The sequence below is a fragment of the Panthera tigris genome, chromosome B1, assembly GCF_018350195.1.
Source record: "Panthera tigris isolate Pti1 chromosome B1, P.tigris_Pti1_mat1.1, whole genome shotgun sequence".
Lineage (NCBI taxonomy): Eukaryota > Metazoa > Chordata > Mammalia > Carnivora > Felidae > Panthera > Panthera tigris.
Window position 1 is genome coordinate 153,833,307 of NC_056663.1, and position 1,153,433 is coordinate 154,986,739.

A 1,153,433-nucleotide genomic window follows, 5' to 3' on the forward strand; every position below is an offset into this window, starting at 1 on the left:
TGAGTTATTCATTTTACAAGTCACTATAATATTAGAATTTGATATCTTTATTTGGCTCAAATATCACTTAGGTTCAGAATGACAACTTAGAGTCTATAAGTAACTATAAATCAGAAGTCTGCAATGATTTGAATCTTTCCAATGCTTGAAGGATAAATGTACACACACACACACACACACACACACACACCAACCATTGCCATCATTGTATACATTCCTCATGTTAGCTGTATGTATATATCAAATGTATGTGTCTACATACATACATGTATGTACATACATATGTGTTCATATGTGTGCATTTATATATGCCTATATATACGCCTGTACATACAACATATATACGCCTGTACATACAACATATATACGCCTGTACATACAACATATATACGCCTGTACATACAACATATATACGCCTGTACATACAACATATATACGCCTGTACATACAACATATATACGCCTGTACATACAACATATATACATATATACTCACCTACTTGGAAAAGTAGTATCAATGACAGCCTATTTTCTAATATGTTGATAAATGCACGACATATAAGTGTTTTTTTCTTTTTATATTGATGTCCAAATAATTTGGTCTCACTATATACTCAAATGTGTTAGAGAAATCTGGTAGACTTGAACAGTGTTCTCTCCCCCAGTCTCCGCAAAGTTATCCAATTAGCTGTTAGTGATTGGCACGTATGGCAAACCCAGTTGTGGTATGTTTTCTAAAGAGAATTGCTAGTTCTGTAAATACAGCACTTAATCTTCTATACTCTGTTATTAAACTTAAGCTCCGTGGACTACAAACTTGAGATCTAAAATTTCCTCCCAGCCCAAGAATTAGCAGTAATCAAACGCAAGATTTTCAGTAGGGAGAATATACTTAGTTATATTGGAAATTTTTCCTAATTTCTCATATAGCTGCTTAAAATAAAGCATATTTTTTATGTCAAGATGATACATTAATGATGTTTTAGAGCTGTGATGGACTTTAAAGATAAATGTCCACATTATATAAATGAATAAACTAAGACCTCCACATAGTAACTCATTTATTCTGGATGCACCACTAATTAATGGCACATAAAACATTGCCTAGCTAGAAAAGTACTTGTTCCACGAAGCCTGGTCTTCATCCACAAAGAATTTATAAGTCCCTGGACCCTTGGCAAGATGATCAGAGAAGATTTTCTGCAACTGGCCTTTGGGATTGAACTGGCGTATTAGAAAAATGAAGAGCAGACACATTTATTACAGGGCAAATCAAAGGTGGGGTCTGTTTTAAATAACTAGAATCATGACTAATATTAAGTATTCATTATGTGTGAGGTGCTGTTTTAAGGATTTTACAAATATTGTCAGTTCACATTAACAATTTTCAGATAAAGTAACTAAATTACAGTGACTTTAAATAACTTGCCCCAAAGTCACCCAGATTTAAGGGTCTGGCTCCAGAATTCATACATTCAACTACCGTACTCTGCCACTGTGAGTAGGTTACAGCCTTTGTCAGAACAGAGGCCTTGACATCTTACGATGTGTCAGAAGCTGGTTCCTAACCTTGAATGTGATAGGCACATGGAAGACATTAATTTCGTTTCCACTGAAAAGCAATGGCTGGGTAAGCTGAAGCCTAAACCAGTGGTCTAATACATTTTCAAGGCTCGGAGGAGCAGCATCTTACAGTCCTTTGGCTCTCTGGCCCCAGAGTGGCAAGGATGCCTCAGCATTGTAATTCTCTAGGACTCATTTTGATCCACTGATCTGTCCAAATTAAAGTAGATCAAACAACAGCCTTGACTCCTTTCTCCTAGGCCAAACCCAGGCTCTGGGAGTTATTACTCTGTAGGTAATCAAGGACAGTATTTGTCATACACTTGAACAGAATTTTCCTAAGCTGCCACTCTGGACCTGATTTCCATCAGACTCTGCCCTGGCTCCTTTTGGCTTGAAACATGGAAAAAGGAAGAAGTGGAAAAATCTCAATTCAAAGAATGTAACATTACAAAACAAGAAAGTTCTTCAGACAAAGAAATACCTAGCAGCCTTTTTTAAACAGAAACTTGTAATTCTTCCTTCTCCCTCTGCCCTCTTAATATACACAATAGGCCTGAGATTTAAGTATTCCATTTTGCCTATTTAGTCTTTTATCCTTGAGATGGAAGAAAAGGCCAAAATATTTTCATTGCTTTCTCACATCCTAAATTTCAAAGTGATCCACTATTACTAGTTAAATAACAAGTTTGCTAAATTGAATTAAAGAGACCATAGGCCATATTAAAATATCAAGAATGAAAAAAAAAGTCTAAATTCTACCTTTTCCAAATTATGAAAATATTTCACAGACTATAAGAGGTCTTTTACCAATTTTTCCATTTATGGATATAGGATAAAAATCGTTCTATAAAGTATATTCAGATATATTACAATAGGTTAAATTTTTTAAAACTATTTAAATTAATGGTATTATCATTATATTTTCTTTATCAAAATTATTTTGATACCAGGGAAACAGCAGCTATGAGAATAACTTTTCAAGTTAACCACTGCTTATTTATACATATTTTTATTAAATCAAAAATCATTGCTCAATGGCCACACAGCATAAAGTTATCTCTTCTGTATGGTCAACCTAACTGCTAATAAGAAATATTATTAAAAACTATACCGAGATGGCATTTCTCAACTCTTAGGCAAAAACCCAAAAGTTTGACAATCTACTCTACTGGCAAAGCTCTCAGGAAACAAGCATACTAAAACACTGCTGGTAGAAATACAAAATGGAACAACATTAATGGCAAATAATCTGGTAGTGTCTAGCAAAATTTCATATGCATTTCCCTTTGGCCCTACAATCTCAGGTCTAGGTATCTATCCAAAATACATACTGGCAGAAATACAAACTGAGTATTCACAAAACTATTCAATGCAGCACTATCAAAACAGTAAAGAGTACAGTCCACTCAAAAGTCTCCCTGTAGCAGATATGTTGAATAAAATATGACAGTGTTACTCAAGGTATAATTCATGCTCTGAAATCAGCAAAATCCCCAGTGCAGTTAATTTTATAGGACACATACTCTGGCCCCTTTAGCAAAAAAAATTAAAAATGGAGATGAAAACTATTACTGAAAAGGACTCAAGAAACATCAACCATTTATCTATATGCACAGGGTTTAATTTCATCCTTATTTAAACCAATTGTATGTTGTAAAACTGAGGAAATGTAAATAACAGTATATTTGGATATTAGATGGATATTTGGATATTTGAAGATGTTAAAGTTATCAATGATTTAGATAGGATACTTGATTTGTCATGATTTTTAAAGATCAAACCAAAATATTTACAGATCAGCTGACAGAATATCTGAGATTTGCTATTAAATAATCATGTGGGAGACACTGGATGGGGCTATCAATAATAATAAGTGATCGGTCATCCTAATTATTGAAACTGTCTGATGGGTATTTCACATTCTTTTTACTAGTACCTTTAATATTACATATGCTTCAAATTTTCTATAATAAAAGTACTTTTATCTCTATGTAAACTACAGAAGTTTCCTTCATGCACTTTTATTATTCTATCTAAAAACCATGCACATATTTCAAAAGTTGGTAATTTTGGTGGTTTGTTACTTTTCAGTTTGGCATCAACAGTCCCATACACATGAAATAATTCAGAAATATTCTATGAGGAATAAACAGCAACTGAGCATTCAGTCTTTAACATTTATGATAAGAGAACTTATATGATAGGAGTTATGAAGAACCCTATGGAAATTTAGAGTCTTCAGGAACCTAGGAAATATCATACAAAAAACACAAGATTTTGTTTTATATTCTTTCACATAAAGCATATGCAAATATTTAGAATAACCAGAGTATATTAAACAGTAACAAGCAAGACTCATGGCATGCCACTGACTTTTATTCCTAATAACCTCAAACACAAGAAGTAATCAAAACGGATAGACTCTAGCTGTATCTTCACATTGTTACTGGAGAACCAGCTTGTATAGTTTGCTTGTGACTCACATTAATCAATGATTTTGCTATTGGGAGTCATGAAGCACAACTAGATCACGGAAGAGGTGCAGTATGTAAACAGATCATTCTAAGAAAGTAAATAGCCCTTATAAAAAGCTAAGTAAGGTCACAAGCAAGCATATCTCTATAGCACTCAGCTAGCAATGGGCCAAAGAAAGGTGTTTACCTTTAGAGAGAGAAAGAAATGCCATGTACCTTAGATACTGCACTTTTTTTTTCTTTTTGCACTTTCGTTTTTAACAAAGTCCGAATCAGTTATTTCTTCAGAAAACAAAGATACTGTGGCCAGTAGTCACACGCCATATGTGGCTATTTAAATAAAAATTTCAATTAAAGTTAAATAAAATTTAAAATTAAAGTTTTGAGTTGAACTAGCCACATTCCAAGTACTCGATAGACACATGTAGGTATAGGTGCAGCAACCATACTGGATGGTACAGATACAAAATATTTCCTTCATTGTAGAGAAGGTTCTATTATACACTGCTCCTATAGGAGGTTCCCATAAACAAAACATTTTAGGACTTGTAAACTGTTTTCATTCTTGAATCTAACTAACTGCTTAGTATTTTTACTTACTCCATTTTATTGTTAATAACCAGATTTGTCTGATTATAACTCAGAAAGTAGCCATTCGGGTGAGGAGAGTACTTACCTCTTTTTAACATGTATACATGTTTTATTGGTGACTGTAAAACTTTGTACATTCTGCTTTCATATATACATGTGTGAATGTGCATTTAAAAGATATACATATTTGTTACAAGCAAAAGATGATGAAGTCCTTGAATCTCCTTTACTGTTCTCATCATGAGCTCCATCTCAGCTCATGAATTCGCTCATTCTAAAAAATCAATGGAATCATCTTTAATGGCTCTCTTTCTCATACAAGACTTTCCTCAGCAAACATTGTTAACCCGCTCTCCAAAATATACCCTGAATTGCACCACCTCAACAAAAATCAAATGATCCAAGTCAAAATATTTTTTTAATTTACTTTTTAAAATGAGTTAACATTTATAGATGGTGAAACACACAAATCTTAAGTTTACAGCATGGTTTCTACATATATATATAAATTGTATATAAACATATAGGTATAAATTCTATATAAAATACAAAGCTATATAAATTCTGTAAAAACCTATATAGATACCATTCAAATCAAGATATATAACACTTCTAGCACCTCAGCAGGCTTCCTCACACCCCACCCAGTCAGCAGTCTGTGTCCAAATGCAAGGCCTATTTTAGGATTAATGTTTTGTTTATTCTTAATATCACTTAAATCATACAACACAGACATTTTTTAACTAGCTCTGTTCAGTTGCCACTAGGTCTGAGATTTATGTTATACATAGTTGTATTTCCTTTTTTCCAAAAACGTAATCAAAGTGGTAATGAAGGTCCAGAATGAAAAAAAAATCCTATTTTAAAGTTCCATTTTGGAAATATGGAATTTATTTATTCTTGCTGTTGTTGATGGGCTATTAGGTTGTTTCCAATTTGGAAGCTCTTATGAATAAAGCTTCTTATTAGCATTCTTGAGCATATCTTTTGATATCCAAATATATTCATTTCTCTTGGGTAGGTAAATAGAAGTAAATGTCTTGGTCATATGACATACATAGGCTTAGCTTTAGTAAATACCGCCAAGTTTCCCAAAGTAGCCATGCCAGTTTACATTCAACATCACTGTATGTATAGGTCTATATGAAACTGCCCCAATATCCTGCCTGAATTACTTATAGCAGTCTCTTAATTGGTCTCCCTTCCTCAACACTTGGCTTTCTACCATCCATTTGCCACACAACAATCAGAAAACTGACAGCATACCTGAGGAAAGATTTTAATAGAAAAGTAAACCATGTGGATAACCAGTCAAAGAAAGAGCAAACGTGAGTAAACTGATGCCATCTCATGACCTATCCCTTTGAGGAAGCCAAGGAGGCCTCTGTGGTTGGTGGCAAGTGGACAAGACAGGAAAACAATGGGAGATGCAGTCACAGTGGTAGCCAGAGTCCAGATCATGCAGGTCATATTGAGAAATTTAGAATTTTTATGAATGTGATGGAAAGTCATTGGAGAATTTTGAGTGTAGGAGTTACTTTAAATCAACTGCATAATTTTAACCCCCAAAACTACACCTTAAAATATTCACTTTATATATGCTGTGATTTCCTAGCCCATGCAAATTAAAGAAACTCGTATTTTCAACTTACCTTTGTGAATCAATAGTCCTTCAAAAATTGAAGAAATAAAAATCATGCATATGGAAAATCACCCTGAATAGATCACTGAAAGAGATTAACTTGTATATATTCCCATATCAAGTTGGTCAATTACTACAGCAATGGCTACTCAATTTCAGTATAGATTATTAAGGTTAAAAATTTCCTAAAGCAGTGGTCCTACTGTGGATTTTAGAAACAATTAACAGGGCATCTCTGTGGTTCAGTCTGTTAAGCATCCGACTCTTGGTTTCAGCTCAGGTCATGATCTCACAGTTGTGAGATAAAGCCTAGCTCAAAGAGCTGAGCCTATGTGGGATTCTGCCCACCCCCCCCCACCGCCACCCCTCCACTTGTACGTACACACACACACACACACACACACACACACACACACACACACTATTTTTTAAAAATGTTTACCTATTTTTGTGAGAGAGAGGGGGAGGGTCAGAATCCAAGGCAGTCTCCAGGCTCTGACCTATCAACACAGAGCCTGACAAAGGGCTGGAACACACAGACCACGAGATCATGACTTGAGCCGAAGTCAGATGCTTGACTAACTGAGCCACACAGGCACCCTTCTTTCACTTTCTCAAAAATACATAAACATAAAATAATTATCATGTGGATTACAAATATCTATTTACTGATATTTTCAGTTTGCAGCTGCCACAGATCCAATCTACCTTTCTCTAAACAGAGAAAATGTACCTACCCTTTAAAACTCCATCGGTACTCTTAGCCAACAGTTCTTAAACCCTTCCAGTATCCAGAGTCAATGGAGGAACACTTAAAAATAATTTATACCATTAAAAACTTGGTCCCAAAGTTCATATGGGAAGAAAAACATGCAAAAATAGCCAAGAGGGACACCTAGGTGGCTTAGTTGGTTGAGCACTGAACTCTTGATTTCAGCTCAGGTTGTGGTCCCAGGGTAGTAGGATCGAGCCATGTGGCAAGCTCTGAACTGAGCATGGAGCCTGCTTAAGATTTCCCCCCCGCCTTGCTCACACTCCCTAAAATTAAAAAAAAAAAAAAAGTTTAAACAATAGCCAAGAACATACACCCCCCCCCCAAAAAAAAATAGAAGGACCAGCCTTACCAGAAATTAAGGCATACTGTAAGACCTCTATAATTAAAACAGTGTGGTGCTGGAGTACAAATGAAAAATACACCAGTAGAATTGAATAAAAAGCCCAGAAGTACACTCATGTGCATATGAAAATCTGATTACGGTAAAGGTGACATCTCAAATTACTGGAGCAAAATAATAGCAACATAATAATAACAATTTCTAATCCCCCTCCCATATCTGAAAAAATCTTACTCTCTGAGGGTGAAAACCTACAGTCTTTAAAATTCCTCAACGACCAGCCTGATAAAGCCATCCTGATATAGCTCCTATGTTGGTTTTTTTATTGCAATTATAACAAATTGCTACAAACTTCATGTCTTAAAACAACAAAAATGTATTACCTTACAGTTCTGGTGGTCAGAAGTCTGAAACGAGTCTTAAGAAGCAAATCAAAGGTTGTCTTTCTGGAGGCTTTAGGGGAGAACACAGTCCTTGTTTTTTCCAGCTTCGGGAAGGGGCCCATGTTCTTTAGCTCTTGGCCAAATCACCCAAACATCTAATTCTGTCCTCACGTCTTCTTCTTTGACTCTGACCCCCCTACCTCCCCTTTATAAGACACTAATGACTCTAGTGGAGCCACCTGGATAACCCCTCCATCCCAAGAGCCTTAACTTAAACACACCTGCATGCCCTTTACCCACTTAAGGTAAAACACTTACAGGTTTCAGGAATTAGGACCTGGCCAGCTGATAGCCATGAAATCTGTTGTGAAATGTTGTTTTGCTCAAGGTATATGCAGACAATCTGGCCTCACGCAAAAATGTAGTTAGGGAAGGCAGACCCCAGACATCCTTGGAGCATACTTTGAAATTCCCCGGCCTAGAGAAAATTCAAAAGAATGAAGATTAGAAATTAAAGGATTGTCTTCATTTAGAAGGGAAAACAACAAAAGCAGGAGGAGAAGAAAGAGGACACAGGAGCAGAAAATTAAAGAAAGGAAACAAAATAATCAGAAAAAAGAGAAAGTAAAAAAGAAAACAGCAGGTGGAAAAAGAGACAAAAGAAGGAAATAAGGAGAAAGGGCAAATAGAAGTGGAAGAAAAACAACTGAGGAAGGTATAATAGACTGAAAATCAGCATGGTATGGTAAGACTATATTAAAGTAATGGTGAGAGAGAGTTACAAGAAGCTTTCAATAGTATTAAACGCTAGAGAATACTTAAGTGTTTTTAGGAAAGGTCAATTGATTTGGTGACAAATACTATAATGATTATTACTATAATCAATATTATTGGTAATCCTGAGACATAAGTTCCTAAAATGGGATCATAATAACAAAATGAAAACATTGCATTCTGTAAAGATATAAGCATAGATTTTTAAGCTATATTTAATTATATTTAATTCATTTAAAAATTTTAGTTCCAATTAAAGAGTTAGACGTGGCAATTGCCCAGTGAGTTAAATGAAAATAATTTGGCACAACTTCAATATCCAATAATATGGCTTTAACTGGGGAGTAAAATTAACTGTCCGACAAGAGGGAATTAATTGAAGCAAACTAAATGTTTTTCACACCTAAGTATAAACTGAAAACAGAGCCAAAACAGTAGGAGATAAATAAATGGTTTATAATTTTTAAGTATAAATCACTGGGATCCCTAAATGCACTTACTTCCCTTTTATAATAAATATTACTTTCAGATTAATTCTAAATTTGACTTGTTATAAATGTGAGGCTTAGTACAAAATAATTAAGGTAAAAATATGTTGAAAAAAGGTGTAGGAAAATCACATGCATCCAGATACTGTCATATATCCAGATATCCTTGTCACCTAGTAGACCCTAAGACCTGACCGTTACTACCTGCTTGTACTCACCGATCTTTGTCCCACATTTTCCCCTAAGTTCTTCTTTCTAGCTTATCTCTTTTAAAAAAAAGTTTGTTTATTTTGAGAGAGAGATAGGGAGAGACAGAGAGAGAACACAAGTGAGGTATGCATAGAGAGGGAAGGGCAGAGGATCTGAAGCGGGCTCTGTGCTGACAGCAGAGTCCAATGTGGGGCTTGAACTCACAAACCATGAGATCACTGCCTGAGCCAAAGTGGGATGCTTAACCAACTAAGCCACCTAGGCACCCCTCCAGCTTATCTCTGAACTCAGGCAAAAGACTCAAGGGGCACAACATCCCCAACAGAAACAAAAACTACCATTCAAGCAATAACAGCTACTCAGACCACCCAGATCAGTTTGAACTTCACCCCCGACTCACACCTGCACCGATTCCATAGAATGATCTCTAAAATGGGTGACAATTACCTTTACTTCATTATAATATTAACATCTCCCCCAAAGAGGAGCACAATCCTTATTTACCTAACATACAGCGTACGTATCGGCATATTTCTTTAAGGTCCATGCATGACCTTATGCTTGCCGCCACATATGATGACAAGGCTTCCCTATCTAAATATGCATCCTGACCCTAAATAATAGGAACCCTGTCACCCTTGCGTGGAGAGTCATGGCTTTGTAAGTTATTCCCCATGATCTCCTTATTTGCCACAGATAAAGTTTACTTTGTGTGACAAGTCCACAAGTTTTATCTGTGACTCACCAAAGAGCAAACTCATGTTAGTTCAATTACACTACCTCTGGTAAAACTTTGACGTTAATATTTCCAAACCCCATTCTACGTGTAAGTAAGTTTTATTTATTTTATTTATTTACACTATCATATTTTACATAAGGATTTCATCAATTGTGGGATCTTCAAAGTGTTCTCCCTTGACACACTACTGTTAAACTTGTTCCTTCCAGTGCACTGGACTTAGATATTCTGGGTTTTCCAACTAATATCCAGCTGTTTGGTAGTAAAATTGGCCTAAGTTTATGTTACAAATAGCAACATACATATAATAAACTTAAAATTGACTGAAGTACAAAATTGAGGGAAATCTAAAACTAAAATAAGTAGAGATCCATAAAAATTTACAAAAAGCACAACAGGATACACCCAATACGCCAATACTCAAAACACTAGTAACTGAGACTCAGGCCTCAACAATAATTATCATGTTGATCAATTTGTTTTCTCCTAAATTGCTTTAGGCAATTAGCAGGAGAAAGCGTTAGGAAGCTGGAAGAGAAGCAAAAGTTAACTTCACAATACTGTTCTCTCCCAGGGGATGGAATAAATGATTTCTCCAGGAACTAGATTTATAGGGAAATAAATTGCACTCTATCACTGCCCAGATTGCATTCTCTTAACCTATGGGTCTTAACAATTAACCCTTTATAATTAAAAACAGGGATATGGCTGTACCCCTGGGTGGAGAAAACCATCATTCTCTCAGGCTACTCCTACTCCTACTTCCTAATTGTCCTATACCAGAGAAAGCTTTTGTGAATATCATCTGGGGACCACTGGATATGGTTTCGCTTTTGCCTCAAGAAAATATTAAATTATTAAGTCAAAATATTACACAAAATTAATTTCAAGGCCACACTGCCCTCATAGGCAAATAGAGTAAAATAAAATAAAATTGCTTCCTACAATAATTCCTATCCTACTGTTATATTTTGTCACAAATACTGATAATAGCTTCTTAGAAATTAGATTGAAATTTATTCAATGATGGCAGAAATACCTAAAAAGACAATATTTCAATATTTGACAGTTAAATACTATTTTTTTAATGTTTATTTATTTTTGAGAGACAGAGAGAGCATGAGTGGGAGAGGGCAGAGAGAGAGAGGGAGACACAGAATATAAAGCAGGCTCCAGGCTCTGAGCTGTCAGCACAGAGCCCGACGTGGGGCTCGAACCCACGAGCCGTGAGATCATGACCTGAGCTGAGGTCAGACGCTCAAGTGACTGAGCCACCCAGGCGCCCTTGACAGTTAAATACTATTAATTACTGTAATCCCCTGTATCAAAGCCCAAGAAGAAGTTTAAGTGTCCAGAATTTAATTCCACTTCAAAATTACTAAAAGTTCAAGAAATAAGGTCCACAATAACCATCATCAATTTCTTACTGGTCACTCTCAGGCAGAGGGGTCTCATAGAATCCCCAGTAATTATTCTCTAGACTGTTTTTCCCAGGAATGGAAAAAAGTTGTCTTAAGATTCAAAGCTGAATTCATTGAACCCCAAATCTATTTATGTTTTAAATTATAAAGACCTTAAAACCATAGTCCCTGGCACATACTAAGAATAATCAATAAAATTATCATTATTATTAGATGTATGTATTGTTGAAAACAGTCTTAAACAGTTACTAGACACCACTTGTCATTGCAATACCAGCCCAATTCCCACAAAATTTAAAGAACAAAAGCAATTCCCAAGTGTCCATAGGCAACATTATGTTATATTCTTAGTATTATCTTTAAGCCAATATTGACCAAAATTCCCGTTATTCAAAGGAAGTTTCAGACCACAAATGTCATGAGAATAAAGGAAAAATCCTCTTGGTTTCACCTCAACACCATGTAAATTAGTCTGTGAAGACTGATGGAGCTCACCATCTATTAGTTTAATATCAACAAATAGAATAAGTGGTTAATTATGCCACCATGTTTATCCTATGTCAGGAGGTGGAGAAGGATGGTGGGGACTCCTGAAAAGTGACACTCACGATGACTCATTTTCATGTAAAATGTGGAAGTCTACGGTGCCGATGCCCACAATCCCTGTGTCTTGCATGGTAAGGTCCCTGCTTCCCCATCTGGCATTCTAACCCACTTACCATTGCTTCTTGCTCCATAAATTGGCTATCCCTGATGAATCTCCCAACTAAAGAATTTTCTCCTATTTTTTTTTCCCAGCTGGAAGATTGTCATCAGCAGAATCCTGAATCAAAGTTCAACGAATCCTTCTGAAATTTGTGTTTCGAAATTCTGAAGAGGACCATAAATCTACCTCAAAAATTTCCCTTTTGAGAACTTTTCCATTTTCCATGCCTTGAATAATTTCTACTACTTCAACAGTAGCAGAAACATCTAATTTTGCCAAATCTTTTTTCTGCTTTAATGGGATATCCTCCGTGTTCTGTTTTTCTCTGTTGTTTCTTTTAGGCAGACTTCGCATTTTAATCTTTTCAAGTTGTCCCTTCTCTTCTAAGTGTATGTTTTTCCCCCCTCTTTGCTTTTTGGTCAAGATAATACTTTTTAAGTTATTGTTAATATTAAATATTCAACTAACCCAGGATTAGATTCTGTTAATGTCCTGCCTGGTTTCCCTTTAGTATATTTCACATTCCCTATGCCTTTCTTTAGAGTCCTAACTACATACGTTCCCCTGGTGTGCTATCAAAGGATGTATGTCATATTGAAAATCTAAAACTCATAAGGTAAGTCACAATAATCTTCTTAGTCCCCTTTCAAATCTATCCCATTTTTTTCTTATCATGTTAATATGTACCATTCCTTGATGAATGATTAGCCTAGTGCTATATTTATTGACTTCATGCCTAAAGTTTAACAGGGAAAAATCTCAGTCCTCCTTTGAACCAGGCTTTCTTGGGAGAATCACTTCAGTTTACTTCATGAGGTCACGACTTTTCTATTAGGTTTCTCTGACCCAATTCAGCCCAGTAATAACTCACATATTTCTGTCTTTATAATATCATTTTAAAAGGAGTAAGTTCTGAGTATGTCTGTTAGAATATGAATTCTATGAAGAGCAGGGATTTTTCTTTTTTTTTTTTTTTTTACTAAAAAATATTGCAAGTCCCTAAAGAACTATTTTTCCAATGAATAAATAAGTCTTTATTTTTAGTCTTTCATATAGATCTAGTGTGACTTCAATGACCTTGCCTCCTTTTAAGCATGTCTCTTTAATAATCCTTATTACTTCCCAGTGTGCTTACTGCTATTTCCAGAGTTAAAATAACTTCCTAAGCTTCGTTCTTCTAACATCTTGAAATTCCTCTGGTGTCCCAAGTTCTTATATTCTTTGGTGCCAATGGATTCTCCACAATAAAGCATCCACATACAAGGGGTTTTTTTGGTTTTTTGTTTGTTTGTTTGTTTGTTTACTAACTTTGACCTTGGCATGTGTGGTGCTCTTATTCAAAGTTTATTCTACCCATTTCAAAAAGAAGCAATATTAATATTGAAATAGAGCCCCCGTTTCATTTACCTGTTCAATAAACATTCACCACTCCTCTATGACTGAATTTGCTAAATGTCTCCTAAAGTCAAGGTCCACAGTCGAGGCATATATAATCAATAAATGACATATGATTTGAAGCCATGTGCCAAAAGAAAGATGGGAGTGGCCCTATAACTAATGGGCAGGCTACATAAATTCAGTAAGTTATCTACTCTACAGTGTTTTCTTCTTCAGTCCCAAATATAGCTAATAATGAGATGAAGTGGGACAATCACATTTTGGCTACTTATTAAATATGTCAACTTAATGCTCAACACTAAAATTATACAGCAAAAGCTTCAAGCTCTAATTATTGCTTTGTAGCCCATGTGACATATTGTTTGTCTTTGTAGTTTAAAGTCATAGCTTGTGGGCTTTGTTGAGAAAATACAGTGAGGAAAAGGTATCCCAACAACCAATGCGTCCAAAACCTATATACTGCTCCCTCAGAGGTAAGCCTCAATGAGACTAAGAGCCTCTCTCTCTCTCTCTTTTTTTTTTCTTTTGGTTCTCTGGTGCCTGGCTCAGTTGTACCCACTTAAGCTACTTCTGTTATCCAAAGTCAACCACAGAGGCATGGCTAATCCTGTTGGCTAAAAACAGCCACCATTTTCTCCTCCTTTGAAAAAGTGTATCTTGAATCTTATCACTAAATACTTAGAAATGTTGCACATACTTATTTATCTCACTGATATTTATGGAACACATCCTAAATGCCTGAAAGCATATTAGGTGCTAGAAATTAAATGGTCCCCCAAACCACATGGCTTTCAGTCCAGTCAAGAGTGAGGCACGGATGGCTGGGTGTCTCAGTCAGTTAAGCAACCAACTTTTTTTTTTAATTTTTTAAATGTTTACTTGTTTTTGAGAGAGAGAGAGAGAGAGAGAGAGAGAGGCAGAACATGAGCAAAGGAGGGGCAGAGAGAGAGGGAGATACAGAACTCAAAGCGGCCTCCAGGCTCCATGCTGTCAGCACAGAGCCCAACATGTGGCTCCAACTTACGAAATGTGAGATCATGACCAAACCCATGACCTAAGCCAAAGTCGGATGCTCAACTGACTGAGCCACCCAGGCGCCCATGACCTACTCTTGGTCTTCGGTCTCACTGTGAGATAGAGCCCTGTGTCAGGCTCTGGGCTGACAGCACACAGCCTGCTTGGAATTCTCTCTCTCTCCCTCTCTCACTGTCCCTCCCCTGCTTGCTCTCTCTTTCTCTTTCAAAATAAGTAAACTTAAAAAAAAAAAAAAAGAGGCATACAGGGGTGCCTGGGTAGCTGGTTAAGTGTCAGACTTCGGCTCAGGTCATGATCTCATGGTCTGTGAGTTTGAGCCCCGCGTGGGGCTCTGCACGGACAGCTCAGAATCTGGAGCTGCTTTGGATTCTATGTCTCCCGCTCTCTCTGCCCCTCCACCTCGTGCTCTCTCTCAAAAAATGAATAAACAGGTATTGAGGAGGGCACCTTTTGGGATGAGCACTGGGTGTTGTATGGAAACCATTTTGACAATAAATTTCATATATTAAAAAAATAAAAAAATAAAAATAAAAAATTTCAAAGAGGCATACATTAAATAAATAATAACACAATTATCTACAGTATTTTATCAGTGTAGAACACAATTTTTTTTTCACATTTCATTGTAACTCACTTTTCTATTGTGTCTCACAATGAATGGTGTTTTACAATCTTTGAAAGCCAGGCAGCAGTCATCATGTAGTTGTCATGATCAGCATAGGACACAGCTGCCCACTGTTGTCACTCAGGTTAGAAAACGTGTGTTGTTGGAAATACACTGGTGAATTTCAGTGACATTTTAAATGACTCCCAAAAATCACACAATGATTTGCCCTAAAATTAAAAATGTTATTTTTATACCAAAAGAGAAAGAGAGAGAGACAGGGTAAAACAGTGTAAATGTAATATGAGAGAAGAGGTAGTCAGTAGCCAGATAATGATAGTAGCCTATAGGTACATGTTAGTGAATTTTAATTTCATCATAAGTGCAATGGTAAACCATTGAAATAATTTATTTAGGAATTAACATGATCCAATTTATATTCTAAAAGATCAATCTGTCACCACTGTAGAAGCTGATTGAGAAATAATACCAGAAAGGGAAGCACTTAGGAGCCTATTAGTAATGTAGGATGGTAGGGCAGAGGAAAGATCAGGAAAAGTATACAGTTGGAAATACATGTGGACATAGAATCCACAGGATTTGATGGTGAACTGAATTTAGGGGGAGAGAAAAAGGGAAGTGTCAGGATGACTCCCAGATTTCTAGACTGAACAGTCGGGCATATGATTTATTGCACGGTTATGTTTACTGAGATGGATGAGATTGAAGGAATGCCTAAGACTTGAGTCCACTAATATTGAAAATTGAGGACAAAAATACTTACAGTAAATTTTATCACTTCCTCATTATATTAGTCAAGGCAGTTAGGAGATGGAAACTAAACTGGTTATTGGAAAAGATAAATTCTAATATAAAAATTATTAACCAGTAAAATGGGGTTAATTACTGGAAGTAGCACAAGTGGACTCTGAGGGAATCTAGAGGCATATACAAAAAAGCAGCCTTTTCCTCTAGACTGAGGATGAGAAATAATAAAAGAACTAAGAACCAGGAGACGCCACAGCCCAGCCAATGCTGAGATTCGGACTTCCGAAAGAGAGCGCGGCTGCCACAAAACTCACAGCCCACGGGTGGTGACAAAACTTGTCAGAAGTCTCCAGCTGACAACAGTCTGTACAGGCAACCAGCCGTCAGGATGTGGGCAGACTGGAGCCCTCAGAAGGGCTGCCGGTGAAAGAAGATGGCCTGAGAGCATAGCTGGAGCTTGTCTGCATAGGCCCCTAGAAGACCGGCTCAATCATAAAAATAGAGACCTTAAACCTGAGTCTTCGATGGCTCTCACCTGCAGGACCACTCGAGGCTCTCTACTGGTGAAGCTTAGCATTTGGTCAGCTGGCAAAGTGGCTTAGAGAGCCCAACTCCAGTATCACGAGACAAGGTAAATAAGGGTAGATGAAAGACAATACATTTATAAATGGTACAGTCATTTACGTTTTAATTCTTTTGATAATAATTTACTACAGATATATTAGTTACCTTAATTTAATCTACTATAATTAAGGCGCCAGCTGAATATAATGCTATCCCTAACTAACAAAAACAGATGTCAAACACAAACAACCCTGGACATTGGTAAGGAAAGACTTTATTAGGAAAAAATAAATATTGTAAGGGAAGGCAAGAAATTATCGTAATGTGGGGAGGGGATTACAGCAATGGGAAAAAGCTCTGACCACAGATCAGCAAGTGTCTCAAAGTTCAGGAAGAAAAGGGTTTTTCTGATATAAGGAGTAAATAAGGCTAAAAGGGAATCAGAATGAAAGGATAGTAGATAGTAAATCAGAGTGTGTTTTACCACTGGGTCCTCAAAACAGCTTGAGAGAGGGAGTTAAGAAAGGTTGTACGATGAGTCAGGCTGAGGGTACTAATGTCTAAGGGCCTGGGGGAAGGAAAGAAACTTAACTGAAGTTTGGTTAACAAGCATTTTTTTCTGATTGATCAGCAGGACAAGAAGTTCAGCTAATCGTTTAGAAGACAAAAACATATGGGAATTTGGAGAGTCTGTGTCTGGCCCTGTGATAGGTAAACCAGTCTTATCCAAGTCATGGGGGGAGGTATGGTTCTCTGCGGCAGGCCTTTCCGGAACATAAAAAGGTTGGAGGACCTCTTTAACCTTCATTCTTCCATGGTCATAGTGCTCAAAATTCAACATCATCAGTATTGATCTGTTTGGAAAATAAATACTGTCCTTTTTAGGATTGTTTCTATAATAAAAAACTAAACCAAGTAAATAATTTATCTTAATTCTTCCTAGTAAACATATATAAAATTCTTAAAGTTAGAATACACAAAAAGGGACCCTTTCAAATTACTTGAACCATATAGATCAAAAAATGTAAGAGAAAAAAAAAGCTAGACCAACAAAATTATACATAAGACTTTCCTATAAAAGCATTCTTTTGTACCAGATTTTAACTAAAAGAACTATAAGCTAAGTATTGCCTAGTGCTTGGGACTCAGGACAAATCCTAATGTCACTTACGCAAAACAATGTTAAGAAAATTAAATCCATAATTAGAGCTCAGAAAAATAAAAAAAGAAAGTTAAGTGCAGAGTTCAACCAGGAGCTATATTACTCAATGCTTCCTTAGCTCAAATTCTGAATGACATCTCAAAGGAATGGTTGTCCTTTTGCCTACCACGCCTCTCTTTTTACTGTTTTCACACACAGGCTAGAACAGAGAAAGCCCAAACTGCACCTATTTAGAAGCAGCCTATCTATCATATCCTATCAGTATCTGGAGAGTGTTACTAAGAGTATTTCCATATAGAATGTTAATGTGACTAGTGTTGTAGTAACAACGAAAATGCTGATGATAATGTTGTTGGTGATGATGATGTTGGTGATGATGATGATGATACAAAAGGTACATGCCCTAGGAAACCATAACTCTGAAGAGTGTTATCTTTCACAGGGAAGAAGAGATTTTAACATCAATCTGAAAGCCCACTATAACGTTAATCCTGATTTTTCCCCTTATTTATTTAAACTGCATCTCAATTTTAACTGTCATTTATAAGAGGACAATATTTTTCAACCCAGAGAGGCTATAGCCAGGGAGAATTAACTTAATTTGTGAAGCCCTTTGCAATTTGAAATTATCCTTAAATCATCCCTTTCAACCACTCTGGTAAGGAGATATATCCAATGTCATGCTTTAAGAGCCAATTAATTTTTAAAGTCAGAAAGATATAAAATAGGCATGTACCTGCCCTGAGAGAATTTTGTTTATTACTCTGCCTTATAGAAGGTTCCAAGTTTAGAATTAAAATTATGCTTGCCTTACTGTCAAAATATATTTAAAGTCACAAACTGTAAATTAGCCAGAAAAATGAGAATAGTTTACCTCTCTTTGTTTAATCCTCAGTAATAGGCTTTTATTCTGTGTGACCGAAACCCATAAAGAACTTTATTTCTTTTCCTTTGTCATTACAATTAGCCGTATACACTCAAATATACCAATTAATCAAAAGCAAAGGCCGTGCCCTATTCCTTTTTCTATCTGACCAGAACAAGGTCAGTCCTCAGTATCTGTAGCAGTGTGTAACTCTACACTCTTATGGACAACACTCAAATCAGGGTCCGATGGAGTCAATTTTTGAGAATGTAATTCACTTCCATATTTCCTCTACCAGTTATTCCAGAGTACATTTCAATAACTTCTCTTGTCTCAATATTCTTTTTTGGAGAGTCAGCACTTAATGCTTTCTTCCACTGTCCTAAACAAATCATTCTCTGAATAACACGCATCTTTCAAATATTTTTAGTTTATTCACCCAATTCCATTTGCAATGAATCCATTTCCACACAGCGACAATAGACCCTGAAATTATTTTAATTACAAATTCATTTTGGTTTGACCACAAAAACTACGTAAGTTTCTATATTTGACACATGCAGAGAAAGTCATTTTTAATTACAGGAAATGAGTGGAGAGAATAGGTTGCTACTAATATGGAGGATGGAGGTGCAAAGTAGGATCTTAGGAAAGCTGAATTTTATAAAATATAAGAACAAGGGACCCCCCCCCCACCAGATAACTAGAAACAACTGCAGTTTGGTGAAGAGAAAGTTATAATAACCATATGGAATGGAACTTCTCATTCTTCTGACTGAAAAATGTCAAATGAAGAGAATTTTGCATAAAGCAAAGAAAAGGTGAGGCAGTGGAAGTAGGTAAATGTGTCAAGCAACAGAGGAGACCTAACAGAAGAATAAACGGTCATTTTTATTCCCTGAACAAGCTCTATCCTTTGCAGATCCCAAAGTTTTGGAGATGTGCACACTGAACCACTCTGATGTAATTTAACCATCTCATCCTTTTATATTTCTTGCCTAAATAATCCATACCAAACTTTATTCAGCAGATTCAACATTTCATCATGAAAACAACCTCAGAGAAAGGAAAGAATACTCTATGCATTCATGAGTATAGTAGCCTTGGTTGTTAAGTGCCTAGTAATCTACTTGGCTGAAAGCTGCTATACAATGTAAGCCTATCATTTACATAAATAGATTACATCTACAATTGATTTGCAGAAGTTTCTTAAAAGATTTCCACCTCTTAATTATTTTCTCTGAGCTCCTTCTTGCAATAACCATTCATTATTGACAACACTGTAGTGCAATTCTTTTTTCAAATAAAGGGTTTTATTGATTTAACTAGCAAAACACAGTAACTCAGAGACCCATGGAGAAACTTCCACAATGATAAAGAAAGATAAAACAAGCAAAAAACAAAACCCCCAAAAGATAATGAAAGGCATCTAAACACGCATGTTTTCTCTCATGTATTTTGCATGGAAAGAGAAATCTTCCAAATATAGATAAACTGAAAGGAAAAGAATGTTCACTTCACTTTCTCCTTTATTTTCCTTTATTTCATTAGGTATGGTACTTTAAAAGAGGCTACAGACTTTATTAGTAGGAAAACTGGAAATGAAATTTCTCGATGGTTCATGTTTGTACACATGGACTGCAGCTCTGAGATCTTGAAAGATGGGATTTTAGAGGCAAAAGCCTTTCCAGGAGTATTACTGGGAAAATATACTCTTCACAAACAGATATCATTAATGGAGGAAATCAAGCCTAGCAGTTACTTTTAGTAGGAGTGACAGACTCAGAAAAAAAAGAAAGTTGTATTGCTGACTAGTTTTTTGTTTTGTTTTGTTTTCTTGTTGTTTGGGTTTTGACAGTTTTTGTTTTGTTTTGTTTGCTTTAAGACTGGCTAGCCAGAACAAAGAAAATTTTAGATTGCTGTGTCAAAAGCCTTCTACTAGTTTTCTTCATTTAGTAAGAGAAAAAATGTGTTTTTCTTTTGCTATACATGTTTAGTGCAAATAAAGACGTGAAGGGAAAAATCTTTCTTTGAGAGATAAGATTAAGGAAGCAAATTTTTCACTGAAGTGAGATATTACCTGAAGATTGTTTGTTTGTTTGTATTGTTTTTATTAAGAATACATAAGGTAGGAGTTAACAGAAAAGTTAAAGACTTAAAGGTGGGCAAAATTTGTGTTTCTATAATTAATCTGTCTCATTATTCTGAGACCTTACATTTTGTGTACCCACTACTGCATAATTTCACTTCAGAACTTTTACCTCCTATTGATAACTTATGATAATTTGCATTTTTCCTGTATTTGATGGCAGGGAAACAATCTGAACATACTTACGTTTAATATTATCTGTGTACTGCCTGGATTTCAGAAAAGGTAAAAAGCATGGGGTATCTCCTATAAGAGTTATTTATTTTGAGGTTAACAAAGTATAAGGAATTATTTTCTGCAGTTTTCACTCGAAAACCCAAGATCTAAAATCACTTCAATGTAAGAATTCAATGTTTCCTCTGGAGATTAAATTGATATGTCTCACATATCATAAGAATAACACACATAAGGGGCACCTGGGTGACTCAGTCTGTTAAGCGTCCGACTTTGGCTCAGGTCATGATCCCATGGTTTGTGGGTTCGAGCCCCACGTCAGGCTCTGTGCTGACAGCTCAGAGCCCAGAGCCTGCTTCAGATTCTGTGTCTCCCTCTCTCTCTCTCTGCCTCTCCCTGCTCGTTCTCTCTCTCTCTCTCTCTAAAATGAATAAACATTTTAAAAAATAAATTTTAAGAGTAACATACATAACAACATAAGAATAACCTGTATGGCTTAGCTAATTTCTACAGCATGAAAAAATTCTGAATGAAAGTCAGTGTTGAAAATCCCATGGCAGTTAAGCACAAATTCAGATCACAAGAACATACTTATTTAATATTTTATTTCTTTTAATTTATTTTGGAAATATTTTTTCCCTAAGATTTCAATGATTAGAATCCAAACATATTTCATATAAATTAGTATTGAATAGGGGCGCCTGGGTGGCTCAGTCGGTTAAGCGTCCGACTTCAGCTCAGGTCACGATCTCGCGGTCCGTGAGTTCGAGCCACGTGTCGGGCTCTGTGCTGACAGCTCAGAGCCTGCACCCTGCTTTGCATTCTGTGTCTCCCTCTCTCTCTGCCCCTCCCCCATTCATGCTCTGTCTCTCTCTGTCTCAAAAATAAATAAAACATTAAAAAAAATTTTTTTTAATTAGTATTGAATTTATTTTCTCTTGTTATTCCTTCAACTTAGGGACTGTGTGGTTCAAAATCAGAGAACATAGGAATCATTTTACAACAGTTGTAAAAATTGATACAATTTTAAAATTAAAAAGAAACTCAAGAGATACTTTAATTCAGAAGCTATACTATTCAGCCAGAAATAAATTTTAAGTTATCATAAAATATCAAATTTGGATATCTTTGGTTATGTTTTCATATGAACTAGAAAAAGCTCATATCTAAATTAATATTCCTTTATATGAAGGTATTTTTCTTAGCTCAGTCCTTATAATTATAATTTCCTTATAATTCAGGAAATAGCTGTAGCAACTTTTTTCTAGATATGTCGCCTGAGGCAAAGAAAGCAAAAGCAAAAATAAACTTTTGGGACTACATCAAAATAAAAAAGCTTATGCAGAAGGAAGGAAACAATCAAGAAAACTAAAAGGCAACCTACAGAATGGGGGAAGAAATTTGCAGATGACATATCCAATAAAGGGTTAGTATCCAAAATATATAAAGAACTTATATAAACCAACACCCAAAAAACACATGACCCAATTAAAAAATGGACAGACAGAAGACAAAAACAGACATTTCTCCAAAGAAGACGTTCAGTTGGCCAACAGACCCATGAAAAGATGCTCATCATCACTTATCATCAGGAAAACACAAATCAAAACTACAATAATACCTCACACCAATCAGAATGGCTAAAGTCAACAAAAGAAGAAACAACAGGTGTTGGTGAGGATGCAGATAAAAAGGAATACTTGTGCACTATTGGTGAGAATGCAAACTGGTGTAGCCACTGTGGAAAATAGTATAGAAGTTCCTTAAAAATTTAAAAGTAGAACTATCCTATAATCCAGTAATCTCACTACTGGGTATTTACCCAAAGAATACAAAAATAAATATTTAAAGGGATACATGCACCCTGATTTTATAGCAGCATTATCTATAATAGCTAAGATATGGAAGTATCCTAAGTGTCCATCAATTGATGAATGAATAAAGAAGATGTGGCATATATAAACAATGGAATATTACTCAGCCATAAAAAAGAATGAAATTGTGCCATTTGTAATGACATAGATGGAGCTAGAGAGTATAATGCTAAGTGAAATCAGTCAGTCAGAGAAAGACAAATACCACGTCATCTCACTCATATGTGGAGTTTAAGAAACAAAAGAAATGAGCAAAGGGAAAAAAAAAGAGTGACAAACCAAGAAAGAGACTTAACTACAGAGAACAAACTAATGGTTACCAGATGGAATGTGGGTCATGGAGATGAATTAAATAGGTGATGGGTATTAAGGAGTGCACTTGTGATGAGCACCACGTGATGTTTGGAATTGCTGAATCGCTATATTGTACACTTGAAACTAATGTAACACTGTATGTTAATTAACTGGAATTAAAATAAAAGCCTAAAAAAATAATTCAGAAAATAGATACCACTACCTACCATGTTTGATTATTAAGGATTCCTAATAAAGGCTAATAGAACGTCCTAGAAGAAACTGAAGGGGACTAGGGTGCCAACATGATTCTATTATTGCAGTTATGATTTTCTTAAATGCAGATATTCTAGAAAAATAACTTTGTTTTTGCATTTAATAAGGCATTAACATAGTATTTTGTACATAGAAAATACTCCACAAATATTAGTTGAAGAATACTTCTGGTATTGCATTATTTTTCTATTGCTGTGTAACAAATTACTACAAACTTAGCAACACCCATTATTATCTCACAATTTCTCTATATGAGGAATCTGTGTATAGCTTGGATGGGTCCTCTCCTCAGCATAGCAATAATCAATATGTTGGCCAGGCTGTGGTCTCATCTGGAGGCTTGTCTGAGGAACAATCCACTTGCAAGCTAGTTTAAGTTGTTGACAGAATTCATTTCCTTGCAGCTGTATAACTCAGGGTCTCAGCTTTTTTTCTGTTAGAGAATGCTTTCAGGTCCTAGAGGCCATCCACAGCTCCTTGCCATGTAAGTTTCTTTAACATGGCTGCTTACTTCATCAAATCTACAAGGAGAAGGCCCAGTATCTATTTGAAGGGCTTTTGTATAATTAGATCAGATCCACTCAAAATAATCTCTCTTTTGATTAATGCAAAATCAACTGATTTAGGACTTGAATTACATCTGCAAAATCCCTTACCCTTTGCCATATTCTATTGTCTATTATCAAGTCACAGATCCTACCTATACTCAAGGGACATGAACATCAGGGTATAAGGATCATGGGGTCTCCCCTAGGATCTGTATGCTGCAGAGGTGATATGTTTCACTAATATATTATGAGACTTACAATTAGACAAACAGACCCTTTCCATTCCTTTATGTGTGATTTAGGATAAAACATTTAACCTCTTTAACCCTCAATCTCCTCATCTTTAAAAAGTGATAACTATTTTGCATTATTATCACTATGAACAAAAGATTATGAATATGTAGGAATTTGTAAATGGTTGGTAATGACATTTTTATAGTCTAGCCATTGTGTGAGGTATCAGAAGTGAGACCTGACTTTGTCTTAAGAAAATTCATTAAATTCATCAGACCTAAACTAAACCAAAAGTATCTGTCACTAATGGATTCCAACTTCTTGCTTCCTTCTCTGGTTTCAATTGAACATTAGAGTAGACCCTTTGCACAAGTAAAGATGAACTATGGTCTACTAAGAGCCTATAGTTGGTCAGGCTTTGTGCTAAATGATGAGATAGATATGAAGACAGAGACCTAGAGAGACGTGTTTGTATGAATATGTAGATTATATTCATATACATAAGGAGAGAGAAATATTATTATTCCTATTTCACATGAGGACACAATCCATGACTCTTAGGAAAATAAAATAACATATTGGTTGTCACACACAGTAACCAAGAACAAGAGAATTTAAGTTAAAAAATTTCATTTAAGGGGCATCTGGGTGGCTCAGTCAGTTGAGCATCCGACTCTTGATTTCAGTTCAGGTCATGATCTCACAGTTCATGGATTTGGGCCCTGCACTGGGCTCTGTGCTAACAGCGTGGAGCCTGCTTGGGATTCTTGCTCTCTCTCTCTCTCTCTGCCCTTCCCCTGCTCGTGCTCTCTCTCTCTCTCTCTCAAAATAAACTTCAAAACATCTTCATTTAAATGACAACTCTCCACTTAACAAATTATTTAATCTCTCTGTGCTAATGATAATAATTCTTACCTGCATGGATTGTTACAAATATTAGTTTAAATGACATGTAAAATATTTTGCGCTTGCCTAAAATACAACAAATATTAGTTATTAATATTATTATAAGGGTTTGGAATTGGGATTCAACTTCAGGTTCTGACCAATAATAATTATCCTTCCCAATGCCATTGTAGAAGTTGCTAATTCTCCTTGAAACTAAAACTACACTCAGGAGAGTACCTAGCCCAGACATGTGAATTGCACCTGCAACTCTAATAAGCTGGAAGTTGCACAGCTGCCCAGGGTTGAGCCCACTCCTTCCCAAGTGCAGCTAGAGATTTCAGAGTTCCCACATAGAACAAGCAGACCTCATTAAGGGCCTGTAACCTGGAAAACTTCATTCCTACTCCTAGAATGAAATAGGGAATTGCAAACCATCTAGGGGGCTTTTTGTTTCCCCAATTGTCACAGAAGTGCCTGTGTCACATGTAGCCTGGGGTCCTCTCTCTCTCCATAGGAGAGAGGACTCTCCATATTATATTTTCTAATACTTCAGTAATTTTCACTCTTTATACCTGCAACCTCTCTTAACCAGTTAATATAGTTCCAAATGAAGAAGTACCTAATAAAGAAAATACAAATTAAACAAAAAAGTGGTATTACCTCAAAACTCAATCTCAGTACCACAAGTCTTTACAGGAAACAAATAAAAAAAACATATCGACTTAATATTAATCATCATCCTTGGTGTATGTTAAATATTTCACATCATCTAGTGCATTAACTGAAATAGTAAATTTTATCTCCAGAATTTACCCTGAAAATCAATTTTGATATCTTAAATTCTAGCTTCAAATATAAATGGAAAATAGTGAAGGACAGTGGGGAGCAACACAGAAGTTACATCCATTGGGTTAAACTGGTCTCTGGGTCAGGTATGGAAATAGGTATTTGGTTATCCAGGTTGAACTTTTTTTTTTTTTTAACTGGCGGCTGTGAATCACATAATAAAGAAGTCAAAATGTGCCTACCATAAAGGAAATGAGAAATCAATAGAAATAACTGTCCTCCTCCAAACTTCACACACCTAGCTCGATTTACTTTCTTCATAAAACTTACCATCATGAGAAATGCTCTTACTCCTTTATCTGTTTGCTAATTTACTAATCTGTTATTATTCTCCACAAGAATGTGAGATCAGTTAGAACAATCATCTCACTTGTCTTGTTTAGCACTTTATTATTAAAATCTAGAACAGTTCCTTGCACATAGTATAAGGTCAGTTGACATTTACAGAGCCTCTTTTAATGGCCATTAAGTCTAAGAAAATAATTTGCCATAAACTCCATACTCATTTGCCTCATGGCCATGTGAGTACTTGAAAGTATCTGAAGGTAATTTTGATGATATTGAATACTTTACTTGTAGAAGGTGATAATGACAAATATCGAGTCAGGTGTCAGAAAAAAGCTGCAAAAAATTCATATATAGAGAGCTGTGGCTATTCTGTACTTCAATTATATTTTCTATAAGTTAAAAAATAATTTTATTCTCATCTGAAGATTGTTAAGGAAGAACTTGAATTTGCAAGTCTTATTTCTAACAATTGTAAGTCTCTGGGTCACCTGAATGGCTCAGTTGGTTAAGCGTCCGACTTCGGCTCAGGCCATGACCTCAGAGTCTGAGAGTTCGAGCCCCGCATCAGGCTCTGTGCCAACAGCTCAGAGCCTGGAGCCTGCTTTGGATTCTGTCTGTCTCTCTCTCTCTCTCTCTCCCCACCTCCCCTGCTCGTGCTCTGTCTCTCTCTCAAAAATAAAATTAAAAAAAAAAAACATCAAAAAATTAAAAAGAAAAAAAAACAATTGTAAATCACCAAAAAATCGTCGGATTTTGGCTTTGGAAGGAACCCTGGAAATCATGCAGTCTACTCCCTTATTTTCTAAATGTGTGAAGTGAAACCTGGAGAGGCCTGGCAACTTGCTTACCTTACCGAAGTCATAGCTCTCAAAAAAGGAGTAGAAGTATGTTCTCCTGACACTCAATCTGGATTTCTTTCCGCTAAATTTATGGCCTTCTTAGCAAAACTTTTTCTTTTTTCAACGTTTATTTATTTTTGAGAGAGAGAGACAGAGTGTGAGCAGGGGAGGGGCAGAGAGCGAGGGAGAGACAGAATCTGAAGCAGGCTCCAGGCTCTGAGCTGTCAGCACAGAGCCCGACGCAGGGCTTGAACCCATGAACTGCGAGATCATGACCTGAGCCAAGTCAGATGTTTAACCAACTGAGTCACCAGGCCCCTGACAAAATTATTTTTCTAACTTCAATCCTGCTCAAGTTCGGTTAGTCTGTGTGCATGTACATGTGTGTATGTGTGTGCATGTGTGTGCGTGTGTGTGTGTGTGGTGTGTTTTTTTTTTGTTGTTGTTCTTTGGGGTTTTTTGGGGTTTTTTTTGTTTGTTTTCTGTTTTTTGTTTTTTTGCCTTTTGACAGTTGTATGCATATTTCTTTTCACAGTACATCATCACTGGTGCATTTATTACCACACATTTTGATGCTTTATACTTGGCTTCAAATATTTACAGCAGATGCACTGTGTAATGCTTTGTCAGTTTTTCAATAAAGGTAAAGACAGCAACTGAGGTATGTACCTATTCTATTAAAAACAGGGCAGCAGGACTATCAAGTTTTAAACTACTTTTGATGGCTGGTATTAAGAAGCCCTGTCAGAACAAAGGGAACTCAAATTCTGATTGATTAGTGTTGTCTGGTACATCACAGTCAGCTGCCTTAGACCAAGGGTCTTGTGTTAATGCTATTTGCGTGCTACTGAAGTCTGTGGAAATGTGATCACACCATCGCTGTTCTGCAGCCCCCATCACAAAAAATAATGTGATGAATTTTCATAAGAGAGTCTCAGGGCGCAAAAGTTTTTCAATAAAGAAAAAAAAATGTGACACGGCATGCAATATTTCAAGAATATTGTTTTGTTTGCCTACTTCCCTTTTTAGATATTGTCTTCTAACACGTTTCTACTTTATCTGTTTATCATTGTGTCTGCCTCAGCATCTACCGTGTGAGGGATGTTGAGGCTTGGGAAATGTGTTTTATTGTTTTCATTGTCATTTTGTTTCCGGAAAGTATCTGGTAATGTGGAGAATAAAACACTGCACAATTCTGTCCTAGGTTTCTCCACTTCTAAACTTCAACATTTGGTTTCATTTTTAAAAGCTATGAAAAGTCAAATATGGAAAATCCTGTTTATATATAGTATTCAAGATGCTGTTCAGGCACTCCAGTTCTGGGCATTGCTTTATAAATTGTTTACACTTATGTTTGCTTAATTAATTCCTGTTTTCTTGTAGTTCTCATGTTGAGTTTAAAATACAGCAAATATCAAAGGGAGTGAAAAGGAACTAATCGTTGCTCAGAGAATACGACTTCCCAGAGTTTTTATGTGCTGGTACTGGTCCTAACTCCTCAAATCAATTCTCTCAATAGTAAAGACTTTCATGTGTTCAATCAAGATCAATCAGGCCTTAGTGTAGATTCATCCCATCTTTCCAAAGCATTTAATATTCATCAGATGGTGTGCAAATTTAGATACATGTCTACCTTAGGATTTTTAATATTTTTATAAATTATACTTGCCTTAGGGGAGAAACTCATCTGCCAGTCATAATTAAGCTCTCTAGCTTAAAATATACAATTATGACCATGGAATTTATTTGTCTGTTATGTTAATACCAGATGGAATTAAACCTCTTGAAGACATTATTCTATAATACATATTGTTTACCTGGTTCTGCCCACTTTCAGTACAAAAGTTTGATTCTTACAGTCAGAGAAATTCCACTTCAATGATTTTTTAACTTATTGCTGTACAAAATTGATGAATGGATTTCTTGAAACTGAAGGCATTTTGATGATGTAATGAGAAAATCTACAGTTAAAATGTGTGTGTGATATGTAGAAAATTCACAAATCCATTTTCAGTTTCTCAGTAAAGAAATTTGGTGATCCTTAACCAGTGTTAAGATCATTCTATTTTGATCTAATATAGGTTTCTCTCTGAAAGTTCGAGGCATTACTTCCTGTTACAAACAGGTTAGTTTGTCTCAGGCTGTTTGCAATAGGATGTGCATGTATTATTTTAGCAAACTTGTTACTATTTGCAAACCTATTTGTTGAAAGGACAAAAATCAATTTCCAGCTCTTAAAAAGTAGATGTACTGGGGTGTCTGGGTGGCTGAGTCAGTTAAGCGTCCAACTCCTGATTTCGGCTCAGGTAATGATCTCACATTCATGAGTTTGATCTCTGCATCAGGCTAATAGTGCAGAGTCTGCTTTGGATTCTCTCTCTCTCTCTCTCTCTCTCTCTCTCTCTCTCTCTCTCCCCCCCTCTCTCTCTAAGCCCCTCCACTGCTCATGCTCTTTCTCTCTCAAAATAAATAAATAAAACTTAAATTTATTTTAGGAGATGTACTAGAATGACTCCTTGAAAACTGAGAGAGTGTGTCATTCCTTCTGTACCTTTCTCCATAAATATCTCTGAGCAGTGGGTGGGGATGGGAAGGGGAGGGCAAGGCTGACGTGACTGTATCACTGCCGAGAACAAAAGGGGTGGTGACTGCCATCCTTGGATGGTAGTTAAGGGAAACTCGTCTGATCTACTGGAATGGATGGCAGCAATGTGGGCATCTTGGTGGACTCTCCGGTACAGCACGTAAAAGGTAGCAAGGCAGATGAAGATGATGTCTATGTGTGTTGTTAAAAATTGCAGAAGACCACAGGTTGCAATCTAACTGAAAAGTTCTTCCGGGGAACCTAGCATAAACAGGATGCAATCCTTCACCTTCAAATCATCATGCTGGCTTCTCCTGGGGACTAGAGTCTAGCCAAGCTTCATGCATTGCAGACAATGAAGGCTTAACTATGGCAACATGTGAAGTCAGGGCAAAATGGAACAGAACTAGAGAGACACGAAGTAAATACACAAGAATATGGAACTTCACTTCCATGAAATATGTTAGCCCTTTGAGTTTCATGAACAATGAGACAAAAAGGGAGTCCCACAAGAATAGTCCCATAATTCCAGACACATGAACAGAATTTAATTTTATTTCAGTTTTCCTGTCCCTGAGTGAAATCCTGGGCAGGCCTCCAAACTTATCTCCTGACTCTTGAAAAAGAAAAGCTCTCTGTTCACCTTTAGTTATGAGCCTAACCTCATTTATACAATTAACATGTAGGTTATATGAAATAGAACTCTGAATAACATTTTGAGTATAAGTTTCTCTCCTTCCCTAAATTGCACATGATGCAAGTGGGAAGATTTTATATGACTAGTACTTTCATAAGGGTCATGGCACATTCTGGACCAGTGAGTATCTAAAGCTAACTCTTTCTTTCATGGAGTAGTGTTATGGTTCTCTGGACTCTCTTCCATTACTCAAGATGTCTAATGCTCTTGGACAGTGTCTAAGCCCAACCAAGGTCAGCTTTCCTTTCTACATATGGCTCAGATCTAGATAAAAAGAAACATAAAGCCTTGGCCAATTTTGTTGGGAGTGAGAGTGCAGTTACTTCCCTAATGCAGCACCCTATTTTGCAGCCACGGGCCATTTCAGCCAGCCTCTTGCCTATTAACATTTGTTTATTTATTACTTTGGAGAGAGGGAGAGAGAGAGAGAGAGAGAGAGGTAGAACAAGCAGGGTAGGGGCAGAGAGAGGGAGAGACAGAATTCCAAGCTGTGGAATTCCGACAGCTTGTGTCAAGCACAAGTTTATGTGCTGACAGCACAGAGCCCGTCACAGAACTTGAACTCACAAACTATGAGATCATGACCTGTGCTGAGATCAGAGGTCGGACAACTAACAAACTGAGCCACCCAGGAGCCCCATTGCCTCTTAACTTTTTGAGGGGAGAACGTGAGTAGGCAAGACATTCAGATATGAATGTGATACTGGTCCACTATGTTTCCAAACTGCAGGCACCATAAATCAAGATCCTCATGATTGGTTTCAAGTGAGGTAAAGCACAATCCCCCCTACTCCTTTTTAAACAAGTACAAATCTCTCCTGAGAAATCTCCCAATTCCCAAGCTCAACCTTTGAGGCTGAGGAAGATATTTTGCCAAAGATTGCAAAGCTGCATCTGGATCTCTTCATCTGCAGGTCTAGCATAAGTGTGTGACGCCTCACTTTGGAGTGCCAGAGCACTCGCTACCTGATATTTTAGTCTTCATCTTCTTCAGACCATTTGGGAGTTCTGGTACATAGACAAATAACTGAATATAATAGCACTTGCACCTTAAGTTAGGAGAACTAATTATATTAGTTTCCTTCCTTTTAATATGTTATCCAAAATGGTGGCCGCCAGCCTCCTTAGTTGCAAGAAATGTCTGGGTATTGTTGCATTCTTTACTGTCAGCTTTCTTATTCTGTTCCTGCTGAGCACAAGCCATACTCTTTCTTCTCTAGTCAGCATTCCCATTGTCCTCACAGCCTTGCCTACAGTGATAACAGTAGAGATGTTTAAAATCCTTTGGCAGAAAGATTCATTTCTTGCCCAAGGTAAGTTATGAGCTGAATTATGTCCCCCAAAATCTCATATGTTGAAGTACTAACCTCCAGTACTTCAGAATGTGACTATATTTGGAGGTGAAACCGTTAAAGGGATAATTAAGGTTAAATGAAATTATTGTGTGGGTCCTAATCCATCATAACTGCTGTCCTTATATGAACAGGAGATTAAGACACAGAAAGGCACAGAGGAAAAACCATGTGAACATTCAGGGAGAAAATGGGTATTTAGAAGCCAAAGAGATGCCACAGAATAAATCAACCTTGCTGACACCTTGATCTTGGACTTCTAGCCTCCAAAACTCTGAGATAATAAATTTCTGTTGGTTACGCCATGCAGTCTGTGGTACTTTGTTATGGCAGCCTAGCAAACTAAGACAAGGTCCATGCAGAAAACGTGTCCACATTGGCCAGAAACAGGGACAATATGACATTTCTTTTGCAAGTCCATTAAAATAGTTTTTTTTCTCCTGGTCTTCACACTACAGCAACTCAGGAAGGGCTTTTATTTAATCATCTCAAACTCATTATCTCATAACTCTGTCAGTCTATGCAGCACAGCAGTGAGTAATTGAATATATCAATATTTTCCCTTAAAGAAAAATGAAGACATTTTGTAATGAAGAAGGTATATTTTTGAGAAGACAAAACAAATTTAACACCTATTAAAATAGCTATTAAATTTTAAATATTTGTGTAAAAATTTGCTTAAATTAGAAATGTGGAAGAAGGAAATGAAGGTTTAAGCACTCAATTGCTGTTTAAATTTTGTGTTATTTGTGGACAATGAGTTAAATAATCTGTTTTCTTAATTCTACATATTTAATTGCAAATGTCTATACAGATTGAAACGAACTTTTAATTATCATTTAAATATATTGATTTCTGTGACTTAGGTTTACTTTCAACAAGACAGCATGTGTAAATCACAATTTTTGCCACTGTTTTGATAATAGTAAAGATAAACCATAGATAAATAACTTATATGAACAATTAACTCCCATATCTGAAAGAATTATTTCATTTCCTGATATGTTCAAAGATAATATATCCAGCAAAGAAATCAACTGAGTTCTTGGGCTAAGACTAACCAAAATAAACCAATTACGTTTTTTTGAGTCAAGAAAACCCTTATTAAATTTCCTCCTTAAGAATAAAGGCAGTTATTCCTTTAAAATGGTTTATAGAATTTAGAAAAAGATCTAGCTCTGGCATACAAGATCTATATAGTCCATGAATAATAATAATGAAGTTAAAGAGCAAGAAACTAATTATTACCTAATCAATTCTCTCCTACACATTTCTATATCTTCTCTGTGGTAAAGGCATTTCATTTTTCTAGTGGCATACATATTATTAGAATTCAAGGAAATCATTTCATGTTCATTGCCAAAGACAAGTCTTCTCTTTTGGAGTTAGTGATTTTTATCATAATTGATCCTCCTCAAAATCAATTCCTCTGTTAAGGTAACATTTGTTTAAGTAAGGTCAGACCTTTAAAGATCCATGAATATTCAATCTGATTTAAAGGTGGTATTCTTTTCCAAAATATAATGATTTCTTAGTAACTAGCAGACATTTTACAGTTGTTGAAATAAAATATATTCACATAGGCACCTTAAGGATAAATAGAAGCATGCAAAGTATAGAACTCTCCTGGATGGCAGCAAAACAATAAATTATATTGAGCTGAAATACACAATTGGGAAGAACATAGTAACAAAACTTGGGAGATAATAAAGTAGATAAACAAGTTTGTATATGTTATGTTTTATATGTACATCAGGGCATATGCTACTGGATAGAATTTATGATTTAAGTTATGATTTAATATAACTCATAGTGATGAAATTAAGCATATTAGATATATGTCTACCTTGAGAAAACCTATCATTGGAGTTTAAAAACCTGCTAATTAACTTGTACCCCAATGTTTATAGCAGCACTCTCAACAATAGCCAAATTATGGAAAGAGCCTAAATGTCCATCAACTGATGAATGGATAAAGAAATTGTGGTTTATATACACAATGGAATACTACGTGGCAATGAGAAACAATGAAATATGGCCTTTTGTAGCAACGTGGATGGAACTGGAGAGTGTGATGCTAAGTGAAATAAGCCATACAGAGAAAGACAGATACCATATGTTTTCACTCTTATGTGGATCCTGAGAAACTTAACAGAAACCCATGGGGAAGGGGAAGGAAAAAAAAAAGAGGTTAGAGTGGGAGAGAGCCAAAGCATAAGAGACTCTTAAAAACTGAGAACAAACTGAGGGTTGATGGGGGGTGGCAGGGAGGGGAGGAGGGGTGATGGGTATTGAGGAGGGCACCTTTTGGGATGAGCACTGGGTGTTGTATGGAAACCAATTTGACAATAAATTTCATATATTGAATGAATAAATAAATAAATAAATACCTGCTAATTATAAGTCCTATGTAAACTGAAATTAAGGCCTTTTTTTTTTTCAAATCCCAGTGCATAGTTATACTATACTATCAACAAAATACTTCCCAGTTAATTATTTCTGTAACGGGTACTCTATTGTCCAGTGACTAGACTTCAGTCATATCTGTATGTCCACTTTCTTTGTCACTTTTATCTTAAATATGTTTCTGAATGTCCAAGTGGTATTTTAACATGGAGAAAGTTTTAAAATTTTAATCTGGAAAATTTATCAGTCTTTTCCTTATAATCTTCACCTATAAGGCTCAGATAGACTTTTTTGATTTGAGATCAGCTAATTACTAATGTTTTCTAGATTTTTAAAATCATTGGTTGTTTGTGTATTTTACTTTTAATAGTTTAATTCATCTGGGATTTGGGTGTTTGGGATATAACAATGGTAAAATTTGATAATTTGTTTTAAAGACCACTTTTCCACACTTGTACCCCAATGTTTATAGCAGCACTGAGAAAAACCACACATTTGTTGAAACTTTTACTTCTTTCCTATGGTGTGTAATGATGTCTTTATTATATACTAAGTATATAACAAATATTTGTCTATTATGTTAATATATGTATACATATTTAGTTTGGGAACAATATAGTTTAGTCTTTTCTTTTGATCTGGCTTCTAATCCTTGTTCAGTTTTATGCTATTTTCATAATTGCATTATTTTGTTTTTATAATGTAACATCTTTTTATACCTGGTAAGGCAAATCTATCCTTGTAACATTCAAAAACATTTTAACATTCTGTCCTTACTATTTGTTTCAATAATTTTGATAATGGAGTTGAAGAGAGGGGGGAAATGGCATTTCCTTGGCTTTCCACTAAACCAATACATTTGGGGTTAACTGATTTTTTTAATAATTTTATATTTTATTTAAAGATATGGCATGTATCTTACCTTATTAAAACGTTCCTTACATTTCTCAATAGAGTTGTGTGAAGAACTTCAAACAAATACCATGTATTTCTTTTTAGAGTAGTTTCTAATTATTTATGATTTATTGTTGGTAGTGCTTATTACTGTTTCCACACTGTAACTTCTGAGTACAGCTGGCATATAAAAATGCTCTTAGATTGTGTGTAACTATCTTAAATATAATCAATATATTAAATGTTCTCATTATTTCCAGGAATTTTCAGTTGCTTCTCTTTGGTTTTTTAACCAAAGTAGTGGCACAGACTACTTTTGTCCCACACAATGGTCCTTCTCAACTCCCTTACTAAGAGATCCCTGATTTTATTTGATGTACCAATGCAGATTTAACTTATTTTTATTTTAGAGAGAGACAGCACAAGTTGGGGAGAGGGCAGAGAGAGAGAGAGAGAGAGACATAGAGACAGAGAGAGAATCCCAAGCTGGCTCCATGTTCAGTAGGGAGCCCAATGTGGGGCTGGATCCCATGACCATGGGGTCATGACCTGAGCTGAAATCAAGAGTCGGCGCTCAACCAAATGAGCTACCCAGATGCCCCCAATGCGTATTTTAAAACTATCTCTCAATCTCACTTGGGGAGCAGAAATGATCATGGAACGTAGTTTGTATAAATGTAAATTCTTAAATGGAGTTTCTCAAAAAAAAAAATATTTAAATAGCAGGAAGATCACCTAGCCATGATCTTTTTTTTTCCCTTTACATTTGTCCTGATTTCTCTTGCTCAAGCTAAATAATGATGACTAGGTCTAGTAGCTATCTTAAAAAACATGAACAATAATCATGCCCTAAGGAAGATGGAACAAAAACTAGAAGAAGCTTCATTCTCCAATAATGTCAGGAAACTCATACCAGTACTGAAATTCCTACCTCCAGTAGTCTTTTATGTACAGAAATAATAATAATAACAATAACAGTATTAACAGTAATACTGTTATTAACAATAACAACAACAGTAATAATAATAAATAAGTTATTATTTTGTGTAAGTAACTGTTTCTTGGGACTCTCAACTAAGATGCAGTTTCTAACAAATGTAACGTTGTATGAATTGTAAATAATGAATTTATTTTAAAATTTATTGTGTACAATCTTATTACATTGGCAGGATGTTACAGACCATGTTAAATAATAATGGTGACAGCTTCTTGGATCTGGAATTTGGTTCAAACGTATCTCCAAGTCTACTTGAGTCTTGCCTATCTCCTGATCCCCAATCTTTAACATACTCTGCCTCACATTCTGGTGGGCATCCTTAGAATTAACAGGTCCCTGTATTTGTTGCCAAACTCGAATTCCAAGCTTTGCCTCTACCTTGCAGAGGTCACTATTCATTCATACTCAAAGTGATTGAAATGATCTCACTTTAACCCTTCTTCCATTTGTACCTGCAGCGAGTGTGAAGGAAAGTAACACAGGGGATCATGATGTAGAATGAAGTGTTGCTTATAATAGCCCGATCAATGGTCTGGAAGCTACATAGAATTCTACTACCATTTGAAGTTTAAAAATAAAGGTGCTGAAAGAAAATTAAAACCTGAGATATAAAATGTGAAAAATTGTATCAAGTAAGTGAGATAAAAGCTAGCATTTAGCCTTTGATGAAAAGGCTTCAGGAAATTATATACGGTCATGAAAATATTACGTTTCAAAAGACCTTTTCAAAAGAAATAGTACAAAACTATCTTTTGAGGCAGTTTTGTGATTATGAAAGAGAATTATGTCCTACAGAACAATACACCTAACAGCTGAAATAGGAAAATTATTTTTTACATGTAAGTCCTCTATCAATAAGAACAAATATTAAAGCACAAAACAGAAAAAAAAAATTCAATCAGATAATAACTCCATTAAGAGTGATGGTCTGAAAAATGAGTTTCAATATCTCCTGTACTGAAATTCTCAATCAACCACCATAAAACAAATCATTAAAAGTATTATTAAAAGTAAAGAAAATGACAAAATGTATAAGAACTAACAGAAATTACATAAAACAGTAAGTAATGCATGAAGCCACGCTTTGTTTAGAGATGTTATGCTTAAAAGGCTATAAATAATAAAAACATATACTGGCTAATTACGTGTATAAAAATATGATGCATGGAGTATTCATTTATGACAGTTAGGAACTGGTTATTTCAAAGACTGGCTTATTTTCATTTCCACTGAATACTCTTCCTCTCCTACATAAGGACATCAGAGAAAAAAGAACACTGTAATCTCCAATATTAAAAGAATTCTATGCCTGGTGTCAGAGAGAAAGGGGGAAAAAAAGACCAGCAATTAATTGTACATGAATTAAGAAAGCTGATTTCTCTCCTCTCGGCTAGGGAAGAATTCAAGCAGGCTGAGAATGAATGAGAAGAGCTGTGATAAAAAGTGAGTGAGAACCCACGCAGTGCTGTCTTCCGTGCCTATCGCCTCCATCCCAGTACCACCCTCAACTCCTGCTACAGAAGAAGAGCAAAAAAGAGGCATGTAAAATGTGAGCCCGGAAAAGTTATCTGTTGAGTACAGAGGGACGAAATTGGAGTTTGGCAATTTGGGAGATTTAACATTTCATCTTGTCTCTCAGTACTTTCGCTTTGTCTACAGGCTAATTCTGCACAGGGTTGAAGTTAGGTTCATTTCTAGCCATCTTCAAATGCCCACCCAAAACAATATTCACAGAAACTGTGTTTCTTTGGTATTAATCCTCAGTATACTTCCTCTCATATCTCAACAGCCAGAATTTTTTCTTATGTCCAAAGCTAAACAATTATCCTGAAGAATGAAATCATCCAGATCGCCAATATGGTAAATGATACGCTGGGCCATGTCCCAGGCAGGGATATCAGTGTTTTTTGTAGCTTTTTCTTTTTTTCAATCAGATGCTAGTAAACAACAGAATCACATTAATATTATCTACTCTAATCGGTGCCTACCACAAAATCTTGTAATGGTGATTTGTCTTCCCATACTACCTGTCTATAGGGAGATAATATATAACTCTAAGACAGAAGTGTCTGGGCCCTTTCACAGTTATTCCTCACTCGAAAGTAACAAATTCGCTTGCTGGTTTCATTTTAAAAAGACAAAAGAAAGATGGGTGTTATAGCCAAAACTTCCTGAAGCCAGCCTTGTCAAACCAATCTCCTCCAAGGAAGTATTCCAGGAGACTATTTACAAGATGGGAATAGAAAAGTGAGAATAAGAGTATGCATTGATTAGGTGGACCAGTATTAAAAGCTTTCTAAAAAAGCAGTCTAAAAAGGGTGAAGTAGAGATCATGATTAAAGCTGAGGTGAGGCTTCCCTCTAGCTCTAATATTAAGTGAAAGTGTTGGGATTCTGCCATGTTCTGCTCAGCTCCATGCTACAAGAACATGAAAGTTTGGCATGATTCTTAGAAATCTATTGTTTCTATATTTTATAGATGTGGGAGTATATATTCAGATACTGCATGCCATTGAATCTAAGAAGCCATTGATTTTTAAACATACCATTGTTTCATGTAATATTAAGAAATAAAACTACCAATTAAATCTTCACATTACTGCTGAGAACATAAAGGATCTAAGATCTTAGTCTATTTGGAACGTGACAAGTTAGCTGTCCCCAGTTTCACAAACACTGGTAGAGAATATGATAGTCCTGAGTCTGAGATAAAGGACAGTTTATTATTCACAATTATAGCAATAGCCAGAGTATCAGCATACTTGTGCCAGTTCCCCAATTACCAGTTAACATAGAGCAACATAAAGAGGATCATATGACACCTGCTCACAATAGTGGGATGCATTACCGACAAGGAACTATATGGAATCATAACGGGACCCGGATCTCTTATAATGGGTAGTCAGATACTTGGCAACCATATCAGATGGGTAATTTTTAGGTCTCATTACCAAACATATATATTACTTATAATATGATAATTCCCAGCTCATGAGATTATTTTGAGCATTAAATAAGACAAAATGCATACATGTATGTGTAAGGTAATTGGCACATAATAGCATTTAAGAAAGGTTTATTTTCAGGGGCACCTGGGTGGCACAGTCACCTTGATCTCACCTCTGATCATGATCTCACCGTTCGTGAGTACAAGCCCCACATCAGGCTCTGTACTGATGGTGTGGAGCCTGCTTGGGATTCTGCGTCTCCTTCTCTCTGACCCTCCCCCGCTTGTCCTGCTTTATCATTTACATTGAATGCAAACCTAAAATATCATTACTTAAGTTAACCTTTTTCGACAATGTCTCCTTTTAAAGGAAAATCTCTAATAATAAGTTTAAAATTTTGCTAAGAATTATTTCTATTTTTTTCTAATGTCACCCAGTATTCATCATAGGTGCTAAGCACTTACATTGGGTGACGGCTGCATTTACAATCTCCATGGTACATTTATAGAAATGTGCCACAACAACACGTACTTAACATATATAAGATTATACACACATTGGGGAAAGCTTTTAAGTAACGATTAACCTAATATTTAGCATATCATTATACTTGATAGCTGTATTTTACAGAATTTTTATGGAAGTCACTAATGGTCACAAAAAGTATATTTCATGACTCCAGAAGCTTCCAATAGTAAGATTATATATTCTGAATATAAATGGTGTCCTCAGCTTCCCTATGTCATCTATAATCTTTGGTTGTAGATATGGCCTTACTAGATACCAAGAAAATGATGCCTCCAATTAAGGGTTTCCTTGTTATTCAGTAAGTCAAAGCCTTCTTGTCATCCACTACCTCAATATTTTCAATGTTCATAGCACTCAGATCTCTAGTTATTTGCTATCTGTATTCTCTTTTTCGTTCTTACCAGGGTTTCCATCTGTCAATTATTCTTTAAAACGACCATATCAAAATGGATTGCCTTCTCTTTCAACATTGTGCGAATCCAGTAGAGCACAGGTTCCTGTCAATATGGCAATAAGAGAAAAGGAAGAAAAGAGCAGAAACACACACACACACAAACAGATACACATCCACACAAAGTCACCAACATACAAGACAATATCAAAGGTAGTGACAAGAAAAATTCAGTTGTGCCACTTCTCCCTTTCCCCAGTGTTAAAAATTGCATATTTAGCTGCCTTCCTTCAACTAACTAAATACCCTATGGAATAAACAGTCTTTAGTTTTTATCAGATGGAGAGTGATGAATCCGTAGCCAGCTTCTAAATCAAAAGGTGAGAGAAGACAATGTGTGTCTGTTGGCCTACGGCAACGGTGAGGCACTCTTAGGCAGCCTTATGTAGACATCCTCATGAAAATGTGCTTAAGGTTTCCCAAATGAAATCCAGACTAGCCTGACAAACTCCTGCTGTGAAAGCCATGGCCCTGCACAGTCTACAACTGCTGATCACAATGTCACTGCCTCATCTGTCTTGTCAGAAAGACAGCACTTCATTGAACAGAAGCTTATCGAGTGCTACACTTGAGCACAAAGACAAGTGATGCCTTTACATCCAATTCCTTCAGGAAGCTGTGGTGTTAAATATCTGGCTTCATGTTTTTAAAAAATTCAGGAGGGTAATTTCAAATGGCACTCTCATATTAAAAAATAATTAGAAACAGTGGATGTGGAATTAAGCATTTAATGGCATTTGAGGCTAATTCTTACCCCCATATCTCTAAGAATGTTCTTCCCCTCCCTGGGAATGCCCTTTCTTCTCTTTACCTGTTCTGCAGAGCTCATTTTGAAGCTCACATCCTCTGTGAAGTCTTTCCCAGATGTTTTTAGCCATATTGGTTTCTCTCATCATTGAACCTGAACTTACCATTCGCAAGGCACATTTGACTATTCAGTCTCTTTCTAGTTATTCTGCTAAATTATAACTTTCTATGAAAAGAATATATTTATAGAATTCTTTTAAATATGCCTTTCTTTATATGCTAGGAATAGAGAGCTGGAATAAAAACAAGAACCCTACCCACATGGAGGTTACTTTTTATTTGAAGGAGACAATCGACATGCAATAAAATATATTCAGATAGTTATAGGTGACATACAGCAGAAATTAAAACATAGCAACGTAATTTAATTGCAGAGGTGGCAGTATTTTCTGTTGGAGGATCAAGAAAATCCTGTAAAAGGAAGCAATATATGAGCTGAGTTCTAATTTATGAGAACAAACTCAGCAGGCATTGATCGAGAAGGGTGTACCAGGCAGAAGGAAGAAGTTAATTGGTGAGCTGAATTTTTTGTTTCCTTCAGAAAGAAAAAAAAATGTAGCTGGATCTCTACAATCTGACCCCCATTATACTCTTGCTCTATAGCCCTGCCCCTAGCCCTTTGGTTTATCTTTTTAATCTCTCTAATTAGGTTCACTTATCTTTTCTTCACCTCCAGGAGTGGGTAAATACAGGAATGGAATTGAGCTAATCTAAAGAAAAATCAGGAGAGGAGAGATTAATGAGTAAAAATGATGTTAATAAAAATTAATTAAAAAATGAGAAATGGAAATAAACAAATTTGACAAACAAGGGAGTTTTCTATTAATATGGAAAAACAAAATGATTTGAGGAAAGCCAAATCTGCCCCATTCAACACACTCTCTTTTCATGGTGACTTGTTTAGCAAACATACAGCAGAATCTTTGAATCATACTTTTCTATGCAGAGAAGATTTTCTCAAACTTTTTTTTTTTTTCCAGCAATAAAAACATGAAATTTTAATAGTAAAGACATGACCCAGTTGGGACACAAAGTTTGCTTTAAAGACTTATATGGGGGGAGGGAACCTTACATTTCTATCCAATTAAGGGAAAAAACAAAGGCCTAAATTTTACAATCTCACTTTTTGTTTGTTTTTATACAATGAATTATGCAATTAATTCATAGGGAATAGGTTCTCACAGCTCAGGCTCCTTTCCATTGGTTCTCACAAAGCGTGCTTCTCTGGGTGGAGCTGGTTGGTACTTTGAGTGAACCCAGGAAGCTTTCTGTTTGGCTTCCTTCTTTTTTGATCATTTTCCCTATTGAGTTCCTGGAAGCTATCATGGTTCTTAGAGTACGTATGCTCAATACATACATTGACTCTCTTGGCAAGAATCTTGCCTCTGTTTGTTTATACAACAATGCCAACAGCATGCATACAAAACATGGTAGCCTCTTCTATTTTCATCATGGGAACCTTTGTAGGGCACTCCTTTTGGAACAGTGCCCATTCCCCTGATGCTGCAGCACTGCCTTACTAGTAGATTCACATGTATATGGCTAAACAAATGATTCTATATTTTTTTAAAGACCTAAAGTATACACAAGGAGTGGTTTTTTGTTTCCCTTTGTGTTGGTCATTCTGGGGAATCATCGGAAAATGGCTGTTACCATGGAAAAGAGCTCAATGTTTTGTTTTTTGTTGTTTTTTTGTTGTTGCTATTGTTGGTTTTAGCCTACTCAGGTCCAATCAAACTTTTAGCCTATGAAAAATAGCACCTATTGTTTCACTGTAATGTTGAGGGGAAGTACATGGAAACGTATCTATGAGAGATGTCCCATTTTAGAGAAAGCAGGCCAAGCAAAGATATTAAAATGAAAGCCAGTGCCCTTGTCTAAAGAAGAAAGTCATAAAGGGAGCCACTGCCTATAGACTGACTATATCTTTTGACTAAGGTAATTGTGGATTATCATCCACTTTATAGTACATAAAGTCATTGTAAGCCTCCAGGTTGCTAAAATCCTTACAATACCAAATAATCTCTCTTTAGATGCTATTTACCCCTCCTCTTGATTAATTCATTCAAGAATACTATGTGCACATACATTCTAATCAGCTCAGGGGAGAAAAATGGATCTATGCTGTGATAACTGAAGAGGAGAGTGAAATGTCAAGAGGAGTTCCTCCACTGTAAAAGTCATTGTTTGGTTTTTGGTTTTTGGTTTCTTCTGATTAAGGTAACTGCTTTGTGTAGCTTCAGATCTGGAAAGCCCTTTCGGCAAATAGTTTAAATTGCACACTTTAATATTTAAGCAGGAAAGTGGCTGCAAGATTTATAGCACAATAAAATACCAATTGGTAACATACTGTGTTAGTCAAAATTATTATTAAGAGCTACTTAACTAGGTATTTCCCATTTCACATCTTCATTAAACACTTGTAGTACTTGGCTCTCTCCTCAGTCTCTATGTCTCTGAGGTGGGAGAGTTGGTTAATAATATTTTCTCTTTATTTCCTAGATGCATAAGGACTATTTCAATTTAAATTCATTGAGATGATTTAAAGCCTTTCCCAAAGAACAAAAAAGAAACTGAAAATGTCTTTAAGAATTTGAATAAGGGTTCATGTTAAAAACAAGCCTGTTAAAAAAAGTTTAAACTGTACATCTTAAAGAGCTTATCTACATTATGCGTTTAGGAATCTTGTTTGTTTGTTTGTTTTCTTTTAAGTAATTCACGGAACATGTCAATTGCACAGAACTGGAGAAAGCATTTTAGGTGAGCAAAGAGCAGGTACAAAAACATAAAATCATGAAATAACTGAACTATTACAGTAACATATATACACACACCATAAGAGTTAAGACTTTTCCCTGAGGGTAACTGAGAGCCACTGCATATGAGCACTGGAACAGCATGATCAGATTTCATTTCAGAAAATATAAGTTCTGGTCATAATGTAGAAAAGGGATGTAGAAGGACAAAGCTGTATGCAGGAAAATGTGAGAGGGACAATAGTCGAAGAAAGAAAAAAGGAATGTCTGAGATCGGTGAACAGAAATAGTGCTAAGGCTGGAGAAACTGTTAAGAGATGAGATCAATAAAGAAAAATATACGGACACTTCCAAGATTCTAGTCATTTTTAGTAAACATCTATTTACTGATCACAGTTTGTGTACCTCTCAATATTCACCCACAACAACCTATTCATCACGGAGACTTCTTACAACATCAAATGGATGTTTTATATGGTAAACCTTTCTAATATAAAGAAGTATTTTAATAGACCATTGCCGCATTTTTGTCTCACAAAAACGACGCCATTATTTAAAAGTCTAAGTAAAATGACTAAAGGGAGGAGATGTGCTGTGTTTTTCACCACCTTGCCTCCATCCTAGGGCACCTGATAAACAGATGTTCATTTGTGCCTCACTCAAGTCTGACCTCTATTGTTGGATAGTTAAATGATGCCTCTCAGCAAGCTAAACATCTTCTTCAATGCTTTTCTAGTTCTCCTAAATGATTCATCCAATTAGTCGATATTTTACTTCCTCTCTCCCTCTCTTTGTCTCTCATTATTAGCTATCTCTAGGGCCACTTACAATGTACTAGTTAAAACGTATAAATGCACAATAACATGTTAGGTAGATTTCAGCCAGTGAATTATCTTTTTTCTGTCTTTTAACCCTTTGGAAAAGTAATATATGTCCCTCTAGTTTTCTCCCTTCTTTCTTTCCATCTCCTCTCCTTCCTTCTTGCTTTTTTCTTTGTTTCTTTCTCCTTTCTTTTTCTTTCCAAAAATATATTTCACTATCTAAAAAAACTTTATCAGTTCTTTTGAGGAATGTTTCATTCTACAGTCTCCTGTTGCAGATCCATAATGCATGTAAGCCTATTAAAGTCTAATATTTCCTGAGGTAACAAAATTTATTTCACTTTAACCCGGCATTTTCCAAATATATGCAACCTGAGGGTTATTAGTATATATGTCAACACCTAACTAAAAATAATCCAAGAAATGCACTTGGGAACAATTATCAGAGAACTCTAAAAATGATTTGCTTATGAAAATACCTGAACAAATAGCAGCATGTTGTTGCTTTTTGTCCCTAAGGAGAAAATTGTGTAAACGTGTGCATGTGTGTATGTGAAGAGGCAACTTTCTATTACCTATTTTAATGGGGACATAAAAACAGATGAATTTTAGTCTGTGGTTAAGGTACTTCTTTTGTACATTTTAATATATGGTGTCATCTATGATACAGTAAAAAACATTATAATTTCTGGCATCTATTTCATTAACTGTTACATAATTATTATTACACTGCTTTTAGCTGGAAAAAAGTGTATTTGTTGTATGTGATTACATCTATTTCTCTGCATGTATCTTTACATACAAATGCACACTGGAGTTTGGCTATGAAAAGTGGAGATAAAAATACTGATGCTCCTATAAAGGCTGTAAAAGGCTGGAGGAAAGCTGAGGCTGAAGGCTGCCGCTTTGAGTTGTAGAGGTGTAGCTATATAAGTACGGTTGAAAGAGTTCTCCTTTTATACAAATAAAAGGATCGGTGATGCTAGAAGTTCCTGGTACAGAGCCGTAATATAGAAAGGCCATGAGTAATGGATTGATATCATGGACTCTGACCAATTAAAACCACAGCAATGTAGATGGACCACAAGGATCAAAATATATTATTTCAAAGGGCATTGGTTTAAGCTTGGAATGCAAGGACAGGAATCATGAAGATCAAGGCTGTGGCCTTCTGACCACACTGTCTACTGCTGTCCTTTTGAGGCAGCGCAGATCTGAACAGAATTAAGTCTCCTCTACATGACCTTTCTTAAGCAAGAGGGCTAGAGCAGTCACTCTGACTTGGTTGCCTTGATTTTATCACTTCAGTCTAAAGTTGGGCAAATGGCTTAGGGAATTTATTTTAAACTCTGAAGTTTTAGGAAAAAATTAGTGGACATTAAACACATTTTATGGACCAACTGGACAGTCAACAGTTTTACCACAATGCAAAATCACATTTCTTCTCAAGTTCACTACTTTCACTCGCTGACTGGTGAAAAATGATAATTCTTATAGCCCAGTATGACCATACCTAGAAAAGCAGGGAAGGATTTAAGAGAGAGGAAAGACTTTCATAGTCATATTATCCTTAGATAACATATCCCTAGATATGATATTCCTATGATATGAGATGAGAACAAACATGTATTATTTTATAATGTGTAGCGTTAGAGATATAAGAGTAGTTTAGCTGGGTGTTTACGCCTTGGCATCTCTCACAAGGCTGCAAACATTGTGACAGCCAGGACAGCTGTCCTCTCAAGGGTCAACTGGGGAGGATCATTGCTTTTAGTCCTCCGAAGATTTATGTCCAAATTCACTCACATAAGCTGTTGGCAGAAAGATCTGCTTCCAAGCTCATTTATGGGGGATCCTCCAAAGGGCTGCTTTGGAACATGAAAGCTGACTTCCTCCAGAACAAGCAATATAATAGAGGGAGGGAGAGCATCTGAGACAGAAGCACAGACTGTTTAAAACCTTATCTCAGAAAGGACTACCCATCATTTCGCCTTGTATTCTATTCATCAGAAATAAATCAATCCAAGTTTATCTTATAATCCATGGGACAGGGTTACACCAGGTGTGACTACCAGGAGGTGAAGACCACTGGGAGCTTTCTTGGTGGTTGCTACTACAAAACAGAAATTAACTGGCTCCTCAAAAAGTTAAGTGACTTGGTCATTAGAACTTGGGTCTCTTGACCAGTTTGCATTCAAGTGTCTATTTCTAAGAATCACGTATGGCTGCTTAACATTTTTGGACAGTGAGTTTTTTTGGCAGGATCTTAAAAAAGTGGTTATAAGTAACATCTGAATAATGAAGAGTATGGGAATGGTTTGGCATAATAAACAAAAGACAGGATTCTTTGGGTTTATCATGGTGAAAATGATAAGGTTTGCAATTTTAACAAATGCAATTTTTAAAATTCTTTGCTACATGGTATAAGATAGCGGTGGTAACCTTATCCTACAAATATCAGTAGTTGAATATGTAGTATTTGTAACCTTTGTGGTATTGACATCGCTGGTCCAAAATTTCCCTATCAGAGGACAAATAGACATTTCAGAAATAGATACAGTTGCACTGCAACACAGAGTTCATCCCCAGTGTTTTGAGAGAACATCTGATTCTATTCCAGGTATTCCAATGCAAGAATTTCTTATAATTACAGAACTATAATCATAAAAATTGCTCTCAGAAATCATTTGGTCTAGGATCATTAAATTTACTTTTTAGAGCCTGCTCAAGGGAAAGGGTGGGCTAGTCACAGTGCATAGGAAGTGCAAAAACCCATGAAGTAAAAGAATAATTTGTGTATTTGTACACAGAGCAAAGATGCCCAAAAGCCAGAGAGAACAGAAAAAGAAAGAGAAGTTTGGAAAGGGATGAGATCAGAGGGACAGTAGGTAGAGGAGGGCCGCTCATGTAGGGCTTTGTGATGTGAGCTACTATATGGGGCAGGTCGTGTAGGGCCTAAGTGATATGGGATACCATTGAAGAGTCATGAGCGCAGAAGTGACCTGATTTTACTTATCTTTTTAAAAGCACTATTCTAGCTGCTCTGTTGAGAATAGACTGTAGGGTAACAAGGGTGGCAAAAGGGAACCAGTTGGGAGGTTATTGCAATAATACAGGTGAGAAATGATAATGGTTTTGAACATGGTTTATAACAGTGGGGACAGTAGGAAATGATCAGACTTTTGAAAATAGAAGCAGTAAGCCGAAGGTGTCAGATATAGGCTGTAAGAAAAAAAGAGGAATGAAGGTGATTCTAATATCACCATTTTAATAGAAAAATCTTTCCTTCAATTAAACCACTGTTAACAAATGGAAGCAGTCAAACTGATTGAATCAAAGGTGTTAAACTCAGATCCCTCACCCAAGGCACCCTTTTGACCCTAATATCACTCGGAAGACCTGTAGAACTCCTCAGAGAACGGTTTGAAAAACTGTTGGTACACGTTTCTCAATCTGTGTCTGCCTTTTTTAAAAATTATCCCTGAACTGAGGTTGAACTTAGTTTCAAACTTTCATTCCAAATGACTACCAAAAACATAATCTTATTCAATCTCAGATAAAGTCACTTCAGGTTATAAGTAGTCAGGTTTAGAACCATCTGCAGCTCCTTTTAACTACGGATTTGACAATGCCATAGTGACATCAGTGGAGAAGGTAACGATATTTGCTCCTATTGCTTACGGTGTCACCATTTGTAGCTACTGCGATGTAAATTACCGTATAGTCATAGGTACCTCTCCATTCATCTAAGTGCCCCAAGTTAAATGCAGTTTACATAAGTATGGCTCTTTCAACTGTTACGTCGCCTTACATTTGACTGGGGCCCAGTAAAATGCAACTATATTCTTATCCCAATCTCGTGCCATAGGAAACTTGGTAGGGCTACTTCAAACCCTACTTGCCATTTACAGCTAGAGTGATTATCTAATTTATCATCTGAAACTGGGACATATTGTCTGAGACAAATGATACTGAAAAGCAGATGTAAATCAGGACTGTCCTGGGCAAACTAAACTATATAATTATTCTATGTCCAATACTGATAGCAATCTATCTTCTCTGTTCTCATGCCATAATGGCATAGTAAATGCCTGCACTGCTGAAGATTTCCAGGTTTTACAGACAAATCTGGAGAGCATGGTTTCTCAGATACCCAAAGTTATCTGCCAATTTTATTACCCAAACTTGAATGGTAACATTCAGGAGTTGAGGGGTTAAAGCACCACTTCCTTTACTACTCACTTTCCATGACTGCTGTGTTTAAAACTCAGCCCAGACCTTTGATCTCTTCTGGTGTGGGAGCAACTCACTTGGGGTCTTACATGCTCCATCTGCTATAACAAATGCCATAGACTGCTGTCTTATGAACAAGAGAAATTTATCCCTCACAGTTCTGAAGGATGGGAAGCCCAAGGTCAAAGCAGATTCAGTATCTGGTGAGAGCCCACTTCCAGGTTCATACAGCCCCTTCTAGCTGTAAACTTACTTGGAATAAAGGGCAAAGGAGCTCTCCGGGGGTCTCTTTTGAGGGCACTAATCCCATTCAGGAAGGCTCTACTCTCATGATTTAATCACCCCTCAAAGTCTCCACCTCCAATTACCATCACATTACAAGGATTTAACATATGAATATTGGGGACACAAACATTCTGTAACATCCAGGACGTATTTTTCCAGATCTCTTAACTTTACCTGTGTTCTATTACTTGAAAATCAAGCACGTAGAGTTTCTATTTACTGGCTTTGCAACTGTGACCGCATGAACAACTGTGACCTCATGACTCAAAATGGGCTCATGTATAGGATTAAAGGAAGAGTGGGGTAAAGTAAAAACACAACAGTAATTTATGCTATCAATCATTAAATATGGTTCAAATAAAATCCTTCTCTAGAGGACATTACTTATATCCTAGATCACACAGCAAGTTAACAGCAATATTGGGATGATAATCAGTTCTCCTAATGCCTCCTCTATTGGACTTAATTCTTTGATGATACCTTTAAAAGCACTGAATCGTCTTGTTTTTATTCTTGTTGTTGTCCCTAAACTCCTACCAAAAATATTGTATCAAGGTTTTAAATCTCTAGGCTTTATAATATTCACAATAGATTAAGACAAATTCGAAGTGTCTGCACTCTCTCGGCATATGTCAATTTCTTGATTTAATCTACTATATTTTTAACTCACCTCACTATATTTTAAAGGCTCTATAAAATATGTAGTGAAATAATTCAATCAATTTATTTAAGTTAAAAAAAAACAAGGAAATCTTTATAGAAGTTAATAGTGCTGTAAAGACTACAGCGATTTCAAAAATCTTCTCTATTTCAAAAATTATAGGTTTTATCACTTACTGGGGTTAGTAAAATATATCCAACACCTTACACCAAGTTTCAGAAGTTTAAATGTACAAAGGGTTGCATTTTTTAGATTAATAACATCTTGTAATAATTAAAGGTTATGCTGTTTAATTTATAAAATAACTGTTAATCAGAAGGGAGCAATTAGGAACATGCTTTGTTCCTAAGTGTAGGTAATTCATAGCATATAAGGCTAGAACCATCCAAGCCATGGATTATCAACATAAAAAGGAAATAACTCACTTTGCAAATATGGAAAAATAATCTACATATAAAATTAGGTTGCACTTATATTTATGTAAACTCCTAAATTTTTACTTACGAGTTTTAGTCAAAATATTTTCTTGATTCTATTTGAATCAACATACACAAAAAGACTAGAAAGAAAAGCAGATGTTAAATTGAGCAACTGAATTTCCCTTTTAGGAATAAGTCAGTAAATTTTCTACCAAAGTATAACAAATTAAAAAGGTAAATGAAAAGTGACTATTTCAAATTCTCTTACTTATTCATATGTTCATTTGTTTGACTTTTTTTTTTTTTTTTTTTTTTTTTTTGGTATGTACTGTTGCTTAGGTCCTACTCTACTCTATCTGGACTAAAGTAGTGAATAGTACAAAGTATCTGAACTCAGGATAGTTTAGAATCTAATTAGGGAGTTCATTTAAATAAATTTAAAAATAATTGTTTAGAGATATAATGTGAAGTTGTTTTGAGCTATGTAAAAAATAAAATAAAATGAGTAAGGGGATAAAAAAACTGAAAGGTGTTAGAGAGGAGGGTGCTATTTCAAATGTCTTGGTCTTGATCCATAAGAAGAGCCTAAGTCAGGGATTAATTTTCAAATGACTTATCAGGTAAGTATTCTCAGGAGAAGGGAAAACTTGAAGTGGATAGGGCAGAAGAACAAAGCTTAATAAGAATGTAGTCTCAGCTAGAGACTAGCTTCAATCTGATCCCATGGGGAAGCTGGGGGATATCAACGGACCCAGAAACTTGGCCTCACATCTCTGCCAGTTAGTGAATGGCCAGTGTCTTTAGATTTGCTACCGCGAGGAGAGGCTGAATTCCAAGAGCTTCCTCCCGACCTTCCCTTCTAGCTCTTATTCTACAGATCAAAGAAGTGTGAGGATTGTACCAGTAGCTAAATATATTCATTTAGGTACCAGAGAAATGAGCATAGGCTGAGCCAAGGTGGATCCAGTGGACCCACTATGAGATGAAACTGAGCCCCTTTTATTAACTGATCCCCCCTCTAATGGGGGTGGGGGAATGAAAACATTTTGGATCCCAAATATCATTGTCAACTCACATCCTGCATCGTAGAGTCCTCTAAACACCTATTGTTCTAGTTTGGGGGCATATGGTTACCCAGATAAATGGTCATAGGTCATTTTGGGGAGGGAGTCGGTACTGCTGTTTAATGATTTCTAAATCTTAGAATTGGCTCATGTCTAGGAAATGAGCAAGAAATCAGGACTTTCCATTGGGGCAGGTGACCTTCACTTCTGCTTGCCCCTTCCTGATCTTCAAATTTTATACTAAGCACTTATCAACTTATCAACTTGCCACTTATCAACTTGCTCCAAGAACAGGAGAGTTCCCTTCACATCTTATCAAAAGTCACAAGTCATCTGAATTTATTTTCAACCCTTTTTTTTGTTTCATTAGTGCTACATAATTAATGTTGCTAAATGATAATTTTCACATTATAATTTTAATTCAACATACCACCTAAATTTTTTTAATTGAAAATAATATTCCTTAATGTAAAATAATAATAATTATCTGCTCGTGTTAGGCACTATACTAGGCAATGTGTTTGCTTAGAACCAGAAGAGTCACATTCAATTGCTGTGGTGATTTTGGAAATCCAGAGGCATATTCTCTCAACCCCACTCTACAGACTGTAGATATTCATAGTACACTATGAAAACAAAAATATTTGCCCGATATTACCTTTCTGTTTTAAAGTTCACAATTAAAGATATTTTTTGGAAAACATAAAAGCCCTATTTAAATTTATTTACATAATTATATTCATTTGAGCAGATGTCTCACATGTGTGCTATTTTAGAATATGTTTGTGTATATATGTGTACATATAGTATATATATATATATATGCATATGGAGAGAGAAATTAATACATAAGTGATGAGTTGGAACATTAAAAATGGTCTAATGACAATTTTATACTAATAATCATTTTGTTAGCTTATAGAAGAATGTTACTTTTTTTCCCCCTCTTTTTAAAATTCACTCTACTATTCTGGTCCTAAAATAAGAATTTTTTTTTTAGTTTGAATTTAAAACTGGCCTTTCCAATACCATGACTTTTCTTGCTTTGGAAAAGGCCTCCTCATAAAAGCTACAAAGGACTCTCACACTTCAAATAGTTCCCTCAGACATTTCGATAAGTGTAAATGAATTTTTTAATCTTCTGGCAGATTCATAATGCCCCACAGATGTGTCCCTGGCTAAGAAAATCACATAGACATCTATAAGAGGAATGCTGTCCACTAACAGCTGCTATATTGCTTCCAGTGTCTAAAGTGCTGTTCCCAGCTGCCATTTCATTCTTCCTAGAGTGCTTTTATGTTACAAACTTCCAAGTTTAGGAGAGCTTCTCTTATTACAGCAGTTCAGGAGCATCTTCCTTCTGACAGACTCCACTGCATATGACTTGAGACTGAGAAAACGGTCACTGAGTCACTTTAAAGGTAACTTGTCAGAAAGAAAGTCCAGGATAGCCAGGAGGGGTGAATGGAGGGAAGAAGGAAAGGCTGAGAGCGGTTTACACAGAAGCAAGTTATTTACCTGTTGTAGGTAGAATGTATTTTTTCCACCCAGAAAGTTCTGTGTTTTCTAAGGAAATATTACTGAGGCATGCTCTTCAACAATATTTGCTCTGAGGAACCTGACGGGTAGACGGGAAATGGAAGAATTCAATCTGAACATTGCCCAGTGGTACAACTAAAAATTTCTCATCTATGAATCATGTCTTCCCATAAACTCTGTTTACAATATCAGATCTTTAAAGTTAAAGCAATCTACAATGCTATGGTTTAATATGAATTAAAATAACATAATTACATAGAGCAAAAACATTTATTGAGCATGACATTTGCCATTTCCTGTTACCTCTACTGTTATACCTTTTTTTTTTTTTTAAATGAGGCATGGCTAAAAAAAGTAAATTTTATAGGTTACGGTTTCATTTTTTCTTTCAAGCGTCAGGCATTTCATTTCAGTGCTTCACTTTTCAATTTCTTTTTCTCATTATAAAATGTATTCATTTTAAAGATCTTGTAGTTTAACAGGTATTCACTTCAGAGGGCTTTTCTGGAATGGATTTTCTACCAGAAAGGTAATTTATCATATTGAGTACTGTCTCTCAAGCTAAAAAGGAAATTGGTAGATAATAAACATTCCAGTGCACCCTTAGTATTTGCAAGTGCAGTCTTTAAAACAAGATGGATACAGTTTAAGCAGGTTGAACAATGGTGTGGTGCAGTGGCTAAAATGTGTGTAAATTTGGTCCAAACCATTTTTGGAAGTTGGCTGTCTTTCTTGGCACACTATATTAAGCATTTGTAAAGCCTGAAACCTAGCCATGCTTTAAGATAACCAGAAGTGCTACTTTTATTTTATAATTCATATACCTACGATAGATACATTCTATTTTAAGAAATCCTGACATGAATACACCTTTCCAAATATGTATTTTTATAAAAAATACAATTTAAATTGTAAATATGTGATCCATTTACAACACTTCATGTTTTTCGAAATTTTTAATAAACATTGATTTTATACCCAAGTGTTTGGAAAGGACTGTTAAGGACTGCATCTGACCTGTAAGGCGGTGGGAAAATTAGCATGTAAGATGGTTGTTTCAATATTGAGGGCTGGAGCGCCTGGGTGGCTCAGTTGGTTAAGCCTCCGACTTCACCTCAGGTCATGATCTACGTGATTTGTGAGTTCGAGCCCCACATCGGGCTCTGTGCTGACAGCTGGGAGCCTGGAGCCTGCTTCAGATTCTGTGTCTCCCTCTCCCTCTGCCCCTCCCCCACTTGTGCGCTCACACACACGCGCTCTCTCTCTCTCTCTATCAAAAATAAATAAATGTAAAAACAAATTTAAAAAAAATATTGAGGGCTTAGTTGGGGGGAAGGTCTGCATCTCCTCTTGCATCTAAGTGCCAAATTATATTTTATAAACGTACATTTAATGAGAGACTGGACAAAATATTTTACAAAAGCATTTTGATTGACTTCCTGAGCCTTCTCCATCATTCCAGTTGTACAGAAACTACTGGAACATGAAGGACTGTGGCACAAGCACTGTATGCTGAGTGCCACGGCCTCTCCAGACCTTCATTCACTCATGTGACATACATTTACCAAACATGTCCCGTTGGCCACATATTTACTTTCATATGATATGAATACAACAGTTAAGAAGAGTAACAGGCTTTACCCCATGGAACTTAATTCTATTGGGATTTTATTTTTAATTTTCTTAGTTTTCTCTTTTTCCTCTTCTAAACAAAAACAAATATTTCAGATAGTGACAAGTGCTATAAAGAATATTAAGCAGTGGAAAGGGACAGAGATTGGAATGGGGACTGGTTGTTAACTGTGATGATGGGGCGCCTGGGTGGCTCAGTCAGTTAAGCATCCAACTTTGGCTCAGGTCATGATCTCACAGTTTGTGGGTTCGAGCCCCGCATCAAGCTCCGTGCTGACAGCTTAGAGCCTGGAGCCTGCTTTGATTCTGTGTCTCCCTCTCTCTCTGCCCCTCCCTGCTCACACTGTCTCTGTCTCTCTCTCAAAAATGATTAACTATTACAGTCAGGGAAAGCCCTGCTGAGGAAATGGCTGTGTATACAGAAGGAGTGAGTCACATCAAGAACTGAAGGTGTCCTGTTCAGACAGGGGAGGTAGCACAGCCAAGGAAGAGGAGACAGTGGGGGATAAGAAACAGACTGGGTCAGTTGGAACCTTGTGTATCATGGTTTCCAGTTTCAGCTTATTCTCCGTGTAAAAAGGAAACGCTGAAGTCTCTCAGCAAGGAATTATCATGATGAGACTTAAAAATTTTAAAGATCACATTGCTGAAAAAAATGCTCAGCATTCCAAGGAGCTGTGAACACAGTGACGGCAAACATAACGTTTAGAATCTTTATTTTTATGTTTGCATCTCCACTGCCCAGCACAGTCCTAGACATGATGACAACTACTCAATAAATGTGAGTTTAATTACCAATTTCAAAGTAGTTATGAAAGCAATGCACAGAAGACAACCATAAGCCCACTCCTGGTGGTGGTCTAGTTCTTTGAGGAAAGATTTAAGTGGTTGGTCTGATATTATAATTAGGCAAACATGTTGTCTAGTCATCTGTACATTGTTTACTAAAGACTTCCCTTTCTAGGACTACAAATCCCATAACAGGGCATTACCTCGTTCCACATAGTCCGAAAGGGAAACTGTCCTCTTAGGGACAACAAGGCAGTTTCTTTACACTCACAGAAACAGCATGATTTGTAAATATGGTTTTCTAACACTTTCACTCAAAGTCCACTGAGGACTTGATCTGCTCAATATATACTTTACTTAAAGGGGCACGATAGTAATACATCATAAACATTTCTGAACATTGAGCATATGAGAGACATAAGGAACAAACAACAGAAGAATTTCTCATGGTAATCATAGGGTCAAGCCTCTATCTGAAGTAAAAGGGTAATTCTATTTCGAAACGTATTATGTGACGGAATGTTTACAAACTTGGACCCAATTTCTGGTGAAGCTGATAGCATATATTTAGAAATTACACGTTTTTAACACAGTCATTACACAAGCATTCGTTTTTTTCTGGGAGTGTTTTGTATGTGAGCTCCTTCCTCATGCCTCACTCACTTTAAAACCACCCGGTTTCATTGTTCGGAGAATAAAGCTCTTATTCATCACCACATGCAATTTACAACACTGATGTTTGGGTGGATGTTTCTTCTCTAAAAATGCACATGCACACATTGCTACAGAGTCTACTGTCTTCTGAAAGCGATCTTGAAATGATAGCTACCAGCTCTGTTATCACTCAGAAACCTGAGGGCAGCAGCCTCAGCTGCCCTGAAGCATTCCCTGAGTCACGGACACTGTCCTTTTACTCTCTTCCTCTTGGCTAATTTGGTCAGTTTTTCAGTTCATCCCAGTTGTCAGTTTATATGAGATATCAGTATCTTTCAAGTGTCTCTTTGTATCATGCAATGTGAAAAAAATCCGAGTGATGACCCGATTCTTGGGATCAAAAATATAAAGAACTCTCCAGAATAGAAAATAATAGAAATGGAAGCAAATATTAAAGACAGCAAAAGAAAGATAACTAAGGAAAATTTATAGTTTGGGAATAATTACCCTGCCATTATTCCCTAATTGTAAACTATGATATATGTTAGAAGAGATTCCACAATATCATTCAGTTAGTAACTTTAGTCCTGTTGAATGCCTACCATTTGCCGGGCTTAACACTGGTGCTAGAATTAGAGCAGTGAGCAAGACAGGATTTCTATTTCATAAGGAGCTTACATTTTAGTAGATACATACTGATAAAAATGTAATTCCAATGTAATGAGAGAAATGCTATCAGGAGAGAAGTATGGATTAATTAAATACCAAAAAAAAAAAAAAAAAAAAAAAAAAAAGGTTTTGGTAGTACCTTAAAAGAGCACCTCACCCAGATTTGAAGGTCAATAAAGGCTTCCTGTAGAAAGTGTTATCTAAACTGAGACCTTAAATATGAATTAGATTCTTGGCAGAAAGGGCGCCAGGCCAAAATTTCAACTTGTACAAAGTACCAGAGTAAGAAGGAACATGGACTTTTTCAAGAAATGCAAGTGTAATTTAGCTGAAGCATAGAGTATAAGAAGTGAGCAAGAAAAGAAAAGGGTAGAGAAGCCGACAGAAGCTGTATTAAATTGTGCAAGGAATTTCATTCAATCCAGTGGTCACCAGAAACACTGAAGAGTTTACGCAGACATCATTCTGTATGTCGAGTTAGGAATGAACTGGAAAGAGTTGAATTGGAAGAATGGCAGAAATACGAACTAGGAAATTTCCATAATATTCTAGCCAAGATCTAAGTTACCATATTCATATTGAGAGTGGAAAAAAGTTAATGGCTTGCATAGATATTGAAGGGATAGAACAAATTTTATTCTCCCAGGTAATTCATTAAATATCAGAAGATTGAAGAGTTATGAATGACTCCCAAATTCCTGACTCAACCAGATGCTACATTCTCAACAGGTGACACAAGTGTGTACATATCAGACAGAACCTCTTTTCATAGCCTATCGTATTTCCCTAGTTACTCAGCCTATTTTTTGAAGAGTTTCTCATTATTCAACAAATCTAAACCCCCGTAACTCTCTGTTATGGACTGAACTGTGTTCCCCTCACATCCATGTGTGGAAGCCATAGCCCCAAATGTGACTGTATTTGGAGGTAGGTCCCTTAAAGAGGTAATTAGAGTTAAATGAGCTCCTAGGGTGGGTCCCTAATCCAATATGATTGGTGTCCTCACAAGAAGAAGAGATCAGGACCTATAGAGAGAAACAGAGAATAAGTCATGTGAGGAGACAGAGAGAAGATGGTCATTTACAAGCTAAGGGAAAAGGTCTCAGGAGGAACTGATGTCTTGAGTCTCGGATTTTTTCCCTCTAGAACTGTGAGAAAATGAATTTCTGCTATATAAGTCATCCAGTGTGGTATTTTGTTATAGCAGACCTAGAAACTAATACAGCCCCAAATCAGAATTCAACTAAAAAGCAAATTCCCCAAAATCATATAGGAAAGATATCTCATTTATGAGAGATTATGTTAAAGTCCAGGTATAGTGGGGCACCTGGATAGCTCAGTCTGTTAAGCTTCTGACTCTGGACTTTGGCTCAGGTCATGATCTCACAGTTCATGGGTTCAATACCCACGTCAGGCTCTGTACTGACAGTGTGGAGTCTGCTTGGGATTCTCTCTCTCTCCCTCTCTCTCTGCCCCTCCCCTGCTAGTTCTCACTCTCTCTCAAAATAAATTTAAAAAAGAAACTTAAAAGAAAAAAGTCTAGGTATAGTATACATGTTTAAAAACATAGCTTTTAATGAAGGATAGCAAATACTATGTTATAACAAATACTCTTTCTCAGTTTAATGCCATTGCAAGTAATTTCACGATTTGTTCAGGCCAGTGGAAAATGTCTCAAGAAACTAATCATGACAACTTAGGTTAACACAGTAAAATCATTCAATTAATGATCTCATGCAGTGGTTATGCCATGGATTGTCTTGAGGAAGATACCCCCCCCCACACACACACACACGCATACACACACATACTCCTCTCCATCAGTCCTCTAACAAGAAAAAGATAATACAGGCTTGGATTTAAATTAAAAGATAAATAAATAAAAATGTAAAATAATAATAATAATAATAATAATAATAATAATAATAAAGCTAACTAAATAAATAAATACAGCCAAGAGGTAAATTCACTAACCTATCTTCCAACCAGATTTCTGGCCCTCAGACTCTACTTCATAAAACTTCTAGCACCACTATGAATCTCCTGCAGGCTTTTAACTTTGTTTGTTTGTTTGTTTGTTTGTTTGTTTTCTGGTAGCTGTGTAGCAGTCTCAATACTAGTGGGTTTCTGAAATTTAAAAAATGGCCCAGCATCTTATCAATGAGTCATATTACTTTTCGGGGGGGGGTGGTGGTGGAATACTTTATACCAGTGATTTCTACCTTCATAATATTCATAATATTTACTGGGAAGATTAAAGCTCACATATTAGATTTTTTTTCAAAGAGTTACATACTCTATCCAGGATTTCCTAAACTGTTTGCACTATTTGTTAAAAATCAAGTAAGAGTAGCAATTGTAACACCATAAAATCAGAAGTACTAAAGTTACAAATATCTTTTCTCCCATAATATTTTGAAAATAAGAATGTGGCTATTTAATAAAATTTGAAGAGGGTGTCCTTAAAGTAAATTGCCATACCAAAACCTCAAATATTTTAGGGTCACTTTTGTATTATTATGTGGAAATAAAATAACAATTGAAAAAATTCCCTTCTCTGCACTCCTACAATGCATTTTACCATTTTTAGAATTTATTATATGTTTGAATTTTAATAGTTACTTGCAATTGTCTTATGTTTCCTAATATAGTAATTTATGAAAATTACCTTACATTGTTTGGTTTGATTTCTACATGCACAGTATCACTCAAAATGGCTCAAATACAATATATACTTCTAGACTGGATGTAACCAGCACATGTGCATGCGCGCGCGCACACACACACACACACACACACACACATATATATAGTCATGGTATAGTGTATATATATATATATATATATATATACTCACACATACTCACTGAAAATCAAAAGATTTTCTGTAGACAGCCTGATGATTCCAGAGAGACTCCAGGAACATACTTAGTATTATTCCTGTCAGTTCAAAAATGAACTATACACTCCAACTAGTCTTCATCATTGATGTAAATCTTATCAAACAGCTATTACTGAGAAGGAAACTAAGCTTAAATTACATTGAAGAAAAACTCCACAAGGAGTTTTTATTCTTTTTTAATTATTAACATCAAAGGGCGAATTTAGTGGCATTAATCCAGGCTTGAAAGAAGGCACACTACCTTTGGAAAAGATGGTTCCACAGGGATCAATTTATAAAACCAGTGCAACTAAAAATGTAATAGCATTCAACAAGTCTACAGCAAAAATAGTTGAAAACTGCTGGTAGAAAATAGTCTAGTCTTTTTCCAAATTAGTGGTGGCTCATGGAAAATTAATTCAGGGCTCCAAACTACTGTTTAATGGTGGTCAGAATTTCTGTTCTCTTCTATACTGCATCATAAGGGATACTGCTCTGTGTCTAATCCACTGAGAGTGTTTGGGGTACGTGCCTCTGTGTGTGTGTATGTGTGTGTGTGTGTGTGTGTGTGTGTGTGTACAAAATAATAATGGAAATAAAAATGGGTCACAAAGACAAAGGCACAAAAATTATTTTACTATTAATGCAACAGTTATATGACAACATCTTCAAATTACAGAATTTATAAACATTTAATATGCAAACCACAATGTAAATAGCATGTCAATCAAACCAGGAACTTATGTGCTTGGGCTGATGGAATTTAAATCCTAAGATACAGAGCAGACTCACAAATATTGGCCCCAACACATCCAGATGTCTAGTTTTTGTCCTGCATATTCAGATGGAGAAAATAAAGCATAAAATAGAGCAAAAAGTAGGAGTTGCATAAAATGGGAGTACTAGAAGGGCACAAAATGAGGAAAATGAGGGCAAGTCATAAACGCAAGCCACAGAGAATCTTGAGGGACTCTCTTGAGAGAGAAAGGGTGCTCTATTGACAATGAGCTAACCACTATTAAGAACTGGGTGAGGGGCGCCTGGGTGGCGCAGTCGGTTAAGCGTCCGACTTCAGCCAGGTCACGATCTCGCGGTCTGTGGGTTCGAGCCCCGCGTCAGGCTCTGGGCTGATGGCTCGGAGCCTGGAGCCTGTTTCCGATTCTGTGTCTCCCTCTCTCTCTGCCCCTCCCCCGTTCATGCTCTGTCTCTCTCTGTCCCAAAAATAAATAAAAAACGTTGAAAAAAAATTAAAAAAAAAAAAAAGAACTGGGTGAAAAAGGGGGCGCCTGTGTGGATCAGTCAGTTAAGCATCTTACTTCGGCTCAGGTCATGATCTCACAGTTTGTGGGTTCTAGTCCTGTGCCGGCCTCTGTGCTGACATATGGGAGCCTGAGGCCTGCTTTGGATTCTATATCTCCCTCTCTCTCTGCCCCTCTCTCGCTCTCTCGCTCTCTCTCTCTCTCTGAAAAATAAATAAATGGTTAAAAAATTATTAAAAAAAAAAAAAGAACTGTGTGAAAAAGCATTACTGAGAGATCAGGAGAATGGAAATCAAAGTCAAGGTTGTAGAACTTAGTATGTTCATGGGCAGCCAGCCATTGTACAGAGTATACGGACTTTCAAACACCAAATTCTTCCTGCCTCCAGCAATCAGGACATTTTCTAATACCATTTTACCTTGCAGACTGTTTCTTGTAACAATTCACAGAACTCTTATAGATGATGTGAAACGACGTTGCAGTTTTGTTTCTAAAACTACCATGCTATCAGAGCAACCCAGGCCTCTTAATAATATTCACTCCCGTTGATACAAAAGGATATTACATAATGCATAAGATTTTTCAACATCTAAAAGCACTATATTTCTTTGTCTTGTGAGCATTAGCAGCTCACAAGAACGGTGCCACACAAGCAAATGGCAAGCGGTGACACTTTCAACATGAACAGCTTAGCGCTCTAAAACAGGAGTATTAGAGATAGTTAATTAACCATTGCTTGAGTATTTAGTATAAGTCAGCAGAACATATTCATGTAAAAAAAGCTAACATGGCAATACCATTCTCTTTTTACTCATGTGTATGTATTGATGTTAAGACTGAAGGTATGAATATTGAGTTCTTCACTAATTCAGTTGTGGGATTATTTCTAAAATCCACCAAAAACCTGACCTAAAGAAACCAAAATGCGTCCCTAGTTTTTAAAATTAAGGATTTTTTTAAAAGATTGTAAACTTTGAACTAGAAAAATGCCTTTATTGTTGGCTACCATCATAAAGCTATACGGCTGGCAAAGATTCTTCTCAATGAAATGTGGCATCACAGATGGAAAAGTTTAAGGGTTTATCTTGCACAGAGAGTAGGTGTTGGGATCACAGTGTCACAACATTTCTGATAAGCTGCATGACACTTTTCTTTCTTGCAAGCAAACCAGGTGATAATTTGGAAATTTTGCACCTATCTTGGCACCTGTGACAGTATTTGTCACAAAGTTTATACAACAATATGCTTCCAGTTTGTAGCTCCGTAGCTTGCATGCGATGCTTGTGTTTATGGTGCCTCCCACATCAGTATCAAAATCAATACAAGATCTAGTACACATACACACTATAAAGAAATATTTTTCATTTTCCTTAAGTTGCTAAGTTTTAGTTGTTTTACTATTTAATTCATTTTTTTTTCCCCTCAGAGATTCACAAAGGAGATTCACAGCTTCTCTCAAATGTTTGTAAACTATTCAGAGCATTTTCCTTCACAAGAAAATTCTGCACTAGAGATTTGTATCCTAAATAACTGTCACATGAATTTTACTTCAGAAACTGGGACATTTTTTCCAAAGATATTGTTTTTAAGTTAAACGAACTATTGGATTTTATGTGAGTAATAGGATGTACCACTACAATTTCAGCCCTAGAATAAACAGAAGACATATATTTTTATACCTTTTGTTATAAAACATATACAACAATGTTGCCATTTTATTAGATAATATGGCCAGCTGTCGCATTAACACTAAATCAAAAAGCTGTAAAATTTCTGGGGTTCTTTAACAAACTAAATTTCTTTGCATTTGCTGTATCTTACTTCCTCAATGCAAAATTTCTTTACTGACTTGAAAATACAAATTCTCATCAACCCAAACATACCTTCTATTACTCTCCAACACCCAGTACTGCTTTGGTAACGCAATTTGACCTGTGCTGTCCCTAATGGAAGTTCTCTCTTATCTCTGACCTTGACCATGTTCCACTTCACTTTGGGAATGCCCTAACTACACTCTCTAAGGACCCAAACAGCATTCCTTTGATAATATACACATATAAATGATGTTATTTCAAGGAGTAGTAAGCCAGTCAAGAAATATTATTAATGCATGTTATAATTATCTAACTTTTTTATATTACATGACTTTGGAAAATTAAAATTTTATTAAATAAAATCTTGTGTAGGTTCGGAGACTCTTAAAGAAATAGCTTAGTAAATTCCTAGCATTTTACTATATACTAATAGTATGCTAGAAATTATGAAAACACAAATAATTTACCTTTAAAGCAAAGCATTGGGTAAAATGTTAATGCATATATGTGCTTGCATATCAGGTATTATCATGTTAGTTTAAATTGATAGCTGCCCTAGGCTCCCTGGTTCCCTTTGACTTTAGTCTAGTGTACCGAAGGCAGCTTCAAAATAAGAGCTCCCAGCTCTGGGATAGCTGTGCTCATTAGGCTTCAGAGTTTCTTGACATGTTTATTCACCCCGAGAGAAGTTCTCAGGAACTTCTTTAAGGACAATTTCACAGAACATTTGATTATAAAATGCCCCTTATTTTGGCCTAACTTCTCCCCTTTTTCAAGTGAAAAATGAACTTGGAGAGTTTGTGGGATTGCCAGACAGGAGGGGGGGCATGGAAAAATGGAATGGGTAGGAAGGAGATTACAGGAAGTGAGTAGGAATGAGCGGTTGATGGCCTTGCAGTAAGAATACCAAGTTTCAAGAGTGACAGAGTCAGAAAAATAAAAGAGGGATGACAAAAAAAAGACACCCAAAAAGAGAATGGAGTTGCTGACTGGTATCAGAGCAACTAAAGCAATGCTATTTTTCTTGTACTTAAAAGTAGCATGGCACACCAAATAGTAGAATATTGGAAGTGGAATAACAGTCACTACTTCAGACATAACCCTTATCCTTGGATGAAGAGAAAGAGCTGAGTTTGTGCTCACTTTGAAGGGAAGAGACCTGGATTTGAGACCTTCACAAAGACACTCTTGAGGGAAGGTAAACTGAATCCCAATGCAAGTTGGCCAGTTGGAGGTCAAGAGACTTCTAGTCAAAAACTCTGCAAATACATTTGAATGTGTGGGTTCTAAAAATATTTAATTCGGTTAATTAATTCAACAACAAATAATGACTGGCACCTTTATATATGAGAGAGGGCTAGGTGCAGGAGGAATCGTTTTGCTACTGGCTTGCACAGAGAGTAGTCTATTGAGCAACCTTTTTAAAGTTCTTTGTATTATATTTCTCTTCTATTGTTCCCAAGCCTTCAGTAAAATCTTGTTAAACATTCCAACCTGTTCTCAGCGATTCCTGTGGGGAACTAAACAGCCGGCTCTCTGCCCAAACTGAAAATGAAGCAGTTTGGAGCAGCAGCAGCCACCTGAGAGAAGTGAGTCTTAAGACAACGGGTGAGATTACATGGTATGGAGCATGTGGTAACCCTTGAGCTGGGTGCATAGCAGGATTCTAGAGCCAGATGGCCACGTGAGGTGACAGTGACCAGAACAGGTGTATATGCATCTCTGGAGACCACCAGAAGTTCTAAAGGAAGGACATCTGGCAAAAGCCTAGACGTAATAGAGTCGGCTAGAGTTCCAACTACATACTATGACTTAGAGGGAAAAGCCATGTGACAGACTGACTAAATTCTAATTATCATTAGATTAGTAATAACTGCATATATTATATATATTATAAATATATATTAACATTTTTAAAAAGAGTAGATGGTCCAAGACTTATTTTCATTTTGGTGCATTTTAATAACTTAATATACCATGGCTTGAAAAATTTTAAATGATGCATAGTTCTCATACTAAGTAACTGTCATTATGTATTTACCTATTCTTTTCACCTTCTAAAGTTCAGAGCTTTTTCTCAATAAAATCTTTAAAAATAAAACATTATGTCCCAAATGCCTAAATGGTCTCCTGCAGTTCACCTACTCAGTGGCAGGGAAACAGCTTCAACTCAGCAGCAAATCTAGAAATGAATCTATCATTCCTGGGTGTGCATATGTGAGCAAGTGACAGAAGACAAGAAGCAAGGAGGAAATAAAACGAAAGGAAACAAATGGAATGATAATAGAATAGAGAGTGTTCCCCTTCTCCTTTCCTCCGTTTTTTTTTTCTAATTTTTTAACGATTTATTTTATGTTTTGAGATACAGAGCATGAGCAGGGGAGGGGCAGAGAGAGAGAGAGAGAGAGAGAGAGAGAGAGAGAGACAGAATCAGAAGCAGGCTCCAGGCTCTGAGCTGTCAGCACAGAGCCAGACGTGGGGGTGGAACACACGAACCGCGAGATCATGACCTGAGCCGAAGTCGGAAGCTTAACCAACTGAACCACCCAGGCACCCCATCTTTCCTCCATTTTAGACACCAGTGCAGCTCTAGACACATTTTAAGTATTAATGGATTCTACTCTGGATGCCCCTTCAGATGTGTAAGCACATAGGAAATACATTCCATTTTAAATCCCCTGCCACTTAAAAAGAAGTTGTATCTTCTTGGACATATGGAGCTTATGCATCACTCCAGAAAGAATAGAATTTCATAGGATATTTCATATTTACACTTAAGAAAAACTGACATGAGAATTCTTACCTAAATTTTGTTGGTAAGGACTGCAATAGCATGCATATTTTTCCCCTTTGGCTATATAGCGTCCCAACAAAATATAATACATTTAATATGAAAAAATTATAATACAGCCTTGTCCCTATCATACATGTTCACTAATTTTGTGTTACAAGGTACATTTTCTAAATTTGCATTTTAGGAACCTTGCAAAGCAAAGAAACCAAAAAGTTAAAGACTAAATTACTGTGCTTGTAAAATAAAAATATGACCTAACTATAATTATTATTATTACTTAGAGTTGCTTCACAGATGCTAAAAATAAAAATTGCCAATGACTATTTTAATAATTTCAGAGCTCCTACTCTGTGTGTAGGATCTTATACTGCAGCAGATTTACTACTATTTTAATGTAATGGAACTTAGTTATATGTTCACAGAACTATGAATTTATTCTAACTGAAATTATTTGAGATTCAATGTAATTTTTGCCAGCAGTAGTATAAAATGTAGGACTTTAAAAGTTGTGTACCTTACACTTAATCCTTTAACTTCTTTCCATTTAATTTACCTCAGCAAGTCACAAAGTAGTTAGGTAAATTTCCTTTCATTTGCAAGGACTGAATCAATTCAGAAATATGGGTTAGAAATAAATTGGATTAGAATTTTTGTCTTACTTTATTCATTTTTGTCTGTGACAACTCAAGTTTTCAACACCAAAACTTTGTTGAAAATTAAATTTGTATTTTAAAACCTGATTGTTGTAATCCCCTTGATTCTTAACGCATTATTTCACAAATAGCTTACATTCTACTCTATCATTTACAAAAATATCCTCCTTGATTCTTTATTATTATATTCTTTTGCAATTGTATCATATTTTATCATAGAATCCACAAATATTCCAAATTCTAGCTGTGCTCCATTGGTTAAGAAAGAAAACATTACTATTTCCAATGTCCCTTACTTACACAAAGGTTCTTATTGGATCTGATGTTTCAAATAACACACTTGACAATTTTATTGTTGTCAGTGATAAGAGTGCAGCTCAAACAAAACAAATGTCCTTTGCTGTCAAAGACAAGGATATCTCATGTCTCGAATGCCATCACAGACAGGAAATTGCTAGCACTGGTTTGAAACAGGGATTTCAGGACAGAAAAGGCAAAGGCTTCTTGACAAACTACATTCTTTAAAAATTGTCCATCAATCAAAGGAAGAAAAATTCTTTAGATTAGATGTTAACTCTTCTAACAGATGCATATGGTTATGCAATTATTCTCTATACAAGAAAAGCCCAAGAATTTTAATAATTACAAGGGTATATTGTGAAAAAAATAAGCTTTACTTATTTTGTTGAAATACTGTTCATTAAATTGTATATAATAAAATGAAACTATATGGAAACATGCATGGTAACTATAACTTTAAATCATGTTGATTAAATGCAATGACAAAACAGGTAAACTTTTGAAAAGAAATAAAACTTGACTGTTCTAATTTTTTAAATGCAATCAGAATTTATAATGCATGTATTAAGTGAAAAGGGCATGTAATAAGTAAATCACTCAAATATTTTAAAGATCACACACTAGAAAAACAGCTTTGTGTATATTCCTTCCACATTTAGTGTTACTAATGTCTTGTTATGTTCTCTGGGGTGAAACCACAATTGACTGGTAACTGATTATTCAATCCCTTCTGCTTCCAGAGCAACAAGACATTTTATTGCATTTTCTTTCCTTTGCATCTTGCCATAGTCTTTTTATCAAGATATACTATGTCAAGTGTGCTCAGCACATTTTGAAGAAGAAAAGTCTCCAATTTTCAATTGCCTCTGGGATGTGGTCAGAAAATTAATTAAATGTATTATATCATATTATTGACTGAAGGACTTCAGTGTCATCATTTACATTTCTCAAAATATTGCTACATATCACAGAGGCAAATCTTATTTATGAAACAAATCCTAGCCCATGAGAAATTGGGTTAAAAAGTAGTTGTTCACAACTGAGTAAGGTTTAATCAATAATTCTTGCTAACCCATACTATCAGTAAGTTACTGCAGAACTCATATATATTTCATGATAAAAAGATATAAAGTAAAAATAAAAAAAAATACCACAATTCTTTGTGTCTGAAATTAATAGAATAAGAACATAAAGATTTAGGAAGCATTTGTATATTCTGGGCTCTGTGTGAGTGAGGTGTTAGATGAATTAGTTAACAAAGAGCCTATGCTTAAACCTGTAACTGAACTGGAAAAATATTGTCACTAATGGAAAAAAGGGCAGAGGCTTTACATCTTTCCCGTATTCCATCTCGCTGTGAAGTCAATGGGGCGAGAAATATAGGCAAGTACAGAACAAAGATTCATGACTGAGAACTCACTGAGAAACAGTTTAACATCTTAGCAAGAACAGAGAAGTCATCCCTAGTCATTAATTATCAAAAAGTCACAATAAAAAGCATTACATTGAGCCTGTTATGCACCAAACTGGTAGTGCTTAGCTGGAGGCAATATTATGTAGGACTCTGAGCTGGGATTTGGGTGTCAGACAGCATAGGCTCTTTTTCTCGTTCTGTCACTCCAATGTTTTATAACCCTGGCAAACCCAATTAATCTTTCTTAGCCTTCATTTCTCCATATTGACAAATGGAGCTAATAACTACAGTACTGAAGTACACCTACGCCTGCAAGTCAATTTCCGCTGCTTCAGACGCTGCACTGATGAACCTTGTATATTGACCTACAATAACTCCCCACAAGTCATCAATGGATTAAAATCGCCATGGAACTCTTAGCTATTGATAGTCTTCTTAGGATGACAAAGTAAAGACCTGCTCAGAGTGATGACTTTGAAAGTTTTACAGTAAGTTAAAAGTTATGTACTTGCTAATTCTGCTAAGGAGAGAGGACGCACGATTTGACCCCCCCCCTCCAAAATGCACATGATGGCCCACATTAGGTACACAAGTTCAAATTGTTCATGAAAGTGGGCATGAACAGTCGATAGTATTTCCCTCTATGTTCAGACAAAAGTATGTGAATGATATTGACTGGAATGTTTTGTCCCATGGTACTGATGGAACTTAATATAAAATTTCCAGGTATTCATGTCCCCAGTGAAAGCTATTTCTTATGAAAAAAAGCTACAGGTAGAACATATGACTTGATTTTGCAATACGTATCTAAGGATCAACAATTTTTCTAATTAATTATAATAATTTGAATTAAGAAAAGGCTGAAGATAAATATATATTTCATTGTTATTATATCCTGAAAACTAAAAAGGTCAAATTGTTTATATTAGCATAGTGAGACTTATTCTAGCAAAACATTAACAGTCATAAAAGTAACTACTCTGCTCTATGCCTCTCAGATGCCCATCAGCCTTCTTTCTGTTCTGCAACCACTCCAGACATGTTCCCACGTCCTAATCTTTGCACTTGCCATTCCTTTGGGTGGTATGCTCTTCCTGTAGATGTTCAGGTGGTTGAATCTTTTTTATTATTCAATTCGCAGCACCTCTGTCATCTTTTCAAAGTTCTTTGCTGACCACCCTCTCCAAAGTGCCTGCCCCAGTCGCATTCTATCACATGACAGTGTTTATATCCTTCAGAGCACTTACTGATCTCAGAAGTTACCTTTCTTAAATCACTAGATACATATTTATATCTGTCTCCAATACAGTCTAGCCAGGATAGGAGACATCCTCAAGATTAATATGAAGGGATTAGAGTGGGAAGATTCTAGACTTAATTGCTGGTGGCCCTTTTTAGAGACCGGGTACTGAGGGCCCATTTATCTTCAGCTTTAAGCCTTATATTCAATTTGAGGCCAATAGAGACATTCCAGAGAGCTTACATTGACATTGTTCTTTAACAAGAAACTAACCTATGGTCATGAATAGGTGAACTTAGAGGTAGGGTAGAGGGTATAGTTTTCACACTTTACCTTTGGCTGAGAAAAACATATCTCATTCCAATTACAATGTTAAATACTGTTTACGGAGGTTTTGTTGTTGTTGTTTTTTTCTGAACTAGTGGCAGAGATTCAAATTTCAGATAAACCAAAGTCAAAGAGAAATTAATAATTGTGTTACTATCCTGTTAATAGTTCATTTATCAGGGCACCTGGGTGACTCAGTAGGCTGAGGGTCTGACTTCAGCTTAGGTTACGATCTCACAGCTCATGAGTTCGAGCTCCGCTTCGGGCTCTGCACTGACAGCTCGGAGCCTGGAGCCTCCTTCAGATTCTGTGTCTCCCTCTCTTTCTGCCTCTCCTGCACTCGTGCCATGTCTCTCTCTGTGTCTCAAAAATAAATAAACGTTAAAAAAATTTTTAATAGTTCATTTATCTAACTTTAATTCAAAACCGTAAATGGTCATGAATAGATTTTGTAGAGATATAACAAATTTCAAAACCTCTGTCAATTCTTTGTGTTATAATTGAACAAATGTTTAATAGAATTACTCTTTTCACTCAGTAATTAGTAGAATTATTTATATCTTCCATGTCTTCCCCAATACAGTTAGATCCATTGGCTTAATGTTTTGTTCATTTTCTTTAAACAAACAGAAACCCAAGTCTCTGGAAATCAGCAAGTAGAAGGCTTCAAGGAACCCAAGGAGCATTCTCTTTCTGTCTCATATATCTGATTCTTTCTGATTATCTGTTTAAATAATTTTTCTCAGCATACATATTCTCTTTGCTACTCAAGCCACATAAAAATGACCACCAACTGCCCCTTAAATCCAGTCACATGGAGACAGACCAAATTGCAGACCAAATTTTAACCTTTATTTTTCTCTATTTCTCCAGCCCAACTCCAAACTCCTCCCACTATCCAACCTCCACGAAAAGTTTTTAATTGCCTCTGCACTGTCCATTGCCCATCCCTGGACCGAACAAAGGGCTATCAAGAGTTTCAATAACAGGGCACTTGGGTGGCTCAGTTGGTTGGGTGTCCGACATCAGCTCAGGTCATGATCTCACAGTTCAGTTCATGATCTCATGGTTTGTGAGTCTGAGTCCCGCATGGAGCCTTCTTCAGATCCTCTGTCTCCCTCTCTCTCTGCCCCTCCCCCCCGCTCTCAAAATAAACATTTTATTTTATTTTTTTAAAAAAGAGTAATGGATTCTCTTTTACAGTTAAGGGAATTCTTTGGACAGTAGTGAAATTCCCAAAGATCTATTGGGTCAAGGTCATGAATCTGGCATGCCTTCCTAAGGTATCTGGACTTTTAACAGTTGGTAATTCATTGCCATTTAAGGTTTCTATCTAAAATTTGGCAGTGTCATATCTGTTCTGTAACAACAGTAACAAAAATTAATGGAAATGGAGAAAATAGTTTAGAACTAGACAGTTTCTAGAGATAGACATAAGAGTCAGGAAGCTATTTTCATAGTTTAGAACACACACAGAGTTTCTAATTTAAAGCAATGTCAGTGAGGTTGTGATCAGAGAAGACAGATTTGAGAGATATTTCAGGAAGAATCTTGACAAGTCTCAATGAATGATTATGAAAATTAAGGGACAGGTAAATGCTAAGGATGACTCTCTGGTCTCAATTTTGACTGGTAAGTTAGATGGTATTTCCATGCATTGGAAACACAGAGAGTATTCCATGCTGTACAGACAGTCAGAAGAGCAGATCTGGATTGTGGACAGGATGAGAACAGTGAGTTCAGGGAAGAAGAGAGAGGGAATAATAGATAAAAATCAATATAAAACTAGGCAGGCATGCTCTGGCTGTAAAACCCAAGATTCTCCACAAAGAAGTATGAATCTCTTTTTTTTATTATTATATGAAATTTATTGTCAAATTGGTTTCCATACAACACCCAGTGCTCATCCCAAAAGATGCCCTCCTCAATACCCATCACCCACCCTCCTCTCCCTCCCACCCCCCATCAGCCCTCAGTCTGTTCTCAGTTTTTAGGAGAATCTAACTCTTTATACATTGACTAATCAGGAGAGTTTGATTATAGATTTTCCTGAGAATGTGGCCCAAGGATATGTGCCATCATACTGGTAAGCATTTTTCAAAAATCTCTTTAGACCCTCATGCTCTCAAATTTTATTTTCAAAATACTAAGAATCTCCCTTTCCTTCTATTTTGTGTCAGCACAACCACAATGTCACACTGTTCACCTTTCACTACATTTCCTCCAAGTCTTGACACATTTCCAACCATGACTAGTCCCTTGGAAAGCATCGTCCATCATCCATTAACTGCAATTCTTGACATGAGCATTTTGCCTAGAATCCAAGTAAATAAATTCTTATAACATGTCAAAATTTGACAGCTATCAATATACATAAATACTAAAAGAAGTGATAAAACTAATTAAAAATAACAGAGAAAACTTTACTGAATCAAGCTGGGTCCCATGTGAAAGGAGAAAATAAAGGGCCCTAAAAACCAGAAGACAAGAATCGTTGGCAATTATCAAATAAGCAAAATAGAGAAATTACTTTCAAAGACTAGAGCTATATTAAATTAAATTTGAAGAATCAATACAGCAATGTTAATATATAATATTGATAAGCTTATCTCATTCATAGATAAAAGTGAATATTAAGTCACATTCACCTCATTGCTAACTTTCAGTAGTTTTAATTTTTTTTTATTTTTTTTTATTTAAAAAAAAAATTTTTTTTTAATGTTTATTTATTTTTAAGACAGAGAGAGACAGAGCACGAATGGGGGAGGGTCAGAGAGAGGGAAACACAGAATCTGAAACAGGCTCCAGGCTCTGAGCTGTCAGCAGAGAGCCCGACGCGGGGCTCGAACTCACGGACCGCGAGATCATGACCTGAGCCGAAGTCGGCCGCTTAACCGACTGAGCCACCCAGGCGCCCCTCAGTAGTTTTAATTTTAAAAAATGTCCAGATAACCTTGTATTTGTCAAAAATACCTTCACACTTGGGAATGTGAACAAACACCATATTCACAATTACTCATATAAACTCAATGGAATCTATGTATTCTTTGAAAAGTAGACTATCTCAGAGAATCTGTTAGGAAAAAAGTCATGTAATTATAAACCTTAGCATGTTATCAAATTAAACAGACTCCCAGTTATAAATGTGTACCCAGAAAGCATCTTGACAAGTTTCTATAAATCCAAACAAACTTATTTGCCAAGCCAAAATTGAGCCTACATTCTTGAACCTGTGTTGTTGCTCTCTCTCCATCCCTCCCTCTCTTCCCCAACTTCACACACACACACACACACACACACACACACACACACACACACACATTATTCATCTTTAAAGATGTTTTATATCTCACCATTAACCTAAGAAAGAGTATATTTGTTTATATTTTTTAAATGTAGAAATACCACAGGATCCAATCAGCACAATTCAGACTGTGAGAAACTCTGTAACACAAACTATGTTTTCTTCAACAAAAATTGTAAGAAAAATAATAGTGAGATGGAGGTAGAAGCTATAGCTATAGTATGAGACTTAAGATACATGACCACCAATTGCCATGCATGGAATTTATTTGGATCCTGACTTAAAGAATAAAATTTTTAGAAAGAATTAGATAGAAGAATGAGAATTTAAACAAATCTTTGTATGTTTCATCATATTAAGGGATTCTAGTTAGTGTTTTATATAATAATAGAGGTTACATTTTTAAATGAGTTATCTCTTAGAGATATATTGAAATTACATATAAATGATATAATATGATATATAGTGTGTTCTCTCCAAAATAATCCAGGAGAAAGGAATAGGAATAGGATGAGAGTATGCTTGAACCCAACTGGACATGAGGTTGGTAACTATAGAAATGATGAGTATATGACATTATATTATATAATTTTCTCTTCTTTTGAATACGTTTAATTTTTTTCAGAATATTGAAATGCTAAAACAAACAAACAAACAAACAAACAAACAAACAAACATTTGTCTGGGTCTAACCAGAACAAAAATCAAAAGAGAACATAGAGTAGAAGCTCTAAGGAAGTTAATGGCCAAGGGGAAAACATCAGCAAACCTGTGTCCTTCCCTACAAACTGCTTGGCCAAAGTCAAGTTTTGTTATCTTTTGCATATTCTGTCTGAAAGAAGTGATACATCTAATGAAGCTAATAAATTGAGTAGAAATAAAGAAAGGAAGTATAAAGGTATTTTAAGATCATGACCTATACCTTTGTCCAGAGGAACTGAACATTGAAATAGAAATTCTAACAAAATTACAAAGGAATAAGAGCAGAGATCAAATCTGTAATAATTATTTTCCCATAACTCTATCTGAAAAGAAGAACTGAGGAGGGGACATCACATACAAGAGAAAGATCAACAGTTGTTCTGGTTTGTATTTACTCATTCGGTAGTAATGAAACTAAACAAACTAAACTACCACAAAACTGGAGTGGCCATAAAGAGATGTAGAAGGAACACTGACAAATGTCCCAATTTTTTTTAATCCATCTTAGTACGTGGTCAATAAAAGACAACCTCTAAAGTCTATGAGTCAACAAAAAACATGTTTAAGCATATTATATATCACTTACTATCAAGATATACTACTATTGAAAATTCTGTCCTTGGGGCACCTGTGGCTCAGTTGGTTAGGTGTCCAACTCTTGATTTCAGCTCAGGTCATGATCTCACGGCTCAGCTCGTGAGTTCAAGCCCTGCGTTCAGCTTTGTGCTGACAGTGCAGAGCCTGTTTGAAATTCTCTCTTTCTCCCTCTCTCTGCTCCTCCCCCTTCAAAATATATACATAAACATTAAATAAAACCATGTTATATAAGTTTATAAAGTTAACTTCAATGAATACCAAAATAAAAGTGTAAACTTCCCAAAATAGCAGAAATAGAAAAAAAAAAACAAAAAAATTGAAACTAAATAGCAAATCTATAAACAAAATACAGAAAATATAAATGATATCTGACACATAATACATATACAACATACTACTATGATAGAAGTTTTCTTTTCAACGTTTTATAAAAACTGATCATATGGGGGGTGCCTGGGTGGCTCATTCAGTTGAGCTGCTGACTTGATTTTGAGTCAGGTCATGGTCCTAGGGTGGTGGGATCAAGCCCCGTGTCACACTCCATGCTGAGCATGGAGAAACCTTACGATTCTCTCTCCCTCTGCCCCTCTCCCCTGCTTATGCTCTCACACTCTCTCTCTCTAAAATTAAAAAAAAAAACTGATCATGTAAAATCCTCAATAACTACAGATTCTATTAGCTCACTATGTAATCATTCTGAAAAGTTTTCGAAGTTAGAAAAAAAATACTTTATCACTTGGAAATTTTAAGACTTTATCTTAAACACTCTTAGGTTAGAATACAGTTAACAACCTATTGGGTGTCTGAGTGGCTCAGTCAGGTAAGTGTCTGACTTCAGCTTGAGTCATGATCTTGTGGTTTGTAAGTTGGAGCCGTGCATCGGAGCCTGGAGGCTGCTTCTGTCTCCCTATCTCTCTGCTCCTCCCTTGTTCACACTCTGTCTCTCTCTCTCTCTCTCTCTCTCTCTCTCAAAACAAATAAATAAACGGGGCACCTGGGTGGCTCAGTCGGTTAAATGTCCGACTTTGGCTCAGGTCATGATCTCACAGTTTGTGAGTTCGAGCCCCATGTTGGACTCTGTGCTGTCAGTTCAGAGCGTGAAGCCTGCTTTGGATTCTGTGTCTCATTCTCTCTCCACCCCTCCCCTGCTCACGCTCTGTCTCTCTCTGTTTCTCAAAAAATGAATAAACGTTAAAACATTTTTGAAAAATAAATAAATAAATAAATAAATAAACATCAAAACATTTTTTAAAAAGAAAACACTTAAGAACCTAAATGTCTGGTTATTTAGAAAATAATTGTAGAAGCAATTAAAATTATTTAAGAATATTCTATTTCTCCTTTGTTGGTGGGCACATTGTACACACACTTCCCATTCCACACTTTGATATTTCCACATTGATAAGCATTTGTACAATTTCACTGATTAAGTGTCCTTCCATTCTTCACTATGTATCACATCACTGCTGTCATAAATAAAATTCAGTAAATGCATGTTTCTGTTTCCAAGCCCTGTGTTCTATTCTATTCCTTTTTTTAAATTTATTTTTGAGACGGGGGCGGGGGGGCAGAGAGGGAAGGAGACAGAATCTGAAGCAGGCTCCAGGCTCTGAGCTGTCAGCACAGAGTCTGACGTGGGGCTTGAAGCCATGAACCATGAGATCATGACCTGAGCTGAAGTTGGACGCTTAACCGACTGAGCCACCCAGGCACCCCTATTCTACACTTTATGGGGGTATCTGTTTTAATGACTATAGGTTTATAGTAAGTCCTGATATCTAAAAGGACTAGTCTTTTATTCTTAATTTCATTCTTCAAAAACATCTTTGTTATTCTTGGTCCTTTACACTTCCATGTTAATAGGGACATAAAGATTTTATTTTGTGTATTGTTATATTTAGAATATATAGGTGGTATTGTGATGGAAAGCTTATTATGTTACTTTTGCTTTTTTTCCCCACAAATAACTATGTTTCTAAGAGTTATCAAGTTCTTTGTGTACATCTAGTCATAGTGTCCAGCTGCCCCAGGATATGTTGGAGAACACAACCACATTACACGTATCCATTTTCCCAGTGATAGTTCAATTGCCTCTAACGCTTTGCTACTACAAATCACCATCAATGTCTCCTTACACCCTGTGTAGAATTTCTCTGGGACATACCCCTAGGAGCTGGGTTTCTGGGATGTCAGGTAGGCATACTTCACCAAGTGATATAAAATGTCTTGACAATGAAGTTGAGCCCACCGACACTTTCAACATTAGTATACAAGATTCCTTTCTACCTACATATCTTCCAGCACTTGGAATTATAAAACTGTGTATCATTGTTTCTCATCCGATGAGTAAAAAGTAGTATCACATTTTGATTTTAATTTCTGGGATTACAAAGAAGTTTGAGCATCTCTTCATATAACTATTAGCCATCTAGTTTCCCCTCGTTTGTATTTTATAACTTGGCCTTTATTGAGGCTTTGCTATCTTTTTCTGTAACACAGGATTCTCACAAAGAATGAAATTATATTGATACCTTTTTATCAATAATATTGAATCTTGGAACATAATACCACACAAGGACTATTATTTTGATCTTTGAATTCAATCCAAACAACCCCCAAAATTGAGACATTCAGATATTCAAGAAAAGGAACTCAAAAATGGGGAAAAATGAATCTTAAAGCACAAATTCTTAAACTAGAAAGCAGAAGAACAAGCAAACTAAGTAAAAAACAAAACACATTAATAAAGCCAAATTGGCTCTCATCACAATTGCGTATAAAATAAGCATTTTTAATTTTTATCATGAGAAAAAAAGAAGATAAAAAGTATCATTAGGCATCTATGAGACACAACTATAACTATGATAGAAATCTAAAATGTATAAATAACTATTATATATAATTTTACCATCCACGCATTTGAAGATAAAAATGAAATTATCGAATTCAATATTCATAAAGTCAAATGATTATTTTTCATTAAAAATATGAGGAGGGCAAATATTACTAGAGACTTTCTAGTAAATTCAGAAACAAAATAATGAAGTTCTAATCAATATAATAACCAATAAAAAATAATGAGTGTGAATATTTAAAAGAAAATGAAAATTATCATTTGTGCAGATAACATAATTTTATACCTAGGCAATAAAAATATAAACTCAGGCACTAATAGATTTACTAATCATCAGGATTGTCATAAACTACTCAGAAGTGAAAATCAGTAGTTTTTTCTATAAATAATTACAACCAGATATAAAGAAAATAAACTGTTGGCTTGGAAGTTATCACTCCATTGTAACAGCAAGTAAAAAGTTGAGAAGGCTAAAAGGTCAGCAAGTCTTCTAGGATCCTAGAAAGGAGTGTACACATAGGGCACTCTGCTGCCCTCAGGACTAGAGAGACAGGCACCTACAGGAAATGGCAGCTGCTTGGAGCAGGGACTCAAAGTGCAGGAAGAAGTACCAGGATAGAAAAACCTGAACGGTAACTGACCAACTGCCAGACCTCAGTACATCTCTGACCATTAAAACTCCAATGGGACTTAATCATAGGGGATCCCATAATACTGTGAGATTTGCCACCAGGAGCATGACTGGGTTTCCACAGCACGTCACAGAGGGAAATTCCCTTTCGCCTATAGCAAGGGAAGGTGGGGTGGGGGACAGCCATTTTGAATTATACCACAACATGGGGTTCTTCTTAACCAGGCCTGTCCTCAGGTGAAACTAGGGAACCACAGCCTAACCTGCTCAGTTATTTATTATCGGAGCCTAACTGACCCGGGGAAAGAATTCCTAACTCTGGCTCTAGCCTCCCATGTGAGAGAAGGGAAATACCCAACTCTAGCCCATTCTAGCCATCTGTCCCACTTAACAGGGGTTGGGGCAGGGAGTGAGAAACTCTCGTGAAGCACATAGTCCAGAGGCACAAGCTAGAACACTTCCCCTCCCCCACATCCCTCACTACCACATTAATAAAGGCCTATTTACACCAGTTCCTTTTACCAGTACATCAGGTCCAGGTATCAAGAAAAAGTGACAAAGCATCCCAAAAGGTAAAGGTCAGTTTGAAGAACCTGAACAAGCATCAGAACCAGACATGGCAGAGATGTTGGACTTCTCAAACCAGGAATTTAAAACAACTCTTGTGTTAAGGACTCTAACGGATATAGTAGATGGCACACAAAAATAGATGGGCAATGCAGTAGAGAGATGGAAATCCTAATCTGAAAAGAACCAAAAAGAAATGCTAGGGATGAAAAACAATGTAACAGAAATGAAGGATACCTTTGATGGGCTTATGAGTATACTGGACATAGTTGAGGAATGAATCTCTGAGCTCGACGATGTATCAATAGAAACTTTAAAAACTGAAAAGCAAACAAGTAGTGAAAAAAATAGATAAAAAAATATTGCAATATATTCATGTATCAAATCAACATGTTGTATACCTTGAATTTGCAATGTTTTACGTGATTATATCTAAATAAAAGGCAAACTTTAAAATTTTTCCTTTTTAAGTGTTTATTTTTAAGAGAGAGAGAGAGAAAGAGAAAGAGCATGAGCATGGGAGGGGCAGAGAGAAAGGGAGACACAGAATCCAAAGCAGGCTGTAGGCTCTGAGCTGTCAGCACAGAGCCCGATGTGGGGCTCGAACTCACAAACAGCAAGATCATGACCTGAGCCGAAGTTAGACACTTAACCAATTGAGCCACCCAGGCGCCCCAAGAGGCAAAAATTTTAAATGTAAAATTCTAAGAATAAAACTAGTAAGAAATTTACGAAACTTGAACAAAATTTTTTTAAAAACTATGAAACGTACTGAAGGATACACTTACACTCAGTCTCTTAAATGATGAAAAGAGTCAACAGCATGAACATAATAATTCTTACCAAATTCATGTACAAGCGACCCGAAATGTCAAACAAAATTCCAACTTTTGAAAAAATATGTTTATTCTGAGAGAGAGGCAGAGAGAATCCCAAGCAGGCTCTGCACTGTCGGTAAGGAGACTGATGTGGGGCCGAACTCACAAACCATGAGATCATTACCTGAACCAAAGTCAGACCCTTAACCAACTGAGCTACCCAGGCACCCCCAAAATTCCAACTTTTTAATGGAATTTGAAAAGCTAATTCTAATGAATGGAAGATATTTGTACAAAAGAAAAGCCACCTTTTTTGAGGGGAAAAAAAGAAATAATGTATGATTACATGCTCTAGTAAAAGCTTCTAGAAATATAGAGTTAAATGAGGTGTTAAGAACAGAGATAGGTAAAGTGCAGCAATAGAACAGAAGAGACATTCCAGAAACACTTTCATGTTATACATAAATAAGAAGTCAGTGCACTTACTTTTTAACTTGTGAGATCAGTAGGGAATATAGAGTTTAACAAATAGGTTAGAATAATATTCAGCCTTAAAAAAGAATGACATTTTGCCATTTGCAAGGACATAGATGGAGCTAGAGAGTATTATTATGCTAAGCAAAGCAAGCCAGGCAGAGAAAGACAAATGATTTCACTCATTTGTGGTATTTAAGAAACAAAACAAATGAGCAAAGGGAAAAAAAAAAAAGAGAGGCAAAACAAGAAACAGACTCTTAACTATGGAGAATAAACTGATGGTTACCAGAGGGGAAGGAGGTCAGGGGATGGGTTAAGGAGGACACCTGTGATGAGCACCAGGTGTTGTATGAAAGTGTTGAATTACTATATTGCACAGCTGAAACTATTATTACACTGTGAGTTAATGAACTATAAACAAAAATTTGAAACATTAAAAAATAAATAAAAGAAAAACTTAAATGAAAAAAATTAAGGAAATACAGTGATAAAAAACCAAATAGGTTAGAAATCATTGAGAGGTTTTTTTTAAGTGAAATACTTCACACTACATTTAACAAAAAATTTAGTATCTTAAAGAACAAATTTATGAAAGATATGGATAGCTTATTTTTAATTATTTGGAGGTAACAAATTCTAACAAAACTCAGAGGCCATAAAGAAAAAGACTGACCTGTTGAATTACATAAAAATGTAAAACTTCTAAAATACAAAAGAAATTATTAAAAAGTTAAAAGTCCAATGTCAGAAGAAAATTATTTTTAATTTAGATAATACACAATAGATTAATATCCTTAATATGTAAATTACTTCTAAAACCAAAAGGAAAATATAAATTACTCATTAAAAAAAATGGATTAAGTTTATTTAAGATATTTCAGAGAAAAGCATATAAGCAGCCACTAAACAAATGAAAATTTGCTCAGACACAATTTTTTTTTTAAGTAGGCTTCACGCACAGCATAGAGCCCAACGGAGGGCTTGAACTCACGACCCTGTGATCAGACCTCAGCTGAGATCAAGAGTCTGACACTTAACTCATTGAGCCACCCAGACACCCCACACTGAATATTTTTAAAATAGATATCCATTTTTCCATTGCGCAAATAAGAATACGTATATTTTTTCAATATAAGTCAGCGGATGTATGTTGATTCCGAAACTTGGGAGCTTCCTGGGTGAAATCTGAAACTTGTCCGCGAACACGGAGGGCAAAGAGGGACCAAGAAGAGAGGCAGGCCACCCCAGATTGGTTGGTGGCAGTTTAAACAACAAGCGAATTTCCTTACCAGGTTTATCTTGGGTAGCTGCAAGACGAGTAGATCTCCGCCAGAATCTTAAAAGCTTCCATCAGGCCTCAACTGGGTTCAGGCATGAAGTCCAGGCGGTGCCAATAGCACCTTACTCTCTTAGGGCTATGTACTTGAAAATAGCTCTGGCTGGGGGAACCACGGAGGCAATGTATATCCCAAGGACAGTGGAGGAGGGGGCGAGGAGCCACGGAATGCCCGGACCTAGCTCTGAGGTCAACTAGGGGTCACATCCTCTTGAGGACCTCCTCTAACAACTTATTGAGTAAAAATGTGTAGAACCTTGATGAAAGGCAATTTTCCACTATCACCTCCAGAAATTTATTTGTTTAAATATTCCAATATTTTTACAAGCTACCACTTGTTTAAAGAAATAAATTAAACGCTATATAAATGCCCATCAAAACAGGCAAATGGTTATGTAAACTATGGTTTTCTATATTAAGAATACTATGTAGCAATTTAAAAGAATAGGAGATCTATTCTGAATACAAGAGTTTCTCTGCCTGTATTGGAATTTAAAATCAGGTGCAGAGGGTCACCTGGGTGACTCAGTCTGTTAAGTGTTCAACTTCGGCTCAATTCATGATCTCCCGGTCTGTGAGTTTGAGCCCCATGTTGGGCTCTGTGCTGACAGCTCAGAGCCTGGAGCCTGCTTTGGATTCTGTGTCTCCCTCTCTCTCTGCCCCTTCCCTGCTTGCATGCATGTGTGCTCTCTCCCTCTCTCTCTCTCTCTCTCTCTCTCTCTCTCTGTCTCTCTCAAAAATAAATGAACACTTTTTTTAAATCAGGATGCAGAAAAAACATTGACAATTATTAATTTTATCATTCATTTATAAATAGATAAATCATACACTGGAGGCACCTGGGTGGCTCAGTTGGTTAAGTGACTTCGGCGTAGTTCGTGATCTCGCAGTTCATGAGTTCGAGCCCTGCATCGGGCTCTGTGCTCACAGCTCAGAGCCTGGAGCCTGCTTCAGATTCTGTGTCTCTGGCTCTTTCTGCACCTCCCCAACTCATGCTCTGTCTCTCTCTTTCTCTCTGTCTCTCTCTCTCAAAAATAAATAAACATTTTTAAAAAATTGAAAAAAATCATACACTGTGTGTGTGAGAGAGAGTATGTGTATGTGTGTATACATGTTCTTTTATGGATACATCTATATAGGTATGTGTGAAATGATTCACAGCAAACTGACAACAGTTGTAGATAGAATAGGAAAGAAAGGTGTTTTGATTTTGTTCCTGTTTTGATTTTGGCATCTATACAGTTTAAATCCTTTATAATAAAATGTAGTTATGAATTATTTAAAAATTAAATGAAGTTTATTTTAATGTAAGTCAGTTAAAGCCATGATCTTGAACACATCTGAAGTCCAAAAACTTTAATTTTATTACATGTAAAATGAATGGGATTACCTAGATATTCTCAAAGTCTGAAAGGTCTAGAATGAAGTCCAGTTCCAGTACTCACAATAAAATGACTCTGAGATTCAGTTTCCACATGAGTAATAGGGTTAAAAGGAAGTAGCTAATTTTCAAGTCTCTGTGAAAAATCAAATTCCTACAAAAACTGCAAAAAGTAAAAATAAAAAAATAATGTATTATAATTATTATAATCTTGTAATGCCATGGATCTATCAGTAATATATCCTGTTGTCTAAAAATAATATAATTATATGTACTATTATATAATATATACTATATATACACTGTATAATATATACAATTATATTATATATATTTACATACACACACACACACACATATATATATAATTTTCCTTATTCTTACAATATCAACTTATTTCTATAATACACTCCTCTGTCGTTTGGTAACCCTAAGCCTTAAATGCAAAGAGTCTGTGTCTGTACTAGCAATATTTATAATATATATATATATATATATATATACACACACAGATATATGCTAGCAATATTTATAATATATATATATTAGCATGAAATTCAATTTCTAAAGAAACTTCATATACCTATAAATTATTCTATATTTATAAGTGAAATGTACATTTTAATTGAACTAAAGTACTGATTTCTCATTTCTGAGAGAAAAAATGGAAATAGCAACTTAATTTCTTGGAATAGTTTTTACACATCATGGAGGATTAAGTGGATGCCAATTGATTTCTCCTCACTTGATTGTCTCCATGTCAAGGTAAGTCTAGCCAGCCTCACCTCTAACTTTCTCATTCCCCTAAGCTTTAACAAACTGAATCTTCCTAATAGAACAATTATGGCCATATAACTAAATCAATCATCCTTCCTGAGGCATGGGCTTGCTTTTACTTGTCTGGATCAGAAAGGCTGAGGATAATGGACCATTAAGAACTGTACTTTCCTAGCCACAAAAAAAATCATGAGGCTTACTGGCAAAGAACGGGTTTTTAGATGAGAATAAAAATCTTAAGAGAGTCAATTTGTTTATAATTTGCTTGGAAGAGTGCCCTTTCCTTTAAAGTCCCACGCTGACAGAGTTGCTTATTTTTACTTCAGAACAATTATTTTAAATTAGGACCATACAGTTATGGAATTACTGACACTGGAAATCTTTTATAAGAAAAAACAAATCACCTCAGATTATAAACTTTAACATCAGATTAATAACCGAAAGCTATTTTGAAAGAAGGAAAATGTATCTCTGTACAAGTTAATGTTAAGTCATATCCAAAATCTGGAGAAAGAGTAAACATTTCAAGCAGAATTCTACTTGATTTTTTTTTAATTCCCCAAACTAAGCAGCGTATTTGAATTGATATTTTGCCAAACTCGAATTAAAAAAGAAAAAAATTCTCCACTCCCAGTTGAACTCAGCCATTTGCAATAAGAAAAATACGTATGTGAGCCTACAGTTCTAGAAAATGGCAAAGGTGAAAATGTTTCTCCTCTGTAAGCGGTTCATCTCTCAGGTCCCTTCTCCCTATGCAATAATATCAGCAATGAATTTAAGACAGCCATACTGCAGAGACCTGAAAAACACCCTCTGATTACTTATCAAGAGAAGAGTGTGTATGAAAACTGACACACTATTCTATAGAAGCACATAGGAGTTATGCCCTTTGTTCCCCAGACCAGCACCATGCCTCGGTCCACAGTGAAAGCCTGTTTGGGGACCACTTTCTCTTTGATCACTCTTTCTTTCTCTGCAGGCTACCACTCAGAAGCGGCAGCACAATGGCTAGAAGCACTTTCTCAGAGAGGCTATTTGTTTATCGGACAGGAGGGCTAATGACACCAATGGGAACTGTTGGTGGTAGATTTGCATCTACCCATGCGTATTAGCCTGGTAAAATCAGGCTTCTCTGTTTCATAAAAGGTCCCACACCTGACAAAGTGACCTGCATTTTGGCAGCCATTCCTTCAATTCAAAGACTCTACCAAAAAGCAAATGCCCTTGCATACCAGGCAACAACAACAACAACAACAACAACAACAACAACACATTCAAAGGTGCCATAAGGTGAGTTTTCATTTTTTTTCCTTTGTATATTAAAATTGATAGAGTTAAAGAGAATAAAGTATTGGATGAATTCTGTAGCAGTTTAGAAAGCTTCTGCCATTATTGGTAAAGGGGATGCATAGCCTTTTCAATAGCTCACAGTTTTTGTTTTCTTCTTTTTAATTAATAATGATTCCTTTCAAAAGTTTTGTTAATGAACTATTGTTATGTCTAATGGGCTATGTCTTATCAAAACTGCATTTCTAAGGCACAGCTTCATGGTCTCAAATTATTTTCAAAACTATTTCTTTACTTCCCCAATAAATTCTTTTTTTTATAATTTCATAAATATAAAGTGACACACAGATGGTAAATATAGGACCATAATTTTGTGGGTGAGAAAGCTAAATCCTATGTGCAAGTTAAGGATTTTAGAATCCCAGCTGTTGACTCAGCTGCCGCAGCAAAATCTCCCACATGGGTATTAGTGGTAGCTACCAGGTGCTGAGCTCACTCACCACTTCTGCTTCTAAGAATGACCTGAGGTGACCCCAGTTTGAAAACCAACTTGTTTGCAAAGTATCTGTTGCCTGAAGAACAGAAATCTATCACCCTGAGCCAACTACAAGGAAAAGTTACTTTTCCAAGGCACAGCAGGAAGCCATGTAACAATACCACTTAAGCTAAAATCCCTTAAGAATAAAAGGTCTATGTCTATTTTGTCTGATGCTCTGTACTCTGTCTAGATTACCAATGCCTTAAAAAAGACTGCTTGGAACTGGGAAGCTGGCAGTTATTAGTCATTTTCAGAACAAACCTAAGAATATTACACTGCTGGGAGTTTGGTTTGTTTCTGCATGTAGCTCCCTAGTTGACCCGAAGAAGCTGCAAGTTAAGGGTATGAGGGATCTTTACACCAATGTAAAAGGAGGAAGAGAGAAAAAAATTCAAAATTATAAATTATTTACACCATTTTTGTTTCTGAAAATTACTGCCCTTTGACTAATCATGTATATCTGTTTAAAAGAATTTTTTTTTAAGTATAGACAGAAAAAAAAAAAGTTTGGCCACACAATGGAATGAAAGAAGCAAATAACTACCATTCCCCTAGGAGTAGGAATTCTTCCTTCTAAATTTGGAGCATGGCTAGCCTGGCAGGGTCAGGATGTATTTTAACAGTGGAAAGGTCCTAAGTAATTAGATGAGCACTATAGACAATCTTATGTAATACACTGCCCTTTTTAATTGCTCACTTATTCGAGACATGCTGATGTGGCAAAGAAGTTTCTGGGTGTCTTTTTAAAGTAAAAATGAAAAGTTTATAAAACATGTTTTTTAAAGAAAAATGGAAGTAGGTCTTTTACAACTGAAAGAATTCACATTTGCCCATACAAGGCAAATCATGTAGGTCCCTCCAATTTTGTTCAATTACCTGCAAATTCCCTTCCTAATAATCTTGATTCTTTTAATTCATTAATTTACTAGATCTTATTGAGATCCTATAGTATAGGAGGTGTTCATCTAAGCACTGGATACAGGAAGAATAAGATCTATATGGTTTCCTGCCCTAATAGAATTTGTGGTTTTAGAAGAGGAGAGAGATACCAAATAGATAATTGGATTGATAAGTTAGGGAGTGAGTGAATGAATGAGTGAATGTCAATTTTGATACAACCATGAGGGCAGGTTTTAAAAAAGAAAAGAAAAGTAAATATAAGGCCATGGAAGGAATAGAGAGCCTATACCATCTGCAGGTGAAGAAGGCTTGCTGACTAAAGTGACATTTAATAAGGAACCAAATGACAGGTAGGGTATCCAACTGAAGAGATAAGGGAAGCACATTCTAGGAAACCAGTTCAAACAGTTGAGGCCAATGGAAGAAAAGTCATAATGTTTGCACAAGAGAGTCCTTGCCCTATCAGAGAAACTTACACATTTAAATTTGTAAATTTAGTGTAAAGATGGGACTTGCCCAGTTAAGATTTCTGTGGCTTAAACAGTTCTCAAAGGTCTTCAAACTCTCAAAATGTTTCATCAAATAATTCCTTAAGAAATCTGATTCTTGGGGCACCTAGGCGGCTCAGTTGATTAAGCATCCAACATCAGCTCAGGTCATGATCTCACAGTTCGTGAGTTTAAGTCCCACATCGGGTTCTGTGCTGACAGTTCAGAGCCTGGAGCCTGCTTCGGATTCTGTCTGTCTGTCTGTCTGTCTCTCTCTCTGACATCCCCCACCCCTCAAAAACTAAATAAACATTAAAAAAAAGAAATCTGATTCTCAATAAAAACAAAAATAAAAACAAACAAAATTAGCTTTTACTCAACAAATATGGTATTCTATAGAGAATTGTTTATATACATGGACTTTAATTCTGCATTCTACTTGGAAAATTTCAGTTCACATAAGTGAACTTAATAGACTTTGTTTTACAGGTCTGATGTTAAGAATCTTAAGTTGCTCTCAGCAAAACTGTAGAAAGAAAGAAACTGCACATAATATGCACATACATAATTTCAGGGCATAATTTTTAAGATAGGCATGATCAAATAAATAATAGAGAAGACATCTCTGTTTAGTTTTACACATGTTGGGAAATTATGAGCTATAAATATTTCTGTATTCTTAACAAAATTATATCCATTCAAATTTCCTCAGTAAATATGTATTACATACCTATTACCTGCTAGGTTGTGTGGTTGGTACTGGAATTGGAAAAATAAATAATAACCTGCACTAGCCTTCTATTAAGAGGTGATAGCCGAACCACCTGAAAACTCAGAAGCTTCTTTAACCAACTTCAAGTTTTCATAGGTATAATTAATATTATAATTTTTCTATGCGTGATTAATAGTGTGTTAAACGCTATTATAAAGAAAATCTCAGAGGGGGCACATGCGTGGCTCAGTTGGTTAAGCATCCAACACTTGAACTCAGCTCAGGTCTTGATGTCAGTGTTGTGAGTTCAAGCCCTGCCTTGGGCTCCATGCTGGGTGTGAAGGCTACTTAAAAACAAAACAAAACAAAACAAAACAAAAAGGCTCAGAAGCAAAGAGAGGAGAACCTTCTGGAGGATGTGGTGAAATCATTCAGTCATGAAGGAGTAGATAAGTGTAGGGAGCCTAAGCAAAGACTACATGTTTTACACAGAAAAAGTAGCATGCATGAAGCTATGAATGTGGAGGAAAACATGGAACACTAAGGTAAGAATGAACCAGGGGAGACTGCCTCTGTGTAAGTAGGATCAGAATGAAATTAGGCAATTATATCTTTACCAAGTTCTTAATGAAAGATGAATCACGGAGGTATGACTATAGATGTAATTCTACTTTTTTTTTTATTTATATCTTACTATTTATTTATTTATTTATTTTAATTTAAATTTTAGTTAGCTAATATACAGTGCAATATTCATTTCAGGAGTAATTCAGTGATTCATCACTTACATACAACACCCAGTGCTTATTACAACAAGTCCCCCCCTTTTTTTTTAATAGCTCAATTCCTGTTCCTCACTTCTTTTTTTTTTTAAGTTTATTTATTTATTTTGAGAGAGAGAGAGAGAGAGAGAGAGAGCATGAACAAGGGAGGGGCAGAGAGACAGGGAGAGAGAGAGAGAATCCCAATCATGCTCTGTGCTAACAGCACAGAGGCCGATGCGGGGCTTGAACCCACGAACTGTGAGATCATGAACTGAGCTGAAATCAGGTGTCAGACATTTAACTGACTGAGCCACCCAGGCACCCCGGTTCACTTTTTAATGCCCATCACCCCTTTAGCCCATCTCTCACCCATCTCCATTCATCAACCCTCAGTTTATTTTCTATCATTAAGAGTCTCTTGTGGTTTGTTTGCCTCTCTCTTTTTTCCCCCTTTCCACGTGTTCATCTGTTAATGGTTCTTAATTTCCACGTATGAGTGAAATCACATGGTATTTGTTTTTCTCTGACTGACTTATTTCGCTTAGCATAATGCACTCTAGCTCTATCCACATCATTGCAAATGACAATATTTCATTCTTTTTGATGGCTGAGTAATACTCCATTTTGTATATATATAACATCTTTTTCACTCATCAGTCAATGGACATTTTGGCTGTCTCCATTGTTTTGGCTATTGTTTATAATGCTACTATAAACATCTGGGTGCATGTACCCCTTTGAATCTGTGTTTTTGTATCCTTTGGGTAAATACATAACAGTGCAATTGCTGGATTGTAGGGTAGTTCTATTTTCAGTTTCTTGAGGAAACTCCATACTGTTCTCCAGAGTGGTTATACAGTTTGCATTCCCACCAACAGTGGGAGAGGGTTCTCCTTTCTCCACATCCTCACCAACACCTCTTGTTTCTTGTGTTGTTATGTTTAGACATTTTGACAGAATTGAGAGATACTCATCATGGTTTTGACTTGTATTCCCCTGATTATGAGTGATATTGAGCATCTTTCCATGTGTCTTTTGGCCATCTGGGTGTCTTCCTTGGAAAATATCTATTTATGTCTTCTGCCCATTTCTTAACTGGGCTATTTGCTTTTGGGGTGTTGAGTTTGATAAGTTGGTTATAGATCATGGATACTAACCATTTGTCAGACATGTCATTTGCAAATATCTTCTTCCATTCTGCGGGTTGTCTTTTAGTTTTGTCTTCCCCAAAAGAACCACCTGAGAGGGTGCTATGAGTACACAAGAAAGAATATTTGTGGAGTAGACTGACAAAGGATGCAATTTTCTCCAAAAAAAAAAGGAGTCTTCAAAATACCTACAAAATTTCTGGCAATAGAAAAAGTTAATTTTATTTTTTTTATTTTAAATTTTTTTTAACATTTATTTATTTTGAGACAGAGAGAGACAGATCATGAATGGGGGAGGGGCAGAGAGAGAGGGAGACACAGAACCGGAAGCAGGCTCCAGGCTCTGAGCCGTCAGCCCAGAGCCCGGCGCGGGGCTCGAACTCATGGACCACGAGATTGTGACCTGAGCCAAAGTCGGACGCTCAACCGACTGAGCCACCCAGGCACCCCAGAAAAAGTTAATTTTAAATACATGCCAGAGCCAGAGCACACAAAACCATTCTTTTAGGGTATCATTCAAGTTATTATAATAATCATTTTTAATTTTTTTATGGTTATTTATTATTTTTGAAGGAGAGAGAGACATATCACGAGTAGGTGAAAGGCAGAAAGAGAGGGAGACGCAGAATCTAATATAGGCTATAGGCTCTGAGCTATCAGCACAGAGCCCAGCGTGGGGCTTGAACCCCTGAACTGTGAGGTCACAACCTGAGCTAAAGTCGGATGCTTAACAGACTGAGCCACCCAGATGCCCCTATTATAACAATCATTAATCATATAATGATAGCTAATGCATATAGAGGGTTTAATATTTGCCAGACACTGTTGATATATACACACACAAATACACGTGTGCACATATCATATTTTATCAATTTCAGTGTGTCCAGATTCTCACATCATAACACTTTTGAAATCCAGATGCATTTTACAATCAATATACTTTTATGATTAGCCATTAGCCAGTTATGGCACAGTTATCATTGTCTGTGCAGACCTTTATTTGGTCGTTTCCATGACATGACTGGACTACTGCCCTCCGCCCCTTAATATTTTAATCAGTAAGCCATTTAAGGATTATTTGAGGAAGAAGGAAAAGTCCTGATTACCTGTTTGTCTAAAACACTTTTCTTAATATCTTCTGATAAAATTAAAATGACACCTTCATCAAAACTTGAAAGAAGGGAGTCAGCCACTTGGAAGAAAATTCCATAAACAGTAATGGAACATTCTTTTAAGAAATGCCCTATCACTAATGATGTTCATGGCATAAAAAAAGGAAAGTATGTAGAAACACACAGACGTTAATGACAGTCAGATAGTGATCCCAACATGTTAGACTGACTGTGAAAGAGTTTTAGAACTACATTAATAAATTTATCTCACTTATAGCTTCCTTATTTATATATTAGAAGGGTCAAAAAACTAGATATAAGTAGATACAAAAATTATTTCAAAAATTATAAACAGTAAAAATGATTTAAAGTAGTATTGTGTCACATTTTAAGGGGCAACATCTGTTTTCCCTTTTTTGTGGTACATCACATAAGTATGGTTTTACGATCATTAGCATCTTAGATTCTGTTAAATATGGTGTATTATTTCATTTCTCACAACAACCCTATGAAATAAGTGATATTTTCCCTTTTTTTCCTTCTCAAACCCTTAAGGTCAGAAATAAAAGTTTATCAGTAGGGAAAGAAATGAGAGAGAAAGAGGAAAAAATCAGAATAACAGCTTCCCAAAAAGCAGGCAGTACATCCGCAGAAGCTGAGGGACCTGGGAAAAGTCTTAGCTTTGAATAAATACTGAAGTGTCAGTTAACATAGTGAAGCTGAGACTTTAATTAAGGCCATGAACCCAAACTTGCTTTGCTATTGACACTAACCAAAATACTTCTATCCATGAAGAGTGAAAAGCCATGCATTTTCTTCCAAAAGTAAGGAAAGTCTATCCTGCTTGACCAGGGGGATAAAAAGAACAGTGGCAGATAAAACTAAATTTGCATTTATGATTATACTCCATGAATTCTCCTTGTTTAATGTACCTACTAGACATGGAGTCAGTTCCTATTTTGAAAGAAGTCTGTTAGATCAATTAATGTAGGTGGACTGTACTTGGCTTTCTTCCTTGTATAGATGATGAGACAGAGAGAAAGTGATAAAGAAAGAGATAGAAAGAGAGAGAGAATCCCTCCCTTACCAATAGGCCACATTCCTTGAATAGAGGACACTAATTGATATTTTTAGGTTATTGGGTAGGGCCCAGTGATATTTTTGCCATTAGGGTATATAGATAGCAAGTCACTAAGGCAACTAGAAGCTTCTTCTCTGCCCCCCCCCCCACCAACTCTTGCCCTCCAGCAATATGGTACAACTTCAGAAAGGTATGTATAGGGTATTTTTTTTTTTAGGGAAGGATGTCTTTTTGCTACATCCACTTTTCAAATCTATGTTAACTTCTAATTTCACTGTGCTTCTCTCTCAGAACTCAGTGAACTCACCCCTGAGGCCACTTGCAAACTGTTTCCTAGAGTAGTTCCCTGGCTTGAGCCTAAGGGTAAAAGTCATTGCTGCCAGCCTAATTATTTACAGGAGAAAGAAAGAGGCAGCTCTTTAATGAATCACTGTGCTGATTGCTCCCTGGCCCACTCTCACTTTTACATGTTGACTCTGACCTTGGAGTTTCTACAGAAGATCTATGCTTATGTCTAGTACCAAGCACTAGTTTTCTTTTCTTACTCTTTCAGCTTTATCACCTGATTTCTATTCTCTAAGAATTCCTTAACCTTTTGTTGTTCTAGCAAACCTTTTCTTGATTTCTAATGACAGTATTGCTGTTTGTTGCTTATAAGGTTTTTCTATAATTTCAGTAGAATCCTCAGGGAAGAGGAAATAGTTGCCTGAACTTAGTATTTGGAGACTCTTTTAAATGGTTGAATTCAGCCAGAGATATTTTTCAAATGATTGCAGCCATTCATAGTAATATATTAACTCGATCTATGATAGAATTTGAATGGTTATTTTCTAGATCTGGCTTAAAACATTCAAATAGGTTATAATTTAACTTTTTTTTTTTTTTTGGTATGGAGGCATTGGTGCAAAGAAATAGACAGCAATTTTCCACCTTCTAAGAATTAAGGTAAAATTAAAATGCCTTTTGAATCTATCAGTTCCTTGAGAACATCAGATTAAAAAAAATGTTTTTAATGTTTATTCATTTTTGAGACACAGAGAGACACAGTGTGAGCTGGGAGGGGCAGAGAGAGAGGGAGACACAGAATCTGAAGCAGGCTCCAGGCTCTGAGCTATCAGCACAGAGCCTGACACGGGGGCTCAAACTCACAAACCCTGAGATTATGACCTGAGCCGAAGTCAGATGTTTAACTGACTGAGCCAACCAGGTGCCCCCAGATTGTTTTTATTCTCTTTATTTCTTTCAAAAAAAAAAATCTGTAGAGAGGAGCCTCATGATTCCATCTGACCACAGACTAGAGCTAGAAAATAGGAAACCAGGACCACTCTCCCTGTCTCTTTGGTGGCACTTTTCTCAAGCCTGACTCTTCTGCTCTCCAGTAGCTTCAGCTTACGTGTGGCTTAGGTACGTTGGACTCCACCTCGACTTAAGGTAACTCACTTGGTAGCTTGTGGATAAAATTTAGCTCTTTCATATTAGTCATTGTGTTTTCTTTTGTGACTTGCAAAGGGCTACTCACATGAGGTTAGAGGTAGCTGTGGTATAGCAGACTGACAAATGAACCAAAAGTCAGAAAATCTCAGTTCAAGAACTCAGATGCTCGCCCAGTCATTAAACTTCCAAGACTCATTCTTTTCCTGTAAAATGAGATTAATAAGAAATTTCAGAGGGACTTGTCAGAATCACATTATGCATTTTTAAAAATGGGGATGGCATTATAAAATCTGTATAAAGCTTAGTTGTTATTATTAATTGGAAAATGTTATCTTTTATAGTCAGAAGTGACATCATCTGGGCATAAGCTTAATGTAATGTAAATTACAAACATAAAAGAGGACATTTTTTTTCTTTCCGAATTTGAACATAACTGGACACAATTCAAAACATGCATTCACCACCTTCGGGAAAAAAAAACCCTCTGTGTTCTGAAAGTAGTGGTTCCACTTCCTTACAAGTAAGCTAAGCAGGAAAGGTATATACAGGTCAGATGTAACAAGTTACACTGTAAAAAAAAAAAAAGAATTAAGTAACTCCTGACCAGACCAAGGGATTTGCTTTCTCTAGAAGAGTCTTTCAACCCCTGAAAAGTGAACTTGTTCAGAAGTTCAGAAGTTCAGTTCAGCTAAGTACCCAAAAAATTTGGCAGTTGATCCAAATGTTATTTGAACCTTTAGAGCACATATAATTAGACTGGAAATCTTATTAAAACAGGATCACTGTCTGGTACTATTTCCACAAATTTTGCCTCTTCATATAACCATAACAGAGGACTAGAAACATATGTAAAAGTAATTGATGAAAATTACCCACATTTTTGTGAAATACAGGACAAGACTAAAGTTGGATCATGCTCATGTATAAAGTTCAAGTTGTTTTAAAAGCACTCCCATGTGGCAGCTCAAGAGGGTGAAAAGTGAATGGTTCAGGTGATGGCTTTCTCCTAAACTAAATTGTGAAAGCAGATTAAAACAGCCAAGTTAAAAAAAAAAGAAAAAAAAAAGAAATTAAAAACAGCCAAGTAAAGAAACCCACCAATTTCTTACGTACAGTAAAAGAGAGAGAGAGAATCATCATTCTCCATTTAAAATCCAAATATATATATGTGTATATATACAGAAATATACCCTGGTGCTATTATATATGTATATATTAAACATATGTATATATTTACAGGTGTAAATATATACATAGATATAGATATCTATATTAACACTGACAAAAAAGACCCTAAGATGTGATATAGTAGGTATAGAGCCAGAACTGGCCCTTGAGAGAATAGGAGAATGTCTTACTTATCCTAGAGGTACATGTTTACTCATATCAATACCAAAAATAAAAAAATGACCTAAGGACTAAAGCCATTTTGATTTTCCAGGAAGTCTGTCTCCTTTACATCATTGTAGCATACATTTGAGAGACTGTGAGTTTCATTTACTTATCGTCATAAGCACAATTATTAAAACCATCATCTCACCTTAAAATTTACTCAATTATTTTAACTTTATTGTTTAAAAAAACTTTTTAAAATTTCCTTAACTATTAAACAGCCTCTGAGGAAGGCGGTAAATCCTTGCCCATCATCAGTTTAAAAACTTTCTTCATATTGAATTGAGCTAAAAAAGATTTTAAAGGTACCTGGGAAATTTTATAACAAAATGATGTTTTCATTTTCTATTTTGAGTATTGATGTGTTCTTTGCAGAATCCCTAGAAATCCTACTGGTGTATAGGCCTTAAACAGACACCTGTCAGAGACAGCCAGACCCACCAATTAACAGCAAATCTTTTTTGCTGCTAAATCCTGGCAGCAGACCCTTTCTGTAGAAAAGAGCCTCCAGAAATCTCATGAACTGCTTTTTCCTTAGAGGGCAAGAGAAATGAACCTCTATATTAGCAGAAAGACAATATTAAACAGCTGCTCACAAGTCTCTCTCCAAAAGCACTTGATTTCTATAATAAACAGAATTAAATTGTGTCCATTTCTGGTCCTAAACAACAGGGCTGGGCTTTCCAATGTAGACCAGGCACATAAAACCTCACTGTAAAATCCAGCCTCTATCATAAATGGGATAGTCTAGGGAAATTCCAGATTGAAATGGCCAGCCAGAGCTTATTAACCAACTGCTTTAAAAGGACATAGGCAAGTTTTGTTTTAATTATTTTTTATCTTTATTCCTGGAAACGAAATTAAAAACAAACAAAAAAACGTTTTCTTTGACAAAACAACAGGGTTTTTCTTCTTTGATTTTTTTTTTCCTTCCTAATTTGGAATGATGATAAAATTAAAATCACTCCTCTCGTTTAAATGCCAACACATGTCATTTGTGCCAAAGAGGCTTTATCTGTGTCCCAGCCCCATCAGTTAAAATCCGCAAATATGAGGGACTGGGAGATTTCGTGCTTGACCTGTTGAGCGGCCAGTGAGCAAAGAACTTCTATTCTTTCATATGTAATCCCTGTTGATGACCTGATTGCACAAAAACCCTGGTGACAATAGCTGGATTGTTTCCAGGCTCCTTATACCTTCCCAAATTCCTCAAGGCTCAATTGTTATTTTGCTCTGGGTGCCCTGAAAACATCAGAAGTGAGCTCTTGGATCTGTCCACCTAGGACATGATTCCCTTGGTCTATTTAAAGGACTCCCTCTTCAAATACTTGAATCAAAGAAAGCAGAGGAAATAAAGGCAGAGAGCCCATAAGAAATATTTTTGTATGGCAAGAGGCCTGAAGGGTAGACATTTGGGAAGGTCTCTTGGTTGTCTTGGGATTTTCTCCTCTTCAACTATGAATAGATTCGACCCTGAACTACAAGAAAAATACAATAGTGATTTAAGCTTATAAACCGGCACAAGCCTTATGCCTCAGGTTCTTAACCCGGGCGTGAGAACCTAATAAATAAAGAATAGCATCTTTTAAATAAATAAATAAATGGGGCGCCTGGGTGGGTCAGTCGGTTGAGCGTCCGACTTCAGCTCAGGTCATGATCCCACAGTTCATGGGTTCGAACCCTGCATCGGGCTCTGTGCTGACAGCTCTGAGCCTGGAGCCTGCTTTAGATTCTATGTCTCCCTCTCTCTCTGCCCCTCCCCTGCTCATGCTCTGTCTCTCTGTCAAAAATAAATAAACATTAAAAAAATAATAAAAACAATAAATTAATAATAACAAACAAACAAACAAATAAACCTAATAAAGAAGGATAGCTTCCTGAATGAGGACCTGGCCATTCAGAGACAAGCACCACAATGCAAAAAGGCCTATTTGTTACCTTGGGCCATCTGAATAAATGAAAAGTTTAGTTCTAACATGAGCTACTTGCTTAAATAGTTAAAAACAAATTATCTTAGGTGCTGCCAAGTTCAGTCAAAATGTGTTCAACTCAATTACTAACAGGCCTGATTAGCAATGAGTAGAAATCATAGCAAATATTTGTAAAAGTGTGTTTTTTTTAAAACATAAATTTGCTTTCAAAAAATATATATGCATGATTGGAATATAAAAAAAATCATAAGTGCCAGGACTTTCCAGATCCCTGAGCAAAAATGTAAAATTAGTAACCTCAAACAATTAAAAATTATTTTAAATAAGTAATGTTTTAAAAATCATATATGTGATAATGACTTTCATATTATTTAGTGATTTTTGCATTTCCTCTTGCTATTATATTTATAAGACTAGAAATACCTTGAAATTAAAAAAAAATATCCTATAGCACTATTTCAAAATTTTCAATTGGGTGACATTGAGAATCTCATAACCTATTTTACTCTACCATAAAGATACTTGGAAAATAAATAATTTATTTCATCAAATAAGTATAAGAATGAAAGACAGTCTGAAAACTTACATACTAAAAATTCTAAAAATGAAGAAATATTCAAGTTGAATTAATTCTATGTCATACATAAACATGTAGATACATGCATAAATGAACAGCTCTTCCCATTATTTGTCCTTTGAATTCTATTATGTTTAGGGAACATATTGCAAATAAATAGACACATATGGAGGAAAATTTGTATTATATTCGTGTCTACAAGTGTGTGCACACATGCATGCACGTGCATGTGACACACGTGTGCGCCATACACTTATATGTATATTTCAGTCAAGATGCAAACGATAGAACCCTTTCAGGCAGGTTCCATAGAAAATGAATATATTAGTGAGTAGGTGGTCCCAAGATTCTCTGGAATCATGCTCAGAAGCTACATAGTTAGAGACATTTCCCAGAAAAATAATAGAAGCTGATCATGGACACAGACATTAGGGTCTCTGCTACTTAGATTCCAAAAAACTGAAATCTCTTCAACAGGCTGTGCCACAACTGCCAGAAAGATCCTATGAGTGCCTCCCTCTTCATATCTCTCTCTTCCAAACAGAATTCTTAAATAGTGTGTCTGGTAGCATTTAGGTCACATACCCATATTTTAGCTATAAGAGAATCTGGAAAAGTAGAATAAATACTATCCATTTTCTAGCCTCCCAGCATCACCAGATATTTTTCTTGCACATTTAAATTTCAAACGAGAAAGTGCCCCACCTAACATATTGCAAAACTATTCTTCATGCATATGAAAATATAAGTGCCCTTATTCTCAAAGAGTGACATACCCAAAGCCTCATAGGCTTCAGTATCCAGTTCCAAATCAAAGATAGTATCTAGATGATAGTCATAACTCTTCTAAGTGTATGATAATGCCATCTTAATGTTTCCTAACTTGTGAACTAAATTGTAAAATATAAATATATAAATATAAATTAATAGGGGAAAGGAAGAGAAGAAAAATATTTGAAGGTATCTAAATACGTGTAAGATACTGCAGGGAGTATGAATAGATACTATATTCCCCATTTCTGGAATTGTTCATTATATCAAGTTTTGATTTTCTTTTTCCAATATATATTTGAGGTTTCTTTTTCCTTCAAACCATTCCTCAGTTGTTCAAGGTTCCGATTTGTGACGGAAAACCAAATTTTATTTCTTAAATACAGAAGCATTGGTGGTCCTTCTTGTGTATTTCTATCTATGGTAGTCTTCCATTCACTATACCACTAGCTATAATAACACTATTAAGATGAGAATATATCCTATATTTCAAATATTTATTCCTATACCCATTGTGTAGTCTCTCCTTATCTTTGATAATCAGGATCAATCATCCTATCAACATTCTAACTCCCATTACTGGTCAACTTATAAGAAGCTTGTAATGATCACGAAGCACTTTCAGCTCCTAGTTCTATAAAAATATAGTTAAGTGTCAGGGAGAAGCATTATTCACTTGGCTGCTAAGACTTCCAAACCAACAGCCATGAATCATAATTTTTGCCAATAGGTCATAAGGAGTAAAAGTAGAGGTGATATTCTGACTCCTAACATCTTTGTTCCCAGATTGTTGGAAGAAAAAGCACCATATACTAATTAGTGGCACATAACATATGCCACATTCTTCAAGGTGGCATACCAGTCATGTCACAAGATTGGTACCATAATGTGTATTCAATAATCTTTTACACATCTATCAAGACAAGCTGCTTTTGGGTGATAGAAGTACATAGCTGGACCTCTAAGTCTAGTATGTCTAATACGTCTATGCTGTAATTCTGTCCCTGTAAAATCAGTTCCTTGGTCAGAAGCAGTGGTACATTGGCTATCATAAAGGCAGACAAGACATTCAATTAATCCACAGATATTATTCCTGGAAAAGAAAGAACGTAACTTTAAATATCCAAATCCAAACTAGTAATTTATTTCAGTGAGTCCAAATCACTGTCTAATTCATAATAAGTTGTCACACACAACAATGTGGGTTGTTAAGGATTATATCAGGGTTAAGCATTTTGCTGCCTGAGACTTCTATCACTGGCAAACTGCAAATGTAACATAATCAATAAATGGCTAGATCGTGTTAAGGAAGGACATGTTGATTTGGTACATATTCTCCACACTGAAAGCAAGAATGGGCCCATTCAGTATTGGCGTAATTACTGACATTTATTAGTGAGGTCATCTTTTGTATCTGAATATTAATAACCTCCTTCACAGTGAGAGCCCTTAGTTTATCATTAGTGTGGGAAACAAATAGTCTCACATTCTAGGTACATTTTGTTCTCCATCTAAATAGCTCTTCCTTAACATGTCTTGTCAGCAGCCCTCCGTTCTCATTTCTTCTGAGTTTGAGTCCATGCTGAATTATTAATCAGTATCTATGAATGGGTATAAAAGGTACTTCGAGTCTTATTTCCTTCTAAGTGGGCAATGAAAGATATTGCCCAAAATTCTTCCCTTTAGGATATTAATTCTCCACTGTCTTTTAGGTACATCCCTGAGTACTATTCTAACACTGCGGAGGTCCATATTTCTTATATACCATGCAGGATGGTCTATAAACCAAAGCAAGTTCAACCTTTTCCTTCTTTGTTAATTAGTCATTGGGAACTTCTAATGAGATCATAGGAATAAATTAATGAGATGGATGAATTCACTTGATGATGGAGACTTACTATACATGCCCAAATTTATGATTTGGTACATCAGGTAACACCTCATACATAATGGTAGCTCCTCGTCCAAATGAAACTCAAATAGATGCTTTGAATTGGCAGAGCCTTCTAATTCCATGATCCAAGTTGCAAGGGAGGCTGGGAAAGTCAATACCTGGTATTTTCCTTGAGAAGACAGGACTTATAAGGAAGAAAATCACCCCAAACATGAAAAGGAGTGTTCAAAATGTGGTGAATAACCACTAAATATGAAAAATAATCATGGCAACATACTCATAGATCCTAGATACAGATAGAATTCTCATCCAAATTAAAGATATTGAGACAAAGAATCAAATAACGACATATTACATACTTTTTGGTAGAAGATAGTGGTAAAAAAATAAAAGAAAAAGCTAAATTGTCTGATCTAGATATTCTTTCAAAGGAAGTTCAAAAAATCCACTGGAAAGAGTAATTCATTTATCTGTGCTATTTATTTAGAGCATATGACATGATGACTTCATTGCTAAGCACTAAAGTTAGAACATTGCCTGCATTCCAGTAGGAAAGCTTAAAGAATCATATAATTTGAAGTCAGACAGAACTCTATGATACAGACCCTCAAAGCATTGCCAAATATGGAGCTAGTCCCAACAAATGAGGCAAGTCTGTTGCTTACTGAATAAAAGTGAGCAGAGACAGCAAAATTAAAGATAAAAAACTCTATTAAAAAAGAGAGAGAATTTTGATGTCATCACAAAAATGTGTTTGTCCAGAAATGCAATGAGCTATATTGAATGGCACTAATTTCTAATCCATTCCTTCATAGTGATTAAAGAACTTAGTGAGATGTCTTGGTTCTTTCTGGTCTGTAATGTTTTCTAGGCATTGCTTTTGCAGTGACAATAGCCAGAAACAATGAAAGAATGAATAAAATGAAAATGACAGAGTCATTGATTTTTTTGGTCAACAAATTCCAAGTTGATAAATTATTTCCAGTTCAAGCTTCCAGTCAGGGTGTGAAATGTTTCTCTGGCTAAACTTTTTTTAAAAAGGCACTATATCACGCATCATCTTATTTCATTTCATTTTATTTTATTTTATTTTATTTGCTTGCTTACTTGGGAACATTTTTTAAATCAACCATATTGAATATAACTGACAAACAGCAGAAAGCACCCATTTTAAGTGTATAGTTCAATGCATTTTGGCAAATGCATACAGGCATGTAGCCACCACCATCATCAAGTTATAAAACACAATTATCACTCTAAAGTAATCCTTTGTTCCCCTTTCTGTTTATGATCCCTCCTCCTGCCTCCTCACCATCTTTTATTTTTAACCTACAAAAACCCCTAACATTTGTATTTTCAATTATTTTTTAATCTAAAAAATGGTATATATATCCTAAACTTCTAGATGGACATTTCATTGTCTCTGCGTCTCTGTAGCCTCCCAAATTTGTCTTCTCATAACAGCTGACAACAGTCTTCACAAGGTTAAACTCATTCTACACTTAACCATTATGTTTGTCTGTCATGGAATGTTGTTAAATCTGTAGGCGTATATCTCTTTATGCCTGCAATAGGGAAAAAATCATTTAAATCTTTATATCCCTGTATTTCAAATATTATTGAGAATTTACTTTGTGCCACACATTATATTTAGTGTCAAAATATGGTGCTGAAAAGATTAAACAATGTCCCTGCCTTCATGTATATTACAATCTAAGGAATTGAATAAATTTACTATAAACAGACCCAATATTCTATTGAATCCTATAGTATATCATGTACAATTTTGACACCAAAAATATTTTAGCTGTACAGAATTTTCATATATGTTATATGCATATAATTAAATCTATATAATCAATAAGTCCTTTCATAAATAATAATTGCATATTGAATTATTAAATTTAACATTTATTGACTTCATTCATTTGGTTGGTTTGAAGAAGTATGAACTGCATGTATATACAAGAGAGTGGTTTTGAAAACTAGTTGTAAGAGTCTTCTTTCATTGAAAGTAATTAACAAGATACATTATATGGCAGCCAAACACTTCCACCAACATCTCTTCATTTTCTCCCCCGTATCTGCCAGCTTCCTTATCAATTTGACAGTTGAAAAGATTTTTAAACGCTTCTGTTATTTCCCATAATATTCTGACATTTAAAAAAAACTGTTAAAGATTAAACTTCATTATAAATGTCTTTCTTCTGAGTTAAAAAAAAAAAAGTCAAAATCAACTCTACAACAAAATACAGAAATGGCTCCACTGAATGTGTGCAAGCCAGGCAGCAGAACAGGCACAATCTGTATTATATGTTGCTCGATGAAATAGAAATGGATGATAAACTGAATGAAAAAAATATATACAAGCAAAGATGGAATACAGCCAGAGAGCTAGTAAATGGAAGGTTGTAATTAAGCAGGCACCTAGTGGATTAGAGGAAATTAGACCACTGCTGCTGTGTTTCTGCTGCCAGCACAGAATGCTTTTTAACTCAAAATAGTCAACAGCCTACCAAGAGGACTGTAATTATATATTTTTAATTTTATTTCACAGGGTATGATTGCAGACAAGAAAGAATGAACAAAAGTTGAGAAAAGGGCCTATGACTATCAAGGATACTAAGCTTGATAAGTATATCAATGTGAGAAGAGTTATTAAACTTTAAGTTTAAAAAGTTAGATTGTTTATTTCTTTTCATCGCAGTCATGTGACAGCCAGTCAAAGCCTCCCAGATAAAAATCAAAAGGTAAATATGCAAAGAATTTCATTGCCAGCATCCTGCACAAGAAACATCTGGCATCATAATCCTAAAATAACATATATAGAGAGCAAATGCCTCGAGCTGAATAAATAAATTCAAAGCATCTCAGGCTAGAGTATCTACATTTTGAATTAACTCAGTTTCCTTTGGAACTTTGACTGGGGGCCGGCTTTCACGGAAACTAAGGAACTCAAAAGTTTCCAGACTTGTCTATTAACTCCCTCTTCTCTTTATGCCAAGCCTGCCACCCACCAATGGGTCTATAACTCCCATTCAGTTATTTACTTCCCATGGGCTCTTTCAATGCTAGTTCCCCACAATATTCCCCAAAATGGCTCTGGTTTACTGTCCTTAATGTCAGAAACAAACCCAACAATTTATTTTTTAATGTTTATTTATTTTTGGGAGAGACAGAGTGCAAGCAGGGACGCACAGAGAGAAAGGGGGACAGAGAATCTGAAGCTGGCTCTGTGCTGACAGCAGAGAGCCTGATGCAGGGCTTGAACTCATGAACTATGAGATCATGACCTGAGCTGAAGTCAGATGCTTAAAGCATCTTAAAGGACTGAGCCACCCAGGCAACTCATGAATCTGACAATCCCAAGACTTAAATCACTGATTTACATGCTACTCATTCTAAGAAAACATCTACTTCCAGCAAGTATTATGACAACTGCAGATTGAGTGGTAGAGGATAGTTAAAGCAAAGACTTCAAGAGATTGGAGACAAAAATTCCAGAAATCAATGCCTTGTCTAGTAATCTCTGGCCATCCTTTTTTCCTCCTCCCCGCCCCCCCCCCCCGACCCCCAGCTCCAAATGCCACTGCTTAGGTTATAAATCTGCCTGCTTCCTCTTCCATTGCCATCACCAATTTTAACATTATGAATGGTTTGTGACTGGTTATAATTCAATCAACCAAGTTGCTATTGAGCACTTAAAATTATATAATTTTAGAATTGGAAAGCACTTTAGAGATGATTTAGCTAAATACTTTCATTTAAAATATGATGGTATTGAATCCCTGAGATAAAAATCCATTTGCATAGGGTAGCACAAGTTAAAGCTGGAAGGTCTATGTCTCCCAATTTTCAGAGTAGCACCTTTTTTTGAGAACAGTGAAAATGGAAACAAAGAATCGTTTCATGCCGGTCAATTCACGGAAATGAAAATGATTATTGAACATGTATTTTTCTTCATTTAAAAGAAAAATAATTTTATTAAGACTACGAAGAAAAAAGCATATTCTATACATTATATTGTTAACAGAGGTTATTTCTGAGGAGGGAGATAACTGAAAAATTTCACTTTCCATGTTGCATATGTAACCAGAATATCCCACAGTCTTTCAGCCTTCCAGAGTTACCCTTTATTAACATCTTCACAAAATCAACTCGAGTCTCCATTCCATAAAACTGGAACAGGTTCGTTCCTACTCTTGCTATCTCTGAACCTTCCTGAGATGCCATACAAAAAGGTCACAAAGGAGCACATAGACTTGTCCAGATACTTTGTTTTAAATCCCTGCTCCTGACTCAGTTTTCCATTACTCAGTAACACCCAATACTGCCACAAGTTGCTTGGGTTTTCTATGTGTCATTTTATCCGACATCTTTTGTTTAATGTTTATCATATGCCTAAAAGTGGTATAAGAACTTTATATGCATTAACTGATTTCATCCTGAGTACAACTCTATGGATTAAGTACACTTTACCTCCATTTTGGGGCTTAGGTAAATGAAGCACAGAGAGGTTGGTAGTTGTATTGTTGGAGCCTAGATTTGAACCAAAATAAGCCTGGCTACAAAGGCTGAGATCTCAAACATGTCTGTACTGCTTCTATTTCACTTCCAAAGGTACAACTAATATAATGCTGTTATGCAAATCTTCTACCAGATCCATAGTATGCTGGAGCATAATTACTGCAGTGCAAAAAATAAAAAATAAAAATTGAATGACAGCATTGTTTCTAAGTTCCTAGACATCTCTGCCACAAAAAAATCTCTTTCTTTTATTTGTTCTCCAATTTCTCACATTAAAAAAAAATTAATGTTTATTCATTTACTTTGAGAGAGTGAAAAAGAAATTGAGCAGGGGAGGGACAGAGAGAGAGAGACTGAGAATCCCAAGCTGGCTTCACGCTGTCAGCACAGAGGCCGATGCAGGGCTTGAACTCACAAACCATGAGATTTCACAACGTGTGAAATCAAGATTTGGATACTTAGCCAACTGAGCCACCCAGGTGCCCCCATAATTTCTCGCATTCTTGTTCCCCTTTTAGGGTCATCTTTTCCTCTTTTTCCTCTTGACTTGAATCGTTGGAGCAAACCAGTTTTCTTTCTTGAGTCTTTTTTTTAATTTTTTAAAATGTTTATTTATTTTTGAGACAGAGCATGAACAGGGGAGGGTCAGAGAGAGAGGGAGACACAGAATCTGAAACAGGCTCCAGCCTCTGAGCTGTCAGCACAGAGCCCAACGTGGGGCTCGAACTCACGGACCGTGAGATCATGACCTGAGCTGAAGTCGGACGCTCAATGGACTGAGCCACCCAGGCGCCCCAATCTCTTGGGTCTTTAATAGACAAAGGACAGCTCAAATATCATATTATTGTTTTGAATAAAAACTATTTCTCTTTTGTCTCCTCTCCACAGTAGCCTGGGCTTTAACCTTCATAATCAAAACTCTATTATTCTGAGTTTCCTTTAAAGTTTCCTCTTTTTAAAAATTTCTACTTTTCCTTTTAAAATGAGACTGTGAATATAGTTGAATTTCAGTTGACATTCTTCTTCCCATTGCATGGATTTTACAAAAAGAACAGATTGTTTGGAAACTAGAAGAAATTATTCTAAAGTTATAAAGTTGGATTTACACTTAATTCTTTAAAGTGTCAATATGGAAATTGACACTGTTTTCTAGCCACTAAAATGTAATACTGTGATACATTCTACTGGAATAGTAAAGAGTCCTTTCTGCTTTTTCATTCTGGGTATAAATGAAGGACTCTACTATAAATCAAATGAACTTATGTCTGTTAAGCTATGGGATATTAGGATATTCATAAAGAATCCAAAACAAACAAACAAACAAAAAAGTTACTTGCATGAATTTTTTTTTCTTCCAACTTTTTAAAAATGTTTATTTATTTATTTATTTTGGAGAAAGAGCACAAATAGGAGAGGGGCAGAGAGAGAGAGAGAGGGAGACACAGAATCCAAAGCAGGCTCCAGGCTCTGAGCTGTCAGCACAGAACCCATTGTGGGGCTCGAACCCATGAGCCATGAGGTCGTGACCTGAGCCAAAGTTGGATGCTTAACTGACTGAGCCACCGAGGCGCCCTGATGAATTATTTTAATGTAATAATTAGAAAATGTTCATCTACTATGCAATCATCATTTGAACTATTAAAAAATAATCATCTATAATTATTTAAGATGTTTTTTGCTTTTGATTACTAGCTTAGAATTTGATGAAAACTAAAGACTCTTTATGGAGAAAAGTATACATACATGTAGACAAAAAGAATTTTGTGCAAAATAATGGAAAGTTGATCCACTTTAGGGTCCAGGCATCTACTGATCTCTAGGTTTAAATTCTAGTGTCATGTTAAAATTATTTTTAAATGTATATTTTATATAGTTTATTAATCTTACTTTTAGTAATGAATATCTTTTTCTAAATTTAAGGTGTATTACTATATTTAATCAGATCAAAGTTAACTTCAATTGTAACAAGGCTCCTTATTTTATGTTTCATGAAGAAAAGAATCATCCAATTTTAACTGTAGGATACCACTGATTGTAAGATGTCTACAGGTTTCAGAGATATTAAAAATGTTTTAAAAAGTGCATCTTGGGGTGCCTGGGTGGCTCAGTTGGTTGAGCAGTGGATTCTTGATTTCAGCTCAGGTGGTGATCCCAAGATTATGGGATCGAGCCTGGAATTAGGCTCTGCTGTGAGAGAGTGGAGCCTGCTTGGGATTCTCTCTCTCTCCCTCTGTTCCCTCCCTTTCTCTCTCTAAAATAAATAAAATGAAAAAAAAAATTAAGTGCATCTAAGAATCAATGAATTATGGTATTTCATTTTTTATTTTAGATATGAATTTACTTCAAATAAATGAATATATGAATAGTAGGTCTTAGAGTCTTTGCCATTTTTCTCTATTATTTTCCAAGAACTGAATTCACTTTCCTTCAGAAATTCATACACGTGTACCTGATTTTATTGTAGACCTATTATTTCTGAAAGATTATTTTAGCATGTCCGACCTTATCCTGCAAGCTTCCGACCTCCTTCTTGCTTAAAATGATATCTCATGACCTTAGCCCACCCACTGTAGGAGATAGTATAAAACAGGGCAGAGGCCAAACAGCCTTCAAGTTCTAGAATCATTTTTGTTCTCCTATTACCTAGAAGTTGAATTCTATCTTCTGATATTTTTCAGTTGGATGTCTTTGGATTCTAGGACTGAGATGTCTACCAGACTATACCTATTTTGGTCCTGTCTCCCTTATCAGCATTATGTTGAAATAAAAGGCTTCTGAATCTTTGATCCAAGTCTCTGCTTCAAATAAGTCCTAACACCCCCTTCTGATCCATCTCTGCCAGAAGTTATCACTAATGCTGACATTAACCATGGGGCTGGCAAGGAAGGTTTCCAATCCCAAAACCATCTGGATCATGGTTTTGGAATTGGATGGCTTTTCCTCCTTGTTTCTTCAAAAGCTACATTTCATATCATTATCTCCATTGTCATACACCAAAGGTCAAGAGTAAGTAAACCAAGAGAAAGCCGGAAAAGTTTAAACATTAAAGTACAGAAGGCACTTAGCCATACCAACATCTTGTGGTTTCTTTCTGCTCGTGTCCAGAAAGAAACCACAGGTGGGAATGTTGACAGGAATTAGGCTAAATTATTTGTGTTTTAATATCTTTAATTTGCTAAGGGCTCGAGAAGTCACTTGACTGATAAGATCTATCCAACTCATCAAATGTGTAAATAGTAGAAAAAAATTACTTCAATCTGAAGTATCTTTAAACAAAGGAGTGCAATTAATACTTTAGATAATTAACTTTCAATGTAATTTAGAAACTGAAAATATTATACAGGAGTTGGGCACTAGCTTTTTATACTAAAAACTTGAATAATGGCTAAGAGATTTTGACATAGCTAAGTAAAACCCACAAATGATAAGCAATTCATAGACGTAAAAACATATTCGGAGTATTAGCAGTTAAGCCAGAAAATCAAATATAGGAGACATATAATTTCCTACATTATGACATTTATCTAATAACAGAAATATACTAAGAATTTTAAACATTGAAAGGTGTCGATGCCACTACAGAATTTTTGTGTATGTTAGATCATTGACTTACATTACTATGACTTCAGGGTTTATATGCATGTGTATGCTTTACAGTTTTCAGAATCACAGCAGTACTTGTCAATTCTAAATATATATGTGTGTGTGTGTGTGTATATGCAATATATATATGTATATATATGCATGACATATATGTATACATATATATGCATTATATATGTATATGTATACATATATATATATATATGCAGTCTATCTTCATTGTTCACAGATTTCATATTTGTGAATTTATCTACTTGCTGAAATTTATTTGTAACCCCAAATCAATACTCTTGGTACTTTTGCTGTCATTTGCAATCATACTCATGCACAGAGCAGCAAAAAATTTCAGCTGCTGGACATTCACATTCCCAGCAGAAATTAAACAAGGCAACACTCTGCCTTCTTGTTTTAGCTTTCATACTGCAAATGTGTCCTTCTTGCAGTTTATGTAGCACCACATTTTTAAAAAACATTTTCGTGCTTTTTGTTGGTTGTTTTGCTTTTTAAAATGTTCCCTAAGCACATTGGCAAAGTGCTGTGTAGTGTTCCTAAGGGCAAGAAGGCTGTGGTATGCCTTAAGGAGAATATACATGTGTTAGATAGGCTTCATTCCGGCATAAGTTATAGTACTGTTGGTCATAAGTTCAATGTTAATGAATTAACAATGTATGTTAAGTAGGATGTCTTTAAGCATAAACAGAAATAAAAAGAAGTTAAGTATTGATCAGCTGATGAAAATGTGATCAAAGGCTCACATGAACCTAATTCTGTATTTTTCCCCGGGTGTAATGCTTAGTATTCACTAATCCTTCAGTGTTCAAGGAGATTTTACAGAACATAACTACCACAAATAACAAGAATCGACTGTATGTATGTATGTGTGTGTGTGTGTGTGTGTGTATAATGGAATGCCAAGTTCAGAGGACATCTGTTTTTCTTCAGTTTTCCACTACTCAAGATTTCTTCTTATTTGATGGAGAAGATTCTCCTATTATTTAAGCCTTGGTTGGCATGTAAGTTGGCAAGCTGAAGAGATCCAGATATTGTCTCTTCATAATCTTGGCAGTAAGGGTATAGTCACCTGACTTAGTTTCAGCCATTTGAAGTGAGATATTGAATGTTGAGTTAGGATGTGAAGACAAAGGTGTGGTTCTCAATATATTCTCGTGGGCAGCCATCAGTAGTAATAGTATTTGGTCACAAAGACCAGACCAGACCAGACAACTTTGCAATGTTTCCAGAGCTTGGAATCTTGATACTAATGCTTCCTTGTTTCCTGTCCATTTTCTGAGCCTGATTCACCAGTCTTCACAACAAGATGGGCTGATACACTTCCAATAAATTTCTTTTCTGATAAGTTAGCCAGACCTTGTTTTCGTCACTTGCAACCCAGAATCCAGACTGATGTAACTATCATATGCCAAATGTTACACCAAACACTATCAAGTTATATTGAAAATCTATATGAATTTGGGATTATTTTAGAAAATATAAAACATATATGAAGTAAGTGTATTTCCCTTAAATGATTTATCATTTTATGTCTACCCTTTATCTAATATTTAATCTAAATTATATTGGAGAGAACCAGAATTTTTAAAAGGTACTTAATATATTTTAAAAGATTAATATGTAGTCAATAAAACTATTAAAATCTATATCAAAGGGTTAGAATAACCTTGAATTTGAGTCTAGATGTTAAATTATTTCACCGATAAATCGATTTAATTTTCACTTTCTTAGAAAGACCTTTCAAGATTTTTTACCTTTCTACAATCTTCTGAACCTTAGGGTTTGACATTTTCTCCTGCCAAAGTATCTTATAATTATAAAACATCATAAATTACTTTTCAATTCCATCAAAATGTATAAAAATTTATCTTACTAGGAATTAAAAGTTAATAAAGTCAAACAACTCTTCCATAGATGTTTCTTACAAATATAAGTTTAAGTAACTTGATAAAATCTGTATATTGATTTGCCACAGATAATTCAGTGTTTATAGGGTGATTTTCCTGGCATAAGGCATAAAGCCTTTTGCTTACACCCTCTTTCCTATTAAGCTGCACATTAAATATCTAAATCCACCAAAAACATGCCTGTAGATAATTCTTGTATTTTATAAGCTATTCAGTGTCATGGTGCCTTTGGTTTTGTTTTGTTTATTTCATTTTCACATTTCAGAAGTGTTGAATAATAAAACTGTTTTCACAGATTATGTTACTCAAAAATTGTTTATATCTACTTGCAATTTCTCTCATTTCTTAAAAAAGATGGCTCTTGGTCCCACATGTTGAAGTGTTGAAGGCCCCAGGAGGAAGAAATAAGAGTTTTGTTACTCCTAGATTAAGCTTATTACTGAAAGCAGTAAGAATTATTCTTCACATATTGGAAATACAACTGTCAAGTTCTAGAAATAACAGTCACCAACCCCACCTGAGATATAAAGCTGACACAGACCCAAAAGAAGCCTTGTGGTTGCTGAATGTCTTGGCAGCTTCTAAAGCCAATGTTTCTGGGTATTTGTAAACTAAGTGAGCATATCAGGCCATCAGTGAAATATGCAAGTATGTCACCTATTCATATAAAACCGTTAACGTTGAAAAGGAATTATACCAATGGTAACATGGTGACCAACCAAAATGACATGGCCCTTCTTCATCCACACTGTAGAAGACGGAAAAGCCACAAGGCCAACCAGATATTCTGCATCCTATTATCTACACTCTCTGGAAAATTGCCCCTTTCACTTGCAATTTTTTAGACATCTTTTCCTGGAAATATATTCAAATTCCTAAAAAATCAGTTTTACGTAACAGGATATTGGCATTATTTTTCCAAATGTTTTCAATTGTCCAGTAAGACATTTTAACAAATATTGTTAATCCTAAGTATTGTTAACAAATATTATTAGCATTGTTCAAGTGTCCATAGCACCCAAAGCCATTTATAGATTTAATGCAATTCTTATCAAAATTCCAATGGTATTTTTTACAGAAATAAAGACAACCATCCTAAAATCCACATGGAATCACAAAAGACCTCAAACAGCCAAAGCAACCCCAAGAAAGAGTCCAAAGATAAAGCATTACCTTTGCAATCAACTAATATTTGACAAGTGAACCAAGAATAATCAATAGGGAAAGGATAGTCTCTTAAATAGTGTAGCAAAAACTGGACAATCACAGGCAGAAGAATAAAATTGGACCCTTATTATACATTGTTCACAAAAAAATAATTCAGAATAGACTTAAACATAAGACCTGCTCCCAGAGATTAAAAAAAAGGGGGAAAGCTACTTGACATCGCCTTGGCAATGCTTTTTGAATATGACATCAAAAGCACAAGCAAACAAAGCAAAAATAAGTTAGACTAAATCAAACTGAAAAGCTTCTGCTTGGCAAAAGAAACAATTAACAAAATTAAATAGCAACCTATGGAGTGGAGAAAATAGTTGCAAATCATATATCTGATAAGGGGTTAACATCCAAATTATATAAAGGACACTTACAGCTCAACAGCAAAATAATTAACAATATGATTTATAAATGGGAAGAGGATCTGAACAGACTTTTTTCCAAAGAAGACATACAAATGGCCATCATGTATGTGAAAAGATGCCCAACATGACTAATCAGGAAAATGCAAATCAAAACCACAATGAAATATCACCTCACACCTGTCAGAATGGCTACTATCAAAAAGACAATAGATAAGAAATGTGGAGGAAAGAGGAAACTTGTACACTATTGGTGGGAATGTGGATTGATTTCTGCCACTATGGAAAATAGTACAGAGGTTTTTCATGATTCTATGATCCAGCAATCCTGCTTCTGAGTATATGTCCAAAGGATCTCAAAGAGATACCTGAACTCTAATGTTCATTGCATTAGTCCACAAAAGCCAAGAAATGGAAACAAGCTAAGTGTGCATCAGTGGATGAATGGATAAAGATGCAGTACATATATACAATAGAATATTATTCCACCATAAGAAAGAATGAAATCTTGCAATTTGCAAAAACATGGGTGCACCCTGAGGATACTATGTTAGAATAAGTCCAATAAAGCAAAATAAATACTGTATGATATCATTTATGTATGGAATCTAGAAAAAAAAGTCTAACTCATAGAAATAGAGTAAATGAGAATTGTCAGGGGTAGAGGTAAAGGATATAAAGGGATAGTAGTCAAAGAGTACAAACTTCCAGTTATAAGATGAATAATTTCTGGAGATCTAACACATAGCATGGTAACTACATTTAACAATACTGTATTATGTGCTTGAAAGTTGCTCAGAGAGGATATCTTAAATGTTCTTGCCGCAAAAAAGAAATGGTTATTATGTGAGGTGACAGAGGTATTAACTAACCCTACTGCAGTAATCATATTACAGTATGTAAGTATATAAAATCATCATGCTTACAACTTAAAATTACACAAAGCTCTATGTCAACTATGTCTTTCTAAAGCTGGAAAACATGTCATATATTAAATGACAATAACTTATATGAAGTAACAAAGAAAGGGGCGATGTATAGAGAATTTCAGATGCTAGATGATAGATATTGTCTTTTCTCTGTGTGGTGACAGTTAAGAATCACATGAGAAATACCCATGAAATCTCTTGGTGAAGAGCACAATGAGAATAGCAAGTGAAAAGCCCTCAGAAAGGAACATGTTTTGCATATTCAAGAAACTGCACGTTGGCCAGAGTATTTGAACTCAGATGAAACCAGGAGGAAAATAGAGGATGAGATCGTAAAAATGCCATGGAAGCCACATCATTAGGGCTTCAGATTTTAGCCTTGTGGAGATGGGTGACAACTCTAGGGCTTTGTAGGGAATGGCATGATTTGACATGTTAAAAAGAATCCTCCTGGTTGTGTGAAGAGACTGAACTGTAGTGAGACAAAGGTGATGATAGGTCAGTTATAAGGTTATTGCAAAGGCCAGGCAAGAAATGATGGTGTTTTGGATGAAGATGGTAGCAATGGACGTGGTAAGAATTGCAGTGGAGGTGGCGAGAATTAGTCAGATTCTGTATTGTATTTCAAAGACAGACATGATACAATTTGCTATTGGTTTGGACGTTGGGATGGGACTATAGAGAGAAGTCAATGATAACTTTAAAGACATTGGCTAAAATTATGGAAACAACCTAAATGTCCATCAACTGATGAATGGATAAAGAAATTGTGGTTTATATACACAATGGAGTACTACGTGGCAATGAGAAAGAATGAAATATGGCCCTTTGTGGCAACGTGGATGGAACTGGGGAGTGTGATGCTAAGTGAAATAAGCCATACAGAGAAAGACAGATACCATATGTTTTCACTCTTATGTGGATCCTGAGAAACTTAACAGAAACCCATGGGGGAGGGGAAGGAAAAAATAAAAAAAGAGGTTAGAGTGGGAGAGAGCCAAAGCATAAGAGACTGTTAAAAACTGAGAACAAACTGAGGGTTGATGGGGGGTGGGAAGGAGAGGAGGGTGGGTGATGGGTATTGAGGAGGGCACCTTTTGGGATGAGCACTGGGTGTTGTATGGAAACCAATTTGACAATAAATTTCATATATTAAAAAAAAACATAAAGACATTGGCTAACTAGCTTGAGTAATTAAACTGATTTTTACTAGGATGGGGAATTGCAGGGGGGAAAAGCAACTTTAAGAAAGAAAATCAGGAACTTGATTTTCGATACATCAGTCTGAGACATCTAAGTGAAGATGTCTATGGCAGTTTGATAAACATGCCTGGATTTCATGGAAACAGTTTAGGCTGGAGCTAGAAATTCGGAATCATCAGAATATTGATGCTTTTTGAAGCCATGTGGTCCAATGAGGTCACTGGAGGTGAGTTGCTAGATTGACAGGATAAAAGCTTCAAGACTGAGCCTTATAGACATTTTACCCGAACCTGTATACATTATAAAGAGTGGAAGCAACACGAGCAGGCTGAGGAAGACCAGCCTGTGAAGTAGGAAAAAAAAAATGAGAGAGAATTTTATCCCAGAATTCAGGAAAGAAAGTGTTTTAAGAAAGGAGTGATGAAATACTGCAAATGTTGCTGTTGGGGCTCGGGACATGTTACCTCAAAATACAACACTTTGATATATTGAATATTTTAAGCAAAAGGAGTTGGAGAAAAGAACAGGAGCAGGAAGATCCCTCTGACCTCTACTACTGCTCATACTTTTCCCCCTGAAACAGCCATCAAACCCTCAACTGAGATGCCTATACCTGGGGGAAAGGAGCATCCTTCTCTGCAAAAACAAAGGGACACCAAGAAGAATCCTAACAAACATCCTGCTACATTTCCTCCAGTTTATTACAATTACCTCATGTTTCTTAATTTACATTTCTCCATGACTGCACTCCTCAACAAACCTAGCATGAAATACTCAGGTCCAACTGTTTTCCAAGGCTTCATTTTCTTATGAAGGCTTCCATGTGGGAGACTATGAGGAGACTTCTAGAGAAAGAATTGTTTTACATGAAGCAGGAAGCCAGAAACCTCCTCTTTCCTAAGATTATGCAGCAAGAAATCCCTTCCCATCCATAGTGAAGGCATCATGACCAACAAAATGATCTGTTTGTCTCTCTTTTAATTCTTCTCGCATCCAAACATGAGACCACTAATTTTACCACACAGAGCACACCCTGCCCCAGGTGTACTTCTCAGAGCTAACCAAGTTCCACTATCCGTGCAAAACTAAAATCTGATAGAGATTAGATTAAATAGCAGTGGAACTAATCAAGGGGATACCTCCTGAATCATCAGGCTATGTTTCAGGTAGAGGATGAGTGAAGTAATTCTGGATTGACTGAGTAAACAAATCAAAATCACTTAAGTTACTTCATGGTTTACATAGGCTTTTTGTAATTCAGAAATAAGTTATATCAATGCTACCAAGCATGAAAGTGGCCTGTGGGTAGGTGCTTCATAAAGGTGTTACCAAAATAGTTTCATTTAGTATGTGGATAGTTGTGATGGGCCTCAGTGTCCCTACCCTGATTGACTGTTCAGATGTCTTGCAGTTTACTCCTGGTTTTATAGGACTGGGGCACAGACTATCTCTTAATACTTCTGGGATCTTAAGTCACTTGCATTGACCAACATCTCTGTAATACACTTCCTGAAGGTGTGGGTTTCATCTCCTGTTACCTATCATTTAGATTATACCCCCAAACACTTGTCCTTTTAATAATACCACTAAGGAGGTACAGAAAGGCATAGTTATCACCATCTGATGCTGGAAAATTGAGAAAAATCTTGCTGAGCATTTTATTGAAAAGCAAAGGAGGGTGCAGTTTTCTCTGCTTTTTCAAGTTGATGCACTTTGTTTCCATTTAAAGGATAAGAAGTATCATGTTTTTCATAAAATTACAAGAGATCAGTTTACAAGATTAACTATGAAGTTAATGTAGTTTACACTTCAGGGCTCTCATTAGACCACACTTCTCCCAAGGCCCTGGGAGGAGGCCTACTACGTGTGTCTTCCTAAGTTTGTACTTTATGTCTTACAAAGGGCTCCCGAAATGTTAAACAGGCTTCAGGCACCACAAAATCTGTATCCACCCTGCCTAAAAGTCTCCCATTTGATGGACACAGGGCAAAACAAATCTAGTCACATAGTACTAAGTATCATTAATTAGCATTTGTTGAATAAATAAATCCTCATAATTTTGAAAGAATATAATCTCTATTTTGTTTAATATGTGAAACGATATGTTTGAAGGGGAAGTAAAAGAATGAAATTTATTATGATCAAAGTGAGAACCAAAGTTGTAGGTTTATGTCACTTTCTGAACACTTTCAAACTTATTTTAGGATTATTGCCCCATTTTATCCAATAGTTCTTTTTGAGTAGGAATGATATGCTTCATTTATGTGGTAACAGTGTATAGGGTTTCATGTTTTAGTATAGTAAGCCATCAATAATAAAATCTTTGATTGTAGGTCTTAGGAAGACTATTTAAACTGGCATTTCTTTATGTGATCTTAATCTTAGTTTTTGTTTATCTCTAAAACTAATCAAGTAACATCTATGACTACCTATATGTTTGCAAAGCATAGTGACTCATTTTATGGAAATCCTTTCATTTTGAGACAAAAGATAACGTGAAACCTTCATCTATCTACTCTGTCTGCAATGACTTGTCAGTCTTTGATGTACTCATCAATCCTCCCCTGGCCATCCTATAATTTAAAAGTGGTCACTGGGACTAAGACAGAACTTCACTAAATATTGTTCAGTTTGCTCAGGGAGGATAAACTAAAATGAGTTTTAGAAAAAAGTGTTCGTGATTTTTATGTGTATAAATTCAATCTCTCTTTTCACATTCTCCCAAACCCAAAGTAAACAGGCAGAATTCAGCTTCCTCCTGACTCTTTTTCCAAATATTGTTTGACTCCATATCTGGGTTTTTTTCCCCTCAATTCCACAGTTGTTAAATGAAGTTGGATTGCAAGCTCAAAATGAAGAAAACCTAATTCTTGTTTTGCATGAAGCTATAGTTCTGAGAAGTAAACACCCCATCCACATGGGGAATTAAAGGCCTATAAAGCGTGTGCATGATGGGGGATTTTTCTCTTCAGTTGTATTTTATTGCTTCACCTATTGACTTGAACATATTAATTCTCATGCATTTAATTTCTTGCACAGATGAGAGCATTAGGGTGAAAAGAGCAAAATTAAAAACTACTCGCACACATAAAGTATAATGATGCCAATCTCTCTCGCTTTTTTCTCTCTCACCCCCCCCCATTTCTTCCAAAGCCCAAAGAACTGGAAATAGAAAATGTTATTGATAGGAAACACAGCATATGCATGGACTATCCCTTTGTCTTTAAAGAATGTGAAACAGAAGCAAGAAATAACTTTCCTATTAGTCTCTACAGACCAAAGTGATGAATAGAGCCCAACTGCTTCCCTTGTAAATAATATTACAGAGTTTCTGGCTCTCAGCTCAACTTTGTTTTTGACTATGAGCAGAACTGAACGTTCCTTGGTATTATAAAAATATTCTGAAATTTAAAAATTCTGATTGCTCATCAAATATATTACTGACCATTTTAGTTTTCATAGATAACTATGTATTGCAAATGACCATACTTGTAAATCTCTGATCTCTCTGGCTCTTTCTCTTGCAATATGCCTCTCTCTTCTTTCTGCAAAATCACTTAGAAATTTTAGTTTAGAAAACTAAATTTGCTCAAAGCAGCAAAAAAGATATTGGTAGAGATGGGCATATAAGATGTGTCATCTAAGCTATGAAATTTAATAAATATATCAAACCTTAGTAGGGGAAAGGATTTGAGTCAGCTATCCTGGCAATTTACATCACATTACCCACAATGCCCAGTACTTGGAATAGTGCTTAAGAAGTCATGATTACATAGGAAAGAATAAAAGAAAACCCTAAAAAAATGTCTGATTAAATCATTGAATCAAATTTGTGGTAATCACCTATTAACTTGTGCTGATAAATGCTTTTCCATGCTGTTTGTAAATAAATTTTAAAAAGAACATGAAAGAAAGGTAATTTTGTCACACAATAAGGGATTGCATTTTAATGCAAAAGCAGGTCTCTACAGGGCCATCAGACAGCTTCCTGGAGTGGAATAATTAAGTTTGAGATTGCCGGAGGAGACTGCAATGGTATTTTAGTTTATAGCCGCAAAGCCAAAGGGACCCATTAAAATGAAATAAGTGAAATTGTGCTAGTTCCTTGTAGGCCAAGTACCTGAGTGATGTCACCATCATCAAGGTAACGTACTTAAATGATACCAGGCTACATTTAATAATAACGGAATCTCAGACAGCCTTTCTGCCATACAGGGTAAAACAGTGCTCTAAGGAAAGGGACCTGACAGAAAATAAGCCATGAATGGGGGGAACAATTAATTAACGAGTCATTTGGGAGTTGAGAGAGCTGATAAACAGTCATGAGAAAGTCACTAAAATCTGATATTAAATGTGATTTAGCTGAATTCTCTTAGAAGGTAATTTCACATTGTGACTTCCAGACAGTCTGTCTCTAAAACCCAGTTTTCTCATCTCCAGTGGGAGATGTGGCGGACACAGCAGTGTTCTGACCCTGAATGACAAAATCTAAGCAACATAAGTGGGACTCAAACTCTTCTGGGGATCCCTACGTTTCAAAATGAACTGTTATACCATAGCCTGAAATAGTATGGCACACACACGAAATGTTGAGCATGTATGATTCAAACTTTCCAATAATGGAAATGATAGAAACTAAAATGTTTCCATTGAGTGCTAAGTACTATTACACCCTATCTACGCATTGATGGCACTATAAAAAATATGTTGCGTTAAAAAAATGAATCAGTTAACAATATGGGCACTGATTGCTTGGATTCTAGTTAAGCAGACTAACTTGTATGATGAACAAACAGGACTTGAGACATGAATAAACCAAGTTTCTTTTGCTCTCTCACCACTCTTTTAAACTGTCTTCAATACAGTCCATCTTTGTGTAGACCTGGAGGGAGGCTCAGGCAGGTGCTGAGGCTTTTTGCACATTCCTGAAGAATAGATCACAATATGATCGTTTTAATTGCAAATAAAATTTAAGTTCAGCAGTCAGAATACCCACCGTAAAATATTTGAAACACTCTAGTCTTGATATAGGTTTAATTCTCTTCCTTGCCCCCAACTAGAAGCTCAAGGAAGGTGGGCTGGGATGGTGCTTAGTGCTTCTGCTATCTGCCACTGGGTCCTATCTTTCCTTTGCTTGCAAGCTGTTATTTGGCTCCTTACTAGATTTGCTTCACGGGAAAGCCCTTAACAGATGATGAAAGCTGATTCTCATGACCTTGATTTTATGAGCTGTGGAATGGTTCCGTTCCGCCTCTTACCTAAAATTCCCTTGTCCTGGGTTGATTTGTCTCTGCTGTAAGTGAACTCTTGTGACCGTCTCCTAGTCCCAGGGTATTACGAGGGTGCTTCCAGCCCTCATGTCTATTAGATCCCTAATAAACAAAACCCCTGCAAAACAAACAAGCAAACACAAATCCTCATGGTATGGCCCACATCTGGTTCCCTAGAAAATCACACACCTCCTTGCCTTGATAAGCCTGGAGAGGGAGGGCCAATCCCAATGAAGCCACCAAAGCTATTTAGTCAGAACTTCTCTCTTCCTCTTGATTTCCTGGTCAGGAAAGACCTCAGAACACATTCTGCTTTAGCTTCCTTTGTTGTGGTCAGGCACTGGTAATCAAAATTTCCTGATTATCTTAAAGATCTTCAACTCCAAGCCTAGGAGCTCCTCCTCTTCAAGCTAGGGATTGAATTTCTCTCCTTCAAAAAAGGATGGAAGAGAGGCTCCTGGGTGGCTTAGTCAGTTAAGTGTCTGACTTCTGCTTAGGCCATGATCTTCCAGTTCATAGGTTTGAACCCCATGTCGGGCTCTGTGCTGACAGCTCAGAGCCTGGAGCCTGATTTGGATTCTGTGTCTCCCTCTCTCTCTGCCCCTTCCCTGCTCATTCTCTCTCTCTCTCTCAAAAATAAATAAACATTAAAAAAAAAAGAGGATGGAAAAGTCAACAGCTCTCTCCAAAGAAATCTCTTTACTAATCCCCTTCATAAAATCCTCTCTCGAGACCATGATCCTCTTGTATATTCTCTAAGTACACGAAGGTGTTCAAAAAGTACAAGAGTGCATTCTTAGTTTCTTTTAAAATCCCTATGGGTAGATATTTCTCATACTCACTTTGGTATCTGATATTATGAAAATAGAGTCTAGGCTGAAACTGAAGCAGGAAGAATCCAATACTATCACACAGCCTAGAGTCATAAAAATGTCATGTTATCTTTGACTAGAGATAAGCTTATTAAGCTTACTAAATTAAATCATTAGAATGCACAAATGAAATGTACAGCTTTCAGGAATGTCACTTGGATGGTGTTGAATGGCTTGGAAATGAAGTGGGACTAGTCTGTATTTGAGCAGGGCCTGTCAAAGCCAATAGTGTTAGTGGATTTTAATCACTGAAGTAATGTATTGCCTCCATCAGTTAAAGGGCAAGATAATTCATTTATTCAGTGAAACACTGAAAATGAAGGGGAAATTAAATCTTTTCCTGTGGAATTATATAGAGGCAGAAAGCTGGGGCTTCAGGGGAACTAAAGGTGTTGGGAGTCATAGACCATCAGAATTTAGAATCTGATACCTAATGCGAAATACACCCCTCCAAAAAAAAACAAAAAACAAACACAAACACACACACACACAGACACACACACACACACACACACACACACACACAGGCTTAAAATTATTGCATACAATTTCAGTCATGAACTTTAGTTTAGCACCCCTCAGGGACATGACAGTTATTTGTTAAGTGAGGTTGCTGCTTAGAGGAGCAATTTGTGTGTTAGATAACACTGTGGTTACATCCTTTGCCTAACGAACTTCTGTTAGTGGATCCCTTCAATAATTAGAGCCCATAATAGAAACGTTTATGAAAAACAATATAAAGGTATTCCTCCTGGAGTTTGCTCCTGCTCATCTATAATGGCAACCTGGGCTTTATTTCAATCTCCAAATTTAGATATTATATCACAGATATATAAAATTCTATAAAACTCTATGGTGAAGACAAAAATAATATGAAAATACAAAGTAAAGAGAATGAAGATACAGAAATGCCTGTTCTAAAAATCACTTTATTTTTGTTGCCCAACTCACTAAATGTACCCAAGTGAAAAACACAAATCTTTAAAATAAAATATAAATGAAGTTTCTATAATTGCTGAATGGGGAGAAATCTTAGGTATAACCCCATCCTACACTTTCTCTTCCTCACAACATCTATACTGCCTCCTGAATATATTAGATGCCCACCTTACATGTGCAAATTAAGCAAACATTTAGTTTAAATTATTACTAAAAATTGCTGTCTTATTTTTCAGTTTTATTAAGGGGATTTTTAGAAATGAGGAAATAGGAAGAACCATCTATAGACAAAAGGGATAAATAACTAAAAGGGAAAAGATCAGATAATTGGCTTCCTGCAATTTTATGCCTTCTGTATCTCTTTGGGAAATTTTTCTGACAAGTGACATTGATCTTCATAATGAGAATTTTCCCCATAATATGTGCACAAGTGTCTGTTTGTATGTGTGTGTGTGTGCATGTGTGTGTATATATATATATCAGATAATATTTGACCTCATTCTATGAAACATCTATGAATTCTCATTACTATTTTCACCTTTTCAGCATGTGCTCACTAATTAGAAATTCAATTAGAGAAGTAAAGCATTTGAAAATTAAATGACGTATTCTCTTTATAATGCTGAAAATGCTTTGCCATGTAACACTGAGCTTAACCAATTTATTAGTTTGCATTTTAAAATTTCCTCAGTCTCATTAATATTTCAATTATAACAAAAAATATTTTGTATATATCTAAAAATAACGAGACAATATTTAGGAAGCTGTATTTCTCTCATTTTAAATCTAGAGTTGAAAACTTTATCTAGTCAGGAGACCATCAAATGAATAGGCTCTCTGGCCACTGGTCTCAGGTTGAAGTTTCCACTATGCTATAAGTCAAACCAGATTATTTTAGGCTCCTGTTCCTCAGAAAAGAATACCATAGTCTGAGGACAATGGTGTGGTAAAGGACATACCAGATTTATACACCAGGGAATAGATGAAGATCTATACATGTACATACATACGGACTTCAGGATTTCATAGATCTCTAGAAGTGGGCATAGATCAGTGCTATCAAACCAACTTTGTCTTTTTATAACAAATATTTGCAAATTATTTGCAAATACACACTTTAATACCCAGAAATGAAGATCATAGATACGAAGATCTACTTACACATAGATTTTTAAATTTTTTTTAAAGTTTATTTGTTTATTTTGAGAGAGAGCAAGAGAGAGAGATAGTGCACAAGAGTTTGACTGGGGGAAGGGCAGAGACAGGGGGAGAAAGAGAATCCCAAGCAGGCACCACGCTGTCAGCCTGGGCCCATGTGGGGCTGGAACTCATGAACCATGAGATAATGACCTGAAATGAAATTAAGATCAGATGCTTAACCGACCAAGCAACCCAGGAACCCCTACACATAGCTTTTTAAATATATATAATGCCCTGTCTGCAATTTAATTATAAGTAATAAGAAAGCAACTTAGGAAAAACAATCTGACATTCAGTATGTATACTTTTAGGCACAACTACACAAGAAGATTCATGAAATAGGTGCTGATCTCTATGTGTATAATCACGTAAATACGAAACTATAAATGTTGTCTAATTCAGGTGTGAAGCGTTGAGGACTAAAATTCTATGAACAACTTGCTATTGCTAAAATGATTTTTCTGGAACAGCAGCTGATACTGGATAATTCTGGGTACTATTCTAAATAAAATAAAATGCAATACTCCCTCGATATACACAGTAATTTGTTTTGCTGAAAAAAAAATCTCTGGAATTATGCAAAAAAACTATTTATATCTCTCTCTATAAAGACATGCTTGAATTTCTATTCAAATAAATCTGAACAATCTTTTTTTTTCCTGTGTGAATGCCCTATGTGTCATTTGAAAATCATATGGAACAAAGAACAATTGAATATATAACATTTCTGGTCACTTCTCACTAAAACAGCAAGTTGCACCTACTTCTAATCATTATGAAAAAGAAAGGCCTCAAATAGTATCTAAATGATACAGAGAATGGATGCATGGCCAATTAAATACAGAATGAACATTAAAGGCTATCTAGCAGAGGTTAGTGAGTGGTTTCAAGAAGATCTGCTGAAATTGGTTTGACAAATGATGTCAATGCCTCAGGTAGGTATTGAAATTCTTAGGTTGGTCACAGATTCCCCATTTATACTGATTATTCTATGCTCACTTTCCCTTCTAGCTCCTAAAATCATATAAGTAAAAAATACCTGATTTTAGTCCAACTTCTCATTTTATAAAAAACTAAGTTCAAAAGTGAGTTGGACATTGAATAACAGGGAAATCAAATCTTCTAATTTCTTTTTCGCTGGAAGGATCTAAACCCACAAACTTGACAATAACAAGTGGAGGGATTTCATGTAAAGCACATGTAACTGGTCATTGAATGAAACGTTTTCCAATGTCCAAGAATCAATGTTCAATGTCTGAAGTTGAAGACAAAGAGGCACTGACTAGTCAACATTTTAAAGAGATCTGGTCAACAGCTAAGAGCAATCACAGCCCTCACTCTCACTCCTGAGCTAATTATGGTTTTGGAGAACCTGCCTTAACTTTGCACCCAGCTACTATTCCATCATTTTTCCTAATCTAAGAAAGAGGGTGGGTCGATGTGGAGTAAAAGATACATACATTAGGTTGTGTTTCTTGCAGAAACTGTAAGCTCTTCGAAGAAAATGATTACTCTCTGTTCCCACAGGGAAAGGGGTGCTGCTCCTCAAAAACTCTGAAACCATGTGATACTCTTAGAAACAGATTTCCTGCAAGAAAGGGAGCCTGGCATAACAGTACTTAAGTTAAATATCTGTTAGGCTGTAGACCCTTCATAGCAGGACAAGAAAATTAAAGAGGGGTGTGTGTGGAAGCAGAAGGAATAGAGTGGCTTCTCTTCAGTATTTGGCATGTTAAGAATATGTGGATTTCTCAGAGTTCAGGGAAATATAACTGAATGTCTGTGCTATCTTACCAGTATACCATGTATGAGGACTGACCCCAAAGCAAAAGGAAGACAGCGGCACAAAGTTTTAGAGAGACTGCTTGCCACAGGAGCTAAGAGAGGAAGGAAAGCTGAGCTTAAGACTCACCTTCCAGATCAGAAAACTTAGAGTGGGAATATTCCCTACCATTCTCTTAATAACTCGCATATGCAATCCAACATAGCAAATATTGGATGTCTGCCACAGAGGTGTCAAGAATACGTCTGTATTTGTTTCCTAAGGCTATCATAACAAATTGCCACAAATGAAGCAGCTTAACCCAACAGAAATTTATTAGCACACAGTTCTCGAGTCCAGAAGTCCAAACTCAAGGTGTCTGTAGTGTTGGTTTCTTCTCAAATATCTAAAGGTGTTGTTCATGGTGGCTGCCAGCCATTCTTGACGCTCCTTGGCTTGCAGATAGAAAACTCCAGCTTCTGGTTCTACATTCACATAGCCTTCCTCTCTGTATGTTTGTGTTTTCTCCTTTTCTCTCTATCATCAGGACACTCATCATTGGATTTAGAGACCACTATACATGCAGGAGAACCTCATGTTGAGATCCTTAAATTAATTACATCTGCAAAGACCCTATTTCTATATATGGTCACATTCACAGGTATCAGGGGTTAGGACATATCTTTTTGAGGCCACTGTTGTGTATCTTGAGAAGCTGTATGTGCCACAGAAGGGGATTTCATCACTTCCCACCTAAATAATAAGATAAGTCTTGTCTCCTAAGTTTTGCTCCCAGTTCTTGACAGAGAATATTTTGGACCTGGAAGAGAGTGGTGGAGGATGTATCCCAGAGCCACACTACACTTCTCAGTGCTGTCATCATGTCCTACAGCCAGGAATCTAGTCTGTTCTGAGGAGAGGAGAGGAGAGGAGAGGAGAGGAGAGGAGTGAGGAGAGAAGAAGGGAGGGGAGAGATGGGAGGAGAGGGGAGGAGGAGGAGGGGAGGAGAGGGGAGGAGATTTAAATGTATTTGAGGCCCAATTTTCTAACTGGACTGCTTTAATAGTGAGAGTGACAGGGTTTAGAAAATCTCCCAGATACTGCTTAAGGAACCAGAAGAAGAGATTTGTTATAGTCTAGATGAAAGCAATGATAGAAGAAAAATAAAAAAAAGAAAAATAAAACTGCTTCATGTTTTTAGGCAATTGAATATAGACAGTTCAACAGATTAGTTACATGAACTTCAGAGTTTTAAATATATATATATATATTTAAAATATATGTTTTAAATATATATATATATATTTAAAATATATGTTTTAAATATATATATTTAAATATATGTTTTAAGTATATATATATATATTTAAAATATATGTTTTAAATATATATATTTAAATATATGTTTTAAGTATATATATATTTAAACATTTTAAATATATATATAATATATATTTATATATTATATTAAATATATATTAATATATTTTATATATTTTATATTAATATTTATATTATTTATAATATTTTTATAATAATACATATTTTTATAATATATAATTATATATAATTTTTATAATAGTATATATTATATAATATATATTACATATATTAATATATATTATATATAATATATATTATAATAATATTATTTATTAGTATTTATAATATTTTTATAATAATATTATTTATAATATTTATATTTTTATATTAATATATTTAATATAATAATATAAATATATATTATATTAAAGTATATATATATATATATATATATGAAGTTTGAAAAGGGTAGTCAAATTGTTAGAGGAAGGGGGAAGTGACAGGACACCAGTAATCAGATCACCTCCCCACCCAGAATGTATCCCCACATCCAGGACCAAAATCTACCTGACACATTATCACCTCTTGAATCATGTATTTAAAAATTTATTAATATGTCCTTTCTCCTATCTCTGGTGTTATGTTTTTCATGAATATACAAATACATGGTATCTTTTCAACCAGGATTTGTGGGTAAATCTGAGCTGAAACAATTGCATGTTCTATTTTATGGCCAGAATTTATAGAGGATGAATAGTAAAGTGGTTAGATGAAGAGTGTAGGAAATTTATCTCAAGACTGCAAAATATAACTTAAGTCTTAGTTCATCCTTTGGATAAGTGAAAAGGGCTGAAATTAATAATAATTTCAATATTTTTAATGGATAAAAATCTCACACCATCTAATCAGAAAAAAATCCATTGGAATATATATCAAATTAAATTAAACTCAATTACATTAAATCTTAATTACTTATGTATTACTGTGAGTAGTACCAAGAAGGGAAAAGACACAGGTCCTGTCTTGATGGAAATTAAAAGCTAACTGGAGACATTAGACCTGGAAAAGAAACCTGAAGAATTTAGATACCAGTGTGGAAAAATTTATAAAGAGTATTTGCAAAACAATAACATAAGATTTCAGAGAAGAGACAGTTAAAGAGGGTCAAAAAGGATGTCCTTTTTGAAGAAGTATAATTTGAAGAAGAAAAGATTTATCATAGGAAAGAGTTGCCAGGTGAGGGAATCATTTCTGTAGATGAAGATTCATTTTTTCCAGACATGGTAATCAAAAACCGTAAGTTTTAGAAATGCCAATTATTAAGATAAACACCTTGACATTATTTTAGCTTCATTTTAGAGTCTGATATGTTTACCATTATATTAAAACGTACTCACTAGGGAGTGAGTACATCTATTTAGGGAAAAATGATTATTGACCAATTCTTCCAGAATTTTTTGTTATTGAAATAGTCTATTGAAAAGCTTTTATAAATATGAGAGAATTTCTATTAACAAATCTGCTGAGCTATTTCAAAGACACTGATCTCTAAGTATTGATGAACCCCTATAAAAATATGAAAAGCAATTTTTCAACTAAGATGATGTGTAAGAGCTATGTTTTATGGGTATCAATGTATTTTTCCTATGCTAAGAATTTTTTTCATACAATTTGTGGCAAGTTTCATATGCATTCTTATTCTCCATGTGATACTCATAACACTGCCACTTTTATAGCTTCCCCCCCATTTATCTAATGTTCCTAAGAACTAACTTCCTTGCTTTTTCAATAGTCTCTGTCATTTATATGCCAGTTGATACTTATAAGATCATTATCACAAGCTTGATAGAAAACTAGGCCAAAAATAGAATTATATCTTATTTCTGGTTAATTGACTAAGAATTCGTGTTTATTTAACCAAATATATCTTGCAAATTATTATTGCTAAGTATTTACCGGGGGTTGATACAAGTTTTATAGAGCCTAAAATTCATATGACTTGGGGCTCTATTTAAGAAAAATAAACTTACATTCTTCAAAAAGCTGACTGTAGCATAAAATCAAAATTTAAGGGGAAAAATATTTGTATTAGTTAAGTACCTAACACTTTCATATACCTTTCCTGTATATTCTGAAAAATATATAAAATTAACAAAATTAAGACATACCGTGTAATTTAAATTTTCTTCTAGATTATACTGACCTACATAATTATGTAATCAAGTTATGCTTATATTCTGTGAATGATAGCAGAATTTATTGATCCAAAATATCCTTTCTTGGCATAAGTATTATTTTGAGATGATTATTTTGAGAAACAGCAGACATAGGAGAAGCTCTGGAAACAAGTAGAAGTTACCCTTTTGAAAAGGAAATTTATATTTATAAAGGAAATCTCCATTTATAAAGGTGTCTTCAGCTAAGTACCAAGAAGCGAAGGATGATTTTATTTATTTATTTGATTGTTTTTATTTTGAGAAGGATGACTTTAAATCACAGGAAAATCTTATCATTGGAGAAGGCCTCACTTAAATCTGTATAACAAACTTTACCCTCCTTTGCTTTACTTTTCCTGGTAACCTCTATAACTAGCCTCACCTCCACCCTCTACACACACACACACCCCTTTCTTTTTGTGTGTGTGTCTTTAGCTAAAGATGGTATTTAAGCCTGAGTTCTAAGCCATCTCAGAGTTATTCATTTTCCCCCGGATATCTCCCATGTATACATGAGGCATACATGTTAATAAATTTCTGTTTGTTTTTCTCTTGTTAATCTTTTATTACAGCAATCCCAGCTAAGAACTCAGAAGGGTAAAGGGAAAATTGTTTTTTCCTGCTCTACATCTGTATTCTTTGTTTTTCTACATTTACATATCCAATTGTAATTGAGTTAAAGAACAATTAGCAAAAGGTCAACCCAGCTACCTCTCCTTTCTCCCATTTTCACTTTCCATGTTCTAATATTTAAGAGTGTGTGACAGTATAAAGAGAGGCTAAAGAAAGTAGATATGAATTAGTGTCCTCATTCCAGCCATTTCTCTATTCTTCCAATGAATGAATGAATGAATAAATGAATGGATCCTATGCAACATTTAACACAACATTCTGGGCACAGTGTCTGAAACATAGTAAGGACTCCATTCTTTTCATGGGCTTCAGCTAGTCTTAAGAGCCCTTTAAAGGGTCAAAGACCATAGAAATAGTATACTTTTAAGATTACTTCTTGTTCTTACATCAATGTCTTAGTGAACAAGTGAATTTACTATTATTAAAGAGCCACAAATGAAAAAAAATGATCTTAGACTCTCCTTCAACCATGGGCAGTCTCGTACAATGCTCTTATGCATGTTTCAGATGCAACAAGGCTGAAATACACACGAAGTCAGGTGTTTGCAATGATCAGAGATCTTGTGATATGCTTCCCTTTGAGACATGTTCTATCACCACATCACATACATTGCCATATCCAGTTATGATTTTCATCCTCTTAGGTTTTTTTGCAATCCACAAAAATACCCACAAAGTCTTTCTTTATTTGATCCATTCCTTTTTTAGTGCAAAACTAAGACAATGCAGAGAAAGCATAATGAAAATAAAATTGGATTTATAAATATAAAATCCTAGGTCCAGGGTATTCTCCAGGTTTGACTGTTTTTCTCCTCTGCAATGACAAAAAACAGTGTTATAATCAACATGCACAAATATTGGACAAGCCAAACTTGCCTAATCCGACTGTGAATTTTAGTCAGATTTAATGGGGATTCATGGCCATGACACAGCTTCCTTATATATCAGGGACTTAAAATACTGTCAACTGCACTTTTACTGAGCCTTTAAGTCATGTGTTGAGCATGCAAAGGTGAAGGATTCTATCAATTTTATTCCGCTCTTCCCTTGCCCTCTACATCACACATCTCTGAATAGATTTTTCAAATAATTTCACTGAAATCAGGATTCTTAGAGTCCCCTCTGGCAGATCTATAAATCATATGCTGTAATAATGACTTCTATTTTCTGGGCCTTCTCTATTTTTCTATTTAGTTTGCACATAAGATTTTGTTGTCAGCCTCTCAACTTCCATGAAATATAAAGTTATATCCTTTAGCATGGTGTTCTGATTTTTTCTGGATCAGCTAATTTCGCTCTTTACTTTTGTCATGAGAGTAATAGTAATTTATCTTATACTCTGTCCACAGCTGCTTCTGAACTTCCAAAATTTCTATTGCTATTACAGAATGCACGTCTCTAACAGCAATGATCAAGAAATTTTTCTGAGCCTGTTAGCTAACAAAGAAATTGCTGGGCCAAAGAATTCACCTTATGATAAGTGGTCAAGTGCTCTAGAGTTGTTATCCATATAAAACAAAGAACCCTTGAGATGAGATGACCTTATAGAAGCATCAAAACCTGGCAAAGGAATAAGTAAATTTAATTGCCAAAGATATATACTTAGGAAGATAAAGGGGGCAGAGAAGACTAAACTATACAGATAACACCACAAACTTCATTTAATCATTACTGACACATACTCTAGCAGTTTTGATGCAAGCTGGCTGGGTCTGAGGACCCAGAGGGGTCCAGTAGGGCTAGTCAAGTGGGTCCTTGGCTTCGCACAGGATGGAAATCAAACTCAAGCTGAGAGGCAGTAAGAGCAGAGTTTATTAAAGATATATAGAGTATAGAAATGAACAGAGTGTCCAGGAGACTCAGAAAGGAAAGAAGAGTGAGTTTAATCTTTGCTTGGGATCTAGGGTTTTTATTGAGGATGGTGGTCTTGTGCACATGCTTTCTCAGTAATCCAGGAACAAAGATGAGTGTTTAGGTGTCCTCCATAAGTCACTTATGGACAAAGCCAAGGGTCTTGATGAGTCAGTGGTCTTGGAACCATTCATGATGACCCTGCCCAGTCACTCCTTAGACGTTATCTATTGTGCCTGAAGATTCCAAAGAAATCATTAACTCCTTGACTTCTACAAGCAGGACATACATTCTGTGTTCTATAAGTTGTGTGTAATACAGGGGTGTAGGTCCTAGCAAGAATAAAAGCAAGAAAAGGAGCAAAAAAAAAAAAAAACAGTTTTTCATGGGGTCCCCTTAGTTCCCCGTCTCAGTTTTATCTCTGTTTTTTTCTTTCTTTTTTAAAGTTTATTGATTTATTTTTGAGAGACGGAGAGAGAGAGAAAGAGAGAGAGAGAGAGAGAGAACAAGCAGGGAGGGCCAGAGAAAGAGGAAGATAGAATTCCAAGCAGGCTCCACACTGACAGCACTGAGACCAACGAGGAACTTGAACTCACAAACTGTGAGATCATGACCTGATCCAAAACCAAGAGTCAGATGCTTAACCAACTGAGCCACTTAGGCACCCCTATCTCTCCTTTATTTCTACATGATGCTTCTGAAATGGGATGCAGCAAGCAAAGTGAATCTGCAAGGGACAATGGAAATGGAAGGAAAAGTGATAGTTGTGAATTGTCCACAAATAAGTTGAGTGTCTTTTTAAAAAAAATCTAAGTTGGTAGCTGGTACATAGCTTCATTCCTGAGATGATGGCAGATACCTGTTGTTGTGATTTTTTTTTAATGAGAAAGAAGTTAAAAGCAAATTCAAGCTAATCCACAGAAAGAAAATGGCACCTTGTAGAATGACTTCTTTGAAAGTATTTAAATACTCAATGAATTAGAAATCTGAAGGAATATTACTTGGCAGACTTTCTTGGGGGAAAAAAAGTGAGTATAAGGATTGTAATGTAGCCAAACAATAAATGAAATAGAGACAAATTCATTTCCAAATATAGCACTTCGGTTTACAAACTCAAAACAATCATTTCTGAATTAAAAAAAAAATAAAAGCACAAGATGAAATTAAAAAGATAAGCCATCAAATCTCAAGGGTCCTTAAAGACTGAAGAGGCAAGCAGAAGAGATTCCACCTACACCTGCCTAAATAACCCAGAAAACCGCCAGAGGATTAGCAGAACGGAGTCTCCAGAGCCAAGCGCAGACGAGAGGCCCACGGAAGAGGGTAGGAAGGGCGGCAAGGCGGTGCGCGCTCCACGGACTGGCGGGAGGGAGCCGGGGCGGAGGGGCGGCTCGCCGGCCAAGCAGAGCCCCCGAGTCTGGCTGGCAAAAGCGGAGGGGCCGGACGGACTGTGTTCCGACAGCAAGCGCGACTTAGCGTCTGGGAGGTCATAAGTTAACAGCTCTGCTCGGAAAGCGGGAAGGCTGGAGGACAAAGGGAGGGAGAGCTGCTGAGCCCCCGGACGGCAGAGCTCAGCTTGGCGGGGAACAAAGGCGCCAGCGCCATCTCCCCCGCCCATCCCCCAGCCAAAATCCCAAAGGGAACCAGTTCCTGCCAGGGAACTTGCTGGCTCCACACAAACACCCAACTCTGTGCTTCTGCAGAGCCAAACCTCTGGCAGCGGATCTGACTCCCTCCCGCTGCCACAGGGCCCCTCCTGAAGTGGATCACCTAAGGAGAAGTGAGCTAAGCCTGCCCCTCCAGCCCCCATGCACCTTGCCTACCCACCCCAGCTAATACGCCAGATCCCCAGCACCACAAGCCTGGCAGTGTGCAAGTAGCCCAGACGGGACACGCCAACCCACAGTGAATCCCGCCCCTAGGAGAGGGGAAGAGAAGGCACACACCAGTCTGACTGTGGCCCCAGCTGTGGGCTGGGGGCAGACATCAGGTCGGACTGCAGCCCCGCCCACAAACTCCAGTTATACACCACAGCACAGGGGAAGTGCCCTGCAGGTCCTCACCACTCCAGGGACTATCCAAAATGACCAAACGGAAGAATTCCCCTCAGAAGAATCTCCAGGAAATAACAACAGCCAATGAGCTGATCAAAAAGGATTTAAATAATATAACAGAAAGTGAATTTAGAATAATAGTCATAAAAGTAATCGCTGGGCTTGAAAACAGTATACAGGACAGCAGAGAATCTCTTGCTACAGAGATCAAGGGACTAAGGAACAGTCACAAGGAGCTGAAAAGCGCTTTGAATGAAATGCAAAACAAAATGGAAACGACGACAGCTCAGATTGAAGAGGCAGAGGAGAGAATAGGTGAACTAGAAGATAAAGTTATGGAAAAAGAGGAAGCTGAGAGAAAGAGAGATAAAAAAATCCAGGAGTATGAGGGGAAAATTAGAGAACTAAGTGATACACTAAAAAGAAATAATTGGGGCGCCTGGGTGGCTCAGTCGGTTAAGCATCCGACTTCAGCTCAGGTAACGATCTCGCGGTCCGTGAGTTCAAGCCCCGCGTCGGGCTCTGGGCTGATGGCTCAGAGCCTGGAGCCTGCTTCCGTTTCTGTGTCTCCCTCTCTCTCTGCCCCTCCCCCGTTCATGCTCTGTCACTCTCTGTCTCAAAAATAAATAAACGTTAAAAAAATTAAAAAAAAAAAAAAGAAATAATATACGCATAATTGGTATCCCAGAGGAGGAAGAGAGAGGGAAAGGTGCTGAAGGGGTACTTGAAGAAATTATAGCTGAGAACTTCCCTGAACTGGGGAAGGAAAAAGGCATTGAAATCCAAGAGGCACAGAGAACTCCCTTCAGACGTAACTTGAATCGATCTTCTGCACGACATATCATAGTGAAACTGGCAAAATACAAGGATAAAGAGAAAATTCTGAAAGCAGCAAGGGATAAACGTGCCCTCACATATAAAGGGAGACCTATAAGACTCATGACTGATCTCTCTTTTGAAACTTGGCAGGCCAGAAAGGAGTGGCACGATATCTTCAGTGTGCTAAACAGGAAAAATATGCAGCCGAGAATCCTTTATCCAGCAAGTCTGTCATTTAGAATAGAAGGAGAGATAAAGGTCTTCCCAAACAAACTGAAGGAATTTGTCACCACTAAAACAGTCCTACAAGAGATCCTAAGGGGGATCCCGTGAGACAAAGTACCAGAGACATCACTACAAGCATAAAACGTACAGATATCACAATGACTCTAAACCCATATCTTTCTATAATAACACTGAATGTAAATGGATTAAATGCGCCAACCAAAAGACATAGGGTATCAGAATGGATAAAAAAACAAGACCCATCTATTTGCTGTGTACAAGAGACTCATTTTAGATCTGAGGACACCTTTAGATTGAGAGTGAGGGGATGGAGAACTATTTATCATGCTACTAGAAGCCAAAAGAAAGCTGGAGTAGCCATACTTATATCAGACAAACTAGACTTTAAATTAAAGGCTGTAACAAGAGATGAAGAAGGGCATTATATAATAATTACAGGGTCTATCCATCAGGAAGAGCTAACAATTATAAATATCTACGTGCCGAATACCGGAGCCCCCAAATATATAAAACAATTACTCATAAACATAAGCAACCTTATTGATAAGAATGTGGTCATTGCAGGGGACTTTAACACCCCACTTACAGAAATGGATAGATCATCTAGACACACGGTCAATAAAGAAACAAGGGCCCTGAATGATACATTGGATGAGATGGACTTGACAGATATATTTAGAACTCTGCATCCCAAAGCAACAGAATATACTTTCTTCTCGAGTGCACATGGAACGTTCTCCAAGATAGATCATATACTGGGTCACAAAACAGCCCTTCATAAGTTTACAAGAATTGAAATTATACCATGCATACTTTCAGACCACAATGCTATGAAGCTTGAAATCAACCACAGGAAAAAGTCTGGAAAACCTCCAAAAGCATGGAGGTTAAAGAACACCCTACTAACGAATGAGTGGGTCAACCAGGCAATTAGAGAAGAAATTAAAAAATATATGGAAACAAACGAAAATGAAAACACAACAATCCAAACGCTTTGGGACGCAGCGAAGGCAGTCCTGAGAGGAAAATACATTGCAATCCAGGCCTATCTCAAGAAACAAGAAAAATCCCAAATACAAAATCTAACAGCACACCTAAAGGAAATAGAAGGAGAACAGCAAAGGCAGCCTAAACCCAGCAGAAGAAGAGAAATAATAAAGATCAGAGCAGAAATAAACAATATAGAATCTAAAAAATCTGTAGAGCAGATCAACGAAACCAAGAGTTGGTTTTTTGAAAAAATAAAATTGACAAACCTCTAGCCAGCCTTCTCAAAAAGAAAAGGGAGATGACCCAAATAGATAAAATCATGAATGAAAATGGAATTATTACAACCAGTCCCTCAGAGATACAAACAATTATCAGGGAATACTATGAAAAATTATATGCCAACAAATTGGACAACCTGGAAGAAATGGACAAATTCCTAAACACCCACACTCTTCCAAAACTCAATCAGGAGGAAATAGAAAGCTTGAACAGACCCATAACCAGCGAATAAATTGAATCGGTTATCAAAAATCTCCCAACAGGGGCGCCTGGGTGGCGCAGTCGGTTAAGCGTCCGACTTCAGCCAGGTCACGATCTCGCAGTCCGTGAGTTCGAGCCCCGTGTCAGGCTCTGGGCTGATGGCTCGGAGCCTGGAGCCTGTTTCCAATTCTGTGTCTCCCTCTCTCTCTCTCTCTGCCCCTCCCCTGTTCATGCTCTGTCTCTCTCTGTCCCAAAAATAAATAAAAAACGTTGAAAAAAAAAATTTTTTTAAAAATCTCCCAACAAATAAGAGTCCAGGACCAGATGGCTTCCCAGGGGAGTTCTGCCAGATGTTTAAAGCAGAGATAATACCTATCCTTCTCAAGCTATTCCAAGAAATAGAAAGGGAAGGAAAACTTCCAGACTCATTCTATGAAGCCAGTATTACTTTGATTCCTAAACCAGACAGAGACCCAGTAAAAAAAGAGAACTACAGGCCAATATCCCTGATGAATATGGATGCAAAAATTCTCAATAAGATACTAGCAAATCGAATTCAATGGCATATAAAAAGAATTATTCACCATGATCAAGTGGGATTCATTCCTGGGATGCAGGGCTGGTTCAACATTCACAAATCAATCAACGTGATACATCACATTAACAAAAAAAAAAGAGAAGAACCATATGATCCTGTCAATCGATGCAGAAAAGGCCCTTGACAAAATCCAGCACCCTTTCTTAATAAAAACACTTGAGAAAGTTGGGATAGAAGGAACATACTTAAAGATCATGAAAGCCATTTATGAAAAGCCCACAGCTAACATCATCCTCAATGGGGAAAAACTGAGAGCTTTTTCCCTGAGATTAGGAACACAACAGGGATGCCCACTCTTACCGCTGTTGTTTAACATAGTGCTGGAAGTTCTAGCATCAGCTATCAGACAACAAAAGGAAATCAAAGGCATCAAAATTGGCAAAGATGAAGTCAAGCTTTCGCTTTTTGCAGATGACATGATATTATACATGGAAAATCCGATAGACTCCACCAAAAGTCTGCTAGAACTGATACATGAATTCAGCAAAGTTGCAGGATACAAAATCAATGTACAGAAATCAGTTGCATTCTTATACACTAACAATGAAGAAATAGAAAGACAAATAAAGAAACTGATCCCATTCACAATTGCACCAAGAAGCATAAAATACCTAGGAATAAATCTAACCAAAGATGTAAAAGATCTGTATGCTGAAAACTATAGAAAGCCTATGAAGGTAATTGAAGAAGATATAAAGAAATGGAAAGACATTCCCTGCACATGGATTGGAAGAATAAATATTGTCCAAATGTCAATACTACCCAAAGCTATCTACACATTCAATGCAATCCCAATCAAAATTGCACCAGCATTCTCCTCAAAACTAGAACAAGCAATCCTAAAATTCATATGGAACCACAAAAGGCCCCGAATAGCCAAAGTAATTTTGAAGAAGAAGACCAAAGCAGGAGGCATCACAATCCCAGCCTTTAGCCTCTACTACAAAGCTGTCATCATCAAGACAGCATGGTATTGGCACAAAAACAGACACATAGACCAATGGAATAGAATAGAAACCCCAGAACTAGACCCACAAACGTATGGCCAACTCATCTTTGACAAAGCAGGAAAGAACATCCAATGGAAAAAAGACAGTCTCTTTAACAAATGGTGCTGGGAGAACTGGACAGCAACATGCAGAAGGTTGAAACTAGACCACTTTCTCACACCATTCACAAAAATAAACTCAAAATGGATAAAGGACCTGAATGTGAGACAGGAAACCATCAAAACCTTAGAGGAGAAAGCAGGAAAAGACCTCTCTGACCTCAGCCGTAGCAATCTCTTACTCGACACATCCCCAAAGGCAAGGGAATTAAAAGCAAAAATGAATTACTGGGACCTTATGAAGATAAAAAGCTTCTGCACAGCAAAGGAAACAACCAACAAAACTAAAAGGCAACCAACGGAATGGGAAAAGATATTTGCCAATGACATATCAGACAAAGGGCTAGTATCCAAAATGTATAAAGAGCTCACCAAACTCCACACCTGAAAAACAAATAACCCAGTGAAGAAATGGGCAGAAAACATGAATAGACACTTCTCTAAAGAAGACATCCGGATGGCCAACAGGCACATGAAAAGATGGTCAACGTCTCTCCTTATCAGGGAAATACAATTCAAAACCACACTCAGATATCACCTCACGCCAGTCAGAGTGGCCAACATGAACAAATCAGGAGACTATAGATGCTGGAGAGGATGTGAAGAAACGGGAACCCTCTTGCACTGTTGGTGGGAATGCAAATTGGTGCAGCCGCTCTGGAAAGCAGTGTGGAGGTTCCTCAGAAAATTAAAAATAGACCTACCCTATGACCCAGCAATAGCACTGCTAGGAATTTATCCAAGGGATACAGGAGTACTGATGCATAGGGGCACTTGTACCCCAATGTTTATAGCAGCACTCTCAACAATAGCCAAATTATGGAAAGAGCCTAAATGTCCATCAACTGATGAATGGATAAAGAAATTGTGGTTTATATACACAATGGAATACTACGTGGCAATGAGAAACAATGAAATATGGCCTTTTGTAGCAACGTGGATGGAACTGGAGAGTGTGATGCTAAGTGAAATAAGCCATACAGAGAAAGAGAGATACCATATGGTTTCACTCTTATGTGGATCCTGAGAAACGTAACAGAAACCCATGGGGGAGGGGAAGGAAAAAAAAAAGAGGTTAGAGTGGGAGAGAGCCAAAGCATAAGAGACTCTTAAAAACTGAGAACAAACTGAGGGTTGATAGGGGGTGGGAGGGAGGGGAGGGTGGGTGATGGGTTGAGCAGGGCACCTTTTTGGATGAGTACTGAGTGTTGTATGGAAACCAATTTGACAATAAATTTCATATATTAAAAAAAAAAAGATAAGCCATCTTAGTAGTAAAATTTATGGATTGCTTTACGAATAGGACTTGGCTTCTTTTTAAATGTTTAGTCAAAAAAATTGCATTCAGATGAGTTCAAAACAACATCCTATCACCCGACTATTATTTAACCATTGAATTATTATTAGGACTATAGCCTGTGGCTAAAGAACATATCCTTTTAAATTTTTCTTATGCAACAAAGTTGTGAAAAACTAATTAATTCTTCACCATTCCTACTCCAACCATATTCGTTGTCAATCTAGAGGATTCATGTGGTGACATTTTATGTTCCAATTTCAATCTTAGTCACAAAAGCAAGTCTTCTAATTCTGTCACCATTTCATGATAGACAGATGATTTTGCACTCATTCGACCTTTTCCATGCTCTGTTTGATTAGCAGCCCATTCCAGGTCTCTTACAATAAAAGGTAGAATGGATTAGCTGGTCAGAATTCAGAGTATTTAAGTAGTTAAAGCATAACAACAGACCACTGCTGGCATGTAATGCGCACATTAAAATTCTAATGACTCATTCCCCTGTCACAGATGAGGAAAGGAATAGAAATAGACATAACATGGATCTGTTCTTCTGAAACTAATTATAACAGGAATTTGCGATGGTAAAGACTTCATCCATTCATGTAAATCAGTGTTTCCTTTAGCTTTGGTTTGAAGCTCTTGGAGTTTACCAAAATTCAGATTTTCCGGGTATGGAATCAAGTTATTCTAGGATTGAGTATTAAAAGAGATTTTTTCAGGTGAAAGAACAGAAAGATGTGAAAGAAGGAAGAAAGAAAAGTTATAAACAAAGGTAGACTCTCTTTACTGAAAGGCATAATTTAACAGAAAATTAAATATTAAAAAAAAGAAGAAATCAGACTCTAAGAAAAAGTTGTAAACATTCTGTCAGCAAGCCCTCTTGATCAACTATAGACCCAAACATTTAAAACCAGAAATAGATAAGACCACTTACCGCATGATCTAAAACCCATTGTGCTTATTTCTTATCACACTTTCTTGAGGCATTGACAGACATTTTGCCATGATGGGAATATTCCAATGTCTAGACCAGAAAAGCCCTGTTAGCAACAGAATGCATAGATCACACCCCACACAACCCCTTCACTACCCACCAATGCGCACTGAACACATACTGAGCCCCGCCTATGATCACAGGCTTCCCTCCTGCTATCTTGCATGTGTACCCCTAAACCTCTCTCTCTATAAAACTCTGGGTGTCCCTCTTGGTGGAGGAGGGGTCAGTTGTTAAAGCTTTAGCCCATAACCTCCCCCAGATGCTGGCACCTGAAATAAATTTCTCCCTTTCTCTTTTTCAAACTCTCATCTCTTGATTTATTGGCTTCTCTTGCAATAAGTTTATCTGGGTTTTGTTCAGCAACAGTATTGGCAAACCCAGCCAGAAGCTATGCTTTTGATTTGTCCAGCTCCCCCCCCCACCCCGCCCCAGGATTCCCTGGGATGAAGCAGGTGGCTATGGCAGCAAGCCAGGGCTTACCCATTCGTTTTCTGATTTAGTGACTATGATAGGTCAGTAACAATTCTATGACAAGTAATGAATATCTACACAAGATATTTCCCTTTTTTTTTAACCTATCATAGTGTAATACTAGATATTATAAATTACTATTATCTTACACTATAGGAAATAATAGTTAATCCAATAAATATATTTGTTGAATTTGTGGAGGTGCTTTGCAATGCACTAGTGATATCACAGAGACTAAACAGAACGTGTTTCCTGTCCTGGCCTGTACTGAGTCTCTAAGTGAGTTAGTAAGAGTGACATTAATCAAATGATCACACAAAGAAATATAATGCTGCCATTTTAATAAGTAATATGAAAGGTACCAGAATATGCCTCTCCAAAATATGCCCCTTTTGCTTATGGATTATTTTGGTCTTTTGTTTTCTTTTGTTTCTGTTTTGTTTTGTTTTGCCATTGAGGACCAGGAGATGCAGGAAAGCTCTAAAAACAGGGTACAAGTTTTTAATTTTCCTTTATGAAGGAAAATTACATTTGTAAAGGAAACTCCTATTTTTAAAAGGCCTCCCTCTCCCATGCCAAGAAGAGGACTCTTAACAACTTTTATCAACAGAGAAGGCTAGACTGCTTAAATCTGCATAGCAAACCTTACCGAATGAACCTTGTTTACTATACTTTTCCTGGTCATCTTGTCCCTCTTCCCCAGAAGGTTAAAACCTCTCTTCTTTCGTCTTAGCCTAAGATGGCATATAAGCCTAAATTCTGTTTTTTAATTGAAATATAATGGACATGTGTTTGTTATGTTAGTTTTGGGTGTGCAGCATAATAATTTGATATTTGTATACATTGCAAAATGGTCACAGGAAGTTTAGTTAACATGCATCACCACACGTAGTTACAGGTTTTTTTTTCTTATGGTGGGGACTTTTAAGATTTACTTTCTTAGCAACTTTCAAACATGCAATACAATATCGTTAACTATAGTCATCAGGCTGTACATTACATCTCTAGGACTTACTCATTTTATAACAGGAAGTTTATACCTTTTCATGACCTTCACCCATTTCTCCTACCCCTTACCCCTAAGCCTAAATTCTAAACACCCTTTTGGGTTATTCATTGCTGGGTGATCCCATGTACACGTTCATGATGCACATGTTAATAAACTTCTGTTAGTTTTTCTCTGGTTTGGGCCAGTCTAATTAACAGAGCCCCAGCTAGAGAATTCACACATATGTGTGGAATATGACTAGATTTCTACTTAAAGCACCACATTAGTATATCGTGGAAAATGGGTTGATGGATGATAAGGCAACAGGAGATGTATGGGGCCCAGTTAGGAAGCTGTTGAGACTGAGGTGATTATAACCAGGATGGAGCAGAAGATGGTAAAGAAGAAAATAAGTTTGAGGATACATGTGATGAAGCACTGGAGGGTTCACAATTACTGTCTAAAACTGAGAGGCAGTTGGATAGTTTAAGAAAAGACTAGAAGTTGTGAAATTTAATATATACATGATGCCGGTAAAAGATAAACAAGACAATCATAAAACTAAGAATTATTTAATCATTCATATTATCTTTTTTACTCATCATCACTTCAGGGAAGTGGAAGTTATTATTCTTTTATTATTTATCTTCAATTTGCATATGGGGAAGCTAAACTTTAGAGAATTGAGGTGTCTCCCCTGTGATCACTCAGGTAAAGGGTGACACAAATAGGTTCTGACTCCAAGGTTGCAGCCTGTCTAAGGATTTCATCATCTCCTGTTTGAAATATGTTGGCTGGTTGTTGACGTAAGCCATTAGAGGATATCTGTGATCCAATAGGTAGCATATTGTCCATTTGGGGGGATGGTTTAGAATAACATTTTCCAATGTGCCTAGTATTTTATTACTCATTACATAAAAACAAAAAGAGCTCTATAAAAAAAGTTGCACAATCTTTATTGAACAGTGTTGTTTTAGATTGAATTAGTACTCTGAAACTTTTCACTTCATGGCCTCCACATACTTACCATGGCCTCAATATGGGTATGTTTTACCATCCCTTGACTTTGGACTTGATGAAATAATTTTCTTTGACCAAGGACATATAAGCAGAAGTAACAGTGCCAGTGCTGAGCATGGACCTTAGGGGGTCACACATGTTTGTGCTGATTATTTTGCACCTTTGCCAGTGCTGTGAGAGGCAGGGACATCTCTGACTACCTCTCTGACACAAGAAGAATGAGAGACACTGAAGCAGGGCTATCCATTCTGTCTTCAGTCTCACTACTGTGTGTAGCCTGCTACCTAGTAATGTCCAACCGAGATTAGCCAAGTCCCAGAAGACAAACAGATGACCAGAATAAATGAGTGCTATTTTAATCTATTGAATTTTGAAATGGTTTGGTACAGAGCATTTTGTGATTTCTCAGAATCTTTAAAACACTGGGAGTCTGACGACCCCTCTTTTGGAGTGCTTCTCTAAACTGGCATTAAGAAATACTATGTTAGGGGCGCCTGGGTGGCTCAGTCGGTTAAGCGTCTGACTTCGGCTCAGGTCATGATCTCGCGGTCTGTGAGTTCAAGCCCCGCATCGGGCTCGGTGCTGGCAGCTCAGAGCCTGGAGCCTGTTTCAGATTCTGTGTCTCCCTCTCTCTCTGACCCTCCCCTGTTCATGCTCTCTCTCGGTCTCAAAAATAAATAAATGTTAAAAAAAAATTAAAAAAAAAAGAAATACTATGTTAGAATGAGAACTAGCAATCAGAAATAATATTTTTCAAAAAAAAATACTTTTCACTAAGTCTATCTTAGTTCAGTATGCTTTAGCTTTTCTGAGCAGCAAATGAGCATAGTAATATATGCCATGTTATCAGCTTGAAAAATTGCAAGATAGTCACCAATCACCAAAACTGCAGATAGTAGGTGAAATATTACTCCTGCATTCAAAGAGAGCTACAAAAATATTCCCACAGAAGTTACTAATATGTGATTAAATTGGTCCTTGACTGTTAGCTACCATCACCCACTTCCCGGTCTCTGTTAAAAATGACTGGAAGGTTCATTGAGGAAACTACTTAAAGGAAATCTGTAAGAATAAAGAATGCTGTGATGGCTTCTCTCTTTCCTTCCTCTGTGGGGAGAGGAGGGTGTGTATCTCCACTGTCCCACCACCATCATGTGAAGAGAGATGCCTGAGACAATCATTCATAGGGATGACAGTGAAGTCTACAAGAAAGAAGACTACATCTCTTTCACTAACTGGATCTTAGGCTTGCTGAGCTACCAATCTCCTAGTGATATAGAGCATCAGAGAATTCTTAGGAAAAAGTGGCATGAGTCCCCAGGATTTGGGGCAATATGTGAGGAGAAAAATATGGTACACATTTCCCTCAGGAAATTCAGAAGGTAGGATGCCAGCCAAGGAAGCACTTAATGACAAAGTAAAGGGAGTGGACAGTATAGGAATCAGGCCGTGGTGCACCTTCATTTTTCTGCACAGCAAATGAGCATAGTAGGATATGTTATGTTTTAAGATGTTGAACATTTCCTATAGACTCAAACAACTTGGCTAAATTTATAATTTTGTTCAGCCAGGAAGCATGAGTTTCCTTGGGCCACTTGATCTGGAGCTGTGGAGGAGTGGCCAGAACCACTGGGGTTTCACCCAAGAAAAGGGTGAAAGGAGGGCCAGCCAAAAAGTGTTACGTGCAGTGTATAAGCTTACATAAATTCATAGACACCCAGCACGACACACCGTATTGATAGATTACAGTGGTATTCAACCAATAAAATATATGTCCTATTTCTCTGTTGCATTCAAATCCTACCTTGGTAGTATCAGAAGGACTGGGAAGGAGGTGGAGCAGGAGAGAAAAACAAAATTAGGCCTCATCCCTACTGCAGGTACCAGGCTACAGATCTGGTATGAGGAGAGGGAGAGAAAAAGCTTTAAAATGTATTTAAAAGCAAAAGAGATCATTTTTAAAATAGACAGTGACTATATACAGCTACAGAATCTGCCAGAGATATTTCTATCAGGTAGGGAAAGGAGACCTATATCAGAAGACAGTAATAGGTAAAGAATAAAGAATAAGGCTTTTCTTTTATTTCACTTTACTCATTTAAACCCATTAAAAAAAACTAGCCATACATGTGTATATGAGCGTATGTGTGTATGTATGTCTGTATGTATAGCACCTGTGTGGTAAAGACTTGGCCTTCCTTAGAGAGAGGTCTGGCCTTTGCCCTCAGCTTCCAGAATGTAATCTATGTCTTTGTTGAGAATTGGGGGCTGGCCACACTGGATCTTACTGTGGGACTGGGCATCCTAGAAAAACCAACCACATGATTTAGGGTAGACACTCTGAGTCACATGGTATCAGTTGACCTGGTATGAGGGGTTGACTGTTTGTGTTTCCCCAAACTTCATATGGTGAAGCCCTAATGCCTAGTATTTGGAGATGGGGCTTTTGGGAGATAATTAGGGTTAGAGAAGTTAATGTGGGTACAGCCCTGGTCTGATGAGATTAGTGACTTTATAAGAAGAGACACTAAAGAGCTCTATCTCTGTGAACACACAGCAACAGGGTAGCTACCAACAAGCCAAGAGAAGAGGCTTCAGAATAAAACCCACCTTACCAACATCCTGAGCCTTAACTTTTCAGCTTTCAGAACTATAAAAAAATAAATGTCTGTTGTTAAAGCCACATAGTCTATGATATTTTGCTACAGAAGTCCAAGCAGAGTAATACACCTGGTGACTGAGTTAAACTGCACGGGCAACAAACAAGTGAAGCCTCAATAAAAACTGTGGACACTGAAACTCAGGTGAACTGCCTTACTTGCCAATGCTTGGAGTATGCTGTCACATACCAATGACAGGAGAGTGACTCGTCCAAAAGGCAAGGGAAGCTTCATGATAGATACCTCCCAGATTCTGCCCAATGCATCTCTCCCTTTGGCTGATTTTTTACTTTGTATTATTTCCCTGCAATAATTCATAACCATGAGTATGCTAGCATTCAGTGAGTTCTTTGAGTTCTTCTACCAAATTATTGAGATCAATAGTGTTGGTATGATGAAACTGATGGTTTTGGTTACTCCCACAATTTGCAGTCGATGTCGGAAGTCTTGGCCAGAGTTAGCAGTCTGGAGGACTGTGTCCTCAAAACTTACAGTTTGGCTAACTCTGTAAGAATATTTTTAAGTCTAATGGAATTCACATAAGTAATGTTGTCAATACAACTGATCTGATTAACACATTACTCATGTATATTTTTCTGATATACCAAACAAAAAGTAATACATGTCACTTTAGAAAATTGTAGGTAATAAAATAGAAAATAAGAAAGAAAATTAAAAGCATCAGAAATCATACCATCCAGATATAATGCAATATGAGCATGTTAACATATTAGTGTATTAATTTATATATTCTGGGTCACATGAGATAATATTACTGAAATATTGCTCTGCAGAAAGTTTGAACTACCTCCTAGGCACAGTTGGATTCCTAGGCTCAAATAATGTCATGTTCTAATATCTTTATTTGTTTACTTGTTATGCTCTTCTTTCTTCTATATGTAAACTTTATTCTCAGACTTGACCCAGTGATAAGATGCCTGCAGTCTCTAACTTCATATATTCTCAGGTTCAATTTCAGGAGAAAAGCTTCTGTACTAGTAACCCTAGGAACATCCTAAGATCTGAATGGATCCTCACAAGACACGTGCCCAGCCATGAAGTACTGATTGGTTTGAGCCTAGATTACATGTTTCATCACCGGGGTACAGGCTGGAGTCTCTAAATAACTTTCAGGGCCTTTGTCAGAAGAGGGGGAAATAACTGTTGGAAAGTTCAAGCAAAAATCAATCAATGAATCAATCAATGGTTCATCACATTATACTTATAGACTATTAGTATTAGTATTATAGGCCACTAGCATTTCTCTATGAGCTATTTACAAAATTCACCAAAAATTTGTAGAGTTTCTTTGGGGAATGTTTTTTAAAAAAGTAAGGTATTGGGGCGCCTGGGTGGCTCAGTTGGTTAAGCATCTGACTTCAGCTCAGGTCACGATCTCATGGTCCGTGAGTTCAAGCCCCGCATCAGGCTCTGGGCTGATGGCTCAGAGCCTGGAGCCTGCTTCGGATTCTGTGTCTCCCTCTCTCTGACCCTCCCCCATTCATGCTCTGTCTCTCTCTGTCTCAAAAATAAATAAACATTAAAAAAAGTAAGGTATTAAGGTAATACATTTTTGTCTGTTATATTTCTTAAACATATAATTACTTCCCAGTTTTTCATGTACATTTAATTCGAATAATTTTTTCATATATAGAAATTTTTCTAAGGGACCAAAACTGAACATCTTTTGTAACTTCTTTCACTTTTTTTTCTTAAAGTCCTCCCTGTAATAAAAATTTACCTGTTGGGGGCACCTGACTGGCTCAGTTGGCAAAGCATGAGACTTTAATCTCAAGGTAGTGAGTTCAAGCCCCACATTGGGCATAGGGCCCAGTTAAAAAAAATGTTTTTTAAAAAATCACCTATATATTCTCATATTGTTTATTGTATTATTTTTGCATTTTGTTTTGTATTGTATATTTTTGAATAGTAATTTCATACTTGTTTATTGTTTTCTGTATAACATACAAAGAAAAACACATTGGCATGCTGAAAGAGTACTGCATATCTTCCTGAAATTTGACCTGCCTGGTTTTTGCTGTTTGAAAATGCACAGAACTGTGTAAACTGTTCATATCCTTTAATAAAAAATTAAAGAATCCTGTCATACTGTAGAAACCTAAGAATTGTGCTTCTTCCACATTGTTTGCAAAGACCAGCTGTCCATAGAGCTTTGCAACCACAGATCTTACCAATTCCCATCATGACAAGGGATGAATTCCTAATGACTGTATAGTGTGTTTTGTGGTCATGTTTGCTATTATTTGACAGTCTAAGGTCATTCCTCAGAAGGGAGAGGAAGTAATCCATTGGATAAAGATTTTATCTTATCTCCTAGTTATAGAACCTTTTACTCTTGTCTTTTTCTTATTTGGATTTCCTCAAAATTCAGCACCTTGCAATATCCTGGAATCACACCAGGAAACAATCCTGAAAATACTGGAAGACAGGAGCAGAGTAGGAAAAGTTTGTCTCATTGTCTGGAACAAGACCATTGCCTCTGATACCTCTTAAATAGCAGAAGGAGACTGTCAAGATCCTCTCAGTTAAAACATTCCCAAGGGCTTCACTAAAATGCCATAGTCTTCTAAATAGCATGACTTTCTGACTAATTTGTAGCCATCTGTTTTCTATCTTTTTCTTGATTGGTGGGGCTTGTGAGAATTAGCACCATCTAATTCTATGGGAACATTGGAGAAACCCAGTGAAATGGTTTAAACAATGATTGTAATAAATGTATATGTGCAACAGGGGCCTAATTGAAGGGCCAGATATTGAGTACACTATGAATTCTGTACTTCTTTTAATGCAAAAATGAAAAGTCTCCTTAGAAAAAGTGTGAAAGGACCCTAAATTCTGGCAGGTAACCTAGGAACCTACAAAAATCTATGCATGAGATTTACATTCAAACAAGCTTCATATACTGTGACAATTACCTTTTACCTAGTTCTTAAACTTGTCCACTTTATCACTCTGGCCATTTTATTATTTTTTTAAATTTACTTATTTTGATGAGAGAGCGAGGGGGGGGGGGAGTGTGTAGGGGCGGAGAGAAAGAGAGAGAGAGAATCCCAGGCAGGCTCAGCACTGTCAAGAAAGACCCTGACACGGGGCTTAATCTCACAAAATGTGAGATCATGACCTGAGCCAAGATCATGACCTGAGCCAAGATCAAGATTTGGACGCTCAACAGACCAAGCCACCCAGGTGCCCCTCACAATTGCCATTTTAGAATGAAGCCACCATCATGCCTCAATTGTATTACTGTACTACGATCCATGCTGCCCCACCCAATCCATGTCCAATCTTGCCATTTTCCTCCTTTCCATTGTAACATGAGTGAAAGAAAGATCTTCCTAAACATCAATCTTAAAATAGCTTTCCATTTCAGGGATTTGTCTTTGCTCTTTCTATGAAATCTAAACATCTTAAAATGACCCCAGTGTCCTCATCATCTGGCTAACCTCTCCAGTTTTCTCTCTTCCCAGTCTCCTGGCATATGCAATTTAGCCATACTGAAGCTTTCGAATGACACACACTCTTATTCCCCAAGTCTTGCTTCAGGCTTTTCTTTCCTCTTTGAATATCGTATTCTCCTTGCAGCCATATGTCTTATCTTGCATTTTACTAGTTTAAGGAGAGATGATTCTTTAAATCTTATCCATCAGACACTCCAAGTTAGGGTTAGCTGCCTCTCCTTTGTGGGCCTGAATATCTAATATTCCTTAGCATATCACTCTGTATTACTATTACCTGTTTTGAGTTTTGTTTTGGGTTTTTTGGTCATACTTACTATGAACTTCTTAGGCAGAGACTGGAGCTTTTGTCTTTATCAACCCTGTCCTGATGTAAACCAGATTTTTGGTCATTATTTATGTCCTGACAACAGAGAACTCACCCTGTGTTTGGCAAAAGGAAAGTTGTCATCTCAAACATCTTCAGTCGAGGAGGCAGCTGATGGTAATGTCCTCTAATCTAACCTGAGGAAATCTGCTTGAAGTGCCTTATTGAGAAGGCTAGAAGAGACCTGTAGATGTCAATTAATACAGGAGTGTGCAACATTAAAGTTGGTAAAAAAGAAAGAAAAAATAGAAACCTAGGTAGAAGGGACCAAAAATGGGTCAAAGCATCAGAGCAATGAAGAGGTCGGGAAAAAAGAAGTTTTAGAAGTACCATAGAATGTAGAGGTGCCTACGTAGGATCTTGTGAGGAAAAGGAAGAGATCCAGGTGTGCTTGGAACTCCAGTGATTGCACCAGGTGATGCTCAGAGATAAAGACAATGTTTACCTTTATTGCCTTTGTCATCCATATTCTTTGAATAACATAAGATGCGATGGTGTGGCTGTAAGGGAAGCAAGTAATATCTATGTGTGTAATTAAAAATTGGCCCTATTTCATAATAATCATATAGCTGCTAGCATTTACTAGCATTCACTTAAGGCCAGACAAGGTGTGAAATACTTTGTGTGCATCATCACAATTAAGGTAGGCTGAATAATGGCTCCTAAATTTATCTACATCCTAATCCCAGAACCTGTGAATATTTCATTATCTAGTAAAAGGGACTTTGAAGATGTGATTAAATTAAGTATCTTGAAATGGGAAAATGATCCTGGATTATCCTTGTGGGTCCTAAATATAATCACCAGGAAGCCACCAGACATTGAAAAAAGCAGGAAACAGATTCTCCCCACTGAGCCTCTAGAAGGAACCCACCTGACCAACACTTTGATTTTAACCCAGTGAAACCAATATAGGACACTCGAGTCTAGAAATGTAGGAGAATCAACTTGTGTATTTATGTCACTAAGTTTGTGGTAAATTGTCACAGCAGCAACAGGAAACTCACCCACCACTTAATTCTCACAACTACTAAAACCATTATTGGAAGCACAGAGAAGTTGAATAAATTGACAGAAGCACAATTCAACTCAGGCAGTCTGATTCCAAATGCCTTGTCCTCAAACCACTACACTGCATTCCATGGCAAGAAAACCTCCTGAGTACGTATTCGTGGTCGGTCCAACCACATGCGGGTTTTTGATTAACCAATGTAATAAGTATACAAAAATGGAAATGTACATTTTGGGGAAATTTTTTTGGAAATGGTTTCAGTTACTTTTATGTTTCAGTTTCCAGACTGATTCCCACGTTAAGATAATGATTCCTTCTATTTTATTAAAGATTTTTAAAAACTATCCTAAGACATATTAACTCATTTGTGGTTATAATCATGTTGTTATTATATTTACATAAACAATACACTCAACTGTAACTAATGCATGATTCCATTCCAAACAAAAAAAAGATATTAAAAAAATTCCTGATGTGCATAGTTGAGTACTAGAAACTTGAACCTGTTAGGAGATGTGAATTTCAGCATCAGATTTGCTTCTTAGAGTATAACCTTGAACAAGCAATTTAACCTCTCTTGATTCCCTTATCTATAAAATGTGTCATTTGCCCTTTCAGCCACCTTTCTTTTCTAAGATTCTATGAGTCTGTGATTCAATTTTCTCCTCAAGCATATTGGTGACACTGGATTTTTCCATATAAAAAGTTATATTTTGCCCTGTCCTGAACATATTGCTTACAGTTTGCTTCTAAACAGAAATCCATCCTTTGGCCTATTAACAACTGCTTTGGTCTATTAGGAACTATGATTTAGTAGCAGACTGAGACATTTTTAGTGACACTATCTGCATAGCCAAAATTTGGTAGAGGTGGTGGGGGAGCATTTATTTGGTGATTAGCATCTAACAAATACTTTTGCAGATTATTTCTTAATCCTTGCAAAGACCCTTCAAAATAAGTGCATCCTCCTAATGAAATAATGAAGAATTTGTCAGATAGTAAATAATTTAACAGGATCTTTAAGTTAATAAGTGGCAAATATTGTTATCCCAAATCCTTGTCTTTCCCACAATTCATAATATATGATATAAAAATAATAGTTTCTGTATGTTGAACACCGTGTAAGGTTTTATTTTCTAAAGATGTTTACACAGGGGCACCTGGGTGGCTCAGTCGGTTGAGTGTCTGACTTCAGCTCAGGTCATGATCTCGCAGTTCGTGAGTTCGAGCCCCGCGTCAGGCTCTGGGCTGATGGCTCAGAGCCTGGAGCCTGCTTCTGATTCTGTGTCTCCCTCTCTCTGCCCCTCCCCCATTCATGCTCTGTCTCTCTCTGTCTCAAAAATAAATAAACATTAAAAAAAATAAAGATGTTTACACAATGTATGTACCCCATCCCATATGTTCTGGCAATGTGACTCAAAATCTTCTCACCAAGAGGTGGGGTTTTGCTGTATGTGGGCAGGGGGTTGTGGCTGCTCTAACCAATGGAGTATGAGAGATTGATTTTATGTGACTTCTGAGGCTACATTTCATAATAAATGCAGCTGCCACCTGGCACCCGCTCAGGACAGTCATCCTTGAACCCCAGCCACTATGCTGTGAGGAAACTCAAACTAGCTCTCACGTGAAGAAGCTCATGGGAGGAGACATTGAGGCCCCCAGGTAGCAGCTAGCATCAACTCTAGACGTATGAATTGATGATTTCTTAAGTTAACTCCAGCCTCCATCTTTCATCTCAGGCCAAGGACATTGTAGAGTGGATACAAACCATCCCCACTGTATTTCTGGACCTAAGGAACCCACAAACATGGATGTTTTGCACCGTTAAGTTTTGGAATAATTTGTTATTCCAAGCAAATTCCCTCTACTGGGAAGCCCCAGTAACTAGAATAAGTATGTAACATGTAACATGTGCAGAATAACTTACAAATTTTCCATTTTACAGAAGTGAAAACAGGCAGAGATTATATGACTCACTCTGAGCCACACAGTTAATATATAAAGATACTAAATTAGAAATCAGGCTGTTTTGGGGTGCTTGAGTGACTCAGTCGGTTGAGCATCCGACTCTTGATTTTGGCTTAGGCTATGATCCCAGGGTCGTGAGATCGAGCCCTGCATAGGGCTCCGCACTGAGCGTGGAGTCTGCTTAAGATTCTCTCTGTCTCTACCTCTGCCCCCCTCCACTGCTCTCGCATGCTCTCTCTCCCTCTCAAAAAAAAATAATGAAAATTAACAAAAAATCAGAACTTTTCCCCCCCAATACTCATGTCCCATTCACTATATTTTATTATCTCCTAAAAGAATAGCAATTTGGAAGTTGAACTTTATGGATACTCACCAGCCTATATGACATTAAATTATATTATTTGGTAAGTCCAAGGCCATTCTCTATATGTAATCTGGTACATCAAAAAACAAGCAAAAGCAAATAATATGATTTTAGGAAACCATATTATTTCTAGGCCATTTATATTTTGTATCTATTTTATCAGTTTCAATGACTTTGGTATATATTTTTATTTTGTCATTTTACATTGGAAAGCATAGGATTTTGTTTCATTTTGTTTGTTTTTGAGAGTTTTAGCCTTCACAAGATGGACAGCAATTAATACATTAATATAGTAATGCAATAATGTTATACTTCAAATACATTGAATAATTTGACTACATCAAAATTGATTTCAAATAAGCACTTGGAAACATATGTGATTGGTTGTCTATCCAAAAACTATTTATTCTAGCTTTGATTTTGCTCTCAGAAATCTGATATTTTTTGGTATTTACCAGCCCTCTTTCCTGCTGGGAATAGACTGTTTTTAAAAGTAAGTAAAATAAAATTTGCTAATCTAAAGGTTTTTGTCTTCCCGGAAAAGAATCTTTAAAAGAAATAATATGACAATTAGGAGGAGGAACTTCTCAAATAACATTTTAAAGTAAAACTTAAAATTCACTGACAAAATATATATCCTATATTTATTGCATTCTAACCCCAACCATTATTACAAAAAAGTCCTTAATATTTCATTTTTTATCGTTACCATTTTCCTTGTACTTTAAGGGTAGTTTATTATAAACAGCTCTTCCTTTTTAAAATAAAGTCACTGAAACACTAAAAATAGTACTTTGTTCTGATTATTTCTTTTAAATGTTCTCCCATAATATGTCTTTTGCATTTCCTCTCTGAAGTCAGACATTTTTTCACGTTTTTTAACCAACTGTAGAAATAGGTCAATAATTTCACTGTGAGATTAAATGTTGACCTTCCTGACCTTAGACATGAAAAAATATAAATGCTGGTATATGGACTCTCTAAATCTTCACTAGATTTAGAGTATAATACACAATTCCTTTTCAAGTACAATACACAGTTCTTTTTTTAGAGGAGAGTATTCTCCTTAGAGTAAATAAAGTATTTTGATTGATGCAACAGAAATTTGAGACAAGTTTTAAGATGTTGTGCCTTTTAGGAGTAATTTAATAAATTCAAGTGCCAGCTAACTTCCTGAGAAATTTTTGTCACTGAGAGAATCTGGCTCACAATGAATGAAATGGGAAGCATTTTAAAACCAAACATATGTTTCTAATAACTCTCTTGTGTATGCAATGCAGTGTTTTCAATGTAGATGAGGTACTCTGGTGACATCATCCTTTAAATTCTCTTTAGGTAAACCAGATGGTTGAATGTGTATGCAGTAAGAATGCTGTTAAGTTGTCCAGAGAGAATAGTTTAATAATCTTTAAGAATGTCACTAATATCCAACATGTGTATTTTTGAACGGGTGTTTGTATTGAAAAAAACTGAGGTCCCAAATCTGTCTCAGACAATTCTTAATTAAACTAAATGATAAAAGTTGCAGAACTTTTTTTTCAAAAAGCAACCTTTCCCTAAGAAATAGTCTTAAAAACTTTGATTAAGATACATTTCTGTATAGCAGCTAGCAATTTTGCTGCCATACAATAAAATGAATGACATTAAAATTTGTACCATACTACAAGTAAGGAGCTGTAATTTTTTTTCATGTCTAAAAACACAAAGAAAAGAAACTACTAAAGAAGTTTGGAAGGGAAACACACAAACAGGAAAATAAAAAATGGGAAAGGAGAAGCAGAACTCAAGCTTCTCTGTCCACTCAGGAAACTTTATAGCCCAGAGATTTGACAAATAAATCTTGTCTCCGTGGTTTTCTTATGCATTCCACATACACAATGTCATGGGAAGAGATTAGTTTCTTATGATGAAAGAATAAGTTTAACTGAAGTTGGAACTGGAGGAATCAACATAAATCGAGTCGATTCAATGAAGAAGAAAAGTAAAAATAAATTCTAAATTTGATACTTGGAATTTTTTTATCAACACGATTGCATTGTAATTATTGGTTTGCTCTGGATCCTGCCCAATGAGATTCCTCCCACCCTGAAACTTGAACTATTAGAAGGGAAGTTGAGCAGAAGAAAATACATGCAGTGAGAAGTGTTTTAGTAAAGAAGGTGCATCCTTCAATTGTGAATGGTAAGAGGAAATTAACAGCATTTTAATTATACATTCAATGTCAAAATAAGTCTGAATTCATAATTCCAACATTTGGGCTAGATTTTACTTCTCTGAGGATGTCACAAATCACTACTTAATCTTATATAAAATATAAAAGGACAATTAAAATTTCAAGTGAACAATCTATCCTTATCCTGAAAACTACCCAGAACATTAGAACGCCATTATTTACCAGTGCTTAGGATGTCTTCAATTCCATAGTGGTATAAAGTTTGATGGCATCTCACTGCATTACCATGAGAAAAAAAATGCATTGAACCTCAAATTACCTTGATCACAGAAGGAGGAATGACTTTCCTGATGGTGATTCTGGAAGACAGAACTGAGCGTGAGACTGTTGGCAACTTCAATGCTTCTATTTTGTCTGTAGGAGGCACCTATTCTGGTCTGTTTGCGGTCCCATTCAAAGGTATGGGAAGAAGTATGCTTTGTCTACTCTGGGAATGTGCAATATTCCCATTAATGAGTGAGTTAGTCTAATAGAGATTAATTATTAACAAACCGATTTACCCTTACATCTAAATTCACCTTTTCCAGTTAGTCATGAGAGAAATGAATGTGACATTTTGCCCTTTGTTTGACCTTTAAGTCTATCTTTCCATTGGTTCCAAACTTGAGAACAGAATGAAACTTGAGAAAAAAAATAAAGAATTCTATGTGTTTTATGCAAAGTACACTCTACCTGAATTTTTCATCGTATGAAATACATGAGAAATAAGAAACAAAATATTGAATCAAAATAATATTCCACCTAACCTCATGTCCTACAGAGATATTAAAGGATATTTGCAAAGTTCTTTAAAATCAATTTTTATGAGATCAAGGATTGCCTTTATGATTATAGGAAGGCAGAAATTTACCACAAAACTTGTAACCTGGAGGTTTTAACCTCTAAAATGTTGCATGAGGGGTGCCTGGGTGGCTCAGTCCATTCATTGAGCCTCCGATTTCGGCTCAGGTTCTGATCTCACATTCATGAGTTTGAACCCCGTGTCAGGCTCTGTGCTAACAGCTCAGAGCCTGGACCCTGCTTCAGACTCTGTGTCTCCCTCTCTCTGCTCCTCCCCTGCTTGTGCTCTGTCTCCTTGAGTCTCTCAAAAAATAAAATAAAACGTTAAAAAAGATTTTTTTAATGTTTCATGAATTATCTGCAGCAAATCTAACATTGAATCAGGAAATCAAGAAGCTGAAGTTCTATTTATGGAAGGAAGCTTTGCAAAAAATATATAAACATCATCAAACAATCTCTTCCATGTTGTCTTTTTTGTGCTTACCTGTTTCTGAGTAGTACATATACATGGTGTAAGATTACATGAAGTCAACCTAAACAAAGGCTCAAATTAAAAACTCGAAATGGGAATTCATAATCAAATAGAGACAGCATACACTGTTTTCATGTTCCCATTCAGGAAGGAGACCTAATGGCAATAAATATCTAACCCAAACCAGCTATACTTGTCTCAGTAAAAAGAGGCTTACCAAAGAAGAAGGCTTCTTTTTGCAAGATATTAGATTGAGTAAAACCATTTCCAAAAGTAACACGAGAACACTTGCTGTCATGAGCCAAATGAAATTAAGTAATGGTGAGCATATAAGTTAAATAATTATAATAATAAATAATCCTTACCGAGGCTAATCTTACGTTAGGACATGTACATTTATTTTCTCTTTTAATCCTCACAACTCAATAAAAGTATTGTAACTATTGTGTCCACTTTACAGACAGGGAAATGAAGCCTAGGAGGTTGATATAAGAAGCCTAAGCATAGGCAACTAGTAAAACATAGAACCCAAATTCAAATCCAAGGCAGTCCAACTCCATATCCCAAGCTCAAGTTAAAATGTGTACCATGATGATAAAAAAGAAGAAGAAGAAGAAGAAGAAGAAGAAGAAGAAGAAGAAATAAAGAAAAGGGAAAGAAAGAAAGAAAGAAAGAAACATTAGTTTCTAGGTTACTAGTTAAAAAAATTATATTTGCAAAATTGCAGTTATAGTGGATCAAATCTGAACATGACCAAAAAATCTCTGTAAATCTATGTAAATTATTTATTGTTTTTATTTTAGAGAGAGAAAGAGAACACTTGAGTCAGTGAGAGGGGTAGACTGATAGAAAAAGAGAGAGAGAGAGAGAGAGAGAGAGACTCTTAAGCAGATTACATGCTCAGTGGAGCTCAATCCCACAATGAAATCAAGAGTTGGTTACTTAACTGACTGAGTCACCCAGGCACCCCTATATAAATTATTTAGAAAAGCTTCTGGCTTGTAAAAAAAACCTTAATAATACTTGGCTAATAATTTTTTACTCTACAAGATGTACTTACACAAAAATTAAGGTAAACTCAGTTAAGTGTTCGACTCTTGATTTTAACTCAGGTCATGATCCCAGGGTTATGAAATCAAGCCCCATGTCAGGCTCCACAGTGAGTGTTGAGCCTGCTTAATATTCTCTCTCTCTCTCTCTCTCTCTCTCTCTCTCTCTGTCTCTGTCTCTCTCCCTCTCTCTCCCTCTGCCCCCTTCTTCCCACTCCCTCTTTCTCTCAAAAAAAAATTAAAAATTAAGATATATTTTACCTCAGAACTGAAGATTTCCAATATCATAAATACCTACATCAAGGTTACCTGGATTACTTGTTTCCATTTGAGTTGTCCATTCAGCTATTATTTTTTGTTAATGAATATAAATATGTCATGCCAGTAAAATTTAGAGATGCATTATCAACGGATATATTATGCTATCATTCATATATAAATTTGGAACTATTGATTCAAAGTATTAGGATCTGAACCTTAAATTGTTTGATTTTTCCACTAGTATGAATAAATTTGTAGTGATCTATAACTCTCAACATTCCCTTTATGTTATAATTACATAATATATAAAAAATTATGCACAAAAACATTTGATAGAGATTCTTCTTGGATATAAAGGGTTAACTCAAGAAATTAAAGGATTATATCTGATTAAGAGTAAAATGTACCTTGAAATAAAACCAATTTTCATGCACCTGATGCTGACTAGAACCATGTTTTTAATTTTTAATGTGCATATAAATCACTTGAGGATTTATTAAATGCAAATCGTGATTCATAAGGGATATGGCAGGCCTGAGATTTTAAATTTCTAACAAACTCCCTAGTAATACCAGGGTTGTTCCATTGACCTCATTTTGAATGGCAAGGGGTTAGAGAATGCAGCGACTGTTCACATACAAGAGACCCTGAATAAATTATGTGCCAATATCTCTTTTCTGGAAATATTCCTTTTTCTTTCCCTCAATACTGGTACAATAGCAGTCATCATGATAATACCTGATTGTCATTCACACGTCAGGGGTGTGCCCTGAGCTCAACCAATCAGTTACTTTTCAAATATTGAGACCTGAGGCACAGAGAGAATCAATTTAGTAATTCTCAATGACCTTGTGACTTTACATAAATTTCAGAGCAAGTGTTTTTGGTCATTTTCTACCTAGGGGACAGGGAAAGAGAAAAACTGTTTTGCAATGAAGGAGAAAAAATAAAGTACGATATACAGACAGAAATAGACATGAGAGGCACCAAGAGAGTAACTTAATGGATTTTTTAGTGTGTTCGCATTCAAATTCTATTCCCGAGGCCCAAGTATATTGCTGCCTTAATAAATTACCTTTTGCTCAAGCCGAGTGGGTTTCTATTTCATACAACCTAAGGAGTGCTAACTTTACACTCTAAAGTGTAATGTACTTTATCTTTATACATCTAAAAGCACGTGAGCTTGGGATCCATAATCACAGCCTCATTTACGTGAAGTGCTAGGAATCTGCACTAAGTATGTATATAATAATATATGTTACACACATGGACATTATTGCAATGAATTTTTGCATCAAATATTTTACTTCAGTACATCTGTTACTTTAGAATTTGGTTCTAAATAAATAAACATAGCACTCATTTAACTTACAGATGTGCAATGATAGAAAAATCTATTAAATGATATATAAGAGTGAATATTATATTCCATGAGCTAAACAAACTGTCTTTTAAAAATGTATGCATTTCTCCTTTCAAAAGCTCAGTAGTTATTATAATGATGAAAATCTCACATTAAATACATGTGTTGATTGCTAACAAAGGCACCAGAATGGTATTTTCCTTTAGATAAAGGTATTTTAAACTACTCCATATTATTCACAGTATCTATTCATATTTAACTGCTTGAAAGTTTAGCCTGATTAAGCAAAATGTTTACAAATAAGCAATGCCATAAAAACATCTCCAGTTTTGGGGCTCTGGCCAAATCAACTTCCTGTAAGCATTTAATGATGAATTCTATAACTGAATAGCTAATAAACCCATCTAAACTTAAATCTTATACTGAATCCACACATTTGTAGCAATCAGATCATTTCAGTAACACAGGTGTTATAAAACTATCACAGAAACTAGGATCTAAGGGACAGATCAGACTTATTTTTCCTCAAATATTTATATTAAGTGCAATGTAAGCTTAAAGTGTGGTTGTTAATCTTAAACAGAACTAATTACATTGTTTGAATAAATCACCAATATTAAATTACAGGAGCAAATCTATAGAATTGGCTTTGTGAAGCAGTAACTCAGACTGGTCCTCTGGTGAATTGGCAGCCCAGATTCACATTGGAGAGTTAACCCAAAACAACAACAGCCACAACAGCAACAACAAAAAACAAAACAAACAGAAAAAAACACCACCACCACCAACAACAAAAGCAACTTGTCATAAATCACGGTAAAGTTATTGGAGATTGCCAAGACTTCCAGGGATCTGGAAGAGGCAAATGAAATCTTCTCTAGAGGACCGAACTCTATCCTAGGACTCAAATAATTCCCATGAATAAATTCCCTTCAAAACATGAGCAGCACCAATAAGAATGTCAAAAAGTCCTCAAAAAATTAAGACACTATGTGTAGAAACACACAGACATGTAAGTATAGTCCCTTATGTAGCACATATCAAACAGTGGATTTATTTATTAGAGACCAGAAATAGATGATAAATTCATCATATACTCACGTTATTAGAATAAAAAATAATTATGCTGACTAAAATTAAAGAAAGAAAACACTAGTTTGAATTTATGTTCAAGGAACTAGAAACAATAACAACCAGCAGTTTTGAAAAAACATATAAAAAAATTGTATTTTTAACTTTCATATAAATATGAACATTGAAATTAAAAGCTCAATGAATGGTTATAATATCAAATTAGACACAACAGAAGGAGAGTTAGTAAAATGAAAGATGGAAGAAGTTACACATAGTGCAGCACAGACAGAGCATAGAAAATGTATCAGCTTTATGACTTATCACTAGTAATATGTCAATTTATTAAGGATTTCAAGTAAGTAGACACTGGGAAGAAGGTTAAGAGATAATGAAGTTAACTGAGAATGTCTAACATAGTTCTATTTGGCGATCCAGTAAGAGAGAAGGGCATTAATTGGTGAAAAGAACAGGGATGGGAACATTCTATAACTAATGTAAAATATCAGACAAAAGATTCCAGAAACCCAATGCAGCATTTTTAGAATAAATTTTTAAAAATCCATACACAGGAACATCTTAATGAAACCACAGAACATCAAATAAAAACTCAGAGTATTAACATGGGGTAAAGAAAAGGAGAGGTTATTTCCTAAGGAACTAAAGATAGTTAACTTTTTAACAATAAAAAGTGAATCCAGAAGATAAGACAGTTCTATCCAGTTTTCAAAGAAAAAAATCATGCCAAATATTGCAGACAATAGAAACCAGGAAGTCTTTCAAACTCATTCCACCATTTCTAGATAGATCTGACATTAAACTCAGAAAAATTTATTGTGAGAAGGAAAATTAGAGAAAGATTTCTCTCAAGATAGATGCAATATCCTAAACAAAATAGCACATTGAAGCCAAATGAATTTTTCAAATAATATATCTTGGCCAAATGGTACGCCAGTTATATGAGAATAGGTGAATATTATCAAATTCATACATGTAATTGAACATGTTAACAGGTTAAAGGGGAAAAAAGTAATCATCTACTTGAGGTTTAAAAAAATGTTTAATAAAATCCAATACTGATTTATTATAAATATTATTAGTAAATAGGAATACAATAGAATGTCTTTAACCTTATAAAGAGGAATAACATTCTGAAAGGGGAAACATTAGAAGAGTTCTCTTATAATACTAGTGCTTTTATGCAGCATTGTATTAGTAGTCTTAGCAAGTAAAAACAAGACAAAAAATGAATATAAAGATGCAAAGTAGAAATTATATCATTATATAGAAAATCAAAAGGTCTGTAAATTGCTGCAAATAATTTAGTAAACTGGCAACACATACAACTAATATTTAATTAAATAGGAAAACAAAATTTATAGCAGTTGCATTTCTAATTACTAGTAACAAACAACCTTAAAATGCAATTAAACAGATATCACAATTTATAATACTGTCACAGGCTATCAAGAATATTTAAAAACGTTCAAGACTGCTCAGGGAAATTTTTTTAAGGTTTTATTAAATGATATTAAAAAACATCTAAATATAGGGAGTGATGTACCATGCCATTGGCTGGAAAACCTGATACTTAGAAATAGTACATCTCCTGATCATGTCCATTACAATTCCAATGTGTAACCAAGTTATTCAAAAAACATAAGATTATTCTAAAATTTTATATGGAAGAGTAACAGACTAATAGTAGCCAGAGAACAGGGGGAAATGAATTGCCCACCAAATTACCAGGAATTATTACAGGATAAAATGACGCAAGGATAAAGAAAACGACAACCGAAATAGAAAACTCAAAAACATTTCCACACGTGTTGACATATGACAGAGGTGACATTTCAGATTGGTTGGGAAAGGAAGAATGTTTGGGGAAAAAATGGCCATCCATATGGAAAAAAGATTAAATTGAAACCACTTCACCCCATGTAAAAGTGCAAAGAAATAAAGACTTAAATGTCAGAAATGTAATGTTTTAAATGTCTTGGAGAAAAACCTATCTGAAATGTTTTTAGGTTGAGGGATATGGAAAAGTTTCTTAAAAATACATTTAAAAAAGGTTGACCATAAATAAAAAGACTTATAAAATTGAGTACATCTCAGTTGAGAATGGTTGTTAAGCAAAAGACACATTAAGTAAAAAATGTTATAAAGTGGAAAAAATATTTGCAATATAAACAACGAAATATTCAAAATATTGAGATGTCATAAAAAAAACTTCCACAAATCAATATGAAAAACTTTTAAATGATAAAAAAAATGGTCAAAGGGATAAAAAGTCTTTCCCAAGAAAAATTCATATGGCCAATAAGAGCATTAGTAGTGACCAGGGCAGTGCAAAATAGTACCACAGTGAAATACCATTTTATATATACTTAATAACGAAGATTAAAATGAATAACCATTCCAAGAAGAAGAGATAGAAACAAATCCAGGTTTTGTAAAGGGCCAGACGTTTATTTAATTTCTCTCTCTAAGAAAAAGAAAGAAAGAATAATAACAAATTAGGTACAATATATAATATTCATTTAGAATGAGAAAATAAATCATAACAAATTACAAGTTTTAAAAAGCTGATAAATACTACAAAAAGAGAAGCCAAAACAAATACTTCCTTGTGGTCACAGCTACATAATAGTATTTGCCTAGATCTTGGGGCTGCATACTTTTTTATGGCTTCTCATGTAATAACAATTTTGGAAAATTTCCAGTAAACAGAAAAGAAAGTTACTTCCAATATTTTCAATGTGGTTGAGATTTGTTTTTAATGTTCAGAGCATAGAAAATGTATCAACTTTATGACTTATCACTAGTAATATGTCAATTTATTAAGGATTTCAATAAAAATTAGGAAAACCTCTAAATTTGTTTCATACGTGAGCTGGGAAATTTCAGGGCATTTAAAATTTTCCTGTGCAGAGAAATATATTAAAGAATTATGTATTCATTAACCAAATTATATTTGATAGCCTCATTGTATGGCATATTTATAGTTGCTAGTGTTTGTGGTCACATTAGCAGAAAATATATATATATATTTAATATAAGCCATGTCATCTGAAACATAAAGGACAAGATGCATCAGATATTCTAAGATGTGGTCCTTTATGTTGAGATGCATAAAACGTAAGATTGAACACAATGGTGTGCTTATTTGTAGCATCCTTACAGGCTTGTGTCCTATAAAACACAGGAGGTCTGATAGATTCTACTGTGTCATATAACATTTTAAACTGTATATGTATAATTGTACATGTGAATTATTGAATATACACCTGCCAGGATAGAGCTTCTATTCTAACCAAGCATCAAGAAGAACCAAAAAAAAAAAAAAAAAGGGAAGAAAAAGAAGAAACAAATCTTATGCTGACAATTTTAAACCTCTTTGATTAGAAGAATTTTCCACGGCTAAATTCCTGCATTCATACTTTTCAAAACTCATTTTTCCTCCACTTCACACAAATTTTTGGTGCCAGGTATTGTAGGAAAAGTTCATGTGGCAATTCAGTGTCAGGGTCATAAGTTCTGTGCTATGATGTCAGCTAAGTCAGCAAGATGTACAGTCTGAGCTCTTCTGGAAGGCATTCTGACACCAATATGGCAAATGAGAATTAATATTCAGGACAGTGACTCTATAAATTATGCAAACATATCTTTCTACACCTAGAGTACTTCTCACTTTAGCTGAACTACCCTCCCAAATTCCATGGCCACTCTATTGCCATCCATCTAGTGGAGAATACGCAATCGGTAGTTGAAAGAATGAGGGAATTAGCAGTGATACACAACCTATTTTCAGCAGATGCTCATTTAATAAAGTGACTTGAAGGGCTAATTGAAGAGTCATGGTACAGAAAATGGACTGGTTTCGTGGCCATGAAGTTCACTTAGATAGACAAAGAAACCTGAGTACTAAGTTAAACTGTTTAGTTTTGTTCCCAAATAAAATGTTTTCAAGTTTTCTCAATCTCATTACTCATTGAATGTAAAAGTATTCAACAACACACCTGCTTGTCTCACTCAGGTTTTATTCTTCCTCAGAGTTTAAAAGAGTGGGTTATCTAGTAGATGCTGGATATAGATTGGAATTAACAACCAAATTTGCACAGAGAGTGCCATTATGTAACTATTTTCTATTATGTAATCTCTTTTATCTATAGCTAGGCTGGATGCACAAGATCATCCGAAACCATTTCATTTTTTTGTTATTCTTTATTGTATTTTAAAGTCAATATATTTGTTTTGAGAGAGACAAACAGCACAAGCAGAGGAGGGGCAGAAAGAGAGGGGGACAAAGGATCCTAAATGGGCTCTGCGCTGACAGCAAAGAGCCTGATGTGGGACTTGAACTCACGAGCCCGTGAGATCATGATCTGAGCTGAAATCAGATGCTTAAGTGTCTGAGCCACCCAGTCTCCTCCATCTGAAAACATTTAAAAAATTATTTTATTTTAATTAAGGCTGGTGCCTTAGTTAAGTGACTATGTCCTTCATGCTGCAAAGTGACCTCCTACCAAAAGCATTTCATTCAACTGAGAATAAGGACATCTGACACGACTTCCTCCTAAAGGTAGTGCGCATGCATCCTGTCCTGGGCACCGCAAACTAAGTTCTATTAAAAGTAATGAAGTAGGAATGCCAGTACAATTATTTGCAAACGGTTTGTTTCTGTCCAGGTTTTTTCACAGTTCAGGGTAATAGCTGCTGCAGGCTTATAAAATTCCTATGCAGCAAAGCCTTACTGCATGATGTTTATGCGGACTTTAACCCGTAGCTGGCTGGGTTTTTTAGACACTGAAATGTCTTACCTAGAAGATGATATTGGCCTCAAAATTAGTCCCTAGCAATGAAATAGCAAGCGTCGCGATATTTAAACAAAGACTTAAAAAAAATCAAAATGTTTTGTTTATGACGTAGTCATGGAATTGAAGACAGGCCAGATATTTTTTACTAGTTGTAGGACTTGGGACAAGTTACTTAGATTCTCAAATACAACACGAAGGAAATAGTATCACCTAACTCATAAGACTGTGCTAGTAATCTTATGTGACTACCAAGTGACATAAACACGAACGACGTTTTAGTCTGGCATTGGCCATACAGTTAGGTTTAGTAAATGTTAGCTTATCGGTAAGAGTAAAAATATTACTAAAAATACTAAAAAGAAAATATTGACATAATTTTATCCCCTGCATCTCTAGATATAATTTTATTGATAATGATTTATAAATGCTTCTTTTCTTCTAGCACTCTCTATTGTATAGATAAGCCAAGGTTGCAGAATCATTCCAGAGAGTTGTAGGCAGACTTCTAAGATGGTCTATAATGATTCCTGCCTCCTGTTATTCCAGTCCTTTTATGATTCCCTCTACCCTTCTGTGGCATGAACCTAGTGATCTGCTTCCGAGGAAGTGAATCCAGCAAAGGAGATAGGATGGTACTCCTAACACTAGATTAAAATCTGACGGCCATTGCCAGCTCACCTTCCACTTTTCTTCTTGCTTGTTTGTTCTGATGAAGCAAGCTGCCAGGTTGTGAAGTGTGCTAGAGAGAGGTCTAAAGGGCAAGGAACTGAGGGCGGACTCTGACCAACGAGTGAGAAACTGAGGCCCTGAATTTGCCAACAAGCAGGTGAGCAAACTTGGAAGTGCAGCCTTAGTTGGACTTTATGATGACGATGAGGATCTTGGCTGATATCTTGATTGATTGCAACTTGAGCCAAAACACCTAGCCAACCCTCGCTTGGACAGCTGATGGACTGAAACTGAAATAATAAATATTGTGGTTTTAGGCCACTAATTTTCAGAGTTGTATTGTATGCAGCTATAAACAACCAGTGTAAAGAAGAAGGACTTGAAACCTGAGCCATGTTTTCCAATATATCAAATGATCTTTAAAAGTGAATTGGGAATGTGAGTGAGAAGTCTTTATGTATAAACTCCAGCAGCAACCATTTTGTAAAAGAGATTATACCTACCCTGTTTTTTAAAGATATAAACCTCCTTCTTATTCCTTTTTAAGTATTTTTCTCCCATAAAAATGAATCCAAACAAAAATTATTTCAAAAACTGTCTCTGTGCCCAACTGATGTATTTATGCTATTAAAAATGACTACTTCTGTGGGTTTAAAAGGCTTTATAAAGATTTATATATGATTTTTCTGGAGGAAAATTGGCAATAAAAAAGGATAACCATAGGATATTAGGCAATAAGCTCTCAAGTCCAGAAACAAAGTAATTTCTCTTTGTAGACTAAGCAGGTAGCACAGAATGCAGCACACAGACCATGGCACATGTTTGTTTTTCTTGCTGAATGAAAGCAACTGGATTTTTAAAAAAGAACGGTGCAAATAGAACATACATTTTGGAACCACCAGCAAAGTTAATTCCAAATGCTGCCTCTGCCCACACCATTATATGACCTCACGCAAGTCAATTATTTCCTTAGAAAGTGAAAATTACCCCTAAAATTTAACCTGATAGAACAAAAAAAATGAAAATGTGTCAAGAGAGACATAGTCTTTATAGATATTAAAATATATTATAAAGATAATAATTTTAAATGAAAAAAACAGAAAAAAAGTAACCTAATTTGTTTAAACAGAAAAAAAATGACCTAATTTGTTACTATGCTAAATAGTAAAAGAATACAATCTGTTAGAAAGATGTTCAAAGGATGTAAAGCATTATTTCACAGGAAAATATACATGATTTGCTTAATACAACCATGAAAAGACCTCAAATTACTTCTTCTTTTTTAAGTTCATTCATGAAAAGTAACCTAAAACAGGGTTGTACAGCTGTTCATTCATAGGCCACCAAAGATAAAAACTAATGATGATATCTAATGTTAGCCAGGTTGTCAGATAACAAACTCTCATAATCTTTATGTAAGAGTAGAATGAAGTAGACTTTACTGAGGAAAATTTGCCACTATCAAAATTAAAAATCTACACACCCACTCTTCTAGAAAATACTAAAGACATGGTTGTGGTAGCATAATGTTGTATTTTCCAAAATTCCACCATAAAAAGAGACAGAGAAACTAAGATAGCAAAACCAAAGCCTCACAACAGGCAACTAGAGTCAAAATGATGAGATAGTATCTCTTTGGGCTCTCTATGGAGATAAACCACCTGTCACCATAAACTTGCAATGCATAGCACCTATAGGAGGGATAAGAATGAAGGAAATGGGCATCTGAATGACCTGAAAGAAGAAAGCCCAAATTCCAACAGGGTCTCACTAGAAAGCACAACTGAACACAGACAAGCTTTTTGCACAATCTGATTCCTGGTGCTTGAGTTCCACAACAGTTTCACAGGATGGAACAGTCTGGTTTCCATAAACACTCAAAACTAACCAGTGGAAACTTCCATCCTGGACAGAGTTCCACAATGAGAAGAAATTGTTGGGAGTAGAATCCAAGGTGAGCAAGACAGAGACAACATAGGTGAAAAAAGAGTATGTCCAGACAGGGAGAGTTCAGAGAGTATAAAATCCTATTTTTTAAAATTTTTATTTGTTTATTTATTTTGACAGTTTGAGAGCAGGGGAGGGGGGAGAGAGAGAGAGAGAGAGAGAATCCCAAGCAGATTCTGGACTGTCAGTGCAGAGCCCAATGTGGGGCCCAAACCCACGAACCGTGAAATCATAACCTGAGATGAATTTAAGTCAGATGCTTAACCCACTGAGCCACTCAGGGGCCCTAATTTTTTTTTTTAATTTTATTTAAATCCAGGCACGTTAACAAATAGTGTAGTACTGGTTTCAGGAGTAAAATCATATTTTTTAACATCTCATGAAAATAAGAAGGAGCCCTGGAACTAAGAAGCTAGAAAAGGTGTTCTGACACACCTCTCCTTCTAACAGTTCAGGAAAAGCAATTTCACATAAGAAACAGGCGACAGAAAGGAATTGGTTTGAAGCCTATACAAAGTTTTTGGAAGTAACAAAAGAAAGTGGAGTAAAAAACCACCTACGGACATGAAAGTAGGCCAGAAATGCTCAAAAGAGATGAAAATTATTAACTAGAAATTTCAAATGAATTAAGAAAATAGTTAAATAAAAGAAGTTATAGAAGAACAATATAGATTAGAATTTTAAAAGTTCATATAAGGTGACTGAACTCAGAAAAAATTACAAATTAAAGGAAATATAAATTCAGTAATAAAAATAATTATAAAAAACAGGTGGGCTACTAAACTCAGATAATCTTAAAAGAAATACAAAGGAAAAAGGAAAATTGTACAAACAAAAAAAGTGAGAAAAGCAATAAGAAATTTTGAGGGAAAGGCAGACTTTTTATTATTTTTTTTAATGTTTATTTTTGAGAGGGAGAGAGACAGAGTGCAAGCCGGGGAGGGGCAGAGACACAGAATCTAAAGCAGGTTCCAGGCTCTGAGCTGTCAGTACAAAGCCTGATGCTGGGCTCCAACCCACAAACTGTGAGATCATGACCTGCGCTGGAGTCAGCTGCTTGACCAACTGAGCCACCCAGGTGCCCTGGGAAGGCATACTTTTTAAAATGGGAAAATAAGCTCCAATATATCTAGAACAGGAATTCAATAAAATGAAATGGAAGGAAAATTAACTCTAAAATATGTATAACAGAAGTATCCAAACAAGAATATCAATACCAAGAAATAGAAAAATATTAAAAATTATAATTCAGGAAATAACCATATTGGAAAGGTATGCATACTGGAAAACTTGAACCATAATTGCCAACTTTGAGAACGTATTTTAATATTGTTATAGATATTTGCAGAAAAAATGAAAAAATAGCTCTGTGAACATTAAGGCAAAAATACCAAGTTACCTATGAGGAAAACAAAATCAGAATGTCATCAGATTTTTAATAGCAGCATTTTATGCCAAAAGACCAAGGATAACATATTTATATTTTACATACTCAAAAAAGCAAATGTGAGTCAATAATTTTTTTCAGCCAGATTGTCTTTCCAGCATTTATGACTTTTGTCACAATTACACTTTTTGAAAATCTATGAATTCAGCAAATATTGCTTAAAATGAATCTTCCTTGAGAAATCCACTGAGAAATTAGCCTCAGGCAATGAAAATGACTGGAAATATATTGAGATGAATATTGATGTGATTATCAGTGGCTACTAATACCTTATAAAGAGAGATAACCAGACATTATTTCCTTCCTGATGGCATAAAATATCACCTATGAAAGTCTTGCCAAAACTATTTTACCTGAATCTACTGAAGTTTCTGGATTCAACGATATTGTTGTAGAAGACATTCAGAGAATGAAGGAATATTGCAAAGACACCACAATGATATATCAAGCAAAATCCAGATTGTTGTAAACATCACAGAACAAACAAGATGATTTCTTTAAGGTACACACACACACACACACACACACACACAAGGCAAGAAAACAACAACAACAACAACATAAAACTTGAGAGATCTAATCCGTGAACTATATCTGGTTCCTGATCCAAACTATAAAACAATTGGCAGTTGAAAATATAAACGCTGACTAGATATTTTAGGATTTTAAAAGAATTATTTTTAATTTAAAAAAGAGCAAATGGTATCAGCTACATTTAAGTTAAAACAGTCATCATCTCTTAGAAATACATATTGAAATATGTATGAATGAAATGGTTGAATTGTTTCATAAAAAGGGATGTAAATTATAAAGATTATTTCCTTCAAAATGAAATAGGAGAGGAGGACATGGATAGGAATATAAATGAAACAACACTGACCAATTTTTGATAATGTTTGAAGATGGTCGGTAAATCTATGGGGGGTTATATTTATCTATTTTATTATATGTTAAATATGTTCCATAATAAGTTACAAATGCACACGCTTCTGACTTGGCAATTTTACTTCTAGAAGTTTATCTACAGATATGCTAACCGAAGTATAAAGAATATATGTAGAAAGGACACCAGAAGTCTAGAATTAACTTAAATTGAAGGTTGAACCTGGTTGAAAAACCTACTATTATAAAACCTGAGGGACGCCTGGGTGGCTCAGTCAGTTGAGCATCCGACCCTTGATTTTGGCTCAGGTCATGATCTCACAATTCATGGGTTCAAGCCCTGCATCCAGCTCTGCACAGACAGCATGGAACCTGCTTGGGATTCTCTGTCTCCCTCTCTCTCTTTACTCCTCCCACACTCACACACGGGTGAGCTCTCTCTCAAAATAACCATTTTAAAAAGATGAAAAAAAATATATGTATATATACATATGAAAGATGAAAATATATGTATATATACATATGCATGAAGACAGACATACACATGTCTGTAAGTACATACACATTGGCACATCCCCAGAAAGGTTTTAGAAGAATATACACCAAATTGATACCTGTGACAAATTTTATAAAATGTTATTTTTAAAATTTTTATTATTGCTTATCCATTCATCTACTCATCCATTCAACATATGTTCATATAGGCCTGCCCTGTGTCGTGTGCTATTCCAGGAACTGGGAACAAGGAATAACACAGACATAAATCACAATCCTCTTGAAAATAGAACGTGGAGGGACAAAGTATATGCCAGATAAATAAGTGAAAATGTTATGTGATAAGAAAAAGTCAAGAAAGAGAGTAGTAGGGGGAGATTGCTGGATTTTTCGATAGGTTTGCTAGCACAAGCCTCACTGAGGAAGTGTGTGAAGCAACTATGGGGATTTGGTTGGGAAGGAGCACCGCAGTAGAGAGAACAGCAATTGCAAGTTCCATTAGCAGGAGCACATCTTCTGTCCTTGAGGACTAGCGGCACAGAGAAGTGTGGCTGAGAGGACAGGGCGAGGGGAGAGTAGTAGGAGCTGAATGCAGAGGATGCTGCATGTAGTTCATCATGTAGGGCCTTGTAGGTCTTAGTATGGATTTACTTTCGGTTGCTGATGAGATGGGAGAGGCCATCAGATGATTTTTGTGGTTTTGCAACCCTAGCTTTGAGGATTTTGCTTGTGTAGCTATATTGCTGTGATTTATAAGTTTGTATTGTTTCCATACGAAAATATTTATAAAAAGACATCTGCAACTGTCTTCATATAATTTGGAAGTCTGACCATTTCCAAAAAAAAGAAAACATTGGCCTGCCCGTCAGCTGGCAGTCATCTCTTTAAGAAGCTATCAAATCAAACTTTGAGTCGTTTTTAAATACTTGGGTGTTTACCTCTAATAATCTTCACTATTTTTCCTGGTAACCACTTGGTAGAACTAGTCTCACCTGCTACTACATCTAATTATACTCCTCCTGCTTGCTCCTCTTAATTCTCATAACAGAGTTATGTGCATATGGACAAAAGACGGAGAAGGTAGATACATCCAGAAATGCCTCCCTAAGCAATGTTTTACCAAGTGGTTTTACCAAAAGGTAAATATTTATCATCTATAAGTGATTATATCATGCCAGTCATGGTGTGTCATGTGTTACATGAACAGAGAGGTCCATCTTACTCAAGACTTCCAGTAAAATGACATGGCCTTATCAGGAGAAAAGCTAAATTACCTATGTGGCCATCAGGCCCCTAATAGGATACTACACCATTTGTTAAATGCCTCCTCATGGTGTGTTTGCGACTATGGCCCCTGCTAAGCCTTCTCTAGGGCTGGTTTCTAATTGAGTGATCAAGTGTTGGTATAGACAGCTTTTCTACATGAGTCAAGAAAGAAAAGAACGATTTGTGTTGCTACTGAGTTTTAATTGAAGCATACTTTAGTGTCTTTTGACTACTTCATTGCCGTTCTCACAATGATTACAACCTTGAGAGGGAACTCTTCTGATAACTGCTGGCTAGGCATGAGAAATCATGCTGTGCTGCAGCTAACTGATAGCTGAGATTTTCCCCACAGTAATACATACTCCATGAAGAGATTAGAATTAAATGGAATGGTCCTGTCTTAAACAGTCTACAGTGAGACCTTGATGCAAGCTGCAGTTTAACGTTGAAATGTAAGGCCCTGTCACTTTTATGTTTAAAAAAAAATGGCATGATTGGTTTGTGCCTTGGGTCTCTGGCACCCTCTCCATCATCATCTTCGGAAGCATCCCACATTATTTCCAAATATTTCTTGGATAGGCAAGGACCAAATGCCAAAAATCCTCAGCTAATTGTATTAATCTGCCTGCTTTTGCCTTTTAAAAAATGGCATTAAGATGCCCTCTTCCTATTTTGGTCAAAAAAAGAAAACAAGTTTAACTGACTTACTACTCTATCAGTTAGGAATTATGGCTAGTTGCATGTGACAGAAAAGTCTAAATAACAATGACTAGAACAACATGGTGATTTATTATTGATCACATTAAAATATAGGTCTGAAGGTGGACAATTCAGGGCCATACAGGAGCTGCACAGTCAGCAGGGACCTATGCTCCATCAGTCTTTCTGCTTTGCCATTTTTAGCATAGCTCTTTTCTTTTTCAAGGTGACCTAATGGTCCAAGATGGCTGCTAGAGTTCTAACCATTATGGTTATATTCCAGCAAGAAAAAAGAAGTAGGGAAAGAAGGGTAAAGAGCAAACACACTGCCTCGCTGAGGCAACCCCCTTTAAAGAAACTTCCCAAAATTTATCCAAAGGATACAGGAGTGCTGATTCATAGGGGCACATGTACCCCAATGTTTATAGCAGTGCTTTCAACAATAACCAAATTATGGAAAGAGCCTAAATGTCCATCAACTGATGAATGGATAAAGAAGATGTGGTTTATATATACGATGGAATACTACTTGGTAATGAGAAAGGATGAAATCATGCCATTTACAGCAGTGTGGATGGAACTGGAGGGTATTATGCTAAGTGAAATAAGTCAGTCAGAGAAAGACAGATATCATATGTTTTCACTCATATGTGGATCTTGAGAAACTTAACAGAAGACCATGGGGGAGGGGAAGGGGAAAAATAGTTACAAACAGGGAGGGAGGGTGGAAAACCATAAGAGACTCTTAAATACAGAGAGCAAACTGAGGGTTGATGGGGGAGTGGGGGAGAAGGGGAAAATGGGTGATTGGCATTGAGGAGGGCACTTGGGATGAACACTGGGTATTGTATGTAAGCGATGAGCCATGGGAATCTACCCCCAAAACCAAGAGCACACTTTACACACTGTATGATAGTGAATTTGACAATAAATTATATTTAAAAAAATAAAGAAATAAGGAAACTTCCTAGAAGCAACATTAACGATTTCTACCTATGTCTCATTTATCACCTGTAGCTATAAAAAAGGGTAGGTAATAGAGATTTTTAGCTGGACAAATTGCAACTGTACTATAACATCAGGTCCTATTGGTAATAATAATAATAGTTTAATTATACACATTTTATGTGTGTCAGGCACAAATGTGTATCACAATTTCTAAGTGCTTTTCATAGATTAATTTGCTTAGTTTTTGGAACAACCCTATGGAGTAGATAAAATTATTATTTGTTTTGCAGAAGAGGAAATTGAGGCACTGAAGGATTAAGTAACTTGTCTAAAGTCAAATGTGAGCCAAGATTTGAAGATCGATTTTTGGTTGTGAAGTGTGTGCCCCTAACCACCACTCTTCCCACCTTTTTTTTTAAAGAGCCAGCTACTAAATATGTTAGGCTTGTCAGCCATGAGGTCTTTCTGAAGCTATGCATCTCGGCACTGTCACTCAAAAACAGTCATTGATGCCACAAAAGGAGTGGGCATGACTGCGTTCCAGTAACAGCTGCAGGCCATACTTTGTTTATCCGCTGCAAATATCCATCCTTCCCCTCCAAAAGGAGCAGTGATGACTGGGTAGGTAACACTGAGTTGTTTGCTCACCAAAGAGTGAGTTTATTCTGCCCCCAACACTTGATGTGTAAAATAGAGCACAACTGAAATCCTGCTTATCGAGAACTAAGTTTAGACATCAATGGATCATGGACTTAGTAATGGATGACTAATGTTTGTTCTAATTTGGTTTCCTTCTTTTATATCCTATCCTCTTAATAAATATTCAGTTTATGCTTTCTTGGAGGAGACTCACAATGAAGGTTAGTATATTAAAGCTTTTGTGGATTTTGTAATTAAGAAACATGTTTATTTTAATTTGGTCTTCCTGAATTTCCTTGACCCCCAGAGTTCCCCCTACCCATTACATTCCCCCCTCCCACACCCCCACAATGTCTCAAAACGGAAGTTTATTAAAGTAGTTTGGGAAACAGTGACCTAAGTCTTCGAGTAACTTCCTTCCAGTATGCTTCCTTGCTGTGGAAATGTCATCATGATAGAGATCATTTTGAAGGCTGATAACTTCTTCTAAACTCTTTGAATAAGAGGTGTAATATAAACATCAATTTACAGGGGAACCACTAACCTTTGAGCTCAGTAGATCATTTTTTCTTTTCTTTTGAATAACTACAAAATGGAAATAGTTATCCAAAGGTTTTATCTCTAGTGCTTTGTGTCTCCGTTTTCAACACAGTAAACACTCTGTTGCCAAGCTATGGTAGATTTTGGCAGAGAAAATAACCCTAGGAGGATGTATTTAAAAAAGAAAGAAGAAAGAAAGAAAGAAAGAAAGAAAGAAAGAAAGAAAGAAAGAATAAAACCTGTTTCTTGCCAGCGACCCTCCACATTCTTTCATTTCTCTGTTACTTTTCTTCCCCAAACCTGCTTAATGTAGTTTGGGGTTCAGGTTAAAGTTCTAAGTTGATCGCTATAGGTATATATTACGAAGGAAGACAGATAATACCAGCCAAATAAAATGCAGGTCAGGCCACCTATCTTCTCATTTAGGAAAACAAAAAACAAAAAAACAAGAAATGCACTAAGAGGATGCCTGCTATGTACAAGGCATTGTTCTGGGTATAATGTTAAATGTTTGTGAAATAATTGGAAATAATTATTTGGGTAAGCTGTTTCTATCTAGCAGTAGTTATGTATTTATTAGTCTACTGACTCTAATGGTATACTGTAACTTAATATGTAGTAGTAAATAAATATCTAATGGGATAATTAAATCTCAATAGGGATATAATTGCCGAATAGCATACTAAAACTCTGGAGCCATCAGAGCTTCAGCTCATTTATTCAATAGGGTTTTATTATTTGCATAGACAGCTTATCTTTTCCCTCTAAAGGATGGCCTTTACAGCACCTATTTTCTGTAACAGTCACATCAAGATTTATTTGTAGCACGGTATGCTTTGTTACAATAGTCTTGAGAGTTATAATCCTCTTAAGCTCTCCCTTCTCTTAAAAGCATTTTCAAACACTTTGGGCATGAGACTATATAAGTCCCAAATGTGATTTAATCCTCAGTATTTTGGTTTGTTCTTGAAGGTGCTATTCCTAGTGAAAGTATATGTTGGTTTTGTATGTTGTTCGCATTTATGTAGGATAATGAGAAATGATCATCCTATCACCTTAAAAATGTTAGTGTCCTTAAAGTATGCAACTGCTCTAACATAAAGCCCATATACATAGACAAAGGAATAGCCCCTTTCAGCAATCAGATTCCACAATTCCAAAATCTAGGCATTTAAATCTAGCAAACCTTCAATAAAGCATTACCATTCAACTGAATTTTGTTTTTAAACTTGGCAAAATTTAATCGTATGTGTAATTAAATCACAATTAGTCTTTAATTATTCTAATTAAAGATTCGTATCATTTCCTTATGATGGTCTCCCCTGTAGTTTGTTTTAAATTAAATCTACTGGAAATAATAAGTAATTTCTTCTGATGTATGTCCAAGTGTCTGCATCTCACATTTGGAACACTTCAATCTATCTTTTTATTGAGGCCACTCAATTAGTTTTTCCTTCTGTCTATGGAAATGCTGGAAATGCTTCAAAAGAAAAATCAAAATTTAGTAGCACTTCTACTTTGTTTATTCACAAAAACTCAACCACTTCCACTTAGAATAAAACTGAAGCTTCTAATAAATAAAACACAACTCTACACACATAAGGCTCATTGAGCAAAAGAGGCAGAACTGTAATTGTTTTTCACTTCTGACATTCTTTGGGTAGTGCTGGAAATCCTATGGCATTATACGAGACGTTGGATCTTTCCCTTGACTCACGAAATACACTGCATACATGTTCTTCCTCAAGTATTTGTGAAAGTGGGGGAAGGGAATGCTAAGATTTCTGTTTCTTTACTAGAATTGCATATATATATATATATATATATATATATATATAATATTGTTTAACTTATTTTTCTTTCTAACAGTTGCGTGTGAGTATGTGTATGGGTGTGTGTGTGTATGTGCTTGTTAGATGATAAGATAAGCAATCCATATTTTAAAAAATGCTTCATTACAAAGTATACCTTTGGAAAAATCCCCACAATGTTATCTCAAAGATTATTTCTAACTGGTAGCAGCATTCTTTTAAACTGTTATTTTATTTAGATATATATATGGTGGTGGGGTGTATCCCTCAGCTCTTAGCCTTCAGGCTTGGTGAGAATACCAGCTTTTCTGGCTATCTCTTGCTAATCCTGGATTAAACCTAATAGCATTTTTATTTCTACCCTTTTTTTCAGGAAGAGCTTTCATCAAAACCAATTTAATTATCTTTTCAAGGACATGTAAGTGTTTAGAAAAAGTAGTATTTCTCTACTTCAAATTTCCAAACTTACAGAGTGAAATTCAGGACCTCGGTATAAGAGAAGAGTCCATAGAAAAACTAAGTATTCATTTCTGATTTTCAAATGTTTACATTTCAAGTTTATTAAGGAGAAGATAGAAATTAATTGTAACCAACATAAATATGCAGCTTTGCAATTGCAATTGAATTGTGAGTTTAATAGTTGTTTTAAATTAGCATTACACTGGTGAGATAGAAATGGAACTGAATAAAGATAACAGAGGTCAGTTGAATATGAAGCATAATATAGATATGAAAGAATGAAGTTTACAAGGCTCATGTCTCAGATGGACCATGCAAGCTGTAGCATTGTGACAACTGATAGTAGCCTAGGTGTCTTTGTCCAGCTTCCCCCTCACATCAGCTTCTGGTAGGACTTTGCTGCCCTAGTTGGAGATGTAACCAGTAACTTAGGCTGTGCCTATATTATGGTAGTCAATCCCTCAGGCAAAAACTGGTCCAGGGTAAGGAGTAAACCAATCATGGTGAATCTAAATCCTTCCTCAGGCTTTTCTTTTCTTTTCTTAATTTTCTTTTTTTCTTTTCATTTTAAGTAGACTCTACAGCCAACGTGGGGTTTGAACCCACAACCCTGAGATCAAGAGTCGTGTGCTCTACTGCCTAAGCCAGCCAGGTCCCAGTTTCCTTGGATTTTTCCTTTTTTTCTTTTTAGAGAGAGAGAGAGAGAGAGAGAGAGAGAGCAGGGGAGGGGCAGAGGTAGAGGGTGAGAGAGAATCTCAAGTGGGCCCCATGCCCAGCATGGAGTCTGAAATGGGGCTCCATCTCAGGACCCTGAGATCATGACCTGAGCTGAAATCTAGAGTTGGATGCTTAACCAACTGAGCCACCCAGGCACTGCAATCCTTGGATTTTTCTAAGCAGAGCCTTTATATATTTCCATGGAGCTATTTGATTGAAAATCCAAAGCTTCTACCAAACATGACTCTGTCTATAAAAAGAGATTGGCCTGTTACTACAATAAGAATAGGGAACAATTCTTAAGATTTATTTTGTGTCAAGCACTGTCCTAAACACTCCAGTAACTCATGATTTTAACTCCATTATTCCAAAAACCCTATTCAGTAGATTTTATCATTATCCCTATTTTACAGAGGAGGGAATTTGAGATACAGAGAGGAACTTTCTAGTCACAAAACTAGAAAATGGAGAAGGATGCTTTCAACCCAGGCAGCCTGTATTCAAAGCCTGGGCACTTGACCACCATAAAATACTGACTCTTAGTGGGAAAAAAATCAAGCTGGCGCATAGGGAAAACAAGGAAAAACAGAGAAATCAGACACAGGGAAAGTCTTTGTGTTCATTGTCTAGTTTCCAATTAGCCCTTGCCTCACCTTTTCCTTCCTGATTAAGGTGAGTCAATAAATCTCATTAAAGGTATTTTATGTTTTTATTTGTTTAGCTTAACTAAGTTTGAATTATGGTTCTTTATTTAAAACCAAAGGCTCTCAGGGGCGCCTGGGAGACTCAGTAGGTTAAGCGTCCCACTTCGGCTCAGGTCATGATCTCAAGGTCCATGAGATTAAGCCCCGCCTTGGGTTCTGTGCTGACAGGTTCTGGAGCCTGCCTCGATTCTGTGTCTCCCTCTCTCTCTCTGCCCCTCCCCTGCTTGCACTCTCTCTCTCTCTCTCCTATATATAAACATTAAAAAATAAAGACAAAGGATCTCAAAAAATACTCTAGTAAGAGAAGAGAAACTAGATCACATGTGAGGCAGACATATTGTAGTAGGAGGACTTAGCCAGGAAAATATGAAGATGAGAAATGAACTGATCAGGAAATTCTGATCCAAGAATTAGCTCCAGTGTGAATGAGGTATGATATTGAACAATCACATGTTCTCTGTAGTCCTCAGTGTACTCACCTGTGAAGTAAAGGGATTGAATTAAATGATTTCAAGGGTTGTTTCACATCTGCAATTCTGTGAATTTACACTGTACATGGAAAATAAGTAAATAAATGAATAGCTTAGAAAGCAGGGAAACAGGGGCGCCTGAGTGGCTCAGTCAGACATCCGACTTTGGCTCAGGTCATGATCTCATGGCTTGTGGGTTCGAGCCCCGCATCGGTCTCTGTGCTCAGAGCCTGGAGCCTGCTTCGGATTCTGTGTCTCCCTGTTTCTCTGCTTCTGCCCTGCTCACACTCTGTCTCTGTCTCTGTCTCTCTCTCAAAAATGTATGAACAGTAAAAAATATATTAAAAATTAGAAAGAAGGGAAACAAAGCAAATTCCTGGCTGGTGAGTTGATCTCAAGGCTGAGTAAGAGAAGATGCTGATTTATGGAGCAGAGAAACATCAATTAATATGTAAATGACCTTTACAAAACACAGAAACAAATGGGCAAAAAGAGTAAGGCTAAGATTAAACATAAGACACAATGGAGAACTAAGTGGCAATGAGAAAGAATGAAATATGGCCCTTTGTAGCAACATGGATGGAACTGGAGAGTGTTATGCTAAATGAAATAAGCCATACAGAGAAAGACAGATACCATATGGTTTCACTCTTAGGTGGATCCTGAGAAACTTAACAGAAACCCATGGGGGAGAGGAAGAAAAAAAAAAAAAAGGAGGTTAGAGTGGGAGAGAGCCAAAGCATAAGAGACTCTTAAAAACTGAGAACAGGGTTGATGGGGGTTGGGAGGGAGGGGAGGGTGGGTGATGGGTATTGAGGAGGGCACCTTTTGGGATGAGCACTGGGTGTTGTATGGAAACCAATTTGACAATAAATTTCATATATTGAAAAAAAAAGATTAAACATAAGAGGCAGACTTAGATTGATATGTAGGAAAGATTATAAAAGAGAAAAAGGCTTCCCCATTTCTATGAGAACTGGATGGAATTTAGGCCGAATGTGAGGGAGCCTGGTGAGGGATGTAGTCAGCTGGAGGTGATGACCGGCTAGAGCAGAGAAGAGCTCAGGTATGGCTTCGTGAAAAATAATGGGATAGAAAATCATTCTAAACTCAACCCAGTGGATAACATAAAACAAACATGTGGAAGAAGTGGAATAGATGATGTAAATAACTTTTCTTCTTCCCTTGTGCACTATTTTCTATTATTGCATAACTGAAGTAGCTGTTGTCATAAAGAAGGGGTGGAGCATGGGCAAAATAGGTGAAAGGGATTAAGAGATACCAACTTCCAGTTATAAAATAAATAAGTCATGGCAATGACAAGTACAGCGCGGGCAATATAGTCAATATTATACTAATGCTGTTTGGTGAGTACGCTTACCGCGGTGAGCAATGAGACACACATTCAAGTGTCAAATCAGTATGTAGCACACCTGAAATTACTATAACTAGTGTAATTGTTATGTCAATTACGTGCAAGAATAAAAAGGTTTTTACAAAGGAGTTAGGGCTCTAGGTTCTTCTTTTTTTTCAACGTTTTTTATTTATTTTTGGGACAGAGAGAGAGAGACAGAGCATGAACGGGGGAGGGGCAGAGAGAGAGGGAGACACAGAATCGGAAGCAGGCTCCAGGCTCTGAGCCATCAGCCCAGAGCCTGACGCGGGGCTCGAACTCACGGACCGCGAGATCGTGACCTGGCTGAAGTCGGACGCTCAACCGACTGCGCCACCCAGGCGCCCCTTTTTAAAATTTTTTTTTTCAACGTTTTTTATTTATTTTTGGGACAGAGAGAGAGAGGGCTCTAGGTTCTTCTAAAGTAGGAACATCTGATATTTCTATTCACAACTTCTCTCCGAGGGAGGGCATATAAATTCCATGTGAATTGATGGATCATTTCCCCTCTGGTCCCCTTCCCTGATCGTAACAGATACAAATAATCCATCATCGAATTCTTTCTTACTAATTTTGGGTAAAGCCTATTGAAGACAGTGCTCCAAGCAGGCATTACCATTTTATCAGTTGCCAAGAGAATAAAAACTTATTTGACATTCTGTTACTCTATCCATGAACGTTATGTGTTAAGTATCTAGGGAATTTAGAATTCACTTTAACAAGGATATTTTGGGATAGCTGTGACACTGTGCTGAATACCACGTGTATACACATGGTCTGATAACAAATATTCAGAGAAATCTTGAAGAAGCTTTTGATCCATGTAAACAATTCCTGATATGTGTCTGTGAATTTTGCCTGATGTAAAATTAATAACTGACTTTTTTTCTGCTATGATAATATTTATGGACTTTGAAACTAGTGATAGGAACCCAGATATTTTGAATAAGAATTTTTCTTCCGTTCATTAAATAATGAAAGATATGGGTAATAATCTAGCTGAATTTTATTTGAACGATATGTTATCCATTTTCATAAATTGGGAGGAAAAGCATATTTAGGTGATTAACCAGATTCATCTGAGGATAAGAAGTTTACTATTTTGGTCTTTCCCATACATCTTCCCTGCTTCAAAAAAAAAAAAAGAAAAGTTGTGTAATATTTAAACATGATTAATGCAGATACTTATCCAATATTTATTAAACAGTTAACTCTGTGATTCTTAGCCCAAACTGCACATTAAATCACCTGTGAGCTTTTAAAATTAACTTATACCTGGGCACCATCCCTAGAGATTCTGATTTAATTGATATGGAGTGAGACATGGGCTATTTGTTTTTTAAATATGCTTTAGGTGATTCTAATTGAAGCCAGAGCTGGGAAACACTGAACTATTTTTATTGACCCTCATAATAACATATAAACATAGCAAAATAAGCTAATATCATTCTGTTTTCAAAATAAGTGAATAAAATATAACATTGAATTAGTGTGTTTTACACAGGGATTTGAATTAGTCTTGAGTCCTCAATCTTAGATATTACTCCGATTTGAATTTTTAAAGCCAAATGTTATTAGTTATTATTTTTAACCTTTTAGGCAATTTATAAACTACAGAAACTATGTACGTAATTTACAACTGTAAACACATTAATTTAAAAATTGTACATTATAGAAAAATAACATGCTATACTTAAAATTTTAAAACAAAAGACCAAGCTTAAAAAGAAAGTTTATATTCTTTTTTCACTTTCCTATTTCTTCTTGGTAGGTTTTTCTGCATTAACAGAATTAATGGAATTCTGTTTTCATCAGTTACAATGAAATTGTGACAATCACCACTGTGCTAAAGACTTTCTAAGAATGTGAGAAATTATTAGCTTTAGGACGTATAAAGCTTATATTTTAATTCACTTTACCTTTCCACAATGCCCCCCCCCACATTTAAAAATAACTGTGAATTTCTAGACCATGACTTAATTGGTAGAATCAACAGTATATACTAAGTATAAAATACATATTGTCATATCTTATATAAGCAAAGCATGAATATCAAAATAAAAATAATAATGAGGTTTAGTGAGATGCTTTCACCATTTGGAAATATAAGGAGAATTATTATTTTGGAGATCAGACAGGGTTCTTGCTTTTTAAAGAATCGTGATTATCTGAAGATCATGTTCATTATAATCTAATTCATAATTATCCGGGCATTTGTGTTTAATACCATGGTGTGTTTGACTTTAACACACTTAACACACAATTACCAATATAGACAAGATCTTTTATTTCAATTTATACATAACATCTTCGGAGCCTGTTAACATTCTTGATACTTTGGGATAGATATTAATATTTTCTGATCCTGTGACTGGGAGTGAATCCTAGGTAAAGCATCCCAAGTAAGTAGAAAACAGTGAGCTTTCACCTCATTAGATATTATACTGAGACAAGATTCTTCACTGTCAATAAACAAGAAACTTTTTAGTATTGTAATGAAACACATAATTATAACTATTTTTAGAAATGGATTTATCTATAAAATTCAAGATGATGTAACTTTCTGGGCATTCTTTAACTTTTCGATTTTTGCTGCATCTACCTGTGTGACTATTTCCCACTCTACATACAAATAGAAGACCAGCAAGTATCTCTAACTGCAACAATGAACTCTTTTACATACTCAAAAAATCAGTTTAAAATTTTCTAGTAAATATTTCTAGTGCGTTATATATAATGTTAATGAGGAAAATTCCACTTTGCTAAGATCTTTCTTATAGGCAATTGCTACATATATGTCTTTTACATATACATGCAATTACATATAGACACAAACACAGAAACACACACACACAGTCTCCCCATTTTTCCATGTTATTTTGGACCCAAAATGATGGAGTACAACAGTAATGGCTTCTGCTTCAGTTCTACTATATCCATAACCTACTTTGAGAATCCACTCCATATATATTTTCCAAAATATTAATAGATTTTTTTTGGTAAAATTGAGAACTTTCTTGATTGTCCACAAAGAGAAACTCGTTTCCCCTTTTCTATAATATATCCCTTAGTATCCAAAAATAACCAGTTAGGGGAAAAATACCCTAAGGCATAATGTGTTACTGGGGAAGAAACAGAACGAGACAGTCGAAAACCTTGGTATTGGGAGGAGTGGCCACGCAAATGTGTGAGCGCTTGTTTGAGATTGAAACCCCAGACTACCGGACTAACGCAAATCAAAATTTGCATTATTTTTTTAATGTTTATTTATTATTTTTGAGACAGAGAGACAGAGCACGAATGGGGGAGGGGCAGAGAGAGAGAGAGAGAGAGAGAAAGAGAAGGAGACACAATCCGAAGCAAGCTCCAGGATCTGAGCTGTCAGCACAGAGCCTGACAGGGGAGATCATGACTGAAGCCCAAGTCAAAGACTTAACTGACTGAGCCACCCACATGCCCCCCAAATTTGCATTTTAACAAGATTCTCATGTTATTCATGTGCACTTTACAAATGAGAACCACAGTTGTTGAGAATGAACTCTGTCTCCAGTTGCTGTAGCCAAATGGACTGGTAGCATTAGAAGACAGGGAACTATGCTAAAAGGAAGGGAGTCAATGGTTAGGGCAGAATTCTTACGGCAGGACTCATTTCATGAATTGTTCTTCCTCCACCTAAAGATTGGGACCAGACATTAGCGGAAATAATGTTACTATAACATTATCTTATCATGAGTTATAAAGTTATAAATTAATATTGGAGGGCGTCACACCTCCAGTATTTCATTAACATAAATTAGGGAAAAAAAACTCAGTTGTAAGAAAAATATTTTGGGTGGTGTATCACAAACTGAGTTCCATGGGTTAATAGTGCTCAATGCATTGCTCTTCAGGTTCCTTGAGGATTTCAGGGCCAGATAGTTTTACGAAAGAGCGCAATATATAGTACTCTTTGCAGTGTGTTCTCTGAAGTCTGCAATTAAAAAAATATCTATTTTACTTTGTTTAATCTGGCATCTCCAAATATAATTAAACTTAGAACCATTTTTTTCCATCAAATAAGACCATTTGAAAACAGATTATAAAATGGTGTATTTGATTACTAGAAGTACAGCTGTTAAAACCGTTTTATAAAGATTAAATACTGAGAAATTGCGTACATAAAGACAAAGAAACGTGCAGTTATGCTGTTTTGATAAGGGATGAAATAATCCTATAGATCAGTGTGAACCTTTCACTAGAATTTGATGTGGGTGTATAGTACTATTCTTTATCCATTATGTGTATTGGGGGTGAGGGTGTAAAAATACAAACAAGATACTAGTACTAACTCAGAATGTGTTTCAGAATTTTCTAAATAAGGGTTTCATGTGCACCAAGTACAGCATATATATATATATGTATGGTGATATATATCACGCTATATATGTAATACACTTTTACACATATATATCACATACAAAATAGATAGTGTATTTACATTGTTTTGTTTATTTTTTAAGATATTATATTTACTTTAGAAATGAGCTTAGAAAAGTGATTTGTTCAAAGATAAAGAATTGGTGAAACCTCAGTCCGCCAAGTAAAATGGAGTTTACATAAACTTTGAGTGTCTTAAAAGTAGATTCCGTATGTTTTCAATGATTCCTTGGCTGTCTGTTACCCCCGGCTTCTTATTTAAATGAAAAGGGCTGGGTTAATTTTTTTTCAACGAATCATTTAGTTGATACAGTATAACATTGTGAAAAAACTCAAAATGGACTTTAGGCTGCGAGAGTGTGTTTCAAAACTCACTAGCTCTATGACTGTGAGATCTGAATTTCAATGTCCTCTGTAAAGTGAGCATGAATAAAAATCCATTTCACTGTATTATTAGAGAGATTAAATGAAGCAATGCAAAGTACCAGGCATATCCTGGGCACTCAGTATCTGAGGATTCCTCTTAATTTCTTTTCAAAATATCTCTTATGAAAATGTACTTTTAACATTATAAGGGAGAAATATCTGGATTAGATTTTCCCAGCTGATATTTTGTTCATTTTTCTGATGCTCAGTGTTAGTAAACTAAATAATCAGAATCCCTGACACTACAAAATGATGATTATATAATGTCTATCTTTGTGATCCGCAACATACACTAATATTGATAGGGCCCTTTATTCAAAAGAGGAAAAGCATGTCACAGCACAGACCTCTGTAGTCTTCTGTGCACCAAGTCATCAGTGACTGTCCTTACTTCTACCCAACAATACCCTAGTTTGAGGTGGGAAGAAATAAGATCAGGGGACAGATATGACTACATTTGATTATATCTCAGTATCGGCCGACTTTAAGGGCACGCAGTTCTTAATTTAACTTCCTATCTTTTCTGGAAAGAACAAATAACCTCATAGATACCTTGGGTGGTGGCAGCTCTCTGAAAAAGTTAAAAGAGAAAAAAAAGAATAAAAGCCCTTGCATTTTACTTTGGATGTGTGAAGAGAAGGGTGGCAGGGTGTAGGGATAGCAAGGAAATATATTAGGAGTCTATGTTTCAATTATCCTGCAGTCTGAAAAACTGTCCCAAAACCAAAGTTTTGGTACTCCCATATAATAACAGTGACTACATCACTTATTGTTTACTGACATTTTTTATTGAGGTTTGTAGCTCATGATTTTACATGTGATTGTACAGAGCATTTAAGAAAAAAAAAAAAGAGGTTGGAAAGGTTGTACAAGGGAAAAAAATCCAATAGATAGAAACCTGGTAGGTGTATATGATAAGATTAATTCCACATGTAAATATATGAGAATGGTAAGAGACCAGAGCCTGCGATAGCTATATTCTTGTTCCTAAAAAGAGAAATCGTTCCTATCAATGAGAAAAAACTTAATTAGTTGTTATTTTTAAAAATAAACTATCATTTTAAAAAAAGATATATTTTGAATTAGATTTAATGATTGGCAAGTGGGAAAACAGTGTGGAAAAATGTCCCAGATTATCCTTCTACTTCCAATGCATTTACAGAAGCCAAATGAAAGGAAATCCAGCTGACTCTTTCTACACTTACTGATTTTGGAGGTCATAGGCAAAGAATAGTGTTAGAATATACAAAGACTTGTTTATAAATGAACACATTCTGATTGTCTACAGCTGTTTCAAGACACATCATTTTTATTACTTAGAATGGTAAAGGAAATCTTTATTCTGAAATGAGGCATGAAAACCAACTTTAAATGTTTTTTTCCTCATCTTTCTTGATTCATGATGGTATTTAAAACATAAGACATTGTGACAACTTGAAATTCAAGGCATTAAAAATGCTCTCCAACATGAGGCAGTGGTCAGCAGAAGAGGACATTGTGTTCTAGTCACTGTATTCTGTATCCCCAAAGACCTCTACCTACTGTTAAAGGGTTGATGACATTCTTGATTTTTGCCAAACACCTTTTGAAGTCAACCAGTCCATTTCATTTTGAAGCCAGGATCATTTACCAGTTTTACCTTCAGAAGAATCAGGGAATTTTTAACCTTTAAAAAGCTACTTCAGGTATGGATTTCAAACACATTTCCTTGCCAATGTAGTGTGAAATTCTGCAGTCTTGGGCCATTGAGACAAACTTAACTCTTTTTAAATTTAAAATCCTCCAATATTGGACTAACTGTAAAATTTTAATAACCTCAGATCACAGAGTGGAACATTCTCATTTTAAAATCACTCATTCTGAATGGCAATGTTAATCTAAATTAGATCCTTAGGAGTCGGCTTTCCTTTCCTCTTCTTTCAAGCTCTTTTCTTTAGCATTCTAGAATGAAAGAAGCATTGGGAATACTTTTAGACACATTTGGATTATGGAGTACTTTGATACATGTCATACAACTGTCTGCAGAATTTTACGAATTGACTACAATAATTGAAGAGAGAAAGGACTTGAGAGTAAAATTTTCAGCTGTGTAATTATTTGTTCAGTCTCAATGTAATATTCATATATATAATAAATTAGCCTATAATATGCATATTGCTTGGTTACGGATTATTTTGCACAATGTACGTAATTCCAATTTAATATTAATTTAATGTTTATCAGAAAGATTCATAATAAAGCTCTAAAAGGTGCATAGCTACTGGTAGCATTAACTGTGTTGGCATACAATAGAATAAGCAGATTAGAGAGTGAAAGTGAATTGAGGCAAAAATACTTATATTTAAGAAACATTTATAAAAATCCATGTGTCCTTAAGATAAGGTGTGGCTAGACAAGAAATATCTAAGGAGTGCTGAAAGTGTTTAGAGTTTCCTGTGTAAACAGCAGGATAAAATTATCATATGGTATACTTCAATTTTTGTTTTAACACACCAGTAGCACTTGTTACACTGTTTAAAGTTTTTACCACTCTAAACAATTTCATTATTTTTTCCTGGATTTTTTTTTTCTTTTGAACTCGAATTTAGGTCCTGCTGCCTCACCATAAGTATGCCAACTTGGATCTGCCCTTCTTCTGTTCATATTGTGATGGAAAAGACTTGCTTATCCCAACAGAGGTTTTTCCTTGTGTAGTCTTCCTCAACTTCTCCATTATAAATCAAAGTTCTCCTTTCACGTGCCTTCTTAAAAATCATAGTTTGCCTTTACCTTTGAAATACTCTGATGGGACACAAGTGAAATGAGAAAAGTTTGTGTGACATACTATTAAGAGAGAAATAAACATCAAAACATAGCTGAAATGAAGACATTTGAATAATAACCTACAGGTCCTGGATGTTGGAGACGTGCTTTTAATTTTTTTAAAGAGGGTAGGGCAATAAGTTTATTGAAAATGAAAATATGCAAAACTATAGTAACTACCTGTTATATTGCAAAAATCACAAAGTTTGCAATATTGTAAACAAGCTATTTCTTCTGCAAGCTGTAAATAAAAGGAATCAAAGTATGTAAGTGTATAGGTGAAAGTTAAAGATTGATTTCCCTTTTAAAGCAAAAGTGAAGTAGAAACTAATCAGGTTAATTAGAAAATAGGAAAGATTCCTCTTATGGCCTAAGCAGGAAAGAAGCAGCTACCAACATTTTAATTTAGAAATGAAAATTTAGATATTTACCAATATTTTTTCAGATGGCTTCAGAAGTATGTATTTGCTGATTACAAAATTGAATTTCTGGTTGGGATCCATCAAATCTATTTTATGAGCTCAAAGAAGCTTTCCACGTAGAATTCATTTGCACAAAAATGCTTCCATAAGCTATTTTCTAATGTTGTTGTTTCACTCTTGTGCTCCCATGTTCCTAACTAATTTATTAATGTGCAGAAATCTAACAGAGGATGTATGTAAAGTATTTTTAGAAATGCATAGTAATTTTTTATGTTGTGAGTTATAATTATGAACCACTAAACATGAACTCATCAAATCTTAATACCTTGGTACTACATATACTAGAAGATCGTACATATTGTTATTTTATCTCAAATAGTTTTGTAACAGAAGAAAGGACATTCTTGTCAATATTTTTAGAATTGCTCAAAATCAAATTAGAGTCTGGGTTTCTTTCTTTCTCTCTCTAAATTTGCAGTAATATAGTAGTTCTGTAGTGTTTTTGTTTTTTCTAAAACACCTCAAGCAGTAGCACTTTGGTATAATACTAACGCACAACTTCTGAAAACAAATGCTTCTTTCACTAATAGGAGCTGATTATTGATTAGTCTGGAGTTGATCTTTAGACAACCCAGAAACTGGTTTCCCTCTCCCTTTTGTTCTCTATACTGCAGAAAGTCAGTCTTTAAAAGTTTTTAATGTCATTTTTTAAACTAAGTAAACCTTTGTCAATGGATTGGAACATGTGTGGGGGAAAAAGCTGAAGATACTGGCTAAAATTAAGTCCATGGGTTCTATATGACTATTACTAATTCTCTTATATGTTTATCTCTAATACCATGAAAAGTTTCGTCACACCAACTAATTTTTTAAAAACACTAAATCTTAAAGATCTTTTATCAATATGTTGACATTTTTAGGTTAATGGGGATTTTCAAAGTATATATCATAAACTACACTTTAGTTTTGAGTCTTTGTGAATTTGCCTGATAGGAAGTTAAGGATATTTCCATTATCTACATTTTATTAATACAGTTTCCTGATTATTTTCACTTTGACATAATTGTTCTCATGCAAGTTCTTTTTTGTCATGATTATTTAAGCATGGCAATTTATTATTCAACTATAGTATTTTTTACTTTTAATAGAGTGGAACTGGAGGGATGTTCAAAAACTTAAATTGAAATTCAAATCTATTTTTCCTTCACAAAATGTAGTTTTCTCCATAAATATTATCAATTAGGAACATGGGCTTTGCAACAATCCAACAGTCTGTGAGTCAACTAGACATGAGATCTGTTAGCTAGTGTCCTGCAAAGTACCTTGGGAGATAGACCTCAAAAGAAAAAAAAAAAAAAAAAAAGCTCGAGAGTAAAATATTACAAAAATATTATTTTACTAGGAAATAATAATTGGTTTGTTTTATTGGCATAACTTTTACTTCCAGCTATCCAAATGATGTGCTATGTAGGTACAGTCCGTCTGCTTGATGAAAATTTAGTTTTTTATAGAATTTCAGATAAGTATATCAGAAGTAGGCAGATAAGTAAGTCATGAATGGCACAGGGTATTGAAGTATAGTCAACCAAAGGTGGCAAAAAAAACAATAAACTTTTTAAAAATTATTAATTTATCAATAGCTATGCATGAAAATACATGTGAAAAAAAGTCAAGTTTAGGAACTCAAGCCTTGCTAGTATAAAAAGGACTAAATGAATACATGTTAGATATACACAAATTTCTATTGAAATGTACACATAATTAGCTCCTATATCTACTGTTTTGTTTCAGTATAGTCACATAAAACTTGAGGGAACAATCTCTTTCTGTAAAAGTCTTTGGGATCTTGTCTCTCTGATAGCACATCAATTGTGATGTATTCGAATTCAAACATCTCACCCTTTCATCTTTATGCAAGGGCTTGGTAGTAACTGACAGTCCTAAATGGCCTTCTGCACCAGTTATGTATTCAAGTGATTTTCTTCAGTTGGTCTGTGTAAAGCTGGGGAGGCTACCTGTTTCAAATTCCATGTAATGACACATAAAAGATAGCGGGCAGGGAGGTAGCAATATCAGAAAATCAGAATTGGCAGCCTCAGCAAGCTGACTTGAGGTAGTTTCCCCATTGTTCTGTGAAACTAGCTTCTTACTGACGAGCTGCTTTCATATAGATCTCTGCTGAATTGGCGAAACAAGCATAAGCGCTCATAATTCACAGGCCAACTTTAGACAAGTTGTCTAAAAGGGGCTTTTTCATTACCAAATGTATTCTATGCAACAGATAGGCAAACCACCTTTCAGGTGCTAATATTGCCACAGTGTGGGATGTGAAAACCTAATTACCATTAAAGCTTGAGGTTCTCCTGCAACTCAAGAACAATTCTAGAGACTTAAAAATTACTCGTGTTAAGTGACTAAAAAGGAATGATGCATAAAATATTCTGAGGTGAATATTAAGATTATGATGTACTCTGGCCCAGCACAGAATTCTTTCTTTTGTCATATATTCTTAAACTATATAGAGATTACTGGTTATTCCATAAACTATTCCATCTCATCTTAAGTTAAGAAATTAATTAATAGGTAGGTGGTGTTCAGATTTTTGGGGGGGGGGGGAAGAAGTCACCAAAATATCATACACTACAAGATAAATTACAATTTGGCAAATTCATTCTAGCTTTGCTCTAGAAGGGACTCTATGTTTAGACACTGCTGGTAAAGGTTCTTCAGTAATTGGAGATCTAGAAGGTTTCTTTGAAAGGACTTTGTTTCATATATGGGGCAAGAAAAATTAGCATAAAAATGTCTTCTACTATCTTTATAAAATGGATATTCTCTTTGCCATTAAACTGGCAGCTTTGAGCCAACTGAATGACTTTAAATTTCTGACATCAAAATAGAACTTACAGGAAAGGAAAATAAGTGACTCACCCCCTCTTCAATTCAATACATAAATCTCAGATTGAAGCTGGTTTTTATAGTAAGCATGATGGCTGCTGCTTATAAAATAAGCACATAGTAGCTTATATTAACCTGCTTAAAAGTAAGTTATGCATCTTATTTCATTCAACATAAACATGCCCATCCCATTTTTCTGGTTTACTTTGTCTGCAAAAATGGTAAAATTTTGTGCTTAGGTTATTCTTCTAGGCAGATCTGATTTCTATTGCATGGCTCATTTGGGCCATAGAGTAATCGATTAGCAAAGTATATATAATGAAAACAGAAGGAAAGACGAGAAAAATGAAAAGAATAATTCATCATATAGTACATACATCAAAACAATGTCTTCTAAATCTCAATCAGTTGTTTATTGGTTGGCAAACAAGTTTCACTTTTACAACAAATATTAGTAATGAGGTCATCCAACTTTGAGACCATACAAAATGGATCATAAATTTAAAAAAAAATTATATGTGCTGCTAATTTACCTCTTGTATTCCTACATTACTTAAAATCCTGTCAAATAAATAAATTTTCCTGTTAATAAACAGAAGAGTTTAAAAAAATCACTTCAAAATAACTTGACCTTTCATTTCTTACTACAAGGGAGTGAATTTCCTTTAAAAATTGGTAGTGCGGGTGCCCACTTGGGGATCAGACTGAGCATTCAGCACTTTAATGCCTATGGGATATCGTTTTTTTTTTCACATGCAGAAGCCCCACTAGTTCTATTGACGCCTCTTGACTTCTAGAATCATAGCTACTGTCTTGGTGATCAACTGCTTGCCAAATATACTTTGCATTACAACAGATGTATACTGTAAACATAAAAGTTCGTCCTGCTCTAATCTGCAAAAATGCTCTTGGAAATATTCTGACTGAATAAAGATATATAGTGAGGGAAGGAAGTCTAATTTTATTTATTTTATTTTTTTGTAAAAAATAATTTGTTTGCATTACTAGAAAATGATTCTTATAAAGTGATAGTTTCATTTATTTATTTATTTATTTTTTTTTTTTTGCCAGGTGAAATTTTAAAGAAAAAATAAAGGAAAAATAAAAGGAAAGAAAAAAAGAAGAAAGGAAAAAGAGAAGAAAAAGCAAAGAAAATGAAGGAAGAAAGAAAAGAAGGAAGGAAGGAAGGAAACTTTGCTCTCTTACTGGCAGACAAACTTGCAAGACCAGCACGAAAGAAAAAGAAAAAATATCTCTTTTTTTCCACTACATTAACAGGACTCAAATTCTGGAGGAACAGAAAGCTGACTATATGTGCAATGCTAGTATCTGTACATTACATAGAAATTGTTCAATTTTTTTTCTGCCATTAGTTTTATCATCAGTTAATACAGCAAATCATAAAATATGCATTTAGCATATAATTCTAGAATTCCCCTCCATTTCATTATTAATTTGTTGTTTTATTTTGTATTCCACAGCTATTCCCACTGTGGTGAATTCAGGTTGTGAGTGACTAAAAACCACTATGTGATACAGTTTTGCTTTGTTTTTATGTTTGTTTGTGCAGCACTCCAATCTAGATGCAGCATTGTTACTAATGTCAAACAACTGTTCTGGCCTTTTAAAAATCAGGTCCTTGTAATCATAGTAACAGAGCATCAGAGATGTTAGAACAAACACAACATAATTCAACAAGGCCACAATGAGCGCCATTTTCTTCATATCTCGTTCATTAACATAATGAAGTCTCCATCTGAGGGGGAAAAGACAAGAAAGGAGAGGGCACAGGGGAATTTCAGCAGTTATCTTTCTCCCCTGGGCTGACCTAAAAATCCCAGTTAAAAAAAAAAAAAAGTCTGAAAGTTTGTGTTTGTCTTTCAAGAACAGCATAAAGATTTAGGAGTACACACATTATTACCACTGCTTATATCAACTCAGAACAGTCAACCAGGTGTTAGCAGTTTTGTCGGTTTCAATTTCTGTGTCATCTTCTATAGACTAGTGACCAAATGAGCTGGTCCTTTTGAACTTCCCTCTGGAGGGGTCCCATCTTTGTTTGGAGGAACTATAAATCCATCACTGCTACCGCGACCTAGCTGATAGTAGGTGTGCAGCTGATGGACGTGGTTTCTGGAGCCTAGGTTTGGCATGCTTTTGTAGTAAACATCTTCGGCATCACCACATTTGGCCGGTGGGGGTTCGGTCTGGGTGCTGGTGGTAACGCTCTCTGTGGCAGGCACACCAGCCAGTGCTGGCATGCTGGTGTACAGAGAGTCCCTATGGGGTGACTGGAGATCTTCTGTGTGCTCGTTGGTTAGCAAAGGGAAAAAACTCTCACTGTGGTCTTGGGGGAGCCGCCTTCTGGTGTAATGGTGTGGCTGGTGGTTCTCTGTGGAGTAGACTCTTGGGGGAAGCAAAGGAGCATCAGATTCCTCATGAATGAGTTCCAGGCCCAAACTCTCCTCGTGGTTGAAGGAGGTGGCGTCATCCAGGACAATGGCATCATCTTCACTCCCACTGCCAAGGTTATTCACCAGCTTGTTCATCAGATTCCTGTTCTGTTCACTGGAGCGCTCGTGGTTGTTCAGGTAAGACGGGATATAGTTGGAAGTGAGTTCCTTCAGAATCTTTTTCTCTAGGGCGGTCTCATTGTGGTTATAGCCACGGTCTATGATTTGCACACAGTTGCTCAGGTATTCGCCACTGGCAATGCTGTAACTATTGCCATGGTTACCATTCAGTGGTAGAGTATCCATGACACTTGTATCCCTGGCATTGTTCAGAAGCCCCTCTGAAAAAGATTACAAAACACTATGACATTTACATCCATTTGGCCACAGAACACACACACAAACACAAAGGCAGAAACATCCGACTATGAAGTATGTATAAATTGCTAGCTCGTTTAATTAATTATAAAATGGTTGGAAACAAAACATACTATTAAGTCTATATGTACACATTTCTATATACACTCGGGGACAATTGATAGGAACCTTATAAATGGAAAAGTATCTAAAATAATTCTTTAAAATAACAATTTAAAAAACCTATAAATTTGTAGTTTCCACACAAACATTGCCTGATACTATTTGAAACATATTTGGTTATAACTTAGAAAAAAAATAACGCAAAATTTTGGTGTAATCATTCATAGCTTTCAATTTATACACATCAAAGTCAATTTAATAATTCATTACCTTTAATTTTACATGTTGTTTTAACATTAAAATAGGCATAATATTAACATAATTCATGTGTGGTACTTTGAATATTCTGGTCAAAAGTGAAAGAATCAAGCAGCTTCTAATAATTTGATATATAATTTTGCAAGATTAAACATAATTCCTACACACAAAACCACAAAAGGATTATGTTAAATTTGTCAAAATGATGTAGTCATGAAATAATGCTTAGTCAAATAAATGGCACATCAAAATAATATGCATCTAGGAACTTTCAAAACAAAAATATTTAGATTTACTTTCTAATATCATTTTCTACATATTAACCCATTAGCGATTATTTAGGGTCATTAGGTAATACTACAAAAGAATGTGTAAAGACACAGGTATCTGATTCCTAAAAACATAGTGTCAGTATTAAAGATTCCATGTCATAATGAGTGATGACTTTGTGTGCATATTAAACTTTGAATTTAAAAGAGATTGAACATTTTATTCTGGGAAGAAATAGTTGCAGTGAAATAAAATTTAACCACGTGCTTCTTCAAGGTTTTTGCATTCTCTTGAATGAACAGAAATCCAAGAATCTATAATAGTTCCAAAATCAGTTCAAATGCAACCACGAAAGAAAATAAAACACAAACATTTAACCAATACTCATAAGTAAGAAAGAATATTTCTTTACAGAACAATTAATTGAAGAATTCTATTAAACTTCTCAATACACTGCTAACTTGTGAAAATATAACATTCATTCTATATCTGTGATGCAGTTATGTTTATCAAAACTGAACTCCTTCTTTGCTGGTTTAAATAAAGTGTCCCAAATGTATCAATTTATATATGGACTTTTGCTGCATACTCTGTATTCAAGTAACAGTTTCTAAAGACAGCAATGCATAAAATTCATTAAAAAGCAGCCATCACAGACATAGGGTGAAGCGATTTATTTTCATGTTATAAGATATCTTGTAGACAAATCCACAATGTTAAGAAAAATAAAAGTAAATGTTCTTTAAAGGGCCATATGTGATGGGTGATTGCTGCTGTGGAGGCTGCCATGGTATGCATGATGGTTATGGCTGAGTGACTGATGCATTGAAACGTGTGTATTACTTCCGTTGTCAATGCATTAGGTACAGGTCGGAAACAACCATAGTAAAATAAAGTGGATATGCTGCATGTGACATATATGTGTATGATGGAATGTAGTAATAAAAAATAAAAGCTTATGAATTACTTAGCAAAAATAAATGCTTAATTTAAAAACAATTTAACTCACACAAACATTACATGAGACTTAACAACTATGTTGATTATGTGACACAGTAAAAGAATCAGACAACAAAAGCGTCTAATCTCTATTAACGTAAATTTATATAAGTCGATTCATAGGCTCTTTAGTTTTTAAATTGTGAGATGAACTGTTTTTAATAACTACATCATCTATATGTGATGCAATAAAAGTGAACTAAAAAAAATTACATTTGATATGCAATGTTTAGCTTTACTCCCATACTTGTCTCTCTGTAGGGCTCTAAACGACAGCATGAAGAAAAGGAAAGAAAAAACAACAAGTAAGCTTACAGCGACAGTAGAAGAAACATGAGTAAAAAGCAAATTGATGATATGCAGAAAAAAGAGTCAAAGGAAATAATTTCCACTGCCCCCAAATTCATGAGTCTGTGTTACATGGTTTATCATAATTAAAAATACTGAAATGTTAGTCAGAAAATAAGAACCCCCCCTTAACACATGCTAATAAAATGAGTCTTTAATAAGCGTTTCTACAGTTTATAACAAATTTTAAACAAAAACACATCTATTTTAAAGTTAAGATTATCACACCAACCAAGGAGAGTAAAGATTTGAAGGCAAGCCATGACGATTCCCACAACTGCATTTCAATATTGCATATATTTACGTGTATGTATGTTTGAACATACCTGCTTCTAAGAAATGTTATTTAATTTTAAAAATTTTCAGTAAAATTATAAATAAAATCTTTAGCATGTACACAGAGGAAAAAAACACAGTTGTAGGTTTCCATATTTGTGTCTTTTTTCCTTTATGAATCTTTTTTTTCCACGTAAAAAGGTTATATTTCCCCCATTATAACTATCCAAATGCTTCTTATCATTTGTGAATAATACTGATCAGAACTGTCATTTCTGGAGCTCATATTCAAAAGTCGTGAAACTTTGAAAAAAGAAAATGGTTAAATCCAACTGTTATTCTGTATCAAGACAACAGGAGGGGAAGAAAAATACCACCATCAGTGTCCGGTTTTCTTCTGGATTCTTGCACAATCATGCAATCAAACATTTTTAGAACTGATCCTTTAAAAAACAATCCTGGCAAAATTATTTTTTAAAAAACCCTCCTATTTTAATCAGGTCATGAAGGACGGCTCTTGCTGATTTTGTTTACAGGAAGGTTAAATCATCCTAAAATCAAAACCAGGAAATTCATTGGGCTAGATCGTTTCAGGAGATTCCAGCTTGTTAGAATTTCACCATTCCTTTAAGAGATGGTTTTTGCACTTAAAAGTTGATTTGCTTTTCAGAAAAAAGACTGACTTTATTTCAAGATGGAGAGGAAGGTTCTCTTAATAAAGTTTCAAAATAGCTTTAGAAAAAATAATTTGAAATAAAGAGCCAAACCAGTATACTAACAGATGCAAATCGTTTGTAAGCTCATTATGGCTCCTTCCTTAAATGACAGAATTTTAGAACTGGAAAGCCTATGAGAGATAACTGAAGCTCAATTCCTGCTTCTCAGAGATGAGGGAACTCCAGCCAAAATAGGCTGAACCTTATCTAACTCCACCCTGCTAACAGTGGAAGAACTGAAATCAAAAAGAAAATCTTGTAGATTTCCTCTGTGCCCTACTATCTAGTTCTTCCACCTGCCTTAGGCTTTGAAGCCATCATAGAACATTTATTTATATATTTTATAATATGATCTTGTATTCTTACCACCTATCATGTATTCTTCATTATATCCTGTCCTAAGGGTATGTCTTTCTTTAAGTTCTATGGTAGAATTAGTTACTTTAAAATGTAAATTATTTTGTAAAATCATGACTTTGGCTCTATATGCTCTCTTGATAGGTTAATCTATAACAAGATTTATCTTGCAAAAATTGAATTTTCTAATCCTGATAAGAATATAATGGTCCAGAAATACAATGCATGAAGTTTTCAAAAATGTCCACAGATAGAATCTCAATCCAATATAATAAAAGCATATTATTCATCTTTATTCCTAACTCTATATGCTTCAGTAACTCTATGAACACATCTCTACATATTTTAAATAAAGGCATTACAAACAAATATGGATACTTATATCTGAATGCTCCTTTGCTTGGATGGTCTTAGTGCAACTGAATTAGAAGACCCAATAGAACAGAACCAAGTGGTACTTCAACATAAACCACTCCAGTACATACCGAGCCACCTATATTTCATGTAAGATTTCCCCTTGCCAGTAAGAATATTAAGTGCATTCATCTGAAAGCATAAGATTAGTAGCAATATGACAATCACTAAGATTTATTTGGGGTCAGTGGTAAAAAGAATGATTTTAAGCACTACCATAGTTTAATATCTTAAAAAATATTAAAACATTAAGCCATTAAATAATTTCACCTCTGACTCTGAGAAACATTAATAAAAATTGTTTGCTCTTGTTTTTAAGAAAAGTCAGTAGTATTTATTTAATTTGCTGGGAAAAACAATAAACCCATTCAGAAGAATTTGTGTATTTATTGATCATCGTAATAGCAATATCCAGTAATAAATTCCACAGGAATAAAACCTTATATGTATATGGTATTACTTTAAATTCGCATCTACAGAATTTCACTTTGAGAGTGTTTACAATAGTGTTCCATCCTTAGAAAAATCGCCTAATTTATGATTCCAGTAAAAATAAAACAGGACAAGAAAGCAGATATTGAATTAGGGAAGACATACAGATTAATAATTGTTAGTTTTTTGTTACATAAGACATTAGAAATTATATCTGAATAATCAAAAAAGCTAAACAAAATGTGGTCTAAATTTTTACATGTTCTGAAACAATATTCAATAAGTAAAACAATTTTTAGTGTTTTTCCAACTCTGCATAAAGTGAATAATGTAGAATAGATTTAATTTGCAGATATGGTATAAATCTTCACTTAACATCACTGAAAACGTACTAAGATGTCAGCACATTGCAAAATGTTTATAATGACACAATTATCTGTAACTTAACCTAATTTAAAAACAAAAAACAAAAAAAACCCAGCCTGTATAAGGTCTGCTGACTTGTTCTGTTAAGCCACATTTGTTATGTTGTGAAATATACAACAAGTGTTATGTACACTTCACTGAGGGCCACAATAAAATAGGGACATTGACAGAGGAGAGACAATTTAGAGAGGGAACCACCAGGAAGGATCCAGAAACTATCTCGTATTGATGGCACCGGGGTGGTTTTACTGGGGAAATGGAGGACTCAAAGAAGCCAGATCAATTGCTTTCAAAGTATTTAAAAGGATTGACACAGAAAGCAGAATACTTTGCTCTTCCTTGCTCTAGAAGGCAAATCAAAGTATCATGGTCAGAGGCAAATTTCAGCTCAGTGGAAGGAAAAAATATACATAACAAATGGAGGATTTCAACAACTGAATGTATGAAATCCTGAGGGGAGAAGGGTCCCATTAAAGGAAATGGGCACAGGCTGACAGAATGTCAGCAATGTGGTGAAGAGAATTCATGAGCTCTATCCCTGCTTTTGATTCTCAAAGTCTGATTCTTAGACATGCAGGCCTTCTGAAACTTGATAATTCAAAAATTCGCTAATTACTTCATCCTACTGAGATACAGTTTGAGCATATTCCTGAAGTCACTCTGTATTACTGACTTCAGAAATTTTGAAATAATTTAAAATCATCCTTTGTCCCTGGCAAGGTATCTGGGAAACTCAGAAGGTTTTAGACACCCAATTTCAGTTCTGCAACAAGCAAACTTTCATGGGATGGCCACTCACACCAAGTTTTACACACTCATGCCACTAATCTTTTATCTCTGACTGAGAAGGAAAAGAAAACACAGAGATTCCCATAAAGAATAATAGAAATTTTATTCAGAATTGCCTAGGAAAGCTAATATACTGCTAATCTGTCACATCCAACTTCAAACAACCACTTTTAAGTCTCTTTGTTATAGTGAATTTTCTTTCAGATATAATATTACATAAGTGGATCCCTAACTAGGACTTTTCTTTTAGGAAAGTTTTATTTGACTAATTTTTTTCCTGTGGTTTCTTCCAAATGATATGAATTGTTTTAATTTCTTGTGCCCCAGTACATCTTTATTCTTAGAGAAGGTAATGCCTGTCCAAACACTCATATTGTAAGTGGTTTTAAAGAGATTTATGCTTATTTGTTTGGGATGTAATTAAAATTTTATATCATTTAAAGTAATTAAATTTTCATATCATTCAGAAGAACCATATCCCAAAGCTTTGTTTTTCACAGGTAGCCACAGCAGGAAAAAAAATCCCGACTGTCCTGAGTCACTCACACAGGCAATGGCAAGCTAGTGTGGAACCTAACTTGGTATTGTTCAGTTCAATAGCAAACGGAATGGATCTTTTCTCCGTGGCTTAGCTCAATGTAATTTTCCATGGAGCTGATCTAAGTGCTTTCAACAGTACTGATGCCTTGCACCTAGAGTATTCTTCATGGCATAACAAAGATTACTTTCTTGATCTTATACCATTAAGACTATCAAATCAAGTCTTTCTTTATTTTACTTACCTTAGGCAAATTCTCATTTCTCAAAATACATACATGGGTGTTTAATATAGAAATCAATCAACAACAAGACAAGCACTGACACGACACAATACATTTTATAACATTACAGAGAAACAAACACGTATTGGTGAATTAAGCATTTGTTTATCAGAAGGAGGGAAACCATTTGTTACTAAAGGAAACCTAAGGAAAATGGAAAATAAAAGCACCAAGAGGGGTGGAAGGCAAAGGGAGTCTGTGTGTCTGCTTCCAAAAGAAAGAAAAGGCAGTGGAAAGAACGCAAAATAGAATGTGGCCATAAAAGCTACATAAAATGGGACTCTCACTTGAAAAAATTAAGATAAACTCCAGCACACCTTGTGCGTTGTACATGCTGACAGAAGGGTTGTTACAGACCGCCGGTTCCCCAAGCAATGTATTATAGGGATTGTTAGTACCATGCGGACGAAGCAGAGCATTGCTTATAAGATGATTAGCCATGGCTCCTGGAGCAGCCCCATAGAAAGACAGAGAAAAAAAAAAAAAAAGGTCAATCAGGCAAATGTGTTTGAAAAAAAGAAAGGAAACATTTAGAATGACAACAGTTGATATAGTCCTGATTACAGGCAGGCAGCTAATTAGACTCAAAAATATATGCCACTAAAGCACACATGTTTCCAATAATGCACATATCCAAGAGTCAATGGGAAAGAAAGAAAATGGTTTATGATGTTGATTAAGCCATATATAGGGTGTTCTCTTTCCCAAAGTATAAGCAAGAGTATACTCCCATGCTTGCTAAAAATAAAAAATAAAAAAATGAAAGCAAAATATAGTCTTCCATATAAACAAAACACAAAACAAAAGCTGAAAAAAAAAGTTTAAAACACGGAAAGAAAAGCCAAAATAAACAAAACATTCCCTCATTCACAGAAACCGTTGGGTTGTTTTCAATGAAAGTAAAAAAGAATAAAAGGCAACATTTACAATAAAACACACATTTGGAGAGCAGTTGTGGACACAACAGAAGAATTTGACATTTCTTAAAATTCTAAGAAAAGGAATCCCTTACATCAAAATAAGATATAATCACTCTCGTTAGTACACTGTAGTAAGCATACTAATTAGGTGATTTTACAAATCTAATAATCATATGGATATTATTTTAAATATTTCAAATAAAGTATTGACTTCATAATATCCAGCATATATATAATTCCATTTTCCATTTTCCATTTTCCAACTGGTTGTTTGAACTTTGGCCCATAAAGTAAGAAAGCTAAATTATTTCATCTCTTTGTAAATAGATGTACCTTGTGCCTAATATATCATTAGTATGAGTTGCAACCTCCAACCTCCAAAATTGTTTAACCAAAAAAAAAAGCAAAATATCAGAGGAATAGTTTTATTAAACATAATTAGGCCATGTGTAAAAAATGATAGGCAGAATGCATGTTTATGTTAGATGATAAAGAAAGAAAATGTGACTGAGGAGAGGAAAATACAAATTGTATGAGGATAGTCAGATTGAACACAAGTATTTGTTAATTCAGTATATACATTAGAGAATGAAAATACAATCAGTAGACCAGGAGAAAATATTTGCAAACAAATTTACAAATATTTGCAATCCAAGAAAAGTTAGTATCTGGAATACAGGAAGAACTCTTAAAAGTCAACAGTAAAAACAAACAAACAGACAAACACCCAAACAACCCAAAGCAAAAAACTAACAACAACAACAAAAAACCCAATCTAATTAGAAAATGGGCCAAAGACATAAAAAGACATTTTACAGCAAAGGATATACAGGTGGCAAACAAGACCATGAAAAGAATTGCTATTAGCTATTAAGAAAATGCAGATTAAAACCACAATGTGGGGAGCCTGGCTGGTTCAGTTGTTTTAGCATCTGACTGGATCTCGACTCAGGTCATGATCTCACAGTTTATGAGTTTGAGCCCTGTGTCGAGTTCTGCACTGACAATGTGGAGCCTGCTTGGAATTCTCTGTCCATCTCTCTCTGCCACTCCCCCACTCGTGCTGGGTCTCTTTCTCTCTAAAAATAAATAAACTTAAAAAAAATTATTAAAGAAACCAATGTGACATCACTACACACTTAAAATTTAAATGGTGACAACATTAAATGCTGGCAAGGGTGAAGAAAACTGGATCTTTCCTACTTTGCTGGAGGAATGTCAAATAGTATAGCTACTCTGGAAAATAGTTATAAAAGTAACCATTCAATTACCATACCACCCAGCAATTGTACTCTTAGACATTCATCCCAGATAAAATGGAGATTTATGTTCACATAAAAACCTATACATGAATGTTCATGCAGCCTTATTTATAATAGTCCATAATGGAAACAGCCCAGATATCCTTCAGCTGGTGAATGGTTAAGCAATCTGTGGCACATCCTTACCAGGAAACACTATTCATTAATTAAAAAAAGAACAATTATTGATACAACAAACTGGATGAATCTCTGGATAATAATACAGAGTAAAAAAGACAATCCAAAAGGTTATGTACTAACTGATTCCATATATATATATATATATATATATATATATATATATATAATATATTTCCATATAGATATACATAAGATTCTTAAAATGACAAAATGATAGAAATGGAGAACAGATTAGTGGTTGACAGGGGTAAAGATGCAAGGGGGAGGGAAGTGGAAATGGTCATACATGGGCAACATGAGGCTTCCCTGTGGCTATGGAGCTATTCTGTATGTAGGCTATGCTGGTATAACACAAACCGAGTCTTGATAGATAGAATTGCATTGAACTAAACACACACACACACACTCACACACACACACACAAATACAATGAAATATAAGTAATATTGAAGACATCTGAACAAGACTGCTGGGTATCGGTCAATATTCTGGCATGATTTTGTAGTATAGTTTTACAAGGTATTATTGAAGAACACTGGGTACAAGGAACACAATCTCTTCACTATTTCATATAACTGTAAGTGAATCTACAATTATCGCAAAATAAGTAATCTATATTGAATGAAACAAAAATATTTATTCATAGAAAATGCAAAAAATGAGAAGAAAAAACTTGGCCATGGTAGTTTTATTTTATTTTTTTTCAAAATCATAGTTCTTTGTTATATAGCAAATTATCAATCAAGTAACACCTATTTTATCTATTTTTTTAAGTAAGCTCTATACCCGATGTTGGGGTTGAATTCATGATCAAGAGTCGCATGCTCTACCAACTGAGACAGCCAGACACCCCAAATAACAGATATTTTAACCTCAAAATTGGGTAAGTGAACATCTCTAGATTTAAAGTACAATATAGCTTGTCGGATTTATAAAACTGGAAGGTTACAATTCTTTCAGGAAATAAGCCATGTGTTTGCATCCTACACATTCCACACAGAACTAGCACAGAAGTAGCACAAAATTTTCCACTTATTAAATGCTCGATGAGTATTTGCTGAAATTGTACAACATACACATTTAAATGTTTTTAACAGAGTGAGACGGCAGATCTCCACTTTATCGTACAATGGATCAATCAGGATGTCACTTCCCACTGATAAATATATAGAATACCAGCAAGAAAAACTACAAAGAGTTGGCTATTGTGCCATTCAGATAAGAAACAGAATACTATACATCTTAAACATGTGTATCGTTGATGTTACACAAATTTATGATTGTTAGAGACCAGATTTGGCCTGCACAACATTTTAAAAAAGCAAACTACCTGTAAATTGCACCTGCTACTAATGTTTATTATTCTAGCCTTCAAGTTACAATACAATTACAATTCTAGCCTTCCAATACAAATAATTACTTTCTAAAATTACTCTAAGAATTTTAACAGAAAATGAAAGGTGTAAACAACTTAAAATGAACTAGGGTAAAAACCCTAAATATATAAAATTGCTAAAATTCATTATTTTCCCTCATAGATCAAATAAGGGTTAGATCTTTATGGCTGGAGCATCTATCTGTATTTCTTCTTCTTCTTCTTCTTTTTTTTAAATGTTTATTTATTTTTGAGAGACGGAGAGACACAGAGTGCGAACAGAGGAGGGGCAGAAAGAGAGGGAGACACAGAATCCCAAGCAAGCTCCACACTATCAATGCAGAACTCAACGTGGGGCTTGAACTCAAATCGCGAGATCATGCCCTGAGCCAAAACCAAGAGTCAGATGCTTTACCAACTGAGCCACCCAGGCGCCCTATATCTGTATTTCTATATATTTTCCTTCATTACTACATATTTCTTAATTTGAACTGATTAAAAAACAAACAAGCTGGGAAGATTGCATGCTACTTCTGCCCACTTGCTTCACGTAGATTGCCAAAGAAAATATTCCTTTGTCATATCTGTCTCTCTCTATATGTATATATATTTTTCTATACCAATGTAAAAGAATATGCTCTGTGATTTAAAATAAGGAAACAATTGAGTTAGGAAGAACCAAACATAAGCAAAAAGCATGTGACTCAATATTTTTTCTGGCTGTCATTCAGTTTATTTAAAGGTTAAAAATATAAGAACAAACAATTTAATCACACAAAAATGGAGTTCTGTAATTGAATTCTAATGAAGCTATCAAAATTTTTGATAGATAGGCCATCTGGTCATAGCTTTCCTAGCATAAAGTTGTTTTTAGTTTTGCTAAGTGTATTCTAAGTTTTGAATATACCTAAAGACACTCTTATTAGTGAAATTACTAATGTAGGAAGACTGAGTTTTTTTTTATTTGTCAATTCTTGCTAATCTGGAAAGTCCAGCAACAATAACAGAAATGCTATTGGTATACAGCCATGGAGTGATACAATGTTGACTAAATGGAACAATATTCAGTCCCAGCCACGTGGCTTTGGAAGGTAGCTTCCTCAAAACCAAGTGTAACCCAGATCAGGTACAGATCTATAGTCACAATGAGTCACATACAGTCATAATTAAGATCCACCTGCTTTTAAATCTAAAACTACACAAATACTGATAAAAATAATCTAGAACTTTCCAACAAAATACATTTTCTTCTTTATCCTTGGTATTAAGAGCCTTTTTCCTGATAGAAGAAGGATCACTGGTTAAAGTTGCTTTTTTATGATGACTCACCTTTTTACATCTTATGCCCCATTTGAAATCAAGTTAATTAGTGTCACTATAACTGACTTTAACCCTAAAAATTGAGTTAAAATATAAGTGAGGGCTCAGTAACAGGAACTGAGGAATAGGATATCAAATTTGATCATTAGAGTTTTGCAGAGTATGAAGTTGTGGATAAGCTTTATGGGTTTGCTGGTTTGAAAGAATGAGGGATATGTTTGAGTGACCAGTTATCTGTGGTTTGATTCCCTAGTGTTAGAAGGCAATCATTTTCCATCATTTTATGGACACTCAAATCTTGCAAGAGGCTGTTTTTCCTGTTGCCATTCCAAACAAGTGCGATAAGGTGTTTTCGCATGGTTCCTACAGTCCATGATCACATTTATGCATTTCAATTGTACCTTTGAAAGGTGGCCCTGTGTCAAAAACACTGGCTTGTTGCCAATGCCTAGATCTCTTAACTAAAAACTTGTACAGAACCTGTCTTCTTGGGTCTTTTGTGTACAAAGTTACATTTGTCTTTTTCCATAGCTGCACTACATTTCACTTGTCTTAGCTGAAGCCTATTCTGTTTGCTTCTGGCTGTTTCCCCAATTTACCCAGGTCACTTTGAATTCCGATACTATTTTCCAAGGTACTGTCCATCCTGTCTCTTCCTCTTCCTTCCAACTAACTTCTGATTTGTAAACTTCCCTTCTAATAGCTATGAAATTGCTGCAGACTTCCAAGAAGATCGGTGTTTACAGACCATCTGTCACTGTTTTTCAGCTAAAAAGTTAAGCTTACTGGTTAGTCAGGTTGAAGACACAAATAAGCTGATGTTGCTGGGTAGAGAAGATAGTTACAACACTACATATGGGAAAAGAATGTTTATGTACAAATTTCATTGGAATGTAAACGCCAAAAAAACAAGGAATACACTGGGTTTTATTACCGCTCTGTACCAAGGGTCTAGAATAGTTCCCAGAGCTTGGTAAATACTTGCTTAAATAATGAAAAAAAGCCCATGTGAAATCTATGGCATCTTTAATGTAACAAACTAACACAAGTCATTTTACCAATTATGAGCAGTTTTATAATTTGAGTAAATTTTTTACAAGTGCCAATTGTCTAATTCCTAATGTGATTTATTTCCTTCTAACACTATACCAGGTATATTTAAAGCAGGAAAAAAACACTCATGTAATTATTTGGAAATACAAATTGCTACTTGAATACTAGCTGCAGATAATATGACAAGACGGGGGGAAAACTCAGCACAACCTACTGTGACTTAAAATAAAAAGCTCAAATTGGGTAAAAAAAAGCTCAAGGTAAAAACCTCAAAGCAGTAATATAAAAATAGTTGTTTCTTAATTATCTGACACACTAAATCCTGGGTACAGTCTAGTCAAAACTGCCTATTTGCTGTCAGAAACAAGGGTAAGGTCTTTAATAAAACCATGGAAAAGGAATTAAGTTGACTTTCAATATATGTGAATCGTCAACAAAACTGTCAACAGAGAGCTAACCAAGAGATCTTTATTTCTAGTAAAAGCATGATACAAAGCAAAAAGGGATTTTCATATTCCATGCTGAAAAACATAGGGAAGTTTTTCTGACAATTATTTGCAAGTCAGATCCCAAACCTACTGAAAAACATGAAGTGTAAAATCATAGTCATTTTAAGAAGAGTCTTTTTTACTTTATTTATACCTGAAGATAGAGATAGACATAAAAGTTTCTGAATGAGTGAAATTTGAATGGGATAATAATGAGTACACCCTTTTCAAATGCACAGGTTTACCACAAAAGTGTTGTATTTTTTTCATTATGAAAATAAAATAGGTGTTTTGACTCGGGCAGGCCTTGAATGACAACACTGTCTAGGCCAGTTCAGTGTGATACACGTAATTGAGGCCTGAAAACTGAAGGAGCTGGAGCTGCAGGCTTTGAAAGTGTGAAGTGAAAAAAAGATCTGAAAAAAGATGACAGTTGAATCCCACTTGAATCCATATCATATCATTCAGAAACGTTTTCAAACGTTTCTTCTTGACAGCAGGCTAACCACAGTATGCTGAAAAGCTCTTAAAATAACTTGAATTGTCACTCTGCTCTGCCCCTCACTTTTTTTTTTAAATGTACTTTCGTTCTTATTTGTCTTATTGGACAAGCAAAGGTGTATAGTTCTAGACCCTGGTGTTCTAACGAACCAACTGAATATCCCATTCCTGAGAGTCTCATACCAACATGTCTAATTTTCAAATTCTTGTTATTTATGAATATATAGGATGATAAATTTTTTGTTTGTTTTATTTCAATAAAACAGTTTCACCTGGATAATTCTTTCTTCTTTAATATGTTTTGTCCTCCATTACATCCCCTCATGGTTCTCTCTCCCTTGATTCGACGTATTTTTTGTTTTATGAAGCCATTTCCATGACATGGACTGACTAATGCATATCAATTGGAGTTATAAATAAAGCAAAGTTACTACTGGATAATGCCTCTGTGCTTCTGTCTTCAGAACATAATTTTGGCCCATCACGGAGGCTTCATTTTGTACAAGTAAAAAATAGCTTCATTAGTGACGGTATTTTCTACAGAGTTAAAATACTAACTTGAGTGTTAAACAAAGGGTCTTTTACCAGGAGATGGAGGGGTCAAGTTGTGACCCCCTTAAAATTGTATGTAAAATGGTTTAGGTGCATGTTTGTGAAGCCAGTTGGGCACCCACACATGACTGCTTTTCTTTCTGGTGAAAGGGTCCTATGGCTTTGATTTCCTTTTCAAAGAGCTAAGAAAACTGGCATAAAGAAAAAATAAAAAAGGTAAGCCTTTTTCTTTAGTGAGTTAACTTTATTTTAAAATTTTTTTAACGTTTATTTATTTTTGAGACAGAGAGAGACAGAGCATGAACAGGGGAGGGGCAGAGAGAGAGGGAGACACAGAATCGGAAACAGGCTCCAGGCTCTGAGCGGTCAGCACAGAGCCCGATGCGGGGCTTGAACTCACGGACCGTGAGATCATGACCTGAGCCAAAGTCAGACGCTTAACCGACTGAGCCACCCAGGCGCCCCTAGTGAGTTAACTTTAATACAAAGAAGAAAACTGGAAAAAATGAATCAGAAGGACCCCACACACATCTTATGTATGTAGGTATTACCCGATGAATTGCAGTATAACATAATGGAAGAAAGTTATAACTCAGAATTTAGAAGTAAATAAGGTTTTAACATTATCTAATCTACTACCATCATTTACTACATAAAGAAACAGGTCCAAAGACATTCATAATCTGTTCAAGGTCACACCTGACTCTGGTGATTTTATTTAAACATATTTAAACAGTAATGTTTGAATATTTTTAGCATCCTCTCCCAAAATTATGTTTTTTTATTAATGTTTATTTATTTTTGCAAGGGGTGGAGGGGCAGAGAGAGGAGGACAGAGGATCCAAAGCAGGCTTTGTGCTAACAGGCTAACAGCAGCAAGCCCGACGTGGGACTTGAACTCACGTACTGCGAGATCGTGACCTGAGACAAAGTCAGATGTGCAACTGACTGAGCCATGCAGGTGCACCCCAAAAACATGTTTTGATAACATTTTATTAGGAGCCTTATAGGAGTGCATTACTTTTCTGTAATGGTCAATTATTTAATTTTCATATTCATGTGTTAATTTATATAACACAAAGAAACAAAAATGAAAGTAAATCGATAAGAGACTTGCACATCTATGGAAAACTGATTGAATAGGCATTGTCTATTTTAAGTACTTTGTTTCCTGTTTTTTCTTTTTCTGTGTAACAATGAAATATCAACATGCACACACAATCTACAGACAGTGCAAAAATGGTAAGTTCAACTTTAAAGGCTTATTTTATAAAATAGGAACAGCCATATAAATCAAGACCAAGTTGTTTATAATCATTAACAAAACTAAAAGAATCTGCATGCTATCCTTAAAAATTATATAAAATAATTTTAAAAACCACAGAAACCATAATTTTATATTTTGTACTGTTTTTATTCAAATAATTAATGAAATTACAAAGTGTCAAAGAAGAAATATTTTATTGAAAGCCAAGAAACCTTCATCATTTTTTTCTGAAGTCATAAATTGAAGAGCTGACATCTTGATTTATCACACTGTGCACTTTTAATAGCCAACAAGTTTGCTATTAAATTTTAATCAACCTGCCTATTAAATTTCTTTCAAATGGTTCGGAGATACCTCAGCTTTTTTTAATAGAAAATTCATTCACTGGGAATCTATTACCATGGACTTCAATGATATGTTTTCTCCAAAGTACAGATTTGGGTTATTGTTAGTTCAATACGAAATTAAATATTCTGAATGTAGAGGTTTTGTTCTATTGTAATATAGAAGTTCAAAGATTTAGATGTGGGAACCCTAGACATTACCTTGTCTATTTGTCTTTATTTTGCGCTAGATGACATTATATAGGTCTTCTTGTCCAGACGCATGGTTTTTTCTACAATAAATACTTAGAAGTCAAGTTACTGGCCATATATTGCTCACATTTCAATTTAGAACATATTGCCAAAATTCTGTCAAATGTATTTGTATCACTTTACACTTCCATGAGAAATTAAATTTCTCAGATTCTTACTAGGACTTAGTATTGTAAGCCTGATATTTTTGCCAATTTCATACAAGTATCACACGATATCTCATATTACTATTATGCTTTGCACTTCCCTGATTACCAAAGAGATGGGGTCATTTTTCATGTTTATTGGCCATAAGGGTCTCTCATTCTGTGAATTGCCCGTTCTTATCTTTTGCCTGTATATATTGGTTTATAGACATTCTTTATACAATGTAGGCATAACATTTTGTGTGTTATATGTTGTTTACTCTTTCTCCCAATATCTTACTGTTATGAATACTGTTTACATTTTGAGGCAAGAACATTACTTTTTGTTATAGTTCATAATCTTAGTTATTTTGTTTTTAAGAACTCCTTCTTTAATCTAAAATCTAAAGTGTATATATATACACATATATATAGCTTTAAAGTTTAATTTTTTGTATTATATATTTATATTTTATATTATATAATATATATTGCATTACATATTATAATTATATATAATAATTTTACATAATTAGCTGAAAGCAAAGCTTCTCAAAGATCTTGGGTTTTCTGACAGCTCAAGACAAATATGGTAGAATTGGAACTTAGAATTCTTGGTGAATCTTGGCTGCACAACAGTGTAAGTGGTTAATCTGTAACGGAAATGATGAACCTATACTATTCAGTCATTCATCTCTAAAACTCATCCTTTGTAATCAAAGGGATATCTTTCTGTGTGCTGTTAAATTGGGACGTGTTGAATACATTTGGACATTTGTGAATACATTCCATAGTACTGAAAACAAAAATACTAAGCCTAAAGATAACCAGCTGAGTTTGCTTAACCACAGGCAAAATAGCGGTAAATTACAGTTCTTTTTAGTAAATCAAAGGCATTTAGCATAAGAGTATTTATCTTTGTCATTCACACTATATTTAATTCATTTTCTCTACATCAGATTATCTCTTGATATCTGTTAATGGTATGTAGCCAATTCCACAGCTATATTTATTTATAAATCACACACAGCTTGTGCATTTTCATTTAATAAAACACACTTCAGAAAAAAAAAAACGAAAATATAGTAACTACTTAACAATAGGAAATGATTTACCAATGTGAAAAAAATCTGACTTTTTGTATAATGCTCTGTACTATATTGACAGACTTTCCTATATTGAACAAATTGTATAGCTTACATGCAGAAAGTCTATCCTGGCTAAAACCTGAATATTAAATTTAGAACCAACATTTTAAAAACATGTCTGAGAAAAGTAAATTCAAAGAAGTTATCTATGAACAAAGAGATTCTTAATAACGTTCAGAGAAGGCCTATTTCATCATATAATCATAATTTTGTCCTTCTTAGAAATGAGGCTGTTTCAGGAAACTTACATTGTTTCCATTTGTCTACATCAAGATTAACTATCTTCTTTCAATCTGTGTATCCTCTCAAATCTTTCTTAATTCTCCAATGATTTTCCAGGGTTATAAATTACTTCCTATGAATGTGATGGGTAACTTATCTTAGTTTTTGAAGCACCCACATTCCTTATAATGATAAATTATGAAGAAAGACTATTAGGAAAATCATAGGAGAACCTATCAGATAAACACTTACTTTCAAATGACATGCAGTATATAAGGTTGAGCTATGTAAAGTATATGCTTCTGTATGTAATGTAGTTCAATAAAATAGAAGCTATTTTAATCAGATACTACACAATTATTGATAATGACAATTTAAGTACTATATCTTTCTTTTTTCTTCCTTTTTTTAGTGTTTTTTTTTTTTTGAGAGACAGAGAGAAAGAGGAAACAAACAAGTGGGGGATGGGCATATAGAGAGGAGACAGATTATTCCAAGCAGGCTCTGTGCTGTCAGTGCAGAGTCCAATGTGGGGCTCAAACTCATGAACCATGAGATCATGACCTGAGTCAAAGTCAAGAGTCAGATCCTTAACTGACTAAGCCACCCAGGTGCCCCATAAGTATCTTTTTCTAATGAGGGCTCTCTTTGGCTAACCCTCTTCCACAATTTAATTTTTCATATAATTGAATTAATCTCTAATTACTTTGAAAGTAGCAGATATAAGTTAATACAATCTATTTCTTAGAAAAAATAATTTGAACAAGTAATGATTTTGTTAATTAACTTTGGATGCTATAAACTACATTATATCATCAGAACCTTTATGTTTATAATCCAGTAGAAACATTTTTCCAGATGAGAGGTACAGTCAGGTTTTGTTTTTAAATTTTAAGACAGTCCATAGTTTTTGTGAAAACTGGAATTAGCACATAAAATAGTTTAATTTATACATCATCAGTATCTTTTTGAAGTTAACTCAAACAGATTTTCTACTCGTTCTAGGCATTTTCACATTGTCCTGACAAGGTACAATATCAAATTCAGAAGTATAAATAGCTGGGGAAAGTTGTATCTTTGGTTGGTTCTAATACTAAATCATTATAGGCAGAAGCTATTTACCTGATTTTTTAACAAAATTTTTCCCTGACCAAAATGTTCATTCATCCTTTTACTGAAACATAAAAAATTAAAGTTAAAGGATTCTACCAGTAAAGTACCTTGAGGCCTTCCAGGAAAGAAGACAATGATTATAAAAATCTTCTTGCAACCTAAGTCCTAAAACTAGGACAATAATGCATAGCAAATCAGCATATTCCATACCAAACAGTTTTGAAAAGTATGGCCAACCCATTTCTCCATATATTTACAGTATTTTAAAGCTTTTCTTTCACTAAATGAATAGGCTGAAACCACACTAAAGAACTATACCTAGAGCAAAATAAAGTAGAAGGAAATCAATGGTACATGAAGGAAATTAAGAAATAAAGATGTTATAACTTGTGGTTTTAAGAATATCTTATTTCCATGTGAAGTGATAAAAATCACTTTGAAATACATTCTTGGAAAATATCTTTATTCTAATCTTAGCAAGCTTCATGAAAAACTGTCATAATAAGAAAAGAGTGAAAATTTTTGTTGTCATGAATAGGGTTTCGTGCTCAGATAGATCTTGTTTGGGATCTAGATTTTGTCCTTTTGGAATCATTTCACAAACCTGGCTTCTTCATGGAAATAAAGACAATGGATGAATAATGAATAGTGTACAATAGGCAAATTTGTAGCTGTACACATTAAAAGAGAAATCCCAAGTTGATCAAAAACTATAAAGAGCCATACTGTGTTCTAATAGAAAAAAGAATACCAGCAATTTCGGAAGAGAAGTTGAGTATGTGTGTTTAGTTGTTCAAAATATATATTTTTTGAAAAATTATATCTTCAGCGATGAAACAACAGTAATATTTCAAAAATCAGTGGAAATGTTTTATAGTGTTACATTTAGAAACTATCAAGGTATTTCACTGCAGCTTGTTTGACTAATAGTAAAGAGGTATGAGGGGGGCACGGGGATGGCCCAGTTAATTAAGCATCCGACTCTTGATTTTGGCTCAGGTCATGATCTCACGGTTCTTGAGTTTGAGCCCTGCGTTGGGCTCTGAGCTGACAGTGCTGAGCCTGCTTGGAATTTTCTCTCTTCCTCTCTCTCTGCTCCTTTCCCCTCTCTCATTCTCTCTCTCTCTCTCTCTCTCTCTCTCTCTCTCAAAATAAATAAATAAGCTTTAAAAGAAATAAAGAGATAAGAGATAGTGCGAACTATATATAAGGCAGTCAGATAATAAACCATAATAAAAAAGAATCTACACAGAGAATTCTCTTTGTGAAGGGATCTATAAAAGCTATAATAATAATAATAATAGTAGTAGTAGTAGTTGTAGTAGTAGTAAAATACAAACCATTTTTGCTACTGTAGAGTTGATTATGAGAGGCTGGATGGTTATGATTGAAATGATTTACATCAAAGAGACAAATTTAAAAGCAAAGCATAAGAAGGACTCACTGGACAAGCATTTTAAAAGTCTTCTTTTTCAGTTCCTACCAACAATTTATAGCAAGAATATTTGCCCCAATTGTGTAGAAATCAATATTTAATATACTTAATTTTGTAATGGAGAATTTATTCTGAAAGTTATTTGGTCTCCTTGAGTTAGGAATCAAGATACTAATAGCATTGTTTACTTATCTATTTGACATAGCATTTCACTTTTACAACCTGTAACTATTTTACTTTTGTGTTATTAAACTGATTTTCCTAACACAGAAGATTTCCTTATTTTTTGTACATTTTCTGATTATGTCTTTATTGATGACATGTATAAAGGAAAGGAATTAACACAGGAAGCAATGTTGCCTCATTTACAAATGAAGAATGTAAACGTCAAAAAATACTAGATATAAATGTAATGTGAATTTCATATGAAAACTTTATCCATGTCATATATACTTATATTTGTACTCATAATATCACAATGCTTATTCATAACAAAAAGTAATTTGTTATACAGGTTGTACTCTGATTTATTAGCTATGCACATCATTTAACTCTTGCAAATTCCTCAAATAGACGTCAAGTTATAGCAGGATCTGGTTAATGTTTACAAACAATTTTATAATCCTTCAAAGCAGCAAGGCTTTTGAGAAATATGACATATTTTATGCATATAAGCCAAATTTTATTTACTGACATTAATAAAGTGCAGTGAATGAGTATGAGGGTTTCACCCTAGTACGCTCTAATTTATAGAAATCATTAATTGCTGTGAAACACCACTTACACATCTTCATTTGCATTTTTCTTTAAAAACACAAAAGCAAAATAAGTTGAAAAGCCTGAATATTAATGAGGTGACAGGCGATTTATTGTGAAGTTTCTTCTGCCTCAGTGACCAACCTCCCGGGAAAGACAATACAGGCTCTGAGAAGACATGAGTTTTAAAATGGGAATGAGTCACATCCCTGCTCTGCTACACCACTGGTTATTTAGCAGGACTGTTTGAATTGAACTAGTGTTCTCTAAGCTTCTGAAGGGCAGGATAGGGCTTGGAGGAAAGAGAAGACAGTGTTTGCTTATTTTATTATCTAAGGTAGGGAGAAGAAATATTTTACCTTTATTGCTTCAATGCTAAAATATGGTTACAAATCAAAAGTGGAAAGCACAACTAGGCAGATGTAATGTGCATTTAACTTCTAATTTAGAATAGACAATTCAGTTTTATTAGTTTATCTCTTTTTTTTAGCCTCAAGGGTAGCACCACTTTAGATAAATTATTATTTCTTTTACTTGGCATTCAGGTAACTACTGTATTCTGACTACCTATTACTAGAAAAAAAAGGGGAAAGAAAACCTTTAGTAGTGAATGATGAATTTTAATATCTAATTATCTCAGAGCACTGACAAGGATCAGTTTTCATTTGTTAGAAGATATAAGTGAACTTCTGAATAAAATAATGATAATAGTACTTGTGTTCCAGGCACTGTAGTAAGGAATTAACATATGTAAACTCACTTGGTCCTGTCAAGGTCCCTGTGAAGAGGGTGCTATTTATATCCTTATTGCATAGACACTGAGAAAATAAGCAATTTACCAAAAGTCACCGGATCGAAACCCCATTCTCAAAACTACTATGAAAACTACAATGAGTAAGTCAACAATTTGCAAATGTCTATTTGATGATGCTTTCCCCCTTTGTATCAACAATGTCCCTAACAGGTGATGCCTTTCAGTAGGTAGTTGTGCCACTGAGAGCCAAGATTTACCCCTAAAATTGATGAAAAGATCGTCGTAGGCCATCATAATTGTACTGATTACATAAATTTACTGAGAATGCATGTGTAGATTAATATGAATCTGAACCTTGAATGGAGAATCCCATCAACATTAATAAATAAGTGCTGGACATCTACAAAAGAGACAGTTTTCAGTCATACAACACATAGATTTGGCTTAAATAAATCTAGCTTTACCAGTCAGATCTCCATGTATAAAAATCTAAATTGCATTAATTTCTGTGGGAGGTTGATAAGACAGAGGGTGGGAGGTAGGGGGAAACAAAAATCCACCTTTGCTGGTCAAGCTATTGTTTCAAAAGAAGAAATGCCTTTTTGCTAATCCTGCCACTATAATGGGTTACATTTTTGTAATAACTCCACAGCTGAGGAGGGGTGGGCATAGGACACTTGTCATAATTCATACAACATCATATTGGTAGCAGCTATCTAGCAAAACTAGATTTTAAACTGAAATTTCTGATGTCAACTCAACTAATGAAATAAAAGAAAATGGGAAATGCAATTATATTATTCACAATGAGATAAAGCCTAATAAAATCTAATTTCAGAAAATACCCCAATTTCTATACGGATCTATAAAAAGAGAGGAAATGTTTAACCATTAACTGAACTAGCAGAGCAATTTCTCAGAAATGCTTCAGTTTGGGATGAAACTCAAGTTTCAGAGGCATTGATGGTCTAACTCATTCAGGGCAAGGTTTGGCCAGTAGAGATTGTGGGTAGGAGATATGAGGTGAAGATTACTCTAGCTACATATTGTTTCTACCACTGCTGGGAAGTTGGAGCTACTGGAAAGTTGGCTGAGATTTCCAATACACCTGGGGGAGGCTCAGGGATTGAGGCCCGACTTCAAGATATGAACAAATAGTAAATATTTAAATGAACAAATAAATGAACCCTCCTGTGGCATTTGTAAAATCTTGAGTTTGGATCAGAGTTAAACTTCTTTAAAACTTTTTATACTCAACTACCACATTAATGCTCTTGAAAAGCTCCTTCAAACTGTGTAAGCAGTGGCATCAGGGAAATTAACTTGATAGTTGCCCTGGGGTACCGGCCTCAAGGAATTCTTAATTTATGAGTGAGTAGCATTGTAGCAAACAAGTCAGAAGCAGAAAATATGTCTTAAAACACACAGGGAACCTTTGCAAAAACCCCTTCATGAATATACAGATTCAAAGGACAAATGTAATGGAAGGTTTTAAAGAGATGAGGTGACCAAATAACAAAATTCCAAAGAGAATATATAAGAATGATTACATGAACTGAAAATTATCAATAAATCTTGCAAGGTTTTGCATGATTCTAAGGAATAAAATCCCAACGGTAATCAAGTTGATCACACTGGAAAATCTAGGCAGGTAATCCGATACATAGGATATAACAAGTTGGTGCAAGAACAGAATATTAAAGATGGTTTGAAAAAATAAAAACCCTTGAGAAAGAGTTCTGTACTGCATGGTAGATGTTTTATTCTTAATGGATCCCAAAGATGATAATGATGAATTCCTGTTTGGAAGAATAGATGGTAAGACATACAGAATTATAAAATAATTATTCTTTTGATGAATTGAGCAGTGGTATGAATACGAAAGAAAACCTAAAGTAAAAATAGGACTAGCTTTTAGACAATTTCTTGTAGTTTTCAAGGGCCAGAACTGTTCTAAAGACAAAAATAAGAAGTTTAATATAACTGACTTGGAAAGAAAGGAAAATGGGGTTTAAATTAACAAAAAATTGCCAGCTGGTAAGAAACTAAGAATGAATGGGAAGTTAGAATATATGAAGATGCAAAGATGCAGTGCCTAGAATTTTTATTTAATAGAGAATATAATCTTTCGATTAAATAATGGTGAACAATTATGTTGCTGAGGTGACTGAAGGGTTTATCTGGAAAGGTGAATCTTGGATTCCACCTACCTAAATATGATACACACGCCTGAATGCAGGGAAGATAGGACCCTGGGAAATAAGACAAGATTAAAGAAGGAGGTTAAAGACGATCGTCAGAGATATACTATGAAGAAATAAAATTTTAAAGTACTCCAGGCATCTAAGACAAAAAAATAATGAGATGAGAATAAAATGAGTTTCTGACTTGGGGGAATGGGGAATTAATGTGGGAAATCAAGAAGATCACTCTGATGTCTACCACCATTAAAGTCACTGAGTGAAAGGAAGAATATATATCCTGAAGGAAGAGATCACTGGCTGGACACACTTCAAATCATAAATTCAATTTAACCCCCTCCCCAAAGTCAATATTAGAATAACTTATTGGGTGTCACAAGAAATTTTATACCATTCTTCAAGAGTAACTTTAAGAAATACTTTTAAAACTAAAGATTTTGCAACCAGATTTAAACATATGATTGGTCAATATGAAATATTATTTCCTTTAAATATACTTCAAACTGACCCAGTCATCCACATAATTACATATTCCAAATTGATGAAATTCGTTAGAAGGGACTAAAAAGTGTACAGAATGTTATTTGTGATTGACCTGAAAATCAAGGTCATGAAAACGTGTCCATTTAAAACAACTTTTAGTAAAGTCACATACCTTACAATCTTTATATAAATTTAGATCATAATACTAGACAACATAATAATTTTACATATTTTAACCATCTTCGCGGTAGGCAAATAAACAGTACATCATTAGGATACATGATCTCATCTTTTGTTGAAACAACAATTGTTCTATGGTTACTGTGATCATTAGATGCAAGATACTTCTAATAATAAATCCTATTCATAAGGGTAGCTTTCTTTCTAGTAACATACTGTAAATTTTCCATCTGTGGGATTAGACAATAAACAAAGTCTGTCACTATGAAAGCAAATTAGTTCCTAAATGTTGAAGGCATCTGTAAGTAATTTGTATTGTATGATTTGAAAGTATGTCTTAAGTTAGAGTATTCATATTAAAATAAATTTTCACAAACTAACCATTAAAATAAAACTTGAAAAAGAATATTTAGATGATACTATGTAAATCAAAATCTAGCAAATAAAAACAGATTAATAAAGAAACAAAATACAAAAAGGTATTTTTTGGAGGAATAATTGCACTCACTATTCCTACTCAGGCAGAAGTGACAGAGAAAATGTAATATCATTATTAGGTTATAGTTGTTATATCACTGCCCCAAATAACATATTAAGATTACATATAACATGGGTCCCTGTATCAGGTTCAACTTGGACACTATTAGTACCAACTTCTTTTATGTAAATAAGATGCAAATTAATTGAGTAAAAGTAATTAAGAGCCACACCAGGATCTAAATTTTTCTGAATCATAACCCATGATTGTTAATTGTTTGTTTCTAAGTAGCATTTAATGTAACAAAAAACTAACAGAAGCAGGTTTAAAACCAACTAATAATCCTAGTTCGGGGATAAGGAAAAAAACAATGTTGTACTCAATATATGTGTACTCAATATATACTTAATATATGTATCAAAAATATCTGTTAGGACACTGTGACTGGAATAGGCTTATGCAAATTCCACCTTTCCAGATAAAACTATACTCTAAGTAATCCCCAGCAATGTCTACAGTGTCCTCTAGCTCTAGACAAACATAGCATTTACTCATTTTGACTGGAGTTGATTTAATTCTAATCACCCCTGCCCCCAACACACACATACACTGAATAAGAGGGAGGGGAGGAGGGAAAGAGGGAGACGGAAAGACAGAGAAGAATAAAAAAAATCAACCACAAACAAAATAGTAGCTTAAGGAAACTTCACTTTCAAAGTCTAAATTGATGCCCTAGGCACATGATAACCAGAAGCACACACACACACACACACACACACACACACACACACACACAAATCATAATATATGTAGATATATATTTTTTCCTAGATCTTTAAATATGCTGGATAAGTTTGTAGATACTAAGATCAGATGCGATTTTTACCCCAAATACACAGGTTGTCTCAAATATGTATTAGACAGTATATTTTTACTTCCACAAAGACTATGAAATTGCTCTATGCCTGGGACAATGTGGAACTCTATGATGCTTAGCAGACTATATAGCCACATAATTGCCCATTTTCACTGCTTCCAATGAGGCCTGACAGCTCACCAGTTTATTAAAGTGGCAGATGACTAGAAAAGGAAAGTTCTCATTTTCTAACTTCCTTTCAGAAAAGATTTCCTGAAAACTCAGGATTCAAAAAAAAAAAAAAGGCTTATGAATAATGGAACACAGTGCTACACTCAGCCAGGTTTTATATCCTTGCAATATTCCTATCACTTGGAACAAGGTCCAGAAGTTCCGAAAAGAAAAAAAAAGCAAAAAAAAGCAATGCATTTAAGAACTTCATAAAGTAATCACAAACATACTAAATAGGAAAAATCATTTCTACTTACCTCTGTTGAGTGACGCTGAACTGTTTATGTCTCCAGTAATGAAGGAAGACTCCGACTGCTTTCGGACCGTGTCATTCCACATTCTACGAATTCGGCTCTGGATGGGGTAAAGGCACAAAAGGAAATGAACTCACCAGGCAGTGAAGTTTCACACAAATCGTTCTGTTTCTTTCTGTTGTAGTTATACGAGACCTTTGGTCCGGCATCTGGCAAATGTGTAACTTTTACATGCTTGCAGTATGGTAGCATAAGAATATCAGAAACTAAATTAATGACAATAATTGGTTCTCATTAAGTGTCTTCCGAAATGCTTATACCAAAAATAATTGTAACTGGAAAAGTAATAAATGTAATGTACTATACCAATTGAAACATGTTGAAAGTATATGGAAGTGTCCTCTAGACAGTTAGAATTTTAATAATTTTAGTTTCCAGAGTGAAACAATTATTTTCATTGTAACTTTTATGGGAATGGATATTTAAATATGTATTAAATTGTCAGTTTTATTAACAAAAGATTTAGTTCAAGAATTCAGAAACTTGCAAGAGAGAAAAAGGTTAGTAAGAAAAGAATAGAGTATTATTAAAATGCGACTAAACTCAATATTTTCCATAAATTTTTTAAGATCAGTGTAATTTCACAGGTTATATATGATTTTGACTTTTCTTTCTCTCAAAGGAGATAAAGGAAGTCAGTTCACCCTATTCATTTCTTCACAGTAGGTAATTTATAGAGAAGTGAAAATTCTCACATCATTATTTATATTCTCAAATTCAGTTTCTAAGTGCCAGATAACTGAAGCAGTGTAATATTTGTCTATTATTGGGAGGTGGATTTTTTCTGCTTTATTGTTTTGCTATTTTATTGAGTTAGGGATCAAAAAAGTATTAACAATCCTGTGATGAGGAAACAAAATATTTTCAGTTTTTCCAAGGATGAATATAGTTTTAAGAACTATTACTCCTAGTCATGGTAGTGGTAAAACCAAGCTCTCAAATGGATTATGTTCCAAATATATTTGAACACCGTGAATAAGAGGAGTACCTAAACTTAAAATATTAGACAATTGGTTTTATAAATCTTGGGGCATTTCTACATTGTGTATATTGTTTTATAGGTCAGCAACCACACACAAAGAAACAAACACACGTAGACACCAGACACACACACACACACACACACACACACACACACACACACAGAACAAAACTAGTAAATAAAAGAATAAGAGAGGTGCCTGAGTGGCTCACTGAGTAGAGCACTTGACTCTTGATCTCAAGGTCATGAGTTCAAGCTCATGCCTACTTAGAAAGAGAGAAAGGGAGAGAGAGAGAGAGAGAGAGAGAGAGAGAAAGAAAGAAAGAAAGAAAAAGAAAGAAAAGAATAAGAAAACTGGTGCAGGATTATAGATCCTCAGCACTTGAACACTTTCTATTGAAACATACTTTAAAACTTCAAACTGAAATACTGGGGACAATTCTCTCACATTTGTTTCTATTTGTCATTTAATTAATTAAAAATATTAATTAGGGGGCACCTGGGTGGCTCAGTCAGTTGGGCGACAAACTACGGCTCAGGTCATGATCTTGTGAGTTAGAGTTCCGCGTTGGGCTCTGTGCTGAGAGCTCAGAGCCTGGAGCCTGCTTCCTATTCTGTGTCTCCCTCTCTCTCTGCCACTTCCCTGCTTGCTTTATGTCTCTCTTTCTCTTCCCCCCAAATAATAGACAATAAAAAAATTAAAAATATTAATTACCCCCTACTGCATACCAAATGCTACTCCAGAAAATACAAAGGGAAAAGGCAAACAAAAAAATATCTTTATCTTTGTGGAACTACTAGGTTAGTAAGTGATAGATACAACAAATTACCACAAAAATAAATGCCAAAGTAAACAATGTGCCCACAAATCTCCACAGAACCATTAATTATTATAGCTGAAGACTACAAACCCAAATGACTGTCAGTGGTAGAATGATGTATAGAATGATACAGAATAAGAAAAATAGAAAATCAACATAGCTTTCTGCAGCAACATAGATGTCTGAGGACAGGAAGAAAATAGAAGAGAATATGTGCTGGATGATGTCCTGTGAATAAGTATCACACACATGCAAAACAAAATACATGAAAAATTAAGATGGTGGATATGTTTGAGGTGAATGATGGGGAAAGGTCCAAAGGGTTTCTGAGGCACTCCCAACATTCTAATATTTAACCTGGGGAGAGGTACTAAATCACTGTGCATACACTTATCTTTTGTATGCTTTTGTTAATGTTTGTTATACTACATAATTAAACAAAATGTTTCAGTGCACATGAGAGGATACATCCTTGGCTGGGAAGTCTGTGAGCACTGCACTGAAGAAGTGATTTCTTAACAGATTTGATGAAGTTATGATTGTTGTTAGGCGACATTTGTATGAGCTACCCCATTATCTCAGCTTCTGTTAGTCTCCCCAACCTGAGTACCCACACTGGTTCTCTTGCCATTCCTTAACAAGCTAAGTATGCTTCTGCCTCAGGCTTGGTACAATTGCTTCCTCGGCCTGAAGTGTTCTTCCCTCAGATACACGTATGGATAACTCCTTCTTCTCTTTAAATTTTTGCTCAAATATTTTCTCCTTGAACGGACCTAACTTGATCATCCTATTTAGAATTGTATTCCACCCACCTAGCCCTGCTTTCCCCCCCATAGTCATTATTATGTTATACAACATGACCTATAACTACAATGTATTTATTTCTTATATTTATATATAATGTCCATTATTTAACATCAAATGTCTGAATTAGATCTGAGACTATCAAAAAAGAGAAATTGTGTCTTTTTTGTTTATTGATGTATCACCACCCTGAAATACTATGTGGTACAAGATAAAGATTATATGTATGTATATGTAAAATATGTATTTATATGTAAAATATGTACTTTAATTAAATCTTTGGAATTAGAATTAGAACCTAAAATTCTAGGTTATATACTATGTGTTTTTCATTTATTCACTCATTGAAATCACACAAGAGTTCCTTGAGGCAAGTACTCTTAGTGATTAGAAAATTGAGGTTCAGAATTTAATTAGCATGTCCAATGTCACAGGCCTAATAAATGACAAAACCAACATTTGAATCCATTCAACTGGCTCCTGATCTAGGAGAAAAAGGTGAAATATTGCAGGCAGAGGAAAAGTATACATTATATAGCACAGAGACAACACTTAAATGTTTATGGAATGAACTAGGATAATGTGGGGGTGAAAAGAGCAAGTCACAGAAGACAACATACAGTAATATACCACTTAGAAAAAAAGATTTTAAAAAGTAACACCAAACATCTTTTTTGGAGGGGGAGAAACTATTAGGATACATCAAGGAAATGAAGAACAGAAGTCTTCTCTGGTTGGAGGCACAGGAACTAATTCAAAAGAGGTTTCAAGAAGGCAACATATATGGAAAATGTTCAATTTCTGAGTTGGATGTTCACAGGTATTCATTTTATTACGATGCTTCATAATTTAATAGACATTACATACACGGCTTATGTTTCAAATTCATGTGATAAATATAAATATACCTAAAAAGTCAAAACAAATAGGAAACAAATGACAGATTAAAGAAAGGTCAAAGAGGAAGGATAATACTTTAGTCCATAGTTTTTATAAACACAAACACAAACCAATTCTATACATATGGCTGTGAATATCTGTCTGTGTGATTTGGGTACTACAGAGCTTTTGTAAGTGTTTATTAGCAACATGTAGGTAGGGGGAGCAACAGGTAGAGAGGACTTTCACTTTTTAGTCTTGCCAGTCAATGCCCCTCCGCTACCTACATGGAAGCCACGTGATCTTTGTCATACGTGGATGATCTCCTGCCACTTCCTGTCCTAAATCATCTCATTGGCTTTCTAAAGTATTCAAAATAAAATCTAAATTTTCGTACTCTTACAAACAATTACTGATCCATGTCTAGCCTTCTTCTTTGACTTATCTCCTATTCACTTTCACCCAATTTAGTCAATGACATTCTTTCCATTCCTGAGTTTGCCTGTCTCCTCTACCTTAAGGGCTTTGCATTAGATGTTCTCTCACCTGGAATTCTCTTCCCCTGAATTTCCTTCCTGTCATTCAGAATCTTGGTGTCAATATCATCCTCCAAAATAGTCTTTTTCCAGCACTTAATCCAAGTAGCCACCTGGAATTTCTGTATCAAATCACCATACTTGGCTCTCTACCAGCTTTTATAATCTGGTATTTTCTGTTGGTTTATTTTTTAATAAGTTTTCTATCTTCCACAATTAGAATGAAAGCTCTAGATCACAGGGGAAGGTATTTGTCTTTTAACCACTGTAACTTGAGAGCTTAGAAGATTGTCCTGCCATTAAATACAGGACATTCAATATTTTTTAGTAAAAAAAATTATATATATATATATATATATATAAATACACACACACATATAGGGATTGCTAATTTACAAGTTTTCTGACATGGATAAGGCATCCGTAGTCCCAAGATTTTATCTAAATATCAATGAGTAGTTTAGACTATGGAAGGTCACAGTTTATATGAAATACATTTATGATTTTTACTTGAAAAGATGATTTAAATAACTATTACTTTATGTAGGGTTGGATGGTCAGTTAATCAGAATTAGTATTATAGTCAGCATAAGGAAACAATGTAAGGTTTTTTATTTTGGAGGACTAGAATTGTGATATCAGAAATATAATAGTGAAGAAAAAATATGACACAGCTTTGAAATATATATCTGATATTCTATTCTGTAATAATGACACTAATAAGGGATAGCTGCTCCAATTTATTGAGTCCTCACAATTTAAGTGTTTTGAATACATTACCTCAATCTTCCTAACAACGTAACAAATAAGTATTATTACCACTACTTTATAGATGAAAAAACTGAGGGTCAATAACATTAGTAACTTGTTTTTGGTCATGGATGATACATGCCAAGGCTAGACTTCTAACCATGGGCTACCACACAGCAAATTTATGATTATTCTGTTAACCTGCATTGCTCTTTTACCTTAAAAGTATTGCTAAACATTACACAACTCTGTTGTAACATAATACGTGAAACTTTCAAGTTGGATTGTTTCATTAGTGACATTTGTCAAATGTCACAAGATGGTGGCTGATGAACTGAGTTATATGAAAAGCATGTAGGAACTAATCAAGCTAGATGGCACACAGGATCTAAGCAATGTCAATTTCAAAGTTGTGGAAAAGATTATTACAAAAAGGGAGGTAAGGATTATTGGTGTGAAAGTAAAGGTGTGGAGGAGAAGAGCCTCATGCTAGAAGCATCATCCATGTGTACCCATAAAATTATGTGAGCCCTCAGATTATTAAACGTTTATTTATTTATTTTGATAGAGACAGAGGGAGTGAGTGGGGGAGGGGCAGAGAGAGAGAGAGAGAGAGCTAGAGAGAGAGAGAATCCCAAGCAAGCTCCACACTGACAGCACGGATAGAGCCTGATGCAGTGCTTGATTTCACAAACCATGAGATCACGACCTGAGCCAAAATAAAGAGTTGAACGCTTAACCGACTGAGCCACCTAAGTGCCCGGAGACTTCAGATTTCTAATTGGCTGATGTATTTAGTAGTCCTACACTCAGAAATCTCAGCCCACCTAAATTGATACATCTGTTTCCCCCAAATTTGCAACTTTGTAACCTCAGTAAGGTATAGAAATAAAAAAAAAAAATTCAAACTGTTAATGATTGTGTATTATATGTAGGGAGAAGCTTCAGGATCATTATGATAATTTGTGGTTATTATTTTAAGTGTTAATAGTTGGGTAGGTTTGACAGTTACACGTTAGTTTTAAATGTTTCGTTACAAATGTTAGATTGATATTAAATATGTGGTTTTACTCATAAAAGAGAACTCCATCAGTTTGAAGAAAGTATTTCTTTATGAAAATATTGTGCATTATCTTTCATTTATAAGTAAGAGTCATTCCAGTGCTACTTAGGTGTACATAATTGTCCAATCTGACATATGAATCAGACATATTAAATTTGTAAATGATATCCAAAGGTCAATGATACTTAATTTTCTTTATTTTTTAATGTTTATTTCTTTTGAGAGAGAGGAAGAGAGAAAGCATAAGTGGGAGAGGGGCAGAAAGAGTGGGAGAGAGAATCCCAAGCAGGCTCTGTGCTGTTAGCATAGAGCCCAACATGGGGCTCAATCTCAGGAACCGTGAAATCATAAGCTGAGTTGAAATCAAGATTTGGACGCTTAACTGACTGAGCCACCCAGGCAGTCCAAGGATATTTAATTTTCTAAGCACAAAAATGGAATTGTTGGTAAATTTAATCTGTTAAGTTTACAAGACAATCAAGCATTAAACAAAGAACACCTAAAGTGATCTTTCTTATTTCATATAAAATTACCAAATTTATAAAAAAATTAAGATCCACAGGTTGAGCTGAAAGGGTTAAGAAAAACTAAGTTCCTGATTTACAACTTTATCAATTTAAATTTAAGCCTTCTTTAGAAAAAAAAAATAAATTGACAACCCTGAAAACATGATTGCTTTTCCCACTGGATCAGGAAATCTCCAAAATATTAGTCTGCTAGTCTGAGCAAAAACTCACCCATGGCCCACATAATCTTGGCATTTATTTATTTTTTTATTTTTATCATTTTATTTAGTTAGGCTACATGCCCAGTGTGGGACTTGAACTCACAATCCTGTGATCAAGAGTTTCATGCTTTACTGACTGAGCCAGCAAAGCACCCCAATCCTGTCTTATTTGACTGGCTCATTTTAGCATCCTGGAGTTGCTGAAATTTCTATATAATAATCTTTGGACTCAAATTGTGGCATGGGAAAAATGTCAGTCAGGTTACTCAAAAGTTTACAGCTTCCCAGGTGACAGTCAATGCAGCTGCTACCTGGAGTGCTGGATGGCCAAGGGCAACAGGTAGACCAGTTAAGCCAATGCTGCTGTTAATGTGTCCTTCACAGCTTTGAACTGTATTCAACTTATCACCACATGATAAATATAATATGAATTAGGGCTGTTTTTACTAAACATAGCATTCAATAAGTACATATTTTCAGTATGTGATAGAGAATTACTCTCCTGGTTAAAAGAGGTAATTCACTTAAGAATCATATATATAAAATATCCCTTTCTTAGACTTTTGGGGAAAGTGCCAAATTCCTTTCCTCACCATCTATATTCATTCAACTAGGAATAATCTAAAATCATTAATTATCATGCAAACTGAGACCCTAAGTTTCATAATTTTATTGCAATGTGGCTTCTTAAATTTTTGTCATAATGGTTCTTGTGTGAGACACTAAAACAACAGCAACAGCAACAACAACAAACTGGATGTGTTAAACACTTGGGATAGAAGATAGTTCTGATCGAGGACAGCAACGTGTAACAGAATATAGGTAAGAGATATCTCATTTTGATTAACAAATGCTAGTTACCTGTGAGCCCGTGGAGTAGCGTCCAGGAGTTCGAGAACCAGATGTTTTCCCTGAGCCAATGGAACTCTCTGTACTTTTGCCACTACAGCAATGCGTCCGCAGGCATTTCCCATACTCTTTTCGTACCTAGCCAATTAAACATTAACTTCTGTTAGCAAGTAATTCATTTCAGCTGGGAACTGTGGTATAAAATGTATGTTTTATTTTTAGATAATTAATATAATTATTTCCTTGCCCTTTTCAGATACAAGAAAGTCTGTTCAGCATATATTTTCCAATATAAAATGATACTCAAGTCATCAAGCTTGAAATTTTGCATAACTGGAGCCTTTTAAAACATGCACTCATGCACACGCACATGCCCAATCATGCCATAATGATACTACCTCTTAGTTCGAAGAATAAAAATGTAAGACTTTTTACGACCCTATTTTTAGCTTCATAAATTTGATTTGAAGTAGCCTATTGGTGCAATTGTTCTTTAAAGAGAAACTGAATGAAAGAGCTACAGAGAGAAGAGGGGAGGGAGAGAGGGAGAGAGGAAAGGAATGTCTAAACACAGGAGAAAGGAATTTCCTTGTTTCTTTCATTTCTCTTAAAAGAGGTCAAATTTATAAACTTTAGAGTATAAAATTCAAAATAATTTAAATTTATGCCCTCATAATAGTTCTCCTGAATAATTACAGTTCACTCTTCTTTATTAAATTCTTAATCCTGCTTGTAGTATAAAATCATAGGAAAAACAGGAGATAAACATTTTTTAGTGGATGTTTTCCAGCAGGAAGACCTATCAACAGTTTCTGGGAAAACTTTTATCATGTTTAAAATTTTTATTACTGCCTATTTAATTTTTTTTTTCAACATTTTTTTATTTATTTTTGGGACAGAGAGAGACAGAGCATGAACGGGGGAGGGGCAGAGAGAGAGGGAGACACAGAATCAGAAACAGGCTCCAGGCTCCGAGCCATCAGCCCAGAGCCTGACGCGGGGCTCGAACTCACGGACCGCGAGATCGTGACCTGGCTGAAGTCGGACGCTTAACCGACTGCGCCACCCAGGCGCCCCAACTGCCTATTTAATTAAACAAGACATACAAAAATAAAATAGTAACTGCCCTAAATCATCCTTCCACTATCTACAACAAAAATACTCCCTTACTCTGTGTTCATCAACTAAAAACACATTCTGGGACATTTTATTGGTTCTACATTCCAAATTTGCGTTCATTATGAAATAATGCTGTATATATAGTTATTCTTAGCTCTTTATCTATTGAATTCACATGAGTTCATCCGTTCCATAATACATGACAATGTCATATTCCAATGTAATTTTATTTAAAGCGACGTTATATGCTTTTCTAAGGGATGTTATTTAGAAGCAAAAGCAAAAAAAAAAAAAAAAGGAATGTGGATCATACATTAATATTAGCATTCGAAACTGAAACATTACATCTTAATATTGGAAAGCCCCTTCTATGAAAGATATAGCAGAATCAGAGATAGAATAGATTCAGAATTGTTCGAAGAATTCACATTTATTAAATGTTTATTCTGTGACCAGAACAAAAATATGGAGACAGGTGAATCAAAGCATGGAGGAGAAGTGCCTGCTGACAGTAGGTCAGAGCCCCAAGGAAGACTTCTCAGAGAAGAGGACTTTTGAGAGCACCTTCAAAAGACAAGTTGGAACCTGTCAGGTTGGACAACGAGGTCGAAAGAAAGGACAGACAAGAGAGACAAAGGCATTCCAGGTGTTGTGAACAGTGTGAGCAACTTTGAGGACTTTCTCTGACCCGGGATGCCAACATTACATTCTTTAATATACTTGAAATTATATTGATATGTTTTTCAATCTCTTCTCTGCTACATTTATGATTAATTAGAAATGATTCGTTTTATTCAGTGTTTAAAAGCCAATTCATATTTTGTTAGTTTTTAAAAGAAATGTCTGTACCCACTTGTGTGTGTATCCAAGATATATGTGAACTGGGGAGTATGGAATGAAGAAGCTTCTAAATTTTTTAAAATTTTATTTTAGAGAGAGACAGAGAGAGAGAGAGTGCATCAGTGGGGCAGAGGGGCAGAGAGAGAGAGGGAGGTATGAAGAGAGAGAGAGAGAGAGAGAGAGAGAGAGAGAGAGAGAGAGAGAGAATCTTAAGCAGGCTCCACACTCAGTGCAGAATCCCACATGGAGCTTGATCCCATGCCCATGGGATCATGATCTGAGCTGAAATCAAGATTGGAGCACCCAGGTGCCCCAATAAGCTTCTGATTTTTAATTGCTATTTACTAGAAATTGTTCTAGGTCCCGCCCTCAAAATGACTCTGGGGAATAATTATTACCTACATTGAACAGATAAGAGCACTGAAAAAGTTAAGCAATGAAAATAAATTGAAAGACTGAAAAGATTAAGCAATATATGCCTTATGTGAAAAAATCCACTTCTCATAGGTGCTTTACGATCAGAAAGTTCCTTCTAAGAGGCCACATTTCTAATATTAGTATATTAACATTATTATTAAAGTAATCTATTAAATTATCCCTTTCTCTGTATCTAGAAAAAATAAGGGCAGATGCTTTAGTTAGAATTTGAGAAACTTAAAATAATCTCCACCCAAAGGTAAGCATTATCAATTATAGTTTAATATTAGTCCTGAGTTAATAAAGTATCTCCAAGAACCTAAATTTTGATCATAACCTACATCCCACTTTGTTTTTCCTAAAGTACTCAACAAGTATATTTTTCTTTTTAGAAAAGAAAGTGTTTTTTAACGAAGTGATTTAAATCTAAACAAATATTTTAGGAGATAGAGATAGAGAAAGAAAGAGAGAAAGGAACCACTCCCTTTGTACACTCCTGGAACAAAGGAACCACTCCTGGTACAAAGGCAGCAATAGTGTATAAGCCGTAGGAATTCATCATGAACTATTTATATTTTTCAACAAAGGTTATATGTTCTAAACTGATTATATAAATAACCAGCAAATCAAGATATCTAGTGATGTCAAGTTCCAAATTCAGGTATAATTCTTACTGAATCTTTACTGATTTGACTTTATTTTTCTGCTATTAGATTTGAAACACTAAGCATGTGTTTTAAAAAGAGAAAAAATAAAATAACATGGGCTGTTTCTATGACAGATTTTCCTTTGGATTAAAATAAAAATTATTTGATTGTTCGATCATATCCATATTCTAATCCACTAATTCACATGATATTCCTCTTATCCCAATCAATATATCTTATTTTACTAATATTGTTCTAGGATAAAGAAGATGGGAAAGAAACTGTATCTTACCAATATACTCTCAGATCAGAAATAATGTAATATGATACCCTCTGAGATTTATCACATAATTGATTGTATAACAAAAGAAAAAGTAACAACTTTAATGTCTCCAGTATTACTGGTATCAGTAATATCATGCAATCCACACTCAGAATAGGACTGATAACTCAAAGTTTGGTTTTTGTTAATGAGTTGAATCAATCAACAAATAACCCTATAAGCCAAAATATTTCAAAAATGGAATATTTCATATTTCTCTAATCAAAGCATATGACAACTACATTAGTATGGGTATATTATTGAATTCAATCAAATGGCTTAAGAGAAACTTCTTAAGAGAATTACGATTGTTAAAATGTCCATACTACCCAAAGACCTCTATAGATTCAATGCAATCTCTCCAAATTCCAATGTTTTTTTTCACAGATACAGATAAAAACAATTCTAAAATGTGTACAGAACCACACACACACACACACACACACTCACACACACTCACACACAGAGAAAGTAATTCTGAGAAAGAACATAGCTGGAGGCATCACACTTCTTGCCTTCAAACTATATTACAAAGCTACAGTAATCAATACAGTATGGTGTTAGTATAAGCCAAGAGACCAGAATTAGCCTTAAAATAAATGCTTCCATTTACTGTCAACTAATATTTTACAATGAAGCCAAGAATATTTGGTGGGGAAAAAGACAAACTCTCCAATATATAGTTTAGGGAAAACTAAACATGCAGAAGAATGAAACTGGGCCCTATCTTACACCACTCACAAAATTTAACTCAAAGTAAATTAAGGACTTAAACATATGACCTGTAACCATAAAATTCCTAAAAGAAAATAGAAAAGTTCCTGGCAATTGGTGCTGGCAATGATTTCTTGGACATGACATCAAAAGAACAAGCAACGGAGCAAAAATAAGTGGGACTACATCAAACTAAAAAGCTTCTGCATAGCAAAAAAAAAAAAAAAAAAAAAAAAAATCAACTAAATGAAAGGGCACTCTACAGAAAAGAGGAAAATATTTGCAAATCCTATTTCTCTAAGGGGTTCAAATCCAAAATATATCAAGAACTTGTAACACACAATGGCAAAACACCAAACAATCTAATTAAAAATGAACAGAAGAGGAGCACTTGGGTGGCTCAGTCAGTTAAACCTTGACTCTTGATTTCAGCTCACGTGATCCTTTCACGGTGAGATTGAGCCCTACGTTGGTCTCCACACTGACAGCGCAGAGCCTGTGTGGGATTCTCCTTCTCTCTCTGCATCCCCCGTGCTCTCTCTCTCAATAAATATAAAACATTTAAAAAAATGAAGAGAGTAAATGAATAGACATTTTTCTTAAGAAGACACACAAATGATCCACATGAAAAGATGCTCAACAGCACTGCTCAAGGAAATGCAAATCAAAACCACAATGAGATATCAGTTCACACCTGTTAGAATGGCTATCATCAAGAAGACAAGACAAAAAGAAAAGAAGACAAGAGATAGTAAGTATTGGTGAGGATATGGACAGAAGAGAGTCCCTGTGCACTGTTGGTGGGATTGTAAATTGGTACAGCCATTATGGGAAACAGTATGGAGTTTCCTTATAAAATTAAAAACAGAACCAGCAATCGATGCAGAAAAAGCATTTGACAAAATTCAGCATCCTTTCTTAATAGAAACCCTCGAGAAAATTGGGATAGAAGGAACATACTTAAACATCATAAAAGCCATTTATGAAAAGCCCACAGCTAACATCATCCTCAATGGGGAAAAACTGAGAGCTTTTTCCCTGAGATCAGGAACACGACAGGGATGTCCATTTTCATCGCCGTTGTTTAACATAGTGTTGGAAGTTTTAGCGTCAGCAATCAGACAACAAAAGGAAATCAAAGGCATCAACATTGGCAAAGATGAAGTCAAGCTTTCACTTTTTGCAGATGACATGATATTATACATGGAAAATCCGATAGACTCCACCAAAAGTCTGCTAGAGCTGATACATGAATTCAGCAAAGTTGCAGGATACAAAATCAATGTACAGAAATCAGTTGCATTCTTATACACTAACAATGAAGCAACAGAAAGACAAATAAAGAAACTGATCCCATTCACAATTGCACCAAGAAGCATAAAATACCTAGGAATAAATCAAACCAAAGATGTAAAAGATCTGTATGCTGAAAACTATAGAAAGCTTATGAAGGAAATTGAAGAAGATATAAAGAAATGGAAAAACATCCCGTGCTCATGGGTTGGAAGAATAAATATTGTCAAAATGTCAATACTACCCAAAGCTATCTTACATATTCATTGCAATCCGAATCAAAATTGCACCAGCATTCTTCTTGAAGCTAGAACAAGCAATCCTAAAATTCATATGGAACCACAAAAGGCCCCGAATAGTCAAAGTAATTTTGAAGAAGAAGACCAAAGCAGGAGGCATCACAATCCCAGACTTTAGCCTCTACTACCAAGCTGTCATCATCAAGACAGCATGGTATTGGCACAAAAACAGACACATAGACCAATGGAATAGAATAGAAACCCCAGAACTAGACCCACAAAAGTATGGCCAACTAATCTTTGACAAAGCAGGAAAGAACATCCAATGGAAAAAAGACAGTCTCTTTAACAAATGGTGCTGGGAGAACTGGACAGCAACATGCAGAAGGTTGAAACTAGACCACTTTCTCACACCATTCACAAAAATAAACTCAAAATGGATAAAGGACCTGAATGTGAGACAGGAAACCATCAAAACCCTAGTGGAGAAAACAGGAAAAGACCTCTCTGACCTCAGCCGTAGCAATTTCTTACTTGACACATCCCCAAAGGCAAGGAAATTAAAAGCAAAAATGAACTGTTGGGACCTCATGATGATAAAAAGCTTCTACACAGCAAAGGAAACAATCAACAAAACTAAAAGGCAACCAACGGAATGGGAAAAGATATTTGCAAATGACATATCGAACAAAGGGCTAGTATCCAAAATCTATAAAGAGCTCACCAAACTCCACACCCGAAAAACAAATAACCCAGTGAAGAAATGGGCAGAAAACATGAATAGACACTTCTCTAAAGAAGACATCCAGATGACCAACAGGCACATGAAAAGATGCTCAACGTCGCTCCTTATCAGGGAAATACAAATCAAAACCACACTCAGATATCACCTCACGCCAGTCAGAGTGGCCAAAATGAACAAATCAGGAGACTATAGATGCTGGAGAGGATGTGGAGAAACAGGAACCCTCTTGCACTGTTGGTGGGAATGCAAATTGGTGCAGCCACTCTGGAAAACAGTGTGGAGCTTCCTCAAAAAATTAAAAATAGACCTACCCTATGACCCAGCAGTAGCACTGCTAGGAATTTACCCAAGGGATACAGGACTGCTGATGCATAGGGGCACTTATACCCAATGTTTATAGCAGCACTTTCAACAATAGCCAAATTATGGAAAGAGCCTAAATGTCCATCAAATGATGAATGGATAAAGAAATTGTGGTTTATATACACAATGGAGTACTACGTGGCAATGAGAAAGAATGAAATATGGCCCTTTGTAGCAACGTGGATGGAACTGGAGAGTGTGATGCTAAGTGAAATAAGCCATACAGAGAAAGACAGATACCATATGGTTTCACTCTTATGTGGATCCTGAGAAACTTAACAGAAACCCATGGGGGAGGGGAAGGAAAAAAAAAGGTTAGAGTGGGAGAGAGCCAAAGCATAAGAGACTCTTAAAAACTGAGAACAAACTGAGGGCTGATGGGGGGTGGGAGGAAGGGGAGGGTGGGTGGTGGGTATCGAGGAGGGCACCTGTTGGAATGAGCACTGGGTGTTGTATGGAAACCAATTTGACAATAAATTTCACATATTTAAAAAATAAAAAAAATAAAAACAGAACCAGCATATGATCCAGCAATCTCACTTCTGGGTATATATCCACAGGAAATAAAATCAGGAACTCAAAGAGATATCTACACTCCCATGTTGATCGTGGCATTATTCACAATAGCCAAGACACGTAAACAACCCAAGTGTTCATCAACGGGTGAATAGATAAAGATGATGTGGTACATACAAACAATGGAATATTGTTCAGCAACCAAAGAAGAAAATCCTCCCATTTGTGACAACATGGATAGATCTTGAGGGCATTGTGTTAAGTGAAATAAGTCAGATGGGGAAAGACAAATATTGTATGATATCACTTATATGTGGAATCTAAAAAAGCTGCACTCATAGAAACAGAGTAGAATGGTGGTTACCAAAGGTTGCGGCTGGAGGAAATGAGAAGGTGTTGGTTAGAGTACAAACTTCCAGGTATAAGATGAATAAGTTCTGTGGATCTAATGTACAGGATGATAATTATAGTTAACAAACGTGTATTATATACTTGAAATATCTTAAATGTTCTCACCACCAAATAGAAATGGTAATCCTGTGAGTTGATGGAAGTATTAGATAACACCATAGTGCCAGTCATTTCGCAATATATGTGTATCAAATTAACACACTGTATGCCTTAAACTTGCACAATATTTATATCTCATTAATATGTCAATTTAAATAAAGGAATAGAAGAAAAATCTCCTAAGATATTTCTGCAATTTCGAACAAAATTACCTGTTTTTTGTTTTGTTTTTTGTTTTTGTAGGGAGAAAGGTTAAACAATTCCTTTTCTATATTCTGTGATGTTGGGTCATGTTCTTGATACCCAATAAAAATGCCATCAAAATTTAAAATTCAAAACATAAAAATGAATGAAAGAATAATATGCTTAATACTTGTTATTATAAAGCATAAAAGAAAGCTTCTCAGTCAGGGATTGGTAAATTTTTTCATGAAGGGCCAGATAGTCAACATTCAGGCTTTGTCTACAAAGAGGCAACTAGAGATGCTGCTTATGTACTTATTTTAAATTTTAAATGTAACCATTTAAAAACATAAAAACCATTCTTGGCTAACTGGCTGTAAAAATTAAAAGGCAGCTGGACAGATTAGGCCCATGAGCTGTTTGCTAAACTCTGTTCTAATGAATCACAAAATTGAGTTTGATCACATATATTTTTTAAAATTTCACTTATGTTAAATATACTAAAAATTCTAGACTTGTTTTTGGATTCTGAGGTTTAATATCTCTTCCTGGATACCAAATGCAATTCCTACCTATACCAGTATGTATATTTGTAAGATGAGAGAAATAAAAATAATTATTGGGAAAACCCTATTAGATACTGGCCAATAAAAAATACTCAACATCAAAATAATTAATATATACAGTACAAAAAGTATTCTCTGCTCTAAAGAAAATTTCTATATAACATTCAAACTTTTAATTTTACTAGCCCAAATTGCTAGCTAATACATAAAATAAAAATAATAGGTAAATCTGTTTCACTATATTTGAAGATGTTATAACTGCTTATGATGGCTCAAGGTTCAATATTCCCTTATTTACACAGACAAATGCTACCTTTTCCTTAATCTCCTGATTTTGCTCCCATCTTTTTACATATATTTCTTGTGACAATCAGTTATGACCTTCTTCTATCAAAATGTAGAAATTTTTCCCAAGTGCTTAGTCTCTCTGACTTCTCTGAAATGTTTTATAATACTGGCTGTTGTCTACTTCTCGACATTTTCTCCTATCTTTAATTTAGTGTATCATCTTTATACTCATTCTTCTCATCGGACACTTCCTTTTTTCCATCTCTATTCCTATGCATCATTTACATGTCCTACTCTTTATACTCAAAGAGTAGGTAGACTGCTAGCTGTTTACAATACCTAATTCCTCATCTTCCTGAGGTAAAAAAGCTAGACTATATTTTCCAGTCTTCCTTGTAGTTTAGGTGGTACCATTGATAGGGTCTTATCTGATGGAAGGTGAGTACAAGTGAAGTAAGCCTCTTTCAGACCTTTTACACAAGATCACCTCTTACTCAGAGTACCTACTTGATGCCAATATTCAAACTGACTGTGGAAATCATATATTAATGTTGGTTGAGATTTCATCATCCTACATCCCTCCATGAGGAACCACCATCAACTGGGCCATAAGAATAAAAATAAATATTTACTGAATTAAGCAACTGCAATTTTAGGGGTGTGTATACTAAGTATTTGGGAGGATCATCCATTCTAATACAACCTCTTTTCTACATTAATTCTAATCCATTAGGTTAGAATCCATCCACTCCCTGATAACCTCTACTTTTCTGTAAGCTACATTTATAGGTCTGAGTCATCATTACTATTCTAGCGTTATTTATGATCATGTCAACACATTTATGTGTTATTTATAAATATAAATAATTATTTATAATTTATAATTATAATATATAATTTATAATTATAATAATTTATAATTATTTATGATTATGTCAACACATTTTTTGATACATACCACCACATACAACTGAAACAGAAGACAACTGGACTCATATTGACAAGCAGACACCCTCTCAAGTTTTGTCTAAGATCCCATCAGTCTCTCAAACCAAAATTCATAGACATTGATATATTTACTTTTTATTTATTTTTTTGTTGTTTTCCAAAGAAAAATTTTAGGTGGTGTTATTTCTTCCTTAGAAAATATTTTCACATTTTGACATTTCATTTTCAGAGCCACCTCTCAATATCTCATAATTATTTTTCTTACCTTCATGTTACACATGAAGAAACTGGGGCATGAGAAGGTTAATTAACTTGCCCACAGTCACATAAGCTTTTAAGTAGAAAAACTAGGATTTAGACCCAGACAGTCTTGGCTCAGGGGTCTATGTGATTGGAACTATAATGACCACATTTTTAATAGAGTTAAAAAGTATAAGATGAGAAAATCAATCTTGAGATTTCTAAAAAATGCAATGAAAGTATTTAGGGGCTAAAATTAACTTTGAAAATGAATATTTTAAGTCATTGTAAATGTGAAAAATCACAAAAATAGACCAGCATAAAAAATTAAATATTGCATTCTAATCATCTAACTCATAGATTTTATAAAAATAGGTTTTAAAGAAAAGAAGTACACAGACATTTACTTAGTACGTCATTATTCATTTAGGAAACAAATATTATTATAAAATGTTAAACATTTATATTTTCCAGTATATGCAAACTGTTTTTTAAAGAAAAACAGAAAAAACATATTTCTTACGCCATATACACTATCTCACAGCTCCATAACATCTTAGAAAGCTATTTCCAATACACAAATTCCATGTGTCTGACAATAACAATATTAAAGGCTATAAGGTCAAGCCTACAAGAATATACTTTTATTCATTGTCCAAATCAGAAAATATTTTGATTATTTTTGCAGTTAAATACATTCACTATTACACATCTATTTTGTGTCTTTTATTTTTACTATTGTAAAAATAAAATTAATAAAGTAATATATTCATTTCTTAGAGGCCAAAATATCAAGAATGATTTATATTATGGTTGATTTGTTATCATGAGATACATATGCCATTTATTCTTGAACAGAGAATTTTTGCTTACCTTCTTTTGTAGGACACAATGGAAAATGAATATAAACATTCCCTGTAGAGAATTGAAAATGGTGAAGAGATACGCCATGATGACTGTGCTTTCATTAATATACATGAGTCCAAAGGCCCAGGTCAATCCTAACAGGCAGAGAAGAGCTATTGCACCTATAACCCATGACCTGTAGAGAGAAAAGAAAATTAAAGGTTATCAAATGATCGGTCGTTAATTAACACAATCATATAATATCAACAATACTGACACTGAAAAAAATGTTACGGTAAGTTTTATTGACAGAAAATGTAAGACAGGTGGTATAAGTACTTTAAGATTTTAATGGGGACTACAAGTTTTCAAATTTGAGGAGATATACATGAATGAAAATGTTATGAACACAGAAATTCGTTTGAGCAAAAGCAGATTTGTACTATTCAATTATTCATGTATTTGCAGCACATATGCAAATGATATGGAGATGTAATTATGGTGAATGGCAAGGGGGAAAAAGTCTATAAAGCTATGTTAGTTTTCACTGGCCTCATTGTTATGATAACATTTGTTTGATTGGACTCTCTCCATTAGTGCTTCATCCGATACGCTTTTACCCCATTTTTCCAAATTTCCTCTTTTTCCATAAAAATTTTAGTATTACTGACAAAAATAGAGCTCATATTAGAAGGAGCCAGTATATGGAATATATGTATGAATTTTAAGAGCTCTATTTGTCTGTTTCTATAGTTATGTAAAACAAATGTGATACAGCGGGTGGGAAAAATTGTTCCACTCTGCATTGCAATCTACTTTGCCTTTGGATTGCTGTCTTCTAGGTTAAGCTGGACTAGACTTTGAAAATCAGGCAACTGGCAGCTTTGTTGAAAAGAATCTTAAAAGCTCAGGGCACCTTCATCTCTTTGAAGGGTCTATAAATTCGAAGGAGAAGATGGAGCTGAGAATGGGATGGAGCGGCATGAACAAAGTAGGCTAGAATGGAAGACAATTCTCACTCTCCATTCCCTTAGTTTCCTCCAGCTGCCATTCGCAATAGTAATCAACGGGTGACATAAGTCCATATATTCGTGGCCATGTGTTATGTACTTACTATCAATGTAGAATGAATCTTTCCAATAGATGGGAATTCAATATGTGAAAATGGAATCCTTTTCAACTCCTCTCTAAGTGTATGGGAGAATAGGACCAAACCAGTCTAGATTTCTATATCCTCATGAAACCACCCTTTCCTTTCCCAACACACCTCATTTGAACAGAGTAAACTAATATTTCTTTTCATCAGACTACACTCCTCCACTTGCATTGTCTAAGGAAGAAATGTTTATCGGGATTGAAACTTTGCAACATGAAGGGGTTAAAAAGAAAACACATGTATTTACTATAATCTGAAGCTGGGTTGAGTAAAGTTTTCAGAGAGAACTACATCTTAAGAAAGATATGGTCCCAAAGTAGTCAATTAATATTAAAGTCTTGTTAAAATAAATCATGAATATTTACTATTTTTCTTCAACAACCATCAGCTACTATATATCATATTTAAATATCCACTAAATTTAACATGTTCAATTTAAAACATTAACATTATTGAATAAAGAATCCCTACAGGAGGTTTGCCATTGTATGTGGAATGTTTGCTTATATGAATTAGAAAACATCTTAGATATTAATATTTTATTCTATAACTAGATTAAAAATATGGGAACTTTCAAGGTAAAGCTCTCAGCTTCTTCTTACAGACATTGGAAAAAGGAAAAATGGAAAGAATACCATTAAATCAAGGCAAAATTGCTATTTAAATTTAGAAATACAAGTATAGGATAAAATCCTCAAGTTACTAGTATCTACTTGTAAACACATGATGGGCCCAAGAGTTAATAATATAAAACTGCAATGAGCCCAATTTCTAAAGAAAAAAATAAGCAAGAGCATGAAGAAGTAAGTGAAATGTCATTGGAGAAAATGAAAACAAAGGACTCTTCACCAGAAGAACAAACTGAAAGTCTACAGTAAGGTCACTCCTTGGTTGCCAATCAAGTTTATTGTGGCAGGACACGTAATTTTAAAATGTACAAAAGAAAAGAGCCCAAATATCAACACTTATGTTTACTCTTATCAGATTAGTACAGACTTGTAGCTTTGTGTCAGAAATTTAAAAGGTATATTCATAAACAATTAGATCATTAATCCAATGGCATGTGTCAAAATTAAAAGAGGCAAATTTGCATATGTAAAACTGAATTTTTGAAGGAGGCATTTTTTTTTCCTTTTTGGATATTTAAAAGAGAAATCCAGTAATAACCAATGCAATCGGGTAGTTTCATACTCGTAAGGTCATTTTGAAGGTACCCCGCTAAATCACAAAATAATTTTAGATGAGTGATGTCCAAACAAACAACAGAAATGACAACATATGCAGCACAGAGGAACACGTCACAATGAAAGGAGAAAGCTACGAAAAGCGAAACAAGTCTGTACCACATGAAGTTGCTATTACTGTGGCACTGATTTCAGGTGATATCCAATTAAAAGAGGTGAAGCAGAATTTGTTTTTGGCAATACACCTGCAGCATATTTATTCTGCATACAAGTTGTATGCCTGATTATTTTCCTGCACAGTTTGCTTTTCTGCCTCAATGTGAATGACAGAAGCTCTAATGATTTTTCAGTACTGATCTGACAGCTGGTTCATGGGACCACACTGATAAATGGAATTTATCAGCCATTCAGGTCATTCTTACTTGATGAAGGGTCTGTTATCCTCATAGCTAAAGAATGCATAGACATAAAGACAAGAACACCAACATTAGCATTTTATGACAAAGATTTCATATGAAAAATATTCTCCTGGTCCCCAAAAGCCTCTGTACCCCACCTCCCTACAAGGCATCATAGCCTTCCCTCTGTATCCAGAAGGTAAATCCTAAAATGACCATGAGAACTTACATAACAAGGAATAAAATCAATTTTACAATACTGCAATAGCCCTTATGAGACTAAAAAATTCCACTTTTTCATCATGTGCTCATATTACTTGTGACTTGACATAGACATTTATTTCTTAGAGATCGCATTTCTCTAGAGAATGAGAAATCTTATGAGCAATCTGGAAAAGGCTTGGGGGGATACTTAGAATGACAGACTCCTTGTCACCTAAAGGTATCCTTATTCTGTAATATTAGTAGGTAAGATTACTTAATTATGGACAGTACATTTCTAAGTAATTTTAACTTGCAGATGATTGATCTGAGATAAAACTGAACACTATAGCCCTTTGAAAATAATCAATCCTGACCACTTTAAAATTCTTTCTGTTAGTGTATTAAGAAAAAATCTGAATAATTTTTTTCTAGTAATAGGAGCAAACATACAGCACCCGTTCATGATCACTTATGTTAACTAATTTGTTTTGTATCATTCTGATAAAGTAAGATCCCAGTGCCAAATTAGTAAAGATTAAGTTAGGGAACATTTCAGATCATCCTTTTGTAAACAGTCTGTTCAGTGAATTGTGACAGAATAGAAAAGAGAAACTCTCTGCTCTTTTCTCTTGCTAGGGGCAATCGTTTCCAATATTACGCATACACAAATAAAGCCCTTGGGCCCCAACTGTGATGCATTTTTGATTAAAGAGAACAACTGATGGGAAACCTCGCTTCTCCGAAATGATGACAGAATAAAGAATGGAGTAAGATCCTGGGATTTAAAGCCAGTTTGTTTGGAAATTACATCCTAGATAAGCCACTTAACCAGTTATTTGATCTCAGGCAAAAATTAACTAACCTGTGGTTGTGTCAGTTTATATATCTATAAAATGGTAATAATCATACATAGGTTTCTTGTAATTATGGAATTATATATTATATATAAAGTTCTCAGAATGGTTCCTGGTATGTATTGTGTACGGTAAATATATTGTTACCATTAGACTATTTAAAGCTTGAGTAAAGTCACACTGAAAATATAGAATCTCTCACCCAAAGAATAAAACACCAAATAATAGACATTGAGTAGTCAAATTCACTTGAGGACATTTCAGGAGCAATATTATGCAGTAAAATAGATGCGGCGGAAATAAGTTTGTAAATGGAGCAGGGAATGACTAACTGTGCGGTCTAATATGGTGACTACTGGCCACATGGGTTTATTTAAATTTAAATTCTTTAAAATGAAATAAAGCTTAAAATTCAATTCCTTAGTCACACTAGTTACATTATAAGCACTCAAAAGCTTCAGTAGCTGCCATATTGAACAGTGCAGTTTTAGAACATTTCTGTGTTCACAGAAATTTCTATTGGACATTGCTGGACTAAGACATTCAAAGAAGGTTTTAAGCCAGAAAATGGAATTCCAAGTGATATTTAAATAATGCCATGGATATGTGAAAGGTAAAGAGTGAAGAATTTCTTAGAATTGATTGTTTTTAATAGTTGTAAACTGTTCCTACAAAGAAAATCTTGTACTTAGGTTAATATTGAAATGTTATAGAACATAATACTATGAGACTTATCCCATTATATGCATTCCCACTGCATCCATATATTCCACCTGTAATTCCAAGGTTATGATTGGAATAACTATTTCTACCTTCATCGGTATAGTGGAACGTCAAGTAAAGAAAATTTCAGAGGCTGGCATATAGGAATATATGCAAACACACTGTACGAAATTGTACTGAGCTATCTAAACGTTTCAAAAAATAATATACAAAACTTGCACTGTAATCGCTGGAGTGAGATGTTTTCCCATTAATGGGAAATATCAAAACAGGGTACAATTCAGCAGTTTTTGTTGGCAATTGTGGGAAAGCACCAGTTGTTCCACTCAATAACCCAGATTGTAATCCCAGCTTCACTTACAGTTAGCTACAGCCATGCATTTAAGTAGTGTCCACTGGGATGCGAACAGAAGCGAATTGTGACATTTCTGGGTCTTGCCAATTAAAGGACTGCAGTCGGGCTTCCCTTGACCAGTTTTTCCTCCCCCCCTTTGCTAGGAGAAAATGACAGGAGAGCCTCAGATTCAGAAATGGAAGCTGTTTACTGATGTGGAGCTGGCGTATTAGATTTAGACCACTTTTAAACAACAAATTTAGGCCACTATATTTTAGAGTATTCTTTTAACTGGGGCTTAGCCTGTGCAATAACTGATAAAGCATTTAATTTGTATATTTTAGCCATAAGAATTACCAGTTCATATTGAATATGAAATCCATGCTCACGGACAAAGAACCATTCATTATTTCTAGAATATAATAAATAATATACAATAATTCAAAATCTAAAGAACACTGAGGATTACCTAAAATATATCAGTGCTTTCCATCATCTTGTCAGATATTCTGTTGGCTTAGAGGATCTAGTTTAATAATGTCTTTCTACTAAATTCAAGTTAAATTGATCGTAATGTTGCTACCATTTATGGCGGCAAAACTGTATGCTATTGATTCATCTTTTTATTTATCGACAAAACTAGTCTCTAAAGCTCAATAATTTTCATTCTGATTTACCAGTGAAAGCTTATTGAAATAAAGTCTCATTCCATGCTGTATGACGAAAACAATTTCAGTGCAGTTATCTTAAGATTTTATAAAAATATGGACACAAAGGCCTAACATGCTCTTGGCAGATGTTAACAGGAATTTTCAGGTTACCTTATAATTTCTAAGTGGTGACTTTCTGAAAATGAAGTAGAATGTCTTGTACATACAATTTTTAAGAAACAAAAAGAAACCATCCTTTCTTTAGCAAATATATTTTTTTGCCAAACATTTTAGTTTATTATTTTATTCAACTAACATCTAAAATTAAAAGCTTTAAATATTAATGTCATAAAATTATCTTAAACTGTGATCATTAGAATCAATATCAGAATCAAGTTTTTATGGGTCTTTGCACAGGTTGATAATAATTATGCATATATTTATGTATTTTATAACAATTTCAAAGCCCACAAAAGGGCTATTAAAATCTAGCCCCATGGAAACAACTCTGAATACATCTTCAAGAGGACTGATTTCTTAGCCAAAATATTAACTGATACATACTAATACTGTGATATAAAGATTCATAATACAGAATATCAGTATAGACAGATAATGAAAGGATAGAAATAATGTGAATGAGTCAAGTTAATTGTCAGATATTTTTTTTCAATTTTAAGAGTTCAAAAGAGAACGTTGTTTTGGGAGATATTTTTTGAAGGAAATATCTAAAATTCAAGATATAAGGAAGATAGATTAGTTAAATAATTTAGAACTTTCCCTTCTATTATGTTTACATATAGAATTTTTGTTGTTGTTGTTGTTTTAAGTAGTGGGATGGGTAATGTTTGGTGTGAAGGAAGATGGAGTGATGGGAGGTGTATTTGAGAATTTAATCCCCATGCCAAAAGATCTGATCATTAAGTCACAGCAGGTAAAGGAAAATGAATGGCTTAGGCAGAATTGTAGATAGCATCAACATTCATCCCACTCATCCTATCAGGATGAATGCATTCTGGGTTGCTTGGGTGACTCAGTTGGTTAAGCGGCCAACTTCGACTCAGCTCATGATCTCACAGTTCCTGAGTTAGAGCCCCACACAGGGCTCTCTGTTGTCGGCATGGAGCCTGCTTCAGATCCTGCCCCCCACCTCTCTCTTTGTCCCTTCCCTGCTCACACCCTCTCTCCCCAAATAAACATAAAAAAAAAAAAAAAAGATGAATGCATTCTGGGATCCTTTGGAATTGGGTAGTTTGCTAATTGTTGTTGGTAATTGAACTGTATGTTTAATAGTGAGAAAGAGAGCTATCAAAGTGTAGATAGATATCCTGATTAGTATCCCAATATTTCCACATTCAGTATGCAGCTAAATTTACTTTCTCTGGTGTGAAACTAATTGTATCAAAGGAATAAAGACATTTCCCCTTGAATTTGGTTTAGGTTACCATAGCAATGAGAAAGGTATTGTCAGTGAATTTCTTATATAAATATGTATCTTATATAAAGTGTATTCTTCATTCTTCATTGAAGAAAAAATAAAAAGCTAACAAATACTTCTGTGTCTGTATGATAAGCAGGTTTTCTACTGTTCTTTAATCAGTTCCCAACTGAGGACTAAGAAGGATTCAGTTACCCACATTCTAAAAGGATCTGGCAACAACCCACACTAATGGACTTGAGGTAGAAGTAATCTTTGAGACACTGGTTTGCCAAACTACCAATCTGGGGTTCCCCAGTCTTTACAACTGGAATCATAGAGACAAGGTCTTTTAGGACTATAATGTTCACAGACTACAGGAAGCTGTGGAAAGAAAAAGGAAAGTAACACCTTTACTTGTACTAATTCCCCAGCAACAAATCTTAGCAGACAATGGGAATGTTTTAAATGGGATATATTTTTCGAGTTTTAAATTGATCAGACATTTAAACACCAGAATAGCCTGGTCAAGTAGCCACATCTAAGACAGCATTTAGAGATCTGCTACCCAGTGGTTAAGGAATATTTAAGATAGCATGCCTCAAAGAGTAGTGATCAGAGCAAAATCTAAATATTTCATGTTTCTACCTCACTCTGTTAAAAATGCTTAATCAATTAGTAACAGGACAAAATCGTGACTGTTTTATATTTCTTTCAAATGTATTTTATATATCAGGACTACACTATCTTAGAATTATATTCAATTCTCTCTCTTAACCACTACAGGAAAATTAAAGAAAAGTCATTTAGAATATAATTCAACATTTCTGAGTAAAATATGAAAAATGTTTCATTATGGTCATATGTTTAAATCACTAAGTATTAAAGACATTAAAAATTCTTAGAAAAATATGAAAGTCATATAACATCAATGTAGAAATTATCAACGGCAGAGAAGATGATTGTATTTCAACTATGGATTTTATTGCAATGACAGTATTACTGTTAAAAGCTATATTGCTACATTTTGTTCATACAAAATTTATTAAGAGGAGAATGAAATGAACCAAATAAATAAAATAAATAGCTTAGAATATATCATGAACACTTTCATTCCCATGAATCAATGTCCCTATAATAATATTACAGATTTGAAAGCATACACCAATATTAAATTTTTAATCACAGATTTCACACTGCTGATAAATTGGGTAAGTCTGAAATTAAGCAGAATTGAGTATAATAAATCAGGATCAATAAATATTAAATCAATGACTGATAAAACTTTAATTATATTATCTTTACAACTCAATGTTATGCAAATTTTTACAACCCAATATAATATGGTTAAAGAATTAATTTATATATGAAAGAAATTAAGGATATCAATTACGAGAATGAATAATGAGCATATATTGTACATAGCTACAATTTTATTACAATTCAGTGTCTCCATCTACCAGGTTTATAAAAAATGACTTGGTCATTTATGGTCATTTATGATTCATGCAAATAAGATATCAAATTTTGGAATCTTATGTTGAAAGCAAATAATATCACCCTATGATAATGTGTTAATTTTAATGTATAGAAGATAGTATAGGCAGGTTTTTCCCACTATCCTATGAAACCTGTCATAAACTCAGATGGTGTAAAGCAATGAAGGAGTTACATTAATTTATATGTAAATTTTTTGAGTGTTCCTACACCCCAAAAGTAATCTCTCTTGGACTTGTCTTTTTTTCCCTAAAGTTTACTTATTTTTTTAAGCAATATCTACATCCAGTGTGGGGCTTGAATTCACCATCCCGAGATCAAGAGTTGCATGCTCTTCTGACTGACTTAGCCACGTGTCTCTCTCTTAGGTTTTTCTGATCCCCTACAACACATCTTGCTAACAGATGCACAACATAAACTGAGACAAAGCACAGATGCTCACAGATACAATTCAAAGCTATGGTGACTTGATGCTGAGATGCTGAGCGTAGTTCCCAGGGAAGGAGCTTGGCAGCACCGCTCTTGTTGCTCAGGATGTGCACTGCTTCTATAACAGCTCGCTGCACAACAAACACTGAGCTCTAGTTTTGCTTTTCACCTTTTTTTTTTTCCATAAAACGAATATCCTGTTCAGATTTTTTCAATTAGCAAAAATAGCTACCAATGTAGGCCTTTTGCAAAAACGAAATAGATTAGCAAAAACTTTTGAAAGTAGGGGGATACCTGTCATAGTAACTGAAAGCTTGGACTTGTGAATCATCTTGGCCTGAGTTTGAAAGCCAGCTGAGACTTTTACTAACTTTGCAAACTTGGGCTAATTATTTGACTTCTCTGATCCTCACATTCCTCATCTGTGAAATATGGATGAATACACAAATTTTTCCCCATTTTTCCATGTTGTGTATATTAAATAAAAGGGCTTCATTGGCAATCTTCAACACACACAAAAATATGCAAATTTACAAAATTTTAATTTACAAAAGTACCATATAAATATTTGCTATTATAATTACTGCTGTATACTGACCTTCTGACTTCAAAAAAGGGATCAAGGGAAAAATACAAACACAGTGCTACATTAGGTTTCCTTTTAAGTGTTTTGGAAATTCATATATTAAGTAGAAATCCAAAGGGAAAAAGGGAGTCACTGACTCTTTTTGAAATGATCCTTGGTTTTACCTTTAAAAAGCCTCAGTTTATACAATGTTTCATTGAAAATTTTCTTTGGGCATAGTAAATGCTGTGAATTTTTACATTCTCATTTGAAATGGGGTATATCTGGATTCCTAATGAACATTAAAGTCAAATCCCAGAATTCTCTGAATTAGATGAGAAAGCTAAATTTAATTCATAAACATGGTGTATCCTCAGTGTCAAAAAGTGCACTGAGGAACCACAATGTCCATTAAATGAAATCATTTGAATATACAGAATAAAAGACATAAAATCACATGTGAAATGTTCATAAAAACTCATTAAGAGATATCTGTTCTAAAATAGGGCATCATTAATATTTTGATGACTTTTTTGAAAATTTTAAATCATGAATAGGAAAAGATGAGATAAATGCTATCTATATAAAGAGAAATTTGTGTTTCTTTTTGGTATGTTTTATCTTGTAATCAGTGAAAAATGTGGCTTTAGTCCATAATATCTCAAAATCCATAAAGTAATAACTACAAGTTGAAATATCTTCTTTATTGATACTTGTAATTAAAACCACAATGTTTACTGTTCATTGTCTGAGGGCCAGTGTTTTTTAGACTCCCACAGAGTTTTAGAATTTTCTGTTTCTTCAGAACATGTGATTACTGGGCTGGTAAAATTTGGTCATTGCAATGCAAGGAGATGAAGTTCTTTAAAGAATATACTACATACTTTCAGGATTTCTTTTTTTCAATTTAGAAGATGCACAAACTTTTAAGTTAAGTAAAATAACTCAGGGAATTAATAACTTTTTTTGTATTCATGCCAAATGTGTTTTGACAAGTTGAATTGCTATTATACTCTTTCTCATGCCATATGGTATCATCACCTCTTGTTGCAACAACTTGTGATAGAAACATTCATCATACCCCTTCTGTGAATAAACACCTTATTATAAACTGCTTGTAAGAACAACTAAAACATAAAAAAAAGCACAACCGAGTATTTAAAACATGTCTGTACTTACTAAAGATTCCAATAAATGGAACCAAGGGAGGCACTGAAATACAACAGAAAGCAGACAAGTTTTATTTAATTGTGGACAAGTAAGGTAACCTTCATAAGCTTTAGTTTACTCACCACCACAATGAGTAAAATAATCTCGCTAGGATCTTTTCAGGGTTAAATGGAACCAAGGAAAGAATAGCCTATGGCTCTTAGGTTATCAGCTGGTATAAGCTATTGAAAAGCACTCTGAATTCTTGAATTTTTCATTCATAGGAACAGTGAAGGTCTGTTGGTAAAGAATTTGAAGAAGTTGCCCCCACACAGATAGGGCATAAGAACTAATTCCTTGGACAGTGAGTAGGCCTAATTAATGATCCAAGATTTCTACCACATCCTACTTTTAATAAGATGTTGTTATTTACAATTAAATTTGTTACTGGGAATGTAATCTTGAAATTATGTCAATGAAGAAAAAAATTAAGCAATATAATAAGTAAATCCAATTTTGTAGATATATAAAAAGCTCCAAATAGCAAAGTTAACAAATTTTAACTCAATCACATTTCAGGCCAAAGGGCAGCCTCAATAAAGTACTAAGAATCAATATTAATCAGAAGGTATTCTCTGATGATAATGAAATCAAATTAGAAGTCAATTACTAATAAAATATGCATACATACACATGAGCAATTATCTATCTGTTGCTACTTCCAAAAATTCTTCAAGCCCCCCAAAACATTTTACAAATAAATTCTATCTAATATTCAAGTAATAAATAATTCTTTTCTTGCATAGGTTAGGCCTAAAAAGAAAAGAAGAAAAACTTTATGAGACTACTATAACTTAGCAAGTAAGGAAAGTTTAAGAGAATAAAAAAACAAATTATAACAACGTTTTACTTAAGAACTTACATAAAAATCCTAAATAAGCTATTAAATAGCAACATCTAATGGCACATGAACATCATGATCAATTACGATTTATCTCAGAAGGGTAAGGAATACATTAAAAGAATTTAAAAGCTAATTCTGGAAAATATGTGGAAGACTAATAAAAGTCTATGAGTAGCTAAGGCAATTCTGAAAGACACAATCAAAATGGGAAGTCTGACTAGAACAGATATTAAGCAAGTTCTGGTAATAACATGGTGCTAGTAGAGGAACAAAGTGTACTCCATGGAACAGAAGAGAGGGCACAGAAACAAAGCTTTGATACAGGATAGTGTGGCAGCATACATCTGATGGGAAAAGATGGATTATTTAGCAAATGATGTTGGAAATTTGGCTCACTAGAGAAAGAATTCCAAATGTCCTCCAAAGACTACAAAGGCACACACTGTAGAGGGAAAAGTTAACTGTTTAAAAGTATGTACCTCTTTGTAACAAAGACAAATTAATAAAGACAGGACCCACTGGGCAGAGACATAACAATGGCAAAAGCATTCAAATTGTGTATCAGCAAGTGAAAGAAAAAGTGTACAGGAAAGATAATAGGAAAAATAGGAAAACATTAAAACTTGTTATAACAAAAACAAAAACAAAAAAACAGAGGGGTGTCTGGGTGGCTCAGTTGGGTCAGCATTCAACTTCAGCTCAGGTCATGATCTCTCGGTTCATGAGTTTGAGCCCCAGCTCAGAGCCTGGAACCTGCTTAGGATTCTATGTCTCCCTCTCTCCGTGCCCCTCCCCCACGCAGGCTTTGTCTCTCTCTCTCTCTCTCTCTCTGTCTCTGTCTCTCAAAAATAAATAATAAAAACATTAAAAAATAGAAAATTTAGCAGGAACAAATGGGCATAAATATTTTACTAATAGGGTTCCTCTGAGTATTACTAAAGATGTTACATATGTGCTGTTTCATTATATTGTACTAATGAAAGTTACTGAATGCAAGATCTGGCAATTTTAGAAACCTTTGTGCAGCTAATTGAATAGAATGTGGCAAATTCAAAGAAGGCAGAAAAATGTCATTTTTGACTTACATCTTGGTAGAAGTAATATATTACTATCCAATGATGTCAATACTTTTGCTGATAACTTATTACCTTCTATGCTCAAGGCTTGTTTTGTTTTGTTTTTTGTTTTTTTTTTTTTGATCTCGTAATTAAGCAGTTTTAAATTACAACCTTAAACTATCAATCTTCAGTTCTGGAACTGAGAAGACTTTTCTATTAGCACATTGAAGGATCTGATTGAAAATATTAACGTCCACAGAAAACATTCCAGAGTATTCTAAAATGCATACTCAAATAGCACATTTATAAAAGTTCCAGAGACTTTGATGACAGACCTTATTTAAAATACATAATTGTATGTAGTGGAAAAATCCAACAATTGGGACTCAGTCAAGAGAAAATTAGATTAGGAAATTTTCAAGTGCAGACTGAGAAGCTCAAGACACAACATCCTACAATACTGTCTGCACATTTTAATTACACATTCAATGATTTAATACATAATCCTTTATTTAAAGTAACTACAATTTATATGCTTTCACCACTTTTTAAAATGAGGTAAAGAAAAAAAATTATCATTTTAAAACGCGGTAACACTCTTGTAAGAAAGCACTCCTGGAAATAGGAAAATGAGAAAAGTTGAAGTCTGAAAGAGTTGTTATTATCTTATTCCCTTGTTGTTGTTTTTACTTACATGAGAGGTACACCCCTGCAATTAGGGGAAACTGAAATGCACTCAGACTATGTTGGTAAGACTTTCAGTCCATCTGTGTAGTCTACAAACCCTTGTGATGATTAATTTGCCAATCAGTGATCATTTATTTATTTTGTTTAATCATAGAGCATTTTTGTCTCCTTTTATAATTTGGAATATATTTAAGTAGTTTGAGCTGTGATTCTTAAGACTTATGTATCTCAGTATTTTCTAGAATTTGGGGAGAATATGTATTTATCTAAAGGCAGAGTGTAAGCAGCATTGTCACCCATCCAGGGACTTTTCTATCACCAGTTGATACTGGATAGGGACTCTATTGCTCAAGATGGTAAGTGCCCGCAAAAAGATAGTAAGTAATGAATTTGGACAACAAAAATGGTTACAGGCTTATTACTTCCATTTATTTTTGGGGGGCGGGGGTATATCTGTTAATCCAATCCAACTTTCCACCATTTCCCTTCCTCTCCCCACATTCCATCCTGTCCTTTGGAACTCACAGTCAAATATCAACCATTCCCCCTCTATACTAAACTTCATCTCTAGGTGTTTCTATAACCTTCATGCTTTAAGTGAAATTGTCCCCTGAGGACAGCACTTTCCCCAAAGACCACACAACCTCAAATATTTGTTCTCTCACAACCTTTTGGCAGTAGAAGTGCCATGGCGAGACCATGATCCCCCAGCTCCTTTGAGGTTTTTACCATCAGATGCTTATTACCACTTCAGACCTCCCATTTTTCCTACTCTTCACTTTTTCACTTTAAATCACTCCCTTTGTGTTCATACTTTCCTCCATGGCTAACCTTGATCCTATGACTTCTTACTTTCTTACCTCCTCTTTCACCTTTAATGATTCTAAGAAGCCCCAACTTTGGATAGGCAGGCATTGTTGGGGGGAAAAAATAAAAACACAACCAAAAAAAAAAACCCAGGAAGAAACAAAACAAAAAACACACAACCATGATTACTTAAGACATGCTAAATTCATGACAACACAACAGTGACACTTAACAATGGCTGACATGCCAACTATTCTTTCCTAGCATATGTTTTTCTACTCTCCATCTTCCTTCAGTGTCAAACTTTCTTGTCATCCTAAGCTCTCAGTTAAATATTGTCACCTATTTGCTTGAAAAAAAAAAATGAAAGCCACCTGATATTTGCAAACACACTGGTGCACTGTGCAGACTTCACAATCTCTTGTAGAGCTCCTGAATCTATCCTCTAGCTGCTGCACGCTCAGTTGCTAAAGGCTTACCCCTGTGACCTACGGATGACTGTCTTTGGGCATGAGTGCTATTATGCCACAGAGTCAGAAGTACCTGGGAGTTTACATTCCATTCACACCACACAGGGAGCCTGTGGTCAATTACTAACAGGTGTGAAATTATACAATACCAGCTCCTTTGCCTCAAGGTTGGAAAGTTGCAAAGTATAATTTACACTCCAGTGCTCCCTTTGGCATCTGGGTCAGTCTGAGACTTCACCCAAAATGACAACCTTGCGTGCTTTTCCCTCTTTCCTACACTGCTTTCCCTTACTTTCTTACTGATTTCTTCTGAAAGCAGTTCCTAAATAAATTGTTTGACTGAATCCTTGATTCAGAGTCCACTTCTGGGAGAACTCTACCTAGAATACTGACAGAAATGTTCCCATCTTCCAACACTAATCAATCAACTGTCTTCAACAGCACCCCTGCACACTATCTTCCCTCCTATTATAATGAAAGAAGTGCCTTTGTTCTTATAAAGCCAACATATCTGCTCATCCAGATGCTTCTAAAGAACTGTGCTTCTGTAGTGATTGTTCTCTCTCCTGCTTCATCAATGTCTTCTTCTCTATTGGCTCATTCTCACCAGGAAACATACTCTAATATTCTTTACTTTGAAGAAACAAAAATACCTTCTTCCTAGATCTCAGACACTCTCCAGACTCTCAAAGAATCTTAAGCGTTATCTTTTACTGAAAAATTTATCAAGTAATCCATACTTGATCACTTCTCATTTTCTTAAAAGCTACTCTCTTTAGGCATCTTTACCCACAAAATTCCACAGTGCCCCTTTCATTGACAGAACCATTGTTAATTTTTTCCATATTATATTTGCCCACTCAGAAATATTCTATGGTTGACAACTTGTTCTATTCTTGGGCTTCCATGACATAATGTTATTACATTTACCTTGTTGACTATACTTTCTGAATCACCATTCCCAGAACAACATTCTTCTTAGGTGGTTTTATTCAGTAATTCACCCTAAATAACAGTAACTCTGAAATCTCTATTTCTAATCCTCACAAGACTGCTGTGCCATTAAAAATCCTGATAATTGCATTTTCCTTCATGATTTTACAGTCCATAACTTAAAATACTAATAGAATCACAGGTTTTTAAAGATGGGGCCCTTAGTGATCATGTAATCCAATCACTAGATTTAAAGATTCATAAGCACATACTCAACATAAAATGATGCTTACTGAAAAGAAAATCATCTCTTTTAAAATTAAACGCAATTTATTTATAGATGTGCAATGTGATATAACAAGGAATATACAGTAATGGTTAAGGAAATGGACCCTCAGGTCTGACAATCTGCTGAAATCCTAGTTCTGGCACTAACTAGCTATGAGATCCAAAGGTGAGTTAATTACCCTCTTAGAAACTTAGAAGGTTTATTGCAAAGATTAAATTTACACATGAGAAGGACTTAGAATTGTGCCTAGCACACAGTAAAACTTCAACAAGTTAACTAATTGTCTTATTATTTTGCACAAAATTTCAAATAGAAACAACACATAAAATCTCAAAGTGCTATCTGATCAAGTACAGCAATTACAGTAGATTTAGGGGCAGAACCAGGGAGTAGTGGAATCTATGACTAAATTTTTACTTACAGTATGTGACTGAAAATACACCATAGTATTTAACTTAATATTGCCTACAATATTTTACTTTAAATATCTTCAAGAAGCATTTGAAATGGGTTGATTTGGACTTGGAAGCTAACAGTCTTTCAGCCCAATATTACTTATTCAAAGTTTCCCACAACACATTTTCAAAATCAGTAAATTTTGTTAAATTTTCAGACAAATTTATATATAGTCACCGAACTAAATAAAAATTACAATTTAAAATAATTTGTGTCATTTTAAAGAAAGCTCTGTTAGGAAAAAAAAAAAAAGTATTTCCAGTTAGTTCTGATTACAGTAACCAAAACAAACTTTTAAAAGCCCAAAAATTATGATACGAGTGAGATTTCTTGTGTACTTCATTCAGCCTTTGGAAGTACTCATATCTTCTACATAATACTTCAAAGAACTATCCCTTAAATAACGACTGGGTAAAAATTGGCTTTTGTATTGAAAAACAATGATCTGCTTGGAAGTAATCAAAAGTGATTCAAATGCTTTCATTTACATTTGGAATCTACAATTCCAAATTTACTCATTCCTTATATAATTGTTTATAAGCTGAAACTACATTAAAATAATATATTAAAAGTAAATGAATCATGTTTGTGAGTTTTACCCATAGTACATACGAGTTCATTTTACAAAATAGAATTAAACAAAATACCGGGTGCCTGAACGGTTCAGTCAGTGAAGCGTCTGACTCTGGATTTTGGCTCAGGGCATGATCTCACGTCATGAGTTAGAGCCCAGCATCGGGTTCTGTGCTGACTGTGCAAAGCCTGCTTGGGATTCTCTCTCTCTCCCTCTCTGTGTCATTCCCCTGCTCGTGTGCTCTCTCTCTCAAAATAAATAAATGAACTTAAAAAAAAAATTAAACAATACATTGCTAAATATTTTTAACCTTTATTCAAATGTTTAAAATTCAAGGAAAATAAAGAGCAATTATATTTTTAAATGAACAAAAAATATAAACATAGAGGAGGTTAAAACTTTTTTATCCCCAGAGATGCCTGGGTGGCTCAGTCTGACTTTGGCTCAGGTCATGATCTCGCATTTCATGAGTTCAAGCCCTGCATTGGACTCCACACTGACAGAGCGGAGCCTGCTTGCTTTTCTCTCTCTCTCTCTGCCTCTCCCCTTCTCTGCCCCTCCTCAATTTGAGTGCACTCTGTGCCTCTTAAAACAAATAAGAAAAAATTATCCCCAAATTGTAACTAGATTCTTACATTAATTTTTAAATGATATATATAAAGCAATTTAAAACACTATTTGGAGACAAATGAATTTTACAGTAATTAAATGTTCTCATTTTCATAAGATTTGATTAAATTTTCATTATGTAGCTATACACACAGTAGCATATTAATAGAAAATTAGACTTGATTTTTGGAAACTTTTTCAGAAGTTAGAAATATAGGATGACTCGGAAAAATGACATTCTTAGGCTGTTCTATCACTAAATGTTTACGGACATAATGTAGGGCAAGCCATTTTCAAGGAAAATTTTGTATTAGTACTATAATATTCACCATACTAACTTCAAAAAATCAAGATTGCTGTGGTATAACAAAAAAATAAATATTTGGTCTTTGTTCCTGGGGCAGACTTTCTCAAACCCTTGAAATCTCTTGAGTGATAACAGTGTCTTTTGTATGCTAATGAATGATGGGCAGAGAGAATAGGAAAGAGTGGAGGTGAGCAGAAGGGACAGGTCTGGAGAAAAAGCCGTGATTAGAGGCTTGGAACTTTCAGCCCCACTCCTACCTACAACTCCACCCCTAGTAAAGGGTGGGGGCCCAGAAATTGAGTTCTATCATTATTGACCAAGGATTTGATCAATCACATTTTTGTAATGAAACCTCCACTAAAACCCCTAACAGATGCTGCAGTTCAAGGAGCTTCTGGGTTGGTGAACACTTTAGAAGGGCTGGAGGGTAGACTCCAGAGAAGCCACGCAAGTTTTACACTGCTGCCAACTCAGTCCCTCCCCCTTATGCGTCTTTTTTTTTTTTTTTAATGTTTATTTCTTTACGTTAGAGAGAGAGAGAACACAACCAGGGGAGGGAGAGAGAGAGAAGGAGACACAGAATTTTAAGTTTATAACAAGTATATATATTAATATTCATGTTAATATATAAATAGGGAAGTAGAGGATTAAAATAATCTTAGAATAATGTTATAGTTTTCAATGTTATATAACTTTCTTCCCAGGTAGACGAATACTTCTAGACATAATGGGTACTTATACGTATGAGTCATGATAGTTTACTACATTACTTTAAAGGAAAACATCTGCTGGCCAGTAAGTTAACAGAACTCAGTCATAATTTTATCATATAAAGGAAGAACTGTTTTGTCTATACTCCTTCTTATATAAGACGAACCTTCACTGTACACATAGATCCCATCCCCCTGCCTACTCAAATGTAGAAACCACACAATTCTCCCCTCTTGCCAACATCAACTACTTGTCCATTCTTACCAGATTAAAAGGAAGAGGCTGTAATCTCTATCATGCTGAAAATTAACCAATGGATAAAACACAAACAAAACTCCCTTGATCTTACATTTTCCTTCAGCTACTACATATCTTGGCTCTTATTTACAGAAAAAGATCTGAAAAGAGTTGTGTTTACATGTCATTTTTAACTCCTCTCTTCCTTTTCTCCCCTCAATCCACTCTAATAAGGCATTGTCAATCACTTTGCTAAAACAGCTTTTGTCAAATGCACAGGGATCTCCAGGTGGTCCAGTGATAATGGTTAAGTTCCCACCTTAACTGAAAGGCTTGATTCACCTAGCTTCCAGAATCTCTAGTCCTCTTCCTCTCTCACTGGATGCTTTTTCTAAATCTATTTTGTAGGCTCGGAATTTCTAATATGTCTAAAATTTAGTGACACAGGGTTATTTATAGTCATTGGTGTTCTTATTTTATTTTACCCAATATCCCTTTATTTTATCCAGTATCATATAGATTTAAAAAAAAAATCCACCTTGACCAATTTTCCTGAGATTGCAGCCAGTACCCACACTTCTAGGTCTGAGGAGTGGCCACAGGGAAGCTGTTTGTGGGAAGGATAGATGGAGCTTAGGTCCTGACTAACATCAGTGAGCTACTGAACTGACTCTGGAACCATCTAGTTCTGGATTGTTTGGGCCCATAAACCATCAGTGTCATAATTTAGACCACAATATGGGTCAGCATTTGATACTTACGGCAGGAGCTATCCTAACAGAAACATACGTTCTCGTGACTAGTGAGGGAAACCAGTGTGACTAGAATATCACTATCTTATTACACCATCACATACCACTTTTATATATATAGAATATTATATGATTTGAAAAAAATATTATATTAATGATATTAAATTATTTATATTCAATATTATATTAAATGATTTGAAAAAAAGTATATATATATATGCCACATACTTATCACATACCACTTTTACTATTTTACTGCTTTTTTTTTTTCAAATCATTTCACTCTGCTTAATTTTTAAAGGAGATGTATCGCTGTGACAAACAAAAAAGGATTATTTGACATTATGGAAAATAATAAATATACAGAAAGAGAAATCAATACTAAACACAATTGGGGGGCCTGGGTGGCTCAGTCGGTTGAGCATCCGACTTCGGCTCAGGTCATGATCTCACGGTTTGTGAGTTCGAGCCCCATGTCAGGCTCTGTGCTGACAGCTCGGAGCCTGGACCCTGCTTTAGATTCTGTGTCTCCTTCTCTCTCTGCCCCTTCCCCGCTTGTGCTCTGTCTCTCTCTGTCTCTCAAAAACAAATAATTGTAAATGTTTAAAAATAAAATAAACACAATAAAATATAAAACCACTTCATGCAAACATAAAATAAAACAGACCTACACAGTGATGAATCCAAGTTGAAATCTCCAGGGTTCATTGTCATTGCTCCAACGACCTACTCCACATCGACACTGAGATGTTCAGTCTTTCAAAGTTATGTTGTTGAAAAAACCTCTCTTGACTGACACCTCATGTATTTTTCCTACAGCTTTCCACATCTTAGTAATAACAACTCACCCTTCCAGTACCCCAAGCAACAAACTTTGAAATCACGATCCACTCCTTTCTCTTATAGCCTACATAAAATAAATTCACAAATTGTTTGTCTTCAAAATAAATCCAAAATTTTAGTACTTCTGATTTATTAAATAAATTAATGAAAAATTAAAAAATAAAAATCAAATAAAAGTTCCTATATAAAAATTAAATAAAATCTGTGAATAAGATGGAATACTAATGTTATTTACTTATAATTTTCACTCAGACGTCTTCCACTCTTATGAAAATTTGCACTTAACTATTTTTGGGGAAAATGAATCTTATTGACTTCAGAAATGTTGGTTTCATAAAAAAATTCCATTTCCCAAGCTCTTCCAAATTCTGACTGCACACCTCACGTAGGATACAAAGGAAATCTCAGTCTAAGTCACATATAAAAAAAAACTGCTAATTTTTATGTTTTTTACTATAAAGAAGAACTACTTTTCCCTTAGGTAGGCAGCCTTTCAGGCTTTCTCATCCTTAGACTGTAACTGACTCTCCTAAATTTGATATGAATTTTATGTGATTATTTTAGGGAAAAGTGAAACTATTATTTGATCTTAAGTATGATGCAGAACAGTTCCAGTATGCCTACGACAGTCATGCTTCAAACTATTTTCCTCAAATGTCAGCTCTCCCAGTGTATAAAACAGTGATGCATAAACCACCTGGCTTCTAGAAAGATCATATGGGGATTTAAATACACTTTAATGAAAAAAAAATTAAGAAAAAAAAGAGAGAGACAAACTTTTACATTTCAGAAAACTTTAAAAGGCATGATTCAACGAGACTGGCAACAACACTTGCAGAATGCACACCTTTGTGAATCTGTGGCTGAAATTCATTTTCCAGATAAGTAATTGTGAAATGCTTTTACTGTGGAAATTAACTTACTCAGTAAAAGACTAACGGCTACTTACTACCTTAACTTGTTGGAAACAAATCTAGTGGTGTTATATCAATACACAGAACTGCACACAGTGTTTTTTAGACTATTACTCTTCAGAAACACCTGGATCATTTATGATAATGTTATGATGCATTCCCAGGGATCTTTAACCACAGACCAAGGAAGTGGAGGAAGACTGGGAAAAATGAAATAACAGATAGATGATATACCTTTCAGAATTTTCTTGAACATTATTGGATCTTATTATATATAATCAATAAAATAAATCAATGGCTATTTCTACTCTTTCTAGAATGAGAGTGCTTATGGGATATATGGGGATGAGCAGGTTTACCTGATTAAAAAAAATATATTTGGTGAAACACATCTTTACTATAGTGTGCTGACCCAGTAATCTTTTTATAAGAGAGGTGACAGTTTTTAAAAACCACATCTCTAAATATGTAAAATACTTAGAAATTGGTAAAATTTTCATTGGAATTTAGCAGCATCCGTGGTGAAAGGTAAACTATGAATAAAATCAATTGCTTGGAGATATAAGCTATTTTTTTAAGTCTTCATGGACTATATGGACTATACTGACCTTCCTTGTAAAAAACTTAATATTTCAACATTTTTATATCACTAGCTAATATTCAGAGAAAAATGAGAAAGTACTAAAACCATTTTCATAAAAACTCATCTGGAAACTTCGAAACGGATCAATACTTTTACTAAACACAACTCAGAACTAGACATACTATCCTCATAAAGGTTCGAACTCTTTTTAGGATATTGCTCTGACCACAGTATAAAGATGATACCTGCTGTTTGAAACGGCGGCTGGCTCTCTCCTTTCTCCTTTCTCCCACATACCCTCTCTCTTCTAGCTACATATACATATATAGCCATCTTAATGTATTAACATAAGGAGAAAACTTAAAGCCTTAAAATATTCTGGTGATATTGTTGCATTTTTCAAGATTAAGTCAATTTGCTCTTCTGTCTTCTATTTACAGAACCCTACACCCTAACTCCATAAAGTAATAATGTAATACTAGTAATAATGTAATAATGTAACATATTATATTCAAGCTGAATGTAATTCTGAGTTAACTGTTTCCAGCAACATCTAGAAACATAGTCCTCAAAGTGAAAGTTACCTTTAAGGAACAGAATAAGTAATTACTGACACTGGTGAGGTATAACTTTTTTAAAATTATTATTCATCCCTTAAGTTATTTAGAGGCTTCTTAGATTTCTTTATGTATGGCAGGTGTCCAAACTCACTGAGCATACTTTTTTTTCTTCAGGACTAACTATAAAATTTGCTATTTAATAGTTAAATGAACATTTTACTCCTATAGCCAATTCTTTCATAATAGAATAAGTTTGTTTTTTTTTAAAGCCATCCTTAACAACATTCTTAATGATACCCCATGGTAAACAAATTCTAGGCAGTCAAATTCTAACAGGATTTTGATATGAAGTTGAGCAGATTTCACCATGGAAAACACGAAGAGCCAAAGGAAGCAGTGTATTTCTACATCATAGTTAAAAATAATCATACCATTATGTATGGGCACAAATTATGTGATGTATGCATTATACATATAATTATATTTAATTATCTCAAAGCTCTACAAAGTAGACACAATTATGCCCAATTCAGAGGAGAGCCATGATGAAACTTACAAGGTAATATAACCGTTACAAGACTGAAAAGAAAATCAAACCCAAGTGTGTCTGACACTGAAGTCATCGCTCCCCTCTATTATTGTCTTCCCTTAGCAATTAGAGCACAGGGAAGAAGGAAGAAAAGTGAAAGTATTTCTTTGAACCATGTGACAATATGTTTGCCAACCCACCACTCCTGCTAAACCTAAGGTAAGAGGAGAGACCAGACATCAGAAAACATGACTAAGCCAAAACTGGAAGTCTCGATGCCAAATTCTATATATGGGAAAGGGCAAAGGGACAAACACAAGAAAGGGAAGCTTAAGTTGACTCCTTGTCCCTCCATCCAGGCACTGATTTTCTTTCTTAGGCCTAAAAGCCTCTACTATGACTTTTTAGTCTTTAAAGTACCCGTGATGTTATTAAACCAATAACAGAAGAAATAGTTGATAACCATGTAAACAATACATTTTTATTTTGAAGGTAATTGTCAAGAGTGCTATAAATGCTCCTCAAGAAGTAAAGTTTTAGGGGGCACCTGGGTGGCTCAGTCGGTTAAGTGTTCAACTCTTGATATAAGCTCGGGTCATGATCTCACAGTTCCTGAGATGGAGCCCATGTTGGACTCTGTGAGGATGACAGTGCGGAGCCTGCTTGGGATTCTCTCTCCCCTTCTCTCTCTCAACCATCCCCCCCCCCCCCCCACCGCTTGTGCACTCATGCACATGCTCTCTCTCTTTCAAAAAAATAAATAAACATTTTTAAAAATAAAAAAAAAATAGTTTTACACATCATTATACTTCAGCAACAGTGGAGGTTGACTTTGTGCTGGTAATAATTCAATAATTATTTTATTCATATTTACACATATGTATGTATTTAAAATTAGATTTTTGCTATGATTACTGTAAGCTGCAATTTCAACTTGTCAGAAACTCAACCAGAAACTTATAAAGACTGGAATTACTTTTTTTTTTCAAATGATTACCTATTTTGATGAAAAAGAGACAAAAGACAAGCAAACAGTAAATAGAAATGTAGTTTTAAATTTTAATTACTTATTTAGAAATCTGAGAATTGGCATACCTCAGTTCCTCAGTAATCATGTTACCTATAGTAATTCACTCTATTATTTTTTACAGAGTATAACATTAATATAGTAATGAGCCAGCCAATGAATTCTCTAAACTAACACAAAAATGTGCTTATTTTACTGATGATGAAATAAATTTTGATTTAAAATATAATTAAATTATTTTTTAAAAAATTAAATTAACTAAGGTAAATTGGAAGTCAGCCAGGCATAGTGTTAGGGAAAAGAAAGTGTTAGGGAAGGGAAACAGCAGAGTTAAAACCTGAAGCAAAAGAGAGTACATCCAGAGTGCCAGAGGGGCAAATGGCTTAACAAGAGGCCAGGGACACCTTGGTTGCTCAGTCAGTTAAGCATCAGACTTTTGATTTTGGCTCAGGTCATGATCTCACCGTTTGTGAGATCAAGGCCCTCATCAGGCTCTGCACTGATAGTTCAGGGCCTGCTTGTGGTTCAGTCCCTCTCTTCCTCTCTCTCTGCCCCTCTCCTGCTCACTCTTTCTCTCTCAAAAATAAATGCATAAATATTTACAAACAAAACAAAACAAGAGGTTAAAGAAAGAAAGAAGCGACTAGACCAGGAAGGTCTTGTAGGGTGGGGTATGGAGTCTGGACTTTCGTGTGAGAGTAACAGGAAGCCACTGAAGAGTTTTACCCAAGGGAGTTGCACAGTGGGATTTGCTTTTAAAGAGATCGCTTTAGCTGAAGGTGGCAGCAAGAATCAATACAAGGAAAGATATTACAAGACCACTGCAGTGGTTCTGCAGAAGTTGATGGTGGCTTTTAAAAAATGGTGGCAGGGGTGCCCAGGTGGCTCAGTTAGTTAAGTGGCTCAAGTCACGATCTCATATGAGTTGGAGGCCAGCCTTGGGCTCTCAGTTGAGAGCTCAGAGCCTGGAGCCTGCTTTCAATTCTGTGTCTCTGTCTCTCTCTGCTCCTCCCTTGCTCATGCTTTCTCTCTCTCTCTCTCTCTCTCTCTCTCTCTCTCTCTCTCTCTCTCAGAAATAAATTTAAAAAAATTAACTAACTAACTAACTAACTAACTAACTAACTAAATGGTGGCAGTGAATATGGGGAGAAGCAAACACATTTTAGATAAAGGAGAGATCTATGTGTGAAAGAACATGCATAATGAAGGCAGTAAATATTTGATAATTGAATGAATGGTTTTAGAAAGATGTTGACTTTCAAAAGGTCTTATATGTTGGCTTTTTTTTCCTCAATAAAGTGAACAATCTTAATAAAGTGGCTCATCTTAATCATTTTACAAAAATACAAAAAAAAAACCAAGAAAACATTATTAAATTTTATACCCTGTCTTATATACTGAAAAAAAGATTATCCAGATAAGTTTATAAATTTATAAAATTTATTTATAAATAAATACTCTCATATCACCTGTAATATTTAAAACTACATTATTATACAGATCCTTGCGAATTTTTCAAAATAAAAAGGATGCCAGGCTTTGTGCTTTCCCTAGTGATCAAAATCATTATTACCTTTTTAAAATTCTTCTTTCCTTACCAATTATGCCCTGTTGATTTCTTTACAAGTACTTCTTAAATAGTTAATATATTTTAAATAAAATGAAATGTCCTTCAGATTCTGGGAAGTGCAAGGAATATTTTCTTGAGATTGCTTTCCTATTTTCCCACATGCCCTTGTGCCCTGCAAATGGCCTTCTTTCCTACTTGATAGAGGAGAGTGGGCAGAAATCCCTCAGTTTACTGCCCTGCCCTGCTTCTCTACCATATCTACATCATCTACATTACTTATTTCATCCAGTCTCAGTGGAAAAGAACACCCTTTCTTCTCTTACCTAGGTAGAAAAGCGTCCTTCATGTAATCTAATAGAGTAGAATTGGTTGACCGCTATTCTGGATCTCATTCTCTACAATTCCTCAAGTCGCAGCTATAACAATGATTCCCTTTCTTATGTTTCTAACCACTCTGTTACTGTTCTTCTCCATCAGCACGTCCATACCCTGTTTTTTCCATCTCAAAACTATCCCTTCTAATAACTACTTAATTTCTCTTCTTGCCTTATTGACTCTTTAGAAAAAATCATCAAAGGCTGTATATATATTCCTCTGCTCATTTGATGGTTGGGTATGTTTCATTATTATACCCATTTTGTCTTATTTTTATTTTTACAAGTAGGTTATTTATTTATTTATTTATTTATTTATTTATTTATTTATAAGTAAGCTCTGCGTCCAATGTGGGACTTGAAGTCACAAACTTGAGATCAAGAGTCACATGTCTACTGACTGAGCCAGCCAGGTGCCCCATTATTGTACTCATTTTAAAAGGACAGGAAGGCTTCACAAGGTTAGATAAATTTTCCAAAGGCTATAAACTATAAAGCAGTTTGGACAGAACTTAAATCAAGATATTCTCATTTAAGGCTTTACTTTGCTTTGTAATATAAAGCTTAATGCCATCAATGTCATTCATGTAATTATTGCCATTTGTGTGTTTGTTTTTCTAAGCAATAACATCATAAAGACTTGACCCATATCACCTGAAGAAATATATATGAATAATTACAGAACAAATTGGTCTTTTAAAATATGTGACTATAATAAGCACAAGACCTTTTTTTGTGCTTTTTTTTGTGCTTTTGATTTTTTTATGTTGTAAAAGCTGTTACGTAGATACCAAAGTATTCACTTTTGATAGTACTTTAAAAACAACATAAATGGTAATAAAGTATTACTTGCAGTTTGCTTTATACCATAAAATAAAAGAGACAAAGAAGTTATCATTTATACTAAAGTAATAAAAGTATGATATGGCAAAGAAAACTTATTTTATAAGCCTATGTATTTATTTATTTATTTATTTACTTACTTACTTATCTAAATTCAATTTCATCAGGAACAGACAGTCCAAGGAACGAATACTACAGTTTAGAAGGGCAGTCTAATTGTACATAATTCAAGAAAGTAATGACTATTATCACAACTAAGTAACATTACGAACTACAAAAGTCTACTACTCATTGTAGATAATTCTTATTTTCCTCCATTATATTATTTCTCTAATTTCTTAGCTATCCTTTTCAGTAAATTTAAACAGATGACTCCTTCAACAAAATTAACCACTTAGTGTCAATACACTTTTGTCACTAAAGTCCTTAATGTATTGCTTTATTCTATAACATTCATTAAAGGCCTACTATGGGCAAGAAACTGTCAGGCACTAAATGTAGATGAAAAATGGGTGACATAGCTGCTATCTGAGGTAGTTCGAGGAGAATGTTCAAAAGTCACAGGTGACCTCATGAAACGTCTGAAAGTACATTCATTTAAATAAAAACATTTAGCCAGGTTAATACATAGCACAGGCAAATTATATACAATTACAATTTAATATATTACATATATTAATGACTAATGTACATCTCCCCATTACAATCTCTCTCAAGTGTCCCAGCCTCTGAAGGGACAACATAAAAATTTGGTTATACTGAGAAAGTATTTTTCTTTTCAGAAAATGTAAATTAGCTTCTTTTGTATATATATAAAACAAGTACTACTAGTGTGGAAAGGAATGTGAATATTTTCATACCTCTGCATGGCAAGGGCTTTCTGAGCATAGAGAAATAGAATTTGGATTAAAGGACAAACCTTGGAAGTTAAAAGATGGCTGAGTAGATAGAGAGACTTCTGGAGTGATTTACCTCCCAAGAGGGAAGCGTTAACATTTCAAAGGGGTTAAAGCCTGGAGCTATATATTTATATACCATAGGACTTTCCATGGGGAGTTGGGTTTTCTCTTCCTCTCTCAGAAGGAGAGGGGGGCCAGCTTCATAACAGCTCCTCTACAATTGCCCAGATTAATAATCTTGGGGTTCTTCTCCTGTGGTGTAAAATCTCCCTTGTGCTGCTCACAGGGTCACCATTCTACTCTCTTCACATTGCTCTGAAGGGGGAGATGGGGTGTTGGTAACTGATGTGGTTACTGCTCCAAGAAACAACAGTCTATCCAGATACAGAAACTTTGTATTGGCTCAGGAAAAAAATAATAAATGTACATCTTAAGAGCTTCTCATGTTGAAAATCAGAGTTTTGGGAAAAAGTTTTTTTGAAGACAAAGCTTCATTATACTTATTTTCAGGCAGATCAGGTCATCTCAGTAGTCAATAAATGATCTTATTCAGCAAAGACAACACATCGATCCTCATCATTCTGTCACAAGATTTCAATAGAATTAAAAGTAGGGATAATTTAGAGTACCAAACTTAGGATGGCTAAAGAAAACAAAAAGAAAAATCACTTACTTGATATTATCAAGGCAGCCCGATTCAGGTTTCAGAATGGCAGTATGATGAAACATTTTATATAAAGCAATCCCAAGGAAGATTACATTAAGCTGTAATGTAAAAGGTACTGTTATGTAGCATAACTGGAATAAAAAAAAAAAAAAAGTAAGTCTATTCTCCATAACAGATGAGTTGTTCTGGGAAATTAGCTCTCACTATACTTATAAAGGAATCGGATCATAGATGATTGCCTAGTATTTTAGCAAAGGCAAGAAGCCACTTTAGGGAGTTGGGATACCAATGAGTTACAAAGCACCATTATGCCAAAATACATACAAATAAAAAATCAGCAGCAGTTGGAATGATGCTGTGGAAATTGTAAAACAACTCAAAGCCAGGTATATGTTGAAAAAAATGGGCGTCTGGGTGGCTCAGTTGGTTAAGGTTCCAACTCTTGATTTCTGGTCAGGTCACGATTTCTTGGTTGGTGAGTTCAAGCTCCATGTCAGACTCTATGCTGATAGCATGGAGCCTGCTTGGGATTCCTCTCTCTCCCTTTGTCTCTGCCCCTATCCTGCTTGTGCATGCGCACGTGTTCTGTCTTCTCTCTCTCTCTGTCTCTGTCTCTCTCAAAATAAATAAACATTAAAAAAAATAAAAACCAAAAAAAATTATTCCAGGTGTGTTACTATTTCTGCCCACTGAACGTGGCCCCAAATTTACTGTTTGGGGATATATTTTGTGAACACAGCCCCAAATTTACTATTTGGGGATATACTTTGAAATGTTACATTCCAAAAACATAAATACTAAAATCAATAATATATTTTTGAAGAGCTAGATCAAAAGGATTATAAAATGGTGGTAAATTCTAATGCTACAACAAACTAGGATTAAAGTCCAGAAAACACTCAATGATACTGTTATATCACTAGAATCACCAGAGAGAGGATAGAACTTAAAGCAAAACAAAACAAAAAGTTCCAGTGTAAATTCCACATATTACATATATACAAACTATAGAAAATATATTGAACTGCCCTTTGTGACCTGGTTTGTTTTAATATGTTCCAAAATTTAGGATTGGTGGGGTCGAGGAAAATCCAGTTATAAGCCCTACTGAAGTTCTCTCAATAATACAATTCTACAATCCTTTATCAAATCCCAAAAAGTCTGAAAAGTGAGAGTATTAAAAAATTAATTGAGTGGCCAAAAAGCCTAACCTTAACTAAATCTATTTGGTGGGAAAAACGAACTTGTACTGACATAGGGTTCTTCTATCTTTATTCGATTTGCTTTTACTTTCCCATTTTTTTTTTCTGCTGAATTATTACTGTTTGGTTTTAGAGTCCTGCCTTGTCCCTACTGTTGATATTCATTGATGTGTTTGCTTTGGGCAACTGTTTATTCTCTACTAGGAATTCTATCTAATATGCAGTACATGTACCATATTGTCTTTCTGAAGTTTGAAAACTTTCTGAATTCTAAAATATGCCTGCTTCAAAGGATTTCAGATAATGAATTGGATATCTTTATCTTATTCAGAATCAAGAGGCCATTTTATCTGGAGAATGACTTTGTATTATAAAATGATGAGTATATAAATAATGCCAAAAATAGAAACTAAATTACAATAAATAATTCATATTTGAAATCAAGATATTATGCATCTAAAAATACAAAAAGAAGTATGATTCCGAACACTTGTGTAACTTATTTGTGCCATTCTTAAGTGAAATCCTTCTGAATTTTAAAGTTTTTGAGATTTATATAAAAAACAAAACTGGAAGGAATAGTAAGGTATATTGCCACATTTCCAATTTCTGATTTCATTCATAGTTCAAATTATTTAAATAAAAGACAGGAAAAATATACTGTTGTGAAACTTGAAGTCATTGCTGTTCAAAATCCTACAAAACCAAATAGATTATGTTGGATCAGACTCCTAAGGAACTATGGTACTGCATAAATATTTGCAAAGGCATGTTTTCTACTCCAACAGTGTTGATTACATTTTTTACAAGATAAAAGTAGACTCTAATGAGTGTCTAATTGCTTGAGTCATATAGGGTCAAAAAGTAGATGCTTTTCCAAAATTCACCTATGTAAATTAAAGATGGCCAGATCATAGAAGTTTTATTTCTTGACCTGGGAGACACATAGTGAGGAGTTCTTACCATAATTATCAAGGTCGCTGGTCCTATAAAGCTCCAAATGAAGTAGGTGTCAAGTCGGAGCCAACATCTGCAATGAAACACAAGGGAGAGAAGGGATTAAGGACTGGGTATGGGACATACATCAAAAGTGAGAGAGTGACAGAGAAGAATGTGAACTGCAAAGCATCCCACTGGGAGACAGGAAATATTACATTGCTTGTTCATTTAAATGCTGAATTATGTGCCCAATTTCTGACAGCACTATTGATGGAGTAAGATAATTACCCCTGGAGGAAGCAGGGAAAAAATGGCACTAGGCCTATTTGCTAAGTCCTTTTGTGTCTGTCATAGGAGCCTTTAAAAAAAAAAAGAAAAGAAAGAGAGAAAAAGCCATACACATAGCCATTAAATCGAGTAGCTTTAAGCTATCCTTTTCTCTCCAATTATGGTGCTACATAACCTGTCTATCAGCTGTCAGGCAAAGTGACATTTTCCTGTCAAGAAGATCTGAGGAAATTCAGTACAAAGAAGAAATAAATTTGGTATCAGAAGATTGAAGTTTAATTAGGTTGGGCAGCCAACCTTTGAGAGTTCTTGAGTCTGAAAAAGTGCATTGTTACTGCCAATGCTTCTGGGGTTGCAAATGATCCTTAGCATCCCGTGAAGTTGATTCATGACCCAAAAGTAAATTATTAATCACTTAATTTCAGTCACATTTAATACTCCCCCAATTCTTAAAGCCTCTGGGAAATTACATTTTCATTCTTCAGGATGACAGGAAGACAAAATGGAAGTGACTAGTTATGAGAAAGATTAATGTAAATTTTGAACAAATTACATTTGATGTTAAAAATCATATCTTGAATTATTTGCCATTTTGCTATATTTGAAGAATAATCAAAAAAGAAAACACCTCCAGTGGAAAATATTCAAGAGTGGTTTGCTAAGTAGTCTAAAACTGCAAGTCCAAAGTAGATAAATATTTGATTATTATGAAAATGTTACTTAAATCTCAGCAATAATGGACTACCAGAGAAGGTATGAAGAAAGGAACTTATCAATGTCCATCGGTAGAGGAATGGATCAATCAAATGTTTTCTATTCATATGAGGAAATGTTATAAAACAGGTAAAAGGGAGTAGGTGGACTTTTATATGTCAACAAGAGAGATCATAACAACAAATGCCTTACACCTTTGAACATGCATTTCACCCTTGAACAACATAGTTTTGAAGTGTGTGGGTCCACTTCCATGTGGATTATTTTTTGATAAATACAGTATAGTCCTGTAAATGTACTTTCGCTTCCTTGGGATTTTCTTAATAACATTTCCTTTCCTCTAGCTTACTTTATTGTAAGAACACAGTGTATCATATATATAACATATAAAATATGTGCTAATTGACTATTGATATTATCGGTACGGCTTCTGTCTGGTCAACAATAAGTTATTAGTAGTTACGTTTGGGGGGGATCAAAAGTTATATGCAGATTTTGGACTGCACAGGGGTCAGCACTCAGAGCTCTTCAAGTGTCAAGTGTATATTTAAAATATTACTTATATTTTTGACAGATATACACACACATATAAGTAATTTTATTTAATTGAAAGGGAAAAAATCAAACTCATATTAGTGTTTGCCTCTCATATGAGAGTAGGAGGACTAAAAGTGGACCAAAGGGCTTAACCATATGTTTTATTTTAATAATTACTGGAAACAACATGCCAAAATACAACAGTCTAACATCTGAGTGATTGAGGCAGTGATGTTTATTATGTTTTTCTTTTGACTTTTCCATAACTTAATTTTTTAAAAAAGGTTAAATCCTAAATTTTTAAGCAAATTAAAAATAACCATATACTCTGAAAACATCAATTTTAAAACAACAAAAATCCAGCTTTCTTCTACTAAGTTAAATATATGTAATTTCAACAGAAGTTTAATATTTGTCCACCAAAAAGAAACTGACTACAAGTTCATATTTTTTTACATAGATGGATATTTTTTCCTATATTCAAGATAAACATAACAATCCTACTTGAAAACATGCTATCATGGAAACAATAAACACTTAAACTGCTAGCTCTTAGCTTGCTTGAGTAATTAGTTATCTTTTTGTTGGTCTGTTGTCCAAAAACTGTGGTCATGGAAAATAAAAGTATGGTGGTGCCAATAAGCAGAATCAAACCAGAAAATTCAGGTTTGAAATATGAATATTATCTTCATGCTGACCACAGGGTAGTTTGCTATCACCCTAATACAGGTGTGTGTGTGTGTGGAGGGGGAAGACCAGAACAGAGGAAGTATTCATGAATCTTTCTTGGTTCTCATCAAAGACCATATTTTTCTTCAAGACCTCAAGATAAGAACAATAAAAGACAAAGCATGGACATTTTCCCATATTAGAACACGAACACACACACACACACACACACACACACAGTCCAAGAATGCTGCTGAAATTATAACATGATACAATACTAATAAATTTTGTAATGACTGTTAATAGTATAGCTCCTGTTGTTTTGTAGGTCAAACATGTTTTTGAGAGCTAATCTAAGACATAAAACACATCTTCAAATTCTTTTTAAAAGAAAATGTGCTTCAAGAACTTCTGAAAAAAATGTTACTCTACAGGTTAAGGATTCTTATAAAGATAATTTAAATTATGTTATTACAGAGTGCTTTGGACTAGGTAGGGAATTTAAAAATTTTAAATCATCTCACCAAATGTGTTGTTAAAATGAAATAATGCCATTAAATTTTAGCCTTACAAAGCTTTACTTTTTGGAAAACAGTCTCAGCAAATGCTTTATTTGGAAATAAACATGCTTTTGGCATAGTGATCTTTAAATGTGGAACTGAAATTACTTTAGAAATTATTATTTTTTTATTTTTTAAGAAAATGCTACAATATCTATTTGGTGTAATAGATTTAAATTCCCTTTGGAGAGGATCAGTGAAAGAGGCAATATGAAACACTTAAAATGTACTGAGTAAATCATCCCTTCTTGAGCACTCTCTGGGCTTGACTATCTTCTGGAAGGCAGTGTGGCAAAAATCCCTTTTCTAATTCGATTGCCATATGGCCACACCTGCTGTTGTTTTTGGCCACATGCTGGTTTTCTCAAAGCTTTCTCTCTTTCCCATTAACTACCTTAAAAGTTTGAATGATTCCTGCCCCGAGTTCCCTGTGACAATGTTGAAAGAATTCACCTGGCTTCAAGGTAAAGGAGAGTATTATGTCAGGTGTTTATTACATGCATGGACACATATATCCCATGTCATGGCATTCAAGAAGTCTAGGCCATTCAGTGTGATGTGGCTATAGTGAAAATGCTCAGGTTAAGAGGAGACAAATGTGAGAGGAACAACTTCATGAAGCACAATAAAGTCCAGCTTGCAAATGGCTAGACAGACCTGTTATTGAAGAATATGATTTATCTGAAAATTGCCTTCATCCACTAAGCAATATTTAATTTGTGAAGTCATTAATGTTAATAGACCATTCTTGCTAATTTTTAAGATATGTCAATTTCTTTTTCTAATGAAATTCAGTCATACGAATATAATTTATAAAGGATGTTTATACCAGTACAAAAGAGATGGCTTGCAGTTGAAAAAGCAAGTACATTCTGACCTCACTACATGCTTATTTGAAGTCATGTTGAAAAATATTGTGAGATCAGATATATTTTGGAATTCAAAGGAGCACTTGTCATATATCATAAACCTTGACTTTTTTCCCATTTGCCTAATACAAAGAAGTCATAAAAATTATCTTTTTGTAGCATTTTTCAAATTGTAAAACCAGAATATATTGTTATATATTTGATGAAGTCTTACTATATTAATACAAGTTTACTGATTAAATATTCAAGAGAACTGACACTAATCCACAAGGACATACTATTATTTTATTGCAGAATTATTCTCTTCAAAAATGTAAGAAATCATATTGCAAATTAAATAATAAAGTGTTGATATTGGATCAGTCTTCCATAAAAATGTCAATTATTAATCTAGCCTTTATCACCTTCATGTATACACAGAAATAATAAAACAAATTAATTTCTCAAAACAAGACAAGAGAAATAGACAAGAACATACTTCTAAAGCTTATTTTCTTTTACTATTAAATTACCATTTTATTATCATTAGTCATTTTAAAAAATGTCTGATTCTGTATTTAGAAAACTGGTAAGTTAATTACCCAATGTATATTAAGTGCCACCTAAAACATTTGTTTTACAATGCTTTTAGATTTCAGTAACATTATCAGAATCTACTTCCTTATGTCAAGTTAGCATGTTTAATATAGTGTCATTAACATGCTCTGGGACATTATATTTTGTTGCCTATTTAATTTACTCTTATCCAACTAGATATCTGACTATTCTCCAGGGTCTGAAACAACGTAAGTTAACAATGGTGTTTTCTTCATTTTCTACTCGACTCCAAATTGCAGACTGAACCATCCTTGGTGAGTATTAAATGTAGCCAGCAAACAATATTTGGCTACTACTAGACCATAAAACTTACAAGGCTTAATTATATCAGGTTGTTTATGAGAGTTTGTATAATACATAATATTTCTTTTCTCTGTAACATATGCAGATCTCTTTATATTTGTACTACAAATATCTGGCAAGATTGAGAGAGAAAAGAAGGAATAAAGAGAATTGGGGCAAGAAAAAAAGGAAGTGAGGGGGAAAAGGGGCAAATGTATACTTCAAGCATAATAACTTTGGTTCTAAACTCAGTGCATAGTATGTCTGTTAAGATTTTTTTAAGTTTATTTATGTATTTTGAGAGAGAGAGAGAGAGAGAGAGAGAGAGAGAGAATATCCCAGGCAGGTTTCATACTGTCAGTGCAGAGCCTGATGTGGGACTCTAATTCATGAACTGTGAGATCATGACCTGAGTTGAAATCAAGAGCCAGATGTTTAACTGACTGAAGCCACCCAGGCGCCCTTGTTAAGACTTTTTTTTCCCCTGTTCAGATTTTTTTTTTTTAACGTTTATTTATTTTTGAGATAGAGAGAGACAGAGCATGAACGGGGGAAGGTCAGAGAGAGAGGGAGACACAGAATCCAAAACAGGCTCCAGGCTCTGAGCTGTCAGCACAGAGCCCGACGTGGGGTTCGAATCCACGAACTGCGAGATCATGACCTGAGCTGAAGTCAGACGCTCAACTGACTGAGCCACCCAGGTGCCCCGCCCTGTTCAGATTTTTTAATGCCATTTTCATCACAGCACACTCATGCATCTAATCTTGAAATACTTTGTGAGCAAGTATATGAACTGGAAAAAATATTAGCAGAGTGATGCCGGAATGGAGTGTGACCAGTGGTAGTCAAGACTAGCATTTGTGGTTCACCTACAGCTTGGGATCGTAGAATTCAGCACTAGATCTCATACATGAAATGCAGGTTATATTATCTTCATGTCCCCAGTATGTTACTTGAAAGATAAATGTTTCACTACTTCATCAGCAAAATACATCCTACACTTTTAGGGTGGACTACAAAGGTTAGAAAAGCTTTATTATTACTAAATGTTGGAATATTTCCCACGGTCCCACATTGCTTAAGTTAATTGAGGCAACAACATAAGAATTGTAATCACTACTCTATAAATGGATGCTTTTAATACAATTTATTGTACTAAATTAGAACAATGTTGCTAATCATAAAATCTGTATTTCTTTATTTGTATCAGACAAACAATAGTACCAGTAATAATAATATTTCTAATTCAAAAAATGCTTATATATACCAGATACTTTACATATATGCTTACTTATATATAGGGGCGCTAGGTGGCTCAGTTAAGCATCCGACTTTGGCTCAGGTCATGATCTCGCACTTTCTAAGTCCGAGCCCCACATTGGGCTCTCTGCTGTCAGTGAAGAATCCACTTTGGGTCTTCTGTCCCCCTCTCCCTCTCTGCCTCTCCCCTGCTCACACTCTCTCAGAAATAAACATTTATTTATTATAAATTTAAAAAGATATATATATATTCATACACATACACATATACATATCTATTTAATCATATATACAAAAACACATATTCTCAAACTTTGTAATAGTTTTGCAAGGTGCTTATAGATTGGAATTATAGATTGGAGAATGAAACTCTGGAAATCTAAGTGACCTGTCCATAGCTACAGCCCCTGAGGTGGGGCTGGAGCTCAAGGCCCCAAGATCTGAGTCACATGCTCTACCCACTGAGCCGGCCAGGAGTCCCCATCCAATTCAATGTTATTTAGCTGGGCTCCTTGTTTAATAATATTATAATCTAGTATTTAAAAAATATCAAGGGGCTCAGTTGGTTAAGCGTCCAACTTCGGCTCAGGTCATGATCTCCCAGTTCATGAGTTCAAGCCCTGAGTCAGGCTCTGTGCTGACAGCTCAGAGCCTGCAGCCTGCTTCGGATTCTGTCTCCATCTCTCTGCCCCTCCCTGACTCGTGCTCTGTCTCTCTCAAAAATAAATATTAAAAAATATTTTTAGGGGTGCCTGGGTGGCTCAGTTGGTTAAGCATCTGACTTCAGCTCAGGTCACGATCTCACAACTCATGAGTTCAAGCCCAGTGTCAGGTTCTGTGCTGACAGCTTGGAGCCTAGAACCGGCTTCAAATTCTGTGTCTCTGGCTCTCTCTGCCCCTCCCCCACTCATGGTCTGTCTCTCTCAAAAATAAATAAACATTGAAAAACAATTTAAAAAAATCAATACTCACTTTTCTACCCAAATGATTACATTGGTTGAATAATGAAGTGAAAATAAAAAACTGGGGGTGGGGGTTTTTAACCAGCACAGGGGAGACTACCTCTTTTAGAGTTGTTCTTAAACTATTGAGCTAGGGAGACAAATATAAGACTTAATAGATGATTTATAATAATTTTCAGATCATAAAATTTGATTTCAATTATTTTTAAGACCTTGGTTATGCTTCTAGTACTCAATGATGTTCTGATTCACTATAAATGTTTATGACCTAATTGACGTATTTCGGAAACCCCTTACAAATACTCAAGCCCACGTTTTAAATCTTGGGCTATTCTTTGGGCTTTACTCTGTTCCAAGCCCTCCCTCCTCCTGGAACCTGCTCCCAATCCTTTTCCCATCTACCCATCATGTTAACCACTCCTTTCTCTTATATTATTTGATTGTGAGGAAAGTGGTATAAACTATAAATGTGATTTTCTCTTTAAAGAAAATTTAACTGTTAAAATGGTTTGCATTTTTTTTGGTAATATTGAGGTAATTAAAATTTACATGAACTAATTAGTTTCAGGTCATAAAATAAAAGTATCTAGCACAAAAATTCCAAATCAGCTCTGTTTAAATTATCGTTAAGTCAATGCCAGCCTTTATTGTCTGACAGTATCATTTATTGGATGACGTCACTGAACGTGCATACAGATAAGAGTATGAGAGAGACTAAGAGAAGAAACAACAACAGAGATAAAATTGAATAAATGCCCATTGTTAACGGTACAATTTAGAATGTAGTCCACCAGCTGAGAGTTACTTATTTTTTTAAATGACTATACTGGTCTTCTAAACTCATTTTTTGAATGTCCAATTATTGTGACTAAATGTAATTCTAAGTACATTCTCGAGAATACTGTCAGCACAGATAAAAAGATTTCACTAAACGATATCAGAAAATAATAATAAAATTATCTTACAAGCATTGTAAATTGATGGCAAACTAAGCAACTTCTCAAAAACAAATTATGTGTGTTTTGTGTGTTTGTGTTTAGTAATCAACAACCCTAACAACATTTCATAGAAAAACACATCATAACGCGTCAGCCACATGAAATATGATAGTTACCACTATCTGCATCAAAATAACATTTCTTTAACCTACAAAAGTAATTTTATCTCTGATTTTATCTCCTACCATTGATATGCTTCTCTACTTTTTAGAAATGTAAGCAATTATTACTATTATTATTATTAAAGGTTTCAGAGATAAAATCTCATTGGCAGTATAGTAAAATATAAGTACATTAAGAGGAGAGAAAAGGGAAAAAGGTTTATTATTATTTGGATTACTATAATATATATTCAATGGTTTTATTCTAGATGTACTCTAAGTGGTTGAAACTGAGGAGTAAAAACTTAATAATAATAATAAAGTTCCAATAATAAGTGAAATAGATTTCCAAGACATAAAAATTCAATGTATTGAGCTTACTAAGAATTTACAGAAAGTGGCTGATAATATGTTCTGAATTCTGGCTAATTCCAATTTATTTAAGACTGGATTTGTATTTAAAAAAAAGTCAATGTAGCATATAAGAAGGGGCCGCTGGTAAACAGACAAACAAAAGGAACAGTGCAATTGAGATAGTAGATTTACATGAAAAAAAGAGTCAGGAGATGAACAGGGAGTCAGGAATGCCATCCAAAGTCAAATAAAAGCAATGAACAATAGTAACAGAAACTGGAACAACAAAGACAGATTTGATAATAAGGAACAAGATATATAATTCTATACATAGAAATCCTTCGAGTTGTGTAAAAATTCATCGCTTATATTTTTCTTTGAGAAGATATCTTGATTAAACACCTGATAGAAAACATGATCTGTTCATTTCAGCTTCTCAAGTAAATACAAATGACTGAATAATGTTTCTTTCTCCACACCTGCTTCTTCAATGGGCAAAATAGACACTGGATTGGATGAATTCCCAATCGGTAGAAGTTAAACATTTTTTTCCATGTATTCTGAAGGTCTCTCTGTGGACAATGTATTTAAGATGCACAAAAGAGCCACCAAATGCTCTATGCCTGCCTATGATAGAATTTTAAGCAATTTTCCTTATTCTCCTCTCTCCCTCTTTCATCTATCCTTCCTTTTCTCTATATCTGCTTTGTTCCTCTTTGTGTTGGGAAAAATCATAATTGTGGAACCGAACTATTATCAAGGCTTATTTTAAATCAGTGCCTGGGAAGTAAATTAGCCTCTATTCCCACACAGTAATAATGTCAGTAAATGAGAGCTTCCAGTTATGGTGCAGGAAATTAAAGCAATGATGGCCAAAGATTGAACAGTCACAAGAGACTTACATATTATTGATTCTAAGAAAAGATAGATTCCTACTATCCAGAAAATGACATCTGTCTCAAAATAAATGACTAAAACACAAAGCAAGCAAGTCTGAGTCAGTTTAGTAACAGGAAAATTTGGAAATATCTAAAAAGAAAAAAAAAAATAAAATAAAAGCAAATCAGGAACTGCAAGAGAGTAAAATGAAATTATTGAGAAGAATATTCGAATGCTATAAGGTCACAAATAATTACATATCACTCAATTTAATATCTGAGAGGGGATGTACATTAATTAAAGTATAAAATCCGATGGCCTAAGTGTAGTGACTGCTAGAGAGTTCCTTTTTAAGTTGATGAAAACGTTATAAAATTAGACGGTGGTGATGGGTGTATAACTGTGAATGTACTAAAATCTACTGAAGCATACACTTTGAAAGAGTGAATTTTATGGTATGTGGATTATATCAATAAAGGTGTTATTAAAAACAACAACAACAACAACAACAAACTTTTGATTTAATCCCCCCACCCCTAAGAGGTCTTTAGAGGCAAACATTTTTAATGTCTTTGATCCTAATTTGTTCTACAGTGGTCACTGGGATCTACAAAATGAACTCAGACTTGACCACAATTCATAAAGGTCAGGTTAAGAAATTATTATTGTTGCATTTAGACAAATGGCCTCATATAGCCTTCACCGTACTCTGGGCGGGGGTGGGGGGGTGGGGGGACAATCAACAGAAGTGAGACAGTCTTCTTTCAATCACAGTGTTCATGCCTCGGAACAGACATGTATTCCACTTTAACTATGCTCCCAGTAACACTTCTGCTTGTCTTCTCTCCTTATGAATTCTCTCTTCTGGGAAGTGAGCTGCTTTATTGCCAGCATATTCAGGCTGCTGATTGCTGGTGGCAAGTCATGAAATTTGGCTTATTAACTTCTGTACAAATTGATGTTATCTAACCTCATCTGAGCCTTCACTACTGCTTGGAAATCTTATTAATGTCTAATTGGCTCCTTAACACATTTTCCATAGTGCTCATTTCAAGGCTTTTCAAATCTCCTGTCCTCTCCAAATGACCTCACCTATTCACTCAGCCGAAGTCAGGTTCTTCTGCTTGATGGAAAAGTTCTTCCACTTCGAAATTTACCTTACCTTTTCTTTCCTTTATACTCATCTCAGAAGAGAGGGGTCATTTTACTCTTCCCAAAACATCCTAGTTCAGTGGAAATAAATCTGACCTGTTTTATCACACACATCTGCCACTAACTAGCTCTAGCATCATGGGCCTGGCAATTAATTATCTGATCTTTGATTTTTTTTCATCTGTAAAATTAATGTCTTGGACCACGTGAATTCCAATGCCACTTTCATTATTAAATAAGGTTTTCCTAATCTTATGTACAATCTTATGCCTTTCTATCCCCCAGGACCTTTCCTTTTCATTCAGCCTCTCTCTATATTAAATACAAATGAAGCATAAGATATTTTCTATTAGTCTCCTCCTATCAACTTGATTCTTCCCACCCTAGACATTCTTCGGACATTATTTTTAAAAATTCTTCTTCACTACTGTTATCATGAGTTAATCCTTTCATTATTTCTCAAACTTTTTCAGGGTGCAGGTAATACTTGAAAACTCTACTTTCTTGCTATTGACTTCTCTCTTTGAATCTTACAATTTGGTTTCTGCTTCCAGCGCTAGCAAAATAATTCTTGCAAAGGACAAATCATTTTTCCTCAGTGCTTATCCTACTTGAATTATCTTTGATATAGAACACTACAGATGGTGTTCTGAAACACCATCCTGAAACTGCCTTCTCATTTTCCTCATGATTCTCTTTCAAGGCTCTGGTCACCTCTCGCCTTTCTCTATTTTTATTTTCCCGCCTCAATCTATGTCCTAAATGTGGGTATTCATCAGAGATCTATCTTGGTCTTCTTTCTAATGTTTTTCTATTGAAACTTTCATTCATGCTCAGGGCTCCAACTGTTATATTGATGTGGATTACAAAAATATTTTTCACTGAATTCCTTTCCAGTATGTTGGACATCTCTACATGTATGTCTCACCAATTTGAACGTATACTGAAACCAAAATTCATCTCTATGACCCATTACTCACCTAGGGAAAAAAAAAGGGAAAAATACAAGCTGCCCCTGTTCCTATTGTCTCTCTTTCTGTTAATGATATAAATTTATTTCCAGTAACTAGAGCTGACAGGTAAGGAAGAACAGAAGCCATTAATAGCAGGGACTACACTGTCCTCTGAATACACAGTTTCTGACATAGCTAGTTCTACATTTGACAAATGTCTCAATGCTCTGAAAGATATTAAAACAATCATCTTCTTATAATTACTCAAGGGTATGATGTAGTTGTGGGACAATTAAGTTCTTTTCTAACAGAATCATACTGAATCTCAAGGTTTTTCCTCTTTCTACCTCATAACAAAAGTATACTCATGAATTGAATTACCCCCATTTGCTTCTCCAGTTCAAACATCTATTGCTATGAGGTGACATAAAGACCTTAGCTTCCAAGAAAATACAAGGCATTTATTTGAACTAGATTTCAAAAGAGAAAAGAAAAAGAAAAGGAAAGAAAACATAAACTCACACTTTATCTGTTCCATAACTTCTGTAGTCTACCGCCGCGGACACAGCCACTATGAGCGCAGGCATCCCATAGCCAACCAGGTAAAAGTATTTCCTCCGTGAATGCTCACTCTCAAAAACCTCCACCAGCATGATATAGAGTTGCACTCCCTCCAGGAACATCCAGGTGAAGGCCGCCAAGAAGAAGAAATGTAGTAGGGCAGCAAAAACTGCACAGGCAATCTAGGAAAGAGAACAAATGATTTGAATGACAACCAAACGAAATATCATCAACTACCATAACATCAAAATAAATATTTATCAGGGCGCCCGGGTGGCTCAGTCAGTTAAACGTCTGGTTCTTGATTTCGGCTCAGGTCATGATCTCATGGTTTGTGAGTTCGAGCTCCGCATTGGGCTCTGTGCTGATGGCATGGAGCCTGCTTGGGATCCTGTTTCCCTCTCTCTCTCTCTCAAAGTGAATAAAAATAAACTTAAAAAAATTTTATCAAGACTGCGGTAATACAATAGGTCTGCCAAAAAATAAATAAGATTCTTAAATTTCAGATATTAAAACCTAATTAAGTATAACCTACCTTTCAAAACTATATCTAACATTCTGCTAATAATGTCTTACAGATGACAGCATAGTATTATAAGGAAAAATAATAAAATTTAGGAAAAAGTTCTAATAAGAGCCTAGTTATTGATAATTGTTTCTGAGATTAACGTTTTAAAAATACAACTATGAATTATTTTTCTTGGCCTTAATCATGGGTGTTCTAACATATTAAATTCTTCAATTGTAAATGAAAGAGAAACATTAAAACCAAGGAGAATAAAAGCTCGTAAAATTCAAAACGAGGGGCGCCTGGATGGCTCAGTTGGTTGAGCATCTGACTCAGTCTCAGCTCAGGTCACGATCTCCTAGTTCCTAGGTTGCAACCCTGCAGCGGGCTCTGTGCTGATGGCATGGGCCTGCTTGGGATTCTCTCTCTCCCTCTCTCTCTGCTCCTCCCCTGCTCATGCTTGCTGTCTCTCTCAAAATAAATAACGATTAAAAAATAAAAATAAAATAATTGTAGTATTTTGTGATGGGATCACCAATTCATTATTATTATTTGCTTGTTTATTTCTTCCCTGCTTGATTTCAGAAAGGATTTAAGGTGGCATTGGGAAGTTCATACTAAAAAGTATAAAAGTAGGTTTAAAATAAAATAAAATAGAAGGCTCCAGAGTACTTTCTTTCCCTTTCTTTCTTTCTTTCTTTCTTTCTTTCTTTCTTTCTTTCTTTCTTTCTTTCTTTCTTTCTTTCTTTCTTTCTCTTTCTTTCTTTCTTTCTTTCTTTCTTTCTTTCTTTCTTTCTTTCTTTCTTTCTTTCTTTCTTTTTGTTATTATAAAAAATGTTGGCCTAGAAGACAGCCAGCCCCCACCTTGGCATATTCTCTAAGGCACTACGAGTTTCAGCTGACCATATATTAGTTTTCTTATGTGAGTTCTGGAATTCTCACTCCTTGGGGAAGCAGCAGTCTTTATTTTTAATTTAAGAAATTCTAGTTAAAAATCTATAGCTCCTACTAGAAAAAGGCAACAAATTTATAGAAATCATCAGATTATTACAGATTCAATGATAAGTATGATCCTTGAGACAGAGACAAAGGCCAAGTCAGTTTCACCAAGTAAGAGAGATGGCGATGAGGATGTCTCACGTCACCAGGCTAGAGACAAAGCCGAGCCTACTCACCGTAGAAAAGGCAGGAAGAGGACACTTATCCAGCAACAAGAAGAAAGACAAGTTGGGCTAAGATGCACTCAACTCAACTTTTTCATATCAATCTTTGTTCTCTAGGCTACTTGTCAGAAGTTAGTTTGTGCGGCACACAACGTGTGGTGAAGTTTGTCATACCACATGTACATTAGGAAACAAAAGTATGAATAAGGTTTCTAAATGAAAAGAAATCACACAGCATTCGAATTGCAGGTTAACAAGAGAATGAAATGATTTCTTCTTGGAAATAGCACAGTTTTCCATTTCTTGCTTTTTAGAGTTAGAACCTCAACTATTAATTTTTGTTATCAGAAGACTTAACTCTTTTGGGAAAGCAATGTGCACTTTGATTGCTTATTCATATGTATGCATTTATGGGAAAAGCTGTCACATTTGTGTATGATAACCAATTAAAAGTAAAATCACCATAATTGTACCCTTTACAGCCATTAATCATGAATGTGTAATCACAAACATGAATCCAACTGCATTTTTATTGTAAAGTACTCCATACTTATGGACACATACCAGAGAACAGCATTAAGGGAATGAATTATTTATTATGCCTACACATCTTCTAAAAAAATGGAAGTTTTTTTTTCTCAATTGCAGTTTAGTCATGAAGCAAACCTGCGCTATGTGCATGAATCCTAAGTAAATAGAACGGGCCTCACAAAAAGTATAAGCAGGCATAGAGTCTGTTGAATAATTAGATACTATCTGTTATTCACGTTTTCTGTTTGGTTTCACCCAAAACAGTTGGCTGGTGCAGTTCCTTTCCCCCTTTTACTTTTTCTACTTCTTCCCTTCCTCTCTTTCATTTTCTGATGACCGAACATAGTTAGTAGTAAAGTACAAAGCTGGCATTAAAGATGTAAAAACAGAACTTGCACAAATGTGTGTCAAACAAAATTTGGGAAGAGTTTATAAATTCTAAAAATGACCTACGGTTTAAACTATTTTCCAAATAGTTCAATTAAAAAAACTCATTTTATACATGAAGTTTTTAATGTGATATAAACTGATTTTTTTTTTAAGTATATGATGGGGGCACCTGGCTGGCTCAGTCAGGAAAGCATACAACTCTTATGAGGGTTGTGGGTTGGAGCCCCACACTGGGTGTAAAGATTACTAAAATAAATAAATAAATAAACTTAAAAAAAAAGAGTATGTGATAAACTTTGAAAAATAACAATTGTATCTATCAGGAGAGATATTCTTCAATGCCCCACATGATTTTATTTAACATTCATCAATATTCTGCTCTGATAAAAACAAAATGAAACAAACACCCACACATACAAACTAATGAGGAGATACAGTTCCTTAGAATTGCAAGGTTACGAACAGAATTTCTCAAGAAATGCACATTCATACATCCCTAACATTCACTGCCTCTTTACAACAATGGGGTATGAAAAAGGGAAACTGAGTAAGATCTGAAAATTAATAATTATCTTAGACAACCAGAAGAGAGGATACTTTCAAACAAGAATATTTTGGGTATTAGAAAGCTGGAGATGGAGACATTTTTTCCTAACATCAGTGGAAGCTGCTTACTGGTTGGTCCGTTCGATTGATCCCAATCAGGAAGAGCAGTTCAGCTACAAAAAGGCTGATGCAGAGGTTCTTGTGGATGGTGTTACGGTCACTCTGGAGCCCACGGAAAAAGCAAAATGTGAAGATGCAAATCAGGAGACAAACAAGGGACAGCAAAATTCCAACCCACGTGATCACATCCAGAAGAAGGTCATGGACCGCATCACTGTGCTGGAAATACAACAGAAAAGCCATAAGTTGCACTTATGCATAACAGATTGTGAAGTCTTACGAGGGCCTGGATTCATGAAGCATGATTATCATAACGCGCTAAATATCCTATGCACACACAATGAATAAGATAACTTATTGTTCAGGTTTTCTAGTCCACAGGTAAAAGATTTTATATTTTCTGAGGTTTAAATCAGTTTGCTATTCAGGGATGTCAGTAGTGTTTGTACCTTTCTTGATTAAATATGCTTTTAGGATGCAAATGGTTGAAGCAACCTAACTTAATTCTGGCCTAAGATTTCAGGGAAAATTTTATTTTTTCAACTCATATCACTTTTTTAGGTTAATTCTTTGACAACTCCCACTAGGGAATACTCTATTTAAAAAATTAAGCTATATGCTTAAGGAAGTGGTGTCTCAACTGAAATGCTTTTTCAATCACCAAGGGATTTTTTAATAAAAAAAATACAATTCCTCTGTTCTGTAGGTTCTTTATTAAAATTTCCAAGGTTGAGTTCATAAAAGTATGTATTTTTATAAAGATTCCCAGTTAATTCTGATGAACAGCCACATATGCGCACCATTTATTTAGTGGAAGATCTAAAAGAGTGAGGATATTCACTGGATTTATATTCATATTGAATGGCTTAAGGAGATCAGGAAGTTTGATCCTTGAAGGGTTTGCATGAATAGAGCCTGTTATACACAGATGGAAAATAAGCATTCAGTATTACTATACCCCATAGCAGCATAAAACAGATAGAGCTAAGAAAAAGAAAAAGCTCATAAAAGCTTCTGTACTAAAACTGCATTTTTTTTGGTTCTGTTAAAATAATCTTGTGAGTTCCATACCATCCATGTTCCTTGTTCTTTGTACTATCTCATTTCTGTCCTTGTTCCAAGATTCCAGATTCTATTCCTTCCCTATGGTAGACTGACTCTACCCAAAACACTTCTGTGAAGCATTAGAATATATAGTGGCCCAACACAGCAGCATGCCAAGGTATTGGAGCAGAGTTCAGAAATTGTCCATGACTGTCAATGCCTCTTTTCTTCACAGGTTTCTGGAAAAGCTGTGAAGACCTAACTTCCATAAGTAGGACTTCTTCTCAAAAACCTAACATTAGATTTTTTAAAAATGTAAGTGGCAAAGGGATCTTTATGATGCCATTTATACAAAATTTTAAAGGACAAAAAAAAAACACAGTGACTTCAATTTTTATGGATATGTGCATAAGCAGTGCAAGTGTAATATGAGGATGGGAAATTTTTTAGTTAAAAACAAAGAAATGCATTTCTAATTGACATCTTTTTCCACTGTGTAGATCATACACGTTGATTGTTATGTTAGGATGGAGGTTACTACATTTGGTTGTCTTCCACACTGTTAACTCACTTTCAAAATACATAAATATCCAGGTTTTCCAGGGTTACTTGTGTCTATTCAAACTTCATACTTTTAGGTTTTTTACAAACGTCATACAAAGATTATTCTGAATATGAAAATTCTTACAAGTGAGTCCCTATGCTGTAACCTAAATCATAGCTCTCAGATTGCCAGATGAGACTTCACAGTTGTTATTTGATACAGAACTCTGCTAGCACACTGTCAATGAAACCGTTTTGAAATATTCCTGCATAACTCTAGGTATATTTCTCGGAAGGAGCTGAAATCATGAAAAGAAAACTACATGAAATTTTGCTTTAACTGCTTTGTTCTCCAGGGGACACTACTAACATAGTGTTGGGTCTCAGATAGCTTAAATTACTTTTACTATTTGAATGTGGAGAGTGGTTAGTGCTACCCGGTTCCCTGAACAGAGGGCTATTTGCTCTCTTCTTTGACTCAAAGGAAAGATGCTGTGTTTGAGTATCAAGCACCAATGTTCAGCACAGCAGTCTTCTATAATGGGAAAGATGGCAGGTATAATACATTCTCAAATGTATCCTAAAGACCTAAAACACTAACAAGAGAGAGAGAGAGACAGAGAGAGAGAGAGAGAGAGAGAGAAGGAAAGAAGGAAAGAAAGAAAGAAAGAAAGAAAGAAAGAAAGAAAGAAAGAAAGAAAGAAAAAGAAAGAAACCAAAAAACTCCTGCCTTTGTCTGGGTAGTTGCATTATTAGAAATGTATTTACTTTACTCAGTGCCTTCATAAGTCCATCAAAAACCCCATGCAGAGTTATTAAGAGAAGAATACCAGATGTCAAAACATCAGTAGAAAAAGTACATTACACTCAAAGACAGAACAAAAAAAGTCTAGTGATTAATTCACCTTTCAGGTATTCGTGTCTAGCTCAGAAATCATCAATACCAACCACCCTGTGCTTACTATACTGTGATAGCAGCACCCTTCAGGATACAACTCACCACTTGAATTTTATAAATAAGATGAAAGGAAAAGAACAATGGATATTAAATGCCAATAAAAGCTGTAAGTATAGCCTTCTTTATCATAGCGTACCATAACAGAACTTTCAGAAGGCCAAGCTATGAAAAAAACCACATCCCCTTCAAGAGGATGGCCAATTGAATAAAACTTAGGCATGGTGTAACAGTATGATGATGGATCAAGTATTCTTATTTCCAAGGTTTGATGTTTGTGAGCACTATATAACTCAATCACCCATAACATGTACTATACGTAACATTATGTGCCTTGAAATCTTATTAATCTTATATCTTATTAATGTTTTAACCCAACATGTAGTACTACTAGGTTTGACAAATGAAAAATCCTTAATAAATATTTGTTTTTGAATGATGATGATAATCGCACTCTGCTTAGACCAAATGCCTTAGAGCTGAATTACCTATATCAGTATAGGTTTAACATCCCTTTAATCTCCACTGAATGCTTAAAAAGGTTTCAAGTATTACATGTTAAAAACTGAGATCCTCATCATATCCTGTTTCTCCCTCCACCCTGCAAACAAACTTTTCTTCCCTCTGTTTTCCCATTTCAGTAAACAACAACAACAACAACATTCTTTGAGGTATTCTTGCCAAAAACTTATGAGTCACGTTGATTCCTCTCTTTCACATGCCACACTTTATCCACCAGGACATCTTGTGGGCTCTGCCTTCTAAAGCTGCTATATGCCCATCACTTCAACTACACCAAAGTGGTTGGAGCCATCCATTTTTTTAGTAGCCCCCTAACTGATCTCCCCACTTTGATCCTCACCCCCCTTCCCTCTATATACAACAGGGAAGAGAGATTATTTTCAAATATAATTCAGATGATATGACTCATTGATGAAAGGCATCCAATGTCTTCTATCTCAATGACAGTAAAAACCAGTCTTTCAAAGGTCTGCAAGGCACTATAACATCAGCATCTCCATGGCACCATTTCCTATTCTCCCCTTCATTCAGTTAATTCCACTGAGTTGTCCTGCTCCATTCTTTGAATATGTCAAAGACATTCCAGGCTCAGAATATTTGCATTTGCTGTTCCCTTCGCCTGGAATGCTCTTCCAAAAGGCAGCTGCATGGCTTACTTGATACCCTCTTTCAGTCCCTCTTTCAAATGGTACCTTCTCATAGTTTTTCTGAGTCACCATATCTGAAATTGCAACCACATTTTCCCCATTCTGACTCTTTCTCTATTACTTTTCCTGCATTATTTTTCTCATCAGCACTTATCTACAGTATATATTTTGTTAATATTGCTTGTCTACTGTCTGTGTCTCCCTCTAGAAATTATACTCCAAGAGAATAAATTGTTTTATCTTTCTAATCACAATTGTATCCACAGGTATAACACAAAATTATATACCATAGAGTGGATGCACAATATGTTGACTGAATGACTCTCTAATTATCCCCATCTTCTAGAATGGATTTAAATTATAAACTAAAATTTGTATCATGCTGTCCATTGCACAATCTTTGGAACTCTTTGGTTTTTAAATCACACACTCTAAAATCTTAACTAAAAGGTAAAGAAAATTAGAGCTGAAGAATGAGAAGGATGTTACACCATAATATTTTAAGATATGTTGAAACGTCAAGGTGTTACATTAATTATGACAATTGAGGCCAAACTATGCAGCGAAGCAAGAAGACTTCAGAAATAAGTCTTAAGGTCTAAAGGCATGGATTTAACCCTGCCACTCTAACTTCACAATTGTTACCTTGAACAAACTACTTAACCTTTTGAGTATCAAAAGCCCCATACACATAGAGATAAAATGACTGAGGCTTCAGCATCTTGTGATAAGTAATTAAGATAATATATATGAAAGCAAGAAAGTCAATGTTTCTTATTTCCTTTTTTAAATTTTTTTTAATGTTTATTTATTTTTGAGAGAGAGAGACAGAGAGTGAGCCAGGGAGGGGCAGAGAGAAAGGGAGACACAGAATCCAAAGCAGGCTCCAGGCTCCCAGCCATCAGCACAGAGCCTGATGTGGGGCTTGAACTCACAAACCGTGAGATCATGACTTGAGCTGAAGTAGGACGCCTAACCGACTGAGCCACCCAAGTGCCCCTCTTATTTCCTTTTTTAATTTGAAAATAGTCTGGATTATTTTCTTGTTTGACAGCAGCCTTCATTTAAATAATCAAAAGTCTGTATGAATGATAAGTGTTGGATCAGAAAAATAATAACTGTGACAAGAATAAATGTTAATGTTATTTTAACTAACATTAAACATTGGACACAAAACATTATTCCAACCAACTGATGAATTACCTAAGTTCACTTTGTAACATTGCCAGTTTATTTTATGTTAATTATATTTGTGCTATTGATGAATTAAGGTCACAAAGTGCCTGCATTATCTGAAGGAGGCAGATTTTAACTTTAGAATCTGAATTCTACATACACTATTGCACAAATGTGTTTATAACTTTTACATAATATAACACAAAGGTGCTCAATTTCACCTTTATATTCTTCTTTAACCTATAACAAAAAGACAAAGTAGCAACGGAAGATATATACCTAATCCCCACCCCCCCAACCCAGAGTCTGACCATACATAGATTACTATAATCTGTTGGGAAGAATTCTTGAAAAACTCACAAAAAATTTTTTTAAGACAAAAAATCCAAAGATTCAAGGAGATTAACTTCTTAAGAGATGGAGAGGTGTGAAAGGAAATCTTCAAGCAGAATGACAGAATGATTCCCAGAATGATATTCCAGAAAGAAGATACTTTTGGAAAATGAAATGATTCTATACTCTCTAGAAATTTTTATTAAAACAATATTTGTTTTTCAGGTTTTCTATGACATTTCTATTTATATTTGAAATGCCAAATATTTTGTCAAATCTACACAAAGTGTGTGATTTTCTGTTTTCTGTTTGTCTCAGTGAATTTGCTTTGCCTATCACCATGGAGAGCTTACAGAGTAACACAAATGTCACAAAAGGGTGAGTGTCACATTTGGGGGAAAAAATGCCCTAAACAATGATGTTTTGTGGAAGACACTCTGTCAATGTAAAATACTCAAAGATACAAACAGGTACATTTAATGAAACTAAATCCAAATCTATGGAAAAGGAAAACGTGACTTTCGTCTCATGATTTTAAAATAATTAATCTGAGTACACTAAGACCTTTGGTGGAAGTCTTGATGTTTCTAACTTTATTGTCCAAAAGGCAAGTCAACAAACAAGATGGAGAAATAGATTGTGAAATGTTTTTCATTTTAACTGCATAAGTGTTTCCAGATGGGACATGAACTATGTGAATTAATTTGTAAACCCTCCGGATGGTTTTTCTTTTATCATAATTTTAGAAAGTTATATTTTCTAGACACTACTTAAACAATCACTCCATATAATTATTAATTCTGGGCCAGTAATTATCAAGAACCTATTTAACTTTCTGCATAATAATGTATCATTTAAATGTTCAGTCAGATTTGTTAAAGCATAATAATATGATTTTTTAAATTGCCTCTTAAACATTATCTGTTTCTGAAATATTTGGAACATAACTAAAATAAATTTTCTTTCTTTCTTTTTTGCAAAAATATGAGCACTTGCTTTGCTATTAATGTATCACAAAAGCATAAGGCCAGTAAGGTTACAGAAGGCTATTTTCTGATGAATGTTGTGTAAACTGTGTAAATCAGTTCCTAGCATTGCTCTAACTCTTGGGAGACAGGTCATCAGACACAGTTCACTCTGCAAATACTTGCAAAAATAAAGGGTTCAATGCACTCAGGAAATTAGGATTTCCTTGTGGAAGAAGATGAAGGTCAAAGTTGAGTAAGACAGTGAGACGAACAACATAACCGCATTTAATATTTTCACAGTAAATTAACCAAAAAATCAGCAAAATTTTTCAGATTTGTATTACATTGAAAAAAAAAAACAATCTAAATATTTTCAGGCATTTATTGCTAAGAGAGAAATACTGGCACCTAAGAGCACACAAAAACATACATAACCAACTGTCCTTTGGATTCAACGGAACTTATTCAGCAAATCTTGGTTTCAAAAGTGTAGCATAGCAGCCTCAAAGTTATTTGACATTTTCTTGCTTTGAATTAAAAAAAATATTTAATTCACCATATTTGGTGAGCCAAATTTACAACCACCATAAAATAAGGAAACAGAAAAGAAGATAGTAGAAAATGTAGGAACTAAGTAAGTATCTTACTGGTGCTGCGTTAAAACACAGTAATAGGTTAAAAAGGGTAGATTAAAGTTGATGAACCAGTAATAGATTAGTGATCAGTTCGAACTTTTCAAAGGCAATGAAATGACTGAACAGTAAATAAGAAAGAAGATTTTATAAGTATACGGGATGAGGGTAGGGAATGAAGCTAGGCAGACAGAAAATTCCATCCTTAGTGTTTCTAAGTAAAGTAAGGTAATGATGATGATAGCCAAAACATAACTTTTAAAATGTCATACTGTGTTCAAAGTGCTTATTTGTTTTATTAGGATATGCAATCACATAAAACATTATGATGTGATATTATTATTATCTCCAAGTTATAGATGAAGGAACTGAAGCACAAAGAACAAGTAATTTACTCCAGATGATTCACCTAGTATGCAACAGAGAAAGGATTAGTGGTAGGGTAAGTAACTGTCGAGGTTTGCTCAGGACTATCCTAGCTTTATGTTTTCGAATGCTGGGAAAGATCCTTCATGAAAGGATCTCAGCCTTTAGAGATGCTTCAGAAGTTTGGGAGAAAATTATAAAATCTGTATGATAGTCTGGCTGAACACAGGCTGGAAGCTATACTATCTGCAGTGTCAAATTCATGTAGCATTGATTACCCATTTTCTTTAGCGACTCCTGCTGTTTTTCACCCTGACTCTTGATGTTGGCATCTGTTATTTGCACTTCCCAGTATCGGATCATCCAATATTGCATCCCTCTGAGTGATAACAGTTTCACTGCTTGTGATCATGTCTTCCTCTTTGACTTTGGATTGATTTTGGTATGTATCCATTTGTATGTATCCATTGCTTTGTATGGATTGATTTGTATGGTGCTTTGTGCTACTTCAAGTCTTAACACTGTAAATATTGTGACCATGTTTCTAACAATTCATTACTGAAACTGAGAATGACAATAATATAATAAGATGACAATACTAAAACAGGCCAAACAACTGTGCTATTTTAAAGACACATGGAGGGGGCGCCTGGGTGGCTCGGTCGGTTAAGCGTCCGACTTCGGCTCAGGTCATGATCTCACGGTCCGTGAGTTCGAGCCCCGCGTCGGGCTCTGTGCTGACAGCTCAGAGCCTGAAGCCTGTTTCCGATTCTGTGTCTCCCTCTCTCTCTGCCCCTCCCCTGTTCATGCTCTGTCTCTGTCTCAAAAATAAATAAACGTTAAAAAAAAATAAAGACACATGGAAGAATTCATGAAACCATATTGGAGAAGTAAGCAAAGTAGAGCATTTCGTACAACATGCAGAAATAAATTTGGGACCACACATGAGAAAGAAGGTTGTATGAATGTGGATATGGAGGTTGAATCTCACAAGTTTAGGATGAGGCAGGAAAGTTTTTATAAAAAAAAAGTTTTTTTTAATCTCCCCCCAAAAAAGACACGAATGCTCAGTTGAAATGAACACTCATTGAATGCATTGGAGTATACCATAAGAATAAACATTCATTACTATTTGTTCCCATTATTGTTTTGTTCCTGACTTGGAGATTGCACATTGCAGTGCTGTGAGAAAACAAAAGGGGAAATTTGGATAGCCAATGTTTTGTCCCTTCATAGTGTAGAGCTGATTCTGTCAGATCTTAACCAATGACCATACTTTCTCTAGTATATCAGGTGACATATTGAATCATGGCAACAAAACATGTTTCCCCTAGCTCTTAGGTATTTTGATTTGAAACATGGGGTTTGAACTTTCTTTTTTTTTAATGTTTATTTTTGAGAGAGAGAGAGAGAGAGAGAGACAGAACCTGTGTGAGAGAGGAGGGGCAGAGAGAAAAGAAGAGAGAAAAGTCCAAGAAGGCTCTGTGCTGACAAGCACAATGCAGGGCTGGAACTCCCTGATTGTGAGATCATGACCTGAGCCCAAATCAAGAGCGGGACACTTAACTGACTGAGCCACCCAGGTGTCCCGAAACATGGAGTTTGAAATCATTTTCTTGATTTCTATAAAAGTTTTAATGGAACTTCAGAAGACATAAAACAAAAGATTGTTGACACGTTGTCCAGGCACAAAATAGACTTTGCGCATCTATGTGCATATTCAATAGACAGTGCAAATGTAAATTTTGGAAAAGTCAATCCAGCCTATAAACTTCTTACCTACTAAATGTCCTGTATACCTTGTACACAAGGTAGCTATAAGGAGATGTGGTTTGCTTACTATGATAATGAAGTTTCATAATGAAACTTTTTGGTCATTTTTCAGTTCCCTCAAAATGGGCAGAGGTGTTTTTTTTCCTTTTCTTCTTTTTTTTTAAATTTTCTAGAAAGGGAAGGAGACAATCTCCTAAGACATGTACCTACAAGATGGATATCATTGCTGCTGGCCATAGAGAAGACGTGAGAATATTGGCCTTCTATAAAATCATATTTTCAAAGTGTGGGACAAGAAGAATGTCTTTCCCTAATTTCCCTAATGACATTCCCTAAGAATGTCTTATATGACAGATAAGAATGAAGAAAAAGATTATAATAAAACAAATTTTTATGACGTTTCTCCAAAGCTACTGAACTCTGAAAAAGCTATAAGGAACCGAGAAAAAGATAGACTGACTCCATTTGAGTTGCATGAATTTCTGTGTAGGTTAGGACAAAACCCCATACAGAGAAAACATTATGGGGGATTTAAGATTTTCCAAAAAAAAAAAAAAAAAAAAGTCACTAGAAAGGGCAATCAAGTTAAACAGGACTTTCTCATTCCTTTATTAAAACCTTTATTATTATTTGGAAACCAATCTTGATTTCATAAAGTAAAGTCACCTCACTGCTTTAAAACCATTATCCTTGATAGTGTTTTACATTATTTAACAACCAGTGTGCTTGGAAGTGTTTAAAAATGATGAATATTTTGGACACGGAGATGAATTCACAGATGCAAAAGAACTGATTGACAAACAGCTGGTCTACGAAAAGAAGCTTCTAGATACAAAGTGGAAGGGCATATTTAGAGAGATGAGAACTAATTCCTACAAATCCAAAAACCTATTAGGTAAAGATATTAAATAAAATCCTTTGTATTCTATGCTCAATATTTTTCTTGAAGGTTTTATTTTTAAGTAATCTCTATACCCAAAGTGGGCTTGAACTCATAACCCCAAGATCAAGAGTTGTATGCTCTACCAACTCAGTCAGGCACCCCTAGGCTCAACATTTCTGTTGAGAAGATATTTAGTTTGATGTCATCACATTGGATAAAACATAATACTAGGAATCTATGTAATATGGGCTTGGTAAGAGCAGAACCATAGGTCAAAGTGAATTTTACTTCTGACTTTATTCAATTTTAATTCTCAAAAAAAAAAAAAGACAGAAAAAGAAAGAAACATGTCAGAGCTATTTCTATTAAATATGAGTAATCTCTCTCTCTCTCTCAAAAATAAATATAATTTTTTTAAGGGAGTGCCTGGGTGACTCAGACGGTTAACATCGACTTCAGTTCAGGTCATGATCTCACAGTTTGTGGTTCTGAGCCCCGCGTCAGGCTCTGTGCTGTGTCTCCTCCTCTCTCTGCCCATCCCCACTCACACTCTGTATGTGTGTCTTTCTCTCTCAAAAATAAACATAAAAAAATTTAAAAAATATGAGTCATATATGTTTAATTATGTACTAACTTTTTGAAGTCTCACACTTACATATCTTAAAAATACACAATAACATAGTCCCAAAATTCAAATATCCAATAAAATTCACAATATCAGAGGACAGAAAGACACATATAAAAATGTTTTATAGTTTTTCACACTTATTAGCCCTACTATTAATTAGTGTTAAAAACTATTAATGTCATTATTCAGTAGCAATAACACAGATGTACATAATTACTCATTAAATATTAAGTATATTTTTGATCTGGTAGTGCTGTTTCCCAACGAGCTCTCCAAAAAGTTGCTCACTCTAACTGGTGGCCAACTACTCCATGCTCTTAACAACTTTACCAACAGTGGAGAGAACCACAGATCCTCTCCCATATTCCTTTTCTGACCAATTTTACTAAGTTCCTTAGAAATGGACAGGGCCAGGCTTTCAAAGGTAAAAACTTCCTTAAAATATCCTTTGAATGCAATGATTAAATCTAACAGTTTTATTAACACGGTTTGCCAGTGATTATTCAGCAAATTTCCTAATTCTCATACAAAATGGGTAATCTCTACTAAGATTGTTTCCATTAACACACACACACACACACACACACACACACACACACTTTTTGAAACTACATCTTAAAGGGGTTAGATGATATGGAATATCATAGAGGAGCTGAAGTACAATGAAAGGAAACAATGGAATAGCCAGACTTGAATTACGCAGATATGTTCATTGTTATATATGTATCATTCTTCTCATCCAGTAATTTCCTTCTGCATGTAAGCAAAGATAAATTCACCACAATAAGAAAGAAAAGTTTTAAAATAGAAACAAATCAACTTAGGTTTAAAAGAGAAAGTAATTTTGCATAACTAGATTATGAAAACCATACAGATAGAAACTACACCAAACCCTAAATATATACTAAAATTTTGGTAGATTCATGCTAAGAATATTCCTTGTATACCTGCTATACTTCAGGTACTAAATAAAACAGAATGTAGATATAAACACTCAGATACACACACACGTGCACACCTCTTATTTTTACACCATTATTCCATTTTCATTTGATTTTCTTAACTAAAGCAATTTCAGGAGAAAGAAAAACGGGATAGTAACTAGGCTTTCTTTTTTCCACTCTCATGAATAAATTTATTGCATTTTAAACAGAATAGGGGTCTTCCAGATAATAACCCTGGGACAATTACCACACAGGCCTATAGACAATAACTTAAGCTAACATTAAATTTTACAAAATTAACATCTTAAAAGTTCTATGAACTGGTAGTTAAATCAGTAAGCAAGCGACCATAGAAAACCTTTAAATAGTAATGCTTACACTATAAGGATACATGTAGTAAACTGGCAATTCTTTGAATTGTCTATAACAAGTTAGGAAAAGTGGTTCAGTTCAGCCATATCTTTGTTCAAATGCTTTTCAAATCTCATTTATACAAGTAGACCTAGTTGCCTACCTTAGAAAGCTATATAAATAACTATTCTGGAAAGCCTAGCCTAATTCCTCTGGAGTCCAATAGTTCTCTAGCTTTATCACTTTATTTACTACACACAATGGAATGAAATAGGCTAGGCAAAAAGAAGAACAATCGCTGAATAGTCTCAATGTTAGAAAAGAAAGTAAAATTTTGTGATCTGGAACAAATAGAATACAGTTAGTAAACACATCAACTAGTTCTAACGAAGAACAGTATAAGCAATTGAGGATATTTTTAGGACATTAGAATGGAGAAGGTTTTTATGCTTAGTTTATTTGCTTGGTTGGTTGATTATACCTCCTTAAGCATGGGAAAATTGTGTAAGTAAAGTCATTATATTTAAAATAATTTAAAAAATAATCTTTCAGTTAGTCAGTGCCAAAAATTGTTGCACGAATGAAGAAGAGACACAATCAATAAAAAAGATTATGTGTTGATTGTATTAGTATTGATTTATAATTTCACTTAAAATGGAATTTGGGAGTGCTGATAGTGCAGGAATTGACAATGTCCGTCTAACCAACACTTTGAAGGGCTGGAAAGTTATATGCAGTTATGATAATATCTTGCTGGAGATCTAGTATTAGCTATTTCGTTGTAAAAAAAGAATCTGTCACTTCAAAAATTGATGCAAAGCACTGGCCTACACTCTTCTCTTTTTTAGGGAAAACTTAGCTGTGTAGGGTTATATAAAAATCATTATAATTTATTAGAAATAAAACTAAATATTCGGGTCTTGACAGCTAAGTATTCCCAGGCTCAAGAGCTCAAGGGTTTGGAGGTCAGGCAAGCATATAGTGAATTAAAAAATATTTTAAGTGGGGCATCTGGGTGTCTCAGTTGGCTAAGCGTCTGACTTTGGCACAGGTCATGGCCTCACAGTTCATGAGTTCAAGCCCCACATCAGACTCTCTGCTAGCTCTCTGCTGGCCCTCTGGCTGTCAGCATGGAGCCCACTTCGGATCCTCTGTCCCCCTCTCTCTCTGCCCTTCCCCTGCTGGTTCTCTCTCTCTCAATAAATAAATAAACTTAAAAAAAAATTCAGTAAAGTTTATAATTCTCAACATGATTTTAATATTTTTTTATTCAATCCCTAAAATAATCCTGAGATAATGTTAGAAAAAGTTACTAGTCTTATGTAACTGATTTAATAGTAGGAACAGGAAGTTCAAATGATTTGCCTGAGAACAAGAAGCAATTTCCTTTGAACGGGAATCATGACTCTAAGTCTCCTGATTTTTAATTCTCGTTCTAAGTTCTCTTCAGATTATAAAGTGGGCAAATTAATTATGATGATAATACCTATTGTGGTATTGTGAGCTAAATGAAACAATGTATGTAGACATTAGAGACATGATATTCATCCCTATTATTATAGGATATGGTGCCCTTTCTGAGAGGGGAAGTCCTCACCCAATCTCCAGCTTTGGAATCTCCATAAACTTGATTACTTATCTTTTTTTTATGTTTATTTATTTATCTTTGCGGGGGGGGGAAGGGGCAGAGAGAGAGAGTCACAGAATGTGAGGCAGGCTCCAGGCTCTGAACTGTCAACACAGAGCCCAATGTGGGGCTTGAACACATGAACTGTGAGACCATGTGGGACACTTAACAAACTGAGCCACCCGGGCACACCTTGATTACTTATTTCTTATAAAATATTTCTCACTAGAACTGCAGATGAATCTCCAGTTCCTATTCTCAGTCAAGCTTATTTACTGAAGATGATAAAGAACCTAAAAATTGTAAGTATGAGGATCCACTCTGGGTATGAGAAGACCACAGGTCTCTTTCTACTTAAAAATTCCACTACAACCCAGAACTAAAACAGAGAGAGTGTTATTAGTACTCTTAAAAATACAAATTTTAGGGGCGCCTGGGTGGCGCAGTCGGTTAAGCGTCTGACTTCAGCCAGGTCACGATCTCGCGGTCTGTGAGTTCGAGCCCCGCGTCAGGCTCTGGGCTGATGGCTCGGAGCCTGGAGCCTGTTTCCGATTCTGTGTCTCCCTCTCTCTCTGCCCCTCCCCCGTTCATGCTCTGTCTCTCTCTGTCCCAAAAATAAATAAAAAACGTTGAAAAAAAAAAAATTTAAAAAAAAAAAAAAAAAAAAAAAAAAATACAAATTTTACTGAAAAAATATACTTTAAAACCACAAAAACCTAGGCTCATTTCATGCTACTTCAACCCTGTCTCTCTCATTTTGCTTAAACAGTTATGTGCCTTCATCTAGAACATATTCCTTGACACTTCAAGGACAAGTTAAAGCTTGTTCTTATGTGTTTCCATAGCATCCTATACCACAATGATAAGACACTTCTCACGAAATTCTGATTTTAGTGATTACTTATCTGTATTACTAATTAGACCATAAGCTTTGCCTCTCACAAAGACAATCATCAACCACTTGAGAAACAAATAAAGGGTAAAGTAAACACATTACAATTTTTAAAATGAGATTAATAAAATCAAGTTTTCAAATATATTTCAACAGACTCCTCTTAGTTACAAAAAGTTCAATGTCCTATTCAATGTTCTAATAAGGGGCCTCTTGATGCAAGAGGAAGGATATATAGCATTGCCCACAGGGTTTTCTTGCCAAAAATGTTTAACCCAAATCTAATTATGAGAAAATAATCAGAAAGATTGAAATTGTGGAACATCCTACAGGACAAATGGCCTGGATTCTATGAAATGTTCTTTTCCTGAAAGAAAAAAACAGGTAGGAAAGCTTCTACATTAAATAAGGTTAAATAGATGTGGCAATTAAAGGCAAAGTGTGATTCTTAATTGGGACCTACATGGAAAATCAAAGGCTATAAAGGACATTATTAGAAGTATTGGAGAAAATTGTAATGGCTTCTGTACTAGAGGGTAGTACTTTATCAATGTTGAATTTCCTGTGTGCATTCATGGAACAGACGAAATGTCTGTGTTCTTAATACATGTATGCTGGAAGACTTAGGAATTAAGTATTATAAGGTCAGTAATTTACTTTTGAAAAATCAAACAATACTGCTAAATATATATGCATACATACACATAAAAGTCAGAGTCAAATGCAGCAAAAATTTAAATGTAAATTCAGAAAAATGGTGTATAAATTTATTGTATATTTTTGGTTTATTGTACCATTCTTTCAACTTTTAAAAAACATTTATTTATTTATTTATTTTGAGAGAGAAAGAGAGAGATAGAGAGAGAGAGAGATAGAGAGAATGAGAATGAGGGAAGGGACAGACAGAGAGGGAGAGAGAGGAAATCCCAAGCAGGCTTCAGGCTCAGCACAGAGCCTGATGCAGGGCTCCATCCCACAAACCATGAGAAAACGACTGGGCTGAGATCAAGAGCCAGACGCTTATCTGACTGAGCCACCCAGGTCCCCTTCAACTTTTTAATAAAAGTTCTATAAAAAGACTAGAGGGAAAAGTGATAGAAGAATTTTTAAAAAGGGCACCTGAGTGGTTCAGTCTGTTAAGTGTCCAATTCTTGATCTTGGCTCAGGTAATGATCCGGGTTCCTGCATTAGAGCCCCGTGTTGGGCTCTGTGCTGATGGCATTCTCTCTCTCCCTCTCTGTCTGCCCCTCCCCCTCTTGTGTTCTTTCTCTCAAAATAAATAAATAAACTTAGAGAAAAAAGAAAGAAGAATTTTTAATGGTTTTTCTTCAAATCCATAATTTCAGCTGTTCTCTCTCTACAAATAGCTAATTTTGGTTTTTTTATTTAAAAAATTTTTTTTAACGTTTATTTATTTTTGAGGAGAGACAGAGCATGAGCGGGGGAGGAGAGAGAAAGAGGGAGACCCAGAATCCGAAACAGGCTCCAGGCTCCGAGCTGTCAGCATGGAGACAGATGTGGGGCTCGAACTCACGGACCTTGAGATCATGACCCGAGCGGAAGTCGGACGCTTAAATGACTGAGCCACCCAGGCGCCCCAATAAATAGCTAATTTTGGATGTACCTGCTCCTTTCACAAACTTAAGAAGTTTGACACTGGCCAGTTGCCAATTCCTCTTCTCAAACGCATATGCAAAAAAGTATCCTCCTTGCTATCACCAGATAGGTTACCTTTCTTCTTTTCCTCCCTATCCTGTACAGAGATAGAGGGAAGAATCCATAAAACTTTCCTCTTCTAATAATTTCCCCCTTTTAGAGCAACTTCATCAGAAGTCACACGAAAAAGACTGTAGGCAATTGGTGATCCAGTGTAGTTTAGAGGGAAGTGACAGGGAGACAGCACTCTTCGTTCCTTATTTATGCAAAGGAGCATTAGAGTTGAGATCATGTGGTACTCTGGGAGCCATGGTGGTGACAAGAAAATTCTCCCTTCACACTCACTCATATTTTGAAACATCTCCCTTGCCTACTGCTCACAGTGATATGAAATCGTAAATATTCTCTCTGACCTAGGAAATTAAAAGATGTGTGTTTGCAAGTGTCTGGTACAGAGGGAGGGGTGTAGGTCACTGAGGAAGGTGGTGCTGTCGTTCTTTCATTAACTAAAAGGGATGTGTTGCTTCTTGGACAAATTAACTTAGACAAATTAATGCCTAGACAAAAATGTAATGAGTTCTAGAAAATCACAAATTGGTACAGACTTAGTTCTAGGTATGTTGGACTTCAGACTAAATATAGTAACTGATTTCAAGGAACTTAAAATTCAGAGGAGCTAAAAGAGACACAGAGATAAGCTATCTCGCAAAGTATATATTCCTCAGTGTAAAAACTAACCCACACTTTAAGGAAGTATATATAACATTTAAGGTCTGGGTATGGCTGAAGTTTCGTATGTATTTCAAACTTGTAGATATAAGCCATTTAATATATGACTTATATAACATATGCTCAAAACTCTCCTGCAGCTTTCCATTGTACTTTGAGTAAAACCTGCACCCAAATTCATTCTGAGGTCCTATAAAACCTTCCATTCTAGACCCTTTGGCTTTTTCCACTAACACACTTTCTCTCTTACTCTTTCCACTCCCACTACACTGTTCTTCTTGAAGTTCCCCAAACACATCAGAATCACCCTTGGTTCAGGATATTGTTCTTGTCCCATGTACCTGGAACAGTGTTTCCCCAGATGATCTGCATGGCTGACTCTTTCATTTCTCTCTGCCCTTAATACCACACTAGTGTATAGTGAGACAGGTAGACAATAAAACAGCATACTAGCCAAGAAATAATTTCAAATTTTAATAAACCTATGAAGGAAATACATCATTATAAAATGGTTCACTGTGAAAATCCAAGAATAATTCTTGGTTCCAAAAAGGTTGTCAATTTTTTAATATCAAGTTACTATTCAAGATAAGTAATATAACAAAGTCTTATATGTTTGGCCATTTTCTTTTTTGTGGAATATCCCGTATTTGGAAGGTATTCAACCTGTCAGCTTCTAGTTTTTTTTTCTTTAAATAAACACATAGTTTAAAGTACTATATGCCAATTATGATTTTTAATCTCTACCTCCCCCTCAGTCCCATCACCCTATATTGAGTGGTAAAATTAAAAAAAATAAAACAATTTATATGGTAAAATTTAAAAAATGAGCATAAAAATTTGGTAATAGAAGTATATAACCTTAAATATCATAAACTAAGCATTTTATTTTTCACTAATAAAATCATTGCTTAAATTCAAAACAATTTTTATTTTGGCATTTAAAGAATAAATAAAAATACTGTTTTTAAAAAAATAAGTACTTTCCTTCAGGAGCAACCATTGAAACTTGCAACATAAAACTATCTATTTTCTTCGAGCCTAGTAAAAGTTTAACTATAAAATATTTGACACACAGAATCTATGATATGACACTAAAGTTTTCTAAATTGTCACTATTTTGAATCACTACCAAATAAAGAAATAAATGCAATGATTTCAAACAGCAAAATCAATGCTTATACTTGGACTAGAGTGAAGTTGGGGTGGGGACAATACACAAAACCCAGAAAAAGAAAGAGATGCAAACATCAAACTAAGGAAAGTAAAGACTTAAAAATAATAAAAATCAATATTGAGTTGAACTGACAGGAAAAAGTTTTTTTTTAATTTTTTGTTATTCTTTATTTTCAACATTTATATATTTTTGAGAGAGAGAGCCTCCCCCAAGTGGGGAAGGGGCAGAGAGAGAGGGAGACAGAAGATCCAAAGCAGGCTCTGCACAGACAGCAGCAAGCTCCATGTGAGCTCCAACCATGAGACTGTGACCTGAGCTGAAGTTGACACTCAACCAACTGAGCCACCCAGGTGCCCCGGGTTTTTTTTTTTTTTTTTTTTTTTTTTAATCTCTCAAAGAATTACAATGTGAGTCGAGGAAGGAGCTAGAGGTGATATAAATGGTCAACCTTATTTTAAAGCATTTATTACAATCTTATTAGAGTAAATAGACAATAGATAATAGAAGCAAACTCACAAATAATTAACCAGCAAGATTGCCACCCTATGGTAGAAGCAGCTCCTTCCTTTTTTAACCTGCCTCAATTGACCCAGCTATTGTTGAAGAAACCACAGACCCCCAAATAGCATCACTTAGGCTAAATCACCAAACTGGGGCTTAATACCTAACCCCAATTCCAATTTCAACCTACCCTAAGAAATGTAACTCTTAGCCAGTCAGGAATTTTCTGGTTAGTACCCATGAGGTAATCTCTCACATAGGCCCTCTACCACCCCCATCCCCCATCCCCCAAAGGTGAGGTCATTACACCTAAATAGATCCATGCCCTTCCCCCAAGGGAAGGTGACCTTGCCTGAAACAGTCCTTTACTTTATTTTGCTAATAGCTTCCGTGTCCTCTCCTCTCCTATAAAAGCCTTGTATTTTGTACAAATCATCAGGTTTCCTCTCTACTTGTTAGATGGGACACTACCTGATTCATGAATCGCTTATTAAGGCCAATTAGATCTTCAGACTTAGTTGACTGTTTCTTCTTTAAAAATACAAAATCGGGGTGCCTGGGTGGCTCGGTCAGTTAAGCGTCCAACTCTTGATTTTGGCTAAGATCATTATCTCACAGCTGTGAGATCTAGCCCCTTGGTGGTGAGATCGAGTCCCTTGTAGGGCTCCAATTTGGGTGAGCTGGGCATGGAGGCTCCTTAACACTCTCTCTCACTCTCTCACTTTGACTCTCCCCCACTCTCTCAAGAAAAAAAATAATATGAAATCTCTCTTACCACCCCATTCAAAAATCAATGTTAGCCCTTCTTTCCCTTGATAAATTACGACTTGATAAACTACAAAGTGTAGGTCAGGGAACTGTTTTGCCTTATTTATTCCTCAGAGTATTTGGTGGGGGGGTGGGTAGGGTAATCTGAAATTTTAAATAGTGTGGACAGGGTGAGCCTCTTTAAAAGGTGACAGTGAAATAGAGGCTTAAAGGAGTTGAGGAAGTTGGCTATGTGGCTGTTTGGGGGGTAAGAGGAGGGGGCGGACTTTCAGGTCTAACTAATAATACCTGATGTGTTTGTGGAAAGCAAGGAGGTCTGTGAAGCCAAGTGAGCAAGAGGCAGAGTAATAGGAAAAAAGGTCAAGAGATGCTCAAGAGGCCAGAATTTGGGATTTGCTCTTATTGAGATAAGGAGTCATTCAAATTCAACCAAAGATATGAAGTACATGATTTGCATTTTGAAGGGATTACAGAACTGATTTTTGAGAATGAATCAGACAAGAGTGAGGTCTGACTCACATTTTAAGAGTACCCCTCTGGCAACTATACTGAGAATAAATTTAAGAGGGGGCATAGAGGGAAGCAGGGAGACCAATGAAGGGCCTATAACTAGAATCAGAAGGATAGATGACAGTGGCTGGAATCTAGGTGGTAGTGATAAAGATGCTGAGAATCTGTCAGATCCTGGATCTTGCAGGATATGCTCATAGGGTGGGTGTGCGGTATGAACGAAGGAAAGAAACAAATCAAGGATGGTGCATGGCTTAGGGCTTGAACACCAGGAAGGGCAGAACTACACAGAAGTGTAGCTCTAGAATGGAGACACTTATTAGAAGCCTAAGTGGATATAATAAGTCAGCAGCTGAATCTAGGAGTCTGGAGTTAAAAAATGGAGATAGAAGTCTGGGAATCATACGATGTTTAGAGCCATATGAGCATATGAGATCATCTAGGGACAAAGAACAGATAATGCCTATTCTAGATCTAAGATTACACTTGGGCCAGAGAAGCAATGAGAGGTCACAGAGATGAGGAGGGACCAGCAAAGGAATCTAAGAAGGACCAGCCACTGAGGAAGGAAAGAAACAAGAGGGAGGGGTATACCCAAGGTAAAGTGAAGAAAGTGTTGCAAGAATGCGGTCAGTGCAAATTCTCCTCACGTTGCCTTACTAAATGCATCCTATTCATCCTTAAGAACAGAATCATTTTTTGATAAACCTTTTCTGAGCAGCCCTGCCTTAATAAATGACCTTCCTCTGCATTATGAAATCACAGTGGAAATCTCATTTACAATACTTATCAAAATTATGACTGCACCTTCACTTCTCTTCCCTTGCCTACTTCCCTCTCCCCATCAAAAATGTGAGTTTCTTGACGGCCAGAAGCTTCCGTGGAATGCTGGAGCAAAAATTATCTCTGGCAGATGGGAAAGAGGAACTTACAATTACTGGGAGCTTCCCGTGTAGCAGCCAACATGTCAATACCTTTACTTAAGTGTTCAAAATGTTGATTTAAAAAAAAGTTCCATATAAACAGCAAAGATAACATAGATGATAGGTAAGGGCAGCATGTATGGTGCACATGTGGAGTCTGGAAGGAACTGGGGTACCCATGCATCAGGGTACCACAGCTTAAGGGCAACTGCTATGAGATTACTCAATTCCTCTTGCTCTCTTCCCAAGCTCATCAAACAAAACTACCCAATGTAATTTCGTTTCCTTCATATATTTTCCTGTGGAGTTAGAAAGTGATGGACAAGCAAACAACAAATATCTATTCCAACTGGCTGCTGTATTTCTCACTCTGCACAGATAAATTAGTGTTCTATTTTAGAAATTAGTCTAATGTAAGTTCGGTTAGTGTATTTCTTTGGGACTTGTCGTGTTGTTCAAACTGCTTGTTTTCTGTTTTTCAAGTGCCAAAAGCATGCTGTGAGATCAAAATGACGCTGACTGGCAATCATGAGACTATGGTACTGAAAACCAAGACATCTAGGGTGTCTGACTAACAGCTAAGGGAAAATATTTTGCATTTATATTATCTCTTGTTGACCTACAATAATTGTCATCGTCCGAATTCTTGCATAATGGATTGAGGAGATGTTGATATACAAAACCTTGAACAAAAAATGATATTTTTTTTATTGTTTCAAATAAGATCCATTTTGTGTTTGAATTTATTCCCTAAATGGAAAAATAGAATCCCAGAGCCACACTCACACATTTCAGGTTTAAATCTAACATTTGTTGGTATAGCCAGTCTTGCTAAACTAGATCAATTTGTGACACTCTGAGAAAATAGCGCATGTAGTCCTTTCAAGATCAAAATTTCAACTGCGCCGACACAGCTAAGGTAATTTACTTTCAAGATGCTAACAGGGTTTGGATTGGGTCTCCTTCTGGGATATCCATACTATCTCTAAATTCAACAGTGTCAAAGAATATTTTGGATGAAATCATTTGGAAAAATGACATCAAGTAGATAAAACCTTTGCCACAGTTTTTATCTTTGAAAACATGTTGGAGAGTAATCCTTCCTCTCTTTTTATTGACATCAGGGAGATGAGAAGAGAAACTGTAAGTATATACTTTCTTGGTACTAACCCATCAATCTCTATAACCAAGCTAATAAACTCTTTGTATTTTTATGTCCTAAGTATATCTGAAATTAAATCCTCTTCATGTCTCCTATGGCAGCCAACATCATGCCGGGAGGAGACTGATACAGCCAACTTAGCTATGTTTTTGACTTTGGAAACTACCTATCACCTGGATTTTTCCTTAGAATAGGGTTTTCTCGAATGGACAAAACCCACTACATTATATTAGAATTTGCTAAGCCCTTTGCATTGCCAGGCATTTTTTATTGTGCTAATGGCTGTTTTCCCGAGTCATTTTGGCATATTTAATCCTATGCATAGCTTGTTAGTTTCCAACCTACCACAGATCCTGGGGGTCCTAGTTTGTTTTGTTCATGAGATCTCATTTATTCATACAAAGTAAGAGCAGATGAGACTAAGGGGAATTTTATAAGCACAATTTTATTTTATAATTGAACTTCAATTTTATAAACTATGTTGATAATAGAACAAAAAAAGGCTTCTTTGAATCATCCAGGAGGATATGGGTTGAACCATAGAGAGTTTCTGAATAGAATTACTAGAAAAGTGGAAAATCTTTGAGTAAGACTGGTCTGTGGAGTTAGGGCTTTTTACAATGGTATCCTGACCATATGCTTAGACATCTTTATTTTATGGTATGTATCTTACCTTAACTTCCACATGTGCCATCAGTACTGCAAAATTGGTTAAGTGGTTACAAGAGCATGTAGTATGTGTCTTATTTGTTGTTAGGAGCCGACAGCCTTGTGTTGACCAGTAACCTGTCATTGTGCGCTTGGAATAGCTCCAAAATGAACAGTTAGGGTTGAAATTCTCCTCGGACTGCTACAGGGAAAAAAAAATCAATAAAGCCAATAACTACTTTATGATCACGTAAATTAGATAGGCATTTTTCTTTACATTTAACACAAGTTCATCCTCTGTTCCAACTTTTATGGAGATGTATACCAGTGTTTTTTGGGTTTTTTTTGTTTTTTTTCTTTTTTTTAATATATGAAATTTATTGTCACATTGGTTTCCATACAACACCCAGTGCTCATCCCAAAAGATGCCCTCTTCAATACCCATCACCCACCCTCCCCTTCCTCCCACCCCCCCATTAACCCTCAGTTTGTTCTCAGTTTTTAAGAGTCTCTTATGCTTTGGCTCTCTCCCACTCTAACCTCTTTTTTTTTTCCTTCCCCTCCCCCAAGGGTTTCTGTTAAGTTTCTCAGGATCCACATAAGAGTGAAAACATATGTATACCAGTGTTTTTAAAGTAAGTGAGCCTCATCAAGCCTAAGCAAATTTGAATATATGTTGTTTATTTCCTCTGAGTAGAGGTAAGTTTACTTTTTAAAAAATTAATATTGGTGGAATACTAGTATCAATGTCTCAGAATGCCTTCAACTAATTTCAAAGTAGTGTACATTATAAAGAATTTAAACAATCAACTTCTGAAAACATGGTCTTCAGAAATCTTTGTTCAATTTACAATATAATCTTTCTACATACATAAAAATATACCTATGTACAAAGACATAATTACTTGTAACATCATATATGAAGTCACGTCCAATTCCACTAAATGTATTGCTAGCTCTTTTTAATTATGGAGACACATTTATAAATCCATCTACAAATATTTTTACCAAAAGCATTTATACGTTAAGGAATTACTATCCTCCTTCATTTCTGAAAAAAAAAATCACCACTATCATTTTATACATAATGAATTGCTTACCTGTTGAATAATAAGAAAAAAATTGAGGGAAAATTAATATACTTCATGTTCATGCTGTAACAAATACAAATAATGCATACAGCTAAATTTAACATGCCATTTTCTTACCTTGATATGTTTAACAGTGAACACCACAGGATCAGCTAAATAAACTTTATTGCTGAACTCTTTGTTTATTGCTGCTGTAATAACAGGGGAATTGACAATAACAGAATGATTGGTGGACATAGCTTCTGTTCCCAACTTCATGCTGGCATTCTCCGTGGACAAATAAGGACCCAAGTTGTTATACAGGACAAAGGCCACTCTAATTTCTCCTGAAAAAAATGTAAATGTGAATTATAAGTTGGGAAGAAACTCTGATTATTTCGTACATCCCATTTAATTTAGATAGTGCTAATTACATGATAATCAAATCCACACAGTACTTATTTACAACAAAATTAAACATTCATTTTAACTATAGTGCCAAGTCATTCATGAGAAAAGAAATGTCAAATGATGCTGAAAAAAATTACATTTTGGTATTTCAAAAGATGAATGCCAATCCCTACCTCACTCCATACTCAAAACTTAAAGACAGATTATAGACCTCAACATAAAAATGATGAAGTCTCTGGAACAAAATGTAGGATCTTTGTGATCTTGGAGTAGGCAAGGATGACTTGGATAGACCCAAAAATATTAACCATAAAAGAAAAAAAGTGGTAAACTGTACTTTGTGAAATTTAAAAATGTGTCTATCAAAATATAGTATTAACAATAATATATATGAAACTCATGACTCTATAGCATTTCTGCTGATCAACAAATAAAGAATAAATAACACATGAAAGTGGCAAAAGACATAAACATATATGTTAGAAAAATCACGAAACATTATCAACATCATTAATAATTATTGAAATAAAAATTAAGGAGCACATTTAGATACCATTTGATACCACTGGAATTTTTAAAATCAAAATGACTGATCACACTAATATTTATAAAGACGTAGAACAACTGGAGCTCCTGGCCACTGCTGAGGCAAACGGAAAATGCTTCAACTATTTGGAAAATGTCGCTTTCTTACAAAGTCAAACATCTACCCCTTCTAGATACGTGAAAACATATATCGGCAAAGAAAAAAAAACTTGCGTAAGATTGTTAATAGCATTCTTATTCATAATACTCCCCCAATGGAAATAACACAAAAATATATCAATAGACAAATAAATGATGGAATATTAATATAATGCATTATACTATGCATCAATAAAGAATGACTGATAGAGCAAAGAACAAACTACTATTAGAGTATGATGACAGAATCCCCGAAATATTACGTTCAGTTAAAGAATACAGACAGAAAAGAGTACATTCTATCTGATGCCAGTTGTATAAAGTCTAAGAACAGGCAAAATCTGTCTATAGAGACAAGAGTGAGAAGAGAGTAGTTTAATCAGATGGGGAGAACGGGTAAGAAGACTGGAAAGGAGTAATAATTTCTAGGTAATAGAAGAGATTTGTACCTTATTTTATGTAATATTACAGAAGAAATACAATTATCAAATTCATCAAGCTGCATACTTAAGCTATGTGCATTTTATTGTATGTAAATTTTATCTCAATTGCAATAAAACAAACAAACAAGAATTCAAAATCCTTATCTGTCTTAAAATTCAATTACCATGTTCTTTCAAGGTCACTTTCTCCATACATCCTTCCACCTTAACTTTTCCCTTATGACTATTTCTTTCCATGCAACCTTCTGTAAAATGAACCTTCTTTTAACATATTTTTTATCATATCATTTTCTTTTTTTTTTAATGTTTATTTTTGAGAGAGAGTGTGCATGCAAACAAGGGACAAGCATGCAACAGAGAGAGAGGAAGAGAGAGAATCCCCAGCAGGCTCTGTGCTGTCAGCGCAGAGCCTGATGTGGGGCTTGATATCATGAACACTGAGATCATGATCTGCGCTGAAATCAAGAGTTCAATGCTTAACTGACTGAGCCACCCAGGTACCCCCATATGGATTTGTTTCTTAAAATAAATCAATCCCTATGTCTTCCTTCCAGTATGAATTCATATCGGTTCACCAAGTGCCAGGCACTATCCTGACTACTGTGGTTACTAAGATGAGGGTATCTCCATCCTTATCCCTGAATCTTAGAGTCAAGTGAGAATAAAAACAAATAAATTTTAATATATTTCTTTTGAGGAAGGAGAAGGCTGTGCAACATCTACACTGTGCTCCCATGTTTGGAAAATTCTCTACTATTAGGGATTTATAGACACAAAATGGATGTATATCTGTTTTCCCAGCCTGTCTTGCAAAGAGGTTACCCTGGGCAACTCAGCTAGATGCCTTCCATCAGATGCACTAGTCTCTGACTTTGGATGAGGAGCTGGTGACACAAGGAAGCAGGAGTGGAGCAGCACACAGCCTTCACTTGTGCTTCACCTGTGGCAGCAGTGACATCTCACAGCAATGATTCTGTGTGATGATCCAGACTGCTGTCAGCCTCCTTGCTCTTGTATGTTTTCTGGGCCTGATTCTCTAGCATTCTCTGATTCCATGAAATATCTATTATCCTTTCAGTAATTCAGCAAAGAGATTATGATAAGAGCTCCATAAATAAAAGGGGAATTCTTAAACTTCCAACCCATATCTGTTAACCCAGTATTTAGCAAACAACAGTAATTCATTAAATACTTCCGGTCTGTTATAACACAGCATTAAATTTTAGTTTTCTCTAGATCCAAAACAAAAATACTAAATTTTGCAAGGCTATACTTAAGAACATCTATGTATTTTTCTTGTTGACAGTAACAACTTTTATTTTAACTGGTATATAACTGGCTGATAATTCCTATCAATTTCCACCTGTGGGCCAGTGTCATATGCACATTTGTCTTGTTTTACCAATGCATTTGGTCACATATAATTGTTACAGATTCTCCACTCCAAAATTAGTGCTTAAATGTGACCTAAAACATGCAAACACACACACACACACACACACACACACACACACACTCACACGCACACATTACTTTAGTAAATAAATGAGCACAAAACATAATATGACTAATATAGTCATATTTTTAAAAAATTTGTTTAATGTTTATTTATTATTGAGAAACACAGACACAGCATGAGCATGGGAAGAGCAGAGAGAAGGCGAGACACAGAATCTAAAGCAGGCTCCAGGCTCTAAGCTGTCAGCGCAGAGCTGGACACAGGACTTGAACTCACAAATCGCTAGATCATGACCTGACCCGAAGTCAGACACTTAACTGACTGAGCCACCCAGGTATCCCCTGATATAGTCATATTTTAATTGTCATTAGCTCACACACTTACTTGATAAATTCTTAGAAGTTTATCCATGTGCCAGGCACTAGGGTTACATCAGTGAACAGGTAAGAAAAGGTCCCTGTTCTCATGGAGCTTACTGTCTAGAGGGCAAGTCAGATGATAGATGGGCAACTTAAAAAGAATAATAATAAAGTTTCATATAATAGTAAGTGAATAACTGCTATGAATAGTAAGTGAATACTATGAATAGTAAGTGAATAACTGCTATGAAGACGTATTGGTACAAAATGGTTAATAGGAAAAGAGCAATTATGAAAAAGTAATGCCAAAATGCCCAAATGATAACTGGATAAAAAAGATGTGGTATGTATGTATGTATGTATGTATGTATGTGTATATTACCCAGCTATAATTTGATGGAATATTATCCAGCCATCAAAAAGAATGAAATCTTGCCATTTGCAATGACATGGATGGAGCTTGAATGTATTATGCCAAGCAAAATAAGTCAGAGAAAGACAAATACCATATGATTTCACTCACATGTGGAAATTAAAAAATAAAACAGGGGAGCCTGGGTGGCTCAGTCAGTTAAGCATCTAGTGTCAGCTCAGGTCATGATCTCTGAGCTCTCAGCTCAGGCCTGGAGCCTGGAACCTGCTACAGATTCTGTGTCTCCCTTTCTCTCTGCCCCTCTCCCACTCGCACTCTGTCTCTCTCTCCCTCAAGAATAAATAAACATTAAAAAATAATAAAATAAAAAATAAAAAGGAAACAGATAAACATAAGGGAGAGAAAAAACGAGAGAGAGTAAGCAAGGGAAACAAATCGTAAGAGACTCTTAATGATAGAAAACAAACTGAGGGTTGATGGAGGGAGGTGGGGGGGGATGTGCTAGGTGGGTGATGGGTTTTAAGGAGGGCGCCACTTGTTATGATGAGCACTGGGTGTTATATGTAAGCAATGAACCACTGAATTCTACTCTTGAAACCAATATTTCACTGTATGTTAACTAACTAGAATTTGAATTAAAATTTGAAAAAAAATTAAATTTTAAAAAAGGAAAGAGTGGTAGACCTTCAGGGAGACAGAGAAAAACTTCCCTTCCTAAAGAGGCAAGATTTATACTGAGCAGTAAATGATAGAGAAGCTTCTAAATAAAAAAATGTATAAATTGCATTCTAGGAAGAAAATCAAAATGCAAAAATCATACACAGAAATACTCTTGGTATTCAAAAAACAGAAGCACGACTAGACAAGAGAATCCTTGTGCACTGTTGGTGGGGATATAAATTGGTGCAGCCATTATGGAAAACACTATGGAAGCCCCCTCCCCACGCCCCCTGCCAATGAAAAATAGATCTAGCATATGATTCAGTAATTACACTTCTGGGCTTTTATCTGAAGGAAACAAAAACACTAACTCAAAAAGATCTCTGGACTCCACATTCATTGCAGCATTATTTATAAGAGCTAAGACATGTAAACAACCTAAGTGTCCATTGATGAATGAATGGGTAAAGAAAATGAAATATTATTCAGCCATTAAAAAGAATGAAATCTTGTCATTTGTGATAACATGGATGGACCTTGAGGGCATTATGCTAAGTGAAATATGTCAGATAGGGAAAGACAAATACTGTATGATCTCACATATAGGTGGAATCTTAAAAATAACAAAACAAACAAAGTAAATTCATAGAAACAGAGAACAGACTGGTGGTTGCCACAGGCAGGGGGTTGGTGGGTAGGCAAAATGGGTGAAAAAGGTCAAAAAGTACAAACTTCCAGTTATAAAATAAATGTCGTCATGGGGATATAATATATAGCATTGTGACCACGGTGAATAATACTGTATTTTATATTTTGAAAGTAGCTAAGAGGGTAAATCTTAGAAGTTCTCATCACAAGAAAAAATGTTATAACTATATGTGATGATAAATATACTTATTAAACTATACTTATTGTTGTGATAGTTTCACACTATATACAAATATAGAATCATTGTATTGTATACCTGAAACTAATATAAAGTTATATGTCACTTATATCTCAATTAAAAAAAAGAATCAAGAATAGACTGGATCATAGACAGCATGTGAAAAACAGACATAAAATGGGGCAGATGAGGCAGGAAAAAGGGGATGAGCCCATGGTGTCCTAGTGAAATTATCTGATTTCATTCTGAGTGTAACTGGAAGAGAACTGGTCAGATTTACATTTCAGGAAGATCCCTTTGTCAACAGGATATCCTATTGGGGGGTGGAAAGAGTGGAGGGAGGGAAACCAGTTAGAAAGCTAATGTAGAAATATGACTTTGCTCCACAGAAAATCTGATTGCTGCCTCAAAATTCACATAGTCAGATTAGAATAGAACAATTTATATGCTTAGTCTTATAACATTTCCAACACTTAAAAAATAATTGTGTTCAGCTGACAATAGCCATATTTTGTTTTTCTTGGTATTCTTCTTTTTTTTTTTTTTTTTAATCCCTCACCCGACACTATGAAACACCAGCTCTGAGTTGGTTGCTACAACCTGAGGCTATCTTCCCATTATCACCTAATAGGTCAGAGGATCTCACTTAGTTTGTAAAAAGAATGGTTTTTAGGGGTGCCTGGGTGGCTCAGTCGGTTAAGCGATGGAGTTTTGGTTTCTGCTCAGGTCATGATCTCAGAGTTTTGTGGGTTTGAGCCCCATGATGGGCTCTGCACTGACAGTGTGGAGGAGACTGCTTGGGACTCTCTCTCTCCCTCCCTTTCAGCCCTTCGCACACTCACACTGTCTCTGTCTCTCTCAAAATAAATCAATAAACTTAAAAAAAAAAGAAAATGAATGTTTTTAAAAATTTAATAGTAGTGAAAAGAATGATTTAAAAATGTAATACTAGTGACACTTGAGACATATTTTCTCTGGATTTATTTTATATTTAAATTTTTTTTCACAGTTTAGTTCTCAATGAGTTTAATTCTAATTACATTCAGTGAATTTACTCTAGAAATTACTCTAGCATTAAACCGACCTACATTTACCATTTCCTTTTCCTGAGGTCATCTTTTTTTTTTAAGTTTGTTTGTTTGTTTGTTTAGTTAGAGTGAGCGGGGGAGGGGCAGAGAGAGGGAGACAGAAGATCTGAAATAGGCTCTGCGCTGATAGACTGTGAGATCATGAACTGGAGCCAAAGTTGGAGGCTCAACTGACTCAGCCACCCAGGCACCCCCAAGGTCATCTTCTCACAGTTAAATTTTCTGTATGTGTTGCAAAGAAAAATCAGAAACACTTTCAAAAATAAGTGAATAAGGAAAAAAAGACATATAATTTTAAAATTGGAATTAAAATTTCCATTAAAAATTTTATAAACTAAATCTGTCAACTCGGGGGGAGTTACTCCCTTGAAGAAAAAAGTCAGATATCTGGATTTTGCTGGTCATTAATTCTCCTCACTTTCAAGTGTCTGACATTTTACTCCAACTGAAAAGGAACAGAACAATTTCCAAATCTGACTGAGAATTTTGTGGACACGTACATTGCAGTGTTGCTGGTGCAGAAGATAAGAGGAGAAAGACAATAGTTGAATGAGAGGAGAGCTTTTGGATAGCAGATATAAACTCCCAAGCCAAGAAACAAGGCATTGATGATAAGTTCAATTTCATCATGCTTAACAAACAAACGCTAACCTACCGTTTCGACCATTTTGTTTTAGAGTATTTGCGGAAAGCTGGATAGTGCTTCCATGACCCATGTTTTCTGGAAATTTTAGGTCTTCTAAGTTTCCTTCTGTGCTCAGCCTTGCAACTTCCAATTCTGTTAATGGAAAGAGTTATCAGTCTTCACTGAGAAATGCATCAAAGCTAAGATGATTTCCTAAATCACTAAAATATTTCTGAAATCAAAACACTGGAATTAATGTTCTATTAATTTATAGTAGTCAAAATTTATAGTACTTCAATGTTTCATTTAGAAAGTATTTCTTTAGTATTTTAAAGTAAAGCAAACCAAGCTATTAAAATCAGGTAAATAAGAATACAAATGTATCAATTATAAAGCCTAAAATTTAAAATTCAAGCTCAAATCCTTATACTTTGTCATTTACATTAAGTTTATTTTCAAAATGTATCTTTATCTTGTGAATTAAGTAAAAATCTTTTTATAATCTAGAGCTGCACTATGATATCAAAATTGATGTGTCTTTAAATCTAATAAGCTTGAAACAGCTTTATCAAATCTTCTGAAATAAAACTGTCAGCTACATCCTTATGCACAGTAAAAATAGATTTACACTCCTTATGAGCCAATAACACAATTACAAAAAATGGTTTTATCACCTTCACTTAAATGACTGATTATAGTATATAATTCAGAGACATTCTTATTATAACTGAAGTGACCCATAAGCACTGTATTAGGAGGATAAAAACTTTAAATAGCACAAATACATGCATAGATACATTCAGACATACAAAGCAAAGGACCTCACTGTGATTGATCTCAGGTTAATATATCCAATATTGGAATGTCCTAAGGAGGATAACATACCTGATTATGAGGACCCTTTTAAGCCAATGGCAGGTGATATCCTTCCAATTATAGAAAAAAATCACTGATCTCCACTGAAATAAAAATCACTCATAATATCTGGGCTACCACAGAATTTTTTTTCTTTTCTCTCTTCTGCTGTACAAGGGTCTCTGGCCCTTCTGTATAACAAAGGCCACTTACGAATATTGTCTGTGTTCTCCCTGACAATGTCAGTCTTCAAAAGGTTATCAGCCAGCACAAAAGCGCTTTCCTCCACAGTGTCAAGCAACATGGTGGCTGCACGTAGTTGATCACTTGTAGTCAGGTCTCTCCATGCATTTGAGGCTTGTGGCTGGAGGAGGTTGTTAACTGTCTCGACCATTGCCTACAAGAGGATGAACAGAATGACAGAGGTCTCTAGTGAACTCACAGAGCTGTCAGAAATCCAGGTGTACATGTTGCTCAGCAAGCAAGGATCAGCGGTGTGCATGAGTTCAGTATTGTCCCAGCCTCCCCTGTGACATGCTGCAGCAGAAGCATTCATTATTTTTTTTTCTGTTAAAACCCTAGCTGAGACTGCAAGGCAAGAGAAAAATCAGCTTTTGTTTTGAAGGACAACAAATAGATCTGTGCTTGCTTCTTAGAATCAATAGCAAAGGCTTCAATAAGACTATAATCACATAATTAAATTATTTGGCTGGGGAACTGTTGGCAAGTAATTGAAACCAACACTTTTATCATATTACCCACAGAAAAAAAAAGATTTTTTTTCTATACATCACCATAAAACTACATGCTGAATACAACAGATGAAAGGGATGACTATAGACAGGACAATATAAGAATTAGTTGCCTATAGGTTGAGGACTCACTGAGCAAAGAAATTTTTTTCTTAACCAGCTGGTAAAATGTCAGAATGGGAAAAAAATATATCAAAGCATACATACTCCCAGGGGCTTTGGATATGTTATGTGTGAAGAAAAACCTTCTTCATGCTGTTTACTGTTAGGGAGGGGAGTAAACAGTTGGAAATTGCTACCTGTAGCCCTTAGGTGTTTTCCTTTTAAAAAAACCAGCAGTAGGTACCCACAGAGATAAAGCACCAGAGTTCTCATTGCTTCATCCAAAAGAATCATCTCCCTAGTTACAATTTATATATTTCCCGTGGTTAGCTTTATGCTCTAGGTTACAAAGGAAAAAAAAAAAAAAAAGTTCTCCCAATAAGGTCTTCCTAAGGTTTCATTCAAACGGAGAATTGCAAAATAGAAAAATATAAAACCTGCAGTTTTAAAGTGATCATCCCTGATCCCGTTGATTATGAAATATGTATCTAATCGTGAAATAAACTTGAATAAACGGCCAACACAGGCACTTTCTACAGAGCGCATGGGTGTTTTAAAACAAGACTCACGTTACTGACACGCTGGAAGAAGGATTAGGAGAGATTGAAGAAATATCCATTACACAGCAGTGTTTTCTTCTGGCTGGTGTTTTCATAGTAACCAAGTAACAACTGTTAAAAATTCAGCTTCATAATGAAACACCTTGGCTGCCAATTAACACCAGCTTCAAAAACTAATTTGCCTTTTGATAAGAGTTGTTTTTTCTTGATATTTTTCCCCCGCGATTCCAAGTTCTGGCCAAAAAGCAACATCACTGGACGTTTATTTAAAATAGTCCCACTCGCAACTTGAATATTTTGCATCATTTAAAACAAAAAAACTAGCAAAAGAACACCAAAAAAATCTCTCATGAGTTTAATGACTGGGCATTTTGACATAGTTCTGTCATTTAGTTTTGTCATGTGTTCTGAGTTTAAAGCATGACCTAGAAGTCAGACAAAAGCATTTCCGATCACAACAAAACGATCTGCTTTTCAGGACGTCCTCCATAGGGATAATGCCAACAGGATATGCCAAAAAGGAGGTGCCACATAGGAAATAAATGAACAAAAAAAGTTTAGGTATCTTCAGAAGCCAGAGAACCTCGATCTCTCAAGTGCAAAGCAGTATTCTTTCTGTGATTAGATTATCCTTTGAACTCATTGGAAATGCTCTGAAAACCCCACATGCAACAGAAAGTATGCCGCTCTTTAAGGAGCAGCCATTTTAACATTATTTAACAATCTTACACTGATTAATTTAAACCTTACCTCGGAAAATTTTACTAGGGATAAATGCAGTATTTCTGCTCCACCCTTTATTGTTTATTTTTTTTTAATTTCAAAAAATGCAAAAGAAGGAAAAAAGACAATAAAAACAAGAAAAACAAACAACTGTAGTCAACTCTGAAAATGTTCTAAAGGCTACCCATTTACAACAGACTGCTTTAGGTAAAATACCATGTTTGAATGGGTAACAAACCAAAGGTACCCCTTACTAATTTATCTTCGTTTTGCACCCAAAAAATGTATGTAGTGCAGTATTTTTTATAGTTACAAATTTTAAGTACCATTGCAACTTCCCAAATAAGTTATAATCTTTAAGGAAGCTTTCTATTACAGCCCAAATGATTTCCAAGTTTATTGTAGAAGTGGGAGACATAGCATATAGTCCTAAAACCTGGATGGGTTAAGACACAAATCTAATATTTATTCATTCTTCTTTAAAAAGCATCTATTGTGACTGCTTAAATGTAAATTTAAGGAAATGGCAACACAAGGATTGGGAGACAGAATCCTGTAGTGGTAAAACTGGAGTATGGGATTTGGAACCACATCTCCTGAGTTTGTACCTGGACTGTGCCACTTACTAGCTGTGTGATGTTGAGCAAGTTACTTAACTTGTCTGTACCTCATCTGTAAATTAGAGATGATGATATAACCATTTTATATTGCTTGGGAATATAAATGTATTTATGTTGCCTGGCTCATAACACGTGCTTAAGGTGTAATCTTACATTGACTTTCATTGGATATCCAAATCCAGTTTGGGAGGAGGGGGGTGTTCACTGAATGAAGCACATGTCCTATCTGATAATTATAAAATATCCGTTCTGAAGTGAGATCTGTAAGGAATAACTTCTACAATGCAATCTTCATAAACTGTTTCACTACTTAACTGCTGTAAGACTATGCCACCTTAAGCTGTGAAGAATAGGAGAGTACAGGAACATGTGTATTAAATAATTCATAATGTGTACTTTAGAGGTTTGAAAAAACAGTCCTGTTTTCTGCTAGTGTAATACAGTGTTTAAACTTTCCAAAGTTTGCTGATATGTCCCTGTTACCAGTTTAATGATGCCAATTAAATAGTCACAACTCTTCAGTGACAAAAGAAGATCTATATTTTGTTTTCCTTATACATTTCTGCATTTGTATATTTTACCCACAAATGATGACATGAGGTCAGTGTGTGTGTGTGTGTGTGTGTGTGTGTGTGTGTGTGTGTGTTTGGTCAAACTAGTTATTTGCATTGCTTTCATCAGTTCAACAACATCTCCTTACAAACATATTGACTTTCATTTTATTTGGTTACAAGGAAATGAGCTTACCTATGCTTAGAACCAAAATTAAACAGGGAATGTACAATAAATTTGATTAAAGTAAGGTACTGGGACATCACTTAATGTCCAACAGCTCTCACCGATTTCTCTTTTTCTGCTATATTTTTCTAATCTAAAATTTATATGATAAGTTTGGAAGAAAATATGCTTGGTCTTGCATTTATCTTAAATTTATATTCTCAAAAAAATGATTTGATCTGGGAGGAAAAAAAATCACCTAATGGTTTTGACAGGTACAGACTGAAATAATCTAAAATTCAGAAAAGTAAATTTAATAAAAAATGTACTTGTCAGAAACAAAATGCTAACTCACTTTATTATTTTTTGTAAAACACTAGAAACTGGATAGGAGACAGCACTGGAAATTTGCATTCTAATAGTCACTAAATTTCTGTGTGTCTTTGAACATATTTATGTTTTCTAACCAGTCAACAAAGTGAGAACTACACAAGAAAGTAAATCTCATTATGTTCCAACATGAGGGGTAGTCAGGGGCTTTTGACTATTAGATATTACTCTTATTATACAGTTGTATAGTTTATGGATAGACTCTAAAGTGACTTTTGACTGTTTCTAAAAATCAAAAATAAATTAGAAAGTGTAAAAGTCACTTGAACTCACCCCAGGATCATGGGCATCCCATATCCTTCTGGATACACATTTGCGTTACACACCATTATTGGACCACCAATCATAAAATTCAGATCTTAAACAAATTCATTTGACTAGTTTTACTCATAGCATATAATTGTAGTATGTTTGCTAAAAAATGTTATGAAGTGTATGATAATACTATTTCAAAAGGAAGCATTTACTTAATTGCTATAACTACTGTGGAAAATTTGGGGGAAAACCAGCTATATATCTCTCTAGTAACAGCTTTTGTCATTATTCCAAGAGTTCATGCTTGTGAAATAGCCTAGGATCAGTGATGAGAAACATGTCAATGGCACTTCTTACTCAAGAGGGGGGAGTAAATCTCAAACTAGGAAAGCAAAATCACCTGGAGAACTTAGTGACCCCTCTCTCTTCACTTGAAAACCACCAAAGATCCAAATAGAATGAATGCTTTGTAAAAAGATATATTACTTTACCACCATTGCATTTGTCTGAAGATAGGCTTTTTAATCATAAGCTCTTTTTAGGTTTTAGCTCAAGTACAAAGAGTTCTTCCATTATCAGCATACCTAGGGAGAATCCCCCTGCCTGTAAATCTGTTATCTGTTTTGTTTTCTCTGTATCATGTATCATTACCTAAAGTATATAAAATATTTATCTTAGTTACTTATCCACATGACTAATTTAGATCTCTCACTCAAGAAAAGGTATGTCTCATGAAGGCAGCAACTCTATGTCATTTAGAAGTGCCAAAACTGTGTGGCATAGAAGTGTTCAATAACTTTTTGCTGAATGACTGCCATCCAGTGAAGGTTCATACTTAAGTGAGTTTTCTCCATTTTCATGCTAGCAGGAAAAAATAATCTCTGAAGGTATTGGTTTTATAAGAGCAAAAGATATGTAAGTACAAAGGAAAAAACCCTAGGAACTAGCCAATATTACCTGTATCCTTACCATTTAGAGATTCAATGTCATAATGGATTCCCATTTTAGTGCTTATTCACCTTGACTATAACTATCCATACTTGTGGTCTGGCTTTCTCACTAGATTACAATGTTTATAGCGAGAGACTGTGTTCACTGGTGTTTTCCCAAAGTAAATTTTAGTGCCTTGAGATATTTTAGGTACTCAATAAGTGCTCATTGAGCAAAATCATTAATGACCTTATATACAATAGGAAAATGAAAACATCTAGTTCTATAACTTTTTGCCATGTCTCCCAAGAGGTGTTCTGAGGGTATAAAGTGCTCAGATATCATCACATGATTTGGAAGGAAGACAGGCTGAATTAGAGAGAATTAAGAAGACAATCAGAGTTCAAAAGGAGAAAAGCAGAACCACAGGTTATTGTAGTAAATGCAATCCACTATGCATAACAACAATATATTCTACAGAACAGCTTTCCAAAATGTTTTTAAGTATACCAAAGTGCACTTTCAATGTAATGCAATGAGGTCCTATTAAGTATGTATGATATGCAAACAACTAGGGAAGTCACTGTTGGAAGAGGTTAGGAAAGAGAAGAAAAACATAGAGTCAGCCTTCAGTTTGTCTACACTCCAAGGCAGAAGGTAAGCACAAAATAGAGCTAAAAACTCACAGCATATGGGACAAAAAGTAATGAATTCTTACACAGGAAGAACAAGAAAAGATCCCAGAAGGTGTTTGATTTTGAGTTAGAGACTAAAAGATGAATAAACTTTCCTTGATTATGATGAGGAAATTTGAGGCTAAAGAACATAATAAGCAAGTTAATGATTAGAACAAAACCAAAGCGGTAGGAAGGCAGGGAATGTGTTGAGTTTGGGATGAGGAAAGTGTGTGGTGCCTGTAAAGAGAGTGTGACAAGGTGAGTGTGATGGGAGAAATGGTAGGTACAAGTCAGATCTTAGAAGGTCTTCATTCAGTATGATAGAAGTTTGGGCTTTACTGCATAGACAATATTAAGCCACTAAGTATTTTTAACAAAGGAGCTATATGTTTAGATATCTATTTTTAGAAAATTTTCTCTGAAAACATATCAAAGGATGAATTGAAAGCAGAATTATGAAGATGCCTCCTGCCCCCCAAAAAAAACAGAATAGAAAAGTAATTCTATATTAAGCTTACTCATTATTTTTAAAAGTTATTTTGTATTACAGTAGAACAAACATTTATAAATGTGCAAATTATCATTAGGCAGCCCATTACAAAGTTAAGAGCAATTATTCCCTCTTAGTGCATAAATTTAAGGTAATAAATTGCTGACAAACTTTTGACAAACTCTCCAGTAATTTGAAATTTTATTTTACTCTTTACTTCCATATCTTTGTTTTTTGATGTGTTCTCCTGAATATAGTATTTCTTTGCCAATATATACTGTAATCATTATGCTGAACATTGCTATTTTATTCTCATGTATTATATATACAGTTATGTTTAAATATTTTTCTTCATGTATAAATCTCAGGATATGCAGACAAAGAGAATTAAATGTGTTCATTGCTCCTAACCCCTGCTTTCTAACTATATGTATGTGTGTATATAATATTATATAATATATGACATATATTATAAAACATACAATATATAATTACATATATAATACATAATATAGTTTATACCGATTTATACTTTTAAAAATTAAACAACTTTCTTTAATTCTTCATTTTTGACTTGTTGATATGAAAGTTATCAGTTGGGAATAAAATAAGATAGAGCAAAAGTTTAAAATTGTTGCTGAATAGGGCACATTGTATTCTAATCTACCTTTATATATTGATTCAAATCAAAGTTTTAAAGGTCAAATGTTAGAGGAGTCTTCAAAAACAGTTTTGAACTTGCTGGATTTTTTTTTTTATTAGAAGTCAAGTTGAGTGACTGATATTTACACATCTGATCAATAAACCTAAGGTTCTTTTTACAATCACTGTCATTTAATATTATTAAGCATATAAAAACTACTAATCTCTGAATTCCCTTTTATATTACAGTGAAGTGTTGGCATTTTCAAGTCTTAATTAAAATTAGATTATATAACACGACTGACCTTAATATAGTAATAAGAGTCCTTAACAGTAGAACAAGAGGAAACTAAAATTTCATAGAAAAGACTGCCTCTTTAAGACATCCCTTGTTGCTTAAAAATGTACTCCTTTTAGCAAACTATAATTTATTGTACTATTTAAAAATCTAATTTAGAATTAAATGATTGAATGCTGTCAAATCTATATTGTGTTATAGGAGGTAAACAGAGCTATAAACTTGATTCAAACGTCTTGCTAATTCAACATTTATTCACCAAATATTAACTAAGTACCTTCATTTGAGATGCTGCAAGAAAGTCAGATGTTCTCCTGTCCTTAAAAGTGATGACAATATAGTGAGGGCAGTTAATTACACAAGTACAAACATGGCAAACATTAACATAGTGGAAACAGTGTTCAAGTACTGTATCGAAAAGGCTCCGTGAAGTACAATTCCAAGTTTAAATTCAACATGGACCAAACAGGCAAAAGGTAGAGTATGTACATATAGGTCTGGAGGTGAAAGAGAACAAACACCTCCAAGGAACTGAAAAGATATCCTATGGCAGAGCAAAGATTGCTGAGGGTTCCATGACAAGATAGTATGTGAAGGCTAGTTTTCAAAGATGTTTGCAAAGCATGTGTGCAATTCTTCTTAAAGACAACAAGAAGTCACTGAAAAATTTCAAGTAGAGGAGTGATGTAAGTTATAATGGTTAATATTTATTGAGAATATTCCAAACTCTGATCTGAATGCTTTATGCATCAGCTCCTTTGACTTTGACAATAACCCAAGGAGGTAAAAGTGATTATTATCCTCATCTTGTGGTGAGAAAACAGACTGAGAGAACTTGAGTAACTTGCTTAAGGTTAATTAGCTAACGTAGGGCAGAACCAGGGTTCAAATCCATGCATTCTGGCTATGGGGATGAAGAAAAGTAGAGATTTAAAAGAGAAGCAAAGCTTTGTCTATTAAAATGCAGAGGGCATTGAACATAATGAATTCTTGGTTTCCCTATTTTGAATGCTATACCAGAGGCCTGGTAAGGGAGGAAAAATCTTTCCTCAACTCCAATCTCTTAGGTTCTATAATGGGACCTGACAATTAAACTGACATAAGATAAACCAAAGACAAGTATACAAATTTTATTTAATATTTTTATGTGCATATAGGAACTCACATAGGAAAAAAGATTTAAAGAAGCAGTTAGGACTGTGAGCTTAGATGATTTTTTAAACAAAAGGACAATATATTTGTAAAGAAGTGACAAGATAAAGGAAAAGGGTTTAAGCTTTCAGGAACAGTATATTGTGGGAAACTGACTAGGAAATATATAGGGGAATCTAATGGAAGATAAGGGTTATTTTAGTATGTTTGTTGCTTTCAAATAATCAGTATGCCAAAGTGGTACATCTGGGGCATGTTCTTACCCCCCTCAGCTGCAGCTTACTTAAACATCCATTCTTGACATACACGTTTAGGCAACATAAATTTAAGTAAGAAACAAGCCATTGGTACATCCGATATTACCCAGATAAACTGAGTAGAGGAAGAATTGATGGCCCAGAAACATTAATGATAGAGAAAACGTAGAAAGAACTGTCAACACCTGAGATGAAGAAAAAGGAGCCAGAAGAGTGTTGTATCACAGAAGGGAGGAGAGTTTCCAATGGTTTCAAAATGAATTCAACCATAAAAATATCCAAAAAGCCCTTCTTCTTGAAATAATAATGACTCTAGATATTTTTATGAGAACTGGTAGAATGGTTATAAAATAAAGAGAAAAAACACCCAGAGAAGCTGTTCTTGAGGGAAAAATCGGTTCAGTTATATGAAATTTCACTTTGAAGTAGGGCATCTAAATATATAAAATAATGTATATTAATAAAAAATTTAAAAGTATACACTTGTAATGTATTTTTTAATACAGAAGTATATAAATTAAAACCTGAAAGATGGTTTATAGGATAACACCACCAACCTCACCAGAAAAAGAAATCACTCTGTCATGGATCCTTCCAGACTTACAAATATTTACATGTATATACCAACAAATGTGATTACTACAAGTATGCTGTTATTTGTTTTTTTGCCTCTAATATACCACACCTACCTTTCTAAATCAATGCAAGATCTACCTCATTTCTTCCATAGCTAAAGAGTATTCCATTATTTGGTGTAGCAGTTTATTCAACCCATTTCCTACTGATGAAGGGTTAAGTTGTTTTGTTGACGTAAACCATGATGCAAGTCTACCTTGTGACTATCTCTACACATTCATTCCTTTCAGTGGAGGAATGCTGTCCCATTGCATGGTTCTGCCACAAGCTAACCCCAAAGTCCTTAATGTAGGCAGAGAGAACAATATGGTTTTGTGATTGTATGACAAGATTGATAAAAATAAAATTGATCACAAAAACATGGATAAGAATAAAAATAGTCTTCTCTGGTAGGATTTTTAAGAGGCTGATAATAGTGATTGCTATAAAGAGCTGAATGCCTGGGGAGATGATGGGGAGATCTTCCTGTTTAGAGATTAGCATGAAGTGATGACTGGAACCTAAGTAGCCATCATCTCATTTTTTTTTAAGTTTATTTATTTTGAGAGAGAGAAAGTATAAGTAGGGAGGGCCAGAGAGAGAAAGGGGGAGTGAGAGAGAAGCCCGAGCAGGCTCCACACTAACAGCACACAGACCAATGTAGAGCTTGAACTCATGAACTGTGAGATCTTAACCTGAGCCAAAACCAAGAGTCCGATGCTTAACCGACTGAGCCACTTTGGCACCCCTGCCATTGTCTCATTTTGAGGATGGAAGCACATGTTTTAAAGATAATAGAACAGAAAAACAGATGAAGCCTTGGTCTCTGATGTGGGATTTTCATGCTAATCCTGGACTGGATTTCTTTTTTATGCATATAAATAAAACCCTGGTTTGTTTAAGTCACCATAGTAAAGTTTGTGATACTACGAGCTGTATAAAATTCATACATTAGATAAGGGAAAATATCAAAATTATAACTCTGTAGGGAGCAGTACTAAAAAATCATTTGTTTGGTTCCAAGCCATCAGGCAACTACTTTACTGCAAATTACACCTTAAAACTTCCATTTCTTTTCTGACCTGCATCAGAAAAGGTAATGATAGTTTCAGAAAGTAGGGTCTTAAATCTGTAATGCTATTTTTAATATCTGTTTCCTTCTGGTTAGCTATGTGATCATAGAGATATTAAAGAAATAACAAAGTAAACTGATGTCTATCCTTTTTTTTTGCACAGAAATAATATTTATATAGTCTATGTATTTAAAACTTTTCTGAAAGTAAACCCTTCAGAATGCAATGATGCATTAGAAAGAACGTTAAATGTACAATTAATTAATGACCCAGGCTTTGGTCAGAAAATTATAAGAGAGAATACAACTTGGTGAAAAGAAGTGGGAAAATGTTTTTGTTTCAGATGAAACTATTTTATTTAAAAACAGAAGGGGTTTTTTGGACCCTCATAAGAATTACTTCCCGAAGCATTCATAAACCATGTATATACAAAGAGCAGCTGGAACATTTTGTTTATTTATAGGAATGTGCAAAATGGAAGAGTCGGAAATGACTGTAAAGCAGCCATCACTGCCTGACCTGACACATTCACCACAGGAATTTTGAGAGATTTCCCCAGAATGATGTTCAATGCACGTCAAAGGAGGATCTCCATCATTAACATCTGTCATTTGGAGGTTTTTTAATTATGAGATAGATGAAGTGACCTGTCCATGTTTTAAATGATAACCTGTATAATTTACTCTGCTACATTACATGCTGTTTCACTGTCTTTTGATTCAACGACTGCTTTCTCACAGCATTTAATAACTACAACTTGACAGGAGAGAATTCTTACAACTTCTTTCTCTGAAGAAAACTACTCTGGTTTTGTCGATGGAAGTCACTTTCTTTGATCTCAATGTTTTTCAGCAATAGGTTCAGGGCACCAGAAACACGCAGGGTGCAGATTTATATTTTCTCTCTTACTGACACAAATCAAGTGCAGATTTATCAAGCTGTGAAATATATTAAGTTCACAGGGTTTTAACAAAGGGTTACCAAACCTCAAGAACCTGCTGTGATTCAAACTACTTTCAGATGTCCTTTTAATTATATTAAATGAAAGTTTGGGTTGGCTTTGATGCTTATGGGCAAACATCGAAATCTCTTGAAAGAGCTGCTAAAAGTACTCCCTGTTGCTGTAGTTAATATACTACATTGTATGCACACCACTAGCCAATTTATTCTAGCCACTTTAACAAGGATATCCAGCCTGACAGGCCACACAGAATAGTATCACAAGTCAAGCAAAGCACAAATCATTAGAGGACTCTGAAAGTTGTTTGACATGCACCACGGAGCTCTTTGTCACACAGCCAATTAAGTGACCAAACAAGGAACTTGAAAATACTCATTAATTTCTTCCTAGCAGTATAAATGGAGGTTAGAATCCTTCCTGTCTCATGCACCAAAGGCAGACAAGTAAAACGGGCATAATTCAATTTGCACTTTGTCCAAGATGCAAGTGGCAACTTAGGTTCACAAGAAAGTCTGCATTGGAGACAAAAGAATGAAAGGAATAGGTAAAAAAAAAAAAAAAAAAAAAAAATCAGAAAGTACACATAATAATATAGATATATGGGCTTTGGGATTTTTTTCAATTAATCAACAGTTGACATTACTTTTATCCTTGAAAACCTGTGTCAGCATTTCTGAGCGGATTCAGACATTGACATTATTACCTCCTCTGTGAAATACGAACTGGAGTGGATTCCCGAATGTCATGCTCTGCAGGTTTCCCTTGTTCCTCAAGGCTGTTCTTCAGCCTCTCTTGTTGGTTTCTTTTCTCCCTGACCTCTTAGAGTATGGCAGTATCCTGGGGCTCCGTCCTAGATTCTTTCCTCTTCTCTCTACACTCATTGTGTTGATGTATTCATCTAGCACGTTGGCTATAAATGCCACTTGAAGTGAAACATTGCCAAATGATGATTTCTAGCCTGATCTCTCAGCCGAACTGCATGCTTATATAACTAACTGCATATTTAACAACTGCATTGCGCAACTAACGGGAATCTCAAAGTTGACATGCCCCAAAGTGAAGTGCTTTTTGTTCTGGTCCCAAGTTGGTCACAGACAGACTGTCTCAATAAATAGTGACTTCATCCTTCCAGAAGCTCAGGCAAAACTTTTTGTCATTTTGACTCCTTTCTCTGACATGTCACATATGATCCCTTAGCAAATCCTGTTTGGTACACTTAAAAAGAAATCCTGAACCTGAGTAATTATCTCAGCATCTCACACTCAGTGAGTCTCAGTGAGACTCAAATGAGTCTATTTGACCCTATTGTGCTTGGTCACCCTGTTTCAGGCTTTAGTTTTCCTCCAGTAATCTATTCTTTACTTTTAAAACACATTAGGTCACGTCATCACTCTGCTCTGAAACCTACAGTGGTTTACTGTGTCTCTCTGAATAAAAGCCAGCATCCTTATGATGGTCTGTCACATCTGAGCCCTTGCTACCTCTTTTACCCTCTTCTCTTTTACAGTGCACCAGTTACAGTCCATTAAACGTCCCACTTCGGCTCAGGTCATGATCTCACAGTTCGTGGGTTCAAGCCCCGCCTTGGGCTCTGTGCTGACAGCTCCAAGCCTGGAGCCTGCTTCAGATTTTGTGTCTCCCTCTCTCTCTCTGCCCCTCCCCTGCTTGTACTCTGTCTCAGTCTTTCTCTCTCTCAAAAAAATAAACGTTAAAAAAAATGTAAAATTACAATGCACCAGTTGCACTGGCCTCCTGGAATACCACAGGCATGTTTCTACCTCAGAAATTTTCTGTCTCTCTACGAGAGTGCTTTTCCCCGTGTATCTGCATAGTTCACTCCCTCACCTCCTTCAGAGTTTTGCTCAAATATCAACTTGGTGATGCATTTCTTTTTCTCCTTAGTATTTATCATCATCTCATAGGCCATATTTTTCACATACTTACTGTATTGTTTATATTCTGCCCCTAGAAATATCACAGCAGGATTTTGCCTGTTATGTGTGTTGCTGTATCCCAGTGCTGATAAGGTTATTGGGCTCATGTGCTCAACTATTAACTCCTGAATGTTTTTGTTGTTAATTATTACGTGGTATTTTTCCATAGTCGGAGACAGACATTGTTTTGGCACTGCTGGTGCCTAGCCCAGAGATATCTAGTGGATAATTAAGGCAAAACAAACAAACTAAATTAACAAATCCATAATGAGCAAATCATAGTCATGAATTAAAATTAAAAGTGTGTTTCAAATTCTTTGTAAGCTTTAAAGAACACAAACCATCTGCCTTTGAAGAAAAAGAAGGAGAATGGGAAGGAGAAGGAGAAGGAGAAGGAGAAGAGGAAGAGGAAGAAGGAGAAGGAGAAAGGAAGGAAAGGAGGAAGGAAGGTAGGAAGGAAGGAATAAAACTGTGTGTGTGTTCATTTGCATCTATCTACCAATTTTTTCCAATCAGTTCTCAGCCTGACTGTGCAGGTAATAGCAGCTTCCAAAGGATGACTCAAAAGATTCATATCCATAACTGTATGTTCTTATATTTTCCATTAAGCAAGGTCAACTGCAGAATCTACAGGGCATATGTGCTGCCTCTGAGATCTGGAGAACAAAAAGAATGGCTGATAAAATTTTTAAATATATATAATGCTTAGCTAGGAAAATGTCCTGCTTTTAAAACTGTGAAAAATGAATGCCAGTATGTCTTAATATTTCCTTCTAAAGAAGAGAACAATGCTAACAAACATTACTATTTAAAAACTGGGCACAGGGTTGACAATTGAGAAAAAAATGAAAATCTAAGTTCTGGTTTCATTTATACAACATGAAAGCAGTTCTTGAGTGGTTTGAGGTCAACCTGTACTCCCAGAGTCTCATGAAAACCACGGATGTCTCTTTGGAGTCGTATGACTTTTCACTGGTTCACGTACCACACTCCCACACCCACCCAAGCCCCCATTCCATGACTGGAGTTAAGGACTTTTGCAATCCACCTGTACTAGAATGACTATACTCAAAAAAGAGAGAAAATAACAAGTGTTGCCGAGGATGTGAAGGAAGTGAAACCTTCATGTATTGCTGGTTGGAAGTGTAAAAGGGTGCAGTCACTTTGGAAAACAGTTTTACAGTTCCTCCTTTAACACAGCGTTACTGTATTTTCTATTTGCTTTTTCCTTTCTTAATATGATGATTTTTTGATCACAGTGTCCTCTGAAAACAAAAGGACCTCAAAGCAAGTTATGTGTGTATTTGAACTTAGCAGTACAAAATTATTACCAAACAGCCATGTGAACTGAACCTCAAACAAGAAGGAAAATAAAACTATTTTATTCTATATCATCCCTGAGATAAAATAAAATAAATCAGTAAATGTAAACCAGTAGATCTATCCTGACTCCTAACACCAAATAATGAAGTCAGTTCTGGAATAGCCATATCTTAGGGATTTGGAACATGAGCTTCAGAATCAGGAAGTCCAAGCTTTGAATTCAGGACCCCCTTCATTACTATGGTACAATCCTGTTAAAGTCACTTAATTTTCTCCCTGGGTCTCATTTTCTCTACTCTAAGTTAAAAATAGCAATAATTGGGGTGCCTGTGTGGCTCAGTAGGTTAAACATCTGACTCTCGATTTCCATCCAGGACATGAACTCACAGTGCATGAGTTTGAGCTCCACATCAGGCTCTGCTCTGACAGTGTGGAGCCTGCTTGGGATTCTCTCTCTCTTTCTCTTCCTCCATCCCTCTCCTGCTCTCTCTCTCTTATAATTATATCAAAAGATTGTTGTGAATATTAAATAAGAATTTATGCAAACTGCTCCACACCAAACTGCTCCACAGGCCACAGAATTAGTGCCTGATAAATGCATTTATTCTCAACAATAAATCACTGTTGATGTTGCAAAAACATTACAGACACGTTAGGACAACAGCATTAGTGCCTTCGGTGCTAGTGGGTGACCTTGGGCCAATCATCTCATCTCTCCAGATCTCAGTGAACTCATTTTCATTTTTAAGGTACCTTTTATTAATATAGGACATCACAGTACGTGTTACAGATGTAACACAAGCCTTACTTCTCTTTCTTGGCATAATACTTAACACTCTCTTCTTGAATGAAGGTATCTATTTTGCCCCAGACATGATAATGATTTTTTTTTTTTTTTTACTATGACTTGTATCAGTTTCTATCTTTTGGTAGTGAACAAAGACTTTAGTGTAATCTATATTAAAACTAAATGAAAAAAATACTGGACCCAATTTTTTTGTTTGTTTTTGTTAAATTTTTTGAGATACAAGCATACTGAGTGTTAGGAGATTCGCATATTATTTAAAAAAATCAAAGCAATCACCTTTTAATTATTTACCTACAGAACAGTATTCAGTTATCATGGCTGCCAGATGATAGTTCAGTTTTTACTGTGCTTTTTATGTTCAATAAACAAATGTAGGAAGTATGAAGAAGTAAAAGACTGATCTAGATAAATCATAGAATAGACACAGTACCTGTAAACAATTAAAAGCTAAATGGATTTGATGGTCAAAGTCAAACCTAGAAGAATCATTGTTTATACCGATGTAAAGGCCACATTTTTAAAGAATCTCATGTTTAAACGGCTACATTTTTTTCAAATTTAATGCATAAAGCACTTCTAGTGTGTTTTAAACCTATCATACACATAGCTCAGAAAGTGCTCCAAACCTAGAAACAATAGGGAACATAAAACAAGTCTTTAAAATTCAAATAAAGTTTAAAGTGTTATTTACCCTAGAATTTCATAGAGTGATCATCTATGTTAAAATGAATAGAAGTAATGCCATGTCTTAGTGAGCAGAACATTTCTACTTCACAAATATTCTGTTTGTATTTGGTCTTATCAGATGTTTAGTCAATAACTGAAACATTTATTCATAGCCAGGCAATTATAACACCAGGAAATCAGCCATTGAATAAACTGTGCTATTAATTTTCCATCAGAGATTCATGTTTGAATGACCATGCATTTCACAGATTTAAATACCAAAAGGCTAATTATCTCCAAGGCCCTATTAAAGGGATAGCATAGATTGCAATCAAAAACAATCCTAAAATTGCTAAAAAATGATCTTCAGCTTTCATTGCTGAAGAATACTTCAATTTCTCTACCTATTATACATATTAAGAGGACAGGAGATATATCTTAAGGGAATATACATATAAGATATATATATATATATCTGATATATATCTTATATATATACATATATCATATATATATAGAATATATATATAAGATATATATATATATATAAGATATATATCATATATATAAAGGGAAAAAACAAAAAAACAACTGAATGTTACTTACATTCAAAGATTCATAAATTTATACAGTAAAATGCACATTAAAAGCTTATCTTTCTAATATTTGTTTGATGTAAATTATTGTCCCTCCTCTTTTTTGAAGCCTCAAGTCCTTATCCCATTCCTTAGCTTAGAATAACATTCAATTGCCTGACTGCCTTCCAGTTCATGTCTTTGGGGGGTTCCTGTACATCTGGAATTAAAGTTGTTTTTTTTTCCTGTTAATCTGTCTTATGTCAATTTAATTATTAGACCAGCCAAAGAACCTAGAGGGGAAAAAGGAAAAAAAATTTTTTTCAAACCTCTACACTGCCTTCCTGCCTTGTAAAAATAACTATAAAGGTTGTTTCTGCCATTCTTTTCACACAGACCCCATAAACAAAGTAATGGTTTCTACCCTGCTTAGAAACAAATTACAACATGTTAGCTGGAGAAAAATTATATTCATATCAGGACTAAAATGTTCATAATGGGTGGGAAGGTAAGACAGTCACCATGTGGGTGGAATATTTTGGTACAGAAGCACGATGTTCCAAGTATTCTGGACTATTCGTTGTCTTATATGGCTGATTAAACGTCATTTCTGAATGATTTGCTACTCAAATATTAGCTGGCCCAGTGTATTAATGAAATGCTTTCACACACACACACACCTCTGTGAAGAAATTAGAGATTTACGTATTGCACCCAACTCACCTTTTAGTTATGATCAAAATTCTCACATTCCAAGTTACACCTCCTTGTTGGTCTGTGTTCATCTCGGATGACAGAGCATGGGCACTGCCAGATTTCTTTTCTGCACATACCCTTTCATATGTCTTTCTGTCCCCACCCTTCATGCCCTCCCTGAAATCCCTTTAGCTCAACAGGGTACGTTACCATTTTTCTATCAGATGCCCATCAATGCTATCACCAACAGAGACAATTCAACAACTTAACACATTTATAAAAACGCAGAAAGTACCTGGACATAGGCTCTGCAAGAGCGCTCTCTTTTCTGAAGCTGAATCCATTAAGACAGCAGATTAAACACAGAATAGAAAAAACAAGTTAGTGACAGAAGAAAACAAGAAAAATAAAAGAACGCATCTACACAAAACACCTTATTCTGTTGTGCACTACTTTCTAGAGGAGAATGAAAGCTAAGCAGCAGCAAAATGTAAGCCATGGCTTGAAAGACAGTCGCCAACGCCCTTTCAGAATAAGCCAGGTGGAAACTGTATGGCATAAAGTTGTTAATGATGGGAGGAAATCTGGGAATAAATGTAGTAGAAATTAGTAATAATCATTACACTTCAGTTATTTGAAATGATTCATTTCACATCAGGTTAGCGGTTAATTCATGGGCCACAAATGAAGACATGAAGTTAAGGAAGTTATATCAAAACTTTGGAACCCACATTGTTTGTGGTTTAGAGATTATAGAGACGGTTAATATGCACCACAAACCGTATGTTCAAACACAAAAAATTCTGTTTATCAGAAAAATAGAAATGTCCATTCATTATGGTTATTTGATACCAAGGGAAAGATACCAACAGATAAGTAACTTCTGATTAGAAGAATGTGATTCATCTTCTGACTTATCACTGCTTTTATTTCTTGAATAATTTCTTCTCACAGTTTTGACCAAAAAAATTTATACATTTTAGAAACTTCTGTGGGATAAGAAGCCTGTTTTTATTTGTTTGCATACTGAGTGATGTTTTTCTGGGCAAAAGGTTAACAACAACTCATATTCAATCCCAAACATTTTTTTTTTCTGATGATGGAATGAATAATTAATAAGTTTAATTGCCCTGTTTAAATAAATGACACAAAATTTTATAAATTCGATTGTGATTTTCTCCCACTTCCCTATTTTTTTTTTTCCCTTCAGTAGCCTTGATTGTTGAAGGAGAAAATTACCCAGGTTTAAGAAGCAGTTACTCTGATGCCTTTTGTGTGGCTAATACTCTCCCAACTTTAATTCATGCATTCTTCAAAGAGCAGACTGCAGTTACTTCTCTACAGAATTAAGTGAGGAATGAGTGCGAGTAAATTGCCAGCGCTGTCATTTGGATCACTGACTCGCATCTTGGTGTTGCAGGACTCTAAACCCTTCAGAATTTCAATGTGGAGTTCAATTGATTTGTACCAAGTTGACTTTGCAAATCTGATGGGTTATAACTGCTTCGGGGAACAGTGGGAACCACAGGATATGAGAGCAAGCCAGCAAGCATGTGAATAACCTTTGCCCTCCCATCTCCTTACCCCATCATGCAAATTAACATATGACAAACCACATTATATAAACAACTGAAAAGAGCCAAATGGGAAACAAAAGAAAGCATTAAAAAGCTTCACAAATGGAAATTTGCCCATTATGTAGTTATTTGATATTCAGAGTAGGCAAGCTGATTAGCTGTAGCCAGTTAGAATGTGACATTAATTGCCAGCTTTACCTGATATTGTCAGACATCAACATCATTTTTAAATAAAGATACAAAGTATTGCTATAACAAGTAATGTTATGGATATGTAACATTAATAGAAATTACTACCTCCAGTACATTAGGATAACAATAGCTGGCGGCAATATTCATTAATAGCATCCAGTCAGCCTGGGTAATAACACATTAAAATCACAGCATGCCCAGATTACATAGGCCGCTGTGGATTACATTTTATCAGGGACTTGGTTGTGATTCTGTCAGGGGTATAAGTGACAAAAATAACTCCTTCATGTTCAGCATGAAAAAAAAAAAAAAACAAACCTCTAATAATAATTTATATCTACTAGATAAAACAGAATCTGTTTTCTGAGGATGAAACTGCAGGAAAAACTGTATTTGCCAGATAAAATAGTAGGCTTTCCTATATCCAACCATCATTATTGGAAAAAATTTCTCCATCTTTATCAGTGAGACTTTAGTCTAATAAGACACAAAAGAACTTAACATATTAAAACACCACTCAGAAGTCATTTATCATTCTAAAGGGGAATGTTCATTTAGTGAATTCCATTGAGAACTTTAGTCTGTTACTGCCAAATTCTTGCTTTATAAAGTAGTAGGACTATCAGACATTCAAGGCCTTAAAATCCAGTTTCCATAATTGATCACTTCCCCTGCACAAATATCTTTCAGGGAACATATGTCATTTGATGGTAGCAATTCTAGTTTGTTTTTGATCATGGAGTAATTTCACCATGTGATTTTATAAGTAATAAATTATATTCCTTATAAATATGTAAAATATATTGTATGTATTTTATGTAGTTATGTAAGTTAAGTGCTTATATGGTGTATAGGTTATATACAATAAACAAAATGCTTGTATATGTTTATATAATGTATATAAATATAGTGTATATTTATAAGTATCAATAAGAATATATAAAATGTATCTCCTCTGAAATTTAAAAGTGTATTATTTTTATTATTCAAATTTGCGAAATACAATTAAACCTTCTACGTGTTAACATAGTGAAGTAAAATCTGAGTAATTTAAATATCAAAAGGAAATACAAATTAAAACCTAATTACTTGCCTCATGAGTTTTTAAGTATAATATTAATTAGATTAAGTCATTTCATTTTTAAAACATCTTTAATGAATTGCTAATATCCTTTCTCATTGTTGCTATTTTCTAAATTTATACTTATTAGACTTTTGTTTATTGCAATTAGACATTTGTTTTATTGTAATCATTTTAAAATAAAAGTTTAAAAGGAAGAAAAGAAGCAAAATAAATCACATTTACTCGTATTGACCTTGCCAGAATTTAGCATTCAAAACAGTAAACACTAAAGAAAATAGAATTGTAAATTCAAAAAATTTACATTTTTTGTAAAGAGAGAGATTATCATTTATTGTGTCTTTAGAGGCCAAATAGGGTGGGTCATCATTAATAATAAAATAGTGAAGCAGACTGAATGTAACTAGTGATGCTCTTTAGAACGAACAAATTTTATAGAGAGAAATTAACCAAGGAAGGCTCACTGATCCTACTACAGCTTTAAAAATATATAGCTGAAGTCCTTACCTTGTTCAAACTCCGTGCAGCACTATCTTTTCCACCTGGGGTCAAGTTCCGGAGTTGTACATCTAGGAGCCCTACCAGCTGGTCCATGGCACGGACTGAGTAGGTGATGTCTCCAGCATTCAAATGATTTCTTGTTTGTTCAGCCAGCTCTCTAGCTATGTTGGCAGCTGTCTCTCCAGATTTCAACTGCGGTTTTTTGAAAACAGAATAAAAAGGAAAGAGATCTTAAGTAAGGGATTTTATTGGTCTCTGTGAACAATTGTTTTTGCATGGGAATTATAATCATCAAGCCAAGACATAGTTATTTAACTCCGGCTTCACCTGGAAGATAGTCTCAGGTTTTCCTACTAATCCATCTTTTCCCACAATACCTAACTTGAAGTTCATATCTTTAGGAAAGTCCCCTTTGAGGAGTCTTCTAAAAATTGTTCTCACCCTAATTATCCATTTGAATGGTCACATCTAAGGTTTGCCCTATGATTTTCTCTGTGAGTTTCTAAATTGGATGCTGATGAGTTGTGATGATGCAGTTGTGAATCCCCAACCATATTCTAAGTTCTAAGAGACAAGCACAAAGTTTCCATTGTGCCTAATTTAGCACTTAATACACAATGTATACGGACTGATGCTAAACTCTGTAAAAATTTGTCCCAAATACAATCCCTGTTTTTCAAAGGGTCTTCATTTTCTTCTTAACTAAATATGGGATTTTGTTCCCACTGCACTAGGTAGCAAATTACTGCTGTTTCTAGCATCTTCCTTTTCTGAAGCTACATGCTTATTTTTCAACTATATTCTATAAAGATATATCAAACTGTCAATATCCCAAAGATGTTATTTAAAAAGACAGATACTAATAACCCATGCTCACGTGAACAAATTTGATAGCTTTGGGTAATAAGAAGATAGGGATATCTTACAGTGTTACAAGTTAAATATATAATAGTGTCATGTTTAGGAAACTTTTTTTAATAAATTTTTTTTTACGTTTATTTATTATTGAGAAGCAGAGAGACACAGAGCATGAGTGGGGGAGGGGAGAGAGAGAGAGGGACACAGAATCCGAAGCAGGCTCCAGGCTCCCAGCTGTCAGCACAGAGCCCGACCCGGGGCTCGAACTCACAAACTGCGAGATCATGACCTGAGCCAAAGTCGGTCAGCCACCCAGGCGCCCCGGAAACTTTTTTTTTTTTTTTTTTTTTTAGCACAGTCCTATATAAAACTTAGGGTCACACAGAGAAAAGTCCTTTCTGTAAGGTTATCTTCTAGCAGGTATTCAGGCTATAAGGAGCAAGACTAAGACTCTTAGTCATGTAAGTTAACACTATCTCCTCAGGAATGCTCAATAAATATTTATAGCAGGATTGACTATTAAGAAACAAATAAATAAGTTAGGGTTATTGGAACATCTATATCATTAATAATCATATCCTCAAGTATATTTAAAAATCCAAATTGAAAACGAAGCAAGTATAGTAACACAATGTTGGGAAGGATTTGTGGAAATGTCTATCACCCTCAGAAACAGCTCCTGGGCATATATATTTGTATAGGCCCCACGTAGAATTAATTACCAGTGTCCATTAAATTTTGTAATGCGAAGACTATATAACTGAGGGATTTCTCTTATCACTATCAACCATAACAAATAATCCCACAGATGTAAAAGAAATATTCAAAGATGTTTATTCTAGCTTGTTTAAAATACAAAACAAAATGGATTATGACCTGCAGAAAACTGCTCATGTATATAAATATCATGGAATATTGTACAATGGTTTAAAAGTATAAAGGAGATCAATGTCATTAACATCAAATTTCAACATGCAATGCTGAGTTAAAATAAATGCAAGTATAAAAAAGTATTTATTTAGGCTAATATCTATTAGCATGCTAATTGAAATAAAAATACAAAATGTAAGTAGCATATAAACATGCTATCTATGAAAAAGAAATACAATACATAAAACATGATATTTTTATGTGTTTATTTTACATATATTTAAGCACAAAGTCTGAAAGATGGGAATCAAAGGAAAAGTCCTTTTCTGTAATGTTTAAATTTTACAAGAAGAATGGTTAAAGTAGTTATTATATATAATCATTGTTTTTTAGAAATCCTTAAAATTATAAACACCCATACTAACTTTAATAAATTTGTAAAATATGGTCAAGAGCTACATAGCTAGATATCTGTAACCAAATGGAACATATTATAGGGTTCAAGGATAAGAATTTGATCCACAAATTCAATGTGGATCAAAGTAGCATTCATGGCCCACTGACTGTCATGAAAGTATTTTCAAGTGGTCTCAGAGTGAAATGAATGTGGTTATAATTCATACATTTTAATTTTATATACAATGTAAGGCTGTTTACTGGTAATCCAATAATCAATAAGTGATTTACAAAATTTAGTATTCGTTAATTTAAATCAGTGAGAAGCTAGGTATTCGCAAAGATTTCAAGTTCAGTATTCCATTCAGACTTATTGAATGGTGCACATGATACAAGTGCCTGGTAACTTTGAAAAACTCTTAGTGTGCATATGAATATCCAGTGGTTGGAATTCCCATAATTTTCCAAGAGGATGTTCTTTTAATCAACACATGATACACAGTGGGCTGGCATTTGTTGTAGTTTCTATCTATGCTATTCCTCTAATAATGAATATATTTGTAGAATTCTATGGTTTTACTTTGTTAATCACTGTTGTACAATTGTTCTTTTTAAATTTTTTTTTAAATTTATTTTGAGAGAGAGAGAGAGAGAGACAGTGTGAATGGGGGAGGGGCAGAGAGAGAGGAAGAGAGAGAGAATCCCAAGCAGGCTTTGCACTGTCAGCACAGAGCCCAGTGCGGGGCTTGAAGTCACAAAATTGAGATTATGACCTGGGCAGAAAGTGAGAGTCGGACACTGAGCCATCCAAGCACCCCTGTACAATTGTTCTATACCTTTGTTGGTTGTTATATTGTTTTCTTCTATTTCTTTATTGACATGTATTAGTTTTTCTATGAGAATGGTCAGGGCAGATGGACCTCTAGAGTCTTTTGATTTACTTAAATGGTCCATGTTGAACAAAGTTTGAGAGGCATCTGGGGTTAGAGGCATACAAGTAAATAACATTAATGCAATGATGCAATTTTATTTTATTTCTTATGTTTATTTATTTATTTGTGTGAGAGAGACAGCACGAGCAGGGGAGGGGCAGAGAGAAATAGGGACACACAGAATCCGAAGCAGGCTCCAGGCTCTGAGCTGTCAGCACAGAGCCCAATGCAGGGCTCAAATCCACAAACCGTGAGAACATGACCTGAGCCGAAGTTGGATGCTAAACAGACTGAGCCACCCAGGGGCCTCAACGAGACAATTTTAATAACAGGATTGTATATGAGGTATTATGGGAATATTAGTAGAGGGGTAGAAAACATCTGGAAATGGGGTGGGAATGCAACCAAAGTAAACAACTATAATAACCATGGTTTGGGAAGACAGGATACTGTAGGTACAACAGAAAGGAAAAGCACACTTTTCCACCTTCAGAACTCAATATTGATACCTACACAGTATAAATTATATTGTCTATGAGGTAAATATGTACTGTATCTTGCTTTAAAAATAGGATGAATGTCTCTATAATTTCAACAGTTATTCACTCTACATGTTCATTTGCTTTTTTAACTAAAATTTGAATTTCTAATGGCATCATGCTAAAGTCTGAGGCTATAATACTAAAGAAAATGGTTCCCAATAAAAAGGAGCTTACGTACTAGCAACGGAAAGAACTCTTAATAAATTAGCTACAAAATTATTTAATTTTAATTTTGTGGAGTGCAATACAGAATCCAAGTTTAAGGGCCTTTTACTCGACTGTATGAAGTTAGGGAATAATTTAGGAAATGCTTTTCTAAGGAAGAATGTTTCGTGTGAGGTGGAGGAATGTTTCGTGTGAGGAAAAGAAAGGATTGGGTTAGGATATAGGTGAGGGCCTCTAGGCAGAGAAGACACTTTCAGGAGGGAGGGGCATGGGGTCCTAGGGGAACTGCACAAGGGGTGCTATAACTGGAATTTAGGTGGCCAGAGAAGTGAGCAAGGGGCAGATTAAGTTGTCCCCTTCATAAGTCATGATGAAGATTTTGTGGATCATGCTAAGATCAAGGGAAGGTACTAATACGTCTAAACAGGAGTGATCTAATCAGAGTTGTGTTTGAAATCAAATGCAGGAGAATGGATTAGAGGGTTCAGGAGTGAATGAATGAATGACAGGGTACTTGCTAAGAGGCTACAGCAGCAGAAGCTATTGTGGGTTAGGGTAGCAGCAGTGGAGAACAGTGGAAAGTGGCCTGATTTGGGAGAGACTTATAAGTACACTGACAGGCCTACTCTCTGAGGGGAGGAGAAGGGAAGAGAGGCACTCCATGGTAATGCCATTAACTGGATTCTCCAACAGCCATTATGACCTCAACATTTACCGCTCAGTTCAAAGGTTGCCTTTCCAGATAAGGCTTTCACTGACCATATTCTTTCCAGTGGCAGCCAGAGGTTACTCCCCTGTCCTGATGGCCCTATTTACTTCTCTCACCCCAGCAGTCACGGACCACAAGTATCTCATTTCTATACAACAAATACATGCATATCTCGAATCTGCCTCAAGCTTCTGCACAGAGGCAGGGTTGAAATAATGTTATTCTGTATATCTTAGCTTACAGACCTAACGAAAATGTCTGTCTCTAACATTTCTTTCACTAAATTCTACTGAAGTTATTTCTCAGCAATAAGCACATACACTGAGAAATCTTACGAGTTCTGTGAGGATTAGTAAATTAATACCTGTATTGAAATGGTGGGATTATATTCAGGACTTGAATAGGGGAAGGTAAACCCTGCAGCTTTAGTTGAGGATAATTATGACAGAGATGGATACTATTTACATGTCAAATTTTGACACATGTAAAAACAATTTTCTTTGAAATAAGCTTTGACATTTTATGAGATTTATTACATCAAACATTAATCGGGTGCCAAACCAATTCATGAAGGAGTTTCTCATAGTGTTTAAGTATATAGCTATCATTTCTTTGAAAGATCTACTTATGCTATTTTGCTGTAAATCAGAGTCAAGTAGGTATAGAGACAATTAAATGCTTCTATCTTACAATTGAAAGTAGGTTAAATAAGCCTGAAGTCCTAGAAACCCTACCAATCTCTGATAAAATTAAGAAGCAATTTACAGAATCTCTATGGAGATTAAAAGAATGGAGAAATTAAAATCTGGGTGACAGGATTCGACTTTTTCCTCCAAGGCAGGCAACTGGCTTATTTTATACAATTACATAGCAAAAATTCTAGGTATTCACATCCTTCATTAGAAAACGCAGGGAGAACTCTACTTATCTCAAAATCTGTCAGTAGCTTGTGAACCAACAAAAGACAAGACTCTTCAGTTTGTTAGAAACAGAAAGACTATTTTCCAGTGACAATTCAGTCATTTCTTTTCCATATAATAGTTGAACTAGGCAATGAAGGAGGAAGCTTACCTCACTTCACATGCAAAGAAATATGAAAGCCATTCAAAACTGTAATTTCAAAGAATTTTAAATTGACTGGAGGGAGGGTAAAGTGCAATCAGCTCTTTAAAGGTATGCAACACAGAAAATATAAACTCCTTTCGGAGAATCTGAGTCTAACCTAGAGATCAAGCTGAAGTGAGAAACTGTATTTTAGTAAGCAGTCATTATGGTGAGAAAATACGATATTTTGCTATATATGTGTGAAGAGGCCGAGCTCTGAACCAATCTGCTTGCTGTCAAGAAAAGCTCGAAAATATTTTAAAAAATTAATTTGAAGACTAATCTATTTTTCTATCCACTCATCTATTTATCTTTGAACCTGCCTTTCCTTCTATCCATCCATCCATCCATCCATCCATCCATCCATCCATCCATCCCCCCACCCATCTAACCCTTGACTCATCTATCTATCCACCTACCTACCAATTTTTCTCTCTCCCTCTCTCTCCCACCTCCCTCTCTGTTGCTGCTGGAGTAAAGGCCACGTTGTGCACAAATTTTTGCCTTGCTCTTTCTGTACATATTATGCTTTTATTAAACCTCATCATTATGAAAGTATTCTTGCTCATTTGTAACAAATTTCTTCATGAGATTCTGACTTCAAAGGCTTACATTTTCGCTAATAAAATATAAGCTACACTTTATCACCACACAAAATTTAATCTATAATTTCACCAGTATGGAAGTGGCCTGAATTCATTCATGGATCAGAAGCCATCAAAATTATTTGCCCGTTTTCTCCCTTCTGGCCTGACTGCAGGGGTGGGGGCAGAGGTGTGTGTGCATAACTCATTTCTTAGCAAACATGAAAATATAGTTTGCATTTTCAAACTAAAGTAAGCATCCTGATGCATGTACTTGTGTATACTTGCTGTCTACAGGGGTGCCGGACACACAGTGGGTGGATAGTGTTAGTGATAATGAAAAGAATAGTCCTCCCTGTGGTATAGATGCTGAGACTGTGATCCAGAAGTGTTCTTTCCTTGAAAGCCTTCAGGAATTCCCTGAGAAGCACTGTACAGTCATAAGGGAGGTGCCTCACAGGCTATGATGCATTCACTCAGGAGCTCACGAAGATGGGGACATTGAATACACTGTTTATACTGAATCACTCCCTCCTTTCTTTTCTCATCTGTGCTGTCATTGGGGGTCAAAAATGTTCCTTTATTTTAAAAGTTTGAAGTTCACAAGACTACAAAAGGGGGAAGAGAGAAGGAATGAACCATGAAAGATAACTCTTTCACTTTAATTTTTCAACATGACAAAAAAATCCACTAGAAAAAGGGGAAAAGGCCACTTCCTGGGTCAAGGCCACTTTCCATCCTCCTCCATCTTGCTCTCTGCCCTAGAGGGTGAACTCAGAAGGATGTTATTCAGAGCGCCCCTCTTCTCTGGCTTCCACTGGGCTTGTCCAATGGGGAGGGTGGGCAAGGGAATGGAAGGAGGAGGGAGAGTGAGGTCAGTGTATTTATTTCCCTTTGGTCTTCTTCTGAAAAGTTGCCTGGGGCTAGGCTGAGTCTCTTGTCTGTAGGCCATCTTTCTTCTCAGAGACATCCGCTTGCAATTTTTTGTCACTCCATTTATCCAGCAACAGTGGGCCTGGGGTTGGGAATAGCTCCACCTCTGTTACTAGCACTGGGCTCTTGCTCAATCCCTCGCAGTTCACCTTTGCTCCCCCAATACTGCTAGAAACAAACCCTTTTCCAATGTTCTATCTGTTGTTGGGACTCAGGTACTGAGGGAGGAAATGAGCAGAAGTATGAATTCTGTGAAAGATGCTTTGGAGAGTTAGGGAGATAATACGGACAAATCTCTCAGTGAACACTGCACACAAATTCTCTCTTGGAGGTTTACAATGTTAATATTTAAAAGTGTTGGAGTTTTATGGTAAAGAAACCTGTTCAACTACCCTTTATATTCAACGGATAGCATAAATATTTGGAGGTATGAGGGGCACACCAGGTAAAAGCGTGGACAAAAGTGAAAAGAGACTAGGGAAGTAAGTGTGATGTAAAGGCAGGAATTCTGTGCAGTTTAACCAGTATTGTGGCTATGCGTGATATCTTGATAAAAGTAGACCCAGCTAAAACCCCAGCTCCAACACTGACGTTGGGCTACTTATATAATCTGATTCAGACTACTCCAAATCCTCCTGTTATTTTTGAAGATTTTATAAACTTATGAAAACTGCAGTGAAGGTATTATTATAAATTCTCATTGCCTAAATTCTATAATCTTACTATAATTATAATCTTACACAATTTTACAGACTCTACAGGATTAAACAGAATTGCTCCAGAATAATGGAACATATTTGTTATATTAAAAAAAAAAAAACACCCATCCATAAATCAAATGGGCAACAGCTGTCTGGTCTTTGCAAAGAATTATCTCTTTTGTCATAAGATTAGGAGGTCTGCAGAGGAAAGAAAAGAATTAAGCATCATTATCAGTTAAAGTCACCCAGTAATTCCTGCAATGAAATAGTCTAACCATATTCAGGAATTATCATGAAAACACTCAGCTTTCTAGGTGAATTATTACTGAATTAATATCAACCCCTGGGCTAAGTATGTAGGGAGTATTTTTTAAAAGTTGCTAATGTAAGGAGATATGCTACTGATCTCTTAATCTGATCACATCCAGCAAGAGTTATTTGCCCTGGGGTCTGAGCTACACTGTAATAAAATCAAAGGACATAAAAACTGTGGCAGGAACAGTGATGAAATTGGAGAAGCATCATTATGAACAGCAACAAGTGTGGAGATGCATATGTAAGAGGGTAACTAGAGTCAATATAACCACTGTTCTCCATGATTTAGGGTAAATAGATAGTTATGGCTCATCTGCTAAATAATCTACTGGGTAGATATTTATGGATTATTATTCAGTATATTACTGAGGATCAGCCTGGTTAAAAACAAATAGAGAAAAGGGCAAATGGCACAGACAGGCTTTTAGAAAGGCCATCATTCGTAATATTTCTCAGGAAAAAATCTCTTTCAGAAATTCCTCAGCATAGCTAATGTGCCATAGAAGGACTCTTCATTTTAGGAGTGCATAAATCCACACAAATTGCTATAATAAGGATTCATCCCATAGCCCTTTTGGCATAAATGCACATCTGGTCTCTGTTTGTAATGAAATCAATTCAAAGCCCCACAGTGCATTAATAATAAAAATGTTCAACATATTGCAACCAAATAAGCCCTGAAAATTTGAGTCTGCAAGATTTTGTCACACGTACATATACTTTTAACATTGATAAATGATTAGGTTACAGAACATTTATCAAATAGCTTAAGATTCCAAAGGTAGACTTTTTTTGGTAATTGTTATTTTCACAGGAAAATCCATATGCATGTATGCTAGATGTTTTGCTTGCTTGATTTATAATACCTCTTGGACTTTTATACCTATAGTTCACAATACCATAAAAATTTTATTATTAATAAAATTATCATAAGCAATACTGCCTGGTTTAGAGGAAGTTCATGGATTTGCCCTTTAAGAACAACAAAATTCTAGATTAGCTCATCGCATATCAAAGGGTGTCTTTAAATCTTAAATAAAAATATAATGGAAGAATATTTCCACATTAATTAAAAAAAGATCTTAACCAGTTTGTCTGCACCAGCTAGAGTCAACAGCAGAGGATCTAAGTTTGGGAAAACCTTCCTTGTCAGTCACGTGATTTACCTTTTGTGTTATTTGGTTGACCCAAGGAGAAGAACAGTTGCTAAGATCTGGTCCTTGGGGATCCCAGATTCCATCAGGAGCCAGGCATAGATATGTTGACACTCCTAGAACAATGAGAGAAAAAGGTCTGCTTTAAATACTCAAACCATGTTTCTTACAATGACTTTATATCCATGTTATGTTTAAATATGAACACAGGCAAAATGGAGATCATTAAGCTAAGCTAATGTTTATTGAAACACCACATCCAAAGCCTGGCAGACAATGGACACTGGAGAAATGCAACCAACCAAACAAAAACGTTCAATATTTTTAAAGCACTTGCTGGCAACTACACCAGTTACAGAGGACAATTTCATAAATGAGATAGATGCGGTGCCTGCCGCCATGGGGCTTATCGTGTGGGTTTTCACACAAGGCAAGGTAGCAGTTGAGTCTTAAAGGAATCAGTTTGCAGGTTTTTCAGGAAGACAAGGTAGGAAAGGGCACTCCAGGTGCAGAGAAGATATGTTGTCCTTGGGAAACCTCAAATGTTTTAAATTGAGGTCTACTGTACAGGAGAGTTATGTGTAACGGGCTTGGAAAGGCAGGCATAGTGAGATCATAAACTGCCTGGTCTGCCACCTGTGGGTGCTGGAAAATCAGTGAAAATTAAGCAGAGGAGAGAAATGAGCTGATTAAGGTTTTAGTAAGATAACTGTGGCAGCAGCAGAAAGGATGAATTTGAGGGGGAGATGTGAAGGTTTGGGGGACACTATCGCAAAAATTCAAGTGACAGCATGTGTGGGTCTAAACAGCAAAGGAGACAAAGAAAAGGTTAAAAATAAGATTTCAGTATAGGCACATTCACCTGGGAGGGCTCTAGAAGGCTCCCTTTAAATCTCTCTCCCAATTTTCACAGAACAATGGTGACATATTTCTGTCGTGCTTTCAAACTGCTTTCAAATAAAGTACTTCACTAACCTTCACAACAAACATTTGACGGGGTGGTGGGGGGGGGCTGTTATTATTTCTCTTTTAGAAATGAAGGAAATGAGGCCCAGAACGAAGGGGACAGTGCTAAGAGGCAAGGTTTCAAACTGTTGGAATCACACTGATTCCAGTAACACAAGTGAACTGCACCCTTTCCTAAAGGGAAAAAAGATTTCAGAATATTTTTAAACACTTTGCTGAAAAAAAATTAAATGTGCACTTGTGTAAAAGTCAATATTCTTTTTGGTCTTTCTACCAGTTCATATACTATAGAATTCAGAATGCTATATCCCCACTGGAACAGTTCTAAGAGAAACCTGTTTGAAGCAACCAGATCAATAACACCCAAAGGCGTAGTCACTATTGTTAGTACAGTGACATCTATTGTATATTTGCTTTCTTTACATATTTTATGGAATAAGGCACATTTTATTTAGTGTATCAAGTATTAGCTTTATGAAGATCAATGTATGTGACAATAAGAAAACCAGGCATTTTCTGGCTTAAAGATTGTAAATAATAATATGGTTACCAATGGGGGATGTGATGAATCGCAATAGTAAAAAAAAAAAAGGGGGGAAGTAGAGTAGAACTATTTAGCTCTTAACTGTCTCTCAGAGGAAACAATGAAGCTTGCTCTCTCTAGTGGATATTGAGTAGTGGGAGTCTGACTCCTGTCTATGTGAAGAGCCCTTGACTGTTAAGGGATGGCTATGATGACTTATGAAAAGGAGAGTCAAACTTCCTCTTCCGTTAAATTTTAGGTAGTTTCAATGATCATCTTCTAATGTAAAAGTCCTTGACCCCATTTTCTGCAATCAACAGTTGATGGTCGGTGCCAAGGACGAGAACTAACTCCCTTCCAATCCATTGATTCGCTCTGGGCTGCTGCACAGAAGGGCTGGCCTTCAGGAGTAGCCAGGACATGCACAGCCTAACTGCAACTCCACCCAGGGACCTCCCCCCGTGGGCGAAAATACTGACCTCACGTGTATCCCCACCAAATCCTCACCAGTGACTTCTTCGGAATGTATTTTCAAACTCTGAAAATACACTGCTTGAAATCGTCACTCAGCTGAGTTCAGAATTCAAGTGAACTAACAAAAATATGTAGTGACAAACAAACAAAAACACTAAAGAAACAATTGCGAGAAAAGCAAGCTAAAGCAACAGAATACCTTTCTTTAGCTTGGCTCTAGGACACACTTACCTATAGTTCCTGCAGGGCACGGCTGCTTTGCCATCTGTCCTTGACGGGTCTTAAACCACATGATTTCTCGGGCTTCCACGGCTTCACAGCTCTCTTCCAGGGCTGGGATTTGGGACGCTGCTGATGGCAGATGTGTGGTAATGTCGTCAAGCACCTCCACAGCTGGAGATGGGGTGCTGGTACTCCGGTTTCTTCTTCCTGACACTGATGGGGTAGTACTCCTGCCTGGGCTCCAAGTTGTGGTCCGCAGGGTGGTACTGGTGGTGGTACTTCCCATGCCAAGAGGTCCTGTGGTAGAGATTTCTGAAATAAAATTCAAAAGAAAAGACCTACATTGCTTGCTCATCGCCTCAAGGTGTCCTCATACTTCAGAAACCATTTTCATTTGAAAATTCCAAGAGCCCTCCACATGGGAAAAATAAGCCAGTGCCAAGGTATCAAAGTGGCACTTCAGGATGATGACGGTCAGCTGACCAGTGACAAATGAAGGCTTGTTCATGGTTCTACTCAGCTCGAATCGCAGAAAAAAAAGTTAACAGCATAATTCAACTCTTTAGTAAGCTTCTTAATGTTTCAAGCCTTTGTAACAATTAGAGGATTAATACTTAAAGCCCTCACCTTAGAATATTCAAACCTGGTACATAGAATGGGAGAAAGCTATCTAAACTAGACTTTTCACATTAAGTATAACATGAGTTTCTAAAGATGAAGCAATTAGGGGGAAAGGATCGGAAAAAAAGGGCCTCAAAAATTAAAGCGCTCTCAAGCTAAAAGAGAAAAGACAATTCTGAGTAGAGTCTCTTTAACTTGACGATCTACCGATGCTCTTAGAACTGACCCATCTTAACAAAACTGTGTGAAGTATAAGTGGTTTCCAATCAGTCGTGCCATTAATTATTGTCTAACTAGATTTGTTAAAGTCTAGTATGTATTCCAAATTCCAAATAAAACTAGTAAGGCTCCTTGACCAGATGTTAATAGGTTATTAAGCCTATGAAGTACTCAAAGGAATGTTCTAACAATACTATGGAAATAATCACTGCAGAGAATCACCTTTCTGGGAAAATATATTCACATTTCCATCATAGGAATGCAAGAGTATGCCAGTCCTCCACGTACATACATTGCATTCCTCACTGTAAGGTTAGAAACTACGCTTAACCTCACTTACTTGCAATAAACCTAGGGACACCGGCTCTAACCAGATTCAAAGTAGCTCAGGGTTATGGAACTCAGGGAGTCCTGTGCTAAGCCTCCAGATGTTTTGTCATTCATTGTCTGCCGTCTTTAACATGTCATCAACTTGACTCTGCTATCCCAGAAGAGAAGCCACATCCATCACAGTGTATTTAGTACGTATAAAGCTTCCCCAAACAAGACAGAGATCGCGGTTGCAAGGGGGTATGGATTTCCTGAACATTTAATCACTGAAATTGTAGCATTTTCTGACGTGATGCTATTTTTCTAGCTGTCTTGCCTGTTCTGTTCCTCTTTGCAGCTTTCTTTCTTTCTCTTGTGTTTTCTCTCTATGTGAATGTAATGTTCATAAATTCATTGACTCAAAATTCATAAAGGAAGAGAGGGTATCTTTTTTCCTCTTCTTCCATTTATACCATATTCCCCAAACTGCCAAGTCTTGTTGATTCTGTCTCATTTTTTTACTTTTCTCTCTCCCCAATCACCACTATCTGCATTCACCCCACCATCATCAGTGGATGAATACAATAGCCTTTTAACCTTTTTGCCAGTGAAAGCAATACTAGACCAGAATGGCAATACTGGTGTTTCAGTATCTATTTTTGCAAAAGCAAAATTCAGAACTCATAAAATAAAATTGACACAATTTAACACAACTCAAATATAAAATTTAGCAACATAACTAAAGTTGAATTCTTAAAATTATAAATAGTAGAAACATGAGTCTAATGTATGTTGTTTGCATTTAAATTTATTGAAATATCTCAAAAAGAAAAATAAAACTAAGAAATATTAATAACTTGAAATTAAATATTATTTAACATTATATTATTAAAATAAATTAATATTAAAATTAAATAATATTGTTCTTAATAATATTAAGTATTAGTCTTAAAAATAACATGTCAGTGGTGTCATGGCTGGGATACAAGAACCTTTTTGTGCAAATTTTTCTGGCTGATGGAAAAATTCTCCTTAACTTTATATTACTTGATAAAATAGTAAGGCAATAGTTAAAAGTTAACGCCAAGTATTTTTTCTGGCTCCTTCAACTTAAAAAATGCCATGTCTCATTTGTAGTTTCTTGAGAATTACATAGATACTCCAGAATGCTTTCTAAATGAGTGAATTTCTTTTCATTTAGATATTTTAATTAGCATACAATGCTCTATGAGGGAGGAGATTCGTTTTGCAAACATTTTTGCCCTGATAAAACTGCACAATACCCCATGTAGCGAAAACATGGACCAGCCTATTGTCTCAATCACACAAATCATAGGAAAGGAATGATGACACATTATCACAAGATGCTTGTCTGCTGTGACTCTGGACTTGCCAATTTTGAATAGATTTGTCTTTTAGCATAGATTTAATATATATATCCTATTTAAATGATTGGGATTTCAGATTTTTAAAGACTACAGTATCACACCAAAAGGTACTTAACAATAGCACAGCATAATGGAAATCAATGTTCATTATTTTTCTCTAGAATTATCCCATTGAAATAATTTTCTACCTTTTGCCAGAGGCATCTTGTAGGGTATAAATTGAAATGTGTTACTCCCCAGATTAAAATCCCTTAAATCATTTCTGTCTGCCCTCTGAACACAGATTGGACTCCTTTTCTTCGTGCCTTAAGCCCTTCATGAGTTTATTCCTCTAGCTCATTTGTAATGCTTCTTCATCTTTCAGCTCTACTATTAACCCATACAAAATTACCAGTAATTCCCCAACTGCACCCTGTTCTTTCTGCCTCAGGGCTTTTGCACATGCTGCAGTGTTCCTGCTCCCATTTCCACCTGGCTAATTTCTGTTTAGCCTTTGGGGATTGCTTGGATGCCATCTCCACCAAAGAACCTTTTCAAACAACCAAGATGAGGTTATATACTAATATGTTTTATACACGATTACTTCCTCAGCTTTTAGCTTTTTGTCTGACTTACAATAAATTAGGTCTTAGTCAAAATAGATGACTATCAGGGATAGGTGAAAGAGGCAGGGGAGAGTCCAGTTCTGAAATGTCACACAAAAAAGGAAAAAAAGATAAATAGAGGGAAATAACAAATGGGGTCATTAAGAGTCCTTATAGTTGATAGGCTAAAAAAGTTATTTTATAAATGCATTTTAATGCTATCATTAAGAAAATTACCAGATAACTCAAATGAAAAGGAGCAAGAACTCTTCTTCCCCAAATTGACTCTATCTCACAACATTCATATTTAAATTGAATACACTCTTGTGAAGCAATGATACCGATAAAAGAGATTTTTTAAAAGTTTGATTTGTTATGCAGTACATCACAAGGACTCAGTTTAATACAGACATACTAATGTTCAGGATCGATATAGAACTTATTTCCTTGGAACTGTGCTGCAGAGAGATGTATACAAGCAGGGCCATTTCATATCATTGGACTTTCAGCAGAATAAAAGTCAGATTTAAAAGCTGTTCCTGATTCCCCAACCCTTCTATTCCATTTACTGCCATGTAAGACTCTCAAGAGTTTTGTTCAGTGCCATCCTTCGGCAGAATAAGTACTAGTGATATACATGTCATCACCAGTGCCCAAGAAAGAACCTGTCTTATTGTAGATACTGTAAAAAAAGATGTAGAATCACTGAAGAGTCATAGCAGCACACTTTGGCCAAGTTCCAGCCCATACCGTAAGCCACAGGAGTTTGTATTCTTCTATCTTCCAGTAAGGAAGAAATGATATGACACTTTTTCACTAGATTCTGTTATCGAGTCTTACCTGATAATGTAGCTACTTTAATAAAACTATGTTATTAAGTGCCTCGTGTGGTTGTGTATCAGGGAAAGTTTAAAAGAATATAAAAGAAAATAAGTGCAAGTGACTATCTGCATATAACACTTTATCAAGCTTGGGTAATTTTCGTTACTATTTTGTCATTGCTATTGTGTTTATTGTACTTATGTAGCTTAGCATTTTCATAAAAGTAACTAAACTCCACATTAATAATTTCCCTCATACTTAACCTATTTCCAGAGGAAAATTTCAATTCTCCTGTTTACTGAAATATATTGCCCATGGTCTATTTCATTCTTACATTTTGGTTTATTTTGTTTAATTTATGTCTCCTTCAATTTCCTTGAAAGGAATAAATATTATTTTGAATATTACTACAGGTTATAGTTTGTGGAGTACACTCATGGAAAACAGTGAAAATCACCAATATTTGTACGGTGCTTTACATTTTTCAATGTCCTTCTTTATCTCTATTATCTGACTGAATTCATTGCAGAATAATTATAACTATGAATTCCTTATATTATAAATGAGAAAACATAGGCTCAAATGGTAAGTGAATCATAATTAAACATATAGAAAGTAAATCAGTTTCCTCTAATTCCTCCATGTTTTTATAATAAGCTATCAAAATGACATTCTGAATTGTTTCATGCATTCCACAACCATGAGTCTATCATATGCTTTAAGAAGGGACTTAAGTAAATACAATGATTCTAAAAAAGACATTACTACTCTTGATCACAAACCATATTTATTATTTTTGAGATGGACATTGTTAATTTTCCCCCCCAAAGTCGTACATTGAAGCCCTAACTCACCTATAACTACATTTGGAGACAGAGCCTTTAAAAAAGATAATTAAGGTTCAATGAGGTCATAAGTGTGTGGCCCTAATCCAACAGCATTGTTGTCCTTAAATGTGGAGGAAGAGATACTAGGGAGACATGCTCACAGAATGCTCATTTTGATAGCTTATTATAAAAACATGGAGGAATTAGAGGAAACTGATTTACTTTCTATAAAGGCCATGTGAGAAGGTAGCCATCTCCAAGTGAAGGAGTAAGACCTCAGGAGAAACCAACTTACCAGCACCTTGATCCTGGACTTTCAGTTGCCAGAACAGTGAGGAAATGAATGTCTGTTGTTTAAGTCACCTAGTCTGTGATATTTTGTTATGGCAGCCCTAGCAGAGTAATACAGGCATCTTCTAAAAAACTATAAAATTTAAAACAGAAGATTAAACTTCACAGTAGAAGAAATGTTTACCTTCTGCTCATAAAGTGCATGAACTTTCTTTCTGATTCGCCTTTATTTTTTCCTTTCTTGTCTAAGATATGTATCCCCCTTCATGGTTTTCCCTTTTCTAATCTGTGTTAACTTCATTCCAACATATAACATTTGGCTAACTACAGAAACATTTCCTTCTCCCCACCCTCCAAGTATTTATTTAAATCCAAGGTCAGTTATTGAAGAAATCTTCCCAAGGGTTTGATATAGGAAATAAGAAAACTAAAACTATAACAATACTCCAAGTGGCTTTTGGTTATTTGTGTAGTGCTCTGGGTAGAAAGAAATTCTGCCTGGTCTCCATGGATATCAGTTGGTGGCAGCTGATTTGATTATACCTAGTTTTAAAAGAGAAACATCAGTTTTATCTGTCATGAAATTATCCAATTCTCTTCAGAATCCATTCATTATATTTGGCTCAATGGCCTCTTAAGATAGTGAAATTCCACAAATTATCAGCCATGTGAAGGAATATTTATTTTTGTAATTTAATCTATTTACATTTTCTGATTTTTTCATAGCCTATCATTCTTATTGCAAATAGAGGAAAATATCTGTTCTAATTAAACATGAATTTGTAATAGACTTATTATGTAAAATAATAAGCTAAAATATGGGATTTAGGGGCAACCTATTAAAATTATCTGCTACATATTGAGTCCTACTATGCCAGGAACTATGTGGTATGCTTTATATGTGTTCTGATTTAGTGCTCCTAACAATCTTTGGGTAGATATATTTACCTTCATTTCAGAGATGAAAGAAGTCAAATTAAGTAACTCTCCCAAGCTTATAGACTGTCCAGTGACAGAACCAGGAGTCAGTCCATCAAAGTCCAAACCAAGTCCATCAAAATCCTTCCCTTTTCATTAGGACGGTGGTGGTGTTAACCACGCAGACAAAATTTAATAACAGAAACACATATGTAAAAATTCTTAATGAATGTGGAAATTAATTTGTCCCAAACACCACTCACATGTACTTTTATGGGTATTACTATGGTTCAGACCTCTTGGGCACTTAATGAACTCTTATTATCAGATCAGGCACTATTCTGAGCACTTTACAGGAATTGGCCCATTTAATTCTGACAACAAATCTGTGAGGAGGTACAATTAATTGCCTTCATTGTACAGATGGTGAAACTGAAGCACCAACAGATTCAGTAATTTCTCAAAGGTTAAAAGTACATAAGTAGAAGAATAGAAAAACAACTGAGGCATGGTTAGAGAGACCTCACTCTTAACCATACTAACCTGGAGGGAACATTGAGAGCCTAAACTTGATCCACAAGAAAGCAGCCTGCCCTCTGCTGTTAAGAATAGAGGAAGTAATCATCTTTGAGCTAATTTCTGTTTATCATTTCTAATTCTCCTAAAGATTCAGGACTGGCTGAGAAAAAAACTGTAGAATCCACAAAATTTAATACATTACTCAGCATTCAAGTAGATAATAAACAAGCAGCAAATAATAATGTGAAATAATAGTTGGCTTTTTTTGAGCATATATTATACACCAGGCAGTGTGCTAACACTTTACATGCGAAATGGAAGTACAGAGAGGTTTTGTGAATTTCCTAGCTTCACATAGTCCATAAGTGATAAAGCCAGCATTTAAATACAAATAGTTTCACTCCCAAACCTTTGTGTATCTATGTTATCTGACAAAAGGTTTAAAGTCCTTTTTTTTTTTTTAAGTATTATATATGGTATACATTATGTGCCTATAAGGGAGTTCAGTTCTAGGAATTACAAGATAAATTCATTCCATCCATATTTATTAATCAACTATCATGTGACAGGAGTTGTATTGGGAATACAATGTTGAATACAGTTATCATGTTCCTTGCTCTCATGATGCCCCCTCTAAGAGGCTTTTACAGAAAACGCTACTGAAAATGATAGGAAATAGAAAGAAGAGAAATACACCAACTATATTTTTCATTTGGTATACATTTAATAGTGTTTGTCTCATATTACACATTGTGCTGGGCACCAAAGATCCAGAGGCAAAGCAAAGAGTACCACCCTCAAGAAGATTTTAATATACTGCATTTTGTTGAATATACAACATCATCAATTATTCTTTGTACCACTTATAAAAAAAATCTCTAATTAAACTCTGACATGTCTTCAATTGTTAGGTGCACTCTAGCTTATGAAATATTAAAAGGTGAAATCATGAGAATCTTAAAGTTGGTAAAACACTATAATAACAGAAATGTCTTCTTTTAACACACTTAGATAAATACTCAATCATTTAAGAGAGATGTGACTTTGAACAAATTATAATACTCTCTGTGCCTTAGTTTTTTTTTCACTTAGATGGAGGTAATATATATACTTATTTGAGAAAAAAATATACTTATTTGAGAAAAAAATGGCAGTATGGATTTAAAGTACATAGCAAACTAAATGACAGTGAATAATACATTAATAAATATTTACTATCAGTAATAATATTTTTACTTATTCCTTGCTTCAACCAAAAATTACTGATTGCTTACTATGTGCCAAGTGCTATTCTAAATGCTGGGGACATAGAAGTGAACAATAAAAACAAAAAAAGTAAAAATCTCTGTCCTCATGAAGCTTACATCTTAGTAGGAGAGATAAACAGGATAAAAAATTCAAATATACAGTATATTAAAAAGTACTAACGATAAAAATAACAGACAAAGCAGGGGAAAATAATAGAAAGTGCTGGGAGAGGGCAATTACAAGTTTTAATTGGGTGTCAGGCATGGACTTGTTGTTAAGGTGACAAGTGGCGGACTGAGAATCAGGAATAACAGGGGGCCTTCCAGTTAGAGGAGTCAGCCTCTCTAAAGGCCTACGCACAGTGAGGTGGCCAGTGTGGCTGGAGGAATGTGTGTGAGGGAAAACAACTATGAAATGAGACCAGAAAGGTGGTGGGGACTGTAGCACATAGGAATTTATAGGTATGGTGAGGACTTTGGTATTTATCTGGTGTGGAAATTCACTGGAAGGTTCCGAGCAGAGCAGTGACATGATCCGACTTAGGTTTGCTTACACTGCCGTGGTTAAGAGTAACTGAATGGGCGAAGAGCAGGAGTAGGAAGAACAAGTGTTTGTGTGGCCATACATCTGAGGTGCTGGTGACGATGATAACGACCAGCATGCTGTGGGGATCTACATATACCCACGAGAGCACGGGGTCTGATAGAGGAGGTGATGGCTTTTGGGTCTGGATACGATGATCCTCATTGACACATAGTAGGCCTTCAATAATTGTTGACTGAATTGAACTGATTTAACAAAAGGAGAGTTAGTCCTTCTCATGTGAATTCTTCTCTAGCTCCATTCAATTATTATCATTTATTTAAACTTAAAACAACCACATAAACATATTGATCTCATACTGTATAAAAATATTCCTGAGGGCTCCTGAGTTATAATCAACAGAAGCATCTCAGTGTGCTCTTTACTGTAAACCTTCTAGAAGTTTTAATTTATGAGAATATTAAGTAAACCCTGGTGGTGACAAAACCATGCAAACTGGGGAAATCAGTTCAAGTGGGTTTGAGTTTGCTGATTTCTCCACGACCAGTAAAACATTCAAGAAGGGGAAGTAGTTGAATTGCTGTTAGGATTTAGAATAATTCCTTACTTCTAGCCTCAATATTATGTTTTATTCCCCCAGATTTGACATCATTATTATCCAGTTACTGGAGTTATTGCCTGAGATTTGCAGTGACATATGTTTTATTATTAACTTGTGAATTGTAGTTTACCTACAAAGATAAAGTGATACTGAAATAGAAGGGTTATTCATGATTTATTTATAAGCATAAAGTTAAAATAAATTCAAGAAAAACAAAATTATCCTCTGTATTTGGAAATGAAATATTCAAGTGAACAGGGAAGAAGCGTTCATCATTTACGCTTCAAGTTTTTTTTTTAAGGAATGCAATTTTAGTAATTTTGATCTATTGCAGATGTTTGAAAAATATATACATCCTTGTCCTTGTTACCTTTGCACAAGTTTCTAAGAAACTGATAAAACGTAAGCCTCTACTATGGGATAGCTACTGTTCTTGGTTATTTGTTTTTGTTTATGTTTACGGTCTGGAAAAATAAAGGATATTACATTGCTATTTAAGTATCTTGAAATATTTCTTAACCCACCCCCCCTCCAAAAAACTCTAGCATTGATTTTTCATCTAACCTGAGAGTGCCATGAATAGGAGTTCCAACTAGCTGCTAGAATGGGCATATGAGTTTGCATAAAACATAGTCCTTCTCTTCAAGGAGTTTACAGGTTGGGCAATCTAATTTTATCATCAGTTGTAGAAAATCAAAGGGTGGCTCTTCACCATGCCCATCATTTCTCTCACACTGGTGAGTCCAGGAAACAGTCCATTTTTTCACATAATTTAAATAATAAAAAGGAAGGCCGCTGTGTAATTGGCATATAAATGATTAATTTCAAATGCAACCACAACCATATTGGATAGCCTTCTAAATGACTTACTAATCAACATATAGATTAAAGACTTGATATATGAATTAAGTCTATCTGCCAAAATCGCAATTAAACTCTACAATTCTTCCTGAGTACAGGGAAATTTGACATTCTATTTTGTTTCCATGCAAATATACTACCTGGGATACATTGAGTACTCACTCATGCATGTTAGGTGAGTGGGAATAAATATCTATGCTTTATTTTGAAAAGAATTTTCTGAAGATCTATGTATATATACTACTATATCTGAATTACATTGACATTTTGATAAAGTTGGATTAAATAATTTGATCAGCTACTCCAGATTACATTTTGTAAGATTTGATATACAACAGTTTCAAATTTTTACATACACAATATTCAAAAGCCAAACTACAACTGTCAGAAACTATATAGACTCAAGAAACTTAAATATTTAAATAGATGCTATTAATTTATAATTACTTCTCTTGAAAATAAATGTCTTTAAAAAAAAGGCAATATACTCAAAATGGAGTCCATTGTGCTAAGTCCCAAGTCAGCAAACCAAGACTTAAAACTTAACCTAATTGCAGTTTCAGCAGCTCCTAGGAATGTAACCTTTAGCCAGTTAGTCTGGAAATACCTGGTCAGCGTTAATGACTAACCTGCCCTGATAGACTCTTTCTGTTCCCCATAGGAAGGTCACCTTGCTTAAAATATTCCACTTTTCGCCAGAAATTTCCTTTTCCTGTTCCCTTCTGTCTACAAAAACCTTCTACTTTGTATAGCCCCTTCCTAGATGGTGTGCTGCCCAACTCATGAAATCATTGAATAAAACCAATTAGATCTTTTACCTCAGTTAAATTTTGCTTTGTAACAAAGGAAAGGGTAAAAATAGCCCTGTTGAACTGAGAATTAGGCAACTGAATGATTAGGCCAAGGTATTTTCTGTTATAGACTGAGGAACAGAATTCAGGGCATCTAAAGCAAATGTTTCAACTAGTCCTCACGTTGAGAATTTAGCAGCTTCTCCTCACTCATTTATGCACCAAACTATTTTTCTTTCAACCATCATGCCAACCATGCCTACCCATCACCTTCCAAATTAATAGGGTAATAAAACCTCCCGATTTTGCTTTCTCCTGGTTATTACTGTTATTTAAGAGGATGGAGTCGTGCACTCCATAGGTAGTGATAAGTAGGTCAGAGAAGCAAATTGCTTAGGGGGAATCTGCCCACAGGATGATGATTCTCAGGTTTTTCTATTAAAACAGAGAAAGAAAATATACATGTATCTGCACAAATACATGCACATCACACATATATTCCAAACTGCTAGGGAAAAAAAGTAAATAAAATGGATATTTTTCTTCTTGAAAAGAATTATGTTCATTTTCAGAGATCTATGAAGAAACCTCAAAAACTTCATAAAACAGTGCATTTACTGTATTAATAATACAGTAAAAGGCAGTGGTATCCTGGAAAAAGCATTGATTTTAGGTTCAAATATTAGATCATCATCACTAGTTATTTGGCTTTGGGCAAATTAATCCTCCAGAAAGTCAAAATTTCCTTATCTTTAACAATGTGGATCTCTATGTTTACTTTGATAATACTGACACAGGATAGACCTTCAGTAATAATATAACATTATTATAATCAAATTCAGGTTATCCCAAGATGCCATCAACTTTCTTTCAGGAGAATTATCAACAGCCATCTAACTTATGAAGGTGAAATACTTTTTGCGAGTCTATTAACAGAGAAGATAGGCCAGCCTGAAATAAAATCATAAAGCTTATCTTTTTCACCTCAGTCTCTGAATGACATTTAAAACCCCCGTAGTAATTTACCACCCACTTTATCCAACCCAGCTTTAGAAAAGACAACTGAGATTGTTAGTTGTGCTCCAATGGGAAATTATTTTTTAAGACAAAAAATAATATAAATAAAGAAAAAATTACTTCAAAATCATGTGCCTGCTCTGTGGTATTTCAAATTTTAAGATGATCAGATTTGGGAGCATAAAAGATATTTCAAAACATTTAAAAAAATTAGTATTTAGCTTTGAAAGTAAAATGGGGGGCTTGAAAGAAAAGAACAATTTTAAGTCAATATTGAAATATATAATATGAACAAAATCACGCTATTTTGGATTCAAAATTGTAGACAGTCCATATAATTTAGGAGTCCACAAGTGATAAAATTCTTCCTGGAGCCTGATCTCTTGGAAATACAACCTGATCTTAACGTAGAAGAGTGTCAAAATTTGTGTAACACTCTCTGCAGGCCAAGTAGCCCAAAGGCCCCATGAAGACAGACTGTTGCTGTTTTGCTTGACCACCATCCTCAGCGACTTGACACAGAGGAGAGGCTCAATTAGTATTTGTCCAATAAATGTACTTTATCATCAACTGCCTTGATTCACTGCAAAATATTCATAACAGGACTTGCAAATTTGATCACTGATGTGCTGAGAACATTGCTTTACTTATTCTTCATCACTGTTCCCATTCTTTAAAAAGCCTGTTCTATTATAATAGTCTTAAAAATGAAACTTTTTATTTTGAAATAAGTATAGACTCATAGGAAGTAGCAAAAATAGTAAGAACAACCCCTTCCTTCAGCTTCCCTCAATGACACGATTTTATATAGCTACAGTATAATCTCAAAGCCAGGAAATGGCATTGGTACATGGCTGTAGCGGTCTGACTACAGACAGGCTTTATATAGAGGGTTTTACCTGCATTCATTTATGTATGCATGCTTATGTTCTATGAGATTTTATCTCAGGTATAGATTTGTATAACCACTGTCACATTCAAGAAGCAGAACTGTTCCATCACACAAAAGAGTTGCCTTGTGCCACCTCCTTGTATTCAAATCCGCCCCCACCCTCCCCATAGCTATCTCCTGGCAACCACTTATCTATTCTCCATCTCTATAGTTTCATTCTTTCAAGAATGTTACATAAATAGAATTATAAGCATGACACCTTTTGAGATTGACTTTTTCCACTAAGGATAATGTTCTTGAGGGCCACCCAGGTAGTTGAGGCTATCAGTAGTGAAGTCATCTCCCGACATCATCAAATGAATACCTATAATCTATCTTTCACCTTGTACCTGGAGTGATCTTTGAAAAATGCAAATCTGATGCTGTTGCTCTTTAAAAGCTCCCAACTGATCGTACTATAAAGTCAAAATCTTTAAACATGACCTAAAAAGCCCACTAATCCTCAGCTCGCCCACCTCTCCAGTCACCACTTAAGCCTCCCTGCTTTGCTCTCTCTCTCTTCTAACCATCCTGGATTTATTTCCTGTGTCCCCAGAAAGGCCCCTTCTCATCTTCAATGATGCAAATGTCTTTCTGGAACACTCTATGCTCAGTTTTAGGTATTCTTCCATCCTGTGTCCCACTCCCTTTACTTGGTTAAATCACTAATCCTTTTGATATCTGATTTAAAGTAATTGTAAGCAGAAATGGGAAAAAATTAATGAAGTTGTTATTTTAGACTACTCATACTTGTATTCAACAAATGTTTATTATTTTTAGGATACAAATTCACAACAAGAATTTAAGATTGCATTCTTTCTGAGAGTGATCATTTATTACACCACTAGCCACATAGAACCACATGAAGAGACATCTGCCTATAGGTACTAGCTCCTGTACATTCTAGCTATGACACTTTGGGCAAATCTCTAAACCAAGATGAGCATTAGTTCTCTTTGAAAAATTTGGCAAAGTAGACTTATGAATGATAATGCAATATTCTACATCCAGTATAGTTCCTGGCACATAATAGGTGCTTAACAAATGTTTTGTGTACTTGCGAATATCCATTGAAGATAAGCAAATGGTGCGAACATAAAAGGAAATCATATGAAGGAAACAAAAAAATCTATTTGTATAATTTCCACATCCCCTAAAATTATGCATTATAAACACAAATGATATAAACTAGAAATTCTGAATTCTCCTATGAAAGTGAAAAGCACACTTGGTACCTATGATAATACTTTATTGGTCATCACATATATATTAAATATCCCAGAATATGTCTTATAGCATATTTAGTACATCAAATGGTATCTGAAAAGAACAATACTTAGTTACACATCTTAAGAGGACACAAATGGATAAAAGATTCGATGTAATCATAAAATTCTTATTAATATTTGCACCTCACTGCTTAACAATGAATCTCTATAATACTACAACCTTTGTAGTATTACATTCCCATCACTAGCATTAATTTCCAACAATGTAGAAATTAATATGGCTTAAAGACAAAAGGAAACATAGCTGCATACAAAGAATAAAGATGCAGCACACATTTAAAGTAAAAGTAAACAGGTACAGTTCCCCAGCAAGTGCCCAGTAAACAAAATTCATTACAACATATTTATTATAACAAGCTAAATTTAATTTATGGAAAGAGGGATTCAATACCTATTTTTGTGTTATGTAACTCACAATACTTTCAGTTATTCGTCATTCAAGTTATCCTATTTACGATTACACATATTTTTTTTTTATTTTTACTTTTTTTACAGTTATGTATTTTAAACACAGAACGATCTTCATGACTCACTAGCAGTAATGGACCCAAGACGGCCTTTCTGCTCCCCAAAACCCCCAACACCAACCACCAAATGATGTGAAGATTCTTAATACAGAGAACGAAAATGAAACCAACAGAGAGGTAGGCAAGGTAAAAGTGACAAAATATAGGTCTACAGAAAGAGAGGAACAAATAAACTAGGCAATTTTGTGAGTTGATTATAGAAAGAGCACTTTGATTATTTCAAATATTCTACACATGTGAAAAAAGTAGCAGTGATAGTCACCATGTGACAGTCATCTGTGATCTCCTTTTTAGTTCCCTGAATGACAATATGTGTATTTTACCGTCAAGTATCTTACATTTAGCCAATTAACTTTTAATGGATAGCAACTATTTTTTTTCAATTGTCAAGTTAGTTAACATACAGTGTAGTCTTGGCTTCAGGGGTAGATTCCCGTGATTCATCACTTACACACAACACCCAGTGCTCATCCCAACAAGCGCCTTCCTCAATGCCCATCACCCATTTTCCCCACTCCCCTCAATCCCCTACCCCCCATCAACCCTCAGTTTGTTCTCTGTATTTAAGAGTCTCTTATGGTTTGCTTCCCTATTTGTATCTTATTTTTCCTTCGCATCCCTTATGGTCATCTGTTAAGTTTTTCAAATTACACATATGAGTGAAATCACATGATATCTGTCTTTCTTTGACTGACTTACTCCACTTAGCATAATATCCTACAGTTCCATCCACAGTGTTGCAAGTGGCAAGATTTCATTTTTTTCGTTGCCGAGTAGTATTCCATTGTGTATACATACTCCATCTTCTTTATCCATTCATCAGTTGATGGATATTTGGTCTCTCTCCATACTTTGACTATTGTTGACAGTGCTGCTATAAACATTGGGGTGCATATGCCCCTTTGAATCGGCACTCCTGTCCCCTTTGGATAAATTCCTAGAAGTGCTATTGCTGGGTTGCAGGGTAATTCCATTTTTCATTTTTTTGATGAACCTCCACACTGTTTTCCAGAGTGGCTGTACCAGTTTGCATTCCCACCAACACTGCAAGAGGGTTCCCCTTTCTGCACATGCTCACCAACATCTGTTGTTTCCTAAGTTGTTAATTAAAGCCACTCTGACTGATCTGAGCCACTCTGACTGATCTGAGGTGTTATCTCAATGTAGTTTTGATTTGTATTTCCCTGATGATGAGTGATGTTGAGCATCTTTTTATGTGTCTGATTGCCATCTGCATGCCTTCTTTGCAAAAGTGTCTATTCATGTCCTCTGCCCATTTGTTCACTGGATTATTTGTTTTTCAGGTGTTGAGTTTGATAAATTCTTTATAGATTTTGGATACTACCCCTTTAGCCAACATGTCATTTGCATATATCTTCTCCCATCCTGTCAGTTGCCTTTTAGTTTTGTTGACTTTTTCCTTTGCTGTGCCGAAACTTTTTATCTTGATGAGGTCCCAGTAGTTCATTTTTGCTTTTATTTCCCTTGCCTATGTCAAGTAAAAAGTTGCTGTGGATCAAGGCCAAAGAGGTTGCTGTCTGTTTTCTCCTGTAGGATTTTGATAGTTTCCTATCTTACATTTAGGTCTTTCATTCATTTTGAATTTATTTTTGTGTATGGTATTTGAAAATGTCCAGTTTCATTCTCATGCATGTTGCTGTCCAGTTCTCCCACCACCATTTGCTAAAGAGACTGTCTTTTTTCCATTGGATATTCTTTCCTGCTTTGTTGAAGATTATTTGGCCATATATCTGTGGATCCATTTCTAGGTTCTCTATTCTATACCATTGGTCCATGTGTCTCTTTTTGTGCCAATACCATACTGTCTTGATGACTACAGCTTTGTAATACAGAAATAGCAACATTTTTAAAATGCAAAAACAAACAGAATATATAGATTCCCTATGATAAACTGTTAAGTGGCCCCATGATCAGTACCTACTGGTGTTCATACTTTAGTGTAATTCCTTACTCTTGAGTGTGTGTGAGATCTGTACTTGCTGCTACCCCAGAGAATATGGCAAAATTGATGAAATGTATGTGATCATGTACATCATTTACATTATATATTGTCTGCCTTATGAAAAAAACTTATCATTTTGGCTTTGAAAAAGTAAGCTGCCATGTTGTGAGCTGCCTTTAGAGAGAGTCAGAGGACAAGGAGCTGAGGATAGCAAGAAACTGAGGTCCCAGAGTATATAATACTGCCCATGACCACATGCTCTTGGGAACAGATTATTTCCCAGTCCAGCATTCAAATGAGAACTCGTCCCTGGGTGGCACTATTATTGCAGCCTTATAGAAGACTCGCCGAAGCTGAGTCTGGACTCTTGACCACAGAATATCTGAGATGATACATAGGCATGTTTTAGGCCACTACGTTTGTAGCAGCATTGTTATAGACCAGTAGATAATACAAGCCCTAACTCTTTTCCCAGTTTTTGTGAATTAGGATGTGATTTGGCTTCATATCTTTATTTACAGCAAGAATTCCCAACCTTGGTACTATTGACATTTTAGGATATACAATTTCTTGTTGTGTGAGTGTGTATATGGCGTGTTTTCCTGTGCATTGTAGAATGTGTAGCAACATCCCTGGCCTTTATGCACTCGATACTGGTAGTGCTCACTACACCTCCAGTTGTGACAATCAAGAATATCTCTAGAAATTGCCAAATGTCCTTTTGGGATCAAATTAGCTCTGTTTGAGAACTACGGATATACAGGAATTTCTTCATTTACCTCTAATCTGTATTTGTTCAATGAGAGGGCTACTGCTTGCTGATAATGGTTTTAGGATATTTTAAATACAAATGAATCTACATATGAAATGGCTCCAAGGTTGCTTCTCAACCTGAGAAATGGCTCAAAGGCTGTAAATAAAAGGAAGTTGAATGGGTTTCAAAAACACCAATTCTGCCTTTTCAATTTCAGTAATTCAATGTGCCTAAGACACGCTTCCACAAATCACACATTAATATTTAAAAATTGATTTCATTTTGCTGTTTTACTTAATGAGGACATGCATCACAATGTAACGGGAAACCAACGAAAACCACAAAATATGAAGCATCCCAATTGCATGCCTGAATGCACTCAAGAATGGGGGTGGGGGAAGGAGTTAATGAGAGAGAAATCAGGGTGGCTTCATGTTTTCTGATTTCAGAGATTACACTACACAGAATGAACTCTGCCCGCCTCTTGCTTGTTACAGTATGTCTGCCTTCCAAAGATGTTCAAATGCCTCTCGTGTCCAGTTGCTTTCTGAGTGAGATATCTGAGGATGACACTTGTTGCTTCATTGCTGCTCCATTCAACGATCACAAATTATTACCTTTCACATAAACATACCTCATAGATGTGTTCTCAAGTTAAACATTTAAGGAAGAAATCATGAAAAACACACAAACTAGCTCTCTGAAACTAGTTTATATCTTCCCCTTCCCATTTATTATACAGTCGGCTTCACATCATTAACATGCAAATCATACTGCACTACAGTGCATTTTAAACAAAGAACTGAAAGCAGAGCTTGTAATTTCCTTATGGGTTGATAAACAGATTTTGCTCTAAGAGCATAAAATAAACTCTGATCACTTTGTGTGCATTCTTTGGATGATGTAATAATTTCAAAACGAAACAAAGAAAATTACTACTTTTCTCACCTTGCCCATGGTCACTGGTTAAGTTGCCCCAATTTTAGTGGGAAAATCTAAGTAGTGTGGTAAACAAAGTTAAATTGGAAAAATAATCTCTTTGTTGTTGTTTGTTTTTTTCTGAAAAATAAAATGTTTTCTCTTGCCCGAATTTCTATTCGTTCTTTAATAAAGTTAACATTGAGACTAGAAACTGACTTGTGAATAGATTTAAATAAAAGTCTGATTGAGGCCATGGGAAAAAAGTCCAAATGAAATAGTAAATAAACGTATGTAAATCATACTACCCATCATATATCTTCAGTGTCACCTTTCTTCTAAGTACATGATCATATAAACTATTACAGATAGGGTAGGAAAATAAAAAATAGTTTCAGAGACACTCTCTTACTTGAAAGAAAGACAGAGATTGAGTGAAAGAGAAAGGGGGGAGAGAAAGAGAGAGACACAGAGAGAGAGAAAAAATTTTAAGAGACACACAATTGCCTGCCTTCGAGAAGGCAACACAAGGAACAATGATCACCTCATTCCCTTGCTCCCCTCCCTTCCATGGTTCTCTCCTATTTATAGCGTCTACGATTGAACTCCTTCGTGTGTCTGTAACAGATCCTCAGTCTCAGGGCTTCTTCCCTCCACAGATCACCCCTCTGATCCAGCTATTTGAGAACCAATGGTACTGCCCAAACATACCAGGTTGCTTGAGATCTGGGTGTATCTGTCACTTTTTTTATGTGAACAAATATGTACTGAATATCCACTACATGCCAGGCATTTTCTAGAGACTAGAGATAAAGCAATAAAATCAACAAGCAAAAGTTCTTCCCTTTTGCTTGGCAAATAATAAATAAGATAAGTAAAATAGCTGCATGTTAGACAGTAATACATGCAAAGGAGAACATTTTGAAATTTATTGGTGACCAAAGCAGGCCTAACTGAAAGGAGACATTTGAAGGCGATGAAGCAGTGAGCCACACAGATAACAAGGAAAGCTCATTGCATACAGAGGGGATGGCAGGCAAAAGGAACATGACTCTCTGCATCCTTCTTGCTTTAACTTTTAAAAAGTAACAGCTTTCTTGAGATGTAATTCATATACCCTATAACTACGCCATTTGAAGTATACAATACAATGGTTTTTAGAATATTCATTGAAGTGTGTATCTATCACCACGATCTATTTTAGAACAATTTCATGGCCTGAAAAGGAAAGCCCATACCCATTAGAAGTCACTCTCCATTTTCCCCATACATAGCTCTAGGAAACAACTTGTCTGCCTTCTACCTCTACAGATGCGCCTGTTCCTGACACTTCATAGAAACAGAATTGTGACTGGTTTACCTCATGTAGCATAATGTTTTCAAGGTCTGTCCATGTTATATCAGAAATCAGTACTTCATTATTTTTAGTGGTGAATAATATTCTATTTATGAATATACCACATTTTATTTATCATTCATCTGTTGACGGACATTTGGGTTGTTTCTACTTTTTGTTTGAGTACACTTTTCAATGTGGACAAATGTTTTAATTTTTCTTGGTTATATACCTAAAAGATCAGTTGCTGGGTCATATATAGCTCTATGTTTAATCATTTAAGGATCTTTCAGACTCTTTTCCAAGGTGGCTGCACCATTTTATAATCCCACCAGCAGTGCAAGAGTACTCCAACTTCTCCATATCCTTTTCAACACTTAGTTATCTGTCTTTTGAATACAGCCTATCCAATGGTTACCAAGTGGTATCCCATTATAGTTTTGATTTCTATTTCCTTGACGGTTGATAATGTTGACAATCTTTTTGTGCTTGCCAGACATTTGTATATTGTTTTAAGAGAACTACGCCCAATTTTTAATTGAGCTATTGGTATTTTATTATAGAGTGGTAAGAATCCTTTATATATTCTGAAGACACATTTCTTATCAGTCATGTAATCTGCAAATAATTTCTCCAGCTCTGTGAGTTGTCTTTTCACTTTCTGGACAGCACCTTTTGCAGCACAATTGTTTTACATTTTGATGAAGTCCGATATACCTATTTTTTTCTGTATTACTTGTGCTTTTGTTGCCATAGCTAAGAAACCACTGCCTTATCCAAGTTTATGAAGATTTATTCCTGTTTTCTTATAACAGTTTCACAGTTTTAGCTTAAAAAAATATTCTGCCAAATTCTGTTCTTTACATTTTGGTTCTGTATTACATACACTTTGCTCCAGGTGAACCAGTTTGTGGTTGTCATACAGGTTTTATCTAGACAGGTTTTAATGAGATTATTTGGTTTATGTTTACTGTATTTAAACTGCCATTTATGGGGCACCTAGGTGGTTTAGTTGGTTAAGCCTCTGACTTCGGCTCAGGTCATGATCTTGCAGTTCACGAGTTCAGGCCTTGTGTCGGGCTCTGTGCTGATAGCTCAGAGCCTGGAGCCTACTTCAGATTCTGTGTCTCCCACTCTCTCTGCCCCTCCCCTACTTGCGCTCTCTCTCTCTCTTAAAAATTAATAAATAAATAAATAAAAACATTTTAAAAAGATAAAAAATAAACTGTCACTTACGTAGGTCCCAGAAATTATTCCTAAATTATTTTAGTTGTAATTAAGAGTGATCTCACCTCGTAGTTTCTTTGCAGAGGAAGTTAATTATTTAAAAAAAAAATGTATGAATTTTACTAGCTAGTTCAAATTGGTCAGTTTATTTCATTTACCTGCATGTTCTTCAGGAAATTTCACTGTTGTTCCCACATATTCTCAACTGAATTGTTGTAAGGATTAAATATCATTGTAGATATGAGAATCTAGCATTTCAACTGACATGACTGCCCTGCATACAGTAGGCACTCAATAAATGTGAGATACAGGGGTACCTGGGTGTCCCGGTTAAGTCGGTTAAACATCTGACTCTTGATTTAGGCTCAGGTCATGATCGAACAGTTAGTGAGTTTGAGCCCTGTGTTGGGCTCTGTGCTGACAGTGTGGAGCCTGCTTAGGATTCGGTCTCCCTCTCTCTCTCTGTCCCTTTCCCCCCTCCTCAAAAATAAATAAATATTTTAAAAAATTAATGTGGGGGCACCTGCGTGGCTCAGTTGTTAAAGCTTCTGACTTCAGCTCAGGTCATGATCTCACAGTTCCTGAGTTCGAGCCCTGCACTGGGCTCTGATGCTAAAAGTGCAGATCCTAATTGGGATTCTCTCCCTTTCTCTCTCTCTCTTTCTCTCTGCCCCTCTCACCCACTTTCTCTCTCTCTTTTTCTAAAAAATAAACATTTAAAAAATTTAAAAAATAGTGAGATAGTATTATTTTTTTTCCTGGAAAATAATAATCACAATACCTACTACCTCTTAGTGTTATTATATAAATTAAAACATGGGTCCTTTCCCCCCTTCCTTCCTTCCTTGCTTTCCTTCCTTGCTTTCCTTCCTTCCTTCCTTCCTTCCTTCCTTCCTTCCTTCCTTCTGTCCTTCCTTTCTCCTTCCCTCTCTCCCTCTCTTCTGTTCTTTTTTTTTTTCCTTTTGAGACAGGAGAGCAACTCAGAGATGCCCCAGTCATGAAGACAGTGTGCTGTGGCAGGAGGCAGAGGTGACTGAACTGGTGTGGACGAAAGCACAGGTGCCACAAACACACAAGATACAACATCCCTGTGCCTGATAGAGCAAGAAAATAGCTTGCTCCTATCACCAGCTGGGCTGAAGCTTCTGATTTGCTGTCTGCCCATTCCTCCTTCAGATCAAGTATCATCTCAGTGAGGGCCTTTCTGGGTACATTCTCTAGAATTGCCACACACCTCTCTCTTCCTTGCTGGCATTTCCCTTTAGCTGTTATCATTACTTAACATGTTTTAGCTCTTATGTTTAAGATGAATTTTGAGTTCATTTTTGTGTATGGTAAGGTATGGGTCCAACTCCATTCATTGGCATATGGATATCCAATTGTGCTTGCACTATTTGTTGAGAAGACTACTATCCTTTTCCCATTGAATTGCTTCGTCCTTAAATTCTTGTGTCTGACTCATCATTCAAAGCAACTCAACTTCCATTCATGCTGTCAACAGTTATAGAATTGTGTGACTTTATTGTTTAAATGTTTATTTTTGAGAGAGAGAGAGAGAGAGGAGAGAGAGAAAGAGAGAGCATACACAGTTGTGCACAAGTAGGGGAGTGGCAGAGAGAGGGAAGGATAGAGGATCCAAAGCGGGCTTTGCACAGACAGCAGAGAGCCCCACACAGGGCTTGAACTCATGAGCTGGGAGATCATGACCTGAGCCAAAGTCAGTTATTCACTGGCTGAGACACCCATAGAATTGTGTAATTTTAAATCTCACATGAGTGCAAAGAGTTTCCCAAGAACAGGAACTATGTTTTTGTTTGTTTGCCTTTCTTTCATTTTGAATCTCTCAGTGCCTGTTATATAATTGGCTCTTAGTAATGCTGGATAAGTTAAAGAAGGACATTTCGAATGGATCTCAAATTATTGGTAGTACTCTGATGATTAATGGTACCAGTGAAAGGATTTAAATTTAGGTTGCGAAGTTATGAAAGTGGGTTGAAGGGATACTTTCCAGTATCTTGAATGTCTTGCTAAGGACTTTAATTGCCAACTAAATTAGAAGTGAAAGATTCTGTGGAGGCTTAGGAAAAGAGAAGGAAGTTCTGTTTTAGGAAAATTAATTTCGCTACAAAATGTGGAATATAAGGGGAAAAAGGAAGAAGAGGTAGAAAGAAGAGTATAAGGGTGATTATAATAAACAGTAGAGTTAAAACAAAATAAGGTCACAACAGCACTAGTAATGGAAAAGATAGTGTACATTTTAAAATGCATTCCTATTATTAGTTTGTTATTGAAACAGAGATGTCAAATGCTGAATTGGAAATTCATAACCAGAGCTCAGAATAGGTTTGGGTTAGATGTGTAGATCTGGTAATTATCTATTCAAATGCGCTAGCAATACATGTGAGGACAGATGAAGTTAATGAGGAGAGAAGGAGGCAGGAAAAGAGAGAAATCTCTTGGTGTTTAAAAGAATCAGAACTGGAATTTAAGATTTCCTGAAGCCTAAAGGGAAAGAAAAGGATGGAAAATATGTGAAGAGCTAGAGAATCTTGATGAAAGTCTTAATCACTGAATTGCCTTCATATTTCTAGGACATTTATAAATGGAAGACATATTTTATTCATTTGTAAACAAAAGCAAACACATTCCCTTGTCCCTGGGAACATATATGTCTCAATTCACATTTTTTTTGTTATGTGTGCATATCTAAAACATTAGCTAAGCTGAATTTTCTATAAGTAAATAGATTAAAATAGGATATTATAAATTTTCAAGCTAGATAATAAACGATAACATACACAGAATGGAAAAAAAAAACCACAATACAATCCTTTCTCTTTATGGTGCCACTTAAGGAAATATATTACAAGAGAATTTTATGAAAGAAATCCATATATTTATACAAAGTGATGCATATTCATACTGCATATTAGAGAAGAGATGAAAAAATGCAAACACGGTGTGAGAAAGTGGCCTCCTGATTATTGCCACTTTGAAAAGTGCAAAAGATATAGTGATAAATATATAACCTACACAGATATACCTAAGAGTTTATACAAAATCTAAGAAGAAAAAATTAAAAAAAAGTACAAGACCCAACAATACGTACCTAATTATTATAAACATCTAAATACATGCTAAAAGGCATAGTTTACATTTCTGGATTGAATTATGTAGAGATGCTAAGTAGTCAATAGAGAAAAAATCTCTGCTGTTCATATTATTCTCTATGGGCTATCTTATATTCTTTGATTTTATCCCAAACTCTTTCACTGGGAATTAAATACATGACTATATTTATAGGTATGACTTTATATAGCAATGTTATCAAGAATATTACATTTGTCATACCAATACTGTAACTTATTTAAATCATGTGTATATCACTTATTACCCTAATACTGAATGAGAAAACTCTACAGCAACAACAACGTCATTCTTACTCTTATATATTTAACTAACCTAAATAAAAGATTGTCCTTTTCTGTAAACCTGCATAATATGACACTTAGGAATTAAAAAATAATGTACAATGGCAACATTTCAGTTAAGTGATATTTCCCCTAAATAAGAAAAGATATAAATTCACCTTTATCATGAAGGCAAAAATCCATTATCTCTCATCAAGTACTCCACATGTATTTAGTAAAACTCTAAGATAAAAGTTATTTAAGGAACTTCAAAAAAAATTAACAAGTAATACTGTTTTTTCTCACTAGAACAACTTCAAAGAGCAAACCCAAACTCTTTTCACATTTTATTATAAACATTGGACAAATTTAGCAGTTTAATGTGCTGCTTAAAAGACGCCATACCATGAATGCATGAATCAAGCTGCATTTTATAACACCTACTTTATTTTTTTATTTAAAATTTTTTTTTTAACATTTATTTATTTTTGAGACAGAGAAAGAGAGAGCATGAACAGGGGAGGGTCAGAGAAAGAGGGAGACACAGAATCCAAAGCAGGCTCCAGGCTCTGAGCTGTCAGCACAGAGCTCGATGTGGGGCTCGAACCCACAGACCGCGAGATCATGACCTGGGCCGAAGTCAGACGCTTAACCGACTGAGCCACCCAGGCGCCCCAAGCACCTACTTTAAAGAATGTATACATTATTTGATGTTAGACGCCACTAGCTCCTCCTTAAAATCAACTTCATTTAAATTCATTTGTTTGGTAATGTTTTGGGGAAAAAAATATGGCAACCTTTTGGAAAGGCAATGTCAGTAACTATCAAAAACAACTACTTAGAGGGGTTCTTGGGTGGCTCAGACAGTTAAGTGACCCACTCTTGGTTTTGGCTAGATCATGATCTCACAGTTTCGTGGGTTTGAGCCCCGCGTCGGGCTCTGCACTGGTAGCACAGACTCTGCTTGGGATTCTCTCTCCTTCCCTCGTTCTCTGTCCCTCCCCAACTCGTACTGTCTCTCTCGAAATAAATAAATAAACTTAAAAAAAAAAAAAGCTACCTTAGAAATATTGCAGGGAATCAAAACAAGGTCTGTCTGACTCCTAAGGTGGGTCTTCTCTACTTAACTGGGTGAAATTTGCTACTTTCACCCCTTACTACCTTGCTAAGTTCCTGATCACATTTTACGTGCCTTAAAACCCTCTCACAGGCTTCCCTTCTCCACCTCCTGTCTCTCCACCCTTCATGATAGTCTTCCTCCTCTTTTCCTCTTAAGTTTAATTCCTTAACTTACTACTGGGTGTTAATATGAATATCTCAAAAAATATTTCCATTTAGATGTAGGTTTCTGTTTGGTTTAATCTAACCCGTAATAATGCAAATATTCCTTAGCATATCTGTTAAAGAAAACAGATATGGGCTAATATAATCCCTTTTCTGTTTTTTGGTTTTTTTAACGTTAAAAAAGACAGAATTTGAAGCCCAAGTGTTAAAGAATTTTCTGTGTTGTAACCAAGAGAAGCTGGCAACACAGTAGGATACTTACACCGTCTGTACATAATCTCTGCTGTGCCTATAGTTGACTCTCACAGTACAGCTAAATGCCTTAAGCTTCAAAAGAGCAGAGGAGTTTTTCTTTTATTTGGTTTTGTTATTTAACAAGTACTTGGGAGAACTTGTGACACTACCTTTAATCCCTAAAATAGAACTACACCAGAAGTGAGAAAATAATCTTCCCTCCAAGAGGGCTTGAGGGCATGCTCAGGGGAGAAATGCAGTTTAGTTAATGCCAGAAAGGGGAGAGTCTTCAGTGAAAAGAGTTGAGTATAGGGAGTTCCTTAATTATGAAGCTTCCGAAGGCACAGTTGAAAGCTTGGAGACATTTTGAAATCTGAGTGTTTTCCTGACTCACTGTTGACAAGAAGAAGAGAATAGAGTAGCTTTGAGCCAATATCAATAGCATCTGACTTTCTCCTCACATGGAGAACATCCATGCTCAGTCACCAGCTCCAGAGAAGACCAATCTGATGTCATTAAAGACTGCAGACAATCCTAAGTAACGAACATGAAGAACATACTACAGCAAGCATGGTGAGATACTCCACCATCAAGACTAACTTATTTGTTTTCCCTTTGATTAAACCTAATGAGAAAGGATTTATGGGAGCTCAGTATGTGTGCTCCAGAGTCTGGGGACAAAGAGGAGAAAGAAAGACCAGGATGCACAAGGAATTAGCTATAATTCTACTCTAAAGATGAAAACAAGGCTACATGAGTTTATCAGGGACCAAGAAGGGATGGGGGCTGTCCTTGAAGCACAAGGTGACTTTTTGGAGGTGAAAAGTGGTATCTACATTCCCAGGGGCATAAGGAGGAAATGTAAGTGGTCAACAGCTGAAAATCATTCATCTTCACATGAAGCACAGTCAAGTATTTTTCAATGGGGCCATTTGGCTTTCAAAAATCTGCCCAAGCCAGAGATTCATCTTTATGCATCTTCCTAAGAGAAAGCTATTTTGACAAGACTTTTCCTGTGCCTTAGCCCCTCTCCCCTTCTCCCCTCCCACACTTAACCATCTAGGCACCAACAGGAGAGAAGTGGAAGCATTAAGTGAACAAAATGGAGAGAAAGCCTCTAAGCATCCATTTTGCATGGCAAGCATCCCACCTACATCACTGAGGAGAGGGGTAAGTTATGAAGAAATTTTATTGCAAATGAAGTTCAGAAATTTTGCTACATATGGAACTATACATTGAAATTTTAAAATTGGATTGTTCTTAAAACTAAAAATTATGATCATGAAGCAAAGGTGGCTATAAGGGCAGGGGAAGCATATGGTAGAATTAGAATAAATGTGTTTTACGATTGGACTCGGAATCTTTATTGAATGTGCTGATTGCAGTCAGTTGATTATTTTGGTAGATTGAAATGCTGAACCACAGCCTTTCAGACATCCATGCTGTTTTAAAAATCTTGTCCCAGGTACTACCAACTCCAAGTTGATAGGAGGCAAAAGCCTAATAATATTTTGAAGCTACTATGACCTGATATTTAGGGGCTTTTTGTTGTTGTATATTTGTGTTTTTTTTTAAGTAGCTTTGATTGTAGAATGGGGATAGGAGGCAATTGCTAACTTCTTTTAGTTACTAGACAACCAACATATCTCAGATACTCTGGTCTAAAGACAATAGACTATTAAAATAATCATTCATAATACCAATGATATGTCAAAAAGCAAATCAAAACAAAAATCACACCAAGAAATAACCATTATAAAAATAAATGTTGCTATTTATGCCTTGACCAACCTTCCTCTGTGTGAAAGTTATTTTAAATAGCTAAAATATATTAGCAAATTTATTATTTATTTTCATTAGGGAAAAAAAGAGATTAGCCTCAAATATAGTCTAGGAGATCAGCAGGTCTCCATAGGGACAATGGCAATATTTAGAGATATTTTTGATTATAAGAACTGGGAGGGATGACATCCAGTGAATAGAGGCCAAGGATCTCCCACAATGTTCAAGACAGCCCATTAGAACAAAGAAATATCCCACCCCAGGTGTCAATATGAAAAATAGGCATATGCCCAAAGTGTTGAGGTTGACAAAAGGGAGTTGAGAAGTAGGCCAGAGGGAGAAAAAAGGGGGCATAAACTATCTTATTGGACTAATTTTTGCCATTAAATAAAATGTGTGTGTGTGTGTGTGTGTGTGTGTGTGTGTGTGTGTTGTTTCAGGGATACTTGACAAATTTACCTGTTAATCTGAAGTGGAAAAGTGTCAGATGAGTAAAAAATTATCCTACATTAGTATGATTAATAAAAACAAAGTCCTGCTTTGCTTTCTGTGTTGAATATTTGTTGACTTTGCTTCCCTCTTCTTGGGTAAGCATTGCATTTTGCTTTGACAAACTGTCCATCCAGCCTATGTGCCTACAAACTGATAAAATGCCACTGAAGATGCCCTCCCCTTCCCTGGACCAGAAGTGGGTCTGTGAATCAAGCTAGACCCAACTAGATATACTGGGAATCTGCATCCTGGGTGAAGTGATATCAGGGTACGAAGGAGTTAAACTAAAGCCCTGAAGAAACAAATTCATTCAATTCTATTTTGTTTTGTTTTCCCTTGGATGGTTTCAAGTTTCTTACCTGAAATATTCATTTTGTTCTTAAGATCAAAAAAATTTTTTTCATAGTTTATGCCTAGTTTAAATCAAACTCATTCAGTGAGGTATAGGTAAAATATTTAGCAAATTACATTTATATATAAGTAATATCTTCTATATTCCTTTAAAAAATATCTTTTCTATTCTAACCTAACAGCCTAAAAATAGGCTTATAATACTTTCTGCATTATCATTTAGATATTTAGGCCATTCTGGATCAAAGTAGTAAACATGTGACAGTGTATGTCTGCTAAACAAAACCACAAAGTACAATTAAATGAAACAATAATAGTATATAAATACTATGTTTCTGATTATTGCATTTTAGTTCAACAGATTCACAATTTTATGTTTTTCCAACCTGTTCCTTTTATGTGTCTCTGTGACACTATTCACAGAAGCCTTTCAGTTCAGTAAATGTAACATTTTTTTTTCAGTCAGTTCTATACAAGATTCAAAAGAATCTTGTTTAAAGATTCCATTTTTTGCTCCAGTTTCTGCTGGTGACTTTAGCTTTATTTGGTGCCTCACCCGTATGAAGTTATTCTAACTGCAAATAAAAGGAAATAGAAGATCAAAATTCTGTCCTTCTAAAGCCAGAATTATTAGTTTCTGCATGTGTTTTAGGCAGTAAGTGATGGTCATAATAACATCTAAAAGCTTGGCTTTCTGGTGAATGAGCTTGATTTAACATAAGTATCTAATACTCTGGGGCTTTGAAAATGTTCAAATCAAATGTGAGATAAAGAACCAAGATTTTACATCGGACATGCCAATATTTACGGAGACTCAAGAAAGGCCTTTTGCACTGAAGAGAAAACTAGTTAGCTTGCCTTCTTGCTTTGATAGCTTGAATTTAGTGGGGAAATTGTTATTGGCTTAGAGAAGTTATCTGTCTAGATCAATTTCCAATATCACTTGCCAATTTACTGATAAATTAGAATACATGACAATCATTCATGAGTAAATTGATTTGAAATGGATTTTTCAAAAGTTTTTACACTAAAGACTTTAATTCAGTAACTGAACTTGTTTTTAATATTTATGTATTTATTTTGAGAGAGAGTGTGTGTGTGTATGTGCATCTGGAGGGGCAGAGAGAGACAGAGAAAGAGAAAGGGATAGAGAGAATCACAAGCAGGTTCCCTGCTCAGCACAGAGCCCAACTCAGAGTTTGATCTCATGACCATGAGATCATGACCTCGGAAGAAGTCAAGAGTCAGACGCTTAACTGACTGAGCCACCCAGCCACCCCTCAGTAACTGAATTTTCAAGGATGAGATACGTAGATACAGCTCCTTCCTGTACCAGCTAAGTGTTCACCATCTTTCACTTAAATATATTGATACTATTTTCAAGGTTTTGATGAGAGCCTAACTACTAGTCATATACAATGTACTTTATAATAAATTTTGTCAACACAACAACACTTTCCTTGCAGAGCTAAGCGTTCAGAATAATCGATGCTGACCAAAGCTTCACATGGATAACTGCATTTCATTGCAAACACCTGTTAGAGTGTAATTAATTTATAGGTAAAAATCAGTCTTTTCTACAACTATGCCACATAAAAACAGATGTTTATGAAGTGATGCTTGTATGTTTTCAATTGTTTAAACTGTGTCCTCATGCTGGCAGTGAGGTTTTGTGTCTTTATTGAAAATAATGAATCACTGCCCTGAAGTTAACAAAGTATCTTAATTCCTCCTACAACTAATGTGATGTATTTGTAAGACTTGGGTTAAATAATGCTTGAAAATAAAGTAATTACATGTGTACTTAAGTGTGTGCTTGTGTGTGTACTGCTATCAACATAAAATATCCACTTTACCCCGCTTGCCTAAAAGATGTCTATGCCACTATTTCCCCAATCTACTGAAACAGGATAATTCTGGTGATGAAACCTAGGAAGCCGAATTCAGGGTGATTTAAAACCTCCTCCCACCTCCTACTCATCCTGGGATGAGTAACGCTACCCCAGTACTTGTGTTGGAGCAAACTTTCTCAAACTTCAGCAAACACAAGAATTGCCTGGAGAGCTGTCTAAACACAGCGTCCTGGGTCACCTCCCAGTGCTTCTGATTTAGTCAGTCTGGGATATAGTATGTGAATTTGCAGTTCTAATAGGCTCCAAGGGGAGGCTGATGCTACTGGTCCAGGGACCGTACTCTGGATTGCACTGGCTGTGAAGAACAAGAGGATCGGTACATGCAAAGACTTGGAGCAGTGGTTTCCCCGGGGTAGTGTTGGCAGTGGGGCTACATGTAACACCAAGGCCATGTGTGAGCAGACAAGAGTAGGCTTTGTTCTCACCCAGGGCCAGATTACTCAGTATCTTATCATCATAGGCCGGTCTCCTCTTTTAACCCACATTTGACAATGCCAACAAACAACTCTAGTAAAAAGTAGGTCAGGCCAGCTGAAACAAGCCAATGCCATTGGTTGGCTGATCCAGACTCTGGCTTGACATAGTTACGGCTCTACTCCATAGTTTCCATCTTTGGTGCAGACGTATTTTGAGCAACAATATCTTCCTCCCAAGCTCTTTTGAATGTGATCTTGCCACAGAGAAATCAAACTGTCCTGGTTTTCTGGGACTTTCCTTTTTTAAAACTGAAGGAATTATGTCATGGTAACTCCTTCTCAGACCTGGGGAAACGTAGAGGGTTGGCCACTCTACCCTGCCATTTCCCCATCAAAAAAAGAGTCTAATTCACCTTCCTTGAGTCTCAGCTATCTGTCCCTAATAACTGCCTTGCACCAAGAAAATGTTCCTGAAGTGATTTTATATGACTTGCAGGTCAAGGTCAGAAAAGTTTATGAGGTTTCTACCATTCTTTTGGGACACGTGTTGAGTGCCTTAATTGGGACGCTTTCTTTCAGAAAGCAAAACCCATGCTGAGAGAAGTCACTTCCACATGGAAACACCATATGTAAATGGATGCTCCAGTTGTCAGCTTCCAATAGTGTGTTTGGCCTTCAAGTAAGCAAGCCCCAGCAGTAGCCATGTGAATGGAGAAGTTTCTAGATTATTCCACCTCAGTCATTCAAGTCACCTCTACTGTTCAGGTCTTCTCAGCTGGGACCAAAAATATCATGGGGCAAAAGCAAATCAACTCGACCATGCTCTGGGTGAAGTGCTGACCTCAGAATTCATGGGCAGAATAAAATGAAAGCTTATGCTACTCTATTTGGGGTGGTCTGTTATGCACTAATAAGTAACCACAATCCCATCTACTCAAAAAGGTAGTGTCCTTGTTTCTATTTAGACTTGGTTCTGTGAAGACTGTTGCTCAAGCATGCTGCTTCGCTATTGCATTTAATCTTCCAACCCTTTGAAGCTTTGATTTAATGTAATCCAGCACTCTACTCTATCGGAATACTTCTCTAAACATTAAAAGCGCTGGCTATTCACTAGGCATTACCCTAATTCAATAACCTATACTATTTTATGCGCTCTTCCCAACACCCTGTGATGCTATTATCCCCATTTCACACTCAAGGGGACATCTTATTGGCACTGGATTCCGAATTCAAATATGTGCTTCATTCCCAAATCTTTGCTTTTAACAATCATCTTTCCCCAGTCCTTACCTGGTAATCCTGAAACCGGTTTTCTTAACTGGACTTATTTTTTTGAATGTTTATTTATTTTTGAGAGAGAGAGTGCACAGGGGAGGGACAGAGAGCAAGGGGTACAGAGGATCTGAAGCAGGCTCTGTGCTGACAGTGGACAGCTCAATGTGGGGCTCAATCTCATGAACTGTGAGGTCATGACCTGAACTGAGCCACCCAGGCACTCCTGGACCTGTGTTTTTTTGAAAATACAGGACATAACTGGGGTGCCTGGGAGGCTAAGTCAGTTGTGTGTCTGACTTCAGCTCAAGTCATGATCTCACGGTTCATGGGTTTGAGTCCCCGCATCGGGCTCTGTGCTGGCAGCTCAGAGCCTGGATCCTGCTTTGCATTCTGTGATTCCCTCTCTCTCTGCTCCTCCCCTGTTCACACAGTCTCTCTCTCAAAAATAAAGATTTTTTAAAAATTAAAAAAAAAAAATCAAGAGCACATAACTGCCTTTCTATACCTCTCCTATTCCAAAATTGTGTCTTCTGGCACAAAGCAGCACCCTCCCTACATGCTCACTACACTAGGAAATAGATTTTAATATTTCATATGTAGACATGCTGTCCAATTCGATACAATGTGATGAGTGATTTAACAGAGTAATATTTGGCAGCTTGGCTCAGGGAAGAAAGCAAAGAACTAAGGATTAGACCAAATATAGTTCTTATCTTGGCTCTATCGCTTTCTATTGCTGTGTAAGTTACTTTCCACTTGCTGACACTTAATTTTCTTACTTGTAATAGAAGGATGATGATGATGGTGATAGTGATGATAACAACTACCTTGTAATATTGCGATGATCACTAAACGAGAAAATATAAAGTTCCCAAAAGAGTAGTTGCCACATGACAGGCACTCTCCTGGCAGCTATTAATAACATGAAGGAGCTCTGAGAGACGACTGCCCTGCAATGGAGCATTTCAGTGGCAACTCTGAGCGTAGCACCCAGGGGAGGTACCGCAGATGGAGTGGAGTGGATGAGAAGATTGGCATGATGCTGGCATCAACAAAGGGGCCCAGATATTGGCATCAGCGCACTGTGTCAATGCCAGCATCGTAAAAGTCTCTGCTCCACCCAGATTCAGAGAGATAAAAAGATTAGCTGGCAGCTGTTGTTATCCTATCTCTGCTTGTGGGCAAATTTGTTCATTTTCTGATCAGTAACGCAAATAATTCCACATTTCATTCCAACTCTGATAATATGATTTTGGACAATGCGAGGAAGTAGAAGGGCTTAAGTTTATCTCCATATTGTTATGGAAAAAGACAAAAGAAAGGAGAGAATGGGTTAGTTGTCCCACCATAGACATGGAGAAGGAATACAGAAGTGCATGTACACACACACACACAATACACAGCATACCAAAACACATCACACACACATACACACACATCGTAACAACACACACACACACGCACAAATACCACAACATACCCAGCACACCCACCACACCCCCTGTAGCCCACGACTGTGTTTCTTAACTTTAAGCTGCATGGTTAGAAGGCCCCTAGGGAGCAGTCAGAGAAAAGACAAATACCACATGATTTCACTCATATGTGGAATTTAAGAAACAAAACAGATGAACATAGGGAAAGGGAAGCAAAAAATAAGATAAAAACAGAGAGGGAGGCAATCCATAAGAGACTCTTTTTTTATTATTTATTATTTTTTTAACTTAAATCCAAGTGAGTTAGTTAACATATAGTATAATAATGATTTCAGAGTAGAATTTAGTGATTCGTCACTTACATATAACACCCAGTGCTCATCCCAAGTGCCCTCTTTAATGTCCCTCGCCCCTTTAGCCCGTCCTCCTTACCCAACACCCCACCGGCAACCCTCAGTTTGTTGTCTGTATTTAAGAGGCTCTTATGGTTTGTCTCCCTCTCTGTTTTTATATTATTTTTGCTTCCCTTCCCTTACGTTCATCTGTTTTATATCTTCAATTCCACATATGAGTGAAGTCATATGATGCTTGTCTTTCTCTGACCGACTGATTTTAAGATGCAGCATTGATATTTGATATGCATTGTTTCATGATATTTGCAATTTACATTATAAAATCCTTCTGTATCAAAAAAAAAAAAGAAATTAAATGCCCTGCTGACTCAATCCTACTGAATCAAAACTCTCTGCAAGTAATTCTGAAGTATATCCAGTAGTTAGAAGATTTGTTTCAAAACCACAAACATAGATATGCACCTTAAATTTCTATTTTTCAAGGTAATTATAAAGATTTCCACTTTGAAAGATATCCATTTTCTTTTAGTATGCTGTTATTTTATTAACATAAAAGCAAATGAGACCATATTTTTCCAACTAAGACAAGCATCAGAAAAAGATAATGTTACTTTTTTAACATAAATGATCAGGCACTAACTTGCCTCCCTTAAAATTGGTTTCACTGATGAGATAACTGGCCGTGTTTAGTGGTTCCCTCTTGACTGCAAATAATGGCACTGTCATGCTACATACTGTAGAAATAGATGATTATCACAGATCCCTAATCACAGCTATGTCCCAGAATTTAATCAGAACAAAATTATAAATACATGTTTAAAAAAATTTAAAAAAAAATTTAATGTTGATTTGTTTTTGAGAGAGAGACAGAACATGAGCAGGGAAGGGGCAGAGAGAGAGGGAGACACAGAATCTGAAGCAGGCTCCAGGCTGCAGGCTGTCAGCACAGAGCCCAACGCGGGGCTAGAACTCATGAACTGCCAGATCATGACCTGAGACGAAGTCAGATGCTTAACCAACTGAGCCACCCAGGTGCCCCTGTTTTAAATTTTTTTGACCTCTGAATTTCCTCTACTTCTTACAAAACTGAACTAAGTTTTTGTTTCTATGTCATGCTTTTCAACAACTTAAAAACTGGAAAGAGGGAAATAGTATTGAGAAAATACAGAGTTTGGTTTAATAAAACTTACTTGATGATTAGGGTCTTAATCACTTTTAAACACCACAAAATTACAAAAAATGAACAAAAACATTTAACACAGTACTAATTTGATCTGAAAATTATTTCAACGATGACAAGAATTTTAGTTTCTTTTCTGCTTCTGTAGGTAGGCAGGGGAAAAACAAAAAACAAAAAAAACAGCTCCCAAGTTCAGGTGTGAAACAGTTCTAAATAAGGCATCACAATCTAACCATCCATGCCATAGACGTTTTTCAAATACCTCTATTGCAGGTGGTGCATTAAGCACTGAAAAATACACAAAAGGGTGAGGCAAGAAACGCTGACGGAATAGTAAATATTTTATATAGCTAATATATTTATAAAATAATTACGGGATTATCCATTACAAAACAGGATTTGTTTTACTTCCCAAATCTCTCTTATTGACTCTTATCTCTTAAATTCTGGTGGTTCCTTAGCCATGTCTCAGCCATACTCTTTCCTCCATCAGTTCCTAGGTGAGCTGGTATTCACAACCATCACTTGATATGCTTCCTTATATGCTGATAACAAAACCATTCCTATCCCTACAAACACATTTCTTTGTAGGTCAGGGGTCAGCCAATTAAGGACCTTGGGTCAAATCTGTCCACTGGCTGTTTTTGTACAGTCCGTAAATAATTTTCCCATTTTTTAATAGTTGGAAAAAAATAATATTTCAAGACATGTGAAAACAATATAAAATTTAGATTTTAGCGTTCATAAAGTTATAGTAGAATGCAGCTACACTCCTCTGTTTACATATTTCCATTGCTGCTTCCCACCTATTAAAACAGCACTCAGTAGCTGTGACAGAGACCTTATACAGCCTTTAATGATGAAAATATTTAACACCTGCTTCTTTATAGTAGAAGTTTGCCCAGCAGCAGCTCTAGATCATTTTATTTACTGTCCTTTGGGCATGGTACCTCTGCATCCCATAGATAGCTCAAACTCACTATGTTAAAACTGAATTATCTTTCCTCACAAGTCAAAGTCTGTCCCTTTCAATAATGAAGTCATTTGAGACATCTTTACTCTTACCACTTATCATGGATCAAGTTCCAAGAGATTCTGCCTCATTGAAGTTTCTTGCATTTATCTTCCTCTCTATCATTATTGCTAAAGCCTTAATTCAGACCTCTCACATGGGCTATTAAAAGTCATTCAACACTTTCTCAGTCGTCTACAATCTCATCTCCCTCTAAAGTTGTTCTCAACTTCCTATCCCATCACACTTAAGGGTTGTTGTAACAATACTCTGAGGTGTATTATTTCATCATAGTGGAGGAAATTAGTAGTGTTTGGGTGGTAGAGAGATAAAATATAGTTCCAAGACACTCCAATAGTCAAGGCACCCTCATTGTCCTTGATGAACAGCTGCTAGAATGACTTGATCACATTATTACCTTATTTAAAACTCTAGCTAGGCTTATAAGCTCCATTATAACTGGCGTATGCATGCATTTCCAGGATTTTCTTTTCTAGAACCTTTCTCTTATACAAATTCTGCTTCCAGAATGACTGAGGAATTCTCAAACACTAACGTTGCCTAAGTGTGACCTAGTGCTTCTGGATTATGTCTATGCCTTTGGTTTCCCAGATCTGTTGGCATGGTGAAATATACCTAAGCATTGGGACCACCTCTTCTGCAAAGCCTTTTCAGCTATCCCTGATCTCTAGAATTGAGGACTCCTTCAATGCTCTCAATGCACCCAGACAACTAACTTACTTAATTGCTCTTATTGACTGTATGTTCATTGTCCTTTACTAGATTATAACCTCCTTGACATTAGGGACTAAGTTTGTATCCCAAGACATAGCAATTCGTAGGCATTAGAGAAATGTTGGCTGAAAAAATGAAGGGAACTGCATCTATCACCTTTCAGATGACAATTCGGTAAGTATTCTTTTCTTCATTGATAGCTCATAATCCTCACAGAACTACCTCAGATTACTTAAAATGGATTATTAAGTCCCAATGTGGGCCATTTGTCTATGTTATTGGTAACAAGTTGCTGGTATGTAAATCTGTCAAGGTATTTTCAATAGTCCCAGGAAATTTCTTGAAAGTAAAAAATAATCTTTATTAATATTCCCTATTGATATTTCTACATTCTTTATTGATAGTTCACTCACTAAACAAGGTCTTTTATATCAGAACTCTTATCTGTTGAAAGCAAGCAAATACCATACACTTTTTCAGTCTTTTTTTTCTTCTGGATTTGAATGCTTCCAGAAAGTATTGAATCATACAAAAACTTAGTCAATTCTAGAAATGTGAAACTTTGGTCCTGTAATTTTACTTATTTTCTCTTTAATTACCTTTTTATTATGCAATAAAAAGAACCAGGTTCTAGTTATTACATAAGAGTTGTATAGATTCTTTGCACCGGATTCCTATATACGTAGCACTCAGTTTCCCCTATTTTTAACGTCTTACACCACAATTGTAAACTTGTCACAAGCAGTAACACACACATACTGAAGATGTTAAGTAGATTATGCTATCAGTAGTATACAAGTATTCAACAATTCTGTTGTACACCTGAAAGTCATATGATGTTATATGTCAATTATGCTTTAAAAACTCCCACCAGTATTAACAAATTATTATTAAATATAAACTCCATAGTTCATTTGAATTTCATTAGTTTTTCTCTAATGTCTGTTTTCTGTTCTAGGATCCCATCCAGGAAATCACATTACATTACTTGTCATATTTCCTTAGCTTCTTCTGGACTGTGACACTTTTCCACCCTTTCCTTGTTCTTACAGATGTTAACAATGATCAATGCTAACATCATCATTGATAATTACATCATATCAAGTGTCTATACTATTAACATGTTTTATCGATGATGGTGTTAGCTTTGGTCATCTGAGTGAGGTAGTGTTACCCAAGTTTCTCCCCTTTAAACTTACTTCCTGTTTGTTGTTGTTGTTTTTCTTTCGTATTGTAGTTTTTGGTAGCAAGTTATTAGGTGTGACTCACACTAAAAGTGTGACAATTAAGCTCCATCTCATTGAGGAGGGAGTATCTACATAAATTGGAATTTGGAATTCTTTTCCACAGGAGATTTGTTTCTCCTGTCCATTTCTTTATTTATTCAGTGGTTCACTTGTATCAGTATGGACTCATAGATATTTATTTTATACTCTGTGATGTAATCCAATGCTATGTTATTTAATCTGTTGCACAAATTGTTTCTGTTTTGGCTATGAAAACTGTTTTGGGTTGGTTGCTTTCTTCTCTTCGGCATATTCCCATCATTTTATTTGTTGAGCACTTCCTTACTCTCTAGTACTACAAGATTCTCCAGGCTCATTTTCATATTTTCTGCCCAGCCCCAGACTCAGACATTTTTCCAAGGAGCCTAGTTCCCCCCTTTTTTTTAATATGAAATTTATTGTCAAATTGGTTTCCATACAACACCCATCCTAGTTCCTTTTATTGGAGAATTCTATTAGAAACCAAGACGTGGGTGCTGGATGGTTTCTTTTATTTTCTACTTTGACTTCAGTTTTGTGAGGAAGGTATGGACCAGTGAAATTTCTGGATGTCCTCCATTACAAAGCAATCACTCCTTCTAATGAATATGAATACAATATTCACATACATACGTACTTCTACAAATAAAGAGGCAATAAATTCCCAGATATAATGGCTTAAATATGCAAAGATAGAAGATTTCTTAGAAAATATACCAAACCATATCTGAAAATGATAATTATAATGCATCAACACCCATCACTACCCAAAAAGTTAGATATACTTTCAATGTCAAGCAACAGATCTACTAAATACAGGCCTCAGAAGGGTCTATAAATAAAAACAACTATGTTCATTATAGGTCATACTTCCCACATCTGGCTCTTTCTTGTTGAGTTTTACAAATGAACCTATCCCTTGAGACTATGATTGAGGATACTGGAAAATAAGAATAAATCTCAAATACATATAAATATCAGTGTAGGAACGCAAATCATGTAAAGAGAAACTGCTTCAGTAGGTGGGTCAGAGGCAGAGGACAAAACGTGCTTCTGTAGTGTCTGTAGGAGAAAAATGCATTTTAACATAATTAAAGTAATAATAATACTTTATAGACAGAGAGTGTATTTAAATTCTTCCAGGTATTTTCATAGTCATTATGCTGAAGCCAAAACTGAAATTGTGTAGTAAAATATAAGAAAATTAGCAAATGACGGGGCAGTAGTTCAGTCTGGTTTATTGCTTTTGTTTGCTTCACACTGTGAAAGCTTACTGGTGGTTTGGGAGATAAAAATAGAGTAATAATATTCCACTCTCCTCAGAAATCAAATGGTGGCATGAAAAAAAAATTGGTCTTGTCCTCAGTAACTGGCACAGAGCTCTGAAAACCCTTGGAATTTTTCAAGCGGATAGAGTGTCTTTTATTATGCATTAAAAAATCTTTCTAGCATACCTGAGTTTCTGCTAATGAGGTGACTCAGGGTGGATACCCAAGATAGCTTCAGGAGGAAGCTGGTTAACAGAAAGACCGAATACATGATTAGAGTGGATGTTTTAGTCTCATCCACCAACCTCCTGGGAGGGGAGCAGGGTCTGGAAACTGGGTTGTAAAAACTCTTGAACAACAGGTTTCGAGAGTTTCTGGGTTAGTAAACACAGTGATATGCCAGGAGAGTTGTACACTCAGAGAGGGAGGAACCCCACCCCCTCCCCATACACTGCCTTATAAAATACTTCCATTTGGCTGTTCTTGAGGTGTGCCCTTATATTAAAGCTGTGGTCATAACTGGAGAATTTTCTTGAGTTCAAAGCTCTATGAGCTTTGTTTTACCTAATTACTGAAACTGAACTTGTAGTCAGCTGGGCAGAAGTAGCTTGGGCACCCACTTGTGCCTGGCGTCAGAGGCGTGGACAGTTTGCATGGCCTGAGTCTCAAACCTGTGTGGTCTGCTCTTATTCTGGGAGTTAGTATCAGAACTGAATTGAATTGTTGTAAACCCAGTTAGTATCAGAAAACACCACATACAAACAATATGGAAACAGACCTTAAATAAGTGACAATATTTATTAAAGATACAGCATTCAGTCCCATTAAGTTCCATTAAGACTTTCTTTTTTTCGTGCCTTCAATTCGGTAATAAGAAAAACAAAAACAAACCAAAGAACTACGAACTATTGTTATTATTTTGAAATTACAACTGAGAACTTTTTTTTAAACATAATATTAGGCACTGGTAGCATTCTAAATATATTTTTAGTCAAAGGAAGGAAGTAGCAAACTGAGAGAGAAACACTAGGGATACTTTTTTTCACAGAAATTAAAAAGGAAAAAGCACGATCATGGGCTATGGATCGTTAGCCACTTAGGAGATTGGGCAGTTATGATGCAGTTATGATGCTACAAAAACTTTAAACTTTAAATGGAATGTTAAAATACTGCATGCTTCCAAACTCTGAGAATTTGAAGGAGGCCATTTTATAAATAAATATAAAAGCAGGGAGTAAATCCTAAGGAAGCTCTTGAAAAGACCGCATAGCTAACTGCCTAGAACAGTGGTTCCCAAATGCCAGCCCAGGAACACATACCAATCCATTTCAATTTTTACCAGAACTCAAAACAACATCCTTATATCCTTATTCTGAGACTGTGACCTTTATTCTCCCCTTCCCCAGTAAGAAAAGGTCCAGTACAGGTTCTAATATATTCTTTATGTGTGTATATATATACATACACATATATATACACATATACACAAATATATACATATGTAAATATATATACATACATATGTACATATATATACACTTGCATACTTATATATACATACTTACATATATAAGAATATATATAATTATTATCCTTATTTGGCAAAAGTAAAAACTGGTCAATCTTGTGTTTCTTATCCCTTTTTTGTGTATACATATATTTACTTGGTTAAGTTTTACGGTTACAAGAAGTCTCCTTTAGGGACTTTAGGGCCTGTAATTGTTAGCATTATTTGGGTGAGTTGTGCCAAGGATAGTAACAGATTAAGAAACAAGGCTGGAGCACAGAGTTGGATTTAAAACAATCCACAGTGCATTTCTTAAAGTTACTTAAGAACAGGCAAATGTCTGTGAGGACTGTTGGTGGCTGTGGTCATCACTGACTGTAGAAAAGGGGTTATTACCACAAGAAGGTGCAATCTTGACTTAGACCATTTTCCTAAGGGGAAAAGTGCGAGGGTGATTAAGAGGATGTTTGTTCCAAGCTTGCATTAAAAATCACTGCCATTCTAGTGAGAGACATTAACTCATTGTTCAGTAGATATTAGACTGCACATGTATTACGTCTATGTTAGTTCGGTCTGGTTTATTGCTTTTGTTTGCTTCACTCATTTTGTGAAAACCACTTGAGGGCATTAATACTTGTTAAATAAATATTGAAAACTTTAAGGCAAGGGATTTCCATAAATTCACTTATTAGCTTTGCAATTTGGGACAAGTTATATTCTCTGGGCTTCAGTTATGCTTTGCCTGCAAAACAGAGACATAGTGCCTACTGAATAAAGTTGCTCTAACAATGTAAAAAAAGGGTACTTAAAAAAAAGTGCATACAGTGCTGCCTGGCACATGCCCCATAGTTAATAAATATTAGTAACACGAGTCGGCAATAGCAGTAGTAGGGTTAGGGTCAGGATCAGAGGAATAAATGGGCTTTGATTATAAAAAAAAAAAAAATTCCTAAAATGTTTGTTAACAAAGCAAATTCTCTTTCACCATCACAAACCTAAAGAATCAGAACCTCTGAGATGGGTACTGGAATCTCCATACCAGATAATCCTTATGCATATTAAAATGTGAAAACCATCTTAAATAGATACTGGTTTACATTTATTCTACAGATTTATGTTTCTTTTAAAAACATATTAATTGCTTGAGGCAATCAGTGAGAACCAGAGTATTAAATTTTGCCCCCAAGAGTCCAGACTATAGACATTGTGCTAACCAAGGAGCGCAGAGAAGGATAAGGTGCAGATGGGGACACACTTCTAGGGCACAAAAGAAGTTTCTTCTATAGCCAATAGCTGGTGATGATCAAAAGAAGGGAGTTAAATGCATTTTTAAAAAGCAGGAAGTTGAATTCTAAAACTGGATTCTTTTGTGGAAAAATATACCTTCCCAGCAGTTCCAAACATTTTGAGACTTGATTCAAAGATTTTCCAGATTTAATTGTACACATTCTAACTAAATGTACTAAGCAGACTAAATAAACTATGACATCTGTACTCCAAAAACAGGTTTTTTTATGATACTAAACGATGCATCAATGTAATATCTATGCTAACTAGGCAGAGTTTAGAAAGACAAACTTCCACTTTTTTAATCTTAAAAAAAAATCTGTTCTAACAAGGAAATGAAAACAATAATATGACCACCCTCAAATTTGTTATTTTTCATCCTGGAAGCTTCCCAACATGTAAACTTTAAGACCTAAACTTTAAATTGTTTCAGAAAAACTTAAACACTAACAATATATATTTTAACTATGACCTTTTTTTCTCCATAAACACATACATAACTACATAATCAGTTCTGGACGAACTGAAAGTTATGCTGATCTTTTTTTCTAGGTGTATGGCAAAACAAGTCTTCACTATGTTGTATGGTGACAATGTCATTTAGATCTAAAAGGTAAATCTATTGCATCCATTATTTTCTACCCAAAACACATAAATTATTTCACATATCATTGAAGAAGTTGATTCTATATAATATCTCAAAAAGGAAAACAATCTTCAAAATATAATTTCAGGGAAGACCAGTTTAGAGTGATATCCTTTTTTCCCCCCTACGTTTATTTCTTTTGAGAGAAAGAGAGTGCACGTGAGTGGGGGAGGGGCAGAGAGACAGAATCCCAAACAGGCTCTGTTCTGTCAATGCAGAGTCCAAAGTGGGGCTGGATCCCACAAACCATGAGATCATGACCTGAGCAGAAATACACAGTTGGACACTTAACCGACTGAGCCACCCAGGTGCCCCATAGTGATATTCTTAACAAAATCTCTACCAGAGTTACTCTGTATAACTGTCACCTACAAATGACACTCAAATGCATGAAACCAAGAACGTTAATTTGTTATTCACACTATAGGTACTTAATAAATGCTCCTGAAATGAATACATATCTCTTTCTGAGCTATACATACCTGCTCACTTAAGTGGCTACTAAGGATTTTCATAATTTTTCTGCATAATATGACTTTTATATAAATCACTGTATTTAAAAATAAATAAAACTTGGATATTAAAACAATATATGTGATAAAAATAGTAGATACACAAGATAGAATTACATCTTTTAGAGTAATAGATATGAACTATTTAATTCAAATTTCCTTTTTTACGCTGAATGATTAAAAATGCCATTGACTCACTTTTTAGTTCACTTTCATTATTAAGAAATGTGTTTTTTTTTTTTTTTTTTCCAGTAAGGTAATGCCTTGGGGGAGATGATTCCATTTGGGGATAGAATTTCCTTTTTAAGTGTTTATTTATTTATTTATTTATTTAGAGAGAATGCATGCATAAGCAGGGGGAGGGACAGAGAGAGAGGAGAGATTCCCAAGCAGTCTCTGAGGTGTAGGCACAGAGCCAGATGGTGGGACTCAATCCCAGGAATGAACCCTGAGATCATGACCTGAGCAGAAACCAAGAGTCTGTTGCTTAACTGACTGAACCACCCAGGTGCCCGAGAACAGAATTTTCAGTAGTAGTATATCTTCATAGTAAGTGATTTATAAATTTGCTTTATCTAAAGTTATTTTTTTTGTCTTTTGCCCTTTGTTGCAGTATATTTTTCACTTAATTACAATCTTTTGTGACATGGAAGATATTTAATGCTGCTACAAAGAAGTCACAGACCAAACCCAAATAGATTATCCACTTCAAGGGTAAAATGCTGAGGGAAAACAAACAAACAAACAAACAAAAGGTGTCTAGAGAGATTCCAGAGAACCAGTGCTGTCATGCTGACATTTTATCTGTCATTAGCAATACGCTTTTTTCTTTCACAGTCTGAAAATCTTTGGCCTAGAACAAAATTAGGCAAAGGATCTAAAATGGATGCGGAGTATTTAGTTAGTTCCTCAAGTTAAGTTTGTCATCTCAGTAAGGATGGTACGAGAAGCTCAAGTCACAGCAGAACCCATTCTAGTGTTTTTATTTCACTGCTGATAAGTTTGTGTTAAATGGAATAATAGCATTTAAAACTAGAACAAGAAACTTGATTACTTAATTCTTCTAGGATTTAGTGTCTATACATATAAAATGGAAGAAAAAATAGCTCAGAACTATTATGAGTATAAAAGGAGAAACAAACACGAGGTGCTTAGCAGAGTGCATAAGGCCCATGGTGTATCCTCAACAAATATTAGCGCATGTGAACTGACCATCACAATGTTCTGAATTAAGGAGTTCCTCTGCTCACCATTTTCATCCAGACCTGTATCAGATGACAGTACATATCTATTAGGAGTTCAGATTCTGATGTCCACAAAAGGAGAAGGTAGGAAAATGCAATAATGCTGAAAATCTGCCTGAATATGCTATATTATGCCATACAACTCAAGTGGATATTTTTAAGTCAGTCTGCTTTGCAAAAGCATTGTTTACATGTAATGTGTTTATACTTAAAATACCCAAGGCAATGTTTACTGGAATATGAAAATATTTTAAGCAGTCCTCAAATTAAGAATAAACTAAATGTGTTTAGTTATGTTGATTGCATTTTCTCTTTGTTTGTAAGAAATGAAGTCACAGCTGGCATTTAGATATTAAACGGATATAATATCTATGAGAAAGAATTAGAAATTTAACCCAAAGAGAATTAAAATCAGAGACAAGGAACAGAAGATACAGAACTATCTCTAAAGGCTACATATAACTTCTATGTAAAATGGATAAGAACACCTTCCAAAAGTGCTGCACAGAGACTGTTTATTGGGGTTACATAGCAGCTGACATGCCAGCTTGTGCTCATTGAATGAAGGGGGATCCAGTGTTTGAACCACATCTCTCAAAAATTATATAAAACATCACTGTCATCACAGAAAAGTAGAAAACACACTGGAATCTATCTTAATGATACAGAGAGCTTCAGCACTAAGTGAAGTTTGGTAATAAAGAGAGCAGGCAGCATTTAGAAGTTTGTGCCCTAAGGAAGCAATACTTCATTGGTAATGCAATCTTAAAAAAAATATTGAATTAAAGTGAAATTTGAGCATTTCTATGGGCAGAATGGGATTTTCACAAATTGTAGTAAGGGCCTTAATAAAGAAAGTGACATACATTTTCATCTTTTTGTGAGAAATGAAAAAAAAATAATAAAAACAAAACAAAATAATCAATAGAACTTACAGCAGAAACAAGGAATCCAGACCAATTTAAAATGAATAATATTTTTAAAACAGTGGCTAAGACATTTCACTAGAAGAAAACTGGTTATTACCATCATAAACTTCACTGTGTATTGCTAAGAGCTTAACTTACTAGAATGTTTATACTATACTTCCTCTTTATCCAAGCCGATTCAGTAATTATGAACTATTTAGACAGTTACATAAAGCAGACCTTTAGTGATATGGACAGAAATATGAATACACTGGAGCTCTCTTCACCGCCTTCTGCCATGATCTAGATGCCTGTGACATCAGTAGCATGTCTCAGAAAATTCCTCAATATATTTCGATTTTTCTCTTATTTGTATGCAGGAGAGTTGTTGAAACAGTAGTCATAGGATGCTAAGTTAAGCTTTTAAAAAGTATGATCATTTAATTAGTTTCTCCTTGCATGAGGTAATACTATTAAAATTATCAACATAGGAGGAAAAACTACTATTATCTCATTCCCAAAACTAGTTATAATATATCGAAAAAAAATTTGGATACATGGTATTATGGTTTGACATGTGTCTTCCAAAAAGAGCTTGGTTAAAGTCTTAAAGTTGGTACCTATAAGTGTACAAAATAGCATCTTGTCAGATACAATCAAGTTAAGATATGGTCAAACTGAAGTTGGGTGGGCCATAAACCCATATCCTGGTGTGCAAAGACAGACAGAGGAAAGGAAGATGGAGGCAGAAAAGGGAACTACACTGATACAAGCCAAGGAACTCTTGAGGCTACCAGAAGCTTGAAGAAGCAAGGAAGGATCTCTTCCTAAAGACTTTGGAAAGATCATGGTCCAGCTGTTACTTTGACTTTGAACTTCTAGCCTTCAAAATTATGGAGAGAATAAATTTCTATTATTTGAAGCCATTAAAATATAGAGTGCTTTGTTACAGCAGCTCTAGGAAACTAATACACATGGTTTCAGAATTAAAAATAAGAACTACTATAACTCAGCACCAAAAATAGGACTGGTTTTATAAGATAAAATTTTAGATATAGGACTTAATTAAAACATTAGAACATTCTGCCTTTCTTCTATCACTGTTTAAATATATATGTGTATATATGTATACATACACATATATATTTACTTATATTTATTTATTTTCATTTAATATAAATTCCTACTTGGGACTTTTCTTTTAAGATTTTATTTTTAGTAAGCGCAATACCCGATGTGGGGCTCGAACCTACAACTCCAAGATCAAGAGGTACATGCTCCACTGACTGAGCCACCCAGGCAACCCCTCGACTTGGGACTTTTAAGCAACAGAATTCTATGATAAAAATTTAACAAATCTTCACAAAAAAAGTGTAATATCAACTTTCACACCACACACACACACACACACACACACACACAGTACCTCCCCCTTGAGTTGGCAAACTTTTTTTTTTTTTTTAATGGTTCTACAGAGTTGGTAAGATTCTGGGTAAAGCTCTGTCTGCTTCCCCATACAGAGCTGCTTAGATTATAAATTGGTATTATATTTCTGCAAAACAATTATCAATGAACATTTAAAAAGGTATTATGGCATTTTGCTATTGTTTAGACATTTCATTACTTAAAAATTTTGTCTAAGGACACAATCATGGATATTTACAAAAAATATAATCATGCAGTTTGCAATATTTATGGCAGTGCTATTTATAACATGAACTAATTGGAATTATCCTGTGTCCCATAATATTAGATTGGTTTAATACATTATATTATACCCCTACAAATAAAATATTATAACAACATGAATAATTTTGTAGAAAAACATTTATTGATGTGGACAGTTTTTCCATGACCTATTTTGAAGTTGATAAAATAGGTTGCAAAACAGAATGTACAATAGTGTTCCCTGTATAAATAGAACAGAAGGCTAGGTAGCTATAAAATAAGATAATAATATCAGTAACTTCTGGGAAATGGGTATACAAGTAATTTTGAATTTTATTCTTTTTTTTAATATGCTTTACATGAGTATGTGTATTGTTTTTTAATTTTTAATGTTTGTTTACTTTTGAGAGAGAGAGAGAGAGAGTGAGCGGGGAAGGGCAGAAGAGAGGTAGACACAGAATCTGAAGCAGACTCCAGGCTCTGAGGTGTCAGCAGAGAGCCTGACGTGGGGCTCAAACTCACGAACCATGAAATCATGACCTGAGCTCAAGTCGGATGCTTAACCAACTGAGTCCCCCAGGTGCCCTGAAGCATGTATATGTTTTTAATTAAAAAGTAAGACTTTATGTAAATATAAAATTTCACAAAGAATAAAGGATAAAAAAATGTTATGCCAATAAATGCTGTGAAAGCATACTTAAGACTACACATCAATAGAATAGTACTGGTGGAGACAATTGCTGACAAGAGTTGGCTTACCTGCCATCATGTAAATATCTACATTGTCTCAGTTTAAATATGTTACTAGATCCCTCTAATCTCTTCCGATTTTCCCCCAAATTGCCATATTTCCCAGGAAACTACTGATTTTTATCATTAAAGGTTCATAATACTACTGAGCCAATTCTGGGTTACTAAACAGTGCACAGTGGAGTGATAATTGTTAATAAAAGAGAAGAGAGAAAGATAATGAGAGACCTGACCACTTTTCACGAACAGTCTCTTGATTGTCCAAAAAGGAAGAGGTAAGGTGGTGTTCCAAGCGATTTTATGCCTCAAAGAAAATTAAAATGCAAAGAAAATACCAAAACACAAAATTATAATAAAGCTGTTTGTCATACATATTAGAATGTATTCGATGACTGCGCTTATCCACATAAAAATTTTAAAATAAATATAAACTAGAAAGCTGGCTTTCTTAAAGAAAAATCTCTTCCTTCTTTCCTACTGTCCGTCATTCCTTTTTCTCTCCTAATTTTTAATGGGCTGCTACTGTGTGACCATTAGTCTAGACACACAAATATCCTGCAGGAACAAACAGTTCAGTTGTCTTTGGCTGACATATCAACAATAATTGCACAGTGTGTGGTTAAGTGTTAAAGAGAGATAAATACATGGTAGCACGAGAGAAAGAGGAAGCTGGTCAGAGAAGGGAAAGAAAACAGTCCAAAAGCAGTGAGTGCGGTTTGAGTCTGTTGGAATAACACAAGTGAAGAGAGTTTGCAAAAAGGCAAAGGTAGTTGGAATAGATATGAAGGCTACATTAATGGCAGTATTTAAAGCAGTTCAAACCACAAAACAGTGAGTTTAATGCCAGCACTCACTTTTAGACAGTCTTTTCCTAATTTAGAGAGGAAAAAAAAAGTATATATAGTTAATTTTTATTCTCAAACCTCTTTTGACTGCTACTTTTGTTTTACTGACAGCGACTGCTATCAGTAAAACTAGCACAGGAATAAAGGAAACAAAGATGAAATAGAAAACACAAAAATATATATAATTTTCACATTTGTTATGCATTTTTGAGAGGCAGAGATCCTCGTAAACGTGATATAGGCACAGTCTACTCGTGAAACTGTTATTGGATCTTATGCTAGTGTATAAAAGATGAAGTTTCTCTGTTAGTGACAGAAAATCCAACATAACAAATGGCTAATGCGAAGGATCATTTTATTTCTCTCTCTTAAAACAAGTTTCTGGGCTGGTATGGAAGCAGGTATCTTCTATCATGTTCTTTACTTTTCCTTAATACATAAGGGTCTATTTTGTGATCCATAATGGCTGCTGTAGCATACTGCAACCAGCCCATAGGAAGAATAAAAAAGGGAGGGAGAATGACACCTTTATTCAAGAACAGTTCCAGATATGTGGAACATATCATTTCCATTTATGTGCTATTGGTTAAATCATACCTTAGCTGCAAGACAAAATCTCTTTACTCCCAGTAGTCAGGAGTCCGGCTAAAAATGAAGGCTCCGTTATCACAGAAGAAAGGGCAAACAGATACTAGTGGGCATCTAGCTAGGTGTCTATGCTACATGGATTTTGCATCTCTATAAGTTTGTATCTATAAATTAAGAAACAACATTGACTTTGACCCACTTTCTAAAAGTGAAAGAAATTAAACCATTTTATAGCATGAAAAGTAAATCTGTTTCTCTGTCTCTGTTCTATTACACCCTTCCCACCTAGACCCACATTTTGAAAGATTTACTCCCCTGGTTCTCTTTATTTCCCTTGCCCATTTAAATCACTCAATACTTGTACAGAGGGGGTAATTATTATAAGAATTGTAAGTTGCTCTTTTTCTTTTCTTGCACATATTTCCTCATAGCCTACTACTGAAAGCAATTTATAATAGCCCTTTTAGGATCAGCACTGGAACACCTGTTTCCAATCTCCAATGTATAAACTACATCTTCAGTGCAGACCACATGCAATCATGATGAGAAGCATCTATTTAACTGATCTTTTTAAGAAAATGATACCAAAGTCATCAGCTACTGAAAACAGCAAATGATGCATCCTCATACAAAACCCAAGCTGCTTTTGAGTAGAGTTTATGTAGACTCATCCTCTAGCCTTAGGATTATGATAAAATTGATGGATTTTATTCATCTGAAATCAATACATTAATAAGGTTTTGGTTTTCTAAATGATATGGTAGGTTTTTTTTTTTTTTTTTTTTTTGAACCGCATACACCTGAGAAGATGGCTCTTTGGCCAGATGCTTTTTTCTCCTGCAGGAGAAAGTCCACAAGTGTCTTTGTGCCTGCGTAACCAAGTGTAAAAGAAACCCAGCTCACTGGCCTTTTCAATCAACCAGTCACTTAAATCTAACCTCTGAACGTACCAAAGCAGAACTATGAAGACTTACAGCTTTTAGAGATATCCCTTTAGTTGTTTAAAAAGTAGATATCTTGTGGATCAAAAAATCCATTAGACAATAACAGAATATAAACTTGATTATATACTTAACTAGGAAGAAAAATTCACAGGAAACAAACAAAAACAGGGTGGGGGAGAATGGAGGGAATATTAAAAAACGCTCCTAGCCAAAATACGATTTTCTTAGCCATCTGTAAACCTTTACCTTAGTTCTCTCACATGAATAATATTTTAACTTATATAATTTATTTTCACATTTCTCTGTAAGATACTGCTTTTGGTATTTAAAGGTCTCAACTATACAGTGCTTTTCACTAGTACCTTTTTTACATCTCTGTGTTATGAAATTCTGCACACATAGAAATACAGATTTAAATTTGGCTTTGGGAGTTTGCCATTTCATAAAATTTTCCCTTAGGAGTTTCAGCTAATTAAACAAATGATTGCAAAATACCCACAGCGTCAACTTTGCTGGCTCTTACAACTGACTCAAGCCCAATTTCAGTCATCTATCTCTATGTATGCCTGCTTCTCCCCATGCCCCACACCCTCCCACTACAAGTACTTACTACAATAACAACGTGTGCCAAGGTAAGAGTGAAGTTTAGGCAGCAAGGAATTAAAAACTTTCAAGAAAACATCAGCACCTACACTTAACTTCAGTATTCATACAGGCATGCAGCAATGGAAATCATTTTCTCCTCATGGTAATTTATTTTACTCTATGCGACAAAAATTTTTCTTCCATTCTACAATTTTGAAATTATCTCATGGGTTGAATTATTTCACGGCTGTGTTCCTTCTCCTCAAAAACACTGTGTCCTTCTTGTGTGACATATTCATTGAAACAAATCTGTCTTGCCCTTACAGGGAGGCAGAATTTGCCACCCCAAAATGTGCCACTTTGGCACGTGGATTATTCCCAGTTTAAGTCAATCAAGACCTAGCAGACTCAAGAAAACCTTGCACCTCGCCTTTGAGTACCTAATAGAATTTAGATAGGGGGCCTGTCCAGAAAGAGGGCTAATACCAGACGTAATTTTTTATCTGAAAGCCCTTTCTGCTTGGCAAGACAAACATCTAATTAATAAACATAGACTCTTCTCATCACCTTGTGAATTACCCTCTCCCCATTGAAGTCGCAGGCCTCCAGCTCAATCCTTAGTTCAGGAGGTATATAAGCCTCAACTGACTGATTTGCTCTTGAGTTTCATATCTTTGGGGTCCCCGTACAAATAAAATTGAATTTGCTTTTCTCTTGTTAATCTGTCTTATATCAAATTATTGATGAAATCAGCCAATAAATCCAGAAGGGGAGAAGGGAAAGTTTTTCTGCCCTTATACCTTCTTTAACTTCTTGTTCTCATTTCCATTTTCAAAATCTCTTCAACTATGTGGTGCTGATGTAAAGTTTTAGGTCACTTACAATGAGCAGTTAGCCGAAAAGGTATGGAAAATAGACACTTCAAAACGAATTTCTTTAATGGCACAAGCTACTGTGATTTTGACTTGAAAATCACCTGAGAATATTTGTAAGGCCTAAGGATGTATATGGAAATTTAAGAAACTACATAATTTATATGCAAATATATAAATGAGCCTCCAGCTTCTTGGAAAGTCCTGGTGGGAACCAGTAATTTTTAGTTATGCCTAAGGAGTTTCATACTTTGAATTTTCAAATATTCAAGGTTTAAACTAGGATTTTTATTGTTGTCATGGTTGTTTTTGATTAGGCAAAATGAGAGACAGAAAAAGGAGAAAGACCTAGAATATAGAAAGTAAGAGGTGAAGAAAGACAAGGGGCAGGGTCAGGGCTGGCAGACCAGCTAATGGCTTGTCTTTCAGAAGAATGTTAGATATTTGACTTTAAAAACCTATCCAATGTAAATTTTTAGTTTACGCTGGTAACAGACACCTGGAATTTAGTTATTACTGTCCCTAGAGATTAGAGGAAGTTCAAGGAGGAAATCTTCATTAGACTTGGAATAGAAAAAGAGGACAGAGGGAGGGAAACAATTCTAAAAGATAAAATTTAAACCCAAACAAACAAACAAACAAACAAACCGCAAACAACTTCTGGTCCTATCAATGAAGAGGGAAACTTTGTCTTAAGTATCATATTTTGGTAGATTATCCAGAAGTAGCAGTAATTCTTTTAACCCTTTCCTTCTTCCAAATTCAGATGCAAACTCATGAACTTGGGCTATTTCCCAAATTATCTGACTCATTCTTTTAGGGGAAAATTCTCATTTCAAGAGGGGACAGTGGGAAAACTAACAAATAACAGCAAACACCTTTATCATAACCTCCCAAAGGCCCCAGCACAGTAACTAGTAAAATAAACACTGAAAAAGAGAAAAGTGAAAATAGAGAAGTTCATTCATGTTTGGCCAGTTAAAGTGATTTAGAAGAGTGAGCTCACACTTAGACTCCCAAAAGGGTATACTCCAGATGTGTTATTACCACTCACGAACTCTTAGACCTTCCCTTTCCCTAATCTGTTAAAACGCATGCCAAAAGGCCCCAAGTTGAGTCATTTTGCTAAGCCTCATATTACCAAACCAAGACTTAATTACAGTTTTGGCTCTCCCAGAAATGGAACCTTGAACTGGTGAAACAGGAAGTGGCTTGGTCAGCACTAGTTAGGTATGTGGTCTAGGTCTGATAGGCCCCTACCATCCCCTGTAAGGAAAGTAACCTTGCAGTATCCAACCTGCTTTTTTTTTCCCCCTAGAATAGCAGTCCCCTCCCCTTACCTGCATTTTCTCTTTGTGCAGTTTCAGTTATTCATAGTCAACTGTGGGTCAGAAGCAGATGATCCTCTTTCAGAACCACTATCGGAAAGTCAGTAGTAGCCTAATACCACATCACAATGCCCACCTCATTCACCTCACTTTCTGTCATCAGGTAGCCATTTTATCATCTCACACCATCATAAGCAGGGTGAGTAAAGTACAATAAGATATTTTGAAGGACAGACCACATTTATATAACTTTTATTACAGTATGTGTTCTATATTTTTTTAAGTTTTTTTATTTTGTGAGAGAGAGAGAGAGAGAGAGAAAGAGAGAGAATCAAGTGGGGGAGGGGCAGAGAGAGGAAGAAAGAGAATCCCCAGCAGACTCTTCACTGTCAGTGAGGAGCCTGATGTGGGGCTCCAACCCATGAAGGGTGCAATCATGACCTGAACCGAAATTGGAGGCTTAACCAACTGAGCTACCCAGGTGCCCTTGTTCTATTTTATTATTAGTTGCTGTTAATCTTTTACTGTGTCTAATTTATACATTAACCTTTACCACAGGTATGTATAGGAAAAATATAATGCACATAGTGTTTACTACTACCCGCGGTTTTAAGCATCTGCTGGGGGAACTACTGTATAATTTTCTTGTTCCTTTTCCCTTCCGCTCATAAAAATCTGTCATTTTGTATAGCTCCTTGGTGTTCTTTCTATCCGCTCGATTAGATGCTGCCTGATTCGAACTGAGTGTTGCTTAAGTAAACTCTTATTTAAAAAAAAAAAAACAATGCCTCAGTTTATCTTTTCACATATGTAAATAGAAATTTATATCATTTCATGTGTGTTTGTGAAAACTAAATGACACAACTAGTTAAAAGTTAATTCCTTTAAATAAAAAAGGTAACATCATTCTATGATATTACATGAGAACCTAGATTTGCCTTTTTTTTTTTTTTTTGGCAGACTACAATCTTTCATGTTTTATCTCCAGAACCTATAACTGAATCAAAAGCAACCAACTAACTAAAAGAACCAGATACACTATGGCAATGAAAAAGTTACCATGAGAATAATTTTTCTCATTAGTTAATTCAAGTACCACAGTATAACTACGAACTTTAGTCATATAAAAACAAAGAATACCGTGGGTAGCAGCACACATTTTAAAACTACCACAAAAGTATGAGAGTTTTCAATACTGTAGCACACACCCTCTTCCTGCTCCACTCCCCCACCACACCCTACTTACCAAGTTTCTTTAAAGAAAATCACTCTCTCAACCCAACTCTTCATATTAAGCGATGGTGAAGATCACTTTTGTGTTAGTCTCACTAGGATTCAACTCAGATTTTTTAAAAGATTGTTTCCATCTGCTTTAGGCACTTAGACACAGAAATGAATGAGAGTTTATAGACAGAGCCATTTAGTTCTCATTTGATTGAACCAATCCTTTTATCTCTTCTACAATAAAATATAACAAAAGGAAGTAATCAAATGAATCAGCATCTTCAGTCTTACTCTTAAAGATGAAGGACACAGACCTTTTTCACTTTCAACCAGAGAAGTCATAGTTTTTCTTGTGATAAGATTTCAGTCATTAACATAATACAGCTGATGATTTTTCAATTTTTCTACTCTAAGATGTGACTGATATACATATTTATATATTAGATATCTTTATCTATAGTTAACCAAATTAACTCAATTTTACATGTTCCTATGCAGTTTTAGTTTACTCCATGTAAATAAAATTTGAAGTTTCAACAAATAGGAGAATGGTCTTGAGTTTTACCTGCTTGACAATCTTATATTAAACAGAATCCTCAATAACACAAATGCTTCACCACCATGAAAAATTCTATAAAAATTTCCTGTTTATTTCTAAGTTTCCTTTTTTATAGAGCTAGGTTTACATTGCTTCTGGTAAGTCATTTCAAACCCCTGTAAACACACTCTTAAAATAGCTCTGCATTTTCAGAACTACTCACGAGGTTTCTTCATTTTAAATTTGATATTTATCTTTATATATAATGAGATGGTCAAAGTGGTTCATGAACACTTCTTTCCCCCTGTGATGAAATCCAGAAAGTATAATTATTACTAAAAATCATCACAATGTGGTTTATATTTAGCTTCAGCTTGGGGTCTGGGTAATGTGACCCATTGTAATGAGAATCTGATGAGAAACAAACTTTATCAACAACAACAACAACAACAAACAACACAGTTCTAAACCTTACTCCTGACTGCATATAAGTATCTGACAAATGGAATTCAACTCACTTCTTTTAACTCTGAAATAACAATGCAAGGCCATCCCCCTGAAATCCTGTCTCTGGGAAATAAGGCATAATTACTGATAACAGTGTGTGTGATCTTGGCTGTTTAGAAGGCTATCTTAATTTTAATTTTTAGGTTGTTTCCTAAGACATACTAGTATTTTGCTACTTTTGTCATATCTTTTACTCACTACAATAACAGTATTACTGTTTACAATCTTTTCCAGAGTCCTGGCTCTAATACTTAATAGTTCTGGATAAGCGACCTCATCTCCTCTAAGCCTCAGTTTCTTATTTGTATAATGAAGATGATGATACTACTTTCCCAAGTTTCCATGAGAATTAGATATAACCAAATGAAGCACCAAACACTGTACCAGGCTTAAAATTGCCATTCAGTCAGTGGTGACCTTTCTGGTTCTTATTTTATTTGCTAATGACATTTCTAATGATGTTTCCTAAGTCTTGGATTTCAATTTTTCTTCTATTATTCAGTGTTACTCCTATAGTTACAGTTGGACAGAAGCTGAGTAAAAGTCATATTTTAAATTACATGTTTATAAAGGCAAAGATTTCACATGACCGAATAAATGGAAATCATTACCTTTTTTTTCCTAATTGAGAATGTATTAGAAAAGTTCCACAGAAGTAAATTTGTTTCATAATAAATACTGTTGTTTAAAAGCAAAATGTTAATAAGTGCTATAATAAGCATTCATGAATAACATTGTTATTCAAGGAAAAATATTAGCATACGGAAGACATTTGGGTTTTACATTTCTCTTGACTTTAAGTTATGGTACTTTAGATTCATATAGTTTTAGAAATGAACAATGTCCTGAATATCACACATTCAGGATCTGATTGGTAAAAGGAACAAAAGACTATAAAGTTTCATTTAATCATATAACACTAATGATTTAAACATATAGCACTACTCCAAATCATACAAGAAAAAAGAAAAACTCCAGTGGATTTTATAAAGGAAACGATGCACTTAAATGGTTTCCACTTGGCTCTATGACTTTAATGATGCCAAGGTCCAAATTATTTGTGTAGCAGATACGATTTGAACAGCACATACAACAATGAGTTTACATAGCTTGATAGAACCTTGTTATAAAACATTTTTCTCAAGGATCACAGGATTTTGAAACTTTAATGTATGAATGTTTTTTCTACTCTAGAAAATAAACAGATCAAGTCACTTGACCTATATGAAACATAAAAAAAGAATAAATCAATAGTAAAAGTATAAATTCTCAAACAATTATGGCATTTTTCTTTAGATATTATTTAATCAATTTCTGCAAAGAAATCCATTATTCCCAAATCCCAGTTTAATGGATATGATTACAATAATGGTCCTAATTATACCCAAGACGGAAAAGAAAGCTGCTTACATTTTGGAATTACTCCATTTCTTACTGAACTGAAGGTAATTTACATTTAGTTGCCCTATAGCTTAAAAGAGATGCTATATCTCAAAGTTGGCTATTAAATTCATCAAAAATTTATTGGATGACTAGTGTTCAAGGTAAGATATGTAAATATCATTATAGTCTTTTCATTGTGACCATACGCACCCTAAATAAATTATAGTTGACCCTTGAACAATGGTTTTGAACTACATAGCTCTAGTGATATACAGATTTTTTTTGATACAGTACAGTACTGTAAATGTATTTTCCTTATGACTTTCTTAGTCACATTTTCTTTTCTCTAACTTACTTTATTATAAGAATACACTATATAATACATATACAAAATATGAGTTAATTTTTTCAATTATTTGTAAGGTTTCTAGTCAACAGTAGATGATTAGTAGTTCAATTTTGGGGAAGTCAAAAGTTACATGTGGATACTTGACTGAGGGTGGGGGGGTGGGGTTGGTGGCCCTAACCCCTGTATTGTTTGAGGGTCAACTATATAATTGGACCACAGGTTTCTTCCATGTTGCTGATTGCAAATGACTGCTATGGTATTTTCCACTCTGTGCTGTTTCATTAAAGAAAAAAAAAATTAAAAAGATTTTCACCTTTAATAATAACATCTTCTCTTATTAAACACTTAAAATATTTTAAAGTACATTTTCTTGCATTTGCTTTGTCACTTCGCAGGGGTTAAGCCCAATATCAGGGTCTATGATAACTGAAACCACTCACATGGTTTTCAAAGACCATAAACATAGGTAGAACAAAAAGGCAGTATTTACCACTGCACAATTTTAGTATGAACCAAGTGCCCTTGCAAGAATTATGCTAGTTTCCAAACAAAATCTCAGTGGAACCCACATTTTTCCTACCACTTATATAACATGATATATGCTTCTATTCCCAATTTAGTCTTGGCAAAACCAGTAACAAATAAAATGAATTTGAGGATAAGTTTACAAATAAATGTGTATTTTTTCTTTTATTTTCTACATGGTAATATCCCTTAATGGTTTTTACTTTGCACAGAAGAGCAATCAAGGTCTTGCCTGCAGACACCGCAGAAACTATATGCGCCTCTACATAAAGCTGATGCTCAGAAAGGTAAGAAAAACAATGATTCTAAACCAGTCAAGTGATTATAAAAAAACAAGTTTTCCAATAAGGTTCCAGATGAACAAGCTAGATATCTGATGTGGCAGATCCAGTGAAGCCGTGAGAAAAAAATAGATGTAAGATAATGGGAGAAAGGACAGTAATTTACCAGAGGTCCCTGCCAAGTACCAGATCGGTGGTTTAGAACAGGCACTGAGGTCTAGTCAGTGTCTAGTGCTTGAACTGGCTCAGAGCTCTTCTATGTGAAGCTTACTCTGCAGGGTTTGGAATATTTTGCTAGCCAAATGCGACTGGCTGCCAGCTCCCCCCTGATTCTGCTTACACTTGCCCAAGAGTTCAGATCTGTAAACGAGTGCTGTCTTCGATCCATTCATCTGGGGAGTTTGCATCCCTAAAGAGTCTCAGCTAGAGTAACTTTAAGTCACCTTAGTGTGATTTTTCACCAAATAAATCTGAACAATATTTTCTGGGTTGGTCATTAAAAGATCATCTCCTGTAACCTGAGTATCTTACTGGGCTTTACACTTTACAGTCATTCAAGTCAATGGGATAGTCTATAGACTCATGGGTCTCTTGACCACTGGCAACTACAGAGTAGAAATCAGAGGCAGTTAGGTCAATGCCAAATACAAATTTATTAGTGCAATTGCATTCTTTCACAGTACCAGGGCTTTGAAATTCTTTAGGATATTAGAAACAAATTCACTGTTATATACCACCTATAGCATTTTCCCCTTATTTCTTCTTGATGACATCTTTCAGTTGTGTAAGACAAACATTCTAAATACATGATTCCTTTAAGCTTCTGACTCCATGGAAGAAGTCAGTCTTCGGCCACAATGCTTCCAGTGCAAGTGGTACCATTCATCACCCTGAAAGCCAGAACTGAGTGGAAGACAGCCAGGTCCATAATATTATGACATAGGCAGAAGCTTCTTTTTGGCAGCTCTGGCTGAATTTCATATAGTAAAAAAATAATCCTGCTATGGTATTGGTAGTAAATGTAGATTCATTCTCACACCACCCAACTCTATTATCAGTCTGTTAATATTTTCCTATCTGTAACACTGTTTCCTTCTAATCTGGTAGGTCCAATAGTTTTATTGATTGTTAAATAGTTTTTGAGATTTTTCCCCCCAAATAGTGGGTCTTACCACCACCCCAGTGCTAATATCATTATACAGGAGTTGAGACATCTCTAAAGGGAACTTTTTCATAGATAATAATTCATCAGGAATCTTAACAAGAACTGAAGTTCTAAGAGTGATCTTGAAAATAGACACATACACATAGACTGTATGTTCTCACATTCAAAGAAAAGGACCAGAAGATTCTGAAGATGATAGTAGAGAACACTGATTTTGCTTTTATTTTTATTTTATAGAGAGCGAGTGTGAGCAGGGGAAAGGAGCAGAGAGAGAGAGAGAGAGAGAGAGAGAGAGAGAATCACAACCAGGCTCCATGCTCAGCACAGAGTCTGACACGGGGCTCAATCCCACAGCTCTAGGATCATGACCTGAGCCAAAATCAAGAGTCAACTGCTCAACCAACTGAGCCAGCCAGGTGCCCTGAGAACACTGATGTTAAAATCCTACAAAGTAGTTCCTTTGCTCTTTCTCTCAGCTTCCCTCTCATAAACCTATGCTTCTCTTTTCTTTTCACTCTCTGTCCTGTATATATCAGCCTGTTTGATGACAGTGCCACCTGTGAACATATACTTGTTTACGCTGTCCAGCGGAAAAGTTTTTTAATTGTGTTAAAGAACACATATAAAAATTGACTCTTAACCAAATTTTAAACGTATACTACAAAATTGTTAACTATATGCACATCGTTGTACAACAGATCTCTAGGGAGAAGTTTGTTTGTTTGTTTGTTTCTTCCCTAAAGCACTGTCACTTTACCAAAATCAAACTAAAGTTCCTTAGTAAAGAAAACTGAAAAACTGCACTATTATTTTGGACAGATTGGTACATTCACATACGGAATTTTATATCATATGTGATTCACATTTGCTCTTTTCTCAAATTTGCTAAATATAAACAAATAGTTTTGTATTCTAAAACCCCAAAAAGGTATCAAATTATTTAAATGTGTTTGCAAAAGGGGCCAGCATTAGGAGAAGGAAATTTACAGTGAAAGTGACATGAATGGACCATTCATTTGTATGGCCACTAATTCCATAGGGCAACTGATCATAAATTAAGTGCCTGACATTCAGTAATAGATGATTATATCTGACATAATGAAGTTATAATGGAAGGTGTTCGCACACTGCTTGACTATTAAGTGCCCATTTATTGTCCCTGCACCAGGTGTGATAGTGATAGGCTATACAAATCATCCAGAAGAAATGTCAAAATAGACTCCTTTGCTGATAAAGCACCACACATGTTTATTAATACAGCAGCTTGTCTTAGAACTGGCCCATCTGCTCATTTAAAACGAATCTTTTTCCTATAAATATTTCAAAGTTAAGAGCATGACCACTCATAATAGTTTTAGAGAAGTAGGAATGGAAAGAGGAGAAAGGCAAACTCAAATAAAATATTCTGCTCTTCCTTTTACCTGAGGTACGTTTAACAGAAGGGGCAGGGAGGTAGTTTTTAATGTGGCATTTGCTTTAGATTAGTGCTGCATGAGTGTAGGCCATTGAACACGGTCCAGGCTCCAGCTGTTGCTGGTGCCAGGTGGGAAATGGCAAATTTCACCAATGTTTTCAAAGTACACATTTCAATAAAGTCCAAAATGAAGTACTCAATTAAGAAATTCTCCAGAGCAGTAGTTCATATGCATTTAAGCTCATCAGAAAATATTTTAGCTGGGTAGATTTTACAAAGAAAAATAATACTACAAATCTTTCTTAGGGGAGATGATTTTAAAACTCTGAGGGTTTGCTTCTAAGTCCATTTTTTTCTAAGATTTCAACGTCACATTTTTATGTAAGAGAAAAAAAAAAAAACAACAGAAGCAAAATGTGAATGTTTACCTCTCTTCTTTTTAAGAAATCACAAGTACAAAGCTAAGACATTTTCCATCTGGTGTTCTGAGTTTTATACTCTTGCTGCGCAGCCTGTATGTTCTTTGTTCTATCTTCAAGAATGGTTTTATCTAACCAACAAACGAGTGTGCCCTGAGGCACCCCTCTCAAATGAACACACACATTTGAAATGAAGAAGTAAAATCCTTCAAAATAGTGAAACAAAGGAACGGCATGGACCATTTGGTAACCAGAGGTGGTTTTCACTCTATAGCCTTGGCTTCATTTATTCATTCATTAAAACCTAAATAAAGTCTGGCAGGCATGCCTTTCAGGTTCCAGGAAAGAACTTTATCAGACTCAGTATCACATAAATCCACTAGTCATACTTTTCTAAATAAATTACATCTTGTGATAACTAACCACCTGGTGACCAGAGGGCCAATTCAATTACTTGTAAAAGGCTAAAGGTCTCAGATACCCTTGAAATTATTTTTTTTACATCTCCCATACACTGAAAGGAAACAATTTCCAATCATGTTTTATGTTACATGTATTTCCAAAAATTGATAATGGGTGATCTTTAGTTTGGATATGAATTACCTCTGTCTTCCAGAACACCATCAATATCCACCCAAATTATCCAAACTGGAAATCAAATAATTATCTCTTATTTCTCTCTCGTATCCAATCACCAAGTCTTATTATGCTTTAACTACAATGTCTAGGAATCTATCGTGTATTCTTCCTATTGCTACTGTTTTTTATTTCGCACTTTCAAGAAACCTTTCTTGAAATAACTTACTAATCTCTCTGCTCCCAATCCATCCTACACACTTTAATCAACATTTCTACGCAAATTATGCCTTCTATGCTTATGTCCTTTGTAGTTTCCCAATGTCTATAGGACACTTAGAAATGCTAGGCTTAGTACACATAAAAATCTACTACAATCTGAGCTATAAGCCCTTTTGCCAGTTTCGTCCTTCGCAGTTCATACCACATCAATTGTGGACACAATTGTGTCTAGTTCCAGAGGCAATTCAGACTGACCTGACCAACAGATTAACAGCCTCCCAATCACCAGCCAAGAGTCTCAAATGATGCTTGTTTTAACAGAATCAGTATTCTGTGTGTAGCATGAGAATATGATCCTTATGGGTCTAGCAAATGTAGTCTTTTCATTGCTTATGTATTAGTAAGTGCTCTTCTTCCCTGCAGGGACTATAACCCCTCGCTTGGGCATTTATTGGAATCCAGGCAAGTGTTCTATCAGGTCCTGCTTCCAAAGGGCTCAGCACATGGTCCCACAGCAATGTGAATTTGCCTGTTTCCAAATCCTTCTGCTATTTCTTAATCACAGAAGAGAAGTCACACATTATCTTAGGCTAGTAATGTGGAAAATGGAAGGGACAGAAGGGAAGGGAATCTTCAGAGAATTTAAGTGGCAAGAGGGAATTCTGTAAATGAAATTTTAAGGAAAAGCCATACCAATATGATTGGATTTATCTCTCTTTAAGCTACTTTCCACCTAGAATCATCTTTTAAAAATTGAAATCAGATTATGTAGTACTCTGTGTAAAAACCCTTCAGAGGTTTTTAAACCCCTCAGCAATCTTAAAACCCTAGCTCTTGGGGCAACCGGGTGACTCAGTCAGTTAAGCATCCAATTCTTGATTTTGGCTCAGGTCATGATCTCATGGTTCCTGATGAAGGTGCAGGTGTAGCCTGCTTGGGGTTCTCTCTCTCCTTCTCTCTCTGCCCCTCCACCCCCCACGAATAAAAAAAAAAAAAAAGAAAAACAACAACAACAACAAGAACAACAACAACAACTCAGCTCCTTTCAAGACCTACTAGGCTGACAAAAATTCTTTGCTTGACCAAACTTTAATTAGACACCTGAACCTTCTCTTATGACCCTCTGTGCACTTCCTTGTAAAATCCAGTTACAGTAAGAACCCTACTAAGTCATGTCAGCCACAACCCCCCATTCTCTCCATATCTGATCACCCTCTGTATCTGATCATGTTCCTCATCCTCTACCAACCCCTTGGTGATGTCTGATCACTCTGGCCTGTCTTTAGCAAGAATCCTATTAAGTTGCTTCCAGAGTCCCTCTGGCCCCTGACATTTCTTCTTAATAATTTTCCATCCAGGGATCTCCTACCCTGTTCCTTGGCTATGCATGTCCACTTGTCCATGCTGTATTTGAAGTTGATGCCCACTATATACCAAGGTTTCTTTTCTCCCATTGCAATAGTTCTGGGAAAAAATGTGTTTATACCGTTTTAACTACTGTCCATCTTTGTTTTTATCTTTGGAAACAAAAAAAAAGTGCCTGATCTGAACCCTATGTAAGTACTCTGTCTATATCTCCAGTTGCTCATCTCGCTATGTTCCAGAAGTATCATGTGCATTTATCTGTTTAATTTTTGTTCATTTTAACTTCTCTCCCCTGTCTAGAGTGTATGCTTAATGAAAAGCCAAGTCTTGACAGATTTGTAAACTGCACAATTCCATCAAATCCTGGCATATATGAGGCCCTAATCAGTATTTGCTTAGCGAACAAATGAATTAACATACCATGACTATTCCAATTCAGGGCCCTGATCATACCATCCTTCGACTTCACGTGGCTGACTCATGTTCTTTTGTTTGTTTGTTTGTTTTAAATCATGTTATCATTTTATTTTCTTTCTTTCATCATGGTAAGCGTACTCTTTCATCTCCATCCCGTATTTCCCCATCCCTCCAGCCACCTTCCTTCTAGTAACTATCATTTTGTTCTCTATATTGAAGAATCTGTTTCTTGGTTTGCCTCTCTCTCTTTCTCTCTCTCTTTTGTCCTTTGCTTGCTTGTTTTGTTTCTTAAATTCCACAAATGAATGAGATCATAAGGTATTTCTCTCTCTGCCTTATTTCACTTAGCATTATACTCTCTAGCTCTATCCATGTTATTGCAAATGGCAATATTTTATTTTTTTCAATGGCTGAATAATATTCCATTATACACACACAAACACACAGACACACACACCACCACCACATCTTTATCCATGTATTGATAGACATTTGGGATACTTTCATAGCTTGGCTATTGTAAACAGTGCTGCAATAAACAGGAATGTGTGTATGTCTTTGAATTCGTGTTTTTGTATTTTTTGGATATTCAACCATGCAATTACTGGATCATAGAGAATTCCATTTTTAATTTTTTGAAGAACCTCCATACTGTTTTTTACATTGGTTGCACCAGTTTGCATTCCCACCAACATTATAAGGGGGTTTTTTCTCCATGTTTTTGACAACACTTGTTTCTTGTGTTTTTGATTTTAGCCAATCTGACAGGTGTGAGTTACTATCTCATTGCAGTTTTTATTTGCATTTCCCTAATGTTGAGGGACACTGAGCATCTTTTCATATGTCTGTTGGACATCTGTAGGTCTTCTTTGGAGAAATGTCTGTCCATGTCTTCTGCCTATTTTTAATTGAATTATTTGGAAAGAGAGAGGACCCAAATAAACAAAATCACTAATGAAAGAGGAGAAATAACAACCAACACCACAGAAATAGAAACAATTATAACAGAATACTATGAAAACCTCCATGCCAACAAACTGGACAACTTAGTAGAAATGATTAAATTCCTAGAGACATATAACACCAAAACTAAAGCAGGAAGAAATAGTAAATTTGAACAGACTGATTACTAGTAATGAAATTGAAAAAGTAATCAAGAAACTCCCCAAAAACAAAAGTCCAGGACCAGATCGCTTCACAGACAAATTCTACCAAACATTTAACTTTTTAAAAAAATTTTAGAGAGAGAAAGAACACACATGAGTGGGGGATAGGGACAGAGGGAGAGAGAGAGAATGTTAAGCAGGCCCCATGCTCAGCACAGAACCTGATGCAGGGCTGTATCCCACGACTCTGGGATCATGACCTAAGCTGAAATTAAGAGTTGGACACTCGACTGACTAAGCCACCCAGGTGCCCCTCTACCAAACATCTGAAGAAGAGTTAATACCTATTCTTCTCAAACTATTCTGATATATATATATATATATATATATATATATATATCCTATATATCTATCTATCTCCTATATATATATATATATATCCTATATATATATATATATCTCCTATATATATATATATCTCCATATATATATATCTATAGATATATATATCTCCTATATATATATATCTATATATATATATATATATATATATATCTATAGATATATATATATCTTTTAAATTCATTCTATGAAACCAGTATCACCCTGATACCAAAGTCAGATAAAGACACATGATACCAAAGCCTAATAAAGACACCACAAAAAAAGAGAACTATGGGCAAACATATTTTATGAATATAGATGCAAAAGTCCTCAACAAAATATTAGCAAACTGAATCCAATAATATATTTAAAAAAATCATATACCACCATCAAGTGGGATTTTTTCCCAGGATGCAAGCGTGGTTTAAAATTCACAAAACAATCAACATGATATGTCACATCAATAAGAAAAAAAGATAAAAACCATTAAATCCTTTCAATAGATGCAGAAAAAGCACTTGACAAAGTACAACATCCTTCATGATAAAAACCCTCTGCAAAGAAGGTCTAAAGGGTACATACCTCAACATAATAAAGGTCTCATATGAAAAACCCACAGCCAACATCATAGTCAATGGTGAAAAAAATGAAAGCTTTTCCCTTAATGTCAGGAGCAAGACAAGGATGCCCTCTCTTATCACATTTACTCAACATAGCACTGGAAGTCCTAGCCACAGCAATTAGACAACATAAAGAAATATAAAAGGCACCCAAATTAACAAAGAAGGAATAAAAGTCTATTTGCAGATGACATGATGCTATATATATGAAAATCCTAAAGACTTTATCAAAAACCTAGAACTGATAAATAAATTCGGTAAAGTTGCAGGATACAAAATCAATGTACAGAAATCTGCTACATTCCTATACACTGAAGCAGCAGAAATTGAAATTAAGAAAACAATCCAATTTATACTTGCACCAAAAACAAACAACCAAACAAAATCTAGGAATGAACTTAACCGAAAAAGTGAAACACCTGTACTCTGAAAACTATATAACATTGATGAAAAAATTCAAGACAATGCAAAGAAATGGAGTCATTCCATGATCATGGGTTAGAAGAACAAATACTGTTAAAATGTCTATACACTCAAAGTGATCTATATGGATTTAATGCAATCCCTATGAAAATACCAACAACATTTTTCACAGAACTAGATCAAACAATCCTAAAATTTGTATGGAACCACAAAAGATCTTAAACAGCCAAAGTAATCTTGAAAAAGAAAAAAAAAAAACTGGAGGTATCACCATTCCAGATATTAAGTTTTACTACAAAGTGGTAGTAATTAAAACAGCATGGTATTGGCAAAAACCAGATAACATAGGTCAGTGGAATAGACCAGAAAACCCAGAAGTACACCAACGATTATATGGTCACTTAATCTTCAACAAAGGAGGAATAAATGCACAACGGGGAAAAGATCGTCTCTTCAACAACGGTGTTGGGAAAACTGGACAGCAACATAGGAAAGAATGAAACTGGACCACTTCTTTCACTTTTTACACTTATACAAATATAAAGTCAAAATGGATAAAAGACCTAAATGTGAGACCTAAAACCATAAAAATCCCTGAAGAGAGCATAGAAAGCAATCCGACATAGCCTGTAGCAACATTTTTCTAGATTATGTCTCCTAAGGCAAGGGAAACAAAAGCAAAAATAAATCATTGGAACTACATCAAAATAAAAAGCAGCACAGCGAAGAAAACAATCACCAAAATTAAATGGCAACCTACTGAATGGGAGAAGGTATTTTCAAATGACATCTCTGATAAAGAGTTAGTATCCAAAATATATAAAGAACTGATACAACTCAATACACATTCACTTTCATCCTTCACAGTTCAGCTGATAGTCACCTCCCTAGAGTGGTTTTTCTTTTCTTTTTTTTCTTCTTCTGATTTTTTTAATGTTTATTTTACCTTTGAGAGAGAGACCAAGCACGAGTGGGGGAGGGCAGAGAGAGGGAGACACACAATCTGAAGCAGGCTCCCGGCTCTGAGCTGTCAGGACAGAGCCTGACATGGGGCTCGAACCCACGAACCATGAGATCATTACCTGAGATGAAGCCGGATGCTTAACCGACTGAGCCACCCATGCACCCCTTGATTATGTCATTACATAATTGATCTATCGTTGACTTTCTCCGATACACGGTAAAGCCCATGTGGGCTGTATTGCCAGTACCCTGTAAAATGCATGGCAAATAGCTGGCAGTATAGTACTGTCACATCAAAATTCATCTGACTTAAATTCAACGATATGCATTCAGAAAGAATTTGGGGGAAAATCCACTTAGCATTTTAATCAATGACAGCATGGTCCAGAGTGACAGGAGGATAGGGACAGTGTTCCCTCAGTTCTCTGTTTCCCCACACTGTTCACCACGCATTGCCACAGCCAAAGGAGGTTTTAGGTATTTCTATTTTCACATTTCCTGATATCGAGGAATAACTCACTGTTGGATATATTGTATTTTATGGATAATTTAGAGGATGTTTGAAGATGGGTTATATTTTTGTTTTTGTTTTGACCTTGCTCACTAACTTCAGAATCTAACCCATGCATAAGATGCAACCGCATAGAAAATATTTGGTCAGTACTGAAGGAAAGTTAGTCTTTCAGAGGGGCACAGAGAAAAGCTAACATATAGTTTTCTTGTCTGATACGTGCTTGAAATTAAAGGCATAGACATTTACAGAAAAAAAATATGGTTATTTTTAATGTAAAACTACATCATAATTAAGCCAGTAGGATTTGAGGAGGATAAGAACATTGCAAACCATCTTGAGGACTTATTTTCTTGATCTCACCATGTCTGAGCTATACTGAGTCTTAGACTGGAACGATAAAGATTGCTTCTAAATTATATTAAGCAATATTTACATAGCATTTTATAGGGTATGGGTCAGTTTCACATATAATATTTGTTATTTGATACTTAAACAATCTTGGGAAACAGGTTGTTGCTGTGGCTATGCAAGTTTTTCTGTGATCATATAGTTAGCAACCGGGGTGGATTTATCAGATTAACAAGCATTAATATTTAAGCTGTATACTTCCATGTAATTCCATCTAGGAGAATGTGATGCCAAACTTAACAGGAGCATCTGCTCCAGTGAGGGAAATTGTCTTTTTTTTTTTTTTTCCCCTGAACTCAAGGACTGAAAATAATTGCTGGACGCAGAAATACAACTAACAGAGAAAAGTACTTCTTAGTACACACTGGGGGAGATAAGTGTCTCTTGGTGTGAAGGTAATACTCTTTGGGGTGTTACAGGATGAATAATAGCCAAAGTCAACACTTTCAATAGAGAAGAATGTGCCTTTTAGCAGCGGAAGAAACAAGATCCTCATTTGCTGACTAGTGATATGTAAGTGGATGTTGCGTCCTTAACAGTCCCAACGCTTACTGTCCTTACTGTCTAGGGATCCAGATGTATCTAGAGAAAAGAGATCTTACCTAATCTTAGGCAACTGACTCAGAGTAAAAGGTATTTTAAAATTTAAGGACTTATCATATATAAATTTTATCATGTTGTCTTTTACATCTATTGTAAAGAATTGTTATATTAAAGAAGATACTCTGGAAGGGAAGGATCATGTGCATGAGTACACCAAAAAATTGGAAACCCTGCAGCTGTGAACATTCAGTAGGTGGGAATAAGGGTGACTCTTCCATCTGGAAGTCAAAGCCTCCTCCTTTGTCCCACGCCAGGCTTTGGTAGTAGCAGTCAACACGACTGTCAGCTAGCTGTCTCCTCCAGGCAATAAGACAATTATTTTTAGTATACTAGTATAAAATTATTTTCATAAATAATAAGAAGCATTTGTGGGAGAGAATATTTAAAACTACAAAAATAGGATATTTTATCACAATGTCTGATTTCTTGTTTTATGGTATGATTTCAAATATTTCTGTTGAGAGAAACAGAAAGATATTTTATGAAAAGAGCAAAAAGGAACAGTGTAACATTAGAACAAAGATATTCTACTTTATTGAAGACAACAGACACACAAACAACTTTTGTGCCATATTCTGTTCTTAAGATGACTAATAGAAAAGGGTGAGGATTTTTCTTTAAAATACCATACTGTGGATAGTTAGACCCCTCCCACCCCATCCTTTGTGGTAATATGTTTCATTACTAATTACTGGCTAAAGTATGTTGTTTTGGAAATTAAGTCATAGTTCCTTTTGTATAAATGAAAAACTGCCAGAGCAGATTTTTTATAGATGCCTGGGCTTGAACCTGGTTCCAATGTGTAATACTTAATCTGACCTTTATGAAGTTAAAAAAAAATCTCTCTTCGGCTCAGTTTTTTCATTCACAAAATTACAACAAGAATACTACCTGCTTCATGAGATTCAGGAAATTAATGAAATAACGATCCATATCATATGCTTCAAATACAGCCAGGCACAAATGTTATGTGTAAATATTAAATGTTCTAACCATGTCCACTCAAAAAAGATGGTATCTACTGGAATATTCAGAAAAATATTATGATTGGTTTTCTATGGGAATTGGGAGAGAGGAGGACATATGGATAATTTTCAGTTTGTACAATTTTTAAAAGTTAATTTGAATAATAAATGTTAACTATTATTATTATTACTATCATTATTACTGACTAGCGATAAGAAGTTGTGACATTCAGAAAACGCTGAATATTTTCTCTATGAACAAGATAAAGCAGCTACACTCTCATCTTTTTGAATGAGAATAAAAGCCAAATAAAACAAAGATAAGTCAGTCCTGGAATCCATAGGAGCAATCATAGGAGGGCTGGGCTAGTGAGCAATCTTAGGAGAGAAAACAGGGAGCTGGGGAGGGGCATCAGGTAGGGAAGTATGAAATTCAAGGAACTGAACCCTGGTCATAGCTGCTTAGACACACATCCTAGTTCCAGAGACTTTCCATTCCCTGAGCAACAGGCTCCATGGAGGAAACATCACATTTGAGTCAAGGATCATTACCGCTGGATCTGCCACCAGCCACACTGAACCTGAAGGAGGATGTTCAGATCACAACGATATCAAGCCTCTATTTAATACCTTTTGAGTACTAAGAATATCATTCCATGAGCCAGTGTGGAAGTAGAATCCAAACAATCTCTATCTCCCTTCTCATGCAGGTTTATTGAGAAACTACCAGAACAAGATGACCAAGAACCTACTGCAAAAAACTACCAGGTCCCACTACTCCCTGGAATAATTATTCTCAACATATGAATTATGTACCACAAGGGCCTGCAGGATTGTGCTAAGTTGTTTCAAATGATAAATGTTGGCTTTTAAATAATAACTTATATTTGCAGAGTATGTTATAATTTATAAAACAGTCACTTATCCTTACAATATTGAATAAAAAGTATATTTTACCATTTAGAATTTAATTTCGATTAAATCCAACCCAATTCAATTATTACCATACAGTGTTACAGGAGTATACATGACTCTAGAAATACGATGATGATGACGAGTAAGTCTGAATGAAAAAGTGATAGTGTCCTTGTAAGACTTAAATGAGACAATGCAGATAAAATACTTTTTCCTGTGTCTGACACAAGACACATACTCCATAAATGGGAATGATGTTTACCATTAACAAGCTCTATATTGTAGGTATTCGCAGTGTACTTTAACACACAGTACCAAAAAATGTTTGGCATTTACAAGTGAGGGAAAAGCACGTTATTTAACGTGGTCAAAGCAATCTGTTATATGCAAGTTTCATGTTTATTCCCTTGGGTTAAGGGTGGATAAAACTAGGAAATTATGTTCTACCATATAATGTCTGCTAACAAGATAAGTTAGAAAAAAAAAAAAAACACACGAAGAATACTAAAAAATAGGCCTGGAGTCTCCTCAATAAGAATGCCAGATGTCTTGTTCTTATTTTATTTTAATCAATCTCAAATGTTTTTACATTCCACTAGACAATATCGTGCGCTAATGTCTCTAATGTGTGATGCTAAATCTTTGGCTATAGCCTATTTTTAATATAGATGCACCAGGCAGGACCATCTGTTTATTTTGAACTTTACAAAATATTTTCAACGTGGATTTGCTGAATGTAATTCCATTTGCACATGAAACTTAATGCCTGGCATTATTCTAGTTCATTGATTATGTGCCAATTGGACCATATTTATATTACTCTATTATAGCAAACTAAAAAAAAAATAGATGTAATCTTCCAATTACCCAAATATTCTAGCTTATTTGACATTAGGCTTCTAATTAAATATAAGATCTTACCTAAAGAAAGATTATACAAAGTAAACATACTGGTTTCGCCAGCTTTATTTCTAGTTGTTTACTGTATTGGAAGGTGGAGAGTACCAGTAACTGTCAAACTTTTTATACAGTAGAACATCAGAAGTATCATTCAGACTTTTTCAGAAAATAATGTCTTTTCTTAGTTCTTGACAGGAATTTATCTAACTTGAACTGCTAGTGATGTTATGAAGAATTCCTAGGTTGGGTTCTATAATTGCTAAGGCTCTCACACAATTATACAGGAAAACCATGAAGCAAAACAACATCAAAAACAAAACAATAAAGTCTCAACTCCAGGGCAGGCCTCAACTGGTGTATCTGAATCTCAAATAATAGACACCTCTGCTGATAGGATTCTGATTCAGCTTCCAAACAAACTCCCACCCAAGCACTTCATTGAGTCATTCTGCCCATAATACAGACACACTCTGGGGTAAGAGGTTTTGCATTATGAGTACTAGGGAGGCAAACGAAAGGTCAGGGACAAAGCACAGTTGGAGAGGACACATGACCTTCAGGACTGCAACTTGGTTTGTTTTTGTTTTTCCAGAACTGCGACTCTTAATGAATCTTGCTAAGAACTCCAATGCGTTGATTCACAAATCTGCTACAAAACCACTGAAGTAGTTTTTCATTCCCAATTATAGTATAAAAAATGGGGAAACATGTCTCAAAAGCATGTAGAACATATTTGCATTCAGAAACATATAATCAATCCCATTAAATTTACTAGAAATTATAACAAACTTGTTTTAATAATGAAAGGTTTAAAAATAATAGTGCTTCTAGATGAGCCTATTTTTTTAAGTCCTGATTAACGAGACATATGGCAAGAAAAATTACTATAGTGGTGAATGCTGATTCAGGATCTTATTTTTATTAAGTAGTTTATAGTGAGGGCTGTGACAATTTTTCTATTTATAGTGGCAGCTCTGGTTAATTACCTTGTAATGTATTGTGACATTAATGCACTAGTAAACTATTGGAATTTACACCCTTATTCAGTAATAAAATCTGTAAATTGAAGAATGCAGATAAAGCCATCACAGGCATAAATTATGTAACCAAATGCCACGTATGATTCCATTAGACTTAAAGAACAGAACCTCTCAAATTTACTTATCTGTGGGTAAGTTCCACAGAATTAATAAACTCCTGCTATTTTGAAATGTAGATTACATTTTATTCAAGGCTATTTAGTAACTTGCTAGTATATTTTCCTATGGTTACTAAGAGCATGTTGGTCAGAATTAAAATGCACAATCCTGAAAAAGAAACATTATGACAAACAAATGCATGAATGTCGTATTTTTTTTCCTAAAAAATGATAGAAAGCTGAAAGAAATCAAGACAACCGAAAGGAGGGAAAATAGGGACACGTGGATTAAAATCAAAATGATTCACAGGTGATAAAGAACTTGAGGGGATAAAAAAAGAAAATATGATAAAAATGTGATTTTTGACATATAATAATTATTATCATTGGTTTATTTTTATATTTTTAAGTTTATTTATTGATTTTGAGAGAGGCAGAAAGAGTGCGAGCTGGGGATGGTCAGAGAGAAAGAATCTCAAGCAGGCTCTGCACTGTCAGTGACATGGGATTCAAACTCACAAAACTGTGAGATCATGACCTGGGCCAAAATCAAGAGTCGGATGCTCAACTGACTGAGACCCCTAGGTATCCCATTATTACTTTTTTAAATGTTCATCTATTTTCAGAGAGAGGGGAGGAGGAGCAGAGAGAGAGAGAGAGAGAGAGAGAGAGAGAGAGAGAGAGAGATAATCCCAAGCTCTGATGTGGGACTCGATCTCACTAACTGTGAGATCATGATCTGAGCTGAAATCAAGAGTTGGATGCGTAGCCGACTGAGCCACCCAGGCACCCCTGAGATATAATTATTTAATTATTTTTCAGAATATTATTTCACAACACAATTCCAAAGTTACCAATTATTAGCTCACTATCTCAAATACTCAGAGCACAATCACTATATATACATAAAAAAGTACCAACTAATTCAAAATATTTCAGATAAGAACAGAATAAAATGACAAGATATCTGAAGCAATCTGATGTGTTTCTGAGTGTTAGGTAGTTAACATTTTCTATTGAAGAGTCCCTTGTGTTAATATTGGTAACCATATTAATAACATTTTAAACATTGCTGTTTTATTTTTTTTTTTTAATTTTTTTTAACGTTTATTTATTTTTGAGACAGAGAGAGACAGAGCATGAACGGGGGAGGGTCAAAGAGACAGGGAGACACAGAATCTGAAACAAGCTCCAGGCTCTGAGCTGTCAGCACAAAGCCCGACACGGGGCTTGAACCCATGGACCACGAGATCATGATCTGAGCCGAAGTCGGACGCTTAACCGACTGAGCCACCCAGGCGCCCCGAGACATTGCTGTTTTATATGGCTACTTTAATGAATGTCAGAAAATTAAATATGCGTTTCTTATAAAAATATAAGCCTACAAAATACATAAAGAATTAACATATAAAGCAATAATTCCTAAGACATCAACATGCAGGTAGACTAGTGGAAATTGGTATAGGAAGGGAAAATAAGATAATATAGAGACACAGAATATAGACTTTGAAATATCAGCTCAAATGTCTTATATTCTCAATACGTATATAATTATAGTAGTAGAAAAATAGAAAAAGGAAAGCAGGTTAGGTAATGTCAGTTTTTAGATACTTCAAAGGATATTTTTATATATCTCACATAAAAAAATCCAAGTATTGGAGCTAGAATTCCATATTATTTAAAGAACCTGATATCTTATTGTATAAATTCTTATAAAAACCTAGAATATACCTCAGAATTTCTCTCTGTATTAGATATAGACAGTAATAGACATATCTAGAGTTCATTTATATAATTTGACTGCATACAAAATATCAATTACAGTATATAGTTAATTAAAAATAACAAATGAAGAGGGGTGATGGCTGAAAGTTGAAGGGAAATACGTTGTAGCTCCAAAGTAATGGCGTTACTATGGCAACTCTATCCCATTATTAATATTTGTTTTTAAATGAATTACTAGTTTTTTTTAAAAGGCCAAGATTTTTTTCAGTGTTACGGTGATTTATACAAATCTCTTTATTTACCTATTGAAGTGTCCTCTTTTGAATACTGCAGTATTGTGGCACATGAGCTAATAACTCTTAACTGTAATTGTATTAATCACAGAACAGTCTAGGAATGGCTCTGGGTCAATGCATGGAAAGGAATGCTAAGAGAACTAGCAGTTATCAAGACAATCATTCTAAGAGTGCGATTTGAGGGAGAGAGCAGCAGAGACGAGTGTTGGATTCTAGTAATTCATTCTTTACCAGGTCAATACCATCACTATTTTGACCAAGATGATGTCATTTTATTTTATTTATTTTTTAAAAAAGTTTAGTTTATGTTGAGAGACAAAGACAGAGAGAGAGGGAGAAAGGGAATTCCAAGCTGTCAGTGCAGAGCCCAATGTAGGGTTTGAACGCATGAACTGTGAGATAAGACCTGAGCTGAAATCAAGAGTCAGACACAGGCACCCCAAGACCATGCCATTTTAAGGGGTAACTTTTAATAATGCCTACCTACCTTCTAACTCTTCAGGGTCTAGTTTATGTCAAGTATTTGCCAGGAACTTGATACTTATTATTTTATGTAATTACCCTAATGAACTTGGCTCAGGTGACATTATTATCCTTGTTTTACAGATGACAGACAGAAGCTGTCTAAGGTCTTAACTGGTTTGCCTGGCTTCAAACTCCAATTTCCTCCCATATGCTATAGAAGTGACCACAAAAGTACATAGTAATAGCCACATTTTTTATCTAGGGCCTACCACACGACAAATTCTATTCTATATTATCCCTAATCCTCACAAAGACACTGTAAAGTTGTTATTTCTGATCTTCTGCCTAGTAGTTGAGGAAACTAATGATAAAATGTCTGGAACTCCCATGTTTAAGTTAATTGCCTCTAAATCCCTTCATTTTACCAATGTTTGTCTTATTTCACTCTAAATTCATTTTACCCTTTTCAGCTTTGCTATGGTAGTCTGAAATGATCCCAGTTCCCCTCTTTTCTATATCCATGGTCCTTTGGATTGTGGCTTCCCAATCAACATATAGAGTCTTTTTCTCCCTTTTTATGTCTGGGATTGGCTATGTGACTTACTTTGGCCAATGAGACATAACAAACATGATACAAGCAGAGTCTTGAAAAATATTTGATCTTTGGGACTTGTCTGCCTGTTGTTGGGAATCCTGTCATAATGAGAATGAGCCTGTGCTAGACTGCTTGGTGATGACAGCCATACGGCCTTCATCCCAGATGACATTAAGGTGACTATCAAGCATGTGACTGAGTTCCTTCCCCTATAAAACCAACCAACTTGCTAGCTCCTAAACATCTAACTTCAGCCAAGTTAGCACACACACAACTCAAGTAAGTGTGAGAACTATAATAAATGTTTCCTGTTTTAAACTACTACATTTTGGAGTGTACTGTTATACTACCCTATGCCTGATTTTACCACACTCTTCCCAAATCAGACTGGGATGTCAGAAGAAATGAATTATATTAAAGTCACCAACTTGCATAAATGGACCTCCATCTTTGGTAGGGACAATATTCTACTAAGGATTAACATGTCTAAAACAATGCACCAATTTAAAATTCATCTATTCCTCATGATGAAGGATTATGTCTTAAGCATCCAAGCAGTTAATCCATATTAATTTAGAGGCATTTCTGCTCCTTTTCCCTAAGTCTGTTCACTCAAATGCTATGTCTCCTCAGTATAAAATATGCATGCTGAATAATAAGACATGGATGTCTTAAATGTAATAACTGAGGCAAGCACAGGAGACATTCAGAGAACAGATACACTCCCTTCTCCCTAGTGCATAGCCAAGGAAGCCCTGACAGAGGAACTGAAGACCTTGCCATAGTAGCAGACACGTTTCTAATTTCCCAGTAATCTTTTACCCGGATGACTGAAACTCCCTCCCCTCTGTTAATCTCTTCTTATCTACACTGGCTTCAGAGATCTTTTTCTTATACCAAGAACATAGTGTTATAATGCAAAACCTCACTAATTTAGAAAAACAATTTTTATTTTCATTTTATTTTAGAAAAAATATTTTAAAAATTAAAAGTATTGCAGGGGTGCCTGGGTGGCTCATTCAGTTAAGCATTTGACTCTTGGTTTCGGCTATGGTCATGATCTCATGGTTCGTCGATTTGAGCCCCCCATTGGGCTCTGCACTGAGAGCATGGAGCCTGCTTGGATTCTCTCTCTCCCTTTCTCTCTCTGCCCCTCCCCTGCTCACTCTCTCTGTCTCCCTCAAAATAAATAAATAAACTTAAAAAAAAAAAGTATTTCGTAACCTTTTTTTTTTCCAGGATAAAATATAACCTTGCCATGTGATACAGAATCCTTCCCAATCTGCCTTCCCACATCTTTTCAGTCTCTTCCTTGAGAACTGCTCTCATTTTACTGTGCACCAAGCACATTTCTTTAAAATGTCACAACTTTCACAATTTTGTGTTTTGGTTCATTCTGCTTCCATTTCATGGAATTCCATTATCATCCTTTCTTCCTTTTCTTCTTGAAAAAGGAGGATGCATCCTTCAGAACCTAGGTTGTCACCTTCACTTTCAGTTACTTAAAAATCAGTGTATAAGTTCCTCCTATGTCCAAAGCATAGAGCAGTGGCTGGAGGAGAAATAATAATTATGACACGTTTTGTCCTTGAGGACCTTACAGAAGAGAAAGGGAAATATGCATGCTGAAAAATAAGACACGGATGTCTTAAATGTAATAACTGAGGCAAGCACAGGGGATATTCAGAGAACAGATACACTCCCTTCTCCCTAGTGCATAGCCAAGGAAGCCTTTACAGAGGAACTGAAGATAAAGCAGAGCCTTCAAACACTGGCAGAAACTAACTGGGCAGAAAAGAAAAGGTAAGAGATTCCTGGCAGAGGAAAAAACATGTATAGAAAACTTGCTCATAAAAGGCAGACCTAATGACTTTTATTGTATCAAGTGATTGATACTGTTGAAGGTATAAGAAAATATCCTGAATCACTTAAATCTGAAAAAACAAATTAACCTTAGAATATTTGGTATTTATAAAAAAAAAAGTCTATATCAATTTCATCAACTTTGAACATTATAATACATTTTGAAAATAATTAATAATATTTATTTAAAGGTATAAAAATTCTGTATTTAGATATGGGAAAACAAATGTTACTTTTAATTTTTATTTTGTATGGCTGGTCATTTTTAAAAATCTTTAAACTGATGGTATCAATTTAAAAAACGTAATTTTAACATATATTTTAAAAACTAAATGATGATATTAATGCCATAATGATTTTTTAAAACATAATAAAATATAAAATATCATGTTGCAAGGAAATAAATGTCAATATGACGTAGTTTAAGGCATCTTAATTTCTTTTAAACCAAGTAGAAGAAACTTTTAGTGAAAAAAAAAAGTAATGGTTATCTGGTGATCTCTGAATCTAGGTTAGTTTTCAACTAGTCCTCCATTAGTTGAGTCACAATATAGCTCTATTTCTTATTTTGTTTTATGAATATTTCTCAGAACGGTATTTCATATTTTAGTTTATGAATAAGATTTGCTCTTTCTGTTCTCAAATTCTTTATACACAATCCCCACCCCCCACCCCTGCTTTTTAAACAGGTACTGTATTGCAAAATACATATTTATAACTATCTATAATTTAATTGTCTCCATCAAAATAACAAATAGTTTCTTTTTCTTTAAATAATAATAACCATAGTAATAGTAATAATAATAATAAACAACTCACCTCTCACAGGGGGTCTTTCTAGCTCTGAGTCCAGGTGAATTGGAGGAGAGATGTATGACACCTGCCCATGATGTGCCTGCCCTGTTGACCCAAAAATAAATATTAAGAAGACATTGAAGTTACGCCTTTATACATATATATATTTGATTTGTGTGATATCACATTATCTTTCTTCACACTGAAATAACTGTCATCAAACTGTGTCGACAGATCTATTCAAACACAGGAGCATTATGCATCATCCAAACACCAACCAATCACATCAGTCCTTTTTTTTTTTTTTTTTTTAAATGTTTACTTATTTTTGAGACAGAGAGAGACAAAGCATGAACGGGGTAGGGTCAGAGAGAGAGGGAAACACAGAATCCGAAACAGGCTCCAGGCTCCAAGCTGTCAGCACAGAGCCCGACGTGGGGCTCCAACTCACGGACCGCGAAATCATGACCTGAGCTGAAGTCGGCCGCCCAACGGACTGAGCCACACAGGCGCCCCATATCAGTCCTTCTTAACTACCATTTGTTTCTTATTATTGGATTACAGACTCATTGTGGAATGACACTTTTAAAAATACAATATAAATGATTTACAAAAAAATAATAAAATGGAAGGAAAAAAGACATGAAAAAACAAGTCCACATTTTTTATTGTTATTAAACAGACAATACGTAATCTGTCAATTTGCCCTGTTTCTAAAGACTTATTCTCAATTTACGCACTTATTTCATTGCAGACCAGTAATATACAGTCTTCAGACTGGCATCAATGTCAAATAACACTCCGATAGCACTTACTTAGATAACTTTATAACTAGTTAATTTGTATTTTATTTTTTTATAATTTACTTCTGTTATTTGAAGAAAAGTACCCCTTCGTGCTAAGTGTATTTTTTGGAAAAAATAATAATTAGCCATGATATAAAAAGTAGGCAGATTGTGGCACCTGGGTTATTCAGTCGGTTGAGCGTCCAACTTCAGCTCAGGTCATGATCTCACATTTTGTGGGTTTGAGCCCCATGTCCAGCTCTGTTGTTGACAGCTCAGACCCTGGAGCCTACTGCTGTATCTTCCTCTCTCTCTGCCCCACCTCTCCTTGTGCTCTGTCTCTTTCTGTCTCTCAAAAGTAATAAATAAATGTTTAAAAAAAAAGTAGGCAGATGAATTCATTTTCTATTCCTTGTAAAACATTCTGCCAGCTCACAAACATATTTGTAATATACTTTCTGTCTTACGAGTTAAGGTGTTGATTTGAAGGCCAAGATGCTGATTGAAAAAATTGCTAGCTTAAAAACTAAAAATTTTTCTAATGTTCAAAGTAGCTACTCGTTGCATACTTATGATTCTGTAAGCAATTAGAATCATGAGGTAAGAAAGCACGATCACAGAGTCAGTCCAATTGCTAAAGCTACTTTTTAAAGCTATTTCTAAAAAAGGTTTGGGTATGAGTGGAAGACCCACCACTTTCCTTCTACAATGGGAATATGCAGTTATATTTTACACATTTACTATAGCCATTTACAGGGTTGTTAATCTCTTTTCCTAAACAAGGAAAGTTAATGATACATAGATTATGATAACAGTTAGAGTAACCTTCCCGTTTCAAGTAATATTCGACTTGTAATAAACTCTGCTGATTCCTCTTATGAGGCACATTTCAAATAATTAATATGGCTCCCTGTTGATAGAAGCTGCTGTTCCTCCCAGCATTTTTCTAGCTAACGGCAGACACAGTGGAGACGTAATATACAGAGCCCCTCATAATAGTAACTAAGAATATTGTACATTCATTGGCCATGTTTCAGTGGAACACTAAAGGCACTGTTATAAAAGAAGTAAGACAGTGACTGTGCACTGTTAGCAGTCCATGTGTAATACAGCTTATTAAAAACTTCACATTATCTTAATTATAAAAATGCCTAATATTTACCTTATTTGCACACTTGATTGCAAAATCACTTTTTATTTTTAAGGTCCTGTGTCATTACAAATGAACTGGTTTGAAACTTTATTGATCATGTAAATAAAAATAAGCATCTTTTACATTATGTTGATTCAAGATAATCTCAGCATATAAAATAATATTGATTTCATATCTAAGCAAGGAACATGACTTTCACCACGTATAATAAGTATCATGCATTCACACAGACATCATCTCCATTTATGCAACCATGTCACTATGGGAATTAAAGGTAGGTATTATGTCAATATATTCATATTTTAAAATCAAAGGAACAAACAGAGGAAATGGAGTAACTTGCTCAAGCACACACAGCTAGTAAATTGCAAGGCCAGTAGTATTTTGACTCTGAAGTGTTTTCAAGTAAATCAGAATATTTTTCTCAAAGAAGGTCTCAGTATACTAAACCTGGGGAAAAAGTCTATAGATTTTAGTGATTAAACTCTGACAAGTAACTGCTTGTGCAACTGTCACCCCTACATTCAGTTTGAAGTAAAAAGTCCCTTTAAATGTCACATTTGCCTCTGTTCTTGGGATAAGCATGTAACTTCAAGAGTGCTCAACAGGGATACTTCAGGTAGCACGAGATGTCACTGTGTATATCCCTAAGGGGGTTGGAATATCAAAGAGGCAGCAGAGTGGGATGAGGATATTGACAGTCAAGTCCTGAACTTGGTTTGCTGTAATTTCCATTCTCTCTCCAATGAGAACTCTAGCAAACTGTGGCTGAGTTGTGGCGGGAAGAGCCACAGTGGCAGGAATTGACAGGGGCTCTCAGCCTTAGAGGAATGGCAGAAAGGCAGCAATAGACTTCAATTTGGTGATTGAGATTTCTGATCCATAGAATAAAATCCAGAAATTTTGGAGGTTGCTGTTGATTAACTACATAAACCAAATACTGAAAGAAAGATTTCTGCTTCACTTTAGATCAATGATACTCATGCATTTGTCTCCACAAATATACATAAAAAGTTATAAAACCTATTCTAATCTGTGCTTAACTAAGGTAATGACTCTCAGGGAGGTAATTACTTCTCATCAGGGACAGCATTGCACAACATGAGGAGTTACAGTTTGTAAAAAACAAACAACCCAATGACTATCAAAGATCTATCCCCTCATTAAAAATTACTGTAAAATAATAATAATAATAATAACAATAATAATAATAAACTGTGGTTAAAACAATAACTAACTTCCATGTATCTTCCTCCTAGACATTATGGCAAAGAATATTCAACCAAAAATGTGAAAACCAAAAATCTCCTAAAAAACAAGAGTCCAGAGCTGGACAGCTTTCCAGAGGAATGCTATCAAACATTTAAAGAAGAGTTAACACCTATTCTTTTGAAGCTGTTCCAAAAAAATAGAAATAGAAGGAAAACTTCCAAGCTCATTTTATGAGGCCAGCATTACCTTGATTCCAAAACCAGACAAGGACCCCACTAAAAAGGAAAACTGCAGACCAATTTCCCTGATGAACACTGATGCAAAAATTCTCAACTAGCCAACTGGATCCAACAATACACAAAATAATTATTCACCATGATCAAGTGGGATTTATACCTGGAATGCAGGACTGGTTAAATATCTGCAAATCAATCAACATGATACATCACCTTAATAAAATAAAGGACAAGAACCACATGATCCTCTCAATAGATGCAGAGAAAGCATTTGAAAAATACAGCATCCTTTATTGATAAAAAAAAACAAAACAAAAACAAACTCAAGAAAGTAGAGATAAAAGGATCATAAAAGCCTTACATGAAAGACCTACCGCTAATATCATCCTCAATGGGGAAAAACTGAGAGATTTTCCCCTAAGGTCGGGAACACAACAGGGATGTCCACTTTCACTACTGTTATCCAACATGGTATCGGAAGTCCTAGCCTCAGCAATTAGACAACAAAATGAAATAAAAGGCATCCAAATCAGCAAGGAGGAAGTCAAACTTTCACTCCTTGCAGACAACATGATACTCTACATGGAAAGCCCAAAAGATTCCACCAAAAAAAAAAAAAAGCAAAAAAACCCAAAAAACTGCTAGAACTGTTCCATGAATTCAACTAAGTTGTAGGACATAAAATCAAAGCACAGAAATCGGTTGCATTTCTATACACCAATAATGAAGCAGCAGAAAGAGAAATCAAGGAATCGATCTCATTTACAATTATACCAAAAAGCATAAAATACCTAGGAATAAATCTAACCAAAGAGGTGAAAAATCTATACACTGAAAAGTATAGAAAGCTTATGAAAGAAACTGAAAAAGATATAAAGAGTGAAAAAAATACTCCATGTTCATGGATTAGAAGAAGAAATTTTGTTAAAATGTCAATACTACCCAAAGCAATCTACATATCAAAATAACACCAGCATTCTTCAAAGAGCTAGAACAAACAATGATAAAATTTTTATGGAACCAGAAAAAAACCCAAATAGTCAAAGCAATCCTGAAAAAGAAAACCAAAGCTGGAGGCATCACAATTCCAGACTTCAGGATGTATTACAAAGCTGTAATCATTAAGACAATATGATACTGGCACAAAAACAGATACTTAGATCAATGGAACAGAATAGAGAACTCAGAAATGGACCCAAAATGTATGGCCAACTAATCTTTGACAAAGCAGGAAAGAATATCCAATGGAATAAAGACAGTCTCTTCAGCAAATGGTGTTGGGAAAACTGGACAGTGATATACAAAAGATTGAACCTGGACCCCTTACTTACACTATTCACAAAAATAAACTGAAAACGGATGAAGAGCCTAAACATAAGACAGGGAGTCATCAAAATCCTAGAGGAGAAAGCAGGCAAAAAACCTCTTTGACATCAGTCGCAGCAACTTCTTACTCAACATGTCTCCAGAGGCAAGGGAAACAAAAGGAAAAAATGAACTATTGGGACCTCATCAAATAAAAAGCTTCTGCAAGGTGAAGGAAACAATCAGCAAAACTAAAAGGCAACTAAATGAATGGGAGAAGATATTTGCAAATGACATATCAGATAAAGGGTTAGTAACCAAAATCTATAAAGAACTTCTCAAACTCAACACCCAAAAAACAAATAATCCAGCGAAGAAATGGGCAAAAGACATGAATAGACGCTTTGCCAAAGAAGACATCCAGATGGCCAACTGCACACGAAAAAATGCTCAACATCACTCATCATCAGGGAAATACAAATCAAAACCACAGTGAGATACCACCTCCCCCCTGTCAGAATGGCTAACATTACCAACTCAGGCAACAACAGATGTTGGTGAGGATGCAGAGAAAGAGGATCACTTTTGCACTGCTGGTGGGAATGCAAACTGGTGCAGCCACTCTGCTAAAAAGTGTGGAGGTTCCTCAAAAAATTAAAAATAGAACTACCCTATGACCCAGAAATTGAACTACTAGGTATTTATCCAAGGGATACAGGTGTGCTGTTTTGAAGGGGCACATGCACCCCAATGTTTATAGCAGCACTATCAACAATAGCCAAAGTATGCAAAGAGCCTAAACATCCATTGACAGATGAATGGATAAAGACACACACACACACACACACAATGGAGTATTACTCGGCGATCAAAAAAGAATGAAATCTTGCCATTTGCAACTACATGGATGGAACTAGAAGGTATTATGCTATGCAAAATTAGTCAGTCAGAGAAAGACAAATATCATATGACTTCACTAATATGTGGAATTTAGGATACAAAACAGATGAACATAATGGAAGGGAAGCAAAAATAATATAAAAACAGGGAGGGGACAAAACATAAAAGGCTCTTCAGTATAGAGAACAAATTGAGGGTTGTTGGAGGGGTTGCGGATGGGGGATGGGCTAAATGGGCAATGGGGCATTAAGGAAGACACTTGTTGGGATGAGCACTGGGTGTTGTATATGGGGGATGAATCACTGGAATCTACTCCTGAAATCATTATTGCACTATATGCTAACTTGGATATAAATTAAAAAAAATAGTAATAATAAAATAAAATAAAAATGTGATCAATTCAAAAGAGCATAGGAAGATAAAAAGCAAGGCAAATGCATACTGGTTTTAAAGATTTGACTAAAATATTTTAGACAGGGAATATACCTGCCTTCTCATTTATCACTTTCTTTACCATGCTCTACTGTCTTACACTAGACTTGTCCTGTTCTTGTAACAGAAGCTTTATATATCCAAGTGTGAAACCACTGCTCCAATTTTTCCCTTACTTTTCCAAATTAAAAAGATATAGATTTGTTTACTTTTTTTCTTCTGAATTTTATTTTATTTTATTTTTTTGGATTTTAAACTCAAAGAATCATATTGAGATTTTGATTAGAATTGCACTAATTCTTTAATTTGGAGGATAAACTTTTAAAATATTTTGTCTTCACTTTCTTTTAAATGGATCTCCATTTTTGATCTCCAAATTGATCTCCATTGTTTGAATTGTCTTTAAATAAGTTGGAATAAGATAATTTTTGAAAATGTTTGTATTTTGGTTATAATAATATTTCATTGTTTAATCATTCTATTTTCCCCAGTTAAACGAAATTTTGAAATTTTCTTAATAACTTTCATTGAACTTTTTTGATGGCTATTGTTGGATTTATTAGTTATTGACTTTGATCTTCTAGTTCCTTCAAGGTAGATACACTGATAACCAAGCTTAGTTATTTTCTGTGATCTTTGTTTCTTATATGAAATATATTCCCAGGTTAAGATTTATCTATATACCCTTTTACTTAATTATTTTGTGCCATGGGATTTAAATTTCACACATTTATATTATAGGATTAATGCAATTTAGAGGAGTTTCCTGGTGCTGCTATTCACCTGTCATTTTACCGTAAGTTCCTACAAAGTATTTACCAAAGGAATAAACAATACTGAATGATAGGTTTCATAAAAGAATTAAAAGGGAGAGAGAAAAAAAAGCTTCATGATTTATTGCTAAAGAGTCAAGGAAAACAATGGCAATAGGGAAATTGTTGGGTAGCTTATGGATTCTGGAAAAGCCATTAATGTTTTATTTTCCATGTCTTTTTCAGCTTTCATCTAATTTCTATTTTATTGAGGAATCCTGTTCAATTTCTACCAATTTCAAATATAGGAAAGGCTTGACTAGCATTAGGTAGAAGAGAAAAGCTTTTTTTTTTTTCTACTGTCAATACTTTACTTGTACATCAGAGCACAGAAATACATTTTTAGAACCACAGAATTTGGAGGGAGAAAGATATTTGATAGCTTATAGCCCCAACCCACATTTTAGAATGAGGAAACTGACACCTTGAGAAGTTGGTGACTTTCAAAAGTCAAATCAAGGTGGTAGTTGTCAAGAGGATGGTAAGAAAGGGATGCTTTACAGCTAGCCTGCAGAAAAAAATAAACATACCCTCACTGTCTTTTAACTCTGAAGCTTTATTTAGTAAGCCATTATTTTCAAGGCATGTGGGGCATAATCTTTCAGATGTGTTAAGACATTAATTATTTATTTATTATGAAACTACATACATTTTTCTCCTGTAAGGCTATATCTAAAAACCAAAGGCTGTTTAGTATAAAAATAAGATCATGTCCTGGGCACAGAACTACCTATGTTGGTATCTGGACTCTGCCACTTTTTAACCATTTAACCATTAGCCATATAACTAATCAGCCAGGAACTATCAAGTTGTTTAACTTCTATGTGCTTCAGTTTCCTCATGTGTATAATGGGGATTATAATAGCACTTACTTATAGGGGTGTTTTGAAGGTTAAATGAACTTATGCATATGTAGTAATTAGAACAGTGCTTGGTACATAGTAAGTACTTAAAATTTCTAGCTATTATTATTATTATTACAAATTCATTATATAATTAATTAATTTATCAGCCAATATTAGTTGAGTACCTGATACATGACAAATGCCTTTCTAGATACTTGGCATACGTTATACAACAAATTAAAGGCTAATGCACAGTCTTATGTAAGGGGAGACAGTAAGCAATTAATACAATCAATAATACATCAATGATACTTTATGTACAAGATGGGGCAATGGAAACAGAACACACTAAAGGGGATCTAGAGCAGCAGAGGCAAGCTGCAATTTTAAACAGATGATCAAGGAAGGCCTAATGTGATTTCCATGAATAGCATTTGAAGAGTTCAAGAGAAAAGTGACAATATCTGACTCTGATAGGAAACTGTTAAAAGATAAAAGTACAGATAAGGGCCCAAATCTAATATTAATAATGAAGAATAAAATAACACAATGTACTGTATCAGATGCTTTTTCCCCATGCTTTTGTATTTCAAATTGTACACATATTGATAAACATATTAATACTATCACCAATGACCGAAGAAGAAAAGAAGACATAAATAAAATATGGGTATAATTTGGAAATGAACACAACTTTCTTCCTAAAGCAAAAACACACTTCCCACCATAAAGTCCCCATTGGTTTCTCTAGTTACATCATCTTTCAATTCAAATTTTTCTCATTTTCTATACAGTAGTGTAAACAAGTTTAGTAGTATATGGCCCTCTAGGCAGATTTCATGCCTTTTGTTTGTTTGCTTTAAATTTTCAACTGCTAAACTTGATTATTTCCTCTAGAGGCATGACATTCCCCCTCCTTAAAAAACAATAAAATAGATCTCACATTTTTTGCTCTTGAAGTTTTAAATAATATTATCATTTTCCTTTTACAACCTTTAGGATGAGAGCAGGTTACATCTCTGAATCTCTCTGTCCTACGATAATAATGATTTCATGCGGAATGTGGGAATCTACTTACTAAACTACAGTTAAGAATGGCATATGGACTTTTTCTAAGTTTTTCAAACACTCTGAAAGTAGCTAAGTCTCCTTCTCAATGGTAAAAAAAAAAAAAAAAAGTTTAGTTTCTTGTTGAAAATAATCTCAGCTACTGATAAAAAATATCAGAGGTCAATATGTTGTTTGTGCTGATGGAAAATTGGGTGTGCCTAGCATTATAACAGCTTGCTTTTTTTTGTCTTCAAATCCCAGTCTGACTGTAACCATCTGGCATTTATAAAGTCAGCTTTAAGGTAAAGACGTAAACACCAATCAAAAGTAATCATCAAAGAAAAGAGCTGTAAAGTCGCCAATTTGATACTTATCTTTTTATACTGACTTCCTTTTACCCCTTTATCTTATTATTCATACTTATTCTCAGTGAATTTAGTAAAATATGAGGTAGCAAAGAAATCACAACATGCTTGACTTATTGAAGATATAAAGTCATTGATGGAGGCGCAAAGGTCACTGATGGCCTTCTCCCCAGTGGATATTACTTGCACACAGAAAACAGATGGAGTAATCTGAAGCAAAAGTAACTTTCTTGTTTGTGTGTACATGTGTGCATTTCATTCAGCAAATGATTTTTCAGGACTCACTTCCTTTAGTGGCCAATCTTAACCATACCATATAAGCAAGATAATACGCCTCCACGAAAGAAATTTAGGTTTAGATGTGGATTAAACAACAATAGTGAAGCATGATACATACTTTGATAGAGATCCGAGAGAAGGGCAGGACAACAGCATCTAACTGAGGTAACTGAAGTAAGAAAAAACAGTACCTGGAGGACACAATGTCAGGTGTTGAAGAAGGAGAAGGAACATTACACGTGGATGCTTACAGATCATGTGACTTAGAGGGATAGGGGACAGGGAAAAACAGGTGGAAGCAGGCAAAAAAAAAAAGATGATTTTAAAATAATAAACATTTTCAGAAATGTACCTCCCCCAAAAAGAATAAATAATATATCCCTATTACCCAGTTTAAACAATGGTCAATTCAGGGCCTATGTGATTTCCTCTCTGTCCCTCAATGCCCCCTTCCTCATTCCAGAATGTTTTGAAGCAAATCCCAAACATCATATAATTTCACTTGTACATTATTTGAGTATGTATCTATAAACATAAGGCCTTTTTAGAAACAACCATAAGATCATTATGATACCTAAATTAAGAAGTTATATTATGAAAAATCAATTTAATGTCAAATTCAGGAAAGCAACTGTCTGGAAGAAATCAACAATCTGAAAGAAACGAATTCTGCTGGCCTGCAAAATATCTCATTGGTCCTAGTGTTGAAATTGTGTTGGCCTGAGGAATGCTTTATATTAATGATGAATTTCAGGAGCTCACAAATATAAAGGGAAATGTATTTGACAAAACCACACACATATATTTCTCTCTTTCACAAGCATGAAAAATAGATTTGGTAGTTAAATGACAAACATCGAATTCTGGAAGCACCACTTCAAAAATTATTCCATGAAACCTCAAAAACCTATTGTCGCAAGCATTACAACAATAAACCAAAAAAATTGGGGCATTTATCTTCCCTGAATTTCTAGTTTTTTATAATCCTCCAAAAATAAATGGGAATGAATACATTAAAACTGAAGATCGTGTTAATAAAAATGATTATTTTCTAAGAGCCTAATACTAAGAAGCACCCGGCGAGCCAAATATTGTTTCCTATTTTAAAAACGTGAAATCTAAAGCTCAGTAAGGTTAAGTGTATTTTCAAAGGTTACACAATAGTGTGTGTGGGAATCAGGTTTCAAATCCAGAGACCATGTTCTTACTCTATAACTCACTGCCTTCACATCCTATAAATATACCAACGGGGGTGGAGAGAGAAGACAAATATACTATAATTTATGAAACATTAGAAATTTTTAGTTCTCTATTTCTAGACTACCTAAATTTAAGTGTTGATATTACTAAAAGACTAAATCACAGAATAATCAGGATTATAAAATTACTTTTCTTAGACGATGAGCAAAACATTAAATTCTCCTCAACAGGAATGTAGGTATATTAGCCCTCTCCTGGCTCTTTTTTTTTCTTTTAAATGGATGCCTTCAACAGGGCTAGGGTTCAGTAATACAGATCTCTTTGAATCATTCTGATTTCCAAAAACTGGAAAAAAAAGACTTCAAGTGGACTTCAATCCCCTCCTCTCCAAATTATACACACACTCACATCTTTGCTGTTTTTTTTTTTTTATCATCATTGTACTGAGTTCATGTTTGCACATGGTAAAGTAAGAAGAAAATGTTTTACTATCCAAGAGGTTAATATTCAGATGTATAGAACTGAGGGTATGTGTGTTCAGGGTGGGCAGCTATGATAAACTAGATTAGAAAAGATTTTGAGTAACGTAGGCAAACCTAATCAGGAGAACTGTGATGTTAGCAAGAACTTAGGGATCAATAATTCCAGTTGGTTAATTAACAAAGGACATAAAAAAGGCTGTTCCTAAGCCTCCTTCACTGCCAGAGCAACTCTGATTTAATTCTGAGTGTCTGAATTACAGTCACTTCAGATACTTTGCTTATAGCTTATGTTGGGTAGAATAATGGTCCCCCTAAAGATGCCCACTTCTTAATCCTCAGAATCTGTGTCTGTGTTATCTTAAGTGTCATAATGATTTTGCAGACATGATTAAGGTTGAAATGGGAGATTATCCTATCTAACGATGTGAATGCTTGAAAGTGGAAAAGGGAGGCAGAGGAATAAGAGGGATATATTGCAAGAGAGACAAGGCAAGTCATTGATGGCTTAGAAGACAAAGGATGTGGACCAGAACCAAAGAATGATGGTTATTTCTAGAACCTTAAACAGACAAGGATCCTTCCCAGAGTCTACAGAGATAACTGATTTTAGCCTGGTGAGACTCGTATTGAACTTTTGTTCTAGAAAAATATAAGATGATAAATTTACATTGTTAAAGCTTCAAAGTATGTGGTGATTTGTTCCAATATACAACTTAAGAACTGGCATTTATTTTAATTCTAAAAACTCTTGTTATTCAATGCACTAGTTATTTGAATAGATATTATATGTACATGATACATATTCAACTGGGACAAAATGATAGCATCTAACCCACCTGCTGACTTCCCACAGGCAATATCTCTTTCCAGTATTTTGTATATCTTTGTGGAGTTATTCAATATCTTTATAACACATACCTGCACATACACACATATGCTCACATGATCATATATATATATATGTATATATGTATATGTATATATATATATTTGAATTGTTGCCTATTAAAGCACACTGATATTCTGCATTTTGTTAAGCCTGTTCTAAAAGGTAGTTTAGAGCTTCAATTGTTTAACCATAATTTTTTTTTAATGTATATCGATCCCTACATTGCATTTTAAGAATGCACCATGATCTAAAATGTCACCAATGGCACAGATTTCATGATATTCTTTTAATCAGAAGTAGAACATTTCAAAAGTCAATGTAATAACTTAATGATTGCAAATAAATGGGTGGCAGAGGAATGATCACAAGAAGGATGCTAGAACTCTGTAAGACTAAAGTTGTTATGTTAACTCTCCTAATTCTCTTAATATTTGGGAATATGATTGGCCATATTACAAAGTGCTTTTGAAGAGAGAGAGAAAAAAAAAGATGAGGTGGTTTTTTGATATTTTACCTATGGTTAAATACTACATAAAGGGCATAGTCCATGAATTTCTTGAATCTATATTTTTACTTATAATTCAATTCACCTATCAAAACAATGTCAAAAGAAGATACCAATTATTTAACTTTTTTTAATATGCAGCCTAGGTATCAAATTCCAAAAAAACAAAAAGAGTGAAATAAGCTTTATACTTATTTTATCTATTATGATGGTTAAAAATGTGTGCTCTCCAGAAATTGTGTACCACATGAACAACTGTAAATGGAATGTATGTGTCTACATTTATAATTATATTTATGTTCACATATAGGTGCACAAACATCTAGGCTACTTTCAAATTATTCTAGGATTTCTTAAACCTATTTTAACATTTGCTATAATTTTATAAGCAACAAAAAGGAAACAGCCTTTCCCTTTTCTAATCAGTCTTAATTGGAATAGCAATCTAAATGTACACGTCTTTTAAAACTTTTATTATTTTAATCTTATTTATTTTGAGAGTGAGAGAGAGCGTGAGTGGGGGGGGGGGCAGAAAGGAGACAGAGAGAGAGAGAGAGAGAGACTGAGAGAGAGAGAATCCCACGCAGGCTCCACACTGCCAGCACAGGGACTGACATGGGGCTTAAGCCCATGAACCGTAAGAACGTGATCTGAGCCAAAATAAAGAGTCGATGCTTAACTGACTGAGCCACCTAGGAGCTCCTAAATGTACACATTTAGTAAAGACTTTACAGAGGACAATTCAGATATAAAACTCTATGAGGGTTGGAAGCATAGGAACTACAGTTTCCATGCCTTCTCTGTCATCCTAGGACCCACTTGAATGTTTCAGACACTATAAGAACTCAATTCATTTCTGGAGAAACTTCATATTAATGACCTAAAAGAAATTAAGACAACTATTAACTTTGTTATACTTCTAATCATAAATAAGGCAAAGGGTAAAGCTCCAGGAAAATTTCTTTCAAAACTGGAGACAAATTCACAGTGCAACTAATTTTGCTTACTTGAGAAATGTTACAAATTTGATAACTCCATTAACTTTCTCAGCCTGCTCATTTCTCACAGAAAACATTCATGGGGTTTCTGAAAAGGTCTTTGCCAAAGGACACACATACTAATTCCCCAAATATAGACTTTAATTTAGTGTATTTATGTAAAGTAGATTTAAAAAATAGTCTTTTACCAAACATCTAAAGAAGAGTTAATATCTATTCTACCAAACATCTACTGATGTATTTTTATTGATCTTATTTTCCCTGGTAAAATAATTATTATGTAAATGGCAATTACATCATTATGAAAAACTGTGAAAAGCCTGGATAAAGTGACACCATATTTCTATTATTTATCTGTACGTAATGGAACTGAAAATAGTTGATGCCATTAAAGGAAAGACTGAATTTCTCTTTTCAGGAGAAAAGGCTATGGTGCCTGAAAAGTGATATTAAAATTACTTCAAAGGAAAACTAGCAGGTGAAAATTTGCTTCTAGAGCCACAGAAGCAAGTGGCAAGAGGAAAAGTATAGACCAGGGTATTTACAACAAAGAGGTTTGTTCTCCAGAGTACAGAGCCAGGAAACTGGCCTGCTGTGCTTATGTTTTTAAAGTTCTGCTTCAAAGACTAACCCAGCATGCTAAGAAAAACATAAAATGTTAAATTTTCCTGTCCTCCCTGCTGATAGATCAGAAAACATCAAGTAACACTAACTCAAAAAGAAGAATGGTAAAGCATGTTAAAGGTACCTGAAACAAGGTTCATAAATGGAGAGCAACAAAACGGTTAACACCTCCTCTATAGCCACCTCCCCTCCCAAGGAAGGGTCCAAAATATGAAAAGTAGCAGCCTGGATTGGACTGAATAAATGCTACCAGTGAGGAGTATGATGAAACAGATCTCAAAGTAAAAGCTACTCATCATGTGTTACTCTCAAATGATGCCCATCAGGCATTTTTCCTGTCAGCTTCCAAGTAGGTAAAACTTAGAGAAGGTAAATTTATGGGAAGGTTAGAATGAGACCTTTGGATACCAGTCAAGGTAAATTAAATGTACCTCAACTTACTTCAGAGAAGAGTAAAAAAAATTCAAATATATTACAGGAACAGTGTTCAAATTTCTTTATATGTATAATGATAGAATGAGGCAAGATAATGAAGAACCAGAGGAGGTTTTCACAAGAATATATATAAGATTTGTGAAATTAACTGGTGTTTTTAAGAAAAGAGACAGGGAGACACTCATTTCCGCCACAATTAAGTCAAAATCTCTCCTTTCTTTTTTTTTTTTTTTTTTTAAACACAGGGGCACACCATGCAATTAGCTCTTTTATTTTTTTTTAAATTTTTTTTTTAACATTTATTTATTTTTGAGACAGAGAGAGACAGAGCATGAACGGGGGAGGGTCAGAGAGAGAGAGGGAGACACAGAATCTGAAACAGGCTCCAGGCTCTGAGCAGTCAGCACAGAGCCCGACGCGGGGCTTGAACTCACATACTGCGAGATCGTGACCTGAGCCGAAGTCGGACGCTTAACCGACTGAGCCACCCAGGCACCCCTCTCCTTTCTTTTTATCAATCCATGTGGCCTGGGGGAAAATCTCTCAAGAAGATAGCCCAGAAGGAGCTGCCAGCATGGTCAGTTAGTTGAATGAGATCAACATATGCCCCAAGTTACCTGGTTTCAGAAAATTCCACACAAAAGTATTATATGCATAGCCTTACAAAAGGGAGATAAGAATGACCCAAGCATAATAAGACCAGATTGGCACATGGAGAAATAAAAGGATATGGGTATTCTCTTAGGATGATGAGAGCAAAATTTACCACCTAGTTCTTTTCAATAAACTCTAAAATATATCATTCTATAGAATGAAACTGCCTGTAGTGAAATTTTGACAACTCCCCTCTGTGTGCTAAAATGCTGTCAGCTGAAAAATTTGAACTCTTTGTGAAAATTGTTCATTTTTGACAGATTTATCCTACTTTTATGTTTGCAGTCTTAATCAAAGGAATTTGAAAAAGTTAGAATTTAGCTTTACACTCAAAGTCTTGGAAGCACTATTAGCATAATTTAGAGGCAGTAGGGCATTTACAGTTATCTATAAAAACTGTAATTATCATAGAAATGAAAATATTTAAAAAGTAACAATACCAAGTTCAAGATTACACACACACATTCACACACACACACACACACACACACACAGAGCCTGTTTCTGTTTTATTCCTTTGCTCATTGTTACTAAATTGTTAAGAAGCTTAGTCTTGGCTGGACCTTACAAGGCTGAGCTGAGATAGGTTTCACGAACCCAAATCAAAGTCACATATTCTAGAACACATAAGCTTCCGTGGTGAAGCAGTGTCATGTCATGGTTAAGAACACAGGACTTTAGAGACACTCGGCCTGCATGTTTTCATGTAGTTACATCACTTACAGACTCAGTGGCCTTAGTCATACTCATCTTTTAGTGTCAGTTTCTTCATCCGTAAAAATCAAACAATAATAATCCTGTTTCACAGTATTGTGGTAAGGTGTTTTTTTTTTTTTTTTAAGACATATATACGAAGCAGAAGCAGTGTGCCTTCTACAGAAGTACCTAAATGTTGAACGACTGTCATTATCCTTGTTTATATCATCATTATCTCACACATGTTTCCTCTGAGACAAACAATACCAACACAGCTAATCAAATCCCTTTGAGCACAGGTTGTTTTTTTTGTTGTTGTTGTTTTGTTTTGTTTTCTTAAGTTGGTGATTAGGAGATGGTATTTGGAGTTGATCTTCTTAGCTGAGGATCAAAGCACTGTCTTTAAGTGAGGAACACCAAGCAGATTGGTTAGCCTCTGAGAGGTTCCACGTCTCCATCTGTAACACGGGAATAGTGATAGATATTTCATAGACGAGGGGACAGCCAACTACAGTCCACAGGCCAAATTTGGCCCATGCCAGATTTTGCATGATCTGTGTTCTAAAATTGTTTCTCAATTTTTAAAAGGTTAGAAGAAGAAAAATAAGTATAAGGAGAAGGGGACGATGGAGGAAGAGGGCCACCAACAGTACCAGCAGCACTAGAGACCAGGTATAATCTGCAAAATCTAAAATATTAACTATCTGGGCATTTATACAAAAAGTTTGCTAATCCCTGTCTTTGAATTACTGTGAATACGCAAGAAGCCAATATAGGAAATATGCTAAACAGAAGACTTGATATAATTGTAGCTATGTTCTTGCTACTGACATTCTAAGCATTCACATTAACAGTAAAGGAAGCAGTAATTCTTCTTGGGCCACCTGTAACTGCTAATGCGGAAATCTCTTATATTCTAAACTCGTTAGAAACTTTCAACAGTGTTCCTTCTCTGGTTAAAGAAATATGCTAAATAAGGCAGAGGCAAATATACAATATTATTTTTGCCAGGAATCATTTGGCAAAAACAGTTTGGATCATTTTGTTTCATGCAGCTTCACTTAATGGAGTCCTACATCAAAGATCTCCATCAAAACATAAGAGACTCTTAAAAACTGAGAACAAACTGAGGGTTGATGGGGGGTGGGAGGGAGGGGAGGGTGGGTGATGGGTATTGAGGAGGGCACCTTTTGGGATGAGCACTGGGTGTTGTATGGAAACCAATTTGACAATAAATTTCATATATTGAAAAAAAAGATCTCCATTCAGAGACACATATACACATAAACTCACACACACATACAAAGTATTGTGGGTGCTGCATTGTGTGTACCTACAGTTTGTTCAATTTTGTCATAATGGACTATCACATACTATGGCAGTCAGAAATGATAAAAAATTTCCAATGTTATTTGGTATGATTTTAGCTCTGAGAAAATTTTAAAACTAGTAACTGTTGACTGTCTCTCTTGCTATTTTATTGCTAATCAGTACAACAGAAGACAAGAGAGTGGGGGTTAGTTGCTTCATAAAATGTATTCTCCAAATTTTGTCCAAAAGGTACAAAGGTGAAAATGAAACAGTGTGAATAATAAAGATGAGATACATTTTCTAGGCATTCTTTGATCTTCCTAACCCTTCTACTTGCCAAATGTAATAGAAGACTATGCTTTCCGATGTTAATACATAGGAGTGATCTAGTGACTACTCTAAAGTCACAAAGAGGGCCACAAGAGGTAGGTATAAAAATAAAATAGCTAACAAGAATGACAATATATTAATTATTTAACATTAATAATGATACGGCCCCTGATGTGCAAGTTGAACATGAAAGAGAAAATTAATCCATCTATTAAGAATTGGGAGTTCATGTACATGATACTCAAATTTAAACTAAAAAGGGATATGTATTTATGGTTCTCCCCCCAACAGCATGAACATTTGGTTAAACATGGAGACTTTTTCTTGGTTTATCAATTGGTTTGTTTAAAGACAAACTGTTATAGAGGTGCCTGAGTGGCTCAGTTGGTTGGGCATCTGACTCTTGATATTGGCTCCTGTCATGATTACATGGTTTGTGAGTTTGAGCCCATATGGGGCTCTGTGCTGACAGCAGGAAGCTTACTTGGGATTTTCCTCTGTCTCTCTCCCTCTCTCTCTGCCCCTCCCCTGCTCATGTACTCTCTCTCTCTCGCAAAATAAATAAATAAAAATAAAGACAAACTGTTATAAAGGTAATATGAAAATGAGGATAATGAAAAAACAATGAGGATAATGATAACATTGATGATATTTGTTGAATATATAACTCTGCTAAATTCTGTTAAGTATTTTATAATCTCATGTTTATCCTAATAATAAATTTGAGTTGGTTACTATTGTTATCCATGCTTAACCAATGAGGACACTAAGTCTCAGTTTAAATTATATTTGTTTGTTCTTTTCCCCCACATATTCTACCTCAAATCTGTGGCAATTTCAGAGAAAACAGAACCTCCCAAATAAATACTAAGGACTTTGATTTAGAATACCCTTTTGAAGGTTACTTAATGTCCATATTCATCTAAAATTAAGTAATTATTTTGAAACATTAGTCATCATGTGTCATAAAGTCTGAATATCCAATTTGGATACGAGAGTTTAGCCAAACCTCTGATTTTCTTACATTATAAATTTACCTTCCTTAACTTCTCTGTGGATGCAAAGCCATCAGAGAGCTGAAAGAAGGAAAGTATCACCAAATTTTATTCGAATTAGTCACGTAAAGAAAAAAAGGCAAAGCCTTTTGAGAAATCTCTTTAATTCTTTGAAGAAGCAAAGGGGTGCTGTATTTGAGAAGCAAAGGGAAAGCCAGTTTAAGAGAAGAAAAAACAAAAGCAAAGGCTATAAATGCTGACCTTCAAAAAGGGAAAACAGCTCGACCATGAAATCACACTGTTTAATTATAAAACCTGAAATATAGAAGGGTCAAAAACTCCTCTTTTTTTCCTGTTTTTGTTTTAGAAATCTGTTTCTATTTGTTAGAATGAGACCCATCAATTTTTAAACTATTCTAAGGAAAAATTTAAAATTGTATGTGGCACATAACTACACAATAAACCTATACCACAACAAAATGAAACTAACACAGCTAACTAAAACAACAAAACTAAATACAACTACAAACACAAAAATGGGGGGTAGTGTTTAGATTTAGCATGAAAAAAAAAACTGAGGTAAAAGTGAAATCAGTAAACCTTTTTCTGTCATAATACATTTAATTTAATTTTGGAATAGGTACCTCTTTTATTAATTCATCAACAAACATTTATTAATTCCATATAATTTGTTAAGCCAATGATTATCTAGCCACATCTCCTTCAGAATCACCTTCAAGGCATTTTCAAATTTCATAAGACCTCTGACTTCAGTTTCTTTTCTTTATTTTAAAGTTTACTTACTTTGAGAGAGAGAGGGTGCACACATGAGTGAGTGGAGTAGGAGGCAGAGACAGAGGGAGAAAGAGAGAGAATCCCAAACAGGCTCTGTGCTGTCAGCTCAGAGCCTGATGGGGGGGCTTGAATTCACAAACCATGAGATCATGACCTGAGTAGAAATCAAGAGTTGGATGCTTAAGTGACTGAGCCACCCAGGCACCCTGAGACTTCAGTTTCTGATGTGATCCCTTCATCTTTAATTCAGGGAGAGACACCTCTCCATCTCCACCAAGAATTATTCTGGTAATGAGGCACAGACACTGATGACAGGAGGAAGTCCCTTAAATATTTTGGGGTGGAAAAAAACTGTGAAGAAAGTATGACGAAGATTCAGAATGATTATGGCATAAGAACCTTTCCTAAAAGATCCCTTCTAGTGGGAGAGACAGGCATGTATCCAGACAGTAAATTTACAATGTGTTAATTGCCATAAGAGGTACAACAGCAACAAAAATAGGAAACAAGCATCCCTGTTTTGGGTGAAACCATCACAGAAGAGATAAGGCTCCAGATGGCTTTCAAGTAACGTGACCATAAGATCCTACTGACACCCACATTCAGACTTCCTGTTTGGTTGACTCCCCTTTTTTCTCAAATGTTCCAATGTGGGTGATAAATGGTAAGATCATCACAATCTTAAAAAGTCCTGAGGAGTTCGCCTCTTGAATGAGGAAAGCAGCATCAAGGTAGCACCCTGTGGAAAGATTCATTTGCACGCAATAGCACAGGGAACACAACAGTCCATTGTGTTGGGGTGCAAACTACTAGGAGTTATGAGATAAGAGCCATAAGCAGGATCAGATGATGGCAGTCTTTTCCAAAATGTTGCAGAATAACTGTTTGGGGGAGTGAAATTAAAAAATAATAATAATCCTTTTTCAAAAAGTAAGTTTCTTTGGGTTTCTCTCTGAATTCAGTACACCTCTAAGAAACAATGGAACCCCAGGAATAGCTGAAAAGTATTCCTTTGAAGAGAGTAGTTGGTACACTGGACAAGTAACTAATTTTCATTATATATTTTATTTTCAAAGTTTGCATAATATATATACCTTTTAGCCATAGTTAAAGGGAGAGGAGTTCAAATGATTTCTTCAGGGTCACATATGAACTGAAGGAATGCACCTCAAGAATTCTAGTCAGTAGTCACTCACTAATCATTCTTGATCTGTTCTTTTTTCAATCCAGGGTGAGCTCAAACTGATTCTTTTCATTTTTTAGAAACTAGTTATTACTGACCCTATTTGATATACAGAAAAATCCAATGAATAGCTCTTCAATTTCTCAACAGTGGCCTGACATAAAATTATTCACGTAAGATGCATTTATTGCTCAGGAATTTTTCTGAGCTGCTTAGGCATGAAAAGAGGTTAAGAGATATGAAGTTATTTATGTGGAAGTAACTGTGAAAGCAACAGCAATAAGTGACTTTCTTAGAATAATTTGCAGTTAAGATCTATGCCAAAAATGGTCATTAGTTCACAAGCAAACATGACAGAAAATTGAAGGAGCCATCACCTAAGAGTTTACTTCATTTTAGCTCTGTGACTTACAAATGAGCAAGTGCTTCTTATAACTCTGCTGCTCTATTCTTCGAGGCAGTCAATCATTGCCAAGTATATTTGAGTTCCTCTTCACTAAGAATATCTCCACGGGCAATAGTGAACAATCACTCGTCTTTCCTTTCCAGGAAACTCAATAACAGGAAGTTTTTATTTGTTTCAAATTGTGAGAAACAGATAACCAGAAATGAATCACGGCTATTCAGATTATCATCATCTTTTAAACCTAATTCACAGGAAAACATCACACTCATTATTTAAGAAGAGACAGGTGTTCTTTTTTAGAATAATTGGTTTAAACCAACCGATTTGGCCTTTTCAGAAAGTATTATAAGCAGAATTTCCTTCCTGTTTTGAATATGTTAGTCAAGTACAGTTCCACTGTACAATCTCCTACAGTGGAAAAAATACTAAGGACACCATGGTGCAATAATTCATCCACTTACGTGCTTACTTTGTGAGGACAAAATTATCCCCTGACTAATGTTTGGGTAACAAGTGATCCCCTTTCCCACAAACAAGCTTATAAGTAGAGGAAATAGCAAAATGACATTTTGTGTGAGTATTGTCAATGAAACTAGGTCCCAAGTTTAAGACTCTTTTAACCACATAAAAGAAATATGATCTGGGTGGTTCTCTTAAGGCAATATAATGTTATCAACTATGACTGTGTCTATAAAGTAAGTTATGGCATCATGAAGATGGCACCTAGCATCCTTTTGTGTAAAGCAGATTACCTATGATTGAATATGCTGATCGTTATATATACTATTAGGAATTTATTCTACCTTCTCAAGCTCTTTAATGTATTCAAAATCTATTTTTTAAGTTTAAGCTTAAATTATTATTTTTCTTTTTTAAACATCAAGTATACAGAATGCACTCTCATTTATAATATGAAATTAGATGACATTATGACTGCACATTGTTTTTGGTATAGACTATGAGTTGAGGTCATATTTCTTATGATAGACTTCATAGGGTTTTTCATAGAACAATAGGGAGTCAAGAAAATAAACTACAGGATTTAAATTATTGTTTTGAGTTTAGGAAATATTTGGTAGTGGTAACACAGGACAATCTGAGAGTGGAAAGTAAGGTGGAGAGGAGTGTTGGAGACTAGAAACTGGGACTTGAATTAGTTGTTGTCAAGAGGATAGGCAAGAGAGGCTGGGAGCCTGGGATAGTTTCACTTTTCACCCTTCAAATACTTAAAGGAGACACACTTCCATCAGAAACAGTGACACATAATAGCAGCCATTCTCAACAGGTAAAACTCTGAAGGATGAAGGGGTTTCAGACTCTTGATGTGTATTGAGGTGATTATAATACACTGATCCCTCCCACCTCCCACCTGAATAGAGAACCAGTCGTTGAACTAATACAATGGGAGTAGAAAGGGGGATTCCAAGAATATGTGATTAAAAATAAATAAATAAATAAATCTAGTTTTCTAAAATTTAAAGAGAATGGATGCAAGTTAAGTGTTTTTACTGTGTCAACACTATTCTACCTTCTGTTTTTGATGATTTTAAATAATATGGCAAATGCATTTCAGTGTAATCCAAATAATATGATTACATAAATAGATGTAGAGCCCAGCTATTGTCAGAAGAGCTGTGTGATATTCCCAGAGTTTAATTTAGAATTATAACTGTTTATAATGAATATTCGTTTTAAGTTATGAGTAAACAATGTCACAGTAAAGAAAAGAACCTATTTATTTTTAAATGAGAAATTTAAATATGAAATATACAGGACAGGTCAAAACCTACAAGCATAATGATCTGGAGTGACCAAGAAAAAGTTAAAAGTTAAACTGAGTTAACTTTGCTAAGGAAAAAAAAAGTGTCATGTAAAGATTTTAGAAAGGATCATTCCAAAATGATTAAAATGTATCTTAAATGTTGTAGTGCTTAAAATTCTCATTTAGATGGAAAATTTATCTATTCAGAATGACTCATTTTCTGAGGGATTCAAATAGGAAAACTTTCATTCTATTTTTAATGATAGGTGCTGAGAAAAGGGCATGGCTCATTTATGCATTTGCAATTTACATTGTATATTCCAGTTTTAATTATGCAACACTTTTTCAGTATCTTCAAAACCTTCAGCAGTTGAGTTACATAATGTATGTTCTAGTGTATGAACATACTTTGGAAAAAATGAAAATAATTAAAAATTAATTACATCTTGCTGGTAATGAAGACTTATTTCACCCCTTAGAGAATTCTTTGAAAGTGGACTATCAGTCATTTTTATTATGAAGTACCAATTAAATACTTAAAATTCAAACTTGTCAATTAAAAAGAAGCTTAGTATTGCTATTATGTAGCAATAATATCCCATGCATAATTAGAAAAACTAAACAAACAGTAATACATTTTAAACTATGAAGAAATAAACTTTTAAATGTTATATAATTGCCAACATTTTCGATAGAATCAGAAAAGAATCTGAGATCTTCCTTTATCAAACCATAAAGCAATTGTTTTCCTCAGCAAATTCGATAATTAATTGGTCTGTTTTTAAGGGTGTCATATAAAACCCACATAGGACATTTCTGCTTTCTGAGAGTTTCTTCTTTTATTAATAAAGACTTGATAAAGACCTTATATCCATATTTTTCACTTGAATCATTTAGTGAAAACTATGCCCAGAAAATATAAATTCAGAAAATATATACTTTTTATTACAATAATAGGTCTGTTCTAAAATCTAAGGTATATTTATTTTAAGAAAAATATTCTGAAAATAAAAAGTGAACAGTATAAATAGCACCATTTTAATGCATGTGTTTATGCCATAAATGGATACATTTCTAAGCTTCTATATTAAAATTCATTAAATGATTCCTATTCTCTGCTTAAACTTTAAAAGTGAAGAACTGACTTCATATAAGATCCCATAATTTGACTGAAGTTTTAAAATATGTAATATACATACATATATATATATATATATATATATACACACACACATATACATATCTGGAGGAAACATAGTTTGATATTTCATAGAAAGAAATCATATTTTGGAAAGTTGTAGTTGGTTTTCTTAACCATAAACTCATCATGAATCAACAAAAGGATGCAAATGTTTAACTTTAATATACCTTTTTTTCTATGTTAAAATGGTTTAGTATTCTGAACAAAGTCAGATGTAGATTAAAATCTTGGCTACTAGACTTACTAGCTATGTGATCATGGAGATAGAGTTAAGTCTTGTAGTTCCCAGTTTCTTTATTTGTAAAATGGGAAAAATAAAACCTCACAGTTAATTGAAAAGTTCAAGAAATTTTAGTGGTTACTGTTGATTGTCAAACAACCTCTACAATGATCACATTATAGGTCTATGTTGGGCCTAGTTTGAGAATGGAGATTAAAAAAAAGAGAGAGAGATAAGAAGTCTTGGGAACTATGTCATAAAGATACATGGTTGAATACTAAGGATGTTCAGACTGAAGAAGAAAAGAGGAGACAGGGGCAATTATTAAGTTTGTGATGGGCCATTCTATATTTTTAAAATGCTGATTTATTGCATCCAGCTCCAAAGGGAAGTGGGAAGAACTTACTATGCTGGAACAATGAAGTCAGTTCTCTACAGTGGAATCCAATCTTAAAAGTGGAACCCACATCACACAAGGCAGAAAAAGGATAACCATGGACATTTACAGCAGGTATTTCAGTATAGGGAAAGAAGATGGATATAATAATAGCTCATTGTTTTGTCAACTCTAGTACTTCATAATTATGTATAAACACACATACATGCAGTTACATATATAATTATATATACATTTTATTTATAAACTTATTTATAAATTTTAAATTTATATATATATTTAAATATATATATTTATATTATTTTATAAATATGTTATATATTTATATATTATAAATATGTTATATATTATATATTTATTAAAATATTATATTTATATTATACTATATATATATACTTAAATGTATGTATATTTAAAAGCTCATATTCTCATTTATAGAAATGGATCCTTATTGTCACAGTTGTGGCCAGATATCAGGTTATGTAGTATGCATTTTTAGCATCATTAATTCTTTACATTATTTTCTTTATTTTTCTTAGTCTTTTTCAGTTTTAATTTATGTGCTCTCATTCTGTTTTAAGTACCAATGTAAGCCATCTTAACTCTTTCTGGATTTGGGGGGAACTATTCTATATCTTCATTCTGGTAGTGAATTCATGACTGTATTTTCCAAAATTGGCAGAAACCTACACCAAAATGGGTGACTTTTGTTTACTATGTATAATTTATTCTGTCATTAAAAAAAATGAAAAGACATTTTTAAAAGAAGGTAGAGTCTAAATAAAATAAAGAAAATAACATATCTCATAAGAAATTCTGGCAATTTACAATTTCACAATTCTTGTAGACTGTAAGAAAAACAGATTTTTTAATAAAATGTGCATCTGTTTATTTTGAGAGGGAGAGAGGACAGAGGGTAAGTGGGGGAGGGGCAGAAAGAGAGGGAGAAAGAATCCCAAGCAGGCTCCACACTCAGCACGGAGCCCGTGCAGATCTTGATCTCACAACTGTAAGATCATGACCTGAGCCAAAATCAAGAGTCAGATGCTTAACTGACTGAGCCACCCAGGCACCCCTAGAATTACTTGTAATGGGTTTGCTTTAGATATTAAATTCCATTGGATTGTTATTTCTCTTCACAGGCATAAACTAATACTGAAATCCCTCAAAACACTAAGGTGTTACTGCATAATATTATAAAGAACATAACAATAAGATTTTCAAAGAACACAGTGCTAGATATGATCTGACAAAATATTATTTAATTCAAATTCACTGTCAGATTCTCTTTTTTAATATGAGTATACATCAATATTTACTAATTTGCTTTTATCAATAATGATCAAAAACTATCCTATTAATTTATAAGGTTGTCTGTGGGAAAACAAAAAAAAATCATTTTTTTTAAATATTCAATGTTCCCACTCTCCAACATGATGATGTCCTTTTCAGGTAGGTGATATGTTAAAAGGTAAAAACAAACAAGTATATACATATACATATATGTGTATATATATATACGTATATATATGTGTATATATATATATACGTATATATATATACGTATATATATACGTGTATATATATATACACATATATGTGTATGTATATATACACATATATGTGTATGTATATATATATACGTATATATATATACACATATATGTGTATGTATATACTTATACGTATATATATATACACATATATGTATGTATATATATACGTATATATATATATGTGTATATATATGGAATATAATACTTGGTTGGCTAAAGGCAATAGTAACCAAAGTAAGGGTGCCTTATCAAATATCTTTTTTTTCCCCTCTCCTTGCTCTCTCACACCTTTTACTTTTTTGAGTACTATTTCATCATTTTATAAATACTTTTCCTATCCTTTCTCCATTTGGTTACTCATTTAAAGTCTGTGTCCTGAACTGGACTGCATTCATTTTTGGCAAGAATCATACTTTTATATATGTTAAATCCAGACACGATGCCCACCAAATAACCTCACTCAAAACAGAATGAATGAATCCATGAATGGATGCTTGAACTTTAGGAAGAAGAATAAAAGAACTATATACTGAATGCTAAAAACTTTTTACCAATCACATTCCAAACCTTACACATTTCTAATAAGAAGAAATGGGTGCTTTTGAAAACAACAATGGATGAATTTCTACTAGCATTAATGTAGATACGTATCAGTGGAGACACAAAATTAACAATTCTACAGATGAAGCTGTAAAAATTGTTCAGCAAGTAAATATAAGAATATATCACTATCTTAGATATGTAGCCTTCAAGTTTCTAAGGGAAATCTTCCATTGTCCAATTATATAACACTACACATCTAATATCACCAAGCCAGTGTCACTAGATGTGGCAACACTCTTATTTTTCTGGATTACTTATGGATCACCTAAAAATATCGTAGACTTAGCATACCAGGAGAAAAAATCAATTCCCTTTTAAATACAAATCAAAACCACACTCAGATATCACCTCACGCCAGTCAGAGTGGCCAAAATGAACAAATCAGGAGACTGTAGATGCTGGAGAGGATGTGGAGAAACGGGAACCCTCTTGCACTGTTGGTGGGAACGCAAATTGGTGCAGCCACTCTGGAAAACAGTGTGGAGCTTCCTCAAAAAATTAAAAATAGACCTACCCTATGACCCAGCAATAGCACTGCTAGGAATTTACCCAAGGGATACAGGACTGCTGATGCATAGGGACACTTGTACCCCAATGTTTATAGCAGCACTCTCAACAATAGCCAAATTGTGGAAAGAGCCTAAATGTCCATCAACTGATGAATGGATAAAGAAATTGTGGTTTATATACACAATGGAGTACTACGTGGCAATGAGAAAGAATGAAATATGGCCTTTTGTAGCAACGTGGATGGAACTGGAGAGTGTGATGCTAAGTGAAATAAGCCATACAGAGAAAGACAGATACCATATGTGTTCACTCTTATGTGGATCCTGAGAAGCTTAACAGAAACCCATGGGGGAGGGGAAAGAAAAAAAAAAAAAAGAGGTTAGAGTTGGAGAGAGCCAAAGCATAAGAGACTCTTAAAAACTGAGAACAAACTGAGGGCTGATGGGGGGGTGGGAGGGAGGGGAGGGTGTGTGATGGGTATTGAGGAGGGCACCTTTTGGGATGAGCACTGGGTGTTGTATGGAAACCAATTTGACAATAAATTTCATATATTAAAAAAAAAGCAATTCCCTTTTAAGGAAGTAATTTTTTAAAATATCATTTTAAAAGCTCCACTGTTTCTTCATGACCAGGGTTTTACTTTGAAAATGTTAGCATTTTCATTAAATTAATGCTAGAAAGAGAGGTTACACTTAAACTATTAAGAATAATCAAGCAGTATGAGAAGGATGAAGTCACTGCAGTATGACCAGTTACCATAAGAAATCTCTGATAATGTTAGTAGGAGCACTGCATTGATGAGATTTTATTTGGTTGAAGAAAAAGAAAAAGAGAGACCAAGAATATTATTTGAATTTATTCTGAGAATCTCTGGCAGAAAAGCTCCTGGAACAGATTCTATGGCTTCTGGTAACCTCTCTAAGTCAGTTCTATTATCAGTTAATGGGAAGTCATGACTCAACATGGCATATACTCAGTTAGATTCCAAAACATTATTAAGAATATATTTTGTTTCCATGTTAGGAGTTAATGATATTTCTGAAGTTGGGGCACCTGGTTGGCTCAGTTGGTTAAGCATCTGACTTCGGCTCAGGTTATGATCTCACAGTCCATGAGTTTGAGCCCCGCGTCAGGCTCTGTGCTGACAGCTCAGAGCCTGGAGCCTGCTTCGGATTCTGTGTCTCTCTCTCTCTCTGCACCTCCCCTGCTCATGTTCTGTCTCTCTCTGTCTCAAAAATAAATAAAAACATTTAAAGAAAACTAAAAAAATATAATATTTCTGAAGTTTGTTCAGACCCTAAAAACACTGTCACCTACTTCGTGTGAAGGTCTCATGTTGCAGACTTGTTGAAGCTAATTTTGCAGATTCTGCATCATTTTGGAAGTGACCAACATTTAGGAAGGAGGAGAGCATTGTAGGGTTAAAATTGGCTGAATTATCTTTTTAATTAAATTATGTTTTAGAGAAGAATGTTTATCCTCACCCTATGGTTTTGAACCACTTGCTAATGCTGCCTGTAAAAAGAATGGAGTATAAATACTTTCACATCCACAGAGTTCTCTTCAGATATTTGAAGACACCTTTTCCTTTCCCTCCTAAGCCCCCTTATTTATTTATCAATAATCTCACTCTCCATCCACGTATCTATCTAGCCATTTATGCAGTTAACCCTTGTATGTCACCATGTTATATTCATTATAACTTACATACATATATATATTAACTCACTTCTCCTCAACAAAACTGAGAGGTAAGTACTATTACAATTCCCATTTTATATAAGAGGGTACTGAGGCAAGAGAGACCAAGTAAATTGTCCAAAGTCACACAACTAGTAAATGAAGGAGCCATTTTCAAACCCAGGCAATCAGATTTTATAGACTTTAGCTAAATATTCCAATCATTCAAACTTTCATCAAATGTATCATAGTTCCCAGAATATAAAATAATGGAGATGCCCTCCATTAGATGGCATTGAGCTTAAAATCTGGTGCCCAAAAGTTCTGAACCAAGTTCTTAGGAACCATATCTTAGGAAATGGTCTGACCAAATGGGGAAAACATGAAATTTTATCCATTATTCTAAGTGCTGTATCTTCGTTGTCGTCGTCGTCATCCACATCAACACTGTTGAAGACTGATTTCATCTTTACCACGTCATACCGCAAAACACTGATACAAATTTAATCTGTGGTTCTTCAAATCCTGTAAGCTGGTTACTGACTGACTGTTGCGAGGATTGTTCGAGGTCTTGCATCCCCAGTATATTACGCAATGACTGGCAAAGAGTTAAGTCAACTATTTGTTGGCTGAAAATGACTGAAGTTCCCCTCCCCACTCCCCTTCCCCCATTGAACAACTGTCTAGCAAAATCTTCTCATTTTGGAATTATATAGCAAACAAACCTAAACAGAGGACTTTACATTTATCTGTGTTAGATTTCAACTTTTTCGTTCTAGGTCCTTGATAAAGTCTGTCCATACCCATTTGATTCCTGATTTTATTATCTGGTCTGTTAGAATATTCTTTCCCTATAATCTGCCATCCAGCATTGCAAATTGTCACATCTTCTATATCTTCATCAAATCTATTGATTTAAAATATTGACCAATGACAAAGTTTGTCAACATGCCCAGAAGACCACCGTCTAGGCAGACTCTGATCAATCTTGCAAGATTTATTATTTTATCAAGATTTATTACATTAATTTGGTAGGCTTTATTAAAAAAATAATACAAAATTTGGTTACTTGCCATGCCTAGATTTTATTCAAGAGTGCTATCTCCCTAACTAAATTATAAGTTTCTCATCTATGGGGCCCACGCTCTTACATCACCTCCCACGACATTCAGGGATGCATTTCGCCCACAACAGATATTCACTAAATGATGAAAAAATGAAATCAAATATTTTTGAGTATGGTCATGACTCATCTAACAAAGATTCTTCATTGGCAGGCTTTATATACAATTTCCTGGAACTATCTATTTTTAAAATATTCTCCTATCACCAATCTAACTTCCCTTTGATTTAATAACTTTTGGCACTTCTTATTCATATGAAGTCCATATATAGGACATTTATAAATAAGAAAAGAAATCCCTTTTTCTGATTAAAAGTAACCTCTCCAGTCTATGGGAATACTTAATCACCCATTCAGCATGGCCTGGAGAGGAGACACTGCTGATGGTGGCATGAAAAAAGAATAAAGTAAAGTAACATCACCTGCCGTAATCCTAATGCATTCACAAAATCAGTCATAGTATCTGCTTAGTTATTAATGCCAAGAAATATAAGTTTAACCTCTGTTTGGCCCTTAGGCAAAATTGATGCTGTATTAACATACTCCAGTATGAGCATTTTCATATCATTATATCAAATACTACATGACACTCTAATGCATAGCCAACAAAAATGAATTTCTGATAACACCAGGTCTAGTCAATGGAGCCTGGGAATAGTTCTCTTATCAAAATCCAGAGTTCTTAAGTGGGCTTATGATGCATCAAAGTCACTTATAATTAGAGGAAAATATCAGCAGTAACTATGGGATTCTTTCCAGTTATGGATTTCCTGGTGCTTGAATTAAGATTTCTTTGGCTCTAACATGAAGCAGACTAACACACTCAGACTATGTCTATCAATATTTCTGGGCTGGAGAGCTCATAGAATTTCAGGATTCTTGGTAAGCTGTCTGACTTCTTTACTGGAAGAGTCTTCTTCTATCGGAGTGAATTCGTTATTAAAAGATAATTGCTTATTTTTTGTTAAAGTAATCTTCCCTTTTCTACCCATGTAGTAGCTTTATGTTACGGAAAAACAAAACAGAACAGGGGAATGGCAGTCACTGTCCTCAGACATGAATGAGTATGTGTTTATCTGTACTATTCTTTTGAAACTGAAAGCAAAGGATTCTAACCTAATTTTTCTTGTAATCTGACTGTTTTCCTCATTTGTCTGAGGCTTATTATGTGTATCTGTGGATGACTACTGTAATATTTTTAGCACTACTTATTAAAACTCATCTCTTGAAGTCTTGCTCAATATTGCTAATTAACTTCTTCATTACCATAAGCAGGCTGCCCCGCCACACTACTGTCATAAAATGTTTTAAATGAATAAACAAAATCATGGAATATAAACAATGATACAGCTGCTCATTGTTTATACAGCTCAGCAAATAATAGCCAAGTGCTGCAGACTGAATCAGGGAATATTATTCCTTCTCATTAATGGAAAGAAGAAAGGAATTTAGTATAAGCATGTCAAAATAAGAGAGTGCTCACAAATTCAGGATGCATCAGCATCGCATCTCTGCCTCCGGCACTCATCGATACTCTGCCACATGATAACTATGCCCTGCTCATCCCATTTCAAAGAAAATATAATCAGTCCACTTGGAGGCTCAAAAGAATAGCTTCAGAATTTAAAAGAATCAATCCCATCACATATTCATTCTTATTCATTTAAGATCTTGAGTACAGAGCTAGACACAAAATTAAGAATTCAGCAAGTATTTGTGAATAGCACATTATATAAAAAAATTTTAGCTTTATTATATAAATTAAGGAAATCTAAAAGCCCTCCAAATTATCTCAGAGCAAATATATTTAGTATCTAAAATAAGTAATCACGATGACTAATAGTGAAACAAGAAACTGATCCACCTTTTAGATTTTCCTTTCTCCTACAGTTTAGAAAAAAACTTACATTTATGTGAGGCTTTAACATCATTTTATTGCTTTTACTATTTCACATTCTTTTAATTTTTTTAATGTTTATTTACTTTTGAGAGAAAGAGAGACAGAGCATGAGCAAGGGAGGGGCAGAGAGAGAGGGAGACCCAGAATCTGAAGCAGGCTCCAGGCTCTGAGCTGTCAGCACAGAGCCCGACATGGGACTTGAACTCGTGAATCATGAGTTCATGACCTAAGCTGACGTCAGATGCTTAACAGACTGAGCCATCCAAGCACCCCTATTTCACATTCTTTTAATTAGGGATAATAGCAGAATTACCTTACATCCTAATCAGAATACAGTCTAAACAAATAAATCAAACTTCACACAATGAGAACAAATGACTGCATTTTTAGCTTTAAATTGGGGGGAGAGTTGGCATAAAATTAATAGAATTAAAGGAAACTAAACAAAAGATCTTTAGAACAAAGAACTCCTACTCACCCTAGCCACTAAGCCAAATATTTCCAGGGATAATTCTGATGATACGTAAAAAAATAGGTGACAGGAGAATCTAACATAAAGAAAAGCTTCTCTTAAAAATAGTTGCTTCATTAAGTGAGATAGCACCCCCATGCACAATTTTAATTGAAAAATGAAAAAGAGATACAAAATTTTGAGTATCCTTTAGCATATCAGAATATTTAATTAAACAGATTCACGTCTGAAAATGGCTTTTAAAGTTTAGAATCTTACTGGGTCAAAGCCACCAGATATTTCTGTCTTAAAGGAAAAAAGTCAGAGCAGCACGGGCTGGCCCAAAGGTTACACATCAGCCTGATTCAGGATGGGCACATTCTCTGCACTTACCCAGATCTCAGCTGGCAAAGCTGAGGGCCACTCATGGCAGCCCTGAACAGCCAGAATAAATGACCACAGTCAGAAAGAGTAATTAGAGTCAGGCAGCAGCACAGCATTTCCAAACCCCTCACACCTCTTCCTCTGTCCATGTTTAGGAAAGTCAGTGGACATGGACAGAAGAAGAAACCATCATGTGCCACAGACTATGTGTTAGTACATGTGGAAAATTACAAACATAAATGAAAGGTTCAGAATTCTACCAACTCCTACTTTTGAGTATGAAAGAAACCTTTGCCTTAAATTAAAATATAGAAGTGTGAGGTTCTGTTCATGGTGAGGATAGGATTCTACTGCTTACTACATTCCTTCAACTATAGTGACAGGACTAATTTATTTTGCTGCTCATTTTTCACTTGTTTTGTTTTGTTTTGCTTTCCCAACCCACAAACAGACCATGAGTGGTTGCAAAGCACTGCATGATTGCCTAGAGTCTTACTGCTGTTCTCACCGTGTTAATTTATTCCATCTATTCAAGGTGAAGATGAATGGCACCTTGCTTTTGCCAGGACAAGCTTGAGAGGGGACGCTGTTCTTTTCTGTCAACCACACAGGTAGTAATTCTATGAGGACACAAAAGAGGCTCATTTAATAAAGCAAAGTGATACATTTTACTTCCAGAGTAGCCTTAGCCCAGAGAGGGGGTAGTTAGTATATATTTGCTCTACAGGTTCTTAATGCATTAAGACAATATTTGTGCTAAAATGTAAATTCTGTTTAACCATTAGGGAATCTAGAGGAGTGATTCTTTTCCAAACCTAGAACCACCTCTAAAAAACCCTATCCCTGGGCCTCATTTCATATACTGAATCAATGATGGGGTGGGAAACAGACAGGAAACCTGCATTTTAACATGTTTCCCTCAGCAGTGAGTTATATGGCCTCTTTCCAGTAGTCATTAGATAAGAGATGGGGAAACACTTACTTAAAGGTAATCAACAAAACAGTCACATAAATTCTAAAAAACAAAACAAAGCACCTGTTTAATATGTTTATTACACTCTATAGTATATACTAACCTTGTAGGGGTTATGGCACACACAGTAATTCTCAAATTTAGCAGGTTGTTAAAAATAGATTACTGGGATTCATCTCCAGAGTTAACCTGGGATGCAATACGACAATTTGCATCTGTAACAAGTTCCTTAGACCACACTTTGAGATCTATTACCCCATATAACTTAGGTATCAGTTACTTATAACTGATTTGCAGAGTGAAGTTTTATCATACAAAGAAATATAAAAAGAAGCTTCCAGTAAACCAAAATATTTAAACCCACTGATTACTAGAACAAAATTACTTGCCTCCCAAAATAATTACACAAAATTGTGATATAACATTCTAACACTTTCTCTACAATAATTTTTTAATATCATTATACCATGAAAATAACTATTAGTGCTTTTCTCTCATCAAAAATATTCATTGAATAATCTTGTTTTGAAAGCTAAAAGTCAATGTTCAAAGAACATACTTAAGTACCCTTTCCTAGGAAATATAAGGATGGGCATAAAAAGGGCATAGTTGTATACATAAAACAAATAATATTGACTCTTCCTGGTGGGTGAATTTACCTGTTTCACTGTCAAAGCTAAAAGAAAAAAGACTTGTCAATTCTGATTAGAATAGCTGACTCTCCTTTCATTCATATTCAATGTTGGCATAGTTAAGCTATTAAAAAGAAATGACAGACTCAAAATGGAGTCACTTGTGCTAAACCCACATCACTAAACCAGGGTTTAATACTTAACCCAATTCCAATTTCAACTTTCTGTGGGGATGTAGTCTTAACCAGTTAGTCTAGAAGTTTCTAATTAGCACCAATAAAATAATCTGCCACATGGACCCTCTCTATCCCCCAAAGGAAGATGAGGTAAACTGTTCTTTCCTTAATCCTTCCCCTTCTAGCCTAAAAAGCCTTCCATTTTGTACAGCTCCTAGTGCTCCTTTCTACTTCCTAGATGGCTTGCTGCCCAATTCATAAATTGTTCAATAAAACCAAGTAGATCTTAAAATATTACTTGAATGAATTTTTGTTGTTTAACAAAGCTTAGTTTTCTTTTTATGTTTTTTTTTCCTTTTTCAGTGTTTATTCTTATAAGCAACTGGTGAAAACTGCTGGTTTTAACTGTTTAAAAGTCAAAATCAATAGAGAGTACCACTAGACCAAATAATGTAATGAAACATTGGAACTATTTCTAAGGTCTCTGGAGAGATCAACCTACTCTGTTATTCCATATTTCTGTACGAGAGTAGATTCAATCTGGGTTACATAGTTTTGTAGGGCTCTGTAACCAAGGAGTAGAGGCAAAGTTTCTAGGAATGTCCAAGAAAAACTACACGTTTTTCTTCTTTAGCAAAGAAAAAAAAAAAGAAAATACCAAAAAAAACTAACAATAGATTAGGTCTTCTCTCTTTTAGTTTTGCTCTGTCAGTACGACTTTGGCATTTTCTTATTTGTGTCCTAGTCACCAGGGGGTGCTAATTAGTTGAGTAACTATCCTGACACAATTTGAAGGCCTTCTTACATTCCCTCATAGAATTCTAAATAGATTATCAGTATTCTATTCATGTGGATCAGTTTTCAGAAATGTATTTCACTACTTGAAAGACTGAACATATTCACTAAAGAAATTTGGTAAAACCCAAAAAAGCTCAAACCTGAATAATTTAGAGCTTAACTACCACTAAAATTCTGAATTATATGCTTATTAAAATACATACTACTACTAGGACTGCTAAAAGGCTTGTCCTCATAAATCATTTTTAAAGCTTTATATAGAAATTTTCAAATATAAACAAAAGTAGAAAAAAGTATACTGATCTAAATTCCAAATCATTTAAACCTGCTTAAAACAACAACAACATCAACAACTTTAGAAGTACATAATGAACATTTCTCATATTAAATATCCTTATACCATATAACCTTCTTAGTTGCCTTGTTAAGATATTTTAATCAATGATACAATAATTATATGGAAGCTTAATTGGAAAGTAAAAGTCAATATATTCAAGAAGAATAGATGTATTGTTTAGGGGGAAAGTTCTCAGAGAAAAAAATTACACAGAAATAACTATGGGACTCTGTTAATATAGAAGAGTTGCATCACAGATACATTTAACTGACATTAATTCAAGAAGTTATGTTAGGCAATTAAAATACTATAAAATATACTTTGTAAATGTACTTTTTAGTATGTAGAATGTACACTGCATAATAATATGTCATATTATATCTGTACTCTATAGGGATATGTATGTTAAAGATTCACTGTATTTTATAAACTATAAAGGAGTTTCAAAAATCAATTGCTTCTCTTTAATTTTTACTTTCATACTTTAATGTATGATGCAACTTCACTAGATTAATATTTTTATATTCTTTATGTGAATTTTGTCTTGAAGTTCAACATTTTATGGCACATCTCTTTTGATTGGTTTATCTTTTTCATTAAACCAGAGAACTAAAACCCTCATCTTCATTCATATATAAATCTTCCTGTTCACTGTTTGGGTTAGACAATTTTAGCTTTTCATGCTTACAAAAATGGGTACTTGAACCTGCATTGTGGTATTTTAAATTCCTAATTCTGGAACATGTTCAGGAGTCCTGTTCATCCACTGACATACTCCGCCATGTTCCTAAAAACTTAAAAAGTATGGTCATACTAAAAGCTATCATGGGAATCCAGAATGCATGGCAAGTTAACACATTCATATTTAGGAAAAAAAATTCAGTGAAGGTGATATAAAAATAATTTTGAAGAAATTAAATTCTCAAGAATTGCTCAATACATTCAATAGCTGCAACACATGATAGCTACTATGGGTCATGCTTGATTAAAATTCCAGAGTAAAAATTTACTTTTCTGACAAGAGTGGGCTTCTTTTACTAAAAGTGTAATGATTTCAAAGAAGGAGGTAAAGGATGTTGGTGCTCTGGGGAAATTATAATCCTGGCTTCTTTGAGTTATTAAAGCAACATGGGGCTATATGACTAGAAAGGGGAAATGCCACTTGAAGATTTTTTCTGACTTACCATTTCATAGGTACCAACAGTTGATTTGATGTATCAGTTTCTAAGGGAGGAGTGATCACATTACCTGGTCAGTGTGGATGGTAGTGGGACTCTGCCATCCACACTGACCAGGGCTTTTAAAGTCTCTGGTGCCAGCCAGATAGCTGTCACATCCATGCCTTCTATTCCAGTTGCTTATTATACACCTGTGCAACTGCACACAAGCCTCTCTGTCATCCTTTCCTACCATGCCCTGTACCCTTTCACGGAATGAGGGACGGTCTGGTATAATCCACTTTTATGTTATTTTATACGGCGCTATAACGAACACCTTTGTACAAGCCTGTCTTCATATAAGTATGAAAGTTTCTCTAGGGAAGAAACCTAGAAATAGATATGCTAACATACAAAATAAGCCTATCATTTAAATAAGGGTTTTACCAGACATTGCCAAGATGCTCTCCAAAATGGTTATGACAATTTACATTCCAACCATAGAGGTATAAGCATTCCATACTTTGTCCTTTATTTTATCTTTAACCACTTAAGGTAATTAAATCAATCTTGGAAATAGCTTTTTAACTTTTAAAGGCATGTTCCTTCATCACCTTCCCTTTGAGAAAGGGAACTCATTCATTTCCTGCCCATTTAGAAAAAGTTTCATGTTTATTTTATTTTTGAGAGAAAGAGAGAGAGACAGAAAGAGAGAGAGCATGAACAAGGGAAGGGCAGAGAGACAGAGGGAGAATCTGAAGCAGGCTCCCGGCTCTGAGATGTCAGCACAGAGCCCTATGCGGGACTAGAACTCATGAACCATGAGATCATAACCTGACCTGAAGTCGGACTTTTAAGCAACCGTGCCACCCAGAAGCCCCTCTTGTCCATTTATTTTTAGGAAACAAAAAATATTTATTTCCCTTTTATTTCTCTCTTCCTTAACTTCTTCCTTCATTTTGCTTTTCACCATTTTGCCAATCTTACTTATAGAAAACATAAAAGTTGTGCTAGCCATACATCTAAATGATAAAAATTGAAATAATAATATATGTTAACTAGAATTGAATCTAATAAAAGCCAGTCCCCAAATCTCCATGTGGACCTTCTAATTGTTCAGAATTTCTGCAAAAATTTCTAATTCTTCCAATATTCCAATAATTACATCTGTTTCCTCAAGCATTTCCAAGAACACACATACATATCTCCCACACCATATCCATGCACCATTATATCACATTTTATTGGATGCTTGTGTGCATTATAATTTTTTCCATTGTAAATATAAAATGTTGTGGCTCCATGATTCAGTCAAATAAACCTGAGCTTCTTTGAAATCTACATTACAGGATTCCCTGGCCAGGTGACTATGTTTCTGAGACTTAGTTTCCTCACCTGTACCTCAGACCATTTTTTTAAGGGTGAAAGTGTGTGTGTGAAACCTAGTGCAATTTGGTGGGGATGACAGTCCCCTCCGGTACCAGTTGCTGTTTCTTGTCCTTACTCTAACTGAAGGTCAGTGCGTCCTTGCTGCCTTGCATTTCTACTTCAGCTTAGCTGCTTTACTTACCTTCTAGTACATGTATATTGCCTCCCTGCCTTCTGCCTTGCTCCTTATGCCTCCCTGCCTTCTGCCTTGCTCCTTAGCTGTGGTACCTGTATTCCTTTCAATCACTGCCAGATGCTAAAGGACATAATAGAAAGTCAGACAGACTAGGATTCTAACCGCAACCCTGGACCATGTATGTGATGTTCGTGTTATTGCCCTTCTCTGACCCTCAATCTCTTCATCTGGAAATGAAGATGGTGCTTTCTTTGCATGATTTTTGTTTGGGTTACATTTGATAATTTAAGTAAATGGCAAGAAAAGGGAACATTCAGTAAATAGTACGTGATGCTACTATTTTTTTGACACCCCCTTTTCTATTTCTTTTAATTTGTTTTTAATATTCTGTAATCTCTGTGAGGATAGGGTCATAGTTCATAGTTGTAGCCACAGAGCATAGCACAATGCCTGGCCTCAACTATACTTAAAGACCTGTTTCCTGAGGGAGAGGCTGGGAGGGAAGGAAGGAAGGAAGGAAGGAAAGAAGGGCCAATCAATTATTGGTCTGACTTAAACCCAGTTTTGACCTCCTGCTTCTGCTTTCTACAGCAGGTCAGATTTTGTGGATGAATTTCATCTCTGGCTTTTTCTTAGTATTTCCAATTCCACTTTCAAGCTTCCTTTCCACAAACGATTACCACTTATGTCTCTTGGTGGGCTTCTCTATAAAATATAAAACTCTAAATATTTTGTTTAATATGTAAATATGTCTGCTATATGGCAATCTTATTATAGATTTTGAAAAGTTTACTGTTTTAAAAATCAGTCTGTTTTATATTTTTATTAAATACAGGTTTCCAAATAAAAGTGCCATTTTCTTTTTTTCTCCAAGGAAAAAGTTTCTTCAAAGACATTTCTTATCTTTTAAAAAAAATAGCATAAAAGATCAATTTAAGTCATGAAATCAACCAATACCTAACACTTCATTCATGCTTGTGTATTTTTGGTAGAATTGTTTTTTCTAACATTATTTCTAAAAATCTAAATTTTAAGGCTAAAATATTTCCATCACAAGACACTTTGGAGAGAAAGGACTGGATAATTTTAATTTGTATCTTACCTGAGATATGTGGATGCAAAAAGGTTGCCCATGAATTTGTACTACTGAAAAGAATAACGAGAAACAGGCAGAGTTCTTATTAAGCAAATAAAAGGGAAATGTTCTCCACTTGTTTTCAGGAAAATCTGACATGTTTCTTCCCAAAAATTATACAGCATATATTTTACCTATCATTTATGCATCTTAAATTATTTGGTCATTAATCAGTATAATTTGAGAATTAGGCTTCCTGATGGAAAAGCCATTAAGAAGGAAATACCTTGGTCCTTATATTCGTACTTTTGATTGTCACTCTATTCTCAAGTACTTGAACATTATCTAAAATTTGAAAACAAAACAAAACAAAACACAAAGAAATAAAGCAAATGTCAGACTTTGCTTTATAACAAAATCAATTCTCATTTATCCGTGGCACTGTGGACGGAAGCAGAGCATTCTGAAGCAGAAACTTTGGATAATCAGAAATCTCATTTTAGTCACTATCACCAACCCTGAGGAGATGTGCTAATAACGAAACTATTTCACTTCCACCTGTCTGCCCTCTGCTGGACGTGCTAACGAGCAGTGAAATGGCTACAGAAGGGACAGCTGGTGTGAGTGGGAAGCTTATTCACAAGTCATCTTTTTATGACTGTGTGTTACATGGAGAAATGATTTTGATTACACTTCTAATAATGCTACATTTATCAGGGACATCACTCTGTAGGGAAAAAAATATAAGTTAGTATCATCTGTGAACCTTTTTATCCTCGGCATCTTATCTTCTACACATCAGATTAATGGCTAACACTGGACTCATCTGCTGTAGAAAGGCAGGTCAAGTTTTGCTTTGTACAGGACTGTGGTTTGATATTCAGAGCCTGAGAAGCAAAAGGTGTCATTCTGAAAGGGTTTAACCTTCAATTATGAAGACAGAAAATACAAGAAAAGTAAAAACAAACACAAGAGAATTCGGCTGGTGTGAAACGGCAGCGGAATAGCTCTTGCAAATTTTGCAAGTTTTGGCTGTGCTCCCTGAAAAATCACCAGCAGCAACGCCCTTCAGGCAGCAGCTGTCACTACAGGCAATGAAGCAGCATTGAGAGGAAGAAGGGGGGCTCCTCTGCAGACAGGGAAACAGCTGATGCATAAAAATACAGACTGGGATGAAATTAGCAACAAGTAGCTGACTATTTTTTCTTTTTGTAAAGTTCACTCAGTTACTAAGATAGATGTAAATTAAACTTTAGAGACAATGTGGCATCTCAAGTGGAACTGTGAAGTAATCATAACCCAGAGGCTCAGGACAAGTTTGATTTAAGATCACACTACTTTCAGGCTCTGTTTTGTGATTAGGGTGCATCATATTTAACTAAACCGTTCAGGAAGCGAATTCAGCTACCTATTAAACACGTGACAGTTTCAAAATGCTCAAGATTCTCTGCCCAGCACTCACATTACTCAGCTGTCAAAGTAAAGGGCTCAGATATATGATGTGAAAATTACATTTTAACGAGGTGTCATGTGTGTTTAAAGTTCTTATTCATCACTACATAGTCACAGCTTTTACTGGAGACGCAAATGCACCTAATTAGCATATTATAAGGACAGAAGGTTCACCTTATCTGCATTGTTAAACTGTTATGTGTAGGCTTTTTGTTGCTGTTTTAGATTCTATTATCCTCAGCATATATAAGAATGGATACATTTACATAATCTGAAATGGCTTTCAAGAAAATATGGATTGTGTTAGGGAAGCAGAAGAACAGGCATAAGACAGTAACTACATGTCTTTATTGTTCTGTCGTTCATACTGATTGTTTGATGTGTTTCACTAAATCTCAACCAGTAGACTTTGAGATGTGTTAGGCATGCTGATTTTAGGAAATTTTTGGAAGTGAGCTTCTCTGCCTATTCTTACTGTCAACCTAATCTACTCCCTCCTTCTTTAGTAGAAAATACTGGAAAACATCTGTATATTTGACAAGGGAAGTACAGATGTTCTGTGGGCAGTTTAGAAGCAAACTGGAAAAGCCAACAAAAAGGTCCCACGTTCCACTGCCAGTCATTAATGAATAATGGACTCAGCACAAGGCGGTTTGTGACAAAGAACTAAAGAGTTAAAGTCAGTCTATATGTCACTTATAACAGCTAAAGGGAAGTGATGCCACTGATTCCCCCACACTGCATGTATCAGGATTCAGGTAGTTCTAGAATTATTTATAATGCCAACCTGAGAATCATTCAAATAACCTGTGAAACAGCTTAGTATTGTTTGGAGGGTTTTAATGTCTATCTTACAAAACAGCTAACTGAAAGCAGTGAAGAATGTATAGTTCATATTGAATTTTTTAAGATAGGAAGGATAAAGGCTTAGTTAAAAGTGCATCTGAAGAAATTTCTAGATCTGATAGCTCTAGGTTTGGTTTTCTGCTCAGAAAAGAACAGAGAAAGCACTTTTGCATTCACGTTTGCATTTACTTTATACTCAGGTGCTAATGCTTACACGCATTTCTGATACAGGTGCCCCGAACTGATTCAGCTGTTCAGACAAAATGTATTTTGAACAGAGCATGATTATTACTCATTTCTGAATATGCCACACATTCCATTTTCTCTGAGTTGAAGAAAATCCTGGAACTCGTCAACTGAAAAATTTGGGAATACGTTCTGAATGTGAAAGTCATTGAACAGTTGCTCACTTTCTTCCCTATTCTAAGACTAGTGACTTTAATTTCTTCTAATTACTTCTGAAAGAAAGCGCATTAGGTGTTAATGTGCTTTGGCACTTCTCCTTAACACCTGCTCAACTTCCTTTAGGTTACCAAAGCTCAATATAATCTTCGTGAAGAAGGGAAGAAGCTGGGTGCAGGTGGTGGGGTGGGGAATAACTGGGATGACTCATAAAACTTCTAGATTATAGGAGAGTGCGGCAAATAGTGAAGATGACAACCTGAGAGGCATATGTGCGACTTTTTCTTTTTAAGCCTATTTAGAGAGAGACAGAGAGAGAGAGAGAGAGAATCTGTGCGAAGGGCACAGAAAAAGGGAGAGAGAGAATCCCAAGTGGGCTCTGAGCGGTCAGTGCAGAGCCCCAACCAGGGCTCGAACCTACCAACCGGTGATCATGACCTGAGCTGAAATCAAGAGCCAGACACTTCACCGAGCCAGCCAGGCGCCCCTGCATACATGTAATCTTTTTTTTTTTTTTAATTTTTTAATGTTTATATTTGAGGGACAGAGAGTGCACGAATGGGAGAGGGCAGAGAGAGAGGGAGACACAGAATCTGAAGCAGGCTCCAGGCTCTGAGCTGTCAGCACAGAGCCGACGCGGGGCTTGAACTTGCAGACCATGAAATCAAGACCTGAGCTGAAGTCGGAGGCTTAACTGACTGAGCCACCCAGACACCCCATGCATACATGTAATCTAATTAAACAAATTTTAGGACTAATATTCTTATTTTCATAATATTCTGAATATTAATATGTATTTTAATGCATTCTTGTATTTCCAAAATCATTCAACAAATCTTGGCAGAGCACCTACTATTTATTTACCAGGCACTCTATAAAGACCTGTAAACCAAAGTGACTGAAGCTATATCAGCAAGATTATTTCAATGTGAATCAAAATCTCATTAGTTCTGGAACAAAAGCTTTTTATAAGCTGGAAATTCTTTGCATTTGTATGTTCTTTACCATTTGAGGCAGAACTCTATTATTAAAAATTGTTTTTACAAAATGTGCAGGTATAAATTATGTGAATAGCAATATGAATAAATACGGACTCATTTTCCACTACATTCATGCTGGAAAACTACAGAAAATGCTGGCAAACTTGCATTAATATAATGCAGAATAAATGATGACAGTTTTGAAAATGTTTTTAGGCAGAAAGGAGAACAAGTTTGAAGCATTTTAAAACTTTGTCCAGAGGAATAGGCCCATTAAAGCACTTTTCAAGGAGAAACTTCACTTAAAATTAACAACTGAGCATTTGAAAGACAAGTTTAAAAAATAAAATTAATTAATTTAAATGGCTATGGTTGAAAACAACCTGTTTCACCTACCACCATTCCCAGGATGGTTTCATTTGAAAAACAATACAAATAAATGTCCCTAACAAAAGGCAGCGGGATTAGCCCTTTGAGAATGGGTGCTGGGAAAAGTAAGGGAGCAAAGTGAAATGACTTCTGAAGCTACTTTTTAGGATATTTCTGAGACACCATTTTCCTTGATATTCTTCCTTAAAGTTCACCATTTCAAAATTTTAAAAAGGACTCTTGTTAAAAAAGAAAATGCATCTGATTTCATGGCTGAAGAACAGATACAACTTTTTAGAGCACACATCTACAGCAATGTGTGAGAACGACTACAGTGAGAATGACAGATTAGATTTGCATCTAGAGAGTGCCTGGCCTGTGGGGATACTGAGGTCACTTCCACCAGAGGAACAAATCTGGCGACACTGCCTCAGGAAACACACTTTCCACAAGTGTCACAGGAGGGAACATGAATCTGGAGTTGAGCTGCCCTTCAATCACTGGGCAGGTTTTGAGTAATATGAGTTATAGTGACTTAGTTTCCTCATTTAGAAAATGTGGCTGGAAATGATTTTTGTAGGGTTGGTGTGCAGCTGTTTGATTGTTATTGCATAGATCGTCTCATTAAAATCTAACAATAATTTCCAGAGGTAGGTGTTATTTTTTCCATGTTATAGTTGAGAAAACCCAGACCAAGAGGCTGAGCAATGTGTCCACAGTCAACACCACAGGCAGAATTCAAGACCAAGTCCTTCAGACTCCCAGGCTTTTACAGAGCTGCATGCTACTTGTGTGGACGTTTCACCCAAGGATTGCTATATATACAAGGGGAACATGTTTGCCCCTTAACTTCTAATACCCAGATCTTTCAATGTATAGAAAAGTGATATTTAGTAGAAGTAGAGCACAGATACCCCTTTGCATAAAAGCTTCAGAAGTGTGAATTTTCATTGATTTAGAGCAAAAATAGCCTGCTTCCAACAGATGGCAACAGCAAACACGCTTCAGATTACAAACTCAGAATTAGACTTCTTGACCCTAACATATTCATGGGGAGTTGGCTTCTGTACATAAACATGTAAGAAGATCCATAGTAAGAATTTACTACAGGCAATTTCTTTGAAAAATGTTAGCCTAATTTACTAAAGAAAAACACCCACCTGAAACTGTCTGTGAGGAGTAAGACAAACAGCCTCTATCAATGCTAATTGAAATTCTCACATCCACACCGACGATGCATAAAATTTACTTCTACAGTTATTCTTTCACCTTTAAACTGCAGTAAGTCCACACCAAAATACTAGCTTTTCAATCTCAGCATTCATGCATGGAAATTGATAATATTTCTTGCGATTATATTTACAAATTTAATACAGATGAAATCTTACTCGTTGCAAAACAGACAAGGTCTTCATAGATGGAATCTTACTCACTGCAAATCAGACAAGGTCTTTATTGTCTTATAAAAAGAGAGAAAACTGAATCTCCTGGCATAAGTTAGGAATTTGTTTCAAAAGCTGAACTTTATCATTTCTCAATGTTTACCACTTTAATATCATCCTTTTAACAAACCTGAATACTAGTACGTTTGGGCAAAATAGTTCATATTTTAACTCCCATAAAGAGACAGACACATAACATCAAATGAAATAGTGCACTTTTCCTTATGTCCACAATTACAAAGACTTATCCTATATATGTATACACACATATGAGTTTATTACTGTACATTAGAAAAATCTTTGTGTCATTCATCTAAAATGAGACTATGGTATCACCTTGCTCTTTAAGGATAATTTAGAAAGCTAAGAATTTGCTTCAATTCATCAAATCTAAATCTAGAATGCTAATTAAATATAACCTATTCATTATTCTATATAAAAATAATGTATAATATTTTCTATAAATAAAATTTGAAGTATGTTACCATCCCTTCTTCACTGATTAACCACAAAATATGAATTATTATTTCTTTGGAGGCAATTAGAAATTACGTCCTAATGTAATTTAAACGTCAGAAAAGGCTAAGAACCACACAGAGAGTTTTCACTAACAAGATATAAATTTTAAGAATATCACAGCTATGAAAAAAATATTTTCTGAGAGTACTGCAGATGGTTGATTCTTGCTTAGGTTTTCAACTGAAGGGTGTCTTGAATTGAAAAAAAAAAAACTTACCTATACAGTGGTGAGCCAGGTACTGTACTAGGTCTAGGAGATTTTTTGAGGATTTAGTAAGGAGAAGTTGCTTTTGTTGCTATTGCATATTTAGGCTTCTCCTTCCATAGGAGGTAGTTCAATATAATACCAGCATCGCTGGCCATGGAAAGAACTGCTGTCACTCTGACCAAGGCCTTTCAGATTAGAGAAAAGGCCAACTAATTTCTCATTCTATCAGAATAAGAAGTGGAAAGCTATTCATTCATTCATTCATTCATTCATCCACTTATTCAACAAAGAGTTACTAACCCTTTATTTTATATATGCCACATATATACTAGTGTCTGATAAAGCAGAAATAATGGCCATATTATATATATATATATATATGTATATATATGTATATATACATATATATATATATAAAGGATGGGTAAAGGTCACTGGCCATATGGAACTTAGAATCTATTTGTGTAAGAAGATATGTATATAATGAAATAGTTAGGAAGCAGAATGGCATGCTAGTAAAAGCATGGTAAAAGCAATGCAGAAAATAAGTAATATTAACATGTAAGCACTGAAAGACAGAATACAATCTATGAACTGCTATATTACTATCAAAATTCAGATACCTGTACCTTAGTTTTCCATTACACTTTATCATGAAGAAGAGCATTATTGGTAGTTAAAATAATTGAATCTCTAAACTAAGATAATTCTTTTCAGTTATATAAATAAAAGTTTAAGATAATAGAGCAATTTGTCACTATCTTTAGACAATATTAAAAGGAAACAGTATGTCCTAGAGAGGAAAAAGACAATTTCAAATAATTAAAATTAAAAACTATTTGTGGTTTGTTCAAAACAGTGTTTTGCATTGTTGTTTCTTACAAAATTGAGGTCTGTTTTTTCCTCTATTTACCAGTTATAAACATTTTTCTGTATACGTCCAATTAGGTACACTCAGACATATCTACACGCGAACTGACAATGTTCCCAATAGGAGTGGTCATATACAAAGCTGTCTGCAAAGTGAATATATTGGCATAGGGCTCCCGAAGCATCATATCAAGGCAGGCCTTGACATTTTTCCAAGTGGAGAGGGCATGTCACAATTAATTAGACAGGATGGCATTCTATTTTAGCAAAGCTTTTGTGCACTTCCCTACACAAAGAGCTAACCAGCTGATAATAAAAATGTCCTTCAAAGAAGGACTTAAGAGTGGAGACTAGCTATACAAAGAAGAGAAAGTTTCTTATACCTTTTTTTAACAGCTGAAAGTAATTAATGACAACATTTTTAGACGAAAAGACAATGAACAATTTGCAGGTACATAGGCCAGAAGGAAGACAATAAAGGTAGTCTAATCATATGTACAAGAAACTTATTGAAAACAAACTATAAATATTTCCCCCTTGAGTATCATTAAAAGTCAAACTTACCTGATCGACTATCCAGAGGTCCAAAATCCAAAGAGTATTTCACGACGTGATAGTTGTTCCAAACATAAAGAAGGTTGTCCCTGGGGTTGTAATCCACAGCTGCTATGTACTGGTATGAATTGGGAAATGGTACATCCACCAAACTATCCTTACTTTGGTCAGTGTTATAAATGTAGTCAATCTTATTCCCTGTGGCCTCATTGTCATCATCCTCATATACAGATTTGACCACATACAGAATCCCACAAATCATAAATGCGTTGGAAGCTGATCTTTTATCATATGCAGTATCCCATGTCCCTTCAATCCGTAGAGTATAAGGGTTCAATTGACTAATGACAATTTTACCATTGTTTTGTTCTGTTGCATAGATCACCCAGAGCCCATTTTCATCCACTGCCAGGTCTATGTCAGATTTGCCTCCCCATCGGTAAGGAGAGGTATCATGGTAATTGGCATTTGCTATGATAGCCTCTCCACTCTTTATCCTAGTCCGCAAATCAAACTTTACTATGTTCCTGGTGCGTTCTTTGTTGAAAAACAAAGCTCCATCATACACTACAAATCCTGTGCCATCCACCCTGTGAGGGAGCTTGTAGGTTGTAGTTGGCCTTCCAGCAATGAAGTCATCCTTGGATGAGTACTCAGTCAGGGTATCAGTTCTGTAGGGAGTCCAGGGCATATAATAAATCTTGTCAGAAGCCTGCAGAGGGTCTTTGCACCATGCCCCAGACTGGTGGTCAGATTCAAACAAATGTTCACTCTGGTATACTCCTTTTAGTAGTCCAGGGCAAAGAAAAACTGTTGGAAGGGAAAGAGTTAAAATAATAAATATATTAATTTGAATATTGTCACATATTCTTAGTTTTTACCAAACGGACTGTACTTCTAACAAGAGATACCCACCACCACTTAATTATTTTGCTGCATTCTTCTGAGTATGCAAACCGTCTTACATATTGATTTTGACTTTTGTTCAAAATCATTTTGATTTCATCTGCTGAAAAATGTGGCCTCTCCATGAGTAGTTGTGTTTTCCTTTGATTTTTACCTTTGTAAACATGTTATACAATATTTTTGGATATACATATATAGATGTGATGTACGTCTATGTATTTTACAAATACAAAGGTTTATATAGAATATTTTTACTTATCTTATTTGGAAATTAAATATATGTATATTGATTTCACTCTGATATTAGCCATTCAATAATTTATCATTAAGAAATAAATATAAATCCAATAGTAAATAAGTATAATAATAAAGGAAAAGCAAAGCCCTGTAGTACAGGCCACTGAATCTTCTAGCAAAAAAACTCTTAAAGCTTCTATAGCACACACAGAGCATGCAACCCATACAATTAAAAATGAGTGATGGATGGATACTGGGAGGAAAAAGAGAAAGGAAGAAAAAGAAAGGAAAGAAGGAATAAGAAGAAAAGATGAAAGGTTACAGAGAAGAACCCAAGATCTAGATTTTAATCAGTTAAAAATGTCCTGTTAAATACAGTAGTATTGGAACTTAAAAACATGTACCTTTTACTGTTACATGAGAAGAACATTAAAAAACAAGATTACTTGCTACAATATTTTGCTGCTCATACTTCAGATCGAAAATGGGCAGGAATTATCTGATTTATTTGATTTTTAGTATGATTCAGTAGCGCATTCTGTGAATAGTGGTAAGAAGTTTTGGCTGGCTTGTAATGAAGGGACCATAAAGCAATGTTTCCCAGAGAGTGGTCCTTGAAGCACCTGTTTCAAGTGGATATTACACAGAAAGAAAACAGAGATCCTTAGCCATATGTTTAAGAAATATCGTATTAAATAGAATTGTGGCAGAGACTTGAATAGCTTTAGTGCATTAGCGAATCTCCAAGGCAGAAGTGGCGGGGGGGGGGGGTGAGCAAATTTCACAAACTAATTTGATCGTGGAGCCCCCTTCCACAGAGCCTGTTTAAAGTGTAGTGTTCTGTTGAACCTGCTATGGGAAACACTGCTCTAGTATTTTTTTGCAAAGAAAACACACTGAAAAATAATCATGCAGTCCACTGTTATGTTTGAAGTGATTAGAACTGTATTGGATAGAGCAATTAAGAAAGCATAAGGAATTTGAATGTTGACCCATATTTTAATGATTAAAGTATTATTCTCTTGTTATTAGTGATTAGGTCTTCAACAGCAACTATAAGCCTGGATCCAATGGAAAACAATCTAAGATAAAACTCAGCTAGGATGTGCAGGTTATTAAAAAGGAAAGTATATTATTAAAGTGCCCAAAGTTTTACTTTTGTAGAAATGAAAAGTTTGAGGGCAAAGTTGGCTACCAAAATCTTCCATAGCAAAGATAGAGGGCCATCATCAATTTATACTCAATAATAAAGTTGATGATTAGAAGAATTTCACAGGATTCTAATATGATGGCTATAATTATAAAGAATTGGATAGGCATTGTGTCACCATTGCATATAAACTTTAGGTTTGTTAATAATCAGCCCATGGTAACTAAATTAATTTATAATAAGGCATTTCAGAAAACTATCTCCCCTTTTCCCCCAGTAGTTAAAAATTAAAGGAATGGGGAAAATCACACCAGAGCTATGGAAAATTATCTACTAGAGAAATAAAAACAGATCTAAAGTATTCACTATCCATCATCGTCTACCGGATTTCTAACTACTTATTTAAAAGTAAAGAGGAAGAAAATGCACGGTTGAAATTTTTACATGATTAAACTGTTTTAGGATAAAAGGATCAAACCAGCACTGGTCATCACAACAGATTAAAGTGAAGTTGAGCAGCAGAAGTAGTAAATAAATTTTCATAAAATCGATAAGAATTAATACAAAATTATTTTAACTAAATGTTAAACTGTTAAATAACTTAGCCTATAAATAGTATATAATTTATGAAAGGTATTTAATTACCTTTTTGTTCCACTTCTATTGGAGAGAGAGAAGTACAGAGAGAAAGGAGAAAAGAGAATAGATTAATGGTACGGTATTGGCCAAGCACTTTTTATTCACCTCTTCCAAACTGAAAGTTAATAATTTACTTCATTCACACTTGCTTTTTGAACATAATGTTTTTTTTTAAAAAAACATTTCCCTAGTAAAATTATTTGTTAAAAAAGCAACCATATTATAAACTTAAAAAAATATAGTACAGACTTGGAAAATGTAAGGCAAAAGTTAATCAAGCTAAGATTGAAAAAAACAAAAAACAAAAAACAAAAAACACAACATACAATTCCAAACTATAGACATAGGAAATTAAGATTCATAATAAGAACACCAATATTTCCCTTTTAAAGTTAGGAAGGTAATTATACATATAAAGCTTTCAAATAGTTTGACTTGCCTCATTTATAAAATATTATAGTTTATATCACCATTTAACATAATAGTCTTGCTTTTTACCCATCTCAAGGATTGATCTCTTCAGAAGAAACTACTCTGTAACTTGTTTCATAAGGCCTAAGATTTTCCATGTCAGTTTTATGAGAAATAAACCTCATGTGGTACACATTAACACGGAATTTCCTCACACTAAATAATGGATTCAGAATCTTTATTGAAGAAACTTCTCTCCCTCCCACTCATCAATATTTGATATTATGGAAAAATATCTTTCAGAAAAATCTGTTATCAGAGGGTTGACATAAATCATGAGCCACCTGTTCTGGCCTTTTCTGAAATTCTTAACTGAATCAACATACTCTTGTAAGAATAAATTCAGATCCTCAACCGTGTTATGGCTATGCATCTTTCAAATTAGATCCCATATTATTTTTAAGGTACTGACCAATTCAGGTCAGGGAAAATTCTGGGAAATTGTAGCATTCATGTAACCGATCAAGCAGCATCTTGTTTATCTTATGAACATTTCTCTCATTAGAGACAATTTGCCCAAATCACAAAAAGAAGAAAAAAGGACCAACAAAAAACAAGAGGAAGAGTTGGAGGGAGAATGGGTTCATAACACAAACTTAAAAATCACAGATTGCAAATGATAGAAGTCTAAAAAACTTTCAACAGAATGGATAAACCAAAATAGTATTGCACAATAAATAAAACTCTAAGGAAGTTTCAAAACACAGGAGAAATACTGTTTGGGTAATTGCATTTAGGTGAGATTTTGTGCTTTGACCTAAGCTGTTGTCTTCTATTGTCAAAATCACATTCATTTCTCCCCATTCACTTTTTTGAAAGCTCAATATTACATGTGTTAGAACGCAAAGCTAGTATATGCCAAAAGTTATGCTTAAGAAGTTGCAAATGTAGTTTTTTAAAAAGATTCCTTATCTCATTAATACACAAATCTTATTTTAATAGTATTTCTAGGACTCTTTTAGCAATTCTATACTCTTACAATTTATCATTATGTTCAATCTTTACTGAGTGACTGCAGTGTTCATTGGACTATATGCCTCACTACATATCAGTTAAACTCTTAAGACATGCACTTCATGCTCTGAATAGAATACTAACAAATCTGGGTTCAGACTGACAACTAGAAGAAGCATAACTAAGCACCTTAAGAAATTATTCAATCAATAGTCTCAAAAGTTTGGACTCAAGGCACATTACAATGAAAATGGAGGTTGGGAGTGGAAAGTCATACTAAAGTTGACATTTTTTCAACAACTAGGTTACAAAAGAATTTCTAGAACTAATTTTGTTCCTTGAAATACATCTAAATATATATCCTTTTGAGAACTGTATATAGAAGGTTTATACTCTGAAACATCAAATGTGTACTCATACAACTCGAGTTTTATTTTACATAAAACTCTTCATATTATTCTAAAGCACAGTTACCCTAACTTCTTGGCAACTAGTATTTCCCTTTTCAACAACTACTAAATGAGGAAGATGGGATATGTGATCAAAAGTATTGATATTTGTTATTCTCATCGCTTCTCTGCCTTTTGGCTAAGATCAAGTGATATTTGTTATTCTGTAAATACTATCTTATAATTTAATGGATATTGTTATTATTTTTAAAAATTTTAATGGTTATTTATTTCTGAGAGAGAGACAGAGTATGAGCGAGGGAGAAGGCAGAGAGAGATGGAGACACAGAATCTGAAGCAGGCTTCAGGCTCTGAGCTATCAGCACAGAGCCTGATGCAGGGCTCGAAACCACAAGCTGTTAGATCATGACCTGAGCCAAAGTCAGATGCTCAACCGACTGAGCCACCCAGGCATCCCTGGATATTGTTATTTTTAAAGAACTTTTACTTCTATCTTCTCAATTGTCATTAGGTAAAATTTTAATGCTCTGGTCTCAGTCTAAGAATTGGTATAAGCTGTGGCTTAAGTAAAGCGTGTTTCTGTTACTTGCTGGTTACTCAAAATTAAGATTTATTAGGCAGTTTCACTTTGGAGAAAATTATTATGTTCCTGCCTATGTCATGACTGGCTGTAGCTCATTTATCATTTATTTGCTATTTTCAAGACTCTAGTAAAACAATCCTATAATTTAAGTAGAAACAAGCATACACAAATCATATTCCCTTTAACAAAAACTGGCAAGGCAAACATAATTTGTCACTGAAAAGCTTAGTAAGATCGAGGATTAGCCAGTCACTGTCCATCATGTGGTTCTGACTCTAGAAGCTTCTTTCCCCTGGGGAAACAAACAAACAAACAAACAAAAAACACTCATACAAACAAACTGTATGGACACAAGTTAACACCCTTGACACTATATCCTTCATAATGCCTGGTGCAAAGTACTCAGTGAATAGCTGCTGAATTAATATATAATCAAAATAGAGGTGATTAATTCTGCTTCTTAATGTTTTAAGCATGTAGTAAAAAGAAAAAAAATGGTGAAAAGAATCTAGATTTGCTATATATAATCATATGTGCAATGTATTATCTGTACAATGCCTTTGTATTTTAATGGATGTGGAGGAAGGTGCAATTCATGTGCAATATGTATCTCCAACTAATTAAGTGTAAAACTGGAGGGAAAAAAAGGGAAATAAGAAAAACTATACGAATAGTCTTGAGAATTATATCGGAGAGAACAAAGTGTTGCTATAAAACAGCCTGTAATGATCTAAAAACACAGACCAAAAATACTCCCTTCTCTCCTCTCTGTAATGAGATCATAAATAAATGAATCGTACGATGAAAACTGTGTTCAGCCTTCTTCAGTACCTCCTGTCTTTTGGTCTGGTCCAATATCCTGAATTCTGGCATTATAGTGTCACTGTTCATTTCCAATCCTCTGTGGAACTAGTTACTCTCTTTTTTTCTCTCTTCACTTTTAATCCCCAAACTATTTTTATTGTCCATTCAGCCTCTGCAAATATGTTTATATATTTCCTCAAAGTGATTTCATTGTTGTCCTTTGTCAAACTTAATGTTGTAAGCTATATCCTGTGGTTAGAGTAAATGACAAATTCAAACTAAGGGTAATTTTATTCTGTATAAAAGGCAGAAACAGGAAAGAAAAAAAGACTAGTAAGTTTTCCCTTTATTTCCCAACAGCTCATAAAAGAGAAATAATATATAGCCAATAGCCATGTTATTGTTTAGAAAAAATAAGATGTTATTAGTTCTATCCATATCTATACCATATGCAGTACTTTTGAATTGCATTTTTTAATTAGAAAAGGTATGGATGAGAGAGCATATGCACGCATTGCCAGTCTTTTCCAAATTGCATTGCAAATTACAGAGAAATAAAATTGTTGCATGCTAAAAATCGTTAGAACTAAATTGTCATAACTAAGAACTATGAAATTGTATCTAATTCTAATATAGGTTAAATTTTCTTTTATTTTAAACTGTAAGTCGTACTAGATATTTCCCATCCATGTTATATAATCCAATGATGCCTCTATATTTCTGTAACATACAAATAAAAATATTTATGGGGAACAAGAGATAGTTATACAACATTAAAAATTATAAGTACCTTTTTTATCATTTAAATTTATTATTATTTTAAACAGCATTATTTTCTTGGTTACATTTGGCTTGGACTATTAAAATACCCTTATCACTGGCCAGCTGGGCAGTGAAGGAGACAGCAATAAAGGAAACTGAGTAATAAAAAATCAGTCTTGGATGAAAATTTGCTGGTGTATCATCTATAAAAAAGGCCATCTATAAGTGAATAATCAGAAGTTTACAATAATACTTTCACTTCTATACCACTCTATACTTTAACAAAATGTTTTCATATGAATCACTTGATTTAGTTCTTCAAACAACACTGTGATGTGGTATTTGTTATTCCTACATCAAAGATGATTCAACAAAAACTCAAGGGTTAAAGGAGTTGACTAAGAACAACCTTGACAGATGGAAGAGTCTGTCATTTGTGTAATAAACACTGGCTCTCACTACCTGTAAACTCAATGAAAGTGTTTGTTGCATTCTTGTTCTCCATTTCCTTTCTGTCAAGAAATTCATGTGAGAGTGCACTTTGGAGGACATATTCAACACAAATGGAATCTTCCTGAGGGTAAGCACTCTGTTACAAGAACATTCGCTAAGCATGTGCCATGTGCCATATATTGCCCTGAAGTTTTTCATACAGTACTCATTCAATCATCTCTGAGAAACCTTATGAAGTAGATATTCTCTTTATCTTAACTTTTCAAATGAAGAAACAGGTCCCTTCCATCTGTCTCAAAGAGGCACTGCTCTCTGATTAGTGAGTGGTAGAGTTGAAATTCAAATACAAGTGATCTTATCCATTGTTGCATCTCCAATATGCAGCACGTAAGAAAAGCTCAATTAGTGTTTCTTAAGCCTCCATGCAATGATGAGACGTACTGTAGTATTTTCAGGGAATGAGACTGCATGTCATATTTTTCAGGGCTTTTAACCCTGAGACTACTGATGCAAAGCCTCTCCAAAGAAGACAAAATAATAATAATTTTCTAAAAAAAAAAAGTTTCCTCATTTCTTGCCCAAGGAAACAAGATGTTTCTTATCACCAGAAACAAAACTGTGCTGAATACCTCATGTCCTGTTAATTCTCATTATTCTGAAACAGAGAAAATTCTCTTTTTCTATTTCACATACACCAATAAAATACAGAAGCACTTCAGTAAATAGAAATAAAAAAGACCTGAAGTTCATTAATTTTGGTATACTTCATATCAAAAATTCTGACAGACATCTGTCTCTTTCAGTAAATAAGGTGCTAATCCTTTATTTAATGAAAAGACATGGGTAATCTCTGCAGCTCAGCTTCTAAATTATGTTTTTCAAGTAATAGCCGTGCACTGGTGAATAAAAGTGCTGCCCAAGCACCTCTGTATTACAATGGCTTTATATAATGTGTTTCCAAAATTATTACCTTCTAATGAATTTCATCTTGGAGTGTGTAGACTGAAAATGTCAATAATTTACAAGATGCTTTCAGTAGCCACATTCTAATTCAAACACTTAAATACAATATCAATAGAGGGTGCAGAAACTGAAACTACTTTTTATTTTGTATTAACTTGCCATCCTTTTGATGGATCTGTAAAATCTTCCTGCTAATTTAGCCTTTTAAAAGAAAACGGTGCTATTAGTAGGCTCTTTGGAGAATATATCAGTAATAGCTTCTAGTAAAAATAATAATTTTTCTAAAATATTATTGGTAGTAAAGACAACATTACATTTGGTTCATCAATGATGTACCCTCATCATAATGACCTGTTACCACTGTGTAACAACAGCATGGCATTTAAAGTTGCTGAACAAGAAACAAAGGCAGAGTCCCCTCAGAGTGTGTAAGACTATAATGTATATTTATATTAGGTCCACTGAATGTACTTGTTATTTGCAAGACCTTTAGAGCTGTGAATACAGAGACATGTAATTATAATCATAACACCTAACTTACTGAATGTGTAACTATGTGAATAGTTTTCCGGAGGATCATTTTATTTAATCCTCAGAGAAACTTTGTGGATTTGGTGGTTCTTTTACAAACATGTTACAGAGAAGGAACTGATCTCTGCCTCAGGAAAAATTGCAGTCTAACAATGGGTGATTTTCAGTGCACTTATTTACCAACAATAAGCTATTTTTAAATGCTTGCAGAGGAACTTGTGTAAAGAGATAAAAAACATACAAAAATAGAAGTGAGTAGCAGAGAGAGGGCATCGTTAAGAGAAGTTGTAGTTAAAAATAAAACAACAGTTTGACTACAAACTGTTCTAACTTCTTGTGTAAAATGTCATCCATTTGTTCCTGAGAAATATATTTTTGACTGATTCCTGTTACTAGGTTCTATGCATCCAGCTCTGGAGATGCAATAAATGAGATCTTTAAAATTCATCTAATCTAATCCTACATATTTAGTAAATATGTTGTAATTACTGTGGTTTGGGGGCTGAATTCTTTTAGATGTCATTTATTCTCAGCCAATATGTTACAAATAAAAAAACAAATGAAGCCAGAGAATTAGATATTAGCCCCAAATCACAATTTACTTTTAAACTCTTAATAGTATTAAAAACAAATCATTAAGTAATGTAATATTTTTTTTATTTGTTTCACAATTTTATGTATTGTGAGGGCAGGAACGACTGCTCTAATTTTACTGATGAGAAAGATCAGAAGCTGAAAGAAATCAAGTTACTTTACTTTTTTTTTTTACTTTATTTTATTTTTTTAAATTTTTGAGAGAGAGAGCACACACAGGATTTTTCCATTTGTATGTCTTATTAATCCTATAGCCTAATCATATTCTTCATAATGGTTTATTCATTCTTATTTCATATACTCCACACTTCCATATATTTTTCAACTTTCTCTCAGTCTGTTGCCCTTGTTCAGAATGCCTCACATCTTCTCCTATTTCTAGTTAAGCCAAATTCTACAGTAGGTTCGAAGTTCTTCCTTCATGATTACTGCTTTATTTAGCAGTCCCATGTTGAATAAATGTGTGATTTCAGCTTAGTTTGTGGGGAGGGAGGTGTCCAATAATGTTCTAGTCTGAGGATTGGCAAGCCTTTTCTGCAAAGGGCCAGATAGTAAGTGACACTTTGAGAGACACATACAGGCTGCACTGCATAGCTGCTGTCATCACCGTTGTTGTCGTCTTCTTCTTTTTTTTTTTTTAACATCTCTTAATTAAAAAATGTAAAAGGTATACTTAGCTCATGGGCTAGTAGAAAAACAATCCAATGGATGTTTATCCCATGGCCACTGCTTGCCAATATCTATTCTAGTTCATTTCAATTATACTGTCTCATTTACCATTCTCTTGGCACCCGATATTTTTGCCTTCTCCTAGAAACATTTGAAGGTTCTTGAAGGCAGAATAGTCTATATCATACACCCAGGCATTACTGGGTTAGATTTCATTGTCCTGTTATAAGTGGTGGTAAATAAATGTTGGCACTGACATGCTTTTAAAACCACAGGCAAATGGCTCCAAATATAAACTTCGTATGGTTTTTTCAATGATATCAACAAAAGAGAAGAAGACAAATCTTACAGATAGCAAAGCGTGTCTTTTATTTCCGCTAAGAAGGCACAAAAATTCTCCGTAGGTAGAACATCTTATCCCTCTACAGTGGAGTCCGTTATCTCTTTAGCTATCTATACAACTGCACATTGCAAAATATTTATTCTACAATCAATTGCTAGGATGATTTTGTAATCTCTGTGAAGTTTCTCCTTAATATTAAAACAATAAGTTTTAATATTAGTAAAATAGTAAATAATGCTATTTACTTAGCATTTATACTATATTAGCCTATTTGTCAAATATATTATCTATATCATCTTATTCAATCTTCACAACAACTCTGTTGAGATTATAGTCACCATTATACAGATGGGGAGACTGAGTACAGAGGCCACTAACTAGCAATTGGTAGAGGTGGCATTTGAACTTCTAAGCCTACACGCTTAACCTCTATGCTTTGCTCTTTGGCTAATAAGAAAGGGATTAGGGCAAAAATAATGAGGATAACTAATATTAATTGAGTGCTTACTGTTTACTAGCTTATGGTTTTAAATAATTTACACATATTATCCACTTAACAATTACATTACTGCCATAAAGTAGACAGTATTACTACTTCAATATTGGAAAAAAAGAAACCATGATACAGATAAATTAACATGGCAGACCAGGATCCAATGCCAGGCCTCTGATATCAGAAACCAAGTGCTAAACCACTATCTTACAAGTACATGGTACTTGCATTATTTGTTATCATTGAATAATTTCATTAACTGAGCGAGGGAATAGAGTTCTCACCTACCTCTATTACTTTCTAAGTGCCAGCCCTGCTCCACCCATTAAGTTATATTTAATGGGTATAGAAAATACCGTTTTTGATGTCCTGCTGTCAGTGACAATATCTGATTGTGATTGCAACAAAGAAACAAAAAGTTTTTTAAAGTTAGTATTAATAACTAGCAATAATGCATATTGAAAAAAATTATTATACTGATTTTTTGCTAAAGAACTTCTCAGAACCATCTAGTTAAGATCTGTTTTCAGACAAGAGGCTTTCTCTGGATATCTTTTAGGGCAGTGTCAGATTCCAGACTCACAAGGCACAGTTGGTCACTGTAAAGTGAGGGGCCAGTGTTTGACTTAAATCAATAATGTCTGCAGAGGTGAAACAAATGCAGGGGTAGAAGGATTAAATGTGCCAAAAAGGAAAGTGGCATACATAAAATCGTTTGCTACTTTTTTTCCTAATTGAAGGGGAAAAAAACATGTTTTATTAATTTTGGAGCTTAGAAAACTATAGAAGTAGCAGTTTTCTCATAGAAGTTTCCTGTTTCTTTAATTCTTCAGGGTCCATCATAGTGTATCTGTGACAATTCTGTGTCAAGATGCCCTTGGCCCAGCCAAACATAGTTAATTGTGTAGTAAACAATTTCTACTTATTTCCGACTTGCAGTGGAAAACATTCACAATGGGGTCTAGCTCAACAATGTTATAATATTTGACCCAGGAACTGTGTGCTCCTGAGAAAGAGGGCGGATTCTTCACAATCTGGTTTCCTTATGGACTTATGTCCTTCCTTTGAAAGACAGTGACAGAAGGAATAAAGATTCCTTAAACGAGAGTTGTGCATTAGCTAGGTCAAAGTGAGGTAACAAAATGAGCAGACAGCCCCCCAAATGTATGTAATGCAGTACAATACCCAAAGCTAAGATATTAAATCTAAAATTAAATTAAAACAAACAGACAACAAAGTGTGTTTTCCCTCCCATTCTTTATAACACTCAACCAACATCTGTTCAGTAATTCACTGAATGCACTTTTTGTTTATTTTACTGAAATGTGTCAGTTGAGAGGAAAAACAGAGTTTTAGGGAATGAAACAAGTCATTACATTATTCTTCTCCTATTGGACTGGTGGCAACATACTTCACTGTCTGTTTAAACTAACTAGCCTCCAACTGTTTGTAGAAGCAGCTCCCTGTAAAGGATCATAAGAATGAATTTGCTCGTTAGAGCACCACGTAAGGCACTATCAGTGGTATAATATTATTAGTGTCTATTGTTGTTGTTTACTTTTTAGTGAAATAACCTTCCTTGGAGACAAAATTAAATAAAAAAGCAATTGATATCTAGTCAACTGCAGTTGGTATTTATTAAAATTTTAATTTCTTATGTGTAGGCACAACATGAAGTATATACAATTTTTATGAAGTATTTATGTAAGTACTATTATTATGTCTACTGTATTAGGTCATTATTTTAAAAAATACAACATTAAATACAAATACATTTCAGATAGAAAATATATCTCCTTAGAAACCCTCACACTGTGACATACTCTGTTAATCTACTAGAAAGTTAGTTGTATATATTCAAGGACTCTCTCCATTTTCTTCACTGCTGTGTCCCACCAGCCAGAATAGTACCTGGAATGTGGAAGCTATTCAGTAAATAGTTTGAATTCGTTGAATCAGTACATCTCTTACCTTTGATGCTTTTGAATAAATATAACTTTACTCATAAGTAAATAAGTATAACTTTACTCATATTACCAAAGGCAAAATAAAGGGAAACGAAATTTTAAAATAAAATGTAGATGTGGATTGTGTAACTGCTATGCTGAAGTGAATATTTTCTAAATATGAGGTTTAATAAATCCATGTGATTTTTAGCTTAATATCTAATTACTAAAACAAAACAAAACAAAAAACTACTATACTCTGTTCCATTGTGCTACATTTTACAATAATGAATACTGAAAACAAAATAGCTTGCAATTTTGGGCATTTTTAAATATGAATGAATAAATGCATAATTTGAAACAAGCATTTATGACAACAATAGCTAACAGTTGTTGAATGTTTACTGTGTGAAAACACTATTAACTCATTTAATTATCAAAACAGCTCTTTAAGGTAAGTATATATTGTCACCATTTTATAGATGAAGAAAGTATGGGATAGAGAAATTAATTAACAAATCTTAAGGTCACAAGTCTAGTAAGAAACAGAACTAGGATTTGAAAAAAGATAATCTTGGCTGTAAGATTTATGCTCATTGGATGGTCTGCATAGTCTCCCAAGAAGATTACTGGTCATTTTATATTGACTAATTTTTCTCACCCAGAAAATGAAGTAACACAATGGTGCGATACACTATTTCAAACTTAACAAAGTTTGAAAAATAGATTCAAAGTATGATATTTTGCATGAAATCTCAAGTTGTGAATTTTGGCTGATTTGCCACTTATCGAAAAACTACGTGACCTCCGAATCTGGTATCTACTTTTATTCTACTTTGCTTTTACTTTATTTTATTATCATTCTTTTAAGAGAGAAAGAGCATGTCAGTGGGAGAGAGGGGCAGAGGGAGAGGGAGGGAGAATCTTAAGCAGGCTCCATGCTCAGCAAACAGCCTGACACGGGGCTCCATCTCACCACAGACCATGAGGTCATGACCTCAGCCCAAATCAAGAGTCAGAAGTTTCACTGACTGAGCCACCCAGGAGCCCCTGGTATCTACTTTTAAGTAAATGACATATACATTTGGAAATAGAGTATGGAGGTAAGTTTTACGTTTCTTAGATTTCTCACATGGTATTTTTTCATCCCAAACAATGGCGTCTTAACTCACAAGTCTTCCCTGAATATCAGCTCACTTGTTACATGTGTAACATGGGTTCATCAGATCATGGTGAGGTTCTATGCTCTATTGTGTCTACCAGTTTTAGAGAGGAGAGATGTGAGATGGGAAATAATAAATCCTTCACAACAACAGTAAGAATCAAGAGCTTATACCATCAAAGGAAAAAGAGAATATAAAATTCTGGTGTGCAGCAGCCTATGAGAATGGGTTTTCCTTCTTTTTGAAATCAAATGTAGTTTCTACAACTACTGAAGAACTGATGTCTGCACATCATGTCTAAGTTAAATTTATGCATTTGAGAAGCCAGCAGGTCTAATGAATCTTCTCCCTCAGCTTAGTCAACTATATATTGTCTATTTGAATTCAGGGCCATTAAATACTTGCAAAGTGTTTACTGCTCTATACATATTATTGGTCCTGTCACTGAACGGTGCCCTCTCTCTGTTTTATAGCTAATGTAGCATTTCTCCATGGCATCAATAGATTAAAACATTTACTACCAGAAAAAGTATGTGAAAACGGAACAAGCTCATTTTGCTACAAGCTAACTCAATAAATCTGTCTAGTTTACTGATGTTCACTTTCATTTAAAATTGGTACATATTTATCTTGCACACTTCAAGAAGGCACAGAGATAAATTGTTTTTCTGCTTTTGCTTCTGGCAGCAGTGCTACTTTGTTAATATTAATAAATGGCAGTTTAATAGGACCAGATCTATATTTCTGATATGTACTTGGGAATATTCAGAAAGGGCCAATGAAGGGTATATTAAGACTTTAAAAGATTTTATTTATCGTTTCTAGAGCTATATGACTCCTTCACTAGAGAAAGAAGCAAGACAGCTGAAGTTAATTGGTTTAATTTTATGACGTTTGATGCCTTTCTTAAAGCTACCACCAGAAAAAAACGGGTCATTAACAAACTTAGTTTATTTGCATTTGGACAAATAAAAATTTAAGCAAATTCAGTCCATAGTCTTAAACTCATAATGGAAGGATAAACAAAATGTTTGAAATAGTCAGCACTTCTCTTGACAGTATTGTAGAGGGAGAGGGGTTTTTTTTGTCTTTTTGTTTGTTTGTTTTGTTTTGTTTTGTTTACTCTGAAGACAAACACATTCTTGCTTTTTCCGGTCCCTTTCCTCCCACAGAAGATGGTTGTAGACATGGTTTATGTAATTGATCCTCCACAGCCATTCTGACCAGGTAGTCAAACACGCAAAAGTTAGAATAGGTGCATGGGATAATACAACCTGTGTTCTCCCAGTTCTGTGATAATTACTTTATCCTTGGTTATGATAATACAATGGAAGAAAAATATTGATATTCATCAAGCCAGATCATGTATGCAAATGTAAAATAGCTATACTACATCTTTTACACACCTACAAGTCCAAGATATCTAAGTAAATATATGCCAGCATTTTTGTTATGACACATTTTATTTTCCCTCTGAAAAGCTGTGTGTGAATGGATGCCTTGCTTTCATTTTTATATACTATTTTTTTTGCACATAAACTTCCATTTTTACACAAGAAAAAGCAAGTTGGTTATAGGACTACTTTCTCCCTAAGCATCTCTTTTGGATGAAACATAATGATTCTCCTACATCTGTGCCCTTGCACATACCGCTAATTTAATACTGACTTTCACAGTCTCCAACACAGTTATCTAAAATTGGGTAAAATCCCTCCTCTTCTACAAAGTTTTTCACAACTTCCTATGTGAACCATACCTTTCAAGAGAGCCTGCTTTTGAAAGATAAGCTTTAGGTAGAAAGTTCTGCTGAAATTGATCACCTTGAGACTTCTGGAGTAAGACATCACTCCAATTAGTGTGCTACCAAGAAATTCAGTAATCAGTAAAATGGCAGAAAGGCACAGATTCTCATAGTATCGGCCAACTGTTTCAAACATGTAAGTGTTACTTCACCAACAAGATGACAGTTGCTTTCCAAGAAGGTAGACAGTATGTTAAATGTTAAAAGAGGTGGTAAGAAGATTAACGTTTTGTCAAATCAGATTTACAAAAGGCTGTGTGATATTTTCCTAATAACACTAAATAACTAAATGGTTGGCAAATACTTATGGATTGATTATGCCTACAAATGTTTGGAGGTATTCAAACATAATCAACTCAAATGTTCCTATATGGCATAATACTCTCATTTGGAATCCCCAGAAAGTAGAGGACAAGGTAAGGACCTTGATGCAGGTAGTTTATTTGGGAGGTGATCCCAGGAACTAAGTGTTAAGCAACAGGGAGAGAGAGATGAAAAAAGAAGAAAAGCTACAATATGTGTTATTATTGAAGTTGTCACTGTTGGCAAGGAGGACCAAATTCTGCCCAGATCTCTGAAAAATATAAAACTGGGGTAATGATGCACAGGGCTTTTCTGCCAGTGACTGAAAACAATCTTCACTGGCATGAACTTCCCTGCACATAAGCAGATGGGTGCTAGCTGAGCAAACTACTGGTCCTCAGGAAGTCTTATGGCAGAATGCTGAAAGACAAGTAGGAGGCATTTGAGTTGACAATTAGGTCACTGGGATAGGCCTGAGTGCCAACAAAATAGTTCACTCTGGGTCTGGGTGAAAACAGAGTTGAGCCAAGGGAATATTATGTATGCCAGAGGCATCTGCTAAGAGTATCTATGTAGTTTCTTACGACTACTGAAGAACTGATGTCTGCACATCATGTCTAAGTTAAATTTATGCATTTGGAGGAGCCAGCAGGTCTAATGAATCTTCTCCCTTAGCTTAGTCAACTATATATTGTCTATGTGAATTCAGGGCCATTAAATACTTGCAAAATATGTGTGTGTGTGTGTGTGTGTGTGTGTGTGTGTGTGTGTGTACGCGCACATATGCACATATGTAAGCAAAACAGTACCTACCTTAATCTTGAACTTTTTTTCATAATGCCCATTTTACATTAATTAGTATCATTTCGATTTTGGATACCACAAAAATTTGTTTTAACATAGCAGTTTTTCTTCACTTTTTCTCCAGGTCAAAAAAAAAAAAATACTACTGCAATATTTCTAGCTCATTTTTGTAACAGCCTTTCCAGTTACATACAGTTAAGAGTGCAAGTTCAGAAAAAGATTGTAGCTAACGGTCGAAATCATACACATTCCACAGAGCTACTGCTACAGGCACAGAAAGAGGAAAAATAGAACTTGTTGTAGCTGATTCTGTCTACTCTCATGTCAATGTTGGGAATGGAGAAAGAAGATAAATCACTTAGATCATGACTCTTGAGTTCACAAGCAGCTAAGGCTCAACTGACAAGTGGAACTTCAGCAGAAATAATAATTATTTTCTATTACTTTTATGCTATAATAATGTTCAGTTAAATGAAGCCCTCAGATTGCCCTTCCTATTCTGGTAAGAGAAAATGTGTTTAGAGAGGCCTCCATCATAAGAAATTATTGAAATACTTCCCACATAAAAACCATAGCTCTTTTTCTAGAGCCTTACTTCTTTGGCCTTTTAAAATACAACATAGACCAGCTAGTTAAAACACAGTGCAACACTAGCAGGATTCTTGAATAGATAGTATGAAAGAGATAGGCATGCTTGCAATTTTAATTTATATACTTTCATTTACTAACTTATGTCTGGAAAAGTGAGCCCTTGAAACTTTTAAGATTCCAGGAGAACATAATTTAAATCTATAACTAGATCAAGGTCAATTAATCTACACAGTGAATTAGCAAGTAACTGAGATATTTATAAGCAATTTAAAGGCAACAAAATGCTGCTTTGGTGAACACTGGGTGCACAATAAATACTTGCTGATTTATTGATGTAATGAACATAATGATGAGTTAATAAAAATTAATTTCTAGACTAAGGAAAAACATACCAAAAAAAGGGGGGGGGGCATACTCAGTCCTCATCACAGAAGCATAATTGGCTCCAAAATGTTTTCTCATTGGAGGGAAGAAGCAAAAACAATGATTAACTACTGATATAATTAATATAAAACAACACTAGGTGCATGAATGTAAAAATAGAGTCCAGAATCAAGTTAGTGATATGGTAATAGGCATTCATATTTTCATACTTAAATAATAATAAAGTCTTATCATTATATGTATATATAAGTACTTTTTAATGAGGAAGGCACTTAGAAATAGTTGCAACATCAGTCCCCATAATTTTCCAAGTATCTGGGTGTTATGCAACTCAGATACCTGAGTTTAACTGATAGACAATCTTGAAAGCATATGACAGTCATTTCTGTCACAAAGGATAATCTTAATTTTAAAACAACACATTTCAATGCAGAAATGCAGAACTTAAGTGTACACATGGTGCTATATCAAGAGACAAAAGGAACTAAAATCACAGCAAAGAAAAAGGCTTCATTTGTCTCTATGCAGATGGCAGCCAGCTCTTGAATTTAAATAGGTGACAAGTATGCTCATATAATGGCATCAGCCATGTAACAGTAAGGACCATGAATGGGATGAGAATATCCTTCCTTAAATATGGCACCTTGACATATTAAAGATTTTAAGCTGAAAGCTTGTGTGAAACAACAGGTGCAAGAAGGACTCTCTAACCTTCCCCTCATTACCTGAAGCAGGTCATAAGGCCCTCTTATAAGAGGTGCCCTCTCTGTAACCAGAAAAAAGGAGCATCCTTATCTCTGAAGACAGAAGGATGTCAAGAGGAATCCAAGAGAACAGGCCTAAATTTCCTCCGGTTTATTACCCTTCACTCATACCCTTTTAGTATATCCTGTTTTCCCACAACTTTCTGCTCTTTGTCAAACCTAGTACAAAAACTCAGGTTTAACATTTCATAAGGTCATCATTTCCTTATAAAGATTCTATTGCCATATAGAACTTATATTAAATTTGTGTGTTTTTCTCTTTTTAATCTGTCTTATCAATCCACCATATAGGTTCCCACCCAGAGAAACTAAACGGGTAGTAGGAAAAATAATTTTTTTCCTCCCCCTAGATAACTGTAAATAAAAACTTGCAAGAATTGGGATACACTGTAGTACATTACACACATTAATTTTTTAAATTCCATTGAGTTGAGTGATTGATTACTATATACTGGGCACTGGGTTAAATATTTTACATATAATTTCTCATTTATTCGTTTTGTAGTTATAACTTCATGTTGGGGTTGAGGGATCTAGGGCTCATGAGCAGAATAGTCCAAGGACACATAGCTCCCAGTTGACAGGCTTGGGATTTCAACCCAGATCTGTATGATTTCAAAACCTATACTCTAACTAAAATGATATGCTGCTATTTATGGATATAACACAGGATAGTATCAAATGCAAACATTTAATATAACTTTATGTGCAAGGATTCCTAAAACTGTCCAAAATGTTTTTCCCTGATACTGTTTCAAGCCAGGGGTATTCTAATTGACTTACTGGAACAGTGACATCTCTTAGTTTTATAATTACAGCAAAATATCTGAGGCATATGTTTTGAGACAGCACTGTTAGGTTTGCAGCATACCCTATTGCCAAATGGATCCTAACTTTAATAATGCACAGAAAGAACTGAAGGAAGCACCAGCAAATATTGTCTACTCTTTATGTAGAAGGAACTCAACATTGCAGATGAAACACCATCTATAAATGGTGCCGTGAAATACATTCTTCTAATAAAATACCAGACAAATAATATTTGATCACATTGTGATTACTGACAATCATGCTACACTAGGTGTGTTATGAAAAAGCAATCTCTGATATAAGAGGAGCTGTATTAAGAAAATTATGTCTAGGGGGGCTTGGGTGGCTCAGTCGGTTAAGTGTCCAACTTCGGCTCAGGTCATGATCTCGCGGTCCGTGAGTTTGAGCCCCATGTTGGGCTCTGTGCTGACAGCTCAGAGCCTGGAGACTGCTTCAAATTCTGTGTCTTCCTCTCTCTCTCTTTGCCCCTCCCCTGCGGTCAATCTGTTTCTCTCTCTCTCTCTCTCTCAAAAAAAATGAATAAACATTTAAAAAATTAAAAAAAAAAGAAAATTATGTGTCTAATAGGTCATTGAAATAATGGGATTGGTCTTTACCTAGGAATAATATCAACCTTTTGGTAACTTTCCTACACAGTTGACAGAAGTGTATATAACTCATTATATATCACAACTCCTTCACATTCTGTGCTGTCACATTTTGATCAATGTGCAGAATATATCATTAATACATTAATAAGAAGTATTATATCTGTTGCATGGGGTGTTAAATTGAGTGGAATCATGTGGTAACATGTGGGGCACAACTTATTCCAAGTATAGCCAACACCAAAATAAAACAAAATAAACAAAAACCCTGTAATATTTACTTGAAATGTATGAAACTTGCTTCACAATTATGAAAGTGTAATAGGTCAGCAAATAGTTATGTTGACAGGCCAGCACACTAAATGAATATACAGTGCTATATTTGTGAATGAAATTTAATGCACTCAAGAGAACCACCAACATTCTGGTATTTGGATGTGATTTAAATATACACAAGTTCACAACCACTGAGGTATACTCTAAGCATAATCTATAATACCCTTACTCAATATAATTCTTTTGGAATTAGACCTGTTGGCCTGCTACCTGGGCAGACAAATTAATAGATCAGCCATCCAGGATAAAGGCAATGGCTCCTATGGGCAGATACCTGGAATACTGCAGGCTAGGGCCTCCAGAAGAGTAAAGGGACATTACGAAGACAGGCCATAGAAGGCCAGGGTCTCCCCATCAATAAATTTAAGGCTATTTTAAAGTTTAAGACTGGATCAATGGCTGTTCCTCACCACTGACCCCATTGGCTTTTCTTTGTGTACATATCACACAATATCACACTATTGTTTCTGAATAAAGTTATTAAAAATATTTCTTTTATAAATACAGAAATACAGAATTTCACAGAGCCTTTAACTCCAAAGGCTAGGGCAAACGTACCACGTAGCCACTGAATTCAGAACTGCTTTTTTTTTTTTAATGTTTATTTATTTTTGAAAGATAGACAGATTGTGAGTGGGGGAGGGGCAGAGAAAGAAGGAGACACAGAATCTGAAGCAGGCTCCAGGCACTGAGCTGCCAGCACAGAGCCTGACGTGGGGCGGGGCTCGAACCCAGGAACTGTGAGATCATGACCTGAGCTGAAGTCACTTAACCGACTGAGTCACCCGGGTGTCCCCAGAACTGCTTTTAATGCCATTGTTTAGATATTTGGATAAGATGAAATACCCATCTCATGTTCCATTAACCAAATTCAGTTTAAGAAATAGTAAGCTTGTTTTCTGTTAATTATTTCAAAGCTTCAACCATAGCAAAACCAACTTGGCTATAGCAAAGCCTTATGCTTCTTCAAGTAACTGTTGCCTAGGGAATAGCATGCCCACATCCTGATAAAGGTCACTGGGACTCACAAGTCACTCTAGGAAATTAGAAGTATTTGCCTACCTAAATCCTATACAATTATGTGTAGCTCCATATGCCTAAGTATTAACACCTTGAATAAGGCAGTCATTTGATTTGCAATCATTAACAATGGTTATACTAATCATTACTGGCAGAATTCAGACTGATCTATGAAAAAATAATTTACTCAACAAATAATTCATTGGATGGTTTATTTTCTTTGGCAGGGTAGTGCAGTAGTTGAGAGAATAGGCTTTGAGTCACAATAGTTTCAAATGAGGTCAAATCCTGCCACTACCACTGCATAGCTGTGTATCATTGGATGAGTTACATAATGTTTCTGTGCTTCAGTGTCCTGGCTAAAAAAAAAAAAAAGTATAATAAAATTCTCTACCTCTCCAGCTATTTATGAAGCTTAAACAGAGCCTGGCATAGAGTAAACACCTGGTAACTACCAGGTATCATTATTACTATTGTTGTTTGTTTGATAAAGACATGATTCCTCCTCATTGAATAAGTAGAACATTAAATACATCGGAAAAATCAATAACATTTAAATAGGAAATAAAGTACCATGTAAAGTATAAACTGGGCTAAGATAATTGGCTAAATTTATGAATGTGATACAAATTGTCAGAAGGGTGTAATATCAAGATCAATTAAGACTCTATGAAATGTCTATGGGTAAAGTAGGGCTTAAACAAAATTCAAGAATTGTTAAGAATGGAATAGATAGAAAATCTTAAAAATCTCATCAATTTTCATTTATAACTGAAAAAAAATATAAGTAAAAAACATCATCATGTATTTCTCTGAATTTTTCTTGAATTTTCCTATTTCTACTTAAAAAAATAGATCTAAGAAAGTCTGGATTTTCAACTTGGAAATTTTGCATTAAAAGGAAATCTGAGACCTGAAGAATGTAAACAACCAATAACTTAGGGGGAAAAAAAAGTACCTGTAGAAACATGTTTTAATCCTCCCTTTAAAATATTAAGAATGCTCAAGTTTTTTTGGTAGTGATAGAGAAAAAAAAAAAAGCACCCAGCAACTGCAATTAAAGAAATGCATTTGAAAGGTAAGATTTATGACTGTGATACATTTTACTGTACGTAGAATGAGACAATTTATTATAGCTCTAAATCCCTCTACATCCCAAATGACACTTATTGTTGGCACAGACGCCACCTTCTCCCAGTGCCAGTGTAAATTCACATGATATTTTTTATGAATAAACATGAAAATGTCAGCAATACTAAACAAAAGGGAGATGGCAAGCTTGGAAATAAGCCAATAACTGTGCCAAATGACCCATGAAACTTGAATTTCAGAAGGGAGTATCTGAAATTTGGGTAAGTGGAAAGCAGCATTCTGAAGAAAACTTAAATCGCACACTATAGCCACAAAAGAAGGGAAAGAGTAAAAATAAAACAGGGTGACCCACACTGAGTTTGAAACAAAGCAATGCAAGCAGTGACATGGTGAGGTAAGCCCTCCATGGTGCCTGTTAACGGGGTCCTGTTAGGCTTACATCAGGTATGTGCGCACATATGGGCCTATCATCAGGGGGTCTCAGAACAGTGGATGATCTTACATACCACAGAGTACGTGCTGGGATACACATAAAGAGAGAGAAGCACATGAAACTCTGGGTTTTCATTTCTTACCCATAATTAGTTTTCATTTGCTTAAAAAGATTCTCAGTACACTTATTTGTACGTGCTTCAAAGAATTTCTAAGCTCTGATTAGGCACCTAAAGATGTCCACATGCTTGAACAGGGTTAAAGCAACGTAGCCTTAAGAAAATCAAGGTCAAGCACATGCCTTTAAAATCCGTTGAAAAGACAGTAATATCAACACCTTAAAAAGAAATTTAAAAACTGCCATTTAATTTTTTAAGTCAAAACTGTCAGTCTGTATTTCACTTGTCTTTGCAAGTATTAGTACTCACAGAAAGGTACGTCATGTGAAAATGTTTACCGATTGGCAAGTGGAGAGACTGGTACATTTTTTTCAATCAATCATCGATTTGCCGTGATATCAAATAACAGAGCCTGGGCCAACCTGACCTTCTTTAGCAATTATAATTTTTATGGTCCCATTAAAATCCTTCAGCCAGTAATGGTGTTGCCCCATGAAGCACTGGTAATTAGATTTCAAAACTGTTACACATTAGGTCTTCTACAGAGCACTGGAGCTGTCCCAAAGAAAGAGTACCCCACTCAGCACTTTTGGAGCAGGTGATTCTGGGTCCTCAATGGCAATTGACTCCTCCCTCCTCCTAGGGCACCGATACTATTCCTCATCTTTCGTCCATCCTGGCTTCCAAACAAACCTTTCTTTGTCAAAAGGAAAATGGCTAAAATAAACATCAAAGCAAACAATAGAAGAGACATATCATAAAGGAGCATCATATAGTCTGGTGGAGGAAGGGGATATAGATTCTCTGGTGACAGGGTTTGGTCTTTTTTTAGCACCCATTTCGTCTGTCTCTCTGACTCACTGCCCAGCAAGACCGTCCTAATTTGCTCTCCCTAACAATAGAAATAACAGTCTTGATGTCTACCACTTTTATAAATTGATCCATTTTTCCCAATACCAGATCCTGTCTTTCTAATAATACCTGGCATTTTAACTTCAAACTCAGAATGTTTGTGTTTTCAGATGTTGGATGGATAAGCAAAACCCTGCATCATTACATATTTTAAACTGGATGGATGTATCCCACATGCTGTGTGTGTAAAAATAATTAAATACTAGGTTCCCAGAAAAACCCTTACACTCCTCAGACTTAGTAACTGAAGGGAATATTTTGTATTTATTAAACCATTTACAGTTCCCCAAAGCATTTTCACACTAGGGTCAGAAATGGGTCATGTTTCTTAGTCAAGATTAGTGTACCAAAAAAATTAAAAGCAATATTTGTTGAGCATTTACTTTGTGTAAGGTACATTCTAAGCATTTCAATTTATCTAGTTCTCCAACAATTTAATACCATAGATAGTATCATTATTCCCATACTACTGATGAGGAAACTGGGGCACAAAAAATTTGGGCAAATTACTCAAGAATCCAAAGCCACTATGATAAAACTGCTTCACAAATGAAGTAATAAAACACAAAGTCAAGTTGTGGGGAAACAAGACAGACAGGTGCCTTTCGTACAAAGAAGGAAATGTATGCTTAGAGAAACATATTAGTGACATTGAGTTAAGGCAAATCAAGATTCTAACATGAATAAGGAAATGGCTCCTAAATGCCTAAACATGAAAATGGAATCACTTACAAACTGTATCAAATCAGTACAACTTTCTTTATAGATAGAAAATCAGAAAACTCAGGTATAAATATTTTACTGGACTCTAAACAGTTTTGACAAAGTTCATTCTGATACATAAGTGGCTAGAACATAGACATAAAACAAAACAAACAAACAAACAAGAACCAAACAACAACACCAACAAAAACAATAGGAATGACTGATTTAAGAGGATTCAAAGGGACACCCAAGGGGTTGGGCACAATAATTGTAGCCAAAGAGATTCCTGGGTAAGTTAAAGTCGCACAATTATTTCTTGTGGCTTTCAGCAAACCTCTGTCCTTCATACTGATCATTTTAATATTAATATTCATTTGATGAAATCAAAGACATAAAAGTAAAATCTGTTCACACAAAGCTAGGAGCTCTAATAAAAAGGAATTCAGAATGAATATTTGAAAAAGTCCTTTAAATGCCAGGCAAGAATAAAGGGCTGATAGTAATAAAATGTAAATGCAAATTCTAAAGTAAAGTTATAAAATAACCTTAAAAAGGTGTTTCATTCATGTATAAAAGTTGTATAATTACTAGAAGAATTTTAAAAATTCATATAAATTGAATACAATTGACTGAAATTCAAAGGGAACAAGCCCTCTGATCATGTTGTCAAAGGAGATAAAACACACAGTGCCTTAGAAAAGACAACTGAAGTACTGTTTTCAGTTCTGAGCAACATATTTTGAGAGCAACATCCATCAAGTGGACAAGACCAAAGAATGAAACTGGAAAGGAATGGGATCCAGAAACCATGAAAAAAGAAACCGGAACAATTAGCAGGAGGAAGTCTGTCAGGGCTGGTATTCCTACCACTCTTTCCACATCCCAAGTCCCCTCCAGTAAGTGGGCTTTGTAACTGACCTGGCTCCAGGGAGATTTTATCACTCAATCATCAGACTACTGGCTTTACCCTTTTGTTCTAATTCCACAATTCCTGTTTTGTGAGTTTTCTTCATTTGTTTATCCCTAATCCTCATGCTCAGATTCAAACTATTCTTTTATCTCATATCACCCCCCCCTTTGAACATTCCTCATATCTTAATAACTAAAGAGCTTCTCTCTATTGGAATCCTTGTTCTATCACCAAACATGATCCTTTTATAAAAATATTTTCAAATATGTATTCTCTAGGTTAATTTGTTTTCCATTTTATTTAATTTTAGAGAGAGAAACAGACAGCACAAGCCGGGGAGAGGGGTAGGGGGAAAGGGAGAGAGAGAGAATCTTAAGCAGGATCTACGCCCAGTGCAGAGCCCAACACAGGGGGCTTTCACAACCTCGAGACCTGGATCTAAGCAGAAATCAAGAGTCAGATGCTCAACCGACTGAGCCATCCAGACACCCTTAAAATTTTTTTTAAAAGGAAGATGCCTCTAAGCTACCATGGGGTTAATAACTTCCTTTAATTATTTCCCCTTGCCTTTAATGTCCTAATTTGCATTTGTGGTTCTAGAAGATGAGGGGAAAGAGGGTAGTGAGAGCTTATTATTTTGTGTCCTATAAACTTATTTAAGGATGGATAGAATCCTGTCTCCCTTCAATGTCCAGCATGGTTTATGTTCCATAGAATGTACTTTGAGAAATGCTGCTCTACAGAATTCTATAAAGTAATGTACTTCTTTCTCTTTAAATTTCTTTCTCCTGGTTTTTGTGACATTAGGTTCTTTCCTAGATTTTGGATTAACTGGTTTCAACTTTGACATACCTTCTCCATATACATCTTCAGTTTGTTTTTGTTCTCCAGCCCATTAAATTTTCCATATTTTGTTGTCTACCTTTTTTTTTTTTTTTGGTTATTTTCAGACATTCCCATCACCCTCGAAATTTCACTTGTACCTTTATACCAATGATTCTAGGATGTTTAGTCCTTCCTAAGCAGCAGCACAGAGGTGTGGTTCAGTGTATTGACTCTGAAGGAGTTCAAATCTCAAGTCTATGTAGTAGCTGTATGACCTTGGATTTCAGTACTATTTGCTCAACAAGTTTTGAGAATTAAATTAGGTTTCAGGCAAAAACATCTCAAATACTTATTATTAGCTATTATTTTTCTTTCCTAAGCCAAGCTCTATTCTGACCCTTCAGGCTGTCATCACTGTAGAACACTGTAGACGTCACTGGCACCTCAAACTTAATGTATTTAAGACTTCCTTTAAACCCCAAATCATTGAACTCTACAAATCAACATTTCTTGATTTCCTATTGTAAATATTGGTATTAGCACTTGCACGAACACTACAGCTCAAAACTCAGTTTTTTACTTTTTTACCACATTCAAGACTTTGTTAGTTTCTGGGGCACCTGGGTGGCTTAGTCTGTTAGGCGTTGGGACTTCAGCTCAGGTCACGATCTCACGGTCCGTGAGTTCAAGCCCCGCATCGGGCTCTGGGCTGATGGCTCAGAGCCTGGAGCCTGTTTCTGATTCTGTGTCTCCCTCTCTCTCTGCCCCTCCCCCATTCATGCTCTCCCTGTCTCAAAAATAAATAAACGTTAAAAAAAATTAAAAAAAAAAGACTTTGTTAGTTTCTGTCAAATTTTCTTTCCACCTCACCCCAATCTCATTCCTTTTCGTGACTGTCATTGGTGCCTTGGCTCAGGTGGAATTACTCAGCATTTAGATTGTGGCACTCATCTACTGATTCATTCACCTACCCATTCTTACCAAAATCTAAGGCATGTGAATGTAACTGACGTAGTATTTCCTAAAAGTGTTCTGGCAATACTTTTGTCGTTTTTAAATTGATATTTAAAAGGAAGATTTGTCCTCTCTTCAATCAAAACTTGGTATTTTATATTCTACTATTCTCTAATATAAATTTTCCTTGGGTTCTCTAGTCCTGTTAAATTTCTTCTTTCATATTGCCATTTGGTGGCACTCAGGACATTATGTCTACTAATTCAAGTGTTTTATGAAATTACTTACTTATTTTGATAGACCATAAGCACTCTGAATATAGAAACATTGTCTTATTCACATTTATATGTTCCTTTTCCCCTTTAATTCCAGTGTAGTTAACATATATTGTTATATTAGTTTTGGATGTACAATGTAGTAATTTGATAGCTCCATATACTACTCAGTGCTCATCAAGATAATTGTACTCTTACTCCCCGTCACCTATTTCCTCTTAAATCACTTTCCATAGTGTCTGGAAAGTAACTGACACAGTATGTGAATTTATTTATGTACGTTTCATGAATTGATTCATATATAACCTCTTTCTCTCTCAATGGTAGAGAGAGTCACTTCTCACTAAAGTAATGGTTTTATTTTCAGAACTCCTACAATACCATATCTAGCCCACATGACACGTATCTGAGCACTTTCCTATCAGACTGTAACTTCTTGTAAACATGATTTATCCATAATACTTTCTTTTAAATTAAGCAATTTTCAAGTAGCTCCCGAATGAATGCAATAGCATATTTTATTAGAAAATTCAATACATTTCACATTACTTATTCCTATATAATTGAATAGATTTCTAGAAGTGACTATTATCTGTTTAGGAATCATTTAGCATGTGGTTAAGTGATAAAAGCAACAACAACCAGTATACAATGTTAGAAATTAAAGTCCTAATGGGTTTTCTATGTTCGTACTCTTAAATCCTCTATTTCACAATTTGACTGAGAATGAATTTTTAAATCCCAAGCCTGCTTTAAGCCCTTCAATAAACTTAAATCAAGTCTAAAACCTGCTCTCTAGCTCACAGTACCTATAGGATCTGAATCAATCCTATGTCCTCCTCTCTAACCTCTCCTGATTATATTTTGTTTCCTGCTGCACTTCATGCATAATACCACAGGACACAGAGTAGCCAGCTAATAAATTACTTAAAAAATGATAAAGAAAATTAAATGCTAGAATTGATTAGAAAAAAAATATTTCTCAAAACATCATACACTCTTTTTCAGTACATCTGATATTCAGCTTACTCCTTCCAGTTTTTTTTCCTCATTTTTAAATGTTCATTACATTATAATCAGAATGCCGTCTTAAAATCGCTTTTGGAAAACTGAGCTTTTCTCCTTCATCTCCTTTTTCCATCTGTAAATCTGAAAGACTCCTTCTCAGCTTGTGGCTATGTCTCACGGATGTAACATTGCAAACATGAACAAGGTCATATTGGAAGTGCTCAAGACTTATTTGGATGAAAGATGTTACCAAGTAGAAAGTATTATTACCATTTATGATAGGATTACATTCTGATTGGGAAAGTATAAATGGGAGTCCCTGGAGGAAGAAGCACACTAATGGTTTAAGTGAGATGCTGAAGCCTCAAGATAAACTAATTTAAGTCAAAGCTCCAGAGTTAAAAAAGAAAGTAATTTTAACTGGATTAAATAATGCCACCCATCGCGTAAGAATACTCTGCCATTTACATAAGATATAATTTTAAAGTGGATTTTCTGGAAGTCTATGTAATATGCAATTATCTCAGTTTATAAGCAGGGGCTGGAATCAAAGATCGAAATACACTGTGACTGGATGAAGACGCACTCTCCAAAATGATTCTCGAACATACTTCATCACACATTTTTCCTAAGAAAAACTCACATACTACTAAAACTTATGCATATAATGTATTTAATGTGTAATTAAGAACATTTTCAAAATAAGTATTTGAGAATGTCAAAAGAACTTGAATGAGTATAATCTCTTTTCCACTCTGCAAGGCCAGCAACCAACTGTTTTTCAGTTTGGGCCTCAGCTTTTCGCCCAATGTCTAGCATATAGCACTCAAGCTCAGTAAGTGATTTTTTTTTTTAATGAATCATAAATTTTACAATCATTAAAACTGTATAACTACATATAACAAGTCTGTTTGGGTACTAGCATATCAAAGGAAGAGTCAGAAACCCAACAGACAAAACTAACATGAGTAATGCTCTCTTCTCCAAATCCTAATTTTCAATTGTGGGAAGCACCTTGAACAGCATTTACTTATTCTAAACATCCCTCCATACCTGAGAGATAATGATACAGATCACACTGCTCTGCTACAGTCGAGTGATCTCTCCTGGGCTGCATGTGGCAGAAATGTCTCTGTGGTCAAACAGCAAATGTAACAAGCTACTTTCAGAATAGTTAAGTGAGGTTCCATGTAATAGCACAGGCCCTCTGAAGACGACTTGGAGCAGAAGCTTTGTACCTGCCTTATGGGTTTCCAAAGAGGGCACTGGCTCAAGTTCAAAGACACAGCAAAGTCTCTTAAGTAGAACCAAACTATGGTACAATTCTTAGGCCAGCTCTTGGAGAATTTAGAAATGGACAGAAATCCAGGTGATACAGTTTTCTTGAAAACACCTCTGCTTCTTGTACAGGGTGCTGTGATGGTTCACTGAAATTTTGCATGCCCCCTCATGGACAAGAAATATATAGTTCCTGACCACGTGGGACTTGAGGGATATATCACTTATTATTCACACCAAAGGCATTTAATAAATATTTGTAGAAGGTATATGAGAAAACTTTTCTTCTGTATTAGGTGGAATTTAAAAATATAGCATGTGTTACAAGTACAATTAAAATAGAACCTCGTTGGACAAGTTCCCTAAATAATTACATTAATGAATTATCACTTAAATCCATGATAACAGTGGTTAAAAAGAAAGAAAGTAGATAATTAAAATCACAGTTGGCCTACTATTTCTTATGGAAGGAAAATGACCATGAAGGTTAAGTATCACCTGCAGGTAACTGGTAAAATTCAGATGGCTAAAATCTTGTCCTAGGAGGCCAACTGCTTCTTGGAATAGGATATGTCCCCTGACTTTGTGGATTCAAAGTCAGATGTCGATTTGGAAATAAATTTAATTAAGAAATTTAACCCTCAAAAATGTACCACCAAACATTTTGCTAGAGCCTTCCTTTGTAATATGTATTACAAATGTAGTTACTGACTATATTTAATGACCATTTGCTACACTACAAAGACAACATCTTAAGGGCAAGAATCTCTTCCATTTTATTCATTGTTCTATGATGATTCCTTAGCGTGATGTCTATATATTAATTGCATACAAGATTAAACTATTGTGCAAATTTTGTAACTTTTTGAGTAAACCAAAAACATAACCTTATTGAGTAAACAGAATATTCACACCTCAAATGTGACCAAGTTTTTCGTAAATTAAATTTCTAATTGTTTCTTCTTTAGACATAAAGTCAGAATATTAAGAAAGTGACTATAAATTTTTCGATAAGGCACGGCAAAAAAATGAGATCATTATATGATAGGTGCTGGATTACAAGTAAAATGTGGAAGACATGCTGTTTTGAAATCATTTTCAGTTGCTTGCTTCAGAAATAATTTTGAGAATTACATAATATATACACACATATACAAAAATGCCCAATATTTGAAGAAACAGGGTATATGGATTATCATAAACCAGTTAGACAATAAATATAATATGTAAGACCTGCAGATACATTTCAAACTTTCAGCACTGGGAGACTATTAGAAATCATTAACCACCTTGACAAAGAATTTGGACTTCTTAATGTTCTCTTAAATAGACTCACAGTATATCTGTTCCATATTACTGTACATAGTCTTTACCAAATTTCACAAGATGCTATTTAATATCAAGCTGAAGAAAGCTGACACGACCAGTCTTTTCTTGCCAAATATTGGAAAATTTAATTAAATAGACATTTGACTTCAAGAAGGCAATGTTGAAAACTAAATAAACTTTATCCTTTTAACCTTATTGACTGACCAAAGTAACGTGAAAACATCAATACCTCATCCGCAATGAGAACTCATATTGGATGAACTTTGTCTCTGTCAGGGATGTGATTACTAATGGAGGTGGTGGAACCAGACTTAAAATCAAATTACTCTGATGTGACAGCTTCATCTCAGACTTTACATAATCTTGATTCTACCACTTTGAAACTTCTTGGTGATTTAATAATACTGAGTTTAAGGGTCTAACATTACAAGCTTTAGGCATGCCAGTTACAATTCTAGTGTGCTAAATCTTCAGTTTGTCTAAAACGCATATGAAAACACAGAATAAATTTTGGGGGGACTAAAGTTACCCACTTGCTTCGAAGCTTTGGAAGAGTGAACATGACAGTTAAAGTATAATCTGGTTATTTTATGTAGGAAACTTAAATAAACAGTGTTAACAGTGAGTGAAAGCATGATAATACAATGGTGTGAAACAAAAGGACATCCTTTGTGTTATTTTTCCAATTATTGCTTTTCTTTTCATAAAAGCAAAGAGCATTAAGCCCTACAAAGCTAAGAAGAAAACAACAACAAAAACTGCCCTTAACGTTAAGTACTTCTGGCCATGGATTTTGGCATTTTCCCCCCGAGTTCTAAATTACTTCCACATGGGGAAGCTTTACAGAAAATGACATTATACAATAGTTTAGGGACATGAAGGGATTATTACAAAGCAATAATAATATTCGTGGTAAAAATTCAAACGTTTCCATGCCAGTCAGGAACACACTGAAGCTACCCACCACACGTTTATTGAAGGAGCAGAATCATTGAATTCTTCAAAGTATAAAAATCCAACTAAGTACAATAATTATAATATGAGATTGAACAGGAGAGGGGTTCTTCAAAATTTAAAGACATACTGACACTATCAATGAGAGAGTTAGAAAGACTGAATGACCAATGGTCAGGTAGAACATACATAAAACTCCAACAACCAGGACTGTGATTTTATAGTTTTTTACATGGAGTCTGAGAAATAGAGGGGAAAGAAAGAAAGTACAGAGAAGAGGGAAAGAAAGAAATGCCAAAAAGAACTAAGAAAGAGAAATGAGAGAATGCAACTAGATATTATGTAGAAGATATTTTCACGTAAGTCCGAGGAAGAATTTAGTAAAGGAGGAGGCGATACATGGTCACAACCACTGCAGAGATAAAGATGACTTCTGTGAAAAATGAAGTCTGACCCAAAAGAAAGTTTCAGATGATTTTTTGATAAAACATTATCAGTAAATTCAGGGAGGCAAAAGACTGCAAGGAGGTGGCTACTAAATGCTTAAAGTGTGTCATTGAGGTAAAAAATAAAAACAAAATGTCCAGCTTTGCTGCCACTACGGAAATTAGTTCATATGTGTCACAGTCCCTCCTTTTTTTGAGTAGTTCAAAGTTATTTTGCTTCTCCTTTGGTACATGTTTTCATTCAGTGATCTGCACTACCTGTGACAGATGTTATGAGGCACTCCCACAGTTTATGTAATGACAATTCTCCAAATCAAATGACTGTACAGGTACATAAAACATATGTCTCAAACATCAGCAAAGGCTAGAAACTGTCAATAGTATTGGGTCAGTCACTTTGCTGGAGAAGTAAAGGTCACAGTTTCAATCCCGCTTGGCTTTACTCTATAGCTTGAACCATTAACTCTGGTCAGCAGACAAGTTCTCTTGTGTCAAATGGCAAATATCTCAATACTGTTTGAAAAGTAAGATAAAACAAATGATTCTAGCACATCAAGATAACCTTACTAGTAAAGATTTTAACATCATTCACCCTATGATATAAAGAAGCAATCATAATAATAATAATAATAATAATTATAATAATAACCATGATCAAGTGGGATTCATTCCTGGGATGCAGGGATGGTTCAACATTCGCAAATCAATCAACGTGATACATCACATTAATAAAAAAAAAGAGAAGAACCATATGATCCTGTCAATCGATGCAGAAAAGGCCGTTGACAAAATCCAGCACCCTTTCTTAATAAAAACCCTTGAGAAAGTCGGGATAGAAGGAACATACTTAAAGATCATAAAAGCCATTTATGAAAAGCCCACAGCTAACATCATCCTCAATGGGGAAAAACTGAGAGCTTTTTCCCTGAGATCAGGAACACGACAGGGATGCCCACTCTCACCGCTGTTGTTTAACATAGTGCTGGAAGTTCTAGCATCAGCAAACAACAAAAGGAAATCAAAGGCATCAAAATTGGCAAAGATGAAGTCAAGCTTTCGCTTTTTGCAGATGACATGATATTACACATGGAAAATCCAGTAGACTCCACCAAAAGTCTGCTAGAACTGATACATGAATTCAGCAAAGTTGCAGGATACAAAATCAATGTACAGAAATCAGTTGCATTCTTATACACTAACAATGAAGCAAAAGAAAGGCAAATAAAGAAACTGATCCCATTCACAATTGCACCAAGAAGCATAAAATACCTAGGAATAAATCTAACCAAAGATGTAAAAGATCTGTATGCTGAAAACTATAGAAAGCTTATGAAGGTAATTGAAGAAGATATAAAGAAATGGAAAGACATTCCCTGCTCATGGATTGGAAGAATAAATATTGTCAAAATGTCAATACTACCCAAAGCTATCTACACATTCAATGCAATCCGAATCAAAATTGCACCAGCATTCTTCTTGAAGCTAGAACAAGCAATCCTAAAATTCATATGGAACCACAAAAGGCCCCGAATAGCCAAAGTAATTTTGAAGAAGACCAAAGCAGGAGGCATCACAATCCCAGACTTTAGCCTCTACTACAAAGCTGTCATCATCAAGACAGCATGGTATTGGCACAAAAACAGACACATAGACCAATGGAATAGAATAGAAACCCCAGAACTAGACCCACAAACATATGGCCAACTCATCTTTGACAAAGCAGGAAAGAACATCCAATGGAAAAAAGACAGTCTCTTTAACAAATGGTGCTGGGAGAACTGGACAGCAACATGCAGAAGGTTGAAACTAGACCACTTTCTCACACCATTCACAAAAATAAACTGAAAATGGATAAAGGACCTGAATGTGAGACAGGAAACCATCAAAACCCTAGAGGAGAAAGCAGGAAAAGACCTCTCTGACCTCAGCCGTAGCAATCTCTTACTCGACACATCCCCAAAGGCAAGGGAATTAAAAGCAAAAATGAATTACTGGGACCTTATGAAGATAAAAAGCTTCTGCACAGCAAAGGAAACAGCCAACAAAACTAAAAGGCAACCAACGGAATGGGAAAAGATATTTGCAAATGACATATTGGACAAAGGGCTAGTATCCAAAATCTATAAAGAGCTCACCAAACTCCACACCCGAAAAACAAATAACCCAGTGAAGAAATGGGCAGAAAACATGAATAGACACTTCTCTAAAGAAGACATCCGGATGGCCAACAGGCACATGAAAAGATGTTCAACGTCGCTCCTCATCAGGGAAATACAAATCAAAACCACACTCAGATATCACCTCACGCCAGTCAGAGTGGCCAAAATGAACAAATCAGGAGACTATAGATGCTAGAGAGGATGTGGAGAAACGGGAATCCTCTTGCACTGTTGGTGGGAATGCAAATTGGTGCAGCCGCTCTGGAAGGCAGTGTGGAGGTTCCTCAGAGAATTAAAAATAGACCTACCCTATGACCCAGCAATAGCACTGCTAGGAATTTACCCAAGGGATACAGGAGTACTGATGCATAGGGGCACTTGTACCCCAATGTTTATAGCAGCACTCTCAACAATAGCCAAATTGTGGAAAGAGCCTAAATGTCCATCAACTGATGAATGGATAAAGAAATTGTGGTTTATATACACAATGGAGTACTACGTGGCAATGAGAAAGAATGAAATATGGCCTTTTGTAGCAACGTGGATGGAACTGGAGAGTGTGATGCTAAGTGAAATAAGCCATACAGAGAAAGACAGAGACCATATGGTTTCACTCTTATGTGGATCCTGAGAAACTTAACAGAAACCCATGGGGGAGGGGAAGGAAAGAAAAAAAAAAAAAAAAAGAGGTTAGAGTGGGAGAGAGCCAAAGCATAGGAGACTGTTAAAAACTGAGAACAAACTGAGGGTTGATGGGGGGTGGGAGGGAGAGGTGGGTGGGTGATGGGTATTGAGGAGGGCACCTTTTGGGATGAGCACTGGGTGTTGTATGGAAACCAATTTGACAATAAATTTCATATATTGAAAAAAAAATAAAAAAGAAATAAAAAATTAAAAATAAATAAATAACAAATAATAATAATAATAATAATAATAATAATAATAATAATTTCCACCAATAGGGGAATGCCTAAATACACTCTCTACATCAAACCAAGAACTGTCTTAAAGACCTTAATAATAATTAAATAAAATTATTCCAGCTGACTCATGGGGAACTTCATAAGACATCATATAGTGAGACATATATAGTGAGAAAAGCAAGATGTATATAACATGATCCTGTTTTTGTAAATATATACACACACAGACCTACTTAAATCAGTATCCATGCAAAAGTCTCCAAAGGACATCTGAGTATATAGAGAACTATTAAGAATATACACTAGGTGTGTGTATACATGTATACACACATACACACGGGCGTACCTATAAATATTTATCCTTCCTTGAAACGCATTGTGTGTACGTATGCATGAAGTGATGCCTAAAAGAATGGTCATTACAAGATTAGTTGAATTTATGTCCAGTGGTCGAAACTCAAGTAAACTTTACTTTCTTCTTCATACGTGGTTATCGTAGCATTTTCATTATTTGCTTATTTATTATTCAGGTAACCAGAAAGACAAAAAGGCATTATATTGTAGGATCAAAAGGCAAGTGGCTTGGCTTCAATTTATCCACCAGTCTGAAATCAGCATGGACTGCCCAAGTCCACTTCCTCCTAGATATTATATGAGTATTCTGTGATTACTGATACTTGATAATCAGGTATACTTGATTATTGAGAAACAGAAAACAGACATTTCTCCAAGAATGGCATGCAGATGGCCAACAGACACATGAAAAGATTTTCATCATCACTTACCATCAGGGAAATGCAAACAAAAACCACAATGAGGTATCACCTCACATTTGTCAGAATGGCTAAAATCAACAACACAAGAAACAGCAAGTGTTGATGAGGATGTGGAGAAAAAGGAACTCTTGTGCATTACTGGTGAGAATGCAAACTGGTGCAGCCACTATGGGACACAGTATAGAGGTTCCTCAAAAAGTTAAAAATAGAACTACCCTGTGATCCAGCAATTGCACTACTGGATATTTACCCAACCAATACAAAAACACTAATTCAAAAGGATACATGCACCCCTATGTTTATAGGAGGATGATTTTATTCTTTATTTTATTTTTTTATTTTAGGGAGGGAAAGAGAGTCCACAAGCAAGGGGGAGGGGCAGAGGGAGAGAGAGAGAGAATCTCTCAAGCAGACTCCATCCTCAGCACAGAGTCTGAGGCAGAGGTGGGTGGGGTTTTATCCCATGACCCTGGTATCATGACCTGAGCCAAAATCAAGAGTTGGATGCTCAATTGAGTCACCCACCTGCCCCCATAGCAGCATTATTTTACAATAGGCAAGATACAGAAGTAGCCCAAGTGTCCATCTATCGATGAATGGATGGATAAAGAAGAAGTAATATCTATATATCTATATGTGTATATAGATACCTATATTGATATATATAGAATATTATTCAGCCATAAAAAAGAATAAAAATTTGCCATTTGCAACAAAATGGATGGATCTAGAGAGTATAATGCTAAGTAAGCCAATCAGAGAAAGACAAAGACGGTATGATTTCACTCACGTGTGGAATTTAAGAAAAAAAAAAAAATGAGCAAAGGGAAAAAATTGAGAGAGAAACCAAGAAACAGACTCTTAACTATAGAGAACAAACTGATGGTTACCAGAGGGAAGGGAGAAGTGGGAGTGTGGGTGAGATAGGTAATAGCGATTAAGGAGTGCACTTGTGAAGAGCACCAGGTGTTGTATGGAATGGCTGCCTCACTGTATTGTACACCTGGAATTAATACAACACTGTAGGTCAAAAAAAGAGTTTCACATGTGTTCTGTACCGAATTAAAGTTTTAAAAATAACCATCTGTACTTAACTAAAACAAACTTGTGGTGGTCTGAATTATGTTCTCCCCACCCGATGTCCACACCCTAATCCTCAGAACCTGTGAATGTTTTAACTTTCGAGGCAGAAACATGGTTTGGACTTTTTCAAATGTGATTAATTTAAAGATTTGAGATGAGAGGATCCTGAATCACTCAGGGGGGCCCAATCTAATCACAAGGGTCCTTATGCGAGGGAGGCAAGAGAGTCGATGTCAAAGAGACTCAGGTTGGAGCGATGTGCTCTGAAGATGGAAGAAGAGGCCACGTGTCATCAAATGCCAGTAGGTTTTGGAAGATGGAAAAGACAAGGCAACAGGTTTTCCCCTGCCACCTCCAGAAGAAAAGCAGCCCTGTCGGTACCCTGATTTTAGACTTCTGACCTCTGTACCTGTAAGAGAATAGACCTGTGTTGTTTTAAGCCACCATGTTTGTGGTACTTCAATATAGTAACACTAGAAAACTAGTGCAAAATCTCAACTATTAACAGCAACAGAATATTATAAATAATATCCAATTCAGGACAAGAGTTACAGACTAAGCGATAACGACCATTCCACTCACCAACTGCAGTTTTTCTCCCTACTTGTTCTAATGCTAGGCTCCAAACAGTGATTCTTACTTCCTGATGAAAAGTCATTTAAAGTCAAGCACAAGCCACTCTGGAAAGCAGTGTGGAGGTTCCTCAGAAAATTAAAAATAGACCTACCCTATGACCCAGCAATAGCACTGCTAGGAATTTACCCAAGGGATACAGGAGTACTGATGCATAGGGGCACTTGTACCCCAATGTTTATAGCAGCACTCTCAACAATAGCCAAATTGTGGAAAGAGCCTAAATGTCCATCAACTGATGAATGGATAAAGAAATTGTGGTTTATATACACAATGGAGTACTACGTGGCAATGAGAAAGAATGAAATATGGCCTTTTGTAGCAACGTGGATGGAACTGGAGAGTGTGATGCTAAGTGAAATAAGCCATACAGAGAAAGACAGAGACCATATGGTTTCACTCTTATGTGGATCCTGAGAAACTTAACAGAAACCCATGGGGGAGGGGAAGGAAAGAAAAAAAAAAAAAAAAGAGGTTAGAGTGGGAGAGAGCCAAAGCATAGGAGACTGTTAAAAACTGAGAACAAACTGAGGGTTGATGGGGGGTGGGAGGGAGAGGTGGGTGGGTGATGGGTATTGAGGAGGGCACCTTTTGGGATGAGCACTGGGTGTTGTATGGAAACCAATTTGACAATAAATTTCATATATTGAAAAATAAAAAAATAAAAATAAAAATAAAAAATAAAGTCAAGCACAAGGCTACCTTTTAGGCACCAGAATAGAGGGAAGTAAAATACTTAACGCTTAACCGGCTGAGCCACTGAGGTACCACCCTTATTTTTATTTTTTTTTAATTATTTTTAAATGTTTATTTTTGAGACAGAGAGAGAGAGAGACAGAGAGACAGACAGACAGACAGACAGAGAGCATGTGCGAGTGAACAGGGTAGGGACAGAGAGAGAGGGAGACAGAGGATCCAAAGTGGGCTCCACAATGACAGCAGAGAGCTTCATGAACTGTGAGATCATGACCTGAATCAAAGTGGGATGCTCAACCAACTGACCCATACAGGCAACTTACCCCACACTCTTATTTTTAAATGGGAATTGTACCACCTAAATAAACAAATTGCTGTGAGAAAAAATGATATTTTACACAAAGTAGTTAATGTAATATTGACACTTGGTACTAGCTCAGTGAACCGTATCTATTATCAGAAAAAAAGCTCTTATTTTTCTTCCGAAATTTTTCTTTCCTTTTTGATTAGGACAAAGAGGAAGAAATTAAGTTGAGGAGTTATAGTCTGTTTTTATTAAACACCTCAATATATTCTTTTTTCAATCACTTGTTTCCTGGGTTGTCAGCCTCTAAGTCATTCCTGTTTCCACTCCAATCAGGAATGAGCTGCTAAATGTTTAATGATTAATTTGCATCAGAGAGTTACCTAGCAACCACCACTAATATAAAATTAGATCAGAGTCTCTGTACAAGTCTATAATCTACTAAAAGGATTCAAAGATAGATGAATACTAGTCAATGTCAGAATTTTAACTCTTAAAAACACACCCAGATAATCTCAAAAGCTCATATTGGGAGGGTACAATATTTTTTATATCTTGGTATTCAGAGTTTTATGGCACAGTGTTTTCAACAATAAGCTAAATATCTATATGGTAGGGAAGACATTATAATAACAATAGCAAATTCCTATTGAGTGCTAATTGTGTGCTGGAAACTACAGTGAAACCTTGGTTGGCAAGCATAATTCATTCCAGAAACATGCTTGTAATCTAAAGCACTTGTATACCAAAACAAATTTCAATAACCATTGGCTCAGTTGTGATCATGTGACATTCTGCATCACGTACTACTCATATTGCAAGACATCGCTCGTTTATCAAGTTAAAATTTATTAGAAATGTCATCTCGCAGAACACTTGTAGACCAAGTTACTCACAATCCAACGTTTTACTCTAATTCTACTGTGTATATCACTTATTTTAAGTAAAAGTAACCTTGACGTGTTTGGACTGAAGATATAAATCACATTTCAAAAGCATTAGATTCATTTGGAGATGTCTAGTAAATAATTAGACTCTTCACCCTAATATCCAACATAGAATTAAAAATAAGTCCTGGCCTTCCACTATGTAAGTTAAATAAAATGACAATCATGGTCTTCCCATGTTGGTTCCTATCAACTCTGGATTTTCAACAGTTAGAACCTATGATAAGTAGGATTTTTAGTGAATAGCTCCTACTGGTGTTCAAGATACTGCCTAGGGATAAAGATAAGGTATTTCATCATTTTAGAAAATATCATCTTATTCTCACAAGGAGCAGCAGCTGGTATCCAATCAACTAATATAACTCATCATAAACTCTCGGATTTTATATTAGAATCAGGGCTCCTCACAAATTGAGAGGCAAATATTGATAAATGAGGATTGCTGAGTCCTAAAGACAAAGAATAACATATGTTTCTTGCTTCACAGAATAACGTGTTTCTTGCTTTACACTTATCACTCATTCTTAAAAAGAGTAAAACAAGTCATCTGCTGCAGGCCAGTTATTCATAATTTAGGAGATTCAAGCTTGGTATTTGAACCCATTTAATATGAGTATTAGAGAGTTCATGATAAAGAAGGGATGGGGAATTCTTAGAGCTCTGACTTGTAAATATACCCAATAATATTCTTTTACCCGGAAGTTTTTTTTTTTTAATTATGCTTTATTAGGTATCTCTTGGTAAATAAAAGATTAGAATAAGACCAAAATACTGCCATTAAAAAAAAAACCAGCCTTCTATTAGACTTTGATACACACAAGTAGGCAGTTATCAGTTCTACTGGCACTTGGGCAATCAGAATGAATCCAGAAGAAATAAAATGGATTCATTGTTGTAGGAATAAATGCATTTTGTTTCCAACAAAGTTGAATATGATCTCCCTCCTGAGACTTTCCTGTTATCTTGATGAACTTAACTCAATGAGTTCTCTAAGAGGTCAGGAGAACAGGAAAGGGAACAATAAGTCAAGGAAAATAATAGTAAAGGAAACCTTATGTTCTGGTTTTTGGGGAGAGATTAATTCTTCTATAATCCCATTAGCTGTGTGTGTGTGTGTGTGTGTGTGTGTGTGTGTGTGTGTGTGTGCATTTAACTGTGGATAGTTTTTGACATCTATGAAATTTCACTATTACTGAGCACTGAACTTATTTCAAACTGTTCTAAAAACTAAGACAAGAAAACATTTGTCACACAAATTTGGATGCCTATTTGAAGGCTTTCAAAAAGCAAATGGTTAGTGTGTAGTTATTTGGTATATAGCGAACATTAAAGCAAACTGGACAGCCAACCTTCTCTAAAAATGTTTACTCAGGGGCTATCTGGAGGTGATTTTGAAATAAATTTATGAGGAATGCCATGCAGCTTAAAATCTAGCTCCTTTCACAGAAAAGACTATCCTTTTATAATATGGAGAAAGTTGGATTTTTTGATATCTCAGCATGCCATCATTAATTGTGTTAGTTATGGGCTATATTGAAGGCAAACAAAAACCAAATAATCAAGCAGTCACATTAGGACCATTTTGAATTCTAAAAATTTTCTGGAAGAATTTGAATTAAAATGAGGAACTGGGTTAGACTGCCAAATTTCATTTAAAAATGATATATTCAGATCATTTATATTTTTGAAGGTAAGCTTACTCACTCCTTCCATCTCTAAGCTACAGAAAGACTACTTGAAATAAAAAAAAAATAGAGTAGCATGATGGAAAAAGAACTTGACTGACAATCAAGAGCCAGTAAGTTCTAACTACATAAACATTGATTATTTTACTTATTCTGAGTCTCAGTTTCTTCACCCATAAAAAAAAAAAAAAATTAAAGATGGGTTTAGATTGCTTTAAAATTGAATTCCACTGTTATTACCTAGAGACAGTATGTGAAGACTCATATAATAGAGGCTCAACCAATATTTGTTGAATGAAATAAATGAATGTAGTCAGGATCCATCTGGACACATTTGAGTACATTGATACATCCTTACCTCTTGCTGTCTATGAGAAGAAATAGGGCTGGAGATAAATTAATTGGTAGTAAAAGCTAACACCAATGATAAAAGTATGAAAATAAAAGATACTATGCCCAAACTCCACGGCAAGCTTGGTGTGATTTATGCAATTGCCAGTACCAGCAGTCAAATCCAAAGAGGTGCAGAGCCTGAAATTTAGGTGATAAAAGAACTCACAGAAACCCAGTGGGCTGAATGTGGATTCAGAAAAGTTGCTGGACAAGTCTTAGTTATCACTTTGGGATTAATAAGAATATCCCCATAAGAAAGAACTGGTTTAAAATCTAAATCATATGCCAGATGCCCTGATCGAGCTCTGAGAAGGACTCAAAATCCAGAGGTGATCTGAAATGAAAAATGGAGAATTAAGACAGAAGTCTGGGAAAATTATACCAGTAGTCCAAAGAACTAGAGAAAGATGTAACTCTACAATGCCTGGGGCTCCCCAAATCCTGGGATAAGTTAATAGCATTAAATAATTTCAAGCCGCAGTGCATGATGGTACTGATTGTCAAAAGACTTTGAAAATGGCTGAGAGGCAACAGGCATATTAAGCTGAATAGCTACGATATACTGGGCATTTCTAATGTGGCTGTCACTGTACAAAGCTTTTAACATATATTTCATTTTAATTTTAAGTTTCACCGAAACTCTGTAAGTTGATTATCATCCCTATTTTCTCTGTGAAGGGTTTCGTTCACAGAGCAGTAAAACAACGTCATTAGGACATAGCTAGTAATTGACAAAATCAGAACGTAAATTCTAAGACTGTCATTCTTAACCACTATGTTATATTCTCCAATGCTTGAGAGAACTTGGTAATGCGAAGACAGGGAAAATGTGGTAGGAACTGATAAAGAGCAGAAGTAATATGTCTTTGCCATAGAGATGCACTTAGAAACAGCCACTTCTTTTTCTTCCGTATCACTTACTATTCTATTCTGCCCTGGTTTCTGTTCTAATTGAAGCTGAGAAGCAATAAGCATAGAAAGAAGATAATATGTTTATAATACATATTAATAAAAACTAAATGGTATTGAGTTTCCTTCCCAGTCTTTGATTCTACATTGATGTGATTACTTGAAGGAGGACAGAATGGTGAGTAGATTATGGGTTCTTGGAAGTTAGGAACCACTCATAGTTGGAGGCATTATTATTGGAGGCATTTGAACACTGTGCAATATTTTGAAGATAACTAGGTTTTCATTAAATGTTGGTAAAACTAAATTATATTAATACATACAGAACAGACTTGGAAGGCCATATATATGCGTTTGATTCAAGTATTATAAGTCAGTTATTGTGAGAAATTCCTCTTTAAAGATACAAGAAAATTTACATGGAAACTCACTACATTTATTCATACTATTTATGTAGTTCATATATTCACAATCAACTCCTTATTTACTGAATTCATTTTTTTTTTGCTGCCTCACATAAATAGTAGATATGTGTAATATAGCAAAATTAATTATACTAAATACCAACTTGACTTGGGATTGCCTAGGGTTTGATACATTTATAAAAAGAAGTAACATGATTTCTGTCTATAATGACGTGCTGCATATCCTACATCTAGCAAGTCTATTACAGAAAGTTTAAATGGTTTTCTTTAAAAGTATCATGAGAGGGGCACCTGGGTGACTCAATCAGTTAAGCATTCAACTTTGGCTTAGGTCATGATGTCATGATTTGTGAGTTTGAGCCCTGCATTGGGCACTCTGCTGTCAGTGTAGAGTCTGCTTCAGATCCTCTGTCTCTGTCTCTCTCTCTCTCTCTCCCCCTCCCTCTCTCTCTCTCTCTCTCTCTCTGTCAAAAATAAACATTAAAAAAATAAAAAAAATAAAAATATGAGAAAAATACGATAATCTTTACTTAGAAAGAAAAACTATGTCTTTGTTAGTCCACATCCTAAGTAAACAACGATTAAAAAAACAATTTAATAATTTTAGGGAAAAGATAATATAATAAGTTTTATTGGTATCCTACTGCTGTTGTAACAAATTACCACAAATGTAGTAGTAGATTCAAACACTTACATCAGAAGTCTGGTGTGGGTCTTAAGGGCTGCAATTAAGAGGGTGGCAGAGGGGCACTTGGGTGGCTCAGCCAGTTAAAGCATCTGACTCTTGATTTCTACTCTGGTCACGATCTCACAGTTTGTGAGTTTGAGCACCACCTCGGACTCTGCACTGACAGCATGGAGCCTGCTTCAGATTCTCTCTCTCTCTCTCTCTCTCTCTCTCTCTCTCTGCCCCTCCCCACCTCATGCTCTCTCTCTGAAAATTAATAAATAAACTTAAAAAAAAAAGAGGGTAGCAGAATTACGTTCATCCTGGAGGCTCTAGGGGAAAAATTATTTCCTTGTTCTCTCCAGCTTCACAGAGGCCACCTGCATTACTTGACTAGTGACCCCTTTCTGTATCTTCATGTACTTCACTCTGCTTCTGTTGTCATATATCCCTACTTCTAACACTGCCTCCTTCTTATAAGGACATTTGTGATTACAGTCAATCTACTTGGGATAATCTAATATAATCTCCCTAACTCAAGATTGTTAATCTAATCACCTCTACAATGCCCCTTTTGTCATTTAAGGTAAATATTCACAGGTTCTAGGGATGAGGATATAGATTTTTGGGGTGGCATCATTATTGAGTCTGCCATATAAGAATTTAATTGTTAAAAAGTCTTTGGGCTTACAGAGGGTTTTAAAAAATTATTAAGCAATTAAAAATGTTTACAGCGTTCATAGGAACTGTGATATCCTACCATTTGAGAAGTTTCTCAAAAATAAAACAAAACTATTAAAATTTACATATATTTTCCCTTTATCACTTTATTATTATTATTATTATTTAATTTAAGTGGGCTCCAGGCCAAGCACGAAGCCCAGTATTGGACTTGACCTCATGACCCTAAGATTAAGACCCAAGCTGACATCAAGAGTCAGAGACTTAACAGACTGAGCCACCCAGGAGCATCAACACTTTAGCATTTTAATGAGATATTGTGCTGAAATTTTAATATTTGAATGAAATACTTTCAAACCAACTGATTCAATTTTTCTAGCTTCATAAAATTAATGATTAAAATACAAAAAAAATAACTAGGCGCTTTTATAGTATTTTGATTTTACATGTATTTAGAAAAAAATACCTGGACAACTAACTCCACAGGTAAAATACATCATGATGTTTGCTACAAACCCTTTTTAGCAATAAATACTTTGGAAAATAGCCTTACCTTCACATGTTTTCACTAGTTTTCTTCCCATATGCAGTATATTTTAAAAACAAAATGCTATATTCCATGTCTTTTTTAATCCTACATGTTTATGCAATTCAATTAGAGCACCTTATAAAAATTTCTTTGAATTAAGTTTAAGTGCACAAGCTCTATAATTTTACTATTTCAAATAAAGCAAATGAACATACTTAAGCTAACCTCTCAAAGTTTATTTATGTCTATATAACATTGTAGTTCCTAAACCAAATCTTTTCCTGATTCTGGCATTGCAATTAATTCTTTAATACCCTCAATTTATCTTCGTCCCTTATAATCAGCATCTAAGCATACATTTACATAATATTAATCTACTCTAACTATATACAAAGCTTACCTCGGTATTGATGCCATGTGACATTTGGCTTATTTGATGAAAGTTTACCTTTATGTTACTGTAGAATCATGCAATATGTTTCACAATATATACTTTAAAGAGAATGCCAGTTTAATTTCATTCAGCAAACATACTTTGATTCTTAATAAATCCTAGAATCTTCAAAGAAATTTCTGTTTCACTAGCAATGTTATTAATAATATTAATTGCAGGCTTGTAGCTCTCCAAGCCACTGGCCTCCATCTTGACTGGACTGTGGTCACACCGACTTTCTATCAGGTATGAGAGCTGCCTGACCTCTTCTCCACCTGGCAGTCTTCATTGCTGCTGCTCTCCCTGCATTAGAAGTTCTTTCCCAGGCTCTTTGTCTGATTGTCCTATCCCCATTCTTCAGGTCTTTCAGAGAAGTCTGTTACCACACCTTACATTATAAGCTGGTCCTTTCACTGCTCTCTATCATACAGTCATGTTTATTTTCTTCTTGCATTTTATTGCTATCTTTGATGATTGTATGTACTGGTTCATGTGTTATTTATTTGCCTTATCCCCCAAGCCTGCCAGCTTCACAGGGCCGAAATCTATTTTTCCCCAGCACCTAACATAAGGACGGACCCATACTGGGCACCAAAAACCTTCTGTTGGTAGAATTATTCTTGGTATAAGAACTTACTATCTTTTGAAAATTAAGAAATATAGTAACAATTTAGAGTGCTTTTACATGTATTAGCACTGATTATATCCAAACTCTAGAACAAGAGTTGCAAAATTTAAGTATCTTCAGAAGCCAGGAGACATTTTAAGTGATTATAGTGAACCACGTAAAATACAATAAATGCTGGATAATACAACAAATAGAGAAGAACAGACCTTATTTATGTTTAAAAAAATTTTTAGCATTTATTATTTTTGAGAGACAGAGCATGGCAGAGAGAGAGAGGGAGGCACAGAATCGGAAGCAAACTCCAGGCTCTGAGCTGTCGGCACAGAGCCCAACATGGGGCTCGAACTCATAGACCATGAGATCGTGACCTGAGCCAAAGTCCGACACTTAATCAACTGAGCCACCCAGCTGCCCCTTATTTAAGAGGGAGCAGCCCCCAGCCAGCTTCAGTCTATCATTGCCCAAGGAAATGCAGGCCCAGTATTGCTCCAGACTTTATGTTAAATCTGTCTTTCCGGGGTTTGAGAGGCTTACGGAATCCCTCTGCAGGCTGAAGCTGGCCCAGAGCCACTACAGGACAGGTTTGCACCCGATTCTACGGAGGGATCTGGTCCTCCTGATCACATTTAGGCTCTTTTCCAGCCCCACTGTCTTTGTATGAAAACACCACCTTGATACTAGATGTCATGCAGTCTTAATGTCCCAACCTAGATCACTACAGGAATTACACCAGATGAAACATTTTTAGAACTAATTCATCTGAACATAATAGAGCCCTTAAGAGACTCTCCACCAGTTCTTGTTCTGTGGCTCATGGGATCTTATTTTTCTGGACCTGGTTGTTACCTGATTCTGGAACTGCTACTTTGTATCCCCCACCACCCCCCCAAAATTTTTTTTTAACTTAAACCAGTCAAAACTGTTTTTTTAAAGATTTGCAAGCATGTCTTATTAACATATCAGTTAATTGCCTTCAGAAATAGTTTTACTGTCTTTTCTGTGATCCACACTGCAATAAGTAATTAGGTCTCACAGGGATCACAGCATACACAGAGGTCATGATTTCCACCTGCCAATCGACAGGTTCATCTCCTGTCACTGTTATGTTCTGTATTTTATGAAAACACCAAACACTTTTGGTTTTACATTCACCATACAGTTTCTTATCTTACATGGTCCTGTCTGCTAAAAACGACTGTCGGGGCGCCTGGGCGGCTCAGTCGGTTGAACGTCCGACTTCGGCTCAGGTCATGATCTCACAGTCTGTGAGTTTGAGCACCGCGTCAGGCTCTGTGCTGACAGCTCAGGGCCTGGAGCCCGCTTCGGATTCTGTGTCTCCTTCTCTCTCTGCCCCTACCCCGCTCATGCCCTGTCTCCCTGGGTCAAAAATAAATAAATGTTAAGAAAAATTAAAACAAACAAAGAAACAAACGACTGTCCTTCTCACTGGAGTCTACTCATTCTTTAAGACTCAGCTCAAGGGTCATCTCCTCTAGAAAACCTTCCCGGAAGATACCCATCCCCATCCCATACTAGCCGCTATGGGAAGGGCGTGCCTTCTCTGTACACTGCTAACGTGAAATGCTCCTTTGCTTTGCTGAACTAATGACATTGTAACTTTGGGGACCTTGAGCCCCACCGGACTAAATTCTTTGAGCACAGAATCTTTTTTCAGAGTTTTCTATGCTAATATGCAGCAATGCCAGGTATATCACAGATGTTGAGTGACGACAGATAAGTGGGAGGTCTTCAAAGCAAATGACATCATTTAGTTGAGAATAATTTCCATAAACATATGAGCAGATAGACAGAGGTACGAGAGAGTTTAGGATTAGGACCTCCAAGAAAGTACAGTCTATCCAAGTTTCTTGTTTTGTACCAACGAGGGCAATTTTTAGGCATATAAGCAGAACTTAAATTAACTATCAGCACACAATTTATGGATTATCTGTTAGGTACAAGATATTGTGAAATAAAGAAAAACTATTTGAAAGAGAAAGACATAAACTGGGGGGGGGAGCAAAAGGAGAAAAACAAAGAAAGGAAGAATTTGGTTGCTTTTGTTACAAATATCATTCTAAAAAAGAGAATTTAGATAACTGCTCTTACAGATGGAATAATATTTATGGGACAATACTTGCTATGTTGCATGGAGGCATAGAGAAGAATAATGTGAAAAACAAATGGGTTGCTATTAGCATTCTTGAGGAATACAATCACCAATTTGGAAGAACTAAAATTCATATAATCTATATTTTTACCATAGATCTTCCCTCTGAACTAATAAGGTATTTTCTGTAGATAAGAGCTTCTTGAATTTATCATTTGAGCAATAAATAGAAGGAGCCATTTTGACTAAATTTTCTTTTTTCTTCAATCATTTAATACATATTTCTTGAATGTCTCCTATAGGTCAGAAACTCAAAAAGGTGGTGAAGCACTGTTATTCAAATTATATCGTGACATTTCTGTGACATCTTAAAAATTAAACATATGGGTTAATTTCAGCACATGAGTTTTAAATTTTTTTAAAAACTTTATTCATTTTTGAGAGCAGGAGAGAGAACATGCAAGTAAGAAAGGGGCAGAGAAAGAGAGAGAGAGAGAGAGGGAGAGAGAGAAAATCCTAATTAGGCTCCATGCTTTCAGCATCAGAGTCCAATGTGGTGCACGAACCCACAAATTTTGAGATATGACCTGAGCTGAAATCATGAGTCAGGTGCTTAACCGACTGAGCCACCTAGGTGCCCCTCCGCACATGATCTTTAAAATCTGTATTTTTTACATGATAAGAATCAAAGAATGCATATATTAAAAATGAACTGATTTGACCATTAGTTGCAAAAATATATTTAGTTATTTATAATTAAAGAATTGGTCTGTTTCAAATGCTGAAGAAAAGCGCAGCACTTTTTCTTACAGTAAAAGAGATGAAACTAACAGATTATGAAATTATTTGTAAATACTGATTTTCCAACAAGATACATTTTGCTTGTCTTTCCATAGACGACCACAAATAACTCTTCAGATGGCTAATGTGTATGGTGAGAAAGCCTGCAAGTGCTATATAACATGATTGGTTTAATCAAACACTCATTTCGAATAGCTCTCCAAATCGTGTGCTTCCTCCTCCTCCCATTTCCTAAGAAAATCCACCATGAGAGAAGATTGCTAGAATAACTAATAAGTGCTTTGTATTCCTGAAAGGAAGAGACAAAGAACTGAAGAGAAAAGCTGGCTTGTGAGAGAAGACAAGCACTTTGTGAGTGTAATGCGCGTGAAATTGTATGCCTTGGAAGAAAGACAAATTGTCAGCAGGATACAAAGTAAAGATTCTCTGTTCAGAAAAAATACTCCACGTAGGTGGTTAGTTGTTTTATTGTTTTCTCCCTAACACAAATCTTCCCTGTAAACCTGCTAAACAAGGGTAAATCTACTGGAAGATGCCACAATTTCCATCCCCAATCAGGCCAAAAGGGATGGAAGTGAGGCAAGAAGGGGGGGGGAGAGCAAAAGTGTGGCCCCGGTAAACGCAGAGGTTTAACCTCTGGAATATCTGGGTCATCTCCCGGGAGAAGAAAAAAAAAATCAGTAAGGAAGAAAAACCTCAAAAGAAAATGCGAAAGCTGTAAAAGTCACACTGGAACTAAGGTGTGACAAGAACAGAGAAAAGTATTGATTTCATCTGTCCCAAATTTGGTGACAAACAGGGTCTCTGTGAGCCGAAATAAGAAAATACAGACTGGAGGGAGAAATTGAGATTTAGAAAAAATTAAATATAACTTTAGTGATTCAGAAAAGTTGACAAGACACTCTAAGAAAGTGGCCTCACAAAATTGTTTATAATCACTATTTTTTTCTCATTTTCTTTCCCATCAGCATCTGAAAGAAAGAAAGAAAGAAAGAAAGAAAGAAAGAAAGAAAGAAAGAAAAAAAAAGTCATACCATTTGATTCAGGTTAAGGTTCTTCTAGAACTGTCATTGTTTAACCATATACGTATTTACTGACTCCTAAAACTCTGTGCAAAATTTATTGCAAGCTCACTTTAGATATTTTAACTCCACGTTCCTTGTGTGATACAAAGAATTTTGCTGAATTTTTATCTATATTACCTGTAATATGCTTATATATCATTATTTATATGCTTTCCCACATATTTTTTCCTATATTTCTTTCTATATTTTCATTCTTTCTATGTTTTTCCATGGGGAAATATCATCTTAAAAATCAATATTACCATGGGAACACACACACAGGACATATATAAAAAAAGAAAATACCAATACTAACATTTTTTCCATAGGTTAATATTAAGAAGAAAACATTCATAAATACCAAATGCATCGCTTATATACAGTGAAGTTTTTTGTCTTAAATTAAAAATGAAAATGGATATTACTGAATTGTATAACAAATAGAACCTACCATAATTTGTTTATTCAGTTGTTCAAGCAGAAAGTTTTAAAATACTAATAATGAATCCTACATCTGAAGTTTACCTTCTAATCATACATTAGGGATATTTCAATAAGCATATTAAGTACTAGGATTTCTCTTATCATACAATTGGTTTAAATAACTTCTTCTTAAGGTACTACTTAGATAAGAGCCTCATTCCAAATTGTGGGTGGCATTTTAACAGCACAAACTAGTTTTTGCCATTATGCTTTGTTACGTGTTTGAGGAAATGGAAGTTTGCAGTGATTCAGCGGCCTGAAGAAAGGCATTAAAACCTCTTAAAAGTAAGTAGCAAAAGAACAAAAAAACTCTAGGCTTTTGAAGCATTTGTTTTCATCGTGTGCCATTGCTGTACTGATAACAATTATAATGGTTAAATACTGAATGAGATTAAATAACTCATGAAAATATCAGTGGGAAACTCTATGGGGAGAACCAAAGCTGAGTCCTTAAGAACAGGTACTTGAGACAGGCTCCACTCTTGGCTCAGTCATTATCCAACTATTCTTTGTTTTACATGAAACGTTAGCTTATCCTATTGTGCTTAAGTTTCTTCTTCAGAATAGCAATACTCATACCAAACAGGGAGGAGGATATTGTGAGAACTTAATAAAATAATGTATGTAAACATTTAACCCATGTGGTAAATGAGATGTAGTAAGTGCCAAAAAATGGTAGCTATTTTAAGTAAGTGATTTTTTTTTTTTACAACATTGAAAAAGTCTGTGTATTTTATGCTACAGATAAGAAAAAAGAGCTTAGGGTTGGTCTAAATCACAACTTACTACAGATCAGGGAATAGGTCTACAAGGTGAGATCCAGAAAATTTTAATAGCTTCTCAGCTTAAGGACTAATGCTTTTTGTTAAGTAACCAGACCATATTCTGAACCCACGCTCCCTGATCTCTGGTCGTTTTCTACTAAATAAACCTCCCTTTCAAATAAGTCACTATACTTTATTTCATGGTTTATATGTTCTTTTGCATTTTTTCCTATAAAATCATTTTAAATTTACTAAGTGAATGCCTATTTGTACATTACACTTTTAACTGAAGATAATTTAAACAAACACAATCATGCTACACCGTATAAATCAAACCAGCATATAAACTGGCGAGTGGCTGCACCTAAGTTTATAATTCTTATTTAATGAAACAATCAGAAAAATATCTTAATATAATACACATCCTTACTAGACAACCAGTAAATTTTTAGGATTATCAGAAACCTGTATAGATAGGATATTCAGGAATCAAATTGTTTATCTCTGAAGATTTATAAGAGAGAAGGGAAATGTGTAGTAAACCACACTCCTTCTATGCAAAAGCATATGAACAAATTCTTATTTATATTGAAATGATTTAAGTAATGATTTTTCAAGATAAGTTTGGCAGAGGATTTTGGAGGAACTATCCTCAAAGAAATTCTGAAGAAATACAGAAAATTGAAGAGACAGCTGTGAAATTCTTTAATATTTAAAAATTGTGAAAAAATCTAGCTTGACAGTTTCTACTTCAGCTTTCACGTTTCAAAAATATGATTGAAAGTTTCCTCAAACTGTCTTTAAAAATGAGGTATTCCTTATGGTATATTTTTATAAAATGCCTTTGGAAACAGCTATTCTATATAATTCACAAAGATCTTACTATATAATCCAAATATAATTGTCGAAGTTCCAAAAAGGACTACAAGTGTTCTTTTTTAAAATTTCCCTAATGAACAATAACTGGTCAGGAAGAGCTTTATACTTTCATAGAAGGGTCCCTAGAGATAACAATATATACAAAGCATAAATTCAGTTGAGATTTCAACAAAACCTATGCACTCATGCTGTTTTCATAACAAGGAAAATTAGCTTATAAAACATCACTAGATAAACTTTCTCTAATCAATCACACTAAAAAAGCAAAAATGAAATTCTCTCTTGATTGCTTGCATTATTATTTTAAAATTTCAATTCATTTCTTGCTGGCCAATTTGCTCTCTATTATTGGATTATGCACACTTACAGCTTAGGAGTAATGTGTTGCTTCTTAAATGAGCAGAAATGCGGCAAGCTGACAACTATCTCTTAGCACAACAAACTTGTTGATCCTCAGGTACTTTCCTTCTGAGATGTCAAAGGAAGTTGGAACCTGGGATTTACTTGTGATCCCAGGTGTTTTGAACTTTGTGGATGAACTGATTATCTAATATGAGAATGTAGGATTTCCTAGGCAATCTTTACTAAAGAACCCCATGAACAATTAACTGCCAGATCAAAAATATTTTTATGAAATGGTGATTCTTCCTTTGGGTGGAAAGTCAGAAAAAAATGTTCCAGTTTTGATTGTTTGATCCTTCATTACTCCTGAAGAAAAAAAAATGATGTTGTTGGCATATACCATATCTGACTTAAAAGCTGCAAAGACAAACTTCTTGAGGCTGCAAAAGATAAATTCTGAAGAGTGCTTTAGTTAATGTAACTTTTGTAATTTCTTTTTAGTTTATTCCTTCTGGATGAATATATTTCTAGTCCTCCAAATGTTGACAGCACTTATAGATTAGATAATACAACTTCTACAAAGTTCAAAATTTATCAATTTCTATACCACTAATGTAAGTATAATAATATATATTATATCATATAGACAGCCATATATTATATTATATTATATTATATTATATTATATTATATTATATTATAATACTTATATAATATAATATGCAAGATATTATTCATTTTCATTGCTTGTTTGCTTAGACCTAGAGGGAGGCAGTCTCCTTTTTTTTCCTCTTAACACTTTTCTAAACGTTTTATATTCTTGCATTAAGAAAAGGTTTAGAATAAGTATGGATATACAGAAATGTATAGTCAAAATGAATACTTCAGGATCATTCAGGCAACGTCTAATTCTTCCAATGGTGGGAGGATTTATGATCCTGAAAACTTAAGTCTTTAAAAAAATGTATGTAATACTTCTTACACTTTCATGGAGAATATTTGGTCAATGCACGCAAAACAATGCTTAATGTCTTTTCACAAGAAAAGTACAGGAATATACATACTGTAAGGGACACATTCATACTGCACTTCAAGGTATTTATAGGTTCCTGGACACGGGTCTGGAAAAACATCAGGACCTGCCACCACTGCGCACTGTGTTCTGTTATTGCACCTGAAATCAAAAAAATAAAAAAGAAGAAATAATAAACTTATGGGAAGTGAAATCATGATTAATACCAGTGCTGAATTTATTTTGCTTCTTGTTATAAAAATTTAAGTATGGTTTTGCTCAATTTAGAGTTTTAGACTTTGGAAGGAAATATCTGTAGTATACTCAAGAAAAAAAAACAAACCTAGAAATAAAAATCAACTCATTCAGTTTACTCATACTAACGAATTTGATTTTTCAGTGAACACAGTGCAACTTTGAGTTAGAAATTAAATACTGCTTGAGCAACACTGGTTCTTAGGATGGCACCAACGTGAATACAAATAACTGTTTGGTAGGAATCACTCACTGTCGTTGTTAAAAAAAAATTGAAAAAATATAACCACAGAGTTTTATCAGAAATATGTAAAATACATTCAATGATTATCATGACATCCATTTTAAAGGCAGTCAAAATATAATGTGGAAATGCTTTGGCCAAACCTAAATCAATAAAAATTTAATATTTGAGTATTAAAATCTCTTAAAATTTAATTTATATCAATTAATATATTACTAACACCATAAGTAAAGCCATTTTTATGAACTGATTCTCATGTTCCTTGTGTTTGGCCAAATAATTACACTAACCTCACAGATGGCTGTTCACAAATACCAATATCCTATAACTTAAAATAACTTTGAGTCCCCAAAGAGAATAATCAAAAACCACTACTAAAATAGAAATATACACTAGGCATCCTTTGTGGCAACTCGGCTAAACAAATCTGGGCTACCCAGATTTAATCATGGGTAAGTATACATATAATGAAATTGATTCTTTGATTTGGAGTGGCTTTGCTAAGGTAAATTTTACTCAGAAATTGTCTACATTCAATAATTTATTGATAGGTACATTTTTCTATAGAAAAAAAATGTTTTCCAACTATTATATTGTCACTAAGTGTACAGGATGAGGCATTCTACAGTTATCCTGTTGTATGTTCTTGTTTATTCATCTCAGAAATATACTACCTCATGGCTAGAATTTTCTGTTATATCTACTTGAAGATATGCTTTATTCTATGAAATGACCAATACTTCTGAATCATTGTTTGCATACTGGTGGAATAAGGGAGCACCGAAGGAAGAACTCATTCTGATTTACTGTGAAAATACCTTGGGTTTGCTTGAGGCTACCATTTGTTGGCCTTAATGAGGATTTTTCTTAGTACCTAAATTAAAATTGATTCATTAGTGAATGTTGTAAGGTGAAAAATATATTCTGTGCTTTCAGTGGAAGATTAATAAAAGCCAATATTCTATACTTTTTATGCAATTTAGCATGATAGTTAATCCTGAGGAACAACATGTCCCTAATGTTCTCTTGTGTAGATTTAATGTCTAAGGATGATTGTAATAACGGTAATGTAAATGTGGCTGGCCTCACACATAAGAGGCAAGGAGACACCTTGCCATTTTAGTGTACTCAGACTTTAAAAAATTGGAGTACTTCCCTTTTACAAAGAAAATCTTTTGGAAGGAGATGTCTCAAAGTCAAAATACATATTTCTTTGCAGTTAAGGCATACAATTTTCATATCACACCTGGAAAAAAACTCATAAATCTATCTCAGATGTTTATAAAAGGAGCAGCTATATAATCTTAGTTATTTCTGTAATTAGTTAAAGAAAGTTATCATCAGGATTGCATTTGAAGTAGTAATAGTTAATAATGAAAGAAGTATACATCATAAAATTCAATGAGATGTAAATATTTTGTAAATGTAGTATTTCTGATCTACAGTTATTAAATCATCGGCTTTCTTGGTCTACTCTTGTTTTACACCCTATTATCAACCTTTCATTCTGATTTCTACAGCTGATATAATAAAATTCATTTAGAAGTTGTGTCTATTCTTCTAATTCTCAGATACAGAAGGGCAACTACATATCTTTTATTATTTAATCAATGTTTTATATCAAAAGACAGATTACTACTCTATGCCCTACTACTTTATGCCCTATTTATGAGTAGGGCATAAAAGTTAAAATTTATAATTATGGAAGTGTTTGTTGCACAGAAAGTGGTCTTGAATCCGAGATTTCACATGGTTATGTTTGAAGAGTCTCAATTAAAAAATATAATATGAACACTATTCTAATCCACCTATCCATTTATCTATCTAGACATGCACACCAAACAGTATTCATACTACTTATTATTTAAGTTATAAAAATATAATTTATTTATGCATATTTAAGAAAATTAAAATAAGTGACCATTTGCTGTAAAAATAAGCCAAGTAAGCCTTCTAATTAATGAGATAGTATATTGAGGAGGTATATAAATAAAAACATGCTATACCAATAATATATTTGCAGTCATTATCATCATTGTTCTGGATCAAACAACAAGGCTTTACAACATTAACTTTTCAAAATAATTACATACTTTATTAGTATTTATTAGTATATTATATTGCATTATATTAAATGTTCTTTATAAGTTAAGATTCTTAAAAATCAGGGAGACAGGTAGACAATCTCTAGAATATTTTTATATAAGATACATTAAGAATATTATTTTTGTATAAGATACATTATAACACTGATTGCTTGAAGACCAACTACACTTCAAAAACAGAAGTTTAATGGTTCTGTCTTCTGTTTTAAAAAATTTTTAATGTTTATTTATTTATGAGAGAGAGAAAGGCACACACACACACACACACACACACACACACACACACACACACACAGAGTGCAGATGGGGGAGGGGCAGAGAGAGAGAGGGAGACACAGAATCTGAGGCAGGCTCCAGGCTCAGAGCTGTCAGCTCAGAGCCTGACATGGGGCTCAAACCCACAAACCATGAGATCGTGACCTGAGCTGAAGTTGGAGCCTTAATCAACTGAGCCATCCAGGTGCCCCCTGTCCTCTCTTTTTGTATGACATCAGTTACTATAAATTAAAATGAAATTAATTATACTTTTGATTAAAGATTATTGAACAATGAACAGTTTACACCAGTGAGAGTACTTTTATAGTTATAAAAAATAAAGTAAATTCATTCTAAAATATTAAAGATGATAAATGTGAAATAATCAAATGTTCTCATGTGCTTTAAACTCAGATTTTTTCATTGTTTACTTTTAATATACATATAAATTAAAAAATGATTTTCAGTATTCCTGATATTAAAGATACTTCTATAACCCACAATAAAGGATGAGAAAAGACTGCCATAATATGGTTAAAGCATCCTAATCCACTAATATTCACAGAGAAAACATCATAATCTTAGAAAGTATTAAGGCTTATTTACAGTGATAAAAGTTTCAATATTTTTTCATCAGAAAGCCTATGCGGTTAAAAAAAAATCCACTCCAACAATAGTTTTGAGGATAAATGGCTGAAGGGGGTCAAAAGTTATACACTTCCAGTCATAAAATAATTAAGTCATGGGATACAGGGTACAGTTCTGGGACTCTAGTTAATAATCCTATACTGTACATTTGAAAGTTGCTAAGAGAAGACAGTCAAGTATAAGCAGATGGCACTGACAGAATTCTCAGAATCTCTCGGAGTTTCACTTTTCACATATATAACATGGAGCCAGTTATTTAATTACTGCACAAAGTTGCTATGCTTATAAAAATTCATTAGGAAAAAGTGTGAAGTACCATATATATGCACAAAGTATACTTTTGGTTGTCATAGCACAACTATTATCATGACTAACATTAGCCATTTGTTTCAGGATAGGTTAATAATACTTCATTCCAAAACACTGGGTCTTTTGAGAGGAACTTAGAGTACAAATGAGATAGCACACAAAAAAGCAGATAAACTATTTGGGTTTAGAGTAGAAACAGAAGAAAAGTAGATTCCCATTTAAAAAAAATCAAAACTGTAAGCCAGATCATTAGTTATACATAAATTACCTAGGACATACTAAGTCCAAAATGTAGAGTAACAACGCCCTATATCTGTGTAACCTTTCAGACTTGGAAAGCATATTCACACAAATCCTACTTGTCACTTCTTTTATCAGATGAATATTATTACCTCCAATTTCACAGAGGAGGGAATAGGTTTGAAAATGTTAAATGACTTTTCAGATTCTCAGAATTCAAATCATGGTTACTGGACTGCTGAACAGTGACCTGAAAACCATGGGACTGCTGTCTTCTGAGACTGTGAGTCATGCATTTCATGGTCACTTTGGGAAACTGACTTAATTCACTGATAGGTTCTCAGGAGTACTTGTGATGATCCGATGAGGTACAGACCAGGCGTAAAATATCTAAGTGGCCCAGGATTCCTTTGGTCGTGATGTGCATCAGGCATTCCAAGGAGATCCCGAATTCAAATTAACATTACACAACCAGGCCCCTGCAATCCAAATTGGTATGTAGCAACTGTAAAGATCAATCTCTGAGCATAGGAGGAAGAAAGGATGAATGAATATTTATTCAGACGTTTCCAAAAGAAAAGAACAACATCATGTCCTTTTAATTCAACCCACATATAAACCTTCAAGGTGCCATCTACTGATCAGGTTTATTTAGTAAATGTTATTTAATATGTTGGATGCTATTATTAGCAGTAATCTTAAAGCAATATTGTTTAATTTAAAATAGTGTGTTATGATGACTGCCAGGGAAGACATACATAATTCCAGGGCTAGCAACAGGATACAAAATCATCACAGTTTACTAATTCATTCAGAACATTCACAGTTTACTAATTCATTCAGATATGGTTAAGAACAGTACAGGAACAAAATTAGTTAAGTGTGATATGAAGAAGTCATCTCTGGGGAAAAAAAATTCCTCTATTTGCAAGCTAGGGCAGCATATAGTGAAAATGATATTGCTGAGTTTATGTGTATATCACCTATTCAGATAAGTTCTTATTATATATAAAATAAATTAATTAGCCTATTTTCTGTTAAATACAATAAATTTATCTTTGTTTTAACTTCAATACCCCAGATAAAAATTAGCAGCTACTGGGGTGCCTGGGTGGCTCAGTTGGTTAAGCAACCAACTTCAGCTCAGGTCATGATTTCACGGGTTGATGAGTTCGAGCCCCGCATCAGGCTCTGTGCTGACAGCTCAAAACCTGGAGCCTGCTTTGGATTCTGTGTCTTCCTCTCTCTCTCTCTGCCCCTTCCCCACTTTCTCTCTCTCTCTCTCTCTCTGTTTGTCTCTCTCTCTGTGTCTCTCTTTCTCTCTCTCAAAAATAAATAAACATTAAAAAATTTTTTTAAATAAAAAAAATCAGTGGCTATTGTCTCGTGTTTGGTTACAACATATTTATAGGTTAAGCATATAAACATGATCCTTAACTATATTTCTTAAAACTTCTAATATAACAGATACAAGGATGGTATTAGTTGCTTCTACAGCTCTAATAATTGAAGTAAAATTTTGTATTTATGTACTGGGGGTCTAATCCACTGGTGTTCTCCATTAATAATCACTTCAACCACATATTCTTATTACACTCTAAAATCAGTGTGTACAGGGGTGCCTTGGTGGCTCAGTCGGTTGAGCGGCCAACTTCGGCTCAGGTCATGATCTCATGGTCTGTGAGTTCAAGCCCCACATCGTCGGGCTCTGTGCTGACAGCTCAGAGCCTGGAGCCTGCTTCGGATTCTGTGTCTCCCTCTCTCTCTGCCCCTCCCCTGCTCATGCTCTGTCTCTCTCTGTCTCAAAAATAAATAAAAACACTAAAAAAAATTTTTAACCAGTGTGTGCAAACAAGCCATTCCCGGGAATGTTAAGAAACTTTTCACATGATGCCTCACCCATGTAAGTGTTAAATGTGTAAAACTCCACTGAAAATCACTGCAATGATAAGCTATGATAGTGGAAAAATAAGTGCTTTGTGTCTTTTTGTTAGCAAAATTAGTCATTTGAATTTACATTATCGCTTTTCAAACAGCATTTATATAAAAGCATGTATGTGAAGAAATACACATACACTTAGTAGACCCAAGTATTTCCCAGTATCTGAAATATGGCAGATCAGTGTCTGAATCATATAAGACACTATTCTCTAAGAGGAAAATATTTTAGAGATAGGTTTATGCCAAAAACAAAACAAAACACCACCATCATAATACTTTAATGTTTAAAATATGAAAACAGTTTAGGTAATCAAGTAACTCAATTTTTTAAATGCTCATGATAGAATGTAGCAATATAAAAATGCACAGATTAATGTGTGAGCATCAACAATATTTTGCTCAATGTCAATCAACAGAACAACTCTTACACATTCTTTATTTTCCACTGCCTGTCACTCAGGGACCTGCTGATCTGGCATTCATTTTGAACTTAGAGGCCTGGAAATGAGAAGGCAACTATTTCATGGCAGAATATGAATATATACATGTCATAAAGAAATCATCTAGATCTCAAATGGTAAGAGAACTAAGTAGTCTGAGAGAAAGAAATCAATCATTATTATTAAAAAAAAAATTAATTCTGGGGTGCCTGGATGGCTCAGTTGGTTAAGCATCATCCAACTCTTGATTTCGGATCAGGTCATGATCTCACTGTTTGTGGGTTCAAGCCCCACATCAGGCCATGCACTAGCAGTGTGGAGCCTGCTTGGGATCCTCTCTCTCTCCCTCTCTTTCTCTGCCTCTGTCTCTTTTCTCTCTCTCTCTCTCTCTCTCAAAATAAATAAAAAAATTAATTCTTACATTGTAGCCATACACTTAAGCATTTACAAAACAGTTTGGCAATGCTGTCTACTTTTTTTTTTATATGTTACAATTTCTTTTTTAAAAAATTTTTTTTAATGTTTACTTAATGTTGAGAGAGATAGAGGTAGAGACAGAGCGTGAACAGGAGTGGGCGGAGATAGGCAGACACAGAATCCCAAGCAGGCTCCAGGCTCTGAGCTGTCAGCACAGAGCTGGATGCCAGGCTCAAACCCAAGAAATGAGAGATCACGACCTGAGTCGAAGTTGGATACTTAACCGACTGAGCCACCCAGGCACCCCTTATGTATTACAATTTCATTTAATTTTTATATATTTAAATATTATATGTATCTCATGTTGCCTATTTTGTATTTTACTTATATTTTTATAGTAATTTGAATCAGTTATTTTTCACCCCATTTTTCACATGAGAAAACTGAAGCCCAGCAGGCTTAGATAACTTATCTAAAATCCTGCAACTAGGAAGTGACAAACAGAAGGCAAATGCACCTCTTCCCACAACAAGGAATTGTGCCTTTGAACTTCTATGTCAGCTCTTTGGGTTGGTCTCATTCTCACAACTAGGGTGTGACCAGAGGCCGAGTTAAGTGGCAATTTAAGAAGTAAGGAAAGTGATAAGGCCCCTAATTTGGTGTTTTCATTTTTGAGGAATTTATTCTAAATTATAAACTAAAAATAATGCAAGATCTCATAGAACAAAAGTTGATACTGTATGCACTTCGCAAGGTAACTGCCTAACCTCAAGTCTCTCATTTTCTACATTCCTTTACATTGAATTTCACAAACATTCCTTTACATTAGAAAAAGGTAATCTGACACAAGCAAGTGAAAACAAGACCAAAGTGATTAGTGAGGAGCATAGAAACTAGGATACTGTATTAGTCTTCTTGTTGCTTCTGGGACTATAACAATCTATAACAAATTTAGTGACTTAAAAACAACGCAAATCTATTCTCTTGTAGGTCTGCAGATCAGAAGTCCAAAATGAGTCTTATATGGTTAAAATCAAGCTGTTGGCAAGGTTGGTGCCCTACTGAGGTTCTGAAGAGAATCCGTTTCCTTGTTTTTTTCCAGTTTCTAGAAAGAACCTGTTTCCTTGTTTTTTTTTTTTTTTCTAGTTTCTAGAGGCTGTCCCCTCATTCTTTGGCTTGGGCCCCACATCACATTACCTTTTCTCACTTTGACATGACATGATCTTCCTCCCTCTTTGACCTTTTGGCTTCCCTATAAAGACCCTTGTGATTACATTTAAGATAATCTGCCTATCTCAAGAGCCTGAATATCATCACTTATGGAAAGTTCCTTTATCCATATAAGGAAATATTCTTAAATTATAAGGATTAGAATGCCAGTTCAGCATATTGCCTTCCAGCACTTAAGTAAAAAAACATGTTGAAACTCTCTCCTGAGGTGATCACCTTCAAGAAGTCTTACATAATAAGATGCATGTCACTGCAGTAGAGCATGGCTAAGTTAGTGTTCATTGTCTCCATAAGGAACAGTTTTATTTATTAAAAGAATGAATAGGCCTCCACTTACATATATTATCTCCCAGTACAAATAAATGTTTTTAGTATAATTTGGCTAAAAGACATCATATTAAGCGTTTGTTTTCTTTGATCACCAAGAAATTCTCAGTGCATAAATCTTGTTGCAATAGATGTGGGAAACTAACCTATATTACTTGACAGAGGCAAACTTTTAAAGCATTTTACAGAAATTGGAATGTAGTTTGACTTTGGACCTATATAAAACCTTATAAAATATGAAGTATCAAAAAACACTAAGAAATTATTAATGAAGCCCATTGGTTCATATTAAACTGAATTTATGATTCTGTGTTACTATGCCATTCTATAAACAAATTAAAAAATGACTATTTCATGTTTATGGACTGAAATAATTTTATTTTGACAAAACCCAATTTAAAATAATAATTCTCTACTACACTAAAAAGATATTGCTTTCTTATGTTCTAAACTTTACCAGTAGCAATTTAAAAAATAGAAGCCTTTTCAGATTCTCTTCCTACAATACAAATTTACAAACTTATGAACCTTAAGGGCTTATTCCTGGGAATTTTTCAAATTGATTTAATAATACTCTAAAAATATAGAAATACATTTGAAAATGTGGTAATCTTATAAGGAAGTCCAATTTCCCAATGTTCTACATATTTCTGGGTAATATTTGAAAGAACAAATTACCATAATCATCAGTCAACATCCATAGAATATTTATGGAGCCCATTCCCAAAATAAAATGATTAGCTATGTCAGACACATGAGTACAATTCATAGAGGCATACATCCATAATAAATGGAAATATGCTTTTAAAATTAACATATTCACAAACATTGCTTGGAAAAACATTTGAGTCCCGTTCTGTACCAATGACTTCTAAGCTATAATCTTCTTGTAGCTGAATGTTATAACAATGGGAATGCTATAACAATATAAAGTTATAAAGGGCCTTTTCAGTTAAAAATAAGTAGCATTGCATGTGTATTAGTGTATTACCACCTATGTAGGACAGCATTTCAGAGCTGAACATTCTTTACCTGAATGTATGGTTACCAAATAAATCAGTGTGTGTCTGCATTCATTATCTGAAAGTACACCAAACAGTGGTATTGCTTATTTTCTCCTAACTAAAGAGGAACAATATTTTATATGCATATATATTATATGCATGTTTTTCTTAAGTGAAGACAATGTCCACTTTACTGAGAGCTAGTTAGGATACTTCTATATATTTTTTCCAAGACTACTTATGTTATTGTACTTTCTCTTTTTTTTTTCTTTTTTTCTTTTTAAGTCAGAGACAGACTTACTTCATTATACTTCCTCAAACTTTTGCAAGGCATTTTTTTCCTCCATGAGCCACAAAAAGGTCTTGTCTGCATGACTGGGCTAAGACAAGGAATGTTATCCTGAGACATATAGTTAAATCTGTTTTTTTTTTCTTTTCAATATGTGGCATTTCTAAATCAAACTGTTTATACATGAGAAAAATAAAAATATATAAAATAAAACTTCAGAAAGAGAATTGCAAAGAAAAAAGGAATTTTAGTAACATTGGATACTGAAGTGAGTTAACCTGAAAGCCTATAAAAGGATCAAGATGAGCTGAGAACAATGCCTTTGGCTTCCTCACATTTGCTTTTAATAAAGTGCTAAATGAAAGCAAGTGAAAACCTGTGTGTGTGAATGTGTGCATATGTATGCATGCCAATAGTATACACAACATTTATATATTAAAAACAAGACTTCCAAAGCAGGAATACACAGCAGAGAGAAATGATGTTTTCTGTTTAACTCTGTCCTTATAAATTTTTTGAAGAGTTCAATAGTGTTTTTTTTTATATGACATAAAAATAATTTTAGTTGTCTTCATAATTTGTAAAGATAGTGTAACAGACATGGTACACAGTAACTAAGAAAGAAAGCCCACACCTGCCAGTGATTGAAGACCAATAATTTTCATGATTTTCATAATTCAATTTCAATAATTTTCATAATTTTCCTCTCCCCTTAGATGTTTCATCTCTCACTTCTGGCAGCAGGGCTTCTTAGGCTTACTCTATTAATTCCACTCATGACCTCAGATAGAGATACATGTCAAGCATAGATAGAGATACATGTCAAGCATATCTCTTTCTTACCTGCTTTGATTTATGGTATCACCAGAAAGCTATAAATACAAGAGAAATGCTATGACATTTCTCTGTATCAGAATGCTTTAGGCTGAAAAAAAAATAGCAAACATAAATAAAAGTGGCTTCAAAATAAGGCTTGCGACATCTCGCGTATTAAAAATTAGAATATGGTTTGTTACAACTTGGTTAATTCGGAGATTTAACAGGCATCACCGTGGCTTGAATTCTATGACAATCTGTTGGATTTTGTCTTACGGTCCTAAGATGACCACTTGCATCTGCAGGTGTTACACAGAGATGATACAATCTTGAAAAAAGTAAGTCCTATCTTCTGTTTTATTTTAAAAGTAAGGATGTTATATACATAAGCCACTCACCACCATTCTTACAGAACATTAGCCAAAAGTAACCAATGCCTATGCGTATGTCAGCATGCCTGTGCTTAAAAGAGTCACACAAGAGAAATGAAATCCACATGACTGGTTTGCCCAGTGAAGGTTCATCATCACAGGGCCAGAGGGGCACACAGAATTCTCTGAAGGACTGCACTCTTTACAGGAAAATGAACAAATCAACCTTTTGCTAGTGAGGAAGAAGGGGGGAGTGGTTAGAGAATGGATTTTTGGAAAGCAAACAACAGCATCCGTTTTCTCAGTTTCTTTCTCTAGTGAAAACACCTCATATTTAAGATATTATAAAGTTTATAGCACAATTACTAAAAAGAAGAGACATATAAGAAAGTATTTTTCAAATTTAAACACAGCATTTTACTTTGAAAGAATATGGATAAATACTGTGATGTATAGAGTCTGGATAAATACATTAAAATACATCTCTATTATTGGATGATAGACAGCCATGAAAAGTGATGAGGCCAGCATTACCCTAATATTAAAACTAGATAAAGACACAACAAAAATAGAGAACTACAGGCCAATATCTCTGATGAACATAAATGAAATATCCTCAACATAATATTAGCAAACCAAATTCAACAATATATTAAAAAAAATATTCACTCCGATTAAGTGGGATTTATTCCTAGGTTGCAGAGGTGGTTCGTTATTTGCAAATCAATCAATGGATACATCACATTAGTTTACAGTGAACATACCTCAACAAATAAAGACCATCTATGAAGAACCCATAGCTAATATCATCCTTAATGGGGAAAACCTGAGAGTTTTTCCTCTACGATCAGAAACAAGACAGGGATGGCCACTCTCACCACTTTTATTCAACATAGCAGTGGAAGTCTTAGTTACAGCAATCAGAGAACAAAAAGAAATAGAAGGCATCCAAATAGACAAGGAACTAATAAAACTTTCACTATTTGCAGATTACACGATACTATATATAGAAAACCTAACAGACTCCACCAAAAAACTGCTAGGAATGATAAACAGACTCAGTAAAGTCACAGGACATAAAATCAGTGTACAGAAATCTGTTGTGTTTCTATATACCAATAATGAAGCAGCAGAAAGAGAAACTGAGGAATGGAAATGGAATCTTGCCATTTTTAGTAACATGGATGGAGGTAGAATAAGTCAATCAGAGAAAGACAAATACCGTATGATTTCACTCATACATGGAATTTAAGTAGCAAAACAAATGAGCAAAGTGAGGGGAGGAGAGGAAGAGAGAGAGAGAGAAGCAAATCAAGAAACAGACACTTATCTATAGAGAACAAACTGATGGTTAGCAGAAGGGAGGAGGGTCTGGAGATGGGTTAAATAGGTGGTGGGGATTAAGGAGGGCACTTGTGATGAGCACTGGGTGATGTATGGGACTGCTGAATCAGTGTATTGTACACCTGAAGCTAACAGTACTCTGTATATTATTACCTAACTGGAATTTAAATAAAAGCTTAAAAAAAAGAAAGAAATGATGAAGTAACTCTTCCTTTACTAACCTGAAAAAAATCTTCTACATTAAAATTTAAAATGAAAACATTAAAAAATAGTTTTATAGGTGTATGTATGTGTAAATGTAGAGAATAACTCTGAAGGACTTGTAGCAACAGTGATTATCACTGACATGTAGGATAATTGTTATTTCTTGGTCCATAGTACTTTTTCTCCCTTTTAAAACAGCGTGAACATTTGTTATTTCATGATCATTTCAAAGCATATTTAAAATTTAAAGGCAATGATAACTCTTTCAGGATTATCCATATTAATTATTTCACATTCTTAGATAACTTTCAACTCTTAAAATTTTACGTAATAACACCTATAACAATGCAGCTTTCATGTAAGTTATTTTTTTGCAAATTTCCCCAAAAGATTCTCTGAGACTTACTGCACATCTATCTCTAAAGCATTACAATTATTTTTTTATATTGAGATGAGATATAGCCTTTTTCTAGAGAAAATTAAAAGATGTAAGTCACCTAGGAACTCTGGCACAATGGAAATCAACGCTGCCAAATACCCAGCAAGCTAGTACATATCATTTACATCTCTGTGATGGTTGCTAAAGGCTTTAAGATAACAATGTTAATCTATCTTAGAATGACGACAATTATGACATCTTATCATGAGAATAGACAAAGTCTTCAGGAGTGTTTCATATTTGTTTTTTTCAGACTTGTGGACCTGTTCCATAACTTAGAGAATTATATCCAAGTGGAGTTGTAATACTTACTCAACACAACACAATGAATTATCTGGGACACGTGCTGCATAATATATGCATGATTGAGAAAGCCACCAACAATTTAAGGTTTGCGGTGAAAGAGAAAAAGGGGAAATCTAGTATCACAAGCTATTTTTTAAAGAGAATAAGCAACCGTTAGGTAAATATAATGTATTTATTTTCTTGGTTGCCATTATCAATGCTTGACATTCTTCCTATATTTGGAAGAGATAGATAGATAGAAAGATAATTTACTGAATATCTCAAATATACAGTTTGAGCTTCAAGTGAAAGAACTTTGCGTTACTGAACAAAAACAAGAAATATAAAAACACTTTTATATTTCATTAGTTTCCTTTGTGATTATGAAATCACAAATATGAAATATAAATATGTAATAGAATGCCTAATGCACCATTGTAGAAAAACTTATAATGAAATGCACACAATCATTACCCTCTGCCTTAAAACAGAGCTAAAATACCAATTAATATCTATATTTTTTCAATGAATATTGATATTATTCAATAGTCATTACATTATTCTTTCAAGACTGTTTCCTTTAGAGAAACAAAGTTTCATAAGTACTCTTGACAACTAGCAAACACACAATAAAAACTAAGGTTTTTTATGAGTACTTACTATGTGCCTATCATGCACTAGATTCATTATTCACATATATTCTAACACATAAATTAAATTCTAACACACAAAGATTGCTCTAATGTAAAGCAAGCTTTTCAAGAAAGAGTCCTTTTCTATTTTTATTTATTTTTAATTTTTTTAATGTTTTTATTTATTTTTGAGAGACAGAGTACCAGTGGGGGAGGGGCAAAGAGAGAGAGAGACACACAATCAGAAGCAGACTCCAGTCTCTGAGCTGTCAGCACAGAGCCCGAGGAGGGGCTAGAACTCTGGGCCGAAGTTGGACACTTAACCGAGTGAGCCACCCAGGCACCCCAAGAGTCTTTTTTTAAAAAAAGAAAATATATTGGGGCACCTGGGTGGCTCAGTCGGTTGAGCGCCGACATCGGCTCAGGTCACGATCTCGCGGTCCGTGAGTTCGAGTCCCGCATCGGGCCCCTGTGCTGACAGCTCAGAGCCCGGAGCCTGTTTCAGATTCTGTGTCTCCCTCTCTCTGACCCTCCCCCATTCATGCTCTGTCTCTCTCTGTCTCAAAAATAAATAAACGTTAAAAAAATTAAAAAAAAAAAAAAAGAAAATATAGTCCCTCCTTTTCTAAGAAAAATATGATTCTAGTACAGAATAGTAGCTGCAGTTTGATTGATTGATTTTGATTGAAAAAGTCTGTAATCAAAGTGATTGTTTTATCTTTGCTATTGTTAAATGGATTTATATTGTATAATTCACAATGGATTATATACATATTTGGAAAATATACAAAATATACCAAGTATTGAGGTTATTGACAATGCTTGAATGTGAAATAATATTAAGATTCTTAAAATGGTTAGATACCCCTCGTGATATAGAAAGTGCCCTAGAATTAAACTCAGAACTTACATTTGAACCTACACTATTGCAAAAATCAAGACAAGATACATAGCCTCTCAGGGCCTCAATTTCTGCTTATTTGTAACTACAATCTATGATTATTTTGAGCTTCAGAGCAATAATGTATAGGAAAACACAGCACAGAACCTGAGATGGTGTAGGCACTCAACAAATGTTAGGTTACTGAATTGAGGATGGATGACAGTAAATTACAGAGAATTAATAACATAATAACTCTAAACATAGAGTTAAACAATTAAAAAGGCAAAAAATAAAATAACCTTTTCAAAAAAAAAGAGAAAAACAGAGAAAAAGCCTCTTGTAAGTATTTCATTTGGAATTCCAAGTAAAATAAAACCACCTCAAGCCTCGTGGTCTCCCTTTTGATCACCTGGGTTCAACTTAGAAATGTTAGTAGAAAGAAGCCACTTAGTACTATGTGCCTCAGTTTTCTTCCTTCACACCGGATTGCCATGAACTAAAATTAATACATAGTGACCTTTACATCACTACGCCATCAGATTTTATTCATGAACAGCTTCATTAAAATGCTCTTGATTAACAGAGACAAAAATAGAAAACCATTTAGTTTGGGACAATTGTGCTCCACTTTAAAACCATGTTCATCTCCAAATACATATAGTATTTTTTGACTTTACAGGACGGTAGCTCTATCCCCGAAGATACATAATGATTAAGAAATATCTGTCGAGTTTTAGTAGTTAGTAAAATGGGCTATATGTATATAGTAAAAAAAAAAAAAAAACTAAGGTTAAAATTACATATATGCTTTACTTTAAGAAAGATTCTGAAAAGACCGGTTTTAATAAATATAGAAGCAAATCATTTATCCTTCTGAGTTTTACTCTACTCATGTGTAAAACAAATGTAGCACAGCTTTACTTCCCTACATCAAAGGTACTAAAAGTGGGGAACAGTGAGGGAAATGTAAATATTTTATAATTACAAGGTATAGTCACTTCAATAGAGGTCTCACTGATACACACTTAACACAGAGAAAACCATGTAAAGCCTCTTGTGTTGATCAAAAAATATCATTCTACTGAAGTCTGGAAAGTTTAGGTTCCAGTATCTATAGCATAATACCTGGCATTTGATAAGGTTTTCAACAGATTCTGCCAACCATACTTCCTGAATCCCTTTCTCCTCCCTACCTCCTAACATCCAATCAGCCTTGAACCCTGTGTGTGTTTCCCTCATCTCCAGGATCCCCTCCTAACCAGCTTCAATAGTGCTTCTTCACCTTTTCTCAAAATCTTCACTTGATAGTGATGACCCTTTATTCATTTCCTCCAGGTGAAAATTCAAACATGACATATATAGGACCCTGGGAAAATAACTAAATTCTCTTTGTTCCTGATCCAAGGTATTCCTACTTCCTTTCTCTTTGTAACAACAGGAATATATAAATCAGATTGTTAAGCATTATGCGACATTATCAATCCTTGTAATCTTTTGTATTACAAGACCTGTTTTTTAAATGGTGAACAATGTTTTGTTCATTTAACTGACATGTATTGAAAGCCTACTACGTGCCTGTGCTAAAAGATAAAGATAGATTGGATATGGCTCATGCTCTAAAGAGCTTGAAATCTACCAGAAGAGATACACACCTCAACAGGTTATTAACATATGATGAATTAAGTGCAATCACAGATATATGTACGTACAAGCATATCACAGTGACATCGGGTGACATACAGTCACTATTCTAGATTGAACTGTGTCCCCCCAAAAGATATGTTTAATTGCTAACCCCCAGTATCTCACAACATGACCTTATTTGGAATTAGCCTTGCTGCAGATATAATCAGGTAAGAGGAAGTCAGATGGGGTGGGGCGGGGTGGGTCCTTAATCCAATGTGATAGTGTCCTTCCAGGAGGGGGGAAATGTGTACACAAATAGAGACACCTTGGGAGAACAAAAACTTATGACAGAGGCACAGATTAGACAGATGTAGCTGCAAACCAAGGAGCACCAAGGCCTGACAACCACCACCAGAAGCTAGGAAGAGGCAAAGAATAATTCTTTTTTTCTCTTTTTGATGTTTATTTATTTATTTTGAGAGAGAGCGAGAGAGCAAGGGAGGGGCAGAGAGAGAGAGAGAGAGAAAGAGAGAGAGAGAGAGAGAGAGAGAATCCCAAGTAGAATCTGTGCTGTCAATGCACAGCCCCATGCAAGGCTTGAGCTCTCAAGATCATGACCTGAGCTGAAATCAAGAGTCAGAGGCTTACTCTACTGAGCCACCCAGGCACCCCAAGGGAAAGAATAATTCTATCCAAAGTCTCAGAAGCAGCATCCCCTGCTGATTTCTCAGCATCTCTGTCTTTCAGAAATGTGAGAGAATACATGTCATTGTTTTAAGCCACCTGGTGTGTGGTACTTTGTTATGGCAGCCCTAGAAAACTCATAACAGATAGTTAACATGGACAGAATAAAGGGGATTAGGGCAGGTTACCTGGAGAAGGTGACACCAGAACTGAGTGCTAAGAGCGCTCACCTGGGTTAAATCAATGAGACTAGAAAAGGAATTTCAGGCAAATAAAAACAGAAAGGGAATTGAAACAGCATGGTAATGTAGAGATCTAGAAGCCATTTGGTGCTCTTGGAATAGAAGCAAAGGCTGACAAGAGAAAGGTTAGAAAGGTGACCAGAGGTTTAGATATAGCGATTTTGTATAACATGTTCATAAATGACAGTAGCTAACATGTATTGATTGCTTCTCTGTGTTCAGCACTGTGCAAAGTGCTTTAGGTATAATATTGCATGCAATCTTTACAATGACCCTAATGGAGATGTGTACATGCGTTAAGTGAGAAACCCAGGCTTTGAGAATCCATGTGATTTATGTAAATGCTGTCCAGATGCTTATTAAATGAGTCTAGACTTGATTTATTTGGTTAAGTGGAATCATGGAATGTGTTATAAACAAGGAATTAATACGCTCTTATTGCTTTTGATATAGGTTAATCTGTGATTTCTGTAGACAATGAATCTGTGGAGGATAGGCCTACACACATAGGGATCTCATAACAGAAATGGAGAAAATGGGTGAACTGAAGAAGTATTCAAGAGAGTAAAATTAGAAGGTCTTCCTAATCGGTAGGAATGCCAGGAATTAAAAGGAGGCAGGAACCAAGGAATATTCTAGGCTTTGGAAACAGAAAGGCTGGTGGTGCAACACACTAAGACAGAGAATACATGTGGGGGCATAAGTTACAGTAGATCTACATTAGAAGGTGACAGAGTACTGGTTCTGTGTTGATATGTACACAATAGGAGCTCTGAATGGCTGCTGATTAACTTCCTGTGGCCCTCAGCAAGAAATCACTCCTCGGCTATATTGTACTATAACGTGGCAGAGTGGCAGACGACAGCACTCTATTAAACAGACTCCCGTCCCTTGCTCTTCAATGTTTATTGTCCCCAAAGAGATTAAGATATAAACTTAAATCTCAGATGTCAAAATCAAGAACTTAGGTATTCGTCCTTTGGTTTTTTAATAGATAGTCTGAAATACTTAGCAATTTCCAATAAACCACACACACATTTATGTAATCACATTTTGCTGTTGTCTGTGCTTTCTCCAAAGAAAGAACCATTTCCAAATTAGCCAGAAAGACTTGAATTTCTCAGAAAAGCAATTACAAGACATGGTTTAAGTAGTCAGCTACAGAATGAAAAGGAGAACCTGGTTTCTTCAGTCTTGTGTTAAATGGGAATTTTTACACTACGTTTTAAAGAAATGAGTCTCTAGAGAGAACAATACCTATGTGAATAAAATTCTCCTATCATCAGATATTGATTTGAGTTACCATCGGTTAGCAATATATTTTTGAACATATGCAATTATGAACAAACTTTTATTTACCTAAGGCATATATAAATATCTGTAGATTTAGCTCTTGAGGGTTATGATGTTTGAGTGCGTTGTGGAGATGACAGACAGTCCCTAAAGGCAGGAAATAGGTGGCTGTTTCTTTCTGCAGCAATCCCTATGGTCTAATTATAGAGCGATAGGATACTTGCGTCAGCTTGAGTGAAAGCCACTCTCTTGGCTTCTCGGCTGGAAGCAAGTTACATAAAAATGATGGAAAGAAAATGGAGAAGCCTAAAAGCAAAGTATAAGAATGGACAGGAGCAAAGGAGAAAAAAAAACACATATGTTTTTTATTGGTTACCACATTTCAAGCATTTTAATCCACTTGATAAGTAAACACATTTTACAAATAAAAAGTATCAAAAGGACAGACTTTTGGCAAGTGTATGCAAACTAACGGATTTGTTTGCTGCTTTTGCTAAGGGAAAATAATACTGGGAGACTGCCATTAATAGCACGCCAACTTAGAAACCCAGTAGAAGTTTAGCAAAGATAGAAAACAGAAGGGGATAAAAATTAAGTAGCTGCAATGGCTAACTGGATCTGAAACGTCTGAATGGACGTGGACAAACAGTCAACTAGCAAGTACGACAGTACACGCTGTGTGACAAGGTGGATAAAGCTAGGAAATGTACTGTTTCAACTCTCCATTTAGAGAGTACAATGACTTTTCTTGACATTAGTGTGGGACTACTCTAGGAAAGTGGCATGCAACTACCACATCTCAACTTGCCAAAATTTACAAAATGGTAAGACAAAATGTTAAAAAATAAAAACCCTTTTCTTGACTTGTGTTTCACCGAGGAACCAAATAACTCATTTATACAGTCATTCGTAACATGCAGTTCACAGATTTAGATTCCAAAATTATGGTATATACGTTTCAGTGAATACTTATTCTAATCCGCAAGGTCTTGCTGAGTTGATTGCATGCAGCAAATGAAATAAAGTGTACCTGAGTACATTTTTTGTATGTTTCAACCAATTCATATAACTTTATTGAACGTTTTTCCCCCCGCTGGCAAATGGTCACATATAAGTTTAATTCGTAAAGAAAAACTAACTTAACGATTCATATTAATCTTTTAAAAACATTTTAAGATATTGTCTTACAGTTATACATGTAAGCGATGGCATCAAAAGAAAGGTGGTGAAAGACGGAAAGTCTGCTTCACTAAAATAACGAATGCCCCTTTGGCAATAAAGGGAACATTTAATGCTTTATTTCAACAACAAAAACATACGATTGCAAAAGTGCATCCAAAGCCACTGGAGAAAATCAAACAGATAGGGACTAAGTCAGTCACCAATCCTGAATTTCAACTTTGACAAGGAAGCAGGTTTTTTTTCATATCAATAAGTAAAATATATTCCAAATTTATCTAGAATCACAGTAATCCAAAGGAAATACATGTTTTTGCTCAAAATATAAAATTATAACACTGTATTTGTTTTAATTGAATTAAAGTTAACTGAATATTTAGCATTCCATAAGAAGAAAAGTAAAATAAGTCTTATTTGAGAATTTGTCTTCATTCAGAGGTCTTAGTTTCCATTTTATACCACAATTTACTTCAATAGTCAGCGTACAGAAATCGCTGATTGGAAAAGGTTTTGAATGAATCCATAAAACTAAAGAAAAATGAAGGTGTCAGTTGCTAATAACCACCACCTCAGTTTTGAGCCAAAAATGCTAAATAGGAAAGACAGGTATTTGCATAAAAGCAGGCTAATTTTGAGGCTAATTTTTTCCTCTTGTAAAGGTATATTTTAAAGATGTTTCCCTGTTTTTTATTTTAATTTATCTTAGTTAATACTGACTCAGTTGTAAGCATGAGGAAATACTATTACATGCAATCATAAAATATTTGCTAGCAAAGATTTTATATGTGTATAAGTGCTTTTATTATATTGATTTTTAAGTTAGATAACAGAGGTAAGAAGCCATCCTTGCATAAGTTAAAAACACTTGCTTAAAAATTAGTCATAGTTGAAAAAGAATCTTGGGTCCATCAATATCAGCTATTATTATTATATTATAATTTACATAAGTTACTTAATGTCTCTAAGCCTCAAATTCCTCATTTGTGTAATACAGATTGCACCCACACCTCAGGGGGTTCCCATGTCAATTAAAAGAGGCAAGTCATATAGTATGTGTAAGTACATTCCTGCTCACAAAAAAAGACACTTTCTTTTAGGTATCAATGGTACTGATGATAAGAGCCATACAACAAATAATAGTAAAAGCCAGCTGACTTAGAAAGAACATGTCTCTTGGGGGCGAGCGCCTGGGGGGCTTAGCCGGTTAAGCATCCACCTTTGGCTCAGGTCATGATCTATCAGTTTGTGGGTCCAATCCCTGTATCACACTCTGTGCTGACAGCTCAGAGCCTGGAGGAGCCTGCTTCAGATTCTGTGTCTCTCTTTTTCTCTGACCCTCCCCTGCTTGCTCTCTCTCTCTCTCTCTCTCTCGAAAATAAACATTAAAAAAATAAAAAGAAAAATCATGTTTCTTGGAGAACTACATCCTTAAAACATTGTTTCCTTCCCATCTCTATATACTTACATATGCAACAATTAAAGAATAAAGTTTTCTTTAAAGTAGATTCAGGTCTTATTACTATACAATACAAATTATAGAATCATTTCTATTTCAGGAAATAAGAGAACATGACATGGAATAGAATTCTAAGTACAAAGGTGTAAAAATCATTTTACTATTTAATTTGCAAGTCAATGATTTATCCTACAGTGTATTAAAAAATTGTATATATTCATCTGAAAATGTTTAAAACTCAGCACATAAGTAATAATAAGAGAATTGAACTTAATATAAAAATCACATCATATTTTTATTTACATTCTATAATGATTTTCAGAAATTTTATAGTGATTTTGGGAAATTTTGGTACTAAGAAAAAGTTCAGATATAAATTTTTTATTAATAAAAAAAGTCACATAGATTACAAAAATTTTCATTATCAAGGACATAAAAAACAAAAGTTTACTGAAAGTTTCAATTTTGAAAACTAACTACCAGGATGTACATAATCTGAGAAATTCACAATTTTACCATTACTGTAGAAAATCCTAAGTATATGGATTTAGCGCATTATTGCAGTTTCTCTAGAACAACTTTTCATGTTAATTGAATGTCGCTGACATCTATTTGCTCACCTAGCACCTATCCTTATAAGAGCATCTGGATTTTGTTCTGTATGTTCTGTAGAATCAGTTGCCCATATTCTCAAGCCATTTGGGCATGTCTACCATGCCTACCTAATTCATCTCCCTGGTCACAATGATTAGTCAATAATGTCCAAACTTGGAATTTTTGCTGAAAACCCTGGGAAAAAAAAAAAAAAAAGATGGCTGGTAACCTAAAACTGAAATTAAAAGATCAAGCACATAAGCCTGGCGCCGCTGTGTGCCAATGCGCTGATACCTTTAAAAGGATGCCCAACACAAAGGATAAGAGAAGTGGAGAAAGACAGACTTCTGATGTATCCTAAGAGCACCCGGATGAAGACAGACCTAAAGTCAATTAAACCGGGGGTTTTTCAGTTAAAGGAGTAATTTCTTTGTGAGTCATTTTAAGTTAGGCTTGATTGAGCTCCTTGCAATGGAATCTTCAGTAGTTGACTTTCCTTCAAGCCAGATGACATGTTACCATTGCAGAAAGAAAGGCTTCACAGAGACACAAATAAGTAAGTTGTGTTACGACAGGCCTAATTCGGAAGGAGGGCCTTTTGCTTGCTGTCCCCTGCTTTGTTTAATCAGTCATTTTTTATTTCGATAATAATAGTGATCTTTAACTTTTAGACCAGGTAAAAATTAAGGTGAAAAAGTTATTAAAATCTTATGCATTCTATCATTAAATAACACACAAAAAATTACCCCACTTTAATTATATAGTTACGCATTCCATTCATACGTTGGTATCTAAAAGAAAAAAAACTTCAATATTTTGCAATATTCTGATGAAATTATCTGTACTATCGGCCATCCCATGGATACTTGATAAAACATAGAAAACAAATTGTTTTCTCTTATAAATTTTCCAGTTTCATTATAGGGCATTAAAGACATTCTTTATTAATATGCATATACAAACTCTGTCAGAAAGATTGGCTAAAATACATACATATATACATATATACTTAATCTAATTACCTCTTCTTTGACTTAATAAGCATTTAAAATTTTTAAATAAATTTTTATTTTTTTTAATTATTTAAAAACTTATCTTAAAAAGTAATTTATTTTGAAAAATATTACTCCAATAAATGTTTTAGCCCTCCCCACAAGAAATACTAGTCTCTCTGAAGAGTTCTCATTCCAAATCCTAAAAGCATTATCACTTGAAAAGTGTTTTCAAAAATGCCTTTGTTGGATAAGGCTTTTGTATATAAGAAGTGCTCTCATTTAGCAGTTAAAGACACAGAAATTTAAGTAATTTAGTGATTTTTAACTTATTTAAAACACAGTTATAAATATATTTAGTGATATTTTAGTAATTTTGGAAACAGTGTAAATATCAAGGATTTATTTTCATTGTGCACACTTACCCATTTTTATCACTCCACTTGCATTGTTTGGGGACTGTAATTACCCTTGCAATATGATCCAAAAAGGATCTGTTTTCTAATGGACCATTAATGACTTGCTAAGATTTCTAACCTCATTCTCATATGGAAAGTGCCTCCATAAACTAAAACCTTTCCTCCCAACATTTTAAAACTATCAAATTAGCAGAAAAAAATAATTCATTTTGTCCAAGAAACACAACGATGAGGTGATCATATTATTTAAATAAATGTCTTTGTCCCTCCACTGATCCTTGGCTGTATTTTTCTATTACTCCTTTTTGTTTTACTTAAGTAGGCAATCAAAAAGATATTCAAAAATTAAGTTTCTAAAATTATTTACCACTCACTGTCCAAAATAAGCATGGATTTTGCCAACTTACTCTTACTTCACATATAAATATAGGAACCATATTAACTTTCATTATTTTAATATTGTATTTTATTTAAATTACTTTATGTACTATGGTTAAGGTGAAGGATGATCTCTATCATGACCTTGTGGCAGATAGTCAAGCTATTCCTCTCTAATTCATGATGATCTAGGTCATAGTATTAAAAAATATGTAAAAAAAAAAACCTAGAAAACATATTAAAAAGACAATATAAAAATATAAAAAATACATTTTTTATATATAAAAATAAAAATATAAAAAATATAATATAAACAATATAAAAAATAATAATAAAACATGAAGGCTAGTATTCACAGCTTTTTAAATAAAACTTGTGACAAAAACAATAAAATTGAAATTTACTATTTAAGTTTTAGTAATATATCATCACAAAAAATATACAATGGAAAAACTTTAGCCAATATAAGAGTACTAATAATAATGATTGAATATTGAGCCAGATAAAGTCTTTGGAAGCTTTATATGTTTCTATTCGATACATTTTTTTCTAATTTTACTAAGTATGTATTGATAACAATTACAATCTACTTTTTAAAAAGTATTAAATATTTGAGACTTTTTCAAAGTTTAATTTTGATTATAGTTTATAAAATGGTATTTTATTTTATTGATTGTCCTGCTTAATGAATTTGCATGGTACATCCTGATAACATAAGAAGATATATGACAACATTTACTATTGTTCAAGCCACATACTGAAAGCTGATATTTTGGGGCTCCTGGACAGCTCAGTCAGTTAAGCGGCCAACTCTTGATTTTGGCTCAGGTCATGATCTCATGGGTCATGAGTCTGAGCTCTGCATAGAGCTCTGTGCTCACTGCACAGAGCCTGCTCAGATCCTCTGTCTCCCTCTTTCTAGCCCTCTCCTGCTCATGCACATGAGCTCTCTCTCTCTCTCTCTCAAAATAAATAAACATTAAAAAATTTTTTTTTTAAAGCTGATATTTTCCTTGGTAGATTCAGTTGCCCTAAACTGCTTCTCTACTTCCACATTGCCAGATGCTTACTTTATATATATAGATATGTAGAGATATAGATAGATACATATAGATGTATAGATATCTCTGTTACCTGGGTCACAAGACTCTTCCATTCACACAGTGGATTATAGTTCTAACTCCAATTGCCCATCCTGAAAATGGTCACAGTGAAGGCTAGACAAGACTAGATCAGTAAATTTTTGTCACTTCTAGTGATTTTGTCACTTCTAGTGACAAGAATCACAATTCCCTCCTAAAATATGAAGGATCACTATAACAGGAAAGAAAACTGAGATGCGCACTCGTATGCATAAAGGCACACACATACACTAGGTGAGTATTTTGTAAAGCTAATAATTTACATAGAAGCTGCACCATAGGTACTTTGTTCTCATCCTGACTTTGCTCCTCATAGGTTGAGGAACAAACAGTGCGACAGATACATGAAAATCTTCTCATCTATAAGGGGATTGGACTCTCTCTAAAATTTTCATCTTTAACAACCAAGGATGTAAAATCATAAGACAATCAATCTTTAGGATTAGCCTCGAAAAGACTCTATGTTTTCTTAAGTGCTAAATAAATTTTTACAAAAAGTATAGATCTTTAAAATGAAACAATGTGACAGAATGCTAAACCCTTCGACAAAGTACATAAATAAACTATAAATCTAGCATAAGAAATAAAAGACCTCTAGAAAACAAAGGATAGTATAAACAGGCAAAGCAAAGTTCAACCTATAAATTCACTGAGGACTGAAGGCATAAAAGATAAATATATTCTGAGAATAAAGAGAAAACTACAGCCCTAAATTTTTTATTTGGCAAATTTAGATGTTGCTGCTACTAGGGATGAATTAATTATAGATCTGCATATTATTAATAAAATACTGAATACTACAGGGATGCATATCTTGTTATCGTAGTATAAAAACTTATGAACTTGATTTTTTCATTAATAAATAAGTGATTGCACATCCACAGATAACAAGATAGCACAATATTTATTAACATGCACTTCCAAAATGTGTTTTTAATTTCAAATACCTAATTGCAGAGCAATATACATAGCAAGATCCCTTTATATATAGAAGGGGATATGTGTAGTATGAAATAAACATGTGTAGTATGAAAATATGACTGCTAAAGTGGTTCCTTTTAAGGATTAGGATTTGGTGTTGGGGAATATTATTTCTATAATTTAAAGAACTTAAAAGAGGGAAAGATAGCATATGGAATACTAGAAAGGGAAGAATGAAGTCATAGGAAACTGTTCTTATGATGTACCTAGTACTTTTAAAGGTGTAAGACCATTTTTAAAAATTACCAGATCCATTAGCCCTCAATTTCCTTGTCAATAAAATTGGAACAATATCTAAATGACCAGATTAGATGAGAAGTAATTGAAATGATATATGTAAGGTGCCTAACAATGTCTGGCACGTAGCAGCGACTACATGAATGCCAATTTGCTACTTTTCCTCCCTGTTCATTAGTGAAGGGTAATAATGTTTCATATTGTAGACTGTTCTTTCTCCTCTAATTAGAGAATAGAAACGTAGCTTATTAGACATTTAGCTTCACAGACTAGAAAGAAGATTATTAAGCACTGGGAAAGACTTTTTTAAAACCTAAAACAAAAACCAAAAAAAAAAATTTCTAATACAAAACTTGTTACCTGTTACTGATAAAAATGACAATGGAGACGAATCCTTAACTTGACTGTTTTAATCACTTAGGAAAGGAATGTGTGTCATTCCAACATAGCTGAACAGAAACGCACTCTGTAAGATTGTTATCAATTGAAGAACTATATGCAGATTTCATTCCTCAACTATTAAAAGGTACTCATAAAACCCTAGATTAAATATAAAAGATTTAAAACTTCTGCTCTGCAAAAGATAATGTAAAAAGAATGAGAAGACAGTCTAGAGACTAGAAGAAAATTTGCAAAAGATATATCTCATAAGAACTATTATTCAATGGGCTCCTGGGTGGCTCAGTAGGTTAAGCATCCAACTTTGGCTCAGGTCATGATCTCATGGTTTGAGCCCCACATCAGGCTCTGTGCTGACAGCTCAGGGCCTGGAGCCTGCTTCAGATTCTGTATCTCTCTCTCTCTCTCTCTCTCTCTCTCTCTCTCTGCTCCTCCCCTGCTCACACTCTGTGTGTGTCTCTCTCTCAACAATAAATATTAAAAAAAAAGTATCCAAAACATACAAAGAACTTTTAAAATACAACAATGAGAAAACAACACAAATAAAAAAAGGGTCAAAGATCTTAACAGACGTTTTGCCAAAGAAGATATACAGATGGCAAATTAGCACATGAAAAGATGTTCTGCCCTATATGTTATGTGGAATGCAAATTAAAACAAGATACTATTACACAGCTATTAGAATGTCCAAAACGTGGAACTCTGACAGCGCTAAGTGCAAACAAGGATGCAGAGCAACAGAAATTCTCCTACATTGCTGGTGGGAATGTAAAATGGTACAATCACTTTGGAAGACAGTTTGGTGGCTTCTTATAAAACTAAACATACTCTTGCCATAAAATTCAGCAATTACATTCGGTATTTATGCAAAGGAGCTGAAACTCATGTCTACAGATGTTTATAGGAGCTGTATTCATAATTGCCAAGATGGTCTTCAATAGGTGAATGGATAAATAAGCCATGTATATCCAGACAACAGATATTAATTATTCAGATCTTAAAAAAAAAAGGGAGAGAGAGAGAGAGAGAGAGAGAGAGAGAGAGAGAGAGAGAGAGAAAGCTATCAAGCCATGAGAAGACTTGGAGGGAACTTAAATGTGAAAGAAGACAATCTAATAGATTATACACTAGGATTCTAACTATATAACATTTGGGGAAAGGTACAACTATGGACATAATAAAAAAAAGATCAGTAATTGTGAAGGGTGGGTCAGTGGCAGGGGTGAACAGGCAGAACACAGAGGGTTTTTAGGGAGGTGAAAATATTCTGTATAATATTATAATGATGGATGTTTCCTTATATTTTTTTCCAGATCCACAGATCTGGTATGCAACAGCAAATGTGAATGCTTAAGTATACTATGGATTTGGGGTGAATATGATGTGTCAATGTAAGTTCTTTGGTAAAAAATATATGATTCTGATGAAGAACTGGGATGGCTATGCATATGTAGAGGCAGGGGGTATCAGGGAAATCTAACTTCTTCTCACCTTTGTTGTAACACTAAAACTGTTTTAACAAAATAATAAAGTCAAAAAATTTTGAAAGATGTATCATTTAATCCAGAATACAGAGTATTTGGAGAAAATTAAACAGAATCTCATTCTCTCAAACTCTATTTAATTCACAAAGGAAAATAAATTTAACATAGAAACACAAAGCATTTTTGTTTAAAAGAACATAAAGAGCCCATCCAAGTGTAGCACAGGAATAACAATTTGACCCACTGATCAATATGTATAAAGAATATTAAAAATAGGTCTAAGTATGAAGTGGTAGAAGTCAACAAAATTTTCTTTTTTTTAAGTTTATTTATTTTGAGGGAGAAAGAAAGAGACGGAGAGAGGGAGAGAGAGAATCCCAAGCAAGCTCCGTACAGTCAGTGTGGAACCTGATGCGGGGTTTGAACTCACAAACCATGAGATCATGACCTGAGCCGAAATTAAGAGTTGGATGCTTAAATGACTGAGCCGCCCAGTCGCCCCCCAGATTTCCTTAAAAAAAAAGTGTTATACACAAATACCTGAGTGCTAAATATGTGGCAAGTCCTGAGCCAGGGATCACTATGATAGATAGATAGATAGATAGATAGATAGATAGATAGATAGATAGACAGACAGACAGGCAGACACTCATAGGATTAATTCTATGGAGAAAAGATGGATATTGACAAATCAAAGATGATGGAAATGTGTCACAAATATAAGGTCACATGGAGAATACACAATATTTTGCTCACAAAATCCCAGATAATGCCCTAAAAAGGCAATTATGCCTAACCATGTATGTATATAGGAATCTTCTGCAAGGCAACATTAAGTTTCTCACTTCAGTTCACAGAAGGCAAAGATGGTCTCCAACGGATGTTGTCGGTGTCAGAATGATCTGTTCTGTACCTTATTCTCAAAAGATGACACCTGCTAAAAACATAGTATTAGTATTTAATTACTTTTGTCTTTCTTTGGTCTATTCAAAATAAAGGTATATTCAATTAATTCCTCTTGCCATATTCTGTTTTAATAGCTTTGGCTGGCAGCAGCATGATCTAATCTGATTATTTGGCCACAGCAGTTTAAATGATTCTGAGTAGTTAGTCTGCTAAAAGTAGCAAGAGGTGTTAACTATTCTGAACACTTCTTGCTTAGGGAGATAAGGATATTATACTCTGAACTGCTCCCCAGATCCCAGCTGTCGCAGGAGAGTCAGAAGTCATTTATTCAGACAATTCTGTTCTCCTTTAATGAGTGTGAGCATTGGTTAGCCTTTTTGAAATATAGACGGTCTCAATTGTTTTTCCATGTAATCTGTAATATGAAGGACGAAGTAGAAATCTAGATGGATACTAAAATGATTTGAAAAGATGGTCAATATTAATTAGGATTTAATATGGGGTATGTAACTGAAGTTTAAAAATTAGGGTTATGAACACATAATTCTGAATGAGAAATATGTGTGGGCTCATTCTCTTTAATTTTACCCACTACTGAGACTACGATTTTAAAATCCTTTTTAATGAGATTTTATGACCTCTCTGCTACTTCAGTTTAGACTTGCTTCAGTAGAGTCTTCAGGAGGAGATTATAATATGTTTTATTAATTGAGTAAAATAAATTCCCCTAATGAATCAGTCCTATTTTAGATGACAAACCTACTTTCCAGAGAGATTTTAATTTATATTCACCCTTTTCTATGTTGAGTTGCAAATGTAACTCTTGAATGTCCTTTTTGAAATCTCATCAGGATGTAAGTTTTGATAACCAATTACAGAACGCAGCAGTAATGTTTAATTCTATTTTTGGAGAGAGTTCTTCTAATTAAAAAAAAATTGTGCACGATCATTTTATTATTAAGGGAGTAAATTATTCACATAATACATTAAACTTCATTCCCAAGTCTTATCCTCCTCTTAAGAATGTTGTAAAGACCTAAAGTCTCTTAATAATCATCACAACACACATAACAGCCTTGGGGAAGTAGGGCAAAGGAGATGGCAGAAAAATACAGTTTAAAAAATGGGTTTTCTACTTTAGAGCATAAAGATACTTCGAGTTGGCGTATTGTCTACTTCGGGACCTAGGGCATATACATAGGAAATAGGCCCAGTCTTGTCTCTGGTGTCCTGGCTGCTTTCAATAAGTAGGTTTTCATTGAGGGACATGTAGGTGCCATGTAACCAGCTTAGGGCAAATGGTCAGTTCAAAAAGTCACCAAGCCTTTTGCCCCTGGAAGCTCAAAGAGAGCTCCTGTACATAAATTAGACAGAAGAACAAGCAAGTTAAGTGAGGAAGCAGGGGCAGGGGGTGGGGGGACTAAATTTACATACTACTGAGCTTTTAGTAGACGAAATTTACTGAAGTGAGTCAGAGTCAAAATACCATTATTTAAGAATCTTGGCCACTGATTGCCTCAATGATTCTGAATAAATAAGCATGAATGGCATTATTCCCTCCATAAAGAAAAGGAAATCATACTGAGCCTTTCCTGTTTAACTCAGAGTAGTTTTGAAGCCTGAATAAAATACTATGTATGTAGAATACTTTGTAAACCTAAACTCAGAGTATAAGCAGTAATACAATTTATAGCAGTAAGATACTACTAGATTAAAACATAGTGTACATTAGCCCACTGATAAACTCCAAAACAATATCAACAACAACAACAAAACCCCAAAAACTATATGCCAGAATAAGGAAATGTGAGGGTGTTCTTTATTCCAATTTCTTTCCTTTTTTTTTTTTTTTTTTTTTTTTTTTTTTAGTTTATTTATTTTGAGAGAGAGAGAGAGGGAGAGAGAGAAGCAAAGAGAGGGAATCCCAAGCAGGCTCCTCACTGTCAGCACAGAGCCCAATGAGGGACTCAAACTCATGAACCATGAGGTGAGGTATGATGACCTGAGGTGAAGTTGGATGTTTCACCAGCTGAGCCACCCAGGCAGCCCTCCCATTTATTTTCCAAGTTACATAAATACAATGAAGAGATCTTAAAAGTATTTCAATCAGTTTTGACAAATGCCTAGATTCATCTAACCCAAACCACTGTGAAGCATAGGATATTCCCTTTATACCAGTTCCCTCACATGCCTTCCTACTGGATCCCCACTTGGCTGGCACAAAAAAAACCCAAAAAACCTGATTTCTATTACCAAGAAATCTTACAGTATATACTTTGTGGTGTCTGGCTTATTTCACTCAACTATGTTTTGGAGAGTTATTAATTTTGTGGCATGTATCAGTAATTTCTTTTATATTGGTGAGTAATCTCATATTGTAGGAATATGCAACAGTTTATCCAATCTCCAATGGACGAACTACTATAGGCCATTTCCTGTTTGGGGCCACTATCAGTAAAACTAGCATGAACATCTTCTATTTTTTTGGATATCTGTTTTCCCAGATAAATACTTAGGATTGGATTTACTGGGTCATTAAGTTGATGCATGTTAATTTTTATGAGAAAATGGCAACCAGTTATCCAGTCTGACAATTTCTGCCTTTTAATCGGACTATATTCTATGCATTCATTATAATATTTGGATTTAATTCTACTATCCAGGTGTTTGAGTTCATTTCATCCAATCTGTGTTTTGTCTCTCTGTCCTCTTTTCTGCCTTGTCTGGGGCATGGGTAAATCCAGTCTTTTCAGTATTTATTACCTCTTATCTTTACTGACTTTTCATTTGTGCCTGCATTCGTTTGCTAGGGCTGCTGTAACAAAGTACTACAAACTGGTGGCTTAACCAATAGAAACTAATTGTCTCACAGTTCTGGGGGCTAGAAGTCCGAGACCAAGGTGTCAGTAAAACTGTTTTCTTCTGAATGTTGTGAAAAATCTGTTCTATGCCTTCCTCGTGGCTTCTGGTGATTTGTGGACAATCACTGGTGTTTCCTGGCTTATTGAAACATCATTCTGATCTCTGTCTTCATCTCTGCTTGGCATTCTTCCTGTTGTTTGTGTTCAAATTTCTCCTTTATATAAGGATACCAGTCACACTGAATTAGGGTTCCATGATCCTCCAGCATGACCTCATCTTAACTAATTATATCTGCAATAATGCTATGTCCCAACAAAGTCACCTTGTGGGGTACTGGGTTAAGACTTAAACATATGAATTTGAGAGGAGGGGACAGAATTCAACTTAGAACAATGCCTCTCTGCGTTGACTTCAGTTGTTGTTGAAAACATTACTACACATATCTTGAACTCATCCCAGTGTACTTTCAAAAAATATTCAATTAGTTCATAAGAAATATAAGAAACCTACAATAGTATATTTCCAATAATCACCCTCCCATCATTTGTGTTATTTTATTTACTTATATTTTACTTACTTTATATTTTACTTCTATATATGCTGTAAACGTATTAGGTTGCTTTTCTTTTTTGTTAATCAGAGAATGTCTTTAACAAGATTAATAATATGTGTATATATTTTATTGTATAAAAATATGCATGCATATATTATGTAGAGATATTCCTGTATGTGCCTCTCTATATATCCATATATAATAATAAGTTCCTTTTTATATTTATTGACATGTGAATCTTTGAGGTGTTCTTCACCTAGAAGATTACCAGGTACATAACTGGTATCATTCCCTGAACTGAACAATTTTTTTTTTTTTTTAAGCATATCTTGTAGTGGACTACTCTTAGAGAAAAATTTAGCTTTTTTTTTTTTTAATTTAGAAAAATTTCTTCATGTCACCTTATTTTTTGAAAAATATTGTTTGTGGAATATTAATTCTAGGTTGACAGATAGGTCTATTCTATTATTTCATGGCTTCCACTGCATTGGATGAGTAACAAAAGATCATTCATATCACTTGCCTTATATCTGATGTGTCCTTTTTCTGTGGTTGCATTCACAAGTTTTCTTTATCTTTGATTTTCAGGGTTTCTTTAAGTCATGCCTAGATATGTCTTTCTTTGTGTTTACCCTGCTTGAAGTTACCTGACTTCTTGATCTGTGGGTCAATGTTTTTCATGAATTTTGGAAAAGTACTAGTTATTACTCAAGTATTTTTTTTTTCCATTATTTTTCTCTTTTCTTCTTAGGATTCCAATTTAAAGATAATCATACAGAAATCAGTTACTCTGTAATAGTTCTCCCTGTGTTTCAAGTTAGGAAATTTTTATTGTCTTGTGTTTGGCTATGTTCACTGATATTATCCTTCAGGTGTCAGATTACTGTTAAGTCCATGAAAAGAATTATTCATCTCCAATGTAGTAGTTTTCATTTCTGGCATTTACATTTGATTCTTTTTCACAGTGTCTATATCTCTGCTGAAATTCCCCATCTGTTCATATATGTGGTCTATCTTTTTAAATAAGTTCCTCAATACATTTATCATAGGTATTTTTTTACTTTCTTTAAAAATGTTTTTAATGTTTATTCATTTTTGAGAGAGAGAGCGAGAGCGCGCAGGAGAGGGGCAGAGAGAGGGAGACACAGAATCTGAAGTAGGCTCCAGACTCCAAGCTGTCAGCACAGAGCCTGACGCGGGACTCGAACCCATGAGCTGCTAGATCATGACCTGAGCGGAAGTCAGCCGCCCAACCAACTGAGCCACCCAGGCGCCCCTCTTATAGGTATTTCAAAATCCCTTCTAATAACTGCAATATCTTGACCATGTCTGGATCTGGTCCTGCCAAAGACTGCTCTGTTGGCAGGGCAGCACATTTTCTTGCTTTTTTGTGTATTGTGATTTTCTGATTGTAACCTTGTGTGCAAAAGAACAATAAAGACTGAGGTAAATAATATTTAGACAGGAAGTGTACATCTCTTGTTTGGGCTGGTTGTTAGTATAGCTGGTTGAGTCAAGCTAGTGTATAGCGTAGATAGATTATTATGAGTTCAACTGTGTCACCTCAAAATTCATAGGTTGAGGTAATCCCCACTACCACTCACAGTGGTTGAAAATAGGGTCTTTAAAGAGGTAATCAAGGTCATATGGTGTCATTAAGGTGGGCCCTAATCCAATATGACTGGTGTCCTTACAGGCAAAGGAAATCTATACACATCAACACACAAAAGGAAGACCATGTGAAGACAGAGGGGGAAGACAGCCATCTACAAGGCAAGGCAGAAGGCTTCAGAAGAAACCAACTCTGCTGACACCTTGATCTAGGACTTGTAGTTTCCAAAATCATGAGAAAATACATTTCTGTTCTTTAAGCCACTCAGTTTCTAGCTGTCTGTTCTGGCATAGCTCAAACTAATAAAATGGGTTTGGACCCTTTTGTCCTTTCAATTAAATTCAGTTCACCACTGGCTTAAATTATGAGAGCAAAATACAAAACTTTTCTTTATCAGGACTTGGAGTCCAAGTGTCTTTTTCCGTTGCTGTTGTACTTTGTCTTTGGATCCCTCAGAGGTGTATTTCAGCTCTCCTTTCCCTACCCCTGGGAGACACGGCCCCTTTCTGGTACTTGTGCTAAGGCCCAGAGTGCCTGTGGGGTTTCTCTCAGTTCCCACCTCTGCCTTCAGGGTACTGGCAGCCACCTCTGCCCCATCTTCATTTAACTGGCTCTGTGCCATGTGTGACTTAGAAGACTTCTCTCTCAACTCTCCGCTCCCTCCTCTGATGGAAGACACACACTGACTCACCCAAGGGAGACCCCTGTGGGTCCTTTGCTTTCCCCTTGCCCTCAACCACTAGCAGGCTGCATGGGAAATCTCAGCTCTCCTAGCCCTTTCCCACCAGCACTCAGTTTAAGGACCAGCCTTGTGTGTATGCATCTCAGATGGGGGCAATCTCTCTGTCACTTGTTCAACAGAAGGCCCAGACTGCAAAGCGTTACATTAGTTCTCATTCTCCGCACTCTGCCACTTAGCGTGCCTGCAACTCATCCAGTGCCCTTTCAGTTCCCTTGCTCTTGCCCCAATGTCTTTCATGAGCTCCCAGTGATGACTGATGGAAAAGAGAAAGGGACTAAGTAAAGATTCTCCTTGTATCTTCGACTCCTAGGAATTCTAAACTCCTAGACCTGCCTACACTTGGCATTTAAAAATTTCAAAGTTCAGCTGTGCTATTTTTTTTTAAACTGCATCTATAGTGACTTCTTCCTCCCACATCTCAAAATTGAAAGCAGCCATGGGTACTATACATCCTAGGAGGGGTTTGTCAAATCTTGGATTTTGATTTATTCAACTGCTTTGGGCCTGGCTCTTTGATGGGCTAAAATAACTGATCTTGTTGTTTACTTGGCTTATTTTTATGGTTAGGTTGGGAGGGATGTTCTCTTGCAAAATTCTACATCCTAAATAGAAACAGCAGCCTCACCACATTTATATTTAATTATCCTTTCTCATTTCCCTGTTCCCCTCACTCTTCTCTTTTCTTCCTGGCTATGTGTTTTCATGTTCCAGGGGTCACTATATTGTTTGAAGTTTTCATTCTATTTTTTTTTTCATAGCTAACATTACCAAGTGTTCACTAAGTAAACACACTGTATTGACGGCATTACAGATATTATGCCATTTAATTTTCAGAACCACTCTATAGGGAAAATACTTACTGCTGCCCCCTTTACAGGCAAGAAAGATGAGTCTTAAGTAACTTGGGCAAGGTTACAGAGCTTAAAAGGGGTGAATTTAAACCCAGATGGTCTGACTCCATAAGGAATTCCGGACTGATAGACTTTTAACTTCCCAGAACACTAGCACTTGTTTCTTTTCTGTGCCGTTAGAAGATGGGAAATCATATGCTTACAGAGTACTGCAACTGAGAAGTGATTTGCAATCAGTATTAATATTGAGATTCCATTCATTTTATTTTTTTTCCATTTTATTCACTAGAAAGAGGAACATAAAAGATAAACTTAGAACTGTATACGAAATAGCTGTTAAGCCTAAGTGTGTATGCCAAGTAATTTCCCATCCTATAAAACCCAAAACTGCAGTATGAATCCGGTTTAATCAAGTTACTAAATCAGGAATAAAGGAAGAAGAAAACTAGCTTTGGAGTCCCACTCCAAAAGTTACTATGTGTGTGAGTACACAATGTAATTGATTCTCTAATATGCAATTTGTTCCTCAGTTATAAGTAATAATAATAATATCTATAATCTTCACAGGGTTACTGCAAGGACCAAATAAAATAATACATGTGCAGGCACACCTGAAAACCTGTAAGAGGTGAACATCACTGTTATTACTGGGAAGCTCCAAACTTTAAAAGTTGTCAATGTTATTTCCTAAAAACAAAAACAAAAAAACCTCAAAAAATGTAATGAGCCTTTTAAAATGTCAATAACATAAACTTGTATATAGTACATCAATGCCACCCATAAATGGTAGATCAACTAAGGTGAAAAACATTCTGGAAAACCAGAGAGGTCATTTACCTCAGCCAATAGTAATAGTAATGTACTGATAATTTATATTTACACTTTTAAGGAAAGTAATAAGAACTATGTGCAATTATCCTTGGCAAGAGAAATAAAATAAGCATGAGAACAGAGAAGTTGTTTGGGGGTAATGAGGCTCTGAAAAGGGAGACAATAATTAGCTTCCTGATATAAAACATCAAGGACCAGTATCTAGATCATTTTTATCATGGACTTAACAGGCATGACACCAGACTCTACATCTAAAGGCTGAACAAAGACTCTTTCTAAGCTTCTAGGCAGAGGGGGGAAAAAATTGAAAGTAGAAAGAGCAACACAGAGGGCAGTTCTCTCATTGATTTTTAAACAATATATGCTTTGATGATGACTATTGCTTCCTTTCATTAACTTAAAAGAACAAGCTAATCCTCATGGAGATTTAAACACTCAATAACATATTCTCACTCTTAATGTGACTTTCATAATATTTATATAGACATTTTCTTGAACTTATAAAAATTATTATGGCCTTAAAATTTCTAGTACACAAAGTTAAATATTTTGGGGGACAGCAATTTAAAAATGGAAAACATTTCCTGGTATTGTCATTTTAAATAAAATCATATATGTAGATATAGGCAAATAAAAATTAAGGAATGAATGATCAAAATTAATATGGTTTGACTTATCCTAACTATCAGCAATTATTCCCTTGGAATTGATGTGTGTTATAAAAGCTGTATAGATATTTTGTTTCATAGTTCTCTCATAGACACCTTCCTGATATACGTATGTATATAATAGTTTTTACGTTTTTTTTTGAAATTAACTTGTTTATTTTAAAAGTAACCAACATATGTTATATTTTAGCAAATAATTTGATTTTAATTAAACTCGTGTTCTTCCTCTAGGTAGTCTAGTCCACAGAGGTTTAGTAACCATTTTCTATATGCCTACTACATAGTGCTATTTCATAATTATTTCAATGCAACGTGTAGAATGCAGAGGCTCAGAAAGATAATAAACAAAGAGAAAGCAGTTAAGAATCCCTTCTAATGGTCGACCTCAGCGTTTTCCAAACATTGATCTACAGAACATGAATCTCATGAGATACCAATAGATATTCCATGATAAAAGGATTCATTGGTCCAACGCTTTAAAGCAATGCTGGGATAATCAACATTAAACAGGTTTCTTTATTGTAGAACTTCTCAGAGCACTAATGTACACTGTGAATCTCCAAGGAGTGATAGAATATGCAGCTTGACCAAATTAATTTGACCTTAGAAATGTTTGTGGTTGGTTTTTTTTGCTGAACACTCATTAATATCTTGGTGGATATGACAATTCCACCAAACTGAATTTAGAAAGTGCTGAGATAGATGAAATCAGAATTAGGGAGATACCATTGGAAATGCCTAGAAAAGTGTAAATTCATTAAGTATGGTAAAGAAATGACAATAACTACAAGAAAAACCTCTAAGAGTGTTGTAAAAGAGCATTAGAGAGAAGGACTAGTCAAAGATAACTGCCATGGTGTTTAGCTTAGGAGATGGAAAAAAATGGAATCATTGATGTAAATTGAGATTCTGATAGTTGTGTCTAATTTCCATTAGTTCAATTATTTAATCATGCAGTAAATATTTATGTAGCACTCAGAATTATGGAGACTAGGAAGAGGGCCTGTGAAGGAAAAATTATCCTTTTTTCAGTAAGCTATAGCTTAATGACCAAACTACAATCTCATCTAACTGATACAATCTCGTCTAAGCGATAGGCAGTGTGTCTGCCTACTTCATCTTTCAGAACTACTGTCAACATCCCTGTCAATAAAAAGGCTCCATGTCTATATATGCACTTTGCATGTATTCATATATCTACTTTGTGGCTGAGATTTATAATCTAACCTAGGTCGGTTTGTTCCTAGGTATTTGGCTAGCCAGCCTTGTTTGGTTTTTTAAACTGCATGACTTCTATGGGACTTTTTAGCCATGCACACATATTAGCTGTAAAAAAAAACAAAAACAAAAACAACTCCCCCCAAAAAAACCCCAAACTTTTAACAATGAGAAAAATAGAGTGGAAAAAGAAAGAGAGAGAAAGTAAGGGGGAGAAAGAGAGTGGGGAGAATATGGAAAGAAATGTAACTCTTGGGTTCCTGATGTCTTTATAATTCCTTCTTTTCTTAATTTTGTTAATGTTTATTTATTTTCATTTTTGAGAGAGAGATGGAGAGACAGAGTGTGAGTGGGGGAGAGGAAAGAGAGAGAGAGAGACAGAATCCAAAGCAGGCTCTAGACTCCACGCTATTAGCACAGAGCCCGATGCGGGGCTCAAACTCACAAACCATGATACCATGATATAGTGACATAAGCCAAAGTCAGACACTCAACTGACTAAGCCACTCAGGCACCCCTTTATAATTCTTTATTATAGAGCGATGTGAAGTCAGTTGACAGCACAGTACTTTTCCAAAAAAAAATTCCTTTTTAACCAATAGATTGTTTACTCAGATCCCATTATCTGCAGTTAAAAGACCTATGATTAAAACAGAAATGTCATGCATAATAGTACATATATGAAATTCTAATAATGTCATTAGTGAAAAAAAATTACTTCACCTTTAAGTCACATTATATTAGTTAGGAGGGTTAACGTATGCCTGAAATATAACATGTGTATACACATATTACAATAATTTAATAGCCAATTCAGTTCAGAAAACTGTTCAGATCTATACAACACCCTGAAAGCCATGCAAAGTACAATATCCTTTAAGTACTGATTTCACAGGATTAATATTTCACGTTTAAACAAGGTGGGTATGCAAAATACACAGATGAAGAAATCTGTCATGTTGCTCTCACTCTGGGGTGTTAAAATGGCAGTACTGGGAGGCATATGCCCAAAGATTGGCAGGAATTCTGTCAACAACTTAGCATAGTAATTGATGGGAAATACAGAATGTTTAGACAGAATTGATTAGAATTAGTCTCTACAGAATATCATGCCAACACATGGATACAATTAGGACACATGTTCAGTGAAAATGACTCTGATTCTGGAAATCTGTATTGTGATTTTTTTGATAAATCCAAATTATTTAGATTTTCTTAGAAATGGAAGAAAAACACCTAATAGAGCTTCAGTGCTAATAACTGATGGCCCTGAATAAAGTTAAAACACATATGTGTTAAAATTCAAATATAAGCTCATAAATAAGGGAGGGGGCAGAAATAACTAACCTTATCAGGTTGATATGGAGATATACATTTATCCCCACAAGCTATCATTATTTATCATTTGTAGGGATAAGCTATCATTTATCCCTATAACTATCATTATTATTCGTTGCTAGTGACTTACAAGTTGTCCCTTCAGAAAATGAAAAATGAATCTTTTTTTTTTTTCCTCCAAAGCAGTTTTAAGGCAAAAAGGTTCCTAAAGTGAGTCTCCACTGCATAAGGTAAGTTGCACTCATTCACACCTTACTGATCTGCAAGTCATATCATTCTCACCAAAGTCTCACTGGTCTTCTCAGCATTGATTTGTTAGTGGAGTGAGGTCACAAGATCTCACACTCCAGAGACTTAGAGGCTCTCATGCAGGCAAAGCTGTATTTGCTTTGTAGGAAAGAGGTGCCATGTAAACAGAAAGTATCACTACCATGTCCTGGCAGCACCTACTCTCTGGGGGTTTTATATACTGTCAAAAAGAACAACATCTAATTTTATTTACTTTGATACTAAGATTCTTAAACAGGCCTGTCCCTCAACTTTATTTTGAAGTAAGAAAAGTTGAGTTTCGGCAAAGCAGTTCCTTAACTTTACAGACATCTCTTTGAGAAATAAATACTGCCCTCAAAACCTCAACAACAAGAACAACAACAACAAAATGGAAAGAACAGTCTGTAAAAAAAAAAAAAAAAAAAAAAAAAGAATCAACTGTCTTTAAGCCTGTGGAACCACATCCAAACTTTCTCATTAGGCAGGTAAAGCTGTCAAACTGTGATTTAAACTCTTACCCTTCATTTATAATTAAAGTCATCATTAGTGAGATGTACAATGTTAAATGCAATTGCTTTCATTGTGAGTAAGCCACATTATAAATACTCAATATTCCCCAAGAACTCCTTTACTTTGTCCAAGAATCTGAAACATGTATTATTTTCATCCTACTGATTACTAAGTCACCACATTATTAGCAGTAGGTTGGGGCAGTCTCATCAGATTGGCAGTGTGGGGTCATGGTTAAGAGCAGAGAAACTATGGGACCACACCTGCTTAGCTTGGTATCCAGGTTTCAGCACTTGATGGCTGTGTGATAACTGTCCAAGTGAGTTGACCTCTCTGTGCTAGTTTTCTGATAAAATAGTATCAGACAGTAATTGTACTCATATTTAAGGGTTGTTATAGAAATAATTAAATTGATAGCAAGCCTCACAATAGCCATGTTATGTGGGTATTAGCTACTATTATTGCCATTATTAGTATACTGTATACATCTTTCTACCATATAATTAAGTTAATTCCAATAAGGGCTTCCATGTAATATGCACCAGTTTGGCCCAAAAGTCGCTGTTATTCAGCCTTGCTCCCAGCATTATGCCCTTGTTTCTTCATTTCCTTTCTTCTCTTTAATCCCTATCATACCCAATCACAAAAGATATGACAATGACTCAAAGATAATCATTAAAGTAATGTGTTCCTATTAAAAAAATTAATGCAAAAAAAGGTATAAATGATTGGAAAGTTAAGGCACTATACACAGGCAGGGTGGGCTGAGGGAACTGTCCCTTTTGAAGCATGACTCATTCTACTTTGTAAAATGCAGTCTGCTATTGTAATCCAATATACTGAGGTAATATCTGTTGTTAATAGTGATCAATGCACCAGCTCTGAAGGAAAATATGTGAACATTTCAGAAAAGAGGGGTTTTATTTGTCATAAGCTATAAGTAGAAAATAAGGCAAAATGAATAGAGATCGAGATGCAAAATTCTGCAGCACAGCAGAATTGCAATACCTCCTGATATGTGAGGGAAATGATACTAAAAATTATGAAAATTAATCAGAAGCAACCCAGAGTAGAAGGTTTTTCTAATTTATCTGGAAAAGAGCAATATCTAGATTAAAATCATGAACTGATGCAGCATATGATTGTTTTAGGTGGTTGAATATAATGGCGCCCAATGAATTTAAGAAAGGAGGACAAGAAGTCAAAAGGAAATATAATTGTACGCTATCTTTTATGTCAGATACATTGCAGGGTGACTAGTATATGATATTTCATTCAATTTTTTAAAAAGCTATATATTTGATATTATTTCCATTTTAGGATTGAGGAGAGTAAAAACCAGGAGGATTAAAATAAGGGAATTTCACTGATAAAGAAAAATTGTTATGCAACTTAGGCACATACCCCTTTAAAGCCTGTGTTCTTCCATCAGACCAAACTACTTTTAGTGTTTTTGTTCATAAAGGTAACAGAGTGTGCAATTTAAAAAGGAGGTGATTTGTAAGCATAAATAAGAAAACATATCATTAGAGCTAAAATATAATTTTTAATTAATGATTAATTATACTGTTGTTGCTCTTGATCCCTCTTGAGGAAGAAAAAAATTTACTACTTCAACCCTGCCAGAAGGTAGAAAATACTAGCAGGATAATATAAGAGAGGTCCAAAGGGGGGAAAAAAATAGCCTTTTTAAGAAGTTTGAAGAGAATGTAAATAGCATATCGTCAATAACTCCTGTTTTTTACCTAGCTTTTATGTTTGAAGAAATATGCTGAATTTTGAATTATATGAGAGTATAAACCAAAGTGGTTGATAAGTGGCTTCATCCAAATATATGGGCATTGACAGAAAAGGAAACAGAGCTCAAGACACAAAGAGAAAAAGTTATTCTGCGTAACACATTCATTTAATCACTATCAAAGTAAGATTTCTGGATAAATCATTAAATTGTATAAAAATAAACCCTGAGAAATTATTTAATATCTCTATCTATAGTTTTCTTACTAGATATGAAGACCAAATAAAAGACCATGCCAGCATATTCTAAGCTGTAAAATGCTGAGAAAATATAAGTCAATGGCATTTAACTACAAATACTTAGATTTCTACTTAATAAATAGTTAACACACTTGCAGAACTGCTTGATCCTTGCTCAATGGTACACAGCCAAAGAATAAAGCATGGAGCAAAAGAAAATACTGTCAATCAATGCAGTATCTTTCCTTTATGTATTTACTGTTAAAAAACCCCACAGTTTTAATGATATGCGTAGCATGCCCACAGCCACGCCTTTATTTGGCTTTATTCTGCCTTCAAGTAGCTTGTATCTTCTCTGTGAAGTGTTCTTCACCACACTGTGTTGAATCACATGCTTCACCAGTGTGATCTCCTATCACCCTGTGTTAATCCTATCCACGTTCTTAGCTTTGTATTGCACATCTTGTTCTGCCTGACTTCTCGTTAAAACTACAAGGTCTGAGAGGAAACAACTGATCTATTTTCTAATTCAAAAATATTCAAATTAAAGAGTAGAAAACATTTGGGTTTGGGGTGATATATGCACATAGCATTTTTTAACATTTTAAATACAGTGTAACTAATATGTAGGAATATATAAAGCAATTAATATACACATAGGCTTTATTCCATTTAGCACTCAAAATTACTACCCAAAAAGAACAAAACATTATCATGAAAATACTTGAAGTTTATAAATTAAGTTGATGTACTTTTTGTAACAAATACGATCTTGCTTATGATTTTTTAAGAAGGGCTTTTCTGAACACCTTATATGTAGAGCAACTTGGCCTATACCATCCCCAAAACATATTTTATCTGGTTTGTTCATTGATTTCTCCCAGTGCCATGAACACTGCTTGGCATATACCACACACTAAATAAATATTAAACGGATGAAAAACAATACTTTATACCTTAATGTAATTACACTTAGGGTCAAAGTCAGGTGGCACTGTTTCACTTCCTACATCTCATTTTCAACATTTAAGGCTCTCTTGGGATCTTTATCACCATCTAAGAAATTTTCCAAAATACTTTCTAGTTTTCTACTTCAAAAATAATAAGCTATGCATACTTCAAAAAGAATTGCAAGTGTATCACATTTGCATTTTTTAGTAGAAGACAAAAATTCAGCTCTAAAGTATCTGAGAAAGGGTACATTAATGATACATAGCTACTACCATAGTGTAATTTTTAAAAGATGTTTTATAAGTTTTTAAAATGTATTTCTTAACTGCCTATAATAAAATATGTAAGCTGCTTTGGAGGTATCCTAACTATTAGATAAAATTAAGTTGCTGTAGTTAATCTTGTCATGGGAATGATTTTTCTTCATATCAAATGCTTAACGACATCTCTGATTCATTATGTTCAGAACATAGGTAGAATGCTATGCAGCATGGAACAACTCGGTCTTTCTCAGCTGAAGTTCTGCAAGATAATTAAACCTTATGTAGTGACACCTGGGTGGCTCAGTCAGTTAAGCATCCGACTTCGGCTCATGTCATGATCTCACCATTTGTGGTTCGAGCCCCGCGTCTGGCTCTGTGTTGACAGCTCAGAGCGTGGAGCCTGCTTTGGATTCTGTGTGTGTCTGTCTCTCTCTGCACCTCCCTCGCTTGCACTCTGCCTCTGTCTCTCTCAAAAATAAACATTGAAAAAAAAAAAAGAACTTATGCAAAATGACTTGATTGGCTATCTTCTCAACTTCTTCCAAGGAAGGTACAAGATTAGTTTTACTCTAGACATACAGAAAAATAGTAATTCATTATATGCAACAAATGCTTTATGAGGCATTTAGTGTTTAATTTTTTCAAGAAACTCCGGATGGGTAGAGCTTGAGTAAGCACTCAATAAATATTTGCTGAATCCATCTTCTGCCCAAACCTTGTCTTCTAATTTTTCCTCTTTACTATTATCTACTGAGCAATATAAGCCAAAATAAACAAACAACAAGCAAACAACAACAACAAACAGAAGTCATCCTGAACATTTCTCAATGTTCCTCTCCATTACTATATCCTCTCCATTACTATTTGTCCAACTGCTTATTGCCTTTCCTTTAGACTCTAATCAGTAAGAGCTGTCTTCTTCTTAAGTTTCTTTATATTTTGACAAAGGGACAGAGAGAAAGAGAGAGAGAGAGAGAGAGAGAGAGAGAGAGAGAAGGACGGGCAGAGAGGGGTTGGGGGGAGAGAGAGAATGCCAAGCAGGTTCTGTGCTGTCAGTGTACAGCCTGATGCAGGGCTTGATTCCATGATCCATGAGATAATGACCTGAGCTGAAATCAAGAAACTGATGCCCAACTGATTGAGCCACCTAGGCACCCTAATAAGAGCTGTTTTCTGACTTCAACCTGGATAGCCTCCCATCAAACTCCACTCTGAAGCGAGATCTTTCCAAAATGCAAACCTAACAGATTCATTTGCACCACTGCTTAGATCCATTCAACAAATCTTTAATGTTTTTAGGTTTATACCAAAATGCTATAATGTGGCCAGTAAGACCTTGCATGATATGACACATTCTTGCATCTCTAATATCACTGTGTACTCATTCACCACCTTGCACTCTGATCCCCAGTCACACACTGGAAAGTAGTCTTTAAGTTCCTTAAAAAAGCCTTTAGCCATACTATTTCCTCTTCTTTAAACACTATTCCTATGTGAACACCACACACCTCCTGACTCTTCTCCTGTATTTCAGTTCATTTCTCTTTAAGGGTGATTTCCCATACATGCCCTTACTCCCTAAACTAGCTTAGATTCCTTTGTTAAACACTTACAGAATAGTGCTCCTATCTTTCAGAGCACTTATATCAGACTAATAATATACTTGTTGGAGTTATTATTCGATTGTCTTCTTTAATAGAGACTATGTTCTCCCTATCACTTAGAATAGTGCCTAACACATACCAGGAACACAGTAAATATTTGCTGCAAGAATTAAGATCAGGGACAAGATGAACACTCATTAATGGTGAGCACAGGGAATGATGAAAGAGACTGTATCAGTACCTGAAAGATAAATGTGTATTATCTTTGGAGAAATCTAGGAGTATTTCTTAAATTCAAACCTCATAAAAGAAGATAATACAGTATTTTGTGTTGCTGATTCACTCATATTAAAGTCTTTTCAAATTATAGGGTTGTGACCACATGAATCTGCTTGAACATAATCCCTCTTCTTTTTTCTTTATTTCAAGTTACTTTTTGCCTTTGTTTTATCCACTTTTGAAAGGACCAAGGCATATTGATCAGAATAGTCTCTTGGAAAATGAGGACATGGCTGTGTAAGGACTAAATTTATCAGAAAGGTGTGAATGGATGCCACTGCATCAGGGAAGAACAACTCAGGACCTTAAGTTGGAGAGGAAGACAGGTGGCAAAGACAAAATGGAACAGCAGAGTAAGGTTTGAAGAACAGGAGACTGGGTCATTTCCTCAAATTTCAGATGCTACTCCAGGCTCCTGTGTGGGAAGGAGCATTAATTTGTTAAGCAGGCAACAATTCCATGTTAGCTTTCCAAATCCTTACCTATTTACTAGCCTCCTAACATGACCATGGTAAGATACTAAATTTTTTTTTTTCATTTTTATTTTTCCTTTTGAGATGAAAAAACTGCAGACTAACCAGCTGGTTTTCTCCACTTTTGCTTGAGTCTTCCTCAGAAGAATGGCATCATAGGTACTTTAGGTGACCAAACTTGTCACTGTGGAGGAGGAAAAGGGGAAAAAGACTACCACAGATAGAGTGGGTTCCAGTAAAGGACTAGCTTGACTGAACTGCACTGCTTACTAGCTGTGTGACTCTAGGGAACATTTTAAACTCTCTCTGGTTCAGTTTTTTTGTTTTGTTTTGTTTTGTTTTTTAATGGAAGCAAAATTTTATCTAATCCTTGTGAGGATTGAATGAGATAATAATAACGTAACGTGCATACCAGAATGTCAGGCACAGCAAACGATAAATGTTAACTATCCTTCTCCATGATCACCCTACCACCATCACCACCACCATTATCATCATTTTATCATTATTAGTGTTACTTTCATTACCATTATCCCACCACATGTATAAAAAGATACCTTGGGCTCCTGGGAGGCTCAGTCGGTTAAGCGTCCAACTCTTCATTTTCGGCTCAGGTCATGATCTCATGGTCTGTGAGTTTGAACCGCACATCAGGCTCCATGCTGGTAGTACAGAGCCTGCTTGGGATTCGTTCTCTGCCTCTTTCTGTGCCCTTTCTGCATGCTCTCTCTCTCTCTCTCTCAAAATAGATAAATAAATAAACTTTTAAAATAAAATAAAATGATACCTTAACAGATCAGACTGATTTCTGAGAAAACCTTTGGGGAAATGGAAGCTAATGGTGAGAAGATAGGAGTCCTTTGTAACACCCAGGGAGGAAATTACATGGACTTTTTTTTTTTTTTAAATCTGATGGCCATAATACTAATATCAATTTTGGTTTGGATTAATATTATCTTCGTTTAACAGAATATCCCCAATCTGAATATGGAATGGTTAACACAAAGTTTTAAATTAAAATGAAGAGATCTGGCTCACTGATGTCAGGTCAGTGGTTGTACATAATTTTTGTTTAAAAGACTATCTTCTTATTTTGCAATGTTTAAAAGAGATGCAGTCCCAAAGTCTTCTTTGTTTTGTACACATGCCTCAAACTTGGCTTTGTAAACTCTCAGAAAACACTGAAAGTGACATCATTTTAAGATAAATATACCAACAGCAGCCACAGACATGTAGGGACCTCTTGATGAATTAGCACTGTGGTCTAACTGTCTGACTGAAATTTTGTTTATAAGTATAGACATAGATGAAAACAGCAATTTTTTCCACCCTTAGTCTTCACTTAATAAATTCTAGAGGTAGAGAGTAATTGGCTTTTTCCTCTTTTAAGGCAGGAAAGGAGAGGTATAATTCTTTTTCTTTAATTTCAAATTTCACAGCAAAAATTAGAAATACTTTTTTTAAAAATTTTTATTTATTTTTGATAGACAGAAAGAGACAGAGCACAAGTGGGGGAGGGGCAGACAGAGAGGGAGACACAGAGTCCAAAGCAGGCTCCAGGCTCTGAGCTGTCAGCACAGAGCCCGATGTGGGGCTCAAACTCGGGAACCTTGAGATCATGACCTGAGCTGAAGTCAGACACTCAACTGACTGAGCCACCCAGAGGCTCCTCACAGCAAAAATTAAAACCACAAACAAAACCCTAAAAATTGACTCGTTGTACTCAGGTTAATTAATCCTGGTGACAGTAAGTGAAAGGAAAATTAGCTGTTTGGAAGAACTAAGCAACCATTAAGTAAAAAGAGTAATGTTGGTTATACTGGGAATGATTAATACACATACAAAGATTTTATTAATGTTGAGTGTAATTTTTTTTAAAAAAGTTGAGGGAAGAGGAAAGGAACACAAATGATAAAATCCCAACATTAAAAAAATGAAATGAAAAAAAAATGAAAATTAACAATTTTTTTTCCCATTAAGTGTTACTAACATCATGAAACGTACTCTCAAAACTACAAATGCTAACATTTCTGGGGAGCTCACTACATTGTGAGGTGAGATCCACTGGGGAAAAAGCAGGGGGTACAACATCTTTCTTAGAAATGATCAGTTATTACTATGCATTTATCATCATTGCTATTGTTCAACTCCAGACAAGAACTTAATCTGTGATAATTTCATTATAATCTTCAGGCTTCAATTGATCCATGTTGTTAAAATAAATTATATAATACAGAAGGAATATAGGTAAAGAAGCAGCTAGGAGAAAGTAAGAAAATATGTGGGAAAAGGTTAAAAAAGCATTAGTCAAAATTAAATCAAACCAGAAGAGTATTCAGTATAAATGTACAACTCTTGGGATAAGGGAACTTCTCCAGAGTCCTAAGGAGACTTTCTTGTTTAAAACAAAAAGAAGCCAAAAGGAAGAGAAACACAGAAACAAAAACAAAAATAATAAACCCAAAAAATCACAAGAGTTACTAAATTGAATTATTTTAAAGCACGTCATAATCTACATGACATACACAATGCACCAGAGTTGGGCATCAGTCAACTCAACTGTTTCTTTGTCTACTACTGCAAAAGAGATGAGGGAAAGCGAACAAAAGGCATCTAAGAGACACTCGTGTGGATTCAAGTACTCGGACTTCTCTGAGAGTCTGGCTTATTAAGTAACTTTATTTTAATTTTATTGTCCACCAACAGAAGGACCTGGTACTATCAATCCCTGCAGATGCAGTTGGTTTTAGGTTCCCCACAATGTCATTTTAGAACTGAAATTTCTCAGGTATGCTCACCCATCTACTTTCAAGCTTCCCAAATCCTCTAGCTATTGTTTCCTTTATCATCCTTCCCATTGTTGTAAAATTTATGTCTTAAAAAAACCCTTTACTCTCAGTTTAGTATGGGTTTCAGAAGGTAGAGACATTAGTTTTCTGAGTTAAACAGGCTACATTTACTGGGAAGTGTTTTTGTTCATGTTCTGTATTAAGAACCCCCAACTGCTTTCTTTAAGAAAAAATCCTAAAGCCACCCTTATTTAATTTACATATATTTAAATTTGTTATTTATTAAATTAAATGTATAAATACAAACTTTTATATAAATATGTGCATATACTTCTTAAAATATGAAAAGAAGAATCCTGAATTATTTAAGAAAGCTTTTAAGTACTTTTCAGTTATAATTTTACTCTGCTCTGTTCTTTCTATTTCTTTTCACTGCTCTATTCTTCCTAACCCTAACCCTGGTTTCAAGTTCACCAGAAACTTAATGCAGACAAAATTTTAACTATTTGTTCTTACTAAGATGAGTACCAGTGAATTTTTGCTTAGTCAGCAGTTCCCTTCAGAAATTAAATTTGCCTTCCCCCAAATGTAAATTATGTGTTTCTCTTGAAACAGTTGGTATATTTTGAGTAAAGAAAGAAAGAAAAATATGAGCTAAGTTCAGCCCCCTGAATTTCTAAGTGTGAACTGCTCTGAATGGCACCCTGGTGGCCCAAAAGCAGCAGTGAGCACCCTTGGGAGTTTCAATTACTAACCAGGAGTACCTTGGACCCTAAGGAAAAACTGGATCAAAAATATTATAAAAGTTGCTATCAATCCAAAAGCATGACAGAAAAATAAATCTGTAACACCTTCTACAAAAGCCTAGTGATCAAGCTATTGAAACCAGAATATTTCAAATATGGATCTGAGTGCACAGAAATGTCTTTTAAAAAATAATGTCAATATCTCCTTTCAAAGAAAATAATTATTTTCTTGCCTTTGATTTTTTAGAGAAAAAAGGTATTTTGGGGAATTTGTTTATGGAAGATTACAATAAAGAGGCTAAGTAGAAAGGACAGAGGAGATGTACTAGGACATAACATGTATTCAGTTATTAGTAACAAAAGCAAACAAACAGACTGGCCCTTCTTGTTCTAATTTATAACTAATTATTGGCCCCAAGGCAAGCTGGAATGTGCTTCTCAATGTGAAAGCAATACAATGAAGAAAGAAAGAAAAAGATCATAAAACTTTATAAAGCCTACAGTGTGACTGGTAGATTGCAAAGCCAGCCAGAGAGTTTTCCTCTCCTTGTATAAATGATCTTTTTGTAAACTGAACTGCAACTACTCCCTTAAAAAGGTAGAGTTCCTTTCTCCACAAATTGTCTCTGGAATTGGCAATAAGACTGCTTTGCCTAATGGTTCATTAAAAAAAAAAAAAAAAGACTCAGGCAAGGATTTGAGACATGCTTGTGCATTGGGCTTTTCTCTGGCTTGCAGCTCTTTGGAACTTTAAAACAATCACTGTATAAAGAAGCCTGGAAATCGGGGGCACCTGGGTGGTTCAATCAGTTGAGCATGCAACTTCAGCTCAGGTCATGATCTCACAGTTCGTGAGTTCAAGCCCCACATCGGGCTCTGTGCTGACAACTCAGAGCCTGCTTCAGATCTGGGGCAGCCCTCTATCTGCCCCTTTCCGTCTTGCACTCTTCCAAAAATAAAAAAAATAAAAAGAAAGCCTGGAAATCAGAGACTAAGGAAAGCTCAGACAAGCAGCCCTATTTGATCCCTCCAGTAACCAAACAAATCACTCTGCCAACCACTAGATATATGGGGAGAGCCATCCTGGGCCATTAAGCCCCAGCCTAGCAGGCCCAGATCATCTCAGAAGACCTACACAGCTAACAAACAGAACTGTGGATTTGATAAATGCTTATTGTTTTAAGATCCCAAGTTTTGGGGCGAATTGTTAAATAGGAACAGCTGATAGAATAATTTTAGGCACTATCCTAGTTTGCCTAAAATTCAGAAGGATAAAAAATATTTTGCAACAATTATTAAAAATATACAACTGTGGGTGTCTGGGTGGTTTAGTCAGTTAAGCAACCAACTTTGGCTCAGGTCATGATCTCACAGTTCATGGGTTTGAGCTCGTCTGAGCTCTGTGCTGACAGCTCAGAGCGTGGAGCCTTCTTTGGATTCTATGTCTCCTTCCCTCTCTGCACCCCCCAGCCAACCCCATTCAATTTGTCTCTCAAAAATAAATAAAAAATGTTAAAAAAAAAAATAAACAACGGTTTTTATTTAAAGAATGTAAACCACAGTTTTTTCGCATATTCATTCTGTTTCACATCTCTGGGCTTCTGCTATTAGAAATACCTTCCTACTTTGCTTATTTTTCCAAGATAGAATTTTTCTCAGGAAGATATCTTTCAATTTCAAGATTGGTCCAATAATTTCTTACTGGATTCCACTAGAACCCGATCACACCTCAATTCCAGAGCTTACAATATTGAAATTATCCAGTAATGTACCTTTTTTCCTCTCACTAGATTTTAGAGTCTTCAAAAGCAGGAAGATGTCTCATTGTCACTGAAACTCTAATATTCAGTCAGGCATTCAATATTTTTAAATAGTAGATATTGAATCTATGTTATTGAGCTGAATTTACTAGCATGAGATCTCAGATTTGGCTGATACAGAGCAGTCAGAGAGACCCTAGGTAGGTCATAGATGTAGGTAGATGATTCAATTAGAATTTATTAAAAACAAAAATACTGAGCAGGTTGAGGTTTTTTCTGTGATAAGGAGATTCCAAGCGTGTCTTCAGAGTTCAAGCTACGTTGCTGTGCAGTGTTGGTGGTATAGTGGTGAGCATAGCTGCCTTCCAGAATTCAAGCTATGTCAATAAGATCCACAGTTCAAGAAATACAAAGTAGAGCTGTTATTAAGAAGCACTGACGTGACTTGAGTTGAGGCCGATGTTGAAGTATTTGCTGCCTCTTACTTGCCTGTTCTAAACATGGAGCAGCTTTGTAGGAGAAAGCTCTTTCTGATTGAGGAGCGGAGGTGCTGGCCTTAAAGGAAGCCCTCACACTAATTGCAGAAAAAAGTGAGAGGTGGAAGAACTGGTCAGTGATCATCAAGAATAATGGGAGAAATTAAAGATCTTGAAAGAAAGTGTTCACGAAACGACTTAGTGAAAGTAAGTGCTTTGGGTTTTGAAGTTTAAAAAAAGTATATGGTGTAACAGGTTAAAATGAAGAGAGAAGGGGAAAAAAATGAAAATATGAATATATTCAATCAACGACCAAAAATTCTGAAGGCCTACATTTGTCATGAGTTACATACACATCAAAACTGATAAACATATTAAATAAAAATGCTATGCTGTTTAAGGTTATATTTTCACATATTCAAAATATTTAAAATATCCCATTCTGGGGCTCCTGGGTGGCTCAATTGGTTGAGCCTCCGACTCTTGATTTTGGCTCAGGTCATGATCTCACAGGTTTGTGAGATTGAGCCCATGTCAGGCTCTGGGCTGTCAGTACGGAGTCTGCTCGGGATTCTCTCTCCCTCTCGCTCTCTGCACCTCCCTCGCTCATGTGTGCACATATGTCTGCACCCACTCTCTCTCCGTCTCTCTTCCTCAGAATAAATAAAATAAAAAGAAATCTCATTCTAATGAACAACACAGACTATCTGCATTTTGTAACCAAATCCCTTAGGATTCAAAATCAATTAATACTATGTCTATAAAAGTACTTGTGCAACTCCAGAGTTTCCTGAAATGTAGTAAACATAAGAAATATCTGATGTATCTTAAAGATTTTATTTTACGAAGGAATCATAAAGTATAGAATCATGTTTAAATAGTAAAAATCCATCCAAATTAATATCTTAAAAAAAATTTTGGACACCAACATGAGTGAATATAACTTATTTATCATATAAAAGCTTAGTCATTATCATTAGTCACATGGTATAGTATGGAGAACAGAAGTGAAAGTCACAAATTGGTATGAGAAATACGGCCTTTCCTATTCCAGGAATCAATCAAAATTATAAAGGAAATCCTTGTCAATGTGGGAGGTTGTAGTCAATAGTTGGATAGAGACAATTTATCCAACTGGTAAAATAGCACTGCTTTAAAAAAAAAAGAAAGAAATCTGCTGTTTGTGAAAAACAAGCCTTCTCTTCATATTGCTTATAATTCTATACGACATCTATTCAGGACCGCAAAATTTAAATTCTTTTCTCTTGATTACTGAAGTAAAAATCAATCTCCAGTAGTGATGAAATTGTTTTGCCCACTGAACTATTCAATAGCTTTCATTCTCAAAATAAAAATAAAAATGCCCTTAAATTATACTTTAAAATGTTAATTGGGTGAGTTTTAGGCATCCACCATGCACATTTTCATATTTTTAATAACACACTGCTTTTAAAAACTTTTATTTCTAATAATGTTTTGGTTTCCAATGTATCCCTAAGTTGCAGTAATTATGTAACTACTAATCATTCTGATTAAATAACTTATTCAAGTCCACCTTTTCCTTCCTACCCCTTATATCACCAACCTCTTAAAATAATTATCTTTTGAAGCATTTTATTCGTGTCTAATTCCCTCATAATTTTCAGTGTGATCTTTACTATATTTCCAATGTCCTTCCTGTGATTAAATAAAATAGCCAGTTTTATTGAAATGTGTATTTTCAGACTCTCTGAGTTATAAACTCTCTCCACATATTATTTTCTATAGAACAAATTTGTCCTTTATATCAAGGTGTCTTCAAAAATTTTTGAACAAATTCTGCCTTGATGGCATATAATTATGAAGAAAAATATCAGACTGATAAATTCAAATATATATATATATATATGTATTTGAGGTTCTTTTTAGTGTATTTATGTATTTTCAATAAAGAAAATCTATGAAAACAGCTTTCAACAGAAGTCATAAATTCACAACAACAAAATGAGTCACTAAATTGTATCAGACAATCACTTTATTGACACTACTATTACTCTTAGCTCAAGCCCTCATAATTTATTATCTCCCATCGTTTCTCTGATGTCCAGGGACATTCAGTGTACATAAGAAAATAGCTTCTCTCTTATGCATCTAAGAATGGTATTACCCACGGATCACGCTTGGAAGAATTTCCAAGACTCACTCAAATAAATTTCTACAGGACTTAATTTTCTCACAAAAGCCTAGCTGAGAAATTCAGCTTAAATGGTAGCCCTAGTGAAAATTCAAAAGAATGTCATATAAAATTTGGCAGGTGGCAGTTGACAAGAGGAGGGACTGTAGATGATCTGTGGTCATGATGTTTGGAAAAAACCATACAACACGTCCCCCATCTTAGAGATGCATGATAGACATAAACATACTGAATTTTCTCACAAGTTCTATAATAATAATAGAACAGCACTAACAATAATACAAATAATAAACCTGTTTATCTTTGCTTGACTTAATATTTCTAAAACATGGCACATTGTGCAATCCTTTTTCACAAACTCTCCATGGACACCACCTAAAACCAGTGTTTGATTGAAACTTTGGGACATACTGGAGAGCTGAAATACCCATCTCCTACCTTGTCATATTGTCTCTCTCCACATTCTGGCCATAGAAACAATTTTTTAAAAACCCAAGCCTGTTCAGGTTATAGTCCTCAGCTTAAAATTCTTTGCCAGCTTCCTATCACCTAGAGAACAAAACAAAAATGCATTCTCTAATCTGGTATTCAAAACCATAATTCTCTCCCTTTCTCTTTTTCCATCAGAGTCTTCTGCTATTTTGTCGCATAACACATACATGATTCCGACCAGAATACACAAATTCTTTCTCACATCTTTGCTCCTTTTTGTCTTTCTGTCTAACCAACCAACACAACCCTATTCATATTTCAACATCCAATTGAAATAGAACCTCTTGCTCAAAGTTTTCCCTTTACATTACAAGGCTGTTCCTACTTTGTTCCCAGAGAGTCTTGTACTAGCTTCCATTTTAGCACACACAGTATTAATTTAAATATTTTTTAGTTGCTTTCAACCCTCTCTAGACTGTATACCTGAAGGGCAAGACATGTGTTCTACTAATCTTTTTATGCCTAATGTCTAATGCAATGTCAGGCACATTAAAGATAATTTAATAATTATTACAAACAAGTTTTAGCAGTCATAATTCAGGATAACAACAGATTTCATAATATCTTCATCCTTATACATGCCTCATGTTAGTTTTTATTCCCTTTCAAACTGCACTTTTTTTCCCCTTATCATTGGCCTATAAATGAATAGTTTCCTTTTCATTATAAAAGTTTTTTTTATAAAACATTTTCTATATTATTACATTGCTTATAGAAAGTTCCTTACTTTTGTTCCAGTGAGAAAGAAGAACAATACTGTACATTCCTTCTTAGCCACACCATTCAAAAAAAAATTTTTTTTTAAATGTCTTTGGGGCACTTGGGTGGCTCAGTCAGTTAAGCATCCAACTCTTGATTTCAGCTCAGGTCATGATCTCATGATTCATGGGATTGAGCCTGGCATGGAGTTGTGTGCTGACAGCGTGGAGCCTGCTTAGGAGTCTGTCTCTCTCCCCCTCTCTCTCTGCCTCTCCCCTACTTGCACATGCATGCACACACGTGTTTTCTCTCTCTCTCTCAAATAAAATGGTTTTTTTTTTAATGTTTCTTATATTCCAATATTTTAAACACTGGTATCTCACCATGAGCAAAAAAACAAAGTCCCCATCCTTACAGAGCTGATATTCTGAAGAAAAAAACTGAAAAAAAAAATAGATTACATTGACTGGTAGTCATGTCTAAATTAAATCAGGAGAAGGAGACAGAATGAGAAGTGTGTCTGATGATGTGTGTGGGGTAGAGGGATTGCTATTTTAGACAGGGAAGTTAAGGAAGAATTCTTTTATGAGGTGAGTTTAAGCAGAGACTAAATTAAGTGAGCATCATGCCATGTGCAATATGTCCTTTCTTGGCACCCTGGATTTTTTTCTCTATTAGACTTGAATTTACCTTAATTCTCTTAGCAATAGGGTGATTACTATGCTAAAAGGTGCTTCAAATCCAGTGTGGCTTGTTGAAACTATCAGAGACTCGCCTTTATATTTTAGTCATCAGGATCCCAATTGATTGCTCACATCCTGCAGTGAAAGTTTTCGCAGTAGGGATGAATGGCACACAGAATAAGCAGTGACCTTAAGCATCAGGTGCCTCATAGCAGACAACAGCAGTTGTTTAACAAGATCAATCACTTTCTTAACTGCATGCTACAAAGTTTGGAAAGAGACCCTTCTGAAGTTCGCCACTTGGGATAAATTCAATTTTTTTGAGATCATTCTCAATGTAAGCATGCATAATGCTATTAGTGAAAGTAGTGTATTGAGTAGGATGCTGGCAGCCTTTGAGGGTTTTTTAGTGATAACTTTCAACTTCTGTGCGGGTTGGTGACTGTGAATATCGCAAATACAATGAGCAGTAGTACCTTTTTACTTTGTAGTATTTTCTGGAGCTCTAGGTATTTTATTTTCTTTGTTATAAAATACTTCTTTTTTCTAGTCTATTAAAAGTTGATCATTATCCATAAGGCATTCTTGTTACTAAGTTTTGGACGAATTCACACGGATGATTCTGATACATACCATTTAGGAATTTGACACGTCTTTCTTTACAGCTGGAATCTTGCACTCAACTGTGTCTAGCTGTGACGTGGCTGTCACAGGGTTCATTTTTGTACATGATATCTTCCTACATTTGCATCTCAGTTTATCCAATTCATTTAACATTGTATTACCGTTGTTACCATTAAATCTACTACTGCAACATGGAAGTAGGACACACTCCTGACGGGTTTTTTAAATATATAACAGTTCTTAGAAACATCAGTGAAAATTTCCAGATGAACCCAGGATTGTACACGTAGACCTGAAATATATCATCCTTCATAGTAAAATATTCAAAACAAGACACATAAAAATTATGTTCTCATTTACATTGTCTTCAAAGCTTCCTCCACCTAATATAAAGAACAAATAATGAAGGAACATATCCAGGACCCTAAACGTGTGGGCAGAATTTGGTGAAAATGGGGGAATACAGTGGGAGATGAAGTCAGACAGGAGTTGAGGGTTCATATCATATTAAGTCTTCAAGGCCATGCAAGGCACAAAATATGATTATTTAATTTTAAGAGGGAATCTATTCCTTTAACATGTTTAAGTTACTCCAGCTCCATGATGATAGGGACTACCATATCATATCATTTCATATCAATATGAAATGGGATGATTGAGTGAATTGGAATGATTGAAAAAAAAAAAAGAAGAGAAAAATGAATACACCCTAAGATATAAAGAGGCTTAAGAATGTCTTCTTCCCTTTCTCCCTTGAAGTAGACAGCAGCTCCCAGTCATGCCCTGGGGTCTACATGTCTTAAAACCTCATGTGGGGCTACCAATCTTATGCTCAAACTGGCTAAAGTGGCGAGCACGCTATTTCACATTTCAGACATCCATGTATATGACAATGAATGATTCAGCAGTGCTCAGGGAGATGAAATCTATAAATGGCTTGTTACTTTGCCTACTAGGTTGCAAAAGCCAAAATCTGTAACCTTTTTGTAGACAGCAACGTAATCCATTTTCCCATTAATAAAAAAAGAAACTGATGCTTGTATTTAGGGGCTTTTTATTTTTATTATTATTTTTTAAGTTTATTTTTGAGAGAGAGAGAGACTGAGACAGAGAGCAAACGAGAGCAGCGGAGGAGTAGAGAGATAGAGAGAAAGAGCAGGGGAGCAGAGGGAGAGACAGAATCCCAAGCAGGTCTCAAACTCACAAACCATGAGTTCATGATCTGAGCCGAGACAGACACTTAATCAACTGAGCCACCCAGGCTCCCCTTTAAGGGCTTTGTAAAAGTACCTTTACTTTTACATTGTCTCTCAAAGTGTGTTACAATATCTACCAGAGGTCATTGAAAGCAAGGAGAAGATTATAGCCATAGGTGAGCTCTTTAGAAACTACTTTAAAAAAACTTCATATTTTTGGTTGATCCAACAAATAAGTAAGGGTATATATTTTCAGGACAAAACACAGGAATGGACCATCACTCTTCACTACTACAGTCTGGGGTGCCTTTGACTATTGTTTCTGATTTCTAATGAGTCTTTTAGCAGGCTGTATCACCTGGAAAGTTTTCAAAGGTGAAGAGAACAAGTTTCCCACCAGTAAATGCTTTATTTGATACAATTCACAATAACTTTATGGCAGAAAGACAAAATGATATCAAAATCATGCCATGTATTATGCAATATTTGCTTTTGTTTCTAAAGTTCTTGTATTCATCATATGCTTAAAATGGTTGCATTTCAATTTGATGAGAATAAAAGGTTTTTTTTTTTCTTTCAGCTTGTAAATTAGTATGAACTTTTTCCAACAGGCAAATTAAGCAAACCCTTTCTCATGTTTTCAACTTTTATTCTCTTTAAATGATCAAATTTCCATCTTGTAATGTGCTAAGTGAATAGGAAATGTACATGGTTTATACTAAAACAGCAGGGTAGATGAGTTATCGATTACTAAGATTCCTTTCCATTAAATTTACACTTACAAATTTAAAAATACAGTCAAAATCTTGGGGCGCCTGGGTGGCTCAGTCGATTAAGCGTCTAACTTTGGCTCGGGTCATGATCTCACCTTTTGTGAGTTCAAGCCCTGCACTGGGCTCTGTGATGACGGTGTGGAGCCTGCTTGGGATTTTCTCTTTCTGCCCTTTTCCCACTCGTGCTCTCTTTTTCTCTCTCAAAATAAATAAATAAATATTTTAAAAATATGTATATGGTATTAATTCCAAATGTAAAAAGGGTATTCACCGAAGGTATTTTTTCCCTTCAGAGGCCCAGCTCACCTCCGTGGAAGTACTACTCTGACGGCTTGTTAATACTCATCTTTCAAATGGACTTTCACTATCAAATTAAATTTACCACAGTTACTATGGTAGAGACAGCTGGTTACTAAAAAAAAATAATAAATAAATAAATAAATAAATAAAAATTGTGTTGTTTATTCCAAAATGTGGGGAGTGGCCGCTCAAAGAAACCATAGAACCGAACATGTTTATCAGGAGTGGCTATGTGACTAGTTCTTGCCAGAGGATTGTGATTGGAAGCGAATGGGTGACCTTTCCAAGGCCAGGGTTTCCGGGAGCTGTTAAGGGATCCTCAGCATCTAGCCCATGTCTGCCCTCCCAACAGGCAGGGGACTCCCAGGCCATTGGGAACAAGGAAATCACAAGTTAAAGGAATCCAGGTTCTTTGATAACCATATGAAAGAAAATTACCTGCCAAAGCATCAACTGTGAAGTCTTATATGGACAAGAAATACACTTCTGTGAGTTTAGCCACTAAAATTCCAGGGTTTACCTATGAAAGTGTCTTGAACCTCCCTGATACAGAATGGTTCTATGTATATTGGCATTTTAACATAACAGACTTGAAGTGAACAACAATAACAACAACAAGAATATTTTACCTATGCCTAAGAATATGAAAAGATTTTGATAAGTAGTTGTCACTTTTTAGTCAAATTACTAATGCTAATTATATGCAAATACTCTTTACCTCACTATCCCTTCAGTATTTATTTACATTTTTTTCTTATTGAAGTATGATTAATATGCAGTGTTATTTTAGTTGTAGGTATACAATACGATTCAAGAATTCTATATATTACTCTATACATTAGTCATTATTTGTCTTTTTGACCTCCAGGAAATGAATTTCTAACTTAGAAGAAATAAAAAAAAACTGTCACTTTCAATGTATTAATGTAATGTTCTGCTCCCCTGATTAAAACATTTTTTTTTCCTTTTTTCTTACCACTAACAAGCAGATAACATGCTAGAAGAATAACATGTGAACGTTTGCCTATATCCTTACTAAAAATCAGCAAAAAATTTGATCTGTTGACCATCTCACTATAATCTCTGTGAAGTTATTTCTAAAGGACTTCCCTTAAATATTTAGACTATGGTTATTCTTTTAATCTGCTAGATCATTTACGCTACCAAAAGATTAGGCTGTATGTACCTTAAGTTGGAAGTAATTTTTCTCTGTCCATCATGTCCTTTAAGGATCAGTCCTGCTGTAAGAAGGTGACCTATCATGTCTAAATTTGAAATTACACATCTTCTAAACTGTAGGTTGCTGACTTGCCCCTGGGCAATCTTTGGAAATAGAACCCATGATAGATGAAGAAACAATGCATTACTCATGTAAGGTTAGAATTAAGAATGGCTTTCAGGAATGTGGCAACTATCTCAAAGAAGAGTACTAAATTAGTCAATAAACCTATATATTGAATGTTTGCATCATAGATTCCTTTACATTAAAAATGAAATAGTTTCCCTTTATGAAAGAGGCGTAGGTATCATTTCCCTTATTTTAACATGAAGTGCTCATAAAGATATAATTAATTCTGGTGGCTAGAATTCACATGCCATTTAGGCCAGGTCTCTCCTGGTACACATCTATAATCTTGATGTAATTACTAACACCGCCCACCTTTGCTTTCAAAAGTGTCTCTGTTTAGATAAAAATACATATCATCCTACATGTGACACACCTTTGGTAACTATTATATACTTGTTTCATTTCAATTTATTTTTTGGAGGGAGTTTATTGAAAGCAACAAAAGAAATCATGGATAATTTATGCCCATTTTATTCTGTATATGAAAACCAACTACTCATGGGCCATTTTTTAAATTCAGATCAGAAGCTGGAGGGTCCTAATTTGATAAATTTGTTATCACAATGTTACACATTTGAAAATAACACGGGGCATACCCCAGGGAAGAAAGGATTAAGACATAACAATATTAGGTGCAGCTGAATTGCATAATCAGGACTGCACATATAAATACAGGAAAGGAAATGCAGGAAGGAGAATTCTAAACTATTGAAATACAGAGAAGCTGAACTAAATAATATCAATTAAGGCATGAAACAATCCTTCAAAAATGAATCCTAAATATTTTGGGTCTTTCTGCCATGAACCATGTTTATGTCTTCAATTTTAAGAGCTAAACTATTAAATATTAATAGCCATGAAAATTAATCAGACACATTCTTACTCATAAATGACTTTATGAAACCTAATAAAGGTTTTAAAATAGTCTTTAGGGTGTAGTCCAAAATAGTATATACAGCATATTGTACTTTGCTTATTAATTATATATTCGCACATGTCTGCACAGATAGAATTTATTATTTCAGAAGGTGAAGGGTAACACATGGGCCTATATTTCTCTGGGAATACTGATGAGTAAATTTTAATTAATCTCAACATTAAACAGTTTGGAACTCAGATATCTTTTTCCATGTAAAATTGGCAAATGGACTAACCAATAAGAAATTGTTGGCAATGATTTCCCTGCCTTATCCCTGCTGTGACTTCCTCTATGCAGTTAATAGCTTCACAGTTGATAAGGCTTATCTACATAAACACAAACAAATAAGCATTATCATACATTCTAACAGAATGCTAAACTGTAAAAAAACCAAAAGAAACAATTTTAGCGTGCACGCACACACACACACACACACACACACACACACACACACACACACACACATTATTACCTGTCACCTTAATCTTAAGAAATTCCAAATAAATTCACAGATAGTCAGTGAAATATTAATTTTCCCAAAAAGATAATAACCTTGTTTCAAAAACACTCTCACATGATTGAGCTGATTGGATGCCACTAGCAATACCCTCAGGTGCATTTCTAATCTCATACCTTTATGCTGTCGTATATATCAATCATATAGAACATTCCCAATTAATAGTATAAATAAAAGGCACGATAAATTCCATATACCTATGACCTTGTAGTGTTTCCCATAAAAGACTATGCCCATAAAAATAAAACAGGCACATGTTTAAAAGATGAAACTAATGGATGAAAAGTTCACCTCTTTCTCACTCATACAATCTCCTTGTTCACATGAGGTAAAGTATGTGAAAAGGCCAGCAAAAGCATGAAATAAATAAAAGAATAGCTAAGTAACAAATCTCGGGTGTCTGGTGCCTGAATAAGTCATATTTTGAAAGTCACGGTTATATTTCTATATTTTTCAACTATGAAAAATCAAAGATCATTTGCCCTGGTTCATTTGATTTACTTAAGCAACATCTTCTCAAATTACAAATAAGTGAAAGCATACCATTTCTAATGACATCATGTCTGAGGGAAAACAATTTCTAATATGGCTATAATAATTTATTACTTTACTATCTGGCTCTGACCAAATGCAATTATGAGGACCTAGTTTTGACAGGACTCCAGTATGTGCTGCAAAGTTATACCCCGATGGTCTCCACCTCCTCCTTCCACCACCACTATCCAAAATAACCCTGGAGTATAACTGCATGCTCTGATTTTCAAAGTAAACTGAAACAAATTCTGAGATTGTCCATTGAACTTGAGAGATTGCTTATACTAATTAAGACCCCCGAATGGCTGAACTGCACTTTAAGTTAAAAAATTAAATGGAGCCCCATTCATTGACTTCTTTTTTTTTTTTTTTTATTTTTTTATTTTTTTTTTTCATTGACTTCTTAAAGTAACCATCATTCATAATAATTCATATTTTTATCCTCAGATTCAGTAAATTACAGTAATATTAGAAGTAAAATACAAGTTGAATCTCTTCTTCAAATTTAACTTGTTTGAACTACAATGCATTCTTTAAATGGTGCAAATTTAAGAATTTAAGAGATTTTCATAAAAATCCAATTTCTGGCTTCTTGTTAATAATAATTTAAAAAAAAAAAAATCTAACTGCACATGGATAGCACTCCAACATAGCAAACTTTCTAAACAGTGCACATATCTTCAGTTTCACACAATTCTTATCATTAGTCCCCCTAAGGCCATCAGAATTTATCTTTATACTTCAATATATAAATAAATAAACACAAATTGAATGAGTTTGCAAAATGCTGTTTTCCCTTCTACATTTCTAATATTTGCCTCAGTTTTTGTGTGATTGTTTTGGAATTTTTGTGTTTTCTTTCTCAGTTTATTTTATAATGCTGTCTGTACTTACATGTTTTTCTATTTCTCTGTATATACGTTTGAAATTGTCTACAGCATTTCACATTAAGTTAATGGGAACAATGTGTTGTTAACTTGGTCAATGAAAGAACGAATAGCATCATTAAGCGGTTTGTGTCTGTCATGTTCAAGGACACCATCATGGCGGGATCCGAAGAAGCAAAGAGACAAGATCAAAAAGGCAAAGCTGTGTGTACACTGAGGGATCCAGTTGTATAGGCTATACGGGTACTTAATCCCTTTTCATGTAGGCCTGTTCTCCTGTGGTAGTACCATCATCTATTTTCCTAAGACAGAAGCTTGAGGTTTATCTTTTCATTTATTTCTTCTCTCACCCTCCGCTTCCAATTAATGATGGATTTCTCTGGACTCAGTCTTTCTCCATTCATTCCACAATTGCCAAGAACAGTCTCATATCTGGACAATTTGTTACATGTTTCTAACTGGTCCTCAGGCCTGCATTCTTTTTCCCCTTCAAATCTATCCTCATTATGCACCTAGACACAAATTTTTCTAACGCAGGATTTTATTTCACTTCTTCACTTAAAATCTTTCAGTGGTGCCTCTTCAAGCTTGTTATGGACAGACCTGTATCCCTACCAATTCATGTGCAGGCGCCAATCTCCAATGTCTATGGATTTGGATTTTTTTTTTAATTTTTTTTTTTAACGTTTATTTATTTTTGAGACAGAGAGAGACAGAGCATGAACGGGGGAGGGTCACAGAGAGAGGGAGACAGAGAATCTGAAACAGGCTCCAGGCTCTGAGCTGTCAGCACAGAGCCCGACGCGGGGCTCAAACCCACGGACCGTGAGATCATGACCTGAGCCGAAGTTGGACGCTTAACCGACCGAGCCACCCAGGCGCCCCTATGGATTTGGATTTTAAAGAAGTAATTAAGATTAAATGATGTCAGAGGGGACAGCCCTAATCCAATAGAACAAGTGTCCTTATAAGAAGAGGAAGAGACCCCTGGGATGCACATGCACGGTGGTAAGGCCATGTGAGGATGCACAGAAGCCATCTGAAAGCCAAGGACAGAGGCCTCAGGAGAAAGCCAACCTCCCAACACTTGGATCTTGGACTTCTAACTTCCAGAACTACGAGAAAATAAATTTCTGTCGTTTAAGTCGCCCAGTCTGTGGAATTTTGTTATGGCAGTCCTAGCAAGTGATTAAAGTCATTATAAAATCTAATACTCTGAAAATAATGGTCAAGGCCATTATTTGCCTCTATATGCCTCATCTTTTACTACACTCTGATTTATACTTTAACTTCCAGTGTCACTGAACAGCATCTATGCAATTCCATACTTCTCCCCATGTCCATGCTAGCCCCTTAGCCTCCAATGTCCTTCTGATGCCTGTCTCCTATACACCCTAAGACTTAGCTCAGATTTCATCCTCTGTGTTTCCCAGTACACCTCAGGCTACCCTAGGACCCCTGATTTTAGTCCTTAAGTTATCCACATCACTCTCACTGCATCGGCCCCATTGAGTCGATGTAATTGTTTATGCAACCCTCCCCCCAACTCCCATTAAGCACCCTTATAGTGAGGAACTCTTTTCGTCATGTTAAAGTTCCTGGCATTTAGCATGATTCCTGACCCAGCAGCCTATGTGGAAGCATCTTTAGTAATAGCTTATCTCTATTGTTAATTTGAGTCAATTTGTGCTATCAAGCCTGGACTTGCTCAGCATCAGTTTTCAATACTCATTTCACATACATAAGCTCTTAATAAATGTCTACGCAATACAGAAACTCTGGATATTTGTCAGATGTTTGAAAAATGAAACTTGAACTTTTTAAAGCAAAGTGATTTTATTGACAAAACAAAACAATAGCCTTTAGGTTTTTCTTACTTTCAGTTTGAAATCAAGGATCCTAAACTATTCATAATTTAACTGTATCTCCAGACTACAAGTAGCACTACATGTCCATCACAGTGTTAATACAGAATATGCAATTACTAAAGAGAGTGCACATTCTTGCATTTATGATGACCTATTCAAGTGGAGTAGCTTGATGCTTCTAAGACGTAGCACCACATTACCTATTCAGTATTGTTGCAGATACTCAGTTGCTACTGTTATTTCTGAGTAAAGGTCAAGTTCTCTCTCACAAAACATAATAGTCTTCTTCACCCAATACATACACATAAAAGGTGAAAAAAGATTACTTTTTGAAGATCGAAATTCTGCAAAATGTACTTCCTTCTTTTCTTTTCTCTGTTTTATTTTTTCGTCCACTTTGGTGGATACTTTGTCCTTTATGTTTTACAACCAAAGCATGTTGCCATAACAGATCACAGTTAAGGCAAAAGAATAAGGAAAATCTAGACAAAAATCCTATTCAGGTGGTAGGAGGAACTGAAATGCCTTCAATAAACTACAGTCTTTTGACCCAATCTTCTGTGAACATCTGGTTACCCAAGTAACAGATAATCCAGGTAACTGCACTTTGGTTTGGTAGGTATCATTTTACCTTTATGATAAATGTAAACCCTGCAGGTTGTTTACTTCAGCCTGACATCAAAGTGATTTAAAATCCCTTAGAGGGGAAATGGCAAATGGTGAAGGATGACAAGCAGAAGACTGGCTCTTGTGGACACTAGTCCCAGGCCAGACACACACAGCAAACGGAAGCTGCCTCTCTGGTCCTGCCCTATATATAGCACTCTTTTCTATCCTCTCCTTAGTGTGAAGAAACCCACATGACCTTTCTCCCTTTCTGGCTTAGAACCTTGGCCAGATACCAAGGCTGACACCTTGGAGGTAGATACTCAGTAACATTCTTTTAGGACCAGAGCTTTGGATAGAAACATGTTTTTCTTTCCTCTAATATCTGACTCTCTACTTTCTTGTCTTTTCATGATGAAACAAGTTTAAAGGCTTCCAAAAAATGGAATAATTGGGGCATCTGGGTGGCTCAATCGGTTAAGCACCCAACTCTTGGTATCGGGTCAGGCCATGATCTCACAGTTAGTAAGTTTGAGACCCGCATCGGGCTCTGTGTTGATGGCATAGAGCCTGCTTGAGATTCTCTCTCTCCCTCTTTCTCTCTGTCCCTCCCCTGTGCTCTTTCTCTCAAACTAAATAAACTTAAAAAAATGGAATTAACTTTTAATTTCCATTTTAGTGCATGGTAGTTTGTTCCTATAATGAAAATGTTCTATTTTTTTGTAGATTAATAGACCTCATGTGTTTATAATATTAACTTACAATTTTTTAATTCATAGTTAAATAGAAAATAATTTTAATGTGATAATTACTGTTAATAGCAATATATGTATATATGTGTGTGTATATAGGTGTATGTATATATTATATATATATACATATACTTTTTCTGTTAGAAATGAATCATACCATGTGCTGTGGGATATCTAACAATGGTTCATTTACTAGGTGTAAACAAAAGATGTTAGGACTCTGTAAAACTGCAGCAATTACTTCTATAGTAGAACATATGGAATTGTTTCATCGAGTTTCAAAGTGCAATTTGAACTAGAGGAAGGGGAAGAAAGGATCATTTGAGATTTTACATTGTTTTAAGACTTTTTTTGTGCTGTCACATAATATGCAATTTCAACAGCTGAAAAAATTCAGAATAGAATTCATTGTTATTTCATTCCGATGAGCAAACTATGATGATATTTCTCTTTTTAACTTTTTGGACACTTTATTTCAGAGGGAAAATACCATTGATTAAAACATTAAGTAATTTTAAAAGCTGTGTTGTTATAAAGTCTGGTCCATGATCCCACACCCAGTTTCTTTCATTAGCTTGACCTCCACAACCTGAAGTGGAGGTTCAACACAGCAGGTTGCAACACAGCAGGTGCAACACAGACACGTGTCCAGGTCTCAGCTCAGAAGCACTGGCTCATGTTCAGGGGAGAGGACCAGCCCAAAGCTTCCATGTTAGTCTCCACAGACCAGTGATGGAAAGAGAGGGAGAATTTGCAAAAGACTGAGATTCCACCTTGTAACAAAACTAAACTTGAAATTTAAATTTAATTAGTACCAAACATTTCTTCTTTCCTGCAGAATCTCTGTCAGATGGTGGAGCATCCAACACTCTAATTGCTGCAAGACTAAAACTAAGGCACTGGTTTTCTTTCTTTCAATGCTGAAATACTAACGTGGGGAAAATGTTTGCCTTCTTTTATTAGTTTGGTTTGGTTTTTGTGGGGGGAACTGGTACTGAAGAGACCTCAAACACTCTGAGTGTCTGAGGCTTCCATTGGCATTGTTATTTGTAGTAAAAGGTAAACCACTTTGTGATATTCTGTTTAAAACACTGACTTGCCTTTGGAGTACGGGATGGAGAATTTTCATGATCTCTCCAGCATCTATTTATCTCATTTTCTGTCAAGAACATACAGATTTCCTTTTGGTAACCATTCTTCCTTTATTTTTAGGAATGTGCTTTGCCTGGGATTAGAATCATGCTTAGCCATGGTGCCATTAAACTGAATGCCAGAAGGAAAAAGGGCGGGGGGGGGGGGTAACTAAGAGGAAAGGGAGTAAGTTTGGGTTTTCAAAGAGCTTCTGTTTCTTGTTAATTTTTCTTTCTGAAAAGATTCTGAATGCTGAGAGATGGGTACACTATTCCCAGATCCATGAGCTTATGTAAAAGAGCCTACTTAAATAATTTTTTCTCTAGTCTTATGGAGAAGGGTCTTCACAAGGAGAATTCTGATCCTATTTAGGCTTTGTGGCTTGTTAGCCTACACATTGTCCAGCTATACTAGAAAATGTGTGGTAATATATATTTCGAGAGAACCCTAAAGTTTTCGAAACTCCTAGACTGGGTTGTCCAAGAAGCATCTCCTTGCAAGAGTACTTCTTATCATTTTTACTAGTAGCACACTTTGTATTCAAACCCTTGTAACACTTAATAGTTTCTGTTCCACAATTTGACCTGCTGGGTTTAAAAATGCAGTTGGCTTCCCACTGTGCCTGTTATTTCATTAAGAGGAAAATGTTGGAGTGGTGACAATGCCTATAATCTCTCCTAAAATTCTCTGTTAATTACTAATGTAAACAGTATGTGGGTAACTGTTCCTTATGTGGTCTATCAAGATGTTTTCAACAACACTGGCAGAATGGCATGATACTGGTGAGACAAAATTCACAAGGATAAGACCTCCTTTTCTCTAAAAACCTATGAAGGTTATTGTTTGGGACCTATCTTACTTTAAGAAAACAGAGAAAATTTATAAAACTTGATTATTCAATCTCGAACCTAAAGGAATGATCTGTGGAGACACTTCCAAGCCACATTCTTACCAATCTAGTGACATTTTCACAGCTCAAAACACAGCCTCTTGCTGCTGTGTAGATGAACTCCTAAGTGTAAGGCAAACACTCTGGAGAGACGCTAATAGCCCTGGTTATGTGTGTAATCTACAGGATGATGCCTAGCATTGTTATTTCTACTAAAGGGTGAACCCTGTTGCGATGTTTCAAATACAATACCAAATTATCTTTGGATGAGGGAATGGAGAGTTTTGATTATCTCCCCAACAACCATTTTTCTCATTTTCTGCCAACAACATAACAGATGTACCTTGGATGAGCATTCTTTCCTCATTTTTAGGCATGTGTTTTGCCTGAGACTGGAATCATTCATAGGTCCAAAGACAATTTTAAAGTAAGACGGTGATGACATTCTTACTTAGGACTATGAAGCCGAAGAAGTGGGGTGGAAAAGACAGACTGTGCATACGAGAGACATGAGACCTGAGGTCCCAGGAGTTAAAGAAATGAGAGCGCCCCAATAAAAACTTATTTGACTTTCAAAGGTAAACTTAATGTGCTTTATGGATTTTCCCAGAATCAGAACTTTTTACCCATAAGTCATAAAATAAAAGAATTAAAAATAAGTAGAGCAAGAAAAATATTTACACATGTAAATACATCATGACATCTATCTTTATAATATAAAACTGATGTATTGTTGAAGTCATACTGGGGAGATTTTTTCTGAGACAGGAATTCTTTAAACACTTCTCTTTCAACCTACACAGGAAAACAAACATCAAAATCCAGAATGGCACCTCTTATTCAACAATAGAGAATAATGGAAAACCACGTATCTCCAGGAATAGTAAATAAAAACCACATTAGCACAGTGCTGCTACACATGTGGAAAAACATAGATTTTACTATCTTCATTATGAGTCTTCCAGGTAAGTAGTTTACTTCTAAACTGTTCAGTGAGACAACATGTAGTAAGACGCAGGGCTTGGGTTTCAAACCAAAGTCTACTGCAAAGATTTCAAAGTGTATTCACCAAACAGATAAGATGAGGCATAAATATCTGAAGAATAGGGGGTATTTACTAAACATCCTCACAAAACCAGAACAATTTTGGAGCTCCAAAAGACGTTGTTTTTCTTAAATAGCGTCTAGACAATTGTTGAATATTCCCTTTCCAATGTGTTTCCTGTTATAATTAGAAAAACATATTTTTAAATTGTAAAGTCTAATGATTTCAGCTAAGTTTTCTATATTGCCAACGAATAAGAATATTTTATAATATCAAATACCAATTATTCTGCTTTCCAAAGAAACTAGTTCTGAAAACATATTTATATAATTAAAATAAAAGCACAGGGTCACATTTAACCTTGGATCACTTTGCCTGTGTGAGCATCAATACTGTCAATAGTAAAATAATTGTGTACGCTCTTCCTAACAAAAATATAAATATTTTCAAACATAAGAATAAAATAAATGGATCAGAAACATATTCCTTTACTTCTTAATAAATGAGAGAAAAAGTAAACCTGATATCTTAAACCATGAGATAATAATTTAACCATTTGATTCCAGGGTAAATATATGGTATTTTTCTTGAAATTCATCCGCATCTTAGCAATACACATCATAAATACCCTATACATTTATATCTCAGAAGTTGTGTCGTGTGTGTGTGTGTGTGTGTGTGTGTGTGTGTGTGTACGTGCGCGTGCGTGTGCGCATGCGCGCATTGGCACAAGCATGTCGGCAGGCTCGGCCTACTACTTTCAGAGTTGCCCCTTTTAAGGATACACTGAGCTCATGCCATCCCCATCAAAACAACATTTTCTTCAATTATTTTCTGCAAGAAATTGTGACACAACAGAGTAAAAGAATCTAGGAGATAAGATTTTATGCTGCAGCTTCGTTTTATCATTTTCTGCTGACATGCTTTTGTAATACAATTACAGCGATCCCATATGCATCCAACCACATCGCAGGAAGGATTACCTTTTCCTTTGTGTGCACTAACGTGTAACACTTTTGATATGTGTTTGCACCTCACAACGTTCACTGAGACACATTTTTGGTTAGTTTGCAGAAGGAGGCTCATATCTCATTCCAATATCCATGTGAGCTTGTCCTGCTCTTATTAATTTATTCCTTTCCACTTCCATGACTTTCATTGAAATATTATACCACACATAATGTTTGTTGTTATAGTTGCAGATTTTTTTTTTTTATGTCACAGCAGGGAAATGCTATTGGAGGAAATAATTAAATGTAAAGTCATTTGAAGGACTCTACATTTTCTTTAGAAATGAAGTTGGAAAGTAATTCAGAAGCCTATCTCCTCAGGCAAGGATGATATACTTGAATTCCTTGGAAAGGTGAAAGGCCTTTTATTAGGACAAATTTTGCAGAGACTAATTTGTGAAAAAGGAGTACATTTTTCTGACCCTAATTTCTAAAATACCTACAGAGAAATAATTCCCACATTCTAGAAGGTTGTAAGTGATGAAACTGGTCATAGGTATTTTTATACCATAATGAAAAGAAAAATATTTGTGGTCTGGGTAGAGAAATATAATAGAGTTTAGTATATAAGTTAAAAATACATAGATATAAACATATATCAGAAGTACACAGGTAACATGCCTGAAGGATGTGTTGCCTACGGCCAGGCTTTGGTGGGTTTCACAAGTATAATTCTAAAAAGAAAATAAAAATTCCTATTAATATGAAACAAGTCAATGCTACCAAAATAGGAAATAATATTAGAATATTATGTTTGATAAGATGCTCATATTGATAGAGGCCTGTCATGAATCTTTTACAAAGCATTAATATACTATATTTGATAAGTAAATTCAAATCTTCAGAAGTAGATTAATTAAATGTAAAATATCCAGACTTGTTTAGATGATCAGTGGTAAAGGTTGGGAACCTCAAAGTGTATCTGAATAAATTAACAATATCAATAATTTTAACTGAAAAGGTTCTCCTCATTTCAATTATCTACTCACCTTCAAACCCATAGCCATCTAGTTTCCTCCTTGTGTAACACCCATTGCTTCTTGCCTTTTTTATTACTTCTGAAGTATGTTTTCCTCTTTTTATTGCAATCTTCCTGTAGACTTCATTTTGAAACATTTACTTCCTCAATACACAAATAAGTCTAAGAAATAGCTCCAAATGTTTATTTTCATAAGGTTGATGGTACTAACAGTTATGGGTAATAGCATTTTGGAAAGACTTCAAGTCTTTTCATGCCAAAACACACATACATATATTTGTCTATCGAAATTACTCCATACACATGAAAAACATATTTTGCTTTTGCCATTTGGTAAACTTAATCACAAAGAAATATATTTCTGATATACATGTGATAAGGTAAATATCTAGTTTTATGGAAACCATCAATTAATGCAATTTTTCACATTAACAAATATTAGGGATTTAGTTATTATGCAACAACTTGGGAAATAACATTTCTCTCAGAGTTAAAGTACTCTCACATCAGCACATAACAGGAAGATTCACAATGTATTACCAAGAATGATTTACTAACTATATTTTTTGTAGTTTTTTTCACATTTAGCTGTATTTGATAATATTCTTAATAGTAAAGAAACAATGAATCAACTAAAGCTTATGGCCAGTAGAATATTCGTGGAGGCAAATTTAGCAATATTTTTAGCATAACTGAATTTTTAGAGGATATGAAAAATAAAACAAAAATATTAAACAGGCATAAACTGATTATATAACAAAACAAACTAACTATAGTGTAGTAAAAATAAAGATCCGATTTCATCTTTATGACTTATTAGCAAAAGCTTTGTAAACATTTATGCCATCTAAAATCTCATTATACAAAACATTGGAAATTTTAAAGCATTCTGTTCCTTATATTCAAGTTTAATTAAGAAAGGCTGGCATGATACATTTTCTCATTTGCAAGTATTTCAAAGTACTCATGTAATGTATTTAGTTTTCTAACTCATGAGCCTGCCCTCTTCCATAGTTTATATATGAAGTGACATTCATTTTCCTTTATTTTCATGAACCATACAAATTTCTATTTAATACCCATTATAAACAATATGTACATTTTTACTGAAGTATTGCTATAGATAATTGTGTCACCATGAAATCCAAAATGTTAAAAACAAAATCTTATCTCACAGATTTTTTTTAACTGAACATTTTCATTACAAGTACTTAAGTGTTTTTGCCTGAAAATTTATCCTAAGGCAGAAAATAAATAAATGCCACATGATTTAATAAGTTCCATGCCACGTTTTCATTATTTGGATGTGTAAAAGATAACCAACCTCTAATAGCATATGTGTGTGTGTGGGATGAACATGCACGTGTGCATGCGCACACACACACACACAAACACGCACACACATGTATATTTTCTTTTCAGTTCTAGCGACTGGTTCACAACTGTTTTTTCATTTAGTCTATTTTATTAAAAATAGTACACACTTTATTTATTTAACTTTTTTATGTTTATTTATTTTGAGAGAGAGTGGTATGAGTGGGAGGGGGCGGGGGGGGGGGAGAGAGGTGGGGGAGAAATCTCAAGCAGTCTCCACACTCAGCAAGAGCCCAACTCAGTACTTGATCTCACAAACCATGAGATCATGACCCTAAGCCAACATCAAAAAATGGATACTTAACCCACTGAGCCACCAAGGCACCCAAAAATAGTGCACATTTTAGACAAAGCACAGAAGGTAATGGATTGCAATATTTATCCTGAATTTTGGAGCTGGATTGCCTAGGTTAAAAAAGAAAGCTTTATAGGAAACTATGTACCTTTTGGATGTTAATTAAACTCTCTATGCCTTAGTTCTTCCATCAGTGAAGAAGACAACAGTATCCATTTCACAGGAGTGAGGGAAGAACTAAATTGGTCAATTCACAGACAGTGCTTAGAACACTGTCTGGCTTATAGGAACTTCTCAAAACATCTCGCTTTATATTTTTATAGCTAGAAATATTTAGCATTGGTAATACAATCAGCTCTGTTCTATCAATGCTTGTTTTTCCAAGAAGCACTACATTACCTAAAACACTTTATAAGCACAATTGATTCAAATAAAAAAGAGGTTTAGAGTCTGGAGGATTTCAGATTCACAATTATTAAATTATTTCTACCCAAGACTTTAATAAAAAATGTGTGTACAGCTGTAATTGGATATTAATAAAACCAGAGTCAAACCAATTCCAAAGTTTGATTGAATGTTTGCATGAGAGAAAATGAGTTTCTTTTCTTATCATCATGATCATGATCAGGAGCACAGTTCTTAACTTTTTTTGATACTTTATCATTTTATCACCCTTGCGACAATAAACAAAGCCTCAAATCTCTCAAGCAAGACAGTACATTGGCTTAAAATAAATTTGTCATCAAGAAAATTTCTATGTGCTTTAACTACCTCACTGGTACAATAGGAATGATAATAATGGTTATCTCTTAGTGTTACGGGGAAATATTAATGAACTAATGAAAGGTAAATTCTTTACCAGAGTTCATGGCAAATACAAAGCACACAATAAAAGTAAATAAGTATCATTATCACCAGTAACAAGTGAATGTATTTCCTATTTATACAAGCACATCATACCCTGAATATTAAAACTACAGCTAAAGGTAAAATTCCTGAATAATCAGCAGGCAAGGAAAGGATATTTTCCTAAAAATCTAACCCAATGGCTATATCGATCAATTTTGTAAGGTTGGCTTCTTATTAAAACTTTACTCTTCTTTAACCAACAGATTAATTGAATTTATAAATTGTGGATGGATTTGAAACTTTCACTGGCTTCTTCTGATGTACTGAGAAATGAAAAGAATTTTTCTGATAACAAAAATTATTTTTAGAATCTTCGAAGAAGAAAAAAAACAGTAAAAAAAAAATCATGGGCTACATACATACCCAAAGAGTGCAGCCATGCTTACGCCATTGTATAGTAAATAATTTTAGGTGACTTTTTAAACTCCATGTTCCTCAGTCTCTTCATCAGGAAAATGAAACCTAGAAGGTAGTCAAAATACTTGGAGACTCACTCCCTCAGTAGCCTCAGCAATCTTTAAAATTACTAATGACAGAGCAACTGAAGTATCATATTGAATGGCTGCTAAATATCACTACCACTTAGTTTTCTCCAGAGTCCTGCGGTATCCAATAAATCAGTGACAGAATTTATGTTCATAATCTGCTTCGTTCTTTTCCTTATAAACTTAAGCTATACTAAAGATAATTACTAGAGTGTTTATACCCTATATACTCTCCTTTTCAGAAACTTATCCTTTTTTCCATGGTGATATCTTCTAAATATCTTCCACAAGATGTCAAGTTCTTCAGACTGACCACAAAGTGTAAAAATAACTAAAGAGCTGGAGGCGGGGAAACAATTAAGGTGCTCATTCAGTATATATATTTAAAAAATATTATACTTTATAAATCAAATATACAACAGAAATATAGTCAATAATATTGTAATGACTTTGGTAGCAGATGGTTCATCCACTTATCGTGGTGAGCATTTCATAATGTATAGGATGATTGAATAATGATGTGGTACACCTGGGAACTAACATAATATTATATGTCAACTATACTTCAATATAAATAATAATTAGCTCATGAGGGGTGCCTGGGTGGCTTAGTAGGTTAAGTATCTGGCTCTTCACTTCTGCTCAGGTCACGATCTGACGGTTTGTGAGTTTGAGCCCTGTGTCAGGCTCTGTGCTGACAGTGCGGATCCTGTTTGGGATTCTCTCTCTCCCTCTCTCTCTCTCTGTCCTTGCTACACTCGCTCTCACTCTCTTTCTCTCTCTCTCTCTAATAAATAAAGATTTAAAAAATAATAATTAGTTCATGAAAAAAACTCTAGATGATTTTAAAACAAATACATTGAGTATTATGCAATGTAAACATAATGAAGACAAAATATAACTAATTTTCAGCCATAAGTGGAAGTGAAAAAAATATTTGCTAAGTATCAATTCTCCTACCCTTTGTCACTCTTTAAATCATAGAATTATTAAGATTCTAAAAGACTATTGGTTTATATGAGTTATATTATTATGTGCCATATTAGCAATTAAAACTGAGAAATTTTTTAAAGTACATTATTGCTACTGTCTTTATCCCTGCTAAGATGGGATCAGTTTCACCTACCACTGCTTTGGCATGATGTCTAATACAATAAAAAAGGCAAATAATAAGTCAGTATTGTTATGAAAATAGTTTTGGCCCTCCAGAAATCCCTGCAAAGAGCTCAGGAATTCCAAATTTCCATGAACCACACTTTGGGAATGACTGCACAAAGGGTTAACATTCCCCATGGCCAGTAACAGACAGACAACATAACTCCCTTTAGCTTTTATCTTAACCAATCCTGAGATATTTTCATCATTTACTAAACTCTTAAATTTCAAACACAATTCATTCAAATTTCATAACATAATTTCATTCAAAATTAAATGTGGATAGCAAGAAGTACTAGAAAGCATTTTAGTAGGACATTCCCAAAATATATTCTCAGAATTGAAATAGGCTGAAATATTAAAAAGGAGGTAAATGGCTTCCAGAAAGGAATTTCCCAACTTCTCCATATTCTCTACGTTTGGGAATTGATAATTACCTTTCTTCCTTCCTTCATTTACTTTTTTTTCTTTACTAAACATGCACACAAAAAGTAATCCTTAAGGCAATGAGTTACATATAATAGTTTCTATACTCAACAGCTCTTTTTACTGCATAGAATGTGCATTCAATGGAAAAGTACCTGATATGAGGGATTATTTTTGATCTGTTATAATTCAGAAGAAAAATGCAAGATATAATGTAATAATTTGGTGAAAGGAGCAAAGGAGAATACTCAATTGAAAAACTCATGTATGTATACACAGTTATTGCAGAACATTTACTCAGTTACATACACATAAAAACTGCCACTGACATTTCTTCTTTGACTGCTATTTAAAGAGTTCTTAACTTCACCAGGATAGAATACAACAAAAGCCAAGATCTTTTTGTAAGCTGTAAAATCCCCTGCAGTGGTACTGATATAAACTGAAATATAACTTTTTCAGAAAGGTGAGAAACAGCTTTCTCCCTCTCCCTTCTTCCCTTCCTCACTCCTTCCCTGACTTTTTTTTTTTTCATGTTCCTGATGTGAATATGACATGTGAAAATGTAATCTTGCTAAAATGCTGGTAGAAGATGAAAAGTAAAACCTAGATCACTCATTGAAATAGAAAAAAAAAATCATCCTACTTTATATATTTAACATTTCTACTTGGTAGAAAACTCTAGAGGGTATTTGTTAAATGGCTAGATTATGATCTTTGATTCCAAGAGAATGCAGAATACAAGCAACATATTTATATCCATGCCTCCAAAAATAACTGCTATTTCTTTGATTTGTCCCCACTGAAATGCCCACTAAGTCTCACTTGATTTCAAATATTCACTTTTTAGATTGAAACATAATGCATTAAGAATAGACATATATAGAGGCACCAGGATGGCTCAGCTGCTTAAGCATCTGATTTTGACTCAGGTCATGATCTCACTGTTGGTGAGTTCAAGCCCCACGTCAGGCTCTGTGCTGACAGCCTGGAGCCTGTTTCAGGTCTGTGTCCCCCTCTCTCTGCCCCTCCCTTGCTCACACTCTGTCTCTCTCTTTCTCTCTCTTTCAAAAATAAGTAAACATTAATTTTTTTTTAAGAACACACACACACACACACACACACACACACACACACACAAAAGAACAGACATACAGACAGAATATACCTTAGTCATTGCATGGGGTAGGAGGGAGATGGGGATTATCACATGGGCATCAGACTCTCAATGTGGTGATGGAAATATTCTAAAACTGATTTATGATGATATCGAATCACTTGGTAAAGTGGTAAATTTACTTTAAAAATCATACTCTTGAAATGAGTGAATTATACAATGTGTAAAAATGCTTCAGTAAAGTTATATATAAAAATGAATGCAAGGAATGAGAGAAGCTAGACATCAAAAATCATATACTATATGAATTCATTTACTTAAATTATAAAATGGGCAAAACTGATTTAAGTAGCAGCAAAACACAGGGATGTGGAGTATGGCTGGTGCAGAGCAGAAAGGGCCACATCGGAGGTGCTATTAATGTTCTGTGTCTTCAGCTGGTTGTTGTTTAGATGAGCTGGGTTTGTGAAAATTCATTAAGTTGTATATATTTATGATCTGTGCACTTTCCCATATGTATATTATACCTCAATAAATATACACTATGTACACATATATACCTGTTTGCAAATGCCTTTTCAATTTGAAAAGTGTAAGCAATTCTACATAAAGTAAGACTGTATACCACATACTCAAAATATGTGTCCAAAGAGTTGGGATGAGCATATCATACAATATTCAAACTTCCCACATTTAGATGGAATTTATGTCCAACTATAAGGAGTAACTCCAATAGGACTTTGTATTGACAAGGGGATAGATAGCATCAAGTTAGTTTATCATCATATTATTAAGATTTCCTTTTTGTTTTTAAAGTTTATGTATTTATTTCTGAGAGAGAGACACAGCATGAGCAGGGGAGGGTCAGAGAGAGGGAGACACAGAATCTGAAGTAGGCTCCAGGCTCTGAGCTGTCAGCACAGAGCCCGACGTGGGGCTCAAACTCACGGACCGTGAGATCATGACCTGAGCCGAAGTCGGACACTTAACCGACTGAGCCACCCACACCAATAAGCTTTTGAAGCCGAGGCAGAACAGGATGGATGAAGTGTTATTGAAGGGAATCTGTTTCCTCATGTTCTTTTTTGGTGCCCAGGCACTCATATTTTATATATCTACTATCACTTTGGTCTCTTCTGGTTCCACCAATGCTGCCATCCTTCAAGGATCAGCTTAACATTCTCTCTTCAATGAACATTCCTTAATATTATCTAGCTGAAAGAGCTTTCCTTTTTTTGAACTCCTCAATAAATGTAAATGAGATAAAAATAAAATATTGAGCAAACAATCTAGTTGTTTACTTTTATCTGCCAAAGAGCTATAGTTTTGTGGGCAGGGACCATGCCCAGCTTATTTATCCACCAAACTCCAAAGCTGTCATGGTGAACTTCATGTTGTGTATTTTCAAGTGTTAGTGGAGTTAAAAATGGAAATACATCTATTAATAACTGAAGATAGCATGAAACCTCAGCTGAATTCAAAATGTAAAATTTCTGCAGTTATCAGTTGCCAACAGTCATTTTCACATTTAGATTCTAAAGCTGTATATACCATTTTTTTAAAACTCACTGAAGTGTGTAAATGTAACACAAAAAGAAACAAAAATCATTCAGAAATAAGAAAGCTTCCAAGTGGCATCACACAATTGGAGAGCAGATTTCCTTATTCATTTACATAGCATTAAACATAAAAAGTTAGTTTTAGGTAAAACCAACAGAAAGTCTGCCCTCTAGAAGCCTACAATTTCCTTTAGACAAGGCAATTGTCTAGGATGTGATAATATGGGTTTATTAATGTTTAGATGCAATAAAGAAGGATGTAGATAATAGCAAGTGAGATTAGAAGTTCCAAGAAGGATAAAGAAATGTGCTCTGACAGTTTAAGAGGTCTTCTAAGTAGGATAATGAAAGAAGAGGTAAAAGCTCAGAACTTTCAGAGAGGATGAAGGCAAAATGGTATAAGAAGAATCTGGCTCTCCTGGAGCAGATATCAGACTGCATAGTTTTCCTGGGGAAAAATATGGAAATCAAAATAACTAACAGTTATTGTTATAGATACATACATAAAAGTAACAATTTTATGTATGTATTTGTTCAATGTGTATTCAAACATCTACATGAATAATATTTCATGCCTGTCCTTGCCTGTGACATCCAGCTAATTCATGAGGCTGAAGTAAGTTACAAAACCTTTTTAACAAGGTTATGCAAGGATACACAAAAACCTTTCACATTTTGTAATAATAATCCTCCAATCTAGAGACATGCTTAAAAAAGTTTAGACACCAATATAATGCCTTTCTAGAAATTTAAATGAGAGAAAACAATAATTATCTAAGATATTTTTTAGAAAAAGTTTCCTCATAATTTTAGTTTCAAATGCATTATTTAAACTGTACATATCATTATGAATATGATACATCCATATCGTAATTAGAAATTATTAGCATTATTTAACATGCTGTCACTGGCATGACAGTGAAAGCTCATTAATTATAAAGCAGCTTAAACAGACATGGCCATCTTATCTCTTGGGAACTTGCAAGATGGAACCTAATTTCATCTATCCAAGAGTCAAAAGCATTTATTTTGGCCAAGTGTAAATGTAGTACATTTAATAGTCAAGATACAACCAAGGAACTTGCCTCCACACAAAATTAACCACAGTTATTTCAGCTGACAATTCTCACTTTGAGAAACCACCAGGGGGGCTTCCACAAATGACTCACTCAGGGTGCTTAAAGCCATTTCACTCTGCAGATTTGTCACTTTCCAGACACATCCCATCTAATTCAACCGCTTGAGAGGATCCATTGTAACTATTTTTTTGCAATAATTATAAGATTAAGGGCTTATTTTGGGAGCCATTAATAATATCAATAAAAGGATTAAAACATTTTCAATGAAAATCATAAAGAGATCAAAGAGCTAGTGAAGTTAATGCTTCTGCTACATTGAAATCAAAAGCTAATAACCACTGAAAAGCAGAATTTCCTCCTCAACCCACACTTCAAATGGATTCAAAGAATCCATTTTTGTATGTTGTTCTGACACAAACAAATAAAATAACAATTTAGTCACAGTGCCCATTCATTCTACTCATGGAAAACCAGGCAGGACAGACCTGTTACCACCTTGCACACGATGATAATTCAACTTTTTTAAGCAGATCATCAGAAAATTTAATTATAGTTGGAGGCATGTCAAATGTATAACAAGAAGAGATCCACAATGAGAGAGAAACACATGAAGAACCAAATGAAACCAAATGAACTTATATCAAGAGGAATCCCTAATTTAAAAATTTTATTTCTCATTAATACTCACCTTATCATGACTTAGGTTTTAGAAACAAACAAAAGCCCTCAGATTTGCTCAGAGAGACCATTATCCTTCAAGTGTAATACAGATGCTTTGTTCAAAAACCTGGCATGTTGTAATTTCAATTAATAGCCTATATAACAGTAATTTATAGAAAATAAGATAGTGATTCTACCAATTTATTAATCACACACATAGATATCAGAATTTTAAGCATCGAGAAGACAAAAGGTTAAAGTTATTGATTTTGTTTTTATGTACTTAAATTTGTTTATTTTTACGTATGTTATGATTTCCCCTATATTTTAAGAACACTTGAAATAATAGAAGTGTCTAAATAGAAAAATTATGAAAAAAATTCACTAGATAGGTCATTTGATTAATTATTTAAAAATTACTTTGTGAGCATATAGTCAGAAAGTATGAATGCTTATAGTAAATTAATGACTTCACTAATTTCTGAGAAATCATAGTAATAGTGAACAACTATTTGTAAGATATGTAATATTTAGCCAATTTATCAAGAAATTTTAGTATAATTTAAACCTTTTACAGTATGGATTCCTATTGACCAGTCTCTGCAGAATTGAAGACCTTCTTTTCCTTTTCCAGTGATATCGTATGATACCTTAACTTACCTTATTTGAATATGGTAATATTTTGATTAGTTTAAATGAATTACGTAAACTAAATAATAAAGAAATAATTTTTCATTGTTTTCAAGGCCAAAAAAATCATGAATCAATAGTCTTTTGCTACATTTTGATTAATGGCTATAAAAATTGCTTATTAATTTTTATTCTTTTTCCTACACTGAAAGGAAATATTTATTAGCATTAAAATAATTTTTCTGTAGCTTCTAAAGAAAATTACATAAAAGTCTGTTTTTGAAAACTGTGAAAAATAAATTTAGTTTCTCATCTAATCAGCCCAGTTCCAAAGCACTCAGAGTAGACCAGGCAACGTAATAACTAATCTAATAAATTTTAATAACGTCCAAATGCCATTTGCAATTTCTAATACTAGCATTTCAGTAATATGGGGAACTAATTTGATATGGAAAAAGTAGTTCAAATGATTCTAAAACACACATACTATTTGTGTTCTTACTTAAGGTCAATAGGTCACACAGATGCAGGCTGAGAGCTTACATTAAATGCGTCCAAGAAAAAGATTATTAGAAGTATCATACCTTTGGGACATAATCTTATAGGCATCTGGCAGATAGCATCGTATATTCTCCATCTGAGCAGGGTCAGAGTCACAAATTTTGTCATCAGTCCTCCCATAGTTGGCACTTTCTATCATGATGACATCTGTTCCTGGACAGCGGAGCTCAATGGGGTAGCTCTCACAGGAGAGCTCTCTGCGGACCACAGCCATCGGAATTGGGGCACGGCTGAAAGCTACAGGAAGGAGGAAGAGGAAGTGTAAGTCGTCTTTATTATGCACAAAGGAGAAGTACACGTGTTTGCCTATCCAGTGTTTGAGATAAACTAACATCAAAAAACACAAACCGGGCGCAATTAACAATTTTAACTAAAATAGAGTATTTCTCACTTCAATAACTTTACAGGATTTTTAAAAATCTAAGAATAACAGATATTTCTTAAAAATACTATCTAATACAGTTTTCGTATACATGGGGAAAAAAACCCTCTGGATTTTCTAAAATTTTGGCTGTTATATGAAATAAAGACTATAAAGAAATATTACCCCCCTCTCCCCCACTCAAAAATATTATCCAGTTTGTAGAGAAAGATTCTCAGGTAAATCTCAGGGGTATCATGCATGTGTTTTGTTTTATCTTATAGAAAGTATTACCCCAAAATTGCATTTTTGTTGAGTCATATCGTCTTAAGTATTCTATTTCAACTTTAAAACAGTTTTCATTTTTCAGTAATAATTAACATAATCAGTGCACTTTATGATTTAATTGTAGGGATAATAAGTGTTCTACAAGAAAATAGAGATTTGTATGGAGAAAAAATAAATTTTCCTTCAGCTCCCTCCACACACTTTCCCCAGCCCCCACCACCACTGTCAAGAGATAACCAGTTAGAACTGTGATGACTCTCTTACTGAATTTTCTACAGAAAAAACAAATAGACATTGTATGGTTCCTCCTACTCCTTTTTACATTTTATTCAGGTATAGCACACTACACATGTTGTCTGATACCTTTATCTATTTATTAATTTAATGGATATCTCTTTTCATCTGTGTATTGTAGCCCTCAGTTTTAATGGCTGCATTATATATATCTATAAACATTATACAATTGATCTTATATTGATGGGCATTTGGGAATGTCCGAGTGTTTTAGTCATAATACTGCAAAAAAGCATAAACATATCTGTATACCTTAGCTATAGTATTTTAGAAAAAAATATAGTTATCCCAATATATTTTATGGTATATTTTTATACCATAAATGAAATTGGTGGATCAAGAGGGAAATACATTTCAAGTTTGGCAAATGTCAACAACTAGATATCCAAAAAACTTAATAAATATGTACAGCTCTACCAGGATCACTTTTCATTTCAAAATTACATATTACCAATTCCCTTAAATTTTGCCAATGCGGTAGACGAAGAATGATACAGTGTCCTTTTTAAATTTTTTCAGTATTCTATTTGTACAATGAAACATATTTTCATGTTTATCATAAAATCATATCATATCATATCATAAATCATATCATATCATAAAATCAAATCATATCATACCCTTCATATTCCTTTTATTTATGAATTGTTTGCTTATATTTATACATGGTTTGCTATTGTAAAAGTTCTTTTTATAGCAAGAAAATTTTAAAAATATCCTTCATATTGGTGGCAAATATGTTCTTTTAGTTTGTTGTTTGATTTTAGATGTTTGCTGAACATATATATTTCATCTTTATACAGGGAGTTTCCCATCTTTTCATGTCAAGTTTAAGTTTCCCACTCCCAGATTGTGAACATAATTAGTATATTATTGGAAGAAAGTCAAATGTTTAATTGTAATAACTCAGGTTTTCTTTTAAAAGCATAGAATTGAAATTCTCAATTGTTTACCAACTAATAAGTTGATTTCTACATAAAAGAATTAATTATGGAGATAAATGGGAAGTATAAATATGCATTAATATTTTATTAATTCACTAATGTGTACATATATAAAAATATGTATTTAAATAAATATATGCAACTTTTCCTGTGGCTCTCTTACTAAGCACGAAATGTGAAAGGAAAGGAAGGGAGGAGAGGAACAAGGAAGTGAAAATAGAGTAGAGGTGGGTAAGAGAGAAATTTTATTCTATAAATATTTTCACTTGAAACTTAGAGGAAATATTTGGTTTGTGAAACCATAACTATTATTTCAAAATTGAGAATGACATTAGTTTTTACCTCATTTCTATAATGTTTTGGAAAAGCTATAACTGTACCATACACCCCATGCATAACTTGTGAGCAGGTCACTTAAAGTTCTCAAGAAGCACACACAGGTAATTCCATTCTGGTTGTCATTCAACATCTCCTTTGTGTCCTCTCTCTCTCTCTCTCTCTCTCTCTCTCTCTCTCTCTCACACACACACACACACACACACACACACACACGCGCACACACACACACACACACACACACACACACACACAAGAATCTAGCACATCCACAGCATTCATGGGAGAGTTAACATAATTAGAGGTTGGTTGTAACATTATTTTTAACATTTGGTCTTGAGCCAAAATTTTGACAGGGTATTCCCACAATAGAGAGACAATGCATTTCTATTGTTTCTAAAATAAAATATCCTTGTTTATCTATCACTCTGAAATTAGATGGCTGTTAAAACATGAAGTCCTTTTTAATAGTGAGATTCTATTTTTAAGGATAAAGATATTTTCATTACTGTACTTAGTATTTTAAGTAATGGAATCATTGAATGATAAAAATATTCCAATTTGGCAATCCAGTTTCCTGATTTGGTCAATTTAAATGGGATCATAGAGGTTGTTTTTGTTTCTTTGGTGTTTTTATTTTTTGTTTTTAATAAAATGTTTTGAAATCAGAATTTCCAGTAAATTTTTTAGCATTTGCTAAAAGGCAATTTGTTTCTTAACTTCAGTATAACTATTTAAAAAATACCATTGAAACTGCTTCCAAACATTGAATTGATCTGGCTATATTTTAACTTAAACAATTAAGTTAAATTAAGTTTAAAAAAAAACAAGCTAATTTAACAAGGAAACAAAACAAATAAGCAAATCATACAGTCAAAGCATCTGTTTGACTAAGTGGACAATTTGGTTAATTAAATTCATCAATTTTTGTCAAAACATGTGTATGTAGACATAGCTTTATTCTGGTTCTCAACTGTCAAAAATATGATTTAGAACCAGACACTAGACAGTTGCAAAGTCAACTAAAATGTGGAGGCCAAGATTTTCCATGTATCTCTTCTGACCCTGTAAGAATTATGCAAAAGTTATATATATATATATATGGCAATTTTTACAGAGAGCCAGAGTTGATTTGTGGATGCTTTCTTCCATTTAACATATAATTGCATTTGTATCAGTAACCTAGTGATAAATTGCACTCCTAAATGATGGATGCTTTGTTTAAAGGAATGTATTACTGGAAACTATAACATTATCTAATTAGCTATTTAAATTACTTTTAATTATGTTGCTAAATGCTTTAATCAGCAACGAAAGTCCAATGGGGGAAAATATGCTTTAAGTTAAAAGTTGTGTTGTTTCTTGTTTTTTAACCATTCAGTTACTGTGCTAACAAGAGACAGATTTTCCCTAAAGATTAAGACATGGAAAATATCAACAATTCAAATGCAGGAGAGTCCGTGAAATCATCTATTACATACCGTATCAGAGTAATGTTACATTGGGCATTGTGAAGTGGCTGTGGAAAAATAATGTGAGGCAAAGAAGGCATATTCTAGAACTCCTTCTCACTTTTATTCCATTTGTTAATCTGTTATAACAAAAAATAGAGTATTATAATTTGATGTGTAATAGGTATTAGCTGAATAAACTGGAAAAATTTCAGATGTAAAATCTGATAACCGGGTACTATGTAGTATATACTATGGAACTACCCACTGACCATGGAACTAAGGAGTCATGGATGAAATTAATCTCCTCTAAGATGGCCAGAAACTCAGCAACTGCCCGCGTTCCATGGCAAACACACACCTAATGAAAAGTGCTCCTGACCAGGGATTAAATAACAAGAGAAGAAACCCCCTCTTCTTGCTCACTTGTTTGCAGCACAAACTACTTTCATGTTTTGCTTTTCTGAGGCCTCAACCACTCTGTTGTTGAAACCTCTTCTTTCTCTCTTTGGCCTCTCTCTTCTACTGTTAAGCCCTCTTGGTGACGTTTGACTCAAAATGCCCTAAGTCCTTGGTGAACTGTGGATGGTAATAACAAAGACACCGGTCTAGGGACGGGAGGTGGAGGTGAAGGCAGAGAGTAAAAGCTGGTGGCCAAATACTAGTCAAATGATTCTTTATGGATCCCAACCAAGTACGGGGCTCAGAGTCCTGCTAGGAGAACCTTAGGGTTTTAGAGGGGAGCTTTCGAAGAAGGGGATGTTACTTGAGACATAGGATTTTAGGGCACAGGATATCTGTCAATAAGAATAAGGCTAAACACAGACACAGAGGCAAGCAGCCAGTTAGGTGAGTGAGAGCATAACCCGGTGTAATTAATTATATTTTAAACGTGGTGAATTTAAGAAGTCAGAATAACATTAAAAATTTTTCAACTATTAATTGGGTTCAGAAGAAGAATACAGGCTAAAACCATGGTAAGGACATGAAGTGGTGTACTGGGTAGCTATAGAGAAGAAGGGAATGGCTGCAGAAGTTGGAATATCCATAGCCACTAAGGAGGAGAAGAGTCCCACAGAGAGAGGCTCTGTGGATCTATTCAAGGAAGAATCTGATTAAACAGACTAAGCTGCCTACCACTTACCACTGCTTTGAGGATAAGGAAACTTACTTATAGGACAGATGAATCTGTGTGTGTGTGTGTGTGTGTGTGTGTGTGTGTGTGTGTGTGTGTGTTTGCATGCACATGCATGCACAAGCACGTGTGCATTTCCCCAGGTCAAGTCTTCAATGCCCTATTTAAAGCTGGTTGGATTTTCCATGAATTATTCCACATACTTAAGAACCCATTCAAAAAAATAAAGCCTGTAGACTAATCTGCATTTAGCAGAGACTGAAATCTTCAGCCTGCTCTATATGTTTGTTATGAATATAAAAATATTAGCAAAACAGCTTATGTTTGTGTTTATCTTCCATTCCTTTACCTTTGTGCTTTGTTTAACCCAAATCCTGTGTATTGAAATAGAATTAAATCTACCAAATAATTTTTTTTAAGAATGGATAAGAGAATGCAAAATAGAAGGCTATTTTGTGGCAGTAAGGACAAGATGATTGCTTTCAATGAATAATGACAGGGAACATATTTGATCTATATTTAGGAACAAAAAGAAAACTGCATGATTTGGTGATTGGCTGAACAAGAAGAATAAAAGGGAGGGTAACAAAAATAACTACCATGCTTCTGGCATAAGCAAATGGCTAGATTATCGTGTCATGAACAGAATCTGGTAGGAAGTTGAATACAGGTTAATGACTCAGAAAGGAGATCTTTATAAATTTGAAAATTGTAAGGTGGTATCTGAAATCAGAGCAGTAGATAAAATAACCTAGGGAGGGAAATACAGATTTTCTTAAAGAGGTCCACATGGCAGTTTTCAAATATGTTTACAATTCTTTGACAGTTCTCCATTTTTATTCCCTTTTCATTTGAAAGGACACTACTTAGGCACTCACTTCTAATGGACATAATGTGGTAGAAATGAGTGTGTGATTTCCAAAAGTAGTTCATTAACAAGATACTGCAGCCTGAGGCTCTCTCTTGATCACTCATTTTGTGCAAAGCCAGTCACCACATCTTGAGAACACTGGACCAGCCCAATGGAGAGGTCAATGGAGAGGACAGCCAAGCAAGGCAGGTTGGTCCTCCAAATACCAGAAATCCTGTTTTTGAGGAAATACAACTCTATGAGAGACACTGAGCCAGAATCAACTAAGTAAACTACTCCCATATTCCTAACCTAAAAAACCAGAGCAGATGCTAAATGCTTATTGTTTCAAGCCACTGAAGAAATGTTTAAAAGGTGGACCCTGAAACCAGTAGATAGATATTGAAGAATTATCAAATCAATAAAAGAAAAATATGATGAATGACCCACACAGTCTAATATTACCATCCTTTTGCTCAAATGATCACTTAGACCACCAGATTAAATATATATACATATATAATTTTATTTATAATTTAATTTATATGAAAAAAATATACAAATAAATGTGTATACACACACATACGGTTTTCAGCACTTAAAAATGATGATTACTAGGTGCTAAGAATATTTTTCCCCCGTATGTCAATAATCATGGGGTGGGGGGAGCTCTTTTGAAAACTTTAAAAAGGAAAGAGATCGGTTTCTTATAAGAAAAAAAGTAAAACTATTTGTAAATCACGGTTAATGATTTTAAAGGTGTTTCTTAATTATGGAGAGGGACACAACTATCTGAAAGTGGGTTAGTTTCTACTTATCACCAATGACTTAAAAAAAAAAAAAAGTCATTACTTACATGCTGCCCCAAAGCAAATACGTCCAATTTTAAGTTTCAAGAGAACCTATGACATAATTTTCTTAAGTATGTGTATTTTCTCTGTACCATTTTACATGCCAGCACACTTATGCAAGTTTTAAAAAATGTGCTCTGAAAGTCAAGTCTGAAATATTTGGCAGCAAAAAATAACATTTGAAACCCAATGAAATATCAACCTATCATGTACTTTCTTTAAAAGTACATCTGCTGTTGGCAAGGATGTGGAGAAAGGGGAACTCTCATACACTGTTGGTGGGAATGCAAACTGGTACAGCCACTCTGAAAAACAGTATAGAGGTGTCTCAAAAAGTTAAACATAGAACGACCTATGACCCAATTGTAGTATTAGGTATTTACCCAAAGAATACAAAAATACTGATTTGCAGCCGGGGGGCGGGGGGGGGGGTAGACAGAATGTTGATAGCAGCATAATTAACAATAGCCAAATTATGGAAAGAGCCCAAATGTCCATCGACTGATCAATGGATAAAGAAGATACTATATATATATATATATATATATATATATATATATATAGTATATATATATATATATATATATATATGTTGGACGACCAACTTCAGCTCAGGTCACGATCTCACAGTTTGTGAGATCGAGCTCCATGTCGGGCTCTGTGCTGACAGCTCGGAGTCTGGAGCCTGCTTTGGATTCTGTGTCTCCCCCTCTCTCTGCCCCTCCCCTGCTCACTCTCTGTGTCTCTCTGTCTCCCAATAATAAATAAACGTTAAAAAATTTAAAATAAATAAATAAATAAATAAATAAATAAATAAATAAATAAACAAACAAAACTAATTAAAAACAAACTAAAGAAATAACCAAAGACAATTATGGTCTGAATGGAAAATACAAAACAAAGCAAAATAAATAAAATAAATAAACAAACCCCCCAAAAAACATGAAATTTAAAATTTCTGAAATTACATGAAAAAAAAAGTACTACTGAGTGGAATATTATAAAACAGTTAATGAATGTCAAGCTATTCTTTTGACTTAAGGAGCTTTAGCATGAGGGTAACATTAATTGGGCTTTTTGAGGATACATATACAAAATGGTGGTCTTCAAGTGAAATTGTGCACACAGAGAATGTCTAAAAATTTAGCAACTGTTTGAATAAATGAATTCATATCTACTTGTTATGACTTTTCAACATTCAATAAAATTATATTCCACACTATCTTCCAATTATATTCATGAGGGATAAAATTTCTAAAACTGTGTCAAATTTCACCTATAACAATTATTCCAATCTTTTTCTAAATGTCAAAAACTCAAAACTGGCTGTTCAATACGTTCTTAAGAGTACAATTTATAATTTCAAGATAAATAAAAACTCAGTGAAAAGAATTACACAATTAAAAAAAAATAAAGAAGATATGCTAATGTAATTCTCAATGCATACTGATCACCTACAATGTGGCCGCTAGGAGTTATTAACCATAAGGCATGGGTGTTGTTTAAATTCTTCCTCCACACTGGGGATTATCTCAGACCAAGGAGTGGTTCTGCACAGAATGGGATTCCAAAAATCTGGTAGAAGGAGCTTCAGAGTTATCACATAAAATCAAGAAAATGATGAAAATTCACGTGTGTGATGATTAATTTTATGTGTCAACTTGACTAGGCTACAAGATGCCCAGGTAATTGGTAAAATATCATTTCTGGGTGTGTCTGCGAGTATGTCTCTGGAAAAGAGCATTTGATAAAGTATGTTAATAAAGAAGATCACCCTTACCAACTTAGGTGGATTATCATCTAATCTTCTGAGGGCTCAAACAGAACAAAAAAGCAGAAGAAGTATGAATTTGTTCTCTGCTTGAACTGGTATAACCATGTTCTCCAACCCTCTGACATCAATGCTTCTGGTTCTCAGGCCTTTAGACACAGACCAGGATGCACACTTAGTGGCTCTCCAGATTCAGGCGTCTGAACTCAGACTGAGACTTACACCACTGCTTTCCCTGGTTCTCAGGCCTACAAGTTGGACTGGAATTATGTCACTGGCTTTTCTGTGCCTCTAGCTTGCAAACACTAAATCATGCGGGGCTTCTCAGCCTCCATAATTACATGAGCCAATCCCTCACAATAAATCTCTTCATATTAATATTATATATTAGAATATAATATAATATAATATAATATAATATAATATAATATAATATAAATGTGTGTGTATATGTGTATCTTTATATATCTGTATCTTTATATACATCTATATCTTTGTATATATATCTTTATATATGTCTATATACATATGTGTATACACACATCTATACACATATGTCTATACACACGTCTATACACACACATATATACACATATATATAACATATACACACATATAATACCCCTAAATATGGATCCATTTATATGGATAATTGTGATATATAAAATGTTATAGTTTCAGAAATTTTATTCATCAATATGGTTGGAAAACAATCTGGAAAACACAGACTAACGAGTGTGGCAAGTCACAAAAACCAAGAGATGGTATCCATGATTACTAAAAACAAAAGGTTACAGGATAATGACACCAAGACCAGAAGAGTAAAAGTCTGGAGCAAGGAGGACAGATGGGGCAGAGGATTTAGAGCAAAAGTACTGAGAATCTTCCTAAGTGTCTCCAGAGAACTCCAGAAGCTTGTAGTTAGAGAATGCACACACCTATGCAAGGCTTAAAACATCATAAAGCACAATGAATTGTGTAGAACCCATTAAAAAATAACAGAATGATAAATATGTGCTTGGGTGCTTAAAAAAGATTTCTTGAAGGCAGCAAACTTGAGTCGGACATTAAAGATGAAACAATATGTGAATACAGGAGGAGAAATAACAAAATATTCCATCCAGATCAAAATTCTGAGTAAAGAAAGAGGTATTCAGAGTTCTGAGAGGATTTCAAAGAAAGATCTGCACCTCCTTGTTCATTGCAGCATTATTCTCAATAGCCAATACATGAAAACAATCTAAGTGTCCACTGATGGACAGATGGATAAAGAAGGTGTGGCGTATATACATACATAATGAATTATTATTCAGTCATGTAAAAGAAGGAAATCCTTCCATGTGTGATAACATGGATAGATCTTGAGTATACTGTGCTAAGTGAAATAAGTCAGACAGAAAAAAGACAAAGATCACACTTATATGTGAAATCTAAAAAAGCCAAACTCATAGAAACAGGGAGGTGAACAGTGGTTGCCAGAGGCTGGGAATGAAGGAAATACGAGGACGGAGGTCAAAATCCATAAGCGTCCAATCTTAAGATGAGTAACTTCTTAGGATCTAGTGTATAACACAGTGATTATAGTTCACAATTCCGTATTATGACTTAAAGGTTGCTGGGGTAGATTTTAAATGTTCTTACCAGAAAAATAAATGGCAATTATGTGAGGAGATGAAGATATTAACTAATCCTATTGTGGTAATCATTTTACACACGTAAGTACATCAATCAATGCACTGTACACTTTAAACTTACACAATATTATATGTCAATTATATATCAATAAAGCTGGGTTAGAAAGAAGATACATTCACAAGGGAATCAGAAGCAGATGGCAGAACTAAGCAGTGGTCAAATCAGAAAGAGCATTAAAATCAGATTCAGAATACAGTCCAAATTATATACAGCAGTGTTAGATTACAGTGTAATATGATATCATAACTATATTAATATAATTAATCTTAAAAAGCATTAGCCAATAGATTATTCAAACAGTAAAAGATATCAGATAGTAGAAAGAAAGATAACAGAGTGTGCAATTAATGAGGAAGATGTTGTGATAAGGGTGAGATGATGATGATAATTGCTGACATTTATCGAGTGCTTTCCATGTGCTGGTGCTTTAAAAGTATTGCATTTCAAAACCAAACAATAAAGGCTTGGCAATATTATCATCCCTATTTAGTACACGAGGAAACTGCAGCTTAGCCAAAAATGGTAAGGATGGGAGGGATGACTAGAAACTTATGTAGGTAACAGATGCAATGACTCTCCTTGTGTGCCACACAGAGAAAACAAAGGAAGTGGGCTTCTCCTAGGAAATACATAAGGCAATATGAGAATATCACCCTAATAATCAGTAATACAAAGTTCACAGATTCTCACTGTTTTAGTGACACGAAGTCTAATTCCTGAATATAAAATGTAAAGTAAATATTCTATTTATTGTTCCTAGCAAGGTTTTTTGTTTGTTTTATTTTAAATAGCATAAAACATAATAGCATATTATTACTATTACTATTCTGACAATTCTAAGAAATTCTTTCCTAACACTTTGATATTATATCACAAAAATTAATATGAAAATTTCTTTGTGTAAAAACCGCAGTAAGATAGAAAATCATTACTTAATTTTAAAATGTGGCATTAATTTTCAAATGTAGTATTTTACTTTCACTGCAGCATATAAATAAGTAATGTTCTTTATTTCAAGTCAACAAACCTAAAGTTTATCTTATTATTTTTTATTTTTTTATGTTTATTTATTTTTGAGAGACAGAGTGAGAGCCGGGGTGAGGCAGAGACAGACGGAGACACAGAATCCGAAGCAGGCTCCAGGCTCTGAGCTCTTAGCACAGAGCCTGACACGGGACTCAAACCCACGAACTGTGAGATCATGACAGGAGCTGAGGTCGGACACTTAACTGACTGAGCCAGTCAGGCGCCCCAAAGTTCATGTTATTCTTATATTACAACTAAGGAAATCTGTAGTAATACAGATTCTGACAGAAGAAATGCGTAAGAAATTTAGTGAAGGGTAAACATAAAATTTTGAATGAACAGTGATGTCACAGATTAAAACGGAGCAAAATTTAGTTCTGAAGGAAAGAATTCCTAAACAGTGAATAAATGCTCTAGGTCACAGCACACACCATTCAGAAATACATAGGCAGCACTTCCACTGGCTCCCTCCTCCCCATCCCACCCCACACAATTCACCCGAAAGGATAAAGAGATTTCAGTAGCTTATAATTTTTTGTTTTATCCTAAAGAGGAGTAATACTAAGGCATTTCTTTCTAACACAGCAGCATAAATCTTCTGCAGAAGAGCCCTGGTAATAACCTCTTGGTGGGTAATCTTCAACACTGAAAAACATACAACAGTTTTTATGTAAATCATTCACCCACAGCTCTATAACAGCATATATATATATATATATATATATATATATATATATATATATATATATATATATCCACTCACCCAGTGTTGAACTGTTAGTACCTATGTAATCCACCTGGAAGTAGAACATTATACCTAGCCATAAAGAGCCTGACCAAATCTGTTAGCTCAACACTGTTACATTTTCTAACCAAACTTCTGGATCATCTGTTTAGAGCAGCTAAAAGTTAACATTCATGCCACTGGAATGTATTTGTTGGGAATAAGTATTTGAAAATTAACTGTGCTGCTTACAGAATGAAATGCTTATCCTTTATTTTATTCCCAGTGAAAATATTTATTAGCAATGTTTTCAAGCAAATAGATTTTCATTAAGAAGTTGACTCACACTGAATAGTAAAAGTAAATCCTGTCTTAAAGACTGGGAATCTCTAAATATTTAATAACATCAGTAAATGAGGAAATGTATTAACCAACCTAATCTCTCAACCTATAAAACGTCCAGTTCCTTGCCAAATACTCAAACTGTGGGATAGGAAGGGTAGCCAGCTAATTTTTTTTTTCATAAACACCGATGACAATTTTCTATCCAAAACAGAAAGAAAACAGAATGAGAAAAAGCCTAGCCAGAATGAAACTACAGATGCTAGGCAAAACAAACAAAACAAAACAACAAACAAACAAAAACAGCACAAACTGGATAATTCTGGACAATAAGTGAAGATCTTTTAAGTGAAAGTGAAATCTCTTTGGGCTAGTTCAAAAATGAATTCTCACCTGCCACCATTTTGAGGCAAAGCCACCAGAAACACTCTGGATACACACATTTTTATCTTCTTTTTAACAACAATAAAAACAACACAAATATCCTGAAAGGCAGAAAAGCAGCTCACACACTTAAGATTCTAAAGCCTTATAAACTGACTTCCAAACCACATTTGAAAAAAAAAAAAAATCACAGGAAATACGTGATAAAAGCTAGACCAAGGATTATTTGTATCCGTAAGAAAACTGTCATGAAATGACATAGGGCATACAGAGCACACTTGTATATTTGTTCATCTCAACCACAAAATATACCATTGAGGTTTGTAAAGCATATTTTCCCACATACAAAAAAAAATTAATTAAAATTCTTTATAGAATACATTTTCAGGGACAAAAGCAAGTTTCTTGAAATAGGTTAAAGTCAAAGTTACAAACATCCTCCCCAATGTTTCCTCAAATCATTAGACAAATAAATTGTGAACTAAACAGGCATTTTCAAAGTGATGGTTGAGAAACACATTCTGTTATGCCTCAATGATCAATATCAATTCTCCACATCAATGATTAACTTCATTTACTCATTCAACAGACATAAATTGGGCACTAGGGCAGTGTCAGACACTGTTCCAGGTTGTGGGTATTCAATGGTCAATAAAACATTGATTCATGACCTCATGGAATTTGCAATATAGATGGGGGCAAGGGATAAACATTAAATAAATACACAAATAATTAAGTCCCCAAATAACCATGCGAACCATGATGGAGAAATAGAACAAAATATGATACTCTGAGAGAAAATAGCAGTGTCACCAAATGCTAGCTTGAACAATATGTCTGTCTCTGGTGTACCTAAGAAAGTTCAGAGTGTCCAAAATGATTTTAACAAGAGAATTTTCAAAATTACTAAAGCACAAGTTCAAAATCTCATAATGCTGTTATTCAAAATGAATTACATCATTAAGTCTTGCTCAAACTCTTTTTTCTTTAATTTTTTAATTCATTAAGTGTACTCTTTAATGGTTTATGTTTATTTTTATTTCTTTTTTTTTTTATTTTTGAAGGAGAGAGAGCGAGACACAGAGCATGAGTAGGAGAGGAGCAGAGAGAGCGGGAAACACAGAATTCTAAGCAGACTCCAGGATCTAAGCTGTCAGCACAGAGCCCCATGCGGTGCTTGAACTCACGAACCATGATATCATGACCTGAGCCGAAGTTGGATGTTTAACCGATGGAGCCACCCAGGTGCCCCGATAAGTGTACTCTTTAACTCCCATCCCCTATTTCCCCTATCTCCTCACCCACTTTCCCTCTGGTAACCATCATTTTGTTCTCTATAGTTAAGAGTCTGTTTCTTGGTTTGTCTCCCTCTTTTTTTTTAATTTGCTCATTAGTTTTTTTTTTTTATTTCACATATGAATGAGGTCATATGATATTTGTCTTTATCTAACTGACTTATTTTGCTTAGCAGTATACTCTCCACCTCCATCTATGTTGCTGCAAATGACAAGATGTCATTCATTTTTATGGCTAAATAATATCCCACTCTGTTTGTGTGTGTGTGTGTGTGTGTGTGTGTGTGTGTGTGTGTGTGTGTATTACTTCTTCTTTATCCATTCTTCTATCAATAGACACTTTGCCTGCTTCTATAGTTTAGCTATTGTATATAATGTTACAATAAACACAGGGATGCATGTATCCCTTTGAATTCATGTTTTTTTATGGTGTTTGTTTGTTTGTTTGTTTGTTTGGTAAATACCCAGTAGTGTGATTCCTGGATCAAGGGAACTTTATTTTTAATTTTTTGAAGAACCTCTATGCTGTTTTCCACAGAGCTGTACCAGTTTGCACTCCCATCAAGAGTGCAACAGTTCCTTTTTCTCCCTATCCTTGACACTACTTGTTGCTTCCTGTGTTTTTTATCTTAGCCATTCTGATAGGTATGAGGCAATATATCACTGTAGTGTTGATTTGCATTTTCCTGATGATGAGTGATGTTGAGCAACTTTTCATCTGTTGGCCATCTAAATGTCCTCTTAGGAAAAATGTCTATTCACGTCTTCTTCCAGTTTTTTAAATTAGATTATTTGTTTTGGGGGCATTGAGTTGTAGCCATTCTTTACGTGTTTTTGGATACTAACCTTTTATCAGATATGTCATTTGAAAATATCTTCTCCCATTCAGTAGGTTGCTTTTTAGTTTTGTTGATTGTTTCCACTGCTGTGCAGAAACTTATTATTTTGAAAAAGTATTTTGCTTTAATTTTTTTTTAATGTTTATTTTTGAAAGAGAGACAGTGTTAGCAGGGAAGGGGTAGAGAGAGAGGGAGACATAGAATCTGAAGCAGGCTCCAGGTTCTGAGCTGTCAGCACAGAGCCCAACATGGGGCTTGAACTCATTATCTGAGAGATCATGACCTGAACCAAAGTCGAACACTTAACCAACTGAGCCACCCAGGTGTCCCTGTAGTATTTTTCCTTTTATTCCCCTTGCCTCAGAAGACATTTCTAGAAAAACATTGCTATGGGTAATGTCAGACAGATTACTTCCTGTGTTCTCATCAAGGATTTTTATGGTTTCATGTCTCACATTTAGCTCTTTAATCCATTTTTAGTATATTTTTGTGTATGGTGAAAGAAAATGGTCTCGCTTCATTCTTCTGCATGTGGCTGTCCAGTTTTCCCAATACCATTTATTTAAGAGACGGTCTTTTTCTTATTGTGTATTCAGTCCTCCTTTGTTGAAGAGTTACTGACCATATAATTGTGGATTTCTTTCTGGGTTTTCTGTTCTATTCTATTAATCTATGTGTATTTTTATTACAGTACCAAACTGTTTCAATTACTTCTACTTTGTAATATAACTTAAAATCTGAAATTGTGATACCTACATATTTTTTTTTGAGAGAGAAAGAGAGAGAGAGACAGAGAGAATATGAATTCCAAGCTAGCTCCATGCTGTCAGCACAGAGCCCGATGTGGAGCTCAATCTCACGAACCATGAGATCATAACCTGAGCCAAAACCGAGTTTAACTGACTAAGCCACCCAGGCATCCCACACAGGAGAGTCTTTAAGAGACTTAAATTTATTATGTTGAGATATGTTCCCTCTAGACATAATTTGCAGAGGGTTTTTATCATGAATGGAGGTAGTACTTTATCAAATACTTGTTCTGTGTCTATTGAAATGATCATATGGTTTTTATTATTTTTATTGATGTGACAGATCACATTGATTGTTTTGTGAATATTGAACCGCCCTTTAGCATACCAGGAATAAATCCCACTCGATCATGATGTATGATTTTTTTTAATGTATTGTGGATTCAATTAGGTAATATTTTACTCAGGATTTTTGCATCTCTACTCATGAGAGATGTTGGTCCATAGTTGTCTTTCATTCTTTCTTTTTTTTTTTTTTTTTTTTTTTTTTGTGGTGTCATTATCTGGTTTTGGTATCAGAGTGATATTGGCCTCATAGAATGAATTAGGAAGTTTTTGTCCCTTTTATAATTTCTGGAATAGTTTGATATGAATATGTATTAACTCTTAAAATGTTTGCTAGAATTTGCCTGTGAAGCTATCTGTTCCTAGATTTTTGCTTTTGGGGAGTTTTTTGACTATTGAGTCAAACTCTTTGCTGGTATTCCGTCTGTTCAAATTTACTATTTTTTCCCACTTTGGTTTTTGTTAGGTTATAAGTTTCTAGGAATTTATCCATTTCTTTTAAGATGTATAATTTGTTGGCATATAGGTTTTCATAATATTCTGTTATAATTGTTTGTATTTCCATGGTATTGGTTATCATTTTTGTTGAGTCCTCTCTCTCTCTCTCTTTTTAATGAATTGTGCTAGAGTTTTATCAATTTTGTTGGTCTTTACAAAGAAGCAGGTTCTGGTTTCATTGTTTTCTCTCTCTCTCTCTCCAAATATATATATTTCCTTCCTTCTGCTGGATTTGGGTTCTTTTTTCCTACTTCTTTTAGGTGTAAGGTTAGGTTGTTTATTTGAGATTGTTTTTGTTTCTTGAGGTAGGTCTGTATTGCTATAAACTTCCCTTATAAAACTGCTTTTGCTGCATCCCATTGGTTTTGGATTGTTGCGTTTTCATTTTCATTTGTTTCCATGTAATTTTTAATTTGTTCTTTAATTTCTTGGTTGACCCATTGGTTAGTATCATGTTATTTAACCTTTATGTATTTGTGCTCTTTCCAGATTTTTTCTTATGGTAGATTTCTACTTGCATAGAATTTTGGTCAGGAAAAATGCATGGTATGACTTTGATGTGTTTTTTTTTTTTATTTGTTGAGACTTGATTTGAGGTTTATTATGTGATCTGTTCTGGGAAATGTTCCATGTGCACTTGAAAAAAAATGAGTATTCTGCTGTATTAGGATAGAATGTTCTATCTGTTAAATCCATCTGGTCCAGTGTGTCATTCAAAGCCACTGTTTCCTTGTTGCTCTTCTGTTTGAATGATCTGTCCATAGATGTAAGTAGAGTGTTAAAGTCCACTATTATTTTATTATTATCAGTTATTTCCTTTATGTTTATTATTAATTGTGTTATGTATTTGGGTGCTTCCATGTTGGGTACATAAATATTTACAGTGTTATATCCTTTTGTTAGATTGTACCCTTTATTATTATATAGTGCACTTGTCTTTTGTTATAGTCTGTATTTTAAAGTCCATTTTGTCTAATGTAAGTATTTCTACCTGCTTTCTATTGAGGTCCATCTGCATGGTAAATGTTTCTCCATAACCTCACTTTTTTTTTTTTAATTTATTTTGAGAGAGAGAACATGTATGCAAGTGGGGAAGAAACAGAGAGAGAGAGAATCCCAGGCACTAATAGTGCAGAGCCTGATGCAGGGCTTGAACTCACCAATGGTCATTTCAGGACCTGAGCAGAAGTCAGATCCTTAACCAACTGACACACCCAGGTGCCCCCCATACTCTCACTTTCAATATACAGGTGTCTTTAGGTCTGAAATGCACCTTTTCTAGGCAGCATACAGATAGAGGAATCTTGTTCTTTTTATCTACTCTATCGCCCTATATTATTTGTTTGGAGCACTTAGTCCATTTACATTTAAAGTAATTATTGATAAATATGTATTTATTGAGATTTTGTTATTTGTTTTGTGGTTGTTCCTACAGATTTTCTGATCTTTTTTCTCTTGCTCTCTTTGATGGTTTATTGGTTTTCTTGAGTGATATATTTGGATTCCTTTCTCTTTTTTTTTCTTTGAATATCTATTACTGTTTTTTGATTTGCAGTTACCATTAGGTAGCTTTCCATGTAACATCTTCTGTATATATCAGTCTATATTAAGTTGATGGCTGCTTAAGTTTAAACCTTTTCTTTATTCCTTTCCCCTGCAACATTTTAGGTATGTGCTGTCTTACTTTACATCTTTTTATTTTATAAATCCCTTGACTTATTTTGTAGAAGTATTTATTTTTACTGCTTTTATGTTTTTTACTTTCCATACTCTCCCTTATGGTCTTTCCTTTCCACTCAAAGAGTCCCATTTAATACTTCTTTCAGGGATGGTTCAGTGGTTATAAACTCCTTTGGATTTTGTTTGTCTAAGAAACTCTTTCTCTTTCTATTCTGAAATGACAGCCTTGCTGGATAGAGGACTCTAGGCTGCAGATTTTTTTTTTCCCTTTCAGAACTTTAAACATATTATGCCACTCCCTTCTGGCATGCAAAGTTTCTGCTGATAGTCTCATGGGGCTTCCTTTGTATGTCTTTTTTTTTTTTTAATCACTATTTTTTGCCATTTTGATTATTATGTGTCTGTGGACCTCCTCAGGCAGAATTTTTGGGGGCGGGGTGGATCTCTGTGGCTTCCAGATGTGAATATCTGTTTCCTTCCCCAGATTGGGAAAGTTTTCAGCTATTATTTCTTCAAATAAAATTTTGTCTTCTTATCTCTTTTCTGAGATCTCTATGATGTACATATTATTATACTTGCTCAAACCCTTAGTAGAGGAGGCTGAAAATGTATTATTATGAAAAGACATTTACTTGAATCAAGTAGTTGTTGAAGGAGAGAGCAGAAAGGATGATTACAGTCACAAATGGCTTTCTGCACTTCATAGCAAAAAAAAGGATAAATGAAGAGATAAATTGCATTTATTTCCCTACTTCAATCAAACCATATCACTTTGTAAGAATATTTAAAGAAACATGATAAAAAGAATATGCTCATGGGGCGCCTGGGTGGCTCAGTTGGTTAAGCGGCCGACTTCGGCTCAGGTCACGATCTCGCGGTCTGGGAGTTCGAGCCCCGCGTCGGGCTCTGTGCTGACAGCTCAGAGCCTGGAGCCTGTTTCAGATTCTGTGTCTCCCTCTCTCTGACCCTCCCCCGTTCATGCTCTGTCTCTCTCTGTCTCAAAAATAAATAAAAGAATATGCTCATTTATAAGTAGATTTTCAAATATTTGATCTAATTGGCATAGAATGTCGTAAATATTCTTAAGAAAGTAGCTATGAAAAGATGTAACCTTTAATAAATAATATAGAGGTGCCTTCTAATATTAATAATAAATTATATACTGAGGTAGTCTAAAACAAGTTTGCTATGCTATTTCTAAAAGATTTATGTGAACAAAGATATCTTACAGATTTTAATAAGTTCCCAAATTATTATTTCAGGATTACAAGGTAAAATGAAAGTTATTTTTAATGAATCATTTTAATACCTAGAAATTTGCCCAACTCCAAGACATAAATACATTATTATAAGTACATAAATCTAAAATTATTTCTTAAGTTGACACATTTTCCTGTCAACCATATTGCATTCACTAAACTGAACTTTAATTATATCTTGCCAATCAACTATTTCATATTCATTTTTCATTTGGATATCCTCTAGTATTTCCAACATCCTCATTTAATGTTGACTCTTATTGATATATTTCCTTATTTTTCAAAAGGATTCTGTTCTTAGTGTTTGAAGAAGATTTTTTTTAACTAACTTGTCCATCAAATTGATAAAGTGAGTCCAGAAGGCATTTTGCCAACTTTAATATTTTAAAACTAAAATTTCAACTTAATTACTAAATTTCTAAATTGATACATTGACAAATATTTATGAATGACAAGTATATGCCTCATTGCATTTATCCCACTTATGCTTGTTTTTTATGTAGAAGAATCACAAATCACATACTCACATACATGCATATATTTGCTTTATGAAAATGTGCAGTTTTAACCTATTTTCTTACTACTACTGATGGTTTAAATCTGACAGAGCCATATTCTTTCTCGTATTTTGATTTCAAGTATGCTTTTAAGGTGACCAGTTACCAGATATGTCTTAGTCATAAAACAGAGTTAGGCTGAATCACAGAGGTCACTTGCTTTAAGAATGAACATATTTCACTTTAAACAAACAAGTAAAAAATAACCATAAATGTGTTTTTTCAGTGTTCTTAATTTTTTCTTGTTTTTAAACTTACTTGGCCAATGATGTGTTTTTTCTTCTCCCACATAAACTTTTAAGAAAAAGAGATCCTTGGTTATAAAAAAAAATCAACTATCATTCCATAATAAAATGAGAATAATACCTAGTTTTCCACAGTTAACATGCTTTTGTCTGGTTATGTTTTATATCTGTCCAAGCCCATAGCATAATGAATACAATGTAGCAGTTTTTTTATAGATACATGTTGAATGCAAGCCAGTAGAGGTTTCTTTAAAGTTATTTTTTTATATTCATCAGTTTTAATTGAACAGCCTCTTCTTTCAAAGTCTCTCCAAAAAAGAGATCCTATTCTAGTTCATAAATTGATGAGAAAGTGAGAATCGTTTGACTTCTATTCACAGACATGTAATTAAATACGACATGAATGTCAATTTAGGGAAAAGAAAATCCCTTACATCATATAATGGATATAGAGGTTTTCCTGAAAGAGAATGGGGAGATGGGAAGAAGCAGAAATCATATATATGTTCACTCAGTCACTCTTACTCAATGTGCATTAAATGTCTATCTACTGTGCATGAAATATGTTTAGGCACTTGAAAGTTTGACAATGAAATTAAAATGTTTTCTATTCAGGGAGCCATGACTAAGATTAATGCAAATATATTTAAAGTGTGTACTAAAATAAAAATTAAATCCAATTTAACTAATTAATAGCTCTTATTTGGGAAAAAAAAACCCACAAAAACTTAGAGCAAATCTGAATCTTTCCTGAAAATTCAAGAGTATAAAATATTAGGGCCAATACAAGTAATACCATACATCATATTTATTTTATGGAATTATATTTTCAAATATGACAGAACAGATCCTGCTGGATCCTAATACCTAACACTGCTTAGCATGCAGTGGGTGCTCAATTTTTATTGAATAAATAAATGTCTTTACATCTCTAGTTTTCTGCACTAATAAATAACTGTCACATTGGGCCCATGATTTCACTCAGAAGACCCATAAATCTTATTTCAGAAATGCACTAAGAATTTGGCACATAAAAAAATATGAATTTTTGGCAAAAGATGATCATTTACATAAAGATGCTTGGAGATTCAAAGTACCAAAAGCATTTTGTTATTTGGGTGGTCTCAAAGATGAGGTCATATCACAGAATGGGACCTTGAAAACACATGGAACTTTCACATCTGCAATAATTATAAATCTCTGCAGTAATTGCACATGACATAAATTAATGCCGTGCTATTTATGGGGAAAATGGATTGCGACATAAGTAAGTAAGGTTTTATTAATCACAAGCTGCTGGTATATTACTTAATTTATAGGTTTTTGAGATACCACATTGCCATAAACACCACCAGTTACATGGTTTAAATTTCCTATGATTGGATAATGTGTTTTTCGAAATATGTATTAAAGAATATGTTCATCTTAGTCTCTGAGATAATTCATACTGTCTCATAAATTGCTCTATTAAAAAATATATACATATAAAATTGTGCTTCTTTTCTCACATTACATCTGGGTAAACTAAGAATTTTAACTTCTGAGTTCAAGGGCAGATTGAGCTATAAATTGATTCACAGAGCAAAATAGAAGACCATGGGAAGTTGAGTAAATTGTGGTTTTCAGTGAAGCAAAAAGATGACCCAAGGAAGAATAACTACACAAGACAGAGTTAAAGTCTCTTCTGTACTTATGGTCCTATGAACTGGTTCAGTAGAGGAACTGTAGGCCCACTGGAATAATGTTTGCACTTCTAAAAAAAGTGATGAATTGCATGATTATAGTGTTCTGTATAGTTTATGGTCTTGTTTACCATAACATTAAATCTCTTAAAGCAGGTTTTGCCAAGAAAAAGGATTTAAAAGAAGCCAACAGAATTTCCGAAAACTCCCTAACAAATATTATTAAAAATCTTCAAAAACACGCAAACAGTTCATTTTGGGAAAAATCATCTGATGTAAACCTCTTATTATTTGTAAGTTAATACAATTTATTTATCTATCTATTCAACCACTCATTCAACAAACAGCTGTTGAGTCTTATTATATGCCAAGAAATAAGCTTTATTCTCGGGGAGATGAATATGAATGTAATGAATATAAATGTTATGGTTCTTATCCAAAAGCTATTTATTCATGAGCAACTTTCTCAAACTTTTTAAGTTTTCTTCTGTATTAAATGAAGATAATAATTTGAACCTCCTTCATAGGAATTAAATCAATTGTCTACTATAGTGCCAGGCACATAATAAGTGCTCAATCAAAGTTGCGTATCTAGTCTGTTTTGATATTGCTAGGGCTTTAAGTGTATTTAAGAAATATATACAAAATCATTCCTAGGAGATGGAATGGTATAAAAGCATAGAGAGCCATCTGGGGTTTCTAAGAGCATCCAGTAAAATAACTATCTGCCTCCACGCTGTCCTAAACATCCATGTTCCTCTGGCCTGAGCCCACTAATTGCCTTGATATCTGCATATGTAGTTTCTTCTGTCTGCATTCTCCAGTTCAGTAAATCTTCTTTGGATTTTATGATTTTCCTCAGACCAAATCTTGTGTCCTTTTCTGTGTCTTCACTACCTAAAGACGTCTTTTGAGATACTCTTGATTTCAGAACCTTTTTGATCAACCCTCCTTCTAATCCTCAGCCTCAGTCTCTTCCATGCTCACCCATTTCTCCGTTTGGTTTCACTTAAATAAACAGTAAGAAAATATAGGTTTATTCAGGAAATGGCAACAAATTTGTCATATTTGCTCTAGCTATAGGTAAAAGACAAGAAATGATATATTTTACCAGTGAAAATATATATTAGGTTGTGTTGAACAGAGCCCAAGGTTTGGTTTTTACTTCATTCAACAAATAATTATCGAGCCCCTGCTGATAGTTCAAAGAGCTGGAGTGTAGGGATAAACAGACAAAAATCTCCACCTTCATGGAGTTTAATTTCTGAGTGGAGGAGAAAAAAATGAGCCATAAATTCATGTTGTGCCAATTAGTTGTAAGTGTTATGGTGAAAAACATAACAGACCATAGTGTAAGTTCCTGACATTAAGCTTTCTGATTGTAGTACAAGTGCCTGCCATTAAAGTTTTGATTGCTGAGACATCCATTTCAAAAAACATCCGTCTTGAATAAACATTGCCAGCTGTATGGCACAGCTACTAGCAAAACAAACAAGCCTAAGCCACCCACAGTCGTGACGTTCTCTTTTTCAGAAAACCCTGGGTAGCCCAGATAAATAAGTCCTGGAGAGACCCTCCTTATCCCTTCCAGAGTTCTAATTCCCATTCCTAGGCTTTATATTGGCCAATAAAGAGTGAAACAACAAAACCATAGACACCCACCCTTAGACCCAAATGGGAGGCAGAGACCCAGGCCAATGCTCTTTCTTTCTACCTGCAGCCTACGTGTATGGCCCTCGGGTATGCTGTGTACCCTCTAGGACCTATGAGTAATCAATCTTGTTCCCCAAAGTTCCCAGATAGGTTTTTTTGTTTTGTTTTCTTTTTTCTGAAGTGTGTCCTGGGATCATAGTAAGAACCACAAGGGCCAGTTCAGCCACAGCACTGACCCCTATGGCAGAAATGTCTATGGGCGCTCACTACAAGTAATGCAGGCCCAAGTGAGCACCTCATGTGTTCCCAGCTAAGGGTACCAATACCAATCAATACCCTCAGGATGAAGGGAGCATAGACTATGAGGGCAGGTAGGGAGGTGTTTCAAAGAGGTAGCATTGCTATCTCTGAGGCAAGTCTTGATTTGGTACATAACTGCATATTAGGAAGAATAATCTGCATGAGAAGAGCAAGATGGACGTGAGAGAATTTAGAGATTTAAAGATAAGACTTTCACATATAAAAAGGTTTAATGAAATATTTAGCACTTAAATCTGAAGCACATATATAAATCAGTCTTGGGGAAATATAAATGATGGTTATCTAAATTACAAATGATATGCAAAGTCCATAAGTTAAGAAAGATTGCCAACAAAAAGTTGTATAGAAATGTTCATAGTAGCAATATTTGTAATAGCCAAAAATGGAAACTACACAAATGCCCATCAATTGATGGATAAACAAAACATGGTATATTCATACAATGGAATATCTTTCAGCAACAATGTTTTAGAACTTGATATATGTGGTTGCTGCACCTCACTGCCAATATATTAAATGTCATATAAGTGTGTAATTTTAAATAGTTAATTTTATACTATGTGACTTGGACTTTGACAGACAAATTAAAATGAAGGAAAAAAACCTTAAGTACTGACACATGCCATAACATATATAAATTTAAAAACATTGCATCAAGTAAAAACAGTCAGTCACACAACAGAACATATCATATTATTCTATTTATATGACATACCCAGATAGGCACATCTATAGAGACAGTGGATTAGTGGTTGCCTAGGGCTTGGGAGTTTCAGGGAAAGGGGTGAGTGATGGCTAATAATTATAGTTTTTCTTTGTGGAATGATGAAAATATTCTAATTTCTAGATTGTGATGAGGCTTGCACAATTCTGTGAACATACCAAAACCACTGAATTGTATACTTACAAGGATAAATTTTATAGTATGTGAACTATATCTAAATAAAGCTATTATTTTTTAATGCCAAATAGAAAATCTAAACAGAGGAGTGTTTCAGAAACTTTTTTTAACGATGATCCTATAGTAATAAATACATTTTTATCTTTAACCCAATACAAACCTCATACACACAAATGAACAATGGAAAGAAAAGTCTCTCCAACCAATACCCACTATATAAGGTTCATTCAATTCTATTGTAGTTCATTAAAATAATTCTAGTCTCAATACATTAAACTAATTTTGTAACTCAATCATCAGTCATAATCCATAGATTGAAAAACATCTTCTAGAAGATAATAACATAGATGAGGATTATCTGAAAGATGAGACTGATTTTGGTGAACAAGGTAAAAATAGAAGAAGAAATAGTGAAAGATAAAGAAAGGGAAATTAAAGAAATAAGAGGAGAACGATCATTATGCTTCACAGAGTCAAATGGAATAAAAAGGATCACGAAGGAACCAGCAATCAATATCAGATCATGAAAAATTTTCAGTGATAAAGACTAAAAACGGCCATTAACTTTAATGCTATAGACTGAATTTTTGTGTCCCCACAGAATCATATGTTGATTCTTAATCCCCAATATGATTGTATTTGGTAGTCTTTGGAAGGTGATTGGGTCATGAGGGCAGACCCCTTATGAATAGGATTAGTGCCCTAACAAAAAAGACACCAAAAGGGGCGCCTGGGTGGCTCAGTCGGTTAAGCTTCCGACTTCGGCTCAGGTCATGATCTCACGGCTTGTGAGTTCAAGCCACGCATCGGGCTCTGTGCTGACAGCTCAGAGCCTGGAGCCTGCTTCGGATTCTGTGTCTCCCTCTCTCTCTGACCCTCCCCCGTTCATGCTCTGTCTCTCTCTGTCTCAAAAGTAAATAAATGTTAAAAAAAATTTTTTTTAATTAAAAAAAAAAAAAAAGACACCAAAAATATTCCTTGTCATTTCACCATGTGAGAATACAGCAAAAAGATGGCTATGAACCAGGAAGCAGGCCCTCATCAGACAACAAATCTGTCAGCACCTTAATCTTGGACCTCTAAGCTTCCAGATCTGTAAAATATTAATTTCTGTTGTTTATAAATCGCCCAATCTATGGTATATCTGTTATAGCAGCCCAAGAAGACTAAGACTGCTGGAGCCAAGCTATCCCAGCCTGAATGGCAAGGCCAGGGCTGTGGACGGATTGGTGACTGCAAGGCGGCCCACCGACACTGAAGCTTCTTGCACTCCCGCTTTTAGGTAATTCGGCCTTAAAACAACCTGGGGTATTGTCTGTTGGGGAATTGCCCTCGACAGGCCCCCTGGGAAAAGAACCATTAGGAAAGAAAATAAGGTTCCCAAGAAATTGCGCGGTCTTACGTTTAGCCCTTGCCATCCCCTATGGAGACTCCTTTACTTACAGGAAGGATAGCCTCATGCATTTGCCAGCAAAGGTGGCCAACAAAAGAGAGACATATGGATCTGAAAGCCCCACTCCAGTAACTAAGTAGTGTATCTATGGACGCAGGTCACTCTAACCCCTGGGCCCACTTGGCCCCCAGGAAGCATTCCAGATGATGATTGAACCTAGTCGGTTAAGGTACAGAATGGTTCATTCGTTCCTAGGTTCATTGTGTCTCTGAGAATGTATGAGGCATGGGTTTCTAAGGCCCTCTTGGCCCCCTCCTGGCACCTCGGACCCAGGCAAACACTTTTGTTCTTCAAAACCATGAATGGTTCAGGGAAACAACTAAGAGGTCATGTCCCTGGAACTGTTCCACTTGAGGTGTTGAGAGATAAATGACCTTTCATGAAAACAGCAAAGCAAATACTTTATAGATTATAAACATAGATATATAATAAAAACAATAACAGAAACTAATCAATAAGCAAAGGGCAGGAGGGAACGTTATGAGAAAACACTCATGTTATTCCTTATTGGGTGATAACACAAAGGAACAGTTTTAGAATTGGGTAATGCCAGAAAACATAGATGACGTATGCTACAAGGAAATCACTAGCATATATAATGCCACGTTTACTACAATAAATTGACCAGTTCAACACACTGGTGTTGTCTGTGTCCATTTTTATTTTTTGTTTTTATTTTAGTTTTTTATTTTAGTTTTGGTTATTTTCACTTTTTGGCCGACGCCGTTCACCCTTTGGGAACCCTGGACCTGCTGGAGCTGGACTCCGGCATAAGACGTTTAGTTAACCCCTTTGCTTTAGTACATTAGAGTGGGGCTAATATACAGAGGGTAGAAATTCTCTGTAATAGAATTTTGACTTCATTACTTTTTAAATATATGATCAATGTATTGTTTAATTCCTTATAGCCTCAGATATGAATGTTAGGATTTATTTCACAATGCTTTCATCTACTGATCAAGAACTGGTTCTATAGAATAGGAGGAAAGAAAGGAAAACATGAATTTGGATCCACTAAAGATAAACAATATATTCAGTTACAAATTTATCAGTATGAGTTGGAGAAAATGTATAAGAGGATAGGGTATATGGTATACACTTTTGGAAACCATCACCATTATTATTTTACTTTGTCTATTCTCTTGTTTGTTTCAGCATGTCTTGCTAAGAAAGCTTAAAAACGTTTATAGATTTTTGGTGTGAGGCCATGCCAGAAGATTAAAAATGAAAGGAAATGATTATATATTGAAAGAGAAGAAAGATTTCAAATAAAGTTAGATAATACACTAATAATATAACTTGGTAGATTAAAAGATACATGAAAACGTACTGAGGAAATATATAAAGTGCCATGATAAGTGGAAAACCACAACAAAACAAATTAGTAATTAGACTTAATTGACTTCCTGCCCCGACGCGAATGGTATACCAAAGACATCAGTGAATTCAGTAGAAAGTACCAGAAAGGGCTAAGGAGCAGCAATCTAGCTAGATGTTTAGATGATGGAAAGACAGAAGTCTTATCCTTAAACTTTAATGTAGTTTTTCTTCCTAATAAGCAGCTACTTACTCAAATAGTACTACAAATTAAGCTGTGACTAAACAGTCTGAAGATTGCAAATACTCTATTTTTCCCATTTATGTATGTATTTGCTTAAATATTTTTAGTAAGTGTATCTAAACACTTTAGTAAGTGTTATCTGGGGGGTGGGATGATGAAGATCAGGCTACCTAAAGGCCCATAAAACATTCCTTGACACTGAACTTGCTTGAATTGAGTTAGAAACTAGTATACCAGTTAAACTTGCATTTTAATATTTACTCTACAACTGAACTAACTGTATGACTTTGACAAATTATTTAACTTCTCTGAGCCTTAGTTCCCTCATCTGGAAAATTACAGAGTTGATAAAATCAAAGGTCATTTAAAGTTGTAAAATTAGTTGAATTTTTATTCTATAATTTCTGGGTTCTTGCCCTCTATTTTCTACTAATTGCATAGCATTTGGCAAGTCCCTTCTCTGCTTCAGGCATCTATTTCCTTATCATTAAACATGGGAAGTAAAGTAAATGATTAATAATGTTCTTTAAGCTTAGAGCCCAAGTTGAGTAGGTGATTGATGATACAATATGGGCAGGTCCATGTTATCTAAATTAGGATATTGTATTTTTGTTGAGCAAATAGATCAGCTTTCATCAAAGAAAAAAATTTTAATTTTAACAATCAAAGGGAATAAAATGGGTACACATGTATTGCTAATGACAGTAAAAATGGCACAAATTTTACACTAAATTATTTTTTAAAAACATTGTCTAAGTAAAGTTAAACTTTCCTGTATAAACTATTGCATGTTATATTTAATACTTAATTGTACTTAGGAATCCTACCTATCTTATCTTCACCAGACATATTAAAACTATTGAGTCCTATGCCAAAACATATTTTGTAAATTTCCTCTAATATACCACAGATACCAAGAGAAAACATTTATATTGTAAAAAATACCTTAAAATAGCAGGTATAGCCCTACTGGGAAAAGAGAAAATCAGTTATTTTTTTTGTTGTTGTTGTTTTACTAAAATTCAACTTTCCTATTATGTGTTGAATTGTGTCTCCTGCCAAAATTCCTAAGTTAAAGTCCTAACCTCCAGTATTTCAGAATGTGACCTTATTTGGAGACAAGATCTTTAAAAAGATAAACAAGTTAAAATGAGATTATTAGGATAGGGCCTAATCGAGTACAACTGATGTCCTTCTAAGAGGAAATCTGAACACAGGGACATGCATAGAGGAAAGATTGCATAAGAAACAGGGAGAAGACAGTCATGTGTAAGCCAAGAAGAGAGGCCCAGAACAGACCCTTCCATCACAGACATTAGAGGAAACCAACCCTGTGAACACCTTGATCTTGAACCTGTGGCCTCTGAAACTGTGGGAAAATAAATTTCTGTTGTTTGAGCCACCAGTGGGAGGTGCTTTTTACAGGATCCCTAACAAACTAATAGACTTCCTATAGTTCTTGGGCAAATTCTCTCATCTTCCTTTTCTAAGAATCAATAGACTTTTAGACTTTTCCCCCTCAAAACTATGAATTAGAAATTATAAAACTCAAGAAAACAGTTTATAACTCCATACAAAGTCAAGCAAATTGGGGGGAAAAGAGGGTCATTTTAGCAGTATTACAGATAATATTAATAGACCCCCAATCAAAGCACATTGAGGAAATGACAAGTTTAGTTCCAATATACTGTCAGTTCAGCAAGAGTTATTATTCTCTATCATCATTAGTAGTCCAAAATAATATGTGATTAAATATGATTTAAATATAAATTTTAAGTCTACTTAAAACACTAATACAGAGCTAGGGCCATCTTATGAGTAGTAAATTCACTCAGGCAAGGCTGTGTTTAGAATTAGCAAACCATAGGATAGATGGCATGATAAGAATAAACATTATGCCATATATATATATATATATATATATATATATATATATATATATATATCACTAAATGGGATCTTCCAGCCAAAAATAGTTTCTAAAGTCAAGAATTAAATTCTCTAAAGTGAGAATTAAAATAATAATTCATATATATATAGATAGATTTTTAATGAAATTTATTGGTTATAATTTATAAGTTTCCATGAAATAGAAATAGAACAACAGTTAGTGTGTTTCATAATAGAGAGAAACACATGCAGAGAATATTTGCCTTTCCTACAAGAACTTGACCAGTATTTACTTAGCATAAGGCTGTGGAAATTTCAGGTATTCAAAAATTCTTCTAGAGTTAAGTCAAATACCCTGAAGAGACTTCTGTTTCCTCCCTTCCCAGACTTCTGAATCATCTGTTTTAAAAAAAGCAGTAAATCAGTCATTTTTCTTCCTGCAGCAAAGGTGTTAGGAAACCTAACGTACCTAGAGTTAAATGAGATTACAAATGAGATACAGGTTGAAATAACTGCATCTTGATAATTAGAAGGCCTATCATCTTCCAAAACATGCATTACTTTATCAACAATTTTCCTAAACCAGAGAATTGGAAATGTTCTTTCAAAATTATGTTAAAATGGCATTGTTAAATAATGGAAGATAAGCAGAATTAGTTTCTCTTTTATCTACTACCAAATAAGCAATTCAACATGCATCCTAGTAGAAATGAGTCTTCAATGGCAGAATTAATTTTCCCCGGATGGCAAAAAATTTGTTGTGAGAGTTTGTAGTAAGTACTGATCAATATTATTAATAAGGTACACTCATACTCCTTAAGAACCTTGAAGGAAAGTTAAAATAAAAGGTACCATGTTTATTTATTTAGTTATATGATAGTATATCTTTCTCTATAGTCCAGATACTTAAGTTATTAGTAACTCAAGTAACCATGACATTTTACCTTAAAGAAAATTGCTACAACCTTAAATAAATCAGAAGATCTGAATTTTAATGACAATGAAAACAAACCTATTACTGGAGAGCAAACAGGCTTATTATCTCTTTCCCACCATCTCACTGCCACAATAAGGAGATTCATGTATAGCAGACCCTAAGCAGTGGGGGACACCATATGGAATCAGCCAGATGAAGATGAAAAAAAACTTCTATAGGTTGTTATAAAGAGGTAGATTATCTCCCATGTCTTTAAATTAAGGTTAAAAAAAATTTCAATGGGATTTGGAGAACTGAGTCAATTTGGTAGTACTGGGTTTCTCTATCCCTGCCCACTTAGTGACCTCCAAAAGCATGTGGTCACCATAATTATTTTAGGTACTCAGATTATCCCACCTTTTCCAAAAGACAATCACAATCATCACAATTTCAGGATATAATAATTTGACCCTTGGAAATTGAGATTCTCTTGGTGACTTACAGGTCAAGTATAATCAGATTACCATTAGTTTTTACAACTTCTACTTTGAAATATACAAGAATGATGTTATATACCAAGTCATTTCTAGATAGATAAGAGACACTCTATTAACTATTACATTATTACATTCATTATCTCATAAAACAAACAAGAATTTATTGCAAATGACAAGCTAGTCACCATACTAAGCACCAGCGATTTAAAATAACAACACAAAGACACATCCAGCATTTCTCCCCAGTTTGTACTTCTAGTTTGTTTCTAGACAAATAATCAATAGCAATATAATAGGGTAAATGCCATAATAGAGCCTGGCAGGGTAGGCCACGGGAGCAGCAAGGTATCTCTAATGTTGTCTGGCCAGGGAAGGAGTCATAGCACAGGAGGGCTTCTTTGAGAAGTAATGAGTCTTGAAGCTGTATCTTCAAAGATAATTAAAAGTTTGTCATGTGAATCAGAGGGGGATGGTTAAGCATCAAAGAGAAAGAAGAAGATTCCATGTCGAGTGAATACACATGAATGAATACGGCATGCTCACAGAGCACTAAGTGAACTGAGTTTCATATTCTATTCCTTCAAAACTAATTTTGTTCCATAAAATATGCATAACGCTAGACTAAAAAAATAACATGATTGTGATTGTGCATAAATACTTTATTATTTCCTCTTTAGGTCACCAAATTATGCACATGAATATGGACATAAGCAAATTGGGAAAAAGGCACAAATATTTTACTCTTGCTTTTCTTGTTTCCTACGTTTTTAGTCACACTTTCATCCCCTTATGGTACTGCCAGAAAAAAAAGTAACACATAACAAATATGTCCACACACTAAGCACAAAATATTATAAAGCATGAACATTTGTGCTGGAAAAACCTACTGCCAATGTGTCAGATGCACTGACTATTAGTGTACAAGTAAGAGCCAAATCCAGTCTAATCATACTAAATGCCATGGTGGGTACAATCCAAGCTTCTATTTTTAAACTTTTTTTCATTTTCTAATTTTTATTTAAATATCCAGCCAGGCCATAAACAAAAGCAGCTTATATTGGCATAGGGAGGGCAGCTCACAGAAGACATTCAAGTTATCATGCAAAAAATGAAGCGGACTGAAAAAGAGTTCATAGCCATGGATCCATTTATCTACAAATCATTTTATTTATCATTCAAAGAATAACATTTGGAATTTTAGGTAGTGAGAAAGTGACAGTGGTTGGGTGCTGATGATGGTGATGATGATGATAATCAAGGAGTGCCCACGCAGACAGCTTCCTCTGTGCCAAACACGGCACTGAATGTATTGTATCTTTCTCATTTATTCTTCACATAGCACAGTATGTGGTGATAATAATAATGCCTAAGTATGACTAAGCCCTCATTCTTCAACAGTACCTGTGCTGAGCACTATTCTTATTTAAACCTCAATGCAATGATCATTTACACACAGTAGGCTTCTTTCATTCTTATATAACCCAAAGGGTATTATAATCTACATTTACCAACGGGAAAAGAAGACTCAGAAAGTTTAAGTCAGTCACTATAATACCTTAAAAAAGATTTGGATATGTCAAATATGTTCTTCGTGGCCTAGAAAAAGGTACCCATTTCTACCAGGACCTTAACAGGATCTTGCTTTATAATAAAATGGTCCCATGGGAGGAATCCTACAAGAGTTCTTGAAAAACAGGGAGTTCTGTCTTAGCTCCTTACTTATCATAATCACCACCATCACCACCCCTAAAAGACAGTAGCACCAGGAACAACATTATGGGTTACAGGTTTACCAAAGGGCTAAATGTAAATGTCAGCATGCTATCTTTTCTTACTCAGCCTCTAAAATAGGCATCCAATAATACAAAAATAAAACATAAAAAATAAATTAGAAAAAAAAAAGATGGGGAGGGGGCCCTGGGTGGCTTAGTTGGTGGGGCGTCCGGCTTCGCTCAGGTCATGATCTCACAGTGTGTGAGTTCAAGCCCCGCGTTGGGCTCTGTGCTGACAGCTCAGAGCCTGAAGCCTGCTTCAGATTCTGTGTCTCCCTCTCTCTGCCCCTCCCCCACTTGCACTCTGTCTCTCTCTCTCTCTCTCTCTCAAAAATAAACAAATGTAAGTTAAAAAAAATAAAAAATAAAATAAAATAGGCATCCAATGCACACTAGAAAAGTCTACAAGGAAGCCAGGAACATGTAAGAAAAATGATTGAAAAGTGTTTCAATTCTATCAAAACCTCCATTCAACTGTACTCAGACTTTTTGTAGCCAGAAAATCCAAGATATTGTTATAGAACAGAATATAAATCAATAACTTTGAATTTTGAACTAACTCAATAGAGGCACTAACATGCAAGATATATACTCTGACATTCCCAAAACTCTGGATGCTTTTTAAATCATATTTCACAAGCCACATATCAAAATTGCTGTTTCACCCATAAGTTCTACACAAGGTTTTAAGGTAAAGATCCATATTATAACAACAGTTTTGTAAATATTCTTTTTTTTAAAATTTTTTTTTTAATGTTTATTTTTGCGACAGAGAGAGACAGAGCATGAGCAGGGGAGGGGCAGAGAAAGAGGGAGACACAGAATCTGAAACAGGCTCCAGGCTCTGAGCTTTCAGCACAGAGCCCGACACAGGGCTCGAACTCACGAACTGGGAGATCATGACCTGAGCCGAAGTCGGACGCTTAACCGACTGAGCCACCCAGGCGCCCCAGTTTTGTAAATATTCTTATCCAAGTAACCTTTTATTCCTTTCTCATGAAAAATTGCTGCACTTCATCATAGTTCTTAATAAATGTTGTATTTTTTTAATTAAAAATTGAAAAAAAAACCCTGAAAATCTGTTCAATGACTTAAGGTAAAATGACCAACGTATACACTTTTATACTAAATAAACTACACCCTTTGAAAGATTCCTAAGGTTAGATTGGAGTGCTCTTATTAATTCCAACTCTAGAGACCTAAAGCACGTTAGCCGTATAGAGTGAAAGACAGGCAGTCAGCCTGCTGGAGAATTTTACAAGTAATGACTTATAAATGACACTGTAAGGAGCTCTGTCCACTGGAACAGGCAGTGCCATCATTAAAATGCCCAATTCTGTGGACGGTACAGATTGATAATAAATGGGTTATCGACTTTTACTGCTTTATTTTTACTAAAACCACATAGTGAGTCTACAAACTCCAGCAATTCCTGGTGCCTGACGTCTGTGAATCAATGACATGTTTGTAATAAAAACAACTGTACCATGCATCCACTAAGGATACATATTGGAAATCTGTTTTAGATTATATATGTGTATGAGTGTTCCTGCTATTTAAGAATGAAGTATTCTAGAATGTGTATGTGTGAAGAATCATTTTAATCTGATAGCGTATTAAAAATCATTGAGACAAAAATGCTTTAATTTAGGTCATACTCACTATTGGATTATGACTAAATATTTTTGAGAAGAAAATTTTGATGAGCCTTTCACCTGAAAAGATCTAAATTTAGAGACTGATCTCTCTCCCTTTCTTTTCATTTTACTTCTTATTTCAGTGTTGAAACTATCTGCTTTATCCTGCTGTAGATTAGAAAATGCAAACTGGAAGCTTTCTGGTAAATCCTACCCTCAGAACTGCTTTAATCACCCCGACAGTAATGGACCGCAGAGTGCTTTAAATATATTAGTGTCCATACATCTAAAAATAAGGAGATTCAACAACAACAAAAAATTCCCATTTTGGCTTCTCTTAAAAAATATGAAGACCTAGCAATGCTTGGGCCCAGGTTACTACACTGTAAAACTGAAGGTGACCAAATGACTTCCTCTCCAAACTGGGCTCCCTCAAACCGACCTACCTAGCCTTCACAACTCCCTGGAATCTTCATCACTGAGGCTTACCTACCTACTGCTGTTTTTCATCTTAATCCCCAGCGGCTTTCAACACTTAGCTTTACTATTTCACATGATCTCCTGGCCCTGTAGGAATCTTTGTTTGTTGAGTCCAGTTCAAGGCGTTTAGCAAAACCTTTAATTCTTAAATTAAAAACTCTTAAATTCAGCCTAAGGAAGGTCTTTTCCCACTGCAATAGATGCTCTATACAGAGGGCAGAAGAATCCTTAGAAAAGAGAAAATCAAATCATGTGATTGCTCTGCTCAAAGTGCTCTCATTTGCCTCAGATCCAAAGCCTTTACTCTGCCCTATCTAATCCCCCTGACACACACCCACTCCTACCTCCAAAACTCTCCTATTGCTCAGTACCCATCTCATTGCTCAGTATACGTTAGGCACACCAATCTCCTTGCTGTCCCCCACACTCCAGGCTCACAGCCTTTTTTTACTTCTTATTTCTTCTGCCTAGAATGTTCTTTCCCAAAATGATAGGAAAAAGATAGGATAAAATAGGTAGAGAGGAAAAGGTTAGGACCTGAGGTCCCTGGGTGGGGAAAAACACATATTTTGGAACAATGCCGGGAGTACCTGACCACAGCAAACTTCCTCAGGTGTAAAGTTCTTCTTAAAAATGCAATAGACACCATCTACTCTCCCTCAGGTTTCCCTTAGGAATTTGACAATAGACTGGACTAAAAATAAGTAGACCATAAAACGTATGACCCACTAGGAACGGTATGGCCATAGACTACCCCTCATACAACAGAAACAAGCCAAACAAAAAGGAATGACAGCATTTAGAGTTACTTAGCCAATAAGGGTAGACTATGAAGAAACAAGGGAGAAGGAAAGGGGGCCAACAAAAACCTTATAAAACAAGGACCCTTGTCTATAGTCTATGGGTGTTAACTTTGGATTGTTCCCTTTCTATACAGAGAGGTTTCATGCTATTCTTACTTTATGAAATTATCTCTAATAAACTTTTGCCTGCTGCTCATTTTATTGTGTCTACCTCTTCATTCTTTGAAGTGGCTAAACAAAAACTCTGGGTATTAAGGTAAAAAAAAAAAAAAAATCCTGCAACACGAAGATATGCCATTGCTCAGAAGTCACTTTTTCAGTGAGATACTCTGTTTATATACTTTATACTTGCAACCTCCCCATATTTCTGCAATCCCTCTCCACTGCCCTATTCTTCTGCACAGCACTTATGATGAGGGAGCATAAGGCAGGCAGAGGGCAAAGTACAAGCTAGCACACCATCACCCCAGGTGAAATATGTGTGATATTCCTTGGACATTCCTGGCTATGCAAGGACAAAGGGAAGGACACAAAACAAATGGTTAAACTGATAGAGTCTCCATCAGTTTACAAATATCTTAGTAAATTACAAGAAAGAGGCAATCTTATCAATAACCTAATATCCAGAAACCTATAGACTCAGTGTCCTGGAGTTCCAACATCACATAGTGATGTGGGGAACAACGGCAAGAAAGAAATCACAGGTACAATTAAATTTCTTTATAACCTGCAGCCCATTGACAAACACTTGAGGCAGGCAGAGTAAAATGTTTCTCCAGGAACTCCCTATGGTCTTAATGTTAATGCTTCGCCAGAGGGAAAAACAACCTTACCCTGAAAATAGCTACATCTCCAGTAACCTGTGAGTCTTTAACATATGGAAAATTCCTTTAAGAAACCTCCTCTTGACTTTATTTGCCCCAGGCGCACAGTGTATAAGGAGTCACTCTTCACAACCCCCGTGCAGCTCTTCCTGCCCATGGGTCCTGTCCCAGTGCTTTAATAACATCACTTTTTTGCACCAAAGACATCTTCAAGAATTCCTTCTTGGCCGTCCGCTCTGAAACCTCACCATCACCCCAAAACTTCATCATTAATGAGGGAACATGGGGCAAGATGAAGGCAAAGTGCAGGCTAAGCGCACCCCCCTCCCGTGTGGGACAAGTGTGATATTCCTTGAACACTCTTGGCTACCCAAAAACGGGAGAGGACAAAAAACAGATGGTTAAACTGATAACACCAGTTTACCAGAAAAAAGCAATCCCATGAATGGCCTAAAGTCCAGAAACTCTCTACTGTCTTAATGTTTTGCTAGAAATAAAACAACCTTAGCTTGACAATAGCTAGGCTACTAGTAAGTCTTTAGAGTGTGAAAGTCTGTCTGGAAACTACCTCTGGACTTTATCTCCCAGATTCCGTAACACTGTTACCCCCTACACTTACAAAGCAGCTCTTTCTGCCCAAGGGTCCTGTCCCTGTGCTTTAATAAAATCACCTTTTTGTACCAAAGACATCTTCAAGAATTTCTTCTTGGCCATCAGTTCAAGACCTCCTGAACCCCACCAGCATCCCAAAACTTCATTAATATAATTACCATATTTTTAAACCATATTTTCAACTTTTTTATCCCTCTGTCTGCTAGGCATTTCCCTAGAATGCCTTCTCATGGGAGCAGAATATTCTGCCCCTTGCTCACCTCTATCCCACTCTGTGTTCTCTGCCATCTAAAACAACTCCTGCAGCAGTGGTACTCAATGTTTATTGAAAAAAGGCAGAATGTGTAGAATCTTGATTATATTTATTTATTTTTAAACCACTTCATATGTCTTTTGCATTCACCAAGACAAAGATGCCTGCTACTTTTTACTTGGGAAATAAAGACATACAATTCATTAAAATTAAAACATGGCTACATAATTTGGGAGACCATTCTCTTAGTGGACATTTAATGAAATTCTAAAGCAAATGAAAGGCATCAGCATACATCACCCCCAAATATGCCACAGTGGCATAAGAATTATTTTGAGCTGAGGCAATTAAGAAATAGCAAACACAGGAGGAGCTCTCTGCCCTCCTACTTTCCACATAAAAAGCAGGGAATAAATTTCCCTTTTGTCAAGGAAATTTACATCTGTAAAGGAAATTTCCATTTGTAAAGGTATCCTCCTCTCCCACTGTAGGAAGAAGAGAACTCTGGGAACAACTGTTATCACCTGAGATTACTGGACTCTGCATAACACGCCTTTTCATAAAGGACCCTCCTTACCTACATTTCTATTCACCTTATCCCAACTACCCCTGCCCCAGAAGTCTGAACACCCTTTTCTTCTACCTAGGGTCTTCGCCACACTTTTTCTTGCTTTGTTAAAATGCAATATTAGCCCCAGGTCTAATTCATTCCTTGAGGTTGTCACTTTGTTTCTGTTATACCCCATGTGCATGTGAAATAAACCTTTTCTCCTGCTAATCTTGTCTTTTGCCAGCTGAATTCAGAGGTTCCAACTTCTGAATCTAAGAGAGCAAAGTTTTGCCTCCTCTACACTGGCATAAATTTAAGTCAGTGTGCCCAGTAACAGTATTTTATACATTTAGATACAAAATTAATTTTCTTCTCCCTTTCTCGCTCGTGCATGCTCTCTCTCTCTCTCTCCCTCTCTCATCCCACCGCTCTTTCACACACACACACACACACACACACACACACACACACACACAAATGGTGGTTAGGACACTCCTTGTAGAAAATATCAATATAAATGAGAGAACTAAACAACTAAATTTAGGAGAGAAATTTTTGTAAGTTAAAGTAGAGCAGAATTCATCACCCCAATATACGTTTCTATGGCATAAGAATTATTTTAGGCTCATTATTTTTAAGAAACTACAGATTCAGAAAAAGCTCTTTACCTCCCCCTCAATTGCCTAAATTTACATTGGAAAGGGGGCCTGTACCAGAGAGCTATTCCCAGAAATACCTTCTACCCTAAGACTCTTATCTGTTTAACAGGGTAACCTCTGTTTTCCAAACACCTTGTTTCCCTTTCCAGTGAATGACCTTATGCCCCCTTGTGTCCCTAGACCCGTATCCTTTCCTTAGCTCAGCATATTGTAGAAACTTCAGTTGGTGGCTACACTTTGGGTCTTATATTTGTATGGGGCTCCTGTATGTGTCTAATTTGTTTTTCCCCCCATTAACCTGTGTTATATCAATTTAATTAGAGCAGCAAACAACCCTAGAAGTGAAGAATGGAAAATTTTTCTGTCCCTACAGTAGGTGACCAGGAAGGGACTAACTTCACCGACTAGACACTGCTCACTCTGAGGCTACTGCAGCCCAAAGATCCTGGGACTCCTAACACAAAGCTGGCAGGAGGTAAGAATTCTTACCACAGCAGTTTCCTGGACCTCTGCCTGCAAGGTCCAGTGGAAGTGAGAGTCCTATACATTCCCCATTTTCCTTTTCTAATGGAGATTAGCAGGAACAAAAAAAAAATTGTGGAACTAGTTTCTTGGGTACAACAACTCTGATAAAGATTTGTTTTGTGTACTCCTGTTTTCACTGATCTTTTTCCTTCTGACGATGGTCACCATTTTGCTTTGTCGGTCTGATGTCTCTCATTAGAAGGAAAACCACAGTGTAGAACATAGGCATGTAAACCTATAAGCCTATTATTGGAGCTGTTGTCACCAGACCAGCACCTGTTTAGATAAACTTTGCTGTGGGTTAATGTGCAAATTAGATAAAGGCTGTTGCTAAGGGACATCTTGGAAGCCAAAGGCAGAAAACTGATAGGCAGAGGCTGAGCACTTAAAAGCTATTATGGCACTCACCACCTAACTCAAAGACTCCCATGTTAAGAAAAATTGGTCATGAAATGAGTTAGATTGAGACTAGGTCATCCACCACCCCCAAGAAAATGTCCGTGCAGTAAGGTACTCTTTAAAACATCTCACAATTCCCACCCAGCAGCACATCCCTCTCAGGTATTAGTTTGGCTCCAAGAGACCAAAATCTTGGGTCTCCTTTTTTTTTTAAGAGCTTTTAAAAGCTCTTAAAAAGTGAATTAAAAAAAAAAAAAGGTAAGAAAAGAAAAGGAAAGAAAGAAAGAAAGAAAAGAAAGAAAGAAAGAAAGAAAGAAAGAAAGAAAGAAAGAAAGAAAGAAAGAAAGAACAGATGAGGTTTTCCTTTTTATCTTTTTCTAATCTAGCAAGCTAGGCTTTGTGGTCAGTGAGAATATTCTCTCTGGTCTCCACTAGCCAGAAGGTGCATGTACTGGCATGCATCTCGGTCGCCAATCAACTCTACAGAGGCCCTGAGACACGAAATCTCAAGTACACTCTTTCTCAATTGTGCCAGCTCTCAGAGGAATTCATCATAAGGGGTCTTGTCATTTCAACCTTCTTATCTTGTTAGTGCTAGAAAATTCCCATTCCAAAGCACCTGCCTGGTATCACAGATTAGCAGGTCTGTGATTAGAGGAAACCTGTATTATCATGGGAGACCAGAGACACCATTTTCACTATACAATTCTTAATGCCTGTGACAATGAAGTTCTTTTCTATCTTAGGCTAATTCTGAAAGTGAAATTTCTGGATTTTGTGACAACTGCATCTTTTTTACTCCCCTTTAAGATACCTCTTACACACATGGACATGGTTGAACCATGAAAAGATTTAATGGTTTGAGTCACTGACATTAACACAAGACCCTTCTTGTCAATGTCCAGATATGACAGGGAAAGACAAAATAAAATGGGTGGAGAGGGAAAAGTTAGGACCCAGGTCCCTGTGTGGGGAAAACACTTATTTTGGAACAATGCCTGAGCCACTGACCACAGAAAACCCCCTCAGGCTTAAGATTCCTCTTAAGAATGGAACAGACACCACCCACTTCCCCTCAGGTTTCCCTTAGGAATTTGACAAAAGACAACTAAAAATAAGTAGTGGACCTTAAAACGTATGACCCACAAGGAAAGGTCTGGAATAGCCACCCCTCATACAAAAGAAGCCCATCAGGAATGGACAACCAGTACCCAGAGTTATCCCGTCAATAAGGGTAGAAACTGAGAAGGAACAAGGGGAAAAGAGGGGGGTTGTTACCAGAACCTTATAAAACAAAGACACTTGCCTATAGTCAGAGCATTCACTTTCATATATCCCTCTCTGCAAAGAAAATTTTCATACTATTCTTACTTTCTAATCTTACACTCTAATAAGCTTTTATCTTCTGCTCATTTTATTTTATGTCCACCTCTTCATTCTTCAAATTGGGGAGACAACAAAACCTGGGTATTGAGGTAAAAAAAAAATCCTGCAACATAGACAATGGATCCTGTGAAGTGACTACATTTAAAAGAAAACAATTATTTATTGGTACCTATGTTAACACCAAATTAAAACACACACACACACACACACACACACACACACACACACACACGAGTATAATGGCAGCCTTAGGGACTCCCTTAACAAGGTGAAAGAACAGAAATTAGAATTTAAACAAAAATTAATGTTCACATCCAATGTAAGTCCCCCTTCTCAAAATCCAGTCCCATATGCCTGTTTCAGCTTCCCTTTTCTTAGAAGATTCACAAAGAGCACTCCAACCTGATCTCCAGGCCCAGGATATGAAGGTTACTCACATACATGCTAAATACCAGAAATACCTGAGATAGGCACTAAGGCTCACGTTGCTATTTCTTACAACTACTACTTTCCAGAGCTCTGTGAGCTTCAGGCTTTCTTATGCAATGTCTTTTGTAGATATATCCTACAGCCTCACCAAAAGAACTCATGTCCCTTGGACAGCAGCAGATTTTTTAAATTATAAAGCCCTTTCCCCTTGACATTCAGAAGATCCTACCAAATTTAGAAAGGAATTAGCATCAGATGGAAAACTGGGTTAAAAAAAATCTTAAATGTCTTCTCCACAAATATTAGTAAAAACCTCAACTATCTAAATAGGTAACCTTAATTTATTCCATCTGCCAGAAACATAGTTTGGATTAACCTTGTCTTCTCTCACTGTATAAAATAGTGAGTTCTGCATTATTTAATAAAAATATTTATTTTTGTGAGAGAGAGGGAGCGTGAGCGCGCAGGGAAGGGTAGAGAGAGAGGGAGACAGAGGATCAAAGCAGGCTCTACTGATAGTAGAGAGCCTGATGTGGGCTCAAACTCATGAACCATGACATCATGATCTGAGATGAAGTCAGTCACTTAACTGACTGAGCCACCCAGGTGCCCCAAGTTCTACATTATTATAACTGTCTCATGGCTAAAATTTTGAAACTGTAAGATCACTTAACTGACTGAGCCAACCAGGTGTCCCAAGTTCTGCATTATTATAACTGTCTCATGGCTAAAATTTTGAAACTGTAAGATCTGTTTATATCTCTTTCTAAATTGATGAGTGTCTATATATGTATATAGATATGTGACATGTTTCTACTTCTGAATGGTATCGCCAAAATTAATTTCTAAATTAAAAAAAAATTTTAATGTTTATTTATTTTTGCATGAGCGTGGGGAGCTCATGAGCAGGGGAGGAGCAGAGAGAGAGGGAGACACAGAATCCGAAGCAGGCTCCAGGCTCTGAGCTGTCAGCACAGAGCCCAACGTGGGGCTCGAACTCACAGACCGTGAGATCATGACCTGAGCCGAAGTTGGACACTCAACCGACTGAGCCAATTAGGCGCCCGATTTCTAAATTATTTTTTTGTTTATTTGTTTATTTTGAGAGACAGAGAGAAAGCATGTGCATAAGCGGGGGAGGGGCAGAGAGAAGGAGAGCAGAATCCAAAGCAGGCTCCACACCATCCACGAAGAGCCTAATGTGGAGCTGGAAACCACGATATGCAAGATATGACCTGAGCCAAGATCAAGAGCTGGATGCTTAACCAACTGTGCCATACAGGTGCCCTTTTTTTTCAATTATTTTTTTTAAGTTTATTTGTTTTGAAAGAAAGATAGAGTAAAATTAATTTTTAAAGAGCTTTATTTAATTAGCTTAAAATCAAGCACTTACAAATTAATTATTCCTAGAGTTCTCAGAAACTAAAGGAAATGCTTTTCAGGTTCATGTGGTCTCGAAAAAAATATTAGGTACTAAAGTTAAAGTTCGTTGTTTTAATTAAAACAAACATATCTCTAGATTTATCAACATTGAACATAATACAGACATACAATTTTTATTCTGCCTGGTTTACTAGCCAAATAAGTTCATGTTTTATCTCCTTCAAATTTTGTTAGCAAGAAAAATAGCTTAGGATGATAGCTGACTTTGTCTAATGTCTCATGTAGGTTTTGTGTGTCATCTAAACACAGTTGTTGGGAGAAAGTGATTTAGGTAGACATAAGTGGGATAAGACTTTTGGTGAACTTTTTAGTATAATTACATTTTATGGGAGGCATACTTAAAAATAGCTTCCAAACTAGTTTTTGGTAACTTGAAATGTTAGAGTTTTGCTGAGTGAAAATGAGAGAAATTCATCAAATATGTAGATTATTAGCAAATGAAATAAAATAGTGAAACATTAATTACTAAACTAATTACTGAACATAAATATATCTACTTTTGGCTTGCTTCTTACAGAGAAATGAAAAACATTTGAGCCTATTAGTATATATACCTTGTGCCCCATTAAAAGATGACACTATAAGGAAGTACATATTTCTAAAAATTGTGATATGTATTAAAAATTTTGCCAATCAAAAGGCTGCTGGTATAATAGTTTACAACTACTTACTTTTTTCTTCAGTTTTGTTAGAAATTAAGGTTTCTAAGAGTTAAGATTCTAATACATGTGATTAAAACTATTAGAAATAAAAAGGGAATATCTATATACAAGACAACTTGGATGTGTCTTTGGGTGAAAAAAAAAAAAAAGGTATGAGATAAGGATATCTTTTTGTTAAGAGAAAAGAAACTAAATTTGTCCTAAAGTAAAAGTGGTTATTTCAAAAATGGGAAAGGGAAGAATAAAGGACAAATTTAAATAGAAAGTATGGAAGAGAGAAAAAGAGAGTGTAATCAAGTGGGCTAAAATTGAATGAGTTTATTAAAAGGGTTATAAAAAATTAACCTTTAAAATTAGTAGTGTATTTAACATAAAGCTAAAACAATTTCCTTTTAACTGCTAAAAGGACAAAGATTTCCTCTACTGTTGGTCCATTCTTCATACTAAGATATTGTGAAAGGTTTTCCTTTACTTTTTAAGTAATCTGTCTAGAAAGCAAAGATTTTGTTTCTTACCAAAATAATTTCCTATTGTCTTAAACAGGCCTTTGATTAGTTAAGAAAATTGAGCCTTGTCAGTATTAAAAGAGTAAGTTTTGCTTACAACTATGTAACAATTTGAATTTGTCACTGAGATCTTTTCTCATCACTTTGGTTAATTAGATAATCAAATATTGTTTCATAATGGTCTGTGGTCTTCACTTAGTCAAGTGTCCCAATCTTTTGATATTTTTGACAAAGTTCTCCAAATTAAATTCTAAATAAAGTCTTTTGAACATGTAACTAACTAGGATTTTCAAGAGGGTCCCTGAAACATCTCAAAAGATTTGTTCTGTTTATAAAAAGAGATGTTACACTAATTAGGCTTACTTGATATGTGAAATTATGTGGGAGGCATTATCCAACAAGTGATGCTAAACCTTCTTAGATTATATTTGTGTGAATATAGGTTACTAATGTAAGTATTCTAAGAATTTTATGAAAGTCCTGGAAAACTAATGTGTCCTGGTACAATGTTATCAGTCATAATTCTAGGTATTATCTTAAAATGTTGGATGTCACAGAAATAAGCAAAATTCTTTGTCAAATGTATTAAAATGAACTCAGCAGATCTTTAATCATGGCCACTCTGAATTCTTTTCTCATTTACAGTTTTTTTATTCTGATGCTTTTGTAAAAGTGCTTTATCATTATTGAGATTCATGGAAAGAACTTTGAGTACAGATTTCTGATAATTTAAGATCGTACCATTGAACTGGGTAAGAATTTTAAAATTTTCTAATAGAAAAATTGGATTCATGAAACTGCTAACAACAGATCAAGATCAGCAAGAATTAATTACATGGGACTGAATAAATTAATGATGATTGATTATAATTCTTTATGACTTTTTGTTTGAAACATTGCTGGTTCTTTCATGTTTATTTTTCCAGATTTAGGATTTTTTTTCTCTTAAGCTACATATAACTTTAGAACAAGTATATCTTTGTGAACAAGAATGAAACCAATTTTCTCCTTACCTGATCCTTCCAGAATTTAGAACTTGTGGTGAGTACTCTTATTTTTTGTGACAATATATTTATTTGCCTATGTTCAATAAGTATCGGTCTTCTTGTTAACAGGACACAAACAGAAACTGGTTATATTATCAAGGCTTTGACTGGAATGTCATATTTGAAAATATACATAGAATCAGATATGCCAGATAGTTTTAAGGAACTAGATTGACTTTATGAAGCCAATAAAGCCTTTTGGGAGTCAGGGAGGAAAAACCAGCCTGGTACCTTTCTTACACAGTTCCCAACACCCTAACCAGATGAGTAATAAAGATCACTTCCTGGTAGATGCAGGAATCTCAGAATGTTTTGGGGACCTGGAGAAAAGAGTAATTTACCAAATCTATAGATATTACAGGGTAAGTCTGATGGCAAGGCCATTGCCTGGCCTCCTGATCCTCAAGAGACTTTTTAAAAGTCCTATCTCTTCCTGATCAAAAGTTTCAGTATAGCAGAGTTAAAAGAGCTTGTATGATCAGTCACTATTTTTGCTGCACTTACATAAATGATCAAGTCAAATTTAATGAATTAAAAATTATTTTCCAAAAAAGTAATATGAATTCGGTTATCTTCGGTAGAAATGAGGGTGATTTTAGAGACAAAAATTATGTTTCAGTAAAAATTATAGTACACACTTGTGGGTATCAGATTCTAGTTCTGTTAACTGTCCTTGAGGTTTTATTATTTACTTATAAACTGGACTGGATCCTAAATTCATCTAGTTTCCTTATCTGACTGTAAATCTCTAAATTAACATTTCCAATTTTCTCCCTTTGATGTGGAATCATTGAGAACTAAAGCTGCCCCTTTTCTTGAAGCTCTGCAAACTGGAGCTAGCCAATTTGATAGAAGTTTCAGAAAAATCACCACAATAGCTTATATGTGGACAGTCTTTGTGCCTGTTGCTCTGTGGCCACTCAGAAAGATCACCCGGAGAATTCAAACTGCAAACAAGGAAAATCTAGTAGATTGCCACTGTCTGCTCTCATTCCATCTTAAAATGCTTTGAGTCTGACATCTATAAATCTTCTTGACTGGCAACTCTCAGGATTCAGACACTGGACTTATAATTTGTTCCAACTATTCAATCTTTGTTTTTCTTTTGTTTCCATATAAATGCCTTATGTTAACTGCTTGATAATATAAACCTAACTTTGGGAGCCCACCTGCAAGGCCATCTCCCAAAATAAAACACAAAATGTTTCATTGTGCTGACCTATTCTTAAGACCAAAAGTAGTTTATAGGATATGGAGCAATCTACCAATTTAGCTTCTGGATTATGAAACTTCTTATTTCAGGGTCACCTGGGTGGCTCAGTTGGTTAAGCTTATGACTTCAGCTCAGGTCATGATCTCACAGTTTGTGAGTTCAAGCCCTGCATCAGGCTCTGTGCTGACAGAGCCTGGAGCCTGCCTCAGATTCTGTGTCTCCCTCTCTCTCTGCCCCTCCCCTCACTCACATTCTGTTTCTCTTTCTCAAAAACAAACTAACAAACAAAAATTTGAAACTTCTTATTTCAAGTTTTAAAGGTGGGACCAAAAGGAACCAACTTTTTTCATCCCAATATATGTCTCCTTGGCATAATGATTATATAGACTCATTATTTTTAAGGCACTCCAGATTAAGAAAAAGCTCTTTACCTACCCCCTCAACTGTCTAAACTTATATTGGAAAGAGGGACCTTCCCAGAAAGAGGGCTATTACCAGAGATAATAGGTCAAACTTTGTTTCCAATTCATCCCCTCTTGTCTTCCTGCAAATGGCTTTTTCCCCTGTTTGTATCCCTAGACTCCTACCCCTTCCTTTAGCTCAGGATGTTATAGAGGTTTCAATTACCTGAATCTGCATTTGGGGCCTCATATTTTTTTAGAGTTCTTGTACATACAAATTTGTTTTACTTCTATTAATCTGTTTTATTTCAATTTAATTTCACCAGCCAAAGAATCATCTAGAAAGGAAGAAGGAAATTTTTTTCTGCCCCTTCAAATCAAATAGGATCAAATTTTTAAAATGTAAAAAACGTTCCAAGTCTAATTTGCAGTTAAAGTCTATAACTAATATAACTTTGAGATTCTCATTAAAGACCTTTTATTCCAAATTGGGGAAGGCTAAAACTATATCTTAATAATCTTATGAATTAATGAGGATTACAATGAATTCCTAAAACAAAGATTGACAAAATTGACTTTTTTTTTCTTTGAACAGCTTTCACTCAAAAACATTCTCTTCAGTCTTCCATCAAGTAGAGGCAATGCCCTAGTACTAATTTAAAGAAAATTCCACATAACATTGATATGCAAATTCTGATTGCTTCAGCTCAAATGCTCTTAATTTGCATAAGCTAATTTAAAATGGGCTGTTAACTCTACTTTGAGCTTGAAAATCTGAAAACCCAAAGATGTCAATTGTAGAAGTTAATTGAGAAGTTTAGAAAATTTCCACCAAGTCTAGAAAACATCCTGTTGCCTAGCCACTGATTAACCAAATACTTCCACTGGTGAGATGTTTAGAACAACAGGCTAAGCACTTGAAAGAAAAACACTCAATAAATTAGAATGATTGCAATTTCCTTTTATGCCCACAATTATTCTTTGTAGCTAAATAATCATTCCTTTCATTATATTGTAAGGTCACCAATAATCAATAAGTCCATATGGGGGAAAATATTAAATAATGGTTCAAAAATCACAGTACCAACCAGTTGTGTAATCAATTGGAGAGGTCAAATCTATTTTAATGCTAAATAATTTACACTGTTTGGTTTTCTTTATTTAGCATTCTGGGACATACCGTATGTTTATGGGAGCATAATTAATAGTTGTGTTATTTTATCCAGCTAAAAACTCCTTTTCTCTTCTGCATAAAAATATGTTTTGCATTTTGTCTATTGCACTGAAAACTTATTTATGCTTATTTTTATTATTATTTTTGATCTGGGTTATATGTCGTAAGTACAGAAATGCTTATGTGCACAGACATGCTTTCTTTGGCTTTGGAATTTCAAACTAAAGGAGGGTGAGAAAACAAAGGAGTAAAAGCTGTTTCATGTCCATCACAGCACATTTATATACACTTTGATTAAGAGAGACCTGTCCAGGGAACATAGTAACATATCCCAATGTGAAATATGCACCCATAACCTACACCCATTTCTTTTTTTTTTTTTTTTTAATATTTATTTTTGAGAGAGAGAGACAGAGCATGAGCGTGGGAGGGGCAGAGAGAGAGGGAGACACAGAATCTGAAACACGCTCCAGGCTCTGAGCTGTCAGCACAGAGCCCGATGTGGAACCATGACTGAGCCATCCAGGTGCCCCACCTACACCCATTTCTAAAAATGACTGAAGGCAGCTTATACTGTAAATGGCACAGGTGCAATAAACCAGTGACCTTAAACATGCATTGAAATTGTCACTAAGCAAGACTCCCACTAACCCTGTTTCCTTTTCACAGGAAGGTTGACTTTATCTTTTAGAAGCAAAAAACAGGAAGAACTCCTACTGGTCTAGACCAGTTTGAGCTTGAACACCAACTCACACCTGCACAGATGGACAACGGAGTGTCCCATAGCTGTCTCTGCCTCATTATAATGCTAAAAATCTCTGTCCAATTAGGAGCACAAACCTCATTAACATAACATAGGATGCATGTATTAGACATGTTTCCTGAATACACATAGGCAACTTTATGCCCCCCCCTCACCTATGACAACAAAACTCCCTTTTCTGAATATTCATCCTGACCCTAAATATAAGGAACCCGCTCACTCCTGCTCAGAGAGTTACAGCTTTGGACATTATTCCCCATGATCTCTTTATTTGCTGCAAATAAATTTTCTGTTTTGTGACAACTTTACCTAGTATAGTCTTTACCTGTGACTTACCAGGGAATTAACTCACCTTAGTGTAGTTACAAAATTATTTATAACCATCATCAATAATTAAATCAAATTAAAAATACTTATTATTGCTTCCCCCTATTAGGCAAAGATTAAAAGACATAGAGTTATAGAGACAGAGACAGAGAGAGAAATAGAGACAGATTAATCTTTGTTTCCCAGAGCTTGACATGGCATTGGATACACTGTAGACTTGAAGAGGTTCAGGATAAGCTTTCCCAAAATGTGCCAGTTTGGCATGTGGATTATTTTGAGCTGAAAACAATCAAGGCCCAAAAAACTCAGAAAGAGTTTTCTACCTCTCCCTTAAATGCTTCTGAGAATTTAAGTAGAGGGCCTGGTCCAGGAAGGGCACTGTCACCAGCGATAACTACAAATAGTATGGGCTAAGTAGCAATAATACAATGAGTATGGGTTAGGGGGTGGTAAGCTGCAGAAAGCTGAGAAGCTCATATTTGTTCAAATTCCACTCTGTGTCCCATTGTGTCTGACTGGCATGACAAACATTTGTTAACCAAACATTTACTCTTCCCATCTACCTGTGAATGGTCTCTCTTCCCTTTGAAACCCCAGACTCCTAACCCCTTCTCCTTAGTGCAGGATGGCACATAAGCCTCAATTGTCTGACTGCTTTAAAGCCTCTCATGTCTTTGTGGGACTCCTGTACGTAGACAATTAAATTTGTTTTTCTCCTGTTAATCTGTTGTAGGTCAATTTAATTAATAAACCAGCCAAAAGAACCTAGAAGGGTAAGGTAAAATGTTTTCCTCCCCCCCCCAACAGACTTTTCATAAATATTTATAGAAATAGATAGGGCTTGAATATAGGATAGAATATGAAGAACAAACAAGAAAACAGAGGAAGAAGCTAGACAGAAAAGGAATTGGGGGGAGGAGCATACAAGGTCTAATAATATATTTATGGCCTTTGTATAACAAAGACAAGTGACACAAGCCTTCCACAGATTAAAAGGAAAATATGATTCAGTTTGGTAGTACTACCCTGTGATGCAAAGTTTAGTAATCTTTTAAGGATTTCCTTTTTTGTTGGTTTGCCTTTGTGTTTTTTTTTTTAATAAAAAATACTTTTAAATTACAAGGTCTGAATCAAATATTTGTAACTAGTACCTAAACTGCAGATTAGAAAGTTAAGAAAGCAATTGGTAATATATTCTGAGAGACAAGATTATAATGAATGATACTATAGCAGGTTCATTCAAATTGCATTCAGTTTGGTTGAATGAATTAATGAGTAAGGACGTGTATGAACCTTTTAATGTTACTAAGCTGCTGCTCCTATATTTATTGCATCTATTCCCTAGACAATCATTTATTCTGTATTTCTAATCAATATGTATCATAAACATTTAAAATAATTATCCCCAAAATTCATGGTGTTAAATAATTTAATCCATCTAACAAAAATGGTGGTTTCGTTTCTCCCTTAGTGGGTTGGCAATATTCCAGAATATTGCACCCCAAATATGTCTCTTTGGCATAATGGCTATTTTGAGCAGATTATTTTGAGAAATAGAAGATATGGAGGAAGCTCTGAAAGCAGAGAAGTTCCTCTTTTGTAAGGGATATTTACATTAATGAAGAAAATCTTCATTTACCAGGAATAGATGGATGATTAAATAACAAGAGAATCTTATCAAAGCACTAACTTAAATCTGCATAACAAAATTTACCTTTGTTTATCTTGCTTTTCTTGGTAAACTCCCATAGTTGACCTCCTATATGTTTATTTTGTATTTAGCTGGGAATGGTATTTTAGGTGGTGGCTTAGGCCACCACAATGAGTTGTTCCTGTTTCCCTGTGTATCTCCCATGTGTAAATGAGATGTATATGTTAATAAACTTCTTTTTTGCCATTCTCTTGTTAATCTGCCTTTTATTATAGGAGGCCTCAGCCAATCACTCAGAAGGGTAGAGGGAAAATTATTCTTCCACCTGTGCATCTATATTTATGATTAGATTAATATTACAGTTATATAATAACATATTATATAATATGTGGGTGTGTAAATATATATACCTGTATAAGTGCATATACAATGTGTATACAGTGTATATACAAAGTGTATAAACAATGCATACACAATATGTAGTTCCATGTAGTATCTATAAATTCAGCATTTTCAGAATATTACAAACAATTTTCTTTCTGTGATGGCCAACATAGGTTTTAAAAAATCATGTTCTCAGATTTTAGTTACTCCTCATCATTGTTTCTTTCAGTGATTCCTTGCAGTAATCCAGGCATGAGTATATTTGTTTGACATGAATATATAGTATAAATGCACTCACAGACTGTATACATGCTAACCCTACCTCGTATGAATACAGTGCTGTGCCTTTCCTCAGTTATCAAGTCCTTCAGTCTCCTCTAGAATTATAACTCTTATTTTTGATATATGATAAAAGCAAAATAAGGAAAAATAACCAAAATACTTAACATTAAGATGTCCATAGTGTCCATATGAACACCAATTTTGAAGAATGACTGCAGAGCTACACTTGTGTCAAGGCCTTGTGCTGGAGAAATAGCCTCAGAATCCTTAGTTTAATCTAGAAGGATTATGCACAGTGACCCAGTGACCCTTGGATCAAGTGTTTAGCAACAACCTACTAACAGATGAGATCCTAAGAGAAAAGGACAGCATTGCTACAATGTGATAAATATCTTCAAAGTGAAAATTTACAAGTGCCTAGTCACTCTCACACACAAGCTGACAAGAGAACTGAAAATCTTGTGACTAGTTCAATTTATAATGTAAATAGTGAAATATTTAGGAATTACCTGGATTTATTGTGTCATTATTTAACAGGGCAACTACTTAGTTGGCCAGCTCCCAAGATTAATGGCCCATAAATTAATAAATATATCATGGCTCTAAAACTAAGCATTAGCCAACCTCTCAAAATCAATTAGCCTTACAAGTAGGAATACATCTGGAATCAAATTTATATTCCTTCCTTTGTTATCCCTTGACTACTGCAAGTATCACTGATTTACCACTCACCATAGCAAAGTATCTAAAAAATGTTCTCTGTTGCTCCATAAAATGAATCAACAAAGATTATATGACAGTGAAATAATCTGTATTCCCCTAATATTTTATGGTTACATCCAAATAGAACACATACACATGCATGCATACATCTCTGAATTACAAGTAATTACAAGCAAGGCATGCCTCTTTCTAAGAAAGTACACAAATTTCAAAATTATCTTTTCTAAGAGAGGTGAATTATTTTATCACGGTGATTGTCATTATTAACAGTAGTCTTTTTTAGCATGTGCCAATTAGTCCTCTCATCCTAAAAACCACAAAAGGAAAACAGTCTACTTCCATGAATCTACTTAACTTTCTAGACCTCAACTGAATCCCAAAGTAAAATTATTTTGATCAAAAATATTGTCTGCAAAAATGAAGATACTGTATGAAGAAAATGAAGCAAACATATCTCATGTACTTAAAGCCCAGGAAGAGTTTCCTGTGTAGTTGATTTCTTCCACAACAAATATATACAGTTTCTACAGCCCAAAACAGAATAACCCTTCAAATGGTTTATTTCATGGTGTTGCTGTTTTGCCAGAAAGGTAAATACTTTTCTTTCTTCCCATACCATTTTGATATGATGAAATTATACCCTACAATTATTCTCAAGTCAAAACAATATTAGATTTGTCACAGACTGCCATATTTGAGTATTTTACATGTAATTTAAAAACCAAACGGCAATCTTTAAATGTAAACTTCTATGATAAAAATGAGGGGAAAAAAACCACAGAGAACTGCATTTAAACATAAGAATTTATGGCTAAGTTTAAGTTTGTATCACTATATTGCTGGAAGAAAATAAAATTGGCCAACTTCTTCAATAGCCACATTATTTATTAACAATCAGATTCAGGATCTATCTAGTTTTAATTATTCTGATTAGTTAAAAATATTCCCTAGTGTTTAACAAATGCTAGATATTGTTTAAGATCGTGTGAAAGCAGCAGTTACTAAGTCAGACAACACATGTGGTCTCTTACCTTTCATGGTCTCTTACAAATCTCATGGTCTCTTACACCCAAGAGGAGCAGGGTAAAATTTGGGAGGAAGATAACAAATAGCAACAATAAATACTACTACTACTACCATCTAGTCTTCTGCAGTGAATTAAAATAGAATGATGCAATAGACTATCTTGCTTTTTTGCCAGAGAAGGTCTCTAGAAAAGTAACAAACTGAGGACTGCAGAGGACATACCCATGCAAAAATAACCAGGAAGAACAACCTAGGCAGAGGGCATATCTAATGGAAAGGTCCAAAGTGAGAGTAAAGTTTGCTGAAAACAGAGAAAGAAAAAAACAAAGAATAGCATAGCCAGTTTAGAGGGTAAGAGCAGCACAGCAATGTGCTGATAAATGTTTAACAACTGCTTTCTAGTAATATACATGTGTGTATATAAAAACATACCTTAAGTATGTTACTGATACAAAAGATGCCCAGCACATACAATGGAGTTTTACTCAGCATTCAAAAATAATGAAATCTTGCCATTTGCAACTATGTGGATGGAACTGGAGGGTATTATGCTAAGTGAAATTAGTCAGAGAAAGACAAGTATCATATGACTTCACTCATATGAGGACTTTACGAGACAAAACAGATGAACATAAGGGAAGGGAAACAAAAATAATATAAAAACAGGGAGGGGGACAAAAAGAAGAGACTCATAAATATGGAGAACAAACTGAGGGTTCCTGGAGGGGGTGTGGGAGGGGGATGGGCTAAATGGGTAAGGGGCATTAAGGAATCTACTCCTGAAATCATTGTTGCACTATATGCTAACTTATTTGGATGTAAATTTAAAAAAATAAAATAAAAATGTAACTGGCTAGGCACAACCCACTGTGAAGTTTACTCTGCATTAATAAAGTTTTCTCCAACGATGTCGTCTGTTTAGACAATCATCAAAACAGTAAGTAAAGCCTGATGTATAATGTTTACCAATATCAATGATATAAATATTCCCTGTAGAGTTAATTCCAAGCTACCAACATGGCTTCACTGTATATGAAGTTGGAAAGAGTTATACAGGAGCAAATAATTATACAGTATTTCCATCATACACATTTAACATAATGAATAAACACACACACACAAAACAAGAGCACAGATAACAGGAAAAGGTGGTAAAATGATTAGAAAGTAATGAGCTCTGAGAATGTATTTCATTTGCTTGTAAGGCAGTTTACTTAATTGTAGGATTATATACTATTTGTAAAAGTTGGTTTTAACAACTGTATGCCAAATATCTGCAAATTTAACAAGTGGTTCTCACAGTTCATTGCTAGCTGACTCCTGCACTTAGTGTGGATATAGTGATATAAACGAGGCTGCAGATATAAACAGGGACATAGCTGCTAAGGGCTTTATAAGCCAATGCAGGGAGTTTTTATTTCATTGAAAGAATTTAAAAAAAAAAATCATGGGAAAGGTTGAAATCAAAAGAGAGGTATGACTTATTGTCTTTGAAAATGTTCCCTTTCAGTGGTCTGGAGAATTGATTTCAAGCATCTGTGAATAGGAAGGGAGGACCCAGAAAGATAGAAGTCACTGTGAAAGTCTAAGGGAGAGATAATGAGGGCTTCAAAAAGAAGATACTCCTTGCAATGATGTTTTGATGGTAGATGGACAGGACTTATTGATGAGGGATTGAAGGGCAGCACCTCTGATTTTAGACCAGATTAAGAAGACCCACATATCTCATTCATAGAAACTCATTTCTACTCCTTTTTAGGTCATAAGAAAGATTTCTGAAAGCTCAGTATCCAAGGATAATGAAAGAGAGAGACACAGCACTGAACTGACCACAGAGCACAAGAAGAGAGTGTGAGACTAGCTGGTGAGGTGGGGGGAAGGGTGGAAGGCAAGGATGGATTAAAAATCCATAGATGGTGCAGAAAATCAGAGGATGGTGTGGCTGCTTTTGTTTAAAGTCATCAATCTGCAATCACCTGGAGTCAATGAGCACAGTTCCCTCTCTCCCCACACTCTGCTTAGAAAAGCCCAGAACTGCCTGGAAATCCTGAGTTGGAAAAATGAGATATAGAGAAGAGGCCATGCCCACCCTTTTCTCCTTAGAGTTTGATTTTGTCAGCCCTGCCTCAGGGTGGATTTTCCTACCAAGCAGAACAGAACTACCTTCAGGTTTATCAAGGGGGGCCCCAGGAGGGAAAAACTCCTTTAGCCTTCAGATTGAAGGATGATAACCTGAGAAATCACAGTGACAGCCTGATTTATAACTTTTAACTATGACATATGAGATGCAGGATTCCATTTAAACTGTTCTAGGCCCCACAAATGTTAAAGGCAATGTGGAAAGGAAAAAGGGAAAGGAAATAGAAAAATCTATGATTTCTCAATTTTTAAAAATGAATATTGGTAGGATTCCCTTATGAACTTCACACAATCAATCTGAATTCAACAAATTTCCAATCAAAATCCAATCATCAATTTTGGGAAGAATCTGACAATCTGTTTTCAAATATTTTAAGCCAATTGTGAAAAAGAACAGTAAAAAGAAGGAACTTGTTCCTGCAGGTGTTAAGCAATATTCCGAAGTCATAGTGGTATACTGGATTAGCTACAGGTTAATGAACCAGTGAGACAGAACAAAAAGGCTATTAGTTTATGGGAATTTGTCATATAGGAGGAACGTCACAAACCACTAGAGACAGCTTACATTATTTGACAATGTGTACTGCAAAAAAATGACTCACTTCATCTAAAAAGTGCTGTATTTCTAACTCATAAAAAATTCGAGTTAATTCATTTGAATTCTAAGTGCAATTCGAAGAGTGAAAGGTAAACTATGATATTGGGTGAGGAATGGTTTCTGAAACACCTGCAAATCGCAAATTAACAGGGGAAAATGGAATGTTCTGACTATACCTCATTGAAAAATTTCTGTCCAAACATACGTAAAGAGCAAGAGAGAGGAAGAAGATATTTAAACAACTGAAAATGGCAAAGGCTTACTGTGGAGGCAGGGACTATAGAGTCATTTTACAGAAGAAACTATCCAAATATTTAATTAGTACTGAAGGAGTATAATCCATCTCAAAAGCAATCCGAAAAAATGCAATCTAAAACAATGAGATACTACTTCATGTCTATCAGGTAGACAAAAATCAGAAAGCTGGCTTCTACCATGAAGCTTCAGAAAGGAAAAGAAAGCTCTCCAGACCTGTTTGTTCAAGTGAAAACTGTTGCCTTGATTCTGAAGAGCAATCTGTCAGGGCTTAGTGAAGTTACCTACTTGTGTAAACTTTTATCTCTCCCTTAACTGCCTAAAAGAATTTAGATAGACCTGGCCCAGAAGGAGAGATATTACCAGAGATAACTTTTTTATCGGAAAGACTTATCTGCCTGTCAGGGAAAACATCTGATTACCAAACATCTGCTTTTCTTTATCTTCTTGTGAATTTCCCTCCTCCCCTTTGAAGCCCCAGGCCAATATTCCATCCCTTACCTCAGGATGGCATATAAACCTCAATTGCCTAAATGTCTTTGGGTCTCATAGTTTTAAGGGCCTCCCATACATATAACTTAAACTTCTTTTTTTCTCCTGTTAATCTTTGTTATGTCAATTTAATTATTAGACCAACCAAAGAAACTAGATGGGAAAAATGGAAAAATTTTCCAACCCTTCAACCAGCGGTATGGACAGAGTTCAAGAATGGCTCTGAGTGAAAGAAGGAATAAACAGATAAGATGAATAGCACAATACTATCTAGAAAACATTTATTTTCTTTCTTTCTTTCTTTCTTTCTTTCTTTCTTTCTTTCTTTCTTTTTTTCTTTCTTTTTTTAGGATACATGTACATTTAAGTAAACTTTGAAAGCATGACTGGAGGAATATACATGAGATACACTGGACTACAGTGGGGAAGGAAAAAGATCTTGAGAAAGGGAAGATGAAAAATATGTATTATTTTTCTATTGCTGCAGTAACAAATCACCATATATTAAGAGGCTCACAACAACACAAATTGTATTATCTTACGGTTGTGTAGATGAGAACAGATGTGATTCTCACTGTGCTCCTTTCTCAGGTCTTTAGGGGAGAAATCTAACTTCTAAAGGCCCCTTTCTTCATCCTCAAAGCCAGCAAATGTTGCATCTTTGTGCTTCCTTCTCTATCCCTCTATTTTTGCCTCCTACTTCCACTTTTTTTGTTGTTGTTGTTGAAATATAATTAACATACACTGTTAGTTTCGGCTGTACAACATGATTCAACAGTTGTGTGCATTACTTAGTGCTCATGATGGTAGGTACAGTCACTATGGGTCACCATACAATGCAATTACAATGTTATAAACTATATTCCCTATGCTGCATTTTTCATCTCTGTGACTTAGTTATTTTATAACTTATTTTATAACTGGAAGTTTGCACCTTTTAATACCCTTCATCTGTTTTAACCCTTTCCCCCACACCTCCTCTCTGGTGGTTTGTTCTCTGTATGTAAGAGTCTGTTTATTTGTTTGCATCTTTGTTTGCTTATTATTACTATTTTTTTTTATATTCCACATAAGGGAAATAGTATGGTATTTGTCTTTCTCTGTCTGCTTCTTTCATTTAGCATTATACCCAATAGTATACTCATTTTTTTAAATGAGTAATAGTCCATTGTGTGTGTGTTTGTGTACACGCATCACTCCTTTATCCATTTGTCAATTGTAAGACACTTGGGTTCCTTCCATATCTTGGCTATTGTAAATAATGCTGTGGTAAACACAGGGATGCATATATCGTTTCAAATTTGTATTCTTGGTTTTTGGGGGTAAATATCCAGTAGTGGAATTATTGTTTTAATTCCTGAGGTACCTCCCTCCATATTGTTTTCCACAGTGGCTGCACCAATTTACATTCCTACCAACAATGCAGGAGTGTTCTCATTTCTCTGTATCCTTGCCAACACTTATTATTTCTTATGTTTTTGATTCTAGTCATTCTGACCGGTTTAAGGTGGTATCTCACTGTGGTTTTGATTTGCATTTCCTGGTGATGAGTGATGTCGAGTATAGTTTCATGTGTCAGTTGGCCACTACATGTCTTCTTTGGAAAAATGTCTATTCAGTTCCTCTGCACATTTTAATCAGATTATTATTGGGTTTCTGTTTTGTTCAGTTATATAAGTTCTTCATAAATTTTGGATATTAATCCCTTATTAAATATATTATTTGCCAGTATCTTTTCCCATTCAGCAGGCTGCTTTTTATTGTGTTAATGGCTTCCTTCACTGTGTAAAAGCTTTTTATTTTGGGGTAGTCCCAACAGTTTATTTTTGCTTGTGTTTCTCTTGCCTGAGGAGACATACCTATAAAAACGAAAATGTTACATCTTGGTGCCTTTCTTCCATTTCCCTCTGACTCCTTTTACCTCCTAACTTCCACTTTCAAGGATCCTTAAAATTCTGTTAAACTGATTTGTATAATCCAGAATACTCTTTCTACCTCTAGGTTCTTAACTTAATCACACCTGCAAAGTCCTTTTTGCCAAGTAAGGTAAAATATTCACAGGTTCCAAGGGTTAGAATACAGACATCTTTAGGTGACCATTATTCTGCCTACCACAGGGAAAGATAAAAAATAGTAAAAATAAAGACTGAACAAATTAGGACGAGTGATGATAATAAGTATGACACCCAAAGAAGAATGAATGAAACCAAATTCAGTGTGCTTGAGGTCGTAAAACAGAAGAAGTAGCAAAAAGGGAAGGAGGGAATGGGGAATTGTCAGCTGTGTCAAATGATGCTGAGAAGTGAATTAAGATAAGGATAGAGGAAACCATCAATGGATCTGGCAAAATGAAAACATTTAGTGAACTTAATGAAAGCAGTCTGAGGGTCGTGGTAGCAAATAATGCAGGTTCAAGTGGACTGAGGAGAGAACTTGAGATAAGGAAATGATTAGAAAACACAATGTCACATCTATAATATGTGTTTTTATTACCCAAAAATCTCCTAGTTAAAATGAAATGACACACACACAAAAAAAATAGCACCAAAGTAAATTATTCTATCTCTTAATGGAATATCATGCAAATGCAATTATTATAAACACTTTCTAAGAGTATGTTTTCAAAATTTTGGTTGAATAAAGGAAAGGTAGGGGCGCCTGGGTGGCTCAGTCGGTTGGGTGTCCGACTTCGGCTCAGGTCACGATCTCGCGGTCCGTGAGTTCGAGCCCCGTGTCGGGCTCTGTGCTGACTGCTCAGAGCCTGGAGCCTGTTTCAGATTCTGTCTCCCTCTCTCTCTGACCCTCCCCCGTTCATGCTCTGTCTCTCTCTGTCTCAAAAATAAATAAATGTTAAAAAAAATTAAAAAAAATAAATAAACGTTAAAAAAATTAAAAAAAAAAGAAAAAAGGAAAGGTAAACATTATAGTATAATCACAATTGAATTAAAATAAGTGGATGCACAGATAAAAGGATAGAAAATATGTAAAAGCCTTCATAGTGGCTGTCTTTAGCAGGCTGATATATGATTTGTTTAAATTTTTCCTGTTTTCCAATATTCTCTCATGAAGATAAATGTTTTCACTTTCCAGAAATAATGGAAATTCTTAGACATACTAAGATTCCTCAAAACTGTTTTTGTTTGAACTAAAAAAGAAAATGTAAATATCTGACTTCAAAATGTATATATGTGCACAATAAATAAATTGTAAAACTGGATTAGAAATGCAACTAGGATTCATAACTGGGTCAGCCCATTACCTACAGAGAAGTTAATTAAAACTTCTGGGCTATAATTTCCTCATTTGTAAATAAGTGGATGGGAAATATCTGAAATGTTGTAACTTAAACATTATGAGAGTATTCAGATTCAAATATTATTTTCATGTAGTCATCTTTATTATATAAAAATCTGTATAATTTACTTCTATCAAAAATTATCAGAGGTGCCCGGCTCAGTTGGTGGAAAATGTGACTCTTGATCTCAGGGTTGTAAGTTTGAGCTCCTGTTGGGTGTAGATATTGCTTAAAAATAAAATATCGTAAAAAAGTAAAAACTATCAGGAAAAAAAAACAAAAAACAAAAAGAAAGTGAACTCTCTTGGACCATTTCTAATTATCAAGGTTTGTCAAAGTTTGGATGAATTTGCTACAACCCCATAGGACCATGTCAACAAATACAGTCACAGGTATGGATAGACCAAAACATTTAACGTGGTTTCAGAAACTCAACCACTTCTGCTACTGAAATACTGGTGTATATATATCTGAGGCTCAACCCATCCATGGGCCTGTTTGGTGTCTTTCTTTAAAGGTTGTCTGTTTTGATAAAAGAGAAAGGAAGGCCACACTTGTAGCCACAAGGGAACTTTGGATAATCATCTAGTTCTTTTTTGCAGAGAGTTCTCTCTGGAAATGTACAGAAGCATGGCTCTCCAGGTAATCCAGCTGAATGGCACTCACATTTCATACCGTCTGGCTTTGCAATGACAGTTTTCCCATCATAATGACTTTGGAAGCTTAGCTATGAGATAGGAGCAAATCAACTTTAAGAGTAGAAGAATATCAGTAATTCATTTCCAATCCTTTCTCTGTTTATATTTCCTGAGACACATCAGCCTTGAAGGATATAAAAATGGCAGCCTTGTGGGCATGGGATTATAGAAAGAACCATTACAATGTCTGGCTAAAAGAGTAAACTATATGCGATTTGCCCAGCTGTCAGGGGGAAAAAAAAAAGCATCTACCAGAAAATAGCATCTGCTCTACCCCTGCCCTCACTAACAGCCAGCTGTTTTCAGTTATTCTCACCTGCTGGCCAGGTTCTCTCAGGATGAACTTTTGCCAGGGGTGAAACAAATAAAGACAGCCAAAACTGAGCAATCAAGCTACTTCAGTCCTTTTTGTGCTGCTGGGGCATGAACTCCTTCTGCCCATCCTGCCCTGGACCTTTGGTTTCCAATGGCTCTCCAGGCTGCCAGCAATTTCTGTGAACTTTAGAATGCCCCTCTTACCCTGGCTCCAATAACAACGTCTTAGTGCTTTCTGCTTATCAAGACTCTGGGTCATTATCTCCTTGGCTCAGTCCAACTGATCCTAATTAGGTTGTGACTAAAGGTGTGTGGTAGTTCTTGTTTTTGTTTTTCTTCTTCTTTGTGGGAATATTTCCTACGTCAAATTTAACCTTTGACAAAAGTCTAGTGAAATTAATGTTTTATATTTTAACTCCTTTTCTATACCCAAGGATGGCCCTTTCTGTCACTAATTGGTTGTAGTAAGCAATGGTAGATTTCCAATAGGCACACATTTAATCTCTTTTTAAAGTGTTCCTTTGAAACATCAACCCATTAAGATCTAATTAATCCTCAAGCACAATAAATTCAACTTGACAACTGTGCTGTAGTCTCAAATCTTGTCCCTCAAGAATCTGCTATATTTAATCCAGTTTTAGGAATGTGTTTAATAATTCTAATGTCTAAAACATATGAAAATCTTAGGTTGCTTGAAGAAAGTCTATTGTATTCATCCAGTATTAATGTTTGAAAATGTGGTATAGAAATGAAGATTTCAGACTTGGTGGCACATTGCCTGAGTTCAAATCCTAACTCTGCCATTACTTTGAACAAGCCATTTAATTGCTTTATGCTTCAACATATTTGTAAAAGGAATAGTAATGGTGCCTACCTTATAGGTTGGTGATAAAGATTAAATAAGTTAATCCATGTATGTGCTTTTAAAAAATACCTGATATGCAGTATATTTTTAATAAATAAGCTATTACTATTGGTGTTGTTCCTATTCATCTGTTTTTTTTCTTTGCTAAAAGTATCAACAATAGTTTCAAACTCATCATTAATAAATTATTTTTTCAGGAAACTTATCAGACATTTGAAGGAAGAGCTATGCTTTAGAAATCATAATATTGGAAAATTCATAAATATGGACTTTTCAAAGATAGAAAATAGATAACCTAACCATCTGCCATTAGACACAGCAAGCAAATAACAGTGTTGTGACAGAGAGGCTAATGCTGGAGAACAAAGGAAGAGTCCTCCAAAATCTATTTAGATTTTATTCAATGGTTCTTTTAGTCACTAAAACTAAAAAGTGAAACTAGGGAAGACAGACAGAATGAAGGTGACAGAGGATGCAAATGGTCTCAGAGAGATTACAATCCCAGTAATTATAGCTTCCCACGAATTTTACTTATTATCTGAGTCTAAGCTAGTCCCATCATTTCCCAGATGAGAACTCAGAAACACACAGGTCAGAGGTGCTGTCTTGGATTACAAGTTCTGGAAGAAAATGAGTCAGAACCAGCGCCCTTGGCTTATCTCGAGATCCCATTTGCTACCTCATAAAAACTTCATATGTTCGAGATCTTAGATTGAAATACCAAGGCTGCATGTTCAAAAGTTCATCATCGATGTATTTTACCCACAAGACTCCCCAAAGACGACTAAATTTAACTCTGAGCTTTAATTGGCCTGAAAAGTCCTTATCAATAACAAATGCTATCAACCCTCCTGTAGGTTTGCTTATTCTTTGTTTTACGACAGATGGCTTTTCCCTAATTAAGACTCCTTTCAAAATACAGAGATTATGCACTGCACCTCGAGGAAGCAAATCCCTTTCTCCTAAGAGCCCCATGTTCTTAATATCCAAAGGAACTGAGGCAAAGAAGCTGAACATAATCCAGTCCTCCTTTTCCAGCTGGGCTTTCATTTCATACTTCACTACAGTTTCTCTAATCCCCACTTTCTCTTTGGGTTGCAGTGTATGGCAAGCACACAGCACGTTTAAAATCCCTGCTGATCCGTTGAGATGCTACACAGTGCATGACAGAGTTTGGCAAGCATGTGCATTGAGACCTTTTTTTTTTTTTTTAAAACATCTAAATAAAACAGAGCCTGTGTTACCATCAGTTTTACTCAGTTTTTGAGGCCACTAAATCTTCTCACTACTCCCAGGGGTGCCCCTTCATATAACAGACATCATCCTAATTGGGATGGGACCAAACAGCTGGATTACAATGAAGCATTACCTATTGGCTGAATTACACACACACACACACACACACACACACACACACACACACACACACAGCATCCCACAGAAACAAGACTTACAAATGAGTGCTTGAAGACTCATTTCTCACTCTGACCCCCGGGGTCAATGATGTCAGAGAAACTATTTCTGAAGAGAGCTCTAGAGTGGGAGTGAACAATGAGGACCAACAATAATGAGCAGCTCTTGAAGGTCACAGCTGTTGAGCATCTAATTGTAACTTGAAAAGCTGAGTCCCAAGTTATTAATGATCTTGCTGATAAACTTTTTTTTCCCACTCCAAGTCATGTAAGCTTTTATTCTAACTTCAAAGATAAAGCAAAGAGCTACCAGGCTATAGAGGCAAGGCTTTTCCTGTTTTGATGCAGCTGTGAGTATGTGCTGCCTCACACACTGGGTGGAAACTGGTGACCTTCAGATAAATTGAGGCTCCTCTTCTGATTCCAAGATCTCTCTTAAGGGAAGAGATCATCAACTCTGCCAAATATTTTGTTTTAGCTTGTTAGCTACTTAGTATTAAAAAACAGACTGAATGGAATAAAATAAGTAATTTACTCAACCAAAATGATCCTTTTCATATTTTATACACATGTAGCAGAAAACACAACACCTTCATTTGAAACACAGATGCTATATTATGTATTTTAAGTTGGGTTATGGGAGGTGGAAATAATACTACCACAGGCTAACTAACAAAAATTATACTGAAGGATAAAAAGAACTGTCTGCTTTTCTCAGAAATCACTAAAGAAAAGGTCATGCTGACATGAAGAAATATAAGGTGTACCATTAAAAAATTAGGAAACAGGGCACCTGGGTGCCTCAGTCAGTTAAGTGTCCAACTCTGGCTCAGGTCACGATTTCACGGTTGGTGAGTTTGAGCCCTGCATTAGGCTCTCTGCTGTCAGCACAGAGCCTGCTTCGGATCCTCTGTCCTCTGTTCACACACTCTCTCTCTCAAAAATAAATTAATATTTAAAAAAATTAGAAAACTCATCACACATGAGACTTCCATTCCAGAAAGCATCCCATATCCTTCAACAAGGATTTAAATTGGGTTTGCTCTCTTTTCTGCTTCATTTAATCTATTGGTTTATAATTTCTTCCCAAGTAGGGGTTAAATCTCCAGATTTCTCTGATTTATCTAAACAGAGTCATTTATTTATACACGGTACGTTCACAGTAAATGCTTGCTGAATCAAGGAAATGAAATGGTTTAATTATAATGTCTTTCCAACTGGAGGGTTGTTCATTGCTCTCACCACAGCAAGCCACTAAGGTTCTTGAATGAACCCCTGAGGCTGTCACAGAATGATGCAAGGCACTCACCTGTCCTCCCCACCTCCCCCAACTCCCCAGCAGCCCTAAGGGAATTAGTGAGCAGCTTCACCAAGCCCAGAAGCAAACAACCGAAATCTGGACTGCAGCCTGTTAGTACAATGTTAAGTTAGACTAGGAGCAAAACTTGTCTCCTGCAGGGGAAGGATGAGAGCAAAGCATCTAATTATTTTACTGAGATTCAGGTTTGTGAAAGAACATGTATGCAAATATACATACTCATTTTCTTTTCTTTTCTTATTCTTTGCTTAAGAGACTCTCAGTGATATGCCATACAAGCATGACAATATTTTATCAGCTATTCCTCGCTTTCATAGGTGGTGGTCTACAGATCACAAATATTTTGCTATTTGCATTTTAATTAATATACCATTAAAGAACTATTTATCCAGTAAATATCATGAGCCACAGATGATATTAAGAACCCTAGCAAATACATCATAAATAAAACACAGTTCTGTATCTCAATTATTTTATTTTTAAAAATTATTTTAATGTTTATTAATGAGAAAGAGCATAAGCTGGGGAGGAGGGTCAGAGAGAGGGAGGCACAGAATCCAAAGCAGGCTCCACACTCTGAGCTGATGTGAGGATCGAACCCACGAACCGTGAGATCACAACCTGAGCCAAAGTTGAACGCTTAACCAACTAAGCCATCCAGGCACCCCTATTTCAAGAATTTTATAATCAAGTAGGAGGAAAAGGTGCATATACACACAACTATAATACGACAGTGTGATGAGTTCCCTAACACATTTAAGTGCCAAGCGTTGCCATCTACACTTATACTAATTCCTAGAAACTGCCAATAATGCACAGATCAATATATTGCCATCATTCTTCCTTCTCCATACACCTACAAAATGAGGAAGTTTCTGCCAAACTCAAGTCATTTAATCATCCATCAAATCTCTTGATATTTTCACATTACCACAGCAGGCTGGTAGTACCATTTTTTTCAGTAGTATCAGATCACCTAAGCAGGGATGCAGGAAAACTTGAATAATGAACGGGGAGACCCCCATTCACTTCAAACTAGAATAACAACATACGTGCAGAATTCCAAAAGGCAAATCTCCCCACAGTGTCTGTTCACCTTACATAAACTTCCATGACTTAACATGGAATTTTCTAGCTATGACAAAAACTGAAAAAAAAAAAAAACTGTTGTATTAAAATGGAACAATTCATATACCTATATAATCTGAGATTTTTTTTTTGAAGGGGGAGCAAACCCAGTTACTATATGGTATTTTTGTGTGAACCTTGAAAGACCCAGGGAACAACAAACCAGCAAAAAGAGTCAGAAATGCTATCCAAATTCTCTTCACTTCCCTTCTACATCTATACTAACCCTTCTGGGACAATTCATACATTTATTTGATTTTTCTCTCTGTAGGTGATATCCAAATCTGTTGCTAAAGATCTGATCTACTTTAATTCCCATTATTCTCAAAATTCCTATAGAACTGGCTCATGAACACATGGAAATTTTTCAAATTGGAAAGTAAAATCATTACTTTCCTCAGAAACCAGTATTCCTTGCCAACTATTTAATTCAATGTACAGATAAGGAATATATAAGCATATGTTGAACTCACAGCCATAAAATATTTTTAAAACCACATATAATGATTTCAAAGCCTTTTTTTTTAATATACTCCCTTTTTAAAGAAATAATGAAAGTGCTTTTAGTTTTTCAACTTCAAAGTCTATGGTCAGAGTGTCTCAAATATTTTGCCCCAAGTATAAATTAAAAGTGTAATTTTGCACATTTCAAAGTAGTTAACGCATGCATTTATATTCAACTTGCATTTAGACCCATTTTTAAGTGGAAAAATGGACTTGTCTTCAGGGTTGTAGTCCTACAAATAGACTCAAGAGATAAAAGCTTTATTTTTCTTTTCCATAAGCGTCCAGGAATTTTAGATTTGGCAAGGACTTTACAAATAATAGCCAACCTGCAAATTTTATAGACGGGGTATTATAAAATTTACCTCAATTTACATAGTTCTACAAAGTAGCAGATGGTAGATTAATACTAAGGTGACTATATACATTATCACTCAAATAAGGACATTTTGGAAAATGAAAGTGGACATTCCTAAGGGTTCTTGCAGGACAACACGTTACTCTGGGAAAACCAGGGCATATGGTCATCCTCACCATAACACACACAATGTGTATTTGCTGTTTTAATTGAAAATAGTCAATCTGCCATAGAGACAAGAAGCAAACAGTACAGATAAAAGTTATTTCTTACATATACATAATATATAGGCAAGTAATTTGGGAGACATTGGCAGAATTCACAAAATGTATTGAGAATAGACAGTAATATAGAATTAATGGAATGTGGGTCTATTAAACTTCAATAACAAGAATGGAACAAATAAGTGTTACTAGAATGGGATGTGAAGACCATAAAACTAAAATATTCATAAACCCCATATCACATTACCTCTACATTAACAGGATACTCAAGGGGATGTGGAAACAGCCCCAGGTGTGGCGAGGGAAGGCCTCCTTTCCCCTCCCCAGCAGCTGGGAAAGGAAAGAGGCCCAGGTGCCCTGGCCCTGGGTTGGTCCAGCCATTGTGGCCCCTGGGGTTGGTGGGCTGAGGGCTGAGGGTAGAGCCCCTGGGAGGGTGGGGCAAGCTCCTAGGTGGGGTTCGAGATCCTTCATAAAAAGCCATGAAGCTTGATACCCATGAAGCCCAGCTCCGCAGGGTGGGAGGGGGCATGGGGGCGCAGAGCCCAGATGGGGACCCGGCCTGGCCTGGCCCATGAGGGGAAGTAATGGAGAGATGCTGCCTGTGGGGGAGGAGGTGGGGACGAAGTGTCGGACCAGGAGGGAGGAGGACGTCCAGGTGGGGTCGCAGGGCGGAGAGGTACGGCCCCCAGCCCAGCCCAGGCGCCTTTGCGTGGGGTCAGGAAGGTAAAACAAAACAAACTTCTTCCCTTGAGGACATCCATTATGGCCTCTCTCTGACCCTGTGTGTTCTCTGCTTGAGAAACTGATAGAAGCTACAGCAGCATAAAACACTGAATGGTGAGCTACAGGGTGGTCAGGTATGCAAGTACTCGCACCTCTCCAACAAGGTAAGCCAGTGTTCCCTCCAGGCACCTGAAACTATTGAGCTTCCTTATTTATCTGGTCTTCGTAACCACAACATCAGGAGAAATAGCCGATGACATGGATACTGCAACACTGTATAAAACACAATTAATGTGTGATGCTTCAGTCAATCCCATGGAACCCTATACTAACTGTGTACACCAACTCTATAGCTTTGTCCTTGGCTTCCCACTACAGAATGAATGAACCACATGGTTCCAGAATCTTGTCATCTTCTTGGTCTGTGAGCCTTTAAGTTCCATGCCCTCTGTTATAACTTCCCTGGTAGTTTACGACCAGGTTATCATTTATTGATATAAATTCCCATACAACAGAACATATCTCCAAAATCTCATTAATTTATTTACTCATTCAACAAACATGAGTGCCTTTCACAGATCATGCTCAATTTTGGGTGCTTGGGATATAAAGGTGAAAGTACACAGCCTCTGTTATCAAACAGGGTCCAAGGAGGAAAACAGGAGTCAACAGACAAGGTATGATAGTGTTGTCATACCATGGCCCCAGGGATCAAGGAAAGCTTCCCAGAGGAAGTGACACCAGACAATACAGAACAGAATGAAAGAGAGAAGAAGGGAAAAATAGGCTCATGGACATATTACTTACTGACGCCATAACATTTTCTAGGTGATGCAGATTAACTCATTTAATACAACACACTATGAGTTATTGTTGTTATTATTCCTAATTGAAAAGTAAGAGAAGCTTGGAGAGGTTAGACATCTAGCAAGTAGAGGAGTCCAGATTGAATGCCAGGAATTCTGGCCCAAGAAACTATCCTCTTTATCACTAAATGACACTCTTATCCCAAATGCTATGAACTAAAATATGACTAGTTAGAAAGGCAAAAGAGGAAGAGAAAGACATGGCAATGAGACAACCCAAACCAACAAGAGTTAGACGTGCCATGGGTATGAGGAGGAACTGTAAGAGATTAAGCTGTTCAATTAGGCAGGGCCCAGAAAAATGAGATTACTGAAGCTCTTACAAAATCCCTATGGTGTCCCCTATCACGTCGCCTCACAACTCAAAGTCTCCATCACAATCTTAAATGGGAAAACAAGTAAATACCTTATACAGCATGAAAAACAAAAACAAAACAAGGCTTGACATTTTCAATTAATAATAACTTTCTTTAGATTTACGGCAATATCTTATAAAAACTCTACATTGTCTAACTACAACACAACACAAATAAAGGTTTTAACAGAATGTATATATAATCTAGAGTTCTATCCATGAGTTACCTAACCATTTCAACTTCGCTTAAATTTCACACATGTAATGATTATATGTAAGCTTATGGAGATGCACTTATGTAATGTGTATGTCAACTAATACTGTTGAGAAATGCAAAAACGGATCTCACACAAATAGCTATTCAACACTACTATGTTGTAGTAGGTGTTTAAGATAGTAAACAGATTTGTATAATGGGAAAAATATAATATAGATAAGAAATAAACCAACAAAATACGTATCTTCATATGCTGTTCAGGTAATTCTGCTAGAATATCTTCCCCTTATAAATAATCATATTTTTTTTCATTTGTTATAAGTAATTACATTACTTAAACTGGGTGAAATCAAATTTATAAATATCAGATGAACAAAATGGTAAATTTTTTTCCAGACGTGAAACTGTGGGAATAAATTACTTTAAGAAGGTCAACAGTTTCAAAGAAGATTGAGAAGTCAATCTTTTTGGATTCCTAAAATTTAAAAAAATAAAATTCTTAAGGTATTTACTTTTTAACATAGAAATGAAGGAGGATATAAATATTTTTGTGTTTCAGAAAATGCACTGGAAATAATGTTAATTTTATTTTCCATATTTCAAGCCTAGTTTTGATAAACATGTCATTAATGACAAATATTTTTGCCATAGTATAATTCTTTTTTTTTTTAATTTTTTTTTAATGTTTATTTACTTTTGGGAGAGACAGAGACAGAATGCGAGCGGGTTAGGGGCAGAGAGAGAGGGAGACACAGAATCTGAAGCAAGCTCCAGGCTCGGAGCTGTCAGCCCAGATCCTGACGCGGGGCTCGAACTCACAAACCATGAGATCATGACCTGAGCCGAAGTCAGACGCTTAACCGACTGAGTTACCCAGGTGCCCCAAAATGATTTAAATATTTAAATAAGTCTTCACCTTTTTTGTTTTGTTTTGTTTTTTGGCCATAGGCGACATTTAAAATATTTAGATTCATTCATTTAAAATGTATTACAATATATGATATTTAGTGTAATTATTAATTTGTAAGTGTGATCCAAAAATATTTGTGTTCTTCTGTTCATCTCAAGCAGCATTATAACATAACAGGAATAAGTTTTTAATTTTTACTACTTTTTTTTTTTTTTTTTTGAAAGAGAGCGAGCAGGGGAGGGTCAGAGAGAGAGGGAGAGAGAGAAGCTGAAGCAGGGTCAATGCCCAGGGTGGAGTCCCCTACATGGGATTTCATCTCACAACTGTGAGATCATGACCTGAGCCAAAATCACATTAATGATTAGCTTGACTGTGCCACCCAGGCAGCCCTGGGTGCTTTCACTCCAGCACTACTTTGAACTAAATGAAATGTATTAATATTATATTAAATGTATTAAAATTAACCAGCAATCAAAAAGAAACAGGGAAATGCAATCCCAAAAAGGGAGAAAATCACTAACCTTGGTCATACTTCCTTAATTCCATCATATATACTTAGAAACCCAATCCTCTATGATTTGCTCTACTTATATATAGGGCATGAAGTTAAGAAATATCACAGAGATATCAATTTATCGCTGAGAATCAAAAATACTTTCATTTATTTTTATCCATTTAGCACATGCTCTGCCATCATTATGTACATATGACCTTTCTGTGGATTAACATTAGCAGAGGCTGCCAGAGGGGCAAACCATAAAAAAAAACTTTGGGACTTCCCTTCAATTTACCAATTGTGTCAACCCGTGATTTGATCCCTTTCAATGGCTTATAATTCTTTCTTTCCTAAATGTTCATGTATCCCCAGGATCTCTCATTGCCTACTATCATCACTGCTTTGGATAATCTCATAAACCCCCATGGCCTTAATTATCACCTTTATGTTGAAAACTCTTAACTTTATTGCTAGCAATAACTTTTCTCTTGATATATAGATTCATATGCGAGAGTTTGCCTCACCTTTTATACCTCTAGTTCAAAACCTCTAAGATTAGGCTCACCACTTTTTCCCTGAAAACCAAAGCTTCCTCTTACATCCTAATTCTGTAAATGGTACCACCCAGTCACCTAGGCATCTTTGATTCTTCCCTCATCCTCACTTCCTACATCCAATTAGCCAATAGCCAAGCACTGCAGATTCAGTCTCCATGCATCTCTCACTTTGTTCCTTCTCTTTCCATCCCCATTGCTATCTCCCCAGTTCAGATACTCATTACCTTCTGCCCTACGGCAACAACCTACCTGTTCTTCCACTTTCAAGTCTCTCTCTCTATCCTAAATTTTAGCACATAATTCTGACAGTCTCTACACTGCAACTCTGATCAAGAGCTTCTAAAGAATCTCAACTGAGGACAAAATTATGTACAAAGTCTCACCCTGACATTTAAGACCCCCTACAAGATGGCTACAATCTACCCTTCAAACTTCCTGTCCCAATACTTCTTTCTTCATGTCTGTATTGTTGGTTAAACTATTCACTATTTGCTAAAATTGATATAATTTTCACCAACTAAAATTTTGTTCACATAATTCAATACTTTGGAACACACCCCATCGTCCAACACCTCCTACCTATGCTTGCAAATGATGGTAGGGGTTTTCACAAGTTAGTTTAAATACCACATTATCTAACAATGCTTTGCCCATCCTCCCTTCTCTTCCATCCTTATGTCACAGCAGGAATGCCATTTCCTCCTTCTTTAAAATACTATAGCACTTGCAGAACACTACCTTTGACCAAATCCTAGTCAAATGCATACTGGATTGCCTATCGGCTGGGTCTCCAGCAATGGACTGGCAATCCTGGAGGAAAGGAACTGCCTGACAGAGGGTTCTATGTACATTACAGGCACAAAGTGTATGAATTAACTTGAGTTAGTTTCTCTTCTAAACATTTATACTCAATGTTCAGTTATCCAAGCTATCAACCCATAAGGTGCCCAAAAAACAGAGCCAGTATTTTGGAGAATTACTGTGTCTCTTCCTCAATCTAAACAGAAATATTGACAAGGACTAAACAAATTCATTGAAAATTCTTCATGGATCATCCATTACATATCTCTGACATAATTATTACAAAACAAAGAGCCAAAGAAATGGTAAATATTAGTAGGTAACACTTACTAGGTCTCAAGGACTATAGGCTTAATCATATTTAATATATTTATATATGATACTTAGTCATTACAACAACAATGTATGTACTTTTATTATCACACTATACAGAAGAGATAACAAAGATTTTTTTTTAAACATAAGTTCTTGAACTTGGTTTTAAGACTGCTAATAAAACATAAAGCTAGGAATGAACCCAAAGTTCATGCATTAATGATAATTCCATACTACTATCTGTCTGTAGCAGTAAAAGCAAAATAGTGAAGAATTAAAGATATTTCTAATAACCAAGAAAAAGAAATTGATTCTTAGGAAGTAACAGTTGGAAGGGAAAGTCATCAACTTAAGTAACCATATATATGAAAGAAAGAACAGAGTGCCTGGCCAAGTTTCTATATTTCTGGACTGGAGACAATATGAAACATTCAGAACCTAAAAACCCAGACATAAGCTGATCTATGAAAGTATGATGTTCTATGCACAGTACCTGTCATGCCCTTCCCTTTCATCTTAATTTAGGGTTAAGACTTCTATAAATACAATGGAAGTTTCCTCTCTGTATCTGAGGTACACTGATCTCTTTTACCACATACATTGAGTTGGGGGAAAAAAACAGAAGAAAAAGGAAGGGATTTACTAGTAATTGACTAATTTATTCTGAAAAGTATCTGTCATTAGTAGTGTCAAATTTGTTCCTTGGGACATACATACAATTATTAGCACATGGCAGATACTCAATTAATGGATTAATGAAACAGTGTGCAATACATTCCTAACTAAATCAAAGGAACAAAACCTTGTTTTGCCTAATAGTCAAAGATTAACATCTACTTCCCATTATTCATATTCTTTGTGATAAGAAAAACCTAATGGTGAAAAATATAATTTCTATAAGCATTTTGAAAAGCTACTCACATACTACTGAGACGGAAAGGGAAAATATAGTTTACACCAACAGAAACAAAGAATTTATCCTATTTTCCTTTAAATACTTGAAGGCCTAACTCACTAACACATTTATTTGCAATTGGATTCATCATTCTGGTATTTAGACCATTTGGAAAAGAAACTCCTAAAGAAATGCTTTGAAATCATGTTTAGGGATGTGAGGTTTATTATTTTATTTTTAGCTCTATTTCCCTAGAGGCCTATTACCCTTCTGCCCACATAAAAATATAATATGGCCCTAAATGCATATAAGAATTCTAAAGAGTGATGAGCCAATAATATATTTTGTGTATCACTTAGACCTGACATTTTGTCTAAAGTAGCAAACCTCACTGAAAGGCAAATACAAGTGAACAGGGTCTTTTATCTGAAATAATATTATATTGTCATATGAAACAAAAAGCTAACACAGCACTTGGAAGGCCACATTATACTGTTCTCTTGCAGTAACAATTACATCCAAAAGGCTGAGCTTGTAAAACAGGGTTTTCCGTCACTGTAGCAATATTACTCTCTGTTCTTCTGTGACAAGTTCCTTCATCCCCTACCTCCCCATGAATTCCTAGACTCTACCTACATGCATCAGACTATAATGTAATAACAAAATTAGAACCAGCTTTGCCAAAAATTTGGGAGTAAGGGGAGTCAGATTATGAGAACATGCCAGAAGGATAACTTATCAAAGTCAATATAAGTAACACTAATATAAACATAGCAAGGGTAACACAGTCTCAGATTTTCCAATGATCATCAGTTATAGTAAATGAAAACATAAAAACCAGTACAAAGAGAAATGGTTTACCACATGCCCATGAACAACGTTCAGAACATTCTAGCTGAGAATGGGGAGAAGGATAGGAATTGTTATGTCAAGAATAGGGCTAGAGATGGGTGAATACGAAGGAAAATCAATTCAATTCGACCCTACATCGAATTTTTAGCTGAGCTGAAGAGGACTCAGGTGGCAGAGGACATTCCAACCAGCAAAGATAATATCATTTGCAAAGATGGGGGGGGAATGTTTTGTCTGGTAATTTGACAGAACTTCCATGAGGCTGAAGAAAAGACATGTGTGGAAATGTATAGTCTGAGATAAGAGGAAATGTTACTTACTGAGTGTATATGTTCTGGCCCATGGGTATTAAAGCATCTCACATTTACCTCTCCCCGTTCCTCATTTACTCCAGTGTCCATTGATTTGCCCTAACATGTTGGTGAGTTCATGGTATATAAAAGAATTGACTCCATTCCCAAATCATTTTGTCACAGGTAACCCAACAAATGAGCTTTTGCTACTCTTTCCCTGCCTCTATCAGTTTGTTATAACGCCGTTGCATGTACAATTAGGTGAGCTCTGCACTATGTTCTCAGATTTATGACTTTAAAAGTTATCTTTTTTTAATGAAGCTTTGATTTTCTGTACTCTTAACCAGTGAGAATATTAGACATTTCTTCACGAAATATCACCACTTTACAATGTCATCAAAGGATATGCTATTTTAATAATCAGTTTTAATTAGGCAAGAGCATAATTCAAGATTCATTTTTGAGATACTCTCAAAAGGCACATGGAGATTATATTGTTATTATTTTATTAAACTGTGTGTCATGTTACACTGTTAGTGAGTATAAATAGGAGATTAGTCTCCTGTATTCTTCCAAGTTTTGACATGGAACATTGTACTGAGAACTGAATGAATGTCAAATACATCTAGGCCTGCAGATCACCTGTTCTAACTGTTCAACCTGTTTCCTCACCGTAGCAATAAGGAGTACATATTGCAGACGCACATATATGGTAAGAATTCTGTCAGCTGTTTCATGGGACAGTTTAAAATCAGATCTAATCTTGGCTCCACTAGAGCAGAAGGAAGGATGTATTACTGGAAAGCAGAAGGAAGGATAAATAAAAATCCTACGAGATGCTCTTTTGTTACAGACTATCTTATCATACCTAAGCCAAAACTGAATGCCTAACAAAGAATGGTAATAACTTTTTTTGCTCCTTTTCAATGAGAATAACTTAGGCTCAACAAATAGCATTTTTAATTATCCTTTTTTGTTTGTTTGTTTTCAGATTTGTATATTGTAATGAAGCTATGAGTTCTTAAATTTGGGGCCAAAATTTAGGTTTCTATTCAAAGGAGTATGTTGAAGAAGTTACTTGTAAGTGTTTGGATAACACGATCATTCCTTACCAACATTCTCTGTTTCATCTTGTCTTTTTTTTTTAAGTGTACTTATTTTTCAGACAGAGAGAGACAGAGTGTGAGCAGGGGAGGGATGGAGAGAGGGAGACACAGAATCACAGAATCTGAAGCAGGCTCCAGGCTCCAAGCAACACAGAGCCCCATGCAGGGTTCGAACTCACAAGCCATGAGATCATGACCTGAGCCAAAGTCAGACACTTAACCTGACTGAGCCACCAGGCACCCACATCTTGTCTTTCATATCTAAGTGGTACAATCATTTTGTACACAGGTGTAGGTGTGTCTTACTTTGGGCACACTACAGAGGGGACGTAGTGGGTGGCAGCCAGGGGGGTGCCCTTTATAAAATGACCAGAGGCACAGAGCAGCAATCAACCTCCATAATCGGCTGAGATGATCCAAGATGGATACGTGTAGAGATCCTCAGGACTTCCCAGCAACCCTTGCAGTGGGGAGCCCATAAGCTTAGTAAGCTTATTTATTTTGAGAGAGTATACATGCACAAGTGGGGAATGGGCAGAGAGAAAGAGAGAGAGAGAGAATCCCAAGAAGGCTTCCCATAGCATAGAGCCTGACATGGGGCTCGAAATCATGAACCACGAGATCATGACCTGAGCTGAAGTTGGACGCTTAACCGACTGAGCCACCCAGGAGCCCCATCATACTTTCTGGCTTTTGAGCCAAAAACCTGTTTGTCCTCTGAGTTTTCTCTCTGGCCTAGTCCCATGTTCCATTAATCTCTAACTCCTGCCAATTGATCCTCATTGCCACTAATGTCACTCACTCCTGGAATCAGGTCCACCATTATTTCTTACTTGTAATAGAATAACTTTCCTATCTCCAGCCTTGCAGCCTCTAGTTCATTGTTCAAATGCAGCAGCAGGTCAGTCTTGGCTTAATTTGTCTAAGGTTAATTTAATTGTTCCCTCCCTGCCATCAGAAACATTCTAAACTCTGCATAATGTTATATCTGATCAGGCCATTCTGATCAGATCTTTAACCACTTCTCCATAGAATTTCTGCTCCTACATTTAGCATTCCCCCTCAAATATGTGCCAGTCAAATCTTGTGTTGATTACCATTTTACACACAAGGGTCTTGCCTCTCTCTTTTTTTTAATGTTTTTAATTTATTTTTGAGAGAGAGAGAGAGAGAGAGAGAGAGACAGACAGACAGTGTGCAAGCAGGGGAGGGGCAGAGTGGGAGGGAGACACAGAATCTGAAGCTGGCTCCAGGTTCTGAGCTGTCAGCACAGAGCTCAATGCAGGGCTGGAACTCTAGAGCTGTGAGATAATGACCTGAGCCAAAGTCAGGCACTCAACTAAGGGAGCCACCCAGACGCCTGGTTCTTGCCTCTTTTGATTGCAGGGGAGAAGTATCCTCTAGCAAGCATTTGCCATACTGTACCCTCTTACTGTCTCTCAATACTCACTGCAGGATCAAAGTTTGTGGGTTTCCCATCTGTGTCTTCCTAGCACTTAGTGCAGTACCCAGCATCATTTACACTCAATCCAGTGTCATTAAAAAATAATAACAAGGGCAAGAATGAATGATGGAACACCCAGCATTTAATAATTCAGGCTAATTTTAAAGGTTGGCTTTTGCTTAAAGTAACAAAACAATAAAATGGACTTTTCTACTTGCTTATAATTATCATAAAAGCATTCCCCTTTATAAACATAAAAGCCTAAGAGTGGAGAAAATGAGAAAAGAAAATGATGGTAGAGTTTGATGTGATTCTCCAAAAGAAGTGATAGAGTACACAAGTCCCTTGTAAAAGCATCTTGGCTCTTGCAAAAGGTAAATTTTAAAATGAGCACAGGGTAGAGTTTTCATCACTTGTCAGGACTGAAACGGTTTAGCTGTGTTCCGAGTGGACCCTTCTGTGAACTCTGCACACCACATGCGTGGCTTGGAGAAGGGTTATTTATATATTATCTCAATGAACTTTTTATGCACCTGCATGAAAATCACAATTAAAGCAAGAAAATGTTGATAAAAAACACATTAACATTCCTTTGCCTTCAAGGAAAAGTCTTGATATCTAGTCATTAACTGGGCAATCTGCCCTCGACTTCCTTCTGCCTTAATACTCTAAAGAGAAACATGTCTTCTGAGAACAGTGTTTTTAAACTCTTCATGCTTTGCTGCTCTACTGTGAAGTCCTAATTCCTAGGAATCCAAACACTCGTTAACTCTTAAGAACTGTTATTAGCTATTCTGAGTCAAATGAATATAAAATTTAAACAAGAACAAAGTTTAATTTTTAACCAATAAAAAGGTGTTGGGGAGTTTTGTTGCTATTGTTTTGCTTTTATTTTTACGTTGTCAAGGCTGCTTTTGTTGGGTTTCTACTTGCTTCTGTGGCTACCTATAGAAAAAATACAGAGGTTACAGGGCACCTCGGCACCTCGGTGGCTCAGTCTGTTAAGCGTCTGACTTCAGCTCAGGTCATGATCTCATGGTTCATGAGTTTGAGCCCCCTATCGAGCTTTGTGCTGACAGCTCGGAGCCTGGAGCCTGCTTCAGATTCTGTGTCTCCCTCTCTCTCTGCCCCAACCCCACTCACATTCTCTCTCTCAAAAATAAATAAACGTTAAAAAAAGAAAAAATACAGAGGTTAGCAATTTTTAAAAGGAATATTAGTTTGATTTTTCAATTAAAGTCACATTAATATCAGTCTTTATTATTTATATTTATTTCTGAGTGTTCTATACCGTAGAGTATCTTGTTTCTGTAACAGATTGTTGCTTGTATTTTGAGAAAGGCAGAGGGGAGCAAGGGAAGGTTGACATTTTGTTTGCCTTCTTCCCTGTCTTTTCAACTTGAAGAGCTCAAAGAAATACGGTATTTCTTATTTCAGTTTCATTTTTAATACCTGCCCTCGCTCTATGTATTATCTTCTATATCAGGAAAGATTATGCCCCTGTAATATTTACTCATTTTTCTTTATTATTTCCATAGGTAGCACTACAAGATTACCTTCAGTTACTCTTTGTTTGGATGATAAAATTACTTTTGCACAAGGCAACTTTCAAAACACACTGTATCATTATAACGGGTTAACATGATTCCACAGTCTCCTTTTTAAAATCACATGACATTTACCTCAGTCTCCATTTAGGAGATCACATGAAGTTTGCCTTATACCCTCACTTTCTTTTCCGTCTAAAGCAAAATATGATGAAATTTTCTTATTCATAAATTGATAGAAAAGCATGATTTAAAACTCATTACTACGCTGTAACCTGCTATATATGTCACAAAGGTAAGAGCTAATATCAAAGAAAAATCTTATAAGCTATAAGTGTTGGGGAACATTTAAAGTTGGCCAATTTCTAGGGGCACCTGGGTGACTCAGTTGGTTAAGCATCTAACTCGTAGTTTCAGCTCAGCTCATGATCTCATGGTTTGTGGGATGCAGTCCCATGTCAGGATCTGCACTGACGGCATGAAGCCTGCCTGGGATTCCTTGCCCCCAACCCCGCCCTCTCTCTTTCTCTGCCTCTCCTCTACTCGTGCTCTCTCTCTCAAAGTAAATAAACTTTAAAAAGTAAAGAAAATTTAAAAAAATAAAAATAAAATCAGCCAACTTCTTAGTAAAAGTTCTCTAGGAAAAACTATTCTGATATTCTGCAATTTTTTTCTTCTCAAAATTGAATTGCCAGCAAGTGTGTATATGTTAATGTTAGTTCCTGATTTAAACATTTATAACATTTACTGAAAATTTAAACTTCATTTCTGGATTCCTTCTTCACTACTGCTAGAAATTATGATGAGTGTTATGTGCATTGGAGTAAATTAAAAAATATTAATTTTATATAATCATTTTACAATACAAATCCAGGGCATCATGAGGAAAACTTTGAGACTGTTAAAGAACATTCTGAGAAAAATATGACTGCATCCAATTGAGACAATTTCAGGTTTGAAATGGTAATACAAAACAGCAGAAAAAAATGTTTTTAAAGAATATTTACTACACTTTCTTTCAATTTTTTGAACATACTTGAGTCAATCTTACACACTTTTGTAGAAGCATAGACAATCATCCGTCACTAATCATCAACACCAAGGAAGAAATGTTCATCCAAATGGAAAGATTCTAGAACATTGATTGAACGATATAACTGAATGGACAGACCCACTGTGAGTGCCAAGTCATTTTTTCTTTGTGGCTGTAGTAACTAAAGAGTTAGATTTAATTCTCACAAGTCTATTAAATCTAAGATGAGTTTATGATACATTTCCCTTGGTCCCTGAACCAAAAACAAAGTATTCTAACTCATTTTACCAGAGAATACCATAACAGGGTTAAGAAGATAAGCTCAGCTAATACACTGGTATTTTACCTTCCTTTACCAGTAGTTTTGTATGAATATCCACTTGAAGAAATTAAGGGGTAGGAGAGGTGACACTGTTTTAGGAAAAGACTTGATATTCATGGTTCTACCAGTCCAATGCTTCCCAGCCTTTTTCATGTTGTACTACACAAAGAAAATTATAAATATAATATATATTATAAATATAATATGTGAAATATATACATATTGTATTTAATAAATTTATCCATTTGTATAAATATCATAAATGAATAAATATTAACATATATTACATATGAATATGTACTACATATATAAAAATATATCACATATATTATATAAATATATATTACATATTATATTTATTATATTACCTGAAGGACATAAGAGGGATAAAAGTGACTGTATGGAGTTTAGTGAGCCAAAAGAATTACACTGCCTAAGTATTACATACAGATAAGATAAAAAAGTATTGGGGGAAAGAATAGTATTGAATTTTGTGCAAATATTGTATAATATTTCTCACTAGACCTTCAAAGGATGGATGTCATTCACTGCACTTGCCAGCTGCAAAGACAGTGTTATAAAGTACTCTCAACATTTTTAATAAAATCAGGTTGCTTCTATAACCATCACTTTTCTATCAGATTTTATGCTTCAAATGACTATGTATAAACCCCAACCAAGATGTTTTCATCATACTCTCCTCAAAATCTTGCTAGTTTCCATTGATGAGAATTTTTTTCTTCAGACAAGCAGATGATCAGAAATGTTAAAACTTATCTTTTACAATCATCACATTTTACAGTAGTTGAAATTGTCACTAAAAGTAATTTTAAATTTCCTGTGATAATGCAAAGAGAGTTCAAACCCATTTAAAATTTAAAGTCAAACATTTTGACGTAATGATGAGTCTCTAATGTCAAACAAGCATGCAGTGTTAAAAAACTGCTAGGAGACCACGAAGTCCATTAAATCAGCCACAGTGAGTGGATGCAGATAATCAATAAATGAGAAGACACATTTGGGGCACCGCCTGGGGCTGAGCCCTCTAGGAGTCCCTGCCCAGCCACCCCCAGCCCCCTTTCCCCACCGCTGGCCGCACCTTGGGCTGCACTCTGGGCTCCTTGGGCACCTGGACCACGAACTCCTCTGGTAGCTCCACGGGGCCCTTGTCCACGATGAGCAGTGGCACGCTCGGCTGCTGGCTGCTGAAGGAGATGTCTGGGTGGCAGAGCGCCTCCTGGGCTGCGCTCAGCATGTCGCAGTGGGGCAGCGAGGGCTGGATGTCGCTCACTGTGCTTGCCACCTGCGGGGACCGCAGGGCGCACCATCAGACTCCGCTCAGCTCAGGCTGGCTGCAAAGAAGCCCGGCTAGAGACTATTCCCAAGGCTGCTCTCTGCTGCGGGCCATAGTCCCTGGACTCCAGCCACCCCAGGACCCGCTCAGATAACCCTGGAGCTGAGGAGAACACATCCCCTGGTCCCTAGTGTGATATGGACTGTGCAGTTCTGTCCTAGCTAATCACGATCTTAAATAAGCCAAACACCTCATCCTAATCCCTGACAATGATTGGAAAATTAGACACAATTTTCAAGAGAAAGCTACTTGAGAAAATATACATTTTATATTTTATAGATTCACAGTGTTCTGCTGTAAAACTATAGGCACTAATATCTGCAAGTATAAATAAAAATGTTAGTGAACTGAGTACACGCAAAAAGCTTGATAAGATAATGGGTGTCAAAAGTTTCAGAGAGGTATTTATTTATTCTTTATTAATTTTGTTTTGTGTGTTGTGTTGTTACATTTACATGGATTGATTTATATGTTTCAGATCATTTAATAGTTTTTGAAAGACACTGTATTAAGATCTGTGATGAACATTAAGGTGAAAAGGAGATACAAACATTTTTGCCATTTAAATACACAGTGATTTTACTGACAGATGGTACATATTACATAAATGAATCAATATGGAAGACCAAGACAATAATGAAAAAATAAAATTGTAAACATAGGATTTTTTTAATAATTCACAAAACAGTAATACACTGTATGCTATGAAAAACAGAGCTATTTGAGTACAGGATTTTATTTTGCTGGTGAATTGGTACAGGAAATACACATTTTTCTACACTAATTCCAACTAGTGTGATAAACACGAATGATAATGAAAATGCCCCCACTAACAGAGAGGAAAAGAGTTTACAAGGGAAAACATTTTGCTTGACACAATTATTTTTAACAAACATGCATATTTGAAAACACATTAATAATGCTATATGGCCATCATTCAGCAGTCAGGAGAGAAAGTAGGAAATTCAATAATGCAAGAGAATTTTATAATCATCTTTCTAATCCTATAAATTTATAAAGTAGAACTATAATTTCTTGACATATAAAATTTGCAAATTAAGAATGAAATACATGTTCTCTCCCAAATCACAGGAACTATATGGCCCTTACAGAAAACAAAAATGATACTAAGAAATTTGTCAAACAATCCATCTATGATAAAAAAAAATAGTTCCGAATATAACTAGTCTCGAATATAACTAAGTTTACCATTGCCCTTTTATTTATTCTCATTATAATGGATAAGTACTAAAATATCTGGGCAAAAGGTAATCTCAATGCTATTTTGATAGATTGTGTAAATGAAAAAGGTGTCAAAGAAGGTAACAAGTTTCAAGACCAAAAAAGTTGTGAAAATCAAAATCTCTATCTCCTTTAATGTTTAATTCCAATGATGTTATTTTCTGATCTTCTGACTTCTAAATATCCTGCCCTCATTGCCCAAAATATGACTAATTTTAAATTATTTTTTACGTGAATACATACAGGCATGTTTCCCCTAAATCTTTATAAACTGTATTATGGAAGGAAATGAGCAACAGATGATAAAGCTACATTTTCCTAAAAGCTTTGGTTATAATAGAGTTGAAAGATTTCGCCCTCAGGCAATTTAACATATAAGAACACTTGGAGTGATGGAGCATGCACTTATTTGTTCATTCAACAAATATTTATTAAGTTTGCATTATGTGCCAGGTCTTTTTCTAGGTGCTGGAAGATGTTGGTGAGCAAAACAGACCATGTACCTATTTTAATGAATCATCCATTCTGGTATAGGAGAAAAAGAATATACAAACAGGCAATTTTTAAGTGCTATAAATGTAAGTCATCTACAGAAAGTTTAAATAGGAAAATATGTAAAGGCTACTCTGCTTAGGGTTTTATGGAGGACTTATCTGTGGGAGTAAAGTTTAAACTGAGATCTCAGTGAGACTGGAATTTGCTAGTCACAACAAAATCAGGAGTAAAGAACATTCCAGGCTATCACAATTCCTCAAGTTGGAACCACCACAGTTTATTCAAGGAATAACACAATGGCCAATGAATCTATGTGCAGTGGGCTGGGAGAAGAATGGTTTGGAATGAGATCAGAGAGGTAAGCAACACCTAGATCATGAGCTCATACTGAATGAAGTCCCTGGGAAGGAAGAATAAGGCAGGATAGGGAAAAAGACTTGGCAATAGTGACCTCTACTCAACTAGAGATTATTTCAAAAAAGGTCAATCTCTACAGTAAGTAGAGAATAACACATGTTTAAAATGCATAAAAGGTGAAACCATCATCAGCTGAAAAATATAATATGATCTGTATTAAAGGAAAGAATATATACTTAAACAAGAAAAAAGAACATTCTCAAACTCACTAGAAAGCAAAATCTAGGGACCTAGAAGGAACAGGTTTGTATTAGAGATTTAAATGATTTCATGGAGTGAGACTGAGGAATACAAAATATTGGAAAGTTAACTTGACTTTGTTAAGTTGAAGGAAATTAGACTCTGATTTGTTCTATGAAGCTGGAGTATTTTATGTATCTGCAGATCTGACTCTCCTTTAACCTCATCATCTCTATAAAAGGAATCCAGCATCACCTATCAGCGTAGCAAAAGTGAAGTAGCTATTACACTGCCCACATGGTCAAGGTCTAACAGAACACAGCCAAAATCTGAACTTTTGTTTTAAAATATTGTATATGTTACTGTTAAAATATTGTATGACTTCTGGGGAAATATTTATTTGAGTTATAAATATAAATCTAATTTGTCTTTCTGAAGCTATTATAAAAATAAGTCTCTGAGATAAACATCAGAGTTTATAAGTCTGGTATTCCATTAGAAGCACAGGATCTGAAGTCTGGAAAGAATCATTCAAATCAAATGCTAGCTAATAATCCTTGGAGCATGCCTGTTTAAAAAACTCCCAAATTTCATGCGAAGAGGCAGTGATCAGAAGCTTGGTCTGTCCTTGGGGCACCCAATTCTACCTGAAACAATAAGTTCTTCCTCATGTCAAGAAGGGTGATATCTATACCCTGGCATTCTCCAACCACTTGTCTAAATTCTACACCAATGGCTGTGCAAAACACATCAAGTTGTTCCTGGAAGGTACTTGTCTTCAAGTATATTTGAAGAGACCTTTATATTCTAAATGTCTCTTCTCTTCTCAAGATTACTAAGGGGGAAGATAATTTAGAAGCATACACGTATATCCCTCTCACCCTATTCCCCTCCCATCTCCATTTGAGACCACATTTTCAAACTCTGTTTATGTACACAAAGATGTCTCAAAGGTAATTTTGGTTTGGGGACAGGAGGTAATGATAAGGCCAATATATCTTGTTGTTCTTTCTTTCTAACCTTCTTCAGAAAGAGAGAGAGACAGACTTCATCTTATCCCCTTTAAAACTTGCATATCTGATTAAGACTTCATATTTTTAATTTTTTAATGTTAATTTATTTTTGAGAGAGGGAGAGACAGAGCACTACAGTAGGGGAGGAGCCGAGAGAGAGAGAGAGAGAGAGAGAGAGAGAGAGAGAGACTCAGAATCTGAAATAAGCTCCAGGCTCTGGGCTGACAATCCAGAGCCTGGCACAGGGCTTGAATCCATGAACCCCAAGATCATGACCCAAGCCAAAGTCAGACGCTTAACCAACTGAGCCACCCAGATATCCCAAGACTTCTTATTTTTAAAACAGAGAGATTCACTCATATTTTACAAATTTGAATTGCTTTAATCATAGATAATATTTAATATTTATAAGTAATATGAGTCATTGCCATATCCAAATTCTCTACATAATCAATTCATACTCAGATTTTTTACTATGTAAACACTTTGATTTTGTTTTCCTAGGGGGCAGACATGAAATATGAAAATATTTCACAATGTACTGAAATGATCAAAATATTTCTCCCATGTTTATGTTAGTCTCCAAATATCAAAAGCCATCACAGCATCAAAGCTCCTGAATAACAGTTCAGGGTGAACCTAAGGCAAGTAGTAAAAAAAGGAAAAATAATGAGCACATCAGATGTTAAGTATATATGATGGCAGTACCAGAATTTTCATATCTGTGGAGCTTTAAATTGAAATAAATATAAAAAATCATATTTTAATGAGATATACTTTGAGATCAATACTGACTTATAAATAATAAAAATACTAAGTAAGAATTATTTCTAACCAATTTCAACTGTTTCTGTTTTCTTGTTCTCCTTATATGAATAATTTTGTAATTTACTCAATGATTCAGCTTCTACCCCCAAAACATCTATTGATCATAATAATGACCATGGGATGTTAAGATATTTCTAAGGTGAGAGAAATGCTAACAACAAAACCCCACCAGAACATATTTATCAGAGTTACTAGTGATTTCACTTTCATATACTAATGATTTTTCTCACAAGTTATTTTTGTCTTTGGGAGCAATATTTTACCATATTTTTAAAATAATTAGCTAATTATGAGCCTCGTAAGAGTTTAACAGTACTATAATTACAACTATGACCCTAACCCACTGTTCAATTTTACCTTTCACTATTATCTCTAGGTTTACATAAACACAATATTGTTTTCTTCCTTAAATGAAACTTAAAAATTTTACTTGTTTTGTAATATTCTAGCTCATTCTTCCATAAGTTGTTTATTTCTCATTTAAATCATAGTTCTACAAAATAAGGCAAATGCTCAGTAGGTTATTAAAATGTCATGGGAAGAAGCCTCCATGAGATGTTTAGGAAATTTTTGAGTTTCTCTTCTAACAACTATTTGAAATGTCACTGCATCATTAGATTGATGGCTCTGAATCTATTTTTTCATTTTATTACTGATACTACTACCTGTGACTCACTGGATGATTGTTAAGTATTCATTGAGCTACTGTGTGCATAAGTGTTCAGCTAACTGCAAAGTGCTATGTAAATGCTAGAATTTATACTGAAATACTTATAACAAATGGTTGAGTGATAAGGAATGTCTAATCCAAATTCAGTGCAATATACATAATGAGGAGAGAGGGAGGGGTAGGGAAGTGTGGAAGGGAGGGAGTGGAGAGAAAGAGAGGGAAAGAGAGAGAGAGGGAGAGACAGACAAACAGACTATCGCTTTCATTCTTTTTCTTGTCAGTAAAGGCATTTTTCCAATTCTGCTTCCTTATGCATACTGAAAGGCTCTGCCTTTCCCTCAGCACCTTCATTTTGGCCATATAAGAAGATTACTTCTTTCTTGATTTCTCCCGAAGGTGTATGTGACAGCTGGATAATTTCTTTATAGGCTGGGTAGTAATCTCTAACAATAGTCATAAAAGTTTCAATTCAAGCAACTGACAAGGAAGCCACCAGGTAGAAATTACAACATGGAAGTTCCAACACAGAGAAAAATCTGTTTCAGTTCCGGTTCTCATAAGAAAATGGTTCTGTAGTGATGAATTACCCACCTGTGTATGATGAAGCAACTTTCATAGTATACCTGGATATTACTCAATTTAACTCAAGAGACTTCTCCAGACAGAAATGCTTCATGAAGTGTTGGTACGCCCTATGTGGGTAAGCAATTTCCCTCCAAGTAGGGTCCTTTATTATTTTTCTCTACTACATAGCTTATTACAGTAAAATAAAATACATTCTGGCTAAACTGTCACTAGAAGACTGAACAGTCATGATATAAAAGCTGGATGATATTCTGAAAATAGTGGGAGAGTCAAACACTTGATTATGAATAAAGCTAAATACAGTGGGGGAAACTGTAGTTCGTTCATTAGAACGGCCACCTAGATCGTAATACTGTGATGTAAATACCTCAAGTATTGGTTAAAATGAATAAGCACAGAGTAAAGTTTCTGGGGATATAAATTTATTTTAAAAATGAAGCTTCTGACATGAAGACATTATTTTCATTCAAATTGAATAAAATGTGTATTATATATCTTATTCATCAGAGGAGTAATAACCAATACACTTTCTTTTCTAACTAAAAATATCTGCTTTTTTGTAAACATAATACAAACGGATTTAAATTCATGGCACAAAAATAAAACTCTGGAATTTATAATTCAGAAAATACTGATTTTCTTTTAATTTCCTTGTGTCTACTTCCCTGTTAAAGTATACTAAAACTTTAATGGTATGGAAGCGACGCTTTCAGAATGTTGTAAAGTCAATAATTTCCTTCCTTACAAATCTTTAAAACAATAGTAATGGGGCACTTTCCCTGAATCAGTGCCAATGATACTTGATGTGTGGGAAAAACCATTGAAGGCCACATGTATTTTGGGAATGCAAGCTGGTGCAGCCACTCTGGAAAACAGTATGGAGGTTCCTCAAAAAACTAAAAATAAAACTATGCTATGACCCAGCAATTGCACTACTAGGCATTTATCCACAGGATACAGGTGTGCTGTTTCGAAAGGAAACATGCACCCCAATGTTTATAGCAGTGTTATCAACAATAGCCAAAGTATGGAAAGAGCCCAAATGTCTATCGATGGATGAATGGATAAAGAAGATGTGGTATATATATACAATGGAGTATTACTCAGCAATCAAAAAGAATGAAATCTTGCCATTTGCAATTACATGGATGTACCTGGAGGGTATTATGCTAAGTGAAATGAGTCAGTCAGAGAAAGACAAAAATCATATGACTTCACTCATATGAGGACTTTAAGAGACAAAACAGATGAACATTAGGGAAGGGAAACAAAAGTAATATAAAAACAGGGAGGAGGACAAAACAGAAGAGACTCATAAATATGGAGAACAAACTGAGGGTTACTGGAGGGGTTGTGGGAGGGGGGATGGGCTAAATGGGTAAGGGGCACTAAGGAATCTACTCCTGAAATCATTATTGCACTATATGCTAACCAATTTGGATGTAAGTTAAAAAAATTAAATTAAAAATGAAAAAAACATATATTTTGACAGAAATCTATCTTGTTAGTGAGTTCTTCCTATCTTAAGTTAATCATAACTGGTATCTCTGAAGATGGCTGAGAAGAATGAAAAAATTTTATCTATGTTTTTTTTTTTTTGGTTCTAAGAGGTTTTTACCCCCACCATGCCTCCTCAACACACACACAAAATGAATGTCTAAATGCTGGTTAACAAGAAAGCAGATACATTAACAGGCTAGCATGTTAAAATGATCTATTTTATTATGCTGGTTGTATTTACATAGAGTGTGATTATTATTGGACACCTATGCTTAAAAATTGACACAGTGGTTTTTATCTCAGTGCAGAGGCATGACATCCAACCTGTGTCCTAACAATAGCCTGTAAACTATAAAACATGTAGGCTATCACAGCTCTTGCCACTGTCCTGAGCTATTGTGACTAATCTGAAAGGCTCCCTTTTAGCCCAATGTGCAGCATTCCCCAGAGGGATAGCATCATACTAGTCTGCTGCTTTGAATTTTATGTATTATCTGTCTTCATTATTAAATCATGTGCCCTTAAAGTTTGCATGGTTTCACCAACTTCACTATCAAAAGGGAAAAGAAAGGGTCGTTGCAAAATAGTTGCCACCATTGTTGATTTGTCACAAGAGCTACAGAAAAGAATAGTCCTGATCTAATTCAGGTTGTGTCTAATATTACTACTTTCATGGTACCTCCAACAGATTGGTGAGAAGCGGTAATAGGTAAAAGCCAACTGTTCACTCTTTTTATGAATATATAAGGCTTGTTTTTTTTTTTTTTGAGGGGGTGTTGTCTACATGATCTACATGATCTAAACGTATCTGCATTTTGTTCCTCACGTCATCTGTTATCCTTTAATGCAACAACAATGTTTCAAAGTCATCTGAGTACAGGGGAGAAAAAATTCAATCATTGTAAAATGCTATTTTGGTTTTACATATTATTTTTACCTTTTCATTTAATCAAGATAATAATTTCTCTGATTTAGCTCATTGTACTTATCCCCCTTAACATTAAACTAATAATACCAAAGTCAGAGTATATCTGTCACTCACTATTCAATTTCTTTCAACCTTGGATGAATAGTGAAGACAGGACATTTTTTTTGGGTTTATAGTCTAATTAAAAGCAACAGGCTTGCACTCTGAATAGCTTTTCAACACTCTTTAACATTTTTTTAAATGCTGATCTAAGCTTAAGATGTTCATTAGTAACTCATTAAAGACTTAGTTACAGTCCAGTGGATGAGTCCTGAATATAAAGATAGAATGTGTGTACAAATGTGTAGGCTCATAATTAGAGAAACTGTCACATTTGGGGATTAAAAATACACAATGCAGTCTTTGAAAAACACTATGGAAAGTAAGTGACCCCAAGATGGTGTTGGATTTTAAATTTTGCTTACTATCCAGGTCATTTGTTTTTTAAATTCTAATTCCAAAAGGTATGTTTTAATGACCACACTCTCCCAGGATTAAATGTGTGAGGCTTTGTGTTAGGGCCTTTCTATACATTATTTTACTTGATCCTCATACTATAACAAAGTAGGCCTAATTATCCCTTTGACAAATAAGGAAACTGTGAATCACATTAGTTAAGGTCACATACCTTGGAAGTCACAGAATTGCAATTAGACTCTAAGTTTTGAAATCTTTCTTTTCATTCAATAGGGGCATGCAAATTAGGATTCTAAAAGCAGCTTAGATTGGACACTATTGTAAACTTCAGTTTCTGGCTTCACATAAATATTACTTCTAAATATGTTGACATCTTCCTCCATTCATGGTCCCTTAAAACTGCAGGAGCTGTTCCATAGCAACCTTTATAAATCATGCATTATCTTTATTTAGCTTTCTCCTCATCTTTTCTTCTCAAATAGTAATATTTCAGATAAGCCTAGTATGCTGAAATAGTGCAAATTTGTTAGGATTGTTGCCATATAAAATCTCAGGTTTTCTTCTGATTCTCATCTTTGTTTGTTTAAAGCTCCAGTGTGAGTGGGTCCAGGAGTTGCCAAGCTGGCTCAGTTGGTAGAGCATCTGACTCTTGATCTCGGGGTCATGAGTTTGAACCCCACAATGGGTGTGGAGATTACTTTAAAAAAATAAATCTTTAAAAAAAATAAAGCTGTGATGTGAGTGGCTCCAAAAGTCACTATTATACAATATGCAGATTTGATAGAATAATGAATTGCATAACTTTCTTGAGATTAAGAAGCATCTAGGGGCGCCTGGGTGGCGCAGTCGGTTAAGCGTCCGACTTCAGCCAGGTCACGATCTCGCGGTCCGTGAGTTTGAGCCCCGCGTCAGGCTCTGGCCTGATGGCTCGGAGCCTGGAGCCTGTTTCCGATTCTGTGTCTCCCTCTCTCTCTGCCCCTCCCCCGTTCATGCTCTGTCTCTCTCTGTCCCAAAAATAAATAAAAAACGTTGAAAAAAAAATTAAAAAAAAAAAAAAAAAGAAAAAAAAAAAAAAAAAAAAAAAAGAAGCATCCAGTAGTTTGCAGAACATATTAGAGAAAAAGTATCTATGGAAATGAAATGAAAGATTCAATATTTACAGTATTATTTGAGTGAAAATACAAAAATATATAAATAAGAGGATTTCCAAAATATGGAAAGACTAGAATTCAGACTAGACCAAAAACAGAAACACTTTTGGTCACCAGGAATAAAGGTTAATGTTCTTTATCATGTTCTTAGGCAAGAGTAATTGGATACTACGAGAAGAATCTAATTAATTACCTTGATGTTTTGTATAGAAGTCACTGCTATATAATTCACATATTAGAGTGAAATTTCAATCACTGTCCATTACTAGTTTTTGTCATAATAAAAATCTGAATTAATGCACTATTTCTAGAAATTAAATATGTAAGTAAAAGGGAGGAGGCATGAGGCTAGATAAACGGTATATGATTTCCTAGTGAATATAAAATAGATGAGATTTAAGTGGGTAAATCCAGGCAAAAAGCTTCTCTTAGACTATGCAGTCAAAAGAACTCTTAAATCTAAATGTAGTCTAACAATATTTTCTGTTCTTTTCTAATAAAAGGTATTTCTATAAAGAACACTCAGAACTTCATAATAAAAAATCATTAAGAAATGATTGAATATTTCTCCAGGTCAGATATACACACAACCAAAGAGCACATGAATAGAAGCTCAACATCATTATGCATTAAAGATATGCAAATCAAAACTACAATGAGACACAATTTCATGCCGATAATAGCAAGTGTGGTGACGATGTGGTAAAATGAGACGCTTCATATTGTTTGGATTGTGTAATTGTGAAATCACTCTGGAAAACAGTTTAGCAGTATTCAGAATGCTATTATGTGGCTCAGCAATTTCACTTCTACGTGTAACCAAGAGAAGTAAAAACAGGTCCGTGCAAAAACTCGTGCAGGAATTTTCATAACAGCATTATGCAGAATAGCCAAAAAGTAGGAATCATCCACATTTCTATTAAATGATAAATACGATGTAGTATGTTGCCACAAAGGAATATTATTTGGCAATGAAAAAGAATCAATTACTGATACATGCTATGATAAGCATAAATTTTTAAAATGTTATGTTAAGTGAAATAAGTCACAAAAGATCAAAAATGATACAATTCTACCTATACAAAAAGTCCAGAATAGGCAAATCCATAGAAATATAAAGTAGATTAGTGGTTTCCAGGGACTGGGAAAGGGGAAACCAGGTGTGACCACTAATGGGTATGGGGTTTCTTTCTGAAGGACTGATAATGTTTTAAAATTGACTGTGTTGATGGCTACACACCTATGCATACAATAAAATCCTCTGAACCACATACTTTACATGGGTGAGTTTTATGATATATTAAATGTATCAATAAAGCTGTAAAAAAATCCCTCCATTTATACATTTAAAAACTATATTAGTGCATTAGATCCACTTTTCTTTGTTAAAGCTACATGGTATCTTTTATACATAGCTTCCTTTATCTCAAGAGGACTACACCTTTCAGACCCCTTTATAGGTGTAGCTATGGAGTTTTATTTAATGGAAATGGATGCAGAAGTAATGTGCACTATTTCCAAGCATATCCATAAAAATTTTCGATTAGAATCTCCACAGTGCTCCTTGCTCCTCCCTGCAGACCGGAAAGGCAATGACCCTCAGAATGACTTTGGAAGCTTCACAATATTAGACGGGTTCTATGTATAACTGTGAGAGCAAAAGAATGACATCTATTACCATTTCCCACCATATACACATGCCCTGATCAGAAACACTTACCTGCTTTGGAATGTTTGGTGAACAAGGAAACATTCTCTGGAAACCTTTATTAATTTAGGAATCTGCTGTGACTGCAGCCTACTTTATACTATTTAATACGGTGTTCAAAAAAGGAGATTAAAGTAGATAACTCAAAGAGGACTTTCTCCAGAAATTTCATAATATATACTTTGAAACACACACACACACACACACACACACACACACACACACACACACACACAAACACAATTGGTTTGATCCCTGCTTTAGTACTAGACAATTGATTTTCTGAGGAGTCCTTCATACCACATTGCCACACAGACATGTAAACTGCAGTGCTATTTTATGGATCTCATTTTTACAGTTGATCACTTTGCCTAATTTTGACATTTTTATCTTTAATTACTGTATTTGTAAAATATATATTTTTATGATCACTTGGGCAAGCGCCTTATTATTCTTTTTCATTTTTACCAGTTTTCTTATTTAATATTCAATATAGGTTTTAGAATAATTCTGTTGAATTTCTACATAGAAAAGCTCATATTGGTACTTTGAATATAGTAGCGCAAAAGTCTATACAAAATAATTTGGCAATATTCGTTACTGTTGTTGTACTCAGTCTTTTCATTCAGGAACATAGTATGTTGCATGTTCTCTTTAAATATATTTTTTAAATTTTTTTAACATTTTTTTATATTTTGAGAGAGAGAGACAGAGTGTGAGTGGGGGAGGGGCAGAGAGAGAGAGAGGGAGAGACAGAATCTGAAGCAGCCTCCAGGCTCTGAGCTGTCAGCACAGGCCTGATGAGGGGCTCGAACTCACAAACTGTGAGATCATGACCTGAGCTGACGTCGAACGCTGAACCGACTGAGCCAACCAGGTGCCCCTACATGTTCTCTTTTATAACTCCCAGTAAAGTTTTAGACATTTCTTCTCATAAGTTCTATGTATTTCCTCCTATGATATTTCCTAAGTAAGTCATACATTTCATTGCTGCTTTGACTCAAATCATTTATGAATATGAGAATCATATATCTGAACTGTAAATGTTCTCATTATTCTGAGAAAGCTTTTCTTTTTAGAATTTTCTGAATACATCATCATACCTGGCAAATAATATCTTAACATTTGAATGTTTATTCTCATTTGTATTGTTCATTATTACAGTAGCCAAAACTTGTGGAATTGTTCTAAACAACTGCATTAATAACAAGCAAGGTTGCATTGATAATTTATTAACATTGACTTAAGATAGTTATTAATGAACCTAAAAAGAAGTCTTTTTTTTTCACTCTCTATTTCTCAAGAGATTTTCTTCTAGGGATAAAAAGATATAGTCAAATTTTATGTACAGGTGTGTTCCTTTATAGTGCTATTTATAATGGCAATATGTCAATGACCTTCACTTTTGAGCTATCAGTATATGGTTAGGTACCCGATGGCTCCTACATATGATACATTTTTTTAAATTTAAATACAATACAGAAATATCTACATTTTAAGGTTAAATCAAAATGAAAGACAAATTTCATTTCTAACATTCCAATTTTAAAAAATATATACACATACACGACTACACGGAAAATCTAATAAACATTAATATTTATTATATCATTGGGTCATGGAATTATTGGATTTTTGCTTTCTGAGTTAAATTTGTATGAGGAGAGTTACTTTGACAATAAAGTAGGTGACACTGGCAATGACAAACAAAGAGATATATGAGACTATGTGCTTGTACTTTACCAGTAAGCTATAACCTTGACTTCAGGGCATTCAAATCACCACAAACTATAGTGTGTATAGATGAAATAAACACCTAAAGCTTAACAAATGTCATTGTGAGAGCCTATTTTATACAAAGATTACTTCTATTACTTCTGTAAATACAACTATCAAATTTTTCTGGCAAATCATTAACTACCCTAGCTTATTTGGTCAAATGTTTCATTTCAGATAGATTTTTTTTTTTAATAGGAAGACAATTTTCTATACTGAAAGGACCTAATTCCTGCTATGATAACAATATAGGGCAAGTATAGAGATAAAACAAAATGTAATTAACAAAATGTAAGTTACTTGTTTTCAATTTATCAGTTAAAAACTCAAAAACAGGGGCGCCTGCCTGGGTGGCTCAGTCGGTTGAGCGTCCGACTTCGGCTCAGGTCATAATCTCACGGTTCGTGGGTTCGAGCCCCGTGTTGGGCTCTGTGCTGACAGCTCAGAGCCTGGAGCCTGTTTCAGATTCTGTGTCTCCCTCTCTCTCTGTCCCTCCCCCACTTGCACTCTGTCTCTCTCTGTCTCAAAAATAAATAAACATTTAAAAAAAACTCAAAAACAAGTAGAGAATGAATGAGCCCTATTTTTCAACAAGGTCTTATTCTAAACTGCCAAATTAAAATAGATCATAATACAATATATTGTCTCTTATTTACATAACAAATCAATGAGACTCTTTCAACTACTGCATTTCAGTTTTTTGAGTGGTCATTAAAGAACCATTTAGCAATCAGAATGGAGGAAGTAAATGCATGAAATATGTATTATAGCTACTTACATGAAATTATACATGTGAAAACACTTATTCTTACATTGAGAATGAAAGTAATTAGCAATGCAAACAAGAGGAAAATAAGTAGATATTTATAAGTTATGTAATCCAATTGTTTTTTAATTTCACTCTACACCAAGAGTACAACTACCCTATTGCAGTCCTGGTCAACCCCAAGGCCAAGAAATATAAAAAATAAGATACGATCCTAACCACCCCCAAATAGTCTGACCTAAAATCTGAAGATAGGAAAATGCTATTTCGCTCTCACAGTAAATACATGTTACTCATAGAGTATCAGTACCATATAATTCACATATAACACACTTTGCAAGTGCAAAGGCAAAAGTTCTTTTCCAATAAATAACCTGCATACCGAGTAGGTAGGGAAGGTTTCTGAACACGTTCTTGTAAAAGAAAGCTATCACCTATGTGTATTTGTGATTTATATTGTGATATTAGAGATTGCAGTTAACTTACAAAATATATATTTTGAAATTCAGTACCAAGTGGGTAATGCAGATGGTGTTGGATGTGTTCCACAGTAGCCTCATATATCATGACCATGACAAAGACTTTTTTCTGTATAACATATTTGACCATAAACATAGTGGCATTACTGGGAGTATTACAAATTATCTAGGCTGGCAAACATTATAAACATTCCAAGGATGATTAATTTCTAAAAATAACAAAGTTAAGCAGAGCTTAGAAGTCAAGCTGACTTTTTTCACAATCAATAAAATATGACTTCATAAAGAGAATTATATGGCAAGATGCTATGCAGTGAAATGTATTTTTATATTTTCTCAAGCTTCATATTTTATTAGAAGTTAAGAAATGTGCATATTATTTTAAATCACTGACACATTAAACAGTATTATAACTGTAAAAATCAGATTAATAATAAAATGCAAATTACATAAAAATATAGTACTAAATATATATGGGTATGATCAACAGTTTTGCTCTTAATAGCTGATTATTATAATTAATTCCTTGACCATAATAAAAAACAGCCTATAAAGTCCACAAATATATAAATACACATGCAACTTTAAAAAATAGACTGTCAGAAAAAATATGCATATGGTGGTTAGAGAAGGATTTTTTTAAGCCTCATTTTGCATGCAGAGGTACCATAAATATATTGTTCCCCTTTACCCACAGGAAGTTCCAATTATCCTGTTTTCTATCTTTTCAATTGTGATGCAGTTTATAAGTACAATTTAATCAAGAGGAGATACGGTTAAAATATCTGAGCACCCCAACCACCTTCTCAATCCATTGTGGCTTGGGTACCAGATCTCTTAGCCCATGTATCACGCTGGACATTGGTATTCCTTTACTGCCAATCATAATAAGCCCTAGTGCCCAGGTTATTATCAGATTATTGTTCTCCAATTCCCTTCTTGTCCCTTGCTCCCAACCACATCAATAGAACAACAACAACAACAAAAAATCCTTTATCTTCATGCTACACTACATTAGTTAACAGCAAAAAACTGGCCATCTGCTTTAGTGGTTTCTTTTTACTTCTGCCAGGTCTTGCTGCATTATAGATAAGGGTTTATGGCTGTACGGGAAAGGGGCACAGTCATGGAAAACAGAAAAAAAGAGAAATACAGAGGTACACAGAGACAAAAAAATATGAACAGATAAACACAGAACCAGAGACATTTCCTACCTTAAAAATTGTGTATATATACATATACAGTGTGGATGTACTGATTAATTTTGTTTTCCTATATCAAACACTGGCCAGACTTTCTAGGATAACATGGAGATTATTCAACTAACATAAACACTTTTCAGATTTATTCTTTAGCTTACTTTCTAATTTTACCCATGTGGAAATCAGGCACAAAATGCACCACCAACAATTATATATTACCAGTTATGTAGTACCACCACTGCAACTATATACAATCATATACTATAATATGTTATTATATATAGACAATTATATACTAAACCTTCATGCATACCAGCTTGATAATTTGTTTAGAAACTAGTACCTAGAATATATTGTAAAAACTTAAATGGCGAGGTTCAAGTACCAAAAAAAGTGTATTTCAATTCTCACAGTAAGATGAAGATAATTTGTAATTCTTATCTAATTCTCAGAGTGTTAGCTCCATCTCAAGGTAGTTAGGAATAGAAAAATACAAGAAAGATTTACCAATGCCAAGTACTACCTTAGAAGCTATACATAGATATTATTCTATTTTCTAAAATAACTCTGAGGGAATAAATGTTCATGCTTGCAGATAAAAAGCAGGCTTACAAATTTTTAAGTTGCTGTTAGCTCCTTGAGGGAATAATTAAAATCTTTTGTTTACTACCATATTTTTAGTAGCTGGCCCAGTTTTCTGGCTCACATTGGGTGATAATGGATATTTGTCAACAAGTTTACCAAGTAACACGGTTACAGAACTAGTAGCTGGCAGAGCTGAAATTTCATCACAGGTCTGTAAGACTTCCAAAGCCCCATCTGCCTGTGCCCAGAACCTGGAAGAGGCAGGGGATCTGCACGTCTGCCTCACCTTCTCCCAAATGATCAGAAGAATTGAGATGGTTTGCTCTGCAGGGAAGAAAGGCCTTCATAGTAATTGATTAACTACTGGCAGTAAGGCCAGAGCTCAAGAAGCCAGGTCCTTCATTTTAAATCTCATCTAGGTCTCATAATAGTTGTGTAACTTCAGTCAAGTTCCTTTACCATTCAGTATGTCAATGTTTTTACTGTAAAAAAATGATAATGATAATACAGTAAAACCTTGGATTGTGAATGACTTGTTCTGTAAGTGTTCTGCAAGATGAGCAAACATTTCTAATAAATTTTAACTTGAAAAAAGAACGATGTCTTGCAATATGAGTAGCACATGACATCTAATGTCACATGATCACAACTGAGCCAATGGTTCTTGAAATTCGTTTTGATATACGAGTACTTTGGATTACAAGCAAGTTTCCAGAATGAGTTATGCTTGCAAACCAAGGTTTTACTGTAATAGTAAATATATTAAACCCATGAGAATGTTGTGAGGATTAATTGTATCAATACATCTAAAGTTCATGGCTATGAAATCAGTAGCCATCGTTATTATTTGCTCTGGAGAAAAAAGCAATTCAGGTCATACCCAGATAACTTAATTCTCTATGGTCAGGAGTAGCAAATGAAGCTGGACATCTCAACAGCAGTAGGCAAAGAGATGCTACCAGGGGATGTTTCAGAAACAAGAGTACGTCCTTCTGTAACTGTGACATCACTTTAACTCAGCTGTCTAAAGTTCCAAGTTATGTGGTATTCCTTTAAGACAGGATTGGTAGGGATTCTAAAAAGAAAAAAAAAGTCTATCTTCTAATATCAACACTGATCAAAGGTACATGCATTCCTGTATTTATAAGCAATCTGGGTTCCAAAAGGCTGTTCATATGAAGAAGCCCTTTATTTACAAGTCAGAAATGGCATCACAAAAGCAGTGGGGAAGGCCTTCTATAGAAGACAGACAAAACTGACTTGCATTTTTTCAGATGTGAAGTTTTAAAATTCCTATTCAAGGTAATAAGGATAAAGTTTATAAATAGAAAGCTTCTATATTATGTAGCATAATATGGCTCAAAGTCAAGATAATATAAAGTAGTTCACATGCAGCGGAAAGGATTACTTCAGTTTTAGCCCAACATATTTTATATACCAGGTCAATTTTCTATTTGCTCTATTAGGAGTTTTTAAATACTTTTCAGAGTTACTCAGAGAGAGGATGAGTGTGTGAATGGGTGTGTGTGGGTGGTGGTGGGGAGCGGGGTGAGACAGGTCTAAATCCAAGTCCCATGATCTATGGCTCAGCCATGTTTGGGGCCAACTGAAATACATAGTGGGTATCAGTTTCTAGAAATCAGAAATTTCACCTCTGAAAAGAGAGCCTCTTACAATGTCTATTTCTGCTATTTTTAATCTACCTTCCCCTAACCAAGTATAACTTTAGACTGACTTTTTAAATATGAATTTTATGTATACATATAGAGAGAGTGAAAGAGTTTTGATTTTTGTTTTTTTCTGATTATCAACATCAAATGAAATAGCTCTTACGGTTAGCTAATTTCCAGTTGTTACAATGAGAACAAAAATAAACTAGTGAGGCAGATAGTATGATGAAGAAAATTAACATGTTCAAACACTGAATACTTGTCATGCACTGTGCTAGATTCTCTACACATGCTATTCATTTAATCCTCAAAATAACCTTATGAGTGAGGCATCTTTATAACACCAAAAAACCTAATTAGAATAATCTTTAGATATACAGATAATTAGAAAAACACTTGTTTAAAGGGATAGAATTCTTTTATTGTCCCTTACCACAAAATGATATATGTCCCCAATTATGTGAATGTAAGTTCTCCATCAGTATATGGATCAAAGAAACATTTTGAAATTGTTGATGAATTTGCATCATTTAAAACTAGATGGTTGTACAGGTTTACTTTCATGTCTTTAATAAAGCACTACCTTACATTTTAGTGATTACTTTAGAAAACATGTGCTAAACCAGGGAAACTTGAGGGAAAAAATGTCAAAAGACACAGAAGGTATTTTATCCAGTTTTTATAGTGACGGCAGAATGTAATTCAGGTTGAAAGAAGAATATGTGCCAAATTCAGAATTGCATCCCTGATAAACTACAACAGATATTTGTAGTCAATTAAAAACCAAAAGTGAGCTAAAGAGGCTAAAAATTGATTTCAGGTGCTTGCTACACTATACTATTCTGAGACCTCCTAAGCAGTGGTAAATACAGCTGTGTCCCTTTCTTTGCTATAATTGTCATTAATGTATGAGAGAGTAACTGTGTTACACCTTTTTCATCTTAGTGCAAAACCAGTGATAATTAGTAGAAGACTTTAAATTGTCAATAAGTTACATATGTATGTAGACTCTGCCAGTTTTTAGAAAGATTCAGTGAATATTCTACTCAGTCGTATAGAGTTTCTCTTATTTATTAATTATCTTTCACAAAATTTGCAACGATGTATCATTTAACTATCACATTTGTGTTATAAATACCAAAATGTCTAAATGAACAAAATATACAGTTTTTTATAAGGTGATTAGTTTTCTTCCATAAAATTACCTTTCAGCATATGTTCATATCATTTTGGCATTTTCTTTCTTTCTTTGCATTAAAAGGTATATGAAAAAAACAATTTTTGGTTAAATGAGAGGTTTAGTTTGCATTCTGTATATTAAAGACTGAACACAGTAGTAAACACTCAGAAACAAACAATTACTTGGTGTAAGAAAGCAGATTTTGGGGGTGTTTTCTTTCAAATATACTTACTTATTAAATTAAAAAGTATTGTAATTACAAAAATAGGAAGGCCAAAAATTCAGAATAAATGATATAGTTAACAATTCAGCTGATTTTCCACATGTATGGTAAAAACAAATAGTAAAACATGCAAGAATTCTTAAAAAATACATTTCAAAAGCTACTTTCAGAAATCAAACTCAAAGTTGTATTTATTGCAGCTCATGGTACATATTATGGCCTTTTTAATTTAATTTACTTCTATTTATGCAGGCAAAAGCTGCTAAATCATGGAGCAAAGATTTACAAGAAAGGATCCAGTGCAAATAGGGACAACACGAAGCTTCGCACAAAAATCTAAGTAAAGGTCTTACCTTGAATGATCGGTGCTATGAGCATCATAAAGACTAGTAGCTGTGATGGCCACATGGCTGTGAACTCGGGCGTGAGTGCCTCAAAACTGAGTGTTCCCAGCGTGAAACAAAATGACTGTATTTCTGGTTCCTCTTCTGTATTCCAAGACCGATGATTAAAAAAAAAAAAAAAAACGACTTTCCCTCAAAAAAAAATCCTCAAAAACAGAAACACCAGTATCCCAAATTTGAATTCTGCAAACAAGAAAACAAAATGGATTATCAAATACACATATTCTCATCTTAATTCCTTGAAAGTTCATTTGCTGACTTGAACATCTGTATACCTCCCTCCCGTCAATCTAATTTATTAAGGCGTCATATATAAAAATGAGGAAGTAATCTGCAGGACACTATTTATGCATATATCACCACAGAGTTTATTTCCCTGCTTCCAAACTGACTGAAAGAAATAATTCAGTCTCACTGGAAAACTTAATATCAATATGTTATATCAATTTGTTCCATAATAAATCAGCAATTGATTTGTATAATTTGTTAATATGTATAGAGTTGGGGTTTATTTTATATAAAAATTTTCCACAAACCTATTTTTTTACTAACATTAGAATAATAAAGCAAAAAATTCATTCATTACCATTACCGTAAGATTCATTGATCACCATATACTACAAGTTAACAAATAAAAGTTACATGTATGAGTCTTACTTTCATTCTAGTCCCTGATATTCAATTCAGAAATCATTCTAAATATTAACTATATTATTTTCCAAAGCATCTTTGTACATTAATCCATGAAGATCTTAGATTTATGTTAAGTACTTATGCTTAAATATAGCTAATTCATTCAAAGGAGGTTTACTGAATATCCACTGAAATACAAAGCACTGGGCTAGGAACACAAGATAGGAGACTGAACAAAACATGGAAATGATTCTTCAGGATCTTACAATTTAAGATGTGGAATCTTGCTTAAAAGTTTTAAATATGTATGGAAGACATTAAAAACTTTAAGCATTAAGGAAGTTATTTTACTGAACCAAACTGATAGAGCTGCCTTCTCTTAAAGACTGCACAGATTTATCTTAAGAAGTAAAAATACCGAAAGAGCGTGACCCAAATTTTGAAGATGTTTTTCACAGTCAGCACCTTTAAAACGGATCAATCAGTACAAACTGGGTCGTTCTCCTTCTCTCTCTCTCTTCTAGAAAGCCCTATAGAAATCTCCATATAATGAAATTTATTTCTATCAGGAAAGGAGTTTGCATTTCAAACCCAATATTTAAAACAATTTCATATTTTGGGTTTATAAATTTAAAAGTTTTCCAGAAAGGGTTATACAAAATAGAGATAGTTTACTGAAGCCTGTATTGATAAATCTCATTCCGATGAAATAAATTCCAAACATTTCTGAAATATTTGCCTTAGTTATAAGGCAAAACTACACAGATTTATGTGAATTTCTGGCATTGTTACTTATAGCATGGCACTTAAGAGCACAGATTCTGGAGCAAGACCACCCAATTTCAATTATTAGCTCTACCAGTACTGTGACCTTGCTTGAGCAAGTCATTTAAACCCTCAGTGCCTCACTTCCCTAGTTGATTCATATGCCTATATGAACATTTAATGAGCTAAAATTTGGAATCTTTAATTATATATGTAAAATATGTACTGCCCAGCACAGTGTCTAGCACATAAGTGTATGTCTTCAGATTATACATCTCATTAGTTTTCAACATTATCCTATTCATCCTTTTAACATGTATGTATTAAGAAGCAAGACCATTCAATAATTTGGCTCAAAAATGTTTTGACTCACTATGGTATAAACAGGCTCCAAGAACACTAAATCTGAACACAATAGATTAAAAAAAAAAGTTTCATCTCACAGACACATTGTAAGAAAATGAAGCTCACAGGAGACAGTCTAATAATATTTTACTTTGACAAATAGGAATGATGAAAAAAGAAGTGGTTGAGAGAAAAGAGAAGGTATGTGGAAAGGAAGCATGTGAAATATTTCCGTTCCTTTTCCTATTCACACTCTGACAAAGAAATCATTCAGAACTTATTCTTTTTTTTTTCTTAATTTTTTTTTTTTAACGTTTATTTATTTTTGAGACAGAGAGAGACAGAGCATGAACAGGGGAGGAGCAGAGAGAGAGGGAGACACAGAATCTGAAACAGGCTCCAGGCTCTGAGCTGTCAGCACAGAGCCCGACGCGGGGCTCGAACTCACGGACCGTGAGATCATGACCTGAGCCGAAGTCGGACGCTTAACCGACCAAGCCACCCAGGCACCCCCAGAACTTATTCTTAATTGCTATGTGTGTAACGCTTTCAAAGAATAACTTTTGGAAAAAATTGCTAATTTAAAACATTATTTAATATACATGTGATAATTAATGGGCACTCAAAAATGGATACTAAAACTGACTGATATACCACCAAGTAAACACTACTTCCTTATTCTCAACATTTAGTTACTATGTCTTTTCTTTTCTTTCCTCTAAGTCCATTCAATATACCAGTGTCAAAAATTGGCATTAGATGCATGTATGCACAAAGACACACACAAACACATAAACATACACAGAACTACTTTGCCACTGGAAATAACCGTGGGTAGCCACTAGGCGAATTATTTATTCATTACTTGAAAAATATATACTAAATACTAACTCTGGCAGATACTGAGAATGCAGAAGAAGGAGAACAATTTTTCTCACAACTCACACTCATGGGAAAAACAGAACACAGGAAAGGAAGTTACAAGATAAAGAAGAGACTAAATTATATTCTCTTATTTATTTTATTATTTTAATTATTAATTATTTATTTTATTAATTAATTATTTTAGTGCCTATCATATATCAAGAAGTATTCTGGATATTATAAAATTATCTGCTTTAATTCTCCATACAAATCTGTAAAGCAGATAATATGATTTCATGTTTACTGAGGAAGAAAATCAAAAATGTTATGCAATAAGAATTCCAAACCAAATGTCTGATTCCGACACCAGTGTTCTTTGCTCTCTCTATAGTAGAAATAAACAAGAAAATGTAAGAGGATAATTAGGGGTATTAATTGTGCAAAGGAAGGGGCCAATGTAGCAAGTTTCCCAAAAAGATTTAGGCCTTTCTTAAATATGTTCTTTTTTAAATTTGTTTAAATGTTTATTTATTTTTGAGAGAGAGGGAATAGGTGGAGGAGGGGCAGATAGAGAGGGAGACAGAATTTGAAGCAGGTTCCAGGCTCTGAGCTGTTAGCACAGAGCCTGACACGGGCCTCGAACTCACGAACCACAAGATCATGACCTAACCTGAAGCCAGATGCTTAACCGACTGAGCCACCCAGGCGCCCCTTAAATATGTCATTTGATTGTGAAGAGTGGAGAACCTGGAACAGCATGGATACATTAGGTAGACATAGCGGGGCAAAGAGAAAAGTGAAGACGTGTTTAAAAAGGAAACCAGACTAATTGTAACATGGTATCCTTCGGAGGAACAGGGAAAATTATTTCCATAGTGAAATATGAGTATTACTATTGTGAATTCTTGTTTTAGTGGAAATTAGAATATTTTATTTCACGTTATATATTTCCACAATGATAAAACAGTGGGAGAAAGTTACTTTATAGAAAAGATAAGAAAATACATATTATTTATAATAATGATTTGTTTTAAGATATCATAGCAGGACACGAAACCACATCTACTCAGATATTTTTCATTGTGTTTGAGCACAGGAATTTGTTTTCATGATTATCGGGTAAACAGAGGTGAGGAAAGAAATTGAGAATAGAAGCTATTATTTAAAGAGGGTAACATGTCCTCACAATCCAGTAACACCACCCACCTATCATTCACCCACAGCCCCAAAATAATGTGCTAATATGGGGGCATATATAATAAAATTGTAATAATTAAACCATATAATTTTTTTAATTTTTTTAATGATTATTTATTTTTGAGACAGAGAGAAACAGAGCATGAATGCAGGAGGGTCAGAGAAAGGGGGAGACACAGAATCTGAAGCAGGCTCCAGGCTCTGAGCTGTCAGCACAGAGCCTGACGAGGGGCTCTAACTCACAGACAGTGAGATCATGACCTGAGCCGAAGTCGGAGGCTCAACTGACTGAGCCACCCAGGCGCCCCAAACCATATAAATTTTAATAGATACTTTGAAAGACAAGATTGCTCATAACCTATAGAAAGACAAACCATTACTGCTTGCCTACTAACAGTGAAAAAAAAATAGGAAACTTTTAGGGATATTTTGTTTTCTAATTTATGCTATTAACTACCAAAACAATCAGTTTCATACAAAAGGGATTTCCACTTAAGACATCTCTGAAACAAAGCTCTTCAAACACACACAGAGAAGAAAAACCAAGAAAAGGCACCAAAGACTCATTAAGTCACATATAACAAGAAAATTACACATAAAAAAGACTCGCTATTGATATAAAGCATTTAACCAGTCAATTTCAAAACACAGTTCCACCTACAATAAATTTCTTTTGCCTTCTCTAGGTACCACACACTGTGCTAACACTGTGGGTCAAGGGGGAAGAGTGTGGCTACAAGTCTAAGATGTAGTAGCCCTTTTACAACCACTGACAGTAAAATATAAATGCTAAAAGGTATATTTACCAATAATTATAGCGCTGTGCAAAATGTGATGTGTTACGTGAGATGTTCTAGGAACACAAAGTGAAAAGCTGTCAGATGTTCTTTTGTAAATGCAAGGGATTTAAAAATTATACTTGACACAAAATTAAGGTTGCCAGAGGGAGGGAGTGGTAATAGGCAGAATGGGCAAAAGGCAGTGAGAGATATAGGCCTCCAGTAACGGAATGAATAAGTCACAGGGATAGAAGGTACAGCATAGGGAATATCGTCAATAGTATCAGCATAGTGTTGTATGGTGACACATGGTAGATATACTTGGATGATCAGAGCCTCACATATAGACTTATTCAACCAATATGCTTTGCACCCGAAACTAATGTAACATTGTGTCTCAACTATACTTCAATTAAAAAAAAATATGCCGACCTAATATTCTGGTGTTAAGGCAAGATTGAATACCTCTCTGAATCTCAGTTACTGCAAGTATAAAAGAGAGAACAATATTCACCTTGCAAATTGGTTGTGAGGTTTACAGATAACGCAAAATATCGCGTGACAGAGATTATCACTGATCATGCATGTCTGTTAGTGTGTGTCTGTCATTCACCAACTTCCTTTGTTTCCTTTATTCCTTCAAAATTGAGGGATAAAGGAAACACCTGATCTCCACCCCTCTCACTTCCAAGTTTGATGACTAATAGCACAGGTATCTGGGTATGCACACTCTCCTTGAGAATTCTATAGCTGAACAATGCACACTAAAGTAATGTGAGGTTTCATAAAGGAGAATTTTCAGTGTTTCTCTCATTTAAAATATACTATTTATGACACTAATTTCCAATAATAAACCAACACACTAATGTTTTAAAAATTATTCATAAAAGGTGGCATTTCTAATTTTTATCAAAGATTACCAATTATGGCAAACAGTTTTGCCTGCTACCCTATACAAATCATTAATCATTAATATTTAAGATTATAATTATGAAACTGTGTTATTTGACTGATGTTCCATTAAAAGTTAAAAAAAAAATCACAAAATGGAAAGATATTCTACAAATGTGTTATGTAACCAAAGCCTTCTGTCATAAACTACACAGATCATCCCTTATTTGTTAGATTTAGACTAACCTGCCCTCATATCCAATACACTTACACTCTGAAAGTATTTGAACTTTTCTTGTTATTGCTGAAACAAAAGTTCTTTTAAATTTAAAACATTGATTTTACTTTGGGCAAATTCTCACCTTAAATTGTTGTGTCATAATTTGTTTTCCCTGTTTAAGTTTTTGATATGTCCTTCTTAAATCATATTTGGAAGCTTTAATTTTTGTTGTATATTCGCTTCCTTTCTACACTCCAAATACTATTTATCTTGGAATTATTACCTTCCTTCGAGCTACTCTTTTTTTTTTTTTTTTTATGAGAGAGAGAGAAAGTATGTGTATGAGTGGGGAGAGGGGCAGAGGGAGAGAGAGGATCTTAAGTAGTCTTCTCTCTCAGTGTGGAATTGGACACAGGGCTCGATTCCATGACCCTGGAATCATGACCTGAGCCACAAGCAAGAGTCTGACACTCAACCAACTGAGCCACCCTGGCACCCCAACATTTTAGCTACTCTTAATCACATTTCTGTAAGATAATTTACTCTCTCAATCTTTTTCCAAGGAAAATTGCATTTTATTATTAACCTCATAATTATAATCTAGTGAAGATACTATATCCTTTTTGTATTATTTGTACATTTTCCCAAGTAATAAATGTTCATTTATCACAAGTTTTGCTAACTATGAACTTTAGTTCATATGAACTTTATAAATTTCAATTAATCCATATTTTACTTTGCCTATTTGCTTCTTTTTGCCATGTAAATCTTTTTCAGAGGTCAATCTTTTTACATGTTTAGTGCACGCCAGATGTATAAAGTGCCACGTAGCTCTATTTTAATAATTAATTGGTTTATATTCCTATAGCCCCATTGCTAATTATAATACAGGAGTTTCCTATATAACATGGTTTGTTTTTCCTTATTTCATATAGGGAAATCATAGCTATTAACTCAAAGGAAAACAAAAAACCCTTACTTTTTTTTGAGATTTTTTTTTGCATTTATTTATTTATTTTTGAGAAAGAGACAGAATGAACAGAGAAGGGGCAAAGAGACAGAGAGGGACAGAGGATCCAAAGCGGGCTCTGTGCTGACAGCAGAGAGCCTGATGTGACCCTCGAACTTACAAATCATGAGATCATGACCTGAGCTGAAGTCAGAAGCTTAAGTGACTGAACCACCCAGGCACCAAAAAACCCTTACTTTAGAAGTGTTTGCAAATATCACTTGGGTATTATCTATAATTCTTCCAGGGTTAGTACCTGGATTCGGAAATTTGAATGATTTGAAATTACATTCATTAACAAATCAAATATTTACCACAATCCTTCTCCATAAATTATCTTTTTTGTTATACACAATTGACATATGGTAACCTATGAAAAATAATATAAATATAAATGTGATTAACCTAGCTATTCTATTATTTGTCACTACCTTAACAAGTAAATATCCATTACAGAGCATCTATGTAATCTGATTTATGTGCACATAGCTCACTACATTTATAATTGATCTACCAATTGTAGCCCAAAAAAGACAAGTGTTTTTGAGAAATATTAATTTAATAAGACTGGAAAATATATTTCACCTAAATTGTTTAGTGTGGCACAGATGCTTATATGAGAGGCTTTATTCAAATCTAAGATTGCAAGATTTCTATGATTTATCAGTGCTGCATAATCATAAGTACATATACAGCAATGTTTCATAGTCCATGTCCTATGAAATGACAGACGACCTTTTCTCCCAAAAGTGTCTTGCCAAAAGTAGTTTTACATGGACGACTCCTTCTGATGTGAATGGATATTCTATGAAATAGTTAACTCTTAAGGTAAAGAAGCAGGTTAGCAAGACAAGCTATTAGATTATAAGATAGCTTCCTCCCACCACAATCCTATAAAATATTAAAATGTTTGGTCTGATCATCACTAGGTAGAAGTAAAAAGAATTTTAAAGGAGTTTAGACTGAGTAAATATGTATTTTTTTTAATTTATTTGAGAGAGAGAGAGAAAGCGTGCGAGCACACAAGCAGGGGAGGGGCAGAGAGAGAGAGAGAGAATCCCAAGCACGCTCCATATTGTCAACACAGAGCCCAATGCAGGGCTCAAACTGAAGAACTGTGAGATCATGATCTGAGCAGAAATCAAGAGTCCTACGCTTAACTGACTGAGCCACAAAGGCGCCCCTTAATGATCTTATTATTTTAATGTCAGCTATAATTGGCAGTTTATGAAATCTATACATATTGTGTTTCTTTTAAAGTTTTCTTGGTGTTTGCTAAAAGAATTATATCTATTATTTCTTAACTGAGAGAGTGCAGGTGACTATACTATTCCTTTGGTCCTCGTATTTGTTTTTAAAAATTATTTAAAAGTATTTAAAAAATATTTCTGTTTTAAAAATTAAACACTTTAACATTTTGACTCTGAAAACAAAAGCATTGCAATAAGTTTAAGAATCTTTTCTTTCTTTATTGATGGAGAAAAAAACCAACAACGTATTAAGTAACTATTAACAAGTATTTAACTAGGGAGATGGGGGGATGGGTTAAAACGGTGATGGAATTAAGGAATTCATTCGTGATGAGCACTGGGTGATTTATGGAAGTGTTAAATTATCTATATTGTACACCTGAAACTAATAGAATGCTGTGAACTCATTGGAATTAAAATAAAAACTTAAAAATTTAAAAAAAAAGTTCCCATTGATTAAAACAAACAAACAAAAACACACACACAAGAAGAAAATGGTGATGGTCATGCAGACGAATCATACACATTCTACTGATACTTGGTTAGTCCTACTAAGTTTCATAGATGACCCTGTGCTTTAGCCATACAAGGGCACTTGCAGACTCTTGAATGTGCTGTTATCTCCAAGCCTCCATCCTCTTTTTTATAACTTCACTCATTGTTCAAAATGCAATTAAACAACTTTTCTGGCAGAACTTCCCTGTCTTCTTCCTTTATGTTCTCACTGTCTAGCATTGGGCCAAGTACTAGGTACCCAATAAATTTTGAAACAATGATAAATGATACGGGGATCAATATTGGTACTGAGAAGATGTTCTTCCTTTCACTGAAGAAGGCATTGGAAGGAGACAAAGGTTTCAGAGATGAGGAAGAAGAATGGAGATGTGAAGAATATAAAATTCTTATGTATGAATTCATTTTTGGAATCACATAAAATTGAGCCTCTGATAAAAACAAATGGAACAAGGTAAATATTCAAGTACATACCTTAATTGCATCTGAGTGACCAAATTATTTGCATCAAAATTTATAAAAAAGTATTTAACTATCATGCCTACTTAGTAGCAATAGGGAGCTGAACATTTTAGTAATAAATACTATCTTAACTAGTACTTGATCCCTTTGGAGATTCAGAGGAGAGATAATACAACCATCTTGTTTAATATTTTCTTTCTTTCTTTCTTTCTTTCTTTCTTTCTTTCTTTCTTTCTTTCTTATTTTTTTAATATAGGAAATTTATTGTCAAATTGGTTTCCATATAACACCCAGTGCTCATCCCAAAATTGTTTAATATTTTCAAGAAATATTAAATTCAATCTACCTACACATGTGTTCCTTTAGTAATACGTACCAAGAGATCTTCAGTGAATACAAAGAATGTAAACTTTTTTTTGGTCATAGGAGATATGTCTCATATATATATATATATATATATATATATATATATATACACACACACACACACACACACACATGAGTTTAAGCCCTGCACATATATATATATACGTATATATGTATGTATGAGATACCCACATACACATGCATTATAGAAAGGAGAGGAAGAAAAGGAAGAGCAGGAAGAGAACACTGCAGGAGGGCTACAGGAAGAGATAACAAAGGAAATACAGATAATGAAATACAAATTCAAATATAATAAAGACAAGAGTTTTAAAAAATAGAGGAAATAATCCAGCTTGGAAGATCTGGAAGACCTTCTAGAAGAAAATGGTAATTGTGCTAGAATATGAGGAAATGAGTGAGATTTCACTAAACAGTGACTGAAGGACGAACGTTGTGGGTTAAGGGTTGCTGTGAAAAAGGTAAAGGTGATAGAAGACAGCATATTACAGAACGGCCAGGTCTCTGTCTGTCAGGTCTACTGAGTAAGGAGGAGCTGCAGAAAATAAATACACAACCTGTTGGAGAGGCAGAAGAAAAGATCTGAAAGCTTCACAAAGGAATTTGAATCCAATTTGGTCAGTTTTCACCTGTGTATTTTTGTAATATTTAAATATCATTTTGCAATGCATTGAAAGGCAAACATAACATAAATACATAAAAATCACTGCAAGTACCATCTTTGGAGAATGAGAGTAAATATTTATTGTGAATATTTTCCAAAAATTTTTAGAATCCTCTATATTGCTCCTGAACGCTTGAACATTTTGTTCTGAGTTTAATTTGTGTAAATGATCTCTGGTTTGAAATAAAGAGCTTGAGTTAATAGAGGTATTAACCTAAATAGAGATATCATACGAATCATTAAATTGATGAACTAACTAGTATTTATACAGTACCCAACATGACACCATACCAAGATAATGCCATCTTTGCATTTTCATAATACGATGCTTTGTCAGGGTTCCAAACTTCCCTAACACTTCTTAGTGGCTATTACACTATTTGAGATCAAATATTGATTCCAGAGAATCACAACACTTTTAGATATAATGGTACTGCTATCCATTTGGCAATGCATTACCTCCAAATGACAAACTCTAACTGTACTATTTAGCTTTAGAGATGTATATTTTATAACACATTCAGATCCAACACAACCTGGAAGAAATTCAAACATATTACGTATGTGTATGCCTTGGCCTAGATGTGGATATAGCTATATTTTTCTTAATCCTTCCTTTTTTTTAATGTTTATTTATTTTTGAGAGAGAGAGACAGCATGAGCAGGGGATGGGAAGAGAGAGGGAGACAGGGGATCTGAGCCTAACTGAGCCATTCAGGTACCCCTCTTAATCCTTTATTTCTGCATTTAAAAAAAAAATACTAAGCTCCTGTCTTCAAGTATTAGATATTGCATAAGACAGAACCATCAAAAGCAGCAAGAATGAAAGGTATAACATGAACTTTGGAATGAGAAAAAGTGTTAAATCTTCTCCAAATTGTAAGCTATATGACCATAGGCAGATTACCTCAATTTTCTATATACCCTAATGTTCACATCTGAAATTAATACATATTCCACCAGGTGGTTATAAGGTTTAAGTAAATATAAATAGTACCTATAAAGATTCCTGGCAAGAGTAGGCATTTAATACATAGAAAAATCTTTCTTCTCATTTAACGTAAGTTTTATGCTCAAAAGTAGGGTTAAAAATGGTAAATGAAATGACATCTGGTGGTAAGTAGTACAGAAGAACATTTGATAGGAGTTTGTGAGGGGTTAAGTGGGAGAATGGATGGAATCAGAAGATACATTGAAACACTATGCTTTTAGAAGATTAAATTGGTAGTGGTCTATAGAAGAAAATGGAGAGGAAAGAAAAACTACCTTAGGCTAGCCATGTCAATGACAACATTTTTCAGAGTTAGTATGGTAGGAGTCCACAGTGACCTAGAAGCCTAGAACTGTGACTTAAAATAAAGATTATTTGAAGAAAGTCAAGACAACACATTTGCAAGTTGTATAAATATCAGTTATATGTTTTTCGGGGTGGGAAGAAAAAGAAATCAGGATGGGAAACTGAGGGAAAAAATGAAGGATGGGCACAGAAGATACAGAAAAAAAAAAGTTAAATCAAATTAGAAGTAGGAAGAGTAGTTTAGGAATACAACTGCATTTTCCTAGAATTTTCACTCAAGTCTGCGTTCTTCCTTCATTTCTTCCCTATCCCTCCCTCCACAAGTTTCAGAGAGGTCGGAGCAAAGAAAGACCTCTTTGTATTCAGTTAGTGTTTTTTTAAAGGTCACTTACAACACTTTTCAAGCAAGGAAATGCTAAATCTCAACAAACTGTCTGAAAAACTAGCAAATGACTTTTTTCATTGCTTAAGTACAACACCTATCTGCTTATGATTATATTTCAAATACAGTTTGATGCTACGTTAGAAAACAAGTAATCCAGGAAGCTCATTTTAATAGGAAAGTTCTCTAGAGTAAAAGTCCCATGTAATTGTCTTTCAGATAATGTTATAATCTAATAAGTGTCTATTAATGTTTAGGAACAAATTTGGATTTAATGAACATGGCTATTTTTGGCTTTAGGGCAGCATATCATTTAACCATGAAACAGATTGATGTTTTACACAGGATCATTTTCTTGCAAAGTGTCCTTGAGTTAACCTCTTCCCCAAGATCCTACAAAGCATTTGACTGAAGTCTGTTTCCAACAGGCTTTGAATAAGAGAATATTTGCTTCTACTGATACATGCAATAGGAAATAAAATAAGTTTGAAATTAAGGTAAGTAGAAATAATTATGTTAATGCAATTAGTTTGGAAAACAATTCAACTGCTTTAAATGAGAAGAAATTAGGAAATGGATCTCATATTCTTTCCATACATCTGATTTGTCAATAGATCCTTTACTTCACTCTTTAAGAATAAAAATACAGTTGATCTTTACACAATGCAGGGGTTGAGGGAACCAACTCCGTGCAGTTAAAAACCCGGGTATAACTTTTGACTCCCCCAAAACTTAACTAATAAATAGTTACCAATAACATAGTTGATTAGCACACATTTTTGTATGCTATATGTATTATATACTGTATTTTAGAATAAAGCTAGAAAAAAAGAAAATATTAAGAAAATCATAAGGGGGGCACTTGTGTGGCTCAGTCTGTTGAGCATCCAACTCTTGATTTCGGCTCAGGTCACAATCCCAGGGTCCTGGGATTGAACTCGCATTGGGCTCCAGGCTGAGCATGGAGCCTGCTTAAGATTCCCTCTCTTTCTCATTCTCTCTCTCTCTCCCTCCCACTCCCCCCCCCTCCCCGTCCCTCTCCCCCAACTCATGCTCTCTAATAAAAAAAAATTAGGGGTACCTGGGTGGTTCAGTCGGTTAAGTGTCCGACTCTGTTTCAGCTCAGGTCATGATTTCATGGTGTTTGATTCTGAATCCCAGATCTGGCTCTGTGTTGCCAGTGCAGAGCCTGCTTGGGATTCTCTCTCTCCCTCTCTCTGCCCCTCCCCTGCTCTCTCTCTCTCAAAAATAAATAAACTTAAAAAAAAAGGAAAACATTTTTTTTAATTAAAAAAAGAAAATCCTAAGGAGAGAAAATACATTTATAGTATTGTACTGTATTTATTGGGGGAAAAAATCCATGTATAAATGGACCCATGCAGTTCAAACCCATGTTTCTCAAGAGTCATCTATGCTCATAAAATCTCAACTTTTTATTATCAATGTTAGTCTGAATCAATAAGTCTAATTTCATTTCTAATAGGAGCCTGTGAATCTATTTCAAAATCTAAAGTGCAGTAGGCAAGATAATCTTCTTTGTAACAACAGTAAACAGCTATTGAGCCCTTACATACCCAGACACTGTCCTAAGAGCTCTTCACATATTAATATATCAATCATTTAATTGATTTTAAATATAAGCATTATGGTTATTCCTATAGAAACTCTAAAGAAAGGGACTGATATTTTTTTTTTCATTTTTTAAATGTTTTATTTGTTTTTGAGACAGGGAGGGAGAGAGAGAGATGGGGGGGGTCAGAGAGAATGAGCAGGGGAAGGGCAGAATCTGAGGCTCTGAGCTGTCAGCACAGAGCCTGATGTGGGGCTCAGACATGGAGCTCGAACTCACAAACTGTGAGATCATGACAAGAGCTCAAGTCGGAAGCTTAACTGACTGAGCCACCCAGGCACCCCCAGAAAGGGACTATTGTTATTCCTACTTGACAAAAGAGGAAACGAGGAAACAGAGGGGCTAAGAGTGTAAAGAGCTTGCTGAGGTCATATAGCTAAAAATAAACAACCCCAGATTTACACCTGAACAGTCTAGACCCATAGTGTGTGCTTCCATTCACTTGATTCTACCGTCTCATACTTCTATTGACCACTGATTCCAAAGCAGTACTAGTACAAGCTGAATGTTTGTGTCACCTCCCCCCCCCCCCCCCCCCCCCCCCCCCCCACCGCCACCCCGTCCAAAGTTCATATGGTGAATACTAATGCCCAATGTGATGGTAATTGTAGGAGGGGCCTTTGGTGAATAATTAGGTCACAAGAGCAGAGCCCTCATGGATGGGATTAGTGCCTTTATAAAACAAAGTCCAGAGAAGTTTCTGGCCCGTTCCACCATGTGAAGTTACAGAAAGAACACAGCTGTCTATCTCCAGGGAACTGAAATCTCACCAGAACCCAACCATACTGGCACCCTGATCTTGAACTTCCAGTCTCCAGAACCGTGAAAAATAAATTTCTGTTGTTTATTAGACACCCAGTCTAAGGTATTTTTGTTATAGATTCCTGTGCTAAGGCAGCACTTTACGTAAACGTAAGGTGCTTTTAGCTAGGTTTGGTTAGCATTTAATTTAGGAGTTGTAGGAAATAAGATAAAGATTTAGGATATAGGCATACACTGACATATTCAAACAAGCTTCAGATTGAGAGAATCATGCAATCAACAAAAAGCCTTCATTAACTTCACTTTTAAATAATTCCTACCTAGCATGCTGTATGTCTGGTACATTTGAATAGACAGCAATGACCCATTTTATTCACGCTTGGTTTGGGTATGGGGTAAGACCACAGACTTCATTAGGAGAGCAAGCCAGGAATGATGATTTTGGAGGTTCTTAGGTGCCAAGAAAGTGCTTCTTAAATTATACAAAAAGATGAAAACAATCAGAAAAATAAAATAAAAATATATCTCCCAAATAAAATGTTGGATACTTCAAAACCTATCAATCTCATTCCAATCAGCATGACTATTTAATTACTGAAGTATTTTTTTCCAAAAAGGGAACCGAGATTACTCTGATTCTTACCGCAAAAAGCAGATAGATCTTCAAAGTAGAATTGTTGTGACTTTATCATAATTATTCTAATGTCAAGATTCAAATTGACAAGTGATCAGTCAAACTAATCTCAAATGTTTCTAACATTTGTTGGATTTTTATTATCTACAGAGGCTTTATGATTGGGCTAGATTAGTACTGTCTTCTGTTGTTTTCTTGTTGGCAATTTTATAACTAAAATTACCTGAGTACTTCAAGATTGAAAACCATGATAATATAATACATCTAGTGTAAGTTTGTGTTATAATTAAAGTTCCAGAGTTTGATTTAAAACTGCCATAGTCACATTTTTCCTGTAAAAATTAAAAAAAAAATATCTTCAATGCAAATAGCACTACAGTTGAGATTTGTTAACAAGCTATTTCCATAGCTGGGGACAATGAATTTTAAACGTCAAATTCGGTGACCAGAATCGTATCAAGCCACATTAATGGCTTCAGGGCTGAGCTAGAAAACATCTTATTCTTAACACTATTTCTCCGAATACAATTCTAGCCACAAAGAAACGGACTTAAAGTCTAGAATAGCGAAGTTATAAGAAATGAAGTAGTAATGTCAAAATCATTCTATTCCAATTCCTTCAGGCAGATAAGGAAAAATACACATCTACTCACACTTTCTTTGAAGACTTTCCAAAACTGAGAGGAATGCAGGGGGAAGTTAAATTTCATTATGAGCTAGTGGACTATATCACAGTTTCACTGTGGCTTAGTTATCATGACTGGTCAGTTCCATTCATCTCTTTCATACAAATATTTTGACTTTAAACATGATATTTCACATTGTAAAAAAAAATTCATTAAGTCTCCTTTTCAAAAGCAGTTTAAAACAAGTATTAATAAGAAAATAATACAAGAGTGGACATTTAAAAAATGTGTATCAGACAAGGTCTAAAAATAATTCTGTTAGAACCATCTTAAATAAAAAGGGTATCTATGTTTTAAATATGCTTCTTGAGATTATGAGAGAAATGTATTGTGTTTTGTGATTCACAAAGTATTCCAAAAGAGCTTTTCCATATTTCATTCCTTGTAGTTAGTATATCAGTGGCAACCAGGCAGGAGAGAAAATACACATGTTTTGAAATTATCTCATCTCAGTAGGGTACACCTGGATAAGTCTCAAATTAAACATTTTCCTTAATGGCCCATTATGGAGTATCAGTGCCTAAAATACCCAAAGGGAGTCAGGGACCATTACTGCCAAGGGAGAGTTTCTAAGGTTATAGCATATGATGCAATATTTCTGCTGTAACTTTAGCCTGACTAGAAGTTTATTTAAATACATATGTATGGTCTTAAAAGCAATAGCTACCACAGTAAGGTTTAGCATGACCCTAAGACACAGATTAAAAAAATATGAATGCATCAGTACATTTTTATAGTAATGCTTTGATAATTAGCATTTATAGGTAGCTACCAACTTGTAAACAGGCCTTTCTACAAAGTTAACTTTTATTAAAATGTTTGTTTATTTTTGAGAGAGAGCGAGCAAGTGCACACACGGGGGAGGGATGGGGGGGGGGCGTGGAACACAGGATCTGAACTGGGCTCTGTGCTGACAGCAGAGAGTCTGAAACAGGGCTCGAACTCACAAACTGCAAGATCATGACCTGAGCCCAAGTCAGACGCTTTACCAACTGAGCCACCCAGGAGCGACAATCAAAGTTAACCTTTAAGACAGCTCCTTCGATCTCAAAATATATTCTTCATGGGGAAGGGAAAAACAAACAAACAAACAAAAACTAAAGTAAACTTAACATTTATACTAAAATGCATATAATTTTGTAGAAATAATCATCATCATAAAGCTGTTCTTTAGGGGTTCTTAATAGGTGTTAACACAGTGACAGCATTTTACACATATTATTTCACTTTAATATATAAAACAACTGTAACATGGAGATATTGGCATTCCAGCTTTCAGTATTAAAAAGCCCATCAAAAATACCTCCCTAACTTTTAGAGCTTTAATTAGTAGGCCAACACCAAATGAGTAAAAAGAAGAAATCAGAATGAAACTCTCCTTTTGCTCCATTCCTCTTACTTCTGTTTGTCCTATCACTGTAGAAACTAACATTAAATAGAATAAGGAAAAAGGAAAAAGCACCAAATTAGGTCTGAGGATAAGTAAGTAAAGGGTTGTATGGAAAGAAAAAAAAAAAATCAAAAGTAAAAAAAAAAGAAAAAAATGAAAAGAGGTAACTTCCAAGTCAGATCCTGTTTAGATTTCCATAACTAAAGAGTTTTATAAGATAATGTATGATACTTCTTTTTATTAATGTACATATTTACTCATTCATATTCTGAAATTCATATATTGAAATATATATTCATATATTGAAATATATATTCATATATTGAAATATATATTCATATATTGAAATATATATTTATATAAACATACACATAACTATACACAAGGGCATATAATTTTAGTATACCATTCATTCATATTTTTATCCAATAAATGTTGCAACTCAAAATTATTGTGGTTTTCATAAACTACTACAAGATAATGTTTATGAATCATTAAAAGCTGTCATTAGTCAACTACTACATTTCAGTGTATATCCGGTATACTTAACAGTGAAAATAAGGGGCGCCTGGGTGGCTCAGTCAGTTGAGCTTCCGGCTTTGGCTCAGGTCATGATCTCACCGTCTATGAGTTCGAGCCCCGCGTCGGGCTCTGTGCTGACAGCTCAGAGCTCAGAGCCTGGAGCCTGCTTCAGATTCTGTGTCTCCCTCTCTCTCTGACCCTCCCCCATTCATGCTCTGTCTCTCTCTGTCTCAAAAATAAATAAACATTAAACAAAAAAACAGTGAAAATAAATGGCACCTCAAATTAAATAATTTCACAGTTGTCATTTAAAAATTACACTGGATGATTCCTAAAGATATCTACACAAATAATATATTTTCTGATGTAACAAGAAATAAACTCGATTAAAAATAGTGACTTAGTTAAGACAACTGGAACAAAAATAAACAAAAAGTCTTGGTTAATGGGAAGAACAACACTTGAAAAAGAGCAGCCTGATTAAGAAATGTGAAAACAAATGAGCTAACCATAAAAGTGACATACATATCGTACCTATAATAATTTACACTGCATCCTCTGGACTTTTCAAAGTGTTCAAAAACTAGAAACTTCAGTGAAATCATCTCACTGATTTAAGCAAGGTAGAATTTTAAAGGATGACTTTTTTTTTTAAATTTCCCATTAGGTAATAAGATATCTTATATAATTATCCCAAGTTATATTTAAATTAATTTAGGCCAAATAGCAACCCAATCTAAGTAAAGACACTGAAATGCATAAGAAATGAAAACTTGAAAAAGAGAAGCATAAAAGTGACCGTCCAAAATTATTTTAATAAAGATTATGGCTTAAGATATATGCCTGTGAGACATCAGTTTTCACAAAATTTTACTTTCTTAATAATTAAGACATCTAAATTAGCTTAATGGCTTCTATTTACTTAAAGATACCACTGCTTGGGTCCCCACAAAAAGGCTTTTTTTCCTTTTTGGTAAAAATACCTTTGAGTTATACGATTTAAGAGTCACATTGATGTTTCAGTACATGAATCATTTCTTTGTTCAGTCCTTTCTCTGCAGAAGGGTGATTTTACAAGGACAATTCAGAGCACCTAGGTTCTAAAGTAGCAAAAATTGGCAAATTGTACAAAAAGATATATAGTGTCATTGTTTAACACTTGGCTCTAGCTAGATATAAAGTAGGGGAACACGGATTGACTATGGTGGAAAATCCATCAGAGATAGTCAAGCTGGAAGAATATTATATGTATATGTATGATAATCTGGATCATTTTTAACTAACATTTTGTTTAAATATTCTCACTATTTATTTCACAGTGATAGGATAGCAGGTAAAGAGTCAAAGTAGATTATTCTCTATCATGAAAAATGTTGAAACATCTTTATGTTAAAAACATTTCTTAACTTAATAATAATATGTGTATGAATTTTTCAAGAGTTAAAAAATTGTGTTAATTAGAATAATTAAAAATCTGTCTTTTACCTGTTTTAGAATCAGCATATATCTATGCTTTATGGTTTGCTTTTGCCAGCATGTCTGTGATTATTGAATAAGATACAGTTAAAAGCAACCTAAAGATCATTTTCACTTTGCATTTTAGACATTGATTTTTTAGTGATTTTAAAAAATAAGGTGTTCCCTGAAATATGTCAGGACAATTGTATTCAGGAAGAAAACACAGTATTGCTTTTATGAAGATTTACTATAGATTTTTTTTTAATGCTATGCATGAAGAGGACATAATTTAAAAACAGTACAAATCCTTTACTTTTTATATTCTAAAAATGTTTGAAAAAAAGGAAAGATCATTACTTTTCTGTGTGAAAGCATAAGATTATTTAGTCAACTAAAGTGGTGGTCTTCTAAGTGACCCTCTTTCTCTTTTCTCTATATTTATTTGTTTGTATTATTATTATTAATTTTTAAAAATTTGTAATGTTTATTCTTGAGAAAGAGAGACAGAGTGCAGGTGGGAGAGGGGCAGAGAGAGAGAGAGAATTGGAAGCAGGCTCCAGGTTCTGATCTGTCAGCACAGAGCCCAATGCGGGCTCAAACTCATGAGTGGTGAGATCATGACCTGAGCTGAAGTCAAGACTTTCAACCAACTGAGCCACCCAGGCGCCCCTGTCATTATTATTATTATTATTATTATTATTTTAATGTTTTTTTTTTGAGAGAGAGAGACAGAGAGACAGAGAGAGACAGAGCACGAGTGGGGGAGGGGCAGAGAGAGACACACACACAGAACCCGAAGCAGGCTCCAGGCCCTCAGCTGTCAGCACAGAGCCCAACATGGGGCTTGAACTCACAAGCCACAAGATCATGACCTGAGCCAAAGTCGGACACTTAACCGACTGAGCCACGCAGGCGCCCCCATTATTATTTTTTGAGAGAGAAAGAAAGAGAGAGAGAGTGAGAGAGAGAGAGTGAGAGAGAGAGAGCATGTGTGGAGGAAGAGCATGTGTGGAGGAAGGAGAGAAAGAATCTTAAGCAGGGTCCATGCCTAGTGCAGAGCTCATGAGGGGCTCAATCCCGTGACTGTGAGATCATGACCTGAACTGAAATCAAGAGTTGGACATTTAAGTGACTGAGCCACCTAGATATCCCTAATGTATTTTTATCTTTAATAAAAATGTATATTTTAATATGTTGTGTTCATATAAAACACAGATAAATACAATTTATCTCAAACCCATGATCTTAATAAAAGTACCTAATTAATATATAAAGTCCCAATTATTCCTAACATAAACGTTTCCATTAATTAATTTTATTTAATGGCCTTTCATTATCTTTTCATGTTTGTATTTTTTTTTTATCCTAACAAACTATATCAGTTTTGTCCACATGAAGAACATGTATGTTTGTGGTGAGTCTTGTTGGTCTTTTAAAGTTGGATTTTTTAAAGTCATTTAAAGTTTCAACCTCCCTCATTACACCCGGGGTCTAATGACTGAGGTCACTTCATGGCATCATCAACAGTACACATTATTTCGAGGGCGTTATTGTACCTTTATTTTGCCTCCTTCTTGTTATTTTTTAAATTATTTATTATGCAAATAAAACTTTGTTATTACTGGGTCATTTTAGTCAAAATGAAAAAAAAAATGCATGAAATCCTTTCATTTGATTTGGTCACACCACCGAGTGTATCATCGCATAATGATTAGGTCATTGACAATTATATAATGTGAGACCCTAGGTGTCTGAAATAAATGATTGTTCATTACCACAGCCAGCATATTACTAGAGGTGTGTTAGGGACATTTTAATTTTATAATTACATAAAAATATCAATATTCACCATTATACACTGTTCAGTAATCAACTCTATCTTTTAGAGGAATTGATTATGATTTAATAGTAAGAATTCTGTACACCTCAAGGAACTAAGAAGAACAAATGAATCCCAAAGTTAATAGAAAGAAGAAAATAATTAAGATTAGAGAAGACATAAATGAAATAGAGACTGAAAAGAAAGCAGAAAAGATCAATGAAACCAAGAGCTGGTTTTTTGGAAAGATAAACAAATTTCATAAACCTTTAACTAGACTCACCATGAAAAAAAGACGGCTTGAATAAATAAAATCAGAAATGAAAGAGGAGACATTGCTATCACAGAAATACAAAGGATCATAAGAGACCACTAGGGACAATTATATGCCAACAAATCTGACAACCTAGAAAAATGAATAAATTCCTAGAAATATAATATGTAATCTTCTAAGACTGAATCATGAAGAAAGAGAAAACCAGGACAAATTACTACTAAGAAGATAGAATCAATAATTTAAATACTCCCTAGAAATGAAAGTCCACAAGTAGACAATTTCAGTGATCAATTATACAACAAAAGGAAGAATTGATACCAACACTTTTCAAACTCTTTTAAAAGTTAGACAAGGAGGGAATACATGTAAACTCATTTTATGAGGCCAGCATTACCCTGATAACCAAAACCAGACAAAGACACCACAAGAAAGGAAAATTACAGGCCAGAATTCCTGATGAACATAGATGTGAAAATTCTCAACAAAATATTAGGAGACCAAATTCAACAATACATTAAAAGGATCCTACACCATTGTCAAGTGGCGTTTATTCCAGGGATGCAAAGACGGCACAACCTGTACATATCAATCAGTGTGATACACTGCACTAATAAAACGATCATCATATGGTCATCTCATTAGATGCAGAAAAAGCATTTGATGAAAATGAGCATCCATTTATGATAAAAACTCTCAATAAAGTGGGTATAGAGGGAATGTATGCTACCATAATAAAGCCCAAACATGGCAAGTCCACAGCTAATATCACACTCAATGATGATAAGCTGACAGCTTTTTCCCCTAAGATCAGGAACAAGACAAAGACGTCCACTCTCACCACTTTGATGCAACACAGTATTGGAAGTCCTAGCCAGAGCAATTAGGCAGGATAGATAGATAGATGATACATAGACAGACAGATGCCATCCAAATTGGAAAGGAATAAGTAAAACTGTCACTATTTGCAAAGGACATGACACAATATATAGAAAACCCTAAACATTCCACCGAAACACTAGAATAAATGTATTCAGTAAGGTTGCAGGAAACAAAATTGATATACAGACATATATGTCATTACTATACACTAACAATGAATTACCAAAAAAAAAAAGAAATTAAGAAAACAATCCCATTTACAATTTCATGAAAAAAAAAAATCTAGAAATAAATTTAACCAAGGAGGTGAAAGGCTGGTACACTGAAAACTGTAAGACAGTGAGGAAAGAAATTCGAGAAGACACAAATAAATGGAAAGGTATCTGTGCTCATGGATTGGAAGAATTAATTTTGTTAAAATGTCCATACTACCCAAAACAATCTACAGATTCAATGCAATGTCTATAAATATCCCAATGACATTTTTTACAGAGCTAGAACACGCAATTCTAAAACTTGAATGGAACCACAGAAGATATCAATTAGCCAAAGCAATCTTGAGAAAGAAGAACCAGGCTGAAGGCACCACCCACCCTGATTTCAAACTATATTTCAAAGCTATAATAATCAAAACAGCACAGAATTTGCATAAAAGGAACACAAATGAACAGAATAAGAAGCTCAGAAATAAACCCATGCACATATGGTCCATTGGTTTGTGACAAAGGAGCCAAAAATTTACAATGGAAAAAGGACAATTTCTTTAATAAGTGGTGTTGGGAAAATAGATGGCAACACACAAAAGAACGAAACTGACCTCTATCTTACACCATACACAAAAATTAAATCAAAATAGATTAAAGACTTGAATGCAAGACCTCTAACCATAAACATACTAGAAGAAAGCAAAGGTGGTAGTTCCTTGGCATCAGTGTTGGTGATGATTATTAAAATTTCACACCAAAAGCAAAACAAAAGCAAATATAGACAAGGGGGACCACATCAACCTAAAAATCTTCTATACAGCAAAGAAAACGATCAACAAGTGATAAGGCAACCTACTGAATAGGAGAAAATATTTACAAATCATAAATCTGATAAGGGGTTAGTATCTAAAAATGCAAATCAAAACCACAATGAGATATCCCCTCACTCATGTTAGAATGGCTATTACCAAAAAGACAAGAAATAAGTGTTGGTGAGGATGTAGAGGAAAGGGAACCTTTGTGCACTACTGGTGAGAATGTAAATAGGTGCAGCCACTATGGAAAACAGTATGGAGGTTCCTCAAAAAATTAAAAATAGAACTATTATATGATCCAGCAATTCCACTTCTGGGCATTTATCCAAAGAAAACTAAACCACTACCTCAAAAAGATATATGCACCCCCATGTTCATTGCAGTATTTACAATATTCAAGTTATGGAAACAACCTAAGTATCCACTGATGGATGAATGGATAAAGAAAATGTGACATATATATACAACGGAATATGATCTAGCCATTAAAAAAAAAAGAATAAATTTCTTGTTATTTGTGACAACATGGATAAACCCTTGATGGCATTATGCCAAGTGAAATAAGTTAGACAGGGAAAGACAAGTACTGTGTGATCTCACTTACATATGGAGTTAAAAAAAAAAAAAAAAATCAAACACGGAGTAAATAGATTGGTTGTTGCCAGAGGCAGGGGGAAGGGGAAAAATAAGTAAAGGGAATCAAAAGGTACAAACTTCCAGTTATAGAATAAATAAGTCGTGCGGATGTAATGCACAGCATGGTGACTACAATTAATAATCCCTAATTGCATATTTCGTCACAAGAAAAACATTCTGTAACTATGTATGGTGACAGATACTAATTGGACTTACTGTAGTAATCATTTCACAATATATGCAAATCATTATGTTATACATCTAAAACTGACATAATAATGTAGGTCAATTATATTCTCGATTAAAAAATTCATATCCTTGGAATATAACAATGTTAATTTTAAAAAGTAGAAATAATATCATTAAAAGTAATATGAATATGGATTATACATTTTAAAATATCATGTAAACCCTGTATGCTCATTATACATACCTTTGATGTACATCTTTCCAGTGAATTTACACTATATTTTTATCCTTCAAATTTCTTTTATCACATTAATCTAGACATATGCACCTGGGTGTTTTTCCCAAGGCTGAGCTTAATAAACAGTTTATGACTTATATTTTCTCTAATTTGCTAAACTTCTTTACATTTACTTATAATAAAAAATACTTTTAGAAAGGTTTCCAAAGAATAGCTCCCTTTATGAGCTATTTTATTTCTCCTTTCAGAGAGGTTGATACCCTCCATTTTATATTTTTACCAATCCAAGAAATGTCTTATGGCCCAAATGTATTTTTCCCCAAGGAACTCCATAGGGAGTTAGGTAGATAATATTAACCAAGTATATTTTGAGTATATGTTTTTCTACCTTGGAGTATGTGTACATGTGTTCCACATACATAAAGTTTATAAATGTCCAAGTATCTTATCACAAAGTCCTTTTTTAAGTATGTAAAATATCTACCATGGGTAGTTGATTTATACTCAGGGATAATTTGCTTATTCATATTAATTTTCTTGTAACAGAAAGGAAAACTTGGATCTGGCTGGGAGTCTAGTGTAAAAAAAAATGGATTGGGAATTAAAATGTCAAAAATGCACCTTATTGATAATTTTGTCTCGAGTTGACCTGCTAACAACCAATATCTAAAATAAAAGGGAGAGAAGAACAGGAAATCCTTATCAGTTTAGATGTCTACAAATCAAACAAAAATATGTTGAATGTCATTCATATATGACCTATGCTACATAAACAAAAATGTTTTAGAGTAAATCAACATTTTTTATTCACCATGAAAACATATTATCTGCAATAAAATGTGCTTTTATTTCATATAAACATATTTAAAACAAGCACACATATGCACATTTAAACTTTTGATAGACCCCGGGCACCTGGGTGGCTCAGTGGGTTAAGCATCCGACTCGTGATTTCAGCTCAGGTCATGATCTCGTGATTTGTGAGTCTGAGCCCTGCATGGGGCTCTGCACTGACAGCATGGAGCCTGTCTCTCTCCCTCCCTCTCTCTCTCCTCCTCCCACGCTTGTGTTCTCTCTCTCTTTCAAAGTAAGTAAACTTTAAAAAATGTTTCTTAGAAGAGAATGTATTATTACAAATCAATAGTTAAGGACAAATATGTTGAATACTGCCAGTAAATATCAAACTATAAAATATCTTTCTTATCTAAATCCAAGAAATAAGTATAAAACAATGATGATCTTTATCCCAAACAGAGATAAATTGTTTCATACTGGATTCCCAGTTTTTAAATTCAGACATGAAAACATACAGCAGAGGCCAAAAAGAAAAGTGATTGGCAGTCTGGAGAACATCAGTATTCCCAGTGATTAAAACAGTTAATGTAATGGAAAAGTTTCTTTGAATTCTAAAGAGCATTAAAAAATACATTTCAGACATCATTAAACCAAAAACATCCATTAGCTACTCTCAGACATGACCCCACTATGTTTCTTTTTTTTTCTTTCTTTTTGCTATGTTGACTCACAATGTTCAGCCAAGAAAGAAAAGGTTCACTAACACTATTACCAGAATCACCCTGTGATAATGCAGACGCTTTTATACAAACACATACTTCAATGTGAAGTTGAGTATTTTAAAATTAAACAGAAGAAACACAATTGTCTAAAAAGAAATGTAGCATTAATCCTTCTAGCACAGAGTTCATCCTAGATACCCATAAAAATTACTCTGACATAGATCAACTTTTTATTGGCTTTTGGAGATTCTGTTCCAAATGAAGTGATTATTATTTTATGTTCTATTCTTCAAGCAAATTTATAAGGAAATAAAAAGGAAACATGTGACTCTTGAGATATTTTATGGAGAAATTAAATAAAATGGCTTAATATATATAAAAAGTATAAAGTCCATATTTGGGTAATTATGGTGTGTTAGAACTTAGGAAAACTGTTAAAATCATCCATTTCAAGCTTCTTTTTTTTAAAGACAAATGTAATGCATTAAACATTGAAAACTGATTATTTTTTTCATGAATTCTGTAGTAAAAACCTATTTTATGCCAAAAGAATTAATTTTTAAAATAATAAAGATAAGGAAGTATCATAATATTATGGCAGAATGCACTGACTCTAACCTCAAAATACACTCCAGGACACATTTTGAATTATCCACAGTTTCTCAAATCCTTTAAACCAAGGAAGGAGAAGATAATGTTATATACGACTTCCCTAAGCTCTCTGAGTCCTTTCCCTATACACATTTCTTACTACTGGGATATACTATCAATTGCCCTAAGCTGAAGATGATGTAAAATACAGTTGGGAAGTAACTTTCTGTTTCCAAGGAACTGAAGAGTTTAGTTCGAATTCTTGATTCCACACATTGTTGTACCAAGCACGTTTGTCTAGAGAATTTATTGGTTCTTGAATCATTAATAGCTTTACAAACAAACAAACAAAGGGGAAGAGGAGTCTTTTGGTTAAATCTTCTTTTTTTTAAATACTTTTTGATTGGAACATTTTTTTATTTCTTTTTTTATTAAAGAATTTTTTAATGTTTATTTATTTTTGGGAGACAGAGAGGCAGAGCGGGGGAGGGGCAGAGAGAGAGGGAGCCGCAGAATCGGAAGCAGGCTCCAGGCTCTGAGCTGTCAGCACAGAGCCCAACGCAGGGCTCCAGCCCACGAAGCACGGGATGGTGACCTGGGCTGAAGTTGGACACTCAACCAACTGAGTTGGTTAAAAAAATACTTCATTATTTTTTTAAATGAAGTATCACTATGTCTTTTAAAGTAAATGTAATCACAGCTTAGTAATAATAAAACAGAAATGATCACCACACCAAAGCTTGACCATATTGCCAGATAAAAAATTTTGGCCATGAGTATTCTAACGTAATAACGGGAAATTTCATTAATTTCCTTGGTACCTTTGTGGTTTTATATTATCTGTATGGATGCCCCAGCTATAGTTCATGTTAGTTTACATGTATTGAACAAATAATTACTTAAAAGCTATGAAATACGGATGTTTAACAATTATGTATCAAACATATTTCTGTCTGAAAAATGCTTTGTCAAATCATAAAGAGTAAGATTTGGTGCAATATATTTTCATTTATTTTTGTGTATTTCTTCAGTGTTGTCACATGAACTAAGTTCAATTTTTTTTTTTTTCCAGTGGGAAGTAGGAGGTGGGACAGAAGAGCCCTGCCAATAAGAATATGTAATAATGTGCAATAATATTTGTTGAATAATCAATTATGATAAGAAAATGTAGAAAGAATACTTCATTTAGAAAGGAATTAGCCATAAGATAAAATAGTATGTCTATTGTGCAACAGAAAACCTTACTTACAGATACAATGATAAATATGAGAACTCTTATGACCCAAACTAAGCACAGCCAGAAAAGGGCACACGGCCCAACACAGATTGTAATGTTGCTAATTCACCCACACTTCTCCAGATGCTGCTTTATACTTTAAGAGTCAAGTCTAAATTTTCAACTAAAATGTTTGTGTAGTATCATGAAGCTTTTTAAAATTAAATGTCATCCTTATTTTTCATCAGTATATGATCTACAGATTTGCTTCACAATGAATAAGATGATGCCTATAGATTTCAACACTAAATGTACATAGTCTATAAATCTACTGAGGTAATAGAATTTAGAAGTTTCATTTATCCCTGATTTAAAATTCTCGAATTGAAGTTTAAATCTTTGAGGTACTATCAAAGCTCCTGAGGAATCTCTACAGTCGTAGCATGTAATGCAAGATCTTGGCAGGTATTTTGACAAAACAAAGAAAATGTAAGATATATTTTATGAATATTAATCAAGACCTACAGTTGGTAGTCATAATTCATCACTGTTTCAAAAAATCAGAGTGGCTTTGCTAACATTTCCCAAATCCACCTTTAAAATACACCTTTAGAGAAAATTTCTTGCCATTAGTACTGTTTCTTATATACTTCAAGAAAGATACAGTACCATGGGGACTAAGTGCGACTCTCAGGAGAGAAACTATAAGTCTTTGTCACTTTCAGAAATGAGCTCTGAATTCAACCAGAATGAAGCATTTTCCTTCTCTCTCAGCTGGGCTAACAGTAGTTTTGTCAATGGTATTACAACTTATTCCTTCCTCTTCAGGTTCTAACAAAATATGTTTATAAATTGTACGATTGAAACAAATACTATCATATTTTTACACAGAGAATTAAGGACGCTATGACATGTGTCACACAATAAATGCTACTAAAGAACAAATCAATGATAAGCAAGCACTGTAAGAAAATTCCCCAGCTTATGAAAACTCTGTTCAGAATGTTCAATTAGAACACAGTGAGAAGACATTTATTTTGTATTTTCCCTCCACATTATAAAATAGTTTTAGATTAGTCTAAAATAGTTTAATTGATTGTTATGATGTGTACACATTCCTTGGTGAGAGATTAATCATTTTAAATTAAAAACGTAACTTTATGCAATTGGGAAACAGTGATTTAATGAGAGTTGGACAGTAATTTATATTAATTTAACAAGCAACCAAATCTTGTGGGGGAAAATGATTTATCTTTGGAAGAGATACACTGCATTTGGACAAACAGGTGAAATATAATAACACTAAAGTGAAATATATTTATGCTTTCTATACTAATGAGGTAATTCCTTAGAGCTAAAGCTTTGAGATATATAGGTCTTTTCCTCTTAATAAAGTCTATCATGATGCTGATGAAATTAACATATTCATTCTAATTTAGGGTGAAAATAAATTATGAAAGGAGTACAACAAAGACATTTCTCATTTTGGAGGATTTATTTTGCTATTTAAAGTGTTCTCACTGTTCCTTCTTGTTAGCCAAATGAATGTTTTAACAGTTCCCTCTTTAAAAAAAAAAATCAACATTTTAAGGCAATAATGATGCCACTTTAGATCAATCAATAATCTCAATATCCTAAAAGTACTATTAAAACACCTAGTGAAACTTGTTTGTCTACACGTACTTAACTTTGAGAACCTCATCTAGTAGGGAGGCAAAAGAAAGTGTTATTGAGTATGTTATCTATACTGGAATAAAAATTTTCTAAAACGATTCAAATTGTTATTTTTCACCACCATTCACAAAAGGTGATGGGACCTTTTTCACATTCTTCTATTTTCCTTATTTAGAAGTGATTCACACAAAATATCTGTAACTAAATGCCCAGGCTACATTTTATAGTCTTACAATCTTTGCAAGATTGTCTTACAATCTTATTGTACATCAAAACTTCCTCTTGTACAATGTTCTATCTGCTGCCAATACGGTAAAAGTAGAGACTCAGGCATGAGTTCCCTAACCATCTATATTGTTAATCCATTAGTTAATCTCTTCCCATCAGAAAATAAGCCCCATTTTAGTAATATTCATGTATTTCTCCACTGCAAAGCTTTTCCTGACAATTCCTTAAAATACCTACTCAAAATTCTATCACTCTCATTTGTTCGCATGTGTATATCTCCTCCTGGACAACAAGGCCCAAAAGGATAAGGTCATGTTTTACTCATTTTTATGATCCCATCAACTAGCACAAGGCCTCACATCTTATAGAAGGTCAATAAATATCTGCTTCACTAAATTGTAACACAACAAGCCCATGATTAATGTTCCAGATAACAGAGAAATTAGAGTTGGTGAAGTCAGAAAGAAAATGCCTGAAAATTGTTTTTATTCCCTAAATAAAACTAGTTAATAATAAGGGCTAATACATATTAAGCTCCTAGCATGTCTTATGCCATATTATAAACATGATATATGTTTTGGGTTTGTCTTTGTCATTGTTTTCCTTCATTTATTTTCTGTGCAGTCTGGAATTATCCCATGGCAAAGCTGAGCCACAAAAACTTTCAAAAACTTACACAAATACATGTCGCCAAACTGATAAAGGACTGGAGCCAGGATTCAGTCAGGCAGTCACAATCTAGAACCTGCTGTGAACGTATATTGTATATTCTCTGCCTCCGATGACCGAAGAAGGAAAGCTGCTTCCGTTCATTTACCAGTGACCCTTGCCCCGTGTTTGCTTTGCACCAGGCCCTGTACAAAGTACCTAGGGTACAAAGATGAATATGACTCATACTTTTTCTTTTTTTTAATCCCTGGTCTCTATCTTTCTCAGAAATACATGAATGTCTCTCATGCTTTAAAAGAATAAAAAAGACACACACCGTCAAACGCATGCGAATAGGTGTCTTTTTCCTTTCACTGCCAAAATTCTCATCCTAGTGACCAATAAATGTTGATTCTGGTACATCTCAGCCACTTGAATCTCTAATTATTTGAATCTTGAATCTCTATTTTCAGTCCAGTTTCTGTCTCCTTCACTCACTGAAAATTTAAAACAAAAACAAAAACAAAAACAAAAAACAAACCCCAAAAACAAAAACACACACACAAAAAAACAAAACAAAAAAACCCTACTGGCCTTATTACAATTGTAAAATCCAATGGTCTCTAAATAGTTTTCAATCAACTTAATTCATTTGTAGCTCTGAAGACCCTTATCTCCAATCAGATTCCCTAGCTCCTAAATTTCAATCAGATGCAAGGAATATAATGAAATAACACCAAATAATAAAGAAATGTAAGTATAGTTGAGCCCAGTACCTCACTTTACAAATTGGAAACCTAAAGAAATTCTCTCAAGGTTTTACCTTGAGTAAGACATAAAGCCATGGTTAAAATTTAGAGATATCGCTCCTAAATTTATCAATATTTATCTTAATACAGATCTTTCTTTCTGTTTCTACCAAATATGAGCCTCAGGTTTTAATATCTGTAGTAGGCAGCCTTAAGGTGGACCCCAGCGATTCTTGCCTGCGGGTATCCGCACCTCTCATTGAGGCTGGAGTGGACTTATTCACTCACCGCTAACAAAAAGTATATGGCAGAGATGATCGGATGTCACTTCCTAGATGATAGATGGCTTCCATGTTGGGCACTATTGCATGACTCACTTTGGGGGAATTCAGCCACCGTGTCATAACCCAGTCCTATACAGTGACACACACAAGTGAGCCTGAAGATGGATTCTCTTCCAGTTGAGCCTTCAGGTAAGACTCCGGCCCTGGCCAACAGCTTGACTGCACCCTCATTAGAGACACAGAACCAGGGTCACTCAGCTAAACAACACTCCGATTCATTATCCATATATATTTTCAGATGACATTTGCTTCAAGATGGTAGTTTGAGAGTACTTTTTTTTTTCACCCAGCAAAGATAACCAATACAACATCTTATCCTGAGACTACTGGAATAGTTTAAATACCTCTTTAGCCCACACCAGTTTGCATAATTCAACTTCTTCATCCTTCCAAAACTATCACATGGACCGTGTGTTTCTATTAACCAATATCCCATAAGCAATGTCTTAAACATAATAGCAGACAAAGGATATGCAAAAAAACACTGAAGTTAATACTCAAAGCCAACCATAATCTTCCACTTTGTGCTAACAGATTTATTGCTTCTCATACAGATCTAGTAGTTTCCTGTTATTATTTGTGATCTTAACATTTGAGACCTTTAAAACAGGTATTAAAATCTTACAAAAATGTTCAGATTTAGCAAAAACTTTGTCAGCAATACCTATATTGACTACTTCTGCAATTCTAAAAGTCACTATTAGCAAAATGTTTTTGTCAATCAGATAAGCGCTGCCCAGTTTTAGTGGTTCTACTGTTACTTTCAATTATTTATTAAGGGTTTTAATACAAAGTTCTTTAAACTCAGGTGTGCCTACCCTGGGACTATAGAAAGACTCTCTAAAAGGCATGGGATTCCCTAATAATTTTAAGAGCATCAATTTCAGGATCATAAAATTCAACATATTCTCTTTTTAAAAATGGATCTGTCTCAGAAATTATCTGGGATCAAGATTTTCCTCCCCAGTCCCTTATAAAAATCACATTTTTTTCTGATTATATGAACAGCTTTCCTCCGCCTAGAATCTTGCTATAATATCTAAATGTGAGGGGCACCTGGGTGGCTCAGTCAGTTAAGTGCCTAACTTAAGCTCAGGTCAAGATCTCCTGGTCTGTGAATTTGAGCCCCACATTGGGCTCTGTGCTGACAGCTCAGAGCCTGGAGCCCTGCTTTGGATTCTGTGTTTCCCTCTCTCTCTCTGCCACTCCCCTGCTCACACTCTGTCTCTCTCTCAAGAATAAACATTAAAAAAAATGTGATCAGAAGGGTAAAGCTGAATTTAAATTAGCCTTATCTAATTAGTATAAATAATCCATAACGAAAAATAAAGCATCCAGCTGATAGAAAGCATACCCACTGCTTTAGAGTATTTTTTTTAACAGAAAGGAAACAATTAAATTAATTCTTATCATGATAAAAACATACTGTTTCCTTTTCCATCCTAGGCATATACAGTTAGAAGCCTTGGAGTTATATTTGACTTTTCAAACAAATCCTCCAAAACTATACCTTAAATGAATTTCTATAATACACATTCTCTTGGCACTTGAATTTTGCATAATATTCTCATGCTGTAAACTATAAATTGTCTTGAAAATGGACAACATTTAGAACTTGGAAGATTCACATGGCCAAATCTATTTATCCCCTTTTCTATCCAAGTCAACCTCAAAAGAGTCACTAACAAACTGCAACTCTGACCAATGCTTCTAAAGAGAAATCCATGGGGCTGTGAGAGCTTATATATAGAGGTCATTACTTAGCAAAATTTTCCCCATACTGAACACCTACTACGTGCAAAGGTTAATTCATTTAATCCTCATAGTAATTCTTTAAGTTACACACTATTATTATCATTTCTTTTACTGATGAGGAAGCTGAAGTACAGAACAATTAAATAATTATCCAAGAAGGTATCACTGTTCACAAAGTCACATAGTGGTAAAAAAAAAAAAAAAAAAAAGGATTCGAACAAGGAAGGGGTGACTCCAGAGCCTGAACTCTAAACCTTTCTAAAAACTGAAGGTTGAACAGGAGTCAATTAAATGTCATGGTGGGCAGACTTCCCATTTAAGTACAGAAAAAAAAAAAAAAAATCCAATACTCTAATGCTTCCTGGAGTTAGGACAAAGGTATAGGACATAGCCCAGGCAAGTAGAACATACAGTCTAAAACTCTGAGTCTGGCTCAAGATGGACGAATTTAATTAGTACCCTATTTTGCTTTTTATTTCTTTTTTCATTTTACCTATTATTTAAGAAAAAGGAGCAATATAAGTACAAAAGGGTAGTTGTGCTGATAGTCAATGACTCAAGTAGGGAAGCTTTTTTTCTCCAGTTGAATCTGCAGTGGAGGCTCTGCTAAATACCACTCACTCTCTTTATGCCAGCCACTGTAACAAAGCCTTTATTACTAAGTCCATTAAACAAGAAACAATGGCTTCTCACAGTTGTTAATAATTATCCTAGTCCTATTTCCAGCCTCTACTGCAAGAGTCTCAGTGTTCTCTCCACTATTTGCAACATGCAGATTCAAAAGACACTATTATTTTGGACAAAGGGAAGGAATTTTTAACTCAGTTGAGGTTAAGGTTTTGATAAAGTAAAATGTTATCTAAAACGCTAATCATCTTGTAGATCACAGAATATTTAGGACATTCTGGAAAAGACTTAGGGAGAAACAGTTCCCTTCAGGTGGACTTGACAAAAGCAGACCTGTTGAAAAGCGATCCCTCACTAGCCGTCCAGCACTGGTTTTCCAGCTGCACTCTTAATGATTCACCAAAGCCAAAAAGTCAGGAAAACAACTGCTAAAAGCAAGCTACCTGGTATTTATATGCCTGGCAATAAAACACAGACATGGTTTCACAAAAAGTTACATGACCCTTGCTTCAGGGATGGTGGCAGCTCTATGGTTAGGGGTTCAGGAAAAGGGATGGAAGAAATTACGCCAATGGTAACAGTGTTTCAACAATGATTTTTACTTTGTTTTATTTCCTTTTACATTTAATTCCTTTGCAGCACCTGTTGCAATATGTGTTGCAATGATTTAGAGAGCTGTTAGCCTAAAATGATTTTTCTAACTATAAAGACTACAGGGGAAAGCCTGTTAGAGCCTGACTATTTATTGCTTCCCTAGCACACAAGGAAAGGAAAGCAATATGTGCATGAATGTGGCAGAACTTAAATTCATGTATGTGGAATCGCTTAAAATGAAATTATTGTACATTGTACGTAGCATAGAAGTGTTATATGTGGACTTTTACAAAGCATTATTTTATGAGGACAGTAGTAGATGTTTCAAAGAAAAAAAGGTATAATTTGATATATTTGGGACTTATGCATCAATATTCAATGCTGCCATTTTAAAGTTTCCTCAAGACATAAACCAATCATCATTAAAATCTGGAAATATCTTGAAAGACATACAGAATTATAATGAAACTGTCAAAACATTTAGAAGGAAAAATATCAACTATTAATGAAAAACACCATTAATGAGGAGAAAAATCAATGTGATTATCATTTAGTTTGTCAAGAAAGAATCTCAGTTCCATGAAAACTCCTAAATCCATTTGTTCTAATAAGGAATCACAGTTGACCCCTGAAAAACACAGGTTTGAAACACACATGTCCACTTACACACATTATTTTTCAATAAATACTGTATAGTATTATAAATGTATTTTCTCTTATGATTTTCTTAATATTTTCTTTTCTCTAGCTTACTTTATTGTAAGAATATATAAACATTATATATATAACCATTATATATATAATGTGTGTGTGTGTGTATATATATGTGGGTGTATATATATATATATATATATATATATATATATATATCACAAAATATGTGTTAATCAATTTTTATCAGTAAGTCTTTTAGTCAATGGCAGGCTATTATTAAGATTTTGGGGAGTCAAAAGTTATACTTGGATTTTTGACTGTGTGAGGGATCAGCACCTTTAAACCCACGTTGCTAAAGAGTCAACAGTACTTGGCAATGTTTCCAGCACACCCGATATTTATTAGAAACATCAAAACTCAAGGGGTTACTATTCTTCAGCAATAAGGGTTTAACCTTCCTTTTTTTAATTTCAATTGTTTAAATGCTATCTGAAATAGGAAATCAAATGTCTCAGAAATGAATTCTTCCAAAGGGTATGTTTGCAAGTTCTCACAACTAGAATAAAGAGATAAGTTTACTGATACCCAGACAGTACCACCAAGGCTTATAAACTAGTCAAGAGGACTATAGATCAAGTGTTCACTAACATTTAGTACTACAAAAAGCTGGAAAATAAAAAAGGAAATAGTTTCAGTAATATTGTTTTAGCTCTTTATATCAGGAAACATTCTAAGACAAGTAAAAATTTACATAAGATCATATAATTATATTTTTAAAACCAGAGTACATTTTTTATTCTATAAAAAAATGCCTCAGTGATAATTTTTTATATAACTAAATGCGCCATCTTGAAATAAATATCCAATGGAGGCTGATTTTAGATATTTCAAAAATTAAAAGGATAGGCAACTAGATCATTAGAAGCTAATGCCAAAAAACTTTAATAAGGTTATAAACATGTTACTAGGTCACTAAACATGAATAATCTCATCAATCCCCTCTCATCAATCTCATCTTCCCCCAACCAGGGAAGGTCCACCCTGCGGTCCCCACCCCAAACCTCTTGGTTAAGAATTGTACAAAATTTCAAATTCTGGATAAAAGTACCATCTGACACATAAAATAAATCAATCAATGAAAAATAGATTTCTGCAGTTCAGTTTCGCTTAGGAAACTGACACATTCCTATAAAATGTTCAGTATAAGTTTTCCCCAAACTTGATTATACTCAGAGAACTTATGTTTGAGTTAAAACAAGAACATGTAGAGTACCAATACATATTCCAGAACGTGTCATCTCTCTTTAGAGGAATATTTGTAATCCTTATTTTGATTATTAATTGCACAGTTTATCAACGAATTCAGATTGTACCTTCACTTTTTATATTATATTTAGCAAATATATTGAAGTAAATAATTATGGATTGCTAGAGTTTAGAGGACAAAACAACATCAATTGTGTGTACTTTGGATAGCACTGTAATAGGTTTTTTTGTTGCTTTGTTTCTAAAGCTCTAGCTTCCTCCTACAAAAGAGGCATTTTGACCAGTTAAATTATTCCAAAATTTTCTATTCCAAATATTATCATTTGCCTCATACTACATTATTGACTAACACCTGGTAAATCACATCTCCTTTCTCCAATTCATCCCCGCAACACAGAATAACATGCATTCTCTTCTCTGGACATTTGTGTTCTTCACCATGTCTCTTTTAACCTATTATCTGAGATATCATGGTAAATTTGTCTTAACCAGGGTCTAATTTATCCTTTCTTTGACAAAAGACTATTAAGTACCAAGAACAATTTTTTTTTTTGCAATGATTACAATATTCCTCCCTGGTGTACATATCAGCTCACTGATTAAAAAGAAAAACAGGCATACAGCCATAGTTATGAATAGAGAAGTGCATATATGTGAATATATATAAATATTTCCAAAGTTACAAAAATTAAAAATATACATGAGAGAATGAGAATTAAGTTAAAAAAATTTAATGTTTATTAATTTTTGAGAGAGAGAGAGAGAGAGAGAGAGAGAGCACGAGTGGAGGAGGGACAGAGAGAGGAAGACACAGAATCTGAAGCAGGCTCCAGGCTCCAGCTGTCCACATAGAGCCCGACATAGGATTCAAACCCACGAACCGTGAGATCATGACCTGAGGTAAAGTCGTATGCTTAGCTGACTGAGCCACCCAAGTGTCCCATTTTTTTTTTAAATGAAAAGGGGAAATTATTGAGGGAAAGTAGAATCTGCAAAGTTTACAAATGGGATAATGAGGTGCCAAATAATTAGGAGGTGACCTAGCTATACTCACATAAACTGTTCTAAGGAAACTAGAGATCACTTCTATTCCAGAGTGTTTCAACTTTATATGAGTACCTTTCATTGACATATTTTTTAAAAGAAATTATTCTCCAAGTATATCTACTTCAGTCTTCATTTACTTTACATATATAAGTGTCCAATGTGAAATACAATCAAACTTCTCATTAATTTGTTAATTAATTCATTCAACAGTTATTTATAGATTAGCTGACACTGGATTTCTTTAACTAAATGTATGTTAAGCACTAAATTCCTTAAATGTATTGTCTACCATACCATAAAAATAATTTCAAGAGTAGAGAATGGAAGTCAAATGTAACAGCAATACATTCAGGTCCTTAGGCAGCTATCAAGCTTTGATGCTGATAGATGAGAGGTTAAAACAAAACATATCTAAGATAAAATGAATGTCCCCACTAACACTTTAATGTCTGTATCTCTATTATAAGCATTAAAAATTTAGTATTATAATTATTTATTTATATAACTCTTTCTTCTCCTTGACTTTGAACCCCTCCAGGCTGTGTCTTATTCATGTCTGCATCCACAGGACCTAAACCAAAGCTTGGTATGGCAGGTAATTATCATATGGTTGATGAATAAATCAATTCATATCTATAGTGTTAAAAGAGTTACCTTTAAAATGTGTGGTTCCTATTTTTTATGCAACATTTTAAGTCCCTTAAACACACTTTTTGCATTCAGTCATTGTAATAACTTTGCAATTTAAATATTAGCACATTTATTAAAGTGACCATTAAGGATCAAAAAGACACAAGGAGCTTGTCTAAAATCACCGATGCTCACATTCAAGCTGGGATTTGTTTGATTTAAAAATTATTTTCTTCGGGCGACGGGGTGGCTCAGTCGGTTAAACTCTTGGTTTTGGCTCAGGTCATGATCTCAGAGTTATGAGATCAAGCCCTGCCATCAGGCTTCACCCTGAGCATGGAGCCTGCTTGGGATTCTCTATCTTTTCTTTCTCGCTCTCTCTCTTTCTGCTCTTCCCCCATATGCATGCACACACTCTCTATCTCTCAAAAAATGAAGTCTATATAAAATTTATTTTATTAATTTTTAAATTTGTTTTAACATTTATTCATTTTTGAAAGACAGAGCGTGAGCAGGGGAGGAGCAGAGAGGGAGGGAGACACAATCTGAAGCAGGCTCCAGCCTCTGGGTTATCAGCACAGAGCCTGATGCGGGGCTCGAATCCATGAACCATGAGATCATGACCTGAGCTCAAGTCAGACACTTAACCAACTAAGCCACCCAGGCATCCCTATTAATTTTTAAATGATGCATTTTTCCAAACTATTGTTGTTTCAGTCAAACCCTTGGTTTAATAAACATGGAAAAGCATCGTTCATTCAAACATCTATTCAATGCCTACTCTATACCAGACATTCTAAGTCTCTGGGACAGAGCAGAGAACAAAACAAATCCTATGAAACTTAAAATCTCTCGAGAATATTTAATTCCTAAGGAATACTGAGCCCATTCCTTGGAAACTTAAAAGCATAAATAATATAATATAAAATGCACTCATGCATGATCTTATTTATGTATCTGCCCCTAGTTGGTCTGGAAGGTTGTACGTCTTTTTTTTTTTTTTTTTAACTTATTGTTTCAATCTCATCTTTTTTTTTTTTTTATTTAAATTTTTATTTAATTTTTTTATTCAGTTAAGATATAGTGTAATAATGGTTTCAGGAGCAAAATTTAGTGATTCATCACTTACATATAACACCCAGTGCTCATCCCAATGAGTGTCTTTCTTAATACCCATCAAACTAGACCAACTATAACTTCTATAATGGAATTTATCCAGTAGGCCTTTTATTCTTCGTACCCATATGAAATACCAATGATATAAAATGTTTAGGGATTTTTAAAAACTATCTAATAAAAAAATAATATGATGATGAGTTAAAATACATTCTATAGTAATTTTAGAGATGACTAATTTCCCCAATGCTTTGTTTTCTGTTACTAGGTAATGTATGAGATAACATGGAAATAAGATTAAAATGAATCAGTTAGTAGAAATTATTTTAAATGTTACTATCAACTTCAAAACCCATCAATTTTTCACATTAAAAATTCATAAAAATTTTATTTTGCATAAGATAAAAACGGAGGCAAACCACAAGAGACTCTTAAAAACAGAGAACAAACTGAGGGGTTGCTGGGAGGGGTGTAGGGGGATGGGCTAAATGTATGATGGGTACTGAGAAGGACGCTAGTTGGGATGAGCATTGGGTGTTATATGTAAGTGATAAATCACTAAATTCTGCTCCTGAACCATTATTACACTATATGTTAACTAACTTGGATTTAAATAAAAAAAGAAAAAATCAGATTGAAAAAATAAATTAAAAAAGAGATACAAACTCCCAGATATGAATAGTCACAGGGATGAAAAGAACACTGTATGGTAACAGATGGGAGCTACACTGGTATTGTAGGGGCTATTGTGGTATTATATAATATATAGAATTGTTGAATCATATGTGGTACACCTAAAACTAATATAACATTGTATAGCAACTATATTTCAAATATGAAAAGTTTTTAAAAAGAAAAAAAGTGACTCTGCAAGTTTTATTGTATTTTGATTATATAACAAAAGTGTTTCCCATGTAAAACTCATGTATATTATTTTTCCACTCAAGAGCCAGCCCAAGAAACCAAAACGAGGTATGATGTTATTTTCTACAATCATGTTGGACAAACTTACCAATCGATAAAACATATTTTGGGCAAATCATTTGGCAGTTAGAAATGCCTCATATTCAAATAATTATTAGATATTTTTGAACATTTAATTTTAAAATTATAAGAAATATAAATAGAGGGGCACCTGGCTGGATTATTTGGTAGAGCATGTGATTCTTGCTCTCAGAGTCCTGAATTCAAACCCCATACTGGACCTAGAGCTTACTTAAAAAAAAATCTTTAAAGAAAAGGACATATAAGTAGAAAGTACAGTATTTGATTTTCTTTTAATAAAATACAATAAAAATTCATCTAGGTTATATATAAAATGAGCAACCACATGTCTTTGCAATTATATTTGTTATATTTAAACATAATTATATGTATTGTGTTAGAGCTTATAACAAAAATGTGGCTATTTGTACATTGTATTTATACTATTAAAGAACTTCTCAAAATTATTTCATAAAAATCTTCCCATCTTCCTCCGGACATGTTATACTAACTTTAAATCAGATAAATATTACTATTAAATCAAATATATTTGAAGATTTGGCAAATTCCTGTATTTTTATATTTGCATACATATATGCGTACTTGCAGATGCTTTTTTTTTAAAATTTTTTTTTTAACGTTTATTTATTTTTGAGACAGGGAGAGACAGCATGAACGGGGGAGGGTCAGAGAGAGAGGGAGACACAGAATTTGAAACAGGCTCCAGGCTCTGAGCTGTCAGCACAGAGCCTGATCCGGGGCTTGAACTCACGGACTGCGAGATCATGACCTGAGCCGAAGTCGGATGCTTAACCGACTGAGCCACCCAGGCGCCCTGCAGATGCTTTTTAATTGATATTTTTATTGATACATAAAATATTTTATTTAAATGTTTATTTATTTTTAATTTTTTTAATGTCTATTATTTTTGAGAGAGAGATGGAGATAGTGAGTGAGGGAGAGACAGAGAAAGAGGGAGACACAGAATCCGAAGCAGGCTCCAGGCTCTGAGCTGTCAGCATGGAGCCTGATGCGGGGCTCAAACTCACAGATCACAAGATCATGATCTGAGCTGAAGTCAGGTGTTTAACTGACTGAGCCACCCAGGCACCCTGTATCTATTCATCTATTTTTGAGAGAGAGAGCATGAGTGGGGAATGTGCAGAGAGAAAGGGGGACGGAGGATCTGAAGTGGGCTCTACACTGACAGCAGTGAGTCTGATGTGGGGCTTAAACCCAGGAACTGTGAGATCATGACAGGAGCCAAAGTCAGACGCTAAACCAACTGATCCACCCAGGCGCCACCATATATAAAATATTTTATTTTTATTTTAAGTTTATTTTTATTTTGAGAAAGATGCAGAGAGCTATTGGGCGGGGGGGGCAGAGAGAGGAGGAGAGAGAATCCCAAGCAGGCTCCACACTGTCAGTGTAGAGCCTGACACAGGGCTCTAACTCACAAACCATGAGATTGTGAGCAGAGCAGAAAGCAAGAGTTGACGTTTAACCCACAAAGCCACCCAGGCACCTCTAAAATACTTTTAAATGTAGCATTAATTAAATTTTTGTAATGTCTACATGTGTCTTCTAAAAAAGGCCCAATATTTTAAAACTTATTTAAAGGTATTTTCCCAATCAGTTGAGCACAACAACTTATAAAGTACATTTAAGAAGGACACCCCAAAGCCCTTTGGTTCAACCTGAGATTCAGAACATATTAATATCAGAGGAACAGTTATGTTGTTCTGCAGACTACTGTGCCTATTGTACTGCATGAAGCATTCACTAATTACATATACCATAAATACAAATCAGTTGTCTGCATTAGAGTAAGTAGCAAAGCATGTGTGTGTTTGATTCAAATGTGAAGGTTTTCTAGAGGACACATAATAAAGGCTCCATCTAAATTTAAAGCAATTTCAAATCAATCAGTCAAAAAAGAATACCTTCATTATCAGTTACATGCAAAGCATATTCCTTATTCTAATATTAAAATGTGTATTACACAATGCAGACTCTTTAGGAATTGTAGTATCAGTTAGATGTTACTTTTAAATAATAGAAATATATTTTATTTTTTTAAGTTTATCTATTCTGAGAGAAAGAGAGAGAGCCCGAGTGGGGGAAGGCAGGGAGAGAGAGGGAGAGAGAGGGAGAGAGAGAGAGAGAGAGAGAGAGAGAGAGAGAGAATCCCAAGCAGGCTCCCTGCTGTCAGTGGAGAGCGGGACATGGGGCTTGATCTCATGAATCATGAGATCATGATCTAGCTGAAGTCATGAGTCAGGTGCTTAACCGACTGAGCTACCCAGATGCCCCAGAAATATATTTTAAATGTTTGATTTTAGAACTTTAGTGAACATGTTTTCCAAAAGTCTAAATTAAATGCAAAAGGTGTTACAAAGATCTCTGAAGTAAATGGATATTTTTAAATATCATATAGATAAAGAGTACAGACCAAAGGTTAAATTTAAGACATAAAAATGTTTTGGCAACAAAAGTGAATCTGATTTAACATGTTCTAGCTAACAGTCTTGCTTACCTAAATTTCCAGGACAGGCATTAATGACTCATTTAAGTTTCACTCTCTTCTGTATTTCCATGCATGCTCATCCTAACATGCCAAACTTAGGAATGAAGTATAAAGATGTGTTTTGAAAACATAATTTGTTCTAATACAATTGATGTCTTTGGGAAACTATCTGAGCATAATACAATGTCTGCATTTGCTTCTGTGAGATTTTGTAGGCAAGAAACCCTAAGTCAAGGGTCTGCAAACCTATGCAAAACAAGCAAGTAGTCTGTTTTTGTAAATAAAGCTTTATTGGAGCCTTGTATTTGCTTTTATGTATAGTCCATGACTGCTTTCGTGCTTCTAGGTTAGACGTGAGTATAAAACAGACCATCTCTTGGCCCTTTAGGAAAATGGCTGTATGCAACTGACCCGAGCTGCAGGAGAATACACAAAATGCACGAACACATCTTCCAATGTCTACTAGTGACTTTAGTTTATTTTGTATTAGTGATGACCATCTACAACTAGTGACTAAACTTTCCATCAAATTTTAGATAACACTCATACAATAACTCATAAGCTGACACCCGTTACCATAATCAACCAAAAGTCTTTTTCAAAGTAAAGCACCATATTTATCGCATTTATCATGTTCTCGTCTTTTCTTTTTAATGAAGTTTTTGAGTTCTGTGCCCCTAAACTAGGCTTTGTCACATTAAGGTAAAGCATAAGGGCGCTAGGTGAAATGTGAATTTCAGATTACAACGTATACTTTTTCAGTATAAGTGTATCCTGAGTATCGCCGGTCATTGTACACACCCTTTCCCCTCCCCTGTCACCATACATAGGATCAACGGGAAATTAAGAGGGGCTATGACTGCTCCTTTGTCATGTCCTTCTATGTTCAGTTTAAATTTAAACTCTGTCACCTTTGGAACAATATGAGCTCTATAAAAACGGAGGTTTATATATTTTTTTCCCACTGAACACCCTGAAGAAGGGAAAAAAGCAAGCATCAGAGCAATGGGCCATTTAAGCAGCTCTGATAAGGCCCAAATGTGACAAACTTTTCATCTCTTTGGTGTCATCATATCCCTTGCCAATTATGTTTTAGTAAATAATATGTTCCTACTGATTCAGTGAAAAGGACAAAACATGCCCAAAGCATGGAAGAGACTGCCACCCAGTCTCCTCTATTTTGGAGCTACTGTCTCCACACTAATATTTCCTTCTCCTTTCAGAGGCCCCCTTATCTCAAAGTTTCACTCCTCATCCACCTTACTCAGGAAACAATGTGATGAACTCCCTTAGGTACACCATAAAGTTCCACAGGGCTCAAGATGCTATCCTTCCCATGAACATATGCATTTTAATAAAAGACAAGAATTCATCTTATTGCAGACTTCACTCATTAGCAAAGTAAAAGGTTAGAGGATCCAAGGGCTTTCTGGCACCCTTAACATCACAACACCTAGACAATAATTTACTGGTCTATTTTTAAGTTAGGCCCAAATTAGAAACACCTAATGACAGCATATTTCTTCCTATCTCCATGTACACATGCAATGGTTCCTAAAGGACTATTAAAATAAAAGGTCAAGTATAAATTTTATAATAAGATGCTATTTAATGGCATCCATAAATATTATATTTTTATCATATCCCATGCAGTTAATAATAAATGCATAGACATTGATGATGCTTTTGTTAATCTGATTTTGTAATTACTTTTTTTTTCTTTTGGTTTAAATTAACACAAGGCAGTCTCTCGGGGTAGAGAAAAGATTCAACTGTGAGTTGACTCACAACAGATAAAGGCACAGAACTAGAACTGCCTGTAATTTTGAGGTTTATCATTGTTCCAGCCTGAGTTCCATTTGTTACAGCACAATGTTTATATATATCCATTCAATATGGTAGCTACCAAGATCTGTGTTGGTGAGTTAGGAAAACGAAATAATTCAGATTCTCATAATTTTTTAAGTCCTTACTGGTTCTTAAGATAAGTGCATAAAAATTTAGTGTCCTGAATGAGAATGGACTTAAAATTTAACAGTAAAATGTGTCCTTAATATTTAATATGACAAATTTATTTATTTTTATTTTTTTAAGTTTATTTATTGCGTATGTGAGAGAGGGAGGGTGTGAATAGGGGAGGGTCAGAGAGAGGGAGAGAGAATCCTAAGCAGGCTCCATGCTGTCAGCACAGAGCCCTATGAGGGGCTTGAACTCACAAACTGTGAGATCATGACCTGAGCCTAAACCAAGAGTCGGACACTTAACTGACTGAGCCACCCGGCACTCCTAGTATGACAAATTTATAAAGATAATTCATATGCACTAGAAAAATGACCTAAATATGATAAAATAAAATTCACTTCTGGCTATAATATAAAGTTCATCCATTCAGTTTAGTAATTGCACATTTATAATAACTCACAGGCAGGGCTGTGTATCATATTTTCCTCCATATCGTTTTTCAATGAATGAATATTATTTTATTTCTAATGTTTTGCTTATCCTATCCCAGTAGAATATGCATTCCAGGAAAGTATTTTTTCTACTGCCATATATAAACCAAGAACCTAAAAGAGTATTTAATCAGATATCATTAAACATTTGCTGACTAAATAATAAATGGAAATACAAGAATAGCTTAAAATGCAATGTCTGTACAAAAAAATTCTACCATGTATTTTGAAAACGTGAGCATATGTTTTTTTTGTTTTTCCCCTCTACATTATTTAATAGAATATGAAGAAAATATCTACTCTTTAAGTCTTATTGTTGTTTTTAATATTCAACAGAACCCCTAAAATATATTAACACCAATTATGTCATAAAACATTAACATGTTTTTGAATAAATATCTTATTGGTGATATTTTAAACATAGTAAATCCATTAAAATAAAATGTGATACACAGGAATTACAAAACTAAATAGAACTGAAATCCTGAAACCCTAGAGTCATACAAATCACATTGCAATTTCACTATTTCAAAAAACAAAGTATCTAAAAAAATGTTTAGAGATAACAAAATTCTGAAAAGGAAATAAAGCCCTCGCAAGTTCAGTTTCTTAGCAAGATGGCATTATATTGTCCTATTTCAGAGATGGAATAAATGGGTATCAGAGATCAAATTTCAGGAATTTACCTATTCTAGTCTATTACATTCCCTAATTCTTTTCTCCTAACACATATCACCATCTGGAAGTCAACAGGTATATTATTAGATCAGGTTCATGTCTTAAATAAATTTATAAATCATATATCTAGTGCATATTTAGTATATAAAGAACTGTCACTGGAGGTGATATTTCTAGTCCCCAAATTATATTAATTCTGAGCAAAAATTACTAATAAAGGTTTTATTTATTACTTTTTCATAAGTCTCCTTGATTATCAAGCAAAAACTTTCTTTTAGTTCAGAAAAATTAAGGAAAAATTGAGTTAATATAAGTGAACTAAAGATATTTGACAATTGTTTCAACATATTTTTATGAATTAAAACACCATATCTATGGACATATCTACTTAGTGATATTCACTTCCCAAGAAACAAATGCAAGTCAAATAGAAGTGGTCTCAAATTATAGTGTAAAGCACCCCATTATGACAAAAACAAGAAATACTATCATATGCAATCTAGTTTTGGATAATTACAGTCTATAAATATGTAAACTCATTGACAAAGCATGTTGACAAATTTGTGGCAAAAAGCATTTCATTATATTTGAAGACCTCCCAAAAGACTAAATTCGATATTTGCAAGACCTTAAAACCCAGTGGTTTTTTATTTAGTTTTGGAGACTAGGAACTTCAGGACAAAAATCAACATCACACACACACACACACACACACACACACACACACACATGCGCGCGCGTATGTATGTGTATGAATGTGTGTGTGTGTGTGCATGTGCATGATTTTATACAGAAACTCAAGGCATTCAGAAGTAGCTAAGAAACTCTAACCTTGTCCAATCTAATCATTTTACAAGTCAGTTAAATAAGAAATGTTAAATGACTTTCCTGAAATTCATGCATGTAGTAGCAGACCTTCAAAGGAAACACACATGAATCTTAATTGCCAGTTCAGCACTCATTCTAGAATAATATACTGAATCTGATCAGTCACAAAGAGCAAGAAAAAAGTCAGAAGGGATTAAAAATGTAAATTAAAGCCCCATTAATTTGATTAAATTCCCATTATTCAACAGTATGTAATTTGCATTTTAACAGAGGTTTTCAAAGTAAGCTACCGCAGAACATGACTGTTACATGATTTAAGCTGAGAATTCTGTTATCAAAATTGTATTCACAGAAAAGAAGTTAATGGATAGATTTCTAAATTTTAAAAATCTCTCCCATTTTTCTTAACGTATAGGTAGCTAAGTAATTTAATAAAAATAACTAACTTTATTACTTCATGTTTAATAATTAATTTCCCATAATCTTCCAAGTTAAGCAGAAAAACTACCAAGTGAAAGAATAAATACCAAGCATCCCTAACTTTTTAAACTAGTAAATAACTCTACATCTAGAAAAATATTAACTTTTTAAACTAGTGAATAACTCTATATCTAGAATTAACTTTTTAAACTAGTAAATAACTCTATATCTAGAAAAATATTATTTTTTAGTGTTTATTTTATTTTTGAGAGACAGAGCATGGGTGGGGGGGGGGGGGCAAGAGGCAGAGAGAGAGGGAAACACATAACCGGAAGCAGGCTCCAGGCTCTAAGCTGTCAGCACAGAGCCCTACGTGGGGCTCGAACCCATGGACTGTAAGATCATGACCTGAACCGAAGTAGGACCCTTAACTGACTGAGCCACCCAGGTGCTCCTGGAGAAATATTATTAAAGTGGGAAAATTTATATTTTCAAACTGTGATTTAATAAAAGGACACTGTTTTTGTTTGTTTTCAAACAGTGGAAACAGCCACTGACTCACATTCTAAAAATAGTTAAGAGCAGGAACATTGCCCCATGACATATTAATTTAAGTAAAAGACATAAACTGTACATGTATTCTGGTCCATAAAGACTATCATCAGAAGGAAAATCATGGGTATACATATTTTTCTCAAGATAATAAATGCTATTCATTGGGAGGAAAACATCAAAAGGAAATTTATAAGAGAAATTGAATTATATAACTCCCTGAATCTTACCATATAATAAAATTTGTATGACTAAATTTTAATGAATAAATGAAAAGATGGGAAATCCCAACTCTTCCTTCTGATAACTTTTTCTACATATTTTCAGACCCACCTCAATACACCTCATTTCAAAAGTCCTATTTACCTCTTCTAAAACCAAAGGTATCCCTACACAGTTTTATCTGAACCACATATTATTTTGTTTGTCCTTATTTGTTCCCAAAACTCCAGGGGCTGTTTTACTTTACATTTCATCTGCCTAAGTTGCACAGCCAAGACAGACAGTAGTTATGGAATAGAGACCAGTTAAGTAGCTCGGTCATTAAGCACCTTTCATGTTTGTTTTATAATATTTCTTTCAAATATCTGGTGTATTATCAGTAATATGAAGAATTAATAGACAATTTGGTAGAGGCAAAGAGAATGAAACAAACAGAATTCCTGGCACCTATGTGAAAAGTTTTTTTGCTGTTGTTGAACAAATAACTAAACACGTATCTCTACATTGTTATGGATCAAAAGTGCTTTATATATAATTGTAAAGTAACAGGTTTATTTAATTTCAAATACTTCACTGATATAAAAGAATGTGGTTTTTTAGTAGAGTATTAACTGAAAATATTTTTCCTTAATTCAGAATCAAGTAAAGAATAGAATGAAGTAGAATGGAATAGAATACAATAAAATGGGATGGGATGAGAAGAGATGAGATGTTTGGGGATGTTTGGGGATGTTTGGGGATGTTTGGGGATGTTTGGGGATGTTTGGGGATGTTTGGGGATGGGATGGAATAAAGTAGGGTGAAGCAGAGTAAAATAGCTGTAGACTATTAATATATAATAATGTGATGTATTATACTTATAAATCCTTGTCTATTTCCCACTAATCAAATATGAATTCAAGCAGAACAATGTTTTCTGGGATTTTTTCACACCTACAATTTCATGGCCTAGTAAAAGGCTGATGCTCAGGAAAATTGGAGAATACATGAATGAATTATTTAGAGTCATGTGCCCTCAGCATCCAGCTTCACGATATTGCTAAGCTCTCACATATTCTAACTTTTTCTAGTTTTAAGTGTCCTATCTGTAACCCTTATCCTAGGAAAACATTTCCAACTACAGAAATATTCCAAAATTATGATTTTCTTTTTTCACTTTTTTAGTTGCTTTCCCACTGCCTTGTACACTCCTCCAACCTTCAAGTGATCTTCTTCCTACTTCAAAAGTCATCATTAGGCGCATCTGGGTAGCTCAGTGGGTTAAGCATCAGACTCTTGATTTTGGCTCAGGTCACGATATCACCGTTCATGAGAATGAGCCCCCTGTTGGGCTCTGCACTTCATGCACAGAACCTGCTTGGGATTCTTTCTTTCTCTCTCTCTCTCTCTCTCTCTCTCTCTCTCTCTCTCTGCCCCTCCACTGTTCACAGACTCACGTTCTCTCTCGAAATAAATAAAATAAACTTTTAAAATAGTCATCATGAATTAGGAAATAACCTCTTTGAAACGTTTCAAATCTAAAAGTTTTCATGTCCCAAGCCACCACATTTTTTTTTCATTATTATATTTAGGTACACAAAAAGGAGACACACAAAAACTTAGTTCTAAGATTGTAAACTGGGGGGCACCTGACTGGCTCAGACTCAGGGTTGTGAGTTCGAAACCCACATTGGGTGTAGAAGATTACTTAAAATCTTTAAAAAAAAGATTATAAAGTGTTTTTTTGAGAGTTTTTTTTGTTTGGGGTTTTTGTTTGTTCTTTGCTTTTGCTTTAACAAACGTAAAATATATTACTAGCCACATAATGAAATTTCTCCTGTCTAACCTGTAGTGAGAAAGGATTTTTTTTTCATTTTTTAATGTTTATTTACTTTTGAGAGAGAGAGAGAGAGAGAGAACATGAGCAGGGGAGGGGCAGAGAGGGAGACAAAGAATCCGAAGCAGTCCAGGCTCTGAGATGTCAGCACAGAGCCTGATGTGGGGCTCGAACTCACAGACTGTGAGATCATGACCTGAGCCGAAGTCAGACACGAACAGACTGAGCCACCCAGGTGTCCCGAGAAAGGATTTCTAATGTGAATGGTATTCATGCCTTCCTGGTAATGTGAGCTCTAAACAAAAGGAAATCCAAAGATAGATACTCCTCTCATTTCTTCTCCTCTCAGAAGAAAAAAATATCTTCCATTCCATCCTATCAAATATTTGTATGATTGTCTAGTTTGTGATTTAAAGAAAGTATCTGTATATGAGTCTACACAGACAAAAGTCTAAAGACCATATATGTGTATGTATATTCATATATGCGCACACACACACACACACACACACACACACACACAGACTTGAACACAAACAAAAACCTACCACTTGTTCAAATTCTGACTATAAGCAAAATAGGGTGTTCTAAATCTCTAAATAAGCTCACTATTGTAATGTTTAATTTATTCATATTAACTTTCTAGGGTTATAAATCATGCTCTTCACACTCCAGTACACTGTATTAATATATCATATTTTCACCAAAAAAATACTCATCCTATTTGCATACATTCTCATTGTTTTGTTTGAAAAATAAATCTTTCTTCTGAAGTAAATTTAAGAATGCAAAGCACTGTGTCATGTTATAAGTTATCTGAATATTATCCTAAAAGAAAGGTAGGACTGAAAACAACTTAAGAAAATAAATAAAGGAAGAAAGAAAGGAAGGAAGGAAGGAAGGAAGGAAGGAAGGAAGGAAGGAAGGAGGAAGGAAAAGGAAGAAAAGCCAAAAGCACTTATTTTTGCTAAAGATACATTTTTTCTTTCTCTCTTTCTCAGTGAAACCGGTATTCAGAAAGCAGAGGCACAAATTTTCTTCACTTCTTGTCCAAGGCTATGTTAAGGTGAACCTTAGTCATGGCAGTTGTTTAATTAAAACTTCATGCTATTCAGAGCTGCGGAAAGAACTGTAGTTCAAAGACAGGCCACCATGATAGCTGAAGCTTTCCTTCCTGGCAGGCCCTTTCTTAAGCAGGTTACATATACATTAGCTCATTTAACATTCACAACACCATTACGAAGTATCCTTAATGTAAGTAAGCTGAGGAACAAAGAATATAAGTGACTTGCCCAAGGTCACTCATCAAATAGCTAGGAGAGCCAGGATTTGAAACCAGACTCAACCACATACATTCTCTTTTAACAACACTACATTTTACTTCTCCTTTATAAATGTTTCTTACAAACTGTATATGAATTTAAACTGTATTATCTTGCATATTCATCCCCTTTTCAGGAATATCTTATTTTAATTGTTCTTCACGATAAATTGCTATTTAAAATTGATTATGTCTAGACATGGGTTTTGAGGTCTTTTCATGCCAAAGTACTTTCTTCCCCAGAAAAAATGTAAAAATAATGAATTTTTCACTACCACAAACTTCAAAATATTTTTAATGTCTACGTATCAGCTGCTATTCTAAAATGATCTATAAATTGCAAGGAGAAAGCTGTTACTCTCCTTAAAAGCAATTTTAATCCCAGAAGTAACTTTCTCAAGAATTTTTTATTAGTGCCAAATCACAGAATTGTCGATTAAAATATTGTACTAAAAACTGTGAGCATTAACAACTTTGTATTCCCAATCAAAATATCAGCTACCATGGTGTTGTATATACAAAATTAAAGATAATGGACAGCTCAGAAAAAAACAGAGTGTAAAATGTATTCCTTTGTGTGGTGCCTGGGTGGCTTAGTCGCTTCAGTGTCTGACTTGGACTTGGGTCGTGATCTCACAGTTCCTGGGTTTGAGCCCCGCATCGGGCTCTCTGCTGTCAGCTCAGAGCCTGAAGCCTGCTTTGGATTCTGTGTCTGCCCCTCCCCCCCAATACTCTGTCTCTCAAAAATAAACAAACATAAAAAAATTTAAATGTATTCCTTTGATTTTAGGTAAAGCTAGGAAAAATAGCAAACCATTATAAAGGAATAATTCGCCTGACCATTGCCCCTCTGCCCACAGCATTACCTCAAGAGTCAGCCATTCACAACTACCACTGGGTGAACATGGAGGTCTTGAGTGAAATGAAGTCACCTATATGTGATCCTCAAAGCAGGTCAGTTTATTTATGTTCTGGTTACGAATTTTAAAATACACTTTTTATTTTTGCCATTTTATTAGAATTATGATCATTCTAGAAATCAGAATTTATGATAAATCAGAGAAAGTAGCCTTTGTCTTTATCTAGCCTTAAATGCCAAAAAATATCCAATAATAATACTCTAATCATGAATATTTTCTTTATGTCTAGCAACATTTCTGCCCTCCAGGGAGAGGACAGAGGAATAAAGGATTAAAAATAAAAATTTACAGGGGGCCTGGGTGGCTCAGTTGGTTGAGCGTCCGACTTCGACTCAGGTCATGATCTCACCATCTGTGAGTTCAAGTCCTGCATCGGGCTCTGTGCTGACAGCTCAGAGCCTGGAGCCCACCTCAGATTCTGTGTCTCCCTCTCTCTCTGCCCCTCTCCCACTCACACTCTGTCTCTGTTTCTCAAAAATGAGTAAATGTTAAAAAAATTAATTATATATACAGATATAGATTATATAGACATAGATTGTTCATGGTTTTGCTACTTCTTTGTAAAAATCTTGACTAGTATTCAATATAACATAAGCTTTTTTTCTTTAACAAATCTAAAAATAAAGTGATATAATCAGTTTGAGTTTATTTTTAGTTCTGTTAACTTTATACTTCAGGCTTTTTACTTTTTCAGTTACCTCTTAAACCTCTGTAACATAAAATGATCTGTGCTTACATAAATTACATACTTTTAATAATATTTTTATTTACAATTAAGTGAAATAGCTAGGAATGAGGAAGATAACAAGCCTTGTTTGGAATCACACTTCTGTTAGTTTGAAAAGCGATACTATTTACTTCTATCAACTCTATGGGAAATAGGTAATGTTCTCAGCAAATGTGAAGTTTATAGAGTCTATAACAAGAAAATATAAATGCAGATAATAAATAATTTGATCAATTTTGAAATACTGGCTATGTGGAAACCCATACTAATTCAATTAAAATTAACAAATGAACAATGACAGCAATTTGAAAGCAATTCAAGTAAATAGAGATATACAGATATTTTGAGATATATATATGTATATATATGTATACATATCTTTACTTGTATATATATCTACATGTATATATAAAATGTTCCATATATATATATATATATATATATATATGTATATATCTTTACTTGTGCATACTTTATCCACATATATATAGTGCATGTGTGTGTGCAGGTACTTATGCAACTTTTAGATACTATCCCTAGTGCTTCTACCTATTATAATGTTTTTTAAATTTTTTTTTAATGTTTATTTATTATTGAGAGGCAGACACAGAGCGTGAGCAAGGGAGGGGTGGAGAGAGGGGTGACACAGAATCTGAAGTAGGCTCCAGGCTCTGAGCTGTCAGCACAGAGTCCAACATGGGCTCGAACTCACAAACTGTGAGATCATGCCCTGGACCCAAGTCGGTTGCCCAACCAACTGAGCCACCCAGGTGCCCTATTATGTTTTTTTAAATAAGATGAAGGGGTTAATGAAGGCTAACAGAAGTCCCTCAATCAGTGTGGCAGAGGTAAAACTATGTCTTTATATAAGAAATGGACAATAATTATAAATTAAAGATTGATGTGTACCTGTGAATTCAAATCAATTTTCAATTATCTGCCCAAGCATGAAGTACCAGGTAGAACCAACATGAGTTTGTAAAGTATAAATACTTCCAAATCAATTTATTTTCTCCTGCGATAAACTTAGAGGCAATGTAGATAAGAAGAATGCAATATATTTAATCTGTGGATTTCAGTGATTTTTCTGATTTTCGTCAATATGGTATCCATTACAAACTAAAATGATTATTTTGTGACTCAACAGGCCAATATCTAAATGTCTAAAAGTTATCTGATAATATAAACTAATCCAAGTCAATAGTTACCCCCAGGAATCAATCCAATGGATATAAAACATAAACATATGTGTAAATTTTTTGAATAACGTGATTAGGAATATGATAATCAAGTAGACCCCTGTCCTACTTTGACATTGCTTCCCAAATGGCCTTTCCACCGTTCTCTTCCTGTACAAATTCATCTTATATATCACTTTTTAACCTGTAATATATTTTCATGCTATTTATCTCTTAAATCCTTTAAAACTTCATACTACCTACAAAATAAATTGCAATGTCCTTAGACTAATATTCAAAAGCTTTCGTAACCTACTTCCATTTTATCAGACCTTACTCAGAATGTTCTTGCATTGCTGTTACCAAATCTTTCACCGCAGAGCTAGTCTCTTCTCTTCTATGAATTTTTCCCAATTACACTATGAGTCTTCTGAACTACAATAGTAGTTATGGCCTTTATTATTTAATTATAATGTAGTATATAATTTCTAATAATATAATTTATGCATGTCTTTCTGAGCTACTGGAAAATGAGACTTAAGATGAATATTTCCTAAGTAATCTATATAATAGATTTTAAAAACTCAGGAAAACAATAAGTCCTTTATAAATTGCCAATCTAGGGCGCATGGGTGGCTCATTCAGTTAAGCATCCCACTCCTGATTTTTGTTCAGGTCATGATCTCATGGTCCTGGGATTGAGCCCCACATCAGACTCTGGAGTGAAGCCAGCTTGAGATTCTCTATCAAAAAAAATTAAATTGTCAATCTATTTTACATGCTGGCATACTGCAGGTATTTTGTAAAATAAGAGTTGTCTCATTTGCTTATTCTGTTTCTAAAGACAGCACATTATGAGATCTTGCATGCCAAAAATGCTCCAAATCTCAAAATGGATTGTGGACATATCACATTCACTAGACTTGCCTGCAATTTTAGAGATAATGAGAAAGATACAGGATTAGACTTACATATTTTGTGCCTTAAAACCCTGTTAATGGTTTACGAGGTGTGGAGGATGCTTTCAAACACCAAGCAAGGTACAGTTAAAAGAGTCCCAAACATTACCATCACAAGTTCAACAAAAGAAAAACTGTCTCCCTTTTCCAGGAATCAACAAAAACTGAGATAATATCTTCAAACTCTGGAATATTATCCTGAATGTGACTATTGATCTAGGTCAGATTCCCTGGAAAGCAGACTCTGAGACTGAGATATTTTTGTAGGGAGGTTACTGGGAACAACAGGCAAGAGTGAGGAAGTAGATCTGGGAGGACAAGGCAGAACTGTGATAAGGGGAAAGGATTCAGCCTATTCCCCAGGAGACTGCAAGGCAAGATGGCCCTTGAGGGCTGTCATGGAATGAGGCAATGGAGAGGGTCTGGGTACCACAGTATTGACCACTCATTGGAGGAAGACTTTCATAGGACAGAGATATAACCTTGAACAGGGCAATGGCCTGCCTGAGAGAAATTCCCACGGAGAGATTCAGCTATTAGCCTAATGCAGCCACACTCCAGGCAACTGGGGAAACTACTACTAAAGAGGGGGAAGCTGGACAATCTATACAACATCATTACTACTAGTGATTTCTTTTGTGTAGGTAGAAGACAAGGGCTTTGGAAATAAAGTAATATAAAATCAGAGTTCAGTATATATTAACCTTAGTCTATTGTAGCCAGTCTGCTTGCTACCATACCGTCCTGGTGACTTCTGGGAAACTGAGCCCTATTCTTGTTTCATTGAGATCAGAAAAGATTAAGGGAGGTTGCTAACCAGTTGATGTAATATCCAGAATATGTCCTGAATAGGCTATGTGTTGGGCTAATTCAAACATATAAACTACGTATACATACAGAGAAAGAGCGCCTGAAGATTACATTTAGGCTTTCGGAAGACATAATGTAAGCATCACCCAATCAGATATTATTTTCTGCACCTCTGACCTTTTCAGGAACTGGAGCTCAAAGTTTGAATGCCCATTTATAACAGAAAATATTTCTCATCTCTATGCCATATTTGCAGAATGCTCTAAGCTTTTCATTTGTTTTTAATTTCTTAGATAAGTAAACTCTTTTATTTACCTTGATAGTATCTGAGCTACTCTATCCATCAATCTAGAAACTGTTGAAATGACATTCAGCACAGTGTTTGTACATCTTTGTGACATTTTTCATTTCATGTGAATTTTCATAAGCTTATAAAATCCTTCACCATTCAGAGGCAAGTTTGGGCAATTTGGCCCATTTTGTTAATTAAAATATTATATCTTTTATATTTATATCTTTAAACCATCTATATAATTCATTAGCCATATGGTATGAAAGGGGGTCAATACATTTTTACAGAAATGTCTAACAAATTATTAGAGGAGTAGTTCTTAAATACTTATTACACACACACACACACACACACACACACACACACACACACACACAAAAAATGAGTGTCAATTTTATCATATATTCAGGTCATGTAAAAATCTACAAGGGTCTGCTTGTGACCTGCTTGTGACCGACCTGAGCCAAAGTCACACCACTTAATTCTAATAATTGTCTGACTATTCTTGTACTAAATTTATTCCTTTAAACAGATTTAAACTATTAAATTAGATAATAAATGCAATAGTTAGTAAGCAGTAAGAGCTTACAAAGTGGTCACTAAATTTCTTTTCAACTATTTATACCTTGAGATTAAATTTTAAATAATTTCATCAAACTTTAATCTTATAATTGTGCAACTCCATAGGCACTTATATAATCAACACTTTTATTGTCCATCAGGTCACTTTATTAAGCCTCGATTTCAATAACAAATAATTGCATTTAAAAGAAGCTGAGAGAAGAAAAAAAACAGAAAGGGAAAATAGAAGTCATTAACATAATTGTCTTAAACCAAAATATATAAATAATTATATTTCATGTAAATGGGCTCTATGTCAATTAGAAAACTCTATGTTTTCAAGGAATAACTAGACCAAATAAAGTCCTATGATTTGCCCCAAATCACACTACTGAGACACCCAGTTTGGACAATGAACATAACATTCTATTTATGTAACATTCTCTAATTTGGCCTTAGTTACTCACATCACAAATTATCATCATCTAGAGAACAGGGTAATGTAATTTCTTTAGTTGATTTTTTTTTTTGGGGGGGGGGAGTATCTAATTTTTACCTGACTAAATAAGGACTCCAGAAACCAACAAAAATAAAATGTTTATATTAAACACCTTCAGTAAATATAATTAATACTAATCCATGGCAACCTGTGTTTCTCCAATATACATAATAATTATATTAGAAAATGTAAAATCTTACAAGAAAAAGGATATAATAGTGTTTTTCTAGGCAGGTCTGTTAGAAAAAGCAGTGTGATATTCTAATCCAAAATAATAATAACTGTCTTATTTAGATTTTTGGTTTTATGGCTTCTCAATAACAAGTCTGTTGGGTCTAGGAAGAATAGTAAAGGCTTAAAACTGAAAGAAACTTGTGTCTGCAGTCTCGCCCATGAAATATGTGGTATATGTATAATCAAAGGTTGCACTGAATAGAATATTTATGTTTTTTTCTAAAGTTTATTTATTTGTTCTGAGAGAGAGACAGAGACAGCACAAGTAGGATAGGAGTGGAAAGGGAGAGGGACAAAGAGAAACAGAATCCCAAGTAGGCTCTGCACCGTCAGCATAGAGCCTGATGTGGGGCTTGAACTCACAAACCATGAGATCATGACCTGAGCCCAAGCTGGATACTTAACTGACTGAGCCAGCCAGGTACTCCAGGATATTTATGTTTTTAATATTTATGTAATTTTAGGCAATTTCAATTGATTAATTGAAATTAAATAATTAACCACTAGATCTCTAAAAAATATTCATTTTGATATAGCTTTACAAAATCTCTAAAAATATAAGACCAAAAAATAATCCTTCACTAGTAGAATATACGTCATTATAAATAACCAACTGATGATTGTGAAAGTAGCGATAATGTAATAATTTCCTTTGAAAGAATGAATTCTTGGAGCAGTTAACTGTCAACACATTAATCCATTTGTTATTTATTTAAAAGAAATTTTTTAATGTTTGTTTATTTTTGAGAGAGAGAGACACACAGATTGTGAGTGGGGGAGAGGCAGAGAGAGGGAGACACAGAATCCGAAGCAGGCTCCAGGCTCTGAGCCGTCAGCACAGAGCCCAACGTGAGGCTCGAACCCACGAACTGCGAGATCATGACCTGAGCCAAAGTCAGATGCCTAACAGATTGAACCACCCAGGTGCCCCTAATCCATTTATTTTTTAAAACTCTTAAAACTTTCAAATTAAAATTTAATTGAATGTAAACACTAAGATGGAAAAATATACATATTACTCTCATATTATTATAGGAAATAGAAATAAGCATCGATTTGAATTTAGAGATGAAAGACTAAATAGATTATGATAAAAGTAGTTAAAAAATAATCACAAAAAAAAATAACAGTTCATATTTTGACCAGCATTGTTCTTTTTTTGTTAACTTTTTTTTAATGTTTATTTTTGATATAGAGAGACAAAGTGCAAACAGGGGAGGGGCAGAGAGAGAGGGAGACACTGAATCTGAAGCAGGCTCCAGGCTTTGAGATGTCAGCACAGAGCCTGACACGGGGCTGGAACCCACGGACCATGAGGTCATGACCTGATCCGAAGTCAGACACTTAACTGAATGACCCATCGAGGTGCCTCTGTTCTTATTTATGTGTTTTATGATATTTAAACCTCACAAAAGTGTATACGGTCCCTACAATTATCACTCTTGTTTTGTATTTTGGAAAACCAAGGCACAAAGTAAACACACACCCACCAAGTAGTGAGCCAGAATAAGCACTCCAGTGAGGGTATATAAAAAGGCTGGAATCAATATATCCACAACTAGGGTAAGGGATGCTATAGGATTGCTACTCCCTCTAGAAAGTTTGAACTTAAAAATTGATTACTTTGTATTTTTCATATTTGACTAAATTCCTTTTTCTACCCTTGTATATAAAGAAACCACATATGAATAATTTCCATTTTCTCACAAATACGTTACTCGTTAACCCCATATAATCTGACTTTTTCTCTTAACAATCTACAAGGGTCTTTATCATTATTTGTGTGAATATCTTATTAATCTAGAGCAATATAGAGAGATAAAGTGATCTTAACCTTCAACTCCAGGTTTAAGTTACAATAATGAATTCAAGTCATGACTAAAATTGCACAATCTTCATTTGTTTAAATTAATAAAAAGAATAATGAAATGTCTAGAAAGAGTTTGTTCTGAATAATTAAAAGATGAGTGTAGGGTGGGTCATATTCTTTTGTAAAAGTATCTCTGTAGAATAATTATAACTACCGTTGAATAACTCTAGGACATAATACATCTATGATAGAGAATGTAATTATATTATCTAATGCTTACTGTCATTGTACATTAGATGAACATTAGACCCAGATATTCAGGGCTGCTATTAGCCCATAGGATTAGTTTGTGCAAATTCATTCAATAAAGACTCCCCATCCATGCATACTTACCCCCTACTAGAGTATATGCCTTCATAAATATAAGCAGAGTGTGGGTTTCAGGCTTCATTGGCCTCTTTGACTTGGACAGTAAACAACCTGTACATCTGTACATGACAACCTTGTAAATATTAGAAAGCAGTACACATGAAAAATGTTGTCCAAAAATATCATGTGATTATTTTGTTTATAGCCTTTGAAACTGTACTGTTATGAGAAAAATCAAATGGAACACCAGCAAAGAGAAAGAAAAACCCAAAAATAATATTATCCTTTAAGCTTTTAAATGCCTTCTTTCTGTTCCATTTTAGGGAAAGTACAGGCAGCATATCCATCCATACCCCATTATTCTTAGCAAACTATATATTCTAGAGATTATATGGTCAGATTATATGGTACCTGTGGTCAAGAACTCAAAAAGACCGGAAAAACAGTGGATTATTTTTTCCCCTACATGTACATTATCTTCTCATCTGAAATATTCAAACCATATCACTCCAAAGTCTAAAAGTGATTAATCAAGGTTTCTTACTTATCAAACTTCCTTACTTATCTTACTTATTGATCAAAGTGAGCTGAAAAATCTAGCTTTAATAAAAAATAAAAAAAAAACCTAAGTGATTAAGTGAACACTTCAGTTTATTATGTTGACCTACAAAACCCCAACTACCCTCAGTAATTAGCAAAAGAGAGGCACTGCCCAATTTCAACTTCCCTGTACACAACTTCCACTGTCATTTTTGTCTTTTAAGGCTATTAATGATATATATTTGAATCAAATTTCAACCTAATAATTTAAAGTCCACAGGATGTAATGTGTACCACTGACCAAATGATTCATATGCTAATTGTCCCAAGCACTTTATATACATTTTGTCATTTAAACCTCACAAGAATCTATGAAGTACTTTTACTGTCTTCACTCCACAAATAAGGACAGAAACTGAGGCACAGAGAGGTAAAATAACTTGCCCCAATTCCCCAAACAGGCTCACTGTTAACCAGTAGCCTGCTTAGAATTATTTCCCAAGTATTTATCTCTCATTATTGTCCCTTTGTCCACTTCTTCTCAATAGTTGTTTTTTTTTTCAGTTTTGCAATTGCTAATAATTTGCTAGCAAATACATTTTTTGTTCTATCCTACACCTATAAGAACTTAAATAAATACACACCTGGCTGTTTACAACAGAGAAAGAAGCAGGGGAAGATTTTATCAACACACCTTTAGTGATTTCAACCAATACATATTACAGCTCTATGTATGCCACTAAGCAAAATTGTGGGGATTGAACAAAAACAAGATTACCCTTGCCTTTATAGGTGATAAATCTTCTGTGACTTTCAGTATGCTCACCTATATTTCCTCCAACTATCCTAGACAGGACATGCAGAATATATCTTTTCCTATGGGCAGCACTGCCAGGATCAAGAATGTACTAGGGCCTAGGTTTTCTTTCAAGATCCAGAATCTAAAACATGAAAAGATATCCCATATGGAATATCATCATTTGATGATGATCAAAACATCATGTTTTAATAGTTTGTCAGTTATCAATCCCACCTCTCAGGTTCAAGAAATCTGATCAAAATGTTTATTCTAAGGATCCATGGATTATGGAGGGAAAGAAAACTATAAAATCTGGTTCATGATTAGCTTATGACCATGGTATGATCTATGACAATACAGGTCACACTGGGGGTGGGTGAGAGCCAATACTGTATTATAAGAAACAAAGTGAAGGTTGAATGAATTGAGAAATAGTGACACAAAGGGATATCTGTAATAAAAGATCAAATGACAAAATAAATGATAAAAAGAATGCAAGATTCACCAAATAGAAAGATGTAGTGCCCAAAACAAGATCTCTGGAATTTATTAGATTAGGAAAGAGATAAACATCAGAGAGCAGGCATACACAAACTGGAGTAAGGAAACAAAATGCAGGTTGAGATAAAGTGAGCTCAAGTCAGAGGCGGGGTCCAAATATCAAGACAAATAGCATTCATCAAATATGGTTTGTGTTGGGAGTGGGGAGGTCCACTGGCCAATCCAAGAGTCTGGACAGGAGACAAAGCTGGAGATTCAAGAAGTGACAGATTTGGGAGGATGGTATTAAGGGCCTATGACCATAGACAGAGCTCCAATATTCTTAGAAGTTGCTCATCCAAGGAATTAATTACATTAAGCTAATATACCAAGTGAGGAATAGTACAAATATACCTTCAAAAATAGAATGACATCACATGCCGAAATGTTTTGATTTTAAATGTATAGAACTGATTTGATATTGTGAACAAGAAGTGCCTTTTTATTCCAGCAAATATAGTCCCTTTGCTGACATTAGATAATATAAATTCCTATCATTATTTTTCACCTAATAGCACACCCTGACTCAGGAATTAGAACCAAATATACGTGCAATGTTTTTAAAGTGATACCCACTGAAAATGAAACCATCTAATCTTGTGTTAGTGAATTAATGAGGTTTTCATATAAATTTCACATAATTTATAGAATTTGTCCTTGTACTCACCATCACGCTCAGTGAATAACAATAAAAAGTTTTGATATTTGAAGTTAGTTATGGCTTATCTCTATCTTATTCTTCCTTTGAAAAACTGATATGTGATTCTTCAGTGAGGTACAGAAAGCCAAAATATGTTATGAATTTGTGTATTACTCCCAAACCACCGGGCTGGAGTAAAGGAAAACCATCACAGCAAGTACACATAACATATGGTTAGTGATGTCTTCAAATTTCAAGAAAGATAAAAAAAATTAAATGTTGGCTATCTTGTATGCTAACTTTATTTGGACATTTTTAAGGGCTTCCTTTGATAATAAAAATTTACAAACGAGCAGAAATAATAAATAGCATCTTCGTTAATGATAAAACAATATGGCTTTAATTACTTTGAAAGAAAGAAACCCATTATATTTTAAGTAAGATTAAATAACAAGTACTGAAATATTGTTTGGAGTATATGTTCCTGTAAATCTTCATTTAACATTTAAAAATAGAATATTTATAAAGAACTAGCTGTGTATGCTGCAATGGGATTTGGAAATTACTTCATTTGCTGGTAAACAGACTGTGTTGCAAAAAACAAAGAGTAAGTGGCCTTTAGTTGAGGAAGCTGGGTGACTTCATTGATACAAAGCTGGCTGAATTTGGCAAGAGAAAGGTCAGAACCAGTACACTAGATTTAGAACAAAATGGTTTTGTATCTGACCCTCTCAACTTCTTTTTAAAAATGCTATAGACAGCCAGTCCATTTTATGTTTACAAGACACATTAAATATAATTTATGACAAAAATGAATTTCAGTCAAAAAATATCCTACAGCAGTCTTGAACAAGAATGTTTTACATTTCTTCTGTCTAGTCATTAAAAAAATAAACAAACAAATAGACCTTCCATGCTTGGGAATGGAGATCTGAAGTAGATGGTTATGTTGTGTGTGTGTGTGTGTGTGTGTGTGTGTGTGTGTGTGTGTGTGTGTTTCAAGTATATATTATTAAAATAATTGTGTTTTGACTTCAAGGAATGTAGATAAAAGCCTAAGAATTTAATAAGCTTAAGACAAATCCATTATGCTAGTTCCCTCTCCCAAATTCTCCTGCTTTATTAAATTAGTAGCATTATCACCTACCTAGTGTTTGAGATGATCATCTAAGTGACCCTCTCCTTTAAACCCACAATCAGTTAAATACGATTTTCTCTTCCCTTTCACACTTGCCTCCTTCCATCATTATTCCCTATCCCACTCCAAGTGTGATATTCTCTCCTAGATTAATGGATACAGTTGCTCAATGATCTCCCTCTCAGTTCTGCCTCTCTAATCTAAGATTGGCAATGTCATAAATATGATTGTGTCATCTCTCTGCTTACAAGGACCCAATGGCTCTTTTAGTTATTCTAGCCTATTTTTAAGCCTAACCTCTCATCATTTTTCCCAAGTATCTGACACTCACCCACTCCACTCACTGTTCCCTAGCAGAACACACATTCACACCTCCTAAAATCATCTAATACTCCTCCCTTTACTTGTAGTATCTTTCCTATACTCAGACTTATGCTTCGATATTTAATTCAGATATAACCGTCCCATGCAAAATAACCAACTCTCCTATTTCCCGAATATTTTATTTCAACTAACATTATAGTTAACATCAAGGTATTTTTGTTTGTTAATGCCTGGTATTCTATTTTAAGTACTGCCAAGGGGTCTTATTTGTCTCTAAGGCATGCAGTATAACATACAGACTAAGTGTTCCAAATGTTTTCTCAAACTCAAAATAATCAAATTAATATGTTTTAATGAACTATTATTCGATAAGGAATAAAAGTATTTGTAGCTTTGGTAAAGATAGCTATTTGCTCCCTGGAACTCAAATTATTCCAGTAGTTGAATCCATTGCTCAAATTATTCATTGGGTAGCATAAAAATCTTCTCAAGTTTTAAATAACAATAGTATGAACATCTTGAACCATACCATCTAGTCAAATGTGGTAATACTATAGAAAAAGCATATCCAACCAATTTCTCATAATCAGAATCAATATGATTCCAACAATTATAGTACTTCATATGAACTAAGAGCTATGAAATTATATCTTGGTAGCCAAGATTAGAATTTAGATGAAGCTTGTTCAAATCAATAAAAGTTTATTGAACATCTACAATGGAAAATGGAAGGCTGAATCAAGTATGGCTTGTTCATTCATGGAAAAGATTATTTCCCATTGGAAAAAGTTATCTAAACAGAATCAGGGATTGATGAAATTCAGGAAGGCAGTTAATAAGAGGATGGTATGGAGGATAGGACATTTCAGGGAGGTAAAAGAGCCATGAGCAAGGACTTGAACATATTAAAAAGTAATGAAAATTGTCTAGCTTGATTTAAGTTGATGATTTGTGAAGGAGATTTCTGGATGTAACCAATACTTGTTGACATGCAATTATGGTGATGGCGAATACCAAGATGGCAAGCGTGCCCTCTAATTCTTTTTGTAAAATGTGTAGGCAATGAAGATTGTTACGGGATAAAAAGAGTCTTTACAATAATTTCAGAAAGATTATTCAGCAGTAACATGTAAGGATAATTTGTAGGGCTATTTGCAGGCTTTAGAACACGCTGAATAGTAATGATGTATAAAAGAATTTTATGCATCTGAAGGATGCTGCAGATATAGAAAAATAAAGCAAACTAGCAAACAGGATAAAAATCAACATTATGTGCCTCCTAGGTGTAGATGGCAATCAAAAGAGAGAATAGAGACAAAAAGAATGTTAAGTCTGGATATTTTAAAAGGATAACAAGAATAGTAATCAAGAAGAATACGGGGTAAATATTGGTAGGGAGGCAATGAAATTTCGAGGGCATTTTCAGGCAGAGGCATTGGTCAGGCATTTGGAGATACAGGTTGGAAGTCAGAAGACAGGGATTGAATAACAGATATCAATTTTAAGACCTATCTGCAAAGAAATGAAAATTGATACAGCAAGAATAGAGCAGAGAGGAAATACAAAAAGAAGAGGAACAACAGGAAAAAATAAATTTGAGGGAGTCACTTGAAGAGACCTAAATCAGCCATTGGTCCTACTATTTATTTACACAATGTTGAACGACTAATATAACCTCTCTAAGTCTTAGAATGTTGTGAAGATGAAATGCAAAATGTTTAACTTACACAGCACATGACTGATTATATATTAGGACCTCAGTAGGTTAACTGTAATTCTATTATTGTTCTGTTGCCATTGTCATCCTCATGATCATCTCCACTAATATTAGGAAAAGAAAAAGGTGAGGAACAATGACAATCAGGATAATGTAGCACAATACAAATCATGACAGGAGAAACGAGTAGAACATCGCTGGTCAACAACATACTGTGTTACATTATATGTATTTCCATCTCGACCTTTTCAAATAGTAATTCCACTTCTACCATCTGCAGGTGTTAGGCTCTTATAAAATCACCCCCATCGTGCTCTCTTAAGAAAAGCTACTCACAAACTATAAGGAATCTACTGAACATGGCTGATAAATCTGAGAAGTCCTATGAGACAACAGATGGTATTTTATAAATAGGCTTGTATCACCTGTTACATGACTTGAGCAGCCCAATTACGAAGTCCTCTTTTCTAACCTTTGTCAGTCTCCAAATGAATGTGAAAAAAAAAATCTAAATGCAAGGACCATAAACTTTCTATTAAAAGAAGTGTAGGACTGATACATCATTGAAGGGAATAGCTAAAATTGCAATAATTTTACTGCATATTACAAGTAGACATATTAAACATTGTATACCCATGTGTGTTGTGCAAGGGGAAAAAAAGGATGAAATAGAAAGAAGGGGTCAAAGGTACAAGATAAGTGTAGGAGAAACAGTAAAGGTAGAATATTTTTTCTCAAATTTATACGTTTTTAAATGTTTATTTCTGAGAGAGAGAGAGAGAGAGAGCGAGCACAAGCGGGGGAGGGGCAGAGAGAGAGGGAGACAGAGAATCCATAGCAGACTCCAGACTCTGAGCTGTCAGCACAGAGCCCTACTCAAGGCTCAAACTCACGAACAGCGAGATCATGACCTGAGTCTAAGTCAGATGCTTAACTGATGGAGTCAGACACTTAACCGACAGAGCCACCCAGGGGCCCTGAAATTTATACTTCTAACTGTCATCTTTGTAAGAAAAACAAGAAAGCTGTTTAAAGAAAAAAAAATTCATCCAATATATTTATATCTCTTTCCTTAGCAAGAAAAATGTCACCTCTGATTTATAAGGGTCACTCTCAATCATTACTTAAGACTAGATCTCCACAGAAGGGCAAACTAAGAATATATCGTTGCTCTTATCAAACACTGTCTTTAAACCTCCTACGGTCTATTTTACTCTTCCAATATTTTCTAAGTGTAGCGATCTCAGAGTTAATAGATGTCAGAGATTTACAGAGAAGCTTCCTTATCAGATGTAGTCCGAATCAGCAAGTTTTAATTGAACAGAATATTATAAATTGCTGATATTTTCACAAGCATTTTGATTTTGCTATATAATTTTTTAGTTCAATATCATTCCTGTTATTTAAAATCCAGTAAATGAGAGTAACATAACCTGTAGGGCCAACCTTAGGGTATTAACATTGCATATTTTTGCTTAGCTAATCAATTAATTCAACTAATATTTATTAAGTTCCAGATACTATGCTGATGCTGAGGACACAATAAAGACAAAAGAGTCTCGTATGGAACCTAGCCTATATATCAAATAGAGAAAAATTCAACATAATAGAGAGGTAGATAGACAGATAATAGATTCTCTTCTGATAATACTTAGTACTATGAAGGGAATTAAATAGATTAATGTGAAAGTGACAGAGTGATTTCAATACTTACGGACAGTTTTATATTTTTGTATGCATTTTAGCATGCAAATTCCTAAGAAGGGTATTAAAATATTCATAACTTTTTTCCACTCTGTCATATTCATATTCATCACCTCACTGGGAGCACATTTGACTTATCATTCCATCAAAAAAAATGCTTGCAAAAGACAATGGGTACCACAATGTTGGGTATAAGGAATTCCAGGAAGTACAAGGTATGTTGTCAGCCCCTATGGAGTTTTCCAGGTAGCTGGGGAAAACACGGTACAGAGGCCTAAGAAGTCGATCACGGAAATCTGTTAACAACATTAATGATTAAGTTCCATATATAAACATGTGTCACAAGAATTCTGAGAAAAGGGCCACTAATATCCAGTGGAGAAGAACAGTATTGACAATGAGGGCATGTTTTGGCAAGGGATGGAGAAGGATGACAAGAGTTCCAAGCAGGGAAAACAGCATGAACAGATTCTGGACTAAGCTTGTCTGAGCTGGTCCCTTATAGAAAGGGAAGCTTCTACTGAAAGGAGGTTTGCTTGAGAAGAAGCTTGTTCATGGACTTTTATCTGCATCCGTTAGTAATTCAATATTTCTGAGGAGAATGATATGATGAAAGTGATATTTTACAAGAAGATTCTGAGACCAGTATGCGGTTTAAAAGCAAAAGAGAAAATTCACAACAATTAGAAGGTGACAGCTTTAACAGAAGCTCAAATAGCAGGGGCAATAGGAAAACACACATATAAAACTATTACCGAGCAAATGGAGAAGACAACATGATGGATGAGATGAGTAGGTTAAGAATACAGAAAAAAATAAAAAAAAGAGTTGTCAAGTTTATTGCCATTGACAGGAAAACAATGTAAAGCATCTTGTTGTCTTATTGCCAGTAATATTATGCTACATTAAAGACTACTACTTAACAAACTTAGCAGTCATAAAGAGGACATGGATGGTTTTTAGGATGTCTTCATACTTTTAGCATATGTTTCAAAGATTTTTAAAGCATTCAGTATGTTGCATATGTTCCATATAGTGGTATACTCACCTTATCAAATCCTTGAAAAGAATTTAATTGTAACATACCAAAATTTGAGTTTGGGAATCAGTGGTCTACTGCCCATTACTTTCTTTACCTCTAATATGATTTTTCTATATTCATATGTAATAATATTTTTTATAAATCCATCTTCTATTTTCTGACTTTTAGGTTCCTATCAAAATTATTTAGTCCAGCATTATGTGCTATCTTCAGATATTTATAGATTAAGAAAAAACAGGAGGGAGCTTAAGGGGATGGTGAAATAGGTAGAGATGATTAAGAGGTACAGACTTCAGTTATAAAAGAAATAAGTCTCAGGGGACAAAGTATAAAAAAAAAAAACAGAGAAACAAATAAAGTTGGTAAGTGCTAAAGATCTGTTAAGTTCAAGGCTCCTGGAAATTTCAAGTAATCACACATTTTTTTTTCTATTATCTATATATGCTGATCAATCCCTGTATCCAGCCTGGACCTTTCTCTTCTATGCCAAGTATTACACATTTAGATACAATTTTCTAACAGTCTCTGTAGATGGACAATGGCTTTGGATCCCATCGTTCATTTTATATGAGGTATTAATTTTCTCATCTATAAATCTTACCACTAGAGTTTTCAGACACCTGATCTTGACAATTATAGGGAGACTATCTATTGCTATACTTTAACTTTGGGGAACATCATACTGTTTTACCCCACTGTGCCTTTTAATATATTTTCTCTACCTGCAATGAACAGCCACCAAAGCTACATCTCATATTTTCCTACAACTTGCTTCCTTGTGAATACTGGCAGATTTAATTGTTCTCCTATATATTTCAGCAATGTCCCTTATACATACATCTTATATTTATAAGTCACTCTTCCCAAATCAGCTATAATATACTAAAGGATGCACTCTTTGAGAGAAGAAACTGTCCATGCATCACAAGCAGGAATACAGAAAAATAGAGTGACATCAGTAACTTGCTCATGGACTGCATAAGTCAATGAACACATAAGAATAAGAATGAGCTTATGCATATAAGTGATCCTGGGCACTGATCATGTTCTTTTTAGGGTGGGGTACTGATCAAATTGCATGTCCATAAATGTTTATTCCAAAAATGAGTCAAAATTTGGAAATACTTTAAATTTTAAAGAGAAGCAAAAAATGAATTAGAGTTGTCGCCTCTAATTCTTCCAAACAACAAATTCTAAAGCTGATAAGACCTAGAAGATAAAGAGGATGTACTAACCAGTACTGACAAGAGTACTGAATTATACATGAGCAACTCACATTTGAAATCATAAACTTTATTCAGTACCCATCATCTCTTACTCTTGATTATATGTAAAATGAAATTAACTCTTTTTGTCCTTTCATACTAATGAAGTTATTCAGAGTACCCCAGGTCTGTAAACACTTACATACTAATTTAATTATTAAAATAAATCCCAAAATTATAAAAAGTATTTATTATGAAAGGTTCAGAATTTACATATATTTTGTATTAGGAAGTACGTGTGCTTTAACTTTTTGTACATATTTTTAAATATGCTAGATTCTATAAGATTAAGAGGTTCCTTTTCAGTTTTTGTATTTTAAGAAAATAAGATTAAAAATCACGAGAGACAGAAGGTGATGAGTAGGGGAAAGAAGACACACTAGAACTCAAAAGGATGAAAATGTTCATAAAATGGACACATTCTCTCATTTTGTCTCAACTTGACAGACTGTACTATTATCTGTTCCTAAAAAAATAACCGTAACTCTGTCCCTTGAGTGACCTACCACCAACATCCAATAATTACAACAGTATGTGTATTCATCAATATACAAGAAAAACCTTGGAATATGAGTTTACACATATATGATCAAAAGAGCAGATGCACAAGAATTCATACACAACACATATATGTACACAAACACTCAATTTCCTTGTCCTTATTAAAATGGAGGCACTCATGGGGCATCTGGGTAGCTCAGTCAGTAAGGCATCTGACTTCGGCTCAGGTCATGATCTCATGGTTCATGGGTTCGAGCCCCACATCAGACTCTGTGCTGACAGCTCAGAGCCTGGAGCCTGCTTCAGATTCTCTGTCTCCCTCTCTCTCTTTCTCTCTCTCTCTCTCTCTCTCTCTCTCTGTCCTTCTCCCACTTCTCTCTCTCTCTCAGAGATAAACATTAATTTTTTTTTTAAATGGAGGCACTCGTAAATAACAAATACTATGAAGCTGGTATAGATCCATATTCATGTGTAAGCAGATGCAAAGTGCATTTTTTTCATATAAGAATGTCACAAATGTAAATAAGAGTATTTTCAAATACTTATTGAGCTTCTCTCCCATCTAATTTTCCCTATTGAATTTTTCTGATCTAGTAAAGACACCTCCTATATTCTATGTAAACAACAATGTTTTACAACCTCTTTAAAAATAAATGGTTCTTGGGGTGCCTGGGTGGCTCAGTCAGTGAAGCAACTGACTTTGGCTCAGGTCATGATCTCATGGTTTGTGAGTTTGGGCTCTGCATAAGGCTCTGTGCTGACAGCCCAGAGTCTGGAGCCTACTTCGGATTCTGAGTCTCCCTCTCTCTCTGTTCCTCCCCCGCTCATACACTCACTCACTCTCTCTCTCTCTCTCTCTCAAAACTAAATAAAGTTTAAAATAAATAAATAAATAAATAAATAAATAGCCCAAGAATAGACTCAACATTTTACAATACACAAACTGCAACACATACGTATAGACTACAGTTTAGATATAAGAATAGCCTGCAAAGGGAAATCTGTAATACATAGGACATGCTTGGCTAGGCCAACATGGAAAGGAGTATTAAATGGTCCAGTGTTCCAAAGTTTTTTAATATGAATCCTGAAATATTCTTAAAAATATCTGACTTAGTCTGGTATTAAAAATGATTATCTTGAGATCTTTAAAATTTTGAAATGGTGACTATTACAAAACTGACTTCTAACAAATAAATAAAACTGACACAATGAAGATTAATATCTCAATGATAACTTTAATTTGGACTTCTCAAAATAATGAATTAGCTAATTGTTGTTGTTTTCTTTTGTTTTAATTCTTTTAAATGTTTGTTTATTTTTTAGAGAGAGAGAGAAAGAGTATGAGTGGGAGAGAAGCAGAGAAAGGGGGAGACACAGAATCCAAAGCAGGCTCCAGGCTCCAAGCTGTCAGCACCGAGTCGGATGTGGGGCTCCAACTCACGAACAGTGAGATCAAGACCTGAGTTGAAGTCAGATGCTTAACCAACTGAGCCACCCAGGTGCCCCTATTGTTGTTGTTTTCTAATTAGCTATTTCTAATTTGAAAGTTCTAAGCAGGAAAGTGATGAGATTTGATTTACCCTTTGGGATGATTTCACTGGCTATTTTATGGAGAATGGACTGTCTGGGGACAACAGAGGAAGTGAAAGACTGGACAGGAGGCTAAAACATGTGTCCAGGTAAGAGATAAACATTTGGATTATGTGTTGATCAGAGGAGATGGTAAGAATTAATGAACTTTAATACATATTTCAGAATGAGACAGTATTATAGACAATAGACTACAGACAAAATAACTTTCCAGGTCTAAACCTAAACCAACCTTTCTATTTTCACATTGAAAATGAGCATATATACATTCATCAAGAAACATACTAGTGTGTAAAACTTAAGAACTTATGAAGAATCCATAAATGTCTGGCAGAAGTTGAAATTTAAGCACAGGATTATAAAGAGACCCCCTACTTTTACTCTTTATATATGCTGTTATTTTTCCTTATTAGGGGGTATGAACTCCTTTTCAAACAATGAACAACACTTCATTCATGAAAGAAAATTATATAATTGGCAAAGTCAATGATGCAATGTTAATTTTAGGGACTACAACCTCCATAAAAAACCAATAGTTCTAAAAAAAACAATAGTTCTATCTGCAAAAAGGATATAAAATTTAAACGGTCAACTCATAAAAATTCACCAAAATATTGTAATCATATATAACCATATGTATTACTGATAAAATATTTTCAACATATACAGCAAAGCAAAATTGTTCTGCCATTTAAAAATGTGGGTTACTTTGCTTTTAATTCATCATCTATAATAAATGGAATTATGAATTCTGTTTTCTACAATTTTATGTTTGAAAACTGTCTCATAGAAACTGATATCTTTAAATCTGTGTCCATACTACCATATGAATCAGTTTTATAAAAGTGAATTATAACTATTAATATTTGAAAATATTTGCAAAGTCCATTTGGTTTCAAAAATTAGAATAGACCTCTTCAGTTTTAAAAATCTCAATTTTTACAATTTATATCAGTTAAACCAAGCTGTATGTTTTAAAATCAGCTCTAATCAAAACCTCTAAAACTGGCATAGCTGAAGAACTTTAGTTAATTTTGAAATTACTCAATGAATAAGAAGTTAAATATTCATTAAACGCAGTAGCATTAAGTACACTTCTTGATTCAAAACTACTACATCTCAAATTTGAGAAGTTGTAAAAAGCAGGATTCAAGATAATCATTAAGCTTTCATTGATGTTAAAGAAAAAAAAAACTTCTCTGCTGTGTTCATTATCTATTCTGACTTTAGAAACAAAGGATTAAAATCAGAATATCATTTTATTACTATTTGGATACATGGAATTTTATAGTTAGATAACATATATTTGGAATTAAAGACATACACATACATTGTATTTGCAACACTGCTTTCATCTTAATCATGACTCCTTCTATCAAAACTTAGTGTCAAAGTTCCAGAAAGACTTCATTAATAAGGTCATCTGAATTTACCCCAAATAGTATCAGCATCCATTAACACAGGATTTGTCAGCAAATCTTGCTCCCTTGGCTATGGTAGACATCATCATCAAGGTATGATTTATCAGTGATTGTATTAGAGGTTCCTCCAGGAAACCCCAAAGAGCCCATTCATTCCACAAATATCTTGTGATACCTCTGGACCAGGTGCTGATCTAATTGCTTAAAAAAATGACAAGAACCCAAACATATCTAATCCCTGCCCATAAGAAGCTAATATTTTAATAAGGAGACTGAATCAGAAAAGTATAAGTGACTTATACTAAGTTAGTGGTATATAGGAATAAAATGAACATTGAATCTCTAGGAGACATATTTTGGGAGGTCTACTTAATAGGACCCGATGAAGGAGTAGCTTCTGGGGTAAGACAGAGGCATCAAGAAAAATTCCCAAGTTTTCCGCATGATGAAAGTCTTATTTAACAAAATAGGGAAGATTGGTAGGTGCAACAGCTTTTGGAAGGCAGAGAGAAATTTTAAAAAATCTTTTTTCAAATGTTAACTTTGAGAAGATGATGAGACATCCGAGTTGAAATGTCAAGTAGGCAGCGGGAATGTATGAGTCTGTAGCTCAGAAGTAAAGTCCATAAATTTTGTGAGTCAGTGGCATAGAGTCGGTACTTACAAAACAGATATGTAAGAGTTCAAGTAGGAAGAAAAGCAAAAGAGTAAACTCGGTATTTACTAACAGGTAAAGGAGGATAATCAGATGGCATTACCTACAACTGAAAAGGAAATACAAGAGACATAACTTGGTTCATCACATTAAAAAAAAAAAGGAACAAGTGAGACATTTAATATTGAGACTTAAGTAAGATGAGACTGGGAATTATCCAGCATAGTTTGCAACACAGAAGTTATCACACAGGCCACTGAAGTGACCTGATAATTTGAAAAATATTCACAACCATGAAATTATCAAATTATCAAAAGTCATGCTTTTGTAAACATTTCACCATCTAATACAATATCTAAACATCTTATCCAATGTGTACATATTGACTAATTTAACAAACTTTTATTAGATTCCTACTGACAAGCTATCTGTGGGCTGACAATTGAAAGGGGAATAACACACCAATGCAGTCTTTATATATAATGAGCCCAGAATGCAGTGATACAAATACACATAAAAGACACTGAAAATACAAGGTATAAGTGGTATAGATGAAACACAGAAGTCCTTAGAATGTAGGAAAATAATCATGTCGTTTCTCTATTCCACACATTTTGCATCTACATCTAAATGCTAAAATAGCACTTACAAGGACTACTGCTTTTATAGGGTATGCTTATCTTGTGCTTTAAGAAATTAGTAACTATACGCCAAAATGAAGCACCAGAAACACCAAAGACACCAAGCTTAAGAAAAATATTATAATATAAATAATGAGACACTTGCAACGCTAATTTAGGATTAGTAGAGAGTTCAATATATTCGTTACTGATCAGATTTCTGTTGCCTTTTAAAAGTTAAAGGCTGACTTATACTCTTATTTGCATGATGGGAAATACATAGATATGAAATGCATTAAAAATGGACAAGCACAGAAGAAATATATCATGGCAAAACTGTCACAACCAGGTTAATATGGCATAACAACTTGACTTAAAAGAGCCCACTTTTTTAGCTTTAGAATTATCACAAATAAAAATGTATGATAATCACAGAATCATAAATGTAGCAGTATGATTTCAATTATATCTCAAAATAATCCAATATCAAGAATTTGGCCTTGCTAATTCTTTAGGGGAGAAATTCATTGGTTTACATACGCCAAGCAAAGAAAGTGATTCTGCAAAAGGCTACAAGAAGGCCCAGTAGGTTCACCGTGCTATTATTAATGGTTTAAAATAGCAAATATTTAACTTACATCCCGCTACAACACTTTTGAACACTCACGTTGATTCATTCACCATACCAAAACTCTGAAGTAACTACTTTTATCCCCATTTTACTTGTAAGGAAACTAAAGCCAAAAAGCAATTATTAACTTATCCATAGTTACTTAGACAGAAAGTTTACTGATAATATATTTTATTAAGGGCTTAAATTATTTTTAAAATATTATAAGACTCTATTGGACAAGTACATGATAAGGTAGAATTGATATCAACAATAACTTATAATGCCTTTGTTCTAGATTTTCTGGTTTTCGTTTTATTCCAAACACTTCTGATACGATGATTTTACAACAGAAATCTGTCCTTTTCCAGTCCATTTTGCTGATATTTAGGTCTGCTCTCTGTGCACCACACAAAAAAATTACAACAGTTTAATGTCCGTGAAACTTGTTAGAAGTGGTCCAGTTGCCTAAGACTGAGCACTCAGGAAAAACAGTTGTCCTCTATCTCAGTAGGCCATCTTCCCTTGAGTGGCCTCTGAGGAGATAACCACTTCCCCTGACAAAGGAAGCAGCTTCTACTCTCCAATGAGAGCAACCAATGTGGGGAAGGGGGACAGATGCTGATGCCAGATGGTCTGCACATCTATTGGTCCTGTTTTATAGAGGGACTGTTTAAAGCACCTTAAAGATCCTGTTTCATGGTCCATGCAATTTACCTCAGATTCCTCACAAAGACAGACTGTTTAAAATTAAAACGGCAGAAACCATACAGAGGCTGCATCCCAATCCACCTCTTTTCTTTGGTCACAACCGATGATAATAGTGATTACAATGGCAAGTAATTTAAATTTAGAGAGTCAGTTTATCGCATACTGGCATGGCTCAAACTTTTGGGAAAAGGCCAAGACTTATGGAAGGAGAATGGATATGAGCAATCAATGATTATTTGAACATCAAAGACACTGAGTATGAAACAACTGTTTAAGGCTCATTATTATTTTAATAAGCATCTGGAGGCTATCCTGAGCTCCTGGTTTTAATGTTGTCACCAAACCTCCGCTATCCTCAATGACAAAATACTGAGTGAAATACATTCTGATATCAACATATCAGATATGGGGTGTGTTCGCAAGAAAAGCTTAATATGCATAGGGAGTTAGTGTTAGATCCAATTTCTTAATTCTGTATTATCTAAGGGACACTGAGAAATACCACCTTTATAAGGAATGAGAAAAGAATGAAATTCAGCATATAAATTTTTCAAGTTGTATTTTCATATCTCAGTTTTATTGATTGTGGGTTTTAAGTACAAGCAATGTTAAAATGTACATTTCAGTAGGAATAAAATAACTTGGCTAAAAGAATGAGAAATAGGAATAAATTTTCATTTGAATTCAATATTGTTAATGCATGTTGCATGTACACAGTCTTATTCTCCTTACAGAGGTTGTACTCTAAATTGAAATGTCATTGGTATACTTTTTATAAATCAGAAGTGCTAGTTCATGTATATTTTATTCTCTATACCAATCCTTTTAAGACATAATTAAATGCAAACAAACAGAAAAGAACTAACCCGAATCAATGTGTCCTTCTGAATGACATATCCTTCATACCTGCAAAGCCATCTCATCAACTAGACTACTGCACTCATGCTCATAAATTTGAAAAGGTTGGTTGATTCCCTTCCAATCCCATTTACATTTAGAAATATGTAGCCATATAACTTATTTTTCTATTAATTTATAAAGTGCTTCAGTTATGATGAAAGGCAAAATTACCTATTTGTTTCCAAAGATAGGTTAATATTTTGATTATCTTTATATCGCACTGTTGATGTCGAGCTTTTGAATATCAACTGAAATGTTAGACAGTTTTTGTTGTGTTTCAGAAGACAAAGCGTTCAGTTAGGATACTCCAAAGCTGTCGATGGGATCATCTTTCACCACAGCCACTTCAGCCAATATATGGATAAAATGATTCATCACTTCAACTCTACAAGCCATTATTTCTAATTAAAAACTACCCCATAAATACCTATTTTATTGTGACGTCTGTGTGGTAAATAAATTCAAGTGATCAGTAAAACACTCACCAAGGAAATTACCTTAAAAAAATTACTTCATTTCCAAGTGTATCTTCCTAATTAAAATGACTATTTCCAATTCATATTTCTGAACTGTAATTTATGATAACTTGAATCTCTGAACATCCAATACGTAGGCAAAGCTATTGCCCTAATTTCTTAAATCATACTGCCTACAAAACAGTAACTGTCTTTAACCATTTATTGGCTTTTGACTTTTAATGGGTACAAGAGAATTTACAGAGCAACCTCTTATTTGCAAAGATAAAAGGGAAAAGCTGATCAAACTCCAAAGTCATTTTTCCCAGCTTTCAACAACAGCAAGGATAAAATCCATTTCTATTATATCTATTATGAAGTTACCTTGGAATATACTGAAAGATATATGATATATTAACCCACATAATCATTAAGATTACAGCCGAAGTGCCTTCTCTCTCTCCCAATTTACTTAATGTATGCTTGATTCATCTTCACCTTTAACTTTTCAGCTTGCTTTCTACCCATATTTCCTTCTTTAGAAAGGCAACATAACACAACGGAAAAAAAAAATTAGGATTATGTTTCCTTGGATACGGATGTGAGTCTTTACACTGCCATTTACCAGGAGTACTTCTTTGGGCAACACAATTTCCTTTGCTCAGTCTCAGTTTAAAATTGTCAAGGTTCAATTCCCTTTATTTCCTATGCTCCCAAGTAAGTAAATAGGAATTATATGTTCATGAAGCAGCTCCTTTCCAGACCTAACTTTTGTAACGATTGGCACCGGTGTTTTTCTGAAAACTGTCTTCAGTAGTATCTCCTGTGACATTGTCCATCCCGTCTGTGTCTCCTTCTAATCTCTACTTAATATTAATCCTTCTCAACTTCCTTCACTGACACCTCATCTTCTATTACTTTTTTAAATGGAAGTGTTCATCGAAGTCGCATTTTTAAACATGTTCTTAGTCTACAATCCTTCTTTGGTTTACTGCTACTATATATACATTGTGCCCAACTCTTATCTTTTTTTTAATGTTTATTTATTTTTGAGAGACAGAGAGAGAGACAGGGTACAAGCAAGGTCCGGGGGTGGTGCAGAGAGAAAGGGAGACACAGAATCCGAAGCAGGCTCCAGGTTCTGAGCTGTCAGCACAGAGCCTGACATAGGGCACAAACTCATGAACTGCGAGATTATGACCTGAGCCAAAGTTGGACACTCAACCGAGTCACCCAGACACCCTGCCCAACTCTTAAGTTAACACTGGTCTTGCTTCTAAGTTCCAAAACAATGCATTTCCAACTGCATCATGAACAACAGACACAACCAAGATTTTCAGCAAGTCTTACAAAACTTAAATATCCTACAACCATTACCCTCTCCTAGTAACCCCAACTCTTAGAGTCCCCGTGATTTCAGTCTATTACAATTGCATCACTGGCCTTCCATTCTTCCCTGCTACAAATCCTGTTACAATGTCGGAGACTTTCCTCTTCCACATTCTTCACCCTCACCTAATCATAGGAATTCTTTTAAACCAACTACAAAATACCCCCTTTCACCATCCCCTTCCTTTTATTTCTATAATTCTAGAAGTTGAAAGTTCTTGTGAAGCTTGGCTCCTAACTTATCTCCCACACTACTGCCAGGCAGGTCTATTTGAAATGGACTCTGCCTATGTGTTCATCAAGTGTGAGTAGGCTTCATATGACTATAGCATTCAATCACTCTCAAAATTCACCTACAATATATCTTCCAGCTCATGTCTTGTTAACCTCTCCACACTAGATTCACATTCCCTGAAATGCCATGGAGGTTCATGGCCTCTTACTTTGCTCACGCTATTCCCTGAGTCTCATCCCCTCCTCTTCTCCCTCTGCCTATCAGAATCTTAACAATTCTGTTTCTTAACTGAAATGATCATTGCCTTTCTAATAGTTTTACTGGGATAGTTGCCTCTCAACTCTAACACCTGACTCCTTAGAATCCTCCACTCCTGCCATACAAAATACTATGTGAGCCAGATAAGTCAAATTGTAAAATTTATGGAGTAACTGACTCAGACAAGCTATAGATTGTTTTACCTCAAAACTCCTATTAGTTCTCAATTTCAAAAAAATTTTAACCCCTCACACCAAAATTAATGTCAAAACTCATAAAATGTAGTCCTCTTAGAGTTCTCAGCCATAGTAGGACTAAAATTAATATTATTAAGACTAATATTAATATTAAGACTAAAAAATAAATATTAAGACTAAATATTAAGACTGAATTTAATACTATATTAATATTAAGACTATATTAAGACTAAAAATTAATTTGTCTTATCTACATTTCTCTTAAAATTTCACTGTGAAAATTGTTAGTTTTTCTGTTATCTGCTTAACTTACTTTTTTTGGCCAAATCAAGATAGCAACTCATAATTTCTACCTAATCTTTAAAAAAATTTTTTAATGTTTTGTCTTATTTTATTTATTTCTTTTAATCTTTATTTATTTTTGAGAAAGAGAGAGACCTAGTGTGAGGGGGGAGTGGCAGAGAGAGAGGGAGACACAGAATCTGAAGCAGGAAGCAGGCTCCAGGCTCTGAGCTGTCAGCACAGAGTGTGATGCCGGGCTCAAACTCAACAAACCATGAGACCATGATGTGAGCAGAAGTTGGATGCTTAACCGATTGAGCCACCCAGGTGTCCCATGTTTTATTTTATTTTTATTTATTGAGAGACAGAAAGAGATAGCACGAGCAGGTGAGGGGCAGTGAGGGAGACACAGAATCCAAAGCAGGCTCCAGGCTCTTATCTGTCAGCACAAAGCCTGACGCGGGGCACACACCCCCAAATGTGAGATCATAACTTGAGCTGAAGATGGATGCTCAACCGACTGAGCCACACAGGCACCCCATCTACCTATCTATTCTTAAGTCTATATACTTAATGTGCATATAATGTTCCTTTATGCATCATTCTGATATTAAGAAAATATGAAATCCTAAACTATTCATAAAAAATAAAATCACATAATGAAAAATTTTAGGCAAGTGAAAACTGTGTTGGCAGATTACTATTAATCAATAAGACAGTGTGATACCCCTTCTACACTTTATTAAACTTTACAGTATCAATGACTTAGATATTCTAAAGCATTTAAATTAGCATGAAATATTCATTTGCATATGCCACATAAAAATAACAGAGACTAATTTTGTTTTCTCTTGTTTCATGTTTATAGAAACTATCTTGGAAACCATAGTATATAATATAACCAAGTATAAATAAGATGCTCCATAATACTTCCATTTTATCTTATCTGTGTTTATGCATAAACATGATATGTTTGTGAATATGTTAGTACATATTGATAAGTATAGTAATAACATATGTTTGTCACAATCTTAGTTGAAAATACATGATGAGAAATCAAATAAACTAGAAATCAAAAAACCTCATTTCTTACTTAGAAAAAGCCAAATACCTAAGAATGTTTTAAGGCAGACATTTTAAAGGTATTCTGGTTGGTTATTTTTCTAGAGATACTGAAATAAATATTTGCATAGAAGGGTTATAGATCCATTTGAACTCTAATAGTTAATTTCAATGAAAGATCCTGAAGACTCCCAACACACACACACCCACACCCACACACACACACACACCTGATGATTGTTCTCCTTCAAATATGGAAAGACATGAATATACAAAACAATAGCACACTACAGTTGCCTTTGTTGGGACAAATTTTCTAGTATCTCCTTGTACAAGTTAATCAAAGTTATGTAAATTAAGGGGTGAGGAGTACATTTAGGTGAAGGACATTAAGATTATATTCATCTTGATGAGCACTGAGTAATATATGGTATTGGTGGATTACTATATACCATGCCCGAAACTAACATAACATTGTATGTTAACTACACTAGAATTAGTTTTTTTAAGTTATACAAATTAAAAGATAAGGCAGGAAAAGATTCTCGAAGGTGGTGGTTTCTCACTGGGACCTTGAAGGATAAAGAGGTATTTTCAAGACCAAGAAAGATGATGATGGAACAAGTTAATGATGACTTAAAAAAAAAAAAATCCCTATCTAATTATAAAATTGTGAGTGGTATTTGGCTACAAATATACATACCAGCAAGTTATGTTTTTGCTTTCTTTTTTTTTTTAATTTTTTAACATTTATTTATTTTTGAAAGACAGAGAGAGATGGGAGCATGAGCAGGGGAGGGGCAGAGAGAGAAGGAGGAAGACAGAATCCGAAGCAGGCTCTAGGCTCCAGGTATCAGCACAGAGCCTGATGTGGGACTCGAACTCACAAACCGCGAGATCATGACCTGAGCTGAAGTTGGACACTTAACCAACTGAGCCACCCAGGCGCCCCTATGTTTTTGTTTTCTTGAAAATAGATACTAAAATCGGTACCATCAAGGTATTTTGACTCATGATTATCAATCATACCTGTGGAACTATGTAGAATCAGATGACTTTACTAATGTTCCTAATATTGAGTTATTTGATACTATAGATCATATTTATTATAAACTAATTTTAATTAATTTGTAAAATAAATACAAAATAAAATTGTTTTGAAATCATAGGGTAAATTTTCCTACTTGTACTCAGCATCACAGCATATAGAAATATTTTTCATTCTTCCTCTGCATACAATGTAGGAAAAATAAGCAGGTCAAATGAATAAGGCACTGGAGCAATAATATACTGCCATAGAATTATAAATGATTCTTCTTGTTGACACTATTATTAGACATCTAGTGTTTTTCACATGCATCTCATTTGATCTTCACAGCAATTGTGTTAATTTGTTAATAAGATGGCATTTGCCAGTTTTATAGAAAACTGATAACAGACAAGTATTTTGCCCTAGGTTATCCAGTTCTTAAGAGATGAAGCTAAAATTTGAATATAGGTCTTCCAATAGCGTTCTAAAATAAGTAGTGTGGGATTTTTTTTACCTGGTACACAAATTTCTTTTTTTTTTTTGACACAGGTGATAGAAAAAGAAATATTTGAAGAATGAAGTTCAGGGGCGCCTGGGTGGCTCAGTCGGTTAAGCGGCCGACTTCGGCTTAGGTCATGATCTCGCGGTCCGTGAGTTAGAGCCCCGCGTCAGGCTCTGTGCTGACAGCTCAGAGCCTGGAGCCTGTTTCAGATTCTGTGTCTCCCTCTCTCTGACCCTCCCCCGTTCATGCTCTGTCTCTCTCTGTCTCAAAAATAAATAAACGTTAAAAAAAAAATTTAAGAATGAAGTTCAAATTCACCTTACCAAATAAGTGCCTGTTTTGACCTTGGGTATGACCCTTGATTCCTCTATGCTTTTGTTTCTTGATCCACAAAATGAGATTCTAAACTAATGTTTAAACTTTTGTCCAGTGAAATATTTATTATTATTCTAGAGTTTGCCATGATAAAAATACCTGTGAAGAAACACCAAACAATGTGTATTTAAAGAAGCCAAAAATGTTTTAAAATTACTGATTAGTAAATCTATTGCACATTCACATAGCAAAGCCACCTAATGTAAAAGAGATCATGACAGAAAAAAAAAAAAAGAGAAGAGAATAGAAATGTGGACCTTAACATTTTTAACTGTGTAGTCACACCCAATCAGATCTAAAGTTGTAAAAAAAAAAAAAAAATCATTTAAAATATTTAATTATATTGTAGTTCTCTGAAAATACAAAAATCAATATAGTTATAATGATTCTAAAAACTCTACCAACTTGAATTGTACCTACATTCTTAACACAATAATTATTATCTAAGCTATGAATTTTGAGAACTATAAAGCCAACAAACACCATAAGACCACACCTTAAATAAGGAAACTATTCATATGTATGATACAGGATTTCTATTTATAGTCAATAATGTAATAATATAGGAATTAAATTAATATACTTTTTGCTTCCTATGTATTAGAGCCTTTAAATTTTACTTTATGCTACCTACACTCCCCTCAGAAGTATGAATATTCACCACAGCTAATAAAATTAAGTACTGAGCCATATTACTTTAATTAACACATATTAACTGAATGAATAGAACATTTTACTGGAAAGTGAACCAAACAAAGATTGGGCCATATTAATTTTCTGAACAGAATACTGTTTCACTATTCAAATGATCTGTTTTAAACCAAAGTGTTTTCTTCTGCAGAATTTATCAATCTATCATTTTATCAAAGAATAAAACACTTAGCAAGACCAAAAAAAGAAAAAAAAAGTGTCTTATCTGAAGTCTTGAAGTCTTATTTGAAGACAAAAGCAGGTCAGATGTTCAGAATTTGAAGCATGCTCAAATCCATAATATCAAACAATTGCTATGGCAGAGACTGCTGGGTGATTACCCAATACCCATTCTCTAGTTCCTCCTTACTAACAGAACTCTCATTTCTTTCAGCAGAAGCCCTGCTCTCATCTTAAAGAGAAATTACACTTCCACTCTTTCAGATAAGCAAGAATACAAAGCATCATTTTTTTCTAATGAAATAGGAGTAAGTTGTTGAGTGCAATGCCTAGATAATCTCCAAAATGAATGGCAGTCTTAGATGAAAGGTGCCTTTTGCCTCTTCTCCTTCTCCTTTTCCAGCCAAACCATGGTGACTGGCATTCCAATGACCATTTGCAAACATGAGAAGGAAGGTCACATGTAAGAACAAAAGAAAAGCTTATTTCTATGAAACCATATCAGCCTCCACACCCTGTGTCTGAATGACTCATCTTAGGAGAAATAAAAAATCCTATCTTTAAGCAATTTGGACCAAACTCAACAGCTAATTGATATACTTGCCTAAAATCTCTCATTTTTTAAAAACAGTTTCAATAAATGCTCTTGAAAGCATTCACTGCACTACCACCAACATACAATCAACATGATCCCCCTTGACTTATTACTCAGCAGTCAAAATTTCCCCCCAAAACTATCTCCCTCACCAAAGTTCATAATCCATATGCCTCATTTATGGAGTATGGACCCGATTTAAGCACAAAATTGGATGCTCCGTTATATTTATACACACGTCCTCTAAAGTGAAAACAAACAAAAAAAAAAGGAATTTGGCTTAACTATTTTTATTTTATTTTACTTTTTAATGTTTATTTTTGACAGAGAGAGAGGCAGAGCATGAGCAGGGGAGGGGCAGAGAGAGAGAGGGAGACACAGAATCCAAGCAGGCTCCAGGACCGGAGCTGTCAGCACAGAGCCCGAGGTGGGAGTTGGCTCCAACTCCCAAACCGCGAGATCATAACCTGAGCTGAAGTTGGAGGCTCAACTGATTGAGCCACCCAGGCACCCTTGGCTTAACTAGTTTTAAACATCTATTATCATTTTAATTAACATTAAGGGAGACTTTTCTAAATTATCCCAGAAATAACCATACAGAAAACAATTAAACCAAACAATAGGATTATTTTCTAAAGTAGTGCCTTATAGACTATCTGTGCTGAAGGATCACCCTTTTTTAATGCAATCTATCATAAACCAATTCTTTCATAAAATATACCACCTCTCAGCAGCAAAACAAGTCCACTGCTCATGATTTTGGATAGTAAAACAAATAACAAATTGCTATAAAAGTTTCCCAAAAAAGTTTCCCTTGCCTTATCACACACTGGAAGCCAGCAGTGAGCACACCATATAAATCCACAGCCCATACTTTGTTGCCACTTTTATAAGTCATTTGCATTAAGATTCAAACATGTAGGCAAAAATATTTTTCTAAATATTATTACTATACATTCTGATCTAATTTAGTGTTCAACCATCTTTTCTTTACCACAAATTGGAACTGAATTAAATGAAATCATTTGAGGAAACTAAGTTTCTGATGTCATTATTCCTTAATTTGGGAGGGGGGGGAGTAAGTTCAATGGCTTTTTGAAAGAAATTTAAAGGTTAATTGGTTTATTCTAATAGATGTAGAAATATTAAAAACACTCAAAGTTTTAGCTTTTACTAAAAATGTACTTGTTTTAAAAAATTTCTATGATAGGTCTTCAGCCAAAATTGATACAGACATGTCACTATTATGGTTGTGAAAATATACTAACAATAATTTCAAATCAACACATTATAAATACATTATCATATTTCACATATTTAGCTTATTATAAAAATGAACACATAGAGAAAAGGACTCAAAAATCAGTCCTTTTTATAATCTCAAAATTCCATTCTGTAATAACTTAAACTTCTTAACAATGAATATGAAAGAGTTTTGATGGATGTTTAAACCACAGAAGAGACCAATGAAGGGAAGAAATAGTCTTCAAAAGACAAGACTACTACTAAATTCTACAATGCTTTATTGGAATAATAGCAAAAAGAAAGAATGATAAGTTGATGTCAGAACATGGCAAAAATGTCCTCATCTAGATTTTCTACTTTGGGAAATGTCATGCCATATTATTCAAATGTATGTCCTTGGTTCTATCAAGTAGATTATCTGAAAAGCCAAAGATATGTGCTACATAAAAAAAGAAAAAAGAGGGGAAAAAAAGCACTTTAGTTAAATAAACGGTTTATTTTGTTTTGTTTTTCATGAGAAAGATGAAGAAGAGAAAAAGGAGAGGAATAAGAAGTTATTGGTGAAAGGAAGTAGTAGTTACAAAAAATAGAGGAAAATGAGATCAACTAACAACCAAATTTATGTTTGGTTTATTTTGCTACTCATTAGAAGGTTATCTTTATAAAAACAGCATTTCTTGGGGCACCCAAGTGGCTCAATTGGTTGAGTGTCCAACCTTGACTCAAATTATGATCTCATGGTTCATGGGTTTGAGCCCAGCATTGGGCTCTAAGCTGACAGTGCGGAGCCTGCTTGGGATTCTCTCTCTCTCTCTCTCTCTCTCTCTCTGTGCCCCTCCCCTGCTCATGCTCTCTCTCACTCTTACTTTCTCAAAAATAAACAAACATTAAAAAACAGGATCTCAACCTCAGGTAAACGATGTGCTAGGTGATAAAACTTTTAACATTGTTGTGGCCTTTAGGCCTTTATGTAATAAATTTCTAAATTTAGAGCTTCCATGATTATTAAGTGTTCTGCAAAAACTGTTTGGGATACACTACAATGGAAACACATTTTGTCTTTCCTCAATAACTCTTTAGTTCTGTATGAAAACAAAACAAAATCCACTAGAAATAATAAAGAAACAAGCAAGGCAATTATTTATAAATAAATAACATTCTTCAAGAATGAATTAATTATCAATACATGAAAGGCAAGCTAATATAACTGTCAATTGCTTGGTATAGGACTTTTAATAAAATTTTTTCCAGTTTTTTGGACATATAATAGACATAATTTTGCATTAGAGTATACAACATAATGTTTTGATATATGAATAAATTTGAAAATGATGATCACAATAAGTTTAGTTAGCATCCACTAATATGCTTCAAAAAACCTAGTTTTAAAGTTTCTAGTCTTTTTATTCAAGACTATTCTTATTAAAAATATTAAAAATATTTATTTATTAAAAATTATTTATTTATTAAAAATAAAATATTTTCTAAAGTCAATGAAAAAAACTAGGAAATAGCTATAAAAATATAGCATCTCTTTCCATTCAGATACAATTTAGAAGCCAACTTAGAATACTGGTTGCACATTATTGTCAAATATTTTTAGAACAACCAGAAAGCTATGATATAGATTAAGTAAGTATTGTATTTACTTAGAATTGCCATAAAAGGTTGGAGAATTTAAGTTGAAATGATAATATAAATCTAAAAACTTTATTAATATTAATTTGATGAATACAACTGAAAATTTTTATATTTTTAATTAAACTTTACCAAATTCGCCTTTTATAAACAACTAAGTAAAAAAACACATTTTTATATGACAAATACCAACTCCTATAACCAGAAGAAAAAAAAAAACAGAAAAAAAACAGAACTATAACTCTTTCATTTAATATATTATTGGAAAAAACAAACCACGCTCGTATTTTGTCTATCTCCTCTCTTCTCTTTCCCTTAATACAACTACAAAAACACTGGTTAACCAATAATGAGACAGTTAAGCAAAAACAAAAACAAAAACAAAAAAAAACCAAAAAAACCAAGCATAACAATACAATTGTTGGAAATACTCATTTTTATTATGTTACTTTAAATAACTCATCTCTTTACCAGAAGAGCTGAATAAAAGATTCAAGTAAATAAAAGCCTTCTCTGGGAATAAGAGCAGTATGTACTTACCATATAAAAGAATAAACAAAATTATCAGCTCCAATGCTCAAAATAATTAACATACACTGAGTGGGAGAAAGAATATTCTTAGCAGTTCCTGTTTAAATAACATGCAAGGGACAACGTTTTCTTATATTTGTGAAGCATTTTTCACTGAAGAGTTTATGAAACTTTATTATAGACTTTAACTAGGCTCAACCAGAGGCAGGTGGAAGCTTTTGTTTTACTATTATTCCCCTTCTATCAGGTAAGTTAGCTCCCAGGGTCCCCCCATTTCTATGCAATGCTTTCTGCTTTCTGTGAAAGAGTGACTTCTGAAATAATTCCCTGACCTGTTTCCCAGTGACATTAGGAATTCAAGTCTCAACAATATGGTTTAACCTAAAATTGAAAACAGAACCTCTAGACATAAATGTTCACAATAACTGTAGGAAAATCATACATAGCTATCAATTATGCAGAAGTTATTTGAAAATGCATAATTTTAATAAATTGATCTGAAATCAGTAAGACACAAGATATACCAGGTCAATAAGTTTGGTTCTTGTTTGGCTTGTTATTCCAAGGGTCCAGAACCCAATATAAAGGAAAGAATGAAGTAAAAGAAGGAAATAAGACTTAAATATAGTTTCCTATCAACAAAAGCAAAACTACAGTAATTTCTCATACTTAGGCCAACCCATTACTAAACTGTGAATAAACAAAGGGCGAATATGATTTCTTTTTATTTGTCATACAGAAAATGTCTAAAGAATCAATTTGTCAAATGAATGAATTAGTCTGGATCACTAAAGAAGAAAAAATACTGCCAATTCAAGAGAAGGAATAAGATAATTAAATAAAATTAAAACAACGTAAAGTTTATGTAAAACTGTGAAAGTTAATGTAAAAATAACGGCAAAGGTGTGGATTGGTATAACCCACATTAAGTTAGTAACTGTTAAGTTATTAATTGGTATCTTAATAGATGGAACCATCTATTCAGACAAAATTTAGTAATAATCTGGCTTTCATATACAAAGATACTTATCAGTAAAACATGTTATCTTAATAATTTTCATTAATAGCAAAAATTAGCAATAACCCATTCACTCTCCTTAACCCTGAATCTACAGATATTAGTAAATATATTCAAATTGGTATTTTCTGAAATCAGAATGGTATCTGGAATTGTTCTTACTAAAAACAAGTTAGGGGTGCTGGGTGGCTCAGTCCATTAAGCGTCTGACTCTTGATTTTGGCTCAGGTCATAATCTCAAAGTTCATGGGATGGAGCCCCATATTGGGCATTCTCTCCCTCTCTGACCCTCCCCTACTCACACAGGCTCACGCACTCTCTCTCTCTCTCTCTCAAAATAAATAAACTTTAAAAATAAGGTAAAGAGAATACTGATCCAAGAAAGAAGGTATACATGTATTTTACTTTTTTTCTATTTCTCTAGCTAAGTAAAACTAAAAACATTACACATAAAACAAACACCAGAAGACTATGAGGAGTGGCAAGAATAAGGCAAATGATTTAGAGACCTATAGATTCAAAAACAATGTGGCGGTGAGCTCCCTGTTGTTTGTTTGAACTTCTATAACCCAGACTTGGAACACAAGAAGCTGATAACCTGAAAACGCCAACAGGTATGGGCAAAAAAAGTCCAACTAAAACTTGCTCTAGGAAAAGAGGCAGCATAATAATTCAGAAAACTTCTAACAAAAACCACTTTACCCCAGGCAAACAACGCAGAAAAAAAACAAAAAACAAAAACAAAACACTGTAGCCCCACCACTATCCATGCCACCAAAGGTCAAGAAAAGCTGATAGCCCTACCTCCACCAGGTTATAACAAAGCACCTCAATGCCGCCCACCCAAGAGTGGTGGTATCAGACAAGGCCCAGTCGGAAGTTTGGACTTTGATCCCTCTAGGCAATAGCAATGATTACCCAACTCCATACTACCAGTAAAGATTGCAGGGAGAACCCGGATATTCACTGCCAACCAACAGTAATGAGGCCCCACTTACAGGGTAGGTTGAGCAGAGGCGAAGTACAGACAGGCCTTCACCACTGCTCACAGGTAAGGAGGCTCCACTGCTCTTTGGTGTCATGGGAGGCCACACAGGGAATAGTAACAAAACACTATTAATCCTCCCAAGTAGGGGCCCATCCATAAAGGACTAGTGAGAACTGGGAATCCCAGCTCCACCCAACAGTAGTAAGAAGCTCCCTTTCTGGTTTTAATGGTGGCTAATTGGGGAATTTGGACTTCTAGCTCTATGGTATCTTACCGAACAAGGCAACACTCAACCTCACCAGTTGGGGCAGTGACAAAACCAATCAGATAAAATAGAAGACTTAAATAAAATTCACAGCTTCATAACATAATACATAAAATGTTTAATTTTCAACTGAAAATCATTCTTCACTTGAATAACCAGTAAGATCTCAAACCGAATAAAAAAAATTGAATGTCAATGCTGAGATGACAGAGATGTTGGAATTATCTGATTTTAAGACAACGATCACAAAAAAGTTCCAATGAGCAATTATAAAAATACCTGAAACAAATGATAAAAGGCAATTTTAGCAAAGAAATACAAAGTCTCATAAACAACATAAGATGAAAAGATCTAAATGGAATTAAAAAAAAATTAATGTTTTATTTTTTTGAGAGTGGGAGACAGAGTGTGAGCAGTGGAGGGGCACAGAGAGAGGGAGACACAGAATCTGAAGCAGGCTCCAGGCTCCAAGCTGTCAGCACAGAGCCTGACATGGGGGCTCGAAACCACTAACCATGAGATCATGACCTGAGCCAAAGTTGGATGCTTACTGGACTGAGCCACCTAGGTGTCCCTAAATAGAAAATTTTGAGCAGAAAAATACAATAACCAAAGTTAAAAACTCAATCCATAAGCTCAAGTGCCAAATGGGTAGGAAGGAGAAAATAATCAGTTAACTTTAGGAAAGAACCACAGAATTGCCCAATTTGAACCATAGAGAGAAAAATTAAAAAAAAAAAAAAACCTCAGATGCTACAATGTTTCCTGTTTTGTCAAACATTAATTGACCATATATTGGGTTCATTTCTGGGTTTTCTATCCTGTTCCATTGATCTATGTGTCTATTTTGTGCTAGTACCATACTGTGTTGATGATTACAGTTCTGTAATATAACTTGAAGTCTAAAATTGTGATGCCTCCAGCTTTGCCGTTCTTTTTCAAGGTTGGTATTTGGTATTTTGGGTTTTCTATGGTTCCACACAAATTTTAAGATTGTTTGTTCTAGCTCTGTGAAAATACCTATTTGTATTTTGATAGGGATTGCTTTAAATGGGTAGATTCCCTTGGGGAGTGTATGTACACATTTTAACAATATTTTTTTCTTCCAATCCATGAGCATGGAATGTTTTTTCATTTCTTTGTGTCATCTTTAATTTGTTTCATCAATGTTCTATTGTTTTCAGGGTACAGCTCTTTTACCTTTTTGATTAGGTTTATTCTTACTGTTTTTGGTGCAACTGTAAATGGGATCAATTCTTGATTTCTCTTTCTGCTGCTTCATTATCGGTATACAGAAATGCAACGGATTTCTGTACATTGATTTTTTATCCTGCAACTTTGCTGAATCTATCATCAGGGAAATACAAATCAAAACTATAATAAAGTATCACTTCACACCTGTCAGAATGGCTAAAATCAACAACAGAAGAAACAACAGGTGTTGGCAAGGATGCAGAGAAAGGGGAACCCTCTTGCATCGTTGATGGGAATACAAATTGGTGCAGACACTCTGGAGAACAGTATGCAGATTCCTCAGAAAGTTAAAAATAAAACTACCTTACAATCCAGCAATTGCACTATTAGGTATTTACCCAATGGATAGAAAAATACTGATTTGAAGGGATATATGCACCCCGATGTTTACAGCAGCATTATCTACAATAGTGAAGTTATGGAAAGAGCCCAAATGTCCATCAACTGATGAATGGATAAAGAAGATGTGGTACATATATATACAATGAAATAGTACTCAGCCATCAAGAAGAATGAAATCTTGCCATTTGCAATGACATGGATGGAGCTAGAGTGTATTATGTGAAACAAAATAAGTCAATCAGAGAAAGACCAATACCATACGACTTCGCTCATATGTAGAATTTAAGAAACAAAACAGATAAACATTAGGAGAAGGGGAAAAAAGAGAGAAAGGCATATCATAAGAGACTCTTAACTATAGAGAACTGAGGGGTGAAGGAGGGAAAATGGGTGGGGCATGGGCTAAATGTGGGATAGGTATTAAGGAGGGCACTTGTGATAAGCACTGGATATTATATGTAAGTGATAAATCACTAAATTCTACTCCTGAAACCAATATTACACTATATGCTAACTAACTAGAATTTAAAGAAAAAACAAACAAAAATTGAAAACAATTGAAACAAAACAAAAATTCAAACAAAAATTCAAACAAACAAACAAAAATAACAGGAAAAGCAGTTCATGAACCAGGCAGACCCAGTCTATAAATAGAAAATGCCACTATCAGAATTTCACAGCTGAAATCACTGTTCTTATGACCTATTAAGGGTCAAAAAGACAAATACAGGAAATTTTATTACTTAGACTTTAAGTCAATATATTTAAGCTGAAGGATCAACAGCTTTTTTTTTATGGCTGACTTTTAAATTAATCTATAATAATATCTTTAAACAACTCATAAATAAGGGGCACCTGTCTGGCTCAGTGGGTTGATAGTCCAACTCTTGGTTTCAGGTCAGGTCATGATCTCGTGGGTTCGAGCCCAACGTGGGCCTCCTACATTGTCTGTGCAGAGCCTGCTTGGGATTTTCTCTCTCCCTCTCTCTGCCCCTCCCACACACATGCTCCTCCCCACCCCCCAAAATAAATAAACTAAAAAAAAAAGTCTCATAAATAAGCTTAATAGCATGTTAGATATAGCAAGAGGCAATACAAACACTTTGGCATCATAAAAACTCCCGTGTTTTCTTACAGAATTAAAACAAAATCAGGCTATCACAATATTTAGATTTGAACCTCACTCGAAAACCATACTTACTAGTTTTAAGAATTTTAAAATGCATCGTTACTGATGTTTTTATACTTTATATAAAGTAATCTAAGTTAAAAATCAATTTCCAAGTTAAATACTGGTAAGTAGAGGACTTTTCACAAGGCTTAAGACAGAAAACCAGGCTTCAGTCCAAAGTCAGTCCTCCATATCATTAAGAGCTGGAAAATAAATGTGAGGCTTCTGGTAACCTATTCTCATAAGCAAGGAATGATCAAATTAATCTCTGTACAGACTGCAACCAGGCAAATCTTTATAAGCAGCAGAGCAGGGAAAAAATGGACAGCAGCTAATACCCCCATGGGCTGCAAATACCCAGGTGCAGGGTCAGTAGTTTAAAATAGCCTTTTCATTGGCCAACTGGGGCCCAGTAGGAGAAATAAGGGACAAGCTAATAAGTTTGGCACATTTGGAATTCATTGTAGGCAAAAAGAAGGGAAAATCTCCACAAAAAGAAAGCGTACAGGAGAGTATAATAGTCAATTTAATGTGATCTTAAAAAAAAAAAAAGAACAGAAAAACCCTTACTAGATGTTAAATTTTGTAAAACATCTCAGAGAATCCTACATCTATTTTGCAAACAGTACTGGGGCTCTTGATTTTAACCTTTTTGTATCTTATTTTCCTTTCCTTCTCCCTCCTTCCCCCATCCCTACTACCTTTTCCAAAATACAATGCAGACTCACTATCCTGCATATTTGGTGGTTATTTTTCCAGATACATTCCTCATAGATATTGTCTACATAGTGTTATGGAAAATTATTGTATAATTTTGAGTCTGTGATTAACAAAAGAATCCCTTTATTTATTTATTCACTCATTCTCAAGTGAATTCATTCATTCAGTTATAGAATACACACATTTATACTGAGAATGCAAGCTAGAAGCCAAAGAATTCTTATAGATTTAAATAGACGTTTGTGAAATTAATGGTATAGTATGTCCATTACATATGAGCTAATCCAGCCTCCTTCCTCTCTTGGGATATGAATCTCTATTGCCTTTTACCAATCCTTCAAGATGTTCTATAAGATGACAGAGAAGCTGTTGTAATAGAGCTTCATTTGGAAGGTAAAACAAGATACAATGTAAACTAAAAATTGATTTACACAGCTGCCGTTTTCCTTTTTCTTGTGGACAACTCTAAGACACCATCAACAAGTCAGGAATAAAGAAAGATTGTGGGAACCTTAAAGGAAGTTTGAGGGCTTCATGAGATATAAAGAAAGGAATAAAGGATTAACTATTGTATTTATTGTATTATACTTTCAGACTTTGTCCAAATCTTAAAGGGCTAGAACTATTCTTTCATAATTGATTTGAGCAAAGAGAAAATTAATATGTGAAAAACTAATGACATACCTACTTCTGCAATATGAAAGCAGGTTATTATTTAAGGATATTATTTGGTTTAATTCTTTAATGTAAGTTTTTCCATGTGGCTCTAATCATGGCTTCTGGTTGTAAAAAAATACTTCAAATTATTTTTGTTATGAATTCTGCAAAATTATAACAATTATAAGGTTTCATTGTATCAGATTTAGCCATTGAACATAAATTTTATCACTGAAACCAAAGTACACAAATCCTGCTGAATTACTTATATAATTACTTACCTAGCTTACAATGCCATAGGAATAAAATAAAACCAATACAAATCAGACTATATAACATCCATAACATTCTATTTTGTTATTTTAAATCTGAGTTGTAATATGAAACCGCATGGTCTACTTTATGACACTTCATTCCATGAAATGATTTGTTGCATACAGCATACTGTTATTAGCTAAAGGAAATACCAATGACATCATTTAGCTATTATAGGAGATAAGCTCACCTATTAAAGAACAATACTAACTGTGTTTTATATTTTCACTAACGTGGAATATCAAATGAGTTGCAAGAATATTTTCTTCTACAAACACATTATGTATAGTTAAAAGTGTTTGAACTCCCCTTGCCTCTCCAAATATGAATGTGAATGTAATATTGCAAAGGGTTGATAATTCCACTAATTTAACAGCCATATTACCTATCCTGTTGAATTTTAATAAACAAGAAACTTAAAATAAGAAAAAAGACCTTAAAGCAATACAAACATGAAAATAACTTTTTTTAGGGGCACCTGGGTGGCTCAGTTGGTTAAACATCTAACTTCAGCTCAGGTCCTGATCTTGTGGTTCATGGGTTCGAGCTCCACATCAGCCTCTATGCTGGCAGTTCAGAGCCTGGAGCCTGGTTCAGACTCTGTGTCTCCCTGTCTTTCTGCCTCTCCCCCACTTGTGCTCTGTCTCTCTCTCTCTCAAAAAAATATTAAGTTTTTTTAAAAAGAAAATAACTTTTAAAAAATAATGTGATTCATCAATACAGATTTATTAGAATATATATAATACATATATAGAATATATTATAATTTAAAACACAGTAAAAAATTCTGTGTGTTCACCAGAGAAAGAATCTTAATAAAATATTGCCTTATTTATCTCCCTTAATAATATATATAGAATGTTGGGGTGCCTGGGTGGCTCAGTCGGTTAAGTGTGTGACTTCAGCTCAGGTCACGATCTCGCGGTCCGTGAGTTCAGGCCCCGTGTCGGGCTCTGGGCTGATGGCTCAGAGCCTGGAGCCTGCTTCCGATTCTGTGTCTCCCTCTCTCTCTGCCCCTCCCCCGTTCATGCTCTGTCTGTCTCTGTCTCAAAAATAAATAAACGTTAAAAAAAATTAAAAATAATATATAGAATGTTTAAAATGCACTAGTAATTCATATGGATTACTATTACTATAGTAATACAGTAATACATATTACTGTTGTCCTTTCTTAAATATTACAAGAATTAAGTTATTTGACCTGTGCAATTCAGCCATTCAAGTTATTCTTTTAGGCAGGGTCAAAAATTACACCACAAACCAGAGCAACATAGATGGAGACTGCATTGTGCAGCATTTCGTTCTCAGTTTCAATTCAAAGCTTGGCTTTCCCGCATGGTAACTGGATGACCATTCACAAATTATTTCTGCTCAGTTTTCTCATCTATACCATGAAAAACAAATAGAATTTGTTCTCAGAGAGTTGGTGTGAAAACTAAACAAGTAAATATATATAAGTAAATAACAGGTGTCCAGGGCTTTCACAATAAATGTTAACTATTCTCATTAGGAATGTTTTTACTATTTCAGTGAATAAATGGCTAACCTGTTTGAGGTTTGTTTATTCCTGGTAAGATTTCTGACTTCAAATACATTTTGCTGAACTAAATAAAATATAATGCAACCATAAGTCACATCTGGCAAGAGTATTTCTGGTAGGCTTAGCATTACAGTGACAACCAGATGTTGAATTATACAGATCAAAATGCTTTCTTCTTCTGCTGTGGTTGACCACGACACTGAGCAATGTTAATTATTTAGAAAGCTTAGCATTTGGCAATGTGAAAAACATGTTTTGCATTTAATACAAAGAAGCCTCTCAACACAACAATTTAGTAAAGTTAGGGTCTAAATTTAAATTCCATTTTGGATCCGTAAATAAAAAAATCTGTCTTATAGTATTAATTTTTGCCCATAATTTTAAATATAAATATGTTTACATGTTTATATATACATATATATGTTTTATGTATGTATGTATGTATATATACACATATATGATTTATGTATGTATGTATGTATATATACACATACATATATACATAAACATATACATATATATGTTTTTAGTTCAAGATTATGGAGGATTTGAATCAACTGAAATAAATAACATGTACCAGAATACAGTGTATTATTCTATTCAACTTAATAGACTGTCTTCATGCCAGAGGAATGCTGCAATCAGTCTTAACAAAAGTTTTTATTGTCACTGCAAATCTCAAGGAATCCCTTTGGATATTACTACAGATATGTATCTGGACTACATAGATCCTACTAATACAATTAGGAATCAGTGCTAGGAATATACAAATAGTATGTCTTCTAGAACTGTGCCCTTCACATAAGAAATGTAAATAGTTACTATAATCAAGCATAATTAAGACTGAGTTCCTAATATACATGGAAAAATTTGTCAAACCCATAATTTTATGTCTCTTTTCCGAATGCAAGCATTATTCTCTGTAAAATCATGATTGTTTCTTAATCTGCCACTATTTTTGTATTCTCCATAATAAGCCAAGGAGCAGTGGTTCCAAAGACTCTTGACATCTACATTCCGTCTTCAATTATTTCCATTTCTTTTCAAAGACAGAAGTAGCTACCATGAAAACTTCCCAAGATCAGACCTGGGAAAGGGCTAGTAAAAACTTCTGGTCAAGTGGAGTGCAACGTAAGCACAGTCACCACAACTTTATTTGCATCTCAGTTGTCTAGATACATTCCATCATTCTCTCTGTTACTCTCATGAATATTACAAATAGTTTTAAACATTCTTTTCAATATTAGGATGATACTAACCTACTAGAGTTCTAAAAAGGAAAAAAGGTTTTTATTTAATCCATTATTTTTATCATGATTCTGATACTTTTGACTTAATTATTCAAAACATGAATAGATTTTCCCCCTTGATATTAACCAGACATTTTTTACAAAGGACAAAGTAAACGTAAGTAGTACCTTTTTACGGTACGAAAATTTTTATTTTTCATTCTGGGTGGTGATAAAAAACTGATGGATTGAAAAATGTTTCCACTGCTTAGCAGTAACACTCAGTTGAGGCATCCTCAATATTAATAAATATTAAAGCCATTTCAATTTTTTGAGGAACCTCCATATTGCTCTCCACAATACCTGCACCAATTTACATTCCCATCAACAGTGTGTGAGGGTTCCTTTTTCTCTACATCCTCACCTACACTTGTTATTTCTTATCATTTTTTTTTATTTTTTAAGGTAATATCTATGCCTAACATGGGACTTGAACTCAAAACCCCAAAATCAAGAGTTGCATGCTCTATGGACTGAGCTAGCCAGGCACTCCTATTTCTTATCTTTTTGATTCTAGCCATTCTCACAGGTGGTCAGGTGATAGCTTACTGTGGTTTTGGTTTGCATTTCCCTGATGATGAGTGATGTTGAGCATCTTTTCATATGGTTTTTGGCCATCTGTATTTCTTCTTTGGAAAAAATATTTATTTAGGTCATTTGCCCCATTTTTAATCAGATTTTTTTTTTGGTGCTGGTTATCAATTCCTTGTATTTTTTTTGGATATTAACTCCTGATTGGATATATCATTTGCAAATATCTTCTCCCATTCAGTAGGATGACTTTTTGCTTTGTTAATGGTTTATTTCACTATAGACAAACTTCTTATTTTGATGTAGTCCCAATAGAATATTTCTGCTTTTGTTTCCTTTGGTTTATGGGACATACATAGAAAAATGTTGCTACAGCCAATGTCAAAGAAATTACTAGGTTCTTTCCCAGGAGTTCTATGTTTTCAGGTCTCATATTTAGATCCTTAATCCATTTTGAGTTTATTTTTCTGTAATGTTTAGTTTCATTCTTTTGCATGTAGTGGTCAGTTTCCCACAATCTCTGTTGTATATCTTGAAATCTGGAATTGTGATACCTTGAAATGTGTTCTTCTTTCTCAAGATTGCTTGAGGTATTTGGGGTCTTTTGTTCCATATAAATTTTAGTATTATTTGTTCTAGTTCTATCAAAAATGTTGGTATGTTCGTAGGGATTGCTTTGAATCTATAGGTTGCTGTCAGTAGTATGGACCTTTTAACATTATTAGTTCTTTCAATCCATGAGCATGGAATATCTTTCCTTTTGTTTGTGTCATCTTCAATCTCTTTCATCAGTGCTTTATAGTTTTCAGAGCACAGGTCTTCACTATATCTTGCAGCAATTCCACTACTGGGTATATACCCAAAGAAAATGAAAACACTAATTTGAAAAGATATATGCACCCTTGTGTTTACTACAGCATGATTTGCCATAGCCAAGGTATGGAAGCAGTCCAAGTTACCATCAACAGATGAATAAAGAAGATGTAGGGAAGGGGTGTGTACGTGTGTGTGTGTGTGTGTGTGTGTGTGTGTGTGTGAGAGAGAGAGAGAGAGAGAGAGAGAGAGAGAGAGAGAGTGGAATATTACTCAGCCATAAAAATGATGGTCTTTTTGTCATTTATGGCAACCTGGATAGACCTACAGGTCCACTTATTACACTAAGTGAAATAAGACACAGGACAAGTACCATATGATTTCACTCATATGTGGAATCTAAAAAACAAAAAGAAGCACAATCAAACCTATAAATATAGAGAACTGATTATTTTGGCGGGGTGGGGGGGTGGTGGATGGGCAAAATGGGTGAAGAGTGGGAGATACAGGCTTCTAGTTATGGAATGAATAAGTCACAGGGATAATAGGTACCACATCGATAATAGTCGATGATATTTTGTTGGTGTTGTATCGTGAAGGATGATAGCTATACTTGTGGTGAACATAGCATAACATATAGTACTGCTGAATCACTATGTTGTATAACTGAAATTAACGTAATATCGTATGTCAATTGTACTCAAATTTTTAAAAAAATAAAAAACATTCTTCCAATCCACGGAAACAAAAGATCAGTGGTTTCAAGGGGTGGGTCGGGGGAGAAATGAATAGGTGGAGCACAGAAACTTCTTTAGGATAGTGATATTATTTGTATGATTTTATAACAATGAAAACCCACAACACCAAGAGTGAATCTTAAGATAAACTATTCATATTGGGTAGTTATAATGTGTCAATGTAGGTCCATCCTTGTGTTAGACAGAAGCTAGACATGAGCAATGGAAGGAACACTTCCAGTCAGAGTCCCAAGTCCTGGAAGGGAAATGATACAAACATGAGCCTGAGGCAAGGATGGTGATAAATAAGCTACATATCAGAAGCCTGGGGGTACAACATCCTGACTTTAAGGCTTCCAAAACCTTGGGAATGACAGATCATAAGACAGGAATAAACATGCACTCTTCTCTTCCACCTCTGCCCCAGTGTAACCTCTAGACTCTTTATAATACATTTGCATTGCAGGTACACCCTTGTCCCCATGGAGAAAGGCTGTTGTGACAGTTCTGGTATAAACCTTGGAGGGCCACTCTCAACCCATGGGAGGAGTCTCCCAAGTAATTGGAAACCGTGTCCATTGGAGATCACCCCACTATAAGTCACAGCACATCCCAGACCAAAGAGACCCAATAATATGCAATCCCAAAACAATTGAGAGGCCGATTGTACCTGGAGGAACATGTCCCCAGCTCTCCCACCTTGAGAGATAATAAAGTGCTTAGTGCTTGCTACTTTCTTTCTGGCTGTCTTTATTCCAGTGGCAAATCCCCACAGAAATCTTCTCTTGAGAAATCCAAGCGCCGAGACCTTCATTCACATGAAGCAGACTCTGACTGGATAACACTTGGTTTAAAAAAAATGTACCACTCTGGCAGCTGTATATTTATATCAGGGAGTCCTCTATGTATGTGTGGAGGAATGGGATATATGGGAAATCTCTACCACCCTCTCAATTTTGTTGTAAATTTAAAACTGCTCAGAAAAAATGAAGTCTTAAATTAAAAGCTAAGGAAAAATATACATATAAATGTGAGAATAAAGAAGTGTCAAATACGGTTCTAAACTTTTTCAGGTAAGTTGTTTCAAATTCAACTAAATAATTTTTATAGACTGTGGACTCAATCCAGTATTTCTGCGGACCACAAAGTAAGTTGCAGTTGGAAAAGTTCAAGGTACTATTCCTCTCACAGTATCTGAACTGTAGGAAAGACTACAGGAACATGCTCCCTGTAGTTAAGGGGGATTTTTTTTCACAAGCTGCTTTTTTCTGGAACATTCCCAGGCCCCACGAGGCCTTCTATGAACTCACCAGGCTAAGTTAGCTTTTTTTATTATGCATTACATATGTATTCTTTACTACTATAATGTTCTCAAAAATACTGTTCCTTTCCTCAAAGAACTTATTTCAGTTTGCAATTACACATCAGTTCATGAAATTATTTGTGTAGCGTCTGTCTCTGCCAATATGATGTAAATAACATAGTACCAGGAATTTAGTGATCAACTGATAGATCTATCTCTACTAGAACAAAAAGCTGGTAAAGAGTCGGTATTATGGACTGAAATGTGTCCTTCTGAAATTCATACATTGAAGCCCCAAACCCCAAGGTGATTGTATTTGGAGATGGACATTTACAGAAGTAAATAACTTCAAATAAGGTCATAAGGGTGAAGCCCCGATCCAACAGGATTAGTGTCCCTATAAAAAGAGAAACCAGAGAACTCACTGCCTCTATTTCTCTCTCCATGCACACGTATGGAGGAAAGGCCATGTGAGGATAGAGTAAGAAGGCAGTTATCTGCAAGCCAGGAAGAGAGGTGTCTCCAGTAACCAAACAGACAGGCACTTTGAGATGGGACTTCTAGCCTTCAGAACTGTGAGAAAATAAATTTTTGTTGTTTAAGCCACCTCAGACAATGGTATTTTGATATGGCAACCTGACCAAATACAGTAGGTAAATAAAAAGATGCAAATGAACGATAAAAGATAGGAGAAAACAAACAAAAACAAACAAGCAAACCTCTTTCCCCTAAATTCATTTTTTCGAGACAAATAACAGCATTCAATATAACTTTCAGGCATTTGCCAGACTTGATTCATTCTGCTAGAAGGAAAAAATGACTTCTCTAACCGATGATTTTAGGAAAGGAACATGGCATACCCGGGTCTTTTCTTTCCCTCTCTCCTCTGTGGGCAGTTAGGCACACACAAGCAAAGCACAGATTCAGGTGTGTTTGGCATCACCCTACACGGAGAGAATTATATGTATCCCGATGAGCATGAAAGTGCTTAATTCTGGGATGGAGTATTAGGGAGCCCACGGCAGCCATCTGTGTAAGCTATGTTCTCCAACCACTTATTAACATTTTGACCTCAATCTACCCAAATTCTTGTCTAGCTCTCAATTTGATTAAAATTCACGTGTGAAAAGTGTGCTATTAATTAAGCCTATGAAACCCACTTAGATGATGTTAAACAATTGTTTCAAAATAGAAGGGATCATCAAATATTCAAATGATCAATGTGAACTATATAGAATTTTAAAATATAATTTTGAATGCATAGTGTTTAGTGTTTACTAATTTTTATCATGCAGGTAAACGACACACTTTGAATGTCAATAAACAAATAACCTCTACCCAAAACAACACAAAACAAAAATCAAAAGAGAAAAACAGGGTTTTAAAAAAAACAAGAGATTAATCTGCCACACTGCTTTTGTATGTCCCACAGCTAAGAATGTTTTTGTTTTTGTTTTCACATTTTATAATAGTTGGAAAAAATTAAAAAAAATATTTCAGGACATGTGTAAGTTATATGAACCTCAAATGCCAATGTCTATTGAACTCTTATTGGAACATAGCTCTGCTCATTTTTTAATGCACTGACTACAGCTGCCTTTGCTCTGCAATAGCAGAGTTCAGCAGTAAGCACAGAAACCACATCTCCTGCAAAGCCTAAAATGTTTACTACCTGACCCTTTCTAGAAAGTTTGCTAACCCCTGCAACAGACAAATGGTCTATAAAATGGTGTTTGATTTTAAAGTATGACCCATTGGCATTCATCCATGACTAAGTATTAATAGAGAAACAATCTATGTAATCTTATTTGAATATATGTTACAAGTTTCTGAGCTATCGATCAGCGCTTTCTATACTTAGAAATGAAAACAGAAAAAAATTTTGTCTTTACCTTCACTTATTCTCAGCAAAAATGTCGCTAGCTCATATGCTCCTTGAAACGTATCTTCTATAATGACAAACTTATAACAAGCCCATTATAGATGCTCAATAGAGCATTTCTACAGTACATGAAAAATTCCTTATCTGAGCAGGTCTCAGTTGTTCCTACAGCACAAACATTTCTCACTCATGTTTATGTATATATATTTTTGAATTGTATGAAACATATATACTAAATATTACATTTCTACCCCAAATGAGATAGGAATTTAACAGAACAGCTTAATTATTCCCATTCTTCTTCTTCTTTTTTTTTTAAATATAATATATTATCAAGTTAGCTAACATACAGTGCACACGGTGTGCTCTCGGCTTCAGGAGTAGATTCCCATGATTCGTCGCTTACGTAAAACACCCAGTGCTCATCCCAACAAGTGCCCTCCTCAATGCCTACCACCCGTTTTCACCGATCCCCTACTCCCCATTCTTGAGTAAAATATATTCTTTAAAAAAATCTTCTCCAAATACATTTTACCCTTAGTGACCAGTGTCTTCAATTACTTTTTACTGTTACAATCATTTTATGATCCAGTGCTCTACATGTACTGAATTAGTCTCATTTCTTGCTTGGGATTCTTTTCATGTTGATGATGAAATTAACTTCATAAAAATGGAACTTTAAATAGCGTCTTAATCTAAATATTCAAAATGAAAGATTATAAGCTAAAACCCAGTACTACAACTCTATGCATTTAAAAAGTTTTCCAGTGAAAAAAAATTCTTTTCCACATGAATTATCATGAGAGCCCTAAAGTCAGATTCTGCAGATATTTTAAAAATGAAAATAAATTGAATACATTAAAAAATGCAAAAGGTGCTATAAAAATAATCATTTGAAACCTAATGAAAATACAGAAGCCCCATGAGAATCTCAACAGACCTTTCAGTGTACTGCACAAACACGTGACATACTATTAAGCAAATATAATTAAGGACAAGGGAGCTGGACCTTTTTTTCCCTTTTTTTTTCTTTCTTCTTTTTTTTTGGTAACTTTAGCTGCACATATGGAGCATTTTGTTTCACTTCTGGTTTACTTTCTTTTAATCAAAGACCCCCACTGTAATGCCTTCACACAGGGCTCAGTGTTGTAGTCACCATGGAAACCATAATTCTGAATGTCCTAACTTGTGTGATTAAAATTTAACACAAAGTAACATTGATAGTCTCCCTCATTTCCACTACTACCAATATCCAATTCTAATTAGCAGCACAATAACTGGTTTGGAGGGAATAAAGAGCTCTGAAGCTCTGACTACTCTAGCCTCACATCGCCAGTTATTCACAGGGCATCTCGCGGACAATATATAGTGATGGTTCTCTTTGACAAAATGTAGGGTTGAAACAGAGGAATTATTTCTAGTTGACTTTCCACTCTCCTCTAGAAAATAAAGTGTATCATTTTCTTCTTACATAGCGTAAGAACTTTTTAAATTCTCTATTTCGCTTGCCTGTTCAACTGGAACAAAAGCTTTTTATAATGGTCTAATATACGGAGGCAATAAAACACTACATGACATTTTAATTCCTCAACTCCACGTGGAATAATTATATTCATTTCTGTAATTATTACAATGCTCTCCTCAACATGGAATTAACCCTTCTAGATATATTCATCATTAAGATACTACATACGCAAAACCCTTTTATTTATCGGACATTTAAAAATCCAACTGGATCTTTTCCTTTTTCTTTCTTTCTTTCTTTCTTTCTTTTTTTTTTTTTTTTTAGGAATACGCTAATAGAAACTGATAAATTCTCAGGACTCCACTAAGGACATATATGCTCTCTTGCTGATTATTTTGATTTGCAGAAAATTATATTGTCTCAGGGGCACACTTGGACTGATCATATGCTCTGGTTCTCATCGCCTGTGCTTAAAACTAAGCATAAATTTATTGCATTAGTCAACACAACATTTTAAATTTGGAAATTATACTCTGTCATTCTGACTGAGCTTCTTGTCTACCTTATCATATATAAGAGCAAACATGAATGACATTCCTCCCCACTCCTAAAATCCCAAAGGAAAGAGTTTGAGTTTACACAGCAGGAGGGAAGATTTTAAATATTAAACATTTAGTGTCAGGAGGATACCTTGCTCATTAAGTCCAATGTTCTTAAATTTTAAAGTAGAAATTGAGACCCATAGAAGTTAAATGATATCCTTAATATATCCAGTAATGGAACCAGTACTAGCTGGCTGAAGTATTCATTTAGCATTTTTATTCATTTACTACAAAAGCGTGACGTTTCCATTATTAGCTGACAACATTTTTCTACTTTTTATTACAAATCTAAATACCTTAAAAATATAAAGTACATGTAGTCTTTGTAAAATAGATCTTGAAAATTAATGGAATTGATCCAAAAGATGAAACAGGGATAAATTAATAATTTTGTTATTATATTATTGTCTAATATATGATTTATGATATTTAAAATTTTGATTTTATACTGGAAATAATCTGCTTTTAATATTACATCTTAGCCATAAAATGCACAAAGTCAGTGCTAAACTAGTCGGCAGTGACCTTTACCAATGAAAAATATTTTAAAAAATCATCTCTATTCACTAGTTACACACAGTCCATTTAATGTTACTTATTAGCAAAGATCTATTTAGTAAGCAATTTATTTCAAATACCATTTTGACATTTGAATAAATAATAATTTTATTAATGTCTGACTATAGACAATTTCTATTTCCGGATACTCTCTACTTACAAGTAAGGGATTGTCCTGTCCTATAAATGGTCCATTCAGAACTTTAATTTCTCATTAGAATATGTGAATAAATTCAAGTTACCCTAGTATAAGTTATTCTTTCCTTTTCTGTAAAAAAGAATCAAAGAGAGAAAAGGACCAGTGGGGGAATGTGCAGAGGGAGACAGGGGTTAGGGAGACAGTTATGGAAGGAAAAAAAAAAAAAACATATGCAAAAGAGAAGAGAAGAAAGGGCATATTCCTTTATTTACATGTTCTCTACATCAAATCTGATTCAGTTATTGAAATCAATATTAGATTTTGAAAGATTCTTTGAATATGTCATTTCATATTTCAAGAGTTTACCAAGCAAGTCGAACACATAAATGTAAAAAAAAAAAAAAAAAAAAAAAAAGGTTTCTATATCAGGGTGAAGTTGGAGGATAAAAGTACAGAGGAAGCCCAAAAGGTAGAGTGGTCAGCCAGAAAGGTATAAAAAGAGACATTATTTTACTACATAATAGTGAATCAGGTTAATGTTCATAGATAGGATTATCACAAATTAAACTTGCTAAACAAGTCTGGATGAAGACTTTAAATATAAAATTCTTTGCCATGTAGTTAAGTGCTAAAAGATGAGAAAAAAAGATAAAGTAACTTATCTCGATGAAAAATTACATTATTCAAATTGAACTCTGGTGCCATTTATTGTTAATATATTTATAGGCTAATAATTATCGCCCCCATGATATCTAATAAAAGGTCTACTTTTATTAGACCTAATAAGATGGGTATTTTCAATCGATCAAAATCCAAAATTCAAAGCTAAAATCATATTTTCTATCTTTAGAGTTTCAAAGGCTGTTTCTTCTTTAATAAATTACTTTGTTTATCACACTTCAACTGTTCCTTAATATTAATTAATACCTAGACATATCACAAAGGACACTGACAAATTTTCAGGATTTTATTTTCTGTAAAACATTGTTCAATGATTTCTTTTTCTCAGGGTAAAATACATCAAAACTAACATCCCTCTGTTATTTCATCATTCAGAGGCTAGGCTGGTGGATGTGACAAAGACTTCTAAAATATTGTGAAGAATGATTTACTCCAGAAATTTCATCACAGCATCGACTTACAAAGTCCAGATTTACTTCCGTTTTCAAAATATGTGTGTGGTATGGTACTCCACTGACCAATTTCTTAATCATACATTCCATTTCTACAACCATCTTTGGAGTAAAATGCAGAGAAGAAGTAGAATCTTTAATATATACTTTAAAATAACTTCTTTGAAAAAAAAAAAGAATTCTTGAAGAGATCCAATATACCACTTAGGAGCCTGAAAAGACCAATTACTATCTTCGAATTTTCTGTGGGAGATTAGGAGCTCTTGTGGTTATTCACATTTCCCAAGACAGGTACTTAAATGTAGCAGTTAGAAAATACAGGGATCAAAACAGGCGTAGTCTCAACGAGCATTAGAAACACTGCCATTCTAGCTCTGTGGTGCAAAAGAGCAAGGAAAAGCTGGTCAGGACATAGGTATGAGCTATCTAGAAATCAAGGGGTAGAAGAAAGATGCTGTAAAAAAATACAATTCTCTGGGGAACTAAGGTAGTCTCTGAAGGGGTTTTAAAAATCAGGACCTGTGGAAATCATGTGCTCTCATATTTTCATATCCTCACATTTGCCCTATTTCCCTTCTGGATATCTTTTTGACTATGAGTATCTAATGCTAACCAGACCGCAGCAATGGAAGGCAAATCTGCATCACTTACATCTGTCCTGTTACTTAATTTCTTTTGTAAAATTTTTTTGAAATTCAAAAATTTTTGTGAGAAGAAAGCAAAGTGTTATAGAGGGGAAAAAATAAAATAAAACAGAGGCTGTATTAACACGCAAGAAAGAAAAAGCTTGTGCTGGGGCGTCTGGGGGGCTCAGTCAGTTGGGCGGCCAAACCTTGGTCTTGGCTGAGGTCATGATCTCACGGTTGGTGGTTCAAGCCCTGGGTCCCAGCACTGTGTCTGGCTCTGTGCTGACAGTGCGAAGCCTGCCTGACATTTCTTTCTTTCTCTCTCTCTCTCTCTCATCTCCCTCTCAAAATAAAGTTAAAAAAAAAAACCGGTGCTTAAAAGTCATAACTTTATCTAATTTTGCAATAATTACTATGTGATGATGTAATGATTTGATGACTTTTTTTATAAAAATGAACTAGAAATTGTATTATTGATATATATTGTTTTATGATTTTAACAATTATATTGAAAACTACTAATGAAATATAAATCTTTATTCTACTAAATCAAATCTCCATTCCTCTTCGTAATAGTAACGATATCTTCCTTACAAAAGTTTAATAAATGATTAAATAAGTTACATGAACTTATGTTTCATACTGCATAAGACATAACAGATAACCAGTGATTAAGAATTTGAATGTGAGAAGTTAAAAAAAAAAGTCAAAGCACTATCCGAATGTATGTTATTGGGGTCAACTTGTACATGAATTTATTCATGGGAAGTACATGGATTTACAGTAAGTACATTTTATGTTAATATAACAACAATAAAGGCTTTCCTCTTGGATGAGTTATTTGGTTGTGACAGAGAAGGCAGTGACTGGGAAAGTCAAAAGTGTGCTGGTTACTCTTGATTTTTACCCATACTACCTGTTCTCAGAGATCAAAGCCCTTCGAATGATAAAATACTCAAAAACTCAGTTCAAATCCATCAAATTGGCAATAGTTTTCCAATCTAAGTCAAAACAAGAATCTCTCCTTCTAGATCGACATGACAGATGTGTTTATTATAACTTGATATAAGTATATTCACAGAAAAGTTTTAAAATACCAAAGTTTGGTTGATCCAGGGCATTATCAAGGAGAGTAAATTAAAATCTTTAACATCATTAATGGCAGAAATGGGCCAACATTAATAATTGAATTTGTATTTTAAATATATTAAACATGACTATAGATAATGTGAAAAATGTAATATTATTTTATTAATTTTAAACTTTGTTAAAGTTCATTTTCTGCTACAGCTAAAGTTTAAAGAATTTTGTTACTGGATACCTTGTATGTACAGAGAATGTGTCAATTATTTGGGTGAAATGCACAATCTAGGGATAACTTCACAAATAAAGCTTTTTCCTTTTTACCTAAAACAAGCTATAGTAAACGCAATTTGAAAAATGGATCTCAATTCACATGTGGTCTTCAATTTATGGTGAATACAGTTTGGTGGAGACTCCATTAGTTCATTATTCCCTATTTGTGTCTTAGCATTAGCACAATGTGCGCTCTCAGAAAATGGAATAAAAATACCTATTAGTGTTACTCTTTCTAAACGAACAGTTGAGCTATTCTCCTCCATATCAATGTTTTCCAAAGTGTTTTACAGTATTAAATTTATTGCCTGGCATTCTACTGAAGTCTGTGCCAGTCAAAACATCTGCTATCTTACCATTTTCTTATCTATTTCAAATGGGTTGCAATTGGCTATTTTTTTCAATGAAAGCTTTAATTTGCTGTGGTATTTTGCTGAGTGGATTTAATAGCCTATTATAATCTTCATATTTTTATTATATTTATTGTCTACTAGTATGCTTTACCCATGGTTAAGAAATAGTCCAGTAAAGCTAGAAAGCACCTGAAATAACACAGTACGGTGAAGCAAAGTTATTAGAATGATCTGTATAGCCGTTTGCCCAAGGATAATTTTTCAGAAGCTATATACTCAGCAAAGGTTTTATAATACACTTCCTCTGCTCTTTTCCTATTAGCAATGCTTTTCAAAGGTGGTATCAGAGGGAATTGCGGCTAAAATATTTACCGATAAATATAATCAGAAGCATCTATTTTCTATGGATATTTATATATGCCCAGAATAAATGTCAAACTTTCATTTCCAACAACTTATCACTAGATTATCCATAAACTGACAATCCAAAACCATTGCTAATTCAGTGCATTTAATCAGGGATGAAATTAAATTGAAATGAAAAAGAAACCTATTAAAAACTTAATGTGTAGAATAGTTAATAACACTGAGGATTTCTTCACTCATGGCTGGGAACTCTGAGACACAATGTAACAAAAAGTGTTTGTCTACAAAATTCAGTTTCTTCAAATTTACAATGGAGACTTTATATGATTACACATGCATCACCACCAAGTTTTATAAAAATCTAGCCATTCACAATTTTTGGCAACAAAACCAGAAAACAACTGCTTGCTTCCATTACACTTGTAAGAGGCAATTTGAGAAGTTACTCCCCAGGAATTAAATTCTGTGGATAAACATTTTAGCTAATTGCATTATTGTTCTCAGAACATTGAAGGCAGCACTAAGCCAAACTAAGAAATCCAATTTATTTGTTTCTTTCTTTTTGCAAAAGCAATTAAATTCTCTTCCACTAACACATTTTAGGACTCAGGAAGAAAAAATACATAGACTGTATATTAGATGGATTGGAAAGATATAAAAGAAAGGTTTATTTAAGTATAACATTTATGTTTTAAAGAAGGAAAAATGTGGTCCCCTTGGGTTAAATAAGTTCTAAAGGTATATATATTTCAAAGGCTTATGTTAAAGTGCAGTGAAGGGAGTTGATCATTTGAACTTTCATCAATGCTGAGAGCTCTGCTATTTGCCAACAGTTTGCAGAATACTGCAGCTGGCACTTGTACTCCCATGCAATGTTTTTTATCTGATTGTTTTATCCTACCTTTAATGCATCGCTCATACTTCCAAGACACGTGTTCTTTCAAACAACAGTATTACAATAATACTTTAAAATTAGATCTCTAGTAAATACATAATATAAAAAGGGCCTCTTCCTACGTCCTTAAATTTCCTCTTAAGTATCTCTACCTAACACTATCACTCTGAAAAATTATATTCCTCCAGAACACAATATTTCCTATTCCCTAATGAATACTCTGGTTTTGTGATGACCATCACTTAGAGGGGCCATTCTCTGTTCTCCAGTAGTAAAATCCTTCTCACATGCAACCAGTACTTCCTTCCTTTTTCTCATGCTTCTACTATAGTACTTGGGATATTGTAATGTAGCTACTTGTACATGTTTCTGTATCCCCATCTAGACTTCCTATTTCCTTTAAGTTAGGAGAGCATTATCACTCCAGAACACAGCAGAGGTCTTACACACACCAGATACTAATATAATATATATGAAATAAGTGACTTTAAAAAGAAATTAAAACTAATGTGGTTTAATCTTCATTCCTCTTAAGGATTTATGACATTCCTTAGCCTTTGAAATATGTCACTTCAGGAGCAACTGGGTGGTTCAGTTGGTTAAGCAGCCAACTTCAGCTCAGGTAATGACCTACAGTTCAAGGATTTGAGCCCTGCATCAAGCTGTCTGCTGTCAGCACAGAGCCCACTTTAGATCCTCTGTCCCCCTCTTTCTCTGCCCCTCCCCTGGTCATTCTCTCCATCTCTCTTTCTTTAAATAAACAAGCAAACAAACAAACAAACAGAAATATATTACTTTGTGAAGTAGTAGTTATTCTGCATTATGCATATGCAACCAAAGTTGATGTTTTTAATCAATCTCCCCTATTTGTGTAAGCTTTAAATTGTTTCAGAAAATACATATTTACTCTGAAAAACTGAGAATTTATTATGAAACCTAAGTTTCATAATTAAGGGGAGTTCTAATTAAATCTGGAAAAATTTCAAATACGGTTCCAATAAAATAGTCATGTAATACTAAAAACTAGGAACATGAACATACATTAACTCATATTTACTCAACATAAAAGAAAATCCAGAGTTTTTCATATTATTAAACTTCTGAAAAATCAGTAGGGAAATTAATAATTGTATAATATTCAAACTTTCTGGAATAGTCGGTTGATTTTTTCAAAACACCAAAACTGTTTTTCAAAATCGTACATATTTTTTAAAGTTTTTAAAAATGTATTGTACATATCCTTGCCAAATGACAAAGTACATTAAACACACACACAAAATTACTTTTTCTACTCAATGATCCAAGACCATCACAGAATTGCAGCATCCTATTTTTTTTTAAAGCAAGAAGGTCCTTTATGGATAATCCAGTGCTGCCCTCACTAATTGGACAAATGAGAATACTACAATCCAGAGAGATTATGTGATGTTCCCTGGGTCTCATAGCAAGTTAATGGCAAGACCAGACCTACAGTAAAGGTAACCTGATCCAGAGTTCTTCCTAATAGGAACCATATTTGTAAAATGTGTGTAACTCAAGGGGTCTGGATACATATAGAAACTGTGTTCTGACATATTGATCCAGTCTGCTATAATTACTAAAAATTTTTGTGATGACTTTTAGTGGTTACTTGGTTCCTATCCTTAATATACAATGTGAAAATTCATATGTAGTTTTTAGTATTTCTAAATACTTACTATAAACCATTTTCTTGTGAGGGTCTTTTCTATGTAAAAAGCACATAAGCTTTAGTTAGAATAAAAGAACTGAATATTGCATCCAGTGCAGAAATATTTAAGATTTAAAAAAAAATTTTTTTAATGTTTATTTTGAGACAGAGAAAGGCAGAGCGTGAACGGGGAGGGTCAGAGAGAGGGAGACACAGAATCTGAAGCAAGCTCCAGGCTCTGAGCTGTCAGCACAGGGCCCGATATGGGGCTCGAACTCGTAGAGTGTGATATCGTGACCTGAGCCAAAGTCGGATGCTTAACCGACTGAGCCACCCAGGCGCCCAAGCTTTATTTTTTTGTGGTTAGTGTTTAGGGATAATTTACTAAAGAAAACAAGACATACTCCTAAAGAAAAGTAAAAATTATCATGGAAGGAAAAATCATAAAAGTAGCATTTTCTATTTGGAGTATATCATTTTTCCTACTTCAATTCAGAGACCAATAAAAACAGGTCTTGACGTAATCGGACTAGTGTTACAAAATTAATAACTTAGCACTTGAAGAAGACAAGTTTCTGTACAACACTGATTTAAGTAATAACAATTGCACTTAAAATAGAAATAAGATAGAAACAGGAACAAAATCCAATAAGACAAAATAAAACACAGAAATAATTTAAAAAGCATATACATGCACTTACCAGGTAACCGAACAATCCAATTCGTAGGTATTTACCTTAGAGAAATGAAAATTTGTGTACACACATACACACACAACATATGAATGTTTATACTAGCATTATTTTCACTAAAAACTGAAACAACCCAAGTGTTCTTCAACAGGTGGACAGATAAATGAACTGTGAGACAACCATTCAGTAGAATACTGCCCAGCCATAAAGAAGAAATGAATTCTTGATATATTCAAAAAACAAGAATGAATCTCAAAGACATTATGATAAGTGAAAGAAGTCGGTCTCAAAAGACTACTCACTGTATGATTCATTTATATGACATTCTGAAAAAGCTAAAAATATGGATTGAAGTACTATGGAATAAAGAACAGATTAGTGGTTGCTATGGGTAACGGACAGAGGCAGCGAATGACTAAGAAGGGGCAGCACAAGAAATTTTTAGGTGATAAAACTATTTGTACCATACTTGTAGTGATGAAAACACAATTCTACACAAGTCTTAAATCTCAAAGAACTGCATACAAAAAAATAAATAAAAACAAAAAATAAAAACAAAAACCTATAAGCAGAGATAGATACAGGGACAAATAACAGTCACAGCTGCATGTGTGTATACATTTTTTAAAATTCCTCAAAGATTTACAATGGGTAATTTTAAACATATATACTCAATCAAAAATATAAAGGTATATACCTAATTTTAAAAATTATCAACAAATCATTCTTCTGCAAAAAAAATTCAATAGCCCATAATGAAGTGTTTTTCACTTTTAGCTGTGGCATAAAATTCCAACCTATAAATATTAGTAGCACGGAGCAGATCTCTCTCTATTCAATATAGCACCCCTGGGGCACCTGGGTGTCTTAGTTGGTTAAATGTCCGAGTTTGGCTCAGGTCATAAGCTAGTGGTGAGTTTGAGCCATGCATCGGGCTCTGTGCTGACAGCTCAGAGCCTGGAGCCTGCTTCCTCCTTCGGATTCTGTGTCTCCCTCTCTGCCCCATCCCTGCTTACACTCTCTCTCCCTCTCTCAAAAATAAATAGATGTTAAATATATATACATATTTATATTATTATATATTATATATAATATAATAAATATATAAAATAAAATAATATAATAAAAATACAATATAATATATATATTTATAGCACCCCTGATTCAGGCAGAAATGAGCAATCTCTTTTGAATCATCTTAATACCTTTTTTATTGTATCTTACTTAATACACCATGTATTAAAGTCAGTAGTGAACAGTCTAAAATGAAGATCTGTTCAAGTACAAGATTCAGGACACAGGATTCTGTCTAGGTCACTGCCAATTCAGGATTTACTCATAAAAATAAGAAATAATGGAACGTGAACATCACAATCCTCTTAGAGTTTTGACTGGACTAGTACTTTCCATATATCACCCATATCAAGGTTAACTATATAAGGAAACAGCTGTATACCCATCAATACTGTTTACTGTCAACTAGTCTTTTAGTTTTATCTTTAAAGTATTGAGTTAAAGGACATGTCCAGGTATTTTCAAAAATTATGGTGTTCATTGCCTTGTTTGACACAGCAGGAAAAGGCACGGTGTTTAAAACAGGTAAAGACATACTACAAAAAAATTACAGGAGATGAAGAATGAACTGTGTTTGCTCTGATCATCAGTCCCTCTTATCAGAAAATTTATGTATAATTTTCTTGAATGCTCAAAGTTTTAAAATTCTGTTTTTATTATTTTTTTCTACTAGTTTTAGGAATCCAACACCGTTCTAAAATATAAGTGTTTTCTGTGTAGGTTGTTGGGGAGGTAAGTGAGGACATGTTATTTTATACAGAAATTGACATTTGTAACAATAATCAAAGAAAAAATGAATTTTTAAGTCATAATTATTTTTCTGCCTCATATACGTTTTAATTTACTAAATGGCAAGCTCTTACCAGACGTTTAAAATATAACATTTAAAAATGATTTAAGGAAGGTGAGGAAACTAGCAAACAAACAACAACAAGCAAACTAAGATCTTATGAAAGTAAAAGTTGAAAAGCAATTTTAACAATACCTACCAAAAGCTTTAAAAAAAGAGTCATACATTAGGACCTAGAATTCTACTACTGAAAATCTATTTGAGGGAACAATCACTTATATACAAAAAGATTTATATAAACATGTATCTCTGTAGTACTTATAAGTAAAATGTAGTATGATGACAGCAAAAATTACTTAAACATTTTTGTATCCTCATATATGTGCATGTATATTTGTTTATTTAAAAGGCAACTAAGAATTTACACTAAAATGTAAACCATGGCTTCCTCTGGCTGTGAGGTTTTGGATCATATTAATATTCTCTCTTTGTCATATTTACTAAATTTTCTGTAATTAGTATACATCTACTTTACTACATAAAATCTAACATTTTAAATGATTAAAATTTAAGTTTAGTCATTTCAAAATATAAAAAGTTTTAAAAAAATGTTTAGTGAATAAAGCTACGGCTACCAAAACTACTCATCCAAAGATACTAAATTTTTGGTTATAATTTATTTAGTCTTTGTAAAACTCCATTAAAAAGGCTTTATTTTCATTTATGATGAAAAAAGTACTACCGTTGTTTTATATATAATCCATTTGCTGTCTACTGCTTCATGGCCCATTCTGTGGTTTAAGCAGTGGCTGACAACTTTTGCTTTGCTCAACTGACTGGCAGCTATCATTTGAATGCTAGACTTATCTTTATGCAAATTTCCAAAGGTCACCATTTATGCATGTAAATTCTGAAGGGCACTAACTCTACAGCTGACAGATTCTGACAGCCACTATATTTCCAAGAATGGAATAAGCAGGGAAGACTATCTGAATAATTAATGTGTTTTTACTCTGCCCATGGCCAGTTCTTACATCCTGCACTTTCTGACTGGTTTTCAAATTAATTAGAAAATGTAATCTCATGGCACACCAAAACTTTTTTTTTTTTTAATTTCTATAAACAAATGGTAAAGAAATGAGACAATAATTAATGACCCTCAGTTCAAGTGTTATATTAGTAGAGATCACTCCTATCTGGAGATAAAAATAAACATCTAGTTCTGGATATTATTTCTGTAAAAGAACATTATTTTTGTAAAACAAAACAAAACACAAAGAACTCTGCTCCCTAAAGTTCAGTATATGGCACCATTAAGCCATGGGGTTGCGATTTCAAACTTGAGAAACATCCCACCGAGACTTCAACTCTCACGACTGAAATGCAGTCATTAAGACCTGCCAACTTACCTTCTAAATAGTCTCAAACATATTACTACTACTCAATCCCCAGGGTTTTTGCCTTAAACCAGGTCTTCATTATGCCTCACCTGGTATTTCCCACATAATCCTCCTGCCTATGGCCACAGTCACCCATATTGCCTCCCGAGTTACCTTTCTAATGTCCAAATCCACGAATAAGGCCAGTTACCCAATATAAAAGACACTTAAAAACAGAAATTAAGAATGGGGTGCCTGGGTGGCTCAGTCGGTTAAGCGACCAACTTCAGCTCAGGTCACGGTCTCGTGGTTTGTGAGTTCGAGCCCAGAGCCGCATGTCAGCTCAGACCCTGGAGCCTGCTTCAGATTCTGTCTCCCTCTCTCTCTGTCCCTCCCCCATGCTCTCTCACTCTCTCTCTCAAAAATAAATGAACATTAAAAAAATTTTTTTAAATAGAAATTAAAAGGATGCTCTCAGGAGAAAATATTTAGAATATATTAACTAATGGGAAGAGATAATAAATAAACTTTTCTGTCATGTGGTAATATGTGATCTGGAGAAAAGTAAAGCAGGATATTCAGGGAAGGCTGCCCTAATAGAGGATAGTTAGAGCCTAGGAAATAAGCATGGGGAGAATGACAACTGGCAGAGGAAGCAATATGCTAAGTCTCCCAAGTAGAATAGCCTGTGTGTTCAACAAATGGTAATGAAGCCAGGGTAGCTGGAATGCAGAGGAGACTGAAGGTAGACCAGGGCTCTGAGTTCTGAACACTGAAAATGATGTAGCAAGGAAAAGTGAAGGATGTTGTAATTCTTTAGGCAAGAGGGGACTGTGATCTGAACCAAAGTAATATCCAAGGAGAGGTTCAGAAGTAGTCAGACAGTATCTGCTGATAGATGTGCAATGCATACAAAAGAAAATCTGAGATTCACTCCAAGGATTTATGCCTAAGGAACAGGAAGAATGGAGCTATTAAGCAAAAGTTTCCTGAGAGTGATGGAGTGCCTGGTTGGCTCAGTCAGTTGAGCATCTGACCCTGGATTTCAGCTCAGGTCATGATCGCATAGTTCGTGGGTTCCAGCCTTATGTCCAGCTCTGCACGGACAGTGTTGAAGGCTGCTTGGGATTTTCTCTTTGCCTCTTCCCGGCTTGCGCATGCACTCTCTCTCTCTCTCTCTCTGTCTGACAATAAATAAATAAACTTAAAAAAGTTTCCTGAGGGTGAGGTTTCTGAACGGTCCTTATTTTTAATTAGTTTATTATTTTGAAAACTTCAATTTGACACTTTGGGGTTAAATCCATTCCGAGAGGTGCCATACTGTTGACCTTTCCAGTATGTCCTTCAAGGCTCAAAAAACTGTAGTTTATTTTACAAGCGCTTAGTGTTTGCAAGTGCTTAGATATGCCTAGCTCTATTTTAAATGACATGTAGTACATGATTTTATTAACCCCATATTACCAATGAGGAAACTGAAGTACAGAGAGAGTAAGTAATACCTCCCAAGTCATCCATAGTGTCTCTCTTCAAATTTTGACCTCTTTGCTCCGCTTCCTCTCACAAGTGGTTTTTTATTTCATTACTAAAAAAGAATAAATCTAAAGGTTCCCAGGGCTGATAGTGGTAGGAGGTGGGACCTACAGAGGGGCCCAAGAAGACTTCCAGGGATGACAGAAACGTACTTGATCTTGATTTTGGTGTCAAGATAAACACAGCTTTACGTGTTTATCAAAACAGAAAAACTGTACATTGAAAATAGAAATTTTACTACACATGAATTATATATCAATAATCCTGATTTTTAAAAATCATTTAGCAAATATCCTAAAGTGGCATAAATTGGTCATAAATTGATATGGAAATATATATACTTTAAGGTGAATCTTTCATACAACATAATTTGTTTGACAAAAGCAGTATGCATAATGTTGTCTTCCAACAGTATTTACTGAGAATGTAATATATTTTTATTTTTCCCATATAATTTTTCATGTGTGATTTCAGCCATTTTGACCACAGCAGGAAGTTCTAGGCTTTTTCCAATGATTTGATTCATCCTCTACAGGAATTTCAAATAAAGCATCTAAACATTTATCAATGTTCAGTGAAACTTTGTAAATGATTAAACTGAACGTGACTTTAAACATTGCTGAAAAACCTGGTTATCTGTGCTTCAGATGTCATTAAGTCTCGTATTAACGTTGCTGTGCTCTACCAATAACTTATACTCAAAACAAAATTTGTCCTTAAGACAAGTTTAATCACTTAGGATCTAAGAGACAAATCCCTATTTCATAGTTTTGATTATTTTGAGTTATGTTATAATAATGATGATGATCTGATTTTGATTATCTTGATTATTTTAAGTTTTAAACTATCCTTAATAAATCTAAGTAGATTATTAATGTTTATATTAAATAATGAATCTGAAAAATATCCTATAATAGGAGGAGGGAAAACATCAGCTGTGCAGTTTTTTGTTGTTGTTTACTCAGGCATGTATTAATCAAATAGTCTTCAATTTATAATTTGTATTTTGTAATTTGTATTTAACACTGTAAAATCAACTGTTTAAATATGAGTTGTGTAGTCAAAAATTAACATTAATTTGAGGCGCCTGCGTGGCTCAGTCATTTAAGCGTCTGACTCTGGTGTTTAGGCTCAAGTCATGATCTCACCGGTTGTGGAATCAAGCCCCACTATTTGTGCAGAGCCTGCTTGGGATTCTTTCTCCCTCTTTCTCTGTCCCTCTCCCACATGTAGGTGTGCACACACACTCTCTAACAAAAAACAGTAAACTTTAAAGATTGACATTAATTCAATTAACACACTTATCCAAACACATATAATATCAAATCAGTACACTAACATATTCTTAGAAACAATCACTGCCATCAAAATCCCATGAGATAACATCTGATTTCCGTAAGGATGGCTATAATCAAAATAACAATAACTTTTGGCAAGGATATGGTAAAACTGGAACACATGACTGGTGGGAAATGTAAAATGGTGCAGCCCCTTTGGAAAGCAGTTTGGAAGTTCCTCAAAAGTTAAAACACTCAGTTACCACATGACCCGGCAATTCCATCCCCAGTATATATCCAAGAGAAATGAACACATATGTCTACATAAAACCTTGTGTATATTCATAGCAGCCATTATTCATAATAGCCAAAAAATAGGAAAAACAAAACAAAACAATGTCTAACAACTAATAAATGGATGAACAAAATCTGGTATACCCAAATAATGGAATATTATTCAGATATGAAATTGTGTTCTGATTTATATAACAACGGTAAAAGTTGACATTATGTTAAATGAAGAGGGCACATACAAAAAGCCACATATTTTATGATTCCATTTTTTATGGTAAATCTGTAGCCATGAGACACAGCAAGCAGGCAACAGTGAGTAACTGCTCATGGGTTATAAAGTGCTTTTCAGGAAAGATAAAAACATTCTGGATTAGATACTCGTGATAGTTACACATCTTCGTGAATTTCCTAAAAAATGCTGAATTGTACACCTTTTAAAAGAATGAATTTATGGGATGCAAATTATATCACAATTAAAAAACAATGAAGCAATCCCTGTCAATCAATTAACACTGTAACAAATCCCTATGAATCTTCCAGAAACTTCATATATGGGTGCCTGTAGCAGTCATTATGTTAAGTATTACAATGTCTCAATTATTTCTTATACCTTTTTTTAAAGTTTATTTATTTTTGAGCTTAAGAGAGAGTAGGAGTGGGGGAGGGGCAGAGAGAGAGGAAGATAGAGAGAATCCCAAACAGGCTCCATTCTGTCAGTGCAGAGCCTGACATGGGGCTCAAACTTCCAAAACTTTGAGATCATGACCTGAGCTGAAATCAAGAGTTGGTTGCTTAACCAACTGAACCATCCAGGAGCCCCTTTCCTACATTTCTTAATGAAAATAAGTATCAAGAAGAGGTTATGAAACGTTCTCCTCACAACCCTAAGAATACCCTTAAGCACTCTAGAGACACCTCAGCTGGAAAATTAAGCTCTAGTCCTGCAAACCTGCTCATCTCCTAACATTGTCCCACTGTGTGAGTAATCCTTCAGCAACATTAGAAACATCAGTCTTTCACTGGCCATGCCTTGCTCCTTTATGTACACTTTCATAAGCTATTCTGTTGGCTTGGAATGCATGACCTCACTTTTCCTGCTCCAACAACCCCTCAGTGACTTCATAACTTCCATGAAGATTTCAAGGGCCTCCAGCAAAAGTGACTTGCTCCCAACTTTGTTTCCTTAACAGTTTGTCAAGGACTTTTGTGAAATGAATACAGTAATCTCATAGTTTCTTATCTTTCCCATCAGAATTTAGTATATCCAGAGCAAGCACATCTAAGTCTTGCATGGCTGAATTTTTAAAAAGATGACTGAATCAGCCTGTTTTTTGCTAATTTCACTAAGTAGCAAACCACATTTCCTATTCAAGATAGTAAAAGAATGCCTGCAAAATTTATATGTTAATGTATAGATAAGCTAGTAAATACAAATAAAGTAGATTCAATCATAACTACTGTGGGAAACAGAAAATGATGTTTGCCTATGTGAATATATATGCTGAAGAAATCTGTGGCAAAGAAATTGAGGCAAGAATATCTAAAGGAAGGAATACTAATTGGAAAAATTAAGGTCTACAATGGTGAGTACAATATCATATCTTAAAACACTCAGTACTCTTAAAGTAAAAACTACAGAATCTCTGAAAATAGATTTTTAATAATTTATAATCAAACCAATTGTATCAACAACTCAAAATGAACATGATTTAATGTAAGAAAATTGTTATTTCTACTTTTAAGTTGTGTTTTTATAATAATTTATATTCTAGGTATTACAAAGTCACCTTACAGAAATGTACTTTGGTAACTTCAAGAAGAAAGGAAATTCCAATGTTACTCTTGGTTGATTAATATCAAGGCCTACAGAAAACACAAATAGACACTTCTCTAAAGAAGACATCCGGATGGCCAACAGGCACATGAAAAGATGTTCAATGTCACTCCTCATCAAGGAAATACAAATCAAAACCACACTCAGATATCACCTCATGCCAGTCAGAGTGGCCAACATGAACAAATCAGGAGACTATAGATGCTGGAGAAGATGTGGAGAAACGGGAACCCTCTTGCACTGTTGGTGGGAATGCAAATTGGTGCAGCCACTCTGGAAAACAGTGTGGAGCTTCCTCAAAAAATTAAAAATAGACCTACCCTATGACCCAGCAATAGCACTGCTAGGAATTTACCCAAGGGATACAGGAGTACTGATGCATAGGGGCACTTGTACCCCAATGTTTATAGCAGCACTCTCAACAACAGCCAAATTATGGAAAGAGCCTAAATGTCCATCAACTGATGAATGGATAAAGAAATTGTGGTTTATACACAATGGAGTACTATGTGGCAATGAGAAAGAATGAAATATGGCCCTTTGTAGCAACGTGGATGGAACTGGAGAGTGTTATGCTTAGTGAAATAAGCGATACAGAGAAAGACAGATACCATATGTTTTCACTCTTATGTGGATCCTGAGAAACTCAACAGAAACCCATGGGGGAGGGGAAAGAAAGAGAAAAAAGAGGTTAGAGTGGGAGACAGCCAAAGCATAAGAGACTCTTAAAAACTGAGAACAAACTGAGGGTTGATGGGGGGTGGGAGGGAGGGGAGGGTGGGTGATGGGTATTGAGGAGGGCACCTTTTGGGATGAGCACTGGGTGTTGTATGGAAACCAATTTGACAATAAATTTCATATATTGAAAAAAAAAATATAAAGGCCTATTTGTCTTCAAATGATTTGCTAAATAAGATGCAAATCATTTATGTTATTAATATATGTAACAAATTATTTTTAATAGCACATTTATTTTTCATAGAGCTAGAGTATACTTCCTCACAATGGCAAATATTTTGAACTACATTACTTACATATTTGTCCACATGAAATGTCAATTTATTTTCCACAAAATATATAAAGTTCCATTTAAGTAGCTCATTAAACAGTTTTTAATATGAACCTCATAAAAACATACATTAACTTGAATGTAAACATTCACTGAAATACACTGAAATGACTAACAATTATGATTGGCAAAAAATAATCTAATAGTTACCTTAATTTTCTCTTCAGTAGCTAAAAGTCCATGTTCTTTTCCTCCAATTTACTGAACATTTAAACATTCCTGTAAAAAAAAAAATACATTACATGATTAGACAAGAATGTACTACTTTATGGTTACTTTTGTAGGACTATTTGAATATACTTATGTATTTCTTATTGTTGGTCAACTATATTTTTTCCCCACAATGTTTGGGGTATAGCAGCAGAGCCATGGTATAAAAATGAAATTCAATTCACCTGTGACAGATCTTCCTCAACCACCTAATCTGCTGTAATGTACATTGGGAATAATTAATGACTCTGGTAGGTATTGGAATTTAAACATTTTCCTAATTAAAAGAAGATGTAAGATTTTGTAATAAGTTCTCTGATTTCTTCTTGCCATTTGCAAAAACGTGCATGGAGCTATAATCGATTAAGATAAGCAAAATAAGTCAATCAGAGAAAGACAAATATCATATGATTTCACTCATGTGGAATTTAAGAAACAAAACAGATGAACATATGGGAAAAAAGAGTGGGGGAAAAGAGGAGAGAGGAAACTAACCACAAGAGACTCTTAAGGACAGAGAAGAAACTGAGGTTTGATGGAGGCAGTCAGGTGGGCGATGTACTAGATGGGTGATGGGCACTTGTAATGGGCACTGGGTGTTGTATGTAAGTGATGAATCATTAAATTCTACTCTTGAAATCAATATTGCCCTGTACATTACCTAACTAAAATTTAAATAAAATTTTTAAAAAATGGTCATAAAAGGGGCGCCTGGGTGGCTCAGTTGGTTGAGCATCCAACTTAAGCTCACGCCATGATATCACGGTTTGTGATTTGAGTCCTGTGTTGGGCTCTGTGCTGACAGCTCAGAGCCTGGAGCCTGCTTCAGATTCTGTTTCTCCCTCTCTCTCTCTGCCCCTCCCCCACCCACACTCTTTCTCTCTCCCTCAAAAATACATAAACATTTTTTAAAAATTTTTAAAAGACCATAAAAAATAAAATAAATTATATGATTTCTAAGAATTTTCTGGGTTGTTTTTTTTGTTGTTTTTTTGCAACAGACACTTTTAATAAGATCCTGGGATATATTTAATCACTTTTATCGTTAGAAATGCTGTGGAAAAAAAAATGAGACATGTATCTTGCCACTTAATCAGTATATACAAATACATGCTCTGTGAATTTATGTATATACACAGATACTGTGATTATAATAATTTAAACAAATTCAGATTTTAAAAGTAGAAAGGAATAAACAAAAAAATAAGACTTAAGTGGTAGGTTTAAAGGGATTTTTTTAGTCTTTATTTTTCTTTAAATCACCATAATATTTCTATTCCTTTTATTATTAAACTAATATCAATATGGCAAACATTTTATTTAAAAAAAAGGAGGAGTGTCTTTCATAGTATTTTCTTTGGGATTTCAATGTTTTCTAATGGTTCTGCACTGGTCATATCAAAGTCTGAACTTTCTAGTGAGTCTATTTAAGTGCTTTATATGAGCATCAGCTGCATTAGTTAATTACTATGATACTTAGTATTTATTATGCTATTAGTAGTAATATGCTATTAGCAAAAGCCTAAGTAATCATATATGTGCCAAAACAATGACAAAATCTAACATGTATTCTATAATCTTGTCCCCAAATGGATAAGAAATTAGATATGTGGAGAAACTCATTAGCATAAAATTAAAATTAAGCTCTTCATAGAATCACTATTGATTACCATCAGATATATAAGAAAACAAATTAGTGGTAAATATATTCACTAACAAAAGCATTATATTTTGTTTGAGGATTTCAGATTATATTTTCCTAGTGAATACCCACCCATATTTGGCCAATTAGTGAGGTTTTATACCATAAGAATAATTCATTCCATATTTGAATGGCACACTTGACTACTTGAACAGGCAAATGCAAGCAATTGTTTTAGTCAATTCTTGGCTGTACATGTAAGGTATTTTTTTCCTGTTTTTTTTTTTTTTTTTCCATCCAATCTTAACTAACATTCTACATCTGATCATGGGTAATGAAAGAAGCACAGGCTCTCCTAGAAATATCCTCAAGCTTTACATTTTGTTTCCCCCAATAATGAAATACATTCTGAAATCCAAACATGACTTCTTCCATGAAGTTCTTTCTCCCCAACAGCACCAAACCCACTCAACCACAGACAGAACCAGTCCTATGTTCCCTGATGATCCTATACCACTTTTTATATTCTTCTATTTGGCTGAACCCCTACAACTGCTTGAGAACAGAGGCTGTGACTACCTCTTCAGTTGATATTACCCCTTCCTAAAGAACTAAGCATTTAACAGGGCCTCAAAAATTCTGACTGGGTAAACAAAGTATTTTCGTTTTAGTTAAAACAAAACAAAACAAAATTCTAAGTATTTATTGGAAACCATCTGTATTGGGCTCACATAAATTGAGACCAAGAACAAAAATGCAACATTATATGTGTCTTTGAGTTTGTTTGCTTAACTATCTTTATAGGTCCATTTTCTTTTTGTCCATAAGATCAGAGATTCTTTAATTTACAGTTTGGCTATAACTGTCTCAATGCTTCATTCAATTATATCCCTTTAGGCATTTAAGAATTAGTAGACAACTCGGACAGAAGAACAAAGTTACACGGGGTCACAGCTTCCTAAGATGAAGGAGACCAGGACTGAGGTAAATTGCAGAAAAGGAAAAGGGGAGTGCATGTCTGAAGGGAATTGAAAACCAAAAGGAAGGGAGGAAGAGGTCATATCAAATCATATCAAATGATACTGTTCCATCAGCATGAAGTGTTAGGATAAATTTCTTTTCCAATAAGTAAACGTGATCTAAAAGATTTTTATTTTTATTTCTTAATGTCTATTCACTTTGAGGGATGGAGCAAGGGAGAGGGATAGAGAATGCAAGCAGGGGAGGGGCAGAGAAAGAGAGAGAGAGAGAATTCCAAGGAGGCTCTGTGTTGTCAGCACAAGCCCCAATGTGGGCTGAGTGTCACAAATCATGAGATCATGGCTTGAGCCAAAATCAAGAGTCAGAAACTCAACTAAACTAAACCACCACGCACCCCTAAAAGGGATTTTAAAAGGAACTACTAGAATCATTTTTGAGCAATGTGACTACTTCGAAGGAAAGCACTCAGGAAGGATAGAAAATTTGGTGTGTTTATATTTTTATATTTTCATTACCATTCAAAAGTGACATAAAAAGAAATTCACCAGCAGTTATTGAAATTCACTCTATGCTTTGCAAATTATAGATGGAAATATCTGAATATTAGATAGCTTTAATTAAAAATTAAAAAGTAAATTAATTCATACTTTAGATAAAACTTTGTTATGAAGCACATATGGAAGACAGCAACAATGGAAAATAAAATGGTAAGGATCTGATTACTAACTAAAAAAGGGGAATACATAATAAAGATAAATGTTCAAGGCAAATTTTCTAATTCTGAGATAGCAAGTTTAAAAAGTAGAGCAACATTCATTCATTCACCCATTCATCCACTGTTTCATCAAATATTTTACCCAGTACCCAGGCACAGTTCTAGGTGCTGTAGATTCAGGAGTGAACTGAACAGACAAAACTAGCCCTCAAAGAGTTTATATTTACATTGTGGCTGAGGAATGGGAACAGAATGAGAAAGAAACAAACTTTATACTCTCCAAACACTTTTAGTAACATTTTAAAATTTTAAACACTTGATATTTTTGAAGATTCTATGTTCCTATTTAACCTTATTTTTTTTAAGGTTTCAAACACTTTATATCTTCACTTCACCTTTATAAAATTCCTGAGGTTAGTATGAACACTTCCTTGTTTATTTCACAAATAAATATTCTGAGACACTGAGTGTCAAAGCCAGAATTTGAATACAACTAATCCAAATTCAGTCTATACCCTCCAGCTTCTCAAATAGCATTGTGCTGATTATTATTGTCCATATTTGATAAGAGGATGCTTGCAATGAAAAACCACAGGCTTTCTTAAATGAATTCTTTACGAAATAATCATCTCAGAATTTCACATTGATTATGGTTTGAAGGCACCTTCACATTCTAATATTTAAATAAGATTCCAGGAAATCCAAGTAAAAATTAGTCTGGAATTGAGATGAAAATATATTTTATTATCTTGGTCTGTGTGGCATTAATTATATTTATGTGACACCTCCCACTGAACTGTCCAATAAAGGTTCAGGAAGCAATGAATAACTCATGGGTACAAACACACTTTAAAAAGATCATTGTAGTGTCAGGTAAAAGATGGTTTGCAGCCTAAGATGACACTAAAATGTTTTAAAAGATCAGTGAGAACTGAGAATAAAAAAAAAAAAAAAATAGAGTGAATTAGTAAACTACTTATAAGGTAATATATTTTTTTTGGTCTATGAGAGTCCTTAAATCATTTTTAGAACAGTTAAATACTAGATGTCACAATTTTATTATCTGTAAAAAGAGGTATATGGCCTCATATCTATCATTTCAAATTACTTGGAAGTTAAATAAGAAAATAGGAGTCAAACTGTATATAGACACATTAACTACACTTATGACATTCCACCTCCATTACTAGATTTTCCAGCGCTGTCTCTCTAGCTGTGATGTTATTTTCCAACTACCCAGTTTCCATCTCCCAATCTATTAGTCTGAGTCATCTTCAAATATCTTCTACTTTCAGTCCATATCAGTAACTATTAGCATGTACCACCACATTATGTTCTCAGGAGACTGTTTGAATTTGGCTTTCATCTCTATTTCCAAATGTGCCACTGATAAAGATTATCATGGTTATAAAGTAATAGTGCTAAGGCAAGATCCCAAAGCATTTTACACTTAGTTTGACCTCCTGCCAACATGTGGTCACCACTGGCCCCCATACTTGGAATACTACAATAGCAACTTACTTCTTTTTTTTTTTAATTTTTTTAACATTTATTTATTTTTGAGACTGAAAGAGACAGAGCATGAATGGGGGAGGGTCAGAGAGAGAGGGAGACACAGAATCCGAAACAGGCTCCAGGCTCTGAGCGGTCAGCACAGAGCCTGATGCAGGGCTTGAACTCACGGACCGGACCATGAGATCATGACCTGAGCTGAAGTCCAATGCTCAACCGACTAACCCACCCAGGCGCCCCACAACTTGTTATTTCTTATAGTGCCATTTTATCCCTGTTTTATCTACCTTGCAAACAGCTGCCAGGATAATCTTAGACCTCATTTTCCCCATGATGATTTCTGCACATTAATCCACAAAACATCCTATTGTTTTTCACAGGGTCTGGTTTTCAAGACCCTCTACAAGATGAGTACATTCTTTTCTATTACGAACACCTTTTTGACACTACTCTACTTTACCAGACAGAATTTCTGCATCAGCCAGCTGAGGTTGCTGACTGGTTCCTCAGACAGATTATTCCAAATAGAGTGGTTTGTTCATGCACCAAGGATGCTGTGTAGTTCTGTACACTTATAATTTTTTTTAAATGTTTATTTATTTTTGAGATAGAGAGAGAGCATGAGCAAGGGAGGGGGAGAGGAGGGGAGGGGAGGGGAGAGGAGGGGAGGGGAGAGGAGGGGAGGGGAGAGGAGGGGAGGGGAGGGGAGGGGAGGGGAGGGGAGGGGAGGGGAGGGGAGGGGAGGGGAGGGGAGGGGAGAGGAGAGAGAATCAGAAGCAGGTTCCAGGTTCTGAGCTGTCAGCACAGAGCCTGACGTGGGGCTCAAAATCAGAAACTGTGAGATCATGACCTGAGCCAAAGTCGGAAGCTTAGCCGACTATACTTATACTTTGAATACTATGCTAATAGTGTGTGAAGGTCTCATCCTCTAAAGAAATTAGCCTCAAGACTTAGAGCACAAACACACCTGTAAACTTATGGTGCATTTTAAATCAAGAGTACAAAGCCTAGTCCTCAATGGGTCAAATTTTCATATAAAATCATTTTCTGCCCCCATGAATGCAAGCCATTGTAATAAGGAAGGTATCTTGGTTGTAATTTTAAATCGATAATAAAACTGGACAACATTGACAAAAACAGTTTGTTTCAGGATTGTGGAACTGGCCAGTCATCCAATAAATTAAGCGTTTTTGCCAGAAAAATTACTCTTCTTTTGGTAAGAACTGTGGGGTTCCTGTAGTATTTTTGCCTGGAAATTCTGTTATTTCTCACCCCAACCTCCAGCTAGACACTTAGATCATAAAACAAACCTTAATGAATTTAAAAGAACAGAAATTATACAAAGTAAACTGTATGACCAAACCAGAGTAAAATTTAATTTTTTTTAGAAATCCCCAAATAATTGGAAATTAAAAAAAAAACTTTTATAAGTACCTTATGCAAAAAAAATCACAAGAGAAATTAGAAAATAGTTTTCAACTGAGGAAAACTAAAGCAGAGTATACCATAATTTAATGGAATGCAGCTAAAGCAGTGCTTAAAAGTAAATTCATAGCTTGAAACATCTAAGAAGAAAGAGAAGAAGAGCAAACTAAATGCAAACTAAGCAAAAAGAAGGGAAGAATGAAAGGAAAGAATGTGTGACAGTGATCAGAATATCAACGGTAATATGAAAACATTCCTACTGCTTGTTATTAAAATCCCTTACCTTTTCTAGCCCTTAGTATCTTCATCTTTAACATGATAATTAGAATAAATTATTCACAACCCTCCTTCTCACTGAAAAATACAATTAATATTTTCTGGACCAGCAAACAAAAGTATAAATGATATTAAAAATATGCACTACATCGACAACTAATAGTTTATTAACGGAGGGAAAGGACCATAGATAATCCAAAACAAGAAATAATCTTGAAAGCTTAATCATACATTACACACATTTTCACTTATAAAAGGCTAACCCTTTTACATTTTAGTTTGATGACTATCAAAAGAAGTTATAATTAATGAAAGATAAGGGAAAACATTTATTATAGTGACAGTCTGCCATCATACATACATAGAGAGGAGAACAGAAGATAGCCTAGAATAAGACAACATAGGATAAAGTAGGATAAAGTAGGGTAAGACAGGATAGGGAAGGGAAAAGAAGTATGCTTAATTAATGTCTACCATATACCCTGCCACTGGGTGATATCAAGCATTAGAGCAGTATATACAAAGACCTTGCCTTCATAGAAGAGAGTTTTGTATTTATTAAGATCAAATTTCAGAGATTAGTCCTTTTACTTATTTCCTTTAGTTTCAATTCACCTAGATGGAGATTGTTTCTTCCCTCACAGAAATGGCAATGTCCTGATTAACCAATCAATTTATCAGAAGTCCATGGCATCCATAACCAAAACTCTCATCCCAACAGGTTTTGACTAAGGTAGTACCCTTGAATGGTAATTCTTCCAGGAATGGGTTTTTTTTCTGTACTCCTTCAGCTTATAAAGATACAAAAAGGCAGGGACATTATTCATTACCAGGTATCCAAAACGAATGCAAAGCTTTCATACCTACAAACACCTCTTTCTCAGAGTTTAGCCTAGGAATGAAACAACTGATGCTTTAGCTTATATTGTGTAAGGACTATGCAGCCACTGCTCTAAGAAGACTTGGTGGGTTTCCAGGAACATTATTTCCTCAGCAACATATTGTCTTCTTTCTCTGCTTGAGAAACAGCTTCCATGTTATCAATATACAAAGCAATCATTCAATGTAATCTGTGTTTTTACCCCTCAAAAGTGCCTATGTTATAACTATAATTGCACATAACACATTCGCATCCTAATGAAAGTTTCCAAATTCTATAATAAGAAGCTATGATGCTATTTTCATTTGTAATAAAATGTGCCTACATTCCATCCTTTTAAATAACCATTTATTGGTAGAACACACTGAAATCTGCCTTTTTACTTATATCTTGTTGTGTTTTATCGCATGTTCAAAATTTAAACAGGGAACTTCAAAAATGCCTAGAAACAACAATTCTGATACATGAAAACATCTTTTACTTTAAACATTATCCTATCCTTAATTATCAGGTTCTTAGTTCACAAAAATGTACTTCCCCTTCGTGGCAAACCTAGACAAATAAAACAGCTTAATCTCAAACTATTAAATGTAGTGAAAATAGCCTAAAAACAAGTTATTGTGCCTATGTGCTACTGAATATTTTCTACAGACTCATGATTGAATTTTTATAGATTTATACAGTTTCTTTCAGTTCTAGAAAAATGATTTTTATCTCCCATTTCTCAATCCCTGTCACCTGATCTCAATTCTAAGGAAAATCCAGTATGCCAGAATCCTAAGTATTACTAACGGTGAGAACCTAGTGTCTAATGAAGTGTTCTCAAAGGTTTAAGAAAGTTTGGATTGCCAAGCCAGACACTGAATCTCAGATAAGCTTCTTCCAAAAATTCTCATTCCTCTGGTCATTAAAAAAAAAAAAATCAATAGATGTAAATCAAAGTTTAAAAAGCTTCTGAGAAATGACCTCTGCTAAGTCTTTTGGGGGCTTTCCAACTGTGCAGGGGGCAGGGTGTGGGATCAAAAAGCAGAAAGAAGAAGTAAAGAAATGTTTCTGAGCAAGTGAAAAAAAAATCTAGCTGGAGAACTAAAAGGGATTAGCTTACATATCAAATATCAGATTTCCATTGCATTGCTACGCTGCTTTCTCCTCTTTTTTCTGTCCCATTCTTGCCTTGCCCATAGTTCATTACATGAAACTTTATTTCCCCACTTCGTGTAAGATTTCAAGCAGAAAATCATCAGTACTGAAATCTTTAAAATGGTATGCTTTACATTACACAGTAATAAGCACCTTATCTGAGACTCCACCATCTGGAAATCAGACCAATTTAACACACAGCCCTAAATCTGGAAATATATTTAAAAGAAAAAAGAAAAAAAATCTCACAATGCACGAAAATCCAGTGAACTTGACTCACAGAGAGGCCTTCAGTCAAAACTTATTCTTTATGTTCTCCAGTATTCTAACAAAGAGAAATCAGAAGCAGAAGCAGCAAACAGACTTAACAACCACCACAAATACCTTAAGATCTGAGGAAAACTGAAAAGTACCTAGAAAGAACTGTGGAAACAGTGTTATTCAAACTGTCAAACATCTGGAGCTCTGTCACGTTAACTGAGTGGATGTTTGCCTCGATTTTTCAGGAATTTTTCTGTACCCAAAGAGGCCGCCACCGAAGCAAGACTCTATTTAATTGAAGTTTTACTCATGTACAATTCAAACTAAACATCAATCAATAAGGTCCAATTATGCTGGCATAATAAGACAATTAAAAGTTAACAGCTTTGATAAAGTATAAAGGATATGTGTATGTTTTTGTGAATTTATCCACGTCTCTTGAGGACATTACTTTTTAAGCATATTTATTTTATTTATATCTATATATACATAGATAGATAGATATAAAGAAGAGTATATAAATCCACATATAAATTTGATATCACATATCCATGATGGGGTAAATCCATATCAATCGTTCCAAACAGTGTATATATTTTTTTAATTAGTTGTCTTTTTTGGGGGGGAGAGGTGGTAGGTTGAGCATATTTCTTCATAGGACTTTTAAAAATAAAAAATGTTGCCTGCAAGCATTCAACAATTTTTTTTAAAGTAAGGGCTATCCAATTAGAACAGTATTTTTCAGAATAACAAGTAAAAGAATTTAACAAGGGAAATTTCTTAGGTGAATTAAAATAGTAAGTTTTTTTTTAAATTTAGTTAGTACTAAATTATAGTTTACATTGCTACTGAGTAGGACCAATTTACTTTGAAGTATACATGCAGAAGATATAAAGGAAACATTAATAGTTAAAATAGGAAAAATGGTTGTTTTTTTTTTTAACTTTATTTTGAGAGAAAGAAAGAGTGTAAGCAGGGGAGGGGCAGAGAGAGAGAGAGAGAGAGAGAGAGAGAGAGAGAGAAAGAGAGAGAGAGACAGAATCTGAAGCAGGCTCCAGTCTCTGAGCTGTCAGCACAGAGCCCAATGCAGGGCACGAACTCACAAACTGTGAGATCATGAAGTGAAGTGAGACGCTTAACCGACTGAGCCACACAGGGGCCCTAAGAAAAATGTTTCTATTCTTGCCACTTTCCCTCTTAGCAAATAAAGTTAATTTCTCAGATTCATACAGGATAAAATACACAAATATGACTTGACCTATAACTATAAATGAAAATTAATGTGTTTCTTATTCCTTCAAATACTATTTAAAGCTAAATGACCATGTTTTATAGAAAACACAGTCTTATCTCCATCTTCTCTTACATGATTATACACCTATTATGACTATCAGAATAGCATGCTATGGTTACTACTGCCAAAAATCATGACCAAAGAAGAATAAGATATTTCCAGGATAGTGGCAGAAAAGAGGTTTCAAAACTTGGCTGAAATAATTTTTCACCTGTAAAATCAATTTCTTTCTTCTATTGCTTCACAAAATCCCTAATAATAGGCAACTGCTTTTGCATTCTGTATTTCAATTTAAATTATATTTGTTTAAAATGGATGAAAGTTTAAAATGCATAAACTATATATATACTTAGATTTCAAGTAAAGAAAACTATTTATAGCCATTTTCATTCAATAATCAATCCAGCAAAGAAAGCCACAGTAAACCTGGAGCTGGGTTAGCTAATAGTCACAAAACTGAATTAAACATTATTCCTGCTGCCAGAACACTTACAGCCAATTGTGCAAATTCTTAATAACGTACAGCACTCTTGGTTTGAAAATATTTAATTATCAACATTAGGGATAAGAATAATAATAGCAACAGTCACAAAACAACAGCAATAAGCTTAAGAGGTCAACTAACTTAATCAAAGCACGATTTAGATTACAATCTGGACAAACTGTGTTAATAGCACAATGGAGTACACAAGCAAATATACTGAAAATATTACCTAAATATTAAATAGCAAATAAAATGAAAACCTTTCTCTACTTCACTGCAGGCAAAGAAAGTCAAATGCAACTTGATCCAATTAAGCCAATTTAGGATACACAACTACTTAAAAGCTTGGGCCGTACTAAGTGATGAAGGCAAAATGGATTGAGTCCAAATCTACTTTATTTGTTTAGATGCTATTTATTATGGCTATATTTTATTATACAATAGTAAAAAAAATTACAAGGCGACATCCTGTTATTTTCCACTGGGAAAAATCTTACAGATGCACTATTAAAACTCAGCACAGACAGCAGCGTGCCAGGCTGCATTCCACTTGTGCCTTTACAGTGGGTCAATAGACACTGATGTTTATGCAGCTGATGGTAAAACTAGCCTAATTATTGCCACTTAAATCCATAAAAGTGTGGCTTTCTAGACAACTAGAACCTTTGACTCTATACATATTGTAAGGAAAAGGGTTGTTTTATCTTTTTAAATGTTTATTTTTTAGAGAGACAGACAGAATGTGAGCAGGGGAGGGGCAGAGAGAGAGGGAGACACAGAATTAGGAACAGGCTCCAGGCTCTGAATGTCAGCACAGAGCCTGACGTGGGGCTTGAACCCACGAACTCCGAGATCATGACCTGAGCTGAAGTCGGATATTGAACCGACTGAGCGACCCAGGAGCCCCAGGAAAAGGGTTGTTTTAAAATAAAGCAACTAAAACACCGTTATGTCTTCTTAAAAAACAAAATGTCTTGGGGCTGTCTTGGTGGCTCAGTTGGTTAAGCATCCGATTTCAGCTCAGGTCATGATCTCACGGTTTGTTGGTTCCAGCCCTGCATTGGGCTCTGTTCTGACAGCTCAGAGCCTGGAGCCTGCTTCAGATTCTCTCTCTCTCTTTCTCTGTCTCTCTCTCTCTCTCCACCTGCGCCCTGCTCACGCTCTGTCTCTCTCTAAAAAATTAACAGTACAAAATTTTAATATAAATAAATAATTAAATTAAATAAAATGTCTTAATTTCCCCCCTAATACTACTACCCTATTTTTCAGGGTAGCTAGCATATCATGAAATTGCTATCATCAAATTGTAAACTGTGAGCCCTAGTTCAAATCAGTTATCTAATAAATAGTCTTATTTGTTATGAAAGTGAATGAGCTTCACAATCACAAAAGAATAAAAAGCAAAAGAGGAAAGGAGGGAGGGAGGAGGGGAGAGAGAGACGGGGTGGGGGGAAAGGGTAAGAGAGAGGGAGAGAGTGAGAGAGAGAGAGAGAGAGAGAGAGAGAGAGAGAGAGAGAAACCAAGAAATAGACTCTCAACTATAGAGAACAAACATGGTTACCAGAGGGGAGGAGGGTAGGGGTTGGGGGAAATTGATGATGGGGATTAAGGAGTGCACTTGTCCTGATAAGCACCAGATGATGTATGGAAGTGTTGAATCACTATATTGTATGCCTAAAACTAATATAACACTGGATGTTAACTATACTGGAACTTAAAATTAAAAAAAAAAAAGATTATAATCAATTTCAAAAGAAGAGTTAAGATAATTACTTTTCTAAGCCCTATAAATATCATCTTTCTTCCTGTCATCATTACTCACATCAATCCACATTCATTGTGTACTGAACATGTTGCAAGCATTATACAGAGTTCTAACCATATGAAACAGAAAGACTATTTTTTCCCGATATTTTAGGAAGAGACTCAGAAGATAAGGCAAATTAATTTTTTTGGTTAGTATTTGCCACTTCCAAGGACACCAATTGGTGTCCTACAGTTCTATCCATTTTAGGCTAGAAATGGAAATATTGGGCTGCAGAGCTTGAGTTCTTGGAATTGCTTTCAGTTTTGAAGCAGAATCAACTTTAGATTTATGGCCCTAAAGCACTCCCTCAAAACTCTGCTGATTCAAAAGCTAAGAGTTCCTGACACACAACAGCATCCGTGCAAAGGACACCTGGACCACCTGAAAATGTAGGGCAGGGATGGCACTGGAGAGGACAGACATACTTTCCTTGCCTCCAATATGTGGATAGGATTCTTTTTGAGGTATTTTAGCTTAAATGATCTTGAACATCAAATAGCCTGTGTTTGCTGAGAGTCTCCTCTATGCCTTTCCATTTCCCAAAGTATGAGTCCCTTCAGCAGCTCCGCAGAGCTAAAGCAAATTAGATTTTCCAACTTAGAAAAGCCAGTTATGCTTCTGAGTAGTTGATAGCATTAAAGATTTTTTTTTTTTTTTTTGCATTGTGATCTCCAAAGTAGTCAAGTAAACTCAACATTACAATCTCCCTTTTTTGTTTTCTGCTTTTTTTTTCCTTTGTTTTGTTTCGTTTCTGTTCAGAACAACTTTAGTTAGGAAGATGCCTAGGCTGTAGCATTTGCATGGTAGTCATAATGTCATAGCCATTGTTTTATGACTTGAGCATAATGGTGTTAGCCAACAATACCCATCTCATCTCATCTTCCATTTTCTTTACCAGATAAATATGGGGGTGGGGGTGGGTAGGGGGTCATTTAGAGAATATCCTACTGCTTAATGTTCCCTCTAGAAATTCAACCTAAGGCTAAAGTAAGATTTGTCATAATTGCTAAAAGAGTTTGAAGAACATAGTTGCAGGATTATTCTTTATTACATCTATTATAATATCAATCACAACAGAGCTATTCAAAACTTGATAATGACATTGAGATACTATTAAAGAGAAAAGGCCACGGCACATCACACTACAGTAACTTTACCATTATTTCTGAATTTGGTGATCTCTCAAATGTCCTGTCCTCACCGGTAACACCAACTTGTTTGTACACATGGTAACCCACACTTAGAGTGTCCTCAGATTCTCCATCTGTGTTAATGGCTTCACTTATTTGTTCATTCATTCATTCTACATTTATTTGAAATCTACTCTACTCTAGACATTGCAATATTATGTGTGGCATAAAAATAAAGAACATGAAAGTCTTGCTTTCTAACAAACTTAATGCCCTGTGGAAACACGTTGTGTAATTAAATATTAAAAAACATGAGGTAAATACTATTAAAAAAAAAGAACTGATAGCAACATAGATGCACAACAGGCTTTTATGCAAAATGAACATAACAAAATCTTGCCTTGTATATTCAATACTTCATATTTCATGTATGATTACCACACAATAACAGGATATTCCATTACTAAGTAGTTTGACCACTCCCCCAATTATTTATCACAAATAATCCATAAAACATATAAAATACATATGTAATAATAAACAGCCCATAAAGCCTGGCTGTGCTGATTACAAATTCTACCTCTGATATTAGCAGCAATGAACTTAAAGTGTTTGAGCCTCAGTTTGTTCATCTGTAAAATCAACACTGCAAGTTATCTTAAAGTGTTATTAAGAAGATTAAAAGAGGGGTGCCTGGGTGGCTCAGTCAGTTAAGCATCAGATTTGGCTCAGGTCATGATCTTGCAGTTCATGAGTTCAAGCCCCCTGTCAGGTTCTGTGCTGACAGCTCAGAGCCCGGAGCCTGCTTCAGATTCTGTGTCTCCCTGTCTCTCTGCCCTCTCCTGCTTACACTCTGTCTCTCTCTCAAAAATAAACATTAAGGGGTGCCTGGGTGGCTCAGTAGGTTAAGCGCCCGAATTCAGCTCAGGTCATGATCTCACAGTCTGTGAGTTCGAGCCCCACGTCGGGCTCTGACAGCTCAGAGCCTGGAGCCTGCTTCAGATTCTGTGTCTCCCTCTCTCTCTGCCCTCCCCTGCTCACACTCTGTGTGTCTCTCTCTCTTTCTCTCTCTCAAAAGTACATAAACATTAAAAAAAGTTTGTTAAAAAGATTAAAAGAAGTCATCCATCTGAAAACACAGAACTGTCTTTAGCAAATAGACAAGTTTTTTAACCTATTAAATGTTATAGTTAATATTTTACATACATGTTTTTAAAACCATAATTTATAAATCATATAACACAAGTATCATTCAATAGGTGATAAATATGCAGCACAAAGAATATAAAACATTCTCAACACAACAGAGTTACTAAGTGGCAGATTCATAAGCAAAAATACATCCACAATATTCACAAAAGACAGAAATAAGTGACACACATATTGAGCATCATAACCAATATGCTCACAACTGTAGCCACTTCAAGAGATGAGTAACACTACCAGAAAAATTCTTGGCAACAAACAGCAAAACTTCTTCAAATATCAAAAAAAAAAAAATCTCATTGTGGTTTTGATGTGTATCTAACTAGCTAAATATTACCAGCTTTTAATTCAATCGATCTTTTTTTAAATCGAGGCCTTTGTCTCACGAAACCTGATAAAATGAAGTATAGATATCATTGGATTTTTTATTAATAAGCAAAGGAAGAATATTATATAATCACTTCTGATATTTTGTATTACATCATTCATGAAATTACTTCAATGAAGTTTAATCTTCAAGTCTTTTGGAGTAAATATGCAATTTAGATATAAAATTTACATAGATCATATAAGATTTAGATATAAAAATTCACAGTGTTTCAGGTGAAATTATATACTTGTTTTTGCTTCTTATCAAGTTTATAATCATTTAGTTAATTTAGTTCATTAATTATGTTTAGGCTAATAACTTTGTCCTATAGTCTTAGAAAGAATGATTATAACCATTTTCAACAATACAATTTCAAAAACACAGTAATTGTTTCAACAATTGAAACCGAAAATTCCCTTGGGGCGCCCGGGGGGCTCAGTAGGTTAAGCACCTGACTTCAGCTCAGGTCATGATCTCACAACTTGTGACTTCGAGCCCCACGTCAGGCTCTGCACTGACAGTGTGGTGCCTACATGGGATCTTCTCTCCTTCTCTCCCCCCCCCCCCCCGCCCCCCTCTCTCTGTCCCTCTCCCACTCATGCTCTTTCTGTCAAAAGAAAAAAAGAAAAAAAAAAAACAACCTAAAATTCCCCTCACCGGAGTGGGAAGCTAGGACATCTCTAAGGGCATCACCAGTCTTACATTATGATTATCACAGTCATCTCCTCTAAAACTGTTAGGACAAACACCACTCATGCCAATAAACTGTGAGAGAAGCCACTGTTACAGTAACACATTCGATATAAAGTTCTAATAAGATATATCAATCCCTCAAGCTAGACAGTTTTATCAATAATACAGAGTTTAAACTCAGGGAAAAGGTAAGAGCTACTCAGGAGGCATTGGTGACAAATGTTATGCTCTGAATTAAAATATAAAAAGGATCAGGTTTTCATTGGTAAATAGCTGTACTAAGCTTTGAGAAATAGGCATTAATAATAGACACTGACATATAGCAGAAGTGTCCAGGAAGTAATCATTTTTCCTTACATAGATTTACCTTATATACATAAAATAAAAAGAGATTTTTAAACATACACTTGTATCATAAAAGAAAACACATCCTTCGAGAACTTCTCCACTTCAGCTCGCACACAGTTAATTTTCTAAGTCCTTCAACTGTTTCTGGATCTCTTTCTTCAATTTTATGACCAATTATGCAGGTTTTATAACTTATGCTTTTTTTCCTTACTTATTTTCAGAGAAAGAGAGGGAGATAGTGGGGGTAGGAGCAGAGAGAGAAGAAGAAAGAGAGGAAATCTCAAGCAGGCTCCACAGTTAACGCAGAGCCAACAGAGAGCCCATCGTGGGGCTCAATCTCACGACCCTGGGATTATGAGCTGAGCTGAAATCAAGAGTCAAATGTTCAAGCGACTGAGCCACCCAGGCACCCCTGTGCTTATTTCTAACAACAGCAGCAACAACAACAACATACTGCAGTATTCTTAATTACATTTATAATTTTTTTTCTAATTTTTAATTTATAGAAATCTATCAGTTTCCTATATACCCACTACTCTCTGCCAATTCATACCGTTCACGGCTCTCAGAGTATCTGTCCTAAAGTACAGGCAAATTCACAATAAAGTAGCTGGTTTTACTATGTGCTAGGCCTGGTTGTAAGCCCTTTACATACAGTGACTCATCTAATCCTCACAACATCATGAAAGTAGCTATCATTACTGCCCTGATTTTAAGATGTAGCAATAGAAGCCGAGAAATTTATTCATAATTGGCAGGGCCTGGACTACAAATCAAGCCTGTTTAACCCCAAAGCACATGCTCTTAACCACTTCATTTTGCTCTCTACTTTCTTCGACTGGCTTAACGCTGTTTGTATTTCAAGACTCAAACCAAAAGCAAATATTTCAATAAAGCTTTTTAAAATCATGCAATCAGTCAAAACAAAGCTCCTTCTCTCTTCTCAGAATATGTAGCTATTCTTCTCTGACCCCTTCCACTTACTAAATACTTGCTATATACCAGGCACTGCTTTATACACACATCACCACACAAATGACATAGATAACAGAGTTTCCTCCATTCCACAAACATAAGAAATGAAGGCCAATGACATTTAAAAAGTCACAGGAAGTCAAAGGGCCACTGAGGACTCAACCCAAGCAGCTGCGCTCAACATACCATGCGGAACACACAACCTTCTACTGCCTCTTGGAAAGAAGAGACGAGGGCTCATATCCAGGGTCTCCTTTTCAGAATATTCGATTCATGGCCTTTGGTGGGTTACAGTACCTCTTAGCCTCAGTTTCTTCACTGGTAATATGAATATAAAAACAGCGTTTACCTCACAGTATTGTTTACAGAACGAAATAACACAAGTACATGCTGCTAATCCTCTAGAGGAAGAGCTTTGAAAGTAACCATATCCTCAAAACTGTTGCATTAAATGTCTGAAGGGTTGTAGCCTTCACTATTTGTAACTCTAAGAGAGAAAAGTCCATTGAAATATGTTGTATCCAGCAGCTATGTTTACCCATCTAATATCCAAAACCCTCTTAGGGTTTAGGTTCTGGAGGCTTCTAAACAAAGAGGTTTTCTTTTAAAAAAAACTACCATGTGAAGATAATTTTATTAATATCACATCCTCCTACTTAGCAGCTCTTAACTCGTAAGAAGTTTGGGCCAAAGACCATTTCTTAATTTCTTTTGTTCTTTTCTTTTTGGTAGCTATAAAAATTATTTGGTCCATGCCCTCTGTCATATACTTGAAGGCTGCCATCGCCCTTTTTTCTTCAGGCTGAATAATCTCAATTTCTTTGGGAATTTCACATGTATCGTCCTTTCTAATAATTTTGGTCACTTTTAAGATGCCTACCTCTAATAAATAGCACTTATGTTGGATTAAATACTGTAAACTATATTCAAAGTTACCTTAGAAATATTTATAATCTTTAACATCACAACATGGCACTATCTAGCTCCCAAGGCCACCTGGGGCATAGACTATTTCCTTCTGGGTCGCCCTCAGGCATCTCCCATTATGTCCTACCTCTCATACATTTTGTTGAAAAGACTGAAAGAAATACCCTCCATCCTATGATACAAGAGTACAAGTAGGTCATTTTTTAAGATATTTCTCCCATAGAAATCCGATCAAGATAGAAAACCAATACTGCAGAAAATGATTAATCAGTATTATATATAATACTATGTACATTAATGAAAATAACAACAGGATAAGAGTGAATACTAAGAACTGATTATGTACTAAGTGATTTAAAATTCATTCATCCAGTAAATACTTAACTAATTCAACAAATGTATTGAGTCTCTCCTATGTGCTAAGCATTTTTTCTAGGTGCTGGGAACAAAGCAATGAACAAAACAAATATTCCTGACTTTGAGGGAATTAGATAACAAAACATGCTAAATAAAATATAGAGTACGTTTCATAGTGTGCAGTGATAATAAAACTGTGTAAGAATTTAAAAGTTTTAGGTAATATGACAAAAGAAACTTTCAGTAAGAAGTGACATTTCAATAAAAAAACCTAAAGGAATGAAGGTAGCAAGGTATGTGGATTATCTCTAGCAAGAACATTCTCAGCAGAGGGGACAAGTGCAAAGGCCCTCAGGCAAGAGGTGAAAGGATTTTATATACCAGCAAGGAGACTAACAGGTTGGAGTAGAGAAAGGAAAAAAAAATGGTGGAAGAGATCAGATAGCTACCAGGGAGCTAAATCTTTATTTTGGTACAACTTTGTAGGCTATCATTCATACTGTCTTTTATTACATGGGTTAGAAAGCCACGGGAAAATCTTGGGCACACTACAATTCATGACACATTCTTAAACGATGATTGTGGTTACAGTGTTGGGAACAGATTACAGGGGCCAGGTGGACTAGTTAGAAAGACAAGGCAATAATCCAGGTGAGTGAGGACGCATTTTAGTTACAAGGTAGTGACAGGGTAAGCAGTGAGAAGAGGTGGAATTTTCAACGTATGTAAGGAAGAACCCATAGGATTTGTTTGTGAATTGAATAGGAGGTGGGAGAGGAAAAGAAGTCAATGTTTTGCATTGCAAACATTGCAATGCAAATGCAAAAGAAGCTACATTTGCAGCTGAAGGGACTGCAATTTTCTGAGGCTATAAAAGCTTCAGAAAACCTTTCAGAAGTTTAGCATTAGACATATTAAGTTGGAGGTATTACAAGTCATAGCGTGGATGTCTCACAAAGTGTCTCACAAAGAGCCCAGAGTTGTTGTAAATGTTTGGGCAGAGATGAAAATTGGGGAGGAATCACCACTTAGAGAAGATTTAATGTCAAATTAGAAGAGATCACCAAAGAAGAGAATACAGGCAGAAAACAGAAAAGTAGCAAAAACACAGCTCTGGGCATCTCTGAGATTGGGGACAATAGAGAGAAACTATTGAAGAAAATTAAGAGAGATGCCAGAAAAATACAAGGAAAGTGGTGCCCTAAAAGACAGCAGAAAAAATGTTTCAAGGAAGAGATGACCGGTATTGAAGGCTACTGAAAGACCAAGACGAGAAAACTAAGACTTGATCTCTTGATCCACAGCATGAACATGGTCAGGATTAAAGCTGGATGGTTAAAAGAGGATGGAAGGAGGAAATTTCTGTCAGCACCTCTCACCTGCATACCTGTGCATAACTAGGAGAATAGTAAAGCTAAGTAAACTGCTGTACTTAATCACCCCAGTTCTAAGGTCAGTACCTGAACCACTGGCAATATTATAACTTCCTTCGCATGTCATGTGTAGGGGACTATTTCCAATTTCTTTAGAGTAACTTTTTTCATAGAAATGCTCCAATGTGTATATATTGAATATTTTCTCCATGAATTCTGGATTCTTGCCTTTCTTCCCAAAGAGATCAAGGTGTTTAATTGGTTTTTGACAATTTTCATGTGTCTGAAAACTGTGATATTTGTATATTTTTATCAAGAGGCTCACCAGTCATGAATGCCAAATAGCCACACACACACACACACACACACACACACACACACACACACAGGTGGCTTTTGATGCCTAAATGAAACGATCCCTGATATAAAAAATATAAAAGTCTTAAAAATACTTACAACATAAAAGAAGCAAGAAACCAAGGTAGATATAGATACACATGATATAGATATAGATATAGATATAGATATAGATATAGATATAGATATAGATATATAGCTAGCTTTAGGTTTAGATATAGATAGATATAACAGTATAGTTGTTTTAAAACACATATAAAAATGGTAAAATAGTATTAAATATTTTTAAAATTTGGTGACCTTATAAGTGAAAAGCTCTTATTTTCGTTTTTTGTATCCCTTAACAGATACACATTAACGATAATGGAAAAATATCAACATGTGATGTTATCATTCAATTTAACAAAAAATTCTACTGCACTATTTAGTTCTAATTGTACTGCAATTCTTGCCCTTAAAATTTTTTCTTGGGGCACTTGGGTGGCTCAAATCAGTTGAGCATCAAACTTCGGCTCAGGTCATGATCTCACAGTTCATGGGTTCGAGCCCCACGTCAGGCTCTCTGCTGACCGCTTGCTCAGAGCCTGGAGCCTGCTTCAGATTCTGTGTCTCCTTCTCTCTCTGCCCCTCCCCTACTCACTCTCTGTCTCACTCTGTTTCTCAAAAATAAATACATGTAAAAAATTTTTTTTAATATTTTTCTTAGTCCAAACTATTTTAATGATAATATACAAACTGAAATACATATTGATCTTTAAAAAAATCAATTTAATTTAGGACATTTATACTGTAAAATCAGAAAATGTAATCACTTGATAAAGAAGGCTATGAACCATTACTTGTCCCACATTAACATGATAAAATAAGCTTGAAAATTTGCTAATGCCAGTGGATAATGGACTGAATTTGTAATGACAGGATTTAAAATTAACATCACTTAATTGACTAATTCAATCATCTTTGCACATATAATATGACCAACATTTTACTGAAAATAAAAAATACAAAGCAGTATATTGTGTCAGTAAATTGTATCACCAAGCTGTCAAATACCAAGGAGTAAGTTGAAATAAAGCCTCAAAGTGTTCACTGAGGTAAAAATACCTGATGTCTCAACTGGTTGTGTGAAACAGAAAACAAACAAACAAACAAACCCTTTTCAGGACAGGATTTCACAGACATGATATTTTAATTGATTATTTTTTTACACGAGTCTTTTTCCTGCTGATGGTAAATAATAAAACGGATTTGCAAGAAGTTTTCTTTATGGAGAGAAACTGCAAGGAAAATTTTAATGTTTGTTTTTCATTTAAAATGAGACCAAGCAAAGAAAATTAAGAAGCAAAAACTGAAGAAGCTATTTAATATAATGACCTTGTTGAATATCCCATGGAATGAATTGTGTTTGCTTCACTAGAGTATTACAAAATGCTTACAAAAATGAAATAAAAACTATGATTAGTATTATGGAAATGAAAAAAGCTATTGTAGATGGCCATTAGTTACATAACTATTTTTTCCTCTTTAAGGAAAAAATAATATTGGATTCTTCCTCTTAATATGTGGAATCATTTTTACTGCATTAACAGAAACAATGTTCCATTTCACTAATGAACTACCAGAAGACAGTGCATTTGAAGTAGCCTAAGTGTTCTGAAAAGAATTTTATGTAACAGATTTCTTAAGGCTTAAATGCACTCTCTTCCAATATCATTGTTTTGGAATGCAGAAATCTATAATCACACAAGTAGACAACAATAAGAATACATACTAGAGGCAAGTAATTTGATCAGGGGCAAAAGCTTTTATGTTCTTAAAATTTTAGAAAAAAGAAAAGGAATTTACCATGAATAAAAGAAAGAAAATTATGGTCAGATTCATATAATCTCCTCTCTCCACTGGTCATAAGTATCACACTCTATAAATAATGTTCTAGTGTTACGTTTTCCTACAGAAATAGCACCCACATATATACTTGTGTGGATAGAATAATTAATAAATTATTAGATTGTTATTATTACTGAATGTTTAATAAAAGAAACCAAATTGACAAAAATGTAATTATTATTACTAAATCTTAAATTAATAAAAGGAACCAAATTAACTAAGAGATTCAGGATTTTACTTCAAAACTTGAGTATTACCATGAACCTTATATCTGCACCCAAAAGACTATACTCAAAATAATTTATTCTCCCTACATTTAATCATCATTTATTGAAAACCTGCCACTTCTTGTCTTCTCTGCCAGATACACAACTCCCATAAGAAGGCTCATATAGCCCACCTATACATAAATATCTTGAGGAGATAGTGGGGTCAATGGTCTGCTGGGACAGCCAAGGCAGGTTTTGTCTAAACAGACATGGCCACAAAGGGCTCTGTTACACACCCTCTACAAATTAAAAATACCCAATTTTCACATCACCAATTTTAGAAAGATGGGTAAAATGGACGTTTTCGTATTTTGATACATACCTTCACCTGAGAACTACAAAATGCTCTTAAACCAAATACAGTATCTGCTTATACATAACAGGAACCAGCTCAATTTCTGTGGCATGGATCTTGCATTATTATCATTTAAGGACTGAGAAACTATTTAAAAAGATAGTCTATGGGTACAAATACATATTTGGAGAGTGAAATACATGTCTCAGAGGAAGACTTCTTAGAAGAGGCTTAAAGTAAAATTAACACAATACTAACAATCTAATAATATAATGCACACAGTTGTGGCATCTGTTTACAGCTGATGAAAGTATTTTATTTTACTTGATACATTTTTGAGCAATAAACAGATTTCATTTTGCCAAATTTTAAGATCAGAATGTCAAACCTTAGTTGCATCTCAGCTAATATCACCCATCAGGCAATAAAAGAATTCGCTTTAGAAAAGAAGTCACTATTTTCACTATGAAAAAGATTCCTATTTTCATAAAATAAATCTAGTCTTTATATTTCCACTTTTAAGTAAAAGGGCCAAGGACAAATTATTCTGGTCCACTGACCTTAAATATTCCGATCAATTCAGACTGAGACTGAAGGAAAAGTTGAAACCAGAGACTGACCTACTCCAGCAAATATAAACTGAAAGGAGAAAAAAGGCCATAAAACTATACCACTCTTCAAACCAAGGCAGAACAGAGAACTCAAGGTGAACACTAGAAGCTTTTTAAAGAGTCTTAGCAAGGTCATGCTGATAAATTGAAATGAATAAGACTTGGAAGTACCAATAAATCATGCTAATTTCTTCAGAACCCACTGTCCTGGCCTCTCTGAACCCAGAGGTAATGGGCAGATTATTCACATTCCTGATTAATAATTTTAAAAATTTTATATATGTTACAATAGCTTATTGAGTCAGAGTTCAAAGTCTGTATTCTATTTGGGTCACTACAGCATCAAAAAAAAAAAAAGTCTTATCTCTGCGTAATAGAGGGCTTCATACGAAGTATATAATATATGCCATTGTGCTCCATTTCCCGAATAAACAACCTCAACCATTAAAAATTCTTCTCAAATAAACCCTTCCTTTATTCCTATAATTGTTTGTAGTGCTCTTAACATAATTTTTCCTTAAACAATTGTGTTCCTGTAAGTCCATTTTATATTGTAATGTAATTAACTTAGAACTTCCAGGTATTTAGAATAAACTATTTGATAGGAGCAGCATAGTTTAGTGGTTAAAAACATCAGCAGTGCAGCTAGACTGCCAAGGATTCCATCCCTGATCCTCCACTGGTTTTGAGACCTAAGGCAAGCCACTTAACTTCTCTGCACCTCAGTTTGCTCCCCCATGTAAAGCGAATGAATCATTACTTGCATCATAGGGTGGCTGTGAAGGTTAAGAGGTAACAAAGTCAATCACTTAGAGTACACAAGGCACACAGTAAAAACAAATAAATACTTGGTATTACAATTAATTATATACTACACGTTTCTGAGAGAAAAGAAGAAAAACACAAATGCAAAGTATGGCTGCGTAAGTGTTCTACCATGAAAATGAAAATGAGACTATTAAATCCACTTGTGGTATTAGAAAAGTGGGAAACAATACTGGTTAACTTTATTGCTTTAAAATAATTAATTCCAACAAGAAAAGTAAATAGAAAAATGCAAAGCATGGGTTTATAACCATCAGCTACACATAAAAACTGCTAAAAACCTTCACTCTGTCATCTCTTTTGGAGGGTGAGTGGAAGCTAAAGTATTTTGAAATCATTACCCTTAGAATGACCTTTAACTCATATATACTTTGGTACTTATATCTAAAAATATTTTCTATTTAGCCATTATTCTATTTTTACACCTGATTTAATAACTAGTTAATATCACCCACTATCCAGTTTGTTTTATTGCTCATTTTTTAAAAAAAGGATCCAGTAAAAGTTTAGATCCAGTATTTAAATGTTTTTTAAAGCTTATTTTTATTTATTTTGAGAGAGAGAGAGATAGAGAGCCAGTGGGGGAGGGGCAGAGAGACAGAATCCAAAGCAGGCTTCAATATATCAGTGCAGAGCCTGGGTAGAGCCCAATGTGGGGCTGGAACTCACAAACTATGACATCATGACCTGAATGTAAATCAAGAGTCAGATGTTTAACCAACTGAACCACCCAAGTGCCCCTTACATATGGTTACTAATGGTCTCTTAATCTAGAAAGACTCCCTCCAATAGTGGAATTTTCTTTTTTTGAGTATAGTTGACACAAATGTTATACTAATTTCAGGTATGCAATATAGTAATTCAACATCTCTATATATTATGCTATGCTAACAATGTGGAATATTTTTCAGCTGCACCTTTCCAATGTTAATCTCAGCTTATTTTTTGTTCAGGTATAATTGACATAAAATATTATACTAGTTTCAGGTATAGAACATGGTGATTGGATATTTGCATATATTGCAAAATAATTACAATAAATCTAGTTAACAATCATCACTATATAGTTCAATTTTTTTCTTTTCTGATGAGAACTTTTAAGATTGACTTTAACAATGTTTAATATGTAATACAGTATTATTAACTATAGTCACTATGCTGTACATTCCCTCCTTGACTTACTTATAACTGGAAATTTCTACCCTTTGTCTCGCTTCACCAATTTCTCCTTCCCATCCTGTGCCTTTGACAACCACAAATCTATTCTCTGTATCTATGAACTTGCTTTTTCTTTACTTTTTTTTAATTGTACAGATAAGTAAGATCATATGGTATTTGTCCTTCTCCGACTTATTTCACTTAGCATAATGTCCTCAAGGTCCAGCCATGTTATCACAAATGGCAAGATTTCCTTTTAATGGCTAATATTCCTGTGTGTGTGTGTGTGTGTGTGTGTGTGTGTGTGTGTGTGTGTGTATGTTTGCATCTGCATGCGTGCACCACTTTTCTTTTATACATCCATTGATGGACGCTTTAGATTGTTTCCTTTCTTAGCTATTATAAATAATGCTTTATATCCCTATGTGATAAACGTAGGGATGCATATATCTTTTTGAGTTACTGTTTTCATTATTTTTGGATAAATACTCAGAACTGGAATTGCTGGATCATATACTAGTTCTATTTTTAATTTTTTGAGGATTCTCCATACTGTTTTCCATACTGGCTGCACAAATATACATATCTAACGACACCACACAAGGGCTCCCTTTTCTGCACATCCTCACCAACATTTGTTATTTCTTGTCTTTTTTTATAATAGCCAATCTAAAAAGTGTGAGGTGATATCTCACTGTGGTTTATATTTCCAGAAATGGATTGTTTAGTACAGAGTGAAGAAAAGATGATAAAGTTGCTTTCTCCAAGGTTAGGGTGACTTATCTATTACTTTTATATGATACAACCACAAGACATTCAGGAAACCTTAGCCTTTTAGTCAACCCCATCAACAAATATTCATTGAGTACATACTTTCATCACAAACAGTAGGCTATATCAGAAGCATCTGCCCTTTCCTTTCTTATAAAGGAATTCTCAAACATTGTTAATCAATTAATTAATCTTCTCTCCAGTTTATTTTCGTATTCTTCTCAACTTTGAAAGGTCTTTATGTTGGGAAATATAGCAGAAGCAGAAGGGACATGTGAGAGGAGAGGAGCCTTTGTAATCTACTTTCTCAAATCATCACTATGTTGGCCATATCATCACCACCTCCTATCTTTTACTCTCTTGGCTTTCTATTCCTCAACTAGTTTATCAATATACCACCGCCATGGCAACTGATGAGCATTTTTGATTTACACATTTTGTTCAGACCTCTTTGTTGGTGTAATTATAAATACTTTTCCATTTTTTCCCCAAAATTTTTCATTTCTTTCAATACAACTACAACATCTCAAATCAGTATCGCAAAACAAAATTTGACATTTCTATCTCTAACTTAAATTTTCTAACTCTCACTAATTATATCCAGTAATGATGCCCATCAAATTCCTCCTTTGCCCATTATCTTCCTACAAATTTAACATCACAATCTACATATAAACATTAAGATGACGTGTGGGAACACAAAACACGCTGCTTCCCTTTTGCCTCAAAGTTATGACTAATTGAGAAAATTATACAGAATTTATTAGAAAATGCATAGGTAAATAATGTACACATTTATATGAAAATGGTTTGAAAGATAAGGCTACCTATTAAGATAAAAGCTACCTCCTTGGGATAAAACCAAGAATATACATATTTTATCCATATGCACACAAATATCTAAATAACTAAATAGGCTAAATAGGCTTTTCACCAGGTTTTCCATGGAAACAATTCATAAAATAAACTTAAAATGCATTTTAAATAGAAACTATGTAAAATGGCAGAGTTTGATATGTTTATATATGTGTGCATATAACTATAAACATATATAGGTATATATGCACACACATAAAATATATATACACATAGACTTACTTACTTCCTTATTCAAAACAGCACACATCTTAACGATAACTTACACCACCTGGACCACTTTGCCCAGAACAGCAGCAACTTCTCCTTCTGGGAAGTGTGAGGGGCCTGTCTCCCTAAGCCAGAGCAGCTAAACCTAGAAGATTCCTCTCTTGGGATTTTTCACCTGGGGAGTCAAATGAATGAAGAGACTCAGTTTCTTTCCTTTCATGTTCAGCTGTAAGTCTGAGAACTAGCAAGCACAGAAATTTTCAATTCATAACATATCACTCAAATCATTAGGTGCCCCAATGTATGAAAGTAGTAATTAGGAATAACCGAAAGACCACTGCATCACTACCCTTAATTTTACACTTTTGACAAGACAGTTATTATAAAGATCCAGATTTGCCTACAAAGAAAGAAAATCATCACAGTATTTTGGAAGAAGCACACCTTTTCATAAAAATTATACTCTCTACTACATAATTACTTTTCAGTATTGAATTCAAAATCCTAAAAGCACTATGACAGGTATATTTTCTTAACTGAAACTATTACACATATGGGTTCATGCTCCATGGATGTCAGGACCTCAAATAATTTTCTCTAATTGATTATCAGCATTGTATTTGAACTTGTTTCCCTGCTTCCAACCTGAACCCATTCTGAAACTGTCTCTACAATACCCGGTCCATACACATTAAGCATTCAACATGTATCTGTCAAACTAATAAATTTCTAAAATAACTAAATATATCTTAACCTATTGACAACCTTAGAAAGTGACCTGGTCCTGAGTGATTACTAAATACATATTTGTAGAATAAATGTTAAGAAGTAGTGAATGTTTATGCTTTTGATGGCTAACTCAAAAATAAGCAGGAGCAGGGCGCCTGGGTGGCTTGGTCAATTAAGCATCTGACTTTGGCTCAGGTCATGATCTCACGGTCCGTGAGTTCGAGCCCCGCGTCGGGCTCTGTGCTGACGGCTCAGAGCCTGGAGCCTGTTTCAGATTCTGTGTCTCCCCCTCTCTCTGCCCCTCCCCTGTTCATGCTCTGTCTCTCTCTGTCTCAAAAAAATAAATAAACGTTAAAAAAAAATAAGCAGGAGCAAGGTATAGTGTGAAAATACCATCTATGAAACATTGATTCATTCATTTACTGATTCATTTAACATTGACTATAAATAAGGCACAATTTTATGAGCCATGGATAAATATCACAAAGAAAAAAGCCTCACAGACCCCACAGTTTAATGGAAAATAATGATATCTAACATTTTTTTGAGTGCTTACTTTATATAATAAAGGTACTAGTACTTGGCAAGCATCATTTCCTTCAATCTTCATTGCAACCTATAAATCAAGTACTAATATTATTTAACAGACGTCAAAAGAGGTAAGCAGTTATAGCCTTTTGTGTGATCCAGCAAGGAGTCTGGACTTGATTAAAGTTGATAATGGGACACTGTGTTTTATAATACGGTGAACCTTATAAAGAGAAAAAAATAGAGAACTGTGGTGTGTCATTTTAGGAAGAAGAGATTTGTGGTTAAAATAACCTGGATTATTGCTGTGTTATAATTTCTATTATTACTGAAAGAAAAACAATAATAATTACCTTTAAAAGTAAAATTATATCATAAATGGTTCTCAGTAGAATGGAGACATTTTAAAATTGCTATTGTGTTCTGTTATTCAGGGAACATTTATTAAATGTCAAAAATTGTGGGGGTGCCTCAGTGGCTCAGTTGCTTGAGCGACCGACTTCAGCTCAGGTCATGATCTCCCGGTCCCCAGCTTTGAGCCCCAAGTTGGGCTCTGTGCTGACAGCTCAGAGCCTGGAGCCTGCTTCAGATGCTGTGTCTCCCTCTCTCTCTGACCCTCCCCCACTCGTGCTCTGTCTGTCTCTCTCTCTCAAAACTAAATAAACATTAAAAAAATTTTTTAATATTAAAAATTGTGAAGGAGGGGCACCTGGGTGGCTCATTCAGTTAAACGGTCAACTCATGATTTCAGTTCAGATCGTGATCTCACAGTCCTGAGATAGAGTCTACATTGGGCTCACGCTGAGTATGGAGCCTGCTTGGGATTCTCTCTTGCTCTCTCTGCCCCTTCTGTGTGTGCTCTCTCTCCCTCCCTCTCAAAAAAAAACAAAAAACAAAACAAAAAAAACAAAAAAACAAAAAAAAATGCGGAGGAAAAGAATCCTCATATGGATGGAACATATTTTTAAATAGCAAAATAAAAGTCTGTTTATTATCAAGTTTTACTATTTCATAAGATTCAAAATGTTTGGTTACATTTAAAAATTGCATTGCTTTTTTATACATGGTAACTAGGAATATCATAAAAATCATATTTACTTATCATTCAACCATAATCAATTCTAATAGAAATAAGATAAATATGTTAAGGCAGCTAAATCTATATATCTTAAATAACCGTATTCCCAACCTCTTCAACTTCAGTTCAAAATTCCCTTTTGAAATTATATTAAAAACGTTTAAAATAATAGTTTTTTACTTTTTAAGTCTAGATTTTTTTTACTTTCAGTTGTATTATTACTTTGCCATTACGCCAGATTTCTACATTCCTTAAGACAAATTTAGCTAACTGGTGCAGTGGGAGACAAAGGAATAATTGATTTAAAAAATTAACCACTGAATATTAAAAGGCAGATTTATCAGGTTGCCAGGTCTTCCAGTTTATGAAACAATGTCTAATAAAATGGCAGTCATGATTTATTAAGGTTTTAAAATTCATTATTATATCTACCATATTTTACACTTTTGACTAGTCCTTTTCTCACATTTAAGCTTTCTGTATCATAGAAATTTATTTTTGCTCATTAAATAACCTTAATTCTGTCTTGTAAAAGTTTAATTGGAGAATTATGTGTCCACGTTCCAGAGAATATAAGTTTTGTTAATGTATTTTAAGAATATACATTTATTCTGGTAGTACTACCAGGATACTCGTTTGAATATGCCATGTTTTTTGTCCCCACAGCTCTGCTTTATAATAATAAAGAATATTTATTACACGATCTCACTGAAGTACCCAGGGAAGAATAATTGCAGAATGTTAAAAAGAGAAAGCAGATGGGGCGCCTGGGTGGCTCAGTCGGTTAAGCGTCCGACTTCAGCTCAGGTCACGATCTCGCGGTCCGTGAGTTTGAGCCCCGCGTCGGGCTCTGGGCTGATGGCTCAGAGCCTGGAGCCTGCTTCCGATTCTGTGTCTCCCTCTCTCTCTGCCCCTCCCCCGTTCATGCTCTGTCTCTCTCTGTCTCAAAAATAAATAAAACGTTAAAAAAAAAAATTAAAAAAAAAAAAGAGAAAGCTGTGGCTTTTTTGAATAAAAAAGAAAAAGATTAGTATCTTGATACACGTTCAAAAATTACCCTCCTTGCAATTTCAAACAACATAAATAAATGCAAAATGAAGAGCCAAATGCATTGGAAAATAACCATATTATGATCATTTTGATTAAAAACATTCCTATATGAATATGAAAATAAAGAGTATCTTATCTCTGGATTTTCAAGTTTGATTTGCTTTGCCTTCTTTTTGGTAATCATTATTTTCTATTTTTTCAATAATATTTGCTTTTTTTACATATTGAGAAAAAGTACAAAAATATCTAAGAGTATTCGCTGCTGGTTTTAGATGATGGGGAAACATTAAAAAGTCAGCTTGTCTGTCTTTAAGAAATGATGGACAAGAAATAATCCACTGAGGTAGAAATAAAAATTACAATCTGAATATAGCTTCTTTTGATCACTGCAGAATAAAGATATAAATTTTCTAATAGTACTTTTAACAAGTACCTCAAGCTGACTTTTTTCACCATGGTAAAATAAATGCAATTTCTCCATATAGAAGATACACAAAGTCAAGATTCATTTTAAAAGATAGCATTGATCAACAGGCCAATTCCTTGTCTTATGATTCTGGTTTTGAGCACAGTACAAAACTTCAACATTTTTTTCTCACAGAATATGCAACATCTTTGAGTATCTAACTTAATAAATTGCCAATGTCTGTGATAGGTCCTTTCATTTGACTGGAGTCATTACTTTCACTAGGCTTTTAAATATGAATCGAGGGGTTTAAACACAGGCATAATTTGCACTAGCTTTCTTTATTTCTAGTGAAGTCAGGCATCACACTGAAGGATTTATAGTTCAAAACACCATTCTGAGTAGTTGTGAGTTATATACTGAAAACCAAAACAGTGTTAATAACACACTGGGCTCTACTGTTTGGTAATGCATTAAGCGATACCTGTTGGACTGAAAGAGCTAATGCACCTTCCTCTAGCTGTAGGAAGTGACTTAGTCACGGGGCAGGGGGCGGGGAGGGGGGAATATAATTTAATATACCTTCCCACCTGTTAGAAGGAAATGAAAAAAAAAAAAGAGCTATCTCTCCTTTTTTTTTTCCCTTACAAAGCTGGAAGTTTTCACTTTGATGTAATGAAAGGCATATAAAAAATTTAAAAACAATTCTCATTACTAATCTAGGGAGGTCTCACATATCAATGGAAAAGCTTAAAGTTTCTTGTACATTCACATATGTAATTTTGGGTGCTCTGAAAGTTGCATTAACTCTCACAAACATCCTGGACAGTTACAGGACACAGAATAGTAAAGCACGGATCATGGCATCTAAGGACATCTATACAAAGTTGTCATGCCCCCAAGTATTTATACTCTTTCTCAGGCTAAACAGTTTTTCTACATTTCTTTATATAATATGATCTGGAACTTCTTCACCATCATAATTTTTCATAATTAGGACCTCTAAGAATGGCTGTCATTCTTAAGTTTCTTTATGTCAATACCAAGCATAACTGCTTTATTCTGGATAAGATTAATTTTCATTAATGACACCACCACAATGTCAAACCGTGGTAAGGTAACTGAAACCTAAAACTTCCAAAGTGATGCCCACGGTTAAAATAACTTTGGTTTTTTTCTTACGCAAACATGCCACTTTTGACAGATCAAATGCATAGGAAAACAGATAAATGTATCTGTTTCAGCTGGTACTATAAATTCCTTGCAGGTACAGGAACACCCGAGCCACACATACAGTAAGCCCTCGATCAGAACTGCCAAATGAATTAAACCCCCTCAGTCTTATCTACATGAGTAGCTCCAAACCCACTTCATGTCAATATAGTAATTCCTCAGATGATTTCTTGAATCATAGAAATCAGATGCCATGAACCTCTTCAACTCATGCAAATTTTATGGCCTGAAGAGAACAATGTTGGAATTTATTCTGAAATGTATCATTTTGCTACCAAGTAAGTGTCCTCTGCAAATAAGGAGAAATTACATTTGATGTCATTCTTCAACTCATTAATAAAATGTTGAACATTTTATAGGAGGACAAAAGAGACACAAAAGTGTAGTATGCCACAGAAAACTTCCTGTCAGAAAGTATCAATAATGACGATCCTCTAGGTAGATTTCTTGAATCTGTTAATAATAACTGCCCTTGTACTTAGACCAGAGTTTTTATTCCTGGCCATGCAATAAACAGAGATTTCCCAATGCTATCACATGGGCTTTTTGTTTGACTTAGAAATGTTTCCTATAAAACAAAAATCAATAAATTAAATGAGAACTCAATCAACATCACAGCCGATAAAACAATTAATTTTTAGAAATAACAAAATATGTAATTATTTAATCATAACAGTTATCAAAATTAAACATAATTTAATTGCTTATTCAGAGTCATTAATTATGTAGAGTTGAAAAATTACACTATTGAAGCAATCATTTAATCATTAGAGCTAGAAAAATGTCTAAGTACTAATTCATTATTTCTGCTATGCTCTTGGGAAATTATATCCCATATTTATAATAAAACTAACATAATTATTTAAAAATGCATAACTAATAACATTGGTGTAAATCTTTAATATGCTAAATCAATATCTGAAGAAAGGTCAAATTTAGAAATATTTTCTTAAAAGATAAATTTAGGACAATGAAATGAGCAAACAAAAAAGGGATGTATACAATTTATATAGTTCTCACTCACATGTACTACACTTAGTTAACTTAATTAAAAGCTAAATCTCTTTATTACTTAATGACTAAATAAGGTTCAACAATTATTCTCACGAATTTCATGTTGCCTTAACTTGTAAAAGAAACTTTTAAAAAAATGCTTTATAGCTCTGACTTTTATGATGCCAGGAAATACCTAAATTTGAAAACTCTCTTCAAGGGAACAGTAGACAGAAGCAGAACTTTTGGCTGACCTTTTAGGGGACATTATTCAAGGATTCATATGCTGCAGAATTACAATTAGTCTCTGACAGTGACTTTTGTTAATCAAGTTTGCATTTCCTTTGAACTTTACAATCCTGTACATCCGTGCATCTGTTTAACTTGTACTTACTCAAGCAACCTATCAGAATCACTAGATTATGCAAAGCAACTATTGGCAATTCTTATATATACATGCATTTCAAAAAAAAGGCATCTTTTTCATTTAAGTGACTTTGAAGGAAGGTCTTAAAGAAACCTTCATTTTCCCTGAGTGATGACTGTGGAATAAGGGATTACTTGCCATGCTGTAGTTAATAAATCATAGGAATTGTTTCTCTCTCTCTCTCTCTCTCTCTCTCTCTACCATATAAAATACTGCTGATCTCTAAAAAAGTCTTCTTAAAGAAGGACCACTGTCAATGCACTATTTTATTTGTGGGTGATACATAGCATAAATCCATCTCACTGAATTATGGAGATACTGAAGTGCATCTATCCTAGACATTCTTGGTGACTGAACAAGCATATAAAGTAAATTAAAGAATCATGAAATTAAAGATCAAAAATAAATAATGCCAAAGATAATCTGGGCCAGCATTTTCCAAAGTGTGTTTAACTGAAGTCAAGTTCTGCAGCTTTGAATTAAGTGTATGAGGCTCCATAGTCAAATAGGTTGAGAAATGCTAGGATAAACAATGTTAAATTGTTTTTTCTCCCTATAGGAATTCTCAGACTTTAAGATGTTATTATGCACTGTAAATTTGTAAGAGGAAATAATATGCTGTGTTTGCCAAATTCATTTGACTGTGAGATTCCTTTTTTATGTAACATCTGGGTCTAGCATCTATTATATTTTAGAAAATGATGATCTAGTCCAAACATCACAATTTATATAGCCTAGATTAGTGAAGTAACTTGCCAAGGTTATAATACTAGTCAGCAAGACAGCAAAGACTAGAACCCGTCCTGGCCAGGGTCTTCCCAACATATCACTTGTGACACATAGTAGGACATCTTGCCAGGTTGGTATGATAGAGGGAGAAGGAGCAAGGCTTTTGAGTGTAGTTGCAAGGCTATTAGCAAAATGACAATATGGGATCTAACATAGATAAGGAAAAAAATATCAATGCATTAAACGTATTGATGCTATGAGGGGAGGGGAGGAGAGGGGAGTAGAGGGGCGAAGGGGAGGAGAGAGGAGGAGAGGAGAGGAGAGGAGACTGTAGTCAGAAAGGTTAGGTCTAATTTTTGTGGTTATGAAAGTTGAAATAAATATATGGTGATGATAAGATATAGGATAATCACAGCAGACGGGTAAAGTAATAAGAAATGGTTAAGCCTCAAAACTGAGAGGTGTTAAGGGGCACCTGGGTAGCTCAGTCGATTAAGCACTAGACTCTTGATTTCGGCTCAGGTCATGATCTAATGGTTCCTTGGATTGATCCCTACATCAGGCTCTGCACTGACAGCATGGAGCCTGCTTGGGATTCTCTTTGTCCCTCTCTCTCTGCCCCTTCCCTGCTTGCACACTATCTCTCTCACTCTCTCTCTCAAAATAAACAAACATTTAAAGAAAAAATTGAGAGGTGTTAAAATCACAGCTGTTTGAAGTTACTGAAAACAAGGTTAAGGACTTGGTGAGACTGACCCTTGAAGATTTCCTGAATGAAAAAATGACTAGATTCATCATTTCAGCAATTAGAAAGAAGGTGGTAAAGCCCAGAGACAAGAATCTCAAAAGAATATGGCTTATCACAAAAAGAAGAGAAATATGAAAGAGAAAATGGCCACCAAGGAGACGGTGATACCTTTTTTCCCCACCCTGAGCTATGTGGGGTATGTCAGGTATGGATGCCCAAGACATTCTCCTCCGGGGTCACTCAGAAACATACAAATTAGAAAGGAAACTTTACATCTACATGACATTTCTCTGGAGATAGAGTGTGAGTTTTCATTATCACTATTAAATATTTATATAATTCAATAGTTTATCATTGTTTATCCCGATAATGCAAGGGAAGCTACACAATAAGTAAATAGTCATGAATTAATAATTTTAGTCAACTGACAATCTCCAGAGGTTTGGCCCAAATTTTAACTTTAAGCCAAATCTATAAAGTGCCTATAACAAATAAGAAATAATACCCTGGGACTCCAAGAAGTGAAATGGATTGTATCCCTTCAAGCATCATAAAAACCTTTTACCAGCAGCATGGGAATGCTGTAATAGGCATATTTAATCCTACAGTAGGGAATGCAATTGGTACAATCTATGTGGGAAATAATTTGGCAAAGAGCATCAATCTATTATAATATGACTACTAGTTAACCCAATATTTATATAACTTCTATGACTTAAGAGACTAATTAATACAGAGAAAACTTTACGTGAAAGATACTTACCTTATTATTCAAGATTGCTAAAAATGGAGTCCTATTAAGCATCAAAATAAAGACATGAAGTATCATAGTAGTGCTATATGATAAATAGGATAATCAGCATATTGGTGTTTCAATGTTTCTAATGATGCAGGTATAAATGCCTACATTATAATGCCAAATAGGAAATTAAAAGATAAAATTGTGAGCTATCAACAGAGTAAAAATTATGCATAGGGAAATACAGATTGGAAGTAAACATATCACAATAAATATAATGCTTGCCTCTAGATGGTAGGAATATAAACCTTTTTTTTTATTCTTTAACATTTCATAATTCTAAAACTTCTACAATGAATACTCATTATTTTACAATCAGAAATAAAAGTACTTGCCCTAAAATACCAAGATCCTAGTTTTAAAATAAGCATGTATAAGAAAAACCTCCATTTTAGAGTGGTTTGCAATGTTTAGCAAAACACTATTTATTTCATGATTCCCCCTATAATTCCACTTTTACAATTATACTCTCCCAAAATAATCGCACCAAGACACCAATAGGTATGACCATGATGTCTGCCGTATTTATATTCAAAGTAGGAAAAAACTTAAAACAACCCAGAACTCCAACTATAAGCGACTGAATAACTAAATTGTGGATCTTGTTTATAAAAGTCTACTATAAAACTGATAAAAGAAACCTACATACACTAACAGGAATATTTCTAAGATAAGTTTTGAAATCACAAAAACATCTGAGGGAACATTCTGTATAACAACTGTGTTTTAATTCTTAAATGAATATTTTATGTGCTTTATATGTAGATGCCATATTTACGCACAGAAATATCTCATTTATAAATACACAATCCCATATAGGACACAGTACATACAGAGAAAAGTCTAGAAAAATACATAGTAAATCATTTACCTTATTTACTTATGGGCAACAGGAGGGGCTGGAGTTTTATACTTTAACTTGATACACCTGTATGCTTTTTTCTAAGAAGTCGTAAATTCCTATAGTAATAATATATTCAAATAAAATTTACCCAAATAAAAATATGAATATTCCCATGTTAACAAATATCTCCATGGATTAATAGTTTTGAAAATATGAAATATAGCTATTCCTCAAAATTACATTGATTTCCATAGGTTATATACTTAATAAAATAGTTTTACATAAAACAAGAACAAAAGACCCACACCCCACTCATTATACCAAACAAGACAAAATACACATACATCTTAAAAATATCAATGTTATTTTGACAAAGTTACATCTCAGAGAGTGCATTTAAAGCAAACTATTTTAAAAGAATTGTTATTCAATCCATTTCTGGCCTCAAAGTTACTATGGTGCCTCAAACTAATATAACTCCCAGCATTGTACACCCCACCCTACCCCCATGCACACAGACACAGTTCAAAGGAGGAAAAAAAAACCTATAAAAAACAACAAACAAAGTCCTTTGGCTCCTGATGTATCATTATTTATTACCACTACTGTTGCTAAATACTAGTGAAAAACAACTTCATAAAGAAGTCTTTAAAGGAGAAAGTTCAGCATAATTCTCCAGACGAGTAGTAATATTCCAGACAGAGCAAGATAAATAAGGTAAGACAGATGAACTGGTATATACTGCATTTAGTCACACTGGACAAAAGCAATAATGTTCAGTCACCACCAGTGACACCATATTGAAGTCTACAATACAGAGAGGTAGCCAAATGACACATTAACTCATTCTGCTTTTATTAAGCACTTAGTATGTGCCTGACCTTAAACTGGGGATTTGAAAAAAATAAAGCTACACAGAAAGAGACAGTATGGAAATAAATGCCCATCCCACTCTCCTTGCCCCCCAAAAGTGAGACAAAAACAATTAGAAGTTGTTAATTGCTATAACAAAGACAAGCATGGAAGATATGGTGGGAATGAGGAAGGTGAGAAAGGATTTACCGAGAAGGTGATTTTTTGGACTGGACTTTCAAATGAGGATTAATAGAGCTAGTCGGGCTACCCTCTGGTGAACAGCAAGCAGTCAGATGTGAGTAGAGCAGAATTATTCCCTAGAGCAGAATGTCCAATTTAGTTTGAATCTGAGTGATGATGGCTCTGATGCATGTCCTGTCTAAAATACAAGCCTAATCACCACATCACAGTGTGAAAGTAAAGCACTTCATCTTCAGATGGAGAACTTAAGGAAGTGCAGAACAGGCCGAGTTAGATACCCTACCCCATCTCACGCTCCTCTTTACATGGCAGCCACGGCCAGTTGAAAAAAATAAATCCCGAACGAGTATTCCAATAATGTTGTTTTTCAGTTATTTGAGCGAACTGACGGCTTCTATCCGCCTGAAGAGTTCCTGCCAGAGTACCTCCTCTGAGAATAAGCCAGCTGGCAGCAGACGGGTTCCAAAAAAACCTGAGCTTCACAAACCCAAGGACCTAGAAATCCGAGATTGTCCCCCTGGGCTCCATCATCACACAGAACCAATTCCAAACTATGGAACCATCTCTGCCAATTCATACTAATATACAGAGGGCAAGACAATTTTAGTCATAAGACTATTTAAATATCTGTGGAGCTATATGTTCTCACTAGAACAAATTCAAAAGAAAAAAATATTTTTAAAATGTAGTATAAAAGAAAGTTCACATCCCAGTAATATTTAAAATACATGAAAAACCTCTTACGTGGTGTAAATGATAATCAAAGGGATGCTATTCAATAACAATGAATTCAACCTCTGTGAGTTGGGGCACCATAACTTAATCATCAAAAGAACAGTGAGGCTAGAAGATATGTATTTTATATCTGAATCAAATAAAACAATTCAATACCAGCTCATTCATTATTCTGTATACATTTTCCTCAGTTACTGAAATGAAAGATGGTGGCATGGGTGTTTACTTAAAAATCTCTCAGATCTCCTTTAGTATAAAAGAAACAGATCTAACTGCATTGTTGAGCTTAACAAACATCTAAGTTAAACAAAACTGTGCTGAGACCCACAATCAACAAGTCTGTAGAGTGTCTATGTTTCCTTGACACTCCTGATCACCTAATTAAAGACTGATGGAAGGCTGAGTATTTATGACGCGCTGTACTAAGGGCTTGTGCACATGTTTTCACCAAGTCTCAAAATAAATATCTACGAGTTACAACTATTCTTATAATTGTTTAATAGGAAGTACTGAGAAATGAAGTGTCCTGAGCAAAGGCTAGAATGAAGCGTGAGCTTAGATCAATCACTGTTGGAGTCAGTCTGACAGAAAAGCATTTAAATACTATATTGGTGGGCCTATGAAGAGAATGTTTAAATCTCCCTAATACTACCATCAGTGCTCAGTCATGAGAACAGTGCCAGAGATTAGAAATCTAATCACATCACAGTAGTGCATGTGTGACCCATGGAATGATCATGAGTCAAGTTTGTTGGCATGGGGAAACAGTATTACTTGGTAAGATTTAATGTAAAATACACTTTCATAATACTGTTACATTCTTTTAGCTTACCTAAAATTCCTAAGACTAGAGTAAGGCATTTACATTCATGTAAAATGCCCATTATAGTTTATTACACTGACTTTCACTTAGTAGTTATTCAATTGTTTTTATGATGAATAGAAAATATATTGTGCTACCTGTACAATATTTAAAAATATATACAAAAGCTGTGTGTGTGTGTGTGTGTGTGTGTGTGTGTGTATACATACAGTGTTCTTCCGGTGATCAAATTTAGAAATACATAATTAAATCAGCCAAGTTGATGAACAGAGCTGCATAGAGAATGATTTAGAACATTAGATACCACACATGACAATCTTTCTCAGTGTCCTTCCGCTATGGTTTCTGAACTTCTTGTATGAAAACCAAACTGCCTACTTACATACAAATCTCTGTGCCACAACAGTACCTGATATATCCAGTCAATCTCTTCTCTGTTTCACACACACAAATACCAGTGAATCAGAGGCACGATGATTTTGAGAATCACCTACAAACAAAATGAACAGAAAGGCATATTCTGCATTGCATGGAGGTCTTGAAGTACTACTCAGAAGATGAATTAAAACTCAACGTTAAGGGGCATTTGGCTGGCTAAGCCCCATGTTGGGCAGAAAGCTTTCAAAACAACTCAGTGTCAGAGAGATCATGATATATTTTCTTTTAGAGAGAGAGGGCACGTGCAAGTGGGGGAGACTGAGAGAGAACTTTAAGTAGGCTTCATGCTCAGCATGGAGCCTGATGTGAGGCTCGATCCCACAGCTGTGAGATCATGACCTAAGCCAAAATCAAGAGCCAGACACTTAACAGACCAAACCATTCAGGAGCCCCTCTTTTAATTACAGTAGCTAAAAGACCTAGGACCTGCCTTGTATCTATCTACATTTATGAAAATATCAGTAGACATGGCTATCTTTTTAGTGTATGCATGTGTTTAAATAAGGGTTTTCTTAGGTATTTATGCAGGTCAATGCTCTGCATAAACAACCAAGGTACAATAATATGAACAGACTTACATGTCTTTAAAGAAAAAAAAACAACAACAACAAAGAATCTCCAAGGAAGCACTGTCATGGTCACACCTTAAGTTGATTAAATGAGGAAACACATGTGAAGCAGAGTACTAGGCATGTGCTCAATACTTTAATGTGTTCATTCAAGTATCAGCTTACACAGATTTTTTTGTACAGAACAAATGAATGCACCATTTCCATCTAAGTCAAAATTTCGACAAAACAGAAAAGAGGAAAAAAGGAAGAAAGTACCTGGAATTTCACAAAGCCTCTGCAAATTTCCTAGGAGGGGCCGCAGGGAATGATAAAAGGCAGAGGCATAGTATTTCATTAGCTTGCTGTAACATCCCGATTGTCTTACTTTTCTTCGTAACTCAGGGTTTTAATTCTGTCTCTAAAGTAATGGGTGAGGGTGTGGAGGAAAGGAAAACAAGCCCGTTTAATTTGTAATTGTCACTTATCTGCTGAAGATTCTGTCATTTTTTTTTTTATTCTCCAAAGCACCTCAGTCATCCACAGAGGAGACAATCAACCAAGGAGGTAATCATATAACCATAAAGAGGTCAAAGGCACCTCTTCCTTTGAGAATGCAGTTCAGGGGTAAGAATTCTAAAGGACTGCGGTGGACAAAGCAGGAGATTATAAGGATCAGAGAGGCACTTCTAAAGCAGAAGCCAAGAATAATCAATGTGGCCACCTGCCAAGGAAGGTAACTGCAGGAAAACAAAGGCCAATTCACCCACACCTCCGCAGGTAGGAAATTGGCCTCAAATGTTGCCCACTTTAGCCTAACAAATGAATCAGGTTTTAAAACTAGGAACTTCCCTCCTCCCTCAACACATCACATTATGAAAGTATGGAACAGAGTGGGTAACTTTCGTGTATTTGCCTCCCCATTTCCAGAAAATCCTGTCTTCAAAGCTATTTTTTTAGGGATTATAAGAAGACTAAGAAATACAAAGAATGCCTTTGTGGCTCAGCACACTGTTTATATCCAGATATCATGAAGCTTTGCATTCAAACCCCAGTTGTAATGGAGTTCCACAGTAGAATGGGTACAGTGAATGCAACCACCATGAATGTTGGCAGATTATTATACAAAGGGCAGTTATCCCACAGAGAGGGCTGGCAGGTTGACAGGGGACCAACAAACGAATAAACTGAAAGGCATAATGAGCCCGATTTCCACCCTAATACACACACACACACACACACACACACACACACACAGGCACTCACTCACTCACTCCAAAATACCAAATAAGCTACCAAAATAACCTGCTACCTTCCATGCTCCTTACACTGCTTTTAGAGGGGAAACTCTAAAACTGGCAGACCTTCTCAGTCAGCAGAGTCTAACGAGAGAATTAAAATAAAAGAAAGGAACAGAGGCTCAGCTTCACAGACCTTACAGGACTGCATAGATTTGATTGGATTCTACAACATGGGCATGTTGGAAGGTATTTTCAATCCATATGGAGTAGGGATAACAAACAAATCATTTCTCAGGTCCAACTCATTTTTGAAATGGAAAAGAAAAACAGCTATCCCAAACCCTTTCCTCACAAAAGGAGAATTTTCAGAGATTTGAGGGGGAGCGTTTTGTTTAGATTTGACTGCCAATATGAAAATGTAGCTTGTGTAGTCCAGCACTGATCTAAATACTACTCACCAAATTTTTATTTTTAAGGTGTACAATCTGATATGTACATTGTGAAACGATTACCACAATTAAGTTAATTAACACATTCGTTTGAACTGTTTTAAAGGGAAGATCGATGTTGTATACATTATGCATTTTATATATTACAATTAAGTTCTTATACAATACATCATATATTTTCTAGTATTACTAGTATCTATAATATTTGTTTTCTATCCAACCTATTTTCCATATACATAATATCCTTGGTTTCCTTATTGCTAATCTGACAATAAATAAAATATAATAATCAGGGAAAAACATTTAATCACAGTTTACATTAGATATTTAGATGTAAACAATAGTTAATTGAAAACTTCTCTACCTTCATGCAATATCAATGATACATCAGGTCAGAACACAAAAGTCCCTTCAGAGTTTGAAATAAAGTGTTTGCAGGAATGAAGAAATATTTCTCAAAATGGAAATTTGGGAATCAGATGTTTTATACACATACATGGATATTTTTTATCTGTCCTTCCATTTTACCTCATGCATTGTCCTAGAAATGCACAAACTGTGGGAACTCTGATACTTATTTGAACATTTACTCCTTTCAGCCAGTCTTTGCCCCAATGGCTGCAACTGTCAAATCTCTTTTTTCCTGGGTAAATTGCTCTAAGTAAAAAAAAAAAAAAGAAACTGACATTCCACTCTTAAAAAAAAAATGAAGCTTTTGACATTTCAGGATGTTAATAGATGGATAAACTGCATAACAGGAACATCAGTCCTGAAAGAGAATTTGACCTGAATAGCCATACATTGCACTCATGCATTTATAATTTGCACTAGGAGATGAATGAGAAAAGATGAAGTAGAACCATTTTTCAAGATGCATGCTGTGATTTCTCATTACAGGGATAATCTTAAACAGTCACGATATGTCTTTAAAAGCTGAATAATTTTAAGAATGAAACAGAATGAAAAGGAATCTATGCATTGAGCAGTGCTTTTCTAGGTATCCCCTATTTACATGAGACAAGCCCATCCTCACAACCTGGATATAAATTCTCCATGAAGTGTTTTTAAAAGAAGTTTTCTTCAAATAAAAAATAAATAACTGTTACTAACCCAACACTTCATTAATTTTTAATAAGCTGGTCCTATTATTTTTAAGCAAGTTTTCCAAGGAAAAGTAAATAATTCTATTTTTCATAAATAGTTTATAAATGTATTTTTAAAAGATTTATATAGATTAATTAAATTTATATAGATTATAGTCACTCTTTTGTGTTTAATGAGGAAGCAAATAGCATGCCTCCTATATGAATTTAGGATATTTTATTCAATATCATAATAGAATACCACTTAAGACCAGATTTTGCCCTCATTTAACCTATTAGGATGACAAATCTCTTTCTAAATCCAATTTGGTGAATAGAAAAATCCTAACAAAGCTGTCTCACCAATCTAACTTGACAGAATTCAAAAAGACATTATTTTATGGTCTTGTCAAAGAGTTTTTTAAAAACTATGTAGTGTATAAAATCACATTTATGTTTATTGTTCCTAATCAAAATTAAAAAGATTAACATGGTCAAACCCAACTAGCAACAGAGGCAGAAGGTTTTCCAGAGTCTCAAAATATGGCTCAGGAAATCCTGCTTCTAAGGCACATTTTCTAGACCTATGGAAACTGGTCACAGTATAAGGAAAAGAAGGTTGCCCCAAAGGATATTTAGCGATAGTGACCACAGTGTTCTCCTTTGAAAGCTTTAGGTATTTAATTTTAGAATGCTTCCTTTTACTTTCATTTTATGCCAACATTCATTCACCCTACTAAACTCTACTACACATAATTAGTATCTCTTCAACACAGAGTGTTTTTCTCAGTTTCTTTCCTGATTATACCAGAAAGAAGAAAGCAATTTACAAAATGTTCCAAGGGTAGAACTTCTTTCCTTCCTTCCTAATATTCCAGAAAAACTACTCTAATCCTCAGATAAAGGAATACATTTAAAGTATCTGCAAACAATGGAAACTATTTCTTATGGTATTTTTGCAAATAAAATTTTATATTGAATGATGTTTTGGCAATACTAAGATCAGAAAGTTCAATAAAATTCAATGTTTAAATAAGAACATATCCAGAATAAACACCATAGAAGTGACAGTCTGAAATAAAATTGAGGAACTTCTAATTTAGTACATTCCCAGGATATTATACTATATATTTTGTGATGTTTTACCTGTACCCTGAACAATAGAACACTGAATAAAGTAGAATCCCATTAGTTTTTAATTATAAGGATTCAAAAGTTCCAGAGTTCAAATCATGTCCCCTGAGTCATTACAGTGCTGTGGTAAAGCCTTATAGAGCATAGCTAATTATCACAAAGATATAGTTCTGTCAGCAATATTAGCATGCTTACACCAAAGTTAAAATTTCCCTATATATGCTCTTTCATTTACCAAAAAAAAAAAAAAAAGCTTCAGTAAGTATTCTCATGTGCTTAGGACTTAGACTCAAACCAACCATTTTTATCTGTGGTTTATTGGTAAGGAGACAGCTTTTTAACTCTTGCACCTTGCCTTATTTCCCCAAAGCAGAAGAAATAAATCTCATCATTTTACTTCTTTGTGAGAAGTATCACATAGGTGAGAAGTTCACCCATTAATGCATTATGGATTTTCACCATGCCAGCAATCCAATGGTCAGGGCCATCAAAGACAATAAATTCTTTAACCTTGACCTAACATAGAATAGTGGGTTTTCTCAAGACAAAAATCCACAAAATGTGAGGTGGCAGCTTTATTTTCATTGAAATGTATCCACTTTTCAATTAATTATATAAAAAGTAGAATATTTTAAGAGAATTGTGGAATACTTCAATTTTCCTTACTACCATACATAAGTATATATATTTATTTATAAGCTAAAAGCAAACTCAGATATATATCATAACAGGAAAGAGCACTTCACTAATTTAAGTGACATTTTCAGTTATTCTGTCAACCTCTAACCATTTACTTATTTGAACTAATGTTCCGTAGTTCATTTTGGTCATTAGCATTGATCAGCAAAAGAGCTTATATTTCATAGACACATTAAAACCTTAATTACCAACAAACCCCAGCTAAGTTAAACTCTATTTTTATTGTATACAATTTTTAAGAGAAAGAGATAAATCACCAGAAAATACATTATAAATCATTATTCTTAAAACGCTAGTAGCCAGAGTAGGTCCTGGACTCAGGAGATATGTCACATAATTTCATTCATAACCCACAATTATAATTAGAAACTTCATATTTCAAAAAATGATCCTTAGGCACTATAAGATCTCATATCAAAGAGGATATATCATTTCTATAATGCCCTACTTAAAAATTAATGTGCTAAAGCATTTTAGAAATATTTGTAATACAAATGAAAAATTTAGGTAACTAGTTCACACTTCATAAATTTGAAGCTCCTTTAAATCAGCATACTTAATTATCCAAAAATTCCATTTCTCAGTGATTTCTTATACTTTTGAATTTTAACTGTTTGCATTCCTAATAGTGGCATGGGCCCATTAAAACTTTTCTTTTTTAAGGTTTAATCCACACTATTTTTTTCTTCTTTTTTTTTCTTTCCAAGTTTTTATTTAAATACCAGTTAACATACTGTGTAATATTAGTTTCAGGTATAGAATTTAGTGATTCACCACTTACATACAACATCCAGTGCTCAGTTTGTTTGTAAGTCAATTTATGATAATAGCTCAAAATAGAAATAGAAGTCACTAATAAAACTCTGAGCTTCTCTCCCATTCATGGGTGTAATTCCTATTCCTACTTTACTTGCAAAGTATACGTTATTATCTTCTACTTTGATTAAATTGCTTATTCAAAGCAAATGATTTGATTTTTTTTTTTTTTTGGAATAAAGCCTTTGCAGAGAGTAAATTTTAATAAAAATTTAGCCTTATTAAGCCAAAAAAATGTGTCTACTGCCAAACTTGATGATAGATTTAGAAAACCATGATGGATTTAAAGCCATATAAATATCTCTTTTGTGAAAAGGACACGTACTAAGATTTTACAAGGTTCATTCCAATGAAAAGAAGCCCAAGACATAAGCCAATGTTTGAATAGTCAGAATCAGTGCAAGGACATCTTACTCCAAAATCACTCTCAAGGTTCTTACCTTGCTGGTATATTCATTAAGAATAGTCCAAACATTCATGAAACTCCAATTTAGGGAAAATACTCTACAATCTCTTATCTACTGCAATAAACATAATTCCTTATCTTTAGGAAGCTTACAGGCTAGAGGGGAACCAAGAACAGGAAACTGTAAGTTGGTAAATGCCTTAAAAGCACAATGAATAGGGTGTTCTGGAATTGTAGAGGACAAACGTTTACCCCTACACCTCCAGCTTCAGGGGAGGCTTCCAGGAGGAGAATATACCTGAACTGAAAAATAAAAAATGGGTTAGATCTACAGAGGTTTTAAAAAAATGGGAGAAAGGAACAAGCCCCGAGAGCATAGCAGAAAAGAGCATGAAAGCAGAGTTCTCTTGGTAGCTCGATGTTAACAGAAGATAAGTGTGAGCAAGAAAGTAATCAGTGAAATATTCTGACAGACAAAAATCAGATCACAGGAGCAGATGATGACGTACAATCTATTATACCACGAAGGCTTTGGATGGTCTCTTAGCAAACAAATACGTCCAGTATCGAAACTCTGGGTTAGACAGTAAAGGGTGGTAAAAGCTACTGTCCCAATCAGTATGTCTGCTCCTATTTGTGGTTATGATTCTAGAAAGGTTTCAGGACAGGAAATGAAAGACTAAAACCTAAAGGCAATGCACATTTACTAGGCAGTAATATAACACAACAAGAAGAAATGTACCCTACCGTCATGTCTATCACAGGGAAAAACAGGGTCTCTCAATGGGGGCACAAAAGCAAATGTGGGGAAAAATTATTTGTTCTAGGAGCCTGAAGTAAGGCATTGCAAAATGTTTTAACATTCCTGTGTCCCAATCACTAAATGCCAGTGGCAACTCCCAGTCAATGTGACAAATGAAAGTGTTCTTGCGAGTTTTCAAATGCTACAAGGGTGGTACTATTCTAGTTAAGAATCATTGGCCTGGATGGCAAATATCCATTAAATACATCCTCTTCCCCAATTAGAAACCAAGTTTATAGAGCACAGGTCTGTATCACTTTTATATATCATATAGTATAATATATATGATATAATCACAGAAAGGACAGTTGTACATTTTAACAGAACTAAATTCACATTTCAGTTCTATCATATATGAACAGCATGATAAGAAAATTTAGTTCATTTCTCTGAACCTCAGATTCTCCATACATATAAAGCAGGCAACAATGCCTACCTTATGCAGTTGAAACACTGAATAAATAAAGAGCACATATAAATAGCCTGATAAATTATAGATACTCAATACACAGTTATAGAAATTACAGTTCCAAATGTCTTTTACAGTAGATGAAATGAAACCACATTGTCTAAGAGACTTGGCCCACTCCCATAGAACAATGAATGTGCCCACCTTTTTATCAACAGTGCCACGAAAGAGGCTTAAAGTCCATCTTCCTAGTTCCCCAAACCAGGAAAGAAAGATGGATTTGAAATTATATGCATTCAAGTTAGAAAAATGACTACTAAATTCTGTGAGCAATTATATACATTTTTGTATACTTACCTGCAATTTAGAGCTAGTAATGTTAAGTACTTAAGGCTAAAGTTAGCCTTATGTAGTATATATATTCCTCAAACTCAAAATTCCATAATGTTTAATAATGGGCTAAGTAAGACATTTTAATGCCTGCATAGCAGAACCATCATAAATGAGATAGAAAGTCTAAGTGGTAAAATAATTTATAATCAATGATAGACAAATTATTAATAATCCAAATACTGAGAAAAAATTCCTACAAATTGAGCCAAAAGTGACACAGAAAATTAATTTATGAAAATTTAAATAGGGTGCCTATCTGTCTCAGTGAAGCATACAAACTTTTCTAATGTTTATTTATTTTGAGAGAGAGAGAGCGTGTGCATATGTGCACATAGTGGGGGGAAGAGCAGAGAGAAAGAGGGTGTGCATGAGCAGGGGAGGAGCAGAGGGAAGGGGAGAGAAAAATTCCCAAGCAGGCTCCATGCTGTCAGTACAGAGCCTGATGTGAGAGTTGAACCCAAGAACTGTGAGATCATGATCTGAGCTGAAATCAAGAGTCAGATGCTTAACTGACTGAACCACCAGATGCCCCTTAAAAAAATGTTATAGAAACATAATTGGTAGTATTTTTTTGGCTATGACATAGTTCAAAGTTAAAAGACTGGCAACCAAGGGCTGTTGGTGTAAGCACCAAGGAAAAGAGCATTTATTTCAGGTACTATTGGAAAGAGTGCCTCCTGGAAAAACTTTTCTGATAATCAAATTGGCTGGACATGCTAAAATTTACAATACACATCTTTTATCCTGAAATTTTACATATAGGTATTTATCCCAGAGTTATAATAAGACAAACATAAAAATACATGCAGAAGTATCCTTTCCATCATTATTCCCTCTCTTCGGAAAGCCTGCCCACCTACTATCTCCACGGCTCCTATTATGTGCTCCATCTATCTGCGGTACTCCTCCCCTCCTTGAACCTAACTGATTAGAAAGCAAGAGCCCCTTGACCAATGCCAACCAGATACTGTTTCTCTCCTTGGAATTTGGAAATAAAAGTGAAAACATTAATCAACCTCAAGTTGTGAGGACATATAGTTATGCAACAATCGTCTTCCACTAAATGACCCCAACACAAAGACTACCAACAGATGCCAAAGAGAAGCGAAGATGATGAAATGTGCCCAAAAGTGACCCCAATTCATTTATTCTTGATTTCAGGCCCTAAAGGATGTCAAACTTTGAACATCCCTAGGTTCTCTGAGGTACATCTATACCCTTCTAAGCCATCTCTATGTGCTCAGACAGCTTAAATAGCTATATCCTGACACAAAACAATGAATTAGACATAGTTATTCCTCTGCCTTGTTTATGGTATTAGAAAGCTGGAAATACCCCCATATGTCCACCATTAGAAAATCAGCTAAATATCTGAATCTTGTACAGCCATAAAGATAGAACACAGACCTACATATATTGTCTTAAAAAAGAGTCATGACATATTGTTGAGTAAAGAAAAACAGTTTACGGAATACCATCAATTTAATAAACATGCAGAGAGAGATATCTGGAAGAACAGTGATCTAAACTGAACAAAATTTGCAGCACCGGGGTGGCTCAATTGGTTAAGTGTCTGACTTTGGCTCAGGTCATGATCTCACAGTTTGTGAGTTTGAGCCCTGTGTGGGCTCTGTGCTGACAGTTCAGAGCCTGGAGCCTGCTTCTGATTCTGTGTCCCTCTCTCTCTGCACTCACGTGCTCTCTCTCTCTCTCTCTCTCTCCCAAAAAGTAAACATTAAGAAAATAATAATAAATTTAACAAAATTCATTTGTGTATCAATATCAGGTGATTTTATTAATTTCTAGAATTTTCTATATTATTGGCTTTTCAGTGAACATCCCTCTCTTTTTATATAAATCAGGAGAAAAAAAATCAAATTTCTACACTAAAATCAGAATCCAAACAAAAAAAAGAAAAGAAAGAACAGGAAGAAAAGTCTAAATGACCAAAGGACTGATTTTTCATTTCAAACAAAGGATGGTTTGATCCCTATAGGAAGGAAACTCTGACATTACTATCAGCTTTCAAGACCAGGGACAAGCTATGATACCATACTGTTGAAGATCTGAGTTTCTATTAACCAGCTCTTCTTTTTTTTTCCCAAGTACATCACTTATTTTATTTTATAAAGTTATTTGCAACCACAACAGGAGGACACGCAAGAATAGAGGAGTTATTTTACTTAAATGCTAAGGGTATAGCTTTTAAATTTGTATCCTGTCCTCCAGTTGTTCAGAAGCAAGGGGGAAAAGAAATCTATACACACCAGTCCTTCATCTCTGCTCAATTTAGCTCTTTGGTGGGCAAAGAATTCTTTACGGCAAACATCCAAAGCATCCAAATTTCAGGCAGCTTGACAGCCCTTTCAACCAGTTCAGTCTGAACAGAGACAGTAATCAAGTCTCCCACTATGAATTTCATTCACATCGTCAGAGCAGGACTGATCGCGGAGCAGGTCAAATCACTGCACACTACTGACTGGAGATCAATTTTCAGTTTGAGGGACTATGAAGAACAGTACACAATAAGGCAGGAAGAGGACCAGGAGATTTCAATAGTGTAACAAACCAAACCCATGAGACCCTCTTTGTATAGAAGCCGATAACACTAGTAATCACAGCAAAATTTAGGAAGTTTCTTACGTGGAATAATCTGCTAACCAGAAAGTACAAACAAGAAAAGTTCTCTTATCATTCTTAAATGATCAAAAAAAGTTGTTTTTGATTGACTATTGACAGAGTTACAAGGATCTATAACTAAATAATACTATCCCAAACCAAAATATAATATAGTCAGTATCTGACCAATTAGCTTTCCAATAAGTTTGAGTTTCTCTAAATCCAGCATTCAAAAAAAAAAAAATGCAATGAAAAAGCACTTGAATGAGAAAACATGTACGAAAATAGAAAAGAAAACAAACTAGGAGCACATTTATAAGGATGTTTATGTTCTTTGCCTCAACCAGCAAAATGAAGAAAAGAAGATGATAAAGCTCAAGATATGGCTTATGCTAGATATGTTTTTGAAGACTTGGATGTACTTAGGTTAAAAATAAGGACAATGGAGGGGCGCCTGGGTGGCTCAGTCAGTTAAGCGTCCGACTTAGGCTCAGGTCATGATCTCGCGGTCTGTGAGTTTGAGCCCTGCATCGGGCTCTGTACTGACAGCTCAGAGCCTGGAGCCTGCTTCAGATTCTGTGTCTCCCTCTCTCTCTGTCCCTCCCCCACCAACACTCTGTCTGTCTGTCTCTATCTCTCTCAAAAAAATAAACATTAAAAAAAAATTTTTTTTTAAAAAGGACAATGGAGAAAAAGAAGGAAGCTCTAAGAATATTCCTAACATATGGCATTACATTAACGAATCCATTGGGTGCTTTCACTTTGTGCCATAGTGACTTCAGAATCATAGCATGGAATAAAATGAAGTCAAAATAAACCACAGCATCCCTGTCTTGTTTGAAGTAAAATATACAGTTTAGTTCATTAAACACAACTATTTTCAATATTAGGAGGCAGTGTATCAGATTTGAGCTCTTATACAACAATTCACATAACACTGTATCAAATAAATATGCTTAAAACTATCTAAATATATATTTATACTGTGGACCATAATAACTTTATTTTAGTATCTATGATAGCCCAAAACTACTCAAACGTTAGGGGGTACATTTTCAGCACAGCATGAGCAGATTTAGCCCAGAGATTCCCATTAACATCAATGAGAGTTACATGGTTCAATCTTAACACACACTGCGTTGAAAATTTACCCCAAAGCATCAGTGCAAAAGCTCCCCCAAAGAAAGGAGATTTAAAATTTTCCAACACAACTCTGGCTTTTTCAGTATAATTACCCATTTACCATTCTTTAAGAGAGAGAGAGAGAGAGAGAGAGAGAGAGAGAGAGAGAGAGAGATAGCATATAAGCTGGGGAGATGGCCAGGAGAGAGACAAAATCTGAAGCAGTCTCCATTCTCAGCATGGAGCTCCATGTGGGACTCAATCCCAAGATCCTGGGATCACAACCTGAGCCAAAATCAAGAGTTGGATGCTCAACCACCTGAGCCACCCAGGTGCCTTCCCACTAACCATTCTTAAATTTATAATACAAATTGGTATTCTTTCCCTTAACAGGAGTTGTTTTATCTTCAAAGCAACAATGAAATAGTTTAGTAGCACATTTTGATAATGACGGTTCTGTTCCCCATTAACCTCAAAGAGAAAGAGAAACTCCTCAAAGTATTTTTTAAAGATTTCACTCAAAAACTTTGTTGCTGGATGGCTAAATAGTCTTGTGCTTACCAAAATATACTATGTTAACTATATAGCTTTCTGTTTACTGTGGATAACCTTCAGTGCAAAGAGAGCATTAAATGTTTTTGTATCTTATTTCTTCAACTTTCTGTTTTACATATTTTCCAAAGTTTGGGCTCATAAATTTAAATTTGTGTTTAAATTTAGAGCTTATTGTATAAAATATAAAAGTAGTTTGGCAAAAAATACCACTCTCGGACAATACCAACACTCACACAATTCTCAGGCTAAATATATTCCGATATCACACTCTGAATTCTTTTTTTTAACTACATTCCTAACTGGAATAATTGGCTAGCTGGATATATAACAATGTTGCAAAAACAATTCTTAATTAGAATTAAGTTCTTCTAAATAAAATCTATTTAATAATGGTTTATAGATTTTGCCACATAAGTAATTTTAGCTACTGCTAGAAATAATACTAGTTTGCTAACTAAATTGTTCTCGATTTCTATCTTTTATAATAGTTTTAAAATAGTCATGATTATGGTTTATGGAAAATATCTAATAAAACATACCAAATGACCATATACTTCCTCATGTGTCTCAGACAACATTTAAACAAAGTGAATGTATTGCCACATATTTAGCTCCTTGCTAAAAAGATTAGCAAATTCATCCTCTTACACCCAGCTCATAGCAAATGGCTGCTACTCAAAAACGCTTCCTGTAAGATTTTGTTATATATGCAGCATTTTTTTAGATTAACAAAATGTACTTTTTTTTACAATGACAAAAATTTTCCAGGTATGTGAAAATAAAGGAGAAAAGATTACAAGTAAATTTTAACTACAGAAAATTATTTCATGCTTATGGAGATTCAAAATTAAATTACATGATTAAAAACAGTTTATACAGGATCTATTTTTTTCTATAACAATGAAACAAATTACACATGTTTACCTATGGTATTCTCAAATAAGTGCTCATTTGAAACCTATATGCAAATCCCAGATTTCCTAGAATTCCCACTGAGATGCAGACAAATGAGTCTGTTTTATTACCTTCATGTGGATTCCAATAGGTTATAATGGTTCTGATGTCAGAGGACTCCTTCTGTGTGATAATACATGCAATGTGGCCAAAGAGACTTCAAATTCCTCTTAACACAGTACATATTAACAGCACACAAACACCAGAAATATCTCACTCAAGAGAGTTGGTAACCTGCAAACCAAGATGTCAGGTTTCATTTGGGTTAAGAGTATTTATGTTGGAATGAAATACACTTGGTTTCCAGTCCCAGCTGAGGGTCCTGCTTCCTCCTCGCTTGTACAACCACAGGCAAACAATTTAACTCTCTAGGTCCTGGTTTCTTAATTTCCTATATGCAAGTTATACTTTTTCTTAATTGCCTATATGGAAGTTATACTTTTCAATGTAACAGGTCCTAGTATTCCTAAAAGGACAAAATTCTCTGCAATATGTCAGTAATCAATATTTATTTTCACTCACTGACCCCCTTCTCCTCCTATATCACAGTAGTTGAAAATTAACTTTTTATATAATAATTTATTATAGTTTTACTCCTATAATTTATTTCATGTATCTAGTAACAAAAGACTACCATTAAATTACCAAGAAATATAAAGAATTTTGTTAGCAAAAAAAAAAAAAAAAGAAAGAAACAAAGAAAAAGCTAGAATATAAGATGCATAGGGGCAGGATCTTTTCTATTTTAACTTGTCCTCAACACCCAGAATTAGTATTGGAACATGCTAAATAAATATCTGTTAAAAGAAAAAAAAAGGAAAAGCTAGTTAAGCAAATAAGAATTTATATACAACTTTCAAAGTGATGGTTTTTTATTGAGCTACTAAAAAAGTTATTTCTACTCACACTTCAGTAGTACTTCTGCCTTAGAATATAAGCATATGTTAATATACAAATATTGCACTGTAACATAAATAAAAATAACAGTACAAAATCTGTTATAAATCTTGTATACACTATTTTTAAGGAATGCATTTCAGTGAACTCATCTGTAAAGTCAGTTTTCCACAATAAAAATTCTAGTAGAACTATGAGAATAAGGTTATTGTTTGAAACTTTCAGAATTTAACATTCTATTTCATGTATGGTTTAATGGATTATATTACCCAGGTGCTTGGTTAAAATTTAGCTTCTCCCTAACTATGCCAATGTAAGTACGAAATTCACAGCATTTGTCACAGACAGGAATTGTGAGAGCTAAAACAGAAAAACGCAAACACGTTTAATATGCAGCCATTGCTATCAAAATCTTAAATCTAAAAAATGCACACCAGAGTGTTCTGTAAATATTTTCAAATTCAGTATAAAGAAGATATATCATCTGTGCTATTTCCATACTTGTGTGTTAGGCTGCCAGGTCCTAACAGGTGAAATATTTGGCAGATTACTTCTCATTTCCAACAATAAAAACTACAAATACACACAAACCTATGTCTGAAGTTGAATTTGTAATCAAATCTGGTTTTGCTTTTGATTTTCTGAGGTGATTTAATGTTTGATTATAGGGCTATATATTCTTTAAAATAATAAGCCTACCTTACTATCTGTTTCTAAAACTCCCACATCCTCCTTCAAATCAGAAGAACATCAGAACACAATCAATCCCTCCTTCAAACACTTATTTTAATATATATTCATTAACCTTTCTGGTGATGCTTCGTTTCCAGGCATGAAATATCTTTTATTTAGTAGGTACAGGTGTATATATAGAACATGTCACAGTGTCTCTAGATTGCAAGATAATGTAAAATAGGCAAAGTGATTTATCCTGGGTTGCACAAAACCTAAAGAAAAGCTGTGGAACTGATCAGTATTAGATCTACCTACTTCCCCCTAATCAATTTACGTTATTTATTTATTTATTTTAGACATTTACTTATTTTGAGAGAGAGTGGGTGTGTGTGAGCAGGGGAGAAGCAGCAAGAGAGGGAGAGAGAGAATCCCAAGCAGGCTCCACACTCAGTGCAGAGCCTGAAGAGGGGTCCGACCCACCCTGAGATCATGACCTGAACTGAAATCAAGAGCTGGATGTTTAACCGACCAAGTCACCTAGGCACCCCTACATTACTTTTAATTCTCTTAAACAACTACAATTGAAATCTATAATCAAAAAGTAACAGACAAATGAGTAGATTTCTTGATACGTGCTAACCACACATCTAGGTACTTTACAAGTATCAACTCAATCTTCTCAAAAACTATGAGTTCAATTTACAGATGAGCAAACTGGGGCAAAATGAAATCACCTGCCAGGAGCTCAGTTAAAAGGAAGAAGAGCTGGGCTGCCAATTCAGGTGGTTTCACTTAAAGTTCTAGTCACAACAATTAGCATATGCTTCTTTGACCACAAAGATAGGTTAATGAGGTAGACAGAAGAATGGGTTCCCCACCCAAGATGTCCCTGCCCTAAACCCCAGAACTGGTGAATATCTTATGTTACATAGCAAAAGGAAAATAAGGTTGCAAATGGATTTAAGGATGCTAAACTTACACAAGGAGACTATCAGGATTATCTAAGTGGACCAATGTAATTACAAGAGCCCTTAGAAAGGGAGCAAGGGAGTGAAAGAGAGGAAACCAGGGAAAAGGCAACAAAACTTAGCTTTGAAGACAGAGAGGTGAAACCATGAGCCAAATGTGGACAGACTCTAGAAACTGGAAAGGAGAAGAAAAGAATTTTCTTCTAGATCCTCCAAAAGGAACTCAGTCCTGCCAATATCTTGGCTTTATGCCAGTGAGAACCACTCCAAACTTCTGACCTCCAGACTATAAGGTAATAAGTCTGTGTTATTTTAAGCCACTAAATTTGTAGTAATTTGTTACAGCAGTGTAATGGTTAATTTTATGTCATCTTGGAGGACTATAATGACCAACTGCTTGGCCTAACACCAGTGTAAATGTTACTCTAAAGGTGTTTCTTTAGATATGATTAACATTTGCAATCTGTTGACTTTACGTTTTTTTTTGTTTGTTTGTTTGTTTGTTTTGAGAGAAAAGGAGAGAGAGTGTGAGTGGGGAGGGGCAGAGAGAGAGGGAGACAGAGGATCCAAAGCAGGCGCTGTCAGCGCATAGCCTGATGCAGGGCTTCAACTAACAAACCACGAGATCTTGACCTGAGCTGAAGTCGAACGCTTAATCGACTGAACCACCCAAGAGCCCCTACCATCTGCTGACTTTAAATAAAGCAGATTACCCTTCATAATATGGGGGAAGGGCCCCTTCCAATAAATTGAAGGCCTAAGAGCAAAGATCAAGGTTTCACAAGGAATAAAGAATTCTACCTCCAGGCTGCAACAAAGAAATTCTACCTGAGTAAGCAGCCTTCAGACTCAAGACTACAATATCAACTCTTAACCTGACTCTCCAGCCTGTGTAAATTCCTTAACATAAATTTCCGTGGAATGCCTGGGTAGCTCAGTCAGCTGGGTATTTCTTGATTTCAGCTCAGGTCATGATCTCATGGTCCTGGTTCTGGGATGGAGCCCCATGTCAGGCTCCATGCTATGTATGGAGCCTGCTTGGGATTCTCTCTCTCCCTCTCTCTCTGCCCTTGCTCTGCTCATGCATACACGCCCTCTCTGTCAAAAAAAAAAATCAATCTCCCTTTCTGTGTGTGTGTATAACTTATTACTAGTGACTTTCTACTAGTTCTATTTGTTACTACTATCCTTAGGTATATCAGTATATCAAAAATGTGCCTTGGGCTGCCATAAATAAAATACTACAGACTGGGTGGCTCAACCAGAAATATATTTCTCACAGTTCCAGAGGCTGGGAAATCCATTAAGATGCTAGTTAATTTGGTTCCTGGTGAGACTCTCTTCCTGACTTTTCACTGTATCCTCACATGCAGAAGAGAGCTCTAATGTCCCTCTCACTTCTTATGGGGGCGGTTGTCCTATAGGATTAGGGTCCCACACTTACAGCCTCATTAACCTTTATTACTTCTTCACAAATCCTATCTCCAAATGCAGTCACATCGAGATTAGGGCTTCAACACACGAGTTGAAGCAGGGGACCAAATTCACTGTATAGCAGAGGCGAAACAATTCTGCAAAGCACATGCACATATTTTAGTACATTCATATTTAAAATTTAAGAGAATTATACCGACAGGAACCCCTTGCCCTATGCAATTGCTGGGGATCTGCAGTTTATCACTTAATGATGTAACTAAATCATTTGTATACCATTTGATAGTTTAAAAAGCACTTTCAAACACATTACAAAAAAAATTTAATAGTTACTCTCATTTTATGGATGGCCAAATTTGAACTCAGTGGGATATACTAATTCTCAATATATGAGTCTCACAAATGGTGAACTGGGATTGAATCCACACCCTTTGATTCTAAATTTTACACACTTTGCATGCTCAGAAGTGCTCATCAAATGCAACCTATGGGAGAGGGGGGACATTTTCTAAACCAGTAAAATGCATAAAGTCAATTTTCAAGAATTAGCCAGATATTCCCATCCTTTTCTCACCTAAGTATAAACATGGAAGAATACCCAAGATTCTTAACAGAATAAAAGGTAAAGAAAAATTTTAAATAGTTTGGACATGTACAACAGAAAGAAATATTGTTGTACATATTTTTATCAAATTACTTAGCAATTTAGTCCAAGTGATTGCAGAGGACCAAAATTTTCTTTCCCCATAATGAAACAAAACTAAAAGATTGCATTTTCCTTGATTGGTGTTTTTTCAGTTTCCAAAAATGCCACATTTCTATCTAAAATTTTGTTTAGATTGTTCACCAAAAAATAACTTTGGAAAGGAAGTGTAAGGTAGTTTCGTGCTTGTTTTAAAACCAGGCAGCCTGGTTCGTAATTACACCATTTAACCAGTTGTCATCTAGACAAGTTGCTTAATATCTCTAAAGTTTCCATTTTCTTTTAACTAAAAGGAACATAATAATGTAAGACGGCTATCATAATTAAATTAGAGAAGTAATTTATAGAACCTGCCAAATATCTGATAACTAGTAATTGCTAAGTAAAGAGGAGATTTCACTAGCATTGTGACTGTGAACATAATAATCCTATTTGGAATATTTTCAATTCTCTGGAATAATAAATTTGCCAAGCAAAACAACCAGGAAAATTCAACCGAAGGAGTTTTCATCTTTGGACAATCTTCGAGGTGTCGTAACGGGGTCAGAGTGTGGTGTGCCCTACGGGTGTAGTGTATTGGGTGGTGCAAAGCTGCTATCCTGACAAAGCTCCCTGATGACACTTAACCTGAAGACTGTTCGGAGCATCTTTGCCATTCTGCGAACTAGCAGGAGACAACTCCACAGAAGAGAGTGACAACATTGCAGCACACAGTGTGTGTGTTGTGAGTTCTTCAGGAAAGGAGTGATAGCTCAAATCATGAGCACTGTGATGATATGACACTACTTCATGAGTCATAAATCTTCTCGAGCATTATCTCAATTGATCCTCTAAACAATCTTGACATGACAGCAAGGCAAATACAATGGTCCTCTGGCTGCTGGATAATTGGAATTCTGAAATGGTAAAAATTTGGCCCATTAGCAAAACCAGAATCTCCTTGTCCAGTGTTGCTTGTAACAATGTTTTTCCAAAGTAGAGTGAATTTGAAGAAATCATTTATTTTCACTAATATCCTATTTATCTTCTTTTTAGAATGCCCCCAAATAATAGCTCTCTTTTTAAAGTTTTACGTCAGGGTGGAGAAGAGGAAAAACGATTTTCAGAAGATATTTTGCTATTAACGCTGTTAGCGTGACAGGTTAGTGGCTGATCTAGCCCCTGCATACTCTATAAGAAGAGAAGCTACAATCTTCACTCTGCCTTTCTTTCTGCAACCAAAAAATATGACCAGGAAACAAGCTACTTCGCTTTCCACTAATCTGCATTCACATTTCACAATTCGTACTTACTGTGCCCTTCAAAAAAGTACCAAACCCAATGCATAAAGAAAAGCCTACTAATGTCTCCCTTATGCAAGAAGAAAAAAACAAGTTAATAGCTTTTGATGTAAAGAGATCCATTTCCAGCCCTCCTATAAACCCCTTAAGGATCCTGGCAGTACATAATGAATGTACTCTAACCACTCTTTGAATAATGACACGGCAAAAGCCTTTGCGAGGTTCCTATTAATCTTTGGGTCAAAGTGCCTTCAATCTACTAGTGTACTTGCAAATGGTTCCACCACAAATCTGCTATATATTTTAAAAAGTTAAAATAATTGCTACTTCTTTAGTGGGACCAGCAGCTTAGAGTAGTCTGCCAGATCCTCTCTCGAATTTAGCTCTAAGAAATACACTAATGTGGTTAAAAACCATACATTCCAGTTCAAGCCACATGGTGGATAACAAAACAATCATACAACCAGAAAGTGACCACAGTTTTCAGAGCTGTAAGGGAATTAATTTTTTTTTAAATGTTTAGTTATTTTTGAGAGAGAGAGAGAGCAAGTGGGGAAGGGGGAAGGGAGACACAGAATCTGAAGAAGGCTCCAGGCTCCGAGCTGTCAGCACAGAGCCCCACACAGGGCTCAAACTCAGGAACCATGAGGTTATGACCTGAGCCAAAGTCAGACATTTAATTGACTGAGCACTCAGGCGCCACTTCAGAGTTGTAAGGGAATTTAGAAGTCAACAGTGTTTTCATTTCTACAAGTTTCAGGGTTTAATACTTTTCCAGGTAATAAAATACTCCCAAAAGTTAAGTCTCAAAACCTTAATAAAAACACTTAAAAATAAATCCATTTACACTTTAAAATTTTTGTATTATCAGTAATTTAATTGCTAATTATCTTTAACAAAATTTATCTTGGGTAAGAGACATTAGAGAAATGGCCTAAAACTGTCTACCTCCCTTTTCATAGTTCAAAAGAGGGGGGAAGGGGGCAGTGGGGAGAGGGAGGGAGAAAGAAAGGGAGGTACAACATTATACATCAGACACTTGATACGTTCACAAAAAATGTACTCAAATATTTAAAATGATCCCAAGATGAACAGTCCTATAAACATGAAAATGACACAGAACTAAATGGAATAATTCCAAATCATATCCTGAATCAAACTAACTTTTTTTATAGTTCACTACAACAGTTCTAGAAACTTACCATTATCTTTCACCTGGAAAATTGCAAAAGCATTGTAATTGATCTCCTGCCTTTTACTCTTACCCCCAACTCATCCCCAGTTCATTATCCATGTAGTAACCAGAATGATTTTTTACAATGTAAACGTAAGATCTACCATTCCTCCTTCTTCTAACTATCTAAACTTATTTTAAAGTACAAGAAAATCCAAATTTCTAACTGTGGCATTTTAGGACCCTACGTAATTCAGACCTAGTCTTTCTAACTTTATATTTTATCCCACTTGGCCTGCCATACTAAATGCCAACCAGTTTGGCCTTTTCTCCCTTTGAAGTAAACCAAATTTGTTTCAAGGCTCTTGCATTTGCAATCCCTCCAGCTCCTCAAGAGGCTTCTTCCTTCTTATCATTTGGGTCTCATTCTAAATCTTAGTCCTTAATGGAACCTAGGTGAACATTCCCAGATCACTCTACATTTCTTTACCTTGTACTATTTTAATTGAACTTAGCACTATCTGAAATCATTCTATTCAATAAGCTATTTATAATTTTTTTTCACAGTCCATCCCTCCCACCCCTCAGCCCCTGCCAAATAGAATTAAATTTCCTGAGAGCAGGGATAAATTTTCACTTCCTGTTATGTCTCAGTGCCTTAGTTCAGACACACAATAGATACTCTCAATAAATAGCTATCAATGAAACAGTAAAGTATAATACTTCAGAACTGTATTTTTACACATGATATGTATCTGGAAAATAGGGAGAAACAAGACACTTATTCTATAAGTTCACTGGACAGTGTGCTTGCTAAAAAGTAGTGTCATCTTCAGGACATTACTGAGAGCAATCTAAAAATGGTTTTATGGCATTTTAGGAAACAGCAGTCAAAAGGCCCATAAAGCCAATCAAGTCTGGCTCCTATATGTTGTTTGGTCCTTACTCTTCTTCCAGGATTTCCAGAAGTTGCTGGTAAGAAGAGGAAGTGTCCTGTTAAATCTACATAGCCAAGACTTCAACCAAGCCCATCCTGGTTCCCTGCCTTCGCAGTCCCTCCTTCAGGATTAACTGAACTACACTTTTTTTTAGGCTTATATTGAATTACTTTTTAATTTATTTATCTTTTAAAAGTTTTAATCCCAGTATAGTTAACATACAGTATGATATATTTCAGGTTTACAATATAGTGATTCAACTATCCTATGCATTAGTGAGTACTCATCATGATTGAACAACACTTTTTAACACTGTCTTTGGAGGTTCAGTCCCTAACGTCCTGGAAAATGGCTTTATACAGAGCCCTTGCCTAATATCCTGAGGCTCACCACAAGGGTATTTGTGGCTAGTTTAGAACTTTTACTCGATTCCTTGAGTGGTTTGGAGTGACCTATAAAGCACAGTTATTAATTCTGTGTCTTGGAATTGGGGTAGAGAATCAAACACTGTCTACAGTCAACCATGGACCGGATATCAAATCAGAAGTAAGGGTGTGAATCCAGGGACAAGGCACCTGTAAGCTACCTGTGAGGTAAAAACTGATCAGTTCCTCCTCTTGAGAAGACAGACCTGATTCTGATCAGTCTCAGAAAGTGTTAGCTCTGTTTTGAACACTCCTCCCTGTGCACACCTTCCCCAGGCCTCTCTTACAACTTTCACTATCCCATACCCTTCAAATCTCAACTTATTAGGTAGACTTCCCTAATACCCTAGGTTGCATCAAGCCCCCAGGTATGTATTTGCACTTAAAAACATTAATTACAAGTTCTTATTATAGTAGCTACCTAATAAGTATCCAATGACTGAATTAATGAGTGATGAAGATGATTAGGTAATAGATTTCATTTCCAACAAAGCGTGAAAAATGCTAAGGCTAAGCAGAATTTCTTAACCATTGTACTACTGACATTTGGGAGTGAATGCTTTTGTTTGCTTTGTTTTTGTTTTTGTTTTTTGTTTGTTTTGCCATGGGAGGCTGCCCTGTGCTTTACAGAATGTTTAGCATCATCCCTGACCTCTTCTTTCTGGATCCCAACAGTACACATTGCCTCCCCACCTCAACCATAACAACCAAGAAATGTTTCCAGACATTGACAAATATCTTCTGGAAAGCAAAACTGTCCCCAGTTGAGAACCACTGGATTTGAATAAACTAGAATCTGCTGCAAAATTAATACTTTGCAACGAACTAACAGTATATGAAAGTCCTCACCTCCAGCAAGTGGAAAAGTTAAAGTGTCCAAGAGGTTACTACATGGCAAAAGGTGGATATGCTCAGAAAACACAAAGTCAGTATGTGCTAGGGGTGGGTTCATGCTCAATAAAGAAAAAGACACATTCACCTGTTAGATTAAGGAGAAATGACTGTTGTATTTAAATTATTTTTAACCAGTTGACTTTATTTTAGAGAAGTTGACCAAAAAAAAAATTGAGCAGAAACTATACTGTTCCCTTATAACTACTTCACCCCATCCCTCAAAACACACGCAGTTTCCCCTACTAGTACATCCTGTATTAGTGTAATATACTTGTTACAGTTAATGAGCAAATATCAATTATTAAATACAGGCCATAGTTCACATTACGGTTCGTTCTGTGTACTGTGCATTCTATGCGTTATAACAAGTTATGGGGACATATATCAACATTACACTGTACTACAACTTCACTGCCATACAATCCATCTGTGTTCTACCTTTCCCTCCTTCTCCCATTCTCATGAGTCCTTGGCAACCACTGGTCTTCTTACTATCTCTCAAATTTTCCCTTTGCAAAAATATCACATAGTTGGGCTCTTTCCGTCTCCAGCCATGGTAGTGAGAGGAACTGCCACCATGTCTGACCCCCTGCAATGGATGGTGTTTTGCAACAGCTCCAGCTTCCTGATCAAGAGGTACACGCAGACATACAACACCAAGCCCAATAGCCTGGAAGGCTCACATCCCCTTCTCCTGCAATGGGCAGATAGCAAAGGTGTAGTGGTGGTCACGAAGTAGAGATGAGGCCGGCGAAAACCCACCACCTCCTACAAGTAGACCATTAAAAAGAATGCCTGGCTTATGATCCACAAGGCTTATGATCTGCAAGAAGTATTGCCCAGATCTATACATGGCTGCCATTCGCAGACTCAGCGCCATCCTGAGCAGCCAGAAGCCTGTGATGGCAGAGGCAGCTGCCCACCCAAGAGCTTCTGGGCACCTGCCCCTACTTCCAAGGCAATAAAGATGTCAACCACCACCACCACCACCACCAAAAAAAAAAAAAAATCACATAGTTGGAAATCTAGAGTATGGAATCAGACTAGCTTCTTCACTGAGAAATATGCATCTAAGACCCCCCCCGCCATGTCTTTTAATGCCCTGATAGCTCATTTCTTTTTATCTATGAATAACAGAATAATATACTATTGTCTGGATATACCACAGTTTGTGCATCCATGCACCTAACAAAGGATATCTTCCAAGTTTTGGCAGTTACAAACGAAGTTCCTATAAATCTTCATTTACCGATTTTTATGTAGACCTATGTTTTCAACCCATTTGGATAAATACCAACGAGCATCATTGCTAAATCATATGTAAGAGTATTGTTTTTATATTTATATTTAATATTTGTTTATTTTTGAGAGAGAGAGAGACAGACAGACAGCAAGCGGGGGAGGGGCAGAGAATCCGAAACAGGGTCCAGGTTCTGAGTTGTCAGCACAGAGCCTGACACGGGGCTCCAACTCACGAACCATGAGATCATGACCTGAGTCAAAGTTGGATGCATAACTGACTGACGCACCCAGGCACCCCAAGAGTGTTATTTTTAAAAAACTGCCATACCGGGGTGCCTGGCTGGCTCAGCTGGAAGAGCATGAGACTCTTGATCATAGGGTCCTGAATTTGAGCCCCAGGTTGGGTGTAGAGATTATTAAATGTAAATAAATAAAACTTTAAAAAAATAAACCCCTTAAAAACAGAAACAAAGCCTGCCCTACTGTCTTCCAAAGTGGCTATATCATTATGCATTCTCACTAGCAATGAATGGGGGTTCCGGTTGCTCCATACCCTTGCCAACATTGTCTGGCGGCAGTGCTTTGGATTTTAATCATGCTAGGAACTATGTGGTGGTATCTCATTGCTTTCGTTTACCATTTTCTAATGACCAACGATGCTGTGCCTATTTTCACATGCTTCTTTGCCATCTGCATATCTTCCTTTGTAAGTTATCTGTTCAGATCCTTTGCCCACTTTTTAAGTGCATTGTTTTTTCTTCCTATGTCCTTTAAGAATTGTCTGTATACACTGGATACCAATCTTTCATCAGATCGGTGTTTTGTAGATTTTCTCCAAGATAATGACTTCTCTTTTCATTCCTCTTAACAGTCTCTTTCACAGAGCAGAAGTTTTTAATTTTAATGAAGTCCTATTTACCAGTGCTTTCTTTCACAGATGGTGTCTTAGTTGTTGTATAAAAAGTCTTCACCAAACTCAAGTTTACTTAGACTTTACCCTACATCGTCTTCTAGGAGTTTTACAGTTTTGAGTTTTGCATTAGGTCTTTGATCCATTTACTGAGTTAATTTTGTGTGAAAGATGAACGTGTTTCTTGCTTCGTACGTTTTGCATGTGGATAGCCAGTTGTTGCGATACCATTTGTTGAAAAGACTCTTTCTTCACTAAGTTGCCTTTGCTCCTTTGTCGACCATGAGTTGATCTTATTTGTGAAGGTATACATCTGGACTCTTTTCTGTTCCATTATCTTTTAACAAAAAAATTATCTATTCTTCCACCATTACCATACTGTCTCAATTACTGCAGTTTTTATAGTAAATCTTGAAGTCTGATAGTGTCATTCTTTTAGCTTTGTTCTCTTTCTAGATTTCTGCTAATGTTTTATGAGCACTAAGAAACCTAAAGTATCTAGGTGTGCATAATATGGTTTGAAAGTAGCTCTCAGGGCAAAAGCATAGGTTTTGTTAAATGAGTTGATGGGAGCGTTAACTATGGGCAGACAATGGAGCTCATTCACCACATTATAAACTGTGGGCAGAGATGGCCCTTAAAATACAGCTTCTGGTCTTCTAGCTCTTTTTGTACTACCACAGTGAGATTAGGAGTCATATATTCCAGAAGGAATAACAACAAAATGGAAGCAAACTGGGTCTACAAATCTTGATTTACGGAAGAAGTAACCCAAGAAAATCTCCTGATACGTATCAGTTAGAAGCAAGAAACAAATCTTTATTGCATCAAAACTTTTATTTTTAACTGCAATATATCCTACATTATCCTGAATAATACCCTAGAAATAGTAGTTGTTTTCTCGTTTTGTTTTTGTTTATTGTTTTTGTGTTTTGTTTTGTTTTGGTCAGCATCATTCAACAGGGTAAGAAGCTCAGAAAACAGAAAATGTACCTAAAGTTGAAATTTGGCACAAAGTAGAATGTCCTTACTTAAGATCTGGATATCCTTTATCCTTTCTCTATCAAAATAATACAAGACAGCTAAGATATTAACTATTCATCTGAAGTCACAACCTGGACTAGAATATACCCATTCCACTCTTTCTAACTCCTGTGGAACATGCATAATTTATTTAGAGGCATTAAATTTGTAGGGTCCACAAGCACTCAGCCTGAGGTGATTCAATTATCTTCCCCTGAAGTGGGACAAGTAAAAAGCAGCAGATGAAAGAAAAGGGAACAAAGGAAGTCTTAAAAAAAAATAAGCTGATCTTAGAGGGCATGGAAAAAGCATTTCTTAGAAAGTAGTAATTGTAATGAGGATGCTCATCATTTTCACATGCTATCTTTATTCCAAAAAAGCTCAAAGGATTTTGGATTTGATCTTGCAATTTCAATACATGTGTGACTGCTTGAGAAAACTAATAATTCTCACAAGATATTCTCTTTGAAGGCACCAAAGTGAAGGATATAATTATATGTCCTGATGGACTGATCACTTGACTACACCCTGGAATAACCCATGCCCTTGGCAAAGAATGGAAAATCGGTATTCTTCATAAAGAGAAAGCAGATTCTTCATCTAAGCAGCCGTCGTATAGTCAGGAGAGATGGAAAAACTATCTGTACAGAAGCCAACACTGTTGGTATAGTTTACAAAGAGCCTCAGCACTCTATTCTTCCATAAGCCTGGTCATTTAATAAATTATCTTCGAATGGTTAATTGGAATAAGAGTTGGCCCATTTTTAAAAACTTTTTTCTATTTATTACGTTTTATCCAAGAGAAAGGAGGTCTCTACTTTTCTAAGAGCTCTCATAATCTGCACATGATCTTAGAAACTGGGCAGTGAGACTACCTAGAATGTTTTCTAGACCTTAACCTTCCCATGACTTTTTGAAATTCAATAAGCAGAAGACCCTTTAACAGTATATTGCATTCATATCTAACGTTTAAAGGTTAAACAGTATATATACATTCAGCACGCAATTTGTGCCAAATGCCAAAAAATAATAATTCAGATCCCAAAATGAGTTCCTGATATATGTAAAGTTGCTTGCAAAGGAGAAAAACAGAGAAATTAGCATAATTCTTTCTTTCCTCAATATCCTTGGCAGCAAAGAACAAAACCCCCCACTGGTAAAAAGCTGCTCCATCTGCCATCATATTGCAAGAACAGCTTGCTTTCTTGAAAAGATGATTTATGGGACAACCAAATCAGATCTTTCATTTTGGGATGTGGAAGACTGTGGTAGTGAGGTTTCTGTGGAGAATGTCCATCTATTGTGGGTCCAATGGCAGAAATGCCTAAAAAAGCAATACTCTGAACCAAGGGAATTACCAGCAACCTATCTTCCCTTTCCTTCAAACCTCTTTAAGGCATGAGGTTATCATTCTTATCTAAAGACATTGCTATGTGTACATGATTTATTAAGAAAATTGTGCACAGAAGGATGAAATTTTTTAGCACGATAAATGATCACTGCTACATCGCAATATGGAACTGTTATGGTGGAAGCAAATCTCTTGCTAATCTACACACATAGACAATGAGTAGATAAGATGCTAGTAACACATCCCAGCAGTGACTCTTCCATATTTTAATCTGTAGATGCAAAAGGGGAGGGGGGGTAAATGATTTGACTTAAGTCCCCACTATAAAACTGTAGCAGGACCAAATTAGAGTACCAGATGTGCTGACCTGAGATACTGAACCACATAGCAGACCAAACTGTCTTACTTTACTGAATTCAAAAAGGTTTCCACAAAAATAATCGACAGAAATGAGTTCCTTTCTTCCTCCATATTTTCCCCCCTCTAGAAAATCAATTAGAAATGAGCAACATTTAAAGCTTTGCATTTTCATGACTCAAAATAAATTCTGATCTCTTGAAATTTTCTGAAGGAGTATTCTTGTGTCTACATATGCAGCAAAAGTATAACAGAAGAATATTTTACTTTATTATAAAGAAAGGAAACATAAAATGGAAAGGGAAAATGGTATTGCTTTCCACTATAAGACAGTAAACTATAATACTCTTATCAATTAAATAATGTTGATTGTGCAAATTTCTCCTTCCTTGGCTTCATGACCTTCAGAACTGTAATTTAATGATGAGAGTAAGATTTCGGACACCCTTTTAAGACAAGGCAAATGTTCAGAACTATTATTCCATTGAGTTTTACATATCCATTTTCATTTTTCTACTTTATGACTCCATTAATCTCTCATTTTCAACAGCCTCCATTTTTAATTAAAGTACAAGTTTTGCAGACCTTATTTTTATTACTGACTGATGCCTTCACTAATGGTTTTTATTTTATTGTGAATCTCAAATGCAGTTATGGTGCCAGGTTGAATTCACACACTAGCAGCAGCAGTCTTAAGTGAGTGAATGGGTTAAGCAGAGTTGTGTCCCCTGTCGAAGTCTTTAAAATTCTAGAGCATAAATATGCAAACACACTAAGGTCACTTTCATTGAAACCTCAAGGTATATGAAAGCCATAAGCAGCAATGAACACAGATGAGCCCCTTTCTCTCTCCTTCTTATGACACCTTCTTGGGCAGTGCTGGTGCTCTGCCATAATCTTTCCATACTTAGGAGCAGGTCAGAGAGGAGATCCTGCTCTCTCTATCCCATAGTTGTTCCCCGCAAAGGAGTGGAAAAACTGGTACAAAGCTAGTTTTCAGTGAATCGTACTCAACTAGAGCAGAGTTCATATGCCAGGGTCCTCTCCGTTTTTCTGGGCCCTTTCCCTTTTGCACAGACCTGCACGCCCAGGAGTATCTTTTCCTTCCCACTCCAAATTCATTAGAACAAGCCTTGTTATGCTAGCTTTCAGGGAGATCTAGATTCTCCAGCTTCTGACTCTACAAATAGGTAGGTAAGACCAGTTTGGGGGGACGTAGCTGGAAAACTTGCTTTTTCATTGAATCCACATTATTTAAATTAGCTTTGATGATTCTAAAAGTAACAGTTTGATCTTAATTTCTAATTAATTCAGGAATGAAACAGAAGGGTACAATTAATTTGTACTAAACACTCCACCAATGGGATAAAAAATTAAATTGCTAATTATCCAGTGTCTGGACTATAGAACTCACTTTTCAGTACAGTATGTTATATATCTGAATTGTACTCTGATTCTTTAAAAAAATATTATGTTTATATAAAAATATATATCCTTTCATCCACATTGTTCCCATAGTTTTATGAACATCTATGTTATTTGCATTGTCATATTCCTTATTCATCGATATCTGTAATTCATAAACTTATTTGTTATAAAATGAGTAACTCATCAAAAATAGTTTTGTCAAAATAAAAATTAGTAGCATTAAAACATAAAAATAAAACAAGTAAAATAGTTTTACAAAGAGCTCAGTCTTTAAAGACCACTGTTTAAATTCCACCTCCAAGATTCACTGGATATGTGAATTTGGGCAAGTCACTTACTATCTCTAATCCCTAGTTTCCTGATCTGTGAAATAGGGATGACAATATTACCTCATAAATTTGAAGGTAATGTTGAAAATAATATCTCAGAATGGTGTTAGGCAATTAATAAATGGTTTACACCTTTTAGATATTGTCAGCATCATAGGGTAATCTTATACATAACCATTTTATTATCATATTAATTTTCAAAAACTACATTTCCAGGCTTATGGAAAAATAGAAAAGTAGAAAAATAATCTTTAAAACCATGATTCTGGTTTTTCATTCTCGTCTTGCCCACTAATTGTTAGACATTGGGTAAAGTCATTGTTTCATTATGAGCCTCAGTTCCTGCATGTAAAAAATGATGCTTTAGAAACTGCAGATTTTTTGTATATGGCAATTTAATAATGGATATGAAGTGGTTAGTACAGAATTAGTGTTAAATAAATATTATTTCCCTTTCCTTCACTTGACCAAAAGAATGAGTTCTTTTTTTTTTTTTTTTTTTTTTTTTTTTTTTGCTTTATAGCAAGAGACTAACAATAGAAATTGTAGCCTTTGGGCTTTATCTGTTATAAAGGCAGATACCCTTTAAAATAAAGTTCTAGGGGCACCTGGGTGGCTCAGTCGGTTGAGCGTCCGACTTTGGCTCAGGTCATGATCTCACAGCTTGTGAGTTCGAGCCCCGCATCGGGCTGTGCTGACAGCTCGGAGCCTGCAGCCTGCTTCAGATTCTGTGCCTCCCTGTCTCTCTGCCCCAACCTACTCACATTCTGTCTCTGTCTCTCTCAAAAGCAAATAAACATCAAAAAACATTTAAAAATAAATAAAATAAAATAAAATAAAATAAAATAAAATAAAATAAAATAAAATAAAAAAGTTCTAGGGGCACCTGGGTGGCTCAGTCAGTTCAGTGTCCAACTCTTGATTTCAGTTCAGGTCATGATCTGTCTCTGTCACTCTCAAAAATAAATAAACATTAAAAAAAAAAAAGAACATTCTCAACTCCCCTGAATGTTTCCTAAGTGCCCTTTTCCAGTGAATTTTCCATACTTTTCTTTTTCCCCCATTTTCTAGAATTTTATCTTTTAAGTTTATTTGGGGGGGGGGGCAGAGAAAGGGAGAGAGAGAACCCCAAGCAGGCTCCGCGCTGTTGGCACAGAGATTGATGCAGGGCTTGAACTTCCAAACTGTGAAATCACGAGCCCCCTGGCATCCTGAGAATGTTATAAATTGTGTTTTAGGTGCTACCTACACAGTTGTATGTAACTGTCAAGAATGATTGAAAAGAACATTTAAGAGGTATACATATTATTTTATTTTAATCAAGTCTTAATGTTTTTAAACTCAAGCTAATCTGAGAATTAGAAAAACAAAAGACTTTATGAAAAGATACTGTCCATCTTCTTTCCAGGAACTGTTACTAAATAATCACAGAAAAAAAGTTTGAAACAGTAGACAACATTTAAAAACTAGTAAAGATCACAGGGAAACCTAAATATCCTACTTCTCTTTAAAAATCAGAAGACCTGGTAAGAGTGAATCTACATTTCCTCAAGGCAACAGTCACTAAAATTGAATAAAAACTAACCATCTAGAAAAAGTTTGCCCTGGCCCCTCCCAAATCTAGTGTTTTCCCCCATCAACTATCCATACTCATGAAAACAGAAATCTCACTGATACTGTAACCCATTTTAAAATACCATATGTAACATTGTTCTTGGTACTTCAAATTGAAACTCTCCTTAGAAGAGATACAAGATGCTACTTAAGTCCTCTTAGGATATAATAATGTAGAAATTCTAATATATATGTCCTACGACTGAAAGCCCAAATGTAGCCTAAAACTCATTTTTCAAAGGAAGATACTCAAAACTGAAGTATTCTAACAAAAGTATATCTTGTTTATTATAGACAAAGTAAAATGGTTGAAAAGAATCATTTACAGCATCTGTTGTTTCAACGAATTAAGAGCCTTAAATTATTCTTACAAATGGTTTATGCAAGGCGCAAGGTTTAAGATTGCTAGGAACACTAGCTTTTTAAAATTTTGAACAATACAATCTTATCTTCATAATTGAATAATTCAATCCTGTCTCATAATTTAGTGACTTATAAATATAACCCAGAACTCTTTCTTTGCTAAATTTGAGCAGTAGTATGCAAAGACTCAGGAGTTACCACCAGTGTGCTACATTATCAAACGTGATTCCTTTCTAGGACTGGCAGATCATGATTCTTCTCTTAAGATGGGAAGGACCTTCCTAGTCAAAGGTTCATAACGTTCTGGGATTTCCGTAAGCAGTCACTGTATTAGCAATACTCATTAATGAGATTTAAATCAATGAGAAGGCACCCAGGAGAAGTTACACCAAGGCCCTTTGGAGCTGATTAAAACCGACACAACGAAAACCACAGACACACGTTATTATAAGAAAGCCACACATACACACACGACACACACATAATACACACAATTAACTTCTCCTAAAGGAAAATCTGAAAATTATAACAACAAACAAAATAATAAAGGGATAATAAGCATACAGAAGCTAAAAAATATTCATATGCTATAAAACTGAGTGGGAATACACTAAGTAAAACACCTCAGGTATAAAGCTTAACAGAACTTTTTCTGTTTTTTAAAGGGCCTCCTCACTGCTTTGTTGCCATTTAACAGTTGGTTTTTCAATGGCATAATCCAAAGGCAGAGTGGGGTACTCAATCGCTTTATCCGGTAATACGAACAAAGAAGCTGGAACCGTCATGACCTGGAGTGCGCAGAGAGGATTCCATCTCAATAATACACTGCGTGTTCCCTTGAGAGTTGCACAACTGTTGGATTAAAATCAAATGTATTTCCCTACAAAATGAGAAACAAGGATGGAGTCGATTACCTGAAGGCAAACCCAGTCACACAACGGAGTCTTTACTACTGCAAATGCAGCAGAAGAGCAAAGTAGGAGGGCTACATTCTACAATTATCAGCAGCACTCCACAAACAACATTGTAGCTCTCAATTACCTGGAGAGACTGTCACATCTGTGCACAGCAGCCACAGCTGCAACCCCAGGCACAGAACCAACGTGTTCACACCCTTGAAAAAACATCCTATCGATTATCATCTACTAATGCTGAACATAATGACGGGAAGAGTGCAAAGAGTCTGTGTTGTGTTTAAATACATGTCTTTACGTTGTGATTTCCGCAAGGTTTAGTATGTCTTTTTTTGTTGTTGTTGGATGCATAGTTTATGTAACCATCCAAAACTAGTGTGCATTCTTTAGTATTTATTGAATTAAATGAGGAAAACAAACGATAGATACAAAGTAGTCTGTGGAACCATTCATAAAATTCACCATGATGTTTAAGAATCACTTATTTCTGGGGCGCCTGGGTGGCTCAGTCAGTTAAGCATCCGACTCTTGATTTCAGCTCAGGTCATGATCTCACAGTTCATGAGTTCGAGCTCTGCATCAGGCTCTGTGCTGTCAGCGAGGAGCCCACTTGGGATTCTCTCTCTCTCCCTCTCTCTCTGTCGCTCCCCCACTCACTTTCTCTCTCTTAATAAACATTTTTTGTAAAACAATCATTTATTTCAAAACCCTGAGAAAGAAAGCTGTACTAACTTTAAAAATCCCACGTTTGAGACACTTATTACTGCCACCTGAACTGCAAAAGGAATATACATCTAATTAATTGGTCTTTAGTATAAAAGTATAAAACTCCAAGCAATCAATCAAAGAAAATGATAGAGTCAGTCCTGTAACAGTACTTTCCCATAATCAGTTTATGTCACACCTACTTTCAGGTGAAAATCACAGGACCATTTAATATTATATTCACTAGAGAGGAAGAAAGATTGGATATATTCAAATCTATCAGTATCTCCTTACTGACTGTTGACACTTAGGTAACATCTTCCATGTGCAAGGTACTGTTCTAAGTACTTCACATGTACTAAATTATTAATTTCTAAAACAATCTATAAGAAAGACACTATTATTTTTTAAATTTATTTATTTTGTGAGAGAGAGGAAGAGGGAAAGGGAGGGGCAGAGAAAGAGGGAGAGAAGAGAATCCCAAGCAGACTCCGCACTGTCAGCACAGAACCCACCATGGGTCATGACATGATGACCTGAGCAGAAATCAAGAGTTGGCTGTTTGACTGACTGAGCCACCTATGCACCTCAACACCGATTTACAGATGAGGAAACTGAGTTACAGGAAAATGAGGTGCCTTGTTTTCCCCTTAAGACCACACAGCTAGGAAAAGCTAAAGCTGGGCTTTTGAAGAAGGCATTCCATCTCCCAGGCTCTGACAGTCTACTACGCAGTTAGTATCTAAGCTATTCTCCCAAGAAGCAAATGTTCGGTGTGTTATCTCCATACTGAAAAGTTACAAATCTGGAAAATAACATGAGTTTATATTATAAACTAATCTAACTTATTTTAAAAAGTTTATTAGCATGTATACATACTAAAAAATAGGATTCCTTTTATACGTTGCCTTTAAAAAATTTATGTGCAGCAATTTTTTTATTAATTTAAAAAGAGATACATTGGGACTCCTCTTTGAATTCAGCATTTCTGTTAGAACTCATTTTCACATTCATTAATCACTAATGTTTTGGGATACCGATGAGATCTATACCATATTTAATAGTATACTGCAGTCTCTTGGGAGTGGATTTTATTTTTTTTGGAAAGTCAAAATGCATTTTGAGCCAAGCCAGGTGTGTGAAGTGATAGGAAGAAATAGTTCATGCAGTTTTTTGCAAAACAGTAGTACTTACCTTCTTATCCATTACTGATTATAAAGATAATTCCAGTGAGAAGTTTCAAAAATGATTCAGCAATATCCTCACCACTAGAATGTGTAGTTTTCCAAAATGACTACTTTAAAAGATGGTCTTATTTGCATTAATTGCACTAATTCTGAAAGTTTGGTTTTAAAAATCACATTACCTTGTAGGTCTATGTCATAATCTAACATAAATAACGAATTAGGATTTTTAATGGTATTTTAAAAATATGAATATGCATTATGATATATATTAAGTTGTGGAACCTGAATAATAAAAAAATCCACCATACTTTAGAAGTGAAATTAAACCTCTGGTGCCCTCTGAGGGCACCTGGGTGGCGCAGTCGGTTATCTGACGTGGGCTCAGGTCATGATCTCACAGTTCATGGGTTCAAGCCCCACCTGGGTCTCTGCTGCCAGCTCAGAGCCTGGAGCCTGCTTTGGATTCTGTGTCTGCCTCTCTCCCTTCCCTTCCCCTCCCCTCCCCCACTTGCACTCTGTCTCTCTCCCTCTCTCAAAAATAAATAAACATTAAAAAAAAATTTTTTAATATCCATGACTGGAGAAATTTGTTTCCAGCACTCAACAAAAATTTTTTAAAAAGAAGAACAAGAGAGACAGTGACTGTTCAAAACAGAAGTAAATGATGCCCGGTTCCACATATTGTTCAAATTTTACTAAAAATTCCCAATACCTATTTGTTAGATAAAAACACGCAACGACCAGACAGATTTTGAAACACCTGCTTCCACTAAGCAAGTAGCCTCCACTGTACTATCTTTAGCTCGGGGCAAATTCTCACTCTCCCAACAAACGAGTGGCTCTTAGCGCATCGCCCTCATCTTACTATACCTTCAGCACTTCCCCTCATCGTTCTTTCCCCACGATTACCTATTATCAGCTTTGAAATAAAATCCCCCTATGGCAGGAAAGGCAGACTCCTCCAATGTGGTCTCAGGCACAACCTTCCGCCAATTGTTTCCTCTCAATTTACGTCTGCAGTAATACTATGCACTGGTGAGTCTCAAGTACCTCAAAGAAAATTTCTTTAGAGCACGGATCATGATATAATCTTTATAATGTAATCTAAGACTCAAGCAGATAATTATTCTCCAGCGTTTAATAACTACCTTCAAACTCATTTCCAGGCATTTATTTCGTGCCGTTGCCAATCTTGATCTGCATGTTTCTGAAGGTCAAATTCTGGACTTTCCTTCTTTCAAACAAAACACACACACATGCACACACACACTCTAGCGATAACCACTAAATAAATAAATTCATTACCTGGGTATCTGCTGAACTGGTCATAGATAACATTTTGTTACATTTCTCCCATTGTTGTTATTGGTTTTATTATTGCAGATTTGTCCTCACCAACAGACAGAATGAGATTTGTTCTTACTCCTAATACTCAAAGAAATCTCTCTTTCTCTACCAAAATTGCTGCTTTGGTTATTTCACCACTAGGGGAGTAAAACCAGGAAGAGCAACAAACAGTTATCTGTTGGCCCTTTGGGGAGAAAGAGAAATTTTTACACCAGCTCGGATGGTTGTAAGTGAATTTAAAATATTGACACAAGATTGGCAGCTGCCCACAGTCGGCCTGAAAGGTTTACTACTGGCAGGAACTCCCAGCAGCTGCTTGTTTGAAACGTGAGAAAACATTTGGACAGTTAGGATAGCCTGATTTCCCCCTTAAAATCTGTTTGGCAAAACTTCCTGGCAGTTCATATGATCCTGTGAAAGGCTTTTTAAAAAGTGTTCACTTCTCGACACAAAACTTGTTCTGCCAGTGTAGACGGTATTTTCAAAAGCCTTGTTTTAAATTCACAATCTTTTTATTGCTAGCTAATATTTTTCCTTTAGCCAATACACATGTAAAATGGACGGCAAGACCTGTTTTTATAATAAAACAATGAAATGATCCATAGTGCAATAGTTAAGAGATTACCAGTGCCCTCCTTGAAAGTTAACTTTCTTATACCAAGTAGAGATTAGAACAGAGACCATGATGCACATCTTCATCAGTGAGTTCAAACTCTCTTTTAAGAAATGGCTCTAACAATGCTAGGATTTACAGAACTCGTTCTTAAGCACTAAGGTCAATTTGCAGGAACAGTTCAAACATCTTAACTTAGTTCTGCAACAGTCAATGTTAAAAACCAGCATGAACCTTCTCATCCATCCATGTACTCTGCATAAAATAACCACTGCCCAGGGATGTGTAATTTGTGTACTCAACTTTTATAATAATTTTCTGAGCATTTCCTTTCCTTAATGGGTGTTCCTCTCTCACTTTAACTGCTTTCCTCTCATCCACTTTCAAGGATGTCATGGCCTCAGCATTGCTACCCCTTATCTAAGGCAGAGCAATCTAAAGGATATTGATTTATGATGGCTATGTAATTTACACACTCTGCAATTTTCCTGTATGATTTATTCAAAGAATAGATTGTACATTAAGCTTGGCATTCATTAAGCTGGCCCATTCCAGTTTCATATTAATCCTGTATCAGATATGTTTGGAAGTTTTATGCATTTAGAGCATGTACAGTTGTTTGGCAGATTTTAAAGTATATGCAAAATCTTAGTAACCCTTTAGAAACATTTGCATTGAAACACCGAATGAAGGCCATGACACCAGTAAGATGGGATCACATCGAGATAGAACACAGCCATTGTATATGAGAATGAGTTACTCAGTGAATATGACTTTTAAGAAGTTGATAAATTTCGGGGCGCCTGGGTGGCTCGTCGGTTAAGCGTCCGACTTCAGCTCAGGTCATGATCTCACGGTCCGTGAGTTCGAGCCCCGCGTCAGGCTCTGTGCTGACAGCTCAGAGCCTGGAGCCTGTTTCAGATTCTGTGTCTCCCCCTCTCTCTGCTCCTCCCCTGTTCATGCTCTGTCTCAAAAATAAATAAACGTTAAAAAAAAAAATTAAAAAAAAAAAAAAAAAAAAAGAAGTTGATAAATTTCAACTACATTTTTTCCTTTCATTAATATAAACATAATAAAATAGTATGACCTATCCATTATTAATAAATGTAAGCTAAATATATTCTTAAATCTATGAAAAAAATCTACTTTTCAGCATTCTGCTATGCTTGTCTGAAAAAAGAAACCTGGATCACAATATTTGATGTTAAATAACACAATTGAAAACTCTAAAGTTAATAATAATAATAATAATAATAATAAAGGATACCATATACATTTTCTACTATCAACTTAATATTCTTGGTAAGCTTTTAAGAAATTATCTCTATTATTTTGGATTTGCTAATGAACAGGGAATTGTTAATTATTAAGCTTTTGTCAACAACTGAGAAAATATAAAACATAAACCTGTAAGAGGATTATCCAGATTCTTAACAATAGCCCTCATGTACATCAAAGAAAAAGAAAAGGAGCCTTCAGGTCAGTTCATGTATGCATCTTTTTTCATCTAGTCAAAGCTGAATTCAAATTCATATAAAGCTCCTCATTTGTTCAAGTCCATACTCCAAAAGTAAAGCAAATCTTTTCAAAGATGTCAAGTGTTCAGCAGAAGGTGGCATCATTGTGCATAGATTGATGCCTCTAATTCCATATGTGACTTAAAAGAAAATTGCCAGCAAACTGACAACCTGAGTCAGCATTTCATCTCATTTCCTTTATTTTTGGAATGAGAAGGAAATTAAGTGAAGATGCAGACAAAAACATGGGCTTTCATTTAAGACATCAGTAGAAAAGAACATGATAAAGGGCATTTAAGATAATGAGAACCTGACACTACACAAATGAGTTCTATGAAAGTGTCCCTGACACAGGCTCACGATGATGCTGTACAAACTAATATTTATATTTATGCTTTGATTGCAATATGTAGAGTGTTATTTCAATGTTCTGAACAGTGATGTGCCATGGAACGCCATAGAAAAAGGGGGGGGAGGGAACGAAAGACAAGGTGTGGGAGCAGGGTGGAGGGGAACACTCAACTTGTAACTTAAAATATTATTTTCTAATTTAATCACAAATATACTGTATTACATATTTGAGAGCTGGCTAAAGGTTCAATGTGGCAATGTGCTTATTGTTTCCAATGTAGAAAAGACTCATGCTAATTCTGTGCATTAAAATTATTTAAAAATTAATAATTCTTCAAATAGTCACAGAGTTTTGACTGCTCACTCACTGAACTACAAAAACAAAAGCTGACATCTGATTAAGTTATGGTAGCCTGCAATAAATCATTTGAAGTCATTTATTTGGAAATGGAACCTTTTATAACCTTTTCTATTTTTAAAACATATCAATCTAATCAATTTAATTTTCAGCACAGATATTGCTTTTCTCTCCCTGTCAAAATGTACAATGGGATTTCTGCTAAATAGAAGTAATTAATTTTTAACTACAGAGGTAAAGAACTCTGCTATTTAAGGATTTAATTTTATTATTATTTTTAATGTAGCAATGTCCTGATGGTTATTATTTGGCTGAGTGAATTGAAGTGAGGCTCCCTGGGCAGCTGCTGACATAATGACTGATTGTGTGCAGAGCTGAGAATGTGAATGATAAATTTTGAAAGGCTATGGAATTTGTGAATAACAAAAGTAGCTACAGTTCCTAAAATCTAACCATTTGTTCTTGGCAACAAAAGAAGACTCAAAGGCTTTTGTTTAATGAAATGATTCACAAACAGGAGACACAGGAATTAAGGGTTATCTCTACCAGCACAATCCAACAAGCAGCTTGTGTGCCAAAGTAGATGGATCACAAATGCAGGCTGGTTAACATGATATAAATGGAATTAGTCTGATTCTATTCCCCTTAATATTATTATGATAGTCTCATGACAGCTTTCTTAATGTCTTCATGCTTTTGTGCAAGGAAAAAAAAAAAGCACATAGAAATAGGAATCATTAAATAACTTTTGCATGGACAGGTTAATGATTAATTCAAGAATATTCAATCATTAAAATACACTCGGGGGGGGGGGGGGGAGGCGCCTGGGTGGCTCAGTCGGTTGAGCATCCGACTTTGGCTCAGGTCATGATCTCATGAGTTCGAGCCCCGCGTCGGGCTCTGTGCTGACAGCTCAGAGCCTGGAGCCTGCTTCTGCTTCTGTGTCTCCCTCTCTCTCTGCCCCTAACCCACTCGCATTCTGTCTCTGTCTCTGTCAAAAATAAATAAACATTAAAAAAAATACACTCAGGGGTACCTGGGTGGCTCGGTCGGTTAAGTGTCTTACTCTTGGTTTCAGCTCTGGTCATGATTTCACGGTTCATGAGATTGAGCCCTGCATTGGGCTTTGCGCTGACAGCACAGAGCCTGCTTCCAATTCTCTCTTTCCCTCTCTCTCTCTGCCTCTGCCCCACTTGTATGCTCTTTCTCTCTCAAAATAAATTTAAAAACATTAAAAAAACGTACACTCAAATTAGTTTGTAATGAAAGTGTCATAAATTGTAAAAAAAGATGTTTAAAAAAGAACTGAAATCCTTAGGTATAATATGTACTAGCTGTGTGATCTTGAGGTGCTGATTCTTCTTAAAGCTCAGTTTCCATACATGTAAAATGAGTATCTACAGAATTTAACAAGCCTCTCCAAGTAAAACACAAAACAGAAAGCCTGACAAACGGTAAGTATATTAATGTTGGTTTCTGGTGATGGAGGAAACAGTGGTAAAAGTGCCATTCCAGAGGGTATCTTATTTAAGCCTCATAAGAATCTCCTGAGATAATTAAAACAAACCCTTGAAGGGTAGCAGAATATACCACCCTAAAATACGACTGTAGGAGTTTAGGACATCTCACTCTGAAATATGCTGCTTTGGAATACTAATTATTTTGAGCTGTAGGCCCATGAAAAACAGCAAATGCAGGGAGAGGCTTTCTCTGAACTCAGTTATCTACCTAAAGACAGATTCTCCAGAAGAAACTCACTGTGCCTCCTGGGGAGTTCCGTGAACCAGGGAAGACTGACCATTATCACAAGAGAGGACATGAAAAACAGACACCACACCCAAACAAACTTTGTCACAAACTATCACACCTCCCAACTATTTTTCTAACGGCCCATTCATCTGTCCTAAAAGTCATTCACTCTTCCTTTGCCCTGTGGTCCTTCTAGCTGGATTTAGAATGAAACTGACATGAGACAGATGAACAGAAAAAAATCAAACGTAATGGGTCTACGTACCAGGAATTCACACAGACATGAAATTCCAAAGGTAATGAGGCAACATGAGCTTATATGAGCTAAGGAGAGAGGCAGGGTCTGAAGACACATAGAGGAGAAAGCTTATTAGCAAGAAGGTGAAAAGAGATGTTTGGAAAAATAAGGTTGTCCTGTTATGCAGATAACGTTCCCAGGCAAAGGGGAGTCTCCATTAATAGCTCTCTTTCTGGTACAGGCTCTCCTTTCCAATGTAAATTTAGGCAGTTGAGGGGGAGGCAGAGAGCTTTTCCTGCATCTGCTGGGTTTTGATTACTTTTAACTCAAAATAATCTTCATGTCAAAGTGGCCCATCTTGGATAGCCTTCCCTAGACTCTTACACCTCTGTGAGGCCTACATCCCTCAAACTTCTCTAATCAGATGGTACTGAATACTGAATTAGCCCCCTCAGGAAGTTACTCATTTTTCCCTGGGTATTGCCCAGGTATAATTACGTATATGTATGTCTTAATAAACTTCTGCTTTTCCCTTATTGACCTGTCTTTTATCACGTGGCTTTCATCCATGAACTCAGAAGAGTAGAGGAAAAATTAGTTTTGCTCTTATACCCTACATCAGAAATGAGACAATGGGGTAATCTAAGGTAAAAAAAATAAATAAATAAATAAGATGGCATTCAGTGAGTTCTGTGACACTCAAAAGCCCACCTTTTCCCCAGGATACCCTTGTGTCAATTAAAGGGATATGACACAAATTAAAAAAAGAAGGGAGAAAAGTCCTTTGTTAGGAATAAAAACTAAAAGCTTAAAAAAGCTTTATAAAAATAACAAATTAAAGCTTTATAAAAATTCAAGGTAGAAACGAAAAATGTGGCAAATTCTTATCATCACTGTTAATAAATTAGAAATTAACTTAAATATTTTTGTTTTTTCCACAGCTTTTCAAAGTACATATAAACATTCCCATTCTACAGACAAAGGCTTAAAATAAGCAATTTCGCATATATTATATAAGGCATAGAGCCAAACTTAAAAATTGATTAGGTTGGCAGTATATTCAATTCAATTAAAGGAACACCAAGAAGAAAGAGAGAGAGAGAGAGAGAGAGAGAGAGAGAGAGAGAGACTCTCCTTTCCAAAAACACCTCTGGGATCTCTTGAGTAATGATTTTCAACACAGCCACTCAGATCAAAATTATCCAACTTATCTAATAAGTAAAACAATAGCTTTAAAAAATAAACTGTTAGCTATGCAATCAAAAAGTATGACAGATAACATCAGATTCAAAAAGTGGCTCAATAATTATGAGTAAGAAATCAATAATAATTTGGATAAGGGTGCAATTCTCAATTACAGTGCTATGCACTGATCTCTTGTTTTGATGTTGTTTATAGTTTCTTAAGGAGGTATAGAGAGAATACCAACTACTATAAAAGTGATATTACCTTTTGAAATACCTTGGTGATAGTTTTCAAATAGTATGAGTATCCTAAATGTACCATAATAATGTGTTCGTAATTGCATAGATTTAATTAAAGTAACTTTGAAGTAATGAGTCGAAGAATTGACATATAAATTATATATTTGAGCACTGCTACTTTCCAAAGTAATATTTTATAAACATAATTCAACAAGTTTTGCTTTGTGGAAAGCAAGCTACTTACTTCCAAAAATAAAGGGACACAAAATCTTACCTTATGATAATATATTTTGGAAATATGAGAGTCTTAATTTCCAAATGAAGTTTCAAATAAAGACTTTTGCTATTTACACTTTCTCTGTTTTGATGTGAAGTAATCTCAGTTTTCTGGAAAAAGAAGACCAAATAAATCCTTTCATTCTAATACAGTATGTATCATCCTCACTGTGGATGGATCTTAAATCCTTAAGCAATTTATCTATCAAAATATAAAGCAACGCACTAACTTCCAACTGCTAATTTTTATTTCATGTATCTGCTGAACTTACAAACCTGCTGAAAGGCACACCGGGGCATCAAAAGCTCCCTCAGGGCTAGGTTTGCAGGCATTTACCAGGAAAGAGCAGTTGAGTTCCTCTTTGTTCCCAGCCCCAGACTTTCAGTTAACCTGAGATATTTGTGTAAAAAAAAAAAAAAAAAAAAAGAAAAGGTAAAGAATCACTCTACCTTCTTTATCTTTTCCTGTGACTCTCAACCTGCCATGTTCTGGGTCCGATTTTCATTGCTGCACTCTGACACAAGTCTACCTCATCACATAATTTGTCAAAGCAACAACAAAAAAACCCAAAAAGATATTAAACTAGTTTTTGAAACCTCTTATGTATTATATGGTGATCAAATCTTTAGCAGGAAACTTGGTGAGGTATGAAAATAGATTTGGGGGGGTGGGCATCCGAGTGGCTCAGTAGGTTAAGCATCCTACTCTTGATTTCAGCTCAGGTCATGATCTCATGTTCCCCACACTGGGCTCTGTGCTGACAGTGCAGAGCCTGCTTGGGATTCTCTCTCCCTCTCACTCTCTGCCTCTCCCCAGCTGATGCACTTGTTCTCTCTCCCTCTCAAAGTAAACAAATAAATAAGTAAATAAGTAAATAAATAAATAAATAAATAAATAAATATCATCTCTTTAAAAAAGAAAATAGATTCAGCAGAATCATAGCAATTATTAACTTGATGTTCAGTCACAAAAATTTCAGTACATTTATTATTTGCTTTATATTTATGAGGTCTATATTTTATTAATAAAAAAGCATGTATATAGTCACACATATACATGTACATTTACAAATATGTTTGTTGTTTATCTATTTTTTAATTTGAAAAACACAAAAAGAGCCTAGATTGAGACATACGTAGCCATTAACATTAGACGTTGTCTGATAACTCCAAATACTAGCTGTACAGAAAAGGAAAGGGGACGAACAGAGTTATGGTGCACATTTTCCCATATTCAAAGAGATTAAGACACCTCTCATTAAAGGGCAGAATATATTTTATATGCCACTTTATGAATCATGTTTCAACAAATATAAGCTGCTTCTGATTACAAGACAGAACATAATTTTATGTATCGTTAAGGGAAAAAATATGTTGCCAATTAAACTGATGGACTATTATGATGCATCCAATTTCAGATACGCTGAAATATAAATACAATGTAGGTCTTGAAATTGATAAATTACAGTATGTTCTAGTCATTATCTGTTTTATTCTTAAACACCACAAGAGAGCTTTTCATATCCACAAAGTGGAGACACTGGTGGAAAGAAACTTAGTTACTTGCTCTAGTAACACAACTAGGAAGGTCACAGCTAGGAGTTAAAATTAATCCCACATTGGCTGATCCCTCCTCAATGCTTACTGCTTCTTAGATCTGAATTATTAACAGACTTGAAATCAGATTCACTTATTTAAAAGTTGGTAAACAAATATTTGGGACCAACAGAATGTTTCTCTATCCAGTGACTTTCTTCGGGGATTATCAACGGATAGAGCATTAATCAGAACATTCTTATTGGAATCTAATAATTTCTGATTAACAAATACCGTTGTAATGTAGAAAACACAGGTAAAGGTGTTTGCTAATATTATACACAGCACAACTGCGTATATCATAACAAGTAAAATAAGTCCGTAAGCCTGAATTCTGAGTACCTCAGGTCTGTATTTACTTCCATTTACAGGAAAAGGAAGAGTTTTAACATCACTATGAAGAAACGGAAATAAATCCATTTTGGAAATGTCTGAGCAACTGCTTTAAATCATATGGCTTACAGGTGAAATCAAGAAGGCTTTATTCAACATATTGAATACAAACCTAGCAGAAATTATGTTTTATGCAGACCCCTTCCAAAGTGCTATGGTAATAGTGGTTTAAAGGACAAAAAAGAAAAGGGAACACAACTATTCTCTCCACTCCAATTATCTGCACTCTTCCTTCTGATGAGTCAGCTCCATGGCTCTTTTCCCCTCGATACTACAGCACTTGAGTTTGACTTTGGTGTCTTCTACTTCACAAAACCTCCAGCTGCTACATAATGTGTGTCAGCAGTTAACCAACTCTGTTTCTTGTTCATGGCTGCTCTGCTGAGGCGGGTGTTCAGTGTGTGGTAACTAGCTATAGATGGGATGGAAACAAAGCCGTGAAAATGGTTCACCTGAGTAGCCTGTGATGTCCCCTAGTACTGTTCCACTGGAGCCTCAAATTGGACAGGCGATCTTAGGAAATCAGGGGTCAGATGACATAGTCAAGCCATTCAGGTACACATTTTGTTAAAATTATTCTTGGTTTGTTGGTCAAGAAGGTTCTATTTGCCTTCCCAGCAGTGCAATCTGAAGACAGGGAGTACTTTGAGAATGGGCATGAAAGAGACCATAAAAAAGCATCTAAAACTCTCCACCTTTGTAAACCAGATTATTTCCTGCCTTCCAGCTACCTTCCAGTGTTCAGGACTTTCTCTCTGACTCTGGTGTCTAACTTTGGTATTTAGCAAAGAAAAGCCCCCAGGCAGACCCTCTGTTATGTTATTCACTCCAACACCACCATGCACGGGATGTATAGCATGGTCATGAATGACTATGTTGCAGGCTATCTTGAAATTCATGTTTGTTTTTTTTTTTTTACATGTTCAAATTATGGATACACAGTTATACATATACACACAGATATGTTTTTACATAAACAAAAGATAATTACAAACATGTGCACACTTGCCATCTAGTTAAACCATAATCTGATTCCCAAATCTTAGCGTGCTTTCCAGAATAAGCCATAGTAAATGTTACTAGTATCATAACTGTAGCCTCAAAACCCCCAGACACTATTCTATGTTGTTAGGTTTTTTGTCATCAAATTTAGAAGACTTTCTCACTGAAATAAACAAACTAGATTAAATTTACTTTCTTTCCCAGAATGGTATTTTATACTTCAACCATAATGAAAAATGAGTATATTTCACTAAACCTTAGGCTCATTTTAATTATGATTTTGGCCTCCTTATAAGTTATACCTGTTTATTTACTGAGGTTCGTGCAGACTTGGGTATTGATTGTGGCTCTATACTTTTGACCCCACAAACTTTATACCAGTCCACAGACACTGAAGAAACACCATTCCCATCTCATTTATGCAACTCTGAAGGGTATAATATTTGCTCTTCCTCTTTCAGTTGCAGGATTTAAAAATTAATGGCAATTAAAACTACCTTTTTTTTTTACATCAGAGCTTGAAACTGATGCTTTCAACAAAGCAGTGTATTTCCAACTACCAAAAATTATCATACCATAAAACATAAAGACCTACCCTAAAAAAATGCAGATTAGATGTAAAAGAAACAAAACCTTCTCCTAAATAATTTGAAAATGGTCATTATATTATTCTTATTGTCTCTGTTTTAAATTCCTCTCAACAGTAGCCATTTTTTTAATATACGGAAAATGGTATAAGGACATAAACATCTTCCATAAGAAGTTACTGTGTGGTTTCTGTAGTTAACCATTCATTCATTTATTCAAATATGTGCACACACACACACACACACACACATTTATTAACTCAGATGAAATACTATGCCTTTGAAATTCAAAATAAATATAGTACAATTCCTATTTACAAGGAAATATAATGGTATGGCAATGATCTTTTTTTTTTAGTATTTTTTTAAGGTTTATTTTTCTTTGAGAGAGAGCATCAGCAGGGGAGGGGCAGAGAGAGAGAGAGAGAGAGAGAGAGAGAGAGAGAGAATCCCAAGCAGGCTCCACATTATCAGCACTGAGATAGATGCGGAGCTCAAAACCACTAACTGTGAGATCATTACCTGACCTTAAATCAAGAGTCAGACACTTAACCAACTGAGCCACCCAGATGCCCTGGACAATGAGCTTTATTTCACCAATTTCTAACTTCTTTCAGTCAAGATCAGTATTTTCACTAGGACTCTAAGTGACTTAAAGGAAAAGAGGCAGTGCATTCTTAAATCATTTTTTAGAGTTCATTCATTTCTTTTTTTTTTTTTTTTTTTTTTAACATTTTTTTTTATTTATTTTTGGGACAGAGAGAGACAGAGCATGAACGGGGGAGGGGCAGAGAGAGAGGGAGACACAGAATCGGAAACAGGCTCCAGGCTCCGAGCCATCAGCCCAGAGCCTGACGCGGGGCTCGAACTCACGGACCGCGAGATCGTGACCTGGCTGAAGTCGGACGCTTAACCGACTGCGCCACCCAGGCACCCCTAGAGTTCATTCATTTCTTAAACATTTCATTTATAATATGTGGTGCTTATAATATGTTCTATTATTTATATGTAGAAATATAACTTCTGGAACTAAAACAATAATAATATGCTACAGGTTTACAACTGAGGAACATGAAATTAATCAAAGGTCGACTTGGTCAAGGCCCAATTCATTGTAAATAAAATCACATACCAGGATAAAAATAACTTAAATATAGTCTTATATTCCTTAACATTGTATGTGTGTGTGTGTGCATAGACAGATAATGGGATGAATAATGAGAGAGATAAAATATGTCAATAAGCTTTTAATTATATGACAATGCCATATAATTAGAATACTGAATTTCATAATTAACTATTTAAATTTTTGTTAGCCAAACTGGGTGTTCTGATAATACGAAGGACAACTCCAAGAGGTCATTTATGCTAAATTAATCTCAGATAAACTTTGTAAGTTACACACGTTGTGGCTGATCAGAATGGGCACATTCAAAAACATGGTAATAGGGGCGCCTGGGTGGCTCAGTCGGTTAAGCGGCCAACTGCGGCTCAGGTCATGATCTCATGGTCTGTGAGTTCGAGCCCCGCGTCAGGCTCTGTACTGACAGCTCAGAGCCTGGAGCCTGTTTCAGATTCTGTGTCTCCCTCTCTCTCTGCCCCTCCCCTGTTCACGCTCTGTCTCTCTCTGTCTCAAAAATAAACGTTAAAAAAAAAAATTAAAAAAACAAAAACAAAAACAAAAATGTGGTAATAATCAATATAATTTGGTGACCATATACAATTATGGAGCCTAAGAGTGTTAAAATCCTTTTATAAGTAGATCAAATATTTAATGGACACATGAAGAACCACAACACTTTGGGAATTCAAAGGGAGGTAAGTTTTGTTTGTTTTCCATTTTTCAAAATATAAGTCTAAGTACCAATTCTACAAGTCTTACAAATCAAATGATAGTGACAGGAGGTAAGTTACTTACTGCTTACCATATTTTAAGCACTATGCTAATTGCTTGTGTGGATAATTTCATTTAATCTCCATAACAACCATTTAACAGTAAAGTAACCCAGGGAACAAAGAGCTAAAGTAAGTGGCCCAAGGTCACTGAGCTCATAAGTGGTAAGCTGAGTTATTAGCCCTGACATTTTGTCTTCAGTACCCTATTACTATCTCCTAACATTATATTGGAATTGTGAAATATGCCTTTATTCTTTTTTTATTGATCTAATCTGGAAAAAAAAAAAAACAACAGTCATGGAGACAATCTTTGGTATATCAACATCCAATTATCTGCCTTGTTCAAAAGTTTGAAAAAACTGATTTAGAAGTTCTGATTCTAATAGCATGAGAAAAAAAAACTATTATGTTAGAACTTATCTCTAAATGGATATCTTAGTATAAGTTATGACCATGTCATAAAGATAATTATTGCCATAATATATATCCCTATAATTTATTATTCAGCATGTTAACAGTCTTCTAATGTTGGAAGTGACCAATGAAACAAAATTATCTATGTCATAATTACTTACGTCTGGTATATAATGATAAGTATCTTAATAGCCACATTGTGAGAGAAGCAGAAACATGGCATGAAATGTAAACATTTCTCTGAGAAGATGCTAATATTTTCCATAGGTGAAAATATACATAAAGTGTTTCTTCCTAATAGATTACACTGATCATGTAATTGGAATAGAAGGATATAGAAAGTGGTGTCCATTTAAGCCCATGAAAGGAGAAAAGTTTGACAAGTAGGAAATGAAAGGAAAATATGATGAGGTTATTTTAAATTACAAGAATTCCTCAGTTGGGGTACATTGTAAAAATGTATCTTTCTATAATACATAGAAGCATTTACACATCTCTAGGTGTATATAATATTCTATGGGTGCATTGTGCATATACGTGTATAATTTCACTTTGCTTTTTTGAAAAGTGAACCAACGTGTTTGACCCAATGTGTTTTCACTATTAGTGTCCTGAGTGAAGAAAATTACAAATATAATAAGTTTAGCATGATGAGTTTTTATTATATCAAGTATTTTAGTAAAATGGCACTCTCCTAAAAATTCAGAACCACTGAAAAAGCACAAGAATTAAATGAGAAAAGGTGGATCTCAATACTAAGTCTTCAGTGGGGACCTGGCCTCTTACTTCCATGTGTCTACACAAAACAGAAGGAGCTGTCTCTTCCTAACTTTTGGCAGTAGTTGGAGACATTGGTCACCCAACTATTCTCAGTCACGTTCTACCTGGCACAATCCCCATTATAGGTATTGGAAACCTACTTGCTTAATCATCTTCCTACAGATAGGAATTATTACATATCCTAGCTCTGGCGAATGATATGGAAAGGCAGTTTGCTGGGCGAATTCAGAAAAATATTTGTTAAATCCACCATTTCCATCTTTGAATGCTGTTATGTCAGGACCTGATGCCAAGATAATCCGAAAACCATCCTATTACCTAGAGTTAACAAAACTACATAGCAAGGATGTTGAAAAGAGACTGGTCCTTGATGATTCAGTTGCAAGGCCAAACCATCACAGGTACCCCTTTATTTTGGAATTCATATTTAGTAAGCAAATGTCCTTTTTAAAAACATATTTACATATTTTGAGAGAGAGAGAGAGTGTGTGTGTGTGAGCAGGGAAGGGGCAGAGAGAGAGAGAGAGAGAGAGAGAGAGAGAGAATCCCAAGCAGACTCTGCGCTGTCAGCATAAAGCCTGCCGCAGGGCTTGATACCACAAACCATGAGATCATGACCTGAGCCAAAATCAAGGGTCGGACACCTAACCAACCAGGGGCCCCACAAGTGTTCTTTTATTTACGGCCACTGCCAGCTTGGTCTTCTGGTGTGTAGAGCAAAAAGCCCCTAAATGATTCAATCAAAGAGAATGATTTACTTGGTGAAATAAATATATCTTAGGGACCAGGTAAAAACATCCTTTGGTGAGGGGAGGGGCATGGCAGCTGGAAAAAACAGAGCAAGGTTTTCTCCCGGCAAAACCCACTCACACTATTAACTACATAACACTGAGAAAATGATCCTCTCCAAAGCAGCCCTGTGTTAAGGGGAGGCCTAAAAGAATTATATTATATTCTGCTCTAGTTATAGTGTTCTACTAACTTTTCCCAATACACTGGATGGGTGAAATCATATTGACAACAACAACAAAAAATCGTAAAAATCAGTGGAAGAGTGTGAATGTCACTGTCCAAAAGTATAAAAATGTATGCTAAGCCCTCTCAACCTATCAATATTCTCAATGCCCATGAGCTCCAAAAAAATGAAACACACTTAGTATCACAATGAACATCTATTAGTTGCCACCCCCTCATCCATTATCTTCTTAAATAGTACCCCAAATTTCCTAACAATGGGAAATTGGTCTCACATCCATCCAGACATCAGCCAATTAATACGTGCCATCCTCATTGCCATACAGATGGATTGGGAGAGGTATACTCTCCAAATCAAGCCAGTCTGAGCAAATGGCATTAATCCTAAGACATTTATAAAACAGTATGGGAAGACAACTTTCCTCTTTCTTATCAGAATTTTAAAGAAAAAGCATGTAGTCCTTTGTGGGCACCATCTTTGAATCACTAAATTAGAGAGCGAACAGCGAGGAAGCAGGACCAAGAATTGGAGAAAGACGAATCTGGTCCTGATCATACCTCTTGATTCATGTTTAAAGTTGTCGCTTGAAGCCAGACATAAAATTGCAACTTATTAGTTGCATCAATACATTCACAGATTTTATTAAGTCATCTAGGTCAGATTTTCATCATCACTGCTTAACTATAGTATTTCAAATCTTACCTCAACCATTTAACAAATATTAAATAATTTGTTATAGCTTACTAAAGTTATATATCAAAAGATACATATTCCTCAAGGAGAACAAGTTTTTCTCAAGTTACCAAGAATTTTAATCCGTAATCCTATACTATCAATTTCTTCTAAAGAGGTAAAGCTATAAACAATACCTTTAAAAAATGTTTGATCAGGGGCATCCGGGTAGCTCAGTGGGTTGAGTATCTGACTCTTGTTTTCAGCTTGGGTCATGATCCCAGGGTTGTGGGATCCAACGCCGCTTTAAGATTCTGTCTCTCTTTGTCTGTCTCTCTGTCTCTCTCTCTCTACCCCCGTCTTCCCCTTGCCACTCTTCCCCACTTGCTCACTCTCTCTCTCTCTCTAATTTTTTTTTTAAAGTTAGCTCAAGTATAGCCTATATTTCTATGCTCCTGGTTACCATTCATGAACCTGCTTACAGAATTCATTTACAGTTCAGTTAATGTACATCAAGTGACATTTATTCAAACAATTATTTCCTACAATGCAGAAAGAAGTAGTAAGTTAAATTACCTCCCTTAAAGTGGGTTTTTTGTGGTTTTTTTGTCCTTTCAGGTAATTTTTTTTAATGTTTCAAGAGCACATTAAAGTAATCCTCAATAGATAGGTATAATGCATTAAAATGGAAATGTCAATATATTGGAACAGGATGTGTCACCTTAATGTCATCATCAAACATATTTGTACTCTTGGTGCAAGACCACAGCACCGAAGATTATGTTAGTAGACGACTGTTACTAAAATCCTAAGATGTTCAAGGGGACAAATGGTCATCAAAGTGCAACTTCTGTACTAGTCAACTTCTACGTTATGACTACAATAGCTAAATATTTTGTATATGGAATGCTTTTATTTTGGTGTGTGCAAATGTATTTTCTACTGACATACAGAGAATATAGTCTCCTCTACATACTGAAAATTTCTACTATAGCTCTCCCCAGGTTTGTCAGGGCTGTTGAATCATTAAACATGAGTTAAGTGAAAGTAAAACTGGATGCTGTTTTTTGTCTTAATAATTTGAGAGTGGCTGTTGACCTTTATAATTGTCAAAGAACACAAATGTCCTATTTATGAAAAGGTAAGAGGATAATATTTGAAATAAAGAAAATGTACATAAAACTAGTGACCTCTACTTAAAAAAAGATTTACTTTATACTTTTAAAAGAAATATTATTACCAACATTATACATCTAGAAAGTGTGCGTGTGTGGGGGGGGGTGTAGGTATGGGGCATGTTGTTTTGTTTTCTTTTACCCTTTTTCTTATCTTATTCAAATTAGAACCTCTAGAAAGAACATACTGCCAAAAAAAAAATCAATGAATATGATGAATTTACATTAAGAACTTACAACCATCCACTAAGTTTATCTGGAAATACAATAGAGGGAAAAATTCATGTCAGACGGAATTATTATATTGAACTGTTTGCATAGTTCCCAATTCACCAGGTGATCATATGTAATTCACCAATTTGCCCTAGTTACATGGATACCATCTTGAAGTGTCAGACTGAATTTATCTTCTCTCATTTAATGATTTCTGTCACTATCTCAAATGCTCTAAAATATTCTAGAAAACAAAACTTTTCAATATTACTTCCAAAAGAAACAAAGGCTGTCAAAATCAAACCTTCTTTAAAACTCTCATTGCCAATGCCAACCAGCTTTCATGACAAAGTGAAAATCTTAATTGTTGAAAAAAGAAAAAAAAAAAACACTAAACAAGTGACTCTATATTCTAAGCAAAAAACAAACTCCATTGTTTTCTGAGGATGACATGAATTTGGCATTACAATCTGTGTGAAATATTCTATGGGTTCAAATATCTATGCCAAAAAGATAAATCAAGTTTCAAATAATGGTATTTTAAAAAATACACTATATATCCCCATGCCAAGAAACTGTGAAATAGTTGACCACAAAGAGGATTAATTTTACAGCAGAATAAATCAAAGTATTTTAATATATTTAAGATCTAGTTTCATTTTTTAAAGGATTCTGAGGGAATTAAATACCCTTCTGCAGTTCTCCTATGCATGAGTTGGAGAAAAAAAGAAATGGGAAAAGGAAAAAGGAAAGCAGAAGTCAAAATTGCCAAGAAAAAGCAACTGAATTTTAAGAAATTTCCTAAAGGGGACTAATCTCCTCTCTATTCTTCTCTGGTCCTATGTAAAATGAATTTAAGTTCACTGGAATGCAGGAAGAGCAACGCACTTCACAAAATCTGCAACAATTTCTAGCATGATGCCATGTTCCTAGTCGGGTTCCTTTAAACCCCTACCTAAAACGAGAACAGGTTAAAAGTGAGGTTAGAAAACACATGTTTTTTTTTGTTTACAACAATGAATGACTGTCCTGCTTTCCTACCTCTGGAGCACAGAGTTTACCAAGGGGCACAGAACAGCGCTGAGCAAGACACTAACACTGGAATTTGCAAAGTGTGACTGCGGAACAGTGCTGCCCAGGGAAAACTTAAATACATGAGGGTCAAGTCAATTGATTCATCAGCAACCTCGGTGCATCGCCGAGAAAACAGGAGAAAAGTACAGATAAACATCTTACGTTTGAGAAAACATATTTGTTAAGATCAGAAAAATAACTATTTCTAGCCAGCAATAAGCAAATTACAAGAAACAGACACATCTACCCTTTAGTCTGTCATATATATATATATATATATATATATATATATACACACACATATATACATATATATGCAATGCAGCATCCCGTAAATGAGAACTAAAAACATTTATATCTCTCCCCCATTTGTTGACAAACATTCTGTATTTTTACTTCGGAAGATAAATCTGCAATCCTTTTTTTTTTTTTTTAAGGCTGATTTAATCAACACAGGCGGGAAAACCTTCTGTTACAATTAACATCTAGAGATACGGTCTTTTATGTGCATTATACCGGCTGGTTAAAGCATTATACCAAATAAAGCCAAGGTCATATTTCTTTCTTTTTCTACAAGATTAAGTAATTCTTCTTTCATTGCCAGAAACCATACACAACTACCTATAGCCAAACACCTCAAAAATACATACTTTGTATACTAAGATCATCAAGTTATTATAGAAAGATTAAACAAAGCCATGTGTAAAATGTACAAAAAAATGAAGAGAAGAGGGGAAGGACCGTTCAAGTGACATGAAGAAAGGAGGAAGAGAGGAGAGAAGGGAGGAAAGGAAGCATGAACAATCTCTTTATTAATTCACAACATACGCTGATACCTTTTCCAATTTGATATCCCACCCTGCTCCACCCCAGTATGATGCAATTTCATCATCTGTTTCTGTGTTTTAAGGAAAATACACAATTCTTTTAAGGAGAAGACTTCCATTGCACAATACAATAAATGAATGTACCAATGTAAAATTTGGGATACATCCCGCCCCCCCAGTTATTTTGACAGCTAGACAAACTTTAGTTAAGAGGAATTAGAGGTGGGTTTCTAAAATGTCCATAGTAATTAAACCAAAATATTATTTTTAAATATAAACTTCCAATTTCCTTAGTAGTCAAAAACACTGATTAATAAACTTTAAAACTCTGCACAGTTTTAGACAGAAAGAAGATGTATCTCTGGATCCATCATTCCCATGTAGCTCAAAAATGATATGTGGTGAGATGTCTTGGCAAAGAGTAGGCACTAAACTTTCATTTAAATTTGCCACAAAATTTTCTGTACCTATCTGTGCAGACTTCAGACTATTAGTTAGGTTAGGTTAATATGAAGAAAACAACTGCCCATTTTTCCTTGTAGAAGACTTAAAAGCAGCGAGTAGTCTCAGTGATTAAGGAAGTTGGTTATACCTCTTAAATCAGTTAATATTCTTTATATGTGTTATGAAGTTATGGTGAGTCATTACTTCTGGAGAATGCGTGAGTTGTTACTTCTGGGGAATGCTATCACAGAAAAAATATTGCTTGTTCAAGCAGATGCTTGCAGGAAATGTGGAGTTTCAGACTATAAGCATCATCTCACACTAATTTAAAGGCCACTGAAAGACTGAAATGGCAGGTTATTTTATCAATGATAAACAATCCAGAATGTATTGAGGTCAACTATATACTGGGCACAAGACCACAGCCTTGTGACTGTGGATGCAAACAGGTATGGTTATAGAGCTGATGAGTCTAAAGGGAGAGAGCTCTCTAGAGTATGGACCTGAACCCTATGAATCATCTCAACGTCAGAAGACATTCTGGACTCTGGACATGTCCCTCTCAAAAGTGGGCCAGAATTTAGAGGCAGTGAGGTGCCAGAACTACTCCACCTGTGGAGAGTAAGCTGTCCTGGGTATTTGGAAACAGGTAGGTACTAGAAGAGCCTGAGGACAAATACAAGCCTTTGAGATCTGAGATTCTGTAACATTTGTAAATTACCAAGTGTTGTTTTGGGTTTTTTTTTTTCCCTTGTTATCCTTGAACTTTACCAGTAATGTCTGAACCATTAGAGTCTAATCTCTACTGTACTTTGGAGAACTGTACCATTTCTGAAAGTTAGTTGCAAACAGGGAGAGCAATATCTCTCGTTTTCTAGGCCACAAGGGTGACAGTATTTGTGATCAGCACAGTTGAGGGTACAGGCAAGGGCAAACCTCATGAAAACTGTCAGTGCCTGAGGCAACTGATGCAAACAGAAACAAAGAAAGGAAGAAAAGAAAAAGAAAAGGTAAAGAAAGAAAAAGCAGGAATTGAGGAACATGAAGGGCCTATTCATGAGTACGAATGAAGACAGTTCCCCTAAAAACTTTCAGGTTTTAGGGCTATTTCTGTGGAAGCTAAGTTTTAACCATCAAGCCAATGGTAGGTATAGTTGTCATAAGTGCAAAAGCTAATAATCCCAATACATTCAAGCGATACATTTGTCACAACTTGCAAAGAAAACATAAATGCAAACGAAACAGAGGATACTTTTATTTTTCCAATTGTATTAGACATTGTGTGATGCAATTACTGATAGCCTTACTGAAGACCCCTAACAAAGTGTGATTAGCTACTTTGCTAAATAATCTTTTACTGTGTTTCCTTAATATTTGTTCTCTTTGGCATAATAACACATTACTAAGGAACTGTGCAGATTAAAAAAAAAGTAGATGGACCATGATTACACAAAAGAGACTTGGGGCACCTGGGTGGCTGAGTCAGTTAAGCATCCAACTCTTGGTTTCGGTCAGGGCATGATCTTGTGGCTTTGTGGGTTCAAGCCCCTCACTGGGCTCTGTGCTGGTAGTGTGGAGCCTTCTTGGGATTCTCTCTCTCTCCCTCTCTCTCTGCCCCTCCCCTACTCGTGCTGTGTCTGTCTCCCTCAAAATAAATAAATAAACTTAAAAAAAAAAGATTTGATCTAATATGAAAATGTGTGCTTTTCAGTAGGAGGCAGTTCTCCATATTTGAAATCTTTCAATGGATAACAGAAACTCTGAGTCTGCCAAGTAATAATAAATGAAATAACTACTAGTTGTAACCTCTGGGCAACAGGTTTCAACTATTTGTTAAATTTAAATCGTGAGTATAACAACCAATATCAAATCTGAATTACTGTAGAATTTCATACTTTTATTTGTATCAATGCTATTTATTTTAAATCTGCTACCAATATTCACCCACAATAAACAATTCTAGGCAATGTGTTAGGCAAAAAGATTGTAAGTATAGGAACCAAAAAAGAATTTACCATGTTAAATATGACAAGTGTTAGGATCTCTGTAATGCAGCCACAAATCATCTAAAAAATTACTCAAAAAACTCATAAAATGTTAGGAATTCAAAAGCATTATGAATCTAACTTCCCATATCCCAAAGCCAACTTTCCACCGATCTATAGTATCACACATGCAAAAGACACTTGCACTCTCTTACTATCTTACACGAATATTAAAATGATTACCAATCAATTTAAAAAACCAAATGTGGATTTTAAATGTGATATGAAACCTCATTATCCAGTACAGATTTTGATCTTGCAAAAGTAGCCATTAAACACAGTGTTTAAAATTATGAGACTTACCTTTTTTTTAATCCTCTTTAACTGAAAAATTCTATTATCAGCTACCAGTACTTCAGAGAAAGAATGAAGGCATATAAATGGCATTCTTTAAGACCACTCATGAAGCCTGCTACTTAGAACTTTAAGATATGCAAATAATTCCCAAGCTTCCTCTCAATGAATGATTAGGAGAGACTTTATTTTATTGTATTATATATTTTTTACAATGTTCCACATTCGGAAGGCAAGCAGCTGCCCACTCTAAAGTCTAGAGAGCAAAAAGAAAAATTTGTATTTTCCACTGGATGTGGTTCCCAAAGTTAGAAGAATCAGAAACTAAAAGCCAAGTGCCTTTCCAGCACAGAGAAACAAAACAAGTAGTCCAGAAGACACAGTCACAGTGGTTACTCTAGAAAGATGATACTGACAATAACTGAACAAATTTTCTAAGCCTTGGGGGAAAAAATGTACTCTTCTAATCTAACACTACCTTTAAACTTTCTCCCCAAATCAATGTTATGGTGTTGTCATTTAAAAGAAAGGGCATGTTGTACACAAAACTGTAACCAGACAACTAACCAATGTTCAGTCAAGGTCAGCCAATGTGCCCAGATCTAAAAATGAAATTACTTTGCCCCACTCTCTCTTTCCTTTGCTTCTTTGGCCTTATGACATACAGAAGGAATCAAAGGGAGAGGGATCCTTCAGCCTAAAGACTCTGATGTCTAGATTCTGCCTTCCTTTCCATACCTGTTTGTAACTTAATGCTTTATCCAGGAATCGACTCCCCATAGATACTCTTAATGATTAATAAGTTTTACTACATGTACCTTCTCTTAACATGTTTAGCTCTTCATTAGAGTAATAATTTTATGTGTAAGAAATAGTATTCTTGAGGCAAAAAAAAGTTAGTTCAGAGAAATATTGTCAGACTCATTTTAAAAAAGGAACTTTATAGGTAAAAAGTTTAAAAATAGCAGCAATAGGGGCGCCTGGGTGGCTCAGTCGGTTAAGCGGCCGACTTCGGCTCAGGTCATGATCTCACGGTTCGTGAGTTCGAGCCCTGCGTCGGGCTCTGTGCTGACAGCCTGGAGCCTGTTTCAGATTCTGTGTCTCCCTCTCTCTGACCCTCCCCTGTTCATGCTCTGTCTCTCCCTGTCTCAAAAATAAATAAAAAATGTTAAAAAAAATGAAAAAAAATTAAAAAAATAAAAAAAAAATAAAAATAGCAGCAATGGATATACCTAAAAATTCAGTTTTGAATATCATAATCTTACTGGTCTTTGGAATAGTACCCCGTTTGGGCAAATAATCCTATCTGATTTTTTTAAAAAAACTTAAAATAGCTTTATTGCTTTGTCAGATAATAAAGTGGTATTTGCTAATTTTCAAAATTCTAGACAGATATAAAGGCACATAAAAATTTAAAGATATCAGAAACTACTAGAAGACTTATCAAAATATAATATCTTTATAGACAATATTCCAGACCTTTTTCTACATTATACCTATCAGTATGTTTTACTATAAAAATAGGTCATATAATGTGACTCATCTTTCTTATTCAGTAAAATATTACAGCTATTTTCCAGGTCAATAAGTGTACATTTTGCATCAATGTTTCAAATGTTCCAAAGCATTCCACCAAGTGGATACATCACAATATATTTAATTAAACCTTTTGTAAGACATATAAATTGATTCTGATATCTTGCTATTAAAATATACATCTTTACATGGACTTTTGTAGCTAACTACCTCCTTTTAAAGAGGTATAGGATGTCATCTTAATCATTAAACAGTGACAGTTTTTTTTAATTTAGAAAGCCAATCTACTCTGAAATAATTTTCTCAGAAAAATAATCTCAGATAATAAAAAACTATAACTTGGACGGGGGATTTTAATTTAACATTATCCAACATTTAATCTCCACTAATGTTTCCCAAAGTAAGTGCTGTATTTCAGAGCAACGCAGTATATTAGGTGTATTAGGGACAGGAAACAACACCTTATACAAAAACCTCTTTTACTTCCATTAATTTATCCTTTCCCTTAAAAAAATACTTTAAACTGATTTTAGAGAGCAACAAATCAACTGGGTTTATATCTCCTCTAATAGTATCAGCCCCTCCTGGGGTGAATGTACCACAACATATATTTCCAACATATTTTATACTTCTCAGATGCCTTTTACATGTATTACTACATTTAATGCTGAAATATTAATCACCTTCTAGTGGTTACAACACATAACTATCCTTATTTTCCAGATGAAGAAACTTTGGCCAAAAGAGGCTAAGTAACTGGGCCATAATCACATATTTATTAAGAACCAATGTAAGAACAACACATTTGACATCAATCTCCTAAATCCAACTGTTTTTGTCATAAAGCAAGGATGGGGAGGAGGGGTAGGGGGTAATAAAACAAAAAACAGATGGAAAAGGAGGAAAAGAAAAACAGCAGCAGAAACCAGTAAAGTCCACAAACTGAGGACAAACATGGGAAAGCCAAACATAGGAGATTATTGTATTACTCATGTACATATAGAATCATAGATGTGACCTTACCTATCAAAAATCCAGCCTTATAGAGATGAAGGGCTAGCTCTAATGTTTTAGTCCTGAGCTTAAATATCATCTGTTCAAAAATTATTTCCTTGATCTCACACTCAAAATCCTCTCATGTTAATTTTTTTTTTTTTTTTTTTATTGGATGCTCAGTAAATGTATTCTGAATGGATGAATGGGAAGATAGTCAGCTGGCTGCTATGAGAAAATGACTCTTGTTCAAGGAAACAAACATTTTTAGCTAATGAACACAAAACAAAATAACATTCTGAAATGTCAACAAAGACTCAGTTTTTGATAGAGCAGTTTAGTTACATACAAGTAAGGTAAGTTTCAGAAGTTATACCTTTTTGGCTTCAACACCCAGTCCACATAGATCGATCTATATCTATCTATCTATCTATATCTATATCTATCTATCTATATATGTATATATATACATATATATACATATACATGTATGTATATATATATATGTATATATACATATATAGATAGATAGATATTTAAAGCTTATATATTTATTTTGAGAAACAGAGAGAATGTGAGCAGGGGAGGAGCAGAGAGGGCAAGAGAATCCCAGACTGACAGTGCAGAGCCTGACATGGGGCTCAACGCAGGGCTAGATCTCACAACTGTGAGCCAAAATCCAGAGTCGGATGCTTAACCGATTGAGCCACCCAGGCGCCCCTCAGGAGATCTATATTTTAAAAGGAGCTGCCCCTAAGCTGAAATTTTACAATTTCCATTATTGAATAATGCAATATCCTTTTTGAAACCAGTCTAGACAGACACAACCTGCTGGAGTCTGAAATATTCTTCTTTTATGATCATGAACAGATTTGGAACAATCACATGTTTAAGGCACTAAACTGTACTCACATAAGAACCTTATTATTAAAGGAGTTTTGTTCAGTATGAATTAAGCGTTGGCATGTCTGTATGCAAAAGATACAAAACCTGTGGAGTAAACTAGGCATTGATGCTGCACTGTGCTCTTATTTACCCCTTTTTGTATATGTGCTCAAAACTATCTCCTACTAATAAATCGTTTCTTTTCCCCTTTGAAATATCACTGTAATGCACCCTAAGATATTTTGCAACTGACATCATTTCTTATCTTCAACCCTTAAGGCTACCAGAAATACCGTATGTGTTTATAGTTTTAGAAAAGCCAAAATTCCATTTGTGACTCGCAAATGAATTATCTTTGCTCAGAACTCCAGACTTCTGATCTGAGGAAAAAAACAACTTTAAAATTTAGCTCCATGTTGGAGGGCAAGAGAAATGGCAGATGAAAAAGACCATCTTTTCAGAATATAAACATGATCCATGCCATCACCGTAAGTAGACAAACCTGGCTAAAAAAAGTTAAAACAAAGCAAAGAAGTGAAAGGATCGGCTATGTCTCAGTGGCACAACTTCAAATCTAAAGATCCTGGGGAATCATTATGCAATTTTACTTTAATCTGTTCTCTTAATTTCCTGACCAGTCCTTTGGAAATTGTTGACCGCTCACAGTCACAAAGCCTTTCGACTGAGAATTTACCCAGCAGGTATAAATACTTGGCTGGCTTCCCTCAAGGGTTTGGCCCTTACTGCTTCTTCTATAGGTATGAAGGTCTGGCTTTCTTCTGCTGAAGTGTCCCCTCCTGATATTTGCATTGCTTGGCCTAATACGAACAATAGCATCGCTTATTTTTGTAGTTCAATAGAACCTGTAATACATTTTGACATGTATAAATTTATCCGATCCCCACAACAGACTTTGCTGGTATACAATATAGATCATATTACCCCATTTTTATAAATGAGAGAGGTGGAATCCACAAAGGTTAAGTAAGTTGTTCTGAACACAGCTGTCTAGGTGTGGCTCTGGGGCTGGGTTCAAGATCTTGAGACTTCTATTTAAACATTCTTTCCACTATATCCTTGTGATTCTAGATTCTGGATTCTAGTCAATTCTATGCTAAGGGTGACTCTAGATGTTGACTCTATCTAAGTAACTGAAACGTTGATCAAAAAATAGTATTTCAAGTAAATAAATATGCCATAATTTAATGAGAAGAGGAAAATAAAACCAACACTGGTGTTAGGATCATGCCCTATGCTGGGTACTTCATATGTTACCTGCGTTCATCAAAATAAAGCAATATCAACCATTTACTACAGTACTTTAATTCATGTGCTATTCTAAGATTCACATACGTAACTCTAGTCCGTATAAGTGGGTCAGGCCTATATTATCATCCACAAAATGTGGAACTTGAGGCTCAAGAGGTCAAATGACGTATTTTTCAAAAGTGTCAGAGACTGAAATCAAGTCTCTGGCCCTCATAATATTTAAAAGGGAATATAATGTATATAGTATAAATCCCACCCATAGGTAGCCATAAACCATCAAAACACACTTGCTGGAAGTTCAGACATTATTTCTGAAAGTAAATACATAAAACCTGAAGGATTTATTTTCTAATAACTAGAAAATAAGAAAGAAATAAAAATTTAAACTTGTTTAGTACTTCAAAGTTTCCACTTTCTTTCACAATCATTAATTATCTGATTTTCACAAAAATATCCATTATGTATATTGGGCATTACCTCAATATTATAGATGAAGTTCACAAGAATTTAAGAAAGTCAAATAACAGGCCTAAGATTTAAAAATCTTTTAGAAAAAAAAACATTAAAATACACTTCCCCCCTAAATTTTAGCTGTGTTCTTACTAATGTACCAGCTTGCAAAAAAGTGGGGGGTGGGAAGGCGGGGGGCGGCTGTCTAAGGAACACAGGCAACCCAACATAAAATGAAGCTCAGTTACACATTACCAACTCAGATGACTAAAATGAATTAGAAATGAACAGCAGGGATTCCAAAATCTGTAATACAAAATGATTCTTTAACAAATCTGTGTAAACCCCACTAGAGAACAAAATACTTTACAGCCCAGAAAGCTAGAAACGAAGAAAAAATATAGTCAAGATCTGGAATAAAATCATGACTACTGGGAATAGACATTCACTAAATGCACATATAGCAGAACTGAGCGCTATTCTTTTAAGTCAGAAAGAGGTTAATGCATAGCAGATGAAAACAATACATTCTGTACACTGCAACCATTACACGTGTGAACCCAAGAGTTGTATGGACCAAAATCGTTAAGTGGCATAAAAACATCTAGGCTTGTGGATGACATGCCTTTAATGGGGTAGGTCAGGGTTAAGCTCTAGAGTTATCTTGGGGAGCGGGGGGGCTTCTGTTGTGGACAGCAACATTCTGAAGATGTTGAAAAAATATATAATATATTCCTTTCGGCCCAGCAGCAAGACCTTTATTTAAATGGATCGCTTTGCTGAATAGGATAATCAACTTCCCTTGTCTAAAAGTCTTTGCCCCCAGGTAACTATTCCTCATTTTGCCAGAATAATTCTCCCGTCTTTCTGCTTTTGGCCCACACTTTTATTATTATGCACTCTGATGCCAGCTTATTGTCTTTTCCCTAACATCTGTCTTTGACCTGTGTTACAGTCCCAGATCTTATGCTTTAAAAAATAAAAAGCAGAGTCACAAATGCCTACTTCTTTAATCTGTATTTAGTGTTCTACTTCTATTTTTAAGAGAACAAATTGACTCTGCAGGATCTCCCCTGAGGCCAACAGACATCACTTTTATTTTAGATATGTAAGTAACCAAGTGCCCAGTCTGACCTGTCTAGACATGGTTAACACTCAAAGGCCTGCAGGAACCTGGCAGGTTATGTAAATGAGTCAAGGGGGCCGGGCAGAAACAATGTGGAGTAGTGAGAGCTATGGTAAACTGAAAAATGCATGCTCCTTCTAAAACAATCTACTTCAAATTTCTAAAGAACATGGAGAGACAAACTTTGCAGACTGGATAGATCACGCAGGACATCTGAGATTCCTGGAGAAAAGAACCAGAAACCCAGTGCTCCCTTAGGATAACACAGTGACAGAATAGTTACTCCTAATCAACATAAACTCCTATATGCACATCCTATTAAAACAGAAGCCCTCCGGCTACCACACTAGTTTGATGCTCTTGGAAGTACTTTTTTTTAGTTATTACTAAAAGGTACTTTTTTGTTGTTACTAAAGAAGGTGTTAGGGCTAGTATAAAAAAACACACATCACAGGCATCACTCCAAGTTGATAAAGGTAAGATTCCTACCCTCAGATAAACTTACAGCACAAAGAGGAGATAGTCATCTGATAATACAAAGGAGTGAAGTTCAGTACAGCAGACAAAACCTGACAGCAAAGAAGAACTACTTTGTTCCTGCTATAAGGACAATATTTACTGTCTGGGAACAGTACAGAAATGGACTCTACCCTCTTTACATAAACTCTGAAGGCTGGAACTGTACTCCATTGCAATTCGAGACCACTGTTCTCCAGAAAGGAGAGTAAAGCCCAGAAAAAGAAAGTGACTTGCCAAAGGTCACAAAATTAGTGCAAAGCCAGGAGCTGATTTCTAAGCTGTTCTTAACTCACCAGCACTCTACCTCTGACAGTCACAGAAACACATAAAAAAGAGACATTATGTATCCTAAACATGTTATTTTTTAAACATTTGTTCTGATAAAATAGTCATTCATTCAGCACATTAACTGAGGAGTTCTAGGCTAGATACTGGGAGTACAAGTTGCTAAATACAGCATAAACTGTCCTGCACTCACAGAAATTCAGCGTCATGGAGAACTGGATGTTTGCATCATGGGGCCAACATAGTTTCAAGCTCATAACACATTCTTCTCTTCTTGTCTTCCACTAATGGGATACAATTTGGAACTCCTCAGTTTCATACTGGAGATGGCAGTCTCTCCCGCGGTTTATATAATAATGTTCACATTTATCATTTTTATATTTGCTCATTAAAGTGTTAGGGATTCTTCATGTTGAAAGGTAGGAAAAAAAAAAAACCACTCATGCCAGGACTTTGTCATCAAATATTTCTCAGACTTCCACACTTTAGCTAACTTTCTCTTGCCAAAGTTATTCAAATCGCAGTGGCTTCTTCCTCTAACACTGCTACATATGCACTTAAGATTTCTTAATTCTTTGCTCATTTATTATGTTGCATGTAGATTCACCTACAAGATGAAGGTCATTTTAGCATCCTTTATTATAACCACGATTGCAGAAGACAATAGATTATTTATTGAAAAAGTCAGAATTTTTGCAATTTTTCTAACCATTAATATTTACTCTATCAATTTATTTTAAAATGACATTCTTTATGCCTATGGACAGATATCTTTGTGGCAGTAAGTATTTTCCAAATGCCTATTAAAACGTGCACTAGGTAAATAACAAAGTGTCATTAAGATCTGCACCAGAAATTCCATTTGGGGGGACAGACATTAGCAAGAGAAAATGTGCCTTAAAACCTGGCTTTACTGTTTTTATGATACACAGAATTAGTAAATTTGAACTAGTGTGGAATCCGTTCTCACATGCCACATGCTGGGGGGGGCGGTGGGTAAGAGACAAAAATTTTACTACAGCTTTTATAAAACTACACTTCCATTTTCTAGTGCACTTCTCTTTTTCTCTTTGTCTTTTAACATTGGCTAAAAACAGATGGAAACAATTAAATGCCACAAAATATGTCACAAGGCCTTTCTATACAAGCCTATTGTGGGGCAAGTACAGGATCTCTGTACAGTTCTGCAGAAATGGCTCCGTAGATGGGCATATTCAGGGCAAGAGTGGCAACTAAGCCACACACACTTGCATGGAGTAAAGACGTTAGGCTGGTTTTCTCCATATTCAGGACAGTGCCCCTGCCAAGTGCAAAAAGGCACTATATTACACTGTTTGCTTCAAATACCATACTCAGGAAAAGAGAACTTCAGAAGCGGAAGAGTCATCTTAAATATTTATTTTCCACTCCAAATCAAATAAATTCCACACAATAAACTAAAATCTGGTCCTGAGTGAGTCAACGTGTACCTTTGTCTTAAAAACAACAGCAACAACAAAAATAAGAAAGCTAACACTTATGCCAGAAACTGTATTGAGCATTCACATGCTCCTTTTCATTCTATCCCCAAACAAAACAAAACAACAAAGTAGGTTTAATCATTATTCCCTGTTTATTAAGGAGAATATCAAGACTTAGAAAGTATAATTGGGGCGCCTGGGTGGCTTAGTCGGTTAAGCATCCGACTTCGGCTCAGGTCATGATCTCACAGTCTGTGAGTTTGAGCCCCTCATCGGGCTCTGTGCTGACAGCTCAGAGCCTGGAGCCTGCTTCAGATTCTGTCACCCCCTCTCTCTCTGCCCCTCCCCTGCTCATGCTCTGTCTCTCTCTCTCTGTCAAAAATAAATAAACATTAAAAAAAATTTTAAAAAAAGAAAGTATAAGTAACTTACCCAAAATCATATAGCTAGCAAGAAGAAGAAAAAAAATCCAGTTAGATGTTAGAATCTACAGTATAATATACTACATCACTCCACATAATAGTTTAAAGGATATTTTATTTACCTTCAACTTATTATCTATGTAGAATATACTTTACACACCAATCTGAATGCTCTTCGATGGGCATTTGATTACACAGAATCTTGATAACTTTTACTTTAAATGAAGGTTCCTTTTCATAAACATCAAAATGAATTCAATATGATTGACAATTCAAATCATTCAAGACTTAATTTTCCTCCTAAATATTTCACATGTCAATTGAACAGCAGAAGCACTGCGAGTTTTAGGTATAGCATCATATCATGGAGTCCTCGCCGAGGCCACAGCAGTATTCTTAACAGCAGTGCGTCCCTAGCTGTCTGGGGAAACGTTAGAATAGAGCACTTTCCACTTAATGAAAATCATGATTGCATTTTTTCCCTTTAAAAAGGATGCTCAAGAAGTAAAATCTACTCTACAGTCTGCAATATATAAAATACAGTGCTTGCACAGATATTTGATTTATGTGAATGCAACATTAATCTTACTAACAAATTACCTTTAAATTCATTTGAAAAATGTAGGATTTTACCCTATCTCTGCCTTTTTTTAGACTCACTTCCTTTGCTTATTTTTAAAACATACAGTTTCTGAACATACTTCATGTTTTTGAACGTAAATTGCTTTCATCAAAAATTTAAGTTTGTCAGAAAAATCCAAAAAATGGACACACAAAAATTCAACAGTCAGTATCTCAAAACACAGCTTGTTTTAAAATTCTATAAAAGCTCTGCTTTAGCATAAGCACAGATTTTTATGAGAAAGTAAAATGTTTTAATGTCCTATAAGACACCATTACTTAGACAAATCAGTTGTTCTAAATAATCTCCAAATATACAAATTATATGGAATTGACTATGAATTCATTCTATTATCTGAGTACCTTACAAAGATCAAGCACTTTAAAAAAAAACAAAACAATGTGTTTCGCCTGTAATGGTAAATTTAATACATACTGAAGGGTTCTTTGTTAAACAGACACATCATTTTCTTCCCTCTTGGTTTGCATTAAACATCACACAAATGAACAGCAAGAATCTAGAATTAGATAGAACTATATATCATCCATTCATTCTCTAATGAGAATGAACATCTATGAAAAGGAAACCCTTCTACCATTTAGCGCAAACAGAAGAGAGGTTCATGACATCTAAAAATCTACCTCTTCCAATGATAAGTGACGTTTTCCTCTGTCCCAGTTCTGAGAAAGGTCACTTACACATTAATTCTGGGCTGGCCATGAATGCTGCTTCTGAATAATCTGACGCCCAAAAGCAGTGAATACTCTTCCGTAAATTAGTGAGCTCTAGGACGCAGCTGCCTTCAGCAGAGATCAGAAAAGAAGTAGGCTTCTCTATTTTCCTTACCCATTTGAGCCCTTAGTAATTTATTTTTTTCCTTAAATGCTACAAAATCAATCTTATAAAGACCTACGTCATACCAATGTGTACATAAAAGTTCTATGTACATAGCATAGATTTCATTTTGCAAATTTTTCCCATTTATTTTAAAATCTGAAATACTAAAAAACTTAACAATACTCTGTATTCTGAGCCTCGGGTAATTATATCTCCTAATGCCACAGTATATAAACTCATGTGAGATGAGGTCTTTGAAAAACTGGGTAGCATTCGATTCTGTCAAATCTTGACAGGCAAGGACTTTAGACATTCGATGCAACACAATTGTGAAGAACAAAGATTTACCACAAATAATAAATTGCACAATTTCAATTTACCTTCTTGGCTCCTAAGGGCATTTGAGCTTATAGTCCTAACTTAGACTCTAAAGATCTGGATTTGAATTCTGGTTCCATTACTTCTTAGTTGAAACTCCCTGAGCATTATTATTTTTTTTTTTAATGTTTATTTACTTTTGAAAGAGAGAGAGAGAGAGGGAGCACAAGCAGAGGAGGGACAGAGAGATAGAGAGAGAGGGAGGGAGGCACAGAATCTAAAGCAGGCTCCAAGCTGTCAGAGTAAAGCCCGACGTCGGGCCCGAACCCATGAACTGTGAGATCATGACCTGAGCTGAAGTGGACTGAGCCACTCAGGCGTCCCAATTTTATAGGAAAAAAAAACCAAAACACTAATACCTATCTTTAGCGTTTTCTAAGAGAAGGTCTCTTAATGTTCCTCTCATATAACAGACGTTCAATAATGTCTACTAAAAGCTACTGCTTTCTTCTCGCTTCCTTTAACAACAGATTTCCTCAGTTTATTATGAGACAGAGTTTTCTAGGAATGAATGTGCCACACAAATATTATCATTTCCCATATTTGTAGTATGAAAAGAATTTGGAAACCACAGCATCAGGTCTTCCAAAATGAAGTGTTGACATAACTATGGTCAGTGAGGGAACTGATCAGGAAAATCATGAAACGAAAATCGGGTGTTTCTGACATAGCAAGGACTCCATATTTAAGGAAACACTTTCTCAGAGGCAGGTGTTCAGGACATTCTGCATTTCTTGGCCATTCTTACATTTCGTCTGCTTGTTGGCAGTGATAATAAAAACATGCTTCTGATAACATTAATTTCCTGACAACCTCTCCAACTGCCTTTGCGTTGTATATGTCTTTCCTCTGATGCAGTGTTACATGCAAACCCGCTGTAATTGCCACTCCCTCCTTAAAATGCTTACTTAGGACCTTCATGATTACACAGACATATGTTTCCAGGAATGTCTAATCTCACATAAACAGATTTTTTTTCTTATTAAGAACATTAACTGAAAAGTAATACAAACAATATGATTCCAGTGTGGGAAATATTGGTGCTGATCATGTAAAATTCTCTCAAATTCCCACCCTCTACAGAATTGAATCTGTCATGCAACAACATGCTATGAGCACTTTAACCCTAAAGACTGCCTTTTATGAAAATACAGAAGTAAACAGGGTCCCTGCACTCAGGAGCCTACAATTTTCAGTTTAGTCTTAGAAGCTGTAACTATTATTCCTGGGCCTCTAACATTTAACCTTTACATATTCTGACCTTTAAATGTGACCGTTGTGGCAAGCTCCAGGGGTCTAAATTGTTTGTACTCTGATAGTTAGAAACAAATTGGTATCTGAAAACAAATTGCTTTACATAAACAATTTTAAACAATTATTGTGTCTTATAAACACAGTAACCAATCTCTTAGACATGATATTTTGGAAGAAAAAAAAAAAAACCCTGCAAGTTGGAAGAACTGGTTTTTCCGGCAAAAATTTGATATTTAACTTGGGCATGCTACCTAATTTCCTTTGGTCTCAGTTTATCCATCTGTAAAACAAAGGAGCAGAGCTATATAATTTGTAAAAGTTCTTGCCAGCTCTCAAATCGATCTCATTTAAATCTTTTACTCAGATGAGTTAAATGGCAAGTTAATAAATCATCTATTATATTAAATGTGATGGTCTGAGTAAGGCTTTGCCCAAGAATGGCAAAGACTTGCATTTTGGTATAATTTTTAAGATAATGGCTCTCGCCAAATTTAGAGCCAGTCAAATCTGACAGCTTGTTCTACAAATGACATTAATACTTGAATAGAGCATTAGGCCATATTTGGAAAGTGCTTGAAGTAGCAAAGCAAAATAGATTTTATTATGGCTTTATTTAATGCCATGCTTCAGAAAAATCACAAATCAGTTTCATTAAATTTAAACACAGACACATTTAAAACTTGGCAAAGGGGACTATGATAATGAAGAATGATGATTTCCCTACCTTTCTGGTACAACCAGTCTGCACACTAGCATGATAAGATTTAATCTATTCAAACTGGAAACAAATAGGCTCTGTGCAGAGTTCAAGTGCATGTAGTTAAATTTCTCAAAATCAGACCTATTGTTCTCAAATTCGTTTAGAAATCCCTTCTCAAAAAAGCACACACAAGAGAACAGGGAGGACAATGTGAAATGCACCAATAAAGCATATGTGCTTTTAAAAAGGGAGAAAAAGAATGTCTGAATTCTCATTCCACCTTGATGTTCTAATTAATATTAGTCATACAGCAGACACTGCACTGACTAGCCAAAAGTTTATAATGAACAGAGAGACTTACTTCAGAGTCTCTTATCAGTGTAGCTCCCTTGGGGCCACAAATATTGATCACTTTCATTGAATAAATACTAAAGTAACAACAGGAATCCATTATGTCTGACCTAACACGAATTTTTAATTGAACAAGTTACTATCTGAATGCCCAGGAAACAGTGGATATACTATCACTTACCATTCACTTCCTAAAGCTCTAACTATAAAAGGGCAAATAATTAATGAGTTGGCAAAATTATTCGTTTTCCCAAGAGTCCTCTCCAAACTCCAAGTAAATGTCCTTAGTCTCATAGAATATAGTTTTTGCCATCTGAAAAACTCTTACCATATATTTCCAATAGTGTAGTAGCAATGTTTCTCAAAAAAATTCTCTTGCCAAATTGATAAGTGATATATTAGAGGTTTAACATTTAATTTTACCTAAGGTCTTTTTCCAAATATGTGTCATATTTAAATATGTCACACGCAACTGGAATAAAATGAAAAGGAAGGACATTTCTTTCTCTTTAAGAGTAGATTATTAGCACTAAAAAGGTACACCACAACTCTATGTTAAACTTTCCAGAGGGCATTTCCATAGGAAATTAAGATATATGAGTATCTTCCTCAATCCACAGAATTTCCCTCAAAATTGGCTGAGTCCAATAAATTCTTATACACTTTATTAGACCCTAAAACATAACTGATAGCAAGAAGATGTAGATTTAGTAAGATTAATCAGAAAGTAAAAGGAATAACTATCCTTGAGATGAAGTTTACTGCATCTGAACTGAGGGAAAAAATGAATTCACCAGAGAAAGGCCAGAATTATTTCAAATTGGAATACTGGGCCTATAACTTTTACATTAAGAAGTTCACTTTGCCCAGTCAAAATACAAATAACTTTCAAAAGATCTGAAGCAATATTAATCAAGATATATTTTCCCCCCTGGGGCTTATGGGTGGCTCAGTTGGTTAAGTGTCCAACCTGATTTCATGGTTCACAGATTTGAGCCTACCATTGGCTTTCTGCGTCAGCGTGGAGCCCACTTTGATCCTCTGTCTTCCTCTCTCTCTGACCCTCCCCCTGCTCATATGTGTTCTCTTTCAAAAATAAACACTAAAAAAAAAATACATATTTTCCTCCCAAACTCTCTATACTTTTTTTTTTTTCATTTTGATCGGTCAATAAATTGGATTCATAATAAAAGCAAAATAAATTTTATAGATTATCTAAAAAGTAGATTCATATGTTTTAGAAAATCAATCATACATTTACATGGGATCATAAAAAATGGTATCCTGGCCAACCTGATAATTATATATATTTATAAATTTTAAGTGAATTATCAAATTTTCCTTGGCAAGATTTTAAATTAAGGTCATATTCATATACTTCCCCCAAACTTACTTGATTAGGATTTTACATCTCTAAAGCTTTCAACATCTCTTTGAAGATACATGTGTACTTATTGCACAATTACAATATTTTAATCAAATTGTGGAAATAAAAAAGTGAAGATAACTAAAATACTCCATACCCTAGTCCAATTTAAGACATATAATGCTTCTCTGAAATAGATACAGAGATTCAGTCCATAGACAGTCTGCCTTTTAACTGAATATCAGTTCAAAGTTTTTGTTTACCAGTACATGAGAGAGAAAAGGCGCTTTTGTTTTTCTTTCTTTCTTTCTTTCTTTCTTTCTTTCTTTCTTTTTCTTTCTTTCTTTCTTTCTTTCTTTCTTTCATTGAAGTATAGTTGACACACAATGTTAGTTTCAGATACACTGTTTTTCTTCTTATAGAGCTATGCTATTAACAGAGGGACAGCATCCTTATTTACCAAGCTAACAATAACCCACTTTGATCTTTCTAGTCTGTGCTGAAACACTGAGGGTAGATTTTAGGTAAGCTAAAACCAAAAGAAGGATAAGGAAATGGGACATTCTGGGTGCAAATGAATCAAATTTGGGCCTCCTCAACTCTCCACGGCTAATGTGACAGTGGAAAATGGGAGGAGGGTGCCTGCAGGTTGGCCAGTCTCTGAGATCAGTGATGGTACAGTGGTGTTACAAGTACTCTTTCTATGTAACTCTTACTTTAAACAGATAAATCTTTTGGGGGGGAGGGGACAGAGGCTTTTATTCACTCTAAGCTGCAGCTGGGACCCTCATGGAAAATACAAAAATGCTGATTGATGACTCACAAATATCCCAAGCCAGTAATTTATTATAAGAGGTGTTTATTTTGCTATTACAAAAGTTATTATACGTATATTCCAACTGAGTTGAAAGTTTAGTTTTCCAACTAGAACTGTAGCTGCTTTCATTTATACAGTTTATTTATGTCTGCTTAAACCTTTTAAACATATTTAAAAATATAGCATTTTATGCACCAAAATTACTATTAGGCTCAGTATGATAATATTTAAGGAAAATACTGGGGCACCTGGATGGCTGACTCTTGATTTTGGCTCAGGTCATGATCTCAGGATTCATTAGATCAAGCCTCGTGTCATGCTCTGCACTGACAGTGTGGAGCCTGTTTGGGATTCTCTCTCTCTCCCTCTCTCTCTCTGCCCCTCCCCCACTCACACACACATGCTCTCTCTCTCAAAATAAATAAATAAATGTTTATATATATATTTATATACATACACACAATACATCAAAATTAAGAATATTTGCAAAACTACTGAATAGTAAACACTACTAATACTAAAATACTACATGTTACTAATATTCCAACATTATATACTAAATACTACTAATACCAAAAAACTAAATTAAAATTCATTTATGAGCAATAATCCTGCACATTTCCATTACTGAAAATATCATACTAAACACTAATTCTCCACCGCCTTACTACAATAATGTTATTATGAATTTACTATTAAAGAACAAAGGCACTAATATTAGTCTATAGTTTACTTTACTTACTGGACTACTACGATCCAAAAGATTTTTAAGTCAGACATAAAATTTTTTAGGATGATTAAATTTTTACACATATCAAACTACCTTCATTCTATAAAGATAAGCATTAAATTCTAAATAACTAGATTAGGAAAAAAAAGTGCTTCCTAAAAATTCTTATCCCTATATTTTTATAAGTCTGTAAAAATGTATGTACTACAAACCTCAACATAGGATTTGCTGCAGAACATCCCTCGTCCACAAATTCTATCGAAAAACACTGGTGTTTAGTCAATCAAACCAATATGTGACAAAGCTCTTCAAACAGAAATAATTTTAAAATTGAATGGCATGTTTCTTAAGGGTCTAGAATCCCTACTCTCTACAAGTCTCCCCAAATAAAAGTCATCTCTTTTTTTCTGCCTTATGAATATGTATGAGCACAATTTAATCTTTCTAAATTATCCCTAAATGCATTGAAAAAGGTAACACAGTAGTGAAGCATGGAAAAAGCCTAGAAAATGGAGCTCTGTGGTAAGTAGTACCAAGCCTGAAAGCTCAAAAAACAAAGAACCAAGTCCAGGGTCTAAAAGATGCTTTGGATAGAGTTGTGCAGGGTGGCTAAAGGAGGCCTGAAGGAAGAAACCCAGAGCACCTCTCTGAAAATAAAATCACTGTTCGGCTCACTACAAAACTAAAAATAAAAATCTAACCTGAAATGGTACAAGCTACCGTTGAGTTTGTTATCAAATTGTAATTGCCTGAATAAAATTCTATAAATATATCAAGACTTAAAGATGTAAAATAGTAAAGATGCAAAAATTAATATGTTAGAATTCCTTATTAAGTTTACACCACTGTGGATAATTTTCCCAAAATATTTACGTGCATTGATGAATGTGTTTTTTGTAAGGACTAAGGAAAAGATCAATTTCAAAATGCAAACTTTGAAGATCATTATTTTTTTAAGTTAATCTTTTAAGTTCAAATGAAACTGTATTGAAGGTCAAAAATCTTAGATTGAAGCTAATTTTTCACATTATCTTACTATGTGTGCCAGGACCTCCCACTTACTGGAACTGACTGACCTCCACAGTTTGTTATATTGCTTTTATTCAAAAGCCAGTTTGATTCAGCACTTTTCATCATGTTCAAGGCTAGTAAATTTCAAAACCTGTCCAGTTTAGCCAATTATCTCCCTTTTTCTTCCCCTAACAAAACTCCTTATGTTACACTTTTTATCTTATATTACTTGGAGCTTTTGGCCACAGAGATTAGAGGTTGTTTATAACCCATGGTATATCTGCTACATTGTTCTGCCACTATTCAAAGCCACCTTATTAACTGTTCTCTTTTTGTTTAGCCTGGGAAGATAGGGAACAACTAGTGTTATCAAGGGGTAGACACGAACCCTGGAAGATACAGCCTAGAATGGTCCCGTACATGCCAGCCCCGCCAAGGAACCAGGGAAAAGTCAGTTATTGAAAGAGACGTGGGAAATAACCTTCTGAACTGTGAACATGATGAAGAAAGATCATCAGCAAATGATGAAGTTTCACTTATTAAAACCCACTATCTGTATCCATGTCATGAATGGTTTTTATCCAGTTGTTCTTTGGTAGGTCTTAAGTTCCAAGAAATGCAAAAATATTAATCAAGTTGATTCAATTAATGAAAATTAGTTCTAATATTCTGTATATAAAGATAACACCCACTACTGATCATTCAGATGAGCACGTTTTGAAGGGTTTATGATTTTTCTTTCCATCTTTCCCAGGTAGAGACAGATGGTTGTGAATTTTCACTAATACTTTTCTGCCTCTAACTAACATGATTAACAATACAGCTTTACAGATGACTGGATGTAGTCCTGAAACATAAGATGCCCTTTTTTTGACATTGTTAGTTGGACCTAAGACCTTGGCCTTCCAAACTTGTATTGGTACCTACTCAAAGGCTGTGGTGTTTTTAAAGAAGCTTTTTTCTTTCCCCCAGACATAGTATATGGTTTCCATACAATGTATTTTTCTTTTCCTTTTCCATTCTGGAAAGCACAAAAGATAAGAAAAATTTCAGTAATGGCAGTACTGGTCATAGATCAATTTACACTACTCTGATAATTGTCCATTTCATTAGGTAAAAGTATGCTTAACCAGGTTTTCAATGTCTTCCAGGCACAACATTTATCATTATGGATCTATAATTTGACATAAAGAAAACAAATCTTTGTGTAATTCACACTGGTTTTGCTTTTGTTGAATACACACATCAGTGATTTTTAGAATGGAAGAAAGAGAGGGAGAGAAAATTAGAATTTTGAAGTGATTTAGAAAGACAGCATCCTTCATACTCTTATTATATGTCTCAAATATATTTCATCATGTCTTTCCAAGTTTATAATCACTCTAAGCAAAATCTGAACCCAGATAACATGGTTCTTTGCTACATCTGCCCATTTGGAGTTCTGTGTGTAGAGGGTAGCTTAAGGAAAAGGTTAATTAACACAGCTGTGACCTACATGGAACATTTTCTAGGCTAGGACAATTTCAATTCAGATCCCCTGGAAATCAGTTGACTGGGATTCTTGGCTTTCTCCCAGGCAGTTTCTTAAAAAGGTTACTAGCTTAATTGAATGAAATCAGTGTCTGCGACCATCAACAATTATCTATAGAGCAATACTTGTTATTAGACTGAATAAAATCAAAGTTAGAAACCAACCACAATTATTTATGGAGCAGTAATTCTCAATATTGGCCAGTTTGATTGCATCTGTAACTATTATGGAAACTTCCTGAAATCTATGTGTTTATTCTTTCATGCAGACACTACACAGATAATCAAAGATATCAACAAGTTCATCTCAAAATAATTTTCATTTATTTCTAAGAAAGTCAATTTAAACCTGGATCAAATGAGGGAAATCTCCCTGAAATGGTTAAATACACATAGGCTATTTTCTCCACAACTATGAAGTTCTCTGTTTTACGTTTGCTGTTGATCCATCGCTTCCACTTTATGGCCAGTTTGTTCCTCACTATCCCAGTACTTATGTCTCCCTGGCCCTGGGAACGTTTTTCGATTCATTTGAGAAACCTGTGCCCACAGTTTTGATAGACAGAACTTAAAATGACCAAGTAACATAGTCATAATCACGTTGCACTGAATGCCTCATTACATGCCTAGGGGCACACCATGTATCATTTAAGGCTTTTTCTGCCACCTCACAGTAGAAAGACATGCCATCTAAATGGGAGAAGCTTAGAAGTATTTATTCTTCTTGCACAATGAAGGGCTAGAATTAAACTTAAAAATCCATAAAGATCAGACTCTTCTGTGGTCTTTTTTTAATGTACCAGGAACCAACCACTAGGTTCCTCTCCCCTAGGAATAGTTCATTTTTTTTTATAAGAATAATTACTTTGGGTGCCTGGGTGGCTCAGTTGGTTGAGTGTCCGACTCTTGATTTTGGCTCAGGTCACGATCTCAGGGTTTGTGCGTTCGAGCCCCATGTCAGGCTCCGTGCTGCCAGCAGACAGAGAGGGCCCCAAGCAAACTTCCAATCCAGGCACCTCTCAATTTTTTTTTTTTTTACTGCCAAAGTGAATTAATACATTATTTTAAGTTCTTTCTTTCTGGGAGAATTAGGGGTATCTTTACTACAAAACTTCTATTAAGTAGTGTTTTACACATTGTAAATCTCATTCCAATTATTACAGTTAATAATGTTAGTGAAACTATATTTTATACTTAGAAAATAATATAGCATAAAGCAACTTGAGAATGAACTGTTTCTGCAATGATTTTACATTTGCTGAACTTTTAAATTTAGCTATTCATTATCTTCCTAATGACGAAATATACCAAGATTACATTCAAAATTTTTCAGAAATCTCAAATGTGAATTTTTTCTCCTTGGTACTAGAGTCTAAACTCATCTAAACATGCACAGTTCCTAATCCATCTGAATACTCTTCTGTAAATCTCCTCTGGCACTACCGCTGAGACCAGAGGTGCTGGTGCTTTGTCCAGAAATATTGTAAAAGACATGTCCTTTTGTGGTTGAATTTTAGCAGATTTTGAGAATGGTGGTAGTGCATCACAGGATAAAAGTAATGAACGGGTTCCTCATTATCCAAAAATAAGAACGCAAGGCGTCTACGATTCTTGGTGAGTAGGTGGCATTGTAATTTTGTAGGACAAAATCAGAGGAGACAGAAGTTTTCAACTCATATTTTCCTTCTCTTTTCTAAATCAAGTAAATGCTCTTAATATTGACTCTGATGGAACAAATATGATTAGGAGGAAACGAGGGCCCAAAATAAAGGTCATGGGAAGAAACCAAGGAAGAGATTTTTAATTAAGTTCAGGTCCAGGCAACAAGTAGCCCAGGTTAGTCGAACATCTGACAGCGGTGATTACTAATAGACCGTTCAAAGAATGTGAAAGCAAAAGTTGCCCAAATTTTTTCAAGACACTGGAGTCTAGAAATAACACCATGGTGAGGTCAATATTTCTTCCTGGTAAAACTGAAACAGCTATAAAATAGAATTAGCATTACAGAAGAAAGGGGTGACTCCCGAGAAGGTGACCCCAAACTGAACTTATTTTCTAACTTGAAAGAGTTACTGTTATCAGGAAGAATTCAGATACTCAGCATCTGTATGGAATTTCATAAAGGTCCTTATTACAAAATAAGACACATAATACATAGGAAGGAAAAATGTATAATTAGGGTAGTCCTGGATGGCTAAATACCCATACAACATAGGTGGCTATAAAAAGACCATAGATTTCACAGAATCTATGGCACTGCTAAGAAATAAAATAATTTTTATAACTGTTACACATTAAAGATGGCCCTTTTAGAGAAATCTTGATTCCTTCAATGTGTAGTAATGTTGAAAGTGGAAACTTGTAACCATGGCTGGCTGCACCCTTCCTGGATCTCTGTTTTTCCTCTTCAATCTCCTCTTTCCTTAAGTCCTCTATCTCCCCTTGAAGTCTAACATCTAGCCTCACTGAACTCAGTTGCTTGAAAGAACAATCCTCTTTACCTTTGGACCCTCATACATTGTGTTTCCTTCTGCCTCAAAGACTTTTCTCCTCCCATTTTGCATGGTAAATCCTAGAGCCGTTCAGAACTCCATTTAGATATTACTTCATTTCAAAGAAGATGCTCTTTGACTTCCCTGGCTGGTTACAAAGCCCTTGTAAATACTACACTGGAACACTATATTATGCTTTTGTATCATACTTTTCTGTGATTCTTTAACCTCGTGTCTCTTTTACTCAACACTGTGCTTGTAAACCACCTCCTGAAAAAACAAAGATCTCTAATCTGTAGTCCCCAGCACCACCACACATCACTTCGACTGACTTCAAAACACCAATCATTTGAAGTCTTTAAAAGACCTTGATAAATTGATATCTTTCTCTAAATACAGATGAAGAGACTAGATTTGGTTGCACGGATGACAAAGGTCTTAAGCAAGCCTCTTACATAAGGTCACAGTTCAATCATTTTGGGTCAAGGTGTAGTATGTGACAGAAACTGCTAAGCATTTACTTTTTTGTTTTTTATTTTTTTTAATGTTTATTTTATTTTAGAGAGAGAGAGAGAGAGAGAGCATGAGCAAGGGAGGGGAAGAGAGAGAGGGAGAGAGAGAATCCCAAGCAGGCTCCCTGTTGTCAGCAGAGCCCAATGCAGAGCTTGAACCCACGAACCATGAGATCATGACCTGAGCCGAAATTCAAGAGTTGGACACTTAACCGACTAAGCCACCAAGGCGCCTTTTTAAAATATCACAGCCACCCTGAAATACACATTTATGGATGAAAAAAAATAATACTCAGTGACATTAAATAATGTTTCCAAAATCAGAAAGTCAGTAAATATCAAAAATAAGACTCAAAACTACATTATCTACACCAAAGCCTTTGTTTTTACCATCACACTCTACTTCTGACATAAATTACACTACACTGCACTGTCTCTAGTCATTTCATTATTTATTAACAAGTAGATCAAGCAATGCCCAGGGAAAAAACAGACAGAAATGTGCACCTGTGTTTCTTCCTATAAACAGCTGTTGGCTAAATGCTTTGGTAGGAGATACAGCCTTCATCTATCCCTCATCCATATAGTTTAGACAACCAAACTATTGTTAGTTCCAAATATTCTTCAAATGTTTCCTATCTTTACAGGTTTAATATTCAGTGAAACCATCTTCAAATATCTGAATTATTCTCATCTCTTCCAACTCTGACCTCATATGGGATTAGTATCTGGTATGTCCATCATGTGTTTTGACATTTAATCATACACATCTCATAAACACCAATTAAATTTGAAATTCCTTGATTGTAAGAACGATTTTTATACTTCCTTAGGAATCCCTGAAGCCTCCAGCAGTGTTAGATAAGAAGCACTTATTCAAATGTTTCCTAAATTGAATCATAAAGTAATGATTTTTGAAATTGTAGAAAAGAGAGAATCTAGTATGTCCCTGGCATATATCTTGGTAACCTATTTGAGTCTGCATTGATTTGCATCACTTTATAATAGAATCACATAGATTTCCAATGAGAGTGAGTATTTTAGAATATAAACATGTTCAAAGAAAAAAAAAGAAGTACAAGAGTAAGATATGAAAAGCGAACACTGCCATTTCCCTCCTTCCTCTCACCATGTCAGCGGTGAGACTTGCTTGTCAGGCTAACTTGCAGCTCAGTGAGACTTCAGGCAATACAAACACCATGAAGATAAAACTGCAAAGACTCTAGGTTGCTTTGCTTGGTTGCTTGGTTTAGGAAGAACCCTCACCAATTCTGAGTAGTGACGGTCTTCTATTAAATCGTCATGCCATTTGTCTTGATTAAAAGATAATTAAATATGGTGGCAATGAGAAGATTCTGGTCAGAGATTTTATTGGAATAGATCATGAATTAGTTTTGAGATAAGCTCAACTGATGGAGAGGCATGCCTGAAGTGATATTAAGACCTAATGAGGCAAAGAACAAACTGAGGGTGGATGGGGAGGTGGGGGAGAGGGGAAAATGGGTGATGGGCATTGAGGAGGACACTTGTTAGGTTGAGCACTGAGTGCTGTATGTAAGCCAATTTGACAATAAATTTTATTTTAAAAAAAGAGCTAATGAGGCAAATGTGGGAATGTTTTAAAGTCTTGGAAAGACAGGTAAAACCACATTAGTATCTTCTTATCTTGGATATGGGATTTAAGAAAGCAAAGTATATATGGACTATTTTTATTGCACTTGCAATATTCAAAGGTATCTAATTATATTTCCTAAAACTGAGTTACTTTATTTTTATGACATGTATGAATGATATATTACTCCTGAGGTCGTTAACTTATCTATTGCTTATAATCGTATTCATGTTATAGTTTGGGGGCTGCAAGGGATGGGTATGTGTAGTAGTACTCGAGGTTTACTCTTCCACTAGTTAGACAACATCTCAAGAATCTCAGTGACAATTCATTGCTTTCAAAAAACTGAGCACTTACTGTATGCCTGATACAGAACTAAGCACTTTATGTACCTTATGTTATTTAACATAACAATCAGAAGGCAGGTACTATTTGCATGGTCGTTATGTATATGGATGGAGATCAGGGAGAAAAAGTAACATCCCCAAAGTCACACATCCTAGAGAAGTAGATCAAAATCTTGACCCTAAGGCCCCATGAGCCATTTTATGATGATGTCACATATGCCACATGCTTACACATCCAAGGAGGTCCTGATAAGTTTTAAATATTGCAAGAGCAATATGGATGGAGACAGGATTCTGATATAGATGGAAAAGAAATCATCAGTACCAAAACTATGGTGGCTTGTATAGCAAAGTGTGTCTTCATTTGTGGATTCTCTGATGTCATAAGGAAGCGTTTTGTTGTTGTTGTTGTTGTTGTTGTTGTTTCATTTTTGTTTTGGTTTTGTTTTTTTCCTGGAACCCCAACTGCAATTTACCAAGGGGCCTGGTCCATGAATCCATTCAGCGCTAAGAAGTAAGATCCCTTGGGATTACTACTATTTAGTTTTGATGGGGTAGAAATGTTAATGCCCAGCCTAAAGTTTATAAAAATAAATTAGTCCTGGGGGAATCAGGGAACCAGTAGCTAAAATGTCCTTCTCACATACCTCTTCTTATTCTCAGAGAAAAAACAGGCAGCTGGGACCACATGCACATTTCCCCCACAAACTACTATGCCTTCTGCTCAAAAGTGCACGTATACACACACACACACACACACACACACACACACACACACACACAACCTTAATTAAGCAAAATGGATCCCCAAATAGTATCCAGTAAAATAATCTTTTATAAGTTCATATAAGCTGACTACAGAAAACAGTGATAACATAACATTACAATGTTTTGATTTAAACTTCAAGACTATTAACCAAATCATACACACCAAAATATTAGCAATAGTAAGTTTTTTTAGTTGACTTTTAATACTTATCTCCAATTTTTAAAAATGGAACTCACAATATACATTTAAAGTATTCCTGAACTACCTTAATGTGTCTAATTGAAGTTCAAAGAACTTGGATCTTTTTTAATACACACCTCATCTGTAAATGTAAGCAAATAGGTTTGCTGGCCCACACAATATAAACCTGCTACCAAAGGATTATAATGGCTTACAAAATACCAACAATAAACAGCACTAATTAGAAACCATGAGTAAACATTAAAACTATATTTTCAATAACTGTCTTTTTTCTCCTCTCCAAAATCTGGAAGCAAATGGAATTTGTTATTTCTTCCAGCAGAGTTAAAAATTGGACCAAGATCAGTTTCTTGACATTGTGATCTATCACAGACTACTATGATATTATTCATAGGAGGGCAAATGTGTCAGGGGTAGACCTGGGAATATGGATCTAATAGAAATGCTGCATTTCAATCCTGAGAAATTCAAGATATTGGAAAGTAAAGTAAAAGCAGTGAATATATTTTACAATGAAACTGACGCTAAGAGCTATGGGCAAGATTTGTCATAGGTTTGTGGAATGGACATTAAGAATTTTTCAGTATGCTTTTGTGTTCAGCTGAGAAATGTTGTTTTAAAATTCTCATGTTTGAATACATGCTAAAATTTGGTTTTAAGTGTACCTGTATGTGTGTGTACAAAAGACCTCAAGCACAAAAAAATAAGAAAGCGAATCCCAAAAGTGTTAGGATTTGTTAATAGTAAAGATATTAAATTTAGTTTGTCAAAGGTACAGATTCTTTTTCCATAAATACAAATGACAGGATATGACTACAGATAGTCAAATGCACTACAAATTTAACTAGCTTTGCATTTTAAAAATGTGATTCTATCCTGGATGTCCTCAGTCATCCTTCGAGTTTATAAATCTAGTTTGTTCCCAGATTATACTTGATGGAAGATAAAAATTAACATAAAGTGAATTACTGGCAAAGGAAAAATGTGTTTCCTGTGTTTGATTCAGTCTTCATTAACTGACAATGCTTCTTCCCACAAAACAAACAAACAAAAGAAGCTACCCTCTGGAGATTTATCTTGAGAGATATAAATGATGTTCCTAAAAATGTCAAGTCCTTGGAGCGCCTGGGTGGCTCATGGGTTAACCGTCAGACTTCGGCTGTGCTGACAGCTCAGAGCCTGGAGCCTGCTTCAAATTCTGTGTCTCCCTCTCTTTCTGCCCCTCCCCACTCACACTCTGTCTCTCTCAAAAATAAATAAAACATTAAAAAATTTTTTTTTATGTCAAGTCCTTTTACTGGGCTCATACCCAGAAGAAAAAAAAAAAAATGTTGGTAATTATCAGTCCCAGCTAAGAGAAAACTCTTGCGGTTTTCGTAAAGTCTACTCAGCTTTGCAGAAAAGATAACTTCCGATTTACTTTTAAATTCTCTCCCAGCTAAAGACAAAGAAAATGCTGCAGTAATTTAAAGCAACATGCAATAATCACAAACAAGGAAGGAAAAGGCACACATTTTGAGATGAATGGTATAAAAAGTAAAGGATAATTAAAAGACAGCCAAACAACTAATGTTCGCTTTGTCTCAGAATTCTCTATCAAAGAGAATGACTGACCACTTGACTGAAAAGAGCAGATGAAAACCTGGTCAGGAAGAAAAAGTGAAGCTGAAGAAAATGTAGAGAAACACTCACCTGCTGGAGAAGTATTCCCATCTCCTGGACCACCTGACCAGAGTTTTGTGTTTTTCTGTTTTTGTGTTGTTTTTTTTGGTTTTATTTATTTATTTAATTTTATTTATTTATGTATTTTTTGAGGTAACTTGCAGCATAGATCCAACAACTGCAGTAATCTTTGAAGGAGCTTAAAAGATTGGAGTGGGGCCAGAACACTGCAGGCAGACAGACAAATGCATTTTCAGTTTGTGAAACGGAACAGTAAATTCTTCAAAATATCGACAGAAGAGTTTTACTTTATTCTTTTAAAAGCTTCCATAACAACTTATTAGGAAATGATGTGTGTGGTGCTAGAAAAGGATTATTGTTTACCTTATAGCGTGGCAATACTAAGCATGGGCTATCCGAAACCAATGAGAAAGAGTAGAGTGCAGTGGTTAAAAGTAAGAGCTTTGTGTTCAACCTCCCAGGACTAATTTACCACCCGTGTGATCTGCTGAGTAATTTCCATTCCTATATTTTGGCTTCCCCACTGTAGAACAGTAATAACAGCCCCTCTACATAACACTGTTGTGAAAAAATAAATGCATTTAATAGATCCCCAGGACAACATAAGACAATAATGCACATCTCTCTCACAGTAAATAATCAAAAATGGCATCTGACTATAACATCATCCTTTCAGAACACATCAGACACGTATGACAGGGAAACGCAGAGGATAGAGTTTAACTGGTGTCAACAAGGCAATAGGCAAGATCACTCATGACAGTCTCGTCCATACACTGGAAAACAGACAAAATCAAACTGATGTTTGAGAGAAGAACCCAAAAATCATTTCATAAGAGGACCAGCTCAATCACTTCAGGGACTCTAATGCACCAGTCTATGTATACTATAATTTTGGCGCCATATGAGCTCCTTCAGACCAGAAGCTCTTTTCTTGAGAATTTTCCACTTTAAAATTTCACAGAAGTGAGCAAGTCTGTGTTCAAGAACAACGGCTATATCAACCCTGACTGCCAACCACAAATGGATTCAGCCGTCAGGTAACGTCATTCTAATACCAGCCCACAGCCCTGTTCTTTAACCTAATATGTGGTCACTATATTTACGTTACACTTGTAATTACTTTGTGTACATGATCCATTCCATTCTTCACATTAATGTAAAAAGTACAAGAGTGTTAACAGCGATAAGAAGGGACATATGACAGTAATGAAATGACAGTAAGAAGGGGACCGCTAGTGCTGAGATGTGCACTGAGTCAAGATCAGGATGACTCTGAAAGACAAAGAATAAATCAGAAAACAGGGAAAACATTCTAGGATGATCCACAAGAAAGAAATGTGACCGGTATAAAGGGAGAGTTTTGAGTATGTGGATTACCAGAGGGTCAGCATCAATCTGGGATGCCTGTGAACCTGATGTTAGTCCAGGAGACAAGAAAGTTGTTCAGAAATTTAATAGGCATGGTAACTACCTCTGAGGAACTTTCGTCAAAATCCAGGGATAATTATAGTTACCGGGCAAGTTCACACTCGTACAACATAGCAATGAGGAGTGGAGATCCCCCCCAAGGGGAGGAGTCTATTTGGGGGAATGATTCACAACAGAGTATCTATCAGCATGAAGCTGAACAGCATGCCTGGCTTTACAATGGAGATTAAAGAACGAACAGACCTGGTCTTACAGAGTCACTCATATTCCTTCTTTTTCTTCTTCTTAGGAGTTTTAAAGTAAGTTCAAACAGCACTAAGAAAGTGGAGTATTTAACAATAAAACCTGGGCTTCTGGCTTCTTGAAAAATAATCTGAGAATCTGGCAACACTTAAGCAATATATACCTAACTCATTAAGGATTTCTGCTTGGCCCTTTGAAGCTTCTGAATTTTCAAACTTCTACAGAACTGGACCACACTCCCACGTGATGGGAGCGAATGTGGGACTGAACACTAAATCCTTCTTACACACTCTGACTAAACTGACTCTGAATATAAATACAAACGTAACTGGGCAGACAAAAATGCACAGTGAGGTTGAGAAGTGGTTAAAGTAGGAAAAGCTAACAGTAGAAAGCTTTCCTTTACTCAACCATTAATACTGCTAATGCTATTTCATTGTGTAACACTTTGATCAGGGTAATGTTTACACTCAGAATTTAGTAAAGGTAAAAAATAAAATTGGAGGCTTTATTTTAGAAAAATAATCAGGATCACAGAACCATAGGGATTTACAGCTACAAAAGCCTTTGGAGATCATCTGGTTCAATTTAAGAATGAACTAATTTGTACGTAAAATTTCAAAGCATTAGAAACTTACTTTAATTATAAAGCACATAATAATCCTAGCAATGAACTTAGTAATTTATAAATTTACAAAAAGGCTGTGACTATATTCTAAGCCATGTATATCTCCATATATGAGTGAAGCTGAACATATATATAAACAAAGTTGTGGACATGTCACACGCTAGGCCCCTCTCAGCTCCCTGTGCTCTCACCCCTGTGACCCAGTCAGGATGCTTTAATGAATACGCAAGGGGATCCTACAGCACAATATATTCCCTGGCCTGTTTGGAAATCAGACAACAGTCCCTCCTGGCATTCAGTCTTTGGTTCAAGATTCTCCTCTCTTTTTTCCCAGCAAATGAGAACCATGTTCACCACTGGAAAAGAAAACGCTGGTTACCTACCTGTAATAAATACACTAAGCCAACACCCTAGAGACAATCAAGGAGGCTGGTAATGACTGTCCTATTCATAGTGCAAATACAAAAGTAAATTACCAAATAATAAATGCTGAATCTTTGGAATTTGGAGAAGCCGGCTTAAAAAAAAAAAAAAAAAAGAAAAAAAGTCTGGTGCATGAGTCAGAATCATTAACATAATGTTGCGGTGTCTGCAAATTTCTGGCAGGTTAATTTTTGATAGCTGGGGAACAGCAAAGCTTCCAACCAATTTTCTAAATCATCTTTAGGCAAACATCCAGGGGCAATCACCTGTAGACTCTGCCTAAAGGCCCAGGTATGTTTTGAGAAAGCAGTCAGATTCCTGAATGATTTACAAAGTTAACTGTCAGGACTGCTCATATAACCAGCTTAGACTAAGAATAAGTAACTAAAAAAAATAGGCATGACACATTTTAACCTCTGTTTCCTCACCTCACTCAGAAGAGAAAAAGCATCAAGAAAAGGCATTTTTACCCTGGCTATTCAAAGAATTTTTAGTCTCCTACTAATGCAAAGTGCTCCTAGTATGAAATCACTATAAATACAAACGATATAGCAGTCCTGATAGCAGACAGAAGAAAGTATGGTCATTTGGATGTAAACATATTTCCTTTTAGTAAGGTAACAATAGTATCATTAACCACTGGATACTATAATCCCAGGTTTTGAAATAAGCTATCAGGGCCCATTTAATTTGAGACAACTGGAATACAAATCATGATCCAAAGTGCAACAATCTGAACAAGTGAGCTATTAGAACTAAGTTTGATGATATGCTGTTGCTTCCAAATAGATAACGGATGAGTATGGAAAATTAATGAGATATTCACATCCGAAACATAAGTGTAAGTACAGACCTTAGAAAAAAGAATGTTCATCCGCGGTCATTAAAAAACTTGAGTCACTATTTTGTTGACAATGGATTTTGACCTTTAAGACAAATTCATCAAAGTCACTTTCATTTTTCAAATCTTTTGACAAAATACTGTGGTGATAATCATAATGGTACAATATTGGCAAATATTATATTGACATAAGAATTATTTGCTTCCTATTATTCCTTTTGGCATTTTAAGAGTGGTTTACAAGCTTTTTTTTTTTTTTTCCTAATTTAATTAACATTTATACTGGACTTATGGTAAACTTGGTAGTTGTACTAAATTTTAAAAACAGGCAATTTCATCTTCATAAAAATCTTAGAAAAACTTCTGTGTAAGAAAAATAATGTATGCCTGCCTGACAACCACAGTGACTTTTAAACCTTTTAAAAGGAAGATTTACCCTAGTGTTAGGAGTGTAAAGATCCAAGATTAGCAGGATTAAAAGGTAAGATTACATTTACAGTGATTTTAGGCCATTGATGAAAACGTTTAACGCTTATTAGAGGGAAATAGATTAGAGTTACACGACTTTGGAGAATTATTTACCAAGAAACTATGTTCATACCAAATCATGTTTATTCCTCGTCATCTTTCTTTCTTCTACAAGGAGCAGTCACTGGAGATGGCCCCTAGATCTCTGACCTCTCTGCAATGACACAGAAGGTTTATGTCCCCTCCTCTGGAATCCGGGAGGGCCTGTGGGTGCTTCAACTAATAGAATGTGGCAGGAGTGATGCTATGTGGCTTCCGAAGCCAGGTCATAAAATGCCATGCAGTCTCCCCCTGGTTGCTTGGAACACTCCGCCTCTGGATGTTCCCCCTCCAAACACAGCTGTCATGCTGGGAGAAGTCCAAGCCATGTGGAGCGGCCATGTGTACATTCTGTGGTCAATGGTCCAGCTGGACACAGCCTTCAAGTCACCACAGCCCAGAAAACAGAATGAAGGAGCCTCCAGATGATCCAGTCCTCAGACCTGAGACACCCCGAATCACCTCGATGCCCTGTCAGAATTCTGCCCACAAAATCTGTGGTCATAATAAAATGGTTGTTGTTTTATGGCATCAGATTTGGAACAGTCTGTTACAGAGCAATAAATGGACCATTACCCTCGTTAAATTAGCTGGCTATCTAAGCCTGTTTCTAAAATAGTAAAAGTAGTAGTACTACTAACAAAATAATTGTAATAGTCTCTTCCTCCAGATATACTGTTAACACTGCGTTTTCATGATTGTACTTAACTCTCCCTCATAGACCGATAAAACAAGTATAATACATATTCCCATTTCTACAGACGAGAAAACTAAGTCTTTGAGAGTATAAGTAATCTTCCCAAGGAGCCAGAACTAACAAACACCAGAACAAGTATTTATCTGGAGTTATTTGGGATAGGTCAGTTATTTATTAGTAAAGCACTGGTCATTCGGTAGGAAAACAAGTACAGTTCCTTTCATAAAGTGCATGTCAAAAATGTATTACTATAAAGGACAATAATGTACAATCAATCTCATAGTCATTTTAAAATGGCAATAAAAAGAATATTAATGTTAGTATCACTATATTTCATTCTCAGAGTATCTACTTGGAGTAATTCAAATTGGAATAATCTGTAATTCTTAGAATTCACGAGAGGAAAACAAAGAAGTTAGCATCTAGACAGCAAAAATCAACAGTGTAAAATTGTAAGGGCTCCTTAAAGCCCACCAGATAAGCCCCTCCCTATCCATCTTCATATAAAAGGAAGCAAACACCACAAGAACCTAATTGACCTTAAAAGATCTAAAGAAAATGAGATCCCCACAGTCATATTATTTTAAAAAAGGAGGACCTCAGAGATTAGCCAATCCAATCCTTCCTTTGAAAAGGAGAACAACCATGTGACTTGCCCAGGGCGGCACTTTTCTGACCCCCATACAGAGCCCTTCACTAAAGAGCTTCTGCTCTTCTTTAGATAGATTGATTGTTCCCGCGAACTCTGTAGTTCCCAAAATTTCAGAATAGATTAATCATTGTTGTGGCTAATCTTCTTCCACTTCAAAGAATGACTAATCCCCAGTTCTGAGTTATATATAGGGCATGAAGATAGAAATAACCACGTTGTATAAAGCATATAGAATAGAGACAATACAAAGAGACACCAGTTACAAAGCACAGATTAGTCCCAAAAGTGAAGTAATTCACAAATTAATGTGGATCATCCTGTCATAAGTGTCCATAAAGCCTGGAGACTTCCTACTGCTTTAATGTTATGATAATGATAAGGGAAATGAGAATGAGAAAACAACCATGGTGGTATTTACTGTGTTCCAGGACGAAGTATCATTCGTACGATATTCCCTTTAACCCTCATACAAACACCATAGAGAAGACACTGTTTTTCCCGTTTTACAGATAAGGAAACTGAAAATTGGAGAAGTAACTATCACGTATATGGACAATGACTAGCTGAACGTAATTGTTGGCTGAACATAAAATCCATTTTCAACTTTTTTATTTTATTTAATGGGGCAATTGCACCCAGTTAAGGGTGATTAGGTTTACCAACTACTCTTTCAGTTAGGTGTTGGCCATGTTATTAAGTTCAGGCTAATGATATATGTAAGTGTTGTGTTGAATTCCCTGGAAGGCTACAGATTCAGCTGAAAAATGCATTCCTTTTGTCCTCCCTGTTTTGCTTCCTTCCTTCCTGCAACATGGAATGTAGATGAGATAGCTAGAGCCCTAGCAGCCATCTTGTAACATGAGATGATCCTGACAATGAAAGTTAGAGCCAACAGGATGAAGGAGGCAGGAGCCTTGGACTCTGAAGATCATGAAGACAAAACAGAGTGATTCATTGCCTACTGATAAACTTCTTTTCCAAAACAGGAAAAAAAAAAAAAAAAAAAGAAAAAGAAACTTCTGTACTACTTGGACCCCTAATATGCTGGACATTCTGATAAATCCTTAGTATTACCTTTCCAGAAAAAGGTTTGTTTCCTTGCCAAACAAAACTGTTAGACACAGTAAATCCTTACTATTACCTTTCCAGAAAAACGTTGCCAAACAAAATGCTGAAAACTCCTTTATAAAAATCAATGCATACCTAATAGTCTAGTTTACTGTAATTTCTATTTAATCCTGCAAATGACCTATACTTCAAGAATTAATGTACAAATTTAAAGATTGGCACTGAAGGCCATAATTGTCTAAACTGTATGACTCTGTTTGGATCATATTGCAGGCAGGGAGGTGAGTTGGGGAAAGGAGCTTAGCAAGAAAAAGATAGCTTAAGGGAGAATCAGAAATGCTACAGTTAGTGACTCTAAGCTTTATGCTGTGCACGTAGAATACAACCAACCAAGAAATTCTACCTATTATTTACGCAGTGACAGATAAAGGAAAATGAGGTGTAGCTCGATAAACAAGCTCTCTCCTAAAGCAGATTTAGACACTATTCATTCCCTTCTTTTCAGTCTAGAAGCCTGCTTAGCTGGAACTGTAGAATAAATTCCAGCACTCAGAACACTTCAAGGAGGAATAATTTTCAAAACTGGCTCAGGCTTTATTTTTCTTCACTTTGAAATTGATTAGATGTGCTGGTAAAAGAAAAATTGTTAGGGTCTCAAAGAAAAGAGAGTACTTTAGACAAATCTAAGATAGCTAATTTTAAATGCTCTAGCTATTAACCATTGCAGCCCATCGGTCATCAATCCACAAACAAATCTTGTCAGATTGGGTTTTACTGCAAATCAAATTATACTGAAAGGTAAAATAATCAATATTTTAATATTAACCCCGTATTTGTGGTGTAGTCAACTGATTATCAAATAGCAGTGAAATGTGTTTTTTAAAGGACTTTAAACAAACAATAAATGGACTAGGCAATAGAAATAAAATCACTGATGAGCTGCTTCGTAAGTAATGGAAATCAAACTCAATACTTGCAAAGAAATGTTACATGAATAGTAATTTAACTTTTCAATTTAGAGCATGCCTAGTCATATGTAACTTTGTGAAATGAAGCATTTCAACAACTCACCATGGGTCTGCTTTAGAAGATAATCCAGGAATCTATAAGAATGACAAAAAAAAAATTTACTCTACAGTAGCACTGGCTCTAACTGCTAAAGAAGCAAAGACAAGTAAATGAGAATGTTTAGATTCAGTGAGTCAACACTGCATTTCACACATATAGCAGTTTGCGCCTCTAAAACTTTAAGTGGCATTCAAACTAAGTTACTACACCCTCCTTGTGGTAGTGGTGGTGGGCGGGGGGGGGGGGGGGTTCTGCAGTAAATAGAATAGCTCTAAAAGATAAATCAAACTAACTTTGTTGTGAATGGTTTCATGTTTGTTTCAAGTTTTACTAATAAACAGAATTCAAATCGGTTTCTTTGCTATTAGCTCTGTGAGCAATGAAACATAATCATGGGAACAGAGCCAGCATGCAATACATTAATTTTCAAATGAATAAGGAGTCAATGAATGATGCACCAGTTTATGTTCCACAGGATCTGGATATTGCAGCACTAGTCATAACTGGCTGGATGATATCGATTAACTCATTCAAGAGAGACACAAAGGCAGAAAGGCAGTGAAAAAGTTTTAGAGGCAGATATGGATTCAAATCCTGAGTAGCCAGGGAACAGGAAAGGCATTTGAAGGCCTGAACTTCAATTTTCTTAACTGTAGAAATAAGTTAATAATGTATAACTTCCATGGCTACTATAATGCATATAGTACATATTTGTCTATGTACTAGTCTATGTACTTTGTCTATGTACTGTCTATGTCTATAAATGACAAGTATCATTAATATTATTATTATTATTACTATTATTGACATCTTTGAGGATCATTTTATTATATAAGAAATTGCAGAAAAGTTGAGAGGATACACTCTGATTTTTAATGTGAAAACACAGTAAAATATAAAACTCTATAAAATACAAATGATAGGGGCACCTGGGTGGGTGGCTCAGAGGGTTAAAAACCTGACTTCAGCTCAGGTCATGATCTCGCGGTTTGTGAGTTCAAGCCCCACGTCGGGCTCTGTGCTCACAACTCAGAGCCTGGAGCCTGCTTCGGATTCTGTGTCTCCCTCTCTCTCTTGCCTCTCCCCAGCTCATGCTCTGTCTCTCTCTCTCTCAAAAAAAAAAAAAAAAAAAAAAAAACATTAAAAATAAAGAATGTAAATGATAGCAGAATCATTCTTCTGTAATTCCTCCAGAAGCCCCTGCAACTAACTGAAATTTGCCTGAAAAGTTTCAATACTTAAATACCATTCTGAGGCAGGGAAACAGATAACTGTGAATTACGGCAATAGGTGGGAAATATGGTGGAAAATAAGCCATTTGAAATATTTTAACTCCCATCACAAACTGTGCAGACAATATTTAAAAACCTACCATGTTTTACAACTTGTATTACCAAAAAAGTGAATGCCCACATGAACTTTCAGAAAAGAGCTAAATATTTTCTAGAATTTACAGCACACAAATGACCATATATATCTTGGTCTGCCTATAGGAAAGAGTATACAGGCAACATTTCTACTTATAAAAGTGCCCCTGAATTGATATAGAAAACAATGAAGGTTCGTTGTGGATTGTCTTCACCTCTCTGTCCCCAGGATGTAGCTCAGTGTCTGGAACCCAATAAATTTATGTTAACTTACTGACTAAATAAATTTAGCTAAAACCAAAAGTGATTGCTTTTCATCATTCTCTGAAAGCCAACGTGCTCATAATAAGGGCATCTGAAACTAAACCAAATGATAGAAAACTATTTTTTAAAAACTCTCCGTGTCACATTGTTTTATTTTCACATATAGTATTTGCCTGCAAGATAGCCTAGTAGTAGCATTCAATTTGTCTTGTCTTATAGATTATAAATGGAGCATCTTTCCTATAAGCACATGATAAAATTTGAGACCACGCAATAGGTAATCCTAGTCAAAAGAACTCATCCCAATTCTGATCCCTTACCAAAAATAAATAAATAAATAGACAAAAAATTTTCAGTCTGAAAAAATAATTAAAACCTCATTTGTGATTGAAATGTTACACAGGAAAAGGGCTACCAGCATAAATCTATTATTTTGAGCATAGTGAATCTTCATTTGTTCTGGACAAAACACAATTAAAACAGTAACATTGACAAAAATAAGACAAATGAAAACAAGTAAAATTTGTATCTGACTGGGAGATCTTCAAAGCCAATACTGTTAAGTTCCAACCTAAGTACATGTTTAAGTTTCAGAGTATGGTGAAACTTGACAACTTTGGGCATATGCAAATAGCCAGGTCCTGAAGGTTTGCACTTTTTCAAAACACAACACCTCTGAAGAGTCCCAAATGTGCGGCAATGTAGCAATGACTACACTCACCCCTGATGCTTGACAGAAGTTCTATCAGGCACCATCTAGCTTCTCCCAGACTAGCCCTACTATTAATCATCTTACGGAAAACTCTTCCCTGATCACCTGTTACAAGACAGATAGCAGCTGGGCTCTTTTATGTAATCAGGGACTTGGGTTTTCAAGGTGGTGAGGGAAAAGAACCAGAAGCTTGGCAGCTGTGAACCAGTGGCCCTACCCTTTCACCATATAACAAAAATCAGCTGTTGCCTCAACAGCTGGCAGGTGGCTGACGAATATGAGAGCCGAACAGAGTTGTAGATTTTATGTAGAAAAGAGCCATAGGTAGGAGGCAACAGACAGTAGCAAAGGGAAGAGGTGGTGAAGGGGGGAAAGAATCACAGAAAAAGTTAAAACAAGTGGTAGCATAGCTGTGCTAACAAACTGGCAGGAATGACTCGCAGAAATCATGGCAGCCTAGAACCTAAGAAACCGTTAAAAACAAAAACAAAAACAACAAAAACAGGCATCTGCCTGAAGGTATTTCATTGTCCTACCTGAAAGGAAAACTAGATTACCTTTTGAACTATTTCCTCATCCTTCCATCTGTGTACCACTTAATGCTATTCCTATGTAGTGATATGTTTAAAGTATGATAATTATAAACAGGAAGAGATTTGCGACAAATGTTATGACGACTCTGGCTTCTCCAGCAGACTGCATTTTGAGACCGATAACATGTTCACGGGCATTTATTTACCTAGCAAACCGCACTGATGTCTAGCCCAGTACATGGCACATGGTTGACAACAATTAATGAAGCATGGACATAGCCTACATTAATGTGAGAGAGAAAGGTATGAACACTAGGCAACAACACTATTTGTGATATGCTAAAAAATGAACAAAAAGAAGAGACTTGCTCTGCCGGCAACAAGACATAGGAAGATGGGTAGGAGGAAGGGGCAGGAAGGAGGAAGATGGGCTTTATAAATTGAGGTAACATCCTGCTGGTCTTGAAGGATGACTAGGGTTTATCTGAAAAGAAACTTTTTACAAAGGTATTTCTGAAAAGAACAGCATATGCAAATACAAGAGCATGATAGATGGGAAAGAGAGCTGATTGGGAGGCAGCAAAAGGATTTGTGGAGCAGTACTCAAGCTTCTGCCGAGGCTAAACACCTTACATGTGTAATAGCACTGATCCACAAGTCTATTTGATTTTTCTTCAGCCGTCCTTGACGGTCTGGCAAGGAAAGCAGAAGGACAGCAAAATTGCAAGTGCTTCAGAGAGAAGAGGATGAGAAGGAAGGACAGAAAGAATGCCCAGGATGCTGTCTCTGCCCTAACCCACTCACCAGACCCTAAACACTGTCCTTACCCACTCAATGGTCCACAGCCCAATTCACACCAGAATCTGCAGAAGAGTAGGAGGGTAAGGAGAGGATTATGTGGAGGGTTTCCCCTTTTACAAACCCTTCACTTCTCTCTATACAGGCAATCTTTCATTTAAAAAAGGGATGGGGAGCGCCTGGTGGCTCAGTCGGTTGAGCATCTAGCTCTTGATTTCGGCTCAGGTCATGATCTCACAGTTCATGAGACTGAGCCTTGCATCTGGCTCCACACTGACAGAGTTGAGCCTGCCTGGGGTTCTCTCTCTCCCTCTCCTTCTGCCCCTACCCCACTCACTCTCTCAAAACAAATAAGTAAACATTAAAAAAAAAAAAACAAAAACAGAACACCAAGTACATGGCACAGTAAGCAAAGACAAGTGGCGGAAATAAAAGAATAGACAAGCAGAAAGAGCAAAAGTCATCCAGTGAAGTCATAGCAAGGTGATAGGTGCAAATGTTTAGGTGAAGATTAATCTGGCTGCCTACTTCTCCAGCCACTGTACAACATCCCCAGTATCATTCTATGTCCACCATAGTCCATACATTCTACCAACTTCCAGTCTGTGTTTTTATGGAGGCTGATCCCATCTGTGTGTTTCCAATTATCGACTCAGGATACATCGGTTCCAGAGTAAGAAAACCAAGAATGGATTTTACTTGGCTCTATTTTATGAGTTTATTTTGTTATTGCACAATAACCCTAAAAGATTAAATGCTAGCTTTATTTTCTCACTGTCCCAGATTTAAACTCACATAATATAAGAGAGTATACCATTCATATATTTACACATGCATGCATCTATTTAAAGAGAGAAAGAGAAACATCAGTTTTATGTTTATTTATTACTTGTATAGTTATTTAAGCCTCACGGAGAAAGAAAAACAAGTTCTGCAACTCCTTTATGATTCTATTTAAGAGACTTTTATTTATTTCTATTCTATCAAATGAGTGTTTATATCATTAAAACATTTTTATAAGGAAAATACTCCCCAAAGCGAAGATGGCCCGAAATACGAGTCCAATCCCCAATCTGTTTTCTGATCAGTAACGTGGAATCCCTCCCCTTTCATCATATTTACAACTACATAAATCAGTGTAACTGGAGTCAGCTAATAAACTTTCACAGCCAAAGGTCTCACACTGAAGTCCATAACCCACAAATATTTGCTCTATAAAATATGACAGATTGGGAGAGTTAGGTAGATCTGAATAGCAACAAATAATCCTAATCTTTGCATTCTATCAATGAACTGTATTTAAAGTTGCCAATACAAATTTACCTTCAGTATAAAAAAAAGTAAGTCCAAGGATAGTATTTCATTAAAATATGTTATTAGTAAAGTAAAATTGAATTTAAATCAATCTTAATAGTGTGGTTAGCTTTATTAGATTGCATGGTGCAATAATGTCCTTTAACTTATTTTATGATGATGGTATTAAAATCAACCTTGGGTTTCATTCACAAATCAGACATAATAGCCTTTTAATATTACTTGCCAAAGATTTCTACTAATACAAACATGATTTCCCTTTAAAGGTCCTTGAAAGAAGAGGAACTAGAATGGAAATTTAATAATTTTCCTTCGAAACTCAATGATGCCTTTAAACAAAAGCCAATATTAGAACTAAAAAGGCCTTATTTGAATATTATAAGTACATATCATTTAAAACTTAAGCCAGTTTCTATTAAGATATATGCTGTTAGGAGGAACCCCAATGCCCTCTCACGCAGAAACTTCTACTCCCAAGAGAAAAACACATTAGACAATCTCTTCATTTCTTAGTCACTGCCGCCCCTGGGAGAAGCAGAAATTACATGGTAGGGAGGACCTCCAGAGTCTGTCCATGCATTTACATTCTTTAATTTAGCAAGAGAAAGGTGTAAAAAGTCACCATTTGCCCATAACCTAGGGCTCTTTTCTCTCTTGGTGTGGATAAGTTTAACTCAAAGGGAGAAGTATTTGAAAAACCTTTTGATGCGGGTCCAGACTATGGTTTCTAGTTGAGACCTAACAATAATAGAGTAAATGATTGGATCTCTACCTGATACTTGTGTTAATTTCCCACTTGGTTTGAAATTCAACTCTCTCCACCGAACACACAGTGGGGTCACAGTGTTCTTACTAATCCAGTTTCTGAAATTATACTCATCTTTAAATGTTTATATATAACATCATCTGCTTCAGTGAACATTTAACTGATTCCCTTGTTGAAATTACATGTTTCTTCTAAATGTTCTCATGGCACCTTATAGTTTGGTTATAGCTTACAATAAACTCCTTAAACCCTAAAACAATCCATTATTGCTATACCCTTTAAACAGTGCCTTGCACAGAGCTATTTGATGACTGTTAAATTCCAAAAGTCATATATTCCTTAATATTAAAATATTAAAATTAAAGAATGTATTTATGAAGAAGGAAGAGAACGACAGTCTACAAAAATGAAATCATCACATACATTCTATTTACCCAACAAATAAAAGTACATTCCTAAACAGTTTGGGGGAAACTGTTAGCCAACAGCCTTCAGGCAATGATAACTTGTGCACTGGGAATTCTATGTATTTTCTGCACTGCTAGTTCTAATGTTCATGAAAAATGCATGCAACTGTTTCATTGGAAAGCTCCTCACTGATAAACCCCGACCCTGGTTTTTCTTGGGATTTCACATTAATCCTAATTTTATGCTTACATGTAGATAAGAGATTTAATATTTAAAATAATGCAAATGCCCTTTGTTTCAAATATAAATCATTGTATGAGATAACAGAATAAAGAGGAAAACTGCAGAAGCATTCTACTAGCTATGCACAGGTTTCCTTGTGGCAATTAACAATCCTGTGTGTTCAAAAAACACTGAAGCACAAATTCATCAGTCTGGAGGACAGCTATTCACCTCATTTAACAAATATTTACTCAACACCAACTACATGCCTGTCCTCTGCAGGAACTGGAGGTAGAGCAGTGCAACATAATAAACACAATCCTCATCCACACTGAAGCTATAATTGGTACAAAGAGATTTTAAACAGGAAATCAAGCAAATAAAATCATCACTGATTGTCACTCGGGAAAAATGGGGGCAAGGTGAGAGATGAGCAAGGCCTTCATGATCAGATATGTTCTGATATGCAAATCATGCCACATACCACAGCAAATTTTAAAAAATTTTAATATTTAGATACATTATGAACTATAAAACATATTTTCCTCTAATAGTGCACTCCTATGCAAAATAAGAGAGTACAAATGATACTAAGAGCAAATGGTATATCTAATTTGCATTTTTGTGCACACAATTTGAAAAGTCAATACATTATGCTGCAACCACGTGATAAATATGTCGCTGCTTACTAAAATCTCAGAAAGGTCCCAGGTTAAAAATGGACAGGGGTAGCTCAGTCAGTTAAGAGTCTGACTCTGGGTTTCCGCTCCGGCCATGGCCTTGGGGTTCATTAGTTCAAGTCCCACGTCAGGCTCTGTACTGGCAGCATGAAGCCTGCATGGCACTCCAGCTCTCCCTCTCTCTCTGCCCCTCCCTCGGTCATGCTGTCTCTGTCTTCTCAAAATAAATACATTAACTTTAAATAAACAAAAATGGACAGGGATAGAAGGGAGGACATTTCTAATTAAAATCTACAGATTCTAAGGAACTTACAAATTTTATGACAATCAGATATAAAAAGCACAATTAAAAATATTTTTCTTTATAATATGCGTCCTAAAAATAATGAAAATAATTTCGTTCAAAAGTATTTCCAAGACACTTAAAGATTAATCTGGCTAAAAAAGGTATTGATAATGTATTTTCAAAATATTGATGCTTCACTCAAGAATCTACATGACGTCCAATTTCCAGATGAAATACTAACCCTATGCCTGTCATTCAAGATCTTTTGATATCTATTTTGACATAGCCTCTTCCAAAACCTTTACCCTAAACATTTATAAACCTGTCATATAAGTCTTTGTCATCTTTATTGAACCATTCTATCCCTTTATTCATCTCATCCCTAAATTATTTCTATCCCTTTAGGCCCAACACACACTATATTTGTTCCATTAATAGTTCATTACACTATTCCTAGGAATTATCAAAGATTTATACTCTCACTATAAATCCTACCATATAGGTTTGGTATGAATATGTGTGCATAGAGATACAGCTATTTTCATGTAAAAATAAGTACAAAAGAACATTACTTATATGATTTAAATGAAATTATGAACATAAAGACCTAAAAGTTAAGTGTTCAATAAGTACTGTTAATATCGACTAAAATCATACCTATCATTAGTTTTAACAAAATCCTTCATTAATTCGTTCAACAAATATTTATAGCAAGTACTATGCATAAAACTATAATGAATAAGATAGATTTATTTCTCATGAAACTTACACTAAACAAGTAAATGCATGAACAAAAAAAATCATCTTTTGGCATGCATTAAGAAGAAATAAACATTTATGGAAACACTGCCAGTAGCTCATGAGTATATCCCTATCAAAATATCTATACATAGCTCCATATATCCATTGAACTCTCCTAAATTTTGCTAATAAGATATGTAGTAAACATAGAAAATTGTCACCTATTCAACAAAATTTTCTTTCAGCACTAACAGAATTTTTTAAAAAATTATAAAGATCTTTACATCTGTTTTAAACATGTCCAAGTAAGCTCTATTTGAAAGATGAACCTTTCTTTATATTAAAGTTGTGGAACTGAAGGTCCTGCTTAGAGATGAGAAGAAAAGATCTTCGAAGATCAATTGGGGGAACAGACCTATTAATTAGGTCTGAAAACTAAACCAAAGTGCTTGCCAAATATTCAATGGCCTTACTATCTTTTGACACTCAATTAAATACAAATGCAAGTAAACAGACATCAGTTTATGAACTTAAAACAGCCAGTTCTTTCTCAAGAATGTATTTCTTAACTATTTTCTAATTCTAAAGTAACAACCCTTCTACTCCAGTTTCGCATTTTGTTTTACCTACTTTTTTAAAATATTTATTCATTCATTCATTCATTCATTCATTCATTTATTTTATATGAAATTTATTGTCAAATTGGTTTCTATACAACACCCAGTGCTCATCCCAACAGGTACCCTCCTCAGTACCCATCACCCACCCTCCCCTCCCTCCCACCCCCCATCAACCCGAAGTGTATTCTCAGTTTTTAAGAGTCTCTTATGTTTTGGCTCCCTCCCTCTCACATAACTCCACACCCAAAAAACAAATAATCCAGTGAAGAAATGGGCAGAAAACATGAATAGACACTTCTCTAAAGAAGACATCCAGATGTTTCACCTACTCTCAATAGAAGTGATACCCTGCAAGAAAATCCTCCTCCTTTTTCTTCATGTTAAAATTTCATTACATTCAAGCACCACTTAAACTCTTAAAGAAATAAAGCATTATACCTTGCTGCAGCTTCTTTGTTTTGTTTTGTTTTCCTGTAAATCTACTTTGACTCATTTGTTACTCTTTCTCTGCCTTTGTATCTTAGTGGGTAGGCAGCAAAGAGTGAGGATACAGATAGAGACCATCAATTATTCTGCTCACTCAGAGTTTAAGTGTTCTGTTTGATGTCTCCTGGGAGAGAGTAACATCCATAGTAACAAATGTAAATGCACTTACTGTAGGGATATTTTAAATGTCACCACTAGTTTAAAAAAGACAAAAAAAAAAAAAAAAAAAAAGAATCTCTATAGGACCATGTTTCTCTGGGCACTAGGAATCGGCAATAATTTTCCTCTTTAAATGCTACTGGCTAAAGTCTCATCACATTGAAATTTGATATATATTAAGCAGTCAGCCACATGTTTACATCCCAGTCTCTACCTTCAAACTAAAAATGTAGCCTAACATTGTATATGTGGTCAAACTGACTTGAATTTATATGAATATTTTATCATTGATGCTTTGACATTCTCCCTCTGACATTGGTTGTAGAAAACATTTATATCAAAAAACAAGAACAAAAAAAAAAATGGATACACCTAAATGTATCCATAAGAATTCCTAACTAAAAAAAAAGAACTAGAATAGGTACACATAACCGGACAGGGCTTTCTGGAGAGGAAGTAGAGACTTACATACATGCTGCTCACAGATAATATAAAAAGCCTGCCTGTCTGAAAGAAGAGAACATATTTATTTTAAGGGGATTTAGCTACTCTCTAGGTGTTAATTATTTTCTTTGCTAAGTTTAACTAAGCTAAAATAAATAAATCATTTTTCTATATTTTTTAAAGGTAGGTTATGAGAATGAATATTACTTACTATACATAGTATGTTTTTAAAAACAGTGATAGTTACTCATTATTAACATAGCCTAGGTGCTTTTAATGAAATACCAGTGTTAATCTTTATGATAATTCTATTACAATCTTCAAATTATAGATAACAACACTGAAAAATGAATTATCAAATAATATGCTCTCGGAAGTAGCATAGAAAGGATCTGAATCCAGGTTTGCCTACATCTTAACCCCAATCCTTAACCTCTGCAACTCTGTGTCTCCAGATGGGGCTCATTGATCTTAAGTTGATTCTCAAAATACCTTTGGAAATAGAGTGGGTGGTACCGAAATCAGCACAATCTGGAAACCAAGAGTCATGACTTTTACAGATAGCTTTAACATGTATGTATGTACATACATACAGTATAAGAATTTACCCTTTCACTAGTGTTTACGTTCCAGTATAAAATATTTGGATAGACCTTGAAAACAACCCTACGTTTACACATATAGTAAAAGGGGACTGAAAATACTTTGCTCTTAAGTGAAACTTCAATTTGTGGAAATGTTTTTGGTGACACAGTGATTGAGAGTATCAATAATTTGTAGCCTCTCTCATAAAGAAGATCTAAAGAGGCAATGAGAAGAAAACACGGAGCCCTATTTGCTGCAGCACTCAGTCTGTGCTCTTGTACTTTAAGAACAAATGCTAATTACTGTTCAGCTCTAATGCTAATCTCAGCATCTGCTAATTAAAAGATCACATCTTCTGCAAAGTCAGCATTACCATTCAAATGAAAACATTAATCAGTTTGAAAAACTCAAAATCAATCAGCTGAAAGGAGAAAGTTGTAGGCCTTCAGCACAAACTCAGGAGTGCAAAAGAGCCAGTGTCAATTTATATGCCTCAGGAACACAGATTCACATTGTTACAAAAGTTACTCAGAGATGTATTTCGCTGTGTTTCCTCATATCACCCTAACCATTTCACTACATAATTGTTTTTATATGCAATATCACAGTATTATCCGGCTCTTAAAGAGATCCTGTTTTACATTTAATGCACTAGAGATGTGATTACTGACCAGATTTTTAAAATAGATGTTGCAGACTTTTCAAAAAGCTAATGTAACTTAGTGAGATATTTCCAGAATACTAATAACTGCAGAAAAGCCCAGCTGCATTAATTATTTTACAGCTGTTTTTTTTTTTTTTTTTTAAGCTAACCTAAGATTCCTTTTTTGTGCTCTTTATCAATATTCAGAACATCTAAAGGGCAGACTGAAGTTCTACTTCAGGTCAAAGAAAAATAGCATGTTTCTCAGCTTCACTCATGAAGTTGTCATAGACAAAAGACTTCTGGATTTTGTTGGTGGTGATCTCTCCCATCTTGTTCGGTGTTCTTCCCTGTGTCAAAGAATGGAGACTACCGGAGCCTTCTCTCTCTTGGTGGAGCAAAATGCAGCTATCCTAGTTCAGTTAGCCAAAGAATATTTAAACAGCCCAACCCACAGAATTAAAATTTGTGATATATGCATAGATAAGAGATGGCAAAGGGAGCCTGGGTGGCTCAGTCAGTTAAGTGTCTGACCTCGGCTCAAGTCATAATCTCACAGTTCATGTGTTTGAGCCCCACATCAGGCTCTGCTGACAGCTCAGAGCCTGAAGCCTGCTTCAGATTCTATGCCTCCCTCTCTCTCTGCTCCTCCCCTACTCGTGCTCTCTCTCTCTCTCTCTCAAAAATAAATAAAAATATTAAAAAATTAAAAAAAAAAGAAAACAGTTTAAGGAAAATAAACTTACATGATTTCTTACTAAGTCAGTAACAACAATAAAATATATATAAAACTATAAGATGGAATACAACTGTAAATAAGTAAAGTAAGTTTTCTTTCATTTTGAAAAATGAGTAAATAATTATATGTAAATTCATGTGTACAGCAAAAAGATATTAATATAGTAACATCTGGAATAGAAAGTCAAATTCATAGACTTGCTTATCTAAAAAGATAGGAAGAACATAGTCCTGGACAGATTTACAATAATGATTTCATCAGGCAGACAAAGAGTTTTGATATATACCACACTACAGAAACTTAGCACTAACTCACTTTATTGAATTATGAAATAAATAATATGTTTCCCATAACAACTTCATGTGACAACTGTAATTCAAAGGAATTATTACTCTAATTTATCATGTTTTTCTTACACTTAATAAGATAGTCAACATGAATCTACAGATCTTACATTGACCTCCACTAACAAAGGCTAACAATCATTAAAAATAGTTATCATAATATTGATACATGCTCACAAAAATCTTATATCATATGTATAACCCCTAAAAAGCTTTATTAGAATAACGTTCATATGTAGTAAAGACTATTTTCATATAATACCAAAAAAAAAAATGAACAAGAACAGCTTTGAGTGATATAAATTTTTATCTCCAAGATGCAGAGTAGAAAAATGGCTGGTATGTTCACCAAAGAAAAAGCTCAGGGTGTTTCCTCACTGACGCATGTTAGTGAGGATTCAATCTCACATACTTAGAAACACTGATGAAGGCTGTATATCCAGAAAAAATAAAATAAAATAAAGATCTGTCAAGAGCAGACTCACTATATCCAAGCCCACAGGGACTGATGATACATAAACAGAATGTCAACTTATTAATTTACAAGGAGAAATAACCTTCACAGGGACCAGGATACTAGAGGTCTCATCCAACAGTCCATTCCATCCCTAAAGGCAGACTTCAGGGAAAGTCAAGCAAGGAATCAAAACAAGAGGAATCAATTCACTCAAGTATTTAAAGACCTCCATGCCCAGTCGAATTATCTATCTGGCCACAGTGACAGTCTCACCAGTGGGAGAATTCCTTTTCCATATATTCACGGTTAACCATGAATTTTCCATATATTCACGGTTAACCAATTCTCTGCAGTAACACATTCTTTCAAGTCTAGTAAAACTTCAACCCAGCCCTAGCAAAGCGCTTCAGCCCAGGGAGCAATTCAATCACTTTGAGATGGCTTTACACACCTAGACTTTATTCATTCTGTGCTCATCTCACTATCTAAGGAATTTTTGCTTTGTGTCTTTCTCAATTCTGTAAGCCAGGCTTGGTCCACAAGCTCTAACACACTGCACTATCATTCAGAACTATAAGCTGATAGTTTTAAAGCTTTATTCAATCAATGACGTGCCAGAAAGATTTGGTAATTTAGAAATTAGCCAAATCAGGGGCTTGGGTTGCAAATTAAGACATAGAGATCAACTAATTCAATAATTTTTTCAATATCATAAACAAAAGTTGAATACTTTCATTTAATACATATCTACTGAGGGGTGCCTGGGTGGCTCAGTCGGTTAAGCCTCTGACTTCAGCTCAGGTCATGATTTCATGGTTCATGAGTTCGAGCCCCGCCTCAGGTTCTGTGCTGGCAGCTCAGAGCTTAGAGCCCGCTTCTGATGCTGTGTCTGCCTCTCTCTCTGCCCCTGCTCATGCTCACACTCTGTCTCTCTCTCTCTCAAAAATAAATAAACATTAAAAAAAAAAAATACCTATCTACAGAATGCAAACTTTAAGTCCATAAGGCTGACTTTTGGAGTGTGGATTTAGAGGCTGAATGGATCTAACATTTATTTAGTGCCTATTACTAGCAGGCCCTTGGCCAGATAAATGAGAACATTTATCTGGGATATAGCCGTGAGGTAGGTACTGTTTCTGCACATGCAAAGGAGCAAGCTGAGCTCCCTCCCCCGCCATCTCTTCTGGGAACTTGCTTTGTTGTTAGTCCTTCTTTTGCTCACGTTTTCACTTCTGACTTCTGAACTCAATACCATTTTAGCCTCTCACATCTTCATGGTGCAAGTGAGCAAGACAGCAAGAAAAAAAAACTCTCATAAATGTCTACAATTCTCCTTTGGACACCACCAAATTTTTCCCTTTTCTTTCCCAACAAATGGGGGAGTAATTTAAACTTGCTGTCTGTTCTTACTCACCCTTCATTCAGTCACCAACCAACTGTAGTCATCTCTCAGGCACCACCACCTTTCACTAAAACTGCTCTGGCAAAGTCACTAATCACGTTTAAGCAAGACCTTCTGGAACATTCTCTCTGCTTCCATTTTTAAATTTTTTTTTAACATTTATTTATTTTTGAGACAGAGAGAGATAGAGTGTGAACAGGGGAGGGGCAGAGAGAGAGGGAGACACAGAATCTGAAACAGGCTCCAGGCTCTGAGCTGTCAGCACAGAGCCTGACGCGGGGCTCGAACTCACAGACCGTGAGATCATGACCTAAGCCGAAGTCGGACGCTTAACCGACTGAGCCACCCAGCCGCCCCTCTCTGCTTCCATTTTTAAACCAAAGGGATTCTCCTCCCAGCTCTTTGGCCATTCCTTCCTGTTTCCCTTTTCTAGTTTTCATCCTTCAATGTTAGGAGTTTCCCCATGACTTTATCCTTGGCCATATTCAATGCCCACATTTTATACATTAAATTCTTCCTGGTAATTCAATCCATAATCTTGACCTCAGCCTCCACTCAAAGATGCCCAAATCTGTATCTCTAGCCCAGATTCTCCCCTTCGCTTCAGATCTTATATCCAGCCCATACTCATGTGTAAGGGAAAGAAATGTCCTACACTGAATGCAATACTTTCCCACAAATTTTTCATAAAAGGACACCATACTTCCCTCTATCCCCTTACTATAAGCAATATGTAAATCAATCTTGTCTTCCGCTTTACTGTCCACCTCTATCTAATTTAATCATCAATTACTGAATAAATTTTTTACTTCTTTAGGTCCTCATACATCAGCACCCTTCTCACCATTCCCATGGCTCCTGCTTCCTTGGGTCTTTAATACTTTTCCAAGAAGCATATAACTAGTCTCTCTTCAAAGTCTAAAGCTCTCCATCCATACTCTACACCTGCTAACTGCAGGAAAATCCAAACTTCTCACCAGAGTGTCAAGGCCCAGGAATAGGCTCATACTTACTATCTTTCTAGCTCTAATCCTCAGAATTTATTCTGACTCCTCCCAAAATCACACCAATACACACGCACACAAAATTTATTCAAAAGTTCATACTCTTTCTGTCACAGCATAGAGCACAATATTCAGGTCAGTGCCACATTGATCCAACACCTAACACAACCTCAGCAAACCAATTTCAACAAACTCTTTTGTTGACTGGCCTGATTCACGATATGTGTTAAAACCAGAATATAATTATTGACATTGTAAAATTCTCTTCCCAGTTAAATGTCAACAGATAATTCTCACTTTGCCAGTTTAGCATGGGCCAAACCACAATTTCCACCACAGCAAAAATTTTGAGCAAAGGGTATTAAAATATTCTTCTCTGTCACAAATTAAGACATCCACCACTATTAACCGGGCTCGTATTTTGCCATACCAAGACTTTTGAATTACTTAGCAGTTTTGGCTCTCCATAAGAAAAAACTACACTAACAACATAGTAATGTTATTTAGGATGGAATACTGAATATGTGGCTCTAGAGCTCATAGTTATTAGCAAACAGTTCTGACATTCTATAACTTCCAGTGTCAAGACAAAATTTAAATGTGATGCTGAGCCTTGAGGCAAAATTTGCATTCACTCAGATAACATACTACTTTCCTATGCAACTGGTTACCAAAAGTGATTAAAAATATATTAAGTAACTATTATACCAAACACATTTTAAGATATAATAAACTTACTGTGACACTAAAGAAACGTTAATTTTCAAAAGGAAAAAATATCTTCTTCTCAAAAAGACTGTTCTCATTGTGGAAGGAGGATGATAAAATTCTTAGCCTAAGCAGGTCATTTATATTTATCATCTTCATTCTTTCAGTAAAACTTGCCCTGTTCCTTATTAGTCAATTAAGTTTTCCCTAACAAAGGTCCTTGAAATTCTACTACTTACCTACAGAACAGGGTTCATATCTATAGCTATGGACTATATATTACAATACCCAAGAGGTAGAGTGATAATTTTCATTTCCGTATTCATTTTCTAATTTGTATACAATTAAAAGCTGTAGAGAAATCTGGATTAAACTTTCTTATATACTTTCACATCCTTCAAGTCTTTGTTCAAATGTTATCTTCTCAATGAAACTTACCGTGAACTTCTATTTAGTGTGACAACCTGCCTTCAAACCCCCCAACCTGTCACTCCAATGCCTGTACCTTTCTCTGCTGTTTCTCTATAACACCAATTACGTTCCAAGGGCAATAGAATTGACTCAGCTATTAAGTTTACTATGCACTTTATACACACACACACACACACACACACACACACATATTGAATATATATATTCTCTCCTCTACAAAAATGTTTCACGAGGGCAGGGATCTTTGTCTGTTGTCTATTTGCCCCCAAGTAACCAGACTAATGTCTGGTTCTGAACAGGTACCCAAATGTATAATTGTTGAGTGCAGACTACATAATTTAAATTCACCTGTTTGTCTCTTAATGACTGGTTAATAAGCATTACAGGAATCTATGATGAAAGCGAGACTTGTAACCCTGGAACATTCCTATGGTCAGCACCATGGGGACTAACCTCATCTATCTTCTCATATATTGTAGGGACCAACCCCAGAACACTCCTCAATATCCTTCTCCAGGGCTCAGGAGCTCTAGTTTCCAAAGCTGTCTGCCTGCCATAACAGAGAGATCACTGCCACAGAGGCTACTCAACTGAGCCAAAGGCAGTGGCTTTCGTGCTGACTTCGTTATCGCAGCTTGTTCCTCTGTGAGCGTGTGTATGTTGGTAAGTTATTTTTTTAAGTTTATTTATTTATTTTAAGAGAAACAGAGAAAATGTGAGTGGGGAAAGGCAGAGAGGGAGAGGAGAGAGAGAATCCCAAGCAGCCTCCACGCAGTCAGCACAGAGCCCCATGCAGGGCTAGAATGCACGAACCATGCGGTCATGACCTGAGCCAAAGTTGGACGCTTAACCAAGACTGAGCCACTCAGAAGCCCTGCTGATAAGTTATTTTAACCTTCCAACAACTTCAACTTCTGGCTCTATAAAATGAAGCATTTGGATGGTAAAGGTAATATTCTATCAGGGTCAAAAAATACAAACATTGCATTATTTTAGCAGTATAGCTTGGGAAGAACAGTTAGCACATCTTACAACTAAATGGATGAAAGAAGAAAAATTAGTATACAGTATAAAGGGAGGGGAGCACTTAAAGAAAATCTGAGCATTTAAATGAAAGCATTTAAACATCTTAAAGAACTTAAAACCTAAGCTTAATACCTGCAATATAAGACATCATCATTATTATTATTATTATTATTATTATTATTATTATTGGGGAATATTTACATTTCATTAACATAGTCAAATAAACTGAATAATGATTTTTCATAATTTTAATTATAAAGTAAATCTGTTTTAAAAGTCTGTAATAATAAATACTCAAGCACATAATTCAACAGTATAATAACATTCAGAACTACTGAGGCATCATCACTCTCCACATTTAAGCTGACACAGAGGCAACAAAATCATCCTGATTGACTACAACTTTGGGTAAATCATGGTACTGATGAAAGTCCCACAATACAGCATGGCCTCCTTCGGCTGTGTTTTTTTCAAAATGCCCTGATGACAACTGAGGGCCAGTCTCTTAACATAATATAATATAGTAAAATAATACATACAAAACAGTTGATCGCTTAGTCAATTGCAAGCCTGATTCTGCTGCTTCATACACATCATCGTATTTAATTCGAACACCAATCCTAGGTGGAAGATATCACCACTCTTCTGTTTTTAGATTAGGAAACTGGGGCTCTGAGAGGTTAGCATATAAAACAAGGTCATTATGTTTACAATTTTCCTCATCTATCTATCCATCTAGTAATGCTTCTCTCAAACAGTGTCCTTCCTTTCCTCATTCCAAGCTAGTGGTTTCACTCTGGCATGGGAGTAGTACAGCATAGTCCGAAGTATCTCTTCACTGGGATATGCTGAAATACACATTCAGTCAGGTACTGTGAATTACAATGCAAATGTCTCAGGCTACAGAAACTTTTGCTTGATTTGTATTTATAATTTACCATGTGCCAGGCAGTGAGATAGATCCAGATGATAAAAGGAGGAACACAGATACTATGTGCGCGGGGGGGGGGGGGGGGGGGGGGGGGGGGGGGGGGAACAGTAGATAGTTACAAAAAGCCCTGTTAAGTTGTTGTGGCAAAGGAAGTGCAGTTGCTAAGACAACGCGGAGATGGACAACCTTATCCAGATTTGGGGGATGCAAGGTCTAATGGGAGCCCTGAAGGGTAAGGCTGAAATAGCCAGGGGAAGAGGGAAGGATGAGGAGATTGAGGTTGTAAAATACAGTGTTCCTGAAGAAAGAAAACAAAGGCCTCACACCGTGAGACTGTTTTTGTGTTTCAACCCCCTCCCAACAACCTCCACAAATTATTTCCCTGTGTGAATCACTAGTCTTCTGTTGGCCTCTTCCTTCTTCAAACCCTCTCACCTGGAACTACAGGATGTCTTCCAACTTCAGTTTCTGCCCCACCCTATTGCCAGACAAGCCTGCAAGTATGCCCAGCTTAACTCCACCCACAGAAGTCTCCTAGATTTAGTTTTATTGCCACAAACCGTTTATGTGGCGTGCCTGGCTCCAGCCCTGTACACTGTTAGGACCATCTCCTCACAGACATCGTTCCGACAAACTTCACTGTGTCAGGCCACTCCACACAACGGGGCTTTTGCCTCAGTTTCCCTGTCTGGCACAATAAACACCTGTATGGCCTGGATGCCTGCGTGGGACAAAAGCCTGCCTGACTGGGCCCAAGCCACCCTGCTCTTCTTCCCCAGGAGGCTATCTGAATTCTTTTACCTAAGACTAAAATATTTGACACTGATCTGCAAGCTCGATAAGCCTCAATAAATTATTAGTCATATCAAGATACAGACTTCTCATTAGTGCATAGTAAATATTTTGTTGAATGGGTAAGTAAATCTGTACTACTATAAAACTCACATGTGACAGGCGGTTGAGATAAACAGTAATATGCATCTTTTGTAAACATAACATGCAAACAAAAGAAACACACTGGGGATTGAAAAGGTTTAAATGACTTGGGGGAAAAAATCTCTCATTATAGTTTCTTAATAACTTATGCAATAAACCCCACACTACAAATTCAGAAATGATAAAGAAGGGCTGCCACATTAGGGATATTTACAATATTTGAGAGTTCTGCTAAGTACTGTTCTACTTTAATCAAATTTTTTGGGACTAATCTTCATGATTTAAAATTAGTCCCACCCAATACTGTAACAAGGATAACGACAGTAGATTGGCTACCGAACATGGAAAACTCACTATGTGCAGGAACTGTTAAGGGTTTCTGTAAACAGGACAGGTTGCTTACCACCCACCCCCCCTTTTCCCAAATAACAGAATCTTAATTTTGTTCAGGATGAGAAAGTATTATGGGAACGTCACTTGCTTCCCCAGACATTTTTGCAGGTAGGGTGGCCCGTCTTATGATGAAAGACAGATAAGCTGAATGTTGTCTCGTAAAGTGTTCCTCTCCCAATACTGGTTCCAAACCCTCCCAACCACATTTTGTCCTTCGGCACGTGGCTGCCAGGAATGCCTGGAATGTAAGGGGCTGAAAGTAAAGTATCCCAGGTGTGACCACCAGGGCACATACGATACCAGAGCGACATTATGAGGCTAAGGGACCAGAAAGAACAGGAGTTTCGGGTCTTACTGTCACCATGAACCTGCTGCACTAGTTTTGGACCGCTCACCTCGGGATGCATGGTTGTGTGAAAAAAATAAATAAATAAAGGTCTATTGGGTTAAATCTCTTTAAGCATATTTGCATGCATTATTTCACTAGGGATTAACAATATTCTTATTCCAGGAGCCTAGCAAAATAAAAACGCTCCTGTGTGTGTACTTTTACTACCATGGTAATAAGGGGAAGATGTATTAAAGTCACCATTGTATAACTTCCCCCTTTTCTCATTGTCATACGAATTTATTCTCATCTCTCTACTTTTCATTATTCATATGGTTGCCTGATCATCTGCCCATTCTTGCCCTATTTTGATAAAGCAAGTACATTTATAACAATCTCTAAATTCATTTAAAAATAAATTAACTAATCTTTTCTTTATCTAAAATGAAAATAGCAAAAATACCAAAATTATGTGATACAAGTTTTAATACTGTAACTTCTAACTTCTAATAATGTAACTTAAAACTACAAGTTTTAATAATGTAACTTCTAATGTCTACTTCTAACTAATGATACTTCCATTAATTTATCCTTAATACTCTCTCAAACTATTTCCATACAGTATACTCTGATTTAAATCCTAAAATGATGCCTTCTTTAAAGATTATAATAATTAATATTAAATCCTCATTAGGGACCAAACACTCTGCTGTTTAGATATATTATATCTTTAGATATATCTATCTCTGCTTTAGATATATTCTCCCATTAATACTGTGGATGTACGTACCATTTAGCATCCCTGATTTTCCCCAGACTCTGGAACATGCCAATGTTGCATGGCTAAAAATGCTAAAGCCAAGTCCTAAATTCAGGGTAGTCTGACTTCCAAACATTATTAAGTCTTTACAGTTAGAAACATTTGAAGATCAGATATTTAAATATTTATTTTTAAGTACATTTTAGATTTTTGATTTATAAAGTCCTTTGATGTTAGCCTCGCTTTTTTTCATCCATTTACAAAATTAAATGACTACACATATGGTCGTGAAAAAAAAAAGTTATAAAAAAACAACAACAACTATACTCCCAGTGTTAATCTGAAGACCAAGGAGGAAAATATATCAAAATTCAAATCAAACATGGGGTGCCTGGGTGGCTCAGTCAGATGAGCATCTGACTTCTGCTCAGGTCATGAGCTCGTGATTGAGAGTTCCATCCCTGCGTCGGGCTCTGTGCTGACAGCTCGGAGCCTGAAGCCTGCTTCAGATTCAGTGTCTCCCTCTCTCTCTGCCCCTGCTCAATGCTCTGTCTCGCTCTGTCTCAAAAATAAATACAAACATTAAAAAAAAATTTTTTTTTAATTCAAATCAGACAAATCTCTGCTAGCCAAAAATTCACGTTTTCTCAAAACAACATTATGAGGCTAATAATGCCTAGATGGGGCGACCAGAGAAATTGTCTCCATTGCTTTATTAATTTGAAAGATTTAATTCAGAAATTCAGCATCTATAAAACTCACGTGGCACAGGCCATTCTATAACTATGCATTATTCATAAACAGATGAACAAGGCTTCAATAAGCTCCAAAGCAAAGACACAAACACATGAAATGCTGAGCTTACTGGGCAAACCACTGGGAGCCTAATATGACCGATGAGAGTGAGGAATGTATGGGTCAGGATGTATGGGAATGTGACGGCCAGGGCCAAGGCATACGGGCTAGAGGATAACAGGGCAGCCCTCTAAAGCTTTTCCTTTTATTGAGAATCTCTCTCAAGTCCTGTTTCAGTCTGGAACAATTACACTGTAGCACCTACTATCTTCTACTCTAAGAATAGTGGTTATTATGACTGATGAGATTAATGAAGTACCTACCTTTTACAGTGTTATGGTTCTAACCTCAAACTAGAATATTTAACTTGATTCTACATCCACAACCACTAGGAAATACAGAATTTATCATATTTTGGAAAAGATCATTTAAATGGGGATACAAACAAATGTTAACATTATTAATATTTAATGATTTCCTAAAATAGTAATGATATAGGCTTCCCTACTATCAGAAAGTTCATTTCATGCCACTTTGCTTTTAGACAAGACCTACATTAGTAGGGTATTCCTTTTCTCGTATGATAGCATCCAGATATGTACTTCAGGATAAGAAAAAAGGGACATCATTCTCATGGCATCATGGATTAAAAGAGGCTGATCAAACTTCTGTCACCACTATTTGGAAAAAAAACAAATAATGGCAATAACTGTCCAGCATACATAGCTCCAACTATAAGTTCCTCCACATATAAATACATCCCTACTACATTAGTGGAAAAACTGGTGAAATTTGTAAGATCCGCATTGTAGAATTGAGTTCATGGTATTACACTAATGCTTATTTCTTCATCTGTTTTGGGCTGCTACAACAAAATACCAGAGACTGGGTAACTGATAAGCAATAGATATTTATTTCTCACAGTTCTGGAGGCTAAAGGTCTGAGATCATGGCATTGCAGGTTAGGTGTTTGGTCAGACTTCCTGGTTCATATATGACCATGTGTCTTCACATGGCAAAAGGGGCTAGGAAACTCTGTAACATCTTTTTTTTTTTTTTTTTTAATGTTTATTTTATTATTTTTGAGACAGAGAGGGACAGAGCATGAACGGGGGAGGGGCAGAGAGAGAGGGAGACACAGAATCGGAAGCAGGCTCCAGGCTCTGAGCCATCAGCCCAGAGCCCGACGCGGGGCTCGAACTCACGGACCGCGAGATCGTGACCTGAGCTGAAGTCGGACGCTTAACCGACTGAGCCACCCAGGCGCTGTAACATCTCTTTTATAGGAGCACCAAACCTATCAATGAGGGCTCCACCTTCACAATCTAACCAACCTCCTAAAGACCCCACCTCCTAAGACCATCGTATCAGGCATTAGGATTTCAACATAGGAATTTTTGGGGAACACATTCAGACCATAGCAGTTATTTAAGTGATAACATTATGAAAAGCCATTTAAGGGGTATATGGGGACTCTTGTACTATTTTTACAGCTTTTCTCTATTGTTGCAAATTGAGCTAAAATAAAACGTTTAAGAAAATTCTCATTTCTTTTAACATAAAATTTTAGAGTAGCTTGCTGAGCAGTCAGATGTCAGAGAACATCAAATGATGACCATTTCAAGTATTCAAAGCTTTAGAATATCAGCATATCAGAGCTTTTACTGACTGTGTTTAACAATTAGAGCTTATTAACCTTTGATTTTTGACAAAAGAAAGGTTTTACAAAAGATAGATCTATGAATAAAAAATGAAAATCTAAGTGCTACATTTGAACTTGTGGAGAAAAACATTGTGTTTCATTAGTTATAAAATTCCAAGGCTCGGCTCAGGAAAGAATTAAAAAAACGGATCACTCTTTTCCATTATGACTGTAATGTAATTCTTAGAGATAAGAAACACTTTATGGGAAAATATGTTGCCAAAAGTAAAGGCAAAAATTCCTCAAGTCACCTTTGCAGATACCCTTGTGAGGGCAAATCAAAGCTGCACCCCTTCGTTCACGTAATACGCATTTATGAAGCACATATTCTGTGCTAGGCACTGTAATTAATGGTAAGCTCCAGAACACAAAATGTAAAACAAAAAGCTTTTATGCTCATTGAGATATAGAACTTACTCCCAAAGCACAGGTTTGTAAAATAATCTAGTTCTAAATATCTAAAAAAGGTCAACTATGATTTCCCAATAGGGTATATCTTCTGTTTCTGTTTCTCCCTCACGGAGAGTTTGTAAGTATCTCAGTTGTGAAGATACTGAGGTTCCACTTTCATATACCTTTTTTTTTAACTCTGGAGATAGCAGAAAAGAGTTGAATTTTGTAAAGTGCCCATTTTCCATCAGGTTTGTTTGTTTGTTTGTTTGTTTGTTTTTGCTTTTGCTTTGTTTTTCGAAACTAACGCCTAAACATCTCCAGAGCTTGGTGAAAGTACAATTTCAGGGGCGCCTGGGTGGCTCAGTTGGTTAAGCGTCCGACTTGGGCTTAGGTCATGATCTCACAGCTCTTGAGTTCAAGCCGTGTATCCGGCTCTGTGCTGGCAGCTCAGAGCCTGGAGCGTGCCTCGGATTCTGTGTCTCCTTCTCTCTGCCCCTCCCCCAATTGTGCTTGCACATGCTCTCTCCCCGCCCCCCTCAAAAATAAATAAGCATTAAAAAATTTTAAAAAGAAAAAAAAAAGTACAACTTCATGCCACAATCCCACCTGAGGTGCCTCTCAACTACTCTGCCAGGTAATCTGAAGTAGAAGCAGAAAACCTCTCCAAGTTTTCATTCTTCCATCTTCCCATAAAGGAAGGCCAACACACAAAGGCCAAATATATTCTACTTCCTAATTCAGAGATTATTCACCTCAGGAGTGGTACTTGCATTTCTCCTAAGGTCCAGAATCTAAAAAGAGTCTTAGAAAATGAATGTTGTTCTGCTATACACTTCACATCAAAATCTCACTTCTGCTACTAAAGACTCTAAAGTTGGGGTGCCTGGATGGCTCAGTCGGTTGAGCGTCTGACTTGGGCTCAGGTCTTGATCTCACAGTTTGTGAGTTCGAGCCCTGCATCTGGCTCTGTGCTGACAGCTCAGAGCCTGGAGCCTACTTCAGATTCTGTATCTCCCTCTCTCTCTCTGCCCCTCTCCTGCTCATACATGCTCTGCCTCTCTCAGTCTCTCAAAAGTAAATAAACATTAAAAAAAAATTTTTTTAAAAAGACCCTAAAGTTAAAATAATCACACATGCAAAGAAAACAAGAGAGTCCTGACATTGTGGAAAGCAATGAGATAGGTCAACAACAACAAAAAAAGATTTCTGTCTCCAACACTTCAAAATGAAATGATTTATTTGCTCTTCCAAATTCTAAAGGTTGTCTAGTTACAGCTAAAATAAACTAATGGTGTTTTCTTTTAAAGAGGTAGTCATTAATCTCAGCCAATTGGATAACTATAGATTCTGAGGCAGTCCTCACAAAGCTAGGAGAAAGGTTTGTGCTAATGTCTGATGTGAAGCATGAGCATTGTAATTGGGTTTAGAAATGTTAATGTTTATGGTAATATTTGAACTGAAGAGGAACAATAGAGAACTAAATCTAAGCTTGGCAAAAGTGACTAACCTGTAATGGCAAGATGAGTCATCATAAATTCTGAATGGTAATTCTTGGGGAGACAAGGATTAGGGGTGGAGAGCACTCTGAGTGGCTGCTACAGAAAAAATGAGAACATGAGAGTTTTTATGAAAAGGATTCAGAGAACAAGAAGGTACAGAGCAGTGATGAAAAAAAAAAAAAAATTAAGAAGACCAGGAAAATATTCACTGGAATATTCACTGTGACCATGGGCCAGGAAAAAAAAAAAAACAAAAAAACAGATACAAAACCAAATCCAAAGAACATGATGAGCTAAGTTTGTCACTGAAAGGTCAGTTTTGGCTGTTGATAAGCCTCAGAGAATGACCCTTCTTCTAAGAATGAAGTAAGATTAGCCCCAGAATTAAACTGGATGTCACTAAAAGAGTAGAAGGAAATAAAAACAGAGATGCCGAATAAACAGATGCCTGTCAAAATATAATAATCTATACCTTAATAAAGTAAATAACAAGGTGGTATTTGTAATTACTCGTACAGATAAATCTTTACCATGGTATTGAAACTGATTTTTGTACATCTTGCAAAGTGAATCACATTGCTTGATAGTTAAATGGCATTAAGTTAATGCCCCCCGGACAGCACTGAGGTTGAAGAGGATCGGGCAGAAAGGATAATGTCCCTGTCAGTATGGAAATATGAAGGGCAGAAATGGAAAGGCCATGCACTAACCCAGTAGCTACATGCTTCTAAAATTCTCAGGCTTACACAGCCCCTCAACTCTGGGGCCATAAACTCCAGGAAGGTGGGTTCGGTTGGGAACTAACGAGTCCATAGTACCACTCAGGGAACAGCACAGGTCACAACACCATACCAAAGGAACATGGCTGTTCCCACTCCCTGGGATCACTGGACTGCCCTTCCATCCCACCAGGCAGCTGCACTGAAAGCAGCAGAGTGCAAGTTGTTACATTCCAGGAAGGAGTTATAACCTTGGGGTGAAATGATAAAATTGACTTTTTTTCCCCTCCTTTTGCCAAGGGATAAAATACAAAGCAGATTCTGGCTTAGAAGTGATAGGACTGGAGACCATGGAAGGGAGACACTCTTCCCTCCCATTCTCCAGAATGTTTGGGGGATCATGCAGGAAAGGGTGCCTGGTGTCACATTCTGAAGATCAAGTTTAATGAACAGGAGGACCCTCCCCCATTGTATACAGACGGTTTCAAGCTCCACCAGACTTACAGAAGGTGTCAGAAATCATTACGTGTCACTGTCTAATCAGAGAAGGTGGTGAGATAATGCTCCCAGGTCCCCAGAGCCCACCATTACTCACTTAGGTGCCCACCCAAGGATTCCTAAATGACCACAAGCCTAGGGCAGCCCTGAAGTTAGCCAGGCTGCTGATCCTGGACCAGGTCTGCAGAGGATTCGAGGTGGGTCCCTAAAGCAAGCAGCTGTGTGTTCATTTCTGCACCTCTACGGGACCACTATGAATTATTAACGTCTTCTCATGCGTTCTAAACACCACCACTCCTTAAGCATACACTTTTTTTCTGGCCTTAAAAAATGGAAGGTTTGGGGCACGTGGCTGGCTCAGTCGGTAGAGTATGCGACTCTTGCTCTCGGGGTCATGAATTCAAGACCATGTGGGACTGAGAGCTTACTTTAAAAAAAAAAAAAAAAAAAAGGAAGGTTTATAACACAACTTTTCTTTATTCCCTCCAGAGAAAATCTGGAAAACCCAGTCCACTTTTTTCTCCTTCAACTAAGTACAAACACACAATGTTTTAGTAAGAAAACAATAAATCTATAATTTGGGAACTTTTAATTTGTGGACCAAAGTCAACCCACACATTTAAAGTTTCTGACCACTACTAAATCACAATTGTAATAAGTTTTAAAAGAATAAAAAAGTGTCTCCCACATTCATGTAACATATATTTTAATGTCAATAAAGACCCAAATAAAGGCATATAAACACATTTTAGATATTTAAAAGTTCACCCAAAAAATTATACCTATGAAAAATAAACATATTAAAGTTTTCTGAAAGCTGGAAGAAAGAGTAATAATAAAGAAAGTTAATGGCATGAAATTCCCATCAGCTCTGACTTTGAGAACCCACTCAGGTATCCACAACAAGGGGCACCTGGGTTACGTGGCCAACTCTTGATTTCAGCTTAGGTCATGATCTCATGGTTCATGAGTTAAAGCACAGCATGGGGCTCTCCACTGACAGTGCAGAGCCTGCTTAGGATTCATTCTCTCTCTTTCCCTCTCTCTCTGCCCCTCCCTCACTTTCATGCTCTCTCTCTCTCCTTCTCTCAAAATAAATATAAATTTTAAAAATAAAAAATAAACTTAAAAAAGTTATTATCAATATAAGTTTTCATTTACCACTATAGAAATTTTATGAGTACAAAAGGTATTGACTAATTAAACAAGACATTAAAATATTAAGATGAGAGGTAAACAAATATAAAGGCACTTACCTAGTATTTTGTGAATTTGGATTTCTGAATGTTATGTTTGGCAACTCCCATAAATCATACATTCAAAATCTGGAATCTGTTAACATTGCCCTGGGAAGCTGATTACTTGCTTTCTAGATTGTTGTTTCTATTGTGCTTCATAAGGCATAGGGAGGCAGACAGAAACTGGCCAACATAAGAAGGACAACTCCAAATGACCTACCTCTTTTGCCCAGACAATCATTAAGTCACTAACACTCAGACACACACCCTCCACACCATAGGAAAAACATAAAAATCAAATATGGGTTGTTACCCCATAGCGTGTGGGCAAAACACCCACATGTTGACATATAAATCTTAAACACAAGTAGGCATTTGACTGACAGCACCACTCACCAATCTGGTTTTACACCTACATCCAAAACCACCCTGTTCTAGGAGAAGCTAAGAGTATTGTTTCACTCCTCACTCAACTCACTGAAGCAAGAAGACCAATGAGCAATCCATAAAAGGACAATTTTGCATCACTGTCTTTGCACTGCTCATATTTTAGGTAGTATCTAGGGCTGCAAAGCGACAGCCCGTCAAATACGCTCTCTGCTCTTTTCTCAAAATTCCATAATCAAAGCAAGAAGAGATAAAACTAGTCCTATGATTCCCCCCTCCTTCCTTAGCATTCTAATTTCTCTCTAAAGAGAATTTTGTGACATGCTTCCAACCAACTTCCTATCTACCCGTGAAGAAGAACCCTTTCAAAACTTGCTTTCTGAAGAGGACATGAATAAAACCAAGATAAGAGAGAGAACATGACTTTGAAAAAATATCTGAGACTCATCCTTAAGAATTACCCTTAGAGGTAGAAATAAAATTCCAACTTCAATCTTCGTTTTCTGTATTTCCTCAGTAAATGGCCTAGACAAACATCCACGTAAACTGGAACAATCAATTAGCTCCAGTAATTATTATACAGCTCATGGTGGTTTTCTACGATGCCAGCAATTTTCTCTACAAGCTTTTCATACATATGACAAAAATCAACAATTAGAACCATAATACCAAACATCTTACTACATAACCCCTTGTGTACAGGCCCCTAAAACAATATAAATTTAAATTTCAAAACTTTTATTGTGATAGAAAAGCAATGTTGTTGATCCTGTCTTAAGAGGAAATTATTCACTTTCTGGTCTGAGTTCTCCTTTCCACCTTTCTTGACTACACAATAAGATGACTAGAATATGTAAACTCATTCATTCCTTACAAGTTTGGTCCCTGTACCTATCATGATATCCTGCCATTCTTCTCACTGGCATTTCTAATGGAGCTTGAAATTAACTTTTTTTTTTTTTTGGCTTTATGCCTTATTTTATTTTGTTTTGTTAGTCTGGGTTTTGTTTTCCTTTAAGTGTCTCACTTTATGCACCATTTCCTGAGAAGTCAGTACAGCTCTGGAAGCAGTCTTTCTTAACTAACACTATAAACAAAAGAAGGAATATATAAAATGTTAGTATTTAAATTTCTCTCATGAATTATAACGGATTTTAAAAAAGGTAAAGATAAAGATGTAGGTTTGGGAGAAAAAAAAACCTTGACAATATGATAGTATTATGTTTGCAGAATAAACTACACAACAGTGTCTTAACAAGTAGCCTCAAGATGATATAAGATTAACACAAAGCTACAAGGATATATAATCTAAATGAAAAGTAGAATCTAACTCAATGCCTCCAGAAGGATAAAAAGAAGTAAAATTCATAAAAATAAAAAATCTAAAAGGCTTCTCTGCAATTATGGTTATGATGGAATTGGCACAGCATGGTTTTAACCACATTGAAGATTAATATTTATATTCAACAAATGTAGCTGGAAAAATGTTATTATATCGCCTCCTTTTCTCGCTAGGAGCATGCTGATTGAAATGGATTCATTTATCTAAGCTGACAGCTAGACAAAACTATATTGTGAATATTTTTTATCTCTGATTAAATAAGAACTTAGCAACATCTGGTTTGCTACAATTACCCTGTATTATTCAAAATAAGTTTTTTTAATACGTTTAACTGTGTCACACTGTGTTTAACAGTTGTTTTTAATACAACATTCAGAAAAAAATTAAAAATTAAACAACTTAGTTATGGAAGAAAGTATTAAGTCAAAAATTCATAGAAAAATTATGAACTAAATTTTAGAGCAGTTAGGATTATAAGTAAAATCAGAAATTTGGTTACCCAGAATAAGAACCTAAGGTTTTTTATGTTCTTTTAAAAAGTCCTTTCAGCTGTCAACACAGGTTTAAAATTGTATCTCCTCTACATACTATAATTTGAGAACAGAGAATATCCTATACTGAAATAACAGTTCTTCAAGAGGACACAAATATTGACATCATATTACAAACCTATCCCTAAAGGGCAAGTTCTCACAGGCTAAATATAAAAGGCACCAACTCCTAGTTCATGCACATCTGCAAATGCTTTCAGAATCCTGCCTCGAAAATATTTTTGAAAACTATACTGTTTTAATTATGCATGTCAATTGTATATTTTTTCTCGAAGGTGACAATACATTTGCTGAATATTATTTCATTATAATCCCTCATTGTCTTATATGTGTTTATGAAACAACCATTTCATTCAACATGACAGAAGTTGGTTCAAGATAAAGGACTCTGAGCTCATAAACTGTCCTCTGAAAGAATTATTTCTGTGACAATAACACCATTTTCTTAGACTGTCACTTGTATTTTTTATTTATTTATTTTGAGAGAGAGAGAGCAAGGTAGGAGCAGAGAGAGAGAATCCCAAGCAGGCTCCCTACTCTCTACACAGAGCCCGACGCAGAGTTCAAACCCACGAATGGTGAGATCATGACTTGAGCTGAAATCAAAAGTCAGACACTCAACCAAGTGCACCACCCAGGCACCCCAGACTGTCACTTTTAAAATGAGTAATTTTCTTCAAATTCTAAAAAATAAATGATTTAGGGGAAAAGGTACAGTAGGGAAAAGGGAAGGTGAATCCTCCCTGAAACACTGCAGACAAACTGCATTTTATAGTCTCTCTATATTAGGTATGTATGCCTACAGAATCGATAGAAATAAGTAATAAAGGCATTTCTGGCATTCTTATCTGACAGCACCTACAAGTGTTCAGGCTTCCATTTGTATCTCATAAATTGCTGGATAATCATCCTTTTCAGAATAAGTCAGAGATAAAAGATAGTATGGTGTACATGAAGTAACACGGCAAAATGATTCCAAATGGAAGGCCACGAAAATTGAAGGCAACAGATAAGAAATGTGATGTTAATCTTACAAAAAGTTTGCAAGCAACGAAAAAGAAAAGATGGCTTGAATCACTGTGTTCCACTCCTTCTTGCTACATGGAGCAAGGGCGATAGTTCCTATATTTCCCATCTGACTCTCATATGTAATAATCAAACCTTATGACAATGCACTACATTATATGAATGAATTTAATTCTCACAATCCTGCTGTGAAATAGATATCAATAGCCCAATGATACAGAGAGGAAACCAAGGCTCAGAAAGTGACCCAAAGTCACCCTGCTCTCATACAGTAGGTCCAAGGTTTAGCCTGAAGTTCATCCGCCTCTATAGCATGTTCTAAATCACTAAGTCTCATAGACACAACCAAGTTATTAGAATATGGGCTCTTAATTTTTTAAATCATACAAGATGCATTTCATGTATGATGCTTTATCTTACACACTATATCAACACCTTTAAAAAAAGCAACGTATGAACATAAAACACAAACCTTATTTACATATTCGGATGCTCCAGATTATGAAAAGCTGAAAGCAGCCCCAGCCTTCAATGAATTTATATTTCCACAGAGGTATAAAGCAAAACAAGGAATAATCAGAAGCCATGGCACGATGTCATAAATGCCATAAAATCCATATAACAAATTGCTGAGGAGAACTAGAAGAGGCACAGGGAAAAATAAAATATTTAAATTATTAATGAAAAAGATAAAAGCTAAAATGCCTTAAATGTTCTTTAATAATACACAATTAATATTTTTGCATTTATCACTCAGATTATCACACCACTGCAGAGTTGCAAGAAACATATGCTACTTACAGTCTTTTCATGTGTCATTAAAACAGGAATCCCTTTGAATGACTTCAGTAATGAGAATTTATAAATATATTACTTGAACTATAATGCAAGAACTTTGTGGTTTGAACCCTCTTAACTATAGCTCCAACATAGGACTTTTATGAAGCATTTAAAATACAAATATATAGGGGTGCCTGGATGGCTCAGTCAGTTAAGCATCTGACTTCAGCTCAGGTCATGACCTTGAGGTTCGTGAGTTCGAGTCCCACATCAGGCTCTGTGCTGACAACTCAGAGCCTGGAGCCTGCTTCGGATTCAGTGTTTCCCTCTCTCTCTGCCCCTCCCCTGCTCGTGTTCTGTCTCGCTCTCAAAAAGAAACAAACATAAAAATTTTAAAAATAAATAAAATACAAACATATAAAAATTCTACTTTTAGGTCTCCAAAGAAGAAATTTTAACATTCAGGTAAAAATACATCCGATTGAACAATTGGGATAGAGTATTATAACTACACCAGTATATCAATAGGTAGTAACAGGAGTACAATGAGTAACAAGTTTAGATGAGATCATTTAACCACTGATCATCATCGCTTAGATCACCTGTGTCCTTACAATCAAATTAGAGTACAGAATATTGGAGTCAAAAGGCATTATTACTGGGGCACCTGGGTGGCTCAGTCAGTTGAGTGGCTGACTTCGGCTCAGGTCATGATCTCACAGTCCGTGAGTTCGAGCCCCGCGCCAGGCTCTGTGCTGACAGCTCAGAACCTGGAGCCTGCTTCGGTTCTGTCTCCCTCTGTCTCTGTCCCTCACCTGCTCATGTTCTGTCTCTCTCTGTCTCAAAAATAAATAAAAACTTTAAAAATAAAAAAGGCATAGTTAATGCAAATCTCTTCTTTATACATGACCCAACTGATGCCAGAAAAAGGCAGGCTGTGTCCTACACCTCCCAGTTGCACAGCAGAAGCATGGACTCTCATAGAACTGGTCTCTCCACAACCTTTTCTTGTTGCCTCCTCCAATTATGTCTACACAGAGGAGCCAACATGATCTTTGCAAAATGAAAATCTGATATCGTTATTGCCCTGCTTAAAGCCTTTAATATCTTCCCATTGCTCCTAGGATAAAGTTCAAATACTTAACCTTAAAAAACAACTGCGAATTCAGGGCTCCTACTTACTAGCCAGATTTCATGCCACTACCTCTCTCAGTCTTTGATGTTCCCCCCACTAGGCCTTCTCTGAATTTCTCTCACATGAACCAAGCTCCTTCTTATTCTACAGACTGAAACAGCCTTCTTCAAGAAGGTGGTCTGCTTGGCCAATTCCTACTTATACTCCAGAGCTCAGCAGGATGAAAAACCCTCTTATCTAGAGTGGCTGAGATCCCTGAGCCTAATATTCTCATAAAACTCAGTATTTTCCCTTTTTTTATCTCTATCACAATTGTATTTAATTTTATCACATAGGAAGCACCCAACTAACATTGATAAATGGAGGAAAAGCGATTAATGGTTCCAAATTTACTGTCTTCTTACTATAGTATTTCTTCTCTATTAAAAATTTTATTTGCAGGGATGCCTGTGTGGCTCAGCCGGTTAAACATTTGACTTTGGCTCAGGTCATGATCTCATCGTTCATGAGTTAGGGCCCCACGTCAGGCTCTGTGCTGACAGCTCAGAGCCTGGAGCCTACTTTGGATTCTGTGTCTCCCCCTCTCTCTGCCCCTCCCCCACACATGCGCGCGCCCGCAAGCGTGCCCTCTCTTTCTCTCAAAAATAAACATTAAAATTTTTTTTTTAAATTTATTCACCTAAGATAATTTTCCTAATCCATATTGATCATTTTTCTCAGACTCTTAAACTAATATCTGTTTTCTAAAATATGTTTTACTATTATTCTATTAATATGAAATGATTTGTACTAAATAACAATAAAATCAGCTTTCTCCTCAAACACTGTGGGAAGCCTCCAGAATTTAAAGAATAAGCTTAATTCCAGAAGTGAAGAGATAATACATAAAGTATACTCTTCTTAGTTAATGATAATTCCACATTTCCTTTAACAATTGTTTGCCAGATTTGCCAATTGCAATTTGCCAATTGCTATTCTTTGACAAGGAAGCGATAATAACCAGAGCACTACCAAATGTTAGTACTGGTATTCCTAAAGCTAGTTCCTCACTTCTACAGAATTCCTCAGGAACAAAAGATAGCAGCCAATGAGGATGGGGAGAAATTGGATAAGGATGAACAGAAACCAACCTTCTAGAGTAAAACAACCTCCCGGGCACAGAAACACAGACACACATCTCCAAAACTAAACTAAAAAATCTTGGTTTCAACATCTGTATAGATCTTGAGTATTCTCCTCATCTCAGATCTACACTACCTGCCCATTCTTTATGGTCAACAGATAGTTTATTTTATTATCCTGAAATTTAATATTATGGGCAGACAACTGGTATTAAAATATTCTCTCTGTTAACTTACTTTGTCTGTAGAAGGAAAAATTCAGATGTGTTGTCCCTACTGCCGAATCAAAACTACTATGCTCAATTTTCTTTTCTTTATGCAGCTCTATTAACCTCTTCCACTGGAACATGTGTGGGTTTGTGATGAGCTCTTCTGATGACAGAATGTGAAGGGAGCAGTGAACCAGTATACTCTCTAGGGTGCCTAGTCAACCTTCATATCTCAGTTCAAATGTCAATTGCTCTGGGAAGTCTTTCCAGATCCCACCCACCCTCCAATACAGACAAGGTCTGATCCTGTTGCTGTAACTCTCATACCATCCTGGACTTGATCTTTGTAGCACTTACCACAATTTTAACTGAGTAATTCATGATAATAGATGCATTGTTTAATGCCCCTTTATTTCCAAGATTTTGCAAGTGCTATGAAATCAGAGGCTGTTTCTGCCATGTTATGCCCCATATAAATGCTAGGATCCTGCAGACATTTGGTGCTAACAAACATACATAGTGGGGGTGTCTGGGTGGCTCTAGTCAGTTAAGTGTCCAACTTCAACTCAGGTCATGATTTCATGGTTCATGAGTTCAAGCCCCACATCAGGCTCTGTGCTGACAGCTCAAAGCCTGGAGCCTGCTTTGGATTCTGTGTCTCCTTCTCTCTCTGCCCCTCCCACACTCACACTCTGTCTCTCTCTCTCTCTTTCTCTCAAAAATAAGCATTTTAAAAAAATTTAAAAAGCATAAGAGACTCTTAAAAACTGAGAACTGAGGGTTGATGGGGGGTGGGAGGGAGAGGGGGGTGGGTGAGGTATTGAGGAGGGCACCTTTTGGGATGAGCACTGGGTGTTGTATGGAAACCAATTTGACAATAAATTTCATATTAAAAAAATAAAATTTAATTAAATTAAAAAAACAAATATATATATATGTATACATATATACATATAGTGAATGACAAAATTAATGCCTTAATGAAGCTGGTCTTCTGAAAACTGCAGAAAAAAGCAGAACAATTTATAGAGACCCACTTAGGAGATACCAACCTCAACAACAGATGAAAAATTAACACTAATAATAAAAGCCATCTATGTGCTAAATGTTTTACGTATATCGTCTCATTTAACCTTCACAATAACTTTTTTTAATACGAAATTTATTGTCAGATTGGTTTCCATACAACACCCAGTACTCATCCCAACAGGTGCCCTCCTCAATGCCCATCATCCACCCTCCCTTCCCTCCAACCCCCACAATAACTCTTAAAGGCAAGTGTTTTCATCCCCATTTTAAACCTGAGGAAACTGAGGCATGGAGAAATTAAGTAACTTTTACAAGGTTTTAAAGACAGAGGTTTGGAAATCATGCATTTGTTAGTCCCAAGTTTACTCTCTTTCTTTGCTTCTTCATGTATGTTTATTACTTTCAGTAAAAATCATTTTTTTAACAGGGAACTAAATGTACATTAATGTTTCAACCCTAAAAAATGTGTAATAATTTTATGTAAATAAATTCAGGTATTTAAAAAGGGGGGGGGGAGATGGGGGAACACTGATTATCAATAATTCAACATTATACTTCTGCTTTATAAATAAAGAGATGTTGAAATTGCCTTAGTATAAGATAATAGTACCTTGGGCCCCAAGCTCTAGATATGGAATTCATTTGATATATAAACACAAGGGGAAAAAAAACTGATATGAGGAACTTTATCAAATCCCATATCAAATCTTAAAATGATTTATTGCTAAAAATTAGCATCCTTAATATAGAGAAATTTGAGATAATATTCTTAGAGTCCTTAACATTTTTAAAGAATGTAAAATATCTTCATTACGTCCAATTCTTTTTAAACCATCACAACTAGAATGTCTAACATTTTACTGTTTTACAATATACTATTATCGCATGCAATCTTGTGCTTCAGCCCTTTAAGGATGTAAGGCGGAATTCTTAAAAAACCAGGGCTCCTGGGCGAGCGGTCAGTTAAGCGCCTAACTCTTGATATGAGCTCAGGTTATGATCTCGTGGTTCATGAGATCCAGCCCGCGCTGTTAGCGCAGAGCCTGCTTAAGACACTCTTGCACTACCTCTCTCTGCCCCTCCCCCACTCAGGCGCTCTCTCCCTCTCAAAATAAATAAATAAACATTTTTTTTTTAAAAGAAAGAAAATTCTTAAAAAAATACAACTACCTATAATGTTTTCTGAAATAGCAACTTGCAAGCACAGGTATTCTAATGAGCTTTATACCATTTTATTTTACCTCGTGGATGTTTCTCATAAGAAAGAGCCCCTAGGCCTATCCACAATTTACAAATGAAACAGACCAAAAGAAGTTATGGGACCAGTGTGATCCAACTACACAGTGACTCCTCCATGCCTAAAATCAGAAATGAGGACACTCAAGTGCAGGACCGAGAAATTCCTTACTAACAGCAGCATATGTTATAAACCAGTCATGTCACTTTAGACAGGTCACTTCAATCCTTGACAACTTAATGTCTTTTAACTTTTACTTTATGGTCGTAAAGACACTTAACATGAGATCTACCCTGTTAACAGGTTAACTGTACGATACAATATTGTTGCTATAGTTAACAATATCGTAGCAGATCTCTAGAATTTCCTCGTCTTACATAACTAAAACCTTACGCCCACTAATTACCAAATGGGGAGTTGCTAATCAACAGCCATTTAATATTTACTTTCAGGAAATAAAGTGTACTACGGTGTACTTTTTAAGATTCTTTCTATGCCTTTATGATTTCATATGCAGGTACAGAGCAATTTACAGTGGTACTTGAATTTATCTTGGAACGGTAACTTCAAAAACTGCTTTCATGTTCAATTGTTTCTTCTAGGTCCATAAAGCACATTCATGCAGTTATACGTTCACTTATTTGTCAAGCTTTAAACTCTGTCCTATAAATATGTTCTGGTGCAGATTTAAAGACATTATAGAAAGTGAAGTAAGAATTGGTTACCAATCTCACCGCTAGAAATATACCTTATATTTACATCTTTAAGACTGGAAGCAGAAGTCACACAGATGCTATTTAAAGTACAACTGTTCCTCCCTTTGACCAAAGAGTGAATTACTAAAATCAAACTCACCAGGTACTGTCATGACTATAAAAATTATTAAAAGTTGAATTACACACCTGCTGGTTTCCTCTTCCATTTTACTTCGAGCCTCTGAACACCTCACATTTTGTACCCCACTCTTATTCTTATGGATAGGTCTCTAATTGAACTTACACCTGGCAAAATCTGAGTGCATGTTTACTAATGACGAGCCACATTGTACTGCTTACTTTTCTGTACTGACCTCTTTCTCTTTTTATGGACAACTTTCATTTACTTTACATGTGGTTTCTGACAATTTACTTCTACTTTTTCCGCTTAAATTTTAAAATAGTCCAAACCAAGCCCACCACTGTTCCTGTTCCGTATGGGTTTGGAAAAGAACAGCTTTGTCAAGTTGATGTTTTAGATGAACTCAAGAGATAAGAGGTCTATTCAGAGCAGAGAACAAAACTAAGAAAGTTTATGAGGACATAAATTGGATGGTGTACTTCTTAATTCTTCATAAATCAGTTTCATTATACTGTTTTGTTTTAATATTATGTTAAATTCAAAGACATTAGGCACGGTCCTATTAAAATGTTAATGGCCAGTAAATTTCATTATTTTATTCATATTTTACTAACCCCAGCTTTTACACATTGATAGACATGAGTTAGTAATTCTTATGAACTACCAAACACAAGTTGCTAACTTTACTTAGTGTATAATAACCTAGAGTTAGTAGCTACTAACTATACACAACCGAGAGTTAACAATTCTTAAGAAAGAATGTCCAGAAAGTTAGGAGGACCACTTATGCACAGACAACAACCATGCATGTGGATCACTGTGACCAAGCAGTAAAAGTCAGACAGTAATTATTTACTCTTTGTCCTAGTAATTGCATTTCAAGGAATCTGTGCTATAGAAATCATCAGAAAATGAGCCAAGCTTAACATTACTTGTCCTAGCAAAATATGACAACCCACATGAATACAGAAATGTTTAAATAAATCAGTGTATCACACTATGAAATATTAAAAATTATGCTTTCAAAAAAAGGAATGGCATTGGGAAATTAGAGAGAATTATATAAACAGTATATATAGGTGAACCTCAATTCTACTAAAACAAACATGCATACGCATAAAATATAGATAATATATAGATATAATATGTGGATAATCAAGCTAAAATATGTGTGAAATAATCTCTGTGAACATTGAGATATACCACTATGATATATTGGGTGATTTCTATTTTGACTTTATGTATCTCCATATTTCACAAGTATTCAACATGAGCAAGTACTATAATCAGGGAAAAAACCTTTTTAAAATATGATTGTTCAGAATTTAGAATGAGCTGCATTGGGAAGAATGAATGGAAATCAAAATTCACCTATTATGGGCACCCAAGTAGAATCAAAAGAGCACACATACATGATGAACACTTGGATAATACCAAAATTCCAGAATAGCATCCACCATGCTAAGACAGAGTAGCAGGAAAGGAAGTTAACACAGCCAGATAACTGAAACAAAGCAGACAGACGACCATCCTCTGACATTGATACCGTGTCCCTGATACATATAGTTCATTCATTTGTAATAAAGTAGGTTAATTTGTCAGTTACAAACCTAATGCTTTCTTTCATACCCCAATACTTTTGTGTTGTTGCTCCGTATCAACACTCCCTATATTTAAGGAAGAAAATGCACATACACACCACTGCAATCTATCATCCACTATTCAAAAAAAATTTTGAAAAAATGTCTCTTCAGAGGCTCTATGCAAATTTCACTTCTGAACACGACTGTCTGCAGCCCAGCAGGCTATTTCACCATGATAAGATCACACATTTAATCAAATGCACACAAAAAAAGAAATACCCACAAAGTTTGCTTACTAATGTCAAATTAGAAAAATACAATGTTGACAGCCTACTAATTTTTAGTACTGTTTCTTCTTCTAGGATATGCAACAATATGAAGTCACATGGGAGTTCTTCTAATTAAGTTTATACTAATCTTTTAAAATTCTCCCAAATTATCTTCATATATTACTATTTATATTGAGTTGGAAGTTAAAAATGGAAAGTCAATACAACTTTCCATTTTGAATAAAGACCAAAAAAATGCTAAAATTAGAAGGTTTCCCAACTTCTACAAATAATACTTCTAAAGCATCATTTCATTTGAGCCGGTCAAGTGTCCGCATTAAATACTACCCAAACTCTAGTTTTTGTAATAATGGATCCATTATTTTCAATAATGCCTGTCATGTGAATAACATTATTATTAGATAGGTTGAAGTATATTTTCACTGCATTCTTTAGACACCTAATAAAGTTATCCTAACTCAATTATCTGAAATGTCTTACTTTATATGCTTTTGAATATTCTGCTCTAAACATAAGGTTTACTTGACTAAACATATATTCCCATGGGTAATATGTCATAATGAGTATACTATCAAGTGTAAAATAATTAGATGTCTCAATGGGTGGATTCATAGCTCCAAACTCATCTTTTCTGTTTTTACTTCTTTTTTTAATTCTTTACTTATTTTTGAGAAAATGAACTATGCACAGAGGAGGCCCAGAGAGAGAGGGAGAGAAAGAATCCCAAGAAGGCTCCATGCTGTCAGCATGGAGCCCTATGTGGGGCTCAAACCCACGAAGCGTAAGATTATAACCTGAACTGAAAGCAACAGTCAGATATTCAACAGACTGAGCTACCTGGGTGCCCCTCTGCTTTCATTTCTATCTGCATTTCTTTTATGCTGTATTTTTTTAAGTTTGTTTATTTGCTTGTTTTCGGGAGAGAAAGAGAGAGCATGAGCGGGGAGAGGGGCAGATAGAGAGGAGACAGAGAATCTCAAGCAGGCTACACACTGTTAGCGCTGAGCCTGATGAAGGGCTCTATCTCATGAAACTGTGAAATCATGACCTGAGCCAAAATCAAGAGTTGGATGCTTAACCAACTGAGCCACCCAGGTGCCCCTACACTGTATTTATTCCCATGCCATAAGTTTTTGTTTCTTCAGTTTCTTCTGGGACAATTTTTTCTCCATGTAGTTTAGAAAAAAAATTTTTTTTCCGTTTCAGTAAGGGCCATTTTACTGTGGCTGGTGGAGCTCATACATAAGATAATTTAACCATGAGTTCTGTGTCCGATGGCACATCTTGGGAGCTCTATTCACCTGGATATGCTCAATGCCTCAATAATTTACATTTAAACCTGCACCTACATTAAGGTCAGTATTCCTCTGCATTTTGAAGCATGTGTAGCAAAAATCCAGCTCTCTATGTACCACCAAACTGGTGTCCAGTGCCCCTGTTTGAAATTGTATAGTGGTAACTCTACCATCATAGGACAGACCAGCATATGTTAAGTAAAGTCACATCTTTCAAATATTTGGTGGCTTTTCAGATATACATAGCCTTGACAACTCAGGCAGTTTCACAGGTGTTCTTGAACCTGTAGACTCGAATCCCCCGATTTGCATGTGTTTGTTGAGTTTTCTAGGTCAAGTAAGTAGGGAAGCATTTTCCACAATCACCCTGGCCACTTACAGGAAGAGAATAAAAACCATTTTTAAAGGTTTTCTTAACCAATTTTCCTAATGTTTAATCTGTCTCAGTTAACAACAGATCACTGCAGTGGACATTTGGGTTTTAACTGACTTTTTCGGTGCACAAAATCCCTCTCTTAACTAAGTCTTTCCTTCTTCAAGCAAATTATATATTTGTCCGTAGAGGACCTACACTACCTTACTGACTCCACTAATCTGGTGACAGTAGATTGATCTAAAGCTTGATATCTACCTGAAACTGTGGTCAAAGGGAAAGGAGCCAGTGGGCAGAGAGAAGGAAACACAGTAGCTTGGGTAGGGGTATGCAGCTGGAGCAGAATCCTAGTGGTACTCAAGGTACTTTTTTTTTTTTTCTAATGTCTACATAAGCCTTCATTCTTCCCTAAGATTCTTTAGGTAAGAAACACAATAACCTCCCAATAAATTAATCATTTCAGCCTAAAGCTAGCTGGAGGTCTCATTGCAATTAAAAGAGAAATAATGAATACATTCATTTTACTAAATCTTGTATGTTGAATTTAGGTCCATAGGACAACTGACATGTGATAAAATATGCAGCATTCTGGAATGACTTTAAGAATATCTAACTGTCATACATAGAAATTGTTGAAAATTAAAGTGAACTTTAACTGGAACTCAAAAAAATGTGTATTACTTTAAAAGAAAACAGTGTCTGAGCTGTTCTTCCAAAGTCAACTACAGTCAATAATATGATTAAACCTCAATAAACAAATTCAACGGAACAGTTAAAGCCAATATAAAGAAGTCTATAGATACATACATGCCTCACGTTAACACAAAACTATTTCTCAATAGACTCTTTGTCCACTCCTTGAAGTCATGATCAGTATTCTGAGTCAAGGTTCAAACAACAACCATCGGTCATTGACAAATCAAGAACATTGAAAATTTGAAGAGAACAGAAGACATAAACATAAACCAGCTGAGCCCTTCCACTCTTGCCAGCAATAAAATCTCAGACAAAAAGATGACCATCAGTCAAGACCATTTACTCTTATTCAAAAGTATTTGGAAGAGCTTTGAGGAAAGGAAAAGGGGAAAAAACAAAACAAAATAGAACAAAACAAAACAAGAGACTGTTGAAAAACTTCTTACAGGGTCAGCTGTCAATGGAATGCATTTTAGTATTCAGGTTACCCACCCATGCAGAACATCAAAAACTGGGCTTGAGTCTCTCCCCTATTCTCACAGGCTCAGGCTACTGTGGAACCACTGGGGCTGTCCTGAATAGTAACACACTCTGCCTCTGCGGGACACATAAACACCAACACAAGCTGATCAAACAGAAGGGGGTGTCGTTTCTACTTGGCTTTCGTTTTCTCGAGTCATACTTTACAACACTTGATTCTGGTACAATTTAGCCACTCAGCTGTCCAACGCTCAGCTTATTTTTTCATTCATTTTCACCACCTACCATGTTGTGGTACACTCTTTCCGCTTTAACAAAAATGCTGGATAATTATAGGTAGGAGTCACACACCTTAATAACGTCTTTTATTGGCAACTGTCACTGCCATACAGATGTTATTTCTAAAATGTGGACTTATTTATGACCCTTTCAATATTTCAGGACTCTAAAGCAATTTTGGGATTTGAATTTTAAGGGTCCGTCTGCATTTATAGCAATCTTCTGAGGACGTGAACTTTAGGATTATAAACCTTTTAAATTTATAGAAATCTTTAAATCTTGGAAGCTGATGATGACTTTATTTGGTTACAACATTGTAGAAAATCCTGATGCAGTTAAAGCTTAAAGAGCTGCTGATGCCATGAGAAAAGATGATCAGGAGTTTAATTTAAAATGTCTTAAGTTAAATTGCTACTTTCATTTTATACATGATTTAAAGTCAATCTTCAGGCACAGCACTTGGTGGCTGTCAAAAATATTTTCCTATCAGGATTATATGATTTTTGGTGGGGAATTAGTAGCAGAGCATAACATTTTAAGATTAGGAGGAAAAACTAAAAAATAGGTACTGAACAAAAGGTTAAGAAAGGAGAGAAGGAAAGAACATGGGAAAGCCAAGAAGATCCCTGAAACCTTTCTCAACTGCTTAAGAAAATGCTATTGATTTTCATAGTTCATCGAGAACGCTTCAATTAAAAAAAATGATATCTGATTTAGCTAAATTTTCTTACTAATGGCACTTAAGGACATTTCTAATAATACTGTAACTAACAGTATCAGGTACCATTCATTAAGTGCTCATACTGTCAGGTATTTTTCTGTTTACTTCCTATTCCCCTCCCCAGATCAGCAACGTAGCTTTTATTACCTGTATTTTACAGATAGAGATGATAGAGCTAGGAAATTGTGGAAAGGGGATTGTATTCAAGTGCCTCTCATTCCAAAGGCCATTTCTGAGAAGTTCATAATTAGGGACAGTGCCCAGCTCTGCCCATCTAAGGAATATAACTTAGTTTCTACAACACTTGTCAGCATTAACCAAAGTGGAAAAGACAAGTACTGTAACACTAATTTCATAGTGGCAGGCCTAGGTCAGAAATTAAACCAGCCACGGAATATATTCCCCCCAAATGTACTTAATTTATAAATAATAGATCTCTAAAGCTTTTGCATAGATGTCGATGTGTCATTCAAAAGTATTACAGTTCACCAGTCAAACTTTAGCATCTAGTAAAACTAATCTCTATGTGGAGCCTCCCTTACTCATTAGGCATATTACCATTCACAAACAAACTGAGTTACATTAGATAATTACCCCAAAGATCCTTTTCACTGAAAATGGCCTGTTGTGATGCTTGGATAGTGATTAACAGACTAAGAGTGCAGTGAGTCGTCTTGATATCACTTCAGAAAAGTGATTTCCTCCCTAATAATTCCCAAGATACATAAATATTCAATTAGGGTCTTTGAAATCTAGTTTTAATTGGGTATTCATTCTCTACCCAACTTCAAACTTAGCCTAAGCCAAGAAAGGTGTTTTATTAGTTCTTACTATAAGTAAAAAAAAAACAAAAAACAAAAAAAAAAACCACACAAACAAAAACAGAACTTTTCATGACTTTTAAAGTGGGAGGGTAAAATAAAGCCAAGATTATGTTTTATATGAAATTTTCAAATTTAAGAGCCCTTAACAGACATACTCTAAAGCAATGAGGTGAAACATAACTGCATATCTGAATCACATGGGGAGTTGATTAAAAGTTTTCTGGGACCTTTCTGAGACTCAGCAAATATAGTAATAATGACAGCAGCATATAGTTGCATCTCCATTATTATGTGCCTGGAACTCTTTTAAGCACTTTGCATATATTTTCCCTTTAAATCTTCACAACAAGCAATGAATCAGGAACAACTGTTATGACCAATTAAAACATATCAGAAAACGGGGCACTTGGGTGGCTCAGTTGGCTAAGCGTCGGCTTTTGATCTCTGCTCAGGTGATGATCCCAGGGTTCATAAGACTGAACCCCACACTGGGCTCTGCACTAATGGTGCAGAACTTGCTTGGGATTCTCTCTCTCTCTCTCTCTCTCTCTCTCTCTCTCTCTCTGTCTCTGCCCCTCCCACTCAGATGCTCTTGCACTCTCTCTCAAAGTAAACATTAAAAAACATATCAGGAAATTGAGGCATAGAGAGATCCAGTATCTGACCCAAAGCCAAGTAAGTTATCAAACCTAGGCAAAGACACCACAGAGTCCCTTCTCTTCACCACCACACCACTCTGTCTCTCCAGATATCAGAATATCCAGACCCAGGGCCCAGATTTTAAGTATTCCCAGTAACTCTTCTGCTACTGTCAGCAAATCAGGCTGGAGACCTGCATCTTTAAAATTTCTATTTCAGTAACTGGGAACCAAAAAATGAGAAACAAGCTTTCTACACTGGAAAGAGAATACTGAAAATGTCAAATAATAAAACATCCAACCTACTTGTGTCTTTTTAAAGTTTGAACAGTCTACTTATTTTTTCTTATCCTAGATGACTCCTTATATGGTCAAATGAAGAGACACTTGTAAGGACAAGGAGACAGATCTTGCAAAAGCCAACACCAGTGGTTCTTAGACCTTCCGGTCCCAGGGCCTTTTCACATGCTTAAAAACTGATGACCTAAAGCAACTTGATTGTGTTGATTATAGCTATCAATATTTATGTACTAATAGGTAAACTGAGAAAAATGTAAAACATAAGAATACACAAGCACACATGACATATGCTATCAGAGCAACGATTTCATCACAGATCATGTGCCTTCTGGAAAACTCCATGGTACACTTGTAAAAGTATGAGAGTAAGGGGCGCCTGGGTGGCTCAGTCAGTTAAGCCTCCAACTCTTGATTTTGGCTCAGGTCATCATCTCATGTTTGTGAGACTGAGCCCCACATGGGGCTCTGTGCTGAGCATGGAGCCTACTTAAGACTCTCTCTCTCTCTCCATCTTCCTCTCTCCCACCTCTCTCTCTCTCTCTCTCTCTCTCTCTCTCAAAAAAAAAAAAAAAGTATAAGAGTAAAGGCAAATAACATCATAGCATTGTTACAAAAATGTTTTCTTTTTCCATTTCTTTTTATGTACTCTGAAGAGAGCTTTTCCTGAACCTGCTCTACAAAATAACTGACCCACAAGTTTTACCAGAAAGAAATATTCAGTTGGGGGATTTAATTTTCCATCTCTGAGATAAGTTTCACAAAAAACAGAATTACCACCAATATTATTCCATTTAGATTCTTCAGTAATATGGACCAAATGGTAACTTCTTCAAATGTGTACATATAATCACTCTGATAAAGAAATTCATTAATACTAGAACTAAATTCTTGTTTTAAATGTCAGTAAGACATAAGCAAGACATAAATTATTAGGATCTACAGAATCTTCTATGATCAAATGTAGAAAGAACTCTCCTTCTTCCACCCGTGCCCTAAAACAAATGGAGAATCACAATTAATTCTGGGTAGATGGCTAATTTTTAATGTATTTGTTACTGCATGAGCACACTTCATAATTCTAAGAAAAAAGTTATAATGGCCACTTATGCAGTTGAATTAATTTTATAGGGCCACACAGATAGTCAGCATGACATTAAAGAGTTTTGAAGGGATATATGCACATCTTAGGACTCATAAACGATATCTAGAGGCATGCTCACACCACTTTTTCAAACTGGCCAATAAGCAGCAATACCAAAATCACAATGAATGAAAAATCTGGATTTCTCTCCCCATTGATCAACAACAACGACAACAACAACACACACACACACACACACACACACACACACACACGAATGGAGATAACAACGGGAAAATGTCAGGAGGACCTTACTTGCATTTGGATGTTCTACTTTATATTTTATTATAAAATAGACTTTCTATAAAGAAATTCATTTGCATTAAAGAAAGGACATAAATGCAATAATAATCTAAGTGTAAATATGTCCTTCAATGTAAACAAAAGCTAAATTACAATACAGCCTCTGTCTTCAGGGTTTCTCCCTATGTGAGCAAATTCATATTTGAATGTAATGCAAATCTAAGAAATCCAAGGGAAAACAGCCATTTGCAAAACTTAAGATCACCTCCCTCTAATTCCAACTGCTCTAGCCATCCATACCATGCTAAATTAAGGCTGCACATTTCTCAAAAATTGCTCTTTGTTCTTAAATACAAAAATCAATTAAGTTTTCCTTACTGATTTCTGGGCAAAAATGCCCCCCTTCTAACAGTCACTGTCACTCTTGCTTGGCAACCCTTTTCAGGGAGAGTTTCAAGCAGCAGGTAAAGTGGTCCAAATGAAATCTGAAGAACAATTCAGTTTAGCATTGTATTATTTGACTAACTTCAACCTTTTTGCTTTTATAACATGTTTAAATCTCCTACTTCGGATTTCCTAGGCTACATACAGCTCACCAAAGAATCAAAGACAAATCAAGACCATAAAAAATTTGCCTTTCTTAATTACTAGAAACAATGCCAGCCACAGTAGCTGGAGCCAGTACGTCTCACACTTGCTATTATTCCCTGTGGAAAGGAATATTTAAATCTCCAAACTGTAAGAAGATCATTAAGAAAACCTTCCATTCATGTTTCTGAGGAGAGCTCTCACTCTGAAGGATAATCACACCAAGCCACTTAAAATGAGACATCAAAAGCATTTACCTATCAGGCAAATCACATGCTGGTTTATCACTCTTCAGGCCAGGGATGCCTGATACAGCCTAACAGGTCAAACTAAAATATTTAAATAGTTCACATAAACCTTTATACTGATCTTGCCTCCCACCCAAGTGTATAGAAATAGTCTAGGCCACATACACACCAATGGAGCAGGTTATTGAATATTTAGTGATATGAAAGTGCTATGGAATGGCCTTCCACCACTTTGACACATTCACCTTCAGCTAAAGACAGCACAATACACTGACAGACTTGGTTCTAATGACATCAGGACCTGTGGAATGTATGACTGCTAGCAAAAGCAGGCTGCTAGGAAACAAAGAACAGATCTGATCAAATCTTCTAGTGTAAGGGCTGGGAATCATTACGATTAGATCTTCTGAAATGACAGGACAAGTGTCCCTTAATCTTCAGAAATATTTACAAGTGTAAAGACTTTAACACATATCCCCTAGAAATCAAACAAATGTATGAAGCTAGAGCCTCATAAATTAAATCACAATTCTCTAAGTTTTCTATGAATATGACGGCCACTAGCAATCGTGCATAAAAACAGAACTTAATCAGAATCAGGCATCAGTGATTCTTTATTCCTTTTTTTTTTTTTTTTTTGTGCAAAAGCCTAAGCTTTTTCAAGAAGTCAAGATCAAAAGAAAGAGAGAAAGAAAGAAAGAAAGAAAGAAAGAAAGAAAGAAAGGGAGAAAGAAAGAGAAAGAGAAAGGAAGGAAGGAAGGAAGGAAGGAAGGAAGGAAGGAAGGAAGGAAGGAAGGAAGGAAGAAAGGAGAAAGAAAGAATTAGAGTACCTGGAAAATAAGTACCTTTTTACACTTACAGTGCTATACTTTTAAAAACAAAATAGAACACAGTCATTTGTACCAAACACCAAAGCAGTCGGAGCTGATCTACAACTAAGGAATTTAGTAGCTTTTCATTACTGAAACTGAAAAGCAGGTTAGCTTTTTAACTTTTTAAAAACCATTCATCTTTGTACATTTTTAACCCTTGCTTTGGTGACAAAAAAAAAAAAAAAGAGGGAAACAAAGCTGAGAGATATTTCAACACAAATATCCTTTTAGCTCCTACACAAATTATCTGGAAACCTTGGTGATGCTATAAAAGAACTGACAATTCTGTCTGTAATCCACGAACAGACAACTTGGGCGCCAGAACTCCGGGTCATTTGGTACCATTACAGACTGAAAAACAAACCAGGGAAATCTAGCTAAATTCTGTTTAATCTCACAGGGAAATGAAGAGCATTCTGCAAGTGAAATTACTAATGTGTGCCTTTGTAGATTCTACAACGCCATTCTTTAACTAGTGTTGATAGCCCATATGACACTAAATTAGCAGACCGCCTATTTACTTCAGAGCAAAACCCAGAAGGCAGTTTTTCCTTCCTGCCAGAGTCTATGCGTCTCCTCATTTCCCCAGCAGCTGGCTGGAAGGATGTAAAATCAGAGGTGCAAGAAGGCTTATACTTCCTAATGAGTAATCCACCCAGGAAAGTAAACACAACAGACACCAGCAGGTTCGGCTGTAAAGGAGACTGTGGCAGGGGTGCTTACACGGTTGTTTACAATGTGCCCCAACTACCGCAGGCAGGGTCACACACAGGCACAGGGAGGAGACACCCAGAGGTGGCTCACACACCTCCAGTTCGCCCAATTTCTGGGATATCTCTGGCCGTAAATAAAGCAGCGCGGGTTTCTATCAGACTGAGGGAAGTGACCAGAGAATTACAGGAACTAGGGTTGTGCTGGCTTGACTCGGCTATGTGAATGTGCCCCGGAGATGACTATTCTATCCCTTGGTCCTCATCAGGGCCAATCTGGGGTGCGTAGAGCGCTGCACCAGAGACTCACGCGCGCCACGCATCTCGCGGAGGTGCTCCTCACGGGGGCAGAGGGGACACCGTGTGGCTTCCTCGCAACCCCTGTGGGGCCTCGCGGCCTCCTCAAACCAGATTTTCGAGTTAAGCGGATCCCAGGCGATTTCGATAAGCAAGATCAGCTCAACTAGCATCGGCTCTGCCATCCCCACAAATACCTCCGGCCATCCCCAGAGCGCGCAGGAACGCGCGCACACTGTCACGCACACGCCGACCCCACCGCCAACTGACCCTGGTAGCAGAGGTCGCCCCCACCCCTGGAACACACACCCACCTATAAGTGGGGGCCTGGCACGCTCAGCCCTTGAGCTCCGGCGGGGGACCAGTGGCGGGGGCGCGGAGGCACCTACGTTCCCCAGAGCCGGAGCGTCCCCTTCTCCCGCTGGAGGCTCCGGGTCGCCCGCCCTCCTACCTGTAACCCAGCCGACCGCGGATACCAGTGCTCTTTCCACCCCGCCCTGGCATCCCCGGTGCCCCGATTCGTGCAACGCCGTCCCCCGCCCCGTGCCCACTCCCAACACCGCGCCGCCCCGGGCCACCCACGAAAGTAGCAGCGTTTTCCAACCAAAACCTCCTAACAAAGCCTGGGCAAGCAGCTCTAAACCAAACTGCCGTGAAGGGGACACCACGGGCGGGGTACGGAAAGGCAGCGCAGCTCTGCCACTCAGGGGCGCGACCTGGGCAACCGCGGCCACCATGGATGCTCCAGACGGGCGTCTAGGAAGGATCGCGGTGAGCTCGCCGCCCCTCAGTCCCCATCACCCCAGAGCGCAGCTCTCACCCGGTCCCTGTCTGCTCTCCAGCCCGCTCCCGCCTCCAGCGGCACCAGCTCTGGGTCAGCGGAGAGAAGGCGCCCCCTGGTCTGCTTTCAGCCCCCACCAAGGGATGACACTGGGGTGAGAGTGGAGCGAGAATTCCCGGGGTGGAAATTCCAGTTCCTACTCGCAGCGTGTCGGACTGCGAATGCGCCGGGTCTGCTCTCCCCTTCATCCCTCTCCTCCGCCAAATCGCCCAGTTGCTGGAAGAACTCGAACCCGTGCCAAACCCCAGCGCCCACCAGCCAGGAGGCTCCCTTTCCCGCCCCGCATCACGATCGGATGAGTGTGCGTGCGGGCGAGTGTGTGAGGGCGACTGTGTGAGTGGGTGGGTGAGTGTGCGTGAATCCCGCACCCCCTCGGTTGCCCGCCCCGCGGACGCCGCCGCCTGCGCCGGGCCAGGGCCACCACTATTAGGAAGAGTGAGAAGAATAAATTACCTTTCGTAACCGCCGGTCCCTGAGATCGTCCCATCAGTTGCTCAACAACCTGCAGCCGAGTGCAGTTTCCACAATCCAGCCATGGAGCCCGGGGCAAAAGACCGGCCGGCCCCGGAGAAGACACCCCCACCACACGCCGCAAGGAATGATAACCACAGCGCAGAGAAAGCAGCAGGAGGGTGGAGACCCCAGCCAAAGAAACAGCAACAAAAAGTCTCTCCTTCCCCCTTTCTTCTGCTACACAGCCACGGAGAAAGGGGAAGGGGGGGAAAAAGAACCAAAGATTTGTCTTCCTGTACGTTGTCTCGCTTCAAACACACCGAGGGGGTAAAAACGGAGCAAAGAGAGAGCAAGGTTCAAATGTCTCTCCCAGTCCACAGTTGCACAACTTCGGAGTCGGGCTCCGTCTCCAGCAGCGGCCGAGAGACCCAAGCGGCAGCTATTAACATGCGGCAGTCATAGCTGGGGCTGCTTCTCCTCCCGCTGCTGCTGCCGCCGCTGCCGCTGCTGCTGCCGCCGCCGCTCAAGAAAAGACGCTGCTGGAGAGACCAAAAATCTTCCACCATCCCCCCAGCCGATCTTTATATCCAGTTCTCCCACCCCACCCCCTTCTCTTTCTTTTTCTTCTTCTTCCTCGTCCTCCCCTTTCCGCTTGGGAAAGGGAGCAGTGGAATAGGTAGGGGGAGCCGCGACAGCCAGGGGTGGCTTCTTCTCCGCCAAACCCTCCTCCTTCTCCCGAGGTTTTCTCCCCGCGGAGGGTCTCCTCCGGCGCCCGCAACCTGCGCCGAGAGCCGGAGCGAGGGCCACGCAAACTCCTTCCCGAGTGCACGGTGGGGGCGCGCGGGCGGAGCGGGCGCCCGGCTGCCGAGGGCTGCGTCCCGGGGGTCGCGGAGCCCGGAGCCCGGGGGGTGGCAGATTAGCTCGCCGGCCGGGCCGGGCAGCTGCGGGCATGTGGGAGCTTCATCGCGCGGCCCCGAGCTCCGCGCCGCCGCCGCCGCCTCTTCGGTTCTTTCTCTTCTTCGACTCTCCGAGAGCGAGCAAGGCTCTGGCGCTCTCCACACACGCACACTCACACACGCGCACACACGAGCGAGCTCCTGCCAAAGCAAACCGTGCAATCCGCGCGCGCGCACACCCGGAGAAAGAGGACGGAGGCAAAAAAAAAAAAAAAAGAGAGAGAAGAAAGAAAGGGGAGGGGGCGAGTCACAGGCGGCGGCAGCGGCAGCTGTCGGAGCGGAGGCAACGAGCAGTCCGGGGAAAACCAGCAGCGGCAGCGGCGGCGCCCACCCGGACCAGCGGCAGCATCTGCATCCCCGCTCCCGGGAACTGGGGCGAGCGGTGCCGGGCGAGCAGGAGACCCGGCGACGCGCCGAGAGCGGGTCGGAGCGCGGGCGCGCCGGGGCCGTGCAGCCTGCGCGCGGCGGACGCAGCCGGGGCCCGAGCCGAGGCCAGAATGAGCCGCGGGCTGGCGAGCGCCAAGAGCGCTGAGAGCTGGGGAGGGGGCTCGCGCGGGGGGAAGGGGGTGGCAGGTAAAACCCGGATCTGGAGTGCACTCGGGCTCCGCCGCGCGGACTCCACCTAGCAGCTCGGCAAACGCTTGGAGGTGGGAATGAGAGGGCTGCTACAAGAGGCTTCCCTTTCAGGGTTTGTCAAACAAAGGGTACATCTCCTCCCGGCTTTGAGGCACGCTTCTACCTCAGCCCCTCTCTCTCTACCTCTCTTTCTGTCTCTGTCCCTCCCCTCTCGCACTCTCGCCCCTCTTCTTTTCCTCCACTCCACCCCAGGTGAGTAAACGTCAGAATGAAAGTCCTGCCAGCTTCTCCTTTTCTAGGTGCAGATTATTTCATATTTTCATTATGCAGGTACCTAGTCTCGGTTGCGTTTTCTGCCTTTGGTCCATTTTATGTTTCTTCAAACTTACCTCAACGTGCAAGTTCATTGCAGACTTTAAAGTATCCTCTGATAATCGGACGTGGGGATTTCATGATTTTATTTCACAATGTCAGTAAAAATTGCCATAACGGATATAGAAAGGTGCCGATTGCAAAGCAATGCCTTCTGATGGTGGGGAAAGCCTTCTCAAGTTAACTGAGTGACCTTGGTCAATTACTGAGCCCCTTTGTGCTTTCTTTATAAATAAGATAGAAGGTTAAGCGGGTAATTTATAAGGTCTTTTCCTCCTCTAAAATTTCATGATCTAAAAAGACTAAGGTGTTATTTTCTGTACCAGTAAATTCGAGTTACAATTATGAGAGAAAGTAAGATTTATTATATGCATTCAACAAGCACATTATATCCAAATTGTATTTGAATGTATATATTCAGAAGGGCTCTAATGCCCGTCCAGAGCTCTTTGGAGGTATAATCAACCACAGTACATCTGAAGAACCCAAAACCTCATTAGCATTAACAGACCATACCCAATACAAGTGACTATCAAAATCTCATGGGTTCTTCAAAGCTCAATTCCAATGCCAAATGCTCCAAAAAACCTTTTCTTACCAACCCCGATCAAAATAATCACCCCTTTTCTTATATTCCCATAGCACTTTGGTGGTATATCTAGGATAACACCCATTTCATTCTGTTGTTTTTTTTTTTTCTCTTCTTATTCTTTTAAATAACGAGTAGCTTGTCTGTATGCCTCCTCAGGTTATTGGATCTTCCTTAAATGCAAATTCCAAATTTTAATCATCTGTATAACCTTAGATTACTATGTATCCACAGTACTTTGCATTGTAATTCCTTTAAAAAAAATGGGAGAGGGCTTTCATGATATTGCTGGATTCTGACTGAGATGTTCACACACTTAAATTAGGCTACTTGAATTTGCCTAAAATAAGGCATCCATGAACTCCCCCGATTACATAAAGAAAATATAAACTGACATCTGAAGTCACTTGTTACTTAAATAATTTTGGAAATAGTAGGCTCTAGCCAGTTGTGACAAGAGGCTCTTATTTGTAAAGGAGGCAAAATGGAAAGTACCCAATTCATCTCCTAAATGGATATATGTGGAAAAGCAATAAAATAATAAAATGGGAATGAAAGGTATGGTATAGGTATTAAATGTTATTAATGGTAGCAGCAGAAATATAAGTAAACGGTACCTATAGACCAATTTTTAGAATCAATCTTATCACATCTTGACAGTTTCGGAGGTATATGAGAGAGAAATTAAATTTCAAATGGAAATTAATATTTCAAGAAATAAAATATATTAACTGAAAACTATATATATTAAGTTATTAAATATGAAACATAGTAACTGAAAAGTAAGCATATTAAGTCAAATAAGTAATTGAAAATATTCACCAAAGAATTGATGACAAATAAAGTTATAGACAAAAAAAAAAAAAAAAAAAACGAGGAAGAAAGAACCAAAAAAGGGGGGGGAAGTGAGTAAAAAATAAGTTAAAGAAAAGCATGGAAAGGAAGAGAATAGGTTAATTATTTATACAATTTAATCAAATGTCAATGTAGCAGCTTTTATAGCAGCTACCTGTATGTTAGGCTCAAACTTCATGCTTCCAAATCCTCTTCAATCTGATAAGCATAGTCTTCTATATTTAAGACACAAAGCATCCTACTCCATTGCCAAGAAATCCATGACTCTTGCCAATATCTTTCTATGGTGAACCTTCTAGAAAAATAAAATCTAGTAAATTCTGTGCCTTATTTGCTACACAACTATATTTAACATTTTCTCAGGGACAAGATAGCATCCAAGATGATGACTGAGCAAAGATAACTATTATACATGGTAGTGCTGTGTGCTAGAGTGGGTTTTGAATATGATGGCACAGTTGACTTTAGCTCTATTAAAGTTGAAAAAAGTCAATATTTACCATGTGTAAAAGAACTCTCCTAAATTTAAAAAGCTGAATATCCAATGAAATAGGATAACCAATATGAACATGTTTTAATAACTAGTAAAACTCGCTGACCAAAGAATTCTTTCAAATTAATAAATACACTAAGATCCCCAACAGGGTGAACGTGAAGAAAAGAACATAGATAATCTGTTCACAGAATAGGTAAACACAAATAAATAACCAATAAATGTAGAGAAGGATGCTTTGCCTATACAAACAATCCCATACATAAAAATTTACGCAATTGCAAGATCTACCAGGTTTCATGGTTTGCCCAGGAAATTAGGTGAAAAGTAACAGGGGCCTACTCTAAACTCTAAAAAAAAAGTGTGTTGAGACAGGCATGCCCCTATGCTCACAACATACACTGACACATTTTTCTGGAAAGAAAGTTGAAAATGTATGTCAACTGACTTATAAAATATGGATGTCATTAATCCAATGTTTCTATTTACAGATACAACTTCTACAGAAATAAACAGAGGTATGGACAAGGATTTTTTACAATGATATACATCTCAGTCATAATTGTTATGTAAGGGGAGTGAGTATGTGAGGTATGTATGTATTCAGAGAGATCTTGTTTTTTCATGCTCAGTAAAAGCCCTCTTATCTGATTGGATTGGTATTTAGTTAGTGGGAAAAATGTTGGTTAAAGCAAAAAAAAAATTTTTTTTTTTTTAATGACCCATACATTCTATTTTAGTTAGGATTCATTTTTGCTACAAGCAACAGAAACACAAAATAACAGCAACCTAAACAAGATAGAAGGTTATTACTTTTTCAAGTGAAAAGTCTATCAATTGGTGATCCAGAGTTATTATGGCCCCCCAAAACATCCTGGGTGTAGATGCCTTCTTTATCTTCTTGTGTGGCCACCTATGACCTTTATTCCCAGTTTCAGTTCTAGCAATCATGCCTCCATTGCAAAAGTAAAGAAGAAAAGGAGGAAGATAAAGGTATACTCAAACCCGTGACGTTTTCCTAGAGCTGTACGCACCATTCTTTCATTTCATTCTTAGAAATGCTGAGATGGTAACACTTAGCTAGCTACAAGGCTAATGGAAAACATTGACTACTTCAGGCAATCATGTGCCCAACTCAAAATCAGATTTTTTCATATTTATTTTTTCCTAAGACTATAACTTATCTGTGTGCACCACCCTGAACAGAGCTTTGCATACATTAGGTTTTCAGTAACTGACTGAATGGCTAATGCAGACACTAGCTAGACAATGTCCCCTTCACATGAAGTGACCTTTTGGTTCAACTTGATATAAACGTTCACAAAATTTGAAATTACTGAGCTTCTGCCATCAAGAAAAATACTCTCTAATAGCTGATCGAATATCAGTGGACAGTTAATATTGTAAATGCTACTGGGCCCAGACACACTGACAAATCCAGGTAATCAGGATTAAATTACATCTGCAAAGCAGGTAGCAAATCATAGTACTCAGATTCCTAGTATGCCATGGCATGATGAGAATTCTAGGAGGCCTTGGGTTCACTAGAATATTTACTTAAATTTAGAATATATGGACTATCAACCTATTTGATTGCCCTAAGGGATAGCTTAAGTCTAAGAAGTGCCTGGTGATGCTCTCTGTTCCCTGGAATATACATCAAAGGGCCATTTAAAAGACTGTAAAATCTTACCCAGATTATATCGACCTGCTAATTTGGTATCTTCTTTTCTCTCCTGCCTCAAGCAATTTACCCTTATTCTTTTTCAACCCATAAGAGGATCTGTGTATTCTACATTCTTCAAGACCTGGAAGCTTATCTATACATATAGATAAGGTAAATCTAGATCTAGATATTTTTAAACTCTTTTAAGTTCATTTATTTATTTTGAAAGAGAGGAGGGAGGGGCAGAGAGAGAGAGAGAGAGAGAGAGAATCCCAAACAGGCTCTGCATTGTCGTCACAGAGCCAGATGGGGGCTGGTATTCACAAACCATGAGACCATGACCTGAACTGAAACCAAGAGTCTGATACTTAACTGACTGAGCCACCCAGGTACCTCTAGATAGTTTTTTAAAACAGCTTCTCCTAACTAATCCTAAACTTTTCCAAATCCTTTTTTTTTTTTCTTCCCAATGAAAGAGTCTCCTTAGAACTCTGTGACATAGTTTCGCTAATGTTTGCCTACATGCATGTCAGTTTTGGAGGACTGTGAAAGAAACAACATGATGCTTCTTCTGTTTCTTTCCTTCTTCTCCTCCTCCTCCTCCTCCTCCTCCTCCTTCTATTTCTTCTTCCCCTCCTCCTCCTCCTCCTGCTTCTTCTCCTTCTCCTTCTTCACCTTCTTCACCTTCTCCTTCTTCTTACTCCTTCCCCTCCTCCTCCTCCTCTCCTTCTCCTTCTTCTTCTTCTTCTCCTTCTCCTTCTTGTAACTTTCCCCATTGCCTTCCCTTAGATCCAACAATTAAATTACCTTTCATGGCTGCAAATTAGGTTCAACACCAAATATTTTCAGCCATATACTGTAAATGTTAGTAATAGAACACTGGCTCTTACAGAAGTACTCAGCACATATACAAACACAGTTGTCTTAAAAGAAGCACATCATAGTGTCTAGATTCTAGATTCTAGAAATATGAAGATATTCAAAAACCAAACACTGTTTTCTTAAGGCCTCCTTCTTAAGAAGACAAATATGCTTGTACTTTGTAAATGAAAATATCATGGTCAACCAGAGATAATCAATAATGACTGCCATGTTCTTGAAAGGAAGGAAATAGACTTTTTGTTCCTTTGTAAAAAATTGCCACTCTGCTGGGTTCTGCTCGCCAGCCTCTCTTTTAAGACTATAGTAGACACCAAGAGTAGATACCTACCTCATAATTATCTCCCTTTTTCTAAGAATGGTTCCTACATGCGAGGTGACTTTGTCCATACTATATGGTCCTGTCGATTGGCCATGGTTGATTGGTTCAGTAAAGGCAGCCGACCCAAGCTTGGCTAATCAAAATCATTCTCTAGGATTTTTCAGACTATACTACCCAAAGGGTCTCAATATATCCCTGAGGGTGGAGGAAGCTCAGCAGCTATCCACGGCCATATATGCTGCTATATCGTGCTACCTAAACCTGACTTTGTGCAATAATTTCCTGAAGAATGCAGTTAGATTTTTAAAATGGTTAGTCTTAATCAGAACTTCTTTTTTCTTCTGCACCTATATATAAATTATCAGATAAGATGTACTCAAGGGAAGATTTTTCTAAGTGCATGTTGTTATAGTGCTAACATGCAATCTGTGTTATGTTGGTACCTAGGAAATTAGGTTCCCCTTAAGATTGCCTACTGGATTTTCCAGAAAGGTGAACTCATAGAAGACATATTGCATTATTCTTCTGGGAATGTTGGTCACATTATTTTTGTAGGACTCCGAGTTAGATGATTTTCTCATTTCTGGTATCTGCTTCAATCATACACCTCACTTCTTTTCTTATAAAAGCAAAATGAGACGTGGTAGGAAAAATAATGGCTGTTGTCTACTTGGCAACAGGGTACTTGGCCCATAGTAGATATTCAGTAAATGTTTGGTGAATGAAATAATTCAAGGTGAGTGTTACATCATATATACTATCAAATACATAAGGTATATCTATTAAACTATGTCCAATTAATATTAATATATCTATCATTCTATTAAGATTATATATTAATAGAAGTTGTACATCTAAATGAGAGCCATCAAATTCAAATGAGTCACCTTGACTAGGGTAAGCAGCCATTGCTCAAAACAAATTGAACTCTTTCAAAATCATTTTATACTATAGCATGCTTTGGAATAGCCTTACAACATTAGCAAATCTCTTGCTTTTAAAGTACATTTGATTTTTTTGTTGTTGCTGGGCTAATGATTTTGATCGACTTAAAAAAATCATCAGCATTAAAGAACTGTATTAGAGCTTGGAAATCATCTAATTAGTGATCAAGCCAGGGGATAACATTTTCTGTTCAGAATAAATAAAATATGACTAATTCTTTCAGCTGATTAATTTTAGACTATAACTTCTTTTAAGTAATGATCATCACCTGCTATGGGATGGGTCTAATCCTCCCAAGAAACCAGCAACATATTAGGCCCATTTTATTAATAATAATACTAAGATTCCGATACTGTATACAGTATAATAACTTTCTCAAGGCTAAACAGTCAGTAGAATATACCATTTAGACAAGTTTATCTTACTACCCCTCTGCCTGTATTGGTAGAGATCCTAAAAGCAAGTTTTCACAATGAGATGCTCCCTCCTCAGCTACAGTTCATTGGATCATGGAAGGGTGGACGTAAGTTGCTTGATCACCAAGCTAATCAAGTCTTGTACCTAGGGAAATTGGAATTGGGGTTGAGAGAGTCATTGTTTCTTTCTCTGAATTGGCCATGTAAATGACCAAACTGTGGTGTGACCCTTTTTTCCTGCCGTATTAATTCAAGAATCAGAGGTGGTTCACTCTTGAGGAGAGATATAGACTATTCTATCATCAGTTAAACTTGCTTTTCCACCCAGCAAAAGCGATGAGAAGGCTAAGTTACAGAGAGAAGATAAAATACACTCACAGAGAGGAATGTAGATAAACCGCAGAGAGAGATTTTGAATGGCTTTCTGGGCCCTGGTTCTATTTCTTTCCTCATATCCAGCTGTATTTCTGTACTTAATTGGAAAATAGCCCTAGTGGTGTTGTACTTCATTCTTCTTTTTGATGAAGCCAAAAGTAGCTATCAGTGGGTTTTGTCTGGTCATTTCTCTCCTCACACTTCTGGAAATAGTATATCTCTTCCTTGGGGTGTCCTTTTCCTCTTCACTTTATATATTGGTAATGATCTGTCCATTTTGATACCCAGCCTACAGAGGGAAGGCACATGATCGAGGCCAAATTGGATACTGTAAATAGTTCTCTCCATGATTTGTTACAGATGACCACATGACTTAAGCCTGAATATTCAGATTACTTTCCTGTGATTTTTTTTTTATATGAGCAAATTTTCCCTCCAGATGAAACACATCTGGTGTGTATTCAAGTTGGAATGGTATAAATCTGAAGTATTTATTTATTTATTTATTTATTTATTTATATTATTTCAAGCATGCTCTCTCTCTCTCTCTCTCAGGGATTTAACAATTAGAAAAATAGAATAATAACTTTCCTCCAATTTCTCTCACAAATGGTGAAGAGATTGAATGTATACATGCTAATAGCTTGGTATATTCTTACCTTAAATTATTTAATATTAGATTTAAATGAGATATATTAGTGGACATCTGGGTGGCTCAGTCGGTTAAGTATCCAACTTCAGCTCAAGTCATGATCTCACAGTTTGTGAGTTCAAGCCCTGCATTGGGCTCTGTGCTGACAGCTCAGAGCCTGGAACCTACTTTCAGATTCTGTGCCGCCCTCTTTGTCCGCTCCTCCCCTGCTCTCACTCTGTCTCTCTCTGTCTCTCAAAAATAAAAATAAAACGAAAAAAAATTGTAATGAGATATATTAGTTATATGAAAGGTTATGGAATAACATTCCAAATCTATACTGTACATGTTACACTAAGGTATGCATACTGTGTTTCTGATTCTATAATGGTTGGGATAATCCTGGGTCAGGACTCTAACATGGAAAGTGGAGCCGGGGGGTTGATATATAAGCCTTTTACACAAAGCTTTTGAGGTTGTACTGGACAGACTATAGGTAACCAAAAAGAGGGAAGGTTTCTTAGCATTTTATTTATGGGCCTGCATGATCCTTACCATATCCACTCAGATTCTGTTCACAAGAACTCAGTCATATGGTGACACCCAACTGTAAAGGAAGTTGGCAAATATACTCTAGCTTTGGGTCCAGGAAGAAACCTATGTAAGTTTATAAGCAACTATGCAGCTCTTGCCATATACTCTTTTGGTGGTTCTGAAATAAAAAAATATGGAGAATTGTGTAGCCCAATCACTGCCAAATAATTGAAGTGATATTTAGGCTACATGACATGGTACAAAGAGCTCAGGATATGAATTCAGAAGACTGTATTTTCAGTTTTGTTCTTACCACTGACTCACTCTGTACTGGGAAAGTCACTTAATATTTCTATTTATTTTCCCTATCAGTAAAATTTGTATATTAAAATATCTGTCCTACCAGGGTTCTTGGGTGGCTCAGTCAGTTAAGTGTCTGTCGGCTCAGGTCATGATCTCACAGTTTGTGAGTTCGAGCCCCACGTCAGGTTCTGTGCTGACAGCTCAGAGCCTGGAGCCAGCTTCAGATTCTGTTTCTCCCTCTCTTGCTCTGCCCCTCCCCTGCTCATGCTCTGTCTTTCTCAAAAATAAACATCAAAGCAATTTTTAAAATATCTGTTCTACCCACACTACAAGTTTATTGTGGCTACCAAATTAAATATATTATAAATGTAGAGTGCTGTTCAAATGGAAGATCCTTCTTAGGACACACACACACACACACACACACACACACACACAACTATGCTATTTGCACACATAGAATTCCATGTGTATACTCTACTTCCCATGTTTTCCCATGCTGTTTGACTCTCTCCTCTATAATGTAATAACCTCTTTCAGGGATGCTATGAAACACCTTACATTGTCCTTCTCCCTAGGACCAAAGTATTCATTTGCACAGCTGGAGGAATGTAGGCTGCTCACGAATGAGTCCCTCAAGTATTTCCCTCTCTCTGCTGAAGGGAGATGTCTTACTCAAGATTTTGTTGCCTCCCCAGAGGTCAACCTGTATTCAATACCTTCACAGGGGTATTTATAATAGGCCTATTTCCTATTTCATGATGATTCTGAAGGACCATCCCAGGTTCAGTGAATCCCCACTGGAGTGCCTGAGGGCTCTACTGCTGTTCCACTTTTTCCTCCTAAGTCCCTCTCCCCTGCCCCTTCCCCCCCCCCCACCTCCTCATGCCCACCCTGTATTTTTCCTGAGAGCACTCCTAGATACATCTCTTATTTGCAATCCTCTGTCTCAGAATCTGCTTCCCAGGACACTTGACCTAAGATAGGCTTCTCATTCCTATCCTTGACCTCGCTATAGTTTGTTCTCAGCATTCAGCCGGAGAGATGCTGTTAGAACTAAATGCTTATATGGTTCCTAGAGTCACTATAAAAAAGTACCACAAAATGGGTGGCTTAAACAACAGAAATTTGTTGTTTTACAGTTCTGCCAGAAGTTGGAGCTCAAGATGTCAGCAGAGCTATGCTCCTTCTGAGTGTCTGAATCAAATCTTTCCTTGCCTCTTCCTAGCTTCTGATGGTGGCCATCAATCCTTGTCACATTTCGGTCTGCAGCTGCATTGCTCCAAACTCAACCTCTGTCATCACATGGCATTCTTCCTGGGTCTCTGTCTTTTCCTTTTCTTGTAAGGACGCTGGACATACTGAATTAGGGCCCACCCTAATGACCTCATCTTAATCTGATCAGATCTTCAAAGACCCTATTTCCAAATAAGGTCATATTCACAGGTACCTGGAGCTAGAACATCAGCATAACTTTTGAACATCAGCATTCAACTCATAACAGCAGTGCCCCAAATCCTCCACTTACTCTCTATATCACTCAGAGTAAACCTGAAGTGGCCTGCAAAGCACTATACAGTCTGACCCCTGAAACCTGAATGGCCTGATCTTCCACTCCTCTCCTCTCCTAGAGATCACTTTCCTGCAGCCATAGTAGCCTCCTTGTTGCTTCCTCACTTGCCAGACACACCCCCATCTCAGGGCTTTGCATCTGCTTATCTGTTTACCTAGAATGTTTTTCACCTAGAGATCTCTGCACCACTCTTTACCTAACCTACTACTAATTTGTGCACAAATGTTGCTTCTCGGTGATGCTTTCTCTAACACTCTATTTAAAATTACAAACAACCTTATCCCACACTCTATCGCCATCCATTTTTTCCCTCCATAGAACTTCTCACCTTTTTAAAAAAAATGTTTATTTATTTTTGACACAGAGAGAGTGAGAGACAGAGTGCGAATGCAGTAGGGACAGAGAGAGGGAGACACAGAATCCTAAGCAGACACAGATTCTAAATCAGCTGTCAGTACAGAGCCCGATGCGGGGCTTGAACTCGGGAACTGCGAGATCATGATCTGAGCTGAAGACACTCAACTGACAGTCACCCAGATGCCCCATCTCACCTTCTAATATACCATGTAATTTACTTCTTCATTGCATTTATTACAATCTGCAGTATGACTTCTGTGGTCTCAAGGCAATTTTGCCGTAATGGCCTCTTCCTCCATTAAAAAAAATATTTATAATTGTATTTTATGACTGCATTGATATAAAGAAAAATATGATCCAGGGTGGATGCAATATTATTGTAATATTCACATTTTTTCTGGTTTTAAAAGAAATTACAATTAAAAACATTTTTGTGGGCCTCCAGAAGGATCCTGGGCATTAGGCCCCATGTATAATGGATAACTTGGCCCTGGGTTTATAACTGCTTCCCCATCAGAAGGTAGGCTTTTGGAGGATAAGGACTCTTGTCTATTTTACCAATTGATATTTCCCCAGCAAGTAAAACAGGGCCTGGCATATAGCAATGTTCAATAAATATTTGCTGAATATACAAGTGGCTAAAAATATCATTTTGATTTTCCATTAGTTTGCCATTCCCTTAGTGAAATAGGTTTGTGTGGCCTAACCTAGAATGTACTGTTATTTCCACTTGAATACTTAAAACTTCAAGAATAATTCTTTAAGAGCCTAAACAATCTTTGAACTAACCATAGGACTCCAACCTTATACAACTCTTGGGAACCATGGGAGTGAGCTAGAGGAATTACTCCTCTGTATCTGTTCTTGGTGTTCTGTAAAGTTCTATGCTCTGTCAGGAAGTTATTACAAATACTATAAGGAACATTTTTTTTGAACTTAAAAAAACTTCCTTAAACAATTATAAGAAAATATCTTGCCAGCTTGAAATAAACCATAATATTGAAATATCTTCTAAGTAACGAAATAAGTCATGAAAATGCTTAAGATAATTTTATAAAACTAAACTAGTGTGGTTGCCATATTACAGAGATTCATTTTAATGAAAAAAAAGAAAAAAAAAACTCCATGAAAATTGGTGGGTCTCAGGTGGTAGAGCAAGGATAAGAGAATGACTAAATTTGATTTGTATTTATTAGAAAAGGGGAGATCAGACCTTCAATTTGATTTGGGAAAACCGAAGTTAAACTTGCAGGGGTAAAATATAGCTTATTTTTTACTGAAGAATCTTGGTACTTATGAATTTCTTAGGATAAAATGTGGCCACTAAAACCTTTTTGAGAGGAAATGTTATTTCATGGGAGACAAAAATCATTACAGTGTTGCATACATTTAATAATATGAAGAATATTCTAATTTACAGCTGATGAGGAACTTTCATGGTGGTTTTCTTACCCTTTCTGGAACTACTGTGAAACTTCCCATTTGTTCTACAGGCAGCAGTCTTATTTGTTTTTCTTGGAACTTGACTAACAGTCAATATTTAGGTATATATGTCTGTCCCCCATTAGACTGTTGGGGGAAGCATGAGCAGTTTATTTTAGTACATATATCACCCAGCATGATGCTTTTCATATTGAATAGATATTCAATGAATGAACTGTTGAATGTGAAATGATTTAACAACTATGGACATGGGGTGATTTTCTTAAGCTTGTTTTCATTATATAAATATTTAGGAAATTCTTTCCTTTGAAGGTTTCTTTTTTTGCTACCTGACATGTATCTGCTTCGTTTACCTGCTTAAGATATGGGGTCCCAACCCTGTCAGAGTAGGGCAGAAGATGGACCCATTATCTACTTATCTAATACTTGCCTGGAAACTTGCTGGGGACATTATATACATGATCTCACTTAATAATAACAACAACTTAGAGATATAGGAATTATATACTTCATATGATAAATTAAAAAAGGCCAGGGCTGACTAATACGCTCAAGGTCAAACAGCCAATAAGTTAAAGAGTGAAATTCAGTCCTAAATCCGTCTAATACCAAAACTTACATTCTTTCTCACACGAACAAAAGATCAGCTCTACAAAGTAATATGACATTTAGGAATGGAGGATGCTTTTAAGGCAAGATATTGAAAGATAACATAATGAATTTTTATAAAGTAGCTTAAATTTTAATTCAGTAGCCACTACATTAAAATAAGAATTTTGAATCATAATGATCTGCCAGAGAGACCTATATGAAAATAATGAATACATTGCTAAGAAAAATGAAGACATTTACAGTGACAGATACTGGTCCATGGAATTTTATATCATTTTTACATCCGTATTTTGTCATGTCCAGGTCAATTGTGAAAATGATTCTACTACTTTTATATTCTTTGTGCTTCTTTACCTTTTGTGATGATTTATTTCTGCCTGTCTCCTTTAGTCTTATATGTCGCATCTTCACTTGCATTGCTGATTTTTTTCTATCTTACTTCTATGAATTCATTACTTATCCAAAGTTTCTTTATATCTTCTTCTTCTTTTTTTTTTTTTTTTTTTTTTTTTGGTCCTCCTGAAAGAACTTATTACAATACTATCTGTGTGATTCCAAGAAGTCCCAGTGTAGACCCATGCAATGCTTCGTCTCAGATTTCAGAGCTAGGGAAATATCTCTTTCCTGATAATTTGGTTTTCTGCCTTATTAGCTATTGAGAGTGATGTATCCTATTATATTTCCCTTTTGCTTTGAATGCCTGAAAGATAAGCATTTGGTTTTGTGCACAATAGCAATAGTTTCCCTAGACTTTGTTGTCTGGGATGATTATTGTTCCCATCATTACTTGTCTGTTGTCATTGTTTAAATGATGTTACAGTTTTCTCATGTGTGACCTTAATCTGTAAGAGACCTCCCTTTCTTTTTGGAGGTAAGAAAAAAAGAAAAAAGATGAGGAAAGAGACTGAAAGAGACAGAAAGAGACGCGGGAAAATTAAACATTTCATCAGTTTTGCATCAAATTTGGTTCTGCCCTGTTTTCTCCAATTTAAGTTAATAATTTCTGTCTTGCTTTGTATGCAACTTGGAGTAGCTGGGACAACTGATTTACTCTTTTGTGCTTGACAACATGTGTTCATATCTCATGTCCTTTAGGAATGGAGCACTTCTTTATTTTGTCAAACTTTTTCTACAGCCTGTCTTTTTCCCAGATTGGAGCCTTCTTTCTGAATGCCAGATCTACACAGGAGGTCTTGTTATCCTTGGCCAGATAGCCCCAATTCTGAATATGAGCCTCTCTGTCCATCTGTCTGTTGCTATGTATATGTATGCACACACGCCTGTATGCACACATGTTTAACATACACACATATGCATGTTAATGATATTAAGAAAGTCTAACAGAAGGTGCCGGTGTGTATTTATATTAATGCTAACCACTGTCTGGGCTGTTTCTGTTATCTGTGCCACATTTTAGTTGGTTGGCTTTTGCCTTGCTATTTGCCTTTCAATGTCCCTTTTACAACACAGCATCTATGTCTACTTTGAGATTCATGCCCACCACTGCCAGCTTTAACACACAGCAGGATAATCTGGTTTCATTTTAAATTCTTTTATCTCTCTAAAAAGTTAGAAGGAAACATTGCTTTATAGCCCTTTAGTTTGGTTTGGACTTTGACGCTATGTTGATAGTAGGTTAGGTCAGCCTGCCTGCATGTACCTACATATGTTTATATGTATATACTTACATTCTGCCATATCCAATAAAAAGAATATTCCATTCTACAAATTAGTTGTGCCACTGACATATTGTCCTTCTCTGATTCAATTCATCAGAACTTTACTGGATCTCTACCATGTACAAGGCACTATACTAGCTCCATAGTAACAAATACAAATAAGACATGAAGTCTGTTCTTTATGGAGTCATGGTCCATGCTGGAGACAAAAATACCTATGATATAAGTGGAGAGAGATATGGGTCTTGACAGTGATTCAAATTTTGTGGCTGACATGTTTCCTAGTGGCACACTTCAGGGTTAGACCTAGGGACTTCTGTGAGTTGCAGAGCACTAGCTGTCACTGTCACTTGTTTCCCCATTTTTTAAAAAAAAATTTTTTTAATGTTTATTTATTTTTGAGACAGAAAAAGACAGAGCATGAACGGGGGAGGGGCAGAGAGAGGGAGACACAGAATCTGAAACAGGGTCCAGGCTCTGAGCTGAGAGCACAGAGCCCGACGCGGGGCTCGAACTCACGGACCATGAGATCATGACCTGAGCCGAAGTCAGCCACTTAACCGACTGAGCCACCCAGGCGCCCCTTGTTTCCCCATTTTTTATAGTGGTGGTAGTACTGGATTATTTTAGGAATAATCTTGAATTCAAACACATGTATGCTGGCATGTGAACCTGAATAGATTACTTACCCTCTCTATAGCTCATTTGCCTGTTAATAATATGCAGTCATGTGTATTTATTAAATGTATAAATATTGTCATATAATGTATATGCCTGGCACAAAGTTGTTTTAGAGGATACGGTGGTGTATAAGACACGTAAATTTCTGTTTCATGAAGATTAAATTTTAAAAGACAACCATACTGGCCCAACTGTAGTAATATAGAATTACATACACAATATATAGTTTACTAAAGCAATATTTTATGTAAGTATTATTGCATATTTGAAAGATATTCAATATATTCTAGGTATTTATTTTTATTTATAGGTAATAAAAAGTGAACTTTTTCTTGCATCATGCAGAAATCAAGATATCACAAAGTATTACATATGTCATATGTATCTAATGTTTTATCTCAAGGTAGAGAATACAATATAGTAAGTGTTTTTGGCAACTTTCACTCAGTGCAGAGATGTCACTGCTTGATTTGACATTTCACTGATTCTTGAATCTGGCAGTTGAGATGAATACCAGAGTTCCTAACATGCTATGTTCTGGGTTTTAAATCGCCTTCTGGCTCCTCTATTATTCTCTGAACTTAATAAAGACATTATGCCCATGTGTTTTCCAGATCTCATAAAGCGTAAGGAGGTGTAACCTAAGGTGCTGGGGGAAGGAGTCAGTAGATGCCTTAGAATGGCCCCTTTCATCCTGATCACACGGCGTGGGACATTAACATGGATCTATGCTCTTCTCCAGCAGCTGGACCCAGGGTAACTTCTGAGAAGTGCTGACCTCTGCACTGACTTTATGCAGAGATGAAAGAAATGTGTGTGCGTCTTAAAAGCAGTGATTAAAGATTTGTTGGACTTTCTACTATTCTTTCATCATTTACCGAAACCTATGAGTGTGACAAAGTGTGTGTCATTAGAAGGCTTTTGTTAAAAAGTAACCACATGAGATACACGTGATGATGTGTGAAGGTTCCCCACCCCCAAAAAGGTTTGTTAAGAAGTTTCAAATACTAACTTTTAGATCATCTGTAACATTTTACATCAGAAAGACAGTGTTTCTGAATGTAGATATATTGGGCCTCAGTTTACTTGTCTGTAATTCAGGGCCAATAATAGAGGGTCCTTGTGATTATTAAATAAGTTAATAGGTATGAAGTGCTTTGAAAAATACGTGGCAATAGAAAGTGCCCCCCCACCCCAGACAGGAAAAAGGTAAATAACTTCACCCAAGTCATGCTGCTTGTTACTAATTACCTATACTGCAAGAATTGATGTATGTTTCTTGATTTATAGTTTAGCAAGAAGTTGAGAAAGATACTATACAAGTGATGTTAATTTTTTATGCTCACCGTGTTCAGCCACTGAGATTTTGGCATTTATCTCTTAGGCAGCCTGTGTTACTAGAACTATTACCCAAATTGTACTTAGAAGTGAGGAGAGCTGTAACAACAACAACAACAACAACAACAACAACAACAACAACAAAAGCCTAAAAGATATATCTCTTAGCTTGGTAAGACGTCAGTGGATGGCAAGAAAATTTGTGTAAGAGGCTAGAAAGATGGAGACCCAAGGTATACAGTGGCAGAATATCTGGCAAGACCAGCTGCAAAATCCTGGAAGGTGAACTGTATGTTTACCAAATCTGCATCCATCAGAGTACCCGAATAAATTAATGAATGGGCAACGCCTCTACCCACCTGTTGTATTTTAAATGAGTGAAAAATGAAATTCTACTTTGTTGGTCATTAAAAATTTAGGTTCATATGTTATTGCAGGTAGTGCCACATAAACTAATACAGTCTTTTGTGTAAACATCAATTCATTACTTTGGTCTTAATTTTTTCTATTTACCAAATACTTTCTTACTACAAGTTACTTGAATTTTGTGATGTTTTAATCCAAAATTATTTGAATTACTATTAATGAAGGGTACAATTAAGCACTTGCTTTTTGCCAGGTACTGTGCCAAAATATTTAAATTGCCTCACTGGCACTTTATAGTGTGACCCACGGCAGATGTACAATCTATTCCTTTTTACAGATGGGACAACTAAGGTTGAGAAAGCTTAAGTAACTTCGTTAAAGTTATAGGTGGTACATGAAAATTGTTAGTCACTTAGGATAAAGTTATCCTGTTGGCACAGGATAAAGATGAGGTCGATGATACTCAAATTCGTGAGTGTGGATGACATATTTTAGAGACAATATGTTGTATGGGAAATAAATAAAACAAAAAAGAGGAGACAGAAAAGAGCCTGGTGCAGTACTTGAGAAGTAGCTAACTTTAAAACATGGGTAGAGTAAAAGAAGCTGTCAAATGAGAGTGATCAGAGAGTCTGAAAGGTAGGAGGAAAAACAGAAGAGTATGATTTCATGAAAACAAGGAAAATGAATGTTTCAAAGAGGGAATAATCAAGAGTGTTAAGTGTTGAAGAGAGGGCAAAGAAAAGGACCAAATGATGAGTTTCCTTTAGAATTATAAGTGAAAACATGACCTTGGCAAGAGCAGTGGAAGAGAAGGAGGTGAATCACACTTATGGTGCAATGAGCTGTAAGTGGAGGTAAGGAAATGAAGACAGGAAGTAGAGACAACATTTTGAAGAAGTTTGTGGAGAGAAAAGAAGTATAAGTTAGTAACTGGGGTGGACTGTGGTGTCGAATTTTGGGGTTTTCTTTGGGGGGTGTGTGGGGGAATGTATTGGGAAGAAATAGGAGAGGCTGATGATGTAGAATAGAGAACAGGTAATTGAGCAAACATGAACGTCTTCTGAGAAAGGCAGAAGAATACAATCCAATATGTGGGACAAAGATTTATATTTTAATTTGAGGAAAGGTGAAAAGGATAGAGGGTGATAAGTAGATAAGTAAATAGAATTATTTTAGCTAGGGAAGTTAAGACATTTTTTTGCTGGTGTGTTCCATTTTCTCTCCAAAGAAGGATATAGTCAGGTGGCTGAGGATGAAGACTGTTGAAGGTTTGAAGAGTGTGGGCATGATTTTAAATATCTTCAAAAACTAGAAAGAGAGCAGCTAGTAAAATATAGACATAATAATACAGGTCTTCAGTTTGGAGGAGCCAAATGAGGTTGAAAGCTAAACGCATACAGATCAAAAGCACTAAAATTTTGCATACTCTTTGATCTACTATGTTTGGACTAGAAATTTATACTAAATGAGTAATTATAGATGTACCCAAGATATCACCATGAGGATATCCACAGTAGAATTGAGGATATTGAAAAACTGAAACTAACTTAAATACTTACTGATAAAATTATGGTACATTTGTAAGTAGAATATCATGAACCCATTAAAAATTGTGTTTTAGAGGGGTGCTTGGGTGGCTCCGTCATTTAAGTGTCCAACTCTTGATTTCAGCTCAGGTCATGATCTCATGGTTGGGTTCATGAGATCAAGCCCTGTATCAGGGTCAGTGCTGGGCATGCAGCCTACTTATGATTCTCTCTCTCCATTTGCTTCTCTCTGACCCTTTCAAAAGAATTGTGTTTCAGAATATCTAACAGCTAGAAATATGTTTGTAATATTCTAATGAAAAGTAGAGGCTGTAGAAAAGAACATTCAGTATGATTTTCCTTTTTTTATAAAAATAGATGTACTTACTAATGCAAACAAAAAAAAAAAGCAGTCTTAAAAGTGGTGACTTCTACATGATGGGATTACATGTGACTTTTTATTTTTTCTTGTGTATGTTTATACTTCTGTTATAAGCATTTATAATACCTATCATTAAAAATACCTAAATTTTTAGAGAATTTATTAAGGATTTAGTGAGAACCTAAAATATGACCTATGACATAGTACAGATACCCCAAACCATTGTTGTGGGGAATATTATTCCATGTGCTGTTAATAGGTATCTCTAGGGGCAAATCCTCACATAGGTTTGGAAAGTTTTGTTTTAATTAAGATTTCATAGGCATGACATAATGTTATGAACACACAGAACTTCTAGTATGCTAATTTTCATTGGGAATCTTCTTTCCCAATTTTAGTTGCCACTGAACCCTTTTTGCATGAAATAAGGGTTATCAGTCCCTAAGACTATAAATGTTCTCTACATTGGGTGCCTTGTTGTCATGAGACTGGCAAGAGCAGGTACATGACATTTTATGGGTTGATGAAGATTGTCAGTTTTTCGAAATCCATCTTCAAGAGGGCACTACTCAATGTATAGAGTTTGATTTTTCTCATTTCAGAGATATCATTTTTTAGGTGACAGAACTTTTACACAGCTTCAGAAATGCAACCGTTGTGACTTTTAACCAATTTAAATCAATGAAACTGTGTGTATGGTGCTCATAAAAGTAGTTTCTGAGAGGTAGGCCAACCAGTGCTATGGAAAATAAAGATATATAAAATGTGCCAACATACAAGTTTAAAATCTAAGCTTTTTATTGAATGGCTTCTGTCTTTATAGCATCAATGAGTACAAAATTAAGGCTTAATTATACATTTTATCTTTTTTGTAATCTTTTGACTTTATTTAAGATGCTTTATCTTGAACCTGTGAAGGTATATTTATCTTCTTTCTATTTATCCAAATGTATTTACCCTCCTTCTACTTATTCAACTATTCTACTTATAACCTACTTCTTATATTTTAAATGAACACATGCCAAAAATCCTATATAAATCACTAAGCAATGAGGGAACCAGTAAGATGTTACTACCAGTTTGCATGAGAATCCAAAGAGCTGTACCCATAAAGGCCTATGGTGCATGTTCAAATAAATTTGCTTAATACATGTACAACTGGCAAACTGGTTAATATCTACAGAGCAACAATCCACTAAACACAATTTGCACTTCGATGGTCGAGTATTATTCACATTACAGTTGACTCTTGGAACAACATAGGACTTAGGGGTGCTGAAAATCCCTAACTTCATGCAGTTGAAAATCCACATATAACTTTTGACTCCCCCCAAAACTTAACTACTATTGACCAGAAGCATTACTGATAACATAAACAGTAGATTACCACATATTTTGTGCATTACATATATTATATACACTATTCTTGCAAAAAAGTAAACAAGAGAAAAGAAATGTTATTAAAATTATAAGGAAGAGAAAACACATTTATAGTACTATACTGAATGTATTGAAAAAATTCTTTGTGTAATGGGACCCATGCAGTTCAAACCCATATTGTTCAAGGGTCAACTGTATTTTGATATTCTACAATTTACAAAATTATAAAATAGGCTAAAGACAATGAATAGTACAAACCCCAAAGAGTCAGATAACCTGGAAGGGTGTGTTCTAGATAACACAGTTTTCTTTTTTTTTTTATTTTTTTAATGTTTATTTATTTTTGACAGGGAGAGAGAGAGAGAGAGAGAGAGAGAGCATGAGCTGGGGAGGGGCAGAGAGAGGGAAACACAGAATCCCAAGCAGGCTCCATGCTCTGAGCTGTCAACACAGAGCCCGACACGGGGCTCGAACTCACAGACCAGGAGATTGTGACCTGACCCGAAGTGGGACGCTCAACCGACTGAGTCACCCAGGCGCCCCTAGACAGCACAGTTTTCTACTGAAAACAGTTGGCAATCTTTTTGATACCTTTGAAAGTCTTTCACAGTTTTCCCTGACAGTCTCTGCTTATCTTAAAATTGTGATAGTCACAAAGAAAGATTTTCTTTTTTTTCTTTTTTTAAATTAAAAAAAATATTTATTTTTGAGAGAGAGAAAGAGAGACTGCAGGTGGGGTAAGGGCAGAGTCAGAGAGAAACAGAGAGAGCCTGATGGACTCGAACCCACAAACTGAGATCATGACCTGTACTGAAGTCAGATGCTAAACCAACTGAGCCACCCAGGAGCCCCAAGAAAGATTTTCTTGATTATGAAATAAGTCTGGTCTCACTAGGTTTGACTTGATTATTCGTATATGTACACTAAAAGTATTAACTTACCACAGAGGCCTTCTTAAACTTTTTACAAATCAAGAGCCATATAATATTTAACCATTACAAACAGCATAAGGTTAACTTCTTTCTGAAAAGTTTCATAAGTCAGTTCAAATTTGACTTGTAAAAGCTTTTGTTATGTACTATCACAAGGTGACCAAATGAAGCTCATGATATTCCCTCCACTATATTTCACCTGAATTAGTTCTAAATTTGGGTGATTTTTCTCTCTTCTCATAGTGATCCAAATATCCAAGTTTTCCTGACCTAATGGGAAGTACCCTTCCTTACTACCTGCTAGGCTGGACCCTGCAAACCAGCCATCAGGCAGTTTCCCCAGGAGGGCTCTATAAGCATTGTCTTCATAATAAAGCTAGCCTTTGTTTCTCAAAAGCATCTTGTCTGTCTGATGAAATAAGCATTGTTTTCAAATATGACACTCAAGATAAGACCATGGTTGTACAATCATTTTGTTCTATTAACATCTGGCAAAAAGAAAGACTTTCTTATCAAACCTATGTAAATAACTATATTGCATAAAAAGTAAGGAGAAGTAGTAAGAGTTTCTCAATTTGGTGATCAGTGAGAATTAGGTATCATTTAAGAGACTGCATTTCAATTTACCAAAATAGAGTTTACTGAATTGTTCTGGTTTTCAGATAGCTTAACAAACAGAAAAAAAACCACAAACCTTTCTTACATATTCATGAAATAGAACAATAGTCCCTACTTAAGCATTACATAAAAATTCCTCTCATCAGTTCATACAGTCCTAGAAATCCTGACATAGTCCACTGGCACAGTTGAAAAGTGGTCTAGATACCACCTCACTCTGGTCAGAGTGGCTAAAATGAACAACTCGGGAAACAACAAATGTTGTGGAGGATGTGGAGAACCGGGAACCCTCTTGCACCATTGATGGGAGTGCAAACTGGTGAAGAAGCTCTTGAAAACAGTGTGGAGGTTCCTCAAAAAATTAAAACTAGAACTACCCTACGACTCAGAAATGGCACTACTAGGAATTTATCCAAAGGATACAGAAGTGCTGATTCATAGATGCACATGCACCCCAATGTTTATAGCAGTACTATAAAAAATAGCCAAATTATGGAAAATGCCCAAATGTCTATCAAGTGATGAATGGATAAAGAAGATGTGGTGTGTATGTGTGTATATATATATAATGGAATACTGCTCGGCGATAAAAATGAATGAAATCTTGCCATTTGCAATGATGTGGGTATTATGAGGGTATTATGCTAAGTGAAATAGTCAGAGAAAGACAGATATCATATGTTTTCACTTGTATGTGGAACTTGAGAAACTTAACAGAAGACCATAGGGGAAGGGAGGGAAAAATAAGTTACAAACAGAGAGGGAGACAAACCATAAGAGATACTTAAATACAGAAAACAAACTGAGGGTTGATGAAGGTAGAGGTAGGAGGGTGTGGAAAATGGGAGACAGGCATTGAGGAGGGCACTTGGGATGAGCACTGGGTGTTGTATGTAAGGGATGAATCATGGGAATCTGCTCCCGAAGCCAAGAGCACACTGTATACACTGTATGTTAGCTAACTTGACAATAAATTATTAAAAGGAAAGAAAGAAAGAAAGAAAGAAAGAAAGAAAGAAAGAAAGAAAGAAAGAAAGAGGGTCTAAACTGTCAGTTCAGAAGCGTGTATCCAACATTCTTTTACCTAAAGTGTCAATAGTCTAAAGTCCCAAGTACAGTCCTTTTCCAAAAGGCTTTGAGACTGTCCTTTGTTGAAGGAGACTGATGGTTTTTTTTGTTTGTTTTTAAAGATGTCATTGACTGTTTTATCTTATTTTTTTAAATGGTCTATTTTTTTTTGTAGAAGAAAAAATCTTGAGATATATAATGATACTGAAATAAAACACATGTATCAAGAGTATACAAAAAAATATCAAATAAACACTGAAGTAGGACCTATGACATCTACAGTTTTATAAATTTGATGGGTATCATCATTTGAGAACAAATGGCCTAGAAGATGGTATATTCAAATGAAAGAAGTAAGGTGGCCTATGAACATTTTAAGTAATAACTAAAACTGTGAGTGATGACATTATATTATTATTGACTAATATTAAAGCATGAACAGGATTCTGAAAAAATAGAAATATAGGAAAACTTGAAAAAACTCTTTCTTAAGAGCTTTGATCAATGTTTTCCCTAAGGTTGAAACATTTTGAAAGCAAGGGCATTAACAAATGCCTAAAGGCTTCCCATCAAGTGTGAATTTTCTTGAATATTTATGTTAATAACATTTTACCACTCTCAGTTTAACCTAAGGAAGTCTGAGTGTCTCTTTTGATTTGACAATTCTTCCCATGCAACTATCAAACTAATATAATTAAGATACTTCTAGCATCTTTTAAGAAGTGAAAGAGCTAATATTTGTGGTTTTCCAGGGACCCTCTGAAATAGTCTGATAGTTTTAGATATAAAAATATCCTGAAATTTTAATCTTATTTTTTTACATTTAAGATCTGAGTTTTGAAAGGTAGAAATCAAAAAATGTTTCAGGAGAGATTTGGACATTTGGTTTAGATAGGATCATGGGTACCTGAGAAATAATACTTGGTTTAACTATTTAATTAAAGTGATAATATAGCACTAAAAATTTAGATGATAACAGGATTGAAAAGAACCTTAGTTCTTTGATAAGCTATAACTTTAGTTTTTCTTTCTTTCCCCCCATTTAAAAAATCAAGGCTATAATAAAGTTCACATAAAGCACAGAAAATTTTTCTGCTAAATCACAGAATTTTACAATGTAGGCAGATAACACAGAGGGTGAACAATTACCTTTCATATTGTAGGTGAAGGTATTAGTCAGTAAACCAAGGAATCAGGATTGAACAAATTGCTAAAATTTTACCATATTTCATAGCTTCTCTTCAGATTGAAATATTATAATCCAAGATAAATAAGTTTGTATACAAGTTTAGTTCTTCATTATGCTTTTTCAGATTTTAGAAGTGACACATTACTTTAGGATAGCTATTAGGGAATCCACCAGGTAACTAATTTCATAATTATTTTAAGATATTATTACTGTCAACATGCAATGCATTCATCATTACTCTCTTCAGAGAAATAAAAAAAAAATCATCAGTTTTTATTTCTAATGTGGTAACTATGGGTAACTACACATAAACAAAGTCTTGGGGGGATCCTCAATCATAAAGGTAGGAAAAGACCAAAAAGTTTGAGAACTCCTGATGTGGACAAATTACTTTTTCCCTAAAAAAAAAAAAAAAAAAAAAAAAACAAAAACCACAAAAAACCAAAAAAGTTGCATTCTCACTATATTGCCTGATCTCAACCACTCATATCAGTTATAACTTTTAACAAAGTGACTTCTATTTCTTTACATTTTTTTTTACTCTTTATTTATTTTTGAGAGAGAAAGAGACAGAGTGTAAGCAGGGCAGGAATAGAGAGAGAGACACAGAATCCAAAGCAGGCTCCAGGCTCTGAACTGTCAGCACAGAGCCCAACATTGGGCTCCAACTCACAAACCACAAGTTCATGACCTGAGTCAAAAATGCTCAACCGACTGAGCCACCCAGGCACCCCAAGTAACTTTTATCTCACAGAGAAAGCTAGGTGGGTTGAAGAGTGGAATAGAGAACTATCTGTTACACTATTATAACAGATTGCAAAGTTTTTGAAAATAAATAATAAAGTTTTTGATAGTCACACATCCCTTTTACACTTTCTTGAAGTGGCAAAAATGAGCATTCATTAACATCACCCCAAGATACAATCTCTGTATAGCACAGAAAGAATAAGTAAAATATATAAACTTTATGTGTTGAGTATTAATCAATGGTTTTGATTTTTCAGTATTCTATTTTACAAATTAATTAGGTATCTAATGGTTATTAATTAATTCAATATTAATCCAAAGTTTTAAGGTGCCTTAAAAGATTTTGGAAATTATCTACAAAATGTAACTACTTTTGAAATCACAAGTATCAGAACAATGATTCAATTTAATTGAATACAAATTCATATTTTAATAAGTTTTTTTCAGAGAGGAAAGGAGAGAGAATCTTAAGCAGGCTCCAGGTTCAGCACCTGTTCTTTCTCTCTCAAAATAAATAAACAAATAAATATTAAAAAAAAGAAGAAGAACAAGTCCAAATGGAATAAACTATATTCTTTCATTATACTTAAAATAGAGAAAATTTGAAAACTATGTCAGAGAAAAGGCATGGTTTGTTTTTACTAAACCAGAGTTATGTTTTTAAAATGCTTATTCATTTATTTTGAGAGAAAGAGAGAGAGAGAGAACAACGCATGCATGTGTATGCACAGAAGCAGGAAAGGGGCAGAGAGGGAGAGAGCCTGGCCCGGGGACTGATCCCACGAACCGTGAGGTCATGACCGGAGCCAAAATCAAGAGTTGGATACTTAACCGACGGAGCCACCCAGGAACCCTGAGTTACTTTTTGTAAGAAGACATTTTTTTAAATTCAAGCAAATTTAAAATACTAGAAGTTAAATTTTCTACTCTGTAGGCATTTTAGGAATAGCATATATATATTTACTTGTTTATCTCTATAAACCTGTCAGAGCATGTGAAAATTAAAACTTAAGAGAGTTTAATAATATACTTTAGTAATATAATTATTAATATTGCTATAAAAGCTAATATTGATGCATTTATTGTAATCAGTAACTGTTCTAATCACAATATGAAATACCTGATTTATTCATCACAAAACTATGATATTAAAATATATATGTAGACATTGTTATCTTCATTTTATAGGTGAGGAGACCAGGACACGTAGAGGGTACGTGTCATACAGTAAATGAGCAATTGAGTCAAGATTAAGATAGCTATTTTAAGGTCACAAAGCCAGTAATTGTGAGACTGAAATTTTACCTTGGGTTGTGTGACATCCAAAGTTCACGCTCTTTCTTCTTCCTCATATTGGTCCCTGGTGCTTTAAAAAACAAACAACTGAAGCCATGTACCTACAAAACCGTAATATGTAGCCAAGTATTATATGACCTGAACGTGTTATAAGTTGCTATTGGGTAGAGTTCAGAGGAAGACTGGACTGATTCTGGAAACTTTAATGGTGGCATTGACCCTTTAACTCAATCCCCTTTTGCCACATTTAGCACAGTAACACAGGTCTTAACATTATTTCAATAAGTACATTCATGATGTTCCCTAGGAATTCTGTAATTCTTTTGTAAGGATCCTAAGTCTGGAAAATGAGCTTCAAATAGGAGATACAGACCCAAAGAAAAACACAGGTGTCCCCAACTTTTTGAAAGTTTGTGCTATACCACTTCCTGTCTACGAAAGACCTGCATTGTTAGTACCTGTTCCCACAAATGGAAAGAAGTCTGAAGAGAATTTTCACTTTTATGAAATAAGGCGGAAAGGGAAAATAATTTTCAGCGTTTGTTTGCAGCGAGCTGTTATAGAGGCAGCGCGCGCACCCCAAGCAGCCAGAGTGGCTCAGCAAGCTCCTTCCCTGGAACTACACTCAACATCTCAGCATCAAGCCCCAATAGCTTTGAGCTGTTTCTGTGAGCATCTGTGCTTTATCTTGATTGATTTTGTTTATCCCGTCTTAAGGTATCAGAAAAGCCTAAGAGAGGTTATTTTTTGTCTCTGGGAATGCTCAAAAAATTTTCCATGTAAATTAATGGTAATTGCTTTTTCACTTTATGCCATTTCAGTTTGTGAAAGGTTTCATAGGAACGCTCTACTTTTAGATGGCCAGGAAACCTGTTAAGTCACATATACCTCATTTTATGGGGAAAAAAAGGGGGGGGGGAGGAAATCGGTGTTTTCCCAGGGAACGGAAGGTGAAGACAGGCAGTTGCGATGAAAGAGTCTGGCAAGGAGAGGCACATTACAGATGCATCACATTTTCTAATTTTCATGAGCAGGGAGGAGGAAACAAAGGTATCAACGAACGTTCTGAGTAAATACAGAGGCTTCCTTCATCTAAGCCTGAAATGTGTTCCAGGCAAAATTGTCTTGAGTGCCTAAGCTAAAGTAATATCCAGGACCAAGGCCTGGGAGGGCTCACCATGAAAGCAACCTTTGAGAAACTTATCATGACACTTGTATATTAGCAAGATGAGAAATGTACACTGTGGGATTTGATTCCAATAGACACAGTATACCTGAATTTTAGTTTTAGTCATTTTACACATATTTCAGATACACTGTTAAAATTGTTTTCTATTAACTCTTTTGAACCACTGCATAAGACACTTGTGGGTGGAGGGGCAGGCCACCCAGGAGTATCTGTCACCTATCCATCTATCGAATGCCTACTAAGGGCCAAGAACTTAAAAAAAAAAAAAAAAAAAAAAAAAAATATATATATATATATATACACACATATATACATACACACACATATGTATATATATATACACACACATGTATATTTATACATATTTATATGACTACCTACATGGATATTATTTCACAGATAAAAGAAACTCAGTTTAAAACAAAGTAACTTCTTTAACTTCCAAAAACTAACAAGGGGCAAGAGTAGGATTAGAACAAAGATCTGTCAATTCCAAAATTCATTCTCCATGTAAAACTGAATCCAAGAAAATACTGTTTTTCCACCCAAGTGTTGAACAGGGGCTCAAGCCAACCAAAATGTCATTTCTTTCTTCACCCTGCCAACTGCAAAATAAAGTGGACTGCAAGCCCCAGGCATCTCAGACATGAGTTACATAAACCATAAACCATATTTAATCATGATAAATGTGGGTAAAGAGTTCTTGGATATTCTCTCATTTATTTAGTGTTTATTAGTCATTCCTCAATCTAGCAATTAGAATCTGGGAAGCTGGAAACTTCAGTATGATTTTTCTGCTAAGTAATTTTTAGCATACACCTGTAGTACACAGTTTAAGATCTAGTTCAGAAATAAAAACCGTTCACATACCAGTGTGAAATTTTATACTGACCAACCTTGAAATAAATACACGTGTTGAATTATTGAAAGGGTCCAAAATTCAGAAAAGGTAGTTCACATTGACGTCTAAAGCTCAGATCTTAAATGTTTTACAGGTTTGTTTCATTTTAATGACTACTAAAAAAGGAAGCATTGGCAGAAAGAATTCATTTTACCCCATTTCAGGAGACTTGTCTGTAATATTCAATAATAGGTGTTAATATTGGCTTGTTTTAAAGGTAAGGGTTTATACTTCATATATATGAATAAATCTGTAATCTAACTATTTCATAACAATTTACTATAATCCCACATATTTCTAGCCTACGTTTGTTATTACGATTTCCAACATGATTTTGTATTTGATTTCAATTTTATTATTGTGATAGCTTTTACTATTTTATATTATGTAAAATAGGTTTCAAACCTTGTGGGATATAGTTAACTATAATCACAGAAAAGCTTTTGATTTTTGAAAAAAATAAAATTATGGTCCTCTGATTACTAAATATTAATACATTTTTCTTAACCAGAATAAGGAATTTTGCATCTTATTTTTTCTTTTTATTCGGGCATTAATAATTTTATATCTAGATAATATCCATTATTAGTGTAATATCTCAAAACTTCTGCAACAAGTAGGCTTTTACTAATAAAAAAACAATCTTTCAAAAGAAAGTTGATACCATTTTGGGTAAGTAAAATTTTCCAAAGTAGAAATGAAGAAAAAAGAAAAAGTTTACTGTATGCTTGTTCTTGTATTCCTAAACATTTTAGTTAATTCACATATTTAGAAAAAAATCTTCAGTGTTATATTCAAGAACCAAACAAAAACAATTAGCATATAAGTAGAATCAATACCTCATAGGTAAACGAAGATCAGAGTTTATTTAGATGGAGTAGAATATGATTTTCACGGAGCTTCTTATTTATTGTTAAGCATTTTCTGAGTTTCCTTCTGACCAGATATGGCAACAATCTTCTCAGTTTCTCACATTTCTTTCTTTTTTAAGTTTATTTATTTATTTTGTCAGAGAGTGTGAGTGGAGGGGGGCAGAGAAAGAGGGAGAGAGGGGGTGAGGATCCTAAGCAGACTCCACGCTGTGAGCGGGGAGCCCAATGTGGAGCTCAGTCTCACAAACTGTGAGACCATGACTGGAGCTGAAATCAAGAATCAGATGCTTAACCAATGGAGCCAAACAGGTACCCCAAGTTTCTTACATTTCTGAGGGGAATCTCATTAAAGGCATTTCATATAGGATACTGGTGACAAGGTTTATGAATTTGAAACGTAGTCATTAGGAGTATCTTTCAAAATAAATCTTGAATTTTTTTTTTTTTTTTTTTTTTTTCTAACTGGAAGTCCTCAGAGAAATTAGCTTTAAACTTTTGGGACTTCCTCCTAAACGTTACCAATCTAGGAGTTCTTGTGCCTCCAGAACTCTGGTAACTTTAATGTTAAAGATTGGGTATTCTCTTGGTTAATGTAGATTTGATTTGCCAGATTTGAAGAACAAAAATTTAAACTCTTCTCAGGTATAGAGCTGGACATGAATCATCTAAATAACTATCAACCTGTTATTAACTGTTGATCCACTTGTCATGAGGAATTTGGAAATTGGTCCATAAGTGTCATTTTGTAATGTCCATGTTACGCTTTTTTGGTTAAAAACAACATAGGCTGAGTAAAGATTATTTGGTCTTTTTTTTTTTTTTCATTTCAAAAAACTCTGATGCTAATTTTCTCATAAATAATAGAAGACTATAATGCTTTATTTTAATTATTGTATTTTTTCAGTTTATAACTTCCATATAATAATATTTTGTTATATCTCTCTTCTCTAATGAAATTCTTCACTTTATTTTTTTGTGACTGTGGTTTGTGTTTTTTAACTTTAAAATGTTTTATTTATTTTTGAGAGAGAAAGAGAGAGACAGACAGAGCATGAGCAGGGGAGGGGCAGAAGGAGAGGAAGCAGGTCCAGGCTCTAGCTGTCAGCACAGAGGATGAGGGGCTCGAACTCAGGAACCATGAGATTATGACCTGAGCCGAAGTCAGAGATGCTTAACCGACTGAGCCATCCAGGCACCCTTGTGACTGTTTTCATTTATTTTCTACAACGTTTTCATAACAGTTACTTTAAATCTTTTTGTTAAGTAACTAACATTTGAATTACTGGTGGATCTTCTTTTATCACTTACTGTTTTTCTGTTGTTTTCAACCACATGGTCCTGACTTGGCATGACCAGTTATGTTTGACTGAATGATGGATATAGAGATTCCAGATAATGTTATCTTGGGTTTACCCTTTCCATTAGTTGAAGAGAGTGACTCATTAATCCAACAGAGAGTTTATTGCATAAAGGATGGTTGTAGTCCTGGTAAGACCAGTGTGTTTCTGATCCACCCCTGTTTCTCCAGAATTTTCAACTGAAAGTGCATTCCATTTTCTTGGACCTTACTTCTGTCTTACCTGCTGAAAAATCTGATCAGCTTTTCAGAGGTCTTCTACTTAAGGTTTTAGTCTCCAACCCCACACAGAGACTGGCCTGAGTCTTGCAAAAGTTTCCACCAAAAGCTTGTTCAGGTTCTTCTTGCAAAGAAGTTCTTGGGTTTTTCATCAGTATAAATATCAGATTCCAGCCTTCTGTCTTTGCTTAGAATTTCTGCATAACAAACTATCACAAATTCAGCAGCATGAATAACAGCACCCACTTATTAGGTTGTATTTCTGTAGGTCAAATGTTTAGGCATGGCACGATTGAGTTCTCTGCTCACAGTTTTACCGGACTGACACCAAAGTGGCAGCTGGGCTGTGTGTTTATCTGGAAGGTTGAATAAGAAAGAATCAGTTTTCATACTCATTCGGGCTGTTGGCAGAATCTAGTTCTTTGTAGTTGTAATACTGAGGTCCCCAACTTTTTGATGTATGCTAGCCAGTGGTTACTCTTAGCTGTTAGGGACTGTCTGCTATGCCCTGCTGTGTGGCCTTTTCCATTCTCAAACACAGCAAAGGAGAATTTCCTTCATTACCTCTCACATCTGGAATCTCTCACCAGGAACAGCCAGGTCCCTTATAAGGCTCACCTGATTAAATCAGGTCCATCAGGGATAATCTCTCTTTCCTAAAGTCAACCATACCATTTTGCATAACCAAATCACAGGAATGATAACTGTCACATTCAAGGCCCTTCTCATGATTGACAAATGCTCCAGGGGAAAAATGATCGTAATAGTAAACTTCTTTTTTCAAGGTTCTTCTGTCTTTGGAGTTTTATCGACCTTGATGCTCACTGCCTAAACAACTCTCTGAGCTTTCCACTTTACCCAGATTTTCTGGTTGTTCTAGGTGGAGCATTGTGTTGCAAGCTGCTCCATTCCACTTGAAAATAGACATCCCCATTAAGTCTTTACAATCCTTGAGTTACAAATTTCTAGCTACAATAGTAGCGAGCCATGATTTAATCCTTTATATTATCTCAGTTCACTAAACAAAAAGTGATTTCACAAAGATGATATCTCTTGGTTCCTTGGTTTGGTAATTGCTCTGTATAACTCATATCAGAATGCTGTTTTCTTTCTTTCTTTCTTTTTTTAATATGGAACTCTTCATGAATTTGTGTATCATTCTTGTGCAGGGACCAGGCTAATGTCTATATCAGAATGTTGGTTTTGTTAGATGCGGTTATGTTGGTTTTTAATTCATTTATTTTTATATAGATTTTAATATCTTTAAAGAGTTTTTAACAAAAATTTTAAAATATAATGTATTGTCAACTTGGCTAACATACAGTGTATACAGTGTGCTCTTGGCTCCGGGAATAGATTCCTTGATTCATTGCCTACATACAACACCCAGTGCTCACCCCAACAAGTGCCCTTCACAATGCCCATCACCCATTTTCCCCTCCCTCCCTCCACCCACATCGACCCTCAGTTTGTTCTCTGTATTTAAGAGTCTCTTATGGTTTGCCTCCCCTTTTTTTGAAACTACTTTTTCCCCTTCCCTTCTCCCATGGTCTCCTGTTAAGTTTGTCAAGTTCCACATATGATTGAAAACATATGATATCTGTCTTTCTCTGACTGACTTATTTCATTTAGCATAATACCCTCAAGTTCCATCCACATTGCTACAAATGGTATTATTTCATTCTTTCTCATTGCCAAGTAGTATTCCATTGTATATATAAACCACCTCTTCTTTATCATTCATCAGTTGATGGACATTTGGTCTCTTTCCATACTTTTGCTATTGTTGAAAGTACTACTATAAATATTGGGGTACATGTGCCCCTATGAATCAGGACTCCTGTATCCTTTGGATAAATTCCTAGTACTGCTATTGCTGGGTCATAGGGTAGTTCTAGTTTTAATTTTTTGAGGAACCTCCACACTGTTTTCCAGAGTGGCTGCACCAGTTTGTATTCCCACCAACAGTGCAAGAGGGTACCCGTTTCTCCACATCCTAGCCAACATCTGTTGTTTCCTGAGTTGTTCATTTTAGCTACTCTGACTGGTGTGAGGGGGTACCTCAGTGTGGTTTTGATTTGTATTTTACTGATGATGAGTGATATTGAGCATTTTTTCATGTGCCTGTTAGCCATCTGGATGTCTTCTTTAGAAAATGGTCTATTCATGTCTTCTGCCCATTTCTTCACTGGATTATTTGTTTTTTGGGTGTTGAATTTAGTAAGTTCTTTATGGATTTTGGTTAATGTTTTTTAATGTTTTATTTTATTTTTGAGAGAGAGACACACACACAGAGCATGCATGGGGGAGGGGCAGAGAGAGAAGGAGACAGAGAATCTGAAACAGGTTCCAGGCTCTGAGCTGTCAGCACAGAACCCAGCATGGAGCTTGAACCTATAAACCACAAGATCATGACCGGCGCTGAAGTTCGACACTTAACTGACTGAGCCACCCAGGCCCCCCGAGATTTATAATATTTTAAAATAAATATTTATAATCAAATACATATGAAAATCACGTTGGGATTTTGAGACTCTGGGATTCTGAACATTTTTTTCAGTTTCACCAAATTAAATTGAAGCATCTATAAATAATAAAAATATTTCTAATTGTATTTAGAAAGAAGGCAACTATTTTAAAAAAGATGACATACTGGGATAAACTCAGTCAATAGGATAATTAATGTTCTTTAGAAAACGTGCAAAATTCTGGAGTTACTCTGCACTAAGGAAACATTAATTCTGGCATTCCTCTAGATTTTGAGGGAGGAAATCTTAGTATTGTTACCACAACCTGTAACATATACCAACTAGAAATTTTGAATCCTTAGAATTTTAAAATTTTTATTTATTTTGAAATTTTAGGTTTCATTATTTTTTTAGATTTTATGTATAGATTTTGTTCATTTGTTCATTTATTTACAGGAAGGGCTGGGATTTTTCTTTTTTTTATTAAATTTATTTTTTTTTAATTTACATTCAAGTTAGTTATCATATAGTGCAACAATGATTTCAGGAGTAGATTCCTTAATGCCCCTTGCCCATTTAGCTCATATCCCCCCAGTAACCCTCCAGTAACACCTCCAGTAACCCCCCATTTGTTTTTCATATTTAAGAGTCTCTTATGTTTTGTCCCCGTCCCTGTTTTTGTATTATTTTCACTTCCCTTCCCTTATGTTCGTCTGTTTTGTATCTTAAAGTCCTCATATGAGTGAAGTCACATGGTATTTGTCTTTCTCTGAGTGACTAATTTCACTTAGCATGATACTCTCCAGTTCCATCCACATAGTTGCAAATGGCAAGATTTCATTCTTTTTGATTGCTGAGTAATACTCCATTGTATATATATCCCACATCTTCTTTATCTATGCATCCATCGATGGACATTTGAGCTCTTTGCATACTTTGGCTATTGTGGATACTGCTGCTATAAACATTGGGGTGCATGTATCCCTTCAAAACAACACACCTGTACCCCTTGGATAAATACCTAGTAGTGCAATTGCTTGGTTGTAGGGTAGTTCTCTCTCTTTTTTTTTTAATTTTTTGAAGAACCTCCATACTGTTTTCCAGAGTGGCTGCATCAGTTTGCAGTCCGACCAGCAATGCAAAAGAGATCCTCTTTCTCCGCATCCTCACCAACATCTATTCTTGCCTGAGTTGTTAACATTAGTCATTCTGACAGGTGTGAGCGGGTATCCCATTTGTGGTTTTGCTTTATATTTCCCTGATGATGAGGGATGTTGAGCATTTTTCATGTGTTGGTTGACCATCTGGATGTCTTCTTTGGAGAAGTGTCTCTTCATGTCTTTTGCTCATTTCTTCACTGGATTATTTGTTTTCTGGGTATTGAGTGTGATTATTTTTAAAGTTTTTAAATAGCTAGTCCTAACCAAGTTGACACATTATTTCACTCCAAAATTCATATAATTAATCTGAGAAGAAATTGAAAAAAAAAGAATAATGAAAAAAATTAAATTCCATTTTTAGTTCAGTTGAATTAAGTACATTATATATAAGTATCTAATTTTTAGGTGCATTTAACTATTCATAGAAAATATGCCAAATGCTTACTTGCAGTTGGGCAATTACAAAAATCAATACATTAATTATTTAATCCCATTAGCACTTTAACACACTATACAAGCAACACACACACATGAAAAACATTTTTTAAAGATGTTTTATAAATCTTAATGTAAAGCATTTAAGTGACAATGTTATAAGCAGATATATGTGAAAAATGCCCATATTCTCATTTTTGCAATTCATTACAAACCATTAAATCAATGCATGTTATTAAAATAGTATTTATTAAGTACCAACTGTGCATACTAGTCTAAGTACTTTAGGCAGTCCATTCTTAAGACAAAAGATACTTTCTTAGCTTCAGATCTCAAGAAAGATTTCATTCTGAATTTTGTTTTACAGAGCTCCTTAATCTTTGTGTTGTGGATGACCTTTGTAATGTAAAAATCTTCAAATTATCCAACCCTCTTCCCCTCACCCCCCACAAAAATCTTTGTGGAAATAAGGAGAGCCTCTCTTTGCTTTTTGTAAGAATTAAATAATAACTGCCCTCATGAATACAGATTGTATTTTAAATTTATTTGAGTAGAAAGTATAGTTTTTGTGTTTTATAAATGTAAGAACACATTTGACGGAATTGGCAGATTATTCAGATGACAGCCTGTTGTTAAAATGAAATGTTAGTGTTCACATGCCTATTAAATATATATAAGCACAATGACAAAGGTAAGGGAAATATTGATGAATAATAAAAATGTCTCATATTCACAATTAATATGTCTGCACTTCAATAATTATTTTCAGGTTCCCCCTTGTATTATATTTAACTTCATGGGATTCTTCGATAATGCAAGGATCAGAGAAGTAAACAGTTTTATTATATTTGCTCTCTTTGGAGTAGTGTAGTATAGTAGATGAGCTGTAAAGACATTAAATCTTTTTTTTTTTTTTTTTTGAATCCGTCTTCATCTGAAAAAATAGGAAAGTAAGACACACCTTGGAGGGCTGTGAAGATTCAAAAACACTTAAGCAAAGCAACTGGCCACAGGTTTGAGCATGCATTCTCAAAATGTAGCCTAAAGCAATTGTTATTTAACTGAAAGTTTTGGTAAGTGAAAATTTTAAGAAAACAACTTCAGCTCAAATTTAAAATTATCACCTTTCATTGAACAGAGAGGTTTATATCTTTATAACATAAGCACTCAAAAAAGTTTACTTATTTTCAAAAATTGTTTTAGGTGTCGCGCTGCAATATTCCAGGAACCTGAATGCATTTCTGAATGTCTCAGGGTATCTATAAATGGTCCCATTCTCCTTGGTACTAAGTTGAAGAGTCCTCAGGGTTTACTACCACTTTACACAATTTTCATTGCTGTGCTTACATTAATTTATTTAATACATTGTTTCGGGACTGAATTCCAATTTTTCTGATTTCTCAATAGCTCTAAGGGTAGAGGTTGTAAATTTTTGGTGGTGGACTCTCCCTTGTTTCTGGAAGTGAACACATTTAAGAAACTTCATAGCTGGGGCGCCTGGGTGGCTGAGTCCGTTGAGCATCCGACTTCGGCTCAGTCATGATCTCACGGCGCCTGAGTTCAAGCCCCGCATCAGGCTCTGCACCGATAGGATAGCTCGGAGACTGGAGCCTGCCTCAGATACTGTGTCTCCCTCTCTCTGTCCCTCCCCTGATCGCACTCTGTCTCTCTCTCAAAAATAAATAAACGTTAAAAAAAATTAAAAAAAAAAAGAATCTTCGTAGTCATGCACATGTAAGGTAAATAACAAAAATATAAGTCTGTTTTTCTATAGAGACACACAAATGAGAATAATCCAAAAGAAATATTTCAGGCTGGGAAGCTAAGCAACCTGTTTTGTAATGGAATTGCTTTAGGTAGGGATATCTTTGTACAAATAATTATTATATTATCTGAGGGCTCAGACTGGATGTGGAGTTTGGGCAGTTAGAAAAGACAGAATTTAAGAAGGGGAGTTTAGCTTAACTAAATGTGAGTTCTAGGACCATGGAGACAAATCTGGGCAAAGAGGAAGGACAACCACTAGGGACATGCAGTTCGAGGAGATCTTTCAGACTTGAGGATTAATTTTGAATTTTGACTTATGTTATTTCTAAGCTCTTAGGATGTTCAATTCAAAGTCTCAGATGAGTAGTAATTTAAAGAATAGAGGGAGAGGTTGTATTTTGTAGTGGAAATAAGTCAAAGAGCCCTATGACTTTTTGGACTGATAGGTATCTACTGGTCAAAGAAGATGAGGAGTATCAGAAGTACTGGTGGAAGGCACAAGATTTCTTGTAGTCATCAAGAGGTTCCAGGTGACTAATGTTTGAGCTTAAGGGTAGATTGAAGGATGTGATTAAAATTTTAGATAGCGTAAGCACCGTAGGTTCTGCGGGAAACAAGAAACTCAGGAAAGCTTCAAATGAGGTGAGAGCACAAGTACAGGGATGTCTGGGGAAAGAACATTTGATGCAGAGGAAACAGCAAGCACAAAGACCCTGAGATGGGAATATGCCTGTTGCGTTTGAAAAAATTCAGGGAAGTGTGAGTGACTGCCTGGTGTTATTCAAGAGAGAAATCAGAAAGGTCTTTAGGGTCTTATAGTTTATAGTGAGAGTTCTGGCTTTTACTCTGAGAAGACTGGAAAGCTAAAACTGAAGAAAAACTAGAATGGATATTAAAAAAAAAAAAGAAAAAACAAAACCCAACTCTAACTGCTCCCACAAGAGTCAGGGCAGGATCAGAAAGACCACTGGAGGATGTGGAGATGTGAGAAAAACAGATTCCAACATTTTTTTTTTTTTTTTTTTGACTGGTTGGTCCTTCCAACCAGAAGAACAAAGGTGTCATTTACTGAGATGAGGAATCTTGAGGGAGAAGCAAGGGTCATGCAAGGTGAGAGGGATGGAAGGCTACCAGCAAATTTGTTTTGAATATCATAAGTCTGAGGCCAAGTAAAGATAAGCAAAAGACAGTTGTATGGACAACTTCGGAATTCAAGAGGGAAAAACCCTATAGTGGAAATAATATATATCTTTAATATCCTGCTACCTACTTTAGTCTTATGAGAAAACTTTCATTCCAAGTGGTAGGTGCAGATGTTCAGATACGGATGGGTGTAGAAATATGTTAAATGTGGAAACATTGCCTTGGAGGGGCACACTGTGGAAGTTCCTAGCAGAATGTAACAAGATTTATAAAGAGGAGCGCTGGCCAAAAAGAACAAATGGCAGAGTCTACCTTTTCATAGTTAGCACTGCCTTGATCCTGAAGCCAGCCCTCTCTTCTCAGGTGGAATTCTTTCTCCCCTCTCTTCCCATTTCCTTCTATAGCCTTTTTTGTTTTAAGAGGCCACGTTCCACACTGATTTGTAAATACAGGTGTTTACAGGTCTAACTCTACCATTAGATTGGGAGTCTTTAAAGAGTGGATTCATGTGGATTATTGTTTACACTTCCTGCTTCCAATACAGTGCCTAATACATTGTAGCTACTTGATGTTTATTTATTGAATAAATAATTGATTGAAGCTTTTCCTATGTCCAGAAACTAGGATTTTAAGCTGCTGGATATTTCCAGTTGGATGTTCTATAGTTGACCCAAATATAATATATATTCAAAACAGGATTGATTTCCTTATGCTGAAAACTTTCCTTTTATCCCGGATTTTTAGTGTCACTTAAGGACATAACTTTGCAAGCAGATGTATCAAAACAGAACTTTCCAACCTTGACTTTCTTACTCAAGTCTTATGCCATAATGCTCTGTGTCCTATTAATTCAGTCTCTGAAGTGTCTTTGGAAGTAGTTCTTCTAATCTGTTCACATCTCTACTCCCTATGTCAGACCCTGCCTGCTTTTCTACTTTTGCTCGCTTTTCCCCTACATTCCCCCCATATCACAGCTAATTACAATCCTTGAAGTCCAGCTTAAACCTGCATGTGGCATGCAGCATATTTTTTTGCCCTCTCCACTAGCTCAGTGCAGCTCTATAGCTCATTTGGTATCACAGGGGGGAAACAGACACATTTATTTCACATTAGCTTGTGGTTTTCTCAGCTTTGCACCTGAACGCTTAGCACATTGCCTTTCATAAAGAAGACACTCAGTAAATAATCGTTGAATTGAATGAGTGTGTGTGAATCCTGCTTTGCTGATTCTTTGACACAATAATTCTTTGCAGTGGAGGAGTAATTGCCACTCATCAAAAGTCATTCTCTTTGATATGTTTGCTTTTCACTTATAATAACCCTTACTATCCAGTAGCAGGATATATTTAAAAGACACTTTTTAAAACAATATTTTCCAATTTGAAAAAAAAATTCAATCATTCAGCGTAAGTTATTTCTTCACTTCTAGAAGGTCTAATTAGAGATGATTTTGTCAGGCTGCCGCACCAATGTATTAAAATGCTACACAAAAGTGCTAGTCTTTGCATTCTAAAGATTTTGTGGCATACTCTTTGTCTGGTTGAAGAAACACAATATTTTAAATTTTTATTTAAGTGCAGTTAACAGATATTTTGATAATGCATTAGAAATGGAATTGTGTACATAAATATTTCACTTTGCATTGATTATATTTATCACCCTTTTAGAGCATAATAGGCAAATATGCTGTCAAATATTCTTGAGAAGAGAGAAAATTGAGTCTATTGTTTTTCCAGAGAAGTGAATAGTCATTGTATCACCTTAAAAGTGAGGATTTATAGGTATATGTTTACAAATTAGAGGGAAAAGATATAGAAAAATAATTTCATTTGTCAATACTAACACAGAAAGCAACGGAATGCTTGAGCTGGAATGCCGAATGCAGGTCAGCCAAAAATCTTCAGGTTGCTGTGAAATTTTGTGGATGGTCACCTAGGCTATGGATCTTTTCCACTCCTGTGAGAGGAGTATTATTCCAGGTAAAGGATCTAATGCAGCAGTTACCTACTAAATATATGATTTATATGATAGAAGTATGTTATAACCTTTCTGAATCTTATAATTCCAGATCCGTCGTATTTATGGTTATACTCGAATAGATGTGCAGACACTTACTTCAATTCTGAAACTCTTCTCTTCTCTCCCCAGTTCTCTCCTACTCTATATTGCTTTGGACTCTGTCTTTGTCTACAATGAATACCTCACAGTGTAGCTGAATGTAAATAAATAATAATGAACCACGTTTTTCACTATCTCCTAATCAATGCACACCTTTCTTGTTTTATTTTCCAGTCTCTAATTACTTTTATTATGTAGACAATCTTAGTGTCTCATAAAAGGTCTTTTCCTACTCCATATATTCTTTCTTCTTTCTCTCAGCCTATTATCTGGTTCTGTATCATAATATTCTGACAAAGACACACCGCATAAAAGAGAAGATGGCACAGAGAAACTAAGTAGAGAGACAGTACATTCTCTTTAGTTAATGAGGTACGAAGACTGGGAAATTTATGAGTTAATATTTTCACCCTTTTAACACATTTACCCTGGTCAATCTTCACAGATGCCTTCAAAGGCAAATCCAATATTTAAATAGGACTTCCAGATGATCCTTTTATTGACAATCTATCATGCATTGACTCCCTTTCTTTTTACTCTTCTACTGGGGGTAGAGGAGGAGGAGGAGGCTTGGTGAGTGCTGTGTAATTTACCTGGAAAAACTCCAGAACTAGTAGCAAGAAGAGACTTACTGTGTTCATCACAGTCCTGCCTCTCTAATTTTATGTTGGGGGAAGGGGGCTTATTTATGATTTATTTCCCTCACTTTTCAGGTATTACACAACTGTAGTTTGAGAAAGAAATTTTGTTTACTTTATAACAATATTAATAGCTGTTAACCACTGAAAGATCTTTGCGAAAACCAGTGCAAATGTGTAACTGGTTCGTTCTGTCCAAGCTGAGTTCTGAATGGATATCCAAGTAAGCATGGTGATTCTTCTTAGGGCCATTCTTAACCTGTAACTAGTGGAGTTCACTGATTAAGACCAGGTAACTTGTTTATTTCAGTCATCTGGGATCTTTCATCTTTTAAAGCCAGAGACAAAGCCCTTTTGGTTTATCAGATTCATCCCATTTTTCAGTTGGAATTTCTTTAGTTGATCCGAATTCCTGATAGCTTCTAATTTGTCCTCATTTTCCTCTACAGCTCTGATTTGTATTACCAACAGTAAGATTCTGTGAGATTTTCAAAAGAGCCATGGTTTCCAATAGGGCTTATGAATTCTTTATATTGCTTTCATTTTAACTTCTGAGCCTCAACGTCTTGTTCAACTGTCCCTTGTGGAACTGCCAGTTAGAGTTAATACAGCTTGTACATGAGAGAGAATACATTCCCCCTGGTTTTAATGTACATTTATGAACAGAGGTGTCTTCTACTCTCTTGTATACTTGTTCTAGTGAAGTGGTTGGCAAACTTTTTCTGTAAAAAGCCAGGTAGTAAATATTTTAGATTTTGAGGCCACCTCTGGTCTCTATCCCAGCTTCTCAACTCTGGCCTTGTATATGAAAATAGCCTCAGATACTGTGTAAATGAATGTGTGTGACTATGTCACAATAAAACATTACTATGGACATTGGAATGTGAATTTCATATAATTTTCACATTACCAAATACAATTTTTCTTTTGATGTTTTTTCTGGCCACTTAAAAAGTAAAAACTGTTTTCATGGGTGGCTTAACTTTTTCTCCTTAATGTTTATTTTTGAGAGAGAGAGAGAGAGAGACAGAATACAAACAGGGGAGGGGTAGAGGGAGAGGGAGACACAGGATCTGAGGCAGGCTCCAGGTTCTGAGCTGTCAGCACAGAACCCGATGTGGGACTCAATCTCACAAACCTTGAGATCATGATCTGAGCAGAAGGCTGATGTTTAACTGAGCCACCCAGGCACCCCTTGTGAGTGGTTTAAAAAACAAGAAAGAAATGTGTAGTGGGCCCCTGAGCCATAGTTGCCTACCCCTGTTCTACCACAGTTAAGTTAGTGTCTTTGTAGAAGTACTATTTTTTACAGTTTTAATTCCCACTGTAAGGCTTGAAAACAAATAAAAAATGGTGGCTTTTCTCTGCCTGTAATTTTTTACATTTCTACTCAATGTCTGTAGTATATTCCAGTTATGATTCAGCATCTAACAGCCTTTGGAAAATATTATTTCTTGCTTGTTTTCCAAGTTCTTTAGGCAAATAACTTGAACAAAAACTTCAAAGTTTCTTTTAATTCTAAATCTTCTGTTATCACACCTGCTCTCCCACGCCCCCCACAAGATTTGGTCTTGTCCACAGAGAGATGAGAAGAAGACACTCACTTATCCATGCAAGGTGAACTTGGAACTCTTCTTATTTATAATAAGGACTCCAATTTCTTAAGAAACTGAATGTGGAGATATGTGGATGTGTTGTCAATGGGTAAGAAAAGACTATATTCACTTTTGACACTTTTTTTTTTTTAGTGTTTATTTATTTTTGAGACAAAGACAGAGCGTGAACAGGGGAGGGGCAAAGAGAGAGGGAGGCACAGAATCTGAAACAGGCTCCAGGCTCTGAGCTGTCAGCACAGAGCCTGACATGGGGCTCGAACCCACCATCTGTGAGATCATGACCTGAGCCGAAGTTGGACGCCCAACCAACTGAGCCACCCAAAGCGCCCCTCACTTTCGACACTTCTTAAGGGAATAGGCTTCTTTTCTCAATGTAGTGGACTATGTGGGGCTACATCTGTTTGGATTTATGGCTCATATATCCACTTCTAAATAGATATTTTTCTCAACTTTGCATCCTTGACTTCGTATGGTCATCTTCATAATGGCTCTTAAACTTTATAAGGTACATAAACTTGATTGTATCATCATCCTAAATCCCTAGCAGTACTGATTTTTATCTGAGGATTATTTTGAAATCTTGGATAGCCCTCTAAGGGCTGGATCCATGTGTCCAAAGAATTCCAGTGTTTGAGTGATAAAGCTCCATCTAATGGAAGCTCAATACAGAGTCAGAATCCCTTCTTTACTCTGGGTTTCAGTTACCTCCACCACCCAGACATCAAAAAATATCCCTCTTTGTTCATGCTACTTTAGCCCATGTGACTTCTCTCTTTGCCCCTCAGATTTATTACATGTATCTATTTGGCTTCTTGTGGTTTTTCTTCTCCCATTCCTCACATCTTTCTCTGCACAGTGTCAGATTCTGCAGCCCAAAAGGATTGGACTGCACAAGGTGGGATGTTTGGTGGGGGGAAGCTGAAGGGTCAAAGAACATGATCTGTGACGGATAGGATTTGCATGTGTCCCAGATTCTAGGAGCATCCGAACATTATAAATCCTAGAATTTACTGCATTATCAAGATTGAAGTGGGAACCCAACAGTGTCTTTCAAATAATAATATCAGAAATATCTGTTTCTGTTCTTCAGTTATATTTTCTTCCAAATGATCATCTTTGACTTTAGGGAATATTGTGAGAAATTATATCTTACCTCTCAGTTCAGAGGTATATACTCTTGTTCAAGTAAATAACATGTTTACTTGCTATCAAAATACAAACATTAGGATGATTGCTTTATTTACTACATTAAGTTTTATTTTCCAGTTAGATCAAGCAAATCATGTGAATAAACTTGAAAAAACATTTAAAATGTCCATATTTTCTTTTTAAAATGGAAGTACTGTTGGTTAATGAGAACTAGAATGAATTAAAGTATATATTCATCAAATATTAAATGAAATAGAAAGTTGTGATATTGATGGATCTGGGAGGATTTTGACAAATTGTCTACATTGCTAACCCAAACCTCACAATATTTAGCTCATACGACACTTAGCTCACACACACAATTTCTTCTCACACCTACTATAAAAGTCTGGAACAACTTTGTGGTTTTAAATATTAATGGTCTGTAAATATCAAGCAACTTACATGTGAAAAATGCACCATATCACCAGCATTAGATCACATCAAGTTTGTCTTTTAATCTAGTGTGTTAGTCCTTAAAACCAGCATTTCAATATAGAAGATTTTTATGAGGCTGCAAAAATTTCCTTGTATTGGCCAAGATAGGTCCTGGGTAATATTTCAGTCAACCTCTCTACAAATGTCTCATGGGTAAATAGTATTCAGTGTTCATATATTCTCCTTCTTCCCATCTTACCCTGCGGTTACTTCATCATCTTGAGCCACAAGCCCTTTCTCCCATGGAAATCAAACCATTCCTAGGCAGTAACACTGCTTATTGGTCTGCAGAATGAATTGCAGACAAAGGTTTTTCTAATGCCCTTCTTTTTACATCTTAGCAAGTACAACATACAGTTATTTTCCACTTTTGCTTGACATCTTCTAGGCAAACACGTTCTAAACAGGCAGGTTTACATAGTGAAGTCAGAGTGAACAGCCAAAGAGGCTGGCTGTAAAACCATCCTTCCTATTGAACAATTATTTCTAGGTATTCTTTCCTTTTGCTCATGATGACTTTATTAGGTGGCTGCTATTTAATCCCTACTCCCAAATGAAGAAAAATGATGCTCAAAGGGATGATGTTTCTGGCCCAATGTAATGCAATAATAAGTGAAGGAGATTGGAAAACTTCACTGTAATTATAATCTTGCTCCATATCACAGGCTGAACTCATGTATTAACTTGATTCATGAACTTGTCTTAGTCCCTTAACTTTCTAATTTTCCAGTTACTGATTTGTTAAGTAAAGATAACAATATCTTTCCTTCTCACTTCACACAGGATCAAACTGACTCCAAAATGATGATATGTAAACATCCATCATATGTAAAATGTTTATACATGTGATTCCTTAGGCATCTCTTCACCATTCTCTCTACTCTTTCCTCACTTTTGCCTTTATCTACAGAACACACAATTTTTATTTATATCCTAAACAGAGAGAGAAATATGATTTCTTACACCTATCAAGGAAAGGAAGTCTTACATTTTGAATTTGAAATCATAGGAAATCATCTCTAGGGCCCTTAAAATTACCAAGAAATCTCAGAATCCTCAGAAGGCTTTCAATTCTTTCTAAATTAAAAATAATTTTATACCAAACACCAGAAACAGGTGCTTTCATTTGAAAATTTGGAAATAATCTGAATTATTTTATTGAATAATTGTTAATCTTCCACTGGACCTGGGGCTAGACATATAATTATTAATAAGTCTATGATATTAACATATTTGCCATCTAATGGAGAAATGCACATACATACAGACACGATTACAAGTTAATAAAATAAATGCTAAAATTGAGTGCTGTGTTTACCATGAAATAGATTCATTTAGTTTACAGTATTCAGTATGGAATTTGGAAAGAATGGGGAGAGAAAATGGGAGGTGAAGATTCAGGTGATGGGAGGAAGAATGGGAAATATATTCTTTTTAAAGGTGACTTGTGATTTGTTCAAAGTAACATGGCAAAAAAATTTCAATGAATGAATAAGTAATTGAATGTTCTATGTTGATCAAGTTAAATAATAAATTTCATTGTCTTAAAAATCTGTCATGATTGGGATTTTAAGTCATTGGAAAACAAGACAATTTACCATATCTACGGATTCATAAGTTTCAAGCAAGCCCTAAAATGAGGACCTCCTCCCTTTACAGGGATATTTGAAGAAAAATTTTAACATTCGTGATCCTGACAATGTTGCTGTTGAGTTCAAATTTGGCTATTTCTCAAGCCTAAGATGTCTCTGTTAGCTCTTCTGGGACTGGAGCAGCTTCAGAGTGTGGATACACGTGGGGCAGACGGTGACTTCAACACCCAGTTTAATAAACCAGTTTTAAGAATTGACAAGTGTTCAGTTTGACCTTGAAGTTTCTGAATGCAGGCCAGGTTGGACAAAGAAGACAAGTCCATGCAAACTCACTCATTCATCCACTTACTCATTATTCTTTCACCTGAAATGAATCAAACCCTTTAAGAGAATAGCAGTATTGCTCAATTTTTAGTTTTATTTCATGTCAGTATATACCTTCATCATAGTGGACATTTTCACATTAGGAACACGCAGCTGTGTATAGTCCATAGGGATGAGATTGGTAGGTACAATGATCCTCTTTTCCTTTTTCCTGCTCTTTGTATTTTTGAAGAGAATTCATTATTATTTGAGGTTTTTGCCTTTCCCTCAAATACTACAGGTGAGAGCATGTGGTCTAGTCCCCACCAGTCACAGTATGTCGTTTTCCTCTGGCCATACTGGTAAGGTCAGGAAAAGACAAATATGCTCTTACTGGCTGGGACAAAGTACCTTTAGGACACATTTTCTTGAGCTACTGGTAAAGAGACTTTTTTTTAAAACTCTGTGATGCCTAACTGGTAATATGTAAGTTAAAAACATTCTAAGTTTTTGTTAGATGTTACATCATTTTTGTTACATGTAGAGAATAAAGCCAATAGAAGGGGAAGCAGAGACAACAGATAGAGATATGAGAGAGAGAGAGAGAGAATTCTGAAGCTAGCCTAATATATTCAGGTTTCACTTTTATCCTATTTTTATTCTAAACACAATAAGCTGGATTTCATTCATTGCAAGATTTTGACAAATATGACACCTCAAATGTGCTTTGATGATGGAAACAAGACAACTAACTCATCCCTTTTTCTTTTTCTGGTAATTATGAGAAGGTGACACTCTTCTGATATTCCAAATCTTAGAAAAGAAAAGAAAAACAAATGATATGTTTTTAGTTTTGGCCTTTATGGTTGCATTTTGAATCAAGATAATTTCAAAATTTATTTGAAAAAATATAATGAATTTTAATCATGAGCATGAGTTATATTTGGCATCCAATTCTTCAGGGATTTTCTCATGTTTTTGAATTTTATTAAATTATGATCAGCCATTATGATTAGTGTTGGGATTAGAAGTTAATAAGTGAAACAGTTAAGTATGGAGAAGAACAGCTGTGCCTTAAAAATAAGTGTAGTTATGCAAATATTGAATTAAATAATGTTTCAAAAAATTCCTTGAGAATAATGAAATGTAGGAAAGACCCAAGACTTAGAGAGAAACTTTATATATTGTTTTAGGTATGTATGAGCTATGGACATTTTATTTTAGTGGTGGGATGATGGCCATAAGAAATAAAAGAGGAAAAATAGAGTTGAACAAAGTCCTAGAAAACAAGTAAAGAAGAAGAGGCTTACCGTCATTGTTTTGAAGATCAAAGTTGTCCCTGGTTCTCCTGGATCAGAGACATACTAAAATCAATGGGTGATATAGTGGGGACCTTGGATCATACAAAACTCAGAAGACCAAAATGGATTCGTGGGTTAAGCCAGCATCTATACAAAGGACAAAACATATATATCTATATCTATATCTATATCTATATCTATATCTATATCTATATATAGATATAAAGTGCTAGGGGGAAAAAGAGTAAAATCCATCACACACACACACACACACACACACACAAAGATAATTTTGTTATGCTGTTTTTCTAAGATGTGATTATACCAGGGTCTGGGACCTTAAAATCTGCTGCAATTTGAAATCTTTCTATAAGTGTCAGATAAATTTAGGGAGCCAAGAAATATACCCACATAGGGAGAGCAAAGCATAAGGATTGGGACAGATATGGGTGAACCTTACTTGAGGAAGAGTGAAGGTAGCCTACTTACCACATTGATACACAAAGAAGTAAATCGAATAGTCTTGCTGTAGGGGTCTATTGTATCAAAGCAGAAAATGCATTCAGCATAATTTAACACAGGACTTGAAAACATTTTTCTGTAGAGAGGCATATAGTAATTATTTTAGGGCTTGCAGGCCATGTGATATACATCCCAGCTACTCACATCTAACTGTGTTGTGCAAACCCAGTCATGGAATGGGTGTAGCTGTGTTTCAGTGAAGCTGTATTGGCAAAATGTCACTTTAGTCTGTGGACTCTGATAGAATAGATGAAAATATGCATGAGTGGTGTTCTGGGGGTAAAAATAAATGCCCTGAAGGGAGTGTTTGCTGATTTCTGTGGTATAAATTATCACCACCATGGCTAATTTCAAACTACCAATGGTTTGAAAACCAACATGTAAAATTCCCGAAAATCAAACATCAGCAATTGGGATCCCATACAAGACAACTGAAGGGCTTTACAAAAACATGTTTTACTTATATAGAAGTGAAGGTTCTGTTGTCCCAATCTTTAGTTTTTAAGATCCTGCAATCTTACATTATTTTTCCTCCTTCCATGTTTTCTGTCCCTGCTCCTCAGATCTGCTTCCTGGAGTCACATTCCCTAAAAAAAACAAAATGAAACAACACAAAACAAACAAAAAAAACCAAGTATATGCATCTTTGGCTTGGGAATTCCTCAACCTCAGACTTACAAAACATTTATATTTTATATTCTTATTTATTTAAAGGCTTACTTACTTATATTTCCCTCATACAAGTAATAAGATTTTGAACAAGCACCTATATTATAGATTGTCAATGAGTTATTTAAGAAAAGAAGACAGCTAGAAATTAGTTGATGAATTTATATTGTAGACCTATAATGGAAATTACTACATATAACGAGGTATTCACAATCAAAGGAAACATAGTACAAAAGAGAGTACGTTTAGGAAGATACCCCAGAAAGGGTGGGCTGAAAGGGAACATAATTATGAAACAAAGAAATGATGAGAAACAAGCTTGCATTCATTTAGGGATGTATAAAAACTCTGGGTCCAACTACTCATTATTAGACCATTTTCATAATGAACCTGTTCCAAAAAAGTCGAAGTGGATATGCACTTGGTGCTAAATGAGTTTAGAAATAAAACAAAGCTGGAAAAGATTTCTTTTATCCTCTGTCCAATTAGAAAAACCAAGTAGGTCTTTGTTCTTGTAATAGTCTATTTGCTTAAATACATAGACAAGTGGCAGGGGAATCATTTAAATGTTTGCAGGCAGTCAACCACATTAAAGAATCACAAGAAAACAGGCTGAACTCTGAAGTCAAACTGCCAACTTTATTCTAATTAATAACCCTAAATTGGATAGCTATTAATGGATTGTTAATATTTGAGAGATATAAATGTTGAGGTTGGAGGATGAAATTAGAGGTAAAATAAAACAAAATCATCACCATACATGACATTTTTGGTAAAACATGTAGAGGTAAACGAAGATTGAACATCTTTTGAGATTTAAAAGATTCTATGATATGATTAGTATGTGACAACCAAAATGTTTTTCTCTCACATTACGTTACAGTCCTACCTTTACATTGGTTTATTTATCCCCCACTAGTCTGTCATAGAATCATTCTGTTATCCATCTAGTCTGAAATTTCCCTCAAGAGTTGCTTATAAATGAAATATATGAGAATGGGGTATATGCTCTACAGAAGATCATTACTTAGTCTTTTAAAAAATGTGAAATCCTGAGCACTTAAGGTAGCAAGATTCAGATCCTGTTCTTTAGAAACTTACAGTCTCTGTCTTCACTTTCTCTGTTTCACTTTCATGTGAGGACCCTGCTTCAAACTTCCTGAGATAAGTAAAGCAGATTAAAAATTTGAACTGCAAATAGTAATAATTTCTGCCGTAGTCCATTTGGGCTGATATATAAAATATCCTAACTGGGTGGTATATGAACAACAAACATTTGCTTCTTAACAGTTGTGGAGCCTGGGAAATCCAAGATCATGGCACCTGCAGATTTGGTGTCTGGTAAGATCCTGCTTTCTCATTGATGGTATTCTTTTCACTGTAACCTCACCTGATGGAAGGGTGAGGGAGCTTTCTCAGCTTCTTTTATCAGGGCACTAATCCCATTCATAAGAGTTCTACTTTCACAACCTTCTAACAAGTCCCCACCTTCTAACAATATCGCTTCAGAGTATGATTCAACATATGAATTTTTTTGAGGGGTGGGGACACAAACATTCAGTCTATAGCAATTTCTAAGTGCAGATAATGTATCAGGTCCCCCTTCCTTCTCCCTCCATTGGATATCCTGGCTTATCAGAGTGCCTGGCCGAAAGTGAAAAATTAATAAATATATTTGTAATGAATTTTGAGTAAATAGTTGGGGATTTAATTAACAAGCAATTACACTATACTGAGATAGGAGCTTTAAAATATGCCAGGTGTAAAGGAGCCTGGTTAAGATCAAGGGACTATGGATATGAAACTTAAGATTTCTCCTTATTTTTATGACCCCCTTTTCCTGTGCTCTTTCTATTTTTTCCCAACAGAGAAGAAATGCTCAGAGTGATTTGACACAGAATTGGCAAATTGGGATAAAGAAAGTATAAGAGTAGAAAAAAGAGAAAGAACTGGAACAATGAAGTTTCTTTAAAAAATGCAGTATCTAGGGGCACCTGGGTGGCTCATTCAGTTAAGCGGCTGACTTTTTGCTTCAGCCCAGGTCATGATTTCACAATTTGTAGGTTTGAGCCCCAAGTAGGGCTCCATGTCAACAGCGTGGAGCCTGCTTGGGATACTCTCTCTGTCTCTCTTGGCCCCTCTCTTGCTTAAGTGTTCATACTCTTTCTCTCTCAAAATAAATAAATAAAATTGAAAAAAATGTGGTATCTAATGGCTGAGGAGAAAATCTTTCCTGTCTGTCACAAACTATTTTGGAGTCATTTATTTACATTATGGGTACAAGCTGTACCCTCATCTTTCTTCCACAGAAAAGGATCCTGGGCAGCTATATTTGTTCTACATGTCCTAGGTCTTTGTTCACAATCGACTGGGCCAAATGGACTCTCTTTCCTGGGAATTTAGAATTAGCATTTAGGAAGAGCTAGTACATCTCTACAACAAACTAAAAATAGGCTATGTATTAACTGCAAACCATGAAGAGCCTTTGACAACTATGTGGACTGACAAGCAGAGAGAGGAGGTCGATAGGAAAAGAATGAAGCAGATGTCCAGAGAGAAGCAGAGATGAGTGATAAACAGAGCACGGGTGGCCTAATGTCTTGGAGGTATTCTGGGTTCTGAGTTTCACGCCTTCCTGAAGCCAAGCTAGAGCCAAATTTTGGTTTTTATTACAAATTTTATTGCAAAAATGTTGTAGCTTTTGTTTTGTTTTACAAATCATCTCTTTCATGACTTTGCCCAAACATCCCCTTTCCATTCAAACCCAACTTCGTGACTTGGCATTTTAAATAATGCCAGTTTTACTCCCTTTCCTGTTTTGAGCTGAGTTGAAAGCTCCTAAAATTTACCTGTTGAAATCATAACCCCTAGTACCTCAGAGTGTGACTGTATTTGGATATAGAATCTTTAAACAAGTTAACTAAGTTAACATGAAGTCATTAGTGTGAGCCCTAATCCAGTATGACTGGTATCCTTTTAAGAGGAGGAAGTTTGGACAGATACACACATAGAGGGAAGATATCGTCAAGATACAGGAAGTAGAGGGCGGACCAGAGAGGCCTGCAAGAGAAAACTTTCCTTGTGGCTCTCGGAAGAAACCAATCCTTCATCTCAGACTTCCAGCGTCCAGAACTGTGAGGAATAATTTCTGCTGTGTAGGCCACCCAGTCTGTGGTGCTTTGTTAAGGCAGCTCTATCAAACCAATTCATCACCTCACAAACTGATCTCCCTGACATTGTACTATCGCATTATTAAATATATTTCTTATGTATTGTCCTTTTCCCATCACTAGAATGTAAATTCCATGAAGGCAGGGAGTTTTCCTGTATTCACTGATGTTTTTCTCAGGTCTTTGAACAATGTCAAACACATACATACATGCATGCATGCATACATATGGATTTTTGTTAGCACATAATCGTCTAGGGTAGACACTAAGAATGTGAAGAGTGAAGGTCACTATATAACTCTGGATAAATCAACTCAATTTATAATAATCTTAATTATCTTATATGTGAACATAAAATGTTTAGATTCCCTTAAAGTATAGAAAATCCCATCATTCTGTGAAGGGATGAATATTCAGCTTTTACCTCTTTTGCTACTAGAAACATGTTTAGTCTTTGTACTTCGAAGTCTTTGCTGAAGTTCCTTGGAGCCAAGAATTTTGTTTCTTCTACTTTTCTGTGTGGACCTTAGGCAACATTTGTGTTTCTCCTTGTTTTTAGAAATTTCCCTGTGAGTTGTCTATATTGTGACTTGGGAGTGAAATAAATGCGCATATATTTAGATTCTCAACTTTATTTTCAAAATTAATAGTAGGCTGAAAATTCTTGTTAGTTTTGGTAGAAATTTAATTTTTCATGAAAAAATTTAAAGTTGTTTGTGGAAATGAATGACTAGTAAAGAAAATTCAGTTTCATAAAATTACATTATTTCCTAGTCAGCCTCATTTGAATGACTACTAAAGAAAATTCAGTTTCATAAAATTACATTATTTCCTACTCAGCCTCATTAGAGCACTTTTCTCCCTTTTATTCTGTGAATTAACTAGTTAACAGATTAACTGTCCAAGCTTACCTAACCTTTATTTTGGAAACAGTTACAATTTGCATTGCAAGATTAGTTCAAATTTTATTATTCAGCTTATCCTTGACCTCAGTGGTTAAAACTATTAACTAAAGTAATGCTAATTGTGGTGGCGTTTTTTGATTTAGACACTTGTCCACTAGGAATTGGACTGAGACCAATTCATTTCATTCTGGCTACTGAAAAGACATCAAGCTGTAATAATTTTTGGTCACTGTTCAAGAGTTTACGCTAATAAAGAGGGCACACAGGGTAAAACTCAATCATAAATACCACCCTATACATTTAAGTGGATGTTTTTGTACTAAACTGGGTGAAATAATGAGGAAACTATAAACATATTTTAATATTTTGCAACTGAATATGAAACATCATTATATATTTTATTCTGATATATTATCGTTTTCATCAGATGAAAACGACAGTGTGTGTGAAACCTGTATTAAAAACTAAGAAAGATATTATTTGCTTGATCCAATAAATATTCGATTGCCTAATATTCCTAAGGTACTATAGAAAGAATACATAGAGTCCCAAATGAGTAAGGCATGATGGTGGCCCTCAGGAGATTTATGATTTAGTAAAAGTAATGAGATTTGTAAATAGATAATAAATGCATATGTAAGATAATTGATAACATTTACTGAATCCTCATCCTGTGTCAGGCACTCATTTAAGAGCTTTATATACATTATACCAATCAAGTCTTTTACCTGTATTTCAGATGAGTATTCTTTTATTGATAAGTAAACTGAGTCACAGAGAGTTAAAGCAACTTTTCAAGGTCAGGAAGTTAATAAGTAAGCATGTTGGAATTTGAACTTGTGATGTTGGCTTCTGAATCACACTGTTAACCTATTTTGTCTTTAAGATAAAATTTTTAAAAGTAATATAAAAACAAAACAAAAGAAAACAAAAACCCTACAAACTTGTTTAATGACTCACATATGGCAGAAATCACATCTATGTTGGGAGAACTCAAGCGTCTTAGGATGGATGCGTTTCTAATGGACCTCAATTCATTGAGATATGTGGAACTTTGGAATGAGGTATCATCTTCAAGTAGACAGACTGGCTAGTTTCTCACCAAATCTTTTTCCTGTGCATAGAACTAGACTACCTTTTTCATCCTCCCTTGTAGGTAGGTATAACCATGTGAATGAATTCTAGCCAAAGGAATATATACACAATGTAGAAATGTATGAAGTCTACAGAGTTCTAGGTCAGGCCTACAAAACCTCCCATGTATGATTTTTGCCCTGTTCTTTTCCTTGATGCATAGTCTCTGGATATCAGAAGCCAAATAATGAAGATCAGAGATGACATTCACAATTTGGAAGAGGTCTAGATCCCCAAATCACAGCTTGAAGGAGAGCCGGCCACTGATTAGAAAAACCCATTTTAGGTATTTTTCAATGAGCAATAAATGTTTTCTGTTGTAAGCTACAGAAATTTCGACACTTGTGGGCTACAGCAAGTAAGAAGTAAGCCTATCTTCACTAATATAGGGAATATAAGACACAGAGTGTCATAAGGATGATAGATTAAATTTGCTTCTCACCAGTGGATAAGAAGTGTAATGTTAGGTTCTAAAGCCAATATGAAGGTTAAAATTGCCCGTGGCAGAACTATTTTTGGAATTCCCTATACAAGTTGATATATATATATATATATATATATATATATATATATATATCATAGTACAATATAAAATATAATATACAAAGTCAACCTTATACAACCTTATAGAAGATTATGTCAGTTCTTTTCACTCTTGCATTGTTAATGTTTTCCTAGTGTTAATTAATTATTCAACTTCTTCCTTTAGGATATTGATGATACCATTACCACTTATTTGTCTGGCCACCTGAACCATACATTTCATTTCTTTTTAATGGAAAAGAGACATAATCTTTCTAAAATGTTTGGCACTTTATGTATTGGCTGTTTCAGCCTCAGTTTCTGCCATTGCTTTCAGACACACTTCTAATATGATTTCATGGAATTGAGGGGCAGTTTAATATCCTAGAAACAACACAGGCTTTATAGGCAAGGACTTACGTTTGACTTCCAGCTCTAACATTGTTCAAGTTGTGTTGTGGATCTTGGGTAAAAAACTTAAATTTTTGGAACTTGTTTTCCAATTAATCAATTGGAGATAAAAATACATACATGCTAAGACTGTTCTGAATACATGTGTATTCATATTATTTATTGGGTACTTATCATGTTACATTTTCTACAATAATTACCCTATCATAAGTTCATAATATTTTCCAGGTTTCTGTGTTTTATTAAACTTTTTTACTTTTGGTCTGTACATGTCACACATTCTATTCTGAGTTTATCGAGTTCCCAGCTCAGGAATAGGCAATGTTTTGGTTTATTTTCTTCTCTTTCTCTCTCTTTTTTTATCTTCTCAAATCTCCCAGTTTCCATTATACTTTCTTTCAGCACATTGTTAACTCTGTTTACTCCATTTCCGTTAAGATTGATTACTTATATTAAAAAAATCTTTTTAAGTTAATACATAAATTACTAAAATTTTGCACTTGTGGCATCCTTAATAACTAGTTCGTGAAAGTGCTATTATCTTTGCTTAAGAGTAAATGACTTGCCTGGTGTTCCACGTTATTTGGTGACAGAGCTAGAACTAAAACACCAATTAACAATTATTGAGCACTTGCAAGTTGTGTAACACTTTTCATATACTAATTTCATCCTCATAAAAACTCCATGAATTAAGTACTCCATTATCATCAAATCACACATCAAATCACAAATCACAAATCAAATGAGGAAAGGGAGGTGCAAAGAGGTCCGAGCTGTTTACCATGGTGACATGACTATTGTTTGGTCTGGTATTTGAACTCAAATATCTGTGTCTAAATCAAGCTACTATTTTTTTTTTTAGTGTTTTTACTTATTTATTTTGAGAGAGAGAGAGAAAGAGAGAGCTCACACAGGAGGGACAGAGTGAGGGAGAGAGAGAATCCCAAGCAGGCTCTGCACTGTCAGTGCAGAGCCCAATGTGGGGCTCGGACTTAAGAACTGTGAGATCATGACCTGAGACAAATACAAAAGTTAAACGCTTGGTGACTGAACCACCCAGGTGCCCCTAAATCATGTTACTATGTCGATTTACATTAGAGTGTATACAGTGTTTGGTACTGTGACTAATACATCTTATGGGTGGAAGACATTGTTCTTGAACTAGTCAGCAATCTGAGGTCAACATAACTAAATCATCTTGCTATTGTACAATTTGGAAGAAAGTTTAGCTAAGAAAGTATAGTAGGTACATGGGTTGACACTGGAGATCTTAAATGCCATATTTTGCATCTATGTGCTTAAAGATTGAACATTATTGTTTAAAATTTTAAAAACTCAGATTAAAAAAAATGAACAAAATATAAGATTAAAAAAATACCACTTCAATTTTAGGATTGAAACTAAAAGTTTAAAAAAAAAAAAAGTAAAATAAAATCCCAATTTTACATGTACTAGAAAATGTTGTTTTTTACTAGGTCATGGGATAAATTTCAGCTTTTGGGAAAAAATATGAAAGTAAAAGCAAAAATAGATTGTTTAAATCAAATTAAAAATCTAATGTGATCATTTTTGTCTTACAGTGATTATATTATGAAGATCTGTATCTGTATACTATGTATCAGTTTGATGAGATTATTTTAGACAGCTGTATGCAATATGTGTTGGTAGGCAGGAAATTTTTTTCTGTAATGCTACAGCCACCCTTTCTAGCTTTGGCTGAAGTCTGAAATGTATCAGAAAATACACTATTACTGCTTCACATTTATTCTTTGTAAGTGATATCCACGTAAAATGAACTCATTTAAAAAGTTAAAGTTTATCATTTTCCAGCCGACACTGTGGTCTCAAAGTAGGGATTGAAAATGAGGCCGTGTTTCTTCTCCCCCTCATATATCTCTGAGAAACATGAATTTTACAGCTGGAATTCAGCTGACAAATTTGGTTGTGACCTGGTAGTCATAGTTCTGTAAAAAGACAGCAATAGGTATGGTCACAGAACTAATTATGTTGATTATGGATGTGCTATTTTTTTAAAAGTGGCCTTTGTAATTTCTTTGTGTATGACTGATAACCCATTTATTTAATTCTTTCTATTTATTTGGACATATATGTAAAATTATATATTTTATATAATGTACCCAAATTAAATTCACTTTTATGCTTACACATTTTTAATCCTATAGTCTTGCACTAACATTTGTTACTTAAAACATTAATTTTCAATAACTTGCCATCTAACTAGGAGGTTGATTAATTGTGGGTCAATGGAGAATAGTTAAAGAGAGACTGGGTGGCCTTTGCCTTCAATCACATGTAATTGAAACACTGTTTCTTGTGAACAAAGCACTAGAATTAGAAGTGATTCCAAAAAATTCATATGATTTGTGTATATTGGTTGCAATCTGATGAGAAAGTGAGATGAGAAGACTCATGTTGACACTGTTTTTGGGTCACAATTATGCTTTTTACTTAGATTATAAATTGATAGGTTGGAACTGGGAGGAGTGAAAAGGATATAGAGGGGGCTAAAAACCCACCTGCTCATGGGCACCACCACAAATGAGAGGATATAAAAACAATTTAAACACTTGTTTTCCTGTTCTTTAATCAGCTGATGGACAGAGATACAAACAACAATCCTAAGACTGTGAATTCATAATAAAAGTGTGAGCCGAACGCCTGAAGCAGCACAAAGTGAACAACTGATTCTGACTGGTGGATTATGACACGTGTCATCAAAAAAGTTATACTTGAACTGAGTCTTGAAGGGTAAGACTTCAAAAGTTAGAAATGAGGAGGATAGATCTTCCACACACAGGCAATAGAATGACCAGAGACATAGAGGCATGGCGGCATATGATCGTACAACAATAAGTGACCTTTTATAACTAAAGATGGATTCCACAGTTGGGTGGGGAAGGAGGAGGGGGTGGGACACAAAGCAAAAATGAGGTATAGATTTCATTTTAAAAGACCTAAGTGCCACTCTGTTAAGGATATTTATTTTTGGTCTGCCCTTCATGTTGCTGCTTCTTTTAATAAAAAGCACTTTTTTACTGGTGTGTGTGTGTGTGTGTGTGTGTCCAGAGATTATGTTGTAAGAGCTGCCCATGACCAGATCTAAAGGCAGACCTTTGTGTTTTGGAATGTGCAACTTCTAAGCAACTCAGACTGCTGAGTTAACCATTTGCTGCCCACAGATAATGCCAAAAGTAGTAGAGAATCACCAGCATCTAAAATGCTGAAGTCTATTAGCAAACCAGTACAAGCAGAGGGAGGGTGAAGTTTGAAGAAGACTATTGAAGTTACCATAAGGAATCATGAATTCGAAAGGAGGAGTATGTAGTGCAATTAGGCAGGCTAGGTGGGTTTGGAGAAGGATGTGGGTTCTGAATCATTGCTTAGCTGTCATCTGTGATTTGCTTTTATGAGCTTACAGCGACTAGATGCAAAGACAGATTAATAGGATCCAAACCCCAAAATAAGTCAAGGATAAAACTGAAATAACCAGAGAAGAAAAACGAGACATTTAAAATTTTACTCTCTCCCTTTTTCCCCTGAAGAAGGCGGCTCTTGCTTAGTTTCTCTTCTGGTATTCTAAATCCTCAAAAGGAGAATGGGATGTCCAGAGTTGGGTTAAACACTATTTTTTTTTTCCTTAAGGGAAGGGCAAAGGCTGACCTTAAGGTGGCAGGATCTATGGGTGCTGTATATATAATGCATTGAGTCTTATCTTTAGCTGACTCTTTTCCAGCATTTGACAAATGGGGTAGAATTTGAAGCAAAGGAAGTTATATTTTTTTAAGAACAAATTTTGTTGGTGGGTGGATAGAGAAATATTAGTTATATGAGGTAAGTAAAAAGGAACTGTTGTGTCCACAGAGCCAAAGAAAATACAAAATGAGTGGCACATAGTAAATCTACACCACTCCACGTTTTTGCATAGTATTGGTCCCTCTTTTCTCTCCACCAGATCACATCAAGTCCTCTTTTGTTATACTCTCATTCCACACCAAGTTCCCTTTCTGACCCATAAACTCCTAGCCAGAGCCCTTACTCCTGTCCTCTCCTTATTTGCTTACTCAGATGACTAATCCTTAGCTACTCCCCAGATGCAATGCTGACTCTTCTGTATCATATTTTCAGGAGCACAAAATTCATCAACTGATGAACAACAAATTTTTTCTTGTGAATGACTGCTCCAAGTGGTTGGTTAGATACAGTCCTCAGAAAGATAGGAAGTAGGAAATCCAACTGGGTATGTTTGCTTTGAAGTGACTCTCTGTTCTAAGCCATGTGACTAATAAAGTACCTAACACATAGTTGAGGCTCAATAAATGTTTATTGTTGTTCGTCTAGGCCAATGACTTCTTAAGTAGCTTATGGAATACAATATACAATAGAGGAAAATACAGGAATTGTCTAACTGTCCTCAGTGGAGAAATGAACCAGCTGCAGCATGAGTGTGAAGTGCCCAAGAACAAAATAAAAATAATATTTTGAGATTTATTTGGAAAATAGCTGTTTCCTAAGGCCTTGCAGATTGCGGACCAGATTTTATCTTTGTGTAATTTTCTGTGACAGCTCTCTAATCTGCAGTGAACAGAAAACAGCATTTCAAGACAAGCCTTTGTTATTTTATTATTTATGAGAGCAGTTTTCATTGTTAAGACTTTGCAACCTTCTAAGATAGTGAAGTTTAGTATGTGAATCAGGATATTCTCGCCATTTTATAAATATAATGACTGATGGATTTTGAAGTTCTATATTATATTAAGGAATGGGAAGATAATAGGAAGTATAAATTGAAATAAATATGTATTCCTTTTTTTAAATCCTTGAATTATTTTAAACATACATCTGTAATGGATAGAGATCCTTATGTAGATAATTAAACACTTTGGAAATGTTCTCCTTTACTTTTTTATGGAGTTCGAAGTGGTCATTGAAACCATCCAACAACCAATAAAATACCGTGAATTCAAGTAGGAATGTGGAAGCTTCTTTATCAATTTCTAGATGTGACAGCTCCAGCTAGTTGCAATGATTTTATTTAATGTTGTCTGCTCCAATAATTTGCTATTTGAAAGGTCTAGCTAACAAAACAATATCTTAATTGATACAAAGTTATGTGATTTTCATCATAAGCCAATATTTAGGAAGTTGTTCTCCCCCCCCCCCCCCCGTTTATTTATTTTTGAGAGACAGAGCATGAGCAGGGGATAGGAAGAGAGAAAGGGAGTCACAGAATCAGAAGCATGATGTAGGGCTCGAACCCGTGAACCATGAGATCATGACATAAGCAGAAGTCAGATGCTTAGCCAACTGAGCCACCCAGGCACCCCTGGAGTTGTTCCTTATTATAAATTATTATACTCATGATTTCAACCGATTTGTAAGGATGAATCAAAATCATTTGAAAGACCCCTCCCATCCTTGTTTTAAAGTAAGCTCTAGGCCCAATGTGGGGCCTGAACTCATGACCTGGAAATCAAGAGTCTCATGCTCCACTGACTGAGCCAGTCAGGTGCCCCTAAAAGAATTTTTTAACTTTGTCCATATTTTTGTCTCCAAAAACTGGAATAGAGAAAACAAGTTCAGAAATAAGAGAGAAATTCTTAGGGAAAAGTTTATCCCACATGGATAGAGCAATATCCATTGCTATTTTAAAAAATAATTTAATATGCTGCGCAAAAAATGTCTTTTTGTTGTCTCACTATTCAAAGTGAGAAATGGATTAGCAATTAACATATGGCGACTCTCTGATGCCTTAATAAATGGAAAAGAGCTTTTGCTCAAAGCTGTTGGAGCTCTTTCACAAATTAATTGACCCTAACAGGTGGATATACTGTGCCCCATGTTCCAAAGGGGGAAATGCGTACAGCCAGCTTAAAATAAATTCCAAAGTTGTAGAACATATCTAAAATATAAATATTCCTGAGAGGTGAATTTGAGGACAGCTTTACATTTTCTTGTCTTACTCTGGTAACAGAAGGCATCATTTCCATCCTTCCATTCTGACCTCATATATTATAGGACTAGTTTTGTCTTCGGTTCTAAGCCTGCGAGAGGAATTCTAAGCTCCATTTCCACAAAGTTACTTTTAATAAGCTCTATGTGATTATATTAAGATTTTTTGGGGGGGGGGGGTGGTTACTCTTGTTTGTACCTATCCAACATTCCACATTTCGTTTAAAGGTCACCTACTGTGTATTTTATGTATGTGACATTATGGAAAAGACAAAGCCCTAGTGAGGAGTACAGATCAGTATTTTCCAGGGGTCAGGGCATGCCGTGATTACAAATAATAGCCCAGTAAGTTTTTTGGGTGGCGATGGAACTATTCTGAAGCCTGATCGTTATGGTGGTTACACGAATTTATACACATGTTACAATTTCTTGAACTGAACACCCCAAAAGATCAATTATGCTAAAGTAAATTTGTAGAATAAAAAAATTTGTTAAGATGATTTTATTTTTTGTACTGTCTTAATTTTTTTCTCTTACCTTAAATGGTAGAATGATGTATAAATGGTTTTTAGGAAGAGCTGACAAAGATATTTTCAGAATTATGAATAAATTCCTAAATTTCTGAATATCTGTTCATTTTATTGATGGTTAAAGGGATACTGTGAAATCTTTTTGTAATACAGTCCTCAAGGGCTCAGAGCAAGAGATCACCTTAGAATTGAGATCCTTTTATTATCTTTACCTTTTAAACTTCTCTGGTAAAATGAATGATAGTCTGCTTTTTGTTAAATTTTTCTTAGGATTAAAGTGTTACAGTGAAATTTCAGTGCATTTTTCCAAACATTTTTCATAGTTTTGCCAGTCTGGTAGGTGGAATGGTATTATATTTTTAAGTTATATTTTGATTAATAATCTCAGTTCATATTCATATATATACATATATATAGGTTTATCTTATCCAGTATGGTAAAGCTAATTGTTTATAGTTTACATCTCCATATTTTCAAATCCGAATCATATTTCATGATAGGATAAAATATATAACAGTAAAGGGAGTTTATAAACAATAAAAAAGTATTACAGAATAATAAGAAGGTTAGTGTCAATCCATTCAAATTGGCCATGAATTTCAAAAGTGTTCAGATTTCAAGTTCTAACTGAATTGGGTAATTGAGCACTTCTTTATATTTGCCTGAAGAATGTACCTAAAAACCCATTTCTCCCTTGAGTGGTTTTGATCAACAATTAAATATTTATACTGTAATGTATACCATGATGAAATTAGATATATTTTTTTACTAATAAATGGCAACACCAACGGTGTCCAGGTTTTTAAGCCTTTGGATTTTTCTACTTATGTTTAAAGGTAATAATTTCCTTCATCATTTAACATTTATCAACTTCCATCCTCAGATATTCAATTTATTATACACATCTAATGAAAGAAAAAAAATAGTTCAGATATATACATATTTTTTGAATATATAAAGGCTGCCTTAAGAATTTAAAACAAAGAGAAATAAATGCAACTTTTGAAATTTACTGAGCATTCAGTTTAAAATACAAATTTCAGGACTTATATTGGGTTGGGATAAATTTAGGGTTGCCAGCCAATATTCTCCCTTTCTCTTTCTCACTCTCATTGATTTGTTTGCTTGTTCACTAAAAATCTAGTTCACAATTTTTAGGAACCCAGAGTACCCTAGGATTATGGTTTTTACTAATTAATAAAATTGCTAGTAGAGATTCTCTGTGTTGATGTTTGCCCAGGGTCATCCCTAGAGAAAAGGGAGTAAGTGAAAGGGAAGGATTGAATTAGAGAAACTTGTGAGAGTAAAATGATTAAAGAACCCATCCTACTTCCCCTTTAAACCCCTCTGATTCACTCACTGTTTATAATAAAATTATTTTAGGTTTAAATATGTGTTTATGTGAAGTGAGTTTTTAATTATAAAGGTTTTTCAGCATGGTATACATTGTGAACATTTTTTTTTTTCAAGGACCTTCTAGATGTATAGATTGTCAAGTTGTACTTATAATGAATTGTGTGGATTGAAATTTCATTTCTACAATTTTAGATTGTTGAGTGAGTCAGCAGGGCCAGTTGTCCAAGCAACAACAACAACAACAACAACAAAAGTATAACTGTGTGTAGTAGGCAGAATTCTAAAATGGCCCTGAGGATCCCATCCCCTCCCCTTGATTGTGGGAAGGGCCTGTGAATATGATGGAATATCATTCCTGTGATTATGTGACCATATATTGCAAAAAGAATTCTGTATATATAAATAGGCTCCTTAATAAATTGACTTTGAATTAATGAAAAGGGAGATTTTCCTGAGTGATTCTGATATAATCAGTCAAACCCTTAAGACAAAGAATCAAACAGTAGATCCTGCTGTCTTTGAAGAAACAAACTGCCATGTTGTGAACTGCCTTAAGGGGGTTGTGGGAGATTGGTAAGGTCCTCAGGAGAGCTTCTAGGAGTTGAGAGTGTTCCTGACCTCCAATAAGCTAGACGATGGAGACTTCCATCCCTACAGCCTCAAGAGACTGAATTCTGCCAATAGCCAGGATTGCAGTTCCTGGCTGCCATCTTGATTCCACCCTGGTGACACTCTTAGCACAAGAGCCAACTTAATCTGTACTTAGATTCCTGATCCAAGGAAAATGTGAGACAATAAATTTGTATGGCTCAAAATAGCTAAATTTGTAATAATTTGTTACATAGCAAAAGAACACTAACATTACAAATGAGTGGCTTTTAAAAAGGTAAACCCAATGAACATAAACTTCCATGAAATAATACTTATGAAAATTAGTATTTATTAGGATTAATAAGATACTTTTTAAGAAATGTTACAATTCCTGTGCAGTTTGATCAGGCAGGAGGTGTTCAAATTTCCAGAAAAATTGGTGAAATTTCCAGGAGGCCAGATCATTAGGCAGCGTTTTCAGTGGCAAAGAGATAATTGTTTATGGCTTTAGAAATTCCTTCTTCATTAAAAAGTACAAAATGAAGTTACTACCTTAGCACATATATTTTGGTTATCTATCTCTAATAAAGTTAAACTATCAATTCTCAAATAAAATATGATTCAGATTTTAAATGCCAAATCATTACCCTCACTATGTTCATCAATTAACTGCACTACTTTATGGGAAGTGGTTGGCTACGTTTTAAGGTTTATTTACATGAGATATTACTGTGTATATTTGTGATATGTATGGGCACAAATAGCTGGGAATAAGCCCTAATATTCTGGTCATGGGACCTTTAAAAGTAAATTGCTTGATATAGATAAAACAAAACAACAAATATGAATCACAATGTGAGATTCAAAATCCATTAGCTAGAAGATTTTTAATTTTGTTTTGTTTTATTAGAAGATACATATTTTATGACATTTTGCAGGATGTCTTCAAATTATTGCTTGAAGTAGTCATCCTTGAATACTTCCTCTAAATGCTTCATTAATGATAGATCTACCACCTGTCTCCTCATACTTAAATAACAAGAAAGGTGATTTTAAGAATGGTATGACCTTGCTCAATGATCTTATACTTTTATTGAAGTCACAAAAATGTATTTAAACATACATATGTGGGTAAGTTAGAATATTCTCTACAGTAGATTGTTTTATTATTCCTAATCATACTCTCCCTTCTCTAATAATTACGCATCTCCTCTCCCATCCACTTGCCGTGTAGTTTGCCATGCCTCTGAGTGGATAAAGTAGGTTTTCAGATTACTTAGTCAGTCTTGGCCATCTGGCTCGTGGGAACCAATGGCATTGGAGCAAAAGAGATCTTGTTTCACTTTAAAGCTAGAGGCTTTAGGACATTGCCAGTTGCCGAGAACTTTTTGTTGTGCCATGAGAAGAACACATCCCAGTAGGAGCTGCTCCTTCAGCATAATCTGAAAATGAAAAAAAATGGTGGGGAGCAGAAGTGTAGCCTGGCAGCCGGAACTGACATGCAACTCAGCCATTCACATACAAATCTTTTGTTGTTTTGTAAGATTTTGATAATTGTTTCCCCAACAAAACTGAAATTTAATTTTCTCTGAGATGAAAATATGACTGTTTCATTTTTTTTCTGAATCGTTTCTCTCACTAGTTCTTTATTGCCTTCAGACTAAATACCAAAGTCTTAACTGGTCTCGAAGCTCGTGAATGTTTGGGCCCCTTCCGGATTTTTTAAAAACAGTTTCTAGAAATCACCAAACATTCTCTCTATGTCAGGAATTTGTTTCCTACCCTCCTTTCCACCCATTGCTTCTGACAGCAGAAACAACATATGCAAAGATCCTATGGTTACATGTAACTATATATATATATATATATATATATATGTATATGATTAAATGATTGCTGTCTTTCCTACTTTACTTTGTAACCAAGATAATAGGGATTGTATTGTTTGTTCAATATTTTATCCACAGTACCTATCACTGTGCTAGGACATAGAAGCCTAATAAATATATGTTGAGTGAAGCAGAAAATGAAATCAATTGTTTTGATCTACCATTTTTATTCCAACAGACATCACATGTTGTCTTCAGAATTAGAGCTATGTTTTCTTAATTTTTAAAAAGTTTATTTCTAAAGACTCAGAACATAATGTTCCTATAAGAAATGTAAGAAATATGCTTTTAAATATTACTGCAATATTTTTTAACTCAAAAGTGTAACTAGCATCGTGCATATCCGTCTTTAATAATTGTTTCTCATGGAGCAAGGATTCATTTTCACTTTCGTTAGTGCCTAAGACTAGTTGAATGGTTTTCTGTTGCCATAGTAACTCAGTTTTTACAGTGGTTTTCTTCATATTTTAAACATTATATTATTTCATTAAAGAAACTTAAGAATTTGGAGGCAAATAATATTGTCTGTTCTTGATGGCTAAAATACACACAATTTCATATGTTTTCTGCATATATTTAAATTTGACTTTTAAATTATACTTATTTTAATGTAACTCCATTCTCTTTTGTGGTTTGCACTTTGTATGGTCCAATTTACAGAGTCAATCTTTATTCTTTCTTAAGTTTATTCTTCTCAGTATGTGTTTTTAATAATAAAAAAAAGCATTGCTTTAATCTATCAAATTTAAGGTTTAGCTATTCAGACCTGAAAAGAAACATGGTGTAATATAATGCCGGTTGAGAATAGACTAGAAGGCAATTCTGTTAGACATACTCAGAATTCCATTACATTTATCAAAGATTGAAGGGCATATAGCTAAGGTGTTAACTGGAATATGGTTTGTTACAATAAACATGAAGGTGTAATACTTTGGTAAATATGAACCAAAATGAAAGGATGAGTATTTTCTTTTCTGATTCCTAAGCAAATATAACTAATATTCTTATTTTTAGGAGATACAGATACAATATGAGCAAGGAGAAAAAGTTTGGAAGGATAACTTGGATATAGCTGTGGCAGATCTTTACACAAAATTGTATTTAGGGTCTTTTTAACTATTATTAATATTCAATATTCTACCTTGACAAGAAGTTTGGAATAAACTCATAATGTGTGCTTTAAAAGTTATGTAACTGATTTCTTGTGCTTTTGGTGTTTCTATTTTGTTTCTGACAGTTATACTTTTTCTTTAAGTGTTGAGTCAATAATTTAGGACTTTGTAGAGATGCAGTTACAAAAATTCGGCAGGAGCCAGCCATGAGGGGGTGAGATTTTTGAGGGCCAATTTTTTTATACTTGGTGGTGTTTGTTAGATGATTGAGTACTTTAGTTTAAACCAATGTAAAATAACACCTTTCTCCTTTCCACAAATATCACTATAATTCTTATCTGGCCTTTATATGTTTATACTCTAGAATGAATGAGTTTTGAGACTTTCTTGGAAGTAAAGGGATTTAAAAATAGAGTTTGGGTAAAGAGAGAATAAAATAACAAAATAAGGGGAGGAAGTTAGCAAAATGTTTCATTTTCTTGGAATATTGAATGAAGTTTAAATTTTCGGAAATGAAAAAAAAAGGAAGAGAGATAAAAGAAAAAAAAGGAAAAAATGAAGGAAAGCAATAAGGAAAGAAAGGAAAAAAATTCAGTTTAAACATCTAAGGGCACAAATTCATCGTTTGAGTATGCAAATTTAGATTTTGCAGAGAAAAAATATGTAATGGTGTGCCGATAGAACTACTACACTATGGTAGATGATATTACAATAATTCTGTATTTTGAGAGGCATTTGTATTAGGGAATCCTTTTGGTTCCCTGCAATTAGTGCTTTGTGCACCCTAATTAACTTAATGCCCATCAATTATCGAATATTGTTCACACCTAAAAAACACATTTCAGTAAATTGTACATATAAATGGTAGATTATTAAGTAATTCTTTCCAACTTCATTGTATTGGCTTGAACATGCTGATGGTGATGACAATAAAGTAATAATAATTTATTTTATGTGTAATATGTACCAGGTACAGTGCCTTTTTATCATAACAAATCAATGGGGTAAATATTTAGCTCCAGTTTTGCAGCTATGGAAACTGAAGCACAAACAAGTTATTTAACTTTCATAAAGACCATAAATACTATTAACAATATTTTGGAGATTTGAACAAGTATTTTTGGGGATTTCCCATGCTTTTGCTATTATGCCCTCTTGCCCCTTCAAATGCAAAATTAACAGATGTATATAAAGAAAATGGTAAAGAGAATGATAGTTACCTATGTAAAGTATATTGTTTTTAGAACACTAAAAATGGTTTCTTTTAATTATAATATAGTAATAGGTAATAGTTTTTATGGTGTTTCTTCTCTGGAGTTGTATGTGGAACCAAGAGGTCAAAGATCATCCATTCAATTATTTATTTAGAGTTATTATGTGTAAAGCATTATTTTAGGTCATGGTGTTAATAAGCCCTCTTGCTCAAGAGTTAAAACCAGAAATAGACAAGATCACTTAACTGGTGCTGTAACTGAAACTCATTGTTCTTATTTCCCGTAACACTTTCTTGAGGCATGATGAAGATGTTTTGCATTGACAGGAACATTCCAACCTCCAGACCAGAAAAGTCCTGATAGCAACAGAATGCCTAGGAGACCACACCCAACACACCCCCTTCCCTGCCCACGATCCTGGGCTGAACACCTATGGACTCATGATCACACGCTTTCTGCTTGCTCTCTTTCACATACCCTGCCCGCCACCCCAAACCCTTTCTATAAAACCTAGGTGTCCATTTAGCTGGTGGAGCAGTCGGTTATTGGGGCTTGAGCCTGCCACCTTCTCTGGCTGCCAGCACCCGAAATAAATTTCTCCTTTTCTCTTTTCTAAACCCTCCTCTCCTGAATTATAGGCTTCTCTTGTGATGAGTTTATCTGAGTTGGTTTGGAAACATTGCTGGCAAAACCAGCCAGGAGCTGTGCTTTTGATTTGTCCAGCCCCCTTGGGATTCTCTGGGTCTGAGCAGTTGGCCCTGGCAGCGTTCCAGGGCTTACCTTTCCTTTCCTGAGTTAGCAGCTGGAATAGATCAGTCCCTAACAATGGAACTGAAAAATTGCAACATAGCTCACTCCAACAAAAAAGATTATTTTGCATAAATTTTATCCTTTCAACAACTGTGTGAGGGTAGAGGGCAGGTTATCCTCATTTTATATTAGGAAATGGGGGAACCAATAGGGTTCTTCTGAATCGGAATGGGAAAACATGCCCTTGAAAAAATTATATTTGGGATTAATAGCAATAAACATGCAATATGAAATATGAAATAACTGGGCCACTGTAGACTTTTGAAAATGAGATATTTTTTGGGGGGTGCTGGGTGGCTCAGTAGGTTAAACAACTGGCTCTTGTTTTTGCTTCAGGTCATGATCTCACAGTGGAGAGACTGAGCCCTGTATGGGGCTCTTTGCTGGGTGTGGAGCCTACTTTGAGATTCTCTCTCTCTCTCTCTCTCTCTCTCTCTCTCTCTTTCTCTCCCCCTCCCCCACTCATGTGCTGTGTATCACTCTCTCAATAAAAAATGAATAAATAAACAAACAAATAAATAAAAGTTGTTTTCTAGTGTATAGATCATGTAGTTTAGAGGTGCATATAGTTAGAAGTATTGTAGGAGACCAAAAGCATTCTAATTCGTTGGCTTGCCTTACCTACTCAGGGGCTAGGGAGTTTTGGGTAAATAAAATTCCATTTTATTAATGAGGCAGCCTTGTCTAGCTGTGGAAAATTCAAGAGTTTTGGATATATATATATATATATATATATATATATATACACACCCATATGTGTGTATGCACATGTGCATATACTATTTATAATGTATATGTCTTCAGGAATTTTACTAAATCTCTCTAAGCTTCAGGATATTTGCATTCAAAGAGATCCTAAATGTATGATAGTACTACTTAATATTTCAAATATCATACATATAGGAAATTTTCAGTCATGCTAATTCTATTCTTGCCAGCTTCCCCTACTACTTGTTTGATCTATGATGCTTATACATTCCATGTCAAAATCTCTATTTTTCTCTCATTTCTCAAGTTTTAGATCTCAGAAGTAATGGCTTGAATCTTTTGCAAAAAATTTTAGTAGTGTATTTATATATATATGATTATCATGGAAAATATGAAGTTGTTTATATCTGCATTAAGCCAGTTTGGTTTCTATCTTGCACACGATTCTTGAAAGCTTCAATAAAATTAATTTGTTTTACCCTGTTAGATAATAAAGAAGAGGAGAAATGCTTAAGTTTTATGTACAGTTGACAAAGAGGAAAGCAAAAGGCAAGAGAGAGGAAGAGAGACAGAGAGAGAGAGGGAAGAAGATTGAGTGAGAGAAAGAAAGATCTACATGTTGAACAAAAGCAATCCCCATTATTGAACAAGAAGAAATGTGACTGGCAAACGTCTGAAACTTAATTTTAGTAGGAAAAAATTGCAGAGAAACGATCAGAGAAAACTCCTAAAATGTCAATACATGAAACTGATAAGAACTCATTTAGATAAACTGGGGAATTTATTACTTATACAGAAACCAAAACCATGAACTGTGAAGTAACTGATTTCAAAACAATGGACTCTTTTCTGTCCTATGGTTGAACACAGAACAGATCTACAGAGAGCCTGTCCTTAAGTATTTCTGAACATAAGTACTGGTGTTCAATACTGACATTACACTTTTGACAGAAATCATGGAGGATATTTAGGTGAAGGGTTAACAGAACTTCCCTGTTTTATTTTGATGTATATTGGAATATTCTATCAATATCTAACTTGACTATTTTCAATAAATTAGGTAAATTATATCTATAACTTGCTTAATAAAAAATTTCATTTACTTGAATGTTGTGACTATCTGATTTTTAAAAATTTTACAGTAAAAATTTTTCAGCAGCTAACTGAAGCTACCAACACATCAATAGGTAATGTTTAATCAGGAATCTTTGATGAAGAGAAAAAAAGTTTTCTGGATTATTGATAGCTAATATCATGACAATTTTCAAAACAGAATATCCAAATGAAATTGGGAAAACAACCAAACTTATCTGTGCACTAATTTTGTGTCAGGCATTGTGGTAGTGCACTATAGGTTATGATGTTTTAATCAGATGACATCACTGTTTGAAACCAGTCTCCTAAAATCTATGCAGTGGCCGAATATAAGTAAATCACTGTGACTGGAAAAAGTTTTTTTTAAAGACAGTTTTATTATTTTGTTAATGTTTATTTATTTATTTTTGAGAAGGAGAGAGAGAGCGAGCAGAGGAGAAGCAGAGAGAGGGAAAGAGAGAATCCCAAGTGGGCTCCATGCTGTCAACTCAGAGCTGGACGTGGAGCTCTAGATGTGGGGATTGATCTCATGAACCGAATTGTGGGATCATGTCCTGAGCCGAGATTAAGAGTAGGACGCTTAACCCAGGCACCCTGAGGAAAAAGTTGTTTGAGAAAAACATGCAAAGGTACTGCTGTGTTCTGAGTTTCTTAATACTTTAAAGTTCTTTACTTAAATGCTTATCTCTATCCCCAAATTTCAGAGGTACTTTTGTTTGGCTACATAAAGACGCAACCATACTAGGAATAGATTAGATGCCATTACCCATTTTGGAAATCCGTTATACCAGGTATATTTTCTTGATGCTCATGCGTAACTTCCATTAGTGTTAATGAGAGTTGCATTCATGCATGGAGTAGAGAATAGATCCATTATCTCTAAAGGGCAGTTTCCTTTTTAATACATTGCTCAAGTTTCATTACATGTTTCCCTTTTGTCTATATTATGGAGACTCAATTCTTCATTTATAGATGGGGGGTGTATAACTGTGGATAAACCTCCTTCATCAGAGGTTTATTCAGACAGTTTTTAGGCCACAAGAGTGGAAGTATTATCTTTTAAAGTCTCTGTTCTTATAAAACTGTTACTATCCTTGATCCACTTAAAACAATAAAATAGTTTATATTTAAATAAAACAATAATTCCAGTAGTTACTGAACCAATTGTTGATATTTGCAATCATTTTCAAACCTACAAGAAATAATTTCTCCAGCAGCTTCGTTTCAATACAAGGGAAAGGAAGCTGTCAATGAAAACTTAGGTATTTCTATAACATTGGGTCAAATAATATAGTCGCAACTAAAATATTTTGGATTCTTTTTTTTTTCACATAGGTTAAGATTCTTTAAAGAAAAAAAGAAAGGTAAGGAAGGGGAATGTTTTTTTTTGGACAATTGTTATATAGGTGTTTGTAAATAATAATAAGAAATAACCATAAAGGAGGTTGCCCAGCTATTTCCTGTATTCTACATTTGTATAGATTTCTTCTTAGGAATTCCCTTATCATTGGTATGGATGATGAAATGTGCCTTCAATGAAAGAATTCTTTATTGATACAAATAACAAAATGTTACTCCTTTTCTGTCTCATGTACTAAACAAAAATATATTGAATCAATAAACTACCATGTATGCATACAACATCCCTTCTATATTATTTGTTAAAATATATTAATAAAAACACAGCCTTTGTTGATAGTTGTCAGTGTTTTGTAATAATTAATGTATAAATTGTATCACCATGCATTCAGAGTGACCAAATGAAACTTGGTGGCTGAAAAAACTCTCAAATCCAATGCTACCTATAAAAAGTAAATGAAATGATTTTTTTCTTATGCTAAATTACTTGACCAAAATATCTTTAATAATTACCAATATTACCAATAATTGTTAGTTACCAGTAATTAGTGATAAAGATGTAACTGTGTCCCATCTGTACCATGGATGGTATATCGGAGCTGTTCTATAATCGAAATTAGATTTGCAACAATGACCAAAGTTTTTAGTACAAGTTACTGTTCCCCTCTCCTTTCCACTCCATTCCTTGGTCTACAAGCACTCTGTGGAGTCTTTGCTGCTCCTTTTCAGATAATTTTTCCAGATTCTGTCTTCTGTCTTCTCCTTTAAACTCTTTTGCCTGTTTTTTTTTTTTTCTTACTTCTATCCTGTTCTTTAACACCTGAATTTTCTCTTTCAAAATGTTTGTGACCATCTGACTGGCTTTTTGAATAGGCTAGATTGTTAGATTGCTGCCTTTGGATCACTACAAATGCTAACATTTCTCATACTGTTCTTCATGTCATTATGTCATATCACTGTGTGCATCTATCACAGAATTTCCAAGATTTTCTCATTGCCATATTTTATCCCCATGTGGCTCTGTATATTTCCTAATCTCCATCTCCCTTTCCTCCTTATTCCACAGAATTTTTAGCATGTGCCCTCTGGAGCCATGGTTTTAGTTGAATAGATCAGTGTCCAGTATCAGATATTACTTTGTCTAGAGCCTTTCTTGCAAAAGGGCTTGTCCTGCATCTAACTCTAACCAATGTGATATCAATGGATCTATTACATGGGACTTTCAGCGTGGCTGCTTAAAGAGAACTAACACAATTGAAAGGGTTCCCATAAAGAGAGCCTGAATTTCCTTCTTTCAGCTTGAATGAGCACATATTTACTGGATTTGGTCTCATCTGAATAATAACAGTTGAAGTTGAGAAGGAGAAACATGTGCCAGGATAGCAGAGCATAAATATGTGAATTTGAATCTCCAATATTTTGATTATCTCTCTCCAGACTTGTTTTACATGAGCTATACTATAAACTTACATAATGTTAAAGTAATTTTTATATGGTTTCCTCTGTCATGTTCAGAGAAAAAACATATCTTGACTGATGTACCTCCTAAACCTGCTCCTTCTTCTGTTTTCCTTTTATTGGTGTATGGCAAATGTATTTTCCTAGTGGCTTAGATCCAAACCCTTGAAGACATCCCTGATTCTTTTTCTCATAGCCTTCTGCTAATGTATCAAAAGTCCTATAGGCTCAACCATCAAAATATATCCAGAATCTGACTATTTCTCACCACCTCTACTCTATCATCATCTTGATCCAAGCAACAAGTCAGTTGGCTTATACATCTTTTCAAAGAACATTCGGTTATGCTGGTTTTCTCTATTGTTTCTCTTCTCTCTTAAGTTGTATTAATTTCTGCTTTTGTCTTTATTATTGCCTTCCTTCCCCTTGCTTTAGTTTTATTCAACTCTTATTTATCCAGTTTCTGAGAGTGAAAACAGTAAAGGAAGAAAAATAATTTTCTTTCTACACTTCCGAGTTCTCAGCTGGGATTTCTGTAATAAAAAGCAGATTAGCATGCCAAAAATAAACACAAGTTTTTAACCTGTATACTTTATGTATATAAGGAAAATAACCAGGAAAATATAAGTCACTCAAAGAGCTGGCTTAGAATTCGGGCATACCTACCATCTTAATGGGGAAAAGAGAAGTGTCTTAGGGGAGGGTAAATGATTTTTAGGAAAGGCGAATAGGTCCATAGAGGAATAGATGGGAACTATGATAGTTTTTGACAAAATCTGTCTGGATGTGGGGTCAGCTTTCTAGTCTCCCCTCCTGTAAGAAGTGGATGTTTCCTGGTTGATGGATCTCCTAGGGCAGGGATTTCTGACAATAGAGTTCCTTTTGGAGGATCTGTCTTTAGGCAGATAAGGGGAATTCAGAGAAAACCTTTCCATGTATTTGCTGTTTTTCATGTGCTTACAGCTCAAAATAATCACTATGCCAAAGTGGTATATTTGGGGGTGGCATATTCTGCTACCCTTCACAACCTAGTTTATATATTTGATATCTTCTTTTCTTTTTTTAATTATTTTTAAAAAATTATATATATTTTTTTATTTTTGGGAGAGTGCAAGCAGGGGAGGGGCAGAGAGAGAGGGGGACAGAAGATCCTAAACCAGGCTCTGTGCTGACAGGCTGACAGCAGTGAGCCTGATGTGGGTGCCTGACTCAGAGCTTATGAACCACGAGATCATGACCTGAGCCACAGTCAGACACTAAACTGACTGAGCTTCCCAGGTGCCCTCTTCTTTTCTAATATGAATATTTATGGCATAGTTCTTACTCTAAGCACTGCTTTAGCTGCTTTTCTCAAATTTTGACATGTTGTATTTTCATTTACATTTAATTAAAAATCTATTTTAGGGTCTTCTGAAGCATTTAGAATGCTCTGTGTATTTAGAATATGTTGTTTAACTTCCAAATATTTGTAGATTTTCGTAATATATTTCTATTATTTATTTCTAGTTTGTGTTCATTATAGTGGTTCTTATTCCAGGTAAATGGAATAAGCATAGTTTACCCTGTATCTCCTGCTTAAGACACTATAAAACTCGGACATAATGATTAAGCAGCAATTTGAGGATTCTGAAAGGAAAATAACAAGAATAATTTTTAGTGACTCAGGACTGGTAGTGATTTTACCATTTTTTCCATTATTTCTAGTTTGGGTTCAAGTCATTGGCTATCCAGAAGTGGACATCAGCAACGATATAGAGATCTCTAGAAGGAGCCCCTTATTTCATGTTTAAGGAGCAGGAAGGAAATTTGGTAGCAACAGTCGTGATAGTACTACTACAATGATGCCTAAAATGAGAGAGGGGAAACTTTCTCTTCGATCAGAAGGACTGTGCTCCCAAGAGGTGGGAGCAGCCCTTACAGCTTTGAGTCTCTCTCCACCCTACCGTGACTCCACTCTGTATGCAAGAATTATGTGGCTGAGTGAGGTAAATATAGCCTCAGCTTTCAGGATGGAGGACTGAAAAGGAGAGTCCTTGGGAATTGGAAAGTACAAGGGAACTTATGGAGAAGAGGGAGCTTGAAAAAGCAACCTACATAAATGTGTCATGAACTGTTGGGCTCACCACTGAGTTCTATACGCATGGATGTAATCCTAAATAGTGTATTAACAACTTTAAGAACTGAACTAAGAGATAGACCCCCCACTCAAGTTCCAGGCTGAGCAATGAGTGGAACACACAGAGAACAGATCCAAATAACATCGTAAAGGCTCTAAAAGTTGAAGTGACAAGGAAACCAAAACCTATAGAATGTTGGTCAGTTCTTGAAGCCTATACCCCATGGGGTCGATTGCCTGCTAACACAGAAACTTCAACATTATCCATAATACTTAAAATAAGACCCGAAGTCTCATAACACAATTTTCAAAATGCCCAGAGTAAAATTCAAAATTATTCAACATGTGAAGAGCCAGGAAAATGACAACTCACATGGAAAAGATGATCAACAGACTCTAACGGCAAAATGTAGGAATTTTCTAAAAATACATTAAATCAGTCCTTATAAATCTAGTGGAAAGATATATGACTTTTTATTGTTGGCGTTATTCTTGATCGCTTGTTCTGGGTTGAATAGTGTCTCACAAAATTCATATCCACCTGGAACCTGAAAATGTGACCTTTTTTGTAAATAAGGTCTTTGCAGTTACATCAAGTTAAGATGAAGTCATACAAATTAGGTTGGACACTAAAACCAATGCCTGTTATCCTTTTAAGAGGAAAATTGGGCAATAGACACAGATAGACAGCGAATAAAGCCATGGGAAGACAGAGGCAGAGATTGCAGTGAAGCCAAGGAATGCCAAACACTGGTAGTAACCATCATAGAAGAGAAAAGGAAGAATTCTCTTCTGGAGACTTCAGAGGAAGCATGGCCCTGCCGGCAACTGATTTCAGACTGATAACCTCCAGAACTGTAAGAGTATGCCTTTCTGTTGTTTTAAGCCACTGACTTTGTGGCACTCTGTGGTTACCATAGTCTTAGAAAACGAACATACTACTTAAGGTGGTATCTTCTAAATTTCTCCACTGTAAAGTTATTGTACTTCCCTTGTTACAGGCAAGTCACTAAAGCCAACCTAGACTCAAGAGGAAGGTAATTAAATTTCACTATCTGGAAGGAGAAGTAGCAATGCATTTGTGGACACATGGTAAAAACCATTACAATTTTTAATAAATACTTTTGGGGAAATATTTTGAAATTTGGCAAACATTCTGTTTCGCTTACAGGTTTACTTATTAGCTTTAGCATTCATCACTGGACTGCCTGTGTATTGTTCATTCCTTCTACATTTAGTTATTGGAATTTTCCATAAAGAGATTTGTTCCTTCTCCTCATTTATTTATTTATTCAATTATTTATATTAGCATGGGCATATGAATATTTATTATATTCTTTGGGTTTGTAATTCAATATGATCCTTATTTATTGTATTGCAGAAATCGTTTCAGGTTGGCTATTGGGAACTCTTTCTGTTTCACGTCTGTGCCCTTAAGACAGGGGCTCCTACTCAGTCTCCTTTTCTTGAGGTTTTTCTTTCTTTCTTTTTTCTAATTTTTAAAAATGTTTATTTGTTTTTGAGAGAAAGAGAGAGTGTGATCAGGGAAAGGGCAGGGAGAGAGGGAGACAAAATCGGAAGCAGGTTCCAAGCTCTGAGCTTTCAGCACAGAGCCCAATGCGGGGCTTGAACCCATGAACCATAAAGTCATGACCTGAGCTGAAGTCAGACACTTAACCAACTGAGCCACCCAGGCACCCCAAGCCTTTTCTTACTTTTTTTATACTGTAAGATACTCCAGGCTCACCTTGTATTTTCTCAATTTCAGCCTTAGAACAAGTCATTTCTTCAAGGATCTCTAAGTCTTTTTGGAATTAGGTATCTGGAAACCAAGATCTGGGTGTGAGATGTACTTATTGTTACCGGATATCAACTTTTAGGTCCTTAGCTGACAAAGTTAGAAAATACCTGTATGTATGCATGGATACACATATATCTACTGAACCTGTATGTATATATATTAACATAAAAATAAATTCATACTGATATTTTTGAAACTAACAGCACCATGAAGTTCATTGTAGCCTTTCTTCCTTCCTTATTTGTAACTTCCTTCTCAGTGAGGCAGTGAGAAACTAGGTCTCACTATGTACAATTTATTTAATTATATGTTCAACCCTATATACATGTAAAGTAGTTTTAGAATTGCTAAACTGCCCCTGACAGACAAATTTACCAACAAGACAACAGTGGTTGTATATAGTTCTTTTTGTCCTTGGCTTTAATATCTAATCAAAACACTGTTTTACAGTTATTTATGTTGACTTTTTTTAGCCTTCAGTGAAATTATGCCTTATATTTGTAATCTAATAAGATTTTTTTATGTCACAGTCTATATTCCATCATGCAATTAACTGACATCCTGGTTGATTTTTTAAAATTTGCAAACTAGAAACTTCAATCTTCGCTGTGAATAATCCTATGTGTCTTGGCAAAGGCAAGAGTCATGTACCTAACACCAGAGTACTATGTAAAAAAGTTCCATCACTGTAAAATTCTCTTCTGCAGACTCTTGAAGGCAAAGTTCTACCTCTACTACCAATCTCTGGTACCACTGATCTGTTTTCCATCCCTAAAGTTTTACCTTTCCCAGAATGGTCATATGGTAACTCTATATTCAATCTTTTGTGCAGTTGGCTAAATATTTTCCAAAGTGATCACACCATTTTACATATTCACCAGCAATGTGTGTGTATTCCAATTTCTCCACATCCCCACCAATGTTTTTATTGTCTGATATTTTGATTGTAGTCATCCTAGTGGGTTTGAAGTGCCTCTCTTTTTAGTTTCGATTTGCATTTTCCTAATGACTAAAGAGATTCAGTCTCTTTTACTGTGTATTTTGGCCATTTGTATATCTTATTTGGATACATGTTTCTTCAATTCCTTTGCTAAATTCTTAAATTGGGTCGACATTCTATTATTGAATTGTAATAGTTTTTATATGTTCTGGATAATAAACCATTGTCATATATATAATTTGCAAAGGTTTTCTCCTATTCTGGGTGTCTTTTCTCTTTCTTGGTGGTATCCTTTGCAGCATGAAAGTTTAAAATTGTGATGAAATCCAACTTATTTTTTCTATGGTTTTGGTTTAGGAAATTATTACCTAATCCAAGGTCACAAATATTTACACCCATGTTTTTTTTTTTCTCTAAGAGTTTTAGAGTTTTAGCTCTTACATTTCAGTATTTGACCCATTTTGAGTTAATTTTTGTATATGGTGGTAAATACATGTTCAATTTCATTCTTTTGAATGTGACTATGCGGTTGTCCCAGCACCATTTGTTGAAGAAACTATTCTTTCTTTATTGGATTTCCTTGTAGAAAATCAATTGACTGTAAATGTATGGGTTTATTTCTGAATTATCAACTTTATTTTGTTAATCTATATGTATATGCTTATATTAATACCACACAGTATTGTTTACTGTGGCTTTCTAGTAAGTTTGGAAGTCAGGAAGTGGAAAACCTCCAACGTTGTTCTTTGTCAATATATATTTTTTGGTTATTCTGGGTCCCTTCCATTTCATTATGAATTTTAGGATCAGCTTGTCAGTGTCAACAAGAAGGCCAGTTGGGTTTTCATAAAGATTTGTTGCCTCTATGGATTGATTTGGGGATCCTTTTCTTTTTAAGCCATTTTTCCCAACCTAGTTTATCCACAGACTAATGTTATTTAAATCCATTACAATGTCATTACAAAGGAATAAAAGGAGACAAATTAGGGGGTAATAAAGATGAAATAAAATGGTAGTTTATGAGGCATGGTGAGAAGGGCAGTTAGGAATATACTTTGTTCTAGAGCGGTTATTCCCAGATGCTTATGGAGCACTCTTTGCACTCTCAAAAATGGTTATCTTTGTATAAGGCTAAATGATAACCCTAAAAGACTTTTAAATAAATTATGTTTGTTTTACATTTTTAGTGTTATGATGTCATTTAAAAATATTATTTTGAAATGTCATATTTTAATATCACGATGTTTGCCAATTCTGTGTTAATTCATAAATCTATTTTCTCTGTTTTAATTGCCTAAAGGCTTCAAATTCGGGAATATTCTTAATGAATCTCTGATATCAGTCAAGATTCTCAGTTGTAAGAAACAGAAATAACTGGATAATTGAAAAAGAGAATGGTTTTGTTAAAAGGATACTGAATAGCTGATTACCTTTATAGGAGGGCTAAAAAATTATGGCAGAAGTTTCCATTGTGACCATACTGGTCCCATATGCTAATCTTAGCCTACACCACAGGAGATTTTCAGAAAGACTCCGGTAATCACATTCTGAGAATATGAATCCTCCACCATATTTTAGTGTTAAAAACTGGCGTTTATAATGGAAAATTTTTAAAGCTCCAATTTAGCTTAAAGCTCTCTGTGATCATTCAATTAAATTAGACAAATGTGCATTGACCACCCACTCTGAGCACTTGGCTAGGCTCCGATCATGAGCCCTGCTATGTTTGACTTGGCTTGCAAACAACTTAGCCATGTTAAATGTGTTTCCTTGCCTACCAGTGAATGAGAAAGGGGAACTCTCCAACCCTGTTGGGTTTTGATACTAAACAGCACATCCCGAGAGCCCCGCTGCACCTGATGTATACATAGAGAGCAGGAACAAGTATAATTACAATCAGGCTTCTGCTGGCTGTGCTTAAGATCAACGAGTCAGCAGAGTGCCAATCAGTGCATTTCTGCAGAAGCTTGTGATAGGAGCTTCCCTTTTCTCACAGCAAGATGGCCTGTTTGTGGGAAACAAACAACCCCGGCATGTTTTTCCACCATGTAGTGCCCCCCACTTCAAAAAAAAAATCTCAACAAATTGAGAGTGCCAAAGTGGTTTCCTGTGGTGTTAAATATAAGGAATATCTTCAAGATGTTGCACTTTGGAGCTCTTTATGGCAAGCAGGCAAATCGGTTGAAGCAGCAAAACAATCAACCCTTATGAACTTGTTTATGCACTTTGGTAAAGGCCTTAGCCAAGAAGCATTGTGTGTTGATGGCAAGCTTACATGTTTAGTGTCACATGCAAACATTTTTGGTGGCTCATAAGCTACCTTTATGTCTGTCAAAATAAGAAAGTCTCTTTGGTAGCATAAACTATCTTAGTCACGGGAACACCAAATGTCTGAGAGAGTGAAAATGGTTTATTTTTAAATGATATACTTATGTAATAGAGTTCAGGCTAGCACCAGAATGGTTTCTGACTCTGAATTGAATTTTCACATCTCTAATAGGAATATTATTTCTTAGTTTCTATCATACAAACAATTTTTACATATGGCTTATATAAGAAAGTTCATGCTAACTAAGTCCGAAGATGTTGTGCCTTTATTTAGTAACGACATTATTTCTTGGCCTGGCGTGGTTCACATCCTATTTCTTTCTTTTTTTTTTTTTTTTAGTTTTTTTTTTTTTTAATTTACATTCAAGTTAGTTATCATATAGTACAACAAAGATTTCAGGAGTAGATTTCTTAATGCCTCTTACTCATTTAGCCCTTCCCCTCTCCCACAACCACTCCAGTAACTCTGTTTGTTCTCCATATTTAAGAGTCTCTTATGTTTTGTCCCCCTCCCTGTTTTTATATTATTTTTGCTTCCATTCCCTTATGTTCATCTGTTTTGTATCTTAAAGTCCTCATATGAGTGAAGTCATATGATATTTGTCTTTCTCTGCCTGGCTAATTTCGCTTAGCATAATACCCTCCAGTTCCATCCACGTTAGCTGCAAATGGCAAGATTTCATTCTTTTTTGATTGCCCAGTAATACTCCATTGTATATATATACCACATCTTCTTTCTTAATATATGTTGTACTTTATTTCATATATCTAATTTATCTTTAACACATAAACTTGTGATCTTGCTATTTACATTGAACAAAAAAGGCCAAAAACACATTGACAAACGCATTACTTTGTTTTGTAAGTATGCTGATAATTCTTTCTGTCATTCAGTACTTCCACCATCTAATAAAGTTCTATTGCAAGAATCTACTATGCAGAATGCCTTTAGATTAAAAAAGAGTAGAAATTTACTTCTAGATCTTTCTGTTCTTAAGAGGAACTAAAGAATGGGTGTAATGGTGTGTTTCTGGAAAAAATTGTAGGCCAATCTGACTTTTTCCTTCCTTGTTCTTCTAATAGAGGAAGAATAAATTGGTCATAAAATATCTGAATTTCTTTGGGAAAGAGTCTCACAACATAACAACCCTTGAGAGAGGACACAAAAATGACCTAACAACCCTGAAAGTGTTCTTTTAAAGTCTATTACATACTGAAGTATTATTTTGAAATGGAAAGCTTTTTTCTTGCTTGATAGCTTTGATTTTCCAATGTTGTATATGATTGCCTGCCTTAGTGTGCAAATTCAAATTTCAAAAGGCATTTTTTTTTCTCCAAGAACATTCAGGTTGTGTTTTGCTTTGTGTTTTAACCTTCGTTTTGTTTCTAGTCAGAATATTACCATTTTTAAATATGACTTTAAGGTGTTTAAACCATTTAGATTTTTATCTACCTTGATATAACTTTATTGATAAAACATATTTATTTATTTTAAATTGAATAAATTGGAAGTTTAAAGTGATTTCAAATGTGTTGTAAGTTACTCAATTTTATGACTTTTTACTATTACTATTACCTCAAAGTTCGTTAGACATTTTTGAAGTTTATTTATTATAGATATAAAACTTTTATAACACAAAGGACTAAAATTCTAAGATATTATTATTTTGATTTGAGTAACTACCACTTTAAGCCTTCTTTACCCTTAGTTAAAAATTGATTATTTCTAATACATTATATAAATCTTTCTTGATCAAATGCTTTGAACCTAATTAATTCCAGAAGGAGCATTGAGCATGGATCACCGAACTATGGTAAGTTGAGGATTTTCTGCATTCCCAAATATAACAATTAAGATGATTAAAAAAAAGGGGGGATACTTTAGAATGAGCAGTGTCTGAATATGATTAGAGTTTGCATGGCTTATTCTTCTAACTGGAAGTTACCTCTTGAACACTTGCAAATAGTGAGCAAAAGAGAATTCAATGCCAGCTGTGACTAGTGTCATAGTTTGGAGACAGGCCTCCAAAAAGCTTGCAGGCTATATGAAGAAATTCTGTCTTCCATCATGTAGCATTCAAAAGCCTTTAAGTATTTTAAATTTGGGGATAAACAATCAGGTTGATATTTTTAAAAAGATTTCCCTGAAATTGTATGGAGATGCAGTTAGAAGATGCGAGCGTGGTTGAGGATATTGGAAGTTGGAAGCCTACTGCAGTATTTCCGGTAGGAGATGGTAACAGCTGGGACATAGGTGGTGGTAGTAGACATGGAGAGAAGTAAATAGAATCCTTAGGAATTAAGGTGACAGATTTTGGAAATGGATTGAATATGAGGGAAGAAAGATGGAGATGCTCCAGATTGCTTGCACAGCATTCGTCTTGCATAGATGGTTTCCTGGTCATGTCAGCCATTGAGATGTGGCTGCTGTCAAGGACTGGGCTTCTTTAACTTATCGTAGGAAGAAATGTGGAGGTAATATGCCAAAAAGGTAAGGGTGGTTTTTAACATTTGTTCTGTTTTGGCAAACTTTTCAAAGTGCATCTCTATTATTAGCATAATATATAAGAAACTCATCGGTGTCTAGGCTATACTTACGGAGTTTCCAAATCTACCTTTTAAACTGTATTAATTAAATTTGTCCAGGCACACACTGATGTTGACTTTGTTTTCTTTTCATGAAAGTAACTCTTTGTTTATCTGCACCGAAGCCTAGTTATCTGTCTTCTAGAAGGTAAGCAAATCTCATCCACTCTTTTTTTGTATTGCATTTTTTACTCCCATAATGAAATTCAGAAAGTTGCTAGACATAACTAGATAATTGTTGCTTGTCAAGTAGTCATTAAAAGTGCTTTCAGAGCAAATAAATAAAATGCATTTTAGATAGTACTCTTCTTCCTGATTTTGACATCTGTGGGTGGGTCCTGTATTTAAAAGTAGCTCCTTTTTCTCTGCTCACCATACACCACATTTACACTCTGAATTCCCAATTAAAAATGGGTCTCAGCACAGTGCTCAGGAAGATTCCTTCCCCATCTCTTGTTTGAACATTTTTGTTCTTTGGCCACCCAGAAAGGAATGGTAGTGGGGGCAGCCAATGGAGGTGAACTTATAGGAGGAGGAATCATAACTTTCCTTTTTTTTTTTTTTTAACAGGAATTCATTCCTTCCCAGTAATCTCTGCATTTAAACATTTCTAGCAAGCTATTGAAAATGAACAAATTTATTTTTATCCCATTGTGAAGAATCTTGAGGTCCATTCACAATTGTTGCATAAAAAGAAGCAGGTAAATTAGGACTATACTGTCTGAATTTATTCAATGAGCTCATATAGCATTTTTCAAGGTCTCCTTTATTTTTCTCCTTAGGAAGCCTAGTTTATCCTGTAATTTGAACCATGCAATCATTTGTCTATGCTTCATTTCTATCTACAGAAAGGCTGAGCTAAGTTATTTTCTCCTTTATGGCCAGTGTTCAGGTAAGTTCTTTTCCGGATTAAATCCTAACTCTATCACTCATTTTCACTTAGCAGCTATTTGAATAAAAAAAGTTTTTGAAATCTGACTTGGTGGTTTCCCCCTGCATCACCCACAATCTTTTCTAGTTTACAATCTTTTCTGAAACTCAAGACATTAGTCCCAGCTTCAAACTGTGTATTCTATTTTGTTTCCTTCTATCTTTATGCAACCAATATTTGTAATAACATGGAAAAAATAATTAACAATTGACATTCAAATCCACCTTAGGAAAGAATCTACATTTATTTGGAAAAAGCCAAGTAAACATTTGTGAATAGAACAGGACTCTGAATCTACAGGAATGAATGGGACTGTTCTGCTAATTAGAGGGTAAAAGATTTGTTTGTTGCTCCAAAAAGGCATAGGGGAGACAGGATGAGCAAGGGAAGGAAAGAGGAATCAGAGAGCTGCTGCAAAGTCATGGTCATGAGCCCTTGCATATAACCACTATTTAGGACACCATATTAGTTTCAGTATCCCACCCCAACAAGAACAACAGAAAAACAGAAATTAACAGCAAACAAAAAGAGGAACAAAAACATTAAATGTAAGAATCTGAGATATTGCCTTCGGTGAAGGTAGTTTATTGGGAAGTGGTTTTATAGTCAAATGTGAAGAAGGGGGAAATGAGACAAGGAAGGTAACAATGCAATGAAAGATGCATTAGTAAGTATGTTTTGCTATGGAATCCACCCCAGTGTGGGCCCTCTTAGAAACTCTTAGATGTCCCACTGGAGGATAAGTTTGATGGGGAGGCTGGGGCATCCCCTAAGCCCATTTTCCATTCATTTAGGGTTGCCTTTGACTCCTTCCCACTCCACAGTGCCTAGAATTGTGCCTACAGGCAGCAGAGTGAGCTCCTGATGCAGAGATTACAGATCCCATCCCACCTTTGCCTTCTATCCAAGTCTTGAAGAGATTGAATCATGAAGAGATTGAATTGTTTCCAGGATGTCTCAAGGCAAGGGATGGAACTTTCAAGGATGCAATGTGATGGGGGCAGAGAAAACCATGACAAAATAGGTTGCAGGAACTAGTAGAAATTCTTGGGAAGGTTTTAAACTGTAATAAGACTGAAGTTCAGATCCAGATTTGACCCCATCAAATAGTAGCACTATTCTCAATAGTCAGAAACAGGAACCCACCCACACATCCATCATGAATACAATCCATCATGGATTATGAATTGTGGCTCCATTCATACAATGGAAAACTATGTAGCTATAATAGTGAATGATCTACATGTCTAACTAATAATGTGGATGAACTTCGCAAACATAATGATGAGTGATCGAAGCCAGACACAGAAGGGTATATACCTGCATGATTGTATTTATACGAACTACAAGAACAAGCAGACTGAAGTTCAGATCCAGATTTGGCCCCATCTTTGACAGGTAGGAGATCTTGACTTTAATCAGTGAACCCTACAGTTCCCAAAACTAGGGGTTCCGCGAACCATAAAATCTATCTAAATGACTTAAGCAGCTTAAAAATAAAAGGGATGGAGTGCCTGGATGACTCAGTAGGCTAAGTCAAGATTGGCTTACATCATGATCTCAGGGTTCCTGAGTTTGAGGCCACATTGGGTTCTCTGCTCTCAGTGCAAAGCCTGCTTTGGATCCTCTGTCCATGCCCCCTTTCTCTCTCTCTCTCTCTCTCTCTCTCTCTCTCTCTCTCTCAAGAAAATAAACAAACAAACAAAAGGCCAATAAATAAATAAATAAATAAATAAATACAAATAAAAGGGATCTCAGGGACTCCTGGGTGGCTCAGGTGGTTTGGCATCCGACTCTGAATTTCGGCTCAGGTTGTGATTTTGCATTTCATGGGATTGAGCCCCTCATTGGGCTCTGCGTGCTGGAGCCTGCTTGAGATTCTCTCTCTCTCTCTCTCTCTCTCTCTCTCTCTCTCTCCCCCCACCTCTCAAAATAAAATAAATGTTGAAAAAAAATAAAAGGGATCTCAGTATTTCATTTTATTTCCTTGTTAAAGGACTGAGTTAATTTTTTAAACTTTTCTCTTTTAAATCTATTTCTCTGTCTCTATCTCTCTATCTCTCTGTCTCCCATTAGAACACAGAGAGGTAGGATGGCCCATCATGCTATGTGTTTAAAATGATAGCTGCTACTTAGCTCAAGTACCTTCTACTGAAATGGTCTCTACAAAATCAAGGAAACTTTTCTTTACCACCCTTCCCTTTTTTTTTTGGCTGTTGTTCTTTGATATATTCTCAGCATATAGAATGGTGCCTGGCCCATGGTCAGAGCTCAGGGGACACTCTATGAATGAAAGAGTAAATTGGTTACATGAGACTAAGCAGATCAAGTGTTCCTGAATCTTCGGATTTTTAAAATATGCAATCTGAGAATCTGAATATTTAGCTGAGCCATTCTGATTTTTAGATATTGGAAATCAATTTAAAATGTTAAATAATTCTGTTGGTCTCCCTTTGACAGACAACTGAAATATACCAAGGAAGACTGCTATTCTACCACAAATGCTCTATGGTTTTTATTTGATTCTCTAAACATACATGTGTGTCTTAGCAAATTTGGCACCCAGTATAAGCATCCGCAAACTTTTAATCCTGGAGGGTTGTCAGAACATAACTAATTGGAATCTCCAGTCATTTATCATTACTTCTTAGTAATAGAAGTTGTGAATTCACAATTATTTTGACATGAGTTATATATATAATTATATATGTTATTTTACTTATTTGTTTGTTTATGGTCGGGGAGGAGGGTTTAATGGTTCCAGAGCTTTCTCCTTCAATTGCTACATAATTTAGCTGTCTTTTTTTGTGTGTCTTCAGATACCGGTAACTGAAAGCTTTTGTGAAGGACCCATATTCAGTGTTTTTTCTTCATGAAATTTTCTCCCAACTTTTGTCTTCCTTGTTGTCTTTCTTTTTGAATATCTACGAAGCTTGCAATCTTTATCACTCATTTTATAGTCCTGTTACCATGAAACTATGTGTATCTGTCTTATTTACTCAATAATAATCAAAACTTCATATAGACTGTCTTAGTTAAAGCTTCTTATGGAATTCAAAGCTTCATTTCTATTTTTCTCATATTTTATCCAGTGCCTAGTACAGCACTGGGCTTAAATGGATGTTCAACAGACATCTGTCAGAAAAAATTTATCAATATCTGAACACAGGGAGACAAAACTTTTCAGAAAACAGAACCTTTTTTCCCCACTTGACATTTTCAACACTGTTGGAAGCACACCCCTTTCCCATTGCTCTCAAACATGAAACTTATATTAGTCTTTGCTTCTTTATTTTTTTCCCCTGCACGGATTTCAGTTAAATTCAATTTCTTTATTCTTAGCACCTGAGTCTGAATAATAATCATGTAGGAAATTGTAAATTATTTTTATTGATAATCTTCTAAAGCTTTCCTTTCTTGTGATGTAATATTATAAAATATACTCTTTAATTGACCAAATCCTCATTTTCCTTAAAATCCTGTAGTTTCTCCTTGTTGACATTTGTGTCCAATTTGAATTTTGGATGACTTAATTTGCAGTCTTCTCATTGCTCTTCTTTTCTTGTTTGTTTATTTGTTTGCTTTTCTTTTACTCTTAGTCAAATATCTTTGAACCAAACAGAATGGCCAGTGAGGTCTTCTGCTGTGTGTGCATTCAATCCTCTTTCCTAGATCCCAGAATATTGGTCTATTGGTTTTCAATGAAAAATTTAATTAGTGCAGGTGAGACTATCCAAGTTTGCATGATCGCTGCAGTTTCCTCTCTTTGTAATTTGCATGGGAAGTCATATTGTAATCTAAGCCACTTATTAATTTGCCATAAGAAAGTATTGTCACAGAAACCATAACTGCTCTAAAATCCTTTTGATCAGCACATTCTTTCTCTGTTGCAGAACCACATGGGAAGCCAACTCATAATCAAAATGTTGGTTGGCAAGTGTAGAATTAGAAGCAGTAGGTTTAGATGACTCAAATATTACATGGGATGAAGCTAAAATCACTATCGTACAACTCTCTACAGTTGCAAGGTTTTCTAACAGTGTGTTCTGAAATCTTGGTAGGTAGAAGCTGTAAAAACTGTCATATAAAAAGCTACAGGCAGCTTCTTTAACGGGTAAGGACTTGAAGACTGCTTTGAAGCTGATTGTTCCTTCACTCTGGGAAAACCTTCTGAATGGGCCTTTAATTGCATAAATGTAAAGCAAGAATCACTTATGAATAATGTATTGTTCTTGAAGAAAAATGTGATGTAATTGCTCACCTGAATAAAAACATTTTGCACTATGCAGCTAAGTGTGCTGTTTGCTAATGTTTGAATCTGCCTCTGCTTGTGTAAGTTAGTGAAAGTCTCCTAGCCTCAGTTTCCTCCTTAGTAAAGTAGGGATAATAATATCTGGGAAGATTAAAGAAAGTAATACAAGTAAACCGATTTGAATGGGGTCTCACATCTAGTAAGTGTAATATTAGGGATGATGCTTCTGCGAATATCATTATTTTTTGAAAGAAAAGTTTCATTTTATTGGGACTGCAATTTACCAGTAAATGGATTTTCATTCTTCCTGTAGATGTGGGTACTTTGTTTTGAAAGAAGATGGCTGAATGTACTGTAAATCTGATCTTTGCTTGTTGCAGCAAGACCTTGTATAAAGTCTAAGGCTGCAAGTGCAACATGGGAATGGCTGTTGATTGTACACATAATGAACCCAAATGGTTAGAGTAATATGCACTACTATGCTCTGCCATGTTTGTCTGTTCCTGGGAGTATTTTTTTTTTATTATTAACTTTCCCACCCACAACTATCTTGAGTACAGAAAGATTCTGGGACAGAAAATTAGAAGGTAAACTTTTAAGTGAGGTGGAAGGGAAATTGTTTATTGGCTTTGATGAAAGGACTCTTTGGGTGGGCAGACATGGAAGTAGATGACTTCCATCCTCCTGTATGGTTGGGAGGGGGTATAAATTGTTCAATATCCTATGAAATTTAACTGCAGTGGGGCTAAGGACCTTTGTGAGTTGTGCAATATTGCTGCCTATTAAAATGTATTCTCCCTTTTTCCTCTGGACTGGAAATGTTGGACAACTGGTTGGTCAACTATACTACATTCTTCACCTTTCTGTAGAGTTAGATATTGACATATGACTGAGTTGTCTCTGATGGAATGTGAATGGAAGTGCGTTTCATTTTAAGGCCTGGTTTATCAGAATATTTTGCCATGTTCTTTTCTACTTCTGCCTAACTAGTATGACAATGACCAGAGAGATCTTGGAACTCAGATGTGTTGAAATGGCAGAGTCACCATCAGACTAATTGAATGACTGCATGGAGAAAAGCCAGAGTTGGCCTGTAACCCTCACTCTGACTTTTATGTGAAAAAGACATATTTCTTAAACCACTAAATTTTTGGTGTTTGTTTCAACCAGTTTGCCTATTGTAACCAATCCAGAAGTTAATGTTTCGGCAGTGGTGCCACAGGCTAAAAGTTGGAGAAATATATGATATCATGGCAAAACATTAGCATTTATGGAAACCATCTCCAACTATAACTTGGAATACAGACCACATGCTCATATAGTTTTAGGTGTAGTAATTGAAAAGAGACAGAATGTTTATACATGTTGGCTGCCATTCATTGCTTCAAGTAAGATACTGTAAGAATTGGCTGGTTTGTGTACAGAGATTGATGGGGAGAGAGAAAATTCACAGATAAAGGGCCTCACAGGGTTGGAGAAGCTAGCTGCTTCTTTCTGAAACCCTAATAGGAAATATGATTGAGAAAGGCTTCAAATGCAAAGGCCCAATAAAATGTCTAAGTTACATGAAGGTATTCAACCTTCCAACAAAAAATCAGATAAAGAGTGATATCTTCTCATCCAACTATATTTTATTTAATTAATTTGTTTTTATTTTTTAAAAACTGTTTTATTGATTTTTTATGTTGATTTATTTTTGTGAGAGAGAAAGAGAGAGCATGAGCAGGGGAGAGGCAGAGAGAGAGGGAGACAGAGGATCCAAAGCAGGCTCTGCTCTGACAGCAGTGAGCCCAATGTGGGGCTCAAACTCACAAATCATGAGATCATGAACTGAGCCGAAGTTGGACGCTCAACCAACTGAGCCACCCAGGCACTCCTTACCCAATTATTTTAGATGTCCTTAAGGTAGCTATCATTAAGTGTACATACACACACACACACACACACACACACACACACACACGCACATACACACACATACACACACCCTGCAAGGAAGTTAAAAAAAAACAGGCTGAAGGATTATTTCTAAGAAATTATTTTGAGTATGGGCTACCGACACTTGGATGGGACAGGAAATAAACAGACCAAAAACCTACTTCATTTCTGAGGCACTTGTACTGCTAAGGATATCTTAAGCCTCAGGACTTTCTGATCTGTAAGGAAGACATACACACAATGTTCATCTCAAATGTGCCATGGAGTGTGGCAGAGAAGAAGGAATCTCTCAGAAGGCAAATTCAGCAGCCTCTGAGGATCATAATCAAGGAACGCATGTACATTCTCCCACAGAGCAGAATCCTAACTAATCTGGGGATTCCTTCTATTACCAGGTCAAGGTTTTATACAATGCCAGCTCAGTAGGAGTGCATTGTTTTAATGGACTATGATTGCTGAATTCCCTAGTATTCTCTTTGAAAGAAAAATAGACTTCTTTTTTGAGCAGTTTAGGTTTACAGAAAAAAATTGAGCTAAAAGTATAGAGATTTCCTCTGTGTTCCTTCATCCCAAAGCCTTCCTCACCCCAGTTTGACCTATTATTAACCTCTTCCATTACTGTGGTACATTTGTTATAATTGATGAGCCGATATTAATACATTATTAACTAAATTTCATAGTGTGCATTAGGGCTTACTCTTTGTAATGTACATTCAGTGGGTTTCGACGAATATATAATGACTTGCAGACACCAGTTTAATATCACACAGAATAGTTTCTTTTTCACTGTCCTAAAAATTCCTGTGCTCCACCTATTCACGCCTCCCTTCTTTTTCAAACCTCCACCCACCCTGGCCCAGCCCTAGCCCCTGGTAACTAATCTTTTTACTGTCACCAGTTTTGCCTTTTCCAGAATGTCATATAGTTGTAGTCATATGGCATGTAGCATTTTCAGAATGGCTTTCTTTTTCACTTAGCAATCTGCATTTAAGATTTTTCCATGTCTTTTAATGGCTTGATGGCTCCTTTAAAAAAATTCCTGGATAATACTCCATTTATAGATGTACCAGTCTGTTTAGCCATTCACCTATTGAAGGTCATTTTGGTTGCTTCCAGGTTTTGGCAATTATGAATTATTCATACGCAGGTTTTTATGTGGACATACGTTTTCAGCTCATTTGGATAAACACCAAGGATCACGATTGCTGGGTCATGTGGTAAGAGTATGCTTACTTTTGTAAGAAACTGCCAAACTGTCTTCTAGAGTGGCTTTCCTACTTTGCATTCTTCCCAGTAATGAAGAGAGTTTCTGTTTCTCCGTGTATTTTTTCTTTTTTAACACATATTTTTGTTGTGGTTATTCTGCTTCATGAATGTATATTGACTGGACTTGGGGAAGATAACCTTTATGATACTTCTCTGTGCTGCAAAACAAAATAACCCATTGAGCCCTGGTGGGGAAACTTCACATTCCAGAGATACTGGACTTTGGAGTGGATGCAGTGAGTTGTCTCCTTGGAGAAGAGAAAGAGTCTATTTTATCTGCATACAGATATTTGATGATCACAGAGGTAGACTGTGATGGAGAGGACTCTATGTCCCTCATAACCTACTCCCCCTTTTTCCATTGGGATAGAATTGCTGGGCACATGGCCAGCCAACAACACAATGTTTCCCAACTTTCCTTGCATTTAGGTGTAGTCATGAAACCATGCTCTTCACGTTGGTTCCAGCATTCTATATGAGTAGGGATAATGTGTGTCACTGCTGATGCAAGCTATGAAAACTCCTAGACATGCCCCTGTATGCTCTCTCTCACTTTTCTTTGGGCTTGAATGGTGATAATCAAAGGTGACCAGAAGGACGTTGGAAACCATATGTTACAAATGACCAACCCTGTAAGTCTTGGTGCCTGAATAACAGCATTGAGAACTACCCTGCTGACCTAAACTCTCTCCCCTTGGACTGTTATGTGAATGAATAATGAACTTCTATTATATGTGAGGTTCTATTTGTAACAATAGCTGTACCTTTTCTAAATAATACATCCCATAATGTAAAGTCCATTGTCCATTATTCTCATCTTGTCCTAAGCTCTAAGAGAGCTGCCTACCTTTTAAAAAATAATGGTCATGGACAGGGAGGTCACAATCTCACTCTAAATTGATTTCCTAAGTGTTGTTGATGGGGTGGTAGGCAATGTAATACAGAAGTAAACAAACTGGCATCTAGTTGTTTCTTTACTACCTATGCCTACCTATATTTAAATGTCAGATTTTGTTTACTTGGGAAAACTTGTTAACTTTCAAACTTTAGTTTATTTATCTGAATAAGGGGGAATAATGATGCTTATTTTATAGGTTTGTTGTAGAAATTAATTAAAATAAATTGGGTAGAATATTTAGCATACAAATTTGGCACTTAGGTACTCAGGCAACATTAGCCATTAGCTAGATCTTAATTCTGTGAAGTTGGAGTTTATACCCACATTTAGTGGAGAGTCTGGTGTTTAAAATAAAATAAACAAAAAATGTTTCTGCTATCCTCGTAGCCCCTGGGTGAAATACCTTTCGACTTCAGTCAGAGTGAGAAAATGGGGAAGTATAAAAGACAAGGGTTTTGTTTGATTTCCTGGGGGAATAGCTAATTTCTCCAAATAAAGTAAAATAATAGCACCTCCCACTGGGCAGAGAGTTTGTAAAGAGAATTGCTGAACTTCTCCATAACCGAAAATCCAGCAGTCAGAGCAGATGCCAGAAACAGCAGTAAGGGGGTAACACAATGAATTGCAAACGTGTACAAAGAGTTCAGCAACTGGCAACCACTTGAAAACTGCAGTGAGCATGTGTTGCATGGAAGTTCTTGGCAGATTAAGTTCAGAAATCCAGCAGCAGCTGAAGGAGTGAAGACAATAAATAGCTTAAATTGGCAACCGACACTTTTAGCAAACACTTATATACACATAATGAAAACAATACATAAGACTGTGAAGGAGGGTGGGAAGGGGGATGGCTGGGATTCTGAAGGAGGTCACCAAGTCTAAATGTGTGGGTTAACTAGACTATGTATCACTGTCAAGGGTCCCCACGAACCCTGACAATGACACCAAAGAAGAAATAGAAGAGCAGAGAAGTCAAGTACAATAAATCAAGCCCTCCTTTCAAAAAGAGGATGGTGAAAAAAATTGGAGACAAGAGATTCTCCAGCTCACTAGATAAACAGGAATTGATGGTCAAATCCAAATGTAATATTCATATATATATATAGACACACACACACACACACACACACATATATATATATATATATACACACATTCTTCCCATGGTAAATTCATTTAAGTTATGATTAAGATATTCTCAATTAAGTTCCTCTTTGTTATAGTTCCCAATTCATAATTCTCACAGGGAACGATTCTACTTTAAAACAATGCAGCATTTTGGTCCTAACAAATGTCTGGCTGTTATAATAAAGTACAGTCAGTGATTAATTACATTGAGTTGAATCCATCACTTCCCAACCTTTGAAGAAAAAGGAGGAGATAGGCTTAAACAATCAAAGTTGAGTTTAAATTCTTCTCTGGTATCCTGCAAATCAAATGATGGTAGAGAATGACTGAAATTGAAGTGCAGAGAAAAATCTGTAGGTGAATAACTCAAAGAAGCAAGAATGCAATTCTTTTTAGAATATTATCTAATAAATGAAGCTTCCAGTCTGGGCAGGCTGACTGCTCACTCTACCTCACCTTGGCCACACAGTCCTTGCTTCTGAGCTCACTTTCTGTGCTCACACCATTTTTTTTTCCGTAATGGTTTTTTCGTAATGCAAAAACCTTGCTCCTTCCTCAGAGCCCAGATTAAATCTTCTGACCTTCTTTCCATTGTTGAACTTGTGTAGCATATAGTTCTTTGAACCACATAATTTAACACTTAATTTTATTTTATGCCCCTTTAATAATTCCATGTATGCAAAATCATATTTTGCCAATAAGAGGATATATTCTTTGAGTAAAGGGCACAGGTCTTTCAGGAACATGGCTGACATTTAATAAATATTTATTGATTGTTTAATATGCTTCCTAATGCACATAAGTTACTCTTAGGAAGTAATTATACAGTGGAAGACTCTGGCTGAAAAAAATTGATGCAGAAGGATGTTGAGCTGAGAACTGGATAAAAACAAAGCTTACATTAATGGTAGCGAATGACATGATTAACACCTTTTCTGGCAGCCTTGCAGCTTGAATTTGATAAAGGAAAGTAATTTCTCCAAAGAACCAAAAGCTAAATTGAGTGATTGAATTTAACTCCATAGTGTAAGGCTGTGTTAGTAGATTTTTAAAAAGATGACATTTGAGTGTATTTTAAGTGCAATACATCAATCTGCCATTGAGCTAATGAACTTCAAGTTGAAAATCACTGAGGAGTTTGGTATAGATGACTCCTTCAAGTATCCTTGGGGAGGCAAGATGTGTAGGTAATTGAATGAAAATCTATCTTGACTGACCCCAATGACAACAATGTCCAACTCACATTACAAATCACCTGTAGTCTTTAATGGACTATTTTTTAATTGCTTTAAAACTGTTAATGGTAACTACAAGGGAGCAGAGTGTTTCTTATTTGTTTATTCCTCATCAATAAAATAAATTTCTAGTGTTTTTTTTTCTTTATCACTGGCAGTTCACAATTAGCTTCAGTTGCTCTAGTTCACATTTCATTGGAGGAGAAAAAAAGCACATTTGGTTGTCTTTTATTTTGCTAATCTCTCTGTCTTTATGAATGCCTTGAGATTATGGGATCAGATTTGTTCAACCATAAAATGTGGGAATAAACGAGTAATTGGTGACTGTAAACTAATAAAAAGGAAAATAAAATGGAGAAACACCTTTTTCCTATGAGTTCTTGTAGGCCTGCATCCAACTTCACAGCCCAATTAAAATATGATTTTCTGTTTTTCTAAAGGAAGACATAAATGTTTAAAGACTGTTACACAAATAATATATTATGAAGAAGTCATAAAATGAATATGTGTTTAAGTAATGGTAAAAATGCATGAAACTGAACATTAAAATATGTAGTAATATTAATAAAAACAGAGAACCAATAGCTAGAATATTTAAATTAGTGCTTGACCAAATGTGCTCTTTGAAGTACATCATCAGAATTACTTGGATGCTTAGAGTGCAGGTTCCGGGATCATACCCCAGATATGATAAATCGGAATTTGTGAAGGTGAATCACAAAAATCTGTTCTGTAAAATAGTGTCTCCAATGATTCTTGTAGATGCAGGAACTAGAAAACTATGAAATGCACTTGACTTTTTAATTCTTGACTTTCAAAAATATGTCCAGAAAGATAAACATCACACTATTAATAGTGTCAACTCTGGACTACAATGTTGAGGGAGGGAAAACTCTTTTAATTATACATCTTTGGATTGCCTTTCCCCCAGATTTGGCATCCTTTAGTAATAAAGAGAGTACAAACAAGTGATGGTTTCTGATATTATTATGAGTTACATTTTGTCTGTGGATTCTCACCTCCAACTCATATCCTTTGCTTAAAAGTGGCATATTGGGAACATCTTGGTGTGGCTCAGGCTGCCATAACAAAATACTGTAGACTGAGTGGCTTAAACAACAGGAAGTTATTTTCTCAACAGTTCTGGAGCATAGATGTTCCAAATTAAGTTCTGGCAGAGTCAGTTTCTGTTGAGAGGTCTCTTCCTGACTTGCAGACAGCCACTTTGCCCTCATGTTCTTTCCTCTAAGCCTGGGCAGAGAGAGAGAGAGGGAGAGAGAAAGAGAGAGAGAGATGGAGATGGAGAAAGGGAGGGAGAGAGAGAGAGAGAGAGAGAGAGAGAGAGAATGATAAAGCTTGTGATCTTTCTCCATCTCTTCTTAAAAGGACATAATACTATCAGATCAGGGCCCAGTTTTTATGACCTCATTTAACCTTAATTACTTCTATACTTCAGGAGTACAGTACAGCCATGCTGGTGGTTAGAGCCTCAACATCTGAATTATGGGAGGGTTGGGGGTGGGGTGGTACACAAACAGTCAATCCATAAGAAGGATGATCTTATGTTCTGACTTAGCCATGGTGAGGGAAGAATTAAGTGATCTTTGTCAAAATCCTTGAAGATAAGTGAAGGATCAAAATGTAGAGACCAAATGACTAATGTGGTGCAAATGTGGTTAAGAGAAATGAAATAGAACATGGATAAAGAAGTGGGAAGAACAGGATTAAATTGAGAAGAATCCAGGAAGATGACCACAATCAACAGTGGGCAATTCCTTTTAGAGGCTAACAATTTCATAGCTGAGTTTCCATTTAAGGACCCAAGACTCAAAGATGATCCTAAGTTTGTTAACTTCTTTTATGCTTTCAATTTGTAAATTACAAGATGGAAACAATATTTAACTCATTTTTATTTTTAAAAAGGTACTGCTTAATTTAGTATGAATGCTATGAATCTGACATTGAAAGACCAAGTTGTTTATTCTAAATATTGCTGAATAAAACCCAGTCCATTAACAAGAGAAATAGAAACAATATAACATAGAAATATCACTAGTATAAATCTGGAATGATCTTGATATATTCAGGGACATAAACTAAATGGCTAAACTTAGTTCATCTAGGAAAAAAGTCTCTAGTGGGAAAAATATAGAGAAAATAGACATCTTGAATTTTCTATTTTTTATCCTATCACTTTCTCTCTTCTTCTGGATGTAGGTTTATGTGATATGAAAGATCTTGTTGACTCAGAACAAGGACAGGTTTTGTTACATATGTGGTGATGTCTGCCTCTCCCACTCCTGCTCAGCTGTGGACTTCTTTGCACTTTATGTGAAGATGCATCCTTGCTTAGTTCCTGAACTCATGTTGGCAAATAACAGGAACACATTTTTTATTTCCATCCCACCAATGTGACAGGGTCTAGAAATAGTTTTGATGTTATTCAATCAGGATCCGATATGCCTAAAATGAATTTATTGTATCTGGATGTTTACCCATCTATACTCTCCATATGGACCTCATCAGTTTGCTCAATTGTGCCTTCATGTACTGGTAACTACTAATTTTCTCCAGGGGGTAACTTTTTTCAACTACTTACCTAAAAAGAAAATAACACTTTGATTTACTTGTGGTATTGCCATAGTATATGTCTTATTCCTGATATAGTTATTACCTGTTTCGTATCTTCTGAACGACTCCATAGCCTGATACCAGGATTTTGTTATACACCTGATTTCAAGTCATTCCTGCTTCTTTGAACTTTGACTCTGTGCCCTTACTTGTCTGGTTGGAGTTCCTCCATCTTCAGTGGCTATTAAAACAAACCATGGCGGGGCACCTGGGTGGCTCAGTCAGTTGAGCATCTGACTTCAGCTCAGGTCATGATCTCAAGGTCTGTGAGTTCAAGCCCTGTGTTGGGCTCCATGCTGACAGCTCAGAGCCTGGAGCCTGGTTCAGATTCTGTGTCTCCCTCTCTCTCTGCTCCTCCCCCCACTCATGCTCTGTCTTTCTCTCTCTGTCAAAAGTAAATAAAATATTTAAAAAAATAAAAAAAAACATGGCCTCTTTGGGCACTATTCTTTATACAGTGTGCCCTCCTTAAGAGTCTTGCCCTAGAGAAATATCAATTGTTTTCAGTTACCTCTCTCGTATGGTCCTCGTTTCCTCCTCTTGTCCACTAGCCATGTTTCTTGTTCATCATGCTTGCTTTGAAGCCAAGCTCACTCAACGTTCAACTGAAAGAAAGTTTGAGTTATAGTTCACAGTGCTTGATAAAAGACATCTTGTTTCATAGAAAGAATATATATTTTTGAATCATAGACACACTGGTAGAATTATCACCTCCAAGAATTTCCCAGGGCTTAGCAACCTCCCATCAGTGGTGGGATAAGATTGTTTGATATGAATTCAGGGGGAAAAAAAAAGGTTTCCTTAGGGAACCTAGCCATCAGAAAGTAACTTGCCCTACGGACTAGTGTGTTGGTGGAATGATGGACCTGGTGCCCACGGTTATTTCTATTTTTGAGAGGCCGACACAAACCTGGGTTTACTCCCTTCCTGTGTGGCTTTTGCTATTTTACGTTATATAAGATATTTTGACAATGGAATATTTTATGCTCCAGCTTATTCTCCACTCTGCATTTTTCAATACATACCTGAAGTAAAAGAAACAAGTCATGAATGCAGTTTGTATGATTCTTTTATAATATTCCATCAGCAGTGTTGTAATGCCATTTTTCTTGGATACAAATGTAACAACAGCATTCCTACTTTACGTCTACCTACTATTTGACTGACAATCTCATGTTTTTACTAAATGATTCCCGGTAAGTTTACACAATCTTACATATTCAGCTTGAAACCATGCCCCTGGTAGCACCCCTTATTTGCGAAACCAATTATATCCTTATGTGCTTCTATGCACTTTCGAATGCAGCTTCCTGTTACTACAGTGTATCCATTTGTATGAAATCCATTCTTTTCTTCCTCTTCTTCTCCTTCTTCTGTCTTATTTATTCACCTTGCATACTTTGAGCTACTGTGTGGACCATGTTCCCTTTGCCTTTATCACAAAGAGCCACTTTCATTTCTCTGGACTTAGACTTTCTTTCCTTACTTTTCTTACTGTAACTGGTAGTTCAACGGCAGGCCTGTCTCGTTTACCTTAAGCTTGTTTCATAGAGCTTTTCAGCAGAAAACCTGAAAGAAGATTATTTAGGTACTTTATGTGTCAGTGCCTTATAAATTATAAAATACATTAATTTTATTTACAAGTGAAAAAAAAAAAAGAGCCTCAGAGAGTTTAAGTGCTTTCTCCAAGGCCACATCAGTAGCAAATGATAAAATCAGATGTAAAGAAGGGTCCTCTGATTTTTAAGTCCAATAGATAAGTAGTATCTCATTGGCTCTTTTACTGGTATGAAAATAAAAAAGAAGAATTTGTAAGCACTCATTGACTTTATAACTAAGGTAGACCTTAGTTATATAGCTGCTGGATTCATTGAAGGGTAGTAGCAAAACCCCAAACTGTCATCCATAACTGTCTTCTTTGCTGAGGTCTTGATCTAATTAGAGTGTCCTCACCCTGTTAAAATATAGTTAGAGGGCATTTTATGAATTTTAGCTGAAGAAGAGAAAACGAGGTACTAATTATCTGATATAACAGTATAACAGATTTTGTTGTTGTTGACACATAATTTGAAAGTTAAACCATTTCTAGAAAAGAGCAAGAGATATTTTAATGTGACATAAAGGGAACCCATCTGGGACAAGAATCTCTTCACTTATAAATCTAGAACTTAAAATCCAAACATTTGGATTTTACTATATCTTGTTTTTACTATAATTTTTATAAAACAAAGAACTACTGGGAAAATTAAAAAAAAATATGACCTATTTGTATGTTTGATTATAGTACAAGTACAGATATGAGGTTCAGCCAACACTAGAATTTCAGGGGAACTAATTTGCTGAATATATATTTATTTTTGATTAAAAATACTGTTTATTAAACCAACATTTTAATGAAACTAAGTTACCAACTGGGCTTAGTTCTGGAAAAATTTTAAGGTGCTTAAAATTTTTTTTGAGGTTTATTTATTTTTCAGAAAGAGAGAGAGAGGGAGAGAGACAAAGAGTGTGAGCAGGTGAGGAGCAGAGAGAGACACAGAATCTGAAGCAGGCTCCAGGCTCTGAGCTGTCAGCATAGAGCCCGATGCGGGGCTCAAAACCATGAACTGTGAGATCCTGACCTGAGCCGGTCAGATGCCTAACCAAATGAGCCACCCAGGTGCCCTGGATTTTAAGGTTTTTAACTGCTTAGCTGTAGTATCCTGTTAGTGCAAGTTAAAAATAAAATAAACACGATATTATTGTCACTGGAGATTGTTATTATTATTTTAAAACTCTGTGTTTTTTAAAGTTTATTTATTTTGGGAGGGAGAGGGAGAGAGAGAGAGAGAGAGAGCGAGAGAGAGCGCTCTGGTGCAAGTGTGCACAAACAGGGGAGGGGCAGAGAGAGAGCGAGAGAGAGAGAAAATCCCAAGTACGCTTTGCGCTGTCAGCACGGAGTCCGAGGGGGGCTCCATCTCACTATGAGATCATGACCTAAGCCAAAATCCAGAGTCAGATGCTGAACTGAGCCATCCAGGTGCCCCTGGAGATGATCATTACTGAAATTGCTTCATCTTCAGATAGGAATCATTGGAAAAATAATCTAATCTTCTTATTCTTTATTTTTCGCATCAAATTTGCCATGTACCACCTTTATATATAGATATTTCTTTCTGAAATTGCTATTACACATATTGTTTTCTCTTAGAAACCTTTCACTCGTATTCATTCTCTAATCACTTTAACTAGATCACAGCAATAATTTTCTGATGTCCTGCTTCCAGTCTCTCTTCTTTAAACCTGTCTTTCATACTGTTGTCAGTTTAAGCATGCTAACATGTCCCTTTCTTCTTGTCACTCGGTTAAAATAATCAATAATTTATAATGAGTTTAGGTATCTATAAAAAACCAGCTGGTAAGATGGGTGGGAAGTTCAGGTGAGAGAACTAGCAAAGAGATAATTAAGGGTTTTACAGAGTTAGAAGAGAATCAATATCAAAGAGGTGAGTTTAAAATTAGGAACTAGAAAATTAAACTGAGAGGGAATGGCTCTAGAATCGTGGCTTGCAAAATTTTCATCATGACTTGAAATGAGAAATACATTTCATATTTTGGCCAGGTATACACATGCATAATCACCCATCTACATGCCTGTGAGTGCACACACACACACACACACCATGAAAAAAATGTCACCAAACATTAGTGTGATGCATCAGATGTTTTCAAGTCAATTCTCTTTTATTTTATTAAAAAACGCCACAAATTTGTGGTGGTAACCCACTGAGTTCACTAGTGAGTCTTGACCTGCACTTTGAAAAATACTTCTACTGAAGAAAATAGCTGCAAGTGTTGAGCCATTAAGACCTGAGAGGAAAGAGTTTTAAGGAGTTTTAAGAATCTTAAGGAGATTCATACAGGGAGTCAAAGACAGCAGAAATATTAAGATAATGGTTAAAAGGCCTCAGTTGGATTTAACAATCATAAAATAATAATAAAGTGGTGCCTATTGAGTACTGATTTCCGTGGTCAGATGTGGAATAAAACCAGACTGGGAAGGGCTAAGAAACAACCAACTGAGGACAGTTGTGTCCCTAAAGAAATCTGAAAAAGGCATGGGGATATTGTTTACTTCCACTTTACTAAAAGAAGTAGATTCACACAGGATAAGAAGTTTACCACCCTTTCACAGGTAGTGGTACCAGAACCAGCATTCAAACCAAGCCAGCTCATACTCTGAAGCTTAAGATTTCCCCATCATGTCACAAGAGGGCATGGCTGATGAAGACCATGGTGGGATTGATGCTTTGCCTAATATTTTGTCCTCCATTAATCTTTCCCTGTTCATTTAGCCACATCTTCCTTTGGAGCATCTATTGAGGAGTATTTATTGTACTCAGTAGGCACCTTTCAAATACTGTTTTTATCATGGTTGGTTTACATGTCTTATATGGCCCACTAGGTATTTAAGTTGAACCTCAGCAGAAATAATGTCCTATTCTTTAATTTTTTTGGTGATGGTGGTCAGGGACTGGATATAGTGTGTTAGTTCATTACCCAGCACTTAGAATAATACCTTGCACTTAGAATATATTAGATAAACATTTTTGGGATAAGGAAAAACACTAGACGCTGTCCAGTCTTTGAAAAGACTGTTGCTTTAGGAATCAACATGTGTTGAACCTCACTAGGGTGATTGGTCACAAGCTATATGACTAATAAATAATATTAAACTCCTCACTATTCTTTCTAATTTTTTCAAGTATCTTGCAGACATGTAGTCTCTTTGGAAATCTTTTCAAAGCAGCATAATCTTTACGTTTTCTGTTTTGTTTCTCAAAGTACCTCTAACTCACCTTAGTTAAGTAGAAGCAGTAATTTTTTTCTTTTAATAAGCCAAATGATACACTAGTGTCCTGCTTTTCTACTGTCACCATTCTTTCCTATCAATTGGAGAAATCTGTTCTAAAAACCTAACAACTCACCAAATGCCTCTTACATATATCCTGACAATTATAGCAATTTTTCATTGTGATTGTGAAAAATCTTGTGGTAAATAGATCTACTAAGCTTGAATCTTTTTTTTTAGTATTGTGATTTACTTTAGTTAGTATTTCTATAGGAGCTACAAAATTTTATCGGCTAAATATATCTTAACACTTGAAGTTCCAAGTTAATTTGTCTGCAATTAAAACATTTCTTGTTCTATGGATTTTGTAAGCTAGCTCGATTAAGCCAAGTCAAGTTTAGTATGGCTTCTTAAATAAAGATCCAGTATATCTTTTACATTCTTAACTCTATTCCTAAGAAATTGCCTCTTTTTGAAAGCATGGGAAAAAAAAAACTATTAGAGAACATATTTTTGTTGAGTAGCAGCATATGTGAAGTGAGGGCACTATTTGGCTCTAAAACAATCCTTTCTCAGGAATTTTGTATCCTGTTGATATTGTACGTATTTCTCATCTTTGAATAAAAAGAGCAGATTTCTGCACTAACCAGAAAGGAGTCCATATGGCATTGTTCTGGATTCCCATTGTAAATTGAAGGGGAAACTTCACCCTCCCTGGAGCCCTTGATGTTCTGCAAATGAAGGAGGAGGGTGTCCTCAAATTCCTTGCAGCAGGAACTCAGTTAGGTGGGTTGACTTCTAAATGGAATAAAAGGGAAAGTGATGGCATCTGCATCGGAAATTTGAAGAGAACCTGGGAGCAACTCCTGAAGTTACCATGAAAAACCTGGCTAATGTCAGTGGCATATCAGTCCAGGAATACTGGCCAGTGACTGTGCTAAAATTTGCTGCTGCTGCTGTTGCTGCTGTTGCTGGAGCCACTCCTGTTGCTGGCCACTTCGTTCCTGGAATCTTCACTAACCAGGTCCAGGCAGCTTTCTGGGATTGCAACTTCTGATAGTAGCTGACCCCAGGGCTGATACCAGGCTCCCACAGAGGTCTTAGGTTAACCTGCTTACCTTTGCTCTGTGTAACCCAGATTCTTCTTGGCACTATGCAGGCATTGCTGTCTCTTGCAAGAAAAAAAAAAGAGAGAGAGAGAGAGAGAGAGAGAGAGAGAGAGAAAAGAGAGAAAAAAGACATACAGAGAGAGAAAGAGAGAAGGAGAGAGAAAAAGCTCATTTAGTGGGACTGATGTGGTGCATGCTGGTCCCGGAGTTTCTGCGCAAGTACAGCGCCGTCTCCCGTGAACACTTGCGGGAGCTCAGGCTCCAGCTCTCCTTCTACAGAGATCCTGAAAAGGTAGAAAAGGTAGAGCAGACCACTGCTGAAAAGACTGTGACCAAGGAGGAATTTTAGGGTGACTGGACTGCTCCAGCTCCCGAATTTACTGCTACTCAATCCGAGGTTGCAGATTCACCTGAAGGCGTGCAGTGCCCTCTGGGCCTATTCAGCAGTTCTTTGAGGACAATTGGAGCGCTGAGCAGGCGACTGAGATGGCCCTGAAGACCTCTCCGGGTAGGAACAGCCACTGCATTGTCTTAAGCTATTCTTTCGCAGACCCCTAAACACAAAATGGTAATAAGGTTGACGGAAAACAGCAGTTAAGGGGCTCCTGGGTGGCTCAGTCAGTTAAGCATCTGACTTTTGGTTTCGGCTTAGCTCGTGATCTCACGGTTTGTGAAATGGAGCCTCCTCGTGTCAGGCTCTGCGCCGAGAGCTTGTGGAGCCCGCTTAGGATTCTCTCTCTCTCCCTCTGTCTGCTCCTCCCTGCTCGTGCTCTCTCCCTCTCAAAATAAATAAACATTTGAAATAATCATAATCATATTAATAATTATTACTCTGTCAATGATGATACCTTGACAACAAACCTGTGAAAGACTGTTTTCCCAACTATCACGAAATGCTGCCCCTTCCACTCTAGCAATGGTGTTGTTGTCCATGATGTACCTTCACTGTGGAGAAACAACAGAAACATTTCGGGGGTTTTCTTTGTTATGGATCTTGCGGTGAGGTGCATTCAGTGCAACGAAGTAAGACCTTGTGCACAGTTTCCCACAGTGGTACTTTTACAAATGGTGGTTAGGTGCTGAAATACCGTTAATATTATACTTAACTAAGTTCTAGGTAAAGTATGCTTACGTGGGCTTGCTTGCCTAGAAGCATAATATTATTTTTTCCCAGGAAGAAAATGTGCAGTTTCTTCACAACTGCATTTTATATATATATATATATATATATATATACACACACACACACACACACACACACACATATATAAAACAACAAAAAAACCCCACAAGTTTTCTGTCTGTTAACCAATAACCTGCATTTAAAATCCCTGTCTGTGCATGTAAAGATAGACACTCATGCACATAAGATGAGGCAGTGTGGGATAAGGGGACTAGCCCTTAATTGGGAGACTACTACCGAGATCAGGTGCTACTAGTGAATATCTGTGCGAGGAAATTGGACCAAATAATACCCAGACTTTTCAAGGTGGGGAGTTTTATGCTTCTATTTTGTTTGTTTACTAGAAGAAATCAGAAGTCACTTTTAACTCTTTTACAGAGTAAAAGTCTTAGGCTTCATGAAGAGCTGCTGTTGCAGACTGGTCAGTCTTCAAGACAACTGGTAGGCTGCAGTTCCTCAATAGATCACTTGCCTTCTATCTTCTTGCATTTAAAAAGCACCACCATCTTCATACCATGATCTCTGGGTACCAGGACTTTCAAGTGGATGAGTCTGGAATGTGTTTTTTTTTTTTTTTTTCTTATAGTGGAGCTTAGGCCCCTGATTTGCATTGGAAAACGTGGCTCTTAAGAATTGAATAATTAAGACTAAATGAAGAAGTTGAGCTATCATATCATTTGACAAACAGTTTTGAATATTTTCTGTGTGCCAGCTACACTATCTCTAACCTTGTGGAGTGTACATATTAATGCAGTAGGAAATAAAAAAAATAAAAATAATTCAAACATATAGTATGTAAGAAGGTGATAAGTGCTAGGAGATGACAACACAAAACAGCAAGATAAGGGGGTTAGGATTTGGGTGAGTGTCATAGTTTAAAGTGTTGGTGGGGGGCAGATAATCCTTCCTAGGAAAGGTAAATTCTGAGTAAAGACTTGAAAAATGTGAGGGAAGTAGCACATGGATATCTGGAAAATTGTTCCAGGCAGAGAAAATAGCTGGCACATAGGCCCAAGATGGGAGCATGTCTGGTGTTCTCTAGAAAGAACTTGGAAGCTGTTGTGTCTGAAGAGAGAAAACTGGACAACAATGGGAAATGTGGTCTTAGCCATATCACGTAGAGGTTCATTGGCTGCTGTTAAGAGTTTGATTTTTACTCGAAACAAAATGTTAATCATTAAGTTTTCCTCATCAGAAGGAAGACAAGATCTGATTTTCTTGTTATCATGCTTATCTTGGTGGCTGTGTTGAGAATAGACAGTTGAGGGCAAAGGATAAAGCAGAGAAAACAGGGAGCTGTTTCAATGATCCCCGTAAGAAATAATAGGGGCTTGGATTAACATGGTAAAGTAGAGGTGGTAAAAAGTGATCAAATTCTTGATATATTTTGAAGATATAGCCTGTAGGGTTTCCTGACTGTCGTGCTGTTGTGTGATAGAAATGAAGAATGACTTTGGATTTTTTGGTCAAAGCAACACAAAGGATGGGAATCCGAAAGACTGGAATCCAGTTTGGAAAAAATTAAGTTCAGAATGTCAAGTAGGCAGTAAGAAATAGGACTTGGAATTCAGATTAATCTCTGGCATCAAGATACAAATTTTGGAATAATTGGCAAACAGAAGATATGGAAAGCCACAAGACCAGCTGTCAAACTCCAAAGGAATGAAGGTAGAGAAATAGACGACCAATGACTGAATCCTGGACCACTCCAATATTAAGAGGTTGAAAAATGATGAAAGATCAATTAAAAAGACCAAAAAGAAGCAATATATGATACCAGAGGAAAACCAAGAGAATCTGATGGAAATCAGAAGGATGAAAGTATAGTAGGAGGAAGGGGTTACCCAATTTTTCAAATTTATTTGGTAGATCAACTAACATCAGGACTTGGAATAGGCCAGTGGGCAAGCAGTATAGAAATAATTGGTTACTTTAATAAAAGCTAACAGACACATGAAAAAATGCTCAGCATCACTCATCATCAAGGAAATACAAATAAAAACCACAACGAGATACCACCTCACACCTGTCAGAATGGCTAAAATTAACAACTCAGGAAACAACAGGTGTTGGTGAGGTTGCAGAGAAAGGGGAACCTTCTTACGTCCTTGGGAATGCAAACTAGTGCAGCCACTCTGAAAACAGTATGGAGGTTCCTCAAAAAGTTAGAAATAGAACTACCTTATGACCCAGCAATCATACTACTAGGTATTTATACAAAGGATACAAAAATATTGATTCCAAGGGACACATGCACCCCAATGTTTATAGCAGCACTATGAACAATAGTCAAATTATGGGAAAAGCCAAAATGTCTGATGAATGGATAAAGAAGATGTGATATATACAGTGGAATATTACTCAGCCACCAAAAAAATGAAACCTTGACATTTGCAATGATGTGGTTGGAGGTAGAGTGTATTATACTAAGTGAAATAAGTCAGAGAAAGACAAATATATGATTTCACTTATATGTGGAATTTAAGAAACAAAACAGATGAACATAGGGGAAGGGAAGGAAAAATAAACTAAGATAAAAACAGAGATGGAGGTAAACCATAGGAGACTCTTTACTATAGAGAACAAACAGGGTTGATGGAGGGATGGGGTTGCAGGGGATGGTCTAAATGGGTGATGGAACACCCATCACTTGTTGGGATGAGCACTGGGTGTTATATGTAAGAGATGAATCACTAAATTTTACTCCTGAAATCAATACTACACTATATGTTAACTAACTTGAATTTAAATAAAAACTTGGAAGAAATAAAACAGCAATGGAGGGGTTAAGTGGTTTAAGAGAGAATGGGAGGAAAGGAATTAGAGACCATTAACACAGACACTTTCAGGGAATTTTGGTGCCTAGTGGAGTAGCAAAACGGTTGAAATGGAGTAAAAACAATGTTTTTTGAAAGGGGAAAAACAGCATATCTACTTGTGCCTGAGAAGGATCCAGTTGACAGGAGAATTTGATAATTTTGGATAGAGAAGAAGGAATTGCTAAAGTGTTGTGATTAGGTAGGTAAAAGAGATGAGCTAGGGTATGAGTGAGAGACTGACTTACATTAGGTGTGGAGGGACTAGATCTGGATCAGTGTTATGCAAATAGAAAGAGAATATGAGTCATACATGTAATTCACTTTTTTTCCAGTAGTCACATTTTAAAAAGTAAAAATAAACAGATGAACTAATATATTTGTTTATCTAATATAGTCAAAATATTATCAATTTAACATGTAATAACATAAAAATTATTAATGAGTAACTTATATTCTTTGTTTTATATAAGATCTTCAAAATCCTGTGTGTACTTTATATAGTGAACATTTTAATTTGGTCACTAAATTTTTATCAAAAATACTTGATTGTTATTTAGATTTCAAAAAATGTACTAAAAGCACATTTATATGTATATATATATGTGCAAGTGTTCCAGACATAATTAAAATCACCAATAACTGAATTGAGTAATTTTAAATTTAAATTCATATTAAGTAAATTGAAGTAAGATTACTTAGTTTTTCAGTTATACTAGCTATATTTAAATGCTCCATGGCCACAAGTGGCTAGTGGCAATATCAGACGGGCAGCTCTACAGTCACAGGCAGGTTGGTAGAGGACATTGAAACAAATGCTGGTTGATAATTAGACATGGTGAGCGGGTCTTAGGAATTTTCTTTTGAGTGTCCCAATTTTATTAGTGAAGTTGGAAGTAATATTTTCAGCCTGGGATGAATGCATTAGTCTGGACTACATTGGAAATAGAATCTAAGTTTGTTTAAGACCCTTACTAATGTTTTGGAAAATATAAGGAAAACCCAAAGGAGACAAACACCATCAGAAAGATGTTTCACTCTTAGGCCTAAAGCGGAAAGGGGAGAAAACAGTAGTAAGTGGAGGCACTGCCCTTCTGAAGCTATAGATTTGGAAGGATACAGCAAATGGTAGAACCACAGTCTATAGCAGAAAGTGAGCAGCAGGGAGATATTATGACCCCTTTCTTCGACACTTTGATATCCTGATGAAAACTGCCACTGGCAAACTCTGGGTAAATTTATAGGGTCAATTCCCAGAGGCCAGAGTAGTTAAGGATAGGGCATGTATCCTAGAGGTAGGAGCAGTTGAAGACACTGGCAGTTTTGGAGAGGAAGTGTAGGTTTAAGGAGAGACATATCATGAAGTAGTTATCTGGGAAAATGAGAGCATAAGTGAACTAGAAAAAGATAAAGACTATATCAGCATCTTAATGTTTTTCTCCCTCTCTTTTCAACAAATGTGTATTAAGTGCTTACTGCATAGAGTATGCACATTGACTTGTTCTAAGCCATGAGGACAGAGTATTAAAGAAGACAAAGCTCATCTTTATTCTACCAGTGAGGGACATGGGCAATAAATAACTGAACAAATAAAAGATAACTTTAGATTGTGATGCATTCCATTTAGACAATAAGTCTTTGGATTGGGATTGAGGCTACCCCAGATTGTCAGGAAGGACTTCTTTTTAGCAAGTTATATTTGAACTTGTATTTGGATAACGTGAAGGAAGCAGCCATGTGAAGATCTAGGGAAGAATATTCTTGACACATGAAGTGCAAAGGCCCCCAGACAGGAAAACTCTGACGTCTCGGTGAGAAAAGAATAAGAACAGTGTGGCTGGATGGTACTGAATTAAGTACATTGTTGTACCATGCAACAGGAGATTGGAGAGGTAAGATGGATTGTGAAGATCTTTCTGTTGTTGTTAAATGTGAACACTTCAAAGGTAGCTGTATGGAGGACAGACCAACAAGAAAGACTTGCAGAAGGGCAGATGAGAGTGACCAGGATGAGGGTGGTAGCAACTGAGATGCTCAGGCTCTGTTAGATTCATATCTGTTAGATATGGAATATATTTTTAAGTCGAGTTGACAGGACTTTCTAGCTTTGCTTCTTTCCCTCCCTCCCTTTTTTCCTTTCTTGCACAAATGCTGAATGGCAGGGTGCTAGTATTTGGGATCCTGAGATAATTATGGCAAATTTCCTTACCATCAGAAGGAACAAGGCAGAGGTGGGAAGGCGGGCAGAAGGGAGTGAGGGTGCCAGAGCAGGCTTGTAAATGAGGATATGTGCTTGATGGGAGATGCACTATGATACGTACACCCTAGATGGGAGAGTGAGAATTCCACTGGGGTGGACATCCAGGAGGTAGGGATCTGGAAACTTTTCAGAAAAGGTAAATGCTTGAGCTGAATTTTGAAAGACAAGTAGGTGTTTGTTTGGTAGGCAAACAAAGATGGAAAGAACACTCGTGGCAGAAGCAGCAGTGTATGCAAAAGCAAGGCAGTGTGCAATATCCTGGCATTTTTGAAGAGCTGCAAGGCATGCAGTATTGTATGAGTTGAGGTTGAGAAGAGTGGGTGGATGAGTGGGAGAAGAAAATGAGACGCTTGATAAGAAGTAGCTGGAAAGGTAGGCTGGGACTTGGACACTGAATGTCTTATACAGTCTGATAAAGAGTTTGGGCTTTGTCCCTTAGCCAAATGAGAATCTTCAAAGGGATATATAAATAAGGAAACTCTCGATCTTTGATGTTTTAGAAATGGCAAAGTGTTAGCCATTAGTCAGCCACTAATCCATTCTCCATTAGTAAGAGGATAAGACAAGGGACAAGTAGATTTTTAAAAAAATTAGTAGCTTTATTTGCTTCAAAACAATGGTTACTAAATTAGTTCATAATTACTTATAACAATTCACAAAATCCATTTATTATTTTCCCCAATAGTATATATATAATTATAATTAAAATAAAAACCTTATTTTTGTGTCCATGTGTGTTATTATTATACGGAAAATGTCCAATTCCTTTTATAAGTTTTAGAAACTTTGTGAAGCTGCATGTTGGGACCTGCCAGCCAGATCGTCCCTTGGGTCCCTTTGACGTCCTGTGAGCTTGTAACTAGAACCAGCAGGTAGCTCTCTGCTCCCTTTGCTGATGTTAGAGAGTGGCCCAGTTAAAATAGTTCATATTATCAACTACAACCTTAGTAAGTTAGTTCTCAATGAGCTGAATGTGCTTAGAAGTTGCAGCAACCAAACTTCACTCATGGTTGGCAGGGTTTAGGTATGAGTCATATGAACACCACATAGAGATATCTGTATTGTTTAATGAGGCCATCATTGAAAATGAGAGAGAAAATTGGCTCAAGGTTAGTTTATCCTTTGGAAGGCCAACAGCATTATACTGTTTCTGCAACTACTGTCTTATATTTGTGTAGAATTTCCTAGCTTGCGAGTTACCCTCACAAATATGCAGTAAACCCCATATTAAGCAAAACGTCCAGAAGGTAGTTATTTTCTCTCATCATCTGTGTTTTTGTGACACCAGGTTCTTTCTACTTTCGTGAATATCAAGTGACAGTACAAGACCAATGCAAACATTGGTCCTAGAACATAGACAATCTGACACCATTAAACCATAATGTTTAAAATTATCATAAGCTGGACAAGGCCAATGTGAAAAGTGGAATACAGCAGAACATCTGAACACCTGCCTTGTTTAAAGTTCAGCTGGGACAATTTCAGGAGAGTTGAAAATGCAGATGGACTTCTGAGTTGCACAATCTTAAACCACAAGATACGGCTCTAGATAACTTAGAAGTAAGTGCAACTGGAAAATTGGCCAATGGATGTCAGGATTGGATCAGTTCTATTGGTAGGAAAAAAAAACAACCTTGAGTCTAGAAGGCAGCTTCCCCAGGCCTAGTGGAGACATTCACCAAAATAGGATTGATCATACTTGTCCACAGAATGGAAAGGGCTGTTAATTCAATATTATTTTCTTCCATCTTTCTCCTGCACAAAGACTTTGGTTCTTTAAGACCCAGGACAAATGCCATCATTTCCATAAGGCTCAGTTCAATCTAACAAGAAGAAATAATTTCTCCTTTCTCGTGATAGGCTCTTCTAAACGTTAAGTGAATACAGTGGTGTCATCTTGAAAAAGATAAACATCCCTGCTCAGATTTTTTTCTTACTTTATATTCATATCCATGCAGGGCACTGAAATCTGAAGATGGACTTCCTAATTTGAAATATATTAAACTTTTACTTTATCTCTTTCTGGTTCCATTTCAGTTCCGTTTCTTCTTTTAAATTTCCCCTTTTTCCTCAGCACTGTCATCAGACAGCTATCATATTCAGATGCTTTAGTGAAGATTTTTATTTCCATTTGCATTCTCTGGTCAATTTCGAGATGGGTGTCTGTTTGCTGTGATTAGTATGGAAAGGAAGCAGCTGTGAGTAGGGAGGCGCTGGCAATGAGGATTTTTGCTTTTCATTTTTTTGCCATTGGTAGAAATTGTCTAAATAACAGGTGTCTATCATCATAAGTGTGAGGACATGTTATTTTTATCACTGTGAGGGCCAGATCCAGCCTCTAGGTACTCATTTGAACTCAGAGAGGAGTCAGCTGTACCAAGTCCCTGAGAATAGATTTCACCTGTAAGATTCTGGGTTTTGACCTTCAATTGCTTCCATATGTAGGACTTCCACTCCTTAAGCATTTCTACACACCTTTGCCACAAACCTCATGAATATAAACATACCATTCATTGGCTATGACATAATACGAAACGTTTCTTCACAATGAAAACAGACTATTGGCATTTAACACCTACAATTATACGCAGCAGATAACGTACCTTCAGTCATTCTGTAAAACTGAAACCCTTTTTTGCTGTCCTCCCACCCAGCCATGAAAATGTCTGATGATAGTTTGAAAACATTTCACATTCCACAGATATATTTGAAGCATTTTTATGCTGGTGGCAACATACCATTAGCAACATACAAGATCCTAAAACCTTTTCTTATTAATTATTTTAATATAAAGTGACTAATTATGTGGAATGGGAAATCCTAATGCATGAATGCACAGGAAAGCACAGAACTGTGCCCCATGCACAACTCTGCTCTGCACACTCAGAGTTCAGATGGCATAGCAAATTACTCTCCTTCCAATCATTTAGGTCATCAGAACCCACTTGCTGTGAGTACATAGCCTTTTAATTTAGCAGTGCAGCCTCTCTACCTAAAACAGCATGAGCCAAGCAAAGTATAAGACAAACACAATGTGCTGATTGCTGTAGTCCCTTTGACATGTTTTGCTGAGCCATGAAATAAAAAGGGGAAAGGAATATGACTGCTAGGTGCTATTGGTAAGTAGAGAGATATATCTCCAAAGTGATGTAATGATGATTCCCAACTTATTGAAGATAGAATGGATAGATACATATTTTACAATTTCTGGTAGCTAATTCCAGGAGAAATTATGTTTTTCATTTAGCTTTTAAATTACTTGCTGCCGATGGCACATTTTTTTCATCTGTGTATAACCACCTTTTATTCTTAGCAGTGCTGTGCTCACGGTAGGCATTTAATAAATGTTTTACTCGATTTGAAAGTGTTATCTACAAATTAGTTCTCCAGCTAATTATATGTCTTCTATTTTTAGTAATTACTGAGGGCACAGATTGGTATCTTTTGTATTAGATTTGTAAGTCTTACCAAAGTGCTTTGCACACAGTAGGCACTTAACAAATATTTTTGAATAGAATTTTATCATATTAAAATGAAAGGAATCTTGTTTCCAATAGTATTAGTTTAACAAGTGACTTTAATATGAGTTAGTTTTTAATTATTTTTTACCTTTGTCACAAGTATGAGTAAGTGCCATTGCTTGACTGGGATTTAGAGTTAAATCTGATTCCTTTCTCTACCTTGTCACACAACCCAATATAAAACAAATTCTGTTTGCTGTACTGCTAAAATATAGCCTGAATTTTTCTCCATCCCAATTACTACCACCCTAGTCTGAGCCACCTAGACACTCTCTTTAAGAACTGCAACAGTCTCAGGGCGCCTGGGTGGCTCAGTCAGTTAAGCGTCAGACTTCTGTTCAGGTCATGATCTCAACGTTAGTTAGTTCGAGCCCCACCTCAGGCTGTCTGCTGTCGGCTCAGAGCCTGCCTGCTTTGCATCCTCTGTCTCCCTCTCTCTTTGCCCCTTGTGTGCTGTCACTATCTCTCTCTCAAAAATAAATAAACATTACAAAAAAAAAAAAGAACTGCTACAGTCTCCCAGTAGCCCCTGTTTCTATACTCCTGTCCCCCTGCAATCTCTCACACAGCAATGAAACCATCTCTTAAAAAAAAGTAATTTCACTCTCCAGCTTAACACTCTTCACCGGCTTCTGCTTTAACTTAGAATTAAACCGGAGTTCTTTAACAGGCCTAAAAAGCATTCCATTGTTTGGCGCAAACCCCTTTCTCTCTGATTGCTTTTTTTCTCGCCACTTCAGTCATTACACCATGGCTACATCAGTCTACGTTCTAGTCTTCAGATCTCCTAAGTTTGTTCCTTTTTGAGGGTCCTGGAGTTTGCTCTTCCTTGTGCACGGACTGCTTCTCCTTCAGATCTTTGCATAGCTAGATCCATGGCAAAATTCGGGTTTCACCTCAAAGATCACCTCCTCTAAGTGGCCTTTACTTCCCTCCTATATGAAGTGCTATCATATGTGCTCACTGTCCTGTCACTGTGTTTTATTTTATTCATAGCACCCATTCTCATCTGATAGTCATTATTGTGTTTCATTGTCTTTCCCTTTCAAGTAGAATTTAGAAGTCATAAAAGCAAAGACTTTGTCTTATTTATACTGGTACATAAAAATATTAATAAACAATTTGTGGAAGAATGAATGTGCATATCTAGAAGGCAGATTTTGAGTTTAGTAGAAAATGTGATGAAAGCACACTATTTGTGATGATTTGCTTTAAATAGAACTCCCTGTAAAAGATCATGGATTTAAAAGACTTATTCCTCAGCTGTTTTCTTTTGATGTGTTGGGAATCATCATATTGATTAAAACTTTCAAAATATAGTTCTGAAGACTTTTATATATGCTGAGATAAATAGGGACAATTCAAGAGATGTGGCTTTGAGTTTCAATATATACAGTCCTATTTTCTGGTATAGAAAAAAAAAATGAGTGAGACCAACCACTTTCTAATATGTTTTAATGTTTTAAAATATTTTAGTGAATGACTTGGCTTTCAAACAGGAGAATATATGAATACATATACATACATACTGACATATGGGTGTATACATATATAGTTTGCTCGTAATACCTAACATAGGGTTGTTAGTTTGCACAGTACCTGCAGAGTGCACTCTGAATTTAAATTATCCTTATTAACTTAAAGAACTGGTCAGAAACAAATAGATTGAAATTCAGTGAGAAAAAGTACAGAGCAATATGTCTTGAGACTAAATGAATAATGGGTTTTTGTACCCATTTAATTACCTAAAGCTATTGTAAAATATTATGTGCCAGATTTATGTATTATGGTAGACAGTTGCATGCATAATGTGGTTTTGGTTTAAATATTTTTATAGAGTAAGAAAATAGTAAAATATCTTGTTTTACAGGACAAGAAAATATACTACAGGCCAGTAGTATATTATACTACTATGCTATATGTATATATACTACACTACTAAGGGAAATACTGTATCTCCCCATCCCAATATATCTCTGAACTACGTGCCATATTGTTTGAAATTGCACCATTGCGGAGTCACATTACATTGAGTTTAAGTCTTATTGTTCCAAGCTGTCCTTTGAAAACACAACTACATTCTTTTTCCAAAGCTGTTATCAGAGCTCTGGGATCCTGACTGCAAATTTTGAGGATGGTAGAAAGAGAGAGAGCCAGATGATATTGCAATGTAAGGTAGGGCCAGGGTGGTTGGCCATAGGGTGGTGGCAATGCTGACTGATAACTTACCAAAGGGGTGGGCATCACTGCAATGGAAAAGGGTGTGGAAAAGACTGGTCAGCAGCTGCTGCAGCCAAATTCACTTACCTTGCAGTTGTGCCCTAGGCAGGCCCTGTCATCACACTCCTTTTGGTGCTAAGCCCAGATCTGTAGGGACTGATTAATGCTGATTACCTTATGGCTCTTACATTTTATGATCCTACTATCATGTATCCCACTATCATGTTCCTTTTCTTAACTACAGTCCTACACTGGTGTCCCATTGTCATCTTATCTGCTATGATTCCTGATCCTTCTCCTCTATACTCATACATCTGGTCCTATCCCACTTTGTAATTGGGCAGCCTTTTTATCGGAGGCACCAGAATTTCTTCTCTTTTATATATTTTTTAAATGAAAAGACCTGAATATATGATTCTGTCAGTATAAGCTCTGCTTATAATAAATTGAACTGCCAACCTGAATGAAACATACATTCATGTAAGAACTTAAAGATCAGAAGTGGGCAGTAATATATTCAACCAGCTTTTGAGTACTGGGAATTGGCATCACGGACAAAAGAGATTACAGAAAAAAACAAAAAACAAAAAACAATGGATGCAGGAATAAACAGTGAGAAGCAACAGACAGACCATGTAAGCTATATGATAAGAGAAGCCCAAGCAGGTGGTGAGTGAAGAAAGGGCAAGAGACCTTGCTTACTTCCCTGTACCTCCCATTTAAAAACAAAGGCCAGAACCCAAGAAATAAAAACATTAAAAGGGAGAGAGATAAATGTAAAACCTTACTTAGAAAAAAGTGAATTTAATATGCAGAAGTAAACTCCTCTCTGGTTTCATTACTTCCATTCTACCAACTCCACATTATTTATTTCTACCAAATTAATCTTCCTAAATCACAACTATAATTATGTGTCTCACATGCTTAAAGCAGACATGCGCGCGCGCGCGCACACACACACACACACACACACACACACACACACACACAATCATTTTGCTAAATAATCTCCTTTCCTGGCTTTCAGTATCCTTTACTTTGTCACTCCATTGGATGGTCCTGGTCTAAATGACAAAACTTCTCTACTTGCTCTTCTCAGATTGTTAACAGACTGTGAATTCATCATGTAGAAACTCCTTCATATTCATCATTGTAGGGCCAGTAATAAGCCCAATGTCTGGCCCATAATAGAATAAGCATACTCAGTCCTTTATTGCTTTTGAGCTTTTGCTCCTTCAATTCTCTGTTGGGAAAGCTTTCTCCAACTTATCTATAGAGAACATAATTACATCAACATTTCCAGAACAATTTCAGTTACTTTTTCATGATTCCACCCAAGTAAATGTATCCATTTTCTTTAATCATTTCTGTATCACTTAAAAATATTTTTAGTTTTGGGGCGCCTGGGTGACTCAGTCAGTTGAGCATCTGATTTCGGTGCAGGTCATGATCTCAGGGCTCATGGGTTCAAGCCCTGAGCCAGGTTTTGTGCTGACATCTCAGAGCCTGGAGCCTGCTTTGGATTCTGTGTCTCCCTCTCTCTCTGTCCCTCCTCTGCTCATGCTCTCTCTCTCCTTCAAAAATAAATGAACATTAAAAAATTATTTTGAAATATTTTTAGTATGTACTTCCATATTTTATCTTATGTTATAGTTTTCTGTATTACTGTCCTTCTTCCTAGAGGACTGTAAAAATTTTGAAAGATAAAGTCTGTTTCTTACTTTTGCCATCTCATATAGTTCTTTGTACAGACAAATGTGCTCAATATTTCTTAAAATGAACCAATGAGTTGACCAATAAAGAAATAGGGAAAAGAGGCTCTCAGTTAAAATAAAATGCTGAGTTATGAACCCACTCTGAGTTTTAAAAAATTGCATTTGTTTTTCTCTCAACCAGTTTCATACTTCTAAAGAGATAAATATGTTTCTGAGAACTCTGCTATTTATTTGTACAGAATTAGGAATTTAGGATGATTGTCATATCTTCCAAAATAAAAGACTGTGATTCATCCTTAGCTGTCTTCCTGGAATAAAATACCCTTCCTATTAAAGATAAAACAATGTAAAACTATCACTCTTGAATTGAGACAAAAAGTTAACTTAAAAAGAGACGGGAGAAGTGCTACTCAGATTATTCCATGTGAAAATATATTTCAGAATGTTTTGTAAACTTATGGAATACTATGTAATTTGATAAAAAGATCTAGAACCTCTAACATTTAACTATAGCTCAGGAGCATTAACATGGATTGTCAAAAATATGCTAATAGCATGCAGAGACAGAGCACTCATCTAGAACTCTGATAGAATTGTTTTTTTTTAAAGATACATTGAACCAGTTTATGCTGCCACCATCTTGTTGAGACAAGACAGTAGTCCTCCTCCTCAGGGTGTGTTTTTGTTTTTCTCCACACTGGTGTTTCTATATATCACTGTTTCCCAATGTTTCTCAGTCTGTGAAACATCCGTGAACATGCCAGGATAATAGAGATGGGATTTCAATAGAGTGAAACTGAGGGAGAAAGGAGATGATAACTAACAACTACAAAGATTTGTAAGAATACACACATATACATGGGCATCCTCCCTTCTCATGCTGGTTGTCACCATTACCATTGACTATATTCATCTTCCACCTTCTTGGTTTAAAAGTAAAGACAAAGAGTTGTGTGAAAATCCAGAATGTCAGCAAAATAAGATGTCCTGATATAGTTGTCGGGAGGGAGTAGTCTGTGACAATATTAGTCACATAAATAATTAAAATAAATAATCTACTAACTTAAACGAAAAATAAATTGTCCTTGCTATTATTAATTATAAAGTTTTAAAATCATTAACTTATAAGAACTCCAAGTAATAGATCTCTAAATAAATAAGATGGAAAATCTTCTCAAAAGAAAAAATTTCCAAAAGAGAGCATGATGGAAAAACAAAATAAACACAAAACAAAAAATTGTCAAACTAAGACTGGTATTACAGGGAGTGTTCTTCTTCTTCTTAAAATCCTGAATTTGGGCATACTTATTAATATTTATGAACGTGGCTATTTCATATCTGGACATCTTTCCTTTATTAAAAATTAAAGCTTTGTAATGGATGAATGGAATCTTGTGAAGCACCTTCAAGTTCTTTACAAAAACAATGGCATGTAGATTAAAGAGCTACTAGATTTAGAATGAGCACATTTTATCTATTTATTTTTCTTCTTCTATTTAGTTGCAGAACAGTTAACATACAATGTTATATTAATTTCAGGTGTACAATACGGCGATTCAACAATTCTGTGCATTACTCAGTGCTCATCATGATAAGTGTACTATTATATTAATACCCTTTACCTATTTCATTCATCACCTTACTAACCTCCCTTCTGGTAAGCATCAATTTCTTGTCTATAGTTACGAGTCTGTTTTTTGGTTTGTCTCTTTCCTTTCTTTCTTTGTTTTGCTTAGCAAATTCCACACATGAGTGAAATCATGTGGTATTTTTCTTCCTCTGACTGACTTATTTCACTTAGCATTATTATCTCTAGAACCATCCATGTTGTTGCAAATGGTAAGTTTTTATTCTTTATATTCCATTTTACTCTTTATATTCCATTGTGTATACACACACACACACACACACATATATGTGTATACACATATATTTATATACATTCCACTTCTTCTTTATCCATTCATCTATCGATGGACACTTGGGCTGTTACCATAATTTGCTTATTGTTAAGTAATGCGGCAATAAACAAGGGGCACATAAATCTTTCAAATAAGTGTTTTTGTTTTTGTTTTTTGATACAAATATCCAGTAGTGGCATTCCTGGATCATATGCTAACTCTATTTTTAAAATTTTTGGAGGAAACTCTACCCTGTTTTCCACAGAGGCTGTATCAGTTTGCATTCCCACCAACAGTACGTGCAGGTTCCTTTTTCTCCACATTCTCACCAACACTTACTGTTTCTGGTATTCTGATGTTAGCCACTCACACAGGTGTGAGGTGATATCTTATCATGGTTTTGATTTGTATTTCCCTGATGATGAGTGATGTTGAGCATCTTTTCATATGTCCATTGGCCATGTGAATGTCTTCTTTGGAGAAATGTCTGTTCATGTCTTCTGACCATTTTTAATTGCATTATTTGTGTTTTGGTGTCAGGTTGTATACATTCTTTGTATATTTTGGATACTAACCTTTTATTGGATATGTCATTTGCAAATATCTTCTCCCATTCAGTAGGTTATCTTTTAGTTTTGTTAATATTTCCTTTTCTGTACAGAAGCATTTTATTTTGATATGGTCCCAGTAGTTTATTTTTGCTTTGTTTCTCCTGCCTCAGGAGACACATCTAGAAAGAAGTTGCTGCGACCAATGTCAGAGACATTATTGCCTGTGCTCTCTTCAAGGATTTTTATGGGTTCACATCTCACATATAGATCTTTGACCCATCTTGAGTATATTTGTGTGTATGGCATAAGTGGTCCAGTTTCATTCTTTTACATGGAGCTGTCCAGTGTTCCTAACACATTTGTTGAAGAGACTTTTTCCCGTTGTATATTCTTGCCTCCTTTGTCAAAGATTAATTGGCCATATACATAATCATGGGTTTATTTCTGGGTTCTCTATTCTGTTCCACAGATATCTGTGTCTACTTTTGTGCCAGTTCCGTGCTGTTTTGATTACCACAACTTTGTAGTTTATCCTGAAATCTGGGATTGGGATACTTCCAGTTTTGTTCGTCTTTTTCAAGATTGCTTAGGCTATTCAAGGTCTTTGGTGGTTCCATACGAATTTGGGGACTTTCTGTTCTAATTCTGTGAAAAATGTTATTGGTATTTTGATAGGGATTGCATTAAAATTGTAGATTTCTTTGGGTAGATGGACATTTTAACAATATTTGTTCTTCCTATCATTGAGCATGGGATATCTTTCAATTTGTTTGTAATGTGTTCAATTTTTTGCATCGGTGTTTTACAGTTTTCAGAATACATGTCTTTCACTGCCTTGGTTAAGTTTATTCCTAGGTATTTTATTCTTTTTGTTCAATTTTAAATAAGATTGTTTTTTTTTTCAATTTCCCTTTCATTGGTGTAGAGAAATGCAATGGATTTCTGTATATTGATTTTGTATCCTGAGACTTTACTGAATTCATTTATCAGTTCTAGTAGTTTTTGGTGGAGGTGTTAGGGTTTTCTATACAAAGTATCGTGTTATCTGAAAACAGTGAAAGTTTAACTTCCTCCTTAACCATTTGGATTTCATGTATTTCTTTTTCTTTTCTGATTGACTATGTGAGATTTCTAAGATGTCTGCTTAAAGACACATTTTTTTTTTTCCCCTTTCCTACTCTAGTAATGGAGATGTATTGGTGGCTCCTCCAATAGCCATTTTTGTCTATGTGGCTACCTTGGGAATGGAGGTCATTATGCTGTGGCTGGTGGAGCAGAATGTTAGTAGGAGATAGGGGAACTGCCACTTGTGGAACCACCTAACCTGCCTTTAAAACTGCCTACCTCATGTCTTTAATTTTGAGAGAGAAATTAAATTTTGCATTAATTAAACCAATGACATTTTTATGTTTTCCTTATATGCAGCCAAATCTAGTCTTTAAAGAGGCCCACTCCTACAGAAAGGACATAAGCTGATTTGTCTCTTTCCTGTACTCAGTGAAATATGGAAAGATCTGAGATCCATATGGTATAGAGAGGAGTAGGGCAGGGGATATGAAATAAAGCAGGCATTATTCCTCTACTCTGGTCTGAAATCATGTATCTTAGCAAAAAGGACATAAGCTGATTTGTCTCTTTCCTGTACTCAGTGAAATATGGAAAGATCTGAGATCCATATGGTATAGAGAGGAGTAGGGCAGGGGATATGAAATAAAGCAGGCATTATTCCTCTACTCTGGTCTGAAATCATGTATCTTAGCAAAAAGAAGTATTCTAGTGATCCAGTTCAAGTTACCCAGATTTGCTGCTTTGGAATTTAGGGGAAATTAAATTAGAAAATTTGGTTTTATTCCCTTTCCTTCTCGGGGTGGGTGGTAGGTATTTATATTTCTGGGCTCCTTGTTCATGAAGTCATGTAACATCTTGATGCCCCTTTTCCTCTCCATAGCACCAGTCCCGCCACAATTCCTTGCCTTAAACTGATTGGAGCTTTGGCATCTACTGTCCAGGAAGTGTCTCTGACAGTGTTCATGCACCAAAGATGCCACAGCCTCCTTTGGTTATGATATTTGGCCAAAAAGTATTCCTTAATGATGGTAATATGTTATTAGAAAAGGAGCTGGGTGCCTGGATGGCTTAGTTGTTAAGCATTGGACTCTTGATCTTGGCTCAGGTCATGATCTCATGGATCATGAGATTGAGCCCTGCATTGGGCTCTGCACTGACAGTTTGCAGAGACTCCTTGAGATTCTCTCTCTCCAGCTCTCTCTGCCCCTCCCCCACTCATACACACATACACACACACACACACACACACACACTCTGTCTCTTTCTCTCTCTCAAAATAAATAAACTTAAAAAAAAGGAAAGGAGCTACTTTTCAGTATATGTCTAGAGTCAAGTTTTAAATAACTCAGAATTGAGCAAGAAGGTTGAGGACATTTATCTAATTTTATTTTCTTTTTATATGGTGCAGTAACCTAATGGGCTAATACTGAACATATCTTAAAGAGCCAATGATTATAACACGGAGTAGATGTTTATTTAATAATCAAAACTTTGCTGATTTTCTCCACTGAACAAGATTCACCTTAAGTATGTGTTCCCAAGAAATAATTTCTAAAACTTATGTGGGAATTATAGGTCTAATCAAAATGAATAACCGTATTAGGTGAGAATATCTGGAATAAATAGCTTGCCCATTCTCTAAAAACAGTGATTTTAAATATTGCCAATATTGAGGATACATTTGCAGTATGATTTGTCAATTCCTTATCATAAACAATATTTTTTATAGTTTTATTTAGCCATAACTAACGTTATAGGATTTCAGAAAGCCCATCAACGAATGGATCTTCTATCACACAAAAGACTGTTTTTGTTTGTCTTTTTTTTCCCTAGGAAAGAAGTAGTAGAAGCTGGAGAGAGAATGTTATTTCAGAGATATGAAAAAGGTCAGGCCTAATAGAGATGTAGTATTCACAGAAAGGATGAAACAGAATTAATCACTCCATGTTCATAATTCAAGAGTTATATAAGTACTCACTGGGCTTAATAGGATATAGAAGTAACCCATTCTGAAAAATAATCTGTAAAAGAGTGGGTCACACATTGGGGAAACTCAAATTCTAATACAAGTGACCAGGAGATAGTCTTGAGGGAGAATAACTGAACTAATTTCCATGTTTAAGGCTGAGAGAATATGTTAACCCTAGGGAAATGGTCTGCATAGAGTTTAGAAAGGCCAATCCAAAGAAAAACAGTTGGAATATTTATGTAGTGTTTCTCAAGGAAAATGGAAACTAGATCTGACGAAAGAAAGAGTTCCTTACACTCAATAAAATGCATGCTCAAAAGAGATTGTCATCCTATTTCATTTAAAATGCACTGCCCAAAGAATTAACAAGCTAATATTACTAAAACAAAGAAGTAGGTGGGAGAAACGCAGCCTTTAACTTAATTTTATCCAAAGGACACACTCTTGCTTTGAATAACCATGTGTAAAAGAGTCATCCACATTAAAAAAAACTAAAAGCAAAATTATGACTAGAAATCAAAAAGATGTTTGGCAGGAGGAGAGTGAGAAAAAGTGTGTAACCACAAAAAGCAGTAACTCAGGGTAGAGAGTAGTATATTTTCAGTACAATCTTATCAGCATCTGTCTTTACCAAATCCTATTTCTATATCTGTCCTGGAGAGAGGAGAGAAATGTAATTCAAAGGATTATGAATGGAGTGCCTTAGATGTAGGAACAACTTACTCTCAAACATATTGGGTCCAGATTCATATATTAGACTATGAGAATTTGAGAGAGAGAGAGAGAGAGAGAGAGAGAGAGAGAAAGAGAGAGAGAGAGAGAGAGCGAGTGCAGTCATTTCCAAATAAGGACTGGGGAATGGGTTGAGGATACATGCTTTATCATGGCCAGGTAGGTAGAATTTGTCTCGGGAATATCCACTCGAACCTAACATGAAAATATATCACAGCTGCTCTAGCAAGTATTCTGATACTGAAGGGATGTGTGAATATTGTGACCTTCAGATCTCATCATAAATGTCTTAAAATATCATATTAATGATTAATATTTATATATGAGTTAGGGGAGCACGGAACCCATACTAACTAAAAGTCATTGGAGGGCAGAGTCTCATTCAGTCTTCTATTATCATCTGTGGTAGGCAGAATAATGGCTGGAAACTAGGCGTATATTACTTTAATAGCAAAAAAGGATTTTCAGATGTAAATATCCTGGACTACAGCAGGTTGGCCCAATCTAATTACAAGAGTTCTTAAAATTAAGAACCTTTCCTGGCTCAGAAAAATAAGATAAAAGATGGAGTAGATGTTTGAAGAGAGGAACTCAACTCATCATTGCTGGCTTTGAAGACTGAAAAAGGAGGAGCCAAAGCATATGGGAGAAATCTAGATGCTGAGAATGGCCCTCAGCTGACAGCCAGCAAGAAGACGAGGATCTCAGTCCTACAACTGCAAGGAACTGAATTCTGGCAACAACTGGAAGCAAGGGAAGGTTTTCACCCAAAAGCCTCCAATAAGTAACACAACCTGTTAACACCTTGATTTTAGCCTAGTGAGACCTGTGTCAGGGTCCTGGCCTACAGAATTGCATGAAAATAACTGTGTTGCTTTAAACCTCTAAGTTCGTTGTAAGTTGTTATGATAGCGATAGAAAACAAATATCTATCAACAAATAGAAAATAACATTTTGTCTGACATCAGAAGTGTACAATACAAACTTTAATTAAGTATGAGTCATTTTCTCATTAAAGATAAAAGAAAATCTACTCAAGACCTTTTACCTCTCAAACTTAACCAATATTTACCAAAGTGTGTTGCTCAAAACACCCCAGCTGACAGATACTTTGTGGTGATGGGTGAGGGTTATAAAATATATTGAAAGAAAGAGACAAAATCCTTATTTGATGATTCATAGTTCACACTAGCATGGTAAAGACTCAAAGAAATACTACAAAATGAACTTTATAAACTCTATTCAATTTCATGTTTCTCAAACTTATTTGACCTTTTTTATTCCCATGTTAAAGAAAATATCCTCTGGAAGAAAAATAAGGACAGCAAGACACTGCTATTTGCCTGGCTTAAGCCTCTTTTCTTTATACTACAGGAGAATCAGTAACCTTATTAGTAGAAAGCGTAATAAAATGATCAACATATTTAGCAATTATAAAGGCCATATGGTTAATAATACCAAAAGGATAATGTTCTGAAAGAGCAGACTGTAACATGGCAGGTCCATTTATTCTTTCAAGAATGTCCAACCACAAAATCATTTATCTTTAACTTTTCTTTTTGGTGACAATTTTCTATTTCTTTATGTATGTGCAGAAATATTATTATAATGTCAAGAAGTTACTCACTTATAAAAAATCCATGCCTTTGATCTCACGATAATATTTTGGCATTAAATTGCATAATTTTAAAAGGTTGAGAATTTTATAACATCTCAAAAGGTGGTAATACTTAACCAAATGCAAGAGAAAATATTTTTTTAAGAGAGAGCCTGCAATCAGGGAGGGGCAGAGGGAGGGAGAGAGAGAATCTCAAGCACACCCCACATCCAGCATGGAGTGGGATGCGGGGTTTGACCTCATGACCCTGAGATCATGACCTGAGCTGAAATCAAGAGTTGGAATCTCAAAGCATTCAGGCACCCCAGCAACAGAAAATATTTTAAAAATTTTCCCTGTTTCTTCCCAGATGCCTGAGGATTTTTATTAGAAAGAAAAAGGAGTTAAATGATACAGACTCAAAATTTTATACCATTCTTAAAAATTGAAACATTATTTTTGCTTTAACAGTTATTCAACAAGTGGCCTAATGTATCAAACTGGAAATCATAGAACTAAAATTTAGTCTCTTCTATGATGTGCTTCTTTACAATAGCCTTGCATTCTTCTAATGGAGGTTAGTATGATGGTAAAACAAAACTTCCAACTATAATTTCTCTCTATTATTGGACTCATAGGGATTGATTTTACAATTCTGAATTGCAAAGCAAAAGACTTATACTGTTCCTAAACTCCAAAGTTCACTTTGACAAGTATATTATAAATGTTCAATCAAATATTAAAGGTCAAGTTTCACTGAAGTCATTGTTACCCAAATCCCAGAATTCCAGAATTTTGAGTCCATAGCAATAATCAAATAGTTAAACACAATTTCAAATAAAAGATCATATATATGTGTGTATATATATATATATACACACACACACATATATATGTGTATATATACATATACATATACATATACATATACATATACATATACATATACATATATATGTGTGTGTGTATATATATATATACACATATATATACATATATATACACATATATATGTGTGTGTGTGTGTATATATATATATATATATGTTTTATATTACAACCAAAATATGACGATAGAACAGTTTCATTTGTAAGTTGAAATTTTCCATCATGACTACTTCAGTTTTACTAAAGTCTGAAATTTCAGCCTCTCTTCTGACCTTTATTTAAAGTCTTGTCTTTACATATGAAATATATTAATTGTGGCACAATTAATCCATTATTTCAGCCAATATAACAGCTGATATCAACCACTGTAAGTCTGATGTAATCTACATCAATCATGAAAATGAATAAAATGGATGATATTGCCAGAGCCTGGTGTCATGATCAACAACTACTCAAAGACATGGCTGGCTGTGAAGATTTGGATGATCTAAATACTTATGCCTCCAGCCACATGTGAGCTAAAATTAAATTTTAGGAGTAGATTTGGGTGATCTTGAATAGACATTTATTTTAAGGTGAATACCTCCATCTTGTCATTTTGTCTAGTTTACTGTTTTCTTGTGTGTGTGTGTGTGTGTGTGTGTGTGTGTATGTGTGTGTGTGTGTGTGTGTGTGAGGAAAGCCTGGTATATTCCTGCTCCTGAGAGCAGGCTATATTAATGGCTATATTAAGAAGAGTTCCTGTACTGTTTTGCATCTGGTGATTCAGGAAGTGTTTCAGAATGTGTACTCTGTTGTTGTGTTTTGGCTGCTCCTTTCCTCAGGTTAGTCCTCTGCAGAGTTTCTTCTTGCCTGCAGTGACGAGTGTTTGGACCATGCAGACAGTTATTTTAAACACCTCAAAAAATATTGTCTAAGAGACTGGAATAAACAAATATAGAAATAATCCTTTTGACAAATAAAAATTATTAATATAACAGTTTACTTGTCTCTTATAAACTTGCTAAAGATGATTTAAGGATGTGGGAAGGTATTTGGGATAATCTTTAAACAAGAAAATTCTCCTCTATCTCAGGTTTATACTCAAAACACACAAATAAACTGAGTCACATAACTGACTGAGTCATTATGAACATCAAAGTTGAGGGAAACCATTAGACTTACCCTTCCATCTCTAGACTCTACTCTCTCTAAACAAGGCCGCACTTCTGTGAGACCTAGCTTAGTAACCTTAGACACTATTTTCTGTTTTTCTTACTTGCATGAGAGGTAAAATTAAACTACTTGTTAACCATCAAGCAGGGCTCCTCTAGAACACCATGGAAATTGGTTGCAACTGTGTGTGTAAGCCAATCAATATTAGCAGGATGTGGAGGTGGTCTACCAGGTCACTGGTCTACTGACTAGCTCAGGAAGGCTGTAGCAGGAATCTTGGAATGTGTCCTCCCTGATTACGTCAAGGGAGAGTCTGAGGCTTGTTCTACCATGATGCTACTCTTACATCCCAGCTCCTGATGATGCATGACATAGGAAGGACTAATGATTTCCTAATAAAGATATTTAATAGACCTCAAATTTTCAAGTTAGATTCCTGTCATTGATACATCTGTTTTCTGCCTTTGAAGGTGATGGTCAACAGTAGACTTTAGGGCACTAGTTTCTGTGAGTTTCCCCCCAAGAAATGCTTTCCAAAAGACTTGCTTTTTGTATGTTGGTTCACCATTCACTTTGATGCCTGACTTGCCGCAATATCTGAAGTACTATCACCTTGTCTTTATTTCTTGCAAGCTGCAAGTGCACAAGTTAGATACCATTTTATATAGTTAAAATAGAATAAAATTAAGAGAAATTTTTGATGAAAACACAAATCTTGCCAAGAAAACAAATACTGGCAATAGAGGAGAAAGAGCTTAAGATTTTATTGGCAAAGTTTAATTTTAAGAACCTGATATTTCTCTGAAGAAATAGTTAGTATTGAGAGCCTTTCATCAGAAAATAGTATATATTCTCTTTTACCAACTAGGAGGCAAAATGATGTAGTCAAAACATCCCTGGATTATAAGTCAATAGACATAGATTGTGGATCTGACTCTGAAAACAAATCAACTGTGTAACCTGCAGCAAGTGACATTCTTTCTGAAACTGTTGAAAAGAGACATTATAATAGAATGAGCAAGAACTGACATGGAAAATGAGGAGTATCTAATCCAAATGCATTTTGTAGCTTGAGCTCTGAACCAGTAAATAATATGTATTAAAACACTCCTGTATGGTAAAAGATGGGCACCCAAATATTTGCATTTTAAAAGGCTTACCAATTCATAACTATGGTGAAAATATTTTACTGTTAAGAGTTCAATGTCTATGTGTCCAGTGCTGAATGAGGAAGTAGATGAGGACTATAATACAAACTTCCCCTGATATAGAGTATATCTAGCAACTTCATACAACAAAATTACTTCGGAATAAATATAATTAGTACATTTTCAGAAACATAAAGGCAATACAGAAAATAGTCACTGCCTCTTCAATTATTAACTACGAAGTTTTGAGAAAATATTTATATGTAAGGAACTTTCAAAATGTGTTCGCTCAAGGGAAACACCATAAGACTATCAGCAGATTGTCCAGCAGAAACTTTGCAGTCCAGAAAGGAGTGGCATGATATATTCAAAGTGCTGAGAGGGGGAAAAAAAAACCAAAAAACCAAACAAAACAAAAAACCCCGCAACTAAGGATATTTTACCCAGCAAGGCTATCATTCAGAATAGAAAGGGAAAGAGTTTCCCAAACAAAAGTTAAAGAAATTCATGACCACTAAACCAGCACTACAATAAATATTAAAGGGGACTTTTTGGGTGGGAAGGAAAGACCATAGCAGCAGTAAGAAAAGTAAGAAATACAAAAATAATAAAATTAAGTGTATCTATGAAAATCAATCGAGATTCACAAAGTAAAAGGGACATAAAGTATGACACCATATACCTAAACTGTGGAGTGGAGAAGGAGAAAGCATGAGGTCAAACTTAAGCAATCATCAACTTAATGTAGATTGCTATAAGCATAAAGTATTATATATAAACCTGATGGTAACCACAAATCAAAATCCAGTAATAGATATTCACAAAAAAATAAAAAGAAAGGGATACAAGTATATCACTAAAAAAAGCCAGCAAACTGTTAGAGAAAAGAACAAAAGAAAGGAACAGAGAAGAACTACAAAAACAACCATAAAACAAGTAACAAAATGGCAATATGTACATACCTATTGCCAATAATTACTTTGAATATAAATGGACTAAATGCCCCAATCAAAAGACATAGGGTGACAGGATTAAAAAAAACAAACACTCAACTATATGCTGCCTACAACTCATTTCAAACTTGTGACAAGTGAAGGGATGAAAGTAAAGGCATGGAAACACATTTATCATGCAAATGGAAGTGAAAAGAATGCTGTGGTAGCAATACTTACATCAGAGAAAATAGATTTTAAAATAAAAACTATAATAGACAAAAAGGGATACTATGTAATCAGAAAGGGAACAATCCAACAAGTAGATATAACAGTCCTAAATGTTTATGCACCCAACATGATAGCACCCAAATACATAAAGCAGTTAATAACAAACATAAAGGAAATAATCAATAATAATATAATAATAGTGGAGAACTTTAACACCCAACTTATATCAATGGATAGATCATGCAAAAAGAAAATCAACAAAGAAGCAGTGGCATGACACATTGGGCCAGATGGATCTAACAGATATATACAGAACATTCCATCTGAAAGAGCAGAATTCACATTATTTTCAAGTGCACCTGGAACATTCTCCAAGATAGATCATATGTTAGGCCACAAAACAAGTGTCCACAAATTCAAAAAGATTAAATTCATACCATACATCTTTTCAAACCACAAAGCTATGAAACTAGAAATCAACCACAAGAAAAAATCTGGAACCACAAGAAATCAACCACAAGAAAAAATATATGAAGGCTAAATTACATGCTACTAAGCAATGAATGGGTAAAACAAGATGCCAAAGAGGAAATTAAAAAATACATGAAGACAAATGAAAACGAAAACACAGTGGTCCAAAATCTTTCAGATACAGCAAAAGCTGTTCTAAGAGGGAAGTTTATAGTAATATAGGCCTACCTCAAAAAGTAAGAAAAACCTCAAATAAACATCCTTACACTAAAGGAACTAGAAAGACAAGAACAAAAAACCCCCCAAAGACAGCAGAATGAAGGAAATAGTAAAGATTAGAGCAGAAATAAATGAAATAGAAACTATAAAAAAAAAAGAACAGCTCAGTGAAAACAGGAGCTGGTTCTTAGACAAGATCAACAAAATTGATAAACATTTAGCCAGACTCATGAACAAAAAACAAACAAACAAATGAGGTCTCAAATAAGCAAAATCAGAAATGAAAGAGGAGAAAAAAAAAAGAAATGAAAGAGGAGAAATAATAACTAACACCTCAGAAATAAAAAGGATTACAAAAACTATGAAAAATTATATGCCCACAAATTGGATGACATGGAAGAAATGAATAAATTCCTAGAAACATATAACCTCCCAAAACTGAATCAGGAAGAAATCAAAATACTGAACAGACCAATTACCAGCAATGAAATTAAATCACTAATTTAAAAATTTTCAACAAACAAAAGTCCAGAACCAGAGGGCTTCACAGGTAAATTCTACCAAACATTTAAATAAACATTAATACCTACTGTATTCAAAAAATAGAAGAGAAAGACAAGCTTCCAAAATTCATTCTATGAGCCCTGAATTACCTTATTACCAAAATAAGATAAAAACACTACAAACAAAGAGGACTGTAGACTAATGTATCTGATGAACATAGATGCAAAAGTCCTCAACAAAATATTAGCAAACTGAATTCAACAATACATTTAAAAATATTCACCATGATCAAGTGGGATTTATTCCTGCGGTGCAAGGGTGGTTCAATATTGACAGATCAATCAATGTGATACATCACATCACCATGTGAAAGAATAAAAACCATATAATTTCAATAGATGCAGAAAAAGCATGTGAAAAAATACAACATCCATTCATGATAAAAACCCTAAACAAGTAGGTTTAGAGAGAACATACCTCAATATAATAAAGGCCATATTTGAAAAATATATAACTAACATCATACTCAAATGGTAAAAAATTAGGAGTTTTTCCTTAAGGTCAGGAACCAGACAAGGATGTCCACTTTCACCACTTTTATTCAACATAGTACTGGAAGTCCTAGCACAGCAGTCAGACAAGAAAAAGAGATAAAATCAGTGAGGAACAAGTTAAACTTTCACTGTTTGCAGGTAACACGATACTTTGTATAGAAAGCCCTAAAGACACTACTATAAAACTACTAGAACTGATAAATGAATTCAGTAAAGTCTCAGGATACAAAATCAATATACAGAAATCCATTGCATTTCTCTACACCAATGAAAGGGAAATTAAAAAAATCTTATTTAAAATTGAACAAAAAGAATAAAATACCTAGGAATAAACTTAACCAAGGCAGTGAAAGACATGTATTCTGAAAACTGTAAAACACCGATGCAAAAAATTGAACACATCACAAACAAATTGAAAGATATCCCATGCTTAATGATAGGAAGAACAAATATTGTCAAAATGTTCATGCTACCCAAAGAAATCTACAATTTTAATGCAATCCCTATCAAAATACCAATAACATTTTTCACAGAATTAGAACAGAAAGTCCCCAAATTCGTATGGAACCACCAAAGACCTTGAATAGCCTAAGCAATCTTGAAAAAGACGAACAAAACTGGAAGTATCCCAATCCCAGATTTCAGGATAAACTACAAAGTTGTGGTAATCAAAACAGCACGGAACTGGCACAAAAGTAGACACAGATATCTGTGGAACAGAATAGAGAACCCAGAAATAAACCCATGATTATGTATATGGCCAATTAATCTTTGACAAAGGAGGCAAGAATATACAACGGGAAAAAGTCTCTTCAACAAATGTGTTAGGAACACTGGACAGCTCCATGTAAAAGAATGAAACTGGACCACTTATGCCATACACACAAATATACTCAAGATGGGTCAAAGATCTATATGTGAGATGTGAACCCATAAAAATCCTTGAAGAGAGCACAGGCAATAATGTCTCTGACATTGGTCGCAGCAACTTCTTTCTAGATGTGTCTCCTGAGGCAGGAGAAACAAAGCAAAAATAAACTACTGGGACCATATCAAAATAAAATGCTTCTGTACAGAAAAGGAAATATTAACAAAACTAAAAGATAACCTACTGAATGGGAGAAGATATTTGCAAATGACATATCCAATAAAAGGTTAGTATCCAAAATATACAAAGAATGTATACAACCTGACACCAAAACACAAATAATGCAATTAAAAATGGTCAGAAGACATGAACAGACATTTCTCCAAAGAAGACATTCACATGGCCAATGGACATATGAAAAGATGCTCAACATCACTCATCATTAGGGAAATACAAATCAAAACCATGATAAGATATCACCTCACACCTGTGTGAGTGGCTAACATCAGAATACCAGAAACAGTAAGTGTTGGTGAGAATGTGGAGAAAAAGGAACCTGCACGTACTGTTGGTGGGAATGCAAACTGATACAGCCTCTGTGGAAAACAGGGTAGAGTTTCCTCCAAAAATTTTAAAAATAGAGTTAGCATATGATCCAGGAATGCCACTACTGGATATTTGTATCAAAAAACAAAAACAAAAAACACTTATTTGAAAGATTTATGTGCCCCTTGTTTATTGCCGCATTACTTAACAATAAGCAAATTATGGTAACAGCCCAAGTGTCCATCGATAGATGAATGGATAAAGAAGTGGTACACACACACACACACACACACACACACACAGACACACACACTGGAATATTACTCAGACATAGAAAAGAGTAAAATCTTACCATTTGCAACATGGATGGATCTAGAGAGAATCTAATGCTAAGTGAAGTAGGTCACAGAAGGACAAACACCGTAAGATTTCTCTCATATGTGGACTTTAAAAAACAAAACGTACAAAGAAATAAAGAAACAAACCAAAGAACAGACCCTTTACTAGAGAGAACAAACTGATGGTTATAAGAGGAGAGACAGATGAGGGGATGGGTAAAATAGGTGACTTTTTTTTTTTTTAAACAGTTGTCACTTTTTTTTTTTTTTTAACGTTTATTTATTTTTGAGACAGAGAGAGACAGAGCATGAACGGGGGAGGGTCAGAGAGAGAGGGAGACACAGAATCTGAAACAGGCTCCAGGCTCTGAGCTGTCAGCACAGAGCCCGATGCGGGGGTCGAACTCACGGACTGTGAGATCATGATCTGAGCTGAAGTCAGACGCCCAACCGACTGAGCCACCCAGGCACCCCAGGTGACGGGTTTTAAGAGTACATTGTAATATATAATTGTTGAATCACTATATTGTGCACCTGAAACTAATAAAATGTTGTATGTTAACTATGCTGAAATTACATAGCACGTATGTTTAGATATTAGTTATCAGCACAGAGTCACATCATTAACATACTTGGTACTGGGGTGCAAGAAAATTATACTTTAAGCCCTATGCTGCAAATAAAATTTCAGATTCTTCTATGTCTAAAACTTGAAATTTTCTATGAACTATTTTGAAGTTATTTAGGAAGCCTAGAGAATTCCATGGTGCTTTTTAAGTTAAATTTATGTTGATAAGATATATAGATTTGATTTTCACCATTTCAACCATTTTTTAAAAATCTAAGTCAAATCATATACTTTGGGTATACCATTCTTTCCACTACAGAGACAGAAACACTATACTTGATGGCTTACTAGCTGATAAACAACAACAAGAAAAATACACTTTTTGTTTTGTTTCTTCTATGGGTGTATTTATTTTATATATTTAAAAAATGATGATTTGTTTCTGTTGTCTTAGACATTTATATAAATTAAGCAATGTTGAATTTTTGACAGTTACCTGAAAGTATTTTTAAACAAACATTTCATGTACTACATTTACTATGTGTCAATTACTCTTCTAAAGCTTTATAGATTTTGACATTGTGAATGCTCAAAATGACTGTAGTTGATGAGTACTAATACTTTCCTTACTTAGTAGATGATGATACTGAGGCAGAGAAACAATAAATAACTTATTCAAAGTTGTACAGTTGTTGCTGTTATTTGAACTTAGGTAGACTGACTGTGTGGAATGTATGCTCGATATCACCATGTTACAGGTTCTCCAGTAATACATGCTCCATTTCTAAAGTACCAAACTTACTTCAAGAACTTACTGTTACTCTTTTAATTCAGCACAGCAATTATTATTTGATAGTACACAAATAGAAACTCCAGGAAGAATAAGCGAAATGTTTGGTCTTAGCTGATTATGTTGATTGGAGTTGTAAATAGAACTCAGATTTTCAGACTTCAAACAAATGCTAAAATAGCATGAGCTTTCTAATCTATTTTCCCCCAGAAATATTCATGACATGTCTCTCTAGGAAAATACATTTTGATCTTTTTCAATAAATTGTTGAGAGATGAAATGAGTCCAAATTATTTAACCTTATTTTCTTTTTTTAATATATTTAATAATTTTTGAGTCACAAGAATACCATATATCATGAAGTTAAAACCAAAGATTTTATATGAGAAACTATGCTCCTTTTGTTGCTTACCAGATTATAGTATTTGTTCATTTGAAAACACATTACTGGAAGTATTATACCTAGAGTCATCTAAAAATTATGTCTATTTTCCAGGGACTGCTACTTACTATTTGATATACCTTATTGTCTTAATCTTCTTTTATAAATATTTTAATGTTTACTTATTTATTTTGAGAGAGAGAGAGAGAGAGAGAGAGAGAGAGCGAGCACATTTGTGTGAGCGGGGAGGGGCAGAGAGAGAGAGGGAGAGAGAGAGAATTCCAAGCAGGCTCCACGCTGTCAGCACAGAGCCTGATGTGGGGCTCAATCTCATGAACCATGAGATCATGACCTGAGCCAAATCAAGAGTTGGATGCTTAACCAACAGAACTACCCAGGAGCCCCTATTGATTTAATGTTTGTAGAGATTATATATCTATATATCTATATCTATATCTATATCTATATCTATATCTATATCTATATCTATATATCTATATATATTTATTTATAAATTTATATATTTACATATAAAGATTATCTGTATATGAAAATTAGATAGATGGATAGATAAGGTAATAGCAAATCTAACATTTGAAAAGCAGTTAAAAAAATAACAATTTTAAGCCTGTTGAATACTATCAACCTCAAGCATGATTCAAACATTTCAGATCTTCACAGAGACAATTAGGAAATGAAAACGTTTATAAACCATATGCAGCATGTGTTTTACAACCTTTGGGTTTTGTTTTTGGTAGCTTCTGAATCATTGCTGCTGTTTGTAATCTGCATCTGTTACAAAATTAAATAAAAATGATAAAAATGTAGTTCATAAGAATATAACGAAAAAACAAGGAGAGTAGGAAATGCATTTGTTTTAGGGAGGAGATGAGACAACAATGAGTTTGGGGTACATAGAGGAGAAACCTTGTTTGAAGTCCCCAGAGAGGCCTAATGGCATCGCATTGCCTGAGAAAATTCATGGAGGCTCAGGGTATAAACTCAGTCTTCAGTGGGCTTCTGACCAGACTTGGGAGACAGATGAAACAATTAGATTTAGAAGACACTTGAGTGTATAAAATATCTGCCAAAGTATTATATATACTGTTTTGGCTTAAACCTAACCAATATTTACTTTTGGGATTTAGATACATCTGGAAATCTCAGACAGACAGACTGAGCAGGTGGAGCTTGCAGAAACTTATTTGTATGACAGAGAAGCCTTCTAGGAAAGAATTATCTCCTAAGAGATGAGGGAGTTATCCTCAGTTTTCAAATAGAAGGAATGATGCTGAGAATACTCATAAAGGTTTGCCATATAAATTAATCCCTATCCTGCCTTTCATGAACTCATGTTTGAATCCTAAGTCAAGAGAGCTCTGAGTACATAATGCAAAACACTGGGGACCATGGCCGTGCTGTTTAAATTCTTCCCTAAGAGACACAAAAAAGCAAGAGACATTCTTTCCCATGTAGCCAAAGATCATAATGGAGTTTGGCTTCTCAAGATCTCCCATGTATCAATAATATTGGCAGTGGAGAGCAGCAATAGATGTCAGCAGAATCAGTTATTCCTTAAAAACTGGTGGTATATTGTGAGGAGGCAGCAGTGTTTGCATGAGGCTGTTGTATAACATTCAGAGGGAGAGGTGGAAGTGTACACAGATGGGACAGTTCTCTGTGGAAGTGGTGATATATCACAGGAAAGAGCATTGTCTGGAAGAGGCATGATGGTAATATGCACTCAAAATGGCAACAATACCTAGCAGCAGAGTTCGTACCAGGCAGAAATGGATAGACTGATGGAAAGCAGTTTTTCTCTAACTGCTGGAAGCAATGGGGGTAGTAGATGCTGTTGGTGTTTCTCTCAGCTCCTCTTGACTGGTTCAGACACTTATTCCCTAGTTGCTGTATGTGTTATCTCATTTCATCTCACAGATGGTCCCTTACCTATAGAATTGCCCAACATATTCCTCACCGTTCCTAGCATGCAGCTGCAAATGAACAGTGGCTCATGACCACTGGTCAATTATTGCCAGTATGGTGACTTCTTTCTTTGATATCTGGAAGCAAATTTTCCATCTGGGTCACTTCAACTTCTAAACCTTGGTTTCCAGACGCATGTATTCTAACTATTAGGAACACATCACCATACAACTACCATAGGCTAAAAGTCTATACTGCATTTTGAAGAGTAGCACCCCATCCACTCTTTGTGAAGAGAAAAATGGCCTGAGGAAAATGTGTATACAGGCACACGAGCAGTATCAAATTGCTTACCTTATAATCAATGGCTTGGAAAGTTCAAGATTGGAAGATTAGGGGTAAGAAGGTCTGGAAAAGAAACATGTGGATGGGCCCAAATGAGTAAGCACAAAGGGTGAGGCTTTTTGTATCATATTCTGATGCCCACCAGAGAGCATCCACTGCTGAAGAAGAATTGAAGAACCAGATGGACAAAATGTCTCAGTTAATAGATATCAGTCAGATTATGTCCTTGGCCTTCTTAATGCTAGTGCCCTATGGTGGCAGTGAAGGAGACATGGACCTGGCAGCATGGGCTCCCTTACATGAAGGCTGGACATTCAAGCTGCCCACAACAAAGAATGACATTGAGCTCCCCGCATAGCGTAATTCTTTGAGGATACCACTTAAGTGGCTTGGTGTCAAGTGGTTTATATCATTCTTGACACATTATGAAAAAGAAAATGTTTCTGATTGAGCTTGACCTGAGATCCAGATCCAGGTTTGCTTTTTTCCCCTTCAGTTCCTCCCTCCACAACATTATTTAAGGGCTCATGGTATCTGACCCAACAATGTGGGATTTTGTAGAATATTGCCCTGACTTCATATACGTATGTTTTAGAAATAAGTTGTAGTGGTGAATTCTAACCATAGAATCCACATAGCACACCATCTAAAAGCTGCTGGCTGAGAGAATCAGTTTGGTGATGAATCACTGAGCTGTTTGGGTGCTGTCCTCAAAGACGTCTGAAATGAATAGCCATTAACTAATAGGTAACACTATATGGAGCTGTGTATCCAATAGTTAGAATACATAGGTCTAGGAAACAAGAGTGGCTCACCTTTTCTAATCATTACCCATTTAGGAATTTGAGATTTTGATCTTTGCAACTTCAGCCTCTATAGATCCTGAGATTCTGATTTGCAGAAGGATCCAGAGATTCCTCGCTAGAGGACACAGTGAGATTTTCGCCAAACTTAAACCTAAAGATACTACTTGGTTTCTTTGTGCACTTCAAACTAGGAGACCAGTAAACAAGGAAATGTTTGTTTCTGAGTATGTTGACTCTAACATACTGGCAGGGATAATTGATCCTGATCATCATGAGGAGGCATAGTTGCTACTATACATTGGGACATCTCTATAGCTGTAACAAAATGAATGATAAGTATAGTAACCATGGTTTGAAAAAGGCATGATAACCAAGGGTTATCTCACAAGGCAAACAAGAAATTCTGACAATCAGAAACACCAGAAAGTGAGCAAGAGAACGTAGAAAGGGTAATGGAAGAGGGAGATGTTTTGGTTATGGGTTTAGGAACAGGTACAGCAGCAGGTGAGGCAGTTCATCCCACTAACCCTTCTCTTGTAAGGGTTATGGAAATGAGATTAACCAGAATCCTAGAAAAGCTATGCTCAGATGAAGTACATTTAATGTGACAAACAAGTGGATTTGAGTTATACAATAAATGGGTATTGGTGCCTCATCTGGGTTCCTTTGGCATCGCATATACTCATCTTCCTGTTGCTCTGAATGTTGGCTAATGATAACTCATTGCTCTCCCTTTCTACCAAAAGGGTAGAGCCTCATCGTTTAACCTCATGCAAACCACTAATATTGGGACTACTAGTTGGGGAATACTGGCTTAGAATAAGATCAAGGATTGTTATCCCAAATCAATGTCACATCTTGTCTCTCTAGTATTCCTACCTCTCTAGTTCCTGTGATCCATGGGCATATGAATTATTGGCCAAACAGAAACCACCTCCCCTACTTCCTACATATAGACCTTGGCCAATGACTGTGTGACATTGAGTGTTCAAAAGGGAAACTTCTTGCCTTAAGTGGGCTACCTTTATGGTGAAATTTAAATTTCAGAACTTAATTGTAGGATCAGAAGGAAGGTAGTCACCAACTGAGACACATCCTTGCTTAGCTTCCCCTTCACCCTCCTGTTCTGTCTTGCTTCTCTCATCCCACTCCTCATAAAAGCACTGTCCAAAAAGCACCCAAAAAGAATCCTCAACTCAGGCTATGGAGCACATCCTAAAGGAGTGATGAAGTGCCTTCCCACCTTTCAGCAGGAAGGAAGATTTGATGTTAGTCATGACCAGGGGCAAATCAAAACAAATAATATACAAATGGAGTTGTCACATAGTTTCTGAACAGAATTGCTCATGAATGCATGCAGATAACTACTGGGGCATTTGCTATATAACTGGAAAAAATTCTGCCAAGAATTGGAGAAACTGCCGCTCAGAGCAAGAATAAGTAAAATTTATTGCTAATATGTCTCTATTTTATACCCTGGACTGGGAAATGTGGCAAATTACCATAGGAAACAAGCATTTCCAGTCACTGAATTGCTTTTTGTCTTCCATTCAGATTATTCCATGTTGTGTTATATGTGGCAAGTCATTGTGGCAATCCAAAAATGGCTTATTATGCATGGACTCAGAACTAATAGAGTACATGATTTGAAGTATAGTTCTTCTGGGCCATAGTGAATTCTGATGAATGATATTTACCATATTTTGTGATTTACTTTCATAGTACTTTTAAACATTGCAAACTTGAGCGTTATTTGACATAATTTTTCTATCTTCTGCTATTACCTTTCTCTTCATCAAATCTTTTTCTAAATAATTTATTTGATTTCCACTTTTTGAACTTGGAAATTACAATCCAATTTCCATGAGATATAACTTAGGTCTACTTAGGTTTTTTTTATGGTACTATACATATCAGTCATACACAGACAGTTTTTAGGTTTGTTTCCACCAAAGCTACTGATATGGATATTTGTCTTAATTGGATTTTATTAGTTGAGACCTTAGAGCAATTTTAATTCCTTCAATTTCAAGTTCTATGCACACATCTATTTTTTCTCAAATAATACTCATCACTTTAAAAACTGGCCAGAGCTGAAGTGAAAAAAAATGACCTGAATATCAATTATTAGCAAAATACCAGTGCATTTTATCTTAGAAGAAGACTGATCACAAGGATTTTCAAGGGTGTTAGTCTATCTTCATGCTTTCAGGCTAGTACTAAACCTAACAGTTGAGAGCAGAGGATTTAATCTCTTTTTAGTTTATCTTTAAACTGAAAATGATTCCTTTATATTTTGAGATTAATCTGGAAGCTAAAGATACCACAATTCTCTCATAAATCACTATCATTTCATAACTATATAGCAATCAGAAGATCCTTAACACCTAAAACAGCTTGAATAAACTTCTACTTATCAGAGAGTTGATGTCTATCAGTTAGGACCCATAGACTGCTGAATCTAGGCGTATCAGTCATTTTTGGAACTAGAAAATTTCTTTTATTCATAAATACTCCCATATTTTCCTGTCAAAGTCACTGTGACTCCATCACTAGATATTTGTTTATTTGGCTTAGGGCTTTGCTTCTCTGTGATTTGATTTAGCAACCTGGATGTAGGGTATCTAGGCTGAATTGGTTTGCATCCTTATCTGGGACTGTTTTTGCACAGGGGAAAAATGGTATTTTCCTTCTGGCCTCATTCTTCTTTCTTTCTAAGGCTTTAAATCAGAATGAATACGATAAGAATAAGATTCCTAAGGACAATTTTCCCTATCTACAACATAAAACTCGTCTAGTATTTCCCAAACTGTGTTCTGTGGAGATGTTAATAAATGATATGGTTTTCTTTGAATAGATGGCACGGTGGCTGCCTTACACCACAGCAAGAATTACAATGCAATTAGAAGCTTTGAAAAATGTTACAGAAAAGAATCTTGTTTCTTTGTTTAAACTTATACAAATAATTTTTGGTAGCATATTGTTTAACCTCATGCAAACCACTAATATTGGGACTACTAGTTGGGGAATCCTGGCTTAGAATAAGATCAAGGGATTGTTTTCCGAAATCAATGTTGCATCCTGTCTCTCTCATGTTCTTACCTCTCTAGTTCTTGTGATCCATGGGCATATGAATTATACAGCATCCTCACCTGGGAACTTCCAATCTGAATGTGATAACAGTGGGTTTCTGTACTAATACTTTTTCAAGAGTATTTTTAAAAATTTTTTAATGTTTATTTTTGAGACAGAGAGAGAGACAGGGTGTGAGCATGGGTGGGGCAGAGAGAGAGGGAGACACAGAATCCGAAGGAGGCTCCAGGCTCTGAGCTGTCAGCACAGAGCCTGATGTAGGGCTGGAACCCATGGACCGTGAGATCATGACCTGAGCTGAAGTTGGATGCTCTACCAACTGAGCCACCCAGACGCCCTACAAGAGTATTTTTTTAGTTACAAGTTGCGGAAATGCAACTCAAACTTGCTTATACAAGGATTTTCATCATGTGATGAAATTGGAAGGTCATGGACTCAAAGAAAGAGCTTCAAGATTGAGAACAGGTCTGGGGATATCAGACTCCAGAAGCAGAGGTCTGATGACATTGGGTCTCCACCTAGCCTCCTCTCATCTGATATTGCTACTGCTTGGCTTCATTTCCTTTTACATCAGACACCTTTTTCCCATGTGGAGTGAAAGGCAATGGCTTCACATTCATAAAACTCCATGACCTTAAGTAGAAGGACCCTTTTCACTTGCTTCAGACAAAAAACTCAAGGCAGGAATCTGGACTCTATGATACCATATAATCGGCTTGGACCAATCACTGTGGACAAATGAATTGACAAAATGAATCTAGACCTGGATTATATGCCTGCCTTTTAAGCCTTTTCAGGTGGGTTATAGAATACCTTTGAATTGAAGAAGTAGTTCACAAAAGGACAAGTTGGGGGAGGGGGAAAAAGAGGAGTTTCCAAACAGGTAATAATAAAAATATTCATTATATTTCATTCTTTGATAGACACAAAGAGTATCTGAAAACACATTTACTCTCTTGTATCTAAAATATTGTTCAGTTACTGCTTTAGAATCTCTGGATTATATTCACTTTCCTTAATAAGGTCTATATGTACCAGCTCATGACCTGGCCATTTATGTGCTAACTGATAAATAAAACCACAAAACAAATACAGTAAGACCCCTCTTTTAGAAACAGGGAAAATGGAATATAACATGCAGAGATCAGAACTCCAAGATACAGATTTTATTCTAGTAGACACTGGTCTCTAAATTATTTCCTCCCTGGCTGTAGAGTGAATTCTACAAGGGAGCAGCCATATTTCCTATAAGCAAAAATGGCTGGAGCTCCCCTCACCTCTATCCTCCATAATGACTCTTCAGAGGGATATTGGAAAGATTCCTGTCTGTGGACAACACCAATTTGGAAGTTCTTTTCCTCATTTACATGAGTTTGGGAAATCTTGGAATTGCTTTAGAAACTAAATAGTCATAGGCCTTTGTTAGCCAGGCCTGGGTGGCAAATACTTAAGTAACTGGTTGGATGCCAGGCAACTAGATTTTTTTCTGTCTGCACTAACTTCCTAGGTGGCCTCATGTATTTTCACAGATTTAAGCACATGTATGAAGGTCAGTAAATATATAACATCCCACATTTCTCCTGTGCATGAGACTTGCGTCCCAAACTCTTCTTTGGAAGTTCCAATGTAACAAGACTAAACCAGTGAGTCTTCTTACATCTTAGTATCTGGCTCTATGATTCACCCATATTCTCAGGCCAAACACTCTTATAAATCATAGATTTATGCACAAATCCAAGTTTTTTTTTTTTTTTTTTCCTGAATCTGAGTACTTATCACCACTTCTACTGCCATCATTCTGATTTAAGCCAACATAATCTCTTGACTGGACTACATGCTTCATATACAGAAGCTTCATAACTAGCCTCCCACTTGTACTCTTGACTCAGCAGCCAGAGTAGATTTTATTTTAAAGTTGTATATCAGATAAAGGAAACTTCTCTGCTCAAACAATCCTATTGTTTCTTTGTTTTAAAATAAAATTTAAATCCTGACCATAAGACTCTACTGTCTTGACCACAACCATCTGTGAAGTCTCATTCTGTTATGGGCTCCACCTTACTCAATTAATTCTGACCACACTGATTTTCCTGCTATTCACTGAACACTTCAAGCTCATAATGCCTCAGGGATTTTCTATTGCTGTTTCCTCAGCTCTTTCTATCCCTAGATCTGAACATGACTTTCTTCTTTTATTTCAAGTTGCTCGTCAAATGTCACCTCCTATACCTTATGTTGTTTTTTTCTTCATAATGCTTATATTTACCTGATATTATATATTATTTGTGAATTTTCTATAACCCTACTAAAGTGCTAGAATGTGATCTCTCTTATTATAAGGCTTTCTTTTGTTTTGCTCATTGCTCTTTTCTAGAACGGTATCTGGAATATTTTATCTATGTCTCTATATGTATGCATATATAATTATATATACATAATTATGTATCATATTTAATGTGTGCAAAATTATTTCTATGGTTAGTAACCAATGCCTAACTCATGATCATTTAATATTGACCTGCCTTTTTGGTTTTTGTTTCTTAGCAATTGCTAGCATAGACTGTGTTTTTAATGTTGTTTCTAAGTCTAATAATAAGTGTCCAGCACTATTTTAAATGTTTTAACAATGCAGTAGTTCATTCTTCTATCTAAGCAACACTATAGGGAAGATAAAATGGTATTACCCTATTTTAGAGAAGGGAAGTGAGGCATAAAAGTGTTCACTTACTTTTCTAAGTTACACACTAATAAGAAGCAGAACCAGAATTCAACTGAATTAATTTGGCTCCCCAGTCTGTGTACATGAATACTGACATGACACTTTGTCCCACCTGGGCCCTGGCTTCTTCCTCAGAGCACTGAGCAGCACTGGGTTTTGACAGGAGTCTAAGAGAACATCATCCCACAATGTGTTTCAGGGAGGCTTTCTCAGGAGGCTTGTGCCAGGGCCTTCAGATTTCTCACTTTCCTGGTACCATCTTGGCTTGAGGAGAGGGCCCACCCTCTGTTCATGCAATCCTTTGGGACAAATTGCTTTCATGCTTAGCCTAGAAGAGACATTTTATTCCCTCATAACTCATGGAAAATAACTAGGGACATGGCCAGTTCTCAAAGTAAGAGACTGTAAAATGTGTTTAGCTGCACACCCAGGTGAAGAAACAAGTTAAAAATAAAACAAACAAACATTTAACCAGAATTATCCAACAGAACTTTCTTTAAAAATGAAAATGTTCGGGGCGCCTGGGTGGCTCAGTCGGCTAAGCGTCCGACTTCGGCTCAGGTCACGATCTCACTGTCCGTGGGTTCGAGCCCCGCGTCGGGCTCTGTGCTGACAGCTCAGAGCCTGCAGCCTGTTTCAGATTCTGTGTCTCCCTCTCTCTGACCCTCCCCTGTTCATGCTCTGTCTCTCTCTGTCTCAAAATATAATATAAATAAAATTTATAAAATTTTTTTATAAATAATAAAATAAATATAAATAATAAAATAAATAAACGTTAAAAAAATTAAAAAAAATGAAAATGTTCTATTGTACTGTCTAATAAGGTAGGCACTGGCCATATGGAGCTACTTAGCACTTGAAATGTGGTAGTGTGACAGAGAAAATGAATATTTGATTTAATTTTAATGAATTTAAATGTAAATAGCCACGTGTGAATGGTGGCTTTCATATTGGAGAATGCAGACCACTTGCACAAGGCAATAGGATATATGTTTAAGGATGTTAATTGGGCTTTATTGGCAATAATAAAAATTTAGAGGCAAAATGAATAGCCAATTTGGGAGTTTGTGATATGACCCCCCTCAGCAAATGGCTAAAATATTATGTGTTAAATATTGGTGCTTAGGTTCTGAGCCTGTGGCTAGAAATTTAGGAGACTTTGTAGAAAATATCAGAGTATCAGAACAGATTGACTCTTTAAAACCTTGGTAAGGGACTGCAAAAAGCACCATTCTTTGGTCTAAGGCAAGTGTTCTCAAAGTATGGTCTCAAACCAGCAGCATCCGCATCACCTGGGAACTTGTTGGAAGAGGAAATTCTCCAACACCACCCCAGACCTACTGAATCAGAAATTCTGGGGGTGGGGCCAAACATTTTGAGTTTAATAAGCCCTTCTGACGATACTGACACATGCTAGCATTTGAGGACCACTGATCTAACCACTGATCTAAGGCAATAGTCCTCAACCCTAGCTGCTCATTAGAATTACCAAGGGAACTATAAAGAATAGGGTTGCCATGGCTCATCCTCAGAGATTTTTATTTAATTGTTATGTGGTAGGGCCAAGTATTTTTAAAAGTCCCCTGGGTGATTCAAATGCACAAACAGAATTGAGAACCAAAACTTAGGTGACCCAAACTGAAAACAGAAAAGGAAACAGATCACAACTTTATTACCAAGACGTTTTCTGCCTGTGGTTCACAGAAAAAAAAAATGCTGGTGAGTGAGAAATAAATCTTAATATGTTGAAGTGTTTCGTTATAACATGTAGCCCAACTTGATTAGTACATGCCCTACAAACATGTTAGGGACTGTGATATAACATTCTTAAGTACCAATAATTTTTCTTCAAATACTACATACATTAATTAATTCATTCTTACTGTCATTTAGTATTGATTAATTCATTCTTACTGTCATATAGTAGACACTTGAATGCAGTTTCATTTTTTTATTTCTTTGTAGGTAACTTTTTTCTCTTGATATTTGCATAATTATTTTTTATTCATTAAATATTTTATATATGTATGCATTTATTTTTTCTTGGTAAGTGGTGAACCTTTTAAATATTCAACTTAATGTTTATTTTTAGCTTAAGAATGTTTCTATTATTTCTTCGATTATTACTTTGGATCTGTTTGCTTTATTCTATCATGAATTCTTTAAGGTCTTTTTTTCCCTCTATAGATTGAATTTCCTGGATCTAGTTCCTTTTTCTTACATCATTGTTTATCAGTCTGTTCAGGCTGCCATAACAAAATACTACAGGCTGGGTGGTTTAAACAATAGAAATTTATTTTCTCACAGTTCTGGAGGCTAGTCCAAAGGTTCTGGAAAATTTGGTTTCTGACTCGGGCTCTCTTCCTGATCTAAACTAAAAGTGATATAAAGTTCAACTTTTTTTCAATATGCTTGTAACCTGCAGTTTTATTTTCAAAAGCAAATTGCAATAACTTTCTCCACCCACAACCCCAAACATTTGACTGGATTGTTGGGTTTCTTGGAGCAAGGACATTAGGCATTAAAAGCAGTTGCTTCTCATGAACAATGACTTCCCTCTAAAGATAAGCTAACCTATCTTGAAATCTGAACTGATCAATTTATTTTTAATTTTAAACAAATTTCAACCTCAATTTTAATCTCAGCACTCATATATTCAGTGTTTATTAAGTACAGAAATACCAGAACTAAGTTATTTAAGCATTACTCAGGAAAGTGCATTGTGTTCTCATTTCATTCAAATTGCAAAATAAACATAGAAAAAGGTAGGCTATGCTGTGATAACACACAATCTAAACCTCTTAATGGGTTGAAATAGCTAAGGTTTATTTCTTGCTTATGCTTCCTGCCCATTTCTGGATAGCTAGGAGCTACCATCAAATCTTTCTTACTCTAAGCCAGGATTTCTTAACAGTGGCACTGTTGACATTTGGGCTGAATAATTTTTATTGCCCCAGGGAGAGGCTAGGGTTGTCCTGTGCATTGCAGAATACTTCATGCAGATCTGGCTTCCGTTTACTAGATTCAGGTAACTAGATGTCTACTCTCCAACTTGTGCCAACCAAAAAGGTTATCTTAAGACATTGTCAAACATCCCATAAGATGGCATAAGTAGTGCTTGAGAACCACTGCTTCCAAAACGCTACTGTCAGGACAGAGGGAAAGAGCCCATGGAGGACTGCACATTGGCTTTTCAAACTTTTGCCTGGAAGAGATTCAAACCACTTCTGCTTATACTTGACTGGCCAAACGTGGCCATATTTAACTTCCAGAAGGAAGGGAAGTACAGTCCTATCATGTTCTTATGAGGAGAGTAAGAAATATTAGGGACCAGGATTAATGACAATCACAGTTATACATTTTGTGAGGAAATAAATATTTTTTTTCTTTCTTAAAAAGTAGTGTATGTTTCACAATGGTCACTGACTTTAATCATTAGTAGTTTCAGCACATATATGTAAAGTAGAGCAACTATTTGCTATATCTTTGAGGATATATGGGAAAATAATTACTAAAGATCTAGTGATATAAAGGAATACTACAGAGGTGACTGGGTGGCTCAGTCGGGTAAGTGTCTGACTTCGGCTAAGGTCATGATCTCATGATTTGTGGCTTTGAGTCCTGTGTCAGGCTCTGTGCTGACAGCTCAGAGCCTGGAACCTGCTTTGGATTCTGTGCCTCCCTCTCTGTCTGTACCTCCCCTGCTTATGCTATGTCTCTCTCTCTCTCTCAAATATAAATAAACATTAAAAAAATTATAGGAATACTACATCATCCTCAACATTTTGTGTTGAATGTTTACCATGCAAGGAACTGTCCTATGGTCTGAGGTTTATAAAAAGAAAAAAGAAAAGAACACATACTTTTTGAGCATTGTTTTAAATGATTTTTATATATAGCATTTTATTTAATTCCCCAACAATCTTTTCAGGAGGTATAATTACATACATTATTTCATTGAGCATTATGAGAGGCAGGGGGTTTGAGTCTGTGACCACATTTATTCAGGTGGTAAGAAACGGACTCTGGATTCAGATTCTGGAATCCCGTACTCAACTCTGTGCTCTCTTTATCATATTACATCTTGGCTTCTCAGCCTTCACAACCAAGGAGCTCACAATTTAGATATGGCATATATGCAAACATATCTAGCAACAAAATATTTAGAGGAATTATTTCTTTATACTTGAAGTTATATTAGAAGCTAGAATAATTTGTTGTCTCTTAGGGCTAGGGAGAATATTAAATACACTTCAGTAAAATTCAGATTGACTATATAATTACAATTTATAATCTAATTTTCTGATTGTTTAAATGTATAATGTTAAAACTTATAAAAATATCCTAAGATATACTCATACTGTCTAATGTCTTTTTTATGGTTTAATACACTTGAAACCATAGCAAACTAATAGGAATAGAACCAGAAGACAGACAATGTTAAAAACATGTAGGACAAGTCAGTTAGAAAAATATAATGAATGGAAGGAATCTACTGTAAGATAAAAATGCTATAAATACCATATAGTTCCCACCAATAAGAAATTTACTTGTTTTAAAAAAAACCCAAATGCTGGCATTGTCTAGAAAAATGTAACGCATTTATTTATAATTGTTGTAAAGTTGAGGTGCTAAAACTTGTTCATCAAAACATTTTGACTTGCAGTAATGTTTATGTTCCCGCATTTATATTAACAATTCACACACCAGTGAAAACGGGTAAACTGCCAATACCTGATTTCTGTCTCCAGTTTTTCAACTTGAAATCATATATACTTAGGTACTTTTTGACTCCATGGGGAAAAAAGATATCTAATATTCAGAACTACCCATAACAGGAAGAAGAGAAAATTGTTTTTGAGAACTTGATCAATCATAGGGTATAACAGTCTCTCATTAGTAGGGCCTCTCCTGACAGGTGCAGAAAAAGGAACCAAGACACTCTAGCAGCACTACAGCTGTCATCTGGGAGTATTTTAGGGTCAAATATATCATGGAGACTTTGACATGGTAGTAACTCGTTTGCAAGCATCATTTTCAGAGACTGGTTTGTCTACTCAAATTGACCTCGCAGCCATTTTGGAAGACAGTTTGGTGGTTCCTCAAAAAATTAAACATAGAATTACCATATGCCATGGCCATTCCACTCCTGGGTATATGCTTGAGAAAATTGAAAACAGGTCCACACAAAACTTGAATATGAATATTGACAGCAGCATTGTTCATAATGCTCAAAAAGTGGGAACAATATAAATGTTTACAAACTAATTTATGACTAAAAATGTGGTATATCTATACAATGGAATGTTACTTGTTATTTAGCCATAAAGAGGATTTAATCATTCTTTTCTGTCATGTTTGCATTATATTGGACATGGATTAGAAAACTTGGAAAAGCGTCTGGATGTGTTCTTTTTCTTTTGATGTTAGAAATATTCTTTGTACAAATGTTCGTGAGTTAGGGATTTTTTTGTTGCTAGTAACTGAAATTGACTCATCTAATTTAAGTAAAAGAGTAGCTTGTTGAAATACACAGAGAAGCTCACAAAATTGACAGAAAAATCTGAACAACCAAGCTTTTGGCAGGAGAGGAACTAGGGCAGTGTCAACTATCAGTAAAGTCTCTTTAGGTCCCTTTCTTTGGGGAAGTTTGAATTGGTTTCTTTTTTTGCCCGAAACAAAAGGTCTCACATATTACTGAAGTAACCTACTAGCACAGAAACGCAGAAACAGAGAAAATTCATTATTTTCCTAGTGAAACATGTCCAAATGTCCAGATAGTGGTGACCTTTAGAGCTTGTTATGGTAAGATGCGAGTGACCTTGATACAGCATAAATGTTTGTGCCATCCTATGTTCAATTCCTTACAGACCCAGCTCAGGTCTTCCTCAGCATCTTCTTGTGTCACTTTATGTGATTTCATTACTAGTTTTTATCTGGATCAATCAGGGAATGGGATGATTCTGATTTTGTTGCTTGTTCAGCAGTCTCTTGATCCTGAAAGTCTTGTGAAAAGACATGGTCAAGAATGGAGTCAACCGCTCACACCTAGATGGTGGAAAAAGGCCATTTTTTTAATGTTTGCTTGTTTGTTATTGTTGTTTTACCTCATGTCATTCTGCTCAAGATACAAACACTCAGGAGAGAGGTTTTGATTGTTCTGGTTTAGGTCTTATGCCAGTCCTTGGCTGTCCTACTTAAATTATATGAAAGGTGTAGTAGTTTCCCACAAGACATTCAAGGAACTGTACCCCAGGAAGGTGTCAGGTGACAGAATTACCTCTGAACTGGCATTATTCTATATACATTTTATGTCATTTCCAAGGTCACCTAACAGGAGCGGTAGTCATTAATAAAAATTCATCAGGAAAAATGCAATTTCACTGGTAGGGTAAATGAATCATGGCTTCCTCTCAATTCACTTTAGTTTACTAAGTGTCCACAACTGGGCAGGGAACTTAACCGTTCTCCAAAATTTAGGGAAGGGTAGGGGCAAACAGTGTTAGGGTAATTGGCTCACAGGGGAGACATTCCTGCTAAGACTTATAAAAATAAAACAAAAATGAAGCAAAACACATTGCACAGAGCACTAGAACATAAATTATCATTGTTTAGCAAATGTCTTTTACAAATATGTAGCTCATATATAATTTAGTGTACTTAAAATTTTTTTTAATGTTTATTTATGAGAGAGAGAGCACAAGCAGGGGAGGGGCGCAGAGAGAGAGAGAGAGAGAGAGAGAGAGAGAGAGAGAGAGAGAATCCGAAGCAAGCTCTAGGCTCTGAGCTGTCAGCACAGAGCCCGATTTTGGGCTCAAACCCATGAACTGTGAGATCATGACCTGAGCCAAAGTTGGACTCTTGACTGAGCCAACCAAGTGCCCCAATTTTTTATGTTTTCCTATTAGGGAGTTTTGCTCAGCTACCAGGTAGTGACACTACTTCATTAAGGAAGCAGAGACCAAGACTTTCTTACTTTGTTATTTTTTTCTTTCATAATATTGCACAAAATGATCATTTTGAGGGCTCATGAGTTTTAGATGATAGACTATTACTTTTTAAAATCCATATATGCTCTTATGGAGACCAGGAACTTTTGGATATAAAACAAAATTCAAAGATTTTAATTATTTTTGTGTAACCGACTTTTATTTATGCCAAACTACACTTTCAACTTAAAATAAAGTTATTTGGAAAACTCTAGGAAATGACTATTTCTCAAATCTTCATTTCATACGTTAGTAGTGCTGTAATTTATAAAATTTATTTTATAGGACCTGGCGATTTATTCTTTTATATTTTCTTTTATTGTTTATTTTTTCCTTCATGCAAACTTTTTGAGGGCAGGAAAAATTTCACACAATTCTCCAATACTTAAAAAATATTTTAAATTATAAAAATTATAAGTAACTCTATGAGATATATCTTATGTATTCCTCCTCTGAGGTAGCTAATACTGTCATATCGATTTACAGATGAAGAATTTGGGGCTTACAAAGGCAGCCTGTAATATATATGTAGTAAACAGAAGTGTTAAATTTCAAATACCAAAAGTTTGACTCCAGGGCCTAATGTTTTTTTAATTATGAATACTACTGCTTTAAAATGATTCTAAACATGTACCAGATACTTCATAAATGCCTGTTGATTTGAATGGAATGACTTTAGATGCTTAACAGTTAGAATATTTATTAACTCAACAGTTGCTATCACTTAGCGTAAAGAAGAGTTTGCAAGCCCATATGATAAATCAAGCTTATTTATCTACATCAGTCAGTATCTTGCTAAAAGAAAAGCACCCTTTCCTGAGAAGGGCAGCAGCCAGTAGCAATGATTTTTCAATAATATTTTAGAGGGAAACGCTTTATTATTAAGAAAATGAGTACTTTCTCACTAGGAACTGCAGAAGCCAGATCACATTCCCTAGCCGCAGCAGGTGGTTCCCAGAGTCACTGATAGTCAATAAGCTTCTAGAAGAGCAAACA

General features: G+C 35.3%; 1 protein-coding gene and 3 long non-coding RNA genes across 6 annotated transcripts; 1 reads left to right on the forward strand and 3 right to left on the reverse strand.

The window, feature by feature from the left end:
• Window positions 1-7,779: 7,779 nt before the first annotated feature.
• LOC122238031 lies at window positions 7,780-80,204 on the reverse strand. The gene is made up of 3 exons (XR_006216993.1): window positions 80,021-80,204; window positions 8,089-8,248; window positions 7,780-7,840 (listed from the first exon to the last, which is right to left on the reverse strand). It is a non-coding gene; the product is annotated as an uncharacterized LOC122238031 (long non-coding RNA).
• A 108,017-nt stretch (window positions 80,205-188,221) lies between these two features.
• Window positions 188,222-875,734, reverse strand: ADGRL3 (adhesion G protein-coupled receptor L3). 3 transcript variants are annotated; one of them, XM_042984447.1, is made up of 26 exons: window positions 875,581-875,734; window positions 849,681-849,839; window positions 822,550-822,618; window positions 702,424-702,657; window positions 682,762-682,965; window positions 602,630-602,843; window positions 521,521-521,630; window positions 470,350-470,364; window positions 467,421-468,221; window positions 420,417-420,497; window positions 342,748-343,050; window positions 340,566-340,669; window positions 331,297-331,482; window positions 328,235-328,273; window positions 310,937-311,120; window positions 309,899-310,021; window positions 303,019-303,227; window positions 301,836-302,012; window positions 279,462-279,671; window positions 276,156-276,376; window positions 264,483-264,549; window positions 262,324-262,415; window positions 234,182-234,350; window positions 223,371-223,496; window positions 215,891-215,987; window positions 188,222-189,892 (listed from the first exon to the last, which is right to left on the reverse strand). In XM_042984447.1, exons 4-26 carry the CDS (start codon window positions 702,476-702,478, stop codon window positions 189,093-189,095), a joined length of 4,587 nt encoding a protein of 1,528 aa, XP_042840381.1. In that variant the 5' UTR covers window positions 702,479-702,657; window positions 822,550-822,618; window positions 849,681-849,839; window positions 875,581-875,734; the 3' UTR covers window positions 188,222-189,092. The 3 variants fall into 3 exon arrangements, with proteins under 3 accessions (XP_042840381.1, XP_042840382.1, XP_042840383.1); XM_042984448.1 differs by lacking the exon at window positions 470,350-470,364; XM_042984449.1 differs by lacking the exons at window positions 328,235-328,273; window positions 470,350-470,364.
• A 128,242-nt stretch (window positions 875,735-1,003,976) lies between these two features.
• LOC122237729 lies at window positions 1,003,977-1,007,868 on the forward strand. Its single transcript, XR_006216348.1, has 3 exons — window positions 1,003,977-1,003,998; window positions 1,006,547-1,006,573; window positions 1,007,802-1,007,868. It is a non-coding gene; the product is annotated as an uncharacterized LOC122237729 (long non-coding RNA).
• Window positions 1,007,869-1,097,739: 89,871 nt separating this feature from the next.
• On the reverse strand, window positions 1,097,740-1,100,092 carry LOC102960199. The gene is made up of 2 exons (XR_006216349.1): window positions 1,100,005-1,100,092; window positions 1,097,740-1,098,113 (listed from the first exon to the last, which is right to left on the reverse strand). It is a non-coding gene; the product is annotated as an uncharacterized LOC102960199 (long non-coding RNA).
• Window positions 1,100,093-1,153,433: the final 53,341 nt, after the last annotated feature.

Excerpts from the sequence above, each read along its gene's own strand:
- ADGRL3 (XM_042984447.1), bottom strand. The coding sequence starts at position 702,478 with ATGTGGCCATCACAGCTACTAGTCTTTATGATGCTCATAGCACCGATC. Across the intron at positions 264,550-276,155 it reads AGTTATGGAACAGATAAAGT|ATGTTGGCTCCGACTTGACA; the intron begins GTGAGTTTATGT and ends GTTTCATTGCAG. Across the intron at positions 262,416-264,482 it reads CAGCGACCTTGATAATTATG|CTTAATGTAATCTTCCTTGG; the intron begins GTAAGAACTCCT and ends TTTACATTACAG.